At 54.2% G+C, this 1,023,130-nt stretch overlaps 329 protein-coding genes and 6 non-coding genes across 335 annotated transcripts; 155 read left to right on the forward strand and 180 right to left on the reverse strand.

Moving 5' to 3' along the window:
• Positions 1-3,735: 3,735 nt before the first annotated feature.
• On the reverse strand, positions 3,736-4,923 carry ACO1O0_004493 (zinc-binding alcohol dehydrogenase family protein; the record flags this gene model as incomplete). The annotated part of the gene is made up of 2 exons (XM_083193932.1): positions 3,736-4,264; positions 4,337-4,923. 2 exons carry the CDS (start codon positions 4,921-4,923, stop codon positions 3,736-3,738), a joined length of 1,116 nt encoding a protein of 371 aa, XP_083050880.1.
• A 7,170-nt stretch (positions 4,924-12,093) lies between these two features.
• Positions 12,094-13,610, forward strand: DFG5_1 (glycoside hydrolase family 76 protein; the record flags this gene model as incomplete). The annotated part of the gene is made up of 3 exons (XM_083193933.1): positions 12,094-12,175; positions 12,236-12,340; positions 12,409-13,610. 3 exons carry the CDS (start codon positions 12,094-12,096, stop codon positions 13,608-13,610), a joined length of 1,389 nt encoding a protein of 462 aa, XP_083050881.1.
• An 826-nt stretch (positions 13,611-14,436) lies between these two features.
• Positions 14,437-15,243, forward strand: ACO1O0_004495 (histone-fold-containing protein; the record flags this gene model as incomplete). Its single annotated transcript, XM_083193934.1, has 4 exons — positions 14,437-14,500; positions 14,554-14,639; positions 14,699-14,789; positions 14,849-15,243. The coding sequence occupies 4 exons, from the start codon at positions 14,437-14,439 to the stop codon at positions 15,241-15,243; spliced, it is 636 nt and encodes a 211-aa protein (XP_083050882.1).
• Positions 15,244-15,623: 380 nt separating this feature from the next.
• Positions 15,624-16,647, reverse strand: LEA1 (U2 snRNP complex subunit LEA1; the record flags this gene model as incomplete). The annotated part of the gene is made up of 4 exons (XM_083193935.1): positions 15,624-15,986; positions 16,090-16,350; positions 16,436-16,476; positions 16,569-16,647. The coding sequence occupies 4 exons, from the start codon at positions 16,645-16,647 to the stop codon at positions 15,624-15,626; spliced, it is 744 nt and encodes a 247-aa protein (XP_083050883.1).
• Positions 16,648-17,295: 648 nt separating this feature from the next.
• Positions 17,296-21,959, reverse strand: VPS15 (ubiquitin-binding serine/threonine protein kinase VPS15; the record flags this gene model as incomplete). Its single annotated transcript, XM_083193936.1, has 2 exons — positions 17,296-21,677; positions 21,746-21,959. 2 exons carry the CDS (start codon positions 21,957-21,959, stop codon positions 17,296-17,298), a joined length of 4,596 nt encoding a protein of 1,531 aa, XP_083050884.1.
• A 906-nt stretch (positions 21,960-22,865) lies between these two features.
• Positions 22,866-24,131, reverse strand: ACO1O0_004498 (uncharacterized protein; the record flags this gene model as incomplete). The annotated part of the gene is made up of 1 exon (XM_083193937.1): positions 22,866-24,131. The coding sequence occupies one exon, from the start codon at positions 24,129-24,131 to the stop codon at positions 22,866-22,868; it is 1,266 nt and encodes a 421-aa protein (XP_083050885.1).
• A 4,940-nt stretch (positions 24,132-29,071) lies between these two features.
• ACO1O0_004499 (uncharacterized protein) lies at positions 29,072-29,902 on the reverse strand (the record flags this gene model as incomplete). Its single annotated transcript, XM_083193938.1, has 1 exon — positions 29,072-29,902. The coding sequence occupies one exon, from the start codon at positions 29,900-29,902 to the stop codon at positions 29,072-29,074; it is 831 nt and encodes a 276-aa protein (XP_083050886.1).
• A 1,318-nt stretch (positions 29,903-31,220) lies between these two features.
• ACO1O0_004500 (Zn(II)2Cys6 transcription factor) lies at positions 31,221-33,649 on the forward strand (the record flags this gene model as incomplete). The annotated part of the gene is made up of 6 exons (XM_083193939.1): positions 31,221-31,610; positions 31,829-31,859; positions 31,911-31,962; positions 32,012-32,721; positions 32,777-33,478; positions 33,561-33,649. 6 exons carry the CDS (start codon positions 31,221-31,223, stop codon positions 33,647-33,649), a joined length of 1,974 nt encoding a protein of 657 aa, XP_083050887.1.
• A 902-nt stretch (positions 33,650-34,551) lies between these two features.
• Positions 34,552-36,418, forward strand: ACO1O0_004501 (uncharacterized protein; the record flags this gene model as incomplete). The annotated part of the gene is made up of 4 exons (XM_083193940.1): positions 34,552-34,630; positions 34,680-34,753; positions 34,820-35,662; positions 35,720-36,418. The coding sequence occupies 4 exons, from the start codon at positions 34,552-34,554 to the stop codon at positions 36,416-36,418; spliced, it is 1,695 nt and encodes a 564-aa protein (XP_083050888.1).
• Positions 36,419-36,657: 239 nt separating this feature from the next.
• scn1_2 (TatD family) lies at positions 36,658-37,764 on the reverse strand (the record flags this gene model as incomplete). The annotated part of the gene is made up of 1 exon (XM_083193941.1): positions 36,658-37,764. The coding sequence occupies one exon, from the start codon at positions 37,762-37,764 to the stop codon at positions 36,658-36,660; it is 1,107 nt and encodes a 368-aa protein (XP_083050889.1).
• A 1,038-nt stretch (positions 37,765-38,802) lies between these two features.
• ACO1O0_004503 (uncharacterized protein) lies at positions 38,803-39,528 on the forward strand (the record flags this gene model as incomplete). Its single annotated transcript, XM_083193942.1, has 1 exon — positions 38,803-39,528. One exon carries the CDS (start codon positions 38,803-38,805, stop codon positions 39,526-39,528), a length of 726 nt encoding a protein of 241 aa, XP_083050890.1.
• A 304-nt stretch (positions 39,529-39,832) lies between these two features.
• Positions 39,833-40,493, reverse strand: spc24 (kinetochore-associated Ndc80 complex subunit SPC24; the record flags this gene model as incomplete). Its single annotated transcript, XM_083193943.1, has 2 exons — positions 39,833-40,405; positions 40,467-40,493. 2 exons carry the CDS (start codon positions 40,491-40,493, stop codon positions 39,833-39,835), a joined length of 600 nt encoding a protein of 199 aa, XP_083050891.1.
• Positions 40,494-41,120: 627 nt separating this feature from the next.
• FIS1 (mitochondria fission 1 protein) lies at positions 41,121-41,757 on the forward strand (the record flags this gene model as incomplete). The annotated part of the gene is made up of 4 exons (XM_083193944.1): positions 41,121-41,139; positions 41,197-41,215; positions 41,267-41,360; positions 41,428-41,757. The coding sequence occupies 4 exons, from the start codon at positions 41,121-41,123 to the stop codon at positions 41,755-41,757; spliced, it is 462 nt and encodes a 153-aa protein (XP_083050892.1).
• Positions 41,758-42,866: 1,109 nt separating this feature from the next.
• On the reverse strand, positions 42,867-44,212 carry CDC3 (Septin-domain-containing protein; the record flags this gene model as incomplete). Its single annotated transcript, XM_083193945.1, has 2 exons — positions 42,867-43,502; positions 43,556-44,212. 2 exons carry the CDS (start codon positions 44,210-44,212, stop codon positions 42,867-42,869), a joined length of 1,293 nt encoding a protein of 430 aa, XP_083050893.1.
• A 3,033-nt stretch (positions 44,213-47,245) lies between these two features.
• Positions 47,246-48,557, reverse strand: HEM15 (ferrochelatase HEM15; the record flags this gene model as incomplete). Its single annotated transcript, XM_083193946.1, has 2 exons — positions 47,246-48,268; positions 48,327-48,557. 2 exons carry the CDS (start codon positions 48,555-48,557, stop codon positions 47,246-47,248), a joined length of 1,254 nt encoding a protein of 417 aa, XP_083050894.1.
• A 474-nt stretch (positions 48,558-49,031) lies between these two features.
• On the forward strand, positions 49,032-51,078 carry KU70 (KU70 family ATP-dependent DNA helicase II subunit; the record flags this gene model as incomplete). The annotated part of the gene is made up of 3 exons (XM_083193947.1): positions 49,032-49,100; positions 49,155-49,763; positions 49,816-51,078. The coding sequence occupies 3 exons, from the start codon at positions 49,032-49,034 to the stop codon at positions 51,076-51,078; spliced, it is 1,941 nt and encodes a 646-aa protein (XP_083050895.1).
• A 770-nt stretch (positions 51,079-51,848) lies between these two features.
• On the forward strand, positions 51,849-55,012 carry ACO1O0_004509 (uncharacterized protein; the record flags this gene model as incomplete). The annotated part of the gene is made up of 3 exons (XM_083193948.1): positions 51,849-52,419; positions 52,480-53,426; positions 53,519-55,012. 3 exons carry the CDS (start codon positions 51,849-51,851, stop codon positions 55,010-55,012), a joined length of 3,012 nt encoding a protein of 1,003 aa, XP_083050896.1.
• Positions 55,013-55,472: 460 nt separating this feature from the next.
• Positions 55,473-57,514, reverse strand: ACO1O0_004510 (major facilitator superfamily domain-containing protein; the record flags this gene model as incomplete). The annotated part of the gene is made up of 3 exons (XM_083193949.1): positions 55,473-56,059; positions 56,124-56,465; positions 56,533-57,514. The coding sequence occupies 3 exons, from the start codon at positions 57,512-57,514 to the stop codon at positions 55,473-55,475; spliced, it is 1,911 nt and encodes a 636-aa protein (XP_083050897.1).
• A 784-nt stretch (positions 57,515-58,298) lies between these two features.
• Positions 58,299-60,002, reverse strand: ACO1O0_004511 (uncharacterized protein; the record flags this gene model as incomplete). The annotated part of the gene is made up of 1 exon (XM_083193950.1): positions 58,299-60,002. The coding sequence occupies one exon, from the start codon at positions 60,000-60,002 to the stop codon at positions 58,299-58,301; it is 1,704 nt and encodes a 567-aa protein (XP_083050898.1).
• Positions 60,003-60,472: 470 nt separating this feature from the next.
• Positions 60,473-61,077, forward strand: ACO1O0_004512 (U6 snRNA-associated Sm-like protein LSm4; the record flags this gene model as incomplete). The annotated part of the gene is made up of 4 exons (XM_083193951.1): positions 60,473-60,475; positions 60,549-60,689; positions 60,751-60,801; positions 60,886-61,077. The coding sequence occupies 4 exons, from the start codon at positions 60,473-60,475 to the stop codon at positions 61,075-61,077; spliced, it is 387 nt and encodes a 128-aa protein (XP_083050899.1).
• Positions 61,078-61,751: 674 nt separating this feature from the next.
• FAS1_1 (trifunctional fatty acid synthase subunit FAS2) lies at positions 61,752-67,435 on the reverse strand (the record flags this gene model as incomplete). Its single annotated transcript, XM_083193952.1, has 3 exons — positions 61,752-61,862; positions 61,921-66,860; positions 66,916-67,435. 3 exons carry the CDS (start codon positions 67,433-67,435, stop codon positions 61,752-61,754), a joined length of 5,571 nt encoding a protein of 1,856 aa, XP_083050900.1.
• Positions 67,436-70,056: 2,621 nt separating this feature from the next.
• FAS1_2 (acyl transferase domain-containing protein) lies at positions 70,057-76,392 on the forward strand (the record flags this gene model as incomplete). Its single annotated transcript, XM_083193953.1, has 1 exon — positions 70,057-76,392. One exon carries the CDS (start codon positions 70,057-70,059, stop codon positions 76,390-76,392), a length of 6,336 nt encoding a protein of 2,111 aa, XP_083050901.1.
• A 591-nt stretch (positions 76,393-76,983) lies between these two features.
• ACO1O0_004515 (guanine deaminase) lies at positions 76,984-78,476 on the forward strand (the record flags this gene model as incomplete). Its single annotated transcript, XM_083193954.1, has 2 exons — positions 76,984-77,218; positions 77,317-78,476. The coding sequence occupies 2 exons, from the start codon at positions 76,984-76,986 to the stop codon at positions 78,474-78,476; spliced, it is 1,395 nt and encodes a 464-aa protein (XP_083050902.1).
• A 920-nt stretch (positions 78,477-79,396) lies between these two features.
• ACO1O0_004516 (uncharacterized protein) lies at positions 79,397-80,141 on the forward strand (the record flags this gene model as incomplete). Its single annotated transcript, XM_083193955.1, has 3 exons — positions 79,397-79,573; positions 79,642-79,895; positions 79,976-80,141. 3 exons carry the CDS (start codon positions 79,397-79,399, stop codon positions 80,139-80,141), a joined length of 597 nt encoding a protein of 198 aa, XP_083050903.1.
• A 495-nt stretch (positions 80,142-80,636) lies between these two features.
• ACO1O0_004517 (uncharacterized protein) lies at positions 80,637-81,611 on the reverse strand (the record flags this gene model as incomplete). The annotated part of the gene is made up of 1 exon (XM_083193956.1): positions 80,637-81,611. One exon carries the CDS (start codon positions 81,609-81,611, stop codon positions 80,637-80,639), a length of 975 nt encoding a protein of 324 aa, XP_083050904.1.
• A 1,548-nt stretch (positions 81,612-83,159) lies between these two features.
• On the reverse strand, positions 83,160-85,854 carry ACO1O0_004518 (transcription factor domain-containing protein; the record flags this gene model as incomplete). The annotated part of the gene is made up of 3 exons (XM_083193957.1): positions 83,160-83,303; positions 83,369-85,771; positions 85,846-85,854. The coding sequence occupies 3 exons, from the start codon at positions 85,852-85,854 to the stop codon at positions 83,160-83,162; spliced, it is 2,556 nt and encodes an 851-aa protein (XP_083050905.1).
• Positions 85,855-92,958: 7,104 nt separating this feature from the next.
• ACO1O0_004519 (SDR family oxidoreductase) lies at positions 92,959-93,816 on the reverse strand (the record flags this gene model as incomplete). The annotated part of the gene is made up of 1 exon (XM_083193958.1): positions 92,959-93,816. The coding sequence occupies one exon, from the start codon at positions 93,814-93,816 to the stop codon at positions 92,959-92,961; it is 858 nt and encodes a 285-aa protein (XP_083050906.1).
• A 999-nt stretch (positions 93,817-94,815) lies between these two features.
• Positions 94,816-95,166, reverse strand: ACO1O0_004520 (uncharacterized protein; the record flags this gene model as incomplete). Its single annotated transcript, XM_083193959.1, has 2 exons — positions 94,816-95,028; positions 95,059-95,166. 2 exons carry the CDS (start codon positions 95,164-95,166, stop codon positions 94,816-94,818), a joined length of 321 nt encoding a protein of 106 aa, XP_083050907.1.
• A 2,368-nt stretch (positions 95,167-97,534) lies between these two features.
• Positions 97,535-98,129, reverse strand: ACO1O0_004521 (uncharacterized protein; the record flags this gene model as incomplete). Its single annotated transcript, XM_083193960.1, has 2 exons — positions 97,535-97,624; positions 97,806-98,129. The coding sequence occupies 2 exons, from the start codon at positions 98,127-98,129 to the stop codon at positions 97,535-97,537; spliced, it is 414 nt and encodes a 137-aa protein (XP_083050908.1).
• Positions 98,130-100,040: 1,911 nt separating this feature from the next.
• ACO1O0_004522 (uncharacterized protein) lies at positions 100,041-102,846 on the forward strand (the record flags this gene model as incomplete). Its single annotated transcript, XM_083193961.1, has 6 exons — positions 100,041-100,341; positions 100,415-100,480; positions 100,608-101,133; positions 101,446-101,537; positions 101,660-101,726; positions 101,832-102,846. 6 exons carry the CDS (start codon positions 100,041-100,043, stop codon positions 102,844-102,846), a joined length of 2,067 nt encoding a protein of 688 aa, XP_083050909.1.
• A 2,445-nt stretch (positions 102,847-105,291) lies between these two features.
• On the reverse strand, positions 105,292-106,935 carry NIT4 (transcription factor domain-containing protein; the record flags this gene model as incomplete). The annotated part of the gene is made up of 2 exons (XM_083193962.1): positions 105,292-106,887; positions 106,930-106,935. The coding sequence occupies 2 exons, from the start codon at positions 106,933-106,935 to the stop codon at positions 105,292-105,294; spliced, it is 1,602 nt and encodes a 533-aa protein (XP_083050910.1).
• Positions 106,936-108,290: 1,355 nt separating this feature from the next.
• ACO1O0_004524 (mitochondrial 37S ribosomal protein uS4m) lies at positions 108,291-110,029 on the reverse strand (the record flags this gene model as incomplete). The annotated part of the gene is made up of 3 exons (XM_083193963.1): positions 108,291-109,280; positions 109,344-109,883; positions 109,991-110,029. 3 exons carry the CDS (start codon positions 110,027-110,029, stop codon positions 108,291-108,293), a joined length of 1,569 nt encoding a protein of 522 aa, XP_083050911.1.
• Positions 110,030-110,413: 384 nt separating this feature from the next.
• On the forward strand, positions 110,414-113,463 carry ctf18 (uncharacterized protein; the record flags this gene model as incomplete). Its single annotated transcript, XM_083193964.1, has 2 exons — positions 110,414-112,947; positions 113,028-113,463. The coding sequence occupies 2 exons, from the start codon at positions 110,414-110,416 to the stop codon at positions 113,461-113,463; spliced, it is 2,970 nt and encodes a 989-aa protein (XP_083050912.1).
• Positions 113,464-113,671: 208 nt separating this feature from the next.
• ACO1O0_004526 (L-lactate dehydrogenase (cytochrome)) lies at positions 113,672-115,381 on the reverse strand (the record flags this gene model as incomplete). The annotated part of the gene is made up of 3 exons (XM_083193965.1): positions 113,672-114,742; positions 114,797-115,072; positions 115,316-115,381. 3 exons carry the CDS (start codon positions 115,379-115,381, stop codon positions 113,672-113,674), a joined length of 1,413 nt encoding a protein of 470 aa, XP_083050913.1.
• A 1,005-nt stretch (positions 115,382-116,386) lies between these two features.
• Positions 116,387-119,594, reverse strand: BRO1 (BRO1-like domain-containing protein; the record flags this gene model as incomplete). Its single annotated transcript, XM_083193966.1, has 4 exons — positions 116,387-117,553; positions 117,608-118,759; positions 118,825-119,254; positions 119,317-119,594. The coding sequence occupies 4 exons, from the start codon at positions 119,592-119,594 to the stop codon at positions 116,387-116,389; spliced, it is 3,027 nt and encodes a 1,008-aa protein (XP_083050914.1).
• A 1,501-nt stretch (positions 119,595-121,095) lies between these two features.
• Positions 121,096-123,831, reverse strand: ACO1O0_004528 (uncharacterized protein; the record flags this gene model as incomplete). The annotated part of the gene is made up of 4 exons (XM_083193967.1): positions 121,096-121,310; positions 121,373-123,569; positions 123,633-123,660; positions 123,716-123,831. 4 exons carry the CDS (start codon positions 123,829-123,831, stop codon positions 121,096-121,098), a joined length of 2,556 nt encoding a protein of 851 aa, XP_083050915.1.
• A 1,233-nt stretch (positions 123,832-125,064) lies between these two features.
• ACO1O0_004529 (glycolipid transfer protein domain-containing protein) lies at positions 125,065-125,914 on the forward strand (the record flags this gene model as incomplete). The annotated part of the gene is made up of 4 exons (XM_083193968.1): positions 125,065-125,212; positions 125,279-125,337; positions 125,409-125,527; positions 125,620-125,914. The coding sequence occupies 4 exons, from the start codon at positions 125,065-125,067 to the stop codon at positions 125,912-125,914; spliced, it is 621 nt and encodes a 206-aa protein (XP_083050916.1).
• Positions 125,915-127,221: 1,307 nt separating this feature from the next.
• ACO1O0_004530 (Alpha/Beta hydrolase protein) lies at positions 127,222-128,379 on the reverse strand (the record flags this gene model as incomplete). The annotated part of the gene is made up of 1 exon (XM_083193969.1): positions 127,222-128,379. The coding sequence occupies one exon, from the start codon at positions 128,377-128,379 to the stop codon at positions 127,222-127,224; it is 1,158 nt and encodes a 385-aa protein (XP_083050917.1).
• Positions 128,380-130,288: 1,909 nt separating this feature from the next.
• Positions 130,289-133,132, forward strand: DPS1 (uncharacterized protein; the record flags this gene model as incomplete). Its single annotated transcript, XM_083193970.1, has 1 exon — positions 130,289-133,132. The coding sequence occupies one exon, from the start codon at positions 130,289-130,291 to the stop codon at positions 133,130-133,132; it is 2,844 nt and encodes a 947-aa protein (XP_083050918.1).
• A 1,169-nt stretch (positions 133,133-134,301) lies between these two features.
• ACO1O0_004532 (RING-H2 finger protein) lies at positions 134,302-135,468 on the reverse strand (the record flags this gene model as incomplete). The annotated part of the gene is made up of 2 exons (XM_083193971.1): positions 134,302-135,379; positions 135,440-135,468. The coding sequence occupies 2 exons, from the start codon at positions 135,466-135,468 to the stop codon at positions 134,302-134,304; spliced, it is 1,107 nt and encodes a 368-aa protein (XP_083050919.1).
• A 2,526-nt stretch (positions 135,469-137,994) lies between these two features.
• ACO1O0_004533 (uncharacterized protein) lies at positions 137,995-138,459 on the reverse strand (the record flags this gene model as incomplete). The annotated part of the gene is made up of 4 exons (XM_083193972.1): positions 137,995-138,058; positions 138,141-138,323; positions 138,388-138,407; positions 138,457-138,459. The coding sequence occupies 4 exons, from the start codon at positions 138,457-138,459 to the stop codon at positions 137,995-137,997; spliced, it is 270 nt and encodes an 89-aa protein (XP_083050920.1).
• Positions 138,460-138,818: 359 nt separating this feature from the next.
• mrpl3 (mitochondrial 54S ribosomal protein mL44) lies at positions 138,819-139,973 on the forward strand (the record flags this gene model as incomplete). The annotated part of the gene is made up of 1 exon (XM_083193973.1): positions 138,819-139,973. One exon carries the CDS (start codon positions 138,819-138,821, stop codon positions 139,971-139,973), a length of 1,155 nt encoding a protein of 384 aa, XP_083050921.1.
• A 307-nt stretch (positions 139,974-140,280) lies between these two features.
• Positions 140,281-142,746, reverse strand: ACO1O0_004535 (acyl transferase/acyl hydrolase/lysophospholipase; the record flags this gene model as incomplete). The annotated part of the gene is made up of 1 exon (XM_083193974.1): positions 140,281-142,746. The coding sequence occupies one exon, from the start codon at positions 142,744-142,746 to the stop codon at positions 140,281-140,283; it is 2,466 nt and encodes an 821-aa protein (XP_083050922.1).
• Positions 142,747-143,983: 1,237 nt separating this feature from the next.
• ACO1O0_004536 (tRNA maturation protein LHP1) lies at positions 143,984-145,233 on the forward strand (the record flags this gene model as incomplete). The annotated part of the gene is made up of 2 exons (XM_083193975.1): positions 143,984-144,277; positions 144,346-145,233. 2 exons carry the CDS (start codon positions 143,984-143,986, stop codon positions 145,231-145,233), a joined length of 1,182 nt encoding a protein of 393 aa, XP_083050923.1.
• A 432-nt stretch (positions 145,234-145,665) lies between these two features.
• ACO1O0_004537 (inositol monophosphatase family protein) lies at positions 145,666-146,674 on the reverse strand (the record flags this gene model as incomplete). The annotated part of the gene is made up of 3 exons (XM_083193976.1): positions 145,666-146,282; positions 146,348-146,506; positions 146,557-146,674. 3 exons carry the CDS (start codon positions 146,672-146,674, stop codon positions 145,666-145,668), a joined length of 894 nt encoding a protein of 297 aa, XP_083050924.1.
• A 637-nt stretch (positions 146,675-147,311) lies between these two features.
• Positions 147,312-148,109, reverse strand: ACO1O0_004538 (uncharacterized protein; the record flags this gene model as incomplete). The annotated part of the gene is made up of 2 exons (XM_083193977.1): positions 147,312-147,863; positions 148,005-148,109. The coding sequence occupies 2 exons, from the start codon at positions 148,107-148,109 to the stop codon at positions 147,312-147,314; spliced, it is 657 nt and encodes a 218-aa protein (XP_083050925.1).
• Positions 148,110-148,855: 746 nt separating this feature from the next.
• ACO1O0_004539 (histidine phosphatase family protein) lies at positions 148,856-150,429 on the reverse strand (the record flags this gene model as incomplete). Its single annotated transcript, XM_083193978.1, has 2 exons — positions 148,856-150,185; positions 150,248-150,429. 2 exons carry the CDS (start codon positions 150,427-150,429, stop codon positions 148,856-148,858), a joined length of 1,512 nt encoding a protein of 503 aa, XP_083050926.1.
• A 940-nt stretch (positions 150,430-151,369) lies between these two features.
• On the reverse strand, positions 151,370-152,401 carry ACO1O0_004540 (uncharacterized protein; the record flags this gene model as incomplete). Its single annotated transcript, XM_083193979.1, has 2 exons — positions 151,370-151,953; positions 152,017-152,401. The coding sequence occupies 2 exons, from the start codon at positions 152,399-152,401 to the stop codon at positions 151,370-151,372; spliced, it is 969 nt and encodes a 322-aa protein (XP_083050927.1).
• Positions 152,402-154,713: 2,312 nt separating this feature from the next.
• ACO1O0_004541 (ribosome 60S biogenesis N-terminal-domain-containing protein) lies at positions 154,714-158,187 on the forward strand (the record flags this gene model as incomplete). The annotated part of the gene is made up of 2 exons (XM_083193980.1): positions 154,714-154,882; positions 154,943-158,187. 2 exons carry the CDS (start codon positions 154,714-154,716, stop codon positions 158,185-158,187), a joined length of 3,414 nt encoding a protein of 1,137 aa, XP_083050928.1.
• A 490-nt stretch (positions 158,188-158,677) lies between these two features.
• ACO1O0_004542 (chitin synthase class Va) lies at positions 158,678-164,364 on the reverse strand (the record flags this gene model as incomplete). Its single annotated transcript, XM_083193981.1, has 3 exons — positions 158,678-158,709; positions 158,761-163,997; positions 164,054-164,364. 3 exons carry the CDS (start codon positions 164,362-164,364, stop codon positions 158,678-158,680), a joined length of 5,580 nt encoding a protein of 1,859 aa, XP_083050929.1.
• A 2,907-nt stretch (positions 164,365-167,271) lies between these two features.
• On the forward strand, positions 167,272-172,717 carry ACO1O0_004543 (chitin synthase-domain-containing protein; the record flags this gene model as incomplete). Its single annotated transcript, XM_083193982.1, has 3 exons — positions 167,272-167,552; positions 167,604-171,281; positions 171,343-172,717. The coding sequence occupies 3 exons, from the start codon at positions 167,272-167,274 to the stop codon at positions 172,715-172,717; spliced, it is 5,334 nt and encodes a 1,777-aa protein (XP_083050930.1).
• Positions 172,718-173,204: 487 nt separating this feature from the next.
• On the reverse strand, positions 173,205-174,599 carry ACO1O0_004544 (branched-chain alpha-ketoacid dehydrogenase; the record flags this gene model as incomplete). Its single annotated transcript, XM_083193983.1, has 2 exons — positions 173,205-174,354; positions 174,418-174,599. 2 exons carry the CDS (start codon positions 174,597-174,599, stop codon positions 173,205-173,207), a joined length of 1,332 nt encoding a protein of 443 aa, XP_083050931.1.
• A 588-nt stretch (positions 174,600-175,187) lies between these two features.
• ACO1O0_004545 (uncharacterized protein) lies at positions 175,188-175,604 on the reverse strand (the record flags this gene model as incomplete). Its single annotated transcript, XM_083193984.1, has 3 exons — positions 175,188-175,419; positions 175,493-175,533; positions 175,590-175,604. The coding sequence occupies 3 exons, from the start codon at positions 175,602-175,604 to the stop codon at positions 175,188-175,190; spliced, it is 288 nt and encodes a 95-aa protein (XP_083050932.1).
• A 2,996-nt stretch (positions 175,605-178,600) lies between these two features.
• On the forward strand, positions 178,601-180,467 carry ERG5 (C-22 sterol desaturase; the record flags this gene model as incomplete). The annotated part of the gene is made up of 5 exons (XM_083193985.1): positions 178,601-178,769; positions 178,851-179,001; positions 179,071-180,035; positions 180,091-180,374; positions 180,432-180,467. The coding sequence occupies 5 exons, from the start codon at positions 178,601-178,603 to the stop codon at positions 180,465-180,467; spliced, it is 1,605 nt and encodes a 534-aa protein (XP_083050933.1).
• Positions 180,468-181,521: 1,054 nt separating this feature from the next.
• ACO1O0_004547 (argininosuccinate synthase) lies at positions 181,522-183,582 on the forward strand (the record flags this gene model as incomplete). Its single annotated transcript, XM_083193986.1, has 15 exons — positions 181,522-181,544; positions 181,603-181,616; positions 181,675-181,869; positions 181,935-181,958; positions 182,007-182,102; positions 182,180-182,193; positions 182,244-182,252; positions 182,307-182,395; positions 182,448-182,562; positions 182,621-182,675; positions 182,733-182,876; positions 182,928-182,966; positions 183,030-183,053; positions 183,109-183,231; positions 183,296-183,582. The coding sequence occupies 15 exons, from the start codon at positions 181,522-181,524 to the stop codon at positions 183,580-183,582; spliced, it is 1,251 nt and encodes a 416-aa protein (XP_083050934.1).
• Positions 183,583-184,571: 989 nt separating this feature from the next.
• On the forward strand, positions 184,572-185,280 carry RDL2 (Rhodanese-like domain-containing protein; the record flags this gene model as incomplete). The annotated part of the gene is made up of 2 exons (XM_083193987.1): positions 184,572-184,878; positions 184,952-185,280. The coding sequence occupies 2 exons, from the start codon at positions 184,572-184,574 to the stop codon at positions 185,278-185,280; spliced, it is 636 nt and encodes a 211-aa protein (XP_083050935.1).
• A 195-nt stretch (positions 185,281-185,475) lies between these two features.
• On the reverse strand, positions 185,476-186,508 carry ACO1O0_004549 (Yip1 family protein; the record flags this gene model as incomplete). Its single annotated transcript, XM_083193988.1, has 3 exons — positions 185,476-185,909; positions 185,972-186,365; positions 186,464-186,508. 3 exons carry the CDS (start codon positions 186,506-186,508, stop codon positions 185,476-185,478), a joined length of 873 nt encoding a protein of 290 aa, XP_083050936.1.
• A 4,433-nt stretch (positions 186,509-190,941) lies between these two features.
• ANB1 (translation protein SH3-like domain-containing protein) lies at positions 190,942-191,880 on the reverse strand (the record flags this gene model as incomplete). Its single annotated transcript, XM_083193989.1, has 4 exons — positions 190,942-191,009; positions 191,066-191,198; positions 191,258-191,524; positions 191,869-191,880. 4 exons carry the CDS (start codon positions 191,878-191,880, stop codon positions 190,942-190,944), a joined length of 480 nt encoding a protein of 159 aa, XP_083050937.1.
• Positions 191,881-193,081: 1,201 nt separating this feature from the next.
• VPS52 (Sac2 family-domain-containing protein) lies at positions 193,082-195,203 on the forward strand (the record flags this gene model as incomplete). Its single annotated transcript, XM_083193990.1, has 3 exons — positions 193,082-193,553; positions 193,607-194,001; positions 194,058-195,203. The coding sequence occupies 3 exons, from the start codon at positions 193,082-193,084 to the stop codon at positions 195,201-195,203; spliced, it is 2,013 nt and encodes a 670-aa protein (XP_083050938.1).
• Positions 195,204-195,413: 210 nt separating this feature from the next.
• Positions 195,414-196,798, reverse strand: GYP8 (GTPase-activating protein GYP8; the record flags this gene model as incomplete). Its single annotated transcript, XM_083193991.1, has 3 exons — positions 195,414-196,267; positions 196,351-196,518; positions 196,597-196,798. 3 exons carry the CDS (start codon positions 196,796-196,798, stop codon positions 195,414-195,416), a joined length of 1,224 nt encoding a protein of 407 aa, XP_083050939.1.
• A 6,847-nt stretch (positions 196,799-203,645) lies between these two features.
• FUN12 (translation initiation factor eIF5B) lies at positions 203,646-206,980 on the forward strand (the record flags this gene model as incomplete). The annotated part of the gene is made up of 4 exons (XM_083193992.1): positions 203,646-204,080; positions 204,150-204,653; positions 204,715-206,666; positions 206,737-206,980. 4 exons carry the CDS (start codon positions 203,646-203,648, stop codon positions 206,978-206,980), a joined length of 3,135 nt encoding a protein of 1,044 aa, XP_083050940.1.
• Positions 206,981-207,407: 427 nt separating this feature from the next.
• SSE1 (heat shock protein 70 family) lies at positions 207,408-209,820 on the reverse strand (the record flags this gene model as incomplete). Its single annotated transcript, XM_083193993.1, has 4 exons — positions 207,408-207,677; positions 207,736-208,044; positions 208,103-209,555; positions 209,771-209,820. The coding sequence occupies 4 exons, from the start codon at positions 209,818-209,820 to the stop codon at positions 207,408-207,410; spliced, it is 2,082 nt and encodes a 693-aa protein (XP_083050941.1).
• Positions 209,821-210,981: 1,161 nt separating this feature from the next.
• ACO1O0_004555 (chitin synthase D) lies at positions 210,982-212,937 on the reverse strand (the record flags this gene model as incomplete). Its single annotated transcript, XM_083193994.1, has 1 exon — positions 210,982-212,937. One exon carries the CDS (start codon positions 212,935-212,937, stop codon positions 210,982-210,984), a length of 1,956 nt encoding a protein of 651 aa, XP_083050942.1.
• Positions 212,938-214,172: 1,235 nt separating this feature from the next.
• NMD2 (armadillo-type protein) lies at positions 214,173-218,024 on the reverse strand (the record flags this gene model as incomplete). Its single annotated transcript, XM_083193995.1, has 9 exons — positions 214,173-214,282; positions 214,334-214,472; positions 214,531-214,842; positions 214,896-215,186; positions 215,243-215,397; positions 215,451-215,742; positions 215,794-217,847; positions 217,908-217,952; positions 218,006-218,024. The coding sequence occupies 9 exons, from the start codon at positions 218,022-218,024 to the stop codon at positions 214,173-214,175; spliced, it is 3,417 nt and encodes a 1,138-aa protein (XP_083050943.1).
• Positions 218,025-219,635: 1,611 nt separating this feature from the next.
• On the forward strand, positions 219,636-222,366 carry ACO1O0_004557 (uncharacterized protein; the record flags this gene model as incomplete). Its single annotated transcript, XM_083193996.1, has 2 exons — positions 219,636-221,388; positions 221,456-222,366. 2 exons carry the CDS (start codon positions 219,636-219,638, stop codon positions 222,364-222,366), a joined length of 2,664 nt encoding a protein of 887 aa, XP_083050944.1.
• Positions 222,367-222,547: 181 nt separating this feature from the next.
• ACO1O0_004558 (Sodium/calcium exchanger protein-domain-containing protein) lies at positions 222,548-224,088 on the reverse strand (the record flags this gene model as incomplete). The annotated part of the gene is made up of 4 exons (XM_083193997.1): positions 222,548-223,265; positions 223,324-223,530; positions 223,588-223,726; positions 223,788-224,088. The coding sequence occupies 4 exons, from the start codon at positions 224,086-224,088 to the stop codon at positions 222,548-222,550; spliced, it is 1,365 nt and encodes a 454-aa protein (XP_083050945.1).
• A 980-nt stretch (positions 224,089-225,068) lies between these two features.
• On the reverse strand, positions 225,069-226,994 carry HRQ1_1 (ATP-dependent 3'-5' DNA helicase; the record flags this gene model as incomplete). Its single annotated transcript, XM_083193998.1, has 1 exon — positions 225,069-226,994. One exon carries the CDS (start codon positions 226,992-226,994, stop codon positions 225,069-225,071), a length of 1,926 nt encoding a protein of 641 aa, XP_083050946.1.
• Positions 226,995-227,101: 107 nt separating this feature from the next.
• On the reverse strand, positions 227,102-228,628 carry HRQ1_2 (ATP-dependent 3'-5' DNA helicase; the record flags this gene model as incomplete). Its single annotated transcript, XM_083193999.1, has 1 exon — positions 227,102-228,628. One exon carries the CDS (start codon positions 228,626-228,628, stop codon positions 227,102-227,104), a length of 1,527 nt encoding a protein of 508 aa, XP_083050947.1.
• A 733-nt stretch (positions 228,629-229,361) lies between these two features.
• Positions 229,362-230,919, reverse strand: ACO1O0_004561 (uncharacterized protein; the record flags this gene model as incomplete). Its single annotated transcript, XM_083194000.1, has 4 exons — positions 229,362-229,433; positions 229,487-229,881; positions 229,935-230,478; positions 230,539-230,919. 4 exons carry the CDS (start codon positions 230,917-230,919, stop codon positions 229,362-229,364), a joined length of 1,392 nt encoding a protein of 463 aa, XP_083050948.1.
• A 1,157-nt stretch (positions 230,920-232,076) lies between these two features.
• On the reverse strand, positions 232,077-232,784 carry ACO1O0_004562 (uncharacterized protein; the record flags this gene model as incomplete). Its single annotated transcript, XM_083194001.1, has 2 exons — positions 232,077-232,648; positions 232,709-232,784. The coding sequence occupies 2 exons, from the start codon at positions 232,782-232,784 to the stop codon at positions 232,077-232,079; spliced, it is 648 nt and encodes a 215-aa protein (XP_083050949.1).
• A 1,723-nt stretch (positions 232,785-234,507) lies between these two features.
• ACO1O0_004563 (WD40-repeat-containing domain protein) lies at positions 234,508-236,568 on the forward strand (the record flags this gene model as incomplete). The annotated part of the gene is made up of 7 exons (XM_083194002.1): positions 234,508-234,579; positions 234,641-234,680; positions 234,743-234,819; positions 234,874-234,951; positions 235,349-235,452; positions 235,792-236,495; positions 236,558-236,568. The coding sequence occupies 7 exons, from the start codon at positions 234,508-234,510 to the stop codon at positions 236,566-236,568; spliced, it is 1,086 nt and encodes a 361-aa protein (XP_083050950.1).
• Positions 236,569-236,625: 57 nt separating this feature from the next.
• Positions 236,626-237,600, reverse strand: ACO1O0_004564 (uncharacterized protein; the record flags this gene model as incomplete). The annotated part of the gene is made up of 1 exon (XM_083194003.1): positions 236,626-237,600. The coding sequence occupies one exon, from the start codon at positions 237,598-237,600 to the stop codon at positions 236,626-236,628; it is 975 nt and encodes a 324-aa protein (XP_083050951.1).
• An 812-nt stretch (positions 237,601-238,412) lies between these two features.
• Positions 238,413-239,241, reverse strand: ACO1O0_004565 (ETC complex I subunit conserved region-domain-containing protein; the record flags this gene model as incomplete). The annotated part of the gene is made up of 3 exons (XM_083194004.1): positions 238,413-238,479; positions 238,533-238,637; positions 238,700-239,241. 3 exons carry the CDS (start codon positions 239,239-239,241, stop codon positions 238,413-238,415), a joined length of 714 nt encoding a protein of 237 aa, XP_083050952.1.
• A 550-nt stretch (positions 239,242-239,791) lies between these two features.
• On the reverse strand, positions 239,792-241,108 carry GVP36 (BAR domain-containing family protein; the record flags this gene model as incomplete). The annotated part of the gene is made up of 5 exons (XM_083194005.1): positions 239,792-239,827; positions 239,888-240,019; positions 240,069-240,669; positions 240,747-240,872; positions 241,065-241,108. 5 exons carry the CDS (start codon positions 241,106-241,108, stop codon positions 239,792-239,794), a joined length of 939 nt encoding a protein of 312 aa, XP_083050953.1.
• A 4,023-nt stretch (positions 241,109-245,131) lies between these two features.
• ACO1O0_004567 (NAD binding domain of 6-phosphogluconate dehydrogenase-domain-containing protein) lies at positions 245,132-246,071 on the forward strand (the record flags this gene model as incomplete). The annotated part of the gene is made up of 2 exons (XM_083194006.1): positions 245,132-245,140; positions 245,199-246,071. 2 exons carry the CDS (start codon positions 245,132-245,134, stop codon positions 246,069-246,071), a joined length of 882 nt encoding a protein of 293 aa, XP_083050954.1.
• A 1,596-nt stretch (positions 246,072-247,667) lies between these two features.
• Positions 247,668-248,184, reverse strand: ACO1O0_004568 (sterol homeostasis protein ARV1; the record flags this gene model as incomplete). Its single annotated transcript, XM_083194007.1, has 2 exons — positions 247,668-247,877; positions 247,942-248,184. 2 exons carry the CDS (start codon positions 248,182-248,184, stop codon positions 247,668-247,670), a joined length of 453 nt encoding a protein of 150 aa, XP_083050955.1.
• Positions 248,185-248,834: 650 nt separating this feature from the next.
• ACO1O0_004569 (LysM peptidoglycan-binding domain-containing protein) lies at positions 248,835-250,944 on the reverse strand (the record flags this gene model as incomplete). The annotated part of the gene is made up of 2 exons (XM_083194008.1): positions 248,835-250,750; positions 250,941-250,944. The coding sequence occupies 2 exons, from the start codon at positions 250,942-250,944 to the stop codon at positions 248,835-248,837; spliced, it is 1,920 nt and encodes a 639-aa protein (XP_083050956.1).
• Positions 250,945-251,974: 1,030 nt separating this feature from the next.
• Positions 251,975-255,331, reverse strand: CTF1 (CeGAL family transcription factor; the record flags this gene model as incomplete). The annotated part of the gene is made up of 5 exons (XM_083194009.1): positions 251,975-252,035; positions 252,089-254,473; positions 254,599-254,735; positions 255,068-255,092; positions 255,168-255,331. The coding sequence occupies 5 exons, from the start codon at positions 255,329-255,331 to the stop codon at positions 251,975-251,977; spliced, it is 2,772 nt and encodes a 923-aa protein (XP_083050957.1).
• A 2,033-nt stretch (positions 255,332-257,364) lies between these two features.
• Positions 257,365-260,662, reverse strand: MCD4 (mannose-ethanolamine phosphotransferase MCD4; the record flags this gene model as incomplete). Its single annotated transcript, XM_083194010.1, has 5 exons — positions 257,365-257,955; positions 258,007-258,170; positions 258,739-258,811; positions 258,862-260,417; positions 260,485-260,662. The coding sequence occupies 5 exons, from the start codon at positions 260,660-260,662 to the stop codon at positions 257,365-257,367; spliced, it is 2,562 nt and encodes an 853-aa protein (XP_083050958.1).
• A 741-nt stretch (positions 260,663-261,403) lies between these two features.
• Positions 261,404-262,772, reverse strand: ACO1O0_004572 (chromosome segregation protein Csm1/Pcs1-domain-containing protein; the record flags this gene model as incomplete). Its single annotated transcript, XM_083194011.1, has 3 exons — positions 261,404-261,618; positions 261,675-262,061; positions 262,118-262,772. 3 exons carry the CDS (start codon positions 262,770-262,772, stop codon positions 261,404-261,406), a joined length of 1,257 nt encoding a protein of 418 aa, XP_083050959.1.
• Positions 262,773-263,669: 897 nt separating this feature from the next.
• On the forward strand, positions 263,670-265,163 carry MSP1 (protein-degrading AAA family ATPase MSP1; the record flags this gene model as incomplete). Its single annotated transcript, XM_083194012.1, has 4 exons — positions 263,670-263,771; positions 263,836-264,109; positions 264,396-264,549; positions 264,638-265,163. 4 exons carry the CDS (start codon positions 263,670-263,672, stop codon positions 265,161-265,163), a joined length of 1,056 nt encoding a protein of 351 aa, XP_083050960.1.
• A 760-nt stretch (positions 265,164-265,923) lies between these two features.
• On the forward strand, positions 265,924-267,276 carry STR3 (cystathionine beta-lyase STR3; the record flags this gene model as incomplete). Its single annotated transcript, XM_083194013.1, has 2 exons — positions 265,924-267,180; positions 267,268-267,276. 2 exons carry the CDS (start codon positions 265,924-265,926, stop codon positions 267,274-267,276), a joined length of 1,266 nt encoding a protein of 421 aa, XP_083050961.1.
• A 911-nt stretch (positions 267,277-268,187) lies between these two features.
• On the reverse strand, positions 268,188-269,706 carry TMS1 (serine incorporator/TMS membrane protein; the record flags this gene model as incomplete). Its single annotated transcript, XM_083194014.1, has 3 exons — positions 268,188-269,493; positions 269,563-269,642; positions 269,698-269,706. 3 exons carry the CDS (start codon positions 269,704-269,706, stop codon positions 268,188-268,190), a joined length of 1,395 nt encoding a protein of 464 aa, XP_083050962.1.
• A 719-nt stretch (positions 269,707-270,425) lies between these two features.
• On the forward strand, positions 270,426-271,695 carry ACO1O0_004576 (major facilitator superfamily domain-containing protein; the record flags this gene model as incomplete). The annotated part of the gene is made up of 3 exons (XM_083194015.1): positions 270,426-270,509; positions 270,575-271,482; positions 271,548-271,695. The coding sequence occupies 3 exons, from the start codon at positions 270,426-270,428 to the stop codon at positions 271,693-271,695; spliced, it is 1,140 nt and encodes a 379-aa protein (XP_083050963.1).
• Positions 271,696-278,133: 6,438 nt separating this feature from the next.
• PMS1 (ATP-binding mismatch repair protein) lies at positions 278,134-281,276 on the forward strand (the record flags this gene model as incomplete). The annotated part of the gene is made up of 5 exons (XM_083194016.1): positions 278,134-278,166; positions 278,229-278,325; positions 278,391-280,173; positions 280,384-281,131; positions 281,217-281,276. 5 exons carry the CDS (start codon positions 278,134-278,136, stop codon positions 281,274-281,276), a joined length of 2,721 nt encoding a protein of 906 aa, XP_083050964.1.
• Positions 281,277-281,617: 341 nt separating this feature from the next.
• Positions 281,618-283,265, reverse strand: ACO1O0_004578 (uncharacterized protein; the record flags this gene model as incomplete). The annotated part of the gene is made up of 2 exons (XM_083194017.1): positions 281,618-283,045; positions 283,113-283,265. The coding sequence occupies 2 exons, from the start codon at positions 283,263-283,265 to the stop codon at positions 281,618-281,620; spliced, it is 1,581 nt and encodes a 526-aa protein (XP_083050965.1).
• An 817-nt stretch (positions 283,266-284,082) lies between these two features.
• Positions 284,083-285,632, forward strand: ARH1 (NADPH-adrenodoxin reductase; the record flags this gene model as incomplete). The annotated part of the gene is made up of 3 exons (XM_083194018.1): positions 284,083-284,235; positions 284,289-284,747; positions 284,805-285,632. The coding sequence occupies 3 exons, from the start codon at positions 284,083-284,085 to the stop codon at positions 285,630-285,632; spliced, it is 1,440 nt and encodes a 479-aa protein (XP_083050966.1).
• A 60-nt stretch (positions 285,633-285,692) lies between these two features.
• ETF1 (electron transfer flavoprotein subunit alpha/FixB family protein) lies at positions 285,693-286,810 on the reverse strand (the record flags this gene model as incomplete). The annotated part of the gene is made up of 2 exons (XM_083194019.1): positions 285,693-286,439; positions 286,511-286,810. The coding sequence occupies 2 exons, from the start codon at positions 286,808-286,810 to the stop codon at positions 285,693-285,695; spliced, it is 1,047 nt and encodes a 348-aa protein (XP_083050967.1).
• Positions 286,811-287,461: 651 nt separating this feature from the next.
• Positions 287,462-289,670, forward strand: ssr2 (SWIRM domain-containing protein; the record flags this gene model as incomplete). The annotated part of the gene is made up of 3 exons (XM_083194020.1): positions 287,462-287,576; positions 287,649-288,139; positions 288,255-289,670. The coding sequence occupies 3 exons, from the start codon at positions 287,462-287,464 to the stop codon at positions 289,668-289,670; spliced, it is 2,022 nt and encodes a 673-aa protein (XP_083050968.1).
• Positions 289,671-290,666: 996 nt separating this feature from the next.
• CAT2 (carnitine O-acetyltransferase CAT2) lies at positions 290,667-292,740 on the forward strand (the record flags this gene model as incomplete). The annotated part of the gene is made up of 3 exons (XM_083194021.1): positions 290,667-290,738; positions 290,812-292,523; positions 292,614-292,740. The coding sequence occupies 3 exons, from the start codon at positions 290,667-290,669 to the stop codon at positions 292,738-292,740; spliced, it is 1,911 nt and encodes a 636-aa protein (XP_083050969.1).
• Positions 292,741-293,268: 528 nt separating this feature from the next.
• On the reverse strand, positions 293,269-295,172 carry SRV2 (adenylate cyclase-binding protein; the record flags this gene model as incomplete). Its single annotated transcript, XM_083194022.1, has 5 exons — positions 293,269-293,712; positions 293,807-294,326; positions 294,401-294,708; positions 294,773-295,055; positions 295,126-295,172. 5 exons carry the CDS (start codon positions 295,170-295,172, stop codon positions 293,269-293,271), a joined length of 1,602 nt encoding a protein of 533 aa, XP_083050970.1.
• A 1,346-nt stretch (positions 295,173-296,518) lies between these two features.
• On the forward strand, positions 296,519-298,035 carry ACO1O0_004584 (Ribokinase-like protein; the record flags this gene model as incomplete). The annotated part of the gene is made up of 2 exons (XM_083194023.1): positions 296,519-296,771; positions 297,092-298,035. The coding sequence occupies 2 exons, from the start codon at positions 296,519-296,521 to the stop codon at positions 298,033-298,035; spliced, it is 1,197 nt and encodes a 398-aa protein (XP_083050971.1).
• A 270-nt stretch (positions 298,036-298,305) lies between these two features.
• On the reverse strand, positions 298,306-301,100 carry MCM3 (MCM DNA helicase complex subunit MCM3; the record flags this gene model as incomplete). The annotated part of the gene is made up of 3 exons (XM_083194024.1): positions 298,306-298,339; positions 298,394-300,993; positions 301,050-301,100. 3 exons carry the CDS (start codon positions 301,098-301,100, stop codon positions 298,306-298,308), a joined length of 2,685 nt encoding a protein of 894 aa, XP_083050972.1.
• Positions 301,101-301,994: 894 nt separating this feature from the next.
• On the forward strand, positions 301,995-303,958 carry EXO70 (GTP-Rho binding exocyst subunit EXO70; the record flags this gene model as incomplete). The annotated part of the gene is made up of 2 exons (XM_083194025.1): positions 301,995-302,208; positions 302,268-303,958. The coding sequence occupies 2 exons, from the start codon at positions 301,995-301,997 to the stop codon at positions 303,956-303,958; spliced, it is 1,905 nt and encodes a 634-aa protein (XP_083050973.1).
• Positions 303,959-305,406: 1,448 nt separating this feature from the next.
• On the reverse strand, positions 305,407-308,584 carry ACO1O0_004587 (uncharacterized protein; the record flags this gene model as incomplete). The annotated part of the gene is made up of 4 exons (XM_083194026.1): positions 305,407-306,073; positions 306,576-306,680; positions 306,750-306,938; positions 306,999-308,584. 4 exons carry the CDS (start codon positions 308,582-308,584, stop codon positions 305,407-305,409), a joined length of 2,547 nt encoding a protein of 848 aa, XP_083050974.1.
• Positions 308,585-319,448: 10,864 nt separating this feature from the next.
• Positions 319,449-320,291, forward strand: ACO1O0_004588 (U1A/U2B'/SNF family RNA-binding protein; the record flags this gene model as incomplete). Its single annotated transcript, XM_083194027.1, has 3 exons — positions 319,449-319,474; positions 319,533-319,798; positions 319,903-320,291. The coding sequence occupies 3 exons, from the start codon at positions 319,449-319,451 to the stop codon at positions 320,289-320,291; spliced, it is 681 nt and encodes a 226-aa protein (XP_083050975.1).
• A 146-nt stretch (positions 320,292-320,437) lies between these two features.
• On the reverse strand, positions 320,438-321,522 carry VMA8 (H(+)-transporting V1 sector ATPase subunit D; the record flags this gene model as incomplete). The annotated part of the gene is made up of 4 exons (XM_083194028.1): positions 320,438-320,658; positions 320,821-321,195; positions 321,369-321,447; positions 321,508-321,522. The coding sequence occupies 4 exons, from the start codon at positions 321,520-321,522 to the stop codon at positions 320,438-320,440; spliced, it is 690 nt and encodes a 229-aa protein (XP_083050976.1).
• A 950-nt stretch (positions 321,523-322,472) lies between these two features.
• Positions 322,473-325,046, forward strand: SYF1 (mRNA splicing protein SYF1; the record flags this gene model as incomplete). The annotated part of the gene is made up of 3 exons (XM_083194029.1): positions 322,473-322,529; positions 322,588-322,758; positions 322,806-325,046. 3 exons carry the CDS (start codon positions 322,473-322,475, stop codon positions 325,044-325,046), a joined length of 2,469 nt encoding a protein of 822 aa, XP_083050977.1.
• Positions 325,047-333,096: 8,050 nt separating this feature from the next.
• Positions 333,097-334,738, forward strand: CCA1 (uncharacterized protein; the record flags this gene model as incomplete). Its single annotated transcript, XM_083194030.1, has 2 exons — positions 333,097-333,838; positions 333,888-334,738. The coding sequence occupies 2 exons, from the start codon at positions 333,097-333,099 to the stop codon at positions 334,736-334,738; spliced, it is 1,593 nt and encodes a 530-aa protein (XP_083050978.1).
• Positions 334,739-338,659: 3,921 nt separating this feature from the next.
• FIG4 (phosphatidylinositol-3,5-bisphosphate 5-phosphatase) lies at positions 338,660-341,738 on the reverse strand (the record flags this gene model as incomplete). The annotated part of the gene is made up of 2 exons (XM_083194031.1): positions 338,660-340,530; positions 340,763-341,738. 2 exons carry the CDS (start codon positions 341,736-341,738, stop codon positions 338,660-338,662), a joined length of 2,847 nt encoding a protein of 948 aa, XP_083050979.1.
• Positions 341,739-342,669: 931 nt separating this feature from the next.
• GEA2 (uncharacterized protein) lies at positions 342,670-347,864 on the reverse strand (the record flags this gene model as incomplete). Its single annotated transcript, XM_083194032.1, has 8 exons — positions 342,670-342,972; positions 343,039-343,217; positions 343,500-343,609; positions 343,660-344,042; positions 344,092-344,434; positions 344,483-344,772; positions 344,824-347,357; positions 347,408-347,864. The coding sequence occupies 8 exons, from the start codon at positions 347,862-347,864 to the stop codon at positions 342,670-342,672; spliced, it is 4,599 nt and encodes a 1,532-aa protein (XP_083050980.1).
• A 757-nt stretch (positions 347,865-348,621) lies between these two features.
• ANP1 (Anp1-domain-containing protein) lies at positions 348,622-350,487 on the reverse strand (the record flags this gene model as incomplete). Its single annotated transcript, XM_083194033.1, has 5 exons — positions 348,622-349,071; positions 349,130-349,225; positions 349,279-349,598; positions 349,661-350,226; positions 350,411-350,487. The coding sequence occupies 5 exons, from the start codon at positions 350,485-350,487 to the stop codon at positions 348,622-348,624; spliced, it is 1,509 nt and encodes a 502-aa protein (XP_083050981.1).
• A 7,395-nt stretch (positions 350,488-357,882) lies between these two features.
• On the reverse strand, positions 357,883-358,984 carry SEN34 (PAXNEB protein-domain-containing protein; the record flags this gene model as incomplete). The annotated part of the gene is made up of 2 exons (XM_083194034.1): positions 357,883-358,766; positions 358,978-358,984. The coding sequence occupies 2 exons, from the start codon at positions 358,982-358,984 to the stop codon at positions 357,883-357,885; spliced, it is 891 nt and encodes a 296-aa protein (XP_083050982.1).
• Positions 358,985-360,818: 1,834 nt separating this feature from the next.
• Positions 360,819-361,332, forward strand: RPB8 (DNA-directed RNA polymerase core subunit RPB8; the record flags this gene model as incomplete). Its single annotated transcript, XM_083194035.1, has 2 exons — positions 360,819-361,165; positions 361,227-361,332. 2 exons carry the CDS (start codon positions 360,819-360,821, stop codon positions 361,330-361,332), a joined length of 453 nt encoding a protein of 150 aa, XP_083050983.1.
• Positions 361,333-361,514: 182 nt separating this feature from the next.
• On the reverse strand, positions 361,515-362,897 carry ACO1O0_004597 (NUDIX hydrolase domain-like protein; the record flags this gene model as incomplete). Its single annotated transcript, XM_083194036.1, has 2 exons — positions 361,515-362,507; positions 362,895-362,897. The coding sequence occupies 2 exons, from the start codon at positions 362,895-362,897 to the stop codon at positions 361,515-361,517; spliced, it is 996 nt and encodes a 331-aa protein (XP_083050984.1).
• A 292-nt stretch (positions 362,898-363,189) lies between these two features.
• On the forward strand, positions 363,190-363,762 carry ACO1O0_004598 (OPI10 family protein; the record flags this gene model as incomplete). Its single annotated transcript, XM_083194037.1, has 1 exon — positions 363,190-363,762. The coding sequence occupies one exon, from the start codon at positions 363,190-363,192 to the stop codon at positions 363,760-363,762; it is 573 nt and encodes a 190-aa protein (XP_083050985.1).
• Positions 363,763-364,242: 480 nt separating this feature from the next.
• Positions 364,243-366,368, reverse strand: YND1 (apyrase domain-containing protein; the record flags this gene model as incomplete). Its single annotated transcript, XM_083194038.1, has 2 exons — positions 364,243-366,260; positions 366,356-366,368. 2 exons carry the CDS (start codon positions 366,366-366,368, stop codon positions 364,243-364,245), a joined length of 2,031 nt encoding a protein of 676 aa, XP_083050986.1.
• A 2,961-nt stretch (positions 366,369-369,329) lies between these two features.
• Positions 369,330-369,871, reverse strand: ACO1O0_004600 (uncharacterized protein; the record flags this gene model as incomplete). The annotated part of the gene is made up of 2 exons (XM_083194039.1): positions 369,330-369,732; positions 369,795-369,871. The coding sequence occupies 2 exons, from the start codon at positions 369,869-369,871 to the stop codon at positions 369,330-369,332; spliced, it is 480 nt and encodes a 159-aa protein (XP_083050987.1).
• A 2,527-nt stretch (positions 369,872-372,398) lies between these two features.
• ACO1O0_004601 (uncharacterized protein) lies at positions 372,399-374,823 on the reverse strand (the record flags this gene model as incomplete). The annotated part of the gene is made up of 4 exons (XM_083194040.1): positions 372,399-373,301; positions 373,361-374,429; positions 374,494-374,719; positions 374,775-374,823. 4 exons carry the CDS (start codon positions 374,821-374,823, stop codon positions 372,399-372,401), a joined length of 2,247 nt encoding a protein of 748 aa, XP_083050988.1.
• Positions 374,824-378,856: 4,033 nt separating this feature from the next.
• Positions 378,857-380,717, reverse strand: ACO1O0_004602 (uncharacterized protein; the record flags this gene model as incomplete). Its single annotated transcript, XM_083194041.1, has 5 exons — positions 378,857-379,212; positions 379,288-379,597; positions 379,659-380,231; positions 380,294-380,463; positions 380,528-380,717. The coding sequence occupies 5 exons, from the start codon at positions 380,715-380,717 to the stop codon at positions 378,857-378,859; spliced, it is 1,599 nt and encodes a 532-aa protein (XP_083050989.1).
• Positions 380,718-385,227: 4,510 nt separating this feature from the next.
• On the forward strand, positions 385,228-385,830 carry ACO1O0_004603 (uncharacterized protein; the record flags this gene model as incomplete). Its single annotated transcript, XM_083194042.1, has 2 exons — positions 385,228-385,351; positions 385,481-385,830. 2 exons carry the CDS (start codon positions 385,228-385,230, stop codon positions 385,828-385,830), a joined length of 474 nt encoding a protein of 157 aa, XP_083050990.1.
• Positions 385,831-387,080: 1,250 nt separating this feature from the next.
• ACO1O0_004604 (uncharacterized protein) lies at positions 387,081-387,509 on the reverse strand (the record flags this gene model as incomplete). The annotated part of the gene is made up of 2 exons (XM_083194043.1): positions 387,081-387,315; positions 387,505-387,509. 2 exons carry the CDS (start codon positions 387,507-387,509, stop codon positions 387,081-387,083), a joined length of 240 nt encoding a protein of 79 aa, XP_083050991.1.
• A 1,748-nt stretch (positions 387,510-389,257) lies between these two features.
• ACO1O0_004605 (sulfotransferase family protein) lies at positions 389,258-390,097 on the reverse strand (the record flags this gene model as incomplete). The annotated part of the gene is made up of 1 exon (XM_083194044.1): positions 389,258-390,097. The coding sequence occupies one exon, from the start codon at positions 390,095-390,097 to the stop codon at positions 389,258-389,260; it is 840 nt and encodes a 279-aa protein (XP_083050992.1).
• Positions 390,098-390,885: 788 nt separating this feature from the next.
• Positions 390,886-393,196, forward strand: ACO1O0_004606 (Alpha/Beta hydrolase protein; the record flags this gene model as incomplete). The annotated part of the gene is made up of 7 exons (XM_083194045.1): positions 390,886-391,020; positions 391,074-391,203; positions 391,259-391,670; positions 391,729-391,780; positions 391,846-392,253; positions 392,309-392,567; positions 392,625-393,196. 7 exons carry the CDS (start codon positions 390,886-390,888, stop codon positions 393,194-393,196), a joined length of 1,968 nt encoding a protein of 655 aa, XP_083050993.1.
• A 1,418-nt stretch (positions 393,197-394,614) lies between these two features.
• On the forward strand, positions 394,615-395,955 carry ACO1O0_004607 (uncharacterized protein; the record flags this gene model as incomplete). The annotated part of the gene is made up of 3 exons (XM_083194046.1): positions 394,615-394,818; positions 394,897-395,348; positions 395,430-395,955. 3 exons carry the CDS (start codon positions 394,615-394,617, stop codon positions 395,953-395,955), a joined length of 1,182 nt encoding a protein of 393 aa, XP_083050994.1.
• A 970-nt stretch (positions 395,956-396,925) lies between these two features.
• ACO1O0_004608 (lactate/malate dehydrogenase family protein) lies at positions 396,926-397,918 on the forward strand (the record flags this gene model as incomplete). The annotated part of the gene is made up of 2 exons (XM_083194047.1): positions 396,926-397,429; positions 397,484-397,918. 2 exons carry the CDS (start codon positions 396,926-396,928, stop codon positions 397,916-397,918), a joined length of 939 nt encoding a protein of 312 aa, XP_083050995.1.
• A 190-nt stretch (positions 397,919-398,108) lies between these two features.
• ACO1O0_004609 (phosphoenolpyruvate synthase) lies at positions 398,109-400,622 on the reverse strand (the record flags this gene model as incomplete). Its single annotated transcript, XM_083194048.1, has 1 exon — positions 398,109-400,622. The coding sequence occupies one exon, from the start codon at positions 400,620-400,622 to the stop codon at positions 398,109-398,111; it is 2,514 nt and encodes an 837-aa protein (XP_083050996.1).
• Positions 400,623-401,307: 685 nt separating this feature from the next.
• Positions 401,308-402,622, reverse strand: ACO1O0_004610 (glycosyltransferase family 15 protein; the record flags this gene model as incomplete). Its single annotated transcript, XM_083194049.1, has 2 exons — positions 401,308-402,028; positions 402,087-402,622. 2 exons carry the CDS (start codon positions 402,620-402,622, stop codon positions 401,308-401,310), a joined length of 1,257 nt encoding a protein of 418 aa, XP_083050997.1.
• Positions 402,623-404,948: 2,326 nt separating this feature from the next.
• ACO1O0_004611 (uncharacterized protein) lies at positions 404,949-406,295 on the forward strand (the record flags this gene model as incomplete). Its single annotated transcript, XM_083194050.1, has 1 exon — positions 404,949-406,295. One exon carries the CDS (start codon positions 404,949-404,951, stop codon positions 406,293-406,295), a length of 1,347 nt encoding a protein of 448 aa, XP_083050998.1.
• Positions 406,296-407,615: 1,320 nt separating this feature from the next.
• ACO1O0_004612 (uncharacterized protein) lies at positions 407,616-408,184 on the forward strand (the record flags this gene model as incomplete). Its single annotated transcript, XM_083194051.1, has 3 exons — positions 407,616-407,621; positions 407,686-408,084; positions 408,137-408,184. The coding sequence occupies 3 exons, from the start codon at positions 407,616-407,618 to the stop codon at positions 408,182-408,184; spliced, it is 453 nt and encodes a 150-aa protein (XP_083050999.1).
• A 242-nt stretch (positions 408,185-408,426) lies between these two features.
• ACO1O0_004613 (uncharacterized protein) lies at positions 408,427-411,410 on the reverse strand (the record flags this gene model as incomplete). The annotated part of the gene is made up of 4 exons (XM_083194052.1): positions 408,427-409,282; positions 409,338-409,579; positions 409,825-411,231; positions 411,261-411,410. The coding sequence occupies 4 exons, from the start codon at positions 411,408-411,410 to the stop codon at positions 408,427-408,429; spliced, it is 2,655 nt and encodes an 884-aa protein (XP_083051000.1).
• A 954-nt stretch (positions 411,411-412,364) lies between these two features.
• ACO1O0_004614 (uncharacterized protein) lies at positions 412,365-414,166 on the forward strand (the record flags this gene model as incomplete). Its single annotated transcript, XM_083194053.1, has 2 exons — positions 412,365-412,474; positions 412,675-414,166. 2 exons carry the CDS (start codon positions 412,365-412,367, stop codon positions 414,164-414,166), a joined length of 1,602 nt encoding a protein of 533 aa, XP_083051001.1.
• A 742-nt stretch (positions 414,167-414,908) lies between these two features.
• Positions 414,909-416,080, forward strand: ACO1O0_004615 (SDR family oxidoreductase; the record flags this gene model as incomplete). The annotated part of the gene is made up of 6 exons (XM_083194054.1): positions 414,909-415,213; positions 415,294-415,466; positions 415,552-415,688; positions 415,757-415,812; positions 415,878-415,986; positions 416,045-416,080. 6 exons carry the CDS (start codon positions 414,909-414,911, stop codon positions 416,078-416,080), a joined length of 816 nt encoding a protein of 271 aa, XP_083051002.1.
• Positions 416,081-416,684: 604 nt separating this feature from the next.
• Positions 416,685-418,344, reverse strand: PRS1 (ribose phosphate diphosphokinase subunit PRS1; the record flags this gene model as incomplete). Its single annotated transcript, XM_083194055.1, has 3 exons — positions 416,685-417,925; positions 417,984-418,131; positions 418,234-418,344. 3 exons carry the CDS (start codon positions 418,342-418,344, stop codon positions 416,685-416,687), a joined length of 1,500 nt encoding a protein of 499 aa, XP_083051003.1.
• Positions 418,345-420,808: 2,464 nt separating this feature from the next.
• On the reverse strand, positions 420,809-423,576 carry ACO1O0_004617 (uncharacterized protein; the record flags this gene model as incomplete). Its single annotated transcript, XM_083194056.1, has 2 exons — positions 420,809-423,359; positions 423,569-423,576. The coding sequence occupies 2 exons, from the start codon at positions 423,574-423,576 to the stop codon at positions 420,809-420,811; spliced, it is 2,559 nt and encodes an 852-aa protein (XP_083051004.1).
• Positions 423,577-425,472: 1,896 nt separating this feature from the next.
• TFG1 (transcription factor IIF subunit TFG1) lies at positions 425,473-427,604 on the forward strand (the record flags this gene model as incomplete). Its single annotated transcript, XM_083194057.1, has 3 exons — positions 425,473-426,789; positions 426,843-427,332; positions 427,396-427,604. The coding sequence occupies 3 exons, from the start codon at positions 425,473-425,475 to the stop codon at positions 427,602-427,604; spliced, it is 2,016 nt and encodes a 671-aa protein (XP_083051005.1).
• A 282-nt stretch (positions 427,605-427,886) lies between these two features.
• On the reverse strand, positions 427,887-428,858 carry CWC26 (Pre-mRNA-splicing factor of RES complex-domain-containing protein; the record flags this gene model as incomplete). The annotated part of the gene is made up of 1 exon (XM_083194058.1): positions 427,887-428,858. One exon carries the CDS (start codon positions 428,856-428,858, stop codon positions 427,887-427,889), a length of 972 nt encoding a protein of 323 aa, XP_083051006.1.
• Positions 428,859-429,305: 447 nt separating this feature from the next.
• Positions 429,306-431,609, forward strand: ACO1O0_004620 (ER-golgi trafficking TRAPP I complex 85 kDa subunit-domain-containing protein; the record flags this gene model as incomplete). Its single annotated transcript, XM_083194059.1, has 1 exon — positions 429,306-431,609. One exon carries the CDS (start codon positions 429,306-429,308, stop codon positions 431,607-431,609), a length of 2,304 nt encoding a protein of 767 aa, XP_083051007.1.
• Positions 431,610-432,169: 560 nt separating this feature from the next.
• ACO1O0_004621 (Snf7-domain-containing protein) lies at positions 432,170-433,633 on the forward strand (the record flags this gene model as incomplete). Its single annotated transcript, XM_083194060.1, has 2 exons — positions 432,170-432,219; positions 432,283-433,633. The coding sequence occupies 2 exons, from the start codon at positions 432,170-432,172 to the stop codon at positions 433,631-433,633; spliced, it is 1,401 nt and encodes a 466-aa protein (XP_083051008.1).
• A 480-nt stretch (positions 433,634-434,113) lies between these two features.
• RAD18 (uncharacterized protein) lies at positions 434,114-435,369 on the reverse strand (the record flags this gene model as incomplete). The annotated part of the gene is made up of 2 exons (XM_083194061.1): positions 434,114-434,922; positions 434,976-435,369. The coding sequence occupies 2 exons, from the start codon at positions 435,367-435,369 to the stop codon at positions 434,114-434,116; spliced, it is 1,203 nt and encodes a 400-aa protein (XP_083051009.1).
• Positions 435,370-435,912: 543 nt separating this feature from the next.
• On the forward strand, positions 435,913-437,422 carry cdc27 (DNA polymerase subunit Cdc27; the record flags this gene model as incomplete). Its single annotated transcript, XM_083194062.1, has 4 exons — positions 435,913-435,966; positions 436,163-436,331; positions 436,384-437,205; positions 437,256-437,422. 4 exons carry the CDS (start codon positions 435,913-435,915, stop codon positions 437,420-437,422), a joined length of 1,212 nt encoding a protein of 403 aa, XP_083051010.1.
• A 13-nt stretch (positions 437,423-437,435) lies between these two features.
• YEY2_2 (pyridoxal phosphate-dependent transferase) lies at positions 437,436-439,007 on the reverse strand (the record flags this gene model as incomplete). Its single annotated transcript, XM_083194063.1, has 3 exons — positions 437,436-438,353; positions 438,412-438,934; positions 439,003-439,007. 3 exons carry the CDS (start codon positions 439,005-439,007, stop codon positions 437,436-437,438), a joined length of 1,446 nt encoding a protein of 481 aa, XP_083051011.1.
• Positions 439,008-439,318: 311 nt separating this feature from the next.
• Positions 439,319-441,069, reverse strand: ACO1O0_004625 (glycoside hydrolase family 125 protein; the record flags this gene model as incomplete). Its single annotated transcript, XM_083194064.1, has 3 exons — positions 439,319-439,596; positions 439,654-440,867; positions 440,939-441,069. The coding sequence occupies 3 exons, from the start codon at positions 441,067-441,069 to the stop codon at positions 439,319-439,321; spliced, it is 1,623 nt and encodes a 540-aa protein (XP_083051012.1).
• Positions 441,070-442,297: 1,228 nt separating this feature from the next.
• ESA1 (NuA4 histone acetyltransferase complex catalytic subunit ESA1) lies at positions 442,298-443,863 on the reverse strand (the record flags this gene model as incomplete). Its single annotated transcript, XM_083194065.1, has 2 exons — positions 442,298-443,394; positions 443,452-443,863. The coding sequence occupies 2 exons, from the start codon at positions 443,861-443,863 to the stop codon at positions 442,298-442,300; spliced, it is 1,509 nt and encodes a 502-aa protein (XP_083051013.1).
• A 421-nt stretch (positions 443,864-444,284) lies between these two features.
• On the forward strand, positions 444,285-445,259 carry REX4 (3'-5' exonuclease; the record flags this gene model as incomplete). The annotated part of the gene is made up of 1 exon (XM_083194066.1): positions 444,285-445,259. The coding sequence occupies one exon, from the start codon at positions 444,285-444,287 to the stop codon at positions 445,257-445,259; it is 975 nt and encodes a 324-aa protein (XP_083051014.1).
• A 262-nt stretch (positions 445,260-445,521) lies between these two features.
• ACO1O0_004628 (uncharacterized protein) lies at positions 445,522-447,005 on the reverse strand (the record flags this gene model as incomplete). The annotated part of the gene is made up of 4 exons (XM_083194067.1): positions 445,522-445,810; positions 445,867-446,534; positions 446,598-446,970; positions 446,998-447,005. 4 exons carry the CDS (start codon positions 447,003-447,005, stop codon positions 445,522-445,524), a joined length of 1,338 nt encoding a protein of 445 aa, XP_083051015.1.
• A 1,717-nt stretch (positions 447,006-448,722) lies between these two features.
• ACO1O0_004629 (ribonuclease H2 subunit C) lies at positions 448,723-449,305 on the forward strand (the record flags this gene model as incomplete). Its single annotated transcript, XM_083194068.1, has 3 exons — positions 448,723-448,864; positions 448,921-449,201; positions 449,264-449,305. 3 exons carry the CDS (start codon positions 448,723-448,725, stop codon positions 449,303-449,305), a joined length of 465 nt encoding a protein of 154 aa, XP_083051016.1.
• A 722-nt stretch (positions 449,306-450,027) lies between these two features.
• MCM6 (MCM DNA helicase complex subunit MCM6) lies at positions 450,028-453,000 on the forward strand (the record flags this gene model as incomplete). Its single annotated transcript, XM_083194069.1, has 3 exons — positions 450,028-450,308; positions 450,369-452,817; positions 452,878-453,000. 3 exons carry the CDS (start codon positions 450,028-450,030, stop codon positions 452,998-453,000), a joined length of 2,853 nt encoding a protein of 950 aa, XP_083051017.1.
• A 1,089-nt stretch (positions 453,001-454,089) lies between these two features.
• On the reverse strand, positions 454,090-457,936 carry ACO1O0_004631 (uncharacterized protein; the record flags this gene model as incomplete). Its single annotated transcript, XM_083194070.1, has 5 exons — positions 454,090-455,618; positions 455,678-455,891; positions 455,962-457,247; positions 457,305-457,776; positions 457,871-457,936. The coding sequence occupies 5 exons, from the start codon at positions 457,934-457,936 to the stop codon at positions 454,090-454,092; spliced, it is 3,567 nt and encodes a 1,188-aa protein (XP_083051018.1).
• A 1,014-nt stretch (positions 457,937-458,950) lies between these two features.
• Positions 458,951-459,581, reverse strand: ATP17 (F1F0 ATP synthase subunit f; the record flags this gene model as incomplete). The annotated part of the gene is made up of 5 exons (XM_083194071.1): positions 458,951-458,976; positions 459,033-459,098; positions 459,162-459,327; positions 459,457-459,471; positions 459,534-459,581. 5 exons carry the CDS (start codon positions 459,579-459,581, stop codon positions 458,951-458,953), a joined length of 321 nt encoding a protein of 106 aa, XP_083051019.1.
• A 309-nt stretch (positions 459,582-459,890) lies between these two features.
• On the forward strand, positions 459,891-460,600 carry NdufS4 (ETC complex I subunit conserved region-domain-containing protein; the record flags this gene model as incomplete). Its single annotated transcript, XM_083194072.1, has 3 exons — positions 459,891-460,069; positions 460,124-460,231; positions 460,291-460,600. The coding sequence occupies 3 exons, from the start codon at positions 459,891-459,893 to the stop codon at positions 460,598-460,600; spliced, it is 597 nt and encodes a 198-aa protein (XP_083051020.1).
• Positions 460,601-460,922: 322 nt separating this feature from the next.
• Positions 460,923-462,121, reverse strand: ACO1O0_004634 (CTLH/CRA C-terminal to lish motif domain-containing protein; the record flags this gene model as incomplete). Its single annotated transcript, XM_083194073.1, has 4 exons — positions 460,923-461,405; positions 461,593-461,788; positions 461,977-462,053; positions 462,119-462,121. 4 exons carry the CDS (start codon positions 462,119-462,121, stop codon positions 460,923-460,925), a joined length of 759 nt encoding a protein of 252 aa, XP_083051021.1.
• Positions 462,122-463,234: 1,113 nt separating this feature from the next.
• On the forward strand, positions 463,235-465,053 carry URK1 (uridine kinase family-domain-containing protein; the record flags this gene model as incomplete). The annotated part of the gene is made up of 9 exons (XM_083194074.1): positions 463,235-463,390; positions 463,471-463,548; positions 463,602-463,651; positions 463,706-463,850; positions 463,917-463,959; positions 464,012-464,097; positions 464,154-464,223; positions 464,280-464,511; positions 464,570-465,053. 9 exons carry the CDS (start codon positions 463,235-463,237, stop codon positions 465,051-465,053), a joined length of 1,344 nt encoding a protein of 447 aa, XP_083051022.1.
• A 1,077-nt stretch (positions 465,054-466,130) lies between these two features.
• Positions 466,131-468,206, forward strand: ACO1O0_004636 (uncharacterized protein; the record flags this gene model as incomplete). Its single annotated transcript, XM_083194075.1, has 1 exon — positions 466,131-468,206. One exon carries the CDS (start codon positions 466,131-466,133, stop codon positions 468,204-468,206), a length of 2,076 nt encoding a protein of 691 aa, XP_083051023.1.
• Positions 468,207-468,441: 235 nt separating this feature from the next.
• On the reverse strand, positions 468,442-469,836 carry ACO1O0_004637 (ribosome biogenesis protein Nop53/GLTSCR2; the record flags this gene model as incomplete). The annotated part of the gene is made up of 2 exons (XM_083194076.1): positions 468,442-469,621; positions 469,682-469,836. The coding sequence occupies 2 exons, from the start codon at positions 469,834-469,836 to the stop codon at positions 468,442-468,444; spliced, it is 1,335 nt and encodes a 444-aa protein (XP_083051024.1).
• Positions 469,837-470,344: 508 nt separating this feature from the next.
• On the forward strand, positions 470,345-471,265 carry ryh1 (Rab family GTPase YPT6; the record flags this gene model as incomplete). Its single annotated transcript, XM_083194077.1, has 6 exons — positions 470,345-470,391; positions 470,447-470,472; positions 470,535-470,623; positions 470,680-470,809; positions 470,882-471,160; positions 471,210-471,265. The coding sequence occupies 6 exons, from the start codon at positions 470,345-470,347 to the stop codon at positions 471,263-471,265; spliced, it is 627 nt and encodes a 208-aa protein (XP_083051025.1).
• Positions 471,266-471,543: 278 nt separating this feature from the next.
• RKI1 (ribose-5-phosphate isomerase RKI1) lies at positions 471,544-472,453 on the reverse strand (the record flags this gene model as incomplete). The annotated part of the gene is made up of 2 exons (XM_083194078.1): positions 471,544-471,986; positions 472,051-472,453. The coding sequence occupies 2 exons, from the start codon at positions 472,451-472,453 to the stop codon at positions 471,544-471,546; spliced, it is 846 nt and encodes a 281-aa protein (XP_083051026.1).
• A 1,007-nt stretch (positions 472,454-473,460) lies between these two features.
• ACO1O0_004640 (Inositolphosphorylceramide synthase subunit Kei1-domain-containing protein) lies at positions 473,461-474,317 on the forward strand (the record flags this gene model as incomplete). The annotated part of the gene is made up of 2 exons (XM_083194079.1): positions 473,461-473,505; positions 473,595-474,317. 2 exons carry the CDS (start codon positions 473,461-473,463, stop codon positions 474,315-474,317), a joined length of 768 nt encoding a protein of 255 aa, XP_083051027.1.
• An 813-nt stretch (positions 474,318-475,130) lies between these two features.
• MET5 (sulfite reductase (NADPH) subunit beta) lies at positions 475,131-479,996 on the forward strand (the record flags this gene model as incomplete). The annotated part of the gene is made up of 4 exons (XM_083194080.1): positions 475,131-475,221; positions 475,319-475,467; positions 475,528-479,913; positions 479,967-479,996. The coding sequence occupies 4 exons, from the start codon at positions 475,131-475,133 to the stop codon at positions 479,994-479,996; spliced, it is 4,656 nt and encodes a 1,551-aa protein (XP_083051028.1).
• A 475-nt stretch (positions 479,997-480,471) lies between these two features.
• CHS2_1 (chitin synthase class II) lies at positions 480,472-484,211 on the reverse strand (the record flags this gene model as incomplete). Its single annotated transcript, XM_083194081.1, has 3 exons — positions 480,472-481,643; positions 481,712-483,990; positions 484,054-484,211. 3 exons carry the CDS (start codon positions 484,209-484,211, stop codon positions 480,472-480,474), a joined length of 3,609 nt encoding a protein of 1,202 aa, XP_083051029.1.
• Positions 484,212-485,255: 1,044 nt separating this feature from the next.
• On the reverse strand, positions 485,256-486,544 carry ACO1O0_004643 (uncharacterized protein; the record flags this gene model as incomplete). Its single annotated transcript, XM_083194082.1, has 4 exons — positions 485,256-485,697; positions 485,788-486,275; positions 486,339-486,358; positions 486,418-486,544. 4 exons carry the CDS (start codon positions 486,542-486,544, stop codon positions 485,256-485,258), a joined length of 1,077 nt encoding a protein of 358 aa, XP_083051030.1.
• Positions 486,545-489,525: 2,981 nt separating this feature from the next.
• On the forward strand, positions 489,526-491,285 carry ACO1O0_004644 (cytochrome P450; the record flags this gene model as incomplete). Its single annotated transcript, XM_083194083.1, has 4 exons — positions 489,526-489,530; positions 489,580-489,836; positions 489,915-490,536; positions 490,592-491,285. The coding sequence occupies 4 exons, from the start codon at positions 489,526-489,528 to the stop codon at positions 491,283-491,285; spliced, it is 1,578 nt and encodes a 525-aa protein (XP_083051031.1).
• Positions 491,286-491,666: 381 nt separating this feature from the next.
• ACO1O0_004645 (uncharacterized protein) lies at positions 491,667-493,106 on the forward strand (the record flags this gene model as incomplete). Its single annotated transcript, XM_083194084.1, has 2 exons — positions 491,667-492,198; positions 492,406-493,106. The coding sequence occupies 2 exons, from the start codon at positions 491,667-491,669 to the stop codon at positions 493,104-493,106; spliced, it is 1,233 nt and encodes a 410-aa protein (XP_083051032.1).
• A 1,053-nt stretch (positions 493,107-494,159) lies between these two features.
• Positions 494,160-496,135, forward strand: ACO1O0_004646 (and other transporter-domain-containing protein; the record flags this gene model as incomplete). The annotated part of the gene is made up of 3 exons (XM_083194085.1): positions 494,160-494,582; positions 494,637-495,360; positions 495,411-496,135. The coding sequence occupies 3 exons, from the start codon at positions 494,160-494,162 to the stop codon at positions 496,133-496,135; spliced, it is 1,872 nt and encodes a 623-aa protein (XP_083051033.1).
• Positions 496,136-497,002: 867 nt separating this feature from the next.
• On the forward strand, positions 497,003-498,321 carry ACO1O0_004647 (uncharacterized protein; the record flags this gene model as incomplete). The annotated part of the gene is made up of 3 exons (XM_083194086.1): positions 497,003-497,203; positions 497,267-497,556; positions 497,739-498,321. The coding sequence occupies 3 exons, from the start codon at positions 497,003-497,005 to the stop codon at positions 498,319-498,321; spliced, it is 1,074 nt and encodes a 357-aa protein (XP_083051034.1).
• A 265-nt stretch (positions 498,322-498,586) lies between these two features.
• Positions 498,587-499,195, reverse strand: ACO1O0_004648 (S-adenosyl-L-methionine-dependent methyltransferase; the record flags this gene model as incomplete). Its single annotated transcript, XM_083194087.1, has 1 exon — positions 498,587-499,195. One exon carries the CDS (start codon positions 499,193-499,195, stop codon positions 498,587-498,589), a length of 609 nt encoding a protein of 202 aa, XP_083051035.1.
• A 1,080-nt stretch (positions 499,196-500,275) lies between these two features.
• Positions 500,276-501,073, forward strand: ACO1O0_004649 (peptidase M50B-like-domain-containing protein; the record flags this gene model as incomplete). The annotated part of the gene is made up of 1 exon (XM_083194088.1): positions 500,276-501,073. The coding sequence occupies one exon, from the start codon at positions 500,276-500,278 to the stop codon at positions 501,071-501,073; it is 798 nt and encodes a 265-aa protein (XP_083051036.1).
• A 496-nt stretch (positions 501,074-501,569) lies between these two features.
• ACO1O0_004650 (glycoside hydrolase family 11 protein) lies at positions 501,570-502,308 on the reverse strand (the record flags this gene model as incomplete). The annotated part of the gene is made up of 2 exons (XM_083194089.1): positions 501,570-501,978; positions 502,037-502,308. The coding sequence occupies 2 exons, from the start codon at positions 502,306-502,308 to the stop codon at positions 501,570-501,572; spliced, it is 681 nt and encodes a 226-aa protein (XP_083051037.1).
• A 1,125-nt stretch (positions 502,309-503,433) lies between these two features.
• On the reverse strand, positions 503,434-504,634 carry CHT2_2 (glycoside hydrolase family 18 protein; the record flags this gene model as incomplete). Its single annotated transcript, XM_083194090.1, has 4 exons — positions 503,434-504,124; positions 504,192-504,324; positions 504,386-504,451; positions 504,526-504,634. The coding sequence occupies 4 exons, from the start codon at positions 504,632-504,634 to the stop codon at positions 503,434-503,436; spliced, it is 999 nt and encodes a 332-aa protein (XP_083051038.1).
• A 2,222-nt stretch (positions 504,635-506,856) lies between these two features.
• Positions 506,857-507,687, forward strand: ACO1O0_004652 (sulfotransferase family protein; the record flags this gene model as incomplete). Its single annotated transcript, XM_083194091.1, has 1 exon — positions 506,857-507,687. The coding sequence occupies one exon, from the start codon at positions 506,857-506,859 to the stop codon at positions 507,685-507,687; it is 831 nt and encodes a 276-aa protein (XP_083051039.1).
• A 360-nt stretch (positions 507,688-508,047) lies between these two features.
• ACO1O0_004653 (uncharacterized protein) lies at positions 508,048-508,266 on the reverse strand (the record flags this gene model as incomplete). Its single annotated transcript, XM_083194092.1, has 1 exon — positions 508,048-508,266. One exon carries the CDS (start codon positions 508,264-508,266, stop codon positions 508,048-508,050), a length of 219 nt encoding a protein of 72 aa, XP_083051040.1.
• A 1,768-nt stretch (positions 508,267-510,034) lies between these two features.
• On the reverse strand, positions 510,035-514,589 carry ACO1O0_004654 (P-loop containing nucleoside triphosphate hydrolase protein; the record flags this gene model as incomplete). Its single annotated transcript, XM_083194093.1, has 4 exons — positions 510,035-510,668; positions 510,745-510,831; positions 510,891-514,327; positions 514,389-514,589. 4 exons carry the CDS (start codon positions 514,587-514,589, stop codon positions 510,035-510,037), a joined length of 4,359 nt encoding a protein of 1,452 aa, XP_083051041.1.
• A 682-nt stretch (positions 514,590-515,271) lies between these two features.
• Positions 515,272-517,007, forward strand: ACO1O0_004655 (major facilitator superfamily domain-containing protein; the record flags this gene model as incomplete). The annotated part of the gene is made up of 4 exons (XM_083194094.1): positions 515,272-515,897; positions 515,948-516,395; positions 516,461-516,662; positions 516,715-517,007. The coding sequence occupies 4 exons, from the start codon at positions 515,272-515,274 to the stop codon at positions 517,005-517,007; spliced, it is 1,569 nt and encodes a 522-aa protein (XP_083051042.1).
• A 615-nt stretch (positions 517,008-517,622) lies between these two features.
• Positions 517,623-519,579, forward strand: ACO1O0_004656 (uncharacterized protein; the record flags this gene model as incomplete). Its single annotated transcript, XM_083194095.1, has 2 exons — positions 517,623-517,759; positions 517,824-519,579. 2 exons carry the CDS (start codon positions 517,623-517,625, stop codon positions 519,577-519,579), a joined length of 1,893 nt encoding a protein of 630 aa, XP_083051043.1.
• A 2,833-nt stretch (positions 519,580-522,412) lies between these two features.
• On the reverse strand, positions 522,413-523,046 carry ACO1O0_004657 (uncharacterized protein; the record flags this gene model as incomplete). The annotated part of the gene is made up of 3 exons (XM_083194096.1): positions 522,413-522,433; positions 522,596-523,019; positions 523,042-523,046. 3 exons carry the CDS (start codon positions 523,044-523,046, stop codon positions 522,413-522,415), a joined length of 450 nt encoding a protein of 149 aa, XP_083051044.1.
• A 3,841-nt stretch (positions 523,047-526,887) lies between these two features.
• Positions 526,888-527,818, reverse strand: ACO1O0_004658 (uncharacterized protein; the record flags this gene model as incomplete). Its single annotated transcript, XM_083194097.1, has 2 exons — positions 526,888-527,043; positions 527,612-527,818. 2 exons carry the CDS (start codon positions 527,816-527,818, stop codon positions 526,888-526,890), a joined length of 363 nt encoding a protein of 120 aa, XP_083051045.1.
• Positions 527,819-529,627: 1,809 nt separating this feature from the next.
• On the forward strand, positions 529,628-531,430 carry ACO1O0_004659 (cytochrome P450; the record flags this gene model as incomplete). Its single annotated transcript, XM_083194098.1, has 4 exons — positions 529,628-529,880; positions 529,988-530,697; positions 530,763-531,187; positions 531,265-531,430. The coding sequence occupies 4 exons, from the start codon at positions 529,628-529,630 to the stop codon at positions 531,428-531,430; spliced, it is 1,554 nt and encodes a 517-aa protein (XP_083051046.1).
• A 1,248-nt stretch (positions 531,431-532,678) lies between these two features.
• ACO1O0_004660 (tubby C-terminal-like domain-containing protein) lies at positions 532,679-533,377 on the forward strand (the record flags this gene model as incomplete). Its single annotated transcript, XM_083194099.1, has 2 exons — positions 532,679-533,012; positions 533,115-533,377. 2 exons carry the CDS (start codon positions 532,679-532,681, stop codon positions 533,375-533,377), a joined length of 597 nt encoding a protein of 198 aa, XP_083051047.1.
• A 637-nt stretch (positions 533,378-534,014) lies between these two features.
• Positions 534,015-535,759, forward strand: ACO1O0_004661 (major facilitator superfamily domain-containing protein; the record flags this gene model as incomplete). The annotated part of the gene is made up of 6 exons (XM_083194100.1): positions 534,015-534,480; positions 534,543-534,934; positions 534,988-535,059; positions 535,119-535,216; positions 535,289-535,373; positions 535,439-535,759. The coding sequence occupies 6 exons, from the start codon at positions 534,015-534,017 to the stop codon at positions 535,757-535,759; spliced, it is 1,434 nt and encodes a 477-aa protein (XP_083051048.1).
• A 1,197-nt stretch (positions 535,760-536,956) lies between these two features.
• FIP1 (cleavage polyadenylation factor subunit FIP1) lies at positions 536,957-538,129 on the reverse strand (the record flags this gene model as incomplete). The annotated part of the gene is made up of 4 exons (XM_083194101.1): positions 536,957-537,486; positions 537,564-537,796; positions 537,853-537,905; positions 537,959-538,129. The coding sequence occupies 4 exons, from the start codon at positions 538,127-538,129 to the stop codon at positions 536,957-536,959; spliced, it is 987 nt and encodes a 328-aa protein (XP_083051049.1).
• A 1,614-nt stretch (positions 538,130-539,743) lies between these two features.
• NUP49 (Nucleoporin nup49/NSP49 (Nuclear pore protein nup49/NSP49)) lies at positions 539,744-541,354 on the forward strand (the record flags this gene model as incomplete). Its single annotated transcript, XM_083194102.1, has 3 exons — positions 539,744-539,811; positions 539,914-540,447; positions 540,502-541,354. 3 exons carry the CDS (start codon positions 539,744-539,746, stop codon positions 541,352-541,354), a joined length of 1,455 nt encoding a protein of 484 aa, XP_083051050.1.
• Positions 541,355-541,681: 327 nt separating this feature from the next.
• On the reverse strand, positions 541,682-542,602 carry RPC31 (DNA-directed RNA polymerase III subunit C31; the record flags this gene model as incomplete). Its single annotated transcript, XM_083194103.1, has 2 exons — positions 541,682-542,389; positions 542,480-542,602. 2 exons carry the CDS (start codon positions 542,600-542,602, stop codon positions 541,682-541,684), a joined length of 831 nt encoding a protein of 276 aa, XP_083051051.1.
• A 326-nt stretch (positions 542,603-542,928) lies between these two features.
• Positions 542,929-544,135, reverse strand: BET4_1 (Rab geranylgeranyltransferase; the record flags this gene model as incomplete). The annotated part of the gene is made up of 2 exons (XM_083194104.1): positions 542,929-544,046; positions 544,123-544,135. 2 exons carry the CDS (start codon positions 544,133-544,135, stop codon positions 542,929-542,931), a joined length of 1,131 nt encoding a protein of 376 aa, XP_083051052.1.
• A 1,361-nt stretch (positions 544,136-545,496) lies between these two features.
• Positions 545,497-546,519, forward strand: ACO1O0_004666 (class I SAM-dependent DNA methyltransferase; the record flags this gene model as incomplete). The annotated part of the gene is made up of 4 exons (XM_083194105.1): positions 545,497-545,880; positions 545,930-546,039; positions 546,096-546,273; positions 546,337-546,519. 4 exons carry the CDS (start codon positions 545,497-545,499, stop codon positions 546,517-546,519), a joined length of 855 nt encoding a protein of 284 aa, XP_083051053.1.
• Positions 546,520-546,846: 327 nt separating this feature from the next.
• ACO1O0_004667 (uncharacterized protein) lies at positions 546,847-548,017 on the forward strand (the record flags this gene model as incomplete). The annotated part of the gene is made up of 2 exons (XM_083194106.1): positions 546,847-546,997; positions 547,059-548,017. 2 exons carry the CDS (start codon positions 546,847-546,849, stop codon positions 548,015-548,017), a joined length of 1,110 nt encoding a protein of 369 aa, XP_083051054.1.
• A 284-nt stretch (positions 548,018-548,301) lies between these two features.
• SEC7 (Arf family guanine nucleotide exchange factor SEC7) lies at positions 548,302-553,874 on the reverse strand (the record flags this gene model as incomplete). The annotated part of the gene is made up of 2 exons (XM_083194107.1): positions 548,302-552,564; positions 552,615-553,874. 2 exons carry the CDS (start codon positions 553,872-553,874, stop codon positions 548,302-548,304), a joined length of 5,523 nt encoding a protein of 1,840 aa, XP_083051055.1.
• A 1,858-nt stretch (positions 553,875-555,732) lies between these two features.
• On the forward strand, positions 555,733-557,187 carry LAT1 (dihydrolipoyllysine-residue acetyltransferase; the record flags this gene model as incomplete). The annotated part of the gene is made up of 2 exons (XM_083194108.1): positions 555,733-556,050; positions 556,129-557,187. 2 exons carry the CDS (start codon positions 555,733-555,735, stop codon positions 557,185-557,187), a joined length of 1,377 nt encoding a protein of 458 aa, XP_083051056.1.
• A 660-nt stretch (positions 557,188-557,847) lies between these two features.
• Positions 557,848-559,167, reverse strand: ACO1O0_004670 (major facilitator superfamily domain-containing protein; the record flags this gene model as incomplete). The annotated part of the gene is made up of 1 exon (XM_083194109.1): positions 557,848-559,167. The coding sequence occupies one exon, from the start codon at positions 559,165-559,167 to the stop codon at positions 557,848-557,850; it is 1,320 nt and encodes a 439-aa protein (XP_083051057.1).
• Positions 559,168-559,767: 600 nt separating this feature from the next.
• ACO1O0_004671 (uncharacterized protein) lies at positions 559,768-562,420 on the forward strand (the record flags this gene model as incomplete). Its single annotated transcript, XM_083194110.1, has 2 exons — positions 559,768-560,406; positions 560,477-562,420. 2 exons carry the CDS (start codon positions 559,768-559,770, stop codon positions 562,418-562,420), a joined length of 2,583 nt encoding a protein of 860 aa, XP_083051058.1.
• Positions 562,421-562,778: 358 nt separating this feature from the next.
• ACO1O0_004672 (uncharacterized protein) lies at positions 562,779-564,522 on the reverse strand (the record flags this gene model as incomplete). The annotated part of the gene is made up of 2 exons (XM_083194111.1): positions 562,779-564,429; positions 564,515-564,522. 2 exons carry the CDS (start codon positions 564,520-564,522, stop codon positions 562,779-562,781), a joined length of 1,659 nt encoding a protein of 552 aa, XP_083051059.1.
• Positions 564,523-566,313: 1,791 nt separating this feature from the next.
• ACO1O0_004673 (uncharacterized protein) lies at positions 566,314-567,231 on the reverse strand (the record flags this gene model as incomplete). Its single annotated transcript, XM_083194112.1, has 1 exon — positions 566,314-567,231. The coding sequence occupies one exon, from the start codon at positions 567,229-567,231 to the stop codon at positions 566,314-566,316; it is 918 nt and encodes a 305-aa protein (XP_083051060.1).
• Positions 567,232-569,361: 2,130 nt separating this feature from the next.
• On the reverse strand, positions 569,362-572,648 carry ACO1O0_004674 (ATP-binding protein; the record flags this gene model as incomplete). Its single annotated transcript, XM_083194113.1, has 4 exons — positions 569,362-569,709; positions 569,781-570,091; positions 570,148-571,499; positions 571,558-572,648. The coding sequence occupies 4 exons, from the start codon at positions 572,646-572,648 to the stop codon at positions 569,362-569,364; spliced, it is 3,102 nt and encodes a 1,033-aa protein (XP_083051061.1).
• Positions 572,649-575,428: 2,780 nt separating this feature from the next.
• ACO1O0_004675 (zinc finger protein-domain-containing protein) lies at positions 575,429-576,451 on the forward strand (the record flags this gene model as incomplete). The annotated part of the gene is made up of 1 exon (XM_083194114.1): positions 575,429-576,451. One exon carries the CDS (start codon positions 575,429-575,431, stop codon positions 576,449-576,451), a length of 1,023 nt encoding a protein of 340 aa, XP_083051062.1.
• A 1,906-nt stretch (positions 576,452-578,357) lies between these two features.
• Positions 578,358-579,473, forward strand: ACO1O0_004676 (uncharacterized protein; the record flags this gene model as incomplete). Its single annotated transcript, XM_083194115.1, has 3 exons — positions 578,358-578,540; positions 578,608-578,822; positions 578,888-579,473. The coding sequence occupies 3 exons, from the start codon at positions 578,358-578,360 to the stop codon at positions 579,471-579,473; spliced, it is 984 nt and encodes a 327-aa protein (XP_083051063.1).
• Positions 579,474-579,828: 355 nt separating this feature from the next.
• YVC1 (uncharacterized protein) lies at positions 579,829-582,084 on the reverse strand (the record flags this gene model as incomplete). Its single annotated transcript, XM_083194116.1, has 3 exons — positions 579,829-580,452; positions 580,510-581,871; positions 582,034-582,084. The coding sequence occupies 3 exons, from the start codon at positions 582,082-582,084 to the stop codon at positions 579,829-579,831; spliced, it is 2,037 nt and encodes a 678-aa protein (XP_083051064.1).
• A 1,252-nt stretch (positions 582,085-583,336) lies between these two features.
• ACO1O0_004678 (macro domain-containing protein) lies at positions 583,337-583,981 on the reverse strand (the record flags this gene model as incomplete). The annotated part of the gene is made up of 1 exon (XM_083194117.1): positions 583,337-583,981. The coding sequence occupies one exon, from the start codon at positions 583,979-583,981 to the stop codon at positions 583,337-583,339; it is 645 nt and encodes a 214-aa protein (XP_083051065.1).
• Positions 583,982-584,751: 770 nt separating this feature from the next.
• GLN4 (glutamine--tRNA ligase domain-containing protein) lies at positions 584,752-586,760 on the forward strand (the record flags this gene model as incomplete). The annotated part of the gene is made up of 3 exons (XM_083194118.1): positions 584,752-585,313; positions 585,373-586,613; positions 586,677-586,760. The coding sequence occupies 3 exons, from the start codon at positions 584,752-584,754 to the stop codon at positions 586,758-586,760; spliced, it is 1,887 nt and encodes a 628-aa protein (XP_083051066.1).
• A 698-nt stretch (positions 586,761-587,458) lies between these two features.
• ACO1O0_004680 (Endonuclease/exonuclease/phosphatase) lies at positions 587,459-588,465 on the reverse strand (the record flags this gene model as incomplete). Its single annotated transcript, XM_083194119.1, has 3 exons — positions 587,459-587,591; positions 587,653-587,931; positions 587,990-588,465. 3 exons carry the CDS (start codon positions 588,463-588,465, stop codon positions 587,459-587,461), a joined length of 888 nt encoding a protein of 295 aa, XP_083051067.1.
• Positions 588,466-591,033: 2,568 nt separating this feature from the next.
• Positions 591,034-594,552, forward strand: TEF3 (armadillo-type protein; the record flags this gene model as incomplete). The annotated part of the gene is made up of 3 exons (XM_083194120.1): positions 591,034-591,185; positions 591,478-594,434; positions 594,494-594,552. 3 exons carry the CDS (start codon positions 591,034-591,036, stop codon positions 594,550-594,552), a joined length of 3,168 nt encoding a protein of 1,055 aa, XP_083051068.1.
• A 2,033-nt stretch (positions 594,553-596,585) lies between these two features.
• Positions 596,586-598,441, reverse strand: ACO1O0_004682 (amino acid permease/ SLC12A domain-containing protein; the record flags this gene model as incomplete). The annotated part of the gene is made up of 2 exons (XM_083194121.1): positions 596,586-597,765; positions 597,945-598,441. The coding sequence occupies 2 exons, from the start codon at positions 598,439-598,441 to the stop codon at positions 596,586-596,588; spliced, it is 1,677 nt and encodes a 558-aa protein (XP_083051069.1).
• A 4,612-nt stretch (positions 598,442-603,053) lies between these two features.
• Positions 603,054-606,113, forward strand: ACO1O0_004683 (tetratricopeptide repeat-containing protein EMW1; the record flags this gene model as incomplete). The annotated part of the gene is made up of 1 exon (XM_083194122.1): positions 603,054-606,113. One exon carries the CDS (start codon positions 603,054-603,056, stop codon positions 606,111-606,113), a length of 3,060 nt encoding a protein of 1,019 aa, XP_083051070.1.
• A 647-nt stretch (positions 606,114-606,760) lies between these two features.
• SMY2 (GYF domain-containing protein) lies at positions 606,761-610,658 on the reverse strand (the record flags this gene model as incomplete). Its single annotated transcript, XM_083194123.1, has 2 exons — positions 606,761-607,089; positions 607,151-610,658. The coding sequence occupies 2 exons, from the start codon at positions 610,656-610,658 to the stop codon at positions 606,761-606,763; spliced, it is 3,837 nt and encodes a 1,278-aa protein (XP_083051071.1).
• Positions 610,659-613,535: 2,877 nt separating this feature from the next.
• On the reverse strand, positions 613,536-614,228 carry ACO1O0_004685 (RNase P/RNase MRP complex subunit; the record flags this gene model as incomplete). Its single annotated transcript, XM_083194124.1, has 1 exon — positions 613,536-614,228. The coding sequence occupies one exon, from the start codon at positions 614,226-614,228 to the stop codon at positions 613,536-613,538; it is 693 nt and encodes a 230-aa protein (XP_083051072.1).
• Positions 614,229-614,665: 437 nt separating this feature from the next.
• ACO1O0_004686 (acyltransferase-domain-containing protein) lies at positions 614,666-617,300 on the forward strand (the record flags this gene model as incomplete). Its single annotated transcript, XM_083194125.1, has 3 exons — positions 614,666-614,844; positions 614,915-616,769; positions 616,824-617,300. 3 exons carry the CDS (start codon positions 614,666-614,668, stop codon positions 617,298-617,300), a joined length of 2,511 nt encoding a protein of 836 aa, XP_083051073.1.
• A 150-nt stretch (positions 617,301-617,450) lies between these two features.
• On the reverse strand, positions 617,451-618,506 carry pan6 (pantoate--beta-alanine ligase PAN6; the record flags this gene model as incomplete). The annotated part of the gene is made up of 1 exon (XM_083194126.1): positions 617,451-618,506. One exon carries the CDS (start codon positions 618,504-618,506, stop codon positions 617,451-617,453), a length of 1,056 nt encoding a protein of 351 aa, XP_083051074.1.
• A 347-nt stretch (positions 618,507-618,853) lies between these two features.
• Positions 618,854-618,933, forward strand: ACO1O0_004688. Its single transcript has one exon. It is a non-coding gene; the product is annotated as a tRNA-Gly (tRNA).
• A 15-nt stretch (positions 618,934-618,948) lies between these two features.
• Positions 618,949-619,030, forward strand: ACO1O0_004689. The gene has a single exon. It is a non-coding gene; the product is annotated as a tRNA-Gly (tRNA).
• Positions 619,031-619,044: 14 nt separating this feature from the next.
• On the forward strand, positions 619,045-619,126 carry ACO1O0_004690. The gene has a single exon. It is a non-coding gene; the product is annotated as a tRNA-Gly (tRNA).
• A 507-nt stretch (positions 619,127-619,633) lies between these two features.
• Positions 619,634-619,936, reverse strand: ACO1O0_004691 (uncharacterized protein; the record flags this gene model as incomplete). Its single annotated transcript, XM_083194127.1, has 2 exons — positions 619,634-619,737; positions 619,780-619,936. The coding sequence occupies 2 exons, from the start codon at positions 619,934-619,936 to the stop codon at positions 619,634-619,636; spliced, it is 261 nt and encodes an 86-aa protein (XP_083051075.1).
• A 279-nt stretch (positions 619,937-620,215) lies between these two features.
• Positions 620,216-621,058, reverse strand: ACO1O0_004692 (uncharacterized protein; the record flags this gene model as incomplete). The annotated part of the gene is made up of 3 exons (XM_083194128.1): positions 620,216-620,402; positions 620,424-620,863; positions 621,050-621,058. 3 exons carry the CDS (start codon positions 621,056-621,058, stop codon positions 620,216-620,218), a joined length of 636 nt encoding a protein of 211 aa, XP_083051076.1.
• Positions 621,059-621,569: 511 nt separating this feature from the next.
• ACO1O0_004693 (major facilitator superfamily domain-containing protein) lies at positions 621,570-623,478 on the reverse strand (the record flags this gene model as incomplete). Its single annotated transcript, XM_083194129.1, has 4 exons — positions 621,570-621,880; positions 621,945-622,976; positions 623,054-623,165; positions 623,218-623,478. The coding sequence occupies 4 exons, from the start codon at positions 623,476-623,478 to the stop codon at positions 621,570-621,572; spliced, it is 1,716 nt and encodes a 571-aa protein (XP_083051077.1).
• Positions 623,479-624,956: 1,478 nt separating this feature from the next.
• Positions 624,957-626,378, reverse strand: asa1 (WD40-repeat-containing domain protein; the record flags this gene model as incomplete). Its single annotated transcript, XM_083194130.1, has 3 exons — positions 624,957-625,751; positions 625,847-626,099; positions 626,158-626,378. The coding sequence occupies 3 exons, from the start codon at positions 626,376-626,378 to the stop codon at positions 624,957-624,959; spliced, it is 1,269 nt and encodes a 422-aa protein (XP_083051078.1).
• A 443-nt stretch (positions 626,379-626,821) lies between these two features.
• On the reverse strand, positions 626,822-627,743 carry ACO1O0_004695 (uncharacterized protein; the record flags this gene model as incomplete). Its single annotated transcript, XM_083194131.1, has 2 exons — positions 626,822-627,541; positions 627,615-627,743. 2 exons carry the CDS (start codon positions 627,741-627,743, stop codon positions 626,822-626,824), a joined length of 849 nt encoding a protein of 282 aa, XP_083051079.1.
• Positions 627,744-628,743: 1,000 nt separating this feature from the next.
• Positions 628,744-629,726, forward strand: ACO1O0_004696 (haloacid dehalogenase superfamily protein; the record flags this gene model as incomplete). The annotated part of the gene is made up of 2 exons (XM_083194132.1): positions 628,744-628,760; positions 628,835-629,726. The coding sequence occupies 2 exons, from the start codon at positions 628,744-628,746 to the stop codon at positions 629,724-629,726; spliced, it is 909 nt and encodes a 302-aa protein (XP_083051080.1).
• A 224-nt stretch (positions 629,727-629,950) lies between these two features.
• ACO1O0_004697 (AA9 family lytic polysaccharide monooxygenase) lies at positions 629,951-630,745 on the reverse strand (the record flags this gene model as incomplete). The annotated part of the gene is made up of 1 exon (XM_083194133.1): positions 629,951-630,745. The coding sequence occupies one exon, from the start codon at positions 630,743-630,745 to the stop codon at positions 629,951-629,953; it is 795 nt and encodes a 264-aa protein (XP_083051081.1).
• Positions 630,746-631,720: 975 nt separating this feature from the next.
• ACO1O0_004698 (NAD(P)/FAD-dependent oxidoreductase) lies at positions 631,721-633,061 on the reverse strand (the record flags this gene model as incomplete). Its single annotated transcript, XM_083194134.1, has 3 exons — positions 631,721-631,884; positions 631,935-632,738; positions 632,800-633,061. The coding sequence occupies 3 exons, from the start codon at positions 633,059-633,061 to the stop codon at positions 631,721-631,723; spliced, it is 1,230 nt and encodes a 409-aa protein (XP_083051082.1).
• Positions 633,062-634,236: 1,175 nt separating this feature from the next.
• ACO1O0_004699 lies at positions 634,237-634,323 on the forward strand. The gene has a single exon. It is a non-coding gene; the product is annotated as a tRNA-Tyr (tRNA).
• A 489-nt stretch (positions 634,324-634,812) lies between these two features.
• Positions 634,813-635,725, forward strand: ACO1O0_004700 (uncharacterized protein; the record flags this gene model as incomplete). Its single annotated transcript, XM_083194135.1, has 3 exons — positions 634,813-634,855; positions 634,915-635,518; positions 635,587-635,725. 3 exons carry the CDS (start codon positions 634,813-634,815, stop codon positions 635,723-635,725), a joined length of 786 nt encoding a protein of 261 aa, XP_083051083.1.
• Positions 635,726-636,060: 335 nt separating this feature from the next.
• ACO1O0_004701 (uncharacterized protein) lies at positions 636,061-637,945 on the reverse strand (the record flags this gene model as incomplete). The annotated part of the gene is made up of 2 exons (XM_083194136.1): positions 636,061-637,312; positions 637,380-637,945. 2 exons carry the CDS (start codon positions 637,943-637,945, stop codon positions 636,061-636,063), a joined length of 1,818 nt encoding a protein of 605 aa, XP_083051084.1.
• Positions 637,946-638,969: 1,024 nt separating this feature from the next.
• Positions 638,970-640,549, reverse strand: ACO1O0_004702 (uncharacterized protein; the record flags this gene model as incomplete). Its single annotated transcript, XM_083194137.1, has 3 exons — positions 638,970-640,190; positions 640,255-640,415; positions 640,474-640,549. The coding sequence occupies 3 exons, from the start codon at positions 640,547-640,549 to the stop codon at positions 638,970-638,972; spliced, it is 1,458 nt and encodes a 485-aa protein (XP_083051085.1).
• Positions 640,550-640,951: 402 nt separating this feature from the next.
• Positions 640,952-642,671, forward strand: ACO1O0_004703 (cytochrome P450; the record flags this gene model as incomplete). The annotated part of the gene is made up of 2 exons (XM_083194138.1): positions 640,952-641,081; positions 641,134-642,671. 2 exons carry the CDS (start codon positions 640,952-640,954, stop codon positions 642,669-642,671), a joined length of 1,668 nt encoding a protein of 555 aa, XP_083051086.1.
• Positions 642,672-642,720: 49 nt separating this feature from the next.
• ACO1O0_004704 (Zn(II)2Cys6 transcription factor) lies at positions 642,721-644,893 on the reverse strand (the record flags this gene model as incomplete). The annotated part of the gene is made up of 6 exons (XM_083194139.1): positions 642,721-643,438; positions 643,486-643,576; positions 643,624-643,758; positions 643,817-643,963; positions 644,111-644,535; positions 644,598-644,893. The coding sequence occupies 6 exons, from the start codon at positions 644,891-644,893 to the stop codon at positions 642,721-642,723; spliced, it is 1,812 nt and encodes a 603-aa protein (XP_083051087.1).
• Positions 644,894-645,413: 520 nt separating this feature from the next.
• On the reverse strand, positions 645,414-647,401 carry ACO1O0_004705 (GMC family oxidoreductase; the record flags this gene model as incomplete). Its single annotated transcript, XM_083194140.1, has 5 exons — positions 645,414-646,153; positions 646,215-646,679; positions 646,732-646,824; positions 646,892-647,140; positions 647,284-647,401. 5 exons carry the CDS (start codon positions 647,399-647,401, stop codon positions 645,414-645,416), a joined length of 1,665 nt encoding a protein of 554 aa, XP_083051088.1.
• Positions 647,402-648,508: 1,107 nt separating this feature from the next.
• ACO1O0_004706 (uncharacterized protein) lies at positions 648,509-649,319 on the forward strand (the record flags this gene model as incomplete). Its single annotated transcript, XM_083194141.1, has 3 exons — positions 648,509-648,538; positions 648,874-649,096; positions 649,150-649,319. The coding sequence occupies 3 exons, from the start codon at positions 648,509-648,511 to the stop codon at positions 649,317-649,319; spliced, it is 423 nt and encodes a 140-aa protein (XP_083051089.1).
• A 418-nt stretch (positions 649,320-649,737) lies between these two features.
• On the reverse strand, positions 649,738-650,477 carry ACO1O0_004707 (uncharacterized protein; the record flags this gene model as incomplete). The annotated part of the gene is made up of 3 exons (XM_083194142.1): positions 649,738-649,802; positions 649,880-650,218; positions 650,252-650,477. The coding sequence occupies 3 exons, from the start codon at positions 650,475-650,477 to the stop codon at positions 649,738-649,740; spliced, it is 630 nt and encodes a 209-aa protein (XP_083051090.1).
• Positions 650,478-651,646: 1,169 nt separating this feature from the next.
• ACO1O0_004708 (uncharacterized protein) lies at positions 651,647-652,417 on the forward strand (the record flags this gene model as incomplete). The annotated part of the gene is made up of 1 exon (XM_083194143.1): positions 651,647-652,417. One exon carries the CDS (start codon positions 651,647-651,649, stop codon positions 652,415-652,417), a length of 771 nt encoding a protein of 256 aa, XP_083051091.1.
• Positions 652,418-653,282: 865 nt separating this feature from the next.
• Positions 653,283-656,026, reverse strand: ACO1O0_004709 (Zn(II)2Cys6 transcription factor; the record flags this gene model as incomplete). The annotated part of the gene is made up of 3 exons (XM_083194144.1): positions 653,283-654,894; positions 655,085-655,237; positions 655,692-656,026. 3 exons carry the CDS (start codon positions 656,024-656,026, stop codon positions 653,283-653,285), a joined length of 2,100 nt encoding a protein of 699 aa, XP_083051092.1.
• A 4,833-nt stretch (positions 656,027-660,859) lies between these two features.
• Positions 660,860-661,633, forward strand: ACO1O0_004710 (lytic polysaccharide monooxygenase auxiliary activity family 9 protein; the record flags this gene model as incomplete). Its single annotated transcript, XM_083194145.1, has 2 exons — positions 660,860-661,492; positions 661,547-661,633. The coding sequence occupies 2 exons, from the start codon at positions 660,860-660,862 to the stop codon at positions 661,631-661,633; spliced, it is 720 nt and encodes a 239-aa protein (XP_083051093.1).
• A 1,033-nt stretch (positions 661,634-662,666) lies between these two features.
• Positions 662,667-664,247, forward strand: ACO1O0_004711 (annexin; the record flags this gene model as incomplete). The annotated part of the gene is made up of 2 exons (XM_083194146.1): positions 662,667-663,122; positions 663,186-664,247. 2 exons carry the CDS (start codon positions 662,667-662,669, stop codon positions 664,245-664,247), a joined length of 1,518 nt encoding a protein of 505 aa, XP_083051094.1.
• Positions 664,248-664,982: 735 nt separating this feature from the next.
• On the forward strand, positions 664,983-667,167 carry ACO1O0_004712 (uncharacterized protein; the record flags this gene model as incomplete). Its single annotated transcript, XM_083194147.1, has 3 exons — positions 664,983-665,932; positions 666,260-666,775; positions 666,828-667,167. 3 exons carry the CDS (start codon positions 664,983-664,985, stop codon positions 667,165-667,167), a joined length of 1,806 nt encoding a protein of 601 aa, XP_083051095.1.
• Positions 667,168-667,465: 298 nt separating this feature from the next.
• Positions 667,466-669,077, forward strand: ACO1O0_004713 (uncharacterized protein; the record flags this gene model as incomplete). The annotated part of the gene is made up of 3 exons (XM_083194148.1): positions 667,466-667,668; positions 667,727-667,983; positions 668,131-669,077. 3 exons carry the CDS (start codon positions 667,466-667,468, stop codon positions 669,075-669,077), a joined length of 1,407 nt encoding a protein of 468 aa, XP_083051096.1.
• Positions 669,078-669,114: 37 nt separating this feature from the next.
• Positions 669,115-669,783, reverse strand: ACO1O0_004714 (uncharacterized protein; the record flags this gene model as incomplete). Its single annotated transcript, XM_083194149.1, has 1 exon — positions 669,115-669,783. One exon carries the CDS (start codon positions 669,781-669,783, stop codon positions 669,115-669,117), a length of 669 nt encoding a protein of 222 aa, XP_083051097.1.
• An 893-nt stretch (positions 669,784-670,676) lies between these two features.
• Positions 670,677-671,843, forward strand: ACO1O0_004715 (uncharacterized protein; the record flags this gene model as incomplete). The annotated part of the gene is made up of 1 exon (XM_083194150.1): positions 670,677-671,843. One exon carries the CDS (start codon positions 670,677-670,679, stop codon positions 671,841-671,843), a length of 1,167 nt encoding a protein of 388 aa, XP_083051098.1.
• A 638-nt stretch (positions 671,844-672,481) lies between these two features.
• Positions 672,482-673,554, forward strand: ACO1O0_004716 (pectate lyase family protein; the record flags this gene model as incomplete). The annotated part of the gene is made up of 3 exons (XM_083194151.1): positions 672,482-672,830; positions 672,887-673,093; positions 673,157-673,554. 3 exons carry the CDS (start codon positions 672,482-672,484, stop codon positions 673,552-673,554), a joined length of 954 nt encoding a protein of 317 aa, XP_083051099.1.
• A 1,195-nt stretch (positions 673,555-674,749) lies between these two features.
• Positions 674,750-675,202, forward strand: ACO1O0_004717 (uncharacterized protein; the record flags this gene model as incomplete). The annotated part of the gene is made up of 1 exon (XM_083194152.1): positions 674,750-675,202. One exon carries the CDS (start codon positions 674,750-674,752, stop codon positions 675,200-675,202), a length of 453 nt encoding a protein of 150 aa, XP_083051100.1.
• Positions 675,203-675,328: 126 nt separating this feature from the next.
• On the reverse strand, positions 675,329-676,469 carry ACO1O0_004718 (XAP5, circadian clock regulator-domain-containing protein; the record flags this gene model as incomplete). The annotated part of the gene is made up of 2 exons (XM_083194153.1): positions 675,329-675,679; positions 675,750-676,469. The coding sequence occupies 2 exons, from the start codon at positions 676,467-676,469 to the stop codon at positions 675,329-675,331; spliced, it is 1,071 nt and encodes a 356-aa protein (XP_083051101.1).
• Positions 676,470-676,849: 380 nt separating this feature from the next.
• On the reverse strand, positions 676,850-677,701 carry ACO1O0_004719 (glutathione S-transferase; the record flags this gene model as incomplete). The annotated part of the gene is made up of 1 exon (XM_083194154.1): positions 676,850-677,701. The coding sequence occupies one exon, from the start codon at positions 677,699-677,701 to the stop codon at positions 676,850-676,852; it is 852 nt and encodes a 283-aa protein (XP_083051102.1).
• A 737-nt stretch (positions 677,702-678,438) lies between these two features.
• ACO1O0_004720 (uncharacterized protein) lies at positions 678,439-679,278 on the forward strand (the record flags this gene model as incomplete). Its single annotated transcript, XM_083194155.1, has 3 exons — positions 678,439-678,848; positions 678,918-679,138; positions 679,199-679,278. The coding sequence occupies 3 exons, from the start codon at positions 678,439-678,441 to the stop codon at positions 679,276-679,278; spliced, it is 711 nt and encodes a 236-aa protein (XP_083051103.1).
• A 595-nt stretch (positions 679,279-679,873) lies between these two features.
• ACO1O0_004721 (major facilitator superfamily domain-containing protein) lies at positions 679,874-682,033 on the reverse strand (the record flags this gene model as incomplete). Its single annotated transcript, XM_083194156.1, has 7 exons — positions 679,874-680,287; positions 680,347-680,504; positions 680,558-681,136; positions 681,289-681,430; positions 681,495-681,573; positions 681,637-681,713; positions 681,788-682,033. 7 exons carry the CDS (start codon positions 682,031-682,033, stop codon positions 679,874-679,876), a joined length of 1,695 nt encoding a protein of 564 aa, XP_083051104.1.
• Positions 682,034-683,922: 1,889 nt separating this feature from the next.
• ACO1O0_004722 (uncharacterized protein) lies at positions 683,923-684,492 on the reverse strand (the record flags this gene model as incomplete). Its single annotated transcript, XM_083194157.1, has 1 exon — positions 683,923-684,492. One exon carries the CDS (start codon positions 684,490-684,492, stop codon positions 683,923-683,925), a length of 570 nt encoding a protein of 189 aa, XP_083051105.1.
• A 1,794-nt stretch (positions 684,493-686,286) lies between these two features.
• Positions 686,287-687,886, reverse strand: ACO1O0_004723 (uncharacterized protein; the record flags this gene model as incomplete). Its single annotated transcript, XM_083194158.1, has 2 exons — positions 686,287-687,607; positions 687,678-687,886. 2 exons carry the CDS (start codon positions 687,884-687,886, stop codon positions 686,287-686,289), a joined length of 1,530 nt encoding a protein of 509 aa, XP_083051106.1.
• Positions 687,887-688,706: 820 nt separating this feature from the next.
• ACO1O0_004724 lies at positions 688,707-688,795 on the forward strand. The gene has a single exon. It is a non-coding gene; the product is annotated as a tRNA-Asn (tRNA).
• A 920-nt stretch (positions 688,796-689,715) lies between these two features.
• Positions 689,716-691,423, reverse strand: MUP1 (amino acid/polyamine transporter I; the record flags this gene model as incomplete). Its single annotated transcript, XM_083194159.1, has 3 exons — positions 689,716-690,124; positions 690,192-691,278; positions 691,339-691,423. 3 exons carry the CDS (start codon positions 691,421-691,423, stop codon positions 689,716-689,718), a joined length of 1,581 nt encoding a protein of 526 aa, XP_083051107.1.
• Positions 691,424-693,166: 1,743 nt separating this feature from the next.
• ACO1O0_004726 (uncharacterized protein) lies at positions 693,167-694,657 on the reverse strand (the record flags this gene model as incomplete). Its single annotated transcript, XM_083194160.1, has 3 exons — positions 693,167-693,352; positions 693,470-694,201; positions 694,259-694,657. 3 exons carry the CDS (start codon positions 694,655-694,657, stop codon positions 693,167-693,169), a joined length of 1,317 nt encoding a protein of 438 aa, XP_083051108.1.
• Positions 694,658-697,046: 2,389 nt separating this feature from the next.
• Positions 697,047-698,619, forward strand: TNA1 (major facilitator superfamily domain-containing protein; the record flags this gene model as incomplete). The annotated part of the gene is made up of 2 exons (XM_083194161.1): positions 697,047-697,263; positions 697,325-698,619. The coding sequence occupies 2 exons, from the start codon at positions 697,047-697,049 to the stop codon at positions 698,617-698,619; spliced, it is 1,512 nt and encodes a 503-aa protein (XP_083051109.1).
• A 151-nt stretch (positions 698,620-698,770) lies between these two features.
• Positions 698,771-699,604, reverse strand: ACO1O0_004728 (acyl-CoA N-acyltransferase; the record flags this gene model as incomplete). Its single annotated transcript, XM_083194162.1, has 2 exons — positions 698,771-698,942; positions 699,075-699,604. The coding sequence occupies 2 exons, from the start codon at positions 699,602-699,604 to the stop codon at positions 698,771-698,773; spliced, it is 702 nt and encodes a 233-aa protein (XP_083051110.1).
• A 550-nt stretch (positions 699,605-700,154) lies between these two features.
• ACO1O0_004729 (heme-containing dehydratase protein) lies at positions 700,155-701,255 on the reverse strand (the record flags this gene model as incomplete). The annotated part of the gene is made up of 1 exon (XM_083194163.1): positions 700,155-701,255. The coding sequence occupies one exon, from the start codon at positions 701,253-701,255 to the stop codon at positions 700,155-700,157; it is 1,101 nt and encodes a 366-aa protein (XP_083051111.1).
• An 855-nt stretch (positions 701,256-702,110) lies between these two features.
• Positions 702,111-702,197, reverse strand: ACO1O0_004730. The gene has a single exon. It is a non-coding gene; the product is annotated as a tRNA-Tyr (tRNA).
• Positions 702,198-712,276: 10,079 nt separating this feature from the next.
• On the reverse strand, positions 712,277-720,260 carry ACO1O0_004731 (type I polyketide synthase; the record flags this gene model as incomplete). The annotated part of the gene is made up of 5 exons (XM_083194164.1): positions 712,277-712,758; positions 712,811-713,520; positions 713,595-715,860; positions 715,922-716,142; positions 716,209-720,260. 5 exons carry the CDS (start codon positions 720,258-720,260, stop codon positions 712,277-712,279), a joined length of 7,731 nt encoding a protein of 2,576 aa, XP_083051112.1.
• A 1,066-nt stretch (positions 720,261-721,326) lies between these two features.
• Positions 721,327-722,531, forward strand: ACO1O0_004732 (zinc-binding alcohol dehydrogenase family protein; the record flags this gene model as incomplete). The annotated part of the gene is made up of 2 exons (XM_083194165.1): positions 721,327-721,907; positions 721,982-722,531. 2 exons carry the CDS (start codon positions 721,327-721,329, stop codon positions 722,529-722,531), a joined length of 1,131 nt encoding a protein of 376 aa, XP_083051113.1.
• A 3,657-nt stretch (positions 722,532-726,188) lies between these two features.
• ACO1O0_004733 (putative PKS/NRPS-like protein biosynthetic cluster) lies at positions 726,189-734,452 on the forward strand (the record flags this gene model as incomplete). The annotated part of the gene is made up of 4 exons (XM_083194166.1): positions 726,189-726,619; positions 727,521-727,616; positions 728,065-728,947; positions 729,155-734,452. The coding sequence occupies 4 exons, from the start codon at positions 726,189-726,191 to the stop codon at positions 734,450-734,452; spliced, it is 6,708 nt and encodes a 2,235-aa protein (XP_083051114.1).
• Positions 734,453-735,320: 868 nt separating this feature from the next.
• ACO1O0_004734 (uncharacterized protein) lies at positions 735,321-736,961 on the reverse strand (the record flags this gene model as incomplete). The annotated part of the gene is made up of 1 exon (XM_083194167.1): positions 735,321-736,961. The coding sequence occupies one exon, from the start codon at positions 736,959-736,961 to the stop codon at positions 735,321-735,323; it is 1,641 nt and encodes a 546-aa protein (XP_083051115.1).
• A 688-nt stretch (positions 736,962-737,649) lies between these two features.
• ACO1O0_004735 (uncharacterized protein) lies at positions 737,650-738,499 on the reverse strand (the record flags this gene model as incomplete). Its single annotated transcript, XM_083194168.1, has 2 exons — positions 737,650-738,177; positions 738,281-738,499. 2 exons carry the CDS (start codon positions 738,497-738,499, stop codon positions 737,650-737,652), a joined length of 747 nt encoding a protein of 248 aa, XP_083051116.1.
• Positions 738,500-739,714: 1,215 nt separating this feature from the next.
• ACO1O0_004736 (WSC domain-containing protein) lies at positions 739,715-740,407 on the reverse strand (the record flags this gene model as incomplete). Its single annotated transcript, XM_083194169.1, has 1 exon — positions 739,715-740,407. The coding sequence occupies one exon, from the start codon at positions 740,405-740,407 to the stop codon at positions 739,715-739,717; it is 693 nt and encodes a 230-aa protein (XP_083051117.1).
• Positions 740,408-741,806: 1,399 nt separating this feature from the next.
• On the forward strand, positions 741,807-746,007 carry ACO1O0_004737 (uncharacterized protein; the record flags this gene model as incomplete). Its single annotated transcript, XM_083194170.1, has 2 exons — positions 741,807-743,369; positions 743,440-746,007. 2 exons carry the CDS (start codon positions 741,807-741,809, stop codon positions 746,005-746,007), a joined length of 4,131 nt encoding a protein of 1,376 aa, XP_083051118.1.
• A 3,444-nt stretch (positions 746,008-749,451) lies between these two features.
• Positions 749,452-751,347, forward strand: ACO1O0_004738 (general substrate transporter; the record flags this gene model as incomplete). Its single annotated transcript, XM_083194171.1, has 6 exons — positions 749,452-749,656; positions 749,712-750,113; positions 750,163-750,651; positions 750,722-750,943; positions 751,024-751,132; positions 751,200-751,347. The coding sequence occupies 6 exons, from the start codon at positions 749,452-749,454 to the stop codon at positions 751,345-751,347; spliced, it is 1,575 nt and encodes a 524-aa protein (XP_083051119.1).
• Positions 751,348-752,153: 806 nt separating this feature from the next.
• On the forward strand, positions 752,154-754,445 carry ACO1O0_004739 (uncharacterized protein; the record flags this gene model as incomplete). The annotated part of the gene is made up of 1 exon (XM_083194172.1): positions 752,154-754,445. One exon carries the CDS (start codon positions 752,154-752,156, stop codon positions 754,443-754,445), a length of 2,292 nt encoding a protein of 763 aa, XP_083051120.1.
• A 1,444-nt stretch (positions 754,446-755,889) lies between these two features.
• On the forward strand, positions 755,890-756,625 carry ACO1O0_004740 (uncharacterized protein; the record flags this gene model as incomplete). Its single annotated transcript, XM_083194173.1, has 2 exons — positions 755,890-755,940; positions 755,996-756,625. 2 exons carry the CDS (start codon positions 755,890-755,892, stop codon positions 756,623-756,625), a joined length of 681 nt encoding a protein of 226 aa, XP_083051121.1.
• Positions 756,626-757,478: 853 nt separating this feature from the next.
• ats1_1 (acyl-CoA N-acyltransferase) lies at positions 757,479-758,096 on the forward strand (the record flags this gene model as incomplete). Its single annotated transcript, XM_083194174.1, has 2 exons — positions 757,479-757,521; positions 757,579-758,096. 2 exons carry the CDS (start codon positions 757,479-757,481, stop codon positions 758,094-758,096), a joined length of 561 nt encoding a protein of 186 aa, XP_083051122.1.
• Positions 758,097-758,151: 55 nt separating this feature from the next.
• On the reverse strand, positions 758,152-759,312 carry ACO1O0_004742 (LYR motif-containing protein; the record flags this gene model as incomplete). Its single annotated transcript, XM_083194175.1, has 1 exon — positions 758,152-759,312. One exon carries the CDS (start codon positions 759,310-759,312, stop codon positions 758,152-758,154), a length of 1,161 nt encoding a protein of 386 aa, XP_083051123.1.
• Positions 759,313-760,379: 1,067 nt separating this feature from the next.
• SWI6 (MBP1 family protein) lies at positions 760,380-762,914 on the forward strand (the record flags this gene model as incomplete). The annotated part of the gene is made up of 3 exons (XM_083194176.1): positions 760,380-760,505; positions 760,559-762,272; positions 762,328-762,914. 3 exons carry the CDS (start codon positions 760,380-760,382, stop codon positions 762,912-762,914), a joined length of 2,427 nt encoding a protein of 808 aa, XP_083051124.1.
• Positions 762,915-763,449: 535 nt separating this feature from the next.
• Positions 763,450-765,598, reverse strand: PEP7 (FYVE zinc finger-domain-containing protein; the record flags this gene model as incomplete). Its single annotated transcript, XM_083194177.1, has 2 exons — positions 763,450-765,270; positions 765,326-765,598. The coding sequence occupies 2 exons, from the start codon at positions 765,596-765,598 to the stop codon at positions 763,450-763,452; spliced, it is 2,094 nt and encodes a 697-aa protein (XP_083051125.1).
• Positions 765,599-766,067: 469 nt separating this feature from the next.
• MET8 (bifunctional precorrin-2 dehydrogenase/sirohydrochlorin ferrochelatase MET8) lies at positions 766,068-766,955 on the forward strand (the record flags this gene model as incomplete). The annotated part of the gene is made up of 3 exons (XM_083194178.1): positions 766,068-766,163; positions 766,220-766,701; positions 766,757-766,955. 3 exons carry the CDS (start codon positions 766,068-766,070, stop codon positions 766,953-766,955), a joined length of 777 nt encoding a protein of 258 aa, XP_083051126.1.
• A 236-nt stretch (positions 766,956-767,191) lies between these two features.
• Positions 767,192-768,387, reverse strand: ACO1O0_004746 (zinc-dependent alcohol dehydrogenase; the record flags this gene model as incomplete). The annotated part of the gene is made up of 3 exons (XM_083194179.1): positions 767,192-768,094; positions 768,161-768,209; positions 768,263-768,387. 3 exons carry the CDS (start codon positions 768,385-768,387, stop codon positions 767,192-767,194), a joined length of 1,077 nt encoding a protein of 358 aa, XP_083051127.1.
• A 1,970-nt stretch (positions 768,388-770,357) lies between these two features.
• ACO1O0_004747 (kinetochore complex Sim4 subunit Fta1-domain-containing protein) lies at positions 770,358-771,605 on the forward strand (the record flags this gene model as incomplete). Its single annotated transcript, XM_083194180.1, has 1 exon — positions 770,358-771,605. The coding sequence occupies one exon, from the start codon at positions 770,358-770,360 to the stop codon at positions 771,603-771,605; it is 1,248 nt and encodes a 415-aa protein (XP_083051128.1).
• Positions 771,606-772,227: 622 nt separating this feature from the next.
• On the forward strand, positions 772,228-772,549 carry ACO1O0_004748 (Con-6 family protein; the record flags this gene model as incomplete). The annotated part of the gene is made up of 2 exons (XM_083194181.1): positions 772,228-772,342; positions 772,413-772,549. The coding sequence occupies 2 exons, from the start codon at positions 772,228-772,230 to the stop codon at positions 772,547-772,549; spliced, it is 252 nt and encodes an 83-aa protein (XP_083051129.1).
• Positions 772,550-773,001: 452 nt separating this feature from the next.
• Positions 773,002-773,746, forward strand: ACO1O0_004749 (uncharacterized protein; the record flags this gene model as incomplete). The annotated part of the gene is made up of 2 exons (XM_083194182.1): positions 773,002-773,222; positions 773,290-773,746. 2 exons carry the CDS (start codon positions 773,002-773,004, stop codon positions 773,744-773,746), a joined length of 678 nt encoding a protein of 225 aa, XP_083051130.1.
• Positions 773,747-775,424: 1,678 nt separating this feature from the next.
• On the forward strand, positions 775,425-776,438 carry ACO1O0_004750 (uncharacterized protein; the record flags this gene model as incomplete). Its single annotated transcript, XM_083194183.1, has 2 exons — positions 775,425-775,586; positions 775,659-776,438. 2 exons carry the CDS (start codon positions 775,425-775,427, stop codon positions 776,436-776,438), a joined length of 942 nt encoding a protein of 313 aa, XP_083051131.1.
• Positions 776,439-778,014: 1,576 nt separating this feature from the next.
• Positions 778,015-780,090, reverse strand: ACO1O0_004751 (Metallo-dependent phosphatase-like protein; the record flags this gene model as incomplete). Its single annotated transcript, XM_083194184.1, has 3 exons — positions 778,015-778,544; positions 778,597-779,656; positions 779,827-780,090. 3 exons carry the CDS (start codon positions 780,088-780,090, stop codon positions 778,015-778,017), a joined length of 1,854 nt encoding a protein of 617 aa, XP_083051132.1.
• Positions 780,091-781,087: 997 nt separating this feature from the next.
• Positions 781,088-782,759, reverse strand: ACO1O0_004752 (major facilitator superfamily domain-containing protein; the record flags this gene model as incomplete). Its single annotated transcript, XM_083194185.1, has 3 exons — positions 781,088-781,216; positions 781,266-782,546; positions 782,598-782,759. The coding sequence occupies 3 exons, from the start codon at positions 782,757-782,759 to the stop codon at positions 781,088-781,090; spliced, it is 1,572 nt and encodes a 523-aa protein (XP_083051133.1).
• Positions 782,760-784,592: 1,833 nt separating this feature from the next.
• Positions 784,593-785,630, forward strand: ACO1O0_004753 (uncharacterized protein; the record flags this gene model as incomplete). The annotated part of the gene is made up of 2 exons (XM_083194186.1): positions 784,593-785,176; positions 785,231-785,630. 2 exons carry the CDS (start codon positions 784,593-784,595, stop codon positions 785,628-785,630), a joined length of 984 nt encoding a protein of 327 aa, XP_083051134.1.
• Positions 785,631-785,969: 339 nt separating this feature from the next.
• Positions 785,970-787,529, reverse strand: ACO1O0_004754 (glycosyltransferase family 4 protein; the record flags this gene model as incomplete). The annotated part of the gene is made up of 1 exon (XM_083194187.1): positions 785,970-787,529. One exon carries the CDS (start codon positions 787,527-787,529, stop codon positions 785,970-785,972), a length of 1,560 nt encoding a protein of 519 aa, XP_083051135.1.
• Positions 787,530-790,183: 2,654 nt separating this feature from the next.
• On the forward strand, positions 790,184-792,204 carry ACO1O0_004755 (uncharacterized protein; the record flags this gene model as incomplete). Its single annotated transcript, XM_083194188.1, has 3 exons — positions 790,184-790,316; positions 790,424-790,878; positions 790,933-792,204. The coding sequence occupies 3 exons, from the start codon at positions 790,184-790,186 to the stop codon at positions 792,202-792,204; spliced, it is 1,860 nt and encodes a 619-aa protein (XP_083051136.1).
• A 1,636-nt stretch (positions 792,205-793,840) lies between these two features.
• ACO1O0_004756 (HET domain-containing protein) lies at positions 793,841-796,307 on the forward strand (the record flags this gene model as incomplete). Its single annotated transcript, XM_083194189.1, has 2 exons — positions 793,841-793,844; positions 793,885-796,307. The coding sequence occupies 2 exons, from the start codon at positions 793,841-793,843 to the stop codon at positions 796,305-796,307; spliced, it is 2,427 nt and encodes an 808-aa protein (XP_083051137.1).
• Positions 796,308-796,646: 339 nt separating this feature from the next.
• Positions 796,647-797,744, reverse strand: ACO1O0_004757 (uncharacterized protein; the record flags this gene model as incomplete). The annotated part of the gene is made up of 2 exons (XM_083194190.1): positions 796,647-797,637; positions 797,683-797,744. The coding sequence occupies 2 exons, from the start codon at positions 797,742-797,744 to the stop codon at positions 796,647-796,649; spliced, it is 1,053 nt and encodes a 350-aa protein (XP_083051138.1).
• Positions 797,745-800,566: 2,822 nt separating this feature from the next.
• ACO1O0_004758 (uncharacterized protein) lies at positions 800,567-801,974 on the forward strand (the record flags this gene model as incomplete). Its single annotated transcript, XM_083194191.1, has 4 exons — positions 800,567-800,781; positions 800,840-801,049; positions 801,121-801,262; positions 801,438-801,974. 4 exons carry the CDS (start codon positions 800,567-800,569, stop codon positions 801,972-801,974), a joined length of 1,104 nt encoding a protein of 367 aa, XP_083051139.1.
• A 2,159-nt stretch (positions 801,975-804,133) lies between these two features.
• ACO1O0_004759 (uncharacterized protein) lies at positions 804,134-804,888 on the forward strand (the record flags this gene model as incomplete). The annotated part of the gene is made up of 2 exons (XM_083194192.1): positions 804,134-804,643; positions 804,709-804,888. The coding sequence occupies 2 exons, from the start codon at positions 804,134-804,136 to the stop codon at positions 804,886-804,888; spliced, it is 690 nt and encodes a 229-aa protein (XP_083051140.1).
• Positions 804,889-805,259: 371 nt separating this feature from the next.
• ACO1O0_004760 (Rad26 family protein) lies at positions 805,260-807,626 on the reverse strand (the record flags this gene model as incomplete). The annotated part of the gene is made up of 1 exon (XM_083194193.1): positions 805,260-807,626. One exon carries the CDS (start codon positions 807,624-807,626, stop codon positions 805,260-805,262), a length of 2,367 nt encoding a protein of 788 aa, XP_083051141.1.
• Positions 807,627-808,821: 1,195 nt separating this feature from the next.
• On the forward strand, positions 808,822-810,400 carry CDS1 (phosphatidate cytidylyltransferase; the record flags this gene model as incomplete). Its single annotated transcript, XM_083194194.1, has 5 exons — positions 808,822-808,956; positions 809,013-809,391; positions 809,451-809,797; positions 809,853-810,311; positions 810,365-810,400. 5 exons carry the CDS (start codon positions 808,822-808,824, stop codon positions 810,398-810,400), a joined length of 1,356 nt encoding a protein of 451 aa, XP_083051142.1.
• A 407-nt stretch (positions 810,401-810,807) lies between these two features.
• ACO1O0_004762 (amidase) lies at positions 810,808-812,382 on the reverse strand (the record flags this gene model as incomplete). The annotated part of the gene is made up of 4 exons (XM_083194195.1): positions 810,808-810,981; positions 811,038-811,837; positions 811,904-812,076; positions 812,135-812,382. The coding sequence occupies 4 exons, from the start codon at positions 812,380-812,382 to the stop codon at positions 810,808-810,810; spliced, it is 1,395 nt and encodes a 464-aa protein (XP_083051143.1).
• Positions 812,383-816,420: 4,038 nt separating this feature from the next.
• Positions 816,421-816,681, forward strand: ACO1O0_004763 (uncharacterized protein; the record flags this gene model as incomplete). Its single annotated transcript, XM_083194196.1, has 1 exon — positions 816,421-816,681. A coding segment is annotated over one exon (261 nt), but the record flags the coding sequence as incomplete, so codon positions are not given.
• A 249-nt stretch (positions 816,682-816,930) lies between these two features.
• ACO1O0_004764 (M28 family metallopeptidase) lies at positions 816,931-819,310 on the reverse strand (the record flags this gene model as incomplete). Its single annotated transcript, XM_083194197.1, has 5 exons — positions 816,931-817,058; positions 817,114-817,925; positions 817,989-818,502; positions 818,552-818,757; positions 818,826-819,310. 5 exons carry the CDS (start codon positions 819,308-819,310, stop codon positions 816,931-816,933), a joined length of 2,145 nt encoding a protein of 714 aa, XP_083051145.1.
• A 1,051-nt stretch (positions 819,311-820,361) lies between these two features.
• ACO1O0_004765 (major facilitator superfamily domain-containing protein) lies at positions 820,362-822,177 on the reverse strand (the record flags this gene model as incomplete). Its single annotated transcript, XM_083194198.1, has 4 exons — positions 820,362-820,734; positions 820,811-821,340; positions 821,413-821,816; positions 821,880-822,177. The coding sequence occupies 4 exons, from the start codon at positions 822,175-822,177 to the stop codon at positions 820,362-820,364; spliced, it is 1,605 nt and encodes a 534-aa protein (XP_083051146.1).
• A 1,704-nt stretch (positions 822,178-823,881) lies between these two features.
• On the reverse strand, positions 823,882-824,547 carry ACO1O0_004766 (carbonate dehydratase NCE103; the record flags this gene model as incomplete). Its single annotated transcript, XM_083194199.1, has 1 exon — positions 823,882-824,547. One exon carries the CDS (start codon positions 824,545-824,547, stop codon positions 823,882-823,884), a length of 666 nt encoding a protein of 221 aa, XP_083051147.1.
• A 1,202-nt stretch (positions 824,548-825,749) lies between these two features.
• ACO1O0_004767 (transmembrane amino acid transporter protein-domain-containing protein) lies at positions 825,750-827,389 on the forward strand (the record flags this gene model as incomplete). Its single annotated transcript, XM_083194200.1, has 2 exons — positions 825,750-827,168; positions 827,231-827,389. The coding sequence occupies 2 exons, from the start codon at positions 825,750-825,752 to the stop codon at positions 827,387-827,389; spliced, it is 1,578 nt and encodes a 525-aa protein (XP_083051148.1).
• A 2,749-nt stretch (positions 827,390-830,138) lies between these two features.
• cta3 (uncharacterized protein) lies at positions 830,139-833,777 on the forward strand (the record flags this gene model as incomplete). Its single annotated transcript, XM_083194201.1, has 3 exons — positions 830,139-830,339; positions 830,528-830,727; positions 830,777-833,777. 3 exons carry the CDS (start codon positions 830,139-830,141, stop codon positions 833,775-833,777), a joined length of 3,402 nt encoding a protein of 1,133 aa, XP_083051149.1.
• Positions 833,778-834,210: 433 nt separating this feature from the next.
• Positions 834,211-835,287, reverse strand: ACO1O0_004769 (glycoside hydrolase family protein; the record flags this gene model as incomplete). Its single annotated transcript, XM_083194202.1, has 2 exons — positions 834,211-834,559; positions 834,644-835,287. The coding sequence occupies 2 exons, from the start codon at positions 835,285-835,287 to the stop codon at positions 834,211-834,213; spliced, it is 993 nt and encodes a 330-aa protein (XP_083051150.1).
• Positions 835,288-835,744: 457 nt separating this feature from the next.
• On the reverse strand, positions 835,745-837,241 carry ACO1O0_004770 (uncharacterized protein; the record flags this gene model as incomplete). Its single annotated transcript, XM_083194203.1, has 1 exon — positions 835,745-837,241. The coding sequence occupies one exon, from the start codon at positions 837,239-837,241 to the stop codon at positions 835,745-835,747; it is 1,497 nt and encodes a 498-aa protein (XP_083051151.1).
• Positions 837,242-839,368: 2,127 nt separating this feature from the next.
• On the forward strand, positions 839,369-840,739 carry ACO1O0_004771 (Thiolase, N-terminal domain-containing protein; the record flags this gene model as incomplete). The annotated part of the gene is made up of 3 exons (XM_083194204.1): positions 839,369-839,430; positions 839,497-840,254; positions 840,312-840,739. The coding sequence occupies 3 exons, from the start codon at positions 839,369-839,371 to the stop codon at positions 840,737-840,739; spliced, it is 1,248 nt and encodes a 415-aa protein (XP_083051152.1).
• Positions 840,740-841,675: 936 nt separating this feature from the next.
• On the forward strand, positions 841,676-844,206 carry ACO1O0_004772 (sulfate transporter family-domain-containing protein; the record flags this gene model as incomplete). Its single annotated transcript, XM_083194205.1, has 4 exons — positions 841,676-842,199; positions 842,253-842,882; positions 842,933-843,380; positions 843,499-844,206. 4 exons carry the CDS (start codon positions 841,676-841,678, stop codon positions 844,204-844,206), a joined length of 2,310 nt encoding a protein of 769 aa, XP_083051153.1.
• Positions 844,207-845,312: 1,106 nt separating this feature from the next.
• On the forward strand, positions 845,313-847,925 carry ACO1O0_004773 (bacterial alpha-L-rhamnosidase; the record flags this gene model as incomplete). Its single annotated transcript, XM_083194206.1, is given in 2 exon segments — positions 845,313-845,318; positions 845,334-847,925. The coding sequence occupies 2 exon segments, from the start codon at positions 845,313-845,315 to the stop codon at positions 847,923-847,925; spliced, it is 2,598 nt and encodes an 865-aa protein (XP_083051154.1).
• A 963-nt stretch (positions 847,926-848,888) lies between these two features.
• On the forward strand, positions 848,889-850,257 carry ACO1O0_004774 (uncharacterized protein; the record flags this gene model as incomplete). The annotated part of the gene is made up of 3 exons (XM_083194207.1): positions 848,889-849,096; positions 849,127-849,567; positions 849,644-850,257. The coding sequence occupies 3 exons, from the start codon at positions 848,889-848,891 to the stop codon at positions 850,255-850,257; spliced, it is 1,263 nt and encodes a 420-aa protein (XP_083051155.1).
• Positions 850,258-855,538: 5,281 nt separating this feature from the next.
• On the forward strand, positions 855,539-856,115 carry ACO1O0_004775 (pectate lyase; the record flags this gene model as incomplete). Its single annotated transcript, XM_083194208.1, has 2 exons — positions 855,539-855,624; positions 855,656-856,115. 2 exons carry the CDS (start codon positions 855,539-855,541, stop codon positions 856,113-856,115), a joined length of 546 nt encoding a protein of 181 aa, XP_083051156.1.
• A 9,765-nt stretch (positions 856,116-865,880) lies between these two features.
• ACO1O0_004776 (uncharacterized protein) lies at positions 865,881-868,041 on the forward strand (the record flags this gene model as incomplete). Its single annotated transcript, XM_083194209.1, has 2 exons — positions 865,881-865,937; positions 866,059-868,041. 2 exons carry the CDS (start codon positions 865,881-865,883, stop codon positions 868,039-868,041), a joined length of 2,040 nt encoding a protein of 679 aa, XP_083051157.1.
• Positions 868,042-872,562: 4,521 nt separating this feature from the next.
• On the forward strand, positions 872,563-873,302 carry ACO1O0_004777 (uncharacterized protein; the record flags this gene model as incomplete). Its single annotated transcript, XM_083194210.1, has 3 exons — positions 872,563-872,594; positions 872,659-873,214; positions 873,258-873,302. 3 exons carry the CDS (start codon positions 872,563-872,565, stop codon positions 873,300-873,302), a joined length of 633 nt encoding a protein of 210 aa, XP_083051158.1.
• A 125-nt stretch (positions 873,303-873,427) lies between these two features.
• ACO1O0_004778 (Dak1 domain-containing protein) lies at positions 873,428-875,203 on the reverse strand (the record flags this gene model as incomplete). The annotated part of the gene is made up of 1 exon (XM_083194211.1): positions 873,428-875,203. The coding sequence occupies one exon, from the start codon at positions 875,201-875,203 to the stop codon at positions 873,428-873,430; it is 1,776 nt and encodes a 591-aa protein (XP_083051159.1).
• A 996-nt stretch (positions 875,204-876,199) lies between these two features.
• On the forward strand, positions 876,200-876,720 carry DERI1 (RpiB/LacA/LacB family sugar-phosphate isomerase; the record flags this gene model as incomplete). The annotated part of the gene is made up of 2 exons (XM_083194212.1): positions 876,200-876,235; positions 876,295-876,720. 2 exons carry the CDS (start codon positions 876,200-876,202, stop codon positions 876,718-876,720), a joined length of 462 nt encoding a protein of 153 aa, XP_083051160.1.
• A 712-nt stretch (positions 876,721-877,432) lies between these two features.
• ACO1O0_004780 (triose-phosphate isomerase) lies at positions 877,433-878,206 on the forward strand (the record flags this gene model as incomplete). The annotated part of the gene is made up of 2 exons (XM_083194213.1): positions 877,433-877,462; positions 877,568-878,206. 2 exons carry the CDS (start codon positions 877,433-877,435, stop codon positions 878,204-878,206), a joined length of 669 nt encoding a protein of 222 aa, XP_083051161.1.
• Positions 878,207-879,028: 822 nt separating this feature from the next.
• Positions 879,029-880,046, forward strand: THI4 (thiamine thiazole synthase; the record flags this gene model as incomplete). Its single annotated transcript, XM_083194214.1, has 2 exons — positions 879,029-879,896; positions 879,952-880,046. The coding sequence occupies 2 exons, from the start codon at positions 879,029-879,031 to the stop codon at positions 880,044-880,046; spliced, it is 963 nt and encodes a 320-aa protein (XP_083051162.1).
• A 703-nt stretch (positions 880,047-880,749) lies between these two features.
• On the forward strand, positions 880,750-882,617 carry ACO1O0_004782 (malate synthase; the record flags this gene model as incomplete). The annotated part of the gene is made up of 5 exons (XM_083194215.1): positions 880,750-881,110; positions 881,171-881,595; positions 881,656-882,213; positions 882,275-882,504; positions 882,566-882,617. The coding sequence occupies 5 exons, from the start codon at positions 880,750-880,752 to the stop codon at positions 882,615-882,617; spliced, it is 1,626 nt and encodes a 541-aa protein (XP_083051163.1).
• Positions 882,618-884,158: 1,541 nt separating this feature from the next.
• On the forward strand, positions 884,159-886,702 carry ACO1O0_004783 (uncharacterized protein; the record flags this gene model as incomplete). The annotated part of the gene is made up of 7 exons (XM_083194216.1): positions 884,159-884,287; positions 884,311-884,692; positions 884,746-885,213; positions 885,271-885,613; positions 885,664-886,133; positions 886,265-886,347; positions 886,496-886,702. The coding sequence occupies 7 exons, from the start codon at positions 884,159-884,161 to the stop codon at positions 886,700-886,702; spliced, it is 2,082 nt and encodes a 693-aa protein (XP_083051164.1).
• Positions 886,703-886,757: 55 nt separating this feature from the next.
• Positions 886,758-888,208, reverse strand: ACO1O0_004784 (uncharacterized protein; the record flags this gene model as incomplete). The annotated part of the gene is made up of 2 exons (XM_083194217.1): positions 886,758-888,103; positions 888,166-888,208. 2 exons carry the CDS (start codon positions 888,206-888,208, stop codon positions 886,758-886,760), a joined length of 1,389 nt encoding a protein of 462 aa, XP_083051165.1.
• Positions 888,209-888,929: 721 nt separating this feature from the next.
• Positions 888,930-889,399, forward strand: ACO1O0_004785 (uncharacterized protein; the record flags this gene model as incomplete). Its single annotated transcript, XM_083194218.1, has 3 exons — positions 888,930-889,068; positions 889,126-889,175; positions 889,229-889,399. 3 exons carry the CDS (start codon positions 888,930-888,932, stop codon positions 889,397-889,399), a joined length of 360 nt encoding a protein of 119 aa, XP_083051166.1.
• Positions 889,400-889,575: 176 nt separating this feature from the next.
• Positions 889,576-890,767, reverse strand: ACO1O0_004786 (fumarylacetoacetate hydrolase family protein; the record flags this gene model as incomplete). The annotated part of the gene is made up of 6 exons (XM_083194219.1): positions 889,576-889,783; positions 889,844-889,940; positions 890,007-890,263; positions 890,322-890,407; positions 890,442-890,646; positions 890,763-890,767. The coding sequence occupies 6 exons, from the start codon at positions 890,765-890,767 to the stop codon at positions 889,576-889,578; spliced, it is 858 nt and encodes a 285-aa protein (XP_083051167.1).
• A 721-nt stretch (positions 890,768-891,488) lies between these two features.
• ACO1O0_004787 (DUF3500 domain-containing protein) lies at positions 891,489-892,621 on the forward strand (the record flags this gene model as incomplete). The annotated part of the gene is made up of 2 exons (XM_083194220.1): positions 891,489-891,495; positions 891,549-892,621. 2 exons carry the CDS (start codon positions 891,489-891,491, stop codon positions 892,619-892,621), a joined length of 1,080 nt encoding a protein of 359 aa, XP_083051168.1.
• A 739-nt stretch (positions 892,622-893,360) lies between these two features.
• On the forward strand, positions 893,361-894,825 carry ACO1O0_004788 (uncharacterized protein; the record flags this gene model as incomplete). The annotated part of the gene is made up of 3 exons (XM_083194221.1): positions 893,361-893,894; positions 893,951-894,627; positions 894,681-894,825. 3 exons carry the CDS (start codon positions 893,361-893,363, stop codon positions 894,823-894,825), a joined length of 1,356 nt encoding a protein of 451 aa, XP_083051169.1.
• Positions 894,826-895,013: 188 nt separating this feature from the next.
• ACO1O0_004789 (Zn(II)2Cys6 transcription factor) lies at positions 895,014-897,608 on the reverse strand (the record flags this gene model as incomplete). The annotated part of the gene is made up of 5 exons (XM_083194222.1): positions 895,014-895,585; positions 895,643-895,832; positions 896,500-897,304; positions 897,364-897,483; positions 897,565-897,608. 5 exons carry the CDS (start codon positions 897,606-897,608, stop codon positions 895,014-895,016), a joined length of 1,731 nt encoding a protein of 576 aa, XP_083051170.1.
• A 1,616-nt stretch (positions 897,609-899,224) lies between these two features.
• On the forward strand, positions 899,225-901,507 carry ACO1O0_004790 (beta-glucosidase; the record flags this gene model as incomplete). The annotated part of the gene is made up of 3 exons (XM_083194223.1): positions 899,225-899,279; positions 899,328-901,025; positions 901,098-901,507. The coding sequence occupies 3 exons, from the start codon at positions 899,225-899,227 to the stop codon at positions 901,505-901,507; spliced, it is 2,163 nt and encodes a 720-aa protein (XP_083051171.1).
• A 1,320-nt stretch (positions 901,508-902,827) lies between these two features.
• On the reverse strand, positions 902,828-904,293 carry ACO1O0_004791 (pyridoxal phosphate-dependent transferase; the record flags this gene model as incomplete). Its single annotated transcript, XM_083194224.1, has 2 exons — positions 902,828-904,089; positions 904,158-904,293. The coding sequence occupies 2 exons, from the start codon at positions 904,291-904,293 to the stop codon at positions 902,828-902,830; spliced, it is 1,398 nt and encodes a 465-aa protein (XP_083051172.1).
• A 1,357-nt stretch (positions 904,294-905,650) lies between these two features.
• On the forward strand, positions 905,651-910,138 carry ACO1O0_004792 (uncharacterized protein; the record flags this gene model as incomplete). Its single annotated transcript, XM_083194225.1, has 3 exons — positions 905,651-905,710; positions 905,732-906,656; positions 906,714-910,138. The coding sequence occupies 3 exons, from the start codon at positions 905,651-905,653 to the stop codon at positions 910,136-910,138; spliced, it is 4,410 nt and encodes a 1,469-aa protein (XP_083051173.1).
• Positions 910,139-910,810: 672 nt separating this feature from the next.
• On the reverse strand, positions 910,811-913,567 carry HST3 (DHS-like NAD/FAD-binding domain-containing protein; the record flags this gene model as incomplete). Its single annotated transcript, XM_083194226.1, has 2 exons — positions 910,811-913,387; positions 913,442-913,567. The coding sequence occupies 2 exons, from the start codon at positions 913,565-913,567 to the stop codon at positions 910,811-910,813; spliced, it is 2,703 nt and encodes a 900-aa protein (XP_083051174.1).
• A 665-nt stretch (positions 913,568-914,232) lies between these two features.
• ACO1O0_004794 (peptidase S8/S53 domain-containing protein) lies at positions 914,233-915,966 on the reverse strand (the record flags this gene model as incomplete). The annotated part of the gene is made up of 2 exons (XM_083194227.1): positions 914,233-915,735; positions 915,763-915,966. The coding sequence occupies 2 exons, from the start codon at positions 915,964-915,966 to the stop codon at positions 914,233-914,235; spliced, it is 1,707 nt and encodes a 568-aa protein (XP_083051175.1).
• A 523-nt stretch (positions 915,967-916,489) lies between these two features.
• Positions 916,490-918,160, reverse strand: GIT2 (major facilitator superfamily domain-containing protein; the record flags this gene model as incomplete). Its single annotated transcript, XM_083194228.1, has 5 exons — positions 916,490-917,125; positions 917,181-917,407; positions 917,460-917,594; positions 917,651-917,939; positions 918,044-918,160. The coding sequence occupies 5 exons, from the start codon at positions 918,158-918,160 to the stop codon at positions 916,490-916,492; spliced, it is 1,404 nt and encodes a 467-aa protein (XP_083051176.1).
• A 1,756-nt stretch (positions 918,161-919,916) lies between these two features.
• Positions 919,917-920,543, forward strand: ACO1O0_004796 (uncharacterized protein; the record flags this gene model as incomplete). The annotated part of the gene is made up of 1 exon (XM_083194229.1): positions 919,917-920,543. One exon carries the CDS (start codon positions 919,917-919,919, stop codon positions 920,541-920,543), a length of 627 nt encoding a protein of 208 aa, XP_083051177.1.
• A 1,801-nt stretch (positions 920,544-922,344) lies between these two features.
• On the reverse strand, positions 922,345-922,863 carry ACO1O0_004797 (uncharacterized protein; the record flags this gene model as incomplete). Its single annotated transcript, XM_083194230.1, has 2 exons — positions 922,345-922,795; positions 922,856-922,863. 2 exons carry the CDS (start codon positions 922,861-922,863, stop codon positions 922,345-922,347), a joined length of 459 nt encoding a protein of 152 aa, XP_083051178.1.
• A 1,342-nt stretch (positions 922,864-924,205) lies between these two features.
• ACO1O0_004798 (putative zinc finger motif, C2HC5-type-domain-containing protein) lies at positions 924,206-925,768 on the reverse strand (the record flags this gene model as incomplete). The annotated part of the gene is made up of 1 exon (XM_083194231.1): positions 924,206-925,768. One exon carries the CDS (start codon positions 925,766-925,768, stop codon positions 924,206-924,208), a length of 1,563 nt encoding a protein of 520 aa, XP_083051179.1.
• A 1,268-nt stretch (positions 925,769-927,036) lies between these two features.
• On the forward strand, positions 927,037-928,192 carry MDH1 (malate dehydrogenase MDH1; the record flags this gene model as incomplete). Its single annotated transcript, XM_083194232.1, has 3 exons — positions 927,037-927,090; positions 927,159-927,276; positions 927,354-928,192. The coding sequence occupies 3 exons, from the start codon at positions 927,037-927,039 to the stop codon at positions 928,190-928,192; spliced, it is 1,011 nt and encodes a 336-aa protein (XP_083051180.1).
• Positions 928,193-928,672: 480 nt separating this feature from the next.
• Positions 928,673-932,738, reverse strand: SPF1 (ion-transporting P-type ATPase SPF1; the record flags this gene model as incomplete). Its single annotated transcript, XM_083194233.1, has 3 exons — positions 928,673-929,204; positions 929,261-932,316; positions 932,376-932,738. 3 exons carry the CDS (start codon positions 932,736-932,738, stop codon positions 928,673-928,675), a joined length of 3,951 nt encoding a protein of 1,316 aa, XP_083051181.1.
• Positions 932,739-934,871: 2,133 nt separating this feature from the next.
• Positions 934,872-935,684, forward strand: ACO1O0_004801 (glycosyl hydrolase family 45-domain-containing protein; the record flags this gene model as incomplete). Its single annotated transcript, XM_083194234.1, has 3 exons — positions 934,872-934,960; positions 935,014-935,262; positions 935,324-935,684. The coding sequence occupies 3 exons, from the start codon at positions 934,872-934,874 to the stop codon at positions 935,682-935,684; spliced, it is 699 nt and encodes a 232-aa protein (XP_083051182.1).
• A 423-nt stretch (positions 935,685-936,107) lies between these two features.
• On the reverse strand, positions 936,108-937,062 carry ACO1O0_004802 (SDR family NAD(P)-dependent oxidoreductase; the record flags this gene model as incomplete). Its single annotated transcript, XM_083194235.1, has 3 exons — positions 936,108-936,362; positions 936,455-936,673; positions 936,826-937,062. 3 exons carry the CDS (start codon positions 937,060-937,062, stop codon positions 936,108-936,110), a joined length of 711 nt encoding a protein of 236 aa, XP_083051183.1.
• A 2,643-nt stretch (positions 937,063-939,705) lies between these two features.
• Positions 939,706-940,623, forward strand: ACO1O0_004803 (concanavalin A-like lectin/glucanase domain-containing protein; the record flags this gene model as incomplete). Its single annotated transcript, XM_083194236.1, has 2 exons — positions 939,706-940,482; positions 940,543-940,623. 2 exons carry the CDS (start codon positions 939,706-939,708, stop codon positions 940,621-940,623), a joined length of 858 nt encoding a protein of 285 aa, XP_083051184.1.
• Positions 940,624-940,915: 292 nt separating this feature from the next.
• ACO1O0_004804 (thioesterase-like superfamily-domain-containing protein) lies at positions 940,916-941,869 on the reverse strand (the record flags this gene model as incomplete). Its single annotated transcript, XM_083194237.1, has 3 exons — positions 940,916-941,200; positions 941,257-941,426; positions 941,626-941,869. 3 exons carry the CDS (start codon positions 941,867-941,869, stop codon positions 940,916-940,918), a joined length of 699 nt encoding a protein of 232 aa, XP_083051185.1.
• A 512-nt stretch (positions 941,870-942,381) lies between these two features.
• On the reverse strand, positions 942,382-943,374 carry ACO1O0_004805 (uncharacterized protein; the record flags this gene model as incomplete). The annotated part of the gene is made up of 3 exons (XM_083194238.1): positions 942,382-942,942; positions 943,000-943,341; positions 943,369-943,374. 3 exons carry the CDS (start codon positions 943,372-943,374, stop codon positions 942,382-942,384), a joined length of 909 nt encoding a protein of 302 aa, XP_083051186.1.
• A 529-nt stretch (positions 943,375-943,903) lies between these two features.
• Positions 943,904-945,864, reverse strand: ACO1O0_004806 (uncharacterized protein; the record flags this gene model as incomplete). The annotated part of the gene is made up of 3 exons (XM_083194239.1): positions 943,904-944,049; positions 944,103-945,058; positions 945,119-945,864. 3 exons carry the CDS (start codon positions 945,862-945,864, stop codon positions 943,904-943,906), a joined length of 1,848 nt encoding a protein of 615 aa, XP_083051187.1.
• A 3,483-nt stretch (positions 945,865-949,347) lies between these two features.
• ACO1O0_004807 (Myb/SANT-like DNA-binding domain-containing protein) lies at positions 949,348-950,635 on the forward strand (the record flags this gene model as incomplete). The annotated part of the gene is made up of 2 exons (XM_083194240.1): positions 949,348-949,728; positions 949,784-950,635. The coding sequence occupies 2 exons, from the start codon at positions 949,348-949,350 to the stop codon at positions 950,633-950,635; spliced, it is 1,233 nt and encodes a 410-aa protein (XP_083051188.1).
• A 1,164-nt stretch (positions 950,636-951,799) lies between these two features.
• On the forward strand, positions 951,800-952,423 carry ACO1O0_004808 (putative serine dehydratase domain-containing protein; the record flags this gene model as incomplete). Its single annotated transcript, XM_083194241.1, has 2 exons — positions 951,800-951,803; positions 952,002-952,423. The coding sequence occupies 2 exons, from the start codon at positions 951,800-951,802 to the stop codon at positions 952,421-952,423; spliced, it is 426 nt and encodes a 141-aa protein (XP_083051189.1).
• Positions 952,424-956,529: 4,106 nt separating this feature from the next.
• ACO1O0_004809 (uncharacterized protein) lies at positions 956,530-958,374 on the forward strand (the record flags this gene model as incomplete). Its single annotated transcript, XM_083194242.1, has 1 exon — positions 956,530-958,374. The coding sequence occupies one exon, from the start codon at positions 956,530-956,532 to the stop codon at positions 958,372-958,374; it is 1,845 nt and encodes a 614-aa protein (XP_083051190.1).
• Positions 958,375-958,864: 490 nt separating this feature from the next.
• Positions 958,865-959,905, reverse strand: MIA40 (coiled-coil-helix-coiled-coil-helix domain-containing protein; the record flags this gene model as incomplete). Its single annotated transcript, XM_083194243.1, has 3 exons — positions 958,865-959,180; positions 959,234-959,639; positions 959,698-959,905. 3 exons carry the CDS (start codon positions 959,903-959,905, stop codon positions 958,865-958,867), a joined length of 930 nt encoding a protein of 309 aa, XP_083051191.1.
• Positions 959,906-960,568: 663 nt separating this feature from the next.
• On the forward strand, positions 960,569-961,396 carry THI80 (thiamine diphosphokinase; the record flags this gene model as incomplete). The annotated part of the gene is made up of 2 exons (XM_083194244.1): positions 960,569-960,574; positions 960,809-961,396. 2 exons carry the CDS (start codon positions 960,569-960,571, stop codon positions 961,394-961,396), a joined length of 594 nt encoding a protein of 197 aa, XP_083051192.1.
• Positions 961,397-961,537: 141 nt separating this feature from the next.
• On the reverse strand, positions 961,538-962,392 carry BOS1 (acyl-coenzyme A:6-aminopenicillanic acid acyl-transferase-domain-containing protein; the record flags this gene model as incomplete). The annotated part of the gene is made up of 2 exons (XM_083194245.1): positions 961,538-962,266; positions 962,357-962,392. The coding sequence occupies 2 exons, from the start codon at positions 962,390-962,392 to the stop codon at positions 961,538-961,540; spliced, it is 765 nt and encodes a 254-aa protein (XP_083051193.1).
• A 493-nt stretch (positions 962,393-962,885) lies between these two features.
• ACO1O0_004813 (POT family-domain-containing protein) lies at positions 962,886-964,784 on the reverse strand (the record flags this gene model as incomplete). The annotated part of the gene is made up of 2 exons (XM_083194246.1): positions 962,886-964,266; positions 964,330-964,784. 2 exons carry the CDS (start codon positions 964,782-964,784, stop codon positions 962,886-962,888), a joined length of 1,836 nt encoding a protein of 611 aa, XP_083051194.1.
• Positions 964,785-968,266: 3,482 nt separating this feature from the next.
• ACO1O0_004814 (cytochrome P450) lies at positions 968,267-969,672 on the reverse strand (the record flags this gene model as incomplete). Its single annotated transcript, XM_083194247.1, has 3 exons — positions 968,267-969,034; positions 969,093-969,577; positions 969,666-969,672. The coding sequence occupies 3 exons, from the start codon at positions 969,670-969,672 to the stop codon at positions 968,267-968,269; spliced, it is 1,260 nt and encodes a 419-aa protein (XP_083051195.1).
• Positions 969,673-970,538: 866 nt separating this feature from the next.
• Positions 970,539-972,320, reverse strand: ACO1O0_004815 (lipoxygenase; the record flags this gene model as incomplete). Its single annotated transcript, XM_083194248.1, has 5 exons — positions 970,539-971,313; positions 971,375-971,443; positions 971,494-971,845; positions 971,895-972,171; positions 972,237-972,320. 5 exons carry the CDS (start codon positions 972,318-972,320, stop codon positions 970,539-970,541), a joined length of 1,557 nt encoding a protein of 518 aa, XP_083051196.1.
• Positions 972,321-973,881: 1,561 nt separating this feature from the next.
• Positions 973,882-975,228, forward strand: ACO1O0_004816 (uncharacterized protein; the record flags this gene model as incomplete). Its single annotated transcript, XM_083194249.1, has 2 exons — positions 973,882-973,993; positions 974,033-975,228. The coding sequence occupies 2 exons, from the start codon at positions 973,882-973,884 to the stop codon at positions 975,226-975,228; spliced, it is 1,308 nt and encodes a 435-aa protein (XP_083051197.1).
• Positions 975,229-976,317: 1,089 nt separating this feature from the next.
• ACO1O0_004817 (uncharacterized protein) lies at positions 976,318-979,717 on the reverse strand (the record flags this gene model as incomplete). Its single annotated transcript, XM_083194250.1, has 5 exons — positions 976,318-977,670; positions 977,876-978,062; positions 978,117-979,303; positions 979,367-979,561; positions 979,712-979,717. 5 exons carry the CDS (start codon positions 979,715-979,717, stop codon positions 976,318-976,320), a joined length of 2,928 nt encoding a protein of 975 aa, XP_083051198.1.
• A 1,823-nt stretch (positions 979,718-981,540) lies between these two features.
• On the reverse strand, positions 981,541-982,528 carry ACO1O0_004818 (uncharacterized protein; the record flags this gene model as incomplete). The annotated part of the gene is made up of 2 exons (XM_083194251.1): positions 981,541-981,614; positions 982,315-982,528. 2 exons carry the CDS (start codon positions 982,526-982,528, stop codon positions 981,541-981,543), a joined length of 288 nt encoding a protein of 95 aa, XP_083051199.1.
• Positions 982,529-984,201: 1,673 nt separating this feature from the next.
• Positions 984,202-984,706, reverse strand: ACO1O0_004819 (uncharacterized protein; the record flags this gene model as incomplete). Its single annotated transcript, XM_083194252.1, has 2 exons — positions 984,202-984,371; positions 984,445-984,706. 2 exons carry the CDS (start codon positions 984,704-984,706, stop codon positions 984,202-984,204), a joined length of 432 nt encoding a protein of 143 aa, XP_083051200.1.
• Positions 984,707-984,745: 39 nt separating this feature from the next.
• Positions 984,746-985,123, reverse strand: ACO1O0_004820 (uncharacterized protein; the record flags this gene model as incomplete). Its single annotated transcript, XM_083194253.1, has 2 exons — positions 984,746-985,021; positions 985,091-985,123. 2 exons carry the CDS (start codon positions 985,121-985,123, stop codon positions 984,746-984,748), a joined length of 309 nt encoding a protein of 102 aa, XP_083051201.1.
• Positions 985,124-986,123: 1,000 nt separating this feature from the next.
• ACO1O0_004821 (uncharacterized protein) lies at positions 986,124-987,361 on the reverse strand (the record flags this gene model as incomplete). The annotated part of the gene is made up of 4 exons (XM_083194254.1): positions 986,124-986,452; positions 986,508-986,663; positions 986,723-987,251; positions 987,329-987,361. The coding sequence occupies 4 exons, from the start codon at positions 987,359-987,361 to the stop codon at positions 986,124-986,126; spliced, it is 1,047 nt and encodes a 348-aa protein (XP_083051202.1).
• Positions 987,362-988,581: 1,220 nt separating this feature from the next.
• Positions 988,582-990,744, reverse strand: ACO1O0_004822 (flavin-containing monooxygenase; the record flags this gene model as incomplete). The annotated part of the gene is made up of 6 exons (XM_083194255.1): positions 988,582-988,761; positions 988,811-989,372; positions 989,487-989,859; positions 989,915-989,998; positions 990,048-990,110; positions 990,171-990,744. 6 exons carry the CDS (start codon positions 990,742-990,744, stop codon positions 988,582-988,584), a joined length of 1,836 nt encoding a protein of 611 aa, XP_083051203.1.
• Positions 990,745-1,001,983: 11,239 nt separating this feature from the next.
• ACO1O0_004823 (uncharacterized protein) lies at positions 1,001,984-1,003,204 on the forward strand (the record flags this gene model as incomplete). The annotated part of the gene is made up of 1 exon (XM_083194256.1): positions 1,001,984-1,003,204. One exon carries the CDS (start codon positions 1,001,984-1,001,986, stop codon positions 1,003,202-1,003,204), a length of 1,221 nt encoding a protein of 406 aa, XP_083051204.1.
• Positions 1,003,205-1,005,083: 1,879 nt separating this feature from the next.
• On the reverse strand, positions 1,005,084-1,006,701 carry ACO1O0_004824 (FAD-binding oxidoreductase; the record flags this gene model as incomplete). Its single annotated transcript, XM_083194257.1, has 3 exons — positions 1,005,084-1,006,255; positions 1,006,321-1,006,549; positions 1,006,612-1,006,701. 3 exons carry the CDS (start codon positions 1,006,699-1,006,701, stop codon positions 1,005,084-1,005,086), a joined length of 1,491 nt encoding a protein of 496 aa, XP_083051205.1.
• Positions 1,006,702-1,008,643: 1,942 nt separating this feature from the next.
• Positions 1,008,644-1,009,777, forward strand: ACO1O0_004825 (uncharacterized protein; the record flags this gene model as incomplete). Its single annotated transcript, XM_083194258.1, has 2 exons — positions 1,008,644-1,008,649; positions 1,008,920-1,009,777. The coding sequence occupies 2 exons, from the start codon at positions 1,008,644-1,008,646 to the stop codon at positions 1,009,775-1,009,777; spliced, it is 864 nt and encodes a 287-aa protein (XP_083051206.1).
• A 3,424-nt stretch (positions 1,009,778-1,013,201) lies between these two features.
• On the forward strand, positions 1,013,202-1,014,007 carry ACO1O0_004826 (kinase-like domain-containing protein; the record flags this gene model as incomplete). The annotated part of the gene is made up of 3 exons (XM_083194259.1): positions 1,013,202-1,013,337; positions 1,013,395-1,013,862; positions 1,013,988-1,014,007. The coding sequence occupies 3 exons, from the start codon at positions 1,013,202-1,013,204 to the stop codon at positions 1,014,005-1,014,007; spliced, it is 624 nt and encodes a 207-aa protein (XP_083051207.1).
• A 2,120-nt stretch (positions 1,014,008-1,016,127) lies between these two features.
• On the reverse strand, positions 1,016,128-1,017,446 carry ACO1O0_004827 (kinase-like domain-containing protein; the record flags this gene model as incomplete). Its single annotated transcript, XM_083194260.1, has 2 exons — positions 1,016,128-1,016,903; positions 1,016,960-1,017,446. The coding sequence occupies 2 exons, from the start codon at positions 1,017,444-1,017,446 to the stop codon at positions 1,016,128-1,016,130; spliced, it is 1,263 nt and encodes a 420-aa protein (XP_083051208.1).
• Between the last annotated feature and the right edge of the window lie 5,684 nt (positions 1,017,447-1,023,130).

Here is a 1,023,130-nt window from a genome sequence, read left to right on the forward strand (position 1 = left end):
CCCTACTCGGCTGGTCTACCGGGTCGAACGGGGGGTTGGATGATACCTATGACTTTGATGAAAGACATGCAGAGGACATATTCGGCACTCTACAGGATACGCCGCCGGAGCCGTCTCCGCAGCAGCAGCTTTCACCAATCAGCCAAGGTTACACCAGCGCAACCTCGCACCCTTCTTTCTTACAGACTGCGAGTAATACCTTGAACCCCGCTGGGATGGAGGCTGGCTATCAACCTTCCCGTACGCATGACAGCCAATTTTCATTACGACGCTCTGTTACCACCACACTGGCCCAGACGACGGCTGCGGACAGCGAGCGTAATAACCAATGTGTTATTGCTTGCTCCCAAATCATCTTCAGCTTGGAGAGGTACCAAGTCGACAAGCTGAAGGTGCTGGATCTTATACTTGGTATTGTCAAGGGGGTCACCAAGAGACTTGACCCTCTTGTCAACGGACAGTTCGAGTTTCCCAGCACTAAATGTCTAGCTCTCTTTGACATTATAATGTACCAACTTGTGGAGATGTTAGAAGCTGGTTGTGCCGACTTCCTCGCCGGTACATCCGATGCCCAGGGGCCTCTTCCCCTGGAACTTGTGGAGCACCGCTTCCACGAACTCGAGTTCAGCGGGTTCGGCATGGGCTTCAAGGATCAGGAACGATTCCGGTCGCAGGTCATACTAGAAGTGCTGCGGCCGGTAATCAAAATAATGCAGAAAGTGCTCTTCATTTCGACGAGTGCGGGGTTAGACAGGGACAATTGTTCTCAGGAGGGGCAAAGCCGTTTGAAAACCCTCGAGGAGAAAATAAAGAACCGGGCGGGGTTTATGAGCCCCGAAAGATGTGGTAGCAGGGCTTCGTAATGAACAAATAGACATATACGTTCTTGTCTTCCTATGGGTCATCTGCGCAGATACTGCGGTTATTTTTTTCATACTATACATGTACTCACGAACAATTCATCAACGTTTAGCAGCGAAGACGCCAGGGGCTACTACTGCTAATCTGTATATGCGTTCATGTTTGAAGACCAAGCCTTGCCGCCATTTGGAACTCTTTCTTCCAGATAGAACGGTACGTTGCCTCCATGGATACGGTTGCGTTGCGCCATGTCTGTCCGATATAGGGGCTACTTCCTGCACCGAAAAGAATATGCTTCCCTGCCCTTTCCTATAGTTTTCCGGCGGTACAGAGCTTGGCTCAAGTCAGATGAAGAGCCTCCGTTCGCATTCCAGTAGCTAGCACGATCAGTGCTGGGACAAATGTTTGCTCGGATAAATGTGTGTTGTCGTGCGTCTCTCGGTTGCTGCACAAGTTCCCACAATCCCATCCCGCGTTGAGCTTCTTGCGGCAATAGGGACCGTCCGAGCACTCTCCTAAAATTGCGCTGCTGAATAACCGACCGCTGTGAGTATTCTTTCCTGCGGGTTGGCGATGGGTATAGTGTGGATGTCTGTCTAGAACCTCACCACCTGTCTCCAGGAATCAGTCTCTTGCGCTGAAGATATAAGCCCAAACTACTACCACAACCGTAGCTTCCGGGAGGGTTACCCCCACAATCACCTGAGCTGCCGTTCCTTGTATCAGGTTGATGAGTCCGATAGGTCGCCCCTTATGGACATGCATACTGCCGTGCCGGTGTCTTGCTAGCGAGGGACCCCCCAACTGCCTCAGCTGCATTGCATATTGGGGGCCTTTGAATGTTACTCTCGGCACTGGGCACCCTGTATTGCTACATTTCCCGCAGTTGGGGGGGGTCACCACGTTCTGGGTTGCATGTAGCTGCAGGACTACGCATCCGTCCGGTGATGGGTGGCCTGTCCTCCCAGAGCTGGATGCCACCGTCTGCTACAAAAGGATTCCCGTGATCAAACACCTCTGCTGATCTAACGCGTCTGCTGCCGCGACCACATCTTATGAAGGAGTCCGGAGGAGGGAAACCCATGGCAAGGTCCAAACTATCCTTCCAGATTTTGATGTCATAGTCTAAAGCACTAATACGGAGTCTTGTAGATGCTCCAGAAGGCATGTGGCTGACAGTGAGCACTAAGTCGTGCCCCTAAGTGCTAGTATATAGGTAGTCAGGGGCTGCCCAGTTGGGGCCTTCAGTGCTAGATATCACTGCTAGAGGGGTTGAACCCCTTGAGTGCTCTTAATACAAGGTTGAAGCGAGCAATTTAGCCTTGTGAATGCACTCCCACTCCGCTCTTATCGGAAATTAGTATCACGTAGTACAATTGTTAGTATAGTATAGTCGCCCCTCCTAATTAATTTATTCAGTTCCTCCTCGACCTCTCGTACCTTCCCCTGGACTAACCCACAGCGGCATAGCCAGACTATCTTCTATTCTCTATTAACTCAAATATAGATATGTATATTTCCCTAATAGCTATAGAGTACGTAGTATTAACTCTAACGAGCGATAAGTCTACTTGATAGGGCCTTATGATAAACTATTCTATTATCGTACGTCCCTTCCGAGGTAGGGGCCTCCCTATCGCATAGCTTGTTAGATTCTTTTATTCTTTTAGGCCTCTCCAATCATCTCATGGCGTCTTTCTTATGACGGTGAGAGCATCACCAACTAACTAAGCTGACCCCTTTGGCGCTCTATTTTCGATTTGAGATCAGCCCATCGTTGTTTCAGCTAACTGACCTAACGTCTCTTTTTTTTCTTCTGACAACAAACAACTCGTGTATCAAAGAGGGGGCACCTTCTCAGTGTATATGAGATCTGCGCAGTATTGTGCGTGAAAGAACAGTGCCAGCTCCAGTCCACGAGAAGTTCGTCAATGAACATAAGGGGCAGCTGGCACCCGCCGACTTCGTCCTTTTCATATTGTGTTTTTCATAATGAGGGGCAAGTGGGGTTGTGCTGAAGGAGTCACTGGGTAGCATACCCCTTACTGACTGTCGCACTCTACTCTAGCTGCGCCTTCTCTCCGTCTCTTTACCTCTACGCAAGCCGGGGGTCATGACGAGAACTTGGTCACCAATCACCACGAACCTTTTGGTTATGTTGAAGCTAAATGTGACGAGCAGGTCTGGTGCCGTGATCATGCCCGCCATCATGTCTGTGCTGTCCTTTGTCGCCGCCTCATTTTCAGTAATGCGAGAGCCATCAACTCCAAACTCGTTGTACGACTAGTAGAACCTAACGATAGCAATAGAGGTGGATACTTTCCAGTATAGTACTACGTCATCGAATATTTCATTGTCGGCAACCATACCAGGTCGAGATGGCTCGGGTTTAGTGGTTCGCCATTTACACCGGCTACCGACTATAAGCGCGCGGCACAGCCGCATCAGAATAAGCCTATTGGCCTAGTAGTGTACGGCGCTTGTTCCGAGCCCCTTTCTCGGGCCGCGTTCGGTGGCCGAAGTCGGTACCCGAAGTCGCTGGCCGGTGGGCTCAGGCATAGGTGATAGGTCAGATAAGCGAAAAGTAGTTCTGCCGCGAAAGACCCGAAAACCATGTGAATGTTTAGGGTAGGTCTAGTGTTATTCCGTTTAGTCTATATGATACTTTATTATTACCAGCATTTTTTTATAGGATTTGATACACGCAAAAGGATTTCGCTAAATGATAGATTTAATGGAGGAAGAAGAAAAGTCCATTAAAAGTACATGATAATCTTTGCATCTTCGCTATTTTGACATAACATTTTTGCGTGAATGGTCTGGGGAGTGTTTGTATAAGGTTGTTGTCATTATCCATTTATTACCATAGTCCTCTTATACCTTGTAAGCCAACTTGAAACCAGAGGGTGGCGCACTGCGCATGCTCGTAACACCCTTCACAACACCTTCCCAACCCCCGGGCATTGACTTTACGGGGTGGGAATTAACAAGGCCGCGGTCCAAAAGTGCTTGGAATACTAGGAACGCCTCGGTACCAAACGCCCGGTCTTCGAGATTGGCCGTGCGAGCATACACACCATCCATGGCAATGTCTTCTCCGAAGATCTGGGTCGCCATGAACCAAGAGGGCTGAATAGTCAGGTTGCGGGCCTTGACCACGGAGTCGCGGAAGGGTTCCAGGGTCACGTAGCGGCCTCCAGCGCGGCCTATGGCACCGTAGCATAGCTGTGTAGTTTCTGCTTCTGCAATGCAGTCAAAGGCGTACTCCAGCTCATTGCCCGTGTACGCACGAATATCGGCTGCGCATGTCGGGCTGCGATAATCAAAGACCTTTTCAGCGCCGTACCGAAGACACAGGTCGAAATTGGCAGGAGAGCTTGTTGCGATTGGGCGAAAGCCGGCACTGTAAAGCGTGAAATAACTGTTAGCAAGCGGCACGCGCAACAGCGGGTTATGCAAACAAGATGAAGCTTACAGCCTGAGCAGTTGTAGAGTCCTGGTCCCTGTAGCTGTGCTGCCACCGCCGACTAGAACAAACTCTCGATCCTTCTCGTCCAGGTCGCTGTTGCCCTTGACAAGCCTCTCCATGCCTCCAGGGATTTTCAGCTCCTTGTAGAGGCCAAAGGTCGAGGTGGCGATTCCGACACCTAGCGTAGCCGCCTCTTCGTCGCTCATGCTGTCTGGGACCTTCACCATGGTGTGGGGTGTGACCTCGATGTAATCCGCAAAAGCGCCCTTCTCTACCGCCAGCTTGTTCTCGCCCTGAACAAGCCCTGCGACACGATCACCCACCGCGAACCGCCCTTCGGCCGCTGCTTTCTCCCCCAGTGCAACGATTGTGCCACAAAAGTCTCCTCCATGCACAGCTCCGGGGGCTGCGCTGTAATCCAGCCCCTTGATGTCGTGAGGATTGAGAGCGACGGCAAGGACTTTCACAATTGCGGTGTCAGGCTCCAGCGCGGGCATCGGACGGTCATTTTGTATCGTCAATTTCCCAACATCTTCGCAGATGATGGCCCTACGGCGCTCGGGAACAGGACGGGGTGATAACGGCAAGCCCATGTTGAAATCGTTTTCTGTTTTCCTGATCAAAATGACAAAATGTTAAATTGGAGGTGGTAATGTGTTGTTGACCAGCGAATCCCAGGAGAGATCTGTCATCGGAATCTATAAACGTGATCACCTTGCTTATAATGCTTCTTAGCGCCAAACACCGAGAAACCCGAGTTTGATGGTGATTCTACGAAGCTATCAGCACTTCGGTGCCCGTGGTGGGACCCGGTGAATTCCAAAGAGGACTGCCAGTCGGGCTGCTACACATCTACACACAGGCCTTGCCTAGTTAGACTGCTCATCAGTGATCGTCGATCTAGGTGCCGTATCGGAGAAGAAACACATAATTTATTCCTATTTTTATTCTTGGTAATCAAAAATCAATCTACTATACCCCTAGCATATTCCGCTTATATCTTCTGTGTATACCTAAGCCTGTCTGGTTTCATATATTGATACGTATTCGGGCACCGAAATATTGACGCTCGGGTGCCGCACCAAGAAGCCCCGCAGACTTGGATTCCAAGACCACCATGCGTGGTATAGTCTCTAACCGCCATGCTGTATCCTATCGACACGTTTGGTCTACCGAGCATAACGCTCTGAGGTTTGTTACTTTCCACTGTTCTACCTGAGGCTACACTGTCCCAAGTATAGGCTACCTTTTGTGCGGCTCTTTTTGTGCCGAGCCCGAGCATTGGACACTGTTCCCTTCTGAACCCGCTCCCTCTCCGTGATGTCGCCAGAAGGAGATGATAATGTGGCGTCTCCAGTGCCGAGCGAAGACAGAAATGGATCGTCCTCGACAGTCACACCATTGTCTTTGCAACCACAGGCTCACTTGAGAGAGGAACGGCCCTCGGGATCCAGGCCATTGCCTGTACAATCCTGGGCCGGCTTAGAAGATGAACCGTCCTCGAGGGCTAGGCCTTTGTCTTTAACATCATCGGGGGCCCATCGAGCAAAAAGGGGGTCTAGAACAGGAAGTTCCGATACAACTCTCTCACGTGGTGCTGAGAACGACTACAGCGCACACCTCCACCAAGGCGACCTTGAGCTTGAGCAAGATGCCGGACATTTTCATTTTGATAAAGATACAGATGCAGAGGGAGAGAGGTCTAAAGCAGAAGAGAAGGAACAGCCTCGAGAGGCAGCCGACGGCCGCAAGAGCTATGTCGAGGCTCGCAAATCACAGGGCGCTCACGCCGGCGAAAATGCGGATCTCGAAAAAGCCAACGGTATACTTCCCTTGAGCCGACAGCCAACAAGAAAATCCACGGGCTCACAGCGCCGCAAGGATCCGAACATGGTGAGTAGATCTCAGGCGAACAGGAGCTGGTTCGTAGGACCATGTCTTGCCATCTTACGTCCAAAGAGTCGAGACGCTGCCAAACCTCAACTATCCACCGAGGTAGAAGTTTAGCAAAAGACTCCCATACTTGCTGAACTTCACTTCATTTCACAGAGACTATATGCTAACCCAGAAACACCAAGGTATCTTGGATAGGGCCGACTGATCCCGAGAATCCAAAGAACTGGGCATCGAGGCGGAAATGGACAACAGTATTGGTCGTGTCGTCCTTCACCTTTATCTCGCCCGTCTCGTCCACGATGGTCGCCCCAGCCTTACCAACGCTAAAGCAAGACCTAAATGTCAGTGGAGATGTTCTAGTACAGATGATGCTCTCGATCTTCATTCTGGCCTATGCGGTTGGCCCGCTGTTCCTAGGTCCTCTTAGCGAAATGTACGGGCGGGTTCCCGTGCTGCAACTGGCAAGCTTGTTCTTCCTCGTCTTCAATACAGCCTGCGGCTTTGCACAGAGTAGCAAGCAGATGCTTGCGTTTAGGTTTCTCTCGGGCTTAGGCGGGTCAGCGCCTCTAGCGATCGGAGGTGGAGTTTTGGTAAGACTGAAGCATGAAATGCCTTCGTCTGGCCTGAGCTAATTAGAGTGTCGTCTTTACAGGCCGACTTGTTTCCCCCAGAGAAAAGAGGCCAAGCCATTGCCATTCACTCCCTTGCGCCTTTGATTGGGCCCGCTGTTGGACCTATTGCTGGTGGCTTCATTACTGGAAACACGACCTGGAGATGGGTCTTTTGGTCCGTCTCGTTGGCCGACGTGTTGGTTCAGGTATGCGGAATCTTCCTCCTGCGGGAGACATGGGCACCCAAGCTACTCGAAAACAAAGTGAAGAAGCTACGGAAGAGTACTGGGAATGATCAATTATATCCAGCAGCTACCACCAACGAAAATACTCGGCAGAAACTGGAAAAAAGCCTTGTGCGGCCTTTCCGACTCATGTTCACGCAGCCCATCGTTATCTGCGCAGCCTTATACATGGCCTACCTTTACGGCCTCATATATCTGGTCATATCTTCCTTTTCAGCACTGTACACTTCACCGGATTATGGCCAACCTGTCCAAATCGCCGGCTTACACTACATCGCTCTAGCCATTGGGTGCTTCGTTGGCTCTCAACTTACCGCTCGCTTCAATCAAGTGATACATCGCCGCCAAAAGATCAAGAACAATGGCAAGGTGTTCCCAGAGTTCCGCGTGCCGGTTTTGATTCCCTGCGCCATTCTGCTACCTATTGGCTTCTTCTGGTATGGATGGTCTGCCCAGAAAGCAGTGTTCTGGGTCATGCCGGTAATAACAAACCCCCACATCTCCGCCTGGCAATGCTTGCTCACGTTAAACGACACAGGATATTGGTGCGATGATCTTAGCAGGGGCGACTATGTCGGGCTATCAGGGCATGCAATCATACATCATAGACTCTTACCCGACCTATGCTGCTTCAGCAGTCGCCGCCATTTCCATGCTCCGGAGTTTGGCGGGGTTTGCACTCCCGCTCTGTGCTCCCTTGCTGTATCAAAGCTTAGGTCAAGGATGGGGAAACTCGTTGCTCGCGTTCATTGCCATAGCAATTGGCGTACCTGCGCCGTGGGTTTTCTGGCGTTATGGGGCGAGACTGAGGGCCAAGTCCCAGTTTGCGGCTGGTTGATAAGGAAGACTTAACGGAATAAGACTATAGGGTTACACTAGACTTAAATCCGTATATGTTATGCCCTTGCCGGGTTCTGCGGCCTCTATATCAATATAAAACGGTATCATGATGCTAATTGCCTGTATATGACTGTTAGCCTAGACTAGTTATAGAGTAGGTAGAACAAGAGTCGGTTTGTGTTTGCACGGACACTAGGGCGTGATATTGAGAAAGGGTCTCGTCACTCAGTCGAGTGCTGAAGTCTGAAGCGGCAAGGTAACTTGAGCGTTAATTGTTTTATTCATAACTAGAGAGCTAAAAAAAAAAATGAAATAGCTATGGTCATCCTGGGGCTTGTGTACTCAGTAGTCCATAGTTGTGCTTGTCTACGATAAAGGGTGTCTCTCTAGGTAGCACCGGAAGCTTGAATCCCCTTATGATGCTGGAGCGATGGGGGAGACGTGATCTAGTCTGGGAATCTCGGCTAAACTGTTGGTCTAGTCTGATCCAGTCAGACGGACTAAATTTGGGAAGTTTGCATAGACCGGAATTTGATAATATAGCGGCATCCCTTATGGACGTCTTATAGTCGGCAGTTAGAGCCTCTGTTCAATAGGAGTGCAAGGGAGGACCAGGAGCATTTTAGTACTTCTATCATCAGAAGGAGACCCCATTAACTTGTTTAGGCTATATACTGTTTGTCAGTCTGTGTACTTGCCAAGGATAAGTAAACAGGGCGTTAAGCGGTCTAACATTGAAAAATTTAAACAATCACTTCTAAGGGTTGAAGCTTACACTATACAGTCGTGGGCTCGATGCACTACCCAGAAACAAGCAATACAAGTCTCCATCTACCCAGTCCGATGGAGGACGAAAAGACAAGGGACTGAAGGAAGACAATGAGAAAATATAGGCAGTGTTGTTTGGTGTGAATATATATATGTATAGTTGAGTGCATGTATAATATAAGTAGCAAATTATCCATACCTACTAATCGTGCTCATGCATTATACAACGGCTCATCTTGGTGTCTCCTTTTTCTTCGCAGCTCACTTACAGCGGCTCAATAGACTCCAACCAAGTAGTGATATAATCATCGTGAGCATACATCATATCATATCTTTGATCATCGGCTTCGGCACCACCGCCACCACCGTACCCATAATAGTCGTCCTTAGTCGCCAGTAGTTCAGGGCGACCTGCACCTCCAGCCATTGCAACAGTATTGATAACCACCCACCGTAATTCGATCATGCGGATAAACATAGGAGCCTCTTCAGATTCCATGGATACCCTAAAGAGATCACCTGCGCAAACCTCGATACCCTTTTTGGCGTTATAACTTCCCGGGGAGTTGTACTGAAGCCTCTTGTGGAGTCGAGCATGAGGTCCCCAGACGACATAATCCGTCGGAATCAGTGGGTTATATTTGGCAGGGACCGCCATAGAGTGGAACTGTAGAACAACTTTCGTTTGTCCCTTGATATCTCCCTCTTCCTGGCCGAGATACTTGAAGGTCCAGAGACCCTGCGCCCAAGAAAAATGGAGCTTGTTGTCGAGGCAGATCATATTCCATCTCTTATCCAAGAAGCCGAGGCTATCTCCAAGATCTCTCATAAGCTGCTCATATCTTGAGTTGCTGAAAAAGAGTCGTAGAGTCTGCAAGTGCTTAGAAGCGCTGGCCTGGTTCGCCCGTGATTTGGACCAAGAAAATGGGACAATATGACAGACCACAAGTCCGGTCGATTCGGTAACAATGGACCGATTGTGATCTCTGTCCAGACATTTCTTCCTCTCAGCTTCACTACGCGGAACCTCCGCGTCCTCGTAGTTCTCTCTGGGACTGCGGTTCGGACGGAAAACGGGTGAGAGGCACGGACTCTTGGCTGATGCTCCCACACCAAATCCGGCTTCCTCATCATCAGCAAAGAAATAATGGGTAGCGAAATGTATATCACGTAGGACGAGGACAACCGCCTCTTTGTAAAAACCTGTGAGCCCATAGACCTCAGGGTTCTCGGAATCATGGCCACGGGGCTCAAGTAACCTGACGATGCCACGCAACCGACTTGTAGGCATTTGCATCAGGGCCGCGAGGCCAACATTCGTTAGGCGAAAGTTGTGGAAAGAAGTTTGTTTGCGGACCAATCCCTCGATCTTCTTGGCTAGAGCGATATGGGCCTCGTACACAGCGTGTGGGCCCGCCGCAGGTGGATGCAGCATGCTGGTGGCAGGCCTCGATGAGTCTTCAAATAGCATGTCTGGTTCTTCGGCTTGCATATTGGAGGACATTCTCGGCTCGTTACTCTTTGTTGTGGATTTCTTCGTTGACGAGATAGAGGTAGAAGAGCGAGTCGGAAGAAGGGGGGATTTGTTATTATGCCAGGTTGTTGACACGTAGGTATTGGAACTTACTTCAAACCAAGGAGAACGTTCACCTGAGTTAACCCTAACTCAATATTGCAGAAATATTGCCTCGTGACTTCGCCTAGGGTCGATTTTTGCTACCCCATTTCTCTTGATTTTGTATTATATATATACGCTTTGCGCATGAGCGCCTAACTTGAAGTTTAACTAATATTAGTATCAGGATACACGTAAGGCTTTGGCCGTGTACACAAACCTCTAGTATAAGCAACGACCCGAGGCACCTGGGAATTCGCTATAAATACCAACTAGTATTAGGCATTAGATCGCCAAGCCGATTCGCGACCAGGGGACTCGGGCCTCCACACGTGGGCGACCGGTGCCAAGCTATCTGTACCAGGCGACGAATTCGTACTCCCAGTAGTACTCATAGATGCTACAATCCTCAAGGCCAGAGACGCTCAAGCAATTGATAAAATTCTGAGATTCGGCAAGCTACGCACTATCGCATAGTGTAAATACATGCACTGCTACTCCTGATATCACGGGTGAACATGAGAGGAATTATGGATACTACCTACTGTTAGGATATACGATGAATCTTCTATCAGGTATACAGAAAGTATCCTACCAAATATGTGATAAATAGCTCGCTGAATGCGAGGAATATTTACGAATACCATATCCGTACACACGATGCATAGCAAAGTCCTTTTATTTTCTGGCCCCTACACTGTGCCCTGGTGCTGTGCAGTGCTGAATCGTGATCTTCCAAAAACGCAGCCTCTGAGGTCATGGCCCGGTTGGCGTCCATACTGGTGGGCATTATTAGTGGGCTTTAGTAGCCCGTGTTCCCGCCATGCTTTTCCCACCAGTGGGTCCCCCCTGAGGCTGAGCCAGTGAGTTTGCTGTTTCAAGTTTGGCGTCCGTCTGACGGCCACTGTGATTGGCCCACCTGACCCAGGAGGCGCGGCAAGCACGACCCGTAGTTGCTACCTGTAACCTGGCAGGGGGTCGGTGTCACTGACACGATCTCTTGGCCATGCACAATCGCGACTTCAGCCAAGTTGCCGCCCTTCCGAGATGCCGCTGGGGGCGGGCCAAACTTGGCGACTTGGCAACACCCAGATTGACCCCCAGTGTCAGCACTGGCTGACGACGCACATCCCAACGTCGCCTTGCAGTGGCCTCTGCCTCTGAACAATTGAAGAGGGAGAGGAAAACAAATACCACTCGAGAGCAAATGAGACATGGATGGGCCTCTCGTCCGTCAAACACGCATTCTTTGGACACCCACCATGTGTGGAGCAAGAGGGTGTGATGTGGGCGAATGACGGAGGACGGCGGCACTTCTGAGGAGCCTCCAACAGGCGCGGATACGGAGATCGTCTGATTCGTCTCAAGTACTTTGTTGCGCCTGGCAGACCAGAGGGAACTAAACCTGTTGACGTGATCAACCTGTTTGACACTGTCCCGTACCTCGTGTCGCCGGCGCTCCTTTCCATTCCTCCCTTGTCTCTCCATCACCGCTTTGATACCCGTGACCTGTCCATAGCGCTGGCCTGTCTTTTCAATGTGAACGCCAGCCAGGCAGCATATTTCTCTCGCTATCCCTAGCCCATCGACGTCATTCGTTTACCCTTTCGTGGGCCACGGAACGTTCTTCACGACGCCTAGACTTTGCCCTCCCTTTAACACACGTGGCCAACGGCCTCTGGCCTTCGGAACACCATCGCCAAGGGTTCCCATCTTTCCCTGCGTGACCCTTTTTTTTTCCTATTCTCTCACTAAGGGCATCCCGCTCGTTACTCTTCACTCTTCACCATGAAGTTTTCCTGGGTCCTCGCCCAGCTTGGCCTGGTCGCCACTATGGCGAGTGCTCTTGATATTGACCCGGAGGACAAGAGTACGTCGCATTGTCGTCCCACCGCTTTTCATGTCCTCGAAATCTAACGCGAGGACCCAGATTCTATCAAGGAAGCCGCCAGCACAGTCGCATACGGCTTGCTGCGTTATTACTCTGGGAATGAAACTGGCGACGTCCCCGGCAACTTGCCTGCGCCATACTACTGTGAGTGCTCTTGTTAGGACATAGCAAAAAAAAAAACACATATCTGACCATTCGTCCGCACTACGCAGGGTGGGTATGCGGAGGCATGCTAGGACATCTCGTCGACTACTGGCACTACACCGGCGACGACACATACAACGACCTAGTGAAGCAGGCCCTGATGCACCAGGTCGGCGAGGACAAGGACTACATGCCAGCGAACCAGACCAGGCAGCTGGGCAACGACGATCAGGGCTACTGGGCCATGACAGCCATGACGGCCGCCGAACGCATCTTCCCCGACCCCCCCAAGGACCACCCGCAGTGGCTCGCTCTCGTCCAGGCCGTCTTCAACGAGTTCGTCGGCCGCTGGGACACCCAGCACTGCGATGGCGGGCTCCGGTGGCAGATCTTCAACTTCAACAGCGGCTGGCAGTACAAGAACTCGGTGTCCAACGGGTGCTTCTTCAATCTTGCGGCACGGCTGGCGCGCTATACCGGCAACGATACCTACGCCGACTGGGCCAGCAAGGTGTGGGACTGGGAGGTCAAGACAAAGCTCATCAGCGAGGAGGAATGGGCCGTCAAGGACGGCGTCACCATCCAAGACGACAATTCTCCGTGCTACAACGATCTCGACTCCAACGAGTGGAGCTACAACTCGGGCACATTCCTACTCGGTGCGGCTGCCCTATATGACTTTACCAGCGACGAGAAGTGGAAGAAGCGCGCGACAGGCCTCCTTGATCACGGCCTCTCCAAGTTCGTCCAGAAGCAGGTCGTCTACGAGCAGTACTGCGAGGCCGCCGAGGTCTGCGACGACGATCAGCGCACATTCAAGGGGTATTTCCTCCGGTCGCTCTCTACAGCGGCCCAGATCATCCCCGAATTCAAGGACAAGATCCAGCCAGTCATGAAGGCATCGGCCAAGGCCGCCGCCGTATCGTGCTCGGGAGAGAATTCACCGCCCGAGCCAAACCATCCTCCGTTCAATGGCCAACCGGGCACGTCGTGCGGCTTCCGGTGGGTGCCCCAGGGCAACGACGGCACATCGGGCGTGCCGCAGCAGATGAACGCCCTGGCGGCTCTCATCTACGCGCTCGACGCCAAGAAGCCCGTCTCCAAGGACACGGGTGGCACGTCCAAGGGAGACCCCAACGCCGGCATCTCGGACAAGGAGAAGACGAAGACGTTTGACCCCATCACCATAGGCGACAGGGTGGGCGCTGGGTTCCTGACGACACTGGCGCTAGCGGGGGTCGTTGGCGGGTGCTCGTTCCTCATAATATAAAGATAGGCGGGAAATGTAGGATTCCATGTGACGATAATGGTTTTTGGTTAAAATTTTTCTCCTGTCTGATATTGATGCAACGGCAATTTTATTCACTACTTTAAAGGTTCTTGTTGACAAAGTGAGCTGGGGAGATTCATCCTTCCATAAAGGAAAAGTGGTAAAAGTGAGTAAAAAGTGCATGTGCGAAAATTACCCAAGGTACCTAGACATTTCGACTCTGGTAATGTAGGTATTCGTAGGTGGTCTGGGAAGGAGTGAGGCTGTTAGGTGAAAGGGGGGCGCGCAGGCAAATCATTAACGCGTCGGGTTGCTGGCCGCGTCGGCACCACCCGCGTCTCCAGGTCTTCAGCATGGAGAAGCCTCAAACCACCACCAACCCCAAAACTCAACATCGCCACAACTTTCATGCTCCGACGCTTGCACGCCTGACATAGTACGAACCCTTCTCGCACATCAGTAATCCTCTGCAACGCCCAAGCCACCGTCGATTCATCTTATCCCTCGCCTCTCATCGCCTCTTCCTCAAATCTCTGGACAGCAGGGGCTTTTCTGCAGCTGGTCCAGGTATCACAGACCCCCCTGGATAGGATAGACTCTCGTGTGGCACTTTAGGGCTCTCGGACCCATCTGGGACTCATACTGCAGCGCGATCTGTACGTCCCCTCGCCTCCATGCAACAACAGTCAGCAGCCAGCCTTTGGCACATGACATGACATGCTTCTCTCAAGATCAGACATCCAAACTAACACGACACGGCACCAGGAACACTCTGCCTAGTTTTCTTCATCTATTATCTTATATTCAAAATACTCCCTAGCCCACCATGCCGTACAACACCACCGCCATCCCTCCTAGAAAAGAGCCCACAGGCCAGGCCCAGCTGCCACGTGAGTCCCTCATCTCAATATACAGCCATTCACATCGACTGATGCCCATGCAGTGTCAAGGATCAAGAGGATAATAGCCCAGGATTCTGATATCGGCATTTGTTCCAACAATGCCGCCTTTGTCATCACCCTGGCCGCTGTGAGAATCTACCCGTTTCTTCGAATCCTCAGAGGACCATCCTTCTCATCATACATTAGGAAATGTTCATCCAGCATCTCGCCGAGGAATCACACACACAAGCAAAGGTCGACACCAAGCCCCGGCGCAACATCCAGTACAAGGATGTCGGTTAGTTGACGCGCCACACGTCCCAGACTAACCCTCACCACCATGCTAACAACCTCTAGCCAACGCCATCGCCCGCCAGGACAACCTCGAGTTCCTCGAAGACGTAGTCCCCAAGACGGTCCCCTACAAGCACGTTAAGGCCTCCTCCCAGGCGACTCAGTCCCGCCTCCGCGGCGACATCAAGACGGGCGACGAGAGCGTTGGCGCCGCCGCCGCCAACCGGCGCCGCTCCTCCTCGCAGCTCGCCACCAACGGCACCAGCATCAACAACAACGGCGACACCTCCCTCGTCAACGGCGACTCCTCCTTCAGCTTTATGAACTCCCCATCGGCGCGCCCGTCAGTCGCGTCGGCCCACACCGCTGGCGAGGACCCCAGCGAGCAGCTCGAGATGGAGATGAGGCAGGCCCAGGGAGCCGTGAACCGCGATGGGGATGTCCACATGACAGGATAGGAATCTCTGTTGCGGACTTGCCACCGTGTAGTTCACTTTAGACTGCGCCCCTAGGAATTGGGAGGGGCAAGGTCAACTACCATTGCTTCAACTGTCAAGAGGACATAAAGTACCTTGGTGGTGGGATGCATGTGTTTGCGTTGTGTTTTCTAGCCAGCACACCGTTGCAAAAAGAAGTGTTATGTACAAGAGACCCGACCCAAGCCATTGTGTCAAATAGAACAAACACCCGTGAATCTCTTATTTTATCCTTTTCCTGTTTCTCTTTCAAGACCTAAAAGGCACGAAACCTGCTGTATCCTACCGCCACGGAACCATTCACAACCGAAGAGCCACCCTCCCCTCCTCCCCTCCTCCCCTAAAAGCAAGAATCCACTCTTTCACTCCTCCATAGCATCCCCGTGTACGCCAGTCGGCAGCCGCCCTTCGTTGAGCTCCTTCTCCAGCGCGATAATCTCCTGCAGGCTCGTCGCGTTCCGGATCTTCTCCTGCAGCCGCTTGCGCTCGGCGTCGGTGAGCTTTATGCGCGACAGCTTGGAGGGCGCCTGGGCGGCGGGGCCGTTAGCCGCGCCCGCGGCGGCGAGGCCCCGCGACTTCTGGCCCATGATCTGCGTCGCCAGGGCCGTGGGCTCCTCGGCCGTGCCGAACAGCTCCCGGGCGTGCTCGCGCTCCGCCTCCTTGACCTTGGCATAGTCGAGGAAGCGTACGCTGGGACACCGCCAGAGGACCCAGTACCGGTAGTTCTGCGCCAGCCAAAGCATGTCAGCCGATTGATCTCATAGCCCCTGGTGTATCCTCCCAAATTGCTGTGAGGAGAATAAGGACGGGAGTTGGATTCCTGCTCACCTCCTTCTTTGTCACGGGGTTATCCTCTAGGACGAGGTGCGTTAGGTGCGGAAATCCGGCCAGCGTATCAAGGTCGGCCAGCTCGACGATGCTGTTGGACGCGAGGACCAGGTTGGTCAGGTTGGGCACCGCGGAGGGCAGGCTGGGCTGGATGGTGGCGACACGGTTGCGGGCGAGGAGCAGCGTCGTGATGCGCGGCGAGAGGGGGAAGTTGCCCAGGACCTGGATGTCGTTGTCGGTGAAGTCTATCGCATCGTGGGGCTGTGGGAGCGCGCGGCTGGTCAGCGGCCTGTCTAAACTTTGCCCAAACAGAGGAGTGGACTGTGCAATGGAGGAGGGGACTCACGCCGGCGACACCCAGATTCTCAATGGCGGGAATTCGGTGGCCTGTATTACAATCGATGGACGATTGGTATCAACTCTGCTCTTCCTTGACATAGATCAAACAAAGTGTAGCATCTGCTCTTTTCGTAACGCACCTCGGAGATCGAGCTCTCGCTCCTTGAGCGGGTTGAGATAGGAGAGGGAGTCCCGGATGAGCTCCGCCGTGAGCCTCATCTTGGATTGTCGTTACCTCGATCGCAGCTAGGGATGCAATATGGGGACGGATGGACCTGTCGCGGTGGCGGGCACTCGTCGGGTTGCGGCGGGTGGGCTAGGTCGCTCTTCTCAATCGGTATCTGGATCCTGGGGTAGATTTTATGGCGCAGATATAAGTGAGCAGGTGTACAATGCAGAATAAGATGGCGAATGGGTCTGGGGATCAAGGGCAAGGCTGAGAATTGAAGCTTTTGGCTCTGGCGAGGATCCAGGCGAGGCGGCCAGGAATTTTTGTGGGGCTCAAGCTACCCCGCCACACGTCTCTTCTATCTGCGCCACAGTTGGATTGGCTGAGGCTGGCTCAGAACAGCTTCACCAACACCCAAGGAGGAATGCTAGGAGGCATGTCAAGTTTTCAATGTTGTGGGCATTTGGAGTGGCTTGGGAGTGAATCAATCATATATAAAATTGTACTAAGCACACTAAATCATGGTGTCGTTAGGGGCATATCATTTGGTTCTTATCAACCCTCGTCATAGGCGTCAAACACACATGGTCAACCATATCAATGTTCCCAGCGGTCTACTCTAAGATCTGCTCGTTCAAGCACCATACCTAAGTCTTTGAAACCCAACCCATGAAATAATAAGACTCCGGCTTCCCAGTTCACTGAAGCACAAAAACAACCCCAGACCGGTCCACCGACACGCTCATCGGGTACGGATACTCCAGCAGTGCCACGTCAAGGATCGAGTCGAGGTGCGACTGCAGAAGCTGCTGCTGCTGCGACGAAATCACCGTCGACCGAGGCGGCCGCCCGCTGCCATTGCTCCCGGACTTGCCGCCCTTGGAAGCGTTAGGAGCTGTGGGCGTATGTCGCGGGAACCGCTCCGTCGTGAGCGTCAGGCCCCCCATAGGGTTGGTGGTCGAGTACGACGGCTTGGGGTCGTCTGGGTGCAGGCCGCTGTAGACGCAAGAGTTCTCCGGTCGACCAACATCCCAGAACCTCAGCCTCTTGTCCGACCCACCCGTGACGATGAAGGCGTGCCGGACCTCCCTCGAGTCCTCGGCGGTCCCCGTGCCCACAATCATAGCACGCACGCCCCGGTCGGCATTTGCCGCCTCGCTGCTCTCGAGGTTCGTTGCGAACCGCCCGAGCATCCCTTCCGGCTTGTCCTCATCCACCTCCCAGGCCTCGTATCCCTTGGGCCCGTCCTTACTACTTCCCGTCCGGTAAATCTCCCTACAATTTGTCTTTTCCAGATCCCAGACCGTGACTTCACCTAGGCTGGTCCCGCCAGAGATACACACCCACTTGCCCCTACCCTTGGTGGGGTGGACGTTGAGTCGGTGAATGGGTCCCTTGCCTGGTATTCCCCAAGCCTTGAGCCTCATCTTGAACCGCAGGTCCCACAGATCGACTACACCATGAGACGTGCCCAAGCACAGCCAATTCCGCTTCCTGTCAACGCAGAAGCATGTCGGTGTGCCATGGTGCACCGGGTTCTCGAGCACATACAGCAGGTTCATAAGCCTCAAGTCGATACCCAGAATCCTCGACCGGTTGGTGGCGAGCACGAGGACCGAGTTTGTCTCGTGCTTGAAGTGCTCGCACCAAACCGCAGACTCGCCCTCAGGCAGCTTGTACTCCCGCAGTAGGCGCAGCTTGCCATACCTAATAACACCCCCTGCGGAGATAGTGTCGACCTTGACCACATGAACGCTGCCATCACTTGCGCAGCTCACGAAGCAATGGGAGTTTTCGATGAAGCACAGAGCCGTCACCCTTGAACCATCGCTATGCTTGTGGGTTTGCCTCGACCGGTGAGTGATATTCCTCTCCAACCGGGCGGTATCCCAGACCTTAACGGCACCGTCATGGCCGCCTGTGATGAAAAAGACATGATCGGGAGATGCAACCACCCGGCTGATAGGACCTTTGTGCTCTCCAAAGGTGGCGACCAGCTTACCCTCCGGCTTCCAAGGCTCCCTTGGTTGAGTGCCGACGCTGCTGGCCTTGGTTCGAGAGATTGGCTGCACAAAGGGTCCAAAGTCCTTAACATCCCGTGGAAAGTTCTCGAGGTACATTTTATCCAGCATCTTTTGAATGTTAGGATCTGTCCCTTCGTAGCTGTGCTTTGCCTGTCTTTGAGGTGCGATTTTTGGTGCTACACCCCCCGCAGTTGCCGCTTCGGCAGGCTCCCCCTGAATAAAGGGGCCTTCGACTTCCCCAAAGGCGGTGGTGTCCGTCGTTCCCGTTTCTGGTATGGACTTGTTGCTATCTCTGCGGTCCAAGAGGCTGAGTGCGCTCGCGGTGTGTCGTATGGCCCTTCGAGAGGAGTACGGCCCGTCATTGATAGAAGCAGCGTCGTCATCGGCGGTTCCGGTGCGGGCCACTCTAGAATCCATCGAGCTGGCGCGTCCCGTACCTGGAGGAGACAGGAGGCGTCCAGAAGCCTGTGAGGGCCGTGGACCCACGCTCTGGACTCGGTTTCTGTGCAAATTAATTGCAGCTCGTTTCCTCTTACTTACTGAGTCGTCAATGGTCATCGAGGCATCCAGCAAAGCATCCGCAATGGTATACGGCCCACTTGGATCAAGGTCAGCTTCCAGACTTGGATCCTTGAGCGGCTGTTCGTTAAAGAAGACGGTCTGGGGAGTTACACCGAGAGCTTTGAGGGAGACGAATCCAGACGGAGTGGCAGTGTCTCCCCCATTGCCATCGCGAGCTCTCATCTTACTCAGACGCCAGATGAACTCTCTAAGTGCCAAAAGCTTTACCTCGTCCTCTTGTTTCAGGCCAAGATTTCTTAGCTTTGCAAGCCACTGCTCGTCTTCGTCATTACGAGCCACTTTGCCCATGGAGGTCTGTGAGAGGTCCTTTGATGACCTAGCGGCAAGACTGCCCGCAGATCCGAATGCTGACCGCACCTGCTGTAGGGATTTCCAAAAGACGCCGCGGTCCGTCTTCGAAGCCCATGTGATGGCCTGGTCGAACACAGACCGCGAAAGAGGTTTCTTAAGTGTGTCAAGCAAAACAAGCTCCGAGAAATCGGCAAGGTGGCCAACCTTGAGGTATGGTTTGACCAATGGCATCAGAATACACCTGACGTCTGCCAGCTCGAGGAACTGGGCGGACATCGATATGAATTCTGCCGCAGACTCTCGTATCCAAATATTCGGGTGCATGGTGAACCGGCCGACAAGATCGACCAGCTCCCAGATCTTGGGTCTGGAGAGGAGGCCGAGCCCAGCAAGTTGGGCCAGCGAATGCAAGGCCGATTGCACCACCAACTCCTCTGTGTTCGTCAATGCTTGGACCATCAGTGGCAGCATGAACTCCTCCAGACTGGTACTCCCAATAAATGTAGCAATGCCAACTATTGTGTCAAAAAAGGCACACTTCAGCGCCCAGTCGCGGTCGTTCAGGTAGGTGTTTAAGTGCGTGAGCAAGATATCGTTGGAGTGCTCTTGAAAAAACATGCACAGCTCTGGGACCGATGCCAGGAATGCCCGCCGCACGTACACATCTGGATCCTCGACAAGCTGCTTCGTATGACTCTCGAGAACCTCAAAGAGCTGGCGACCGGCATTATCAAACACGCTCTCAAAGTTCGCTTCGGCATCGGCGCCCGGTTCCACTTCGGGGTCGGTAATTGGGATTGAACCGTCCGCTCTGAGACTTGAAGCCAATTCCAGGAATCGATGGGCTGTTGTGGCCAGGCTTCCCAGGCATGCGGCGTAGGTGGCTCTCACTAGGGGGCTTGACATGCGAGACTTGGAGCCCAAGGCAATCTCCATCCGGGGAAGGATGTACTCCACCAGGACATGGGAGTTGATGGGCGTAACCATCTTGACGAGCTGAAGGAGCTGCGTGATTGCTCTAATAGCAGATATCATGACCATGTCGGTCTCGTCCTTGTGCAGTAGTGTCATCAGATACGGCAGTACCCGGTCTAATTTGGCCTCATCTGTGAGTCTCTCGGCAAAGGCCAGCAGAATATCACAGGCCCTGATCCTGGATGAGACACGAGCCGTGGTCCTTAGAGAGGACACAATGAGGGTGAGAAATATCAGTGTCCCGTCGTCTTCCGGAGGCTCCAGGTCTGCTGAGACAAGATGCCTATTGTTGGGAATGCTCAACTGCACTGGGAACAGGTCCAGGGCCAGCCTTGATGATGGCGGTGGCGTGTTTGACGCCCTCTTTTCCTGTTGATAGCCCAGAAAGTAGGAAATCTTATCGAAGTCATAGTATACACGGTCTATCCGGTCATCGGACTCTCCGAGATTCTTCGAGGAGCAAGACATAGCGTAGTTGCCCGACGAGGGGTCCGTGATGAGCTCCATGTACTGATGGAGGAAGTTATAGAAGTAAGAGGGGAAGACCTTGCCCTTCCAAAACTGGAGATACTGATCGGCCGAGTAGCGCTTCTCCGGGTCGAGCTGGATCATGTGCGAGATCATCTCCCGGACGTCCTTGTCCCCGATGACACTCAGGTGGGTGATGACTGGATCATACTCGCCCCTCCGATATTTATACAGCTGCGCAAGGCTAAAGATCTCGGATTCAAGAAACATCTGTGCAATCACGCACCCCGCGCTGAAAACGTCCATGGCCCATGTCATCCTCGCCTTCCGCGGCGGCTCCTCGCCAGAGGCGTAGAACCGCTCAGGGGCGATGTAGCACGTGCGGCGGCCCGAGGTGTCAAAAAAGTACGAAAAGTCGCCCGGATTATCGTCTGGGAGCATGACAGGCTTAAAGGAGGACGAGAAGTCAGTCAGGTACAGCCAGTTCCATGACGTGACGAGCACATTCTGGGCCTTGATGTCGCCATGATAGATGTCGCGGGCATGGCAGTCGCGGAGCGCGCAGAGCAGCTGGAACGCCAGCCACTTCTTCTCAATGTCTTCGAGGAAGGGTCGCGTGCTCAGACGGTCGTAGAGGGAGCTGTAGAGGAACTGTCGCACGAGGTACCCGTTGGTCTCGGTCTCGATGATCCGCTGGAAGGCGAGAGCGTTGGGAACGTCGGCCAATGCCTTTCGCTCGTCTACAGGGCAGTTAGCGATCTCATCTTCCTAGTACCAGCAAGAAATAATAATCCCGGAATCCTCGTACTAATGAGTTTCTTCTTGTACTCGTCCAGCTTGACCTCGGTGTATGGCTTGACGAGGACCTTGACCAGCACGACGCCGTTGTCGGTGCGGCCACGGATGCTCTTCATGAAGCGGCCATTTCCGATGCTCCTCTCGTACTGAACGTCACCCAGCTGAGGGATATCAATGCCCGCGGAGCCGGCAGACGGCGTCGCGAGGGAGAAGCCCTGGCCCATGGCGGGCAGCTAACGGTGAGCTCGAGAAGGGATGGTATCGTGATTCGTGACGGTGCTGGCAGCTAGGGACCAGGCGCCAAGGGCCCAGACGTCCTCATATTGGGGATCGCAGGAATGGCGTCGGCGTACCGATTGAGTGTCCAAGGAACGAGGCGCGGTTGTTGTGTGTTTGGTGGAATGTCTCCAGGCTGGCAGGTTGATGGCTCGGGAGCCGGACGTCATCTGGGGTTCGCGCTGGTGGGTTTATGGCGCCCACCCATAATGGGTGGGGCGCCCAGGAGCTCCAAAACCACTATTATACCAACCACACTACACCACTATGCAAACGAGATACTCAAGCACCTACTAATACTACCTAAGTTAGATATACACATCTGACGATGTTACGCATAGAGTCAAAGAAATACAGAGTTCGTGTCATAACGCTACGGCCAAAAACAAATAGCAAAATGTAACCGTCAATTAGACCACATCGCTTTACCCAAAGCCCAGGCAAAGACAGGCCGCTATATGCAATGACCCCTAGACTAACAGTATAAACACGTTCCGGTCATATAACATCCATTCATCATACTGGTCATCTCTATGTAGTAAGTTCAATGTCCGGGGAGCAGTCAATCTGCTAGAACAGTTCCTGCCCTCTCACGCTTTTTTTTCGCTTTTGTTCGAGCCAGAAACAGTCGGCGTGTCTATGGCTCCAAGGCAGCGGTTGGCTGGCTTGGAAACTCATCTTCCCCGCGTCGTTGATCCAGTCTCGGCCGCATAAATGATTGAATGCCCGCTCGTAAGGGCGTAGAAACCACAATAAAATCAAAGCCGAAGCCCCTATGCCCAGAACGCCAGTGAGCCCCCGCCTTGATGCAAAAACAGGAACAAAAGACCCCTCGGGTGTTTGCTCGAAACGGCTCAGCACACGCGGTTACGCATGCCCCGAGTTGACCGATATTGCAACTTGGGAAGCTCAGCTTCCAGGTCAACTTCCTCGCCGCTCATGGTAGTGTCTACCTCGATAGGCTGGGTTGCCGGCTCTATAAAAGAGCTCTTGGAGTGAGCAGATCTCGCAGGCTTGGCCGCGTCCAGCCTAGTGGTTTCTTCCCGTGTCACTCCACCGTTATCCTTCGACGACGCAGAAAGCTCTCTCCGGATACTAATCGGTCGGCAGGCGCGGGGCTTCGTCAGTTCGCCCGTTTCTTTGGCCAGTTCAGGCTCCTCCACCAGGATTCGCTCGATCTCCTTAAGAGCCATTTCAAGCACTTTGCGGAGTCTATCCTGGATCTTTCTGATCTCATCATTGCAATCGGCATCTCGTAGGAACTGATGTGCCCCATGTTCGCAGGTGCTCTGAACAAACTCCAATCCCTTGTCCAGGTTGTCGTAAACGTCAGGTTTCTCGTTGGCACCGGGGGGTCCAAACCCTGGACGCCCGATGCCTATGGGTCCCATGCGCCGAGAGCTCATATACCGCAGCGAAGGCAATGGGTCGGCCCCGTCGCGTCCCTCACCATCCCCATCCCCATTCGACACCTCCGCTTCGGCCAACTTCTTGATCTGCGCCACCCTAGCCGCCATCTTCGCCTTCCGCATCAGATTTCTGCTAGAAGAGACAAAGCGCACCAGGTTGTCGAAAAATCCCTGCACATAACTATCGTAGTAGACAATGATCATGCTTCGCGTCCGGTATGCCTTTGGCGCGTTGTCCGCTGATAGCATTGACGGCGATCTGACCCTCTTCTTCGCCTGAGCCGATGCCCGGGTGTTGGCGGCGCCAGCAGCGTCTCGTGGAGGCTTGGGTGATGATGGCATACCACCGGGGCCGGAACTTGAAACTACGGGCGCTGGCTTCTGTGCATCCTGGGTCGCCCCCGGCTGCTTTTTGGATTGTGATGTCGGGTCTTTGGATGGCTGCTGTGATCGTTCTTGCTGTTGTTGTCGGTGCGGGTCGTTTGAGCTCGGCTCGTCTGGAGCGGGGATGTTGGACGGCCCATCGTCTTTGGGTTTCAGAGACTCCGCTGAGCCCTTGTTCCGTAGGGATTTGGTCTCGGAGGAGTTGTTGGGCTCGGCGGCGGCGATGGCGGCTAGCTCAGCCTGGCGCTTGTCGACCTGGCTACTCAATTCATCGAGGCGAGTGAGCCAGTCGGGAATATTATTCGTAAGGTTCTTGAGCGCGTCCATCGCCGAATGTTTCGGGCTTGCAGGCCGGAGTGACGCCGTCTTGACAGTTTGTTTCACACGTTAGGTGGCGGACACCCAACGTGGTAATTTTCGACTGTGTCGGGTAATTTTCGATCAGAGGGAAGAGGAGTGGATGGCTCGTGGAGCAAGGCGAAAGAGGGAAATTGATGGCGGACACGATGCGGCAGATGACAAAGATGGAGTGAACGGTAAATAGGTAAGCTCGCCGACCGGAAGGGATAGGTAATGCCGAGGTGGGCTAGGCCGAAACCATGATCTTGCGGGAGTGGCTTGGAACTTGAAAGTTGGAACACGTCCACTCCTGGAGGCAAATTAAGGATGGTAACAGTGACAGAATAATTGGCCTATCAATCATTCGCCTAGTTGATGCCCGCAGAGAGGTGGAGGTTGCGGATCGGGGATGGTTGTCAGGCAAGACGCAAGACCAAGCCGGGAGCCAGCGACTAGGTGACTGGAGCGCCGATCCACAGGTCACGGGGCACGCTAGCTAGGCAGGCGCAATAATAGCCACAATGAGCAGCTCAACAGTCGGGGAGGCGGCTACTACTGCTGGGGTTCGAATGGGGGTCCGAAGGCGGTCAGGAAGCAACAGCCGAGTCGAGTTGCAGTCGAAGGACAAAAGTCACGCAATTAGAGGCGGGGCGTTGCAGGAGAGAGGCGGAGAGTAGTTCGTAGAATGAGGGCTGCGGAGGAAGGGAAAGGCATGGGGGGATTTATTTGTGCGTTGGCTGTTGGCTGTTGGCTGCTGCGCCCAGGCTTGTTAGATCAGTGCAGCACTGCAGAACTGCAGAGGACGGGATTGAGTGTGCGGGAATGCGGGACACAGACGGGGGCCCTCCATGAGGAGTGGATCCCCACAGGCAGGTGGGGTGTCTACAGGTGTCCCTACAATCGCCAGCCCTGCCCTGTCTCGAATTGTATTACTCTACCGACTAACTAACTACCTAGGTAGTAGTACTACTACGGGTATGTACTTTGTACAGGTAATACTACTACGGGTATCCGTAATAATATTCGCAGTGGAGGTCAGGCCCGAGTGCTGGCACGGCTACAGCACGGCACTGCACGGCACGCTACAGCACAGCAGTGCCCGACAGCATGTCCATACCCCCAGCAATCTAATACTTACCAAGCTGTGCCAACGGGCATTGGGGGCCGAACATAACACCAAGGCGCAGTTGCCAGGAAAGTCAGGTTGGCTGGGACAGGACCAGGACCCAGGAGCCATACGAGGACGGCGTACGCTGGTGGTATTACCAAGGACGGAGGGGAGGTCACCCTAGCAAATGTCCACTGACGAGACGACGGCAGCCTCAGCAGCAGCAAAAGGGCAGTTGGGCAGGAGCTGCAGGACGATGGATGCATGCTGGCTGGCACTTACAAGCCAGATGCGACAACAGGCCCCCAGGCCCCGGCTCACTCTCACTGCGAGTCTATGACCACCGCTCAACCGGTTACCGTGCTCGTACGAACCAATGGGGCCTAACGTCGGATGCGTCCTTTGATCGTATTAGTGCTCATAGAGATGCTCGCGGGCTGGTGAGGGTGATCACTGTGCAGCATTCCGTGCATTTAAGCCACTTGTTTACTCGTGGCCGCCACCGGCTAATGGGCAGCCAAAACAGAGCTAGCCATGTGGTGTGCTGGCTCCTCCCGCTCCCGCCCTGCGCAAGTTGTCGATTTCCGGAAGTTGTGTGACTGTCTGAGATACAAGCCCTGTCTTGCCGTTGCTGTAAAATTATTACTTTGCATAAGCGCCCGGTGCCGTGCTCTCCTTCTGCTGGCAAAGAAAAACCCTGTCGATGCCACCCGCCTATATCCTGCATCGTACGTTGTTGGGTGCTGTAGATGTCTGTTGCTGCTGGTTGGTTGTATTCGACCGAGTTCGCGGAGGGCAGGCCATCCCTAGACAATCGCACCGAGGTGGCATTGCCTGCCATTGCCGCATGCCCTTTGATTGCCTGCCCTCTATGTGCGACCGATGGTAAACCATGTCTCCTGAATTCTAGAATACTGCCGCGGCAAGGCATGTGATGCAGCGATGTCCCTTGTTTCCCATCGCGATGAGGCCTGCAGGGAGGGACACGAGCACGACGAGTGTTCGCCGAGTTTGTTTCCCCGGAGGACGGACGCCGGGCGCTGTTGTCGGTACATAGGTACCCCAGGTACATATGATCATAGCAATATTGTAGGTCAGCAGAATCTCCCAGTATTATTATGCGAAATTGTAGGATTGCGGGATTGCAGAGCCAATGTACCAGCAACCAAAAACCCCCGCCCAACGGGTCAACAACAGGCAGGGTCTTTTGCACCACTGCGATCTGCATGAAGGCGTTCGGTTATCGCTCTTTCCACACCTTTTCGCAGCTTCCCACACCTTTGACCCTTCCACACACACCCGACAGCCTTGAGATAATAAGTACTACTCGCACCCAGGCCTGTCAAGTGTCGGCCGCCTTCTCGCAGCAAATATCGCAGCAAATATGTAAGGTATGCCGCAAAGGGGTTACTATGTGCGAAGACAGATATGGATGATAGCAATCCACCACAGGAGAATTCTGCTGATCTGCCCAGCAAGCCAGCGTCCACTGCCCACGAGTTAATACAACCCATGGCTCGGCCCGTCCAGCCTAACACATAACGGTCGTCTAAAATTTGCCAATGCCAACGGCCCAACAGCGTCTGTCGGCCGGCGACAACCGGCGTTTGTCGCGGTCGCACGTGCGGAACTGCGGGCGATGATCGCTGATGATTTCCCTTCCAAGGTAGCTGTTGGCGGAAGAGCACCCGAACGGCTCTGCTGCACGTCAACGTCCGAGCTGGAGCCCCCTCTGACCCCTGTCAAGTCGCCGGTGATTTTCGCTGCTCTGTGTGTCGCAGGAGGAGGGGCAAGAGAGCATTGACGAAATCTCACTGGGCCCCCGCCGATCAGCCCATTCCGAACTCTGAACTGGCAGGAGGAGGCGAACCGTTGCTGAACTGAACCCATAGTAATACCGGGACTTCCCAGGTATGTAATATAAAAACGTATTACAGAGATAGTTGTTAATGTGCGTAGGTGGATCATGGATGAGCTCAGGTCTCAGTCCAAGTCAAGGTCCTACTGGCATTTCTACGCCACTACTCCTAGACCCCCGATTTAGAACATGCCTTGATCTCAGCGGCTTCCCGAGCCCAACGGCTGACCATAGCAGTCGAGAACAGATGGATATTGCTAGTCACCAGTAATAAGCAACGTGCGAGATGTTCCAGCCACGCGAAAAATCGTGCCTGGACGCATGGCGACAAAGACATTTTGATGCCGCCACGGCGCCAAGGGGGCTGGCTCGTACCAGGTCAGGTGACGGTTGTTCAACGCTTGCCAGCCTGCCAACGAAGCAGCCGATATGTCATGTCGGGGGGTCCAGGTCAATGCATGAGATGCAGCTCCGTCATCTCGGCCCACTCCCCAAGTCTGGCGGCCTATCTTGAGCACCGCAGGGCTTCTCTGGGCAGCCTCATCGGGGGGTTGGCAAGAGGCGGTGTCGACGCCGGAGGGTCGAGCCCCCTTCCCCGCCATCATCAATGCAAAGGCCGATCACCGGGGTGGGGTGTGCGACTGATAATACTCGTAGGTATGGATACGGAGTATTGATGATTGATATGTGATGCATATTATACGTGTCCATTCTACGGAGCTTTCTCACGCTGGTCCCACAGCCCTAATACGTCTCCTCATGGTTGACATTATGGGTTTTCCTCCAACAGCGAGTTGTTATCCAGTTCTAGGTGTTGGTCCGGTCACATTTTTTTTGTCCTCCCTCAATTGATGAATGCCTCGCGATATGTAGATCTCGCACATTCTGAATTTCGTATGTAACCCAGAAACAATCTTCATCTAGGCCATCTCATCACTCATGACTACGCTTATCGAGCAGACGGTCCTTGGCAAACAAGGAGGAATTCGTCGACAACATTCAGACTCCTAGACTTGCGCACAAACATTCCGTGGCATCTTAGTATAAAGATCTCATCCCCCTCAGTTCACGCCAAGCGGCATCTCAGGGTTCTCTTTAAGCCCCAGAGGCATTGTTCCGGTGGTTACAAGTATTATCTGGGATAGTATGAAAAGAGCAAGAGGCCTGGACAATCAAATGCTGTGCTAATATTTTTATACGGCATGAACATCTCCCCAGCCAACATAGTCAACTATTGTCGCCATCAGAGCGAGCCTCTGCTGGAAACTGCCACAGATATGGGCCTCTCTAGGATGCATCCAGCTGCCGAAATACATGTCCGGCGAAAATCAAGAGTACTCCGGAATGTATAGGCTGTGCATTGTGAGGCCACACCAAAATCCATGAGAGATATGCCTGAATTGAGCTGGATGTATCGGCATCGTTACCCTATTCACCAACCATGTTCACATCAAACCTGTCCCTTTGTTGTATCTCAAGAAGCCCCCCTGGTAGCTGGAGGTAGGATGGAGCGTCAACAATATGTTTGTGAGCATATATGTATTTTGACATGCTGACGCAAAATCCCCATGCGGATGTGAACGGAGAGTGCTCGGAGCCTAATAGTGCGACGGAACAATGTTCGGTATGCCCAACAACAGAATTTGAGAGGATCAGATCCCGCTGTTGGGTCAGGGTCGCCTTCGTGTATGTGGAAGCTCCAAATAATTTTGGTTGCCGCGATTCTTGAGATGCGGTTGGTGCCGTCAGGGCTGCACGGGATGGTTGGTGAGACAGAACGACCAAACAGGGGATTCAGGCGTCGAGAGACACTCGTCGATGAGATAATTCAGAGCCAGAAAGGCCCAAATAGCCCTCTCCATGTTCATCCCGGGCAGCTGATCCAAATCGTCGACACATCATGGCGGTCAACGGTCATGGGCCTAACCCTCGCATAGCCATTGACTCTTCATTCTCCCTCTCTTACGGCCAAAGCTCCATCACTTTCCACGAAGCCACACCCTCCGCCTCGACTAAGCTGTAGTTCCACCGGCGTGCCCTCTCCGGATCCGTCAAGTCCACCCGGTCCACCTCCTCGGGCACTACTATGATGACACGGAAGTTGCGCCTCGCAACCTCGTCCTCGACATCCTCGACCTTCTGGCCCATCACATACCCCTCGCCCTCCCCCGGTGTCTCGCTCACTGGCGTCCCCGGCGGTGGGTTGCGGAACGTGCCCCTCATGAGCGGACTCAGGTTGCCAAAGTGCGCCGTCAGCTCGCGCGACCAGCTCCAGGGGCCAGCCTCATCATGACCCCGGCGGCGCATGTACTTTGCCAGGGCGTCACGTACTGGCGCAGCGGCGTGGCTGTCGACGTCCGGACCGATGATGTACGTGTGGCCGCGCAGGCGCCACTGGGTGCGCGCCTTGGGCATCCAGAAGACGGCCTCGACGGGTCCGCCGCGGCGGGATTGGGGTCCTTCATTTGGTCCGTCTCCTTTTCCTCCAGCGGCTGCACCGTGGAAGAGCTCCGGGATCTTCTCCATGCGGGCGTCGGTGGTGATTGTGGGCAGGTCGGTCTCATAGGCGCCGACGGGGTTAAGCTCGGCGGGATTCTTGGGGTTGACTGGCAGGTTGGACCACATGCCGCGGAAGATGACGGTACGGGCGCGTGGGAGGATGCTTGCCTCCGATTCAGAAGATGATGTAGATGGGTGCAGAGTGCCGAGGACGAAGCTTGGCTCGGCCATGTCCTCGATGTGGGAGACGAAGGCGTCGCGCCAGGGGGCAGCGACAGGATTAGATGTGGGCATTGTGGTACGGAGGTGTCCTGCAAAGGATCTAGTGCGTTGTGCGGCAACAATAGAGGCCTTCATGGGATGCAGGGTCGAGAGTGGTTGAGTGGCAGGTGATGAAGGATTGGAGATGGAAGCTGGTGATGGCTGAGAGATGCCCCACTGAGAGAGTTGAAGCCCTCGACGCTGATGATGCATAATGTGACGGACACCACATAGCCCCGAACACAATGAGCCCAGACTAAAATAAGATCGATATGATGGTGGGAATATATTTGTTGTCTAGATAGCTATAAATGAATGCCTAAGCATCCAATTGCATCACGCCTGTGGTATCATGGAAGAGTTGGTGCAATAGACTATTACCCTAGAGCCAGACACGGCCGGGACAAACTATTGTGGACGATATCGGTTTATTAACCAATTATGGTCGGACTATTGACCAGAAGTCGGGTATGCAGTCGCGTAAGTTGGCCACTAACGGTTGCAGGTGGCCCAGCCTGAACTCTAAATCAGTGCTTGGGCGCGTCTGGAATGTTATAAATCACACAGGATGATCTTTTTTCTTCTTTGGGATTGAGGACTCGGCGACTCGGAAGAGACGGTAGACACGGGATTGTAAGACATCCGGACGCGTACTCGTAATGGATGCGACAGCTTGGGGGTTCGAAGGACTTCTTGGGGTGAAGTGCGGTTGCCGATATTAGCACATTGGTCTTAGGTGAGATGTACGGAGTACTATCGTGGGAATCATCCAGTCGGCTCTGCACAGAGTCATTTGGGGCTGGAATAGCAGAGCAGCCTGGACTGGTCCATCTGGTGGCAGGGCTGTTATAGTGGGTGTCTAGGGGCGGTTAGTGGTGTCTACGAGCAGTTAGTGGTCTCTGGTGGTTCATCCAATCCTTCCAGGTTGGTAGGTTGGTGCCCGGCTGCTACTGCCTTTTAGTTCTGCTGCTGGCGGTTGCCGGCTGGCCGGGGTTTTCCCCTCGTCCCTCTGGCTCTCGCTCGCACTTCTCTTCTCTCTCTTTCCTCAAACCCGCTCTTATTCCCATTTCCACCCCGAGCTCTTGATCCTTCAATCGGAGCCGCCAGAAAGACGCCGGCCGTCGTGCAAGTCCCCTCGTCTTATAACTCTTATTCCCAGCTACTATTTAATCTCCGTCTCCGGCGGCCCAGCAAATCCCGCCCGGCCCGCTGCAAGGCTTCGCCTCCTCCGGCTCTGTAACCGCTGTTATTCCCGGTCAAGGAGATCGGCGTACCCTCGCAACAACCGGCCCCGTCGCTGGAAATTAGGAGTTGTTGTCTTACTTCTCGGCAATTCCAGTTCCTTAATTGGATGGATCTCAATCGTCAATACCATCAACACCCTCCCCAGAGTCACCCGAACCGCCACCATCCGCTGCCGCAACCGCAGCAGCAACCACAGCAGCAACCACAGCACCAGCAGCTGCATCCCCAGCACCATCATGGACTGCCATTTGGCACCCCGGGCTCTGCAGCCCTGACTCCCAGCTCCGTGTCTACGGGTGGTTCCTTTCCCTCGCCGCCCTACCAGCCCCATCGCGGCCTGTCCCATCCCGGGGCTCGGCCTGCCTACTCGGACTCTGCAGGGGACTCCCAGCATGATGACGACGATGCCGCCAGTGGCCATGCGCCCCCCAAGAAGAAGCAGAAGCGCAACAAGCCCACCCTTTCCTGCCAGGAGTGCGTTGAGAGGAAGACAAAGGTAAGCCAAGCCGCTGCTGTTGAAGTTCTATGCCTTGTGCACCTCTGCGTAGTCCTTTAGATGCTCCGAGTTCGCCGGTGTTCATAAGTTCGTAAACTCTGGCCCAGTTCTTTATATGTTGGCACTGTTCGATGGGGCCTTGCTTGGTTACGGAAAGGGATTATATTAGATGTTCTGCTGCTACAATGGAGACCAACCCGCTAACAGCCAACCTATAGTGTGACCGAGGGAGACCGCATTGCCTTGCGTGTAAGTTGTGGGAGCCTCCGATGCCACTACTATATGCTGAGTAGTACATAGGCATAAAGCGGCAGACTGAGTGCAGATATGCCCATGTTGCGAACCTTCTCGAGTATGAATGCCCGAGCGCTGTCCCATCCCTGGCTAACCAAACACCCCAGGGAGACCTCGCGATCTGTGACGAATGGCCGCCGTATGACCAAGCCGCCCAAGAAGAAGCCGGGGGCCAGTGGCCCTTCCACCATCCCCAACATCGCCGACAGAGGCGCCGAGCAAGACACCTCCTCGCGAGGTGCCGTGGCGCTCTCCATTGGTCTCCTGTCCAATGTACCCTACTCTATTCCCAAGGCCAGCAACGTCTTTGGCATTGGCTCCGAGCACCCCTTTGCTAACTACTGGACCTGTTCTGGAGGGTTGCCTGAGGTTGTTTCTGTGCTACCAGAGAAGATCCAGGCCGACATACTCATCAACACCTACTTTGAATGTGTCGACCCGGTCTACCCCATGATGCACCGCCAGACCTTCTATGCCGACTATGAGCACTTCTGGCAGCTCTCGACCAAGGAGAAGTACGAGGTTGATGCTGCCTTCATTGCCCTCATTTTTGTCATGCTTGCCTTGGGAACCCAGTTCGTCACGTCGACTTCGCCGCCCGAGCGCAAGCAGACGGCCGAGTTCTATGCTTCGGCGAGCAACCAGGCCCTGCGCATGTTTTCGTACCTAAGTTCTGCATCCATCCGATCGGTCCAGTCCATGGTGCTCATGACGTATTTCCTCATAAATGATAACCACGCCTCGGATGGATGGGCTTTTGCGGGCATTCTGATGCGCCAGGCGTATGCCATGGGTCTCCATCGAGATCCGAACATCGGTATGGCCTACTTTGAATCTTTTCTCTGTCAACTAGATGGCTAACCACTGAGTAGTGACGCCCAATGCAAACCCATTTGAAAAGCAGCAGAGGCGCAAGGTCTGGCAGGCCGTTCTGCTGCAGGACACCTTCCTCACTGTCCTCCTCTCCTTGCCACCGTCGGCGACGCACACGGATGTGTCAGTTGATGATCTTCTCGACGACGGCTCGTCCATTGCCAGTAGCGACCCGACGGATACGGCGTACATTCGCGCGTCATGGACGCTGGCCAACCTGGTCCAGGAGACTATATGCTCGCCGCGGTCGCTAGACCTACCTATCTGCGCGACGGCAAGGCACAAGTCCAAGCTCGTGGCCGACTTCCGCGCAGTCTACCGCTCGTTCCCCGACGTCTTCCGCTCGTGGCATCCGGACAGCCTGACGGCCATGGCCAAGACTAACAAGCGTGTCGTGCGCCAGACGCTCTTCTTAACGAGCAACTACTTCCACAACCTGATGCTGGTCCACGCCTCCGAGAGCCCGGACGTGCCCGTCAACATCCGCGGCACGCTCGAGGCGGCCCACGACGCCATCACCTCTTTCTTCATGCTTTTCGCCCTCCTCGAGTCCGAGGCCCGTGTCTGGTGGGTGTTCAACCACCGTGCGTTCCTCGAGGCGCTGTGCATGGGGAATGCGCTGCGTGAGGCGACGCGCGACAGCGGCGGGGAGGAGGCCTTGACCCGTGATCCGCTCCTTGTGCGGGCCAAGTCGGATATAGGTACGTTCTCGCAAAGCACTGGGGCGTTGGGGCTCAACGTCCCATCTGACGTTTATAAGAATCTGGCTAACCCGGGGTACAGCTAAAATGATTCAGATCATGCAAGTCATGGGAGAGGAGTCGGATGTTGCGCGGACGCGGGTGCATATCCTCGGGGAATTTCTAACATGAGGTTGGTAAGTTGTATACAGTGTTCTCTGGCAAGCCTGGCTCGAAGAATGTACCCAAGGTTGGATATACGAACGTGGAGTCATGTACAAAAGTCTATCGGTCTAACACCTTCATTTTGGTCCCCCTGCTTCAAACCATGTGATACCAGACAGCCAAAGGTGGTATTTTTTTCCCTTAGAGGACAATAGGTACGTATTACAATACATAACTGAACGGCAAGCGTTAAAGAGAGCTTCTGGTGAAGCTAAGAGGGATCTCGACACCCGATCTTACACAGGTGCCTTATGTAAAAATCAATTTCAAGCCTTTGTATCCGTAGGTGCAAGGTCAATCATGTCGACGGGCTTCCTACAGGTAAACTCTCATTGGCTCATGGCCGCGATCGCGGGCTGCCTGCCATTGTCAAACTGGAAGCAACCGGGGGCAGTTCTTTTCCCCATCTAACTTAGTATCCGTACATACAAGGATGTCGCTGGCGGCGTGACGCAGAGTCGCAGGCTGACAACCGTGTCCTCAACTGTTCATCCAGACCCAGGACTAATGATGCACTGGCTGGGCTGGATCGCAATAGGCGGCATCGTTTGATTCGAACGATTGCTTCTTTTTTTTTCCCGTCTCATTTTCTCTTCTTTTGCAAGAAGGCCATGCCCCTATAGCCGTTGTTCCAGGGGGCATATCAAGCTTGCGAGGTTGAAACTGCTCAGCCTCAATCGACAACTGACACCGTGTACACGCGGCTCCTACCCTTCCAGGCAGTGCCTTTTCAACCTGGGCACCCCTCACGTCGTCATCACCTGTTGTTGCTCCCGCCTTTTATTACCAAGCTTGAGGGTCTCGCCACGACATCTGGCCGTGGCAGCCTGAGAATTCGGCAACTTGACAGCCTAATACTTCCTCTCACAATGCGTGGCCTCGCGTCGGTCTCCGCGGCGGCCGTGTTACTGTCTGTGTCAGCCATGGGCCAGACCCATCACGAGCCAAGTGAGTCGTTACCTAACTTGAATGAGTCCATTGCGGAGCGCTGACCCAGTCGAAGCATTCGACAAATCCATTGCCTTGATCACCCTCAACACCCAGGTGGCGCCCGCAGTGGTGCACCCCCTTGTGCGTCTCCCCATCGCTGAAAGACTCGCGTACAATTAGGTACTCACACTCGATTCCACAATGTAGACTCTGCGCCTCGATGTGCGGGATTCGGATCATTCGTGTGACCCAGACAAAATCGCCATCTACGGCGAGCCCCTCCCGTTACAGTCCGCCGGTCGTGGCCAAGGTCCTCTCCAGTTAAGCGATGGCACCGTTGTCTCGGCCCAATGGGCTTTCCTGTGCCATTCTACCAATTCCCGAAATGCCGCCCCCGGACTCATCCTGGATTTCAAAATCACCGCTCGAAACGGCGAGCCCCTACTCCACGAGACCGGCTTCATTGCCCACCTCCGGCAGAAGGACTGGGTCGAACTCATCTCCTTCAGCAGCCATGATGCTGCTAACGATGTGGAAGTCGTGTATTTCAAGACAGACGAGAGCAGGCTCTTCTCTGACGACTTTCACGTCGTCTCAGATGGAGTCTCAAAGGAGATTGAGGACATTTATTGGTTTTGGCAACAATCAACCCTGGGATCCGAGAAGACGGTTCCTAATCCCGACCAGCCAGCCGACGAGTCACCTGTCGCCTCTGTGACCGAAGATGTGGAGGAGACGGCGGATCATCTGGACGACGGGATAATGGCCAAAAAGTTCCAATGGCAACGTATTGGCGAGATCAGCCAAGATGTCACACCCGAGGACCACGACCAGAATCCGGAAGAGGCCACTTCGGAAACATCAAGTCTGCCTCAAGAAGACGAATCAGCCCAAGAGAGTCAAGGGGATCAGGACTTGCATTTCAAGCTTCTCCCCAACCCTTCCAGGAACAGAAAGATGAAGCCGCTCACATCAACCATCAAACCCCCGTCACCCCCTCTATCCGTTACCTCGACTCCCACGCCGACAGCGCGGCACCTACCCTCACTTGTAAGTCCCTACGATTGACAAATACGTAGGCTTGACCTCCTGCTTACCATCCCGCAGTCTCCACCCGACCAAGACCTAGTCATGACACTCACCATTGCGGCCGCGGCCTTCTCACTCTTCTCCATCATAGGCATCATTGCCGGCACCCGCCGCCTAGCCCCCCACATCCAACGCCGCCCCCGCCAGCGTGAGACCCGCGAGGAGCGTCTCGCCCGTGTCGCCGAGCGCAGGAGGGCAGTCGCGAACTTCTTCCGCTGTATCTTCTGCGGCCTCTTTGGCCACGACGAGAAAATGGACGGACGGGCCCCCCAGGGCAGGGATCTCAGGGGCAGTGTCGCAGGTGGGAGACGAGGGCAGGAGTCGGATGATACGACTATGGAGCAGGAGCTTGCAGGGTTGAGGAACGCGGCCGACATGGTGAGCAACCTGATCGCGGCGGAGGAGGGGCGGAACAACCAGGTTCTCCAGCAGCACTGGCAGCAGCAACAACAACAGCAACTCCAAGAGGAGCGCCGGCCAGAGCCACCAACGGTCCCGGACCCTATCCGCGCGGCGTACCCGGGCTATCACCCTGGAGAATCGCAGCCTCCGTCATACGAGAATGACACTGTCGATGCGAGCATGGTGGCAGACGGGTTCCGGTACACCCCTGGGGGGGTAGAGCATCCTCCCAGCAGCAATAACTCCGCGGAGAGTGGTGGCTGGGTCCAGGGGACCAGCAACAGTGACAGGCTGGGCTACGGAAATAAGGACTAATCTGTATGAGGCGACAGAGAAGAGTTTGGCGTTTTGGGTTTTTCATTCTAGGAACCATGCGGAAAAGGTAACGCATCTGGATATCCCTAATAGCGAACTCTCCCGAGTTCATCATGTTAGCGTTGTATAAAAAAATCACCATAAAAAAAACATCAAAATGGATGGCATATAATACATCAGCCACATGAGGCCGTGCCACCGCATATTCTAACCAGGCAATATCTACGCCGAATGCTCACTCATCTTGACCCAAATATAAATTCTCGAAAGTTCCCCCCTATTCTCCGCACGCCTTCCTCTAGGTCCCAGCCCTTCATCTCACATACCAGCCGGTACATCTCCTCCAGCGCCGCATCCATGTCCTCGCCCGCGGTGTGCAGGTCGCTCTCCACCAGGATCCGGTCATCCGGCACCTGGGCCACGACATCGGCCAGCTTCTTCCGCCCGCCCTCGGTGCCTAGGTTTACAGCTGGGGAGAAGGAGAAGAATATGGCCGCGGGCGTCGAGCGGTTCAGCCACTGGTGGAGGACCTCAACGCTACCAGTAAAAGAATGGAGGCATATCCGTGGAGGAAACGGCTTGCCTCCCACAGCAGATGTGGGGTCCTCCTCGGGCTCAGACTCGGACTCAGCGCCGGGTGCTGCCAAACGCTGCTGCCGCCGTGAGACAACCTCACGCTCGTGGCCCTTCCAGCACGCCGCGACGGTGTTGTACAGGATCCCGTGGGCCTGGACCCCGTGGATGCTGACGGGCCTGCCCATCTCCCCGGCGAGGCGTAGCTGCGCTGTCAGGATGGCCTGCTGGTGCTGAGGGCGGACGCGGTGGGGGCTGAGCATCCTACCCTCTCGGCCGCCGGGAGTGAGGGCGCCGTCACGGGAGGCGGCGTCGGCAGAGTCCCACTGGCGAGGGAGGCGGAAGGCCTTGTCGAGGCCAATCTCGCCGACGAGTGCGTTGGGGTAGGAGGAGAGGAGGGAGCGGGTGGATGAGAGGAGAGAGGAGAGAGGGGTGGGTGTCGGGAGGGAGGAGAGGAACGCCTGGTCGTCGGGGCCAGGGGAGGGGGCGAGAACGGCAGCATAATGTGCGCTCTTAGCCTGGGACTCGCCATGGTCGTCCCGAGTTTGGTAGGTTGGGTTGGGGGATGAGTCGTCGTAGAGCTGGTGGGAGAACCAGGGATGCCATCCAAACGAGGGGATAACAGCGCAGGACGGATCCTCGGCTGGGAAGCTGGGGTCACGGACGGGCAGGCGGTTAGCGACGTCGGAGACAAGATGCTGGTCCTGGGAGCGGGTGGCCATGATGGCCAGGGCACGGGATCGCATGGCGGGAATGGAGGCTATGGATGCCATGGTGTCAGTGGGATGGCAGTGGGCGTCAAAGGCGCCCAGGTGCCAGGGGAATGGCTCCGATTGACTTTGCCCATCGCTGTGGCTCCTTTGGGATGGCCGGTCTGGTTGATGGCCCTGGCACATTGTATTCGTCCCAGCCTTGGTGAGCTATTAAGCTGGATACAAGGTGCCTATAGCTCGATAGAGTGAGAGCTTCAAGAGTCGGTGGTGGCCAATGATGTCAGTGAGACGGAGGCGGAGCTTGTGTGGAGAAGCCCCGAAGTCCGGGAAGGTACGGATACCGCTCGTTGCACCTACCAGGGAGGCCAACTTCTCGAGTCTTGACTGCCTGAGTTGACAATTAGAACCCCATATATAATCGGGAAGGCACAAGGGGAATCCTTCCCGGGTTGAAGTGGCTTGGGGACATATGAAGTACCTTATGGAATGGCCAGTTCCGCCACCCCGAGGTGCTGTTGCTCTTCTCCCTTGAACCAGGCAAGGTACTCTCACTCACTCGCCCATCATGATGAACCGGCCAAAAACCTCCCCAAGGACAACTTCCGGCATCGTCGCGTTGCTATAGCGTTATCTCCGACCCGGAGGTGCAAGAATGAAGTAGGCACTACTTGATTCCTGTATTCGACCAATATTTGCCCCGTTCCGGAACTTTTCCAGCGTCGAGACAGTACCGTGAGTGTCTCCGAAGGCTGATGGATGGAGGGATGGTTCTCCGACTTCCGTCACCCACACCAACCTGAAGCAAGCCACCCTCCTGCAACATCCTCCCACCCTCCATGATTATCACACTTCGTGGTACGTAGCATGTGCCTCTCAGTCGCATCTCCTGATAAAGGGATCTAGGCTTCCCCACCCTGCCTCACATCGCTCCTCAGATATCCTCACACCTAACCCAGTCCATCACTCGTTCCCATCACCCGTTCCCATCACGCCATCCATCATCCACCGTTGGAGCCGGCGGAGCATCGTAGCTAGAGACGCCATCATGGGCATTTCTTGATCGACTGCCGCCACAGGAAACCAGAGAATTGAGAAGCAATGGCCGTTTTCAACCCCGTCCACGCCCTCATCATCCCCTCCCTCTGCGTCGTCACCGTGCCGCTCGCCATCCTCGCCGGCATCACCACCACCCTCGCCTTCTGCGTCCTCATCATCCGTGTCCTACTCATCTACCTCGACATCGCTCTCTCCATTGTTCCGCAGTCCCTGTCCGGCCTCACCTCGCGCATCCTCCTCAAACCCGTCGAGACCCCTCCCATCCCTGCTCCCAAGCTCGCGTCGCCCTCGCCCCTGCGGCGGCAGTACCCGAGCAACCACCACCGCCGCCGCCGCAGCTCCGCTAGCGTCCTCTCAGGCTCCACCTCGTCCATCAGCGAGCGCGGCCTGGGCCTCATCCCCAGCGTCGGGCCCGACCGCGACTTTGAGGGCATCGGGGGCTGGAGAGTCGGCGGCACCGAGGACGACGAGCTGTGGACCTCGGTGAGCCCGCGTCTAGACATACCGACCCGGCACCATCATCACCACCACCGCACGCCGTCCGGCCCCACCACGCCGGGTGACGGCGGATATCTCATGATGAAGGGCCGCACGCGCAGCCCCGCCGACCGGGGAGCCCATGTCAGGACGTCTACGTCGCCCAACAGCTCCAGGGCGAGGACCCCGACCGGGCCCAAGGTCGCGTTTACGGGCATGGGCATCAGTCAGGCTGATGGGTACTTTGCGTTGAGCAGGAACACGTCTCCCAAAGCAACCAAGAGGCACTAGGGATTCGGTTCGGCTCCGTGCTTTGCTGGAGCTCTAATGAAGTCATGTGTTATGAGACCTTGCTTTTTATGTATATGTAAACGATGAAATCACGAAATTAGCGATAGCGGGGAAAAAACAGTTGTCGCATTTGTAGAATTCATTCGTTGAGCTCTCCGCTCGTATATACTGTGCCAGCCAAGTCGTTCATGCGTCTCATGGTATCATGTCCAACTCCCGAAACGCCATCAAGTGTCGAGCCACCTAAGTAAGCCAAGTAAAGTTCCCAAATTTCTCCAAGTTCCCATCCCCCGCTGCTTGGCGCTCACAGCGTCGACCAGAAGTAGTTGGCGTAAAAGTACCGCGAGAACTTCTTGTCCATGTTGACCACATGCACGTCGCCCTTGCGATCATTCCTCACCACCGCCCGGCTCCACTCCCCGTCGCGCTCATCCCGCTCAATGTCGATCCCCAGGCTGCGGTACACCTTGAGCCGCAGCAGCACCTCGTCGTCCACGGCATCCCGCCGGCGCGCCGCCTCGTCGCCCTCGACGCCCTGCAGCTCCAGCTCCTGCAGCCGGGCGTTCAGGTCCGCCGCCTGCTGCGCCAGGCGCTCGGCCTCGACCTCGGCATCGGTGGCAGCCTTTGCGGTGCGGAACTTCTGTGTGTCGAGGCGTGCGATCCTCGAGGCGTGGTCGGCGGCCGAGTGCGACGCGACGAGGTCGTCGTGCTGCGAGGAGAGGGTGTTGAGCTGCCGCGATAGCTTCCGCAGCGCGCTCTCGGATTCGCGGATGCGCAGGTCGCGGGCCTGCTGGAGTGTTGAGAGGGATTCGGTGACGCGTGTAACGGCCTGCTTGTCCGGGCCGATGTTGAAGTTGTTGATGGTATGATGGATGAGCTGCGAGCGCCGACACGTTAGAGAAAGGTGTGAGAGGATTGGGAGGCGGGACAAAGCTTACCGTGGCGGGCTCCTCTGAAAGCAACATTTTGGACTGTATGCAATGCGTGTTTTCGGTATTTCATGTATGACCAAAGCAGAAGCAATTGTCTGTCGGGTGCAGAAGCAAGTGCAGCGAATCGTCAGTTGGGAGAGTTGGTGTGGGAGAGTTTGACAGACCAAAACAGACCCACGTCGACCGGGAGATGCATGAGTTGGGTGGGTCCCCATCGGCTTTTGACGTGGGCAGCCAGAAAGGGGACCTGCAAAGCCACAAGTCTACACAAAAGGACTTGAATATTATTCACACGATTTCCACAGAAAATAGTCCTGATTTTATTGTTACAAGAAATATTTAGCAAAGAACATCTAAGATATTCCATACCTAGCATCTCCAACGTTTGCTGCGGGCACCAGCCATCCGTTTGCCGAGGTTTCGCCGCTTGGGTACCGCGTCATTCCACGCCACAACTCCTGCCTCAACGGCGTCACAGCAGGTGCATCAGCCACATGACGACCCGGCCCGCTCAACTTCCACCTCCGATTCCCACAATCAACCTCCAAACGACCTCCCACATACTCTACCCAAAGCGACCCTTGTGTTTCCTCCCTCGTTTTTATTTCTAGGTTACTCTCTCCTACGCACATCGCCCTTAGCCCGTCAACACCGCCCAAGATGGTCACAGAACTACCATGTGAGCTCCCCGCCCTCTACAACCGAGGACAGCCACCAGCTAACCCAGCTCTCTCAGACGCCCTCGACGCGGAGACGTACGTTTGCCAACAACTCCTCAGCATGGCACATCCCTAATACTTGTACAGTCCGCTTAACCCCTCCGAGCTTGACGTCCTCCGCGCCCAGTACGAAAAGGAAGGCGACATGGTTGGCGTCCAGACCAAATTCAACTACGCCTGGGTACCTATCCTCCCTCCCCTCGCTTCTAGACATACATTTGCTAATACGCACCCCTCCTGGTAAACAGGGCCTCGTCAAGTCTAGCAACCGCCACGAGCAACAACTCGGCGTCCGCCTCCTCTCCGAGATCTTCCGCCTGTCCCCCGAGCGCCGCCGCGAGTGCCTCTACTACCTCGCCCTCGGCAACTACAAGCTCGGCAGCTACGCCGACGCCCGACGCTACAACGACCTCCTCCTCGACCGCGAGCCCTCCAACCTCCAGGCCGCTAACCTGCGCCAGCTCATTGACGACAAGGTCGCCAAGGAGGGACTCATGGGGGTCGCCATCCTCAGTGGCATTGGCATCGCCGCCGGCGTCGTCGGCGCCTTCCTCATGAAGAATGCCCGGAGGAGGTGATCGTCTACCTTTCTTTTTGCCCAGGGAGCATCTTTCTTTCCTTCTAAGTGTTAGGCGGCGTAAACACGAGCTAGAAGGTGTACATAATCAGGGTGTCGTAGCTGGTCGCCGGACCCGCAAGAGGCGTGGTACAAACGAAACGAAGAGCATAAGGTGCTTGGTTTTTAGGGTGCTGTGTATTATTATACGGGGACAAGGTGCTTGGTAATGGATACTCTTGTCAGCTCTGCAGCATATATTTCGCCCCGTCAACGAATCGCGAGATCGGCCGGTTACCGGCTGAGAGACTGCCTAGAGTAGGGACCATGGAAATATAGAGACGCATGTCAACCTTCACAGACTAGGAGTTACGTAGCCAAATACGGTAAACAACAATGAAATCAAGCTAGCTAAGAAATACGCAAACGAGCCTAGACATCTGGGTGTCGAGACGCACAACCTGTCCCAACTACGCAGCTAAAATACAAGTTTTGATGTTCACAGTCCACCATCGCCAAACGATCCGCCTGCCTCTGTCTGCTCCGTCTCCGTAGCACATTCCGCAGAATAACGAGGTAAAGGTGTCGTCAGCCAATGCTTCTCCATGTTGTTAGATTAAGAGGGAAAAAAAGGAAACCATGTATATGAGAGAGTGTGTGTGTTCAACACGTCTTTGTAGGCGACGAAACCTCGTGCCAGGTTGACCTTCAATGAACCCCTTGTCGCCAGAAGCCCTAGCCGTTTGCTCTCCGAAGAAGCCCCTGGTGCAAACTGCAGTGAGGGCCAAAAGTGCTCGAATGTTCCAAGAATAGTGAAGCAAGTACCCTCCCCACGCGAGCACCCCCCTACAGGCATGCTGCATGCCCGACCCTTGCGAGTATCATTTTTCCCCAAGACACCGTTGTGCTTGCCATCCTTTGCGAGGCAAGACCGTCCCTCCGCCATGTGATTAGGAGAGACTTGCGATTAAAGAGGAAGAGGCGATGAAAAGAGGCAAAAGAAAAAAACAAGAATTGAAAGGAAGGAAGAGCGTCCAGCTGGTATTGTATAGGCATCATGGGTACTCAGACATTGATCGTGGAAAGGGAAGAATGCGGAACAAGGCAGGCTGAGATGGAACCGGTGACGCCTTATCGGAGGGAGAACCCCTTGCGCTTGCCCTCCTTCTCCAGCGGCCGTCCTTGCTCGATGCGCTGCTTCTTGTCCTCGAGCTCCATGCGCTGGCGCTCGAGCGTCTCCTTCATCTCCCGGTGACGAGCATAGAGCTCCTCTTCGGACTGCTTGAGCTTGCTCTCCTTCTCGGCCACCTTCTGCTGGAAGACCATCTTCATCTCGGCCTCCATCTTGGCAAGCTTTTGCTCGTGCAGAGCGCGCTCCTCCTCCTGCTTGACGGCAGGGTTGACCTCCTTGAAGACGCTGGGGTCTTGCGATACGCCCATGGCGATCAGCTTGTCGGTACGGTAGTTCTCGTACAGGAGGTTATTGGTGTGCTCCTTAAGCTCCTCCATGTGGGTGCGGATGAGCATCTGGCGGAGCTTGACGAAGTCGCAGTGCTCCTCGTTGTCGACCTCGATGATACCCCAAGGGTACTCACGGCCACGGACCTTGCGGCCGTCGGGAGTCTGGAGCTCATTCGTAGCTCCAACAACGGCGAAGGGAACCTTGGACATGATCTCGTTATTCTCCGCAATCGTCTCCTCGTCGTCAAGCTCATAGCGCGGGCCTTCGAAGATCTGGATGCCGTGATACTTAATATCGGACAGGATCTAGCTCACTCATTAGTATTCAGCATTACCCCTGATTACTTCACAGTACTCACCCTAGACTTGAAGCTTGTGATCTCCTCATCGGTAAGAGTATCCGACTTGGCAATGACAGGGATCAGGTTGACCTTGGTGTGAAGGCGGCGCATGACCTCAATGTCCAGAGGCTTGAGGGAGTGCCCGGTGGGCTGGATGAAGAAGACACAGGCGTGGATGCGGTTGTCAACAATGTTCATGCGGTTAACCTTGTTCTCGGCGTCGAGGTAGGCATCGAAGCGCTGCTCAATGTTGTCGACAATAGGACGCCACGACTCGTCGTTGTTGACAAAGTCACCGAATCCGGGAGTGTCAACAACGGTCAGGCGAAGGCGCACACCAGCCTCCTCAATGTCTGCGCTGATGGACTGAATGGTAACGGTCTTGGGAATGATGTCGAGGCTGGGGCCCTTGCGCTCCTTGGGGGGGTACAGAGAGGTGTTGAAGAGGGTGTTGACCAGAGTAGACTTGCCAAGGCCAGATTCACCGACAACCATAACGTTGAAGTTGAATCCCTTGCGCACACTCTTCCGGTGCCACTGGTTGGGCAGGTTGGCGAAACCAACGTAGCCAGTCAGCTTCCTGCGAACAATATTCTGCTCCGCAGCTGCAAGAGAGGTCTGAGGGGGGGCGAGGCCGCTGATGTCGGTCACGGGGACGCCCTGAACAGACTCCATGATGTCGTCTCCCCTAGTAGGCGAGGTGGGTGCCACAGCGGGCGGGGCGTCGGAAGCTATGCAAAAACCTAGTTAGCATAAATCATCGCCACAATTAAGAACAAACAATGCGTAGGTAGATGAGGCCAGAGGCAGAGGAAGGCCCGGACAATTTTTCTCCCAGCTGTCTTTTCTGTGGTTGTCATAGCCCGTCCCGTACTAAGTCTCCGTAGCTTGACGCGTCTCCGGTTGTATCGTTTCCTCGAGTTGTGCCGGAGTCTCTTCTGGCGCAGGATGATCCTCTTCATAGAATATTGGCTCGACGGGTTGCATATCCAGAGACCGCTTTACGTCGGGTATTCTCCGATAGCGACGAACTGTCGATAGGGACTCATAGCTTGGTGGGGAGCCCACTGTATTCTCCGGACTCGCGGCCAAGCTACTCCAGCGTCGGTCAGGCATGATATGGTACCCGGAAGCGGCCGATTCAGCGGGAGTAGCTCTCTTGTCGCAGTGAACACTGCGTGCGCGAGCCCTAACATGATTGACGAGGTTGTTCATGGCCGAGTCCAATAGGTGACGGGTTCGGGGGACCCGTAGAACCCCTCTGCGAGGAGAAATGCTTTGGGAGACCAAAAAGCGCAGACCCAAGAAAGAGTAGATGCCGTTGAACGAATGTCGCCGTATCGTGAGACTGGTAGTGGGGGAGGAGAAAAGGGAGGATATCGTGCTCGCAATCTTGGGTTGGGTGGTCCTCGGGCTCGTGGTTTGATCGTTCTTGCCTTTGCCTCTGCCTGTGTCTCCTATGTGACACCATCCACGTGGCTGAGATAATACAAGAAAGAGTTATCTTACCCATATCGATGTGAAAAGAGCGGTCGGCCGGTCTGAAAGACGAAAAGTCGTAGGAAGGTGCGAGATCTTCAAGGTTGAGGTGGTCAGCCACGTTGCTTGGGAGCTTGTCAGGAGAGGTAGGTGCGATGGTGTCGGGAGAGCTGCGACCCAACGGGACAGCTCAGGGGGCTGGCAAGCGGTCAAGAACAACCAAGGCCCAAGCGCGCAGTGGTTGGAAGCAGGAACCACCGGTCAAAAAAAGATGTGCTCTATTCGTACAGGGTACACAATGCATAGAGGGAATTGGGGAAGGCATGTCATCGAACAGCGCCAGGAGACATACCAAGGGAGGGTCGGGACGCGTGTTAATGGCGTCTCCCGCAGATAATCGCAGAAAGCAGAATCGGCCAGGAATAAAGGGTCGACGACGACGATGAGCCGAAGGCTGGCGCGCAGAGTGCCGACGAAGAGGAAGTAGCAACGATGGGCAGGATGAAGGACGACGAGAAGAGAAAGTGAAAAGTGAGGCCAGGTGTGAAGGTCCAAAAGTTAGGGGCAGGAAAGGTCAGGCAAGGGTTGGGCCGGGCGAGACAGAGGCAGGGGAAGGGGAAATTTTGCCGGTAGGCCAGGAGAAGAAATTCTGAGGTGCTTGGGTGCTGGGTGGCAGCTTCGGGGTGCAAGCTCGAGGGGTACAACGGGCTGGCACACTACCAGAGGTCCGCTACAGGTGTCTCATCAGGTAACCTCCCAGTGAGCTGGTGTGCTGGCGGCCAAGCTAGGCCCCAAATCCCCAAGCAGAGCAAAAGGGGCTCGTGGCACGTTAGTCCCATTTAGGATTAGAGCTCAGGGGCCCATCGCTCTGGGGAGAATTAAGTTATTAACGGCAGAGCAGCGACGTCCCCAGCAATTGATTGGCCGCAGGCGCCTTGATCGCAATCAGAGACCCCGACAATTGTACAGCAGTGACAGCACTCAATCACTATGTGTCAACAAAGGAGTCAGTGGTCACAATCACTGGGAGATGAGCATGTTCGTGGACTGTTAGCTCGCCCTTCGTCCCGCCTAGAGACTGAGACCTGAACAACTCTGAAACCTACTCGTACAGTATCCGCAGTCTATGAAATACAGCACTTATTCGTACCCTCTCGACTCTATGCAGCTCCAGTAAACTCCCATCCCTAATACGAGAGAGGCATCGGTAGCTGCATCGACGACTGCTACTGATGAGACAGGCAGGCTCTCGGCACGTTGAGCTTCCAACCGCCAGCACCAGCAGCCGCCACAGCGCTGCACCGTCGAGGATGACGGGACGCTTGGGCCAGTTCCATAATGCACGAACCATCTCCTCCAAGCCCCTAAGCCCATTTAGGTAAAGCCTCTTTTTGGCGCGCGTCTTCTCCATCACGGGGCATCTGACAGTCGTTTGCTGGAGATTGGGTAGACAAGCCAACAGCTTCAAAGTGCAACCCACGGTCCAAAAGAAGCGTCCCTGCCAGTCGCTTCCAATGTCGAACCTCACATTGCATAGTACGAAGTATTACGTGGAGCTTCCCGTATTCGCCAATGATTCAACTCTGCTTGCATGACATGTCTAGCATAGCTCCATAGGACTAGCTTCCCGCCCCTCCGCTACTGCACAAATACGACGACATCTGCATTGTTGTAAGCTTGGGTGTCGCCCACACGAAAGCAGCTCGCATCAGCCCGTAGATGTCATTGGCGATGCTCAAAACAGGATTGGTCCGATATTGAGTTCGTTTACCCCGTACTTGGGTACAGAACTGTTCACCTGCGTGACATGACGCCCAACGCCTCCATGCAGAGCGGCTGCGTCAACGGCTACCCTAAGCCAAACTAACAATCAGTTGGATTTCCCCAACCACACCGGTAACCGTCGACACTTCTAAAACTGCTACGGGTCGCAGTCTCGTGACGGACAGACCCAGCGCCTATAGAGTCACTTTCTAATGGTAATCGAGTCTGGGCCTGGGATTTGGTCACCCTGGATCGGGTATTTAATACTACAGATACTTGCCCGGGTCTCAACTACGAGTATCTGTAGAGCGGGGTGGCACATACTGTAGATTCGAGAAACAGTCTAGTAATCATTCGAAGAACAAGTTTTATCAATCCAAGATGACCAGTATCCCATGAAGCCATTCCCCAGATGATATCGTACATGGTATACCTACACTTATCCTTGTTTTCTCCAACTAAACCTTATAGCCGAGCTTGTTGACTGGCAAAGAACTTCTTCGTCTCAGCACACCTCTCGCTCTTACAACTGGGGCACCGAATGCCCATCTGGTGCGAGCATGCCTGCCCACTGGCAAGATGCTTCTTCGCAATGTCTGCTAGCGCCTCGATGAACACAGGGCTGCCGTTCAGACTTTCCGCTCGCTTGACAGTGTCGGCGTGGCCTGACTCGCCAATGACCTCCAGGTCTAGCTCGTACAGCGTCTCAATGTGGTCCGAGGTGAAGGCAATGGGAATGAGCACGAGGTCTTTCTGACCCTTTGCAATGTACTCCTCGACAGTGGTGGCCGTCTGCGGCCCCAACCATGCCGAGGGACCGACCTGCGACTGCCAGCATAGCCTGTAAGGGTTGGAGAAGTTGAGGCGTTGCATCACGGCGTATACCGTTGCAGCAACCTCGGCAGGGTACGGGTCGCCACGGTTGACGACGGACATGGGAAGGCTGTGTGCCGAGAAGAGGAGCACAACGTCCTTGCGGCGCTCCTCCGGGTACTCTGCCAGCTTGGCCTCAATGTTCTGCGCAAATGCCTCCACGAGGCCTTGGTGAGCAGGCCACCGGTCGATAACGCTCCATGTGATGGATCCCTCGTCACCGTTGTTCTTGGACTCCAGTCGGTGCCTCCACCTCCACAGCTCGTTCAGACTGCTCCCTGTCGTCGAGCAAGAGTACTGAGGGTATTGTGTGAACGCGACAGCTCGTCCGCCCTTGCCGTTACCAAATCCATCCGCCAGCATCTGGCGGTATGTATCCTCTGTCAACGGGTCTGCGTAACGGAAAGCCACGTACGGCTTGTGCGGTGCAGTTTCGGGGGAGATTTTGTCTAGGATCTTGCACATTTCGGCATTCTGGTACTCGGACCACCTTCGAATTGGAGAGCCGCCACCAATGTCGCTGTACTGCTTCTGGATCTTTGGAGTTCTCCTCTTCGAAAGGAGGGGCCCAATGTAGGATTGGAGTCTCCCCAAGGGGATCAGATCGCCGTCTGACTGTGAATTGCATTAGTGATACTGTCTTGTGACTCCGCTCAGGGTTGGTGCCACGTACGAAGAGCCGGCTCAGGAAATCTCCGACCTCATCCGTGGTCGAAGGCCCGCCCATGTTGAGAAACACCATGGCAGTCGGCCCCTTGGATCCCGTCGCATCCTGAGTAACGGGAGGCGCCTGCACCTGCGTTGCGAGGCTCCTGGCCTGGATCACAAACTGAGATAGCGCAAAGTGAGGTGAAGCGCCTGTGCAGACACGCTTTGACAGCCGTGCCGGAATTCGATGCGCCATGATAAAAAGGGCGCCGACACGAGGTCTGACGGGGTCTTGAAGGTGGTAGGGAATTGGACTGCTGGTTTTTGGCCTTGCGGGAGAAAGCCTAAGGGTAGTAAGGATTACACACGTAAAGATCTCGCCTCAATGCGAGGTGTTCTTTCGATGATGCGTGCGGGTTGAAGGCCCGGAACCGTCTAGCTCCGAGCTGGACGATCGACCGCCTCCAGAGCTGGCCTCGGCATCGATATGGTACTTCTGGCAGTGTGGCAAACCGACCAAGAAGGAAGTACCTTTTCTGGATCACTCTGCTGCCAATCATCTGCTACAGGAATAATCCCGTCTCACGTGACCTCGCGACTGTCCTTCGTGATCCCTGTCCTAAGTGGGCGCGTCTGCCTGGAGCTGTCACGTTTCAAGAAGTGGACGAGCCCCCCGACATGAATCTCGGTTCTCAACAACCAGCTTTGAAAAAAATTAGATTGAGCAACTATGGCTGACGGGAATAACGACTGGAGGAAAAACGAGGACGATGAGGGTGACGAGGAAATCGATGAAACTGTAAGTCCAATGCCCTAGAGACCCCAAGTCCAGTCGACTGACAATAGGGTGCAGAGCTACAAGGCGCAGAAAGATGCCATTCTGCTGGCCGTTGAAGTGAGCGAGTCGATGTTGATGCCTCCACCGGCTTCCGACTCCAAGAAAGCAGACCGCGACACGCCGGTCCAAGCAGCATTGAAATGTGCCTACCATCTCATGGAACAGCGCATCATTTCCAACCCAAAGGACATGATGGGCATCTTATTATTCGGCACCGAGAACTCTAAATTTCATGACGACGGAAGTGGGAGGGGTGGCCTTGGCTACCCCCATTGCTACCTCTTCACGGACCTGGATGTCCCTGCTGCTGATGACGTTAGAGCACTCAAGGCTCTAGTCGAGGAGGGAGAGGACGAAGAGGACGTACTGAAGCCCACCAGCGAGACGGTATCCATGTCGAATGTGCTCTTTTGCGCCAACCAAATCTTTACCACCAAGGCGGCGAACTTTGGTAGCCGACGCCTGTTCATTGTCACAGACAATGATGACCCTCACGCATCGGATAAGGCGGCTAGGTCCGCTGCCGCGGTCCGAGCAAAGGACCTGTACGATCTGGGCGTCACAATTGATCTGTTTCCTATTACGCGTGGCGACAAGATCTTTCAGGTGGACAAGTTCTATGATGTGAGGCCCCCCTGCCCCCGCCCTTACCTAGTCAATCCGCTGACATGTTTAGGATATCATTTATCAAGACCCGGTTGGTGGAGAGGCCAATATGACCGAGGTTCGGTCGTCAAAATCTGGGGATGGCCTGTCCCTGCTGACCTCGCTCATTTCCAATATCAATTCTAAACAGGCGGCCAAACGAGCGTTGTTCTCGAACGTGCCGTTTGAAATTGCACCTGGTTTGAGGATATCAGTCAAGGGCTACAATGTCGTGCACCGGCAAACTCCTGCGCGGACATGTTACATCTGGCTCGACGGCGAGAAGGCGCAGATTGCCTCTGGCGAGACAACTAGAATTGCCGAAGACAGCGCCCGAACGGTGGAGAAGCAAGAAATCAAGAAGGCGTACAAGTTTGGCGGTGAATATGTCTACTTCACCCCAGAGGAGCAAAAGAAGCTCCGGGACTTTGGATCACCCATCATTCGCATCATTGGTTTCAAGCCGCGCAGTGCCCTGCCCATGTGGGCTAGCGTCAAGAAGAGTACCTTCATCTTCCCCAGCGAAGAGGATTACGTTGGGTCTACCCGGGTATACACGGCGCTTTGGCAGAAGCTTCTCCGAGACGAAAAGATGGGGATTGCTTGGTGTGTTACTCGGTCGAACGCCCAACCCATACTGGCCGCCATTCTTCCATCCAGGGAACAAGCCGATGGCGATTGTGGAACGCCATATCTTCCGTCTGGGCTCTGGATATATCCTCTCCCATTTGTCGACGACCTCAGGGAGATAAAACCACCTGGGAAACTCGTACGGAGCTCAGACGAACTCAAGAACCAAATGAGGGTCATCACTCAACAGCTTCAGCTCCCTAAAGCCATGTACAACCCCACCAAGTACCCTAACCCAGCCCTGCAATGGCACTACAAGATTCTTCAAGCGCTAGCCCTGGAGGAAGAGGTTCCGGAGAAGGCGGAGGACGCAACGCAACCCAAGTACAAAGCCATCAGCAAGCGGGCTGGCGGCTACCTGGAAGACTGGTCAGAAACGGTTGAGCGAGAGGCTACCCAAGCCCAGCAGACGCGGGCACTCAAGCGGGACCCGGAGGACGGGATTCCCGATCGACCAGCAAAGAAGAGCCGGGCTGGCTCAGAGAAACCCAGCGGGTTGGGTCTCGGCCTGGCGCAACTGAAGGAAGCCGTGGACAGCGGAAGCATCGCGAAAATGACAGTAGTACAGCTCAAGGACGTGCTAGGGGCCAAGGGACTGAGCACAAGCGGGAGGAAGATGGAGCTTGTGGAGCGCATTGAGCAATGGGTGGAGGAGAATGCTTGAGGTTGGTGTAGGTGCTATGTAGGATGGTGCTTTGAGGCAGGGCCTGGGTGATTCGGTGGGTGCAAGGCTAACGATGGAATGACCTGTACATTTAATTATTGAGGAAACAAGGCGGAAGCTCTTGGGCCAAGCGAGGGCCTTTACATCGGAGATCAGATAGGCTTCAGATTCTTGGAGTTTGGTGGGAGCGAGGTGATAAATTACTGGGATATTGAGGTCTTGTTCATTACCACTACTCACCTTAATCACCTACACTTGTAGAGATTCTATTGCTAACTTTGTACCGCTCGCAATTTCTCATCTCCTTCATTTTTAATCGTTTGTTTGCGTACAAGATGCTGTCTCCCAACGGCAGCGAGAAGCGTGCTGGAGATGGGGGAGACGATGCTGGTGCTACGCCCCCCAGGCTTCCAGCTAACACTAACACACCCACTGCCACAGCACTGAGGCGGCAGGCGGGCAGCGCTGTGGCTCAGGCGACGACACCACTAACACCGCCCCCAACCATCACCGCCACCAAACCCCCACAGATCGCGTCCAGCAACGGGAGCAGCTGGGATGATTGGGACAATTGGAACGGCACCGGTATCGTCAACAGTGCTGACTGTGCCGCGTCGACGTCGCCGACCCCATCTGCGCGTCACGACCGACTACCGCCGCGGCACGAGCCGGGCTCCTCGCAGTATCTGACACGGCTGCTGCGTTTGGCCAAGCGACAAGTCGCCCTCGACCACCAGGGGACCACCGCTCCTCGACGAACGCCGCCCGCCATGGCCGACTTCCTCGCCGGCTTCAACCTGGCCGCCGATAACCCCGCGCCATCCAACAGCGGCCAGTGGGCCTCCGTCGATGAGCTGGCTCTGTACCTGCGCGACGTCCTCACCCAGAAGACGACCGAGTTCAGGGCCGACCACGTCTCCGTCACCCTCGAGCTGCGCAACTCGGTCCAGTTCCCCCTCAGCCTGTCCGAGTCCGAGAATGCCGCCCTCGAGGACCTCAGCAACATTGACCCGTCCCTGGGTGGTCTGCGCTCTGCCAGCAACTCTGTCGACCCGGCTGGTGGGCAGGCCATGCGCGTGGTCGACGCCAACCACGCGTTGATGAATCAGTCCGACAACCCCGTCCTGCAGCGCACCATCGCAAAGCACATTCTCGGCGCTATCAGTGCTACTGACGGCAGCAGCTGGAACCTGAGGGACCTCTCGAGGGGTGCCCAGGGGTGGAAATTCACATACATCTGCCGCGACTCGCTCCAGCACTGGTCCCGCCAGCATGCGAAGCAAACCGATAAAGCGATTCTCTGCGAGTACAGCATGCAAGACCCGGATCCGGACCTTCTGAGTAGGGATTATGCTCTTTCTGGCATTCCCTGCTCCCTTTGCTGATTTTGTATTATTACAGGCCGCCCCGCGTTTGACTGCCGAGGATCCATCACCATCACGTTCAACCGCAGCAGCCGCCTAATCACCGTCAAGTACGACCACACGCTCCTCCACAAGACCGTGGACGAGCTGAGAAAACACTACCCGCCCCCCGAGCGTAACCCCGGGCCTGGATACCAGCGGCAGCAGGAGCAGAAGGACAAGGCGCAGCAGAAGACGCCAAAGAAGCCCAGGGGGGAGAAGAGGCCGAGGAAGAACAGGGAATCCAACGTGGCACTGGACGAGAATGGAGAGCGTCCAAAGAAGCGCAAGAGGAAGAGGAAAGCCAAGGATCAAGCCGCCGCTCAAGATGGCCCTGTCATGCCACCTGACTACCCGGGTGCAGCGCCAGCCGATGGCCAGGACGCTTTATATGGTGCGCTGCAGACAGTGGCGGATTCCATCCAGGGGGCGCAAGGCGACAGAAGTGGACAGTCACAACAAGCCGGCCCCTCAGCCTCCGGAGTGGTATCCTTCAACGTGTCCTCAGAAGAGGCAGCTCGACGTCTCGATATTGCCAGGAGGCTTCTCAACGACGCGGGGGTCAACCCGGACACGCTGTCGGCGGACCAGATGAACATCTTCGCCAACCAGTCGCCTGAGCTGCAAAAGGACTCTGTCGCTATGCTCGCCAAGTACGGCGCAGAGCGTCTCCAAATCATCCATCCGAACAACAAGGACAAGACGAGCTCGGAACAGAGCAGTGGGTCCGCAACGCCTGCCACCCAGACCGCCATGTCTAGCAACATGACGACGACGAAGGAGCTGGCACCGGGAGCGCAGTCTTCTGGCGCCACGAGCAGTGGGCGGAAGAGGAAGCCCACGGCAGAGGCGGCTAACGACCAGGCTACTGAGGGCACACCGTCAACGAGAAGGATAGGAAAGTCAAGAGTGGCTTGCTTCCAATGCAAGAGCCGCAAAGTCAAGGTAGGACTGTCCTCGACCTCGGAGATCTCCAATATAGAACTAACGGAGCTACCTAGTGTCCTAAAGAGAGGCCCTCCTGTTCGGAGTGTCAGAGTGAAGGTCAGACGTGTGAATATCCGCCTCAACGGCCACAGAAGAAGAAGTCCGAAGCAATTGTCACCGTAGATGATGACGAACCAGACGAGGATGAAGAGCAGAAAGAGGGAGAGCAACACCCGCAACCCGAGGAACCTACACATAATGGGGTATACCACCCCGAGTCACAACAGGCTGTTCCCCAGGACCCTCAGGATATGGCGTATCCTCAGATGCCTGTCTCCGATATGCTTACTCCAAACGCCCCCGAAGCCCGAGGCTCTGACCCCAGCTACTTCCAATCGGCCCCGGGTCTCATACTACCTCAGCCACCTCAACCAGGCTTGGCCAACGTCTCAGGGGGACTTGCAATGCCTCAGGGGCAGGATTTCGCCAACGTGACGGATCCACAACTGAACCCAGGGCCGGATATCCCCCAGACCACCTCTCCCAAGCAGAGCAAAAGCAGGCCGACGGGCGGCTCTGGCGCCCCACGCCGTAGCCTCCCAGCTAGCGCTCGCGGGAGTGATATGAATCGCGACGACCAGTCGATGAATCTTACTACGTCCGGATCGTGGGCCGGAACCAGAAACCCCTCCAGCACCACTGCTCAAAACCCAGCTGCTGCCGGGCTCGCGCCGCAGGCAGCCAGGGGCCAGCAGCGATCTCGGCAGTCTAATGGGCGTGCGCCAACAGACCCTCCGCAGATGAGAGAAAGCACGTCCCAGCCCGCCAGCTCCAAACCAGCCGCAGTCCAACAAGTCCCCCCTGTGCAACAGTCACCTACCATGGTCGCGGCTATGCAGGCCCAGGCGCGGACATCACCCTTCCAAGCTGCCGGCCACCAGCGCACCCACTCCCGTCAGTCCCAGAGAACCCAGTCCGACACCCCTAATGCGGATCAGTCGACTATGGCCAGGGGCTTCCACCCGCCAGCACAGACCCAACCGGTGAACCAAGGTAACAACAACGACCTGGTGGCATCGTCAAACTACAACAACTACGGGCGCTATCTGGGCACCAACGTCGCGGCGGAGGACCAGCAGGGGAATCGCATTGCCTACGAGCCCATCTCCCAGCAGCAGACGACGGCACCCGCCGCCTCATCATACCCTGCGTACGAATACGGCCGCGGCAACACGTCATCCACGACCATGGCAGCGCAGTCCTTCAACCCCTCCAACTCCAACATGACTAACAGCCAGTGGTCTGGCTCGCAGACCCAATCTACGCGGTCTTCCTACGACAAGTCCTCGGGCTACAACACCGCTGGTCCGTACACCCAGGCTCCGGCGTCTGGCCACTCCTCGGCCTCGCTGCACAACTTTGACATGCGCGCCTCTGCGCAGAAGCGTTCTAGCGCAGGGGCGGCAACTGCTATGAATAAGCAGCAGCAGCAACAGCAGTCCAACTACCCGCCCTACCCTTCTCAGTCGCAGTCCCACGACCAGCAGATGGGCCAGCACGGGAGCTGGAACTACTTTGGGTCGAACGGCCAGGGGTGGCTGTGAGGGGGACAAATCCTCTCACGGCTCTTGTGTATATCTATGTGTATTTCCCGCCTACGCGGAATGCTTTTATTTTCACGAACCATACGTGGTTCCAAAGATGGCAAGGATAATGACGTTTTTTTATCATGCATGAGTAAAAGGAAAGGGGCAAGGGGCATTTTGTTAGATTAGGCGTTGTACGGGACGGGACGGGTGGTGCAGGTTCTCCTTTTTTTTTCGGTGCCCAGAGAGGGCCGCTGCGGTATGAGATTCCCAGAGGACCGGCTGGCCTCTTTGTTATTAGGGATTATAGTGATAAGGAACTTGCTTTGCTGAGGCATAGAAATACCCTGTTGTTGAGGAGCATCCTACCTAGTCATGGGGGACTAGGTAGCGAACAAAATACAGATTTTTCACCTTTTCAAAGTAAATCTTTCCACTTTCCAAACTCAAACCAACCGACAACCCCTACCCTCCCCGCCTAAAAGGTCTCGGTCGTCGACACGGCAAACTTGCTGAGGGCGCGCAGCCGTGCGCCGTAGTAGTAGAGCAGCCAGATACCGACGATGCCAATGACGCTCAGGCCGCCGAGCAGGCTGGTGCCCCTCGCGACGCCGAGGTTGGCGAAGAGCGGGTGGGCGAAGAGCACGGAGCCGCAGGCGAGGGCGCTGCGGAAGAAGTCGTTGGCGGCGAAGAGGCTGGCGGCGTACATGGGGTAGCTGAGGGGGATGTAGACGAAGATGCACTGCATGACGACGAAGACGGTGGCGCCGTAGATGGTGATGCCGATGGTGGGCACGATCCAGTGGACGGAGGCGCGGGCGGTCCAGGCGAAGAGGAAGAGGCCGATGGTCGGGCCGAAGGAGGTGGGCAGCGCGGGGATCAGGCGAGCCTCCTGGATGGGCATGCCGAACTTGGCGATGCGAGGGTTCTGGTAGAAGTGCAGGTAGAGGAAGTAGCAGACGACGGCGATGATGCACGACACGAGGATGCACAGGAAGACGAGCCCGATCTCGCCGAGGTTCATGCCGTAGTAGACGGGGTAGACGAGGGGGAAGACCTCAAAGACTGGGAGGGTGTGGGGGTTAGCTGGGGGTTCTCTCTCTCCCAGGGAAGAGGAGAGAGTACATACAGGAGTAGTAGATGCCATAGATGATGGCCGTGTAGATCTGGACAAAGAGCACGGCCGGGTCCTTGATGGTGATCTCCATGGGCTTGATGAGGGCGTCGACGACGACGTGGGACACGGTCATGTGGCGCTGGTCGATCTCGCTCTGGGACATGAAGCGCTGGCTGCCTGTGAGCTTGCGGAGGCGCTTGGCACGACGGAGCAGCAGGTTGGGGGTGCTGGTCTCGGGCAGGAAGAGGAACATGGTGAGGGCGACGGGGGCAGAGGCCCAGATGGACTCGAATAACGACCAGCGCCAGGACTCGGCAGGGACGGCGAAGCCAGAGAGGAGAGGACCGAGGGCGGCTGGGCCATGTCAGCAGGGGGGATCGGTCTGCTGGGGAAGATGATGGGGAAGGGATGGAGCACTCACGTCCACAGTAGGCGGCAGCCACCCAGGCCATCATGGCGTAGGGCAGCGACAGCAGGCTATACATGTCGCCCAGCGACGCACCGCCCGAGGCCAGGCACGGCGATCCGAAGAAGCCCGTCAGGAAGCGCAGGACCATGAGCCCGGCAAAGTTCTGGGCAAAGGCGGTGGGGATGGACAGGATGACGAACAAGAACATGGTGGCCACGTAGACGGGGTTCCTCCCGATGATGGGGATCTCGCTCAGCGGCGAGAAGATGAGCGGCCCAACGCCGTAGCCCAGCACGTACAGCGCCAGCCCCAGCGTGGACACGATGCTGCTGACGCCAAAGGCCTTCTGCACACCCGGCTCGGAGGACACATAGATGGCCGACGTGGTGTAGACGACAAAGGTGTAGAGGCAGATGATGCTGCTGACGGCCAGGCGCTTGGCGTTGCTCCAGTTGTGAGGGTTGGCTGGGTCGTCGCTGTAGTACCAGTCGACGAGGATGAGGCCATCGCGGGTACGCTTGGGCACGATGGGGAGCGACTGGGTGCGCTCCATGCTGTGGATTCGCTCCTCCTCGAGACGCTCCCCGGTGAAGTTTCTCGACGAGACGGATGTTCCTGTCCTCTGTAGTTGCATTCCTTGTAGCTCTGTGTCTATACTGTCATGGCTGTCGTTTCCTGTGTGCTGCCCCCCCTGCGGAGAAGACCCTTCCCCGGAAGACTCCTGCTTCTCGTCTTGTGGAGCATCTGGCTGTTCACTGTCCTGTCTCTTCTTGTATTCGCCAGCTGGTGTTGCAGCGCCTGAAGCATTCCCTTGCCGGGTGGAGGAGGAAGAGGAGGATGGACGACCCTGGTCTGGGTGGTTCAGCACGTCTACCCAGGCGTCAGGGAGGCTGAACTCGCGTTCTTCCTCAGGGTACAGGAGGTAGCGGTTCCTGGTGACGAAGCGAATGAGCTGCCCCATAGGGGCCTCTCGGACGAGGTGTTTGATTGTCATGTTTGTGCTCCCTGGTTGGACGTCTTGCGTGAGAACAAGGCTCAACGTGAGAGAGACAGAGGGGGTTGATGGTATAAGTGAAAGTGTCAACCAGGCCTTAGTCTGTCTGTTTGTCTGTCTGTCTGTCTGGCGACAACGTCTGCTGTTTATAAACACCTTCGGAGGTAGCGGATCCCACGATCTGAGCTTGGTAATGCCAGGAGAGACCGTGTGAAGACCGTAAAGGCAAGTGTAAAGCTGCCATGCCGGGCCTGTGGCTTGTCCTCGCCATAGTTCGGAGCAACTCGAGCACGAGCTTACCAATCGTCGAGCTTCGCTAGACCGTGAATTTTGTCTACATGATAGTAAGTCCTGTGGGATAACCCTTCACGCTCCGCAACTCCGTTCTAAGGTTTAGGCTTTCGAAGTCTGGAGGCTGAAGGGCGCCGAAATAGAGTTATAACCGTGAATTTGGTGTAGTATGTAAGGCACTATGATGATAACTAATAAGCGTAACGGGGGTTGGCGGTTTGGATGTGCTGTGACGACCAATCGCGTCATGGATTAGCCATTGCCCATCCATGGATCAGCACTAGGCTAACATGCTCATGTCCGGGGATTAGAAATGCGATGAATACGCGCAATCGTGATTCCAAATCGATGGGTCCTCAGCCAAGCATCTGCCGTCGTGGATCTATCACCGTCTCGAGTCTCCGTTAAGACCGATACGGGTCCGGGCTTAACACAAGATTTCCTTGTGCTCAAAATGGGACGTCCAATGTCTGCGTCTTTATTAATCTTCGCCTCATGAAACGCGACGGCTCGCATTTAGCTGGTTCAGCACCGGATCCACCCCTGCTGCCCCCATCTTCTTCTTGTCCTGCATCCGCCTCGCTAGTTGCATCAGCCGTGACATCCTCTGCATTGTCTCCACCGCCGCCGTGTTCCCGGCCTCCTTGAACCGGTCAAACATGTCCCAGATCCGCCCGTCCTCCGCCGTGATCGCCGCCTCCGTCAGCTTACGCAACCAGGGGGGCACCTCTGTCCTGCTGGGCTGCGGGAGCAACGCCTGGTCGCCGAACCGCATCGCCAGGTCCAGCTCCTTGCACTCTAGGCACGCCGATATGAGCTTGCTGTAGGGCCCGGGGAGCCGCGCGGGGGGCTTCTCGTGCACCGAGATCTTCTCCTTGTAGTCGTTGAGCAGCGCTGCCGTCTTCTCCGTCTTCTTGCTGTTGATGATCATGTCCTGGATCATGGTGGCGCTGGGCTCCCTCCCAGACAGGCTCTGAACGTCGTCGTAGAGACTCGACGCCGCCTCGCTTCCCAGCAGCTTGGCCTTGGCCTCGAGCACCACCGAGATGGCCCCCAGCGGGACCCGCCCAGACGCCGCCATGTCCCGCAGCACCGCCTCGGCGTCCTTGACGCGGCCCGCGTCCTGCCGCAGCGCCTCGTAGACGGCCCGCGTGTTCTCCCGGAACACGGTCAGGCCGCTCTGCTCCATGATGCAGAGGATCCGCAGCGCCCCCGACACGTTGCCGTCCCTGGCGAACGCCTCGATGAGCGCCTCGTAGTGGTGGATCTGCACCCTGCTGCGCGCCGAGATCATGCCGTGCACCTCGGTCGCCAGGTTCACGTCCCCCTCCCTGGCGGCCGTGGCCAGCACGTTCTCCAGGATGCCGTCCGACGGCTGGAGCTGGCCGTTCCTCACCAGCAAGTTCCAGGCAAAAGTGGTTCCCTGGTAGTGCGAGGCGCTGCTGCACAGGTCCAGCGCGTAGTAGGTCAGGCTCATGGCCACGGGGTCGGACCCCTTGGCGTGCTTGCGGCGGTAGAGCAGCTGCATCATCTCGTCCAGGAAACCCTCGTGCCCAAAGACCATGATGAAGATGTCGTACGCCCACAGGTCGATGCGTTCCCCGCGCTCCACACTGCCCATGAACCTGTCGTAGGCTAGCTCGTACTGCCCGTCCCGCAGCATGCCCAGCATGACGTTCTGGTCAGCCGGCGTGTCCACGTGGAACCAGCGCTCCCTCATGGTATCCAGCACCTGCTTCCGTAGGGCGTAATCGGGATGCACCGCCAGAGCGGCCAGGGCGCTCCGGCAGATGGTTTCCGTGGGGATCATGGCCTCCTTGTCCAAGCGATTGAACAGCGCGCGTACAGCCTCGGCCGAGCCCTGGGGGTCGATCATGGCATCCATGACGCACTCGTACACGAACACGTCCACCGCTAGGTCCCTCGTCCCCACCAGGTGCTCGACGATTTGGAGGATGCGCCCGTGCCGGTCAAACTCCTGGCCGTGGAGACTGTAGCCCGCGGGATCCCGTATCTTCTTCAAGGCTATGACCAGCTCCTCGGTCGCGATGCCGTCCAGTGTGGACTCCGTCGGGGGCGTAGGCGCTAGCAGCACGTCGTCGAGAGCCTTGCTCAGCTGTCTCTCGCGGCTTTCGGAGTCGGGCCATGTGTTGTTGTTGCTGTTGTTCCTCCCGGGGCTTCCGTGAGGTGTGGCCATGGCCTCCCCCCCAAAGTGGCGCTTCTGCACCCATCGCTGGCGCGTCGTCGCATGGCGCGTTGTCGTCGACGGTGGCAGAGCTCGATTGGGGATCTGTGTCTGCACCGCCTTGAACAGCGCGCCCCTGTCAAAAGCGGGACAGAGGCAGCGCCAGAGGCCGTCGTATATCAATGGCGTGCGTCGCATCGTCGTCTATACCTCCATAATCTTCCTCCCCAAAAAGGAGCTGGTGATGAGATACTATCCGTTCGCCCAGGGCATTTTTTTGGCCTTGGGGATCGGTTGGCGGAAGCATTTCCGTAGTTGCTTGACCATACCCCTCAATCGGGGCGATGCATCTGGCGGGGTCTGATGCAAACGCAGCCGACCTCAACCATCTGGGCCAAAGCTCCATCCCACTTCCCAAAGAGTTGTTGACGAGCCTCTCTGCGCATTCGAACCCCTACGCACCTCTGGGTCTACATAACACCATGGTGAGCGCAAGAGTCCCCAGGCCAGATACCTCTTTTTATCCTGCAGCGACTGACCAACCCCCTTCGCGCGCAGCTGCCCCTCGGCCTGCTGAACGCCGCCCAGGGCCACCCTATGCTGGTCGAGCTTAAGAACGGCGAGACGCTCAATGGCCACCTTGTCAACTGCGACACATGGATGAACCTCACGATGAAGGAGGTCGTCCAGACGAGCCCCGTACGTGACGACGCCCCCGCAGTTATGGGGAGCGACAGAGCGCTAACCTCGTGGTCTGCAGGAAGGCGACAAGTTTGTGCGCCTACCGGAAGCCTACGTCAAGGGCAACAACGTATGGTGCACCCCCTTCTTAGGATGAGAGGGCGAAAATTTTGGAGCGCGCGAGACTGACGGATTCCTTTCCTCCTTTTGACAGATCAAATACCTCCGCGTGCCCGACGAGATCATCGACATTGTTACCGAGCAGCAGAAGAACCACCAGCAGGGCAACTTCCGAGGCGGACGTGGCGGCCAGTCTAGGGGAGACCACCATGGCGGGCGCGGTGGCGGCGATAGGGGACGCGGCCGCGGGGGAAGGGGTCGTGGCCGGGGAGGACGTGGCCAATGAAGGGGAGATGGGATCGTGAAAGTGTGAGTGTGGGCATGGATGGATGGGAGTTGCACAATGGACACGCGTCCAAACAACAACTGATATACACGGGACTACAGAGGGCACCATGGTTGTTGGAGTCCCGTTCTTGGTGATACCCGTATGGAGACAGGGTGCTTAGATGCCAAGGTCCCTTTCCCTCTGGAAAGACGAGAGGAAAACTTGACAGAGGGGGTTCTCGATGACCCCGAGCAAAGCGGTTCTTACTATGACCGCCAAGGCGATTCATCCGGTGTATCAAGCTTACGCCTTGAGGCGTGACAGCCGACCAAGAATAAAATTGCAATGAATTAATAGGTAGCGTCCGTATTACCACATAACCAATGGAGCCAAGATGCGGCACGTCGCTACACGTTGGGCCAGGAAATGACCATGCTGTACTACCCAAAATTGTGTATTAGATTCGCTTTCCTCGTCATACTGCGTACATTGCCCGTGCCCTAAGAATATCTATATTATCCCCATCTTGATATCACTGTTCCCCGCGACAGCATAGTTCTAAATCTTCATTCAAGAACCACACGGCACGTCTAATCATTACGAAAATGAAAACGCCTCCAGCGGAAAACCCCCGACTACTATTTACATCTTCCCCCCCCCCCCCCCCCCCCCCCCCCCCGTCGCCAAGAACCTTAAAAGTTGGCGACGGCGACGGCAATGGCTTGGCTGTCCGAGTGAGAGATAGAGAGAGTGATGTCCTGGACACCAGCCTTCTTGGCAGCAGCAGCAGCTTCACCACGGAGCTGTATAGACAGGTCAGTCTAATGATTCATGTTGGATGGGAGTGGATATGACACTTACACGAACCAGGGGAGCACCAGTCTCCTCATCCTTGACTATTTCAATCTCCTTCATGGCAGCGCCAGCACCCTTGCTTGGGACACCGAGGGACTTGAACACGGCCTCCTTTGCGCTCCACCTGCCGGCGAAGGAGCTCTGGGGGCTCGGGGCCTTCTGGCAGTAGGCGATCTCGTTGGGGGTGAAGTTGCGCTCCACAAAGGTCTCGTTGTCAATGTTGATGGCGGAAATGTCCTCAACATCGACACCAACCTTGCTGTTCTTGTTGGTAACCTTCTGCGCCAGGGTTTCCATGACCTGCTGCGTCTCGCTGGCACGCGACGCCGGGACCTGCTTCTCCGACTGCTTCATAAAGTTGGCAGAGTAGGTAAGCTGGGCAGTCTTGGCGTCTGTGCTGACACGTGCGTCAGGGTTAAGGAGGACGCTGCTTAGCTGGGCGTCGGTGTAAGGAGACTTGTCCTTAGCAACGAACAAGGTGTTGTTGATGAGACCGTTGTGGAAATACCGGTAGGCCCTCTTCTGACGGGCATCCACCTTGGCGCAGTATTCCTGGTAGGTGGCCTCGTCAAGGGTGGCGAAAAGGTACTTGGGGTGAATACCGATAGCTTGAGCACCCTTCTGACCGAAGCCAAAGGAGGTGACAGAAAAGGCCTTGATGCCGTCTGTCTGGATGCTGCGGCTAGGGTACACAATCAGGTCAAAGTCCTCCATGATGGGGTCGATGTTGTCTGCGTTGCGGTTGCCGGGAACAAGACCCGTGTTCAGGACCTGCAGGCAGCCGTTCATCATCCAGGCACCAGCAGCACCCTTGGGATGACCGGTGAGGTACTTCTGGAAGATACCCATGACGGCGTTGCCCTTGGTGCGTCCCAGATGGCGCAGCTGCTGGCAGACGACAGAAGATTCGTTCTTGTCGTTGGCCTTGGTCGATGTGCCGTGGAAGGAAGCAACATCGATGTCATCGATGGTGAGGCCCCAAGTGGCCAGGGCGCCGCGCAGGGGCGCGATGCTGGGATCGTTCTTCCAGAAGTTGTTGCCCATGCTGCGAAGCAGCTCCTTTTCTTGCCGGGCGGCCTCCTTCTCAATGTGGGCGATGCGGTCCTGGGCGTACTCAGACTCGTCAAAGGAAGCACCCTGGGCCTTCATCGCCTGGACCTCATCGTAGACGTACTCGAGTTCGTCCTCATGCCACTGCTTGATCGCCTTCTTGCGACGCTCAATCTGGCGGCGGCGATAGTTGATGTCAAGCAGAGGCGACGGGAACTTTCCAGCGTGCTCGCGGGCCGTGGTGAGAACACCCTGGCCAGGAGCAGGCACGGAACGTCCGATCTTGTCCGAAGCCGTGGTGGTAAGGGCCAGGATACCATGAATGGGCACGCCCATGTCCAGAGCAAGCCTGGCAGTCATGATGACCTGGATACCGCAACCCTGCGACTCCATGAAACCATTTCTAGTTGTTGTGGTAGGACGAGACATCTCCTTGGGAGTGCGGCCGTGCTCAAACTCATCAACAGTGTTGCTAGTGGCTTTCATGTTGGCAAATTCGTAGGAACCTTCCTCGCCGAAGTCGTCAAAGCCACCGACCAGGCAGACTCTAGCCTTGCCCTCCATGATAGTCTCGTAACCGATGTCAACCGACTCCACAGCAGTGGCGCATGCGCCAACAGGGGTCTTGATGGGGCCGGAAGACGAGAGGAGTAGCATGTTGACCCAAGCGGCCATGGTGTTGATGAAGGACTCCTGGAGAATATCGTTCTGGAGGGGCTTGTCTAGGAAACGATCCCTGTGCATGCCACGTAGAGCAACAGCACCACCCATACCGGAACCGACGCAGTTGCCAACCTCGGAAACGTGGACGTACTTGTAGAACTCATAAGGATCCGTGATACCGCAAGAGAGAAGAGCCTCGGCGGTGGAGACGAGCAGGAAGAGCGAGACAGGATCAACCTGGGAGATGATGTCCTCAGGAATGCCGTAGCGCTTAGCGTCCCAGCCAGTAGGAATCTGACCGGCAACGAGGCGGTCGAAACGCAGGGCCTTGGGGATCCAGAGGGCAGCGCCCTTCTTGAGACGGATAGTGTACTCGCCACTTTCGGGGATCTCAAAGACCTCCACCTTGTCGCCATGCTCGCGCTTGAACTCATCGGCTGTCTCCTTGGAGCCCTCAAACGGCTCGAGATCCGCTTCAATGACAACTTCGTGGAGCAGTTGCTTGTTGTTGGGATCGTAGCCATCGAAGAGTTCGGGCTCAATGAGACGGATGCCGGAGTGCTCCAGAATGTGCTTCTCGTACTTCTTCTTAATATCCTTGTCGTCGACAGGCTCGCCAGACTTGGCGTCAACCCATCCAGAATATGGCTTGCCCTTGATGGGACCGTTGTGGTTCTTGATGAGACCCATGATCCAAGCCATCTCGACGCAGCCCTCGAGAGAGAACTCGCCATAGGCCTCCATCTCCCATCGGGTACGCGAGTTGCCCCAGGGGCCAACCTCAGCAAAACCGGTGACGACGACGACCTTCTCAAGGTCAACCATACCCTTGAGAGTGTCATGATGAGGGGCGATCTCGGTCTTCCAGTCTGGTCGGTGAGGGAAGTCAAATTTGATATTGGCACGGGGCTCAATGGTCTTCTTCTTGTAGAGAATCTCGGAGTCAGCGCCGTTTACAATGGAATTCTCAATGGTGCTCTCCTTCGAGACTGCCTTGCGGATCTCGCTGGTCTCCATGATGTCCTTTCTCAGCTTAGTCATGGTCTCATTGAGGTTAGGAATGAATTGCAAGCCGCCGTTGAGATCGGCGAAGACCGGCTCTGACTGGCAGAGGTCAACAATGGCAGGCGACATGAGGCCCAGAAGGTTGAAGGCCATCTCCTGCTGAGAGAAGGTACGGACGCCAAACGCCTCGACACCCTCGGCGACAATATTGTTGCCAGACATGAGACCAGTACCACGGGTCCAGCCAATGACAGCACCGCAGATGGTCAGATAGTTGGCCCAGTCCTCCGAGTACCATCGGTTGAAAAGAGTCTCGAGGCCAAGCTTCGACTCCGAGTACAGACCGTCGTTGCCAAAAGTGCCGTGGTTGGGGGACAGAGGTAGAACGACCTGGGCGGGGCGAGTCTCAAAGCCACGCTCAGACTTCTGGGTCTTGACACAGCCTAGGAGGCGGATGACATTGGTGAGCATGATGCGGTGGGCCAGCTCCGACTTGGAATCGATGCTGTCGATTTGACGACCGTTCTCCGAGATGGCTGCAAAGGGGATGATGAAATCAAGGTCCCAGCCAAGGCCATCCTTGGTGTCATAGATGTAGTTGACGAGGGCCTCGACATCTTGCTTGCTGCCCTGGTTGAAGGGCACGACAACAATCTGAGAACCCCGCGAGCCATAGCGAGTGTACATGGACTGGTAGTATTCGGTCACCTCGCGGGAGAATCGGCTGGTCGTGACAACAACCTTGGCGCCGCCGCTGACCAGACCTTGCAGGACTTCGGCACCGATGGAGCCGGCGCCAGCACCAGTCATGAGAACGTGCTTGCCCTGAAATGTAACACCGGACTTGGCGGCATCCTCGAGGCAGTTGAGATAGGCACCGGTGAGCTTCTTGCTGTAGTCCCAACCGTGAAGAGTCTTCTTCTTGAGATGCAGGAAAGGAATGGTCTCGATCTTGCCCTTGTTGTTACTAGTTCCCTTGATCTTCCTACTCTTTCCATTCTCTTTGAGGATCTGGCTCTCGTTCATGGCCAGTGAGCGGAGGACATCACCGTACAGGCTCTTGATCTCAAGCTGAGATGTCTTGGACATCTTGTGCTGTTGCTTGATGAGTCTGTAGATGCGCTGCAGGTCGTTCTGCACCTTTGTACGGTTGCCGTACTCGGAAATCTTGCCACCCTCGGCCATTTGCTGGACATAGTGCTCGAGTTTCCTGCAGCTGGTGCGAGGGACTTCCTCGTAGTTGAGGTTTCCGCGAGCATCAACCGTGGTGCGAGGACCAGTGGGTACGGCAACGTCCTTGTAGACAGGAGAGACATTGAGAACATCCTTGCAGTTCTCAATCAGCTGCTGACCGAGCTCCTTGGCGAGCTTGTACGTCTCGCCACGCTCGGTAGGGCAGTTGTCGATGTGGTATTGCATGAAATCGAGCAGCTTGGGGTTGGAGCGGTTCATGATACGAATGCACTGGCTGACAATTTCGCGGTCAACGGCCTGAAGCCGGCCGAAGATGATGTCAAAGTACATGCTGAGGGCATCCTGGCGAGCCCAGTTCCAGGAAGAGTCGTAAGTGCGGGCCTTGAGGGGGCTGAAGACGGGCTCAATACCGGAGGCATAGAAATCACCGTGTTCAGTGTTCCAGAGATCCAGCTGAGCCTGCAAGATCTTCTCGGACTTCTGAGTTTCGATCTGTGCCTTATCACCTGCCCGCAGATCCATCTTGAGGTAACGGGCAAAGAGCTCAAGTTGCTGCTTGAACAGAGCCCTCTGATCCTTGGTAAGAGCATCGATGGCAGCGGGGTCCATCATCATGCCACCGCCCGATCCGCCGGATGGTCCCGAGGAAGAGGTAGTGGTGAGGCTGATGCCGACATTTGTAGCGTACTTCTGGGTAACGCCGTCAAGGAAGGCCTTGGCATCCGCCTCGGACCCAAGTCGGGCGGGTGGCTCCGAGGTCAGGGCGAGCAGCAGGACGCCATCCTGTCGACCGGAGGCCAGACCCCACCTAGACTCAAGGTACTTCCTGGCTGTGGTGATGTTGAAGCCACCGGGCATCTTTGAGGAAATCATTCGGGCAATGAGGGACTGCGATTGCTTGCCCAGGTTGCCGTCGAAAGTCGCCTGCATCGAGGCACCGAGCTCGTCGAGAGGAGTGTCCTCTGGCTTCTCTGGCGTCGAACCGAATTCTTTGCCAAGGTCGCCGAGGATCTCGTTCTGAAGGGTGGACTTGCCTGGGATTGGACGTTAATATGGATATGAAATGGACTGTTTGTAGCTGGTACTTACCACCAACGAGATCCTTGATGGCCTTGCTCAGAGGAACCTCGAGCAGAGGCTTCTTGAGCTTCTGGGCAATGAGGGCCCGGACAATGTCCACCGCCTGGACGGGCTCATCTGGAATCTTTTCCGCAGGTCCGGCGCTGGGAGGGGGGGGAGCAGCGGCCGCGACAGGGGCGGCAGCAGACGCAGGCGCATCACCAGCTGGGGCCGATGAACCGGGTGTGGGCTCGGGCTCTTCCTCGACGGGATCGACGTCATAGTAAATCTCCTTGGCGTCCTTGTTGTAGCACAGGATCTGGCGCTGGACTGACTTGGCGGCATCATAGGCCTCGTACTTGGAGGCCAGAGTTCGCTTGGCCATGACACCCAGGGTATCAGCGGGGCCGATTTCGACTACCCGCTCAGCGGTCTTCTCAGCGAGGAAGACATCTTGAGTTTCGATCCATCTCACGGGGGAGGCGAACTGGTATGCGAGGAGCTCAATGAGCAGGGTATGGGAGAGTTCCTGCTCGACTTCAGGACGCATGTTGGCGGTGGGAGTGCCTGACGATGTTTGGGTCGGTTGTTTAGAAGGTCGCAAGGTCGTCGTGACGATCGATCAAGTCAATGACGCTCGTCAACGATCTAGACAGGTAGCGCTCTCGCAGACCGGCAGTGCGAGGTCTCGGGTGGGTAGAGAAATTCGGAGCGGAGAAGAGAAATGTACAGCTCGAGTATTAGGAGGTGGTAATATGGACAAACGGTTCGCCGGCAAGGTCAAGAGTTGGAAGAACTGACCACCAAAGAATTGGCTGTCAGGGCCGGCTAGAAGCTGGGGAAGATGGGGAGACTGACGGGAACGGGAGCGTCAGGAGGATGAGGGGGAGCAGGAGAGGGTATCGTTGAACCAAGCCACAGCGGGATGGGAATTCTGAGGATGGTGACGGTGCGGTGGAATGGAGGGACCGATTGTTGAACGCGATGGACCCACCAGCACAAAAAGTGACACTGATATCGCCTGAGCTCATTGTGTGGCACTGGACTGGCCCGGGAAGGAAAAAAAGTCTGGCAGCCGCAACCCCTGGTACCCACGTTGTGCTGGCCTGCAGTAGGTGGGTTGGCGGGCAGGGTGGGTGCACCCTGGTGGCGGCCTTGCAGCACACTCCTCAACCATATTCCGCGGCTAAACCATTAACGGATTAGCGTCACCAGAGATTTGATCATTTTGATGTTCCAATCCCCAGAATTCAGTTTCACAGCCAAAATTTTTGGGGCACCATCAGCCCGTCAAGCACCAGCAAGCAAACACGACTCGCCTAGGGGCTCCTGGGCGGTCAGCTGGATTGTCGTCATGATCATTGCCTGGAGCCTTCAAGGGTGCGGTGTAGGGTATCAGATCCTCAGTCATAAACTATCAAACACACCCTATGGTGGGCGAGCAACGGGGGAACCTCTTGGCTTCTACTATTATGTCGGCTTTTACGGTCGTTGCAAGTTCAACATTCGTATCCGGGACACCCGGTGGTGTGAGGAAATCTCCCCTTGTCCGGCGGTTGAGACGACTCGACAAGTTGTTACCGTTGGACGCCGACAGTGGGACCCAGAACGACCTGAGTGATTGACCGGCTGACCGGCGGTTGTTGCTGCTGCGCGATGACGGGAAGCTTCCGGCCCTTGCAAGTTGCCACTCACCCCTTGTTGGCGGCTTGAGCATCATGCATGGGGGCCCCTAGCAGCAAAATTGTGAAGCGCAATTTCGCTGTCTGGTGAGGATCATGTACCTGTACCTTTCTTTTCCTTTCGGGGTTTACGCGTTTCTTGCCGTGGTGCTGACGGTTGTGTGGACATTGTTCTGTCAAGTCCAATGACTCTAATCATTTGAGAAGGCAGTTTGGGTTTTTCGCGGTGTGGAAGGAAACGTGGAACGTGACTCGGTGGGCCCGGAGGGCAGAAATTGCCCGGGACTGTGTGGTTGCTGTTGCGGGCCTTGCGGCGACGATGTGCATCGGAACCAAGCCTCTGGTTCCAGGTGCAGTGGCAGCCGCTGTGGCGCCGATGTGGCGAGTGGGTTGCATCTGGTTCAACAATTGCAATGGCGGCCTGGCGCTCCTGCGGTTTTGTGCTGAACGGGCGCAATGCATCCATTGAATTGAAAGAAGATAAGGGCGCGCTGGCCTCGGATACCGAGGTTGTTCCTCGGCTCCGTATTACGAGTCGCATAAATTAATCCGCGGGCGTTAACGGGTGTAATATGGGCTGCATTATGAAACTCAACAGTCAACATAAACAAAAGCGGATGTACCACTACTTGCACCTGGACCCTCAATCAGATCTAGCGCGATCCCTGTCAAGAATGAGTCGTGGACCCCTTGGGGATCAGAGCCAGCGCAACCCACTGTCCCACCACAACCCACCATAGCGAGGGGGCCCGGGAGGCTTCTTGGCTCAGTTGGCCGCTGGTCCCTCAGTCCATCCCCAACAGAACTAAAATTTTGGCTTCCAGCCAGCCAGCTTTGCCGCATTGACTAAAGATCCTCTGCCAGTGGTCGCTGTGTTGTGCCTGGATGTACTTCGTCCGCGGTATCGGCCACAGTACGTAGCTACGTACCACCGCCACTCGTCGTTGAGTGAGTTCCCAGGCAGGGCTGTCCACTGTGCCCACTGGGTAAAGTCACCAAACCCATTTTGGCCACACATCGTAATAGTGGCAGTCAACACCGTCCCATCCCATCCCGTTCTCAATCGAAATTTCCCACCACCCGCCTCCGACCCTCTATCCTTATCCTCACCTCCCCTCCAAAGTGATCTCGTACCTTTTTGTGCCATCACGAGATCTTCTCTCCATAATCCATTCATTCCCTTCTTCGTTAATTGAGCGTCTGTGGTTTGCTCTACCCGCCGGAGCTACCCTTTACGCCGTCTTGCCTGTATTAATACCCCCAACTTGCCATCTTTGGGGTGTGCCAGCCGCCATTGCGCTAAGGCAATTCAAAGATCCTCCGCTGTCTCTTGGAGAGAGGTGACAGCGCGGTTCCTCAAGACTGGGAATCGTATCAATAAGGTTGGTTATTGCTCTTGGCCTTCCGTCTAGGCGTGCGTGGTCCGTGGTTGCTAACCTTGACCTCCCTCCACAGACTTAACGATCTTCCCCTCCTACTCCCCGCCATCATGTACGGCACTGGCACTGGAACCGGCCCTCAGACGGGTATCTCCACGCCTAGATCCAACTCGTCTCTCCGGCCATTGACTCTGACGCATGGCTCCCTCGATACCTCCTTCCTCATCCCCACCAACCTCCACTTCCACGCCTCTCAGCTGAAAGAACGTTTCCTCGCAAGTTTACCGACCGCCACCGACGAACTAGCCCAGGATGACGAACCCTCATCTGTACCCGAGCTTGTTGCCCGCTACCTGGGCTTCATCGCTGCCGAGGTTGAGGAGGGCGAGGACGATGACCAAGGGTCATACGAGGAGGTTCTTAAACTCGTCCTAAACGAGTTTGAACGGGCATTCCTCCGCGGGAACGAGGCTCACGCTCTTGCCGCGAGCTTGCCCGGCATTGAGTCCAAGAAGCTCGAGGTTGTGCGCAGCTACTATGCCGCCCGCGCCGTCGCGAATCGCCCCATCAAGACCCACGAATCTGCTCTGTTCAGGGCTGCCGACGATGGCTCGGCCAAGATCTACACCATTTTTGGCGGACAAGGCAATATCGAGGAGTACTTCGAAGAGCTGCGGCAGCTGTATCAGACATACCCTAGCTTCATCGGTGACCTCGTCACCTCCGCCGCCGAGCTTCTACAGACTCTTTCCAACGACCCAAGCGCCGAGAAGATCTACCCCAAGGGCCTGGACGTGATCGCATGGCTCCACAGCCCGGACTCGACACCCGATGTCGACTATCTGATCTCTGCTCCTGTCAGTTTCCCGCTGATTGGGCTGGTGCAGATGGCCCACTACGAGATAACTTGCAAGGTTCTCGGCGTGGACCCCGGTCTGCTGCGTGAGAGGTTTGACGGTACTACCGGTCACTCTCAGGGTATCGTCATGGCCGCCGCCACGGCCGCTGCCGGGTCCTGGGACTCGTGGCGCGAAATCGTCAAGTCAACCCTGACCATCCTCTTCTGGATCGGCGCCCGTAGCCAGCAGGCTTTCCCTGTGACTTCCATGACACCTACCATGCTGCGGGAGTCTCAGGAGAACGGCGAGGGCACTCCCACCCCTATGCTGAGCATTCGTGACCTGTCCCAAGAGGAGGTCCAGAAGCACATTGATGCCACCAACCAGTATCTGCCGTCTGATCGTCACATCAGCATTTCCCTCATCAACAGCCCGCGCAACATGGTTGTGACGGGCCCGCCTTCCTCGCTCTATGGTCTCAATACGCGCCTGCGAAAGGTCAAGGCGCCGACAGGACTTGACCAGACGAGGATTCCCTATACCGAACGCAAGGTTCGCTTTGCGAGCCGCTTCCTCCCCATTACCGCTCCTTTCCACAGCAAGTACCTCGCAGAGGCGACTGCGATGATCGACGAAGATCTCAAGAATATCTCGATTGACGCTGGATCCCTTGGAATCCCCGTTTTTGACACCAACACTGGCAATGATCTCCGTGATCAGGTCAAGGGCAATGTTGTGCCGACTTTGATCCGCCTTATCACCCGGGATCCTGTTCACTGGGAGGCTGCGACTGTGTTCCCCCAGGCCACTCATATCTTGGATTTCGGTCCGGGAGGCATCTCTGGTCTCGGCAACCTGACGAGCCGCAACAAGGAGGGCACCGGCGTTCGCGTCATTGTCGCCGGCACAATTGAAGGCACTATCGCCGAGGTAGGCTACAAGCCGGAGCTCTTTGATAGGGACGAGGAGCACGCAGTCAAGTATGCCATCGACTGGGTCAAGGAGTTCAGCCCCAAGCTGGTCAAGACCTCTAACAACACCACCTATGTCGACACCCGCATGAGCAGGCTTCTCGGCCTGGCACCTATCCTGGTTGCCGGCATGACACCCGCTACTGTTCCTTGGGACTTTGTGGCTGCCACCATGAACGCTGGATACCACATTGAACTTGGTGGCGGTGGTTACTTCAACGCCAAGCGCATGACCGAGGCTCTTGTCAAGATCGAGGGAGCTATTCCTTCAGGACGAGGTATCGCGGTTAACCTTATCTATGTTAACCCCCGGGCCATGGCCTGGCAGATTCCTCTTCTGGGCAGACTTCGGGCTGAGGGCGTTCCCATAGAGGGTCTCACTATTGGCGCTGGCGTTCCTTCGATTGAAGTGGCCCAGGAGTACATTGAGACCCTCGGTCTCAAGCACATTTCCTTCAAGCCTGGCTCAGTTGAGGCAATCCAGTCTGTCATCAATATTGCTAAGGCCAACCCCACTTTCCCTGTCATGCTCCAGTGGACCGGTGGACGTGGTGGCGGTCACCACTCTTTCGAGGACTTCCATCAACCCATACTGCAAATGTACGGTCGCATCCGTCGCCAGGACAACATCATTCTGGTTGCTGGCAGTGGCTTTGGCGGTGCCGATGACACGTACCCGTACCTCACTGGTGAGTGGGCCAAGAAGTACGGATACCCACCGATGCCCTTCGACGGCTGCCTGTTTGGTAGCCGCATGATGGTGGCCAAGGAGGCACACACGAGCAAGAACGCCAAGCAAGCCATCATTGACGCCCCCGGCCTTGATGATGGCGAGTGGGAGAAGACCTACAAGGGACCTGCTGGTGGTGTCATCACGGTTCGATCAGAAATGGGCGAGCCGATCCACAAGCTGGCCACCCGCGGTGTGCGTTTCTGGGCCGAGATGGATAAGAAGATCTTCTCCCTCCCCAAGGAGAAGCGCATCCCCGAGCTGAAGAAGAACCGCGAGCACATCATTAAGAAGCTCAACGATGATTTCCAGAAGGTGTGGTTCGGCTGCAACAAGGCTGGGAAGGCCGTCGACTTGGAGGACATGACCTACGCCGAGGTTGTGAGACGCCTGGTTGATCTCCTGTATGTCAAGCACCAGTCCCGCTGGATTGACCCATCCTACACCCGCTTGACTGGCGACTTTATCCACCGCGTCGAGGAGCGTTTCACTTCCACTCCTGGCAAGCCTTCTCTTCTGCAGAGCTACGCGGATCTAGACGAGCCCTTCAGTGCTGTTGACCGTATCCTCTCGCAATACCCTGAGGCTGAGACCCAGATCATCAACGCCCAGGATGTGCAGCACTTACTGCTTCTCTGTATGCGTCCTGGCCAGAAGCCCGTGACGTTCATCCCCGCCTTGGATGACAACTTCGAGTTCTTCTTCAAGAAGGACTCTCTGTGGCAGTCTGAGGACCTGGACGCAGTCATTGGCCAGGATGTCGGCCGTACCTGTATCCTTCAGGGACCTACTGCCGCCAAGTTCTCCACTGTCGTTGACGAACCCATCAAGGACATTCTTGACGGCATTCACAACGCCCATATCGACGCCCTCACTAAGGACTACTACAACGGCGACGCTGCCACTATCCCCACCACGGAGTACTTTGGCGGCAAGCTTGTGGAGTCGGAGGTTCCTGTTGACATTGACAGCTTGACTGTCACCCAGAATGCCGAGAAGAACACCTACCGCATCTCTTCCTCCGTCACTGCCACGATGCCGGAGCTTGACTCGTGGCTTACTCTCTTGGCCGGCCCCACCCGAAACTGGAGGCACGCGCTTCTGATGTCGGATGTGGTGGTTCAGGGCCAGAAGTTCCAGACGAACCCGCTGCGCCGCATCTTCGCCCCTACCCGTGGCTTGTTCGTGGAGATTCAGTACCCCAACAACCCTGCCAAGACGGTCATCATTGTCAAGGAGCAGCCAAGGCACAACCAGTACGCCGAGGTTATCGAGGTGAAGCTGGTTGGCGAGAATGAGATTCTCGTCAACCTGATCAAGGATACTACTGCCATGGGCAAGCCCGTGTCTTTGCCTCTGAGGTTCACCTACCGTCCCGAGGCTGGCTACGCCCCCATCCATGAGGTCATGCAGGGCCGCAACGACCGCATCAAGGAGTTCTACTGGAGGGCATGGTTCGGCGACGATGCTCTGGACCTGGACTCCCTGGTCACGAGCAAATTTGACGGTGGCAAGACGACCATCACTGGTGAGGCCATCAACGACTTTGTCCATGCCGTAGGTAACACTGGCGAGGCCTTTGTGGACCGACCTGGCAGGACGGTGTACGCCCCCATGGACTTTGCCATTGTTGTCGGCTGGAAGGCCATCACCAAGCCCATCTTTCCTCGCACCATTGATGGTGACCTGCTCAAGTTGGTTCACCTGTCAAACCAGTTCCGCATGATCCCAGGTGCCGAACCTCTCAAGAAGGGCGACGAGGTGTCCACCACCGCCCAGATCAACGCCATCATCAACCAGGAATCGGGCAAGATGGTCGAGGTCTGCGGTACCATCGAGCGCGACGGCAAGCCGGTGATGGAGGTCACTTCTCAGTTCCTGTACCGTGGGGCTTACACCGACTATGAGAACACGTTCCAGCGCAAGGTCGAGACGCCTGTGCAGGTCCACCTGGCCACGAGCCGTGACGTCGCTGTTCTACGATCCAAGGAGTGGTTCAACACGGACGAGCTGCCAAGCGAGATTGAGCTCCTGGGCCAGACCTTGACATTCCGCCTGCAGAGCCTTGTTCGTTTCAAGAACAAGGACATCTTCAGCAGTGTCGAGACTCGGGGACAGGTCCTCCTGGAGCTTCCCACCAAGGAGGTGATCCAGGTGGCTAGCGTGGACTACGAGGCGGGCGAGTCGCACGGAAACCCCGTCATCGACTACCTCACGCGCAACGGCTCCCCCCTGGACCAGCCCATCAACTTCGAGAACCCCATTCCCCTGAGCGGCAAGACTCCTCTGCAGCTCCGCGCCCCCGCGTCGAACGAGAAGTACGCTCGTGTCTCGGGCGACTACAACCCCATCCACGTCTCCCGTGTCTTCTCCGCCTACGCTGACCTGCCTGGTACCATTACGCACGGCATGTACTCGAGCGCTGCGGTCCGAAGCCTGGTCGAGACGTGGGCTGCGGAGAACAACATTGGCCGCGTTCGCAGCTTCCACGCGTCGCTGGTGGGCATGGTGCTCCCCAACGACGACATTCAGGTGAAGCTCCAGCATGTCGGCATGGTTGCTGGCCGCAAGATCATCAAGGTCGAGGCTATCAACAAGGAGACGGAGGACAAGGTGCTGCTCGGCGAGGCGGAGATTGAGCAGCCCGTCACGGCCTACGTCTTCACCGGCCAGGGCTCGCAGGAGCAGGGCATGGGTATGGAGCTCTACGCCAGCAGCCCGGTTGCCAAGGAGGTGTGGGACCGCGCAGACAAGTACCTGCTGGACAACTATGGCTTCTCCATCACCAATATTGTCAAGAATAACCCCAAGGAGTTGACGATCCACTTTGGCGGACCCAGGGGCAAAGCCATTCGCCAGAACTACATGGCCATGACCTTTGAGACGGTGGCCGCCGATGGTTCCATCAAGTCGGAGCGCATCTTCAAGGAGGTCAACGAGAGCACCACGTCGTATACCTACCGGTCACCCACGGGTCTGCTATCGGCAACGCAGTTCACGCAGCCTGCCCTGACGCTCATGGAGAAGGCCAGCTTCGAGGACATGAAGTCGAAGGGCCTGGTGCCTCGGGACAGCACATTTGCGGGACACTCGCTCGGCGAGTACTCGGCGCTGGCGGCGCTGGCCGATGTCATGCCCATTGAGAGTTTGGTGTCGGTCGTGTTCTACCGTGGCCTCACCATGCAGGTGGCTGTGGAGCGCGACGCTGCCGGACGCTCCAACTACTCCATGTGCGCCGTCAACCCCAGCCGCATCTCCAAGACGTTCAACGAGGAGGCGCTGGAGTTTGTGGTTAGCAACATCCGGGACGAGACGGGGTGGCTGCTGGAGATTGTCAACTACAACATTGCCAACATGCAGTACGTGTGTGCTGGTGACCTGAGGGCGCTGGACACGCTGGCGGGCGTGACCAACTTCCTCAAGATGCAGCAGATTGACATTGAGGAGATGCGCAGCAACATTGAGGAGGCCAAGGGGGCGCTGCGGGAGATTATCCGTGGGTGTGCGGAGGCGACGCTGAAGAAGCCGAAGCCACTGGAGCTGGAGCGCGGCTTCGCGACGATTCCTCTCAGGGGTATCGACGTGCCGTTCCACTCGACGTTCCTGCGGTCGGGCGTCAAGCCTTTCCGGTCGTTCCTGATGAAGAAGATCAACAAGACGACGATTGACCCGTCGAAGCTGATTGGAAAGTACATTCCCAACGTGACGGCCAAGCCGTTTGCGCTGACCAAGGAGTACTTTGAGGACGTGTACAAGCTGACCAACTCGCCCAAGATTGGGGCGGTGCTGGCCAACTGGGACAAGTACACTCAGGAGGAGGATGCGGCTGCGGTGACGACAAATGGGAAGGCTGGCAGCGACAGCAGCGCGAGCGGCGACTATGAAGGGCCCGGCGCTGCTGCGTAGTAGTAAAGAGTTGACGGATGATGGATGTTGACGTTCACGAGAAGACGGAGGGTGACGATATAAAAGTGCCACGTTATGTGGCAGGTATTTGATAGGCATGAGGTGTATTTTCCGTAGAGCGGCGTTTGCTATATATGACATGAATAGATTTGTTGGCAAATGAAGATTAGAGACATGATCAAAGATTAAAGTACCTAATGTGCGTGACATGCAAGATGGAGATCTGATAATGTGAGGCGGAGCCTCGAGGGGGATCGGCAGCGACGATGATCGGCTGGCGGCGACCACCGTTGGGAATGTGGGAGTTACCACAGTGGAGACGCCCGGGGGCCCTCTTGTGCCTCATGTACCTCATCGACGACGATCTGCAGGCGCGGGACATGCAGAATTGCAAACTCACCTCGGTGCGACAGATGTAACGCGGGGCCTGGAGAACGGCCGAGATAATAAATAAGGTGCCCCGGGTGCGGGACAATCTCACCTCCTCACCACCTCTCATCAATCATCAGTAGGTATCATCAGTATCATCAAGTATCATCATCATCGACTTCCGCCCTCCCCCGCACTTTTCACAATCACCATCCACCCACCATGGTGAGACGCCAGGTGTTTGTGGGCACCTTTGTCCACAGCAAGAGCCGCACGGAACTCGACTATCTCCACGACTCGGTTGTTTGTGTTGATGAGCACGGCGTCATTGTCAAGGTGGAGAGGGGCTGCGGCGCCGAGGCCACTACAGCGCTGCTCGAGTCGCTGGGCTGGCCCGAGGCAGAGGTCGACGTTGTGGCATGCAAGGAGGGCCAGTTCTTCTTCCCGGGCTTCATCGGTACGTTTTTTTTCTTTTTCGCTGTCTCGTCCTTTCATGGGGGCCTTTTGCACAGGGTCTACAGAACAACAGAACCACGGCTGACCTCACGTCACAAGACACACATGTCCACGCCTCGCAGTACCCCAACGTGGGCATCTTCGGCAAGGCCACGCTCCTCGACTGGCTGGACAAGTACACGTTCCCACTCGAGGCCAGCCTGGCGGACCTGGCCAAGGCGCGGCGCGTGTACACGGCCTGCGTGCGGCGCACCCTCCGCCACGGCACCACGACGGCCGCCTACTACGCCACCGTCGACGTCGCCGCCACCAACCTCCTGGCCGACCTGTGCCTGAGCCTGGGCCAGCGCGCCCTCGTCGGCCGCATCTGCATGGACAGCGAGGCCGTCTGCCCGGCCTACTACCGCGACGAGTCGCCCGAGCTGAGCCTGGAGCGCACGCGGCAGACCGTCGAGCACGTGCGGCGCATCGACCCGAGCTTCTCGCTCGTGGGGCCCATCCTGACGCCGCGCTTCGCGCCGTCGTGCACGCGCGAGGCCATGCGCGGGCTGGCGGCGATGCAGCGCGACATGGACCTCCCCGTGCAGACGCACATCTCGGAGAACAAGGGCGAGGTGGAGCTGGTGCGGTCGCTGTTCCCGGAGAGCACGTCGTACGCGGGGGTGTACGACGACATGGGACTGCTGACGCGGCGGACGATCCTGGCTCACGCGGTGCACCTCGGCGAGGAGGAGGCGGCGCTGGTGGCGGCCAGGGGCAGCAAGGTCGCGCACTGCCCGTGCAGCAACAGCTCGCTGACGAGCGGCGCCGCGCGGGTGAGGTGGCTGTGGGGGTGCGGGATCGACGTCGGGCTGGGGACGGACATGAGCGGCGGGTACAGCCCGTCGATACTGGAGGCGGCGAGGCAGGCGGCGCTGGTGAGCCGGCACGTGGCCGTGGCGGAGGACGACGATGCGAGCAAGCTGACGGTGGAGGAGGTGCTGTACCTGGCGACGCGGGGAGGGGCCGTGGTGGTGGGCATGGAGGGGCGCGTGGGCGGCTTCGAGGTGGGCAAGCAGTGGGATGCGCAGCTGGTCGGGCTTGGGGGCGTGGGCGGTGAGGCTGATGGCGATGGTGGATGTGGTGGGGAGGACGAGGGCAATGTGGATGTGTTTGGGTGGGAGGACTGGGAGGAGCGCATGGCCAAGTGGCTGTACGTGGGCGACGACCGTAACACCAAGAAGGTCTGGGTGAGGGGCCGGCTGGTGCACGCGAGGTGAGGGTGAGGGTGAGGGTGAGGGTGAGGGGTGGCGGAGATGCTTATCCATCGCCGTGGATGTGTGGCATGGTCATGTAGGATGGTCATGAACGGTGACGGACGATGGTTTGGCGCAGGACTTGTACAAGAGATGCCCGAAATAGAATAGACAGCCATACTACTTTAGTACTATGATACACACATCAAACAGCAGCCAGCGCGCCAAGGCGAACGGCACATGGAATTGAATTCCATTACCAAGGGATGATCCTGCAGACCGACTGTTGCATGTACGTACCATCAGAAGTAAATCCTAGTACTCCGTACTAATAAGCATACTGAGCGTATGCATGTATCCTGGAAATCAATTCAGCCCAACGCCCAGCTGATGCGGCTGACACGCCTCTCCTTCCCCGTCCCGGCTAGAGGGTTCATGTGAGTGGTTGCAGGTGCGATAAGCACGCTATTTGCACTGGGTAGCGCTTGCCGATGCTGCGATGGCACAGATGCGCCTCTGTGATTGGCCAGCTGGGCGTTTGGGTGCCCGTGATTATTACGGCAGTGCTGGTGCCACGCAAGCTGGCAGGCGCATTGGTGCATTGGTGCATTGGCGGTGCATTGGTGCATTGGCGAGGCACATGGGTCCAGGGATGCCTCACCTGGCGACTCACGACGCCTTCTGGGCGCACAGGCTGTAGGTCTTATTACATGGTTCCTGCTGGCTGTGACTGTCACAAGGCTGCGGGATGATGAACAGACACATCTGCATGGTTATATTATCCCCTCCCCTCGCCAGTCCGCCCTGTCGGCGAATTCTGCTGCCGCAACTTGTGCTGTTTCCATCCATCGTCGCCCAACCGCGAACTTCCATCGCCAACTTCCCTTCTGGGACATCCCCCCAGCTTCGACCCAGCTTACGCACGCTCCCAACCGAACCACATCATGTCCGGCCTAACCGCTACCAGCGTCCCTGCGATGCCCAGGTGGATGCTCTTCCTGCGCGGAGGCATCATCATCGTCTGCCTCGGCGTCCTGATCGCATCCGCTTACAACCTCTCCATCTTTGACGACTACATCATCGGCTTCAGCTCTGGGCCCGCCGGCTTCCTCATCTTCGATGTACGTCTTTTGTCTCCCCCTTTCCTTCTCCTTTGTAAGACATCCTCAGTGTTTAACAACCCATCTAGGTCATCTTAACGTGGCTCATCCTCGGCGCCATGCTGGCCTCGGAGTTCTTCTTCCCCCAGTTCTACTTCCGCCTCGCCTTCATCGTGCTCCTCCTCCTGGACTGCGTCTTCTGGCTCTCGAGCTGGGCCTGGGCCGCCCGCTGGGCCGCCTCGCTCGAGGCCTTGCGCCGCGGCACGGGCAGCTCCGCCGACGACGTCTACAATGGCTACTACGGCTCCCTCGCAGCCGGCGCCGCCCTAGGTGCCTTTGTCTGGTGAGTTCTCGCATCGCATCTCATCAATTTTTTTTGTGCCGGTGTAAATAGAACGAGCTTGTGCTGACAGTGAGGAAAAGGGTCGCGCTCATTGTCACCGTCGGCTTCTTCACCCGCGCCTGTCTGCGCGACGGCTCTGGCTCTGGCTTTAACGAGGCCGAGCTCGGCCAGAGGAAACCTGAAGACGCAACCCAGACCCCCAGCCAGTACCCTCCCCAGAACCAGTACCAGTACCCTCAGCAGTGATCCCACCGGCAGCAGGGCAGATTTGATATCACAATCTACCTATACACAATCATCTCTGGTGCTTCATATTTCCTTATTCGGTACGATACCAGGAGTTTTGGAAGGCATGTTTCATCGCTCAACTCGGGCTATTATTCCCAAGATACCTCACTCGTCTACTTTACACCCATAATTATTCCCCGTAAACATCCCCAACGGGTGCTGCAAATGAAAGACAAATCAAAAGCGAAACTGCTCCCCCCTTGACTCCCTTGCTAAAGATAGCCTATGCTATGGTATCAAGTCCATCCAGTCAGTCCAAAACGTCACTGTATTCCCTGCCAGACTCCGTTTACCCTGCCCGGCCATGCTTCCAAAAACAATAACAAAAAAAGATCCCTCTGCGCACAACGCCCTCCGCTACCAGGTGTATCATGTTTGTTGCCAGCTTTGTGTCTTTTGCTCCCACTACAATCCGTGGGGCATGTATTCGGGGTTCACATCCATCGGCCACAACTAAAGCCCGGGGGTCATGAAGTCGGTGTTCACATCGCCCATGGGCGGTGACGACAGGACGCTCCCGTCGGACTGGGACACGGGCGACGCCGAGGCAGGGAGGCCCTTGGACCGGTCCCGCTGCTCCGCCCTCAGCCTGTTCCTCTCGGAGCGGCGGTGCGACTCCTCCTTCTTCCTGTCCTCTGCGCGCCTCAGGTCCGCCTCGTTGACCCTCTCCTCCACCACCTGGACCATCCTGGCCCTGCCCCCCTCCGGTATGGCGTCCCACTCGTCGGCCGACCCGCCCAGCTCGATGACCTTGAGGCGCATCCAGGCGCACTCGGCCTCCTTCCTGTTGAGGATCTCGCGCGTGATCCGGAGCGCCTCGAGGCGCGTCTCGCGGCTCTTCTTGGCGGCCTGGTTGTTGCGCTCGCGCTCGATGCGCTGTAGCGAGGCCGACACCCGGTTGTTGTGGTCCCGCCGCCGGACCTTCTCCTCCTCGGGGATGTCGTCGGTGATGTCCAGGTACTCCTCGGACATCTCCTTGGGCGGCAGGGCGGGGACCCGCGAGGGGGGCAGGGCCGGTGGGTTGGCCGCCTGGCGCTCTAGCTCTGCCTCCCACTTCGTCCCCAGGGCGGTCCGGTCTTCTGGGCTCAGGTTTGGGGGCATGTGGAGGTTGACCTGCTCAAAGGCCACGGGGCCGATCTTGAAGCCGCACCGGGAAGACGGTGGCTGGGCGGGGGTCATGCTGGGAGACGTGTAGGCATTGGAGTGCTGGTAAGACTGCCCGTAGGCCGAGGAAGGGACCATTCCTGTGTCCCGGCGAGTATTATAGGTTCGGGCCCGAGAGAGGACCGGCATCGAAGTAGCTCCCATGTTCGTAGGTAGGGCGGGCGCGCTGGCATTATCGCCCGCTACCTTGTTCTTCTTGGGTGACTCGCGAGGAGCTGGCGACTGAGCGCGTTTCTTGTGATTGTTGTTGGTAGATCCAGCCATATCGATTGGTTTATTGTTGATTACCAGTATCCTTCCGTTGCAGATTGTTATACAGGTTGGTTGGCGTACAGAACTCTGGACGTGGCTAGATAAGTTCGCCAAGTCAGCGCAACTCGATTCAGCGTGGGAGGTATCCCCAGTAAAAAAAGGGTCGCGGTTTGCCGCCTGAGGGAGCAGAAGCCCACCCTCATGATTCTTGCTAGGCAGACAAAAAAGAAGGGCTGAGTCAGGGAGTCTTCCCCAGCTGCTCTCTGCTCGTGATCTTATGGCAGTTGATTGTGATGTAATGTCGGTTCGGGGGCAATTGCGCAGAGGAAGCATGGGAAGAAGTGTCACGAGACGCACCTTAAGTAGCGCAAGAAGCTAATAAGGCAGCCAAGATCTATCAGATAGACCCAAACAGCCGGGTTGACTCAGAGTAGCACCGTGTTTGTGATTCAAGCTTGGGGGAACGGGAAGGGAAGGGGGGTACGACGGTGAAGGCACACCAAAGCGAGCTGGCCCAAACAAAAGGAAAGAAACAGTAATTCATACATCTAACGAGGCAGTCAGTAGCAAATAGGCCAGTGGTTGGTAGCCAGTGAAAATGTTATCGAACGGGCGGGTGATTCGCCGTCGGTAGCAAAAGGGGGCCCAAGTCGAGGGTAGGAGCAAGAGGAAAAGAGGAGGAGTAAGTGATTCAGAGGCTCAAAAAGAACAAAGGACAAGACAATGCTCTAGGCGGAGCCATGTGACCGGTATTCATAATGTTCATATTGTTCATCCCAACGTTCCCCAGTTCCCAAGTGCCCGACAGTTGGCCAACACTCGAGTAAATAGCCCCCTGCAACAGCTAAAGGAATCCCCTAGTGAAACATTTAGGAGCTTTTAAAGCTCCTCAAGATGCCTACCGCTTATCGAGGGAAAGTTCATTTGCGTTGTCACGACTCCCCTCGTGTGTGACGCAGCCTCCCCCCCCCCCCCCCCCCCAAAAAAAAAATCATCCCAACTCAGAACACTTGACACTGGTCAACTGCGATACGGAACCACCTGACCCTCCTTTACACATTCAACAATAACACGAATCAGGAAACCGCGATGAGAAGGCACAAAGGAAACAGCATTTCATGTGCGAGGTTGATAGTGCTCACGTGCAGGGAGGGAGGTTTTGCAAGCAAAGATGATCCATCGCACTTCGAACAAAACGCTAAACACTTCCTTCACCGAGGGAACGCGAATGAATACGTGAGAAGAAGAAGAAAACAGCAAATTCAAATCCCCCCAAGCGAAATAAAAATCCGGGTTCGCCTTCATGATACGTAATACGTACGGCGTTCCTCTTTGACACCACCTTCCCTGGCATTATCCTCCCAAAGGACCCGTGCTAACACCCAAGCCCCAGTAGTTATTTAGTATTTCCCATATTTTCGCCCGCTGGATATTTTCTCTTTCGTGTCGTTCGTTGTTCGCGTCGTCGCCAGTATATACGTGTTACTTAATCCATTTCATCACCATTCGATTCACTCCCCAAGATTACGCAGCAACCTTGTCGCCTGTGCTCCCACACTCTCACAGAGCAAGCCCCGTCCCGTCCCCCGTCCAGCGATAGAGTGCCAAAAGCTCTCGGCGCCGTTGATGTTGCTCGTGGAGGTCTTCTGGTACTCGGCCCCGGACCTGTGCTAGGGCGCTTCGCATGACCTTGCTAAAGTTGCGCTGGAGACGTGGTCAGCCACGGTCATCTCGCCAAGAAACAACCACACCACATTGAATCGTCTTACCTGATATTCCGTGTTGAGTGTCACGACACACGCTTCATGAGCTCGAACAATGGTCTCGCACGCCCGCACAACGCTGGGAGACGCGTCGACCTGCAGCTTGTCGGCGATTAGGAGCAGTAAAAAAGAGCCCTGCAAAAGGTAGATGCCGAAGAAGAATGGCATGAACTCCAACCCTGGGTCAAACTCAAGAATCTGGCTGATGGCCTCGGCGGCCGACACGGCGTGGCTGGTGGCCGTGATGAATCCCTGCGATGAGATCCACAAGTCTTGGTCATCGATGAGGTTGATCGGATCCCACTTGCCAGCCAGAAGGATGTGGAGGACATGCATGACGTGCGTCCCATACGCGATGACAATTCGGCCTTGGATGTCGCTTTCTGTTAGCCGACTAGAAGAGTTCGTATGCACCGAGTGGACGGACGGAGTTCCAGCCTCTGTCCCAGCCCCATTCGCGTGGTGCTCGCCGTTTTCATGGTGTCCCCCCTGTTCAGCCTTTTCCTCCGAAGGCTTAGGTAAATGCTGCTGCTGCTGAGCAAATCTCTTCAGACTATGCTCGTAGGATTCTAGATGTCGAGTGATTTCGGCTGCTTGGTTCTCCCACTCGCCGGCAGATCGGAACCCGACGCCAAACCGAGGATGATTCCTGGCGTGGTGCAGGTCAACAACTTCGCCGAGAATAGTCATTAGCGGGAGAAAATAGCCGAAGATTCCATGCCCCCGGCATTCAAACCCAGGCCCCACCGGGATATGACCCTCTCTGCCTGGCTCGTCGCCCATGGAACCTAGCACACTGGGGTCCGTGTTCGCACTGCCATAGTTTCCAAAGTCGCCTCTCTGCCATGCCAAGTCGTCAAGTGGCTGCCGGAGGCCGTCACATTCAATGTCGAGGAGAAATAGCGGTCGGTTGTAGCAAAGGGCCAGATGTCTGTCGACAATGTAGACAAGCCACCAGATTCGCCGCCTCTCCTCACGCTCTTCATCCGTTACAAAGTCCGCGTTCCGGTACAGGTCGTGCTCATCCAGCCCTTCGTGATCGCCGTCGCCATGGTCGACGTTTATGGGCGGTACGCTGGGGGGAAGCTCCCGACCAAGCTTGAGTTCTCTGGCCAGAGACCAAGCAGCGTTCCACCATCTCAGACTGGCTCCCTTGTATTCGCTCGCAGACACAACCGTAGCCAGGTGAATGTACGTAATAACGTCGTCGAGATTGCCGGCCGCTCCAAATGCTCCAGACTCGCCAGTCAAAGCATCCATGCTGATGGTGCCAGGGAGAGCCACGCCGAGACCACCGAGCGCAACGCCGTCGGCTGCTGCTGGGCTGCCTCCCGGCGATGGATGTCCTGAGGGGGTATGGATCAACGGGTTGAGAAGGCTGACAGTCAACTCGAGCAGTTTCTGGCAGGTTTTGCTTCGTGCTGACGGTACACTCGTGAGAAACGATGCGTCGCTTGTTTGAGCTCCTACCCACAGCATACTGGCGAGAAGTGCGGGTTGGCATCGCCGCGGTTTTGTTGGGTGCAGGAATGCACGCTTTCGAAAGACGAATCCTAAGACGTACGGCGACATCGGGTGCATCTGCGCAGAGGAGGACGAAGAGAAGTAGAGGTCGATTAGGTCGCAGGCTAGCGGTATCGGTATTATGTTTCCCAGGTGCGGGAGGAGGGGCTCGAGGACGGGGTATCGTAGGTTGGCCTGGTTGTAGTTGGGGTGAGAAACGTGAGACCCGAACTGCGCCGGTGGGGATGGGAAGTTTATGCCCCAGCCGGGGGATCCTGCGCCTGCTGCCATCGGATATCCTGTCATGGGACTGTTCCCGATTCGAAATCCGCCGGTGCCGTTGTGGTAGCCTGGAGGACTTTGCCCCTGCATGGGGTATGGGATGTCTGGGTATGTCGAGATGCCGCCTTGGTTCTGGTTATATTGGCGGCTGCCTATCATTTGGCCTCCGAGATCTTGTCTTTCATAATCTTGGGGGACGTTGGAAAAGCCGTTCAGATCGAGGGAGGCACCATTTTCGAGCGGATCTCTGTCCATATTGTGAGTGTTGTTGGCTTGGGGCTGGCCGCCCATCCCATCAAGTGCTCCGAGCGCTTCGGTTGAGGCATCTTGTGAGATCGTGGCATCGCCGAGAGAATCTACCGGATGGTCTTTGGCAGCATGCGACTTTCCTTGGTTGGCCGGCTGGCTTTGTTTGGTAGAAGGGGCCAAGGGGTTGTTGGAGGGCTGCTCTTTGCCTTCCTGGTCGTCTCCAGAGCCGTCGGGCTTGTGTCCATTCCCTGCCTCGGCCGCCGCTCGAGCGGCTAGATCTTTGCGAGAAGCTTTGCCACGTTTCTTCCTTTCACGGGCGTATTCGCAACCCAGTCCAAATTCTGCACGCGTCAGAAGACCGAATGAAGCCTCGCCCTGGGGACGAAAACTCACCTATGCAATGGGCGCACGGATTCTGGCCGTCGCACTTTGTCCTCAACTGATTACACTGGTCGCATGCCCGGCTAATTCTCCTCCTGACCTGTCCGTTCGCCCCTGTCGCTCTCCCATTGGGACCATAGGGTTGGTGCCTCTGCTTGGAATTTGGCGCAGATCTTGCCAGTTGTGGGCTTGACGCACCAATGTTCTGGTGGAGTTGATGAATGCCGTATTGCGAGGGATGAGCCAGAGAGTCGAGGCTATTTTGATGCATCGAATTCTGCGGTACATGGCCATTAGGCATGAGGCTAGACTGCGGTAGGTTTTGGTAGGGGGAGAAGCGTTGGAGCGGGTTGGACAACATCGTGACGACCGGTTGAGGGCTGACTACCTCTTGCGACGCGGTCACGTGGGAGTACTCCAGTTCAGGCAACGACTTGAGATGGGCGAAGAAAGAAAGTTGTCGAGAGAGTGTATGCACTGATGTCTGGCTGCGTGTTCGTGGCTCTGAATCGCTGGGTCGTCGTTTTTTTTTTCGCGAGATAGTGGTTCGAGTTGATGTTACTAGCCGCCCGCTGGATCCCGCTGCTCTTGAGTTTGACGAAGCCTGCAGACTCTACGCGGATCTGCCAGGCCGTACTTGAAAAGGTTCTCCCGAGGTTCGCAATCCAAGTTCCGGCATCACAGGCGCGACTAGAAGCCGAGGGTACGGGCCGAGTGGTAAACTCCAGATGTCAAGGCGAGGCAGAAGTCGTGCTCAGTCGCGATCTCAGTCGCGAGCCGTGGTCAAGGGTTATAGGGAGTCAATTGGCTCGCCAGCTGGGGAGGCCTAGTATTGGCAAGGTCATTTAGATTGAGCAGCGCAATCTACCTGCAGCAGCAGCAGAGTTGAAGGGGGAGGAGGGGGAGGTCGCGAAAGTGGGTGGTTTTCTGGTAATATTCTTGGAAAGGGCCCGCTCTTGGAAGTCGGGACCCCAGAATCCAGATGCTTGTGACTAAAAAACGACTCCGTTTCCGCTTTCCAAACGGTTCTAGGCGGGTGGTGGCCAAGAGAACCGGGGGACGCTGGGGTCGACGGAGCCAAGGGCCAGGGCCAACTACTGACTAGTAGGTGCTCGTATGCCCCAGCCCAGGGCCCTGTTACAATACTACGCTCAGGGGACGTTAAAAGTGGTGTTATAGGTAACCCCGTACCCCGTACCCCGTATGGATGTGCGGATGCATTCTGACCACATCCGTAAGAAGCTCCAAGTCGACAAAGCGAGCCCAGTTCGGAGGAGGAAGACAGAGGAGAGTAGAGAGTGGCCCCAGGCCCCCAAGTTGCATCGCACCCCGCCAGCCAGGAAATGGCACAGGAGACAGCTGGGTGTGGTAGCTAGCTGGCAGGGCAGGCCGACAGGGCAGGGTCTGTCTCTGGCGTGGAATGTGGATGCATGGCGTGGAACGAGGGCGTTCCAGCGGCCATGTGGAGGTGGAGAGGTACCTACAGCGCAAGGCCTGAGACTGGTGCGGATGTGCCCACTCGCGCGAGACATTCCTACGGGCCACAACCCACTCACGTTGAGAACGTTCGTTGCGAAGTCAGTCCACTTCTAGGTGCCGCCACGGCTAGTAGTTACGACTTACGAGTTGCTACTCGTAGTCGAACATGACCACCGTCAGTAACTTGGATAGATCGTATTACTTCGAGTATTGAGTCTTCACTAGAGCGACCCATCATGGGCAAGTGAATTCCTCTCCGTGTGCACCAGTCGGGGGAACCCTTCGGGTTGCGTGCATTGGTCTGGGTGTCGGGGTGTACGGAGTATGGAGTACGTTTTGTTAGAGACGCGACGAGTTGGGCCCAAAGGCCGACTCATGGAACCCACCGGACATTTTGACCGACCATCCTGGCCAGGTTCTTGGCGGAGGGCGTGTTTTGGCGCACGACTCGTACATGCGAGTACTAAGTAATAATAATACATACTCGTTGTATCCGTAGCTGAAGACCGACGCCAATAAGGGTCACCGGAGGTGGGGTCAATTCACCGTGCCCCAAAAGAATCCAATCGAGTGCGAGGCGCCCCGTAGCTAGTGGTCGGCTCGTCGACTGGCCGCACATGGCACTGAAGATTGACAGTTGTCACGAGACCCGCGGCGTGACATCGTCGCCCAGTTTGTTGCTGATCTGGGGTGGCCTCGATGGGAAAGTTAGTCGGCAAGTTTGCAACGGAGGAGTCTGTCGGCTGACGGGAAGCAGCATCCGATCTGAGGAAACAAAATCGTTGCTGACCGTGCCCCTGTTTACCTGTTGGGGAACCCAAGCCAACGAGAGCCACTGTGTGACCCACTGTTGCCTGCATCCGCAAGCATCACGGCGGGCTCTGGTGCGAATGCCGTCTGGGGAAGCGGAGGACAGAGATTGATCAACGTGTGATGGCAGGTCTTCCTCTGGTGTGGGAGAAACTCGCCACAGGTATCAAGTCGGTGAGGCGCGGTGGCCCGTTTCTCCTGCCTTGCAGCGTGCCAATCGTGCCTACCCCAACCTGGGGAAGAGAACCTGTCTGGGGAAATCAACAGCCGTTGGCTCCTTCCAGCCGAATTCCTGGGCTCTGTGACACCTTCCTTCTCTTGCCCCAAGTGGTGAAGCGCATGATGAGATCAGGTGACCACAGCTGTTAGGAGAAGACCCTGGAAGCGGAGGATACATCCGCTCCAGTTACGGAGTAGCTATCCGTATCCGTCCTCGACTCCTCCACCGTTACGAGTACCAAAGACCCCAACTGCCGTTCGCCAACTCTACTGCCGCGGTTCCCCAGTCTCTTTTGAGACTGCCGGTCCTTTTCTAACCCGTTCGGCTTTCTCTGCAGCCTCGCTATTCTTATCCCCGGGTAAATCAGGCTGTGGTGGTCTGATAAAGTCTCATAGGGACGGTCTCGGCTCGTCTCGAGATCGGCGGGAGTCCCCTCTTTTTCTCCAACTCCAACCCCAGCGATCAGCAATTCAACAGATGATGACAACCGGTCTGCGGGCCGAAATGCCCACACGATCACGGTGCGCCAGGGGTTTCACACCAATCATTTGCCATTGTTCATGCACCCCCCAAACAGGGGATCCTGGTCCCATCATTTATCCAGCAAGCTTCACGTCTCTCGGGACCTCTGTCCTCGGGTCCTGACCTCAGCACTGTCAGCCCTGTGATCAGCAAGTCTCCCTCCTCGCGTGACGAGCATAATAGGGGAGGACATCTTCACTGTCTTAAGCGGAAGGCAGGCGCGGTTATAAGCCCTGTAGGGAGAAACCACACCGATTCATATTTGATGCCATGTATTCGTACCAACGGCCTCTGCCAACAACCTTATGCAGCCACTTGCATTGACCCGGACATCCGGATGTAACAGAAGCCACAGAGTACTATTAATGATGGTATGTGGTCTAGTTTGGGGCCAAACTTGGTCCCTGTTGGAGATGCCGAACACGCTAGGGAAGTGGCACGTATTACTCGTACAATTTTATCAGGCTATCTCTAAGCGAAGGTCTTCTTGCTCAAGACTTCCATGACATGTTGTGGGAAGAACCCATTAATAGGGCTATTTACTACGTACTTTCAGATCATTTTGATGCAATATCTACCGACACTTCACTAACAGCAGTATTTTCTCGTGGGGCTCTAATTCTCTATGATCAATCTCCCATACCTTGCGTTAGTAGCTCGTTAAACTTCCCAAGAACCACTCCCTCCCCCCCTTCATTCTTGAATTTATCACCAGTGTGATTCAAATACGCAGTCAAGTGTTTCATGGCTCTCATGCAACCTGGAAATATCTTCACAGCTTCACATTTCTACACTCGCCGTTCAGAGATACCTGATCGTAGGTTTCTTCCATCCTGTTACATCGTGACACACATGAAATTTAGTGGCTTCGGCATCGGGTCCGACGACCCTCCTCGACTCATAACAGAGCTTGTATACACCACGATACCCGCGACATGACCACGTCTTATAACGAACAGCATAAGAAAGCTCTGTTGCCTGTTAAAAAGGGGGGACGTTACCCGATCCTGGGCCCTTCGGACGAATGGATTCGATACAAGCGGCCCCTTTTGGGGATTGCACGCACTCAATAGATTAGGCTGCATCCTTTTTCTTCCTCCACCCGCCCCAATCGGGGGATGGCAGTCTTAAAAAAGACAAACATACGTACATAGTACACAGTACTACTACCGTGCAGGTTTCCACATAACATCAGCCCTCCCCCATTTGGGACTTCACGGCCCCGGTTCCTCGATCCCAGCTAGCCTGCTGCTGTCCAGCCTCTTACCGCCACCCTCAAAATGACGGCCTACCACGAGACTGTATCGAGGCCCAATGAAGAAAAGCAAATTCAGGGTCTTGCGGGAAAGGGCACGCAGGGATCGTGCATGAGCTCCTGCGTCCGTGTGGGCGCCCCCGAAGCAGCCCCATTCGCGAGCCTGGATATGTCACCCCTCGTAGGATATTCTTCCTTGCCTCTCGGAACGTGGCCCTAAAGTAGAAACGCCCGGAGGGTGTGAAGCTACTTTTGTGGCTGATCATAAGTCCGGGGGCTCACCTGGGTTCGGTAAGGATGCAATAATCTTGATTGCCGTAGCATATTACTATCTGCACGAGGGCTCCGTTCTACTAACTTGATCTGCAGAGTAGATTTAGGACTCCAGGATACACGTCCGTATTGGGATTGACCTGTAAGGGTTATGCGATCCAAATGGGCCACAGGGTAGCAAGACCTAATGTAGAGTCGCCACAAATGGAGGTACTATATTGCTGTTAGTGGGGACTTGCCGTCATACGCGAAGCCTACGTCAATTAACACAGTCTCTTAATGTCAAACTCATGCGTATGTGCTATTTTGTCTAAGCTGTTAATCAACCTACGTGGTCCTCGTTTTCTCTCGGCGTGGTGGTGCAGGGTTGCAGTATATAGTCACCGTGAGACATTGAGCAGTACCTTGGCGATGGCAGCCCTATTATCACTCTGTCAACCGTCTTCTTCTATTTTCTTGTCCTCAATCGTCTCATTGCTCTATTTCTGCAACAACCTGGTCCCCATGCACTCGAGCCCGTTTAATTACCCCCCTTCTTCAGGAAAAGAGGAGTGACTCTCGTTCCAGATGTCCTTTACTTCTATAGCGAGCTTTCTATAGTTAGCTAGAAGCTTTATCCAAGATCCGACAAGCTCTTCTCAGCTGGACAGACACGTAATCAATCTAGCACCAGATTGTTATCAGCTGAAGTGAATATTTAGAGCAACCAGGTGGGTTAGCGTTACTTACATTGGCCGAGCTGAACACCTCAAGTGATTGCAGTTCAACTACAAGACCGGGAGCTCACAACCCAGTAGCTGCTCCCAGTCCTTCAGTGACTTCTCCCTAAAATCCCAGCAACGCGTGGGAAGAATCTGGCTCTCGCTGTTCAAAACTTTACCACAAAGAAAAGGCCTCCTCTGGGACATCAGATCTGCACGATCAATGCACTGAGATGCCATGGCTTGTATGGACTGTACTGATAGGTCGATCGACAGTACATCTGGGCTGAATATGCCGCGTACCTCCCTCCCGAGGGGCTTCAGCCTTGAATATATGGATGTTAGTCCACTACCATCATGGAACATGTATAGTGGTAATTCCACAGATGTAGAGGACTCGTCGTTGGTTTGCATCATGTGGGGAAATGTTGCCGGAGTCAACTCGGACAGGATATGATCATGTTTGTGGCCTTCTCCCAGGGCTTTGAGTGACTGCGTAGCTGGTCCATTTTGCCTGAGAGATGGCACCTGTGCCGTCATCCTTGTCGAGCAGAGGGATTCGATGTTATTGAATGTCGTGCTGGAAATTTCTAGATCCGGTGCCTCGAGGTCTAGGTCGAACCGCTCCTGGAATAGGTGTATGAACTCGATGGAGAGGAGCGAATCTACACCAAGTGACGCAAGACTTGCACGACCTGTTGCTTCCCCCCGGCGTCTGTCATTCCGGCTGGGCGGTCAACCATCGATCTGATCAAGCTCTTCGACGCCGAGGCTCTCATGACCGTGCCGAGCATTGTCGACGACATCTTATCGCTTCCAGAAAGCAAGAAGAGAGGCACCCTCGACACACTGAGACGTCTCAGGTTTGTCGCTGTCGGTGGAGGAGCCCTGGGGGTCGCGACTGGCGAGTCCCTGGTCCAGAACAACATCAAGCTAGTCAACCACTACGGCATTACGGAGATCGGGGCTATCGCCCCTGTGTTTTGTCCACGAGAGGACTATGATTGGCATTACCTCCGCCTCCGTGATGACCTCGGTCTGCAATTGCAACCCATCTCCAGCTCAGACAGGTACAAATTGATCGGGCATCCCATCGGTTGGGGTAGATCGTTTGATGTGCAGGATGAGCCGGAACGCAATCCAAACAATCCTGCTCGGGATGAGGTACGCATAATTGGACGCATGGACGATATTATAGTCCTCAAGTCGGGAGAGAAAGTCCTGCCCCGGCTTCTCGAGATGTCACTGATGGCGGACGCGGCAATACAGACTGCTGTCTGTGTTGAAAGCGGCTTCTTCGAGGTCCTGGTCATCATGGAGCCATCGCCATGTTGACAACGCGGTGAAACGGCTCCTGGGCCAAAAAGGGGACATTGGTGATGATAACCGCGGTATGGGTCAAACGGCGAGAGTTAGGATGCAACCAGGTCTGAACTGTTGTCAGAGGCTGGGGTTAGAATTGTCGAATAGAGTGAAGATGTCTGTCGCAGGCAACTAAGCTGTATTGATCTCTGAGGCCTTCCATCGAGTATGTGGGGTTGAAGCCCCTTGTAGACCAAACCGCAGTCTGGGAGATCACATGACCAGCTCCCCAGGCTCCTTCCCTTCGAGGGCCCTAGCACATGTACATGTAAAGTACATGTAGGCTTCCAAAAGTAAGCATGAGCAGGAACAAGTTACTAGTTCTGAAATATGACTCATTACCTATAGATTACAAGCAGTGTCTTGAGTAGTATTATCCTATCCTGGCTCCTCACCGTGTATATAGCTGGGTTGATTAGGGGATAGAAGAGGAACACGTAGATGGCCTTACATACGCAAGTTGGTAATTGTAATATCATCTATTCTGCAGTACATTCATCTACCAGGAGTCCACGTCTGACGGTCTGTGACATATCTGTCTGGCTTGACAACCCCTGTCTCAGGCATCACAATCGGTCAAAGTTGTCAGATCCTTCCACAACTCCAAGTTTGCCTGATCCGAGTTGATGCTACTCGTGACAATCTCATAGGCGTCCCTTCCAACGACGAGCCTGGGAGGCAGTTCACGGCCCTCGGCCTTTCCCGAGCCTGTGAGGGCCTCGACAATCACCGCAGCACCCTTGTCTGGATCTCCAGGCTGCTGGCGGTCGTACGCATCTAATGCTTGCATCGCGGTGCCGGTCCCCTCCTCCAGATCGGCGATGGCCTTCTCGGCCTGGACCCGGTGCCCGGGGGCCAGGAAGTTGGTGCGGAAGTAGCCGGGCTCGAGGCAGGTGACCTTGATGCCGAGGTGGGCGACCTCGAGACGCAGGGACTCGGATATTCTAGCGGCGCAGGCCTTGGTCGCGCAGTACAGGCCGGCAGCTGCGGTGCCGCGCCAGCCGCCGATGCTGCCCAGGTTGGCTACGGTGCCGCTCCTCTGCCTGCGCATGACGGGCAGGACGGCGCGGAGGACGTTGAGCTGGCCGAAGACATTGGTGTTGAAGGCGGCCTGGATCTCTTCGTGGCTGCACTCTTCGACGCCGCCGGTGAGGATGTACCCGGCGTTGTTGATCAAGATGTCGATCCTGCCACCTGTCCTGGCCAAGATGCTCTCCACGACGGCTGCAAGGGTTGCGTCCGAGTCTGTGACATCCAGACGTTCCAGGATGGCCCCCTTTTCACCGAGGTCTGCCAGTTTCTTGGGATCTCGAGCAGTGGCAACGACAGTATCGCCTCGGGCAAGAGCAGCAAGAGCAATATTTTGGCCGAAGCCAGAAGAGCATCCTGTGATGACCCAGACCTTACTCGCGGACATCGTTCTTTGCTGAATTCAGTGGCAAGAATAATACTTATGAGTGGGGAGGCGAGCAAGAGATAATGAGAGGTGTAACGGAGCTGAGGGCTGTGAAAGGAAGTAGTGATAGATCTCACGGTCAGGGAACTGCTTTAGAAAACTGATCAGGCTTCGCACATATATGTAGACGTCGCGAGGAGGTTGCTGTGTGGGCAGGCCACGGAGGAGCGGGATGGTGAGACATTGAACCGGTGACCTTAAGCAACAACAGCAGGGTGTTTTTGCCCGTAGACGTAGTCATGCAGTTAGAGTAGGCCTGTGGGCAGAACAACTTGAACAGCGTTACAATTGTTTTGCGGCATCCCGACAGAAACGGCGTTTGTGGTTATTGGATCTTGGGCACTACATCATTCAGCAGGGCCAAGCAAAGTAATATTTCGGAGTTAATGCCGTTCTGGGAGCTTACCGGTCGTCGGGACCGGAGTACAGCACGCCATACTGTAGTACAGACCTGTTGTTGGGAGGTTAGGTCGCTTTGCTACATGTATCCGTACATTTAGGCTCCATGTTTCTTATCGCCGAATTGTCTATCGCCTAACACCTAAACGCCGATTGAGCCGTCGGGTTTACCAAGTCGTTGGGACGGAGCAGCAGCAGCATGTATTGGGGGGTGGAACAAGGCTTTCTGGCCCTTGTTCTTACCGGATCTCGTAAGTTTCTACAATTGGTATCATTTTTCTTCCGTTTTTTTTCTTCAAAACTATCTCCCATGCATAGGAGATAGGAATTGGAGAATGGAGGACTCTTGATTCTAATACTAGGTAGTATGTAAACGAGCGACAAAGCTCATCGTCGGTCTAGTCTCTTATACCATGCCATGATGCCTCATCCGTTGATCCAGTAACAAGACTGCCCCCCTCCTTTTTTTTTTTTGTCTTGACACGATAGCCGCTCAGTATAGGCGTTTGAAATACGCTTCTTCTTTTCCTTCTTCTTTTTCTATCCCCTGGCTAATAATTGCTAATACAGATCTTGCATAGTCATCTCTATCTTGACCTTCTCTTGAATTGGCCGGGCAATGTCTACTAGATACTTGACCAGCTCATGGTCGCATTTTTCAATTACCAGGACAGCCTTGAACGTCCCTAGCTGGGGACCACCATCTGAGCCCGTCTCCTGTTTCGTCTTGATGTAATCCGGCACCCTGGGAGAATCCTCAAGACTGGGAAAGACCTGTGGGAATTTGGCGCCGGCCTCCGCAACGAGCTGATATGCGTCAGGGTATGACTGCCCGCCGTCGTCAATTTTGGTGCCCTGCGCAGAACCGGAGAACGCATCGTCAACCACCTCGTCTGTCTCCTCCCGTGACATAACGGGGGAGCTCCATGTAAAGCCAGTTGAAAGCTTCCGACATTATGCCTTCGCTGGGTGCCAATCCTGGGCCACTCTCGGAATCCAGGTTGGCTTCGGGTGTTTCAAGAAGCAAATGTTGCAGAGCAGATCCAGCCCTCTGCTCTGATTTGTCACATGGTAAAAAATTCATAGGACCAAGCGTATAACTGCCTTGGTTGCGGCCGGGGGAGGGAATCTCATCCAGATATGTGTAGTCCTGCAGCCCCTGAAGCTCCGCGGGTCCCGTGACACCCTCCCTGGTCGTGGAACCAGCGCTGGGATTCATCAGTTGACCGGAGCGTTCCTCAGAATCCGACTGGTTGGTGGCACCTGACAGGAGTCTCCGGCTAAGTATGGTATGCATACATGTGGTTTTGTCAACAAAGTTGATCAGCCGGATTTGCACAGCCCCCAGGCGGGAGATGTATATATCATATACTTAGGTAGGTAATTATGAAATGACTGTACCGATTCTTGAGGTTGTTTCTTGCTCTGGTTGGATAGTGTTGTTGGCAAATATACTTCCAGTCGTGGCCAGACTTCTGGACCAACTCTAGCAGCAGGTGGTCCTGGAGACTTTCAGCTCAGAACACTTGGACCTGCCGAGGCTATCTGGTATGGTAATTGTGTGAAGAAGCCGGCCTTACCTCTCCAGCGGTCCACTCCCGACGGTCGAGTTTTGGATCTAGCATATATTACCACCGTTTTAAGTACTCTATCCCAATATCACGGTCAGCCTCTCGTGTTGATTATGAACCTGATGGGATAAATGCTGCAGCATGCGAAGGCATGTTCATACAAGGTGTGTATGCCGAGGTTTGGAGATCAAACTCACGTTCAGGGCTCGGGGAGCCAAATTTTTGAGCTATCTGCGTCCACCTGGGGCCACATTAGCTCTTCTAGGATCTGGGTCCCCGGGGCCGATTAGGACTTCCGAAGTCTGGGCTGGGACTCGCCTCTGCCCATGCTTGTCCACTGCCTGACGGAGTACCTTGTCTTCAACCCTGCTCCACGGCCCGCTCCTCAGCCCCCCGCAGACCTTGTTGACCCAGCGCTTACGGCAGTCTTTGTTTGTGCGACCGGGAAGCTTGCCGGCGATGCGATGCCAATCATTGACTGATCCGATGGACGCTGGAGCGACATCGAATCAGCCGAGTTCATGGGGAGTACAGCATCCACGAGGAGGATCTGATCCTGCCTAGCAACAATGACCCAACACGCACACATTGTACACACACATGATCGTATTATCACACATCCACACACATTGAGCCTGCCGTCTCGACTTTTATCACAACCTCGGTCCTTCCGTTAGCAGAACTGGCAAGGCCTTTGGGATACTTCTCTGTAGAATGACCAGGGCCCTGCAACAGTGCAACATTGCAAAACACATGTGCGCCCCCGCTTCCTGTATATCAACGGTTGTGGGCTCGCTCTGTGTGGTTGTTGGTCGTTGGGACATACCCTATTCACAACACCATCTATTTTGTTTGCGTTGTAGCAAACGCAGCACTTGTATCCGACCGTAGGTAGTTGTTGAGTCGTTGTGGGAAGAATATGTATTACTCGTAGAGTTGTAGTCAGACCATAGGTAAGCAGATGGGGGCTCTTGGCGTCGTCCTTGATACGCACAAACGGAATCCACACATGCAGGTGTTGTTGGGGTCATCCCTGCCATGAGACGGCGGCACGATGTCAATGTTGAAGCCCGTGCTACTATGCACAAGTGTAACACTACGCAAACTTCAGTCTGCACATTGGAGCCCAAAGATCGATGATGATGTCTGTCTGACAGCCTTGTGCAAACCCCACCTTCCAAAACCACCATTCGGACGCTCCTCTAGTCCTCTAGTTCTCCTTCCTAATCCAATTCCTTCTGATCTAATGAGTCGTACCTACCTCGTATGCGTGAAACGAAATGCAGCTCGAGATGTGGTGTTGGGTGATCTGTGTGGATGCAGATGCTATCAGGGCGCCTGACTTTCAACACCATCTATCCATCTTGTGCACCAAGGCAAATTGTGGCACGCCAGCCTTATTGCAGGGTGCGAAATGCAGATCCACGGTCCGCCTGGTCTAGAATAGCCGGCATGGCATGGTAACACCAGTAACTACCAGTAACTACTCTAGGTGCTGCCTAATATCCCGCCGTACACAGCGGCTCGCTCCTGTCACCATTCCCCAACCAACATCAGTGCCTAGCTCGGTAGGAACGAAACCCCCAGTTCATGCAACACCACTGTTGATTAGTAGTGTCTAAGCTGACTATGCTCGCCTACTCGCGGGTCATAGCCCGGCAGGACTAATTCGACAAGACCAACCTGGCTGCGGCAGTCCCAGACCCTCCTTAGACGGAGCCCAGCCCGTTCTGCCAGGCCCCTAAATCGTAGAGCTTCCTTTCTATGCCGTTGATGATTGCCATCATGGCAAGGTCACGCTAGTGGGAGTAGCGTGTGTAATACTCCCAGTTAGCCAGCAGTGGTTGCGGTGCCGGAGGAAGCTCCTCGCATCCAACAGTCGTGTTCATGACCTGGTCGCCACCTGTTTATTGTCCACGTCAGGTATTTGCGCGGGAGGAGGAGGTGGTGGTGGTGGAAGACGAGGAGGAGATGACTTACCAGATCAAGATGCGGGATGCGGCTCAAGATGCGCACGCAGTAGCCGTCGGACCAGTCGTGCAGGACGTACCGCAGCCAGTGGACACCCGCACCCTCCATCGGGTTCTTGTCGAAGTAGTCGTGGGCAATAAACTGGATCCGTCCAGAGGCGAGAGCATCCGGGCTCTCTCGGGGCCATACCTCTACCTTGGCCCTCTCGATAGCCGGCGCGTGGTCCTGCAGGACAAATCGCAGGTGCGGGTAGAGCTGGGCCGGCTGGAGGCAGAAGCCGCCTATAACCGTTGACTCGAACAGCCAGTCCCCGGTCAGACTATGGAGAACCATCTGCCAGATCACTAGAACAGAGGAGCATCCCTTACCTACTCCACCCCCGACATCGACTAGGGTGGCCGATCCAAGTAACTCCGAAGGAAAATCTGCATTACAACAGTGCTAGCGCGAGATATCACTTCATTATGGCGCACTTGAATTATATACTAGGCCTATTCCCTAGACCGATTCCCCCGGTGAATGGAGGAGTTCAACATAGGGTCGTTGGACTCGTTTGGGGCCCTCGCCATGGATATGAGCCTGGCCAAACACTCTCCTTCCTCCAACCATGGCGAGGCTAAATATGCCGTGCTCTAGCCGTGAAATTCGCCCATGGGTGGAGGCAGCAGCATCAGTATCAGCCTCTCCCGGAGTATTGACAAGCTCGGCCCCAAAGAGGCCCGGGTAAACCACCTTACGCCCGTAATCTACACCTGCACTTGGACCCTCGCGCAGAAGCTCCGAGGCGCCGGTTTTCTCCTCGAGCCAGTCCCATCGAGGCTTAGAACTGCCCATGCCTTCTTGCTAGACGGTTTCTGCGACGGCATAGGACGCGCCCTTGACCGGGTCGTGGAGGGTCCGCGGAAGGTGATCGGAGCTAGTATAGATATCCAAGCCGCTAGTCGAGGGCGATAGGTCTGTAAGGAGAGTGGAATTTTAAAATGTGCACTTCCAACAGCAGGATGTATGCTCTCAGCGGCTCATTGTTGACAAGTGCAGCAGACACAACATTGTTGGTAAATACATCGGAGCGAATCTCTTTGAACATGTGGATGGAGCATAGGCAACGCAACAGTCGAGCTACAAGGTTAGCAGTGTGGCACAGCGGTCAGCGTCATACTCAAGTATCAAGACAGGCTCAGGCACTGGAAGTTTTTTCACATAGTTTCCATGGCTCTGTGCCAACTTGGGATGAGAGGGTGTCGATGGTCTCGCCCTCGGCGCCCGCCCGCGCAAGCAGGTCGATCAGGGACTCTTCTGGCGTCAGCAGCAATATGCAAGGCACGAGCCTCGAAGTACTGGGACGAGACCTCGAGTAGACGATTCTGCAGCTGAGCAACCAGCTCGATGAGGCTCCCTGCTGCAGCTAGCAAGATACGTTGAGCACTGAACTGCTCCCACGTGGAACACTCCGCTACCGGTGAAGTAGGGGAGCCGCTCCCCTGCGTGGTCGAGCGTGCCTGGACTAGCTGCCCCAAGGTGATCTGAATCAATTTTCCTAGCTGCAGCAGCTCGCGTGACACTAGATCATTGGGAAGATCCATGGTGGAAGCTGGCGAGTTATAGTGCGAGACGTTTGTGGCTGTAGCCTGTGCCAAAGCAGAAGTTGATCACCACAGCTAGATCCGATAGAGGGCGCTCCAAGACTACAGGGAGTCAGGGGCTTGAATTATGTCTTACTCTCCCAGAAAAAAAAACCCCAATACCCATTTGTCAAAGCCTCCCCAAACCCTCAGAGGCGGACACTCCATATTGTAACTTGTAAGCGGGACCGGAGTACGGAGTTAATAGCAGAGGACGTTAAGTCACGGACCTAAGTTACGGTCCCCCAGGGGTTCCAGCAGAACTCGGGGTTACTCTACAGCATCGATCCCGACGGACGAAGAGTTGAAGACAGATCTCATATTAGCGCAGAAGCAGAAGGAAGACATCGGATAGTAGCAACCACGCGTCACAATACTACATAACGGCGCATTTGGAAGAGTCATCTGATAATCTTCAAATGTAACCTTGGAAATTACTATTAAGGCTTCCAATTATTTAGTTCACAACTAGTGGTGGCCATTTTTATTTTTTGATATCGCGAACGCTCTTGCTCGACTTAAACTTGAGGTGAGTCGTTTCTGCAATGGGACGTGAAGTTGATTGTATAGTTTTAACGGGTAGGCTTGCCAGGTACTTACTACGAGTAACACAAACTCCTCCATGGCGACCAAGCTTCCAGCCTCCACGTGGGAGAACGGCTTCCGCCAGCGTTCATCCGAAGACGCCCCCTGGGTGTGGCCAAGAGAGCACGGCGAACGTGGCGGCGATGAGGGTGACCTGTGGGACTCGAACGCCTACGTGACGGCCCCTTCAGTCGATCTTGTCTCGTCTACGACTCACAACACCCTCGGAATCAATGTCATCCGGAACTGGCCTACGCTGTACGACGGCACCAACAGCCCCCACGGCCTGCCCTCGTGGTGGGCCCCTAAGCAGGAGGTTGACGTGCTCATATGCGGTGGTAAGCATGGCCCGGCACCACGGGGCTCAACTGGAGACGATAGATGGTTATTGACCAAGATGTGGTACCATAGCTGGCCCGAGCGGTCTCGAGGTTGCCGTCAGTCTGGCTAGACAGGGCCTGTCGTTCCGAATCATCGGTAAGCTCCACCCACAGTATGCAATACAAACGGTCGAGCAGGTCTATCAGAAACGTTGGAAAATAAGATTCAAGTGCATCGGGTACATGGAACCAACCACGGGCTAATCATTCGTTTTGCATTGCAGACAAGGCCGACGGGCCCCTGACGGCAGGGCGTGCTGATGGCGTCCAACCCAGGTTCCTGGAGACCGTCGCGCAATGGGGCCTCGCAAAGGAGATCCACGACGAGGGGCCCATGATTGAACGGACGGCCATATACAAGGACGGCAAGAGGCTTGTGTTTCGCCCCTCGCATCAGTCCGACTCGAGGTACCGCGGCCTGCACGTCATCACACAGGGCCAGATTGAACGCGTCTACATCCGAGATCTGTCCCGGCACCAGGCGCTCGTGGAACGCAGCTCTACCATCTCGGACTTCCAAGTCGACGAAGCGACGAGCGAATGCTCCCATCCAGTGCGTGTGACGGTGAGCAACAGCCGCACAGGCTGTGAGGAGACGGTCAGGGCCAAGTTCCTGGTGGGAAGTGATGGCGCCGCCAGCTCGATTCGCAGATCCCTGGGTATTCCCTTTGATGGTGTCAGCACCAACATCTACTGGGGCGTCATGGACGGTATCTTTGAGTCTGATTATCCGCACGCCTGGGTTTTTGGGTAAGTCACCACCCACCGTCTCTCCTGAAATATCGTGTGTTACGGGGGTATTGTATAGGGATTAACCGAGTAACTAACCGATCCTGAAAAGGCCTGTCATCAGCTCTAAACATGGGGTCTGTGTAGTGATACCGCGAGAGAATGGATACATGAGGTATTTATAATTTATCCCAACCTCTACAAGTTTGTATCAGCCGCACTGACCTCACGGCTGGCGTGCAGATTGTACACCCAGCTAGATGTTTCTCACACAGGTCCCATTTCTGCTTCCCGACAAGCAAGCGACCCGATCTTTGCTGAATCTGGGGGCAGGGTCGATGTCCATTCAGTTACTCCCGATGAGGTTCTGGAGCAAGCAAACCGCATCTTCAGCCCGTACAAGCTGAAGTTTGGAGCTCCGCTTAGTTGGTTTGCCATCTGGAAGAGTGAGACGACCCATTCATTCTACCCTTTGATAATTCTAAACAGAAGAAGGAAATAAAGGTGAAATTTGTGGATAATGGGCTAATTGTACATCTTGTTCCAGTTTCTGAGCGCGTGGCTCGTTCCTACTCTTCGCCCGACTTGCGGGTGCACTTGGTCGGCGATGCAGCGTATGTCTCCTTTGATGATGCTACTAGTGGAATTCCAAGCACCTCCAGTGGTATTCCAATTTCCTGCTAATTCCACGGCTAATTCAACTTTAGACACGTGCACAGCGTAATGGGGGCCTTCGGGCTCAATGCCTCCATTCTCGATGCCGCAAACCTTGCCTGGAAGCTGGGTCTCGTCACCAAGAACGAGGCCAAGATGGACGTCCTCTTGCCCACATATGGCACTGAACGACGCAAGCATGCCGTCCGGATCATCGAGGTCTCGGGCGAGTACCTACGCTGGCTGGGCGGATCGACGGTGCCTCTCGCTAATCTGAGAGACCTGGAGGCTCTGCAGGCCCGTGATGTGGAAGCTACCAGTGGCGGTAGCAGTATTCATTCTGACCATTCCACAAATAACAGTACCGAGAACGGGATCGCCAGGCCTGAAGCTGACAAGAACGCCAACAATTTGTCAATCAATGGCTCGAAAGTCGAGGAACCCACAGACTCTCGGGCTGAGGATCTCAAGTTCCTCACAGAGTTCTTCAAGGCCAACGGGAAGTTTCTTCTCGGAGTCGACTGTCCATATGATGAATCTATCCTTGCTCCCTCCCAGCATGAGGCCCCTGGCCGGCAGCGCGCGGTTCGAGTCAAGAACGGGGTTCGGGCTCCCAATCCCAGGGTCTGCTTCGCTGCCGACGAGACTGGCTACCTGTACGATAAGCTGGCTGGCCCTCCACGCTTCCATCTTGTGCTGTTTTGCTCCTCCATGTCAGGAAGAGAGGTGCGTCGCCAGGTAAAGGCGTTCCTGGGCGGCCTGCGCAGCCCAGACGGGTACTACAACCGTTTTGGGGGCGTGTCCCGTTTCAACCTTGTCCTCGTCGTCAAGCTTCTGCCATTCGAATGGGAGAATATGTCCGATGCGGAGATAATGTCCATCAAAGACTCGCTGACATCGATGGAGGCCACCATCTTGTACGACGACAGGGCCCCAGATGAAGATGCCCACACTACCTGGGGAGTCAACCAGTTGACGGGTGGAGTGGCGGTCATCCGGCCGGACCTCTGGGTGTCTCTGACGGCTTTCCCTGACGAGACGGATCGGATCGAGGGGTTTTTCGAGGGATTCATGCTGTGAGCTTGGCTGTAGCAATGCTTGACTAGGGGGCTAAGATGGTACTTGGGAACGGGACTAAAACGTTAGACACTCCATTTTTGGCTCAACGCTCAAAGGTGCTGTGACTACACACATATACATAATGAAGCCGTGTTATTAAACACTATATTACTAAATACTAATCTTATACGGCTGTCTTTGACTGTGAACAGGACGAGTTGGTAATGCGAAACGACACGTATACTTCCGGCGCTACCATAGACATCAACTCTCGTCCAGGAAATTCAAGGCATCCTTCATAAATCCGGGCCCAGTGTGGTGATATAGCAATACATGATCGCTGTTCTCATACACCCTGACAATATGCTCCGCCGCTCTGGGAAACCAGTCGTAGACCTCGTCCGGCTGGCTGCCGCATCTCCCGGGGCCACCTCTCGGCGCTGACTTGGCTGGTCATCTTAGACAAATGCACTATGCCTTCACCGTATATTCTTCCGATTTGTACTTGAGTTTTGTTCTACAGAAGTTCTCCGAAATTTGCTCGAGCTTCGCCCACATCCAGGGGCTGGCCGGCCTCCACACAGTTATGCCCATCACACCACGAGCCATCAAGAGGACAAGAACGTCCGTCGCTTGCAGGAGATCCAGCGCAGATACGACCCGGCTCTTGTCTTCCAGAGACTTGTCACGGGAGGACAGGAGATACCACTCTACCCAGCTTCATGAGCACAGGACTTGGACTAAGTATCTGAATTCCAAAGTCAACTAGCCAGGGCTGGATAGCTTCACATACTAGTGGTGTGGCTTGTGGCCAATTTCACCTGGATGATCGCAGCTGACGTTCAAATTTGTCCTGTATTTAAATGTAGGTTCATACACATTGGTGGAATACATGGAGTTTTCTATGAGTGGGCTTGAGATTCTCCCGTGTTTCCTTAAGGTCTGCATCATATAACTCTCTAGTTTAAACTGCTCGATCTAAAAGAAATTTCTATTATTTTATAGCACGGGGGTGCAAAGCCTGTGCTCGAGGTATTCCCAAATTAACATCAATTCATCAAGATAAATCTACTTTACTAAATTGTAAAATGGTTCAAGCTAAGTATACATTGCCTTCGTGATGGTCGTCTGCGCCCTATATGCAAGTGCGCCAGTTCGAGAGTGTATCCAAGGTCGCTCTGCTACGCATGGAAAGCATACGTCCCCAGTAGGTATAAAGCATGCCTGCTCCTTTCCCCCAAGTAATGATCCATGATATTCGTATCCCAAAACACCTTAAGCCATGCCCTGCTACCTCACCATCACTTCATTCCAGGTCAGGTAGCCAGCCCCCGAGACTTTCAAATTCAGACCCGTGCTCCCCGATGCCCGGCCGCTGAATATGAGGGGCTCCAACACTCCCGCTTGAGCCATCGCCGAACACGAAGATTGGTGTGCCTCCGTCGGAGCTAGAGGTGGTCACTGGATTCCCGCCGCTCATACCCCAGCTCTCGAAGCCCTGCTGCCACCGTGCACTATCGGTGAGGAACCAGTCTGGACTGTCAATGTTGACGTTTCCTGGTGGAACCTGCCTCATGTTTGGCTGAGAGGTTGCAGCAGTGGCCTCACGGGGGAGGTTGCTGCGGTTCGCGGTCGCGTAGGACCCAGGATAGCTGGTAACACCCGCGCTACTAGGTGGTTGTGACCAAGCTCCGAGCATGTCGGGTGCGTCAAATGTTACATCTGCGTCATCTAGGTGGAGTTGATGTTGCTCGTGTTGCGCGCCAGGCTGGCGCATCTGCCCACCAGCCATCCCCTGTACAGATGCCTGGATCCCCATCTGGTTGTCGATACTTGGCGGTGCTTGTTGTTGACTTTGGGCTATGTGTGCCTGAGTGTACTGGCTCAGGGGACTGACTTCCCTGTTTGAACCTTGAAACCCTAGCCCTCTCTCTGACAAAGATGGTGACGTGCCTGGCTGGGATCTGGGCGATGGGACATCCGAGGTACTATAGTATCCGTATTTTTCATCCGTCCTTTGCAGGACAAACGCCGCATCCTCTGGCAGTTCACACTTCCACTTTCGCGCCAATACACTCAGTATACAGAGGGTACGCCTCGCGCAGGGCCAGTCCTCAGCGATTTCCTCGAGGTGCTTGACTCCATGGATGATATCCCTCCTTGCTGTCTTCTCAGGCAAGTTGAGTAGGTGAATGGTGCAGGCGCTGTGGATCATGTAGACAGCAATGTTGCATATCTGTCGGAGGTTCCACGTCTTCTTGTAGAGGCGCGTGAGCTTAGAAATAGCTCCGGCGTGGGCGGTGCATATGCGTCTTGGCGAGACATGGCTCGGAAGGGGAGAGGCCGAGGGGTTGTATTTGAGGAATGGCCGGAAGAGGTGTATGTATTGAAGGTGGAAGAACATACTTGGGGAAAGTTAGTAAATGAACTTGACTGGAATAAGTGCCATGAGTGTCCCGGAATTACTTACTGCATGAGGATTACGTTGGGTAGAGGCAATTGTCCTTCCCTAGGTTCAAACTCTTGAGGCAACTCCTTGAGCCATTCCTCGAGACGCTGGTGAAGCTCGCTCAGCTTCTTCAATTCGACAGCCTTTCCGCTTGACCGCCCGATGTGGTTGGGGTGGTAGAAGAAGATGAGAAGATCACTGCTAATCTCGCAGAGCTTCAACAGCTGTAGCGCAATAGCCCGGGTGCGTGAAGGCTGTGCCAGTGTCTCGTCGAACCCACTGTCTGGGAATGGCGACCACAAGTCGCTGTCCTCATCGGGGAAAACGTCAAATTTGGAGACGTTGAAGGAGGTTTTGGGAAGGAGAGGCAGCCGACCAAGGTAGTTGGACCAGCACTTGTCAAAGAGAAAGCATCCCCAGAAGGTGATTCTTCTGGCGTCAATCTCATGTTCCGTCATTCGCTCCTTCTCCAATCCCCCTAATTCGAGGTCGAGACCAATATCCTGAGCCATGCGGAAACTCATTCCACTATACACCCATCCCTTGGCCTCCCTCGCGCAACCAGCTTCGCGTACCGACATGAGGGCCAGCGCCTGGACAGTGACCAGCCGGGGCTTCTCGTACTCGCCGTTCTCGATGATGATACGCTTCGCTTCAGCAAAAAAGTGATCTCCCTTGGTCCGACTGTCTCCTGGTGTACCGTACGCCTCTGGTATATCGGTGAAATGGCAGCCTAGAGCCAACATGGTGTTCACCAGCAAGGAAGAACAGTACACAGTGCCATCGTGTGCTAGACCTGCTCTGCCCTTGGCATAGTCTCTCTCGAACATCTTCCTCGACAATGTCGTGAAGTATTGATAGTGGTAGTTGAAGTACTTGTTCATGAGATGTGTGATGAGTCCGGGGTCGTCGGTGACGCGAGTCCAGGTTGTGATTGGGTCGGTTCCGGGAGCGTAGTCCTCGAAATGAAGTTCCTCATTGATATTTTCCTGAGGGTCACCCAGGTAGATGAGATGGGATGTGCCGCCGATGAAACGTACGGAACCGTTCTCGACCCGTAACTCACCCATCTTGCGAGCGAGGTCCCTTTCACCCTCGACAGCCATGCCAGCATCAAACTCGTCATCCGACCGCTCGGACGGATTGTCGTCCTCATGAAAATCTTGCTTGATGATCTGCTCCGCCACCGAGTCGAGGCTATCGCATGTGCGTATCCTCCTGACGATGCTAAAGGCCTCATCTTCGGACCCATTGAGAATGGCCTCGATGAGAATCTGCAGGGTCGAGTTGCGGGCCTTCATGCTATCGACCTTGTCCTTATAGACGCCCTTGCGACGATGATCTGAGTTCGGATCATAGATGCACTCGGTGCCGTAGACACTCCCGCAGGCCGCGCAACTCGGGAGGGCGCCATCGCATTTCGACTTGCGCTTGCGACATGCGATACAGGCGGTGCTGACACATCTCCGTTTGGGGCTCGAGGCGCCAGTCCTCCGACGGGTGTTCTTCTTCCTGGGGGGAGCAGTTGAAGCCTGGGAAGCAGAGGCCTGCCATGTTGCTGTTGCTGCTGCCGATGATGATGGTGGGGCGGAAGGATCAGGCTGGCCAAAGGGCTGCGGATCATGGTGGCTACCCCCGCCAGCGCCAGCACCAACGTCCATAATGATGACAGGCAGCTGGTCCCAGCAGTCTTGGTACCTGCAGGCCTACAGGCTGATCGTTGGTCTATGTCTAACCTTCTCCGCGGGGAATTGGCAACTAGTTGGCAGCGATCCCGTTAGAAAAGATTGCTGGGCCCGTACGCGAGGTGCCGTTGTGTGAGATGAGTAACTCCGAGGAGGTTACTGGACGTTGGACAGGCCAATCCGATCGGCCGGGATGTGGGTTTGGCCCGGTGGTGGAGGTGGACCGTTTGTGGACGGTTAGTGAACAGTCTGGGACTTGGGGCCACCTGAGAGGCGGCTATCAATCAAACCACGAGGCAGCCAATCCAACTCAATTCTTCAAGCAGCGCCTCTAGACGGCGGTCTCCTCGAGGCGGGGCCTTCTAGGCTGAGAGGCTGACGACGATGGCACACAGCTTGACTGATTGGGGCCTCGTCGGGCGCTGCTGAAGAGATATCTGGTCGATGAATGCCGCCCCAACCATTACGCCCCACATGGGACTTGACTTGGGTCGGAAATAAGGTTTTAAGTGTTAAGAGGCACGCCAACGCCCAGGCGGGTCAAATGCGGATTGATCCAAGTGACCGTCGATCGCCTGGAAGACGAGGGAAGGGTAATCCGTAGAGGTGAAGACCTAAAGAGGAGAAGCGTGATGATGTGCCTGTGGGAGGTCAGGCGTACCCGTGGAAGATGCAAGAGCGACCTGATGAGTTGCAGAACTTGCAGGCGCACCTTCTTGAGACTTTTGGCTTCGGCGCTAACAGGTCGAGCAACTCCTCATTGTTCCCCCAGCCAACCTCCCAGCCGCTGGTTGCCCAAATTCTAAGCACGCATGTGCCGAACAATGCAGACCCCCATCATCCACGTACGTCCTTCACCCACTGAGAGGGTTACGCGCGGGTGGGATGTCCCAAAAAAACCCTTACCAACCGGTTTGATGGCTGCATGCCCCGATAAGCCACCTTCTCTACGCCTTTCCTCTCCATCCCCAGATTGGTTCCCAATTGTCATCAGGTCACCAGAGTCAGACCAACACCCAATAACACAAGCTTATCTCGTCTGATTCATCATCACTCCGTACGTACCTATTACAAGCACCCGGTTTACCCTTGTTGTCCCGTCAATTGTCGTCAATTACTTGTCTCTCATTAAGACCTCGTCTGGGCTCTCTGCACCCTGCACTCGGCCATCCAAGGGGACTTTTGCCAGAAGGTTGATTTGATTTGGATAATCTTTTGAAAATGGTACAACATTGTCTAGTATACAGGCGCAATTCAACCACCCATGTGCCCCTGGTGCCGGGTAAAGTACACGATCAACTCCGCTCCAACTCTTGCGACCCTCGACCCTCTCAGCCACCACGCTCGGCATACCAGTTGTGTGCCAGCTGGCTGGTAAAGAAGCTGAATGGGGTTGGCACCTCACCAAGGCCCCGCCTGGCTACGGGGTGACGAAGATAGACGGCAGCACAGATGTTGTGGTTGACCTCGAGGTATCGCGGAACGAACACCCACGGGCTCATGTACGGCCGAGGGGCCCAGGGGGTCTTGTAGGGCTTGGTCTCGTCAATTGGGTTCTCCCCATCTCTCCGGATGATGGTCTTCAGGTGACGCATATCCTTGGTAGACAGATTGTCGAATCCCACGGTTCGGACGACCTCCTTCTTGTCCTTGACCTTGTACACCTCGAGCGCCTTGTGGAGTAGCGCTTTGCGCTTCTCCTCGCGCTCGGTCCCGTCCTCCTGTTTCCCTCCCTGCATCTTCGTCGCTTCCTTCGCCGCGTTGATTTCGTCGTCACTGCGAAGCATGTCGAGGCTTCTCATCTCAAGCGACAGCTCGGTAATGAGGTCGTCCACGTCCAGCTCACGTGTGTTATTCGTTGATAACACGTGTCCGATACGGTCCTTGAAGTTTCGCACCCTCATTGCCCTCTCACGTGGCAGCTGGTGCTGCTCTCGGACCAGCAGCTTGGCTGGTAGGAGAGCGCACTCGAGCCGAAGCTTCCTTAGCTCCAAGGCATCTTCCGGGGACAGGGACTGTGCTTCCGCCGCCGCAGCAGTATCCTCAGCACCGGCGCTCTCCTCTGCAGGAGACTCAGCAGAGGCCTCGACCTCGCCGGTTGCTTCCGCCGCCGATTCGCTACCTTCGGGCTTGGCCGCCTTACTCTTCATCGACAACAGCTTGTCCTCCATCTTCTGATATTTCTTCTCGTTGGTCGCCAGCATACTCAGAACGACAGACTTCTCATGCGGGGTTTGCGGGGCTCCAGTTGCCTGCAAAACTTTGGGGACGTCGACTTGGAACATGTCGCCAGGGTTGAGTTGGTAAGACGGGTAGATCATCTGGCATCAGTGTTAGCCGCGCTGACCGATGGATCATCTTCTTGTTTTTCAGGCTCGTTTTACCTTCTTGCCATTGACCTTGACAGAGCCATGCACCACAAACTGTCGCGCTTGCCGGATGCTGCTCGCAAACAGAGCTCGGAAGATGGCCGTATCCAGCCTCCTCTCCAGTGGCGCAAAGGTCATTTGCATGAGTGGAGTCACATTTGAAAGCGGCTTCTCAAGCGTAGAGTGGACTGCGCCAACTGTGCGACCTCTTGTCGCACGTTGCCCATCTCGGTTGGCCTCGCTTTCGAATCGCGGCCAGTAGTCCGAGGCGGACGGCTGGCCGGTAGTCAAGCCCGATCCTCTACCCGCAGCCTGCTCAGATCCATCGTGGGCGGCGAGGTAGGTAGCCGGCATGTCGACGGCCGTCCGGAGGCGCCGCGAAAACATGCGCTTCCACTTCTTCTCAGGAACGTGCTCGCCATGGTATCCTCGCGTCCGCGACTTGGCAGACCATTTCTGCTGGAAGAATGTCCTTTGACCCGTAAAGCCGCGCTCCTCGCCTGTCAATCGAGCCAAGTTGTAAAGGTTGTGGATGTTCCATGACTGGCGGAGTCTCTGCGAAACGAAGTCGTTGTTAGCCCAGGGGAAGCTGCCAAAGGTCGACCGGGGGGGGCCAAGGGCAATGCGATATATTGGGCAACGGTGCTAGGAGGGAAACTTACGGCCCTCTTGAGGCTCAGATATTTAGGAGGCTTCCGCATCTTGACGGATGAGCCTGTATTGTCGAGCAAGACACCTAGGACAGTAACAGACAGCCAGAGCTTTGATAACCGCGTCGGCAATGAATCCAAATTTTTGGGCGTTGAGGCCGGAAATACCTTTGTTCCACATCCGAGGTGACCACATCCGCCGATTTTGGAATTGCCCAATTGGGAACATGCAGGTGGATCTCCCGCTCGACGCGTCCCACTGCCACTTTAAGCGACCAAAGCGCGTCGCGAACGAGTTGCAGGTCATGTGGGAGAGCACCAGCAACACCTGGTGTCCATCTCCACATTGATATTTCTCGGTGATTCTAGCTATTTTTTGGAGGCGCGGGTATTGGCTCTTATTTTATCTAAGGCCTTGTCGCAATTATTCGGATCATGCTCACATTCTCATCAACGGCGAGCCTCCCTCAGGGCTCATCCCCGGTCACGAAGCGGGACAGGCCACACGATGACGGTTCTGCAAGGCCGAAGCCCCGAATATCTGCGCCCTTTGTCGACGACGACGATGACGAAGACGATGAAGAGGAAATAGGCCACAAGGATGCGCGCCCTGATGCCGAACCGTCTCCCAAGAGACGTATGCTAGAGCATCCCAAAGAGAACGAAGAGAACTCCCATACGTCCGACAAGCAAGAGACTGGTCCAGAGGCGAATGATGCGCGAGAGAAGACTCATCTAGAAGCCGTAGACTCGGGTCTAAATGGTACTTCGGGTCGGGGCAATCCACAGAGCTCGGTCCCAGCGTGGTCAACTCAGCGACCATTGTTTTCTACATCTCTGTTGAGCTCTCTTGCCCCTTCAAGCTATAGCGTCGGCACATGCAATGGCAAAATTTCGACCATCAAAGAGCGCAAGACTGCCACCGCCGTCTCTTATGAGTCGATGGTCGCCTCACGATCCAAGACAAAAGAGGGACGGGCCCAGAGGAGCTACTACGGCATTGACATCCACAACCTCATAGACGCGGCATCAAAGGAGATTGCGGCGAAGCGGCCAGAGGAGGAGGCTTCTGGTAGACTTCCGTTGCAGTCCGTGGAAACCGCACCAGCTACGGGGAAGAAGTCAAAGAAGCACCTGCTCTGGACAGAGAAATACCGGGCACGAAACTTTCTAGATCTCTGTGGAGATGACAGCACCAACAGAGTCGTACTACGATGGCTGAAGCGGTGGGACACACTCGTCTTTCCAGGCGCAGTAAAGTCGAAGCCAGTGATCGCCAAGCGGCCTGGTATGGCGCGGAAGGAGCCCGAGGAGGAGAAGCCGCACCGCAAGATACTGATGCTCACTGGGCCACCTGGGCTGGGGAAGACGACATTGGCGCACGTATGTGCAAAGCAGGCTGGATATGAGGTGATGGAGGTCAACGCCAGTGACGACCGCAGTCGTGATGTCGTCAAGAACCGTATTCGCACCAGCCTTGGTACCGAGACGGTGAAGACTGTCAGCAATCGGAGGGACGGGGATGCGCCGCGGAAGCCAGCTAAACCAGTCTGTGTTGTGGTGGACGAGGTGGATGGCGTTGTGGCAGGCTCTGGTGGTTCTGGTGAGGGAGGATTCGTGAAAGCCCTCATCGATCTCGTCCTATTGGACCAAAGGAACGCAACGTCGGGGGCTACTAGTTCATCTGCTACTACCGGCCGCAAGAAGAAAAAGGGGGACGATTTCCGCCTTATGCGCCCTCTCATCCTCATCTGCAACGATGTGTATCATCCCTCGCTGCGACCATTGCGGCAATCGAACCTGGCCGAGATTATTCATGTCGGGCGGCCATCTATCGACGCTGTTGTCGGTCGCCTCAAGGCTGTGTTTGATAAGGAGGCCATTCCATGCGACAAGGACGCCGCCCGGAAGCTCTGCGAGGCAGCGTGGGGCATGTCGAGTGGCGCAGATGCGAAAAGGGGCTTAGGGAGCACCGTCGAAGGCGACTTGCGAGGTGTCATGGTTGTGGGCGAGTGGGTGGCTGGTCGTTTCAGAGCATCCAACTTAGGTGCCAACGAGCGCCTAACTCGGCAATGGATCGAACAGAATGTCCTGCATGATCTATCCAACGGTGCGGCCGGGGCGCGTGGTATTGGGCGCGGCAACGTCAGGGATATTGTCAGCCGCTTGTTCCAAGAAGGAGGCGGGTTTCCCAAGCAGGCCATGAATGTCTCCGAGACAACAAAGAACAAACACGAGCAGCCCAAGGCTGAGCTCGGCTTCGGGGAGCAGCAGAAGAAGCATGCCATGGAGCGTCTTAGAGAGATGGTCGATACGAGCGGCGAGATCAGCCACGTCCTGACCGAGGTTTTTGCCGAGTACCCCAACCGCGACTTCAACGACGACTGCTACCTGACCAAACCTAACCAGGCCTACGACTGGCTACACTTCCACGACTCGTGCCAATCGAGGCTATACACCAGCCAGGAGTGGGAGCTCGCCCCCTACCTGAGCCAACCGGTCCTGGCCTGCCACCATCTGTTCGCCTCGCCCAAGAAGTACCACGACATGGACTACAACAAACACCGAAATGCCGACGCTGACGGCGAGGCCGACACGCCGCCCCTGCCCTTCTCGGGCCCGCGAGCAGACTACCAGGCGTACGAGGCCGAGAAGCAGAACCGCGCCCAGCTGCAGGCCATCCAGGCCCAGCTCACGCCCACGCTGACGCGCTCGTTCCGCAGTGTCGAGGATGTGTCTTCCGAGCTCCTGCCCTATCTGACGCGCATGGTGTCGCCGGACGTCAAGCCCGTCGTGGTGGGCGGCAGCCAGGGGGGGTCCACAGCTGCGGTGCGCAAGGAGAGCGAGAAGGCCATGGTGAGGCGCGCGGCCGAGGTGCTCGCCGAGGTGGGCATCGCCCTGCACAAGGGCAAGATTGAGAGTGACTCGCTCGCCAGTCGTGGGCCGCAGTTTGTTTACCGCATGGAACCGTACGTCCAGATCCCCTTCCTTCCCTCTTTTTTTCACCCATACATCTATATAATAGGTCGTATGCTAATTCCTCGTGCAGAGACCTCGACGCACTGTCCACTTTTGAGACAGCAGCATCCCTCCTCTCTTCGCAAGCACCAACGCGCTACGCCGTCCGCCAGGTCCTCGACCAGGAGCTGCAGCGCACGCTCGCTCAGCGCGAGGCCAAGGCCCGTCAGGCCCGCTTCCGAGAAGGCGGGTCGGCAGCGGCAGCTGATGCACCCAGCTCCTCACTGACCTTCAATAACAAGGAGAACCTGCAGAGTATCGTCGAAGGTGCCAAGACGGCTACCCTGGTGAAGCGGGACTTCTTCGGGCGCGTGATCGAAGCCCGGCCGCTGTCGGAGCTGGACAGTAACAGCGCCGAGAGGAGAGCCAAGCGGGAGGAGCACAAGGTCTGGGTGACATATCACGAAGGGTTGAATAATGCCGTGAGGAAACCCATGTCCCTGGAGGAGTTTCTCAAGGGGCTGTGATTTTCGACCTTCGAGGGGGTGAGCGAAGCAAAGGATGGATGAGGCCACGACTTGGATTTTAGAGCTGCATTGCAATCGGAGTAGGTATACGCTGTTTCCAAATCCTTGATTTATGATATATCCAACATGAAAATAGCACTGCCGTATCTATACATCTATGGCCCTTTAAATCCTAAAAAAAAAACATACCATCATACGCTCAAATCAATCACAGCTTGGACTTGGGTCTCTGGGCCGGCACGGCCAACGGATCATACACGCTCGATGACAGGTGGTCAATGGGCGTCGAGTTGGAGTGCGTGAACAGGGCCCGGGTGTCGAGCAGGCCCGGGTGCAGGTCCTCGATCTTTGTGCAGCCAATGAGGCGCATGTTCATCTCCATCTCGTCCTTGAGCAGCTGGAACGCGCGCTCGACGCCGTCCTGGCCGTAGGCGCTCATTGCGTAGAGGAAGGGGCGGCCGATGCCGACGCCAGTGGCGCCGAGGCAGAGGCACTTTAGGATGTCGGTGGCGCGGCGGACGCCGCCATCGACAAAAATCTCGATCTTACGGTCGAGGCCGCGCTCGCGCAGGACGGGCATAGTCTCGGCCAGGACCTCGACGCCGGAGCGGGCAAAGTCGAGCTGGCGGCCGCCGTGGTTAGAGAGGACGACGCCCTGGACGCCGAATTCGACGGCCTTGAGCACATCCTCGACACGCTGAACGCCCTTCAGGATGATGGGCATCTTGGTGATGCTCTGGAACCAGGGGATGTCAGCCCAGCTGAGGCTGGGGTCGATGAAACTAGAGATGGCGCGGGCGGCGCCCTGGCTGTTGTCCGTGTCCTGGCCGGACTGGACGTTGGAGCCCGGGTCTGTGAACTTGGAGCGCATGTCCTTCTCGCGGCGGCCGAGCTGCGGGGCGTCGACGGTGATGAAGAGGCCCTTGCAGCCGCGCTTCTCGGCGTGCTCGACGATGCGCTTGGTGATGTCGCGGTCCTTGTTGACGTAGAGCTGGAGCCACTGGACCTGATCGCCTTGCTTGGCGTCGACGATCTCGTCAAAGGAGCACGAGGCGAGGGTGGGGATCATCTGGATGACGTCGTGCTTGTGGGCGGCGCGGGTGAGGACGACCTCGCCCTCGGGGTTGCCGAGCTTACCCAGTGCGGTGGCGGTGATGTAGAAGGGGATGGAGCACTTGGAGCCGAGCATGGTGGTGGAGAAGTCGACCTTCTCAACGTCGACGAGGATCTGCGGGCGGAACCAGATGCGGTGGAAGGCGCTGTGGTTCTCTCGCATCGTCTGGGAACGTCAGCAAGCACATCTCACGTACTCAACATGCTAGGTGGGACGCACAATCTCATCGTCAGCAGCACTCGAGTAGTATCCCCAGGCGGTCCGCTTCATGACCCTCCGCGCCACGGCCTCAAAGTCGTGCAGGTTGTAGCATTGCGACAGCAGGGGCCTCTGGGCAACGCGTTCTAGGCGCTCAACTTCCTCGGGGTCCTCCTGGTGGACCTCCTGGGCGACGGTGTCCATGTCGACAGGGCCCATATGCTTTGACTTGTCGAGGTACTTGTCCAGGGTGTCGGGCGGGTGGATGGGCTCGAACTCTTCTGTGGCATCTTTGCCCTGCGGGGGTCAGAATAGATGTACCTGGAGTCTTGGGACAGGGGCAAACTCACAGCATACTTCAAGATGATCTTCTGGCCTCCCGGGTGCTCTAAACGCTGTCCGTTAGGATCGGGCCCCAACTGTGTGTTGTATGGAGGGCACGGAGGGTCTGACCAGGCAGGAATTCTGTCACATCATATGCTTTGCCCTGGACAGCTGGTTAGCCAGTGGAATTCGCGGTCCACGGAGGCGCATCCTTACGTGGACAATGACCCAGCACGACTTGGCGTCGTTGTGCGCCGCGACGTCGCTCCCCTTGAGGGCCATGGTGGCTTGCCGGTCTCTTGACCCGAGTTGGTCGGTGGTTGGTAGGAGGCAGTGAACTCCTGGGTATTCTAGGCGTCGGTGGGCGAGCGGGGGATTCTGCGGTTGGGCGAATTGGTGTCTAGATGTCCGGATATGAGAGGCGGAATTGAGACGGGAGCGAGGAAAGAAATAATAGAAGCTTCGTCGATGATGGAGACGGGGACTAGCCGACCATCGGTTTTTATCCGGAGACGACTGGAGACACTGTCACACTGGAGACACTTGGACCTGGTCCACATGCACACCATGGAAGCTGCAACCGAGCGCAGTTGCAACTCTGGACTTGGAGGGGGCTGCAATGCCTCCAATGACGTTGCATCCTTTCCTCACTCACCTCCAATTCCAGGCCCCAACTTTATCTGGGGCCTCCCCAATCCCAATCCCAATCCCCGCAACACCCGCAACCCCGGAGCCGCCCACCTCCAGCCTCCAGCCTCCATGCTACTACAGTGGACAGTGGCTCTAGGTACCTATGCTACTACGTCGTAGGTACGTTCGTACCGTCGGGCAATCGGGTCAATTGCCTGCGTGGGTGAACATCCGGTGGACCGTGGACCGTCGTTCTTGCGCCCGGAGTCGGGCAGCCAGCCAGTCGGCACCCGACAATTGCAATCAGACGTCTCCCTTCACCTGTAGCCGTCGGCTCCGAGGCCCCGACCTTGGGTCTGGATACGCGTAGCCTTCGAACCCCAGTCAGGCATACATACAAACATACATACGGAGTACTCTGCACACATCCGTACTGACACGCATAATTAGACATGGCCATGAATTCCCCCTTCGCTTGCTACTACTACATACATACATACATACATACATACATTGTACCTAGTAATAGGAAGTAGTAGGAGTAGAGACTTGCCATCTCATCATCTCCCTCCCCGCTTTTCCTCCTCCTCCCAACCATCCCACGAACGCCTCTTTTTCCAATAATGCCACATCGCTCTCACATGCCGCACCACTGGCTCATTTCCATGCGTTGAGACCGGCCCACGGGTCGTGAGGGTTCGGCGACTGCGCCGACTGTGGATGCGCACTCGGCTGCCCATATCCCTGCTGTTGCGGCTGTTGCGGATATTGCGGCTGGTGTGGCCCCGGCTGCTGTTGCTGCCCATAATGGATCGTCTGCTGCGGCCCCAGAGGCGGGGGCCCGGGCGGTGGGGGAGGCGGCACAAAGCCGGCCGGTACGTACCCGGTGGGTGTCTGTTGAGACGCCTGCTGATGTCCGTAGCCCCCGAAGCTCTGGCGAGCTTGGTTATGGCTCTGTCCAAACGACGTCTGGTTCGGTGGTGGCGAGGCTGGGCCCCTCATGGCGTTCATCCCAAACGATGTCTGATTAGGTGGCGGTGATGTCGGTCCCGGCGTTCGCCCGTACTGGCTCGGGTTATATGGCTGCTGCCCGTAGGTGTTGGGAGGGCCCTGGCCGTAAGTCTGTGTTGGTGGCGGACTTCCGTATCCGCGGTACGGTTGCTGAACCATGCTGGCTTGGTTGGCCGGCGGCGAGGTAGGCATCTGGTGTTGCCCTTGGTAGTTTGCCTGCTGGTATCGAGGCGCCTGGCCTGGTTGGAACAGAGGTGCCGGTGTTGGTCGTCCCGAGCTAGGCCGGGGAGGCGACTTGGGTTGCTGTTCCATCGACATGCGATCCATCAGATCACGCAGTCGCTCCCTTTCCAGCTCGGCCTGAGCCGACTTATTCGACGACCGGGACTCCTCGATTTGGTTGAGAAGCTGAGCTCCCTCCGATCTCCGATTGTTGACAAACGACTCGACATTCTTGTCTAAGCTTCCGACCGTCTCTCTCATTTCTCCATACCAGTTCTTGGCGCTATGAAGCCCAGCTACTAGGTCGAGGAACTCCTGGTATGCCCGCTTGTACCTGTTTATGACGCCTGATCGCTGCTTCTGGATGGCCTCGTACTTGCTCTGTTCAGAGCGCACCCGCTTGTCCTGTAGCAGAGCATTGAATGTCGCGGTAAGCTCCTTCATAAGGGCCGACTGTTTGTGGTTGGCCTGAAGGAGCCGGTTCTGGTGAGGTCGGAACTTTTCCAATTCCTGCTGGAACAGCTGGTTTTCATAGTTGGATATTGATTTCTTGTTGAGAATGAGGATTTGCGATATATCGTCGTTGTGAACCTGTTCTCGTTAATAACTGCAACCAGCCGGGGTTGAAGCAATATGCGTCCGTACCTTCTCCTTGAGGTCTTTGAGTACTTGATTCCGTTCCCTCTTGACTAGGTTCAGCTTCTTCAGGATATCCTCGACCTTGGCGATCTGATCCATCACACTCATTCCACCCTCTTCAAAGTCCGCGTCAAGGAGGTTTGGCTCGATTCCAGCTGGACTCGTCGCGTTGCTACTCCTCCCCCGGGCCTGCGCCACGGCCCTCTGAAACAGTCGATCCACCTCCCCATCCTGAGCGGCGGTGCGCATCTCTTCAAACTCGGCCTCGTTCTGCCGCAGCTTCGTTGCGAGCTGGCTATCGCTGCGCATGGCCTCCTCCAAAGCTTGCCGGTAGCTGCGAATGTCGCCCCGCAATGTTGTCGTAAGTCCCGAGCTTGGCTGCTGGGTCCATTCGCTCTCATACTTTGACCGCATCTTCTCGCAGACACTCTCCTCCATGTCGAGCTGCTTCGAGCATCGGTCTAGTGTTCCCACAACAGCTTCTTTATCCGACTGCAGAATATCGAAAATAGCCGCCGGGTTCTCGTGGTTCGCCACGTCGTCGCACCACTGGCGGAAATCCTCGTCGGGAAGAATGTCCTGGTCGAAACCGCCCTTCAGAACCTGGAGTGCCCCAGGGAGCCTGAGATAGTCCAGGCTGGCAGCCATCTCGCCGTTGGCCGTGTCCACCTTCTCCGTCTCTGCCCGTACAAGTTTAGCCTTCTCCTCATCGTACAGACTTGCCGACTCTGTGACAGCCATGGGTACAATCTTGGCAAACAGATCGGGGCCCGTAATTCGTTGAATATCTTGCCCAGCATACAGGTCGTTAACGGGGATAGGCTTTGCGGCCGGGAGCTTAGCGAGCGGTTCAAGGCTAGCCTCGGCGGGCACGGTGTGGTGGTAAATGTAGTCGTTGTCCTTCAGTGATTCCACCAGCTTTTCCTCAACTGTCGAGCGGTGCCTCCGGATGAGACCCTGCAACAAACCAGAGGTCTCAGCACTGAGGTTGGTGCTCGGTGGCGGCGAGCTGGGAAAGTTCCTGGCCTGCCTATCCGCCTCCTTGGCCAGGCTCTCAGCGACCTGGAGTCTCGCCACAGAAATACCGTATTGGCCGGCCTCGTCGTCCGCTATAGATTGGTAGTACTGTGCGATGGAGTTGAGCAGATTGGTTTTTATCTAGTTCTTGTTAGTTACGTCCCATGACATCGTACCCGACGACGGCGCCCAGCTTGCTTGCATACCTGAACAAAAGTCAACCAAGTCTTGTCAAAGATACCCTTAGTAACGTTTTCTTGGACACCCTCCAGTGCCTGACCGTAGAGATATCCAGCTTGCGCAGCGAGCTTTCCCAACAGCCCAACCTTCTTCTTGTCGGCAACCTGCTTCTCCAGGAATATCTCCTGGGCCTGTGCGAGCATAATATTGATGAGGCTCTTGACTGTCTCTCTGCTTAGATCTGAAGACGGCGCATGGAGGAAATTCTCGTTGATGTAGGTAAACATGCCCGCCGAGGCCTGGAAAGAGTGGTAGGCAGTCTTGAGGGCCGACTCGTCGGATCGATTCTGGAAGGCAGCATGGCAGGAGAGGACGGCGGAGATGTTGAAGATGATGGATGCCTTCTCGAAAGCCAGACTATACTGCGATGTCGGTTTATGGGTGAATGCATCGAACCTAGAGAAGGGGTAGGTCAGCAACAGCTACGTGCATGGATGATCCAAGTGGTACATGCGCACCATGTGAAGGAGATCTTGATGTGCTTCTCGTCGACGGGGAACCGCAGATCGAGGAGCTCGAGCTGACCGTAGTATCGATAGAGCATATCCCGGCCTGAGGTGCTCTCCTTACCAGCCCCGCGCATATCCTGGCGGAGGCGGTTGAGAGTGGCGCACTCCTCGGCATAGCGCTCGGGGTCGTCGCCATAGGTATCACGAATATAGGCCTTCAAGGGCGCCACCCAGTCGATCTCGTTGGTGGCCTTGAGGGGCACCGAGATCATCGGTGAATGGGCCATCTTGTGCGACGAGCCCGACGACGATGGTCGACGCGGGCAGCGGGCAGCATAGACGGGGGAAGGCCGGGCGAAAGCAAGCAGACGGCGACGGAACGGGAGTATCGGAAGGGCTCGGGGCGGATGAGGCGGTTCACGTCGCGCAGCTGGCAGATGAGAAGGGTCGCGCCGGTGTCGGGAGGTCGCCTGTTATGCGGCCAGACGTTGCGAGGCGTGGGGTGAGATGGTGTAGGGATCGAGGCTGGCGAATCGGGGCGATGGGTGCCGCTCTACCGGCGCCAGGATGCGGCAGGAGATGGTTTCGAGGCTGCCGTTAATCTGGCCTCGGAGATGACAAGTGTTTTCGCGTTCCACAGGTCGAGGTTGGGCGAGGAGAGATGAAGCAGTCGAGACCCGAGAATTGGTGAGAAGCGGGGTGGCAGCTGGGCAACTGGGCAACTGGGATACGAAGCGCCGGGCCCAAGGAGCTTCGTGGGGATGGCGGTGACGCGGGAGTATGACGCAACTAGGCCAGGCTACGGCTTCAGCAGTTTAGATTGTGCAAGGACACGGGTTATACTATTAGAGATGGGAGACTGCATAATATCTAGCAATAAAATTCTGTTGGTTTCCAATTGCAAAGGTTACGGCCCAAAGCCGCATATACTACCAAGGAGCGTATTACTGGTAGTCGGGCGCTCCTCCCTGTACTCGTAGCCGCCGGCGGTTGCCACAAGTACCTAGGTATCAGTGGCTCTGGGGCTGTGTCTGCCACCCCAAACTTCACATTTCCAATTCCACTGCAAGCTTCCCTTCCAAGCTTCCCCCCCATATTATTGCTTATCCTATTAACTCCACTTCCAACACCCACACGCAGCCCTTGCGCCCTTTGCCTCCCAGTTCCCATCGACTAATAGTAGTAATCAACTCCCGAGCCTAGGCCTCGCCAGGGCGTCAGCCCATTGGAGGAGACAATGCCCCCAGATCAGTTATGGTCGTCGCCACGGAATTGGTCTGGCCTGCGCCCCGTCACACCCGCTACACAGTCTTCCCACAGCTTACGGATACACCTGGGCCGCTGAGGATGAAGATGGGGATGCTATCACGGTGATATTGCCAGACCTATCCTGTTGCCAAGTATCAACCGCGACGCGCCAGAGCATACAGCCCGAGACGCCTTCAACACCAATCTAAGGCACCTCCGCTGGAACTTATGCATGTGATGAGCTGCTCAAACTCCTCCTCAGTGACCCTATTGGTCGGCGCTTGCCCCGGCGTCACCATGCTTTGTTGCATTGGTTGCTGTTAGCTTCTGCCACCAGGGCGAACTTCAGATGATCAGAGACGCTTTGTGAGTTCACGGGTTCACGGCAAGCGGGTGAGGTTGTGAGTCAAGGCAAGAATCAAACCACCATGGGACGAGGGTTGCATAATGCCCCAGCCTAACGATTAAACAAGGATATCCTCCCAACCAATGCGCCCAACGCCAGCCGACAACCCGACATTCCCCATTGCCGGTCTTCCATCAGGTATACACACTCTCCGTCAATGAATTGACCTGGAGGCCCCGCTCAGCCATCTCAGCGTCTTTCAGGAACTTCAACGGGAACCACACCAGATGCCCCTTAATCTGATCAAGCTTCTCGCGGATATCCTCTGGCGGGATGAACTGGTCAAAAATATGCCCCGGCTTGACGCCTCGCGGGGGTAGGTAGCGATCATAATCATCAAAGGTTTTGACTAAAGATGGTACGTCAGTTTCACATCGGAATGGGTGGGATTTGGGTACAGGAGGGGCCTACTGTGGTCGTCGGGATCCGCATGGAAGAGGTGCCGGAAGAGCATGGTGTTCTTGTCGGCCTGTCCGGTCCACATATCCCACAGCTCATCGTTCAGCGGGTCCTCAACAAACTTCCAGGTGCTGTCCTTGTCGTGGATGTCATTCTCGGGATTGACATTGGGCGGCAGTGCGTTGATGTCGTCCTCCGCGCTCAGGGATTGTGGCGGGAGTAGACCAAGGTGCTCCCGCCAGAGGTATCGGCGCAAAGTCGCCGCATGGTATCCAGCCTCAAATAATTCCCCGCCCATGGTGCTCTGGATCTTCCTCGTATCCTCCATGACAATGCTGAGCTCGCTGTCGTGGTCTCCGAGCTGGCTGCGATCGTTGAGGTTGCTCGAGCCGCAGATGACGACGCGGTCATCCGCGATGAGGAGCTTTCCATGAATGTACAGCTCCTCCTGGATCCAGTTCTGTACCTCGCTCTCCGGGTCATTCTCATCCCACTTCTCTTCCTTAATTGACCCCTGGCCGGCCATAGCATAGCGGGCAACCGAAGCTACGGTATCAACCTCTGTGTTGGGCATGGCCTTTTCGAATATCTTCTTAGCCTCCATTGCATTTTGGATCGACGCGTCTTTTTCCCTAGACTTTTGCTGGCTCAGTCTACCCATATGCTCGTCGCGCTCCTCGTCATTCGGGTCAAGCGTCCCGTGGATGCCCTCGGCCATGAGCTCCTCAGCTTCAGCGCGCTGGACCTGCTGGTAGCTGATGCCCGTCTTCTTCTCCGCCTCAGTGATGGCAGGCGTCTTGTTCAGCCGGTCATAAGACCTAAGATTGAAGAAGAATAAGTATTTTGTCGGATCGACATCCTGTGCCTTGATCATCTCAAAGATGGAGTTCTTTCCGCGGCAGATGGACTTGTACTGATAGTCCATAATGGCTCTGGTCCCTGCAGCAGCATTGTCCCGGAGATCGCCAGCAAATCCAGGGACGGCGGGAATCAGAATGATGATCCTGAACTTACGGTCCTCCTTGGCCGCGCGGACAACGGCGTCGACCATGGCCGCCCCAATGGTGTTGTGGATGGGAGACTGTCCATCTCCCGTGGCGGTGATGAAGAACTGGTTCTCGATATACACGTAGTGCTTCGCGTTCCGGATAACCTCACAGTAGGCATTTTGGATGGAATGGTCCGTCAGGATGCCGCTGGACCAGTCGGCGCTAGAGCGCACAATCTGCGCGCGCACAGTACCCCTATTGTCCAGATTCTTGGTGCTCAGTGGCGAAAGGGGATGTTGAATATACTCGCCAACGGGGTGCTTGGGCCGCTGAACACCCACCAAGTCCTCGTCCTCGCCCAGACGGCCCTCGAGCATGATCCAGTCGTACCGATCATCGCGCTTGTACTTGTCACGTTTGACAAAATTCCACCGTAGAACAAAGTGCTCGGCAATGTCATACACGCAGGGTCCAATGACACCCATAGCAACGTCGTGCCAGGGCATCCGGCCGTAGTCTGCCTTGCTCAGCTCGTTCTCCTGCCAGTCCTCAACCTTCTGGAAGTCCATGACACGGTTGTTATTGAAGTCCTGGCCCGGCCAGATCTCCTCCTTGACACCCTCGGGGTGAACATCGGACAGTGGGTGGTGCTGGGCGTCCCAGCGCCCGAAGCAAAGGTCCAGGCCGCCGATGAAGGCCATGGCATAATCGATGACAATGAACTTCTCATGGTGGGCCCAGTACATCGTCGAATCGGCAGCGTTTTCGAAGGGGTTGTGGTCCGGGTGGCGCATGACGCGGATGTTTCCATGGCCGGGGGTGCCCTCGGGGCAGAGCGCCTGGAGGGCGTGCTTAGTGTGCAGCGAGTTGCAGGTCAGGGCAGCCTCGACCTCTTTGTACACGCAAACGAAGATCTGGACACCAGCCTCGGCCTTTCTCTTGAGGAGCTGGTCCAGCCTGTACTCTTGCTGATGGTAGGGCGGGCGGCGCAGGAAGAGCTCTGGAGATAGCCACCAGTCGGCAATGTAAATGGACTCCTTGGCCTGCTCGAGGGCGACGGAGACGGCCCAGAAGTAGTCGCGGCCGTCGACATACCATTTGATAAGGTTGCCTTCGCGCTCGGGGAAGTACGACTGGAAGCGGTTGGAGTCGCAAATCTTGGTTCGCTTCTCATCGCACCGCTGCTCATGTTCTTCATCATGGCGATGGTTCGCGTTGAACTACACACAGCGGATATCAGACGCTGTCTTGTATGGACGGTTAGAATGCGCCTGTGGGCTTACCAGGTTTCCCAGCTTTCCAATCTGGTTTCTAGACACGGCGCGTAAGTAAATTGACATCCAAGGAGGTGCGCGGCAGGGCAAACCTTTTGTGGTGGAGAGCGATCTTGGCGTCATGGAGTTTGGTGCTCTGAAGCTTTTCCCGAAGGCCGTCCATGAGGCGACTGCCCGAGCGCCCCTCCCCTTCATGAGACTGAGACATGATGCTACTAATAGCCAACGGTCAACAGTGCTAGTCAGGTATACGCTGCGCTGAGCTCGCGCTAACGGCAACTGGCCGGGTATCGGGTATCTTGGTGGGTTGCTGATGAGTAGCCAATGTCAAAGGTAAGCAAGCCTGAAGCGACAGACAAACAAAGACGGTAGGGACAGAACAACAGTACGGGGCGGAGGCGATACGTAATTATAAACTATTATGTGACACCGGTCAAAGCGAATACGCGTCTGAGGGGGGTGTAGGAGAGAGCGTTAGATTTAAGCGGGTGATGAGCTATGACATAGGCACAGCCAAGCCTCTAGGGAGCTACACCATCATCTCAAAACCGTTGCACCGCCGCAAACAAAAACTTGGAAGCTTGGGAGAGCGGGGAAGGATGGAGCGCCGAGAGTTTAGATTCTTGTGCCCATATCAACCCGTGTCCGTCTGACTTCTGACATGGCCAGTTAACGCCAGTTAAGCCCCCAACTATCGATGGCAGGCCGCGTCATGGGTTTATTTCTGCAGGGTGGGAAGGGCTGAAAACCCCGACGATGACCCAAGGCCCAGCCGGCTGCACGGCAACCGTTGGCACCCGAGCATCGGGAGAATCGCAGCCTTGGGGATCGCCAGATTCAGGCGTTGACCTCGAACCTGGCGTGAACCTGGCGTGAACCTGGCCCAAGGGAGTTGATCCCTGGTGATTTGCAGCTGGCGGTCGAGGCATGACGTCAACGGCCTCCGCCGACTTTCCGACCAGCAAGATCGATGCTGCTCACCTATTTTCTATGGTTAATGAGATCTCGGCAGTTCCTCTGTTCTCTTAACGGGTCATTTCATCAACTTGTTTCGATCGGAGATATTTCAATTGCATCCTCCCTCAGCTAACGCCCATATCATCGCTAGGACAGGAACCTAACAACTCCCCGCTCCAACCTTGCTCACGCATGTACAGTGTGCAGACGGTGTTATCGAGATCTTAACACGTAGATAAGGGAATTCCGCACTGTAGCCCCTTCCTCCACCTGAGCTTGACCCCTCTTGCCCTCTACCCCTCAACTGAAGCCACTGTGGATGGTGCTACCCTTAAGAAGTTGTGGTGTGCCTTAGAGTTAAGGGGGCGGGGACTAATCGTAAGTTGTAACGTCTCTCCTGTTTAGTCCCCACCATCGTCAACAAGCTCTCTTTGACCGCCATCTCAACACCTCACACAAATCTTCAACCACCGCCAAATCCATCATGTCTGGCCCCGCGATCCCCCCCGGCGGCACCATCGTCGAGACCTTCAAGCGCACCTTTGCCGACGTCCCCATCGACGCCGACAAGGGCAATGCCATCTCCACCACCGAGTTCCTCGAGGCCGCCGAGGCCCTGACCACCATCTTTGGTGAGTGACCCCCATCCACCCACCCTACTACACGACCCAGACTCCTAACCAGGTGGGATTTGCTAGATGTCCTCGGCAGTGTAGCCTTCTCCCCCGTCAAGAACGACATGCTGGGCAACATCAAGGTCCGTTATGCCAGCTGCCCAACCCGTTGAACGAGAGCCGCCCTGACCAGTGCCCGCCTCCCCATCTACAGAAGCTCCGCGAACGTCAGCTGGCTGCTCCTGGCGAGTCTGCCACCATTCAGGACCTCGTCAAGAACGAGCTGGCCACCAAGAAGCACACCGCCACCGAGGGTCTCCTCTGGCTGGTCCGGTACGTTTCCCCCTCTCTCTATCCTCCCATTTGAAACCCCCGCCCCCCGCAGTTAGCTCGTTGGAAGCTAACCACGATTGCAACCGACACAGTGGCCTCGACTTCACCTGCACCGCCCTGAGCTCCAACGTGGCCAAGGACTCCGAGGAGCTCGCCGACTCGTTCCGCGCCGCCTACGGCAACACCCTCAAGCCCCACCACAGCTTCCTCGTCAAGCCCGTCTTCAGCGCCGCCATGAGCGCCTGCCCGTACCGCAAGGACTTCTACAGCAAGCTCGGCGACGATCCCGCCAAGGTCAACGCCGAGATGCGCGTCTACCTCGCGGGCCTGGAGAAGGTTGTCGCCATTCTCAAGGGGTTCGTCACCAGCAAGGAGGCCAAGTGGTAAAAAGCCGATCGGAGCAAGTGAAGCGAGCATTGGAAACATGGTTTAGAAAGCTACAATGTAAAATGGCAGTCTTGATGGTTGAAATACATATGCACACATTGAAGCGAAATTGACCCTGTCGTCTCCTAGTAGTGCTGGCGACTCGTACGCAGCTCAGTGGCATATGGTAAGAGACCCTAGGACAAGACAAAGTTTTCGGCTAGACTTGAATGATCCCAAAATCATTAGCAGTCGCTTCATCTTATTGCTAGATGTAAGCGGGATCGAGCCACTACTTTTAGCGAGGTTTAACGAGGGGTGGCGACTAGTACACCTATGGTTTTACATTAGCATTACGGTCCAAAAGTACCCTACGGACGAGGCTGTTGACGACATGATACTTGCGAACCGAGAACGCCAGCCTTCAATACACATCAGTAGTCATTCGAGTCAACTGTGCTCCAAGCATGCATACCGCAGGGTTGAAAACAACTGGAGAATGGAGAACTAGTTGGTTAGTGCGCACGAGTGCAAGAACCCCTCCGGCATCTCTCATAGGAAAACAATCTCGTCATCTTCGCTCCGGCGTAAAACGCGGCATAGACAAAAAAAAAACACCAAGTGAAAAATCCCAAAAACAGCGTGATGTAACAAGCATCGGCGACCCCGTGGGAACCCGACAGTCAGCTGCAGAGAAACCCAGAAAGCGGCACAGGCGGAACGAGCGGAGGTGGTGCAACCCAAGTGGGAGGAGGAGTGGGGCCGTCCGCCGGGCTCGGGGTGTCGGACTCGGAGAGAAAGAAGCTCAGATGTGTCCACACATTTGGCACATCGTATGTTATTCCTCCCGGTTCGTCCCGTGGACCGCTAACCCTAGGCCTCGGCTGATAACTTGCTGTTGGAAGGAGGTCACGATGGCTTCATACGAGTATGACTCATTGTCATACCGAAGTGATGGGTGTGGCAGAGGACTGGACTCGGCTTCTCGGGGCCCGAGCGGGCAACTGGATCCGATGGTGTCGATGATCTATGCTATGCGCGTCGGCGGAGTCTGTCAATCACTATGCACCATGCACCTCCATCTCAAGGCTCAAGTAGTACCTAGTAGTAATACTCCGTACTTCGTACAACTTTACAAGTCTACTGTCTGTCTATTAACTATCATCTCTCCGCGCGCTAGCAAAAAAAGGCAATATGCAGTCAATCACGCTGCGCCCAGAACGCCTGGGCTAGTCCCTAGAAAACGCATTAGAGTAAGTCTATCGCAAAAAAAAAAAAAAAAAAAGAGCCAAAAAGCTCCCCTAGCGGGATCTTCTAAGTCTACCCTCTCATCTTGTGGTTCTAGATCGGAAGGCCAGATATCTAGGTCGCTTGAGCGTGGGACGTTTGGTCTTCATGGAGAGAACTGATGCTTCGTCGGTATCGCCGTTGGTGCCGAGCCAGCCAGCCATTGCCTGGGTGGCCTCGCCGTACTCGGTGTAAACGCTTTCCTTGGGGGTCATGGGAGGAGGATTGTCCCAACCATGCCTTTCTCCGGCCACAACGCGGCACCCAAACTCTTTCCCAGCCGTTTCCAGCCGCTTGGCAAAACGCATGCCCTCGGCCAGCAGCATGTCGTGCTCACAGAGACACATATGAACCGGCGGCAGCTTGTTCAGCAAATCGTCAGGCATCAACCCTGGAGAGAGCCGAGGGTCCGTCCGCTTCTCTCTAGGGATGGGCGGGTGGATGTAGGAAGCATCAATGAGGTCGGTGAGGCCCGGGGGTAAGGTCAGATCCGGGCGAACGCATGTTTGGCGCTTCTCGGGTCGCGTGATGGTCCAGTCGAGGACGGGGTAGAAGAGCACAAGGCCGGTGATCTTCAGGGAACCAAAAGGTAGCTCGTACCCGAAGCGCGAAGGGTCCTGCAGAACGATCCACGATGCAAGGGTATTGGTAGCGCCTGCAGAGAAGCCCGAAAGAATGATTTTGTCGGGGTCAATGCCAAACTCTGCGGCCTGGCGTACAATATGGCAGACAGCGTCGACGCAATCCTCAACAGGTGTCGGGAACGGGTAGCTGGGGGCCAAGCGGTAGTTGACGGTGAAGACGACGGCGTCCAGCGATGCCATGACGGCGCCAGCCCAGCGTGCATCATCGGTTCCCTGGCCGAGGATCCACCCGCCACCGTGATAGTTGATGACGGCAACACGGGGAGTGACGGCGGGCTTGGGCGGGACCCACGCCTCAACCTTGATCTTCTGGGGCCCGGGGCATTGCGAGAGAGTAGAGTCGACCCAGAATTCGCGCGTAGGCTGGGGGGCGGGAGGCTCGGTGCGATTGGCGATGCTGAAGCCGACGCTGGCAGCGTAGCGAATGACTTGCGCTCGGGCGTTGAGATACCACCGGGAGCTGGACTCCAGGGGATTGTCGTAGCCCGGGGGCTCCGGCACGGTGGGCCTGCTGCAGTCCGTAGGAGCACCGAGCTCCGGGACCAAAGGATCCATATGTTGTATGAGTCGGGGACTCCAAGACCAGTGGCCGCTGCGGTGAGCAGCAGAGAGCGCCTCAGCGCTGTGTCAGTGCCTGGGCTTGGCGCCTCAGGTAAATAAAGCTGGGAATATAGGTGGGTGAGCAGACACCGTGTGCAACGTGAAAGTAAGCGTTGGCGTGGCGGGCAAGATTAAGAAAAAACGCCAATTAGCCAACAGCCTCGCGGTAGCTTGAGGTGAGGACGGGAGTGGGCAGGTGACTTCTAACGAAGGAAAATGACCAGCCACTGAAACCTGCGCCACTGGCGAACATCAACGAGTAATGTGGCTGCAAGCAAAAGCTTCTTGCTGATGGTGGTGATGGGCTGATGCGGGTAGGACGGCACCAATGGATGGAGAGAAGAGAAAGAAAGGTAGCAGGGGGGGAATTAGTAAGAGGGGGTTGCAAAGACCGAGGGCCTAGAACTGACAGATGCTTCAAAATGCTGCAGAAGAGGACAAGATTGTGAATGCGATGAGAGGACATGCGAAATCACCTACACCCCACTGCAGTATCCGTACCTACGTCAGATTCCTGCTAATCTTGCTCAGTAATAATATAAAGCACCCAAGGAAAGTGCTAGTCATAGGGCGGCATCTTGGCGGGAGTGCTAGCAAACCCCAAGCGCTGGGGAAATGACGTTGCCAAAGGCGGCAGCCCGTACTACGTACTTCGCACCCAACACCCGATCAAAGGGCGATCAAGGAAACGCTGGAACAATCAGAATTCAGAAAGTAGAGCTTTGTAGCTCGATGGTTGACGTCAAATTCTCTGGCCGCATGATCGCATCTAGCCGCTCTTGGGCAGGGCCTCCAGGGGCCTGTTGCAGCTCTGCACCCGAGCTAAACGGACATCCTGCTCCGAAATAAAAGTGGCCCAGCCGGCCTCTCACGCGCCCGAACCAACCAGATCATAACAGCATCTTCGATGTCCACTACATCATGGCGGCACCTATCCTATGAAATTCAAGGGCACTGCCTAGGTATGTTGCATTTGCCAGGTGAATCAATGGCGAGGGAAGGCTGTTGGCTGTCAAGCCACACAGGGGCCACAGGGGCCACAGGGGCCTAAGGGGCCAGAGAGACAACAGACATATGACGCAAAATTTTGTCCCGACCGCCACACCCAGGCCGGATACTCGGCGTCTTTGTCACGACTCATCGGAGTCCTGCAGCCGGCCGTGGTGCATGAGCTGGTACTTCGTGGCCCCATGTCTATCCCGTACGCTCCCGCATTCAAATTCTGCTAACTCCGAGGCCCAGCCCATAGTGCTGACAGATGCCCTTTGAGTATGTAATCGTGTTCGGGAACTGAGTCGCACCTGCCCACGCTCCGGCCTCTCCCTTCAGTACTGCTTCCGGTCCTCCCCAGTTGCGCCTGCCCTCCCACCACGCACCCACATGGTGTAACCTTATAACCAACTCCAGCACCAACTTGATCCACCAAACTGACATCCCTCTTACTCACTTCCCCTTCCTACTCTTCCACTTCATCTTCCAATTTCCATCCCCCTCATCAATCTTTTCACATCCCCCGTGGAGGATGTAATTTAGCGATCCGGGCACACCCACTCAAGACCTCGACTTACACCAACATCCGTGCGTTCCCTCGTACGTCACCACGCCCTAAACCACACCCTTCTCCGCTCTACGAGCATTCCGACACCATTCCGACCGTCGCCTACATTGCGTCCCTTGTCCGACGGCCCATTTCTCCACTGGAATAAAATATCTCTCGTCTCGACCTGACAACCCATTTCCCACTTCGGTGGCGGTTCCCCTGTCTGCACCTACATACAAGGTCGCTTGACTGCTGGCTTGCGCTGGCTTCCATCAGGAACCCCGCCACCAAACGATAGGTAAACGCCAGCAGCTTTCCCACAAAATGCCGGGCGCGTCCGAGATTCTGGCCTCCGCCTTTGGCGTTCGTCGTTCTAAGAGCAGAGGCTCCAACAAGAGTCTCAAGAGTGACGCCGAGCGACACCACCAATACTCCCAGAAGCACCCAGAGACGGGTGACCTCAAAAAGCGCCCCGGGGAGAGCTCCAAGAGCAGCGCCCCAACAGTTCACAAGATGGAATCGGACACGGGGACCTCAATCACTACGGCCTCGGCCGATACAGCCAGCAGCATCCACAGCAATGCACCTAGCAATGCACCCAGCGACGCTCCCAGCAGCACTGCTGCCAGCACATCTACTATCAGTGCCGGTATCCCCCATGGCAACACCGTAAGCAACAGTGCCCCCAACTTGCACATCGGAATTCCCGATCATCGCAAGCTTCTCGCCAGGATGAATGACAGCGGTGTCGAGCTGCAGAGGAATTCCGCCCGTGGTTCCGCCCGCTCCAGCCTCGACGTCATGTCCGCCCGCTCATCTTTGGACAGTGGTCGCACGGGCAACTCCAGTGAACTACCCGTTCACCCTGGCGAGCTCAACACCATCGCCCAGCTTGACAGGCTACCTATAGGCACTGAGGTTGACTTCCGGGCTCGCATCCACACCCAGCGCCCTCTCTCCAAAAACCTCGACTTCCTCCTTCTTCGAGACCAGACACATTCTATCCAGGGAGTTCTGTCCCGCAACGACATGGATATGATCAAATGGGTGCAGAAGCTCAATCCCGAGTCACTAGTGCAGGTTCATGGGACGCTCAAGGAACCCCCCGAACCTATCCGCTCTGCCTCGCACGCTGGCGTCGAGGTTGACATTGAGAGCATTCACCTGGTGAATGCTGCTCACAATGCACCATTCAGTAACTACAGGCCCCCTGAGTCGCTCCGCAACCGCATGTCATCGCGCATCCTCGATTTGCGCCACCCATCCAATCAGGTTCTTTTTAGGGTTCGCTCACTTGTGGCCCGGAAGTTCCGGGAAACCATGGACTCGAAGGGTTTCGTTGAGATTAACACACCTAAACTTCAGCCGGCGGCCACCGAAAGTGGGGCCGCCGTCTTCAAGGTTAATTACTTCGGACGCAACGCATTCCTCGCCCAGAGCCCGCAGCTAGCCAAGCAGATGGCCATTTCGGCCGATTTCCGACGTGTCTACGAAATCGGTCCCGTTTTCCGCGCCGAGAACTCCAACACCCATCGCCACCTGACCGAATACACAGGCCTCGATATTGAGATGGCCATCGAGCATGACTATCACGAGGTCATCTGGGTAATTGATGACTTCCTTAAAGCCGTTTTTCAGGCGGTCTACTCTCTCCCCGAAATTGAGATCCTGCAGCAGAGGTGGCCGAGCAAGGAATTCAAATGGCTCGATCAGACTCTCATCCTCGACTTCCGAGAGGGCCTCCAGATGCTGCGCGAGGATGGCAGGGACGTCGAAGACGAGGATCTCTCCACCACGAATGAGATTCGCCTGGGTCAGCTGGTCCGCGAAAAGTATGACACCGACTACTACGTTCTCGACAAATTCCCGGCCAATGCTCGCCCCTTCTACACCCATAAAGACCCGGAAGATCGCAACCGCACACGGTCATTTGATATCTTCATTCGCGGCCAGGAGATCTGCTCTGGCGGCGAACGCATTCACGACCTCGACGAATTACGAACGAACATGCTTGCCAACGGCATTTCGGAGGATGGCATGGAGGACTACTTAACTGCATTCGAGCTCGGTGCACCACCCCACGCCGGCGCTGGACTTGGACTAGAGCGAATCGTGGCGTGGATGCTAGAGCTGGGTGATGTTCGCTATGCGTCGCTCTTCCACCGCGACCCCAAGTCTCTTCCGGAGCGCCGCCCCGGTCTGCCCCACCCGGAGGCCGACACGACCAAGCCCCACCCTAACGACACGATGCCGCCGATTGAGAAGCTCATTGCCAATTACGGAGACGCCTCGAATACGTCCTGGCTCGACGACCGCTTCGAAGTTTGGCGACACCCAACAGGTGCGGCCGTGGGATATGTCAAGCAGGAAAAGTTCGCCATGATAACTGGCGACCCCTTGTGTGACCCAAAGCAATACAAGGAAGTTTGCCAAGCATTCGTCAAGTTCGTCACAAATGAGCTCCACCTCACTCCCATGTGGATGCTGGTCTCGTACGAGGTGCAGCACATCCTTGCGCATGAGCTCGGTTGGCGCACCTTGTCCTGTACCGAGGAGCAGCGCGTTGATACCAACAAGCATCGCAGCAATATCGGCCCCAAGGCTAGGAGGGTGGAGCGCGAGGGGGTCAAGGTCCACGAAGTAAAACTGGACGCCGATTTCATCAGACGCGTCGACCCTGAGATTGCGGAGTGGAAAGCGTCTCGCAAGGGCAAGCAGATCCATCTCACCGAGGTTCGCCCCTGGGTCGATCCCGAGCATCGTCGGTACTTCGCTGCCGAGAAGGACGGCAAGGTTCTGTCACTCGTTGTGCTGCATAAGCTGGCGCCCCGCTATGGGTGGCAGGTTAAGTGGGCGCTCGACTTCCCTGGCTCCGTCAACGGAGCCATCGAGGTCCTCATCGATTACGCCTTGGCCAGCGTCACGGGCCAGGTGACGTTTGGTGTAGGCGTGTCGGAGAAGCTCACACCTGGCGAGCATCTGCACGGAATTCGCGCGCGCTTCCTTGCTAGCACGTACCATTCGATAGTAGAGAACCTCGGTCTGCGACGCAAGGCAGATTTCCGCTCCAAATTTGGCGCACTGGGCGAGGAGGTATACATCTGCTACCCGAAGCACGGTGTTGGTCTGCGAGACCTGCAGCAAATCATCAAGTTTTTCCAGGATTGAGCGTATCCTTACGACGCTTCGTTCGGTCAACAAAGGACCGCAGAGTTGGAGCAAGACGGTCACCCCACGCGCAAGCGTATCATGAATGAGACGGCCAGATCAGTACAAAAAAGATAACGGGGGAATACGCGACGGAGGCACAATGTGCATCGAGATACCAAATCCCTTTTGTTCACTTAGTTTCTATGAGTTGTTGAAGGGTACGGATACTGTTGGTTGGATATCAGATTCCGACTTGATTGAGACAGAGTGCCTGGTAACGAGGAATGAGTTGTTGTTCTTCTTTAAACCAAGACTTAAAGCAATGAGTCCGTTGATACCCTTTACGGCTCCTAATTTGTAATGTTTTAGAGCCACGTTTAAGCGCAATAGATTATACGCAGAGATACTTATAATCCAAGCAGTGATTTTCGTGAACCATGCAGAGAGAGAGTTTAGACCCGGCGGTGTGATGGCTCATCATGAATCTCCCATTCGAATTGCAGATTTGGACCTGGGGGATGGCCACATGCGTCAGTACCATTTACAGTCATAGCAATAATAAATAGCAGCTCAACAATACAAATCACCATCCTAATAAGCGGAAACTAGGCTAGACACAAGTGTGTCGATAGCTTGCCTAGAATATTGAGGAATCCTCAGTCAACCCACAATATAGCAAGCAAAGAAGTCCGGCTCAGTTGCATCAATATTCCATTTTGGGTATCTTGCTAGGGCGCTGCGCAAAAAAAACAGCCGAGAATGCGTGTTGCTCTTGCAACGGCGGCGGGCTCAATGTCCTCTCCGCCCAAAATTCTATGCCCACCGCAGCAAATATGTATCTCCGATCCATACCCCGGACTCCGGACACTAGCCTAGCAGCCAGTCGCTTTGGCTGGCCTTCAGAAAACCTGATTCTGTCGGAGAAGGAACAATCGTTGAGTCGTCTCCATCATCGTTAACATGACCCGTGTACGGTTGCGCTCCCTATGTTTGGAGACATCCAAGGTCTCTATGTTATCCATCAACACCACCTAGATGCAAGTAAACTAACAAGCATCCACTTCTGTGACCACTGTGCTATCGCCAAAGGCCCTATGAAAGTCCTGCAAATGAAACAGGGTTTTGGATCCGCTCTGCCAACCGGCAACTACCCACAACTCGTCTCGGTTGGGTGAAGACTTCCGCTCCTAGGACCGTCTCCCGTCCCGGGACGAGCTGTTGTTCGATCCGCTTCCCGACAGGCGATCGCGGATCCAGCTCAAAGGCCCGTGGCTGGACTGTCGCCTAGAAGACTCCCTATCCGAGGCCGCCCATCGCCCGCTGCTCTCAGACGGGCTCCTCTGCCTTATCCGAGAGCCATATTCTCCAGGGGGAGCCGTTCGGGGGCTTGTGGGAGATAGAGAGTTGCGCCGCTGCATCCTCGATGTGTCATAGCTGACGCTGCCCGAGCTCGATTGCTCCCGGTTGCGTTCGCGCTGTCGTTCCTGCATCGACGACACGCTCCGAAGAGCCTCGTTCAGACGGCTGTGGCGGTGGCTTGGGGGCCGCGAGCTCTGCGTCTGCCGGAGCCCGTCACTTCCATGCGCTTGGTAACTGCTACTGGTGCTGCTGTTGTTGGCATCATCTGCCGCACCACTACCTGCCCGCCCACCTCCAAAACTTGCTGAGAACCACCGGCTCGGGCCAGATTGAGATGGGCCGGGGGCAGGACCAGCGGGCTCGTCGGGGAACGTACCGGGAAAAGAAGTCCCCCGTCCTCCGGGGTTGCTGGGCGGCATCCTAGACTGCGGACCATCGCTGTTATTTGCACCACGGTCGTTCTTTTCAATAGGAGTCCGGCAGATAGGACAGGTGTTGTGTTCCTTCAGCCACATGACGACGCAGTCCTCGTGAAACCAGTGCTTGCAGGGTAGAAACAACGCGACGTCGCCTTCGTTAATATCATCAATGCAGATGGAGCATTCCGTTTTCGGCTCGTGGGCAAGCATCTCCTTGCTGACTGGTTTACGTTCTAGGTTCTTGAGGGCTTCCTCAGTGGCCGGCGGTGCAGCATTGGACTGAGGGTTGGCTTCCATCAGATTCGAGATGATACGATCCAGGGCCTCCTGAGAGTATACGGCATCTCCAGCCATAGCATTTGCTGGGTTCAACAGGCCTATGATCTCATGTAGACTTCTAATAAAAGCCTGGGGTCCCGGGGCCTGGGGGCCGCGCTGTTCGTCGCCGCCTGGCGGTCCTATATCTCCGAGAATATTGGAAAATATTCTGTAGTTGGGTTAGCACCTATCATTGTTGGGACAGAAATTAAATAAAATGAACACGTACTCTTGGAAGGAATCACCTCTTGCTTCCATCGAGGGGCCATCGCCGCGAGGTCGCACTGGCCCCGAGAAGATGGTGATACTCGCCGTTCCGCTCCCAAACGGCCCACTACGGAAGGTCGTTCGATGAATATGGGGCGGGGAGGTGAAAACAGACTGGCGATGATGGTGCGGAGGCGTGTCGAAGTCATCGAGGTGATCCTCGTGGTGGAAGTGAGGATGATAATGGCGGTGGGGAGAGGCAGCCGTGCCACCAGGGCCGTCTCTAGGACCGTCTCTAGGACCGTCTCGGGAACCATCTCTAGGACCGTCCCTAGGGCCGAAGCCGCTGACCATGTCCAAGAAGCGGGTAAACACAGGTTCCATCTCCGGGCTGTGATGTCTCCGTCCCCGGCCATCTCTAGTGTTACGACTAAAGACGAACCCGTTGTCCCCCCTGATGTGATCCTCTATATCAGCCTCTTCTGGATCTGAGTCATCGTGGTAGTGCCTGGGAGATAGTTCTGGCGATGTCGAGGCGGAGGAGTAGTGGTGGTCGTCGAGTTCCCGAGGGTCGTTGTCAGGGTTCACCTAGACGGTATATGTCAGCAGGCAGTCAGGGGTTGGTGCGAGCAGTGGCTCCGCGAGAAGCTCGGGAAAGGCGGGGTTAGCTTACGATCTCAATAATATCCCCTTGACAGCGTGGACATGTCAGGCCATGCTCGTCACGGTACCACTCATGTTCGCAAGCGTGGCAATAGACGACCTCGCGATCGCCTGTTGCGTCGAGGTGGCCATCGGAGCCTCGGCTGTGGGACGCCATGGGTCGAGAGGCCTGGTTGCGCTGGTACGCGGCGAGGGCGCTCAATCCAAGGCCGACAGCGAGGCCGGCGAGACGAATCGCTCTCGAGGCCAGGATGATGGTGTTTGTTGGAGGACGCTAAGTGATGGGTACCAGGCGGTCAACGCCGAGGTCGAACCAAATAGAATACCTAGAGTGGGCTGGCTGCGCCGTTTGTAGTGGCGAAGGGCTGGCAGAGGGCTGGCAAAGGGCTGACGAGGGGAGGCGACGGGGGTGCTAGACACCACACAGCGGCGTCATGAATGAACTCTAGCCGGCGCCACGTCCACCTAGTCACTGCTCTCGTAGCGGCAGGCTGCTAGGGCTTCCCAATCAAAGGCTCGAAGCGGACAGAACGAGATACGGCTGAAACGGGTGAGCCCGTACGACGTCAGAAGCCGAGACAAACGCAGCAGAAAGGATAAGCGCCCGCAAAAGATTCCCGGGTAACGAAGCGGGGGAAGGTTCCTCTAGTGTAGTGCTGTGAGGGAGAAATTGATGTCTGTAGGAGAAGACGATGAGGTTGCAGGCGGCGGATGACGCAGATTAGCAGATTGGCAGTTGCCAGTGGAGTTGAGGCCCGAGGTGGAGTGCATGAGGATGATGTTGGATAAGGTAAGGCATGGAAACAAGGGTCCTAGCTACCTGGAAAGTTCCAAGTGTGGAGCAGCAGCCAGGGTCGCACCACGCGATCAGCACGGCACTATTAGGTACGTACTGCACTTCGTTTGGTCCTGTTAGTGTAGTAGCACTACTAGTAGGTACCTAGGTACCTATGTAGCGAACCTGAAAGTCGGAAGATATTGCCTTAAGTTCCGTGACTCACCGACGCAGCATTCAAGCCATTAGGTTGCTACAACCAATCATTGAATCAGGGCTGTTCATGAAGAGCTGTAATCAATCTAATATGTGATGTGAGATCCAACCATTCACACCTTGGGCAATAACGTATCCCAGCTAGGTTTTCCCCCTTCAGGCGGACGTTGATCGTTGGGAGGCTGATAAGGATGCTTCTCTCATGAGCTATCCCACGCTCTTCGAAGCCTTAAGTGCATGTAAGTGGGCTGTGTTCTGCCACGTCAACGTCAACCCCTCCTCGACAGGCTGCAGTGAGGGTTAGCCCAGATGTGCAAGAAGCCAGGGGCCAGCCCATAATGCTTCCGACACTCTCCTTTTATGCTTCAAATGTGCATTATCGGGTGTGATACGAAGCGGGGGGCTTGCAGCCAACCTTGCTTAGTAGGTAGCCTTGTGGTGGACGAAGGTGACAACCAGTTACCAAGTGTCACTTCCATTTCCGCGAGGCTTCAGGCCTCCCGCCGTGTTACCACACTTCCGTCACCCCAATTTCGGCATCTAGAGCCTATTTTCATGTGCCGTGCTGATCCCCAGCCTTGTACACGGAACGGAGCTGCATGCTCCTGCACCAGAAGGAAGATTGATAGGCGCTTTCCAACCAACAACGAGCAGACTTTTTAAACGCATAGGATGTGTCCACATTCCCCTCTTAAGTTTTTGCAGCTCTTAACCGTCCTGGACCAAATCATCCTGTCAAGCCGCACGCAGGAGCTCCGGACACCGTTGGCATGTCTACCAGGATCCATTCCTCGTGAACTAGGATAGCAGGACACCCACAAGAAGGATCGGACATCTCGATGTGGACAAATAAATTGATGCAGGTTTCTCTTGATCGTGGAATCTATACACAGGTCGTCGCCCACCGGCCGCGAGCCGTCTGTCTATGCCTTCTTGGCCTCATTCGCCCGGTCCTCCGCGTCGTACTCCTTCAGCTGTTTCGACCAGCTGCAGCCCAGTTAGCCCATCACATTCATGTCCCTCGCAGGATCCACAACTCGATTTTGCATCCAGGGGTTGCTATACGCACTTTCGGCTGGGGTACCAGCCGCCAGGCTCGGGCCTGCGCGCCCACGTCTCACGCTCGGCGCTGAAGTTCCAGGTAACGGCCACAATCGCGGCCATGACGGCGCCGGCAATGATGGTGTTGCCCTTCCAGTTCGCAGGCTGGGCGTACCAACCACCGGCCGGCGACCAGACGTGCTTGGGGTAGCTTTTTTCGGATTTCGTTAGGGAATTGAAGTCGGCCAAGGAGCGTCGGTCGCGCGAGGACTTACGGGATCTTTCCACCGCCACCCTGTCGTGTGTTAGCATCAGACAACAATGTACATAAGCAATTGACTCACCATTTTGGCTTATTTTCGTCAATGGGCGTTTTGAAAGAGGTCGGTCGCTCAATTGCGCTGTTTGCTGGCGTCGTGCGAGAGAAGCCTCGAGTTGGAGGTTGCGGCAGTTGGACGCCGTGCTTCTCCGGGCCGAGAATGTTCCGTCATTAGCTCCCCCGAGACCCCCAGATCCCAGGCTCACGCACGCTTCCCAGACGCGGCCGCAGAACTTTTTCGAAGGCTGGCCTTGGACAACCCGCCACGACACGCCTACGAAGCACCGCCCGTCCACTACGAAATCCACGTCGCCAACATCCCAATTCGAGGGCGAGAGATAGAGGGGCCATATCCTCGTTATCCTTCCTTCTCACAGCTGACCCTCCATGAAGAGGATACGGCCCTCGCGATGGAGCGGGCAGTTGCTCCACGCCCGCTCAGGAGCCGCCATTCCTAGACGACCCTTCTTCCTCGATACGGCCGTCCGGTGTCAGTCATCCACCGCGGCGCCAGCCCACGATCTCGTGGAAGACATCCCCCTACAATCGACCCTCCGGCCGCTCCCCTCCCCTCCCCCCGAACGAGCCCTTCAGTCCGCCAAACTCGCCGCCCTACACGCTCGGTTATCCCTCTCTAAGAAGATCCCGTTGCAAACCCTGGCGCGCGCCCTCGTCACCGCCTCAGCCGATCCCAACGCCAGCTTCAACAACCAGAATCTCGCCTACCTCGGCACGACAATCATCAACTACCATGTCCTCGAGTACCTAATCTGCAAGTGGCCGCGCTTGCCCATGCCCATCCTCTACGAGGCCCTGAGGGCGTACTCCGGCCCGGATGCCCTCTCCTACATCGTCCGCCGCTGGGGCACCGAGGAGGCCGCCGCCCCCGGCGAGGAGGTCGACCCCGGTCTGCTGCAGTGGTCGCCCGAGCCGCAGAGCCAGGCCGACCGACGCTGGGGCGGCTACGTCCGCACCGACCGGAAGGACATCTACCGTCGGGGCATGAGCAGCCGTGTCGTCCTCGACGACGACTTTGGCGACAAGGTGCAGGTCCCTACTAAGGACAAGGCCGCGTATGACCGGCTCCAGAACGAGTCGTTTGCGTCGTTTGCCCAGGCCGTCGTCGGCGCCCTGTACGCCCACTGCGGCCGCGAGTCCGCCAAGGCCTTTGTCGAGTCGCACATCCTGTCGCGGCAGCTAGACCTCGCGTCGCTCTTCGCCTTCTCCATGCCCACCCGCGAGCTGTCGATGCTGTGCGCCCGCGAGGGCTTCGAGCCGCCCCTGGCGCGCCTCGAGAGCGAGACGGGCCGCATGTCGCGCTCGCCCGTCTTCATCGTCGGCATCTACAGCGGCAAGGAGAAGCTCGCCGAGGGCGCCGGCTCGAGTCTCGACATGGCCCGCCGGAAGGCCTCGATGAACGCCCTCATGGCGTGGTACATGTACAGCCCCAGCAACCAGGTCCGCGTGCCGAGTGACACGATGGATGAGGGGGCGAAGCCGTGGAAGGCGCCGTACATTGATATCGGAGAGATAATCTCTTGATTTCAAGGAGGAGGCAGAACCGACAAGGCGCCCACGGGGACAACCCAGCAACCCCCGAGAGCAGTGTACAAAAAAAATATTCATGGAAGATGCGGTTGGTTGGATGGCCACGAGGTTCATCGGGTTGGGCTGGATTCGTCACCTGTATAAATACATTGTAGAACAATGCAGAAGCAAACCCTTTTTGAGACGAATTTAATAGCGCTACTCTTTTATCTTATGTCTACACATTACTACTACGACCGCGGACATCTGGTCCAATATTGAAACCTAGCTACCTATTCGACCCCCGTACAACTTCTCCAGGTCAGCTAAATTGATCGCCCTCGCCTAGGAGCGCCGCCTCGCCCCGCTTGGCCATGGACCGGAATCTTCCCTGCAGTGAGCTTTTCTCTGCCTCTTCCCGTAACTTCTTCTTGCGCTCGTACACGGCCATTACGGTGGATCGGATCTGCTCTTTGCCCTCGTCATAGTTGGCGCGAGCCAGCTTGACGACCGCGTCAATTTGCTCCGGGGTGTAGACAAAGTTCCAAGTGCTCAAAAAGTCAGATGTCCCAGGAGACACGTGCGGGACCTTCTCGTTGGCGAGGAATGGCATGTACACTACCGTGATGCCAGCGTTTGGCTCCATCAGCTTCCAAGTCTCTGGAGAGGTGATGGCCTTCGAAGGTGGCGGGGGCGTAGAGGAGCGTTCTTCTGTCGTGCCGACCCAGACCGTGCAGTAACCCAGGTCGCCCGCTTGCTTATCCCCGGCGCCAAACTTGGAAACGTCCTGGCTAGATTTGGGGTCATAACCATTCTTATGAGCCTCCTTCCGCAGGGTCGTCTGCTCAAGCTTGGCCTGTCGGACCCTTTTCTCAGCCTCTCTAACCGTCTCTGCTTGTGCCTCCTCTAGCTCCCTTGTTGCCATCTTAGTCGATTCTCCAGGTTTAGGCCATCCAATGCCTAGCGGCCATCCCTTGATTCCGCGCTGCCGAGCGTAACCATCGGCGACGGAGAGCCAGTTGTCCGTCTTAACATCCGCCGACGCATCAAAGGTGACGAGGATGTCGACGTCCCGACCTGGACGAAGCAGGGGATAGATGGGGAGATTGTTTGACATGCCCGCGTCCATGAGATGGATGTAAGGATCTTCATAGATTCTTGTAGGAGTTGTCTTGGGCAGCCTGCCATGCATCTGATACGCAAAGTTGGGGATGCTGGCAGGATCAATGGGATGAACTTTACTCAGATCGTCGCTCTTGTCGGAAATTACCTCGTCTATAGCCGAAAGTCCAGTAATGTTCCTCACGATGGGCTGGATCTCGTGGTAGTAGTGCTTCAGAGTCGCGCAAAAGGCGCTGCCGAAAATTCCAAGGAGTAAGGGCACCCTGATCTCGGGGAGGTGAAACCCGTGTTCAGGAGGTACGTCTTTGCCTCCCTTGAATTTGCGACCGAGTGCCCATGTCGGGATGCCTGCTCCAAACTCCTCACAGAAGAACTCATACGGGGTGAGTTCGAACCACTGAAACCAGGACTCTTGTTTGGCCGCTTCCTTTGCGAGGTCGGCAGGTGTGGAGTCAGGCAGGTTCAGGTCAGGAATCTCGTGCCGGACGGCAGTATAGATTGGTAACGGGTTTTGCCCATATTTGACATAATCCCTCTGGTTGGAGAACTTGAAGTCACGCTCGTTGACAGCGAGATCGCCCTTGGGTACTAGGTACCTCGCGGCAAGGAGAAGACCATAGACATCCACGAGACCGAAGTCTGCTTTGGGGTCTCCTTTTAGTTTCTCCACCATGCCACTCAGGAGATACTTGCTGGTAGGCATGGAGACGAGGGACTGGAAGGCGACTGGGGGGTAGGCAATATGCGTCGACGCACGAGCTTTCAGGTGATCCACGAGGGAGGCAATGCGTCCCTTGGTGAAGGATGACAGGTAGAATGCCTGGAGCCAGCAAGAGCCGCTCACACCTGCGGTGTAGGTAACGCAGTCAAAGAGACCATCCTCTTCCGTTGCAAGCAGAGACCCAGTGCCCGCGATGAGGGCACGCAGGCCACCTCCAGAGCCACACATGGCAATGGTTGGCACATCATCTGGGTGGACATCCTCCTCGCGCAGTCCCAGGTACTTGGCGAGGGCCACCCGGATGACCTTTTTACGCCTCGCTAGGTACTGCTTTTCCTCGTTGCACAGGTCAGAAGATACGCGTACCGCTGCCGTGTAGCGGATCTCCGGGTTGACCAGAGGGTCGTGAGCCTCGCTCCAGATCTCGTCTGCCAGAGACCCTGGTGCTAAGGACAGCTCCCGCTGAAGCTTCCTGACATATCCGGGGATGAGTTTCGCCCAGTCCGGTAGGATGTAGTCAGCAACTTTTTCGGACAGTGCGGACCACTCGAGATCAGTGATGATGGAAAGGGATTCGAATCGACGAGCGAAGCTGGGCCATGCCGACTGGTCATGGTCTAAGTGCTCGTCGCCACCTTCCTGCCCCTCCTGGCCCTCCTCACTCTGCCCGTCATCCCCGCATTTGCCTCTGAGCCGCGATGGGTGACTCGAGAGCTTGGCAAACTCATCGGATGGATACAACCACCAGATGAACAGGCCCCCGCTTACCAAGGCAAGAGGGATGGTAGAGCGAGAGGATTGAGTCCCGTCACTGTGCTTGGATGAGGTGAAGAAGGCTTGCCGCGACTGGCGTTGGCGGATCAGAAGCGGGCGCCGTGGGCGGATGGGCCTGAAGCCGTGCCTGAGCCTTGACAAGCTCCTGGCGGCGTGATTGGGATGTCTCATGACGATCGATGCAACAATGCATCAATGCAGGCATCAATGGCCCATAATTTCAATGTCTAGAGCTTCGCAGCGTCGAGGCGAGGGTTTGGATTGAAGATACGGAACATTGAAGAGGAGAAAGGAACTGGGCAGTGAAGAGACAGGGAAACGAGATGTCGAGGCCATTCGCGCCGCCTTTCCTGATTCGATATTGATGTCATGCATGGGCAGGCAGGAGCTGGTTCTCCGGAACCTTCGCTAGACCAATACTTGCACAATGCACCACGCCCCACGTATCGATAGCACCATGAAAGGTTCCTTGCTAGGTATCACCCTATCTAATGTCTTCGCAGTTGTGAGGCGAGTATTAATTTTCCAGTTCTCACAGGGTGCAATACCATCTGTCGTTGAGGTAGTATAAAAATTGACATAATTCTCTTTTTGGGTTTCAAATTCTGGACAGTGTACGGGAAGAGCTAACTACTTACTCATATCATCTCAGCTCAACCTCGAATGTTAGGATAGTGAACCTACTTACCTAGGGCAAAGCACCCAAGGAGATATGGTACGAAGCACTACCTAAAAGTACCACTAGTAGTAGTATTGGTAATAGCATGTGACGCCGGGGGGGGAAGGCTCAAGCAGTGCACTGACCGTCAGACGCAATTCTTGCAGGTAGAAATGGATACACGTATGATTGACTCTTGGCCATTTCTGTAGGGTAGACCTCTGCACCAAACAGGAGGTACGAATCGTGAACAGTTCCCTTCTGGTGGCTGGAGAGAGAGAGATTGGTGGGGTCAGGAGCGGGAATGGTGGGGCAGCGCGCAAAAACCGACGGGACTGCAGACAGTGCAGAGCGCCAATGCGGGTGCTGAAATCGCAGCAACCTTCTGGGCGCCGCAACTTTTTTTTTGGCAGAAGTTCAGAACCCTTCACTGTCTCTGTCCCTCCCACCTCTCGTCTCCAACCCCAACTGCCCCGGCGCACAGCTTTCGACGCGACGAGCACACATACGCGTTTGTCGGGTCCTTCCTCAACCCGTAAGTCATTGCTGTCATCATTGGCGCCTTGCGTTGAACCTCCACCTGCGTTGCCGGTGACCCTTCTGCCCCGCCACCACCATTTTTCAAGGGTCCGTCTTACTCACACTCCTGTCGTGACGCAGACTCAACTCACTGTCGACGCTTGTCAATTGCTTCAAAAACCCATCGCGCCCTTGTCACCCGTCTACCCGGCCTCGAGTCGCATCGCCAACATGAGCGAAGCCGACGCCACCACCAAGCCCGTCGAGGAGCAGAAGCCCGCCGAGGCCACCGAGACAGTCCCCGAGACTGTCCCCGAGACTGCCCCCGAGACTGCCCCTGAGCCTGCCAAGGAGGAGGCCAAGGAGGAGGTCAAGGAGGATGTCAAGGACGATGCCGCCGAGAAGAAGCCGGCCAACATTTTGAAGACCAAGGGCAAGATCGACTATGAGAATCACCAGAAGAACCGCAAGTTCGATCCCTCCACGCGGGGTGTTACCGACGACCCGGATGCCATTCGCAAGCAGGTACGCTCTTCCTAGATATTCCATTCCCCAAAGTGCTCAGATATTGTTTTGCTAACTTGATTTCCCAGGTCGAATTCTACTTCGGCGACTGGAATTTCCCCCAGGACAAGTTCATGTGGGAGCAGTCCGGCGGCCCCGAGAACAAGCCCATTCCCATCCAGAAGATCCACTCCTTCAAGCGCATGCGCGTCTTCCAGCCCTACAGCGCCGTCGTCGACGCCCTGCGCGACAGCAAGTTCCTCGACGTCGAGGGCGCCGAGGGCGAGGAGGCTGTGAAGCGCAAGACCCCCTACCAGCCCGTCTCCCAGGCGCGTGCCAAGAATGAGGCCGCCACCGTCTACGTCAAGGGCTTCGGCGACGAGACCCCCACCACCCAGTTCGACCTCGAGTCCTTCTTCGCCAACTTTGGCGAGGTCAAGGGCCTCAAGCTACGCCGTACCAACGAGAACTTCTTCAAGGGCTCAGTCTTTGTCACCTTTGCCGACGAGGAGACTGCCCAGAAGTTCCTTAAGGCCGACCCGGCCCCCAAGTGGGAGGGCCACGATCTTAAGATCATGACCAAGAAGGCTTACTGCGAGGAGAAGACCGAACTCATTCGCCAAGGAAAACTGGAACCTAACAGCACGGTTTCCAAGAAGTTCTTCGAAGGCAAGGAGGGCGGTAAGGGCGCACCTCGCGGCGGTGATGACTGGAAGAAGCGCCGTGACAACGATCAGAAGAACGGCTTCCGGGACGGTCGCGGTGGAGGACGTGGCCGCGGAGGCCGGGGTCGGGGAGGCCGTGGAGGCCGGGGCCGTGGGGGCCGTGATGGCGGCCGTGGCGACCGTCGCCGTGATGGCGAGGATGGTGCCAAGGCTGTGGATGCTACTGCTAACAGCAAGCGAGCTCGTGAGGAGGATGGCTCAGCTCAGGAGCCCCCCGCTAAGAAGGTGGATGTCAAGGCCGACGAGTCCTAGGCGTCGCAACCACCACCCACTTGCAGAGGGAATGCGGAGAATAAACAAAACCAAAAGAAAAAAAAAACTTAACATCAGTACGGCGTTTGGACGATGGGTTTTCACGGGATACCGCCTGATTATGTTGGGATTTCTCTCTCTGGTCTCTTGCTGTCTCGCTCTTGTACAGGGGCTAGGCCTGACTGTCGGATAGCCAACCCGAGAGGGACGAGTCGATATGTCGGTACGAGTAGATAGCTCAGGCATTATTCATGTCTATGAGAACAACTGTGAGAATTTCATACCTGGCTACATGTGCTCCTGAGATATGATGCTACACGAACAGCAGTCAATACCCCTTGACACAGGGCACCCGTCTATACTCATTGTAGATCTCTAATAGGAAAGATTTATATTATTTATATCAAGCTCTTACCCGCCCCCCCTCTGGATTTATACCTTGTAGTCCATGCGCGAACCCCCAATGACGCCCCAGAACTCCTCCACGAACTCCTTCTGCCCACTCGGCGCGCCACGAACGGCGAGGTACACCCTCCCCTCCAGCTCCGGGTCCCAGTTTCCCGGGTTCCCGCTCACCATCCTTCCCCCCGCCTCGTTGAGGATGCACCACCCCGCACAGACGTCCCAGGCCCAGCACCCGCCCTCCCAATAGCAGTCCATCTGGCCGGCGGCGACGGTGGCGATGTTGAGGGCGGCGGAGCCCAGAGAGCGTAGGGACTGGCACATGGAGCCGCCGTTCTCGCGCGAGGCGGCCAGGCGGCGGAAGACGTCGATCTTGTTGTCGAAGTTGGGCCCGTCGCGCGTGGACCCCCACTCGATGCCGACGAGGGCGGTGCCGAGGCCCTCGAGGGGCCGCGGGGTGCGGGCCAGGGGCAGGGGCTGCGGCTTCGAGCCGCTGACGAGCGTCATGTAGGCGCCGCGGCCCTTGATGGCGGTGAAGAGGAGGTCCTGCCAGGGGTTGTAGATGACGCCGATGGTGGGGATGCGGTCGACGGCGAGGCCGAGGGAGATGCAGGCATTAGGGAAGGAGTGAATGAAGTTGGTGGTGCCTGTATGGACGGTCAGCGGAGGTACAGTTCGGGATGAGGAGCAGGGAGAAGGGGGCGAGGCGAACCGTCAATGGGGTCGACGACAAAGGTTGGCTCGGGGCCGATTCTCATGCCGGGCTTGTATGTCTCCTCGCCCATGAAGGAGATGGAGGGAAAGGCGGCGGACAGGCGGGACGAGACCATCTTCTCCACGCCCTGGTCAATTTCTGTGACAATGTCGACGGCTTTATATCAGTTAGTAAGGGCTCGTGTCTGCCCTTCCAGGGCCTCTTACAGTTGAGCTTGGTGCCCGTGTCAATGTCCTGGGGGTTGGCCCCAAGCATCATGCCGCCGGCCTCGTAGGCCACCGAGACCATGGCATCGTGGATAGCTTGGAGGTCGAGGTCGGCCATTGTGAGGGTGAATTGGGATGGAATCGTACGGAACTCTATCAGGAAAGTCTAGAGGGACTCTTGAGACGTTGAAGACGGGGTTGATGAGTTGAGCCGTGGGGAGGGGCAACTTGAAGTTTTGGTGGGGCACAGCACCGTGCTACGTATCTACCTATTTAGGGACCTAGCTGACGTAGGGCTAGCATAACTAGATTATGGAAATGTCCGATTTAAGTTGGATATTACCTTAAATGACTACTCCAAGCACCTATTCAGCGATTCTCGTGCAGTTAGTTTGAGCTGTCGAACGAGGGTAGAACGAATGCTGCATCACCCATCTGAAATGATCGCTTCCGCCAACTCCTTTCACCATATTATCCCACCCAATTCCATCATGACCGATAAAACCTGACCTTAGGACACACCAGCTCCGGGATACTAGTTAACAACACTAAAGAATACATTAAAATCCTCAAATCGTAAAGCGAAAAGACGAATCGTCCCGTAATCATCATGAAGCAATGCCCGCCAGCGTGGCCTCCACCTCCACAAAGCACCCCATTCCGAACCCTCCCATCATCCATCGTATGTTCGTCCGGCACCCATCAACTGCTTGCTCAAGGCCAGGCCACGTAGAGACAGATCATGCGTTGTTTGTTCATACATCCTCCCTGAACGCTGACCTCCGCGTATCGACGCTGTCCCTCGGCGCGCCCTCCATCGGCCGGGGACTCACCCCCCTCAAGCTCCCCTCGGCGTCATCGTCAAACGGGTTCGCCCCGTCGCCCGCCCGGCTCGTCTTCCTCCCCCTCTCGACCTCGTCGTGGTGCTCGTCGTCGCGGTCGTACGGCCCGGCGAGGTTCATGGCGTAGCTGTTGCCGGCGGCACCCCCGTGGTACTCGGAGCTGTCGCCGCCCCGGCCGCCGCCGCCGCCGCGGCGCTCCTCGTAGTTACCGTACGAGTCGGCCTCAACGCCGACGCGTGCATCCCACGCCTCGTCAGGGTCGAGCGGGCCGAAGCCACGGCGCTGGGGCCCGCCGCGCAGGGGCTGCTCGTAGGCGACCGACGCCGAGCGCCTGTTGCGGTTCTTGAACTTGCGGACCTGGTCGGTGATCCAGCCCACAGCGCCGCCGGGCGCGGGGCGCGGTGCGCCGGAGGAGTCACGGGGGCGCTTCCATGGTAGGTACTCGGATAGGGTCGGCGGTGGGAGCTGTTTGGGAGGCCGAAGGCGTCAGCATGTTTTTGGTCCGGGACTTGGGCGTGGGTTACGGATCGCTCGGGAGAGCGTCAGGCAGGACGGCACAAAGACAAATGAAGATGGCAGTGCATCCTGGAAAGAGACAAAACTTACGCCGAGTCTGCGGGCGCGAAGCTGCGTAAAGACAACCCAGCCGACTGCAATGATAAGCAGGATCACAACGACGGCTATGACGATGCCTCCGCCCGTCGACACCATGCTTTCCACGGTTTCAGCCTGTGTTCAGGGGGCAGTGTGGTGGTGATGCAGGCGCGCGCAGGTGATCTCAGTGTTCAGTCCCAAGTTGGTCGGCTCAGGGAGAGCGGGTCCGGTGGTTCGATTGGTGGGTGTGTGGTGAGATGTGGGAAGAAGCTGGTTGGGAAGATGGTCGGGTGTCGGTGACAATGTGAGGTGGTCATGATTCGCAAGTCGAGACTCGAGGCCGGAATGGGATCTGCCCAGTGCTGTGTCACTGCTGTGCTTGCCAGGGGGCTCCACCGGTTGCAGCGACCCTGGGATGGAGGCTTGGACCGTTGGGTTTACAGGGGACGTGACGGGAACCACTGCACTGTGATGCAACCTTCATATTATTAGTCCATAGTACCCGCAGCAAAAGCACCCTGGTCCGTGCATCTCTAGCACCCTTCACTCCAACTGACCAGTGACCACCGCCCTCACCACCTTCCCATCTCCAAGCCTCAACACCAACTGCAAGTCTCACTCTCACGAATTGTCAATGGCTCATCCATACCCTTCACCACCAAATCCCTAAGCAAACATGTCTCGTCATACCTGTAGGCTGACTTGTTCTAGATCGGTCACGTCGGGCCTTCTCCAGCGGAAAGTGCGCCAGGTTGGTTATTTCGTCATCTATCTTGTTTCTATTCTCGGCTGTGTACGTCTGAACCCCGGGAATCCATCGTGACTGGCTTCATGCTCTCATGTACTCGTAGGTATTTGTGGGCTCATATGAGACATCGATCCCACAGCCCGCCGCCCATGGCAAACGACAGGCCCTCGACAAAGGCAGCCAACTTGCACCGTCCGAGACTGTCCGTCTCGCAAGTCTGCAGAGGCACCACCCGGTCGTTGACCAGCACCCTCACCAATTCCTCTCCACTAGGGCCCTCCTCCTCCTCATCGGCGGCGCCGTCGCAGAGCATCTTCTCCACGTACATGCGCCCAGCAAACGGCACTGTCCATGCGGCTGAGTACCCACCGGCCTCTTCCGGAGGCACCCTGCTCTCCACGGGCAAGTCCTCGGTGCCATGGTACAGGCCCAATGCTCCGTATACGGATGTCATGGTGTTGTCGTGGCTGAAGTCTGCATACATCTTTCTCCCCAGGGGAAACGTCTCCGGGGACGAATCAAGTGTCGAATTAGTTGTCGTGTCGTCCTCTACGGGCTTGCCAGTCAACCGCGCAATAAGCTCGTTGACATAGCCAACTCCCTGCGTCGGGCCCAGGGGGTTTCCAGGTCCGTAGGCGTACCACTTCTCGAGGGACTCGAAGTAATCGTAGCTCCGCCACTCTTCGTCTGTGAATAGACTGCAAAAGACGGAATTCTCGGCGTCGGGGTGGGCCACGGTGTTGAAAGGGCAGAGATCCATCATGTAGATAGTCTCCTGTAGCGTCAAGTTGGCTCCCGGGAGCTTCTCGTTCAGTCTGTCCCGGACTGCAGGCACCCATCCCTCCATCCAGGCACTCTGCTTTTCCTCGCCCAAGCCTGAGGCGGGACCATCCTCGAACCCCCGGCAAACCCCGTGGTTCAAGGTATTGTTGAACCCGTCCGTCTCGGGGATAACGACAATGTTGCCAATATGCTCGGCGCTCTCTCGCTCTAGGACCGCGTAGAGTCCCTGTGTGAAGTTTTCAGCCGATACAATGACCCGGTCCGATCCAGATGCTCGCATGAAGGGGTCGTAATCCTCCACGAGTGTCCTGTACCGGTTGCCAAAGGCCTTCCCCATGTCCACCAACTGTTGTTCTCCGAACACGGTGAGTTGGTCGGTACCCAACGTATACTTGTAGTCCCTGAGAAACTCGAAGCCGGCACCATAGTCGGATACAGAGGCCTGAATGCTGTCGATCAGGTCACCGTACAGCTTCGTCTTTCTAGCAGTGGGGTCCCTTGCGCCATGTCGCGACAGCACGGAAGCAAATGTCACTTGGCACCCGGCGGGGATATCAGGGTCAATGTGCGACGGGACGGGGAAGAAGGGGGAGTATTGGCCCCATAGTCGAGAGGAGCCCACGTCATGGCCCTGTTTGGGGTCATCTGCAGGACCGGCTCCCCTAGATTCGATCAGGAAATTCAGTGGTTATTTCCGAGAGGGAGCCCACAGGGACTTACGTACCGATGGGAGATGAAAACATGCAGTAGGACTATGATGAGCGTCGCGGCGAATGCGAGGGCGAGTGACCTCCGCCGCCGTCCTCCCCAGGGCGCTCGCCGATGCTCCAGCCCTGGTGAGTCTGGCTCCTGGATGATGCTGTACCGGTAGCCGCTGTCCGGCTCCGTCTTCCGTAAATAGGCCATCATTCTGGATCCGGGGTGTAGTGGCCCTCGAAGTGGTAATAGATAAGGTAGGCTCAAACCCTGATGGGCTGCTGCTGGCTGCCCGAGTGCGGCGGGTTCAGTCTGGGTGACTGGGAGGGAGGATGCACATCCCCAAGCTCCTCGGAAAGCCGTGCGACGGTGTTTCGCTAGTCGCCGAGATGAGGTGAAGCCGCAGCGCCGTGCTCATCGATGCCAAACGTGAGGTGCCAGAGCTCTTTTTTTTTATTACCTGAGGCAGTAGGAAGGACAGATGGATGCAAGGGGGCGAATGGCGCTCAACCTCGTCACCGTATTTTGGGGCGACGTGGAAGGGTCCCTATTAAATGCAGCTTGGGCCTTGACACTTCCGAGATCTGCAGGACGTGCATAAAATGCTCTCTTATTGGTCAACAAGCCGTCATCAACTCTTAATAGTATAAGACAATGATCTGGGAGCATGGTATCCGTATTTTATGGCAGTATGGAGTCATTCGTACGGATATGAGCTTTCAAGCTTGCACAAGCAATATGGTGTACTTGGGGGGTAGTACTACACCCAGATCCGCCAGGCCCCCTCCTTTCAGGAACCTATTTCCTAGTGAACAATTTTGCAATGAAGATTTATTCCAGGATCCCAATATTAACATCAATTGAAGTGAACTAATCTTGCGCTTGAATTATCATGATACCTAGCCACCATTTTGAGGAAACAAATATCGCTCTACTTCGGGGCCCCAGTCCCTGATGTCCCTCCCCATCCTTCCGTTAAAAACAACTGGAGCTGGCCACATTAACTATGTATAGAGTCAAACCAGCATCATCCATCCCATCCTGTCTATCGGCGCACGCTCGACGTGCGCATGATCATACTATTTACAAATGGTATCATGCGGGGGTGCTAAGTATTAAAAACATTTGAAAAGCCATTCACGCGCCCACTTTAGCTCATCGCTTCAACGAGTGGTCCGTTCGGTCGAACAGTGCTACCCTTCCCGAAGGTGGCGGTCCGCTCGAGTCGCAGTGCGTCGTGCTTGGCTGTGGGTGTGCTCTGGGGGGATAATGTTGTTGGTACGGTTCGTTGTTCCTCTTCCGAATCCCACGTGGTGACGGTTCCTACTGAATCAAACGATCGTCGTCCCTCGTTCCCTAGCGCTACACATTGGTAGAAGCCTTCGGTACCCTTGACTGGACGTGGGAGATTGGTGATGGAGTCTAGGCTCAGGTCCCGATTGTGCTGGTCGCTGGGGAACAGCCAGGTTGAGACGCGAGAGAAAGACTTCTTTTTGCGCAGTGGTGGACGGAGCACCAGTGGAAGCGGCGGCGGCAGCCGAGGATCATTGTACTGGGCCTGCTTCAGGGCACTGGTCGTCCCCTTCCCGTCGCCAAATTCCTGTGACCGGTTCGAGATCTCAAACTCGGTTTTCAGAGGAGCGGTCTGAGGCCGCTCTATCTCTAAGTTGAGCCTCTCGGCAAAGGATGGAGCCGACGGTGGGAGGGCAGGGATGGAGGGCATTGGTTCGAGTTCTGTGGCCTGTTAGGTTTTGGTCCAAGGTACCATGGTACGATGTGGATATTGAGAATGCGTACCGGGCATCGTGCGGGCCATTGAAAGGGAAGTTGACGGCCGACTGCACGCATAAATACTCTGGCGCTCAACCACATCATCAATCTGCTTCTGTAGCCGCTCAACCTCGATCATGGCCCCGGCAACACGAGCCTTGATAGCCTCCAGTTCAGGGGAAGTGTGAGCCCTGGGGCGGGCTTGAGGTCTCGCGGGAGTCGCGGGACGTCCGTTTTCCGAGGTTGTCAAAGACGGGGCCTCAGCAACCACCTTCCTGGGGAGATGAAAAGGCGTTGATGAGCTGCTCTGATGGATGAGCTGGTGATCATCGTGGAGCCTTTCTTGGAGGTGTGCGGGCGGGGGAGGAGGGACAAGGTCGGGAAACTCGAACCATGGGAGAATTGGGGACATGTGTTTGCTAGGCCTGTAGCTGAGCTCTAGGGGCCGAAATGATGATGGTTGCGCCAGGCGATCCTGTCGAAGCTGAAGCGGTGTTGGCTCGGAGGGAGGGAACTGAAAAGACCCCGATTCCACATGTCGAAAATCGGAGGGCGCAGATATCTGCGGCCGGGTTGCTGAGCCATCCGATCCGAAGCGTTTTTTCATAGTCGATACTGTTCGGCTGGACGCGAAGCTCTTACGCGGGAACTTCCCCATCTCTCCCACAACAGGTCGACTTTGCAGGGCGGGCTGGTCGCGTACCACGGGTTGCGAGGGCTTCTCGTCTTGGTCGATCAGCAAGTCCTGGTCGCTCGTCCTGCCCACCGGCCACGATATGGACGAGGTGGTAAGAGGCGTGAACTTACTACGACGTGGCTTCCGGCCGAGACAGGGAGCCAGCGGTGCGCAGCAGAGGGAGAAGGAAGAGAAGGCGGAGAAGGCAGAGAACCATGACGAGGGAGTATTAGTATCGGCGGTAGGGGAGTCTGTCATGCTGCACCAGTGGGAGTTGTAGGCGCTGTTCCGAGTTCATGCCGAGTCGAGGAACAAGGGAGACTGGCGGACAGAGAAGAGAAGGAGAGGACGAACGACCAGCGATTCGAGAAGGCGAGAGGTAAAAATACCACACCACGCACCAGCAAGACAGGCAGACAAGTCTATGAGTGTGGGTAAATTGTTTGCGAGGTGCCAGTGGTGTAAGTGATTGAGTGACACCAGGACCCAGCCCTGACATACCACTAGGATGTAGGTAATAAAGAAGAGCAAGGTAGAAAACAGAGGACAAGAAAGAGAGAGGCAAGCATAGGCAGGCAGAGAGGAAATAAAGAATCAAGGACTCCCTTGACCCCGAGGCTGAAGGGCATTTCTAGAGCCATGGCAGTGGTGACCTGGGTGGCCGAATGTCGACGAAGTACCTCCGTTTCTGTATGTCTCTGTCTGATGGAGGTCAGTCCGGGCCCATGTGATAGGCTGTGGCGCCGTTGCGCCGAACCAGTCGGCGCGTAGCAATGGTGGATGGCTGCTGGATTTGCTGGATTTGCTGGAGGGTTGCTGGATGGAGCTGGATTTGGATGGCTGGCGCTACACACCAGATTGCAGGGCCCCACCCCTGGCGGCGCCGTCGAACGCAGACAGCGAGTCAATGGTCTGCTTGTGCTTCTTGTGCTGCTTGTGGCCGTTGGTGGCATCTCATCCGTTCAACGCCCTGCCACAGATGGGCGATACAGGTGTCTCGTGGTTCGCCGGCATTGGCCACCGCCTGATTTGCTCGTCAGAGCCCGGCTGAAGGAAAGCCCCTTGTTGTTTGGTCGTCTTTGTCGTTGCCCAAGGTCGCGCACCCTTGCCATGCCATTGGTCGTTTGCGGCACGAACCTGTCGCTAGGGCAGGCTGGCAATGGAAAACATCCCGAACATGATACATCAACAAAGCTTCGCCGCGTCACTGCGTCAGAGGCCCTTCCGCGTTGGGCTCCCGTCGTGTTGGCGCCCGATTTTGTGCGCACCCGTAATACATACTGGTAGATGCCACTACTACGTACTTCGTATGCACACCGAGTATCATAGCATCATACTACATACGAATGGTACTCGTACTACCAGTAGTAGTATTGTCGTGGCCTGGCCAGGAGAATGCCTAGTTGCGCGTGTCTCACAGCTCATCTGTGCCTCGTTTCTAAGAATATGTCCAGCCCACCACCAGACTCCAAGTGGTAGCGGCGGGCCGTGGCTTTCACAGTTTCACATGCTTGATCGTACACATTGAGAGTCCAACGACGGGGGCTAGGCTCACATGATGTTGTATGACGGTGCAGAATGGGAGTCTGGGCGCTGCTGCGGACGGTGGCGTCTCTCGTCATATTTTGTCAACGGTGATGACGAGGCCAATGAAAGGCAGCAAACACGGGCGCCGCCTCCATGCCTGTCTCACTCTGATGGAGCAAAACGAGGCGAAGGGCCGAAGCGTGGCTCACTGGCTCCAGCTGCCAGCCTGCTAAGTCCCGCCATGAACCTGGAGGGGAACGAACTTATTGATAGGAGCTTGGGAAGGGGGGGAAGAAAAACATGGGACATGCACAATCCTCGGATCATTTGTTTCCCCACCCGTCCGATATCTCTGCAGGCCTTACCCGAATCGGAAGGCGGGAGGGCGGTGACAGATGGCAGTATCCAAAATATCCAAGAGCTCGATTGGAAGTCAAAGACGATGTCTGTATTCCTCGACCGTGACCTAGTATCCAAATATCCTCGATCCCGGGGCACTTAGCATCTCTCAGCCTGCTATAATGGCTAAGAGATTCGCCACACTCGGCGAAACCGAAGCCGATGGGGAGGCTGTCTTTCGCAAACGGCAGAAGATAACCCACGAAGTCCCCGCGGGCGAAGATGTCTACTCCAGCGACCAGTTGCGCAAGTTGCTGGCCTTTGACCAGGATCTCCACCGGGCTAGACATGGTAAGGACCGAGTCTACTCTGCGTATTGTGTCTTGGTTGACTAGACTCTGACTTTTACAGGACTCCAATCGCTCAAGAGACTCCTTGACGAGATCGTATCGGCCCAGGACGACCGGAGCCCCAAGTTCGAAATCCTGCAGCAATACCTCGAGGCCGTCAAGCCGCGCCATGTTGATGAAGATGCCGTATACCTGTCCGATATTATGGAAATGTGGTCATTCGCCGTGCAGGTGCATAATGACGGCGTCATGTCCTCCGTCGCAGTGGCCCTAGCCCTCATTCTCCAAGTCATCTCGGGCGAGCTGCAACTGGTCCCCCACGGGCTCGGAATCTGCCAGACACTCATCCAAGAGCGTCAACTCAAGTCCCTTTCGAAAAACTTGTCCGCGGAAAAGGGCAAAGGCTTCATCATCTCGCCGACACTCCGCCTCCTAAGAGAGGCTGTCTCCCTAGACGGCGGTGCTTTTGCTAAGCGCATATTCCGGGCTCGCAATTCTACTTTCGCCTCACTCGGGCGGAATTTGGAAATTGGGCAGATATCCGATGGCCAGGAAGATGCGCGCAAGACCTCCGTGAGGACCAATGCCGTGAAATTTCTCCTGAGCTGCCTCAAGTATCTGCACTCAGACAGCAGAAAGGAACTCCTCTCACAGCGCGAGTTGCTCTCGCATCTCACATTCTTAATCAGGAGTGACCCGCCCCATCTTATCCTGGAGATACTGTCAACCCTGAAAACCCATGTTTTGATGGACGACAAAATACCACGCGAAGTGAAGCTCAAAAACTTCAACACCAAGACCCTAATTCGCATTCTTGGCTTATATGCATACGGCACCAGCGTGCAGGCCGAGGAAGAGAGGAACGCTGTGAGCGAAAAGGCTCATGAGTTTCTCATATACGTATGCACGACACCAGGGGCTGGTATTCTGTATCCGTCCACCGGCCTGTATCCGAAGCCCCAAGGCGACGACGCCGGTCATCGCAAGAGAGCCAACATGGCCGGCCTGGAGGGAGCTCTGGCGGAAGACAAATTCAAAGACGGAATACCAGTGTACAATTTCGTCCTGTCCGAGTTTGCGCAGAAGCTTCGGCCATGGTCTAGTCTCAAGCACAGCGAGCTTCTAGTTTCAATGTTCAAAGCTGCCCCTGAACTCATCGCCGACTACTTCCTCAACAATCGTTCATTCACTTTTGAACCAAAACTTTCTATGACCTGGATAGGCTACTCCGCTTTCCTTTTCGACACTATGCAAACCCCTCTACCCGAATCGTTCGGAGACCGCGCACATTATGCTCTGGGGCCACCCCCCTCTTCCATCCTCCTCGACAACATCATTCCTCTACCAATCAACCAGAAGGTCCTTGTTCGCTGCTTAACACCTAAATCGAATCTCACATCTTTTTTCGCCACCAGAATTTTGGTTCTGGCGTTAGAGAAGCTGGCCATAGCAATCGAGATGCATGAAGATGCTTCGCGACGCGGAGATCCTCTCTGGTCAGATTCCGCACGACGATTAGTCGACGCTTTTTGTCAGCGGATTCCGGAGATGAAGGAGATTGTCCGCTCGTACAAGTCCATCTCTTCAGAGAACTTGTTGCACAAGACTCTAGCAAGTCGCCTCCTGCGCCTGTATTACGAGGTGGTACCTCGTGTGGCTCTTGCTGCAAACTTTGATGTATCGCCTCTGTTTGTTGATGTCCTGAGAAAGGTCAACGAGCAGGATAGTACAGCGGACGCCAGGGCATTTGGCGTGATGGAGTTGGAGAACCTTGTCTCCATTGCTAGCCACTCTCCCGGCATGCGTTGGTTCGCCAAAGTTGACAACGTTGCGAATGGGGTCAGCTCATCTCCATTCAACGCACTTTTACGACTCCTATGTGGAGATGATCAGAACACGCCATCTCGCCAAATAAGAAGGGTTCTAGGGGCCACAGCTCTCGAGAACCAGTTGGTGTCAAAGGAAGCAGGTCTGCAGCCGCTACTCCAAGCTCTCAGAGCTACAATGGGTCTTAAGAAGATTGCAGACCTTTCTCCTATCTGGGCGTTTTTGGACAATTGCATCAACCGCTGCGCATCTTCCCCGATCAAATTTCTCGAGCTTTTGGAGAGTTATCAAGGGGACTGCCGAAGCTCATCAGAAACAGTCAGTCTGCTGAATGTGGCAATTGTTGAGCAACTGCCATATTTCACTGCTTCGTTGGGCACCCAGGAAAAGGCATCACTGGCCCGTTTCCTCTCGCTGTACTTCACTGCAGCCGATCGATCTAACGAGAACAGCACGCTGGTTCGCCTCCTCTACAAGAAGGCAGGCGAGCATCTCTCATCATGCGGCACGGCAGTGAAGAAGATTAGTGACGCTTCCGACCTCAAGTATTTGGAGAAGCATCCAATGGAAGATGCACCCGTTGACAATAATGAGTCCAATGTGAGCAAGGAATCTACCGTGGTTGATGATAAAAGGCTAGAGGAACTCCTGCGAATCCCAGTTTCTGATGAGGGAGACACGACCGCTTTGGTCAAGTGGTCCACGCGCAGTGTCGACGATCTAGTTGAGGATGGCTGGGCTCCCCGTCTCATTCGCTTACTATCGTCCGAGCACATCAATATCCGCAAAGAGGCCTTCACAAATATTCTCAAAATGGCCGCCAAAATCAAAGAGTCCGCATACGAGGAGAAGGATCAGATATGGCTGCTTCTGTCAGAAGTAGCAGAATCATCCCGTGGTCAGGTTGATGTCGGTCCTGTGCCGTCAGCGTTCACAGCTTTTGCCACACACGCTTTGGAGGTGCTAAGGAACCCTTTGCATCCCCTGTATCCCAAGGTCAACACCTTCCTGACTCGGAGCCCTGTCTGGGGCCTTGAGAAGCTCCCTCTGGCCCACGATATCCTTCACGGCGAGCCTTCCGAGGACGACAGGTACTACACGGAAATCACTTGGCTACTCACGTACCTCCTCGACAGTCTCGTCACACCCTTTGACCTTGGGGTCTTCCACAAGAAGCGTTGGTTCGAGAAGATCCTCGCCCTCAGCAGCAACCCATACCTTCGCTCCAACCTTCGGACGCGCATCCTGCGGATCGTGTATCGCGCCATGGAAATTGAATCTGGCAGCACCACGCTTGTGACCAGATTCGGCATCGTTAGCTGGCTGGATGCCCACCGGGCTGCCTGCGAGGTGAGGGAGGAGGCCGCGGTGTTTGAGGCGTTGATGAGACGCGTCTGGGAGACGTGCGACCGCGAGAGAGTGGCGGCCTGGAGCAGGGGCGGCGTGTTAAAAATCATTGAAGGGCTCCCGCAGACTTAGAGGAAAGATGACTGGCGTTTTGAGCATGTGGATGTATTTATCTAGACGTATATTATTCCGGATTAGAGTCTGCGGTCGGCGCATCCATCTACAGAGCCCATTCAGGAGGTTCGAGGTATCGATATGATGAATGTTCGACTTTAAACCATCTCTGGTATCTTTTCTACGCTGCCAATCATATATATATATCAGCTTGCACTGGGCAGATCTCGGTCTCAAAAATCTATTCGTTGTTTTTGACACCTACGCAGAAAAATGAATAAGATAATACACCACAGCTACGCATTAATGATATCCGCTTCGCCCCTATTACCAATTCCCACTTATGCTATAAAATATCGCCAGGTCGCCAATGTCGAGACTTGAAAGCCAACAGAGAGAGATATTCAATATGCGGGAGCCCTACACCTCAGGGGCCCCCATTATTATAAAAGTTGTAAAAAAAAGCCCAGAATCGACAAATGTATGCATGAGTAGATGTACACTTTTATCAGAGTTGACCCGAGATGATCGCTTCCGTAGCTACAGCCGAGTTAGCGGATGTGGACCTCGTACTTCATTGAATATACATACCGTTGTTGATAAACTGCCTCTTAGCGTCTAATGACACACCAAAGCGACCCTCGAGCTCCTGCTTGACGCCCTTTTTAGTGACAGCCATGAGGTCAGCCGTCCGCAAGATCTCGCGAATCTCAGCCAGAAGGGCGTCGTCGCTCGGCAAGTCTAACTGATCCTCTGGCGAGAAAAACGGCGAGCTGGTGAAGGTGCTCATGCGGATGTTGTTCGGACCGCTTTCAGAAGTCCCAAGAGACATGCGTGAATGGTTGCTGGAATCAAATGGCATGTTCTGGTGCAACAAGCCCGCTGTCGAGCCAGGGTGACTCGGGTTGTAGGGGTATTCGGAGACGACCGCTGGAGCCTTGGTGCCGTAGCTGTAGCCAGACATTTCGGACTGAGTATCGTGAGCGTCGTCCCTGCCGGTCTGTGTTTCCCAGAGTTCGGCCTGGTAGTCCTCCCACTTCTTGCGGGGGATCGACGCGGGATCAAACTTGCCCTCGTCGGTGACGACAATCTTCTTGCCTTTTTCACCAGCAACGACACGCGTGTTACCCCAGTTGAAGTCATCCATATTCCAGAATGCATACAGAGGCAGGGCGAAGCTGAAAACGACAATAGACAAAAGATAGAGAATCATCCAACCAACCATCTCCCACTTCCGGCGCAGGATGAAGATGATGGCTTGTAGACCATAGATGGCACCGAGGAGAATGAAGGCGGTGACAGGCACCACAGCGGGATTATCGATGACACGGTAAATCAGGTAGCCAATGTAGGCGACTGTGACGGGCTGGACGATGGTGCTGAGCAAGTCGATGAAGACAATGAAGCGCATGCTAAAGCAGCAGAAGCCGCAGAGCTGGGACATGGGGATAAGCTCAATCAAATTGTGCACGGTCGAGTTGATCCAGCGACGTCGCTGAGAGAGGAACACCTGCCAGGAATCGGGAGCAATGGTCCAGGCGTGAGCAGAGAAGATGTACTTGGTCTTGTACTTGGGATGAAACTTGAGGAGCAAGGTAGTCAGGTATCTGTCCTCTCCCAGGTGAAGTAGGTTCTTCATATGCAACGTGTCGACCCGAATAGCTGCGTAGTTGTCGACAACTTCACGGCTCACGAACAGAGGCTTCCCCGTCTCGGCGGCGCGGATGCGGTACATGGAGAAACAGCCGGGCAAGCAGGTGACGGAACCAAACAAGCTTTCAAAAGCCTTGGCTAGATTGTGCGAGATCCAGTACTCATACACCTGGATCATGGTGATGAATGATGACTTGGCGTTGGTTAGCGCTGTCTCACCACACACAGCAATTAGGCGAGTGTCGTGCAGGAATGATGCGACCATGCGAGTGGCAGAGTCGGGTGCGACCACAGTATCGGCGTCGATCTGGAGCATGAACTCGTAGAAGGTCGGGTTAACACCGATGATGTTGCGAATCTGATGGTACATCTCCAGCTCCAGGGGGCTCATGGCCAGGTTATAGTGGACGCGGTTAAGGAAGCGCATCATGATCATCTGAGAGTCTCGCTTGCCTCGGTTACCAGGGCGGGACACCTCGGAAGGCTTGCCGACCTTGACCACGACCAGGAAAGGAACAATGTGGCCCTGGACTTCATACAGACCCGAGTAGACCTTGCCCATATTGTGCTGCTTCAGTCCCTCGCCGAGAGACTCGAAGCTCAGGGGCTCCGGGTCCACGTTCTCGGACACGCCGAGGATGTCGAGGACAATCCTAGGCGTAGACCTATCGTTGCCTTGTCCAATGATCATACCATCGCAAATAACGCAGAGCAGTTTACGCTTATCATCATAACGCATCCTAGCTGCCGAGTCGATGGCGCGGCGCAGCGAGTCCTCGTCTTCGGTATACGCAGGAATCTGGCACATAATGAATTTGTCGATGTTCTCCGGGACGTTCTTGCCACCAAATTGAAGGGCAGCGAAGAACTTGAACGCGATGACCGTCGCAAGCAAGATCGAGATGGCCAGGACGAGGTACTCAGCGAACTGACAGCGAGTTGAATTTCGCGTGTCGACATCCCCGACGTAAAAGAGATAGTCCAGGCAGCGAATCATTCTGGCTTTGCGGGCGTCGTCCATCTTCATGGCATCCCAGTACTGACTGACGTCGCCACCCTTCCTCAGCTGGAACAGGTCCTCAACCGAAGGCTCCATGAATTTTGCCACCTCATTGCTCGGAGCCTTCTCGCCTTTCTTTGGCCGCAATTTAAGCCCTCCGTGGAGATATTCGGTAAGGTCATAGACTCGACCATTCATGCTGACAACACTCCGCTTCTCTTTTGTTGCAAGCTTGTTTATATACTGAGGGGAATACCCAATAGTACCCTTCTTGAAGTTGGCCTTGAGTGTCGTCAGCTGCTCCAGATACCAGTCATTCCGCGTATCGTTCTGGTAGTGGCGGAAGTCGTGGTAGTGGGCGTTCAAATCTTGGGAGTCAATCAAAGTGGGCGAGCCGGAGAAATTGCTACTCTTGTAGTCCAAGGTCACGGCCGGATCGATCGAGCCGTCCTTACCCTGGCAGAGCGCCGAAACCTGAACCGGGAACAGGGTACTGACGTCCATGCCAGCATAGTCGAGAAGCGTCTTTTCGGAGAGGTACGGGGGGTAGTGGCGAGGGGCGTATGCGCCCAAGTCAAAGACATAACCACGAATCGACACGTAGGCCCCCTTGCTCCCTTTCTCGCCGTCAAACGCTGAGAGCTCTTCGGCACTGTAGACGTGTTGCGTCGGACAGATAAGCATGGGGAAAACGACAATGAAGAAGGCAGCGACAAGGCACAGAAGCCAAATGAGCATGTTGATGGCCAGCTTCTCTCGCCAGGCCACGCGAACATCCTTACGAGGCATGCGCCCAGCCCATCGGATCAGGAAGTCGGGGACAAACCAGGTGAAGAGATACACGATAAAGACCCAGCGTTTACGGCTCGGGCTATCCCTATACTCTTCGACCTCGACCAGGGACTTCTCGTTGCCTCGCTCGGCCATTTGCTCACGCGTGTCGAGATTCTTGAACAGGTCGCTTGATCCCAAAGCAGAGGCGCCAGCTTCAGATCGAGAGTCGTCTCCTTTCTCACCAAACATTAAAGGGGTGTTGCCTGAAGACATCACCACCTCCTTGGGGGTCGCATAGGTATGCTGGTCACCCGGAGTCATTCCGTCGCCTAGGTCATGTGCAGCCACCCCATAACGGCCAGACGATGGCCCGCCCTCGCCAAGCTGAGCAATTTCCATCCAACGTCGCTCGCTGACGAAAATCCCGGTGGAACCAATATGGACTTCATTTTGGGGCCAGCGCTTCTCTTCAATGGTGATTTCGGCTCGCTCGCGCTCGCTCCCAACAAGCAAAGCCTCTGTGTCAGTCATGCCGAGAAATTCGCTGAAGGGCAGGAAAAGACTGAAATCGGCAACCCGAAGCCTCTGGCTAATCTCGGCGATGCCAAATGTCTGCATCTGTGTACGCACACACTTGCTGTCAAACTGGTTCGCAATGCGACGATCATTCGGCTTCAGACAGAAGACGAAGTAAGCGTTCATGTTGGGGTCTACCAGAACTCGTTGGACGCTATCAAGCGATGACAAGAACTGCCCCGAAGCACCCTGCTCTGAACTGGGTTTTGAGGAGTCGCCATAAGAGGACCCAGCATCGCTGGCTTGCTCCACAGTCTCGAGGGCTCTGAGTTGCTTTCGTCGGTAGGCTGCCGGGGCTTTGCTTTTTTGTGTCCTTCGGGAGACGACGCTGGGCGACCGGGTGGGCTTAGAACTGATCGTAGCCTGCATGATTGTCGATCGCTCGTTGGGATGGGGGACAGTCTTTAGTACCTCTTGGCCAAAGAGTTTCGCAACGAAATTGCTCTTGCTCTGCTTGACCATGTTGAGGATGTCTCCTGAGATGAGCTCGCTGTTCTCCTCGATGAGGCCCTTGATAGGATAGTCGACCTCTCCGGCAAAGTGTTTGACCATAAATGTGGCGGCAGTGTTTTCGGAATAGAAGTTGCTCCCAGGAAGCTTCGCCGTGGCCGATCCAACTTCGATAGCCGGACTCTTCCCTTCAAAGCGCTTCCGCAAAACATCGAGAAGCTGCATATCAGACCGATTGCGACGAGTCTGGTCATCAAGAATGCTCAGCAGGCCATTCCCTGGCTTCAACAAGGCCCTAACAGCATCGGTATTGTCAAAATAGCTTGTTGACGGAAGGTTGACCTCTTCAGACTCCAGCATCTCGGCCTTGCGGTCGAAGAAGTAGTGGAGCGACATGTTGTAGACACATTCAGCGGCTGCATTATTGAGAAGTTGGTCAAGAGCGGATCCTGTGGAGGAGTGCTGAGCGAAGCCGGGGAAATCGACGACTGAAATGGTGTTGGCGATTGACTCCTCGGTGGCGCAAATGCGCTGGTTTACACACTCAATAATCCATGCAACGAGGAGAGAGTAAAGGGTCCTGGCCAGCTCATTGGCGTGCGAACGGGCCCCGTTGGGCTCGAGCATGACGGTAACACGCTCTTTGTTGATGATTTTACTCTTGTATCCCAGAGTCTTCTCAAGCTCGAAAGTACCGACACCCAGGAAGGCGGCGATAGTGGCGAGGGAATCCTTGTTCTTGACGCCAGTGTACTTAGTCCCACCTTCGTGAGAGAACCCACCGCTCTCATTGCCATAGGCGCGCGTGTCATTAGTGGTTTCGAACTCAAGCTGGCCAATATGAAGGATACTGGCCAAAATCTGGCAGATTTCCGCGATATCACTGCGGGGAAACTCAAGCTTGCGCAGGGCGTTCTTGAAGAGCTGGAAACCTTCCGCATCGTTGACGCCGACCTTTAACTGCGTCGGGTGACCAAGATACTTCCAGCGCTGGTCGCGAGACCCCGGAATGACGCCCAGATTCAAACCAAGGTGCGCCTTCTCAACATCGTTCGTCCCCGACAGAAGGTAGTAGAGAACGTGGAAGTTGCGCTCCCCAGTCGGAACGTCCGTCACTCGGCTCCGTTCAAATCGGTGATCCAAGAGCTTACCACCGATCAAAATCGGGTTGGTGGTAGCAGCGGTCTCGTATTGCAGCTCGTAGAAGAGGCCTGCTTTGGAGGCAGTGGGAGTCGTGGCCGTCTTTGTAGTGGTCAGGGTATCGAAAATATAGGCAGCGAGTGACAGCTTGGCAGACAAAGGGGTCGAGGTCTTGTTCAGAACTGCGGTAAGAAAATGATTTCGAAGAGTCGACTTGCCAGCTCCGGATTCACCCCTAGCAAATGTTAGCGCACACGAGAAACGTTCAAAGCTCGGTTAGAGTTTGTTTACAGAAATACGGCGGTTTGGCTCTCCGAACGATGACCGAGTCTCAGCCATGCCCTGTTAGCCAGGTCCTCGGCGCCGGCCATAGCGCTGCCCTCCTTCCCGCCATCTGGCCCCTTGGTCGAGGACGTGTAGGTGTTGAGAGAGATGAGGGCGTGGGAAGATAGCTCAGCGGTCGGGTATGAGGCGTGGAAACGGCTGGCAAGGTGCGCAGTCAGATGGGTATCTGACTGAAGATGGGCTGGCAACGAGGGCAGCGAGGGCTGTGTGTGAGGTCCTCCATTGCCACCACTGATGGGCGGCAGATTCAGAGCCATGACGAGCAAGACGCCCGAGGCTGGCTGTCCCACGGGCGATATGAGAGTACAAGTATCAGATCCTTATGCTTCGAGTCGGTCGTGCTGATGGTTTGGCCAAACCCCAGAGAGGGCCTCGAGGGAGGTGAGTGCCCTGACACTACCACCACTGAGAGAATGCCAGGATAGGACGGTTTGTCCTAACTGACAAGTTAACAATGGCGGAGCGAAGTGCGAGCGAAAAAAAAAAAAATGAAGCAGTAAAACGAATGCAAGAGGGGAAGAAGGCAACAGCAGGAGCAGAACAAGGAGAAGCGGCGAGGAATCGCCCAGAGGTGAGATGTCCTGGACGAACGCGGAGGTACGAGAAGCTGGACGGGAGGTGTGGTTTGTTGCACAGTACGTACCGATAGTACACGGCCACCACCAGCTCAGGGCAGGAAGGAAACCCAGGTCCCAACTGGCGCTGCGGAGAGCCCCATCGTGGCGCATCCGCGCGCTGCTGTACACGAGGTTTTGCAGGCACTATTGTGGCACGTTGAGTGCTAACTCGCCGCACTGTGCGACGGTGTCAGGGGTCTTTCACAGTGGTGGTGTCTTGGCCCACTGGGCGGCTCCGGGCCAGGGGATTGTCAACAGCACCCATCCCGAGGCCTAATAGTTGACCCAGAGACCAGTCGCGAACGGATCCACAATAGATGGAAGCTGATGTCCTTGCTGCCCAGCAATTCTTGTTAGCCCTTTTGCTTCTACTCCTGGCTCTTCACAATTAATACATGTACTATCCGTATACATTATACATGCTGGATAAGCTGAGTCGGACGTGGTAGTCATAATAATAATTCAACCCGAAACCAGCGCGGGTGCATCTCTTGAGTCTTTCCCCAATGGTATGTGTCTCCAAACAAAGAAAACCCGAGACATGGGCACCATACTGCCTCTGACCAGCTTTGTGAGCTGTGCGCATCAAACTCTGTAACGTCGTTGCAGGATTGCACTGGTGGCGGCTAGAGGGTTCTGGCTGAGCATGAAGTCCATGTCAAAAATTTCCTAGTGGGCGGCACCTCCGTGAGTTTATGCTCGTGATGTTTGTGACGCCCTCTCATCTCAGCGACCGGAGCCTACCAAACCATCAAACGGCACTAATAGACTTCAGGAGGCTGCAACCTGCAGGAGGGCAGGAGCTGGGTTACCTTGCCGTGCACGGCCACCACGGCGCTGGTGATGTTTTTAGAACCCGAAGGAACTAACCCCAGAAAGGCATAGAGTCATCGTTCTCGAACTTCAGGCTCCTCGTCTCACGATGCTTGGCACGCTTGCGCCCCTCGACAGTTTTTTTTTCCGCGTCCGGATCTCCAGAGACAGGCCGACGGTTCATCAATGTTTCCTCCAGCCCAGCGTCGCTGGCCAACAAGGTGATTACCCAATAATATGTACTCGTACGAGTAGAGACAGCTGTAAGAGTTGAGACCACAACTTCACCATCACTACGCCGAGGTAGTGGCAGCACGAGTTTCGGACAAGTGGCCGCATGCAGGCATGCAGTGATCATTCGTGTTCCTTTGTGCTCCAACCAGCCGTGTCTTGCAAATGGGTATTAAGAAGCAGGCTTTGGGCTTTCGGACGATAGTAATAGTACATCCGCATTCGTGTGTACATACTACTGTACGGAGTACGTGGTAGTAGTAATAGGTACTACCTTAGTGCTAGTACTTACAGTATTCGATCCAACTCACAAACCATGGGAACAGATCGCTGACCTGCCTCGCTGCCCGGTACGTTAAAGATCCCGTCCTCAAATAGTTTCGACCCTCGTTCCGGGGATCGGCAGGTGAATTTTTTTACGAGCCAACATGCATAAAGTGGTGTGTACATGTTGCGTGAGCTGGACGATGATATGTCGGGCTCGTATTCACCTGCCACAGCCCCATTGAGTTTGGCAGTCCGCACTGTGCCCAACCCAATGCCAATGCAGCTCCTCAACCTGGGAACGGCAGCTCCCGGTTACTCGTACATAGTACTTCTCTCTCTCATTGTAGTCCAAACTTGCGCGACCCAAAAGTCCACGAAAACGACTATGGACTACCTATGGTGAGCGCCCATAAGCACAACTACATGAACAACAGCTTGCACTGTGTCCTCCTTGCATGCTCTCAAGGTGGTAATGAAACATTCATTATTGGCGGATCATTATTCGTATGATTTGATCCTCTCAACGACAGAACAGTGCGAGGTCCGGCGAGGTACCACACATCCGCACCCGTCCTTAGCGCCTACACCCCTACCACAGTGACCCCTGCCCCTGAATCCACCCTGGAGATCCAGGCCATCAGCCAGGCTCACGCTGGAGGCGCATGAAATCTGGGGCCCGCTAGAATCTATCCCCTGGGAACCCTAGGAACATCGTCTACACAGTGCGTGTCCTACCACTTTGGCGCAGCCTGGCTCACGTCCCATTCATTGCCCCCAAACCTGATGGGATCACCAAGACCCGGACATCTTGACATCCACAAGCCCTTGTTCCACCTCACTTTCGCATTCTGCCCTTCGTTCTTGTCGGGACTGCCTCACTCGCTTTAGCAGCTCCTCTCTGTTTCGTCTGGTTATCCTTCTATTCCCCTAATTCCCAAATATTTGTTTGATACTCTTCGACACGCTCCAAACAGCGTGTTGCCTACCGACGACGTCCTCCGCCCCTACCCTCGCGCGACGACCAAACGAACAACCGATTTTGCCACGACCAAGGGCCCCGTATACACACATCGGGTCTCTGGGGGGGTTCTCGAGTACACTAGGTTCTCCATTGCTTCATAGCGTTGGTCGACTTGACTGGTATAGCTGCATTCTTCTTCTAGTCAAGCATCTGCTATTCAACCTTGATCAGTGATCGTCCCTTGTGGACATCACTGCCACTACTCAGTCGTCAACATGTCAAATCGATTGTCTCTATTTTCTATGGCCTCCGAGCCTTATCGACCTCCCCAAGCAGGCGGGCCTCAGACTGCTCAAGTTTCGACAACGACGCTTCTCAACGCGATCCACAACATCTACCTCTCGTCCCGTCCTCATGAGCTAGAGGCAAGCACGAGCCTTGTAGTCAACACCTGGCTCACGGCTGTTCAGAACGGCCCTACCGTGGACGCTGGCCTTGCAGCTAGAGCTTGGGAGCATGCTCGGCGCCGCGCCGAAGACGGGTGTATAGTTCTGGGGTACGTTGAGCCGATATCACAACCAAGCAACACCATACTCACAATCTGCAGGTCCCTCCATGAATCTACGCCGTCCGTCCTCGTCCCTCTTCTCTCCAGCTTCCCCTTTGCCATTCCCTCGACCGTCTACAAAGCTTTGGACGCAATCCGGCCCTTTATCCGTTGCGTCACGCCTCACAATCCATCGCTACCAAGGGAGGTTGCCCTTAGCGTCTCCTTGACGCTGTCTCTCACGGGGAACTTTAACGGGGCTTTTCTAGCTCTTTCGCAGGGTGGTCTGGATACGGAGAGCGGCCTCTTGAACGTCCCTGCAGAAGCAGGATACCGCGCCTTTGACGTATTCTACTATCTCCTGACAGCGGCTTCGACGCCCGCCGAAAGAGAGTTCCTTGGCCTCAAGCATCCCTCGCAATATACCCTGCTTTCCCGTTCAGGGACATATGAGACACCGTCATACCTGCCAACAGCTGACGATGCCGCCGCCGCGGATGATTTCCGCCAGGCCTTGAAGGACATTGGCATCAAAGGGGCAGCCCACCGCAACTTCATCTCAACCCTTGCAGGTCTTCTCAAGCTTGGTAACACACTCGACTACAACCTAGACTCCGACGCTCTGGAAGAGATTTGCGAGGATGCCGGGGGTTTGCTGGGCATGGAGCCCGACATTCTTCTTCAACAATGCAGCACTGAGGATCGCCGAACGGTCGTTGGCGGACTCTACGAGTCGCTCGTAGACTGGGTCATCTCCAAAGCTAACGAGACTATCCATGATCAAGTACGTCGCATCAGAGAAGGTGAAGAGCATCTTGACGGCCAAAGTTCAGGGGATGGCTCCGAGGACGGTAATGGCGACACCGTCTCTATCACAGTCGTCGAGATCCCCAACCAAACTCTTGGAAAGGCTTTGTCTATGCGCTCTGTGTTTGATGATTCACAAGGAATCAATGCCGAGATCATTCACGATGGGCTTGAAGTAGCCCCTGCCGGCTCGTCTGTGCTGAGGGAGATGGAGCAGGCGGTCTCCCAAGTTGCTCCAGACCTTGGTATCATGTCGGGGCCGGAGGGGAGGCAGCGGCAGTATGAGTTAGAGAAGAGAGAGGTTGTCCTAGAAAGGATTGCCTACGCCGCCGATGACGATGCCTTTGTCAAGAAGCTATTGTTTCCTCTCGAGGGGCAAGGCATCAACCTTGGCAGGGCGGGTCGGATTGACCTTCCCAACATTCTCTCATCTAGCCGTGTTTGGTACCACCTTTCCATCCACCCTACGGATGAATCACCAGCCAGCTTGGCTGCGCTTCCCTCTATCACATCTGCCTGGTCCGCGGGCACTGTGTCGCGACAGCTGCGATCGTGGAGGCTCCCCGAGTGGTCGAATCGCAGAAACCGAAATCTAGATTTCACAGCCGACTTCGACGTCGATGAATTCGTGAAGCGCTACTCGCCTCTCGGTTGCCAAGAGGGGAGGGACGGCATAGAGAGCTGGATTCTCGAACGAGGCTGGAGCAACGGCGAGGTTTTCACGGGCAAAGAGCGCGTCTGGATTCGCGAAGCAGCGTGGTGGGAAGCTGAGAGCAGTCTTGATCTCAAGCCAGAAGACCACGTCCCTGAGAATCCCTTTGGCACTGGCTTTGATACTAGCTACTCAGCCAACAATGGGAGCGGCTACTTTGCTCACCCTCCTCCCACCGACAATGGCTTTGATACAGGCAGCAACTTTCAAATTGCGCACAGCCGCAATTTTAGCCAGGGCAACCTCAGCAGCCTCACGAGAACCCATAACAATCTTCCAGCGCCTTCCGTGGCCCCAACCGCACCGATTGCTGCCACCGGCGATTACGGCCTTGGCGTCAAAGGTGATACCTACAAGGGCGACATTTTCTACAACGAAGCTGGCGAGTTCACCGGGATGCTGGACCCTGAGCTTGCTAAACACAAGCAGCTTGAGACCAAGGAGATACCGTTTTCCAGGCGTGCCTGGGTCTTCTTCGTATGGGCCGTCACCTTCATTATTCCGTCATTCCTCCTTCGATACGTCGGTCGCATGAAGCGACCGGATGTTCGTATGGCCTGGAGGGAAAAGGTAGTTCTGGTTCTGCTCATTGCATTGCTCAATGCGATAATCGTCTTCTGGATCATTGGTCTTGGCGCTCTCCTTTGCCCCAACTTCGATAAAGCTTGGTCGCGCGACCAAGTAGCCACGCATCAAGGATCTGACGACTTCTGGGTCAGCATTCATGGCAAGGTGTACGACATTTCAGATTTCTGGAGGCGTCAGCATAGCGACACTGCCATCAAGACCATCCCTTCTGTCATGCAACCACTGGCCGGCCTAGATCTAGACGAGTACTTTGTTCCACCGCTGTACATGGCATGCCAGGGTCTTGGGATCGAGAAGACAACACGCCTCCTAGTCAACGAGACCAACAGACCCGAATTTGGTCTCGCCGAGCACAAATCGGGATACTACGCCGACGACCCAAGGAGCGAGTTGAAAAAGGATGACTGGTATTGGAAAAGATTTGAGCCCGGGATCAAGGAGTTTTACCACGGCGACCTAGTATACAAGACAAAAAAGGTCAAAAGAGAGGGCAGGGAGGACCGACACATGTGGGCCAGATATGGTGACAAAATCTACGATCTCACCAACTACTTCTACACTCTGGATTACCAGGAAGGCAGGAAAGACGTACGTTTCCTCAACGAGAAGGTCTCGGACGTCTTTCGCAACAACCCCGGCGAGAACATCAAGGGCCATCTAGATGATGTCATCCAAAACTCGCTCGGCAACGACACAGAGTACGCCAGCGTTATCAACAGCTGGCAGTGCATCCAGAACATGTTCTACAAAGGCCGGACTGACTTCCGCGACTCCCCGAGGTGCACTGTCAACAACTGGTTCCTGCTTGCCTTCGCCATCATAATGTGTGCCGTCATTGGCATCAAATTCGTGTCGGCTCTTCAGTTTGGTTCCAAGCGCCGCCCCTCTGCTCAGGACAAGTTTGTCATCTGTCAAGTGCCAGCTTACACCGAAGGCGAGGATTCGTTACGAAAGGCCCTCGACTCGCTCACCGCCCTTCAATACGACAACAAGCGGAAACTGATTTGCGTCATCTGCGACGGCATCATTGTCGGCAAAGGCAATGACCGCCCGACTCCCAAGATAGTCTTGGACATCTTGGGTGTCGACCCCAAGATCGACCCTCCCGCGTTGCCCTTCAAGTCAGTCGGCCCTGGCAGCGATCAACTCAACTACGGAAAGGTCTACTCTGGTCTCTATGAGTATGAAGGCAATGTCGTCCCGTACCTTGTGGTCGTCAAAGTTGGCAAGGAATCTGAGCAGGCGAAGGCCAAACCTGGCAACCGCGGAAAGCGTGATTCACAGATCATGCTCATGAGCTTCTTAAATCGGGTGCACCATCGCTCACCGATGAACCCGCTGGAGTTGGAAATGTTCCACCAGATCAGCAATGTCATTGGCGTGGACCCCGAACTTTACGAATATCTTCTCATGGTAGATGCTGACACCAGTGTCAACGAAGACTCTCTGAATCGCTTAGTGGCCGCCTGTGCTCACAATGCCAAGATTGCGGGTATTTGTGGTGAGACGAGTCTAGAGAACGACGAAAAGTCGTGGTGGACCATGATCCAAGTCTACGAGTACTTCATTTCACACCACCTATCTAAGGCTTTTGAATCCCTTTTCGGCAGTGTCACTTGTCTTCCCGGATGGTAAGTGTTGAGGACTGTCCGCTCCTTCTTTCCCAGGCCCCAATGTTAACATTGTCCTCAGTTTCTCCATGTACCGTCTCCGAACCGTGGATAAGGGCAAGCCCCTCATCATTTCGGACGACGTGATCAGAGAATATAGTGTCTGCGATGTTGACACGCTTCACAAGAAGAACTTGTTATCCCTGGGTGAGGATCGTTTTCTCACGACCCTTATGACCAAGCACTTCCCGTATATGTCATACAAGTTCGTCCCAGACGCCAAGTGCAAGACGGCAGCACCGGAATCGTGGAGTGTTTTGCTCTCCCAACGTCGTCGCTGGATCAACTCGACTATCCATAACCTGGTGGAACTAATGCGTCTCAAGGAAATGTGCGGGTTCTGCTGCTTTGGCATGCGATTCGTCGTCTTTGTGGACCTCTTTGGTACCATAATTCTTCCGGCAACCTGCGTCTATCTCGGCTACCTCATCTATCGCGTGGCAAGCAATACAGGTCCTTTCCCCACCATCACCCTGGTCATGCTGGCCGCCGTTTATGGCCTTCAGGCGTTAATCTTCATCCTGAAGAGACAGTGGCAGCATATTGGCTGGATGATCATCTACCTCATCGCGTTCCCCATATACTCATTTGTCCTTCCGGTATATTCCTTCTGGAATATGGATAACTTCTCTTGGGGCAATACGCGTATTGTCATCGGAGAGAAGGGTTCAAAGCAAGTGGTTGCTGTTGAAGACGAGCCGTTTGATCCCCGCTCGATCCCTCTCCAACGGTGGACGGACTACGCCAATGAAAACAACCTGCCGGGCCGCCGTGGCCCGCGTGGCGAGGAGTATTCCGCTAACGACCAGTATGAGATGGATGAGATGAAATCGGTGTATTCCTCGGGACCCCAAGGATCTGTCCTGAGCGGCATGCCGATTCGCAACTCTTTCATGCCTTCGCAGTCGCCGGTCCCCTTCGCCAACATGAACAGATCATCCACCATGATGAGCAACTACCAGGAGCAGCCCCTGATACAGAACCGTCAGTCCATGGCATCCATGGGGGCAGGAATCCGTGACGTCCAGGGCGCCCAGACGCCATATCAGGACTACCCGGGCGGTCATCAGAGTATGACGAATCTCCGTGTCGAGTCCAACACGCCCCCGTCCATCCGGGCATCAACGGTACTCGGGTTCAGCGGCGGCCACCGGTCCCCTATGGCCCACGATGCCATGCGGTCAACACCGTCGTTTGATTTTCAGGGTGGCACCAATGGCCCCGACGATGCGACCATTGTTGATTGCATCCAGAGCATCATTCGTGAGGTCGATCTCGACTCGGTGACGAAGAAGCAGCTGAGGGCTCTTGTCGAGCAACGGCTACAGACCGAGCTGGTCGGCCAGCGCCGCACCTTCCTGGATCAGCAGATTGATCACGAACTGCAGAAGCTGTAACAGTGCAACCTTGCCATCTATCAACGGTGGTAAAGGGCGCTGCGTGCTTCAAGGTATATACATACATCAGGCGGCGTTACCATTTTTGCATATGGCAAGAACATCTAGCGACGGAGGCAAAATCAGGAGACGGCGTTTCTACTCTGCTTTTCATTTGGGGGAGGTTGTGGGGTTGGATCATCCCTAAGACACATTTGTTTAAAGGGACGACGATAGCGGACAAGCTTAGGAACACTGCCTAATCACAGGTAACTCGGTTTTAACTACCTTATTAATTGTCATGTCAAAGTTTAATTGGTGTTATCATTTCAAGAGCCCGGCACCGACTACTGGTAATATGGGTTCATATCTAATCAACTGAATAATCATTCAAAAAGAAACTTCCATGTAAACCTTTTGCGCCCGACCCTACGCTATGAACCTGAACCCCAGAAATACTGTAGAGAATAACCGCGAATGAACCTGAAAATCCACACTTTCATCTAGCTCATTTGTCAATCTTGCCGATGCCCTTGAGGCGCAGGTAGACGTCTGTTCCCCATCTGTACAAGCTCTGGACGTCAATACCGCCGCCGAAGTACTCGGCATACGCTCGGCTCAGGGGTAGTCCATAGCCAAGCCCGGCAATAGAACTAAGCCCTGAGCTGGCATTGACTATAGCATTAAGACCATCGTTTCCATTCGAGCTAGGGAACTCATCCTGTTCGGAGAATGTGGTAAATGAGTACGACCAAATGTTAGGAACGACATCCGGATGGATGCCGCCCCCACGATCCCGGATACGGATGGTGACACCGGGGGCGTTGTCGTCCAGCGGTTTGATAGCATCGCTGCGGAACTGGCCCCTGTCACTGTCGGCGGACTTTATGCTGGGGATATCGGTGTTGGGGAGTGCTGGCTCGGGGGCTATGGTGACGACGACGGGCTCTTGGGACTTGTTCTCGATCGTGGCGCGGAAGGCATTCTTAAGCATTTCGGTCACGATGTACTCCAGGTGCATGGGGACAGAGGCAAACGTAGTGTCGGGCTCTCCGTTAATGTAGAGAAGCGGCCGAATGCCATAGCGAAGCTCACAAATGTCGGCAACAAAGGCGGCGCAGGACTCAACGACGGTAGCGGGCTTCAGCGCAGTGTCGATAACACCAATGAAGGAGGGGTGTTCTGGACAGGGCGTAGGGCTTGCCTCCGGGTCGAAATGCGGCTGGCTGCTGAAGTGCAGGGCAATGTGTTGCTCAGCGACGAGACGGGTGCCGATGCGAGCACGGAGATGCTCGTCCAGAAAGCGAGTCACTTCGGCCGGGGAGATGTAGCGGCGGCACTCGAGAAACCCACGGGCAAGGATCGGTATGGTGTCGGTATGTGTGGCGACAAGCTCGGCGAGTGTGTTTGTGAACTTGATCTCATCCTCCCTTGAGGAGATGGGATGGCCCTCGGCGGCGGCACGCCAGTAAGGGAGGAGAATGGAGAGAGAGTGGAGGTAGGTATGGTAGATGCGAGAGATGTTGGGGTTGGATACGACGATGTAAGGCAGGTTGCGCAATGCCTGAAGGCGGTGGGCAAGGCGGATGGGCAGCAGGGAGAGAGCAAAGTTGGCGGAGGAGAGGAGCGAGTTCTCGGAGAGTGGAGGGCGGCCATGCCTGTTGAATATGGTGTCAGCAATTCACTTCAAAGACCAAGACCGCGTTAGAATCAAGGCTAACTTGATCAGATCGGCGAGACTCAGCTGGTGTTGGTGCCGCTTAGACAATGACAGGATATCAGCGTCGGTGACACTGTAGGGAGCTCTCCTAGCACATGGAGATGTTGAGAAAGCGTGCCACTGGGCAATATGTGGGATCTTGGAGGCACGGCAGAGCCTCCCGGGGCTGGCGAGGCGGTTCATGGCAGCATTGTCGAGAGCTGCAAAGGCGGATGACGGAGGTACTGGCGCCGGTTATCGGATTCTAGCAGCCACAACTATCATACACGTAGGTTTATTTAGTCGCAATGCTAAAGCGCGTGGTGTTGAGGTGGCAGAAGTGGCAGAAGTGGCAGAAGTGGCAGAATTGGTAGAAGTAGCACAGGTATGTCGAAGCTTCGTCACTGAGTCAAGCGAGGGTTGGTGCAGCTTCAGTGTGTGCCGTGGCCAGCCGATTTGGCAAGCACCTTAGCTGGGGTCCTGGGGAAATCTCCCTGGATAGGTAGGTACTATTCCTTATCGGTCACATGCCCTCGCTCCTCTGTTGGTGGGGTGCTCCTTATCGCGAAGGGAGAGGAGGGCGCTAGTACGTCACGCGGGGCAGCCGCGGAGGGGCGTCAACAGCCAGATGGCAATGAAGGACAAAGAACACCAGGAAGAGCCATGCGCGTATTTGTATATATCGAGTTTCTTAGGTTTAAGACGACATGGGGCGAAGTGAGATAATCTCGAACAAAAGGTCGGCCAAGGACACCCCCTTATTCATCAAAGCCGTGGAGGCGTGCGCCGACTTCACTGGGTCTTCATGACTCCATCCAGTTCAACTCCCTTGACATGCTCATTATTCTCGAGTGTGGTCACGGTACCATCATCAAAAGACACGCTGGTATCTCGGTCAGCTCTCGTCCGTTGCAGGGTAGTAATAGTGGGAGTACAGTAGCGAGGGGGGACGTACGAGAAGCCCTTGATGATCTTGAATTCGCGCTCGATCTTGCCGCCCTGGTCTCTAGCATGCTTCTTGACCCTGAACACATGCATCCCCATGTCAGTTCTACTCTTTGTGCTAGTCTCCTCAACCGGGGGCAAGGGGAACATACGCCTCGACCTGCTCGGGAGAGGCATCCTCTTTGCAAGTGATCTAGAGATGCGAAATCAGCGGTGTTAAGTCCATAGATGCTCCCAGTAGCAACTTACAATGTAGGAAGGCATCTTTCTGGTGGCTGTATGGGAACGTGGATTGTTCTTGAGGCTGGGTTGATGGTGGTGTTTTTGACGGATTAGAGTTGGAGCAAGACGGAGGCTACGCCGACCTTTATTCTGCCACTGGGTTCGAACCTGGCACAAGACTCGGGACTTGGCCATTAAGTGGTACCCTAGGTACTACCAAGCACCATGTAAGCAGCCACCTACTATGCACTCGTAGTAGCTATGACACTACAACTGGTACAAGGTCAAAATGCCTCGGATAGGAGTTGCCTCTCTGGGCGCTGACGGACCGTTCTTCAGCTGTCGATTGCGTAGGCGCTGGCGACGCAGGGTAGCGCCAGCGATAGGTTGCCGCTCGAGGATGGCCACCATGACGCAATCCACCCACGTCGCGTGTGGTCGTCGCCTTGATTTATGAGTCTACAAGATACTCTCCGTCCTAGGCCACAGTTACGTAGAGATACCATCCGCTGGAATACGGATATCGCTGCATATCATCACTGATGGCGCTCAGGATGACGTGCATTGCCATGCGAGTCACCCGGCGGGCGGATGCAGACGGTATTAGAGTAAATCATCTTAGCTTCAACTGCAGCCTCAAGTAAGAATGTCGTCTCGGGGACATTGTCCACCTGTCTAAGTTTTAGTGAGAGGAATAAAAAAATCACCATCTGTAGATAAACCTTCGGCCCAGCGCTCTGCAAAGCGAGATCGAGAGCATGTACGGATAGTCACTCAACCACTGCCCGCGAATACCTCTAGGGTACCTAGGTGGTGCTCCAAGAAATCCGCCGGAGTGGATGACGGTACCACCCGCAACTTTGCTTTGTCCCCCCAGAGATCCAGGCCATCTGGGAGCCCGGAAGTGCCCCTGACCCCCGCACCTGGAACACCCGAGTAAGAGATTCCGCGATAATAATACTACATACTTAGCAGTGCGTGTATATCGTGCCTGATAAGCCATCAAATCAACCACCCATCTAAGCTAAGATCGGTTGAATGTCGGGGTTAAGAAGATGCCGGCCTTTGACAGCAATTTTGGTGTTAGACTGGCGGATATCCATAATAGTTGCCGTGGGGCTTTCTCTTATTTCCAGTCCATGTGAGCGCAAGCCTGATTCTCGAGACTACGAGCAGACAATAGGCAACTGGCAAGCCCCTTTTTGTTCGGACGACTCGGAAGTCTCGGATGGAGATGTATTTTGGATGAACCTTGGCGCCGTTGGTGGAGGTTACAATGTCGTCTGTATGGACTCACAGTCTCACGGCGTAATGGCTGTCGTATTCGTATTCTGCGAAGGGCTAGGGTCGCGTGGATCGGGCAAAAGTGAAAGTCGATTGGCCAATGAGGCTCGAAACCTGTGATCGACACTGGCCTAATCCCTTTGCTGGGCCGTGGGAGTGGCGTAGATGGGCGGGTATATGATGGGATTACGGATGCAGAGGACATCGTATTAGTAGTATTAATTCGTTGCCTCTGGAAACCGCGATTCGCAAAGTGTAGCATGGGTTTTACCAGAGCAAGAGATTCCGAGATTTCGTCTCGTTCCACAACTTAACCCCTAGGGGAAGAGACCCCGGGATCCCACGCGAATGGCTCCCCAGATCTTGTGAGGGGACAGATGCAAGGGTGGATTGGTGGAAGTACTACATAGAGGCTTTGGGATGGATGGTAGGAAGCCCTGGACAAAGTAAGCTCACTTGGCGGGAGTGATCAGTGAATCGGGCTCGGAGTGTCTGCGTTTAGACCCCCAAGACAATACGCGTATATAAATCATACATAGTAAAAATGGAAAGTGAATTCGGCTCGGAGTTTTTGGGAACCGCCGAAGCTGTCTAGCTGGTTCTAACGAATCTTTGTAAATGGTACTGTATACGGAGTACTAGGTATGATTATTGGTAAGGTACCTAAGTAAGTATGAGTATCCGCAAGTACTACGGATACTAAGGAAGGTAGGTGAGTTGGTCGCATCGTTCTGATGGGGTCAAAACCTCATTCAATTTCCTGGAATCTCCTGAATCATGGAAAGATGGAAATTTCTACATACCGGTGCCCCGGATTCTCATGTAGGTACCAGGCGTACTACTCCGTACTACTACTGCTATTAGCAGAGCCGTCGCGACCCGCTTGTGTCTGCAGCCAAGGGGCTAGACTTATGGGAGTTTTCCCCTTCTTTTATCTCAAACACATACTTGCCTACTTACGTCGTACGTATAGGCCACAATGGCAAACGGGAATGCACAGTGGGGATCACGGGTCACGGCCACGGGGTTAGGGGGGGGAAACAGTGACTTGAGTGAACACTGGAGTTCTGAATCGGACTGCCTCTAGAGCAAAAAAGTGGTCTGCTTTTTGCATGTCGGGGCCACTTGGCGCTGGGGTTCCCCTGGGAAAATGCAGTGATGAACGTTACAGAAGCTGTCCATTGAATTGCACTAAACTTAACATGGTAGTAGTGGGTTGGCGCTAGCGTCACACCCACACGATAAGGGTAGTCTGCCATGAGGTGCTCAGGGTTTCTGGACGGGAAAAGGACGCGACCGCGCCAGAAAATGCGCCAGAAAATTAATTGTACCTGCTTATTAAAAAAGGGGGCCATCCTCCTGGCGACTCTGGTCGCCCCCCACAACTGGAACACAAGTGACAGGGCAGCCATTCACCATCAGCCACAGGCGGAGAGAAAGGTACAGTCGGAGTTCCCACGGAGCGGCCCCGGTCATTTTATTCGAACGACCCTCACCCGCCTGGTTCACCCAATCTGGATAGGCCACCCGCCTGTCTAAAGTTGCTGCGGCAGGGGAATTATTACTGACTAACTCGCCTCGCGCACTTCCACGCCGGCCGTCCCTTTTTTTTCTCTTGAGTGTCTCCGTTCCCCTTCGTTTGTGAGCGACCTCTCCCCCCCCTCCCCCCTCCCCCCTCCAGTCCTCAGGTCGCGCCTGTGGCCGTTGAGACAACACGCTCGACAATCCATTGGAGCTTGCTCAACTCCTTCGCCATGGACGCCAACACATCGTCTTCCGCTTTCACCTCGGTGCTGGCGAGCACCAAGTCGCTCGGCACCAACTTCGCGCCGCATATCGACCTCGTCCGCGAGACCCTGTCCGCCACCAGCCCATGGACCCTGCTGCTCACCGTCCTCGCCATGTGCGTTGTCTATGATCAGGGTATGTCTCTGCCTGTCGCTGTTGCCATCCCTGCGCTGTAAATCTCGGGCTCGCCAAGGTGTGCTAATATCCTGCGCGCAGTTTCCTACATCATGCGGAAAGGCAACATCGAGGGTCCCGCCATGAAGTTGCCCTTCATGGGCCCGTTTCTCGAATCCATGAACCCCAAGTTCGAGGAATACTACGCCAAATGGTGCAGCGGACCCCTGAGCTGTGTCTCCGTCTTCCACAAGTGCGTCATCCCCGACAATTCCCACAAAGCAACTACATAACAGGCAGCCTAATTGACTGGTCGCTTCAGGTTCGTTGTCATCGCTTCCACCCGCGACATGGCCCGCAAGGTGCTCAACTCCCCCATGTACGTCAAGCCTTGCGTCGTCGATGTCGCCCATAAGCTCCTTGGCGCCGACAACTGGGTCTTCCTCGACGGCAAGGCCCACGTCGACTTCCGCAAGGGGTTGAACGGTCTCTTCACTCGCAAGGCGCTTGAGCTCTACCTCCCCGGTCAGGAGGAGGTGTACAAGCAGTACTTCAAGCGGTTCGTCCAGGTTACCAAGGACAACGGCGGCAAGCCTATTCCCTTCATGCCCGAGTTCCGCGAGCTCATGTGCGCCGTCTCCCTCCGCACCTTTGTCGGACACTATATCTCGGACGACGCTGTCAAGAAGATCGCCGACGACTACTACCTCATCACCGCTGCGCTCGAGCTCGTCAACTTCCCTATCATCGTCCCCTACACCAAGACGTGGTACGGCAAGAAGGCCGCCGATATGGTTCTCAGCGAGTTTTCCAAGTGCGCCGCCAAGTGCAAGGTCCGCATGGCTGCTGGTGGTGAGCCCACCTGCATCATGGATGCCTGGGTTCTCAACATGATCAACTCGGAGCGTTGGCGCGAGGCCCAAGAGAAGGGCGAGGAGGACACCGTGGAGAAGCCCCAGCCGATTCTGCGCATGTTCAGCGACTATGAAATTGCCCAGACTGTTTTCACCTTCCTTTTCGCGTCCCAAGATGCCACCAGCAGCGCCGCCACCTGGCTCTTCCAGATTGCTGCTCAGCGCCCCGATGTTCTAGACCGCGTCCGCGAGGAGAATCTCAAGGTCCGCAATGGCGATGTTCATGCGGATCTCAGCATGGATCAACTCGAGTCGCTAGCCTACACCCGTGCCGTCGTTCGCGAACTCCTCCGCTACCGCCCTCCTGTGCTCATGGTGCCGTATGAGGTGAAGAAGTCGTTCCCCATTTCCGATTCGTACACTGTTCCCAAGGGTAAGTTATCGCGCACTGCCTAGTTCAATGGCTTATACTGACTTGTGTGCCGTAGGTGCGATGGTGATCCCCACGACATATATGGCCCTTCATGATCCCGAGGTGTATGATAACCCGGATGAGTTTGACCCTGAACGGTACTACTCGGGTGATGCGGAGGAGAAGGGCGCCAAGAACTACCTTGTGTTTGGCACTGGTCCTCACTACTGCCTTGGTCAGGTGTACGCGCAGCTGAACCTCGCGCTGTTCCTTGGAAAGGCGTCCGTCCTGTTGGACTGGAAGCACCACCCCACTCCTCTGTCCGAAGAGATCAAGGTGTTTGCTACCATCTTTCCCAAGGTGAGTTATCTCGTCCGCTTGTTGATGAATCGAAGACATGTTGCTTACCAATTATAGGATGATTGTCCCCTCACCTTTGAGGAGAGAAAGTGATGAAGTCGCTATTTACAGGCGTGGGCACGCTCATCAACACTTTCCCAGCTCGGCAGAGGCGAACTGGGCCGCAACTTTATTGGTGTCGACCCAGCAACATATCATGCCACTGCGCCGCTCACCACGTGCTGAATCGAGCCGATCAAGTATAATCGAGGAGCGAAGACGATGGCAGCTAGGGTCGGGTATGATATGACGTGATCTGATAATCTCGAAATGCGGAATCTGTTAGCTTCGCTGATCATGATCACAACAACGGCCAGGGGGTCAAGGACATCGTATTTAATTGTAATACCTATTCCCGCAGTATATAATTTAGCTCTTGCGAATCAAATCCATGTTGGTTATCCGCTACAAAACTAACACCCAGTTGTCAACATGAGAGGAGTACCTATTACTGTGATAGTGAGGCTTACCTGGGTGCCTGTAGGACTGACGTACAGTGACTCATTCACTAAGACCCACTTGCTTCAGTGATTCAGCGGACTTTCCGGGTGGCTTCAGTGGCTCTTCGTGTGCCATGAGACATCATCTCTGAGAGTGCGTAAAGATGTACTCGAAGTACTGACGGCAGCGAGCCAATCAAAATTAATTAAAGTTTCGCTACTTCAATTCTCCCCTCAGCTCGGTGGTATCAAAAGTACCCATGGTGCTGAAAGATACAAGCCACGCTACTGCAGCTACCGCAGTTTCACTGCCTACAAGTACTAAGGTCTGAGTACCGAACTAAGAGACAGGGACCCTGTGGGGGAGGGTACATTGAGTGCACCTTTATACACTCAGAGATAGGGTCGGTCAGCCCTTGTCAATTCGCGGCGCCTGGATAAGACTAACCTTATTAGGGGACAGTCCCACAAAAAACATCCGAGTCACTCACGACTTAAGGTTGGCCGTCTTCGGAGCTGGAAATCCTAGAAACCTCGACAGCATCTTCGCCGACTTTGTGTCAGACACCAAGTTGCTTTGCTTCCTGTATACCTCTTGCATCAACCTTTGGGTCTATCCCTCGCACTTATCTCTTCAGGTCATCTCTTGACTTCAAGAAATCATCATAATGGCGCCGGAACGTGTTTGTCTGTGAGTCATTCCGGTGCTGGTGTAAGATGCAGCTTCACTGACGACTGACTTAATCCAGTGCCTACTCAGGTGGTAAGTTGAACACGCTAAAGAGAAGATGACCAATTCATACTCATGGACATAATAATAGGCCTTGACACAAGTACAATCCTTCGGTGGTTGGTTTTGCAAGGCTATGAGGTTGTGTGCTTTCTTGCCAATTGCGGTCAGGAGGAGGACTTCGAGGCTGTGAAGTCCAAGGCCCTTAAGCTCGGGGCTGAGCGCATGATCATCCAGGATGTCCAACAGGAGCTTATTGACGAGCTGGTCTGGCCTGCCATCCAATGTGCGTTCGCCCGCTCCGCGGCTTGGAGTGAGTTCTACGAGCCTGCTGACACTTGACATCCATAGGCAACGCTATCTATGAGGACCGATGTAAGATACTGAGCTTAACCACTTATCGACATTCCAGCTAACATCGAGATGACCTGCTCGGGACGAGTCTTGCCCGCCCAGTGATCGCCAGGGCGATGGTCAAGGTCGCGAAGGAGTTCAACTGCACGATCCTGAGCCACGGATGTAAGCAGCCTCCCGGCTGGGTCACTGCCTGCCTGTTGTATCGACAATTTGCTAACACAGATGTCCTATCTCTTCAGGTACCGGCAAGGGTGTAAGTTGTCGAATCCCGTCTTCTCACGTTCCTGATGCTAACGTTTCCAGAACGAGTATGTCTATATCTCCAAGGAGCCTCTGGCTTGATGCTCACTTTTTTCTCCTAGTCAGGTTCGCTTCGAGCTGGCGTGGAAGGCCTGTGACCCCACCCTGAAGGTTGTGGCTCCGTGGCGCATGCCAGAGTTCTACAACCGATTCGCGTTTGTGATCACTCACTTTTGCTCTCTCGCCGCCAAGCTGACAAGCGCACAGAGGACGTGCGGATCTACTCAAGTTCGCCGCCGAGCAAAACATCCCCGTCAGCTCTACGCCCAAGGCCCCCTGGTCCATGGACGACAATATCATCCACTGCAGCTATGAGGCTGGGGTAAGCCGCCTTACATGCACTTGATAAACTCTATCTTGCATCGTGCTAACCCTATTAGATCCTTGAGCAAACTGAACTGGAGCCCCCGAAGGATATGTGGAAGCGCACTGTTGGTAAGGCGCTTCTAGCCATTCCAACTAGGTCGAGTAGATGCTGACTTCCATCCGTAGATCCGATGCAGGCTCCTGACGAGCCGACACCCTTCACTGTCCATTTCGACCAAGGCGTTCCCGTCAAGCTTGAGGTCGGCGGCAAGGTCATCACCGGCTCGCTGGAGATCTTCAAGGAAGTAAATGAGATCGGCCGGGCGAATGGTGAGACTTCAGACTACGGAAGCTCTTGAGTTCCTGCTGACCAATTACCAGGAATCGGACGTGTCGACATTGTCGAGTCCAGGTTTATTGGTGAGTTCGCATTCGTCAGGAAGTGTATCACTATTAGCTGTGTCATCCGCTGACGACTCTCAGGCCTGAAAAGCAGGGGCTGCTACGGTATGTAGTTAGATCTGATTCAGTGACCGTATAATTTCTAACATAGTGTTCACAGACACTCCAGGCCTGACGATTCTTCGACAGGCCCATCTGGATCTTGAAGGCCTCGTCATGGACTCCAAGGTGCGCTCTATCCGCGACCGTCTTTCTCAAGACTGGTCAGCGGCTATTTACAACGGTCAGTCATCTCCGTCCACGCTCAAATCTTGTCGTTAAACCGAACACCCTAACTCTTCAACTAGGCATGTACTTCAGCCCTGAGCGGGAGCTTGTTGAGCATGCCATCAAGTTCTCACAACGTCAAGTTGAGGGCAAGGTGAGCCTCGTCGCCTACAAGGGGTGCGCGTACGTCGTTGGACGTTCCAGCGAGACCTCCAACCTTTACTCTGCCGATGAGAGCAGCATGGATACGCTAGACATGGATTGGACGCCCCAGGACACAACGGGCTTCATCGCTATACAAGCTATCCGCCTCGAGAAGTACGGTGCGAGGAAGATCAAGGACGGCGAGCCCCTTGCCCGTGTCTGAGCGTAGACTCGGCATGTCGGCTTTAAGAGGTTTCGGCAACTTTGGGTAGACGGCGAAAATTTACGGGGCTCAACGCCCACCATGCGGTAGTTCAGTCTCACGCTTAAAAGAGAACCCCAAAATTTAGATGCTGTTCTGATTGTCTTGCCGTACCACCCGCAGTCATCGTACTGATTAAGGGAGTAGAATAACCCCGTCACCTAGTGAGACATACGTACCTGGTCAGCCTTGGCTCACACGATACACAGGCTCTCGGGGCACATTAAATGGTCCCTCACTGTATGAAGAGTATCCATCCAAGGTTCAGACTGTGCAGCCCCTTCCGGTAGTATTTGTCACTCCAGGCACGGGACTGTAATAAGCTTGGAATATATACCTTATACACATCGCGAATATCTGAGCCTGTGGCTGGTGACGGTGACGCGAGATCACGAGACAGCTATCAGCAAGTCTTCTACACGAACGCGGGGTGAACAAAGACAAGGCTCAGTTCAGGAACATTTATGACCACCTGTCAGGACGTCCCCAACCAAGTCCATCTCATACAAGTTAACCAAATGAAGATTCATCTGGAATATTCTTTACTTGCGTAAACAGTATCTAGACCAAAACGGCATAGTACGCGAGCAGACGGCCGAGAATGACCTCTTCTTCGATATTTCAGTCTTGGAAGAGGGTTGCGAGACATCCTACGTACGTAGGACGTCCAACCAAGGCATATCAAGAACTGGCATTGCGTCGATGTCCTCGTGGCTGCAAGTCGTGCTGACCGTCGATGACACTGTGGGGAAAATGCGGGTCGAGGTGGTTACCCGAAGTCCCGAACCCGGAGCAGCTATGAATATGTAGCAATTGATGTCGAGTTGTTGAACAGCTTCCAGACACCATTAATAATAAACACACCTCAAACATTCAACGCCGCAGTTTCCCCCGTGTCAAGTAGCCACGGTTGAAAGATCTGAACCACCCTCTCTCGAATATAATCAACCATGGCCGCTTCCCGACGAGCCCTGGGCGGCACGCTGCTGCGCGCCGCTGCCCAGTCCTCCCTCAGCACTGCCAGACCTGCTGCCGCTGCCTTGGTCGCCCCCAAGAGGGCCTCGCTGGCATGGCGCCCCGTGGCCACGCCTTACACATCAACTCTGCGATGGTACTCGGCCAATGAAGACCCCGAGGCTGCCAGCCGCCGCAAGTACTCGTTCAACGATATACAGCAGCAGATCAAGATCAACGACGAGCTCGCTGAGAGCGGCAAGGAAGAAGCGAAGGACGGCAAAAAGAAGGTCGTCTTTGTCGGTACGCCTACTGCCCCCTCACGAAAGTAACGATTGGAGTATCGTGGTAGCTAATGATCGAGGGGAAACCACAGACGTCCGCGAACCAGAGGAGCTTCTCCTGACCGGCCGCATTCCCGGCGCCATCAACATCCCGGTCACCAGCGCCATCCAGAGCTTCCACATCTCGGACGAGGACTTTTCCGACCTGTATGGGTTTCAGCGCCCGCCCAAGGATGCTGAGCTCATGATGTACTGCAAGGCCGGTGTCCGCGCGCGGACTGCAGCGGGGCTGGCGCAGCACGCTGGGTGGAAGAATGTTTCAGAGTACCCGGGCAGCTGGCTGGACTGGGCAAAGAATAATGGGCCCAAGGAGGTGAAGAAGGAGGGCGCAAAATGGGAGAGGACGGAGAACCAAGACTGAGGGTAATTTCGGAGTATTTGCGGGTAGAGGTGAAGGGACATGGGAGATTGGATCCGGAAAACATAGATGTAACTCTTCATGTTATACAAATACTGGCATACAAATCACATGGCCCTGCGCCGGCTGATTTCTAGCGGGAATCCACCAAGTCCTCGTACAGAAATTCCTATCCTCCCCTACCTTCTCTGGTGCAGTCTAGAACAGAAACTTTGAGCCATCACCCTTGTCATCGGATCCGCCATTGCCGCCGCCATCACCCCCGCCGCTCGCAACGGGACTGTTGTGGGCAAAGAACAGAATTTTGATGGCAAGTGCCAGGCCTGCGTGCAAGGCGACAACTACAATAAGCAGAATCTTGCTGACCTGGCGATCGGTAGCGCTGAGGACAGGGTATAGGTTGCGCAACAGGAAGGCAACGGACATGCCGAAGCCGACGGCAACAAAGGCCCAGTTGAGGATCTCAAGGGGCGACCAGCTGATGAGAGCGACGGGGACCCAGATCAGGTTGGCGTAGCCGTAAAGCGCCCAGCACTCCAGGAGGTTGGCAAGCTCACTGCCAAAGTATCGCAGGGCAAGGAAGAGTGCGATGGGGATGAAGAGGGTGTAGCCATAGATAAGGCCAGCAGCGCCTAAAGCAACGCGCGTCAGTCTTTGTACGAGGTCATTTAGTCGTTCAGAGTGGGGAGCATACCGCTAAGGAGTTTGAAGTCGTAAGCGAACGGCGCCTTATCGGTTGTTGATAGGTACTGGCTGACGGTGCCTCCGAGAAAGAGGATCAAGACTACCGTAGTGGCGATCCAGAACGGCCCATACAGGTCAGGGTTGCCCTCGAGGACATCGAGGAAGTTGGCACGAGGGAAGAGCGCTGCCCAGCAGCGCGAAAGAACTGCCGATGTATCGACGTCAAAGAACTGCGAGTAGAAGGAGATTGTCCAAAGGAGTCGCTTTGAGGAACTGCCAGATGAGGCCGTGGCTGGAGGGGGCAGCCCGGAGGATGGGGCCTTGCGGCCGCCGTGGGATGTCTCGTTGAAGTTGGAGTTATGGAATTCGAGATCCTCCTGGAGGTCGGTGTGGCCGAGGTCACCCTGAGAGCATCGTCAGTCTCTTTCTCAAAACTAAACGTTTGCTCACTTGTCTCTCGGTCGCATCAAGGTAGACACGAGCTCCCTTTCCACTGACATACCTCGTCGTCCACGTCTACCACCGCATCGTAGCCGGAACCAGACATGGTTGTTGCCTCTTAACAGCGAACTCAAAGATGAGCGACCGTGAAATAGGCGGTTTCGTGGGGGCTCCTCGGCTTTCCGGTGTTGGCGTTGTCGAAGCTAGGGGTCGTCAAGGGCCAGTGAGATCCAAGTGGACAGCTTTAGAGTCGAAACGGGTGTCGTCAGACCTAAGGTGGGTGGGTAGTGAGTGCACTGATGGTCCGGCATTTTCCCGAGTGCCCCCCCCCCCCCCCCCCCCCCGGGTCGCATGTCGCAAAGTCCCAACCTGGCCGCATAGGTAATATACCACTGCTAGGTACGTAGTAGTACGTAGTACGAGTAGCCGATGATCACCAACTTTGTGTTTAGAGTACTAATAAGAGGTTCAAAAATGAATTATAGAGGCTGAACTCTGAAGATTTCATTTTAATAGTGCTGGAGTTGTAACATGCCATTTGGAAGTTTTGATCGGATTGAGCAAATAGTCGGAGCTCCGTAACGCCCGACACTCGACACTCCATCAGCGCCGAGGTCGTGATCGAACATCCAGAATGGGAGCTTCCTTAGTGAAAACAAAATCCCCAACAAGTGCATTTTAATCACAAACGCAGCATCATGCTCTAGTGGCATCATCAGAATGGATTGCCTAATTTACCGTTGCTAGTGTAGAAACAACTCCGACTTCCGAACCGAGCCCTTCTGCCCATGCCACCCTCCGGAAAGCCAGAAAAACCAGACGCCACATCCATGGGGGTGAACTCGCTTATTTGAGCTTCTTCTTGGGGCGCAGCTGGTTGGTGTGTCCACACTTGCGCTTGCGGCAGTTGGTCGCACGGGGAGGGAGACGGGCCTGATTTTCATGTTAGAATCGCGGCGAGAGGATCGTGCGGGGTTGCACGGTCAGATCCACGTACGTAGCACTTGCGGCAGATGTTCTTGTCGCAGTTGAACTTGGAGGCCAAAGCCTTCAGCGAGGGCTCGATGATACCACCACGGAGACGGAGGACCAGGTGCAGGGTAGACTCCTATAGGTCCCAGTCAGCATAACTATTCCATCTCATCGCCACTGACGGTCCGCCAGTTTATCGTCGGTCGCCATGAATGTCTTCCACGCACCTTCTGGATGTTGTAGTCGGAGAGAGTGCGGCCATCCTCGAGCTGCTTGCCGGCGAAGATCAGGCGCTGCTGATCCGGGGGAATGCCCTCCTTGTCCTGGATCTTGGACTTGACATTGTCGATGGTGTCCGAGGACTCGACCTCGAGGGTGATGGTCTTGCCCGTCAGGGTCTTCACGAAGCTGGGTCCGTAGTCAGTATATGCGGTGGACAATCTTCGCGTGCGTTCGTCGGAGTCGGCGGAGGTGGGCGCTTACATCTGCACTGATAAAAAGTTAGCATCTCGTGTATGAAATATTTTAGCAGCGTATCGCATTACTTACTCTTGACGGACTTTGGTGACGCTGACTATGTGAAGTTCGAGATACCCGATTTCCCTGGCTGCGTTCTGGCCGAACAAGTTTGGTGGTGGGGCGGGACGGTGCAAAACGAGCGAAAACCCTAGGTCACGGGTCTGGTCACGTGGGGTCCTACTTATGGGTCTGAGCTTTCAACTGCCCTGGGCAACCTCATGAACGAGTATCCGTACCAATGTCAACAATAACAGCGAATGCAGTCTTCAATTGACTGAATAGGCAGCTGGCTCTGTTTGAACACTCTTGATTTGAGTGCATCGCTAATTTTATCATATCTTCGTGATTATATTTTTCGCCCGCTATATCCCGTGACTAACCTGACTCCCCACCATCTTACAATTGACGACGTTGTCTCTGCCAAACGATTATGCGTTGTTCAAGCATGTACACAGCTTTTACAAGGGTTTCCAGGCGCAGACCTGCCGCATTTGCTTCGAATTTGTCAGTACAGTTCATCCTCGAATAAGGGTGGTCTGTTACCTGCAACTTTGTAAACCCTCTCAGCTGTGTCTGAGAGGGCTTCAACTATACGGAATGCCTCGTAGTTGCTGCTCCTATATGGAAGATTGTCCTCATGATCTGAATGGGCTTGGGATGTTTGTACGATAGTTGCGAGGACCTCGCGAGCCCGCTCATCTGCCTCAGTGTCCGAGGGTTCCGGGAGAGGCGGCTCTGGTGGTGGCGGTTCCTCGATGGGGAAAAACTCCGTAATTGGGTTCTCATCTGGGGCGAGTTCTATCAGCAGGATTTCCTTGCGAGATCAAAGATGCCGATACTCACTTTTCTTGTCAATGAGGTTTGAAATATGGCTAAAGTAACCATTAAGCTCCTCCTCGGTCATCGTGACGACTTTGTCCGCGCTCATATCTTCAAAACTAGATGTTGAACCGGAGAGAATGGTAGAATTCTCCGAATACTCTTTGATGTCGGTCCATCTTTTCCAGTCAACTCTCAGCGCTGCGGATAGTCCCCCAAAGTCGAGAGACGATAACTGGCCGTCCTCAAATGGGAACAGAAGCTTTGTAGCCACTATTATCAACGCAACCAGAAGAATCTCGGGGTGATCAATGGGGAATATTCTAGATTTTGACGTCGGGAATTGAAGGGAGCATTCTAAAGCTGCTGATAAAGCCTGGGCAGTTCGAACGGTTTCAACTACCCACGCTGTTAGCTAAGTTGCGACAGGATTGGGGCCTACAAACCTGGAAGTGAGAGATGCTTTGCATACTGAATGAGAATCGACACTTCGTTTAGACTCGGGAATAGCATCTCATAGTTGTATTGATAGCCAAATGCCAGATGCAGGATAGACCGATGGAGCTCGCCCCCTTCTAGAGGCGTGTGGAGAGGCAACTTGAGGGCTCGGGTATATGCCGAGGGCATTCGGTCTTGCATCTCTTGTGGCAGTTCATAGTACTATGCTGAAGTTAATACAGTTTGCTCAGATCATCATGTACAGCTATAATCTCACAATCCGCTGGTATGGTATGTTGCCGCCGTTGGCCCATCCAACCAGCTCCCCGATACGAGTCGGGATTCTGAGAAGTAGACATCCTAGATAGCATAAAGATAGAGTCTCAACCATCCGGGGCACCGGCCAGCTGGATGCCTGGTTTGGGTCCCAGCTTATAGACCGGCCCCTGGGCCGGGCCTCGCCCGTCGTGTCATCTGAGAGCGGCTGGGAACTGAATATCTCGAGCTCCCCTTCGCCCGTATTCTCTTCGGGCATTAGGGAGCTGAAGCCTCGTATGCGGAGATCCCAGAGATCCCGTACTACAGTCTCGAGCTCCTCCTTGTGGCCCCTTTCTCGAATGAGCCATAGCAGCTGACTCCTCAGGACTAGCTGGAGCGCTTCAAGGAAGAGACTCTTACCCTCGAGACCAGTAAGCTGCCGCTTCTCCTTCTCTCTGATTTCCTTCTCACGCTTTGCGACTGCGCCGAGTTTTCCAGAGTCCTCTTCATCGCCAACATCGAATTGTACGAAACCCTAGACCCGCCTCATGTTAGCTCAATACCCTGTTTGTAGCTCTGTGGCTCTGGCGGTACCTCAATCTCGTGACCGTTGGATGCGCAAAATCTCATGCCACTCTCTAGATAATACTTCCGGTCACCGCACTGAGAGCATCTCTCGCCTCTTGGCAGCCTGCGAACTTCGCTACGCTCCTCCATGTTGGGTGTTCCGAATGGTTATCGTCATCGGATTGTTGTTGCGGATTGATGAGATTGTGATTTCAAGCGCCTCGTTATCCAAGCGCTCTCAGCGCAACTGAGACCGACATGATAACTATCCGTAGTGTCTCGAATTATGGGTTCCGCGCGGAAATGTGGATGCAAGGATGGTAGATTGGTGGACGCAAGCACTAGCGACAAAACTTTCGAGCAGCACAGGTCAAATGGATTCACCACCTTTCGCCCAACATTGAAGGCGGCTGCACAACGCCGGTTGAGCACATGTACAGAGGAACCAACCGGCAGCATCATTTCTCTCGACATGTTGCCCTCAAATGTGTTAATCGGCAATCGCTGAATATAATTTTTTTCCTTTATTTTTTTGGCCCTCTAAAACATCCAGTGGCTAATCATAGCGTCTGGTTATGTTGCATAAAAGACATCAAACATCGCGTGTATGTCACATGTGGTTCGCCAAGTTTGGATTTCATCATCTCCAACAGCTGCTGTTCCTTTTATTTTCTTTTGCGTGAAGCTTCCAGCTACATTGGCCTGGATCATATGCTGAGACGTTGAAGAAAACAAAGGAGAATAATAATCGTGGCGTAGGCTCATTCATGAAATTGTCAAGCCTCGGAGCCCGGCATGGACAATCCATGGGGTATCAGATTCTCTTGTGCAACCGCCCCTCGTTTAGAGCTATCTGACACGTCGAGGACCAAGGTAAACAAATTTCCTCAACCCTGACCGCTGAAGAAACTGACGAAAGGCCGGGAGCATTTGAAGATCGGTTGCGAGGCTAACGTAAGACCCCATTTACTGGCGGGGAGCCTCCTTGGCCTCAATAGCAGCCTCCTCACCCATGGAGGTAAGGATAACAACGTCTGAGAATATGTGTTAATGGTTGGACCCTACGTGACAGGTCCGAGACTACACTTACTGGTGTCCTTCTCGTCGGTCTTGAAGAGCTTGACAATCTTGTCACCAGTCTCACCGTCGGGCATGCGAACATCATCCTTGACATCACCATCGTCGTTCATGAGAGAGAGGAAGCCATCGTCGGAGATGTCGAGCTGGGGCAAATGTAAGCCAGGCTGAGGCTGCAGAGTAAAAATCGAATGGGGGCACTCACAAGCTGGTACTCGCGGCGAGAGACGTTGGGGACGTCCATGTTGTGGGTAGAGGGGGAGAGATCTTCATACTTCTTGCCAGTGAAGATATCGGTAGCGACAAGATGGACCTTGGCGTGACCGTGCTTGCCAGTCTTGGAGGTGGACATGTCGACAATCTTGCAGGGGCGGTTCTTGATGACAACGAATCCGTTCTTGCGCAGAGCAGAGCACTGCATGGGGTAGGTGAGCGACGCGCCGGCATCGGCAGAGTCGAAGGTAAGGTCGTGCTGTAAGAGGCATATTAGAGGCAATTCCCATATAGAGACGTTTAGATGTAAGCCAGTTGCGCCTGATGGGGGCCTCGATGGGGCGCTCCAGGCCGGGCCAAAAGACCTGCCGTCTTTGCAACCGAGACGGCAGCCCCAGCGAAACCACCCGTATTGCACTTGACAATACCCGACCGCGATATAGCTCGATTCTGTGTTGACTTGGCTCGACTCGAGGACGGCTGTCGTCGTCGTGGGGCACGAGCGACAATGCGGGGTGATTTTTGTGGCCAGAACAACACGGCGCAGGGCGGGCGCAAACGACAAGTAGAGGGAAGAGAACGGCATCGCATTGGGGGACTTACCTCCTCAGCCATGGTGATAGATTTGCGCTGGCAACGGGCTCGTTGACAAAAAGAGGGTAGAAAAGGTGATTGGGGGCTTGATGGAGAGGTTTGGAAGATGCTTGGGAGAGGATGGAGGGGGAGAGAAAAGAGGGAGGAGGGAGAAATACTTGGGAGGGTAGGCCACAGGCAAGGCCGGACAAGGTACCTGGCCTTAGGGCCGCAGCGGGACGAGGACCTGCTGGGAGTGGAGGGGCAGCGAAGGGTAAAAATGCGCCATGGCCTCGAATTTTTTTTCATTCTCGCTGGTGTGATTGGACCCTGGAGCTGATTGACCCGTTCCCAAACTGCGACCAAAGACTCAGAACTCAACCCACTGCCAATCGCATGCTAACGACTCACTGGGCCTGGAGTATGTACATGTGCAGCCTCTCTGTCTCTCTGTCTCCGGTTTGTTGGGGGGAACCAGTAGTATCTGCATCCAGGTAAGGACCCCTGGCCCTCTCACGTCGAGTGACCACGAGCATGATGGCGCATGATAAGGTTTGACCTCGGAAGTTTGGAGAGCACAGTTCTTTAGCAAAGGGCTATTGAGGATATAGAGGAAGAAAAAGGTGCCAGCATGAGCTCTTTCGCTCAAGCCATGATCCCACTCCTCACATCTACATAGCAGTATTAGATGATCGAGAATCTTTGAAGATGTGGAGTCGTGATGGCTGCTTTACCCCTCGACCACCCCTCCGTAGGTACGGAAGATCGAGGTCATCCTCGAGTGTGATCTTCTAAATTTCCATCGTGTGGCTCACTATGTAGGGCTAGTATAAGCATGGTCGTAACGGCCAGACATTGTAACGCCGAATAAGGTATGCTGTTGCTGGGCGCATTCATGCATTCCTGAGTAGCTGGCTTGAACTTCTTTGCGTTGTGTTGAAGATGGCGCTCATGCTGCCGTGTGGATAGTGGGGCTCACACCACTGAGCTCCCGAGCAGCTCACCGTCATCAGCGGCCAATCATAGCGCGGCCAGCATGCTCTGCCTAGGGAGGTACTGACAACCTGGCGATCGTCACCTCAGCCTCGCCATCCTTTGTCACTAAGCCACAACGGATAGTACTCCTGAGACGAGCTTAATTACCTAGAACACGTTTCGACCGCGACCACTTCCGATCATGCTCTGCCATGAGTCTCTCTTCGCGCACAATTGATAAGACGTGACCCATCATTCCTCCCGCACCATGTGGCTGGACCGACTTGCGGGAGGGCAGGCTACGGTGTCCGGTTCCTCGACCCCCCCATCCGCCAGTAGGCCCTATTCGCCGCTGCCGAGGCGAACATCGAGCTCTCTCAGCCCCTATGTGACGTCGCAGCGCGCCGGACATTCTCCGAGAAGCTCATCGCTTTCTTTGGCCTCGAATGACTCGTCAACTTCCTTCCTATCGTCATCTCGGAAGCCCAATGGATCTGGGTTGAGGCAAACGTCAACGGTTCACGAGGGACCTGACGCCCTTGAGATACTCGAGGGGCTTTTGAGGTCTGGGGACGATGAAAATAAAAATTCTGAGGAACATGGCAGGGCCATCAAGGAGGAGGATTTCCACCTCGACCCCGACTTTGGTGGCTTATCGTTGAAGGAGCTGGCCAATCCCGAGACCCAAAACAACAGCACGCTCTCAACTTTGTCGTCGAGATCACAATCGGCTGACGAGTGTTTGTTTTCCAAATGTGAGAGACATGATGCATGGCTGTTGACAGTTTTCTAGATGAGAAGCAAAAAGGAAAGTTCGACGATTTACACCGATCCATTAACGCCTGCGACGATGTCCTCAATTCGGTCGAAACCTACCTTGCCAGTTTTCGAAACGATCTCGGCGTCGTTTCTGCCGACATTGAGTCTCTTCAAACGAGATCGACTGCCCTGAATCGGAGGCTGGATAATCGAATCGTGGTAGAAAAAGCCCTCGGGCCCCTAGTCGAGGAATTAAGTGTCTCTCCCGAGGTCATAGCCAAGATCTCCGAGGGCCATATTGACGAATCCTGGGCGAAGATGCTGAACGAGATTGACCGGCGAGCCGCGGCGCACCAGAAGAGATCGAGCTCCCGCCAGATCAAGGCATCAGAGGACCTAGGTCCGCTCCTAGATAAACTCACAGCAAAGGTAAAGGAATTGCTGTTGACCCTCGTGAGGCTACAGGTGCTGAAACTTACATCTAGGCTATTGAAAGGATACGGGACTTTCTTGTGACCCAAATCAAAGCTCTACGATCGCCACACATCAACGCGCAGATCATACAACAACAGAACTTTCTCAAGTTCAAGGATCTTTATACCTTTTTGCACAAGCACCACACCACTCTGGCTGAGGAAATCTCGCAAGCATATATGAACACAATGCGGTGGTACTACCTTAACCAGTTTACCCGCTATGAGAAGTCATTGTCGAAGATCAAGCTGCATGTGCTTGATAAGAACGATGTTCTCGGTCAAGAAGACACACGCAAGGCGACGGTTCTGTCAAGCTCGCGAGCAGTTGGGCCCCCCCATGATGCCTTCAATTTGGGACGACGCGTGGATGTCCTCAAGGCAAAGAACCAGTCGGCAATATCATCCTACCTAGCGGAAGAAGACCAGTCAACACATTATCTAGAGGTTCCGTTTCGAAATTTCAATCTGGCACTGATTGACAACGCAACAGCGGAATACACTTTCTTGGCTACCTTCTTCTCACCAGCGCTGTCATTCTCGAAGATTGCCAAGAACTTCAACTACATATTTGAACCAACATTTGACCTTGGTCAGACTCTTTCCAAGGCACTTGTCGGCGAGACGTATGATGCCCTTGGCCTCTTACTCAGCATCCGACTCAACCAGCAATTTGCCTTTGAGCTCCAGCGTCGAAAAGTGCCAGCGGTTGAGGGCTACGTCAACGGCACCAGCATGCTCCTTTGGCCCCGGCTGCAGGTCATCATGGACCGGCACTGCGAGTCTGTTCGGCAACTCATCCATGCTATGCCATCCAAACCCTCCAAACTCACCGGAGAACAGGCCAGGCTGTCTGCTGCGCCGCACATGGTAACACAACGGTTTGGACAGTTACTCCACGGCCTTTTGTCACTGAGCACCGAGGCTGGCGACGATGAACCCGTGGTCTCCAGCCTACGCCGCCTGCGCACTGAAGTCGAGACGTTCCTCATGCGCCAGGCTCAGGCATACGGCGGCGACAAGCGAAAGAGCGGGCGTTTCTTATACAATAACTACTCCTTGATCCTTACCATCATCAGTGATGTTGACGGCAAACTGGCGGTGGAGCAGCAGGAGCATTTCGAGGAGCTTAAAAAGCCGTATCAAGAGGATGCTTAGTTTTTATTTCGGGACGCTAGATTTGACAGCCTTGAGAGCGACAGGTGCGGTGGCGCATTATACGGCGTTTTGGGAATGTTCACGCTGGAGATAAAGGTTTATATTGCACAGTTTTCTCAGCGGCTACTTGTACAGTCACGACATTGTCGTGACGAGACATCTAGGTACTTGTCTACATATAATTCTCCATCTGGTCTCAGAACGGTCAAATCAACGCACAAAGAAGCCCACAACGTGGTTGACGACAGCCGGGTTACGACGGAGGTAGACTGCCAGACCAGCCACCGCAAGTGCTGTACCAACCGTCGTTGCGGGCCGTCTATAAGCCCAAAGAGTGGCCTTGACTCTATCCTGCAGATCGGCCCACTGAAGCTCCCTAGCTTGCTCCTCGAAGTACTCCTGCCCTTCCTCCATAGTCTGTGCAGTACAATCATCAACGTTCCGGGCCGTCTTGAGGGTGCTAGAGCTTGATATGGGCTTCCATGCTGGGAGTTTTTCGGGCGGGTGGCTATTGAAGAGGACGGCGGAGTTTGCAATGAGAGCGTCGAGATCCATATTGGGCGGAACTTTGCCTAGAATCACGTGGAGCATATCTGCTTCATCTACTTCGAAGATTTCGTCGCGCCGATCAATGACAATCTGGGCGAAAATGTAAATGCTGAAGACTGGCTCACGAGCGAGAAAGACGTCGAAGAGACGAGCAATGTCGTGATACGCTTCGATGTTGTGAGCGTACATGGTCAGGGTACCTGAGAGAGCGTAGAAGGGTTCGACGTTGGCCAAATGGCACTTCAACTTGGGGTCGGCCCTGTCGAGGATATCTGGCAGCAACCTAAGCTGCGCAGTCGTGGGGCCAAGGTTAGGGAGCATGAAGTCCCGGATGCGCAGGACAGAGAGGCGAGCGACAACGGGCACGCGCCATTCCAGTGGCAGGACAAGCAGGAAAACCTGGCAGATGTCGTGGTAACCCTGGAAATAGCAGAGGTATGGGTAGCGGCGGAGGACTTCGGCGATGAGTGCGAAAAGCTCCGTCTTGCGCTGCTGCAGTTCGGATTCGGACTGGTCTAGGTTCGAGAGCATCAGTAGGATTCGTCCCCAGCTATGGCCTTGCGATTTCGTAGTGCAAGCGAAAAGGTACGGGGCATACTGTTAGGATAATAAATGAAAGATCGATCAACATCAAGCCGCACCTGGCCTTCGTCTTTGTGTGGTGGGAGGTCCTTCCAAGCGTCTACCGCGACGTCTGCAACACCTTGCCTCTTTCCACCATTGTCGTCTTTGTTGTTGCGAGGGAGTAAGCCAAGAAGAATCGGCCCTATCGTTAAAGGCGGAGCGCAAGTCAGCGAGCCTAGTCGGTAAAGACGACGGAATCAGGGTCTATGGTTGCACGTACAAGCTTGCTGGCGAAGCTCGTCATTGATCAGGCCACCTCTCGACTCCGCGAGCGATCTCAGCTGGCGAACATCCTTCCGCCCGCACGCATCCAGTATCTGGTTCGCCTTTTGAATAGTTGTGGGATCGACAAATTCTGGCGTAGGCGTCCCGGATGGGTTGTCGGTGGTCCATTGAGAAGGCTCTTGCATCTTGGGGTCCATGGCCTGCGCTGAGCAGCGCCCTCGTAGGTTCGAGCTGCGATGCTAGGGTGGCGACTCGAAATGACAAGTGTTGCGCATCGTGTCGCGAGGCGGGTGGGAGTCTGGTTTGCACGACGGGACGCATGCGGTATTCTCTCAGGGTAGATTCTAAGAACTAGGCCTGGAGTTTTGGTCGCCGACGAAACAATGGCTTGGAGGCTCTATGGCGTGTTGACCACAACGTACGTCCTCTTGCTTTGCGACGGGAGCTGATTACCAAGTTGGGCGCTTGTCAGTAAGGTGGGCCTACCCTACGGATACTGCACTTGGTACAACTACTACTACATACTACTTACTTACGCGGGCGACCCCGTTTTTGGAGACGATTAAAAAGGATAGACATGGTCTCTAAAAGGTATTGAGATCTTTTCCAACCGCCTGAAAGATTTCGGCGACTCAGGAAGGAATCTATGCTCTGTCGAGAGCCTGTCTAGCACCTTCCGTCGTCGCCCGCGTAAGTAGTTAAGGTACCTCAAGGTACTAATGTCCCTATTGTACATAAGTACAAGGTATTTTTCTTTGGGGGTGGGGAGTTTCTTTTACTTGCGAACTGCTCTCACTACGAATACATGTTGCCAACTTTCTCAGGTAATAATATTACAGGCACCCTTTCTACAGGACGAAATGGTTCTTATTAAAAAGAAATAGAGATAATTGAAGAAAAGGAAACCTAGAGTAATTACCCCGCGAAGTCACCGTCAAGCTGGTTTCTAGTACTACCACTTACTTACTACGTAGTACTTAGTAGTAGTAATACTTATACTTATAGATAGTACCTGCCTAGGTACACTAAATGATCAAACATGTTGGAGAGCTAGAAATAGTAGCACTACGCAAGTAGGAGGATTCTAGCTTATAAGGAACTTTCCAGCATAATCTCAGGACCAGATGAGGTGGTGATGGAAGGCGCCGGGGGTGGTGCATACTCCCTACTACCTGCAGGTCCTCATGAGGTGAGGTGTGGTGGTGCAGCTTTCGTCTCAGAACGTCCCAAAAATCTGCCCCACCAAGACCTTCGATGAATCGAAGCCAACCTCAGAACTTATTCCCTTCAGTACTCAGCACTGGTGATGAGCAATCTGTGGATTACTTTTGCGAGCGCTTAGCGGGGTCTTCGATTTTCCTGCCGTCTTCTTTTTCTGCCGCCACGAGCTCGCTCTGAACACCAGAGCTTTGCCAGTGTCTTGGTTGGACAGTTACGACAAGCCTAGGGATCAGCGAGTATCCGCCACCAACTCTCTCTCTCGCACCGCGACTCACGGTCCATCCATTGTTCAGATCTGGCCAATACATCGCTCCTTGGCTCGTCTTCCCGGATACTCACTCACCCGACTTCTGGTAGGTTGAGTCTTATTGCCCACGCTTCCTCCACCTTGAGCTGGGTGCCTGGGAGCTACTGAGACCCGTCTACCCTTGAATCCTTTGCGTTACTCGGTTGATAGCAGCCAGACTTGGCCTGAGAATATCCGGTTAAACTCTACCCAGCATCCCCCGAAATCCATCTTCTGATCAGTCAATGTAATGTTGTAGGTCGGCCTATTGAAAGCCAGATCTCGCCATGGCTTTCCAGACCAATGTTCTCCGGAATGGTGCGTGGGTGACGGAAACTGTTGATATTCACGCCGCCCTTAGGGCCTCGTCTTCCTCCGCGGAAAAACCTAAGGAAGTCATCTTAGATCACCCTCCTTGCGGGATCCTCTCCTCTACCATTGTGGACAGTCCCGTTGTCCACAAAATTCTCCCCGTCCGGCTGAGATCCAGGAGTCACAATGATATTGCAATGATTGGAGTAAGTTGCGTCTTTTTTCTTCCCCTAATACAAGCATCGAAATGTTACTAAGGCGCCATTTTATTATCCACGTTTTGGTTCCCAGACTGACGATAATAGGACCACCTTGTTACCATCAGAGAGCTACAAGATAATGGACAGACTTACGAGGTCCTGAAGTACCAAAATTTTGGGTCCCGAATACGGAACGCGATTGTCCTTGGTACTTGCCCTGATGAAGGTCTGAATGAAACTTCTGGTCTGGGTAACTCTGAGCGGGTTGACGAGCTATACCAGGCTTCCGTTGGTGGCTTCCTAGGCTGTCCATATCTACCCTTGCCCCCGCAAATTCTTGTCCTCTTCCTGGAGACTGGAGAATTGGTGTTTCTTTTCATCAGAGAAGTCAACAATAAGCTGGAGTTCTGCGTCAACAAGCACAGTCCAGGGAGGAATGTCCCACCTTACCTTGGACACCACTTGGCCGTTGATCCGTCCTCCCGGTTCATGGCGGCAGCCTCTTTCGAAGAAATACTGGTGGTATATGAGCTGGAACCTCGCTCGACTCTCAATGAACGATACATGGCTACCGGATCTCTCGGGAACCCGATCAGGTCCACTCGCTTTCGCGCGTTGCGTGGTACGGTCTACGACGTCCAATTCCTCTACCCGAGACCGCAAGATGACTACCACATTATTCTCATGGTGATCATCAGCTCAAAAAGCAGGGAGCCAGATCAACAAGCAAGTCGCAAATACATTGTCTGGGATTGGGAAGTGGGCGAGGACCTACGAACAATCCTAGGCCGGAGTGGACATCGACAGTCACTGGCAAAGTCGGGCGGTGTCCCGATGTTTTCTATTCCACTCAAATCACAAAATTCATTCTTTATCGTTTACCCGCATCACATAGCCCTTGTCAAACAGGCACTGTCCTTTGCCGAATACGACTCCAACTTGGTTCTCGAGGGGCCCGACCCTTCCGACTTCCACCATGGAGCAAACGCACCGTTGTGGACGTCATGGGCACGGCCATTTCGACGCAAAGAATATTCTGAAAAGACTGATATCATATATCTCGCTCGAGAGGATGGGTTTGTCTTTCACATTGAGATCGACTCAATGACTCTGGTGTACTCTACTATGGAGCTTGGCTCTGTTGGCACAGGGATTGGGACAGCGTTTACTACTGCATACGACAGGTTTTCAGATTTGTTCGTTATTGGAAGTGAAGCTGCTCCTGGGGGAGTATGGAAGGTACGAATATCCCTCGATTTGTTTTCTCATTATATGTACCTTCGAGGACCATGTACTGATGCTACTCGCGTAGCTGGCCGCTCGGAGCGAGCTGGAACGAGTCAGCACGTTTGATAACTGGTCGCCTGTTGTCGATATCGCAGAAGCAAGTGATTACGTTGATACCGACGGCGTGGAGCCGGGGAGATCGGGCAGCGTAGAATCTCCCCTCCAGCAGAGACCTGGCAGATTATTCTTTGCCTCAGGCCGTGGCGCATCGGGCTCTTTAGTGGAACTACGGATCGGCTTAAAAGCAAGAATTGGCACAGAGCTGGATGTTGGACAACCCGCCAAGCAAGCGTGGCTCTTTGCTGACCAGCGTGTTGGGGATGGGAGCATGTATGCGATGCTCGCGCAACCGCACTGCACCAGCATCCTCTGTTTTGCTGCCGATTTTGTAGATGTCAGAGAAGAGGCGTCTGGGACAACTCCTTTCGATACCACATCACGCACCCTTCACGCGGTACAAACAGCTAGCGGTACGATAGTTCAGGTTTCGGAAAGATCAGTGACCTTGGTCACTGCCTCCCAAAGGTAAGTGTGGTGTGTCGGTATGACCAGCTTGGAATACGAATGGGACTGACGATTTCCGGCAGCTCACGACACTATATTGGAGATGTAATCGACGTTCAAGATGCTGTGGCCGAGAAAGCATTTTGTTTGGATGATATGGTTGTCATTTCTGTCCAAGGCGCACATGAAGCTCAATTGCACGTGTTACGCATCGAACAAATGGCCGTCACTTTAGGCACTACCTGGACTATTCCAGGAGAGATTAGCTGTCTTTCACAATTCCATTTGTGCAAAAAGATATGTGTGGCAGTTGGTTCTATGGTTGACGGGGGGCCTATGCTGTCAATCTACTCCTTGAATGGGGATCTAGTGGCCGGCCAGCGAGTTGGTAAGCTGCTCCGACCAAGAACACATGGCAAGTTTCTCATAAAATATGATTTAGAAAACTCGGCGAATGGTGCCGCGAAATTGGAGGCACTCACCAGCATATGCATTGTGCGGGAGACGGACGATGTGGTGGACATAGTGGCGGGAACTCGATGCGGACACCTGCTAACCATCAAGGTTTCTCACAACTCACCGAATCCCGTCACATTAACCGCCGAGAAGCTTGGAGCCACATCAGTTGACGTATTTCCATCCTCTGATTTGCTCGATGACGACACTTCCGCTTTTGCAACTTGCGATAATAGCCTAATCCGGCTTTCTGCATTGTCTGCTAAGAAATCGATGTATGGACGAAAAGACATGGTCTGGCCAACGGACGTCAGCGATCCTTCACTACCTGCCCCGCCCATTCACTCCGTTTTTACGATCCGCCCAACTATCAATGGGGTTGGCGGCAAACATCTACTTCTTTTATTAAGTGGAACCAGACTGTACGTGGCTGATGTAGAGTCTCACGTTGATCCAGTTCCGCGAACTATAGCTCTGGGATTCACTCCGACTAGGATTTTGTTCTCGAAAATCTGGAAATGTCTCGTGGTTGCCGTGCAAAAAGACAAAGGAGTCGACTTGGTCTTTATCGATCCCGATACGGGCATGTCAATCTCAAAGCCACTGGATGGGGATAAGACGGAAGGCTACCTGACCTCGTTCCAACGCAGAGGCGATAAAATACTTGGCCTGAACGAGTGGAATTATGTCAAGGACGGTCGGACATTTCCATTCATGGTCGTCACGATGCAGTCGGGGAAACTTGTCATCGTCTCAGTCAGCCGAATGGAGTGCCCGGATGCGCGGGGGAGAACCTTACATCACTGGACCCGGTATAGGAGGAAGGGCTTCGGTTCGTCCGTTTCCGCAGTGGTAACGGACAGCGAAGGAGTGATCTACTGTGCAGGGGCGACTCTATATCGTGAAGTCCTTGACCTAACAGATAAGAAGCTGAAACCGGCCAAGGTCCACGAGCTCGAGACTCCTGCAACGTCATTGGAAATCGTGGATGGTAAGCTTGTTGTCCTGACAACAGCGCATTCGATTGAGATTCTGGACTATACAAGCAGCCCAGGGGATCAACATATGATATTGTTGCACTCTGATCGAGTGTCTAGAGTGACGATGCATATGGCCAGGGTGGAGCATACTATGAACAACAGACGTTGGCTAATGTCGATCGTATCTGATATCACCGGGGGCATTGCTGGAGTATGGGTACCTGAAGGACAGGGTAACAAGGACCTGGTGACAATCTTCGAGGCCAGCCTGAACAGATCGGTCAGGAGATTTGTTCGTACTCAGTGTCGCCCAGTGTGGCTGGGTCAAGAAAACCTGCGGCCGCGCTTCAACTTGATGCCAAAGGTAACAGATGGGGCCGAGCTATTGGGAGTGTCTGTCGATGGCACGCTACGCCATTTCAAGCTGCTTGGAATGGAATTGTGGCTTTATTTGAGATTCATACAGGAGCTAGCTCAAAGGAGCTGCGCAACCGACTCTGTGGGGATCCAGGACCTCGGGGACAACGAGGAACGGCTCGAGCCTGAAATAGAGCCGAGGAACATGCACATCGACGGGGATGTTTTGGGATACTGCCTTGAGCAACGGCTGCTAGAGAGCATGGTAGAAGAGGGGGGGTGCCTGGAGCTGTTCTGCCGCTATCTGGATGGTTTGGAGGGGGGTATTCTCACCCGCCACTTTGGGGAGAGTGATGCAACGAGTGAGGAGCTCATGCTACGGTATTTTGAACTTGGTTATGGTGTCTTAGAGGACATACTGGGGCCTGTTCTTTGATGGCCGTTCAGTCGCGGACTCGGTCTATTCTGGTCGATCCTGGGTACATAAGGTAGAGTCTGCAAAATTGACGCTGTGGTATATTGTAGGATTCGAAAAGGGGCGAAGGGGAAAGGGGGAATGGGGGAGAATGGAGGGTGGGGCCGGTTCGTTGTGGGCTAGCGGGGGAATAATATGTTCTTGGGGCAGACTACCAGAGACGACTGAATTATAATTCTTCAATGAGCATCAGAGGTAATAATTAATGCGAAACAAGACGTGGTTGTGAGGTTGGCGGGCATGGAATGAGGCGAGTTTGAACAATAACGACGGAGTTCTGCATCGTGGCATTACATAATATTGCACTCCTGGAGTCTAATTTTCATGCGGGCCCTCTGCTTCAGTGGTTCAACGCTTCCCAGCGGACAGCTCGGTGCTGAGACCCCCCTAGCGCCCTGTCTATTTAGGTACCAACCTGTCCATGACTGCCTGTCACAGGTGCCATGGGTGGTAAGGTGGAGTCCTTAGCACTGGCGTCAGGCCGACTCAGGCGAGCCCCTCCAGCGAGCAGCCGTGCCCCGCCTCACCATACCCAGTCACCACCAAGCGCTGATCCAACCTCGTCCTCGCCCTACTACCCTTCAGGCCATCAGACGACCGTTTTTTTTTCTGCCTGCTGATAGCCACCCGACGCTGAGAACAGCCACAGATTTTCTGTTGGAATCAAGCTAGCGAACACACAGCGGTTTGCGATCAACTCTTGACATCACTGGGAGACGAGGGACCTACCAGAGCATGTCTTTTCGCTTTCCCCAGCTGCTCCAACAACCCTCTCCCTCTGCGCTGGATTTGCCACCAGACCTTGTCAAGCCGTGCTGAACTTGCGACTTGCGACACAAGCCATTCGGATATATCTTGAAAACCCCGACACTCACAGCAGTTCCCGATTCCGATTCTTGGATCCGGACAATCATCATACGTCGAACCCTTGTGTGTTGAAGACACCGACTCTGCCCCTACGTTACCATGGCTCCCAAGAAGAAGGGAAACAAGAAGGCCCAGGATGACTGGGAGACCGAACTGGGCGAATCTATCGCCCCGGCCGGCGAACAGCCCGAGAATGGCACCGCTGAGAACGCCGACGCCGATGATGATGATGCCGCTGGCGCTGGTGGCCTGATGGCTATGCTACGCAAGCGCAAGGAAAAGCGCAAGCAGAAGGGTCTGCCCGAGGAGGAGCAGGCCGAGACAACGGGCGAGCCCACCCTCCCCCCGCAGACAGCCCAGGAAGCCAACATGGATGATGAGTTTGCCCTCCCGGAAAAGAAGGGCAAAGGTGGTAAGGGCAAGCAGGCCCCGAAGAAGGCTGATGATGACGTTGGCGAGTCCGGCCGGGTTCTGACCAAGGCCGAAAAGGAGAAGCTCAAGAAGGAGCGTGAGAAGCAGCGGAAAAAGGAACAGGTAGGTAATTCTGGAGCCCCCAGACGTATTACCTACGATGGTGGCTGACGTTCGTTCTCAATTTTGTAGGCTGCCAAGAAGAAGACTACCGGTCCCGCAAAACCCGAGCCAGCCAAGCCTGCGGCCGAAGAGAAGAAAGAGGCTTCCTCTTCACCAGCCGCCGCGACTGAGCCGGCGGCTGAGATTGGTGGCAAGAAGAAGAAGCTGCCAGCTCATTTGGCCATGCTCCAGAAGCAGCAGGAGGAGCTCCGCCGTAAACGTGAAGAAGAGGAGCGGCTGAAGGCCGAGGCCAAAGCACGAGAGGCCGAGTTGGACCGCCTCGAGGCCGAAGAGGTGCAGCGTCGGGAGGAGCAAAAGACCCTCAAGAAGCAGAAGGAGAAGGAGCGCATAGAACAGCTCAAGAAGGAGGGCAAGTTCCTTACAAAGGCTCAAAGGGAGGAGAAGGCCCGCAACGAGAAGAAGCTTCAACAAATGCTGGCTGCCGGTGTGAAGGTTGGACCTCAGGAGGCTGGAGAAGGCGAGGCCAAGAAAAAGGCTGCGTATGAAAAGAAGAAGAGTCGGAACCAGCAGAAGGTACAGCAGTTTACCCCATGGGGCGATATGCAAAAGCTAGCCAGACTAACGCTATTAATAGATCGACGAAGAAAAGGCTCTGGCCGAAGCCGCCGAGCGGGCTCGAGCTCAAGCTGAGAAGGCGCTTAAGGAAGCCGAAGAAAAGGCAGCGCGGGAAAAGGCAGAGGCAGAGGCTAAAGCCGCGGCCGCGAAGAAGGCGGTGGAAAGCGATATTGAGGACGACTGGGAGGCTGCTGCGGCATCCGATGAGGATGTCAAGGACAGCTGGGATGCTGACTCAGACGAAGAGGCCGAGAAGAAGGCCAACGGCAAGGAGGAAGAGGAGGAGGAGAGCGAGTCTGAAGATGAGGATGAGTCTGATGACGAGCGCATCTCGGCTGCCCAGCAGGCAGAGGCACAGCGAAAGAAGGAGGCTGCTGAGCGACGAGAAAAGGCCCACCAGGCTGCTCTGGCTGCCCGGTCAAAGGACAACCTTCGGTCGCCAATTTGCTGTATCCTGGGCCACGTCGATACCGGAAAGACCAAGCTGTTGGACAAGATCCGACAGACCAACGTCCAGGAGGGCGAGGCTGGTGGCATCACGCAGCAGATCGGTGCTACTTACTTCCCTGTTGAAGCCATCAGGCAGAAGACGGCCGTCGTCAACAAGGACAACAGTTTCCAGTACAAGGTGCCAGGTCTCCTGGTCATCGACACGCCAGGCCACGAGTCTTTCGCCAACCTGCGTTCTCGAGGTTCTTCGCTCTGCAATATCGCTATTCTCGTCGTCGATATTATGCATGGTCTGGAGCCACAGACGAGGGAGTCTATCCAACTCCTTAAAGACCGAAAGACTCCTTTCATTGTTGCTCTGAACAAGATTGATCGCCTTTACGGCTGGAAGAAGATTGATAACAACGGTTTCCAGGAAAGTTTGGCCCTCCAGAACAAGGCTGTTCAGAACGAATTCCAAAACCGCCTAGAGAAGACGAGACTCGAGTTCGCCGAGATGGGTTTCAACTCGTTCCTTTACTACGAGAATCCGTCTTTGAAGAACAACGTTTCGCTGGTGCCAACCTCGGCCCACACTGGCGAGGGTGTGCCAGACATGCTGAAGCTCATTCTGCATCTCACTCAGGAGCGCATGACCTCGTCCCTCATGTACCTGTCCGAGGTCCAGGCTACGGTTCTCGAGGTTAAGGCTATCGAAGGTTTCGGTATGACCATTGATGTCATCCTGTCCAACGGTATTCTGAAGGAAGGTGATCGCATTGTGCTCTGCGGTACTGAAGGTGCCATCAAGACTAACATTAGGGCACTGCTGACGCCAGCACCGCTCAGGGAGCTGCGTCTGAAGTCTCAGTACGTGCACAACAAGGAGGTCAAGGCTGCTCTTGGTGTCAAAATCAGCGCTCCCGGGCTGGAAGGCGCTATTGCCGGTTCTAGGCTGATGGTTGTCGGTCCTGATGACGATGAGGAAGACATCGAAGATGAAGTCGAGGCCGATCTGGCCAACCTGTTGAGCAGAGTTGAAAAGAGCGGTCGCGGCGTCTCCGTGCAGGCCTCCACTCTTGGTTCCCTGGAAGCCCTGCTGGATTTCCTGAAAGACTGCAAGATTCCTGTGGCAAACGTCGGGATCGGACCTGTTTACAAGCGTGACGTGCTGCAGTGTGGTGTTATGCTTGAGAAGGCGCCCGACTATGCTGTCATGCTCTGCTTCGATGTCAAGGTCGACAAGGAGGCTCAAGCATACGCTGAGGAGCAAGGCATCAAGATCTTCACTGCCGACATCATCTACCATCTCTTTGATGCATTCACCAAGCACATGGACGACCAGCTGGCGAGGAAGAAGGAGGAGTCCAAGATGCTCGCTGTCTTCCCTTGCGTCCTGAAGCCCGTTGCCGTCTTCAACAAGACGACCCCCATCGTCATTGGCGTGGATGTGACCGAGGGTCAGCTCAAGATCAATACACCCATCGCCGCCGTCAAGCAAAATAGCACTGGTGGCAAGGAGATTGTCAGCCTGGGCAGAGTGTAAGTTTGAAACCCACTAAACCATGCTACTCGACCTGCCCACCCAGATACTGACAAACATGGCTTATAGGACGTCTATTGAGCGAGAACACAAACAGATCCCCGTCTGCAAGAAGGGCCAGCCCTCTGTCGCCATCAAGATCGAAATGGGCGGCAGCCAGCCTACCTACGGTCGCCACTTGGAGGAGGGCGACACCCTGTACAGCTTGATCTCTCGTCGCAGTATCGACACACTGAAGGAGTTCTACCGGAAGGACGTGTCCAATGAGGAATGGCAGCTCATTATCAAGCTCAAGCCGCTGTTTGACATCTAAGCTATGGTATTGGAAAGTATGAGCAATGTGGAGGGTATAGTTGCCCGCGTTGTATCTAGGTGAAGGGGGAAGATAAAAAACATAAGTAAAAGGCTTGGTTTTACTCGAGTTGCTAGTAGTATTCTCCCTTCCACTTACACTTAGCCTCATGGTTTCCACCAGGTTTTACTGTAGTATACCGAGTGCACCAGACAACTAGGCGCTGATGGCGTTGCACTTGGGTCTCGCTTACTGCCAAATTTTCAATAAGACGTGTGGCAGGACTTCATCATCTACAAAATTGTGTATAGAAACGGTCTAAACGTAGGCGCGTCCATTATCATGACTGGATTCCCCAATAAACATAACCATCAACCCACAGAGTTTTCCTCTATATTCTCGGTCCTTTTCGCCTTCCATGAATGCTTGCATGCCCCCTACCGAAAATTTATTTCGGGTCGCCAGACTCCTCGGTCTCCGGAGAAGCATCCGCATCCTTCATTTCCTGGTCTGCCGCGGCCTTCTCAGCCTCAGCAGCCTTGCGGGCCTCCGCCTCGGCGGCCTTCTTGGCAGCCAGCTCGGCCTCGACGCGCTGGCGGTCAGCCTCGACCTTGTCGAAGTAGCGCTGCACGATGGGTCCGGCCATGGATCGGATCTCGTCCATCTTGGCTGTGTAAACTCCCTTTGTGGCATCGTCGCCCTCATCATACAGCCAGTCCTGGATGCCTTGTTAGCTGTCATGTTTCCAAGACTGTGGGGTAGGCTTGGTGGCTTACCTCACTGGTCTCAAGCTTGGCCTTGATCGCCGTCTTCTCCTCCTCGCTGGCGAAGTCGGCATACTGCTCATCAAGCTTGGCACGGAGGTCGTAGATGTAGGCCTCAAGTTCGTTCTTCTTCTCCTCGGTATCCGCGACAAGCTTGTCTTCCATAACCATGGCGTTCTCCTTCTCCGACAGAGAGGACTTGGCCGCATCATCGAGCGAGGTAGTGGCGTTAGCAATTGGCAGGTCGCCCTTGCGAACCTGCTTCTTCACCTTTCGGATCTTCTTGACCCCGTCGTCCTTGTTGTTGTCGGTATCCATGGCCTTGAAAACTGGTAAGCAAACTGGACAGAACGGATGTAGGGGGGAGGGAGATACTCACATCAGGGTCCTTATCATCGCCCTCCTTGTCCTCCTTGACCTCCTCCTCGACCTCCTGGTCCTCGACGTAATAACCATTCTCAACGTTCAGGACGCCGTGAATGTTAACACGGGCCTTGAGCTTGCAGATCATGAAGTCATCAGCGCCGTCAGCCTTGACGCCCTTAACCGAAAAACGCCCGATCCAGGGGTTCGTCCGGCCAGGGAGCTCCTCGGGCTTGGCGTAGCGAGCCTCGAGGTCGAAGGGCTGCTTGCGGTAGAAGGTAAGGATCTTGGTGGAGGGCATGACATTCCCCTTGTTGAAAACAGTGAGACTGGTGTCCTCGTCGGGAATGTCGGGAGCCTTCTCCCAGCCAAACTCGATGGGGTAGCTGACGATGTCCTGAACGGCGAAGTCGCGCACACGGAAAACGGGGGACAGGATGGCGCAGCTGAAGGCGCAGCCACGGGCAACAGCCTCGTCAGCGTTCATGGTGTAGGAAAGGTTCTTGCCAAAGAACTCCTGGATTCGCTCCTTGAGAGCGGGCACACGGGAACCACCTCCGACGATCTCGACAACGTCAATGTCCTCCTTGGTGAGCTTGGCCTGAGCGAGGGCCTGCTCGAGGGGGGCCTGGGTGCGGTTGAGGAGGGGCTCGAGGAGAGCCTCGAACTCTTGCCTTGTGACCATGGTGCTGGCATCGATGTCGTTCATGAGAGACTCGATGTTCACAGGAGACTGCTGGTTGGCAGAGAGGACTTTCTTGGTCTTTTCGGCCGCAGCAATGGTACGGGCCATAGCACGGGGGTGAGTGTAGATGTCGACCTTGTACTTGACCTTGAACTCCTTAGCCAGGTGGTCCACCAGGGCCTTGTCGAAGTCACGACCACCGAAGTTGCGGTCCCAGGCGTTGGACTTGACGGCGAGCTCGCCCTTCTTGAACTCGACAACGGAGACGGTGTAGCTGCTGTGGCCGATGTCGATGATGCAGACACGGCGGGGCTTCTCCTCAGGGGTGGGAAGGTCGAGCTTGGTGATACCCCATCCCAGAGCAGCAGCGGTGTTGTCGTTGATGAGACGGAGTACCTTGAGGCCGGCAATCTCAGCGGCATCGAGGAGAGCCCTGCGCTGAATATCAGTGAACCACGGGGGAACGCTGATGCAGAGGTCGGAGACGGGCATCTTCAGCTCGGCAGCCGCAGTCTGCTTGATCTTGCTCAGATACATGGCGACAAGCTGGATCGCACTGAACTTCTCCTTGTTGCCCAGGTAGCTGACCTCGGCGCCGACCTGGCCGTTGACGTCAACAAGAGGCGCAGTGATATACTGCTGCTCAATCTGGATATCAGGATCGTTAAAGGAGCGGCCCAGGAGACGCTTGATGGAGTTGACGGTATTCTTGAGGTTGGTGATCTCTTGGGTCTTGGCCGACTCGCCGAGATAGCGGCACTTGGGGCCGAAACCCACCATGGATCTGCGCGAATGTCAGTCAGCGTCACATAATTCTTGCTGCATATGAGCTTAAAAGGGAAAGCAAAGCTCTGCTGGCAAAACGGGAGAAAGCTTACGGGGTGGATCGGTTGGAGACTTCATTGGTGATCTGCCAGAACACACAATTGTCAGCCTACTATTTCTCTCTCGTCCCAACTCCCACATTTCCCGTATGGTAACTTCTCCACGGATCCGAACAAAGTGGAAAGGGGGTTCTCTCGAACGTCGATGTATGTTCGTCTGGACATGGTGGGGTGGGAGGACAAGGGCTTCGGTGAGCACGCACCACATCGACACCACGGTTTCTCGCGACGGCGATAACCGTCTTGAGGGTACCGAAATCAACACCTGTAGTACGGGGACCAACATCAGTAACATGACCCAGCTGGGTGCGGCGCGCCGCAAACCCCGCGACAGGTGGACGAGCAGGTGATGAGGGGCACCTGGATCGCCAGTCTGCGCCAAGTGGGAGGGAACTGAGAGGACTCACCAACGACGCTCATTGTATCGACGGTGACTGATTCGTTTCCTAGAGTGCGGTATAGTTCTTCGTAAACGTTTGAGACGTTCAGCGGGTGAGCAAAAATCGAGATCCGGGGGCAGAAAAGAGTGGGAGATCGGGAGGCAAGATAAGGTTGAAGCTGGAGTTGGGCAACGAAAATTTCCCAAGCGCAAATGCCTGTTGGAGATGGGCAGAAGGGGCCTGGGAGGTGCGGTAACGTAATGGTAAGGACCTTCTACAGCGCTAGGGCCGCTACAAGTCTACGAGCAGGAATGAATGGGTGGCTCTGGTGGCTTCTGGTGGCCCTGAGCTTGCGATCAGTACATCCCCGTACCGAGTATTCTTAGGCGGTGACCACCAGCCGGTGAGGGGCAAAGAGGTACCTGGCCGTTGGTGGTGGCATGGGCGCCTGTGACAGGTGCCTTCTGACAAACAGCAACCGGGCAAACCTCTGGAAGTCTTGGCTCTGCCCCGCCATCGAAGGCGACAGAAATTTCCAGACCCTTCAGGATAGCCCAGGACAGTCCAGGTTGCCCCGCGCGACACCAGTGACCACAAGCATGGGCTGCACGGCTGCACGGGCCTCACGGGCCTCACGGGCCCCGAGGACAGCGGAGGTACCCTGGTGGCCCAGGTGGGTACCCGGGTACCTCTATGTACGTACCGAAGTACCTCCCTCGGCGAAATGGGCGGCGATCAATTGGGTGGTTAATACGAGTAAAATGACTACGTATATCAACGGTCTCCCCTTCCGACTTCAAGGTTTTCTAGATTCACACTTTCCGCCCAGACACTACGCAATCGAGCATGGCGCCAAATTGCAGGTTGGCTCTGATGCCGTCCAGCATCGCAAGTACAAAGACTCCAGAATGCCTAGGTAGCCATTTATTAGACCCCACGTCTGCTATTACCTCCGATGAGTGTCCTCCGGTGCATTGACAACTGCCCTGGTGTCGACATGCATGATGGGAGCGCATCTAGAGTTGCTCGCCGCCGATGCCCCGGATCCTGACTCGAATCCTGCCAGCTCCAGTTGCGGGCCAAGCCGCCTCGCCTGCTGCGCTCGTTGAGCGATGGCGTATTTGCGCCGGTCCTCTTCGCCCATCAGATTCTCCATGACTCGAGGCATGTAAACCGAGTGACCAGTCCGAGGCGTGTGTACTACTATGCTGTGCAGTGAGTCGTGAGACGACGTCATGGCCCCTGAGCCATCCGCATCGCATAGGTGCGCGTACACTCCGGCTGCCGTCCTTTGTCGAGCGGAGAATTTGCCATCCACGTCTTTCGGCGGACGTACCTGACTCTTGCTCCGGCTGAGGCCCCCTTGCCCCCTGGTGTGGTCGCCCTTTGAGGCAGCCCTCCGAGCTTCGTGAGCAGCGCGGAATGTCTCGGGGGCAATGTTCAGGTCATCGCCTCGCTCCTCTGCCTGCTCGATGGCCTCCCGCGCCGTTGTGTGATTGTCGGCCGTGGCCGCATCCGCGCGCGGCCCGCCCCATGTACGCTGCCCGGCCGTGAAGATTCCATACACCATGTAGTACCAGTTGAAGAAGGGGTTCATGACGAACATGAGGGGGTACATGCACGTCTTGAAGCGCCGGAGTTTGGCTCCAAAGTAGAGCATGAGCAGCCAGTTTAGCCCTAGCGAGATGGCGATGAAACCCACGGGCAGGTCGCGCACCTTCTTGGAGGTCGTCACCAAGGCCAGTACCATTATGAAGAAGAGTAGCGCCGTCGTGCGGATCGTATTCTGCATGAAGCGCACGAGTATCAGGACGGGGTAGCGCTTCCACAACCGCCAGTCGGTAAGCATGCATACTTCGTTGGTGACGAAACCCAAAAACCATCTACGCCGCTGCTTAATCAGGGATCGGTAGGTCTGCACGGCTTCTGTCTTGCAAAAGGCCGAGGTGCACATCTGGATCTGGTAGCGCTTCTTGGCCCCAATCATGAACAGATGCGTGAGCCAGCGGTCCTCGCCGAGATGGCACTTGGCAAAGTCGAAGAGATCCTCGCACTGCTCTGTCCTGTCTGCAAAGTAGTATTTTGCCATCCGCCGGAAGGCAGAAAAGCGCAGCATGGTCAAGGCACCTGGAAGACAGGTGACGGAGCCGCAGCCGGATTCGACAGTACGCTCAAATAGCTGCCCATGGATATACTCCATATCTTGGAGTAGGGTGATGATGCTATGTTTCCTCGTGGTCGATGTGATTATACCCGTCATAGCTAGCATGTCTCTGGAATTGCCGGGGCTGAGCTCCATGTCGTAGACAAAGTTCTGCAGACAGACTTTGTCCAGGATACAGTCCGAGTCAATGAAGAGGATGAAGAGATTGTCGTTTCTCTTGAGGTATTCCTCATAGACCTTGTCGATGAGCTGAAAGGTGGACTTTTGGCAGTGTCGCTTACCGCCGTGGGGAAATCGGGAGACGGTGATGCGCGAGGCTCTGTACACGACATCGATGCTCTTTGGGTAAGTCCCCATGGCTAGCGGAACGCCGAGCTTCTCGATGGTGCTGAGATAGAGCTCGTCCTCATGCTCCCCGTCAAAAGAGAGGAAGACGTGGATACAGGCAGGGGGGTAGTCGCAGTCAACGACCGAGTTGATGGCCTTGATCAGAACGCCGGGCTCTTCCCGGTAGCAGGGCATGACGACTACCACTTTGGGTGCCGTGGAATCGTCCAAGACCTGCCTGATGCGTTTCGCCCTCCCTAGCTGGTTCGTGACAAGCTGGTAGATGCAGAACAACCACGGGACCGTGAGCAATATGGCAAAGCTCCAGAAGGCAAACCACTGCAAAATCCCGACCATGGCCACCGGCCAGAGCCTCACAATCTTGCTCGGCAGGGGAAGTGTCACAACCATGATTGGTAAAAATATGATCCTGCCCATAGTTCATTGCCCATCAGCTAAATAGCAACCATAATCAAAGCCAGAAGGCATACGTACCGCAGCAGAGTAAAAGCCGTACCAATGGCAATACACAAGATATTGATAGACCAGTGCTCCGACTTTTGAAAGACTTTTACCAAGCAATAGAGAAACGCTGCGAGCCAGAGTAACCATTCGAGGCAGGCCATCAGCATGACGACGCCGACAATGGACGTGTATATGATCTAGATGGCTCATTATTCGAATCAGAGCCACGTCTGGATTGATATCGTTGAAAGGGACAAATACTAACGTCCTTGAGCGGCCAGGATGCGTCGACGACCATCGTGCTCATATTGCCGCCGTTTCCCGCATGCGTTGTCTCTGTACTGACGGTGGATGCTGGAGTCTAAACAACGATAAGAAGAAGGCAGAATGTGTGGTGACACAAGATGAACAAGTCCTTTTTTCACAGCCTCACCATTGAATCACCAAATCCGAGCTTAGAGTGAATTCGCGGGTACTTGCAGCTGGTCACAGGTGCAAGCCAGAGACGTCACACACCTGCAACCTCAATCCTGGGACACTCAGAAAACCATCAAAAGTTGTAATCGAGATATGGGTAGGCTTGGATTATCTCGGGACTCTCGATACTAGTCACTGGACCCATTGATCAGGTCGCACGCGGGTGTACTTGTCGCCTGAACTAGATCACTCCGCTTTGCTCCAACACACCCTGGCCGTGCCACTGCGAAATTACCAAAGCGCATCTTTGGTTTTCAACTGGTTGGCCTGGTAAGCTGCCTGCGCCGGGTGCCCCAGATGTCTTCCAAGGTGGTACAACTGTCTTTAGCCCGAAATCCACCCAATTACCCGTTCCTACTAGCTACCATGTCGGGCCCAGGCTTTGCGTCGAGTATCCCAGCGGCGGGTAACAAAGCATATCATGTCGTTGGAGTAGCTCCACGACAAGCCCAGCGAGCCCGCGTGCTTGGGTACGTACTTATTTCGGTCCCTGGCCCTAGTCCAGGGGGTTGTCGGGCAGACGGCGCGCTCTGGTTTGGGATGAGCATATGCCCGTGTTGGGTGCTGGGCTCGATCTGTAGGCCGGCTTCGAGGCTTTTTTCCGCAGCAGAACCAAGCCCGTATCTGATCCGGCAGCATGCAGTTCAAGCAAGTTTGAAAGCGGCTCGCAATCAGACCATGCTGATTGCCCTAGTCCCCTTTCCTTACCAGTCAACGTCACTCAACTGTAGCCTGCGGACCCTTTGTCCACGATCTTTTGGTCTCTCGACGCGGTTGTGATGGAACGTTGCTGGGCGATCTTGGGGGCCGGCTGCTAAACTGTGAATATTTACGTTGCATTTTGTCATTTGGTGGGCTGCCCTACCTTCTTGGTCATCGTTTTGTTGCAGATCGTAGTTGAGGACGAGGTTCTTGATTCTTTGTTGTTCCTCCTTCTCGGCCTGCTGCTGATTCTTCATAGCAACAGCAAAGGTGGAGTCGGACGGCAATTCAATCGTCTTGGTCTGCGTGATACAGTCAGCTCCCTCAGCCCAGCGATCTGAACATACTACCATAACATACCTGCTGGCGATTCCCCCTTTTTGTGAGCAGCGAGAAAGCCATTTTCTTGGCGGGGGCAGGCTCAGCCTCAGCGCCGGGCTCCGCAGGCCCCAAAGCCGAAGACGCCTCTCGCGTCTTTGGCCTGACCGGAAGGGGTACATCGAACATTTGCTTCCGTTCGAATTTGCGCGATTCAAGGCTCTCGGCCATCATTTTAGCATACTCTCGCTCGAATTCGGCTTCGTCCTCGGGGTCAACCGCTTCCTCTTGTCGAGTAACAACAATAGCTTCATCCTCAGACTCGCTCTCTTGTTCGGAATCCTCCTCGATCTCCTGTGACGCAAATGTCAACTCAATGTCTTGTCCGCATGGTAGAATCGCCTTACCTCTGCATCTTCTTGTTCGGAAGCAGTATCGTAATCTCCCTCACCATCGTGCTCAATATCGTCCGCGTCCGGATTCTCATCGTCGGATGACGGTCCACTGGAAGCGTCATCAAGGTCCGCACCTTTGTCAATCCCAGCCGTCTTTTGATCTTGCGCCACAGCAAGCTGAAATGCCTTTGCGGCTTCTTCCAGATTGGAGGCAAGTTTCCATTGCGGCCGCGTCAGCGAGAAAACATCGTGGACACTAAATTCGATGTCCATCGGCAGTGTCGACTTGGTAAAGATGTAGTACTGCAGCGTTGTCAGCAATAGTGCCGGCGGAATGTCAGTCAACAATGACCACGTACCTGAAAGAATGAGAGAAAGTAGTCGAGCTTTTTGCCAGCGGCGCCGCGGTTGAAAAACATCCCACAGGTCTCAAGCATAGTAGTGACCAAGCGAATGCGAAAGAAGTCATCAGGAGGATCAAAAGGATTGAATCTTCCGGGAACAGGTGCTCCACCTACTGCGAATTAGCATCAATTCCGTCCCAGCAGGGCGCCCAGGTTCCCTTACCGTAGCCAAACGTCAATATCTTATACATGGTATCAAAAATGACTGGGTGTTCGAGCATCCTGTAGTTATAGAGCTCGCCCAGATACTTGACCTCGGCCACACGCCGTTGAAAAAACCTGAAGTCGTTTTGCTCAAGGCCAAAGCTTATCGACTCGACAACATTATCGATCACCTTGACCACAAAGGCCGGATGGTATCGGTAGAGAGCCCCAAGCAAGATGCCTAGGAGGTGGATATTCCCGTACTTCATCTTTCCAGGTTTGGAAAAGACCTTTTCCAAGATCGCAACAACCTAGAACATCTTAGCATCGCTTGAGCCTGTCAAACAGATTTGGAATCATACCTCGGGCTCTTCCCAATGGAGCCTGCGGATCTGCTTCAAGATCTTATTGTAATTGCGCTTAGTCATGTCCACGTAGACGAGCTTGCGAATGAAAATTTCCATTGGCGTTCGTTCTTTAATCTCTACGGCCGGCCTCTCGGGCGGATCAACGTAGTAGACAGCGTTTTCGATGAGCATCCGCTCAGGCTGGCCAAGATGATGTGCCGACTTTTTGCGCTGGAGCGTTTCAAGGAAGCCAGCCATGCGAGGGGACGTCTCCGGGGTCCTAAGCAAGTAGCGACCGCAGTTTTCGATGAGGTTGCAAAGGATTTCGATGTTCATCCGCGAGAAGTCGTCCAAGCTAACTTTGAGGCAGTGAAAGACTACATGCTCAGGCACGATGCCGAACTTGGTGAGTTCGGCAAGGTAGCGAATGTTGCTCAAGCGAACTTGGCCGAGAAAGTCCTTTTCCTTGCGCCTCTGAAGACTGCGAAATTCGGCATCAAGATATTCAACAAGGCCCTTCGGAACATCTGGCATATACCTCCCCAGAGTGGCAACAAGCCGAGCCCAGCATGGAAGCAGATCGCTGCGTCCCTTTGGAACCTCAGTCAAAGCTTTGACAAGCCGGTTTCTAGAGGCCTTGGAGTTAAGGAAGCAGAAATCGATGGCAGTTTGGTCAATGATATCTTTGTTCGTGAGATCGGGGAGACGGGCGAGCAAGGCATCAACCTGAGCGACGACGCTCTTGTTGGCGACGGCAGCCGACTGATCCTCGGCAGCATCCGGTTTGGGAGCTTCAGGGGTTTCAACAACCTCGGTAGGTTTCTTTCCAACTTGCTCGTCGGCTTCAGATTTCTTCTTTTTTCCATCTTCAAGTAGAATGGCAGGGACTTTGCCTTTCAAATCGACCAGGTTTTCGTAGAATCGTCTTTCGTCCTCGTCCTCCCAAATTCCGGCGCCTTCTCCCATGGAACGCAGATATTCACCCGTCTTGACGAGACCAATCGAGTTGTTGGAAGCATTGAACGAATCATCGGAGTCTTTCAGGTCGGGCATCTCGGCACCAATGGCATCTGCAACGACCTGGGCGTTGGAAACGAGGCGTTCTTGATTTTTGACTTGCTTCTCGTAATTGGATTGGCGGTCTTCAAAAACTTCTCCGGATTTGACGTAGGCTTCGGCATTTCGGCGAGCTTGGGACTGGATCGACTTTTGGTCGCGGAGAACGTGGGCCTTAACATCATCAAAATACTTCTTGAGGATATTTCTGAAGCGTTCACGGAGCTCAGGGGGTGTAAAGGGCTGGTCCGCAGTTGCACCTGGGTCGGTATCGTCATCTGCTGCATGAGCGTCCGACGACTCCTGGTTACCGGTAGCCACGCCATCCTCCTCAACAGTCTTTCGACCCTCAGATCCCTGCGGACGTATGCCCAACACGTCCCAGCTAAAAGATTTGACAAAAAGAACAAGTAGGGGGAGGTTGGCGTGCTCTCGGTCGTACCCCAATAGATCTTTTAGGACCTCGAGAGGGAAAGGCTCAGCAGCTCCGCCGTTCTTACTAGGGTTACTGCGAGTTTTGATCTCAGTGGTCTTGCCAGCAGCAGCCTTGGTCGCATCGTCGGGTTTAGTCGCATCATCCAGAGTCCTGATCACACCAACCAGCCACAGCTCGGTCACGACCCTTAGAAGAGCTCGTTGGCGGTTTATGCGCTCCTTCTCTTCCTTCTCGCGCGCCTCGGGGGACAGGGTTTTGAGGAAACCCTTGTCCGGCGTGGCCATGCCCTTCCCGAGGAGCCACGCTAGGTACTCGGTGAATTCGCTTGGCCCAAAGCGCTGGTGCAGAGCGCTGACGATTTCCACGCCAGCCTCCACCTCGCCCGGCGACTTAAGCTTGCAGAGGCCTTCATAACACGCCGATATGATTTCGGAAAGGTACTTGTGCAGGCTGAGGGTCCGGATTTCCTGGAGGAATGTCCCGAGGGTCGCAGGCGTGACGGCGGTTCGTAATCGCTTGATGAAGGCAGTGTTCTTCTTCAGAGACGAGTCGAGCGTCTTATTTACGGCGAAGAGATCTGTGAAAGGCCCAGGTCAGCACTCCAATGGCCAAAAGACCAGGCCAAATTCATACACACCTTTCTCGCCATCCCATGCCTTCTCATTCAGAGCGCGCAATTCGCCTGGAGTTGGTAAGCATCATGCAAGATAGGCAATCGCGGCGGGTAGGGTTTACGCTTCCTGGCGCGATCCATTCTGGATCACAGCCCGGCGGGTCTCTCTATACAGATAGCGGTTGTATGCGGTTAGGTAAGGGAAGACGTCGCTACATCCGGAGGCTTGGTTGTCGTGGTGCTAAGGGATGTATTGACCCAGGTCACTGTGGTATTGCGGTCGGGCAAGGTGAGCCGGCATCGGTGCTTGCGGGGGAGCAGAGCGTTCGATTCAGGGTCGAGCAGCAAGTTAGAAAGTACGGACAGAGTTTGTTGAGGAAGAGGCGAAGAGGCGAAGCAGCTGTACGGGTGTTGTGGGAAACCGCCAGAAAGCCGAAAGCCGCCCCAGCTTCTTCTTGGAGGTTTGGGGATCGATAAGAAGTTTGTCCGGAGTTGCGAAGTTGCGCACGGGGGCCAGTCTCCGGTTGGGGCACTGACACCGACCGCCTTCAGTGGCTTCCACTCCACTGTTCCAGCGGTGTAGTCGCTGTATTCTCCTACCTCTCAGCTTGTACAAGTACTAGTACGGATAGGTAGGCACGGTAGGTACCTAGGTACGTATAGCGGTGCGATGGTCCCCCCGGAACAATGTTACGGCGACAAAATGGACTTGCACTTGCTATGTCCTTACTGGCATCTGTGCGCCTTCGTCAATCACCACGGCATCAACAGCTGCGCGGCTCGAACTCAAAAGCACGCCATTCGTCTCGCTGCCGCCGGATTGTATACCTGGCAACAGCTCCAGATCCAAGGCGTATAGGACCACTCGCAGTGCCAGCCAGGTCTGCCTGGAAGTCAGAGGGCGCATAACGACACAGGTTCAGCATGGAACCCAGTTGAGCGTCCAGGCGGACCCATTCCATCATGGCCTGTTTCTTGAATAATGATGGGGTAAATTGTAAGTTGGGAATTGAATATTGACTATGCTCTATACTGCCAAACATGACAACGTCCAGCATCTGTAAGAAGACGTGCAGGTTGATTCGAGTATCGCGCAAGAGCAGCACCGCGTCCACTATCGATGGATGGCCCATGAAAACGATGCAAATTTGGGAGGCGTCCTGCCACGGCCCTGATCCAGCGCTGTGGAATCGTGGGTTGTGCACATATCCCTACCTCCGTACGAGTGCCAAATACGAGTAGTACCATCGTTGCAGAGCCGACCTTGGTGGGGGCTGTTCGTGACATCTCCGGACTCCTATCTAGCCTCGTTGCTTATCAGCGCCAGCCCAGTCGTTGATTCGTCGCCGGCATCGATTGTCATCTACTCTGTATTCCGCGCTTTGCCAGTCGATATGCACGCACCCACACTGGCAAAAGTTGCATCTCCTCGCTTTACTCTAAGACTGGCCTCCAGATTGGCCGTCATCCCCGAGAATGCTGATCTCCAGCCCCGGGGGCCGGGGAGATACGGCCTGGACGCCCCCAATTTCTTACTAGTACTACGTGTACATAATAATTCATATTGTCCAGAGATCTGGTCCGTTTCCCCTGTTAGATGCTCTTTCTATCCAGGTCAAGTTGTCATTGTCTATACATGTGCAGTCTTATAGTCGGTGGCACCACCACCATCTAATACACGTTTCACTCCAGCCTTAGGCCCAACGCAAGTCTATCAGTCCTTAAAGGGAGAGCAATATATTGCAGATAGAGATGCCGACCGCTATAGCATCCACCCAGCTTCCACCCACTCCCCCCTCTACGGCAAAGGCGTCGAGATCTGGGAGTGTCGACTCAGTCCGCGATCCTTTGCCTGAGCCCGGATCATCGCCCACAGAAGACATCCCCAAGAGTTATTCGTTACCTCCAAAATGGAGGGAAAAGAAAGTCCTTCCGGAAGACGTCAAGACACCAGACAGCCATGTCCCGCGAGACCCCCGTCTTATCCGCCTAACCGGAGTCCATCCTTTCAACGTTGAGCCGCCTCTCAGCGACTTGTACGATGAAGGATTTCTCACCAGCGAAGACCTCCACTATGTCCGCAACCACGGGCCTGTGCCAAAGTGCGAGGACGAGGATATGCTGAGCTGGGAGTTCACGGTGGGGGGCGTGGTCCAAAACCCCATCACCATGTCCGTCAGAGACCTCCTCGCCGACTACGACCAGGCCACATACCCAGTCACCCTCGTATGCGCGGGCAACCGTCGCAAGGAGCAGAACATGGTGAGGAAATCCAAGGGTTTCTCCTGGGGCGCTGCTGGTCTCTCCACGGCGCTCTGGACTGGTGTCCCCGTCGGGGAGTTGCTTGCCCGTGCCCGCCCCTTGAGAGGCGCGAGGTATGTCTGTTTTGAGGGCGCCGATAAGCTCCCGAATGGCTACTACGGTACATCCCTCAAGCTGAACTGGTGTATGGACCCCAATAAGGGCATACTGGTTGCACATAAGATGAATGGGGAGAAGCTCCATCCAGATCACGGGAAGCCAGTGCGCATCGTTGTTCCAGGCCAGATCGGAGGCCGTAGTGTCAAGTGGCTCAAGAGGATCATAGTCACCGCCGAGCCAAGCGACAATTGGTATCATATCTACGATAATCGCGTCCTTCCCACAATGGTCACGCCCGAGGCAAGTGCAGATATGCCCGATACCTGGAAGGATGAGAAATACGCCATTTATGACCTGAACGCGAACAGCGCCATCTGCTACCCAGCCCACGGCGAGGTTATCTCGCTATCTATGAAGGGATCGAGCTACAAAGTTCGTGGCTATGCCTACGGCGGGGGCGGAAAACGGATCACGAGAATGGAGTTAACTCTGGACAAGGGAAAGACATGGAGGCTAGCCAAGATACGGTACCCCGAGGATGATTACCGGCTAGCTCCCGATGGCGACATGTTGTATGGCGGTCGAGTCGACATGTGGTGGAGGGAGTCCTCTTTCTGCTGGTGTTTCTGGGACCTCGACATCGGTCTGGATGAGCTTTGCGAGGCCGGCGACATCATGGTCCGAGCCATGGATGAGAGCATGATGGTCCAGCCTCGTGATATGTACTGGAGCGTCCTCGGGATGATGAACAACCCCTGGTTCCGGGTCGTCATCCACAAAGAAACACACTCGCTCCGCTTCGAGCACCCGACACAACCTGCCCTGATGCCGGGTGGCTGGATGGATAGAGTCAAGAAGGCCGGCGGAGACCTCGCAAACGGCTTCTGGGGCGAGAGGATGGCTGGTAACCAAGACACGCCCACGGAACCCGAACCAGAGAAGGAGATCTGCATGACGAACCCTAAAGTAGAGTGCACAATCACGCTCGACGAGCTGAGGAAACACAGCGGTGAGACTGATCCATGGTTCGTTGTGAATGGGGAAGTGTACGATGGCACCCCCTTCCTGGAGGGACACCCCGGCGGTGCGGCATCCATAGCTGGGGCTGCTGGACAGGATGCTACGGAGGAGTTTGTGACTATCCGTGAGTGAGCCCCATCACTATTCTCTACCCAATTTATGTGAAAGTACTGATCTCGGGTACATCATAGATTCCGAAAATGCCAAGGCCATGATGCCCGAGTACCACATCGGTACACTCGACGAGGCTTCCCAGGCCGCCCTCGCCAGTGGCGGCACTGCCGAGGAGGAAAGTGACCCTTCGCGTCCCTTGTTCCTCCAACCCAAAACGTGGAGCAAGGCAATCCTTGAACAGAAGAACCGGGTGTCAGCAGACAGCTTCGTCTTTATCTTCAGACTCGATCACGAGCGCCAGCACATCGGTCTCCCGACAGGGCAACATCTCCTGCTACGTCTGCGCGACCCGGCCAGTCGCGAGGCCATCATCCGGCCCTACACACCTCTGTCGGAAGAAACAGATCAGGGCAAGCTCAGGATTCTCATCAAGGTCTACTACAATACGGCAGAGCGCAAGGGAGGTAGGATGACCCAGGCACTTGACTCTATACCCCTGGGTCACTTTGTCGATATCAAGGGCCCTGTAGGAAAGTTTGAGTACCTGGGGCGAGGACAGTGCAGCATCTCCGGAAGCCTCCGGCACATCCGTCGTTTTGTCATGGTGTGCGCGGGTTCTGGGATTACCCCTATATTCCAGGTGCTGCGCGCAGTGATGAAGGATGCTAAGGATCCGACCGAGTGTCTCGTCTTGGACGGTAACAGAGCCGAGCAGGACATTCTCTGCCGGACTGAGTTGGACGCCATGGTTAAAGCCAATGAGCGCAAATACCGGCTCCTGTACACTCTATCACAGCCGGGGCCGGATTGGAATGGGAGAAGGGGAAGGATGGATAAGTCACTGTTTGCCAGCGAGGTTGGGTCGCCTCGCAATGCAGAGGCTGGAGACGAGATGGTGCTCATCTGTGGACCAGAGGCCATGGAGAGAACCGTTAAGGAGGTGTTCCAGGAGATGGGCTGGAAAGAGAATGATCTCCTGTTTTTCTAGACCTCACGGGGCATCCATTTCTGACCAGGAGGGGGGAAAGGGAGGGGTTTGCCTGTTGGCAGTTTGACTCACATAACCCAGTATCAGTCTTCTCTGAAACCACCACGTCTGTCTCACATCTGAATTTGAACAATCTGGATTCAAGATATCTTTCTATGGGCGCTTTGTCTAATCAATGTTATCAATGTTCGCTTACCGGATTGGGGTAGTGCCACGCCGAAAGAGCGATGGCGATGTACAGCGTGACCAGAAGAAATCCCTCCAGGTAGTTGCTCTTTTGATCCTGGAGGAAACGCCCCACTGTCAAGATAGACAGGATAAGCATGACCAGGTTGAACATGTCAAAGTTGAGGTCCATCCCCTTCCCGAGGCCCCAGCCGACAACAACCGTCAGGGGCGCGTTGAAGAGGGCCGTCTGAAGGGTCGCGCCCAGGACGTGCGACAAGGCCAAGTTCATCTGGTTGTCCCAGGCTTCGTCAATGGCTGTGAGGTGCTCGGCAAACTTCTCGACCAGCGGGACCAAGATTAGGCCCATGAAGGGATCCGACACGCTCGAGACCTCGATGACATGGTGAATTTGGAGGACGAGGATGATGGCGATGAGCGTGACAAGCGCGACGGCAACGATCAAGGAGATGATGGACTCGGTCATGGTGAGCTTGGGCTTGTTGAGATCGCCGTGCCTGTCGGCGTCACGCTCCTCGTCCTGCTCGAAAATGGCGGTGTAGATGCCATGATGAGTCCGGGCCTGGAAGAACACAAAGATGGCATATGAAATCATGAGCAGCACAGATATGACACGGGAGATGTTCAACGTCTTGTAGGCGAGCTCCTCGTGGCTGAGCTCATAACCTGTCAGCCCTTGACCAAACACGGTCGGCACGGCCAACACGACACCGCTATATCTGTTGTCAGCAGGAAGACTCTTTGTTTCTTATTCTTAGAATTGCCACTCACGCTGTGAAGAGCAGGCCGTGGCCAGTCTCGCTGATGGCGCGACAGAACTTCTGCTCCACACGATGCACGCCTCCGACGAAGAAGCACATGCCGAGACAAAGCAGCATGGTGGCCAGTATGGAGCCAAGAATCGCAGCCTTGATGACTTCAAAATCACCTTTTGTAAGAAGCAGCATGAATAAGACAATCTCGACCACCGAACCGCAGCTAGGAAGCGGTCAGATTCGCCATGCCAACACCAGCCTGCGAGGTCCCAGTACTCACGTAATTTCTGTTAGGACGCCAATGACATGCGGCAGCTTTCGAGCCAGCTCCTGGCCGGCGAAACCAACAAGGTTGGCGCAGGGAACCATGGCAATGTACGAGAGGGTGAAGATGAGGATGTGACGGTCTTCGAGTGTGTCTAAACAGACCAGTTAGCACCAGTTCTATACCGACGGTCGGGACTCGGATCTTGAACCCACACCGGACTGCCAGAGCAGCGGGTACAAAAGGCCAGAGGATGTTGCAGAGGGTACTGGCTCTACTGGCCGACCGGAAGACGATGCGTAAAAAGTGCCAAGGGTGGAAACCCCGTCGCCCGCTCTCGCCCGCGGGATTGAGGCGGAACCTCTTCTCATTCATTTCCTTGTTCCGCTTATACTGGCCAAAGGTGGTAGGCGGCGGGAGAGAGCTCAGGCTGCGCGCACCACCGTTGCTGTTCACTGCCTCCAGCTGCCCTGGCAGCGAGTCGCTTGGCCGCGAGGGGGGTGAAGAGCTGGACATGGCGGTGGACAATTCTGAGGGCCTTGCGTCAAACGGAGAGACCTGCTGATGGATTTGAGGTCCTGGAGATGGTCCTTCGCAGCGACAGCCTAATACCGGGTATATACTCCAGAGACGAGGCCACCTATCAGGCTTCACGTCAACCAGATATTACTCGTAGTACTGATCGGAGCTTGAGAGGCGGACACATTCTACTATGTGCGAGTACGAGGTAGTAAGATTATTATTGCTCTGGGGACATTGTGGAACAGACCGTGGAAACTGGAAAGTGAGCAACCCGTGGATCAGGGGTGACCGGGGTCTAATGGCCCATGCTTCCATAATAGCCCTTGTTGGCGACCCGCGTAGCTCCTCCAATGTCTCACTGCCTCTATGGCCAAAATGCATCATGATTCGATTCATGCGGCACCCATTCAGGAATCCAGGCTGTCACTTGTCAGGGACCAGCCAAGCCAGCGCATCAATTCGCTCCCCTTCCCGCACCGTCATCATGCATGTTGAACTGCTGATCCCTGGTTGCTGCTTCATATCCCCAGGAACAAAACCCCCCCCCCCCCCCCCTTTTTTTCCTTTCCCCCAAAACGAACCATTTCTGACCATCCACGAGAAGCCTCTCGGGGTTTCAGAATTCACAGAATTCACATCGTAATTATGGCTCCACCCTTTTGCGGAAAATGGCATGCCAGCTGTAGCCTCCGACACGGCAGTGCCCCTGAATTCGGGGACTTTTGCATCAAGATCGGGCCTTTCAATTCGAAACCGATGTCAGCCAGCACATCCATCATACCTTAGTAACTATTCGTGCTTCGCACGTAGGTACTGGTAACAATCCGTGCCACTTCTCGGTAGGCGGCATGCCTCAACCCAGATGCATCTCACCTCGTTCAAAAATGATAATAATAATCTCCATCCCCAGACAGCCATGCATCATGCTATGGGGCGTCCCGAAAGTCGGCTTTGTTCAGTTCATCCGTATCGCCTCAAGGAGTCGACCGCTTCCCAAGTCCAGAATCCCTCTCGTAGCCCCCCCTAGACATGTCCTCGTCCCTGGGCTCCTCCTTGACTTGAGCCATACGAGCAACATTTGCGCCTCTAACAGGCACAGGTTGAGCTGCAACCACTGTCTCGATCCCAACAGGGTTATAGTCCTCTGGGCCCATAGGCAGCTCCTCAATGTCAATCTCCATATCCAGCAAGCTCTTGAGCACCACTTGGCATCCCGCCTTGCTCATGACCTCGTTGGACTCGTGGCATAGCTCCGAGCAGACACACTCAACACATCCTCTCTGGCAATGGCATTGCTCCACCCTCCTCAAAGCGTCTTTCAGCAGCTGATCTATGTGGTCAAAGGCCTTAGTGTTGATTCCCGAGCCCCCTGCCCCTCCCTTTGTGTCGTAAAACGTCAGCCGTGCCGGGCGCTTTCTCTGGGTTTCATTCTTCGCGAACTCCTTGAGCGCAACCTTGCACTCAGTCCGTACATCATCGGGCATGCTAATGACAAAGGTCGGCAGTAGGCTCATGATGGCATGCTCGGCAGCGTGGATCGCGGCAGCCGAGTGCAGCCTTCGCTCTTGGAGGATATCGAGCGCGCTCTTGGGCACATCCAACCACATCCCCTTGCTATATCGGATGACTGGCGGGTTATCAACCTGGACGGCATCAAGTACATGCCCTTTATTGTCAACCTTGAAGAAGCCAAAGACGTTTTGCTGGATCTTGATGGTCCCGTAGTACGCCATCGACTGCGAGTGGGAGATTCTGCGGATTGCCTCCGTCTCGGTAGGATCAATGTCTGTGAAATCTCGCTGAGTCGTTGTCCAGTCGACTTTGACCCTCTCGACCTTGGCCATGTGCTGATCGGGCAGGAAATCGCGAACCAGATACGTATTGCCTTGGTGGAGGAAGATGGCCCCATCATATATCGTGAATGTAGCCCTCGAAGCCTCCAATTCCTCCAAGACAATATTCCGTCTATTGGTGATATCCACTATAGCAAAATGGTCATCTTCTGTGTCCCGGATAGCCACAAACCGTGACGGAATCGGCCGGAATCGATCATGGCAGTGGTAGAAGCCCCTTTCATCCCCCAACAACCTTTCTCGGCAAATTTTGGGAAGATCCCCTCCAAAGTACTGAGTGTCTTCCTCTGGTTTGATCGGCATCTCATATGCGGCACATTGAATGTGGCCCTCGCGAACAAGCATGTTTTCCAGGTCCACTTGGAGCTCGCAGTTCGGTTTCGTGAATAGCTCGTCGGGATTTTGCATATAATGCTGGTCCGTAGGAAAGCAATCCCCGACTAGAATGGACAGAGAGTCTTTGTTTCGCCTCCCGGCACGGCCGCTTTGTTGCCTCAAGTTGGCAATCGTGTAGGGAAACCCCCAAGTCATTACACAGTCCAGGCTGCCAATGTCGATGCCCAACTCGAGAGCGGTTGTCGCAACAATACCCAGCAATTTCCCCTCGAACATCTCGGACTCGATTCTCCGCCGATCTGCTGCCGTGTATCCGCCTCGGTATCCCATAACAAGATTCACACACTCTGGCCGTCCCATGGACTCAAGCTCACCCTTAATAGCATTGACCAGCCTCTCACACTGGTGCCGCACCCTGCAGAATGCTATGATCCGCACCCCTCGCAGTATCAGGTCGCAAAACAACCGGGCACACTCGAGCTTGGTATTGCCACGCCCACTCGCAGGGTCTCCAGGGTCCTTATAAGGCGTGTTCCAACATAGGAATTCCTTTCGGCCTGACGGTGACCCATCATAGTCGATGAGTCGTACATTGTCAATGCCGAAGATTGTCTTGAAATGCTCCTTGGGATTTGCCACAGTGGCAGAGCACGAGATAAATTTGATCTTTCGGTTACCAACGGCCGCGCATATTCGTCTCAGCCTGCGCATGATAAAAGCGACATGAGACCCCAACTGCCCATTATAATAATGAATCTCGTCAACTAGCCAGATGTTAGAAGAACAGAATCCATCAACAGCTGGTCTCTGGACTCATTTCACTTGCCAACGACAAACTTCAAGTTCTTCAAAAACGACCTCCATCTCTCCTCTTGCGGGAGTATGGTTATGTGAAGCATATCAGGGTTAGTAAAGATGATTTTCGCTTGCTCCCGTATGGCACCACGCTCGCTCATTGGCGTGTCTCCGTCAAACGTCTCAACCATGACATCTTCCAATCTAGGCATATACGACATCAGCTCTTTCAAGCTGCGCTTCTGATCCTGTGCAAGAGCCTTAGTGGGAAAGATATACATGGCCCGCGAGTTGCAATCCTCCTCCAAGGAATGGATGATCGGCAGCTGATAGATGAGTGACTTGCCAGAGCTAGTTGACGTAGATACCACAACATTCTGGCCTTCCTGGAGGCCATTTAGTGCCTCCGCCTGATGCGCATAGAACTGCGTAATTCCCTTGGCATTGTAAAGAGCATTTACAAGATCCTGGCTCAGTAGAAAAGTGAGGTCCCCGTAGATTGGTTCTTGTGCCTCAAAGACTCGGTGGCCGTCCGGAACGACTTGGCCAGTGTACCAGGTACTGTCTTTAAGCTCTTGCACAATTTCGGGTATGCTCTTGCGCTCATGGGGAATATCTTCAGGGAGAGATGCAGGCGCTTGGGGCGGTCCATCCTCATTAACAGCGGGTACCGGGATGTATGGCTTGGTTCGTTCGGCCAGAGCCACGTCTGGATCAACACCATCCTCGACGCACTTGTTGACAAAAGTGTTGATGGCAGCGGAGAATTTCTGGTTGCGCCTTTCAATCAACTGCGTCATCTGTTTCTGACTGAAGACGGGCATCTTCAGCTCCTCCTCTTTCGATTTGCGGTTCGGCCGTGTAGGCTCGCCCGTTTTGCGGTCCTGGATCTGGCGTTTCAGATCGCCATCGATGAACTCAAAGTATAACACCTGTCTACCACTCAAGGCATTGCCTCGCGCATAATGTGTTTCGATGCTATCTTTGCCAGTCCAACCTCCAACGGAGGCGTCGAGGGCCGGAGCTTGCGACCGCGTAGGCTTGCCCGATTTGAACGTATCGTCTCGCTCAGAACCTTTCGCCTCAAGCTCAAGCATGAGCTCATCAACATATGAGAAATTGATCCCTTCGGGACGGAGCGCAACGACAGACGCCACTTCTTCCACGGTCAACGGTCTTTTGGTGTGGGACTCCACCGCCGATCGAATGGTGTCAAATGTCGTTGCCAGGTGTTTCCGAGTGCAGCAAAACGTGAAGACCAGATTCAAGGCTCTGTGAGTCTGCTCTAGAGACTTGAAATGCGGGGTCCACTCGATCAAGGCTTCGACGGCCTTGCTATTCTCCTTTGCATGGCTCGCTTTTTTAGCCTTGTTTCTGCTTCGACAACCCTTGGTCACAGGCTTCGCCACAGCGTCGATGCTCGGCTTTCCATCTGCCAGCGATGGTTCGGGTGTGAGTTCATCATCCTTTGAAGCCCTCTTGCGTTTGCCGGAGTTTGAATCTGTCACGGCCTTCGTGTAGGGACCTCCCTTAGAGGGAGGTGGAGGCATCATGAATTGAAAGTAGGCACCATTCCCACTTCATTTTCGGTGGACATCTGCCAGTTTTAAAGGGACTTTCTCCAGCGCCATAGATGTTGGCGGAGAAATGAAGTGTTCAGTCATGGAGAGCGTGGCAAACTGTGTGCGATTATGTTAAACTTCCAAGGTCACGGAACTGGCGCCAAGTCACGTGCGCCAAACCTCCAACTATGCCTTACGAACACTCCGTACTCGTTTTCGATATGAAAAATCCATAGCAGTCCTTGAGAGAACAAGCAGGTTAAGTGGGCACGTGGATATTACCATACCCTTTATAATGCGTTGGAGTTTCATGTTTAGCTCTCAAATCGTATCTCTACGGTATTTGACATTCGTGAGGCACCCTCCCCTTTTGACGCCATCCCAAGCCCTTGGAGTATACCTCGTATGCGCCTCTCACAATCGACCCATGGGAAAATCGCTCCTTCTCAACCTAAACAGCTCCGTGGCGGGTCTATGCTGGTATTCCATTGCTCAATCCTACATCCCTTATCAACAGACTGTGCGCAAAGCTTGCGGTTGGTGCGTTACTTCACACACACGTCCACAATACGCTCCAGTAACTCTACTTCAATCGTTCTCCCCTTCCGACGCATACGATGAATACCCTGATGAGACCCAAGGAGGGTTTTGGATTTCAGCCCCTTAGGCCACTATTAATATGTGAGTCCGTAACTCAATCCAGAGCTCTAGGGGATGCACCCTAGGCACTCTGGAGTTCTCTTTGGACGAGCCCTATCTCGTTCATGAAGCTCTTAGCATTCGCAGCAGTCATCTACTTCGGCGTTAGCAACTGTATCATTTAATGCAATGGGTCAATGATCTCACCCTGACGGTAATATTGACGGGCTTCGCTTCTTCTCCCTCAAAAGCAGTAAAAAGGATCCCAACTGACTTGAGCGATGCTTTTTCTTGGAACTTCGTGGCAGGGAATATGGCGGTATTGAGGATAACGCGATGTGTCTGATCCTGCCGCAAAATGAGCCGGGCCACTTTGTGCCCCTTGCCATTTCCCTCTTCTTCGTCCAGGTCGAACCCAGAAGCATCGAACGAGCCGGGGATAGGCGCCCCAGAATCGTCAAACTCGACACAGCTTTGGGGCACATTGATCTTCAACATGCCGCTTCCTCGCTCCTTCCAGCCTGTTTCTTTATCGAGGTAGAACACTTTCGCCCTTACCGACAGAATGGTGGCCTCGCCAGCTTCTCCATCGTTAACCTCAACTGCGACTCGTAAGTACACGCCCAAGCATAATTGCGGTTGTCCGTAGTCTCACCCTTTTGAAGCTTATGTTTCTTCTTGTCTTCTGACTCCTTCTCCGGTGATGCAGCTCGCTCCTCATCTTGCTGGCTGTCGTTATCCCCCTCCTCTTCGTCTTCATTACTCTCAGCATCGCTATCGGGGGCACCAAATGGCTTGGCCCGCTTTTCGCTTCCAAGAGACCTGCTACCTGGGGCAGCAAAACTTCCCAGCATCGGCCCGGATGTTACTGACCCGAAGCCACCTCCTCCAAGTGTACTTCCGAAACCATTAGTCCCGGAAGCAAGTCCAGCGAAAGGCGATGCACCACCTCCACCTCCAAACGTCAATTTAGGGGCCTCGGCAGGTTTGTTATTCGACGAGATCGGTGGCGAGGCAAAAGAGGTCAAGGACGGTGCGCCAGCTGATCCAAAAGGGCTGACGCCAGATCCGCCCAAAGAGGCAAAGGGCGAGGAAGAACTTGTGGCCAGCTTGCCGAAGCCCGAGGCAGAAAAGGCACTCGACGACGTCAAGGGTTGCTTCTTCTCTGCTGATTTTTGGGTCTCTGCTTCAGCAGGTTTCTGGAGGTAGGGGTCAGACATGAATAATCTTGAGCTGGGACCAGCCAAGGAAACACCTACTGTGCCATTTTCCGCCGAGTCCCCATCACGGTGCCGTTTCTTCTCCGGTTCTAATCGGGACGCCCGGTCCTTAGCCGAGTCTGTAGACGTTGTGCTCTTAGCATCGTTATTATCGGTCTCCTTGTCTCCATCTAGCTGGTCGTGGGCGCGCTTCTTCTTAGGTGATAAGATTTGGTCCTTAGGCTCCGGCACGTCAGCGGGCGGCGTCGTTGGGCGCGCTGTCTGGTCGTCGTCGGTAGAGGCGGTAATGTCGGGAACATGATCTGATATTGTGGATTGCTTCAGCTCTCGACGTGCGGCTCTCGTCTCGGCATCTTCTTTGTTCCCCAGCAGGGCCGGATCGTTTTTTGGGCTGCTATCGTTGGGCGCGTTGTCTGCCATGGCGATCGCTATCGTCTGTGGAGGGGGAGGGGAGACTTTTGGAGGGGAGAACGCCGGAGAGATGTTGACTGGGTACCTCCGCAGAGGTGAACAAACTCAGCTGTCAGCAGGTCACCCAGGTGAAGATACAAAATATCGGCCAAGAGGTAAGAAGAAGATGTGAGAAACGGGAAAGAGTTGTTATCCGCGCCAGTAGTCAATGGCGACGGCGGCGCGTTTGGACTCGAGGTCTGTGCCGTGTGAGAACGAAGAGGTCAGATCCGCGACCGACAGCACAACTGGTCCCAATTTAGGTGGTTGTCGTCCAATCAAACCCCAGCAAGCCTTCTGAACCCGGCACTTCAGTAAAAATGAGTACGAGTATCCGTACGTACTATCCGTAATAGTACCACCATCTATTTAAGATTTGTACAACAGCTCAACACTTAACAACCATGCTTTGAATCCAGGTAGTAAGAGCGCCTGCAAATTACCACAATATTAGGCAAGCACACGAGTGCTCTGGACTCAGATTAAGATCTTCGCCCTAATGCAGGAAGATAGACACGGAGAAACAAGTTTGCACAGCGTCCCAATCCTCTGCGCGGACAGTGCGTTGCAATTTGCACTTCTCTGCCGAATGCATAATACTCGTACTACTACTTACGACTACACGGGCAAATAATTTGCACCTCTCCGAGTTTGGTCTCGAAATAAATTTGCTTATTGAAATATTGGTACTCCTTCTTTCTTCCAAGCCGTCCAAATGGCACCATCGTCGCCTAGAAATACACATGAAAGCAACTTATCAGTCACCCGTTATTCTCGGTACATATCCTCAAAACCCCGGGGATTTATGCCCCGTACCAGTCTTCGCCTAGCTGATAAAGCATAGGCACCCCAAGCCCATATAAAATATGAAGAGAGGGTAGATGGCAATGCCCACCCTGTTCTTGACAACCCCGCTCCCACCAAGAATGCTGACTCCAGCGGCCAGCGACCAAGAGATCAACACAAGATAGACAGGTATCCTTGCAATCCAGTGAAGCCCCAGCGCGGACATAAGAGCGGCAATGACCAGGGGAAACAAGGTGTATCCGATGATGCAGACACTCTGCGCAAATGAGCTAACAAAGGACATTAGCCGGCCATCATGCTGGCGATAGCCAGTGGAGGACTCACATGTTACCACCCAGCAGCTTGATCTGCAGAGTTACGAGGGCCTCTCCCAGCCAGATCATAGCAAAGACCCCGCTGAATACTTCATCTTTCTGCTCAGCGTGCGGCATACTAAGGAGCAGGCTGAGGAGGAGACAGAAAATAAGAGGGCCCCAAAGATCCCAGTCACGCAGTCCAGGTGTCATGTTGCTCTGGAGAAGTGCTTCCGAATCCATCACCCGGCTAGCCAAACCAGTGAGTTCCTCTCTTGTACCTGTAATTCCTGCACCTCGGATGTTCGTGTACGCGCCTCGAAGTCCTGAATCCGAGTCGAACATAGTACCCCCCAGGAGGTACTTGGGGTAGAGAACCTCGCGTAGCTTCGCCCAGACGGCCAGCAGGTCGCGGCGCAGCGTCTCCCACACCGTCTCATCTATCGTATTCTGCGGGGCTCTGCGGTCTTCGCCAGGGATCCGAGAGGTCAAATAGCCTTCGTTAAGGGGGCGTGAGGACGATCCAGAACCAATATTGCCAGACAAGGGTTGACGGGAGGATTGAGGCGCCAGAGGGTCGTCAAAATCGTTGACGTCCGCTATCACTATATCAGCCTATAATCATTACAAACCCGTATTGCTGAAAGCCGTCCACTTACCATCATCGGGGTCGATCAGATCATCGTCGTCGAGGGGAGGGTTGGCGTAGTCGCCCCTAGAGCTTGATGTGGCCATCGTACGGGGACTAGCGCGACCTAGCCAAACTCGAGATTATGTTGCCAAAACTATCTTCTGCTGTGCTTATCGTCTCAACGATCATTCAGTTTTGGCTAAACGTTGGCAGGCGTTGCGCAAAACGATGCGGGTTGGATGGCGGCAGCTGACGTATCTTCGCCCTCTCAATCCGTCCACGTTTCCAGAATGGGTGGCCCAAGCTCTCTCACTCGTGCCAGGGCCTCAGGGGCAGTCCGTACAAATTTTTCAGCACTGTATGTTCGCACAGTCCAAACAACCCCACGTTGGATGGTACCTCGCCTAAAAATGCTTAACTCTCTTTGCAGAAGGACCTATGACGTTGCATAGTACCTAGGTGCCTACTAGCACCTTAATCGGCTTTCACTGATATATAATGGTATATTTGTAGCGATCAAATTTCCTTTACGCAGCAGGTGTTCTTTGAGTATGATGTAATCCGGGCACAATATATACTACTGCTAATAGTACTCAGCTGCGCCCATTTCAAGAATACCTTAGGTACAGTGTAGGGAACTCAAACTGATCCTAACAGGCCTGAATCCCCAAGTACCTAGAAGGTCAAAATCTCCAGTGCACCGCACCACGGGCATATAGTTCCCACATTGCCTTCCCTTTGTTTCTTGGGCCATTCCAGTACCCATCTACAAAGGTTGGGATACGTATATGCCTCAGGCTCTCTTGTCTTTTGCGCTTTCCTCTACGAAGTCGAAAGTTGACATTAGGTTTCTGAGTGCTACTCAAGACAGTCTTACTGAAGACTACCATCAGGGTTAGAACGTACGAGTAGCGGTGTCCGTGGTTGGCAGAAGTGTGTCCCGTTTCTTCACCCATGCAGCAATCGTGGAGGTATCTTCCAGTACGCCTGGGCGTCCCTGAGCGATGGCGCCCGGATCTCTCGATGTTGGGTCATCCAAATCAGCACCTCCTGCTTCTTCCTCTTCGAATATGATCGCTCGATTCGAGATACTGGCAAGGATTTGGACTTGGCGCTCAGTGCGCGCTGAGCATACGGCTTCGGCTTTGGACCAGGCTTTTTAGGATTCTGATCGCTGGCCGAGACACACCGTAGACCGGGGCCATCCCGAAGTTCGGACGCAAAAACACCACAAGAAAGGGCTATAAGGCGCGAGGCTGAATCGCGAAGGGTAACATGGATGATTAACGCGTCAAAATGCGCGTGTGAAGGAAGTCCAGGTTGTTTTGAGCTAAAACCCCCTCGCCTTCGAACACCTAACGTGCGAAGTATAGGTGTGTGGCACTGTGAGTTCAATGCCTGCCCTCGAGATTGACAAGCCCAAGGTGGGAAGTTCACAATGGCTTCAAACGCGACCCAAGTATTCGTGCGGACGACGCGACAACAACCCAAAGGCTCATCGAAACTCACGAGCTCTCCTTCTGTCGATCATACTAGAGCTCTCAACAAACCAACAAGCTTAGGAACATTTGATATTGAGTGAAACGTCCGTGGCGGTTCCTCGGTGGCTACTTCAGCAAAAGGTCACCAGCTCTCCACCATCAGATTGTCGACGCACCCTAATAGAAAGTCCAGCCATTTCATCCCATCAGCTATTTTACGACAAAGCCTAGTGTGCCAGCAACGGATTGTCCAAAGCGCGTCACTGCTTCACAGCTCTACCCGCTCGCGTACCCAAGCATCCATGATTTAGGCATGACCGTCGGAGGATATAAAATAGATGGAAGCATGAGATATCCGCAGCCCACCAACGAAACCGCCTTTGAGCTCCCCCAAAGCGCCATAACCTGGAGCTTGGAGGTAAACTCGCCGTCATTAGTTGCCCGTTGACCCGCATCCAGCTGCTGACACAACACCCAAGGACGACTCCAAGCTCCTAGATAACGGCGACACAGTATCAGGTATGGTGCTCCCTGTTTCATCCCAAGTGCCTTGGCCAGTAAAATTTCTAAAAGTAATCCAGAGTTCTTCGCGGTCAAGTTTTGCCCCTACCAACCTCTGAACGCGGATCCCGTCTTCGCTGCTGTCAGTAAGAAACACGTAAGTTGCAACCCGCCTAACATCCTCTAATCCACGCTCATTCCCCGACCCCAGGTTGTCGTGTGCAAAATATCACAGAAGTCCGAGCCTGATGGGATCTTCAAGACTCTGAGGCTCATCAGGGACAACGATGTAGGTCCGATTATACACATATAGATGCAAGGATTCTTGAATCTCATATCTTTTTACTATGCAGCCAGATGCCACCAACTGTTGCTGTACATGGACTCGCAGCTCAGAAACCGGGCCACCTTACCTATGCGTAGGAGGTGTCGATGGCGTTGTCAAGATATACGATGTAATCCGCGGTGAGCTAGTTGGTGTAAGTTTCCAACCAACCCCATGGGTTTTCCCTCCCAATCGTTCCCAGTGCTAATTTTGCCTTGCAGAGCTTTGCCGGTCATGGGGGGGTCAGTTTATTTGCCATTATACTAAGCTAAGCTTGAAGTCACCGCTCATGCTCAGCGACAGGGAATCAACGACTTGTCAACATCCCCTTCGAACCCGTCCATAATCGCATCATCCTCAGATGACACGACAGTACGCCTTTGGAGTCTCGATCCCTCTCATGAAGAGCAGCCTTGCCTTTGCATTCTCGCTGGCGAAGGCCACATTGCCGAGGTTCTCAGTGCAGTATGAGCATTGGTGTGACCCGTCTCGCTAACTCCACACTTAACTAACTCACACGGGGCAGAGCTTTCATGACAATGGCAGATATGTTGTCTCTGGAGGGCACGATCATCGTATAAATCTTGTAGGATCTACTCCAAAGTTACCAACTCCTTCAAGACGAATTCTGATGCGATCTTCCAGTGGACTCTACCCGACTTTCCAAAAACTCACATTGATTCCCCCATTCAAATCCACTATCCTCACTTCTCAACGTCAGCGGTCCATGGGGGCATTGTTGATTGGTAAGAGTTAACAAAGCGTATATTTTCCCTGCCGCATCACCTACTAACTCGCATGAAGCGTGGCCTTCTATGGCGACCAAATATTGTCTAAAGCCAACCGGGACAATGTGATTATCCTCTGGGAGATATTGGGCTTCTCCTCGAAGGATCCGCCCCCGCCCCACGATATTGCCCCCCTTCCTCACATTCCCCAGCCAAATGATTACGGCGCGAGCCAGTTCACCCGCTCGGCGTTCGTGCCGACAGTGTCGCCACAATGCCAACTCCAGTACGATCGGAGGATTCAATTCCATACCCCCAAATGCGACGAGTACTTCTTCCTTCGGTTCGAGCTGCACTTCCAGCCAGGCCAGCACCCCATATTAACATTTTGCAATCGAACCGGCGAGATCTTCTTCTGGGATCTGGAGAGAGTAAAGGCATATGACGACGTGATGAGCGCGCTGAGGGACCCAGACCGGGACAGGATCAAGCCGGTTCGTCTTCCGAACTGGCTAGGGCGCCTTAAACCAGTCGGCAATGACAAGTCTCGCATGGGAAGTGTCGGTAGAGGGTCGCAAGCCGGGAGCCAGACGCCCGAGGTTGAGGACAGGAGGAATGTGTACGACATTGGTGACTTGAATCCGAAAGACGTGGCGGAGTGGGATTCCAAGTACAATGTCCGTAGCAGAGATCATGCTCTGGAGCCGCACCACAAAATCGAAGTGCGGTCCAAGGCGCGCATACCTTTTCTCGGGCGGCAAGCGGCGTGGAGCCCTGGGGGTGAGTGGTGCATAGTTGCTGGAAGTGGAAATGTAGTTCACATGTTGCGGCGATGGGGGAAGACTTGACTTAGTCCCATCAATATGACCAGGTTTTGACAGCCGACAATTTCCGTTCGACCTGCGCCAGCTTATCCCTGTCTGATAGGGAGAGATGAGAAAATAGGCCCTGCTGGCGAGTCGAGCTCCTCATCTCCAACACCCAAAAATACCACAGCGGTTCGATCCAGGTGCCCGCCCAGTTCAAGGACCTTTTCCAAGGACACCCTCGCTGTTTCCTGCTCATTGTGCCTTCGCACTTGGCCCTCTTGCTCTGCAAGTTCTGATGCAGGCGCAACCGGTACGACGAGATCTGCGAGATATAATGAAGCCGTTGCACGTAACTTTAAGAAGTTGTGACTTTTTGGGAAGGGTTGGATGTGCGCGACGTTGTCCATCCTGCTTGAAATATCCCTCATCGCCCCAAGCGTCTTCTTGCGCACTTCGTCTTTGAGCTCGCTTAGCCTTGCCTCCCGGCGTTCCTGGGGGATACCCAACATTTCGTCGTCATCCCCCACGGTACCGTCCATATCTTCGTCCCAGTCCTGTGATTCCCCCTCTAGGCGACTGAGTGCAATGACATGCTCCGCGTGGGCATTGTAGATCTCGCAGCTGAGCATTGCAAGCCAGAAGTCCAGGGCGGATATCTTCTGGGGCATCCTGTAGTCGTAGGGGTACTGCTGGATCAGCGTCTCAAAGTACGCCTTAACCTTATTCATGTTGGCAGCATGGCCCCATCTAGCCGGGATCGTAGGTTTATTCCCTTTTGTATCGTCAGCGCCTCCTCGGACGGTTTCAGAGACAGACTCCTCGCCATGACGCATTAGTATCTCTGCTCCAATAGCCCAAAGCCCGTGGTGGCGGATATCAATGGGTTTCCCGTGCGGCTGAATCTGAAGTATGAGACCGTACGCCCGAGCTGCTTTTGAAACGCCACCCTGGTCCAGAAACTGGTGTATCGACTGCAGCAGAACAGAGAGCTGGCGCTCACGGAGAGTCACGGATCTCAGTTTGTGCTCGGATCCCTGGTGAGGAGTCTCCTGTTCGACCTCCGACTCGGACTCCATAGTACGGCCAGCCAGACCATAGTTAAGGCCGCGATGAGGAAAATCGGATATTTTCAGTGATGGGTCTTCATCTGTGTCGTTGAGCCCTGCAATGGAAAATTGGAGGAGTTGTCCCGGCGACCGGCTGAAAGGATTGATGCTGTCGGGCGGGAGATGAGATGGGCGTGAAGAATCAACTACCGTAGTCTCGGGCGAAAGGCGCTTTCGCTTGTTTGGCTTGTCCTGTTTCCTCCCACCATTTCGGTATGCTTTGGGAGCTTGTGTTGTGATCAGGTCCATGTTCCACACAGACGTGTTTGGTGGAAGAGATGCAGAAGTGAAAGTACTAGTAGGTGAGCTGCCTATCTAGATACAAAAACTTTACACACCACGTTCATCAGGTAACTAACCGATACAGCAACCAACTAACAATTAGCCAGTCATTCTATACCATCCCAAAGAAAAAGACTTCCAAGCAAAGCAAACAATGATCACGACGACGGCAAATGCTGGAACAAATCCACACTTCATTACTCTAGCTCTGGTCTAGGGTAGTGCGACCAGCCGTATCCCGAGGGGGTCACGAGACTGGACTGTGACCGTCTATGGCATCCGAAGATCCCAGACACCAACAAAGAGGGTACAGGAGCATGGCTTCTGCTGGACATGGTGAAAATTTACCGCATTCGGGGATTTCATGGGAACCAGCGGATAAGATGGACTCAGAGAAAAATGCCTTTCATCACTCTATAGGATCTCCTAGCCTCTAAGGTGGAAATATACAGAGGCGCCCCCATCTACTTTACACATATGGCCCATTGCACGTAGCCACATCACATGGAAGTGCGCTCGAAGTATGTCCACTGACCCTCAGGGGCTTTATCCTCCAGATCCTCCCAGCTACAAAGAATCAGCACGATGATGGCGGGGCGGGTCGGCGAGATTGTACTTACACCTTGCTCTTCTCCATTGTGTCAACTAGCTGCAGCTCGCCCTCGGCGACCTGGATGACCTCCTCAATGAGACCGGCGCCAATCTTCTGCTCAATGTCGTGGACCCTTCACACGCCAGATTAGCAACCCTCATGACCAAACCGTTGGTTCCCGAAATGTGAACTCACTGATCGGCCGTCAGCTGCGGCTCATCTTCCCATTCAATCTGCTCGTGATTCTCCAGGGGTTTGCGCTCAGCCCAGACCACCTGGTTCTTCCTCTCTGCCAGGGTCCGGATGCCCTCAGGCTCGGGTCCTTCATTCTCCTCGCCATCCCACTCCTCCTCACGAACATCCTTGGGCTCGTGCCTCGTGCCAACAATAAAGACTCGGTTGCCGAGCTTAACCGTTCGGGCCTCGCTGCCGTCGATGCGGCCGCTGTTAACGCGGAAGTGCTCGGTATCCTTGCCGACCAGCGCCTTGGCCTTGGTTGCCCACTCGTCGTATCCCGGCGGGACCACAGATTCAACAATGCTCATGCGGTGCTTGGTCACGGCTTCGACTGATTGGCGGTACACTGATGACTCGGGCATTGATTGGAGCTTGTTCAGGGTCGTGCCATAGAGGTAGAGGAGGGTCGATCGGGGCGTGGAGTGCGTCCAGAGCCCGGTGAGGCCGGTTGGAGTACCGGCCTCAAGGTACCGCGCAAGCAGACGGGTAGTCGGCCGCATGCTGGCGAGTCCAATTGGTTCGTGGTGTTGAGGTGCTTCACGTTAGAAGGGTTTCCGGAGAATTGACCTCATGGGCAATCTAGATTGGACCTCCTGGGATTGGACCGATTATATCACGTGATATGTCATGTGACCACTGGCCCGTACTACGAATCTGGGCCGGGGGAAGCTCTGTGACTCGTAATCAATCGATTAAGATCCGTCAAGATAGTAAATATGTTAGAAGTATGGGAATGGGACAGTAGACGCATGATTTAACCACATGGTAGTGCGTTATCTAACAGTTCTAAAGACCGAGGCCCGATTTCGGATAGATCACTCGTGCATCCAGTGGCTCTCAAAGCAAGTCAATTGAATTCGAGGCGGCGACATTAGTCACAACCAGCCCGCTGAGGACCTTCCAACGCGCTGCATATTTATTCGACTTAAATAAGGAAACAAGGTGATGAAAAATAGCTACTGCACATGGGGTTGAGCATCGATCGAGCACCGCTCGAGACCTTCTAAGAAGGCAGAATTGTAGCATGTGGGGTCGAGTTACTCCCTTCTACTAGGAGGCCTCCTCGCGGCTCTTTCGGTAGCTGGCCTAGCAGGGCAAAATGTCAAACCCTATCATTCAAGGTGCATATGCGGAGGCATGACCTACTTCTTGTTCGGTCTGCAGGCCCTCAATGACGGGGGCGAGCTCAGAAAGGACCTCGTAGGCCTTCTTATGGTACTCAATTTGGGCCGAGATCAGCTCGGACAGGTTGCGCAGAGGCTCGGGAGAGTCAAGAACCTTTGATGGTTAGTATATGGGGTGAGCAAAAGCGTTCTGAGGCACTTACATTCTTCATGACACCGACGGCCTCCTCTGTCTGGGTGACGAACTCATCCTCGGCCTTCTCAATCTCCTCCTGAGCTTCAGGGCTGAGCTCCTGCTCCTCACTAGGCTGCCCTCCCTGAGCACCCTGACCAAGCTTGAAGGTGGTACCCTTGGCGTGGGCCTTGACAGCATCCAGAGATAGCCTGGACTTCTCAACATTCTTGCGGGCGCGGGTAGCGAAGTTGAGATTGGTGTTCAGTGTAGTGTTCCAGCCAGCGAGGAAGCGGCTCTGGATCTGGGAGTCCTGTGCGAGGCGGGCCTCACCAACGCGCTCCGATGCGAGAGCATATTTCTCCAGACCCGTGGCTAGGGGATCCTCGCCGGCTCCCGTATGGTTTTGGTGTAGCATCTGGCTGCTTGCTAAGCTGGCACGGGCAATGGCATGGCTGAAGGTCTTGGGCTGCGGTTTGGCAGTCGGGGGAGCTACAAGAGCTGCCTGGGCTTCGGCGGGCGATGTTGCGGATGATAGGAGATGGACCTTTTCGCTGACGGTGCGGCCGAGGTCCTGAAAGGTCTCCTTGATGTTAGGGGGGTAGTCGTAGGCCTCGTTCGAATATTGCGAGCTTTTAGAGGGTATTCGTCAGCTATATCGCGCCGTCGGAATGATAGGCCCGGGCTGCCCTGTTTCTGTACGACTTACGTCACAGCAAGCATCTTCTGGTGAGCCTGCTTAAGGGCGTCCACACGCTTCTCGAGATCGATGTAATCGGGAGGTAGCTGAGTCTGTGGTGCGCTCAGTGTTAGTCGCTGCGAGGGATGGGCAAAGCTGTAGGGATTGCGAGGCAAGGCAGACCACCTTATCATCGGCCTGACCAAATTGCTCCTTCGTGTACTGGAAGGTACGCGACGCGAAGGGAGTAATCTGGGCCCCCAAATCGCTGAAACAAGGCCATTAGCATGGAGTACTGGGCGAGTCGACGGTCGCTATTGAGTTGCGACTAGGTCTAGAGATACTCACGAGAGGTTCTTGCCGAAGCTCTTGAAATCCACGTTGAAATCCATGGTGGGCGGTAATGTTCGGTTAGGTCAGGTTGAAACTGGAATGTCGACGCTGAGTGTCGACGCTGAAGAATGAGAGTTGTAGGCAGAAAGTTGACAGCTTGATGTGGAGGTTCTTTATTAGGGGATGTACCTCAATGGTAGGCAATCAGTTGTGTCAGCTGGCCGGCCGTTGATATGGGAACGCAGTGGCAAGGGAGTAGTCCAATTGGAGGGTCTGTTCTGCTGCATGTGGGACTGATAGTCTGATACTGGCTTCCTGCCAGGGGCGGGAGCCACTGGCCATGCAACCTCACTGCGTGGGCACTGGGCAGTTTCACTGCATTCACGTGTGCTAACTACGAGTACCTAAGTACCTAAGTAGTACGAGTACTAGTAGCTAGTACCTGGGTACATGTGAGCGGGTTGGTCCCAGAAACGGCTTAATTACGACGGTGGTTGCTGCATGTAGATCATCTCTTGGATATGTACTACGTATGAAGTACCTACGGCTATGCGGAGAGCTACTCCAACATCCCAAAATGTCCATTCCACTTGATTACTAGTGATTATAATTGTATCCGCACCGTCCGCTGTCTGGAGTTGGTTCTCACTCAAGCCTGGCTGTTCCGTACCTACTAGCAGCTTAAGGAAAGCCGCTCAACAACTCTTAGGGCCCGTCCTCAGACCCCCAACGATACTACAAATACGTAAGCACTTCTCAGTGGCCGCCTTCACCTCCAAGATGGAGCATTCCGAGTTTGTCGGGGCCCTCAAAGAGCCGCGAAACATCCGGTACTAATATAATAATTCGACTGCGCGAGCTATGAAGTCATCCGCACGCTGCGGCTCACCATATATACAATCCACCGAGCCCCCTTTCAGCTCATATCTTAATCTACGACGTTCTTTTTATCTGACCAGGAGGGTTCGACATTCCGACAAACAGACTCGTAGTCTCGCATTGTCGGGTGTCGAGTGTCCAATCCCAAAGTGGTCCAAAACATGGTCCAGTTGCTGTTGTCCAGTTTGCTGGTCCCTACAGACCGTTCAAAATACCACTTGTTAACGGGATTGTCTTTGCGGCTCCTCCAGCAAACACCATCGGGGAAGCAGTCGCCCACCATGGCGTTGAAGACTATGTCTGCCACGCCACCACTCCCCTGGCGGCTTTTCAAGACTGCAAACTTGTCTAGGTAAGGGACAAGACGACCCTGCTCATATGCAGTCTGCTGGTCAAGCCCCTGTGGTTGTTCCCAAGTCAGGATGGCCCCTCCTTCATACTCTCCAGCTATGATGATGCCGGCCAGGTTCTCGTTGACTCGATTCAGATAGTCCTGAACGTCTAGTTTGCGACCGAACGAATTTTCAATCAAATATACCAACCGTGGTAGGTCAATACAGTTATCTGTAAGTCGAAGACGAGAACCTCCAGGCTTAGGTGGTGCCCAAAGTTGGATACGAGGATCGGGAAAAATTGTCAACGGCATTCCGCGCTTAACGAGTGTTGCGGCCGATGAGGGCCCAACATTCGCCACATTGTAGCCGCTATCCTGTATTCTTTTAACAGGGAGAGATGACGAGTACACTGGCTTGTCGGTCAAGAGATTGTGTAACAATGGGTTTTGTCTCTTTCTGGTCGTGACCATGCCGTTGAAGCCAAACTGCGGCACTTCCTGATTCGGCGATGACACCTTGGACGCCCCTGATGCGATGAAATGCGTGCTAGCGGCGGCGAGGGGAGTGGTAATAACCACGGAAGAGGATGAAGGCAGTATCGATAGTGCCTCTTTAGCTAAGTGGAGGTTAGAGGCGTGAATGGTTGCCGAGGCAGAGCATTGGTCCTTGTGTGCTAGAGGAGAGCCTTCTGGCCCCATGAGATGCCTCAAAAGAGTGTCATACTCCTGCTCGAGGTTCACAAATCGCTGTGAAGTTCCTGGGCGTCCTGGTACAGGCGTCCCCCCCAAGGGGTCAAGAATAATGACTCTTTCAACCGAGGCAATCTTCCGAGGCTTGGCAGTTTCGGGGGCTGCGCTAGATGGCTCGTCACCAGGAGATGCAAACTGCATGCCGGATAGGTATTTTGTTATCGTTAAAACGAACTGGTCGGCGTCAACTGGTCGGGGAGGCGAGGCGTTGTTACGACGTGCGACCGAGGGTACCACGGGAATCAAGCCATGTTGCAAAGCGCGCTTCAACCGGTCCAAATCGTCAACGCGCATTGTATTTCCAACAATGGAAGGTGACGACAAGGAGCCGTGCGGATGTCCAACAACGATATCCTCAAGTAGCTTGCATCCCGGTTTCGAAAACGAATCAAGCGCCTCACAAAGGTTCAGCGCTTGATCGCCGAAGGTTTCTCGGTTCTCATCAGCGCCACAGTCCAGGACCACGACGCTGAGAAGACCTAGAACTCGGAGCTGTGAAAGGGTCCTGGCGACACCGATGATGGTGTCTTGGTCCAGGTACTGAGGGCATCGGAGCTTGATAAGGGCAACATGGGCTGACTCGCTCCGAGAGCCCAGATCCTGTTTTGGATGCGTTCCTGGCTGCTGTTGTGGATGTGGCTCCCCTCTGGCTAGCGGAGCCGACTCGGCTTTTGTCTTAGAATCTTTGGATGTATACTTTTGCAGGTATCCTTTAGCGTCTCGCTTTGTTGCGGAAGCCTCAAGGACGGACACAAGAGTTTCCTGGTAAAATGTCAGAGGGACGGTTTCAAAGGGGAATGAAAAAAGAAGTGGCGGCTCACTCTGTCTAAAGCTTGTTGTTTGACGCGGGCCTTCGATGGTGAGGAAAGCTGCCTCTGTGGTGCTGATGCTAGGCACAAGCCCAATGTGGGTTGCAAAATGGCAGGTCTTTGCGGGCTCGAGCAAGCTCGACAGTAGGACCTTCGGAGGAAAGAAAACCTCATGGTGTTGCTAAGGAAGCACTGGCCGCAGCTGGACGCCGTCTTCCAGGACTGAATGCATTTCATCTTGGAGGCGGTGACACATCGCAGCCGGTTCAGATTTGTAAGTGGTATCTCGACCAAACGGCACACCACCTAGCGATGGAGTATCCAAATGAGCTGCGGCCGAAAAACTGCCGCTATTGAGGCATCATCGTAGAAGAATCAGATGAGTGAGTCCTACAGTGATGAATTCAAGATGTGGTTCGCCGAGGTTATGGAAGGATGTGAGTCAAAATGGTCAAAATGGGCTGGTGGTCCGGGCCAAGCTCCTGGTAGCTTTCTTGTCTGTGCACAATAAAAACCTAGGCTAGAGGGAAAGCGGCTAAAGTTGGTACTGATTGATAAGCTTTCGACTTTTTGCATGTGTGGCTTTGTGGGCCTCACCTCTTGCTCTCTACTGGTTTAATGAGATCAGTTGCGGCCTCCCCAGTCCCGGCTGGGGAAGTCGAGACGCACCAAGGCCTGCATATGCCAAGAAGTTCGGGCCATGGGAAAATCGAATTACTACTATGTAGGTACTTAGGTACCTAGTAGATCAGACACAGCTAGCTGCGGCATCGGCGCTCTAATGCGGACTGCATAACGTATTAACTACTATAGTATGTGCAGTATTGCGTAGGTACAGCCTTGTATCCTAACTTGGTCTAGAAACAGCCTCGCACAATTGGAAGAATGCAGACCTTGCTTACCGTTGGAGTTCTGTGCCGCGTTAAGCTTCACGCATGGAATTAGTATGAGAGAAGCTGAACACACACTAGTAAAGGCAGATATTAGTTGGGACCACGGATACTGCCTACGTAAGTATGTAGAAGGTTGAGATAAGCACTTATCGTGACATAGGTACTACTAGGTACCTTGCGTCACTCTCACACTATGTACGGTAGGTAAGTAGGTATAAAATTTCATGATTTCCAGCTTTCGCAAAGGCGACTCTCCTTCGTCACCGATGGACGAGAACCCTTGAGTTATTGTCTGGGAGCAAACACACCAGACTCATTGCAAAGCAGCAACGCGCAGATACTATCACCTATCACCTACCGCCTAGTAGGCCCTCAGGAATAATGGCCCCAACCCTACTCTTCGCAGGCCTCGGAAACATGGGCAGAGTGAGCATAGGCCGGTGCACATTCTGACGTGTCTTACTTACATGTATGGAATACACAGGGCATGTGCAAGAACATTGTCGAGATGGGAAACATCCAATTGCCCCTTCTACTGTATAACCGGTCGACAGAGAAAGCCGTTGCCCTGAGCACCAAGCTGGGCCCTGAAAAGACGCAAGTTGTCGAATCCTTAACTGCCGGCACGGCCAAAGCCGACGTCATTTTCACATCCCTGGCCAACGATGCAGCCGTCCAGGAGACCCTAGACAATGCCCTAGAGGTTCCTGTCGAGGGCAAGCTCTTTATTGAATGCTCTACGATCCATCCGGATACGACCGAGGCCATGGCTAAGGCAGTTAGAGCCAAGGGTGCCGAGTTTGTGGCTGCGCCTGTTTTTGGAGCACCGCCAGCTGCTGAGGCTGGGCAGCTCATTGGTGTCCTCGCAGGACCAAAGAATAGCGTAGCCAAGGCAAAGCCCTGGTTCTCAGGCGTGATGGCGAAGGCAGAGATTGACATGAGCGACCAGTCATACGGTAAAGCTACTTCGCTCAAAATTCTCGGCAACAGCTTCGTTCTCGCAATGGCCGAGCAGCTTGCTGAGGCGTATGTTGTGGCAGAAAAGTCGGGTTTAGGGATGGACACTCTCCACCAGTTTGTGGAGGCAATGTTTCCAGGTCCGTACGTTGGATACAGCTCCCGCATGATGCATGGAGACTACTACAGGAAGGAGCCTCTCTTTGGGGTTGAACTTGCTCGGAAAGACGCACACCATGCCAAAAGCCTTGCAGCGGAGGCTGGAGCAAGGCTGCGACTAGTTGAAATTGCGGACACCCATCTGGCCGAAGTTGAACGTTCTGGATCGTCTGGCGATATTGTCGGCATCTACGGAGCAGTGAGGGAAGAAGCTGGCCTGGATTTCAAGAATGAAGCCTGAGCACAGGGTTAGGGTTAAAATCAAGGCTTAGGCTCTATGGCGGATCTTATGCGATGAACCGCAAGGCCAGCGGCGGAGCAGATAAGGGTCTTTCAGAAACCAAGTAGTATAATATTGTAGTATAATTTGCATTCTGAGCGCCTCTTGCTTATCAGATGTCGACGGCTTCAAGTGTGATGCGACGACGTGGTGATGAAGGTATTCGAATGACTAAGCCACAGACGTCACGTCAGCTCCGTGAGCTGCGACCCCTACCTAGACACCACTTTTGACTGGGTTGACCACCTAATGCCAACTCGCCTGACGACAACCAGAAACTCCAACCTCGCCGCATCCCTCAGCACCGACAGCACCCGACCTTGGGATATTTCGCAGGCGCAGAACGGAATCATGGCTCAGGGGTAAGGGCTCGATGGAACGCTACGTGGCCCCCTAGATACTAACGCGCAACCCCAAGTTACTCGATCTGGATCGGTCTCGTTGTCGTTGCCGCATTGTGCGTTGCGTCCTGGTTCTTGGCTCCCAAGGGGCCAAACCAAGTGTGAGTCTCTGGAACCCTGCCTCCTTTGGACATATAAAGCTGAGATTTCTCCAGGCTGTGGCGGTCCTCGCTTCTCCTCTCCATCATCAGCTGCTTCCTCATGTGGCTTATCACCTTCCTCGCCCAACTGCATCCACTGATCGCGCCCCTGCGGAACGACCTTCGAGAGAAATATCTGGAATAGTGGAATCTGGTTGACGAACGAATTAGCGGCGACAGACGGGATGACCGAATACATGGGGTGAGCAAGGCGCACTACACATTGCCATGCCCCAGCTGTACAACTACACTACCACAACTTCGAATATTGATTGGCGTTTATTGGAGCGGCTGCAATATCATATTTCGAAACTAGGGGGACAAGATTCAGGAGTAGAGCCGGTGCGCCTACAAGAAGAGCCTGGCGGCGCGTCGGCACGGGAAGCTATGTGTGCGATATCCAAGCTTTTTGCAATGGCACTTTGAGTGAGGAGCCTGTGTGGTAGATACTACCTAGGCGCGTTGTACATGAACTCCTGATATTGATGTCTCAAAACTCAATTATAACAAGACGTCATCCTCTGGCTCCGTGAAAGACAAAAACTATTCCTACCCAACAGCTAGCCGACCGGCCCATTGCTTTGCGTACACCACCAATGCCCAGAGTGCCTTCCCATCTGTCGCGACGCTGCTTTCACTAATTGAGTCTACATCCCCAAGCCCGGCCGTGATAAGTACAATCCATCCGACAGCCCAGCGTGCCGCCGCCCCTGCTATGGCCAGCAAGCAAGCTACGTAGTATTTGCAATCGAGCAAGATGCGAAGCGCCTCAACGTTATTCGCCACGACGGCCCAGCCGAGTGAGCGCGCCGCGGCGGGCACATCGTACTCCCAAATAACCATGAGGATGGGAAATAGTTTCGTGGACGAGGAGACGAGGAGGGCGGTCGAAACGGAGTTGGGCCGTGGGTAGCGGGGGAGGATACCCAGCGCAGTCAAGGGCGAGAGACGGGAAGAGGTAAGGAAGCGGATGCTGAGATGGAAGGCCATCGTCGATACAGCGCAAAGGACTACTGTTAGACAGAAGAGTTAGCGCGGTCGTGATTGGTAAGGGTACAGAGACACCCACGAAAGAAGAGATATTGAATCACGATGGGTTGCTGCGCCAGCTTCCCTAGATTACTCTGGCCTGGGGCCGAGTCGGGAAGTGTCTGTTTTTCTATGCGCGCCCACGTCAAATAGACATCAAACAGGAGCAGGAGGATGCCGAGGCGGACAATGGAGGGCTGTGTGGTCCTATCGCATCAGCACTCTCGAGGCTCTCAACCTAAGGTATCGTTTCGAACGCACATCAAAGCGGTCGCCATCGCGCATCAATGTGTTATGGAGCAGATGCCGATAGACTTGGGGCTTGATGAGGACCAGGTCGATGAACAGCACGACAAAGTCGTGCTCGACATACTTGTCGCAGAAGCGACCGCATTTACGGCAGACAGTCAGACGGATGTTGTGCCCGCTCGACTTGTCCCCGGCGCCAGAATACGAGGTCCATAGCGTCTTGACGGGGTGTCGGCACTCAATGCAGATTGGCATCGGCGCGACCTGTGGTTCACAGATAGTAGTGAATGGTGGTGGTGGTAGTACTAGTTGCGAAGTCGGACCTAAGGGTGGGTGTTGATTTCGTGACCCCGAATTTAAGGTGGACTGTGAATACCACCCCAAGTACTACTCCGTACGCCACGACCTAGGTACCTCTTTAAGTGCTTATCTCTCCGAACTAGGCAAGTGTGTCCCGCTTTCACATTGATGTTTGTCTGTTACCTTACAGTAAGGTAATTTATCCGTGTCTCGACTTATTTACTGTAGTATGCCAGCAGAGCTAGATGGGAAGATCCAGGCTCGGTAATGACTAAGTAATACCTATACTAATACTATCTACCTACCTTATTTACATTAGATAAAGTAGCCGTCTCGTAACTACATACATGATAGTACTACTACTACTAATAGTACTAATACCACTCCTACTATAAGTCAGCCACCCGGTCGAGAGAATAGACACTGCCCATGATGTTTCCACAACGCCTTGCATCATCATAATAAACTCGAAGGTACAATATGCTGGCTTCTATAGATGAGTTCTACCACGGAAGAAAAACGCCACAATCCGGCAAAGCAAGAACGACGAGGGACCAAGTCTACATGGCTCACCTCCCATTGAGTCAATGAAATGCAGCGTTAAGTTAGTCTACTTTCCCTTCTTTTGACCCGCTTGGTATCATCCTACTTCGGATGGAGCTGCTGCTTCCACCATTGCGGCCGCTGGCCCCCAGCGAAAGACTGTCAGTGAGGCTGGCAGAGTGATCACCGATCGCTCGCCCATCATCGCTCCCCGTATCCGCAAGCTCTATCAGATCTCCGGCGTTGTCTCCGCCGGCTGGATCACTCCTGGTCTGAGCTCCCCTAAGTGGTGTGGTGGGACGTTTAGCGAGGGCGCCGCGTAGCCATGTTTCAACAGCGGCCGCTGCTCGGTCCAAGCCAGTGCCCTGTCGGTTGGGCGAGACGGCATCCCTTCCTTCTTCATGGGAGCTTTCAATGATATTGGAATCGCTCTTGAAGCCGAACTGCGCAGTCTCCGAGCCCATGATTGCCATGGATGGCATACTCTCAATATTGAGGCCAGGAATATGTTTGCTGGTCCAACTGTTGAAGACGTCCTTGTCTGGCCCGGGCGCCCTCACGTTTTTACCCATGGAACCGACGCCGCCTGGGCGCTTCATCCAAGCCGGTTTCCCATCGGCGCCCTCACTGCCAATGCGGCTCCGAGTTGATGTCGGCGTGGCAGAGAATTGTGGGCGGCTACTGCTGAGGGAGCTGGGGCGACGAGGGGAGAGGCCCTCGGCGGAGCCAGGGGCAACATTGGGCAGGTCAAAACTTTGCCTGGGCGTTGACAGGGATGATATGGTTCTGATACTCCTCCTTCGCCTGGGAGGAAAATAACCCATTGCACCGCGCGCAACACGTCCGATCTCGACGGGCTGTGGAATGGACTCAATCTTCACCCAGCGAACATGTGTCCAAGGCTTTTCCTCCTCCTCCTGCGGCACTGCTTCCGCGGACGGCACTTTGTCGGACTTGCTGAAGAAATCATTGTAAACACCCTGCTTCCCGGAGCTTCCCTCATCTGTATTCGGAGTCGGCGCAAGGTGGTCCATTTGGTGCGAGTTGTGCCACGAGGGCGGGTCGCAGGGTCGGCCGCGGACCTCGCACGCGTCGACAGGGATTGTCACCCATTTGCGTGTCTGTATGCTATCTCGAGACCAGAGTCCGTTTGCGCGGCGGAATACATCCTCCCTGCACTTGTATCGAAGGATGATGCCAACAAATGTGTCGGATGGCTGCACATGGTGGATATAAACAAGGTAGTCATCGTCGGGGTTCCGCTCCGAGATGACCTCGTCCGAGTTTCTGCGCTTGTGCCTCCCAGAGACATCGAGGCCGCCATTAACGCCGTCATGGCTCTCTAAGACGCTGGCGGTTCTGGCAGCTTTGAGGGCCGCTTGTCTCTTGGCCAAAGACCCCGCAGCTACGTCGTTCAAACTAGGTTTCTGGGAAGGTGGCGCGGGGCCCCACGACGCAGAGACCTTGCGGCCACCACTGGGAGAGAGACGACGGCCACGAGGACCTTGCTTGGGACTGGGCGCAACACTGAGCGGCCCCTTGGCTTGGCTCGCAGCGCCCGAAAAGAGCGAGGATGTGAGATCCTGAACTGAGGACCAGCTCTGCGTCCAGGAGTCGCTGAGAAACTGTCCGATATCTCCGGTAGGCGTGTTGCGCGTCGGGCTCACCCCGGCGGAGCGAGAAGCGGTAGGTAAGGGGCTGGCCGCGCGGCTTGTCGCAGGGCTGAAGACTGAGAGCAGGCCGGAGCTGCGGTTTGAGGGCAGATCATCATGGCCATCACCGGTGCTTATAAAACGCCGATTGCGCGGCCTGATTGAACTGGACGTGGATGGAAAGTCGGAGGCGGGCGCGCGAGTCGAGGAGACGTGGGACGATGACCTGGCCAGAGTGCTCCTGCTCCGGTCGGTCATGATGACCGGGGACTCGGGGAAAGCAGCTCGCGGCTTGGGCGGCGGGTTGGCATCAGTGCTCCAGCAGGCTTTCGGGCGGCACGTGTCGTTAGTTCGACACGCGTAGCTGTATCCTTGAGCGACCAAGGTAAGCGATGCGGACGACTAAAGGGGGGTGCCCTGAAGTAGCAGGTAGATCATCGGTGATCGGGCAAGAAGGGATGACGAAAGAGGCACGAAATCGACAATGAAGCAATCAGGGGCCCAGATAAGGGAGACCCATTGCACGGACGTGGTCGTGATGGTGTAATGATTAGATAGACTGTATCGTGGTCTCGACGAGGAGTGGCCCATGAAGAGAACAGACAGACGTACAGGTAATAATAGTACAGATGATGGGTGCTACATACTTACGCTACAATTCTCCTGGGGCGGCGGCGCAACGCTCCCCACTTCGCTGAGGTCAATTGAACTCGCTGGCCATAAGGTTGACCCACTGCACTCACTGCCAATGGCCACTAGTAGCCACTGGCCAGATGGGTCAGCCACCCCTGGATTGGGCAAATTGCTGATAATGACAGCATAGCGTCAACTTTCCGACTCTCGGCTGCTTTCCAATTTGATGATGCATGTTAATATCTCTCAAAATTCGCGAGTGGATTCAACTACTATGTATCTTGTTACTCTTCAATCACAGCCCGAACGGCTACAAAAGACAGGCAGTAATTTAATACGAATAATATCTTTTGGAGCCTTTCAAGGTTAAGGTTGTGAGAGCCCTGTCTCCGAGTACAGATACAGCATTCGGATGCTACACTCGGCACTGACGACACTACTAGGTATTTGACGTAGGTAACCGCTCGCCTTACACAGGTGACAATCCCATGCCCCAAAAGGTAATAGACAGGAGCCCCCGACTCCAACTAATCCTACGTGATACCAGCTAGGAGCTCTTATGGGATTCCCAGCTGTGTTTGATGCCACGTCCGCATACACGAGCCTGGTAATAATACGACGCTTCTTGCGCACCTTTCATCTCTCATTCATGACTAGTACTCGTAGAGTGGCCTGCTTCTGTCCTATGGCGCCATATTCCGTATCATCAATTTGCATCCAACCCAGATCTGACTATCATGTCCTTTCCGTCGATTGGCGTTTTTGAGTGATGTTACACAAGTTTCCATTGCCGGGGAATAATCCGAAAAGCCCCATCAGCCGTCCCAAATTGTAGCGCCATCTCAGCTGTGTCGAATGCTTTTGCGATCTTGCACATGTACTCTAAATATCAAATGCCCCAATAACCCGAGATATGCTTATAAAGACATATCTAGATTGAGGTTGTTCGTATCTCCGTTGATACCGAAGAATTGGAACCTGTAGACTCGCGTGTTAGGGGAGAGAAGAATATCGGGGGTGAATTCTCATACCAATCTTCAACGTTGAGCCCCGTAGGAGCTGGCTGCCCTTGTGCTGAACCCGTGCTCCAGCTGTCTGGGCTCTGCCCATCATGCATCGCTCCATCAAAATTGGACTGCCATGTACTGGCTTGTGGTTGGAACCCAAACTGGCCCGGTTGCATCATGTTGTTCGCTTGGGTTCTCTGTTGATAGCTGTTACCCGGATGCTGATGCTGATGCTGCTGTTGCTGTTGCTGCTGTTGCTGTTGCTGCTGTTGCTGTTGCATGCCCGATCCCATGGTTGGAGTAGGCATTTGGCCCAGAAGGCTATGCTCTAGGCTCTGGTGAGTTTGCGTCGGCGATAGATTGGGAAAGGCTGGCATGCCCGAGCTCTCTGGGAACAGTTGATCAGGCTGAAAGTTTTCCAGCAGTGACTGTGACAAGTTGGGCGAGTTTCTCGTCACTAGGTATAGGTCGGGTGGTGTGGCAGGAACGGAGAACGATGGGTTGAAAGGTGTCGCCGGTCTTGTCTGTGGCCGTGAGCTTGTTCCGCCCATAAACGTGTCTGCTGGAGCCTGGCGCGAGTTTGGCGAGGCCAGCATAGGCTGCTGCATAGGATTGACACTTTCGTTCTTGACACTCGGTGTTTGCGGTCGTGAGCGTTCGTAGGATTCTTGTGGAGTGGGGGCGTTCGGTGTGAAGTCGATGGCCATGTCATCGTACTTCCTCTTGGAGGCATCCTGCGAACGATTGCCTGAATCATGCTGGGACATGCTCTGCATTTTCCGATGTCGCTTTACGCCTGCCTTTTGGAGCCTTTCCTCCAGTCCCTTATTTCCAATGATGGCCTCAAACAGAGTGTACACCATCTTACCGACAAGCCAAACTTTAGACACCTCCTTCATCGCCTGCAAGCAACTTCGCAGACGATCTTGGGTTACTTGTTGTATAGACGGTACTGGAGATCTCATTTGGTAGACATGCATGATCAGGGCAGAGAACAAGCTGTACACAATAAAAGCTGGACAATAGCGCAGCTCATTATGTGCAGAGAGGTTCTCGACGATGGATGTAATCATGGCTGCCGCCTGGAAAGCGATATTTCGTGAAGGATAAGGCGATTCCTCGGGCATGCTCCTGGAGCCGCTCGGGGGCATATGTGCTCTGTGCAGGAGACACAAAGTTGTGTAGTAGTTCGAGTGAAGCAGGGCAGACCAGAAATGGTGTCGAGGCATTTCCCAGTAGACAATCTTGGGACAGTTCTGCAACCAATCGGCGAGGGCCATGTCGCTATGGGTTAGGTCGATGGCATTCCGCTGTCGACCCTTAGAGGCCACTGAATACTGCTGCGACAGGACCAGTCCCATAATTTCGCATAGCTTGACGTACTGTAGGAAGAACTGAACGTGAACTGGGTCGGGTGGAAACTCTCCTCCTCCCTCGGAGTCGTCCTCAATAAAGTCCTCTTCTGTCAGCATCTCTACGTCAGAGTCGTCGAGGTTAATGTGAACAGGGCGCCCAAGAGCGACTGCAACAGAGCGGTCACGTGTGAAAAGCGTCCACCATATCCGTTTCCAAAGCCTCTTGTCAGACCTGCTGAGTTGAGACTGCTCCACCGTCCGGTGCATGCCTGTGCCCTGGGCCACGATGGTGGCGACGCGGCTCCAGTAGAAGACGTTCTTGGTGACATCTTCCGGGCCTTCCCAGTACCATCCCATCAACAAGAGCGCCTGGACAATCGTGACGCGATCATCCTCGTAGTTGGCATCGTAAAGAGCCTTGGCTCTCTTATAAAATGTTAGAGCGGCTGGATTGGTCGACCCATTGGCATCCATGAGCTGAGAGTTGTTGCACACCCTAGATCCTGCTAGGAGGACAGCTTGAAGTAGCAGGAGCGAGGGTGGGTTCTTAGGATCTCGATACTGCCTCATGAATCGCGTGCGGTTGATGACGGGGACTATGGGGTGAACCCATTTGAAGTACGTCTCAATGAGTTCATCGCACAGGGACCGTGGGGGTAGTAGAAAGGCGCCCCTCTGGTGAAGGATCTCGATTTCGACATTATCGAGCTCTGTCAGCCTGGCTCGGGAGCCTCTGACATTCTCGGGTAGCGGGTAGTGGACGACGTCAGCTGAGCCCTGACGGTCGTGGACGAGCAGAGTCAGATTAGACGACTCGCCGAGAAAGGCAACCCTTCCGGCCTCTGTGATAGGGGCGCGGGTAAACTTTGGCTTCATGACGATGTCCACATATGTGTTGTTATCCATCTCATCCTTCTTGGCCTGTGCCTCTGTCTGAGCGACCAACGGTGTCCCTTCGTTGGAATGGGATCCTATGGGACCTCGCCCAGAGAAGGCAGAGGAGGCGGCGTTATCGGCATATTGTGATCGTTCGTCCGGACCTTCGCCTCGGTCACTGTGTTTGGAGCGTGGCAGATGTCAGCATCGGTGTGTCCAACCAAGCCAAAGGTGCCAAAGGTGCCAGCAGCCCTCGCGGGTAGTAGCACGGTACAAGGGGAAGGAAGAAGGAGCGAGACATACCTGTCGGAATCCTTGTTCCCCTGACTTCCAGATGTGTTCTGGGTCTTCTTTCTCTTTGGAGTGGGTATGCGACATTCGATTTGGAAGGCTACGCAGTTGGTGCAAGGGACACCAAGGCTAGCAGCGTCGCAGCGGACCTGGAGACAAGTCAATCCACGATCGCAAGGCGGGGAAGAGAGATGCACAGGGCTCTTTGGCACGCTTGCAGACAAAATGAGCTTACCTTTCGAGCATGACAGGTCTGTTGAGTCAAGTAACGAGGGTCAAAGTCAGCGTTGCTCCTTCAGCGTAATTGTGGAATGCTGGTTGAGGGGGGTTGTCGATTGACCACCACCACCACCACCACCGAGATGCCTCGGCTCAGTATCGCGTGGATGGAGCTGATGGGGCGACAACGGGCAGGTAACAGGGACGCGACGGCGCATTCTTCTACTTGGCCACACATAAAAAAAAACAACACAAGACATACCTCGCAGGCCCTTGAAGCTCGTTGCCTTTAAAATGCGAAAGAAACTTGAGTCAATATCCTGCCAACACTCAATTTTGCGGACAGCCGACGATTGACGAACCTTCTGAAACTCATCTGTCCGGCCGTGGATGTCGCATTGCTGGGCGCGGGGGGCTTGGAGGCGACCGAGGACGCCTGGGACTGCTGGGACGGAGACTGGGGTGCCTGCTGCTGTTTCTGCTGCGACTGCGATGGGTCGTGACCGGCCATCATGTCAACGTCCATGATGGCGTCCCGGAGAGAGGTGAGAGAGAGGGCGGAGAGGATGATGTGTGCCCAGGGGAGAGTGAGTGACGTCCCGGGCTGTTGGTGTCTTTAAAGTGCTGCCCCCGGGTACGCTTCAGGTCTCGGAAACTCGGGCTGCCTGCACGTCGAAGACTGTCCGGCTGCGTCGGTGGTGGACGGACTGGGAGAAGTGAGTGACTGTGGACTAGGACGTGCCTACGCCTACCAACTTCCTCATATGAGAATTGACAGACAGGACTGGCTGAGGTCAAGGTGTCTCGTTGCGCCCAAGGACTCTCAGGTGCTCGCTCAGGAGCCCGCCCCCAGGTGCTCAGGTGGGCGTGTTTTGTGTGCGTGTGTGTGTACGGATACCGTCCCTCGCTGCTAGTGCCCACGAGTAGGTACCAGGTACCAACCGCCAGAGCCAGACACTGCCCCGCCCTCCAGAGTCCATCCACTGATTCCACCAAGCGTCCAAGCCTCCCCCGTGCTATCCCACTAGCTGCCCACCTCATCCATCTGCCCCGTCTCGTCTGGGCATCCAATTCGGCGCTCGCCTGGCCGCCTCCGCCCAACCCGCCTGGATGTTAACGAGCCAGCCTTGCCGTTGCCAGACTCCAAAGTCGAGACCGATGCCCTGCCTTCTCCCCTTCAACGTCCAGACGCTAGCGTGTGCACTGACGCGGCGCGGAAATTCAGCCTGGAGCATCCCGTCATGGCAACGCGATGCCACTCTATATCCGTGTAGTAGTAATAGGTATTAGAACAACTCGACATCTCTCCTCCGATGATTGACACTTTGCCAATCCACCATCCTGCTATGACATGTACGGGCTCCCCTGCAATTGCAATGTCCACTTGTGCACCCCGTCAGCCGCATAATAAGCGCCAGACAAGAGTAATTGGGTGCCTGTAGGACCTATCGAGACAAGCAATTCTTGAGAGTGCGATCCAGGCCCCTACTTTTGTCCACCTTCCCTTAATACCTTACTCTTCTGTATTGCCACTGCGGTTACTACTTACTCGTACTTCATTGAACCTGCCCACATCACACAACATTCCCTCAATCGTCATGCAAGAGGATAATATGTATTATTAGTTGGCTACCAGCTAGTGACGGTGTTGGCCCCTTTCCTTGGCCACCTGGATCACGTTGTTCCCCTCATACCAGTGACAAGGATCCCCATCTTCACATGCTTTTCTTCTTCGGCAACTCCACAGTCCGCACACGTACATATTTCTCATCAAATCAAGGGCCTCTTAGCTGAAATCTGGACATTTTTAGGCTTTGCCATGAGCCTTCAAAGGTGTAGAAACTTGTCTCACCTTCTTGGCACCATTCTGATGCGACGTCTGTAGCTCTGGGCTTGGGCACTGTCCCCGCACAAACTCGATGCCAGACTTGACGCAGGGGGCGGGGTTCATGGTTCACGATCCTGTCTTGAGAATCTAGATCCTCGCCCGTGACCCCAAACCCGCGCCACCACCCTCACAACGGGCGAGACGGGGCAACCAACAGGGGGCGGATCCCCCATGGGGAGTCTTTGACCCGAGCGCCCTGCTTAGGAAGCCAAGACGACTTTATGGTGTGCATGAGGCGTGCCGACCCTTCTCGCCCGCCATGTTGCCTGGCCCCTCATCAAAATCAAGTCGCCTAGCGGATTAGATCACCCGTGCTATAGGTAGCGACATGTTCCCGAAGGGTGCACAAAGCCCGGGTGTTCTCGGGACCAAAAGACCGCTGACTTCCCAGTCAGTTAAAAGAAGATGAATGCTCGTGATACCTCATAATAGTTGCTGGACCAGGACTGGGTGGGGGATGATCTTCACTCATCACCCTGTTCCTCGAGAGATGCAGTGGATTTGCCCCTTAACAACTTGAATAGGTAGGTACTGTAGGGCCTATCAACGACTTGAAGAGAACTGTCCATTTCTACTTTCCCAAATCTACCCCATCCTCTGTTACCCAATATGGCTTTTGTCTTCAAGACACCTCCAGGACATCCGTATTAGGGAGTGCAAAATTACCCCGTCTATTTCGTCTTCGCCTCAGACTTGTCAGATGATGTTCTACCATTTGCCACCATTAGATCTGCCTTCTTCCCGTTTTCTACTGCCGTTACTGGTACACCGGGTCTATCACCCACTGTTAGGCCGGAGATGAAGAAACCGCTGACTCCTTCCAAGGCAGCCACAAATACGCACAGCAGGCTCCCGATAACAAAGTGACTGATTGTGGACCCGATCTCCAGCCAGGAGCCCTCGTCTTTGACTACCCAGAAGAAATATAGCGTCAGAATGTCGCTTAGGGCCATTGTCAGCATGAAGAGAGCCGACGGGGCGACCCCAAGACGCTTGTTGAGAACGCCCAAGTTTGCCGAGATCAAAGCGAAGGGAATCATGAGCTTGACGATCAAAAGAGCACCTTGGGAGAAGGGGTCAAAAACCGGAATAAGCCGGTTGACGCTCTCCAAGCTGAATGAAGATATTGATGCGACGTTGCCGGTGCTGAAGAAAGCTGCTTGTAACAGAACCATGAAGAAGAGGACAACTCGTGCGTCGGTTAGACTCAGGGGTCGTAGTCCAGAGGTCTCCGGCTCCCCCTTGCTCATCACATGCCCATTCTGACTTGTTTGTGGTACCGTGAATGCATGTATGCTGTACTCTAGTCGAACCCATGCCAATAGCGTAACACTGAACGCAACATAGAAAAGACCTTCGTATGAGATGGTAAGAATGACAAACGATGGAGCACACGTCAGGAATAGGACCATTAATCGGTGCATATAATGGTTGGAGGGGTCGAGTCTATGCGCTAGAGGCATGAGGAACGAGACAACTATTCCCCTGTTAGCATGTGGCCCTAGTTCAACTCTTCCCTAGTTCAACTCTTTACTCTAGGGCCATCATGGGATGGGATGTATCGAAGCCACGTACCGAGTACAATCCACCCAACAACCTGATTACCCAGCGGAAGGCCTTGTTTTGCTTGAAGAGAAAGTGCGCTTGAGCGAGTCACTAGCATAGACAAGAGGATCAACCCAATCTTCAACGTGTTAGTTGCAGGACTAGTTGGGGTGACGGGTTGACTGGCTTACTTGTATACCAGTAAGAACTCTTCCCACGGCCCGACTGGACCTGTCCGAGGTCTTTCTGCTAGCCCAAGAAAAGTCGGCAAGGATGAAATCCTCCAGGGCCAAATACAGTAGACCAATGGCGACCATTAGAGCTCCGCCGGACATACTGCACATAGTGAGTAACCGGACAGATCAAGAAGTCTTGGTGGACCTACATCAGAGTTACGCTCTCGACCTTCATAGCCGGGAGAAGTGTAAAAACGCTCATAACCGAGCAGGAAACAGCCCAACTGGCACTGAGGACTGGGTGTGCTTTGAGGAAAGACAAACCATATGCGACTGGCCAGAGCGCCCCAAGTACAAAAAGACCCGTAAAGATCTCGCGGTGGATGTATCCCAACGCCTGTCCATCAGTTAGCAACAGTCAAGACATCGATAGGTGTTGACTCTTACGAGGGATTCAATAACTGCAACATAAAGAACAGTATGAATGATGAACGTCATGATTACACCAGCGGATTTGATGTGGCCAAACAAAACTTGATAGCCCCGAAGCAGACTGGTTCTGCGGGCGAAGACCTCTTCCCAAAAGAAAACAGGGAAGAAAGCATAGATGTAGTACGTGCCAGGAGAACTTGAAACAATAAAGGATGCACAGAGGGCAACTAGAATGGAAGAGAAGGCGATGATACCGGGAACACTCCTATGAGGAGCAACACTCTCTCGGACGACAAACATGTCAACAACGGTCGTGATAGCGTAGGCCATCCATCCAAGGTATCCAAGGGTGACGACGGTCCGGAGGAAGAGCCAGTCGTATGTCTGGAGGTAGCGCAGGCCCTCGAGAGCTATGCCCATAAGCGCATCTGTTTCCTCAACAGCCTCCTCGTATTTCCCTGAAGCTATAAGGTGGCGGATACTAGACAGACGCTCGTCGGGTGTCAACCCTTCTGCACTTAACGGAACATAAGGCTTGAACCTGAGTTGCGTGGTTTTCTTTTTCTCCTCCTTCACGCGGTACATTTCAAGGATGCCCTGAGCATTGACTAGGGACGCCTCAGCTTTCTCTTGACTGTCAGCAGATAGGTACGAGAGCGGTAGCTCTCCTACAGAGTTCGCTGGAAATTCCGCCCCAATCAGATACGCCATCAAAGCGGCAACGTCGGCTTGCGCAACATCATGCCTCCGCACATGATCAAGGCCCCAGTCTGACGAGTACTCATCGTGCCCTGGGGCAATCGATCCGGGGTATAGCTGAGGTGACGAGATACCTGAGCCCCAAGTAATGAGCGGGGTTCGGGTATTGTCGGGGTGGCCGTCTCCGTGGCTCCCCCAGTCGCTCATGCCGTGATCTGCTGTGAAGACGTATGCGGTTCTGCCGTCTCCATAAAACTTATCGATGAGCTCCGTGATCTCCTTGACTCCCTGGTCAACTACCTTTAGGTTGTACAGATACTCGGCTGAGTACGGGCGGTAGGAATGCCCCGTGGTGTCGAGGCCTAACAGATGCAAGAAGAAGACAACTTTTTCCTGGCGCACGGCCTTGTTGAGAACCGGGTTGGTTGTGGCTTCAGCGAAAAAGTCTTTGACATGATCAAAGACCCAGTAGTCAAGATGTAGAGCTTCTTTGGAGAAGTCTTCGAGCTCGGCTTCATACATGTAAGCGTCGACCCGTCCCGGTACAGCCCCTCGCTCAAACATGGGCAGGATGTCAGGGCTCCCCCAGCTCCAGGTGTGGCGGCTCCTGTTGAAGACGCTGTCGAAATTGACGGGATTGAGTTTCCAACCAGTGGCAACAGCGGATACATCCTCGTATAGACCAGCGATTAAGGCGACGTGGCCGGGGCGGGATTCCGTCGGGACGCGCGTGTGCGAGATACCGAATGTGCCATGCTCTAAAATCCGTGAGCGGAGAAAGGGGGCGAGTGGTCGAGGGCCCAAGTCCTCTTTGGATTTGGGGTATGGCTCTGGGAAAGACTGGAAGGCTTTGTCGGCTCGAAGTCCATCACCTTAATAGAGGGAGGGTTAGCTACGGCTCACGGACAGGTTGACACACTTGCTTAGGCACCCACGTACCGACGAACAGAAAAAGCCGATCAGCTGGTGCCTTGGCTTGTGGTGGTCTTTCAACACCGAAGAGGCGCATTCCAGACACGACGGGGCTGACGAAGTAGATGTCGAAGATGGACAAGACGTATACTAGGTGGAAGACCACGGCTGTGGCCAAGAAGCCGAAGCGAGCGTAAGAAGGCATGGTAGCTTTTAGAATACTGTAGCTGTAGACGAAGGCGAGTGTCCGATTTATTTCAACGCGATCGAAGCGAGTCCATAGCTTGAGTTGATGACAGCTCTTTCCTGGCACCTTCAAGCGAGTGAAGATAGAATCGAGCAGGCGAGGGAGGTTGGACGCAGGCGTTCAGTTAAGCTCTACAAGAGCGCTCGCATGTATGAATTGTCGGTCGACGGAGCCCACTTGGCAGAAGAGGAGGTTGCCAACTGCCAGTGTGCTAGGATGGTAGGTTGACCAACTTGCCTTGCCTTGCCAACCTGGAAGTTCCACACAGCCCGCACCGTGTCCTGTCCAAGGGGTGCATGATGGTCGCGAGCGACCGGGAAATTTTAAGGTCTGAACGTGTGACCAATGAAACGCGCGGGTCACTACGCGAATGTGGGATATAGGACCAATCATGGCACTGCAGAACAGTGCAGATGGGAAGCTCGGGGCGCTTGGGCAGATGCACTTGCATGCACCTTGATGGCTAGTATTAGGCTGACCCTTCAAGTTGAAACTCTGTGGGCTAGTGTTCTTGACACTCATGGCATTCATTAGATTTATATTTAAATTCCTGCGAGCTTGAGGATATTTCATTCAACCTGAAACAACCTGCCATGCTGAAACGCCTTGCAAGAGGATATCTGAATTCAGCGCTTGCCTGACAACAACACCAATTAGCACTGCCATGGACAACCATGGGCCCAACTACAGCTAGTTGCCTCAATCCACCTTCTCTGTTAGAGACTTGGTGACTCGTGAGAAGAACTTGGACGCGTGTGGTCGCGGGAACGTGATCTCCTCTAAAAGATAGTCTGGGAGGATAAGCTGCAAATCCCCGTCGCGATTGGGGTCTAGCTGTGGTCGATAGGTGTATTGAACGTCCTCATAATTCTCGACCCGGTCAGCTGTGTCCAGGGCCAGCTTGAAATGGAGTGCTGTGCAATGAGTTAGCACGGTCGCGCTGTCAACGATCGGCAGTGGGATCTCTTACTTCCATTCCTCCCAGTCTGGATGCAGTCAAAGATATCTTCCTTGTCGCCATGCTTCATTCCACGAACAATCAGGCCAGTAAGGTCTCCGTAGAGATCTTCCTTGGCCTGAGCTGCTTGCACAACTTCTACAGCCGGGGCGCGGTTCCCTGCTCCGTTGGACTTGAGAGCACTTCCTGGAACCTTGATGTTAGCTTCGGCATTCCTAGCCGCGGCTAGCTTCGTTGACAGTGTTTTGATTTCCGATCTGGCATCCGAAAGGCTGGTGCTGAGCTCGGTTGCTTGGGCTGCTAAGCTGTCGCATTTAGCTTCACTGAGTTCGAGTTTCTTTGCCAGCGAGGATCGTATCGATAGCTCCGCCCTTAGCTCTGATATCAACTTGCTCGCGGCTATGAATCATGTCAGCCGTCTGTACAGTGGCTGAATATCAAATAATTGAACTGACCTGCGCTATTCTCTTCCGACTGCTTCTTCAGCTGATCGTAATTGCGCTCTGCATCCTTGACTCCAACGTCTCGGAGATCTCCGTACCTTGCTTCTAGGCCCTTGTATCGCTTGGTGAGTTCCCTGAGTCGCCGCCGGAGTGACGCATCGTCAGAGTCAGAATCCATACAGAGTTCCCCTGGTTCATCAACAGCATCCATAGTAGGCTCCAGCTCCTGACTCGCTTGTTGCAGCTCCTCTTCATCAACTGCCATCGCTTCGGTCGGTTGAGTTTCTGCGTCCTCTTCTACTGTAGAAGCTCTGGCTTTGGGAGGCCGTCCTCGCTTTGGTTTGGATATATTTTCCCCATTACTGGCGCCGTTGGTCACGACGTTATTTGAAATCTTGGGCCTACCGCGTGTTGGTTTAATCGACATCGCATCTTCATCGTCTAGGGGATCGGCTTCGTCCGTGATTGTCTTGTATGCCTTTGCCGATCGGTTGGCTCCTCGCGACTCGTTGTTGCTTTTCTCCTGCAGAACCTGTCTTGAGGCGGCCCCCGCACTCGTCCGCCGTCCTCCTCTCTGAGAAGGTTTGGTTACTTTGTTGCTAAGGTTTGCTGGTGGTCGGCCACGGGGCTTGGTCTCCCTGCCAGATTGCGACGCGACGCGCGCCATTTGGGCTCGCGGGGCGCCGATACTGGTAAAGTCTGGTTCAGAGTCAGATTCTATTAGACTAGAGAGCCCAGCGGGTGCTTTGGTATGTGGTGGCATCGATATGTGGCGTCGATAATGCGCTGGCGGCTTTTTGAGGAAGTAGTGATGTTTTGCTGTAAGAACACCAGTTGAGAGGCTATGTGAGATATTCGCCAAAAACTTCCTTAGGCCTTGTGCAGTTGATAAGGTAATAGAGAATGTACTTGTAAGTAGTACTATTGATGAGGGGGCAAGAAGTGCAAGACCGCTGTGTTTTCGCGACGTCGCGAGGATCTTTCCATTTTGGGATGAATGTAAACACAGGGAAGCCAGTTTATTAATGTAGAGTGGCGGCTTTATGCTTTTGTGCATGCTCATACAGGGTGCATAAGCCTGGTGGCAGAGCTACCACTAGGCCCGCAGGGGCACATGCGCCACATGGCCACTGGGTGGCAACTTGCAAGTGTGAGGTACGGAGTACTTCTGGTCCTGTTATCCGAGGCCCAACCAACTGGGCCACATGCGGGCACGGGTGGTCTACCAGGCGGTCAGTGGCCCGTGCTGTTGGAGTCGGTACCCAAATCAATCTTCAGCTGTGTCGCGTTGCGAAGCCTTCCACGGGCACAACGAAGTTGGCAAGTTTAGCAAGGAGTTGAATTCTTATCCCAAACCCTTGTGTATTTCTACCGCTGATGGTTTCTCAATATTATTGATCATTTCTTCAACACCCTGACCCCAACGGGTTCTTTCGACCTTTCGCCGCCTTACTGCTATCGCATCCTTTACGGCCGAGCACGGCTCTTTTACACCTCATCGAACCTTATCCAGCGCTGACAAAATTCGACCGCACCGCCTTGACCATCTTATGGCTGGCATCTAATGCCTGAGGAATTATCGTCGTGGCTAAAGCTGGCCTTTGGGATGGGTGAACGACGTAGACTTGGCGATGTCGCCATGGACGTCCTGCTGTTCGCGGGAGTGGTACGCATGACCACCCCCAGGAGACCACTGTTAGGAGCGGTCGTACTGATATTGTGTGGTGCAGATGACGGCAGGGATTTATGTCGCAAGGTCGTTCTTGAATCCGATTCTAAGCAACCTAGTCGATCCGGAGAAGGAGAAACAAGAACAAGCAAGAAACCAGGCCAAGGCGCATTTAGAACGACTGAACCGCCGGCAGCGACACCACGAAGATCTTGATGGCGAGAGTGGCGGCTCCAGAAGTGGGCCCAGAGTCGAGGAGCTCGCGCTCAACGATTACGAGAACTTGATTGCCCTAGAGATGGTAGCTCCGGAAGATATACCGGTGGGCTTTGATGGTATGTTATGAGAACTTCGGATGGGCTTGAATTTGGCCACCAGAGAAACCGGGCTGACGAATATCAGATATTGGGGGCTTGGATGCGATCATCGAAGAGATAAGGGAGGCGGTAATCTACCCGCTGACGATGCCTCATATATATTCGCATGCTGGGTCGCTGCTGTCTGCCCCATCTGGTGTTCTTTTGTTCGGGCCTCCTGGTTGCGGCAAGACAATGTTGGCGAAGGCTGTGGCTCACGAAAGTGGCGCATCGTTTATTAATCTTCACATCTCGACTCTGACAGAGAAGTGGTATGGCGATTCCAACAAGATTGTGCGAGCCGTCTTCTCGCTCGCGCGCAAGATGCAGCCGGCCATCATCTTCATCGATGAGATTGATGCTGTGTTGGGAACACGGAGGAGTGGCGAGCACGAAGCAAGCGGAATGGTCAAGGCCGAGTAAGTTGCCCCTTCTGCACCTCTCTACATGCTATTAGTGCATTACTTTAGGTAGGTGGTATTGGGACGTGTGAGTAACATATCATAGGTTCATGACACTGTGGGACGGTCTTACGTCGTCTGACGCCTCGGGAAAGCCGGCCCAGATTGTTGTTCTCGGGGCGACGAACCGCATTCACGATATCGACGAGGCCATCCTGCGGCGTATGCCTAAAAAATTTCCGGTACCGCTACCCGGCCGTGAACAACGGAAAAGGATTTTGCAGCTCGTACTGCAGGGCACTCGAACAGACCCAGAACATTTCAATGTCGACTACGTGGCCAAGATCACCGCGGGAATGTCTGGTAGTGACATTAAGGAAGTGTGTCGGGATGCTGCCATGGCTCCAGTGCGCGAGTTTATGCGCGAGCACAGGTTGCAAGGCCGTTCGATGGCGCCAGTTGACCCCGATCGATTTCGCGGAATCAGAAATGATGATTTCTTAGGGAGAAGGGGCCCTCAACTAGACCCCCGCGGCGAGAGGAGACAAACAACGAATGCGACTATAGTGAAGCCTTTCTCAAGCGATGAGTACGAAGATATTGATGAGCCTATTGCTGAGCCCCAGGACTAGAGCGGTTGGAGACCTCAGTGGGGGCAGGGTCTGGGAGAATCTCATTCTTCCGATTATATTGGGCTTGGTCAATGTAAACGCCAGGCTCGACACCAGGACATGGGCTAACTTACAGCTGTGACTGGTACGTATACCGAATTAAGCCGCTATAAAACATATTACTACGTATATTCACATGAGGAATCTATGGACGAATAATACCTGCATCGTACTACCTCCTACTGATATAATACTAGTTTTTTTCATCTACCTACAGAGTACGTACGAAGTACTGTTGAAGACAAGAGTGACAGACCCTTGCAGGGTTACGGGGCAACCGGGAGCCGGAACGTCGGGGCAGTGCGGGGACGACCGGTGGCTACTGTATGGAAGCACGTCATTTTGAGCCGCCTAGACGGCATCCTGATAGGATAGGTGGGTACGGTGAATACAGCAGACGAGCGGGCATAAGTCTTTGTACCCCACTATTGTACTTGTCTCCGTAAATCGGCGGCAAGGCAAAGGCGGTGGACTGGAAGCCGTCTGCAAGGCACCTTCTGCTGTGCAATTGCACCACAGAACATGACTCTGGGGAAGGTTTTCGGCTAACCAGCCTACGTAGTATTCATTTTTCCCACTCCACTATACAGAATCCATGGCGGATTTGTACTACTATTAGTAGCTATCAGCGCTTTTCTTTCCATCACTCGAGTCAAGGTCTAATTCTCTCTCTTGATTTCATCGGATTCCGTCTTTCGTCACACTCCCCCACAATCCCACCATGAGCGCCGGTCCTCCCCCCAATGGCAACACCTCGATGGCCAAACCCAGTCATCCTCTTAAGCGAGTCGACCTCGACGGCCACGACCTGCCCCCATCACCTGCTTCGTCGAGCCCACGGAACGGACGCCGCCGGTACGCCTTAGCGACCGAATTAGTACACACGGAAGGCAAAGATCAGTACGGTGCTTCAAGCGTTCCCATCTACCAGTCCGCCACATTCAAGCAGACAACGGCCCATGGAGGTCAGACCGAGTATGACTACACACGCTCTGGCAACCCCACCCGGTCGCATCTAGAGCGACACTTGGCCAAGATCATGAACGCCAACCGCGCTCTCGCTGTAAGCTCTGGGATGGGTGCTCTCGATGTTATCACAAGACTTCTACGTCCGGGTGACGAGGTCATCACTGGCGATGACCTGTACGGAGGCACTCACCGCCTCTTGACCTACATGGCTACCAACCAGGGCATTGTAGTACACCACGTCGACACCACCAATGCCGACGCTGTCAAAAATCGCATCTCAGAGAAGACGGCCATGATCCTTCTCGAGACCCCTACCAACCCGCTCATCAAGATTGTTGACATTCAAACTATCGCCCGATCCGCCCACGATGCCAACCCTAAGTCTCTTATTGTCGTGGACAACACCATGCTTTCCCCGATGCTCCTGAACCCTCTGGATATTGGAGCAGACATCGTTTACGAGTCTGGAACCAAATACCTGTCTGGTCACCACGACATCATGGCAGGTGTCATTGCTTTCAACGATACGGAAATCGGAAACAAGCTTTTCTTCACAATTAATTCGACAGGCTGCGGCCTATCACCCAACGACTCATTCCTTCTCATGCGAGGAGTTAAGACATTGGCCATTCGGATGGAGAAGCAGCAGGCCAACGCTCAGGCTATTGCCGAGTTCTTGGAGGAGCGCGGTTTTCGGGTCCGGTACCCCGGTCTCAAGTCTCATCCACAATACGACTTGCACTGGTCAATGGCCCGCGGGGCTGGTGCTGTGTTGTCCTTTGAGACGGGTGACACAGCTGTCTCTGAGAGAATCGTTGAGGCTGCAAGACTTTGGGCAATCAGTGTAAGCTTCGGTTGTGTCAACAGTCTCATCAGCATGCCATGCCAGATGAGCCATGCAAGCATCGACGCGAAGACAAGACGTGAACGCCAGATGCCTGAGGATATCATTCGACTCTGTGTCGGGATTGAAGATGTCAACGATTTGATAGAGGACCTCTCTCGCGCAGTAAGTCCCCCACCGTGACATAACCCACCCATTTAGCACCGTAACTCAGAAACTAACCCGCATTTTTTGCACAGCTCGTCCAAGCAGGTGCCGTAACCGTGACTTTGGACGGTTTCCATGCAACTGGGACTGCGGAGGAGATCGGGAAAACCCCAATTACTACTTAATCAAGATTGCTTTATGAAGTCGTTGACTCCAACACCGACTACGAGCCAGCAAGGACTGACTGTAATTTTTTTTTCTTTGCTTTTTTCTCCTTAAAATGAGTTTGGTAACCGATCCCAGTCGAACATCCGGGTTTAGCTGAAGCCGAGACCTCGTTGAACCATTCCTCAGGGGGCACCGACGGGAATGCGGTGCTAGAGAGAACTAAGACTGCGGGTATCTAGAGCTTTATCTGACTAGAAACGTGAGAAAGACCAATGGCGATGGACGGCGTTACTGGCGTTTAGTGGCTTCTGAAAATTGACATTTTTTCAGTGAAGACAGACAAGAAACGCTGGGAGATAAATAAATATACCTCTTCTTTCCTTCGACTTTTTATATTGAGCATCATTGTGGTGTGAAAGTCTATCTCGTCAGATGACGCCAATCTTATACTCGGTGCTCTAGCTTTAGAGAACGAAGATGAGAGCGTGCTTGCCGTTTTACAGCGTATAGGCGCTGGTTCAAGAGTCGTCTCCTTTATATTGCTTATCGTTTGCGAATTCTAGATCTGGCATAATTCCTGACGCTGCGTCCTTACTGATAGAAAGGTTGTCGTAGGCATGTAGGCATTCGAGCGAACTAGGCTTGGAGGCATGATAGTGGCAAGCACGGCACGCATATTTCAACTTGCAATGGGGAAATCATACGGTGGAATAGAAAATTCCTACGCTAACTAATCATGCCCTACAGGTAGCTTATATAGGTCAACAAAAACAATAGTATCTCGACTCCCTGGTATGTGTACCCAACCATACAGGGCCCAACGACGCTAACAGCAGAGAATAATGTTGACTGAATCTTCATGCAGAGTCAAAGCGGTCTGGGAGCACAATAGGTGCCACAAGGGTCCAGATGTACATGGCGTGGCATGCCCAGGCGCTTACAATCTTGACCCAGCTGGCAGCATAGGTGCGGCCAACGGTGGCAAAATCACCGTCCTTGACGCTATCCTCGTGGTTGAGGACCAGTAATGTAGATACCCAGGAAGTGGCTAAGAAGAAGATAATGTGGAAGACGGTGTAGTTGTACTGGGTACTCGACCTCTCATCATCTTGAGAGGCGTTGCCGCCCGCGTCACTGTCGTCGTCGTCGTCGAGCAGCGCATCAGCAGGCAGACTGCCCTCCTCGATAGCTCGCCGAAGAACTTCAGCTCGCATCTGGCGCCGACTGGCCGGTTCCTGAGTTACAAGATCGTGCTCATCGTCATCGGACAACCGGATCCCCCCAGCGCCTCCTCCCAAGCCCAAGCTCTGTGTAGCGGCACGGGTTGTCGTATACGCAACTGTCAGCATAGTGACGATGGCGCCGATGACGACAGAGGTAGTCCTCGTTCCTTGGGCGCGAACGAGCGGATTACAGTGCTTGTCGTCCGGTTCCATTGAAACGGCAGACATGGTGAGGTATGTACAATAAACGGCAACCATGGCAGCTTGTGCTAGGCCTGCTTTGGGATTGTGCTCCTGTACCGTTGGGTTGATGGAAATAACGGATATGGCCATCCAAAGCAGAAGATTAATAGTGATGGCGGTCTGGTTCATGGTGCATCCACCGTGAGCAAAGAATATATACTGCACGACAGTCATTGCAATCGACGCAACGTACATGCCGAGTGTAGAACCTATCAGGACAAATCGCCAGAATCGGGAGTCTGTATCCTCGATCTGGGCCAAGCAGTATTCGGCCCACGTATGGGCAAGGTCGACGAGCAGGATGAGTCCAAGGAGGAGAAACAGCATTGCCCCGGTGAATGAGATATAATTGCCCCAGAACATGAAGAACTCGTCAGGGATGAGAAATGAGAGGACAATCAGAGCAAGCCAGGCAATGACCTTGGGGCCCCAGTAACCATTCTGAATCGCAGCCCGAGGGTTTTTAGAAGTTTTGACGCCGAAGAGAAGGCCAGCTAGGAGGAGGTGGAAGAGACCAAGAGCGAAGTTGATGCGATGGACGGCGAGCCATCCGTAGCATTGGCCGGTCGGACAATTTATCTTGACATAGTCGAGGGTGAGATGTTGTAATTTTTCTATTGCCCAGGGGGTGAGCATTATCCACGCCAATATCGAGTTGACGAGGAGCAAGAGGGCGTAAGCGATACGGGTTGCGACACTGTTGGTTGTTCATTAGCACCACATGCGTTCGTTGTCTACACTTGGCGATAGCGTCGCTGCTCCGTACCTGTTGCCGCACTTGCCACATGCGCTGCAGACCATTGAGCATGTAGCGGCTCCGCAGCAGCTCGCGCCAAATGATACGAGCTACAGTTGTGAGGTTAGCGGAGGTTACCGAACTGCGAGAGCGAGATCAACATACCGTCCCCATGCTGGGCAACGCCAGCAACGGGAGCGATAGGATGCCTCCCATGATGAAGCTAGAAGACGTCCGACTTCGGTAACTAGATTTCTTAAAGTCGCTTCCTCTCTGCGACTCGAGAGCACGTGGGGGCCGAAGTTTTGGTTGACAGCGACACCTTGGTTCGTGGGAGTTGATGGTGACGACGACCGAGTCCAAGTTCCAGTGGATAGACACTAGTGAGGTCACGCAGCCTGTACCACCAGCCAGCCCACCAAGCTCGACTAACCAGGTCACTAACAGCCTAACTTACCTAATCAGGTACCGATAAAGGGCGCCCACCTATTGGGCGCCCCGATAAAGGCTGGATGTGACGGCACTGTGCTCTCGACCCAATTCTGTACGTAACTTAACTCTCACGAGACCAGCAGGGATTTGTTGTGACCAGCTCGGCTGATACTACGGAGTACCGTACATGCACTGTGATTTGGACGGTACAGTTTCAATGTGCCACGCGCCCACCACGAACCCACGGCCTTATCTGACTAATTCGACTGATGAACCCCGTTCCTTGAACAGAACGTTAACACTTGATATGTCCATCTTTTGATGTCACTTGGCTTCGATTGTGTTACTTGCTAGTATTTCTGAGCTCTTGAGCAAGCGTTTTGCGCATTATTGATTTATTCTCCAATTAAAGGCATGGCAATGAACAAGCCGCCGACTTCGCGTTTTCGGTAATCTCAGCAATGCACTCTCCAGAGGAACACCGCCGCGGTCGCATTATCGCGAGCGTCGCCGCCACAGCCATCTCTCTTGCTTGCGGATCGAATGTGCGTGATGCTGTCCCCTTTTAGCTGAAAATGGGGAGGACGCCATCGCTGACTCCCGGTATCAGTATGTCTACTCTGCGTGGGCACCGCAGTTTGCGGAGAGACTCAAACTCTCGGCGACCGAAAGCAACTTGGTCGGCTTATTTGGGAACTTAGGCATGTACTCCCTCGGTGTTCCTATTGGTATGTTTGTCGACAATCAAGGCTCTCGTCCTGCTGTCCTCGCCGGGTCTGCCCTCCTCGCCTTGGGCTACTTTCCTCTGCACCAGGCTTACGACCGTGCGTCCGGTGCCGTGGCCCTCCTATGCTTCTTCTCCTACCTCACCGGCCTCGGTGGCTGCATGGCCTTCTCTGCTGCCGTCAAGACTTCGGCTCTGAACTGGCCTCACAACCGAGGCACCGCAACGGCCTTTCCCCTAGCTGCGTTTGGCCTGAGTGCATTCTTCTTCTCTCTCATCGGCGGTCTTCTCTTCCCTGGTGATCCGAGCGACTTCTTAATGCTTCTTTCCGCCGGAACATGTGGCCTGACATTTGTCGGATTCTTCTTCCTCAAGGTCTATCCACAATCGAACAATTATCAGCCATTGGCTGGCCAAAATGACGGCGAGCACGGCGACGGCGATGACCCTGCACCGCTGCGACGTACTTCCTCCAAGGAGTCAAAATCGCGCCGGAAAAATGGGCTCTATGATGATTATGAACCTGGTACGTCGACGAATGCCTCATCTTCCGTTCGGGAATCTGCAACTGCCGTTGGCGATGCCCCGGCGCTGGATTCTCAGGCTATAGACGAAACATCCTCCCTCCTGTCCAATTCCTCTGGCGACGGTGATTTGGTGAGGAGGAGCCATGTTGATTTGGATCGGTCACGTCGAGTAGATATTCGTGGCCTCAGACTCCTCCGCAATCTCGAGTTTTGGCAACTTTTCCTCATCATGGGAATTCTTGCTGGCATTGGTCTTATGACTATCAAGTATGACCCCTCTTCCCCTCCGCCGCGGTCGCCAAACTTGACTAGTTTTCTAATTCGTACTTTAGCAACATCGGAAATGATGTCAAAGCTCTGTGGGAGCGCTACGACGAGTCCGTGAGCCAAGAATTTCTTGTCATCAGACAACAGATGCATGTCTCCATCCTCTCGGTTGGCAGCTTTCTTGGGAGGTTATTGAGCGGTGAGTACCCCTAGTCTTTGATACTCATGACGGCGCTCTGATGTGTACCACCGCTAGGCGTTGGATCCGACTTTCTTGTCAAGAACCTCCATGCCAGCCGAGTTTGGTGTCTTGTCCTCGCCACTGTCGTGTTCTTTCTAGCTCAAGCCTGTGCACTCGTTATCGAGAACCCACACTTTCTTGGGTTTGTTTCTGGCTTTTCTGGACTAGGTTATGGGTTTTTGTTCGGTGTCTTTCCCTCGATCGTGGCAGAGTCCTTCGGGATACGAGGGCTCAGTCAAAACTGGGGATTTATGACTCTAGCCCCTGTCATCACTTCCAACATTTTCAACATCTTCTACGGCCGCACATATGATCAGCACAGCATATTCAGACCAAACGGCGAACGGGTGTGCCTAGATGGACTTGATTGCTACAGCGCCGCATACTGGGTCACGTTGGGAGCCTGTGGCATTGGACTCGTTGCCACTCTGTGGGTCATTCAACATCAGCGTGTCCAACATATGAAGGAGAACTCGAAGGGCGACGAGGAGGATTGAACTAGATCTCACTTACTCCTAGCGTATCGTGGGGACTTGGGATAGACTTTAGGATCGATCGATAATTACTGCTGCGGGTAGGAGAACGGTACTTATAAGGAACACATAGAACACTGCATGGTATTTGGCACATTTTGCATCTGTTACGAAGCTCTCATCATATGGCCCGCCGCTACCAGACTATTGCGGTAGATGGAGAACAGGATATACACGGTTGCCCTTTCGCGTACGTGTCTCTCGGGACGCAAAGGGACCAGCAGCCCCGCCCCCCAAAATGGCGACCACGGGTGCGTTTGTGAGCTGAGGTATACTGGCAATGCGAGAATTGTATAGCCACACGCTGCCGCCTATACATGTGTCAAGAATTTTAAAATTCCGGCGTGGGACAGCCTGCTATTGAACGCAGCTTCCAAACGCACCGCCCTCTATGCTCGACCCCCTCAATACACCACGAAGATCATACAGTCTTCCAACCACCTCTTATACCTTTCAAATGCTTGCTCAACCCCATCAGTTACGAGACCCTCCAAACGCCGAAGCAATGCGTGAAGCAAGAACAGCCCTCGCCTAGGGGCAAAAACTAAACTAAAACTAATAAAAAAAAAGAGACAAGGAGAAAACAACCAGCCGTGCCCCCCCTTCTCTTAAGCCATGAGAGCACATTAAGAATTAACTCTACCCTTAGAACAAATAAGGTCGACCAGACCGACAAAAAACAGATACAGAGGGGTCAGGACAAAACGAAGCAGCCGTAGCTACGAGTAGTTATTTGTCCATCTGGGTAGTGTATGTGGGTGCTTAGCGCTGTGAATCGAAAGGTGTAGTGAAAGTAGGGTTCGTCAGACGATAAATTAGTTGTCGCAGGTCTATGCAAACTCGGCCGTTAAATGTCGTCGAATAAATCACCACAAATCGTAGTTATCAAGGTGTCTTGCCCCTGTTACGGGCCTCATCGGCTGTGCCGTCAAACATTGCGCCAATCCCGGAAAATGACCATGGATCCGTTGTGGAGTGGACAATCACAAGCCAGGCGGCTATGATGTTGACGAGGTAATGGAGCATGTAGGCGTGGGAGACACCATAAATGGCGGCACAGAGTGCTGTTCCAAACAACAGCACGCTAGTGACGTGGCACAATCCATTCCGTAGTTGTGGAATCATCCTCCCAGTGGTCAAGTTCTCAACGAGAAGGATGAATGGCATTATAGAGAGAACGTTGTGGTGTGATGAGAAAGGGGTCAGCCAGTGCACCGCCAGGTTTCTTATCCAGACAGCCAAGATTGGAAGGTTAATTGGCAGAACCCAGAGCATAAGGAGCAAAATGGAGTGTGTATAGTGGTAGTAGTTGGAGCCGGCAGTGGATGAAGCGTAGCCTCTTAGGCGAAGAGCGCGGACGACGGTGAAGAGCTGCACCAGGCATGCCACCAGGTAGGCGAACTGGTAGGGGATGAAAAAAGACACCAGAAACAGCAGTGCTGCAGTCGTGAGAATTCTCCTCCGCGAAGTCGAAGGAACGAAGGATACCGCACGAGGCCGTCGTCGTTCAGTGACCGGCTTTGGGGTTGTACCAACTAGGCTGTACAACCCGGCAAGAGCGTATGTCAACCCTAAGGTCACGTAGTGAACCGCAACACAGACACCAATACAAACTATGCCAATGAGGGGGACGAGGAACCAGAAGAAGGGATCGTCGGTCCCAATGAGCAAGTCATTCCTATGAAGGTCGACGGATGCACGCCCAAGACTGTTGGAGCCGATCACAAGTGGCCACCTTCCTCTGCTTCCTGCCCCGCCCAAAGACATTGACAGCAAAGCCATGGACATCAACAGCAATGGGATAGACTGCCGCAAACTAAGGTCAAGACTCGCAGAGAACGACACGAATTCGCCTGTTTTATCGTATACCCGAAATTGCTTCCGTAGAACGAGGGTAACAATAAGCAATGGGAAAGCAGCGAAGATGGTGCGGTAGCGCATATAAAGCTTGCCGAGACTTCCCAACACGTCCACTTTGAGGCTGACATGCAGTGGAGATTCGCAAGATGGGTCCGTCCAAAACTGGAGCGTGAGCCCCTCTCCACCTCTCCGGTCCAGGGGAGGAGGAAGGTATGGCGCTACGCCGTGGAGACTGATGCTCACATGCTCTGCGTTGACAAAGTAGCGAGACTCGTAAGGCCGATTAAGATATTGCCGGACCATGGGCGCAAACAAAGGTTGCTTGCTGTGACAAGACTCATCCCCGATTTCCAAGTCGTAGACCAACAAGCTCGACGTAACGCTAGGGATCTTGAGCTCCGAAACCATGGAGCGGTTTTCTGGCAGCGTTTCTGTCAACCCGAAGGCAAGAAGCTTTGTTAAGCTAATATCATGTGTTTGATGGAACTCTGAATGATCGCTAAATTCGGCAACGACAAAGTGGTAAGCGATCGAAGCATATTTGTCGACAACCGCGATGAACTGATGGTCCAACAAGTGCTCCAGTTCGTATTGCAGATAGGAGAAGGGCCGTGTCTGCTCCTCCCCGTCAAGTGAAAACGGCTGGCGGCTAGAGGATGTTGAGGCCGGGAGGAGAATCGCGTCGCCTGCAGCATTCTTGCATGCCAGCTTTGTCGAAGGGTTGGATCCCCTTGTCAAACGAGTGTTAAAAGTAAACAGCGTGTTAGAATGGCTGAAAACGCGGCACAATAAGACCTCAAGCCTGCTTTCATCGCCCACCTCCAGCCAAGCATCTGTCAATAGTGTAAAGCGCTTCGATTCCGGTGACCCCTGGGGAGGGACGGGAATTAAATATGCTCTACCTCCGGGGTTACCCCCCAAGGTCGGAAGTGTCAAGCGTTCTCCCGTTAGTACAATTCCAGTGGAATCGTCGTCGAGCGTCAGGAGCGTAGATGGTACCTCCAAATGGGAAGTTTTCTCCGAATCAGGTTCCAAACCAGGCAGAAATCTTTTCTTAAACACAAGCATCCGGTCGGCACGAGGTTTAGTTTGCGACGCTCGGCGAACATCAACAATTTCGTACAGTGTTCGGGAAACCACCTTCCTGAACTGATCGCACCACAGGATAGCTTGGTGGTCCATGCTAGTCCATACCGTCGGAATACCAGTCGTGAACACAGTGAAGCCATGTGTGTCCGGAACGAGCGATTCGAGGCTTGTGTAATCAGACGGTACGATAGTGTCGAGGTTTCCACCAGCGATCGAGATGAGGGTAACGTGCCACAAAGGATTGTTGTTTGCCCACTTCTGAGAGTATGCTTTAGCCCAGTATTCATTAATTTCGTCGTAAATCTGGACAATCTGTCCATCGAAAGTAACTGGGGGTCGGGCATGGGGAGCGGACATGGTGATGATGGTGTTGATCGAGTTGGCCTGGTAGTTTGGCTGGACTAGCATTGTGCGAGCAACGACGCCTCCCATCGAGTGTCCAAGGATGATGACCGAGGTAGGATCCGGGAGTTGGGAGTTTCGTACAGCACGTTGAGGGTCGGAATACAAGGATAGTATATAACGAACTGCCTCGTTCAGGTACTCGGCCTGGTCGAGGAGCGTCTGGCCATGAAAGGCTGTAATGTCCTCATTGAAGTCAACCGTGAAGAAGTCCAGGTTCCTGATACCTGAGTTGACTGAAACGCCATCGTATTGGAGCTGATGGTGGAAATAATTTGCTGCTTCGGCTGCAATCGGGCGAACTTGCTTATAGCTACCGGCGTTGCCCGGGATGAAGAGAACAGGGATCCCATGAAGCTATCTCGGGTGGTCCCAATCCCAAGTTAGCCTCAGTCCGCCTTTATGGGAGCACTTGGCATTTTCGAAAGGGAGTGGGTTATACCTGACTAGCGTCATCAACTCCTTGCTCGCGGTAAAGATACAGAGAGTATTTCGTGGCAAATCTAGTATGTTCGGTGTCGAAGTCGGAGAACCGCAAGTATGAAGGTCGCATGTAAGACATACGACAACCTTTTGGGTCAAGCTGGCGGGTCATAAGTGAATGGAAGATGATAAACAAAATGGCAATTCCGAGCAACGCCGTGAGCAATGTGAGGATTGACATAGACCAGAGACTCCGGCCACCGCAGCGAGCATTTGGGGACCGGTTTGTCTTGGCCAACCCCATCGTGATATGACCGCATGTCGACGGAAGGGAGCCGGCTGGCGACGATGGCGGTGGTAGAGAAAGGGGGGGGCTAGCGATGGCGGTGGCGTCAACCCCATTTGCGTGGCCATTGCGGGTTTTCCAGTTGAGCCCTTTCGAAGCCCGGCTCCTCGTTGAGGAGGTCCGGAGATTCGAAGTAGGCGGGCGGTCGATCGTGTCGGTACTGCAGGTATCGGAGTCAAGAGAGGATTCAGAACCGCCATCGGACGATCCGGACGAGCGCGTCTTCATGGAGAAGGCTCTGGAGGGCTCCCAAGGGAGGTAAACGACGGTGGATGGCCGACGCGAGCAAGCGGATTCCTCTGCTGTTGCTTGGACACAAAGAGAAAGGCTTATGTACAGATAGATGGTCGGTTATGTGGCACTGCAAAAGACGCGGAAGCAGCGGTTGAGTTGACGTTGTGGCTTTGGCAACGGTCGCGCAGGCGGTTACGACGCATGTCGACCTTCGTCCGGGTTTCGAGAAGGCTATCTGGATCGTCGATGGGCTTTGGATGGATGGAATTTGGGGGGTGGGTAGCAGATGAGGGATAGAAGTGGTGTCTGGGTTTTTTTCGCGCTTTGTTAGTTCTAGTATCAGAGCCGGACCTGGAAGCATGGAACTTAGAAGCATCTCTGGGTCGACACTCGCCCACGCCCCCCTGGACAGCTATAATACTACTAGCAGCTCGGGCCAATGAGTACGTACTGTGTACAGGGACCATCGTATTGGATTTTCCTGTTCATCACACAACGCCATCAATGCTTGCAAATACTATGTAGTAGCAGGTATTGGCCTTTCTTAATTCCTGTCTGATAGTGGTGACCGTTCCAGAACCATGCGGCGCAGCCAAGGACCGATAAGTGACCAAGACATTGCACATAATTGCCTATTAGTACCCGTACCTATTTACCTACCTACTTATATAATCAGGCAAAGCGAAAGAGCTTCACAGTGCTGCATATACGGGTACACATGTAGTATCCATATATCCTACGTATACATGCTTCGTCAACCCAGTGAAATCAGGGAAGAAATGCGTTCGTCTTTACCCGTGCTGATCCAGCCATTCGTTGATTCCAGGGCCGTAGTGGAACCAATGGAGGCGCTCCCAAAGACGTCCAGCCGCGTTTCATCGCTGGGCAAGAGATCCGCAGTCACCACCCTCTCTCATCCCCTTGTCCCCAGAGGAGGCAGGCAAGCTCAGGCATGGGCGTTTCGATCAATGGCTCGGTATCCGTAGTAATACCCAGTTCACCAAGATACACGGTGGACATTAGCTTACCAGCTCCCACACCCGGCCCTACCAACCTAACACGTCCGATAGGTACCCTATGAATACTCCCTCAATGCTTTTAGAGGTTGAAGCCCGTTACTATAGTACCTTGGCCATGCCAGTGCACTATTAATATTATTAATTGGTACGTTTTTAGATGGGTCTCAATGCTTAAATTGACATTTGTGACAGCTTTGGTCCCGCTGATATTCATATATACTAATAGGTACCTACTAGTAGTACGGATACTCATAATTGCATTATAGGGGCGATGCATCACACAACCATCCTGGTCGTTTGTACTTGGCGCGTGCACATCCGTTGAGACGCGTTCATTCATCCACGGCCTATTCCAATGCCAATGTTGCATCGTCCTAGAAACGGTCGGGACAGTCTATGGTCAACGTTGAGCAGCGCCAATCAATGATCAAATTCCCAGTCATTCGGCGTCGGCTGCGTAAACGAAGACCGACTTCGTTGGGGTAATAGTCGTCATGCTGGGTTATGGCGACCATCAAGCAAATTGAGGGCCGCACGGTGTGTAGCCACCGCGCATGCAGTCTCTTAAATCAAACCTCTGCTAATTCTTCCCGGCAAAGGTCCATCAAATACAATCTGGCCAAGTCATTGTCGACTTATGCTCTGTCACCAAGGAGTTGGTGGAGAACAGTATAGATGCGGGTGCCAGCAACATTGGTGTGCCTCACTGCCCCCTCTCGCGGCGCTATAGGACTAACTGACTTGGCTTTTCCCCCATGCAGATGTCCGCTTCAAGAACCAGGGACTCGATCTCATTGAGGTCCAGGACAATGGACGCGGCATATCTAGTGCCAACTATTCCTCTGTTGCCTTGAAGCATCATACCTCCAAGTTGTCATCCTATGCCGATATTGGATCCCTCGAAACTTTTGGCTTTCGAGGGGAAGCACTCGCTTCTCTGTGCGCCTTGTCTATCATGAATATTACCACGTGCTTGCAGGAAGATGCCCCCAAAGGTTCCAGGCTCAGCTTCGAGGCCTCGGGCAAGCTCAGGGGCACCAGCATCGTAGCAGCCCAGAAAGGCACAACAGTTTCTGTAGAGAAACTCTTCCATAATCTCCCTGTCCGCCGCCGAGAGCTAGAGCGGAACATCAAGAGGGAATGGCACAAGGTTATTGCTCTGCTCAACCAGTACGCCTGCATACAGACCAACACCAAATTCACCGTGTCGCAGCAGCCTACAAAAGGGAAGCGAATCGTTCTCTTTGCCACAAAGGGGAATAATACGACGCGGGACAACATCATCAACATATTTGGCGCCAAAACCATGTCCGCCCTTGTTCCCCTGGGTATGACCCTGGAGATGGAACCATCTGGCTTGAGCTCAGCCCTACGACCAACAGTTGACCCGTGTACCATCTCCAAGGAAGTAAGGCTAGTGGGCTACATATCCCGACCAACCCAGGGAGATGGTCGACAGACTCCAGATCGACAAATGTTCTTCATCAACGGAAGACCTTGTGGCCTCCCTCAGTTCGCCAAGACATTCAATGAGGTATACAAATCATACAACTCGACGCAATCCCCTTTCATTTTCGCAGATATTCAGCTAGATACCCACATGTACGACGTCAATGTTAGCCCCGACAAACGCACCATTCTCCTCCATGATCAAAATCAGCTGCTCAACACTATTCGAACATCGCTTGTTGATCTCTTCGATTCTCACGACTACAGCGTGCCGGTGTCTCAGCTTACAAGGCTGAAGCCAAGCTCTTCTAGCCAGAAAGTTTCGTCAACTCTGAATGAAGCTCTTACTCAGGTCGAGAAACCTGAGCCGCTGCCCGGGTCTCCAGTCCAAGAGTCTTCTATCGACAACGTATCGTCGTCAGACTATCCCTCCCCAACCGTTGAACTTTCTCAAACACAGCGTTCAAGGGGCAAGGTGACTCGTTCAGAGACGGGAGGAAGCAACACGGACAACCTCCTGGATCGGTGGATTATGAAGAGGGATACTCAACGGCACCCGGTGGGAGATTCGGCCTCCAAAGACACTTCTATTTCGACACCTGATGATGAGGAGCCCAGCAGTTCAGACATCGCAGGGACGCCCGGTGAAGGCCCAACAACCTGGACAGTAGAAGATTTTACACCGAATGTTTCGAAAGCACCGAACACAACCCCGATTGCGTCTAGTTCACAACTTGCTTCATTGTCCGAACTGAGGGATGATTCTACCACAGTACCACCTGTACAATTTATCAAAGGGACTAGGCAGGGCAGTGATCATCTGGCGCATGGGTCATCATCTAAACGGGCTCCAGGACCTACCAGTATCGTTATTGGGAAACAACAGTCCATATCTGGGTCAAGGGACCCTCATACCGACCCTTCCCGCCATGTAGTCGAAGACGAAGAAGACGAGGAAGAGAAGAATGAGGAGAATGAGGAGAATGAAGATGACATCAGAAGTCTAGAGGAAGAGGAGGACGGCGATGGGGGTGTGGACGATGACGAGCCATCAGACGGTGGACGACCGTCGTTTGGGACAGTCTTATCTCAAAGGTTTGCCGCCGGACAAGACAGGAGAAACTCACGTCAGTTACTGGGCAGTCGTCATGTACAATCCCCATCTGCCACAGACAGCCTTCGAGAACGATCAGAGTTTCTTCATGCGCCAGAAAGAGAAAATAGTTTCCAATCTGGAGAATATCTAGAGTCTATGGGCAGCCAACACCCGAGTCGTGAGTCCAGTGCAGAATCTGACGAACGCAGCGGTCAAGACAAGACACCTAACTTCCCTGGCGAAGGAAAGTTGGCCGCCAAACAAGATGCAGAGGTGTCGACAGTTGCAAAACCTCGGTTACAGTCACTTCAAGGAAGTTCGCGACGGAGAGATGCGACTCTACAGCTCGCTCAGGGCCTGCAAATTGACGCGAATGTGGTGCAGTCGAGGATGGAGTCGTGGCTAGACCATGTTCCGAATCGCGTAGCAGACGCCTTGGGTCACCATGAGGTCGAGGACATCACTGCGTCGGACGCTGAGTCAAAACTGTCGCTCATCATTTCAAAGTCTGACTTTGCAAGGATGCGTGTGGCTGGCCAGTTCAACATGGGGTTCATCATAGCCATTCGTCCTGCGGAGAACGGCAAACAAGATGCTAATGCATCCGAGCATGATGAGCTCTTCATAATAGACCAGCACGCGTCTGATGAGAAGTATAATTTCGAGAGGCTCCAAGATTTCACGGTCGTTCAATCCCAGCGGCTCGTTCACCCAAAACGGCTGGAGCTTACCGCCCTCGAAGAAGAAATTGTGATGCAAAGCACGGCAGCTATTGGAGCAAACGGGTTCAAAATCGAAGTGGACATGGACGGCGAGTGGCCAGTGGGATCCCGGTGCCAGCTGACTGCCTTGCCCTTGAGTCGCGAGACGACTTTCAACATTGCGGACCTAGAAGAATTGATTTCGCTTCTCGGGGACGAATCCTCCGAGTCCAAACATATACCGCGCCCTTCCAAGGTCCGGAAGATGTTCGCAATGAGGGCATGTCGAAGTAGCATCATGATTGGGAAAGCCCTAACCCTGAGCCAGATGTACACATTAGTCAGACACATGGGAGGACTCGACAAGCCCTGGAATTGCCCTCATGGGCGGCCAACGATGAGACACCTTTGCAGAATGCAGATGTGGGATGAAAGGAGCTGGGCAGGTGATCTAGACAGTGGATCATTGGCTTCATGGAAATCCTATGAGCGTGATGACTGCTAACTAGGCACTTAAAGTTTGGATTGATCACTGGCCAAATGAACCATACTCGTTAAGGCCGTATGGTAAAGCACAATAGAATACCCAGACATATTCCCGACCCCGTTGTCAAAATACACAACGCCTTCTTCGTTAGATCCACCCTAAATCACAACCAGCCCAAAGTTCATATAAGCCTTACAACGCCTCATACAACCTGAGTAACTAGGTTCTCGACAAAAATCGCATGTTAGCTACCTCTCAAAAGTTCTTAGTTATGTAAGACCCATACTTCGAAGACATGTTTCCTGCCCGTCCCTCCTCGGCCACTTTGCCACTGACATTTCGTCGTCCATAAGCTTTAGGAAAATGCTTGCTGGTATCATAATCATTTCCCGAAGATATCTTGCGGTCACCCCCAACGATGATAGGCTGCGTAGCACTCTTCAGGTTCCCGTATGGCTTGGAATAGAATCCAGATTTCGATTGGGAACAATTGCTCTTGCGCTGCTGCCGTCCACCGCTCAAGCCTGCAGTTGTCTGGTCGACGATATCCTGGCTCTGGGGGATAAGTCCGTAGTTGTGGTTCGCGGCTTTCGAGTGGATATTTTTTTCGACGGATTGTGCTGGTCCTTGGGAGCGAAATGGCGTCTTGGCTCGATTGGTGAATGTCCGTGAGGTCTGAAGTGGGTTGGAGGCGAGAGGATTCGGGTGGTGGCCCCGAGACAAATCGCGCTCCCCCCGGCCATTATCACCAACAGCATTCCCGTCGTCATATTCAGAATCGGACGAGTCTTCCATATTGTATCGCTGCGACAAGGCAGCATACGACGCAGAATTCCGATTGCTCGTGCGCAACCCCGCAGCCGCATTACGGTTCCGCTGGTTTGTTCTCGAAACAAGGGAGTCTGTTGGTAGCCATGTCTCGGTGAACTTCCCGGCCCGTCCATTATCAATACTGCCACGGGTTACAGGATTGTCCCCGGCTGTGCTTGGGTCATTGACGGGAACCTCAGCATAGGAACCGCGATAGGCAGACAGAGGGCGAGACATGCGCTTAGGCCCCATGGACGTTGTCGAGTTGCGTGGGGAATTTCCGGGCATAATTTGATATTGCCGACTGGGAAGGTCTCCGCGTGAGTCCCTCGAGCCCAAGGAAACCGTCGAACCCTCCCGGGTATGCGCGAACGGAACTGTTGGGGCCCGAGAGTTGTCGCTGTATAATAAATCTACTCGAGGATGATTTCCCGCAGGCGTGGAGAACCCCTTGTCACTTTCGGTGCTGGCAACTGTTGTAACGGATGACTTGTTGCGTTTGTGTTTTGGTCGTGCTGTCAGGTTGTCCTCTAGCGGGTTCATGTCCGGAGGCATTAGGCTAATCCTACGGAACGCCCAAGCTAGCCATAGAGACAGAGAGAGCGAGATAAGATGGAGCCCCCCCACCGCAACCATGCCGTAATACGCCACCTGAATAAAGGGTTCAGTTAGATTTTTATCAGGGAGTTGGTTTGACCAGCCGTCAGATTCTTTCTGGGTGGTGAAAGCGCCGAAAGCATAGAGACTCAGCGTTGCCAAGTCGGCAATGGCAGAGAAGACCTGGTAAGCCGCCGAAGAGGCCGGCGACCGGTCTACGGCGGAGCGGACGAGATGATAGATGGCGTAGATACAATGGCAGATGGCAAGACCCGACTGTAAGCAAGCTTCTATTAGCTTTCGTCTAGTTCACCGCAGCACTTGGTATTCGAATAACACTTACGGCAATTCTCATGACCCAGCTCTTTACAGGGTCCATCTTGGTCAACAGAACCATCATGGCCAAGATGCCAATGGAGCCGTTGAGCTCCAGCACTCGCAGTCCCAGCTGCATTTGGCGCAGCCTTTTGATCCACTTCTTGGTGCGGGGACCCATGGGCTTGTACGGGGTCGAGCGATGCGTGAGAACCGCATGAGCGCTGGAATGCGGATTAGAACACGGCAGCTCGAGGACTGAAGGAGAACGTACTCGGGGTGACGGTCAAATGAGAGCAACGGCCCTTCCTGCTTGGGCCTACGAGGCCTCGGCTCCCAGCTAGCTCTTGTGACGGCTTTGGGATCAAAGGGCGTGGTGGGAAATCGCGGGTCATCGCCCCGTTCCGCGCTGTACATCCATGGCGGCTCTATCGCCATTGCTGCCACCCAGGATGCAGTCCCAGTAATATCCAATACTCAATCGAGTCGTTGACTTGAGAATCGAGGTAGAACGCTGTCTTGAAGGTCTTAGAGTAAGTCGGCGGGACCTATGCACTGGGATGAGGGTGTCGTGGAATGTGGAAAAGGAATGGAATGGATGAAGGGTGAATGTGTCTTGACTACGAGCCTGATACCTCCCGCCTGATGGTTGGGGCTCGAGGCTTGCTCGTGGCGTGGGAGTCTTATTACAGTGTCAACGGAATGCCTGTTGGGCGTTGGACGCACGTTTCCACAGCAACCACAATAACCGCCCGGCGCTTCGCAGACCGACGTGCTCCGATGCAGTAAGTACCTAGGTTAAGGTACGTACCGAGATTTTCGAGCACCATCCAAAGCAGCGCCCATTGTTCCGCCTCATCAATCATGGTCGTCATCGACCCCCTTCACTCACAATGTTGCCAAGGACAGCCCATCGGCCTCATTGGCGATGGCGTCCGAGGAGCGCTGTTTGCTCTATATCCAGCCTCGTGCCACGCCCCCAAGATGCCCCCTTCCGCATGGCCATCGTCGGCTCCGGACCCGCTGGCTTCTACACCGCGTACAGGGTCATGAACAAGGTGCCGCATGCCAAGATTGACATGTACGAGGCCCTCCCTGTGCCCTTTGGCCTTGTCCGTCACGGCGTCGCCCCCGATCACCCAGAAGTCAAGGTAAGGCGTCGCCCCGGCAGTCCCGTAGACAATCGCGCTCACCTGTGCTCTAGAATTGCCAGGAAAAGTTTAACGAGATTGCCTCGTCCCCTAACTTCACCTTCATTGGCAATGTGTCGGTTGGTCATCCTGCCCATTCGGCGGACCACTGCACGGTAGAGCTGCAGTCGCTTCTGAGACACTACGACTCTGTTCTCTTTGCCTACGGGGCTTCAGAGGATAAGAAGCTGGGAATCTCCGGGGAGTCAACTCTCAATGGCATATACTCGGCTCGCGAGTTTGTCGGTTGGTACAACGGCCTCCCAGACTATGCAGGCCTACAGCCCGATCTCTCGCGAGCCGAAGAGGCCGTCATTATCGGCCAAGGCAACGTTGCCCTTGATGTGGCCAGAATGCTGCTGGAGGATATTGATACACTCCGCAAAACAGACATCTCCGAGCACGCACTAGCTCAGTTAGCTACGAGTCGCATCAAACGTGTCCATGTGGTCGGGAGACGGGGTCCGATGCAAGTACGAAGCCTTTCGTTGTCCTTTCCACTTGTCCCTTAGCTGACAGGAACCTGCCAGGCCGCATTCACTATCAAAGAAGTGCGTGAGCTCATGAAACTCCCCGATGTCGCCTTTCATTCCGTAGACCGAGGCCTCATCCCAGAAGAGCTCAAAAGCCTACCCCGGGCGGCGAGAAGACTCATGGAGGTCTTGGTGAAAGGCACACCTGACGCAAATCCAGCGGCATCCGCCAAGTCATGGTCTCTCGATAGTTGCTTGTCCCCCAAACACTTCCTTGGCGATGAGGACTTTCCCACCAATGTGGCCAGCACCGAGTTCGACGTAACCCGACTTTTGGATCCTTTCAATCCTCACTCTCGCGTTGAGGCCACTGGAGAGACCATAATTTTGCCATCAGATATTGTCTTCCGCTCCGTTGGCTACAAGTCCGTCTCACTACCTGGCTTCGGCGACGTCGGAATCCAGTTTGATGAGAGGAGGGGCATAGTCAACAACGACGGTTACGGAAGAGTCACTCGTCTCGTATCGGATCACAGCGCTAAGGATGCATCTCCGCAGCAAGTCCCTGGGATATATTGTGCCGGGTGGTTGAAGCGAGGCCCAACTGGTGTCATCGCCTCCACAATGCAGGACGCGTTTACTACTGGTGAGGCCATCGCCGAGGATTGGCTATCGGGTGCAGCTTTCCTTGGCTCGAGCTCACAGACCACTACAGCTGATGGGTGGCACGGCGTCAAGCAAGAAGTTGGTGCCCGTGCAACGGGGACCGTGTCATGGGCGCAATGGCGCAAGATCGACGACGCGGAAAAGAGCCGAGGACGGCTCCTGGGCAAAGAGAGAGAAAAGTTTACTAACACGGCCGACATGCTAGGTGTGCTAGGATGAGGCAATGCCAGGGGCTGCTAGACGCACTCAAGGGACTAAGTATATATTGATAATATCAGGCTATGAACTTTTGACCTTTTCCGTCAACTCTGGCACCTTCTCGAATAGATCCCCCACCAAGCCGACGTCAGCGACCTGAAAAATGGGTGCGTCAGCGTCCTTGTTGATTGCTGCAATGACCTTGCTGTCTTTCATGCCCGCCAAGTGCTGGATCGCGCCGGAGATACCAACTGCCATGTAGAGCTGAGGAGCAACAACCTTGCCGGTCTGGCCGACCTGAAGACTGTTATCCGCGTAGCCACTGTCCACAGCCGCTCTAGATGCACCGACAGCCGCACCAAGAGCGTCCGCCAACGGCAACATCACATTGTCGAAGTCCTCCTTGGACTTGAGACCACGTCCTCCAGAAACGACCTTGCTAGCAGTCGCGAGATCAGGGCGATCGGATTTGGCCAGATCCTCAGAAACCCATTCAGCAAGGCTTTCCGTCTTGGGGTCTACGCCAGCTTCCACGGTAGCAGATCCCGATGCTGGTTCTTCGGCGGCAAATGCAGTTCCTCGGATAGTAATGATCTTAACGGCATCGGATGACTCGACGGTGGCGATGGCATTGCCGGCGTAGATTGGTCGCACAAAGGTCGACTTGTTTTCAATGGATGTGATGTCGGAGATCTGCTGCGAATCCAGCATAGCCGCGACGCGAGGCATCAAGTTCTTTCCAAAGGCCGTGTGCCCAGCAATGACGTGTGTATATCCCCCCTTCCTAATGTTCTCGACCAGCAGCGGCGCAAAGTTCTCAGGAAGGCCCTTTCAGAGACTTAGTCAAGATTCCGGAACAAATCACCCATCGCCCCTCAGGCTGAAGAAATGCGGCCTACCTTTTCATACGCGGTGTTGTCCACGGAAATGATCTTGTCGACGCCGTCTACCTTGGCAGCCTCCTGAGCCGCGCCCGAAACATCGGTGCCGGCTACGAATCCATGGACAGTTCCGCCCAGCTTCTTTGCAGCTGCGAATGCACTCAGAGAACCACGGTTGAGCTGGCCATCTCGCTGCTCAAGCACGGCCAGCGTGGAGAGTAGCCGGCTCCTGGTGAATGCACGAAAGGCAACGGAGGGACCTGCGCCAATCACACTGGCTCCGGCCCTGGCCACAGCGCGTCTCGCGGCGGGAAGCATTGTCAATACGTCCAGTTACTCGAGAGTTCTGGTTTGTAGAGGGTCGCCGTGGCGGTTCCGAGAGATGATCTAGGGTCAGTCGTGTAACGATCGGAAATGCCCGTCAACGGCCGTCAAGAATTCGGCTGGCGCGCTCAAAGCGGCTGGACACGGCCCGAGGTCCCCAGGAACCCCAAGTAGGCGACTCGGGGAGACCCACCTATGCCGCCATCGGCGATTCTCCCCGGTCCATTCTCCGACAGTAATCACGTGATTTAAAGTCACGTGTACTTTCATGTGATTGTTTTCACGTGACCCTCCCTTCCTTCGCAGCTCAACCATGAAATCGCGCTGACAATCCCTGTGGAGCGGACGGGAACGAGACGTGCAATCAGGCTCCCAGATGCTGTCGCGCCAAAATTTCTCCAAACGCGACCCATCGATCGCATCACTGCCTCTATCGGCATCGCGACCTCAGGTGCTGGCGACATCAACCCCCATCGACCCCTGAACGCAATTCAATCAATTCATCGACCTAGCTCGCACAAAGAAATCCATACGCGCCCCGATCTGGGTTTGCATCACCACGACGCGCCACCGATATCTCCCTCGTCGTTCGATTTACTAGTTTACCAGTCGCGGCGGTGGTCGCCTTGCAATTTACCGAGTGCAATGGAGGACTCCGCGACCTACGGCTCCCCAGGGAATGGAGCGTCGCCTGGCGACAACCCCATACTCGCGCAGCCCCCTCTGCAGCCAGACTCAGCGAACGCAGGCGACAGTGAAGGTACTCATCCAGTTACCCCTAGGATAGCCTCCCCTCCTATCATAAACCAGCTAACCTATGCGCCACTTGTAGATGTGCAAATGTCGGAAAGCATCGCGAATGACGCCAACATCAAACAAGACAGCACCACCCCTGCGCCGGGGGCTGTGTCCGACAACCCATTAGACGCTCCTGACGCGCCTCAGCCCGAGACCACGACACGTGGGGACGAGGACATGGGCGACGCACCCGGCGAGTCGAAAGACGAAGCCACGGCTGTCGACGATGCAAACGCAACAGATGGCCAGGGCGCCAAGTCAAAGGAGACTGTCGAGTCTGCCGCCAGAGAACATCTTATCTCTCAAACCCATGCCATTGTTCTACCCAGCTACAGCACATGGTTCGATATGAATGCCATCCATGACATTGAACGCAAGGCTATGGCCGAGTTCTTCAACAACCGGAACAGGAGCAAGACCCCCGCTGTTTACAAGGATTATCGAGACTTTATGATCAACACTTATCGTCTGAACCCGGTTGAATATCTTACCGTAACGGCCTGTCGCAGAAATCTGGCGGGTGATGTATGTGCCATCATGAGGGTACATGCTTTCCTCGAGCAGTGGGGTTTGATCAACTACCAGGTACAGTCCGCCGCATGCAACACGGGACTTTCATTTCTAACGTAGCCGGCAACAGGTTGATGCAGAACAACGGCCGTCCCACGTCGGGCCCCCGTTTACCGGGCACTTCAAGATCATCTGCGATACACCTCGTGGCCTGCAGCCTTGGCAGCCATCTGCCGACCCTGTTGTCCTGGAGGGCAAGAAGAGCCAAGACACCGACAACAAGGCCAACGCTACAGCATCAAGCAAGGGAGACCTTAACCTCGAGATCGGGCGGAATATCTACGAAGCCAATGCCAAAGGGACCCCCATCAGCAAATCCGAGAACAAGACAAATGGCGAGACACCAACGACAAATGGGATGCCAGGGACTGAGGATGCGACCAAAACTCCCCTTACCAAAGTGCACTGCTATATGTGCAGCGCTGACTGCACCCGAGTCTACTACCACAGTACTCAGACGGACCCCGCCTCGAAGACGAAATATGATCTTTGTCCCAACTGTTTTAATGAGGCAAGACTACCCGCAAATCACACTTCTTCAATGTACACCAAGATGGAAAATCCACGCTATTCATCTGTCCTTGATAGGGACGCCCCATGGAGCGATGCTGAGATCCTGCGCCTCCTTGAAGGCCTAGAGCGGTTTGATGATGACTGGAGCGAAATCGCAGAGCACGTGGGCACCCGGACGAGGGAAGAGTGTGTGCTACAGTTTCTACAGCTAGACATTGAGGAAAAATACCTCGACTCCGAGGCCCCGATTCATGCGCCCACCGGGTTGTCAATGCTCGGCAGCCAGCAAGGGCAGCTCCCTTTTAGCCAGGTTGATAACCCTGTCATGTCCGTCGTCGGCTTCCTAGCTAGCCTGGCAGACCCTGCTGCCACAGCGGCCGCAGCCAACAAATCTGCTGACGAGCTTAAGCGGAGTTTGCGAAGGCAATTGGAAGGCGGGAAGTTGGAGAAAGGTGAGCAGGCAAATGGCAAAGACAAAGAGCAGGGTGAATCTATGGACGTCGACGTTCGCCAAGAAACAACAACTACTACTACAACAACGACGACGATGACCAAGACCACAAGCCTGGCATCCATTCCGTTGGCTTCCATGGGCGGCCGTGCAGCAGGGTTTGCATCACACGAGGAGCGAGAGATGACTAGACTAGTCTCGGCTGCCGCCAACGTCACCCTGCAGAAGTTGGAAATGAAGCTCAAGTACTTCAATGAGATGGAGGCGATCCTACGAGCAGAGCGCCGAGATCTAGAGCGGGGCAGGCAGCAACTGTTCCTTGACAGGCTTGCGTTCAAGCGTCGGGTTCGGACCGTTCAGGAGGGACTCAAGTCTGCGGCAGCTGTCGGCGGCGAACAAGGCGCGCGAATGGCCAACGAGGCCATGAGCGATGGGGAGCGTCTGAGCTTCCAGCCACACATTGAAGGAAACGGCGTGCAACCGCCGAGCAGCGATGGTCAGATTAAGACCTACGAGGCATAGGAGCTCAGCTTTTCTGATGCAATGGACACGTTCAAGGACACGCTGTAACAGACAGCATGGCCAACGGGGCAGCCGGGATCGGGAGAAAGGCTACGGGTAGGGTCAATGGGTGTGCTTAACCACGCTCTCTGGCGTGGTGATTAGGTATTGTTGGCGGGACAAGAGGAGAAAGGGAATGGGCTCCTAGGAATTTTTTCGTCTCTTTCACAGTGGGCCGTGCGCGATGTCTATTTGTACTACCATAGGAGTTCTTGGTGAATACGGAATACCTGTTGTGTTACCTGTTGTCACGAGTTGTCACGAGTCGTTCGAAGTAGGTACTCGGCAAACTCGCAGCTTGATGAGAACAAGTCGTCGTCCGTGCCAGTACGACGGATAGTACATACATAATACTCTATAGGCGTGCGGAGAAACCTGCCCTTTGTTGGAGCAGCGAGCGCATGGCAATGTCAGCGTCCGGCGCAACGGACTGAGACGCTGCGGTGCATTCGCAATGGTAATGCGTACGGAGTAGAGATATGTAAATTAACATGTACTCGTATGCATGGTACGCACCACAAAAGTCTCGCTTCCACAGCGCCAGACAAGGTACATGTACTCGTATGAGTACGGAGCGGTATCCGCAGCGCCCCCAGGGACGCCTCCATTTACCTCGGCCCAAAGGAGCCCCACCAGCTAAACGGGGTTCGTAGTCTGGAGAAACGCGGCTGACGGGGCTCCTTGGGGGTCTTGGGGGACCACCAGCACCCACCCACAACAATGAGTGACGTCTATTTGGCCGGCCGGCCGCAACCGAGCCGAGCATGTGAGGTTGTGAGGTTCCTAGGGACTGGATGTTGCGCCGGTGCGGTTCCACCACCCACAGCGTGAATTCCGAGTCCCCGACGGCTCCTGGTACGAGTACAAAACACCTGACTAGCCTCGGCCTTGATTGCCATCATCTCTTTTTAGAACGACGATAATAAATCCTCTCCTCAGCCCCTTGGGTCGTCGGCCATGTTTGCTCCTGCTCGCGCCCGCTCCCACCGCGCATTCACGAGCACCTTGCACAGAGTCAGGACGCCCACGGTAAGTCCATCGCCGCCCAGTATCCACTAGCCACGGCTATCCCATTTCTTACTAACGCCTGTTTACCGGACAGCACCTCGCCATGGCTCCCGTCAAGCGTCACAGCAGCTCCGGCCCCGGCAGCTACGCCGAAGACAAGTCCAAGGGCCCCATGCTGAGGTTCCAGGACTCGCTACCCAAGCTGCCTGTCCCAGCTCTCGAGGAGACGGCTAAACGCTACCTGAAGTCCCTGCACCCCCTGCTGTCGCAATCCGAGTTCGAGGCAAGCACAAAGGCTGTGGAGGATTTCATCAAGCCCGGCGGCCCGGGCCCCCGCCTGCAGGAGAAGCTCGTTGCTCTCCGTGAGGATCCCAAGACCAAGAATTGGATCTACGAGTGGTGGAACGACGCCGCTTATCTTACCTACCGTGACCCTGTTGTTCCCTACGTCAGCTACTTCTACTCCCACCGCGATGACCGCAAGCGCCGCGACCCTGCCAAGCGCGCGGCCGCCATCTCCACTTCAGTTCTCGAGTTTAAGAAGCAAGTCGATGCCGGCACCCTCGAGCCCGAGTATATGAAGAAGCTCCCCATCTGTATGGACAGCTACCAGTGGATGTTCAACGCCAGTCGAGTGGCTGCTCACCCTAAGGACTACCCCATCAAGTACTCGCCCCAAGACAACAAGCACATCATTGCCATCCGCAAGAACCAGTTCTTCAAGATCCCCTATGAGGTTGCTGGGAAGCAGCTGAACACCTCAGAGCTTGAGAAGCAATTCCAGCGTATATATGAGTTGGCCGAGCGCGTTCCCGCAGTTGGCGCTCTGACCTCAGAGAACCGCGATGTGTGGGCCGATGCTCGCAAGATCCTCATCGACGCCAGTCCCAAGAACAAAACGGCCATCGAGGCCATTGAGTCCGCCTCATTTGTCGTCTGCCTTGATGACGCTTCTCCCGTCACTCTCGAGGAGCGCGCTCACCAGTACTGGCACGGAGACGGGGCCAACCGCTGGTACGACAAGCCTCTGCAGTTCATAGTCAACGACAACGGTACTTCTGGCTTCATGGGTGAGCACTCCATGATGGATGGCACCCCCACCCACCGCCTGAACGATTATGTCAACGATCTTATTTTCGGCAACAAGCTCGACTTTTCTGACCCTTCCATCCGCTCTGAACTCCCCGACCCGCAGGTCGTGCGGTTCGATATCACCCCCGAGATCCAAACCGAAATCGACCGCGCCACCAAGGACTTCAACGACGTCATCGCCCAACACCAACTCGCTGTTCAGGCCTACCAGGGCTACGGCAAGGGCCTCATCAAGAAGTTTAAGTGCTCTCCTGATGCTTATGTCCAGATGATCATTCAGCTGGCCTACTTCAAGATGTACGGCAAGAACCGTCCGACCTACGAGTCTGCGGCGACTCGGAGATTCCAGCTTGGCCGCACTGAGACGTGCCGTACTGTTTCGGATGAGTCCACAGCCTGGTGCAAGTCCATGGCCGACGCCTCAGCTGAAGACAAGACCAGGGTGGACCTCTTCCGTAAGGCTGTCAACGCTCACATTGAGTACATCAGCGCAGCCTCAGACGGCAAGGGTGTCGACAGGCACCTTTTCGGCCTGAAGAAACTCATTGAGCCAGGTCAAGAGGTTCCTGCCATCTACCAGGACCCGGCCTATGGCTACTCGAGTTCATGGTATCTGTCTACATCCCAACTTAGCTCCGAGTTCTTCAACGGCTACGGCTGGAGCCAAGTCATTGACGGTGGCTTCGGTATCGCATACATGATCAATGAGAACAGGTATGAAATACACACTCCAGTGACCTTGTGGCCCCTTTTTCTGGAGCCCGAGGTGAGATTTACTTGCCCAATACTAACATCTCACCACAGCATCAACTTCAACGTCGTGTCCAAGGGATTGGGGAGCGACCGGATGAGCTACTACCTGAACGAAGCCGCTGGCGAGATGAGGGATCTTCTTATGCCCACTATCGAAGCTCTCAAGTCCAAGCTGTAGACGGTAGGTGTTTGTCGTTATGATCTAGAGAGAGAAGAGGGGGGGGCCGGTAGTTTGTACATCTAGATGCAGGTCATTGGGGCCCGATGTTAGACTTCTTAGCAGTCGAGCGAGGGGGTATTTCTCAACCCATATAGGTACTACATGGTAGTGTGAAACGACACCTGTCGGGGTTTGTAGGTTCATTCGCAAGCAGCTCCGCTGACATGGAAGGATGTGATTTTACTAGCAAGTTTTCATATTAAATAGCTAGACATTGGAGAGTTCCCATCCAGGGAACTCGACGCAATCAGCATTGCTATGTCCTCTTGTCCAACTATAACTTAGTCTAGATCAGCCCGTTGCCACAACTAGGCTGGTCGTATATATCCTATCTAGATGTACTAAGCATGGAGAACATATTCTTACATGGTAGAGTACATGACTACATCATCTCAACTGAACCTCCCGCTCTTTTCTATCCCAGCTCCGATTCGATTTCTGCGCTCGGATGAGGCTAATGTCCACCCGCAACAGACGACGAAGTACTCAACCGGCGTGGGCGACAATCTCATTTACCAAGTCGCCCTTGGCCTCATCATAATACGAGCAAATCTGCGATGGCAGTGGGACCTCTTTGTAATCGTCATCTGGCCCTGAGATGACATTGAGGTTGATACCAGCCGACTTGCTTGTAAAAATCTGAGTGGTGATGCTCTCCTTGCTCAGATAAATCTGCCCGCCATCCACCTGGTCCAGCATTACGGTAGGAATTGTGCCCATGACCTGTAGCGCAAAGTTCGGTGCCTTGACAACGTCGACAGTGGAAACCAGCGTATCGACAACAAGCGACAGGCGGCTGGAGTTCTCAACCGTCACCTGATTCGCCTTACCCTTCACAACGATGGTTGTGTTATTGCACCTACTGATGAGAACCGAGTGTGCCAGCGATGCCTCAATCTCTACCGGCTGAGGTTCCTTTTCGTAATTCTCCTATTGTTGAATGTCAGCCGGAAGATTCAACCTTTTTTTTTTAAGAAAGAAAAAAAAAGAAGAAGAAAGGAAAGGAAACCCCTCAGTGACGTACCACCGTCCATTTGTTGCCCTCCAGTTCCTTTTTGGCTGGTTTCTTCACTCGCATGCTCTCTGGCTTGGGCTTTTTCCCCGGCGCCGGGCTCTTAGCTCGTGCGGTAGCGCTACCATCTGCTACTGTAGAACTTGCACGAAGTGAGGGGTTCTTGTGTGTCATTTGCGATTTGTCGACTTTACGAAGTCCCTTAGTCACAGCCTCGCCTTTGTTCAGCTCAGAGAACACGGCCCCAAACCCAGAAGATGAAGATGGCGCGGCTGGTGCTGGCTCAGTCTTGATATCTAGAACAGGAGGGGGTCCAGGCGGCGGCGGCGGCGGAGGCGGCGGCGGGCCTCCGGCTGAGGGAACAGCAGCGGCAGGGTTGCTTTGTGAGGAGCCAATCGACTTAGCCACGTCCAGGGCTAAATCGCCCTTGGGGTTCCAACGAAGTCCACTGGGAAACTGTTGCTTCAAGAGCTCAGACAGGTCCCGGAAGATCGCGTAGAAAGACTGGATCCACTCGACGTGTTTCGGGTCTCTAAAAAACACAAACAGATTAGCAAATCACATCGCAATAGAAGCCAATACACGGCAAAAAAAAAAACCTCGTACTTTTCCCTGTACTCCTTCAGAACCTTGTTGCCAAAAAATTGAGCAGATCCGAGGGATTCATCGACATGCTTGGAAGGTCGGTTCTCAAAAGAGACCCATCCTAGAACCATGATACCATCGGCGACAGCGCTAAGGTGATTCGAGAGCGCGTCACCACGGTTAGCATCCTTAATCTCCATGACAGACATAACAGCATCGTTGATGGGCTGGAAGAGAGATTGGAGGTCGGTCATGTCGGGTTTCTTAGCTTTGCTAGCAACAAGCAATAGCTTACGCTGCTCCTGAAACCCTTTCCAGACATCTGCAGCCTGCAATACGATGACAAATGGTTAGAAGGTAGCTCATGCGGATCACATTCACCGTATCACGAACCTGTTTGGCCACAAGTCCGCCAATCTCATCGCTGAGCTTGATATACTTGTCCACGGTCGAGTTGAGGAAAATGTCAAAGTCCTGGACGGATTCAGGAAGAGATTCGGCGGAAGGCTTCGCTATAGAGGCAGAGATAGAGCCCAGAGCCGGTGGCGGAGGGGATGTCGAGGTAGCTGAGGCGTCGGCTGGGGACGAGGCTGACTTGTTCATAGAAGGGGTGGTATCCTTAGGGAGCTCAGTGGACGTCGCAATGTCCTCGAGCCGCGATGTTGCGGCCTCAAGACTGCGATACAGGGCAAGGTGTAAGCAGAAGCCAGACAATATAAAGGCAGAAGTCAATGCAGAGGACATACCGCTTTATGAGCGTCGTGAGGTTGTGCATGTTGTTCGGGGCCGCCATGGTGGGCTGATCAGGGAAGCCAACGGCACAGCAAGAGGATCGGTAGACTTCTAATGAGGAGGGATGGAGCAAGACCAATCTGCCGGAGATCTATTACGCTTCAAAGGCGCAAAGGGACTCTGGTGGTAACAAAAGGACTGGCCGGACCGTCGAATGGTAGGAATGCGAGACAAAGGCTTGCTGTGGAATAGGTGACGTCGGGCTCGGTGGCCGGTAAAACTCCAGGCACTGGCGCTCAGACAGGTAAACTATTGGGCGGTCCTAAAGGCCAGACGAGGCAACAAAAAGAGGCTACTACTAGGTACGTAGTTGGTCAACGACAAGTCGAAGTTGGACAAGATGTCTTCAAGCCAGGAGTTAGAGATGACAGCTCAAGAGCCAAGGTACCTTACTCCGTCCAATTGGAATGCCAGACTCAGGCCCCTGGACGCCCCAGTTCCACACCTCCATCCAGCTCAGCCACACCTGGAGCCAGAGTATAGAGTGCTACCAAAGGTCCAGGTACATCCATGCTCTCGTCTCAGTACCTAAGTACTCCGTACGTACGGATAGTACTCTGTAGTACCTTATCTTGGGTGAGGTGTCAAGGCACTTGGGGTATTAATTTGCTTACTGCATTCCATAACAGAGATGGGTGAAGTGGATTTCCTCCCGTGAGTCCTGGCGGTCCAAACGTCCCGCTCCAGCTAACTACGTCGTAGACCTTCAGACTCTCAATTGGAAAGCAGGTGCCAGCCCTATTGGTGCAGCAGCCCAACCTTACCTACTCGTGGTAATGAGTGCATTCCCGTGTGCCCAACGTGACTCAACCTCACATCTTTTGTGTCGGGCAGCGGGATGTAGCCCAGGTCAAGCACCTCTTGAGCCTACATGTGTGCTTACGTGTGTGTTTGTTTGCTCTATTCCTCCCAGCTCCCCTTTTTCACATCGTCAGGCCAGTCAGGCCATTTTTTCACTCGCTACTACCGGCGCCTTATTATCGTGGGCCTAAGCCATCCAGCGGACACCTGTCTCGTTATCCCCCAAGTCTCTCTCTCTCCGGACCATATAATGTCTCGCTGTTACCAGCATATATTTTTTTTATAAATTTTAAATAGCCGTTGTGGTGTCTACTTATTGAACCATCGAGACCACAACCGCAAAGCCCACAACTTTACAACCTAGGAGTCGTCACTAACGATAACGGCGATAACGTCTGCTCCCATTCGTTTGAACACCAGGAGTTTGCAAACTGGCGTGCACCGAGAGACCCAATCCGGGAGGCAGTCTCTACATATACGAGCGCGTTATCAGCCGATGCGACCAGCACTTTACCTCTCGTCAGTGTCAACAGTCACGCTTCCAGCATGGACGGCGATCAGCGCCAGGATCCCACGTCACCAAGCGAGGGAAAGGAGATAGCCCAACCCCATGAGCAGGATGGCACTCAGGCTCCAGGGCGAGAGGCCGGTGAGACCAAAAATGAAGACCAGAGTGTATCTCAAACTGCAAAAACAGCGCATTTTGAGAACCCGAGCGCAGAACTGGACTACTATCTCCAGAATCAAGACCAGGCTACCACCCGCATTGATTTCGTCACACTCGGCATGTTTATTATCGGTGAGCCGCCAAATTCCCCCCTTCTCCCACTGGTACAAAGGTCTCTTTGGCAACAACGCAGGTTTCCCCGCCGTGAACGTCAAGTTGGCAACCAGGCTAACTGTTGTTGTGTGCGTGTCTTATAAAAGACGACATTGACTTTATGCCCCCAATACCACCCGCAAAAGATATCCTCGGAGGAGCAGGATCATACTCCGCCCTGGGAGCCCGGCTGTTCTCGCCGCCTCCAGCGTCATCTACGGTTGGTTGGATTGTCGATAGGGGGTCTGACTTCCCTTCCTCACTCTCCACCCTTATTCACAGCTGGGGAACATCTGTAGTTTTCCGCGATGACCCTCATCGACTCACAACAAGGGGCTGGAACGGCTACGAGGGTGCCGCGGAGAAAAGAGCTTTCAAATATATAACCCCGAAGAAGCGTCTTACCGCCGACGACCTCTCGCCCGAATTGCTCCGAGCCCGGTCTATTCACCTCATATGTTCGCCACTCCGTTGTCAAGAACTCGTGGCAGACATCACCGCTCGCCGCAAGGAAGCTGCACCCGAGACATATTCCAGGCCTATATTCATATGGGAACCAGTCCCTGACTTGTGCACACCGGACGAGCTCCTCAACTGCACAAACACTCTACCTGTGATCGACGTGTGTAGCCCGAACCATTCCGAACTAGCAGGTTTCATGGGCGACGATGGCCTCGATCCCGAAACAGGAGAAATATCAACTGTCGCTGTCGAACGTGCTTGTGAGCAGCTTCTAGCGAGCATGCCGCTGCAATCCTTCTCTCTTGTCGTCCGCGTTGGTGAAAAAGGATGCTATCTCGCCAAAAACGGAGGGAGGAAACGCCAGCGTGATCAAGGTTCTAACACAAAGCGCCGAAAAAAACACTACGCTCGAGGTGGTCTGCAGCCCGATACCGACATGGAGGCTCTCTTTGCCGGACTCCTCCAGGATGAGGACGGTCTCATCGCCCGAGAGGAAATCGAGGTAGATCCGGGCATTGAACGGTGGATTCCTGCGTATCATCAAGACGCGTCCAAGGTCATTGATCCAACCGGCGGCGGCAATACCTTTCTTGGTGGGTTTGCCGTTGCTTTATCCAGAGGCCACGGTCTTGAAGAGGCTGCTATGTGGGGTTCTGTTGCCGCCAGCTTCGCCATCGAGCAGGTTGGCATGCCTGTCTTAGAGAGACATGATGAGGGTGGTGAGAAATGGAACGACCAGAGGGTTGATGAACGACTGCGGGAATTCCAGGCCCGAATATGAGGACTAGTCTCTTTAGCTCCAGAGACCCCGGTGCTGTACATCTTGACAGTTTGGGCATGCTCTCTCGTTTGACAGATTAAACCACAAATCGTTTCCCTACTAAATCACCATAGCCAGCCGCAAGCCAATCGACATAATTCGGCAATCCCATGAATAACCAGACACCACCCTGTGACCCTTTGCACACACAATCATTAAACCTTAGATCCGATCCTTGATGCCGTCAGAGCCTCCACCATAATCCTCCAAGATATTCCGCCCGCTTCATTTTCAGATCTTGTATACAAACTCTCCGTCCGCGAACCTGATATCAGTATTGTTAGCATGTCAGAATGCAGAGTTCTCGGGTGCAACTTACATTATGTGATTTGCCTCCTCCAGCTTCTTTAAAGCTTTGATGGCTTCCTGCTTGGCAAACTTTTCTCCATCGCGACTCCCAACCTTTTCATTCACAGCATCAAGAACAGCATCTAAGTGAGCTGAGTCATCCTCAAACAATTCGGTGTTCATGAGCTGGCCCAATGCTGTCCTGAATGTAGCCACCCGTTGCGGGGCGATAGGGCCATCATCGATGGCGAGATCAGCAGCACTACTAGCGAGTTCGTCCTCCTGCGTCCTCTCCTGCGTCCTCTCCTGCGTTTGCGATGGCAGGTGGGAAGCTGGTATTGAGGATGCAAACGATGTTTGTGACTGAGAGTCAGTATTCGCAGACCTTCCACCGCGAGTCGAGCGGCGAGGTATCATTAAGGCTGGGCTCTCATTGTCACCGCTTTCATCATCCCCATCATTGGCCGGGGTCAAATGACCTACTCCATTTGTCCTTTGAGAGGAAACAGGGTCCGCTTGTGAACGAGTACCAGCACGGGTCGAGCGAGACGCTGTACGATTTGCCCGATTTCCGCGATATGTTTGGTCAGTGTGAGATTCATTGTTGTCACCATCGTCTTCGTCAGAGCTTTCTTCGCTTGATGAAGCAAATTCTGGGGCCTCGGTCCTCCTCCGCTTCTTGCGAGACTGGTCTTCAACTACTTCTTTGAAGAGCGCAAATCGCAGAATACCTTCGGCCGCAAGCGCATCCCGCTCTTCCACCCTGTTGGACAGGCGTGACTTTGCGTGCGCTGTAGCCAAACGGATGAGTGTTTCTAACGTACGCACCGTCAAAGGGCTCGTCCGCCTCTGATTTCCCTCCATCTCGTCATTGCGCAGACCAACGTAAATCTCAGCGATTCTCTCCGACGCATCCTGTGTCAAAACAGGTCGAATACGTGTCTTCGCGTACTGGATATACTTCTTCATGAATGGTATAGTCAGAAGCTCTGACTTGCGATTTAAACCACGGCCGGACTTGAAGGTTACCCCGGCGTGAAGCAAGGGATCAAACTTCGCGTATACCTCCGTCGTCTGTTGAGTTTCACTCTGGGCGTTTGCAGAAACACCAAGAGACTGCGATGTTTGCTCCCGGACAGGAGCTCCCTCCTCTGTGCCAGGTTCTCGATAACGATGCATTCGCAAGACGTGTTCTGAAATCTGGCGGTCTCGTGTGTCTTCGACGTCATCCGTAACGACAAAGAGTAAGTCAAAACGAGAAAGAAGGGAATCAGGAAGTGCAATGTTCTTGTGAGGATCCTTGCGGGGGTTGTACTGGCCGGATACAGGATTCGCGGCCGCAACAACGCTACACCTAGCGTTCAGGGAGGTGTGAATGCCCGCCTTGGCGATAGTGACAGTTTGCTGCTCCATAACCTCATGGATAGCTACTCTGTCCACATCAGACATCTTATCAAACTCGTCAATGCAAACTATACCACGGTCTGCCATGACCATAGCACCCGCCTCAAGGCGGCGCTCTCCCGTCTCTTTGTCCGATGTAACGGCAGCAGTCAGGCCAACGCCAGAGGAGCCACGTCCAGTGGTTGCGATGGCCAGTGGTGCTGTGTTGAGGACGAAACGGAGTAGCTGGGACTTGGCTGTTGATGGGTCGCCAACCATGAGAATGTTAATGTCGCCTCGCAAATGAGTACCATTTTCTAGGTTCTTCTCCATGCCACCCAAAAGCATTAGTAGAATAGCCTTCTTAATGTAATCATGTCCGTAGATACTAGGCGCCAGAGACTGTGATAGCAGATCAAGAAGGTTCTTCTTCTTCGCAATTTTGTTGATGTTGCGTATGTCCCCGTCTGTGATCGTGGCGGTTGCGATTCCGCCGCCAGATTTGGACGAAAGAAGGACCACATTGTTGGCCAGAATAACCGTCTTGAACAAAGCACTGTTGTGGTTCGTGTTTCTGTTGCCGAGAGTGCGATATATTCCAACAAGCTGCACCCTGTCACCGGGCTTGACCCGGTCGACAAGATCGTCGTCAAGAATGACATCCACGCCACGGGGTAGCTGGCCAGCCGGTGCACGCTCCGGCATCTCCTGAATAGAGATGCTCTGATGATCACGGTAGGTGCAAAATCCGTACTCCGTTGTTAAAGGGTTCCCGTTGTCATCTTCTCGTGGGTAGACGCTGGATGTCGTGACTCCGTTGGTCATAGTCTGGTCTTGGTACTCGCGAAAGTGAAATTTGTCTTTCGCCTCGTTGTAGTGGACACTTCTAACTACCTTTGGGCGGATCAGGGAGCAACGGGTAACAATCCCCTCGATGGAGACCATATAGTTGAGATGCTGAGATGACAGGGTGCGTGGATTACAGGCATTAAGACCAAAGCTTCCCGCCCATGCGCAGTAGTAGATAGTATCCCGTGCTGTTTGGTCGGGGCGGGCTTGTGGAATAGTCTCCACGATCTTTTTCAATGCATGGTTGAATGCCACAGTGTAGTCAAAAGGCTCCTGGAGAATTCCTTGGGCGAGATCGGAATTGTGGTTCCGTACATGGTCGAGGTTGACAGTCAGGCGACGCTGGTTTTTCTGGAGCATCAAAATGATCGCTGATCTGTAATTTTGGGCGTGAGAGTCCTCTGGTTTGACAAAGCATTAGCATAGGTCAAGGAGAGGAGGCAGGCGCTACCTACTCGGATCGAGAAACTCTTCAGCTTGGCGAATGCGATCACGCACGCCTTCATCTTGGAGCATGAATGAGTCCATGGCTTCCTCCAGGTCGCTGCGTTGCTGTTTCACTGGCGGCGGGAGAGGCGGACTGAGGCTGAGGAGGGTTCAGATGTATTCAAGGAATTGAGAGGGAGGGCCAGAGAGAGGGATAGTGGGGCCCATCAACGCGTTCACGCGTCAGGTTCGTGTAAAGTGGTTTCCAACAGTAGTGCATTACATAAGCTAATCAAAAGGTGAGCTTACTTGTACTACTGTAAGTACTACTACGATGTGCTAAAGACGTATGAATACTTACGCGGGGGACCCCGTTTTTGGAGACGATTGAAAAGGATAGACATGGTCTCTAAAGGGTATTAAGATCTTTCCTGGCCTCCTATAAAAGTTAAGCTATTTCAGAGAGAATCTATATTCTATCGAGAACCTATCTAATACCTTCCGTTACCTCTAGAAACGGGAGTCGCCCGCGTAAGTAATTACCTAAGTAGTACAAGGTACTAAGAGGAAGTACGAAGTACCGTATTAATCTAAAAGCCTATCGATGCTACGCTAACCTTGATAAGGTATTAAGCTAACCGAGCAGTTTTGCGGAGTGCTAAGGCAGGGAATTTCGCGGATTAATGCAGTAGCATATGTACCTGGTCAGGACTTATTCGTACCACTTCCATAAGTATACTTGATAAGTACTCCGTACCCACCCACTTACTTAATACCTATAGAGTACATCTAGGCACACTATTTCGTTCATGTGTCACAGGAAGCTCCTCTACAACTCCGAGATCCGATGACGCGATTAAACGCAGTGCACAAGACTAGGACCAGGTCGCCCGTCCTCTCAACTTATACTGCTAGCTATTCCTCTTCCCTCTGATCCTCTATCCCCCGTTCAGGGTACCATCAACCCCAAGACGATGGCAGTCGGCTTAGCTACCAAGGGCAGCCATGCCGTGGACGAGGAGGCCAGGGCCGAAGTTGATGTGCTCAACTCTCGCCTTGAAAAGACAACGCAATTGACAAAAAAGATCCAGGCCAGCCTTGGTCGACTGGATTCCAGTGGCCAGAGTGTCCGCGACGTTGCAGGGCCCCTCAATGGCGAGACTCGACGCCTTCAGGTCCTTGGTCACAGTTCGTATACCCCAAGGATGACAGGTCAAGGGTAGTCGATGAACTAATGCTGGCTATAGATATTGATGCCGTCATTGCTGCGATCGACCGCTTGCGCCAGCCTGCCGACAGTAAAAACGATGAGGAGGCTATCATTCGCTCTGGACCAGACCAGGCCGGGTTGCCCAACTATCTCGCATCGATGAAGCGCCTCAACAAGTCATATAACGACATGCAGACATCAAATTTACGCGCCAACCAGCGCACTATGGCTGACTTGGGCCGCCTTATTAAGTCTGGCAACACCCAGCTTGAGGCCCACTTCGACAAGCTACTACGAGCAGATACTCCCCGCTCCATCGAACCTCTACACTACATCACGAAGGACAAGCCGTTTCCCGTTCTCACTCAAGACATAATTGCTCGCCTTGGGCTCGTGTATTCCCACGTTGTGGAGAATCAATCACGGGACTGCCCAGAGTCTCTTGTTGCGAGAATTTATGCCGACATTCGTGGACCGTATCTAGCCTCGTCACTAGCGAATCTAGCAGCCGCCAGCGTCAATACAGCCAAGAAGAAAAACCCCGGTGCCATATATCGGGCAGGTACAAATGGTATAGGTACTTATGCCCAGGCCATGGAGGGCATCTTCCTTTCCGAGTATGACAACATCTGTAGCATCTTTACTCGCGACGACTGGGGCCTGGTATTCCAATCGACATGTCAGCCTGCTCTTACAGAGCTGGCGAGAACCCTTCGCGAGCTAAACTCCCACATCAAATCTCACCTCACTACCGACTGCTATCTTGCTTATGAAATCACTGAGATAATTTCCGGCCTGTCTGGCAAACTGGAAACACGAACTGGCGAGCTCAAAGGCTCGCTAGCCGCAGCCCTAAAGCCGGTACGAGAAACTGCCAAATTATCTCTCTCGGAATTGATCGAGGAGATGAAGCGCAAAGTCAGTGGACTCCAAAGTCTTCCGGGAGACGGGGCTCCGACCCCAATTGTGTCGGAAACCATGCGCCGGTTGCAGACCATGGTTGAGTTTCTACGCCCTATCTCCAGCATCATGGTGTCTTTGGGTGATGGTGGTTGGAAAGCATCCGCCTCAGGAAATGCCCGGCCCTCAGACGCTATTCCGAGCCTCGCTTCCTTCGACATTGGCGCCGACGGCAAGGACATCTTTTGTCACTACTGCCTTGATACTGTTGAGATACTCCTCTCTTCTTTAGAGCACAAGGCTCGGCTGATGCTTAAGAGCAAATCCGTGATGGGTGTATTTCTTGCGAACAGTGTCATCATCATCGAACGGATGATCATTGACTCGGACCTATCTCCACTCCTCTCTCCGCGTCTAGATTTACTAGAACAGTGGCGGAAGAAGTCAACTGCGATGTACACCGACGTTTGCAAAGATCTCTCCATCCACTTGTTTGACACCATTCACACAAACCGAACACACCGGCCGACATCTGGTCCTGCAGACTCGGCCTCTGTCGTCAAGGGCCTGAGCAGCAAAGACAAGGACAAAATCAAGGAAAAATTCACACAATTCAACAGCTCCTTTGAGGATATGGTTTCACGGCACAAATCATACAGCATGGAACGTGAGGTGCGCTCCATGTTCGGGGAGGATATTCGTCGCAAACTACAACCTCTTTATGAGAGGTTTTGGGATCGATATCACGAAATTGACAAGGGCAAGGGCAAATATGTCAAGTACGACAAGTCATCGATTGCAGCCGTCTTTGTCAGCTTAGCATCATGAGCCTCAATCATCTCAGCGATCAACATTACACACTACAAGAACCCCAGCATCAAACATCTAACGGCGCCAACAACCCCTGCCTCGGCGTCCCTATCCAGTGACGGGTCTGGAGTACACGGAGCGAATTTAAACACAGCATTTCTCTCCATTCCATACCACCGCCTATATCGATCTCTTAAGGACATAACTTGTCCTCACAATCAAACGACAACAAAATCATTGGTTACCCGGTATATCCAACGCCTGTGTTGCGAATTCGCAAATCTCAACTGGCCCTTCCAACGCCGATACTCCCAGAACAGAAGAAACCAAAAAACGCAGAGGATTCATAGTCGAACCGGTCAGGAGAGTCCTTGTGAGCAGATACGAATCTGCCAAGGTCGGTCGCGCTGTCAGTGGCGCCGGGAGGTCGATCTCTTAAGGGGAACACTTGTAACACGTTCCACAGTAGTCATGAGTGCCAAGGTCGCTTGCCTTGCAGCAGCTGATGCAGCACTCGTCAACAAGCGGCTGAATCTCATGGTCGGCCATGGCACGGATCGGATTGGATCAGATTGCCTTTGCGGTGTCAATTTCGCTGGTATGATGGGTCAAATATGAAGATCGAAAGATTGTGTCGGCAATGATAGCCTCCGCTATACGACCCAAGAAGATCTTCAATATAACCCCTCGCTCACGTGGCAGAGGGTTCGACAAAGCTCGACGGGTTCTTGGGGATTCAGGATCTTAAATAATTACTATGAACGGCACTCTGCATGGTGCAGACAGCGCAGGTCGACCTATTAATGGCACGGCACAGCACTAGTATCAGTCTCTACCAAGCAGACTAAGGGGCGGCGCAGGGTGAGGCTAATGGTGCGACGATAGCCAATATTATGGGGTGACACGGCTGCACGTAGCAGGGATCCCCATTCATATGTTCTGGGGCGCCTTCATGCGTGATACTGCCATGATGACACCCGCCCCAAGCGACGTGCATGTGTGCGACTCTGAATGGACAGCAGGTCAGCATGACCAGTGCAGCCGCCTCCGCAATCCTTCCCGGCGGGCACGTGTTCTTTGCCAGTCCTTCCTTGCTGCCAACAAAGAACATAGGCATGGGCTAACTGCTGGCATCTTGTCTGGTACCTCAGTCCATTGTCACCGACAGGTAGAGGACAAAAGCGCCATGTCTCAACAACGCTTGCCAACGGGAGTGCGCACCCATGCATGCATGCATGATATTGGCATTTAATAGGATAAGGGTGTAGTATACTGCCAATAGAGACAGGCTACGCGAGAACTGCCAACAGAGACAAGCTACGCGAAAACAATCATGATCTGAGCCATTTCATCATATCATGGTTTCTCTAGACACCGTCATGATCGTATTTGTGCTTCGCCGTGAGGTCGTGCCCGACTATCCATCAACCACATCTGAGCAATAAATTGAGTACATTAGTATTCTGTTACACGCCGTTGTCGCATTTGGGGATACCACTCCCAAAAACGTCATCAACCCTCTTCCTACGCTCCCACACGATGACGCCATCACTGCACCGCCTAAAGTACAGTATCCGGTGCTGAGGGATGAACTCTTCGTCCGTTTGCTCAGTCTTCCATAGCTCAAGGCGTTTCTCTTGAGTACCGGTGAAGCGGTCCACGTACCCGATGATATAGTCGCTGCTATCCATACTTGGGTCCCAACGAAGGCGGTTCATAACGTCTGTTGCCGTCCGAAACTTCCCAGGGGCTGGAGTGTTTTCGGAAGACTGGTAACGTTGTGACACCACCTTTCCTACTTTCGTTCTTGCATGACATCGTTGGTCCCCAGCTTCATCTTCATCCTCTTCTTGGTCCTCGTCCTCCGAGCCCGATTCGTCCTCAGATACACCATGCTCCCCATTACCTCCACCGAGGTGGCGGCAATCTGATTTAAGAGACTCTACCTCGTTGCGTTGCACGACCTCTGTACTCAACCAACAACAGTTTGCATCGAAATACTTCTCATCTCCACGCATCCGTGTCTCGAATTGGCGGAGGACGCTTTCAACGGCTCCCTTGGCGATCTTGGCCGCTCCCTCCCCCATCAACTCACCACTATTCCCCTTCCAATTGAGGCCGATGAGGTAGCACCTTTGATATTCATATCCATAGTACAGGTCAATAGTAGTAGGTTCTTCGGTAAAGGGCTGTGGCCACATGCGGGCTGCGAGGGTGGGGGCCTTTCTATCCAGATCTATACCAAAGTAAGCGACGGAGGGCTAGACGTGATAGAAATAGCAACTCACCAACAAGCAACATGACGCAACGCGACTCTAACCATCCAGCAAATTTGACTCCCACGGTCGATGATGACCCCCAATAATGCATGTCAATCCTCACGAAACTCTTGTGCGACTGTAAGAAGTCCATTGCTCCCCAAGAAAGAGATTGGCCTCCGTCTATACCGACAGGGCCTGGATCAAGAAACTGACCCCACGTCATGGATTCTTGCGAGAGTAGAGATTCGGCGCGACGGAGTTCCGTTGTCAGCGTATTAACTGTGGGCACAGAGGCGTTTGCAGCTGTATTCAGGCTAGGCGTGTGCCACCCCAACAGGCAAAGTGGCTCCCGAAATGAGCGGTGGTATTTCAACCTGCCATGGAAGAACGGGTCGAATACCGCGTGTTGTGTCCAGTCAAAGCGGGCGTAGTGGTGGAAGAAGGACACCAGAACATCCCCAACAGTAACCGACCCAGAACTATAGGCAAATGCCTTGCAAATCGGCACAAGCATCACGGAGAGGTGTACACTCCCCAGCAGTCCGAACCTGGCTCCGTACAGACCCCTGTCCTTTGCCCATTCCTTAAGCAGGAGGTGAGCAGCCCGGTACTGCGCCATGTCGGGTATTGACCTTTGGAGATAAAAGAGATCCCGGAGCGGTTTAAGTTTGGACAGTGTCGAAGCTGGCAATGAAAATACCGGGTCGGACGATGGCCGCTTCATCACATCAGGGAACCTAGACCGAGTTGAGTCGTCAATAGTCCCTAACTAGGGAGCCAAATGGGATACAACTTACTGTTCCAGGATAGATTTGGCGCAGCAGTACTGCAAATCAACCCTGATTCCCCTGACATCCAGCTCCAGCATTGTCCCGGACTTGGCCCTGACTTTCCGTAGTATAGCAATGCCTTCAGAAGAATATTTTCGCAGCCTCGATTTAGCCAGCGAGAAGAAGGTTTTCGCGCTGATCTCGCCAACACAAAGACAGTCTATGTCCGACGAGGGAGTCCAGACACCGAGGGCGTAAGACCCTACTGTTATCAGAATAAGCCGTGCTCCGCTACGAAAGTCGGTATTGAGCTCGCCGTGTCCCTGGCATTGCAGAGCACGTTCGAGTAGCTTCACAGCCTGGATCCGATTACACTTGTCCTCATCATTTGGTAGACATCCTCGGAAATTCAGGGACTTTTTGATTTCCTCTAGCCCTCCGAGGGATGCTGGAGCCCTGCTAAGCTGGGGAGCAGCTCCTTGAACAGCACCACTTGTGTCAAGCATTTGTAAATCCGGACGCTCGAGGAGGCACCGAATCCCCCAGTGATCGCTTGCAGCGGCACGGCCAGGGTCCTCTCTAGACCCTGTCGAGGGGATTCCAAACATGTTGAAGCGGCAGGGGCGGAGGTGCAGGTGGCTGTTGACCAAGATCCTGTCGTATCGTTGGGGACGGTTGTTTATTCCTCCGCCAGCCATCTTGGCGGCAATTTCGTTCGTGAGAGGATTAAAGGTGGCACCCTGTTCTCCTTCATAAAATTCGCTCAGGAGGTGCTGGCCCAAAATTTCGTTCGATGAGTCCCCTGATACGACCCGTGACGCCACCCAGGCATCCTGAAGGTCCATGTCAGAAAGCATGGTGTCAAAGCCCCTGATATAATGGTACGACTGGTGTGAGATGTCTTGCCTTTTCCGTGCCATGTCCAGGCTATACGAGGAGGTGGGCAAGTTAAAATCCCCTGCGATGATCCACGGATGGTCCTGGAACTCGGCAGACAAGTGTGCTAGTAGTATCCGCATTTCAGTCTTTTTGGCAACAACAGCGGCATCGACCAAGCCGTGAGAGAGGTGGCAAGCCGCAAGGACTAGAGGCAACGAAGTAGTTTCGGGCGAGACGCAGTTCTTCACTGAAGGGAAAGTCGCCACAACCGCTCCTTTATGCTTTCGGCGAAAAGGGAAACGACTCCACTGGATAGGGAATTTGCTCATGACAATGATATTCAGGAGACTCGGTAACGGCCCAGCATCGGGTTGGCCAGGGGGGCCGTGGGTTGAATAGGGGTATCTGGAGCAGACATTCTGGTCGGCAAGGAGGGACGAGAGAAGCTGGTCCGTAACCTCTTCCAGTACAATAATGTCGGCCGCTGCTCGGTCGGAGAGTATGTTTGCCAGAATCCTAGAGTGTCTTTCGAAACTCGGGGGCCACTTGAACTCGGCGAGAACGTTGTAGGACGCCACAATAAGTCGATCAGGGTTATAGTGGGGCAGATTGGGAAGTTCTGCGTGCCGTAATGGTTCCCATGAGTTAGATGGGTACTGAAAATGATAGGACGTCTGTGGTGTTGGCTTCGCAGAGAATTCGTCGTCCTCGGGGCCATAGAAACTTGCAGGCATGTGCAGTCGCACTGGAGGGCCTGGTCCAAGGCTCACTGAGCCCCAGTATCTCATCTCACGCAGTCCAGGCGGAGTACCAGGGCGTTCACAATCTCGAACTAGCACTGCAAGCTGGCCGGCATCCCATCTGAATGGTGTTAGGAGGCGAACTTTCTCCATCAGGAACCGATGGGAGTCGGACAGCAAGTCGTCGCTCTGGGCAATGGTCATGTGCGGGTGAAAGGTTTCTTTGCACTCGCGTCCTAACGCACCCATCAGGCGTCGATGCAGTCGTTGGAGGGTTTCCCCATCCTCACCCCTAGGTCGGATATATAGCGTATTGTGATGTTTATGGCTAAAGACATCGGCCTCGTCCAGGTATATTGGGAGTATATCCCCCGTAAGAGGGTTCAAGTCGAGGCGGCCGAGAGTATCCATCGCATTTTGAAGGCACTCTTTTTTCACAAATGGGTAAATCAGGCTAACATGTGGTGGCCATTTTCCGTAAGCCCTTTCATGAAGGCAACGGAGCCCATCTACTCGGTGCCAAAGTTGCTGTGGGGGTATCAGGCAGAGCGCCGTGTCCGTAGAGGGCGCAAGTGCGCCCTCAGTTCGGGTTTCCGGGACTTTCATGGTCTGATTATTGTATATCCGCAGGACCAGGGCGTGTAGATTTCCGGTGTGTTTGCTAGCTACTGATGGAGGCAGCGGTGTTGGGGATTCTCAAGGTTGTCGACGGGTTGGTAGGAGTATGTAACGAGCGTCCGACGGCAACACCATCGCGGCCCTCCCATATATCCGAATCGACAAACATGTGTGACCCATCTCGCCCTTGTAAGAAACAAATCACCATCTACCCCTGACTGGTTGTTCACGCGAGGCCCGGCGTCTAGGTTGATAACATGAAGCGGGGTGAGTCACTAAGGCAGACATATCAGCTCACCTACTCCACAATCCACACGTGCACCACACCCGATGGCTAATTAGCACTCGGTTACTGGCTCCGCTTTATGCATGTGAGCTAAGAGCAATTCCTACTATTACTGATATAGTATGAGCCATTATGATGAAATCACTGCTGCTCCCTAGCCTATCGTGGTAATTCGCTTAACTTATAACCTTAGCACTCCATAGTTAGCGCTAACAGTCTCGCTACCTTACTAAAGTAGGTATTAAACTAGGAGTAGCTACACCTCCCTAATTTTATGAATGATATAGCGTCTTAGTTAGTTAGATAGACGGACCCGATTAGTTAAATAGAAATTAGTTAAACGGGCAATCTAATAAATAAGAATATAAATAGCTAAAGAGATAGGATAGAGAGTTAATTAATCAATAATCATTTATTAGACTATTAATTATATCGTAATAATTAATAGTAGTTTAATATAAGGCTATAGCTTTATAATAGATAAGAATCCCGGGACATAGAGAGTCTAGCCTATTAATACCCTAGACCTAGTTATATAATCTATACCTACATACTTTGTAGATAAATATAAAAAAAAAATAACGTAGAATAAGGTTAATTAGCTAGATAAGATAATAATAATAATAAATATCTATTAGGCTTTAGTAGAGAGGTTAAAGATAAAGATTCTAGCGATATTTCTAATACATCGCTATAATATATCGGGTATAACGCTATAGGGTAACTAATAGCGATATAGCTAGGTCCTGAAAGTATTATCTATATTATATTATTAGTAAACATTATATCTAATCTAATAATAAAAAGTTATAAGATCTCTTAAAGTTAGCCTAGAAATTCCTAAGATTATTATAATATCAATATACTAATATTATTATAAAATCTTTAATACTTAACGCTAAAAGGTTAAATAGATTATCTTAACCGATAAGCCTTATTATATAATACCTATAAATCTTATACCTTTATCTTTATTATTATTATTATTATTTTTATTATTACTTTAGAGAAAGATAATAATACTTTTAAAGAGATTTATATCTTAGATTATATTATTTATATTTATATTAAGTTTTTTTAATTTATATAATTAAGCTTATTACTAAAGAATATATAAAGGTTAATTTATCTTAATACTATAATAATATATATACTGATTATTCTTAGGGGTTTAAAGAAAGCTTAGAAGTTACCTAATATCTTAAAAGATAAATCTAATAATAAGGATAAAGATAAATAACTATAAAGTTATTATAATATCTTTAAGAGTTTTATTTTCTAATATTAAATAAAGATTTTATATATTATCTTTATTATATTATAATTAGATAATATAGACTATAGGCTAATATTATTATAATATTATAATAAAAAATAATACCTTAATATTATAATAATATCTTATTTCTTTATAATATAATATTTTTATTTAATAACTTTAAAATCTTTATCTATATTTATAAAGGTATTTTTTTAATCTATAAAGTTTAATTTTTTCTAATATATATTTTCTAACTTATTATAACCCTTTTATTTAATATAATATAATCTCTATAAGTAAACTTTTAACTAATAACATTTTTAATTTATAGGTTTTTTCTTTTATAAATAAATAATTTATTAGCTTTATTAGTTCTTTATTATTATAATTAAAATTTCAAATAATATAATATTAGAGATATTATATACTTATATTTAGAAAGATAATCTTAGCTTATATATATTCTTATTAATTCTTATATCCTTAATAACTTATTAAGGTATTACTTATATATATATTTATAATTTTTTATTAGATTATTTTAATTAAAATCCCTATAATAATCTTAGAATTATTTTCTTATAAGCTAAGTATATTACTATATTATATATAAATTTAGTAAAAGGTAGATATTATATCTAATTAAATTAATTCTTTAAATAAAATATTTAAAAGTAATATTTAAATTTTTAGTTCTAATATTTTATCTATTTATCTATTTATAAGTAAAAAATAATATTAAATAATTATTTATATAATTTAATATAAAAAATTTATTAAAAATATTAATAAAGATAATTCTTTTATTATTTATAATTTTATTTATAATTTTATATTTTAAGAAGATATAATTAATAAATAATATAATATATTATATTATTATAAGATTTAAGAATTATAAGATATAACTAATTAGTAAAGATAAGGTTTAAACCTAATTTATTATAAGATTTTTAAAAAGTTAAGTAATTAGATCTTACCTTATTTATCTTACTTTTATCTAATGATTATTTCATATAAGCTTTAGGTATAATTAAGTAATAAGAAGAATATAATATTATTTATTTAGTATTAAAAACCTATAATATTATATTATAAAAGCTAAGGTTACTTATAATACTAAGAATTTATTTTAATATATAATAAATTATTATAAATAATATAGATATATATAGAGATTTATATAAAAAAGGATATTAATATCTATTATTATTATAATAATATATAAACGGATTAATTTAATTATAGTAGAAAGAAATTCTTATAAAAAAAATTTAATTTATAAAAATATAAAAGCTATATTATTATTATACCTTTTTTTATTAATATAAAGATATCTACTTTAATAAAAATATTATTAAATTATATCTAATAATAATCAGTAAATAAATATATTTTAATAATTAGATTTTAACCTACGTATTTTAAACGATTATCTTAATATTAAAGAATAATAAAAATAATTTATATAAGAATTTAAATTTATAATAAAAATTATTTCTTTAATATATAAAATATTAATCTAAGGTAAAAGCGTTATTATAATAAAAAAATATATATACCTTTAGAATTAATAATTAATTATGTTTTCTTTAAAGTTATTTTATAAAAGCTTTATATAATATATACTAAAACTTATATTTAATATAAGATAAGGTTAATAGGTAGCTAAATAAAATAATACTAAGAATTAATCTATTATTATATTATAATATTAAAGCTTATTAAGGAAATTATATAAAGGTTTTTATATTTATTATATAAATAAAGTATATAGATACTAGCTAGGTGTATAATTAGATTTAATATATTAATTACTAAGGTTTATATACCTTATAATACTTATTTATTATAATTATTCCTTTTTAAAAAATATATATCTTCGGTATTTAGGCTTATATAAAATATTATAAGATTAGCTTTATTATTATATTACTTATAGCTTTATTAATAAGGTAGTATATATATAAGCTTAGCTTATATTTTACCTTATTATTAGAATAACTAAATTTATTTACTTAATAGTATAATTCTATATTATATTTTAAAGAATTAGAGCTTTAATTTACTAGTTATATTAATTATAATATTAAATTAAAGTAATATTCTTTATATTATAACTTATATATATCTATTATTATATTAAATAATAATAATAATCCCTTTTTAATGATATATATATAATATAGGATTTGATTTATAGTTTATCTACTAAGTTCTTAATTTTAGTAATAATTTATAAGGTATATAGGTTTTAAATATATCCCAAGTCAACTATTATACTATCTACGCCCTTATCTAACCTTAATATCTATATTCCTTAAAATAATAACTTATTTATTAAGGATATACTATAATAAGAAAATAGTACTATAGATAATAGCTTTTTAAGTATTTTTAATATAAATTAATAAAATTAAAAGGTATTAAATTTAGCTTCTTTATATAATAAACCTAGCTATTACTAATATATTAGTTAAAAGTAATATTTAACTAATATTAGATATAATAAATTATTAGGGATTAGATTAAAAAAGAGATAAGAGTTTATTTAAATTAAAGGATATTAGAAGAAATAATATTAAGTCTTAGGTATAAAAAGAGGTATATATTAAATATAATAAAATATCTTATACTTAGCCTATTTAAAAAAATAATAAATATATAAGAAAAATAAAGATAAAATTAATCCTTTAATTATATATATCTAATCAAAGAATAAAATATTTAAGTAAGTAGAGATAATTATAATAGATAAATACTATAGGATTTATAAAATCTAGATTATTAAAACCTTAGATTTAATTATATAATTTATATTTAGATACCTTATCTATTAAAGAAATATAACTATTATAGAGCTTACTTAAAAACCTTTTATCTTATAATATAATAGATTATTATTATTATTATCTTACCTAATTATCTAAACTTATTTTATAGTATATATTATAATATTAAAGTATTTATTATAGTTTTTTAAGCTAAAATAATTAATATATATAATTATAATTAATTATATTTCTTAAAAAACTATAATAAAATAATTTAAACTTTTAAATATAATAATAAAAAGTTATTTTTTATTTCTTATTTAAATCGAACTCTTAAGATCTTTTAATTAATTAGAAGGCTCTAATATAGATTATATTTTATAATTATAAAAATTAAAAAGATTTTAAAATATTTAATAAAAGAATATATTTTATTAAAAGTAGATAAATAAATAGGTAATTAATATTATACCTATATTTATATTATATATTTAAAGTTATTATAAAATACTATTATCTTTATAGATAATTATATTTATAATTAATTCTTTAAACCTTAATATAAAACGTAACTAAATTTATTATAAACCTTATAAAAATAAATTAAAGCTATAATAATAAAACTAATATATTATTAATGATTTTAGATTAAATTATAAAATATTTTAGATTTTTTATTATATTAATTATAAATATTATATTTTAATTTATTAATTTATTTCGATATATATTAAATTAATATTTATATTTTATATAAAATTATTAATAATAAAAAAGCTAAGTTTTTATTAAGAAATTTTAGTTATCGTTTTTTTTATTTAAAGATAAAGAAAAGATTAAATATTATTTTATTAATATAAAAAGAAATTAGTTAAATATAAATAAAATTATATATAATATTATAATATCTATATAAATATATTAAAAGTCTTATTCTAATATATATATTAAATATAATATTTATAAGCTATAACTTTAAATTTTATTTTAATATTAAAGATAATACCTTTAAAAAAATAATTTAAATATAAAGGTATATATAATATAGGTATAATTAATAAGTTTATATAATATATTTTTAAGATATTCTTAGAATATTTTAAATATATTATAAAGGCTATATAATATAATTTAAAACTTAAATATTTTTATAAATAATAAAAAAATCTTTTATATTAATTATTTTATTATATAAATATTATTATAATATTTCCTTTAAATCTTAATATTATAGTAATAATACTAATTAATAATTATAATATATATTAATAAATAATTAAATTAATATAAATAATTTATTTTCTTATATCAAAAAATATATAGTTATATTATTATTTTTTAATCTTATATTAAGTTAATTTATAAAATTTAATTTATAAAATTAAATATTAATAATTATTTATTAAAATCTTATTAATATATTTATATATAATTTTTATACCTATTAATATAGATATATTATAGATATAAAGATATTATAATCTCTAATCTAATAAAATAATATATTTATAATATAAAACCTAAAATAATATAATATATTAAAATACTTTTTTTATTTAATTATAAGTTAATAGTATTATCTATATAAGATAATATTATAAAAATTCTTTAAATAAAATTTATAATATTTACTATTAGATATTCTTTAGTATTATAATAAAAATAATATAAAAAGGTAAGTAAATTATTACTTTTTATATAATATATCTCCCTCCTTAGGGTCTCTTAGATTTACCCTCTTAAAGCATAATATATCTACTAGGTTAATAATCTTTAATTAGTATTAAATATTAAAATTAAACTTAGATAGCCTATATATTATTATATTTCTTTATTATATATAGCTTATATTTATCTATAATATAATTAATTATAATTTAAATAATATATAATAATAATTTTATAATTAATATTAAAAAAATAATATTATTATTTATTATATTAAGAATACCTTTATAATTATAAGTATCTTTATATTTATAATAGATTAATATAATTTAGCCTTAGGAATCTTCTATAATAAATATATTATAAGATATTAATAATATCTTTTTTTTATAATAATATAATATTAATAATATAATCTAATATATTTATATAGATTTATATTAATATTTAGATTTATATTAATATTTTATATTAAAAGAGATAAAGATAGGGTTTTCTAAGAATTTCTTTTTAGCTATTAGAATATTTTAAGTTTATTAATATATAATTAATATCTTCTTTTCTTTTTATTATTAAGAATATTTATAAAGGGATTAGAATTTTAATATAATATTAGCTTAATATCCTATTAAACCTTATAAATATAAATAATAATTATATTTAATAAGGTATAAGATATATATTATTTTTATAAAGTTTTTCTAAGATTTATTTAATATAATTCTAATATATTATAAGATTATTATTTTCTATTAAGATATTATTAAGGTATATATATATATATTAAAATACTAAAACTAATATTAGAATACCTATAAAAGTATAATAATCAATAAATATATTAGGTATAAGATATAATTTATATTATTTAAAAAAGCCTTTTAAGAAGTATTTTATAATATTTATTATATATATTTATTAAATAATATATAAATCAAATAGTAATATACCTTAGGTAGTTAAAAAGAAAAGGATTTAGAATATTTAAATACTTATATATAATATAAATTATATTAAATATTATTCTAATAGCTTAAGAGATATTATTAAGGTTAATATATTAAGTTATTATAAATTTTTAGTATAACTAAATAAATATAAATTCTTTTATAAATATATAAAAGTAATATTAAATAATATATTAATATATTATTTTAAAAGTTTTATAAAATTAAATAATATATTTATTTTATATCTTAATTTTAATAATTAAATATAAATAATTAATATTATTAATATATTATTAGAGTAAATGAAATTTATTATAATAACTTTATTTATTAGGTAAATTAAATTATAAAATATTTAGTTTTAATTTATTTTATTAATAATCTTAATTATAAATATATAAATTATAAAGATAAAATTCTTTATAAAAAATTAATAAATTATTCTTAATTATTATAAAAGGTTTTTAAAAATAAAATATCTTCTATTATTAATATTAAAAAGGTTATATATAGCCTATATCGGTTTATTATACTTAGAGGATAACCACTATAAAATTAATATAATATAAAATTAAATATATATTTTAATAAAGAAAGATCTAAATAAAAGAATCTAGCCTTAATATATACGTAGAAAAGCCTAAATATAGCTAAGGTAAACTAAAAGAGATAATTTTAGAATATTACAATAACTTTATAAGATTATAAAGATTTAAAGATTATTATATTTAATATTTAATAAGAGGATACTTCTATAAAATAGATATAAAATAAATCTACTATTAAGCTTATATAAAAAGTTTTATAATTAGCTAATTAAATAGATATTATAGATTAATAAAATAATAAAAAGTTATTTTGATTTATATATATTTACTAATAAAAGTAATATATTTAACGAAATAGTTATGCTTTAATAAATACTATTACTAATTAGGGGGGTAATTTATTATATTATATAGGTAAACCCTTTATTTTATCTATTTAATGATTAAATATCTTATTATTATTTTATAATAATCTTATTATAAGATATTAGGTAGTTTATAGGATTTTTAATAAAGATATTAAGGAATTTTTATTAATAAGTAATAAGAAATAGTATTAAGAGATATATTATAGAATATATTATCTACTAATAAATAAAGCTAGGATATTATAATCCTTATAACTATCTTATATTAGTATTAAGCTTATAAAAAAAGATCTTTAGAGATTTTATTATAAACCTAACTCTAATAACTAAAGATAAAAGCTATAATATTATTCTAATTATTATAAATAGAGTTATAAAGTATTTTTAGTATATATTAATAATAAAGATAATTATTAATAATACTTTTATTATATCCTTTTTGAAATATTTATTTAAAGCTATAATAAAACATTATTAGGATTATATAAGATTCTATTAATTAAGGCTAAATTTAAAGATATTAATTCTTTTTTATAATTTATAAATACTTATATTTAAAGTATAATATAATATAAGATATAATAGATATATACCTATTAAAGCTATTACTACCTTTAGCTTATTACTAACGTTATATAATAATAATCCTAAATCTTATTATACTTAAAAGTATTTTTAATTAGATAGCTAATTTAATTTAACTCTAAATAAAGCCGATTAATAGAAACGCTTTATACGGATATATAACTTATAATATAATTATATCTTTAATAATATTAATAGCTATAATAAAGATAAAACTTATATTATTAAAAAGCTTAAGAATTATATATTAAAAAACTATGTTTTTAAGTATATAAAAGTATACTTAATTACCTGCCCCCTTTTATAACCCTCTTATCTCTTAGTTATTATATACTTTAAGCTTAATACCTCTAAATAATAGAATTATAATATATATAATAATATAGGTTATATCTTTTAGAATTAATTATATATATATATTTAATATTATTAGGCTATAAGTAGAATTCAAGTAGCGAATTATTACTTAAGTTTAATTAATATAATAAAATAAAATAGAAATTAGATTAATTAATTTATCTTTTTAATATAATACTTTTAATATTTTTAAATAATCTAATATAATATATATCCTAGTATTATAATAATTTACTTTATTATATATTATTAGGTATTTCTTAAAAGGTTTTTTTAATTTTATTTATATTTTAATTTTATTAAGAATTAATATTATATCTTTATAATATTAATATAATTTAAATTTAATCTTTAGTAATTATAAAAGTAATTATATAAATACTAGATAAGATAATAAAATAATACGAATAATAGATAAATTATATATTATAATTTATATTATTTAAATATCTTATTTCTTAATACCTTTTAAAGTTACCTTTAAAGTATATTATATATTAAAATATTAGGGTTTAGTTATATAAATATAAAAAGATTATATAATCTTTTATATTAAAAGAAAAGGTATTAAAATAATATATAAATAAATAATCTATAATATAACTTTATATTATAGATTATAATCTTAATTAATAGAATAAAATAAATTTTATTATTAATATTAATTTTTTAGAATAATTAAAATTAAATAGTTTCTAAGATTATAAATTATAAATAATATATTTTATATTTAATATATATATATATATATATATATAAATTAATATAAAAAATAATTATATTAAAATAAAATAAAACCTATTTTTTTTATAATATGATAGAAATATTTACCTTATAATAATAAGGCTTATATTTAAAAATATAAAAAACCTTTATATTCTAAAATAAATTAATATAAGAATATTTTATTTATTTATTATAATTAAATTATTATTTTATTAATATATATACTCGCTTTATATATAAGGTATATATAACTAATATTGATTTATTATATCTTTTAATATCTTAAATCGAAAGGTTTTTTTTTAATATTTATATTATATATTTAGAATAACTTTAGATTAAAAGTCCTTTTATATAATCTCTTTTATAATATAGATTTTCTTTTATTAATATACTAATATGAAATCTATTATTTTTAATACTAAAAATAACCTCTATTAGGTATATATATTTCTAGGTTTTCTCTATCTCTTTATAAGCACCTACCTTAGCAGTTATAAAAATATATCTACGACCTAAACCAAGAGATGGATACCCCTTAGTCACCTACGGCGGGTGCCCCACCCTCTCTTTTCTAACGGGCATATCTCGTCTACATGCCTTCCACTTTATTCCTACCACCTACCAGTGTTGAATTTGACTTGCACCGAGCCATCGTCTCACACTACATCCCATTGCACTACACCACTGTGTGACAATTGAATTGAGAACGTTAAGATGGGATCGTCGCCGCCAATATCCACGTGCGTGTCATTGCACTCCGACACGCGACGTGAGGCAGTTAACTAACTATTATCACAGCGTCTACGTGCAAAACCTCGAAGAGCGCGTGAAGCTTGAGCCTCTCGTCGATTCACTCCGCACCATCTTCTCGGAATTCGGAAATGTTGTCGATATCGTGGCTAAGAAGAATTTCAAGGCAAAAGGCCAGGCGTTTGTTGTCTTTGACGACGCCCAGAGTGCCCACAATGCGGTCGAAGAAATGCAAGGGTTCGAGCTCTTTGAGAAGCCAATGAGCGTGTCAATGGCGCGCACGCAGAGCGACAAGACAGTGGAGATACACTGCAGTGGCGAAGAAGTAGCAACTCACAAACGACATCGCCTAGCAGAAAAAGGCACCCCAGGTCCCGACGCCATATGTAGTCGAACATGGAGCGCTAACGCCTCGCAGACAAAAAGAAGGCCTTGGAAGCTGCGGAAGACCAGAGGCAGCTCAAGCGCGGGGCTGGAACGGCTGTGGAGACCAGACCAAGCAAGGCGGCCCGACCCTCGGGGCTCAAATCGACCAGCGTGGCAACCTCAGCTGTTGTTCCTGACGAATACCTACCTCCAAACAAGATTCTCTTCTTGCAAAATGTCCCAGACGAGTACGATGTCGATGCTCTTACTACGATATTTGGTCGCTTCGATGGGTTCCGCGAGGTTCGACTGGTCCCAGGGAGGCGCGGTATTGCATTCGTGGAATACGATGCCGAGCAAGGCGCTATCACGGCAAAAGAGAATACGGCAGGAATGACACTAGGGGACAAGGCAATCAAGGTTACATACCAGCGTCAATAAATCAGATGCTCGCTGTCATCGTACAGCTCTTTGTAGGGCCTATGAATAGGTTCCTATTTAGGACAAAGAGTCAACGTTTGATGTGATGGGTATTGATACTTCCAACTTGACCGGACGCGTATTGATCGGGGGTCGCTGTAACAGGCTTAGAAAATCACGTCGTCATCCTCTTCAGCAGCAAGGAGGTCCGTCGGTCCTGTAGCATCTTGCACCTTCTCCTGGTTTGGCACGTTCTTCTCCGCCTGGGCCTCCCTCTTGGCTTTCATTTCAGCATCAGCGGCGGCCGTATCGCGCTGCTTCTTGTTCGCAACCTTCTTATTGTTAGTGTCCACACGGTAGATGCCGCCACTCGTGGTTACGACAAAAACTCGCCTTCTTTAGTCTGTAGAACTCCTCGCGGTCGAGTTCGTCGAGCTCGGAGTTGATATACTTAATAGTGTTCTCCGTCCGGGGGATGATGACGTGTTCAATGGCGTTCACTGGCACTGTTAGCTCCAGGAAGACAATGGCAACTTGGGCCCATATGCACCTCGCCTATTGACAACCTTGATCACTTCGTCCAAGATCACAAAGGCTGTTTGCAGGCTCGCCAGCTCAACTAAGGCCTCGACAGCGCGAGCATATGTCTCTCTGCATCTTTGCACCTGCTGGCCTCCCTTTCCCAGGCCCGTCAAGCCAAAGTCGTTATTTCCCTCAGTCAGATAGCTCTCAAAAGCCGGCAGAAGCACACCAGAAACGTTGTCCTGTTTTGTCCGAACCCGAAAGCGAGCGGATTTCGCCGACTCCTGAACTTGGTAACCAATATCACCCCCTACGGCGTAGGTCACCTCCGCTAGCGAGAAAGCAGCAATCTGCATGACCCGACCCATCTTACGCTTCGCCTCGTCGATTCGTCTCGTAATTTCTAGTCAACCATTGTCAGCTTCGTGGCTATCGCAGCGTATTCGCACACGAGAAGCTGGCAAACCTCGAAATCGCCTAAACACCAGACGACGTCAGCTTCCAGCCATGTTAATTGGGATGCTTATTCTTTCGTAACAAACTTTGTGAGAGCTTCGCTTTTCCTTTTTAGCAAACTGTGTCCCGTCTCTGCGCCTTTGAGCTTTGCCTTCATGATACCCAGCGACTGTCGCGTGGGGAAAACGGCCTCACGATCCTGTGCAACTAGACTTAGTTTAGAGCTCTGAAGAGTAAGTAGGTTCCATGTTCACAGTACCGCAGCGCCTGACATGGTGAACAGATAATCCCAGAGGGGCGAGATACAACGTATAGAAGGGGTGAGGTTTGGGGACTGGAAGTCGTAGGGTTTGTGATGAACAGTAATACGTCAGGTCGGTGTTCTAGTGTGACAAGGAGCAGAGAACCTAGCGCAGCTGTCGACTACTAAGTACTAGTACCTCGGTACCTAAGAGGTGGAGGGGTGTTTTTCAACAGGGATGCAATACCTTACTACTACTCGTAGTACTAGTTGTTCTTGCGCCGATAGCGAGTGAACACCCCAGCGCTTGCCTAACATCTCTTTGTAAGCTTAAACAGATATTCTTTACTGGTTAATAGCTATTTTTACTACCCAGTAGCCAATAGGCTTATAAATATGTTAGCAATAGGTAGGCATGAGATGTGGCCAACAGGTATTGTGTTGGGCAAAACTGGGGTGTTGACATGCCATCGGATGTAAACAGTAAGTAGCTAAGCTGCCTTAAGCCATGTCTGAAAACATACCCCCCGCAATGGTATACTTGTGGTGTACTAGTAGTTCTCGTACTAGTAACTTAGGTGCCTGAAGGGCGGGGTTTCTAAATCCCGTTCCGAGCCAACCATTGGAAGTCCGAGAGACGCCATGCTATCGAGCACGGTGGGAACAGAGTCCTGTACCGTCTTGCATTGAGAATTCGAAAGCCCTTTCGATCCGCAACGACTCGCACATGCTTCCCGACAAGAGTGTCTTTCTCCCGATTGTTCCATACTTTGAGGGCAGGTTATTTGCCATCTTCAGGCCCCGTAACCGTTGAACGACTTTCACGAAGAGGTCTTTGGGACGCGTCCTCAACGCTTGCAGTGGAAGTAGGGACAATGAGCAGTTCGGAGTAACCGAGGTTCTTGCTGCTGCAGTGCGCTTAGAACATTTCAAAGCGGCTCAGAGCTATCTAGGAAAGTGCTCTCTGCCTAACTATGGCCGCAATGGAAGTTGTCGCGTCGGAACAGGCGCGATACCGGCGCCCTGATATTGGACTCGTGGTACGCAAATCCCAGCTTCTCAGACGACTTCAGAGCGCCTGCTAACCTGATAACCCAGACCAGCGAAGACTCGATTTACGAGCAAGATGTCCTTCGAGAACCAGCTAGCATTAAGCCATGGCTAGCCTATGTGAACTTCAAAATTCGCCACGGGTCAGTCCTTGAACAAGCCTTTGTCATGGAGCGCGCATGCAAGCAGCTTCCCCGATCTTACAAGCTATGGAAGGCCGTGAGTTATTCTACCATCTATTATTAGATCCAATCTAACATAGGTAGTACCTTGCTTTTCGGGTCCAACACGTCGCATTACTAAACCCAGCCGTTTTCGCTGCCGAGTATCGCAAGGTGAATGCGCTCTTCGAGAGGGCTCTGATCCTCCTGAATAAGATGCCGAGAATCTGGGAAATGTACCTCAAATTTCTTATGCAACAACCACTCGTCACTTTGACCCGTCGTACTTTCGATCGCGCACTTCGAGCCCTTCCTATAACGCAGCACAACCGGATATGGGCTTTATATCGGCCTTTCGCAGACTCGGCTTCTGGTAGAAGTGCCGTCAAAATATGGAAACGCTACATGCAGGTACATCCTGAGGATGCAGAAGACTTTGTGGAGCTTCTGGTTGAGACTAGGCTCTATACCGAAGCCATCCTACAATACGTCGACATCCTCAACAACAAACAGTTCTCAAGCAAACACGGCAAGGGTCACTATGAGCTTTGGAGTGAAATGGTGGACTTGCTAGTCGAGCATGCGTCTCAGGTTGAGACAGGATATGACAGTGGCATTGACGCAGAGCGCATCATACGGAGCGGAATAACCCGGTTCACTGATCAGAGAGGCAAGCTCTGGGTAGGGCTTGCAACCTACTGGATACGAAAAGGCAGCTTTGAGAAAGCACGGGACGTGCTCGAGGAAGGCATGATAACTGTCATGACGGTCAGGGATTTTACGCTCATATTCGATTCTTACACGGAATTCGAGGAATCCATAATTGGTGCTCTCATGGAAGATGCTTCCGTGCGTGCCGAAAAAGGCGTCGAAGACGACGAAGCCGATATCGAACTCGATATACGAATGATGCGATTCGAGCACTTGATGGACCGGCGCCCTTTTCTCCTTAACGACGTTCTTCTACGCCAAAATCCGAACAACGTTTCTGAGTGGGAGAAGCGGGTGGCCCTTTGGGGCGACAACAAAAGGGAGGTGGTTCAAACGTATACTGATGCGATTGCCGCCATCCACCCCAAGCGGGCTGTTGGCGCTTTCCATCAGCTCTGGGCCAGCTACGCCAAGTTCTACGAGAGAGGCGGCGACTTGAGGAACTCCCGTGTTATCATGGAAAAGGCTGTGAAGGTCCCGTTCAAGTCAGTTGCTGAGTTGGCCGACATGTGGATTGAGTGGGCAGAGATGGAGTTGAGAAATGAAAACTTTGATGACGCAGTGCGGATCATGGCGAAGGCCGTCCAAGCTCCCAAAAGGTCCAACGTGGACTATTTCGACGAGACCCTATCGCCACAACAACGGGTACACAAGAGTTGGAAGCTTTGGAGCTTTTACGTGGACCTCGTGGAGAGCGTTTCTACTCTAGCAGAGACCCGCAAAGTGTACGAACGTATATTCGAGCTTCGCATCGCGACCCCACAGACCGTGGTCAATTATGCTAATCTCCTGGAGGAACACAAATACTACGAGGAATCATTCAAGATTTACGAAAGAGGCTTAGATCTTTTCAGCTATCCCGTGGCATTTGAGCTATGGAATCTATATCTCACGAAGGCAGTTGATCGCAAGATTGGCATCGAGAGGCTTCGCGACCTTTTTGAGCAGGCTGTGGAAGATTGCCCCCCCAAGTTTGCCAAGACCATATATCTAATGTACGGCAATCTTGAGGAAGAGCGTGGGCTTGCACGGCACGCGATGCGGATCTACGAACGAGCAACCCGTGCCGTGGGAGATGAAGATAGAGCCGACATGTTCAATTTTTACATAACCAAGTCAGCTTCCAATTTTGGCCTCCCGTCAACTCGGCCTATATACGAGAGAGCTATTACCGTCCTTCCCGACAACGAGGCCAAGGAGATGTGTCTCAAATTCGCCGAGATGGAAAAGAGACTGGGTGAGATTGACCGTGCACGGGCAATCTACGGTCACGCGTCCCAATTCTGTGACCCACGAACCAACCCAGATTTCTGGTCCAAATGGGAGCAGTTTGAGGTCCAACATGGAAACGAAGACACCTACAAGGAGATGTTGCGGATCAAACGAAGTGTCCAGGCTCAATACAACACTGATGTCAACTTCATAGCCTCACAAGCTTTGGCCCGCAGCCAACGACACCCAGATATCACTAGGCCCACGGAAGGGGGGGATCCGATATCGAATCTCGAGAAACAGCTGCGAGCACCTCAAGGGTTCGTGGCCTCAAGCACTGGGTCCAGAAACGAGACAGGCGTTCCCACAGAAGACATACCGTCAAATCCCGACGCGATTGATATTGATGGTCTCGACGATTGATTTTATACATATAGACGGCGATTGGGTAGGGTAGTACGGAATTCTATTCGGACAGGGCAGACAAATTGATTATATGGAAGGAAATCGAGTACAAGTTACTGTCTACATTTTGTGCCGTGCGTCTTTCCCCAGCACATTCTCTTATGTCTTCTATTTCCCTTTTCCTCCTTTTATTTCGGCAAACTTAGCGTGGAACTTTTCTGGGTAGTTCTTCTCAATGCGGCCATCGCGGGAGCTTGGGGTGGCATATATCGACCCCTTTCGTTTCTGGAAACGGCTAGGGGGGACTTTGGAAGCATCTATGGGGGATTTAGCTATGTTCAGTTCCAAGAAACGATCACAGAGACGGCAACTATCGTGCAATGTCTAGAAGGGCTAGCATATTTGCTTGGGAGGCTTCTGGGGAACGACTCACCCCACTCGTCGCTCATCCTTCTATCTTGCATATTGCCATCGGTGACGGGTGTCTCGTTGAGGACCTTTGACGTATTGCCTTCCATTATCTGCAGTATTGGGCAGTTGCCTCCCAGTTATGCTATTCGGATCGGTCTGGGTACAGTCGGGGAACGAGCTCCCTTGTTGTATCTCTTCGGGAACAATATAAAAACTGCGTAAGAGTCGGTACAGACGAGCGGTGGATAGACTTATAGTGGACGTAAGTTGTGTCTTGAAGGCTCAGCGGGGTGAATAGGATGCGAGAGAGGCGATAGAGGGTGCTTGGGGCATCGGGGGTAGTTATACTTAAGCTAGAGGGAGGATGACGGGGCTTGGACGGTTGGAGTGACGAAGCCGACGCGCCACAAGGTTGGTCGACCACTACCTTAAAATCGCAAACTGCCTTGCTTGCAGTGCCTAGGTGACAGTCGGTGATGTCTATTATATGGGTACCGACCCTACTAGTAGTGCCTACCACTAGTATGGAGGGAGATACCAAAAGTAACGATATACTTTATACCTGACCTACCAATATCGCTATACTGAGACACTATACGAAGTACATAGCTATTACCTAAAATAGCAGACCAGGTATAAGTACATTATTACTTTTGACATCTCCCTCCGTACCTAGAAACTAGTAGTAGCGTACCTAGTAACGGTAATAAGCACGCAGGTAAATAGTAGTTAAGTACTAAAGTACGTGCTTCTATCCCTCGGCGGCGAGTAGTACTTACTGCCTTAGTAGCTTGGTGCCAGGCAATCGCTAGTGGATAGATGGCAGCAAGCGCCCAATACCAGTAGTTACTACCGTACTTGATTGTGGTTCAGTTCACTGTGCAAAGCTTAAGGTATTGCATAGCAGCTAGTTTGGTGAGCCGACCAGGCATCATGTACTAGTAGTATTTCCGAGGTGTCTACTGCTAACCACTTCGGACAGGCATGGAACTACCTAGTACCAATTCCAATGAGAGTACTGAGCAGTGCCATTGATCCCATTCAGCATTGAGTAAAAATTCCCACGCGGCGGACGGAACTAAGGCTGAGTGATGATAAGAAATTACTTGGCTGCTGGTGTGGACATCAAAGATCCTGCATCGCCAGACTGGAGTGCCCGCCCCAGTGATCCCTCAGAAATACTACCTCGATTGGCTACATATCCCGCAAACCTTCTCAGCTAGTCCAGTCCAGTGACTCAGTCTCTCGCGACTCAGGGGGGCAAGGGGAATGACGGTGCTGAATTCTCGATGGTAGTCTCAGCGTCCCATCGATCGACGGGGATATTGACGTCATAGTGATGGTCGCGATGGCTAAACGAACACACCCTCTCCAGGGTCTAGGTACCAATATACTAAGTATCCGTACTTGCTAGTAAGTCAGCTGCAAAATCCTCCCGAGAGTAATTACTACTAGTACTAGGTAGTAATCCTATATACTAGATTGAGGCGCTAACTACATGCTTGTAATTGGCACTCCCAACGTTAAATGGTAGTCATAGCTATCTCTTTGAGTACCATACAGTCCCAGCTAAGTACCTACAAGGGTAGTGGGTCAATCAGAGTTGATTACAAAATTTGGTACTTCCCATCGCCTATTTATATTGGTTGCGGCTGAAGTACCCGCAATGCTGAGGGGTACAAATGACAATACCACACTTCCCGCACCTGCAGTGCGTAATAACGCTAGGCTTAAGGTACTGTATTAAGAGACAGCGGGGTATGGGGCGGGTACTTTAATGGGACTGTGTGCCACTCAAAGAGATAGGATGAAAGTACACCGATGGAATGGGTCGGTAAGTATCTGTAGTGCGCAGTTATAGCATGAGTGGGCATCGGTGGTCTGGGGAAATTTAAGAGTAGCAGACACAAAGTACTAGTACTACCTAGCGCGGCCAGTATCCAGGTGAAGCTGGTGCAGTTACGTACCACCTAGATATCTCGAACACAAGGTACGGAGAGAGACAGCTAAAGTAATAAACGCACTCGATATCTGGTCTACTAACAGCTACGCACAGTGTCTTAGTATGACGTTATTAGTAGGTCAGGAACAGAATACATCGTTATTTTTGGCGTCTCACATCGAATCAATTTTTGGTATTCAAGTTCCCGCAGACCCTGCAGGGTTTCCCCAGGTCATTTTAGAATCTCTATTAGGCCGTTGAGAGATCCATAGATACTTACTGCACGATACTACTTAGTAAATAGTATTCCATCTCTCGTAATCATTGCTTTCCCGACCAATGGGTCCCGCATAGCGATAGAATTTAACGGGTTAATTAGCGCCTAAGCCTAGACGGGCAGACGGGTAAACAGGCCTCGATATAGTCATCTCTTTCATTACTCTACTGCCTACTAGTAGGTAGATAAGGATAAGGTGACGCCGATCAGAGAGTATCGGACATTCTATGATAAGGTTAGTAAACCGGGGCTTATCGGTTATATAGGCACGAGCCCTAGATACCTTAGGAATCGGCCTAATATGCTATAATTAATATCTATAGTTAACGACGTCTATACTAGCTACTAAGAATAGGTATAGAATATTATATATAGATATAAGTGAAAATTAAGTCCGGCTTATTTACCTCTTAGCTATCTTATTTAGCTATAAGTACTTACTTTACGGATATTTAAAGCATAGCAGGATTTCCTTAATATATAATTATATAATATACTATAGAAATAAGCATTAGAAGCCTACGAGCCCTAGCCTATAATATCATAGACTTAATTATATACCCGGTACCTATACGCCTTATTAACTATAATAAATAACGTAGAATAAGGCTAATTAGTTAAGTAAGACGATAATAATTATTAGGGCTAGAAAGAGTAAGATTATAGCGATTTAGCTAATAATAGGAGATTACGTATAATAGACCCGGAAGGGGTTATATAGCAGGTACTTATAAGACTAGTTTCCCTTATCAGGCCTTTAAACTCTTTAGAGATTAATAGAGTTACTATAGGCCCTATAACGGCGATATTTTTACTATAAGCCGAATAACCTACCTCGTTATCTCTTTACTCTCCTTTATATATCTAGTCTTAATAATAATAATAGGTTTATTATACTATAAGATTAAAGCTAAGTCTATATAAGGCTACCCGCTTATATTATAGATAAGATATATAAGTATAGGTTATATAACTAGGTCTAGAATATAGATAAACCTAACTTTATAAGCCTTATAGCCTCTTAACTATTATAACTATCTCCCTACTTAGAGATATTTATCCTAGATATAAAAAGTTTCCTCGTTATATTATAAGACCCTTTTAATTACCCTTAAACCTTATTAATATAATAATATTAATTATATTAATTCCCTTTTACCTAATTATTATTATAGCTAAATCTTCTAATTTATAATCCTAATATTATATTATTTCTTTAATTATATTAATTATTATATACTTTTACGTTTACTTATTAGTTTATCTAACTTATTAGCCTAATTATTACTATAAATAATAAAACCCTTAATCTTCTAGCTAAGTTTATTATATTTTTTAACTAGAGTATAATCGCCTTTATTATAACTTATATAAATAAATTAAGCGTTTTATTAATTATATTATATTATAATAATATCTATCTACTAATATAAGATACCTTTAATAATATTAGTATTTCTTCTATATTATTTTTATTAATTTATTTTATTATTAATTTACCTTAATTAAATAATAGTTATAATATAATAAGTTTCTTATAAGCTATATATTTAATTAAGTTTTTAGTATATAGCTTTATACCTAAGCTTATTTATTTATTTACTTTTACCTTAAGATAACTTATAGGTTCTTTATTCTTAATAATCTTATATTAATTTTCTCTTTTTTATCTTTAGATATTATCTTTTTATTTACTATATTAATAAATATTTTTCTTTTATAAATCCCCTTAATTTATCGCTTTTTATTAGCCTTTTTAGATTAATTATTTATTTTTTTACTCTTATAGCTATTATTAACTTATCTTAATACTTTATTATATATATTACTATCTATAGTATAAAATATATTATTATTTTTCTTTACCTTTATATTATTATTTATTAAACTAATAAAGATAAAGCCTTTATATAGCTATCTTAAGTAACTAAGGAGGTAGCTAATAAACCTATAAGTATTATTAGGGATAATACTAATAAAGGGGGTAACTCTTTTATTAATAAAAATATTATTTTATTCTTTAATAATAATATTTAATTAATTAATTTAACTAATTATTATAATACCTTTAAAGGTATTATTAAAATAGTTTTTAATAAAGCTAAAATAATTATTATATAATAATATATATATATTATATCTATATTATATTTAATAAATTATATATTTCTTATATTAAATAAAGGAGTTTATTTTCTATTATACCTTTTCTTATAAAGTATTAGTAATCTTAATTTAAAAGTATAAAATATAATTATTATTATAACGTTTATTATCTTTATATTTATTTAATTATTTTACTTATATTTTATAAATAAATTAATTAATTAATATTTCTAAACTAAATATATTATTTAATGATAATTAGGTTAATCTCTAGAATATCCCTTATATTTTAAAGGATATATATTTTATCTATTATATTAAAGATAAGATTATAGAGAGAGGCTTTTATTAATAAGCCTAATAAGGCTAAGAGTAGCTAAGCTTTTAAATTATCTAGGAAATTAAATTATTACCTTTCCTAAGTTATTTATAAAGTTAACTAAGCCTTCTTTAATATAAATACCTAATAGTATTATATATATTAGCTTAATAAAAGCTTAGATACCTATTATATTAAGATATTATTATTTATTAATAACTTAAAGTTAACCTAATCTAGCTTCTTATAAAATAATATTATAACCTATATATTAATTAATAGATTATTATTAATTAAAATATAATACTTTTCTTATATTATAGTATAGATATTATATTATCTTTAAGGTAATTATATCTGATTTAAGTATAAAGATCTTTTTATGCTTTTATATTAACCCTTTAAAGTTAATAATAGATTATCTTCTTTTTATTAATATAATATCTTATTTTTATTTTTATATTCTTAAGTCTTAATCTTAATTCTCTTATAAAAGTTATAATAAAAGTTATATAATATTATTACTATATATATTACCTCTTATATAATCGCTTTATATATAATATAATAAAGAATTTATTATTTATAACTAATAATCTTAATAATTTAAGTAACCTAATAAATAAAGATATTATAACCTATTAATTATATAAATTTAAGAGTTATTTTTCTATAAAGGTATTTTATTATATTATAGCTTTATATAGTTTAATTATATTTTTTATTTATTAAATAAATATCTTAAATTAAAGGTTTTATCTTTTTAAACTTAAAGTCTTAAAATATATTTAATAAAAATATAATTAAATCTTAAATAAAAGCTTTTATTAAGGTTTTTAAAATATCTTTATATAATATTATTAATCTTAGTTTTTTATTACTTTTAGTTCTTTAAAATAAAAAAATTAAAGGTTATATAAATCTAAATATCTTTTAATAAATTAATTATTAAATAAGGCTTATAATATTAAAAGAAAACCTTAATATATAAAGATAAATACTTATAATAAAACGATAATTATAATAAATAAATACTAAGAATATATAAGCTTTAATATATAATATTTTAGATTTAATTATATATTTAATATCTATATATTTTATTTATAAAACTAATATATACCTTTATATAATTTATATAATAAGTTTTAATTATATAATATAATAGATTTATTATTATTATTATCTTATAAATTATTTAACCTTATTTTATAATATTTATTAAATTAATTATATAAAAGCTATATATTTATTATATATTATAATATATAAATATAAATTATATAGTTAGGTTTAAAGTATTAATAAATATTTTTAAAAATAAAATTTAGATTTTAATATTAAATCTTTAAAAAAAAATTATTAATTATATTTTAAATTTAATTTTATTAATATAAAAATATTTTAATCTTAAAATAATAAAATTATAGGTTTTATTTTTTATTTCTTTAATATTTTTATAATAGGTAAGCGCTAAGAGGCGTAGGATCCCGACCTATAATACCCTAGACCTAATCACGTGCCTAATACCCGTATACCTTATCTATAAGGCGAGCGCGTCACGCTATATAGCTTACTCGGTAAGCTTTAGTCTTATAATATAACGGACCTATTATTACTATCGTCTCGCCTAGTTACTAATCCTTATTCTATATTATTCTTTATAATTTTATTTTATAATAATATATAACTTAAATTTAAGCTTTTTATAATTAATAGATTAAAAAAAATTAAGATTTTTATTAAGATTAAAAATAACTTTTAATTATTATACCTAATAATTAGAATTATCTTTATTAATAGGTTTTTTTTATATTAATAAATTATAATAAATACCTTAATTATATATTTATATATATTTAATAGATATTATGAATATAATTATTAGAATTAATATTTTCTTTTATTTTTTTTATAAATAATATTTATATTTATAATAAATACCTAGGTTTATAGTAAGATATTAAGTAGATAACTATAGAATATTATTAATCTTAAAAATAAATACCTTTAATAATATATTTAATTTATTACTTTTATAAAAACGCTTTATCTTATTTATATCTTAAAAATTATATAATATAATATTTTAAGGTTTAATATAATAAAATAAAATTAAAATTAAAGTTAAGATTATAGTTAAATTTATATAATATATTATTATAAGATTATTTTAAAAAATATATACTTAGATTTATAGTTAGGATTATTATTAAAGATATATTTTAGCTAATTTAAATTATTAATAGATTTTTTAACCTTATTATTATTTAATACTATAAATTTAATTAATTTATTATATAAATAAGCTATATTATAGATTTTATTCTTAGTCTTTAAGGCCTTATTTTACTAAGATTACTTATATTTTAGGGGTTAGCGGTATTCTGCAGCTATCTGCCTAATATCCCACCGTATAGGTTAGGTCCCTGCCTATATGCAGTATACGTATACCTTGCTAGCAGACAAAAAGGAGCCCTTATATTCCCCCCAGTACCTGGTACCTAGCCTTCACAGATCTATGGCGGGGTTCGGCTGCGCGCTATCAATACCGCACGCAGCTCAACAGCCCCAGCCTGGAGTACCTACCACCTACCTATTTGACTTTATGGGTGGCCTCACTTTGTAACTGCCTGTGCTCATCCAACCTGGACTGCATAGCCCGGAAGTCGCATCAACGTGGTCTCTTGGCTAGACCCGCAAAAGACCTGGGATACTCCGTGGTGACGGGTTATCGCCTAGTACATACAACGCGGCTATCCTATGACTCCGTTGGGCCCATAGGCTGACTCACAATTGTTGGAATTCAGACGACGACTCATCCGGGCCGGCATACCGTATGCGACCTAGCTGGGTAGCGGTTTGGTGTAACCCCCTTCCATCTTGCACGTTCTATCCCGCATGGGCCTCAAGGTGCCTCGGCAGACACAGTCCTGGTATGAAGAGGAAACTGGATACCGTTCTCAAAGGTAGCAACGCATCACCATACTCGACCCGCAGGGGACCAGTACGAATGCCGACGATTGATCTCAACCAAGAAGAGCAGAAGCTGCGGCTTCTGTTGCTCGATGTCGCGAGGTCCATTGATGCAACTGGACGCGAGCCTGAGCCGCTGGTGTTGCGCTGGGCAGGTGGCTGGGTTCGAGACAAGCTGCTAGGCATCGAGAGTCATGATATCGATGTGGCCATCAACATAATGACAGGGGTATCCTTTGCCCAACACATGTGCGCCTACTGCGATAGCCCGGAAGCTATCACAAAGCACCAGATCGGTAAAAACGACATCGGGAACCTTCATAATGTCGCACGGAACCCCGATAAATCCAAGCACCTTGAAACAGCTATGGTCAGGATGTTTGGTCTGGATCTCGACTTTGTCAATTTGCGCAAGGAGACATATACCGACCAGAGCCGCAACCCTCAGGTCGAGTTCGGAACTGCCGAAGAAGACGCTCTTCGTCGCGACGCGACCATCAACGCGCTCTTCTACAACCTCAACACCAACAAGATCGAGGATTACACTGGTGGCGTGCCTGATATTGAAGCCAGGATTATCAGAACTCCTCTCGAGCCGCTACAGACGTTCACAGACGACCCTCTTCGAATTCTGCGACTCGTGAGATTCGCTAGCCGCCTAGAATTTGTTATAGACCCCAACACGGAGCGGTTCATGGCGGACGACAGGGTTCTCGGTTCTCTGAAGGTGAAAATTAGTCGAGAAAGAGTAGGTATTGAACTGGAGAAGATGCTCAAAGGTAGGACTCATTCAACATACTAGTAACGACCGCTTACCAACTGTTCTAGGTCGCAATCCGCGCCTAGCGTTGAATTTAATCGACAAGCTGAATCTTTATCGAGCGATATTCACCGACCCTTCTAAAGAGAGCCCGGACCTACCACTTCTATCGCGATGGCCGGTTGCTTACCAGTGCCTTGATGAGCTCGCCCGAAATAAAACGCCCGCATCAATTTTCGACTTGCTCGTTCGGACTGAAGACGCAGCATATGTAGCGTGGAACCAGGCTGCTCTGTGTCCCTGGATGGGGATTGATGATCCACCAGATGTGACACGAAAATCGAATGCTTGGCCACCAGTTGCAGTCATCGCCCGTGAGGGCTTTAAAGCCCCAAACAAGCTCACGGAGATCATTGCGGCATCCTATCGGCATCGAGAGGAGATCACCGCCCTCAAGAAGGCAGTAAACGATGGGGAAGTGCATGTTCGAGAGAGGGACCGAGTCGGCATGGCAATTAGACGTTGGGACGCCCAAGGTGGTTCGTGGAAATTGCAAGTGATGAACGCACTCCTTGTTGAAGCCATGGAGAGACTCCAGGCGTGGGATCAACCCGAGTCTTCGAGTAAGGTGTCGCCCGAGGAGCTGACGGGGATTGCACTGGAAGAGCAGCAGCGTTTTCTTCAAGGTTGGCAGAACTTCCTAGACCATCTCATCGAGCTCGGCGTCTTCGATGCCCCATCTTTAAAACGACTACTGGATGGGCGTACTCTTGCGCAAGCTCTGGACACGAAGCCGGGAAAGTGGACAGGCCATGCATTGGATATTTGCATGGAGTGGCAGCTTCGAAATCCTGGGGAGACAGACCCTGTAGGGGCAATTGAGGAGGTTCGGAAACGAAGAAAAGAACTGGGGATCTAGATGCCCCGAGTGACATATTTCCTGCTAGCTGTCTCATGTCCGTGATTGCGGAGTCTTTGTGGGCTTGGCTGGCAGCTTACGAGGCTTGGACTCCCCAGGGAAGCAATGCAACGTGATTGTGGTACGTCTGCACCTACTTCATTTGTATGAGTGGTGACTTCTCGTCCACCAATCTCAATACTAGTAGGTACCACCTAAGCAGTACCTTGTCATGTTTAGTAGTACACCTCGTTGCCTACCTCCCAGCTTCAACCTCCAGGCCAATTTACCTTAGATTCTGGCTATAATCTGAGATTGGGAAAAAAATGATATTCATAGGTGTCCTGCGGGTTCTTCTTTGACCTGATGTTCTATGTGGTTTGTTGCCAGCGGCAGTCCCCTGAATTTAGTAACTTTGCTATCTAGGTACTTGGCTACTAGTAGTTATACTGTCGTACTAGTACTCCCAAGGCAAGTATGAGGTTGGTGTAATACGTACTACCTAGTAGGTAGGTAAGTAGTAAGTTAGGTTGTAGGAGTAAGGTACCCTAGACATATGTTCTGAAGGGGACCTTTAGAAACAGTATCTGGTATTTCGCACTGTCCTGTACACGTCCAGCCTGTCCCAACTTTTAATATTTAGTACGGAGCTCGCTGTCAAAACTCTTTGCCTGCTAAGACGCTAGCAGGGGATGCTAGCGTATTCAGCGGGAATATTCGCACTAAAATACTATATATAAATTCCTTTTATTTACCGCCCTTTCTTCTTACCCCTTATTTCGCCCTCGCCTTTATCTTCTTCCTTTATCTCTCTTAATTAAAGCTAAAATGCATATAAATATAGTAACTCGAGCTATTATTATAGCGTTAAAGGCCTTTGCCGGCAAAACCTCCATAAAGGTAGCCGAGGCTATAGGCCTACCCGTATAGATAGTTAATTCGATCTATAAGAGGGCTATTAAACAAGGCTTTGATTCGCACTAATAGCCTATTTCTATCTTAGATTATATCCTTGCTAATAAACCACGTTTAGGTCAACCTTCTAAATAGTAAGATATACGTGATGATATTATAAATTAAGTATGCCGTAACCGCTATAGTCTAGAAAAGACTTATGCTGATATTGCTGCTGATATTAGTCTCTAGTAATAGCTAGACGAAAAATATAGCCGTAGCTATATTTATAAGCGATAGAAGGGTTCTTTGGAATTTATATTCTAGCGTGTTTTTCTTATGATTGAAAAGACCTTTGCTATTACTAGTAGCTAGAGACTATAGCCGAGAAACGGTAGGCTGATACTATCTTTAAGGAAATAAATAAAGATCTCGAGCCTACGGCGAAGGCGTATTAGGAGGTAGTATCTAAGATACGGCGCCTTGATCTTCGTTAGTAAACGCCTGGCCGGAAGTCTAGATAGTAGTAAAATAAGAAGACCGGGAAGCTTACGAGAAGATAGGGTAGCGGGGTCGACTAGTACCGTTATTAATAGAAGGTTATGATCCTAAAGCTTATTCTATTTGTAAAGAAATGCCTTTAAGACTGACTCGGTATACTTATTTAGGAAGATAAGGTACTATTATATAGTCACTACCTTTAATAATAGGTATACGATTATGAGAGTATTACGAGACTATTATAGTGCGGTAATAGCCCCGACCTTAACGTAATCGAGCTAGCGTAGCCGCATCTAAAGAGGTATACGACGAAGAAAGGCGCCCTAAAAAGCTATGTGGAGGCTATCGTTGTCTAGTGGGCTGCTTAGTGAGACCTACTTTTTAAAGCTATCTAAAGGTAGATTAAACGTATTCTAAGGTATATATAAGAAATCATCAAGTTAGAAGGTGGAAATGGGTATAAGGGGGGGCGGGGAACGTAAGATAGGAATTTATACTAGAGTATTCTCCTTTAGGTATTAGCGCGCTTTTTAGCGTAGGCAAAGAGTTTTGACAGCGACCTCCGTAAATGATGGACACTCATTATTAGTCTGCTCTGGGAATCTTCAAATACCACGCTTGCCTCTGGAGATGCCAGGAATTTAGACCAGAAAAAAGTCAGAGAGGCCACACCATGGAAACGACTGCCCTGAGTGAGTCAAATGTCGAACAGTTGAAGCACATCTCAGCGGGTCAGCCCTCTATCAAAGTCGGTGTAGACCTACCTAGCTAACTCTTCGGCAGGGTTGGCCCCAGCCCAAACATTAGACGATGTTATAACCGGACAGAAAGAATCATTTGGTGTATGAATAGCCTATGTGCCAACTCTCATCTCTATTCGAGCTAATCGCGAATAGTCCCGCCGCGACTCGCTGCTGGGGTCATTCGCTCGTCTTTCAAGTGTTCCAAAGCTACTAGAACCGTTGGAGCACCAAATCTCAGATGCCACGACACTTGTGGGAATGATATCGGCGGAACTGATAAGTGCACACCCAAGCTGCACAACTGAGCGAAGTATGTAGAACTCTCATAGGAAGATTTGGTGTTTATTCTATTATGACATTTAGCTTACAGTCAGCAGGTGCTGTCGAGGGCTATAAGTCTGACGCTCTAGTTATTGAGGTAGCGCTGGCTTGTCTGGATCTCCTTGTTTACAATTGGAGATGTAGCCTCGATGACCGCACGCTTGTGTTTGTGACGGCATACACGGATTCACGCGACCCCTGGACAACTGAGAAGGCTTCTCTTCTTGCCTCCCGCCTGGTCAAGACGGGCATACCCAAGTCCAGAACAGGGGATTTCATCGTGTACTCGATCCTTCAGCGGTATCTACGGCCAATCTTCTCCAAATCTGCTAGCAAACTTACCGCGTCTGGTCGGCCATCTCAATTCCCAGACCAAGGGCGCAAACCCGGCGACGGCCTGGAGCCTCCCTCGTGGAAGAAACAGGGGTTGCAAGTTATTTCAGTCTTCCGTTGGGCTGTTAAATCATCCAGCGTCGGTCCCTACCCTCGATTCCGTAGCCAAGCAAGGGCTGACCGAAATGGCGCAGGAAAACATCATTTGTGACAACTGGCCTCTTTTTACCCCAGTTTTGCTCGCCATTTCTGAGGACGAAGACACATTCACCAGGGCACTTGGACTCGAGATTCTCGCGGACTTCATTGACAGATGCCCCTTACAAATATTGAAATCCACGGGGATTGGAGCGATCTTTCAACAAACAATATTCCCATCTTTGCTATTTTTGCCGAGTCTGACTCCAGAGGAACAGTCCGTGAAGCTTATGCGACAGGCATACGGTGCCTTGATCGTTCTAGCCGAGAAAGAGCCAACCGTTGTCAACCTAGCAAGAAGACAGCTTCTCGACAAGGTTGTCAGGGAGGGCATATTTGCAGCATATGGACACGCTTCTCACTACGTCAGTGTAGTCGAAACGCTTATGAAGACGACTACTACAGTGGTCAATTGCCTGGGGATATTCTCCGTCAAACACCTGCAGGTAAGGAAGAGCATGTGTGAATTGAGACTCGTCCTCTCCTCTGCTCACATAGTAATCTCCTAGAATCTCCTTTCCATGTTATCCTCGGTTATGACGGATCCTTTTGCCACCTCACACACATCGGTTATGACGGAAGCGGCAAGAGCCTTGAATGCGACTATCATCAACTGCTGGCCTAGAATATCTGGAGGAGGCTATAAGGGAGAAGTGATGCGCATCATTGCTGCCTGCTGGCTAAACCTGCATGATAACGAGTTATTGCAGGGTCGGCCAATACTAGAAAACGTTGGTCAGCTCATATGGGAGCTTAGACAGACGGCCGTAATGTTGGAATCGCTCCGTTTGGATGGCGACACAGAACCACTCCCAAGATTGCACGAGATACTGAAGGATGAGCCAAGGCTTCACGAGCTCTTCCCTTAGTGCTGGGGCTGGCTGTCCAAAGCTGGCGGGGGTAGCTTGGTTCGGCCTATGGAGAGTACACGAATCGATCGATGGAGAGCGTCTCAGTCTAGGGGCTGCTGCTTGAAAAAGGACTTCCCACGAAGCCACTTTCTGTAGGCCTTATATCTCTTCTTGGGCCCATCTTCCTCTGTCACTGTGAGCGGATTGTCGCCAATCTTGATCAGCTCAGCGTATACGTCAATCTCCTCTTCTGCGCCAGTCACCATGAGCCCCTCTTCCTGCCAATCCCCATCGATATAGTCTTGGTACTCTGATGAGTCAATATCTATGGGAGTATCGCTGGAAACGACAAGAGGTATCTCCTGTGGGTGGCGTATGTATCGTGCATAGTCGGCCGCTTCCTGCTCTTTGACGGACGGATTGAGCGAGCCATTGACAGTTTGCGTAAAAGTCCGTTGCGCTGCTTTGGTTTTCTCCAAGAGTGTTGGCTTGATCTTTTTAGATTCCTGTGTCGTGTTTGCTGTTACTTGCTGCACGCCTCTGATCTCCGAGCGGGCTGGGCCTTTTTCCTGGGCCGGGGGTTGAAGCCACCGTTGAAGTCTAATACCTCTGGTCGTCGTGTTCCCTGAAGCAACAGACGTGGCGTCGTCTTCGACGCCTTCTTGCTGTTGCAGCGGCGATTTTGCATGCCCGAGGCTAGCTACACCTTTTTTTGGCCTCTTTCTATCGGCGTCTGGATCGCCTTCAGTTCGTACCCGGAAGGGGCTGAGGTCATAGCGGCCGTCCTGAGTTGACTTGAAGGGTATGTATTTAATGGTGGAATTCATTTTGTACGCAAACATTTTTGGAAAGGATGACAATGTCGATGGACGGTAATATTCCAACCAGTAATCATCAAAGAACTCGACGGGGCGTGAGCGAGTACTGCCTCTGAGGGGTACAAAGGGCGGCAGTTCGCGTTTGAGAAGGTGTGCGGGCGTGAACCAGTTAATGTAGTCCCGTTTTATCCTGGCAGACCAGTCCCTAGGATCAGCGTGGTGAAGATAGTAGTCTGTGGCCAAATCCCAGAGCATAGGTTGTCCCTGCGCAAATATGTAGTTGCCCAAGAACAGGTTGTATGCCTCCTGTCGCTGGCTGTCCAGAAAAGAGTTGTTATAGTATCTCTTGAAGCTCTCGATCATGTCTCGAGAATGGCTTGTCCACTGGTTGATCTTGCGGTAAGTCTCCATAGTATTGACCAGCTGAGATCCGCCGTATTGAACCGCGATGGTGTCGCCATGATCGTGCCACATGTGAGTAAAGAGGTTGACGGCATCCGTGTCGTATTCCACTGTGTTGTCCTCCAAAATGCCGAGAGCATGCAGCTGATGCCCCAAGGCCCTCTTACCAATAACAAACTGCGCGGCATTGGTTCGATCGAGGCAGTCAATGCAGTTTGTGCGCGCTACCCCGTTCTGTGCGGTCATTGGAGTTGCCCGACCATCTCCGTTCTGAAAGAACCCCGTTTTGTTTAGAACAGACTCGGCGATAAGCTCAAGGTTTCCGATGACATCGCCACCTCGAATCTTGGATGCCCGACTCATATCCCACGCCTTGTGGATGATTTTCTTGCCCTCTGGAAGAAACTGATTAAGGTAGTTGATAGCATCGGTGTATTCGCTGAGCAGCTTTGATTCCCGTGGCTGTCGCTCCTTGGACTTGATCAAGTTCACAACAAATACAGGAGCGCCGTAACGTTCGAAGAGGTTGTCAAAATGTAATGCAGCTGCGCAATAGAAGGGATCAACCAGATTTAGCTCGATGGGGGGCTTCGGAGTCACGCCGGTGCTGTCCTGGGTCCAATATAGGGGGATGCTTCCGCGGTGCTGGACGTACGACGTATATTGTGGGCTACAGTAGAGGCGTGGTCCTGGTGCATGGAAGGACGTCGTGAGCGACTCGGCGACGATCTGCTCTGTTTCTACATCGTTGGCTACGTAGCCCTATGTGCATGATGTGTCAGAGCAGCAATATGTGGTAGTGCCGGGGAGCAAGGAAAATACCAAATCATTTGCTCCACGCTTCAAGAACCGTGCGCCTGCAAAGTAACGAGAGCGTCTTGCAATAACTGTAATGTGAGCAGTCCGCCCGTATATCGATAGAGCTGGTCCAACAGCTGGTCAGTACCTAGGAACACCGAGAAAAACAGGAGAGGGGAGGCCTACCAGCCTGATCGATGTACCCATGAATGATAGGCCGGCACCAATCAAATGGGTCCCGCAGCGCCTTGATGGCGGGTTGAAGCAGATAGTCATTCCAAACAAACATGGAGTTGAGGTCGTCGTCTGAGGAGGGAGTAAGAGCGCCAATGGCTAGGCAGTTCCGTTCGCGCGTAATGTTATGCTGCAAAGTGCGGGTGATATCGTAGGAGTAGCTGTAATAGAAAGACCTCGTCAGGTCAAGGTTGTTGAGGATGCCGAGAAACCTCTGCTCTTCGGTATTGCGTGAGTCTGGTTTAAACCGGGCTGGAGTTAGAGGAACGAGCTCTGTGCCTTCGATCTGGTATATGTAGTGGCCTCCGATCATGGCCACAGTGCTCTTTTTGGTGATGAGGAGCATGTAGTAGGGGCCGGTGAACTTAATGAAGCCTAACAGGCCCCAAGTCGTGCAGCGCAGCTTGATGCCACCAGTGCCTTTGTTGCCATCATCTATTGTGTCCAGCAGTTGGCTCATCTGTTTGCGGCTGTACACAATCTTGTCGTCCGTCATATTGAGCTCAGCTCCTTCGGTTGTACGGTCTATCTTGAGAATCCTGTACCACTTCTCACTGACATCTACGCCAACGATGTAGTAGCGGCTTGCCGTCTCGTATAAGTTGAATTTGTGCATCTTGTAGGCTAGGCGGTCTGGGGACTTGCCGTTGGTGTCGACCGTGATTGAGGCTCGGGCGGCAGCAGAGTCTGGGCTCGAGGTGCGAACAAATGGCCTGGCTACGGCGGGCTCGTCGTCATTGTCCTCCTCGCCTCGGCGGCTGGTGGCGTTGATGGTCTCGGAAGACGGATCGGTAACTGCCCCATTGTTCTGGAGCGATGGAAACACGGGGGAATCTAGGTTGTTCTTTTTGACCCGAGATTCGCCTGTCCTGGCGGGTTCGTCATTCGAGGCAAGGCTAGACGCGCTTGGGGTGACAGGCTCGGGCATCTTGTCGAGTCTCGTGCGCGGGAGTGTAGGGCGACGGAACGCGATATCATGACGGTGCGGTGACGCGGGGCGCTCGCAAGTAATTGTGATATTGATTGGGGGCGCCGGGGCTGGATGGACGCCGTCATGAATCAAGGCGGTTGGGCACCTGCGCTCGATAATGGTGGGCGTGATGCATGCCGGCTGCTAACGTGGTTGTTGGATGTCAGTGCCGGTAGGTCAAGATCAGTGGTGGTAGCTAAACGGTATGGGAAGAGGGGGGAGATAAATGGACTGATGGCCGCTGAAGTAGCTGCTAGGCCGTGGAGCTTACCAGGTATCTAGATATCTTAATCCTGTATCCGTATTTGGTGTTTCGGCGCGGATGTGATCCGTGGACCGTGGAACCTTGGAAAGCTGATCATGGAGGCGCCATGACGTTGCACGCTAACGGTGCTAAGGGGCGGCTGGTGACAAGCACTGCGCCGATTTGGAATCCAGAACGTGTATTAGTTACTGTTTCGCTCCTCTTGAACGACCAAGATGCACACTCAGCACACTCCTCTCATGATCTATTCTTCTGTTGCTGGAATAATATACGCGTATGAGAAAGAAGCCCAACTGATTGGTCTCGTCGAGCTTAGATCAAATACCTAAGGATACCTACCAGGTAGGTACTTTTTATCTTTGCCAGCTAGCTGGGGCTTCGCTTCGGCTTACCACTCCAACTCCACTAGGACATTGCTCCGTCTAATATTCTGTTCAATATCTATCTGCCACGTCTGAACAACAGGACACCCGTCTGGGTATGTCGCCTCAGCCTATGTCTTGAGCTCACACACGGGATTGCCACATATACATCATTCCCTGGCGCCCCCATGCCCTCTGATTCACCATTCGGCTACGAAGCCTCATAAAATGTACCATCACTCAACCTTGACACCATCAGTGATTACTCCTCAGTCTCTTGACCTTCCTCGATTTCCTTGGCGTCTTCCTTTGGCGTCTCATTTCCCTCTTCTTCTACTCGTCTCCCCCCCCCTTCTTCTGCTTCTTGCTTGGTTTCACCCTTCTCAAACTCATCAGTTTCTTCAAGGGCAAGATCACTTTGAAGATCTGGCAGGAAGCGGTCGATTCGTTTCCATGTTTCCGCCCAGAGCTTCTCCTTGGATGGTTCCTGCTTGGGCGACACTAAGTACCCGCTGCTGGCCATAAATAAGACAACATTTTTGAGGTTCTCCCGTACGGCTTCCTCCTGTCCATATTCATCAGTCTCTCCGCGTGGTGACCGACGAGAAACAAATGGGGCCTGGCCACTTACCAGACTGTCACCCTGGCCACTGTTCTTGAGCCGGTCCATGATATCGATGAGTTTCACCCAGAGATCTAGCATACCTTCCCATTCCGACAGGAGGACGAGATACTGTAGAAAGACCTTGCATAGTAGCGACGCAGCCTGAACGCGCATCTCGCTCATCCCGTCACGATCGGTGGAGAAGACTTCTGGCTTCAGCAAGCGGTGTATCAAGGGAAAAAGAACACTCCCAAAAATAGCTGTCCACTCCTTGGGATCGTTGCATGCAAGCTCCGGCGACAGTAATGACCTCTGTAGTGACGAGAACGCAAGCTGGCGGACTTCTCGGCAGGAGTTTGTGCATTGCGTTGTCAATGCTTGGAAGATGGGCAACCAGTAGGTCGACCAGGCTACTCAGTCATCAGCCATAATTGATGTTGGAGAACAGAGTATCGTTGGGGCCCGCCCCCCGGGGGGAGAAGCATTACCTTGCGTGCTCTCAAGATGAGACTGCTCAATGAGCTGTGGAATGCGAGCGGTCATGTTTTGCAGAATATTAATGGCTTTGCAGCCTCTGACAACAGCCTGGTAATCTCTGCTATGGACGTTAGCCTCTGGGCGCAATCTTTAGGGCTATGGCGAACCTACATTGGCTCTTCTTTGTTCAGTTGTTCATGTCTTCGTGGCCCAGCATCAGTCTCAGAGGACTGGCGCACACTAGCGGCCGAGGCAAACTCATTCAACAGGCCGATAGCTGCCTCGTAGTTGTCAGCCATGATGGCCGGAGGGGTTCCGGATGTGCCTTTCTCAAGAATGTTAAACACCACGGCTGCAGACTCGGGGTTTCTAGATAGTGCGTGAAGAAGCTTCCAGAAGTCGGGGGAGGTCATTATCTCGCTTCTCAATGGGCCAGGCTGGTCGATGCAGATAGCCAGGCCTGCTAGGGCAAGATCTGCCGTCTTGCCCAGAACATTTGTCGGGAGGGTAGAAATACTGTGGAGTAAGTAGGGCACATTTGCAATATCGTGATCCTAGCTATTATCAGTTACCGACTCAACCCAACATCAAAAGAATACTTACGTAGCTGGCCTTCAGGATTTTGAGCGCGTAGAAGGTCGCTCGAGACACTGTAATAGGGTGCCACTGAGATGATTCTCGTATGATACTTTGCATTGCGTCAAAGGCTTGTTTGCCTATGGACTCGACCGCTTCTTCATCTCGAATCGCGAGGATCGTGGAAACTTCTAGTAGAAACGCCACGGTAGGGTCGTACTTCAAGGCCTCTGGCGATGACTCATTCCCATTAGGCGGCGGACTGGGCATTCCTTCTTGCTTGACAGTGATGACAGCTTCGTGACTGTTCTCGGGGAGCTGGTCAAGCAAGGCTTGCGCGAAGACATTTATGGCTGATGTTGAGAGATTTCTAACGGAGTTAGCATGTTATAAATGGAGAGACAACACTACTGCTTACACGATGTTGTTAAAAACATTGTCAATCTTGCAAGATGTGACACAGTCAATGGTACAAAGAGTACTCTCTAGCTCTTCATCAGATGGTTCAGGTGGGTCGTCTGCCGCATAACTCGAGATGTAGGATGTAAATGCTGAGAAAAACCCTGTTTCCGTCGATCTGGCAGCCCTATCAACGATTTGTGACGGCGATTGGAGGGGAATAGAGGGAATGGGAAGCTCTGGGGCGCCTGGCGAAGAGAAGGGTGGAATGAGCGAGTTAACAAAGAGGTTGAGCATTATGCGTATGACCTGTAACTTTGATTAGTATCCTCAGGCGCTTGCGAGGGAGGGTCGACTTACATGTTTCCAGCTACTCCGAATGAGAGCCTCGTTGCCGGTTACGACACGGAACAGGACCAGGGTTGCCAGCTGGGCACGGAAGTCTCGGCCAAGTTTCACTGCAAGCTCGCTGACCATGACACTGCCATCTCCTGCTTGGACTTCCGTATTCAGGGAAGTGTTGAAGTGGATATCGGTTGCCAGGGTGGTCATATGGCTGAGACAGTAGACGATCTGATCGAGAGCCTCGGAATTTTCGTACTTTGCTGCGATACGGGCACACTCATCGAATCCTGTGACAATCCTAGCGAAGACTGCATCATCTGTTGCAGACATAAAAACATAAGAGAGCGTAGAGATGATAGGTTTCCATGTCGCAGCAAACATGTCAGCGTCGTAGATGTTCGTATCGCAGATAATCAAGTTTCCAGTCAACTCGGTCTTTAAGAGAAGTTCACGCCAGGCGTAATCAAAAGCGTGCTTGTTATCATGCTCATCCGGCAGGATGATCTCGTCGGATTTGATCGTTTCAAATATCTCTTGTAGGTATTCTGGTGCAAAGTTCTCACCGGCATTTTGACCTCTGAGATTTCTTGCAAAGTCATCGAGTGTCATTCTCTTGTTGGACTTCAGGTTAGGGTTGTGCTGGTCCGTATTCAGCAGGATAATTGCGTAGGTTAAAATAAAGACAGCGTCTTTATCCGCAACATCCGGAGGATGTACACCGGCGATATACCTTTCTGAGAATGCCTCAACGATTGTTGCAATAAGAGGTGCCTCTCCAGGAAGTCGAAACGTCTCCAGAAGAGCCCTCAGTGCCTCATCAACTCGCTTTCCTGAGAAGTCAAGCAGGTCCAAAAAGGCTTCAAGAATGCTCTCATTTCCCCTCTTCGACAGGAAGTCGCCCAGAACTGTTTTGGAAACGCGTGAAGTTCCCTTAAGAAATTTGGCAACTTCAACGGGATCACGGGCATCCTTAATAATTTCTTGAGCCTCTAGATATCCTAGACCAGCCATGGGTTTTTCGTTGAATTTTGCTGTGCCTTTCACAATGATCTTCTTCTTTCGCCGCTGTTCCTTTAGCTGGGCTGGATCCGGATAGCCTTCGCTCACGGGTTTATCATCAAGCCTCTCAGCAATGTACTGAATGTAGCGCAGCAGAGCATCGAGGCATAGGGGGGGAACGCTCGTGGTACTCCAGGTGGCAGAATCAGGGAGTGCATTGCGCGATAATAGCCCGATGGTGTCCTCGCAGAGATCTGATCTATCCGGGTCGCAGTCGTAGTTGACAAATAATTCAACAATGAAGGTTGGCATTCTCGAAAGAACGCCAAGGCCTTCAACCATTGCTTGACGAGCGTCTGGCTTGCGTGCGCCTCCCTCCAGTCCCAGCTTCTGTCGATCTTTAACAGGAACCGGGGTTGAGCGTCCGCTTGCGGGTTGTGTGGGTGTAGATGGAGGCTTCACTAGTTTCGGCGTCTGTGGGATGCCCGAATAGAGAGAAGGGTCGATTCCAGGCTCACGGGGTATTTCGACGGTTGGGTGAAGACATGCCACGAGGTACGACAGGAAGAGCTCCTGCTGCAGCTTAAGTACCGGGCGGCAGGTTGCAAGCAAAGTTCCCGCTACTATGAGCGACTCTTGTAAGATGGCCATATTGTCGGATCTAACAAGCTGAAACAAATAGCAGCATAGACGGTCTTCCGCGATGGTAGCCAAAGCAGGGTGGCGGGCAATGAAGGGCCCTGCAACCTCGAGCGCAACATGGATGATGCGCATCGCCATGACACGCATAGTGTCAGTGTGGTGGCGATCGTGAGGGTCCAGGAAGTTGACAAGAACCCTGAAAAGTTCCCTCACAGATGGGAGCGAGTAGGGCTTGAGATCCAGGGATTCCGAGTCCTCAGTCTGTCCAGTAGTACTGGTATTTCCTTCCACCTGGGAGGTAATTTCGGCTGCTTCATCACTGTCCCTGCGTTCTTCATCCGAACTTTGCTTGCTTTCAGCATCTCGAGTCGGCGCCTGTGTGGCCCCCGCAGCGTTAGTATCCATCCGGACGTGCCCCATGTCGTCCTGCACCCGCTGATCCAGAGCCTCGGCCTCAGGACCTGCCTCTACTTCAATGTGCTTGACATCCTCAAAGATGATCTGACACATTCGGACCATGGCAGCTTCGGCAGTCCGCCTTAGCACAGGCGAGAAGCGCGGTTGGGAACAGATCGCTAGGCCTCGACCCATCATGTCGCAGACACTCTCGTCACTGAGGATATCACCGCCTGGCCCTGACATCATGTCCTCCATAAGGTTGAGGATCATGAGAAGAACAACCTCGACTTGCCCCGAATCGCTTATATCGAATTGGCAATGTGTGACAGCGGCGGAGAGCGATTGCATCGCGTGGGCGAACCGGGGAGACTCAGGGCAGACAAAGCCGTAGGCCAGAAACTTCCTCAGGGCGCCGAGGGCTAGGATCGTTATTGGGGCTGCTGTTCCTTTCGCCTGTATGACATGCAAGAAAGGGGCAAGGAGCGAGGGAGCGTCGAACGATCGAATGTCTGGGGAGATGTTAGCACAGCTCGCTAGGGCATAATAGGCGATTATAGACCTTTGCTTCCAGCAATCTCATGGCGCAGCTTCCCGAATCCCGCGATCATGGGGTTATCCTGCATGCTCTTCCCTCTCTGACCGCGAAGGCCCCAGCGGTTGCTCAGGACCGCATCTTGGGCGCTGTCCCCACCGACATCACCTGGTGGACTCTTGCTCTGCCCTCGCAAAGAAGGACTCGGCGGCCCCAGCTGTATTGGATTCGGATTGCCGCCCAATATTGCGGACACGGATGAGTGCTGAGAGCGGGCGTGCTTCTGGATGGCTGATGTGATGGAAATGCACTCCGAGATCACCAAGGACACGGGGTCAACTGCAACGGACACCGGACGGCTGCGATATTGCATTCGAGGAGTGTCGATACGCTGTCCTAGATTCGTGGAGCCTAGGGACTGAGGTGCATCCATGGCGGCGGGAGCGAGGGCATCGCGGTTCATGGTCTTCGGTGCACTAAACATAGCTTGGGCTATCAGTGTTGTCCTTGGCGGCGGGGCCTAAATGGGCAAGTAAAAAGGGTCAAGGGGAAAATAAATTTGACTGACCTTTTAGGAAGATGCGGCCTAGGGGTCAGGTTCCGAGATCGACATGGAACATGTGTCCCCTTGAAATAGCTAGATATTAGGCTCGGGAGGTTGAAAGCTTCGAGGGCGATGCAATGCTGGCCTGTCGACCTGGGCTCCTGGGCACTTCCAACGGTGTCGTCCAAGGCTTCCTGTGATTGGCCCACGCTGTCATCGATCGACCGGGGGGCAAGGTGGGAGATCCGCTAATACTCCGTGCCTAGTATCTCCGTCACCAGACGTTCATACTACTACTATTCCTAGGTAGTTAGTACTATTTACTACTACTACTACTGCCAGTAAGGTATCTACGTAAACCTTACCTATTATTGCTTCGTATCTGCATAGACACCTCAAGCAATTTCTAAAATATGATATAATGAGGTATCCCGAGTACCTACTCTCTTCTTACCCTAGAACCAAAAAAAAATGACCCAATTAATACTCTATGAAGCCAAGGTTGCTCGCCGAGGAGGCCCATTCCTACACAGCGACTTGGGCACATGTTTTCAAATGGTCTATGTTCTTTGAAGTTGATCACGTATCTTGTGAGCCCTTGGCAGCTTCGAGTATGTTGAGGTCAATGGACATCTTGGATCATGGTACATAGTACGAGAAATACATGATATAGGTACTAGTAGGTAAGCTCAAGCTCTCACGCTGCCACCTTCTTACCTTCGGAGTTCCCAACTCTAGCCCCAGCTGCAGCCTTTGCGGCAGCACCTTTAGCGTTTGGGGCAGGAGCGCCTTCCTTTGCATCTGGGGCGCCCTCCTTTGCATCTGGAGCGCCCTCCTTTGCAGCTGGGCCGCCCCCCTTTGCAACTGGAGCACCTTTGGCCTTTGCACGCGCAACAAATTCAGCCTTCTCGGCGGCGCGGGCATCTTCGGCCTTCCCAGCAGCAGGCCCGGCTTTTCTAGCGGCACCTTCGGCCTTCCCGGGGGCACCTGGACTCCCTGGCGGTTGCTGAGCTGCTATCTCTTGCATCTCTTGCTTGTCCTTTTTCCACTGGTTGTCAGCATCACCAAACTCCTCTTTGATCTTCTGCGCTTTCTTCTTCTTCTCTTCCTCCTCTTGTTCCCGCGCGCGCCGCTCTTGTTCCATCTCCTAAAAGCTCCATCAGCAATAGCCACAGCAAAACCTCTTTGGGTGTCGCAGAACCTACCTCCATATGGCGGATATCATCCACACTTGGCTCGTACAGATGCCAAATGGTGTAGTGAGGTAGTCCGACCACTGAGTAACCCATTCGCTTCGCCATCTATTTGGTCGTTAGCATCGTTGATTGAATTAGTAAGGGAGCAGGACACAAACCTTTCCAAAACCTTCGGTCTCAGCGTGTTTCTCGAAGCTAAAGGCTGGGAAATGAACGCCAGACCGGAAGACTTTAGCTTTTGCCAAAATGCTGACACCTCCAACCCCATCAATTTCCATTTCCATATCTGGATCACCATAGGGGTCTCGAAGATAGGCTAGATGAGGGCGCCATGTGGCATACTCGGCATAGCCCTCAACAATAACGGCATCTTCATCCAGTGTATCGGCCAGCGCAAGGGCCGTCTCGGATTCCTGCCAAGAGTTGAGATCATATGGCTGTTCTCCGCCCAGCCAGTCCGGGAGCGGACGCCACACATCTGGAACATGGTTAGCATCGGCCCGCAATTTTCCATGGTGGTTTTTGTTCTGTGCCACATACTCGGTACGATGACATCTCTGTTATGCCGCATCAGGTCCTCGAGAATAGTAAAAGGGGCGGTTTCTACGTCCACATCTCGCCAGTACACCCATGAATGGTAAGGTCGTAGAGCGGCGCTGAGCAGCCAGTTTCGTGCCTGAGCCATTAACTTTCTCCGTGAAGCCTGGGCTGCAAAGCCGTGACGGCTCTCAACATCCTGATTGACCTGCTGCCCAAAGTCTTTCTCGATTATGGATATTTCCCCGTATGGCTGTTTGGAATCCTGGTCGGCTTGAATCTCCTCGAGGCTTTCAGATAGAACTTCTAGTGTTCGGTCTTTCGAGTCAGACACGAGAAATGCAAGGTCGATCAGGTGGTGTGGGTATGTCAAATTCCTCAGGTGCGAGAAGAACATGCCGAGGTGAGCTTCAGCATCACGAAGGGGCACGCAGAGTAGAATACGCTCCTCCCTTTCCCAACCCCTTGCGGTGCCCTGAACATTGGTCAGGTCGTAGTATCGTACTGTTTCGAGTTCGAGATCGCCACCGCTGGCAAGGAGGCCGAAAGAAACGAGAGAAACAACGGAGCTGCTTGGCCAGAGCCAAACGGCGAGTATTAGGAAGGTAAAAAATACGGCGCCTACGCGAAGGAATAGTCTTTTGCGTTTTCGGGAGGTAGGAGCAGAGGCACGAGGTTGAAATCTGGCCAGATTGAACAGGTCATGTTAGCACTTGAGTTGTCGGTTGAGAAGTGAAAAACGCGGCGACAAACCTGTGAGGCGAGAAATCAAACGTCTTTTCGCGCGGATGCCCAATGGCAAAACCGCTTGTATGATGCCTGGGCATCATCTTGAGAGCTGTAGGGGCGACATAAGAGGGAATACTGGCAATGTCCTAACTCGTGGCTTGATGCGCCTCCCTGGACCTAGGTAGTCTCTTAGGGCACAGATTGGCGAGTCTGGCGAATGCTATCAAGTTGAGCGGCACCTTGCAATCAATCGACTCGCTAACGAATTGCGGCGCGGAGGGTCGGCATCTGTCGTCGCAAAGATTGTTAAACGATGAGCACTGGTTGAGTTCGAGAGTACGAGTAGTATTACGAGTACGGAGTACTACTACTGGTAGTACTAGGTATGTAAGGTGGCTTGTCGCTCCTTGACACGCGGAGTGTTAGGTAAGACCATATCACAAAAATGATTGGCCCACGCGCCGCCATTGGTCCAGGAACAGCTTCAGCATCAGTGACTGTTGGTCGACCACGACTCCAATAAAAAAAGTCGTCCCCTCGGGTTGGTCAAAGCTGGCTGCTACACGTATAACATCTCGCCGTGCAAGTCTCAGAATTGGCATACAGGCATAGATATAATCCACTCTATTATTTTTCTATCGCAGATAGCAACTGGTACTTGGCACCTACCTGGTGGCCATCATCACGTGACCACAGCACTTCTGAATACTCACTAGGTAGCTACGAGTCAATGGACCCTCAATGACTTGGTCTCGCTTGTAGGTTTCCACCAACCTTCGACATCAATGAGAATGTGATTAGCAGACCGAACCTCCGGACGTGCTGTAGAGAGATGCTACTTGATGGTCGACTTCAGGCAGTCGAGCCCCATTTTACCAGTGCAGACTTAGTAATGTCCCCATCGTAAAATGACGAATGTCGAGAAAAATCTTGCTAAACTGTTAGTCAACGCTATAAGGGTTAGTTCAACCAGGGACTTGAAAAACATTAGGGTTCCTAGTTCATGGCAAGGGTGAATGATGGAGCTGTCGGTGGCCTTCCCCTATTCTCTGCGTCTCTTTATCGTGGCGTAACGAATCATTAAGCCTAGAGCCAGCGGTCAGCAGTGCAAGACGTTGGTTTTTGCAATGATATCTTGCTGGTGCGAAATTGTGAATGTGGCTCAGACAAGCCAGTTTACTCAGTCGTCTCGGCCGGCCTGAACTCCAAAACTACCCAAAACGGATCGCCGTGTAGACCAGACACTGTAATCAAATCAAGCTCATAGAGCAACTCTACAACCCATCATCGCTTGTCAGATGACATGCTGAGGTGTGAGAGGATGATTTGGCCAAGACGAAGTAGTTGAATGGATATAACTTGTGTCATCATGCAGGCCAGGGAATCAATAAACTGCTGGATAAATAACCATACCTATGAGCATTGTGTTGCTGAAATCTGTCGGCGAGGCGACCAAAACCCAGACGCATTTGTCAAACTATAATCAAGTTATCAGTACGAACCCTGAACAAGTCTGTGCGCAATGAAAGATTAAGATAGAGGGTATGTATATCAGAGATCTTGGTATGGTATATTGGGAGTCGTCACAGTGACTCAGTAGCAGAACTGAAAAAATGTTTCTCATCATCGACAGGGAGCAGTAAAAAAAATTCGTGTCTTACCTAGCTAGGGCCTTGTTCGCAGAACACCAAATACAGAAGTCGACTTAGTAAGTACCTAGGGCATCGCTACCATCTGGCTTGTCAGCAACGTTTTTCTCGGCAGGAGTGTCGTGGTAAGAAAGTAGGAGAGTGTTGGATGTTCAGATGGTAGTGCATGTTGTTCAAATCGCTCAGGTGTCGCGGGAACAGTAGTGTGAGAGTTCATCATGTCAAGCCAGTGAGTGGCAGTGGTTTGGGGATCGAGGTCAGGGACATGGCGTTTGAGCTGTGGAATGTACATACCGATTGACTGTTGAGCCTTAGGAAAGGCTAAGCCGGATTATTGCAATTGGTAGTCAGCCATTTCCTGATTCAAGGTGGTGCAGGTCCAAGAAGTTTTTGCAGTTTGGTCCCGACCTTGATGACGGATGGTAAATGTGAAGTTTGAGATTTTTTTTATGTGTTGCTGGAGAATTGGTGGGCAATGGAGAGATCCACATATGCGATTAAACAATATTGCAATCAGTATATATGCATATATTCGTATTTTGTATGAGCCGACTCTTTGTGCTATCCTCTGTGGCCTAAGCCCCGAAGAACTCGGCGCGAAAGGCATTAGAGCCCAAAAAGTCACGATTTGTACATTATGGCGGATCGGAGACGAATCAATGGCCCTGGGGCGACTACTCTACCACCCTTTTATGACGAAGATTTGCCATCTCGTGCGCCAAGATCAAGGCCATCGAACAACATTCGTGCGACCTGTGAGTAATATAGCCAAGGACCTTGACCGTTGCGCCTTACAAGGACTGACGTTCTCATAGACCTGAAAACTGGGATTGCTCCATCGGCCTCCGGATCGGCGTACCTTGAAGTCGAGGCGCGCGATGGATCACCCGGCAGCGGCATGAAACTCACTTGTACGGTTCATGGACCAAGGGCACTGCCGCGTTCGGCACCATTTTCACCACACATGGTTTTATCCACTCATGTTAAGTATGCCCCTTTTGCGACTAGGCATCGGAGGGGATATCTACGAGATTCGAGCGAGCGAGATCTCAGTACCCACCTGGAGACTGCCCTCCGAGGCGCATTGATCGCAGACCGATGGCCAAAGAGCGGCGTGGATGTGATCGTCACCATCATTGAGGGAGAGGAAGCCCGACAAACCGCCCTCGATGAAGGAAGCGAAGAATGGGACATGATGAACGCCCTCGCCGCTTCTGTAACTGTGGCTGCCGCTGCGCTGGCGGATGGAGGTATCGATTGCGTCGATGTGGTTTCTGGAGGAGTTGCTGCCTTGGTGGCAGGGAAGCTTGAAGGCGAAACGGATATTGTCCTCGACCCTGCACCTTTGGAACACCAAAGTATTCTAGCTGCCTGTTGTGTGGCCTATTTGCCTGGACGGGACGAAGTTACCAATCTTTGGCTCAAAGGTGAAGTGCCGTCTGCAGATCCTGGGCTCTATAGAGACCTGGTGGCAAGAGCTGTTCATGCGAGCAGAGGATCCAACAAGGCGATCGTGGCGTCTCTTAGCGAAGGGCTTACCGAGATCTGACATTTCGACCCTTTTTGACCGTCGGCCCATCTTTGCCGCTTTTCGACATAAAAATGATCACATCATCCCGACCGTCTTGACCCACTTTTTTCACCTTGAAGGCCTGAGAAGTTTACACATGGCCGGCAGGAAGTACGCTTAAACGGCAGACCTGGACGAACGCGTTGGGCATGGTAGAAACCCCCGGCCCTTCGTACCGAGAGGCTCGATGAGTACGCAGTGGTTGCGACTCCCCATAATCATCATCCACGTATGGTAAGCGGGGAAGTGCCGATGTGGGTTACTTTAGAGAAGCGTGGGAAAGTTTTCAATATCTACCTACCTGCCAAATCAGCTCGCTGGGAATGTACCTTCGAAAGGGGTGGGGGAAATTGTAGGCCTCCGTCACGGGTAGATGATGCCAAATATCTACAACTCAGCCTCCGGGGAGAAAGTTTGGAATAAATGGGCATTTATCCTAAACGTTGGACCACCTGTCTGTCACCTATGGGCATGCTTCCTCTCCCCCCTAATTTGCTCTGGCGCAAGACTTGCCCTGTCAAAAAATACTCATTGGACTTGGCCCCACGGCTTGGTTTTCGTTCAGCTACCATTTACTTCGTAAAGTGGAGTAAAGGAATAATCATGTCATCAAATCAAAGAACTAAAACATGTGGCTTGTTGCCTGAACTTTGGGATTGTAGTATGTAGCAATAGCGTTCATCAAATATATATGGCTACCTACCTGGGTACTGGGCTTGGTCGTTGATGCCTGTAAGACCCGTCGTCGGTGGTAAGGTGATATGGTAAATACTTGTACTAAGGGGCGCCCGTGTGGCTGGACCCTGCCAAATGCCAGGCTGATGGCGGACAGCCACACTTGGCATGGTGCAGCACGTCACTGGAGCCCGGAACCTCGTTCAACCATCACCGCGCCATCACATCACCCCATACGCACACCCTCCACATTGCCCAACGAGGTCGGGTTGGACAAGCTGTTCCCCTACATTTCCAAACGCACCCCGCAGAGGCAACTATCTGTGCATTTCCCCTCTCTTTACAGGCTTATTGGCGTATTGATCCTCTTTCGCTTGTCACCAACGATTGTCCCATTTGGCGCGTCCACCTCCACCGGGGTGCACCATGAGTTCGTCGCCAACTCCTGTGTAGTACCAAGCACTACGGCCCAATCAACTAGACCGAAACGAACGATCGAATATAAACGACGAGGTACTGGATACAAGGGAAGAACAGCAAAGTCCCAGCAAAAAGCGGCTACCATCTTCTTACCATGAACGACTTCGCTGGTGCACCAACCCCCACCGCCGACCTCCACAATGCGACTGCTTGGTACAACTTAACAGCCTGGACATTAAATGTGACGCGCTATGCGCCTTCCCTCGAGGATTTAGTTTGGGCTGCTCCCCGCATGCTTTTGAAGCTGGGATACTACATCAACCTGAATGAAGCCCTAGAAGCCGACAGGAACCAACGGATCGTGCCTACTGCTGCCGTTGACCTCGAACCGAATCAGTACATCAACATGCGCCCTACAGAAGCCGACATTCTACTTGGAACAGCAAGACGGACTGGGATACCTACAGACGCGGCCTCTGGGGCTCCAAGTCTGTCGGTTGATGGCGCCCGTGGCTTCGGCAGCGTCTTCAGCTATGCTACCAGCAAATGGGCCTTGGCCTGCATAGCTATGGCTATCATCCTCAACCGAACCCATATATATGCTGCGACTCGGCGACGTCTTCGACTAAGATGGACTGTCAGGCTGCTTCTTCGGTTTCTGCCGATTCTGCTTATCGCCATGCAAGCCGTCCGTCTGCTACAATCGCTACAGTGCCAGACGTCTCCGAGCTTCTCTGAGCTGCGATGGGGTAACCATGGAAGAAGTTCCGACCTGATGTTCTCGTATCATAACAAGTTTTTCAATTCTATGGCCGCTACCATTCTCGGGGCTACCGACGAACAGTCCTGCCTTGCCGTACAGATGATTCCTCACACCAACAGTGAATCAACTCACAATCTCCGAGGATCTCTGTCCAGGCTGTGGCCTCTTTTTGGTAGCTTTTGCCTTAGCCATTTCCTTGAGACACTCTCATGTGCTGTTCAAGGCCGCCCGCATGCCTACGAAACCGCCATGACTCTTTTTGAGCAATCACTCGCATTCGCCGAGGCAGATGCTGCTGTCAGCAATCAGCTCAGCTGGGGAAATGTGCCTAAGTCTGCTTCTTCGGGCGGGAACATAACCATCACTGGCACATCTACCGCTATAACAAGATCAATGATCATGCGCCGTGTGAACACGCCGCCAGAGGTCCTATTTGTGGCACTCTTGTCGTCCTTCACGCACATATCGAGCCACATGCTTGGAATCCTCGACCTCCAGGCAAGGTATCGACTGGCAAATACAGGGTTTTGGGCTTTTTGCTTCATGGTAACGCTTGTGTGGAATGCTATAAGTTTTGACCTCGATGATCCAACATCGCAGGGCCTTCTCAGGTTTCCCACTGTCTGCATCATTGGCCTTATCCCGCATATTTTGGTCCTTGTAGGGATCTTTATGTGCTTATCTATCTATGCCTTTGGTCTGCTACTCTCGGCCCTGTCACCGCCTGCCGATGAAGAACGCTTGCCGTTGACTTTTCGTCAGCGACTTTTCCGCGCTCATCAGAACATGCAGGCCAATGTCTCCCTGTCGGAGATTCGGATAACGCGGGAGATGGATATCTACACGGCATTATTGAGGGCCGGCTTTGCTGCTGTTACCATGGCTAGTGAAGCTGTCTATCTCAACGAAGACCGTGGTGTGGGGCTAAAGCGCCGTACCTGGTTAGAAGAAGCCCGCCTCCAAGAAGCCGAAGAGCTGCAAAGAACCTGGATTGGACTCGGGCCAGGGGCCTCCCGTTATGACCAAATAGGCGCCATCGGCCTTGTTCCTGTTAAGGAAGGAGGCCTGATTGCCGCAAATGGATATTCGAGAGAGCGTGCTGCGCAGAAAGTCCTACATACACGTGGGGACCGAAGCCTTCGTGTCGGTATAGGGGCATCAGAGAGAAGCACCCGGTGGGTTATGGCAGTGGAGTTGTTCATCAACATCTGCAGGTTGTTCGCAAGGCTAGGGGCAGTTGTCATGCTATGGCTCTTGGGAGTTGCTCGCATCCGAGCGCGACCGGTGTGGCTTCTCCGGCTTGCATGGCGATCCAAAGAGGGACACGACAAGGCTGACAAATCGAAAGCGGTCACCGAAAACGCTTCTTCAGCATCTGGCAACGATACTTCCTCTGTCGTCATGGACGCCTTAGATATAGAGACTGAGTTCAGACGAACGGGTCAGCAGTCTGAGGAGAACCTCGACGCTGATCTCTATAACTACTGGCTCAATGGTGGGTGGTGGGGTTCGAACGACACAAGCGGCGATTTTCAACCTAACTTTTTGGATGACGAATGGGATACGACAAGTGTCATTACTTCAACGACGACGGATGGACACACAGAGGATGAGTGGGAGTCTGAGGACGACGGACAGAGAACACCAACTCAACGCTCACTCCGGACATCGCGTGCCGAGACTCCTCAGATGGATAGCCCATTTTCGATGAACGACTTTGCTAGTCTTTTGCAGCCCAAGAGCCCAGAGGAGCGAGGTCGTGCTCGCGCTCTAGCAGCGCATTTCCAAAGCGACCACGTCGTGACGAGGTCTCAGTTTCGCCGCATGGAACAGCTTCAGAGAACGCGCATCCTCACGAATTCACGGTCTGGCCCTCATTCTCTCCATGGAAACCTAGGGACCGTCTCGGCAAGGAGCGCGAAGTTGAGCCCCGACGAAGAAGAATCTCTACTCGAGCAGCTTCTCCTAAGCCGGCGTCAGGACCCAGCAGAGGCAAACGATGGAGACGGATCGCAGGCCGATGCTGCCGACTTCGGACGTGATGGACCACATTGTGTAGTCTGTCAATGTGCTCCCCGATCCATTATTGTTTGGCCTTGTCGTTGTCTCAGCTTATGCGATGACTGCCGTGTCTCTTTGGCTATGAACAACTTCGATAAATGCGTGTGTTGCCGGAGGGAAGTTATGAGTTTCAGTAAAATCTATGTCCCTTGAGGGAAGGCTAGAGTTGTTTTAAGAGTACTACTATATGGGCGTCGTTGAGCATCAAGTTCTGGAGTTGGGGGCAGCATATCAGATTCGACAGATGCAATACGAGTAGGTAATGATATCACATCTTATTCATTCTCAGAACTTGTGAATTAGGTATGTAGTCTATGGGGTAGTTCAAGTAGTATTCAGCACACAATGTACGATGTTGTCACATTCCTGCCCATTCAATGCTGAACATTCTCACCATGGTACGACTATCCGATACAAAGCCATTGGACGGCTCCTCTCCTCCGATGAGAAATGCTTTCTTCACAGCTGTGGCTAAGCGGCCACCTTCGACAATATCAAGGATAGGAATGGCTTCATCCCAATCGTACTGATTCGCCATGTAATGGGCGTGGAACCGTAAAGGGTCTCCAGGATAGACACTATATCGGGCGCCAAATCGGAGACCTGGCGTCATGTAGTAACCTGAGCCTTGGAGGAAACGCGCCAGGGGGGCTTCCGGTACCTGGTTGACCTTTGATCGACGATCTGCGTCCGTTGATATGAGCTCGGTGCTGGTAGTAGGAGTGACTGCCCAAAAACTCATCTGCGGCTCGCTCTTTGCGTTGCTAGATTCTGGAGAAGGGTTCCCAAGGCGAGAAGTGCCATCAGTTTCGCGGACGGTCTCCTTCAATGGCTTCCCTTCGAGAGAAATACGGGAACGGCCAAGCTTCTTAGCCACATCCGCAGCCTTTTGAGCATTCCTCTCAGATGCGACCTTATACGCTGCCTGCTTTTTCCTGCGAAGGGACTCAATATAGGGTCTGCGGTCACCGGAATGTAGGACAGTTTGATGGGCGGCGACGTTGTCTACGACATGGGCAGCTCCTCGCTGTACTAGCGACTGGACTTCTTCAGGGCGAAGCTCGATAGGGAGGCCCAGAAAAATGTTTTGAGTAGGCTGCTGCGGCACTGTCCCTACCAAGGTGCCGCATGTATTCTGCTCGCGGCGGAGTAGCGCGACTGCGAGAGGGTCGAAGATCAAATACCGACCAGCGATTTTCGAGATGCGAGTAGACTGAGACGTGGTCACGTCTGTCATGGTGCCTAGTAAGGGGAAGTTTAAGTCAGCGCTGAAGTCTGGCAGGCAAAATCAAGGTTTTCATGGCAGAGCGCAAGGCTAGACGAAAGTCATAAGTCGTCTTCGTAATTTTGAGTTGTGTCGTCACAGATATTCAGGGGATTGACAGATTCAGGTTCATAATCATTATGTCTAAAAGCAAAGCGTTGAGAACGAGAGAGAGGGAAAAAAACTTACTGGCCATCGTCAATCACTGGATGCTGAGCGCTGGTTTGGCGCTGTGGCGTGTTGTGATGATAGAAGACAAAGGAGATTTGAAGGTTGCACTGAAATTTTCGGGTTTTTTGGTAGTGGTGTGCATCCTGGAAAATAAGGCCGCCATGTGAAGTGGGGTGTTGACCCGTGGCATCGCCGTAGTCCACCAACTAGTAGCTTTTAAACAGGATGCTGAGCTTAAAGCTAAAACTCAAGCGACTCTTTTTTGCCCTCGCTAGGCTTGGAAGTTGCAGACGTGCCCTCCTCTTCTCCCATGGGGGGCAAGCTATATGGTGTGATCACCAAACCACTAGAAGCGCTCAGCTTGAAGGCCAAGTCCTGTCTTGACCACGACCCTTCGAGCCCGCCCCCTTTCTCATGGAATATGGGTAGACTATGTGCTCGTAGCAATCCTTGGGACTTATCTTCTTTGCCTGGTTCTAAAGCCATCTGGCTTTGGTGTTGTAGCGGTATCAGTTCGAGGACGCCATCGGATAGAAGTTCCATCCACCGATTGAGCCCTGTAGAACGCGGAAATAAGGACACTGGAAGTGTCACTAAGGCTGCGAGTTGACTCGGATATCGCCTTAGAATAGATCTCAACCCATGGAGAAATTGAAGCACCTCCTGCGGACGACATGCCGCGGCTTGATAGAGAGTTGGCGATAGGAGACCAGGAATAACTATCCTGTGGATGGTGTTGGGTGGGGAACTCTCTACTTTGGCCGCAAGCTCGGCCAGGAAGCGTTTGAAAGGCGACTGGTTAGGCCGAGCCCACGTGTCGCTGAATTGAGTAGTGTGAAGCTTCCCTTGGATGTGACTGCTCTCCAAGCGCTTAGTGAGGTCGAAAGCGTGACAGAACCGGGCGCCCCCCTGGCCACTCATAGAATCGGAAGATAATGGGGGTTCTGGGACATGACGTGTGAACAATTAAGGTATGATTTTATGCGGGATAGTTGGACATACCTCGGGAGGGTGTATTTCTAGGACTCGGGTTTCCCAGGGCTTCATACCGCCATGCGATCTTCATCCTGTCGTCCGGTGTCGTTTCCTTTGTGGCCAGCTTCGAAGTCTTGCCGCCAGTATCAAGCCCAGGCAACTCCCTCCGCCAAGTATCGCCGTAACCCAGTAAATGAACATGGTGACCCTGAACCAGTCCCTCCGCTGCGAAATAGCGGAGGAGAGTACCACCAAAATCCGTTGTGCCGGCTTCCTGAATCAGCAATGAGGTGCCTAGAGGAAGGCCATTATGACCTGCAACAAGCTGATCCAGTGAAGAAGTCCCCGAAGATGTAGTAAGCCTTCCATCCAGCGGCGAAGGCCTGACACCGGGGGCAAGTGTCTTGCCGTGTCGAGGAACTGAAGAGTTAGACGTGGTGCTGGGGCTCCCAATGACAACATTTCTTTTCCGGAAGGACATGGTGGCTACAGGGCACAAAGCGGTATTCGTTGTTGTTGCAAAGCTCACAGACGGACCTAAATGAGCGGCGATTGAGTTTTACTGAGATGTGCGTCCTAGTTCAACTTCCATGTCATGAGACTTTGGCTCTCAGGTTTTGGATGTGTGGTGGTGGGGTAAAACGCAAACCAGGCCGCCAATTGCCCCGATTCAGTCATACCTTTTTGCATACCTAACTTTTCTGTGCCATCCTCGATTGACCGCCAAGGATTTTCCAGGACACTCGCTGTTTGTTTGCCACGACACGATTGAAGATTGAATAACAATTAACAACTGAAAAGGCCGAACCCGTGAAGCCTCTGGTGCACCGGCTATTCAAGTCCCGAATTGTTGAGTACCTACCGCGTCGCGATTACCTCCAACCATGTCCGGCCAGGGCGGCGATGCGACCCTCTTCGAGGATGCCTTCATCGTGAACGACTATGATCAGTCCAAGTACGACCGTGTCGCCCGCATTGTGTGCAAGTCGACCGACGAGCAGACTGCAATGACCCTCGACATCAATATCGAGCTCTTCCCTTGCGCTGTGGGCGAGACGATGCACGTTGTACTCGCCACCACTCTCTCCCTTGACGGTAGCAAGGACGACGAGAAAGGGTGGCGGGATGTGGGAAAGGGAGGCGATGCAGCGACTACCATTGCGGACCTCTACGACTATGTCTGTCACGGAAAGATCTATAAGTTCGAGGAGACATACGACGGGAAGACAATGTATGCCCCAGTTTCCCCAGCAGCCACCCCCATCCCTCGATTTATGCTAACATGTAGGCAGCAACGCCTATATCTCCTTCGGAGGATTGCTCATGTCGCTCGAAGGCCCCGTTAAGAAACTAACGCCCCTGCGAGTGGACAATGTTTACCTCCTTATCAAGAAATAGATCCTGCTTCAGAGCTGGGAGCATATTTAAAACTTGGATTATCTTGCGACACCGCTCTCTCGCACGATCTATGCCCGCTAAATAGAGCGAGATATCTATCCGTTCCACGAACTTCCACGATCTTCTCCCATACCTCCGAGCCCGAGCCCGAACTATTGTGATATTTAGCAAGCGCAAGTGCGTCAGAACTTGGGATCCTGGCACTTGTGCGGACCTGGGAACGGCATCTCGCGATGTATCCTGCGCCGGATGTCTTCAATATCGGGCTGATTCTCCTCCGTCAGGATTCCGTGGCGGATGAAGAAGTCAATAGCCACGAGGGCGCAGTTGGGCTTGAACTCGCCGCCAGCGAGCTGCTTCGTTACCTCATCAATATCGCACAGGCGAAACTCGTCGACCTCTCCATCCTTGGGCTGCGGGACGACATCGGCAGGTAGCTCTAGATCATAGACCCACTGGCACTCGGGGTAAATAAAGTCGGCCTCGCCCACGCGCTCCTCCTCCGTGATGTAAATGTATGTGACCACATCGACGCATTTGGCCCGTGCGCGTACAACGTCCTCGGGCAAACTGGCCTCCTCGTCGGCCTCGCGCACGAGGCACTCAAAGGGGTCTTCCCCAGTCGCAAGACCACCGGCGACGGTATTGTCAAGCATACCTGGGAACGTCGACTTGTTGGCAGCTCGGCGAGGCACCCAAAGCTTGAAACCGTAGGGGGCTCTCTCATCCCTGACATAGGCAATCATGTGAACACCATATCTCATCGTGCCTATCAGGCCCATGGCTGCTCTCTCCATGCTGAACAGCAGCTCCCCTTTCCGTCCGTAGACGGGCCACAGCTCATTCCTCCACCCCCGAAGAAGCTTGAAAGTTTCCTTCTTGCGCCAGTATTCTGTAAGTCCGGCCACCTTCTCCGTCCTCTCAGCCTCAGTCTGGAATCCCTGGAAGAGCAGGATGGTGCGGTTCTTTTCGTTAAAGTCCATCTCACCCTTGGTGCTGACAGGGACGCGGATGAGCTCGCGGAAGACTCGATCAAGGATATATCCTATGGGATAAGTTCCCTCGTCATCTTCCCACAAGAGCGTCCATAGGCCACTGCGCATCTGCCGATACTCGTCGGGGCTTCTGTCCTCGTAGGGAAATCTGTCGATGCCGGTAAGCTCAGAACGCACAACCTATCACACCACTAACGAGGGACTTACATATCGACATCCCCGATTAGCTCTATATTTGATCTCATGGTTACTTTGCTTGATCAAAACTCTGACAACAAGATGAACGTTTCGATTCTCAACTAAAGGTTGTTAAAAAAAAAGCAGTAAACCAGATGCTAGCGAAGTGTAGGAGGTGAAGAGGCAATTTATACCCAAAACGAGTGACTATGCAATTGCCTTGCTTAGGTGGGAATCCTTTGCTTGAACTGGGCACTGAGGATTGGGGGTTTCTGCGCGAGAATGCAGCATCTCGGTGAAGCCAAATGGGGAGACTTATTTGAGAGCGTAGGAAAGTTCTCAACTTAGCATCATCCGGCCCACATTCAACACTCTTTCGATAGTACCTACCATTCTACCTACCTTTGTGTAACTTGATCATTGCGCCTCACTAGGTACCTAGACATCTCATTGAGGGCAGATACTAATACTACTTTCGACGATACGACATCCTGTTTCTCGCTATTCAGTTTTCTCCAAAGTCGACTTGGACCCTACCTATATAGTTGGGCTCGAAGGTCGAGGTGTAACAAACCCACTTTGCCCCTCACCTCCATCAACGACATCACCAAGCGCAGCACGTCAGCGTCAGCGGGGTCCATCGCCTCTTATCAACTCCCAGCTGTTGAGCCAGCAACAACTCATCATGTCGGGCCCCTTTTTCGGAATCGTCCCCGCCGGCCAGCCGCTGATTGCGGAGCCGACATCGACGCCATCACCAACGTCCTTTCTCTATGCCCTACCAGCGACAAAACCTTTTTCTCACATCGTTGTCTTCCTCCTCCCCAACGTCTCTCTCCCGCCCAACACTGCTGCCGCCATCTACCTTGCCACTGCGAATGATGTTGCCTCTGGGAACCCCAACTTCAAGTTTCTCGGAGGCATCGGGCCGGGAAAGGAGAGCGCTATGTTCAAGGTCGGTAACGCCGGCGCTGATGGCCTCGTGATTGGCGTTGAGGTCGAATCCGAAGAAGCCGTTGGCCGACGTCTCCAGGAGCTCGCCGCCTCCAAGTCCCCTGGGGGGGCTGCGCAACCTCCCACCGTCATCCTCGCCCAGCGCATTATCCAGAACGCCTTCAACTTCCTGACTAGCTTTAGCGGCACTGCCGGCCCCGGTGGTGTCGAGGTGGTTCCTCTGAAAGCATTCGAGGACTGGTGGAAAAGGTTCGAGTCTCGCGTCCGGGCAGATCCTAGCTTCCTAGAAAAGCAGACAGATTGACAGTAGTATCGGAAATTCAGTCACAAGTCCCTGCCAAACAAGGATTATTGTACTCGACGGCAATTTTTGGCTGTATAAAAACAGTCATTGGACACAATGTTCACTATTGTCTGTTGGACAGAGAAAGGATTTCCCCCTGATTCTCGCGAGGGCAGTCATGTAACCTTTTAAAATATCTGTGAAGGGCGGAAGCATAAAAGTATGGTCAATATCTTAACATGTACCGAATAATATGTACGTATATCCCGACAACATCAGACGACAATGAATTGACGAGAGTCAGAGTAAAGTTCTAGTGAAGCAGCAGTCAAATGATCAAATCTTTCCATGTCCCGCTGACAATGCCAGAAACACCAATCCTTCCTTACCCATTCCCCTTATAAAATAAACGCCCCAGGTTGTTGGCCCCTTTCCATTTCCAAAACAACAGCCACAAAAGTCTCATGCTTAAGAATCCCATTATCATCACACGTCCCATCCTCAGTCTTGCTCTAGTGGTGTAAGAAGATAACCCCTTTGTCGTTGAGGGCTGCCCGCTCTACTACGACGGCCAACGCTAGCTAGTCGCTCACGGCTCTCAGTTCTGACGGCCAGGCCGCGCCTGTCCATTGCGGAGGGCGGCTGTAGCTCCGCTGCGAATTTCTCAGCTTCAAGCTTTGGCGTTGTAAGACTAGATGCCCGACCTGCCAGCGAAGCCTCGCTGCTGTCCGACTGGTCATTGTCATCAAAATCAATTCCATTTAGCTCAAACTCGGCGGCCTCGCCCTCCTCCATTACCCTCTCGTAATGATGCGAGCCACGGCCGAAGAGCTTGCTCGCCAGCGAGAAACCCCTACTTGGCTTCTGACTTGGTCCGGATCTTCTTCGCCGGCTAAAGCTGAGGAGTTTTCTCCTCCATTCTGGCTTGCGAAAAAGGAGAACTCCAACGACGAGAAGAATGACAAAAATTATGAATGCCGACTGGTGACTTGGCTTGGCTTTACCAAGAAGGTCGTCGTCGTCATCATAGTCTTCGTCATCATCCCCGTCGATGTCGGCGAGCGGAGATAAGGGAATGGATCCGGCAGGCACGAAGTCCTCTGGGATCCCTGATACCACATTTGATCCAAAGCCGACGGGAAGGGGCTTTCCGTTGCTAGGTATTTGTCCGGCTGCATAGAGAACCATCTTGCCCAAGGTCCAGCTGACCTCGACGCCATCGATCTTGTTCACTGGGTGGAACGAGTCCTCGTAGCCCTTGACAGGTTCAAAGGTGCTATTGGCGCTTGGGGAATCCAATCCCACTCGTGGGATACCGATACCATCGTGGAGCATGTTGATGAGCCATGACGCTTTGAAGCACGCGTCTCTGGCATCCTCAGCTTTCCTCTCGGACGATTTCTTACGTTTGTCCAGGACGTCGGCTTCGATGTCAGACCACTCGCGGCTGCAGTAATCAATAACACTTTGCTGGTACACCTCAAGATCGTATGCTTTATCCTTTCCTCCAAACACCCCATGAGTTGTATGCCAGTACTCCGAGACACCAACGAAGTGGTTGACATTGAAGTCAATGGCCGGCACATGCTGGCCGTTGAAGAGACATGGATTGTCATCGCACGGGGCGTTCTTTTCGAGCAGGGGATACGTCAAGCGCAGACACTCGTCAAACTTGCCAGTCCCAACCAAGGTTTGTGTATCGGAAGGATCTGCATCATCGACAGGCTTGCCATCCAAAGTTGTGCGGAGGCCAGTGGGAAGGCAGGGGTCAGGGAGCTCGTTCGCATCGCCATATTGGTCATGGAGATTCTCTACAAAGCGCTCTCGAGCCTTGTTCGCGCCAAATCCGAGCCAAGTTGTTGTGAACACCCTGTATTCGGCCGGACTCCCATCGAGGTGCCGCATCCGGACCAATTTCAAATCGTCCGCGTGCTTTTCGGCCTCGGTAGCGTTGGGCGCAAACGCTATTTGAGCGGACGCGCCACCCATGTCAAGAAAGCCATAGGTGTGATGGTGTCCTTGCTCTAGCCCGGCGCCCTCTCCTTGGGGGTGATTGAAGCCGCCAAGCAAGTAATTTGCTGCAATCCATCCATAGAGACCCTCTGTCTCGCCCGATATCACCTGAATATGTTGCCGGCAGTCTGGGAGATCAAAGCGCGTCTCCTTCTGAAGCCAAGAGCAGATACTCGCCAACAAGGCCTTTTGCTCAGGCGCGGGGAGGAAGCGAACGCCAGCGGTAGCTAGAAGGAACACCGGGGTTTCGGGAATCTTTTCGGCGGGGATTTCGCTGATGGCGAAATCAACGAGTTCTTTGAGATGGTTGTCGCCCACGCCGCCGGGATTATCGGAAAAGGTCGACACTCCTGGGTGGATCTTCTTGCTCTCTTTGAGCTTTAGCTTGGGCAAGCTGTGAATTTCTTCTAAAGAGGCTTTCTTGCTCGCCCCCGAAGAGGTTTTCCACTTGTAGACATACAGACGGGTTCCCGAGGAACCAGCGTCGAGAATGACACCATATTGAGCTGCACAACGGGGGTCAGCATTGTGAACTGGGCCGCGGCATAGAGACCCGGTTGTAGTGAGAGAGGGTTATCCACGGAGGAAGAACCTCACGTACAGTGCTTGCCCATTGGCGTTCGCGCACCTTAAGGAGCGCTGGCTGGATGGGCGTGATCAAACGGTGGCCGACTTATGGATCGCAACACCGCGCACAGATGAACACGCTTTCCGTGATACGAATCGAGCAAGACTAGGAACACGGGAGTATATCGCTCGTCGAAGGGTGATGCTGCTTCGCAGGCGCGTCGGGGGATCCGTCGTCGTTCGCTTCAGGAGAGCCAGCCTGCAGGTTAAGATGATGGGCAGATAACGCGCGGCAGATAAGAACTAATTAAGGTTCTTGGCTAGGTAGGTAGACGCAAAACGAAAGAGGAGCGAGCGAATAAAGAGCCAAACAGAACAGAGGCACTTGGCCAAGCCAGATAAGATAATCGAAGCGAGCGTGGGGTGAGAACAATTTGGGTGATCGACGATTGAGCGGAACAGGTATGGATACTATATTTGTTGATGGATGAGCTGCATTCTGTCATCAAGTTTCGGAAGGCGCAATACAAGCAGCACTTCTTGGTGGGGACGGAAATGGAGTCTGGAATAGACAGGGTTGCGGTCATCACTGCAGCTCATTGTCTGGCCACTAGACAAGACCTGTCCCCGATTCAGCCAATCGTCGCAAATTATGGATTCCAGAAACCAGATTCCAGTGGCCTCAACTCGCAGCCAGCGTTTTGGCCACTGAGATAACGCCATCTGCTGCAGGTCTTCGTAACAACACTTCAACGCTAACCGTTTCCGGCCATGATGACTCTGTCCGTTCCCGTGTCGACTGTCGACTGTTGGCTCCAAATGTGACCTATAACCCACCTAGCGTATCCGGTTTGTGCAAACATAATCCCATCCATTCGGCCAGCAAAGTTAAGCAACCACCATCCAACCTCGACCTGCCAAACACGATGACAGCGAAACAACTGCAACGCTGACGGATACTTCTCGTTATTAACACGGCTCTATATTTTGCTGATCTTCTGCCTCTATGTTTGATCGACAAGTGACAGAGGCTATTGACCCGTGTGATATGGATTGCTGAGGATGATCCCTCCTATCCAGGGCCAGCGTCCTTCTTCCGGAAGACCAACCAGGCCTTAAAAGGAAGTCCGGCAGCAGCCAGAAACATGTTGTCCACATGAGCCGTTTCACACCTGCTTCTAGTAGCAATCATTGAAATTATTTATACCTTTCGGTAAGGATGTGCATGTGCCGTTCTTCTGCCGTAGAACTCAGCAGATGCTGTGACATCCCACGAATGTCCAAGATTTCACTCAATGGTTGGTAGGAATGAACAGCTCCGCTTCCCAGGTTGAAGATGCTTGGTTGCTCAATATCGGTATGCCTCGTCATTCATTTCTGCTTGGGATCCTAGCTATTATTTTTTTCACGACCCTTCTCACCATCAACGGGGAACACTGGGTGCGATTTCAAAGCTTCATGGTACCGTCTGAGTTTCTCCCCATCTAAACACTGCTTAGAAGCCACTTAGTCCTGGGAAAGTGACATTTCAGCCAGCTCTTTCAGAATAGCCAACCTGCTAGGGATGGCAGCACTCTAGAGGGGCTCCTTTTCGTATACTTCTTTCTAGCTGCTGTGGCTTCTCTATCACCCCAGAGTACTCGGTGAGAGAATTTATCCCAGGTGAATCTATTTCTGACTTGCCCGAGGATCTGTGCAACGTCAACGGCAAATCGATACCCGCCGTGGGAAGCCCACCCACTGTGAGGATTTCGTGTGCAGATTCGGGGCATCCAGTCCTCTGCAACTTCTTGGGAAGCAATTTTATCAAACTGCGGGGTTTAGAGTTCCCCATTTTGTAGTTTATGGGTAAATTAGGAGGCTCACACATTCAGTGACCTTCGAGCATCTGGATATATATATCCGTACACATATACTTATATACTTCCCTAAGCTAGGATTACCCACAAGCAGCAAAGCTCCGGTTTGAACAAAAGTTCTCTAAGTGGACAAAGACGGAATGTTTGCGGAATTGTCTTTGTTCTTGTAGAACGGGAAACTTTACGCTGACAAGGTCTTCTGATTCGTTTTTGGCTGTCATCGGGGGAGGGGGGGGGGTGGGGGCACACAATGATGCCAACCTAGGTATTTGGATGCCACTTCAGGTCTTTGTTAACTTGGGTTGTCTGGCCCCCCTTCACCAAAGTTATCACAAAAAATCCACCAAGGCCTCCGGAATTGATAAGAAAATTTGGCATCTCTCTGAGTGTCTATCGGCGTAGGGCAGTGGAAGGGGGTAAACTAGGATTGGGGCTAGCAATATCATACCCGAGGCGTATTTAGTGGCTCTTAGCGAACGTGTCCGATCCCATGATGCTCGCAGGTTGGCTGAATTTGAGGCCAGACGTTAAACTGATCCCCGTTAAACTAGTGCGGTGACTGGCAAAATTTGGAGCATTCATATCGGTGCGATGGTTCGTCTTTCGACTAGGCAAAGGGATTCCTCTAAACCCGCGGAAGCCTGGCGCTCCCGCAGGTCCTGGATGTTCAAGTCTTTGTCGCATCGTACTCCCTATATGATCTACAGATGCTTCGTATATTTGATTAGCGAGGAGCTTTGGATGAGTCGTTGCAGCCCTACTTTGATGAGGACCGCCCGGTCTTGCCCAACGCGTTTCATCGGTTGGATGGGAGGTGTTGCCAAGGGGCGGCCCTGACTTCATGGTCCCTAGGGACCCGAATCTAGGGCCTTGTGCGAAAGACGGTGCCTGTTGTTGATAGTCCCAGTCGCGATTGTGGACGCTCCCATCAACTCCGTGAGACATCTGGTGAGTGGCACTGTGAACCGTTGAGTCGACGGCATCGGACGCTGCGCGCTGAAGGTGGCCCATCTCGACCTTTCTTTTGACTTTTTCATACAGCTCTTGAGTCTGGAACATCTTTCGGGTTTTCTCCCTATAAGATTGGGCTAATTTCTCATGTTTTCTCCGGGAGGCCTCTCGTTCGGTCGTCATTGCTTCGACCAACTGTCAGTGCTGGATGAGAACTACCATGGTGGATGTAATCATACTATTGAGCTTGTTCTGAAGATTCTCCATCTCAGAGTTGGCATCGTTGATGGCCTTTTCGAGATGAACATGGAGATTTGAGTACTTTTCGGATAAAGCCTTGTAGAGATATTGCTGATAGCAGATGTCCTGGGTTGTCTGGTAAGCCCAGAAGCTGAGGGCTCTCCCGGCACATTCCATGATGATATTGGGACTGAGGCCGCTAAGCACACTCGTCTTGTAGTCCTCACTTGGATTGAGGTTGGTAATGACGGCATCGTCGGGGTTGGGTAGCTCGGACTTGCAGGCAGGGCAGTTGGGGCGCTTTCCTGGGTGCTGGCCGGTGACTCCAGACTGATGGGCGCATTGGAGGCAGAAAACATGGCTTGGACCGTCATCACAGTTAATGGATGCGTCGATACTAGGGTGGTGGGCTTTGGAACTGACCTGCATGTGGTGACGAGAGCACGCTCTGATAGTTCACTTCTGCACTGAAGATTATTGCAGGTCAAATTGTGCTCCATGGTGGTGAGTTGTTGGGCCTTGGACAAGGGGGACAGCATCAGATAGGATGGGTACAGGCAGTTTCCGACATGACGACGTCAGTCTGAGGCTCAGAGAATCTGACCCATGTTGAAGCGGCGATTGTTCGGGCTACTTCTAAAGTCCAACATTTTGGAGGTTGGAAGCCCAGATTATTTTGTTCTTTCCATGATTCGGTGGGCACCTTCCTGGGAGCCGTCCTCCGCACGTCAGGTGGCAGGGGCAGCGAAAGTAGGTACGTTGAAAATCTACCTACCTACCTGCTACTTATGAGGGCGACCCCGTTTTTGGAGATAACGGAAGGTGCCAGATAGGCTCTCGACAGAGCATAGGTTCCTTCCTGAGCAGCCGAAATTTTTCAGGCAGTTAGAAAAGATCTCAGTACCCTTTAAAGACCATATCTATCCTTTTTAATCATCTCCAAAAACGGAGGTCGCCCTCGTAAGTAGCTACTAGTAATAAGAAATTCGTAATTAGGTGCAGGTGGGGGCTGGTATAGGATATATAAAACGAACCTGGCTACCTACTAGCAGTAAGTACTAGGAAGTACCTAGACTGTGGTACTGGAGTACCGTGAAGAATTCGGGTCTCATAGATGAAAACCGGGAGTGCTAGTGCGATTTCGCCGCCGATATCACCAACATCGGCTGCCTCATCTACTAGACTGGCCTTGACAAGTCCTAGAGGTTTCTTCAGAAGGGATGCTATACACTAATTGAGTTTTTTTTTGTATTGAGTGAAGCTTATTTTTTATTTATTTATATGCCAACGCGGCTTATCAGATTGATGTTCGCGCGCTAACAAAATTACCACGATGATATATCATTGAAGGTAGGGATGGGTATAGACTGCACTTCCCCCAGGCACATCATCCTTCCCAAAATTCTCGAGAATGGCGGCAAAGATATGATCATGCGTCAGCACATTAGAATATATGCCTTGATCGCGACCAAGACATGAGTTACTCTGGGACTTAGCACCATCAGCCTCCCGTATCAGATAGCGTTGGAACTGGAAGCAATTAGAAATAAAGCTCATGATTATATGCTGCTACGGTAAGTATCACGAGGAGTATTATGAGAAACACCGTGGAAGAAACATGCCGCTATGCCGCCGATGTCAGTTGAATGCTACCCTCAACTCGGCTGGCAACATTAGCATCGAATGACTATTGGCCTACGGTTATTATAGTAGGTCTAAGGGAATATAATATAATATAGCCATGGGATACCTTTCTTGTAGTGGGTGGTATTGGGCGCGAATGGAGAGTTGGAACACCGCCTGGAGGGGCCTGTCTTATGGGAGCAGCAGTATGCACATTCTCATAAACGCCGATACCTTGGCATACCAATACCATGACAGGTGGCAATGATCACTCCCACCGCTCATCAGCAACTGCAGTTAAATTCGTGGAAGGATTAAATGATTGCAGTAGTATACCCATAGAGATTGTCAGCGCCCGAACACCACAAGTTTGAAGAAACACATCACGGAGTAGGTGCGTAGTACGAGAGTGAACACGACGGTTGTTTCAGCAGCCGTTTCGGAGGGCGTCTCGGTACATCTCTAAAAGGGTCCACCCTTTCCGGGACCAAGGCCCGCCCAGCCAGATTACTGATACTTGTTTAGCCTCGATCTTCCTCGTATGGGTGTAGCATTACTATGGAGTACTCGTAGTCCATACCGGACCCCTGCCGCTCACCTCCCCTTTCCTGGGCGGCCGCACGTAAAACAACGTGTTGTCTGGCCTCTGCTGGTCCAATGAAGCCCAAAAAGCCTGTCTGCGGTGCCTGAAAATCCGGGAATGGGCTGTGCGGCTTGTTGGTAATGTCCTCACTCTTGCGCCCTGAGGCTGTCGTAAAGCCGAGCACCTCGGTTTGCATCATTGTGGGAGGGGAAGGGTAAAATATTTGAAGGAGATGGTCATCATGGCAGGACTTCAGGCATGAAGGCGGAACATGGCACATTTCGCCCATAGTGCGACTCCCCGGCCCTAAGACAGAGTCCTTGCCTTGCGACAACAGCATCGTCATCACTAATACTAATACTAAGTCGTCTCTGATTTCCTTACGATTCTCGCCAACCTTGCCTTGTGGTAGATTACGTGTGAGCCAATAATAGTGTGTACATATTTTTGTCCCCATGGGCCGACTGCCCCAAGTAGTACTGGCATTTCACCCTCTGTCGTCATGGCACATCTAACCCCTAGCTTTGGTGACTGTTCGCTTCAACATCCGATTTGGGGTATAGTATTCGTGTACATCGTAACGCCCTGTAAGCTGCCACCCATTGAGCCAAGTCCCTTTCCCTTTCCTCCCATGTACAATATACAATGCCCTAGATCCCGTAACGCCAAGGGGTCCCCCAACTCTCCCGCATGCAGTGATGCCTTTCCTTTGATATCTCTTCTAGGCACTCTTGGCCTAACCTGTTCCCGTATATACACTGCAGGCAAGCTCCTGCACCTCCTAAAATCCTCGCCACCTTGGCCAGAGTGACCTCATCTCGTTACTGAACAAAGAATGCAGGGTCCATCATTGCCCCGGGATTGCCCATTGCGGTATAATCCATACCCATCATCCCGTCGTTAACGTCACACATGCCGCCGTCAGCTGACAGAGAGTCTTGGTTCTGTCCCCAGTGCATGCCGTCAAGGTCCCAGAGACCATGCTGGTCCATCATACCCATCATGTCCTCCGACTCTAGCCCAATGGGGGATAGGTGGAAGTCGGTATCGTTCATCATCAGGCCCTCCGTGGTTATTTGGAGGGAGCTGTCGGTCCCTCGCGAGGCCGAGGTCTGTCGGCTCGCCTCGTACATTCGCCACACTACCTCGCGGCTGCGACGTGCGGCAAGGGACCAGTCCTCCATAGCATCAAGCAGCTCGAGAATAGTCTCGATCTGCTTTTGCCACTCAGGGACCTGGGGGCTGTTCCACTCCCAGAAGATGCTGACCAGGGGGATCATGGCGGCTTGGTAGAGGAACCACACAGCGTTCCATCCTGACATTTGATTGCGTGTCCACTCACGCGAGATGTCCTCGATGGTGGCCTTGGCCATTTCACGGCATGTCTCTACAGCGGCAAAGTCCTGCTCAGCCGCCTGGGCACCCACACTGTTGCTGGCCATGGTGAGGAGCACTGGCCGGTGCAGTAGCATGCGAAGGTTCTGGTATCGCCACTTCATAATACACCGAGCAATATACAGCGGCTCCGCGCAAGGGTCTGTGGTGCGGAGAAGCCAGGGGAGGTTGCTGTACCAGTTGACGAGCTGACCATCCATGTTGCTGCGGTCATCTGCCCGGATGAGCGGGGTGATGGCCAGCATATCCTGGATCTGCGTGGCAATTTTGCAGAACTTGATGTTCTCAATTAGGGGCAGGATGCCTGCATGCTGCGCCGAGTCACGCGCCTGAGGGCATTGGTCAGTCAGGCTGAGCAAGGGTCCAGAGGGGTTAATATATAACATACCTGATTGATGCCAAACTCGGGCGGAGAAATGTTGATCGCGGGTCCAAAGCGCCCAAAGGAGGGTCGCCCCATGGTGGTTGTGGCCCAGGTGTCGAGGCAGAAGAGAGACCACCACGTTCTTCTCCGAGTCTCGGCGGCCGCCAAATCATTGCTTCCCTGCGCGAGAGACTCTCTGTGCAGTCCGAGCGCGCTCGCCATCCTGATGGCTGCCCCGATAACCGCATTGGCCATGTTGGGGCGGTTGATGTAGTGCAGGTAGTATCCGCCTATGATGGCGAGGGCCTGGACCGTCTCAATGTGGCTGCTGCCAAAGGCATCAATAGTAATGTGCTCCATAGCCCGGTTGTAGTAGTTGATGTGATTGAAATCGTCAGACTTCATGGCCACAATGCTCCCCATGGCGAACACCATATTCAACAGGGCCAGCCAGGGAGCATCGCACCGTTGACCCTCCAGATAGTCAGACCGGAAGGAAGCCTCATCAAGCATGGGGATGAAGACGTGAATACGCTTGAAGTAGGCGTCAATCAGAGTCTGTCCTTTCCAGGACCACGGAATGCGGGAGGTATCTTTGGGAACAATAGATCGCTGTCGGATCACCGGAAGGTTGCTCGCCATCTCGACACTGTTTAACGGCGGCGCCAGGGAGTTCTTGAGCTGGGGCTGGACCTTCAGCATCACCATCAGGGCTGCCTTAATGGATGAAGCTCCCAAGTATGATGTCTGCCGATCCATGGTGAGGCCCAGAGCGTTGACATCGTCGGCTTCAGAAGGAATGGCATCTCTTCCTCGGCGTTCCTCGTCCCACTCGGCATCCCCTGCTGGCATCTGCTCCAGACTTGAGAGGCTGCCATCCGATGGCTGGTAAGGGTCGAGGTCCTGCCTCATAGGAGAAGTGTTTGGAGGTGGTGATGGTAGTGACGTCGGCGTGTTGGCCATTGGTCGATCTAGACGGCTCAGAAGTTCCTGGCGTGAGAGAGGAAGAAGAGACGAGATCTCCTGGCTTGGATATAGCCGCTTCAGTACGGAACGGCATTCTTCCAACTGCTGAGAAAGCGCCTCAAGCGTCCTTGGAAGGGTTAGTCTTGGCTCTGATAGGTTGCGGCAGTTGCTGCAAAGAGTGGAGAACTAACTTCCTCGAGGGGATGACCCTTTGCCGGTGCTTGTCGTAGAAACACCTCTTGGGAGCACGGCTGGAAAGGCACTGGCCACACGGCTGTTGGCCATCACACCGAATTTTTCGCCTCTTGCACTCAGCGCAGGCATGGGGAGTTGTGATGCGCTTGCTTCCAGTGGTGCCGTTGGATTTGCCGCCATCAGCGGAATCAGCAGAGGGCTTCCGAGGAGTGACTCCTTGGACTTGAGTTTGGGGCGTTAGCTAATGTGACACTCTTAGGTATAGAGGCTTACGTACAAGTATGAAACATGCCGCCTTGCGTCGGGACGGGAATCGTGGGTGCCATGGTGCGCAAAGGAGATGCTGTCGCGGAGCGCTCTTGGACTGTCGTTACTGCATGGAAAGTTGTGCACAGAGCGTTGAAGAAGCTTAATATGTAAGGACGGCTGTAACGTATGCAAAGGCCAAGAGTGACTGCCGGGGTTGCGTGTGGAGGTGGCAAGTGACGAAATGGGCGGTGCAACACTTATTTAAATATATGAATTATCGTGTGATTCGGGTCCAAGGTGCATGCATGAGGTACGGAGTAGCTAGACGGCAAAGGGTGGACAGGAACCAGGAGTTGAAGTGTGGAGAAGAAGGGGAACCGACTAGGAGGCCAGGGACAGGGGTTGAGAAGAGCGATGAGTCTGTGCTGGGGGAGCCTGGGATGTAGTTGGAGACGGACGGGGTGTGCGATTCGTTCATGTTGCTATGTGGGTTGAATGAAACTTGAGACTAGAGCACGCTGGTTTGTGGGCTTCACTTGGAGCCTTTGGACTCTGCGGATGCCACTGCCGGGAGGGTGGGTCGGCGGTACCGGCGGATGAGCGACAGGGTTGACGTTAACTCCAAGAGATGCTCGGGGCAGACGGGACTACGGTTGTCGACTGGTCGTGGGTGTCCTGTCCCACATGCAAGGATACATATTGGAATTTGGAACGTCGTTTACATACCTAGTAGAAACGTCCTCCTGTATCTCCGACTCTCTGTGCTGTTGGGTCCGTGTGGCCGGGTGACGCGTGGTTTGAATCTGCCCCCAACATCACTGGAAACGTGGGAGATGCCGGTAACGATGTTTCGAGCTCAGACGGCATTGCTTGCAAGCTCCATTCTCCTCAGCTGCAGACGCCTCCTTGTGGGAACGCACGCCGTCTGTGTGTCTAGGAGTCGTTTGAACATGGGATGGAAGATGTGTACGGAATGCTCGTCGGGAACTTGGCCTCAGGCGCCGTCGGAGATTACCACCCAGCGGCTAATACTACGTACGTACAAGTAGTAAGGGTCCCTACTTCATACGCGTGAATCATCGCCGCAGTATCGTGAGCCTTGGCTCATCACCGGGATGGCGCTGGCGCCGGTAGCACGATGGACGAGATGGGCAATCCGATGCAGATCTGCTAGCTGGATATGATGGGTCAGCCGGCGGCAGATGGACCATGGCCAGACGTGTTTGAAGCAGAGCCGGGGCGGTGGCGTAGGCGGACCGACACATCCAAGCCAGGTGCCATCTCCCATCGCGGCGCCGATGGGGCACCCCGCGAGGTGGACAGGTGGTTGGACGGGATAAATCTTCGAGGGCGGACAGGCGGATGGGCGGATGGATGGATGGATGCTGGGGAGAAAATCCGGGGTAATAAAGCGCCTCATGCAGTCAAGGGCTGGAGGGATTGTGCCTGATTCTGGCCGACGGGCGCCTCCAATGGGGCGAGGGTGCTTAGATGGTGAGGCCGAGGGAATAGGGGGGCACTAAGCCCGTCTCAGGCGACTGTCGAGTTCAAGCTGTCAAGGAGTCGCGCTCGAGTTGGCGTCCTGAGAGGTCGGCAGTCCGGGGCGGTCGGCTGGACGGTTCGTGGCTCCGTCTGAAAGGCACCAGCAGTACAAGATTCCCGCAGGGTCCTGGCGCGCCCATTTTGTACCTCCGATGCGGGCGCTAAGCCCTGTTGGCACACAGGCCCACATTTTAGAACGGGCGCCAGGAAACTGCTCCCGACGTTCCTGACAGCAAGCCTGACCACCTGGCAGCCTGACCTCCCGACCTCCCCTGAACCTCGACGTCCATGTTTCTTTCCTGCAGCCTGTACTGCTGCAACGTGTTTGAGCGCTGTCCCCGTTTCAAACTTCGGCTCGAGAAGCCCATGTTGGGCGAACCGTTCTGGCCCATGCCATAAGCAACGCCAAATCTTGTCCCGACTCGAAACCACCCATTGCCGCTTCTGGAAGATTGACCGCTCTGTTGGGCCAGGTTTGTGCGAGAATGTTGCCCGATTATCCTGGTTAAACCGCCAAACAGTCGTGTCCACCAACCTGCGACCCGGGAACACGAGCAGTCTGTGGAGTTGCGAATCTAGACGAGACTTGATGGCGATCCTTCATAGTCTCAAACCACTACCGACTTTTTTGATACAATCATGCGTCGCGGTCGGTCCCCGAGCTCGCTAGCTGTTCGAGAATCTGGTGAGAAGCGCCAATTCTGACCCATAGCCCTGGGAAAAATCCGATACAGTGACTAGGGACAAGGGATTCACTCCCGTGGGCCGTGACCCTATCTGGTTTACACTTTGACGGAATGCGATAGATCTCATTCGCACTCGTACTATGTACTTCCAGTTTGTCCTGTGCCCCCCGCCAGTCGCCTGCGCAGTGCAAACTTGCATCTCATTTCTCCTTCATCAACTTCTCACGATGGTCTATCTATCAAACAAAGATTACCTCATGCACACATAATGTCGACGCTGCTTCTGATCCCTTTCATTTTCCCACATTCCCTGGTTCCCTAGCTGTCGAGTCGATAACACAAATCCCTTGCCTTGGTCATTGCCCCTCCTATTTCAAGTATCATCTCTTCCTAACGCGTGCGGAGAACTAGTATTACCCCTCACCAACTTCCATCGGATCTGTTCCCGTTGCTCAGCCTGATACTACTCAGGGCTGTGGGCACCAGTTTCTCAACCCTAGCCACCCACTTCTACACGCCTTGCCGAAACGAGGCTCTTCACGATGATCCTTTCTAGAACAAGGGTTCGCGCGGTTTCTGCAACCGATCTTTTCAGTTCACGGCAACATGTCGTGCCGGGGTTTTCGCTCCCGTGTCAGCCACTTCGCCAAAGCTGCTCACCCCTTGGCTAAAAGTACAGACTCCCTCATAGATGAGACAATTGAAATGCTGGATCCTTTGTGAGTGAAGTTGTCAATATGGTAGTGAAAAATGACGGCTACGACAACCCTTGTGGATACCACCGATTTCTGTGACATTCTGCCTGTCCATCTGCCGGTCTCCCCGAAAACACGTGCTGGACAGACCAATGAGCCTGGTGTCTGGGCAAACAAGCAAGGATACCACCATCATGTCAAGGCGGATCATACCCAGCACCTATTGGCGGGAGGAATATAGAGCCGACAGTGACGAGTCGTGGCTTACGTCGTACATGCCCCATCACCGCTCATGTAACCTAGACATGCATGTGCGCGTCCTGACCCAGAAGAGGATTGGACTCAGGTGCGGGCTTTGGGCGTCATGCATCCTTTGTCAGCCTACGCATCCAAGCTGGCGCTAAACGGCATTCTTCCGGAACCCACGGGAAGGTTATGTTGCTGGTCCAGACTTCGGTCTTCGACGCATGTTCCGCCGGTGAACCATGTTTCCCATGGGGTCTTGGCTAGGAGTCAAAGATGTGGTGTCGTGCCTGAGACTATCTGAGTGGCTTTCAATTGCCGACGCATCATTGAAGCTATTACCATGGAGCGAAGTGTAAATGTTTGGGGGCGAATCTCCGCTTGGCAGTATATTCTTTGCGCTTGGTATCGCAGTGTTGAACACATCCTCCAAGGTCTAAGTACTGTACCTAAGCCATCATGGTCCTTGTTCCTGAGCAGTGGGTGCGGTCTAAGTTGCACACAAAACTGCGCAACCAGCTTCTAGGGTTTGCGGTCCGAGAGAAATCGACTATGTGAGCATCTCGGCCTAAGAGCTCTTGGCCGTGGATGTGGCTCAGAATGCAACGAGTCTCGTGGCTTGATGGTCAGGATGACAGCTCTTTTTGGCTGCATATTGGGGACGTTCCCACCAGATCAAGGAACGCTGGATGCATAGGCGTCCCAATTCTTCCTTGCCGCCTTCCATTCTGATTCACGCCCTTTAGCCCCGGATCGGCACACGCGATCCCGAACCGACGATGCTACCCCCTACCCCTTGGGGCCCCATATCCTTTGTCCCTCCCCCCGCATCAGCCCACCCACTTTTGGTCGATGCGCTGTCCGCGACCACTGCGGGAGTGGGTGGGTGGCCATCGCATATGCTTCCCTCCTAGTCAAACCTTGCGGAAAGCCGCGAAGACTCGTTATAGGCGAAGAACCTGACACCGGCTGTCGATGCCGTCAAAGATACAGGTGTTGTCAATGGGGATGTACTGTTTCGTGATGATCTTGATCATTTCCTGGGCGACCATTCCACCAATAACGGCGGATATGTTGTGGAGTTCGCCACCTCCTGATCTTGCAACTTCTTCCGCAGCTTTGATGATACGTTCTTTGCCGGCGGCGGCGGGAACGCGCTCGGTGATTGAGGCCATGATATCCTCCGCTGTGGCGGTCTCGGCGTGCGATCTGCTTGTCAAGGCCAGGTATATTGGAATAAGCGAGAATGGCATCTCCGGGCCGGCAATAGAGGCAATTTCGTCATTGCCAAGCTCCTGTTCTGCAGGAGAAAGCCCGCTTGTCAGCGCACTGAGCCTCCTGTGGTGAAGCCTTCCCGCAAATATAGATTACTCACCAGTCGTCTGCGCCAGACTTTGAGGCTGGCCCTCGGGGCTATTTATGAGTTTGATGAATCGCGCGTTGGTACAGAACATCTCGACTTCCGTGGGGTCAATGTCCTCGCCTCCAGGTGTGTTGCGGACTGTACCCAGGACTTCACTCGCATCACGGCGGGCCTTATCCTTGTATATGTTCTGGAGCTTTATGTAGACAGTCGACTGAGCCTTCATGTCCGGCAAGCTGCCCGTCACTGGCAAGCTGCCATGCCTGCTGTAGAATAACTTGACGGCGTCTGCAATGATCCAGAAGCTAGACTTTGTGTCATCCTGCATGCGTCGTCAGAAAATTGCGCCATTTCTTAATCTTGGCATGGCTGCAAAGACCTACCGAGGCTGTGTGGCGATAGTCAAACACCTGCTTGAGAGTGTTGGGCAACGCGGGTTTGACGACATGCTTCATGACGGCACCAACTGCCTCCTCAAAATTCTCCTCGCCCCCTTCCGGGTTATCCCGCCTCATGGCATCCGATACCATATTGCGGAACGCGGTCTTGTCTTGGTAAGAAACTGGATAGGCACCATCATGGCTGTGTTTCCACAAATCGAGGTAATGAAGTAGAATGACTACTAGCGGCACATGGCCGTGCTCGTGATTATCCATACCATCAATATCCTTAGTCATTTCTTTGGCGAACTCAGACAACTCAGGCCATGGCGAGAGCAGCCTCAGGTCAGCCGTTGCTGCCTGGTCCGGGTGGGTGTCTACTATGGGGAAGGTCCCGGGAAGAGAGACTGTGAAGTATCCATAGAAGCCCACGGAGTGGATAGGCACCAGTGGTATTTTGTGGCGTTTCCCGTACTCGTGTAGAAGTTGAAGACGCTCCCTGTCTATGGGCATCGAGTACATGATCATCGTGAAGGGCTCAGGCGTCTGGAGAAGCTCGCTAAAGCTTGATGAGGCCTGGATCGAGTGTAAATACAATGAGCCGGAGGATGGAGGTAGAGGGCACTATGGGATCTCACATTAGGCTTCGGCCACCAGTCACCCTGGACCTCGGGATTAAGCTCAACCAAGAGCTCCGTGCAACACTCGGCCCTGGACCTTCCTCTGGAATTCTCATCGAGGAAAAAGTTGACACCTAGATCCGAGTCTGAAACAATGGCGTCGTCGGCAATGGTAAACTTGCCAATTCCTGAGCAGCGAGGGGAACGGTCAGTCTCTGGAAGTCCTATGGCGCAAGGCATAGGCCGACGAACCAGGCAATACAAGATTCTTGAGTGTCTCGACGCCGACGGTGCCGCAGCCCGAGTTGACTAGAAGAATATGCGCCGATTCGAGCGCGGTCTGACCTGATGCAGCCCAGAGTCTCAATTGGCGATCATACTTTCTCTCCTTCTCCGATGGTCCATGAAGGACGGGTGGTATCTGGTCCATCACGTCGGTCATGGCGACTGCACTGGACGGGAAACGTCCGCAGCTTCGAAGGCTCCGGAGTCTCTCCTGGAGCAGGTATCAATAGCGAGGAGGTGCCCGTGATTTCAGTTGGGCCAAGTACAAAGGGCTGCGGGCGTTACGTTCAACGTTTGGCGGCGGACGTGGCGTGAGACACCGTGCGGGCTGCGGGGATGTCCTGGGTTGAGGGTCCAAAACAAAAAGCCCAAGCTTGGAAGTCGGCAAGACGCACTTTAAAAACACATCGCCTAGGTAGAACGCGATGATTGTCCAGGTGCATCTAGGATTCTTCGAATTTTCCTGTAGCGAGAGGTCAAACGTGCGTGAAAGCTGTTTGCGATTGTCCCGTTTGTGGGTAACGTCTGTGAGGTCAGGTAAGAGGAGCGGCGGCTCTGAAGTTGGAGCGAGTTAGGTAAGCGATGCTGGGCTCAATGTTGCCTGATCCGACGAATCGGGCCTGAATTGACATAAGAAGTCCAACGATTTTCTCAAATAAGGTACCTATGTTACGTCTCTGTAATTCATATAGGAATAAAACGGTTTCTTAGTCATAATTATTTTGGCATGGTTCCGGTTTTTAGCCATTACCAGGCATTATGAACGATGGCGAGAACCAATTTCGTTGAGGGAGGTTGGTGGAAAGAAGTGGAAAAAAGACTCAGTAAACTGCGGTCCCAACTCCATGGGGGACAACCTAGTATATACATGGGAATTCGTCTATTAAACATAAAATCATAGTTCAAGTGTGTGTTAAAGATGACCATAGAAATATAACGGGAATTATACTATCGGCCACGCGAGAAATAGCCCATTGAATAATGCATCAGGCATATCGAGTGCCTGTTTCTTTTTCTCCATAACTTGGGCAACTTTGGTTACCTGGGTTGTTTGTGTTTGTGGGTAGGCCCGGAGCTTGGTTATATAATTATCCGTGTATTCGTACTTCGTACCTACCTAGCTTCTACGTAGATCAAATGATACGTACGGATTACTACGAACCTTGAGCCAAGACTCAACTGTCAGCCACTAAGCCCCACATCCAGGGACCCACAAGGACCCGTGTTTGGCCAATACTAGACGCCGCTATTATGTAGGTCCAGTCGTATGGGGGACCTCACATGTGGTTCCACCTTTCGCCAATGGTACCCTTCGTACCCGAATGCGAATGCGGTCAACAGCAATAACAACGACTCGAAAGATGATGACAGGCACCAAATATCCTGTGGTAGAGCATGGGGCAGCGCTCTATGCCTTGCGCTTGCCGACACTATATAGACATGGCCGCGCCAGACAGTGCCCTGAAATTTACCTCTCCTCATTTCCAACCTCTCCTCCGACAATTTTGCAGCGCTTGGAATCACAGTAATGAGCCCTCGAGCTGTGGAGACTTCAAATCTGACATTCATCACAGAAAGCCGCTGCCCTCTTTTGGTCGCCGAGTCACTTTATCAAGGGCTGGCTAGAGCGTGGTCGACGATTTACCACATCGGAGGGCACAGAGAATTCAATGACAGATTCTTTCTATGACTGTACCCCCAAGACTTTACTTTCAAGATTGTTCACATCTTGAGGACCTTCTGTTCTCACTTCTACTTAGTTGTTTTCTGTATGCAATTCTACAAGTATGGGGGAAGCTACGGATACTACCCAAGGGAATGGTACCCCTTCGGCCCCTCACGACGGTGGCTCATCGGGGGCAGACTTCAAAACATCGTCGGTTCCCCCAAAGCGCTTTTGGCTCCTCAGCGTCGGGTAAGACAAACTTCCCATCCTGCCCTCAAGCTCCCTCCGACTAAATCTTTGCTGTTGTTTTGCTTAGAGTTTGTTTGGGTCTCTTTCTTACCTTGGTCGACACTTCTATCGTTGCAACTAGTCTGTACACCATCGGAATCGAATTTGAAGCAGCCGAGACCGTCAACTGGGTAGCTCTAGCCTACACCCTTGCGTATCTCAGTTGTGCAGTTACGTTCGCTCGGCTGTCCGATGTTGTTGGGCGGCGGAATACCTTTTTAGCAGCGCAAGTGATGTTTGTTGCCTTCTCCCTCGCCTGTGGCGTTTCTCAGAATATGCCACAGCTCATTGCCTTTCGCGCTCTACAGGGAATCGGTGGATCTGGTAAGGAAAATGGAACCTTCAACCGTGCTATGGTATTCCTAATAACCACCGTGTAGGCATCTACTCGCTGTCTATGGTCATCTTGCCGGAGCTGTGCCCTCCACAGCTTGAACAATATATTGGAAGTCTGATTGGCATTGTTCTTGCTGGGTCTGGCGTGTTAGGTCCAGTGTTGGGTGGGATTCTCACTTACTATGCAAACTGGCGTTGGGTCTTCTGGATTAAGTAAGTTGGCCTCCGGTACAGATAATCTATGGTGATGGCTAATAGCACCTGACAGCGGACCTGTGGGAGTCGTATCCCTTGTTACTTTTTGGTTGGCCTGGCCCGGAGAAGAGTATCTCCCGACACTTCAACGCCGTCGATGGAGAGAGTTCGATGTTCTCGGGTCAATTATCATCATTGCCGCAAGCACCCTCGTCGTTTTTGCCTTTCAAAATGCGGGCGAGGCATCCGGAAGGGCATGGGACCAGGCTATTTTCATTGCGCCCGTGGTCCTTGGAATAGCTAGCTGGGGCGCCCTTATTCTATGGGAAAGTTTTCTTTTCCGTCGGTTTGGCGACCGGATTGCACTGACATTCCCTGTGAATCTCTTTCGGAACCGAGTGTACACGAGTGCCGCCATGTCTACACTCTTACTCGGATTCCCCTATCTTCTCCTCATCTTCTCTTTCCCGCTTCGAGCTCAAGTTGTGAGTGGGAAGAGCGCCCTGATCGCTGGACTCATGCTGCTACCAATGTTGGGGACGACTGCACTGGGCTCTGTCATAGGGGGAAAGATCAACACCACAAAGAACTACGTGTTTGAACTGTTACTGGTGGGTTCAACCTTGATGACGTTGGCATGTGGACTTCTCACTATGATTTCAGGGCCCGCAGACGATGCAAAGGGCCTTGGATTTCTCACTTTCGCTGGTCTGGGGTTCGGGCTTTCAACAACTGCGGCGACTATGATCGCCACCATAGAGGCACCTATTAGAGACTATGGTAAGTTAAACCTTTATGCTACTCATAAACATACCCATGGCAATCATTAACATCAGCTCTAGCACCCTCGCAGGGGATCTTGGCTCAACTGCGTATCTTGGGTGGCAGCTTGGGGATTACTGCGTCCACTGTATTTGTCCAAACGCAGGTCTCCAAGTACCTGAAGGGTGTCATCTTGACGCGGGACTCTGCGAAGTCGGGGAGCTTAGAGAGCGGCCTGTCAGGTGAACAAATGCAAACAGTTCGCCAAGCCTACTCTAAAGCCTTCCAGTTAGGAATGGCGACAGCTACAGGTGTCTCGGGTGCGGCTGTCCTGATCGCCTTCTTTGCATACCAACGGAAACGGACTACGATCCAAGAGAAACGGAGGATATTGGCTGAGGAGGAAACGGCTCGCAGAAAAGCGCAAAACTCACCCCGAGTATCTGGGGGCACCGCTGCGTAAAACATTGGATAAGAGCTTTGGATTAGTTCGCGAAGTTCCAAAGCACATGTACCTAGTTGCAATGTTGTAGATATTACCCAGGAAACTAATGCTTGATTATACTCCCATTGCCTCCACGTTCTACCGGATCCGAGACCTCACTAAGGCCTTTGATAATCTTTTCCCAATTTCAGTGGCTCCCATGTTTTGATGGTGAGCCAGGGTTGGTTTGATGGGTGCACCCATTGCCCAGCTGCCAAACATGAGGCGCAGCTACATGGGACTAGGGATGCATCTGCCAACGATTACGATTACGGTGGATATTAGGCAGATGACTGCACAAGTCCGCCAAACCCAAGTGCCAAATGTATAACTTCATACTCCAATAATACAATATATAAGACTCTAAAATAGCTATTCTATACATAGAAGAATTTACTCATAATAGCTATTATATAAGATATAATTTTTTTATCTGTAGCGATCTTTAATCGGGCGCTATGAGACGTTGAAGTTATGTATAAGTAAAGTATCACGTTAAGTAACTTTCGACTAACCTAATGTAGGTCTAGCCGGAGTTCTTCCGAACTTTACCGGAGTATAGCCGAAGGTATAAAAAAACACCTAAAAATCACTTAAAAATCAAAGACGAAATATACGTATATAAAAAAAAGAGAGCTATAGTCTTTCCTATAAAAACTATTAGTGTATAGCTACTATATTATAATAATGCAGTTATGAGTGAAATTTTGTGTTAGCAGACTTGTGCAGTCATCTGCCAACTATCCCACCAGAAACTAACGACAGTACTGCAAGGGGGTTTCCCCGCTTCACATTTATTTATTCTATCTTGATACCGCCTATCTTGATATTCTTCTGAGCCCTGGTTTGCTCTTGTGTGGCTTGTCAAGGGCCCTTTGCTCTCTAGGGTCAATTTCTTAGAGATGCGAGGCTAGATCGCACATTGACACAACGAGGATGGGCTGCTCCTGCACGACGGACGCGGAGGCTATTGCATCCAAGGAGCATAGTGATCGGATTGACCTCCAGCTGGAGCACTGGGCAAAGAAAAGCCCCAGAGAAGTCAAGCTGGTTATTATTGGTGAGCCTGGTTCCATTTGTATATGTCTGTTATATGTATGCTTTCTACCACTGTGCTCCTATGAAATATGGGTTGCCTAAATTATAACTAGGTAGCTAACCTTGCCTGCTATTGATTTCATACTACTAGGAGTTGAGGGTGCTGGGACATCAACCGTCATGAAACAGTTCAAATTAGCCTACGAAGGGTTCTCTGATGAGGAAAGGAAGGAGTTCGTGTCCGAAATTTTTACCAAGATCGCTCGGTCAATGCGTCTCCTCATTGAGTTCATCGACCTCAGGGATATGTTCCCCACGAACTGGCATCTCGAGCACCATGTGAATGCCATTCTGCGGCAGCCCAATGAAATCCAGAGCACCACGTTGGATATAGAAATCGCACGCGCCGTGGAAACTCTCTGGGGGGACGATCTCATCCGCCAAGGGTGGAAGGATCTCAAGCAGGAAATTGGAAATTCAGATGAGGCTTTGGAGCAGTGAGTCTGCATTCTATTTCGCCTCTAGAAATACAACATATCATGATAGAACCTGGGCTAATAGAGGATAGCTATTTCACCGATATTCTTCGCATAGCGTCTACCGATTACAAGCCGGACAGCCAGGACATTCTACTACTACGTATCCCTACGAAAGGCATTCTCGAAAAGATCTTTTCGTTCCCCCCCAATGTGACTTATAGACTTTTTGATGTTGGAAGGGGGTATAAGACAATGGCACAAAAATGGCTCCATTACATGGATGGCATCAAAGTGTTTCTTTTTGTTGTCCCGACCGCTGAGTACGATTTCCCATCATGCGAAGAGCACCAAGAGTCTAGAAAGCCCCAGCGCGGCTCATTGCGCGCTGCCTTGAACCAGTTCACCTCTTTCTATAATTCTGGGTGGTTCTCGCGTACTGTCTTCATAATACTGCTTAATCAGATCGACAAATTCAAGGGAAAATTGGCTTCTAGCCCTCTACAGTCCCATTTCCCGGATTTCACCGGCGGGAGTGATTATAAACTGGCCGCGGAATACGTCAAGGATCTCTTCAGGAGCGGGAGAAAGCTCGAGGACGACACCAATGAGCTTTATCTTCATTTTACATGTGCTATTGATTCTGCACATATGAATATTGTTGTTCGTTCAATTGAAGGTCAGTTCAAGTTGTGTAGTTTGAGCTTGTGCGAAAATTGTGCAAAACAATTGCTGATCCGAGGTAGATCTACTTGCTCCAAGGTCATACAGACCCTTCATATAACTATTTCGGTGGTTCTATGTGGATCCCTGAATATGTGGAAATTAGGACCGTGATTAAATTGAATCTTTGCGCCAGCACTGCACTCGGCGAACAGTAACCTGGGGCTAAGTTGTCAAAGTAAATAGGTGTGACATTCAGCCCGGGGTTCTGACCCAATCACACCATGGAAGCCGCGACTTAGAAGGATCACACAAGAGTTCTGTATACCCTTCGTATTTACTCGAATATCTAATGTACATGAAGAATTTTGGGTAACCAAGACGATTCATCTTCAGCAAGGCCCGTCAGTAGACCCCTCCTCATCCACACCTGTGTCCAGGGGAATGTCGTTGCCACCCTTGGCAGTATCTAGGGCCTCAGCAATACGCTCATCGGAGAAGCCAACCTTGCCGCTGCCCCAATCATTGTTCATCATAGCATCGCGGACCTCGGCGGAGGGGAATCCATAGTAGTCGAACAGGCCACCGTAGAACCAGCCACCATTGTGGTTTTCAACGGGGGTCATTGTACTCCTCTTTGACAAAGCGCATGGCGTGCGTGCTACCGTTGTCCTTATGGTGGACAATCTTAGGGTGGACGTCGACCTGGAGGACCTCTTCGATGGGGCGAACGTCGTAGCCACCGTGGGCGCTGGCAGCGATGTACCTCACAGCGTCGCCCTCCACCCACACGACAATATGCTCCCAGTCGTGGTAGTGTACACGAAGTAGTAGCCGTAGAGCAAGGCTGCCCAGCCGTTGTTAGTCCGAGAACGGATGTAGACGTTGTTGGCACCGAGATGGGACTGCTGGCGGCAGACGCTGGCATCTCCAGGGTCCTCAATTTCGCATGTGTCACAGTCGGGGTTTAAATTAGCAGCATAATCTACAGATGGGGCATTATAGCAGCTATCTGTGTCAAAATCGAATGCTATACTGCATGTTAGTGGCATTGTCCTGTTCGGGACGCCATGGCGTCTTCTCGCCCCGGGCCCATGTGGCTGCCGTGGGAAGTTTTTTGACCACGGAATGTCTTGATTGGAGGTGCCAGTAGAATATAAAGTACTTACCTGGCTGGTATCTTGACTCAAGATTGCTGTTGCAAGTCGGGACTTTGGGGGGGGGGGGGGGGGGGGGGGGTGGTTTAACGGGTCCCTCCCCTTGAATAGGAGTGAAACCGAGTTGGCGTTGACTGTAGGAAGAACCAGAGTTGCTAGGGCGGTGAGGGGCCTGGGGTTAAAAGATGAGCTATGTTTGAAGGATGGATTTGATGAATTGCTGCGCGTATTCCTGTGTATCAGTATACGACTGGAGTGATGCCCCTGAGATCAGACAAAAACGGGTCCCCGGAGGTTCGATCATGTTAGAAATATGCATAAATATGCATAAATTAAGCACTATACGGCAATGTGTGCTATTTCTATTCGTTGATTCTAGTCTATATGCCATTGTTAGGCATCGGCCACTTTGAGGCGCCCAGGTCTGTTCGCAGCTTTGATCATTCGCCGGCCATATTACTACAATAAGAATTTATGCCAGCAGAGCCGTAGAAGCCTTTTTATTAAGAATTAATATTAACCGGTCCAGATATGTGCGCAGGCCGACGTGCCACACTCAGACGATCAGGGGGCTTCAACCGTTCGGATACAACAGACTCGTGGCCTTTGTCAGACTATCTCATGTTGTAGACTCACATAAATACTAGCAGTACTACTGATGAAAAGCCCAAGCGATAATAATTCCAATTGCTCACGAGACTATCCCCAGCTGCTTAGTCTGCTTACCTGTACATGTGGGCAATCCACTGGACATAGGCGCTGTTCCGCACAACGGACGTTTTTGCATCCTGGGAGAGGTTCAATTGAACTTGGTCTTTAAAATATACATGAAGTAGATGAAACAAAAAAGACGCTTCCTGAAGATCTCTTACTTTTTGAAAGGGGGGAGGGGCAGCGGTGGAGTGTTTCGAGAGCGACTCTCGTGGAATCCTCCATCAGACGGTCAGATTATAGCAAGCGAAAATCACTCATCTTAGGGGCAAATTATAATCTTTCAAAGAGCGGAGTATGCTGTTTAACATTACAAGGGTCAAGGATTCCTGGTAACCCCGTTCAACTGTGTTCAATTGTTTGTTTGAGAGGAACGTTGACGACTGTGACACGGTTCGCACACACTCGATCGCCAGTAGATGGATTTCGAGACTATTTCTAAGGCATTGAATTCTGCTCTGAACAGCCTCAACAAGTGATTTCACTCAGGTAAGCCTGGACTGTCGCGTGTGCTATGCCGCTCAGGCCCTGATAGTGCGAGGCAGCAGCAGCATGGATATGTTCTTCTGCGGCCCACACTACTAAGAGCCAGCTCAATACATGCAGATCAAGACTAATACATACAAAATAATGTGCAGACACAGCTCTGAAAATGAGAAGGAATGGAAATGTACATACGCCATGGATCCTGGGGCAGATCTTGGCCTCTTACTTCTCCATCCTTTCCATCTAGTCCTCTCCGCGTTGCGGTTAGCACCGTCTTGCTGATACCGGCCCATGCGGACATGTACAGGTAGATAGAACTACAGTATTCAATATCTTGTTGTTTCTACACTTCCGCGCGGGAACATGAGTATATACGCACCTACATGTACACACGGATGTATCCCGCGTTTCACAAATTGGCGCCATTCTTGCTGCTCACGCCGTCCATCCCCCGAGCCGCGCAATCCACATGGTAGCAAAACCAACTCCAACACTCGCCCCCAGGCCGAGCAGGATCTTGAGGAGCCCTCCCCCAATAGTGATCCAGTGCAGCTGGGCCACCATGTTCTGGCAGATGCGCGACTCGTTGCTGCGCGGGAACGGCACGTCGGGCACCTCCTTTCTGAGAAACTCGCACAGCGGCTCCCAGCCCAGGTCGGCGAGCTCAATGTCCAGCAGGCGATCTGCAGGGACCATGTGCCGGATGATGTCGTAGTGCCTGTCGTAGCCGGCGCGCATGACGCGGCGGTCCATAGCCTTGCCCACGTCGCACACGCCAAAGAGGCCCATGTAAAAGTTCCACAGGGTCTGCGTGACGCGGAGGCCTAGAACGGGCTCGAAGATGTGACAGCTCAGCCAGGGGGTGAGGCCCCGCGCTGAGGGGATGGCGAGGGTGCGCAGGTAGCTCTCAGCCCACGAGTCGAACTCGCGGTGGACGAGGATGACCTGGGCCTCTGGGTACGCACGAAGTAGAGGCAGAGAGTAGACAGTGACGTCTGTCAGGGCCTCGCATGGGCCAAAGTACTGGTCCCATTGGTCGCGGGACCACGTCTTGCCCGTGTATGTCGGCAGGGATGGAATGTTGTCGTCGGCGGGAGCTCCAAAGCCGACAAAGCCGGGAAGCTCTCGAATGTCCTCCGAGTGGAAGACGTCCTTGTATCCGAGGATTGTGAGGGCCTCCTTGAGAGACAGTGAACCTGTTCGATAGAAGCCCAGGGACAGGATCTGCTTGGGGCGTGGAGGTCCCTTGGCGAACGGCTGGAAATTAGGGGTCATGGTCAGAGGCTTAAAGGAACAGGTCTGGAGCAAGAAGCCAAAGCCGAAGGATAGGAGTCGTCCGGGGCTTCATGGTTATGATGATTTGTACTTTGTACCCCGTACAGGTAGGTGGTGGTGGGACATCGATGCAGGTGGCTGTGCTGTGCTACGGGCTGATCGACAATATGGATGGCTGGATGGAGGGAACCCGCAAGCCCTTTGTCCCTGATGACCGCGCGGTGTGAAGAACACAGAGTATTATCCGCTGATTCCCAGGTTGTATGATTGAAAACACCGGTAAATGGTGATGGGACCAAATATTTGCTTATCAACAACATGAAACCAGAGAGCTGCAATTGATATTACCATTAACCTTAATATAGGTAGGCAGGGTTGTTGTCCTGCCCCACCATTTGCAGCGCTTCCATTGGCCACATCGCCAAAATCTCACTGGGGACTGGCCCACCCCAGCTGTTTGTCGTGGCCAGATAGCGCCTCTGATTGGTTGTATCGCCAAATCAGAGTGGCTTGACCTCCAGCCTGGTGTAAGTGCTCTGAGCCTTGCGTCGTTATGCGTGTTCCTCACTGCTGCGCCGCCGTGAGATTTGGCGAAGCTGCTAATAGAGATTCGGGGTTCATGGATGGCTTCACTTTGGCAGATTAGAGTGGAAAAGACCAAGAGACTGGAAGCACCTTAAATATGGCCGCTGCCCCCCCTCTGGCCTCCTGATGTCTAATATCCAACCCATTCCGATCTTTCATCACTTTCCCCTTTGTCCCCATTTCCTCACAGTCATTCATCTATCATGAAGGTCACCTCTGCCCTCCTCGGATTGGGCTGGTCCGCTTTTTCGGCTGCTCAAGTCTTTGTTCCATCTCCAAAGCCAGACAAGGTTGTCTCGTCAAAACTGCTCCATAAGGCCGAGATATCCTACAAGGAGGTTACATAGACATTGACGTCCAATCCAAATCTCTCCGTGCTGACCAAGAACAGACAAGTCTCTGCGAAACCACAGAGGGCGTCAAATCCTATGCCGGCTACGTGACCCTCCCCAAGAAGGTCCTCAAAGACGCACAGGGTTGGGATGACGACCAGGCTGCCCATATCTTCTTCTGGTACTTTGGTATGCTCAAACTCTCCCTAGTTCACTTGAGTGCCGCCAACTGATGGATTGGTAGAGGCTCGCAACAATGCCACGACAGCACCAACATCCATCTACCTCGGCGGCGGCCCTGGCTCCTCATCCTTCGATGGCATCTCCGACTTCCCCTGCAACGTCAACGCCGACTCCAACTCGACAACCCTCAACGAGTTCTCCTGGAACAACAATGTCAACATGCTCTACATTGATCAGCCTGTGGGCACTGGCTTCTCCTATGTCAGCCTCCTCAACGGAACCCTGGATGTACTCTCGTCTGTGTTTACTCCGGTTGGGAGTGAGGATGAGCTTCCGCCGCTCAATGTCACCACGATGCAGGCTACGTTTGATTCAACAGCCACCATGGACCTTGAGAAGGCTCAGACTCTCACCCTGACCACAATGTCCGCTGCCAGGACTTTGTGGAATTTTGTCCAGGTCTGGATCAACGAGTGAGTTCTGAGTCCATTGTGTTCGCCCGCAACCCTAACTAGCTGGTTCCGATTCCAGATTTCCGGAGCGAAACACCAAGAATCAGGAGCTTTCTCTGTGGACTGCTTCGGTGAGTGCCACTAATTCCCGTACCCCGGGTCCCCAAGGTGTCAGGTTCTGACTCTCTATGTATAGTATGGCGGCTTCTTTGGACCCGCCTTCTTCTCCTACTTTGAGGACCAGAACAAGCTCATTCGACATGGCAAGCACCCCGTTGCCAAAGCCAAGACTCTGAACCTCGCCACGTTGGGCCTACTGGACGCCTGTATCGACTCGAGGATTATGGCCGAGAGCTTCCCACAAGCCGCGTACAACAACACCTACGGCATCAAGGTGTACTCCGAGGAGGTTTTCAACGAGGCCATGGCCGCCATCACCGCCCCCAAGGAGGGATGCCACGCCTTAATCGACAATTGCCGCGCGCTCGCCAAGGAGGGGGACCCCCAGAGCTTCGGCTACAACGAGACGGTCAACAATGCCTGTGTGGCAGCCACTAATGTCTGCTACTTCAAGATCCAGGGAGCACTGTCGGCCAATTCCAATGTGGGTGAATCAAACCATGCCGCATCGCATTATAATTACTGACGCTCTCTCTCAGCGATCCCCGTTTGACATCACCAACGTCAACATCACGCAGCAACCCCGCAGCTACCGAGCCACGTTCTTCAACCAGCCATGGGTCCAGGAGGAGCTCGGCGTGCCGCTTAACTTTACCCTCGCCTCCGTGGCAATACCCGCGGCCTTCTTTGGCGCGACCGGTGACCCAATGATCCGAACTGTGTCCTCTCTAGAGAATGTGCTCGCCAGCGGCGTCAATGTGGCTATGGCCTATGGCGATCGCGATGCTCGGTGTCCTTGTAAGTGCCACTCGCCTACTGTGCCAACGAGGCACAAAGCTGACGCCCGTCTCATAGGGTTTGGCGGAGAGGACGTCTCCCTTGCTCTGGACTTTGACTCCTCCGAGACATTCCGCTCTGCTGGCTACGAGTCCATCATGACCAACTCGTCCTACGACGGCGGCTTGGTCCGTGAGAACGGCGCCCTCTCCTTCTCACGGATCTTCCAGTCCGGCCACGGCGTAGCCGGCTACCAACCAGAGACGATGTACCACGTCTTCGAGCGCGCCATGTCGAGGCGCGATGTCGCCACGGGAGTGGTCCGCCTGTCCAAGACGCCCGACTACGCCAGCAAGGGCCCTCACAGCGTGCGCAACGTCACCAACGAGGTGCCGGAGCCAGAGCTGAGCACTTGCTATGTGGCCGAGGCGTCCGTGTCCTGCACGGATGAGCAGCTGGCAGCCCTTGCGGATGGTAGTGCTGTTGTGGAGGACTCGGTCGTCGTCAAGCCGGCGGGCACTCGTGGCGGGCTGGATGGTCAAAGTGATGCGGAGGAGGCAGGAGACAAGCCGGACGCGGGTGCGAGGAATGGCGGCGGCATGATGGTTTCCTTGTTGGTCGCTTCTGCTCTTGTCTTGGCGGTGATGTAGAGAGAGGAGCGACGCATCTTCTCGTGTGCAACCTCGCATGATGTAAACAGTAAGTATCCTGTATAAGACTACTAGCACCATTTACCAATGGTTAGAATCCATATAGAAAGTCTGCATCTTTAACCCCAGATCTTGGCACTTTTCCCACGTTATCTCTGCATAAATTGAATCTTTGACAGCTTGGACACGCCCCACGAGCCACGAGGGTCGCTGCCAGGAGGCTGGGATCAAGGATGTGAATGAGTGGCACTAGGGTTAATAGCTGATGGCCTGTACCTGGCGACCATCATATCGGCAGCCGAGGTCGCATTTTCAATGTTCCGAGTGTAGGCAAGGCCCCCGACCACGAACATAGTAGAAGCGCAGCGATCTTTCTGTGGCTGGACTAACGAGTGCGCCATGGATGATGGCGTCTGGGCCCAACGAGGAGGATACTCTTTTGTCATATGAATTCACAAGAAGCCCGTCTCTTGTGCCTCGGGACCCGACGCTTTGGGCCCATGGATCATGAACCCCTGACTGTCGCGCGTCTTCCCTCCAATCCCGTGGCCGTAGTCCCCCTCGATGCATCACCCCCGCTGCTACGCTGGCGGTGCTGTGGTGGAACCGGCATGTAAGAAGCCGGCACTCGGCGTTAGCGTTCCCCAAGACCCCAGGTTTCCCCCTCCCCCTGGGTGAGACTGTTTGATGCTGGGGTCCCAATGTGTGAACGAGCTGAGGACTCGATGGACTAAAAGCACGAGTACGGGGTAGACGGAGATGGTGTGATGCTCGCGTTCGTCGTACCCAATCTCGAGTCCTCGGTGCGGATAGTGGACGATCGAAAGCAGGAGCAAACGGATTGGGAAATTAAACAACCTAGCGTCCTGACGGTGAGCTCAGGGTAAGAAATTGATCCATGGGAAATTGAAGCTGAAGTTGTGAGAATTTCGTTGATGCGGGGTGGCAGGCAGATGGGTTTTAGACCCCCAGCCTTCTCGGGCTCTCGCACCTTCCAGCTCGTTAGCCCCAACAGCAGGGTTTATCACAGGGAATTGCCGATTGAGGACACAGATTGGGTCCGAGGTGAGGGTCAACCTTGGGCTGCCATGCCGAGTCTGTCAACGATTCCCAAATATGGATCGACTGTCCGGCAAAAGCCGCTTGCTGGGGGGCATCCACCACGAGTAGGACGACTCTTTCAGCAAGCGTCAGCGCCAGGCTGACATGACCATATGGCAGGGCTTTGAGCAGGTTGCAACCCACCCAGGCGGGAATTGCATATCCAGCGTACGTCCCCAGGAATTTGGAAATTCAGAATGGCTAGAAAGTCAAAGCATCAACATCACCAGGGGCTCACATCAAGCATGGGGAAATCTCCTGTCCCCTGCTCCCCGTCCTGTCTCTTCTGAGCACTCTCCCGTCGCCAGTCCGCCGCCATGGTGGGAGAGAGCAGGCCGCCGTCCGAATCAGACCTGCCAGGCCTGCCGGGCTACCATCCCTACAATGCCCAGCCGTGGCTCGTTTCTGTGGCCAGCGGTGCAACTGCCCTAGGCATCGCGTCCGTCATCTTACGCCTCCTCGCCCGGCGACTCAACTCCATGTCATGGTGGTGGGATGACTGGATGGTTGCCTTCTCCGGGGTAAGCCCGACTCCCATACTCGCTCACTCCCTAGGCCCTCGAAATGTGCTAGTTCTGACGGGCGGCGACGACTTGTAGTTATGGAGTATGGCGGCGTTGGGACTCCTCTTTGACATGCGGTCGTGTGGTCTCGGACTCCACGCCGACGTCGTCGACCCCGAGCGCGTCATCGTGATGCTCAAGGAGCTGGTTGCGGCCGAGACACTCTACGCCTGGTCTTTGGGGTGGACGAAGCTGAGCGTGCTGCTCATGTACTACCGCGTCTTTCGCGTCAGGCACTTTAAAGTCACGGCCTATGCCATCGGGATCCTCGTCATGTCCTGGGTCGCCTGTGTCACCTTCCTCTTCATCTTCACCTGCGCTCCCGTGGAGAAGCTATGGTATCCAGATGTCCCCGGGCGTTGCATTAGCCAGACAGGCACATGGATTGCCAATGGGGTGTCGACCATTATCACAGATCTGATGATCTTGCTGCTCCCCGCGCCACACATATGGAGGCTTCAGGCGAGGAAGGGCATCAAGATCGGCGTGTGTGTGAGTTTTGGTCTTGGAGGATTGTATGACGCGCTGCCTGCTGGCAACACTAACAAGCTAGGCTGACCTGATAGCAGCGTCGTCTTCGCGTCCGCCTACCGAGTCAGTGTCCTCCTCACGTACGACCCCGACGACCCAACATATACACTCACCCCGACAGTGGGATGGACGGCCATTGAGATCTCGGCGGGCGTCATCTCGGCCTGTCTCCCCACCATGCTGCCAGTGGTGGCCCTCGTTGGTCGCTGGCTGGGACTCACGAGATTCCTCCAGGCATTGAGCAGCACCCACGACACGGGGACCAGCCACTATGATCCGACCAAGTCGAGGGCCATAGAAAGTACTGCTCCACTCCGCAGCTTCCCCAATGGAAAACGTGAGACCAGCCGTCCCCGGGACAGGGGGAGCTCAGCTGGTCGGAGCTCCACGCCCTCGATATATATATACGAGCAGCAAGCCTGGGGCATGGGGGATGACGAGGTTCCGGCAAGGGAGTACCCATTGCGAGGGCCAGGGGATAACACAAGCGGCGAGAGTATTTTATTACAAGAGATGAACCCCAAGGGCCTGGAGCAAGACAAACCGCAAAGATCATTTTCATAGCAATGCAATGGAACCTGGACTGTGGGAGAGCCCATGAGCCTCATGTGTACGAAGGCGACTGAGAGACGCGAATCGCCATTGCCAAGCGGGATATAAGATTTAATTTCTTAGATACCTAGCACATACGACCATACCCAGTGGAAAATACGGGATCCCGTCCGCTCTCCCAGAGTCAAGCCGCTGAGGGGCTGATTAGTAGTTGGGTCGGTGACGACCAGCGAATACCGGCTGTTGTATGTTTTTTTTTAATTTTGGGGGGTTTTTTTTTGGCTTTTCTGTTCAATTTATTTCCCTACTGCTGAAGACGGCGATCTGTTTCCACCTCCGGCGGCTCCCGGCCCCACCACCGGTTTAGATGCCCGGCCGCCTCCGTTCCCGCTCCTCGTCCTGGTTTCTGTCCCTTTGTTAGAGATGTTAGGGGCGCATATCAACTGATAATTGTTTTTACTACGGATGCAAGGGTCTGGGCGAGTTTGGTAATGAGCATGCTGCTGATGGAGGGGATGGGCTCATTGTTGGAGTAGTGGTGTGATATACCGGTGGTATACGTAGTATGATGAGTGGTGGTCATGACAGACACTTGCTTCGAAGCCTTGATGTGCATACCTAGATAACGATAATAAACCCGGCACTCGTTCTCCTCCATCCTAGTATCCCTCATGCCCCAGTGAAGCCACCAACTCGGGGACCAACACCCACCAAGCCAAACAAGGGGAAATAGCATCTCCCGCTACTGAAGTATAATCCGCCCACGGGAAGCCGGCATTTTCCAATCCATTCCATGATGCAACGCATGAGGGCGCCTTACATCACCGCTCAAGCCACCTCAGGAGTCTAGGCCAGGCGCCGTCTACGCGCCGTGGAACCCTCCATTGGTGTATATCCTCGGGGCGCAGCAAGATAGAAGAAGCCAAGCTCCGTCAACACACCCCTATCTACTACCTCTCCGAGATCTGTGACAGAGTGAACAATGTCGTTTCCGACCTCCAAGCCCTCCTCGCGCATCGCCATTGTCGGCGTCGGCTCCGTGGGCGCCGCAGCCGCCTACGCCCTGACGCTCAGCTCCGTCGCCAGCGAGATCCTCCTGGTCGACTCCGACGTCGGGCGACGGGATGGCCATGTTCGCGATCTCTCCGACGCCGCCTACAGCAACAGGAGGAACACGCGCATCCGGTCGGGCACGTACCATGAGGCAGGCCAGTGCGACATCGCCATCGTGGCCGCCGGGTCCAAGTACCCTCGGGGAGAGACCCAGATCCAGCACATGTACCACAACCTTGCCATTGTGCGCAACATCATCGATGCCATGACGCCCTTCAAGTCCGATGCCATCCTTCTGCTTGTGGCCAATCCCGTTGACATGGTCACTTCCATCGCCAAGGAGATCTCGGGACTGCCCAGCGCCCAGGTCATAGGGTCGGGGACGTTCCTGGACTCGGTGCGGATCCGGGGGCTGCTGGGGGATAAGGTTGAGGTGAGTTACCAAGACATGGATCGATGATCCAGGGCATGCTGATCCCAAGCCCAGGTTGCCGCTAACTCCATCGACATCTACGTGCTGGGTGTCCACGGTGATGCCCAGGTGGTCGCATGGTCATCTGCCACCATCGGCGGTGTCCCCATCGACGTCTCTCTGCCGCCCGATGCGGTCGATCGCGAAGCTCTGGAGGTGGAATGCAAGACTCGCTCCGACAGCATCATCCACGCCAAGGGTACCATGCCCTTTGGCATCGGCTCCACCGTCTCCAGCATCTGCTCCTCCATCCTCCTGGACAAGCGCAACGTCCGTGCCGTCAGCCACTTCCAGCCCGAGTATGGCTGCTGCTTCAGCCTGCCCGTCATCCTGGGGAGGAGGGGGATCGTGAGCTCCATCAAGATGCCCCTGAGCAAGGAGGAGGAGTCTGCCATTGACCGCTCGGCCCGGTTGTTGAAGGCCCAGGTGGATCGGGCCAATGAAGATTGAGCGAAGCTACATGTTGAAAGAATGCTGTGTACTTATCATAATAACAATGATTTGACTCATATGAATGAATTTATCCAGGAGCCATCTGCAACTATTGTGATGAACTTTACATTGAAAAACCTCGAGTAAATTAAAGACGAAAACTCTCTGGAATAGATCTTTTTGCCTATATACCTTCAACGACCAGGCCCTACTTCTTCCCCTTCTCCATCTCGACAACATTCTTCTTGACCGCGACAAAGCTATCCGGGCTGACCGAGATGGAGTTGATGCCAGCGTCGACGAGGAACTTGGCAAACTCCGGGTGGTCGCTAGGCGCCTGGCCGCAGATGCCAATCTTGCGGCCCTTCTGGCGCGCCACCGAGATGACCTGGGCAATCATCCACTTGACCGCCTCATCCTGCTCGTTGAACAGATCCGCCAGCTCGCCCGAGTCGCGGTCCACGCCCAGCGTCAGCTGCGTCAGATCGTTGGACCCGATGGAGAAGCCGTCAAAGTACTCGGTAAACGTGGCCGCTAGGATGACGTTGGACGGGATCTCGCACATGACGTACACCTCTAGGCCGTTGACGCCGCGCTTGAGCCCGTTCTCGGCCATCACCTCCAGCACCTGGCGCGCCTCGCCCGCCGTGCGGCAGAACGGTATCATGACGATGGCGTTGGTCAGCCCAATCTCCTCGCGCATCCGCTTGATGGCCCGGCACTCGAGCGCGAAACCCTCCTTGTACCGCGGCGAGTAGTAGCGCGAGGCGCCGCGGAAGCCCAACATGGGGTTCTCTTCCTTGGGCTCGAACTCGGCGCCGCCGATCAGACCGCTGTACTCGTTGGTCTTGAAGTCGCTCATGCGGATGATGGCCGGCCTGGGGTACACGGCCGCGCACAGCGAGGACAGGCCGTGTGCCAGCTTATCCACAAAGTAGTCGGGCTTGTGGGTGTATCCGACCGTCAGCCGGGCAATCTCCTCCTTGGCTGCCGTGTCCTTCAGCCTGTCAAAGTGGACAAGCGCCATGGGGTGGACCTGGATAGCATTGGTGACGACAAACTCCATCCGCGCGAGGCCAATGCCATTGGCAGGGAGTCGCCACCAGCGGTAGGCGGCAGCAGGATTGGCAAGGTTCAGCATAACATTGGTCTTGGTATCTGGGAGGTTGGAGAGGTCCACAGTCGAGGTCTTGATGTCCGAAATGCCATCGTAGACGAATCCGTTGTCACCCTCGGCGCACGAGACGGTGACATCCTGGCCCGAATGCAGTATGTAGGTGGCATTTCCCGTGCCCACTACAGCCGGTAGGCCGAGCTCGCGGCTGACGATGGCGGCGTGGGACGTCCGTCCGCCGTGGTCTGTGATGATGGCGGCTGCTCGCTTCATCATGGGCACCCAGTCTGGATCAGTCGACCCCGTCACGAGGATGGAGCCGTTGACAAACTTGTCAATATCCCCAGCGCTTTCGATGAGGCAGACGCGTCCTGAGACAGCGGCATCGCCCACCGAGAGGCCCTTGGTCAAGACAGCCCCCTTCTTCCCGACCTGGTAGGTCTTGAAGACGGCGGCGTCGCGGTGCGACTGGACTGTCTCGGGCCGGGCCTGGACAATGAACAGCTCCCCCGTGATGCCATCCTTGGCCCACTCCATGTCCATGGGGCATCCGTAATGCTTCTCAATCGTGCATGCCCAGCGTGCTAGCTGGAGGATCTCCTGGTCCTTGAGCACAAACGAGGCCCGCTCTGCCTTGGAGGTGGGCACATAGCGAGTCGGCATGTCGTCGTTCCCGTACACCATCTTGGTTGCCTTCTCGCCCAGCCTCTTCTCCAGGATCGGCACCAACTTGCTGTCGTCCAACAGCGGCTTGAAGACCTGGTACTCGTCGGGGTTGACGGTGCCCTGCACGACAGTCTCGCCGAGTCCCCATGCGGCGTTGATGAGCACGACCTTGTCAAAGCCGCTCTCGGTGTCGATAGAGAACATGACGCCGGAGCCACCGGCGTCGGATCGGACCATGCGCTGGATGCCAATCGACAGCGCGACGGCCATGTGGTCGAAGCCCTTGTTCTGGCGGTAGCTGATGGCTCTGTTGGTGAAGAGCGACGCATAGCAGCGTCGGCACGCATCCATCAGCGCATTCTCTCCCGAGATGTTGAGGAACGTCTCCTGCTGGCCAGCAAAACTCGCGTCAGGCAGATCCTCCGCCGTTGCGCTGGAGCGGACGGCCACGCCGAGGTTGTCGACGCCGGCCTTGGCCGAGAGCTCGCGGTACGATGTTTTGATGGCCTGGGCGGCATCTTCTGGCCAGTTCCCGCGCAGAAAGAGGCTACGTACTGAGTGGCCAGTCTCGGCGAGGCTGATCTTGCCGGACTGCCACTCCTTGACGAGGTCGGCAATCTTCTCGCGGATGTTGTTGGCGTCGACGTAATGCCAGTACGTGAGAGAGGTGGTCGCGAACCCAGGTGGAACGGGAATCCCCTTAGCCCCGAGGGAGCTGATCATCTCCCCCAAAGAGGAATTCTTGCCTCCGACAATGGCGCCATCACTTCGCACCAGCGTCTCGAAGTTGCGGACGAATTCTTTGTTGCCTGGCATCTTCTTCTGGTGTATATCGGCTGCTTCTCCGTTCAAGTTCACTGTGTCACCGACATAATTGCTGAGTGAGATCCTAGCATCAGCATTACCGCGTTTATGAAAAACCTCGATGCCAATGAAGCCCATCTTTCAAGCTTCGTTAGCTTAGCAAGGTTGGCCCAGCTCCAGAGACAGCCATTGAAGCTCCCAGTCAACTCGGCGGTGGCACAAGAGGGGCAATGCTACCAAGGTCTAAATTGTGGAAATAGGAATGCCATCGTATGTAATGATCTGCTGATGATGCTGATCCCTCCCGCTTGAACGTGGGCTAGGACGAGGCGAGCTAAACTCTACCGGTTTGCACGGGGTCAGCATGAACCATTTGCCTTTCAGGTCTAATTGAGTTGGGCAACATGGGCTTCCGACTAACAAAAATGTTCACGTCATGGAAGACACGGTCGCCCGTACGCCCAGATGACAATCTCCGTGAGCCGAATCGTCTGGCCATATACCCGATCGCTACCGAGCGTATGGCCGAGCCCGCAGTCTTGAGGCGCCTCCCGGCGACTTCCATCACCCATAGTTGGTAGTTGGAGCCCTGGCAAATAGGCTAATGTTGGAGGGTCGGGGAGGACCGATATCTTTCTTCACCCAGCTTGAGGCAGGCTGGCCCATCCAAGGAGGGTTCCAATCGAACCAGGGCTCCTTCTCCTTTCCCCCACGGGTACGGAGTACCCAAGAGATGAGCCCTACCTGTCTGGGGTCTGGCAGGGCATCTCACGAGAACTAGAAAACTAGTCCATATCGAGAAGAATGACGGCGCCTCTGTATTTCACATGACTGTACTCCTAATCCTGTTAAAGCACGTCGGCACAATCATCTCAATGCTGGGGTCGCAGTTGCAATTACACCCGAGTTCCCGCTCCGGTGCCGCTCCCACGTCGCGCCCCTTGAAACTGGGCACCAGCTCGCCGCGCTTCAGGGCCTCGTCGGTCGGGGCGTGGGTGCAGTACTGGAAGGGCTTGTGGACGTAGCCAAAGTCGGCAAAGTGGTGGACTTGCTCCGGGCGCAGCAGCAGCGCCGCAGCGAGGCTGTGGACGGGGGCGTCGCCCCAGCGCTCGTAGTAGAAGCCGCCGTCCTCGTCGAGGAAACGGAAGATGTCGCGGTACTCGGGTGACCGGAAGAACTCCATGTCGGCAATCTCGAAATTGGACCAGAAGTGGCACATGTTCCAGAGGTCGCCGTACGGATCGTGGTTGCGGATCCACCAGGTGAGGCGGCGTATCGGCCACGGGAGATAGGACGGGTCCATCATGGCCGTCCAGAGCGATGTCGTGGGGATGTGCTTTCGCATCTTGTACTCGGACAGCTTCCGGAACAGCGAGGGAACCGTCTTACCTAGCTCCCAAAGCGCAATAGTATATCCGTACCGCTTATCGTTACGTTCCATCTCGACGAACGGGTCGTAAGTAATGGCACATGTAAACTGGATGTCAGGTTCCACGCGCCAATACCACTTGTAGTTGAGTAATGCCGGGTGGTCGAAAAAGAATCTGCATCAATAACCGTCAGCGGATGTTGCTCCAATCGCCAACAAAGCCTGATACTCACCCAGAGTTGAAGCGACACATGTGGTGGTAGCTCTCCTTGCCCGCGTAGCTGATCTTCCTCCTCTTCATGTCGGCCATGCACTTGCGTGCCTCGTCCTGATCAATCCAGCCCGGATATCCCCACATGCCCGGAGAGATGGTCTCGAAGCCCACGTCGGAGGCACCGCCACCTTCGCTTATAGCCTCGCCGACCCGTCTCTTGAAGTCGGACGACCACTCCTTGTCGTTAAGGAACACCCATGGGTATCCAAAGTGCTGATTGAACTGCTGCTGCACGCTGCGTATGCTGTCTATAGCGCCGTCGACGTCCGAGTTGCGAGCGAGCATGACAAAGGCTGCATTTGCCCTCGCCGTAGTGTTCAGGATGGGCTCCTGGCAGCCGATGTGGAATGGCGGGTCGAGGTTCGTCGCAGGGCGGGTGATCGCGAAGCTTCGTACGTGAATGATTACCTCGAGGGCGAGAACCACCGTTACAGCGGTCAAGAGCTTCCAGCGGCGAGCTATGGCCTGGGCCAGGCGTCGTACTCGGTATCTCATGGGAGCTGGACGCGCACGCGCCGCCTGGAGGATCGGGAGAGATGGCGTTGGGCTCTCAGGCCGCAGGCGTCGGTGAGCCATAGCACCAGCGTCGATTATGTGCTGTCAGCTCGGAGGTCGAGAGGGGAGCTCCATGGCAAGCTGTTGGATCAAGCAAGTCTCAGGGGGCCAAATTGTCCGAGTCTGTCTTTTCCGACACCTTTTTCGTCCTCCATTGACACCCCACTGTTCCATACTAATTAATACCTTTACAGGCGTAGCGCCGCCAAATAAATTATATGCGACTTCGACTTCTCGAGATCTACATAATTTGCTGGAGAAATCCTATCATAACGGACAGGTAACCTTATGACAGTACACGGATCTTATTGACTATTGTGCCTAAGCTATTCGTACCAGCCGGGTATCTTTCTCTACTTTTGCATAAAAAGTTCGAGCTATCCGTAGTGACTTTGCTTTTGGTGGAGTTACGCCGTCGATCGTCACCTATAACCAACCCCAACCATGCAAGTGACTTGGCTGGTAGCCTACAACAGTTAATGAGATGAGCCAAGTATATACCAGCGCAGAAGCATACCAATATTCTCCCTATATCAGTTCTAGGGTCAGGGTTATGATTAATGCTATAGATTCCCCTAGGCCTGCTATACTAACTACTATATACGACGGCTTCCTTTGATTAATACTATGTACGAGGGCCTCCTGTAGATGACCGCGCTACTAGGTATTTATCTCAAGCAGTTAAAATCACGGATATTTATGGCGGCGCTACGCCCATAAAGGTATTAGTGAGGACCAGGGGGTGTTGATGGAGGACGAAAGAGAGTGGATGGAGCAGCCATTCCCTGAACCCTGCAGGTCAAAAAGCAATCTCCTTAGCTGCCATAAGCTTCTCCGTGCTTCGTACGTACCTACTTCTGATCATTTTGCAGGGAATCGTCAGGAATTTCAGCCAACGAGAAGCTGTAGCAAAAACGATACATCTGACCGCAATTTTAACGCCTCAGGTTACCGACCCCTGAAACAGATTAGTATCTAACCCTAACCTTAAAGTGTAGTGGGTGGGCTAATAATGGACCTGCAGTAGCTAGCTTATGGCAGCCATTGAGATGTGGAGGAGTGGACCCTCGAGCCAAGGCCTGAAGGCCATCAATTCCACGACTCCAAAAGTCCAAACCCAACTACACCATGGTTTCTCCTTCCATCAGAAATGGCCAGACACAGCAACTTGATATTTTATTGGGTTGAGCCGTTTGCCCCTATAGCCCTTGATTCCGGGGAATGGCAACACAAATGGTATCAGGCAGACGGCTCCAAGTATGGCGAGGACCCTGCCTTTTGCGTAGCATCAACAACGCCTATAATGGGCCCAATACTCAGTCCAGTGTTTGGTCTGTCAAGAATTAGCACTCAATCGCATCGAGAAGAGGCAGTACGGAGTATGAACCCCATGAACATGACTCCCGAATACTTGCCCCGCTGGTGTGGGGGAACCATGTCAGACACAGCAATGACTCCTAGTGCAATTGTGGTTAGGAGCCGTCAGATTTTAGCAACTCCAGTTTCAACGTCGGCTGTGCCTGAGCAGCCCGCACTCTACGTAGAGTACAATGTATTATCCACAGTATAAGCAAGGCAGCATGGTTGTGCTGGAGGGCAAGACCAACACATACAACGACGTAGACAGCCAGGGCAACAGTATAGACCGGGCGCCAGCCGATCTGATCGACAAGATTCCAAAGAAAGCAGGTGCTACTCCTTGACGAGGTACACCGTGATAGTAGAAACAAACCCAGCCTTGTGAGTAAAGCTTCAAGCCCCAGGAGCACCCGCATTCCATTTTTGAGGGTGCGCGCTCGATATTCTCACAATATTAATACCTTAGATACAAATTGCATATTTTATTGAGGGAAAAAAATCTGATGAGGTGGACGGGCAATATGGTTGGGCCACCAGAGCGTCAAGGTTTAGGATATCTGGCGTGCCGCCGCCGAAACATGCCACCAGCTTACACCTACCTAGTTCCTAGGTGCGGTTGGCTCAAATCCGGCACGGAATCTATTAGTCCTTCAGATAAGCGCCAGGGCGCTCCTCATCGTGTTATCCGGCATGCCGTGGCATCATATATACACCTCTACCCTTAGGAGCCATGGGGGTTTACCTCAGAGCTTACACCTGTACTTAATCAACTTCTTGCCTGCCTGCACTAGTCTCCAATATCTTCCCCCAACGAGACTGGAGTATTTCCCTCCTTTCACCCTCCGCGACCCGTCTTCCAGAGAGGTAGAAGATTTTCCTACTAATACCTTTCTTACGAGCTGAAAACATGGTCGGAAACTTCCTGGACATCGTCAGAAACCTCCAGCCCAGGGCCCTGCCCGCATGGTCCTGGTCATATGGAGCCCCAGCTGTCAATGTTACTGCCACCCCAACCGCCACATTCCCGCTCAACAGGTGGCCCCCAGCTACCGCAACCGTCCTCGTAGAGCTCCCTCCACTTCCCAAAAAGAAGAAGAAGAAGGGACACAAGAGGCAAGTTTCCCTCCCGGCCCCGAGCTACCAGAGGCCCCAGCCAGATGCTCAGAAGCAGCCCTATTGGGATGAGCAGACCCATCAGTATATCCCACCCGAACACAACTTGCCCTATGTTACCAACGACGGAGGCGACTCAGATTCCGATTCCAACGACTGGGACCAGTATGAAGAGAAGCCCTATGATGACCCCGAGTGGGATGAGGACCAGGACGAACCCAACGGCGACTATCACCCCCAGGAAGACACCGACTACCACCAGCCTCCTGATTATGCCAATCAGGACTGGCCTCGAGATCAAGAGGATCCCTACGAAGATGATGATGGATATCACCACCCCCCTTCAGTGCGCGATGAGAGTAACAATGGATACCCAGAGGAAGAAGATGACCATGGGTACCACCACTCCCCTTCCGAGCGCGATGAGAACAACAACGGGCACCCAGGGGACCAGGATCAGAGTCAGCCGGAGGACTCGTCCCAGGACTTTGTCCTGATCAAGCCTAAGGATGAGAGCAAGGGGCAACCTTACATCATGCCTGTCGATGAGTACGAGAAGAAGATAGCTTCGCTCTCCCCCGAAACTGGGGGGCCTGAAGTGGAACACGAAGGTAAAGGTGCACTGGAGGAGAACCGCCCGCCATACTCTCAGGAGCACCCCCAGGAGCATCCCCAGGAGCATCCCCAGAAGCACCCCCAGGAGCACCCCCAGGAGCATCCCCAGGACTACCAGCACCACCCACAGGGTTACCCAGAGGATTACCCCAAGTACCCTCAGTACCATTCTCAACAGCACCCACAGGAGCAGCCGCAGCAACACCCTCAATACCATGCTCAGCAGCACCCACAGGAGCAGCCCCAGCAGCAGCCTCAGTACCATGCTCAGCAGCACCCACAGGAGCACTCGCAGGAGCAGCCCCAGCAGCAGCCCCAGCAGCAGCCCTGGGGCCAACCCCAGTACCCCAGTGAGAAACACGCGTCTTTCCCCGAAGAAAAAACTCCGGAATCGGTCATGCGTCATCTAGGTCTATTGCCCGAGGACCGCGGAGGCGGAGAGTTCCTCACGCGAAACAACCCTGCGATAAGGAGGAAGACACGCCCAACTCCGTTCAGTCACGGAACAAACGTTCCACATTACTAGGGCGACCACTGGGGTTTCCGGGAATCTCTGAGAAATCATCACTGATGAGGTAAATGTGCGCAAGGACGACATCGGTGAGAATTTTCAGGGGTCAACTAAGGGAGTTCGGCTGGCACTGGGGAGAGGAATAGGTAATTTTGAGACCGACTGCACAAAGCGAATTCCCAGTCGCTGATGATACATATACGGATTCCACTCGTTCCTGTTCGCAATCCTGGAGCCCTGGGTCTCTCTCTCTCACCAGGAGGTATCTAGGTATCATCTCTATAATCTACCCTATTTTCTCTTATTCTGGAAAGATCTATAAATCATGTAAGCGCACGTTTGCTCCCGTGAAAATGGGAGCGTAACTGATACTGAGAGAGCTACTAATTAGTGCCTGACTTGCTTTTCTCATGCTTATATGTAGCAAGTCTAATCTACCTAGTTTCTGGCTAATTCTAATCACTGCCCTGCCACAACACAGATATACGCATCTACCAATTGGAGAAGGGCTCCGCCTAAATTAAGATCTTACAGCCTATAAGAAACACATTATAACAGGGGGCTTGGATATATACAAAGATATATCAATGAAGGATCAACGCTCCCGAGAACCTTCAACAGAACTAGGGCTTAGTACTACTACCGTGCAGCCAGTATGCGCTTCGTAATGACGGACAAGGAATTTAAGCTGCTGACAACCCCAAGAGACGTCTAACATACAGTATTAGTATGTCCCCTTCCATTTATATAGTATTTTCGGGTGCTGGCAAGCTATCATGAACAAATTTCGAAAGATCAACGTTGAAGGATCGTCACGTGGAGCCTCGTTTGGCCACTGTGGCGCTTCGAAGTATTCCATTGTTGTATCTCTCATCAATGCCATGAGACAATATGATGAGGGGAATATAGACTCACGGGTCGTGTGAAGAGCTACTATGGCCGTTTGGAATCAAGGATGTGTCTTTAATGCTTGGGGACAAGACTTTTTAGCCCCTGATCGCAATTTGGAAGTTGACCCCGTGTACCCAGTCATCCAGAGATCTGAAACTGCCGCGTCTCTTGCAGATCTCCGAGTTTATTTCCAATATAAGTATATCATCGGCGCGCCACCTGCCTAGTTAAGCATTGAGTGACAATAGTTGGCGATCTCGGTTTCAACATCCGTCTCCATTATTGCCCCGGCTTATCTGGGATATCAAACGCCAATGCAGACGCCCTGGGGGACACATGTTGTGAAGTTTCTGTGCCCGCTTATTTAAAGACGGTGCTGGGATGGGAATATCACCCCCGTTCCGTCATCCCAACCATCGACATCATCATCCTACTAGCGCCATCATGAAGGTTAGTTCCGGATCTAATTTCCTACCTATTGACTAGCGAATATCCTCCCTGACAGGAAAAATAGTTCCTTGCCATTATCGCCGCCCTCGCTACTATCGCCGCCGCGGAGAAACTCTCCCAGGCCGACGCCCAGGCACGCCTCGAGGCCGCCGGCATTGCGGTTAGCTCGTCGGGCGGGTGCGTGGATCCCACCAACGGGTCGTGCACCTCGTACGAGGGCCTTGAGCTGACCACGGTCGAAGGTGTCATCACCCTCAAGGAGGCGTGCGGGTGCGACATCACCATCACCGGCGGCACGGAGACGGGCCATGGCGACGGAGAGTACTCCCACGCCAACGGCTTCAAGCTCGACCTGGCCAAGGCGTCGGGCCTAAACGGCTACGTCACGGGTACCTTCACCCAGATTGAGGACCGCGGCGATGGCTACCCTCAGTGGGAGGCCGGGTCTGGCAACATTTACTGTGTAAGTTTGGCGTCGAGGACTAGAGTGGGCAGTGCTGACTTGTGTCACTCAGGACGAGGGTAACCACTGGGATATCGTCTTCTACAACAACGGCTCTTAGGTGACTATGGCATCCTGATATAGTAGGGGGTGAAATCGCAGTCCGAAATAGTCAATGGGCCAGTGACTCACAGAAGGAAGCAATGATGACGAAGTCATGTATACCTAGTTCCGAAGAATCCAGGTCTGAATTCCACCATTTTTATAGGCCAACGGCCTGTAATTGCAGGAAAAGAGCTGCTACAGTCATCTAAGGCTGCTGTAGATGCTAGGGGGGAGACTGCCTCCTTGATTCAATATTCTTCATTCATTGATACCTTTGGCATGCGCAACGACAATGGAAGCCTTGACAACCTTTGACCTCCCAAACCAGTCAAATAACCTCCCAGCCAGCTTGAAACCGCCCATCGAGATGCCGTACTGGCTCAGTGCGCGCTCTTGGTCATCCAAATACCGGACGACCCCCGGGAAAACATGCTCCGTGATGTCGCGAATCACAATGGTCTCCTCGTCGAACCCGCAGTCTACCAGCTGGGTCCTGTACTCCTCCTCGGTCAGGAACGTCCGCACGGGGCACCCCATCATGACGCCCACCGCCCTCACGGCCAGGGTGTCGCGCAGCGACGCGGTTTTGTTGAGGATCAGATCAAAGGCCATGAAGTTGGCGCCGAGCTTCCTTGCCGCATACTCGAGGATCGGCTTCCGCGAGGGGGAGAAGTGGTACAGGCAGTCCAGGGCCAGGAACCACCGGTCCGTGAATTTCCCCTCGGCCAGCGACTCCACAGCCTGGCGCACGGGGGGTTTCCATGCGTCGGGAATGGCGGCGTTGGCGCACAGGAGCTTGAACGAGTCGACAGATACCTGATCCGACGAGGCAACCTCTCGATAGATCCGGCGCGATGCCGAATCGACCTGGTACTGGTTCATGGTGAGGCCGACGTAGCGGAAGTCGCTCCACCCCAGTGGGCGAGTGAGACGCACGAGTTCCCAGGTCTGGTCGCCACAGCCGAATCCCACATCAAGGATGGAAAGCGACTTTGAAGGCTCTTTTCCGGCTGCATTATTCGTTCCCAAAAGCCCGGCTAGGCTGAGAAGCTCCTTCAGGAGGTTAGAGCATGCCTCCTCAAACACCTGCACCGGCTCGCCTTGCGGGTTTGTCCTGAGATGGCACCGAGTCAATATTCCGAGAAAGATCATTGCTGATAGATGCATACCAGTAGCCCAGGTTCATCCACATGGTAGTGAACGGCATCTTGGCGTTGAGCTTCCAATGGCCCAGACCGTAGACGTCGCTTTTCCGCAGAGCCGTAATACCGCCAATTACGAGGATGAGGATGGCGGCCACAAACCCCCCAAAGAATGCTAGGGTAATGTCCCGTCCATATGAAGATTCCATGACGACGGCCGGCGAAAAGTTTCGATCCGCGTCAGTCTCTCGCGAGAGAGTGAGTTGACGCTGGGGGAGAGAAAAAGGCCAGAGGATGTTGAGGTTTGGTCCAATGCCCAGTGGTACGTACCTTCAGTCTGGTGGGCTCCATCGATTAGGCCCTAGCTTGTGCTGTGAACATGGACATCAACTCAGCGATCCCCCAGCACCAGAGATTTGACTTTCGAGCCCTTCATCTACATACAAACATTAATATATTTGGAAATTCCATCGCTAATCGGCGCTAGACTACTACAAGTATTTTATATACTCACCCTCCATGGGACGCGAACACCAAAGTCGTCGGCCACCTGCATCGCCGACACAATGCATCCCTCCAACAGCACCATGCCGTCCCAGCACCAGGCTCCCGCAAGCCAAACGTTATCATCCCCGTTCACCCACTCGCCATCACCTGTTACCGTCTTTTCATAAAATTTTGCCCTACCCATGATCCTCTCCACCGCCGCCCTACTCCTGGGAGTGCGCAGCGTCCTTGTGAACTTGGCGTGCTGGAGCATCATCTTCGGAGACGTATGCGGGTCGAGAGGACAGGTACTGACAACGACGCCGCCGGGCATAGCATGCAGGGCTTCGGTTCTAGAGCCCTTGCTGGAAAAGCTTGTCTTGAAGGTGATGGTCTGGGCCTGTGAGCCGTCTCTGCTGTGGTGCATGCACCCTGACGACGCATGGTCCGTCTCCTCGATGACCGAAAAGGCCTTTGACTCGTCCTTGGCCGCGGGCGGTGCAAGGACGGAACTCTCCACCTGGACCGTAGGAATGCTGCGTGCGACCGCCTCCATGGGCTTGAAGATCTTGCCCGCGACATCAGGTGAGACGGCAAGCACCACGCGATCAAAAACCTCCTCCGAGACCCGACCAGAGTCATCCCTGGTCGACTGCCAGCGAATGAATACGCCTCCGTGGTCTGCACCCGGTCTCACTTCCAAGACCCGCACTCCCAATCGTACATGGTCCATACGCTCACTCAATCTCGCCTGGACCTGGTTAACCCCTCCGCACACAGCATAATGCTGCTGGCCGTGCGACAGCTTCTTATAGTTGATAATGTCGCTTGCGGGGAACGCGAGGAGCTCATCGTGCGTGCATGTGCACACGCTGCTCATCAGGGGAAGCAGATACTGCGACACGTAGCGGCGTGGCAGCCATATCCTCTCAACGTACGCGGCAAACGTCTCGCCCCCCTCGCTGCCCGAGCCCCTTGCTGACGTTGTGATGGGGAGGATTGCGAAGCACGCGACGGAGAACCAGAAGTGGCACACAAGAAGGTACATGACCTCGACAATATGGGGAATGACACCTCGATTGCCAGGCCATGGCGGTGGCGTCTGATGCAGATTCGACGCATGGATGAAGTACTTCCTCAGGGCGCCGTCGGTGCTGTCCGACTCCGCGTCGAGTTTGGGGCGCGGGTTAGGTTTGCTAGCGGCAGCGCCGTTGGCCGTTGACGCTGGAGACCGTTGGGATCTCGACAGCGCTTCGGCAAAGACAAACAGGAACCGAACTGGATGCAGAGGGATCCCCAGGTGACTGTACATCTGCATCAGGTTGGCGTAGTAGCCGCCGGCGCTCGCGCGCATGGGGAGGTCGACACGCTCCACATCACCAGTCTTTCCATTTTTGACCGCCACGGAGGCTGCGTCAAAGGAGAGAGAGTCTGCCTGAGCAAGAGTCAGCAAAGATCACGTACATGGTCCGGGGCGCTCACCTGCTCAAAAAGAGTGACACTGTATCGGTTCTGGATGTCGTTCTGAAGGAGGTAGGCAGTAGTTAGGCCTGCCAGCCCCGTCCCTACGACGGCGACCCTTGACTGGGATTCGCTCCGGTGCGAGTCCTCCATACCCTACGAAGTAGGCTGCTGCTGCTGCTGCTGTTGCAACCCTCGATCACTTGGAAAGGCCTCTTTGGTACTTATTCCTAACAGCCCGTTGCTTGGCTGACTTCAATGAACCGGCCTAGGGGTTGGGTCGACGATGGGTTGTAATCGTGAGGCCCTGGAGCAAAAAGCAAAGGTGAAAAAAAAAACGAACGATTCAGAGAAGTCTATGGCGGCGGATCAGATTATCTCGACATCAGGGCGAGATAAAATATAACGCAAGAGGAAAGGCCGCGAAAAAGCACCTGGGCATTATAAAGACATGATATGCAAAAGACACGGGATCGGGTCTTTGATGGTGGTGGCAGGCAGACAGCCCAGTGATCAGCCTCCAGTGACGGTATCGATGCCTCGGGATCTTGAGAAGCGATGCGCCAAGGGGCAACTGGAGTCTGTCTGGGTGGTGGGGTGGCGGCCGATGGATCATGGACGTACGGATACTCGTCGTACGAATAATACGTACCTTGCCAAGGCAAATTGGTAATAAGGTACCTACCTACCTAGCTGCTTGGCCGCGCATGTCGGCATTTCCTGCATTTGCACCAAAATTTATTAGTACATAGGTAAGTAGGTGGTAGCACCTTCCCGGTACCAGCACCGCCAGATGATTCGAATTCTGCGCGCAGTCATGAGAACGAGTGCGAGTGCGAGGTGATTCGAGGCCCCGGGTCTAGTGCCAGTTCAGGTCGATACTATTGTCGGGTTCGGCTCATCGAGATCCGCATAGTGAAATAGCACTCGGGCAGCTCTAAGCCTCTAATAAGCCTCTAAGCCTCCAACTCCCAAGCCCCCATGGGACCTTGGACCCCTGGACCCTTGTGAGCAAAGTTGGAAGTTAAAAAGAGCTTCCTTCCCTTCGGGGCTCCTGTTCCCCCGAACCCCCACTTTGGCTTGCTGGACGGACCATCAAACCCTCCTATGGCCTCCCACTCGCTCTCTCCAGTTGCTCGTGATCCGTCCGCCAGCGCCAGTAATAGCAGCACACTGTCCGCGCGCAGGAGGTCGAGGACGGGCTGCATCACCTGCAGGTATGTATTACTCGTACCTGCAACCTGAACCAACAGTTGGCTGCCGACGTGCCACTTGGGATCCTCGTTGACCATCAAGCTTCCCCGCCATCCAGAATTCGACGCGTGAAGTGCGACGAGACCAAACCACAATGCCTCAAGTGCCAGACTTCTAGCCGAATATGTGACGGATATCTTCCCGACCACAACTTCATTCCCAGACGACACCTCGTCGCTGCCGTGCGGAACCTGTCAACTATCGCTTCCGCCTCAAAGGCATTATCACGGTCACCATCCCCGTTCCGTCCAGACAGCGATTTGTTCGACGTGTTTCGACATCACACAGCCCCGGCCACCACCTCATTTCTCCCTTCTAGTTTCTGGAATGGGAGCCTGCTCCAGCTAGCCCACAATGAACCCGCCATCTGGCATGCCACTGCCGCCATCGGGGCCCTCCACCGGCGTATAGAGCTCGCGGCCGAACAATCAGATGGCTCTTACAACGTGGATGCGCTCACCCGCCGCGCAGAGGCCCATCATGGGAAGGCCCTGGCCCTGGGGAGGGATCTGGATACCGAGCCCAAGCTCATGGCGCTGGCGCTCGCCCTCATGGCGTCCTCCAACTTACTGGGCAGACTGGCCGAGTCGCAGGTGCACGTCCTCGCCGGCCTGCGTGCAGCGCGACAGTTGGACTGCGACAGAAGCTCAGACGTAGCCACGCTGACCAACATGTTGGCCAGGATGGACATGCAGGCTATGACTTTTAGCGATTCCCAGTCCCCATACCCTTTTGCCGATGCCATCAAACTGCAAGAATCGGACCACACCGCTAGAGGACCGAGTCATCCGCTGCAGAGCTACGAGCAGGCAACGTCTAGTCTGTTCCTCCTGCTCAGACGGTCCATGCTTGTCGACGAGGGCTTCTCTCGAGAGGACCAAGGCGAGCAACCTTATTCCACAAAGCTGTGCCGTCTTCTCCAGGATATCCGCGATTGGGAATCAAGCATGTCCGGCTTTGAATCCCGACTTTGCCCCGAATCTACCCGCCAGACCCCTGGGCTGTCGGTGCGGCTCTACCACACATTCCTCCGACTGGTCATTAAGGCGACCATGTTCGGACTCGAGACGCGGTGGGATTCGTGCCTCGCCCACTATGTGCGCATCGTCACACTGGCTCAGGCACTGGCACAGAGGCGTTGCGGGAATACCAAGCCCTGGTTGAGTCTGGAGCTAGGCCTTGTCGTCCCGCTCTTCTTCACGGCGCACCGATGCCGGCACGCCGTCATACGTCGCCGAGCGGCTGCCCTACTACAGCAGCTTAACTCTCAAGAGGGGATGTGGGGCAGCATGGCAGCCGCAGCCGCAGCCAGGCTGATCATCAGCGTCGAAGAAGGGCGCGAGGGACATGGATTGGACGAGATGATGGAGGGACCTACCCTATCCCATCTACATCAGCTAAACGAAGCTCAGAACGCTGCGGACCTACAGGCGGTGCTTGCAGTACCCTGGGAGGCTTGGGCAGCGCACGACTTAGAGCTGCGCGGACAGGAGACGTGGGAAACGTCAGCGCCCGTTGCTGAGGGGAATCGTGTCAAGGAGATTCTCATCGTAGCACAGTTTGATAAACGCACGGCTCACATGAAGCTGCTGATGGGCTCTACAGATCCGAACATGCCATTTGGCGAGGCCAAGGACAGGATTCTGCGGTACTGATGGCTCCTGTTACAGCTTGAGTAGGCTCACCCATTCATGGCATTGGCGATAGTTGACCTCCACCGAGCACGATAGATTTTAGTACATAGCATCGGTGCAAATAGATATCAACGTAACTGTACCTAGTTGGGCAGATTCCTGGGGGGGGCCGTGGGGGCCCGGCGAAGACCGACTCCTACAGGCTAGTTATGTATGTATGTACGTTTCATCGGGTACTATCCGTGACCGGCGCCGTGCTTGTCGCCGACGGAGCTTTCTAACCCGCGCCATAGATCACCTCAGGCGCTGGTGCGCTGACGCCTTATTTATGCTTGTGATGCGGCCAACGAGATGCTCGTATCTCGCAGATATCCATGAATTTCACCCTCCCCGCACCAAATTGCCAATTGCGTGGCACGTCGTCGCTTTCCGGCGCCGACCGTGACATCAAACTCCACCCCACAGCTGCCCCTCCTCCGCCTCCACGCACCTCTACAACGCGCTCCCACTCGACTGAGTCAACTCCATTCGTATCTACATACATGACCTGGTATCTACATGTAGTTATCTAATATCTGCACCAAATCTCCGCTCCCCTCCCTCCCCAGTCGCATATATGCGCCTCCTCGCTCGGACCCTCCCATCCTTCCTCCGTCAAAAACCCCTCCGGTCATCCACGCACTCGTCCCCCCTCGCCTCTATCTTCCAGCAACAGCAACACCAAGCCGCAGCCGCCGCCGTCTCCAAAACAAGAATAAGAACCATGGCCACCGCCGCCTCCAAGCGCCTCGCTGGCAAGACCATTGTCATCACCGGCGCCTCCTCCGGCATCGGCCGCTCCACCGCCCTCGAGTTTGCCCGCACCAGCCCCAAGGACCTGCGCCTGATCCTCACGGCCCGCCGCGACGACGTCCTCCGCGAGCTGGCCGAGGAGATCAAGGCCGAAGTCGGCGACGGCGTCAAGGTTCTCCCCGTCAAGCTCGACGTCAGCGACCCCGCCGCCGTGAGGGGCTTCGTCCCCAGCCTGCCCGAGGAGTGGCGCGACATCAACGTCCTCGTCAACAATGCGTGAGTCTTCCTAGCTCCTTCCTGCGGGGGTCTGTGTATCGGCGCAATGCAACGGACCCGGGACTGACAGTCTAGTGCAGTGGCCTTGTCAAGGGCGTCGCCAGGGCCCCTGAGATCGCTGAGGAGGACATGAACATCATGTTCCAGACCAACGTCACGGGCCTCATCAATATGACCCAGGCCATCCTGCCCATCTATAAGAAGCGCCCGGATGGCGGCGCCGGCGACATTATCAACATTGGTTCCATTGCCGGTTTGTTAACCCCCTCAACCCTTCTCCACCTCTGGAGAATATTCGCCGTCCTAGAAAAGTGCGGTCGTGATAACCATTTGCGTAGGTCGCGAGCCGTACCCCGGCGGTGGAATCTATTGCGCCACCAAGGCCGCCGTCCGCAGCTTCACTGAGAGCTTGCGCAAGGAGCTCATCGCCACCCGCATCAGGGTCATGGGCGTCGACCCCGGACAGGTCGAGACAGTAAGTTCCCCCCCCTTTCGCCGAAGTGCAGTATCTCCAACCCAGTCCTAACTCGAAACCTTTCATAGAACTTCTCCGTGGTCCGCTTCTATGGCGACAAGGCCCAGGCTGACGCCGTCTATGCGTAAGTGCAATCAGTCTCTAGTGGATGTAGCCTAGGACTATCTACTCACAATATCATGCTCTCAGTGGATGCGAACCCCTTACCCCCGACGACATTGCCGAGGTCATCGTCTTCACCGCGACACGGCCCGAGAACGTCGTCGTTGCCGATACACTCATCTTCCCGAGCCACCAGGTTAGCCTCCCCTGACTCCAAAATAATCACTAAGAAGCTCCTAACGCGAAATGACTAGGCCGGCGCGGGCATCCTGCATCGCAAGACCACATAGAGGAACATTTAGAATGGTATATAGAGGCGAATTAAGATGTCAATTCTGACTAAAAGATTACATGTTCCACATGGTACAATATTCATGGCTATCATGATTCGACAGCGTTATAGAATAAAGAAATGGGCTATGGATGTGCCCAACATGGGCTCTCACGTTATAAATGTTCGAAAAATTCTCTTGCCCCCAACCCACCAGCCAAAGGCTGCGACCAGTAGATCCGAGTCGGGGGCCTTCTAAGATCGATGATTTTCAATATACCAACGTTCCGTTCAGGATCCATTCTGGGTTGAATCGGATCCTGGCCATCACAAGTGACAGCACCGCTGGGGGCCAAAGGCCTCTGCAACACTTTCATTGTCCAAGTAGACAACATACCTCACAGTAGGGCCGAACCCGCAAAAAAGCGATGCTGTTCATGTCATTCGTCACCTGCTATGAGTTAATCCTCCCAGATAATATCGTAGCACTTTTACCATCTTCCCATACTACCGCCTCCCAGACGCCGCGCTGTGAAAAAAAAATGTTGATAGCAATGTCAGACAACCCCCCTATGTGATAGCACATGAAATCTGTGAAACGGCACCAGGCGATATGTGATCGCCTATTCTCCAAAATGTTGGAATAGCGGCGACAGAGACTCGCCAAAATGGTTTCGGCGGATAGCTTCGGCAAGCATGAACGAGAGGTCAAGAATGACTAGCTTGTTGGTGTGCTTGGCACGCTCCTCACTGATGGGGAAGCTGTTGGTGACCACTACAGTGTCGATGCACTCGCATGCCTGCAGCTGTTCTAGACAGTCACCACCAAAGACACCATGAGTGGCAATGCAGTAAACCTTCTTCGCATGGCCTCTCTTGACAACCGTTTCTGCCGCCGCAATCCAAGATCCGGGCTTGTCAATCATGTCGTCGACAATGAACACTGTCCGGTTCTTGACGTCGCCAACAAGAGTAATTGTGTGCTCCACCTTGGGGTTCTCAAACGCGTTGTCCTCGTCATCGGAGCTGGCTGCTGCATCGCCGGAGCCACCCAGAGATTGAGGCTCAGGGACAAACATGGATGAATGGTGTGACATGGCCATCGGATCATCTTCGTGAACACTGTTCGCAGTCGTCGGCCTCTCGGAGTCGAAATCCTCCTCGACAATGTGACCGTGCACCAAACGTCCATGTGTGACCTCGCGAGCGCGGCGATCATCGAACTCGGAGTCCCCAATGCCGCCATCGATGTTGAGTTCGGGTGACCTGGCAGTTGGCGTCGCCCGCTCATCATCCACCGATGAACGGTTTGCGTTCCTGATGGGGAGACTGCCGCTAATGCGTGTCGGAGAACCTTGCGAGTCCGCAATGACATGGGAACTCCTCACTGGAGTCCTCGCCTCATTGTTTGCCTCCGCCTCCTGTGGGCCGTCGGGCTTGGGAGGGTTGCTCCCATGAGCCGATGTTTCCATCGCCGGATGATACTCATCCAAGTGATGCAGGATCATGCTGCCCGCGAGGCTAGTTCCTCGTTTCCTGTCCGTGGTGACCATACCAAAGTTGAGCTTAAGAGCATCGGCAAGTGAGGTCACCCGCTTCGTGCCACCCGCGTTCTTTGACACCACGACCGCATCACGCCAGTTTGGCACGTTCCGGCGAATCCACTTGGCGATGATGGGTTCGGCGTGGAGATTGTCAACGGGGCACTTGAAGAAACCCTGCATCTGAGAGGCGTGGAGATCGACTGTGATGACGTGCTTAACGCCAGCAACACCGAGCAAGTTCGCCAGCATCCGAGCAGTAATGGCACCACGATGGGCCTTCTTCTTGGACTGACGGCTGTAGGGGAAGTACGGGAGCACAGCTAGAAGAGCCGAGTCAGCGGTCGCACACACCAGGCAGGCAAGAGCAAGAAGACTAACCAGTGACTTTGTTGGCGGAGCCGCCCTTACATGCACTTATCATGATGAGCAGCTCCATGATGGAGTCATTGATCCTGGGGCTCCCAGACTGGACGACAAAGACATCTTTCTCGCGGACGCTGGTCAAGATCCTGACACTAGTCTCTCCCTTGGGAGCCAGTTAGTCGGCTTGATTGATGGCGAGGGAGGCCCCCCGAGGCAGCAACAACAGATGCGCCTCCTCGGGAGGACAGAGCTGCAGGGAGCTCACATTAGAGAATTGGGTCAGCTCAGCGTCGGCGGGCTGCATGCCCAGGTTCTCACAGATCTGGCCCGTGAGAGCCGGGCACGAATTGCCGGCGAAGATGAGCGTATTTCGCATGGCGACGTGACCGGCCGTAGCCCACGCAGAGATGAATCGGGGTGGTCAGGGGCGCAAATCCCGGTGCAAGGGAGAGGGTGGCTGGGAGGAGAGTGTAGGGGATTGCAGGTCGAAGTTGGAGACATGAAGCCGGAGGGACCTTTATTTTTTCGTCAGCCTCTTTCCGCTGTGGCTGCCATAGTGTGGACATGTAAAATTGGCACTGTCATGTGCCACTTATCGCGCAAAGTTGGGCCAGAGACACAGTTCGTTGCACTGTATTCACATGGGTCTTGGTGGGGTTCTCTAAAAATTTGACCCGACTTCTGCGGCTCGGCTTCATCAATGGCACGATATCCAGTGGCTGGCAGTCGGAACGTACCTGGAACACCCGACTCTTCAAGTTGTTCTACAGCACGCGCCGCTTCCCGGGATTCTAACCGGAGCTTGACTGCAGATACCCGCCATTGGCACTGCTGGCACTATGCAGGCCTTCCTTTAAATCATTCAGACCCCTCAATCACCATCAGCCTCCGCATTCGCCAATGGGCATCCCCCACCTCATCTCTACCCTGGAGCCCTTTGCGGCCCGAGGGAGTTTAAAGGGCCAGGATGTTGTCATTGACGGTCCAGCTCTTGCATATCATGTTTTATACATATGTAGACGCAATGGAATAGGACAGCCATCGTATGATCTTATCGGTCGTACTACTTTATCTTGGCTCGATAAGCTTTCGGCTCTCGTAGACATGTGAGTCTCCGTCATACGGGCATGGCTGCAAAGGCTTACCAAGGGGGGCAGCAAAGTCATATTCTTTGATGGGTACCTCCCGGTCGAAAAATTACCTGTTCGCATGGAGAGAATGGTCAAGAACACCAGCCAACTCAATCAGTTCTATTCATCATGCCCTAATGGCTGCCCGGAGCGCCACCTGTTTCAAAGAAATGAGGGTGATATGGACCTTTTCTCCTCGCATCAACCAGAGCCCAGACAACTTTTGCCGCCGAGCTTCCTAGTACCGGCTGTCATTGAGGCTCTCAATGAAAGTCTCCAGTATCAGAATCTTGTTCGCCAGGTCCCTGGCGAAGCCGATGCGTTCTGCGCCAAACACCTCGCAACCCATGGAGGCATTGTCCTCACTTCCGACTCCGACCTACTCGTACACGACCTGGTCGGTGGCCAGGTAGTCTTCTTTCGCGATATACACGTTGTCGATGGAAAGTCGAGTTGGGAGTGTCTTCTCTACGACCCACGGGCCATTTGCCAAAGACTTGGATTGGCCCCTGAAGAGGCCCGACGATTCGGCTACGAGCTTTATCGCTCATACAACGCGACAGTTTCTCAAATTGTTCGCAACTGCAATGAAACAGTCGCAGATGAGAAGGATTTTGGAGAATTCTGCCAGCAATATATTCACCACGAGACGAGCCCTGTACCAGCCGTAGCGGATGGGAAAGTGATTTCTTTGGAGCGCTTAGATCCACGGCTATCAGAGTTGATACTTCAGCTGGGAAACAAGGAATTGGATGGTCAGGATGCAAGAATATTCCTACCAGTGCTCATCGAAAGTCCTATGCGAGGTAGCGCCTGGGAGCCGAGTACTCCGATCCGACAGCTCGCATACACCATTTTCAGGTGGACTGTGCCGGGACGGACCTCATCCGTCCAAGAGTACAGGCGTGTTCAAACATACCAGCAAAAGGGTAGATCCGTTGGCCTTCTGGATAAAGATTCTGCCCGGACGGCTATTGAGGACCTGATGACTAACGTAACGCGAATGAAGACACTCACGGATGGCATCTCGGTGTCTTCCTGTTTGATGCTGTGTTTGGCTCTAGATATTTACGAGTGTCAGCAGAAAGAGAAGAGGTCTCATGCTTTACACATGATTGAACCAACGGTATCAACACCAGGAGGGACCTCAAACAACAAAGTCTCATGGGATCTCATCCACCTCACAGCTCAGCTTCAGGCGTCGTACTATTCTTTAAGAATTCTTCGGCAGGTGCTGTCTCTTTGTCCGGCTACTGCCGGGAAAGGAATGCCACAAGAGGCTCTGCGTCTTGGAAAAATGCTGGCTGAGTTTTCCCACTTGACGGATTCCCCTGACATCCCTCGGACTAGGGAGCTCCTGGAGAAAATGCGCCAGGATCAGGTTCGAGAGATACTCGGACAGTTTGTGACCACTGACCAGGAGACAACAACTCTGTCGGTGAAACCGTCCGATGTCACAAGAAAGAGGAAAAAAGACCGCGACCCGAGTGACGCGACATCCAAAAGAGCGGCAACACAGACCCCTTCTAATAGGGGGAATATGTTTAGCCTCCTCTCGGACGAATGAAAGCATGGTTACTGAAAAGGCACCTGATATACTAGTATACGAAGTATTTCGACAGAGAGTACATTCATGCTAGTATTGTACACTGCTTATGCGGAGCCTCTGCTGGTTTGCGTGTGCCCAACCCTTTGAAATTCATTTACCCTTCATTCGTCGTCAAAAATAACAGGACCATGAATCTCATGTAATAGGTCTGCAAACGAGGTTTGATCCGCCTTCCTTTCCTCAATGACCTCCTGTAGTAGATCTTCACCCACATCGCCATTCCCAGCCGCCTTGATGATGCGCCAAGCTCGGCGGAACTCATCCCGAATCGATACAATGCCGTTATGGGTCACCGTCCTCGCAACGTTGTGGTCCGTCTCGAATGGGTCCTCGATGGCAAAGAGATACCGCAAGCGCACCTCCTTGATATCCTCACTTTTGCCTTGAGGTTTTACAGGGGCTACAACTGTCGATACGTCCGAGTTGTTGCCAGATGTTGGCGTCGCCTTGGCTCCCGGAGTTGGACTGTCCCTTTGGACCTCGTACACCGTCTTCGCACCTGTCCAGCCCTTTGCCTGCTTGGAAAGCAAACCTCCTTGTGTACGAAGACTCAAGACATCTCTTCCCCAGTCGAAGCCCTTGCCGTTACCGTTGCTCATGAAGCCACTCTGGGCAAAGTATTCAAAGAATCCCCTCAGAAGATGACCGATAGAATCGGTGTTGTGGTTCAGCTGGTTCCTTGACGCAAGATGCATAATCTCCTCCTCGTTCCGCCAGAACTGAATATTGTAGCCACGGAAGTGGTAGATGCTCTCAACTTCCGCGGGGGAGAGGTGCGGAGGTGGAGGCGGCGCCAAATGTTGGAGATTCGGACAGACAAAGGGCTGTGCGACATTGACGAGATAGTGAAGCACCATCATGACGTATCCGTAGCTGCTCAATGTCCCGCGATATCCCGAATTGATGCCTCGCACCTTGGCCCAGTGTTTGATGAACAAGACCATGGGGCGGACTCTCGGGTCTGTGCGTGAGTAGCAACGTAAGAGGATGGTGTTCTGGAGCGCAAGATGTGCTGAAAAGTTGATGTCGCACTGGACGCCGGCGTTAGACTTGGGGAACTCGAGTGTATCCTTATATTTGGGCTTGGGCTGATTCGGGGCCAACGTATGAGGGTCATTCAGGGCCTTGATCTTGGTGACCAAAGGCAACGTCGTTTTTGACATGGGCACCACGAAATCGTACCGCAGATGACCCTTCTCTGTCTTGCGAAGTGGAGATTGGAGGAGTTCGATATAGGCCCTGACATCTTCCGCATGTTGTGCATCATATAAGTTCTTGTCAAGTGCCCTCGAGAACTCCCTCCCCAACTGTAAGCTCTTGTGTCTGCGAGCCACAGCGTCCAAGGAAAGAGGCTCGGATGTGGATTCGACGTGACGAATTACGCCCGACTTGATCTCTTTCGGATGTATACCAGAGATGTATTGACCAATAATGGCTTGCTCAAGCCCACGTGGAACGCCGAGTTGACTGCTCCCCACATCCTCCATAATGCTGCATGCACGCGAGTGGTACTGCGTGGGTGATTCCTCGTGGCCCTGCTCCAACAATGCCACTTGGAATGATGGCAGCCGCTTCATCCGGTCGAATAGGATTTGGAGTTCCCTGTTGTAGGCCACAGGGTCAACGCCGTAGGTCGTCTTTCTTTGGGCCCTCATCCACGCCAGAATGGCTTCCTCAGTGTGAGGATCCGGCTCAATACCCTCCCGCGTCATCCATTGAGCCCAACGTTGCAGAGCATCCTCGCCTTCCACCTGGGTAAGCGTGGTCATTAGGGAATGGCGGTCGGGGTTGTTATACCCAGGGTGAAATGACAGAGATGGGTATCCCTCGAGTCGTTGCCGAAGGTCAGGGTCCGAAAGCCCTCGCACAAACGCTCGGCATACACGGTTCAAAATGTCCCATTCTAGGTCAGTGAAGGTGTTAATGGTCGGTGTTCTGACATCGCGGCCGCCGGCCTTGCGCAACACCTTCTTAGCGGTGCCGAAATAATTTTCAAGGGAGCTTCCGGTTTGTCTGAGGTAGAACCTCTGAGGTTCTCCCCCGTCAGGGGAGGGAACCTCAAATTTCGTGTCTTCGCTGTCTGCTTGTGTTGCTTCATCATGGCGGCTGTCTTCATTATTCGCACCATTTTCAGGCTCGTCGTGGTCTTGTCCATGGTCCTCATTGTCGTCTTGGTTTTCGTTGTCCAATCCCGTCTCCCATTTCTCGCGTTGTGCCAGGAGATCTCGATACAGAGCTTCAGGAGGGCGCTCACACAACTTGATGATGGGCACTCTGGTGCGTGTCAATAAACGTGCACCGATCCCCGCCTCCAGCAACGCTTTCTCAATAAGTCTTGGAATGGGCGAGCCGTTATCGTCTGGTTGCACTCTCGACAGCGGAGAGAGGAGAGCGAGATCCATGTCCGAAGCTTTGGTAGCGAAGCCAGACGAGAGACTTCCAAAGCACTTGAGCTCCACTGACGGTGATGGGAAGTCCCAGCGCTGGGCTTGTTCCTGCTCATGGTCTGTGATAACTCTGCGAATGAGTTGCTCAATGCGCACGCGGAAATCCTCCTTCTCGGCAATTTCAGATCGCTGGATTTCAGAGCCAGAAACAACTTGGTAACAAAGTCGATCTAGGAGCTCGGCCTGGTTCGCAACCTCTTCTGGTCTGAATTGAAGCCGGCGAGGAGATTGGCTATACGCAGGACCTTGTCGCCACCCAGAGGATGATGATGGGTCTGGAGGGAAGAAGACAGGTTCACGCTGTTGGCGTTGCGAGTGAGGTACAGTTCGATTCATGCTTAGAGGCGGTTGATGGCCTCTAGATCTAGCCGATTGGTCATGAGAAGCCCCCCTTCCCATGCCTCTACCCAGAACTGGAGCATGGTGGGATATGGCAGACGTGCGTCTTTCGTGGGGAGAAGACCGCCATTGCTGACCGCGCCCGACATGAGTGGCTGATGTGTCCTGTGATGGTTGGAAGCGAGGGTCGACGGGGATCGAGAATTGTGAGCCCATTTGCCGACGCTGGGCTTGATTTGGGCGCTTTTTGCTACCCTTGGGCGGCTGGGTATTGATCCCTGTAGCATTTGCAGATTCCGTATTTTGAACTAGGCCGATATTATCCTGGGGTCGGGGCATATTTGACGGGTCTCGAGCTGCATCATGAGGAGCACCGGCCGAGGATTGGGTGTTTTCCGGACCGGTACCCGCGAGGACTAAGTTGCGGAGATTTTGCTCCAGTCCATGCTCCGTGCCTCCAGGAGGGTAAGAAAATGAAGGATCCATGGTCCGTTCGCTGTCGGTTGTCCAAGAGTGTCTCCAGTAGTATGCGTGTATTCACTCACCCTGGCTGCCACGCCTCGCCACGCCAGTATGCGCAGCACGATCTTGACAGGTGACCACTCCAGTTGTGATACAACCCCCGAGGGATCGTTTGAAAGCTTCCGGAAGCTATTCTTGGGCGGGTTTAAGGATCCGATGCGCTGTCACGATGTGCCTATCAAGTCTGAGGGCCAAGAATGGTAGCGAGGGAGCTGACTGAAGTACAAATTTGAAAGACCACTGAGCAAGGTGCTAGTGTTGTTGTTTGTTGACGCTGACAGAACCTGGGTTGGATGAGAAGGGAGAATGCGATTTGTGGTAAGAACTTTATCTGATTGCTCATGATATGGTGCCAGCCCAAACAAACACACACAGTTGTTGACCTCATGAATTGGAGAAGCACAGTGTCCTTGGGGCAAAATGAGCGGCCCACAGACTGAGTGGATAGTGTATCCACTAACGTGCGAAAGGTATATCTCATACTGTGTACACCTGGGCAGAAACTGAAAGACGGGAGTGAATCAAGGCCCCATCCTGCTCGACGCCGGAGTTCCTCGGGGACATACTGGCAGTAAATGAATACTCTTAACTGGCCGACAAGAATTCGGATTAATGATTATTGGATCTGAATCTAGGTCAATCCACCCGCAGCATTCGTTGGGTAGGTAGACATGAATAGTATCTCCCGTATCGAAGCTCTGCAAGGGAAGACCCATTGCTTAGTATAACCCCTTGGGTACTTATTTATTCATATACTATCCGTACCTAGTCTTTGTATGCGACGGCCTGTGCCCTAAATATCCCTTCTATAGTGTCGAGGATGGGCAGTAAATAGGTTCAACAATAGCAGCGGGAAATGCCCTGCAGATGGGACTTGGAAGCAGTGATAGACCCATTTTTATTATTTTAGGCAGCCTATCCGTACAAACCAGCCTGAGGCTCCAAGCACTCCAGGCAGGTGCACCCAGTTGGGCCAGTTCAGGCACTCCACAGATCCACTACAGGCACCCTGTCCAATCGATTTGGTGCTACAGTCTGGCAGCGTTTGCTTTGCCCGCGCGCTCCAGTGAGTCCAGTCGTCATAAGGCTCTCAACGGCTTCCTTACGTGAGCTCCGACTGCTCAGCTTCGCCTAGGTTTAAACTCTTCATCTTCTATCCCGCCAACAACCAACGCCCCAACGCCCCAACGCTTGGTGTCCCGCTTTGTTCGCGCTCTTCTAATTACTCTACATTTCTACACGTATACAATCCCGCTGCTACGCTGCTGCGCGACACAATCAACGACTGCCGAGACTTATCTTCACGTCGCGTGTTGGCTTGATCAAAAGCCAGGTCGAAAACGTTCTTGAGCGTCCACTCCTCGCACATCGCCCCTGGCGCCAGAACTTTTCCTTAGATAGTTTTCTTTCTGGAACATTGCGACAAGTACAAGTCAACAATCCCTGCCCTCGTTACGATGAGCGCTCCGCCACCGGGCGGCAGGCCCAATGGTGCTCCTAAACCCCGAGGCGGCGGTCCGCTGCGGCCGAACCGCCCAAAGCCATCCATATTCACGCCTCGGAAACGGCAGCCGCCTCCTGGCCAACGCAAAGGACCCAACGCCGCCAATGCGGCTTCTCAGAACAATCCTAAGCCAAGGAGTCTCGAAGAACGGCGGAGGGAGAACGGCGGCTGGTCCGAGCCACCTCCCGAAGGGTGCAATGATATCCCCATCATGACAACGAAGAAGGCACTTCTTGATGGTTTGCGATTTCATATGATGAAACTTGCGCAAACAAAAATGGATGGCAAACCCATCGACCCGACCGACGATAACCAATTCGCACGACCCGTCACACTGCATCGGAGGGATCCTCGTCAACCTCCTGCTGCACGAGAAGTCAAAACAGAAGAACCGGAACCAGCACCGGTGGACGAGCTGGAAGCTGAGAGGCTGGAAAAGCTGAAGGCTGATAAGGAGGCCCAGAAGGCTATCGACCAGGCTAAAATTGCTCCTGTTGCCAAGGATGCCAATCCGAAGCCCAAGAAGAAGCATAAGGAAGAAAAGACACAGTTCCACAGGACATACAAGTCAGCCGCTGCGAAGAAGGAGTCGGAACTTCGGTATGAAGAAGCTCTGCCTTGGCATCTCGAGGATGCAGATGGGAAGAACGTGTGGGTCGGCAGTTATGTGGCGGCACTCTCTGGTAACCAGGTTGCCTTCAAGATCGACGGGTCTGTATTTAGGATGGTGCCGCTGGAGAAGTACTACAGTTTTACCGCTAAACCGGCCTTCAAGGTCCTCACTATTGACGAAGCGGAGGATCTCATGGGCAAAAAGATGGATGTTGGCCGTTGGGTGATGAAGAGCGAGAAGGAAAAGGCCGACCTAGCTGAGTTGGAGGCAACTCGACGAATGCTGGGTGCTGGCGGGCGCATGATCAAGACCGAGAGCTCTACATTCAGGGCTGCCTCAAGGGCGGAAAAAATGGAGCACGATGACTTGGACGTGTCTGGAGACGAATTCCAGGATGACGACGAGGCGCCAACGTTCGAGCGCAACAATGACGAAGATGAAAAGGAATCCAAGGAGCGCATCCGCCGCGAGCAGCTTGGAGCTAACCTGTTCGGCGAGGGGGATGAGAACCAAGTGGAGAAGGAGCTGAATGAACAGATGAGGGAAGAGTTGGAGCGGCGCAAGTATGGCAAGTCAACGAAGAAGGCTCTCATCAAAAGAGACCGCGAAGATGTTTACGCGAGTGACGACTCTGAGGAGAACCCTTGGAGCAGCTCGGTAAGAAGGAGTTCTAACCGTAGTCTCATCCTTTTGCTGACCGCTTATTATAGTCGGATGACGAATCTTCTTCCGATGAGGGCGAAGACAAAGACGAGGAGAACAAGGGCGAAGATAAAGATGGCCAGGGCGATTCCAAAGATCTGAAGGACTCAAAGGACAAGGATAAGTCTAAGCCCTCGGGATCTAAGGGAAGTACTCCGCAAAGCAAGAAGCATGCCGATCTGGGCAAGAAGGGCAAAGGCGTTAAGCGCGCAGGCTCTCCCGCTCTTTCGGAATCTAGTGGAAACGAATCGACGCGGAAGAAGAAGCTGAAGACATCTACGCCAGCCATGGGAAGCCGGGCTGGCACGCCATCGCTGCAGCAGGCAGCTATGAAGCGCAAGGCACATGGCGGTGCCGGTTCTGGTAGTGATGGAGAGGCTACTGCGGGTGAAATGTCGGATGGCGCTGGGCCTAAGAAAAAGATCAAGATCAAGAGTAGTGGTAACAAGGGGACGCCTTCCGCATCGAGGGCCGGCAGTCCCAATCCTCCTCGGGGCAGTAAGTGTCAAGTCTTATCAACGGTTTCATTGGCATGGCATTTGGCTAACCCATCTTTTACAGGCCCGGTTCCTGGTTCTCCCAGTGGAGTTGTCGAGTCCTTTGAGATTCTTGAGAAGATCCCGCCTGAGGGAATCACCATTGGTGAGCTGATCAAGTTCTTTGCAGGCCGCGTCGGCGAAAAGCCAGGGCAGATGCCGAAACAGGATTGGATCGGACTGGTGAAAAGCCTATGCGATTACGGGGCCGATAAGCGCCTCCGTAAGAAGTGAAAGGCTTACAAGGGGCAATTTGAATTTCGCTTAGGGAAATGCAGCCCCCTTGATATTGGACTGTCGGGTTTAAAAAAGGACTCTGTCTAAGACGAGGTGGCTTCTGTGTTTAGTATCAGGATAGACAATGGTGACCTCTTGAGGCTGCTGGCAGAACGCCGATAGGCTAGGCCGAGTGAATGGCAGGCGACAACAAACAGCAAAATTCAATGTATGGACATGGTCGATTGGGGTGCTAATCCTGTGCCACCCTGGGTATCTTTAGAACACTAATACACTAAACTACTCATCCATTTGCCACGAGTAGCTCAACCCTTTGTTCATCTCCCGCCTGTTGATAGCCCTGAAACGTTCCGCTTCGAAACCATTGCCCCGGTCCACTCCGTCCCAGCGGTATCCAGGCTTTATGCCGTATCGATTCGGCGGCGCAGCGCCGTTATATACTGGCCGCCGTTTCGACTTGCTCCCGCTAGATGACTTTGTCTTCTCGCTCATAAACTGCATCATGGGATCGTTCCACCTCTGCTGCTCCTTCAGCTCCTCGTTCATCTCCACGTCGTCGGCTGTCCGCGCAAACGACATGAGCTTCGCGTCGTCAAGCTTTTCCCTCCGCTTGCGAGCTTCCTCCTGTTGGACCTCGCCTTTGAGATCCTCCTTGGCTTGCCGCTCCTTCTCCTCGGCTTCAGCCGCCAGGCGCCGTGCTTCCGCTCGCTTCATGGAGATGTCAATTCTGCGACCCGTAGCATCTCGGTAGACGGTCTCCTCCTCCTTTGTGTTCTTGCGGTGGCGCTCAAAGTCCTCGCGTTCCTCCCTTTGGCGGCGCTTCAGCTGGGCGGATACTGCCGCTGCGCTCTGTAGGCCGGCGTGTGTCCCATCGCTCATTTTTACCACGCTCCCATCTTCCATCACCGGCATCTCGTCCTCCTTTTCCCTTGCCGCGTCGTTCTCTGCCGCTGCGGAGGCCAGGATCGCATCGGCCGCGTCGCTCTCATTCTTTGTTCCATCCTGGCCTACGCTTTTCCAGTTGCTCTTCTTTGCTTTGCGAAACTCGGCGCTTGATCCGGACACTGTAACCGGTCCATCTTCGCCGCCATCATCGTGCTGGCCGGAGGGGTTGCCCCAAGCTGTGTCATCGTCGTCGGTGATGAGTAGCCCAGTCGCTGCTGCGGCTTGCTTCCGCTTGCGCTTTTTGGTGGGTTTGGGGTCGGCAATGAGGTAACGCGAGGCCAGGTAGTCTGCCTTATCGGTGGGCATGTCGGATGAGGTGTCTTTGGGTATGATAGAAACTTGGACAAACACCAGGAGCTTGGGGAAGGAGCTGTGATGGACGTCCAGAATTCGCATGAAGTCACTTTTATGCAGGTAGTGGGTGCCAGTTGGAGGTCCAGAGCCCCGATAGCGCGATGTGGAGCGCGGCCGCAACGGCTGAGCATCAAGGCGCCAGGGTCATTTCCTGGATGACAGATGCGACTAGATTCGGCCCAACCATCGCCATTCGCTTTTGGGCGCTCGAGGATTCCCGCAGCCCCGAAAACCACCAAACCCTCGCCGTGAGACCGACCTGCCCGAAGAACATGCACATCCAGGTTCGCAAAGCGGCTTCTCGGGATCTTGCTGCCACGCCGTGCGCCTCATGAACGTCCACGACGCAGCACCGCTCCTTGACATCTCGAAGCGCACACACGCTGCCCAGCCGCCTTCATGCCACAATCTCCCAGAGATGAAGCCTCGCCCACGCAACCGATCCAGGCGCTGCCTGCGGCTGCCTCCGCCCTAAAATCGCCCATCATGACCCGCTCGCTGTCAGGCACCGACCCCCTCTCCATGTCCGACTCCGAATCCGGCCTGCCATTTCGCAGGTCCAACCCCTCAGCGGCTTCTCTGTATGCATCGACGCTGTCACCGCCCGGGTCGAGGTCCATGTCCCCCGCAGGTCGAGGCTCTCCCTCACGAGTTCTTGCCGGCACCGCTTTCGAGTCGGCGTCAAATCGGCCCTTGCCGGAGGGAGCGGGGGAGAAGCCCGGGGATCCCCTGAACCTGATACTCAGGGCCTTTGTCCCACACATTGCCATACAAGCGTCCGCAGATGTGGAGGAGATTGCAGCCAGTAAGGGGTTCCGCCGTGGCTTCTGGGAGCTGTTGCGGCCATTTGGGGAGCGCATTCAAGGAAAGGTAGCTATTAGGGACAGCAATGGCGTGAGCAAGCTGGCAGAGGACTTTTCCGTGCGCTTCACTAAGTTTGGTGCCAACGTGGAGAATCCAGACCCCCCAGGCTCTAGCTTCAAGCAACAGGGTCAGAATGGGGTACAGGAGAGCACATCGAAGGACAGGAGAGCGTTGGCAGATGTTGAGGCTGTCGTCGACCGGCATCTATCGTACGCTGAGGACTCCTTCTTGAATGGACCCCAGCACTCTTCCCCCATAACACACGGCTTAGACATCGAGTCAACGTCTCCATATTACGCACTCTTCTTGCGCCGGTTGCTATCAGGCATGCCCATCGTGCCACAGGAGACATTTGCGCATCCGGTCGCTTGTGTGGTCGCTGTCAGTGCCAGGTCCGACGATTCGGTCGCCGAACTAAGGCAAATATATAATGAGACCAGCCAAGGGCCGAACAAGCTCCCCGCCTGGGTGGATGGAGACTATCTACGATATTATGTGCTGGTTCATGACGAGGAGAAGGACGACATCACGAAATCAATGGCCCTTTTCGAGCAGATGAAGCGGCATTTAGGCTTGCATTGCCATCTCCTGCGACTACGAAGCAGCCAAAGCGCAGAGACAGATGATGACAGTATCCCACTCCCGCGCAGCGACTGGATGTCCGCGGGGGAAGAGCTGGCTGAGATTAGGAGGAGCGAAGACGAAGAAGACTTCGAGGACCCGACACGGTACATCTTTGAATCCGATGTTACTGCCATCCGAACGTTTGTGCGCGAGATGGTCACTCAGTCTATTGTGCCGACGATGGAACGTCATGTGTCGATATGGAACGATCAGGTTGCCTCGAGACGGAGGGGTCTGGCAGGCCGATTCATGAACCTGTCCAGAAAGTTTAATTTTGGCGGCGGATCGAGATCATCCACAGGAAGCAGCTTGGGCAAGGACAACTACCTTGATTCAGGGTTCTTCCGAGCCGATGCCCCCGAGGCTATCATGCGGAAGCTGGCGGACTACGCCTTTATGCTACGGGACTGGAAGCTGGCGCATTCGACGTACGATCTTCTAAGGCCAGACTTTGCCGATTTCAAAGCCTGGAAGTACCACGCTGCGGTCAATGAGATGGCGGCAGTCAGCCTCCTGATACAGCCCCAACAGATTTCCTCCAAGAGCCGGGTAGAGACGATAGACCAGATGCTCGAGTCGGCCTTTTACTCATACAACACGCGATGCAGCGCTCCGTATGCGGCTATACGAAGCCTAACCCTAGCCCTGGAGCTGCTCAGATTGCGTGGCGGGACGAATATCGATGATGCCAGCCGCTGGGGCATACGGCTGCTGGAGTCGAGAATTCTAGGTCGGGTTGGCGATGCGCTCATCAAGGAACGCATCGCGATCTCTTATGCTTCCAAGGAAGGAGTCGGCAGCTGGCACTGGGGCAAACGTCACCGCAAGTCCGCCGCCTGGAGCATACTTGCCGCCGACGCTTGGGTTCAACAAGCTAAGTATCTGCCGGCACAGAAGTGTCTCAACGAGGCACAGAAGATATACGCGGCGCTCCCTTCAAAGAGGGGCATCTCGCAGTTCAAGCACGCCAGTCAGTTCGTAGATTCACTGGAACACAGGCTCTCAGAGAGGCTCGACATGGCTGAGGAAGCAGAGGGGGGACAGGCCGACGACGGCGCAGAAGAATCCACAGACGAGGAAAGCGAGGCGTTCACGGAGACACGCCCGAGGAGGATGAGCGCGGCAAAGCCGCCCAGCGTCATCGAGACGGCCCCCTTGCATGTGGATAAGGCAGAGAGCGAACCCTCAAAGGGGTTTGACAAAGCTGAGGGTTAGCCTACAGACAACGCGTACTTCGTACCGCGTATTAGTATTGCATCAATGGCGTCTAGGCGCAGTTGCTATCATAGAATATCTATCCAATGAACCGCTGATATTTTAGATCCAGATTGTGTTTCTCGTTGGTGTTGATCGACGTTTTCTTGTTCAGCATGAGTAGTAACGGCTTAAAGTAGCATAGAGTGAAGCTACTTTCTATTGGAAAAATGCGCCCTTGAATCAAGGAAGGGGACCTGCACAACGATCTCAAGAAATATGGCAATATGCCTGTAGATGGCTGGTGGCCATTTAGTCCAGCGGTGTGCGTAAGACTACTAGTATGTAGCTGTATTTGTAGTGACGCGCTGATAAACTGGGCAGCAAGATCAGTAGCACCGACACCCCACGTCTACGTTCACCGTCTTCGTACTTTGTTCCAAATCTACCCATCCATTGCTGCAATAAATACTGGGAACACTCCCGCTTTAAACTACCTCATTATCATTCCCGCAAGACCCCCATACATATAGAGCAGCAGGCCCAGTCACGCGACGACGGGCGGATCTTCGTCGCGCATCATGGGCGAGATCTCCGACTACCTGATCCAGCACGATGACAACTTCCGCAAGTAGGTCCTCTCATCCCTGATAGCCGTCTATCCAGCTGCGCCGGTACTAAATATTGATGGCAGAGGTCGTCTACCAGCCCTCTACTCCGACTTTCGACCACAGCGAACACTCAATCCCGATGGCTACCGAGCCAACGTCTCCGCCTGGCGCCATGCACTCTCCCGCCTAGCTTCGCAAGGCGTCCTCGCGCGGTACCACGGCGACTCCAGTCCACTAGTCGTCAAGATAGATACCGCGCTTCTACGGCAACTCGAAAACAAGCACTACGGCCAACCGCTGGCCCTGGGGACGGCAGTACGTGAGGCGGTGGCGACACGGGACATGATCCCTCTACAAGACTTTCTCAAGGCTCCCCAGAGCGTATACCATCGCGGATGGGGGGACGTGCCGTGGTCAGTCGTGGGATGGACATTGCGACAACTGGGGATCGTGGATCCGACAAAGGGAGAGGACAAGCTGCCAATGGGACAATACATCGTCATGGAGAACCTCGAGACTGCTGGGCGGGAGCTCGGCGAGAGGATGGCCGGGAATACGTCGATATTCGACCGTGTCTTTACAAAGACGCAATTTCAGAGCGAATTTGCGACGGAGCTGGTAAAAGGCCAGCGACTATCAGAGACCGATTTCGATATTCTTCTACGCTTCCTATCCAGAGACAAGGGAACTATCGAGTACGACGGACAAACGATACGTGTCAAGGGTACCGGGGATGAGGGACCTATAACGGAACATGACGCCACCGTTGCCTCCATCAAGGAACTCACAGCCAGCTTGAAGCACCAAGTCGACCTCCTCAACAAACGCATTGACCAGCTCGAGACAGAGGCCAAGTCGGCAGTAGCGCGCAAGAACCGGATCACCGCCCTCGCGTCCCTCAAGTCCAAGAAGGTCGCCGAGTCGTCTCTGGCAACGCGCTACGCGACCCTTAACCGGCTCGAGGAGGTTGCTGCTAAGATCGAGCAGGCCGCCGACCACGTTGCCCTTGTCAAGGTTATGGAGGCGTCTACCGGGGTGCTGCAGGGTCTTAACGCAGCCATTGGCGGCGCAGATAAGGTGGATGGCGTCATGGACCGTCTGCGCGATCAGATGGCCGATACGGACGAGGTGGCAGCCATATTGGCCGAGTCGGCAGGGGCACCTGTGGACGAAGGCGAGATTGACGACGAACTAGAGGCAATGATAGCCCAAGAGAGGACCAAGGAGGAGACAGAAAAGCGGGAGAAGGAAGAATCTCGGAGGAAAGAAGAGGAGGCCAGGCAGACGGCAGCGGCACAGAAGAAGCTGGACGAGCTACCGGAAGTCCCCGGGGAGAGCGAGATGCGGAGACAGAAAGAGCAGACACCAACCTCGGAGACGGGTATTGCGAACCTCTCTATGGAAGACAAGCCAGAGCCTATGCCGAGCACTTAGAAATGTGCCGCATCATTCGGAGGCGATACAGCCTCCCCCCTGAACTATCACTCACAGCGGTCCTGATAAATGTACACCACGCATAAATAGTATGTATAATATTTTTTTCCCGGGAGCCAAAGGCCCATGTAAGTCTAATGCGATTGCGCCACGCTATATAAATCGCTCCTCTTTGTCTCCTCGGTTATATCAGGGAACCCCTGAAATTTTAGATCTCTGCCGCTGGGTTGATAACCAGCAGTTACATCATGGCAGCCAGCACCCACGACTGCGAGTGAGCCTAGTATCGACAGCTAACTTGCGGCCCGTCTATCCGGCCCAATCTCGCCCTTAGTTGCCGCCCCCAGAACTCCTACGGTCTGTCTTTGCCGGTAAGTCTATTCTTTTCCAGATCGCCAAGCAGACTCTTATCCTTTCAAGGTAGCAAGCAGACTCTTATCCTTTCAAGGTAGGTGATATTTCCGCCTTTGTATGGTCATTTCAAGTTGTGTATACATACGGATCGGGAGGATTGATATCCCTTGACTTGTCCACTGTTTCGAACTTCGATTCGGCGGGTAGAGGTTGCGCTGTCTCGACGGGCCCATTCACTCCATCAGACAGCTTCTCTGCCGATGCAACTAGCTCTTGGGGTCCTTCTCTTTCTGGGATTTCGTAGTTCATTTGTTGTGCATCCCCAAGGAATGGGGCTGAAGGGGGTGGATTTATCCTGTTTCCCTCAGACCTGTCATCCCCTGAAGGCTCTTCTGTTTCCTGCTTTCTTTTCGCTTGTGTGCTACTTTTCCTGGCACTGGCGATAAGATCTTTGAACGAGGTGTCGTGTTTGGCCGCCCAAGCAGATCCGTCAAAGTCTTTGTCTTTAATCATGGCAGCATTCTGCATGGCCCGGCCCGTCACCGGTGCGCGCCCACCCTGCGTCCGTTCCCACATATCCAGATCTCGCAGTAGCTCAGACCGGGTCTTTGGGCGTGCCGCGTCGCAGTTGGCATTCCACAGCGTGATCCACTCCTTGTGCCTCTTCTCCAACAGGGCTCGGGATCCCTGGCTTGATATCCCTAAGTCCGACATCTTTTTGCGTAGCGCATTGTCCTTGAGCATGGAATAGCTAAGGGCGGGGAGTCTTTCCAGAGATCTAGTGTGTTGTCGTTGCGCCGCGCCGAACGGGGATAGTGGGTTGCGCTCTGGTGGCTTCGGCGTAGTCGTTGGACCGGGACATGACTCCAGATGTGTGAAGACTTGCCACTCCTTCATGCGCTTGTTACAGCTCGGGCAAGGGACAAGACCATCGACTACGCGGTCGGTTAGTCAAATAACCCAAACCGGAAAAAGAAGGCATGCTTACCGGGCTCCGGAACATAGTCGTCATCGTCGTCTGATGCCCTTATGATATCCTCCTCTTCAGGCTGCGGCGCATACGACGGTGCGGCCTGCCCCTTGTTCTGACTTAACCTGGCCGACGACCGCAGCCTCTTGGCTTCTGGCGCAACCCGAGCCTGGGGATCCCCAACCTCGTCCATTTTCCTCTTCGATGACCGATCAGACGCGGACCCATTGCGCGCCAGGCCTAGGACAGCAGGACGGGCCTTCTTGAAAGCCTCGACGGCCTCCTCCACTGACCAGTTGCTTCGCAGTCGAATTTCCTGTTCGGACGCCCGGCATAGCGGGCATTTGTTGTCGCCGGAAAGCGCCCTCCGAATGCATAGTGAGCAGAAGGTATGCGAACAAGATGTGATCATTGGCGTTTCGTAGAAGTCTTTGCACACTTGGCAGCGCAGCGCAGATTCTAGGGACGAGAGAACGGATAATGGCGTTGAAAGCCAGTCGGTGGAATCGGCGACATCGTCGTTGGACATTGTTGGAAACTCAGTAAAATCCGCCCGCCGCTGGGCCTCTAAAGAAAGAGGCAAGTCGTAGCCTTAAGAGCTTTTAATGGACCCCTTTGTTCACTCGTCTCGACAAGTTCTCCGTCATCGACGTCGATGGCCAGTCGCGCGCAGACGCGTTAAGGAATAGTGGCGCCTCTAGGTTTTAGCGTACCTCAAAAAGACAATAGACCGTTTAAAATCACATATGGTAGGTTGGCACTGTCCAAAAGATTCAAGTATCGCGGTTATGTCGAAAAAGGGAGCATATCTTTAATGTCAACCACGTGAGACCGCGTCCCACTGACGCGTGCCAAACGGGGCAGTCAGCGTTGTGGCTTTACATGCTCCCACTTCCACCACATGGACTTCCTCAGACTCATCTGATCGATTGAATTTAGTTGGAACCAGTCGATCATGGATGAGTACAAGAAATATCTAGCCGACCGGCTTCTCAGTGAGGAGCAGCCGGTAAGTATCTCCAGATTTCATAACCCAGATGCCAAAGCTAAACCACTGTAGGTCACGTATCGGCTACTGAGCAGAGCTCTCGGCGTCCATGTCAATACCGCTAAGGAGTGAGCATTTTACTCTTTAAGGCTTATGAAGTCTTTCTGACGTGGAGCCCAGGATGCTATATGACTACCATAGCTACCAAAATACTCAGAAACCAGACTCAATCCACGCCACATACCTGGTGTACGGGATCAAGCCCAGTGAAAACGGTGAGGGAGATGGCGACGTGGAAATGAGCAGCTCAATGCCCGAGCATGGCCCCATATCAGAGGAGATCCCCGCCTCAACACTCACCTTAGTTCGGGAAGAGAACCTCAAGGGTAAAATGACATACTGTCTAGAAAATTAAGAACATACTAATAGTTATCATAGGTGTCTTGACTGGATATCAAGAGGTCACGTCAATTCATATTTACAGTCTAGCGCCGCATCCTCAGCGAGATCTGTCTCTCCTCTCGGACGTGTCAAAGGCATTGTCAGAATACGCGTCGCAGGAGCCAGATCTGAGGAAATTCGGAGCCATCACAAACCCGCATGTCCGCCGAAGAGATCGCCAGGGGCGACCAAAGCCGGTAGCCCCAAATTCATCCAAGCCCGTCAAGCCTCAGCCCTCATCTATCAAGCGAGAACCACCACCTGCCACACAGCCCAAGCCGGCGCCAGCGCCAGTCAAGGCCAAGGAAGAGTCCGCAGCAACACCGGTTTCCAAGGAGAGCACTCCATCTTCAATCTCAGCCAAACCTACCCCATCACTGAAGAGGGGAGGATCTGGCGGCATCATGCAATCGTTTGCCAAGGCCGCTCAAAAGCCGGCAAAACCCAAGCAGGAACCAAAGAAAGAAGAGGAAGTTTCCATGGCGCTGTCTGATGATGGCGAAGCTGATGATGACGATATCGTGCCATCAAAGAAGCCTGGAAAAGACACTGATTCTGCAAGGAAAACCAGGAAGGAGCGCGAGGAACAACTTCGACGCATGATGGAGGAGGATGATGATGATGAGGAAGATGAACCAGAGGAAAGGGAGGATGACGAAGAGATGGAGGAAGCCCCTGAGCCGGAACCGGAGCCAGAACCGGAGACCAAAGAGGACAAGGAACCATCAGAGGTCGTTTCTGCTGCAGAGAACGGACGACGGAGAGGCAAACGGCGCATCATGAAGAAGAAGCGTATCTTGGACGACCAAGGTTATATGGGTGAGCTTCCCTTACCCATGTTGATGCCACATGCAGCTAATCGACATCAGTCACAATCCAGGAGCCCGGATGGGAGTCTTTCTCGGAGGACGAGGCGCCGCCTCCGGCCAAGAAGCCAACTCCGGCTGCTACGCCGTCGTCTTCGGGTGCGAAACCCAAAAAGCCTGCCACAAAGGGTGGTCAGGGAAACATTATGTCGTTTTTCTCCAAGAAATGAGGCTATCGGCTGTCTATTTAATAGAATTGACAAAATCCGCCCCCTGCCCTCGCTGTTTCGCCAGGGCCTCGTAGTGCGGCTTATTTTGCTGGATCCTCCGCGCGACATCTCCCAGCCGTCTGACTCCCTCAACGAGAGCCTCCTCTGGCTCCCAGGCGAAGCAGAGCCGGATCTCTGTGTCGAACTTGGCGCTGGCCTCGTCGCCGTGAACTTCAAACATATTCCCCGAACCAATGATCAGGTTCTCCTCTTCCATCGCCGCCTCGGCAATGACCTTGGTCGGCAGCCCCAGATCCAGTGTAAACCAGATAAAGAACCCACCGTAGATCTCCGAGCCTGCCAGACTGCTCTCCCGGACAATAGCGCCAAGTGGGGAGATATACTGGGCAAGGGCATCCATCACCAGCCTGTGTCTGCGCTGCAGTGTCGGCCGCAACGCATTCTCGATATGGTTCTCCAGCTCCCCGCTATGCACCAGATCGCTTACTATCGCCGCACACAGCTGACTCGGCGCACCGCCAGACCTTGAAGAGCCCGTCATGCTCAGCCCCTTGGCGAACGCCCTCGACCCCTCGACCCAGCCCGTCCGCACCCCCGGCCCGGCAATCTTGCTGAACGACGCATTACTGATGGCGTGGCCGAATCCTTCAGGATCGCTGTCCGCGTCATAACCCATGGCACGGTCAATGTCGCACAGGCGGGGGAGGCGCATCTCGAGCGGTCGGTCCCGCGTGATCTCCCCAGAGGTAGGCCACTGCAGGAAGTCGTAGACGTCATCGCTGATGACGAGGGCGTCGTACTTGCGGGCCAGGCGGATGAGGCCCTCGCGGCGGCGGAGGGACATGGTCTTGCCGGAGGGGTTCGCACAAGTGGTCACGACGTAGATGACATGCTTGTAGAGCTTCCTCCCCGGTCTACCTCCCTTGAAGGGCTATTTCGCAGTCAGTTTCTGCTCAAAAAGTCCCAGTCTACAGCCGGGGCCCACGTACCTCCGAAGTCGGCAGATTATTCTCGCTCTCCTCCAGCGCCCGAATCTTGGCCTCCAGCGCCTCAAGATCAATCCCCTCCTTGTCCTCCGGCGTCGCTCTCAACCGACCCTTGAATCCCGAGTCCTCAAAGATGGGACACGCCAGATAGTAGCACGGCGCAACCACCCACACGGCCCTGGTGACGACCGGATCGGTGAAGCTCTGCAGCAGGCACGCGACGCTCTGGCTCGCGCCGCCGGTGATGCAGATGCGCTCCGGGTCCGCGTCCACGCCGTAATGGCGGCCCAGCCAGCGCGCCAGGCCCTCGCGCAGCGGCTGGTAGCCGGGGTCCGGGCCGTACTGGAGCGCAGGCGTGTAAATGGCCGGATCGGCGAGGAGACGCTGTGAGGCGGCGGAGAGGAGCGCGGCAGGGAGCAGGCTGGGCGACGGCCAGCCGCGCATGAGATTTATGGGCTTCTTGGCGGTAGACATGGTGATGTGGATGTTGAGGGAAGATGCGACATCTGCTGTCTTGTCCGTCATCCTGGCTGTGGGTTGCAGTGGGTGTGAGTAAGTGGATGTGAGGAGTTAAAGTCAAGAGCTAGTAATAACCTCATGTGGAGTCTTTAGTGATATATGAAATATACCTCTTCTTCTAGGTAGACACGCACTTCAGCAAAGTCTTGACTTCGCAACAAGATTCGAGATGATGACTTTGAAAATGGTTTATTTCAATACGAGGAGTTGCTCTTGGGGATCTCCTCGTGATTTTGACGCTGCAAAATCAATACCACAAACGCCCGCTGATAATTCACAGTTTGACTCCTGGGTCTATGAAAACTAGGAGTAATTTCCGAGCCATGGAGATCGTCAATTCCGCCTTGAGACATGATGTGGCGAATAACCGTTAGGTAGGAGATACCAGGCATCATACTTCATACGGCGCTCCACCTTCGCCAAAGATCAAGTGAGGCTTTCGTTTCGCAAGATCGAGGATCGTGACTGCAAAGACACCATTTGCCCACGCGAACCAGCTTCGCGTGTACTGGGATGCGCGGTTAACATCAATGCTCTCGTGGATCAGGCCGAGCTTGGACGAGGTGAGGACCAGCCGGATGCACTCCTTGATTTCCTCGTCGTCATCGGAGGTCTGCGCCTGCATGAGAAGACTCATTGGCCAGGCATTCTTCAAGCCAATATGGGGTCCTAAATAGAGTTAGCTACCGCTATCCAATTATTTCCAGGGCAAGTGTTCAAACTAACCTCCAATACCCTTAAAGTCCTTACCCCGGAGGTAATAGGGGTTTCCAGATTGCTCCAGAATCATCTTCCTCGTGTTCTGGTAGATAGGGTCGTCCACGTCGCAGAAACCCATCACAGGCAGAGCGAGGAGCGATGGGTAGTTGGCATCGTCCATCATGATGGATGACCCATACCCGTCAACCTCGTACGCAAAGACATCGCCGTACTTCTTATTCTTCACCACCCCGTGTTCCAAGACGCCATCACGCAGCTGATTGCTCCACTTGTCCAGGTCAGCAGCCAAAGCCGCCTTGCCAGCTGCTTTGAGCATAGTAGATGTGCGGTTCAATTCCGTGGACATCATGGCATTGGCAGGAATAAAGAAGCCTAGGATGGTCGCGTCATCACTCGGCCGGAACGCTGAGCGGACCAGCCCTGTGCCGCTGTTGAGTGGGTTCCCCATCCCATGCAGATTTAGTGTCTCCGTCCCCGTGTCTGTTCTCCGCTGGAACGTATACTCGTTCTGCAACAGCCGACCGGTTTCCGGGTCAAACGTCGGCTGGGACTGCTGCTTCAGCACCTGAAGCAGCGTGTCGACCGCGAGGAACCATCTCTTGTTCAGAAACTCGGTCGATCCGGTGTACTCGTGGAAGTCGTTGCCTAAGGCGAGGAAGTGCGCCAGCGAGTCGAGCTCGTACTTGCACTCAAAGACTGTGTTGGGCTCGTAGGCGGGGTGCACGACGTCCTCCTGGCCATTGTTGGAGACGGGCAGGTTGCTGATGGGCGGCGGCTGGAAGGCATTGCAGTACGGCGACTGGATGACGAACTCGGACTGTGTGTTGATGGCGCCCAGGAGCAGCTGGAATAGAGCTGGATCCTTGTTGGCGAGTCCCTGGTAGGGGCGCAGCTGGTTCGTCGAGTCGCGCAGCCACTCGGCAATGATGTCCCCTGTGATGATGAACGACTGCGGGCCCTGCCACGCGCCATCATCCCCGAAAGCCTTGAAGCCCCCAAAACGGAAAAAGCCCGTGTCCTTGGAGCCCTGTGTATGGAACTTGACGGTCGTGTCGGTAGTCGAGGGGAACGTGTTCTCAAATAGCCGTGCAAGGTCGGGGTCCTTGATCCGCGAGGTCACATCCTCAATCACCTTCTCAATGGCTTCGGAGTGAAATGTCCGACATCGCTTCTCGGGTCGTTGATATGGCAGCGCAAGGCTGCCTTTCGACAGTGGTCCGCTGTTTGGGATCAGTAAAGGGCGTCGGAGCTGTGGAAGTGCGCCCATCAAGGCAATGACCGCTTCGCTTACTGTGGATACCCCGAATAAGAAGCGTAGTCGGGACATGCATCGCGGTACCTGCCAAATGAATCTTGGTCGGCGGCGTTGACGAGACTGGATGCGCACAAGGCGAGGAAGCTGGACCAGAGCAGACGCGCCATTGCCTTTTCCGATGGCCTGGACCCGACTTGCTGCACTTCCGAGTAGTCCGTGAGCAAAGTTTAAGGTAGCTCAATCAACCCAATGGGCTAGGAGCATGTCGTAGTAATGTAATGTGATGCATGTGTCGCGGTCGGGAACACTTGTTGAACCCTGCTCTATTGGCCCCCAGTTTTTGAACACGCCTGACGTGCCAGCTACATCACTCTGGGGTTTACCCAAATTGGAAACCTCCGGAACTGAGGCCTCTCAAGCAGAAAGCTTCGCGCAGGTCACCGGTCTGTCAAAAATAAAAGCTCTGTATTAAAGTTAGCTATGCTCCCACTGGAAAATCGAGTCCTGCCGGCCATTCATCTCCATCATCTGGCCCTTCGTGCCCAATCCTCCTTCGCCTACTAGTATCTATTCAAAATGGCCAAACCGACGAGATCCACGGGAAGGGCCATCACCTTCTCCCTCTTTCTAGTCATGGCTACCCTATACTTCTGGCTTGCTTCCTTCGTTCTTCCAGGCGGCGGCGGCACATTGAACCTTAGCTTTGGCAGCTTGTTCTTCCTGCTCCTCCTCGTCATCCTCCAGTTCTTCCTACTCTACCGCATGCTCTCGTCATTACGCGCCTTCCCCTCAATCACTGAACGACTCGATGTCTTCTTCTACGAGGACCGCTGCGGCAGCTTTGTCCTCGCGGTCATGTGTGTTGTGTGGTTCATGTGTGCGTGCTACGCCACCCTCTGCGCATATTATACCACCCGCGTCATTGGGGTGCACATTCTAGACCCGCCCGAGAAAAAGGGTTGGGAGTGGGAGAGCCTTTTCTCAGAGAGCGGACATGTGGAGGAAACTCTCTTAGAGTTGTTCTGTTTATTCTCGCCGTTTGCGCTTGTGGGATGCGTAGGCTGGTTTGGTTACACGGCGGCAATGGGCTTCTGGAGGGTCGTGGCGCCGAAGAACAGCGACTATACCAGGGTGGCACAGAGGTTGGATGAGGAGCTGGGGGATGATTGGGAAGTATGGGAGATTAAGGGAAGTGGACGCACTGGGCGGATACGAATATAGCATACCTGCCTATAGGCCTAGACTAGGATCTTGGAGGCATAATGAGACAATGGTACATATATGCAGTGATTTACTATTTAGTATCAAAAGAGGGTATCTATCATCGCTCGCCTCCTCAACGCCGGGGTCCATATTCGGATAGGTTAGCGTGTAGGTACCTATCCAATGACCCGCCTACCAACCCCAAGTCCGACTCGATGCAGTGAACACTGGAGGCTTCCACTGGATCCGCGCTGGGTCGATGATCCTCCGCTTCTTCTGCATCGACTTCTCCCGCTGTTTAATGAGTTTCTCCGGAATAACAATCTTGTGGTCGCTCCTATGGTACACCTGCATCCTAAGCGCTTGTAACGTATGCTCAACATCCTGTGTTGTCATGGCAAGCGAAACCGAAATGGCCTCTATCGTGGCCTTCTCATCCCTCTCGTTATACCCGATCAGGAGGTCCAAAATGTTCTCTGACCAGTACTGTCGGTAACTCAAGAGACCCAAATCCGACAGAGGCTTCTCGGGGGATCCTAGCTTGCCCTCGATCCTAGACAACTCATACGAGAATTGAATAAGCAGCCGACCAAACCCTTTTCGCTGGTACTGTGGCAGCGTCAGGATACAAGCCACATTGTAGCCATCCGCGCTCTCTTTCTCCTTGGAGAAATATCCCACAATATGGTACCCCTTGTCAGAAGGCGTCGCCATGACGTAGAACAAGAAGGGGTCCACGTCGTAGTACAGCGTTTTGTGGTCCAGAAACATCTTTGATAGCAAGCAGAGGTTTCTACACCATGTCCGTTGACGCCGTCCGTCGATTTCAAAGAAGGAGACGTAGTCGTCGCGGTAGATCTCGTTGCCTGGTGGGTGTTGCAAGGTACACTTCCGTCGATGTCGTGTGAAGGCGAACTCGTCGCCATAGTAACCCAAGCAAAACTCGCAGATGAAGATTACATCTTCCTGGCTGAAAATTTCCGGGTAGGGAGAAAAGTACCATGGGAATAGGTCGTGTCGCCCAAATTGAACCTTAGAAATGTTCCGGATTCGCGATACTTCGGTCGGATTCTGAGTCATAGAGCCCGATGTCCTTAGCTTCTCAATCTCTTCCTCTCGGTTGAACCCATTGATAGATTGCTCTTTCTTGATGTCCCCATCCTTTTCATCGGCTTCCGTGTCGTCTGCTACACCGGGTGTTGCGCTCGGCTCTATGCTGTCGCGGTTTTGTGTATCCCCATCAGGGCCGAGAGACAATGACTTGCGCTGGTCTTGCGACTCGACGAACTCTGCGACAAAGTGATTAGCGACTTCACTAACTAGGCTGAGCTAGGCGGGCCTCAAACCTGACCACGGGTGCGGCGTCACGGACTCGGACGCAGCGGACTGTTCGCGCTTCGACGGCGGCCGCTTCTGGGCCTTCTTGGACACCTGAGCTTTCTTCTCGGTGGCCTTCTTGGTTTTGGAATCCTTTGTTTTCTCCGCCTCGGGTTTTGGCCATTCGACGTCGCGCTCGAAATCAATGCGTGTGACGGGGACCCATTCGTCCAGTCGCTTGTTGAAGTTGTCGAAGTTACAGTAGAACTGCTTGCCGCTCTTGGTCGTTTTGATACTAAGGATCTCGGCGCGACGCGGCAGCCCTTCCTTCTCGACCCATGCGATGCATCCGGTCTTGAGCGTCTCAGGCGTCGCCTTGCCCATTTCCTTTGGAGTGTCGGACCCTACGGCCGCCTCTCCGCTAGGGCCACCAGCCGCCATGATGGAAATCGATGGCGCGACAGTCGTATTTGATGGGATCTGATATGCTTCGTAGCTCTTCGAGGTAGGTAAGGAAGGGTTTGGAGGGGTCTGGGGCAGAAAGTTGGAAACCTTCTTATCGGAAGGCGGTCAAGGAAGAAGACAAAAAGAGCGAGACACAAGCACCGCAAATATGACGGGGATGTCCCCGCACTTTTTCGTCAGTCGCCACCGCCGGAACCGCTTATCAACACCCGATAAATGTAACTTTTCATTTCAAGGATACATATTGCATCTGAGCCCGCGCAGACTTACACTCTCTCACAGCAAGTTTATACTGGCGCGGGAAGAGAGTCGAAATCAGTCGTGCATGGCCCTGGACAAAGTCGAACTATACTCGGATTTATGAAAACAACCGGGCACTTATTTTGGGAACAATATCATGGCAGAGCTCTCGTCTAACTGGAAGAAACTCCAAGCAAAGCTCAAGGCCGAGTCGGGACCCAAACCGTCACTGAAACGAAAGTCTGAGGCTCAACCAGAAGTTCGCCAGAAGAAGCCCAAGACTTCTGAACGTCCCCCCAGGAAGACGATATCCAACTCGACAGACACAAAACTGTCATCTTCTCGTCGCTCCATGGGAAGCGTGCACAGCTCGAACATCCAGCAGCAGCCCAGGCATGGCGTCTCACCGTCGTTAGCCCTGTGGGCTGCCGACAACGACGTTTCTGCTGAAGCTTTGGCTGAGGCCTACAATCTGGGTGCCAAGAACCCGTCACTAGCCCTGACATCGGCAAAGGACAAGATCAACCACGGCCTCTCTGAGGGACTCGAAGTCGGCAAATATGTGGCCATCGACTGTGAAATGGTGGGAGTCGGTACGGGAGGTTACGAATCCGCCCTAGCAAGAGTCAGCATAGTTGATTTCCACGGGAATCAAGTCTACGATTCCTATGTTAAACCGAAAGAGCGCGTGACGGATTGGAGGACCGCCGTCAGCGGTATCAGCATTAAGCAAATGCGCTTTGCCAGGGACTTCGAGGAGGTGCAACAGACAGTTTCTAAGCTTCTGGAAAATCGCATGCTCGTGGGGCACGATCTGAAACATGACCTGGACGCCCTCAAGCTGAGCCACCCAGCACGGGACATTCGAGATACGGCTAAATATCACAACTTCAAGAAGTACGGCAACGGTAGAAAGCCAGCACTCAGGACATTGGCCCAGGAGATTCTGGGAGTCGAAATTCAGTCAGGCGCCCATTCTAGTATAGAGGACGCGCGAGTCACGATGCTTCTCTTTCGGAAGCACAAGTCGGGCTTCGACGTGGACCACGCAAACCGCTACACGCCAAAACCACAGACAAACGGAGCTGGATCCGCGAAGGGCAAGAAATTTAAGAAGAAGCGGAAAACATGATCTGGTATAAGAATGTAGACCAACGAACGGTCTCTCCGATGCTAAGGTACAGGTTTCGGTTCTGGAATATACTGTTGAAATTTTTTTCCCCAAGAAAACACCGTCATATCTCGTCCAGCCGTTAGACATCTCAAATGGGGATCCCCTCCATCAGCTCGAGTGCGCCTTCTCTTCCAACCGTTATTATAACATCACCCAATGTCTTGGTGATGAAGCCGGCCTCACTGTACGTAAAGTAGTACTGCCGCGAGTTAGAAACATTTCAACATGTGCATTGCATATGTGGAATACCGACCTCCCACTTCCTTCTGAACACCTCAACGCCTTCTTTGGACATCTCTGGATGTTCCCTCAGGAGCGCAGGCTTGATCTTGGTGTCAAAGTTTCCTAGAAAGTTCTCCTTCCACAGCCTGAGCGCCTTGGCATAGTGGCCTCCAATATTCTCGACCTTCTCAACAATGAGAGTCCCTTTGGACTGTTGGGTGATGTGATTCAATAGTTCCGTAATGGACGGCAGGTAACCCCCTGGAAAGATGTAGTGGTTAATAAAACTGGCCAAGGCGTCAGTACTGCCCTCAAATAGTGATGGGGAAATTCGAGGCCTTACTCTTCTGATCCGGAATAGGTTTTGTGACGGCCCTCCGGCATGGTGATGCATTGGAAGACGGCGATTCCTCCATCATGTTTCAGAAGGCGGCTCATACACTGGAAGTACGTGGCAATATATTCCTGTCCCACGTTCTCGAGCATCTCGATCGAAACGATCTTGTCGTAGGGCTTTTCGGGAACAGGAATCTCGCGATAGTCCATAAACTCCACCTCTATCCGGTCTTCTAGTCCTTCGCTGCGTATGCGTTCATCAACGAAGAGCTTCTGTTCCTTGGAGAGCGTCACGCTCGTTACCCGGCAGCCCGTGCTCTTGACTGCCTCGATGGCAAACGATCCCCAGCCTGTCCCAATTTCAAGTACATGGTCGCTGGATTTAATTCTGGCGCTATCGATGTGCTGCAGAAGCTTCCTTCTCTGGGCCTCCTCCAGCGACTCCTCTGTTTCAGGCCCGTCACCACACTGCTGTTGCCATATTGGGCACGAATATGTCATTTCTGGGGAGAGGAAGGCGGCAAACATCTCATTGCTGATGTCGTAATGCGCCGAAATATTCAACGGAGCGCTGGATAGAGGGTTGGTAGATCGTGCTAGAGCCGAGATGCCCGAAGCCAAGCTCGAGAACATGGTTGTTCCATTATTCATATGATTTCGGTTCACGATGAAGAGCTGGGTTTTGTGTAAGCGGTGAGGGAGCTAGGTGAAAAAAAGGGGGGTTTTATGGTGAGCAACCTGGAAGAAGGAGGTCAAGTCCTGGCACTCAAAGTCCTCCAACATGTAGGCTTCAGCAAAGCCCATATCTGCGAAGAGAAGAAGACGGACCCAAAAGGACTCGTTTCTGACTAAAATCTTAGCCCTTGGAGTTGCATCCGCTCGCCGAGGAAGATGGCTGTCGGTGATCTGGTCATAGTCACTTAGCTTGTTTGAAAGCTTCTCGCCGAAGACGTATCTCATCTCGCCTGGCCCGTCGATGAGGATAAGAGTCCCGACTTCTATCCGGTCTAGAATGGAGAGGACTGCTGATTTGGCAAAGCCTACAGCTGGGCCCCAAGTCAAGCCTCCAATGGTGCCTCTCACCATCTCGGTGCCGCGGGACACGGGGCCTCTGAGAGCCTCTGGGAGGGATAGTAACGGTGCCATTATAGTTTTGTTTATACCTGGAGTTTGGCTATGATATTTGGGATTCAACTGAAGGGATAAGAATGAGCAAGTTCAACTAAAGCACCTTGTTAGGCCTTAGAGACCGCATAAATAGGAATTGAGAATGATCAAGGACAGAGAGGATGGGCTTGGGAATTAGGAGCACCATGCCTGCCGGGGCCTGAATGGGGAGACCAGAATGCTGGTTTAAGACATTCCGCTAGTTCTATCTTAGGTACGGTACAGAATCGTTGGTCTAGGTTCAATCATTGATAAGAGCACACCTACTACATACTACGTCGGTTTGGGATCGCTTCTATCTACTTCGGAATTTGTGCAAACCTTCCGTGGATGTATTCGCAAATGAGGTCTCGATCTGGACATGAGATGATATGCCTGATTTCCCAATTCGTCACGCTTTGCAAGTCACTGGCGGCGATGGTCGGAAAATCATCGAGATCTGGGGATCGAGACGAAGGCTTTGGCGCCAGCGCCTGGCAGTCTCGGCGTCATTGATCCCGTCGGTGTGCATGTAATGTATTGCAGTGGAAATGTGCTAGCTGCGCCAAAAGGCAGTCAGTGGTGCTGCATACGGGCTCTAACTCAAAAGGTCATTGAAGCCGATGCAAGCGAGCGTGTTGCCAGGTGAATCGTGGCGCTTTCTCATCGGATAGGGCATGGTCGCACAATAAGCCGACACTGCAGAATTGGTCATTCCGCCATGGACTTTTCTGCCTTCACCGCTTCACAAGTTCACACTAGTACTATTACGATACATGAGCGAATTGTATTTAGTTGCAATTATACGACTTCTATATTTAAATACCGCTACCTCTGCTTATAACGGCTTCTTCTGACTGCGAGGGTTGCGAGGGTGCCCTTGACTCTGAGGTTTCCTTTGACTGCGACGGTGCCTTTAGCTACGTACAAGGGCTGCCTTTGATGTCTCAAATTATAACTGAAGCATTAACCTCAATCAAAGGTAACACCAGTACTGCTAGAGCTGGAAGCGTCAGGGGCAGCCCACACATGTAGTTAAAGGCAACAAAGGCAGCCCTCGTACACAGCTGTATAGGCTCAAAGTGTATTAACTTACGTAGTACGTACGTACCTACGAATAATATTACTACTAGTGTTTAATAATATGGTCTCACTTAATATGTATGTAATATGACCGCTGCACCTTTTGGGGTTGAGCCAAAAATGGTGTGTCGTCGATGTGTTCCTATGAATACCTACTCCGTAGTTACCTTACATACCCGTACTTACACGGGCAACCCCCGGGGCTTTTTGGAGGCGAAGGTGCTAGCTAGACAGGCTCTCGACCGAGCATAGATTCCTTCCTGAACGCCGGAATCTTTCAGGCGGTCGGGAAAGATCTTAATGCCCTTTAGAGACCCTGTCTACGCCTTTTGTCGTCTCCAAAAACGGGGTCGCCTGAGGAAGTAGTACTACTAGGGTATTAGGTATGTCGTACGTACCTAGAAGCACCACCATCGGGTTTTGGGGCCGGGGGTGGGGGAGAGAGGGAGTTTTCGTTTGGAAACTTTGGGTACGACACCCCACTTCCCATCTTATCGGGTCTCCTCACCTTATCAGGTATCTCGAGCACTTTACGCGTCTAGGCGCGTCTTCCGGCCAGCCTGCAGAAAGCACCGAACAATGCGAATTGGCCCTTTGGTCTTGAATAACAATTTTCAGATCGCCATAAACCACAATGGCGCAGCCAATCCTATCCATTGAAGAGGACAAGGCCAAGTTTAACACCAAGGCCGTCGCCAACCTCCTCCCATGCTGCGTCCATCATGACGGCCCTGTCGACCCCATCGATGCCTATTGGAAACCTACCGCCTCAGAAGGTGCGTCTAAGCAGGGACTCTATAGTGTATAGTGTTAGCCACTGACTCCAAGATAGATGGCATGAACACTGCCTACTTCCGTGGCCGAAAACTTCATGGCAAGACGGTAGCTCTTCCAGAGCAGTATCGAGGCGTCGTCGTCGAACGCAAGGCGAATGAGCCGCAGAACCCCACGGAGGGTGTCGAAGACAGAGATGAACAGATGGTAGAAATTGGAACCATGAAAGTCACGGCAGGCTTTGACGAGATAGTAGTCTGGGGGCATGAGGAGGTTGCCAGCGCAGAGACGGATCTGTATATCAGGAGCATCGAGGAGTGGCTGCAAATCGTAGAACAGGTATGTGTGCTTGATCTATCTCTGTCTTTTGTTTTCGACGATATGGGAGACTGACTTTATAGATCCACTCGTATCTTCAGCCTGATGGTAAGGCACAGAAGTGAAGGCGTGGGAAAGCAACTGCGCATACGACATGAACATACAAAGCGAAAGCGTTACAATGACACCGATGATCAAACGCCCCTATGCAACGGAGAACTACGATAGGCTTAGTTCCTAAGTGGGCTAGTTGAGCGCTTGGCATCTAGTTTGAATGGTCCCGGCGGTGCCAAAGGATGTGATCGCGACCCCAAAGAGCTCGAAAACTAGAATGGATAGGAATAGAAGGGCCGCTATTCTTATCTGGACAGTATGGCACAATAATAAAAGTGACAATGGCTCGGGGGTAACTGATTCTGGGCCCTGAGGGTTGAGTCGAAGCTACCCAGCTTGGAGGTGACGAACCAACGGGTACGCGGGACAACGGATACATATTCGAGAAGCATCAATATCAGAAATTTTAGTAGAACTATTTGAGTATATCAAGTCAACCTGGAAGTCTTAAATTGGAGATCGGAAGGATCCCATTATGAGCAATGTTAATAGTAATGGGGGGACGAGGTGCACCAAAACGGTTAGCCCCATGCAATCAATTAAAGACGCGTTAGAAAAGCCCCTCGACGCGTCTCTGACCGCGTTTTGGACGCGCTCTCCACCTTTGATCTCCTCCCTCAACTTTCACACCGAAATCCCACCCGATACTGAACATTTGCAACGACGACATCCGCACTGCTTCGGAAGACACGAAAAAAATAACCGTCGTCGGTCGTGCAACACACAATCCACAATGGCGGCTTCAAGCGACGCCGGATATCTCATGTCCGACGCCCCCTCCCGCCCGGCAGGGACTCCAAGGGGGGGAGCGCTGGGCTTTCCTTCATCTTCCTCAGCCAGGCCCCGAGGGCCGCCGTCAGAGAGCCTTGGGGCAGCAAGCGACATTGACGAGGATGGCTTTGCAGACGACCAGGTTCCTCGCAGGTCCCGGAAACCTGACGCTACCAATGTCCCCCCCGTAGAGGACCAGGTGGGTAAGATGGCTCAGCGGAGCTTTGAGGATTTTCTCGAGAAGTGAGTTCGCACAGTCGAGTACAGCCAAGGTTACGACTATATGCTCACATTTATTTCCAGCTTCACAGAGGACCCTCTAGCTTCAGGTGTCCCGGCGTCAAGTGCCGTCACCACCGACAAGTACTACATCGCCCAGATCAAAGGCATGCGCACATACCAACTTTCCACCCTCTACGTCGACTTCAGGCACGTCGAAGCCTACCAGAACGGCAGTCTTGGCGACGCCATTGCCACCCAGTACTACCGCCTAGTGCCCTACCTCACCTCCGCCCTCCACAACATGATCGCCAAGTACGAGCCACAATACTTCCGGGAGCACCGCCAGCCTACTACCTCAAGCAACTTGACCACTTCGGCGGCAAGCCATGCTGGCTCGTCGACTCAGACGGGGTCGCGTCGCAACAATGAGCACCAGCAGACAGACAAGCTGTTTTCCGTGGCTTTCTATAACCTACCCCTCGTCACTCGGGTGCGTGCCCTCCGATCCTCCAATATCGGACAGCTCCTCTCCATTTCTGGCACTGTTACAAGGACATCCGAAGTCCGTCCCGAGCTCTCGCTTGCCACATTCGTTTGTGAGGCCTGCCGTGGAGTTGTCACGAACGTGGAACAGACCTTCCGCTATACTGAACCCACGCAATGCCCCAACGAGCTCTGCCAGAATCGCATGGCATGGCAGCTAGATATCCGGCAGAGCACCTTTGTCGACTGGCAGAAGGTCCGTGTCCAGGAGAACAGTTCCGAGATTCCCACAGGCAGTATGCCCCGAACAATGGATGTTATCATGCGCGGTGAGATCGTCGACCGTGCCAAGGCAGGAGAGAAATGCATTTTCACCGGTGCCCTCATTGTCGTCCCCGACGTGAGCCAGCTCGGCCTCCCAGGTCAAAAACCAACTTCAATCCGTGATGACCGCGGTGGTGCCCGCGGAGACGATGCTGGTGGCAGCGGAATTACTGGACTAAAGGCTTTGGGTGTGCGTGACCTCACTTACCGTCTTGCCTTTCTTGCTTGCATGGTGACTCCGGACACGACTGCAGCTGGCCAGTCGGGTGCAGGCAGCGCTGCTGACATTGTCAACGCCTTAACACAGAACAATGCATCCGATGTTGAGCAGTCTGTCGAGGAGGCGCAGTCCGGCGTGCTGGCATCCATGAACACTGCTGAGATCGATGACCTGAGAGCCATGGTGCACGGTGACCGCATCTATTCCCGTCTGGTGAACTCGATCGCCCCCATGGTGTACGGCCACGAGTATGTTAAGAAAGGCATCCTCTTGCAGCTAATGTCCGGTGTCCACAAGACGACGGCAGAGGGCATGCAGCTTCGTGGCGACATCAACATTTGTGTTGTGGGCGACCCCTCGACCTCCAAATCTCAGTTCCTGAAGTACGTCTGCTCCTTTGCGCCCCGAGCTGTCTACACCAGTGGCAAGGCCTCATCCGCTGCTGGTCTTACCGCGGCTGTGGTCAAGGACGAGGAGACAGGCGAGTTCACCATTGAGGCCGGTGCCCTTATGCTTGCGGATAATGGAATCTGTGCCATTGATGAGTTTGACAAGATGGATATTGCCGACCAAGTTGCTATTCACGAAGCCATGGAACAGCAGACTATCTCCATCGCCAAGGCCGGTATTCATGCGACCCTCAACGCCCGCACAAGTATCCTCGCTGCCGCCAACCCCGTCGGTGGCCGTTACAACCGCAAGACGACGCTCCGTGCCAACATTAACATGTCTGCCCCTATCATGTCTCGTTTCGACCTCTTCTTTGTCGTTCTCGACGAGTGCAACGAACAGAGCGACCGCCACCTGGCAGAGCACATTGTGGCCATCCACCAGCTCCGTGATGAAGCTGTCGAGCCCGAGTTCAGCACCGAGCAGCTCCAGCGGTATATCCGCTTTGCGAAGACGTTCCGGCCGGAGTTCACGCCCGAGGCTAAGGAGGTACTTGTGCAAAAGTACAAGGAGCTGCGTGCCGATGACGCACAAGGAGGCGTGGGGAAGAACTCGTACCGCATCACTGTGCGTCAGCTTGAGAGTATGATCCGTCTCTCCGAGGCCATTGCCAAGGTCAACTGCACCGAGGAGATCAGCCCTGAGATGGTAGTTGAGGCATACATGCTCTTGCGCTCGAGTATCATCTCGGTCGAGCATGATGATGTCGAGATGGACGACGAGGATGCTGCCCAGGAGGACGCTGAGACTTTGCGCCGTGCTGCTGATGCCGCGGCGGGCCAGAGGGCCGATACTGCGATGGACGAGGACGAGCACCCCGACGGTGCATCCCGCGAGAAACGCAAGTACACCATGACGTACGACACGTACATCAAGATGGTGAACGCATTTGTCCAGCGTATCAATGACGACGAGAGCGGCACCGGAGACGGCGTCGAGGGTGAGGAGCTCGTGAACTGGTACCTGGAGCAGAAGGAAAACGAGCTCGAGGCCGAAGAGGACTACCACAGGGAGAAGACCATGGCTACCATGGTCCTCAAGAAGATGGTCAAGGTGAGTTGCTTTTTCCAAGTCAAATTACCGTGACAAATCACCATGCTAACATTTGCCCAGGAAAATATCCTCATGGCTCTCCGTGGCGAAGGCCTTACGGACGACTCAGGAGAAGGCAGCTCTGCTGCCGCAGCTCGCATCGTCTATGTCCTCCATCCCAACTGCGCCGTAGAGGAATACTAAACAGAGCATATTCGGCGCTCATCTATTGAGAGAGCTCAAGGCTAGAAAAGCCAGCTTGTTTGGATGAATGTTATGAACCAGATCACGCGCATGATTTAAGGATGGAGGCAGGGCATGTATGGAAGGAGTCTGGAGTTGCTAATATCTGCGAGGGTCCCATATTCAACTTACACATAATACGTATACGTACCTATAGACGCAGTATGCACCTGTAAAGGCGGGTGTATCCGTACAACTCCTTGCATCACACGCTTGATCCTCGTACTAGGGTATCCATCGCCAACTCGCAGCGGTCTACATCATCAAAGTCACAGTACTAGGGATGAGAGCGTTTCCGCGTAGGTATTTCTGTAAAGTATTGACTATTCCACACAAGCGTGCACCAATCCAGTCATGTAACCTCAGAGTGTTCGGGCCTGTAAGCTCAGAATACCCGTCCCTCCGCCCATCATTGGCTTGGTTGAGTTGACAGGTTGGTATGTCTCGTCAGGCCCCGAATTAAACAGTTCGGGTCAAGACGTTGCGCAGAATATTGCTGCCCTCAATAAATTCTCTTCACTCCATGAATGGCGTGCTCTCAGTCGCGTTCACAGCATATCCAGCTTAAGCCCCTTGGTCGTGTGCCATATTACTGAGGTGGGTACTGTTTGCGCGACTGCGTCGCATCATGTCGAGCGTAGTAGGTAGTAGGATCAAAGCGTTTGCGGAAAAAGGACAAATATCGAAGCATGGGAATAAAAGCAAAAAAAAAGACAAAAACTCAGGAAAGCGAGACCTCAAACAGTGTTTGGGGCATTGGCGCTCGCTCTCGCAATCGAGTGGGCGCTTAAAGCGTCGTCATACAAAGTATCCATCCCAAGGGGATGGGGTATAGGCGGGCCGTAGAACTGTACATGCCGCCTCTTAGGGAATTGAGACCGGCTATTGCACATGTCCTTGGGTAGGTTTGCCGGGGGGGCGTGTTCGTGTATTCCCGTCCGCCACTGGATGAGTTCTCCCGATAGAATCGGATGGTAGTTCCAGTTTCTCAGAAATCCGTGGATGAGGGTGATAGACAATGCGGACTCTGGCCTGTATCTGGTGGGGGCCCTACGCCTGCGAAGATTGGGCAGGCGACTGGCGACTCCAATTCTCCGAGCCCCTGCTGCGGTATCCTCCACGTCCACGGCCCCCACGGCTGCCCTGTCCGTTGGTCTGCCCACTAGTCTCATGGGAACCAGAGGCATCTCTTCTACTGTTGCTCCGATGGCTTCCCCGGTTGCCCCTGCTAGGCTTGCTATGGCCGCCCCGACCTCCACGACCAGCCACAAACGGAACAGTGACAGATTTAGCCACAGGCATGCCTGGGAAGTGGATTCGCATAGCGTTACCGCCGCTCACAGCCTCCGCAGCAAAATAGAACGGCTCCATGACGGATGGTTGCACCACAAACCTCCTAGGGAGTGGCTTGTTCGGAGCCTCAGCAGGCTGCCACGCAGCATCGGGGAATTTGTGTGGGAGTTTGACGTGCGGCAGTGATCCTATCTCCGGCTCATCAAAGCACTCCTCAGCCATGGGCTTGGAGATGGTCGTCTTTACCACAACGGCCGGGGCCACCGCAGGCGAGCGACCAGGCAGAGATACTGTCGCAGAATCTTCATGGACGTGGTAGTCCAAAGCATTCTTGCTCGCCGGATCAACTCCCATAGATTTCGGCGGCGAGTGCTTCCCATTATTGAGCAAGTTGTTGAACTTTCGCTGCCAATCCTGCTGCGAAGTCTCATCCGAGCGCCGGGATTGATGGTGTGCAGGCTGTGCCCGGGCAGCGTCCTTGTATGGCGTCGGCGACGCCCATGCGAAGGGAGCACGCTTAATCGACTCCGGCTGCGAATGAGACGCAGACATGGCCGGCGGGAGCTTCACAATAGGCTGCGGCTTTGGAGGCTTGGGGAGCGAGACATGAGGGTGCCCTGTATTCCCTTCATAAGCGGGATGGCCTTCCATTGTCGGGGGTGGTGGAGTTGGAGATTGGGCCCTCGAACGGGGTCCCGATAGACCATCGCCACGGACGTCCTTGACTGGGAAGAAACGTGACGATGTCCGTCCTTGCGAGGAGGCCCCCTGACCGCCCTGAGATAAGACAGAGCTGCTCCCTGAGCCAATTACTCCGGCGTGTGGTGACGGTGCAGGACCCTCCCGAGGAGGCGTTGTTCTCGAAAGCTCCTCCCCAGATCCTTGCCACGGGCGACCAGACTGGGATGTCTGCGAGTCTGCGGGAGCCATTGGTCGCCTGGTGCCATCGCCAGCGACACTCACCGGACGCCAAGTATCCTTAATGGATGGCTGGGCATCCTCAAGCGCCATCTCTCGCTCAGCCAGCTGGCGCTCCCTCTCAGCTCTCTCTGCCAGACGTGCGGCACCCATCTTCTTGTCATTTTCGGCAACCGAGTTGACCCACTTGTTGGTAACATCAGAAGCTGGTTGCCCGTAGCGGGATGGACGAGACCCAATTGGTGCAGGTGGCTGGTGCTGTCGAACTTGGGAAGGCTCTCTGGGCTCTCGAGAAGCGCCCGGAGGCGCGATAGGCGGTGGTCCCTTTGCGGGTGGCGCCTCCGCGACTGACGAGCCGGGGATGCGCCCTAATTCAGGGTTGAAAGTACCATTACCTAACCCTCTGTCATTATTTGGAGATCCCCACACGTTTCGCGGAGGTTGGGACCCAGGGGCCCAAGAAACGAAGCGATCAGGGCGGGATCCAGCCCATGTGGGTTGCCTCGACTCTTGGCCATGCGAGAGGCGTCTAGGACCCGTTGCAGGGGGGAGGCTAGCCTCATTGTGCGAGACAGAGCGGTTGCTTGGTCCACGAGTTCCTTGTGAATCCTGAGCTTCAGCGTCGCCACCAGTCGGTTGTCCTGGAGAAGATTGAGTTGGTTTTGAAGCAGGCTCTGGTTGTTCCCGTTGTTGGATTTGAGTAGGCTTAACAGGCTCCTCAGCGGGAGAAGCATCAGGCTTATCGCTCTTCTTCTTGGGGGGCGGTCCCATCGCGTCAAGCTTCTTCTGGATACGCTCGCGCCTTGCCGCCTCCTCAGCCGCCTCTTGCTCTTGACGGCGCTTCCGGGCGAGCTCAGTCTTCTCACGCATGAGGCGTTTCTGGTACTCTACATCGTCTATCATTTGAGGTGCAGGGGGATGAAGCGGCGCCACATTCACACCAGCAGGGCCAGGTTGGTGCATGGTGGCAAATGTGGCCCCAGGAGATGGTCTTTGAGTGTATCCTGGCTGGGGGTGCTGCTGGTATTTGCCTTGGTTCGGGCCTGACCCCGGGATAGCTACTGGTGAGATAGGACTCTCCATAGATCCAGCTTGGGACGGCCTGCGTGCAGTAAGAATCTCGGGAGGCGGCATATGACCGTCACTACCTTTGCTCGAGCGCTGGAAAAACGATCCACTACCGCCGCTAACGTTAGAGGATCCTCGTCGCCGTCCAAAGTGGCCATCTTGGCTTGTCCTATGAGTCTGAAAAGCGCTCGATGGTTCGGCAGGTTGGTCACCGGGAATTGGACGCTGCAGGACTGAGGGGTGTTTGGCCTGATCTGACCTCAACGAGCCTCGTCGGTCGAGTACAGGTTCGTAGCGTCCGGACTGGGAATTGTACAGCTCACGATTTCCATGGGAAGCTCCATCTCGCCATGTCGAGCGGCTGAAATCATCAGCAGCGATCTCTCTCAGCGGAGGTCCTGGAGCACCCATGCCCCTCGGAGGCAACGGTTCCTTGACAAAACCTCTAGACGAGAGAGTGGGAGGTTCAGAGGCAGCTGGTGATGCCTTTTCGACTGGAGGCAAGGTGGCCCAGGGGGATTTTGCAGGTTGCTGTGGTGCCGGTGGTTTGGCCACCAGAGTTGGCCTTTCCGGAGCAGCCCCTTTGAGTACCAGGCCTTTGCCAGTGGCCAAACCGGCAGGTTTAGCGTGCGGCTGGATGGTCGATAGTGGTGGGGCAGGCGGTTGCGCTTGACCCTGCAGCTGACCGTTCTCGGCTACGACATCGTCTGCCTGGGGGTGTATCTGAGGTTCATCCGTATGTGGTAATGTGGTCTTGGTACCATCAGTCCAGGTAATCGCCTCGGGGGCCCAGTCATCATCATCATCGTCGAGGTCGGCCCACTTGTTCTGTCCCTGCGCATCGTCTTCATCGAGGCGACTAGCCACATGAATACCATACTTTTTCAGTTCCTCGTCTGTCAACTTCTTTGGGTCGGGAGTAGGAGTGGCTAGGCATCCGAGTTAGCATTAACCGAAAAAAAGTGCATAATTTCAAGCAGACGTACGTCTATTCTTGTTCCACACCGCGTTGGGATCGGGCGCAGACGCCGGTTTCCCTCCATTCACCCCTGATGATCGGGGGCCAGAGTCGCGTGTTCCGCTTCCTGTTTTTGCGACCAACCGTGGCCTGGATGCGGACGGCGTTGCAGATCCAGGGGGAGGTGTGCTGGAGCCAGACTTTGACTTGTCGCTGACCTTTGAGGTGCTAGTAGGTGTTGCCGCCTTGGATGCGAGGAAAGTCTTGTTGACTGAAACTGCCTTGAAGGTGGCCGGCTTCTTGACGGATGATGATGTCCGCGCATGACTCTTATCGCCATCCTTGAGCTTCCCCTCGGTATCTGACCCGCCACTAGCACTGGCATCAGTCGAGTTGAGTTGATCCTCCACATTCGTGATGTGCTTGTTCTCGATTTCGTCGTGGCTAGTATTGCCATTCAGAGCAGGCGATCCGGAGTCAACATCGTGAACAGAACTGGACTATTACGATGGTTATTTGTCGCTCTTGTATGTGCCTTCTTCCTGACTCGTACGGTTTCAAGAACAAGAATAGGGGGCGGGAAGATGGACTTACGGGCTGAGTCTTCGGCGAGGCAGAAACATCAGCAAGGTCATCGACGGAGGGCGCCGTGGCCATCATACGTCGTAGAGGGGCGCCGTTCGTGATGCGACGGTGGCTCAAGGGCAGTCCAGCGCCTTTTGGAGTATCGAGGGAGTGCGCCGAGCTGACGAGCCGGCCTCAGGTGTCGAGGTCAAATATCGTGTGAGGTAAAACGTGATCGCTGTCCTACGGGTCACAAAGAGCGACAGGGCAGGCCGAGGGGGGTTCGCAAGAACGGATCGCGGGGAACTCGGTTGCAAGTGCCAAAAGTTTCGCCTCCGCTGCCTCGCCTCGGGGTGTTGTTTTGATGGAAGGGGTCGACAATCCAATCTGAGGGTGGTGATTGGGGGGAGATGTTCCTTTGCTGGAGAAGCGACAGTGATGAGGTGCTGTGCAGTTGAGGTCGGGTGCTGATTTTCGAAGCTGCTGCAGGCGGCCTAATTCTGGCCTAGCGCTTCAGCAGGGCGGCTGCACCTGGGAGATGGGCAGCTTTGGAGCCTGCCCGCTGGTAAGCCCCCCAGCCGTCAGGCCAAGGTAGGTACGTACCTGGTAGATCCGCGCGCTGGGGACTAATTCGGCTTAGCCTCAAGGATTCAGTCTGGCATCAACGAGTAAACGAAGGTTGCTGGAAGGCACATTATCGTCGAACATACACAAACGTCAAACCAGACGCATGCCTTTGAATTAAATGGTTATGGGATAGAGTGTATCTGGGCACAGGCGGTGACTTAATTTCGACAGCGAGCTGCTTGGCGGGCTATCATCACAGAAGCCGAGACTACAGAGTACTAGATTGTGCTCCCAACATTAGGAACCAACGTTCCATAGCCCTGTTGTTTGATCAAACCAACTTCGGCAACTACAAGCAATTGGTGAAAGGCATGGAAGAGTTCTCGGCTGCACTCCGGTATGCATCATCACAGAAATTAGGGATAGCGTTATAAGTAGGAGTACAAAGGGAATCTTGTTTTGCGCGAAGACACGCTCTAGAGGTTCCAGTTTATGTACACGGCCCTACAATAGGGCACAATCCAACCCGTCCATGGCTGCTCTTTAGTGAGCATTGTTCTTGTGGTGGCCTGCGAGTAACAGTTAGTCGGGCAAGTCCAAGCGTTGTATGGCAAGATATACGCACGGAGATGGAAGTAGTAGTTCTGGGCATAGCCGACGCCAATCAGGAACACCAGGAAGTGGATGATAGCTAGACAGACAAGTAAGTATACCGGCGGTTCCGACATGTAGACATAAGGGGGGGTTCTCGTACGCGTGACGGAAGCGTTCTTGCCGAAGTACTTGGCCTGGTAGCGGCCGAGGAGGCCCTTGGCCTTGATCTCGGGGGCGGCACCTCGGGGGAGCTTCTCGTAGAAGCTGACGACACGCTGCATGCGCAGAGCATCGGGAGCGGCGCCAATCGCCTGCGTGTAGCCATTCTGTCAGCACCCTGTCCCCTAGCATTGGCCCGACCATCGCGGCTTTCATCATCCGTCAATCGGTCCCGGCGACCAACTCTCCGATCGTGCAAATTCTCTCCATAATCAAACGAGCGGGGTTATTCGTACCTTAGGCGAGGCAACCTGCAGGGTCTAGTGTTAGCAAAACTCTCTTCCGAGTGTGATCGCTTTTACCGAGGACTCACCTTGGGGGGGATGAGCGTCGAGAGCGCCCGGCGGGTGACAAAGCTCATGATGGCGGTTGTTGGGGGATTCGAATCGTAAAATTCAAATTCCTTCTGTCTGCCTCGCTTCCGTCGAGACGTTCAATTGCAGTGTCGGGTTGGGAGATTCGAGAGGAGGGCGTTGACGATGATTCCCGCAGCTCAAAGCCGAAAAGCACTCGTCTCTCGGGAAGAATCGTTGTTCCGTGCTAGCCAATCAGCGCACCCCACTTTCATATTGCACGCAGCCGAACCAACTTCAGTTCCATCGCTCGCCTCCAAGTCCAGCTGGCTCTGTGTCAACTTTCGTCGAGACTGCAATTGAGACTCGACTTCGCCATGGCCGCCCTCCGAACGCAGACCGCAGCTCGGCTGCTGCGAGCAGCCTCCTCCCCTCGAGTCACGCTATCCGCCGCTCCCCGCTGCTTCCAAAGCACCTCCGCGACGCCTCCCGTCCCCAGCGGCCCTCAGGAAACGAGCCAGCCCAACTACAACGTCCCGCACGACAAGGCAACCTCGTACGCGACTTCGGCGACTGCATAGATGGATAGCGTGCTAATGTTTGCCGCCAGGACATATACCCCCGTGCCGAAGCGAGTCCAGGATGGGTCCGAGGAGGGCATCCTCACTGCCGCCGTGATATCCGGCGCCCCGATGGAGCTGCAAGCACGCACAGTCCGGTCCGTCTTCGATCCCGACACATTTCATCAACTAGAGAGTTTAAACTAACGAGATGTAGCATCTACAAGGAGGCCAAGCCTGCTACCCAGTCGGGCAACTTCCGTGGCGAGCACTGGCGCATGGACTGGGACATCCTTGCCAAGGGTCACCGTTGGGAGAACCCTCTGATGGGCTGGCAGTCCTCTGGCGACTTTATGCAGGGCACAAACATCGACTTCAACAGCAAGGAGGATGCCATCCGCTTCGCTGAGAAGCAGGGCTACGAGTACTTTGTCCAGGAGCCCAACTCCCGGAAGTTCGCACCCAAGGCGTACGCCAACAACTTCCTATATTCGCCTAAGAAACTGAAGCACATTCGAACCAAGTAGGCGTAGAGGTCCGAATTAGAGGCATTGTACATATTCTCTAGACTCAATGGCACTTTCCTCTGTCTGATGTTCAATGATAAAATATTACTAGTGATCCTGTGATGGAAAGATCGTCATTCGAAAGGTGCAAATTAAGCACGAAGTGCTATGGTATAATTCCCAGAACGCCGTGCATGACGGTCGTAATTCATGTTTGTTCCCGAACCCCAGCCTGCGCCTGTCGTCAATCCAATATACGCTTAACCATGTCCATAGTGTGGCTTGTGCCGCCGGTATCGTTCCACGTCCCAAAACGCCGTGAAATCATGAAGAGCAGAGAATCTCAGGTTGTCACCATCGGATCATGTCCGTTCTCGCCGCTCTGACCGCTCTGGTCAGAGCTATCTAATTCATCACCATGCAGCCCAATATCGAGCCTGTCCGGCAGAGGTAGTCCCAGTTCTCGAGATCTATTTTCGGCCCAGCAGCGCATTTTGACTAGGTTGCGAATCCCAGCTATGGTCCGCTTAGAACGACTTGCAATGATTGCGTTATTGACGCGTTCTGCTGCATCCTGGCGCAAACTAGGGTCGAGAAGCGCGGCAAGCTGCGGCTCAAGTGAGTCATGGGGGATCATCAATAGAGCCATCGTCTTCTCCAAATCCTCCAGAAACTGGGGGTTCGCCGGAGCACGTGGACCCAAATGCTCTGTGGCAAATTTCAATGCCTGGGTTATGTCACCGCCAGCAACGTTGCAGGTCTTGATGAGCTCAACCAGTTGAAGCCTGAGTAAAGAGAAATGGAGAGCCTCATCCTCTTCAAGTATCTATCAACTTGTTAGACCATCTAGAGCAATATGTTCGGCGGTAACAAAGTTATGGTTGGCAAGGGTGGTCATAAAAGGTGGTTGTTTTTCATCCAAGGGCCAGATGGCCCTATGCGTGGTGCATGTATAACTCGTGTTCTAATCATGATGGGGAGGAGAAGAGAGGTATGAAATACTGTCGACGTACCTCAGGATCAACCTCGTTTAGGGCTTCGATGGCGGACTCGAAATTGCCTCTATTGATATGCTGGCGAATCTTCCATCGAGCCTCAATAAAATCCTGATCATCTTGGGGGCTGAGATTGGCCTCCTTCGAGAAGTTTTCAGCTGCCTGGGGATATCCCTCCATGGTCAGGTAGTCTAAGATCAATGCATTGATGTCGCTATCCAAATTGTCAGTCCCCGAATATGCGCGAAATCTGCAAGAAGAGTGGATATGATGCGACAATCAGGAAAAAAAGATATCGTTTTCTCCGCATGGAATTTCTAGGAGAGATTCCCATTGATAGTATATTCATCACGTCGACAGGGCCAGGTTCGGTATTTGAGTCACAGGAAGTCATGATCGTACCTCTTAGGGGGCTTCGCCTCCCAGATCCTCCGATCCCAGTCATGTTTGATAGGGGTGGTGGTCGAAGAAGACGACGTCTATAAGTAGGGTCAGCTAATGCCAGGTATAGAGGAACGCCCAGAAACCCCTCAAAGTCACGTACCATGGTGCTGACAGTCTTCAACGTTTGTCTTCAGCAGCGTGAGGCAAAAGGACACAGTTGTGGTCCCTAGACGGTTGCCCCCCAAAGGTGCACCCGGGCAAGACTAAAACCAGTGCATTCAGTGCATTTGGATGACGAATCGACCAGCGTGAGGCCAGGCGAGTCGATGGGTTGGAAGTTTGTGGTGCAGAGAAGAAGTTTGCAGTGATGGAGAAAGCTGGAGTTGGAAGAAGGAAAAGCTGTGGACCGGCTGATTGAGGTCGGGCAAGCTGAAGTGGGACACCGTGATGGCCCAATCACAGGTCTCCATGCCGAGCTTGCTGCCCTGAGTGGGCGTAGGTAGCCCTGCTGTGGGAACCATCCACCCGTGGACCTCACAGGCGAATCACTGTTCTCACTAATACGGCGTTACGCCTCCCCTCACCACCTACTCGTACCTAAGGTAGGTACTTAGGCACGGTGTTGCCAGATAGCACTTCATCCCCCTCAAAAAACAGTTACTACTACCTAGGTAGATGATCCCGTTCGCAATACTCAAAGGTTGAGGGCTACAGCGGGTTCCGCCGGAACCAAGCCTCGTATTAATGTTTAAAATCTGTACATTGAAAGACCTTCTACCGGTACTCAAAGACCGAGCAAGCTTCCTTTCCGCTACTAGCGCAATGCAGCCAGAGCTCTCGAGCCAGGCGGTCATCGCCGTCCTACGACTTCGGCTCTCCGTTTAGATCTGGCCGTAACAGATATAATACCCGCCTATATTGTTTCATTCTACGATCGTCCCAGGCGCTCTGTTGCGAGTACGAAGCATCTCTGAGGTGGAAAACCTGACCACCGTCGCTTCTCATCATCTCCATTTCCCCACTTCTGCTTCACGCTCTTTCCAACCATCCGTGAACGACCTGTGCCTACTGGCCACACGAGCTCTTCCTTGGATGTCCATTGGCTTCATAAGCATAGTCTCGCATCGCCTCCGCGTTTCAAGGACCAGCCATTGTTGTAGCCTTGCAGCAGCATTAATCCGGACGTGCTGCCTCGCCGACGCCCCACGTGTCACAACTCGACTCCAGGCCACACAACACCCGCCAACCGCAGAGTTATCTCCCTGCCACCTCAGATATGAGCGCACTTGAGAGTCACGTTACCGTCCAGAAGCGGGCCTACTACTCTCCGCCATGGGCAGACGTCAGCATCATCGCGGTAGCGGGCAGCTCGGGGTCGGGCAAATCCACAGTCGCCCAGGCGATAGTCAGGAAGCTCAACCTGCCCTGGGTTGTCATCCTGTCAATGGCATGAGCACCCTCGTGTAGTCCGTAAAAAAGATGGAAAGACGCCCAGGCTAACCCCAGGGCTAGGACTCGTTCTACAAGACACTGACCCCAGAGCAATCGAAGCTGGCTTTTGCCAACGAGTATGATTTTGACTCGCCCGAGGTACCTTCATAGAGTCATACGTTTCGTGCTTTAAACTCACCACTTTGCCTCAGGCCATAGACTTTGATATCTTGGTTGATCGTCTGCGAGATCTCAAGGCTGGGTACGTACGATTGTCTAGGACCACAGAGAGGAGGTGTGCTAACATCGCCCGAAGAAAACGTGCGGAAATTCCCGTGTATTCCTTCGCTAAGCATCAGCGGCTAGACCATACCACGTCTATCTATTCACCCCATGTTCTCATTCTGGAAGGAATCTTTGCCCTGTATGATCCACGGGTCCTCGAACTTTTGGACATGGGTGTACGTCTGATACACATATCAAGCCCGCTTGGGTCCACCCGGAATTGGTGTTGATAATTTCTGCAGATATACTGTGAGGCCGATGCAGACACCTGCCTGTCCAGACGAAGTAGGCCTCCCTGCGTCTCAGAGCAAAAGCAAGTACGCTAACAGTCTACCAGTTGTGCGCGATGTTCGCGAGCGAGGACGTGACATTGAGGGTTGTATCAAGCAGTGGTTTGGCTTTGTGAAGCCAAACTTCGAAAAGGTGCTTTTCCCCATGTATGTTTCATTCTAGGAGGGACCACTGACCAGGTCCATCAGTTCGTTGAGCCTCAGCGGAAGAAAGCTGATCTCATTGTGCCACGAGGAATAGAGAACCGAGTGGCCCTTGGTGAATACAAAACCCGCTCTCGCCATGAAATCTAACCAAATGCTTACGATTTTCAGAAATGATGGTGCACTTCATTGAGCGGAAACTCTTTGAAAAATCCAGGCATCACCGTGAAGCTCTCTCAAGGCTAGAGGCAACTTGCAAGGAAGAACCACTATCGGACCGTGTTGTCATCCTAGACGACACGCCCCAGCTCAAATTCATGAACACTATCCTACACGACATTGACACCAACGCTGAAGACTTCATCTTTTACTTTGACCGACTAGCAGGCCTCATTATTGAGCAGTAAGTTTTGGGCGCCGATATCAAGAGATAAAAAGACAGCCAAGTAACATGACAACAGGGCGCTGAACAATGTGCACTTCAAGAGCCTGACAGTTGAAACACCCCAAGGGTACAAGTACCAAGGACTAACGGCAAAGGGGGAGGTCAGCGCCGTAATCGTCCTCCGCGGGGGTTCGGCGTTTGAGCCGGCCTTACACAAGACAATTCCGGATTGCAGAACTGGCCGCGTTCTGATTCAGTCGGATTACTCAACCGGTGAACCAGAGCTTCACTACCTCCGACTGCCCGATGATATCGACAAGCACGAGAGTGTCCTACTGCTCGATACCCAGATGGCCAGCGGAGGAGCCGCGCTCATGGCGGTCCAGGTTCTGGCCGATCACGGCGTGGCGTTGGACCGGATCGTCCTGGCCACGTACTCGGCAGGCAGGGTGGGGCTGCATCGTTTGACGAGCGTGTTCCCCGAAATAACTGTCGTTGTCTGCAATATTTTGGCAGACCAGGAGCCGCGATGGATCGAGAAGAGGTATTTCCGGTGTTAGTGGGCTCTGGTTCTAGGCAAGCAAGCATCTTGAGTACCAGCGTAAACATATATATATAAGCATTCCAACGGTTAAGACAAACCAGACAATTTTGAATTCTTCACAAGATATAGCCAGAATCAACCCCTTAGCTCCCGCTCGTCTGCTCGATGTTACATTTAGTACAATTATTTCTGCCGACCAGCTGCTGTAGGGTACTTGGCACTTAGTTGGCGAGGGAAGGGACTGCACTCAAAATGAGACCATTCTGACTACTATGTACCTGCGCTGTATATTCTCTCCTCAATAGCGGATCCGGACCCATAGGGAAGAGTGAGCAACTTTCTTGGAATACGAAGTGATGCGTTCATATGATGCTGGTACTGCCAGGGGTCCGGTTGCACGGCACGCGTTAATAGGTAGTACGAGAGTACTAGGTAGAAAGAGCAAAGATTGTAATGCGTAGCACGGAATAGTATCAGGGAATAACGGATGGGCCCCAAAACGCGTGAATACTCAATTGAATATAAATCACAATCTATTAGACGTAAATACGACGAATAAACTGCTATCCGGTCCACAAATACATGAGAGATGACAATCGTGCCAGGTACTTATATTGATGAGTTCCTGCTTTTTACCACCTCTTGCCCGGGCCCGCCGGATCATCGATGTGATGGGGCCAGTGGGGGACAAAAATATGGATCACTAGGCCAGCGCGAAGCCTAGCACTACTGCTTGTCTTAATGTGTGTTCCTACCTATGACGCCACTGCCTGCGCGCGCATCATCCTTACAACTTGGGACACATAGCTGCCTTCAATGGGCAGGTACCTTACCTAACACCGGCATCATAGGCCAGTGAGGGCAATTTATCTCAATTCGGCCCTTCGTCCAATTCGGAGCTTTGCGACCAGCTCTGAACATGAACCCTCGACATCGCTCCCCCATCAGTCGAAGCGCCTGAGACCCTATCGCCCGGTTCAAGATCCATGGGCTCCTCCCTCTGAGCTCCCCCTTGAGCTTCGCTCTCGTACCAGCCTAGGTAGTACCAGGCACACATTCCAAGAGGCTACTTTGAGCACCAAAGATCCTTGCAATGCCATTATCCTCGCTCCGTGCGCCGACGCGCTCCATCGCAGCTGGACTGCGATGCCCAGTCCGTAGCACCATACTGTCGAGATCAATCGCCTTCCCATCCCAGTCGCGCGGCATTATCAACGTCCCCGGGTCCGGCCATGTCGTCAGGTCGAAGCGCCCACACCTTCCGAGCCACTTCTTCGTCCGCACGCTATCGGGTAAACCACTGCCCCAAGCCAAGTCGCAGTTCCTCATCTTCTGCTACCGGGCGGCAGCATTGGTCGGTGCCTCCCTAACCATCGTTGGTGTTGGCATCATCGCCTTCTTCATCTACGACGCATCAACCTACAAGGAGCACAACACACATAGCGACATTAATGTCTCGCAATTGGCTCTACAGCCCCGGAGGGGAGGCCCCAAGAACCTTCCTATAGCCGAAGTCTTTATCGATGACAATGATTCGGAAGCAAGTCGCAAGCTGAAGGACAAGCCCCGGCTGGTCATTCTCGGCGGTGGATGGGGTGGCGTAGCGCTCCTTAAAGATCTGAGCCCCGATGAGTACCACGTCACTGTCATCTCACCGAGCAACTATTTCCTCTTCACGCCAATGCTGCCATCCGCAACAGTCGGTACGCTGGAGCTGCGGTCCCTAGTCGAGCCCATTCGTCGCATCATCAGCCGTGTCCATGGTCACTTCATTCGTGCCAAAGCAGAAGACATTGAGTTCTCAGAGAAGCTAGTCGAGGTCGCCCAGATTGGCCCAGAGGGCGAGCCGACCCATTTCTATGTTCCTTACGATAAGCTGGTCATTGCAGTCGGCTCAACCACTAACCCCCACGGTGTCAAGGGCCTGGAAAATGCCTTTTTCCTCAAGAACATCGACAATGCCCGGGGAATCCGTAACCGAGTCATTCACAACTTTGAGCTTGCTTGCCTCCCCACTACGTCAGATGAAGAGAGGAAGCGACTTCTCTCTTTCGTCGTCAGCGGTGGTGGGCCAACTGGTGTTGAATTCGCCGCCGAGCTGTACGACCTGCTAAACGAGGATCTTTCCCGGCTCTTCCCTCGCCTTTTGCGGAATGAGATCTCTGTCCATATTATTCAGAGTCGGAGCCATATTCTCAACACCTACGATGAAGCCGTATCCAAATACGCCGAGGAGCGCTTTGCCCGTGACCAGGTCAATGTCATGACCAACGCGCGGGTGAAGGAAGTCCAGCCAGAGAAGATTATATTTACTCAGAAGCAAGATGATGGGTCCATCGTCACGAAAGAACTCCCCATCGGGTTTTGTCTGTGGTCGACGGGTGTGGCGCCAGCACCCCTAAGCAAGAGAATTTCTGAGAAGTTGGGTTGCTCTCAGACCAATCGCTATGCTCTCGAGACCGATACGCATCTTCGTCTGAATGGTGCTCCACTTGGCGACGTGTACGCCATCGGAGACTGTTCCACAGTTCAGAATAACGTCGCGGATCACATCGTCACGTTCCTGCGCGCTCTTGCTTGGAAGAGTGGTAAGGACCCTGAGACTCTCCAGCTGCACTTTAGCGACTGGCGTCAAGTTGCAAAGGACGTGAAGAGGCGCTTTCCCCAGGCCCGTGACCACCTCAAGCGTTTGGACAAGCTTTTTGCCGAGTTTGACAAGGACCAGTCTGGGACGCTCGATTTTGGAGAACTCCGCGAGCTCCTGAATCAGATAGACAGCAAATTGACCTCGTTGCCGGCGACGGCTCAGCGTGCCCATCAGCAAGGCCGGTACCTGGCACAGAAGTTCAACAAGATGGCCCGCATGCACGATGGCCTATCGGCCAACGATATTCGTGACGGCGACCTCGATGATGCCGTATACAAGGCGTTCGAGTACCATCACCTAGGCAGCTTGGCGTACATTGGCAATTCAGCCGTCTTTGACCTGGGTGAGGGTTGGAGCATTGCTGGTGGACTTTGGGCTGTTTACACCTGGAGGTCAGTGTACTTTGCGCAGAGCGTAAGCCTAAGGACGAGGATTCTCCTGGCCATGGATTGGGCCAAGAGAGGTCTGTTCGGACGAGGTATGATGACCCCCCGCATGACTCCATATAGCATGGCGCGCTGACCAACCCATAGATATGATAAGTTTCTAACGTAGTATCAATACCACGTCTGTCGACACACATATGCCATTAAGTTCACCTGACACTTCGATGATAACTGGTATGTCAACTCATGCAGCCTGTTGTCATGGGCAGTATCAGTCGCATGACCTTTAGGAAAGCCACAATCCCATAGTTACTAGTTCAGAATAGGGGCGTTATTCGGAGCAAAACCCAATCAATTCAATCGCTAGCCATCTATAAGACGAAATCCTTGTGCGTCCATTTCTCTGTAAGCTTCCTCTTGGCCTGCTTCTTGAAGGGAAGATGCCTGCGAGCCTCAACCTTGCCGCGGACCAGCATACTCCGATACCGATCCTTAAGCAGGTTCCCCTCAGGTCGCAGCAACCGAAGACTCTCCTGCAGCTCATCGGGCAGAACCAGCTCTAGATCCTTTTCCGGGAGCTTGTACTTGCCAATCTGTTTCCTTCGCAGCTTCTCCCCGCTAGTCTCAAATTCCCCGTCAGCGTCAGAGTCATTCTCCTGCTGCTGAATGAGCGCCTTTCTCTGCTCACGCTCCTCAATCTCCAACGCAATGTCCTTGATGCGCTGCTCCTGCACGCGGCGGGCTTTCGTGGCGGCCTTGTGCTTAGCTAGGCGCTCATCTTCCTTGCGGCGCTTGGTCCTGTTCCGCTGAGCGGGAGTCTTGCGCTCCGGGCGCTTGACGACGGGTCTGCCTCCGTCCTCGACGCCGCTCTGGACGCCTTCCCACTCAGAATCCTCTTCCCACTCAGACAGGTTTGCCCTCGCTTCCGCGGCTTCCGCTTCGGCCGCCGACCGCGCAGCGGCCTCCTGCTTCAACCGGTCCGCCTCTAGGGCAGCCAACCGCGCATTCTCAGCCTCTAGGGCCTTCTGTCCCTCTGCAGTGAGTCTCTCCTCGTAGTCTGTGAACATAGGGTTGTAGCTGTATCCGCCGGTCGGCTTCTTAACGGCGGGCACCTCCTTGCCGTTGGCTAGCAGAGACAGAGGCTTCTGCTTCATCGACTTGGGTGCCTTGGCCTGGACCTGCTCAGGCAGAAATTCCAAGGCGGCGTCCTTCTTAGGCTGTTGAGTGGGAACGTCATCCCACATGTCATACGTAGCATCGCGGACCTCGATGGTATTGTCATGCTGGCCGTCGGCAACCTTCTTGAGGCGGGCGAGATCCTTGTGGGAAACCCAGTCGGTGCGCTGGCGCTTAGCAGGGACTATTCCGTCGGTTGTCTTGGCGCTGGGGCGCTTTCGCATAGATACGGCCGGGACGGAAGAGCGCTGGGCAATGATCTCGTCGGCCTTGAGACCCTTTTTGGCGTGCTTGGGAAACTTTTTGGGGATCTTGCTGTCGCCCTTCACGTCGATGGTGAAGAGGTCTACAGAAGCCTTCTCCCTAATGACACCTCTGAGAAAAGAAAAGTAATGTCAGTAACCGGGCGCATGTGAAGCAGGTGGAAATCCTTACCCTTGAATGATTTCCTCGTTCAGGTCTTTGAGACCCTTCTCGACTTCGGTCACATCGACATTCTTCCGCCACGCCTTCTTGCCTTTGCGAGAGGGCTGGTTGTAGGTCTTGGGGGCCTCCCCAGACCCAGAAGATAGAGGCTGAATCACAGGCATTGGGATGGTTCAGCGACTGGATTCAAACCGAGAATTTAGACAATAATCGGTTGGTGATGGTCGATGATATGGCAAGTGGTGGGGGAAGACTTGATGTGCTTCCAATTTTTTAGTGGAGACCCTGAATCTCCTATCAGAACGGCGCTAAGCCTGATAAGCTCTCCGTAAGAGACGGATCACGGATGGCCCCATCCCCCCAGCTCGGCTCAACTCCCTTTCTGGGCCACGTGCTGCTACTGGTCAACTCAACCGTCAATCAGGCACTGACTGCTTGTGGTCCTGCCAACTTCCAAGCTGTCGACAATTGACCTCACTTCCCAGGTCACCCTCGATCAACACTAGCTCCAACGTTCTACACGACTTAGAATATACTAGCAGCTTGGCCAGATTTCTCCACGATTCTCGGCGACCGTCCCTGAGGCCAGAGACGAGCTCCGCTGTCCCCCCCCCCCTCAATAACAACCCCGAATCGACCCCTGGAGTGGGTAACTCGACAATATCCGTCAAGATGGCGCAGGCAGGAGGATCATACAATAACCCCTTGAAGAAGTTCAAGTACGTTGGACTCGTCCTGGAGCTTCTCGTTGGCCATACTAATGCTTACGACCAGGTTGGTGTTTCTAGGGGAGCAGAGTGGTATGTCAGATGCCGAGGCAGAGGTCAGCGGTGGACGCCCTACTAATGGCTTCTCGCGACAGTGGGAAAGACTTCTCTGATTACAAGATTTATGTACGACTCGTTCGACAACATGTACCAAGCGACCATTGGTATCGACTTTTTGTCCAAGGTCTGGAGCTCCCCATCGTACGATCACCAAGACCACAGAAACTGACCCAAGGGTAGACCATGTACCTCGAGGACCGGACGGTACGATTACAGCTATGGGACACCGCCGGACAGGAGCGATTTCGTAGTCTGATTCCTTCCTACATCCGCGATTCCAGCGTGGCGGTGGTTGTCTACGACATCTCCAGTGCGGCCCCCGCCCCAACGTTTCTTAGGCAGCGATCACGAGGTTAAGGCAACAGCTAACCATGTGTTCAAGATGCGAAATCATTCCAGAACACCAAAAAATGGATCGATGACGTCCGGGCTGAGCGAGGTAATGATGTTATCATTGTGTTGGTGGGCAACAAGACCGATCTCAACGACAAGCGCGAAGTCACGACCCAGCAGGGTGAGGAAGAAGCGAAGAAGAACAACCTTATGTTTGTGGAAACGAGTGCGAAGCTCGGTCACAACGTCAAAAATCTGTTCAAGAGGATAGCTCAGGCCCTGCCGGGAATGGAGGGATCCGACGCCGCTGCCCAGGCTTCCAGCCAAAGTACGTTACTCCCCACACTTAGCACATTTGTCACGCTGACCTCGCCCAGTGATTGATGTCAAGACAAACTCTTCGCAACCCTCGCAGGAGGGCTGCTCTTGCTAAAGAGCCAGAATGACCACGAGCACATGACGCGGGGTCCAGCTGTCGGGCGCCCCCCCAGAAACACCGATGATGAGTTTCGATGCACGATGCAGGATATCCAGCGTAACAGCGGACCGAGCATGGAACTTGTATAATACAGCCAAAAGAAACGAGCTACGATCGTTAAATATATAACCTAATGCCTTCGTTGACTTCCGCGACTGATGGTTCCTGGATCTGGTAGTCGACGATATCCTGAATTTTGATTTTTTTTTCCCCCAATTATCAAAAAAAACTGATCATGTCGCCCTCTGGACATCCACCGTCCCTTCCGCCGTTCCAAAGTACGCCGCAACGGGCTTCTGGGCCTGCCCCTCCTTGCCCAACCCGACAGCCTCGGCTCCATTGAAGCCATGGAACAGGCCAATCTCGACGATACCCGGGATGCTCAGAAGCTCGTTGGCGAGCTTGCTCACCTCCCAGACGCCGTTCTTGCCAGAGCCGTCGGCCCCGGCGAGGAGGTCCTTGGGCAGCAGCAGGGGTGGGAACGGCGCATCAATGATCCACATGCCATTGTCGGTAACACACTCGCCGGCCTTGCTCGGGAGACCGGAGCGGACGGCTGGGTTCGGCGAGCCCATGGCCTGGAGACGAAGCAGCACGTCCGGCGCAGAGAGAGGGAGAACCTCAATAGGGATGGTTTTCCACTTCGTGCAAAGACGGGGGGACTGTTTCCGGTAGTCTAGTGACGTGTTGTCAGCATGTCTGAGATGGATATGCGAATCTCGCTTCCATGTTGAACTTACCGGCAACGGCTACAAACTTCTTGGCCGTCACTGCGACCAGCTTCTCCTGGAACAGGCATGCGCCTCCGCCCTTAATGAGGTTCAGGTCATCATCCACCTCGTCCGCACCATCGAAGCACACGTCAAGCTGGACCGGCCGGCCATCAACGACGGGCCGCTCGTTGAGGTTTGCTAGAGTCAGCCCCGCCGCGCGGATGAGACCCTTGGACTGGCTACCGGTAGGCACAAAGACCATCTGACCGTAAAATGCCGGGCCCTTGGAGACGATGGCATCCACGACATATACCACGGTACTGCCGGAGCCGATGCCTACGTACCGGTGTGACGGGAGAAGATGCTCATCGACAGCCTGGAAGGCTGCGAGCTTCTTAGCCGATTCGACGAGCTCGACGGCAGAGGCCATGGTTCTTGTGGGATGGAAGTTGTGATTGGTGATGGGTGATGGTGATTGGGTATAGGGTAGCGACGGCACCGTGTAAGCAAGTCCAAGAGATTGTTGTCTCGTCGTGGTATGGGCTCTGCTAAATTGTTGATTGATAAAATATACGAACGTCCTTGAATTGGGCAACTGGGATGCCGGATGATTAGGTTTAAAGAATGGGGCTGGCGGCCGGGCTAGGTGAAATGACGTAGCTGCTGCCAGATGTTTGGTGGATGAGAGACTTTTAGGTGCTTGGGCAACGGTGCACATGAAGATTCGCCCTGGAACCAGCCTGGTACGTGCAGTGGTTGTACGGGAGTTTAAAATGGAGTAGGATGCGGGATGATTTCAACCCGCCTTGTAGAAAAAAAAGCACTTTAGAGCATTGTCGTCACTTCCAGTGGAGTCCTATCGGGTGTTCGAGGATCCAGGACATACCTAAACGCACTGACAGATGGGGACAATGACATGGTGGGCGTCGCGATGCCTGGGCGTGCTGTCGTAGTGCGACGTTCGGTGGGCTCGTTCTCGGGCCAAGCCGCCGAGCGCAAAACACCAATCGCGGAGATCCTAGGCTGAGGTGGGATGTTGAGTGTTGGTTGACTCGGTCTCGTGATATATCACGTGTAGTTTTCACGTCCATGCGGCAGTCTCGGCTTATGGTGGGGCGGGAAGGGGAAGCACTGAATGCATTAGGACTAGTTCGAATGCCGCCCCAACTTCCAGCAATCAAACACTGAGACACAAACTTGTGGACAGCTCTCGCTAGATGACACGCAGCACACTGCCAAGCGGTGAGAACTTTAAGGCGGCGCCGCTGCCAAGGTGGGACCCTGGAAGAACTGCACCCATGAGACGCTTGCATCACTTCCGCCGCCACCGAGTCTGCGTTAGCATTGTCAGCTCACCACTTTGGCTTCTTTTTCTCCTTCCTCCACAGATTCTATATCGGAAATCAGAATCAGGAACATTTCTCACCGGCGCCAACCATGTCGAGATTCACAAGGCTTTATTTTCGGGTGCCACGCGCCAAGGTAAGCACGCTCTTGCTAGGCCCTTGCAACGGACGCTTGGGGAGGTTGGGATCGATAAATCCTCTTGGGTGCTGACCTTGGGCCCACAGAGCCTCTTCGGCATTATCAGCCTGCAGACGGCGACGGAGCTGATTATACTGGCACTCATTTTCAACAAAGTTACGGGCGTCTACGGACTGCTGGCCATCTTGACTGGCTACCAGCTGTCATTCATGCAGCTGTCGACCTACCTCTACTCGATCGCCGTGCTGGCTGCGCTTGTGTATCTGATGCCGCACATTCGACGCCAAAACCCAGTCGAATGCCTTGCGCTAGCGTGGCTGTATATTGCCGATACCATCATCAACACATTCGACACGGCTGTGTTCGGTCTTGAGTGGTACTTCGCGAACGGTTCGCCAGAGGAGAACGAGAACATCCCGGAAATGGTCGCGCAGGGCATCGAAAATCTGCGCAAGGAGAGCGCCCAGCATGGGGCTGTGGTGCCGCACGAGACGGCGTCGAGCATGGTGATGATCGCGGCGCTGACGCTGGTTCGAGTGTACTTTGGGATTGTGGTGATGTCGTACGCGCGGGATGTGCTGCAGAGGCGGATGCAGGTCTTGGTGGTCGAGGGCCGGTCGGACGTAGTGGACGACAAGGACGGTCCGTTTGGACGCGAGCTGCCGGGCGGTGATGGCCGCCGTGGTCGGCTAGGAAGGCTGATGGTGTCTGTCGGGAGAGGATACTGGCTGGAGCAGCAGGAGGCTGAGGATTGGATGGGGGATACGTATTCTATGAACGGGGCCAAGCAGGCGGCCCAGCTCTCGTGAACTAGCGGACCGGGAGTGGTGGTTCATTGACGGTGGGTAGTGGTTTGGCCTATGGGCATTTCCTTTGGTGGCGAGTACAGCACACATGGAAGCATTTGCACCCACATATAATAATAATACTAATCCTAATACTAGTGGAAGAGACGGATATCACGTAATAATATCTAATTTCCTACAGCATGCAAACATGGAACAAGGCTGAAGTCGGGCATCGGGTGGTGGACTGGTGGTGGTTGCATTGTGTGAGCATGGACTCCGGCATTCGGAGGGGCCTTCGGGGGATGCATTTCGCCATTTGCGGCATTGTCGGGCTGTCGGCCATTGTGGGGCACCAGATGTTGCCAGCGTCTCGGGACTCGGATTATTCTCGCTGTACGTCTTCAGGCCCAGGATCTCAAAGCGGTGGCAAGACGACATTTAGTGGCATCTGACCCCGCTACGAATCCAGCGGTTGCAATTGGTAATGGAGGGGCCGCACTGTTTGTGGCACGCTGGAGCTGCTGCAACCTCCAGAACAGCCGATCACGCAATCCTCCCCAAGGGTCCCGTCTGCGGGGAGGAATTTTCTCTGGTGCCGCGTCGCTCTTGCGCCATACTGTCATTCTCGCCTCCATCTTCCCGTTGAATGAGTGAAATGTCATCGTCCCAGTGGAGTCGTTCCTGTGCTAGTAGCAATTGCCTGGCTGCCATTCGTCTCGAGCTGGTCAAGACCCCAAACCCGGTAGCCCAAGCGAGACGGCCCCTTGAGCTCTAGACGACTAGGCCCTCATAATAATACATCCCAAGGGCTGTCCCCCCCTTCCCGCCTTCATCATGGCCTTTCTCTTCCGATCCAGCTCCGTCGACAATTCCAAGATGGATGCTGCTGTTGCTTCACACCAGATTCGCACGCCTGAAGAGGCTGGTACGTGATGATGCTTGCCCCTCCATCCACTGCCAGAAGCAATCCATCAGCTTCTGGAGAGATATCCCCCCAAGAACCGGACACTGACAGTGACCAGTGTCGAGAATCGCATACCTGGCCAGCGATGTCATCGTCTCGGTCCAGCCTTCCCTGGCCACCGAATCGGCCTTCTCTTCACACCTGAAGCGCTACGCTGGCCGCAAAGACAAGAGCCTCGTTGCCCAGAATGATGAGGCAGTTCCCGAAGTACGATTCGGCCCAGGAATAGACAACCAGCACTGGCGCGGATGCTAACAAGTCCGGTAGATCCAAGCGGTGAGGCACAATGCCGACCCTCTGCTGTCCGTCTTCGCCCCGATCCGCTCCGGAAAGCTCGTCTCCGTCACGACCACCTCGACTATCCTGCTCGCCTCCATTTCCCACCTCTACAAGCTCGCACAGTACCCCGTCGTCCTCCACGTCTCCCTCGAACCCCGCCGCTTCGCCGATTACTCGGTCATCACAGCCATTAGGAATTCCGGATGGACTTTCCTTCACTCCGAGTCCCTGCAGGAGGCGCAGGATATGGCCTTGACGGCCCATGCCCTGGCTCTGCGCACCGGCAAGGGTGTTGTCCACTTCTTTGCCCCCGGCACTTCGGCTAACGATCAGCCTATTGGGGTCGAGGATGCGTCCGTGGTTCGGGACATCCTCGACATCGACAGTGTGAGGAGGTTCCAGGCCGGAACTATCTCCGTCTCCGGCATCTACGCCGACGATGGCCACGTTGCCGTGTCCTCTAACCTCCCAGAGCCCCCCGTGGACGGGCGGGCGCAGGCCGACAAGGCCAGCAGCAGCCTGCAGCCGCCGGCGAGCGCTGTTGAGTCCAAGGTGACGTCGGCTGGCACCTCTGTCAAGACGAGCCGCGCCAGCGAGTCTGGTGACTCTGACGCCTCCGTGTCTGTCGCTACCACCGTGGAGACGGCGCCCCCCCAGATCACCTCCGCAGACATCTACGACTCTGCAACGCGCATCTGGGCGCAGCTGAAGAACGCTGTGGGGAGGGCCTACAGCCCCTTCGAGTACACCGGCCCCCCGGGCGCGACCAACGCCCTCTTCATCTTTGGCTCCGATGCCGGATCTTTTGGAGAGGTCTTGGATGATGCAAAGCCCGAGGATATCTTCGCCAATGCTGCCATAATCACACCTCGCCTGTACAGGCCCTGGATTGGGTCCAAGCTGGTTGAAACCATTCCCAAGTCCATCAAGAGGATCGCTGTTCTGGAGCAGATCCACCGCAAGACCACCAAGTGGGGACCCACTCTGATCGATGTTCTGACGTCCGTCAAGAGCGGCCCCGGCGGTGTGGAGCACATTGTCGGCTACCAGCTGGGCTACGTTGATCCTAAGGTCATCACCCAGGCTCTCCGCGGCATCCTCCAGAACCTGACGTCGCCAAAGCCCATCCAGAACCTCGAGGTTGGTGTCCGGGACGCTCCTGAGGATAAGTCGGAGTATGGCCTTGAGACACCGACCCTCGAGACCGCCTACACCAAGATTCTGGACCAGCTCTTTGGCAAGAGGACATACATTGCCAATGCTACCAAGTCCCAGAACACCGGCATCTCCGCTACCGTCTCCGCAAGCCCTGAGTTCGGATTCGGATCTCTTCTTGCACGCAAGGATCTCCGGACCCGCTTTGTTGCTGAGGCTAAGGCTGCGGCTAGTAGTAAGGAGTTTATCACTGATGCTCCCAGGAACTGGATCGCTAAGTGGGCTTTGAATGCTGAGGACCCCAGCAAGGCGTCCGAGCTTGCCGACGATGTTATTGCTAGACTGGAGACGGACGGTTCGCCTTTAGCCCAGAAACTTCTTTCCAACAAGGGTCTCTTCCGCAAGGAGTCGCTGTGGCTCACTGGCTCCGACGCCTGGTCCTATGACTTGGGCAACTCTGGTGTCCACCATGTCCTTGCTTCCGGGGAGAATGTCAATATGCTCATCATCGACTCTACCCCTTACTCTGAGAAGGCTGCTGCTGATGCTGAGAGAAGGAAGAAGGATATTGGTCTGTATGCCATGAACTTTGGCAACGTCTACGTTGCCTCTACTGCCGTCTACAGCTCTTACACTCAGGTTCTCCAGGCGCTGCTTGAGGCTGACAAGTTCAACGGTCCCTCCGTGGTCCTGGCGTACCTGCCCTACTTTGGCGAGAGCGACTCGCCTCTCACTGTTCTCCAGGAGACCAAGAAGGCTGTCGATACCGGGTACTGGCCTCTGTATAGGTGGAACCCCGAGAATGAGAAGAAGGGCGAGCCTAACTTCACCCTTGACTCGGAACTCATCAAGAATGAGCTCAAGAAGTTCCTTGAGAGAGACAATCAGCTAACTCAGCTCATGAAGAAGGAGCCCAAGTTCGCGGCTAGCTTGGCCCAGGACTATGGAACCGAGGTACGTGCCCAGCAGAAGAGGAAGGCCAAGGATGCCTACAACCAGCTGCTGGAGGGTCTCCTTGGTGCCCCCCTGACCATCCTCTACGCCTCGGATAACGGAAATGCTGCCAATCTGGCCAAGCGCCTCGGAAACAGAGGCCGTGCCCGCGGTCTTAAGACGGGCGTCATGTCCATGGAAAACTACCCTCTCGAGGACCTGCCCAGCGAGGAGAACATTGTCTTCATCACCTCCACTGCTGGTCAGGGTGAGTTCCCCCAGGATGGTTTGGCTTTCTGGGACGCTATCAAGGACAGCACCGACCTTGACCTGGCCAACGTCAACTTCTCCATTTTTGGACTGGGAGACAGCCACTACTGGCCGCGGAAGGAGGACAAGATTTACTACAACAAGCCGGCCAAGGACCTTGACAGGGTTTTGACCAACCTTGGTGGCAAGCATCTGGCTGACATTGGCCTCGGCGACGACCAGGACCCGGATGCGTTCCAGACCGGGTACCAGGATTGGGAGCCCAAGATCTGGACTGCCCTTGGAGTGGACAAGGTCGAGGGTCTGCCGGAGGAGCCGCCGCCAGTTACTAACGAGGACATCAAGCTGGCATCCAACTATCTCCGCGGTACCATTGTTGAGGGCCTGAACGACACTACAACTGCTGCCATCTCCGCCTGGGACCAGCAGCTCACCAAGTTCCACGGCACCTACATGCAAGATGACCGTGATGTTCGTGATGAGAGGAAGGCTCAGGGCTTGGAGCCTGCCTACTCCTTCATGATCCGCTGCCGACTGGCCGGTGGTGTCGCCACGCCCCAGCAGTGGGTTCAGATGGACGACATCAGCACGGCTCTCGGTAACGAGACTATGAAGCTTACGACCCGCCAGACCTTCCAGTTTCACGGCATCGTTAAGGGCAAGCTCAAGCCCGCTATGCAGGCCATCAACCGTGCCCTCATGACCACGATTGCCGCCTGTGGTGACGTGAACCGCAACGTCATGTGCAGCTCGCTCCCTACCCAGTCCAAGTACCACAAGCAGGTCCACGCCGTCTCCCAGAAGATCAGCGACCACCTGCTCCCCTCCACGTCAGCTTACCACGAGATCTGGCTCACGGATGAGGACAACAAGAAGACCCAGGTGGCTGGTGACGCTGTTCAGGACTTTGAGCCGCTTTACGGACCGACCTACCTGCCGCGCAAGTTCAAGATCACCATTGCCATTCCTCCTCACAATGACACCGACGTGTATGCTCACGACATTGGTCTGATTGCCATTAAGGGTAAGGATGGCAACCTTGAGGGTTTCAACATCCTTGCCGGTGGTGGCATGGGTGCCACTCACAACAACAAGAAGACGTACCCCCAGACGGGCCGCATGTTCGGCTACTGTGCTGCCGAGGACGCCCATACCGTATGCGAGAAGATTATGCTCGTCCAGCGCGACAATGGTGACCGCAAGAACCGCAAGCACGCCCGTCTCAAGTACACCATTGACGACATGGGCGTCGATGTGTTCCGTGGCAAGGTTGAGGAACTGTGGGGCAAGACCTTCGAAAAGGAGCGCCCCTTCGAGTTCAAGAGCAACGTCGATACCTTTGGCTGGCAGAAGGATGAGAACGGCCTGAACCACTTCACCTTCTTCATCGAGAACGGTCGCATCGAGAATACGCCCGACTTCCAGATGAAGACAGGTCTGCGGGAGATTGCGCGGGTGTGCAAGGGCGAGTTCCGCTTGACGGGCAACCAGCATCTCATCATGAGCAACATTGCGGATGAGGACGTCCCCGCCCTCAAGGAGCTCATGAAGAAGTACAAGCTCGACAACATCCAGTTCTCGGGACTGCGCCTCAGCTCGTCCGCCTGCGTTGCCTTCCCTACGTGCGGCCTCGCTATGGCCGAATCGGAGCGGTATCTACCGGTGCTCATCTCCAAGCTCGAGTCGTGCCTTGAGGAGAACGGCCTGCGTCAGGACTCGATCGTCATGCGCATGACGGGCTGCCCCAACGGCTGCGCCCGCCCCTGGCTCGCCGAGGTGGCATTTGTGGGCAAGGCCTACGGTGCGTACAACATGTACCTGGGCGGCGGCTACCACGGGCAGCGCCTCAACAAGCTGTATCGCGCTAGCATCAAGGAGGACGAGATCCTCGAGATCATGAAACCCCTGCTCAAGCGGTACGCGCTCGAGCGCCAGGAGGGCGAGCGCTTCGGCGATTTCTGCATCCGCGTCGGCGTCATCAAGGCCACGACCGACGGGCGCAACTTCCACGACGATGTAAGTACCATTGGACACGAATCGTATCGTCAGAGACTAATAATGGATGGCAGGTTGCGGAAGAGGAGTCTGACGAGGAATGAGAATGAGGATGAGAATGAGGTTGATTCATTTGCATGACGTTAAAAGAAACATATCCCTGTGCATCTTGGGCAATTGGGCGGCGCAACCGGTGGACCTTTATATATATTGTCTTACACACACCACGAAACTGAATTTAGAGCCTCGTCAAGGCTGGCTTCGGCCAATTTACATCTTTTACATCAAAATGCAGTGTGCAACATGCTCTTGAATGATATGACAACCTCACTTTGGTCAGGATCCAGAGACGGACCTCATCAGGTAATACGATCCAAACATCATTTTATTCCAGACATGCTATCAATCATCATACCACCATCGTAAACACATCGTTCAAATCCATTACACATGTATCCCTGGCCCCCCTAGTTCCGTACACCACACCCAACGCCTGTGAGATCAGACCATGAACATAATCCGGATATTCGCAAGATTCCAAAGGCACACAGATTCAAAAGCAACTCAAAAAACATAAGTTCAACTCCGCAGACTGCTTCCGACGCTGCTGACGGCGTCGCTCAGCTTGCTGCCCACACCGCCCATCCACCGAGGCACCTTGAGGCTCATGCGCACGCGGCCCTCGACGACGATGTTGACCACATTGATGATGGCAAAGGTGGCAGAGCCAATGGCGCGGAAGATGGCCAGACCAGCGACGCTCCACAGGATGAAGCTGAGGTAGAAGTTGTTGCCGACGCCCTTGCTGCCAAAGGCCTCCGACACGCCCATGGCCAGCAGACCGTTGGCGACCATCCAGATGAGCACCATGTAAGTGCGGACGCTCTTGTAGTAGTCCTCCTGGAGCTGGGCCTCGCTGGGGCCGGGTACGGGTACGACGACGCGGTCACGTAGGTTGCGCAGGGCCTCATCGTAGCCCGAGTCAATATCGAGCTGCTCTGAGGGCATCTCGAGCTCGACCGTCTGGCCCTTGCCGACGGCGCCGCCGAGATCGGTACGGATGACGTTGTCGCCCTTGGTGCCCCATGTGACGTCGTGGGTGTTGCAGAAGGCGTACACCTGCAGCGTGCAGATATAGCTGGGAAGCAGAAGGAAGTATTGGGCCCACGAGGTGATGAGGTGCCAAGGCTCGAGGTAGAGCAGAGACATGATGACGTAGAGGCCAAAGGTAGACGCGACCGAGACGACAAGGTTGGTGAAGACGTTGTTGCCGAGGCTTATGTTCTTCCCGCCGTCCTTGCCTGTGAGCTGGTGGACGACTATCCAGATGATGGCGAAGGTCGTGTAGATCATGATGATGCTGTAGATAATCATGCTAGCGAGGTATAACTTCTTGGCGCCCTGGGGTCTGTTGCCTAGTGACAGGATAAACTGGGAGCAGATGAGGAGCACGCATGTGAAGCGGAGGATGATGAACAAGACGTTAGCGATGCCGTGGCCGAAGGGGTCTATGCGTGGATCCGCCAGGCCGCCGGCAACGAAGTAGAATGTCAGGTAGAAGTTGGCGAGAGAGAAGTAGGTGAAGAGCAGTTGGATCGCCTGGTAGACGGACTCGATGTACAGGAGGACCTTGCGCGGCAGCGTGTGGTCTGTGGTCCAGATCTGGCGGCATTGCACGAGCGAGTAGACGGCGGCGAAGAAGGCGCCGTTCAACCAACGTCGACGCTGCGAGATGAACTCGGGGACGGTGTCTTTTTTTCTTTCATGTTAGCTGTCACATTCATGTCTTCTATTCAAGCGTCCTCGAAGGAAAACTTACCAGGCACATCCGTCTCGCCCTTGCAGCTCTTGACATACTTGAGCACCCACCGCTCATTGCGCTTCGTCACAAGCTCCCAGCAGAGGATTCGATCCTCGGCCAGGTACATGTTGGCCGTGAAGACGTCGGCATGCTGGCCGTGCAGTGTCTCACCCTTGAAGTACTGGCTCAGGGGCCCGTGGCCCGTCTCGTCATTCTGCAGCGCGTGGTAGCGATAGGCACTGAGGGCACCAGGCAACACGGTGATGTAGCCAAAGACGGACTCGAGGGGCTTGTCGAGGATATTGGACATTTTGTACTCGAAGTTCTGGGACGCGACGAGGGGGTTGAGCAGGTTGGATCCCAGACGCCCCTTCATAGCCTTGATCTCGCCACAGGCGCCGGCGACGTTAGAGTCGGTGTCAAAGGCCTTCCACAGGTGATAGAGCGAGTTGCTACTGGGACGAGTGCCAACATCGAGGAGGATGCAGACGTTGGGGTTCAGAGCCTTGCCAAAGGCGTTGAAGAACCAGCGGTGGGAGTTGAGCTTGCGCTGGTTCTTCTCCTTGAGGCAGAAGATCATCTGGCAGGGCACGATGCCCTTCTCGGCACCCTTGAACTTGAGATCCGAGTCGAGCGAGACCTGGGTAGTATACTCGTAGACGTGGGCCTGGACAGCGCGGTTGTTGACGTAGTTCTTTGCGATTCCGTGCTGGTAGACTCCCATTGCAGCGAGAGCATCGAGGGTGCGAGCATTGATCTTTTCACGGCCATCCGAGATGATGCAGACGACAATCTTCTGCCAGCCCTGCTCGCCCCAGGTACGCGACTTGCTGCGGGAGCAGAAGTGGGAAATGTTCTTCATGACGGCATGCATGGTGCGGGTGAAACCGACCTCGTCCTCGTTGTACATGGTGATGCAGATGAAGATCTCCGTCTCGCGGGTAGTCCGGCCGATGCTCTGGCGCAGTTTGTAGCCCTTGTCGACAAAGTCATCCGGGTCGCACGTCACGGCCGTGTAGCGCATGTGGGTGAACTCAACCTCGTCACGCCGGGGAAGGAAGCTGTACAGGATGGTCGGGATCTTGCACTCCAGCACTAGCTCACCGTTGATGAGTTGCACCTCCTTTCGTGACATCTGGGGCGCGCGGACACCACGGCGCTCTTGGGCACCGTCTGGGGCTGGGCCGTAATGCTCAACCTTCTCGTAGGCGTCGGGCATCTCGCTGAGCGTCTCCTGGTCGCTCGAGAGGTACGAGGTGCGGTCGCCAGGCATGGCACCGGGCATGGGGTGCGACCGACCGAGGTCGGACTCGGGCCCAAAGATGTCGTCGGTGTCGGTGAGAGGGATGGAGACGGTGGCATCGTCGGCAAAGGTCTGCTGAGAGCTGCGTGCGGTCGGGTTGGAGAAGAGAGGAGCGGGAGGCAGAGGCCGTCGAGGGCTGCCGCCGTATCTCGAGGAGGGTGTCCCTGGCCTTGGGCTGCCGTTCAAGTCTACAGGCTCGTATGAGATATTGGTGGGTGGTGGGCGAGTGTAGTCTGACACCCTGGAGGAGGGAGTCCATGGGCGGCCAGGCGAGCCACTCTCCCTGCCTGCAAAGGGAACGTAGGTAGAGTCTGGAGGCGGCATGCTGGGTGCATCGTTGAAGCCTGAGTTTGCCCCCGAGTGAGATGAGGCCTCGCTACGCTGGTATCGGCGGGCGGATCTGGTTCTGTTACGAGGGCCATGTAAGCGTTGGTTCTGTGCCATGATATCTGGGTCTTCTTCGTCCTCTTCGTCCTCGTCGTCTTCTTCTTCGCCTGGGGGTTCTTCGCCTGGGGGTTCTTCGCCTGGAGCTTCCTCGCCTTGGCCTTCTTTGCCTTGGCCTGGGTGTTGCTCGTCTTCTCTCCGGTCTTCTGCGTCCCCTGGGTTGTTCTCTGCTATGACGGGTGTGGTGGAGCGGCTGCTGCTGCTCCTGCGCTCACTTGGACACTCCGGTATGACCGGCAGAGGCTGGGCAGGGTCGACGGGGACGCCGCGCCCGGGCTTGTTGCGCTTCCTCTGCAGCTTTACAGAATTGAAGCGGGCCAGGAATCTGTGCCGTCTTGTGGCGGCGGGGGCTGCTGGCTGAGAGTTGGGAGGGGGAGGGGTTGGAGGGGAGGATGGGGAGGCCTGCCACAAAGGGCTGTAGAGCTCCTGCGGATGCTTGTTCTTGCGGGTCGGTGGGGGAAAGATGATGGGCGGGTGGATGGGGTGAGGTTGTTTAGGTCGTTCAGGAGTTTGTTCATGGGGTGGTGCAGGAGGTGGTGCTGACGATGAGCTGTGTGGTGGTGGTGGTGGGGGAGGAGGAGAGGACGACAGTGGAGGAGGTGCCTGTACATACGATCTCGAGTCGTCAAGGCTGGACTCGCCGTCGACGGAAGTCAACAGTCTCACAGCCGCTGCATTCTGGCCAGTAGGGGTGTCGTCTTCGTGGTAGTCATCGCGCCAGGGCGGCAAGCTGTAGTCCGGCGGCCGCGAGGGCGTGCTGGGCCTGTCCATGGTGGGCGGTCCGTGGTCTGCTCTGGAATGTGATGCTGTGTTGTTGGAATGTCGCCAACGAGACAGCAGTGATGCTGCGATGTCCGGGCGATGCAGTATACGTCCGGCGCAGTGAGGATGCGAGTGAAGTGGGATGGAACTCTGGTGGCTCTAGTAGTTCTGGTGCTAGGGAAGTTGCTAGAGCGGATACTAAATATCACGAACAAAGCAATGACGAATGGAGGAGGACAAGGTGGGCTCGGCGTGGGCGAGGGCGAGTGGTGGGGATTTTGGTCCCTTTGGATCCCGCGGGCGCTTAAGAGTCCAAACATTGAACGGAAAAGTGGCGTTGGCACAGCAACCACAGCAGCCACACATCAGCCACAGCAGCCACCACGGCAGATGCCCCCAACCACCGCCGGCTTGATTTTGTTTGGCGTGACATTCATTGTCTTACAATCATTAGATGAGATGTCCCTTGCAGACATTGTTTTCTTAGTCGCGCATCCCCATTGTTTATTTGTCTTCATTTGATGCTTTCGATTTTAATGATAATCATTATTAATAGCCACTGTCCAGCTTTGACCTGTGACGTCGCTCTCTCACGAGAACCTACCCTAAGCCAGGTAACCTACCTACGGATACTAAGAACATCAACCCTAACGCCACGGCGTCCGTCTCCGTGGGACCAGCTTTGATCATGTACTAGTATGGACGGGCCGACAAAACTTTAACCTTGTCCCCGACATTCAAAGCGGATCCCATCACAAAGACAGCTTTTGTTGAATACTATACTCCAGTCCAGCTTCAGCCATGCCAGGCCAGTTCGTGCATCCGTGGTACGCCTGGAGACTACAACAAAGCCCCTGAAACAACAGCCTGCGGTGTAAAACCAATCCTCCAAGAAACATGTCCGAAAATAAACAAGAGAAGAGAAGGAAATGAGCGGTCGAACAGAATGCACAGCGCAGCAGCTGCCCCCAGAAGCCAACATTTTTTTTATGAGCGAAGAGACAGAGAGGGAGAGAGTGAGAGAGAGTGTATATGCATCCGTAAGTACCCGTCCTATTTGCGATGAATCTCCGTCTTGACCATGATCTGGCCGCCCTGGATCACCAGGTCCTCCTCGCTCGAGTTCTCGTCGTACCCCCCGCGGATGTGCGTCTCGAGCGCGCCGCCCTTCTTGGCCCTGGTGACGCTGGAGCTGGTGGTGCTGGTGGTGGTGGTGCCCGGGCCGCGCCCCTCCTCGGCGTGGCCGTGCGAGCCCATGTGCATCATGTGGAAGCCGGAGCGCTTGGTGCTGCTGCCGTCCTTGACGCTGGTGCCCAGGAGGCGGGGCGCGAAGCGCGTGATGACGGGCTTGAAGGACGGGATCGACGACGCCAGGATGCCCACGTTGGTCTCGATGACGGACCAGTACATGGCGCCCGAGATGACCCAGGTCGGGTCGTCGGATGTGAGCATCGGGGGCACGTACGTGATGCGGATGATGGACGAGATGCAGGCACTGGGTAATATCACAAGTATCTGTCAGCTGCAGTGCTGGGAGAGTGCGACGAAGAGCACAGACACAGCGGGAGGGTGGGTCAAGACTCACAACAGACCGAGACACAGGATGAGCGCCACGCCCATTTTTTTCCGCGGGGCCATCTGCAGCTTGAGGACGAGGGGGATCGGCAGTGTGTAGGTGAGGATGTCGGTGAAGATGTTGATGGCGGCGTTGGCCAGATAGAAGGCGTTGATGTCGACGCACTTCTTGTCCGTGATGGACGTGTCGTAGGCGGCCTGGACGGGGGTGCACTGGAAGATGCAGGCCAGCACGTTGGCCCCGGCCTGGCAGCAGATGACGCCCATCATGATCAGCGACACCCGGCTCAGCTTGCGGTCACCCAGCCGCTTGTACAGCGCCAGCACGGACACCTTGATGAAGCCCAGGCAGGCGTTGTAGAAGATGGACGAGAGCCACACGATCTGCGAGTACAGCGTCAGGTTGGCCACGCCCCGCTCCATGACGTCCGAGAAGTGGCTGCCGAGGCCACACTGCACCGCTGCTATGGTGCAGCCGATGAAGGCCCATGACAGGAGCTGTTGGTATATGGAGTCAGTGTCTCCGTATGTCGTCAGAAGAATCTACTCCTTGAGACCTACCACGGCAACGCAGATGAGCCCTGGATAGAAGAGTCAGATGGATATGCCAAGAATGGCCAAATTTGGGGAGTACACTCACAGTCATCGCCCCCCAATGACTTGGAGACAAATAACCTGGCATACAGCCTGATGGCTATGGTAAGGAACGATATGACGGCAAAGATAATGGACACGGTCGTGACCAGCGGTCCTTGAGACTCGGCCATGGCGGTGGGAATTGGAGGTCGCAGAACTGTGAAAAAAAGAGGGTTCAAGAGAATGTGGAAGAGTTTGACGGCTCTCCGAGCAATGTTGAGAGCATGGACAAAGAAATTATACCGCGTACCAGACCAATACATGATTTGTTAGGGGGCTCCCCCCCAAAGGAAGGGCCAACCAACCAAGCACATGAATAGGCATGGAACCAAAGAAGGAAAAATGCTTGCAACTGTTGGCTACGAGCATGCACATCAGCCCCTGATCAGGCATCTCGCCCCGTCGACAGGGCTGTCGTTCACGAAAGGAACAGGCGGGCGTGTAGATCCTCTCAAGGGAGTTGCTTTCCCAACGGTGGTATCTTGCGATCTGAAACTCATATGATGCACTGATGCTACCCACACATTGTAGGGGACATGGCAATAGTACTCGTACTACGAAGTAGTAATAATAATGCACCGAGAGATCGATTGGGTTGGTGGGGACGCTGGATGGAGTCGCTGGATGGAGATGCTGGAGACGACAACGGGGACGATGGGGACACCGGAGAGAATTGGATGAAGATGGGGCTGTGCCGGTTCCGATCCCAGAGGCAGCATGTATCTGTACGAGTCGGTAGTGACCACTGACGGCAGCTGGAAAAATTCAGACGAGAAAACAAACCGGGCCTTCTTCTTCTTTTTTTTTTTTTTTTTTTTTTTTTTTTTTTTTTCCTGTGGTGAAGTAGTCATCCGGCCGGCAGGCGACCGTCACCGTTGAGGCGTCGACGGTGAGGGACAAGGTACGAGGGACGAGGAATCGAGCCCAGGAGCCTGGACTTCGGTACGAGACAATTTCTGGTGGCTGAGATGCTCGTACATCAGGTAACGGACCACGGAGTAATAATAGTAATAATACCCAGTGGGAAGTTGTACTACTCGTACAGAGTATTCGTACAGAGTATCCGTACAGAGTATCCGTACAGAGTATCCGTACTATGTCGTATCAACGGATTAGGTAACCTGGAGATGCTGGGCGGCACACTTTGGCATCATTAGTACATATTAGTATCCGTAGTAGTACATAGTATCTGTACAACGGTACAATCCTGTCATTGATGTCTGATGGCAGCAATAAGCTGGCAGCTGGAGGCCCCCCTTGGGCCGAGCTGATGACGAATCACTAGCATTACAGAAGATCACAGGTCTGGGAGACGGACTGACAGTACGAAGTACATGGTAGCGTGTCAGAGGCCGCCCCTGATACCGAGAGGATGGTCCGTGGGTGTCTAAGACGCATGACCCAATCTGCCACTGAGCCAGCGACCAACAATCGCTAACCCAATAGGCAATAATTCCGAGCGAGCACTGCGAGGTACTTAGAAGGCACGACGTCGTGCGTGTCGCTGTTGGACATGCGCAAGTGGCAACCAACAGGATATTACTTCCGACTCGTCATTTCCGAGTCCTCTGCTCGATGGCGATCGGCCTCCAATCCCCCAGAGCGCACCGGTGGCCCTGGTAATATGATGCTAATATGAGCATTTGTCATATTTTGGAAGCAAATGATGACTGGATTCCCAGTTTTCCCAATTCCCACCAGGCTGGCAGAGCCTCCAACTAGGCCTCGGCTGTCCGGCCGGCACTCAAAGCCATCGGGCCCGAACCCTGATCCCTGACCGGAGCCGAGCCCCGGTTTGCCCGTCTCCTCCCGGCTTCTTAGTCCTCCCCCCTCACCTGATACTACGAGTAGTAATAATAAATCCCCTTCTAGAATGGCAGAATCCAAGTTTCCCGCCGCCAAGTGCCCAGGTCCCGCCGATCGGGACTTGGGACTTGGGAAAACAAAAAGGCCTCCAGGCTCCATCCCTGCTCCGGGCCCCTCTCCCTCTCTTCCCCCGTGAGCGTCGTGAGCGCCGTGGGCGCCGTGAGGGGCTGAGGGGCTGAGGGGCCAGAGGGGACATTAATTTTTCTGGGCCATATCTGCCGCATCTGCACTTGGATTGCCCAATGTGAAGTTGAATTGCAACCAAGGTGACAAGGTCCACTGGACTCCATGCACTCCAAGGTGAGTCCAACATGTCACAGCTGCAGAAGGGCTCCATGTCTTCTCCATCCCAGATGCGACCCTGTCATGCCGCCGGTCCGTCCAGACGGGTTTCTGTGTTTCAGCACCGTGTGGCAGGCTGGCAGCTGTGGCTGCGCCAACCTTTGCTTTTGATCCAGGAACCAAAGCTTAAACTAAAACTGTCGCTGGTTGGCCTGCGGCTGAAGAGGAGTTGTCATCGTCGACACTACGTATTAGTATTCCATATATATTTATATACTTATATTTGTAGCGTATGTATGTATATATATATCTGCCCTCTCCCAGGACGCACCAGCCCAGGGGCCTCCTCTGTCTATTATCAAACTCGCATCATTGCCTGTGGCCACCAACACGTTAGTCACAACTACTACCAACTCACCCTTGTCCGCCCGGTATATGCATTTACTGGGGATCATACCCACCCAGCAGGGGGCTCGTCTGATGGTGTTGTCGTCCAAACCAACATTGGTCCAGCGTGCTTCGACGCCTGGCAGCGAGCATCGCTCTGCCCCATAGTACCACACCACTACTACCTACCTGGCCTGCTCGCAAACGGAGATCCATCAAACAGGAAGTTACCTCTGCCTATCAATCTCCATCCGCCGCCCAAGTCGCCTCTATCTGTCACCATACCCAGGGCCCTCGGTCGGTTGTTTTGCCCTATCAAGGCCCTGCCCGGCCCCATGGAGGACCTCTCCCTGCCTGTCATGGCAGACCTATTACTACTACTGCCGAGTACGGAGCACTACTCGCACAGACATGGATGCCAACGGCCATGTTGCTCAACCTGCTCCGCGGCGGTCCCAGCGGCCCAGTCCCCTGGACTGCTGGACTCCAGGAGTCCTTTCAAAGCGGAGTCGCAGCAGCAGGACCCAGGGTCTCCTTGGGAATCCATAGTACTTCTGTGCCCATTCTCCGGCGAACAATGCCGTACGCCTCTCTCCCCAGTCTCCTCCCCAAACCAAACCTCGACTATTAGGTCACTGGACTTGCCGGGACACCAGCCACGGGGAAACATCAAGACCATGACTCTGCTCAGCGCCCAGAACCTCTTCCTCGCCGGCCTGGCGTACCTCGCCTGGTGCGTCGTCTACCAGCTGGTCTACTACCGCTTCGCCCACCCGCTGGCCAAGTTCCCCGGGTCGTTCTGGGCGAGCGTCACCCGCCTCTGGATCACCTGGCACAATATCCAGGAGGATGAGTGCGCGACGTACCGCAGCCTCCACGAGAAGCACGGTGAGTCTCTTCTTCTTTTTTTTCTCTCTCACTATTTCCTCCAGGAATAAATGGTCCGTTTGATGCTGATATGGCCAGGTCCCGTCATCCGCATCACCCCCACCATGCTGCTCGTCAGCGATGCCACCAAGCTGCCCGCCATCTACAGCCGCAACGCGCACAAGTCCAAGCACTACATCACGGGCAGCTTCGGCAAGGACGAGTCGCTCTTCAACATGCAGGACACGGCTGTGCACGCGCGCTTCCGCAAGGTCGCCGCCGCCCCCTACAGCTTCTCTAACATTAAGAAGATGGAGCCCCTCGTCGACGAGCAGATCGAGCGCTGGCTCACCCGCCTCGACGACAAATTCGCCTCCACCCACGACGAGTTTGACTTTTGCCCCTGGGCCGTCTACATGGCCTACGACGTCATCTCGTCCGTCGGCTTCGGCGCGCCCTTTGGCTTTATCGAGAAGGGCGAGGACGTCGAGGGGCTGATCAAGGGTTTCCACGACGGCCTGGTGCCGTTTGGTATCATGGCGCGGCTGTATCCCTTCACCAACTGGGTCAAGAGCACGTTTCTCGGCAAATACATGGTTGCCAGCCCGGAGCAGGACTCGGGGATTGGTACTCTGATGCGGTTCCGCGACAGGCTGATTGAGCAGCGACACAAGGATATCGCAGCCGGGACGACAGATGGCCGGACGGACCTCCTGCAGACGTATGAGCACCCCAAACACTGACTGACAAAACCTTGCAACTAATAAAAAGTCCAGGTTCATCGACGCACGGGATGAAAATGGTCAGCCCCTTGACCCGGACTACATCAAGGCTGAGATCCTGCTCGTGCTCCTCGCGGGCGCCGACACGACAGGCACTTCGTTCCAGGCGCTGATGCTGCACCTCTTCTCCAACCCGGACGTCTACGACAGACTCGTGGCCGAGATCGACGAGGCGACGCGGGCGGGTCACCTGTCTGCCATGCCGCAGTACGACGAGGTGCTCAACCACTGCCCCTACTACGTCGCCTGCGTGCGCGAGGCTATGCGCCTCAACCCGTCGGCGCCCAACATCTTCCCCCGTCTGGTGCCCAAGGGCGGGCTGGAGCTGGATGGCAAGTACGTGCCCGAGGGCACCGAGGTGACGTGCAACCCGTGGCTGGTGCATCGCGACCCCAACGTCTACGGACCCGACGCCGATCTGTACCGGCCGGAGAGGTGGCTGGACGCGGACAAGGCCAAGGAGTACCACAAGTACAACATGGGCTTTGGGTACGGTGCGCGCGTCTGCCTGGGCAAGGACCTGGCCATGATGGAGCTGTTCAAGGCGCCGCTGCTCTTCTTCCGCTCGTACCGCCACACGCTGCGCGACGAGAAGAACCCGGCCCGGTACCTGGTCAAGGGAGGAGTGAGCTTCTTCGAGGATATGTGGATCAAGATTGAGAAGAGGCCGCAGGTGGTTGTGTCCTAGACTTTTTCGAGGTGCTGTAGAAAGTACTGGGGGTGTGGTCTAGACGGTGCATAATTTCGGACGAGCAGGTACATATATTCGTTTGTATTAATAGCAGGAGAATGTCGATATTGCGAGGTCGGTTATTCTACTATGTACATATATAGAATGAGTTAATAAGGTAGTGCGAATATAGGTACGGAGTACGTACTGTCTGGATTATTACATGCCTCGTTTATCACCCCTGCTAGACGTCCTCGGCTCAGCCTTCCTCCAGGCCAACATCCAAGGTCGAGACCTGAATTCTGCGTCGCGTTCACGTCCGTGTCACTTTTCGTTCTTTCATCGGGTGATTATCAGCAAAGCTCTTGTCAATCGTGCCCTAATTGACCAGCCTGCAAAATGTCAGATAAAATCTCGCGCTGGATTACCCAGATGCCCTTCTGGCAGGATGCCAAGACGTTTCTCTCTGACCGTCGTCGGCGCAAACGCCTCCAGGGCCAGCGCGCCAGGCTCATGATCCGAGGAACTCAACTACGAGATGAACATCTCCTACCACCTCTGCCAGTCCTGCCAGCGGAGCGGCCTAGGCCTCTCACTCCGTCCCCTTCAGACGAGGATCTCTGCCAGTCGGTCGCCAATGCCACAGCCAACAGCGCTTTCTTCCAGAGGCTGCCCCCGGAGATCCGGCGCCAGATCCTCATCGAAGCCTTTGGTGGCCATGCCGTCCATATGGACCTGAGGTTCGACCATCCCGAGCTACCGCTTGACCCCGAGGCAGCCCATAAAATTTCGTCGCACTGCCGCCACAATATTGACTGGGAGAATCGCTACCGGGGGCCTCCACCGGCCTGGAATCTTGACCACTCCGTGCCCAAGAGATGGATCTGGCAGAGCTCAGTGTGTCACGAGAGAGACTTTCAGGGCTGGTACGGTAAAAGAAGGCTGGCCGGCACTTTCTCCCATCCAGCAGAGGATCGATGTCGGTTTGGTGATATCTCGTATGACCTCTGTCGGCTCTGGCCGGGCGAGGAGTCCTCCAGGTGCTTCATTGGCGCCATGGGGTGGCTGTTGAGCTGCCGAGCGGCGCAAGTGTTCCCCGGTCTCCTCTATGTGCATGTGGGATAGACATTGCTGACAGCCCGGCGCAGATACATCGAGGGCATCGACGTCTTGTACGGGACCAATGTCATCCACACGGCGAGCAAGCAGATGATCCTGAACCTAGACAGGATTCTCCTACCCCAGAGGCTGTCCGCCATCAGGTCGGTGGAACTGGTATGGGAGTTTGAGCCGTTTCCCTGGCCGAGCGGAAAGCGGGTACATGGCCTCTTCACAGGGCTCGAGTACTTCCACCATCTCCTGGAGCGGGTGCCGGGAATCTTCCCCAGCCTCAGATCTCTGTACATTGCACCCCAGGGAAATCTGGGCCCTTGGAAATCGACAGAGTCTGGTTTACGGTACGACCGCGACAGGTGCGTGGAGATGTTGGAGAAGCACCTCATGCAACCCATGGACAACATGGTGCGCAGGCTGGGACCGCACACTCAAGAATGCGTGATTGCCCTGCCATCAGGAGAGTACTGCATGTGGAGGAAATCAGTGCTTGGGCAGGCCGACGTGCTGGTCGAGCAGGTCCACCGCGGCGCCAAGCACGAGCGGTCCTGGCGACGAGTGGACGGCTCAGCGAATCTAGGCGGATACTGGGTACAGCTCGGGAGGAGGGAGCATAAGTGCCCGATTATCTGTACCTTTGGAGAGGGTGGTGGCTGGTGCCCATCTAACGAGGACCGGGTCTTCTATGGTACACCTTGGTACTCAGAGGAACTGCCCTGGTATTGAACTCGGGGGTTTGGCATGAAAAATACATGAGCTGATCGGAGGCTATCCGGGGTTGGCGAACTGGAGGAGTTTCTCGCTTGAAGCCTCCCCGCCACGAGAAATCTGGCTTCAACTTCTTCCTTTGCCAGTGGCTGCAAAAGGAGAACCTTATACAGCCCACATGACCAGGTACTATGGGGAAAGTTAAGGCGAGAAAAGGAAAGAAGCACCTTGTGCGAACAGATACGTGTACCAGAAGGCGCGGCGGGCGGCTTAGAGGCTTCCTTCCGGGGTCTAGGCTAAGCGAGTGCTGACTTGTCGTGTGATGCCATCCTCCAGTGTATGATCCGTTGAGTTTGCAGCTGCCACTAATATGTACTAAGGTAGATGGAGCTACCTACCTAGTAGTCTGGCAGGGCCCAGCTAGTTGGAACTATATATATATATATAAATATATATATATCGACTGGCAATGAGGAGCATAATTCGATTAGACTAGGTAGTTTACTTGGCCCACTCAACCTGCCGGCAGAGGAGAGTAATGCCCCCCTTTCCCTGCCCCTGCAGCATTGAATCTTAAGTTAGTTACACCTTCGGAGAAGGAGGAGATGGCCACGTCGTCAGCATTCTCCCTCTTGTATCTGTGCGTGACCTGGGCAAGCTTTGGACGCCCTACGCCCCCCTACGCCCTCCCTACGCCTCGTGCACCACTCCTGCCACTAGAACATTTGCTACGCTGCCTGGTACAGGGCCGCGACAGCATCGTAAGCTTTTCAGTGTTTCGCATCGTGAACCCACTTCGGTTTATTTAAGGAGTCTTTCTCCTCGTGCCGCTGTCATTGCTAAGGTTTCTTCTCCGCGCACTTATCTGGCCCTTTTATCGTTGCTACAAGAAATCCCCATATTCAAAGATCACAACCAACCCACCTTCTTCTCACACTGGTAGAACATAACATGGCTTCCATAGCTGGTAGTGATGATACTCGAACTCCCATAATGGGAGTTGGAGCACCCCCGACTGAAACGCCCTCGGGTGAAACACCTCTGGTTGAAACGCCCCTGGTCGGAACCCCCATGGCCACTCCTATGGAGGACTACGGCTTTGATCTCCCGGCTGGAGATGCTGCAAATGGGACCGACGATGGACCAGTCCAGCAGGAAGTCCATCGTGCGAATACAAGGACACTCCAGAAAGACCCTCTGGCAGGCTTGACAAATGCCGAGCTCAAGGACGATGCCCGGCGCCTCGCCCTGGCGTGGTCCCTGGAATCGCACATGGACGCTTTCGAGAAGGGTGCTCTCCTGGCCAAGGTGCAGAACGATGACTACGGCTTCGATGCACTGGAAGAGCTCAACACCGATGAGAGGGACTTTCTCAAATTCGAGGTGGAACGTACCGCCTGGTCGTTGCCTCTACTGCAATGGCTCCAGGCCGCTTTGTGTGCTCTCTGCGCCATTGTTCAAGGCATGGATCAGACCATCATCAACGGTGCCCAGGTAGATTTATTATGGCTGCGCAACATCATTTGAATTACGCTGACACGTTGCTAGGAATTCTATTTTGCCTACTTTGGCATCACTGACTCCTTAGTAAAGGGCTTCATAAACAGCGCCCCGTACTGCGCAGCAGCACTGCTGGGCTGCTGGCTGAATGCCCCCTTGAACAAGTACTTTGGCCGGCGAGGCACTATCTTTGTCTCCTGTGTCATCGCCTTTGTCACGGCTATATGGCAGGCAGTCGCGTCTAACTGGGTCATATTCGTGGTCGCTCGTCTGGTCCTCGGTATCGCTGTCGGTGCCAAATCGGCCACAACGCCCGTGTACGCGGCCGAGTGCGCACCCCGTCTTGTTCGGGGCCGTCTAACTATGATGTGGCAGATGTTCACTGCATTTGGTATCATGCTTGGGTACATGATGTCGCTGGCGTTCCAAAACCTAGACACTTACGGGCCCAACACCCAGTGGCGGTGGATGCTCGGTGTCACGGCCTTCCCCCCTCTCGTCGTTTGCTGCGTCGTCTACTTTCTGCCTGAGAGTCCCCGTTACTATCTTGAAAAGGGCCAGCACAAAAAGGCCTTTAACTCAATGAGGAGGCTGCGCAGGCACGGTATACAGGCCACCCGGGACCTGTACCTTGCCTACAAGTACATCGAGGCGGACAACCGGTTCAAGACGCATGGCAGTGGTCATCTATTCAGGGAGTTCAGGAAGCCGCGCAACCTCCGTGCGGCTCAATCGGCTTGGTTCTGCATGTTTATGCAGCAGTTTTGCGGAGGTGAGTGGTGTTGAAACATGAAGATGAGACAAGCCTACTGACGGTCCTAGTAAATATCATTGCGTACTACAGCACCGCTATTTTCATCGAGGCTGGTTTCCCGAGGTCCGTGGCTCTGACCGTATCACTCGGCTGCGGCATTGCGAACTTTGTTGGCGCTATTCCAGCTCTCTACACCATCGATAAGTTCGGACGTCGCAAACTGCTGCTCCTCACGTTCCCCTGGCTGGCACTCTGCCTCTTCTGGACGGCAGGAAGCTTCTACATTGCGGATCAGACAGCTCGTATTGCCAGCGTCTGCACCAGTCTCTACGTCTTCATGCTCTTCTACTCCCCCGGCATGGGCCCCGTGCCCTTCACCTACAGCGCCGAGGCCTTCTCCCTGTCGGTCCGGCCCCTCGGCATGGCATCCGCTGTGGCTGTTACTTGGGCCTTCAACTTCCTAATCAACTTCACGTGGCCGAAGATGATGGACGCCATGACTCCCATCGGTGGCTTCTGCTTCTACGCCGCTTGGAACGTCGTCGGCTGGCTCTACACGTATTTCTTCCTCCCCGAGACCAAGGGATATTCACTGGAGGAGCTGGACAGCATCTTTGAGAGGCAGAACCGCGTCCACATGCGCCAGAGGTGGAGGGACATGCGCCGCTGGTTCTGCAAGGTGTGCGGCAAGGACGTACCCCCCGTGTTGTCAGCGGTTGGCTCCGACGGTAACATTGAAAAGGCGCCAGCCGCGACACAGCAGCGTCGTCCAAAATCGGACCAACAGGTTTGAACTAGGGTACTAATGCGAGAGGGAGGAACTATTAATGATGGATGAATGGGATGTCTGGATAGAATGAGCCGGCATTACAGGCACTGCGGAGGGATGACGATTGACGACACTTGACGTTATGACAGACCGATACCTTCCCGAACGATAAAGAGCCTTGGATAATAGAGATAGGGTAATATTGTCCTTTGTAGTTTAGACGAATAGATTCTATTCCTTCCGGTACGTCGCTGAAACTTGGGAACGTGACTGAACCTTTGAGTAGAGCGCGGCGCCCCGAAGACAAACCGGCACTCACCGGACGGATCCGACCACTTTTCTTATTAACGGTGGTTGGAACTACATAGATGGTGCTTAAGTTGCCATGCGGCGACTCGGAAATGCCGCGAGGCCCTCCGAGGGGTTTCGGTATTGGAGCCAGTTACCCAATCTTCCGGAAAAGCTTGAACAGGGACAGCAGTGACGATTTAGACTTTCGCCACGACCACCCCGGCTTTTAGGGTATTAAGGGTCTCTGCACCATCGGGGACGGTCAGATATAGGGCCAGCAATTGCAGAGGGGGATGCCCTGATGTAAACTCAAATAACGGCCACTCCGAGCCTATTGTCTTTCGTGCACCTTGTTTGGCTGAATCACTCCGCAGAAGCGAGAGAAGATGGGCGAGTTTTGCCTAAGTTGTACGCCATGCGTCAAAGGTCGCCGTCCAAATAGTCAGGCGAATGGTTCTCTTCCCGGGGATCCGTCTGAGAGCGCTTGCCCGGATCGCATATGAGCAAAGAGGCTCGGGGCTTCGCCTGCGCCCACGGATCTTATCCAAAACAAGCCCCCAAAGCAGAAGGCCCGAAACCAAGGTGCAAAGAGTCGTGACAATGCGAACTCCGCCGCCCTCGGTCATTGATTCGTGGCCGGAGCCCAACTATGTAAACCCGGAGACGCGGGGGCCACGCCTGCTGATCACGCAGCTGATCTTCGTGCCGTTGGCACTGTTGGTGCTTCTGGCGCGCCTGTATGTGCGCATATTCGTGGTAAGGCGCGCCGGGTGGGATGATTGGATGATGGCGATGGCTATGGTGAGACACCTTTCCCCATACCACGACCTCGGCCCCGGGGATACAAGTACTGACATGGCATAGGTCTTCAGCACTGGGGTCTCGATAGCGGCTATCTTGATGACGGAGCTGTATGGATGGAATGTCCACATCTGGGATCAGACACCTGAGCAGACCGTCCGCGGGCGTCAAACATCGATGGCGGGGCAGACGCTGTACTTATTCGCGACCGGTCTCGTCAAGCTGTCGATCCTCGTGTCGTACCTGCGAATCGCACTATTGGGCTCGTGGTTCCGAAGGCTGACGTTGGCGACGATACCGTTTGTTGTGGCCTTGAAGACTGCGTTCCTGATTGTGCAATGGACGCAGTGCGTGTAAGTCAAGGGGACCCCTGATCGATCGATGGGAAAGATTATCAGGTTGCTGATCCTCTACAGGCCAATTAAAGAATACTGGAACGCGAACAAGAAATACAGCTGCATTAATGAAGCCCCATTAATGTAAGCCGCAGCCTCGCTCTTCACGCAGGTGTAACATGCGCTGACTGGCTTCACAGAACCATCTCTGTCTTGTCAACAGTGACGGATTTCGTTGTGTACACGCTACCGCTGCCGACCCTAGCACGGCTCCACTTGCCGCTGGTGCAGCGTTGTCTGCTGGTATTCGTCTTCTCCATGGGTTTGGTGGTGGTGGCCGCCGGGTGTCTGCGGACGTACTGGGCGACGAGAGTGATGTTCACCTACGACGTGACGTGGAACGGGTTCAACGTGTGGACGTGGACGGCCGTCGAGGTCAATCTGGGTGTGGTTTGCGGGTGTGCGCCGTTGCTGAGGCCACTGGTGCGGGGTGTGGTTTCCAGGAGGAAGGGTAACAGGCAATTGCCGGACCGCGAGGGTGCCAAGGCGATAGGGAGCAGCCCAAACTCAGACCCAGAGATGGGCCGAGGTGGATGCCGTGCTTCATGGCTTGAGAAGCTGTGCATCTCACGAATCGGGAACCGGACGTCGTCTAGTAACAACACAACACCGGCCAAATCTGAGGGTTCCGACACGATCCCGGATCGCGTTCAAGGGCCACGCGATAGTGGGTATTGGGAGACGGTGGATCTTGAGGACGGCGATAGGGGTGGGGAATTATGATGGAAAGAAACATCCAATGATCATGCTAAACAGTCGGGGACGGGCTCACAGCTTCCCGTGTGAAGGCCACAAGCTTGGCTGCCAGCTGTCAGGGCGGGTCGGGATAATCGTAATGTGCGGCAGCGCTCGTTAGGCCCACAAGATTCGTAGATGATGGGAACTTCCTAAGGAGCCGCCGTCCTAAGCTTCTCCGGTGTAGCATGGCCGTGAGGATTCACACGAGTCGCCGTGGCGACTTACATGGGGGGACGCGGATAGTGGACCCTCACGTCGGGCGAAGGAGATAGCACCAGTAGAAGATGTCCGGGTCCGTGTGGCGGAGCTTGGGCGTTGGCACCTGGGCAATCGTCTCCACGTGGAAGGGCAGATCCGATATGGTGAAGCGGTCAGCTGAGAAGCTCAGCGAGATCCACACGCCGCCGTGGGCAAGATAGCGCCTGATGCCACGGGCCATGCGACGGAGGGGCTCGTCGCCACCGCAGGCGATGGCATCGCAGGTGCTCTTGTCGACGACGAGGTCGAATCTGCTGGTGGTGACACTGTTGTCCATGCGCTCTGGAAGCTGGGTGGCGTCGGCAACAGCATATCGCATGCGGACGTCACCAAAGGCCTGGCGCTCGAGGTCGCGGCCACGGTCGGCAGCGAGGGGCTCGTAGTCGACGTTGGTGACGTTGATCAGGCCCCGGGAGCGAAAGTGATTCTGCAGGTCACTGGTGCCGGAGCCCAGCTGCAGGATGCGGGAGGAGACGTTCAGGTGGTTGATGTAGGGCTGGATGACGGCCATGAACTTTTCCGAGGAGAGAAGCCACTCGAAGGATGTCTCTGACTCGAAGCGGTGGCGCCAGTAGCTCTGCTTCTCAAAGTCGGCCGCCATCGTGGTTCTGTCCTGTGTCGGAAAGTTGAGAGCTTGAGATGTGGGTGGTGGAAGGAGAGCCGACATCGCAGCGGACACGGTGTGGAATAATAAAGAAATCTTTTTCAAGGATGACGTCGAGAAGCGACGACGATGATCCCTGTGGCTTGCGACTGGCTATTACTTAAGTATGGGTCAACCGCTGGCAACGGAGTTCTCCATAGGTAAACGGAAGGAGCATCTGGGAACTCCCAGTCATCATTGGCGGTGAAGGTCTAAATTCCCAGAACATGAAGAGCGGATACATCCAAATGAGTTAGCCGGGGGTTGGTATTAGACTTTGATTAATGAGAAAGAGACAGACTTGATTAACATTGGAGACGAGAAAACGGCCCATTGTTGTTTGGTATGCCATGGCTTACCCTAGAGAGTTTTCATGGCTGGCAAAGTGACTTGTACTGCTTTGAATCATGCATCTGGAGGCCTAAGGCTTCCATTTTTGTGGAGGGTTTCCGAATTCCGAGATTCGAGAACGACTTTAACGTTCATGGTGATGCCAGAACGAGACACAGTCGTCCAGAACACTGGGAAGGAGGTTGTGGTGAGGCATGATGGCCCGGTTGTTGGTGATTGGTGGATGAGGATCGTCAGGGGCAGGGGTGCTAAAAATGGACCCCCCAGGTCAAACGTGTGGCGGCTATTGGCCACAGCACCAGCCACGACCCACCTCTAAGCGTTGGACCGCGTCACCATCACAGCCACTGTGAGTCTGCGACTCCTGGAGCTGCTGGAGCTGGTGGGAAGTTGGTTGGCAGCGCTTCACCAGTTCAGCGCCTCTCGGTGTCTCACCAGCGAGGCTCATCGGGCATCCATCACGTTCGCTCCTCGTGTTTCACCTGTCGCCCCGCGATACGAGGCCCTGCTGGAATGCATTTTTGGTTCTTGCATCTAAACTCGTCGCATTCTCTCCTCCTTCCTGTTGTCACTCGTTCGTGAACGGCGTCTGCCTCTCCTGTCCTGCGCTGGCCTAGAACCTCCCCTCCTCCCCCAAGCAATCATCACCGCCAGTCCCACCAACTCACCTCACCCACCCACTCTACTATGGCGCCGACACTCGACTCAGCGCTCGGGCCCGGCTCCGATGCCCAGCTCCTCGCCGCCCGCGACCTGCAGAACCCGACGCACACGCAGCAGGTGACGCTGGGCGTCATAGGGGCCTACGTCGTGGGCATCGCCATCCTGTGGAACGTGCCGTACCTGCGCATGATCCTCTGGCCGTTCAAGATGCTCGTCATCGCGTTCCACGAGTTCGGCCACGCCAGCACCGCCATCCTCACGGGCGGCAAGGTCAAGTCCATCAGCCTGGACCCCAACGAGGGCGGCGTCACCCACCTGTCCGGTGGCATCAGCGCCATCACCCTGCCCGCGGGCTACCTGGGCTCATCCATCATCGGCGCCGTCCTGACCCTGTGCGGCTTCAACATCAACGCCTCCAAGATTGTCAGCATCGCCCTGGGCGTCTGCTTCCTGCTCACGCTGTGGTGGGGCAAGCGCGACTGGCTCACCATCCTGACCATCCTGCTGGCCGTCGGGCTCCTCGTCGCCTGCTGGTTCATCAACCACGCCGAGGCCCTGCGCTTCGTCGTGCTCTTCATCGGCGTCATGTCCTCCCTCTACAGCGTCTGGGACATCTGCGACGACCTCATCCTGCGCAAGGTCAACTCCTCCGACGCCGCCGTCTTCGCCAAGCGCTACGGGGGCTCATCGCGCTGCTGGGGCGTCATCTGGTCCATCATCTCCGTCATGTTCATGGCCGTGGGGATCATCATTGGCCTGGTGGCCTTTTCGCAGTCGTTTGAGCAGCAGCGCGAGGATGCGCAACACTTTATCCCCACGTGATTCCCATTTTACACATGGAGATGGGCTAGCTCCCGTGTATCATCAATGAGACTAGGATGGGCGGTATGGATGACATGTTTTGAATTTAGTTCCAAATGACGTGTGTTTTTACGGCCGACAGAATCGATATACCCTTGGTTAGCACGGATAGTCATACATAGTAATGTAGATGCTTGTTGTTTTCTTTAGGTGCTCAGGTGCACTCGACGACTGTTATTCCCCTGGGAATTCCCAGAACAGAGTTGATATTTGACAACAACATCATATATACAGCGAAGGTCAATTTGGAGACACGCTTCAGAAAATCCTCTACCGAGCGACTTGACGGATCTCATCGTCTGCCACCTAGACAAATGCTGAGATACCTTGAGCAGCTTTTCCACCGTCACAAATGAGCCCTCCCCTAGGACACTGCAACGCAACGACAGGACGCCAAGTTGCCAAATAGCAAACTCAACGGCACACACATCCATCAGGCCAAGACATCCATCCATCCTTAGCCCACATCCGCGACGGTGATCTGGGCGTACCCGCTGCTGTAGTACCCCTCGGTCGCCACAATCTGGTAGTCGTGGTTGCCCATGGGCAGGCCGGCCTTGGCCCAGGCGTCAAAGTGGCAGCCCGTGTTGACGGTGCCCCCCGTGCGCTTGCTGGTGCGGACGGACCAGTACTGCTGGAAGGTCTGGGTGCCGTCGATGCTGGGCGCGTTGTACCGCCAGCTGGACCCCAGCTTGTACGTGGACCCGTCGCACGTCACCTCGCCGATGATGGTGGCGCCCGTGGACGGGTCGTACGTGCCGAAGTTCTCGACGATGTAGTACTCGACCAGCGGGCTGCGCATCCAGCCGTACACGGCCAGGTAGCTGTTGCCGTTGGGCTGGTACGTGCCCGAGTACTGGATGGACCTGGGGAGAACCTGTCAGTGCGTGTGGATGGGTTATTGTAAGGGGGGCGAGGACATACCTCTCGCGGAGGCCGGGCTGCCAGCCCTTGCCGCCGACGACGTTGCCGCCAGACTGCCACTGGACGCTGTAGCCACCGCCGGCGAGGTTGGTGTAGGTGGCGGGGGAACCGCCGTCACTCCACCAGCTCCAGAAGTAGCCGTCATGGGTACCCTGGCCGTTGGGAGTGCTCTGGCGCTTCTCGAGGGCGGCGACGTCGTCGCTGGTGGTGGGTGCGGTCAGGGCCCCAGTGGCCGCGAGGGCCGCGAGGGCAAGCGAGGTGAAGCTGACCATGGCGATGATCTGCTGGTTGGCTCAAGGATGATCTGCTGAGGATGGCAATGATCGACTTGGCCCGAGGGGATGGATGGAGCATTTTATATCCTAACATCCCGCTATTCCTCAAGAGTTGGTTCTCAGGTCCCCAGGTTGTTTTGGGACACGGACACGATCGCCGCTCCCGTTTCGTCTACGACCACTTGGAGTATCTGGTGTAATTGGAGTCCAAGCCTCCTCAAACGCCCAGGAACGCCATCGGACTACGGGAGGGCTTGGAACAAACACTTGCCGGCGAGCAGAAGAGACAGCTCCTTTGGGAATTCCCCAACTCCTCGCAACAGCTCATCCTCAAATGCCGGCATTTTACCCGTCCCTCGTGGTCTTTAGCCGGCTCCCGGATGAGGCCTAGAACTTGCCCTGATCACTACCGGACCCTGAGCCAAGACCTCGTCCACGGGAACCGTCGATATTTGGGGGGGGGGGGGGCGCGTGTCCATATTGAGGGACCCATGTCCCAATGCTAGCCCTCGTGTTTCTAGGCCTGGGCATGATATTTAGGCTCAAATCCCTGCGGTGTGGGGTTACCCCAGAGTCCGGCAGTTAATATCGCCCATCTCCCGTCATAGGCGACGACCAATTTTGCCGGACGCTTGGCTTATGCTTGGCTTCCTGCCGAAGACAAGGCGCGAGACCCCGTCTTCAAGCTTCAGCTTGGGGTCGTGGACCCTTTGCTGCGTACTTCGGCACCCGCGGGGCAGTTTGCCCAGACCTGCTGGACGCAGAGAAATCATGCTAATGTGGCCGGGTAAAACGATCTCGCCCGATGGTCGTATTCTGTGATATCCCCATGACCACAGGCCTCGCTGTCTGGCAGGAAATTGCAGATAGAGCTAGGTCTGGACCCAGGACGCATCATGGCCTCTGGGTCTGACGTGGATAGGGCACATGTTATTCTCGACTCTCCGTAATTCATGTTTCATTTCTCGGTGCTCATACGAATCGAGCCAATGCTATATACACGACTGTCAAATATATACGATGAAGATAATCGACGGCTGCCTGAGCCAGTCAAGGTGTCCCTGCCAGAACAGAAGCCTCATAGCCTCATAGGACGTCCCATGAACTCCCACCCCCTGTCTCTCAGCCCAGAGCACTGACAACCGAGTCGAGGAAGCCGTCGTTGGCGTACAGCTGGGACATGTCCCACATCATGACACCACCAAAGCTGGAAAAGCCCTTGGAGTAGCCAATGGCCCCAGCCAGGGCCTCGCCCTCGGTGTAGCCGCCGCCGGCACCGACGTTGGCGGGGATGCCCAGCATGATCTTGACGTCCGGGTTGAGGCTCGTCGAGGCCGCCCAGTCGTCCCACGTCTTCATGTTGAAGCTGGTCTGGTCCTCCTGGCCCGGCACGTAGCTGTGGACGCCACAGTAGTTGTTGTAGAACTGGATCATGATGAAGTCGAAGGACACGCCGCCGTCGAGCGCCTCCCTGTTGGCCTGGTCCGGGTAGGGGCACTGCGGCGCCGCGGTGATGTAGTAGGGCTTGTCGCCGCCGGACGTGGCCTCATCCATGAGCCGGCGCAGCTCGACGCCAAAGGGCACCATGTTGGACGTGGCGGACTCGAAGTCGTAGTCGAAGCCGTCGACCGAGGCGGCGCCAAAGGGCCGCAGCACGTCGGAGCCGTCCTGCTGGGGGCCGAACATGGCCCAGAGGTTCTGCGCGCTCTTGGTGGCCGCGTCGGGCGAGGAGAAGCCGCCGCCCGAGTACGTGGCGCCCCCCATAGAGAGGATGATGGTCTTGCCGGCCTCCTGGCACGCGAGGATGTCCTCCCTGGGGTGGTGGTGTGTGTCAGCATGTGAGCTTGGGGATTATGCCAGTGAGTGGAACAGATACATACTCGATCTGGGGGCAGTCCAGCAGATTTGGGTTCTCGGGGAAGGCGGTGCAGTTGTCGCCGGCGTTGGCAAAGTTGACCGAGGGCGGCTCCAGGCCGGTGAGGAAGGAGATGGGGATAATGTCAATGTTTTCATCTGCGACCAGGAGTCAGCCACTTGCTGTCTCTGGAAAACTGCAAGACCATGTTCAACTGACTCTGGCAGTAGTACGAAAGACGTTGCTGGACGTTGGGTCCGGTGCCCTGGCCGAAGGAGTTCTGTCCTGGGGTTCAAGTCAGTATATATATGGCTGGGTTATGGCTCATGGAAGAAGAAGATAACAGTGGTGTGTCTTACCCCAGTAGACGGCCACGTTGGATTGGGAATTGGCATCAAAGCCAGCGAAAGCGACAGGCAGCACGGCAAGCGCGCCGGCGAGCGAGGCGAGAGCACGGGTGGAAGCCATGTTATGTTGGGTTTGCAAAGAGTGTTGGCAGCAGTTGAGCCAGCAACTTGGGGCTGGGGAACTTTGGGGGGAAAGGAGTGTCAGTGGCAAGAGAAGTGAAGGAATGGTGTTCTGATGTTCTCCTCCTAGGCGGCATCTGGAGGCGATGAAAGGAAGCCCTTATATATCCAGCAATTCCTGAGCCATGATGCCAATGGCATGGCCGTCGGCTACGGCTTCGGCCGACGAGGGCGATGTGACGTTGAAACACCAGACCAACCCACGTTGTTTCGTCTCAGCTCACTCCCAGAGGACCGGCCATGTCGCATGCCAAGTTTTGCGATAGGCGTCGTCACGACAGTCGCCACAACGTGGGCTTGGGCGTTGGGCGGGCCGACTGTCTGGCTGGATGGCTGGTCAAGTGCGGTAGTCCTGAGGCCGGTTGGATCCGCTCGGTAGCTTCCAGATCTTCAGGTGGCAGTGCGGAGTGTATATGTGAATACGGAAGTGATCTGCGTCTCGGCAGGGGAAATGTGATCGTGGGGGAGCGGTGGTGTGGTGGTGAGGTTGACGGGGATAGGGCCTGGCCTCGGGGGACGTCAAGATCGTGGAGGAGCACGTCATGCTTATTCTTTGGAAGCCCCTTGTTCTTTTTTTTCTCCCTCTCTCTCTGACGGGTCTTCAACTTTTGTTTGTAAACATTACAATATCGCATTTCTTAGCGGAGATGGAGAGCAGAAGTTGAATCAAGGCAAGCCTGCCAAGGAAACGTGCTGTCTCAGTGCGAGTAACCGTGCTGCATTCCATGGTCCCCCCATGCACCACTCCCGGGGCGGCTCCTCCCTCTGGGGTGCTTCGAGCTGTAACGTGGGAGAGACACACGATCATGGCTGCAGTAGATATCAGTACATGCAATTAATACCGCCTTGGCACATGATGGCAGTTCCCTCCGACCTGCAGACCGGCACTGGCGCTTCAATTGAGTACAGGTCGGCGTCTTGTGCTTCGCAAGGTGCTGGGAGCTTCCCAGTTGGGGATAATCAGTTGTGATGGCACACTGGGCACCCATCCAATGGAATGTATAGCATTTCTGAAACAGCAGATGGCGCCGGTCACTGGATTTGAAGACAGCAAAGCCCACGCGTCCATGTACTTGGGCGAGTCATCCGGACGGCGTGGAGGCCTTACGGAGAGCTCGGGTCGAGGGCTCTGAGACGACTGACGCAATCATGGCACGTGCAAGTCCGGCCCTCATAGCTCTGGTACTGGGACCCGAGAGGATGATAGTGCCTGCTAGTCTGCCATGTGGTGGTGTCAAGTGCCTTGGGTGCGTTGAGTGCCTTGGTTGTGCCGTGGCCGTGGCAGTCAACTTCCTGATGTGGTAAGTAACGTTACTTGGCTGGCACTAACCTGGGGGATCACCATGCACTCTGAGTGGCCCTCGCCAGATGTAATAGAGGCTATCACGGGCCCTTCTCTCCACGGAAGAAGCCGGTGATCCGTCCCTTGTGTGTTCAATTCACTCGTCCCGGATCAGCGCCTGCCCGGGAGGCTGGGATGGCCCACTCCGATCCGGTCTCCACTCCCCCGGTCCGGGCCCGACCTCCGCATCCCCGACCTTGGCATTGATTAGACGATTAGACGATTAGATGGTGCACGGAATTTAGAGGGAGAATGAATCAGCTCCGCCTATCTATGCCGCTCATGCTAGCCCAGACAACCTTTTCGGTGTTGTGATGACAACCACCGCTGATAGGAGGTGGTGTGAGCAGTGCAAATACATAATATTCATAACGGAGTACACATCGGCATAATCTCGTCATATAACCTTGCACAATTCAGATTCTCGAAACTCAAACCCCACCGATACTCCCAACAGCTACATGCCGTTTACAAGCGCGCATCAATTGATATCTTGGAGTCTAACTTTGACCGGAGCCATCATGATATTATTCCCACACACAATGTCGGCTCGTCGCTAAGAATAGACCAGGGGTCTCGTTGCCCCGTCAGCGGCATCACCAGTCTAACTAGGGCTGGAAAGGATCCTAGAAGCCACCCCTGTGATCTGTCCTGATTTGGCATTGCCGAGCCCCGCAAGACAGTGTGACCGTGTAATTTGGTGCCATTAATAAGCCCAGACTTTTCCATCACGACTCCAGCTGACCGGTATCGTGAACCTCTCGCCATTCCCAGCGTGCTTTCACAAGCCCACCAGTATACACCACTACTATAACACAACCATGGCTCCCAAAGAAGAGCCCGTCGCGGACCCCGTCTCCAAGAGCCACCCAGATGGGCTCGCCATCATCCACGTCGCGCTCTTCCGCATGGCCACGCGGTCCCTGGCTGAGGCCTACCGCATCCTGGGCTACAAGACCCACCACGGCATCGATGACATCCTCGGCAACCCCTGGGAGCTCATCGAGCAAGCCGCCGAGGCCACCTGGCCGTCCGTCCCCGACGCCCGGCCCCGGGAGCGCTTCACCCGGGCCGACTGGGACGCCCTCTGGGGCCACCGCTACGACATCGCCACGGACATGGCCTGCCCCTTTGCCGACCAGCTCGTGGCCGCCTATCCCCACGCAAAGGTCGTCGTCGTCCAGCGCGACTTCGACTCGTGGTGGGCCAGCTACCAGGCCGGCGTGCTGGACAAGCTGTTCAGCCCCGCGCAGCAGTTCTGGGTCTTCCTGGTGAGCCGCGTGCTGGGGTCGCGCGCCGCCCACGCCATGTTCAAGCTCAACTACGGGCTGTTCGGCGCCGCGAGCCTGGCCGAGATCGAGGCCCACGCGCGGACCACGTACGACGCGTACTACAGCAGCATCAGGGCGGCGGTGCCGCCGGAGCGCAGGCTCGAGTACACCATGGGCGACGGGTGGGAGCCTCTGTGCGCGTTCCTGGGAAAGGAGGTGCCCGACGTGCCGTTCCCGAGGCTGAACGACGGCAAGTACCGCAGGGAGCAGCAGTCCAGGGGCGAGAGCATGGTGTTTGCCAGCTCCGTGGGCAAGATGGCGCGGTGGGTGGTTGGTCCTGCGGCCATTGCGGCGGCGGCCTGGTATGTCTGGGCAAGGTAGTGTCACGGGGGAGTTCGGATTGTTGAAGATGTTACCACAAGTGATGCGACTTTCAGCGTGTATTCAATAGCGATAATTTGCATTGCATTGCCGGACTAGATACAGGTAGATATTGATATGGGAGTGTGGATTGGCCATCTAGTGTGAACAGGGACGTGTACACCAAGCTGTCACATGGCCTACTTCCACCACAATAGTAATGTCAACGGGAGCAAATCCCGCCAGTTTATCCCCCTACAACTACATTTTCTCTAGCCTAGAGGAACAGGCCCGTTAGATCCAGTCCAAACAGCCAGGAAGACACCGGTGCCAGGAGTTGTCACTTACATGGGCCCAGCCGGCCAGACAGGCTTGGGGTGTTTAGCACTTGCAGTAGGCAGAGCTGAGAGAGGACTGCGTGCAGCAGCCGGCACCACCGCACTGGGAAGAGAAGACCCAGTCGCCCAGAGCATTGCAGCTGTAGATGGCACCGTCGGGTCCAGGAGCGCCGTTCTGGTTGCCGCAGGCGTAGTTGCCAGGGGTGCAGGCAGTGGCGGCGGCAGCGAGGCCGAGGGCAGCGATGATGGTGGTGAACTGCATTTTTGCGGTTGGGGTTTTGTTTTTTTGTGAGAGGTAGAAGAGTGTTTTGATTGTTTGATACTGGATGGTATTAGAATGAGAGCCAAGGGTGAAGGGGGAGGAGTAGGGAGGTCTTTATAGATGTCCCAATCCCATCCTCCCTCGTGATATCTCCCTCAACGCTTGCCTCACAGGTGATTTCTTCCTCGGCAAAAGGTCGTCAAGCCAGCAATTTCTCCGTCGCCGTGAGCCAAGAGTGTGTTCTAGAACTGCTCCCTCCTCCGGGGGATGGCCCCCCCCTTCTGATGCGAGTGAGATAATATCTGGCAGGTCGCTAACAGTCTGACGCATCTTGGTAATCATCTATGAAGGATTTACGATTACCCAGTTCGAGGCCTAGGCTTAGAAACATATACAGCGGATTGGATTCCAAATGAAAAATAAAAAATACTACCATCAATTGGGCAATGCCTTGCAGAATTCTATCCAGACAATGAACGACTACGTGGAGGAGCATCAGTTGCTACTAAAAAATGATGCTGATGGTTCTATGACGGTAAAAAGCGAGAGGATAAACTTGGATCTCCCCGAATGCATACACCTCACTTAGGCAGGTTCAATACCATAGCTTACCTCCCATTGATGGCGGTGTCGAAACTATGAAGTCAAAGTCCCCCAGCATGATCGCCCCGTCGGGTATTACCATCTTCGCCCGGGTATCTCCGTTTTCCCTACCCGCCTCGCTACCCGCCCCCTGCCCAGCTCATCATATGATGGGGGGTCCTGCGGCTTACTTACTTACATTCTGCGTCGATGCAACGGTGGCGGTTTGTGCGACCCCTTGATGATGCATGCGGCTTGGCTGATCCGGGTGGCCATCCGCTGGCGGGGAGATTCGCAGATTCTTGCCGCCTCGAACGCCATGCATGCCGTGCATATTCCCGAGTTAACCCCTGGACGCCGAGGGGCCGACGACTCACGAGGTGTGTTGGGTGTTCCTTGTGGCCTGCATTGTATTGCGGGCAAAAAATAAAATAAAAAACAAACTTGGCGTGGGTGGGACAATTAGCACATGTATGTATGAGCCGTGCTTGGGATGATAAAGCAAGACCATGCGGTATTCGAGAACTCAATCACATTGGGACATCTTATTGCCACTTCCCCCTACAATCAAGGCAACCATTTGCAAGGCGTTGTATTTCCCCAGGCCCTCTCGCAGAGAAAAGGCGGAGTGGCAGACCCTGCAGGAGAAGGCTGTAGGCTGGGGGTTGGTAAGATGACCTACATACAGATTACATGCTGCAGAAATCTAGAACCAGCCTTGTCTTGAATCCCCCATTTTCTCCCACATCTGACCGGTTCCGAGCTGCATCTCACCCCCCGCCAAGACGTGGTATTTCGGATGAGGGGCCCCTATCGACCGACGACAAGGCTCCATCGTCGGCCCTTGACTCTGGATCCTTTGTAGGAGCGAGGCGGACGAAATGCCCTCATGGCAGAGACGGTGAGCTACCCCATCTCGGTTACAAGATGCGATGGGATTCATGTGAATCATCCTACAGGCTACGAGTCTGCGCCCCCGCTACTATTCCCCTCTTGTCGTCTCCAGTATGGCGGCCTCCGGCCCGTTCGGCTTGTGGGGTTGGAATCTTAATGTAGAAAGGCCTCCGAGAGATACTTTTCCGAGGGGTTGCCAGATGCCCTCCATGCTATCTCTTGTCTCTAGCCTCCGGGCTACGGACCCGCCCACAGTTTACAACACCGTCAATTTGACATACTAGCTTGCCCTTCACGAGGTGGCTCGTAGCAGCGCTGCAAACCATGTATCCTCCATCCGACGCAGGAGCCGGGGATCGCCATCCTCAACAACGCTGCCCCGATTTATGACGAGGACGCGATCACAAAACTCGGCAACCATATCCAGCCGGTGAGCCACCATGACGACCGTGCAGCCAGAGAACTCCCTCTCCACAGCCGCCAGCATGGTCCGCTCCGTGTCGACATCCACCGAGCTGGTGAACTCGTCCAGGAGGAGCACCGCGCCGCCCGTGGTCCTGCGCTTCAGGACACCGCGGGCAAGGCTGAAGATCTGCCTCTGGCCGTGGCTGAGCGACGACTCGGTCAGGATGCCGTTCAGTCCGCCCTGGAGCTGCGCCATTTCCCAAAGGCCCAAGTCCGTCAGCACCGCCTGGCACTGCTCTGGGGTGGCTGTCCCTGCCGGATCGAGGTTCTGGGCGACGGTGCTCCCGGCGGGTAGGAAGACCGCGTCTTGGGGTATGGTGATGAGTTGCTGCCGAAGCTTTTGGCGGTCGATTGAAGACAGAGTTATGCCGTCGATGGAGACGGTGCCTTGCTCTGCACCTTGTTGTTGCGGCACAGGATCAAGTAATCCTAGAAGCAAAAGGATAATCGAAGATTTGCCACTGCAGGGGATTGAGTTAGACTTGGTGCTTTCTCAAGTACGTACGCAATGCCTGAGATTTGTACGCTTCCACTTACCTTCCTGTGCGACCGCATAGTGCTATTCTCTCACCTGGCCGGACCGAGATGTCGATTCCGCGAAGAGCAAAGTCTTGCTCGACGTCTCTGTGCCATCAAGGTTAGCAGCCAAACATGGAAAATTCCTGTCCGTGTAGGGAACCCACCCATAAGAGGCCCAGACGCCACTGATCTCTATGCTGCCCTCCGAGGGCCACCGTCCTTCCGGTTGGACACTTTCCTGTTCCTGCGGCGTCTTTTCCGTCTCAGTACGAGCCACAAAGTCCCTCAGCCGGGTGACGGCCCCAATCGACGTCTCCATCACCGCATAGAACCGCACAATGTCCGCCAGGGACTGGCTCAGCGTCATAAGCGTGACGAGCGACGCGCCTGAAAGACTCGAGCTGGCGCCGAGCTGGGTCATGAGGGAGACAAGTACCGTGGCTATCACGGTAACGACGAGGTTGAGCATGAGAAAGAGCCATCTCTGCACCATGGATAGCAAGTATTTTGGTTGCTGCGACCGGTCAAGCAGTACCAGGTTATGCTTGATGTTCGCCTCGGTCCACCCAAAGGCCCGAATGGTTGCAATGCCCCTGAGCGTGTCGAGGAAATGCGAATAAAGCGGGCTCTTGGCCTCGAGGTCTAGGAGACGGAGTTGCCGTGAGGTACGGAGATAAAAGTGCTGTATGACCCATAGTATGGCTATCATGGCTGGGTATGTGAGGGCAAGCCAGGGAGACGACGAGGCGATGACGGCGGCCATGACAATGACGCCAAAGATGTCCAACACGAGATTCACCAGCGCCATGGGAAGCTCCCCGTCAATGAGGGTCATGTCCTGGGAGAAGTAGTTGGTTATGACCCCCGTGTCTGTTGTCGTGAAGAGCGTCAGGGTTGCGTTGACGACGGTGTCCAGCGCCCGCTGGTGCAGCACCGACCCGCTGACTCGGATCACAGGACCAAGAACAAGTACAACTGCCACAAAAAACGATGCGAGGCCCACGATCTGAAGCAATCCGTAGATGCCAATGTAGTACGCTTGCGAGTGGACCCGCTCCAGGCCCTCCTGCGTGCGCGCGGCATCGTCCGACCAGAATGTAAGCCATACTCGGGGAAAGTTGGTGAAGACGCCGTCGCATGCGCCGGCAAAGAAAAAAGCAAGGAGCGGAATAAGGCCGGCAGTTTTCAAATAGTAGCTGTAAATCTTCATGTCGCCCACCTTCCGGGACTCTCCTCCATCCTCTGCCGGTATGGCTGTTGCCGGCGATGCATGTAGCTTGGGCGTCGCCGTCGCGGATGGTGTCTCAGGCTCGCCTGGCTGCGGTTCCATCTCGGACTTGCTATTTCTAGAACTCGCCGTCGGCTTCTCTTCAGTTACGCTTCCGTTGTCACCGAGTCTGATGATATGATCGGCAGACTCCAAGTGTCGGGGTTTGTGCGTACATAATATCACTGTTGCGCGGCGTCTGGGAAGCATCCCCTCTGGACCGAATACGTGCCGAAACACGTGCTCTTCTGTCGTGGCATCTAGGCCGCTGAGAACGTCGTCGAAAATCAGGAGGTCCGTACCAACGAGGTAGAGGGCTCTCGCTATGGACAGACGCTGCCGTTGTCCACCACTCAGGGCTATGCCACCACTTCCAATAACGGTGCTGTCACCATGCGGGAGGGTAGCAAAGTCATGGTCCAACATTGTGGCACTTATAGCAGCACTGTATCTCTTGCCATCAAATTGGCCGTGACCTACAATATTATCACGGATCGAGGCGTTGGTCAAGAAGGGCTGTTGGTCACAGTAGCCGATCTTGCTGCATCCCAGCACGGTCACAGAGCCGTTGGAAAAGGGGACCTCGCCCAAGATGGCCTTGCAGAGTGTAGTTTTCCCGCTGGCCACGGGGCCGGCAATTGCGGTAAGGCGGCATGCTGGGATAGTCATGTCGACATCATTGAGAAGATCCGTGTGCTCGTTCCACCCGAAGTTGCCACCTCGGATGGTAATGCGAGGCGAGTCCTTTCCCCCGATCATCTCCATTTTTATTTCCTCATCTTCGGCAAGGATGGTGCTGTGGGATTCCGTACCTCTATGGAGATCACGGAACTCCGTCCTGATATCGCGCTCCAAGAACGTTTGGATTCGGTCAAGGCAGGTCAGCGCAGCGAGTAACTGCGGTATCTTTTGGAAGAGGACCATCAGGGGGGAGGCAAGAAGTGTAAGGTAGGATATCGACACAAAAATGGATGTGGTATCCAGCGTCTTGGATGCGACGGCGAATGTGATAACAGGGGAAATCATCATCGGAACCTGTGAGATGGTGGCAGACGCCACGAGGAGCATGCGCCAGCGGCCTCCAACCTTGAGCTCACTCAGCCGCAGTTTTTGAATGTACGTCTTGACAGGCTCCGTCATTCCGGACATTTTGACGAGCTTCATCTGGGTGATGGCATTGGCAGTGACGCCGACTCGCTTCTCGATGGCCTCCATCCAGGCCCGTTGGCGTGGACCTAGCAATTTGCCCAAGAAGAAAGCCCCCAGGGCTGAGAGCGCCACCACTACCAATGGTGCGGCAAAGGCAGCTCCTAGCTGCCGCTCCAGAAGCCAGCAGGACAGGCCAATCTGAATGGGATTTGCCCAATACTCGTGTATATCGAGGATGCCCGCCATGACACGGTCCACGTCGCTGCTCATCAGAGTTATTGCCCCAGCATCAGCTGAGGCAGACAGTTGCAGCTCGGTTGTCTTCTCGTATATGGCCGAGACGAGACAGCTGCGTACCATGATGACAAGACGCTCATGGAAATACCAGTACAGGGCTGTCGAGAGCGCAATGGTCCCGTACGTTAGAGCTGTGGCACCGATGAGCCCATAGCCGTGGTTCTGATACTTGTCCATGTCCTCGTGTTGCAAAAAGCCCAGGAGAGCCTGGATTAGCAATGGTTGGCACATGCTGGCGGCAAGTAGGACTGCGCGAGGAGCGATGGGCGGCAGCAGCTGGCCAGCCAGTGTGCGAAGCAACAATTTCGCCAGGCCCCGTTTCCGGCCTCTCCACGACGTATTCTGCAGCTGCTTAGCCAGCTTATCCTTCATGATATCCGCCTTGAGGGCTCTATCGAGGGGGTAGAGGCTCTCCAGGGACAGGATCACTCGGTAGCCGCTCATGAATAGCCTGTGCAGCCAGTAATAGACCCCGAGGCCCAAGACGCCGCTCGTTTCCTCGGGACTGTGCTGTTTCAAGTCCCATACGAGCCATGCAGTCTTTCGACGCGACTCGGTCAGTATCATGATGGCCTTCAAGGCGACCATTGAGGTCCCGACCCGTGCGTGGGTATATGTAGGCTTCTCCTCGGAGATTGCCAGTAGCCATGCTGTACGTATGCGGGCGACATCGAAGAGTACCGTGATGACAAGGTAGGCAACAATGAGTATAGAAGGGCGCGGTGATCGCGAATGTTCCATCCACGAGAGAGGCGCCAACAATACAGCTGCAACCAAGCCAAGCGAGACTGCAGCCAGGGAGGAGCCCGCATTGTAAGAATCAATTGAGGAGTTGTGGGTGAGTATCACAAGGGTCAGACTGAGTGCGCTGTAGGAAGCGGCAAAGACCTGACCACCATTCGGATCAGGACCATAGTTTGAGATGAGATGGGGAATGAATGGCAATTACCAGCTTGGCCCACTGCAATGCAACGCCTCGGACAATAGGCTGCTGACTGCTGAGTGTCAGGACTCGGTGAAGGCCCAGCACGAGGAATGCGGCAGAGGGGACGATGGCGAGGACGACGTTTTCGAAGGCGACGGTGAAGTCAAAGTCATTGCGACAGCCATGGACGGTGGGTCCTATCGAGTTGTCGTTGAGACAGGCCATTATTGCCTACAGCCTGATACTATGCAAACAAGGGGTGATTATTGGCATTGATGGCTGCCACTGCGGCCTCACGCTGTCGACAGTCGACAGATTCGATGAAACCTGACAAGGTGGAACGCGTGGCCGGGCCACAGCAGGAAGAGGTCAGGCCAGCCAAACGCAGCCAAACGCAGCCAGGCTCAGGCATTGGGCAATGGCCATGCAGCGGTGACCAAGCTGCACCCATGGTTGAGTGGTTGGATGGGTGTCTTGGCGAGTGGGATGACTGGGAGGGAGAACCAGCGATAGAGCCCAGCTGCAAGGACCCTTTGGAATATGTACTAGTACTAGCACCATGTACTAGGTGTGAGAAGGATGATGCATGATGCAGATGCACAGGCTATATGGTTTCCCCACGCGTAAGTACCAGTACTAATATTACTAAAGCAAGAGCTAGGTATGCCAAGCGTGGCCGTAGGAGGAAGGAGCGACCACCTGTGGGACAGAATGGGAAACAACACCACTTTTCTGACAAAGGCTGACAACCTGACACAACTTACCCTCACGCCGCCGTTGATTGATCCGAACCAATGGCGAGAGCTTGAAATTGAAGGTGCACAGGCTGGCTGCATGCTTCCTAGGGCTGCGGGCTGCCAGACTCTACTCACGCACTGCAACTGAATCCTGTCACGGGAGCCGAGCCATGGCCAACGTCGAGCATCAAGTCACAGAGGCAACGCCGCTTCTGGCCCCCTCGGCCGCCGATTCATCGCCGCCCAACAAATCCTGCGACAGCACTGCCTCCCGCGCCTGGTCGGCGTGGCAGCGGCACTTTGCGAAATGGGCCACCATGTACGCCTGCGGGCTCTTCGTCCTGCTGGTCGACGTCCCCAACTTCATGAGTGAGGTCCCCAAACTGCGCATGCTCGAGCTGGGCCTGTGCCGCGACTACTACTCCATCTCCGACCCCGGCGCCATTGATCACGATGGCAATGTCCCCGAGAGTCTCTGCAAGATCCCGGAGATCCAGGCATCCCTCGCCCGCATGAGGGGGATGCTAGACATGATTGAGGGCATTCCGGGCTTAATCCTAGCTATCCCATACGGTGTTTTGGCCGACATGAGGGGGCGCAGATTCGTGGCCGCTCTGAGTCTTGCTGGCTTCGTGTTGAGGGATCTGTGGGCATTTTCAGTCATGTACTTCTACAAAGTCTTTCCTATACGAGCCATCTATGCCGCTCCCGCCTTCTTGGTGCTTGGTGGCGGGTCCACGGTCATTAGCCCCATGATCATGGCCATCATTGCGGCAACCATTCACGAGAATGAACGGTTCGTATTGCCTCGAGCAACGTCCAACCTAGGCTAACTGTCGCGTATAGCACTCAGGCTTTTCTCTGGATTCAGGTCGTTATGCTCGTAACTGAGTTCATTGCACCCCCTCTGGGTTCAGGTCTCATGGAGCTAGCAGGGCCGCATTTTGCGTTTCTCGCTGCCGTGCCACTCGAGGCCCTCGCCTTTGTAGCTCTCGGCCTCATCAGGGAAGCGAAGCCATCCAAAGCAGGTCAAGACGATGCTGAGGAAGCGCGATACCCAACTGACGACAGAGACGGGGCTGCGGAGGATCCTAACCCAACATCACTGAAGGGCAAGATAGTCTGGGCCTCATCACAGCTGTCACACAAGGTCAGACATGGAGTGGGCGCTTTGGGTTCGCAAATTAGTTTGATTGCTGGCCTCTTGGCTCTGATTGTCGCCGCAATGGGTCGTCCGATGCTGGGGCTCATCTTGCAGTACATGTCCGTCAGATTTGGATGGCCTCTCGCAAAAGTAAGACTCTGGCCTGCATTTTTCCGCCGAGTTTCTCCTTTAACTTGACGGCTGACAATTCCCAGACTGCGTTCCTGCTGTCCATCCAAGCTGCAGCGCAAATGCCCCTGTTTGCTCTCGTATTACCACAGGCCGGCAAGTGGCTTCTAAAGAGAAAGAAGCATGCTTCAGCCGCAAACCTGGCGCTGGCTAGAGGTTCGCTCCTCTTTTTAACTGCCGGAGCACTGTGGATGGGTTTCGCGCCCTCAGCGCCCGTCTTCATCGCGGGTAAGTTTGTAGCCCCAAATATTCCTTGGGTGTCAAGACTGACCCGCTGCAGCCTTCGTGGTATACACCTTTGGCAATGGATACTCCGCTGCTTTGAGGTCTCTCCTCACCTCGCTTGTGCCCAAAGACCACTTGTCCCTTTTATTCACAGCCATGACGGTCTTTGGTGGTGTGGCCACAATCGGTGCATCCCCCCTCCTAGGACTATCCTTTTCGGCTGGGTTGAACATTGGCGGCATGGCCGTGTCGTTGCCCTTTTTCATCGCTGCAGCATTCTACGGTATGGCCGCAGTTCTGTTATTCACCTGCATGAGTGCTGGCTCTCAGGTTGTAGACCAAGAATAGACACTAGACAAGAGATCTGGTTGAAAAAGCATAACAATGGATACAAGAGCTTTGTGCGAGTCAGAAACCCCTCGGGACTCTCCTGCAAGCTCACATTTTTCGCAACATCAATTCTCGCAAATGCTACTTTCTCTGACTAGAAAGTTTGCACCAGCACTATAAACTAGAAATCTTGCCAGCACAAACTTGCTCCGTTTTGGGGAAGATGCCGCAATGCGATTGGTGCAGTGGCTCGTAGGTGCATAGTCATATTACCCCCCCCCCCCCCCCAGCCTATCTGCAATGTCATCTGAGTCATGAGCTAACACCTAGCACATGCAGATAGATGTATCGTCTAAGGCACGCCAAGAGGTCTTATCCAGACTATATGGGCTTTTGTAATCCATTTTCGGCAGCTAAGATCATATTGCACGCTAACAAGGGACTTGGAACTTCGAGTTTGGGAGTCCTGGCTACCTGCAGTGTCGCAGATCATAGTATACTAGAAAGTATAAGTATTGGGTATCAGAACGAGGGGTTGATCTTCGAGAGCTCAACCCACTCGATCTACTCGGGATCACTAGGACTTCAACTTCAAATTCTACCAACCAAGAGAAACTTTCTTGAAACATCAACATGGCCGCAGCAGCAGTTCAGACCTACACGCCGGCGCCGTACGACCACCGCGCCGTCGATGCCATGCCCGACATTGATGTGTCCGCCAAGCGGTTGCAGGAGCTGGGTGGCATGGAGCACATGAAGTCCAAAGTCAGGTACTATTACCCAGTTTGACACTCGCCGCGTTCCAATATCCCAAAGCTGACCACCTCATGACAGGGATGTCTTCATGAAGCACGGTGTCCACAAGGTCTTCGGTGTCGGCCTCCTCCACCGCCACTACGACCTTGCCCCCAACGAGAAGATTGTCGAGCTCGGACCCGTCTCCTCTCCCTGGGTCGTTGGCGACGCCGAGGAGATCACCGGCGGCTCCGTCCTCCCCCACACGTGGCGCGTCTTTGACGGCGAGCTCAAGCCCACCGAGTTCAAGTTTGTGCCCAAGCGCGAGGTGCCTACCGTCGAGCGCCCTGTCTTCCCCGCCGCCTTCGTCACCGAGCTTGTCGCTACGCTCAAGCAGACGGGGCTCGATGACGTCCTGGGCATCAACCTGGTGGAGCGCCGCGAGGAGATGGACAGGGAGGGCGAGACCATGGAGATCACCTACGGCCGCAGCAGCATTATCATCCCCTCGGTCGGCATGAAGGGCAACAGGGTCATTGGCCCGCAGGCGTACGAGGCCTTCTCCGCTGCGTGGAGCTTCAGCAAGAAGGCGGGCGAGGCGGAGGAGGGTGTCAACACTCGTCACGGAATCTGCATCCAGATCGCCCAGGACCCTAAGACTGAGGAGGTCCAGGTTCCCGAGGCTGCTGATGAGGAGGGTGTTGACACCCGTCACGGCATCTGCATCCAGATCGCCAAGGACCCCAAGACGGAGGAGCCTCAGGCTCCCGAGACTGTAGATGAGGAGGGAGTTAACACTCGCCATGGCATCTGCATCCAGATTGCGAAGGATCCCAAAACCGAAGAGGTCCAGGCCCCTGAGGCCACTGACGACGGAGTCAACACCCGTCACGGTATCTGCATCCAGATTGCTAAGGACCCCAAGACCGCCGATGAAGCTCAGACTCCCGAAACTGTTGATGAAGACGGCGTCAATACTCGCCACGGAATCTGCATCCAGATTGCCAAGGACCCTGAGATGGAGGAGGTTCAGGCCCCTGAGACTGTCGAAGATGAGGGCGTTAACACTCGCCACGGTATCTGCATCCAGATTGCTAAGGATCCGAAAACTGAGGAAGAGGTTCAGGTTCCCCAGGCCTCTGACGATGGCGTAAATACCCGCCATGGCATCTGCATCCAGATCGCCAAGGACCCCAAGACGGAGGAGGTACATGCTCCCGAGGCTTCTGACGACGGTGTCAACACCCGTCACGGAATTTGCATTCAAATTGCTAAAGATCCGAAGACAGCCGATGAGATTCAGGTTCCTGAGGCCTCTGATGATGGCGTAAATACCCGCCATGGCATCTGCATCCAGATCGCCAAGGACCCTAAGGCGGAGGAGGTCCAGGCTCCCCAGGCCTCTGACGACGGCGTCAACACTCTTCACGGTATCTGCATCCAAATTGCCAAGGATCCCAAGGCCTCTGACGAGGTCCCTGCTCTGACCCCTGAGGCCTCTGATGACGAGGGTATCAACACTCGTCATGGCATCTGCATCCAGATTGCTAAGGACCCTAAGGTGGAGGAGGTCCCTGCTCTGACCCCTGAGACCTCTGATGATGAGGGTGTCAACACCCGCCACGGGATCTGCATCCAGATTGCTAAGGACCCCAAGACCGCCGATGAGGTCGGCCCTCTGACCCCCGAGGCTTCTGATGACGAGGGCATCAACACTCGCCATGGCATCTGCATTCAGATCGCCAAGGACCCCAAGACTGCAGAGGTTCAGGCCCCTGAGGTCTCTGACGACGGCGTCGACACCCGTCACGGCATCTGCATCCACATCGCCAAGGATCCCAAGATCGCCGAGTAGGGTATCTAGTTGATTTCTAGGGCGCAAGGTTCCTCTCGGTGGAGGATGGGATTTCACATTAGCGAAAGGGGTTATATGTCAAGTTATTACTGTGTTTGACTGTTTTGGGTTTTTAGCGGTGGCTACAAATAAGATATATCCAAATTACGGCCGCGCCGATGTTTTCCATCTATCCTGTATTAATGCTCCCCGAATCTCGCCCTGCTGGTACCACCGACGCACCCTATTTGACTTGGGGGTTCTCGCAGGTGAGCGTAATCTCATGACGACAGATCCGCTCTACAACAGGAGTATCCTGCTACTGTGCATGATACTACCGTCAACTACGCGTACGGGTCCTAGAAATGACCCGTACATATAGAACGTGCGGACCCAACCGTCATTCCAATTCCTCCTAGGACGAGTTCTAGTTTTAAAATTCGATCCAGACATGACACTAGAACGTATAGTGTATTTTGAGTTGAAACCGCGAGTCTATGCCAAATATAGTCGACACTAGCCACAGGGAGCCCCTAGGGGGTTTATTAGGGGAGCGCACACAAAATTGGAGTTTAGGACGCAGGTCTGTGGTTAATGTATTTCAGCTCGTAGACAGGTCTTCATTGCTAACAAATACGACAAGAACAGCAGAGTATCTAGGAGAGTTGGCATCACGTACCAAATTCGTCAGCGAAAAAGATAGAAACTCACGCAGCTGTAGCATCAAATATCTCGACGCGTCTTGCGCTTGTGATAAGCGCTAGGCTGCCGGCGAATGCTGTTGCAAAGCTAGAAATCATATACAGCCTAACTACTTGGCTCTAAATAAAGTAACGTTAGAGCCCCACGATTGTAGTGTGAGGAGGATGGGGGCGACTATGGAGGTCACGACACTGATGGTTCTGGAAATCGACGCTTCCTCGAAGCGATTGAAGCGACCACCTACGCCGTCCCGAGCTATTTCGTCCTAGGCAAATGTCAGTCAATGCCTCGGGTAGGTGAGAGGGTAACTCCACCTTGCCGCGCCAGTGACGTCTCAGGAATTTGGACAGTATTTCAGTCTCGCGAGAGGCTTTCAGTGCCACTAGATCATTAAAAAAGTCGGTGAATTCCTCTTCAAATAGGGTCTTGGCTTCGCTTCCATGTATATGATACGGCCCCTCGAAGAAGTGTTTCACGGTCTCTATCACCTGGCCTTCAGGACGCTTGAGGTCTGCTATCTGGCCCTGCACAACAAAGCTTCATCTAAATAGATGCCACTCAGCAATTATACCATTAATTTAGGCCCCTTGATACTCACGACATTTTTCAGCTTTTCTTCTTTAGTTCAGAATAATATCCATTCTTTCCTTGCTATCCTGCCTGAACTCGTCACTTGGTTGGCACTGTTGCAGCAGCGTCTCCCAAGTGCTAGCTACACCTTTTAGATCCATATCATAGCTATTCAGAGTAGTCACGCGCATCTCTTGGATTCTCTGTCTCAGGCCCTAGTATCTCGCTTTGCATATAAAGTAAATTCAGCACGGCCAGTGTGTCGAACTTCCTGAAGACAAACGACTCGGAGTCAGGATCCCTGGCGAGTCATGCGGCCGCCCCAGCATATCCGCTGTCCAGCGATTTGTGTTCGAGGTCTTCGTCTGGCATAGTCATTATCATGAACTAATCACGACAATCCATATTTTAACTTGCGAGGGCAATGTAGCGGTCAGATTTAAGTGAACCTATTGCATGACAATCAGCCTTGAACAAGGCAGACGACAAGACACATGCAGTCAAGGTGACTGGAGGTTGACGTGGCATGGTGGCGGTGCCGCTTAAGGGTCATTCACCAGAACAAACGAGGAATAATGGCCCAGGGTGCTATTACATGAAGTTATTCACTGAACTGTTTTTCCTGGGCTCTATTGTGGCTAACCTCTACAGTGACCTCTGATAATGCTTTCACTCTCGAGATCATTGAGAGGGAGAGAGCTCGTCGGGATGTGATCCATGATCGGATAGCGGGCCCGATAGTACATGAGCGACAAGATCATCTAGAGCACGAGATGTTGCGCTGGGCCCGCTTTGATCAAGAGTAAGCAAAGCATCGTGAGCGACTGTCAACAGCTGGGCAGCGGATCCAGATCAGTTCCAGCCCCTATTCGACAAAGTTCCAATGGATCCCACAATATGGCACTCTTGGAAGGGTCCCCAAGTGGCCCGGCGTGCAGCGCCAATGCACACCTTCGACATGACAGCACCCAGAAACGCTGGCCGGTTTGGGTAAAGTGAAACTGGGGATCATAAGGCAATTATGCTTTTGTGATGCCCTAGCACAATAAGTATGAAGCATCGCTAGAGGCTATTGCTGACTCTTGGATGGGAAATTCAACAGAGGTAAGGTCGGGCGGATATAAACCAAGTACGTGTCCTCGTATTATCGCTCGACAGCTATGCGGCTAAGTAGCCGGTGGCTAGGGTACTTGGAGAAGATCTCTACACAACCCTTATAATATTATGATCTTAATGCGCATGTGGCAGAGTTAGTGTCCAGAATGTCAGATGGAAAATAACAGCCGACACCAAGGGGGCAAAAGTAATCCTAGAATAGGGTCTCTATGGGCGGCTTTTTGCTTTCTATAGAAAATAGGCCAAATGAATTAAATATTCTGGACGCGTTCAAGAATGAATTTCCTGTTTAAGGTCACCTGAATACATGTACGCGCACAACTCGTATGCAGGAGCGTCTCCGGCTCTAAAGGCGCAATAGCAGAGCGCAGATGCTTGGTGAGAGCAGCTGAATCTGAAATGAATCCATTGGCAAAACTCCCCAAAATAATACATACAACACCAAACCGAAATATATATGTTATGGCTATTGGAAAACAAAATCTTCCTAGTGCAAGGTGAAATATTGGAGCAACGCGCGGAAGGATTCTGGCGAGTCGCATTGAGACAGTTCTAATAGAAATGTCCACAAATTCGGTAACTACGTCGATAGGCCTATTAGATATACGATACTACAATTGGGATGGGAATTCGAATTGAATGCACTCACCTGTGACTCCAGCGTGCCCTTCTCGGCATTCAGGGCCTCCCTCGGCGTCTGTCCGAGCAGCTTGTTCTGGTCCAGCTCCGTCAGAGACAGCAGGACGCCATTGTCTATGGCATTCTGCAGCTCAGACCGATATAGTTGCTCGGCTGCCTTGAACGTCTCCCCCCGGTATCCCTGGCACTCGTATTCAGACCATTCCTTGGCGCTGGTGGCGATGGCGTGCAAGAGGGGACCCAGTGCTCGGCTTCGACTTTTGCGCTGCCACTCGTGTGCCTGAGACATGACGTCGAATGTGCCTGTGTAGTACTCGGCGACCATGGAGTCGAGGTCTTGGAAGCCAACTTCCTTGGCACTCTTGACAACATGAGCAACTTTGTCCTCCATCCTCCGCGGCTCAGGAAGCTGATTTGAAATCTCGGTTTGATGGCTATGATTCGAGCTTTCTGAACCGCATTTCGGCAGTGACAGCTCATTTGCTTCTCCTACATCCATATGCCTGGGTGTGCTAAGCCTGCGCACCGTCTCCATGGACGGTCTGGACATGTGGGCCGTAGGGGCTCGATCCATCGGACTAGAAGCCTTTGTATTGGGCGCTTTAGGCTGCGATGAACCTTTCCAAATTGTCAGCGTCATGGCTATTCATGGTAGAAAATAGTCTTACTATTATCTGCTACGCATTGTGCTGCTGTCCACATGTCAGATGGCGGCGTCTTAATGTTTCGGGAGGTTTGGGTATGCGAACCAGGGGGCAGTGAGAAGCCAGGCGCGGGGCAGTGTTTGTGAGTGTACCAGAAGGAGTGACCATCAATTACGGCAAAATCCTCCATTTCGTTGAAAGGAGATATTGCCTCCTGCTCTGTCGGCTCATCTGTGGGGGTCTGATGTGGCGTGAGGTCGTAGGAGGGGCCTCGGGTCTCCGAAGACGAAGATGGTTGTTGGAATGCCGGCCCAACTGAGGCCAGCTGAGCTTCCAGGTCTTTGATCCGCCGCTTTAGCTTATCCCCTGTGCTCCAGCATGGTCAGAATCAACCCGAATTCCAAGCGGGCTCGGGGGGCAACCGACGATGTTTCCTCTGGGCGGCGCGGTTTTGCATCTTTCTTCTGTCGGCGGACTCTATCAGTGACCGTAGTGTCGGATCCTCACCCGCGGCTATCGGCGGGGAGAGTAGCTGAAGCGATGAATCATCCATTGCCGACTGATTGCGAGTATAGAGTGTACTAGTAGATGGTCCCGCTATGGTAGGTTGGGTAGTAGTGAGGCTGACAGGCTGCGTATTTGGCTCCTGGAGTAGTGGAGAGTGGCGCCTGGGTCGTATTATGGGATGGGGCTCTATTATTTACCACAGTCCGGATATATTCTACAACCATCATCCATGCCCTGCCCCGTGGAGCTTGGTGCTATCAAGTATGGACATGCGGCGCTGTCCATGCATTACATCGTACCTATCCCAGTTCACCCGGCTTCGTCCCCCACCCGCTGGGAAGCTAGAAGACCCCGCGCGACGCGTTCATAAGATCCGTATCCGTATCATGTTTTGATATTCCAATCCTTCAGGGACAGGCGACCCCTTGCGATAGGCGCTACTGGCAGAAGTTCACTATGGGGCGGAGGATTATCCACATAAGCAACCTATTACCTAAGGCACCTAGGTACTGAGAGGAAACACGGACTCGAAGCATCCGACGTCACAGAGGGGCACATACTAGTTACATAATTAGTGTAGGGCCAATGTCATGGAGCAGACGAAGGCACGTATGTCCCGGAACCCCCGAAGCCTTCAAGGCCAACGTGTGAAGTCAGGGCGCTTGGCCATTAGCCAGGGTCATGGGGATAGTACATGCGGGATAATAACTTTGCCAATAGAGACATGTATGGGACGGCGCAAAAGATCGAAACTATTGAGGAAAGTGTTGCATCATGCATGGGGCAGATCCTCAATCCATGAGCAACCATGCCAGCCTGTCTGGACAAGCGCCCCCTTTATGCGCGGCTGCGCCCGCCTTTATCAGAGCCCACATGGGCTAGAAGCACTAGCACTCGTCTTAGTACGGAATAGTAGCGCAAGAACTCGCTCAGCCTGTGACCTTGGCACCCCATAATTTGACTTGGCGATAGGTACAGATGGGCACCTAGGCGTTATTAACACGGCCGTCCCGATCTTTTGTTTTTTAGCCCCGGGAACACAGGGTCACGGAAGCTCTAGCGCCAACGCTGGCCAGATGATAAGGTAACCGAGTGAAGCCATAGGGGTGCCAAAGCTGCAGGTTTATATGGTAGCGAATTAGTACGGCAAATATGTCCTCCAGTCACATTGCGTCCTGCTTTATGGTGGTACATGTACGAGCACTCACCTATCCATGTATAGGCAATTCTCCAGTACAAATAGTAGGTAGCACATGTAGTGTAGTCACTACTCCGTACGTAGTCAGCATGGTTAAGATTCGTTGACGCACAGTCAGCCATGCGGCGCCTGTCAAGACATACATTATACATACCTACGTACATGCATGTGTGCTTGGCAGTGTTGGCGCAACTTGGCCCGGCGCAAGGCCACCGGCACCCGCGGGCATTCAGGACAGAACACGGCGATCAAGTCCGATCAAGGCTCTGTAATACCACCTCGAAGCCGGTGATTTCGATGCTCTAACATCAACCCCGCATTGCCTTGCCTTGAGGAGCCTGGGCAGGCCCGTAAATCGGAACAGCGGCAGGCCATTTGGCAGAAGAGGCATGGGCATTGCGTGGCACATACCCTGTCTCTCTCTATTAGGAAGGTCATTGGTTGGCCGCATCTGGACCCCAGGGACTATTGGGTGTTGATGCTGAGACATGCCGAATACCCTGTACATACCGCATAACAATACGAACAGCAACAGCTAGTGTTTTTGAAAGTCGGTGGCGAACGGGCGCTTGGGGGAGTCAAGGGCAGGAGGGCATGCAAAAGGCGGGGGGCAGCATGGGACATGGAGCCATGAAGAATATCACTACATACGAAGAGACTGGATACTATACACATATAGCAGGTACTACGGCTGGTTTGTGTCCCTACTAGTTCAGCGTCACGAGCGGAGCCACAGGAGACTCTGAGCAGCAGAGATATGGTCCGGGGGGACAAATGGGGTTATAGAAGCCAGATATATGTTATTGTCTTAAAACACAGGGTAAAAATAAAGGAACTCGTCCCGATTTATTACTCGTACAAACATCCAGGTACAGCATAGCTAATAAATCGAGGTATGAGCGACTTGCCTTGGATGGCGAAGGAGATCTACGTGACGGAATGGCGGTGCCGGACGTCATCTTCATACATAGTACTTCAACGCTGAACTGCGTGGCGCGGTCACCCGATCAGTGGCGTTTTTCGGATAGGGCAGGAGGATCTTTTCTATGTCGGGCTTCCGGTGCCGGAGCCGGTTGCGCGCTTGAGGACTAGTGTCCCCAGTCCCCGGGGCCGCGGGCTTGGAGTCCAGTGTACATGTACCGACGCGCGAGAAGAGTGTGAATTAGGACTAGTGTTGTGGCGGTTGTAAGTTCAATGTAACCAGCCGGTGGTCACGTGGGTACCCTCTTCAACCACACCTGACACCCGCTTAGCTATTAGTATTTTTATAATACCAGCCTTATGTGCATGTAGCATAGTTTGGCATTTGGAACAGCGCTCGGAGTCAGAGGCAGAGTATAGAGGTAGAGGTAGAGGCAGCGCACAGAGTCAAAGGTAGCTCTAGTAGGGCCTTTGCCAGTAGATATTTCAATTACTTCAATAAGCCAAAGTGGCTGCAGCCGAGGAGGTGGTATTATATATTCGCTTGCGCACTGTTATTTTGCGGGCGGTATAGTGGAAAACCAGAAGAGGTGTGTCTCGACGTTGGAGAAAGCATGGCTCAGATTATAGTTAGCCCGGGCAAGGTAGCACCGCGAGTCCTCGGACAGCAGGAAGGGCCGACCACCTCCAGACTCCTCCGGCTCTTTAGTATAGGGCTCCCTAACCCCGTCGTTGGTACGACGAATAACACACGAATCCCCCAGCACGAGGAGAGTTTTTGGAGATTTAGGCGGTTACCATCAAGCATCGTAGCGGGCTAGAGGACGTTAATAGGGGGCATAGGCAACGACCTGGCATCGAAAGGCTAACCTGGGCATAGGGGTGCCCGTCCTCATCGGGGGGCGCGGGGGTAAACTCCTCGGGTTCAGTGGGGTTGCTGGTCGAGTCGGCCGGTCGGATCTCGTCGTCCAAAGGCGAGACGGTCTCCTCGTTTTCCGGGAGGGGATCAGCCTCCTTGGCAACGGCACCAAGCTACCCAGTCCCGGCGGCATCCTCAACATCGTCCTCGTCTTCTTCATTCTCGTCGTCGTCGTCGTCGTCGTCGTCGTCATCCTTCTCAACGGGGGATAGGGCTTTGGCCTTGGGTCTAGCCTTGGCCTTGGGCGCACTCTTGACCTTGGCTGGGCCCTTGGCAGCGGTTCATACAAAATTATGAGCTCTGATAGGCGGATAGCAAGCTTTTAATTGAAGAAAAATACTACTCTATGTTATGGTTGAAAGTATGTATATATATATAGATATATAAACATTTCTAGATAATAATTAGACTTTGTGATATATATATTTTATTATTATAGAGGCTTCTCTATTTACACAAGACCTAATATACTCTACTTAGGAATGGCTGTACTATATAGGCCATAGCATGCTGCGAAATAAATTCGAGTTGCTGTTCTTTATCTTAGGAGAGTCTACAAAACGTCCTCTGTAATAATAGCATCCGCGGGCTGGCTTTCCGGATCTGCGACGTATATATATCCAACCCTCACTCCCTCGTAGCAACTCACAGGTTCGAGATATGGATCTCATGTGATGGCGGAGTTCTCGTAAGCTTTCTCTCGGAGTCGGCATCGTTGCTGGTTGCTTCGTTATCTTTGTCTTTTCTCCAGCCACGGAGGGTCAGTTGCATTAAATGTCCTAGGGACGGTCACATGGGAGAGAAGGATCAAGATAGATAGGAAAAAAGAATACATACCAGCTCTATCCAAGCCGAGTAGTCGCCCCGGTTTGGTTGCAGTGGGGGCACCTGCTGTCCCTCCCGTGGCCGGCTCGACGATTCCTGGCTAGGGGTCCCACTGAGCTGCGAGTTCTTGTACTCGGCTCTGTATAGTAGGTAGAAGGACTGGAGCATTGGAATGTTAATACAGAGGCCCGTCAGCATGAGCTCGACCGTGCAGAACATGAAGCTAGTGAGTGATGTGCCCATAAGATTCCCAATCAGGTTGACGGAGGAGATCTACCAAAATCGTACGCACCCAATGACGCAACATCTAGAACATGAAACACAGTTAAAAATCAATTTCCCCCAAAGTCATAGAGGAGAAGCATGAGGTCTTAGCGTACGCGAGTCCAAGGATAAAGCAGGATATGACGGTGATTCTCTCAGTCAAACGCATATTCAGCCGCCAGGCGGTCGGGATCAGCATGACAAAGATGATGAGGTCTGTGATGACTTTTAGCAAAGAGGGCCCATAGTACGGCGATGGAATTGGGCACATCGCGCCCACTCCGTGTCATGGGGATATACTCGCTCCGCATGATGAAAGCTTCGACGGGACAGCGGCCGCGATGGCAATGCGAGGGATGACGGCAAAAGACAGGAAGATGAAAATGGCCAACTGTGTGCAGGGACGAACACAAAATACAATTTTCTAGTCTGTCTGTAACAGTTACGGCTCCCTCCCAGGAGAACCCAACGCCCATGCGTCCATGTCGTTTTTTTCGATTTTCACAACCTTAGGGGTTTTTCACGGAGCGGGGATATTACCATAAAGTTGTGTCTGGGAGCTCATTTAGAACAAGGAATGGTATAACACTACTTATTATAAAAGGGATAACAAGGGACCCAAGTCGTTCACTGAACAAAACCAAAAAAAAACTCCGTAACACGGGGATAATAAAAGGCTCGGCCCAACAACCAGCAAAGCTCCCCAAACAAAAGGCTGATTTACCGCAGAGACCGTTCGTAAAAGTTGCGTTGTGATGTGGGATCCGGAGAGTTTTCCCCGCGTACGGGGATTACATATTACTAGTAGTACACAGACTTTTGGAAGTGAGCCAGCAAGCCGACCGTCGGGTGTGTCCACAAATTCACATGGATGATGAAACGTCGAGGGCCGGCCCGCATCAGCGAGCAGCATTCGTCAGTTCTCAGCAGCCACTGACAAGCAACCGACGTTAGTACTGGCACACACACAAGACGAGCCGAATCACGTTGCACTTTCCTGTGTGGAAGGCCGTACGAGGACCAGCATCCTTAGATACGCGATTCGGCCTGCACCAAGCGCCACTCGTACCTTGTACCGTATATGGTATTACTGCTTGGTTTTCTCTAGACTCCACCACTTGCAGCTGTCAACACCATTTCACTCGCCCGGCAATGGCCTTCAGGGGTCCAAGTCAAGGCAGCCTCTTTGACTCTAGCCTCGGGGAGCCTAGGCTCTCGAGTCTCCAGTTGCCCGGCGCGCCCACTTTTCGGTACACGTATTCCTACATCAAACCCCTGTTTGTCCAACGGTTGTGACCTCTAGATCCACTTCCTACTCCCTATTACTAGCCCTACCGCATGGTATTCAAGTCGGTAGATGGTTAGTGTCAAGATTGCCGTTGTTGGCTGCTAGAGAATGTACTTTGCTGTACTTGTCAAGCCCTACCCTTCCCACCCAACTCAACTCGAGCACAAAGCATTTAGGCTGTATCCCTAAAATGACACCTAAGAATCTGATTTGCCCATGTCTGTGGAGAGGTAGCTTCTCCATAAAACAAACAGGGGTCGGTAGTACATGTGGAGATGCTGGGAAGTCGAGGCCCTACCCCCCAGAGAGCAATACGACGTAAGGAGGGGGCCATGTGCCACAGCATGGAGGCCACAGAAAGAATATAATAGTACGACGTAGCTCAACAAGGTGCGGGTCGTGCCCGTTCACGTATTGCCGGCACACCGGTTCTGCGTCTTCAGGTGTCGCTGTCGATTCCGGAAAATCAGGACGCCATGGACGTGAGAGCCTCCTTGAGTATGGACCACCTTCGCGGTGCCCTGGCCCTCACCAACATCCTCTCTCTGGTCGGCCTATGGGTTGGCTACCGCTTCCTGGTAGCCCTGTACAACATCTCGCCCTTCCACCCGCTGTCCCGCTTCCCCGGCCCCAAGATAGCCGCCGCGAGCTACCTATACGAGGCATGGCATGACTGGATCTTGGTGGGACGATATGGCCACAAGATCCGCGAGATGCACGAGCGCTATGGTAATTTTGACTCCAGTCCAGTACATATACATGGGCTACAAGTACTCTCGTCATGAGCACAAGTGCATGCCAGGCACAAGATGAGAATCTGACCCGAGACACGCCAGGCCCCATCGTGCGCATCAACCCCGACGAGCTTCACTGCGACGACCCCTACTTTACGGATGAGATCTACGCAGGACCAGGGCGCATCCGCGACAAGTGGAAGCACCAGCTCAACACGGGCGGCGCGGGCCCCGTGTCCGTCACGGGCTTCTCGACGGTGGGCCACGAGCTGCACCGCTCGCGCAAGGCGGCCTTCTCCAAGTTCTTCTCGCGGCAGCAGATGCTCAAGCTCGAGGGCGAGGTGGACGAGTTCGCGCAGATGACGGTGGACAAGATGCTGCGGGCCGCGGGCGGGTCTGCCTTTGACGTCAAGGAGGTCTTCAACTGCTTCACGGCCGACATCATCTCGCAGTACTGCTTCGGCGAGCACATGGGCTTCATCGCCCAGGACGGGTGGGAGCCCAACCTGGCCACGTGGGTCAAGTCCTTCTTCCGCAGCGCGTACATGATGAGGCACAATGCCTTTGCGAGGACCATGGCGCAGCTGCTGCCGTTCTTGGCCGACTACATGGGTGAGGACATCAGGGCCATCATGAGGCAGATGAATGTCACCATCCCTGCGTACATCAGGCAGGCCATTGGCGATTCCGACAACGGGCGCGTCTTCTCCGAGGTTGTCCAGTCGAGCTCTATCCCCGACGAGGAAAAGTCCATGTACCGCCTGTCTGGCGAGGGGTTCAACTTTCTCCTGGCCGGCACAGAGACAACTGCTGTGAGTCATCCTGCCACCCGGTGATTTAGCTATTTCAAAAGCTGACCTTGAGGGGTAACCCACAGGCTGTTCTGACTGCCATCACATACCACCTCCTCGACCAGCCCAAGGTCTATGCCCGCCTGATGGAGGACCTCGCCGGCCTCGACGCGTCCAAGCTCAAGTGGACCGAGTTGGAGAAGAAGCCGTACCTGTGGGCCCTCATCCACGAGTCGCTGCGGATGATGCCCGGCGTGTCGCATCGGTCTGCGCGCATCGCCCGCGAGGAGGATCTCGTCTACAAGAGCCGGGACGGCAAGGTCGAATGGGTCATCCCGCGCGGCACGCCCATCGGCATGACGTCCATGATCAACCACTGGAACAGGGACCTGTTCCCCAACCCGGACGAGTTCACCCCCGACCGGTGGTTGGTCGACGGGCAGCCCAACTACCAGCTGCAGAAGACGCTGATATCCTTTGGCAAGGGCAGCCGCTCGTGCATCGGCGAGAAGTAAGTCATGTTACCTACTATATAGTGTGATGTAAAGACTGGTGCTGATATCAGATTTTTTTTATTTTTTATTTCAGCCTGGCGTATTGCGAGGTGTACATCATGGCGGCGCTCATGGCCCTGCGTGTCATCCCCCGAGCGCGTCTGCACGACACGACCATTGACGACCTCACGTATGATCATGACCTGATTGTGTTGCAGACAAAGAAGGGCTCTATTTCAGTCAAAATTACCCTCTCCTAAAGGGAGGGGCTTGCCCAAAGGTCAAGTGCATAGAGGCACGGGGTCGATTCGACCGGCGTTGGGGGAGGATTGCTAAAGGCAAATCAATAGGGTTTGATTCGTGGAATCAATGCAAGGAAAGAGACAGGAAGCTCATGAGGATTGAAAGACTTGGTTCTCCCGTGTGGGGAGCTACCCGGGGGAATGAATGGTCAATGAGATACCCAACCAACCACCAAGTAGTGGTGGAGTGAGGATGGCAAGATTGTCTCGGGCAGAACAAATACTCGGATAAGACATTCGAAGCATAATAGTATAACATGGATAAATATTCCGAGGTATTTTATTTAACTTAAACGTCGGACTGAGCCATTCACCCAGGTCTGGGGGTTTGTGCCCGGATTGGAAGATGGACGCGGAGCAATTGGCACCGGCAACGTTGAATGAATGCAATTGGAGCTGACGATGATCATACCCATATGCGGTGCTGGGAAGTGCCAAAGCCCACGCCCGACAATGGAAACGAGACGGTGGGAACGATGGAAACAACCCCTCGCACTCGACAGGGTCAACTGCCATCCCCTATAAATATTATCCCAGGCTTCGGGTACTGTCATCCCCCCGCTTCCCTTGAATTCTTGATCGACCAGACCCCAATCAGGCATCATGCTGTCATGGGGGCCATTGCCACGGTGCCACCAGCCCGCCACAGCCACCGCCCACAAACCGGTTTGCGCCCCGTGGGATTACACGTATTGTTATTTTTGTCTGTGCCTATTATTCTATACCTACAGTATCTTGGGAGGCTGATGCACTGCCGAACCCACTAGTAATAGTACCTAGTAGGGTAAGCAGCCATGTTTGTTGAGGCTGTGAGCGGGCTTGTATGCATTTCGGCATGGATTCCGGCAGCCAACTCGTCAGCCCTAGCATCAATCATGGCGGTGCTGTTCGTCGTAGTAACACCAATCCAATCCGACTGATAGTCCGATTGCCACTCGATGACAATCAAGGGGCCCATGTCTGAATGACACGGTCAGCCCCGTGGATGAGGATCCTGTGATGCATACTGTCATACATGCCGTGTAGTATATAGGTAGAGGAGGCGCTCCCAGGTCCCAACATGGCAATATCGCGCGCTGTCATCCACCATCCACCATCGCCATCCACCGTCGCCACCCCCAACCGTTACCAATTTACCAAACGCCTCATCCGCAGCTCACCCAGTCCCCCGACACACAGTCGCGCACACCATCACCATCACCCAAAATGGCCCAGCAGGTTCCCGCCCAGCATCTCCCGCCCGTCGAGCGGCCGATCGGCATCTTTGACCAGTTCATCGTGCGGCAGACCGAGACACTGATCCTCAAGGAAAAGGTCATGTCGCTGTCGGGCGACAGCTTCGACATCAAGCTGGCCAGCGGGCAGCCCGTCTTCAAGATCCAGGGCCGCCACATGACCATCTCGGGCCGCAAGTCGCTCAGCGACATGCAGGGCAACCACCTGTTCGACGTGGTCAAGGAGCTGATGCACATCCACGCCACCTTTGCCGTCGAGGACGCCAAGGGCAACAAGATTGTCTCGATCAAGAACTCGTTTAAGCGTGCGTCCTTAACTCCCCCCCTACCTATGTACTCGTATATATATATATGTATATATGTGTATATATATATATGTGGTGGCACTGACTGACCTGTGTGCGCAGTCATCGGCAGCAAGGCCAACATCGAGTTCACGTCCAAGGACGGTCAGAAGCACACGCTCGTCATGAACGGCACCTTTGCGGGCATGTCGGCCGACATTGTCGACAAGGCCTCGGGCGCCGTCGTCGCGCGCATCGACCGCAAGCTGTTCAACGCCCGCGAGTGGCTGGGTGGCCAGCAGACTTATGCCCTCATTGTGGCCCCGGGCGTCGACATGGCGCTCATGGTGGCCGCCTGTGTCGCGCTGGACGAGAAGAACGAGTAGCGTTGAGGAGTGTTATAGTGTACGAGTATATACGGAGGTTGTATTTTTTATGCTTTTCTTGGGGGGTTTCTGGGCGTGAGCGATCTTGGGAAAATGGTGAGATTAATGATTACCTACGGATGGATACTCTATGCGTACTTGACGGCATAGGAGGACGACTTACTCCATAGTATGTATTATGAAGCCGAAGTCGGCGTCAGCGAGCATCAATGCAGCACTCGTCTGAATTGTGAACACTACACAACTTCCCGTGCCAGCCTAACTACGAATTGCCAAAAGGGATGCACTTTTGACTATAAGCACAGGGTCTAACAACTAGTAACAACTAGTAACCCCACACACCAGATGCAATTGAGGGTAGCGTGAGGGGCGGGAGGGGGCTTGAGGGGCTTGAAGACTAGAAGACTGGAAGACTGGAGTTGAGCCCATCGACTTTTGAGGGGGCTGGAGACGGTGTGGGGAACTCGGCGAGATGCCGAGTCTCGCAGCTCTGGGCACCCTGGCGACTTGGTCCCTGCATGGTTCGCAGCTCACGTTGCTGTCAATAAATAATATTCCCCTGCTTTTTAACCTGCACCTTTACACTCTCCCCAGGACCCAATCAGCCTGTCGTGGTTAATCTGATCCGCTGTCAATCATGTCGGAAAAGGATCACGACCCCGAGGCCGTCCCGGGCCACGGCTCCCCTCCTCCTCCTTCTCCTCCCAATGATCTCGACCTCGACATTGACCGCACAGAGGAGAAGAAGCTCGTTCGTCGTCAGGACCTGCGCATTATCCCGCTGTCGGCGGCCATTTACCTGCTCTGCTACCTCGACCGCTCCAACATTGGCAATGCCAAGGTCCTCAACCATGACACCGGCGACGACCTCCTGTCCGACACGGGCATGACAGCCTACCAGTACACCATTGCTCTCATGGTCTTTCTCATTGCTTACGCCCTGTTTGAGATCCCCTCCAACTACTTCCTCAAGCGCCTGCGCCCTAGCCGCTGGATCGCCTTCCTCATGCTGTCCTGGGGCGCCATCACCATGGGTCTGGGCGGCGCCCAGAACTACGCTGCCATTGCTGTCACGCGCTTCCTGCTGGGCGTCTTTGAAGCCGGTGAGCCCCCGCTCTCTCTCACTCTCATTCCAATTTTAGACAATCACTAACAACAATCCAAGGCCTCTTCCCCGGCCTCGTCTACTACCTGACCTTCTGGTACCGCCCCAACGAGCGCTCCGTGCGCGTCGCCGCCATCCTCGCCTCGGCCACGCTGGCCGGTGCCTTTGGCGGTGCCATCGCCTTCGGTGTCGGCCACATGAACCAGGTCCACGGCCTCTCGGCCTGGAGGTGGCTCTTCATCCTCGAGGGCATCCCCTCCGTCCTGTCCTCCGTCCTCGTCTGGTTCTTCCTCCCCGACTACCCCGAGACGGCCAGCTGGCTGTCGGTCAAGGAGAAGGACCTGGCCGCCCAGCGCATGGCCCAGCAAGGCTCCCATGGGAACAGCGCGGCCATGACCAAGGCCGATGCCGTGTCGACCCTCATGGAATGGAGGCTGTGGTGCCACTATATTGTACGGCATGCTCAGAGATCACCTTGTACGGCATATCACTAACACGTCTACAGGTCTACTTTGGAATCTCGGTGCCCTTCTCCAGTCTCTCCCTCTTCACCCCCTCCCTGACTGCCGGACTTGGCGTGAGTGTAGCCCATCTCTATAACAGCCGGTTCCTCGTTGGCTAATCCGCATCCTCTAGTTCAAAAATCTCGAGGCCCAGCTCATGACGGTCCCGCCCTATGCCTGCGCGTATGTCTGCACGCTCCTCGCCTCATGGTCTGCCGACCACTTTAACGCGTAAGTTGACCCCCCAATCCCCCACAGCCTCCCCTACTCTTGAGCATCAAACTGACGTTTGCCTTTTCGCAGTCGCGCCCTCCACTCCGTCGTCGCCTCCCTCATCGGCGCGGCCGGCTTCATCGCCTCCGCGACCCTCCCCGCCGACGCCTACAGCGTGAGTCCACCACATAAGAGCCTCTGGTCCTTGGAGATGTCCATCAGCTGACCCTTTCTTCAAAGCACCGCTACGGCTGCCTCATCGTCGCCGCGTCCGGCTCCTTTGCCTGCATCCCGCCTCTGCTGGGCTGGCTGTCCTCCAACCTGCAGTCCACGGCCGCCATCGGCCTGGCCATTGCGCTCAACATCTCCATGGGCGCCCCCGGCCAGATCGTCGGCGTGTGGATCTACACGGCCGACGAGGCCGCCAAGGGCTACCCGACCGGCCACTGGATCAACGCCGCCTTCCTCATCATGGTCGCCGGGGGGTGCCTGGGCCTGCGCTGGTACTATGCCTGGAGGAACAGGAATGCCGCCGAGGGTGCGCCCGTGTTCAAGTACTGATGCCCAACTGGCGGACTGTTACGCATTCTAGTTCGGCGTTTTTTACACGATGGAACCCTCCCCAGTGCAGGACACACACACTCCTCGGGTGCCAAGAATCGGCGGTGGGCGGAGCGCAGGCGTCCGATGCAGGGCCGGTGCCGCCGCGCCCGAAACTGTGGAGAAAGACCGCCGGACTTCTCTCCGGTGCAGAGACTCCGACCTCGCCTGCCGTCCGAACGCTGCAATGCTGGGACCCTGGCATGATGCCCAAGCTGGTTGATGGAGACGAATATTACTTATGTGGAAGAGTTTTATGTTTCATGTTGGATACGCTTCTAATACCCATGGAGAGAGTAATGATAGGATATACCTATATAAAGAAGAGGACCCGCCTGCCTTCGCACATAGTTGGGTCTATATTTCCCATACCGGCAACCTTGTTCTGCTCCGATGATATACGCAGTCCAGGTCAAACTCTCGTGGAAACGGAATTGATAATACATATTAGCCAGTACTCGAAGACATAGAAGGAGACGGAGATCCTCATCACCATTGACGCCGGCCTCATCAGCCAGGGCCTCGCTGCCACTCCCCTCTCACCCAGCCCCAACATCCACTCTCAGCAACATAATCTAGCCCAATCAATGTGTCTTTCTGTGAACCGACCCCCTCACCGTTGTCGAGTACCCGATTCACGTCAGACGCATGTTAGCTAGCGACATTGACATCAGTTGTGAGGTCAATCTACCCTGCATCCCGGTCACAGTGCCAGAGATTCGCGACACGTTCAAAAAGGTGGACATGAAGCATCTTCATGCTATAGTGAGTGGCATGGGGCGACGGGGCCTGTAGAGGTTCACCGTCTCTCCTAAGCCCTTGATTGTCCCCTATGCATGCAGTCAGCGTAGTTAGAATGATATCGGTTTCATTAGATACATACCAGATACACAACTAGTACCTTGAAATTACTATACTCTCAAGCATAACACACTAATTACCAGCCATTGTAGTTGGAGGCTCACTTCAAAACCCGCGTAGGATCCTAGCAGGATCGAGTAGCAAACGCATGTATGATTCCCTGCTCTCTAAGACGGCCGAGTGTCCGTAGGAGCTAATATTTCCCTGACCTTGACCGATAACGCCGTTTCCTTTCTTTACCGCCAGTTGCATTCTCGCCATACCAAGGGACTTATTCCATCCATCCATCCATCCATCCTACCACCGCCCCCTGCGTCCACGTCCACCTCCGAACCCGCCGCGCCCTCCACCACCGCCGCCCATATTCTGGTCATAGCCACCATAGCCGCCCTGGTTGCCACCATAACCCCCTCCAAAGTTCTGGCCCTGGTTCCCCTGCGCTCCTGCGCCGCCCGCACCACCCTGCATGCCCGCAAACATGGCGTTCATCTGGCTCGGATCCATCTGGCTGGGATCCATGCCCGACGCCATCATCTGCTGCATCATCTGCTGCATCTCAGGCGGCATGCCATCCATCCCGGGCATCCCACCCGCCGCGGCGGCGCCAGCGCCGGCGCCCATGCCGCCCATGCCGCCCATCATCATGCTGTTGAAGTCCTCCATCATCTTCTTGCTTCCCGCCGCGAACGCGTCGGCGCTGAACTCGCTCCGCATGTTGTCCTGCTTGGCCGCGTACATGGCCCACGTGAACTCGTCGAAGCCGTAGTTGAAGTAGTCGCTGATGTCCGTGCCCGGCTTGCGCCACGGTTTCTCATTGTCGGGGAGGTCTAGGTCCGACGTCAGCTGAGTGTGTCCCACCTACGCAAACCCAAGAGAACGCAGGGGGGGAGAGAGTTAAGCGTACCTTCGTCGATGTTCACCTGTGTGATCGGCTTTCCCGCGGCAGGGTATATCGGGTCCGCGTCAATGTCAATCGTGGATTTCGACGCCGCCGCCGAGGTCTTGTCTGCGCTGGGCGCGGCCACGTTGGCGGCGCTGGGGGCTTTCGAGCCTTCCCTCTTTGCTGACGCCGGGTCGGCGGCGTCGTTTGCTGTGGATCTTTGGGGGATGTTGCGGATGTCGCTGTATTTGGATTGTCTGCGGCAGTCAGCGGGGAAGTGCGGAGAGGAAGTTGGCCGGAGAGAAAGACGTACGTTGGAGGGGCGGCGGTGGTGCCGTCTTTGCGCTCCGTGATGATATCAATATCCTGGCGGCGCGGTCAGCTCAATCGCGACAGCGAGGTTCAGTATGATTCCCTACGGAGTCGGAGTCGTCCTCATCCATGGCCGCGCCCTCGTCCTCCTCCTCGCCCTCCTCCAGGTCGTCGGACTTGGCTGGCTGTTGCGCCTGGTTCTTTTTGTCGTCGTCTGCCTCCACCTTGGGCTCCTCCGGAGCGTAGAAATCGTCCTCGTCTTCGATATCCATATTCATTTTGACCTGAGGGCGCTTTCAATTGAGGGACACGGGAATTAGTGCTGCGCAAGAGATCGTGGAGAGGTCGTCAGGTATTGCTCGTGCTAGCTTGATGCTGAGTTTGGCTGCGAGCTCCGGTACCTCTTGGTGACCATTGTGGCGTGTTCCCAATGAGGCTTAGCGTTAGTGTTGTTTGCTCCCACTCCAAGCTCAAGTGGCGTCCAGACTTCTTGCTCTACAAAGTACGAATACAGCTGTGTATGGATCCACGGATAGATGTACTATTCGAACTGCCCAGCCTATGCATGTAAAACCTACTTAACTGCAGAACTTATGATAGATCCAGGAGTACACAATGTGCATCCTGGCAATGGTTCCCGAAGGTATTTTGACACGGTGCAACACAGACGATCCCCAACTCATCCCACGCCGTCAAGGGGGAGAGCCACGCCGAACTCGAGCGAAAGTATCGAGTAACACAGTCTTTCCCGAAGTCAAAAATGGATATAGAAAGATACTAGTCAGCATCTCCGCTCCCCTCACGGTGCTTCGTATACCTCTCCAGGCGCCCGAGCATGCGGCTCTGAGCTCAGCTCGGATGTCTTGTTCTTTGCTTCCAACTCGGAGATTCTGTAGGGATTGCCCTGTACGGATTCATCCATGTTCTCAGCTAGAGCCTATTGAGATTCACGTTCTTTTCGATTTCGGAAACGCCGCAAGAGTAAGATTCCCAGCCCAGCAAGAAGCAGAATGCCGCCGATGGTCCCGCCGACCGAAATCCCAGCTACGGCACCGCTGGACAGCCCCGACGCTGTCGTCTCTTCAGCCCCATTGACACTGACGTTGAAGTAATGGGAAGAGGCCTCTATATTTTCCTCATTACCAGCCTTGAATAACTCAAAGGACAATACGGCATGTTCGCCTTTGGGTATATAAGTTGAGAGGCCTTCAAGACTGACTGTCCATATTGTCTCTGATTCATCAGTATCACCTTTGCGCGCACTTGGTTAGAGATGAGGTCCGGCGTTGGGAGGAAAGAGAGTTCAGAAAGGGGGGATCACCATGTCATGTTATTATTACTCCTAGCCAGCACGTCGTCCTACGTTGCAGAATTAGCATGGTATTTGGCCAATAGGTAAGGCACATCGACCACAGCATTCAACCAACAGCTCCTAGTGTTAGATCGGTTGGCCGGTATACAGAGTTGCTAATTGGCCTTGGGCCTATACAAATCTACGAGGCGCAGTGGCAAGGTTACCCCAGCGAAGATGCCATCCTCCCAAAGCACCTTCCCTTGTAATGAGAGATTGAGAGGGAGTGTGTAATGGCATGGGAGAGTGCCAATGTCCGGATAGTGTTGCGGTGCTTGAAGTGGGAAGCAGTCGGCCGCGCCGATATTTCTCCGCGGCGTCCAAAATGGGACCCTTAGCTTCACGTCCACACCGAAAGCTGACCGAGACTCCAAATTGGATTATAGACGCGCGCCCAGACCTCTTTGTCAAACCCTATTCTCCGTCCTACCGTTGACGGAGCTCCACCCAAACCGAAGCCTCAGCCAGCACACGCCTCGGAAAAAGCCCCGCCGCCGAGACAGTAACAAACGGAGCTTTTTAACGATTGATTGTTGCCGCCATGTCTCTGGCGCGTTCTGCCAGTGGCCCCGGCGGTCTCTCCATCAACACAGGCGTCGCCAACACACCGTAAGCTTGCTACAACTTTATTTTTTTCGGCTCCCCCTCCACCACCTGCGATAGCTTCACCGCGCAGCTTTCCCAGCTAACCACCGCCTCAACACCTCGCAGGAGCACACAATCCACACAGCCAGCTCCGTCGGGAGGTCTCTTCGGATCGGCACCTAGCAGCACCGCTGCAGCGACAACAACCACAGCCACGACGACAGCGGGAGGCGGCGGAGGCGGCATGGCGACTGGCGGCGGTCTCTTTGGCGGTGCGCAGCAGAAGACGGGGACGGGCCTGTTTGGCAGCACGGCGACGACTGGGCAGACGGCCACAGGTGGCGGAGGGCTGTTTGGAAACACCCAGCAGAACACACAACAGACCCAGGGAGCCGCCACGGGAGGCCTGTTCGGCAACACACAGCAGAATGCCCAGCAGGGCACCCAACAACAGTCAACGGGAGGAGGGCTGTTTGGAAATACTGCCACCCAGCAGCAACAGCAACCCCACCAGCAGCAGCAGCAGCAGCAGCAGCAGCAGCAGACCGGAGGTGGTGGCCTCTTCGGCTCGACGACGAATACCCAGCAAAACACTCAGACTACCACAGGCGGCGGTGGTCTCTTTGGACAGTCCCAAGCAAAGCCCACGGGGGGTTTATTGTAGGTTCAATCTGATCTCCGACCTGCCACGGACAGCACTGACATTAGATCCAGCGGCCAGACCCAAGCACAGACGCAGCAGCCTGCCCAGTCAACAAACCAGGTACCCGCCGTCCAAATCAACTATGACAACCTCCGGCCGCGCACGCGCTTCGACGACGTGGCCAAGCCTGTGCAGGACGAGATCGCCCTCATCGACAAGGGCATCGCGCGCGTCATCAAGATGAAGGACCAGATTGGCGAGTTCATGCCGCAGCACGAGCGCGACATTGAGCAGCTGGGCCGTGACGTCAAATTTGTCGAGTCCAAGTTCCGCACCGTCCAGGTCGCCCTCAACAACGACATCCAGACTGTCAAGGCCCTGCAGGATCTGACCAAGAAGAACATTGCCGACGCCCAGCTCTCCTTCAAGGCCACTGACAACCTCAAGCTGCCCGCGCACTACCACCAGACGGGCCTCTTTGCCTCCACCTCGGCGTCTGGCAACAATGCTGCGGCTGCGGCGGCAGCAGGATCAGGCTCTGCGGCGGACGCCTCGGGCACGCACGCCGACGCGCAGGATCTCATCAGCTACTTCAACCGCATCTGCGACGACGTGGAGCGGTATAAGAAGCGCTTGGATGAGTACCGCGCCGAGATTGAGCGCGACATGCCGGGTGTGGAGAACGGGCTTTACGAGCAGATCCGGACGCTACGGGACAGGCACGCGGCCAGCGGCGGTGGTGAAGGCCCCGGTGGCGGCGGCTCCGTGTCAGATCAGTTGGGACAGGTACTGATGCTGCTGCGCGAGATGGGCACCGCGATTGTGAACCAGGCTGGGCAGATTGCTGACACAAGGGAGAGGCTGTCGAGGCTACAGTCGGGCTTCTTGGACAGCGGTATGTATGCTATGGGAATGGCGGCATAGGCTCGACGGAAATGGAAAACCACTGGAGTTTGTGTAATAATAAAAAATTGAGGTGTATTGGCTTGTTGGACAGCGAGGCAGCGTGATGGCTTCACGAAGTGTACGAGTACCTAGCAAACCCCCGTCAGGCGTTCTGATTTACAGGTATGCGGGCGGCAGATATGGTTGGATGGACATGTACAGATGCAACAATATACTGCAGACATGTTGACAAAGAAGTGTTTCTCTTGTTTATGTGCTCTTGGGAGCCAGGGTATCAAGCCATACTCGTTAGTACTTTTACACGCCTCCCCTCCATCATAGACATCGTCTCCGTCCTTGCACCCGCTAGAATGTGCCCTCTCCATCCCCTTCATCCCCAAAGTCGTCGCCCATCTCATCGCCATTGTCAAAGTACTCCTCGGCGTTGTAGTCTCCGGCGTCCTCGTCGTCGAAGACCTCATCCTGCTCCTCCTCTTCCTCGAGAACCTCCTCCTCCTCGCCCTCCGCTCCCTCCTCGCCCTCTCCGCCTCCCAGCGCGTCCAGCCTCTCGAGCAGATTCCTCCCCTGGACCCCATCCTCTTCACCCTCGGCCCCGTACCCATCTTCCCCATCCATCGGCAGCATCCCAAACGCCTCCTCGGCATTCGGCAGCGCACTAACCATGGACACCTCCAACCGCCTCCTCTTCCGCGGCCCGCCGGCAAGCCCCCTGTCGTGTTCCGGGTCCACCACGTCGAGCAGCTCCCGCGGCCACAGCTCGTTGCACACGGGGCGGCGCGACCAGTCGGGCAGGGCGCGCTCCTGGCGGACGAAGCGCTGGCCGTAGGTGGGCACGGCGGTGAAGGGGTCCTGCGACGCGCGGTTGCGCACGCCGTACAGCGCGTTGGTCTGCTCGGTGCCGTACATCTTGCGCGGGGTGGTCGGGTCGTGCAGCAGCGTGCGGCGCGCCGTGTACAGCGGCGACGAGTGCAGCTGGTGCCGGAGGAGGAGGAAGTGCTGCACGGTGCTGGACTCGGCGGCGGTGAGGGGGCGGCGGTCTGGTACTTTGCGCTCCTGGGTCGGGGCAGGGGAGGGTCAGTTGCTTCTGTCCTGTCTGTGGAAAAAAAGATCTCTGGGGGGGGGGATGATGGGAAGAAGACTCACCGGGAAGAGCTCGGAGGGTCGGGAGTCAGGCTCGTCGCCCGTGTCCCATGGTAAGTTGGGGCGGCCGCCTCTGCCTCCGCCACGGCCTCCTCGGCCACCTCCTCGGCCGCCTCCTCGTGACATGATGGTGCCCGAGGGATCGTGTGCTGAATTGGCTGTGGGTTGATGGTGGGGGGATTCGTGTTGGAGGTGGGAGGTGGGCGGTGGTGGGTGAATTTTTTGGGCTACGTGGGGTTGTCAGTTGCGAAATAAAACCCGACTGTCGCATTGCATTCCAGGTTCCTGGCGACTTCTCTTCAGCATCTTCTATGTACCTACTCCACCTCGTCATAATCCCAAATGATAAAGCAGTTCATAGCCAGCTGAGAGGGTTTGGAAATCGAAACCATGATCCTGGAAGTTATACTGCGTGTAAGCATTTTTGCACTATGTCGCTGTTCCATCACTTCTCAACTCCTGGATAGGCTAATCTGTCTCTCGACATCGTCCCACCGACCCATGCGCATTGGATCGAGAGTCCGCAACTTCGTAAGCCAATTCTGTAGGTCACCGAGCTCACCATCTCTAGGCACTGTACCTTGTTCCAACCCCATTAGGGCCAATGTGTACTCCAGTAGGACCTCGTAAATCCATTTGGTGCTGGGATAGTCCTCCAGGAGATCCTTGATCTCGTCGATTTCATGGCTTACATGGAGAACCTTCTCACGTAGGTCCATATTCCCTACAATAGTTGGTCGATCACCGCCGCCCACCATTTGCAACATCAAGAATTGATGGTAATACCACAAACTTTGGTCCCCAGGGTCGACATTCAAGCCCTCCCCTACGTAGCTTAACTCCTTGAGGAGAAAAGCCGCTCGCGTCTCATCGTTGGCGCCTCGTTCATCGAGAAGCCTCGGGATGAGCTGGCTCCTGTTGTGCCACGCGGAAAAATTGGACAAGTTGAGTCGAATCATCCGGGTTGTATAGGCGAACTCGTCTTTAGCCATGCTCTTCCCTCGCAGCTGAGGACTTTCAAGCTTAGCTACCACGATTCTCCTGTAGTCCCACGCATGGAAGTTGCGCTGGTCCCTGTCAAGCATGGCGGACGTTAGACCGAGCTCTACCTCCCATATCTCGCGTGCGACGGGCACAGTAAGTCGAAGAACAGCTTGTGATAAGATCCATTGCCGGAAGCCCCAGATCCAGTAGCACTTGGGGAACTTTATCAGAAGGGGAATGGTGAAGGCGAGTTCAGACTTTAGTACGCTGACGTCTGACGCTTGACCATCGAGATCCGAAGCTTCAGCCTGACTTTCCGGGCCTTCCTGATTTGCTTTTTTGGTCAAAAGGGCCAAAGTCAGACAGCGGCGACGGATGTTCCATGTCGTGTAGTGCTCGGGATTGAGACGGAGGAGCTCGGTGGTGAGCTGAAAGAGTGCAGGGCCGTAGCTCCAGGATGCTGCCTGGGTGCGTATCTGGCCATCGAGGTCACGATATGCCTTGATCCTCTCCAGGTCTCGCAGTCGCTCCCCTTCAGTGCGCACCTGGGTGGTGCGACTTACACCGTGCTGCGACAGGCGGTCAACTAGGGATGTAGAATCGTGGGTTGCTGGCTGGGAGTTGAAGAGGCTCACAGGGAGCAAATAAACATATAATAACACCTACAGTTGCCATTTCGAGTTCTCCTTGTAAATGATATTAGCCCAGAACTCGAAGCAAAGTCTCGTAAAACAAAGCCACAACTGTCAGTCTAAGGGTTGACCATGATGAAGACATATGCCCAACGAGAGCAAATTTCTGGAGGGGGGAAACAGGGCTAATGGTGTTGGCCACTCGCACAAGTCGTATTTCTTGGCTGCAGCCAGGTTTGTCTAGATGGTGCATCATGCATTGGATCTGCAACGCATGCCTCGCCCGGATGTGTCATGCCGAGCACTTGACGTTTACACACATCCACCATCAATATGGTAGTATTATAACATCATTTAAATGATCTTCAAGCATAATAAAAGCGATAATTGCTACCAAGACATCCTAAACCACCGTGCCGTAAGATAAGGTCATGGATATATGGGTCACAAGGCCGAGACATCGTAATATAGCGGGATAGTACTCCTTCGAAAGGATACGAAATAAAAAGAAATAAGAAGGAAAGGAAAGTTCGTATGAGGATGTGCGAAATAAGATACTTCCTTGCTATATCTCTACCCCTGAATCTTATCCCTATCTGTACTAGTTGACTTTTCACACTTCTCCACCTGCTCCTGTATAAACTGATTTAATACATAACCCACTTCGCGCCATTGGTGTTTTGATAATGTATGATTATTGGCGTTATATCTTATAGGAGGTTGGGGTTTTTCTAAGAGAATATTAGTAAAACTAATACTTTCTTATAAAGCTTACTCCTTACCTCGAAGGTTACAGCATCGCGCCTGGGAGGAATATGCACAGTTTGCACATGCTCCTGAAACCATTGACTTTTCGACGATACAACCATCAAAAATACCATACCCTTTAGTACAACGTGTACACGGGGTATCTGCCTCTTTTCCAAAAAGGTAGATTAGGACTGCATCAATATTTGGCGTACGAGTTAGGTCAAGTGGATTTTTTGGTGATCTTCCACGCCTTGCTTCGCGATTGAACTTTAGTAACCGTGCGCTCTGGCCCGCTCTTTCTAGGATACCAGCTTTCACAGGTCGGAGAAATCTAGCATTCGCGAGTGCCCACGCGGTGAGATGTGTTATCTCGGTTGGCTGAGGATCTGTCGGTGCGATTGGAGGAAGGGTCGAAGGTGAATTATCCATTTCTGCTATATAACCTATGATGAATGTTCTAAAACGAGTCGAAATACACCGTAATGATGGAAAGTATAATATACTAAATAAACATTATTATATTGCTTATAATAATTATGATCGGGTAATTGAATATGGGATGAACCACCCTATGAGGGTGGTTTAGGTTTATTTGAATTTTGACGCAGTCTCGCCTATCGTCCGCCGTACCGTGCCATCGAGTGTGCCCTCACCATGTCCGCCACCGCTGATCAACGCCGCCAGGCGCTGGGCTACTGGGAAGCCAATGCCGCTCCTTGGGATACGACAATTGGTCCCGGTGGGAACAACTACTGGAAGAGACTCCAGAAGCCGTGCCTAGAGCGACTTTTGGCCGACCACTTCCAGGCCAAGGACAGGCCGCATCGAGCCCTAGAGCTCGCGTGTGGCAATGGCCTCTGCTCACGCTGGCTGGCTAGTCACAGCGACGCGGTTGGTGAGGTGTTGGCGACGGATGGTAGTCGCGCAATGCTAGATAGGGCCAGATCTCACGGCTCTATGGATGGCAAAATATCGTTCCGCGAGTTGGATGTGACCAATGTCGATGACTTCACACGGTTGCTAGAAGAGGGTGCTGGGGTGAGACCTCTTGTTCACAGGCGATGCGCGAGGCTGAAGACTGACCCAGATACCAAAGGCGGATTTCGACATTATCATCATGAACATGGCCCTCATGGATGTGTGCGACCTTGAGCCAGTGGCATCAGCGCTGCCAAAGCTGCTCAGCAAGGACGGCGTGTAAGTCAATAAGTCCACCTCTCTACGTGACATCTCACAGTCCATCTGCATTCCAGCTTCGTCGCGACGTTACTGCATCCCGTCTTCATGACATCCAACTACACCCGCGACATCCAGTATGCTTTCGACTCTGCCACTGGGGAGGAGAGGCTCGTCCGGAGCAAGGCCATCCACGAATATCTCGACGTCGCACCAGCCAAGCAATTCGCCTTGGCTGGTCGAAGCGCTCCATGTGTAAGAAAGCTAAAGATACACATAGTTTTGCTGTGTTTCCGCCCTGACCAAATTTCCCTCTAGATGTCCTTCCACCGGCCGATTCATGAGTTGCTCGCACCTTTCTTCAAGGCTGGGCTGGTCATGGACGCCATGGAGGAGCCCAGCTTTGACGGCGAGGATGCCGACCCCGAGCGGCCTCAGGCGACGACTAATTTTACGCAATTACCGGCTCACTTGGCCTTTAGATTGCGCAGGCTGGCTTAATGAGGCTCATAAAACAAGGCAAGAGTCGGAGTGTTGAGTAGTGCTGTGATTTGAAATGTACCTAGCTGGGCCGTTGAGAATGTCTGCCCTTTTGATCAACATTCGCACCAAAACACCGAAACATGCTGGTGGTATAGGGTAAGTGAGACGGCTAGTGTCGGCGGCGCAAGGTGGCGTGGCCGCCGGTGCCTGAGTGAGGCGACATCCAACATTCAACCCCGATCCACCCAAGTTCACCTCACATTTCGTCATCACCACCTGCATCACTCATCTAATTCCCACGTACCAACTACCGATACAAAAACAGCTCATCGGAACTGGGCTGCCATGACGGACCGTGTCGTCCCCGAATTCGCCATGGACAACGTCCGCATCTCAGGCCTGACTGAGCTCCAGGCGCATGTCCAAGAGCTCATCGACGACCCCTCAGCGCCCTTCAACGCCAAACTCTTTGACGATGTCGAACTCCAACTCACAGGTAAGACACCCACCCATCCGAACCCCAAAGACTTAACCCCACCTGCTAACCAGCTCACCAGAGGACAACATCCCTCCCCTCCTCCCCGTCCTCCTCCCGGCTCTCACCTCCATCCTCAAATCCACCACCCAGGACCCAACACCCTGCCTCTCCCTCACCATCAAGCTCCTCTCCCCTCTCCCCCTCACCCGGACCCTCACCATCGCCGACCCGCCCTCCCTCCTCACCGCCCTGCGCTCCCCGCTCCCCGGCGCTAACCTCCTCGCCCTCGCCATCCTCCACAAGGCCGCCGCCTCCCCCGCCGACGCCGCCCTCCTCAGCACCCTCCCCGAGCTCGTCGAGGAGCTCGTCCGCCGCTGGCTCGAGGCCGAAGACGTGGGAGTCGCCGAGCGCGCCGCCAGAGTCCTCGGCGACATCCTCGAGACGGACTGCGACGTCGTCCCGCCCCAGGGCCAGCAGGTCAACGGTATCATCAACGCCAACGGCAACACCACCCAGCTCGCTCGCCGCACACGCCCCCCGGGCCACGCCCGCCTCTGGGCCCTCATCCTCGAGTCCCGCCCCATCGCCTCGCTCATCCCCGAGCTCTGCACGCCGTCCGCTGCCACGCGCACCACGCGGCAGACGAGCCTGTCCCAGGGCCGGCTGCTGCGGCTCCTCCCGCGGCTCGCGACGCTCAAGATGGGCGCCCTGACGTCGACGCCCCTGCCCGATTTGTTCCCCCCCGGCCCGGGTGCGCAGACGGGGGGGCTGCTGCCCTGGGCGGCGCTGGGGATGGTCGACGCGTCGGACGTGCTCATGCACCTCAACCTGGTGGACTTCCTCGAGACGCTCGTCAGTGTTATGCGCGTCGCGGAGAACAGGACGCGGGAGACGGATGAGATGCTGGGGGAGCTGATCAGGACTGCTGTCAGGAGTGGGGGTGGGCAGCTGGTGGCGGCGCTGAGGAGCCTGCCGGATCGGACGGTGGAGGAGGAGGCGGAGCCGTTGAGGGCGTACATTAATGAGTTGCTGGGCTAGACACACCGGGTAGATAGATAAGACATTCATGTATGATACGAGGGCCAGGCGTGTAACGATGGATGAAATTCACAATACAGATACAGGCTCATCACTACATGCTGACTCCCCCACAATGTGAGCATCAAACTCTTCGTCCCCCTCCCCGCCCCCTAGCCCCTGATCGACCTATAATAACCTGGCACAATCTATCCGCCACAACGCCCGGAGACAATGATAGCCTTTTGGAATTTTCGGTCCGCAACGTATAGCTCTCCCCCGACTCCCCTCTCCCACGTCCTAGCTTACAGCAGTCTCCTCGCCGCCGCCTCCTGCTGATCGCCCGTTTCCTCCGCGCCACCATGGGTGCTGACCATGCTCTCCCTCCTCTTGCCACCAGCCTTGGCCAGGCCCTGGATTCCAAGGCCAACCTCGCCGACCCGCCGCAGGACCGTGAGCAGCGCGGTCCGTAGGTCTTGCGTCAGGTCCTTGCCCAGCAGGTCGACAGCCATGGGGTAAAAGTCCGGTATGCGAGCCTTGAAGGCGTCTTCGGGGAAGGTGGCGTAGCCCTCGAGAACGTCCACGACAACCGGACGCCAGGCCGCAATGTTCCTCTGCTGGCTCTCCTCCTCGAGCGCCGTGTACCCGTTGATGATGTCCTTGCACAGGGGCACGAGCGCGGCCTCAATGTCCGGGCGGCTCTTAAGTCTCTCCGGGTCATTATCCGCAAACATGCGGAAAAGGATGGACACGTAAGTCGCCGCGGCGCCGCTCTCCTGCTTGAGCAAGTTGGGCGGCTGCTTCATGAAGCCCTCGCGCCAGAGGCGCATGCGGAGCTCCTTATCCTCGTTGAAGCGACGGGCAAACTGGAAGGACCGCTTTAGCAGGGCCATCAGGCGAAGAAGCTCCGCTGAGGGGATGTGGGCATAGACGGTGTCGTTGCTGAAGAGCTCGTTGACTGTCTCTATCATAAGGAGCTGGAGAACGCAACGTGAGATGATGCGGTTGAAGAAACGGCGTCGGGCAGCCGTTACCACAACGGGCTGCTGCTGGAGATTCGAGGACGGCTTGAATTCTTCCAGAGGGGCCTGGACCGATGCCGGCGACTTCATGTCTTCTGCAGGGGGCAGTGGGTGGATAGATTCCGTGTCTGATACGGCATCATCTGTGGCGCCATTAATCTTGAGAGACTTCTCATCCACAGGTGGTGCCTCACCAGGTGAGCCCATCCCACCCGAGAAATCGAACCCGTTAGGTGGCGAGAGGGAAGCCGTCGCGTTGATGGTCGTCGCAGTAAACAGCTGGTGCGCTGTCGTCCGCTCAAACAGCTCACAGAAGGCACCCACAATCTTGTTCCAGTGCTGATCTGAGAACTTGGTCACATTCTTGAGGATCAGCTGCTGCAGACAGTTGCTCCCGATGCGAGAGATGGTGTCATTCTCTTGGCAGATGCAGAGAGCAAGGAGCTCCAAGAATCGGTCCAGCATATACTCGAGAGCATCAAAGTAGTGAGTGAAGAGAGTGATCATGTTGCGAAGCGCCTGGATCATGGTGGTCGACAGCCACACGGACAACTCCTCGTGGTTCAGGGCATTCGTCATTTCCGGCCGGGAACGAAGGACCATAAAGATGGGATAAAGCTGCTGGCGCCACAGGATATCCCAAAATTCGGGAGGGAAATCCCCGCCGTACTTGATCAGCGTGCTGAAGAAGTATTCGAGAGCGTTGGACCGCACTTCCAGATCTTCGCCGGTCATTAGCACGTCGTGGAAGGCAAAGAGGACTGGGAACCAGAAGCCCTCTTCCACGGACGTGTTGGTCTGTGTTCGCTTAAGGGCGTCCGGTGACTTTATGCTAGGTTGGGAGCCTGCAATCTCGGGGTGGTGCTTATGTGATAGTGGGCACTCCGGCGTTTTGAGCATGGCCGGGATGATGGACTTGAGCATCTCCAATGCTGCCAACCCCTTCTTCTGGAACTTGAGATTTTTGGAAAACTCCGTGAGGCAGACAATTAAATCGGTAAAGGCGCCCTGGGAGATGACAACACCAAATTTGGTTCTGTAGACCTGGTTGACGTTTTCGAAGGCGAGGTTCACGATGCTCTCGTGGGGCTCCCGTGCGGCGACGGTGAAGACGCCAAACATGGTTCGCCAGCCTGAGCGAATGTTGTCTCCCCGAGCCTGTATCATCTGAATCAGACACTGTAGAACCATGTCCTTCACGCTGGGGTTGTTCGAGTTGGCCAGGATATGCTCGAAGGGCTTTAAGAAGTCCTTTTGGAACTTGAAACCAGCCAGCTCCTCAATCTCCATGAACCGCATCGACAGCTGACGAAGCGAATCCAGTGCAAAGAAGACAATGTTCAGGTTGTTGTGGCAGCCAATCTTATTGAAGTGCTCGCCGAGAACCTCCCAGATCTTGCTCCACTCGAACCTGATACGGTTCATGTTGTAGTAGCTGATTTCCACAATCTTCTGCAGGCTGTAGGTCCGGGGAGAATCGTTGGAGCCAGATACCTTGATCTCGTCCCAGCTGACCTCAGTGAGGGCCTTGGCGAAGAAGACCATGGCGTCTCCGGAGAGGTTTGCGGTGTTGGTGAAGATGCGGTCGACGCTGCGAATCACCTCATCTGACCGACTCTCCAGCGCAATCTCGTGCGAGAAGCCACGAGGTCCTGTCCCCGCCCTGGGGCGGATCTTTGCCCGTGACTGAGTCGACGAGCGCGAGTCTTGGGTATCAGAGCGAGGAGGGGGGATGAAACGTGCTTTTGAGACATCGGGGATGGCACTCTCGTCAACGCCTCCCGAGATGAGCTGCAGACGATCCAGCTGGCTGATGCACATCAGGACATCCTTCCAAGACTCCCGCAGGACATTGCCCTCGGTCTGTCCCAGATCGAGAATCACCTTGAGAGCCTCGATATTCTTGGCCAGCATCTCCTGGGGATTGTTCAAGTTGGTCGCATTCTTGAGGGCGGACATGAAGGCCTCACGGGGTGTTGACAATTCAAAGGTGCACGCAATCTTTGTGGCCAGCTTCATGCCCTCCAGACACAGCTTGTTGACTTCGATGTTGTGAGCCCTCTGGATCTGGCTGGAGAGGGCAGAGAAGATGCACATCCAGGTCACGTCAAACATGGGGCCGACGTGCTTGAAGGAGGTGGCCGGGATGAACTTAGGGGCGCCCTTTGTGCTTCGGCGTTGGCTCTTGAAGAGGGTTTTGACGAGGGCTTCTGAGCGGATCGCAATCTCCTCCGACTGCTGCACATATGCCTCCCTCTGGAGGTCACGACCTACATTGGAGAAGGCTTGCCCGAGGCCGGCAGCAAGGCCTGAGGGCTGAGACTGGAGGGTACCTGCGGCAGCGGCGGCTTCGCGCTCGCTCGTCAGGACAATTTCGTTGCCGGCAATTTCATCGTAGATAGCCAGGAGGTACTCGTCCGGAAGATCGGCGTTATCGTTGATACCCCGGTTGTTCTTGATGAACTCCTCTTTACTCATCCGCTTCGCGATCTTGCTGCTGTGGAGATCTGTGTTGAGCAGGATCACCGAGTAGGCCAGGACATAGGCAGTATCGGCGTTCGCGAATGCCTTGGGATTTCCGAGAACATAACGCTCGGCAAACTTGAGCATGAAACGATCAATCTTCTGGGCTTCGCCTGGTAGACGGAACGACTGAAGGAAGTGTCGAAGAGCTGCCACAAAACGTGTCTTGGCAAAGTCCATGGAGTCGACAAAGGCATGCATGATGTCAATGTTCTTCTGGTCTCCCTCGCCGAGAAACTCGCCAACCTGCGCCTTGTCCAGCCGGTCCTCCTTGAGCAGGAAGCTGGCAATCTCCTCCGGGCTATCGTTGGCAATGAAGCCATCTCGGAGGAGCAGCTTGATGCCCTTCTTGGGCTTGAAGTTGAACTGGCGAACAGCATTCATGAATGCCGTCTTCCGCGCCTTTTCCTTCTCGAACTGATCGGGATCGTCGTCCAATACTGGCGTAGATGGCGGCAACGGCGTAGAACCACTATCGGTCAGAGTCGGATCAATAGAGGGCCGTACCTCGTCCATGGAAGCGTTGTAGGTGCTCTCTTCAATATGTGGGCGCAGGCTATCGTTGTCAGACCGCACTGCGGCAGACCAGTTCACCAGGGACCGTAATGACTCCACAATCGCCTCCAGGGAGAGCCTCTTGATGGCATACTCCTTGGGGTAGTCGGGTTCGGGCTCCGAATGAGGGAGAATGCGAGCCACCGTCAGAGATGGAGGCAAAATAGTCTTTAGCTGCCATTCACTCGCCGGTGCTGTCTTCAATCGGAGTTCCTCGTAGACCTGCTCGTTGATGGTTGTAATCGACACGGGTGTCGTGGCGAACTTGGAGAGATCTTCAATTATTGTCTGATAGATGTTATCAACCGTCTGGTCGCAATCATAGTTGAGATACGTCTCAACCAGTGCTCGGGGATCGGCGCAGAGTCGGTTCAGGATGGTGACGAAGTAGAGCTTCTGGGACAGGGGCCCATTTTTCCTGGACAGGAGGGCCAGATAAATCTCGTTAAGAATCACTTCAATCTCTTTCTGCAGTCGAGTCAGCACCCGAATTGAGGCAGGCAAAACACCTCACATACCTTGAATGATGGGCGTAGATACTTGAGCATCAGCCAGAAGATTTCGCAGCAGACGTCAAATACCCTGTCTACCGAGCTCGCACCGTTTCGGGTGATGCTCAGGCAAAGATAGAACTTGATGGCCTGTAGAAACGTGGTGCTCTCGTTGCTCTTGGAATTCTTAATGGTGCAGAGGGGGGATGTGAAGACGGTGATATTGTTGTTGAGGAGTGTATGGATAAGGTGGAGGGAGACGAGCTTGGAGCGCATGGGTTGGCCCCGGATATCGTACAGTTGGTCAGGGGGCAGGACCTTTGTCGAAAGATTGCAGAATGACCGGAACACCAGGTAGGCGTCACGGATGTATACTTCGTCTTCGGCATCCAGCGCATCGTTGTCTTCCTGGTGGGGAATTTCCTGGAGCGACTGACCTGACACGGAGGCGTTGTCGTCCCTGTCCCTGGCCACCCTCTTGAGGCGGGTGACGGTGGTGGGGCCGTCACCAAGTGTAGAGTCGTCGAAGCTCTTGCGGTGCTCGAGGTCCTTGAGGGTGAGCTTCCCCTCGTTGACTGCTTCCTCACTAGAAGCAGGAGGGGTCGCATCATCATCGTCACCAGCGACCGACTCTCCGTTTGCGGTCGCCACCTCGGCCTGGTCAACCTGGTCCAGGCTCTCGATACCGTGCGGGTGGCTGAGGCTCAGACGGGCCTCCTTCATATGCAACCTCGTCTTGACACGTTCGAAGACGGTTCCGACCATCTGCGTCAGGGTGCCCTGGGCAACCTGCTGGTTGGCGGTACTACGCGACAAGAGGAAGACATTGTACACCTGGCGCACAGCCTTGAGCAGACCGGCGCCGTGCACAACAATCTTATCGTTGAGGACGGCCGCCAGCAGTGACTTGACAATCTGCAGCTGGATCTCGACGGCCGTGGCCTCTCCCTCGAAGCAGTCGCATATTGTGTCAATGGCTCGTTCGATCAGGGGCGGCGCCGGCTCGGCTTGCCCCTGCTGGGCGTCATCTCTGGTCGGGACCGAGAAATACGAGTAAGATATGAGCTTGCCAATGCAGTCGAGGGCGCTGGTGGTCAGCTGTGCATTGTTTGTCTTTGTGGCGAGCTGCAGGGGCGCAAAGACGATCTCGGGGTCGGGCAGCTGGTCCTGCTCCTTGATGGCATCGAGGGCCCTTTTGGCGAGGTCGGCGAGCTGCTTGTTCCTCTGCGCATCCTTGGACGTGGCAATGGCGTCCAAGGAGGACACAACAAACTTGAGGGAGCTCATGGGAGGAGCGCAGCGGAGACTTCAGGGGCCATTCGCGGACGGGTCATGGATCGAAGCTGGGCCACGTATCGACCACGTAGAATCGGATCAGGAGGGACGGGGGCGTGAGGCGTTCTGGCTATGGGTCGGGCTCCTTGGGGGGAATCAAGGAGAGAATAAGAAAGGCGATGATTCCACCGGCAGTGGGTTGTCTGACACCACAGTGCTTCTCGGAGAAAAAGTCCGCGTGAGACAATGGACACACGGTTTGTATCGCTGAAGCGGAGCTGTGGACAACAACTGTGTTGCGAACGGGCAGCCAAATTTCCAGAGGACCCCGGCTGCAGCGGATTACCTACTCGCAGCACGACTACGGTGACCTCAAGGCCTCGCAGGGATGAGATGTGGCTTAGCAGGCGGGGCCGTTAGGGGAGCTTCAGGTTCAACTGCCACAGTAGGCAAGCCACCGAGGTGGATCCTCCTCAGGGGTGCCACGCAGATGGTAGTTGCCATGGCCAGCACAACAAGAACTGGTGCTGCCTCAGGCCTACACTCGGTGCCTCAGTTGAATTTCTCCAGCAGGCTATTTGACCTGGGATAATACTTAGTAATACTGCTAAACTCGGTATTGTAGTGGTTTTGACCTTAAACACATGCCATGCACTCTTGGTAAACATTTTCTTGGCAGGTCGTTTTCCCAGTGCAAATGTACTAGTATTGATGGCTAGATTACGGAGTAAATTTGCTGGCAGCAACCACCTTGGGATTGGCGCAGAGTCGCAAATATTCACAGTACCTGGCCACGCTTACCCTTCTTCAAGCATGATTTGTTGTTCTATGTCTCTATGGGGAAGGATTTACTGTTGGAGGCTAGCTAGCTGTTATTTTGAAGGTTATGGTCTATGGCGAAAACAATTTGCTTCAAGTTGTGGACGCCGCCTTGCCAGACCGTGCGATCTCGGGTCCGCATACACCGAGACTTGGAGAGTCAGTGTTGATAAGCCATTTAGTAGATGTAGATATACTCACTATACTCCGTACTCACCGATGTGAACGTCATGGCCAATTGATGGCGGGGAACGTAGTTGCATGCTTCTCAGCGTAGGTAGTCAAACACGTCAAGATATAGTTAGAAAGCGTGTGGTATTAGACGTAGTAATACGAGTATTACAGTGTGTACATGTACGAGGCACACGACGACATCCGCAAATCGGGCTGTAGGGAAATGTTAGCGGCTCTGTGGAACCCACTCTGAATCTCGACGGTCAATCGTCTCCCAAGGGATTACGGAGACGGACCGCCGAGAGCGCAGCGCCACAGTGTCAGACAGGGCCGATTCGAGCGGCTGACAAGGATCACAGATAGAGAGAGCCAGATGGCCCAGGGCTGCGCTCAACAACGCCTACAGCCAAACCACGGCCATCTTCAAAGCAATTTGTGGCTTAATTTGAGCTGCAGTTAATTGAAAAATACCATTGGAAATTTTGAGCCAATTTGAATCCCATCTTGCTCCCCCAATCGACCTCCCACCGTCTGCTGCCTCTGTGTCTGTAGACGCGATAGGCGGGATAATCTCGCCCAATCAGGCTTAGCCCCCGGGAGCTTTTCGAGCTCGCACCTCAACGCAAAAAGCTGCCCCAAAAGATTTCCATAGGGGACCATCGCAACGAGCCTCTTCCACTCCCCATAATTCCCGCGCAACCGCCCTCACCACCTGCCCATCTCCTCTTCCCTCCTCTCTTTCTCCTCCCGACTGTATCTATTAGTGAGGCATACATTGCTCCCAGCGCGTTCCGTCGTCTGCGAGCGTCCTCTTTTGCCTCCCCCCCCAAACTGGATCTCTGAGAGCCATATTTCCCCCCCAAAACCTCATTCCACAATGCTCAGCGCGGCTCTCCGGAGGCGAGTCCTGGCCCCGACTCACAATGCCCTGCGTACAGGCTTCGCGGCGCACGTAGTCCGCCACTATGCGTCCTTCCCCGACCACCAGGTCATCAAGATGCCTGCCCTGTCGCCCACGATGATGGCTGGCAACATTGGCGCCTGGCAGAAGAAGCCCGGCGACACCATCGCCCCCGGCGAGGTCCTCGTCGAGATCGAGACGGACAAGGCCCAGATGGACTTTGAGTTCCAGGAGGAGGGTGTCATTGCCAAGATTCTCAAGGAGTCGGGCGAGAAGGACGTCCCCATCGGCAGCGTAGGTTCATCCCAGCACTCCCACTACCACCACTGCCATCGTCATCACGCGGACTAACGCTTGTTCCAAAATCAACAGCCCATTGCCATCCTGGTTGAGGAGGGTACCGACATTGCCGCCTTCGACAAGTTCACCGTGGAGGATGCCGGCGGCGCCGGCGTCGCCGCCGCCAAGGAGGAGAAGCCCGCCGAGAGCAAGTCCGAGCCCGAGTCGACTCCCTCATCGTCGTCCGCCCCCGAGCAGTACACTTCGTCCGAGGGCAGGCTGCAGACCGCGCTGGAGCGTGAGCCCAACGCGACCCCCCAGGCCAAGCGTCTGGCGCGCGAGAGCGGCGTCAGCCTGGACGGCCTCAAGGGCTCCGGCAAGGGCGGCAAGATCACCGAGGAGGACGTCAAGAAGGCCGTCAGCGCCCCCGCCGTGGCCGCCCCTGGCGCCACCTACGAGGACATCCCCCTGACCAGCATGCGCAAGACCATTGCCAACCGCCTGCAGGAGTCGGTCCAGAAGAACCCCCACTTCTTCGTCACCAGCTCCATCTCGGTCAGCAAGCTGCTCAAGCTGCGCCAGGCCCTGAACAGCTCCGCCGACGGCAAGTACAAGCTGTCGGTCAACGACTTCCTCATCAAGGCCATGGGCGTCGCGTCCAAGAAGGTCCCCGCTGTCAACTCGAGCTGGGGCGAGGGCGCCATCCGCCAGTACAACACTGTTGACGTGTCGGTCGCCGTGGCGACTCCCAACGGCCTCATCACGCCTATCGTCACGGGCGTCGAGGGCCGCGGCCTCGAGTCCATCTCCAGCCAGGTCAAGGCCCTCGCCAAGAAGGCCCGCGACAACAAGCTCAAGCCCGAGGAGTACCAGGGCGGCACCATCTCCATCTCCAACATGGGCATGAACCCTGCCGTCGACCACTTCACCGCCGTCATCAACCCCCCGCAGGCCGCCATCCTGGCCGTCGGCACGACCAAGAAGGTCGCTGTCCCCGTCGAGCTCGAGGACGGCACCATCGGCACCGAGTGGGACGACCAGATCACCGTCACCAGCAGCTTTGACCACAAGGTCATTGACGGTGCCGTGGGCGCCGAGTGGGTCCGCGAGTTCAAGAAGGTCCTCGAGAACCCTCTCGAGCTGCTCCTGTAAGGGAGGGGGCAGACTGTGTTGGACAGCAAGGAATTATATGGCGTCAGCGGATATCTTATAGACCGGGCAGAGTAAAGCCCACACCCCCCCTCTTCCACCTCCCGTCCCCAAGTGGGCGGGAGAGGGAAAGGAAAAAGGGACGGAGGAGAGAACTGCTGGTCTTGTCGTGTCTGAGGAGGATTAATCGACAGGGCCGAAATATTTTTGCCCATGTACAATGAATGACCTTGACTAGTGCTGCGTTTCGGGATCGGGAGAGGGCACCAGCTTGTACATTGGTTTACTTTTTTTGTTTCGTTTGCGTAGAAAACAGGATCTATTTATTATTGTACTTGGGCACGGCCAACCCTGTGTGAAATTTTGTCTTTATCTGTCGGGGTAGTCGAGGGATCACCAGCTTTATCTGCCAGCGGAGGAATCAAGGGATCACCTCTTATCGAGTAAGTTGTCATGGAACTCCTGGTCCGGTAGCACTCATCTGTTATTAAGTTTTATATCTGACTTATTATTTAAGTAGTGCTCTTCCAATCAAAGTTTCTAACATGTAGGTGTTCTTTTAAGCAGAGATTGACTTCCAATCCCATCCATTATAAAAAGTTTACTTCATTCTATACAATTCCGGTTACAACACTCTCGTCCTAGGTACGCGTACCCCATTATTCACGTCCGCCCAAACAGCCCAGCCGGCGAAGCCCACTTGGCTGCCACCGCCAACCCTGAGCCCACCAGGCCCGCCACGCCGCCAAAGTACGACACCTCCTTGAAGCCGTAGTCTTCGACGAGGGCGCCGCTGACGGGCGGCCCCACCAGCGCGGACAGCGACGCCAGCGATATGCCCACGCCCATGTACGTGCCAATGTTGCTGGGCTTGTCGGCGCACAGGGTCATGGCGACGGAGCCGCCCGACACGATGGCGCCGGAGCAGAAGCCGAAGAAGGCGGCGTAGACGATGACCCCCGCGCTGGACTCGGCGAGCGGCCAGCAGAAGGCCAGGATGGCGGTGGAGACGGTGGCGGCCGCGAGGGTGTTGATGCGGCCGAGGCGGTCGCCCAGGACGCCCGGGATGATGCGGCCGAAGAAGGAGGCGGCGTTGACGATGGCCACGAGGTAGCTGGACAGGGACTCGCCCATGCCCCGGGTGATGGCGTAGGTGGGGAGGAGGAACAGCGGGATGTACATGCCGACGAGGGCAAAGAAGAGGGCGCCCACGAGCAGCAGGAACATGGGCTGGCGGAAGGGGCTGGCGAGGAAGAAGTTGGTGTCGCGCGGGGGCAGGCGGGCGCGCACGGCGAAGGCCGCGAAGGCCAGGAGGGGAATCATGAGGAAGGCGGTGATGCGGACGGACCAGCCGAAGCCGATGTTGGTGGTGAGCAGCAGGCGCGAGAGCATGATGGGGAAGATGATGCCGCCCAGGGACGAGCCGGCGACGGTGAGGCCCATGGCGGCTCCCCGCTTGCGGTTGAACCACTGGGGCACGGCGGCGAGGGCCGGGGAGAGGGTGAGGCCGGCCGAGAGGCCGGCCAGGACGCCCTGGGCGAGCATGAACTGCCAGTACTCGCGGCAGAGGCTGGTCATCATCAGGGAGAAGACGTAGGCGACGGCCGCGGGGCGGATGATCCAGGCGCCGTAGCGGTCGAACAGCGGGCCCCCGACGGCGCTGGTGGCAAAGACGAGGAAGGCCTGGATGGAGCCGATCCAGGCGATGCTGTCGGCGGGCAGGCCAGGCAGCTGGTTGAACATGTAGTAGGCCTGGAAGACGCCAAAGGTGTTGCTGTAGCCAAAGGTGCAGAACAGGATGCAGGTGGCGCCGGCGGCCACGAGCCAGGCATCACGACCACCATCGGGGAAATCGGGCAGACTGTGCTGAGTCTTGTCGTCGGCTGGCTGGGCACTCTCGGGGTCGGAGGGAGGAGGGGAGGGGGGTGTGTTGGTGTCGTAGGCGACCTCAGCCTTGACGGGTTGGGTGTGTTCAGACGACATGATGGGCTTGATGGATGCCTTGGATCAATGTCTTGGATCTGGGACTTGGATCTGGGACTTGGATCTGGGACTTGTAAGTTGGGATACCACTAATACCATCTAGCTCCGTAACACGTTATATGCCCAAATATATATATCATGTACAGCCAGTATGGTACATTTCGGCAAATGCTCGTCTCCGATGCATCTCGGCTTCCTCCCTGTCCCATGCCGAGTACAGCAGGGCAGCAGCAGGCGTCTACAGCAGGCGTCTACAGCAGGCTCGGTGTAAGCTGCAACTGGGTGTTGGAGGTAATATTATCTCCGGGTCGGTGGTGCCACTGGGTCCCCCAACATGGCAAATTACTAAGTAATAATAATACGCAGTACCCGACTCGGGGAATTCGCCCCTGCAGCCAATCAGAGGCTTGAGCCGAGCTGCTGCTCGGTGTTTTCGTCTGACAGGATGCATCATCACCACACCCTTTCGCGTCAGAGTCTTCATTTTATCTCCGCCACTTGCCAAAATTGCCGTCATCGCCGCCCATTTGCCGTCCCGTGTCCGTGATAGTACCCCAAAGTCCGTTCGCGCTGTTGTGGTGCGTTGTTGGGGCCGTTGCAATGTCCGGCCGGAGCTCCTCCGGTGGCGCCCGTCCCACGCCGATGCCAGACTCACTTGGCATCGCTTCTAATACTGCTACCAATAGCACGAGTGATAATGCCATGGCACCCCCCGAGAAGAAGCGTCGCCGCCCGGCGCTGGCATGCGAGCAGTGCCGTCGCCGAAAAATCCGATGCGACCGCAACGTGCCATGCAGCCAGTGCCTGCGGTCGAAAACCGCCAGCTGCTCCTATGCCCCAACGCACACTCCGGCATCGTGGACCAGGAGGAGCCATAAGAAACCGGCCCTCGCACCGGCAGGCCAGCAACCGCCCATTGCTTCTGCGCCCTCGGTCGGGGCGAGCAGTGGGGACGGAAGCGGACCCAGCTCAGTCGCCAAGGATGCCTCTGCCTCTGCCTCTGGTTCTGTCTCTACCTCTGTGTCCGTGCCTGATGCCCCTGACAATGTCGACTGGCTCGTTGCCCGTGTCCACCACCTCGAGGAGAAGCTGTCCAAGGTTGTCAACCTTGGCGGGCCCGACGAGAATGACCATGAGTCGCCCGAGGGCACCCAGTCGTCCCTGGCTTGCCCGACCAACGGCACCGTGTCCAAGACGCGGTACTTTGGCCGCAGCCACTGGATGAACGGGACCACGCTGGTAGGCCACACATACATGCATACGTGCATCTCCCGTCATGACCACCAGAAGAACTGACTGACGTCCACAGATCCCGTTCCAGATGGAGATGCTCGCCAGGGCCGAGCTGGAAAAGGGCAACCTCGCAGCCCTCCTCAACCGGTGCAAGTCCCTCGGACGCACCATCAAGAGGAACCGGCTCCAGCCCCTATCGACTGAGGGCCTGGGCCAGCGCAACATGCCCTCCCGCGAAGTGGCCGACCGCCTCGTGGAGGCCTACCTGCGCAGCTTCGAGGGTGTCCTGCGCATCCTCCACGTGCCGTCGTTCCGCGCCGAGTACGAGCGTTACTGGCACACGCCAGCAGCCGCCAGCGACTTCTTCCCCATCCAGCTGCAGCTGGTCATGGCCCTGGGCGCCGTGGTCGACGACGACACCTTCAGCCGCCGTGCCCTGGCCACGCAGTGGATCTACGAGGCCCAGCTATGGCTGATGCTGCCCCCCGAGAAGCGCTGCATGACCCTCGCCGGCATCCAGATCATGTGTCTGCTGACCCTGGCTCGCGCCGTCTGCGCGGTCGGCCAGGACCTCGTCTGGATCACCACGGGAGGCCTCATCCGCAACGCCATGCACATGGGCCTGCACCGCGACCCGCGTCACCTCGCTGACATGACCACCTACCGTGCCGAGATGCGCCGTCGCCTGTGGGCCACCATCCTCGAGCTCAACCTGCAGTCGTCCTTTGATGCCGGCGGCCCTCCTCTCATAAGCGCCCTCGACTACGACACCCGGGCCCCAGCCAACCTCGACGACGACCAGCTGGGCGACCACCTGGACCGCGAGAGGATCCCAGCCGAGGGCCAGCCGCCCGACGTCGTCACGCAAATGTCCATCCCCCTCGAGCTCTCCAAGTCGCTGCCCCTGCGCCTCACCCTCCTCCGCCACGCCAACGACTTCCGCGCCGGCGACTCCTACGACGAGACCCTGCGCTTCAACTCGGACCTCACCAAGGCCTGCCGCTCGCTCTCCCACCGGGTCGCCCTCATCCTCTCGCGCAGCAGCAAGCAACAGCAACAGCAACAGCAACAACAGCACCAACCCGGCGAGCGGCCAGCGGCCCCCCGCCCAACCGACTTCCACGCCTCGGTCGCCGAGCTGCTCCTCTACCGCTGCTTCCACACCCTGCACCTGCCCGTCATATCGCGCTCGCTCGACGACCCGCGCTTCTACTTCTCGCGCAAGATGTACCTGGACGGCGCCCTCAAGATCACGCACATCTGCGGGCTGTCCGGCCCTCGCCGCGCCGACGGACCCGGGAGACCCCACAGCGATACCGGCAACAGCCCCGCCGACGACACGGGCCGGCAGACCGACCTCGACAGGCTCCTGACCAACGGATCCGGCACGTTCCGCAACACGGCGCTGCAGTCCCTCCCGCCGCTGGTGATCGAGCTGCTGCAGATCCGGCGCGCGGCGGTCGGCGGCGGCTACGGCGGCGAGGGGCCCTGCGTCGAGGGCGAGGGCGAGGGCCTGGGGCTGGGGCTGGGGCTGGGGTACCTCCCCGCGGTGCACGACTACGACCTGCGGGCGACGATCGAGGCCGGGCGGCTGTGGATGCTGCGGCGGATCCGGTCGGGCGAGACCAACATCAAGGGGCACTGCTTCGCCGCGGCGTGTCTGCGGCACCTCGACGCCGTGGAGGCGGGCGGCGACCGGGCGGCGACCAAGGAGGCGATACTGCAGGCGACCGAGGAGTCGGGGAGGCTGTGCTATGAGGTGCTGAAGGAGCTGGCCGAGAGGGAGGGGGTGGCTGTGGCGGAGGAGGAGGATGAGAAGGGGGAGGGGGAGGGTATGCAGAAGGATAGTGGTGAGGATGTTCTGGGGATGGAGACGGGCGTGGGAGGACAGGTGGGCGTGGAGGGTATGACTGTGGACTTTATGGGAGACTGGACGTGGGATGATATGAATGACATGAATGGTCTGCTGTGGGGGTCGCCGGGGTCGTTTGATGACCACCATCTGCCCATCTTTGGCTGAGGATCGGGGGTATGTTTCTGGCAGAGTAGAATTTTGGGCTGGGAAGACTTATAGATTTTAAAGATGCTGATATTAGAGATCCAGGATATCCGGTGAAAACCTACATATAAATAAATGACTTTGTTCGGGGCACTGATGCTTGTTCCTCAATACCCTCACCCAATCCACCAAAACGATGGTGGTACGGTGAGTGCCAAGGCTTAGGTGACCAGTATGACAGACTGGGAGTGACTCCGCTGGTGTAACGAGCCCAAGGCCTTCGTGCAAGAAATATAACCATTGAAGAATGTACGACCAGTCCTATCTATACTGCCTCATGTCCTTTCTAAACGCCATGCCTCTCTCATCCATGTATACATCAATCATCACCATCACCATCACCATTCCCCTCCTCCCTGGCCGTCCCGTCCCACCCCTCCGGCGCCGTCTTGCTCTTGGCGAGCAGATTCCTCGTCACATTGAGCCTGCAGATGCGCGGCCCCGCGTCCTCGTCTCCCTGCCGGTACGCCTCCACCCACGTGCGGATCTGGCCCCGGATCTCCTTGTTGCTTGTCACCGTCACGTCGCCAGACGCCCAGCCCTGCATGTAGATGGACAGCTTGGAGCTGCCAAAGTTGCCGCAGCGCGCCACGTCGAGCGCCACGCGGGGCAGCCGGCCCTCCTCGACGGCATTGGAGACGGACGACGGGTCGTCCCATGATGTGGGGAGGACCGTGATGGGGATCTGGACGTCTGCCGGCGGAGGGTGGATGGAGAGCGCGGCGAACTGGGTGCGGATATCCTCGGCTGCCATGGCGCGCGTGTCTTCGTCCCATGGGACCAGGAGGCGGCCACGCTGACGCTCCGAGGCAGTCCCGACCGTGCGGAGGACGTCGTGGAAGTGCTCAGCGGCTTCGCGGGTGCATACGAGACGACGACCCGCCAGCACAGGGTACAGAGTCTTGGCCATGAGGCCATCGTCGTGACGCCTCTCCTCTTCTATCTGCAGCTGCGTTGTAGGGGCTTGCCAGGGTTTGGGGGTGAGCAGCGCATGGGTGATATCCGAGATGAGATCTATAAGAATAGTGTGGTCGATGTTGAGCGTAGGGGTCAAGCCAGCAAGCTCATCACCCACGAGGCTATCCAGCACCTCTTCGAGCGCAGCCGTCGGCGCCTTCAAGAAGTCGCTATCACGATCCTCAATGAGGATCCGCACCAATGGATCCAATCGGGCCAGCTGCGCCAGAAACACCGCCACGTCCGGGTGATCGCCACGGCCGATATTGGGCAGCACGACACGCACCTGGGGCACCGCGTACTCGTGTCTGTTGAGCCGCGCCGCCTCAGCCAGCCGCCGGACCTGAACAGCCAGGGGCACGCTCTCCCAGTCCTCCGGATCGACATCCTCATCCGGGTCTTCGGTCTCTCCCCACGGCCAACCCGCATCCCCCATCTGCCTCACAAGCCGGGGGAAGGTCAGCGGTCGGATGTCAACCCACTCGAACCCGCCGTCGACGACATCGACCTCGACCCTGGCCTTGCACTTGAGCGCCCGGTGCAGCTGATACTTCTCATGGCCGGGCATTCTATTTCCGCGACCCGCCTCCTGCAGCTCCTGCTCCTGGCGCGAGACTTGCTCCCGGCGGGACTCCTTGGTGGACCCCTGGAAGGACTGGTTGATGGCGACGAGGGAGCGGCAGTGTTTGAGGACGGACCATTTCAAGTGGGCGTGGCCGACAGCCACACGGCTGGGCTCGAGCTTCTTGTCGCAGTCGCGGAGCTCATCCTCAGTCAGGGCCGCCCCCTGGAGGTCGTCGGCGATGCGTCGCAGGGTGACCCGCTCCCGGCCCAGGGAGCGCACAAATGTCGGGAGGCCGGTGAGGATGGGCGACTTGACCCTGGGGGTGAGGCGCGCGATGAGAGACTCGACCTCCAGGACAAGAGGGGCGACGAGGTCGTGGCTTGCTGTGGCGGTTGCGAGCATGCGCGCCTGGAGGGCGGCGGCATCTTGATCCGCCGAGGGCTGGTCACTGGCTGAAGCCATCTTCCGCGCCACAGATCAGCTCTAGCTGATATCTACTCGTATACGTACCAAGACAAACGAGCAACCCGAACCTGGGCATCCGACTTATTACTAGTAGTACCTAGCACTACTCCCAGAGATGCCCGAAATGTTGACGTCCACCACGTTCTGTCGTGACTTCATAATTGGCGCGAGGCAGATGCAGGCAGGACTCATCAATGTGCGATCCCCAACTAATAGTCGTAGGTACTTGGCAGGCCAAGCCTAGGCGCTTACGTACGGCTCGAATCAACGCCGGCACCTGATGGCTCCTTTGACAGGTGTGCGTCGTCGCAGGGCGTCGAAAAATGCACGTCAATGACAAGAAGGGTGTCGTCGCCGCTGTCAACTTTTTTTTTTGAGGCATCGAAAAACTCTCCGGCTAAAGTTCACTGGTCGAACTTGCCTCAAGGGGCGTCGTGACTGCCTGCTAATACGGGGCAAGCTTGGCACATCACTGCAGGCTGAGAGAAAGGCCTGGAAGACTCCCCCTTCATCGCGACTTCTTCCCAGCGTGAGTCACTGCTAGGTTGAAATGGACGACACATTCGTACGCGAACTTCACCAAGAAAACATTCATCACAGCGTGTTTTCGTTTGGCCAGTTGCGTGCACGGTCTTCGCTGCGGTTTTGCGGTCGCCAAGGCGCTTGTATCTCACGATTTGCACGGGCCGTGGCGGCGTCTGCGCTGGGGTTGCGATCCAAATCAATCTACGCAGTACGACCTACGATACTCCCACAGCAGATGATGCAAAAGACCAAGTCTCATCCCTGCGATCGAAATTGCCATTCTCGTCTCCCCCTTTCTGACTAACATGGCCTTCTCATCCCAAGGACGGAAAAAAGATGCTGCCGACGCAACCTCCTGCGGAGCACCGGCGTCCAAAAACACGCTCACCTCCACACATGCTTCCTTGACACCCGCCTAGAGCCAGACGCCACCGCGGAGCGCGCTGACCGAGACCGAGGTCAGGTAGCTCCCCAACGCCGCGCAAACCCTATCCCAATAAAAACGCATTCTCCTTGCCTAGCCTGGTAAGTAATACTAATGCAAGAAAAAAAAACACTTTAGCAAAAACGGTTTCCCACGTGGATGGGGCCCTTCAGGTGGGGAAGCGAGTCATGATAGCTGTGTCTGGTAAGCGTGTGAGTGACTTTGGCAAGCTCGCCCCGTTGAATGGCGACAGTCCCTCACGTTTCGGAGTTTTTTTTTTCTCCTTTTGGGATGCTTTCTGGAGGTGGCTTGATCAGAGCAAGCATCTTGACTCAGCTCACTCGGTTACCCACACTGAATGGCCAGCGTCGAACGGTCAGAGAACCTTTGGCCGCAACCTTGTTGTCAGTAGAACCGGCATCCTTCGGCGGCGCTCGGCGGCGCTTCTCATGCGCCCGAAGCGGTTTCATGGAAATGGGCGCAAAAGACACCAGAGGAAGTGGTGAATGGACACACAAAGGCGTGTTTCTGTCAGCTGGTTGATGTGAACATGCACATCACCACGGTGACCTTGACATTCCACAGCGACCTCACACAACCCGTTCTAAGAATAGGCATCACGCATAGCAGAAGGGCACGGAAAGAGTATTTCGGTAACACAAGCGATATATAAATGAAAGATGTTATATGTATTTCTCCACACGTTAAATGTCGGGGCGCCATGATACACAAAAGTTGATTCGTGTCACCTTTCAGGCCCCGGGGGAATCCCAAGAAATAGAACCCAAGTATCCAAACCAGAAAAAAACACGAAGATAAGAACAAGTAGCAGCCTTCCGGACTCGCACCAAACACCCAATAGATTTTAATGCCCACTCCGCTTTCACCCATGCATCATGACGCCAGGTCGTGAAACGCTTAGCCCTGGTAGCCAACAGTGACTTCCAGGCGGGCCTTGCCAGCGGGGATGTTGAGGCCGAGGCCGTCGAGAGCCTCCATGCCAGCGAGGAAGGCGTTCTTGCCCTTGCCGCCGGGGTAGATGGTGGAGCAGGTGCCGTGGCCGCAGAGGTTCAGTCCGGGAATATCGAGACCCTCGGCAGCGGAGACGAGGCACGAAGCGTCGGCGCCGGACCAGCCGTCGTTGGACTCATTGCCAAAGTCGAACTCGGCCCAGGTGGACGCGAACTCGCCAAAGTTGGTCAGGGGGATGGAGCCGACACCGCAGACGACACCGCCCTGGGTGTTCTCGTCGACGACAAGGTACTGGACACCGTTGGCGGGGAGGTTGAAGCGGACAGCCTCGTTGCCGTCGAAGAAGCCGTTGACGCCGCCATCGGGGCCAATCTTGAGGTAGCCGACGCACTCCTGCTCCTTGGCGAGGGCGTTCTTGATCTTGACGTTGTACTTGTACTCGTCGGCGACGTTGCTCTTGGCGAGCATCATGTTGCAGCCGTAGTTGCTAGCGCTACCGACGTTGCCCTTGTAGTGAATCTCGGCGATGGTGGCGCGCTTGGTCTTCTCGCCGCCGCAGAACTCGGTGTAGGTGCTGACACCCTGGCCGTCGCCGCCGCTGGATGCGGGAGTCGTGGGCTTGGGCTTGGTCTCGGCCGCCTTGGTGGTGGTGGTAGGCTGGGCGGGAGCGGCAGGAGCCTGGGTGGTCGTGGGCTGGGCGGTGGTCGTGGGCTCAGCCACAGGCTTGACGACCTTGACGAACTTGACGCCGCGCTCCTCGACGGAGCGGTGCATGTGCTGGTGCTGGTGGGCGTTGCCGCTGGGATGGGCAGAGACACCGCCGAGGGCGGCGGCGAAGAGGAGGGCGGAAGCGGCGACCTTCATTTTTGCGGTTGTTTTTTTCGTGATGGTAATCGGTTGTTCAGATCGATTTCGCGCGTCTTCAAGACTCTTCCGGGAAAGGAATGACCTGGATGAGGATGATAACAGGGAGTGAATGTGCGACGGCTGTGCGTTCGCGACAAGGAGCGTAAGTGCCAAAGAGAGGCGTTGTAAGTTAAGGAATGAACGGTTGGAAGAGTCAAGGACGTCCAAGAGGTTTGCTGCGAGAGAAAGACAGGCAAGGAGAGGAAGGGGGAGATTGGCATTTATGAACAAGGCAGGGGTGTGGTCGCGACCAAGGCGGGTGGGTGGGCGCACCTGCCTTGGGCCCAAGTTTGGAGGCCCGGAGAGCGTCCCTCAACGGCAACTCGCTGTGAGCACTGGGCACAGAAAGCCCCAGGAGCCCCAGGAGCACCGGCTGCCCCCAGTGTGCATTGAGCACAACGCCTGGCACATGAGGTGCGCTAATAACAGTGGTCCTGCGGCGCCAGGGGCCCAAAACTTGGCTGTGGCGCTAACGTCGAGCCTGGTGGGCCAGGAGGACGAATAAGCTCAGTGCTCTGCCAGGTACACGCGGCGCCTGATTGGCCCCACTCTGGATGTGCCCCGCTAATTCTCGGCGGATCGCCCATTCCATTGCTGGGTTCGCTCGTGCTCTTAGCCTCTTGACGCTTCTGCGTCGCTTCTTCTGCCACAAGCAACTCGGGACGCATCAGCCAACGATGGCCGGCCACGATCAGGTGAAAACTCAGTGGGAGGGAGGGTCCCTGGGTCCACGTTGCGCTGAACCGCCGTCGCCTGACACAGCATGACTGACGTGGACCAGCGAAGGACTCCCCCTAACCGCCAGGGCAGGGCGATGGGGCCCATTGCGTCTGCCGTCGGTCGACGGCGAACCATGAGATTGAATGCCATGGCCCCATCAATGGTGGTGCAGGCACATGCACACACTGGAATGAACAACATCCCGCCTGGGCGACAACGACTAGGCGACGGCTGCCACTGGACAAAGACGGGCCTTGGCAGGCGGAAATTGGACCGACCAGGGTCCTCACACGTCCTTCGACTCCTCCCCCAGGCTGGAATCGCCCACAAGCGTCTGGGGGCTTGGGGTCCGCTGGCTCGGCAGTCCCCTCCCAAATCTCAATCCTCAATTAAGCTCTACAATAGTAACATGTTCCTCCTTGGCGTACAGTTGCTGCTGCATGCTCCCAAGACTTGGTCGATTTCTTCATTTGTAAATTGCTCGTCGAGTGCCGACTGGGGAATTGGATCCAGTTTGGTGTTTGACAGCGGCCCCCGCCCCTTCAACCCGAGTCATCCGTCCCTGCCAGCCATGCATTGAACTGATCCGTCCCCAAGTACTCGCAGTATCCACACCGACTTCAACGTCCACGCAACACGCAACGTACGCAGCCCGCTACTATCCGGCCGCCCATTGCCCTCTCCTAACTCTGAGGCAGCCGTCAGCGGTGGCTTTGGCCGTGGCTTCGGCCCCAGGCCCTGTCAAACCCAGAATCTCTGCCCGTGCTTACACCGAGATACTTCATTGTCTCCAATACGATGTTTCGAATCTCTCAAGATACCCACGGGTCCCACACAACCACACCCAAGAATAGTTACACACACAGGCACACAGGCACAGCCTTCTGTCCGTGCAGACCGTGCTCCTGGGGCAGCCAAGTTGACTGACAGCCATGTTTCCGATCGCCAACTTTCGAAAAGCGGCACACCAAAAAAAAAGTCTCGAACTTGCGCGGCGCTGATCCACCAATTCCACCTAGAATCCATTGGGTCGACGGGACCTCCAGGCCGGATCGGCCTCTCGTGCGGTGTGATCTGCAGTCACGAAGCTTGTTTTCAAGTTTTCAACCAGACCCCCAATGTTGGCATTATGTTGCAATGACGGAGCCTGTCCCGACCCGTCTGGGCCTAGGGCCCCTTGTAGCAAGTGTCGTCTCTGTCATCCGTTCCGCTATTATCGTTTGTTTCTCTATCATTTTGTTCACTAGTATCATCTGTCTCGCTAACTGAGTCATGGTCAACGACGGCCCAAAGGCCACTTCGTCTCTCTTGTTGGCCATCCACCAGAGACTACACCTCCGATAGCCTCGGCCACGTATTACCAGGTGATCAGAAATAACTCCTCATGGCGTCTTCAAACCCAGACCCGCCCTTGAGATCCTGGCCGAACTTGGCGTGGACATCGAGCACCAGCTTGATATGCCGCATGCTCAGCGCCTCGCCCTTGTTGATGGCCATATCCTGTGCCGAACCCATCACGTTCTTGATCTCACGCCCGTTCAAATCATGCTTGGATAGTACCCTAAGATCCTCTTCAGTGAAGGGATGCACCTCTAGCTTGCCATGTTCCTCCACACGGTCGATGAAAAGCTTGAAGATGGTCCGCTTTGCCTTGGGATCCAACTTGTCGTAGCGGAGCGCAATGTGGATCCTTGACTGGAAGGCCTCGTCAAATGTCTATGTTGTCGTCAGCGCTCTGTCCCCCCCCCCCCCTTTCTGCTCCGCCAGGCTTCTAGTTGGGAACATACCTCGACGCGATTCGTGGTTAGGAATAAAATTCCCTGGAAATATTCCAGTTGGCGTAGGAAAACGCTAACGAGCGCGTTGCGGTGGATATCCTGCATGTTGCGCTTCTCCAAAAATACGTCCGCCTCGTCCAGCAGCAGGATGGCGCCCCAAGTGTGGCAAATGTCGAGGATCTTCTGCAGTTCGTGCTCTAGGAAGCGTGAATCCGTACCAAGCTCACCCGCTGACGCCATATAGAGCGGGCACTTGAGGAGCTCACTGATCCCCTCGGCAGTCAGGGTCTTGCCTGTCCCCGGCGGGCCGTGCAGAACAGCTGCCAGATGTCAGCGTCAACAAACAAAGTATCAAGTCTAAGTGGGAAGCACTCACTGACAAGCCCCTTGCCCTTCCCCTGGATCACGTCGTCAATGGTATTAGCGGCGTTGTACTTGCGCGACTCAACGAGTGCCCTGATGAGGTCCTTGGTATCCGGCTTCAGTACGAGCGAGTCCCAGGCGTTCTCGTTCCACTTGATCTCTTTGACTTTGGCGACATCAAACTCCAGCCATTGCTTCTCCCCAAAAGAGAATCCCAGCACCAGCGGCGACGCAATGAGATACTCTTCGTCTGTGAAGGACGGCAGTTGGCGCTTGGACCCCTCCTTGATCTCCTCTGACGGTGAGGTGCCTGTAGTCTTGGTTTCGTCCTGGACTTCGACCTGGCTCTTATAGCTCTTAGTATCGCTTCGGCTTGTGTCATTTCCGTCCTTGTCTTCGACTTTGCCCTCGCCCTTGGTGTCGTCTCTGGCGGCTTCCTCGTTGTTTCCCTTACTCTCGGGAAGCTCCCCCAGTTCTTCATTGACCTCCTCGTCGGAATCTGAATCCTTCCGCATGCGGACCATGTGTACCTGGTTCTTATCATCCTTAAATATCTTGGTAACGTATGCAATCTGATCCGAACCACCACCTTCTTCGTCATCGGATGTATCGCAACCGCAGCCGGCACCGGAACCATCATCGTCGGAGTCGTCATCATCTTCTATCGTGAGGACGTCGTGGCTCTTGGGCTTTACCGGTGAGACGACGTAGTTTGGATTGATACGCCGGAAAATAGCCGGGTCGACCATGATGCGGCTATTGGCGATGTTGAACTTCAGAATGCCCTTTTTCCTCTTCAAAAACGCCATCCCCGAGTACGCTTTGAAATGCACGCCACCCAGCGCCACGAACTTCTTGCCACGCTCGATCAAGCTCTCTCTGATCTTAGCTTCGTCTTTGCGGAAGGCCAGCGGATAGCATGGCAAGCTCGTGATCTTCTTGGCGCCTCGGAACTCCGGCACCTCCTCGCACATGGAGCCGTACCCGAAACGCTTCCCGTCATACTCCAGATACTTTCCGTCGATGTAGTAGAAGTCACCCTTGATCATGGACTGGTGTCTCTCGGCCGTGTTTACCTTGAAGACTCGGGGCGTCTCGTTGTGCCCGTAGGTGTGGCTGTAGACGAGCGTTCCAGGTTTCCACAGAGCCCAAAGGTAGTCGTAGGTGATGAGCCCACTTTGCAGCATGGGCTCAATGCAACTCTTGATGTCGGCATAGTCCTTATCCAGGTACTTAACCAGAACTCTCAGGTGCTCCCGCTTGTCATCGAGGCGCTTCTGGTTTTTCTTACGCTCCTTGCGCGTCTCGCCTGCCGGTTCCAGCCACTTGAGAGCCCGCAGGTGCGTGCGGAGGTCCTCGACGTATCTATCCCTCGTAAGCAATCCTGTAGCATTGTAATGGCTCGAAGCCTGGGGCCACTCACAAAAACAACAAATTAGGGTCCAGTTTCGGGGTCTCGTCCACCAAGCTGATCCCTTGCACATTTTTGATGACGTCTTGCAAGCACTCGCGAAGAAGCTTGCTCTTGATGTCCACAATCGTCCTCAGATATCTCCCCTCGTGATCAAAAGTCCTCCTGACATGGAAAACGTATCCTTCGTACTGGGAGTCGGCAACCGTCTCCGCAGTGTCCTGGAGCCTGTGTGTGTAGTGTGTCGAGTCCCAGACCCAGTCTACCCGCCTAAAGTCCGGACGTGAAGACTTCACCTTGGATGCACGCTTTTTATCCGGCTTCTGACTTGGAGTTCTTTGGCTCCCAATGGCCTTAAATTGAGGCACTGATGTCACCCCTCTAGGGGCGAAATATTGGAGGCCATGTGCCCGTTGGGGGTACACAGGCTGGTTGTGCTGTGAAGTGAAAGAATCCACGATAGTGTTATAGCCGGCGTTGTACAGAACCTGCTGAGTAGGGTCGCTGTTATTCCTCGTGTTTAAGGAATCCTGGACCCGTTGGAGCCCCATAGAAGACAGCGATTCCTCGATGCTGGCAAGGCGGTCTGCCAGTGCTGCGGTCGTTTGCAGAGCTTCATTCGAGGAGTTGGACCCGTCTTGATCGTCACTATCGGAATCGGAGGAAGTGTCCGAGTCCGTGTCCAGCTTTTCCGCCTTGGCTGACTTGCGCTTGTGGCTTCCTTTCTTTGCTTTGGCAGTCTTCTTTTTCCCTTTAGACTTCCTGGAAGATCGAATGAGGCCGTTCTTTCCGCTGGAGGTCTCCTCGGCGTCGGAATCTGAAGAGGCTGTGGAAGAGTCATCCGATTCCTCGGACGAGTGCTGGTTGCTGGCGTCACTAGAATTTTCCATCTTGACCTTCCTAGATTTCACCTTCTTGCGCCTTCTCTTGCCAGCTTCCCCCTTTTTCTCGGCCACTGTCGAGTGTTTAGACCCGTGAGCGCCTCCTTTGGGGGATTTTGGTTTTGGCTTGGCATCGGATTTCCGGCTGTTGAGGTGGTGCTCCCCATTGGAGTCAGCCGTAGCCTCATTTCGAGTATTTGGATCTGCCTCGGCCTCTTCCATTCTGGACAAGCTGAACTGAGTTGAGTTTGTTCCAGCGGCGATGGCAGGTATGATTCCCGGGCGATTGGGTGAGGTCTCCAGCACCAAAAAAAATAGTTTCAAGAGAAGATATCAGTAAGAGTCTGGGTGCCACAAGCCAGCAGCATCGAAATGTGATACTGTTCTACTAGATGTTGTGGGAGCGCGCGTCGGTCTATAGCTTCGTGTCAGTTCCCAGATGACACACAACCTTGCCAGAACAGGGCTAAAGGGGAGCGTTAGTTTGTGGAATACGATAGTATATCCATACACAACCAAAAAGTGATTCACACGTCAAAACGGAGAGCACGGAGCAGTGGCGTACAAACCTTGGAGTTTATAGTGCCTGACAAAGAGATTGGGCGTGCTCGCGCAGGCATCCAGATGGATGCTTCCAAGTCAATAGCTCGTGGAGGGCGAAGAAGAAGAGATACTTGTATCAATGCCTAGGCCCAAAATGCCGGGCAGCCGCAGAGAATTGCCGGATCGAAGCCAATCACAGGGTAGGCGGTAAGGGGATGAACTGGACGGCTGGGGCGGCAGCGACGACGGTGTGTTACCAAACTCCAGTCGGCTAGAGAATGAGGCGAAAGAAGGCCAAAATATCGGGGGCACGGGGATGAAGGAGAGAGAGAAGCAAGACTGGCGTGCGGGAGATGGAGCGATGACTTTTGTACTGATCGTTGGTAGGTGCTACAGGCGACAGCTATGGCAGTGCGAGGCAGCCGCCCGCATTATCGGTTTACACATTGGAGGCGCCTCCTCTGTCTCCAACAAGACGCTCACGCTCACGCGCACACGCAGGAATATGCAGGGTGCATATCATCCGGGGGGGCCAACGCTCAACTTCAGCCGTGTGTGCTCCACCACAGCAGGCAGGACAGGTCCAGCCCGACAGGCAGGACAGGTCCAGCCCGACAGGCAGACGGCCAGGCAAACACTGCTTGGGTGGCGCCAACGAAACACGACCAGGTGCGCCAGCTTGCCAAGTTGCTGGTCGCCCTGCAGGCAATCGACTGGCTGGCCAGCGCCTGAGGCCACGATCCAACGACCAGTGGTCTAGTTTCCGGCACGTTTGACCGGTGTGTGTGCCACGATGCTTGAGCCATGGCCAAATAATATCTTGTCGCGGGGCTTACGTACCAGCCATGGCCGGGCAGCCATCAAGCAAACGGTTCGCAATGCGTCTCACCATGTCCTCACGACGGAGGCATGACGGAAGAATACCGATGCTGTGTGTGGTCGGCGCAACATGCACAAGTTACAAAGACTCATCCTCAGCCGGCTCTGACTGCTCTGCTGTGCGGTGACTCAATGATCGCTAGTGGTCCCGTTGGGCTGCTGGGCAGCTGTCGGGCAACATGAACGGTTCCTGCAACTCTGAGGTGCGCCTCCTGCGACGCTGCGAGGACTGGCGACCTGTAGACCTGTGCTGGCAAGTGCTGGCAAGTGATGGCAAGTGCTGGCTAGTGCTGGCGAGTGCTGGCGAGTGCTGCTGCTGCCTTGTATGTATATGTACGGAGTACGGAGTATGTTGGTCACATTCCGGGTTTAGCATGGAGCTGAGACCAGCAGGCCATCACTAGTGCTAAAGAAAAAGAGGGCCACCATCTTTGGGGCCGTCCTGCCCACCCTCTGGGAGACTTCCCATTGGCTCATCCGGACCCCCCCCCCCCCACACTCCAGTGCCTTCATTGGATTCGATTTCCGATCTTTATTCGGTGAAGCCCATCCTCCAGACCTGATGCCTGCACACAAGCTACAACTGCCGACTGTTGCACATTTTGCTGGTGTTGTTCCCCTTCGATTATTCTACTTCACGGGGAGTATTTTGATTTGGGCAGTGCCCCGACAGCCACCATGCTTCTAACTCCACACTCACATTTCTGTGTTGCCGCCTGCAAAAATGACAGTGCGTAACAGGAGTCTAGGAGACGGCAAACGACTGTGACATCATACATGAAGCCTCTCACGATGTTTGCCAGACAGACTTCCGCACAGACCGGCCTTGGCCCGGAATTCACATTTTAAGCTTTTTTAAGCTCTGTGGCTGCCTCCCCTCCCGCCTATTAAGGCATGTCTCTGCCGACGCTGTTTAAGTATCTTCCCACTTAGTGTACTTGCGAGGCAAGAGCGGCGTTTTTGACATTGATGATGGCTGTCATGGCACCAGCAAGGAGCGCAGGGAGTCAGACGCTACGTGACAGCCATCTCTCATGAAGACGACAGACCCGTCACGCTTCTCGTAAGAAGAAGAAGAATCTACGAACCTCCTGCCCATGCCTTGAGTCTGAATACTTATGTGAAAGACTAACTACATGTATATAGATCCTTTTGACTACCGTATCGTGTATAGTTCACTCTGAGTAGATCAGTAAGTATATATATATATTTACATATACATGAATCTATGTGCGAATATATTGATAAATGTACACACAAGTCCACAAACAAGTATCTACTTGGATATATGACAGTGGTGTTGGGATTTTATAATTAAGATAGTTCTCTTTTTCCCTAATCACATATTCCCCCGTCTATGACTCTATGGCGTGTAACAAGGTTTTGAAAAAAGAGAATGCGGTAGATAAACAAACACTTAAACATCTACTACGGTAGTATATGAAGTGACTGCACCCCAATCTTCCTTATCGTTGGACTCTTCTCCTAGACAACACAGAACCAAAGCACGCACCAAAATTCAACACTACGGAATTTGTATTCCTTACCCAGCTAACCATCAGCCCTAATTAAACAATACAATGGCAAGCGACAGCCCATGTTTGCCATCTTACATGACGGGCCTTGCCCTGGGTGGACACAGACTTGACCGTATCGGCCAAGGCTTTTGCGGAACAGTATGGGCAGAAACTCCGTCCCGAACTGGACAGCTCTGTATCAAGCGCGAAGACGGAGGTCCTGGGCGCTCGATCCGCAACGAATACCAGATCCAAGCCATGCTCACCTCCAAGCTCGCAGGAAATCCCCGATACGCGGTCGGATTTTCGGTCCCAGCCTCCCCCTCCCCCCTCGAGGAAGCCAACCCCCTCTGGGAGCATCTTCTACCAGGCTTCCCCCCGGACTACGAGGCCTGCAACGCCATGGTGAGCGAGAGGATCCAGCCGCTGTGCGCAGGAGGTCGCGAGGAGCTCGTCCGGCGGTACTGCCCTGGCGACATCCAGGACAGGATACTGGCGGACGGCAAGAACGAGGCCTGCCTGGCCCGCCTCTATCTCGGCCGCCGGCGGAAGCAGACCCAGAGCGGCGCCCGGCGTCGCTTCTTCAGCCTCCGCAATTACCCCCTGCACGCGGACCAGGTCGAGGAGCTGGGGCTGCCCTCGGCTGAGTACGCGCGGGCCATGGCGAGGGCGTTGACCTTCTTGAACTGGGGTGCCGGGATTGACGGTAATGATGTTGAGTTTGTGCTCGCTGCGCCGAGGACCGGAGCTGGCAACCCTGGCTGGGATTCGGGGAGCCTAGGGCGCCATGGCCTGTGGATGCTGGATTTTGACTGCTGCAGGGGTATCACCATGGACGAGAAGGGCGTGGAGCAGATAGTCAGGGCATTCTGGCGGAATGACCCGTACTATCCAAGGCCGGGCGGCGGGGCAGACGGGGATGAGAGGCTGTGGGAGGTTTTTGCGGCGGAATACCGGAGGACGAGTGTAGAAATTATTCACGGTGAAGCGCAAGGGCAGAAAGATGTGGTTGGGCATCAGGGGGCACTGGTAGACCGCGTGTTAGCGAGGATACCAGAGACGAGAAACACCTTCGCCAAGGGGTAGGAGATATTAGCTTGGCCAATACGGATACGAATACCGAAAATTATTCTCATTGGGCAATTTACGTCCGTCGATAGATTGGCTCATTAATATGGGTGGTGGTCGTACTTCGTATGTCAGTTGTTTGATCCCAAATATAGGCTCGAAATAGGGTCAGAGCCAGGACCAGGGTGCCTATCCACCGGCCCGAAGAAGGCCCTCAATCAGACGGATACTAAGTGGCACGCTGATGGATTCTGGAATCACTTCGTCGAAGTAAGGTTTGCTTAATCATCTTGCTCCAGAGCATTTTCTGGGCTTGGAGGTATCTACTAAGTAACCGGTTGAGTCCTACCCGAGATGAAGAAGCCTATCTACTGTTCGATACAGGCAATGCTGTTGGGAGTCCCCCAGCAGCCAAGGCTGGAGTATCATAGCGAAAATCATCTACAGCAGTAGTATCGGAGCGGTCTAAGAAACCGTCGAAAAACAAATGGACGTCGGTTGCCTAGAAGAGTACCTATTAATAGGTAGGCACAGGCATGGGCAGAACCCCCCCGGTGCCGATATCGTGGACTATGTCCGGGTTCCGGAGGGCCACGACTCGTCCGAAAGCAAACCCCCTTCCTCGTACCAATTCCCCGTTTTCCCACTAATATAGCGATAGCCACCCACCGTCTTTAGCGCTCTTTTTACCTGTTAAAATATCTTGTGGTCTAAACAAGGCCGCTGAAGCTCATGATCTGAGTGACACCGACTCTTTGGTGCAGAGACCCTGCTATTCGCCCCCCTTCAAGTCTCCGTAAGAGCTAAACCCGCCATGGGACAGCACAATGTAGGGGTGAGAGACTATTATTATTATTTGCAGCTTGGCGTGACGTATGTTGCCGGTTTGCCGAAGCTGCCGTCGCGTGTCTCCAGCCTTACTCGACCCGCAAACAAGGCTTCGCGTGTTCGGCATTACTGCTAGTATGTGGCATGACATCGTGCATGGTCAGAATCTCAAAAATAGGTGATCATGGGTCTTGCTCCTGTAGGGCTGCGGCACGACAGATCCTGTGCGGAACAATTCCGTAGGAGGACAAATCGGATGTTCGAACCTGGTGGCCACTTAGGGATAGGGAGTTGAGCCGCTTGGTCACCAACTATACTGTGGGTATTACTTGTACTCGGCAGTCTATTACTAGTATCCGTATGCTTGTGCTTCTCTATGCCACCGCCCCCACCCATCTAGCGGCGGCTAGCATCGTGAGATTTTGTGGGGAGAAGCTTGAAATAACCTCCATCTTCACTGTTGAGACACGCACTGAGGAGACGACACCTTGAGCCCCTAATCACCAGCGTCGACATTTTGCAATGCACCGCTCATGGCCCAGCCCTATTACTGCCCAAAGCCCACCCTCTTATCCGCCGTCCGTTGCCACCTCTGAATCCTTCAGGAGCCAGCCCATGACGCTGGCGCTAGCCGATTTGGCAGCCCAGGGTCTTTTCAGCTCTGCTTACATAGTAGACGTTAGTGCTTACCGCCCATGTAGAATCATTCTAGGCCACTGAGTGCTTCGTCTAAGGTCTGAATGCCCATGAATATTCTGATAGTGTCGAGCGCCATAGTAGTAGTAGTGGTGGTGGTGGTAGTAGTGGTTTGTCTCCAGGCTGCATGCATGCACATGGCTTCAAGGGGGCAAAATCATGAAACGAAGTAAGCAGCCTCAGAATGTAACCAAAAATCCACACAGCTAGGGGGCATCTCTTGCCAGAGGACTATACATATAGTGGCAGCAGGAAAAAGTATAAGAGGGAGTTGGTGTCGCTACAGGGACGAGTATCATTCCGCTTAATGATCAGATCAACGCTCTAATTAATTCTTCGCTATAATCTTCTTGCCTCCTTTGTTAGGGTTCGTATCATCATCATTATCATCATCATCATCATGTTGATCCAAGCCCTAAAGACCTCTGGCGCGGCCATCCTGGGTTGGACAGCCCTCCAAGCCAACGGATTTCCAACTGGGCAGCTGGCCCCTCGGAAAGCACCAAACGGACTAAAGGCAGGCATCAACATTGCACAGCTGGTCATCGCTGTCATCGATTACCTCAAGGACGACAATGCATATGTGAGTATACCCCAGCATTCTCCCGCAAATCTTGTAAACGAAGAGTCAAGAGCTGATATGAGGGTAGGACCCGAGCGTCCCCGATAAATGCGTCCTTGAAGCTGTCACTTACAGTGGGGGTTCATGCCATGCCAGTCTCTCTTGCACAGAGGGCTCAACTGCCAGCTTCAGCGACTGGAACGTTTGCTACCTCAACGGGGAGCAGTTCTTCCACGATGATCGCGTGGGCGATTTCTCCATCACGTTTACTCAGGCCGGCGGCGTGAATAGTGACGAAGACGGGTACGCTTGACCAAACTGGTTATTCATAATCCGAGGTATCACTAACATACCGACTTACAATGTAGTCTCCACCACCCCGTGTTCAAATTCAAAGACTTCAACGACTGGGAGCCGTGGGACGTGCAGAAGATCATGGACGACATGGGCAGCGCCGACAAGGACGAGGGCAACCTCTGCGAGTCGGGCGGCAACGGCGCCATCCAGGAGAAGCTGTGGCGATGCGGCGTGCCCCTGGAGGGCAAGACACTATTCGGCCACTCCCTGATCGGGGACGACGACATCGTCGACGGCAACTACGCGCCCGGCTGGTGCACCGCCCACGTTGCCCAGTACCAGCGCAACGAGTTCGGTACCGGCCTCAAGTTCGCCTTCGACATCACGCTCTACGACGCCGCGGGCGCCCAGATCGGCCACATCCAGCACAAGGAGGTGGACGACGGCGGCCACCTGTCCATGAGCTCGCAGCTGCCGTACACGCTGGACCTGACCTCTGGCATGGACGACAAGGACTTTGTCCAGTTCTGCTACGCGGGTGAGTGCTGGTCCTGTGATGACAACGATGGTGGCGGCCACGCCTGCACGCTGGGGAATGGCAAGGAGCATGGATATGAGAACGGTGACCGCGAGGGTGACTTTGGCTTTACGTGTTAGGCTCACCGGCTAGGCTCTCTTGCTAGATTCGCTTGTTCAAAATATAAATTAGAATTAATTGTTATATCTGTGCCATGTTGCTTTACACAGCTGACACCAATTACACATGCTTCGACTTTTGATATTAATGGAATTTTACTACAAGTATTCCACCTAGGTATGTATATACGAACAAGCAACTTTCCGGCAGGCTATACGTCGACACTGAATTCATGGTTAGGTATCACAAACAACGCTCACCTCCCGAAACACTCGTCATAATTATCTCGTGATAAACAGCAGCACTAAGGTCATGCGTCAGGCCCCTTATTGGTAGCCAGCTCCCACGCCCAGGCCATACTCATCCCGTCATCCCCTATTCAGGGGTGCCGGAACTCGTGTCAGGCCTCTCAGGCGTCTTGCCCTTTGGTCCCACCTGCACGGTGTCCTCGTCGTTGTCATCCTGCGCGGCATTGCCTCCCCCCACAGCCTTGGTGATTTCCGCCAGCATCGCCCTGAGCTCATCGATCTCGCTGCGGAGCTTCCTGACTTCCACGACGGCGGGCTCCTCCTCCACGTTGGGCTTGGCGGCTTCGCAGATCTTGGTCCACCCCTCGGACTCGAGGTCCACCTCGTCGCCCATCTGCTCCCACTCCTCCTCGACGTCGTCGTCCTCTTCGCCGCGCGCACGGTTGCGGCGAATCTCGGCTGCCTTGCGGGTCTCGAAGAAGGCGGAAACGACAAGGAGCGGCGAGTAAATGATGCCCATGACCACGTCATTGAGAAGCTCGTACAGGTGCTTTGGCATCCACCACTCAAAAAGGCCCGAGACGACAATCTCGACCAGGTTCAACGGCGCAATGTACACATTCTCGTCGGGGGCTCGGACAAACTGCATCGTCTTTTGAGCGAGAAGAGCCAAGAATTCGTCGTCGGCATTGCCGTAAATATCCTCATAAGCCGAGTTGTACAGAGCAATAAGGATGTTAAGGAGGATAATCTACCCATTCCATTAATTCACATACCAACGAGAGCAACACGGACGGGGATAACGTACCATGACAATGAAAGTGAAGCAGTAGTGGAGGATCAGGCCAAAGGGGTGGCCGAACCGCTCAAATCCGTCAAACTCGGGACTCTGTAGGATCGCCTTGAGCATCGACTGGACAATGAACCACAGGTCGTCGGCCACGAGATCGTCAGCAAGGTCAAGGCCAATAAAGGCCTGTAAGAATCCGATAATGATGATGATCAGGAGCGCGAAAAAGATTACCGACTCCTTCATCATGACCTTGAGCACCACAAGCATGGCGCCAAAGAAACGGAAGCTGTCCAGATATAGCAGGAGGCGCGTCCAGAACATGGGCGCCACGAATGACAAGAGATTGTAGCTCAGCTGGCTAAAATGGACCCGATCATGGGTATCCCGGGGGTGAGAAAGTCCGATGAGACGGAGAATGAACGAGGCCGTCAGGAACGAGTAGAGCACACCGTTGAATGCATTCCAGAAGCCCAGGATATGGTGGCCGGCCTTGTAGAACTTGACGACTTCCTCGCAGATGAATCCAATCGTGAAGATGTATAGGAGGATCTCGGCGCCGTCAAAATTACCCGAAGCATTGATCGAGTTGATGGCAGCTGTGTAGAGGATGAGATAGAGGATAGAAAAGAGCATCTGCGCAGCATTCTGGTACATTGGGGCACGCATGCGGTCGGGGTCCATGTGGACAAAGAAACTAGGGTTGTCCTTGTCCTTGTAGTCGACGAAGATAGATGGGTCGTTCTCGTCCTGGACGAGCCATCCTTTCCAGAGGTAGGTGATGCACTTTTGATATCCCGACGACCCAATGACACGGACCTCATGAAGATCGACAGCCTTCTCGATGACATTGACCGGGGGCGTCGGCTTCCCGTCGGAGAGGAATGAGTAACGTTGGAGAAGGACAGAATGGAGCAGGAAATGGTTGTCATCCTCCGTCTCAATCAGAGCCTTGGCAATAACGCCACACGCGGTGGACCGGAGGTTGTGGAGGTCTGCGTCCCAAAGCTCGGTGGCGGACTCGTGCTTGAACCATTGTTTGTTGATCAGCAGACAGAAGACGATGCAGCCTCTGTACTCATAGCCACCAGCCTCCTTTGCCGCCTGGGTGACCCGTCTGGTGATGATGCGGCTGTGAGGTCTCGTAATTTTGCCCTCCTCCATCTCGCAGGGGATGCATTCCTGGATCAAGTGCCTGAGGCGGAGGCACACCTTGGTGACTTCCCGAGCGGGGACGCCAGACTGGATTTGCTCATTGAGATGGTGCGGAAGCACTAAGGTCATGGTAAGCTTGTGCTGGTTGTTATACGTGATGAGGGAGAATGCTTGACGGAGGAGGAAGACAAGACACGAGACTCCAGCGTTGACGGTGCTCGATCCCTGATAAGCCAGATCGGTAGGCCGATATCAAGTCACATGGCCGACATTTTACGGCAGCATCAATGAAGCCATCCCGCGTACCGAAGATATTCCCTTCTGCAACGCTCGGAATCTGCCTTATCCCTCCGTTTGAGGCATTGGGGGCTGGTGGATGAAACTCACGCGTTTCTTCCTCACGAAGCCAAGAGTGGCGATCTGCAGAACGATGGCCATGTTGCGGGTGATTGTCGAAGCCCAAGAGGCGATCGAGCGCCTTCCAGCGTCTGGGATTGACCATTATGGGACGCGTCGTTCGTCTGCCGCTGGTCGTGCTGCGATCCGAGAGGGGTCAAAGAGCCGATGGCCGGAGGAGCCGTGGAACTGGGCGCAATTGATGGAGCGAAGAACGCCGAGGACAAGCGAACTAGCACTCAAGTGATGCTTGCCAACGGACAGAGATCCTCTACGATATGTGAGAGGGGAAAGGTTGGCGACGCTGCCGCGATGTTGTCACAGCGGCTGGGAGTGCCAGGCTTTTGAACCACTGGACCAGGTTTGAGAATGGTTGCTTGCTTAAGCTCAAGCAAGCAGTTTCACGATGACGTTTTGGAGGCCACATCTGGACTGGTTCAGACCGTGAGTTAAGGTTGCGCACTAACAGATAATGTAGGAAATCTCCGCTACAGAACCCCATTGACAATAGTGGGGAACTTGCGAGGCCTCTTTGGCTTGCATCGTGTTAGCGCGCGTTCAGGTGCGGTTTGATGCAGCATCCCAGCTGAGCCCAATATCTGCGCAGATCTCCCCAGGTTTCTCGTCCAACCAGCCATCGAGACCCAATCCACACCGCTCACCAATGTCGATACCACCCTCCAAACCCCCCCAGGATCCAAGTCGGTCCTAGCTGTATTATGCGCGATGGCTGAGACAGACAGGTCTAGGCCTCATCACACATGTCCCGTTATGTCCGTACGAGTACGAAGAGCAGCTCTACCCAGATAATACTACTAGTACTAGTTAGATACAAGTAGTACAGATACCTACCTACTTCTACGTGTGGAGTACTGATAGTGTTACCGCGCTTCCGAACTAAGCGGGAGACAGAAAAAGAACCTCAAGCTTTGGAGAGGCCAGTTCTACCGGGGGCCGATTTCAGTTGTTCCAGCCAGATATTTCATAGTATGTCAGTCCAACCAATAAATCAGTAGAATATCAAGAAGTATGCGGAGTAGTACGTACATCAACGAAGAAGTTGGGGACTGGAATGTCATTTCCCATATATTGTGTGTTATATATCTCAAGGACCAGCGAACTTCAAATAACCATATCTTTCGGCAATCATACCAAGACCAGCAAGCCCCAAATGAGCCTCATCGCTCAACAACCATGCGAACAAGCCAATATTCCCTTTCCCTTGCTAACACAACTACCCTGCTAACTCAAAAACACCATGTCCACGTCCTAAACCCCACGAACAAGCGCCGGCTTACATGGAGCTCTGCGGCGGGAAGAACTTGGGCAGCATATCGTTGTACGCCTCCACATCCTTCATCTCGAACGTCACAAAGACCACCCGGTCCAGCTTCTTGCCATCCTCCGTCTCGAGGAACTTGCGCACGGTCCGGCAAGCTACCTCCGCAGCATCCGGGCTAGGGTAGCCGTACACTCCCGTGCTGACAGCACTGAAGCCCAAGGTGCGCAGGCCGTTGCCGACGGCAAGCTTCAGGCTCTCGTCGTAGCAGCTACGTAGCAGGTCCTCGCTCTTAGCTGGGTTGCTAGCACTGTACACCGGTCCCACTGTATGGATGACATAGCGCGCAGGCAGAGAATGGCCAGTCGTGATCTTGGACTGGCCGGTCTCGCAGCCACCGAGGGGGAGGCACTCTTCGTAAAGACCAGGTCCAGCAGCGCGGTGGATGGCACCATCCACCCCGCCTCCACCAAGGAGGGAACGGTTGGCAGCGTTGACAATGGCATCAAGACGAAGCTTAGTAATGTCCCCGCGGACGAGGCTGACTCGGTCATTGATGGAGGTTGATGGGCTGGCGACGGGCGAGGCACAAGCTAGCAGGGCACCCGATCGGTAGAGGCCGGTCAGGGTGGGGATCTCGAAAATCGACTTGGCGGCCATTTTGGCGGGTTTTGGATGAAGGGCTATTCCAGTGTGAGTGTTGTTGACGTCGAGAGAGCTTGCTGTGGTTTGCGCAGGAATGTACCTACGTAGCTTCAGTTCAGACTTGAGAGGTGAGTAGAGGAGAAGGAAGACGAGTTTGAGGAAGCGATGGGCAACGAATTTATACTATTCTCAGAGGACTCCAACCCGGTGAATGGAAGGAAGTAAAAAGGGCCGTGTCCAATTGTCCCTCGAGGTCCTCGAACGGATATGAACTGAGAGGTGGCCTCGAACTCGAAGTCATCTGGTCCTTCCTTGCATGACGACAAGGCCAGTCCAAAGTGCCCGTGGAACCGAGGGAGACAAAAAAAAGAGACGCTGGGACTCGGGCACAAAAGTATGATAGACAGTACCTATTTATAGCAGCTAAATGAGGTGTTTCTTGCAACTAAGTTGCTCAATAATTTAGATGATAGTTTATTCTCAAGTGAAAAGAAGTTAAGATTTGGGTTGCGTCCCATCAAGCTGCCCCAAGTTTATCAATGCCTCATGACGTTGGTTAGACGACTGAACCTTTATTTTGTCTCCCCATCTCGGGTGCTTATCTCTTATCGAAGGTTGTGGCGGGGCTGTTTGGCGTTGCCCCTCCCTCCCTCGAATTTCTTTGTTTGACTCATTTCTCGCTGTATCACTCTGGCAATGCGACTCTTCACATTGACAACTCTTTAGACTAATTGATTCCAACTTATCCCTGTTGGAAAACCCTTGCAGTGGGTGCATTTGACACCATGGCGGAGGAAATCACCAAGAATATGCCCAAGCTCCAGCTGGACGACGAGACGGGCGAGATGGTGTCCAAGGCTGAACTCAAGAAGCGCCAGCAGAAACGGGCCAAGAAGGCTGCCCAAGAGAAGCTCCGACAGGAAAAGGCGGCTGCCGGCCCCGCGAAGCCTGCTGCGCCAAAGCCCAAACCTGAGGAGACTCCCGCCGACCCAGAGGCCATGTTTAAGCAGGGTTGGCTCGACGACGTGTACAAAGAGAACCCCGTCAAGGACGTCGTCACGCGATTCCCCCCCGAGCCGAACGGTTTCCTCCACATCGGCCACGCCAAGGCCATTGCCGTAAACTTTGGCTTTGCGCGTTACCACGGTGGCGTGTGCTACCTCCGATACGACGACACGAACCCGGAGAAGGAGGAAGAGAAATACTTTACCGCCATCCAGGATGTGGTCCAGTGGCTCGGCTTCAAGCCGTACAAGATTACATACTCTAGCGACAACTTTGGCAAGCTGTACGAGCTGGCGGAGAAGCTGATCACGCTCGGCAAGGCATATGTCTGCGCATGCAACGGTACGTTTTGATAACTTGATTCGGCAGTGGGATCTACTACTAATACTTCCTCTAAACAGACACCGAGATCAAGCGCCAGCGCGGAGGAGAGAAGGGTGAACACGAGCGATACCGATGCGCACACGCCGAACAGACCGTCGAGGACAACCTGCAGAAGTTCCGGGATATGCGCGACGGAAAGTACAAGCCTCGGGAGGTGTTCCTTCGCATGAAGCAGGACATCACCGACGGCAACCCGCAGATGTGGGATCTCGCCGCCTACCGTATCAAGACAGATCAGCCCCACCACCGTACCGGCTGGGACTGGAAGATCTACCCGACCTACGACTTTACCCACTGCCTTTGCGACAGTTTCGAGGGCATCACTCATTCGCTCTGCACGACCGAGTTCATCCAGTCCAGGGTGTCATACGAGTGGCTGAACAAGACGCTGGGCGTGTACGAGCCGATGCAGAGGGAGTACGGACGCCTGAACATTTACGGAACTGTGCTTTCAAAACGCAAGATCCTGAAGCTGGTTGAGGAGAAGATTGTTCGTGGATGGGACGACCCCAGGCTGTACACGCTGATGGCCATCCGCCGGCGAGGTGTTCCCCCAGGCGCAATTCTCGAGTTCGTCAACGAGCTCGGTGTTACGACCAACACCACCGCGATCCAGGTCCACCGCTTCGAGCAGACCATCCGCAAGTACCTCGAGAGGACTGTGCCGCGACTCATGCTTATTCTCGACCCTATCAAGCTCGTCATTGAGGATGCCGAGGATGTTGATGTGGAGCTGCCATTCTCTCCCAAGGATCCTAAGATGGGTTCGCACAAGGTGAAATTCACCCCAACGGTCTACATTGACCGCTCGGATTTCCGCGAGGAGGACAGCAAGGATTACTTCCGCCTCGCCCCTGGCAAGTCTGTCGGTTTGCTCAGCGCGCCTTTCCCCGTCAAGGCGACCTCCTTCACCAAGGACGAAGCCACCGGCAAGGTCACCGAGGTCCGCGCTGTTTTCGACCGCGAGGGCAAGAAGCCCAAGACCTTCATTCAGTGGGTTGGCACGGAGGGCTCGCGCAAGGTCGAGGCGCGTGTTCACAACTCCCTGTTCAAGTCGGACAAGCCTGATGATGCCGAGGGCGGCTTCCTCAACGACATCAACCCCGAAAGCGAGAATATCTACCCCGATGCCATCGTCGAGGCTGGCTTCGACGAGGTGCGGCGTAGGGCGCCGTGGCCGGAGGCTGCGGGAGAGAGCGAACTGGGCAAGGGCGGACCCGAGAGTGTCCGCTTCCAGGCCATGCGCGTGGCCTACTTTGTGAGTTTTCACCTTTGATTTGATAGCTGTGCTGAGGCCCAAATTCTAACCCGTCGATTGTAGGCCATGGACTCTGATAGCACAGATGATAAGATTGTGCTGAACCGGATTGTGAGTCTGAAGGAGGATGCGGGCAAGAAGGCGTAAGATATTAGAGATGATGTTTACATGAGCCTACGAAGCTAGCCTACGAAGCTACCATGTAGAGAAGATAGACGTGGAGCGAGCGGACGCTACGGATCGCTGAAAAGGATTGCTGGATTTCTGACGACTGACTAGACACGATGGATTCGGGGAATTCAAGAAACAATTGTTTTCAACGTGTTGATATTGTCTCGCCAGGGAAGATTTGAGCCAACTATGAATACATACGATACTGTACTCGGTAAGGTAGAGCATAAATATCAATGTCACATGTTGGTTCCCTACCTTGTATTCACGAAGTTAGTTCTCATTTCCCATCACATCAAGATCGTATGCACGTTCCGATCGGGCCCCAGCGAGGACGGCGACCATTCAATCCCCGCAAGGCTTCCAGACCTGAGGGGTAATACAGTTCCAACGGGCTTGGCAAGTGTGAAGACGTCATTGGGCGCTGCAGTGTTAAGTGACGGGGAAAATTGTGCCTCTAGGAATGGAAGGTGACGATGGCAGAGCTGAAAGTTCAGAGCGGGCCAGGCCGCAGCACGGAATTAACAGTGTGGTTACTTTTTCTTCCCTTCTAGGACAGACCCCGGCGGGACTCTTTGAGTTACATGTTAATGAAGCATGTTGCGCGCCTGCTAACTATGGAATGCTCATGAGGCTGCTCCTCGTGGCCTATGAAAAGGGGTTTGCTTGGTGACTTAGGTCGACCACTCAAACTCGACGAGAAGAGGGTTGTGGTCAGACAGGATGTCTCCGTTGGGCTGCTGGAACTCATCGGACTTGTAGGCGAACGATTTCGCAGCCAGCTTGACAGAGTCTCCAGATCGGTAGCTAGGTACCTAGTTAGCCAATTCCGCTGTCAAAACCAGGGTGAAGGTGAACAATGACTTACAAGACCTTGTCGAGGGTCTCACAATTGGCGTTCTCCGCAGGGACGCCGCACTCGGGCACGTCATCGCCGGGCTTGGGGTACGTACCGCCCTTGATGAGCTTGACCCAGGTGTCGGTAAAGCCGGCAGCGGTGAGCTTCCCAACACTCTGCTTCTCGTTGGTCCATAGATCGTTGAAGTCACCGGCGAGGATCGCCGGCCTACCCGCCGAGTACTTGTCGATGGCCCGGAGGAGCTGGTCGATGCCGGCATCGCGGACATCAGCATCCCAATCGAGTCTCCTGCAGCAGCAAGGGTTAGGAAAGAGAACGGCAGTTTATCAGGCGAATGGGGACGTACCCTGCGTCGGCATGGACATTGTAAAAGTCGATCTCGGCCCCGTCGATCGTCACGTGCATGTAGCTGATGCCCTTGGGGGTAAGGCAATCGGCAGAGCTGAGATTGCACTCCTCCCACTTCTCGCGCGTGAAAGCGGTCCAGTTGTGGTTGGACACGGTATTGAGACCATCACCAAAAGGGACTCCGCCGGACGTGGGTGTGCGGAACTCGTGAGTGTCGACCTTGTAGATGTAGGCGTGGTAGTTGAAGTCCTCCTGCATCTGGACCACATCATAACCCCCGAGGGCAAGGAGGGCACCAATGGTCCCGGCATTGGTCTTCTTGTCGCCAGGCACGCCGTTATCATTGAGGATGGCGGGGAGTCCGGCGACGTTGAACGTCAGGAAGTCGAAGGTCCCCTTGGTCTCTGCTGAGACGGAGCCGCACAGGCACAGGGCCGCAGCAACGAGCTGGCTAAAGGTACGCTGGGAAGGCATCTTGTATGGATCGCGGTGTTGCTCCGAAGTGTAATAGAAGGACAAGAAGGCTATCAGGCAACCAGGTATAGAGGTTGGGATGGATCATCATAATATACCCCGCGGGGAAAGATGCTGTCTTCCATGTTGGGAACGACGAGTGCCTCTTTGGGCATGCTGGATGCCAACTGTGCCAACGCTCTGACGGTATACTAGCAATTACGTAGCAACCCCGTCGGAGGAACGGTTGGAGACGGCAACGTGCCTGCACGGGCCGGGGTCTCGAGGCTATCGTACGAATAGGGAGGGAGAAAATGAGCCCATCCTGGTATTTTGTATAGTGTTGCCGAGATGCGGGCGTGGAGAAGGCCCAGCGGGGTTGGCCAATAACACACCTCTCATAATTTCCATGATGTGAGGATCTGCTACCCATCACACCCAGAGAGGGCTAGCTACTGAGCTCTGGGCAAGAAAGTGGATGCTAAAAGGTGGACAAAGTTGACAACTTGCTGCCGGGCCCTCTCTAGGAAACATGTGAGGACAGCGAAAGCCCCCATTGGCTATCCGTGGCTGAACGCCAACTGCCGACCATAATAGTCATTGTTCCCCAAGACTTCACCTTGAACCAGGGTCAGCAGGCCTGACCAGGCAGAAGGTGCCAAATGTTCGTCCAGGTTTAATCTGTACAGCTCCAGACTCTCTGGCGTCGCCTATGCCCAAGTATGACACGAGGCCAACTCGGGAGCTTGACGGGATAGAACTCTTGGCTCGCTAGCGTCCGACTAGCATCGATTCCTATAGATCCTAGGCTGCATAATCATAATATGTAAGGTGGAAGTCGTGGCAAGTAGCTGATGAAGCGATTCTGCCCTACAATGGCCGACACGCGGAGTTCGGACTTCGAACGGATAGTACCTAGATGTGGCTACCAGATGCTAGTTGCGACAAGCAATCGAGTCAGGAATAGACCCAACCCGGGGGATTGCCACCAGGACTGGAATGTTCTGACTCCTGAATGTTGAACTAGTGGCGCGCGGGACGATGCCGAAGACACACTACTCAAGGACTCAAGATTGGGCCTAAACAAAAGTGCGCCGTCGCAGGAAGAGTCCGGGGATGGCGGCCTCTCAGCCTCGAGGCATAATTGAAGCAATTTGCAGTCAAGCCTGGGGGGAATAGATCCCACAGACCTGCAAATTCTGCCAGGCGCACAATGACAGGGTCTATTTATTCCGTCCAACCGGCTCATCTGCGAGACATCAACAGTCGGTGAGCCCCTGCAAGGCCAAAGAGGTGAAAAACTCCGGGGCCCCGCGACGAAATTCGGGAGCCTGTGGAGGCGGGGAGCGTCATGAAATGATGAAATTGCCGATGGGAGGTGAGATCGTGGCGCTGGAGCGACTCAACCTCCCGGGCACGGAAGAGGTGGCAATGTGGCCAAAACGCCGGCCCAGAAGTAACCTGAGTCGCCTGCTAGGGCTGCCATCATGCATCCACTACGGTATTCCAAGTAGTGAATCCGAAAGTGTGAGGAACAGCCAAGCATGGCTTGTTGAGACCTGAGAGCCAGTCAGACGGCGGCCGCGCCACCATTAATAGGTGTTTATGGCATTGGCCAGCTGGAGTCGGCAGCCAGGAGGATTCCGAGTGCTGACCTGCGGTGAGGCTGAGGATTGATTGATGCGACAAAGATCGTTGTGCTCAGCCTGTAGAAACAGGTGGCAAACTGTCCTTTTGAGGCGAGCCTGATGGCCAAAGCCAATAGTAGACAAGTAACCCGAGTGGCTGCCGCTTTGTTCGCAACGAATCCAGCTCCCACAGATGGTCAGCATGTGTATCGTATTAGTCGGCAAGTATTGAAACAAATCCTAGTACTCGAGGGAGGTCGGGTATCGATGCTCCGTCGACCCCTAGCCTCGGCAGGTTGCGACACATTCCCAGGCCAAGATCAATGACAATCTGGCGTTGCCCTGGCGAGGGAGGGGATAACTTGGGTCTCTGCAACTTCCCAGACAGAATCCCATCAACAACATCACTGGCGCCCTGCATGGGCGCAGAGTCCTCACCGCCCTCGCCATCGACCCGTTCAGGACTAGCGGGCCCCGATAAAGCCGATAAGACTGAGTCGCCGTGCCAATGGAGGGGCAGAGTTTTTTTTTGGTGGGCTGCACCCTGGCGGTGCAGTGGGAAAAAAAGTTGTGGTGCGGCGAGGCCTTAAAAAAACCTGTCCCCTGGCCTCCCACCCGACCATCTTCTTCCTTCCCACCTCCATACTCCCTATTTCACTCTGAATTTGGTCGTCATCCTCCAGACGAACCTCGCGGACTTGATATCTTTTCAGTCCTCTTAACCTCTCTTTTACGCGAAGCGTTGTTCCTTGGAAATCACTTTCCGCCGAACAGCCCCGCCCCCTCCAAACAAGGCCACAATTAGAACAGAGTCGACCCCTCCATCGTCTCTGTGGGCTTTCCCTTCGATAGAACAAAGGAACTTGTAGACGTTCGCTCGTTCTAAAGTTCTTTCTATCTCCGTCTGTTTAGACTTCTTATTCGTCTTTATTCCGACTTGATACCCGTCAAACCCGACAAAATGCCTTCCGAGAACGCTCAGTCGATCAAGGCTCTTGATGAGCTCTTCCAGAAGCTCACTGTCTCTACCGAGGCTGCCGACATCAAGGAGGCCTCTGTTGAGATTGCCAGCTTCATCAACGGCCGCATCGAGGACCAGGATGTTCCCAACAAGTGAGTTTTGCCCTTGCCCTTTAATTTTCACTTTGGCGGCGTTGCCACGTTATCGCTGGGGCGTGGGCCGAGGGGTCGAAATTTTTGCCCCTCGGTCTCAAACTTTGCTGTGGTCAACGGCGGGGAGCCACAGGGGGCACTGCCCAGGATTTCAGTGGGTTCGCTGCCCCTCGTTCCTGGGCGCTTGCCAGCTCGCCGCCGCTGCCCCTCACTGTAGCGATCCGCAACCCACAAAAAATTTTACAAGCCAGTTTTGGAGGGGAACACCGTGCTAACATGTGCGTCCCGCTAGGCTCATCGACAACCTGAAGAAGCAGCTCGGCAACAAGAAGGATGCCGCCGCCCGCGAGAAGGCCTGCATCGCCGTCGAGCTCATCGCTTCGCACGCTGATGTCTCCGCCCACGTCGAGCCCTACCTCGTGGTCCTCCTCCCCGCCGTTCTCGCCGCCGTTGGCGACAAGAACACCGCTGTCAAGAATGCCGGTCTTGCCGCTGTTCTGGCCATTGCTGGTGGCATCAACGGCAACGCCGTCAAGGCTGCCCTGCCTGCCATCATGGACTCCATCCGCAACGCCCAGAAGTGGCCCGAGAAGATGGCTGCCCTCGACTTCATCGATGCCCTCATCAAGTCTGCTCCCGTTCAGCTTGGCCTCCGTGTCCCTGAGCTGATCCCCGTCGTCTCCGAGGCCATGTGGGATACCAAGAAGGACGTCAAGGAGCGCGCCTACAAGACCATGGAGCAGCTTTGCCAGCTCATTGTCAACCGTGATATCGAGCGCTTCATTCCCGAGCTTATCAAGTGTATCGCCAAGCCCGAGAACGTCCCCGAGACCGTCCATCTGCTCGGTGCCACCACCTTCGTCACCGAGGTCCAGGAGCCCACTCTAGCCCTCATGGTCCCTCTTCTGGACCGTGGTCTCGCTGAGCGTGAGACTGGTATCAAGCGTAAGGCTGCCGTCATTGTCGACAACATGTGCAAGCTCGTCGACGACCCCAACATTGTTGCCCCCTTCCTGCCCAAGATGATGCCGGGTCTCCAGAAGAACTACGACAACCTGGCTGATCCCGAGGCCCGCGAGAAGACCAAGCAGGCTCTCGACACCCTCATCCGTGTTGGTAACATCAAGGATGGTGTCATCCCCGAGGCCCGCAACGATGGCGACATCAAGGTTGTCCTTGCGAAGCTGAAGGATATCCTTTCTGCCAAGTACTCCAACTACTTTGAGAAGATGCTGCCTGTCGCTGAGTACATCTCTGCCATGGCCGGCCATCTCGTCGACGAGAAGGAGACTGAGCCCGTTGTTTGGGTCCAGAACCTCAAGCCCTACGTCTCCGTCATCACCGGCATTGACAATTCCGAGGCCGTCATTGAGACCCTCCGCAAGCGTGCCTCTCCTGGCGCCGCTGCTGAGGCCGAGCAGGAGCCCGATGAGGAGGAGGGTGAGGATCTCTGCAACTGCACCTTCTCCCTTGCCTACGGTGCCAAGATCCTTCTCAACCAGACTCACCTCCGTCTCAAGCGTGGTCAGCGTTACGGTCTTTGCGGCCCCAACGGTTCCGGCAAGTCCACTCTTATGCGTGCCATCAACAACGAGCAGGTCGAGGGCTTCCCCAAGCAGTCCGAGGTCAAGACTGTCTTCGTCGAGCACGACCTCGACTCTGCTGACACTGAGATGACTACCATCGACTGGACCATGAAGAAGCTCGGCGAGGCCGGTGTCGACGTCCCCAAGGAGGAGGTCGAGAGGCGCCTCAACGAGTTCGGCTTCACCCCTACTATGGTTTCTGGCGAGATCACTGCTCTGTCTGGTGGTTGGAAGATGAAGCTGGCTCTGTGCCGTGCCGTCTTCGAGAACCCCGACATTCTGCTGCTCGACGAGCCTACCAACCATCTGGACGTGAAGAACGTCAAGTGGCTCGAGGAGTACCTCACCACCTCTCCTTGCACCTCCATCATCGTGTCCCACGACTCGAGCTTCCTCGACAACGTCTGCCAGCACATTGTCCACTACGAGCGCTTCAAGCTCAAGCGCTACCGTGGTAACCTGGCTGAGTTCGTCAAGCGCGTGCCCTCGGCCCGCTCTTACTACGAGCTCGGTGCCTCCGAGATTGAGTTCACCTTCCCTGAGCCCGGTTTCCTCGAGGGTGTCAAGACCAAGGCCAAGGCTATCCTGCGTGCCACCAAGATGTCCTTCCAGTACCCTGGCACCTCCAAGCCCCAGATCGATGACATCACCTTCCAGTGCTCTCTGGGCTCTCGTATTGCCGTCATCGGTCCCAACGGTGCTGGCAAGTCGACTCTGATCAACGTCCTCACTGGTGAGCTCATCCCCACCAAGGGTGAGATCTACCAGCACGAGAACATCCGTATCGCCTACATCAAGCAGCACGCTTTCGCGCACATTGATGACCATCTGGACAAGACTCCTTCCGAGTACATCCAGTGGCGTTTCCAGACTGGTGAGGATCGCGAGACCATGGACCGTGCCAACAAGGTCATCACCGAGGCCGACGAGAAGGCCATGGACAAGGTCTTCCGGATTGAGGGTACTCAGCGCCGCATCATTGGCATCAACTCCCGCAGAAAGTTCAAGAACAGCTACGAGTACGAGTGCTCGTGCGCTCTCGGTGAGAACGTTGGCATGAAGAACGAGCGCTGGATTCCCATGATGACTGCCGACAACGTCTGGCTGCCCCGTTCCGAGCTGCTCGCCTCCCATCAGAAGATGGTTGCCGAGGTCGATATGAAGGAGGCCCTCGCCTCTGGTCAGTTCCGCCCCCTTGTCCGCAAGGAGATTGAGGCCCACTGCGCCAACTTCGGTCTCGACGCTGAGCTTGTCTCTCACTCTCGCATGCGCGGTCTGTCTGGTGGCCAGCGTGTCAAGACTGTCCTGGCTGCTTGCTCGTGGCAGCGTCCCCATCTCATCGTCCTCGATGAGCCTACCAACTACCTCGACCGTGACTCTCTCGGTGCTCTGTCCAAGGCCCTGAAGAAGTTCGAGGGTGGTGTCATCATCATTACTCACTCTGCGGAGTTCACCAAGGATCTCACTGAGGAAGTCTGGGCTGTCATGGACGGCAAGATGACTCCTTCCGGCCACAACTGGGTGTCCGGCCAGGGTGCTGGTCCCCGTCTCAAGCAGGACGATGACGACGAGGAGGACAAGTTTGACGCCATGGGCAACAAGATTGTTACCACTAAGAAGAAGGCCAAGCTGACCTCTTCTGAGGCGCGCAAGAAGAAGAAGGGTAAGTCGAATCTCATCTGCTGCTCACAAAGATTTTCTGATGCTAACATATATTTACAGAGCGTATGGCCCGCCGCAAGCGTGGTGAGGAGGTTTTCAGTGATGAGGATGATCTCTAAACGACTGATCCCCAAGCATCACACTACCTACCTACCCGACGCCATAGACACCATGATCTTCTGACGAGTACGACCCACTCTCTTCTTGACGATAACCCTTACTATAATTTCCTTTGTCGCATAATGATTTCGAGCAAAAAGTCTTTTTTTTTCGATGATGGGTGTTGTTTTTGGTCACGATACGCGGCCTATAAGTTGCCGCTGGAGGACGCTCTTGTGTTAGAACTAGACCCTCGGGCGATGGACTAAAGGCAATATGCTGGGATTGGAGGATCCTGGTGTGTTGGTGCCGTCGACTGAGGCGCACATGGAGGTAAAATGGCGATAGATAGAGCCAAATGGAAATCAATGACGACCCATCTGTAAATGTCTGACTCGAGTGCCCGGTGTGTGTGAACAACTTTGAAGTGTATTTAATGTGGCGAGTTACCGTTCTGATCCATGGTCGCAAGTACATTTTGCATTGCGTGACGACAAGTTTAATCAAGTCTGAAAGTATCAACAGCTTCCTTGCCAGCCTATACGCAGGTACACACCATGGTCGCTCGAGTGAGCCAGCATCGCGACTGGAATGTGTCTCTCCCGAGGGTCCGGAACCAACATGTCTTCCTACCCTGGACCAAGACATGATGAACCCGGCTATTAGAAGCCGAGAGAGACATTCTCAGTTTACGGTTTTACCTGGCAGTTCCGTACTTCGTAGATCCGTTACTTCTCTCCCTTGCGCTTACTTACGTGTTTTTTATCTTGTTTTTGGTCTTGAGGCTAGCATTGTTCAGTTACTGTGTTGTTGTTGGCTTTCTAGTTTAATACACAACTTGGGGATATTTTGTTTGGAGCTTTGTGTATTATCACCAAGTTCCTATATCAAAGGTCGAAGAGAGCTGCCAAGCATGGATAGTATGCAAACAGCATATTAATCAATCGACATCACAACAAGATGACACCACGAACAGCGTAATAGACGGTATTTGTCTCGCGTCGGCGGTTGGGCTGCTCTCGCTCCTCCGTGCGCGGACCTCAACTTTGGTTTATTGACCAGCCAGGAAGGGGTCTGCTGTCTCTCCTGGTGTTTGAGTCGCCATGCGGTCATGTTCCGTCCTGGAACAGTGACTCAGGTTATTATCTCCGTGGTACGTGTGCATACTCGTATAATATGCGTCACTCTGTCTCTCCTCGCCCACCTGATAAGACTACTAGTAAACTTAGTATGTACACACACGATAGTAAGCCGCATCAACCACACTCCAACCAGCGCTCCCCCCCCCCCGGCTCAACATCGACCGAACACGGAACAAATACAGAGAACCTAGGGATATCCCGGCCTTCTCTACCGAATCTCGTGCTTCTTAAATCTCGGGCCTCTCGATTCTCGGCAATCACGACCTCCCTGCCTGGGGCCGATTGCATCTTCCCCCTCATGCTATCATTGTCAGAGTGTCTGTTACTTTTTGCTGTTTGCACTACGGGGAGTACTCATATCGTCCATGGTAATCTAATTCGGGATCGTTAGGCGAACCCGTTCTCATCGCTGGAAGTAGTACTATGTATATAATTAATGATTGCAATGACCATGCCCGCATGTGTTTGGATTAGCGATACCCCTTGCCAACCTGTTGGTTCGGGGAAATCGAGAGCGCAGGGATTGTACATAAATGAACATGGGCAATTTCAAAAGCTCGAGAACGTGCCACACGGTTTACGTAGTCCATTCACTGTGCAAAAGATGTCTAGGGCCGTTGCTCATCGTATCTTGGGGGTATATTCTTCTCCACCATGCATATCCTTAATCTCATCTTCCCAAAATCAAGTCTAGCAGAAAACAAAATCCCGAAATCCTGTATACATGGGTTTGATATAATCATGAGATCCAGCCCTGCCATGCAACATGTCACGTCACGCCTTTGCATCAACGGGACCCCATAACATGCACTGCACGAGGGTTGGCAGGCAACCAAAAAAAAAAAGAAAAAGACATCAAAAGCTCTGCTCTGGCCTGATTCGACAAGCCCAGGCAACAAACATCTCCGCATCTAGTCATCAGGGTGCATCGTCTTGCGCCCGATACCGATGAGCCAGCCCATCTCGGTCCAGAAGCCCGGCGGGTCGTGCCTGAACTTGGACTCGTAGTGGTCAATCGTTGGGGCCTCCCAGACCAGGTCAGCCTCATGAGGCCGAACAAACCGTGTCCTCTTGATGAGCTTCCATCCGATAAACAGGATAGGCATGATAAGCTGCATGGTATAGCTCTTGAAGAACGTCTCGACGTTGAACGTGGGCTTGAAAGCCCCGTAGCCGTAGAAGATGACCATCAAAGTCTGAATGGTGAGCGCGATGTAGGCGCCATAGGGCTGGAACCGGCCAACATATGGCAGTTTCGTGCGGTCGAAGCCCTGGGCCTTGCAGGCACGGTACCAAAAGATGTACGTGACACTCATGACCATGAAGTTGATGATACCGCCGCCGGTGACGAGGGTGCTGAACCAGATAATGACATCGGCCGACGCACTGCCGCACTGGAGCAGCGAGAGGAGGGGGAAGATCATGACGAAGCAGAAGCAGTAGAATGGAACGCCATTGCTCCATGTCTTGCGCAGGATGGCAGGGGCACGGCCCTCAAGTGCGAGACCATACAGAGAGCGGGTGGCGCAATAGGTGTAGGTGTTGCCAGCCGAGAAGATAGACGTAAGCAGGAGCACGTTGACAATATCAGGCAGCACGGTAATTCCGAGATTACCCATGGCCATGACGTAGGGAGACGCAGCCGCCGTGGAGGAGCCCTTCTCGCCGCTGGCAACAGCCTGAAGCTTCTTATCATTGTAGGGGACCACAATGCCGACGCACACAGCGCTGCCTATGAAGAAGAGAGCGAAGCGGAAGTAGACAGTCTTGAAAGCAGTCTTGATATAGGTGCGTGGGCGCTTCGCCTCGGCAGATACCATGGAGATGTATTCGGGACCGACAACAGAGAAGCCAGCATTCCACAGGGCGGCGAGGAAGCCTTCGAATCGACCGAGGGAACCGGTGCTGATATGTTCAGCAAAGGCCCCTGGCTTCTGCCAATAGTAGAAACCATAGGCGTGGCCGGTAGGGCTACCGCCAACCATGGTGATGAAGGTGAAGAGGAAGAGGATGAAGATGAGGATGACCTTGCCTCCGGAGAGCCAGAATTCAGCCTCACCGTAGCCACGGACAGCCAGCAAATTTAGGCCACTATATTCACACACAGACAGTTTAGCTTAGGATCTTGCACATAAGGGGTGGGGAAGCGGGGGGGGGATAGGCAATCCTGCGGGCTAGCTGAGGGGGGTTTAACGCATCCCCAGCAAGACACCAGAACAGGGAAACCACACCAGGATTGCCTTGTCCACTCCGAGGAGGATCGTCCTTACGCATAGCAAGCAATAACGGCGAGACAGATACCAGCAGTTGGGCCAGGATCAGTAATCCTGTCACTCCAGTAGCTGAGGACCAGGTTCAGAGCCGAGATCTCAAAGGGGATCAGTAGCGCCTCGTAGAAGAAGAAGTTCCAACCGGCCATGAAACCAAAGGCATCATCGACCCAGTGGCCAGCGAGACGAATAAAACCACCAGAGACGGGCATGTAGGTGGTCATCTCGGCGATGGAGTTATTGACGAGGGCGAGGACACAGGCGTAGAAACCAAAGGCTATCAGCAGGCTGCCGGGGCCGCCATAAGCCAGGCCATTGCCGATACTGACGAAGATGGCAGTGCCAATGGAGCCACCAATGGCGATCAGCTGGATCTGGCGATTGTTCAAGCGGCGCTGGAGACCGTCGGCATTGTCGCTAAAGTGCTCGTTGGCCTCGAGCTCAGGTGTGGGTGAGCTAGAGCCCGAGAACTTCTTCTCGACATCGGTGGTCGCCATGGTGAGGGTCGCGATGGGCAGGGTATAATCAGATGGTGTCGACTTCGCTCCAGGCGGATGGCTCTTAGGAAAGGGTTTGAATGGGGGAGAGGCCGACTCGATGAGCGGAGGACATCGACAGCCGGTTAGGAGAAAGGAGGGAAGGTGGAACTTGGAGAGAAAGGAATGGCTGCGACAAACGACAAAAGGCAGGGTAAGGGGGGAGGGTGGGATGACGGCAGGTCGAGTGTGACGGGTGCGCGGTCGAAGCATATATTATATAAATGTCGCATGCGGCGAGCAACTACGCTCAGGTGCACCAGCGCCCATCACCTTAGCAGGGCACCCAAGGCACCTCAGCCTCTCAGGATGCGAATGGATCGGGATCCAGGCGGCCATGCACCCAGTTGCGAAGTCGAGTGGTTGAGCAACTCGAGTGTGTGGATCCAAGCTGGACATTCCAGTTGGTGTAACTACTGTAGGACGCCAGGATATGCCCACCCATGCCGCCATGCCTCACTGGTAGTAGCCTGGTAGCTGGCTTGGCTGGCTTGGCTGGCCTGGCACATTAGCACTCCTGCTGCCCCGTATTTGCATTAGCGCACCTACTACTCCACACCCACGCCCAAGTAATAAGAGCCTGAGAGTCAGAGAGGCTGAGGGGGGCGCCTGGGGGCTCGGTGAGCCCTTACGTACGTATAATACTAGCACTGCGACCCTTCATTCCCTATCAACAGTAGGGAGTATAGCTTGTTGGAAACACCTATAGTAATACGAATAGAAGTGGCCGTTTCTTGGACTCTCATACCAAGCGTTGGCGACTTGTTTGACTTGACTCACTTTCCGTGTCTTCGTGGGGGCATCGTCGAGTACACCCGCTATCAAGACCATCCCCGTTGACGTTTCAGCTATAAGATACAAGCGGCAATGCCTGCTGTGGAGAAGGCCTTCCCCGACCTCACAGGCTCACAGTCTCATATCCCGGCTCCGTGCCGCGATACTGCGGAGGAGGATGCACTGATGCAGTCAGCTTCGGAGATCTGATCTGCTCTGACACGGCAGCCAAGATCGTTGTCCTGCCAGATTGAGATAAGAACCTCGCCAGAATGCCATAGGGCTTCCAGCGATGCTTCTACCGTTCCTAGAGGCTCTGACACGGTAATCTGGCCAGTCACCGACCGGCCGGTACCCGGCAGAATTTGCATCGCTCCCGCTCGGCCATTTCTTTTCTCTCGTGGAGTCGTCCATGGCTCTGCACCCGTACTGGGCGACTACCCCGGTGTGGTGGTGGTGTGTGTGTGGCCCATCAGCCAATCAGAGTCGCTGCCGTGCCCCAAGACACGCCACCAAACGTGACCAACACGCATCCTACACGGGCCAGCCGAGTGCTGTCTCTGATTGCGGTGGGATGTCTTGCGTCGAATCTTTTGGCCGTTTGACGCATTGGCAGTCGCTCTGATCGCTAGGTGAGCGTTCTACCAAGGGTCTGGCTTTAAGATGGATACTATGTGGGAAGTTGGGAATTGCGTGGTGGATGGTTTAGTCGGTGAAATAGCCTCTCTGGGATGACATGGAGAATGTAGCGGGAGGCGATGACCGTCTTTAGCGGGCCTCCAGACGCTACCTAACTAAGGTAGCCGCTTTCTACCAAGGCAAACACCATCGGAGATGATGTCATTGGGGAAAATTGCACATGGTACCTTCCTCGGTTGGTCGCAATTTTCCGACTGTCGGCACTGTGTCAATGCACCAAGAGCCGCAAACAGCCGACAGTGCGGCGACAGTGGCACAAACCAACGCCCCACCCTTGCTCTTGGCGATGCAAGGCAGCCAATGGTGAAGCCTAGAACGCCCCTTCCAATTTTCACCAAGGCACCTAACCACGACCACTGAAGCGCGTGGCTTCAGCGCTTCAGCGCTTCACCGCACCTGCAATGTTCAGCGGTCTCAGCCCCCGATTCCTTCCTTCCATCCGTCGTGTGGCGGCTCTCGTCGCTCCAGCATCCGCTTCGCCGCATGCGCAAAGCGGTCGAGAACCGACGTCATGTGGCACTCCCGCTATCCAAGGCAGGAGACATGTATTAATGCTGAATCGTACAGGTAGGTGCATATGCAGACATGGTCGAAGGACCGCTATTGTATGAAGCGGTCATATTATCGCCATCGAGCATCGAGCATCTCGCCGTTCATCTCTAATGATGTAATGCTCCGGCCTGGACTCCCCTGCCGCTAGGCAGATACTGCACCGTTGCCGTTGCAGCGCATTGCAGGACTGCCCGCCGAACCGGACGCCTGGGAACCTTCAAGCCAACAACGATGAGTATATACGTATTGTTTGTTTGTACTTGGCACAGGGCTTGGCTGAAATTCGCCACCGATGTTCCGGAGACCTGGCAACTCCGCACAGCGAAATATTAGAGTCTGACCGAAGTCCCATGGGGTTTATGGTTCATTGCTCCATGGCCGCTGGGTCGCGGGTGCCCAACACAACTCTAATTGAGCAGCCCCCGGGGATTCCGCTGTTATTAAAGCCGATCCCAGGAGGCGACCGTGATTGTTACTCTAGACAAAATGGCCGTCGCCGGCGGATGACGTTCCACGCCCAGGTACATACCAACAGGTATTAGTGTTCGTAAACGTACAGACATACAAGAAGGCACCATTATCCCTGTCTCGATTATCAGGACCCCTGCGTTGATGGCTACGCGTACCCGGTAGTATCACAGTTTAAAGCCAGACGCGTATCCGTACAGAACTACGGATAAATGAGCATCAACTGGAAGGAGAGCAAATACTTAGGTATCGAAAGGCTGAATCTTATCTGACATGCATTACACTGCGTACGACGCAGGGTAGGTACACCCACAGGCACAACTATGAGTAAGAACTTGAAGGCAACGAACGTCCTTTTGAGCGGAGCACGGCCCTTCGGGGACTCCGGGGCCGAGGTCGCGTGACCTGTGCTCTGTGTGTGTGCGCGCGCGTGTGTGTGTGTACGAAACTTTTAGAGTTGGACCACTTTTTTGAAGAGATACCTGATTGTCTGGCTGTCGAGAGTCGATATGCCAAGATTATACTACCTCCCATCGCTGCCGAAAACACGATGGCCAAGCCCATTCCGAAGACCTCGGTCAACCCGCCAAGGATACAGACTTACTCGCAACCGCAGTTTCATAAGCAAGCCACCGCAATTGTTGCAGGCCCCTCGAAGCGCTGCAAGCGCCAGTTGTCGCGAGTCACGACTCTCATCATGGACATTGCTGTAATAGTAATATTGCGGATACATGATACGAGTAGTACTAGTAATAAGAGCCGCACCAGCAGATCATCATCTCGTACAGCAGGAATGCTACGCCACGTTTGACATGCAAGCTGCTAGGCAGCCGTTTTCAATCTTAAGTAGCAGAAAGACAACCACCACAACCCGTCGAAACGGACCCGGTCGGCACCTAATAATACTTTACTCGGCATGCACATGTGCAACCAACCAACAAAATATCGGGGTTTATTCGAAGCCGGATCTTGGCTGCCAAGCAAGTAATAAAATGTTCCATCTGAACATGTACGCTTTCCCCCCCCCCCTTTGCGCGCAATAATACCTTTGGCATGTGAGGAAAAAGACCCCGTTTTCCCTTTGCGTCTTTTAGTTTCCCCTATTCTTACAGGCTGCGTCGACTATCCAACCTTCACAGGACGCTAAGATAAAGCGGGAATTGTGAGGCATTGGCACGGACCCGTCAGCAATGCTGACGGGGCGGCAGCGAATATCAGCTGGTCGCGCCGCCGCGTTTACCGTCCATGACGGACTGAGCCTCAGTGGTGGCTGCAGAGTCCGCTGGCAAACGGAGCTTACGGATTGCGAGCGTCCCGGTGGCTGAGTTTCGTTCATGTGTGGTCCCAGTTGCTCTGTTCTAGGTATCCAACGGCTTGAGAAGTCTGCACGCGGGATTCTCAATGGTGGCAAATGCCTGCTGACGTCGAGCGCCATGAACCGTGCCGCTCATCTATGACTTCATCGGCCATGCTCCAGATCCCACTCGGCGCTTTCTCAAGCACGACTCGTTGCGGGGGAGCATCAGGCCATACAACGTCAATATTGCAGGGTCCAAAATGGCCAAAGGGTCCTCCTCTAACTTCTAAGTCCCCTTCTCCATGAAAACTCTTCATCACCGCTGCACCAGTCTCCACTGCCCCATAACCCCACGTATGTGCAGGAATATGACCTATTCCAGGGGTTCTATTCGTAGCACGAGTGCGTTGTAATCGAGCGGTTGAGGATCGCGCTCGCGCGTGACCACCGCCATCAAAATGCGCGAAGTACGGCTCAGCGAGAGTCACGTGACCACAGCGACTACGATGGATCTCTTGTCTTCCATCAGGATCCAGAAACCCACCTGCTTACCCTGTAGCCAACAGTTGACCCCTCCACCCCTCTACCCCTCCCCCACCATGAAGTCTGTGATGGATGAAAAAATATTGAGACGACATTCTCATCAGCGAACACCCCCTTAAGGCCAATCCTTGGTGAAACAAGCCAGTTTTCTAGAGTCTTTTTAAGCAGATCGGAATCTAGACTATCGGGTCATTTGACCCGCCTTGTGGCCAAGTCTAGAGATCTAGACGTATTATCGCGATGGCTTCACAGACTGATCTCAACGTGGGCAATGGCCTGTCCGTGCTAGTCGACAGCCCTGTAACGGATCATATCATTAGATGTTTTACCAAAACGGTGGCGTCAGCATCTTCCGACTCGCACAAAGCGACACCGTCTACCGCCAACGATGATCTAGGACCGGAGGATGAGCTGTTGAAACTGGGCATCGCCGCGCTGAATGGTTTTCTCCAAGCCAATGTGACCGGCCCCGTTCTCCCTTCTGGGCCGGTGGGCGACATTGAGCGTCGATTTGAGAAGATTTGGAGAGAACTGGGCGGCTGCCCCTCTGGTCTGGATGGCCTGCGCAAGGCGTGCCTCGAGACCCTCGAAGTCGACGGTGTTGTGCCATATGCCCACATCCCCTACCTGGAGCTTTTTGGCCTTGCGAGGTACATAATTAACATCGTCCTCACCGAGAAGGCATCAAAGGACGTTGTTGAACTCTCAGTGGCCGGCAATGGATCTGCGAAACACAGCCTTGCCTGGATGAGGCTGCGCGTCAACACCTGGCACTACAAGCTGCTCACACAGCCCAGTCTTGGACATGGATCCAACTTCACACGGAGCTCCCAGTGGAGTGATGTCCCCACGTTGGCTGCACGCATATTTGATGGCATCGACGCCGTGTCTAAGCAGGTTCTCGGTGAGGAGGTCTGGGCTGCTGATAGTGACCTTTGGAGCAAGGACGACAAGGTCCTGTTCCTGGTCGAGGCCGCAAACTACCACATCCTCCTTGGACGGGGCGATCTAGCCAAGGAAGCACTCGACAAGGCCACTCAGACAAGTCGCTTGCAATACGCCCTGTCCGGAGCATTGGGCAAGAGGACCAAGTTTCAGGAGAAGAGCACCAGCCAACTGGTTGTTCTTGCAAAGAGCGGCAGCGAGACTGAGGAGACAACAACTCAAGCTGACGACGAGGAGAGCGCGAAGCCGGAAGCGCTGAAGCTCAACCATGATACCCTTCTCGAAGACATTGCCTTCACCAAGGAGACAGACGGAGACAAGGCGGCCGCCGAGACTCTCCCGCCAGCTCTGGCAGGCCTGTCACCGGATGACCAGCCCCAACTATCTCCCCTTGATCAAATCATACTGCTTACCGAGGCTACTATGAAGGACGCATTTTCCCCGGTTGATACTTTGACGTCAGAGGAGATCCTCCCCTTTGCCGTGCGCGTCCTCGCAGACAAATCCACCAACTGGCAGATCTACACTCAGGCACTGCTGGTTCGGTCGAGGATAGAGGTGCATAGGAGCAAGACGCTCGAGCGCGGTGTCCTGCAGCTACAAGCAGTTGCCGATCAAGTTATAGCCGACACCACGGCAGAACCGTCCACCAAGCCCGACGACACCAACGACGTATCAGATGTGCCAGCCATCCAGGTCACGCAACCTGACCAGGAAACACCCACAACCACCACCATTACCGAGAAACCAACCTCGTTCCTCCCTGCCCCCAAGCCCTCCGAGTCGGCACCGGCATACGTCCGTCTCCAGTATATCCACGCGCTCTCTGTGCCTCCCCGCTGGCACCTCGAGTCCGAGCTCGCCTACGCCTGGGCCGGCGTCGGCTCCCTGGCCTCGGCCTTTGAGATCTTCAAGCGTCTCCGCCTCTGGGCCGAGGTGGCCCTCTGCCTCGCCAGCCGAGCCGCCATCGAGGATGAAGACGGCCGCGGCAGCGGCGACGACGAGAAGGCCCGAGGAATCGTCCGCTGGCGCCTCTTCCACCGCACCGGCAAGTCAGCCGCCTCCTCCCCCTCCGACCCCGACAGCGAGGACGTCGGCGAGGTGACGGATCTCCGCGCGGCCGACTTCATGGGCCCGGAGCGCGACCCGCCGCAGCCTAACGCCGCCCGCCTGTGGTGCATCCTTGGCGACATGGAGAACTCGCCCGCGCACTACGAGCGCGCGTGGGAAATCTCGCAGCACCGCTACTCGCGCGCCCAGCGCTCCCTCGGCGAGCACTACGTCCAGCAGCGCGAGTGGGAGAAGGCCCGCGACGCCTACAAGAAGGCCACGGCCGCCAACCGCCTCAACCCGGACATGTGGGGCCGCCTGGGCGACATCAGCCTCCGCCTCGGCAACTTCGAGGACGCCGCCGAGGCGTACAGCCGCTCCATCGGCAGCGCGACCGACACTCTGGGAGGAGAGGGCGCTAAGACGTGGAGCAACCTGGGCAGCGCGCTCTGGAGTCTCTACTGCGAAGTGGCCGCCTCGGAGGACGCAGCCAGCAAGGCAGACGAGCAGAAGCCCGCCGCCGCGGCAGCAGAGCCCGCCGAGGACGAGGACGACTCCCTGGGCCTAGAGAGGACTGTGCCCCACGAGCCGAGCAAGCTCCTCGCGCAGTCCCTCGCGGCGTACAAGAAGGGTGCGACCATTTCCTACGACAACTGGCGCATCTGGGACAACGTGCTGACGCTGTCGGCGCGCATGCGGCCGCTCTCGGTGCCGGACATGGTCCTCGCGCTGAAGCACATCCTGCGCATCCGGCACACGGAGGATGCCATCGACGCGGACATTCTCTCGGCGCTGCTGCAGGACGTGGTCCTGACCAAGGCCAAGGACCCCTCGACGGCCGGCAGCGGTGTATACGAGCCGCCTCGGGGATCGATGGAGCGGCTCGTCACGCGGCTCATCGAGGAGGACGTGGTGCCGCTCATCACGCACCGCTCGGAACTGTGGACGCTTGTGTCGCGCCTGCGCGCCTGGCGGCGTGATTATGCCGGCGCCATCGAGGCCGCCGAGCGAGCATGGCGGGCAGCTCTCGGCTCGGCGTCGTCCGGTCTGCTCCCCGGTACGTCTACCTCTGGCTCTGCGGACTGGACGACGGACAAGGCAGCATGGGAGACGGTCGTTGAGCGGACGGACGAGCTGGCGTCGATGCTCGAGAACTGGGGGCCGGACGTGGAGACCGTGGGTCCCAAGTGGAAAGGCAAAGTCAGGAGTGCGGTGCGGAGTGTCATGGGTAGGGGACGAGAGAACTGGGAGGGTAGCGAGGGCTGGAGAACACTCGAGGGTATCATGGAAGGACTAAAGAAGTGAAATGGTGGATCAAAATTCGGCATGGATAGACAAAAGCGGGAATGACAAAGAAACCACACATCATCGTTGATATCGTCTCTGTGAAGCACTTCTTGTAGATTAATCATTATTAGGCCACGTCCAAAATGCGCCCATCATGAGGAGGAAAATGAAGATTCGAAAACACCGGCAGCTGCTGGCTTCATGTTACGCTACCTAATATTCATACTGGCCAACCATAAAATATCATCAACGCTGTTCGTACAAGCATAATCGTAACCTGACAACGCATATCACGACAGAGAAGGGTGTCCCTTCAGCAGCGTGACGCGCTATGCTGATTAAAGGTACATCACAAACACACTCCTCCACCTTCCCCCATTAGGTCATTCGTCATACAAAGCATCCAACAACTCGCCTGGAGTCAACATTAATAACTCCTGTGCCATCAATCTTTTGTACCGATACTGCCCCGCCCATTTGGCTGACCGATACCTTTCGCATCTCCGTCGGACCCGGCAACGAGTTGTGAGAACTCGTGATTACGGAGCAATATCCTTTTTTGATCGCAAAATCTCAAACTTCGAACCCGATATTCCCTTCCTCAGTCGGGAAGAGACCTTGCTCTTGGAAGCGTGGGCCGTCTCACTAGAGTGTGGTCCGACCTTCTATTTCTTGCCACCCTTCTTCCTGCTGGGCACGACCTTGAAGCCAGCACCCTGGATACCATCGTCCTTGGCTGGGTTGCCGCTGGTGCTGCCTGGAGTGCTGCTCTTCTTAGCTACCTCGCTCCAGCCACCACTCGCGTTGCCGACTTTGCTCTCTGTCACGCTGGTCGGTTGCTTCTCAGCGACGCCCTTCTCAGCGAGCGTCTTGCGACGGACGAATTCCTCGGCAAAGTGTCGGCCATCCATGATGTCCGAGCTTGCGTAGATGGCATCAGCAATGATTCCCTTGTCCAGGGGGAGAGCCTCAAGCGTGATAACAAAGTTGGCAACTGCGAGAAGTGTCAGTGTCATCTGTTCCCTTTCACGGTATCACAGAAGGGAAAAACTTACTGTCGTTAACATTGAGGCCGCGGCTCAGCTCGCGCTGGGCCCACTTGCGGAACTCATCCATCGCCGTGTTGGCAGAGGCACCATTAGAAATCACAGCAGCCGGACCGGGCCGGGACACCGGCTTGCTGGGCGCGACAGCGGGCTTGACGTTGCTAGCGCTGGTGGAACGGGTCTGAGCAGCGGGTCCAGTCGGTACTTTGACCTTGCCACCAGCACCAACGGTCGCCCAGCCGGCACCGGTGGGAGCCACGGCAGCCGCTGGGGATGGAGCGCTGGGAACCGGTGGCTGACCAGTCTTTCCGGCAAGGTTGGCATAGCTCTTGGATGTGCTGACTGGAGGCCCAGAGTGCATGGAAACCTCCTTGGCCTTCTGCTTGCGGAGTTCTTCCTCCCGCTGAATATCGGCCAATGTTTTCTTGCCAGGGGCAGTCGCGGCAGCCCCTACTCCGGGTGCGGGTGCTTTGGTAGCACCAGGCTTCGCCCACGGACTGCCGGCAGAGACGGGGGAAGCATGGCCCCAAGTGCTCGTCGCAGGCAGACCAGCTGCAACAGAAGCCGTCTGCTTCTCCTTCTCTCGAAGGAGAGCAGCCTCCTGTTCCAGGGCTGCCTTTCTGGCGGCAGCAGCAGCCTCCTCGGCCTTGGCAGCCTTTCGGGCCTCAGCCTCCTGAATTTCCTTCAGGGAAGGACCCTTATGGGCATCGTTGCCAGGTTCCTTGGCCCACGGGGCCAAGGGCGGGGGTTGGACCGTTGCAGACTGGTCGTCCTCGGGAGTACCCGATCGGGAGCGATTGTACTGCTCAGGTAGGTTGGAGCGGGCCCGCTGCGCGGTCGGAGCTGGCAGCGGCGTGGTCGAGGACGGAGGGGGGAAGGGCATGGGCATGTCTGGTTCGACAGTCTGCGCGGCGGCTGCGGCTGCTTGCGTCTGCTGGACTTGCTGGGTCAGAGAAAGACCGCTCTCATCCGTCGCCCGTTTCTTACCCTTCGCCTTTCGGGAGGGGGTAGCAACCTCAACTTGCTGCTGGGGGGTGGGTTCCTCGGGGGCAGCCTGCTGGGGTTCGACTTCAGGGGCTCCAGCAACCTCGCCAGCCGCTGCGGCCTCGGCGGCCTCACGTTCGGCGCGCAATTTGTGAAATTCCTCCAGGCGATCCCTGAAACCCTCGGGATCTTGCTCGAGCTCATCGGCTCCGGGGAGACCACTGTGAAGGCTGGAGTCACCGGGAGCTCCAATAGGCTGGTTAAGAGGCTGGCCACCCTGGAGAGCAGCGAGCACATGGCGCTCACTCATTGTCAGATTGGCCAGGTCCTCCTCACCTAGGGAGACTTCGTTTCCCGGGCTTCCGTGGTCGCCGGCTTGGGGTCCCCGGCCCTCGCCGGCGCCATCAAAAAAAGCACCCGATGGACCGGCAGACTGAGGCATTCCGCCAACGGGTTGCTGGGGCATCTGGCCTTGCATACCTATGGGGGACGTAATGCTCCCAAAGCTAGGCTGGCTTTGCAGACTGTGGGCACTGGAGTGGTGCTGAAGGCCAGGCTGTTGCCCTTGAAACCTATTCATAGCGTGCTGGCGCATAGCATACTCTCTCTGCTGGGCCATCAGATACTGCTCCTCTTGCTTGCGGCGCTCCAGGTTGTTCTGCTCCTCAGCAGTGAGGGTCCGACCAAAGCTGGGAAAGACCCCGCTCAGGGGGGGCACAACACCGCCAGAGTTGTTGGAGGGGAAGCCAGGTGCGGAAGCTGGGGGCCCATGGGCGATTCCAACCTGGGGAACCAGGAATGGCTCTCGAGAATTTCCAATACGTCGAATGAGCTGGCCCAGGGGCTCGAATTCGCTGTCCTCAACCTTCTTCACTCGCAGATCTGGGGTGAAGAAGTGGGCCTTATACCAATCATTCATCTCGAGTCCGGTGAAGGGGCCTTGCACCTGTCCTTGAGGATCAAGATAAACCCATCGCATGCGATCAGGCATGACCATGGTTCTGGCCTGAGCGGAAGGTGGCTCCGGTGCCGTTGGGTTGCTGCCGAATGGCAAACCACCGCTCACAGGCGTGTAAGATTGAGATCCCGTGGCTGCTCCACCAGGTTGACCAGGCTCGGCAGTACCATACAGGCCTTGATTGCGGGTGGCGTCACTAGAAGGGAAGAGCTCCTCGAAAACACCACGGCTCGAGCGCATTGGGCTCTCGGCGTTGCGCATCGGCATAGCGAAGGCAGTGCGGCCAATGGCTCCCAGAGGGTTCGGCACAAGGCGGGGGTCAACTCCCGAATCGCCAAGCCCCTCATGCTGCTCGTGGACCTGCTGCATCTGTGCTTGCATAGTGGCTGGGAATAAGGAGCCCATCTTGCTGCCGCGACCAATGCTATTGGTACCCGTGCCACCGGCACTCCCAGGTCCAAAGAGGCTATTTAGATCGCCCAGGCCCGGGGACTGGAGGTCGCCCATGGAGTTGAACAAAGCGGGGGAGAAAGGTCCACCGCCAAAGTTGGAACGCTCACGATCAGGGGTGCCACTCGATGGGACTCCCGGTGCTCCCCAAGCAGACATGTGTCCGAGGGGGAAGCCCTTGGCACCGACACTGGAGCTCTGACTGCGATCATGGCCCTCCGGAGCGCCAGACAGAGCACGTTGGAGTGGGTTGAAACCAAGAGAGCTATCCTGCGGGAAACCGGCATATCCCTTGGGCGCACCAGAATCCCCTTCGTCGTGGCCGTGGCGGTCAGCTGGCGGGCTGCGGAAGGGGTTGGTTCCCGACGGACTAGTCGGGCCATTATCATCATCATGACCGCCAAGGTGGAGCCCAGACATGCCAAAATCACTGGTCGAGCCTTTCACTGGAGTTCCGAGCGCCCCCACGTGGCCAGGCTGAGAAGACGCGGCAGAAGTCTCCTGAGCTCCACCGAGAGCTGCGCTGCCCGATGGTCCGTCCTCTCCAAATGGATCAGTGTCGGTGCGCTGACGGGAGCGCCAGGAGGATTGGTTCATGGGGTTCTGGCCCTCTCCCTGTCGGCCTGGAGCACTTTCAGAGCTGTCCTTGGGCATTAGATGGGCCAGTCGACTACCACCACTCGTACCGCCGGCTCGCTTGTCGCCGACAGTAGAGCTGCCGAGGGCAAAGTTGCCGAAGTTGCCCGCGCCGGGAGTACCGGGGTTGGATTGGGACCATATCGAACCCATACCTGTGCTTCCGGCTGCGGGGCCCCGTACCAGGTGAGGGAAATGTAGTTTGGCGGCCTCACGAGCATGGAGCTCCGGGTCTGGATCTTCTATATCCGTTTCCTTTAGATCACCACTTTTCCGGGAGAACCATAGCGAGGCGTCGTCACGACCTGATCGGCCCGTGGCGGTGGGGGAGTTGAGACCTAGGGTGTTGGAATCAGCTGTTTCGCGGCGCCTCGTCCCTGGCCGTGCGGCTGAGGAGGGAGAGCTTGTGCCAAAGGCGTTGCTAGCGCCTTGCGACAACGAAGCTTTACGGCCATTAACAGCAGCAGCGGTGGCTGCATCTTTGTTCATCGACGGCGGTTTAAGTGGAGAGTTGATATCGGTTGAGAAGGCCTGGTAAAAATAGGTTAGTTGGGAATTTCGATTCTTTGTGGCTGAAAGGATCGGACCTCTTTATCCTCCATGGTCGGAGGCTGAAGACCAAGGGGTGTGCTATCGCCGTTTTGGTCCCAGCACGCGCCCGGTTCCTGAGGTACGTGGTTCTCATTGCTCTTGCCCCAAGCTCTAGAACCACCACCATTCACATGTTCATGATTCCAACCAGCCACCAAGAGGCGCGAGATGTTATCGCTCGAACGCGGAAATTGCGACATGGTTAACAGCTCCTCCCTGCTATACCTTGCGGGGGTCAGCTCGTAAGTTGAGTGTTGTGCCGATTGGGCGTCCATGTTTGAGAACTGGATGGGGTTGTCGGTCGGCATCGGCATCTGGGAGGGCTGGCTAAGAGGCGTTGTTGACGATCGGCGGAGGGTTAGGGTTCCGTTTGCAGAGCGGCCGTCGCGACGATGCCTGGTTGGCAAGTCAGAACAGCGCATGGAAAAAGAAATGGTTGAGGTAGGGGGGTTATGGCGGAGGAGGATTTGGGTTGGTCGGGTTGGGGTTGGGGTTGGGGTGGCGATGAATAGGTATTGAATAGGCAGCCACCCATGACTACACATGCGCAGATAAAACTCGAAAGGCCCAGCAAAAGCAAGCAAGGTTTGAATTTCCGCTTGACAGAAGGACAGACAAACTTACCACTCGCTACCGGAACCGCCCCGTCCACCTCGATTCGCGTTCTGCCCAGCGGCGGCCGAGGCGAAGCTTGAAGGAAGATTGGTGGTCGACATGATGTTATGTGATATAGACGCGTCACTATGTGTATAGCGCACGCTAGAGCCCTCGCGGAGAATCTGGCGAGGGGTGGGATCGATGAGGCGAAATGGCACCGAGGGGCTGGGTGAGCTGGTGCTGGTGATCGAAGGCCGGCGGTCGTATAAAAAAGGGCGTATCGCTGCAGCGTGCACTTGGTCGCTAGTTGCTAAAGGAGCTGTTCGTAAAGAAATTCCTTGTAGGTTGTTGCGTGAGGCGCGGGTTGAGCGGTGAGATGTTGGGATGGAAATTGTGGGAGGCGGCAGACAACTTGTAATATTTGACGTTCGTGACGTGAGGTCAAAGGCAAGAACCTTGACTGGCTGGGAGGAAAAATTCAAGAGGGTTTTGGTTCAAAAGGGAAAATTGGAGGTCGGAAAGAGTAATGCCACTCATAAGCCCCAATGGCGCCGGCTGCCCCGACAATTAACCGTGGCGCGGTGCCACGCGCTGATGTTCTAACTGGTTGACTACTCACTGGGTCGTCTCCATCCGCCATGTCCCAACGTGCCTTACTCGTTGGCAAGGTCAGGACGCATCCGTCGCCCCTGGCTGACAACCTCAAGGTTGCAGTTTAAATCTAAACCTACCCTCCAGGTACCTGGACCCGCCTTCCCGAGGCTATTCGTACCACCAAGGTAAGGCAGAAGTTGCGGAACACAAGATACTACCGCCAATGGCCCTTGCATTCTACCTCCAGGCCAAGCCTATCGAGCTTTTAATACTGCATGTGGCGCGTTGTTGAACCACGTGAGTCACCCAACCAGATAATGCCACGCCGTGGCACAGAGCAGTAAAAGGGCAAGCTGCACCTTTGCAGTGGCAGGCCGCAAGAGACGACGACGTGCTCGCGTCCCATTGTCCAGCCCTTCAAGTCCCCTTGAAGTCCCCCGGTAAAGGTTTCCAGGGCTGGTCCCGGCATCCAGTGACAGCGCCAGTCTGCCCGCGTCGGCTGGAATGCTCCGACCCAGATTTCACCATAGAGACACCGGGAACTGCTCAATGCAGAGTATTCCCTCAATCGCTGGAGAGATGGTGCCCCAATGTGCTGACCGAGTCTAGGGCACCCAATGACTTTGAGGTGGACTTGGGGGTAGGCGAATTATGGCTCTAATCTCTCAACACAACTGCCACTCTTTCTCCGAGCAATGCCACCGGTCACTATAGATCCCACCGTGCCCAACCGATGGAGCCAATGGATGCCTGTCATGACCCGGAAGGCCGAGAACAACATATTTACCTGCCAAGCTAACCGTACCTGCTCAAAGTGTTTGAATAAGAAAACCTCGCAACATGGTCTGGCTAGCAGCCTAACAGAATAATGGCTGAAACCCTAGATGACATGCGCAATTTACGAGTACTATTATTATCACAAACGTTTTGGATTTTGGGGGTGCGGCAGTTGTCTCATTTCTATGGACCCTACCAGCAGCATGTAATAGTAGGTGGCATCATCGTATTTGGCATACACGGGCGGAACTCATGGTCCTTCCACAGCATCTGCCTCGAATAGCCCTGGCCTTGCACGCTGGCCACTTTTCGCGTCGCACCCGTCTTCGAGGGTGGTGTGCCTATAGCCTTGTGCTGCACGACGGCATCCGTAAACGGCGCATCTGCACCGGATGTGGCCGACACTAGCAAATCGCAGGGGCCACCGCTACTTCCATGGTATAAAGGTATAATCGGCTAGCCTGGCTATCGCTCCTTGGCTAGACATCGAGGCCGGGTGCGAAGGCGCACGGTCAGGACCACCCACGGAGGACAAGTAATCGCTTTGGCAAACAGGGCCCAACGGGCGGTGTTAACTCCACTGAGGAGTGTCGTAGATGTGGCCTCTTTGTTTAAGCTTTGAATACAGAGAATGACGGCGTGTGGAGGCCTCTGCTCACTGTTCCAGGTCTACCACACAGTCCAAATAGGCCGTCGTGATGCTGGCGTTGCTGATGTCCCAGCTCGCACTTCCGTGGTCGAGCGACTGGCAAGACCTGGTGGCAGGTTGTGGTATATCGTGGTTCGGCTGTTGTGTGGGCAACTCCATCACAGATTTTTCAAAAAGTGTGCCTTAAACTTGCGGCTGGCCCTGTCCGCAGATCGGTGCATCAGCTGATCTCCTAGGATGTCGAAGACGAATGTCTTGCCGGGCGATGGCGATGTCACCGTCCCATCTCCCGCTTCGAGAGCCTCTACCGGTACGCGGAACACCGTTCCTTCCTTGGGCACCATCTTGACACCCCTCTTCTTGGTGACAATTTCCATGACGAACTTGCGGTCCCTCGCGACGATGCCGGCGATGCCCACCCGGCCGGGACACCGGCTCCTGACCACCTCGACTTGTGCACCGTGGAACTCGGCGCTCGCCAGCTTGGCCGCTGCGTTAGGTCCGCCGACATGGACGTCGCCGCCGAGGATCTCGCGCATGTACCCCATCCACAGCTTGTTCAACGGCTCGTAGGTCTCGTACTTTAAGCCCTCGCGCGGTACATCGTAGAGCCCCAGCCTGCGTCGCTCACGGGCCGATAGAGGAGCAGGTCGCTGCTTCTTCTTGGCCTTCTCCTGCTGGCGCTTCCTCCTCCGGGCTGAGCGGGAGCTGATGACGGAGGGAGGCGGCGACGAGGGTCGGAGGTGGAGGGTTCGGTGCTGGATCTTTTCTGAGTAGATGCGCTCGACGCTGTCGGGGGAGTGGGCTCGCGCGAGCAGGTCGCGCGTGACCTGCTGGGCGGAATTCGACATTTCAGGCAGGATATCCGGATACCATAGTCGTGAGAGTTCTGACCTAGAGTTGAATGATGTTGACAGTGCTGGTGTTTGTGACTCTGGGATGGAAGAAAATCGAAGTGGGGTCACATGCGGTGGAGCTCGGCATGTCGGTCCAGCTTCCCCACACCAATGACGGCGGGAGCCCGAACTCCTCCCCCAGTTCCTGGTTCCCAGTCCCAGCGCAACCCCAGATTTTGGTCTTCTCGACAACTGTTGACCTCGGTGCATATTCTCGGAGAATGGCATTGCCCTGCTTCATATCTGTTGTGCTGCCATTCTCCGCGACGAGCCAATTTTCCACCTGAGAAGAAGCCCGTATCTTCTGAACACTCGTTATCCCTAGCGCGCGACCCCCCCCCATTACTACTACCACGACCGCAGTTCAACATCGACCTCGGCACGAGTTCACCATGTCGCACGGCGAGGACAAAGCCGATCAGGCCGTCGATTCGGCGCCCGACCTCCAAATTCTCGGTGATGAGATCACTCTCCAGCCCAGTGGCTTCGTCGAGCCCAGCAAGGAAGCTCCCGAGGGCAAGGAGCAAGCTCTCATGGACCGCTTTGCCTCGTTCCGCTCAGAGCCTCTCCAGTACGACCACTCTCGTTGTCGTCAGACATTTCCCCATCAATCGTTTACCAGCCTAACGCGACAACTATAGATTCCTCCGCGAAGTGTCGCTCTACGTTTCGGGTCACGGATGGCGCGCGTACGATCAAGTCATCGGCCAGCCCGTCTACTACTCGGGCTTCTCCGACAACATGAAGTCCATGGTCCTGGCGGCGCCGCTGCTGCAGAAGCGCATCGCCGAGCTCGCCGAGACGCGCATCCAGGTCGAGGAGAAAGATGGTATCCTGGACAAGAACTCGCCTGACTATGCGGCCAAGCGCGCCCAGCGGCGCAGCGCGCTCGAGGGCTCCCTGCAGGAGGTGGCCGAGAAGCTGACTGATGACATGATCTGCAAGATGGAGAGCAATACTTTCATCCGCGGCGCGTACTACCTGGTTACGCAGCTGCTGACGAGGGCGTACCACCAAGGTATCCACGTCTCGAGCGAGGAGGTCCTGAGGCTGAGGAAAGTGGCCGACATGGCGGCCAAGAAGAAACAGAGCATCGTGTTTCTGCCCAGCCACCGATCACATGTCGACTACGTCTCCCTACAGCTCATTTGCTACCGTCTTGGGCTCACACTCCCGGTAGTTGTGGCTGGCGATAACCTCAACTTCCCCGTGGTGGGCAGTTTCTTACAGCACGCCGGAGCCATGTGGATCCGGAGATCCTTTGGCGATGACGCTCTGTATAACACGCTGGTGCAGTCCTACATCGATACACTCCTCCAGGAGGGATACAACTTCGAATGTTTCATTGAGGGAGGCCGGTCGCGTACGGGAAAGCTGCTGCCGCCCAAATTCGGCATTCTCAGCTTTGTCCTGGACAGTATCCTCTCAGGCCGTGTGGAGGATACCATCATCTGCCCGGTCAGCACCCAATACGACAAGGTCATCGAGACGGAGGGCTATGTCACGGAGCTGCTCGGAGTCCCTAAGAAGAAGGAGAACCTTGCCGATTTCCTGTCGGGTGGGTCGTCGGTCCTGTCCCTTAAGCTGGGGCGGGTAGATGTCCGGTTCAACAAGCCCTGGAGTCTGAGGAAATTCATCGAGAATCAGCTTTCTAAGCTGCCCAAGGTACCCAAGGGGCTTGACACGGACCACCGCAACCCCGAAGTCCGTGCTGTTCGTGAAAAGCTCCTGCGCACGCTCGGCTACAAGGTCCTGGGGGACATCAACGAAGTCTCCGTCGTCATGCCCACGGCCCTCATCGGCACTGTTCTCCTGACACTACGAGGACGCGGCGTGGGGAAGGCAGAGCTGATTCGCCGCGTGGAGTGGCTGACGGATCGCGTCCGTGCAAAGGGCGGTAGGGTGGCACACTTTGGCAACGCGCCGCTCTCCGAGATTGTTGACCGCGGGCTGGAGGTACTGGGAAAGGACCTGGTGGGACTTGTCGAGGGGCTTCCGGAGCCTACGTACTATGCCGTCGACCGCTTCCAGCTCTCCTTCTACCGGAACATGACCATCCACCTGTTCATCTACGAGGCGCTGGTGAGTGCGGCCATGTACACGCGTGTCAAGGTCGGAGGCGGGCCGTCCAACCAGGACGTCTCCTACCAGGAGCTCAGGGAGCAGGTCCTCTTCCTTTCCTCGCTGTTCCGTGGAGAGTTCATCTTCTCCGGAGAGGGCTTGGCCGTGAACTTGGAGAAGACGCTCCGCGGCTTGGAGGCAGACCACGTTGTGCGCCTGGACCGAGACGAGCAGGGCAATGTCGTCAAGATTGGGCTGTCCGACGACGAGCGCAAGGCCGGGCGGGAGAATTACGACTTCTATTGCTTCCTCATCTGGCCATTCATTGAGGCCAGCTGGCTGGCTGCCGTGTCGCTGATGGGGCTGACCCCGCCGGTCGGGCAGAAGGAGGATATCTGGATCGAGCAGAGCAAAGCACAGAACACGGCTCAAGTTGTAAGTCCATTATGAAACCAGCGGATTGTTGATATGCAGCTGATTCGCGTCTAGCTTGGGAAGACCCTCTACCACCAGGGCGACCTCTCCTACTTTGAGGCCGTCAACAAGGAGACGCTGCGGAATTCGTACCTACGGTTCGAACAGGAACAGATGGTCCATGTTGTGAAATCCAAGGACCCCAAGATCCCGCCCCGTATCCAGCTGGACCCGACGTGGCGACCCGCTCGCGACCCCGAGACGGGCGCCCTGATCGCCGAGGGCAAGCTATGGGACTTTATCGAGAAGATTGCCCAGTCGCGCCGCGAGGGCAAGAACCGCCGCGACGGCGCCACCGTGAGCAGCCGCGTGCTGAAGCTGGCCGACACGCTAGGCCAACGCATGTTTGAGGAGGCCGCCGGGCCCGGGGGCAAGGGCAAGGGCAAGGTGCCCAGCCGGCTGAGCCAGGAGGAGGAGGAGGCGGTGCAGAAGAGCCGCAGGGCGGCGAGGAGTGCCAGCAGGCGGAAGCTGGAGGCGAAGTCTCACCTGTAGATTGTACTTTATACCAATGAGTCTATATATACGGGACTGCTCTGAACGTATATGAAACATGGCTATTTGTCGCTAGCAATGCATCTGTATCTGTCTACTAATTATATCATGATCTATATATCCTGCCCTCTTTTTGGGCTGCCCATGGCTCTATTCCTCCGCAGTCTTGGGCTTCAAGATGATATTGTCAATCAACCTCACGGGGGGTCCGCCACTGTGACCAAGGTCCTCGCCCTCGACCGCCTTCTCAACAGGCAGCATCTTGATGGCGCCGCTCAGCACAGCACCCTTCTTCGGGTCCACGGCATCAATCTCCACCATCGTGTCGGGGTCGGAAAGGGACACATAGTCGATCTCGAACAGCGCCCTCTGCTCCGGCGCCAGACCCCTCTGCTCCCCGAGCACGCGATCCAGGACCCCATACGCCGCGCCCAGGATGCTCTCACGGCCCAGCCGCTGCGCGTCCCCGTAGGCGCCCTCGGCGGCCCTCAGCGCGTCGTACAGCACGCCGGCGACCCTGCGCCGGCGCGGCCCCAGGTAGACGTTGCGGGAGCTCAGGGCCAGGCCGTCGGCCGGGTCGCGCTCGGTGGGGCAGACGACGGGCTCCAGGGGCATCATGAAGTCGGCGACCATGCGGCGGATGACGACGGTCTGCTGGACGTCCTTCTGGCCAAAGTAGGCGCGCGTGGGCTGTACGATGTTGAAGAGCTTCATGCACACGGTGGCGACGCCGCGGAAGAAGGTCGGGCGGCTGGCGCCCTCGAGGACCTCGCCCACGGGGGTGATGGTGACGAAGCTGCCCTTGCTGTCGATTTCCTGCCCGGGGAAGCCGTTGGGGTACATCTCGGCCGTGGTCGGGGCGAAGACGGCGCTGACGCGGCCGAGGTTAGCCCCATCGTCGGCGAGCTCACGGTCCAGCGCAGCGAGGGTCTTGGCATCGGCGTCCCACGTGGCCGGGTAGGAGTCGAGGTCCTCGGCCGCGCCGAACTGAGCGGGATTAACGTAGAGGCTGACGACAACATGGTGATTGTCGCGAGCGGCGGCCCGGATGAGGGAGAGATGGCCGGAGTGGAGGGCGCCCATGGTGGGGACGAGGCCGACGGTGCGGTGGGTGTCGATGAGGGGTCTGCGCCAGCTGCGCACCGCATCGACGGAGCGGAGGACGCGGATGGAGCTCGAGGGAAGGGTCTCGCGTGAGGCAGCCATGGTGCGAGCGTAACGGACGTGACGGACGGTGTTGAGGTGGCAGAGCTGGTTATGTGGGAGGAAGCCACGCGGGCGGCAGAGGTTGCTAAATAACATGACACCGGGCAGGGTGTGTGGGGAGGACAAAATGCAGAATGAAGGTGAGGTAATATGTATGCAGGATCAGGGAGGTTCAGGGGGCCCAGCGGCCATTGTCGAGTCTCAATGGCCAAGGGCTGTTGGGTCGGATGCAGAACTTGTCATCGCGGTGATGGTTTCTACGGCGCATTTTCGTGGACGTCGCATCTGCAGCCTGGGCGCCGCCGCTCATGAATTGGTTACTGCAGATCCTTGTCAACAAATCACGAGCGTAATTGGTTTAGTGGTAAAATTCTCCGTTGCCATCCGCAACGTCGGGGAGCCCTGGGTTCGATTCCCAGATTACGCAGTGCTTTCTTTACCAGCGTAATTGGTTTAGTGGTAAAATTCTCCGTTGCCATTCGTGCAGCGTCGGGGAGCCCTGGGTTCGATTCCCAGATTACGCAAAAGGCCATTTCCAGCGTAATTGGTTTAGTGGTAAAATTCTCCGTTGCCATCCGCGCAACGTCGGGGAGCCCTGGGTTCGATTCCCAGATTACGCAGAAGCCTTTCTTTTTGCCGTTTTGCCCTTCTGTTTAGCCATCCGTTGATACCACGTACTATGCCATAGACCTGGGTGAAGGGGGGAGCGGGCTGCAAGAGTAACAAAGAAAAGGGGGGAGTTCAGGGGCAAGAGTTAGTTCCCTATACTTTAGCTATTACTAGGCCGGTGGTATTATAAGTTACGTAGGTAATACTAGTTATCTAGGGGTTTATTGAAAGACAGGAAGGGTCTTGTTTATATAAAAAGTCCAAGTACTTACTAGAAATACTTACGTTTATTTCTTACCTCTTGCTTCTTTCGCTAAACGTAGCGCTTCCTTTTGCCTTTTGTTTCGACAGTATCCGTAATTAATTGACAAATGACTCTTTATGCCACCATAAGTACAGGTCGTTTTGCGACCTCTTTCATCCAAGTTCTAAGTAAGGGAGAGAGGGCTGACAACGAGTTTCAGGGGCGAACAACTTCAGGCTCGACGGTTCCAGTCAAGCCCGAGCGGCAGTTGTTATCACATCAGCTGTTTCAACTTGGCTTGCAAAGTATCCCAATCCTCTTTGCTGTAATCGCCTACCCTAATATCAAAGAGAATCTGAAAAGTATCGACATCCTCACCTGCCGCAACCTGAACCAGCTTGCGACATATCTCCAGCTGACTGTGCCAGTTGAGAGCGGCAATCCACACGGCCTCTGCAGCCTGAGACTTCTCTGTGAGCTCCCAGTCACCCTGGAAGTTGAGCGCCCTTCCAACCCCCTTGTTACAGTACGCACGGTAGCTGCCCAACGCCTCTGGAGAGTCCTCCGAGTCTGCCATCTTGGGCTAGCCGTACATCAAAGGGTCCCAGTCGCGCGTGATCCACCCTGGATATCTAGCATATCCAACATGCCGTGGCATTGTTTGCGCGAGGTCCCAGTCGATGAGCCCAGTGACATTCCCTTGGTCGTCCACCATGATATTTTGAGAGCCAAAATCACGTAAGGATATGACGAAACCATCCCGGGAGGGCAGATTGGGGAGAACTACGTTCATTATTTTGGCTTCGTCCTTGCCCCATACATCTTCCTTGTTCTTCACAACGAAGTGTTCCTGAAGCTAGGCATCAATAGAGTCGTATGGACCCGACGCTTCAACTTGAACGCTTCCGTCAGCATTCTCCTTCCAGTCATATGCAGGGTCGATAAAATTTGTTCCATCTTCGTGTTCCATGACGGACCCAATCTTGTCAAAAGCTAGCAGGCGAGAAAACTTAGCCATGTGCTGTGCCAGGCTCGCCAGGATCCTAAAGCGAAATTCCTCTCACGGCATGGTAAGAATGCCGTCGAACCAAACGTAGGAGACCAGCGTTCCCGGAATAAAGCTCATCCACATGTAAGGAGCTCCAATTTCATTGTCGGTAGTCGTGTCCAGGTTGTATACTTCTGGCACTGGAGCCGTGGTGTGCTTCCGGATGAGACGCATTGTGGCAACCTGGGATTCCAGTGCGCGTGCCGCCGTTTCGGTGAGAAGAGATCCCCAGCCCGTGGCAGGGACTCGTATGACGATCTTGGTATCATCCAGTTGAATAATATGGACGATGTTGTATGACCCGACGATTCGGGCGACGAGCCTGCCATTGGAACTGGGCGCATCAAGGATCTGGTTGGAGATTCTCAGAGCCAAGCGCACAAGAGATTCTTCGGGGATGTCGATGAGAGGACCAAAGACCTCGCGGTCAAAGTCGTCGTCCAAGATATCCTCAGGCTGGAAGACATTTTGACCAAATGGAGAGACCAAGAGATGCTGTGAAGAGACGAATTTGGTATGGGACGATGTGCGGGTTTACTCCTGATAGAAGTGAGCAAAAGCCAAGTAGTTTAAGTATTTATGCAAGTGGTCTATGAGGACGATTTGGGAACGGGAATTGCGACTACTGGATTGCAAAGGGACAATGGCCATGTGGGCGGCCACGCGGTTATCTACATGTGTTATTATGCTTCACTTCAAAGCCCTTCCACAGTTTCCCAGGTCCTAACCACCCCTGTTCCTAAGAGACTGCTAATGACTCCGGTAGGATACCGCATAGCAGTTCAAATTATTATTAGCAATTCTTCGCCACGTAGGAGGACCCTGCTTGTTTCAGTGCTTTGTCGTTGGTGGCCTCGTTGGCCTGTGCAGACTCTCTACCAAACATCAACAATGACTGTAATACGACACCACAAGCTAAGGTGTAGCCGTGTTTGGTCCCTGCTGGAAGATGTGCCAAACATGAAAAATTCCGGTGAAAGGCACAGACTCTGGTCATTCCAGCTCTCAGTATTACAATTCTACTTCTATCAAGTCTAAGCTGAGTGGCGAAGTGACGCCCAAACCATCCCTTGCCCAACTCCGCGCCCCGTATATATTATAATGAGTGGTGAACCCCGTTTCCACGCCCCATATTAAGTCATATCCCGTTGCGGTAGCCCAATCAAGCCATGCCGCCCCCAGATGCGTTGTCCTGGCTCAGCCTCTTCCACCGCGTCCCCAGGCCGATCAGGGTGGCGAGACCCGTGGCGGCAATGCACATGGCAAACACCACTTTGAGCCCGGTCATGTACCCGTCGATGACGTCGGACTGCTGTTCCGTGGGGAAGGCGTGGCGGATGTCGGTCGCGCCCGTCAGGACGAGCGTCGGCACGTCGACCTCGGGCGCGACGCGCTTGACGTAGAGGACCATCTGGTTGACAAAGGCCGACTGGGCGGCCGAGACGAGGAATGCACCGCCGAGGCCCTGGAAGACTGTGGGGGGGTCATTGTTAGCTAGCTGCTGCTGGGGTCCGTTTGGGAGGGGGTTAGAACTTACAGAGCAGCATACCGGTGGCAGTGGCCAGGTCCTTGGGGGCAGCGGTTCCCTGGACGACAATCATGGGGATCTGGAAGGAGATGCCCCAGCCGAAGCCGGCGACGATCTGGTAGCCGATCCATTCACCCGTGGACGAGTGCGTGCTGAGGGTGTAGAACAGGCCCGCGCCGACGGCCGCGATGACGCCTCCGCCGAGGAGCACAGGCTGATAGATGCCCTTTGCGGAGATGAAGCTACCGCTGATGATGGTGGCGATGGTGACGGAAATGATCATGGGCAGGTTGCGGACGCCGCTCATGATGGGCGTGGTGCCGTGGACGGACTGGAAGTAGATGGGGATGTAGTAGATGGCAGTAAAGAAGGAGCTGGGGAAGAGGAAAGCGAAGCTGGTCATGACCCAGGTTGTACGCTCGCGCATGATGCTAGGGGAGACCATAGACCGCTCACCCTGGTACCACTGTAGGACGGCCCACGCGGCCATGATGGCGACGAAGCCAACGAGCAGGCCAACGACGACGGACGAGTTCCACGCGTAGGCGACACCACCGTACTGAAGGGCGAGGACGTATGAGATGGTGGCGCCCATGATGAGAACCACGCCGAGGGGATCCATCTGGAGGATCTTCTCCTTCAGTGGAGCAGCCTCGGGGACAGCCTGCACGGGAGTCTGGAAGAAGAAGAAGATGATGGCGGCCGAAACGCCTCCGATAGGGAGGTTGATGTAGAAGCACCAGCGCCACGAGACCTCATCGGTGAAGGCGCCGCCAAGGAGGGGCCCAATGACGGAGCCGACGCCGTACGCAGCACCAAGGATGCCGGTGAAGGCGGGCCGTTTCTTGGGGGGTGCAGAGAAGGCGATGATGGTATAAGCTCCGGCTCCGAGGCCTGCAGCACCTACACCAGCGATGGCGCGGCCAGCGATGAGGGCGTCAGAGGAGGGAGCGGCGCCGCAGATGGCCGAGCCCACTTCGAAGATGAGGATGGCGGCGAGAAAGGATATCTTGAGGGGAAAGTACTTGTAGATCTTGCCCCCTGGAGAATAGTTAGCAGGGAGCCGGGTATGGAGGTGGGTGTAGAGAGTGACGGGAGTGATGAGGGTGATGACTTACACGTTGATTGAAAGGCGCCGAGTGTCATGAAAAACGAGGCGCCGTACCAGCCAACCTTGTCTAGACCCTTGAACTCGTTTGTGATCTTCGGAATCGCTGTTGCAACAATGGTCTATGATTGTTAGCTTAGATGTCGCTGTTGTACAAGGCAGATTCCAGCGTACCTGGTCGAGTGACAGGAGGAAGATGCTCAGGATGAGGGCGATGACAATGAAGGCCAGCCCGGCCCCCGTGGGGTACTCGGGATCAGGCTCAGCCGAGTCCGTGGGACTGTCTGTATCATCATTTTTGGCGATGGAGCTAGAATCTCGTGCCGGTGTGTCGCCAGTCTTCTCGTCGATGGATGGTTCCCCAGCGACGGTCGAGGCGCTGGAGGCGGGCTCCTCGTGCCCGGGGACTTCGAGTGATGAGGGTGCAAGAGCCATCACTGATCCAGTTGCTAGATTTCTTGACGTGGGGGGCTGGTTAGAGTTGTCGAGGTTGTTGCTATTTGGATCTAATGTTTTAGATTTGGAGGGCGCAACGATGCCCTTATATCCTGATCGCCATCATCTCCCCGTCCCCCCTAGCTCGAGTGAGCCATACAGTATGTGCCATGGCGCCATACGAAAAGAGTACGTTAGCTAGGATCATGGATTACTAGTGCGGATGGAAGGATCTGATTTCAAATGCTGCGCCAGATTGTGTCCGAATAGAGTTAAGTTATCGCAGGTATAACGCCGTCATTCTCGTGGTTTTTGGTGTTTCGGGGGCTTTTTTCATGCGGAGTTGCACACCCCAAACAAACTCCACCGGTAAGTCCGCACCGTAATAATAAAATACATTCAGCAATTGCTCACCTCGTGGATGATTTGCAAATAAGCGCTTAGCACCAGGTATTGGCGTACTCGTTTCCATTCTGCGTTGGCTTCAATGAGCTGGTGAATTGGCTGTTATGTCGTGTGACAGAGCTGGGTCGATCTTCCAATGAGGCCAGCAAATGAGCAGCGACAAAAAAAAAACACTGCGATGCATGCTGGCTGCTGCCATCATGTTCTGCACTGGACATAACGATAATAACAGCTTCGCATTATGTTGAACCCCAATGTGTGCAGCCTTGCAGATACAAAATCGCGGACATTGAAGTCGGAGCTGACCATGTTGGACACGTAATACATATGTGCTGACAAAACTCATCGTGCAGACTGTACGAGTCGGTTCTGGCCGAAATGGAACTACCGGGGCACCGGTCTCTTGGGTCTGGCAAGATCCGAATCTTGTCCCTGTTTGCGTCTGCCACCTTGTCAAGGAGCTGGGCCTGGTGGTTTCGTATTCGTAAGCTTGGCGGAGTTTTGTAACGGTGCGGAGTTGGGCCAAGCGGCAGCTAGAACCCTAGGCATAATGTCGCCGTCTGTCCGTAAGCTAATACCTCTCTCGTACGAGATCTCGTTCAGGCTGCTGACTTTTTTCTTTCTTGCACATAATTTAGCAGCGATTTGTCCAATTAGATTGGCATTCTTGGACGGACCCAAGGGATTGGGAGACCGTTAAATCTGCCCTGTTGCTAAGGCACACCAGAGTAAATACTAGTACGAACACGGAATACGGTAAATGATATACTCGTAAGCACCACCTGGCAGCGGCGGCAGATTTACGACAGCACCTCGAATCCTGGCTGTACTGAATCGATCGCAATGCAGGAGGAGTCACGAAAAAACTTCCGACCCGACGCACTGGCCATATAGGCCGGGGATTGAAGATTGTCGATGAAAAGTCTGGGTTAAGCAGTGATCCGTAGACCAGGGGAGAGCAGCCTTCTCTCTTTTTAGCACTGGATCCCCCAATGCGGTGTGGGTATCGCAAAGACAGGCTTTGAAAGAGGTGGTCAGCGTTGAGATCCTTAGCAGGTGTACGGTAGATCGCCTCAATAGATATCCCACAAGCTGATCTTGCCATCCTTGGCTCCTGCGGCGACCCAGTGCGCCGTTCTTGCTTGGTGTATCCTTCTATCCTTGACACTCATTCCTTCTCTCTTTGTCTGCACAAGGGACTTCACATCGGCGGATGATTGCTGGGTGGTGCTGGCGGGTGCTTGTCCGGGCGTTTGGGTGGCGTTGGGGCTGTCAATACCAGCAAACGCGACGGCGTAGCAGCCAACTTTGTGCCACTGAAGTACAGCAAGTTCCTTCATTGTCTTGCAGGAGTACACTCTGACTTTGGAATCCCAGCCAGCCGTAGTAAAGATGCGACCATCGGACCGAATGCGGAGTCCCTGCTGGCCCGAGTGCTTTGTGCTAATTGTTTTGGTAGGGTGCTCCCACTCCTTCAAGGTTGTGTTAGAACTACGGCCTGCCTTCGAGTCCCCCCTGAGCTGGCCCGATAATAGTGAGGGCGTGTCGCTCGGTGAGTCGTCAATCTCCTCGATGATCCGGTTGTTTGGATCAAAGTCTGGCATGACCTCCTGCTGCACCACCGGGATTGGGTGCTTCGCAATAACATCGTCAGCGCTGGAGGTGAGGAAGTATTCAAGGCCGGGATGGACGTCCAGGGACAGAATAGGCTGCGTGTGGGCTTGCGTGCGATACATTATGACCCATTCCCCGCTGCTTTTCAGGCGGTGCACCGAAGCAAAGCCATTTTCGAAGGCCGTGATGAGCGTAAGGGCACCTTTGAGGTTGAGTAGCGCTAGAGCCATGGCCATTCCAGTGTCTTTCCCGGCCTTCACGGTGTGTATACGGGATTGCGATGGAAGTGAATAAACATCAATCTAGAATGTCAGCATGGGATATGGCTCTGACAGTGAGGGGGACTAACAGCATCCGATGCCAAGGTGTTGGGCACGGCAATGTGGATTTCATCCGCGCCGTCGATGCTGAAGCTGTCATTCGCAGCGTCACTCGAACAAGCTCCAAAAGAGCAAAAATTCATGGTGTTGACCTGAAGAAGGTGCAACATCCAGGGCTGAGGTCGCGGAGTCGGCACATCCTCCAGAGGCAACGCCACACTAAGGCGCTCCTCGTCTTCCGCGGCGATCTTCCATACGATCAATTTGTGATCACGGCCATGCCTTGGAGGTAGATCAGTACACAAGTCATTGATGAGTTAAGATAGCAGGCTCTGCTCACGTTATGACCTTGTCTGGGCCCCATCCCCTGATGCCGAGGATGGCACTTTCGTGGGGCCGCCATACAGCCCGAGGGCGCATGATGGTGAGGTCCCAGAGAGCCACGAAGCCCTCGGCATCGCCGGTCGCGAGTCGCTCATTGTTTCTGAGGAATACAGCAGCATGTACCTGCGCCTTGTGCCCGCGGAGGATGTTCTTGGGGACTGGGGCGGATTCAGCCATGGTCGAGTTGTTGCTGCAGTCGCAGGATCATGCTATAGAGTGCTAGGGCGGTGATGAGAGATCAAGTCCTCTCCGTGCTAGAGCATCTCGCATGACCCCTTTAGTATCCGTTTCAACGCATCAGATGGTGTGCTTGGAGCGTGGTGGCGGCTTCAGTGAATTGGGTCAGTTACGAATAGGTGAGAGGCTTCTGGTGAAGTGGGTCACAGGCGACAGAAGGTGCTGGTGGCCGCCCTCGGGTAGCACGTGACCACGCGTCATGCTATCAGCTTCCTTTCGCGACTCAAAGCAGGCATCAGTCCACAGATTGATAGTTTCAAGCTTTCGTGTGTGGTTCAATCTGTATATACATGGTGTAAAAAGGGCCACCCCGGAGTGGTGTTATGCATGGGCCCCTTGAATTACATCCGACCTCTACAATATACGTTCCAACACATTGATGCTCATTGATCCGTGTTCTGCTGGAAGTTCATGCTATACCCTCCCGTCTTCTCGTCCTTGACCATCTGGAAGTTATTCGTGCTCAGCCCAAACGGCCTCAGAATGCCATCCCCCAGCTCGCGCAGCTTCCCCCACATCTCGCCCATCTCGCGCTCCTGCGCCTCCTTGACCCGCGGCTCCAGGTCGCGCAGCATGGTCCGCACGGTCCGCGCGTCGCCCGGCGCGAGGAGGCCCGCGGGGAGCGCCGCCAGCGCTTGGTAGTCGGTTTGAGCCGAGGAAAGGGCCGACCAAGTGGGCGGGCTTGTGGTCGCGTGGGCGCGGGCGCGGCGGAGGAGTGATTTTGTGCGGATGCGGGCAATGTCGGCCTTGATGTCGCCTTGCTTGGGCGGAGCCGGGGCAGAGTTCTCGGCGCCGGAGCTGATGATTTCTTCATCCACTTCTTCTTCTTCCTCGCCCTTCTTCTCTTCGTTGCTGTCTAGAGCGGTCTCCAGTGCGGCGAGTTCGTCGAGGGCTGCGGTGGCGGCCTTGACAGCATCCTTAGGCTGCTCGAGATGGAGGTGACAGGCGGCAATGTTGGAGTGTAGGACAGCTCTGGGGAAGCGGGCGGAGCGGGGGAGAGGGAGGAGGGCGTCCTCGTAGGTGGAGAGGGCGTTGTGAACATCTTTAGCGGTGAAGAGGGCGTTAGCCTCTGTCTTGAGAGACTGAGATTCTTGTAGAGCCGCCTAGGTGATGTGTTAGATATGTGGCTCAGATTTGGGTAGATTTAAAGCATCTCATTCGAGGGTGATGACTTACTGCCTCCTCTTGTGGTGTCATCTTTTCCTCGTCAACATCGTCGCTGTTATCCTTGGGAGGGTCGCTGAGGTTGGTGTTGGTGACGTCATTGTCCTTCTTCTCAGACGGTCCAGGTTTGCTCTCGGCCATACTGTGAGAGTTTGTGGGAGATTTATAAGGATGTAGTGGCTGTGTGATTGTTACGATGAGATCCAGTTGGGAGTCGCTGGAGTGAACGAGGCGATGTTTGGTTGAGGGGAAAGTCACGCTTGCGGGCTTCCAGCGCTTGAGGGAGGTTATCGAGCTAGAGCAGAAAACGGCAGGTAACAGAAATCATTAATATTACCAATTATAAAGAAACAATAAGAGACACCGTGTATTTAGACGAGGTGGCGCGATAAATGAGAGAGGGACTCAGGATGGCAGATTTGTTGCACGGTGGATGATGTTGTGAGAGGAGGGATGAGTTGAGGATGTGGGGCATTGGGCAGAGTCCCTAGGATGGACTAGCCTACCCTGCGGCCCGAAGAACAAAAGGATGAGAACTCGCATATACTGGACCACACGGTTGTTTGTGAAGAGAAAAGTATGGCATGGTACTCATGAAATATAGAAAAAAATTGTTTGATTGTTTTAAAGACAGTAATAGTATTATGTGGTCTACAAATAAACCAATAGTGACAGTAGTACCTAATTAGTGTGTCTGATACGAAGATACTCTATCCGTATTGCTCCTCTAAAATGAGTGTAGATCATGTCGGCCAACCTCACAAAACCTTATAAGCCTTGATTGTCTAGTATTACTAGTAACATTTGATAATTTTCTACGACTTTTACAAATACTATCACTTGTCTTACAAACCTAACACTGACTGATTGTAGATGATGGGATGCTGCATTTCCGAGACTCGGTTCCAAGGCGGGATCTGGAGCGATCATCCCACCTTTGACCGCCACCGATTTTGGAGAAATCCCCGCTATATCGGAATCCGACTCGGCCTCTTTCCCTCCTCCTTCTGACTCCTCGCCGACGCGTCACCACATAAAGAAGACAACCGCACACGCTGTCGTGCCGCTCTCTCCTTCAATTCTCCGTCGCTAGACCATCCTGACCCGACCACCCTCCCCATAGACATCCCCAACCGCAGTCATGGCTCCCCGAACTGAGTACGTGCCCCCCATTTACCCACTGACCCCGCCCCTCCTTTACTGTCAGCAACTGAGACCTCCACCCTGAACAGCTTCCCTCCCGTGCGCGCATGCCTCTTCGACATGGACGGCCTCCTGCTCGACACCGAGGATATCTACACGGCCTGCGTCAACATCATCCTCGAGCGCTACGGCAAGCCCAACCTGCCCTGGTCCATCAAGGCCAGGCTGCAGGGCCGCCCCGGCCCCGCCGCCAACAAGATCTTCCACGACTGGGCCGGCCTGCCCCTCACCCCAGACGAGTACGTCACCGAGAACTCGATCCTGCAGAAGCAGCTCTTCCCCAACTCCAAGCCCCTCCCCGGCGTCGTCGACCTGCTCGCCCACCTCGGCCGCACGCGCTACTGGGAGGAGGTCGCCCCCCAGGAGAAGCAAGGCCAGCGCGTGCACGTCGCGCTGGCGACGAGCTCACACGAGCGCAACTTCCAGCTCAAGACGGACCACCTGACGGAGCTCTTCTCCGTGTTCCCCGCGCACCGGCGCGTGCTGGGCGACGACGCGCGCCTGCAGGCCGGGCGGGGCAAGCCGCTGCCGGACATCTTCCTTCTGGCGCTGAAGACGATCAACGACTCGCTGCCCGCGGGCGAGAGCCCCATCCGGCCCGAGGAGTGCCTCGTGTTCGAGGACTCGGTCCCGGGCGTGGAGGCCGGTAGGCGGGCGGGGATGCGCGTGGTGTGGTGCCCGCACCCGGGGCTGAGGAAGGAGTACGAGGGCCGTGAGGGGGAGGTGCTGGCCGGGAGGACGGGGGAGGCGGGGGATGTGGACCTGCACCAGGTGGGCGAGATTGGGGATGGGTGGGCGGACCAGATGGAGGACCTGACGGACTTCCCGTATGCCAAGTATGGCATGGTGATTCCGCCGCCCGAGGTGGAGGAGGAGCCGTGTATGAAGCAGACCTCTGAGGGTGTGGTGGTTGATGCGTAGGGGCCATGGCATACGGCAAAAGACAGCTCGCTTGTAGAGCTTGGAAAATAGAGAGACTAGATACCAGGAGTAGAATCAAATGGGTCATGATGATGGGAGCCTGACATCAAATCACATTTAGTCGAGGACAACACTCGGCACAACGATTTCATATATACATTCTGATGCCCCTATTCACAAGCGGTACTACCTCCCATGCTGCACTACGCCATTCCATGAGTTATTTAGGCAAACTCACGCGAGTGCCTCCTCTCCTTGGCAGCGGCCGCAGCGCCAGTCCATAGCGCAGGTCCGGGGATGTCATAGCTAGTCAGGTCCTGGTAGGGGTTGAACAGAATTCCCGGGTGGTCAGCCGTGTACAGCTCGGTGCCGGGGGTGCCGGCGGGCAGCTCCTGGGTCCCAGAGCCGGTAACCTCAATGTTGAAGCACTGGGGGTAGTTCTGGGCGCCGTTGGCGGATCCGGCACCGTGCATGGCGATGATCTCGTGGCGGAAGACGTACTGGCCCGGGGCCAGCGAGGCGGGCACGGTGGTGCTCCAGGTATTGTTGTTGTTGAGGAGGTCGGTGGCGGCCCAGGTCTGGGTGTCGAAGTCGATGGCGGCCTCGTCGATCTTGACCCAGCTCAGGGTGGTCTTGTCGACGGTGCTGCAGTCGTCACCGGCGCACTTGGCCGCGTAGGTGAAGACGGGGCCAACGTGGGAGTCGGGCCAGGCTGACCAGAGGAAGTCGATGACACCGCCGGCGGGGATCGAGGCCGCGATGGCACCAGGCTTGGCGTTGATATGGCAGTTGATGTCGGCGGTGCCGTAGTTGTTGGGCGAGACGAAGCCGTTATCGAGGTTCTCGGCGTACCAGCCGGCAACGTCGGGGGGAGTGCCGCCGTTGATGATCTCGTAGTAGTAGTCGAGGAGGAAGCCACCCTGGTCGACACCGTCGGTGCGGAACATGGGGACGGTCCCGTGGGCGAGGACCGACGTGAGCAGGGGCGCCACGAGGGCGATGGACGTCTTGAGAGTCATAGTGGTGATGGGCGTCTTGCTTGTAGTTGGGAGTGAAGCTGGTGAGAGAGTAGTGAAGCCAGGAAGGGCGGTGTATATTTGTATGCTGCCCTCTCCATACGAAGTACAGGTAGCGCCCATGATCAGACTAGGTATTGACCCCGGGAGGCCTCGACCACCACCATCGGGCCGCCTCCGCCGTAGGTGATGGATCAAAGGGCGGCCTCGTCATCCTCGTCATCCACCACGGAGGAGGCAGCTGGTGAGCTAGTGGGGGTCAATGCCAAACCTTTCCCCCGGACTGGTGGAAGAAATACCGGGCTCGCAATGCCGGCGTCATGACTATATTAACTGCGTAAGAGACCTCACATGACGACTGTGGGGAAGGGGTTACTGTCGCCCAACCTGTAACGTTTCAAGCAGTTTGCCAAGGTGCCTTTCTGGAAAGCGGATCGAAAGTGTAAGAGTGTGGCCGTATATGTCAACTCCAACGCGGGGGAGGATCGAAGGTCGCGGAGCTACCTCCTCCGGTATTGCCAGAAACGTCGCCCTCGCGGTTCCTGATTCGTCTCCTGTCTCAAGTTAATATCAACCCTGCTGAAACTGTGATCTAACGATGAGGGACCGAAGAAATCCCTGGAAACGTGATTGCCATGCCAAGGCCATGTGGTTCAGGTAATTGGATGCCTCTAAGAGTTGGGTCACGGTGCATGCTGAATGTCGACCTATCTCGATCACGATCCCGGCCCCCCGGGCCTCGGCACGGATGGCGTTTCCGTCTTTGTGAGGAAGAGGCTAGAGTCAGGTGTACATAGTACAGGTACGCATCTAGCTGCAAAGCCCGTGTTTTCACGACTTCCACAATGGCCAATGTTGGAGATGGACCTGGAGATTTCTTGCTAATTTGCTTGCGAGCAAAAGCGCTCTCATTGTATATTGATACAAGATTAAATAATAATTATAGTAGTAAATGTATATAGAGAATTCTTTACAGACTCACTGGTCATACTCACCGGCATATAGCAGGTCGCCTGGCGAGCCGTTCATGCGCTCCCATAGGGATCTCACATCGAGTTCATCGTCCCTCTCGACGAGGTCAGCCTCCTCACCCTCAGGAATGGCCTCGAGCTCTGCAGCCGCGTTCTCACGCTCGAGTTGTACTGTCACACTGTTAGCATTGTTACACCACGAAGCGCATGGGCCGACTTACCGTGAACAAACACGCCCGTCCGCTTGCCGCTGAACAGCGCATGTGGCACATTGGTCACATTGTCAGCATTGGCGTCACCAATGGCGTAGACGCCGGGGATGTTGGTCTGCAGGCCCTTGGTCGAATCTGCCGCCAGACGCCCACCATCAAGCCGGACGCCCATGTCGGGGCCGACCCATGACTTCTGCTCCTCTCCATAGCTGGTTAGGAAGGCGTTGCGCATTACTGAGGGACCTTCCTCGAAGTCAACCCTGAAGAGATCATGCTCCGGGTAGGTCGGGAGGCTCGGGTCCTCGTGGCCCGTGGTGCCATTCCTGAGGCGGCGGATTGCAGCAATGGTGCCGTTCTCAATCTTCACACCGTGCAGTTTGAGGTAGTCCTCCCAGCGAGGGCTCTTCTTCTCCGTCTCCTCGCGCATTTCGGGGGTGTCGGTGCCGTTAACAAAGGCGACCACGTCGTCATTGAGCGTCGCCACCTCGCGGACCAGACCGGGGATCTCGCTCAGCGGCGCAATGAGACCAAGGCCCTGGTCGGCGTGCTCATGGCCATCGCACCACGGGCACCAGTAGATGCCCTGGCCCCAGTTCTCACGCACGCCGGGGGTGTCAGGGAGCAGATCGCGCAGACCGGTGGCGAGGACAACTTTGCGAGCCGTGATGGGTTCGGTGCCCTCGGTGTTGACGGTGAAGTAGGTGTTGTTCTCGCGGGGCTGGATGGAGGTGACAGTGCCATTGGTCATGGTGACGGTGTCGTAGTGGGAGATCTGCTCTCGGGCAGCCCAGCGGTAGTACGCTGGGGTGACACCTGGGTCCGGTTAGCATCAGGTTCGCCTTGTCCCTCCAACAAGCTCGGGGTCAGGCGGTACCATCAAAGCCAATAACATCGTGCATGTGGCGTGTGGGCTGGTTGCGGTACTCTCCGGAGTCGATGAGGAGGACGTTTCTCCGGACCCGGGCCAATGCGCTTAGGACACTGAGGCCAGCAGGGCCACCGCCAACAATGATGGCATCATAGTCGGTATCTGGGATGTCGACTTCGATTTCGTCGGGCTGGGAGGCCTGGGGGACTGCAGCACCTAAAGACTGCGAGGCAAGTGCCAGAAGGGACAAAACGAGTGACGACCGCATGATGGCTGATGGGAGGAAGAGACAATGAATCGAGTGGTAGACCTAATGTCCTCTGTGCTTCATGGGCGTCCAGTGCTTATAACGGTCGTAGCCACCACCCAGCGGCGAGTTCCCTCAGGATGCAGGTTGCTTCCTTGTACCCTTGGCTCTGGGGTCCCATGGCGATTGTCATTGATGAGATTTGCCGAACTCATTTAGAGATGGCCAATCGGCAGATGAGCCGCATGTGAAGACTCGTATTTCTTCTCCGATTGTGCGCTTGCGTGCGAATCCTGTGGCCATGAGGATTCAGGCTTGTCTCCTTTTGTGGATAGTATCTGTACGTAGCCGTAAATTAAGGTAACGTGTCTCGCCTGACTGGATCCCAGGTCGGCTCTTGGAGTGACGGCCCTGTATCGGGCTCACGGCCTCACACTAGCAAAAGCATGTCTGTGACTCTGATGTGCGTCTGCTGCACGCGTCCCGAGCTGTACTCCGTACATCTCTCCGAATTGCAGCCATTTTGCGTAATTTTGTGGTCAGGTCACCCAGGTGGGAGGCGACGGCGGTTGGATGACGGCTTGCCAGGTGAATGAAGATCGCCGGTGCATGTGCCGTCTCCACTAGATTACCGCGCGGACGACGGGAGAAGATAGAATTGATGTGGGGCAAGTCCCGAGACACCCAGCTGGGTGGATGATCGAAGACATCGAAGGTCAGATGTATCGCCAATGTCTGACCGAGGGTTTCTGTCAAAGTTGGCGCGGCGAAGAGGAACAGATCCGATGCGATGGCGTCATGTTCTAGAGGGAAGGCGGTACCGGAGGAAACGGCGAGGCGCGGTCGAGAGCGCCATCATCTGGGGCATGTCTAACGGAAGTCGCGTCGCAACGCCACCTTCTCAAACTTGACGCGAAGTTGTGAATTTGGAAAGTGCTGCTACGCGCAAGCTTCCAGTGATGCATGATTATTCATACCTGCGCCGAATCTGAACCTGAGACATTGAGCGGAAGTGGCTAGCAGCTGAAGGTGGGGTTACCTTGTCGATCGCGGAAGATGCACCGACAAGTTGCCATGAACTCTCAGCTGTGCAAAAAGACAAAAAGAACCTCATCCTTTGGGGCAAAGGGTTTAGTGAGGCAGAGAAATGGGTCTATAGCGCAAAATGAAACATGCATCTTCCATCAATCAGACTACTCAGCATCGTCTAGTTGGTTTATGGCGCCAGACTGTAATTGCAAAAGCACATCTGGATGTCGGCGGTTCGAATCCGCCTGCTGAGAGATCTTCTTTTTTTGCCTTTTTCTTTTTTGCCTTTTCACCCCTCACCCCTCCCTCCGCTTTGTAGTTTGCCTTTTATTATTTAGGTTGGGAATCCGAATATCCGTGGTTTCTTTTTAACGGTACGTAGTATGTTCTATTGCAACTTCAGCAGTACGTTTCTCCGTCTCTACAATATTATAGGTGCCTAGGTATAGGTAGTAAGTAGTTCTTCGTTGACACTAGGTTTGCGGACCAAACAACTAGAGTCCTCTACCATGTTACTGATGCTGTGCCTGTCGCCAACCAGTGGATTGCGAAAGCCGACAGAACTGTCCTAGGTAAATCTCGTACAAGTTGAAAATGAGAACCGGTGGTCGGGGTTCGATGTGGGCACCAGGACCATTCTAGTCAGGATACCCATTCCACCGTGAAATCACCCCGCATCTTCACCTCGTCATCTCCACCTTCATCGACATCTCTCATTGTGCTTCCGGGTCAGAATCAGCAAGATGGCTTTCACATCCCGATTGGCCATCATCTCCGGTGGCATCGGTACGCCGAACCTCACAACCCCCGTCATCCACACTTCACCCTAGACTGACCTCCTCTAGGTGGCATCGGCAGTGCCGTCGGCAAGCTCCTCCTCTCCCAGGGCGCCAAGCTCGCCCTGCTGTACGCGCCATTCGAGGAGGATAGCGTCGCCTCCGTCCTCGAGGAAGTCTACGGCTCGTCCAGCCACCCGGACATCGCCACCTACCCCTGCGACATCACCAGCCCGCAGTCGGTGCAGGACGCCTTCGACGCCATCGCCTCGGATGCGACGGCCTTCCCCAGCCTGCTGATCAACAGCGCCGGCTACGTCAACCTCAGCCCGCTGGAGGACACGACCCCGGAGGACTCCCTGCGCCACTACATGATCAACCTGTACGGGCCGACGCTGACGGGCCAGGCCTTTGCGCGCCTGTACTTCAAGGCCCGGGCGGGCCAGGCCAACCCCCCGGGGGCGCGGATCGTCAACATTGCGAGCCAGGCCGCGCACGTCGCGCTCGACAAGCACGGGGCGTACTGCGCGTCCAAGGCTGGGCTCGTGGGGCTGACCAAGTGCCAGGCTAACGAGTGGGGGTCGCGTGGCATCACGGCCAACACGGTCAGCCCAGGTCCTGTGTGGACGGCGCTGGGGAAGAAGGCCTGGGCGGACGATAAGGTCCGGGAGGAGTGAGTTGGCCCCTAGGTCTTTTGATGTGAGGAGGAGGGGGTTTGTGCTAACTAATGTGTGACTACAGATACCAGAAGGCGGTGCCGACGGGCCAGTTTGCCGAGCCCGAGGAGGTGGCCAGCATCGTGTCGTTCTTGTGCCAGGACTCGTCGAAGAACATTAATGGAGATGACGTGAGGCTGGATGGGGGGTATACTGCCCGGTGATCAGCTAGAGGCGCTCTTCAACTGGTGGGAGGGTATTTTGGATTCCAAAAGTATAGCTGGAAGCCCTAGATCCATGCAGTTGACGAATGATGAACAATGGCAGTACGGCACCAGCATGTTTGGACCTGGAGTCGGGTGTGTTCCCAGCCAGTCCCCAGTCCCCACTCACCGGCCCCGGCCCCGGCCTTTCAACTCTGGTGAAACCCGGCCATGGCCGACTCTATTCATGAGTACTGTTTTATCCTCAAGAGGGATTATTTAGCCAGGAAAACACCCATGTAAGCATAGTTACGTCTACTCATCTATATTTGCCGAATATCTACATGCTTCGCTGTCTACGCAATAGAAATGCCCGTATAGCACCCCTTGTCATTCCACACCACCGTCTTCTCCCCATCCTTGACGCGATACACACTGCCTCCCAGATCCGCCACATACATTTGCTTCTGCGCGTCCAGCTTCAGCCCAATCGGCTCATGGAAGTGCCGCGCCAGGATCTCCCTGCTGCCCTCATCCACCACCCCGCCCCTCAGCACCACCCTGTTCAGTGAGCACCCCATCGGATGCTCCCCGCGGTCCGTCCAGTACAGTGTCTCCTCGTCGGCGTCAAACTCTAGGTCGATCGGCTCCGGCAGCTCCGCCAGCACGACCTCCACGTCCGTCCTGTCTTCGGCCGTCTGGCCCTCGGGAATCTCGATCCCCGCGCGCAGGATCCGGCCCCGGCCGCCCTTGCTGGGTCCCTTCTGCGTCCAGTACACGTACCCGCGGCTCCTGTCCAGCGCGACGCCCACGCACCAGCGCGTCAGGTCGGCCTTGTGCTCCGGCAGGCTGGGGTCGCCCGTGCGCACGAGGACCTCGTGCTGGGACCCGTCGAGGCTGAGACGGTGCACGCCCATGCCCTCGCGGTCGCAGAAGTAGACGCGCTGCGCGGCGTCGTCGACGATGAGCTGCTTGGGTGTGTGCACCTTGCCCGGCGCCAGCAGGGTCCGGACGTCGGAGCCGTCGAGGTTGGCAGAGTGCACAGAGCCGTCAGGGGTTGCCGTGGAGCGGCCCATGTTGGTCCAGAAGATGCGCCCGGTCGAGGGGCTGACGTCGATGCCGTCCGGGAGGGACTGGCCGGTTACGATGGGAGTGGCTTTGCCGGTGGAGGGGTTCAGCTGGAGGATCTTGCCTGCTGTGGGGGCCTTGGTGATGTCGGTGTTGTTGGAGCCGAGGCCGACGTCGAGGAGGTAGACGACGGGGTCTTGCTCCTCCTTGTGCACGCCGTTGGTGGTGGGCGTGGCAGGGACGCCGTAGAGACCACCCTGGTCGCTCTTGAGGCCTAGGCGGCCGGAGTTGATGTAGTTCTCGCGTAGCCAGTCGACCGTCATGCGGCCGTCGAGACCGCGTTCCTGGACGTAGTTGTCCTCGATGAAGGCGACGGTGTCCAGGCCGATCTGGTCCATGAGTCGGCAGGGGGGAAGGCTGTTGGGCAGCTGGAACATGTTCTTCCAGAGGAGGTCGATTTCCTCGGGTGAGCTGACGTCCTCGGCGAGGATGAAGAGAATTTCTCGCTTGATGGCCGCCCAGAGGCGGTTAAAGATGAATCTGATCCTGGTTAGCCAACCGACCTGATATCGAGAATACGCAGAATGGGAGAAAGGACAAGACATACCCAGTAGATTCCCGCCTGGCGGTAACAGGCACAGCACCGCACTCCCTCAGCACGTCGCTCAGCATGGGGAACAGCTCGGCGTCGGTCTCGCCGTCCGTCATGAGCTCTACGGTGCGGATCGCCGGTGGCATGGTGAAGTGCATGTTGAGCACCCTCTTCTTACGCTCGGAAGACACCTCGTCGACCATGAGGCGCGACTTGAAACTGCTGCTGTTGGAAGCGATGATGCAGTCGCTGGGCGAGTGGCGGTCCACCTCGGCAAATGTGCTGACCTTGAGTGGCAGCTTCTCGGGAACAGCCTCGACGACGAGCCACGCGTCTGTCACGGCGGGAGGGATCTCTGTGAAGGTCTTGAAGGGGGCGGGTGTGGATGGCTTTGAGGGAGTGAAGGCGGTAAAGTCTGAGCGGTGGGCGTCTATATACTCGGCAGCGTCGGAGAGGGCCTGTGACGAGGGATCACGGATGTGAACAGTGTAGCCGCCTGCAACAAAGACAGAGGCGATGCGACGGCCGAGGACGCCTGCGCCGAGTACGACGACTGGTCGTGTTTTGCAAGGGATCGCCATGGCTCTTACAGGATGAGGTTACGTTAGGGGGGGAGTGTATGGTGGGAGTATAGGCTGGAGATTAGGGGGAGAAGGCCGAGGGACTTGCGTGTAGCCTGACCCCTAGTATTCAATGGCACCTCGGTGCTTTATATGTGACCTGGAACAGCCGGACCAGCGTCATTACATTGCCCCAAGCAACGACACCATCTCCCAAAGCGCGATGCCGATAGGCGGCTGGCGGGAGTGGAACAGGCTCCACTATCTCGGCGAACGGAGAACTTCGGAGTGCCTCGGACCCGGGGCGGACGGAGTTCGGATCGGCTCTGGGACCCACCAACGCATGTCACTTCACGCGAGATACGGGATCGTCGCACACGTGGAGCTTGTCTCTGCGAGAGTGAAAAAATTGCCATCTGGTCTAGATCCGATTGCGGTGGTTTTCCATAGCCTCCCCGAGCACTCCGGGGCCTGTCCAATGGCTTTCTGCGGTTTATTCATCGCTCTCTTCGGCTCACCACGTGCCCGGGAATCTCGGGACTTGGGTCCCCAAGGGGCTTGTACCCCCGTATCAGGGGACTGTCCGACTACCGGACTAGCGGAGGTACCTTTTCGCTCAATAGACAGTGCTGGAAATTAAAGGGACTCCGCGGTGTAACTGTGATGCTCTGGATCTTACGCTCCTGGGTCGTATGCTCCTAGGTCATATGCTCCTAGGTCGTATGCTCCTAGGTCGTATGCTCCATGTTTAATGCTCCTGACCACACTTTTCTTCTTTTGGAATGTAGAGAGTACGCTTAGTCTTCATGTATACAATTATGGTATACTATCTATGTTTATAGCTATCATGTGTTTATACCTTTTGAAAGCAATGTGCAGAGCAACTGTAGTTTTACAACTGAATAATTATAATCTATACAGCCATATTCGTAGATATCATTCTTCAGAATTTGTGAATTCAATGCACAGAGAAACTGTAGTCTTACACCTATACAATTATAATCTATACAACTATACCCGTAGCTACCTTACCAGACAAGCCCCCCTAGAACAGGAAGACCTGATCCCCCGCCCTGGCCACCGCGCCAGGCATCGTCCACCCCATGGGCTGCAGCGTCTTCTTCATGGCGTTCACCATGGGCGGCGGTCCGCACAGCAGCATCTTGCTGTCGGCGCCGGCCTTGGCCAGGTGCTTGGCGATGATGTCAGCGTTGACGAACCCAGTGTAACCCTCCCAGCCGCTGGCGGGCGGCTTGGTCAGCACGTAGTGCACCTCGAACTTGTCCGGGTGGTCGCGCACAAAGGCGTCGAGCTCGGCGCGCAGCAGGATATCGTCCTCGGTGTTGTTGGCGTACAGGAGACTCATCTTGGTGCGGTCGCCGGCGTCCTCGCAGCTCGCGCGGATCAGCTGGTACATGGGGGTGATGCCCGTGCCGCCGGCAATCATGCCAATGTGCTTGGAGTAGGTGCGCGAGTACTGCATGGCGCCCTTGGGCCCGCGGATCTCGATGCTGTCGCCCACCTTCATCTGCTCCAGGTGCTTGGTCATGGCGCCGTTGGGGTACACCTTGATGATGAGCTCGACCCGGCCCAGGTCCGTGTTGTTGGAGATGGGTGTGTAGGAGCGCGAGACGGACTTGCCATCGATAGTCGCGCGGAGGGCAATGTGCTGGCCCGTGGGCAGGCCGAGGACGTCCTCAGGGTGCGGCAGGGCAAACACGATGCGGTACACGTTGGGAGCGACCTCTGTCTTGCTGGTCATGACAAAGGGGCGCCACTGACGCGGGTCGAGAGGCTTGGGTCTTGTGATGACAGTCGTCTTGGGCAGGCGCATCAGGCGCGCCATCTTGGTAGCCCGACGGGGCGAGTAGTGTGTGAACTCCTGCTGGACATCCAGCTTGGTCGACGCCCAGAAGCCAAAGCCCAGGGTCAGAGTGAACTGGGCGACGGTGGCAATGCCAACACCGGTCCAAAACTGGCCTGGTCCTCCGTTGCTTCCTGGGCTTCCTGGCAACGTCTTGGGGAGCTTTATAGACGAGAGTGTCGAGCGCAGTATCTGTAGCACCTGCGCTACGGTGACGCCCCGGTGGTGGGCTGTTGCTAGGCCAGCTCCCGCAAGACCAGTGAGGCCGAGCTTGATTATACTGCGGACCACAGATCCCCATGATGAAGAAGATGATGTCGAGGGCTTGGAGAGATTGATGGCGGCTGCCTGGGAGACTTGTGCAAAGTTTGGACGGTAGATCTCGAAGACCTCGGCTTGCTCCTGGAGACAGCCAGTTAGTATGGATTAATGCTATAAGGAAAAAAGTATACAGGGGAAATCCTACCTCTGATGGCAGGTCGCCGACATAGAACTTCTCGAGGTCATCGCGGGCCTCGTCAGAGTGACCAATTTCCTCAAAGGCCTCGGTGGCATCCGTGCCAGCGCACTCGATCAGGACTTGGCCACCGCCAGGGTGGTCTTCTAAATACTTGGTGATATCGTAGACTGCGCTCACGTTAGTAGCTGTCTACACCCCCCTTTGGATGCGATTGCGCTAACTTACCCTTGTTGTGAAGGACGATCCAGAGGTCGTCCTTCTTATTGTGCGCCTGCACCTGTTCCAGAGTAAAGGTCGCCATGATGGAGTGATGGATGGCAGAACAGTGGCCCCAGATCTGACGGCGGATGGACGGGTATAATACTTATTATATTTTTATAGCCCCCCCCAAGCAATGCCCCTGCTTGGTACCAAATGGAACTGGTCATCACAATTATCTGCAACGCGCTGCGTCGATAATCGGCGTTCGGCATCCGGATTCTTCGGACGAGCCTCGTCCGAACTTCGTCCGTCGCCACGGGGAGCCGGAGATCAACGTTCCAACGGCGTATTACGAATATTATTATTATCGGGGCTTCCATTCGAAGGCGATGCCGTGTTCCAGAAACACGGATAAGTCTGGATATAAAACTGCGCTGCCGCCGGGTGAAATCTATCTTGCCCGGATCGGTCAGCAAACCCCCCTATACCCCCAGTCTTCACCATGTCGTGTCACTTCTATCTTGCCGGTGACGACGTCACCACGGCGCAGTCCCTGTCTGTGGAGTCTGCTTGGAAGTTTGAGGACCTCCAAAGGGCTGTTGGCGGTGTTTTCCGCGTTGCCCAACCAGCGGGTAAGTTGAAAAATCCTTTGATAGAATATTGATCCTTGCTAACAACCCCAAGGCATCTCCTTCCACCACCCCGAAAACGACACCACCCTCACCTCGGTGGCTGATATCCAGGCCGCTGCGTCTTCCCCATCATCACCTATAGCCCTCCGTATCGACGGCAATGCCGTGCAAACACCCCAGGGGCCTCCCGGCCTCCCCCTAGTGGGCAGCTTCTACGAGATCTTCCCCGACCATTTGGGCAACCACTACCGCCTATTCCGCAAATATGGTCCCGTCATCAAGACGACCAACATGGGCAAGACTATCTACCTCACCGACGACCCCAAGGTCGCGGCCGTGTGCTTCGCCGAGTCCGCATACATGACCAAGAAGATCAACTCGGATCACCCCCTCTGGGGCGTCAAGGACAACACGGCCATCTTCATCGGCGACACCGAGACCGAGAACTGGCGCCTGGCACACAAGTACCTGCCGCCTGCCATGGGTCCCAAGGCTGTGCGCCATTACACCGGTCTGATGCAGTCGTGCGCGCGCAAGTCGCTCCCCATATTTGACGAGCTCGATAGCCGCGACGAGTCGTGGAACGTCTACCAGTTCATGGTCAAGCTGGCCTCGCAGACCATCGGCACCTTCTCCCTCGGCAAGGACTTTGGTCACTTCGACGCCGTCGATAGCCCCCTGCACCCCATCGTCACCAATATTGCCAACCTGCTCTCCCTCAACAAGAAGATCACTTCGCGCGGCGAGTGGTACCGTCTCCTGCCCTTCGGCGACCCCGCGCGTCTGCGCCAGACGCAGCACACCATCTACTCGCTCCTGCAGGAGCAGGTCGACCGGGTCGCCGCCGAGTCTACCAGCAAGGATGCCCCGATGAACGAGGCTGCCCTGTCCGCCGAGAACGTCGTCGACTACCTGCTGCACGCCGTCGACGAGAAGGGCGAGCACTTCCCCGAGGGGCTGATCTTGGCCAACATGCTCATCGTCAGCGGCGCCGGCTTCACCACCACCTCGGCGCTCATGTCGTGGCTCGTCTACTGCCTCGTCACATACGAGGGCAACCAGGACCGGCTGTACCAGGAACTGGTCGAGTACGGTATCGTCGGGGCCAACGGTGAGCGCAACCAGGCCACCTGGACGCCCGACCTGGCTCACAGCATGCCCTTCATGGACAAGTTCGTCAAGGAGACGCAGCGCCTGCACAACGCCTCATTCCAGCCAGGCCGCACCACCAAGAGCGAGGTGGTCCTCCCCGGCGGCTACCGGCTGCCGCCCGACAGCGTCATCGTCCCCGCGCTGTACGCCATCCACACGAACCCCAAGCTCTGGCGGGACCCGTTCCGCTTCGACCCGGACCGCTGGGACACGGAGGAGGTCAAGAACCGCCACCGGTGCACGTACTCGCCCTTCGCGACGGGGCCCCGCGGGTGCATCGGCTTCAACTTTGCCCTGCTTGAGGTCAAGGTGCTGCTGGGTGAGCTGGTGAGCCGGTACGAGTTTGTGCGGGAGGGACAGGAGGCCATTGATTACGACCCGGAGTTCCAGCTGATCCGGCCGTTGAACTTTTATGTCCGAGCCAAGCGTCGTGTATAGTCTGAAAGTTAGAATGTTGAAAAAAATAATATATGTAGATTAGATCCATTCACGTCCCTGAGTCGCGATAGATCTCCTTCAACGCCTTGAGAGCCCGTGAATATGGTCCAAAGTAGCGTACGTTGGACTCTGCATCCGTCCACTCCGAGTCCCTTTCTTCTTTTTCCAGGACGACAGTCAACCTCTGCACCAGCATCTCTGGCTTGCTCTGGTCTTCCAGCGGGACATGGCTTAGACTTTTTAGTGTGATGGCACAGCTGACCACGGTGTGGACAAAGGCCCAAGATCGACACACACCAGCTGAGAAGCGGTGCAGGTCCAGAAAGCACTCGACCACTTCCATCGCGCGCTGCACGCAGTCCACGGCTACGTCCGCAGGAAAAGGGGAGTCCGGGCCCATGCTGTCGAGATAGACGCGGTTGAGTCGGCATACAACATACCCGAGATGGACCCCGAACGCCAATCGTTCGAGATGGTCCTGCAAGGTGACACATTTCGCCTTGTCTTTGAGGAAAGGGGCAGCGGCGTCGCGCACTCCATCCAGCTGCCGTTTGTATTCGCACAGGCTCTCGAACGGACCGGGGATGTTCCCTGCGATTTCCCGGCGGGCTTTGTCGAGGATGAGACGGCACAGCGTGAAGATGCATTCCTGGAAATTGAGCCCTTCTGCATCCTGCTGATAGGGAATGGGGCAGGTCATGGCCAGGGTGCTGGGAGGGCGATCGTAGGTCAATGACAGAAACGTGTCTTGCCAGACAATCACCCACCTATCCCTTGTTAGACGTGTCATACCAGTGCAGGCGAGAAAACCTACCATAATCTGCTTCGCTGCAGTTGCTCTGATGGCGGCAAGGAGGGGTACAATTCATGTAGACCGATACTCTGAGCTAGGCGAATTGTCGAGCCTTCTCTTGTCAGTCTGATGCCAAGAAAGAAGAGGGAAGGGACTCACCCATCAAAATCCATGCGCTATTCGTGTCGAGATTATTACGCAAACAGTGCCCAATAAGTGCCATTGCTTGGATCTGGTCGAGATCCGTATGGTTGAAGAAATTGGAAATGCGGAGACATTCAAAGGACGAGCAGACTGTACTCTGTCATCAGCATTAGGCATTCTCACGGGGAAGGCGAAACATGCAACGTACTCAGCACTTTGGATCGCAAATCTCGCTCCTTGATGGGGTCGTCTGAAAACTGCACACCGCAGGCCAGGACCGCAAACAAGAGGGACAGCCAAGAAGAGTTGGGCTCCTCAGACGGGCTCATAGCCTCCCGCGACAAGGCTCGCTGGTCTAGAAATGAAAACAGAGCAGAGGCGAACTTGTCGATGGTCACCAGAGCTGGATAGAATGGATACGCGGTGGACTGATATGCTTGCCAATACCTAACTCGTCAGCATTGAGGTTCCAACACACTGTTGTCATTAAGAAATAATACACACCGAATAATATCTGAATCATCCGGCAAAGTCTTGCAGATGTCCTTGACTGTGGTCTCGGCGCCCCAAAGATTAGTAAAGGGGTACGCCCTCGGGACAAACTGATCGACCATAGCATCATGACGCATCAGACCCCCAGTCGGGGGTACCTGCCGACACCCCAAAGCCAATGGGGTGTCCGACTGGCTACCCAGGTAGATGGTGGCACCAGTGGCATCCTCGACGACATGGCGGCCCGGCGACTTGCCAAGTCGAGGAAGGGGATCGGGGACGGAAAGAGGGCTAGGGGCAGCAGGTGAAGTAGTGGCTATGGCGCCGAGATCCGCCTTTAGGGAGGCGATCTGCTGTTGGATGCTGTCCAGTTTGGAGATGAGTGAAATGGCATCAGCAGGAGACTGAGCCTGAGAATGCGCAATAGTGTTGGTTCTGCCAAGAAAGATTAGTATGAGATACAACAGTGTTTAACCTAAGAGAACTGAAGTACTCACAGGGCATCCAGATTCAACCCATTCGATGCCTGATTCGCATTCCACGGCGACGAAGCGCTGCTGACAGGCTGATGCTGGTGCTGGTCCCCGACGTCATCCCCCGTCGTTGAAGAAGTCGGCACACGGCACAGCTCCGGGTGATTGCGTTTGACGCAGCTGGAGCAGGGCACATGGCCGTCACAGCGCACTTTGCGGTGTCGGCAGGGAAAACATGACCGGATGCCACGGGTCTTCCTCTTGTGTTTGAGCAGCTCGCGGACCACGCCGGTGTCGTAGGGGTACGCTTTGTCCGACATGGTTGGATCGAGCAGGCCAGAAAAATGGTTTATTCCATCATGGAATCGCCGGTGAACGGGGGTGGTTGAGGCTTTGATCAAAGTTTCACCTAACCTGGTGCCTCCAAGAGGGCGAGAGCGGCGATGATGCCGATATCGAGGCATTAATATGGGGTCACGTGTAGTATTACATATTGCTAGTCCCTGTCAGGACTAGCAGCTTCCCAATGCGACTAATTGCGGGTCTTGGTCAAGATACGTTCATCTAGGCTGCGTTAACTGCATATTTGGGTGAAAATGCAGTTGCTGAAGTGTTCGATTTGATACCAGCAAGTGGCAAGTGTTCTGACTTTCACTTCATCTCGGAATTGCGTTCTTGAAAAAGAGCCCAGCAATATTGAAAAATGGAATTTGGCTTCTGCTATGCAAGACATGCGAATAGCTATGGACTCTTCCCCTAGGCATATCGCACTCGACAAAGCTACAAATCAGCAGCGTTATACGTTCTTTGTTTGATCATATCGGCAGCCTATTATTTTCATTAGTTTTCATCGTCTGAGGATAGGTAATAGGAGTTGTTTACCTTCTCCGCCACGGCATACACCGTCATCGAGGTCGTAGCACCGATGAGCGTCGGCATCATGCTGGCGTCGACAACCGACAGTCTGCGCGTGCCATACACCCTGAGCTTCTCATCCACGCAGCCCCCCAGCTCGCGCGGCATCTTGGCGCAGGTGCCCACGGGGTGGAAGACGCTCGGGATAACCTGCCCCCTGGCCCACTCGGTGAGCTCCTCGGTCGTCGTGTAGTTGCTCCCCGGACTCGTCTCGCGGGGCTTGTACTGCGCGAACGCGCTGCTGGCCATGTACCGGCGCATGAAGCGGATCTCCTCCACCACAATGTCGAGGTCGATCTCGTTTGAGGCGGCGCGGTAGTCGACGATGACGTCGCCCTCAGGGTTGGAGGGGTCGATCGAGACGGTGCCGCGCGAGACGGGGTGCAGATTCTGGATGGATCCTCCGGGCTGGAACATCATCATCTCGTTGAAGGTCGTGTCGGGGGAGCGCATCAGACGCGAGTACACCGCCTGCTGGGCCTCATAGCCATGTACCTGCTCGGGCGTGTAGGAGGGTGGGAGATGCGACTCGGGGTTCTGCTTCTCGTACTTGCTCGCCAGGGCCTCGTAGCTGTCGGGTGCTATTACAGGCAGGCCAACCATGGCAACTAGATTGGGCGCCTCAGTGAGACCTGGTGCGTCCTCTGTAGGAGGCGGGTTACCCCCTTGAACAGCATCTTGTCAGCAGAGGTCATGTGTGAAAGGGGGGCACTGAGCGTTGCATACACTCATAGCCAATGTTGGGAATATAGCTGTGGTCCTGGAAGTTGGAGCCAACACCGGGCAAGTCAACTTTAGTCTTGATGCCAGCGCTTTTAAGAAGGGGCTTTGGACCAACACCGCTCAGCATGAGAACCTGCGGAGTGTGGATGGTGCCAGCTGCAATGATGACTTCCCGACGGGCATTGACCGTATGAACTTTTGGATGGAGCTCCGTCGAATTTTCAGAGACAAACTGGACACCGGTGGCGCTCATGTGTTTGTCAAAGAGGACCTTCTTCACCTTTGTTCCCACAATCATGTCGTAATTGTCGCGGGGCACATTGTCCCAGTGGCCAGTGCGGGCATACGAACGTTGGTAGGTCTTGGGGTCCTGGGACATGGAATACCAGTACAGGCCATTCTCGCCGGAGCCACTGTCCTCGGCGATGGTCATGCCTGGCATGGAAGCCATGGCCGAGTAGAAGGATTCTGTTCCGTTCTTAGCGCAAACATCATTCTATAGAAAGCGAGGAGTACCTACTGGTGATGTTGGCAGGCCTATCGGGCCCGTACGTTGAGTATATGGGTGTATCAGTGCCCCAGTAGTCCGTGTTAGTCTTGATGTTGAACTCCTCTGCAATTTCAGGGCTTGGGAGAGCCAATGTAATAGCCTGGATCGGTCAGCTGGCGCAATTACTTACGGGTCTTGTCCCAAACCTTCTTAAAGTATGGCAACAGGCCATCCCAGTCCCACGGCGACTTAGGGCCGCCGAGTTCTTTCCAGGCATCGTACTCCTCCTTTGTCCCTCGCAGCATGACCTGGCCATTGACGGTGGAGCTGCCTCCGACAGAACGGCCGATGCCCACCCAGAACTCCCGGTCGTTGAGGGCAGGCGAGGGCACTGATGTGAGGTTGAACATTCGACTGGGGTCCATGCCAGTCTCGCTGTCTGCGTGGAGAGTATTAGCGGCAGGACCTGCATTCTTTCGCAATCGTGAAACGTACGGTATAGACCGCTTTCTATGACAAGGACAGAGTCTGCTCATCGAATCAGCCATCCAAACTTGGCCTCATTGAAATTTTCCCTCTCACACTTTCCGTTCTCAGTGAGACGGTCTCCAACAGTCAAGCCAGCGGTGCCTCCACCGACGATGATGTAGTCGTACTGGTGACGGACATCCTCTTGCCTCTGAACAATGCGGCCATGCATCGGGGGCTGCGGCCAGGCCAAGACACCCCGACAGGCCGTCGCTATGAGCGACACAACGACGGTTTTGAGCGAAGGCATTAGTGGAGTTAACAGGACAATACGGGGGGCCTGGGGTTGGTAATACAGAGCGGGTGACCAGCTGGGTTGTGCATTATCGACCCGGACGTGCAGGTCATTTATACTGAAATTCACTGAAAATTCATCGTAAATAACCGTCACATTTAAGCATATCCTGGTCTATATTCTGCACCTCATGCATATGCATTGGCAGCCAAGGCCGGGCATACTCTGGCTCAAATCATTAAAATGCGGGGAGCAGCAGCCGGCCAAGCGGATCGGGGGACTTATGGGACTCATGGGAGGATACCTTGAGCTCCGGAGATTAACATGCGGCTTCTCACAGCCGTTAGGGCTGGGATAAACGGGAAAAGGGGCAAGTGGCGACGGTCGCATAAATGCTGACGAGTCCAGACCGCCAAGCGATATTGGCAGGGGAATTTAGGCAGTTGCAAATGTGGTAAGCAATATAGATCGTATTAATATGACAAAATTATGTGGCATACCTACGTTCGAGAGCTGCCGTGTATATAAGTATCAGGCCACAGGGGAGCTGTGAGTTGCCCCCAGCCTACATGTAAGTAGACCAGAAGATAGGACGATGAAGGCATTTATCGAGTTTGATTGATCCTTAGGCCCGACCCCGACATGGAGAATGTCCTTCCGCTTATTTTTGGCAGGGTAATGATGGCCCTAAAAAAAAAAGAAACAACTATTATTTAACGATAATTGCACAGGTTCAGCAGTACCCTGACACTTAACAACGATTTACAGAGGAGACATTACTGTGATTATGAAGGATGCCTTTCTTCTCACTTACTAGGCTGATATTCTCATCATCAATACCAACTGCACTGTCTGGGTGTCTACACTGTCAAATTATTAATACGCTACGATTTGTCTTTGTAACCCCTGTTCCTGTTTTCATGCTTCGCACAGAGCGTAAAGCTATCAGGGCTGATCTAGTGTGATGGTTGAATTGGGAAACATGACTCCCCAAGACTTCCGGAGCCGTACGGAGCGGCCTCGGTAACTAAGATGATACCATCGATGTTCTTAGTCTTCACTAATAATATAAAAGTCTGGACACTGTTTGAGTAGATGAGCTCTGTTTTATGTTGACAATTAGCGTGTCGACAAAAGAACATTTCATTGCTCCTCATAATACATCAGACCGACTGCCAATATGAAAACATTCCAGCTGGCCATACTGGCTCTAGCCTCCACGGCCCTGGGACTTACAAACTTCGACGACTGGGAATACGGCCGCGCCGCCCTCTAAGACGTCAGCATCCGCTTCCGCTACGCCGGCTCCGGCCCACCCCTCCTCCTCGTCCATGGCAACCCCCAGCACAGCCTGACATGGCAATTCGTCGACCCCATCCTCACCTAAAACTACAACTTCATAGCCCTAGACAACCGCGGCGCCGGCGACTCGAGCCTACCCCGACGGGAACTACACGGCTGCGGCCTCGGCTGCTGACCTGGTGGGCGTCTTGGACTTCCTCAAAGTTATGTCGGCCTACGTCTTTGCCCACGACAAGGGCGTGGGGCTGGAGGCGGCGCTGCGCTCCAACGTCGAACCGATATCATCGGATACGGAGATTGACGTAGTCCCAAAGACAGGGCACTGGATTGGTAAGTCGTATGCATTACCGTGATTGGGTATATAGTAGCTGACACTGTCCTAGCCGACGAGAACCCCAAGTGGACGGCACGGCGTGTCGCGCAGTTCTTTTCCAGACACGACTCCACGTTGCCCGATATTGACTTCTCCGCGCTCGCTGATCGGGTGACCCTCGATGTGGGCTACTATGGCACTCGCAGAAATATGGCGTTGGCGGGAATGGTCAGTCGATAAGTGGTAGGGTGATCTGGGCATTGCCCCGTTGCTCCAGTTTAGTCAACTGGGGTAGTAGTAGAACAAGTTTTAGGTAAAAATACCCATGCTTTAGGGATCTTCGCATAAATTGGGAGCTCGGATGCTTTCTCAGGTGAAGCATTCTTAATTTTGTCTTTTATTTTTTGTTATAATTTTCGGTATATTGAAGACTAAAGTGGCATCGCTAATCGAAATGAAAAGAAAAAGGCATCATAAAGTCATATGGGCAAAGCAAGGAGCTTCTTGGCTTCACCCTCAACCCCCCCGGGCCTTCTTAACTCACGTCCTAGGCACAAATTCAGGATGGCCGCCATCATTAGTCTTTCTGCTCCGTTAATCACACGAACTAGACATACTAGCCGACATGGAGCTGCTACTCCCCCCACCACCACTACTACTAGTGCCGTTGAGAAATGTCCCACTGCTGCTCGAAGAACTCGATGAGTTTGGTGGGCGGTAGACCTGCAGAGCGATGATGGTTATAATGATGGAATAGTCAAACTGCGGCCCGTAATTAACATTGATCTGCAATGTCCCACGGGTCGACATGCCACTCTGCTTTGTAAAAATGGCGAAAACGGTGCCCTGAGAATCCACAAGCTTCATGCTCGGGGAGCGGAACAGTGACGGCTTCATCCCGTCCACAGCGATATGCGACGTCCTCTTCCACGAGAGGGGCACGCGCCACCAGCCGCCATCACCCGTGGGCAGGTTCATGCTCCAGCTAAACGGTGCGCCGGTCCGGGATTCAAGCTGGGCCGGCTCCCAGACCATGGGCCCCGGTTTGGCGGGATCGCCGACGCCGATATTGAAGGTGTATTTGTGCAGTACACGGGGGAAATAACATCCGGCGACGGGAGGCGAGGGTGTGGTGAGGTCTGGGGTGGGGTGGAGTGTGAGATCTGGTTTACCGCAGGGGATCTCGGGGGTGAGGCCTGAGGGGTCGACGGCGAAGGCGGTAGACGGGTTCGGGCTGTTGGGGTTGTACTCGGGCTGGATGTAATACGGGGGGACCATGATGGATTGCTTGCCGAAATTGGCCATCACATGGTGGGTGACTATGTAGCGCCGCGGCACGAATGTGCTGGCGGGGGGTTTTTTCTCCATGGCTATCATGTTGTGGAGAGTCTTCTCCATGCTTGCCGTATTGGGAGGAATTTTCTCCATGTTTGTTACGTTGTGGGCGTTGTAGGTGTTGAGATCGAGGTGCTAAGTTGGGAGCATCTGGGTCTGGTCTTATAGGCGCAACAACACACCATAATAGGGGAATGGTGAGATTGGGTGTTGCGTGATATTAGGCACTTGACGTGGGCAGACGGCGCGCCGCAAACGGAGACCCCGTGGATTAATGCCTAGTCATATATTTCGCTGAAGGCTGAATCATCTCACATCAGCTCACATAACTTCTAGTAAATCCAATGATAGTAGTACCACTGCTACAATTACTGTAGGACATCGGATATGGTGGGGGGGCACCCGGGCCCGAAATAGTGGGGCCGGGGCTCACGCACGTTGTACAGACACCGACGCAGGCTTACTAGGCAGACTTGTTGTTGCAACGGTTGCGCAAGAGTGATTAAAGACGATGGTGGGCAATTTCGTGCCGTCGGACTCGCATAGGGACTTGATTGCCACCGAAACCTATCTTCTACGCCGTGCTAGAAACGCGGTTGCCACCGTCGTTCTAGGCACGGAGGACTGGGTACAACTATAGTATATCTTTCATGTATCGGAATTCGAGACCAACTCGCATAGCCATTCAACATCGGGGTATTTTCGCAACTGTGATTGATGCCTCGCGTAGCGCCGACTGGCCCTGACGTTGAACGTGGCCCAGCATTGAGGCACTGCCAGGAACCACGAATGGCGGTTTCGAGCTCCGCACCTTGCCGGGACACCCGATGTGGGAGCCACGCATTTGGCAGTGGCTGACCCGCCGCAGTCACTGCGCCACCCCCCATGACGTCCACCCACTGCAGCGACTTGCAGTGACTGGAGAGTCACTGCACCTCTCAGCTCGCACCCACAGGCACCAAGCAGCCCCTCGTGGCCCCGCCGTGGCCCCTGAAACCCGCCCGAGATGGCGAAATCCGCCCAAGGCAGGTGCCAAACCTCGCCAATGCAGCCCCTCAGCCCACCAGGACCCTGCGACATGCGACCTGCTCGTCACATGCGGGGCGCTGAGGCGCTGCCTTCTCTCACTATATCTCTCGTCCTTCTCGTCACAACCCGCACGAGCTTTCGTCTCCCATCTCCCTAACCTCCCATCACCCTCGAATCCCATCGATCGATCCGACAGCTTCACCATGTCCAACCAAGACTACTACGGCGGCGGCGGCGGCGGCGGCGGCGGATACGGCCAGCAGCCCCAGGGCTACGGCCAGGCCCCATACCCGACCTCGTCTCAATCTCAGCAGCCCTACGGCCAGCAGTACCCTCCCCAGCAGGGCTACCCTCAGCAGGTCCGTCAGCCTCCTTCTCCTTTCCCCCCTCCCCCGTCGCAGACGGCAGTACTGACACCTCCCCAGCAGCCCTACGGCCAGGCCCCTCCACAGTCCCAGCAAGGCTACGTCCCTCAACAGCAAGGCTACGCTCCTCAACAGCAAGGCTACCCCCCTCAGCAGCAACAATACGGCCACCAGCAGGAGCAGCCCCCCTACGGCGGCGCTCCCTCCCACGGCCAGGACCCCTACAACCGCGGCGGCAGCCATTCGCCCTACCCCCCTCAGCACGCGCAGCAGGCCTACCCAGGCCAGCAGCAGCAGTACCCGGGCCAGGGGCAGCCCCCCTACGGCGCCGGGCACCCCGGCGGCCCGGAGGGCGAGAGGGGCCTGGGCGCGACGCTGGCGGGCGGCGCGGCCGGCGCATGGGGCGCGCACCAGTTTGGCGGCACGGGCATGCTGGGCACGCTGGGCGCCGCGGCGGCTGGCGCGATTGGCGCGAATGTGCTGGAGCACAAGGTGGGCGGGAAGTACAAGAAGCACAAGAAGGATAAGAAGCATAAGAAGGACAAGAAGTACAAGTCGCGCGGTGGAGGCAGCTCGAGCAGCTCGAGCAGTTCGAGCGATTCGGACTAATGAAGGAGTTGAGAATGGGACGAAAGCCGGGGGAGTTTGGTTTATGGCAGTTGTACGATGGATGGGATGGGGGGAAACTGGGTGGCGACGTTTGCATACCTATTCTAATGAGATAGTATTCCGTTTGATGATGGTACTAGAATGAATACATGACTTTTTTTTTTACCACTTGCTTCTCTTATGAGCTTGTTCTGTTTGGGTGTTGAGTGGAATACTCCGTCGTACTAACAGTATCAATACTTCTCTCAACGACCGCGGATGCTCCCCAGTTCTTCCATTCGTGCCTGTTTGTACGTAATATTACTGCTACTACCCACGTACGCGTACACCATCTTCTCCGACTCTTCCGGCTTGGCTCACAGCAAACAACGGCCCGGATCCAAGACTCGAGACATCAATACGTGCCATGTTAATTAATTCCGCCGCGTAACTAAATACCCACTAGCCTCGTTTCACACCATATGGTGGTCCGCCCCCTATTTCTCGCGCGCATAGTTCTTCCTCCCTTCCAAAAAGAAAAATAGAGATATCAAATCATCATATCAATAGCAAACGAGGGAAAAGAAACAGGCCATGAATGCCATAAACGCCCCAAGCCTGGGTATCGCCCCTGCCGCTCGTAAGCAGCCCCGGTCCCGTAGTCCTACACATTCGTCCATCCTCCCGATGGAGGAAAAAAAAAAGTCAGGGTTCCTTGGTGGATTTTTTTTGGCCCCTTTCTTTCTTTCTTTGCGCCGTCCGGCTCCTTTGCAAACTTTTTTGCCAACCCAAATTTGCCTTGCGCCTCGTGCCCTAAACTCCATCCCGTTCATGGTCCAACCAACCAGTCAACTAACACATACACCCTTTGGCTGTGGTGAAGTGTTTAAACGCCCCCGCCCATGAACGCCGCCAGGTCGTCCATCTCGAGCAGCTGCCTCTCGAAGACGGCGCAGAGCTCGGGGGCCGTCATGTCCTGGCTGGTGGTGGAGCCCTCCTGCTGCGCGGGGACGCCGTTCTGGGGCATCTCCGGGCTCTGCTGCTTAGGCTCGGCCGGGCCGTAGGAGGCGTACTGGGCCGGGTGGCCCACGGGAGGGGGGGAGGTGGTTCCGGGGGTGGACACGCTGCCCGAGTTCCCGTTGATGGTGGTGACGCCGGGGCGGCGCGGGATGGAGACGGGGGGCTCGCTCTCGCCGCGGGCAGACTCGGAGCGCGGGGGCGGGGGAGGGCCCTGGTGAGGGATCGGAGCGCCGTGGTGGTCGTAGTCCATAGCTTCGCCACCGCTAGTGTCGGCGTTGGACGAAACCTCATCCTTGATGCCGGCGTGGGAGGCCGAGTTGTGCCGGGAGGCACCGCCAGTCATGGCGGCGTCGTTGTTCAGAACGCGCTGCATGACGGTCAGGTGACGCAGCCAGCTAGCCATGAGAGGCCAGTTCTCGGTGCCGTCGCTCATGAAGCGCAGGCCGTCCTCGACAATGTGACCGGCCGTCTCGACCGCCGTGTGCGGGGTCAGGCCCTTGAGGGAGAGGTAGGCCACGGTGGCGCTAGAGGTGAAGGACGAGAAGAGCATAAAGATGGGGAAGCAGGTGATGTGGTCCTTCTCGGATCCCGACTCAACGGCCGTCATGAGCGAGATGATGCTGTGGCAAGAGGTCAGGAGCCGGTCGACAATGTCGTGGCACTTGGGCGTCATGCGGAACGCTTCCAGGTTGAAATTGGAGGCCGTGACCTCCTGCAGAAGGCGGCGGCGGTGCACAAAGATGCTGGAGCAGTGGAGCAGGCAGTGCAGCATGGCAAAGTTGAAGCCAGAACCCATGGTCATATGCAGGTTGATCTGCCCCACCTTGTCGACAAACTGCATGGGGAGGGAGGCGCGGAGCCCCTCTATCTTGGCGATGAGGTCGGTGCACGTCTCCTCGCGAAAGTTCTGGAGGGTGGTGACCGTGAGCATCCCGACGACATCGCGCCAAATGGTGGCGGCCAGGACGATGTGACCGAACTCGCCGACATCCCCGACCGGTCCCTGGGTGGGGCTGACGGGATTGCGAACAGGGTCGATCTGCTGGGCGAGCGTCTTGACGTAGACAGCGTTGCCAAAGGCAAAGTTGATATCGGAGCAAGGCAGGGAGATGTCCGCAGTATCCTGGACGGAGAGAGCAGGGTACCGGCCCGGGGTGCTGGTCAGGAGGCAATCCAGGATGTAGATGAGCCACAGAGTGCGACGGAAGGACTCGTCGCGGAGGAACTGATCGGAATCGGTGCGGTGGCTGTTGAGGATCCGGTACATCTGAAGCATGCGGGCAGCCTGACCGAGGAAGATGTAGGCGCGGACGGCATTCCTGGTACCCCATTCGTGGATGACGAGGAGGCAGAGCGACTGGATGTCGGCCAGGTTGGGATGGTCCAAGTTCTGGTTGATCAAGCCAGTAGCCTTGGCTGCAAAAGTCTCGGCAGCCGTGGTAGGGCCGCCATAGCGGCGGATGAGGCTGTGTGAGCTCCTGGCGGGGAGTTAGCACGTGGATTCTGGTCGATGCGGTTGGGGTCGGATCAAGTCCGGAAAATGTGGTACAGAAAAAGTGGTGCCCCAGACGGCCGACCGGAGGGACTCATCCGGTCTCCGAAGTTGGTGTGCGGTGACCCCAAGACAGAAAGAAATGAGGACCAAGAAAAAAAAAATTAGACACGTACCGTGCTGCACACGTGAGCAGACCGAAGACGAGGGACGGCTCAAGCGAACCATTCTTGAGCTGCTGCAGAAAAGAAGGCTTGTGGAAGGCGATGCAAGCCGGGAAGGTCTTGCTCACCACGCGCTCACATTCGGCGATGAGTTCGGGAGTGAGCCTGGAGAAAGCTTGGTTAGCGGCCGGGCCAAAGAGACGGTGTACGGTGGAGGCAGGGCCAGGGGACTGGCGGGCGCCGCAACCCAAAAATCCGCCCCAGCGCTGCGCAAACCCCTCCCCAGCCAGCCAGCCCAGCCAGCCAGCCCAGCCAGCCGCAAAAAGGGCTGACGGTGCTGCGCGGCGCGATGAGGTGAGACAGGCAAGCCAACAGAGTGTCCAACCAGCCCAGGGAGCAAGGAGTGATCTGCGACACGAAGGGGGCTGAAATGGAAATGGATTTTCGGGCGGCGCCCAAGCCGCGCAATACGGCACAGGCAGGCCTCAGCAGCCACAGAGCGCTGTGGGCAGACAGGCATTGCCTGGTCTGCGAGGCCAGGCCAGGCAATGACGCAGAGCAGAAATGCCGGCAGATGAATGAGCGAAAAACAGGGGGGGGTCAAAGAGATGGAACTCACTTGTCGACGGCAGCAGCCGGGGCGCTGCGGGAGCTGGTGGTCGTACCTGTGGCAGCACCAACGGCTCCAGCCTGTCTGGACTCGCTGGTGGCGGCGCCGGAGGCCGGGAGGGAGTCGCGAGGAGGACGGTGGGCGCTCGTATGCCGTGCAGGACTCTGACCGTGGTGGTGCGCCATGCTCTCCGAGGGCAGATAGCAATCGTGCATGCCTTTGGCGCAGTTGCGGCAGGGCGGGCGTCCTGTCTCGTAGACGCACTTTGTCTTGCCCTTGCGGCAGCGCACACAGGCGCCGCCGGCCCTCAGGGCGGTCCCACGTACGACGCCGGACGAGGACATGATGGCCTGGATGATCCGAAAAGGCCCGCGGTGAGTGGAAGGAGGGTCGGAGTGAAGCGCGGCGGTGAAGAGATGGGGTTGGTTTTTCTTTTTGCGCTGGGGTCGTGAGGGGAGGAGGTTGGGTGGTTGATGGGGGATTTGATGAGGGTTGAGTGAGGAGGTGAGTTGGGTGCTCCGGAGGTGGCTAACCGTGGGTCCCGGAGGCCAGCAGACAGAAGGGGAAGCGTGTCGCGGCAGACACGGCGGTCAGGCTGCGCTCAGCTGATGCAGTGCAGCGAGGCAACAAAAAAAAACCAGCAGACAATGTCAGAAACGGGCGTCGGAACGGCGCGAGACTCGACGCGGATAGAAAAGGACGGCTTGACGCTGAGACGGGCGAGTCGAGCGTCGGTGGAGGTGGAAGAGAGGGAAGAGAGGGAGAGGGAGGAGCGCAGGCAGGAGCCAAGGGGCGAGAGACGGAGTCGTGGGACGGACGGCAAAACGGGGTCGGCGGCCACGGCGGCACTGTGGGCACAAGGCTTCAGTTGCCTTCCTCGCAAGGTGCCTGCCTGGCAGCGTTGACAGTGTGGATGCCCGTTTTCTCAGGCGCCAGCTCGGCCCCAACGCTCCCAGCTCTTTCCCGTCCGCCCGTCGCTGGAAGCGCTGGCTGGCCCCACCGCACCTGCCCAGGGCCCGTCACCTCCGATGTCAGTGTACTCGGTACGACCACGTCTAGCGTGTTCCCCGACTCTCGCCAGTTTGGCTGCTTGCTCGCAAGCATTGGGTCTGGGCTTCAAATCACGCAAAATCGCAATCGAGAAAATCATAGCCCGGGATGTTTGCCGGCACACATTGCATGGAGGCATATGCACCGTCTGTCCCGTCCGCTGCACCGGGCCAAACCCGTGGAGTTGCCATATATTGCTCCAGGGCCCCCCCGAGCCCAGGCGCGCCGGACAAGGTACAGACAGGTACATGGTGCGACGCGGTCGCTCTTTCCACCGCCCGTCTCCCTTGCCTCAGCGGTCGGCACACGCCAAAAATATCAAATACTATGTAATATGTAAGAGCCGGCATCGTCGCCTCGCCCGACAGGCCGCCACAGGCCACTCACAGCAATATATAATTATATATAGTACAGACACCTATCCCCTCAGCCTCCTATTCCCATCCGGCCTAAGATCCGCGGCCGCCTTCCCCCCATCCTGCTTCGCCCGTGCAGATGGCCACAGTGCGGATTGTTCGGTCCTCCCACGGCAGCGGAAGAGGGCCAAAATATCGGAGGGGCCTGAGACTCGAGCTTGGTGTTTGGTGCTGCCACACGGAGCATGACAGGATGAAGAGAAAAGAGGGGGGGGGGAGACCAGCACCCACGGCTCCACGGGAGATTTTGGGAAGACTGGGCGCCGTGGGCGGCGCCTCCGGAACCAGACCGCATCGGCCGACACTCGCAAAGAGGGGCGAGTTGGGGAGGACCTCGGAGTTTGCTCGAAGGGGGCTCCACCTTACCGACGGCATTCTCGTGGCGTGAATCATGTCCCATCTGCTGTTCATCTGCTGGCCATCGCACCACCCTCGCGTCCATCTCGTAGACTCGTGCCCAGGGGAGCAGGGGCACGGACAAGATGGCCCAGGATGCCTGCTCCGGATGGCTCCGCGACAAGGCTGCGGGATCTCGGTAAAGGCCTAAAACCATGCCCTACATATTCGTCGTAACACGTATGCCCACGGGGACGGATCCAGGGTACATAATGTGTCAACCCGGGCGCAGGGGGACGCGGCACAGTACGGAGTCACTCATATGTACGCCGTAATGTAATGACAACAGCCACTGGTATTAGAGCGCGGTGAAATGATGATGAGACGCGGGTTTGGCGGTGCTGCGGGTGCTGCGGGTGCTGGATAGTGGACTGTTGTTGGCGGCGCACGAAAATTTGCCCCAGATTGCCAATGCCAGAGAAGTCGCAACTTCGGAACTGCGAGAGGCAATGTGGGGCCGTCCCTGGATCCATCCATCCTCCCAAGAAAGTCGTCCTGAGGCCCAGCGCAGCGCGCAGCACCGATGCCTCACGCCCAACTGCAGCAGGCAAGCAAGCCATCGGCCCATCGGCTGACTTATCGAGGCATCACCGCATCAGAGGCATCGACAGCTGAGGCCGGAAGGCCAGCAGGCAATCTCGCTGGCGCTGTCCATCCGTCATCTCCTGTTGCTGCCGCCCATTATCTGACATCATTTACCTTGGTACGAGCACTGCCTCCGCCCGTGGGCGCCGCCCTTCATTCCGGAGCACCGACACGGCGACAACGCGTTATTATTAAAACTGGGGATGGTGGAGGGGGGCCGCGTCCGGCACCGAAATTGAGGAGACACAGGCTGGGGTGGGCGATCATTTGCCGCTCCCAGCGAGCATCGCACAAGCCCGAGGACACGGGGATACGGGGGCCACAGGGAGACAGCGCTCTCGCTCTGTTTCTCAAATCATTCTCGACAAGAAGATGCGCCTTCACCAGAGGCAGGCCTGGCCAGAGCCACCGAGCAAACACCACAGGGCATTGGGATGGCTGTCCAACTGTTGAGCCACGGCGCAGGGGTCCGTCCCCCCCCTAAACGGCTCTAACATATGAACCCTTGGGCCTTGGCTGCCCACGCAGCAAAGACGGCTGTCTCCGTCAATTTTCGGTCTCGGGGCTCTCATAACCCGATGCTACATGTTATTACATACCACCAGTCCACCAGACCAGTCCACCACCTCCCGTCCGGAGTGGTGGCACGTCCTCTCTCCTGGAGTCCTGCACGCCCCTGATGACACGTGATGCGTATTCCGCCCTCGGTAAATTTCCTGCGTCTCACGTCCCAACGCACTCCGTACTTCGGGAAAGACCCCAAGCCACATCACGCCCTGCCGTCTCCGACCGGACTCGAGCGACTGCAGCCTCCCGAGCCAACAACATGAGGGCGCCGATCGGGGGCCTCGGCGGACGCACACGGTGAACCACACAGCACGACGGTCGTCGACCTAGGAATCCCCTCGCGGTGTCTGGCAGACCGCCGGGGACGCAATATGAGACAAGGAAGCCAATCCCCCGTCGCACACCGAGACACGACATTTCCCCGTACGACGCCTCGCCGTCGCTCATTCGGTCGTCGTGAGGGCCTTGTCCTCTCCCCCCTCCCCCCATACCACACCACCCTCTTTTGTCGATCCAGTCGTCTGTTGTCAACGCACCTTTCTTCCCACCTTGATTGCTCCCACCCGTGAGGAAGCAGTATTACTACTACGTAGCCAGCTACTACTAGCTACAGGCCACTTCGTACGTGACGATTGACAATTGTCGATTGATGGCAACGCCCATGATCCATCCATCCATCTTCCCTCTCCGACGCTAGCCCCCAGCCTCCGTTCCCGAGCTCCCGAAATACCGCACTTTCGGCCGTGCCGGCGGGGTAAGGACCCAGCATTTACGTTTTCGCCGTAATCATGCCACCAGTCAGTCTCCCGGCTCGTCTGGGGAACCGGTCGGAATCCGAGAGGATGCGACGCCCTGTCCTCGGACTTTCATGGTGGCTCCCCGTGCTCAAGCACGAGTAGAGAGACTACAAGACTGTGAGTCCACGTGGGCCTCTGGGGCTCGAAGAGGCGCACGCGAAGACGGGCATGGTCGTTTGTTTGTTTGGAGGGGGCCTGGGGTCGTATTTATGGTTATTTTCCCCGGGCCGAGCATCTGCTAGCTGGTCGTTTTCGAGGTTTCAAACCGGGTCATCCCCTCCCTCCCAAGATCCAACACCGCCAATACCCCTTCCATCCCCCCCGGATGCAAAACGGGCCGAGAGCAGGCTATGAAACGCACTTGGTATGGAGCAGCACAGTATCCGTATACCTAAGGTGGTCGGAAAATGACCGAGGTGACTGACTAGCACCGGTGCAGCGCCCGCGCGTCACCTCCGCGAGTTACTCTGTATTCGTGTGGCGGACTCGCCTGCGCCGCGTCTACCAAGAGGGCGAGTGTCTCCGGCCTAGCCAGCGCCGAGATGATTTGTCGAGTTGGTGAATCCCTGGGCATCACGACAAGTGTCAAACATTTGAATGTCTGTGCTACATTTTTACCTCCGGGGTAGTGCTGGAAGTGTTTGTTGTGGTGTAAGTGGTGGTGGGCTCGCCGCCGATCCTGATGTGGCCCATATGCGATGGGCAGCTGTCGTGAGCTGGCGACATGGACCCTCGATCCGTCATGTGCTCTACAAAGACAACGGCCATGCAGACGACGACAAAGAAAGTATGTATCCAGAATTATTGTCAATGATGGCGAACAGGCCCCTCCACAATCACGATGGTGAACTTCGGAGAGTCGGTCCTAGCCAAAGCGCCACGGCGGGATCAAGGAAGCTCAACCCCTTTGACATTCGTTACAGAATACCCCAAGCTCCCAGTACGCGGGGTAATGCGTGCAGAGTATTGGGAGTCTGCGTGGGGGCTCTAGATCTGTTTGGGCACGAGGTGTCTGTAAAGGGCAGTAGGCAATATATCCGGCCTCCTGACGCGGAGCCTCGTCCTCCGTATCTCTGCATCGCGAGTATCTAGACCACGTCTGAACCGTACAGCTGACCAGGTCTGGAGGAGATGATTCCCGTCTCACCGCCGTGGCAAGACTTGGCTTCAATCGAAGACCTATTGCGAAGGCACTTTGACCAGTGTCATTCCAGGGAGACGAGGACCCAGCTCCCAGAGACGACCGGACCGGTCCAGACGTGTATATAAGCTGCGCCGCCGTCACAGGTCTGATCATGTCGTTCTCCATCAGAAAATCTACCATTGCATCTCGCAGAGCTACACCCTCGACCTTTATCAAGCCACCATGAAGTCTCTCCTCACCCCCCTCGTGGTCGCCGGCGCCGCCAGCGCTCACACCATCTTCTCGTCGCTCGAGGTCGACGGCGTCAACCACGGCATCGGCGGCGGCGTGCGTGTGCCCTCGTACAACGGCCCGATCCAGGACGTGACGTCGGACTCGATCGCGTGCAACGGCGACCCCAACCCGACGGAGGCGTCCGACCTGGTCATCGACGTGCAGGCGGGCAGCACCGTGACGGCGGTGTGGCGGTACATGCTCAGCTCGTCGGGCAGCGCGCCGGCCGACATCATGGACAGCAGCCACAAGGGCCCCGTGTCGGCGTACCTCAAGAAGGTGGGCGACGCGGCGGCCGACTCCGGGGTCGGCGACGGCTGGTTCAAGATCCAGGAGGACGGCATGGACGCCAGCGGCGAGTGGGGCACCACGCGCATCATCAACGGCGAGGGCCGCCACGAGATCACCATCCCCGAGTGCATCGAGCCCGGCAACTACCTGCTGCGCGCCGAGATGCTGGCCCTGCACGCCGCCGGCAGCTACCCCGGTGCCCAGTTCTACCAGGAGTGCGCCCAGATCAACGTTGTGGGCAGCACGGGCACTGCGTCTCCCGAGACTGTCAGCTTCCCTGGAGCTTACTCGGTATGTGCATCCATAATCAGATATATATACAGCAGAAGAACTAACAGAGTGCAGGGCGAGGACCCCGGCATCACGGTCAACATCTACTACCCCCCGCTCACCGAGTACATTGTTCCCGGGCCGGATGTGTTCACCTGCTAGATGGGGCCAAATGGGAGGAGCAGCCAGGGCCTGATTTCTGTAGATACTGTTAGGTATATTCCACAAGTACATAGTTAGATATCAATGTCGAATGAGGCATGTATCCACGTTTCATGGAATGTGTTGTGGCTGTCAATGCTTGACGCTATCCAAGTTGGGGATGAAAGATGGCCATAGGGCTGGAGGTGTAAGTAGGTACATCTTCCACCTGGGTAACTTGCAAGTGCCTCTGGTGCGCCAAGCCGCCAACCCTAAAGCCAGATAATCGCATAGCGTCAACCAACAATTCCCTCGTTTCCGCGTGGATCGTCGATACTTCCACGAAGCCAACTTGCCGGTTCATTCGTTATCTAGCGTTTGACAGCCCTATGACGCCAAGCTGTCCAGGCTCAGCCACACATAGTTCTATGGGGTACCTTACCTTGGGTAGCATCGTCATGTACAGACCCCGGCCCCGCGGCGTACAGCCGTCCAATCTTCATGTACAAAGTGCTATTCTGCCCAGCCGCACATGGGCGATCCCGGCCCCCAGTTGGATGATTGGATCTGGAGCGGAGAAGGGGCTGTGCAACGCCGCTGTGTTTGCTCGGCTGCCCACCAGTTGCACTCGCATGTTCCGCTTTTGGCACCCCAAAGCCCCAACCAACAGCTCATATTACTATGGATGTAGCAAGGTGCCTCATGGCACCATTGTTTACTGCGCCTCGGGTGCCACATTGATCCCGTCGCCTGTTCGCCCGGGGGCCTCCCGCTAGCACTTTGTAGTGTTTGCGCCGCACAAGCTGTGCAGACAAGCTTAACTCGCAGTGGCTGGACGAGGACATGGATACATGTATCCGTAGAGGCACGGAGTACTTGCACCACTTATAATGCCCACCTGTCATCTCAGTGAATGAACACCACACTCAATCCACTCTCTCCACCCATATTATTTATTTATTGCCATCTCTCCCTGTCAGGGTCGTCTCGGACACCTGTTTCTATCATCGACCTCACCCTCACCCAACCCATCCCGTCCCTTCCCACCGCAGTCATGAACCCTCAGCAACCGCCCCAGTACGGCCAGCCCCCTCAGGGCGGCTACTATCCCGGCTACCAGCAACCTCCAGCCGGCCAGGCTCCTCCCCCCGGCCAGGCCCCCCCAGGCCAGTACCAGCAGCCCTACGGCCAGCCTCCTCAGCAGTACCCTCCCCAGGGGCAGGCTCCCCAGCAGTATCAGGGCCAGCCCCCTCAGCCCTACGGCCAGCAACCGCAGCAGTACCCGCCCCAGCAGTATCCCAACCAGCCACCGCCCCAGGGATATCAGGGGCAGCCTCCTGCTCAGGGGTATCCCAATCAGCCTCCTCCCCAGGGGTATCCCAATCAGCCTCCCCCCCAGGGCTACCAGGGCCAGCCGCCCCCTCAGCAGTATGGCCAGCAGCCGTATGGTGCGCCTCCCGGCCAGGCCGCCCCCTACGGTGCTCCTCAGTATAACCAGCAGCAGCCATATGTGAGTGAATACAGACCCTCGTGACTCGTGCGCGCTGATCCCTGGACTTACACCATTTTACAGGGCCAGCAGCCCCCGCAGCAATGGCAGCAGCAGCAGCCCTACGGCCAGCAGCCCATGGCCGGCCCCCCGGCCCCGGCGTCCCCCGGCTATGACCCCGCGCAGAGGCAGTTCACCCAGCGTGTTGACACGTCCAGCGACGCCGAGGGCCTGCGCAAGGCCATGAAGGGCATGGGGTGCGACGAGCGGGCCATCATCAAGATCCTCACGGGGCCCAAGTACGCCAGCCCCTGGGCCATGCAGCAGCTCGTGACCGACTACAACCAGCGCTTCATCCGCGACCTGGTCAAGGACATCAAGAGCGAGACGCGCGGGGCCTTTGAGGACGCCCTGCTGGCGCTGATCCGGGGCCCCCTGGAGAACGACGTGCGCGCCCTCGAGAGGGCCATGGACCGCGCGGGCACCGACGAGGCGGCCCTGGCGGACGTGCTGCTGTGCCGCACAAACGCCGACGTGCGGGCCATCGCGGCCGAGTACCGGCGCATCAAGGGCCGGGAGCTGCTGACGGAGATCAAGGACGAGGTGGACGAGACGCTGTTCCGGCTGTACAGCATGGTGCTGGGCGGGACCAAGGCGGAGCCGTCGGCGCCGGTGCACATCCCGGACGTGGACGCCAAGGTCACGGAGCTGCACCGGGCGACCGAGGGCGTCATCGGGGCCAACGCCATCTCGGTGGCGCAGATCCTGGCCTCCAGCAACGAGATGCAGATCCGCGCCATCGCCGAGGGCTACCGCGTCAAGTACCACCGCAGCCTGCAGGACGTCATCGAGAAGGAGTTCCGCGGGGACACCGAGGACGCCCTGCTGCACATGCTGCTCGTGTCGAGCGACCGCGCAAAGGCCGATGCCGCGTGGCTGCGTGGGCCGCTGGCGCGCAGCGTGGGAGTCAAGGACAAGCACTTCATCTACCGCGTCACGACGCTGTACTGGGACCGCTCGCGCCTCGAGGCCGCCAAGGATGCGTACGAGAGGGTGTACCGCAGGAAGCTGGCCGCTGATGTCAAGGAGTTCCTGGGCGGCGACTACGAGGATCTTGTTCTGGCTCTGATTGGGGGGAAGAAGTAGATGGCATAGGGGGTGGGTTCTCATGGGTATTTGATTATAAGGGGGATAAGGAGAACAACTTCCAGGGTTGAAGGGATTAATTCAACTATGATTCACGGCCGACTCAACTCCAAGTACTAGATCTCAGGGAACTCTCGGCCACTTGTAGAGTAGTCCGTAATTTGGATAATAGCCATTAAGAACTCGAAATAGACGGGAGTATGCCATATGAGGCATACTCTCGATTGATGATTTGCAGTACCATCTGCAAGATACGAGTCGGTTACTAGTTTAATGATTGATCAAGACAGGAAACAACCCAGTTTTACCTCTGTGATTCCTTCCCGCATTATGGAAGCTGGTTGACGGAATAACAGGTCCCAAACTATCCCTTGCCCTTTGTCCCCATTGACTGCGCACTTGTTTGTGCCGGTACTGATGAGCGAGAGCAAAGGCGCCACAAAGGAGCCTGTGCAGCATTTCTCTCACGGACCTGTCCAATTGCTTGCAAGCAAACACGGCATCCGCAGCGAGCCAGATGACGATGGTGCCATCGAAAACTTCGTCAACAGCAACTCAAACAGCGTGGCAAATGATTGATATGGGAGTCACTGTGCCAACGTGAATCAAGCCGGATTACGAGCATGCTAGATCCAAACCTTGACCAACCTCACCTCGACCATAAATTCAACTCTTCGTGAAAAAAATGAGGTCCGGTATTCTTCTTCCAACATCACCAAGGCCACTCTGCCCATCATGTACTCCCCCTCGTACAGCTACGAGGACAGGCGCAGGGGCGAACGCCACGGGCGAGCCATCCGCTCCCGCGACTCCTACGACCGACCTATCTACAGGGACAGCGACGTCGAAATCCTACGCACACCTACCCTCCCCGCCCGCCGATCGCCGCCTGGACGAAGCACCGAACGGGATACGCCGTCCAGACGCTTCGTCGTAAACGTCCAACCGCGACCAAGCGGCTCCCCCAGCGATGCACCTCCGAACCCAGAAGCCTACATGACAATCAAGCTCCCCCTGCTCAACCAGCCGCCCTGGAGCGACGGCAGCCTGACCGTGGGCCTCGAATACCGCCTCAAGCGCCGACACCTCGAGCGCTTCCTGCCCAACACGGCGCGCGCCGTGGCGCAGGGGCGCAGCGTCATCGACCTGACGAGGTTCTTCCCCGATGAGGTGCTGCGCGACACCCCCATCTGGCAGATCCGCGAGGCGTGCGTCTTCGTCTTTGACTTCATCGACAACTGGGCCACGCGGGGGCGACAGGATCCCTTCGAGGACACCATGGCTGGCATCGCGCAGGCGCGCGACCGCAGGAGGGCCGCCATGGACGCGGCGGTGCGTCTCCTGTCGCTGTGCAGGGTGCTCCACCGGCGGACGGGCATGGGGTGCGGTGGGCAGCTGCTGGACAAGGTGTGCGGCTTCGCGGAGGAGCTGTTCGATGACTGGGGCGGCTACTTGACCTTTGATAGCCAGGTTGCGCTGTTCTCCACGCTGCTGGCGGTCTACAGCCCGAGCGGGCGTGGGCTGCTGCACGGGAGCATGCAGGGCATCTGGGTCAGGCTGGGCTTCTTGGTGAGGCAGCAGGTGGTGGAGGGGGCGTATCGGAGGAGGTTCGATGGCGAGTCTGGGTGGGAAGAGTGGGTGCTGTTAATGGATCTGGAGTATGAATCGGGGCGGTTTCCGCGAGGGTATGAGCAGGGCGTTGGAGGAAATGCGGGAGGCGCTCAAAGGATTGCTAGCTACCTACCTTAGAGCACGCGTGGGTGGTCAGGATGAGCTCGGAAACATCCGAGTTGACAGCACTGAGTGAACTGGCGAGGTGCCTATGAGAGAGCCCTTTTAATGCATATGCATTTGGCGGAGTCTCCGCACTTTGACTGGCTGGGGTAGCCCCACAATTTCATGCCACCTCCAGCACTGATGCCACAGTGGTTCCCAGCCACCTGATTCCCAAGGTCGACCTCACACTGAGAGCGCTGGCGCCTCATCAGACATCTCCACCCCTTCTTCTCCAGTGCTTCATTCCAGCCATTGCCCACAGATATCCACATCTCAAAGGACACCACCATCATGGACAGCTCCACGCCGCTCAGGACCGTGGAGCCCCGGCCCATAACCCCCGGGGCGCCCTACTACAACGCCAGCCGCGGGCACGCCGCCTCGGAGCCGCAGCAGATTGGCCTCCGCCTGGGGCCCGAGTCCCAGATCCCCGACCACCCCAGCAGCGTCATGGACGTGCCGCGCGCGTCCAACGGCTACGGCAGGGTGGCGCCATCGACGCTGCCCGCCGCCACCGACGTCGCCCAGCTCAAGAGCCAGTGCCAGTACAACCTGCGCGAGTACCAGGCCCTGCTGCGCCGGCGCCAGCACCCGGGCGGCGCGAGCACTGCGTCGGTGGACCTGGAGGCGCGGCTGAGGTCGCAGCACGGCATCGTGCTGGCGAATCTGAGGTTGCTGCAGGACGAGGTCAAGGTCATGGTGAAGGCTGCGGAGAATCACCGCTGGCGGAAGTGGCTCCTGGGTGGTGCCATGTGAGTCCCGTCATCGTTTGGCATGAGGAAACAGGACTAACACCAGTCACAGAGCATCATTCATCCCGCTGGTCCGGAAAATCTTCCGCCGGGGCTCAGATGAGGAATCGGTAGAGTCGTCCAACGACACCGAGTACGCCTTCAAACGGTCTCAGGGCATCGTCTCGCGCATCAAGGACAGCGTCCTGGGCAAGGGCGGGTTCGCAGGCGTCGCCTTCTTCGTCTTTGCCGTGCTGTACGTGTTCCAGAATGAGGTCTCGCTGCGGGTGGCCAAGACGGTGCAGAAGAGGGTCAAGAGGCTCACGGCGCGGGTCGAGCGCGGGGATCCCGACATTGACGACCGCGACATCAAGATGCTCCAGGGCTGGCGGTGGAGGGTGCTGCTGTGGTGAATGGGGCCTTGGAGAGTATTGACTTATGAGTACATGGATATAACGCATATACCGATATAGTGGAGTTTTCATCATTGCGGGTGTCCCAATCTGGGAACAACTTCGACGTCAAGCGGGACCTAACATCAAACAAACAACATTGAAACCAAGTCGTCGTCGTCGTCGTCGTTGAATTTGACGCATCTGCCATTTGACCATCTTTTTATTCTGCAGTCTCATTTCCTGTAGTAAATTCTACGAATTGTCACGCTTAGACGAGATATGGACTGCGTGTTCTGCCCTTCGCCACGTCCCTAAGATGGTAGAGAAACGTAAAAACCCCGACGACGAGGCATCGAGCCCTGACAGGCCGAACCATGGCGACGCTATTTCATCAGTTGAGAGTCATCCCGTGGAGGTGGCTTGGGCGACCCCATCAGCAGACCAAGAGTTTCAAAATCTCTACAGCAATCCGCCAGATTTCAAGCAACTGGCCCTGCTAGACCCGGATTTTGCCGCCCAGTATGGAAGCTCACGAGACACCCATACAGCGAGGTGCCTACGGCTGACAGTTCATCAGCGTCAAAGGCCGGGATCTCAACTTCAACGACCCGGCTTCGGTCATGCAGCTCACGAGGACGCTGCTGAAACTAGACTTTGACCTCAGAATTGACTTGCCCGACGACAGGCTCTGCCCTCCTGTGGGTGACATCATGGACCATTATCGAAGTGACTCTGATCGGAGACTGACTCTGGGATCAAAGGTTGCCAACAGGCATAACTATATCCTCTGGCTCAAAGCCCTGCTTGACACGTCGTCGTACGAGCCACCCGGGCGTAAACTCGTTGGCCTCGACATCGGGACGGGCGCGAGTTGTATATACCCACTGCTTGGCTGCGCCCAGAGACCATGGTCCTTTATCGCCACTGGCACGTTAAATCCCGGAAGAGAGAATTTGATATAGTACCTAACCGTGTGACCAGACATTGACGAGAAAAGCCTCGAGTATGCCAGGAACAACGTCAAGCTCAACGGCCTCGACGGCCGCATCAGGGTCGTCTCCCGAACCCCCGATGATACCCTCATCCCCCTAGACGACCTGGGCATCGACTCCATCGACTTCTGCATGACGAACCCGCCCTTCTACGAGTCCGAAGAGGAGATGCTCCACAGCGCCCGTCAAAAGTCCCGCCCGCCGTCCACGGCGTGCACGGGCGACAAGGTAGAGATGGTCACGGCGGGCGGCGAGGTCGGCTTCGTGGAGCGCATCCTGGCCGAGTCGCTCGTCCTGCGGGGCCGCGTGCAGTGGTACACGTCCATGCTGGGGTTCCTGTCGAGCGCGACGTGCCTTCTGGAGAGGCTGCGGGAGCACGGGGTCGACAACTGCGCCGTGACCGAGTTCGTGCAGGGGAGCAGGACGAGACGGTGGGCCGTGGCGTGGAGTTTCAAGGGGATGCGACCGGCGCAGTGGGTGGCGCGCGGCACGGGGTCGATCAAGGCGAGGGGTTTGCTTCCCTTGACCTCGGAGGCTGAGGTTGTCGCGCTGCGCCTGCCTGAGAAGGTTGGAAAGTTTGCGGAGGATTTTCGCGGTGCAGTTGGGGAGCTGGACCTGATGAGCTGGGAATGGGACGGCCAGAAACTGGAGGGTGTTGGCCGTGCGGTTGGGAATGTGTGGAACCGTGCGTGGCGGAGAAGGAAAGCACGCCAGGCGGAACCCCCGTCAGAAGAGGCGGGCGATAAACAAGGCCCGGAAAGTACTGGCTTTGGTTTCAAGGTATGGGTGCGTGTACGGAAGGACGAGATGTCAGTGGGCTGCCGATGGCTGGAAGGCCACGATGGCGCAGTGTTTGAAAGCTTCCAAGGGTTTCTCAAGTCAACAGCGCTAGCATTGGGCCCAGGGAAGAAACCTAGACCAGAAAGAGGGAGATGAGCGTATCTGGTACCTGTATCATTTCAAGCAAGCCCCCTCATGGGAGATGTTTATCATATCCAGCCTTAATCAGCCTCTCTCCCGCCTCCCACACCTCACCTGGGATCTCCTGCTCGATCTGGAAACCCTTTGCCGGATACTCCCTGATACGAACCAGGTCCCCTACCATGACACTGGTAATCCACTCGCGTGGGTTCTGCTCGTCAAAGTACTCGTCGAATCGCAGCTGTGGCGACGTGACCTGAAACCTAACACTCTCTTGCGCACCGGGCCACTGCTTCAAAAAGGTCGCAAACGTCCGCCTCTCCATGTATGGCTTCTGCACTAGGATAAATGACGCGATGCTCAGCCCCCTCTCCCGCAGCAGCGCGTGCGTGAAGCGCACGTTCTCGCCCGTGTTGGCAGAGTTTGGCTCCACGATGATGGCATCGGCGGGGACGCCCTCGGCGCGGGCAATGGAAGCGAACATCTCTGCCTCTGGGCGGTCGAAGCGGCCGGCCGTGAGGACTCCTGAGCCACCCGAGAAGATGAGAAGAGGCGCCAGGCCGGCAAGGTACAGCTGGGCAGCGCGGGAGGCGACGCGGGTGTCGAGGCTGCAGAGGCAGAAGATGGCGTCAGCCCGACCGAGAGGCTGGGAGGGGTGGCTGTGTGAGGACATCCGGTGGTAGTTGTATACGATCTCTGCATCTTGATCGATTTGTTCCATTGTGACTCAGAGAGGTAAAAGAGAAGTGAGGCGGGATAAGGTTGGGTTGGGATTGCAGAGATGTGGTCAAGATGTGGAGTGCCCCCGCGTCTTTATACTGCTAGATCTAGTATCATAACTTGCATATGTACGTAGCACCAACAAAACACGGCTGGCAACCACAACTATGGCCACGTTTCTGCTACGGACAATGTTCACGATTCTGGAGAGTATTTGCTAAGTAGGTACCTGTTGCAGACGTACCATTTAGAGAGGCGGAGTTTCCTACTCGGGCACCCCGATGCCTTAACAACCTATGAGAGAGAGGGCGCCGTTTTTTTTGGAAGGGCTTGGCAAGAGCTTTTGGCGTTATGAAGGTCATGCGACTAAGCTGACATTGCATGGGCCGCCACTGATATCTCATGGTGGGCTTCTTGATCGATCCCGAGGTTATCATAACGTTGACCTTTGATATCCCTATCGTTACGAGGCCTTGTAACCCTCAAGGCTATATGTGTTTTTGAGACGTCCAAGGATTTCTAGATGATCTTTGTAATGTCCTACTATTATTCGGTGCCTTTGGCTGTGTGTGCCTTTGGCTGTGTGTGTCTTTGGCTGTGTGTGTCTTTGGCCGCGCCTGTGACTGTGTATGCAACCTTCCTTCTCTCACAGCAACAATTAGGTTCGTTGTCCTTCTTTCTTGCCGTATTAAAGTTTTCATCAAGAGGCATCACAATGGGCAAGTGACGGGCGCCTGGGAGTCATAACATCGTGTCTTGCATAGAGTTCCCCAACACCCAACCACAAACACCATCACATATAATATTGCTGTGGGACTATGAACCCGCCCGCCCTTCTTTGCAACCTAGAAAATGCAAGCTTACTCGGGTTCATCCGATCCCCGGTACAGAACCATGGGTGAACCAAACTGGGGAGACCAAATGGTCCGATGTGCAAAAATCGACCGAGTCCTCACTGGCAGTTCAGATGCCTCCTGTCTCGTCTTTACCTTCTTTGACGTGCGATTCTCAATCACCATCATACCCACTAGACACCGGAAAAACCCCGTGGAGACCATCTTCATCACGGCGATGGACCACATAACCCGACCACACCCGGTCCCCGGCGACTTCTCGGCCTTTCGAAGCTTATTAGTCGACAGCATCCTTTTGCCTGGACAGAAATACTTCCTGGATGCAGCGGTGGCTGTGTGGCAAGAGCGTATGTCGTCTAATCGCCTCACCACCATGCATCACGCAATCTTCCCGGAGACCTATTACTTCGCCCTCCAAAGGGGCCCCGACTTCGCTCCAAAGATTATCCCCATCGACAGATCCAAGGCTTACGAGGATCTCGACCGGCCAATGCCTCCCAAGCCGGAGAACAACTTTTTCCTCCATGACAATATGCCCGTATACACGACCAGAGACCTCATGGTGGTCAGGGATATGGGGCTGACGGGCGGGATCCGCTCGTGCAAGGTTTCCCTCGGCCCAGCTACAGTCATCTGCAGGGGTAACGGAGAAGCTCCCGGCGGCAGGTGGGACTTGGCCATGCGCCGGGAGATAAAGTGTTTACGGACGGTGCTCGAACTGCGCCGTCGCACGCCAGGTATAGAGGTCAACATCCCGAACATCCTGGGCTACCTGGTACACGCCGATCACGAGAACATGATCGGGTACGTCTGCGAGGACATACAGGGCTGGCCGCTCGCCGAAGCCAACCTCGAGGCCTTCAGCCTCGAGATGCGCAGGACGTGGGCAATGGAGGTGACTAACGCCGTGCTGCTCCTGCATACCCTGGGGCTAACATGGGGCGGCGATGGGAACCCAAAGAACATCGTCATCGACACCACGTCGCAGGCTTGGATCACGGGACTGAGCGGCGTGAGGATGGAGGGTTACTATGAGAAGGAGTTGGAGCACTCCAAGGTTGTAGACCGCGAGGGGCTTCGCAAGCTGTTTCGGTTCCTCAGCGCATCCATCCCCGAGAGCTTGCTGCATCTGCCTCCAACCAGAGGAGCATTGGATGTGACTGCTAACCCCATGTGGTCGTTGCCATGGTCGCATACCAGCTCTTGAGATGGACGTCGCGAGTCACTTTTGTTGTTGTATGGTTTGTCCATACCCTTGGCAGTATTAAAGCAAAAGACACAAAAAGAAATTAGTTTGTCTGTAGAGATCCCCAAAGACCCTGGCAAGCTCTGGTATTATCCACTAGTACTACTAGTGGTTGCCGACTAGCATGTGCTGACCTCGGAGCTTCAGGGGAAGGTCATCGATGTGGCTATTGGATCGCATTAAACAAGATGTATATAATTTATATGGACTGCCATGGCTGTGTCGATCTCGTCTGATCCCACATCCTCGGGTGAGCAGAACCCGAGAGGGACGTCGCCAATGGCCGTGCCTCCCAACAGTTCGATTGATGGAATAACCTTGAGGCAACGGCGGCGGCTGGCAGTTGATGAAACGAGACTCATGATTGCATCGGGATGTTGAAACGCCGATGGGGGTTTCCCCGGACGCGGTGACTCCGTGTACCTTGGCGGAATAAGCACCGGAGCTTGGCATGTCGATCATTCTGCGATATGGGTTCTCTTGGAGTATAAATCGTGACATGGCCGTTGACTGTGAATTGTTCGGTGGATGGATGATAGTAATCCCAAGTCATCATCACCTTAACTGACACTTATACCCAACTTCTACTACAGTCCACCATGAAGCTCACTACTGCTGCTGCCCTCGCAGCGCACTACGCCTCCCTCGCCTCAGCTGCGTGCGACGACGTGGCCGATGGCTTCGCATCGCTCAACGGCGGCACGACGGGCGGCCTGGGTGGAACAGAGGTGACGGTCAGCACGCTCGAGGACCTGGCCAAGTACGCGGCGGCCGAGGGCCCTCACATCATCAAGGTCGAGGGCACCATCACGGTCGAGCCGGCGGGCGAGGAGCTCGAGGTGACGAGCGACAAGACCATCATCGGCGTGGGCGACTCGGCGTACATTGAGCAGGGCGGGTTTGGCATCCACGGGGTGTCGAATGTCATTATCCGCAACCTGAGGATCAGTGAGTGGAGGGGATGATGGCTCGAGCGGTGGAGAGTTTGGCGGCAGGGCTGACAGAGGATGGTGACTACTTAGCCAACCCCGGCGACCCTGATACGTCGGACCATGACTGTATCCAGGCAGACGGGTCGTCCAACATCTGGATCGACCATTGCATCTTTGACGACCCCAGCGGTGACGGGCTGGTGGACCTGCGCAAGGACACGACCTTCTTTACCGTGTCCAACACCATCTTCCGGGGCCACGACAAGACCTTTGGCATTGGTGGGTGCTACAGCCTGTGTCCTCGCATCTTCTTCTATTATTGACAGGTAAATGAATGAATAGGCTGGACCGACAATGTCGTAGCCGAGGGCACCATCCACCACAACTGGTTCGACGGCACCAACCAGCGCAACCCGTCGGCCGACAACCTCCTGCACGCGCACCTGTACAACAACTACCTCACGGGCGTGACCAGCTACGGCCACTACGCGCGCGGCAGCACCGACGCCCGCATCGAGAACGTCTACTTTGTCGACACGGCCGACCCCATCAGCGCCGACGAGACGGCCACGCTGACCGCCACGGGCATCATCATCGAGGGCGACTCGGGCGAGCCGGCCGCCGACCAGGGCACGGCGTTTGTCCCCGGCGATCTGTACGAGTACAGTCTGGATGCCACGGAGGATGTGCCGGGGATTGTGCAGGGCAGCGCGGGGCCGCAGGCAGATGTCTGCTCCTAGAGATGTGGTAACGCGTAAAGGGGGGGGGGGGGGGGGGGGCCTACTTGGATCGCGTGTTGGTGTATATCATTCGAACATGTGTTTTATGATTATTCCTTAGAGGTCCATACATCTGAGGCCCTAGAGTTAACCATTGAGAGCCGAGTATCGTATGGTGGATCAAGTCGTATTAATAAAGGTGCTCCTAATGCCCAACCGCCGCCGTAAGCGGCGACTTACATGGGAGCGCGCATAGGTAAAATGCGCCACCGCCCAGATACATCCATACACGTACATACTGATAATAATATTAATACCTGGTCCGACGGCTGACGCCAGCCAAGCCCGTCCTCCTCCGCTCCGTCCCGATGTGGCCCACGTGGGGGAGGGAGGAGGTCATTGGGCGTGCCCTTGATCCCCCCGCGTGAGGGGAATGGTGAGATGTGGTAATGGTAATAACAGTTATGCTTCATGCCGCCTGTGAAGCGCCAAGTGCCGGCGCAAGCCACGAAGCGCCATTTTATTCTATTACGAACCGTAATCGTGACTCCCATCCCACGATTTGCCCATCCCCATTCCACAAACCGACAGCCACGCTCTCAATGGTATTATGCACCATCTCGTTGTTAGACCCCACCGCTGACCCCATCCGCATTAGACGAGACAGCGCCTCAGCCCCACGTGCGACGACCGTGCAGTCGAGGGGCACTGAGAGAGACGATGAGGGACTCCTCTCCCTCTGGATCTTGACCCGAGCTCACAAGGGACCAGCCCCGTGGAATCTCCCCTCCATCCTCGACCGCTCTAATGCCAGACCAGCGGTCTTGTAGTTCACACCCGTAGCCGCGTTTTGATGTAGACCCATTTGGGCATCTGGCCATCTACCAACAAACACCCCTGGTTGGGCGACGAACGTTTCGGGATGTGCGGGAACTGGGCGCGGGGTGGGACCTTTTGAGTGACAAGCAACCAGCGGGGTCCCTGCGACCCTTCCTGGCGCCTAGGCGAGCTTGCAGATATTGGAGCACCTCCTCTTACTACGTAGCAGCGAGGGGACGAGGAGAGTGAGAGTGCCGTATATAACTTCTCCCCCCCCCTCCTTCAGGCGTTCATGCAGCGCGGTATCTATCGGGTTGTCCCGCTGTTCGCCGTATCCATATATCCCTCTCCCTCCTCCTTTCGCACACAGCAGAGCCCAACCTGAGCCCTTACGAACATGAAAGAGGTCACCCTCGTACGGGCCTCCCGAGCCGACCCCGACCGCCCCTCCTCCTCCGTATCCGCATCGTCATCGTCATCCCCCCTCAGCATCGCGAACTACCTCGCCCCGGGGCTCGCCTACATCCTCCGCCTCCAGCGGCTCCTCCACTCCGCCTGCGTGTTCCTCTGCCTGCGGGCGTACCTCCTCGCGAGCACGGTGGTCTGCGCCGGCGGCAAATTTGGCCTGCGCACCCACCGGTCCCTCGTGCGGCCGGGCGCTGCCATGACCGCGCAGCTCGTGTACGAGACGTGGGAGTCCGGGGCCGTCAAGGCCCTGCGCAGGCGCGTGTTCCACGAGTTCACCAGCTTCATCCTCGGCAGTGGGAACACCGTCATCCTGATGCTGTTCTGGCCCGGGTGGTGGGTGCTGGTGGGGACGGCGTATGCGTGCTGGTGCCTGTGGGGTTGAACGAGGTCGGCCACGGAGGGTCTGACGAAACTAAAGTATCGATTCCAACGACAATATGGGTGCCACCACGGAAGGGCAACGTCTATTTTAGAGAGTTGCGAAACACAATGACCTGCCGGGTCCTCTTCACCGCGAGAAGAAAAAGGCATTGCCGCCGGCATCGCGTCGCACCTCGGCCGCGTAGTCCTTCTCCGCGTCAAACTCCTGCCACGTGCTGGCCGGGTAGATGTGCTTGTTCTTCTCGTACCACCGGCGGTCGACGACCTTGGTCAAGGTGGGGTCGTCGTTGGCACCCTCGAGGGTGCTGATGTCCGGGACGGCCTTGGCGGCGGCGGCTTTGGACTCTGGCGTCACGAGGCCGCCGTCGAGGGCTCCCGTGGTGGTGGGCTTGACGGGAGGATCGGCCGAGTAGTTGAAGATGCGCTGGCCGCGGGGGCCAGTGTTCTTGTTGACAAGGAAGAAGTAAAAGTCGTAGTGCTAGAGAAAGAAAGGAAAAAATTAGCACATACATTCATCTATTTCGTTCGTGTGATGGTGGAAAACCTACATGAGGGATAATCATGGTTCCGCGCACGAGCATCAAATCGTCGACACCGACTCGCGCCCAGGCCCTTGCCGCGTTGGCTCCCTCGCCCACGCCCAGCTCAGCGCCAACCTTGCGGCTCTTGTCGAGGAACACCCATACAAAATCGCCCTTCTTAACGCGCACTGTCCCGCCGGGGATGTTGGCGCCGTCGTAGAAGACAAACGGGATGGCAATCTCGGTCGCCTTGACCGCCTCCTGGATGGCCACGAACTCGCGCCGCAGCGCCTCGCGCTCGGCTGCCTCACGGCGCAGCGCCGACTTGGTCATGGATTTGGGCACCAGGCCGACTGTGGCGTTGGCCTTGAACTTGGCTCTGCTGTTGTCCTTGTCCTCGTCCACGTCCTCCCCATCCTTAGCAGAGCTCCCCTCCTCCCCGTCGCCATCCTCATCGTCAAACGACAGGAGCTTCTTCCCCGGCTTCTTCTTCTTCGGCTTCTTCTTCTTCGTAGGCGGCCCGCTGTCGCTCCCGTTCGCGGCGGACTCGCTGTCCGGGGTGCTGGTGCCGGGGGTCGGGGACCCCGTGAGGGCGGCCTCGCGCGACTCGCGGCCCTGCTGCTCGAGGACCTCGGCGCGGCGTTTGCGGAAGTCGGAGAGGGCGACGAGGCCAACCGTGTTGGTCGATAGGCGCTGCTGGGTGGATTTGTTCTGCGGCGCGAAGCGCGAGGCGCTTTGGTCGGACATTGTGGGCGTGGTGGTGGGAGAGTTTGGTTTGACGGTCGTCGAAAGTGAAGAAATTCAGGTGCTGGAGTTTGGGAGTACCGTGGGAGACATATGCACTGTGCTGTTCTCCGCAGAATGCCAGCAGTGTACAGTGCGAAGATACTATTCAGAGCAAACAACTTGGGGATGGACAGTAAACGGAAACTCGGCTTTGAAGTTTTGATTTTAAAAAGTAATTGGAGCATTTGATTCAACTAGAAAATAAAACCATAATTGTCGGACGTTAAAGCGTACGCCAGAAGTACTCTAGATGCCTGGGCATCTGTCCTGACATGCCATATCAATGGGCATATAAAGCAAAGCTCCAACACAGCAGACAGCCAGATTTAATACAAACAATCCTACGGGAGCCTCTGTCCAGACCTCGTAGCCTGACCCACCAGCGAATTAGTCGTGTCCTCTGCATACCGCTTGTACGCAACAACGTAGCGCTCATCGTCACTCCAAGTCTCCCTGACACTCGGTCTCTCAACCACAGCATCGTACCACTGTCCCCACCGCGCCCAGATCTCGTCAAAGCCATCCTCCCTGTCCCTGGGGATCCCCACGCCCCCGCTCTTGTAGTGTTCAATCAGCCATAGCCGCTTCGCCCACGGCGCCAGCACGACATCCACCATGCCGAACCGCTCGCCCAGGAACCACGGCCCACTGCCCGTGTGGTCCATCTCCGCGACCAGCGTCCGGATGCTGGTCTGGAGCTCGCCCCGCGCCTGGCCCAGCGTGTAGGCCTTGTCGGGCGTGTGCTGGAGCAGCTTGTAGAACCCGGGGACGATCTTGGTGCAGACGTGATCGATCCACAGCCTGGCCCTGGCGCGGTCGTACGCACTCCCGGCCAGCAGGCGCGGCCCGTGGGCGTCCTCGTCGGCGTACTCCTCGTCGAGATACTCGCACACGACGGTGCTCTCGTACAGCGGGCGTGGGGTCGAGCCCGTCGCGGATGGGGGCACGGCGAGGGTGGGCACCAGGCCGCGCGGGTTCATGGCCAGGAAGTCCCCGTCCTTGCGGTAAGGGTTGATCTCAATGTACTGGTGGGGGATGCGCTTCTCGACGAGGACGATCCAGGCGCGCTGGACAAAGGGGCAGAACCAGCCCCCGTACAGCTTGAGGGGCTCCTCACGGGCGTGGCGGGAGGCAAGCTGGCCGGCCGCGCCGCTGGGCTGCGGGGGCAGAGACGTGTCTACGTTGCTAGTCATGCTGGTTCCGATGAAGGAGACTGGCAAGCGAGTAAGCGGGATATCGGCGATGGATTTGGTTTTTTCCAACTGCTGGTGACAAAGTGGCAACGTGGAAGCCGTGGTTGAACTGCCTATCAGCCGGGGTGTGAATGACGTTTGTGGGTTTTCCCCTCCTCTACCTCCTCCCTCGTCCTCCCCACCCGCATAGCCCATGTACCTCAGAAACTGCTAGAAAAATCGAAGTCATGCAACCGAGGCAGCATTCTAGCCCTTCATTTGCTTTTTCTAGAATATTTCCATGGCCCACGCTCCCTGAATCAGCCCCGTTTAGTATCCAGACGCCGAGTCCCCCGGGCCAACTCCGAGTGGGGCCGGCATGGCCCGGACGGGGCAGAATCCACGGTGGGAGCACCCTTACACGGCCCTTACACGGCCCTTTCTCGTCCGCCTGATCTATGCCATGAATCAGAGGGGATCCAGGGGATCCACGCCGTGATGGGTCGCGGTGAGGATGTAGTGTCACTGGGGAAGCGGCTAGTTATGTCCATCTTGGATACTGACTCGGCTGAGGACGTACAGGACGACTATTTAGGAGTCGACGTCTTCACAGTCTCGAGTCCTGTTCTTCATCCAGAAGACAACTGTGTTATTTATTGTTTTCTTAATCATCTACAAGTCAAGCAAGCACATTACAGTACCAACCCCTTTTTACATACCCCTTTTCACACACACATACCACACATCACACATCCACCATGAAGTCCCTCGCCATCCTCGCAGCCCTCGCCCCCCTGGCCCTCGCCAAGTCCCTCTGCGGCCAGTTCCAGCACCACAGCTCCGACGGGTACTACTTCAACAACAACATGTGGGGCGCCGGCACGGCCGACGGCAAGCAGTGCCTCGTCGTCGACAAGACCGCCCGCGACGGCGTCTCCTACCACGTCGACTGGACCTGGAGCGGCGGCAACAAGAACAACGTCAAGGCCTACCCCTACGCGGGGCGCGAGCTCGGCACCAAGAAGAAGGTCTCCTCCATCGACAGCATTCCAACCACTGCGTCCTGGGGGTACAAGGGCAACGCGCGGGCCAACGTCGCATACGATCTGTTCACGGCGGCGGATCCCAACCACGATGAGAGCTCTGGAGATTATGAGCTCATGATCTGGTATGTCCCCCTACTTTACTATATATCCACGAACTCCACATGAAGCTTGGAACTAACTAACCATCGCAGGCTTGGCAAGATCGGCGAAGTCTGGCCCATCGGCCCCAAGGTCGGCACCGTCAACATCGGCGGCATGGACTGGGACCTGCACGACGGGTTCAACGGCGACATGCACGTCTACAGCTTTGTCGCGCCGACCCCCCGCAAGAGCTTCAAGGGCGACGTCAAGGACTACTTTGACTACCTCACCAAGCACAAGGACTTCCCTGCCGACAAGCAGCACCTCCTCAGTATGTTATTGTTCCTTTTTCTTTCTAATGTCTACTATGGATGCTAACATATCCCACTAGTTCTCCAGTTCGGCTCTGAGCCCTTCAACGGCGGGCCTGCTACCTTCACCGTCAACAGCTGGTCTGGGTCGGTTGAGTAAGGGCTGTCTCCCACTTTGAATGGAATCTTTTGGAGTACTTATTTTTCTTTCCCCGGGTATCTGTTCAAACATCAGTTGGAGACTGGTTGTTTGACGATTTGATTCCAACTTTGGAGAAAGACTGATGTTTATCTGGTACATGGGCTCTTTTAAAGAGCTGTCCCATGACCTAGAAGCATAGAGCTAGATCATTATGGCGTATATAAAGACTATTTGTGTTTTTTATTGACAGGGGTATGTTTGGTTTATTGAGGCTACAATTCGAAGCACGGACTTAACCTCCCTAGCATGTACTGGAATTTAGCTAAAGTGGCCTCCTTTAAATTGAAAGACATGAATAAATATGCCTCAATATTTAACCTTCTATTCAGTAATTGTCGGTCTTTTCAGTATTTACCTAAGCCTCTTAGCCTCTCACAGAAACTTCCAAGCAAACTGCAGTGTAGCTGGCCAGCCACCTTTGTGTTTCCATTAATGGAGTGGAGTTCGTTATTAATATGTCTAAGTATACATGCTATTTAAGAGTTAGAGTGGCGTATCTATTTGCAATCTCCAGAATCAACGGATACCCCAATCTGTATTCTAAAAGAAAAGATCACTCTGTGTTAGCCTCCTCTTGTTGCGGAGTTGTCGCTTTTTTGTGCTCCTTTTTCACCCTCAAATCCACCCACCCCATCCCAAATGAGACGAAAAATGCCACGCAACACGTCGAAATAACGAGGTAGAACACGTGAGTGAAGCCGTCCGAGTACGCTCCAAACAAGGCATCCCTCAACGGCCCTGGAGGTGCCAGCGCGCGGACAGCCCCGGCGCTGCCACCGGCAGCCACGGCGGCATCGGGGCTAATGCCAGGTACGTTGGAGTTAATGGTCGATTTAAGACTCTCCTGAAAGATTGTGTTGGCGATGGTAATAAAGATAGCGCCAGCAAAGTTCTGGGAGAAGACGAGGAAGCTGTTGCCAATGGCTACCATCTTGGCGGGGAGATGGTGCTGGATGGCGATCACGCCCTGTGGAAGGGGTTAGTAGACAGGTTATGGATGAAAGCTATGATCAATTTGAGTCTTACCATTTGCATGCCCGCACCCCGGCTGCCAAAGAGGATCTGGTATCCGAGCAGCTTGCCCAAACTGGTGGACGGCTGCCAAGTCGAGATGAGTCCAGCGCCGATAGCAGTACAGGCGGCTGATCCAACAATCCAGGGGAGGTAGTAACCAAATTTAGTCACTGGAAATGGTCAGCTTTGCTCGCATCTACCAACGGTGGGCAATTTTACGTACCAAGAGCTCCCGAGACGATGACGAGGATGAGCTGCGGGATGATGGTCGCCAGCATGTACACGCCACTCATGGTGGGTGACAACCCCTTGACAGATTGGAGGAAGATGGGGACAAAGTTACTACCAACAACGATCGAGGACATGAGGAGCGCGTAGGAAAGAGAACTTGACCACATGATTTTTTGGCGCACCATGGGAAAGGGAATCATGGCCTCGTCACCCATGCGACGTTCCCAGAGACCGAAGATGATGGCTGTGACGCCAGCGCCGCAGAACAGACCAATGACCTCAGACGAGTTCCAGCCGTACTCACCGGCTCCGAACTGCAGTGCCAGAAGAAACATGATGGAGGCAGGGGCAAACAGGGCAAAACCGGTCAGGTCAAAGTGGGGGATGAGGGAGCGGATGTAGGCGAGTGATGGTGGTTGCTTGGCCATCTGCTCGGGGACTGAAACGAGAATCATGAAGAGGCCCGCGACCCCGCCAAAGGGCAGGTTGATATAAAAGCACCAACGCCAGGATACGTGTTCGGTAAAGATGCCACCAAGAAGGGGCCCAAGGATAATCCCCAGTTGGCCCACTGGACGAAGCGGTCAGCGAACGGTCGAGGCACCCGGGATGATAGGATGCCGATTCTCACCTCCCATGGCCATGCCAGTATACACTTTTCACCTCTATCAGTAACCATTATGTACTTTTCTCCTTCCCCCCCCAGGATGAAATATCACTTACATGGGCGAACCGAGGGCTCACAAGCACCCAGAATAATAGTGAGACCCCCATTCACAAGACCAGAGGCGCCCACGCCAGCCACCGACCGGCCACCGATGAGCATGGCCGATGACGTCGCGGCGCCGCAGACGGCAGAACCAACCTCGAAGATTAAAAAGAAGATTAGAAACGTCCACTGAATTAGCTATTAGTTTGGTTGATGGAACAGCATTGGTGCTAGGACTCCGTCTTGCCTTTGTGTTAAAGTAGGTGAACAGCTTGCCCGTGAGCGGCTGGACAGTCGCGCTGCGTAGTATCCAATGTTAGTACACGCCCGGGAGAGCGCTGGGCCACATGTGGAAAACAAACCTTGCAAGCTGGTAAGCACCTATGTACCAGCCCACGTCCCCAAGCCTGTGGAAGTCGCTCGTAATCTGGGGGATAGCCTAGGCAGATTGGTTGTCACTTGACTGTTCAGGTTGCTAACAGTAGGGGCTACCATAGGGCGAGCTCAACTCACCGTGCTTAGAATGGAGATGTCCAGCATGGCTAGGAGTATCACCAGCGTCACGGACGCCATGACGAAGAACAGCTTGATGCCTTGGAGGTAGGGCGTCTGGTCGTCGGACGGGCTGGTGACCGTGGTGAGCGCCTCCTTGTCCGCCAGCGTGGGGGCATTCTGGCCGGCTTCGACCTCTTTGGGAGATGCGCTATCGACGCCCGACGACGAGTCAGGTCGTTTCTCTTCAGATGAGCGGTCGGCCATGTTGGCGATGCTGTGTGTGCGGTGCGACGAGAAGCTGGGTGGTTGTTTTTCCCTGTTGTGAATGCCAGCGGCAGGTGCGTCCCGTCCACGCGTCTCAACCTGGAAGGCTCAACCTAGAAGCCTCGACGTGTGTTCTTGCTAGCAGTTGCGAGTTGCGATCACCGAGACAACCTGTAGCTAGGCAAGACCTACCCTCTTGTTCCATCATTCGCCGTCCCGGACTCTCTATAGTACTTGTACCACCGGAGGAGGAGTCATCAGCCACAACCGACCCCGAATTTTTTTCCCTCTCCGAAGGACCGTGACAGCTGCCTATCACAACCCCCGAATTCCGGCATCTCGGCACCATCGGCTGATCTTCCGGTCGCAGGCAGCCCTGAACCCTCAACAAACGTCAGCACAAGTCGCCGGGAGTGGATCTGTGCGGAACTGGGCGAATAGCTGCTCGGCGCTGCGGCGCATCCCTGCTGCGCGTGCAGCCTGAGTCTGACATATGGAGCCCCTCCGAGATAGGGTGTCTCACTATCCGTAGGCACTCCGTACAAAATGTTTGGATTGTAGGCGATAGCCGGTCTAACGATGCCCGAGTTGTTTACTTTGGGGCAGTGTCCTGGCATGAATCCCGTTGGGAATGGAATTTACGCGTTGTTATCCTATTGTCGTGTTCAATTTCTGCCTAAAGTGTCAACTGGTGGTAAGATTTGGATTTCAAAAAGGTCCCGCATAGGACGGAGTTGACAGACGGCGTATCTTCAGGCAACAACATCTACCAGGTACCACAGACAGGCAACCATCAATCCAGCTATCCGACCCCGTCTGCTTGGCGCATCGAGAAGTCGTCGCTCCCCTATCCGTACTTGTACGGATCATAGTACTCGTACCGACCGTTGACCGATAATCTCCACCAGCGACTCCCGTCCTGTCCCACATCCCCCGGCCCCCCGCTCGGAGTTCCCCACCGCCTCCTGAGCGCCTCTCCGGGACCCGTGTTTCGAAGCAGGCCCTCCAAGTCCGGTCGCAAAGGGTGCATTATTGATTATCTACACATCTATTCACAGGCATACATAGCAGGCGGGAGAACCGGCACCAGGATTGGGGACTTGCTTATACTGTCAGATCCCGTCGTCTGACTGCATCTGCAGGTGCCTGGTTTTTCTCACAGCGGGAATAGAGAATAAACTCCGTTCGATTGGTATTGGTAATTTCTAGTATCGACAAAATGAATAGCAATATACTTAAGTATGTAAGCATATCATTGCACTATCTAGCATCTATGGGTAAAGAGCAGGTCTGACTATCAACGCCACTACATATTACCGCCCCTATGCGGATCGGGAGAAACCCGAGATACCATCAAGAACCAGACACGAACGGTCACGTCAATAGCAGACGCGGTCCAAATACAAAAATTCCCGATGCTCTGTCCCCAGTGAGACTCTGAAAGAATCCCGTCGCAGTGCGTGCAGCAGCGCAAACTGGCATGGAAACACGTGCGCTTGCGCCTTGGCATCGAGGGCAACAGAGACAACCACATGCGCCAGAGAGAATCGATGATGCAATGCAAATTGCGTGTTTTTGATTATGTACCCCTTTCTACTACCTAATCGAACCATAGTCTAGTCCCGACTTCACCGTCCAAATTATTCATTTTTGCTCTCTCCATCCTTACATTCTTTCTCGTGCCGTGCTGGCGTGCCCCGTATTAAATAGTCATTAAGGAGTGTCGTGATCATCGTAGATGCCCAAAAAGTAGTCTTGTCCCCCCCGAAAGTTAAAAAAGTAATTCCTTCTTGCCAACGCCATCCCAGGTAATAGTGTCAAGATAGCGGTGAGGCCGAGTTGTGTGTGTGTGTGTGTGTGTGTATATGTGTGCGAGTATCCGTACATTCTTAGTGCTTGCGCATGACGCCGCTGATCTGATCGATCGGCGCCTGGGCGTCGACGAGGTTGCAGATAACGTTGCGGGACGAGTAGATCTGGCCGAGCTCCCAGTCCGGGTTCTCCCAGGTGGTGTCATCGCAGTGGAGGTCGAGATTAACACCGCCCTTGGCCTCGAAGCGGGCGCCCTGGTCGACGCAGGGCCAGGTCTGGTTGATGCGCAGCTCGCCGGAGGGGCGGCTGAAGGTGAAGGTGGCCTCAGCACCTCCGGGGGCGTCCTCGGGCATCTCGCAGTCGAACACCTGGGTGCCGTAGAAGAAGTCCTGCAGCTGGTTGGAGCGGCCGGAGCAGACGGGCTTGTAGTCGACGGCCGGGTTGGACAAGGTGAAGTTGACGTAGCCCCACGAGTTCTGGTGGGCTGGGTTGGTGAAGATGTAGGAGGAGTGGAAGTCGAACTTTTCCACGTCCCAGAGCGCCACATCCTGAGACTTGTCGACGCAGGTCTCGGTACGGGGAGCGGGGGTGGCGGGCGCGGCGAGGGCAGCGCCGGCCAGGAGGATGGTGCTCAGGATGGAATACATTGTGTAGTAGTGGTGATGGCGGTACTGGCAGTAGTGCTTGATAATAGCAGGAGGCGAGGTCAAGGTGAAGATGCGAGTGGGGGGCGGTGGCTCTTGTAGCTGTCAGGTAGGTGCCAAGGTGGGTGGTGCTGATCTCAATATTGCAGCTGTGGATCATGCGGGGATGCAAGAAGAAAGTTCTGGACGGTCGAGATTGGGATGTCTGTGAGTGTCGATATCATATCACCATGACCCAAGAGGCGGCCAGCCCAGTCTACTTATACCAGAGCAGCTCACATGCAAGTTGACAACTTCCCTCGCGCCAGCCCAAGCAAAATCTCCGTTGCATCGCAAGGTAAAGACAGCCAACGCCCTGTAGGGAAAGGGAAAGGGACACCATGACGTAGGACAAAATCAAATCTCGTATTTTCCTCAGGGCCTAAGACAGACAGCGCAGCACTCGGAGTGGGCACGTGCCAGCCAAAGCAGCGGATTGATACGGCCTACCGCCCACCTACCACCCATCCGATGGCTCGGTTCGGGACCTGTGCTCTCTGTGTGCTAGCCACGTCTTGTCCAAGAATAGCGGATCGGCAGACGGCATCTCGTATTGAGCCATTTGAGGCCCCCCAGCCTCAGTGGGGGACCGACCGACCGGGAGGGCCAACGGCCATGGAGGCATTCCAATGGAATACTGAGCGAAGCTTGGCTGGATCAAACGGCCGTTGCTCGGGCTTGGCTGTTTGCCCAGATGCCCAATCTGATGCCTAGGGCAAGGAAATGCTACATACGTGTGTAGCACGGCGGGCACGCCGATTGCCACTGAACACCACCTGAAGTCCAGGGCGGTCATTACTGATCATCAATCAGGCGGTCAAGCAGAACTTGCACCAGAGGACCCTGGCCCAGCACACTGCAGTCAGCGGTGCAGCACGGTGCAGCACGGTGCAGCACGGTGCAGTGCGGGGAGGCCCAAGTGCCGCCCAGCCGCACCCGGACGCCACACTGTTAGGCCCAACGGTTAGAGCGCCACAGGGGCACTAACAGCAGCCCCTCTTGGCGACGGGGGCTCGTGCTGCTGCCATGACGATCCCCCCAGGGTTCACGGTTAGTAAATGGCAACCAGCGGGGGGTCATTTCCTGCCCAAACTTCTCCAGTCCAACCAGTCACATAATACATGCCTCGTACCCGTACATACGAGGCAACAGATTCCATGTTGGCTTGTCTGCGGCCTCTTGTAGGCATCCTACGTTGCACAAGAAGACGCGATAATGAGCCCGATCCGGCTACCCTACCAGGGGTAAGTGCCGGTTGGTGCAAGGACATAAGGTGATTGTGGCTGGGCACTGCATGCTGCGCTTGCCTTGTCCAATCGGTATTAACTAGCCCTGGTTGATGATTCTGCATACGAATGTGGACAGACGCTGCCAGAGCGGGAGAGGGAATACGATATTACTTTTAGATCACAAAGGCTGGTGCTGGCCTGACCGCCATGACTTGGTCGTTGTATGAGTAGTACCACGCAGCACGTGGCTGGGCTTGTGAGAGGCTCACCATAGGCGGTTTCACGGCGCAACGGGCGAGGAAGCAGCTTGGGGGGGTTGAACAGCCATTATCAGCAAGTCCTCGAGATATCGGCAAGGTGTGGTGCTGTGTGGAAAGGCGATTCCTGAATCCAGGTCTATTTTAACGGGTTTATCCCATTTTACGCATCATTAGGACATGACCCATAACATGGCTCGTAATCGACATCTCTAAACGTCTCCAGACATCATTGCCTTTCATAGCGCGTAGCTTCGTGATCATAATACCCATCAGCTCCCCCGCGTGTACTTGCAGCACTGCCGCCACTCCCTCCCATACCACAGCAGCACAACTGGGATCGGCGCCAGCGCCAGGCCCACGGCTGCCAGCACCGTGAACCCCCAGCCGTACCCAAACTTATCGACCAGCGGCGTCGTCGCCAGCGGGAGGAACGTGCCCATCAGGCACCGCGCCACAATCAGCCCCGTCATCGCGCTCGCCGAGTACAGGCCGAACGCGTCCACCACGTACGCCGACAGCGGAAGGAATGCCAGCATCAGCGTCAGCCCGACCAGCCCAACCGACAGCAGCATCACCGGCAGCGGCAGCCTCAGCTCCGCCGCCCAGCCGTACAGCGCCACGGCAGGCGGCAGCGTGAAGCCCCCGACGATGACAATCGGCAGCCGGAACTCGGGCTGCCCGATCCCGCCGTTGGCGGCCTTCATCCGCGCGTAGATGCGGTCCAGCCCCACGTTGCAGATGACAACGCTGGCCAGGGACCCGAGGCTCTCGCAGATGAGAGCGCTACCTGTTTTGGCGGGCGACAGGCCGTACCGCTCCTCGAGGATGTCTGGGAGCGTGGTCGACATGTTGTAGAAGTGCGCGAAGACGACGGAGCCGAACAGCGACAGCGCCATGAGCACGCCCGAGGAGCTGATGACGATCAGGGGCCGCACCATGGACTCGACCAGCTCGCTGCGCGGTTGCTTCTCCGAGGTGACAGGCACGGAGTCGTCAGTGTTGGTGGTGGTGGTGGCACCGTGAGAAGAAGTTCTCCCCTCGCGCTGGAGCTTGCGCATGCGGCGGCGCAGGATGGGCACCTTGTACGTCTCGCGGAAGAAAACCAGAAGGAGCACGGTGACAGTGCCGGCGAGGATGGCGGCCATCCAGACGGTCCAGCGCCAGCTAAACGACTCGGCGATGGCGCCGGCAATGGCCGGGCCAACGGCGCCGCCCACGAGCGGGGCGACCATGACGAGGCTCATGGGCGAGCCGCGGCTGTCCGGGTCGAAGATGTCGCCGACGACGGCCGGGTTGAGCACGTTGGACGTGACGACGAGGCCCGACAGCGCGCGCGCGAGGATGAAGAGCGACGTCGTCTGCGACAGGGCCGCCAGCACCGTGACGAGCACGAAGAGGATGTTGGCGACGCTGATGACGGGCCACCGGCCGAGTGTCTCGGATAGCGGCGCGATGACGAGTGGTCCCGCCGCCTCGCCCAGCTCCCAGATGGTGACCAGTAGGACGCTGGCTGACTTGCTACCCTTGCCGCCCGAGAGGTCGGAGACGATGCGGTTGGCAATGGGGACGACCGAGATGCAGTTAAAAGTCCTGGGAATGTCAGCATGATTTTTATCCTGCAATTGCTTTATCTTGCCCCGTGGGTGGAATTGAGACTTACACGCTAAAGGCCATAAAGGTGAGCAGCATGGTGATGACCCATTTGAAGCCATTGGGCCATTCTCGCGGGTTCTCAGGGTCACCCTTGGGGTCAAAATCGACAATGTCGTCTATACGGCGTGTGCGAGCCTCGAGGTCGTCGTGGCAGATCTCAGCAGATGCGCCGAGGCCGAGGAGCGGCTCCGTCTCGTCGACGGTAGCGGGAGCCATGGTCGTGAGGCAACAGTCGCGCCGTCTCCTCCTTTCTCGTCGTCTCGTGGGGAATGCTGAGCTCAGGTGGAGGGAAGCTAAGAGCCGTGGAGAAGAGATTAAAAAAAAAAGAGGGGAGCGAGACCGGAGAATATAAGAGGCACGAGCGGTTAACGGCGTCTAGCTAGCTGCCTTGCCTTGCATCGATGTCCCGCCTCCTCCCCCGCTGTGGTGAACTTGTGAGGTGACTCAACACTGTAACTGCACTGCCAGACCCACAACTACTGGTGGCTGCAGAAAATCCTCCGTAATATTTCTTCGATTGGTAACAGACCAGAGTTGCCATGCATTGTGAACATGGATTGCACATGTTCAATCGGTGTGCAGGGCGTCGTTGACATGTATGTACGGAGTCATAGTAATTGGAATCTCGTACTTCGTACTCGGACATCCCCCCAAGTACTACTACTACTACTAGGTAGGTATACTCGTACGTAGTTCGTACTACCTAGGTACGTAAGCACAAGTACCGTGGGGGATGCAAAATTTATCAAAAATTGCCAAGCGTGTGAGATGGTTGGTGGATGGGCAGATGCATAAACGCCTCCATCAAGAGTATGATCTGGAATCACATTGCATCGTGCATTGGGGGGGCTGGACCGGAAGCGCCAGAGGGGGTAATTCGTCCATGGAGGCTGGGATACCTAATGTGGAATCATCGAGATGTGGGTTGCGTTTTCCAATTGATGAGCTGGCGAGAATCCACTGACAGCGGAGTCGCAACCATCGACGGCCGAGTCCCACGATGGTTCAAGAGCAAGATACCTCAGCCGATCAGACATCCTCCGTGGCCCAGCTGGCTAAGGCGTCCGGCTGTTACCTGAGTAACTGGTAACCGGAAGATCGACAGTTCGATCCTGTCCGGGGGAGTTCTTTTTTTGCTCCTTTGTCCATTCACCATCTTCCTTTTTTTTTTTTGCCTATCTGAGATTCCTGTTCGTGGAGTATACCTCGGGATAGCGTGTCTGCTCTAGACTTATGTTTGACGGAGTCATAGCTCAGTCGATATCTTTATTTCTCGACATTTTTTTAATGTCTGATCGTGCCAAGTGTGCGCTCACTCACCATAAACTTCAACAGCTACCCTAGGACACCTGACGGTAGGCGATGTGGATGCACATATTTATTCTCTGTCTGGAAAAAAACTAATTTTGGTATGAAGATATGCTTATTAGTATTAGTAGATGAATTTTGCTATGATCTAGGTTTCGTAGGTTTTTCTGCAATACTTCTCGTGGGTATAACTAAAAGTGCTAGCAGGTGTACCGTTGAAAATGTAATAATACATTATGGACTCACTTAACAATGGTCACAGTTATCTGTCGTATCGGCTCAATTGATCGGAACATGCTAGCGGACCCAGTTTAACAAAGTTTGAGCCAATCAACAATGGACCGATTAACAATCTCTTCTAAACTGGAGTAAAACTGGAGCAAATCGACGCGCTAAGTTGTTCCAATTACCGTTCAGTCGATACTGTACCCCTTTGGTAGAGACATTTACTTAATCCCCATGCTTTACAGTTTGCAGGCAATCGCAGGGCTTTCACTTGTGTATTCGATTTGGTGATTATAGAGATTTCATTGGTATTATATTCATAAGGGTTTCAGTCACAGTTGAGGTGACTATGTGATAATTATATCTGGGTATCCTAGCAAAAAAATCACAAGATAATAGAGTTCCTAAAAATTCTGGAACGAGGTTGAAAATCGCACGCTTATTTCGTTGCTTGCACGAATTTGATCACAGTCAATGTGATGTGTGTGTGTGTGTGTGCGTGCACGCTTGCTTCAAGAGTCGGAAAGGTCGGAGGGCAGCGTCTGCCTGTCCTCGCGGACAAACATGGCCCTCTCCCAGCCGTCGATCTCGTCGACCACGACCTTCTTCTCGAGGCGGTAGCCGCCGATGCGGGGCATCAGCTTGGCCCAGACGGCCCAGTAGACGCCGCCGGCGCCGATGACGCCCAGCGCGACAACGCAGTGCGTCCAGTACGGCATGCTCTCGTAGACGTTCTGGCCGTCCTCGGGCGGCGCGTAGGGGGCGAAGACGAGGAACAGGTTGCTGAGCAGGAAGAAGACGACGACGGGGAGGGTGGCCTTGACGGGTGGGTTCCAGCCCCACTTGGACCGGTTGAGGTAGAGGTGGATGAGGCCGATGGCGACAAAGGTGTTGACAATGGCGAGGGGGTAGGAGATGAGGCTGCGGGAGCTAGTCAGCACATTTTTACCTTGGGAGCGGCCATTCCAGAGCGAGGGGAGAAACATACTTGAGGACAAAGTTGTAGGCGTCACCCGCAGGAGGGGCCACGATGGTGATGACGGTGACGAGCCAGTGGGCAAACAGGCCCGCCAGGGGCGCGTTGAAGGGGCGGTTGCTGGCCCAGAAGCGCGAGAAGGGGAGGATGCCCTCGCGGGCCAGCTCCTGGACGAGGCGGCCCTGGGAGAAGATGACGCTGAGGACGTTGCCAAAGGCGGACAGGGCGACAAAGACGGAGAGGGCGCGCTCGGCGCGCTCGCCATACATGTTGCGGAAGAGCGAGGCGGCGACGAGGCGCTTGCTGGCGATGATCTCCTCACGGGGCACGCCGGCAAAGTAGGAGATGTTGGCGAGCATGTAGAGGATGGAGACGGTGGCGATGGCGAGCGGGGCGGCGATCTTGAGGGTGCGGACGGGGTTCTTTGTCTCGCTGAGGGCGTAGTTGGCGTTGCTGTAGCCGACGTAGCTCCAGATGACGTTGTTGAGGGAGGTGACGACGCCGTAGGCGCTGCCGGTGGTGCCCTCGAAGCCGCTGGACAGGTTGTCGGTGGTCTTGTCGAGGCGGGCGAGGGGCGCGACGATGATGATGATGATGATGATGAGCTTGATGATGCCCAGCAGGTTCTGCAGGCGAATCCCCCACTTGAGGGCGGTGCCGTGGACAAGGAAGGCGACGGTGATGCAGGCCAGGCCGAGACCGCGCTGGTTCCACTGGGTGGGCTGGACACGGGCGGCCAGCAGGATGTACTCGCCAAAGACGACCGAGTTGCCGGCGGCCCAGCCCAGCAGGACGACGTAGCCGGCGTAGAGGCAGGTCATGAGGAACTTGGGCGCGCGGAAGACGTACTCGAGGATGTTCTTCTCGCCGCCGTTGCGTGGGATGCCCGTGCCAAACTCGACGTAGACGGCGGTGCCGGCCGCAGCGATGAGCATGCCCGCGAGCCACATGATGAGCGACAGGCCAACACTGCCGCTCAGCGAGAGAATGGCACCGGGGGTGGCGAAGATGCCTGTGCCAATGACACGGTTGAAGATGAGGAAGGCGGCCGTGGTGATGCCGATGGTGCGCTTGGCCTCCCGAGCCTGCTCGAGACGGCCTGTTTTGCCTGTTAGAATATGCTTGAATCCTGTGTGATTTTCCAACTATGGGGACGCACCATTTTCCGTGTCAGTGTCGTTGGGACTGCCAGAGCCCTTCTTGTTTCCTCCGCTCGAGAGGAGCGCCCGTTCTACGAGACTCATGGCTGCGATAGATGGCAGGAGGAGCACACGCCAAAAGGGGGGAGGAAATGCGTGTGGATAGTAATAGTATGTCAAAGATGTCTCCCCCTTCTTTTCCAGTAGCAGCAGAGGCAGACTTTTAATAATTGTAGCCGGGCAATAGAATAAGGCCGTAATAACACCACGAATCGACAGCGTGCGGGTCGGGCATGTGTGGTGACTCCGTGAGGCTCTGTGAGACAGACTAGAAGAGGACTAGAAGGGCGAGGGCGGGTCTGGCAGTGCTGGCCCGCGCGCTAAGAACACGCTACCAGTCTGTAGTGCCGGTGCTTATGAGAGTCACGGCATTGGGATCCTGGAGATGCAAAGACTATCAGAGTCTGGAAGGCTGGACAACATGCGGCATGATCTAAGCCTCTGATGGCGTCATGCCGGAAGCCAAAAGCCAACATGAACTGTGTTTGCTGGAATAGCTACTACATAGTAACATGGACTTTCAAGCCAGCGCCCAGGGCAGTGCCATCTCAACGTTGAAGCACCCCCAAAAATCCCCGGGCTAAGCTATTGCTAGTTGGGGCCATCGGCATTTCCGTGTGTCATAGTCGACTCGCTCGGCCTTTTAGCCTGGACTAGCCTCGATGACGCGATCTTGTCCGGCCGAGCCCCAGGGTCCAATGATCCAATCAGGATGCAGTTCCTGGAAGAAGGCGGCTGACGGTTTCTTGTTGCGAGAACTTCTGTCGGGCGCAGCCGAGGCCACTGAAAGTTTTTCGCCAACAGAGTTGCCACGCACCCTGGGATTCTGAGGCGAGCCTGTTGGTGGTGTGGCCAGGTACCACCACGCCAGGTCGGCGAGGCCGCGCATGCTTCGGTATGGCATCATCTGGGTTCTGACTGACATGCTCACGGAATGAGCAGATGAGAAAATTACGAAGTGCTTACGGGCCATATCATCACTGTCGGCTGAACGACTATTTGCTGACTGTGGCGATACCTCGGACCAATATCTGCTTATACGCCTTGTCTATACGCCCGTGAATGTGATGGTGCCTAGATGGGCTATAGAGGGCTTACTATTACCTGCTCAGAATATTCCTCGCCGCGAGCCCGTGACCGGCGGTGAGATGGTCGATTTATCGTGGCGCCGCAGTGCCGTGGCCGATGCCCCCAATGTACGAAGTACCTCCGGTGCCGATGCCGAGTTGCCCCACCGTCGCCGCCTGTTCAGACGACCGGAGCTCCGCATCACCGCATCGCATCCCGGACCTGCGCCAAGAAGTTCTCGACGGAGCGAATCGAGTGCCGTCATGTGCTAAGAGGATGGGGTCTTGCCACAACAGGCCTCCTTCATCAGGTCATTTCATCTTGTCAGGCCACTTGCTCTCGCCAAACAACTTGAAGTCATTGATGCATAGTATCTTGGCGAAGAGATTGACAAACTCCCCGCATGTACTCGTAACACCTCTAGCCAATTCGTGATCTACACCAAGATGGAACAAACTGCATGAATGGGATGCTATCAGAAGTATCGATGATCAGCAATCACCAGTTGCACAATCGGTCATTTTCCCCAACCCCCCTATTTTCCTCTTATTTTTTGTCTACCTGATTTCTAAGAAAGTAAACAGGCTCTACCAGAACTACCTATCCAACTCCGTGTCCGTCAGTCTATCAGTCTATCAGAGATGCAGGTCATCTTGGTCCTCCTAGAAAACACAAGCACAGAGTCTCAAAAACACCAACTACACTGGGCCCCCGTGCTCTTTATTCCTCCTGGGCCCCCTGATTCCGGCGATACGCCTCCCTCAGGTTCTTGTTCTTCTTCAGGTTGCACCTCATATTATCCACCTTGCCCTGCAGCTCCGCGCACGGGTTGTTCGCCACGCGCATCACCCAGCCGTCGCCCAGCGTCATGACCGACTTGAGCACCTGCTTCGACACCCGAAGCACCTGCGCCATGGCCTCGACGCGCCGACCCAGCGTCCCGTGGCTCTCCTAGGCCCCGTCGTTGGTCGTCCACGCCGTGCTGCCCGACCGCCCTTGCTGCGCCTGCATCGCCGCCGCCACCAGCTTCCACGCCAGGCACGACGCGCTGAAGGCGTTGCACGGCCGGCCCAGCACCTCGCGCTGCTGCTGCTCCAGGTCCGCCATGTGCGCCCGGCGCATCTCGACCGGCGCCATCAGGTCGCGCACCTCGAGCGCGTAGTCCGTCACGGGGGCCCCCCGCTTGCGCTGCGCCTCGTGCTGGTCGATCTTGGCCACGAGCTCGTTGGACCGGGCCTCCTTGATGTGCCGGGGCACCACCTGCATCCATTCGATGTAGCTGCCCCAGTCCATGATGGCGGCGAACACCTTGCCCACCAGGGCCTTCATCTGCTCGTCCGTCTGGGGGAAGGTCTCGTCGCTGGCTGGCGTGGTGCACTCGCTGCACGGCTTGAGGAACAGCGTCTCGGCCCGCACGAGGGCCTTCATGCATTCCTGGATCGAGCCGAACATGAGGGGGCTGCTGCTTCTGCCGCCGCCCTGGTTCACGCCCGCGGTGGCAATCTCCAGGAACTGCTGCTGCTCGGGCGTCTCGACGGGGTTGTAGACCTTGTTCTTCTTCCACCGGCGGCCGGGCTCGGGGACGGTCATGGTGCCGTTGAGCCCCGTCTCGTAGGGGGATAGGGCGCGCTTGAACCTGGAGGTGGAGGGCGAGGACGGGAATGGCTGTTCTTGGTTAGCACCTGGGCCTTCTTGGTCGGGGTCGGGGTTGGATCTCACGCTTTGACTGAGGCTGTGCTCTTCAGAGCTGATACGCTGGTTTGTTTTAGCACGTTTGGCCTTCCCTCTGATCGTGGAATGGGTGGTTCTTACGTTTGGCTCATTCTCATTGGCAGAAACAGGCTTTGTCGACTCGACGCTGTTCACCCATGATGCGACATGGTGCATCCTCTCCTCAGGGCTCCCCTGGTAGACTCCATTCCAGCTGTTCGCCTGGCCTAGGAACTCGTTGCCAAAGAAGGTACCGTCATACTGGTTCCACATCCCAAGAGGCTGCGCAACATCCTGATGCTGAGGTTGCGGAGCGGGGTGGGGAACTGCGAAAGTTGCAACGTCTCCAAGGGGCAATGCGAATGGGTTTGGCGGCGCGATATCCCTCATGGCGACATCGTGATCCGGTGACAAGAAACACTTGAAGTTGGGAGTCACCTTCTGCTCGTCAGAACGAGCACTCTCGGAATAGGTGTTGTTGGGGGTGACGTAAGGGTTCATGATATTGCCCTAGGAGACAAGTGCTGTGCTGGACAGGACGAAACTCCCGCAAGAGACAACTGCGTCAACCTGAACTCTAGAATCTTGGTGACCAGGTTTGCCTTTGCGGGAAGTTTTGTCGTGATGAGATTGTTCAAATGGAAAAAATGTACGTGCCGGGTTTTTTTTTTGGCTGGTATGTGAGAAGATGCGGATGAGAACCAGGGTCGGATCAGACGCAAGACGTCCTATTTAACCTCCCAGACAGTAACTGCGAATTACATTGTGAAAGCTGCGCATTTTGAAATTCTTTAACCAGTGAATGTCAGGCCGTGGGACGGCGAGGGCATGGAATGTCGCGGTGACGCGCCATGTTCGGACGCTGGTTAGTCGAAGCGGGCGGAACCAAGAACAACACTGCATCAAGTTTGTCGCCTCGAGAATAGACGGAACAGAATGATTGGTCTGAACACTTCGAGTTCAAAGTGAAGTGTAGACCTGCGCCTTTGTTCGAGAATGTTTGTTATCTGTCGCATCCAGTCAGGTACTGATGCAATCTCGGCGCGGAGCTGAGTTGACATTATGAAACGGACGTCGAATTTATTCCATTGTGGGTAAATGCTCTTTGAACGATTTCTTTTTTCCAGAAGCAGGATGATCGATCCATTACGAACGCGAAAGATGCTTGGGTATGAAGCACCGAGCCTGGGTGGGCGGCTCTCAAGGGACTAGGAGGATATAGGGATGGCTGGCCGCGAGTGAATGTCCTCAGGCTTTCGAAACCATGGGCAAAAAGCCACTTCGCGCTGGAAAGTTTCTAATTTTTATCCAAACCTTTGTCAGCCATTGTGCCTAAAATCTACTCATGTAAATTAGTTCATCCAGTTGGTGGCGGACCGCCGGGCGCGCCAAGACATTAGAGAGGTGCCTGTATGGGCAGCCCCACAGGGCAGAAGGAAGGGAGTCGTGTGGACAAACTCCAAGAGGCACCCGGGATTGAACAGAGGATGATACTGTTGTCGTTATTGAGTGAACGTTAGTTACCGTGTGGCTATCGTTGCCAATCATGCTCTTTCGCGAGAGCTGGAGCTACTCGAACGGTGAAGTAAAGTTGAAAGTGGTCAACATGAGGCTGAAGAGTCACGCATAGTCTAATTTGGCCAAGACGGGTTGACCCAGATACGTAAGCTGTGCGAGTATGGTCCGTACGGTAAATACGATAACCTCGGCCAGCATGCGCTGCTAGCCCCACGTGACTACCCTAGCCTTGAACTTTCTGGCCTTGGCCTACCCGGCCACAGCACTAACTGTTTTAAATGCCATGTAGGTGGTCTAGAAGGGAGTGATTGACTCATACCAAAGGAGAGCGAGCTAGGCTAACTTGCCTCCCGCTTTATGTAAGAAGCAGAAATAGTGCATGAATAAATTGACATTGTAATGCATAGTAGGTAGGTACTAAGTGTTTTGATATATTCCACTCCCGTTAACGGAGCAAAGGTGGACGAACCAGCATGGGTCCTTAGTAATAATGCTAGCGCTATTGACGCGGTCGAGCCTGTGCCGGTCCGGTTCGCTAACGGATGGTTTTAGGTTTTTAGGTTTTTATTTAATGTTTACGTATTGGTATCGGACCCGCTGGGGGCAACCGGCGCTCCCCGGGGACCTGAACTCTGGGGTATCTGGGGTTCGGCGGGTAGGGGGTTTCGGCTATGCAGCGTTATCCTTACCCGGCGAAAGCCGATGCCTCACTCGACAATCATTGTGCATATCGCTGCATTTCGTCAAGTGCTAGACTGTCAGCCACCGTGGCGTTGGTCGTGTCTTCGGTGCACCATCAGCCCGGGGCCGAGATCGGTGCCGAAGTGATGATAAAGGCAGGAACTAGGCGGCTCCACACAGACGGGTAGCCGTATCTGGCTAAGCGGCTCGGGGAATGCGGGGTAGGGAGGAGAGCTGAGTGGGGACCTGGCAGGATTATGGAGCAATAGCCCCAATGGCAAGGGCAGTCGCGATAGAATCAGGTGTTGTAAACGCCGATCCGCGGAGGCCTCGGGGATCATGGACGAATAGACGAATGCCCAGGCTCTCTCCCCCTTGTTGACTCCAACTTCTAGAATTTTTCTGCCCACCTCCTTCGTGCAAAGTAGGTGTTGGTGCAACTCGAAGCACTCTGTACTCCATACCAGGATGAAGTGAACCAATCAGCCGCCCTGCGCACGTCCCTGTCTCGGTCTTGTCGTGTCGGTCATCTCCTGCCCACCTTCCGATTCCCGACCGTGGTCGTACTGGCCTGTGCCCGTATAAAGACTGCAACCCCCCCTGTTGTATCCGCAAGTTGAGTTCTTCCAGTTTCCATCCCTGTTGCATCGAATACTACATCACGTCCCATCGCGCGACGCTGATGACCAAGATGGGTTTCGACAACAAGGACAAGAGCGACACGGACGCTGGCATCAGTGCCGACGAGTCCAAGGTTGCCCATGGCTCCAATGAGGTCGTCGTTGCTGACGGCATCAATGAGGCTGACGTCCAGTGCCCGGCGCACACCACCGAGGCGAAGCTTCTCTGGAAGATTGACACCCACGTCGTGCCCTTCCTCTGTATCATGTACCTACTGGCCTTCCTTGGTGAGCTTTCCTGCCCTCGCACTCGCAATCCGTGGCCGTCTAACAAACCCACCCCCTCCAGACCGTGTCAACATCTCCAATGCCAAGATCTTTGGCCTGGTGGAGGAGCTTGAGCTCGACGGCGACAAGTTCAATACTGCCCTCGTCATCTTCTTCGTCCCCTACATCCTTTGCGAGATCCCTTCCAACATGCTGCTCAAGAAGTTCCGCCCGTCTGTATGGCTCGCGATAAACATGTTTGGCTTCGGCCTGGTCACTCTGCTGCAGGGCCTGGTCCAGAACTACAGCGGCCTGCTGGCCACGCGCTTCTTCCTCGGCGTCTTCGAGACGGGCATGTTCCCTGGCGCCTTCTACCTCATTGGCATGTGGTACCGCCGCCACGAGGCCCAGCGCCGCTACTCCTTCTTCTTCAACAGCACCACCCTCGCCGGCGCCTTCGGTGGCCTCCTGGCCGCCGGTATTGGCAAGCTGGACGGTGTGCGCGGCTACCTGGGGTGGCGCTGGATCTTCATCATTGAGGGTGGCTTCACCGTCTTTGTCAGCTTCCTCCTCTACTTCCTGCTGCCCGACTTCCCCGAAGAGTCCAAGTGGCTCCAGCCGGACGAGAAGGAGTACGTCTCGGCGCGCCTGCGCCTAGACCAGGGTCCCGCGGGACGCCACCGCAGTATCAGCATGAAGGATGTCTGGAGCGTGCTCAAAGATCCCAAGGTCATTCTCGGCGGCTTCATGTACTTTGGCCTCATTGTCCCCGCGTACGGCTACGCCTACTTTGCCCCCGGCATCATCCAGGGCTACGGATACTCGCCTATCCAGACCCAGCTGCACAGCGTGCCGCCCTGGGCCGTCGCCTTTGGCTTCTCGATGGCGGTTGCCTTCCTATCGGACAGGATACGCCACCGCTTTGCATTCTGCATCATCGCCATCTGCATTGCCATCATCGGCTTCGGCATCCTCATTGCCGTGCACGACAACACCAAGCTGCAGTACGCGGCGCTCTTCCTCGTCGCGACGGGCGCCTACACGGCTATGCCCGTCATCGTGTGCTGGTTCAACATGAACCTCGGAGGACACCACCGCCGCGCCGTCGGCTCGGCCTGGCAGGTCGCCTTTGGCAACATTGGCGGCATCATCTCGTCGTTTGCCTTCCGCGCCGAGGACGCTCCCAAGTTCATCCCCGGCTACAGCATCTCCATCTCATTCACCGTCCTGAGCATCATTGCCTGCGTCATCTACGGCGTCGTCTGCTACATGGACAACAAGAAGCGCGACCGCGAGGTCGGCAACGAGCATGGGCTCACTGAGGAGGAGAAGACGGAGCTGGGAGACAAGTCGCCCGACTACCGGTACCTGTTGTAGCGCGGCTGTGCCGATGCTGGGGCGTTTTCTTTGGCGAAGGAGGAAGAAGTGGTGTACTCGATAATTAATGATTCCCAAACATATTACATATTATTCCCGACTTGGTGCCATGAGCAGTTCTGTGTGTAGCATACCCCCCCTCCCTTTCTGTCTATTTTCCAGCCTCCCTGCACTCTCGGAGCCCACGCTTCTGTCGTCCCTCGTCGTCAAAATTGCTTGCATCGAGCCACACCTCAAACCCCTTCTTCACAACCGGCCATTCGTCTTCTGTGATGCTGAACCACGCCGTATCCCGCCACTTGCCTTTGCAGATGATGTGCTTCCTGCTGACTGTCAGCGCTTATTACCTCGGCCCCCCTTTTTTGCACTGCAGTGGCAATACATGTACGAGCACACATACACATAGGTGCAGCATAAGCAGGCATGGATTATGTTAGGGGAAGAGCTTCACTGACCTGAATACACCCTCGGGCACAAACCCCATCCTCTCCGCCGCCGTCAGGCTCGGCGTGTTGAGCGAGTTGGCCTTCCACTCGACGCGCGCGTACCCGAGGTCGTCGAACGCGTGGCGCAGCAGCAGGAAGGTGGTCTCGGTGGCGGCGCGCGTGCGCTGCAGGGACGTGCCGTAGACGATGGAGCCGATCTCGAGGCGGCGGTTCTCCGGGGAGATGTTGAGGTAGGAGACGAGGCCGTGGGCGGCGCCGTCGGCGTCGGCGGGGACGACGGCGTAGAACTGCCGGTTGGGCTCGACGGACCACTGGGATACGGAGGCTTCAAAGTCGGACTGGTCGGGGGGCGCGTAGAGCTGGAGGAAGGTCCACAGGTGGGCGTTGGGGGGGCCGGCGATGTTGGTGAAGAGGGAGTCGGAGTGGGAGGCGGAGAGGGGGAGGAGGGAGGTGTAGACGCCGGAGAGGGTGGAGGGAGGTGGATGGACGACGCTTCCCTCGGGGGCCGGGGGACCGGGGGGTGTGATGGTGATTCTCATCTTGTTGTGGTGAGTGTGATGCTGGTGTTGGTGGTGATGGGGGATGGTGATGCGTGTAAGTAGTGCGGTGGAGTTGAGGCTACGGAATTGGAGATGCGGGCTGGTTTTAATTTTGACAGCATTGGCACCGGGGCTCTTACATAGTAGTGCAAATAAAGCAACATGTTCATAGTGCTCCTAGGTGGGGCATCAACGCAAGTTAGTCGCGGTTGGTTGCCCATGAGCTTACGCGTAGTCTTGGCTCACCGTCTCACGCACGCAGGCTCAGCGTGGCAGCAGAGTGTTCCGATGGTGACGCAATTGCCCCTCCGTGTTTCAGCGCGCCGTCCGTGGTACATGGTATATATGGAGCACGAACATGCACAGGCCTATCGTTTGGTGACTCAGGAGAGGGTCTTAAAGTCTAAGTAAGATAGTGTGTAATGTGTTGTTTCTCTCGACAAAGATATGAGTGGCCAAGCCCCACTGCGTTAACTCTTAAGCTGTTAAGCATACCTATTTACATGCACTTCTGTCGCAGATGTGTCAATATGTCTGACAACCGCCTCCGTCAAGAGGCCTCATCCGGAGCCGCAAATTGCATCATGCCGGTTCCTCCAACGCAGTTCACGTACTCATATTTCGCCTCCCCCCTCTTTAGCACCACCACCTCATGCCACGTGCGAAACCGCCGCCCGTCCCCAAACGTCTTTGCATGCCTCATAGCCCCATTGTAGATGGCCAGGTGAGACTTGTGGCTCTTGGCCCACCCCTCCAGCTTGTCCAGGCTGGTGAAGAAGCCCGTCACACACGTCTCTTTCCGCTTTCCCCCGGTGGCCCCAGCGCTCCCGCTGCCCTCGGTGGTGTTGCGTAGGTACCGCAGCCCCCGGGCCCCCGAGTCGGCTGGGTTCTCCCACAGGTACCGCAGCCCAGCCTCCAGCGTGGGCTCGAGCTTGCGCTCGTACGCCTCCGACTCCTGCTCGTCGCAGTTCTCCCAGAACTGCCCGCTGCGGATGTGCACGAGGTTGTCGCCGTTGGACCCCACGAGGTGCTGCCCGAGGCCGCCGGTTGGTGCTGTGCCCGGGACGACTTCCTCAGCCCCCACGTCGGCACTGAAAAGATCGTGTGCGGCGTCGGGGATGCGGTCCCGGGCGGCGCCCCAGTATGCCGTCAGGGTGTGCGGCTCAGTGGTGGTGTTGGGCAGGCGGCCGACCCCGGGGAGGTAGTCTAGGCCAGTGTAGTTGGTCTCAATGCGAGATACGGGGATGGTAAAAACCTCGGACCAGATTCCAATGGATGAACGGCCGGGAGAGGGTAGGTCGGCGTAGATCTTGGCCAGCGACAGGCGGTCCATGGCAGACTTGTAGGTGCTCTCGTCGGTCCAGTAGCAGACCCAGATGTGGGACCCCGGGGCATCGTTCCCGTCAATGAGATGGAATTCCTCGACGACGGGATGATCATCCTGCGTGTCTCCCCCTATCCAGCTCTGCACGGATCGCACAGCCAGATCTGCGGCTGCTGTCGCATCATTTGTGTCGACGTGCCGTTGCACTCCAATGTAGGCCGCGCGTACATGCGTCAGGCCGGGTCCAAAGATGAGCTGCCATCGAGGCACAGGCGGTTGATGGCCGTCTGGCCTCTTGAGGGGGTATGTTCGTACTGGGCAAGACATGACCGGCGGCGAGCGGATGAGGTGTAAGAGGGGAGTTGGTTATCGATCCACCTAGATGCGGAGAGACGGGGATGATGCCGCCATCACCCCTGACGCGGATCTGGGGCCGATATATGCCGTCTTACTTACATACAGAATACGGGTAATAGCCGCTTTCGAGAACTCGAGTTGCAATTTGACGCCACCGATCCCCACATCCGACAGAATGCATTCAACTGCCTTGTTCGTAACAGTACATGGACGAGGTGGAGTGTAGATTTGTAAGCCCACATCTGCCAGATGTTCATTCACCAGGAGCCGCCGTATTCTATTGTACACGTGGCGTAGTTGCCATTGTCCCCTTTGCACAGGGCTGCAACGGAGGACTGCCAGTCTCAACCTTCTCTCTCATCTAGGGAGACAGCATGCGGAGAAGGGTGGGGGCGTCACTGAGGGAACTGGCCACGTCCTTCTTGTTCTTGCAGCCGTGCATCAACTCCAGCCACATGATGTCCTGTCCTAGACGGACTTGCTATCATCGCATCCGTTGCAGGTCTAGACTCCAGCCGCCGCTGCTGGTATCGTTGGTCAACTCAGAAGCGTGCGCGAGAAGGCGGTCGTATCCGTAGCATTTAATTTCAGGCAGTGGTAGGGATGATTTTGATTTGCCTCGCACTGCAGATACGAAGTGTAACAGAATATCACTTGTTGTTTCTCGACCTTGTCTGCATACCTTTAGGACTAGAATTAATATTGGTGGTGGCCTGAAGGGAACTTGTGATAACGTTGGGTGAGCGATTTGCCCTGCCCCACAATAGTAGCGCTCAATTCGGTTAGTTTTAGAATGAGCGAAAAAAAGGGCAAAAAAATAACAGATCTCAGCAGGCGGATTCGAACCGCCGACATCCAGATGTGCTTTTGCAATTACAGTCTGGCGCCATAAACCAACTAGACGATGCTGAGTGATCTATGCTGAGGGTCTCTCACAACTAGAATATAGCGGAACTCCAATGCGAACGAACTCGCCACGCAGTAGGATTCTGTTCATGCTAGGGGGGCAATGACGCGAGTTTGCCCCGCACCACAGTATTCGGCGCATGCCGCCTCAATCCTAACCAGAGCTGCGTCGCATATATATATACTCCTCACTCGTAGGTTTTTATCGTCCTTTGGAAGTGGATGTTGAAATGTTTGCCACGGGGCCAAATCCAGCAACATCACCGCCGTAGTGCAAGTGAATACCGAACTAAGTGCCCCAGTAGATCCCACGCAGTGCGCACACTACCCTAGGCATCAGTACTAACCGCCACCCATGTCACACAATAGGATGGTCTTTGCCATGGAAGGTGGATATCGGACCTTTATTCTCCGCTTGCGAGGCTTGAACTGTGGGAGTTCCTCGACCATGTGATTTACACTCGGACCCGTAGGCTCAAACACCAGGCATTTGTGGAGGCCATTAGGGCCCTGGTGTTCGAACTCGTCTAGTAGCTGTGTGATGTGATGGGGCCCTTCTGTGGGTGCGACTTGAGCGATGTGGTGCAAAATTTGCAGCTCGTTTGCTGATGATGAGATCTCGGAGACGAGGATCTTTATGGCGACATATCTATCCTGGCTTCAAGAAAATGAGTAAACGTGGATACCTAGGCAACGTAACTAATGGACTTACGTCAAGTCGCGGGCCAGCCAGACGGTGGAGTAGGTACCGAAGCCTCGTGATAGTATATGATTGCGGCTGCTCTATGAATAGATATATTCTACAAGCTCTCTGTGTTAGAGGCAGTTGTGTGGGTCAGCTGGTGGTCGTATTACAAGTATTTTATAGCCGGCTAAGGCGCCGTTCTAGCTCTGCCTCTTCCCTTTCCAACTCCCGAAGATTTAGAATTTGACGCTTTCTTTCCCTTAGCCGCTCTAGTTGCTCATTCAGAGAAGCTCTCTGTGCCGCTGGATCTGGTGAAGGCCAGGCAGCGGAAAGGTCCTCTGTATAACCCGACATCCTCGCAGATGCCGAGGATACTAGTGATTCCCGTGGTTCGGATACGATGTAGGAAGAGCGAGTTGGGGACCATTGATCCTGCGAGCTATTTGGGTGCGCAACAAGTATAGGCGATTGCTCGCGGCCCGGGTCGTCTCTGCCCGAAATGTCGTCCCTGCCCGGAATGCCGTCTCTTCTCGATACGTTGTTTGATAGATGAGCATCCTGATAATCCGCGCCCTCAAGTTTTACCGGTAATAATCCAAGGGCACCGTGTCCATGTCCTGTGCTTGCCTCATCGCTAGGCAGTTCAACAGGATGATGGAAGCTTTCTGTAACTGTCGTAGAGCCAGTCGCATCGGCTGGTTGGCTCTTACCCGTACCATGCAGTTCAAACTTGCCGCCCTCCTCCAGCTCTGGCATATCAGGGCGATGTGAATGGACGGCTGTATCTTGTTGAAGGGGCCGCCTTGCGCGCCGCCTTCTCCACAAGAAGAATAGAATGCCTAGGATTACCAGAGCGCCCACGCCCACGCCTACTCCAATCCCCGCTTTAGCGCCAGTAGATAGCCCTTGGCTAGTAGGACTGGAAGTGCTAGAACTGATAGCGGATGGTATTATATCTGTGGTCGTAGGGCTGGGCGCCAATGTGCTTGGATCCGTGTGGGTGGTATCCGTGTCGGATGGGCTTGGATCCGAGGCATCTGTATGTGTCGGCGATGTGCTTTCACTGATCGCTGTAGGGCTTGGGGAAGTCGTGACAGGCGATGTCGCCGTTGCCCTTGAGCAGGTATCCTCGAGGTCTTTCCGTGCGGCGTCTGGGATTGTGTACAGCGGTCAATCAATCACGGTTCCACGAGCTTTACGAATAAATCATGCAACAACATACCGTTCTCTCCCTCGTCGCAATTGTTTCCATCCAAGCATGCAGCATATGTTGGTAAAATAAAGTGCATAAAGCCGCAACCGCACTGGACTATGCCCTCATTAGAGTGACCTTGATCTTCAGCATCGCCATTGCATTCTTGGTTGAGTTTCTGTTCAAATTGGAGGTTGCAGAGCTCCGCGCATCGTGGGTGGTCTTTTTGGAAGAAGGACATAGTGAAGAGCTCTTCCGTCCTGGGGTGGCATTTGCGGAAGCGATGAGTGACTCGTAGCCTGTGAAGAAGTCGGCGCCGCAGAGGACATCCAGACGGGCCAGGTGTGATTGCGGAGCTCCGAGGTTTTAAGAATTCATCTCCTTCAAGGGCGTTGATATCCGGTAAGGATCAATACAAACTATCGAGAACCAACATGCATGCGTCGTGTACCCGTGACCAATCGTCAAGTAGAATCACAACCAACATGCATACCTGGTGGACACCTCCCATGTCATGGCTAATCTCCTCAAACGAAAAAGACCATGACCCAGTCGGGTTGTGCGGAGTATCTGACCTGAAGCTGCATTAGATGAAAAAAACCTTTCCGATCATTTAAAGGTCGATCAACAATCATGATTTCATCTCGTTTACAATTGTTCGAGCGCCGTGATGGTGGGGTGGGAGGAGCGGAGGTGATCATGTCTATAATGGAGATGCCTCACTCAAGGGGTTTCGAGTGTACATGTACCTAGTTATTAAAACCAAACGCACACTGAGCGGAATTAAAAAGTCCATGCCAATATATGCAGTAGTTAAGCACAAGAGTGCGGAGCAGGGCGTATATAAATGGCGTTCTAATAACTTATTAGAATAAAACGCAGCCGCACAGGATATGGGAACCTGCATAGGGACAGAGGGAAGTTTCGTACTGTCACTCCGCCCAATAAAGACTAGCCACCCCCATTTATCTCGGTAGACATAGCCCACTGGCACTTATAGTGCACTACCTCTCTGGAAACGCTGATGCTTTGTCTGCACCTAATGAGTAATCAGGGGCGCTACAATGGATCCCTAGGCATATATCAATGGAATTGTGTCCTCCACATAGCATCCAACTACTGATGATTGCAAATGATTACCACTCTACCATAACTCTGACGGATGTTCCTTGCAATATGCCCCAGATTTGAATAGCACTGACCTATTCAACAGAGCATTCGGAGTTACTATATATTCGAAGCTTGCCTGACAGATAGAGTTCATCCCCATCGTGCTTAAATAACAGAGCGCCTGCATGCCCTTCAATAGACGATCTCCTAGAATTTGATAAATGAAGATGATGATCGATTAGCTAAAGGCCCCTCACCTTATCATTCGATGAATAAGTGATTTGATGAGCATTGAAAGGAACCCAAGCTGCCAGCACCGCCCGACTGGACCGTTTATCATCCAGACGGTGAATCTTTGTTTGGGCAGTGGGAGATGTATCTCCGAATTGACTTGCCTAGCTCTCTGCTGCGTATGTTGCCGAGGTGGATGCTGTTCCTGAGCGGTTATTGCCATCGAAGTCATCTTGCGCGAGCTGCTCTTGCCTGGGGTTGACCTTCTCCTGAAAGTTGTTCTGGGAGCTAATTCCATTCGGGTAGAAAGAGCCCGTGATATATCCTGCAAGGTATATGATCTCTGCGGGTGCTGGCTTTGACACTTCAAGGATACCCGCCCCCCCAGCGTCCAGATACGAGTTGCAGCTCCCATGAGCAAAAACATCTGGCAGAGGAGATAACATGGCCAGGAACAATTTAAGGTAGCTAGAATCAAGACCGAGCAGCATAGTAGCTTGTTCCTTGGTTCGAATCCGAAAGTCGTTCGCAGCGATATTTTCATACGTAGTCGTCGCTATCAACGAGGCCCAGAAAGACTGCCTGACAAAAAGGCCTGGCAGCACCGAGGCGGCAATAATTAAGGCCGTCTCCGTGTTGCCGATTTTGGCGGAGGGGAACAGACCTATTACCACTGCGATTCCCGCGTTAGTCGCGTTGAGATTTAACATAGCCAGTCCTCGCCCGGCTACTGGTCTCAGATGGGCAGATATTTCCACTCCAATAACGTAAATATTCCTCGCATATCTGCCCTTATGCGTATTATAGAAGAAGTCGTTAAAGACGGCGGCTGGCCCTCCTGTAAAATAGACCTTGCTGCCCGCAAATAATCCATAGAAGCCGACACAGAGCAGGTGTACGTGGATATTCAATGAGTCCTGAAATATTCATAGCAGTAGCACCTGGTACTTCCAAGCGGATATAAATCTGGCCGTGCTTGAAATTTTGGGGCTGCAGTCCTTCGTACGCTTCAAGGGCGCGTCTATGGGCGTCTTCGTCGCGTGGATTCTTGATACTAGCAAGCTCCAAATTTCCCATCATGGAAGCATTAAGGATGATACAATCGGCGTACGCTTTTGTGAGACAGTTAGTTGCCCCCTCGGAAACATGGAAATCAAACCCAATAGCAGACAAGATCAGCTCAAAATTGGGACCGAGACTTGAGACAGTAACAAAGCCAGCCAGTTGCCTCTTTATAGAAGGTTACCGTGGAGCAGTATAGGGACAAAACGAGTGACAATGCTGTAATGGCTTCGATACGCTGTGAGTAGGATGTGCCTTGCATAACTGTCCTCGGAGTCGTACGCCAGGGCGTCATCAGAGAGATCAAGTGTAATTTGCTCCTGAATGATTTTATCAATATTAGGAGGCCGGAAGATTGTCTTCACGAAGTTATTATAGGTTACTGGGCCCATGGTAGGTCTTTGTTGAACAACGCTAGACCTGGAAGATGCTGTGTGAGATGTCACATATTTCACATTAGAGGAAAAATTGTTGTTTTAGATATTTTGGATACTTTCACGGTATCTTGCTACATATATTAACATCATAATGAGTAAGTAGTTGAAGGTGAGCGCCATGGTGAACATTATGCGGACATCACATCATAAGTTGAAGGTGTGGCTAACATCTAATTATTGCCCTAATTTCTCGCCTAAATACATCGATCTCGTTTTGGAGCATCTAGCCCTGTTGTGAGTTGTGAGGGTGGTTGAAATATGTGTTCTAATAGTGATTGTCTATGACAGCGGTGTCGTAGTATTAAGATATTAGCTGTCCATTTATATTCACTTAGTATTATATACTAGTGCCCGGTGGGAAACGACTATGTACCTGTTGCTTCGGTAATTTACCCGTCGCGTTGTAGATAAAAAATTATAGCTCGCTAATACGTCGCTCCAAATTGGCCTCCTCTCTCTCTAACTCCTGCAGGTCTAGAATTCGACGCTTTCTTTCTCTTAGCCGCTCTAGCTGCTCATTCAGCGAAGCCCTCTGTGCTAATGGATCTGGTGAGGACCTGCTAGGTGAAGGCCTCTCCCCATAGTCCGAGTCTCTCCCAGCTGGTGAGGATACCAGTGATTCCCGTAGCTCGGAAACAACGTATGAAGAACGAGTAGGTGACCACTGATCCTGAGAGCTGTGTGCCCGTGATACAAGTATAGGCGTTTGTTTGCGGTCCTGGATGTCTGAGTCCGCCATGGTGTTTGGATGGTGCGCATCCCCATGGTCTGCACCCGCAAGTTCGGCCGGCAATCCAAGTGCAATATTCCCATTCTCCTTGTTTATCCCATAGCTATCTAGCTCTGTAGGGAGGCTCTTGGTCATGGTCGTGGAGCCGACCATATCTGAGGCACTCTTACTCGTGCCATGCAGCTCAAACTTGCCGCCTTCCTCGAGCTCCGCCATATCAGGGCGAGGCACACTGGGAGCTGCTTTTCCGCGAGAGCCTCCGTCGGCGCCTGCTCTCGCTCCTCGTCTTCTCCAAAAGAACAATAGAATGCCCAAGATGACCAGGACAACCACGCCCACGCCGGCCCCTATACCGGCCTTGGCGCCGGTGGAGAGGCCATGGCTGGTACTGGGGCTCGAAGTTCCTGTGTTGTTCGCGGACGGTTCTGAGGCTGAGGCGATGGTACTCGTTACGGGGGGTTTCTCCGAATCTGCTTTGGGCGTTGTCCTGGTAATGAATGAGGTTGAATCTGGTCCTATTATATCGACAACGGAGGAGGTTATATCTGATATGGTTGTCATAAGGACATCGGACGTGTCTGAATCTGGGGTGGTTGTATCCGTGGGTGGTGGGAGATCCACGTAAGTTGTCAAGGTAACAGTGGTATATATGTCATCATCAGAGGACGTGGGGATGGACGATCCATCCTCTATGCATTCATCCCGGAGGCCCTCCGTTGCGAATTCTAGAAATGTGCACACTGATCAGCTGCCGTCTCACGAGGCTGACGTGTGAACCATGTCCCAACATACCTTTATCTTCCTCGTGGCAACCTTCATCATCCATGCATTCGTGAAGTGCGTCTATAAGTGAATCCAGATCGCTGCAGGAGCATGGTATGGGGTCACCACCCCTCGCAGAATCGAGGCCACATCGTGAAGCGAAGGCTTTTTCGCTTACGTCGGCACATTGTCTCGCGCATGACGCAAGGCCACCCCGGAGGAATGTAGACATTGTGAAGGGCGCTTCCGTTCTGGGGAGGCGTTTGAGGAAGCGATGAGGAGCCGAGGGCCTGTGGAGAAGTTGGACATCCCTCCGCCCTCGAGGCTGGTGCCGTAATAGAGAATATCCGGACACGAGTGAGGCTGGGAGCTCCCAGGTTTTGAGGATTCCCCTCTTTCCAATTTCAACAGCATCTTACCCGGCAGGATCAATATCAACAACCAACATGATATTGTGAGCAACCAACATGTTCTGCAGTGTGACCAATCACCAAGCAGCATGCCGACCAACATGCATATCTAGTGAACATCTGATATGTTCTGGGCAAACCCCTCGATCGAAAAGGATTTTGGCGTGCATGTCGTGATGTATATAGTATTCAACTTGAAGCTCTCGGTGTTGCAAGAACATCGTGTTTCCCGTCTTTCGGCATGGTGATTCACGGTCTTAGCCTGCTCGTCCCGGGCCCGGATTCCCGGCAGTGGGCGGGGTCAGCGGGCATCTGGGGATTCCGGATATCCGGATCTGCTTTTGCGGAACGGAACGGGACGCGTGCCAAGATCCCCAGACCCCTACCTACCTGACCATCACGCCAGGACCATACTCAATGGCCAAGACATTTCTGCGCTAGGTCTGCGGCGCGCTGGCGACTAGATGTTGGTTGTTCATTGAGCCGAAAAATGGCTGGAGCCCGAGGTTACAAGTAATATTGTGCGTACCCCCACTGTATAGTCTACGAGTATAACGTTTCCATTAGATCTCTCTTGCCTTGGGAAAACCCATCTCCTGAGGAGTAACATCGGCAATCTAGGCTCCCACCATACCCGAGGCCTGATGATTATCCCGCAGTGTACCATCCCGTCGTCTACTCAGCCCTGATTTCCGCCGTGACACTGGTGCGAGAGATATTTCCGGCCGACTAGTCCCTACATAGTGGCTGAATCACCTAGACACAGTATGTGCATATATGCTGTGAAGTTTTGACACAAAAGTTACCTCCATATTCGATTAGAGGCAGCGTATTTCTCTAGCTATATCGTAGCCTAGCCCAATTATCACTATCGGGGATCCACATCGATCATCAGCGCTCGAATGACAGATATCTCTATTTGAGGCTGTTCGTCGCACCATCGAAAGAGACCAATTCACACCCTGGACTAGGCTGAATGAACTGGAAGACCATTAGGAGGTAGATAAGAGTAATAGTGAAGTTGAACGCGTAGCTATTAGCTGGTCAGTCCCGGTTACTTATCTATGCACTCAATTCCTGCTAGCCGTATAGACTCTACTCGTGTGCAAAGTTACTCTTAGCCTCCTAGATAGATCTGGACAGGGGGCTATCCCGGATTACTCGTATATTGTCGAGTAGGCGGTGAAGGAATCAAGAGTGTGGCGGAAGTTTTTAAGGGCCATGTACGGATACTCAATGATAGGTGCACGAGGAACTAGCCATCTCTGTTTCAACCCACTCCACAACATCTCTAGTGGCGAGGTAGATCTCGGATCTAGTCCGTGGGATATAAACCACTGTCGTCTGTAGAGACCGAGAGCCTCTGAGCAGGAGGGATATCTCATCAGGATCTGCGCTCTCTTGCGTAGGTCTTGAGGTTGCCTGTGAGTAATTTTGCGATTGATCGCCCACTGCGTGACCGAGGGTATGTGGACCTCTTTTTCAAGTCAGACATTGATGAAGAGTTTTATACAAAGTTGGGTGCCGGGTAGGCTACGGTTGGCCAGGCTTATTCTGTCTGCAGGGCTATTTCTCAGGACGTCATACCAGTTTGCGGCATGGCCAGTGGGGTTGGCTAACCGCTCATCTGTTCCTGAGCATCCCGCATTAACACGATTCAATGGCCACGTTGACCGTGAAGGCGCTGTTCACCGCCAATTAAGAGTATTTTCTGATTGGGTGTTACTAGTGGTTGATACTTGGTTGGGTATACATGCATTGGGCACAGGCATGGTCCTCCAGTAAGATATTTATTGACAACACGCTACCTCTCACAACAAGTTTACATTGCTCCGTTCCGCACGCCTCAAGGGGAATTTACAATCAAAGTATTTGTCCAGCATCAGAACTAGGGCGGAGGCACACTAATTTAACACCCTATGAAATGAAGCCCGTTTCAATGAGTGCGTGAGTACCACGCCATCCACGTGCCTCTGATTGGAAAAAGGCTAAGCATCATCCAGTGCCGCAACGTCCAAACCATTCCGCTTCCTCCTTGGGCCAGATAGAAAAGAGTTTACGATACACTCTGCCCTTGTTGCGCGTCAATCTCCTGTTCTCGATGCTCTGGTAAACGGAAGATTTACGGAAGCGGTTGACTACTCTGTGGTGTGGGACGATATTGATGAACGGACCTTTACAAGCTTCTGGCAGTATGTCTACACTGGAGACTACGATGCTCCAGAGGAGCTCATGACAACAGGCGCCATATCCAATGGCGCAGGCATCCAAGAGGAAGCTGAGGTGGACAACCAGAGTTCACCGGATGAGGTTGACGCACAACCTGAAGAGCCTGAGCGGGTTGTTTATGAGGACCAACCTACACTTGTTTATGAGGAAAAACCTGCACTTGACGGCTGGACTCGCCCCGACCAAAACTTGAGAAAAAAGAAGAAGAAGAAGAAGGCAAAACAAGTCATGTTATGGAAACAATTCCAGTCCGCCTGGAAGCAAGACTTTTCTAGCTACCGCCGAGAAGCCCAGCAGATGTTGGAGCCAAAGAGTCACGGAGACATATTCATCCATCACTCCAAGGTCTATATCCTGGCGGACCGCTATTATGTCGATCGACTGATGAGTCTCTCTCTCTCTAAGCTTCACCAGGCTTTAACAGAGTTCACCTTATCCGAAACCAGACTCGACGACATTACAGCACTGTTGCGGTTTTGCTACGCAGAGTCGATACCAGAAAAGCTGAGACAGCTCACAGCCCAGTATGTTGCTTGTCACGTTGAGCAATTATGGAAAAGCGACAAGTTCCAAGAGCTCTTGGAGGAGTATGGGAGTTTGTCGCGGGCTCTCATAGGGTCTATGCTATTTAGATTAGATTGATGAATGTTCTGTATTTCACATTCAGTGGGAGGTACTGGCGCTTCAGGTGGTGTCGAGGGGAAGTGGGCGCAAGGCAGGAATAGATTACATGGCACAGGAGGACCTAGAAGGAATGATATACAGACCTGTAAACTCACAAATGCGAACGCCGCTACTGCCCTTGTACGTTTTTTGCAGATCGGCCATCAGGATCGGTATGCACATGCTATCGAACCTAATAGCATGGGCCCCTATCAGAAGGAAGAGTGCCGTAGACTAGCCCTTGAGGAGGCGAGATTGAAGACATGTCTTTTCATCTGTTTAGACTCCCTGCTCACATGCGAGTGCTGTACTATTTACTGTGTTTTGGTCCGAGGTACATCGGGGTACGGGCTGAGTGGAGATTTATTGCCCGAGTAACGATTTATTACTGTCCGAATATATCTACTTATATGTAGGGTCCTAGGGTTTTGTGATATTGGTCCACCAACTTGAAGACCAGTGTAAGATGTAGACTTGAAGGTCGCCCTAAATAGAAATCGTCTTCCATCGTGGCATGGACGACCCGCCACATAGGCTGGGTATATGACAGCTCTATTGCTGTGTTGAGGCTTTATCAGGCGTCGGAAATGTCGAACTGGACCTTTCTCTTATTTGCTGGGGAGCTTGAGATAGTGGTCGCAGGTGGAGGATACGAGACGGCTTCACAGACCGGGGGGCTGGACGGTCCGGTCTCCCCGGGGCTGTCGACCGACTCCGAGGTATCTTCTGGGGTCTTTTGGCATAACAAAGCCTTCTGACCGAGGCGGCTCACCGACGGAGCTTCCGAATCGGCAACACTCGTAGTCTCTGACGGCTCAATCTTGGGTGTAAGGGCTGCGGGTAACTCTCGAAGCACCTGTTCGACCAAGTCTCCGATGCAGATACCTCCGAGTATCTGCAGGACTGGGATACTAGCCTCGTAGTGCTTGAGAAACCAGGAGCGGATGTTGACTGCAATCAGAGAATCAAGGCCGACTTGGTTGGTATGCATCTTTATCAAAGATTCGTCGTCCAAGTCCAACTGCAGGTCGGTGCGAAGCTTTTCACACAGGGTCTCTGTCGAAGGAGGTCAATAACCGCGTAGTTCCACGATGGAAATGACACGTACCTGTGATCAAGTTGCGAGCGTCATCCCGCGTCTCTGCAGCTCCAAGCCGCTCCCGTAAGGGGACTACCACCTTTTCCGTACCACCAACACCCTTGGACACAACCTGGTGCCTCCGGGAATACCGCCCAAATATGGGATTAGAATGCCAGCCGGCGAGGACGGGCCCGTCTGCGTCCGCCTCTGGAAGCCCTCCCGAGATCTCCATCTCGTCCAGGGGCGAGCCAAGCCTCCCGGCCAGCACGGCCTCGCCGAACATCTGGTGCACGTCTGTCACCGACATCCACGTCAGGCCCAGGCTGCGGGCCACCCGGTTCGCCTCCACGCCGCTGAGCTCTCTCGTGATGTACCCGGCGCCCAGGACGGCCCCCACGTTGATGACAGAGGCTGCGAGCCCACGCCGGCGACGGCGGGCTGCGAGGCTAGACATGAAGGTGCTGGCTGCGCCGTAATTTGCCTGGCCTATGTTGCCGACCAGACCCGACATTGACGAGATCAGGATGAAGAAGTCCAGCTCTTGGTCCAGGATCCGGTCGAGATACTGTGCGCCCTTAACCTTGGGCTCAAGCACGACTGTCAGCTGCTCGAAGCTCATACCGCGAATCGGCGTATCGCGGAGCACCATGGCGCCGTGGACGGCCCCGGCGATGGGGGGCAGAGTTCTGCTGAGAGTCTCGTGCAAGACCCGCAGCTCGCTCTCGTTGGTCACATCACTAGGATTGCGGCAGTTAGCACTGAACGTTCCGTCATACACAGCAATGAGAATTGGAGAACCGGAGAATCATACTTGGCGAGAAGCACAACTGTCACTCCACTCTGCGCGTGAGCCTCTACCCAGGCGCTGTCGATCTTGTACGGGTTGCGGCTTGATATAGCAACAGTCTTAGCTCCGTGACCAATCATCCAGTCGCAAAGCGAGAGTCCGAGATTTCCGGATAGCCCAACCAGCCAGTACGTCCTATCAGGCCTGAACAGTGGCGTCGAGTCGACACGAGCAGCTCGTATGGGAATAGACGAACGGGCTACCCATGACAGAATCGCCGTTGGACTTTGGGGTTTGCAACCCTTGGAGATTTTGTCAATGGTAATAGGCTCGACTGCCGGAAGCTGGTCTGTTAAGCTTATTTGTCCATTGGTGTAGTTCACGGCGGCGTTGAGCTCTTTGACGAGCAGAGCACCCTGAACCATCGGAACTGTGGATGCGCTGCTGGAGAATACGGAACCCACATTCTCGACCCGACAGTTAGCCGGGAGACAGTCCAGAATGCATTCCGTGGTTGAGGTAAAGGCCGGGCTCGTCCCGGCTGTAACCTCCCAGAAGCTGCGCACCTTCGTGAAGGGGATGAGCCGCTTCATATCGCGCTTGGGAAGATACAGAGATATCTTAATCCAGGAGTCGGGCACGCCTGTGTAATCCATGTCGGTTGTAAACATGACCTCAACCCCCCTGTTCGAGGCCTGCTCGGAGAGACAAATAGCGATGGCGGGTGTCGGGTTGTGGACCAGAAGGACTTGGCCGGCCGAGTCTAAGACGGCCATGCAAGTTAGATGTGCAGCCACCACTTCGAGGAAGAGTTCTGTTGAGAAAGAGAGAGTCGTCAAGTGCAAGACAGAGGTTCTCGGGACACGCTGGATGGACATGAGTGACCCTGTGAGGGTCATATACACCAACCCAGTGTGCCGACATGTTCCAAGAACAAGAAATTGGTGGCCGAGTCGAGTCTTGATTGCTGAGATAGTCGAGTGGGTGATTACGAGTTCGATTTTGTCCTCGCGTTGGGCAGTATCCGAAAGATGACCATGCGGAACGTCAAGGATGGCATAGTCCAAACCATTCCTCACAATGGTGGCAGCGGACGTGCTCACATCCCTATCCTCCGTGATGGGCCGCCTCTCCGAATTATATCGGTTGTTGGCCCTAACCATGGCTTCCTGGCGCGGTATAAGCCGCTGCCCATCCAGGGTCACCACCACCTCCGTCTCGGCAGACCAGAGTAGGTCGCTTTGGCCTGGATCCCTGGACGCCCGCTCTCCGAACTTCAACCTAAGAACGGCCTCGGCTAGCTCATGAGCATTGATAATATCACTATTCTCGAAGTCGAGGAACTGGAGACGTAGTTCCGGGAACTCTCTAGCCGCTGTCCGGCCGAAGCCGACCACCATGTTCGAGTATGGATCATCAGCACGCCGACCGCTGGTGACCCAGAGCATGGTCTTGGAGAACTGGAACGCGAGTTTGAGGCCCTCAAATGCGGAAGGAGTCACATCCCTGAACACGGGTTTATCCAAGTCACCGAGGTTCAAGACAGTTGAATCGTCGCTCAGGGTCTCGCGGGAGAGGAGGTCTAGCGCCTCCACAACCACAACCGACACCGCGAAGCGGCTCAGGATTTCTCTCACGCTGGCTACCAGCCGTTTCACGCGAACGGAGCTTCCGCCAATGATGACCAGGTCACCGAGAAGCAGCCGCCGGTCCCCGGGGGGCACGTCTGCGGCCAGCGGCTCGCGCAGGAAGCTCACGCGGTCGTCCAGAGCCTGGCTGACAAACACGGCGCCGGGGTGCGTCGCGTTGAACGCGCTCGGCGTGATGGTGTCGACGCCCGAGAACCCGGCTGACCGCAGCACGCCATCCCACTGTGCCACCGTGACGCTGGGGGAGAGTGTGCGGCCCTCGCCAACGCCTGCCCACCAGCCCGGCAGGGTGCCGAAGATGAAGCCGCCGCGGGTCTGCTGGGCATCGACGACCTCGCCGAGAACGACGTAGCCTCCGAGCTTGAGCAGGGCTCGGATGTTGCGCAGGGACTCCTCTAGCTTGCTGGTCGCGTGGACGACAAAGTAGGCCACGACCATGTCGTAGGAGCCCGGGCTAAATCCCTGCGAGGCGGGATCGCGCTCCACGTCTAGCCTCTTGAAGGATAAGCGGCTGTTGAAGGGACTCAGGGCGGCCTCGGCCTCCTCGAAAAAGCCGGTGGAGATGTCGGTGAAGGTGTACGAAGAAAAGTCGTCGCCAATCTTCTGAAGGATCTTCTTCGTTGCCCCCCCGGTGCCCGCACCTAGCCGATCGATTAGTTAGGAGAAGTGCCCAAGGAGCGTGGATCTCGTCAAGAAACTTACCGACTTCGATAATATTCATCTGCGGGTAGCGATTGGCGACTTGGCCGACAGCGTGGGCCACCCAGTTGGTCGTATCTACACTCCCAAGGGCCGTTGAGTAGTATTCATCGAGGAGTTTACCTGGTCGAAGGTGTTCAAGGATGGTGGTCTCTCCCCGAAACACACGGGGCATCTGCTCCCCCACAGCCTGGATGATTCTGACATCCACCGTCTTGGAAAAGCTAGAGCAAGTAGAGGGCATGATTTAGCATAGGGATAGTCGGTGGGAAATAGTGAGTGTAACTTACGGCGCTATTGCTGCGAGGACATCGTCCAGCGTGTCATCTAACCACTCTCTCCTAACGTATGGATGCTCTCCGCTCTCTTGAATAGCTTTCATATGCTTGCAAAAATTCAGATAGTAGCAGTGCGGCTGCTCAGACCGAGCCGGGTGGTCCAGGGGAAGGTCGCGGTCGAACTTCCGCGTGTAGAAGGACGACAGGCGCTCAAGGGCAGAAGCCAAATCGGCCTCTTCCGGCGTCACCAAAACGCCGCCCACCGCCTCAGCAACATCTGGTTCCATAACCTTCCAGGTCATCTTGGAGAAGATTCTCCTGTCATCAGCGGCCGTTGCCTCCGCCATGGGAACGGCTCGGTGTTTCTCGACCTGCACCGCGGCATGCCTCGAAGCGCCGTCATACACATACACGTCGCCCTGGATGCCCACGCCATCCACCGTCGCCGAGTCGAACAGCAGCGTTCGTGCACTGGACCAGTTCCGGCCGCAAAGAACTGGATTCACACGCAGGCGGCATATGCCCTGGGGTATGTGCAACGAACGAATCCTCTCGTCGCGAGGATGTGCGTACGCGACTGTGATGGACTGGAGGGCGGCATCCAGCGTCACGGGGTGTATCAAGCACGGCTCGATACTCTCGTCCTCGTTCTCTGCCACCTGATTGATCTGACCGGCTGCCCTACCCAATTTTCGTCGGAGGGACGACAAACCTTTAAAGCTGCCACTAAAGTTATAGCCGAGATCCGACATGGCAGAATAGTGTTCATCCGCCATGACCTCAACCATGTGGGGGACGGGGGGTCCTCTCGGCGGCAGGATATCTGGGGATGCCTCTCCGAGCCTGACTTTGACCGTGGCGCTGGAAACGAGTGTCAGGCCATTTTGGTGTTTGTCAAGAGCAGCGGAATACGTGAAATCTGCCTTGATGGTCGTGGGATCCGATCTGTCGACCCCCGTCAAGCAGACCAGGGTTTCAACGCCAGCATCTTCGTCGTCCAAGGTAATAGACCGTAGCATCGACAAGTCCTCGACTTCAATCAGCTTGATATCCTGCCCACCCGCCAAGGACCTAGACGCCTCTATCGCAGATACTGCATATCCGGCGCCGGGGAAGACAACCTGGTTCTGAACTTGATGACCTGAAATCCATGGGAGCTCAGAAAGCCGTAGGAGGTTTCTCCAGCTCAGGTTGTGTGGGGAGCTATCGGGAGTGGCGTGTCCAAGAAGCGGGTTCGCTCTCCCTTCCCGCTGGAGAAGGCTCCTTGACAGCCGCGACTCGTGCCAGTACGTCTTGCGGTGGTCCCAGGAGTATGTAGGAAGATTCTTGACTAGGGAGAATGAAGAGCCGGCGTTCATGATACTTTGGTAGCGTTCCAGGTTGACCGCCTCCCTGCCTAGATTCGCGAATATATGGCCTAGACTGTCGGATACGGCTGTTACTGCGCTCGCCCCCCGGGAGAGCATACCGGTAAAGAGAAGTTGGCGGCCGAGCGCTTGCTGGGTAATCTCGCTGATAGGACGTTTTAACGCCGGGTGTGCGCCGATCTCGAGGGCCATATCAAAGTTCTGAGTGGATAGAGCGAGCTCGACGGTCTCGCAGAAGAGGACGGGTCGAACCATGTTATGGACCCAGTAGATGTCGGCAAGCTCTCCCCTATCCCAGTCACTGTCCTTCTTCCCCTGAACGCTGGAGAACCACGCACATTCTGGCAACAACTCTTGGACCTGAATGCCACACGCTTTAAGTGACTTGGCGTATGGCTCGGCGCACGACAGCATATGGTGGGAGTGATATGCGGTGCTGACAGCAAGGCGCCTCACAAACTTTCCCTCGTCTGCAAATACATCCTCCAACTCGGCGATGGCATCCCCATCGCCCGATAGAGTGACACTGGTCGGTGAGTTGCTCGCAGCGATCACGACCCTCCCCTTGAACTCGGGCAGCGCGCAGACTTCACCAGCGTCCTCCATGCTCGTCCCCACGGCCAGCATGGCTCCCGTTCTCAACCCCTCGGCCGCGGCTGCGCAGTGCATCCCACGATAGTAGGCGATGCGTATGGCATCCCTTGAGGAGATGTATCCGGCCGCGTACGCCGCCACAATCTCCCCCGAGGAGTGCCCCACGACGGCGTCGAGCCTGACGTGCGCCAGGCGAAGCAGCCTCACTAGCAGGATCTGCACGGCTGCGCAGAGCGGCTGCGATATAGCCGCCTCTTGGAGGCGGGACGAGGAGGGGCCCGCTAGCAGCTCGGCTTCGAGGGACCACGATGGGCGGTCTGGGAGGCGTGAGAGGTCGGCCTCCAGCTCGCGGATGACGTCCCGGGCAAACGCCGACGCCTCGACTAGTTCCGTCCCCATCCGGGCGTATTGCGCCCCTTGACCGGTGAAGACTCCCAGGATCCGGCCAGTGCCAGCTTCTAGACGGGCGAGGGACTTGGCTCCTATGATTGCGTCCGTTCTCAAAGTCCTCTCGTTGATGGCTTCTGTAAGACCCTCGATGGTGTCAGCCGAGATAGAAACTCGGTATGGGAGGGCGGATCTGCGCTGGAATAGTGTCCAGGCAAGGTCTTGAGCGCTGAGCGATGCATGGCTAGCAAGGAACTCGGAATAGGAGACAAGGAGAGCGCGCAGAGAATGCTCAGAATTTGCAGAAAACACAAAGGGGATGAACAGCGTGCCACAAACAGTGGTACTAGTTACAGCTTCTTCGTCCCGGTCATAGCTCTCGAGGATAGCGTGGGCATTGGTGCCACCGAATCCAAAGCTGTTGACGCTGGCGCGGCGCGGTTGCCCGGTCGGGAGCATAGGCCACGGCTTTGCAGTCGTAGGGATTTCCAGATTATTGTAGAAGGGGGCGATCTGGGGGTTCAGTCGGTTGAATAGGAGATTTGGAGGGATGACACGGTTCTGCAAGGCCAGCGACGCCTTGAGGAGGCCGGCGAGCCCGGCGGTGCCCTCGGTGTGTCCCAGGACTGTTTTGATCGAACCCACAAAGAGAGGGTGCTTCAGCGGCGCTCCAGCTATATTGTGAGTCTCATGGTGAGGTCCGGTAAGGGCCCTGTGTATCGCCTCGGCTTCGATCGGATCCCCCGCCGGCGTGCCGGTTCCGTGGGCTTCAAAGTACTGGCAGCGACCCCCGATGCTGGTGAAATTGAGCCCTGCCCTATCGTACGTATCGAGGATCAGTCTCTGCTGGGCACCAGCGCTTGGCATTGTGATGCCCATTGTAGCGCCGTCCTGGTTGATGCCAGTCTCGCGGACGATGCACTCGATGTGATCACCATCCTCGAGAGCGGCGGCGAGGGTCTTGAGCACGACGACGGCTACACCGTCTCCGCGAGCATAGCCGTCAGCATTAGCATCCCACATACGAGACCTTCCATCCGGCGATAGCATGCCTAGCTTGCTCTCGGCTATGTAGGGCTCTGGCCCGAGGAGGAGGTTAGACCCGCAGACCAGGGCGACCCTCGCCTCGCCCCGTCTCAACTCCTGCACGGCGAGATGCAGGGCCACCAGGCTCGACGAGCACGCCGTGTCAACCGTCATCGATGGGCCGTGCCAGTCAAAGAAGTACGAGAGGCGGTTCGATATGGTGCTCCGGCTCGTCCCCACCGAGTGGTAAGTCGGTATGTTTTGCAGGTCACGATACTGCAGGAACTCGTAGTCCCCCGACATGAGCCCCACGTATACGCCCGTGTTGCTGCCTCGAAGGGACTCCATCGGCAGACCGGCCGCCTCCAGTCCCTCGTAGGCCACCTCCAGCAGCAGGCGTTGTTGCGGATCAAGCGCCCGCGCTTCCACGGGCTTTACGCCGAAGAACTGGGCGTCAAACTCCCGCACGTCTTGGTCGAGGGTGTGGGCGTTTTGTACGTTGAAGTGGCCATGGTACGACGAGTCTGGATGGTAGAAGCCGTCGGCGTTGAACCGGCCCCCCGGCAGTCGACTGAGGACATCACGGGGACTCTTCACCAGATCCCACAGCTTGGAGGGGCTTGTGGCGTCTCCGGCAAAGCGACAAGCGGTTCCAACAACGGCGACTGGTGAAGTCCCGTGGATTGACATGGTGAGAACAACAAGTGGAGACTTCTGCTCTGCGTATGCTTCCGAGTGTTGACGCTGCGCGGTGGAAGCCTATGTCGAGTACAGAGTGTGGTAGTGAACGAAGCAAAGTAGACAACTGAATAAAGACCGGTGTTATTGAATTCCAATGCCTCTTAATAAGGAGCCTTTATAAAAAAGCCTTTGTCTCACGGCTTTCAGAATATGCCAACCTTTCGAAGGTTCGAGATACAGGATTCATGTTCTTTATATAGGCAAGCTTGATGAGGGAGGTTCACTCCATCTCTCTCGCTTATTCGAGTTACTTCCAGCCCCAGGCCCGCATCTGCTTCAATAGCGGTGAGGCCAGGCAGGCTTTCGTCCAGAAAATCTAGAGACTTTGCAAGAGTCTATGGCGTCACTATACCAAGATACATCTACTTGCAGAAGTCTTTCAGCTAGCTATGACGTTGACTAAAGTTGGGCCTGAATGCGGCCACGAGGCCCTCAGCTCAGCGGCCATGCGGTCCAACCCGGCGTGTCAGTGCTGTTCTCACAACGAATGCTCTGGTTTAACGAGGATAACTGTTTTTTATAATCTTAGACTGGCCTCCTCTTGTCCCTACCGGATGCGTCATTCTTATAGATCCCCAAGTTCCTTAATCCGAGAGCCATTCGTTTTGCTCAGCCATTATGTTCCATATCATCGCATCGCTTCTTCAAATCATTTAGAGGCATCAAGGTCGCGAGTCGCGCCAGTATCTGGCAAGTCAATGACGCCTCGTGGGCTCAACTCCGGCGCAACTCGGTTTCAGATCCAAAGTGGCTTGAAGTTGGGTGAGACAGTGTCTTACATATGCGCTTGGCACCGGCAAACAACAGTTCTATAGGTGGCCCTCATTATAAATAGGCGACTCTGAGGCTGAATATGGTAGCTTAAAGGAGAGACTGCAACGGCCGCCAACGGCATACTCGAATGATTGTTAGGTGTTAGTGCACAATACAAATTCGAAACTATCTCCTCTGGCGTTAGCAATAGTCTACTCGTTAGTCGTTAGTAGTTAACACACTCTATTCCGATAACATGATCATGCCAAGCTCAGCGCCATTTGCCCCGGCCAACACACAGACAGCCGTCGTCCAGGCCCCAGATGGCTCCGTTGGCGTCGTCTCCCACGCCGTGCCAGTGCCCACACCCGCCATCTTACCACACCACGTTCTCGTCCGTGTCCTCGCGGTCGCCCTGAACCCGACGGACCACAAGGCGCCCAAACACTTCCCCAACCCCGGAGCGACCATGGGCTGCGACTTTTGCGGCGTGGTCTCATCCTTCCCAGGCTGCTCGGATGGCCAGCCGGCACCCCTGGAGGTCGGGACACGCGTGTGCGGTTTCGTGTACGGGTACAACTACGAGAAGCCGGACACTGGCGCCTTCGCAGAGTACGTGGTGGCCGACGCGCGCCTCCTCTTGCGCGTGTCAGAATCCTGGGGCGACATGCAGGCGGCGGCCCTAGGAGGTGTCGGATGGGGCACCGTAGGAGCCGCGCTCTGGGGAGAGGAGGCTCTTGGGCTGGAGGGCCGGCCAGCAGCTCCCGCGTCAAAGGGCGCGCCGGTTCTGGTCTACGGAGGGGGGACCGCTACCGGGACCATGGCCTGCCAGATGCTGAGATTGTAAGCCCGGCTGGGGCCACCCGGGCCCTATCTAGAAGGATGCCCTTGTGTTAACCACCTCTTTTCTGAAACAGGTCAGGCTACACGCCCATTGCCGCCACATCCGCGGCCTCGGCCCCGCTGGCTAGGCACTTCGGGGCCGTCGATACAGTTCACTACACCTCGCCCTCCTGCGCGGCCGAGATCCAGACATTCGCGGCCCGATTTGGCCCGCTACGGCACGCCCTGGATTGCATCGCAGACCGGGAATCCGCGGCGGTCTGCTTCGCGGCTCTGGGGCGCAGCGGCGGCCAGTACGCGTGCCTCGAGAAGTTTGACGAGTCGTGGCGCACGCGACGCGCCGTCAAGGTCGCGACTGTGATGGGCTTCGAGCGCGGCGAGCATGTCGTCCTTGGACCCGGCGATGAGACCGCCACGTACGCGCGGCCGGCGAGCGAGGGGAAGCTGGAGAGTGCTGTTCGATGGACGGCGGAGATGCAGGAGCTGGTGGATCGAGGTGCCGTCGAAAACCATCCTCTCAGGGAGATGAGCGGCGGGTGGGAGGGCATCATCAGGGGGTTGGGCATGCTTCGGAGCGGACAGGTCAGGGGGTATAAGCTTGTTGTGAGGGTTGCAGCACCTTGAGCTTTTGCTGCCCGCCTGCATTATGTGCGGATGGTATAAGCAAGTCGGCAGGGGTTGGCTGCGGACTAGATTCGTGCAGACTCAGATAGGTCCTGTCACGAGCCAGTTCGTATGGTATGATTCGCCATTGCCGAGCTGATCGGTGTATTTGTCCAAGTTGACCATTGCACTAAGAGAAGCCATAATTTGGGGATGACTAACCACATGACAACCCGGCTTGTGATGTCCCTTTTTTCCAGAATGGCAATCTCGGGTGACGCGAGGAGCCGAGTTGCGGAACCTGCGGGGGCCGGCGCCGTTCATCTCGGAGTCACGGCGGTGAGTGGGGCCGTGCCTAACGGACCCCCTGAAGCAGCTCTTGTGGCAGCGAAGTTTCGAGTCCTTTCAGTAATAGGACTTATGATTTCTTTATCAAAGGGTCAGTAACAGCCCCTCGCCCTTATCTTAAGAGAGGACTATATGACTGATTGAAACTTCGGAACACTATCTTGCGTGGATTGAAATTCGTCGAATTTCCGCAAATAACACTTTGACCTCGAGCGTTGTCTAGAGATCTAGCATTGAGCTGATAGCGGTAAATTATTTTATCTTGGGAGAAAAGGTATTACTTTGTATCCATATCAAGTCAAGGGGAATAAACTATAGCATATACTTAGAAACCCACAACGCTCCCTTGGAGACATAGATAAAGCCGTCCATTCCTTTATCAGCCGGCCGTTTCGTAGAGATATGTTTGACACGAGAAGTTCTGGCAAAGCCAAAGACCGATTCAAGGAACTGGAACTTTCAATGTACTGCTATGTAACCTTATTTGAGAGCGCTCGACGGCCCGCTTTGCCGTCGCGTAGGTCGGCAGCATTCCCAAAACAAATATGTCTTCTCGAATCAAGCATAGGGAAGCTGATCTTCTGGAGTCTTGAAAAGCTGCTGCTGTATCGTCGGCTTGGCTTGCTCTGACGGACAGATGCAAGTCAGGCGACATTGTCTTCCTCCTCTACTTGCTCGGACGCGAGCAAAACGACGCGAGAGGGTTACACGATCCAGTTGGAGGGCTGCAAAGTCAATCTATCCATCATCCACAACCTCCTAAATATGACCGACAAGCTGCTGCTGCTGCTCCTTTTTCTCCTGTGGGGTTTAATCCGCGATGTGTCGAATGGAGCATAGAGATAGCAATGATCCTGACATGCTTGACGAGGTGAGGAAATGGGTCCGCAAGGCTGGTAACAAAAAGCCCGCGCCAACCAGCAATTCCATTTCGGTTTGCTCCATCTCCGAGATGCTTCTCGAACAGTGCACTTGTCATCTCGCCCTCCGCTGCCCCGTAAAGTGCTTTGGTGACCACAAACTCTCTCTGAACAGTAAACACTATTTTCTAAACGCTCCCGAGTGTTAAAGGAACGTCCACTAACTTATTCTAGCTAGAGAAATACTAGGCAACTGAGGTTATGAGAACCACGTTGGGAGAAGCTGATCCGAGTTGATGAAAGTCAGTTGTTGCACCTTGATATACGCGCCCCTGGTTTGCCAGCTTAGGGATCGTTTTAACCATCGTATTGACAAAGTCGACAGCCTTGCGGAACAGTTTGAGGCCAAGCAAGATAGGAACGAAGATAGTGGACGAGGCCACAGAGAATCATACTGGAACCCGTTCCGAGTTCAATAACGTCGACCAAACGGCCGCTATTGGCGTAGGCGAGGATCGTCTCCATGATATCGTCAAGCCACTTATTTATGGTCACCTTGTCGAGCGGTTTCCCGTTGTAGGCCGAGACCCAGCCGGTGAAGTCGCGTCCGATAGTTTTCGGCCGCGCATGGCCGTCAATGGCGGCGTAGACGACTCCCACAGCCGTACTTGCTCCGTCTCGTACTCATCGCTACACTTCCCAAGTACCTGAATCTGGTTCTTGAGGGCTTTTTAGTGCAGCGTCGCAAAGTCGAAAAGCCTGGTGTTGGCTCCATCTTTCTGTACGGATACCACGCATGAGTTGCTCGGTGGCATGCACAAACATAGCTTCCGGGGCATCCATTGTTCCTGGGGGGTATGGCATAACGGAACATGTCAAGTAGCTGTTTTTCATAGCAAAGAATAGAGACTCGGGGAACGCAGACAACTCTCTCGGGGCACTCACGTGGGGATGCTCACTTGTAAGCTGTATCGTAACCGTAGGTGTCTGGGGCCAGCGAAGCCTCGGAAACCGGTCTTGGCACCCCCGTCACATCACCATCATCACGACTCTGTTGGCCTATGTACATGTAAGATCTCTGATTAGCGCGGGTTGTTGTGGCAGGTGTCTTATGATCTGGCAAGGCTTGTGCCTCTGCTGTCACCACAGAATTGGAGGACGGATCACACTGCGGATCGGTGGAGGCGCCTTGGCCCCTGCTAGGCCCAACTCAAAGGCTTAACGAGACGGAACTAACTTCTAAGACTGTCCAACTTGCGGGTCGGACCGTCGGATTTGGCACTTTGTCCGCTGATGGATAGTGCGGGTCTCTGACTAGTGATGATGGAGAATGCGCACGGCGACCATTACTCATTTCAAACCCGGAATTGTGTAAGTAGAGCAAGACATCAATAGGACGATGGAAGCCACACAGTGTAGGTCCAAAACGGCTCACTATTAGTTATCAAGTTAACTGCTAGCTCCGTACCTACCTTTGTATAATCAAGTCTACTCGTACGTAGCAGCTAAGCCTCTCCGATAATTAAATTAACCAGCTTGTCCCTCGTGTAGGGTTTATGATAGATCTGTGGCCTTGGGATGCCGCTAAGTCCTTGCATTACTATACCATCTATAATATATTTCAGTCCGAGGTACATCCGGGTACGCCTGACGTAAGGATTTACTAGTCGAATAGAGATTTATTACTATTTGAATAGATCTACGGATACTCCTCCAAAAACCAGAATACATAGTCAGTGACGACGATGACTCACAAATGCATCAGCCGTGTCTCGGCTCTGCCGCGGCTGGCGGGCGTCTGTTCAATGTTACTCATTCCAGGTTACCATATACTGTGAGTGTCAAGTACAGTACAACCTTGTGGCGTAGTTTTAGGTTAATGTGACAGGAAGGATGACCTCAATGGGAGCAGTAGTATGTCAAAACATTCACATGAAGCGTTAGCTAAACTGCATCATGCATGAACTAATCGCGGCAAAAATGCAACACAAACATTCTTCTAATGGTCCTTTATGGCCCGTACAGCGTGGCTATGCCCCATTAGGTCAAGTCACCTATAATCTATCAACCCGTCAACAGTAGGACACGCGGTCACACGCTACTCAGGCTGGGACAATTCGCGCACTTTTCGGACAGCCACCCGAAGTACGGTGAACATTGTACTCCGTAATGGAGGACTACCTGTCAGATCAGGTTTGGGCACCACAGTATGCTTGAAACTTGGAACTTGGGACTCGGGTTTATGTTCCTACGAATTTTATACACCAGGATTTTCAATAGCAGTTCTATCCTAAGAAGGTAAAGCTCGAGGGTACGTCAAGCTTGGCTTTTCAAAGAGCAGCTCAACATTATCTTTACGTGTTATTTCATCTCATTGTGGATAATTGCTAGCATACAGCATGGCGTTATTATGCTAATACTTGGGAAGGAACAAGAACCAAAGAACACGGTCGAAACAATAGGAACCACCATGTCAGAGCGACAACCTCTTGCCATCGTCGGTTTCGCCTATAGGGCACCCAGCGTTGGTGGAAAAGGACTCTGGGAGTTCTTAGAAGAGGGGAAGTCGGCATGGTCGCCAGGTGTGCCACCAGACCGATTCAATCACGATGCATATCATCACCCAAACGCTGAGAAACCTGGCTTCATCTCGTCCAAAGGGGCGCACTTCCTACCAGACGATATATACGCCTTTGACCCATCCTTCTTCAGGATCACCGCCGAGGAAGCCCGGTCCATGGACCCGCAGCATCGCCTCCTGCTCGAATGTGCCTTTGAGGCCGTCGAGAACGCTGGCCTCCCACTTCCCCATCTCCTGGGCTCCAACACGGGTGTCTTTGCCGCGGGTGTCGAATCGGAGTACAACATCGCGATGGCAGACGACCTTCCCACCTCGACAAAGTATATGGCCCTCGGGGTTGCCCCGACCATGTTCGCCAACCGCCTCTCTCACTTCTTTGGCCTCACTGGGCCAAGCATCACTGTGGACGCTGCCTGTGCCTCCAGTTCCTACGCACTCCACCTTGCCTGCCAAAGCGTTCTCTCAGGGGAATGCTCGACAGCCATTGTCGGAGGTTCAAAGCTCCTCAACGGTCCGAATCAGTGGAGTGGACTCGACGCCATGGGGTGTGTTTTTACCCCGTCACTCCCACTATTAACCGCCGAATACTGTATGCTAAATCCCGAGAACACAGGGCCCTATCGCCGGAAGGACGGTGTTTTTCCTATGATAAAAGGGCGTCGGGATTTGGAAAAGGCGAAGGCGCAACCTGCATCATCATAAAGCCACTGTCGGACGCACTCGCTTGTGGGGATGCAATCCGGGCTGTGATCCGCAACACTGCGTGTAACCATTCAGGGCGTACTCAAGGCATCTCGATGCCATCGCGTGCTGGTCAGGAGGAGCTCCTAGCCAGGCTTCATCGCGAGATTGGAATAGATCCCAATGATACTTGGTTCGTGGAGGTAAGTCGAGCGGATCCTCCTGTTTTTGAACTTCTTTCACATATCACGGATTCGCGATAGCCTGTTTAGGGTAGTTCGAATTTCGAACCGAACCTGTGGCCTTCTTGGTTTCACTACCTATCCTTTGATCAGAATTCGTCACTTGCACCGGGCGAAGCCCTCCACCCCCTTTCCGTTGTACAAAGTCACTAGGAGTATTCACGAAACGGGCTAAAAGTTACATAGGGCCATGGAACCGGAACAGCCGTTGGGTATGCGTTGTTGACATTCTCACATGAGACTCTCCATCCTACGACCCCTGCCCAGTCCTAGTGTCCAATGCTAACATACCGACTAGAGATCCAATCGAGGCGAGCGCGATTAGTTCAACCATTGCCAAGTGCAGGACCCCATCAAACCCATTGCCCATCGGATCGGTAAAGTCCAATCTAGGGTCAGTATCCACAAGCTCTATCCCTTGTAATACTTCCCAGGGTACACTCTAACAGTGTTAGCTTTACTGTAGTCACCTTGAAGGTGCTAGTGGCCTCATGTCAATTGTCAAATGCATAATGATGTTTGAACGCGGAGTCATGTTGCCTAATGCCGACTTCAGAGAACTGAATCCGAAAATTGAGGGCGGCGATCGACTGGTGGTAGGCATTTCTTGCTCTGAGACTTAACACTCGGAAATATGTATGGAATCCGATTAACCCGTCATTAGGTTCTGAAAAAGCCGGTTTCTTGGCCATCCGGCGTGTCGAAGAGGGCTGTCGTCAGCAACTTTGGTTAGTCCTGGCGTCTACCTTAGTATCTTATACTCGTCACTGACAAAAGCGATCAGGGTTTGGTGGCAGTAATGCGGCAATACTGCTTGAAGAAGCGCCCGAGATAGTTCTTAGAAACGACTATGACACGGCTAGCTCAAACGGCATTCATCCAGATGCCCATACGGACTATCTGTTCGTCTTCTCCGCGCAGTCCTTGAATAGCCTCCAGGCTTATCTGTCATCGTTTGTCGCATATCTGGACGAAAGACAAAGGTCAAACCAGTGGGCCAAAGACCTTGCCTTTATGCTTGGAGAGCGAAGAACTCATTTTGCTCACCGAGTTGCCATACCGGCACCCTCCTCATCATCACTGAAGGATCAGTTGCAGTCCATGTCGAAGATCACCAAGTCAGGAACCACAGAGGTCCCTGTGGTCGGATTCATATTCACTGGGCAGGGCGCGCAATACTTTCAGATGTCTTCCGGCCTTGAGCGGTACAGTGAATTTGCCAACGCCCTCCGCGCTGCTGAGAAAACACTTGTGAGTCTGGGGGCCGCATGGTCTCTGGAAGATGAGCTTCGGAAGCCGGAGAAGGAGTCTCGTGTCAATGATGCCGAAATCAGCCAACCCGCTTGTACGGCTGTTCAGTTAGCTCTTGTCATCCTCCTTCGATCGTGGGGCGTGTCTCCAGCGGTCGTCCTTGGACACTCTAGCGGCGAGATCGCGGCTGCGTTTGCGGCAGGTATCGTGCAGTTTGAGGCCGCCATAGCCATTGCCTACTTCCGGGGAATCGCTGCTAGCAATGCCATGAAGAATAATAGTGTCCAGAGTGCCATGCTAGCTATTGGAACAAGTGCTGCAGATGCAGAGAAGCTTGTCGATGCCGCTAAGGACTACGCAGTTGTTGCCGCTGTTAATAGCCCGCGCAGCGTAACCATTTCTGGAGATATGGCTGCCATCCAGGATATTCAAGAGCAGGCGGAAAAGCAGGGTCTTTTTGTGCGACGACTGAAGGTTGGTGTAGCCTATCATTCTCGCCACATGGCTCGCACAGCCAATTCCTACCTGGCCTCCATCCAGCCTTTTTGTCGTTCAGAGAACCCATCATCGCTACTATTAAAACGACAGGAAACAAAAACAGTATTCGTATCCTCCGTCACCGGGAAAAGAGAGCCTGGAGACACGCTTCCTGCGTCATACTGGGTGAGGAATCTATTACAGCCCGTTCAATATCAACAAGCTGTTCTCACAGCCTTGTCCACGGATTGCGGTATCGACGAAGGACCGGGAACAACACCCAACATCTTGGTCGAGGTCGGCACACACCCGGCGTTGCAGAGCCCTACCAAGCAAATTCTGGATTCGATTACTTCCAACAGCAAACCAAACTCGCCTTCTCAGGTGGCATATCTTCCCTCGCTGGTGCGTGACAGGAGGGCCACAGAAAGTCTTATGAAGCTTGCTGGAAGATTATTCGTTGCCGGATCAAAGCTTGAATTTGCGGCCATCAACAAGACCGAGCATTCCCCGGTCGAGGTTGTCTCGGATCTCCCATCTTACGTATGGAACAAGACTGCTAGATACATTCAGCAACCCCGACTCGCCGCAAAGAAGCTCTTGGGTGGAATGTCCTATAAGCGGCTGCTCGGCTGGAAGAGTCCCTACAGCGAAGGAAGTGAGCATATTTTTAGGAATGTCTTCACTCTTGATGATTTACCCTGGGCCCGAGACCATGTCATCAACGGGGACATTCTATTTCCGTTTACTGGCTTCGTATCGCTTGCCATTGAGGGTCTCCGATCACTAGGCCCTTCCTCATCCACGATTTCAGAGGGCGTAAGTCTGCGAGAATTTCATGTCACGGAAAGTCTAAAGATTGAAGAGGATCATCCGGTCGATATTACCACCAAATTCCGACCAGCAGCAACCGGTACAGAAAATATTTCCTCGAGTACCTGGGCTTTCGAGATTTTGTCTTGGTCTGACTCGCACGGCTGGACACGACATTCATATGGACTTATCGAAGAAGATCATGAAAGCCACGCGTCTCTTTCAAGAAGCACGGATGTTCAGCTTGCATTGGACACACTCAACGACAAGACTCTCGAGAAATGTGACATCCAACAAGACTATGCCCTTCTCCAAGCAAATAATGGCCTTACTTACGGGCCAGCCTTCCGTAACATGGTCGATCTTTGGCACAAACCGGGAGGCATGGTTCAGACGATAGCCCTAAGGCAGTTGGCGCCCGACAGCTCTACGCATTCCACCAAGGGATCTCCCGTGACTGTCGACCCGCCTACGCTGGACACCATCTTCCACTTTCTCAGTGCCCTCCAGAAGAGAAATAGCCCAGGGCCAACTATCGTACCATCCTTCTGCGTTCGATGGCGAATATCCAACCTCATTGCTGCAGACGCGGGGCGAAGATTCTTGGTGGTTAGCAGGCTTCTAGACCATGACGAGAAGTCGGGCACTCTACACATGCACTTTGTCATATTCGATCCATCGACAGATGCTTCTTCGGCACCGCTGCCTATCGCTGAGATCGGTCCAGTCAGGCTGCAGACCATTTCCCGGCCGGATGCACAACATCTGCGTGTCCCAGACAGCTATGAATTCAAGCATGTGCCGTACGTCCCTCTCATGGACACGGAAATCCTTTCCGAGATGGTCAAGCCGGATCCCGCAGCTGTGTCCGAGTTGCGACAAGTGCGTGACCTGGATTATGTTGCCATTCACTTTCTGTCCCGCATGCTTGAGGAGATTTCAAAGGACGACTTGTCAGGCTTACCCTTCCACTACGACAAGTTCCTCGGCTGGGCCAGACATGCCGTAGCATCACATCATTCTGTCCCTATTCCAGATCTTGCGACCCTATTGCACAGAGTCTCAATGTCCAATAACTCTGGCCAGATGTTATGTGTAGTGGGCGAGCAACTGCCCCAGATCATCCGCGGAGAACAGCAGACGCTGAAGATCATGGTTGAGGATGGATTGCTTCAGCGTACATACGAGCAGCATGACGGATGCAACCGGGTCAATGCGTCAGCGGCCAGATACATCGCCATGTTAGCCACCTGTAACCCGGACCTCAACATACTGGAGATTGGCGGCGGTACTGCAAGCGCAACGCTCCCCATCCTTGACGCCCTCCAGGGTGCAACAGAGGGCCTGGCACCGCACTTCCACTACACCTTCACGGACATCAGCGCAGGCTTCTTCGACAATGCACGCAAGAAGCTATCACAATGGACAGACCGGGTGACCTATGGAAAGCTGGACATCAGCCAGGATCCACTTGTACAAGGATACAAGGCTGCATCCTACGACATCGTTCTCGCCAGCAACTGCCTCCACGCCACGCCGGACATTGTGGCGACGTTGCGCAATGCAGGGGCACTTCTCAAGCCCGATGGAAAACTTGTACTTGTGGAGGCTGTACTGGAAGCCGCACCCCATTTCCTCCCATTTGTCTTGCTTGATGGCTGGTGGCTATCCCAGGATCACTACCGGTCACAGTCTGATGGACCGCTGCTCACCAAGACACTGTGGAACGAGGTACTCCAAGCGAGCGGCTTTTCCGGCCTCGAAGGTCATGTGGATGATTACCCAGGGGAGCCACAGCACCTGTTCTCCGCAATATGGTCAACAAAATGCGGCGATGACAATGCGGCTGCCCGACAAGAAGACTCCGGCGCGTCAGTCACCGTGTATCACTGTCTTCCCGGTCAGGAGAGTGCCAAATTTGCCAGTGTTGTTTCCGAAGATCTAGCTAGTCGGCTTGGCTGTAGGTCAACGGCTGACTATTTCCTGCAACACAATCACATGGACAAGAGTAACGGGAGCTATGTCATCTTGGACGGACAAGACCGCAGCATGTTAAGTGATATGACATTGGAGATGTTTAATAATTTGAAGAATATCCTCATGCATGCGACCAGCTTGATCTGGGTTCTGCCCGACAAGGCTCATCCTGACGCCTCTATAATCACAGGAGTGTTGCGCGCCCTGCGACTTGAGGCAAGTTCGAAACCCAAGCTCATTTTACTCCAAGCTCCCTTCAACGCACATGGCACTCGTGCGATTACTCGCATAGCCCAGGAGACCATATGGAATACAAACTCGGCCATCTACAGCGAACAGGAATTTGTCCTGATCAACAATATTTTGCACGTTCCGCGCCTTCAGGTCATGGAAGCCCCCCTACGGAAATCTGCAGTAGCTGAGCGGCCAGACCAAGCTACAGCAGGTTCACCCAATGCATACTATCCGAGGGAGACGTTCATCACAGAGGCTGGAGGTTCAGTTAAACGTGAACAAAACATTTGGGACAACGGCAACGCGCTTGAGATGACGGTGGACAGGGTCGGTAGTCTGGACTCCATCTATTTCCAGCACAGTGACATCCTGAGCACGGAGCTGGGCGACGATGAGATCATTGTGCGCGTCGGGGCGGTTGGAATGAACTTCAGAGACCTGCTGCTGGTCCTTGGGTCTCTCCCGTGGCATGCGCCCGGTCTCGAGGGTGCTGGAGTGGTTACTCGTGTCGGCTCACGTGTTAAAGACTTACAGGTCGGCGACCGGGTCTTCTATATCGTCCACGAGGCCGGCATGGCCAACTTTGTGCGAATTCCCAGTCTGCGAGCACACAGAATCCCAGAGGGACTTGATATGGTTGATGCTGCGTCTATGCCAGTCGCGTATAGCACGGCGATTGTGAGCATCATGGAGACCGGGCGCCTTCGAAGAGGAGAAAGCGTCCTAGTCCACAGCGCATCAGGGGCAGTGGGACAGGCGTGCATCATGATGGCTCAGCACATCGGTGCGCGTATCTTTGCCACCGCCGGGTCGCCAGAGAAGCGGGACTTTGTGGCGCGTACCTTCAACATTCCGGCGGCGCAGATCTTCTCGAGTCGGACCGATGCTTTCAAGGATGGGATTCTACGTGCAACCGACAACCGGGGAGTCGATCTGGTGGTCAATTCCCTGAGTGGCCACCTCCTGCAACAGACCTGGGACTTGATCGCAGAAAATGGGAGATTCATCGAGATCGGAAAGAAAGACATCATTGAGAACAGCTACCTACCCATGAGGCACTTCAACCGCAGCGTGACTTTCAGCGCCTTAGATCTACGCAAGATTGCCGCCGCGAGGCCTGACGCAGTGAAAGAATGGCTGTCGACAATTGTTCGCCTGGTCGAGAGCCAGACAATCATGCCTATTCGCCCGGCAGCCGGGATCCCTATTTCTCGGATCAAGGCGGGTCTGCGAAAGCTGCAGGGCGGTCTGAACGTCGGAAAGATTGTTCTGACTTTGCCGCTCGATGATGCTGTTCTAGTAGATGTTCCTTCGCCATTGAGAGCGCGGTCCGAAAGCCTGCTGCGCCCAGACGTCACCTATCTGATCACGGGGGGGACTGGAGGGCTTGGAAGGGCTCTGGCAACGTGGATGATCAGAAAGGGCGCTCGGAACCTAGTTCTATTGGGGCGCAGCCGTACTCTTAGCGCCATGGTGATTAAATTGCTGAAGCGTTATGAAGGCACCAACATCTGCATCCGTGCGCTCCCTTGCGATGTCGGCTCTCGCGCTGATCTGGCCCGCACCATGGAGGGTTTAGGAGATCTTCCAAAAGTGCGTGGCATCATCCACGGGGCCCTGTACTTGCGAGATGCTATTTTCGCCAATGCCACATTCGAGGACTGGCAGCAAGTCATGGGACCCAAGGTCAGGGGCGCATGGAACCTGCACGAGCTCTTCACGGACCTCGATTTCTTCGTCTCCTTGTCATCCGTCACTGGCGTCATTGGTAGGGCTGGAGCGTCGCTTTACAGCGGGACTTCCACATTCCTGGACGCATTCTCCGAGTATCGGTGCAAGCTAGGATTGCCCGCCGTTGCTCTCGATTTGCCTGTTATCGAAGACATTGGTATGGTAGTCGAACGTGGCACACTTGACCTGGTGAGAGCCACCGTGGGCGTGAGTATGACTGAAGAGCAATTTTACACATTGGTAGAGGGCGCCATAATGGGAACATCGTCTGGACTAAACTCCCGTGGTAGAGGCATATCATGGACACTGGCATCAAAATCAGACATCATCTCCCTGGCTTGGGGGCATTTCAACCCGCTGTCGGTTGTGCGACGTCTGGGAGAGGATGCCGACTTGGCGAATCCCTCCTCCAATAGAGTCAAAGGTCTCCAGGAAGACCTGAGAGACGGCTCCCCAGAGCTTCTTATGGATGCTTTGAGTGAAAAAGTGTCGTCCATCACGATGATCGACAGATATGAGATTACACCCAACAGAAGCCTAAGCGAATACGGCCTTGACAGCCTGTTCTCACTGGAGCTCAATAACTGGATTCGACGGAGCTTGGACGTTCATATGGCACTGAAGGATATAACGTCGGCGCCAAACATACAATTTTTGGTGGATCGGATTGTCTCATTGCGCAAAGATAGGTTACCAGCTCTGCCGGTTGAACCTGCTACCAAGGCCGTCACGGATATTGCTGTCTGATATGAACAACTTCTTCATCATGATTCTGTAGTCATGAGTGTAGGCTACGACAACAACAGAGTCTAGGCGGTGCTGTGGTATGATCTTACCAGGATCTCGAGGATATCTACCCCTGCAGTCATCTACAGCAGCAGAAGATTTACACGTCTATACAGCGCAAGCCTGGCAGTTTCATGGACCACTATGTCTTCAGAATTCGAGAATATGTAATGACAGACCAACTCTACGACGCTCCAGAGAGCAACAGGATTTAGACGTAGTTCGAAGCCTGGTTGTTATTTAACAGGAATCATAACTTCCCAAAATTCCAGCATCTTCGTTACCACTCGAAATAGCGCGAGGTCAAGTACGAGTGACTCTTGGGGAAATACCGGTAAAAGTTGCATGAAACCCCTAAAAGCAATCTCCCTCATAACAATTTGATCTGCAATCGTCCTCTGTATCGCCACATTTCCAGGTTTTGGAGTTGCAGCACTGCTTGTCCGTACCGACGCACACCGCATTTCCATTGTCGGGGCCGCAAAAGCCGTCAACAGCGCGGAGTGGCTCGATGACTGGAGACGTCGAACAGAGCACTTTAGCCTTTGTGTGTTATGAATCCCAGAGGACAAGATAGACTCACCTCCTTCGATGCGATACTTTGTCTTGGTATTAAATGACTTGCACCCAAAAAATGCAGATATAGGGATAAGCTCAAGTTTCTGGCGAGAAACATAATATGAAGAGGTGCCAGTATACACAGTCTAGTGCTAGAAAGTCGCTGGCAAAAAATAGCAGATAGAATAATATTTACAACTACTCCAGTACAGATAATGGATAATAGCTCCTTCTTAAATCAATGTCTATATATCTTAGAACTTAATGCCCCCTACCAGCTTGGCGGCCAGTCCTTATAATCTAGTTCCAAAGCATACCTGTCCTGCGGTCTCCACGAATTAGGAACCATGAGAAACAATTCCAGCTGAGTCGTCTCCGCCCTCGTTCCGTTGTACACTGCCTCCTGCTCCAGAAACTCTCCAGTAACCATCCTCACGCTTGGGGACCGCGGCAGCCCATTCCACTTCATCATGACACTCGACCCTCTCACTGAGAACAGCTTCCAAGGCTCGTAGGGCTCTCCGCCGGCACCCAAGCTCGATGGAAGCAAGCTGACCCCGATATCCTCCGCCCGGGACTGAAGAGCAGAGCAAAAGTACGGATTGTTGCTCTGTTTCGCCTCGGCCGCGAGATACGGATTGGGCACCACGCCGGGCAGAGCCATGAGCTCGTCAAAGAGCCCGACATCCCCAGTATAGATTGCTGCTCGGGCGCAGGCCCCCCTCATTGCGGGAACTTTCTCAGCCAGTGCCCTGTACGTCTCCGGCGCTGCAAACTCGGGATACCAGATCAGGTAGGGGAGGCAGTCCTTGTCGTCCATCTTGTCAACTACGCGGGAGAGGTCATTGTTCATAATGTGCCGCGCCGTGATTGCCCTCTCAATGTGCTGCCAATGGGGCATATGGAAGGGCTCACCTTCTGGTGGGTTCTGCTGGCGCTCCCACCAGAGTGCGAAGAGTGAGTTGTGGTAGATGCCTCGTACGACGCAAAAGATCTCATCTTCGAGCACTTTAGGCCGCCGTAGGCGCGTGTAGCGATCTATGTTGCCGTAGTAGGCGGCTGTGAGGATGAGCAGGTCCTTGTTGCCGGCAGGGAGGTCGGCGGGTAGAGGCCAGGTGAGGAGATCCAGCATGAGATCTGCCGAGGAGAAGACAGGTGTGTCGCCATCAGGGACAGACTCTGCAATGCCCTGATCTTCGGTAATGTTGTACATCATCTCCTTGAATCCGTCATCGCCAAAGTACGTGAAGATATCATCGTCGTCTGGAATGGTGGGCTTTCCGAACGCCTGCTTCTGACTTTCGACCATGGACAACACACATGTGTCGCCATTTAGAGGAGCAGGCTGTGGGCTCTCAAGGTTAATTGTCCGGTAGTAGTCATCGAAGACTTTGTATCGCACCGGTTGCGCCATGATGTGGTTGAAAATGGAGGTACTGCCTGCGGCGCGGGCCTCCTCGGCGACAGCAACTTCAGGGAGGACATCCTCGAGCTTTAAATACAGATCCGTGTATCCAGCCACAGCACACGCTCGAGCGACTTGGTATCTCATCTGAGGACACTTCTTTGAGAGTTGTCGGTACGTGTCTTCCGAGGCGATTGTGGGGTACCAGATGCAATATGGCAGCTCCTCCGGGCGCTCTGTGGGATCCATGTCTGGGATGCGATTGCTCATGATGGCGCGGGCGTTGAGAGCCCTGGTGAACTCGGGATGCTCTGGCAGGCCACGGAGGGGTGCAGCCTCACCCTCTGCAAAGGATGCCGAATGGAGGATACCGCGGATGATGCAAAGCTTGATGAGAGGGTATCCTAGGTGCCCCGGCAGTTTTTCACCGCGCAGGGCTCTGAGCACATCCTCTCGATGGTATTCCTCTGAGCCCAGGTATTGGGCAAGGGTCTTTTGGTCGACCATTGTCAATACAAAGACGCTGAGATCAATTTCCCGGGGCTTTGAGTATATTGCAGTGGCGAGCAGGCAATCCCCGAATACGAGCTAGAAAGTTAAAGAGATGCAAGTGGAAATATGTGGTTTGTATTAATGGGGCATATAGAGTTCGGTGGGAGGGGAGATCAGGGAGATCAGGTGGTTAAGTACGGATATTATGTGACTATACGGAGTACGTACCACCTACGAATACTAAGGCGCAGGCCCCGGTTCCATATTTTTTCTCACTAGTATTCGGTCCATGGGTGTGTCTAGAATCTTGGGCCCACTGACCCTGCGAGCTCCACTGTCGCCGTCAACTGAAGACAGGGCCATGTTCACCAACCCGAGGTACCTAGGTAGATAACAGACCTGGAGTTGAATTTACCTAGGTACCTGGCTGATAGATAATTACTCCCATTGATACGCACAGGAATTCAGGTTAGAGGTTACGGAGTATTGTGTGTTAAGAATTTACATCCGGCCTTCATCATAAACCCTTTTCCGCAATGTAAATAGTCTCTATGGGCAGATGCAGATCCTCCCACACACACACACACACCTATACACATAGAGGTCTATCCACACATTTGTTCCACATTGATCGTGCCGACCTCATCACAATAGGTACTCTGCACTAGTGTATTCGTACAAATGCCTTCCACCTACTAACCTATTAAATAAGCACAAAACCATCAACCCTGAAACAGCCAGCAGCTTCCTTTATCTTGACTACCTCGAGCTGTACTTTCAGGGCAATGTTGTTGTTCTTGTGCCCCTCCCCGACGTGTATCCCGAATTCGGTTCTAAAGTCCCAGCCGGGATTCCTCTCCATCGTCTCCTTCGCATCCAGCGTCTGATACGGGACACCATATGTGTCCACCGTCTTCAGGATGACCACCCTCCCCTCGGGGTTCCACGATATGGCGCTGGCCTCCATGCGCTGCCCGTACACCATCTTCATAGACTTGGCCATGCCTTTCCTCACGTCCATGGGGATATTGTCGCTGTCCACGCTCCTCGCAATATACCCGCCCACCTTGCTCAGGACCTCAGCCCAGTTATTGCTCGCACCGCGCCAGACTCGGCCGTTGACAACAGCGCCCGTCAGGCCGGCGTCGTTGAGCTTCCTGGCCGTGCTGTCAATATCAGGAAGGTCATCATGCCCCTTGTCGTGGATGTTGACTTTTGTAGAAGGGTTGGTCTGTGTATGGAGAAGGATGAGGAAAAGCAATAGTTAGCCGGGCCATGCGGGGATCTATCGAGCTGCCATTGAGACGATGGAGGACGGCGGAGAGAAAGCTCACCTGCGGTAATATGTATTCCATGAACCTATCAAACGAGCAGACGTTTGGGGTTTTGGCACAGCCAGCGGCGATCTGTGTAGGGTTGTTTTTGGTCTCTTTGCACTCGGCGACGTAGGCGTAGTAGAACATCATCCTCTCGTAGCCACCTGGCATGGAGTAGCCAGAAGCCACGCCCAGGCAGGTTGCCCAGAGGGCGAGCATTGAAGCAAAGAAACGCATGCTGAAGGTGTACAGTGCGCACTGATAATCACCTAGCTACATGTCCTGGGACGGAGCAGGATATTCAAGGCGCCTGGGGGGTCCTATAAGTGAGAGAAAGGGGGGCCAGCGGTGGTAGATAGGACCAACCGTTTTACACCCTTGCTCGGTGCGCACAGACTACATACCCTGCATTTAGGCACTAGAAAACCTATCGTCCTCTCCCTGTTCGCAGAAAGGACCGCATGATAATCAATACATGGAAGCGCAACTCTTGGCTGCTTGGGGCTCTGGCCTCTTCTCTAGCCATATGATCCCTGGGGCGCCTTCATTTGCCTCGGCTCGGCCGGCTTCAATCTTCCCATGCTTGCATTCCAGGCTCCTTAGAGCTGTGTTTATCCCTTCTGGGAAGTGGATGCTAACTCTGCGAGGCTAACGTGATGCACAGCATCTTAGTTCTTGTTCTCGATCCTTTGTTAGTAGTCCTGATGGTCCTTTTGTTGGTGATCCTTCTGCTGCATGAGCTTTACCCCTCTACCATAGTACATGCTCGTGGTACTAGTACATTAAACGACGTAGAAGAGGGCCTTGATTCGTTTGGTGTGCGAATAAAAAGTCCGCTTATAATCCAATCGCATGGATAAGGTCATGATCTTGAGCCTAGACGCTCGCCAAGATCTATAGCCTGAGGAGGCGTGCGTTTCATCGTGGTGTGTGCTTAACAAGGCGGGGCCGAAGTTCGATGCGGGGTTCTGCTCATGGTGCCAAGGATAGACCCTCCGAGTTGCAGCAGCTAGCTTGCATGACGTGCACTTTTGTCTTCTGTCAAGGTCCAACGAGGAGCGACGGGCCGGAAGACGTTGAGGAATGTTCAGAGGTCCCGATTATTGATGTTCCAGAAACGCGCGAGGGTCTGGCTCACAGAGACGTGTAGAAACCGCGTGCTAAGTTGAGGGTTACGACAGAAACGGGGAGTCAATGCACGAGGCGCTGTTATGCCAGTCGCAATGTGTAGCAGACCACTTAGAACTTGAAAAAGACCATACTTGGAATTTATAGTACCTCACTTGGAACAGGGTTTCCAATGCCGTATTAAATTCATTTCCCCGACCCAAAGACCAAATCATCCCTAAAACTCACCACTCATTTCACAAACTTTCCCGAAATCGTTCCATACCAAGTCTAGGGAACAGCGACAGGCACCAAACTGTTATCAGGCATCGTAACCAGCAAGCCTCAGAGGCTGGCCGTCGGGGTCACGACCGCCTCGTTCTCGAGAGCCATAAAGACATTGAGCCGGCCAGCACCACCACACTTCTCCGTACTGTCACCACTGCAGGGCGCGTTGCACTCAGTCTCATTCAGTGTCCTCTCGCCGGCAACATAGCTCCCACAGTGGCATTCGTCCCCTTCCTTGACACCCGCAAACTCAAAGAATCCCTTGTAGCACGCATCCTTGCATTTGGCAATTGTCAGAGCAGCATCGCCGCCTTCCTGGCTCACATTCTTCTGCAGGGTAGGGATCTCCTCATCTTCATCCACGTAGCAGCCCCGATCGTCCCAGCTCGTAGGCGAGGGACCAAGGGTGGCGCTGGACGTGGTGGTTGGCATTGGGGTGGGAGTTTCGGTGATGGTGGTGGTAGGCTTCTCGGGGAGGCGCTCCAGAGGCACGACGCAGTAGGATGCGGCAATCCAGGGCTTGCAGTCGAGTCCAACGGACGGGTTCCAGCGGGAGAACTCCTCGGGGGTGATGTTCCAGTAGCTCCTGACGTCCTCGCACACGAGGTTGCGGGCGTTGTTCTCCCAGATGAGGCAGGGGGAGGCAGTCTCAGGGTCATACTGGAGAGTAGGGTAGTCGGTGTATGCCACGCCGAGATGAGGCAGGGAGGCGAGCGCCATGAGGTGCACTGCTGAAGTAAAGGTCTTCATGATGATGGATTTGGTGATGTGTGATCCAAAGAGAGTGGCGAGGCTGTGAGGGAAAAATCCTAGACCAAAGAAGGGGACAGATACGAGTAGGAGGGGGAGGTGGGCCAATGGCGCAGCAAACTGTGAGGATATATTTGTGACGAAGACCTTGGTAGTTGGAACCAGGGGGTCTGTCCTAGGAAGCAGAGCTCGTAACTTTCAGCGGAAGCAAAAGAAGAAGAAAAGCCTCGGGTCTCAAGTGTAACAAAAACGTCTCGTGCAAGGCCGCTGTGCTTGGCAAGCGGCCCAGCGAAATATCATTGATCACAATAACACTACGGATAGGCAGCGTTGGTTCGACCAATAGGAATCTCGCAGTCTGGAATCTACATACCATGTAGTAGATTGATTTTGGTCTCACTTTTGGTCAATGGTTAGTTGCCTAGGTTCTTGGCTCTAGACACAGGACTTCTCCGCAATCCCCCCTTGTAAGACTATGCCTCTGCCATGCTTGCGGGTTTTTTTACCTTAATGGGATCATATCAGTTGGAGTAAATACTAGTTAGTAGTACTATAGCCTCGGGCGGCCGGAAGACAAAACGCGGGTGGGGACTTACAACCCTGCCAAAGCCCGCCCTGCATCATCGCCAAGTGGAAAAGGGGGCCAAGAGTCGCATGAGCGAACCAATCGTCAGGCCTTCTTGTCCCTCTTATCAGACCTATCAATATTAAATAAACTAGTAGTATTCGTAAAGTCCCATTCGGGGTCGGGCCCACTTCGCCCGCATACTCTATAATCCTAAAAGGGCACTCTCGTACTACACTGAATACCCCTGCACCAAATTTGGGATCTAAAACCCGGGGATGGAAATCACTCCCCGGAGTCTGGAGTCGCAATGCAGGACCGAACCAGGAACACCACGATCTAGACTCTTCTAAAATGTGGCGTGGTTCAGCGGGCGCCTCATAATAAAATCAATAGACTGCTGGATAGTCGCACCCCTCAGGCGTATCAGCTGTCCACCAGTTCCTCAGCCTCTTTCTTCTCACTTACATGGGCCATGCTTTTGCATCGTATGTTCCTAGGTTATTGCTTTTAGCTGGTATTTTTTTGCCATTGCCTACTTAGGCAATTCGAGAGCGATTTTTCTGCTTAGGTGCAATGTATGCTGCGGCATAGCAGACGGCAAATCTGTGAGCCTAACACGTTCACTGTTGTCGAGTTCATACATATCCGTATACCTCTTTGATACGAAGCTGCTTCCTTTGCCCCATATCTGATATTTAACAGCACAACTAATCTCTATCCCCCCATCTGGCGGGCCACTCCAGTCATTCTTTCCTTTTGGTGGAAGGTTGTTTCATTGCCTATCCAACCTCCATCTCCTCCATCCCATAGAGTCCTCCTCTCTCAGCCACCATGGCTTCCTCTCTGAAGCCATGGTTCCTCTTCGGAGTCCTCCTTGCTGCGGGAGCCTCTGCCCATCGACGCCCGTCTCCGGGAGCCCTGCTGCCCCGGGACGAGTTGTCCTCCAGCATCAACACTGCTGACGACCCAGAGCTTGAGAAGTGGCTCGCCACAATGCAGAGGGCTTCCGCTCTCACTGTCTGCCCTTCCTCATGCACTGAGGTCAATGAGTCCGACGACGGCTGGGCTCTGTACCCCGACCCTGCCAGTCTCGCCGCGTGTAACGAGACGATGCTCCTCAAAGTTGCTGTCCAGAACATTGTGGGGGACAGTCGCACCAAACTCGCACTCCGCGCCTGCGCTGCCGACTACTCCTCTGACAGCCAGATCTTCGAGGCCGGCGACTCAACTGCCGCTCTCTGCTCCACACCCAACCATGTCATGATCAACACCACCGTGGCGCTGGCCACATCCGTCCCTAATGCTCTCTCCGGCGATAGATTTTTGACTCGACACCTCCTTGATACAGGCCGTCAGGTCGTCAACTACCTAGGCTCCAAGAAGCCTTCTTGCACGCAGAGCACCCTGAGCTTTGGATACTCCCAATCCGTCATCCTCGGCGTGTTTGGCGGCGCAGAGGTTCACCAGCATGGCCTTACTGCCGCAGTGCTGAACCACTTCCTCCAGTACGCTGAGGAAAAGTCTATATCTAAGACAATGCTTCTTCAGCTCTGCGAGGGCGACGGTCGTGGCGCGGATTACAATGTGGGAGTCGTCGCCAGCAGCGCCAAGAACTTTGGCCTCGTCCAGGAGACTATGAAGACATGGGCCGATGGCAAGTGCGTTTCCGGTGTCGACGGCGACGACGACTGGATGAAGGTGACCATCCGAGTTCCCAAGGCCAATCCTCAATCTGTCAACTCGACGGAGATTGTCTCGGCCTCAGATGCCACCTCCCCAGCCCATATCTGGTCCAGGTCCGCCGACCTTGCTCCACGCGCCGAGTGCCGTAGCATAAAGGTTCAGGCCGGCGACGGCTGCTGGGCTCTAGCCGACCGGTGCGGGATTACGCAGGAGAACCTTGTCAAGTTCAACCCACGGGATAACTTCTGCAATACGCTTATCATTGACGAGCCCATCTGCTGCAGCACGGGGACCCTGCCTGAGACAATCCCGCCCAGCAACTCTGACGGAACCTGCAAGACGACCAACGTTGTTAGCGGTGATTCGTGCGGCTCTCTCGCCTCTAAGTGTGGTCTATCTAGCAACGACTTTATGAAGGTCAATACCAAGGAGGGTCTCTGCTCGACTCTGGCTGTCGGTCAACCTGTCTGCTGCACGCGGGGGACTCTGCCTGATGTCCGCCCCAAACCCAAGCCCGATGGTTACTGCTTCGACTATACCATCAAGGATGCCGATGACTGCTCGCAGATTGCAGCGAGAAACGGCCTAACTGTCGCGAATCTCGAGTCATTCAACGAGAACACCTGGGGTTGGAACGGCTGCCAGCTGCTATTTACGGATACCAGGATGTGTCTGAGCACGGGGACCGCCCCCATGCCTGCGCCCGTTTCTGTAAGTGAACCCAAACCAGCTACTAAGCCTCGCCTCTTCCTACTTGAAACGTGTGTTCATATTGCCTTAGAACGCCATCTGCGGCCCTACGGTCCCCAATACTGTCCAACCGCCCTCCGGCACCAACATCTCCACCCTCAACCCGTGCCCCCTCAATGCGTGCTGCAACATCTGGGGCCAATGCGGACTGACTGGCGACTTCTGCACCATCTCCAAGGCCCCCTCCGGCGCCCCCGGAACATCGGCCCCCGGCAAGAACGGCTGTATCTACAACTGTGGTATGGACATCATCAAGGGATCGGCTCCGGCTAGCAAGATCAACGTTGCCTACTTTGAGGCTTGGAATGGCAACCGTGAGTGCCTGAAAATGGATGTTGACCAGGTCCCCAAGGACCTCTACTCGCATATCCATTTTGCCTTTGCCGATATTACGCCTGACTTCAAGATTGATACGACAAACATCCAGCAGCAATTTGACATCTTCAAAGGCATGACGGGTATCAAAAAGATTATCTCTTTTGGCGGGTGGGATTTTAGTAATATGCCCGGTACCTTTAGGATTCTCCGAGAGGCTACCAAGCCCGCCAACAGGGCTACTTTTGTCAACAACCTTGTTGACTTTGTCAAGGCCAATAACCTCGATGGCATCGACCTGGACTGGGAGTACCCCGGCGCCCCCGACATTCCTGACATCCCACCTGGTGACCCCGAGGAAGGAAACAACTACTATCAGACCCTGATTAGCCTCAAGCAGCAGATTGGCAGTGGCAAGACCGTTTCTTTTGCGGCCCCGGCTTCCTTCCACTACCTCAAATCCTTCCCTGTGAAGGAGATGAGCGAGGCCATTGACTATATTATTTACATGACCTACGACCTCCATGGCCAGTGGGATGCTGGTAATAAGTGGACTTCGCCGGGTTGTGAGTCTGGAAACTGCCTCCGCTCTCACGTGAACGAGACCGAAACGAAAGATGCCCTTGCTATGATTACAAAGGCTGGCGTTCCGTCGGGTAAGGTCGTCGTCGGCGTCTCTTCTTATGGGCGCTCCTTTAAGATGGCTGCAGCTGGCTGCGATGGCCCTAACTGCGAGTTCACCGGCACCAACCGCGTCTCTGAAGCCGCACCGGGTCGCTGCACTAAGACAGGGGGATATATCTCTAATGCCGAAATTGACGAGATTCTCAAGTCTGATAGGGTCACGCGCAAGTGGGACGCAGACGGGTCCAACATGCTTGTCTACGATAGCACCGAGTGGGTGGCCTACATGGACGAGGACCTTAAGAAGACGCGCTCTGCCTTCTACAGCTCCTATAACTTTGCAGGCACCACCGACTGGGCCATCGATCTCCAGAAATTCTGGGGCGGCGACGGAGGCGGTGGTGGCGGCGGCGATGATTACGGCAGCGACAGCACACCCTACATCAACCCAGACTTCATGCCCTGCACGGCCACCTTCCGCGCCTTTCAGGAGCTCCAGGACTCCAAGGGCAAGATTCCCGCCCACTGCATGAACAAGTACATCCTCGACGTTGAAATCGCCGTCATGGACAGTGCCTTGAAGAAGTATAAGGACCTCGTGGATGGCGGCTATGACTCCAAGTTCGAGACGTACACGACCTACATCAAGCGGCAGGTGCCCGACCAGGTTGACATGTTTGTCGGGGAAAACGGCAACAAGTACTTTACGTGCAAGGAGACCAAGGAGCTTCAGTGCTGCAGCGACTGCACCTATGTCTTCTGCATGAACAACTGCAACAACAGCCCGACATGTGACGGCGGTTTCACCACCGAGGAGATTCCCTGCCCTACCAACCTCCGCGATGGAGACGTCGGCCCTGGCTCCAGCGTGCCCAACGCCATGTTCGAGATCAAGGACGAGGTCAATTTCTTCAAGGACATCTTTGACAAGTTCGGCATTGAGAGAAGTTGGCTTAAATTCGACAAGAAAAAGGTCAAGGTCTCGGCCGACGGCTGCCAGTACACCGGATCAGACGTGCTCAATTGCATTGAGAGGGGCACCACCTACTGGAGCGGGTACCCTGTGGAGGACAAGATTGAAATCTTCAACCCCAAGGACCTCGTCGGCCAGGGCTACGGCGAGTCCATGGATCTGCTGAGCCGGCTCAGGGTCTTCCAGGGCAACGAGTTTGACGAGTTCGAGATGATGATCGACGGTCTGAGCTGGGCCGACATGGCCGACGCGGCCATCATGCCGGCCATCATCCTGGAGCAGGCCGTCGAAAGCATGGACAAGGTCGTCACCACGGCCGACGAGATCAAGAAGGCCGAGCGAGAGGCATTGATCCTCAGCTTTGTCAGCGGTCTGCTCTTCTTCGTCCCCTTCATTGGCGGGGCCATCACGGGAGGAGCCCTGGCGCCGCTGAGGGCGATCCTGTCCATGGTCGGGAACTTGGGCGAGGCTGCTCTGACAGTCTATGGCATTGTCCAGGATCCCGACAGTGCCTTCATGGCTATATTTTCTGCTCTGGCTGGCGCGGCTCTCGGAAGGGGCGGGTTCCGCGAGGCGGCACAAAGTCGACGGGGTATGACGGGCGACAGTATCACGAAACTGGGTGTCCCTGTCAAGAATAGGTTGGACTCTGTCGATAAACTTCGTTCGTATTGCTCTATTCGATGACTCTAGACCTAAATTATACGAATTTAAGACGAAAAGAATTAGTTAATCATATGTTTTTCAAAGCTTGTATATGAAGATGACACTGTTCTTCTGCTCAGTCTCATTACAAGATCCCCTAGTCTCCTCTAGATTAATTATATCTCTTTTATTCTTTAACTACTAAGAACATTATTTAGCTGATACGTTTCTTTATAGTTCCCAAAACATTTAAATACCCATATTAATTATTTAATAGTTTATGGCATGTAGAACGATTAAATACTACTCCACCTACCCTATAGTTAAAGACTAACTATTACAAAGGCTTGAATAAGTAACTTTCCAACGTTTGCCTAATATGCAACCGTAATCTAGTGCAGCCCTTTTCCTACGGTGAATATAAGGTTAATCAATGACCCTGAGGCGGACATCTTGTTTCGGAAGCCACCAGGATTAGGGGCCGTCATCAGGGCCGCCATGGGGGCCGGGTTCGACACATTCTGCCCAAGGATGCGTATGATATCTTCGCCTTTCGGTTGGGACATGATGTGGTTGTGGATCCGTTCAATCTCCACCGTCAACACAGGCCGCGAGTGTGTTTTGGCAACGACATCCTTGAGGATGGCCAGCGTTTCTTCTTGCGCCATGATGTTGGTTCTCGAAAGGGTTTGTCAGGGAGGGGGCTCAAGGTGGGATGGTGCTTGGAATCTAAGTTGCGACTGGTGATGATTCTACGTCAGAAGTGAGGAAGTGCCATGAGTTATATGTACACTGAGACTACGGATACTGATCGTTGTTTACCGACAGTTGCTCCTCACCGGCGCTTTCTTTTTCCTTCTTCCTTTCTTTTCTTACATCCCTCGCATACGGAATGTGGTGATATGTAAGAATACAGGCAAGCTGATAACAGGGAACCTGAGACCCGGACCCTCATTTCACAATGAACCAGGGCTTCTTTGAGCCAAACATAACCTGGGCTCGTACATATGCCCTAGTATAAGCTGAGCAGGTGGATCATCTGGGCTCGTATCCAGTCTGGGCCGCATTGCCGTGTAATGTGTGATGGGAGTTTTTGGATTGATAAAACACACCGCTCCAGATATTCGTACGAGTATGGCCTGTTCCTGTATCTCCGTCTCGCCTCACGTACTACGGTATGTCTGGCCTCAGCCACTGAATAGACCGCCGATCTTTGCCTTTTTTAGTTTCTGGCTGGCGTCCAGCCTTCCGCTTGTCAACGATCTTATCCGTAATCAGTTTTTACTCTTCCGAGGTCGCCTGAGTATAGCCTCAACTATATCCCCATCCCCATCTAAACTAGAAGGGAGAGGCTCGATGTAAGCTCGGGAAGGGTTAGCTACAAGAAGCGGCAAGCATTTCTTCGGATTTCATTGGCTGGGGCGCGTCTACTGAGCGGCTCATTTCAGCTGCCACTTGTTGCTGCTTGCAGTGAGGCGCCAGCTGAGTATACTGTACACTACGTGGGGAAGCCTTTTGATGAAAATACCATCGGAATTTACATTACATGACTGGTCGTGATTGGTTTTCACTGGGGAAGTTTTGGCCAAGACTGAAAGTATGTCCCATAACACCGTGTCATAGCCAGTCATTGTACGGATATGGGTATAGTCATCGTCCCATCCCCAATCCTCCTTCACTGTTTTCTCGGCGGGAGTTCGCCAGGCCCGTTGTATCCCGCATACCAGGTGTACACATGTATCAGCCTTCATCCTGTCCCTTGTTTTGTTGCGAGGTCGCGGCGGGCGGCTCGATACATTTGAACGTCTTGTTATTCCAGATTCACATCTAGGGAAGGGGTGGGGCAGTATGTGCTGGTGAGGGCTTTGATATTGGGTTTAGTGGTGGTGCATTATTCGTCCATATGGGGGTTCACCGTCTTCGCGATGAGCTCGTTAGCTCACCAGGGTTCACAGGCTTTCTCGGCCCGGGTCGACGTTGACGTAGTTAATGATATATGTGTTAGCATAAGGCTATGCATAGGTGTTCTTAGATAAATCTTTTCCTGAGAGGAAATCTTTATTATCTGTAGCAGTCAGATTATTAATAAATGTCATTGAGTAGATTAGGCCGTCAGTTTGCTTGATGTTACCGTTGACGGCGTCTGTGACAAATTGCTGTGACTAAATATGTCCGGAGATTCATCTATCCATGTTTCAGGATGGCAGACCACGCGCTGGCACAGACGTTGGATCATTTGCTAAAATCGCATTTGAAACAAAATTAGTAAACGTTTGAGTAGTCCTACCCTTTGGACGGCGGTCTCTTGCGGTGGCCGTGGTTCAGAGGATACGATTCCACCAGGCGGAACAAAATCAGCCGAGGGGAGACATTGGCACTGAGCACACGACTAACCACTCCACTCCGCGAGAGGTAGTCCCAGATACCGCAGGGAATCATGACGGAGTGCAGAAATCCTCGAGATCTCGCGTTTCAAAAACCAGAAATCCATCGGAATTGAGCGAGTACTGGGTGATCGGCATGAGATACTTGCTGTCCTACTCCATCGGTGATTCATGACCCCGAGCACCAGGACAACACAACGCAACAGGAGCCAAGTCAATGCTCAGTTTATGCAGGTTTTAATGTTTATATTGTATTTTATGAACATCCATCTAGTGACCACGGAGTACGTCTAGGGCAATGGAACTTCAAGCGTCTTTTAAGCCCATCGTTCTTATAGTGGAATTGAACTTTTGAATGTAAACTATGGCCATATTTGCATATTTCCCAAGTTCAGCTTAAAAGTCCCCCCGTGACGCATGATTTTGTGATTGTATTATGTATCCCCATGGTTTCTTTCATTATTCCTCTCCTCTCCTACAAGCACACGCGATTGAATAGTGTTGCCACTCGGAAATGATAACCTCTTAGTATTTATCTACTATTTGACCATAGGAATTGAGATAATCTATATTTTCTCTTTATTACACAATGAATATACTTAAACTATTAGTTAAGGAAGCACTGACGAATAAATTGCATCCTCTGATTTTCATTCCTCCGAACAATAATGGTGAGCGGAGCACTGTACTTTCAAGTTCCCAAATCCTACCCCACAATGCAGCTACAGTCGTTCCACCCAGTCGATGAGCAACCAAATCCTTTTAGCCACAGATCTTTACCATAATGGTAACCAGCGCATGACCGATATTGGATCCAATCGGGTACTTCGGCAGTGTCAAGGACAAAGTCAGCACTAGGACGCGAATTTGAAGGAGCGAAAAGCCGTCTGGGGTATTTACCTCCGCATACCCACTTTGCGCCCGTTAGGGAACACTCCGAGACTGATATTGACATCATAGTAGATGATTAAGAAGGAGGGTATAAGTGAATGAAGGAGATGCAGTTGGTTTGGGTTTCGTGACAGGAAACCACGAACCTCGACATAGACCTCACTGACCTCACATTCCCTCTTCGAGTGACCACTTCGTGGGAAACATCACTATGGCCGATGAGAAAAATGGGGACGCTGAGGCCGTCCATGCTCATGAAGAAAACGGCGGCAAGGATGATATTCGCTCAACATCGCCAGTGCAGGCAATCAAGGCTACCCTAGATTCTGCTGGTGGCCCACCAAACCCATGGGGGAGCGGACACAGGAGGCTATACTTGGCCTGTATGGTCCTCTATCTATGTTCAACGATGAACGGTGAGTTCGAGTTCGCTTTCTATATCCTACCGCCAAACTAACTTGTCTTCCCCAGGCTACGATGGGTCCCTTATGGGCTCCATCAACGTCCTCCCCGAGTATCAAAAGTACTACAATCTATCGTCCGACGGCTCTTCAACCACCGGTCTCGTCTTCTCCATCTTTCAGATCGGACAGATGACGGGTGCTCTGTTTATTTGGATTTGCGACTGGAGAGGTCGAAAGTGGACCGTCATCATAAGCTCGTTTCTCGTTGTGTGCTCAGCCGTCTTCACGTCCTTGGCACCCACACTCCCCTCTTTCATCGCTGCCCGCTACCTCCTGAGCTTCTTCTCGACTATTTGCACCGTCGCCGCGCCGATGCTGCTAGTCGAAGTTGCGCCGCCGCTGCATCGTGCTACTGTGGCGGGTATATACAACACGCTGTACTATATGGGGAGCATCATTGCGACGTTTGGTAAGCCATTCCCCGACCAGTGCGAGATCTCACACTGATAACGAGAAAGCCATGTACGGAGCCAATCTTCACCTCCACGGAAACCTCAAGTGGCGCCTCCCCCTCTGGCTGCAGACTCTCTGCCCGGGCATCGTCTGCCTCGGGGCCTGGCTCCTCCCCGAAAGCCCCCGGTGGCAGATCGCGCAGGGCCAGCACTCCAAGGCGCGCGACTTCATCGTCAAGTACCACGCCAACGGCGACGCGGACCACCCGATCGTGGGCATCGAGATGCAGGAGATCGAGGCGTCGCTGCTCGAGGTCCAGGGGCGGTCCAGCTGGGCGTGCTTCGACCTGCGGAGCCTGTTCAAGACGCGGGCTCGCCTGTACAGGCTGATGCTGGCGGTGACCATGGCGTGGTTTGGGCAGTTCTCGGGAAACAATGTGGCGAGCTATTATCTGCCGTACATGGTGGAGAACGTGGGCATCACGGCGACGAATATGGTGTTGCTCCTGAATGCCATCTATGCGGTGACGGGGTGGATCTCGGCGACCATCGGAGGTGAGTGTTACTAACAGAGACCCGACCTGCCCGGTTGCGTGTGATTAGTCCAAGGCTCTGACTCTGACAGCTCGACTGCACGATATCGTCGGACGGAGAAAGATGCTCATGGGGTCCTCCTTGGCCATGTCCATCGCCCTGGCCCTCGTCGCTGCCACGACAGCCGAGTACCAGCGCTCCGGCAGCGTGCCTAGCAGCTCGGCCAGTATCGCTTTCATCTTCATATTCGGCGTCGTCTTTGCAGTTGGCTTCACCCCGATGCAGCCCATCTATCCTGCCGAGGTTCTGGCCAGTGAGTTTCCCGAACCCAGAATCCACGCATGGATCTACACCGATGCTGGCATGTGTGATGCTAATGATTTGAATGGTTAGATGACATGAGAGCCAATGGCATGATGGTGTTCCAACTGGCAGCCGGATGCGCCAGCTTTGTCAATACGTTCGCGGCGCCGGTTGCCATGAAGAATATCAAATACTGGTTGTGAGTTTTCCAATCTCATCCGCCATGCTTCCATTCAATCGAGATTCCACCTAACTGTGGGAAAAAGCTACGTCTTCTTCGTCTTCTGGGACTTGTTTCAGCTTGGTTTCATCTACTTCTTCTTTGTCGAGACCAAGGGCCGGACCCTGGAGGAGCTGGAGGAGGTGTTCCAGGCAAAGAACCCGCGCAAGGCGAGCACGAAGAAGATCGCGTAGGGGATGATGGAGATTAGGAGCGACGATCCCGTCCATATACGGCAGAGACCCTGCCTTACTAGTGTCGTAATCGAGGCCATGGACATGGCCTACGTAGTTGATCGTATCTGTCGGTCGAACGGGGGGGCGCAACAACAGCATTACATGCCAAGGGGCAAGCATGGGGAAGAGATGTAACATGGCAAGAGGTTGGGACAAGCAGAAGGATGGAATACATCATAGTAGAAGACAATGGAAGCCTGGACTAGTACTATGTAGTGAGGGAAAATTAGCGAGTTTGACAGTCCCCGCACGAGAAGAACCGGGTCTCGCTCCACCGTCTAATGCAAGTTTATCTCTATCGGGTCTTGCGTCCAAGCTCCTGGGCCGCATCGCCAAACAACGGCCGATAGCAGACGTTAAAACAACCCCAGGCCCCCAATTGCAAGACAGCGTGGATTATGGATGGTTGTCTCCCGGCCAAGACCCCCCTTGCGTGGATGCACATTGCAAGAGGTTACCGTTACATGGTCCCGCAACCGTCGGGCATCGTTACATCCGGACCCCCGTCTATGACTACAGTGTAGTACTAACTAGCTACTACCTACTCCCATGTACTGTACGAAAGTGGTATCCCGCCATCACGGATCTCCGCACGGGGTCAAACGATGCGGGGTCATAGTGTGACAGTGTCTCACCGTCTCCGATCGTCCTCATCTGTTGAGACGACCATGTGTTATAATAAAAGGGCGCCATGATCGTCCTCCGGTCTGCTGGTTTGCCAATTGGGAGGCACACCGATCAGCGAACCTCACACACAACACACGATGCGCATCATCACGGCCGCGCTGCTGGGCGTGCCAGCTCTGGCCTCTGCGCTGGAGCTGCTGCCCCCAGCCTCTGTCTCCGATAAGACTTCCTTCACTGGCGAGGCCGTCTGGAACGCCGACTCCAGCTCCAAGAAGATCTACATCGACTCGGACTTTGCCTCTGTCAAGGACACGGATGGCCTGACCCTCATTCCTCCCAGTGCCCATGACTTTGCAGAGGTCTTCCTCGAGGACCTGAACCAGATCACCGGCGTCAACTTCACCCTCGAGAAGGTCGACTCCCTGCCGGATGCTGATGATGCCGACGGGGCCATCCTCCTGGGTGCCTTCAAGGGAGACAACTCCTCCATGACCTACGAGAACGGCGACTCCACCTCCGAAGGCTATGAGCTCGACATCTCGTCTACTGCCGTCTCTATCCGCGGCACCGGAGCCCGGGGCATGTGGTGGGGAACCAGGACGGTCCTGCAGCTGCTCCTCGCCGGCGGCGAGAGCCACCAGACGCTGTCGGCTGGCCAGACCACCGATGCCCCTGCCTACGCCACCCGCGGCTACATGTTCGACGCCGGACGCAAGTGGTACAACAAGGACTTCATCAAGGAGATGTGCAGCTACGCGTCCTTCTTCAAGATGAGCGAGTTCCACTACCACATCAGCGACAACTTCCCGCTCAGCCGCGGCCGCAACGAGACGTGGGAGGACGTCTACTCGCACTTCAGCCTGCTGCCCGAGGACGAGTCGCTGCTGGGCATCATCCACGGACGCGAGAACGAGACGCTCTCGCGCGACGAATACGCCGATATGCAGCGCCACTGCGCCCGCCGTGGTGTGGCCGTCATCCCCGAGATCGAGGCCCCTGGCCACTGCCTGTATGTGACCAAGTGGAAGCCCGAGCTGTCCCTCGAGAAGCGCGATCTGCTCAACCTGTCGCACCCGGAGACCATCCCCACGATCCAGCGTATCTGGACCGAGTTCCTGCCGTGGTTCGACGTCAAGGAGGTCCACGTCGGCGCCGACGAGTACGATGCCACGCTGGCCGACGACTACATCGGCTTCGTCAACGAGATGGCCACATTTGTCAACGAGACGTCGGGAAAGAGCATCCGCATCTGGGGTACCCCCATGGAGGAGCCCAAGCAGGCCGGGCTCAAGATCTCGCCCGACATCGCCATGCAGCACTGGCAGTTTGGCCAGTCGGACCCTCTGGAGCTCGTCAAGCTGGGCCACCGGGTCATCAACTCGGAGGACTGGTGGGCGTACATGGGCATCAAGAACGACCACAGCCCCATCTTCCCGGCCACGTACCCGCAGTTCTTCAACGAGTCGCGCATCCTCGACTTTGCCGAGAAGCCCGGCTGGCAGTGGACGCCCGCCGACTTCAACCACATCAACACCACCGAGCAGCTTTCCGACGACGAGCCCCTCAACATGGGCGCCGTCATCCCCGCCTGGAACGACAACGGGCCCGATGCGTCGACCCAGCTCGAGATGTACTACGCCATGCGCAGGGGCATTGCCCTCGTCGGCGCCCGCGCCTGGTCCGGCAGCAGGGGCCCTGAGCTCAAGGCAGAGGCCGTGGCGCCCAGCATCGACTTCTACTCGGCCGTTGCGCCCGCGCAGAACCTCGACCGCGTGATTCCCGCCCCCAAGGACGGTGGCCCCCTCGTCTCGTGGACTCGCTCAGACGCCGACGCCGACGCCGACAAGGTCAAGCTCGGCAAGGGCAGCAAGGGCATGAACTACACCCTGACGCTCACGGCCGACGGGCCCTTCAAGCTGTCCAGCAAGGACAACACCCTCTCTCTCGACAGCGACGGGAACCTCATCTTCAACGCGGACGGGTACATCTACCCGCTGCGCGAGGTCACATCGCAGGACGCCCTGGAGCTGGACCCGGGCCACCCGGGCCGGATCTGGGTCAACACGACGTCGACGCACGAGGTCGTCAGCGTGTCCACGCCCGTGACCATCACCATCGCCACCGACGTCGAGCACGGCGCCGTGGTGTGGCTAGACGGGAAGCTGGCTGGCCGCTTCGAGGTGTACATCTACGGCGGCAAGAACACCCAGTTCAGCTGGAGCCAGATGGCCTTCGTGGCGCCCCTGGAGGACATTGAGGGGACAGGGTTGCAGAGCGTCAAGGTCGAGGGCGAGATGAAGATCCCGGGCGAGGGCGAGGACGGCGGCCAGGCCCCTCCCACGAAGCCTCCGGGCTCTGGGGTTGCTCGCGCTGGTGTGTCGTGGGGGCTGTCGCTGCTGGTTACGGCGGCGGCCATGGCCATGCTGTGATGGAGCTCGGCGTAGAATAGAACACGAGTATCCAGATAGGTCAATTGTAAATCAATTATATCAACATGTCTCCTCGTGGTCCATGTTCAAGGCCATGTAGACGCTTAGCATGTGGGTATAATGTACCGCGTCCCGGGCCCGTAAAGGTCTTCCTCGGCTGCCACGTTACCATCTTATTAGGTCTGTTCCGACCAAAACGCTGGTGTATCCCATACCAGACCGCCATCCTGACCCAGCAACGGGGTAGACCCATCCGTGTCTGTCCAGAAGAAGGCGCCACATGTCGGGTCGACCTTACGGGTATGTCCCCGGGGGCTATGATGATTTTTGCCATCCTCGAGTTTCCAAAGGGGCCGCCCATTGTAAAACTCACGCAGAGATGGACGATATCCATAAAGGAACACGTCTGATGGACGCGACCCTTGGCATCTCCGAAAACCTTGAAGTAGTAGGCGATATAGTGCATACCGGAGAGAGGTGCCGTGTAAGTTGTCTCGGGGGAGTATCTAGCAATCCACCCCGCAATTGGTATCACTAATTCCATCCCTGCTCTTAGCTCTGAACTGTAGCATGGGAAAAGAGTAGTTATCGAAACAAAAGACTTAGGGGCAAGCGTATTTGTGTGCGTACCTGTCCACTCTGGCTTAGTCTGCGCTACTTCATAGTAGAGGTCCAACTACACGGGAAATGCAAAGAAAAGTCATTGCTGCGCACCCTCTTAACTCTTGAGAAATGATGCTTTGTTGGCTCTGCGTAATTCTTCCATTTTGCCACTGGTCCAGTCTTAGAAGATCTCTCTTGAATTCGCCGACTGCAACAACCATTCTATCACTGCCGTGAGACACCGAGTAGGAAACATCGACGATCTGTTCCGTGCGGGCCTCGGACAGAGCCTTCTCGTGAGAGGCCTGGAGGCTACTTGGACATCTTGCAAATGCGCCTAGGACAACATTCGATACTTCTGTATGGAACCACTGGATCCCATCTGCCTCCGAGTCTAGGCGCCACTTTCGGTAGTTCGGTGGGTACCCCAGCTCGTTCAGCCTAAGGGTCTCATCACCGTATTCGCCCAGGAATGCGTCGTCAAAGTTCGCCACTGCTAGGCCGCCTGGCTGTTGAATGAAAGTGTGAACTCTCAACCGGGAAATAGGGGGATATGATTTCGCCCATTGCTTGTTGCTGCCTGACTCGTTAAACGTATTTTTGACCGGGTTCGTAGAATGCTGGCTGAGCAATGTTGACACAGTGGTTGCCATGGCTCCTGGACGAACATAGGATTACGGGTCCTCGAGGTGGGGTTGTCGCTCAGAATCTGGAGCACGGACATCATAGTACTCGTACTCGTAGTACCTATTTGGCAAGTATGGTGTGATGGTAGTTTACCACGTGACCGCCAGCGCTCCCTCACCGAACATCATCCACTCGATCACGCCAGCGAGCAACCATGGATAGCAATGATTCCGGCGACTCTTATAATAATCCACGATACATAAAGGTTCCATCTCACTGTCTCTTCTCTTTGTTTCTCCAGCTGACGGTGTGCATTCTAGTTTCGCTTCGGGCATATCAATGTGTCGGCTATCAGCCAGGAAAACCACCCCGTACACCCCAACGTCCTGCATCTATCGATTCTCCGCAGCCCTCTAGTGCGCACGCTCACATGGCTGATCCGAAAACTTCCTACATTTCTCCAGATGCTCGTCGTAATGGTCTTCCCCGCTTTCTTCCTCCCTGACCGGGTGGTACTCAAGAAGACTAAGCCCGGTTGGCTAGAGGAATTCGACAACGAGAAGCGCATGTATAGAAGGCTAGAACATCTCCAAGGCCGGATGATACCCAAGCTCTATGGCGAAGCAGAATTTGAAGGAGCACGCGCGCTCATCCTCTCCGAGGTCGTCGGTATCATGCCGTGGGAACAGCAACGGCCCCCGCTTGAGGTTGACGAGTTCAAGGAGCTTGTCGAGGTTGTATTTGGCGAGCTTAATGCTGTCGATCTAGGCTATGAGGACATCAAACTCGACAATTTTATCATGGTTCAAGGCCGGATCGTGTTGGTAGACCTGGAGTCCGTCTATGAGCCTAAACCAGAGGACCGTGAATACTCGTTTAACTCCGACAGGATCCATCTTGGAGTTATATACAAGAGATACCTAGACAACTATGGCAAGGACAATTTCTAAATAGATAGCACCTTTTCGTAGAGCCGGCTATCTTGACGTACCTACCCAACATATCTTTTGTCCGCGGGGACTAGGAAATCCAACTCTCGCATCAGCACTAATATTGCACAACTTGTGAAACTACGTACCGCTGTAGGAGATACCAACGGAGAACTCGCTAAGATCAAACATAAGTATGCAAGTTTCTAACATGCTGGGTGACAATAGGTAATATGCTAGCTACTTCCTACTTCGCATGTCTTTCCCATCAACGTATCATCGTCTACCTCCGACCCGGATATATATACCAATAATAGCCGTACCTAATCAGGTTGAGTTAAGCAAATGGCGGGTATGCAGTGGTTTCGACCCACGTCACCGGACTGCCGAGCCACTGCTAGTGATCGGCATTTCCCTTTTTGGTGCTTCGTAGAATAATAGGGTTATAATAGGGTTCAAATCCATTTTTCAGCCTTATTCTACACATGTTCCACATATCGGCAAGCTCAAAGACGAACTAGGAGGTCAGCTCCATGAGATATCTACCATTTTCCCTTGAGGGAGGACTCGCCACCATTCGGCATCCACGGATGATGGCGCATTTGAAATGCATGCCCTTGACAACCTCGCCGAACTCGGTGAGTCATGTAGCACTTCCTCACTTACGTACCTTAAAGGCTTAGATCCGGGTGCCCCACCGCCGGTTGTCGCGCCGCTCTTTGGGCGCCCTTGGGATGGGATACGAAAAAACGCTGCCCCACGTTTCAACCCCACATCTAACCGACTACAAATTGGGTATCTACCCGTATTCTTTCAATTGAGTTCTCCCTGCTAGTTGGTTTTTGTTCAAGCATACAGGAAACCAGTCAGCAACATGTCTGCCACAGAAGCTGTCGTGCGCCACGCGCGCCGTGAGGGTATGTCCTGAGCGTGAACAGCGACGTCACCAGCCCAGCGCAAGCTAACCCCCCCAGACACCCCCATCATCCTCGGCCTCATCCAGGACCTTGCCGACTACGAGCGTGAGCCCGATGCGGTCAAGGCCACCATCGAGACCCTCCAGGACACCATCGCCTTCGCCCCCTCCACCGCCACGGGCGCCAACACGTCCTCCATCCCAAACACCGAGCCCACATCGCCCTCCCGCCCCGCGCGCTGCCTCCTCCTCTTCACCCCCGAGGGCGCCCCCGCGGGCATGGCGCTCTACTTCTACAATTACAGCACGTGGCGCTCCAGGCCGGGCATCTGGCTCGAGGACCTGTTCGTGCGCCCCGAGTACCGGAAGAAGGGGTACGGCAAGCGTCTGCTGGTCGACCTGGCCAAGGAGGTCGTGGCCATGGATGGCGGGCGCCTCGAGTGGTGCGTGCTCAAGTGGAATGAGCCGAGCATCAAGTTCTATGAGAGCCTCGGGGCTCAGGCCATGAACGACTGGGTGACGATGCGCGTCGACAACGCCGGGCTGGACAAGCTGGCCCATCTGCTTGATTCATAGACATAGATTATAGATGCTGAAATGCCAAAGGGATTGGAATGTCAAGGTTTGAATATCAAGGCTTCGCTGGTCCTGAGGGTGTCTCCTTGGTCTTGCGGCCCCTGCCATCGACGCCCTCGAACAGGACGCTCTGCCTCTCGGTAGCTGGTGGGGGCGTCTTGTCCAACTTGCCCCATGTGAACTTGTACTTAAGCGTGTTCGGATCTTGCTCCATGTATGCAGTTTTTTGCCAAGTCCGAGCATAAGTCCGACGAAACCATCGTTCAGACACGGTGTCCCTGTGAGGTTTTCCAAGAAATGGGCTCGAATCGGATTCCCCAAAGTATCGCTTGGCCCTAGCCATTTGCGGTCGCTCGATCACGGCGGCCGGTTTCGTGGCATACTCTTCCCAATCCCACTCGGGCTCCGTGTGGTCCACGTCGCCGCTCAACGGCTTAGCGGGCGTGCGTCTCGCGGGTATCCTCCACTCTCCCTCCTCCTGAGCGCCGCTGCTGAGCCGCTGTAGGAGATCCCATTCTCCCTTTCCCAGCGGTGGCAAGATCTTGTCGGCGTGTCGCTTCCACCACTTCGCCTGCTTCGCCCTCACCAGGATCTCCGACGGCGGCTTGCCCCATATATTCTTTTCAGGTACTCGGGCATTTTGATTGACCGACCGTATCGGTTTTCCCTCCCAGCTGACCCCGTCACCGCTGTTCTGTTGTACCCTGCGTTGCGATTCTAGGAATTGGACAAGCTTCGGCTTATCCCACTTCTCCAGGAACCCGTACTTGCGAGGTTTGGTGACACTTTTGACGTCGGAAGCCTCGGTAGTTCCCTCACCAGGTCTGGTCGCCTCCTTGTTGCTCGGTGCCTCTTTAGAGACCTCGAGGAGGGCTTCCAGCGACGAGGAGTCGTTGGGACCTTGTGCCACGACGAAGTTGGAGACCAACTCTAATCGCCGTTTCCCAGACCTGCCAAAGCCCTTAGAGATGAGGGCTTCCATGCGTTCCTTGTCTCCATGGTTGGCAGCCTTGATGTTTCGTAGGGCCGATCGGGCTCTCGCGAGGCGCTTCTTGAGGTGAGTACGGTCCTTGGCGTGCTGGTGGAACCGGTGGGTGACGTGGTAGGAGATAATACTCGAGAAGGCGGGCGGAAGATATGTGATTTCGCGGAGCAGGTGGCGGTACAGGTGGAGAGTAGGGATATTCGAAGGAACGATGGATGCGGGCGGAGCCATCGTGGTGGCCGAGATCGAACTCGATGTCTGGTTGAAACTTCGGAGCTGAGGCTGTCTACATTTTTTTGCAATCTACCACGGACCAAGGGATTGCGGTCGACACGCCATATGCACCAAAGAACAATTGAATGCCCAAAACAACTAATAAAGCGAGCTCCTTTCAATTTTCTTACAGCAATTTGTATGTTTCGATTTTCTACTAAGCATGGCAATAATTGATCATTGTGACTTCCTTCTACGGCTACGATGTGCTGTACTCCGTATGCAGGTTGCGGGATCTATATGCATCGAGTATTACATAAGCACAAATCGCGGTATCGCGCCACGACACGAAATCACGAAACGGACACGTCAACGCCAAACATTTAATTGATTTTGACCTGAGACCCCGTGAACTGACGCGCGACATTGATCCATCTAGGCGCATCTATCTCATCTCGTTGCGGGTCCAACTTGCCAGTCCAAGGAAGTACTTTCCACATAGGCTTTTGCTTCCCTTTTCCTCGTGTACCTCTCCGTACCCTCTCCCTTGGACGCTCTCAACTCCAGATTCGACTGCTCCCTCAAATCAGCTCTGGATTCCTCGTCGAGCCCGTACAGAAATCCTTTGCAAAATCCGCCGAGAATTTATTTCGTGCAGTGTGCAATTGCTTCCTGTACCAGCTGCACAAGCTTTGCAGAAGCGGAGCCAACTTCCCCTCCTTTCAGTTGGAATCCTCTGCATTTAACCTCAAACGACGCCATTTGCGAGCGGCAGCCGCTGCACTGCACTGCTCTCGCAGCACTCCGCTACGCTGCATCGAGTTCCACGCCGACGTACGCCCCATCAATTATTCCTTGCATTCGCTCGATTTCGCCTCTTCACCACCGACTGGAACATGCGCCCGGGCGACGATAATCTCTTACTCCGCATTCTATGATCCATCGCACCACTTGCTAGAGTCGACCTTGGTGCCCCGATTATGTACCCAGCTGCAGCCTCTAGCCGCCCTTGATACCACCCTTAGGATCCTCTTCAACTCGGCGACGAAACGCGATACGACACCGCGCCACATCCGACTCGTACCATGCCTTCGGCATCACAGTCGTCGCAGCAGTCCTTCAGCATGAGCCAGCAGTCCCAGCCCGGCCTGTCGGCCTCCTTTCACCGCGGCTACAATGGCGGCGGCTCCGACTCCCCCCAAATCTACTCTGTACGCAATGGCCCATTCTCCCCTTCGCTCCCATTACCCTAACCACCTCCCAGGCTTCCTACTCCGGCGTCGATGTCTACGAAATGGAGGTCAATGGCGTGGCAGTCATGCGCAGGCGTAACGACTGTTGGCTGAATGCCACCCAGATTCTCAAGGTTGCCGGCGTCGACAAGGGCAAGCGCACCAAGATCCTCGAAAAGGAAATCCAGACGGGCGAGCATGAAAAGGTCCAGGGCGGATACGGCAAGTATCAGGGTACCTGGATCAAGTTCGAGCGCGGCGTCGAGGTCTGCCGCCAGTACGGCGTGGAGGAGCTACTGAGGCCACTCTTGACATATGACATGGGCCAGGATGGAGGCGTGGCCGGTAGAGGAGATCTCAATACCCCAACTAAAGAGCAGGCAATGGCAGCGCAGCGCAAGCGACTATACAACTCGAGCGTGGACGGACGTGCCAATGGCCTATCAGGAACCTTCTTCAAGAATATCTCCAGCACAGCCTCCCACGCTGTCGCCGCCATCAGCAAGGCTCGATTCGATTCCCCCGGGCCTAGGAGCCGCAATGGTCCGACGAGAGCGCCCAGTTTTACCCGTCAACCCTCGCTGCAGAATGCCGACGAGTTCCCCGGCAACTCGCAGCAGAGCTACGCGTCCGAGTACAACCAGCCAGACTCGGCCTACTCTACCCAGCAACAGCAGCCGCCGTCCTCTCAACAAGGATCTGCAGGTCCCGTGCCCGAGAACGAGCCGCCCCGGAAGCGCCAACGCACGACCATGACCCCGGTTGACAGCTTCGGTGGTAGCGCTGGATATGGCCAGAACATGGACCTCTACGCCTCGGCGTTCCCCGGATCGCCAACGGAACCGAACGAGTCCTTTGTCTATACGCAGAGCGCCATCCACGACCAGACGCCCGACGAAGAAACCAACGGACCCGTTCCCCCGTTGGCGTACGAGGTGTCTCCCGATATGGAGCACAAGCGCAGTCTGCTAATGGGGCTGTTTATGGATGATGGGGCAGCGGATCACTCCAAACATGAAATGCTGCGCTCCTTTACGCCCCAAGAACTAGACATGCCCATTGACGGGCAGAGCCACACGGCACTGCACTGGGCCGCGACTCTCTCCCGCATGCCGCTCCTACGGGCTCTTATCGCATCGGGCGCTTCCCCCCATCGCGTGAACCTCTCCGGCGAAACTGCCCTCATGCGAGCGTGTCTGGTCACAAACTCTATGGACCATGGGTCATTTCCTGATCTCCTAGAAGTGCTTGGGGGAACGATAGAAGCACGGGATCACAAGGGACGCACGGTACTCCACCACATTGCGGTCACCAGCGCCGTCAAGGGACGCAGCTCGGCCAGTCGATATTACCTCGAAAGTCTTCTCGAATGGGTCGTGCGGCAAGGCAGTGTTCCCAGCAGCCAGAACCAGACTAACAACGGCCATGCCCCCGGCAGCACACAAGCCCTCATCCCCAAGATGGGCATTGCGCGGTTCATGAGCGAAATAGTCAACGCCCGTGACAGTGCCGGTGACACGGCCCTGAACATCGCTGCGCGGATAGGCAACCGGAGTATCGTCTCGCAACTCCTAGAGGTGGGGGCCGATCCCGAGATTGCCAACCGAGCTGGTCTACGGCCACTTGACTTTGGTATTGGCGGTGACAGCGCCGAGGACAAGGGGGATGGGGACAAGACAGTCGATAAGAATCTTGGCCAAGGGTCCAACCCGCGCGCGAGAGAGAGCAGCGACGAGATCGTAGCCTGTAAGTGCCGCCTCAACTCAAGTCCACGCCGTCAGTTTACTAACTATGATACTAGCTATCACACACCTCCTCAACGAGACCAGCTCCTCCTTCCATCAAGAGCTCAACTCTAAGCAGGCGTCCATCGACTCCCTGCACGGCACCCTCCGTACCACATCTACCCAGCTCGGCGACGCCCGCCGCAGCGTCGAGCAGCTGTCGGCTGCACTAAAAAAACAGCAAGTAGCGCGGCAAATCATCTCCAACCTCGCCCAGGCGCGCCAAGACGACCAGATCCGCGCCATGCACGAGCAGCACAAGGCCAACTCCTCGTCATGGGAGACAGAGCTGTCCACCATTCTCGAGTCATCCGACTCGCCTTCAGGCGCCTTTCTCCCCTCGTCCCTTGTCCTCCGGACACGAATTAAGGCCCTCGAGGGCACCGCCGAAGCCACGCGCAGCATGGTCAACGGTCTCAAGAGCCGCAGTCGCGACGTCGAGATCAAGTACCGCCGCGTCGTTGCCCTGTGCACAGGCGTAGCGGAGGACGAAGTCGACGCCGTTGTCGATGGGCTGCTCAAGGCCGTGGAGAGCGAGCACGACGAGCTGGATATTGGCCGCGTACGGCGCTTCCTAGGCGGAGTAGAGGGCGTGGTGCACTAGTGACGCACCCTTTTTCTCTATCACCGCATTCTGTTTTCCGTCGGATACTGTACCCAGCTCAGTTGATTTTTGTCAGTGGGTGGCTTTTTGTCTTTTTTCTGCCTATGGCTCGGCTGTGGTCTTTTTTTATATATTTAGATATTATACCTTGGCTCGGGAAATAACTGCGGCTGTATCAAGCACATTGCGGCGTTGGATCTGGCTTGGGGCGCGCTTGGAATGAACCATGTGGATATCACTTGCGTATAGTCCTTTTTGACGATAGTACTTTACCGAACGTACTCGTTCTCTGTTTACTATACCATGTGCTTCAAGTTACCTGTGATGTCTGCGGCTGTGATATCCGAACACTCTCGATGAAGTCTCCAAGCAAAAAGGTCATGAGCAACTCTTCAATTAATCAGGTGTACGTATTTCATGTACAGGGCCTCGCTGGCCTATTTCACGATCCCAAGATATCCCCGTATGTATCGCCTCCAACGCCATGCAATGCCTCAAGCAAATATTATGCCAATCTCAAAATAGACCCACCCACTCACCCATTCCCATTCCTATACACACCTTCCCATCTATCCTCTAGATCTCCCACCTTGCTCCGTAGTGTGTCAATCTCGCCCCCAAGCTCCTCCTTGTTGCGCGACAGGGCGCTCACCTCCTCGAAGCGCCGCGCCGACGTGGCTGCCTTGAGCATCTCGTCGACCATGAAGCGCTGCTCTTCGAGCACCACCAGCCGCTCGCGGAGATCCTTCTCCTCCGTCTCAAGCTGGCTGACCACGGTGCTGGCGCCGTCGTCCGTCTCGCTGGGTGCTGTGCCCGTCTGGGATGTTGTCTCCGAGTCGGTGACTGCGAGTTGGGAGTGTCGGAGCCCAGAGGGGTGACTTCCCTGTGAGGATAATAGCCTGGATGTTGATGAGGATGGGGTTGATCTGGATCGTAGTAGTGCGGGGAGGCTCTTGAGCGGTAGCATGTTTGTGTGTAGGAAACCACTGGCGTAGGTGTACACGGCCATCTGCAGCCGTTTCTGTGCTTGGCTCTCCGTCTTCAGGTCCCTCATTCTCTTTGCCGCCATACCGTACTTGGAGAAGCTGTCCACGAGCCTCTTCCGTATCTTGGCAGCCTCCTGGATCTGGGCGTGTGTCGGCGGCGGCTTGCTCAGGTCCACCTCGCCATTCTCGAGCTTGTCTGGCTGGAGAGCGAGCAGCACGCGATGGAAACTTGGCAGCAACTGGCGGATGCCGCGCTCAAACTGCCTGAGGGTTTCGTAGGCCCGCTGGTCCGCTGGCTTAAGTTGCAGGGACTCGGCGAATTCGCGGCCTGAGAAGATCGTGTGCTTGCATTCCCTGCACATGCGTATGTCTATATTTACCTGGACCGGCGCACCTGGTGTAGGCGGTTTCTCCGTAGCCGAACCAGTATCTATGACAGCGTTAGCGTCGAAGCAATGGACGTAGGGGGATCGGGTCAACGCACGACTTGCCACAGCCAAACCCACCTCGGATGAGCATGCGGTCTGCGGGTCTGCGCATACCACTCGTCCACATATCCGGCAGTGATGTCGCCTAAACGTCCATGACCCAAACTCTTGCTGACAGAACGGGCATTTGGGCACCTCATTATCCTCCTCCCACGTCACAACAGATTGTTCAATTATCTTCCTTGGATTCTTCTGTCCCGCCAGCGATGTCATGGGCGATAATATCGACCCATTGGACGCGGGCAGCCTTTCTGGCGGGTTGGCCAATAACCGCGTCAACTTGGTCAACCGTTTCTCTAACCTTGAGACCTCCAGATTATGTCTCTCTACCTTCTTCCTCCTAGTCTCGGCGAATGTGTTGGTGTGGTCTACCAGTAGGCCATTATGGTCGTTGTAACCCTCCCTCGACTTATAGCATGTTTCGCATACTCGTGCCCAGTATCCCCGCACCGGCTCGTGGTTGGCGCTCCTACTAAGCTTCATCTGATACATGGTATGTTCTTCGCAGAACAGTCTCCCGCAGTGTCGGCAATTGATACTGCCTGCTATAGGGCCCAAACTTCGGCCGCATGTCGGGTCTGTGCAGTAGTCATCGATGGTTGTGGCTTGCCAGTGCTTCCGTGTAAAGAGTTCATCGGGGTCAATTGGTCCCTCGAGTGGTAGCTTGCCGGCGGCGATGGAAGAATGGGGGGCAGTGGGTGCCGGCGCATTGGATTCGAACACATCGAGGCCCCGGAGCTTCTGATTAATGAGAGACAACGGCTGGAATCGTTTCGCCTTGCGGACCTGCTTGTCGAACCAAGTCTTGACCTCGTCCTGCTCTTCTTCCGCGAGCTCTTGGTGGGTGTCATCGATGTGCCGATTCAACTGCAACAACGTCACCTACACGAAGTCAGCATTAAGCACCGTATCTTCGGGGTTACATTGTAAACCTCACCATTTCCTCATTGCATATGGGACAGAACATGGCCGAGGCATCCGCCGCCTCTCCATTGCCCTGCGCCCCGACACTGATGCTCGAACCTATATCCTGTCCCAGGTCGGGGAGACTGCCCGTGGCAGGCGGTGAGACGGACGACGAGCCCAGCGACACGGCGCTCTCCGAGGGCGCAAGAGAGCTAGAGGCTGGGATAGCAGACGGCGGGGTCGGAGGCGCAAGGCCCTTGCCGCTGCCCAGAATGCGGCCACCGCCCAGCTTGCGTCCCGACATTGGTGGCGAAGGGGAAGCGAAGCTGGCTATAACGGAAGCATTAAGACGTGCGGTTGCGGGAAGTTGGGCAGCAACTCGAACAGACGAGACGACCGCCGCTTGGTCGAGCTACGCCCCGAGTTGCGTCGCTCGTTCAGTGTTGGAGGAGGTTGACCTTCTCCTGTGGTCGCGGTGGGCTGATGAGGAGCAACAGCAAGGCTGAAGCCTGCTAAGGTCGGGTGGCTTGGAGCGGCACAGGAGGCGCCTTGATGCCATAAGGAGATACAAGTTGACGAGCCGAAAACTTGGTGGGGCTGCATGTACCGTATTATCGTGCCCCCACGGCGGTGACGTTTTCATTGTTATCGCTGTTATCGCAACCCTGAAGCCCGACCCTCGGAGGAAATTCATCCCAAGCTGTCGGGCTTCGAGTTCTTCTCGACATTCCCTACAGACATTTTTCACCCCAAGGTCCATCGTTAGCATAAGAATGGCGAAGAAATTCCCAGAGGTGCAGCCCGGAGGTAGCCTCATTCTAGCATGGCAGATCAAGGGCAAGAAGGTCCTGGTGGTCGGCGGTGGTGAGGTAGGACAGACTCCAAAACTTCATTTCTACCAGTCGTTGACTGACACAAGCTCTAGGTAGCGGCTGGCCGCATCCTCAACTGCCTGAATGCCGATGCCAACGTCCACGTCGTATGCCCCGCCTCTGGCCTCAACGATGAGGTCGCCCACCGCGTCGCCGAGAAGCAAATCACACACGTCGACCGCCTCTTCGAGCCAGCCGACCTCGATGGTGCCGACATGGTCCTCGTGGCCGTAGACGACCCTGCCGCGTCGACGGTCATCTGGAAGCTCTGCAAGGAGAGGAAGATCCCCGCCAACATCGCCGATGTGCCCCCCGAGTGCGACTTCTACTTCGGCAGCGTGCACCGCGACGGGCCTCTGCAGATCATGGTCAGCACGAACGGCAAGGGCCCGAGGATTGCGGCCCTGCTGCGACGGTTCATCGCCAGGCAACTACCACAGAATGCGGGTAATGCCATCGAGGCGATTGGGGAGCTGCGGGTGAAGCTGCGCAAGATGGCCCCCAACCCCGAGGACGGGCCGAAGCGGATGGCTTGGTGGGTTTTCAACGACTTTTAAACCTGCTAGCAGCTTGTATGCTAACTTTGGCAGGATGACGAAAGTGAGCGACGCCTACAAGTGGGAGGAGATGTGCGAATTGACAGCGGAGGACATGGAGAATCTGCTCCTCTTTTATCCTGCTAACAAGGTCCCCTCCATGGACATCTTACTAGCCCTCCGAGGAGGTGGCGGTGATGTCAAGAAACTGGATGTGTTTGAAGGTTCTTTTGGATTCAGTGTAGGCGCATGAGAAACTGAGCATCGAAACCGTGGCTAGATTTTACGGAGGTCTAATTGGCGTTCTGCTCATTTCGATAATTCCGCGTTCATGGACGCACGGTGTACGGATACGCCCGATGGCGTGTAAGAGAATGGAAGCTCGGACATAGCATGGTTGGAGTTAAGATTGTCACTGGGTCGGAGTATTCAACACGGGATGTGTATAGATCATTAACATATAACAGATACTAGGTCTTCACATACCCATCAACAAGACATATCCAAAACATATCTCCCCTTGACGCGCCCAGCCTCCATCTCTTCAAAGAGCTTACCCAGATCCTCCTTGCTATGCAAAGAAAAGTGCGTCTTGACCAGTCCGCGGTTTGCTAGAGCAAGGACCTCGTTGGCATCCTGTCGGCTCCCAACAGCGCTCCCCACGATGTGCAGCTGCTTGAAGATTATAGCAGCCGGGTATGTGCTAGCGATGGGCACAGGAATCCCGTTAGGCACGCCGACACACACCAAGGTGCCATTGAACTTGAGCAGATTCAGGCCCGTGGCATATGCGTCGTTGCTTGAGTTACAGATCACAACCGCCGCCACAGCCTCGTTGTCGGTGGCGCTGAGCACATCCTTCGGGACATTGCCCTTCACATCGACAAACTTCTCAGCACCGCACTCGAAGATGAACTCCTCCTTTTCTGGTATGTCAAGTCCCAACATCCGGAATCCCATGGCCTTGCCGATCTGCAGGCCCAGGTGGCCCAGGCCTCCTCCCGCGCCGCTCATAGCAACCCAGTCGCCCGGCTGCGCGCGGCACTTCTTGAGCGCCGAGTATACTGTGACACCGCCGCAGAGCAGCGGTGCCGCCATGGCACTATCGAGTCCGTCGGGGATTCGGGTCACGTAGTAGGCAGAGCTGAGCACGTACTCCTGGAAGGTTCCCGGGCACGAGTAGCCCGAGTTCTTCTGTTTGGTGCAAAGCGTCTCGGTGCCAGTGAGGCATCGGGGGCAGCTCAGGCATGCCTCGGCAACCCATTTGATGCCTACACGGTCTCCGAGCTTGAGGCCCGCGCTTTCGCACCCCGGGCCGAACTTGACGATGTTCCCGATGCCCTCGTGGCCACCGACTTGGGTGTTCGTTGTCAGGGGAGCCAACCCTACCCACTAGAGGGCGGGGAAGTGTGAGGTTGGGGCACCCTGGGAGAGGTGGATGGACAGACAGAAACTTACTCCGTTAAGCATGATGCTGAGGTCCGAATGGCAAACACCAGTGTGAGTACTTTGATGATATCTCAGTATCAATCCCAGCATGAAAACCGCGGATGGGCTCACATTTTCACCAGTATTTGGCCGGAGCCCGGCTCAGGAGTGTCGATCTCAATGAGCTTGGTCGACAGCTCGCCAGGCTTGTCGTAGACAATGCCTTGGTGCTTACTTGGAATCGAATCGGCGTCCATGGTTTTAATTGTCGTATACCTGTCAACGGGATGTTGGAAATATCTTCCCAGGTATATTCAGGAGAGTATGATCCACGTTACAGTTGTCGTGAAGCATCTACATGGGGCTTGACACAGCCATCTTATTTCGGGGCAATTCTTCATCTACCACCATCTACGCCATGCCTCATCACCTGCTTCCGAGGTCTATGGCCAATTCGCCCCGCAAAGTTCCCAAAAGGAATAAAAATTCCCGGAGGTGTCTACAAGTACGAAGCAGACATCTGGAGTTCCCAGCGTGAGGGGAAGATCGAGATTCGAGGCCACCCCGCATTCTGTACATCAACCTGCAGCTCATTGACATCATTATCAGTGTCCAATGCGAGACCTCGGCTGAGGGGGCTCCAAGAGGCAAATGTCCAACCAAAATGCCACTTGAAGATGCAATGTCTGCCTCTTTAGATCACCCTGCATAAACGCGGTGCAATCAGTGCGCCCTATTTCTTACGAGGTGGTGGGCTTGCGGAAGATATTAGATCTACATAGTCCGGGTAACATTCATGACCAGTTTAGCCCCATCCATGGCTCATGGTCATTCTATTACGCAAATACGGGTAACTTGAGTATATATTATTTGTAGTTTTAAAGGACTTGGAATACTACTAGTAGTAGTAGGTACTATGCCTCGGCTGATTGGGTACTACGTAGTATGTAGCTGCAGACTGAGATAATGCCAAGAGGTTGTAACGGCTATTCATACGTAGTAGCGCGATTAGCTGCGGATGAGTACTACCACAGAGAAAGAAAAATATGAAAGAAGCTAAATAAACCGTGATTTGTTTATGGCAGGGATGATATGTTACTTTTGTCTGGGTGATTTACCCATCTGGCACACACGCAGGATGTGGGTAGTATAGGCAGCCTTTTCAGCAACCAGCTTCTAAAGCAGTGGGCCGTAAAATAGAAATCATTTCACTCCTAGAATGAAGATAATTTAATTTACTCCATACAATATAGCTATTAGAGACGTCGGTTAGTGCGAAATGGGGGGGCGGGCTTCTATCTGTCCTTTAGCTAACTACCCTAGTCCCCAAGATCAAGTGATATCCTGGGGACCCAATCCGATGGTTAAAATGGTTGGGTTCGCCGCGATTTTTGAAGACCACTATGCCTTTTGTGCATTTTATGCCTCTCTCGAAGGGGAGAGTGTCGATGATGTATAGGGTAAATTACGTTTCCTTGAGGACACATGGAGATGTACTCCGTACACCACGATTCAAGGCCCATGATCACGTCGGCTCTTTAGTGATGTTAGGCTTACGTATTTCGATGCCCAGGATGAGAGGCAACTAGGAGCTGGTTCGTATGACTTTTATATGACTGGAGAGAAGGCGGCTGCGGATTCTTGGGATAGTGATGCTGATTGGCCGCCACCTCTGGCGTGTTACTACTTTGGGAAATCTAGGACGCAGTGGGATAGATTTCGGATTTAACACTGAGGAGCTTTGGCGAGAATAATGGTGTGTAAAAAGAGTGCGAGAGATCTACGCAAGTATTTTTTCACATGGTGCTTCGCAGATGCACCAGGGAAGCCATGGATGGTGGTTAAGTCACCGTCATGCAAGAAAGTGGTGACCTGCCAAAGACTGCTGAGTCAGCGCCGATGAGCTCCTCCCCACGTCGCAAACGATAGCGTTCCTCGAGGGAAGTGGGAGAGCTTCTCCAACCCACCGGCATCTACGTCACCAAACACTTTCAACTGGCCGCTCCTCATGGGTCAGGCACCTCCTTGACGCGTCATTTAACCAAAGGGGCCGTTGAACGGGCCTCCAAGCGACCCTACGCGTCCCTTCAGCCTTCGCCGACGCGTCGAGCTCGCCCTCTTCAGAACGAGGTCGTCTAGAACGAACCCATGCAATCCACGATACATTGATGGGCCGATAATACTAGCCACTCGCACTCCGGCTCTTGGTCACACTTGGACGCCAGCAATGTCTCGACAATCAAGGGTCTCCGACATGTCTAGTCCAGACCCCAACCCCGCCGCCGCCACCGACGACGATGAACCTACGCCGCCTTTCTTCAATACGACCTTCTCGACCCACCGGGTCTCGCCCCTCTACATTGGCTCTGAGAAGCTGACGCCCCCCCGCCTCGAGGTCCTGGGCCGCCGCCTGCGTGACACCCTCGTGGGCGACGTGGTTCGAGGTATACAGATCGGCCTGGAGTCTACCGATACGCCGGCAGGCCAGGTCGGGGCCTTGCGGTCCGTCAAACTGCGATGGTTCCGCGCCAATACCGTTCTTGGAGATGAGGTTAACGGTGGAAATGACGGCGGGGATGATGATGATATTTGGGACTCGTTGTCGGAGAGCCAGAAGCAGGGTCTCTGGATCGAGATACGGCACGAGAATGCAGCGTACATTGCGCTTCTGCTCCCCGGCGTGGGGATTAAGGACAACTCCAAGGCTGCGACGTGGAAGATGCAGCCAGATAAGGCGCCGAGTCAGCCTAACGCGAACGTGAGCCATTTTGTTCACCTACCCCTCCTACTCCTCCGCATGCCTCTGCCGCTCAAGCATGTCATCGGCGAATGGCTTTCGACTACGTTCGATTGCCGCGTCAGTAAGCTTGCTCTTGGGACCAAGACGATTGTAAATGTTTGGGAAGATTGGATCCGGACTGTTGGTATCAGATCCAAAGGCGCCGATTTTGTCGTCACTCTGGCCTTTAACGCGCCACTGCCCGATCCCAGCGTCGAGGTCAACCCCGATGCCGATGCGGAGGACAATGGGGAGGAATCGAAATCTGGGCTTAGGTCGTTGGATATTACCATCCAACCGCAAGACCTCCGTCGGTTCGTGCGTGCTGGCAAGGGCCTCGCGCGGAGACCAAGGAGCACTGGAGCCTCTTGGGAGAGCGACGTCCGCGAGCGGCGACGGCTCGCAGGCGGCAACTCGGACGACGGGTGGGCATGGCTCTCAGCTGCGGATGCCGCGAGCCAGCCCTTCATGGATGCGCTGGCGCGGTATCTCGACCACCACCTGGCGCTCAACGTCTTCCATCCCAGCGTGCGCGTCGTCCAGGTCTCGTGCGGTGGATACATCCTGGCCTCTAGCCGGCTCAAGATTGTGAGGCAAGGCGATATGAGTGACGATCTGTCTAGAGCCGCTTGGATGTTTGTGACTCGGCTGGGCCAGCGGATCGGCGGCGAAGCACTGCCTACCATCTTTACCTGAGGCCTTCTGGCTTCTTGGTTATCTGGCTACTTACTCCGTTAGGCGCGCCCCTGCCATATTCTCGACATTGGCTCTGAGCATGGCAGTGATGGAGTGACAAATTTGTGGCATTCCGCCTAGGACAACTCACAGCTGTTGAAGGTCTGCCTGTAATGAATGGGTTGATCCAGATTTGGGTCTCATGGTGCCCCTCCCCCACACTCCAGAAGTCTGGGCACCAGCCAGGGCGATCTCACGCACCCAAGGCGATATCCACTCAGCATGCTGCATCCAAGTTTTGGGAGCCAAGCATTGAATTGCATCATACCAGCTCCTTAACCGTCAGTCTAGCAACACTGGTGTACGAAACCCTCTCTGGGCAACCAGGGATACATCTCGATCGGAGGATTTACTCCTTGGACAGCCTTGTTCTTGCAACTTGAGAGCCGGGGTAGCATAATCCGACAAACGATGACCGACGAGATGACGCAAACGATGGAGGGATGATGATGGTGCTGGACCTCGACGACTATAAGGAGGGCAGACCAAGGGCACGATGCTGCCCTCGAAATCCGTAAAAATCAACCTCATAAATGCACAACGCAAACCAACAGAGTCAGCACATACATGAGAATAATCCATGATGGCGTCGGCAGGAAACAAATCAGTCATCTCCAACGACATGCAAGAGCTTAATCAAGGTCAGGAGGACGTCTCCAAGACGATCCAGGGCCACAAGGCCAACCTGTCCAACCCCAGTAAGACCACTAATGGCATAACACATTCTTTTCACATGAAGAGCCAGTCACTGAAACACCGCCCTCGCAGATACAAGCGATCATAGCAAGAAGCACAGCGCTGAGGCGATCGAGTCGCTTGGTGGAGAGGTCAACCACTATGGCCAGGATGGCAAGCCACACAGCAAGAGCGCGGCGGACCAGCTTGAGGGAAGTAGGGTTATTTGATGAAGGGAGCTGAATGATGCGCGCATCATTAGTGATAGATACCCTGGATGATTGTACTGCTGTTGGTCCTGTGCTTCTAGACGCTGCGCCGTGCCACGCCACTGATTCTTGCGTTCCCGAGTAGGTAGTACTAATACGAAGTACGAGCACGAGCAATGATTTTTATTCGGTCTCTGTCACAAACTAGTATTAAATCCCTAGCTAGGGGTACGGATAAGACGGCCTGCAGTCTGTACAACTCGCGCGAGCATTGGCCATGCCCTGCATGATGGCGCTAATGATTGGATCCAAAGTGAGACGGTCTCGCTCTCAGCTCCTCCTCCGACTTCATCTTTCATGCTCCCGAATTACTTCCAATCCCATCTTCACGAAACCTCTCCCCATCATCTCACAAAGTGTCTCCCGTCCACCCACTCTCTTCTACCCATACTACCATCTTACTATCTCGCATAATGAAGGTCATCGTCACAGGCGCCACCGGCAACGCCGGCGGGGGCATTGTTAAGGCGTGCCTGGCCGACGACCGCATCACAAAAGTCCTCATCCTGACGCGCCGCAACGTGGCCAGTGACATCGAGAGTCATCCCAAGATTCAGGTTGTTATGCACCGCGACTTCTCCGCGTACCCGGACGAGCTGATTCAGCACCTCGAGGGCGCTGAGGCGTGTATCTGGTGAGTGAGCAGCCCTCCCCCCTTTTGGGTGTGGCGGATGTGCTAAAAGAAGACCTCCCGTGAAAAGGGCCATAGGGGGCAGGGTCGAACAGTTTGGCGGCGACATGGACATGGCGCGCAGGGTGGGCGTCGAGTACACCTGCGCGGGAGCCAAGGCCATGCGCGACAAGCTGGCGCCTAGGGTTCCCGAGGGCAAACGCTTCCGCTTTGTCTTCTGCAGCGGCGATATGGCTGAGTGGGACCAGGGGAAACGGCTGTTGTTCTTGGAAAACACGCGCAAGATCAAGGGTAGTGTCGAGAAGGCGCTTTGCGAGCTGGCCGACGAGGACAAGGCCGCCAACTTTGAGGTCTGGATTGGACGGCCGAGCTATATTATCCCTGCCAACGCCTCTGCCGTGACCAGGCTGTTCAGTCCCTTCGTCAAGGGTATCACGACGGAGCAGCTGGGGCGGGCCTTGGTGAGGATGGCGGTTGAGGGGGCTGGAGAGCGCATCGTCCCAACGGGCACGCTACAGAAGATGTGAACGGACGATTGGTGATCAAAGGGAATTGGACCCGATAAGCGGTTCACGCTCCTCGTCGGCGCCCTTGGAGCCGGGACAGCAACAAGTGAAGAAGTCCCAGACTTTCTGGCAGAAGGAGGGCTGTTCCGACTCGGCATCCTCCGTCTCCTGGGAGCCAGCCGTCATCTTTCGGAACAGCCAGCGGAATGGCACCCAGCAGCAAAAGTAGCAGATGGGACAGTCGTGGTCCGACAACCCAAGCTGTCGTCTGTCTTCTGCGGTTGGCACCCAGACGCCATCGCCCCACGGTCTGTCATAGGCCGCATAGTTTACGCGTTTAGTGAAGTTTTCACTGTCTGGTGACTTTTGGCCGTTCCGTCCAGATCGGCGGAACCGGACGGTACTGGGAGTAGTACCTAATGGTCCGAGGCCATCTTGTGATCTGCCTTGGGGTGGTGCTCTGACGGGCATCACCATGGGATCAGGCGACCTGTATTGTGCTGGAGACCTGCAACGGCGGAGGGGAGCACCAATCTTCCCACGAGAATTTACGCCGCTGTTGCTGTGGGATGAGGAGGACGGTCCAGATAATTGGCCGGAGGTTACACCCGAGCCATTGCCAGGTTTCTTGCATGGTCTTTTATCCGAATTCTGCCCCACGAGCTCGTTTTTGTTCACGTCTTTATCTACTTTATTGTCTTCTTCTCGTCTGTCGTTCTTGGTGTCTTGGCGTGGCTGATTCTTTTCTTCTTCCCGGTCGGCAGAAGAGGCCCAGAGGCGGTAAGAATTAGCGTAGGTTCCGATAGGGAGATGTCTTCGTTGATCCATTTGTGCCAAAATGTGAGGAGGAGGCTTCGAAACTGAGACGCAAAATATGCCAAAGCGATCCCCCTCGGAGCTGGGGCTGCTGCGGGTGCCATTTTCGTCATTATTTAGGCTACCGCTGGCCCTGTTGCCCCTGTTGGCGTCGCTGCCGTTGTTGCTATCGGTATTGTTGGTGCCACGGTTGCCATTGTTGGTGCCGTCGGTGTCATTATTGGTGTTGCTGTTGGCATGATATGGCGCTCGCTCCATGGTCGTCTCGGGATATGATGGAGGATCCTGCTCTGGATGCCCGATCATTTCAAACTCCTCTTCAACTATGCTTTGTGTGAGATATTCAGATGGGGGGAGAGGCATATTGAGTAATTTCGTTGGGTGCTATCACCTTGGCTGTAGCTATCGTGTGATGTCCGATGCGTTGGCTGGCGATTTCACAGTTCTTGATGGAGAAATCCGGGATGTGCTTTTTGGGACACGGTTTGTCTATACCTTTATTACTCGATGCGATCCCCTCAACATGATATTTATGTGTCTCTTATACATGAGTGTTGGTTTTCTTGTCAATCAAAGGGGCTGAAACCTAGTAGACATCATGTGGCCACCCGGCCTTGGAATGATGCCTGTTCTCCTTTCTACCATGTACCTACAGGCACGGCACTCAGAGCGAAGCCTCAACGGAAATAGACTTTGTATATTTTCCAAATACAACCCCCTATGAATACCTAGGGCCAAGTACAGAAACTCCATCCTTAGGTATCCGTCACCCAAGATCCAAATTATTTGACCTATCTGAACCAAAACATCTCCCTTCTCGATACCATCCCCAATACCATATACATCTAAACACCCCTCGAGTTCCTCTAATTAACTCACCAGTATGTATATGAATTACCAATTCACCCTCCTAGTTGCTCGGGAGATGAAACCCTTGCCCAAATACGAACACATCCGCGGGGCCCAGCAGGTCGAAAAGCCGCTTTGGTTCGTCATACAACACCCAGTCTTCCTCACCTTTGGCGGAATTCTTCTCGGCTTTATTGTATGGATTCTAGGTTACCTTTTTATGACCCTCCCCTCCTGCGCAAGATACAACCCTTGGAAACGACGCAAGGCTAGAAAGGAACGAGAGCAGCGAGCGTATTACCTCCGACTCCGGATGGAGCGAGAGGCGCAGCAGTTGCGGGAGCAGCAATTGCAGCAGCAGCAACAGCAGGAGGAGCAACAAGGAGAAGACTCGCAGCAGGAGGACGTACAGCAGGAGGACGTACAGCAGGAGGACGTACAGCAGGAGGACGTACAGCAGGAGGACGTACAGCAGGAGGACGTACAGCAGGAGGACGTACAGCAGGAGGACGTACAGCAGGAGGACGTACAGCAGGAGGACGTACAGCAGGAGGACGTACAGCAGGAGGACGTACAGCAGGAGGACGTACAGCAGGAGGACGTACAGCAGGAGGACGTACAGCAGGAGGACGTACAGCAGGAGGACGTACAGCAGGAGTATCCACAGCGCGAGAACCTACGAGGGGAGGATCTACACGGGGAATATCTACAGCAGGATGACATAGAAGATGCCATCCCGCTCCAAGATCTGTCTTCCCCCCCTGCCCCTCCACCTCCACTCGAGGATCTGCCTTCTATTCCTGACCCTCCACCTCAGACTCACCAACCCCAAGAGAGAGCAGCCGATCCAGACCCAGATTTGGAGCGTGGAGAACCAGATCCACCCCCGGAGCCATCGCGGTTTCGACGCTTGCGCGAGCGTATTCACCGAGCAGCTGCTGCGGCACGTCAGCGGGATGAGCAGAACCAAGGGCCTCCCCGGCCACCCCTGGCGTCGCATGCCAACTTCATGCCTCACTGGTGTGATGATTTTACAAATCATCGATAAATGGAACAGTGGAGGTGCGTACCCAGTCCTGCATTTTTTTTGAGGTGTGCTAAACTTTCGGGCATAAGCTACTGAGGACCAACTACTCGGAAGCTCACGCGTGCATCTTCTTTCTTTGGTTTTGAGATACGACAGGTGTATGGCCCATAAAGGTTGGAGAAGAAGGGCACAGGTTTTACTGAACAGGAACAAGATGCACAGGAAGGGAATTGGGGATATGTATTCAAGCTGCGGAGTCATCGAACAGCATCGGATGGGCAATCTAGTGATTTGTATGTACGTAACATGCAGCAATGATATGCTACGTGCAGGACTTGTTTTATTCTTCCTCCATTCACTGTAATGCCTACAGATCCTGTACCCAACCTCGCAATTTTCGCCTCGTCTCAATTTCCCCTCGCCTCTCTGTCCTTCCCTTTTCCTCAATCATTCAGCCGGAAACTTCTTTTATGTTTGCCGTGGGTGGCGTCTCAGGGGCTTGGACCTTGAGCGCATTCTAGGGCTGTGAGCGTAAGGACCCCAATGTGGCAGCAATAAGCTTCAACACAAAATAAAAGTTCACAGGAACAAAATCTCGCATCTCCACGTGAGCAGATAAGCCCAACCAGTCATCAAGGTGGCTGTAGAGCGGCGTCATCGTATCAAGCCCATCCAGGTCGTCAAGGTAGGTACATCAGTCCGATTGCACACTCATGTCCCTCCCAACATGAACGCACAAGAAATATGTGTGTAGAATTTTGGCAGATCATCAATCACCTATCATCAACCCTTTTCACACATTTCTGAAAGAAGGAACAAGATGTCGTCGCCAGTGCCAATGGTGACCCACCATCCCCAGGGGATGCTCATCCAAGACCCGAGCCGCCGAACATTCCCTCACGGCCGACCCAACCCCAAGGGCCTCAAACTGGCTCCTCCGTACCTGAAGACGGCTCCCAAGGGCGATACTGCTGCTGCCAAGCTCGCCAAACTCGCATCATCACCCTCCTCCTCCCCCCCTGACTCCTCGGATGGCCAGCCCGTCGTCAGCCTGGTTATTGCCATCGTCCTGTTCATACTCTTCGTACAGGGCTGGGCAGTATTGACGCTTTTTGCCCGCCAGCGACAACGACGACGGCGCCATAACCGTGAGATCGCCGCGCGTGCCAAAAGAGTCACCATCCGGATGGTCGATATGCAACCAGGGGCAGACGAGGATCCCAACCCGCTCGATGACTCGTGGGTTGGCTCTGATGCAGAGTTGAGCGGGCCATTGGCCGAAGAAGCGGACGATGATAATTATGATCGCCATAATGAGGAGGGAGTCACTCACTTGCTCTGGGAATTCGGGACCTATCTGGCGGAAAGGTGCGGAATCATTAATAATGGATCGATAAGACTTAGCTGATGTGCCTGGTAGGCGTCAGTATTGCAGCCAAGCCATGCTCAGCAAGCTTAACAACCTCCAAGGCCCAACATAGGGGACCAACCACTCTTTACCTCCATAATTAATAACAGTTCGAGACGACAAGAATTCAAAACACAGTGAGGCCATCTATTTTGGTCATGTCTCATGTATCATATCCGTCGTACAGAATTACCCCTGCACCATCTTTATCCTGCCCTCTAGCACGGGTGCAATCGTCCTCGTCCAGTCCACCGTCATCTCGCCCTCGCGCAGCGGATCGCACACGCTGGCCTTGACGCCCGCCCGGAGCGCCCACCGCGTCCAGAACTTGCGCATGAGGAGCACCTCAAAGTCCATGTCGTCGTCGTTCACGTCGTCATCCCCGCCGTCGCTTTCGCCGTCGGTGTCGTCGTTGAGGGGTGTCTTTTTCAGCCCCAGCCGCGACTGCAAGAAGTCGTTCCACGACCTGTTCGTATCGTCGCCATCTGCATGCTCAAAGGGATTACGAGTGGGCTTGTCGGTGGCAGCTGGAGATAAGGGCGTGCGAGCGTTGAAGGCGACAGAGACCCAGTGCTCGGCCAGGTTCTTCCACTGGCCTACCGTCCGCAGTCCCATAAAGTACTGGCGGAGTATAGTAGAGATGAGGATGCCGTTCTCCTCATCAATAATCTCCTCCGCCTCGCCGCCCTCCGGCTTGACAAGCAGCGCCGTGTATCCATCTGTCATCGTTAGCAACTAATCATTGGGAAGAAAACCAGCTGGGATACATACCCTTCCCACGCCCCATGTATCCCCTTGTAGCGAGCTTGTACTTCTTCTCCGGCTCGTACGGCTCCCCATTGATGAGAAGCGAAATCACCCGCTTGCCCGACTCGCGGGAAGGGTCAAACTCAAACTCGATGCCCGACACCTGCGGGAACCGTCCCTCTAGAGCTGGGTACAGAGACACGCCGTTCTCCAGCGCGTCCCAGATGGCCTGGCCCGTCACGCGCAGCAGCACGACGGGGTCCTCAAAGGGGAAGCACGTCGTGATGTCCTTGATGCGGATCACGCCCGGCGGGTAGATCTGGCCACCGCGGATCGTCCCCGAGGCCATGATGGCGCAGTCAGCGTCGTGGTGCTGCCGCATAACGTCGCAGACAAAGTTGCCAATGTTGGACTCTTTCAAGCGGACGGTGCTGAACCGCGCGTCCAGCGGCATGGCCGTCCACCCGATGGGCTTGCCCAGCGAGTTCTTGAGCTTCGAAGTCAGCCCCTCCACGAGCTTGACCGTGGGCGGGTGCTCGGGGATCTCGGATGTCACGTCGCGGCGCCAGATGTCAAAGTCCCAGCGGCCGGAGCCGTCCTCCCTACGCCACGCCTCGATGTAGCTGAGCTGCTTGAAGTCAGACCCCGAGCGCAGGACGTGTGTGCCCTTAATGACGCTGTGGGCGTAGTAGTGGTCATGGCCGCCGAGGATGATATCGATGAGCCCGTCCGTCTTGTCGGCTAGTTTGTTGTCGTTGGGCTCGCGCATGTGGCTGACGCAGACAATAATCTCGGCGCCCTGCTCGCGAAGCTGGGGGACCAGCTCCTTGGCCGTCTCGCTGGCCGACTTGTAGATGAGGTTTGGGGGCAGGCTGTTGATGGTGGCGAGCCACTCGCGCTCGCCGAGGCCGATGACGCCAATCTTGATGCCGGTGGAGCTCGTAAGCATGCATGTTGGCTTTGCGTTGCCGAGGGGCACGCCTTCGCCGAGGGCAGGGTCGAGGACGTTGGCGAGGAGCCAGGGGAACTTGGTTTTGGAGGTGAGATGCTCGAACTGCTTGACGCCAAAGTCGAGGTCGTGGTTCTTGCTTGGTCAGCGTGTCTTGGTCCCTGTTTTATAGAATGCACATACCCCCACGCATGCACAGTCCGTCCCGATCGTGTTGAGAACAGGTACCATATGGCGCCCTAGCAGATGTTAGCGCAAGAGGCTGCCATGTTGGAAGATGCGTAGAGCGTGTTACCCTTGGTCACCGTGCTCTCCAAGCTCGGGTTGAAAGCGTCTCCCGAAAAGAAGGTCACTAGCTCGGGCTGGTCCTTGAAGCGTTCGCCCTCCCGATACTCCCTACACAGCGTCACGAAGCGGGCCAGGCCGCCTATCGGCTCAGCGCTAGCGGGATCGACATGATAGACGTCGTTGTAGTGGAGGATGCGCAGGTCGGGGGGCAACCCTCCATCGGCTCGGCCTGACGTCGATGTGGCCTGGAGGTTGGGTGGGATCTCGCCTCTGGGTGCCATTGTGGTTGCGGGGAGGTATAGATGGAGGACAACGTTAATGATGGTAGGAGAAGAAGTCACGGCGAAAGTGAAACAAAACTCTGGAAGAAAAGAATGGATTAGGGAAAGATAGGGTTGCTGTTGGAGCTCTTGGATACTGTGGTCGTTGGAAGCTGGAAGCTCGGAAGCTTGGAGGGGGAGGGGCACGGGAAGATCTAATGCAGTGGCGTGTTGCACCGTCTCAAATTGGCTGCCTCAATGCAAACACAGCCTACTTCACTGGCCAGCCCCAACCTGAAACCCCACAGAAGCCCTGGATTTGCAGGGTTGGAGACTTTGGAGCTTTCTTGGCGAGCCACGTATGTCCACATATCTTGAGCTGCCCATGCTAGAGATGTACGCAATTGGGCGGGGAGAAAACTACATGCTGATTCAATTGCAGGCGAACGGGAGAATCATATCCTTCACGACGCACGAATACAATTGCTACGGTCTGTGGGTCTATTCTGCCTCCGTGGTATAGTAGAGCGATCTCATGGAAATGGGTGCAAGGCAGCTATCATGCCCGGCTATACGGGCAATTTACAGAGTATGGTTATGGAGGGGAGCGTGTGAAGATGGAGGTGGCATATCCTTAGGCCGTGTATATAATGGAACAACGGCACGGCAGCAGGCCACGGACAGCCCCATTCCTATTTTGAACGCCCGTGTTAGTCGGTGTGTGTTACAATATGCGAAGAGAAAAGACGTGGCTGGGGTCAATCCAGGTAGAGTGATCAAATTACAGGCAGTCCGCCTCAGATACTGGGTCAGCCAAGCTAAGGAGACAGAGGCTCTCGGGTCCCGCTCGTTCTGGCCGTATAGGGTTTGTTCCAAAATGAAGACTATCCCGGGGTATTCATCCTCGCTCTTCCTCTATCTAATGTTGAAGGGGTATCGTCATCCACTAATGTATTAACGTGTTGCAATATGATTCCGTAGCTTCAGGCTCCAAAAATCAGAAAATCAGTGCTTCAAGTTAGAGCGCCGCCCGCCCTCTCGACTCGTATGGCATGGCGAGAACGAGGAGCCCGGCAGCAATGAAGAGCGCGCCACTCGTATAGACGGGAGCTGATGTCTGGAGATCGGCAAACATGGCAATGATGGGCTAGAGATGGTCAGCGCAGCTCTTTACTAACAGAAGTCGATAAACATACCGCCATAACACCAAATACGCGGTTACAAATAGCAGCCAAAGCATTACCTGTGCCTCTCTGTGGTGTTGGGAAGAGTTCGGGAGTGTACCCATACAATACTGCATACATGGTGCTGCTGCAGAAGTTGAAGGCGCAGTTCCAGCCCAGCAACTGTGGGCTTGACTTGGCAATGGTGGAGCAGTATAAGAAGACACCCGTCAGTGCCGTAGAGCCAAACAGGGCGCCCTTGCGTCCTATGTAAGGGAGCTCGACTAAGAAACCTCCTAGGAGGGCACCTGGGATACCAAGGACGGCAATGATGAGGTTATTACGGTATGTGATGTAGGTGCTGCCATCTCCGAAATCGACGCCGCGCGAGGACTGGATAAAGGGCAGAAATGCGTTATAGAGAGGGTAACCGAGGCCAATCAATGCCCACACAGCCATGATAAGACCAGTGCTGAGAGCGAGGCGCTTGCTCGAGAAGAGAATCTTAATCTGACTGGAGTCTAGCTTCTCAAGATGCCGCTTCAGAGTCGTGGTCACGTCGGTATGCACCTGGTAGCCCTCAGGTTCACATGCTCTTAAGTCGTCGATTGTCAAGTCTGTCGTCTTTCCATTGCGTTTGGCAACTTCATGGACAATGCGGACCGCCTCCTCGTCCCGGCCCTTGCTCATCAGGTACTTGGGGGACTCGAAGATGGTAAAGCAGACGAACCGGATGAAGAACATGATCAAGGTCAGGCCACCCATGGTAATGAGAAAGTAGCGCCAGCCCATGTTCTGGGACCTGGTGCATGTATCTTGGTCCTGTTCGCAAGTCAGGTTGCCCAGCAGCGGCCACGCCACCAGGTTGGTGACGACCTGAGCAATCGCCCAGTCCACCGATAGCACAGTCAGCAGGTACTGGTGGGTGCCAGGGAGAAACTCGAGGAAGATGGCCGAGTCAACGGGAAGGTTGCCTCCTACGCCAAATGACCAGAATGCAGCAAATGTGCAAATGGCACCAAAGTTCGGCGCTCCCGCTGCAATCAATCCCCAGAGTGCCGTCAAACCGAGAGTCAGGTTGAAGCCCCACCTTCGCCCAAAGATATCACAGCCGAAGCCCCAGAAGGCCGCGCCCGCAAGAAGTCCAATGTTCTGGCTTAGTGTAAGGATTGGCGGATAGGTGGGACCGAATTCGTTGGCAACGGGCGTAAGAGCAAGCGAGGTGACAATGGGCCATAGATTGTCGGCAGCCCAGCCAAATCCGACGACGATGAAGAGCTGCCACTGGTACCATCCCATTCCTATTTCTTGGATCTATATGGCTTGTTAATTAAGTATATTTGGATTAAGAAGACATATCCTCACAGCATGGTTGAGCACTCGGGCTTTGGCATCGTATACGGGGTCCAGGATTCCGGTCGGGAGGATAGCGTCGTCTTCGTAGGCGATGCTGGCACTCACTCGACGAGTGGCCGGGGGAGACGTTACCCCGTCCTTCTTCCGATCAGGCTCTGAATCGCTGCCCATTTTGTCGACCTGGTGGGGCCCGTGGTGTCTCCAAAGGCCACGATGTTGAGGTCAGGAAGGTGGAGGGTGCAGAAATGGGAGACGCCGGAAAGCAGCGCCGACGTGGACGTTGAAGGTGGAAGCAGAAGCGGTGGACACCCAAGTATGCACTACACCCTATGTCGGGATACTGATGATTGTGGGAGATCAGCGAGAAGTATGCAGCCCCGGAAAATGCTGCAACTGCTAACGAGCTGAGTGGTCTGGGGACAGTTCCGTGTTAACACCCAAGACTAGGTATTGGCGGGACATCGGGGGCTGATGACGCGATGCACACTGACATGTGTGATTGGCTTTTGCGGCAACACCGAAATACGCCCCCTTCCAGCGGGGATGCCGGTAGTACGAGTGCCTATTACTCGTCGCAAGTGCTCGGATCACTTAGACCAGCCCGATCCATGAACGTGGGGGTTGCTGCAGCCTGGAGCTTCCCCGGAACTTCGTTGGGGTGGCGGCGTGCAGTGATGTCTAAATCCTCGAAAACGGCGCTCCAACTGAGACAATCTTCGTGTCCAGGAACAGCCATCATCGAGAGTTGCGATCGTCCATCCTTATCCGTAGATGGGCCTGTAGAAAATCCCGGTTAGCCTGTTAGTCCACCTAGGCCGGACTGAGACGTACATCAACTTTCGACGACCACAGGATGCCTGAACTCTCCCACCCTCCAGTAGCTAGCTCCCTTCGGCACCGTCGATGGAGCGTCATCCTGGTCTGGCTGGGGCCTGGGAAGGATGCAGGGTGATGACGTGATGGAACCATGGCAAGCCACGGCGTTCTAAACCGAAGCTTCGCAGTGGCAGTTGCGCGTAAGAATTCGGCGTCTTTTCATCCGGAAAGCCTTCAATCGCAAAGGTTAACATTTTGAGCAGTCTTCAGAGAGGACATTCGTGCAAGACAGCTACTAATGAAGGAGGGCATGGGTCTGTGCGCTTTGGCTGTTTTACAGTACGGTCACGTGTGTTGGAAGGCGGATCAATCGGCCCCAGCGTGTTGCCTCTTTCAGTGACGAGCGGTGGATGGACCACTGAACTCTGACCTCAGGTCCTCACGCATGGTCGAACAAACCATGACTGCCCAGATGCAAATGCACGGAGCTTGAGGCTCCCAGGCTTTGGGTTGTCGCCCCAACTAATCCAATGATATATAAGCAGGGTTAACCGCTGGAGGGGCTTCCGTACGCGCCAGGTCTGGCCTGCGGCACTCCTGCAACAGCCCACGTCGCAAGTCGCGACAACCAAAGACCACTTATCGCCGACCAAGTTGAGCGACCATCCGTGGACAACATAGTTGAGGGATCGATTACCCGGCATTTTTTTCGTCGCTTCTATGCATCTTCCTTAAGAGACTTCCGTCTGATACTTCTCAAAAAGGAATGGCCGACTCGTCCAAACCACAATGAATGGCTCAGATCCAGCGCCAAGCAACATTCAATTGCCATGGCGGTGCATCCAAACTATAAGTGTAGCATCGTGAGGTAGTCGCTGCAGAAGTATTGCTGCCGCTTCCTATTCATCGTATGTTTCCTCATGTTTCTGCACTTCAGACTTGACCTTGTCGTCGACGACAAGAGTCCCGCGGGTCGCCGTTCATGTCTAACTCCTTCTCTCCCCTCCCTCCTTCTTTACCAACCACTGTCTCTCGTTTTCTCGACAACTTAGACTCTTCACCCGGCTGCCTCGTCAAGAAGAGGTTTGCCTGATTGTATTTCTTTCTACCGCTGGACGGCACTTTTATAATTGTATTATCTTTGCGAGCATCCATCTCTCCTCATAATCAGACCTTGAACAAGCAACCATGCCGACTATTGCCCTAGCTCTAGCCAGCCTACTGCCTGCACCAGTCCTTACCGCCAAGACTATCCTCACCTCGAGCGACGTTCTCTCGAGGCCGTATGCCTCCATCGTCGCCGAAGCCAGCCTTAGCCGCCGTCAGGATGACCCCTCATCAGATCAACAAGCGCTACTTAATCCCGATGGCACGCTTAACATGACGGCCTTCTCCGCCGCAACCAACGATGCCTGTCGGTCCGCTCTGGTCAGCATGCCTCGCGCGTCCAATCCCTCGGGGATGTCCATTTGCTTTAATCTCCCGTCGCTCAACACCCAAGACGGCGTATTCGAGGCCGATCTCAGACTATATCGCGTCTCACAGCCTAGGGCCGCATGGACCCAAGTTGATATAAAGCAAATCGATGTCAACGTCGGGTTCCCGAACGCGCAGGTCAGCTCCGTCACGGAGGATGACTTCACGGGCGTAGGCATGGTTGGTGAGCTCGCAGCCCGACAGGAGGACAATCAGGCAGATCTACCCCAGCTTTTGCAGGCGTACCTGCTTGTCGGACAGATCAACAAGTCTAAAATGTCACAAAATAATTCCATGTGAGTCGCCTCTTGGCAACCCTCCGGAGAACAAACATCTCACAAGAATGTCAGGGCCGACCTCGAAGCCCTCTTAATGCCCTCCCTGAACCTCACCGGGCCTACCCCATCCCGCAACCTCACCACCACTATCTCTCCTAACGAAGCAGCTTTCCTCACCGGTGTCTTCTCCGATAAAACCCCTCTCTCCGACTTCTCCGCAGCCCAGGCTGCCGTTGATGCACAACTGCGTCGTCTTCGCGAGGCCAAGGGTAAAGATCCAGACGTCGCATTCGTTCTTCCGGGGACCCAGATCCTGATCTTCCCAATTGGCTTGATCATTACGGGAACATGGACCCTGCTGGGGTTTGCGGTGTACGGATTTGGCACGGTACAGCGATGGCGCTTTAGAGAGATCTATAGGGAGAGGGTGAGGCTGCTAGATACAATGGGGAGAAAGACCGGAGGGATATAACAACGAGTCTGCCGGTATGGGTTGTGAACTAGCATTCTCTTTCATGATTCAATAGGGCGAGGATATAACTCTCCTATTGACGGAAAGACAATCGAATCTCAAACAGCTACATAATGTGTATAGATATATCATTCTACAAACTCCCATCTGTATACATCGATGTATAGGTATAAGTTCACAGCAACCCTTGTCGCAAACAACTCGAACAGACAATTCAAACAACAGATCCATCAGAGCACAAACCTGAAATAATCAGTCCGTAATTACCCCGTCTAACACCTGCCGTATTCCAGCTCCAATTTAACAACAAATAAACCAAAAAAACAAAGCAATCCTCGTCTATGATGCCCGCTTTCTTCCCTTAAACCAGAAAACGCACTCGGTAAACAGCATGTAACAGCCCGTCACCGCCCAGCAAGACAGAATAATACCCAGTCCGCCCAGCAACCGCACATCCACGATGCGCCGAGCCAGAGTCTGTCGCAGGCCGCCGTTCAGCACAAACCACCCATAAATCGGCACAGCGAGCTGCTGCGCCGCGACTGAGATGGGAAATGGCAAAGGGGGCTGTGACCTACGACCCTGCTCGTGCTCATTCTCGGCAATGGTGTCGGCCATGCGCCAGGCGACTTTGTTGTTGACCCTGTCCCAGGTAGCCTCGCAGGCAGCCGCCCGGGCCGCGGCGGCCATTCGCAAACGCAGTCCATGGTCGCGGGCGAGCCTCATGGCCTTGATGACGAAGCCATCGAGGTCGTCTGGCGAGACGAGCAGACCCGTGTCGCCGTGCTGGATAATGTCCGACGGACCGCCTTGATCACGCGCCACGACGGGCACGCCGCTCGACATGGACTCGAGGACGACGAGCCCAAACGTCTCGGTGACAGAGCAGTGGAGGAAGACGTCTCCGCAGGCATACGCCTCGGCGAGGTCATCGCCGACCTTGAAGCCCGCGAAGATTACCTTGCCCTGCTTGACGAGTGGCTCAAAGAGTTCCTGCACCTCCTTTTCCACGTCGGGGTTCCTGTTACCCCCGACAATAAGAAGTTTGAATGGCAGACCCTTAGAGTCGAGCCCTTTAGCTACCTCGGACAAGAAGCCAAATCCCTTCTCACCCGCGATGCGGGACACGGTGACGAAGATGATCTCGCCGTTCGGTGCGACCTTCTGGCGCATCTGTTCGTTCCGCTTAGTGGGACTGAAGAGCTCTGTGTTAACACCCCTTTTCAGGAGCTCCATTTTGTTCTCCTGGATATTCTGGCTAACTAGGTAGCGCCTGACGCACTTGGAGGGGTAAAAGATGGTCTTGATGGAGGAATGCCGTAAGAGGTAGCTCTGCGCTGCATTAAACATCCGGACACCAACGTAGCTGAGGGGCGCCGGGAAGAGAATCTGGCAGTACCCGGCGAGGTCCGTCTGGAAGTTGCATATGATGGGAATTTGGTTCTCCTTGGGCTGCTGGCGGACCTGCAGCATGACCTGGAAGCCCAGGCTCGCGGGGGAGGCCAGATAGATGAGATCGGGCGGGGCGTCGAGGCCGAACGTCCGGGCGTATATTGTCGAGTTTCGGACGGGGTAAACGATGGAGAGCTCCGGATTGAATGGGAGAGGATAGCCTGCCACGCGGACTTCTGGTTGAAGCTTGTCCGTGGGAGAAAGGTCGGACAATGGAGGCGGCGTGAAGATATTGTGCTGAGTATGGTTCCAGGGCGCAACAACAGCCACCTGGGCACCGTGTTGGCGGAGGTGATTGACGAGCATCAGTGTCGTACGGCTGACGCCGTTGACAGGGCCAAAGGACTCGGTGCACAAGAGGATGCGTTTGTCCTTAAGGTTGGCTGGAAACTGGGAGAGGTCACGGTCGGGATATGGCCGCAGTGCCAGAAGCTGTTTAAACAACATCGTGTCAATGTCTGGCTAAGGCCAAGGTCTGTCGTTCAGTATTGGTTTTCTCGTGAGAGGGAAGCTGGATTGATTGTATGTTTACATAGGTAGAGTGCGAAATACAAGGACTATTCTTCTCATGACATATATTACCTATGCTTTAAGGTTGGTTGCTATCGAAACAACCAAGAACAACAGTTTTCCCACGTGAACAAAGAAGCGGCTGAGGTGGCATGACATGATAGGACCAGATAAACAGGCACATATAGTTAAACTTAAAGTGCAGTCTCGCGTGGCATGTCTGCACTAAGGAGCGATAGACACCCACGAGCATTGGCAGTTCGGCACTGTTCGCCGATGAGTAGCCTCTGGTGGGGGAGGGGGATCGTTAGAGTGTTGTGGAGGGGCATAGGGCGAGCCTGGGGGTTCGTCAAAAGTGCGGGATATGGCAGGGGATTCTCCCCTGTACCGCATAGGGAGAATCATCCATTGATCCGTCTATAGTATGCCATCTCAAGACCTAGCCCAGTCGAGTCTTGTACCAGAGGACTTGCTCAGGCACAGAAAAAACCACCCATACCGACGGCTTCGTTGCTACCATGGAAATAAGCTCCCTCGAGGATTTCGACTGTGGAAGCTGTGAACATCTTGTGATGGCTGCATGTGTCTTCTTGGTGGTGATGTTGCCAAAGGAAGAAGTTGTCGTCGAAACTGGCGAATCAGAGGGCAGGACGCAGCCACATTGCCGCTTGGAGCAACCCGACAAGTCGACGTTGCAAGCCTCAACGGAGCCCTAACAGTCCCCGTGTTGCCAATGGTTGGCCTTCAGATGGAAGTTATGTCTTGTGACGATGATTATGACCTGGTTGCGCGCTTGTGATGACTGTGAGCCTGTTCCCCGGGGTAGACACGGAGCATTGCGGCAAGCATTTGAAATTCTCATGATGGAGCGTCAGGCCAGCCTAGTTGGAGCGCTTGGTCGTTTGATATTGCTTTCGCATTTAATGATGCTAAGCAGATCCATGAATCGCACGAGAAGCCCAAGTAATGTTCGTTTCGGTCCCTATTCGAGGTGGGGTTGTCATCACTGGCAATGACGGAGGTTTGGGATGGTGGAGTGTGAGATTTTGACTCGTCAACTGGCGTGTGTGAAAGTTGACGACGTGCACGGGCCAGTCTCCGCAGCTCGGGCAGGCCCGTAGCAGGAGCGACCGAGAGAGCAGCTCCCGTGCCTGAGCCGTCGACTCGTGGCCGTCTCGTGGTGGTCCTTCCCACCTACAATATGATTCAACCATCTCTCGAAAGCCAAAGATCAATCAAGTCCTCATAAACACTGTTCACCAGGATGTGGTGCAGTGATAGGTATTCATCCGGTCTCTGCCCAGTTTTACCCGATCTCGTTTCACACCCACGCTGTCCCTCAAGCCACCGCATTACAAACTATCTGCTCATGTACTCCGTAATATCCAATGGTTCCATTCTTGGCTTAGCGGTTACGTATCTCACTCTGACAGCGACACGAGGACACAACCAATAGCACCCCTGTTCAACCGCTGATAACCACCTACAGCAGCCCTAGACTCGTCGATACGGGTTTTCGGTCAGAACGGGCATCAAGAGGGAAGGCGCGGTAAATTTTGCCACAATGCTCCGTATTAGCAGACAGTACGAAGGAATACTAATATTAATGATAATCTACCGGGGGAATCTAGGATTTGGCTCCGCCGGCACACGGTGTTGGCGTCAAATTAGAAATGCCAAGACGCATTCATCACGCCACCAAAATGAACGCAATGTCGCGAAGCCCCAATGACAAAAGCATATTCAGATCGACAGCGCGAGATGTTGTGATAAGTGAAACGGAAACAGCAGTATGGATAATGATAAAGCACTGCGTGGATGGGGGTCTGCGCCAGCACGCCATTGAGAATCCCGCAAATGGAACAATGTCTCATTGTTGAAGCTGATATCGGATAAGTACTACGGCGTAGGTACGTACGTATACGCAACCAGACAAAGTCAGATTGTGCATCTATTGTAATACTTACGGCTCCGTCCACGGTCAGAGCCTCACACTCACAGTGTGACGTCTGACAAGACTCACAAGAGTGAAACTCGAGTCCCAAGGCGTCCCACCTGATGCTGCAGGCCGTCAGCGGCTGGGGCTGGATTTCAGCCCCTGACAGTGCTAACAAGCCCGGTCGATCGTCCACCGAATGCGGGTGGCCAACCCCCCTGGCAATATGGCAGTATCGCTCACCGCCTTAATTTTGCACCGCATTCCTGCGCGTTCCTGCCAGGCGCCCTGCCCCATCCGGACGGGGCAGCGGGGTTGCTGCTGAATACTGGCGTTGACTGTGGCGCCGTGCCCCTTTTCCGGTCCCCAGGACCCCAGCCTCATGCGACCAGCGACCTGTTGCCAGTGTGGCATCCCGCATCGTTCGTAGTGCTCACCTCTCAACACCGCCCCTTGGCTCCAAAATTTTCCCTCCCTCTGGCGACTTGACTTGTTTTGCTTCACAACATTGGAAGTGCCTGCCTGCGTGTCGCGATTTTGCTTATTCTAAAGCCTCCTCGTCGCTCGCTTCAGACTTGCCCAAGGCAACAACACACAAGTGTTCGAGCTCTGCACCTCTCCCTTACAGAGCCACCCCCCACCTGCTCGCTCCAAAATGGCCTCCATTCCCGGTTCCCTCGTCAACTCGGTCAAGAGCCTTGGGATCAACGGCTCGACGACCCAGACTAACGGCACCCTGCCCGATGTTGTCGTCAAGAACATCTGCTGCGTTGGCGCTGGATATGTCGGTGAGTAGCTCGTCACCCCAAACCTCCCCGTTGAACTTGTGGCGCCCTCCCAAGGCGGGAGGCGATCGACCAGCATAGGGTCCATTGTACTGACATGCTATCTCCAGGTGGCCCGACTGCCGCCGTCCTCGCCTACCAGAACCCCCACATTAAGGTGACGGTCGTCGACCGCGACCAGACGCGTATCCGCCGCTGGAACTCGAAGCACCCTCCCATCTACGAGCCCGGTTTGCGCGACATTGTGCGCATCGCTCGTGATGGCGGCCGCAAGACCTCCTTCGGCAGCGCGCCCAAGTCTGAGAGCGACGACACGACCATCTCCGAGCGCCCCGCCAACCTCTTCTTCACGACTGACGTTGGCAAGTGCATCGGCGAGGCCGACATAGTCCTCGTTGCCGTCAACACCCCCACCAAGTACCGCGGTGTTGGTGCCGGCAGCGCCACCGACATGACGGCCTTTGAGGCTGTCACTGGTGTCGTTGCCCAGTACGCTCGCGAGGGCGCCATTATCGTCGAGAAAAGCACTGTCCCCTGCCGGACGGCCCACCTCGTTGCCGATACGGTATATTACCCCCGTCGAACCATCTCAGCAGGGTGGTAGCTGACAAATATCTAGCTCTCCATGCACCGTCCTGGTGTCCACTTCGAGATCCTTTCCAACCCCGAGTTCTTGGCTGCCGGTACCGCCGTCAACGATCTTCTCTACCCCGACCGTATCCTGATCGGTTCCGCCCCCACCCCCTCGGGCAAGAAGGCCGCCGAGGCCCTTGTCGGCGTCTACGCCGCCTGGGTCCCCCGCGAACGCATCCTGACCACCAACGTTTGGTCCTCTGAGCTGGCCAAGCTGGTTGCTAACTCCATGCTGGCCCAGCGTATCTCGAGCATCAACTCCATCTCGGCCGTGTGCGAGCAGACCGGTGCCGATGTCGACGAGGTCGCCAAGGCCGTTGGTGTCGACCCCCGCATTGGCAACAAGTTCCTCGTGGCCGGTATTGGTTTCGGTGGCAGCTGCTTCAAGAAGGATGTCCTCAACCTCGTCTACCTTGCGGATACTATGGGTCTCCCCGAGGTCGGTGAGTACTGGCGCCAGGTTGTCAAGATGAACGAGTACGCCCGTGATCGTTTCACCAACCGCATCATCAAGTGCCTCAACAATACTCTGGTGGGCAAGAAGGTCACCATCCTGGGCTTCGCCTTCAAGAAGAACACCTCCGATACCCGCGAGGCTCCCGCCCTGGAGATGATCAAGACCCTCCTGGAGGAACGCCCCCGCGAGATTGCCGTTTTCGACCCCTGCTGCAACCCCCGCGTTATCAAGGAGGAGATCAAGCTCCTGCTTGGCCCCGTCGCCGACCAGGGAAACATTTCCGTCTACGGCAATGCCTACGATGCCTGCAAGGGCAGCACGGCAGTCGTCATCGCTACCGAATTTGACGAGTTCCGGAACCAGCCCCCTCCCAAGCCCGCCGTCGCCGCCCCCGGACCGGAGACCAAGATGATCGGCCGCAAGCCCAACCCCAAGGCCGACCCCCGCCCCTTCGAGGCCGGCGCCCCCACCGAGAACGAGGTCCTGGCCCTGCACAAGTACCTCGTCCAGCGCGAAGGCGAGAGAAACGATGACCCGCTCGACCGCTACAACGAGGAGCCCGGCTGCCCCGAGGACTGCCCCGACTGCATCCAGCACCGCGAGAGCAAGGAGACCGGCTTCGCGACGGGTATGGGCAGCGCCGAGGAGTACAAGCCCAAGGAGCGCGTGGACTGGGTGGCCATCGCCGACAGCATGGCCAAGCCGCGCTGGGTGTTCGACGGCCGCGGCGTCATCGACTCGCGCGAGATGGTCAAGCTGGGCGTCCGCGTTGAGAGTGTCGGCCGCCAGCACCGCTTCTAGAAGGATGCGGCTGCCGGAACCGAAACGAGTCAAACTGACGAGACGGCCGCACGGAAGAAATAGGGATAAAAAAAAAAGAAAGCCCTTTTATACCATTCTATGACATACTAGAAGTGTTTTAATATGTAGGGGTGTGAGGTTTTATTCCCCCCTTCTTGTTTTTGGATGGTTATGTTGATGCGCCATGGCGAAGACGATGGATGGATGAATCGGGAGGGGGGCAATTGGATAGCAGCACCCTTGGGAGGAGAGCGGTATAGTTCAGAGCCCAGATAGACTTATAAGACTCCTTTTTTTTTACCATTTAGTGCTAGATCAATAGACTGGCTTCACGTTGGACTTGAGCACGCTTTGACTGCGTCCTTGGCGCTATGGGGACGGCGGTGGTCACGATGGGCTACCCTAGAGACGTTATACTCCCTGCTAAGTGACAGGTCGACAGCATACGATGTTGAACATGCGGCGGCTCTGTGGTTAGCGAAGTAGGCTTTCTAGACGAAACATGTCACTGTCGTAGCTCCCAGTATTATACCTAATATGCAACTCAAACTCGTTGGAACGCAAGTATGCCTGCTCATCCCCACACAGCATGCCCGCCCGTTCCTTGTCTATCCAGCCTTCCGTACAATCGCCCCCACGAATGGGAAGATCAATTAGAGAACTTGATATACGTATTTAGGTAGCTTCAATGTTGTTTACAACTGCGAGGATCGAGAAGCCAACGTGTGGTTGAGGTGTTTGGACTCCTCTGGTAGTTGTTCACCGCTTCAATTCGATGCTCACACGGCCATTTACATGCGGATGCCCAATGTCTATTTCGCACCTCACTGTCAATACGACCGCATAACGTCGCATATGGGGTGTGCGATTGTTCCCAGGAACACATGTATTTCGTCTTGCAGTTTATACCAGCTCTTCTCAATGAGTAGAATTCCTATGGATTTTGACAGTCGTGCTATCCATAGCATGAAAATCTTATACTATAATACTTTAGGAGCAAGAACGCACATATGTGACGGTAGGTTCTTTTTCCTTTGCTCTGTCTCAGTAATCGATACCTAGGTGCTCAGGTACGGGGGGATTCTAGAACTCGACTGTTGGCGCACAGCTACACGGATACTACCCTATCTAGATATATCGATGTAATTCAGTTATTGAGGTTCCTTTCTCTGACTATGTATAGGCACTCTCCTATAATATTAGTAGTAGGTAGTGGATGATTACTATTCAAGTATTATCGCGTTGAGTAGGAGTGGAGTGTCTTGCTGTATCTCACTCTTTTCCTGTTCCAACAAACTGCTCAACCTATTTTTCCATTTTTTTAATCCCTATAGAAGAATCGTCGATGAGTCTGTGGGCCTTTGTAGACTTTATTATGCAATATCGATATTTACCTATTGGGCAGCTGCAATGTTTGCTCAGCCTCAGTTGGGCTGTTTCTGCACTGCCACGTCGTACGGGCAGGCATACGTTATTCCTATAAGTGCTCCCTCCTTCGGTGCATTTGGGGAAAAAAAAAGAAGGCTGTCTCATTCGCAGCCATCAATATTAGATTTCTTCTCACAATGCCGTCGGAAGGGGAGGGCCTCTTCACCGCGGGGGTCATCTTGAATTTCGTGATAGCTCTTGGCATAACATGGGTCATCTGGTTCGACATCTACAGCATCCCCGAGTCTCTAGGTTGGCTTGTCAGGGCCTATTTTGCCCAAACCAGCTATGTTACCTTCACGGTGCTCATGAAAACCTCGATTGCGGCCAAGGCGATGAAAGTCGTCAAATGGTGTATAGGCACGGCGTTTGTCATCGTGCTGTTCCCATTTGCACTCCTCTGGCAAGTTGCGAACTTGCTATTCATGGCTGGAAATAGATCCATGGCTCAGCAGAGGGTCAGCGAGGCGCTGGAAAACATACCTTGGAAGCACCAAATTGCCACAAAGCCGAGCAGCGACGTACCCTTGGATGGCATTGGAAAAGCCGCTCCCGTTACCAACCTGAAGTCGACTTATCACTACCAAAAACTTCTGCGGGACCGTGACTTCAGGCTCCTAGAGCTTTTTCCACCAGTGGAGGGAGAAGGGCAACATGGACCTCTGCGAGGAACAATAATCCACGCACGGCCGGGCGAGACGCCCCAATTTACTGCCTTGTCTTATTGCTGGAACGACACGACATATGCCAATACCAACAACAACAGCGTCGATCCCGTATTAGATCTAGGCTCGGAAGGGTGCCTGGTGCTGACTCGGAATCTCTTCAATGCCCTTCAGTCTGCACGGGGGAGAGGGCACCTGGGATCGAACCTCTTCTGGGTGGACCAGATTTGCATCAACCAAGAGGATCTGGCCGAAAAGTCTCGCCAGGTCTCCCTGATGAAGAACATCTACCAGAAAGCCGGCCTCGTCTTGGTATGGCTAGGCGACGACACGCCGTTAGGGGATGCCGAAAGAGCGCTGCGTTTCGCAGATCACATTGCCAAGTGTATCGACGAACATGGCCTCCTGTCGCCGGAGTTCGACTTCTTCCCGATAACCTTCACATCCAACGATCTGGGAATCCCACCTATACACAGAGCGACCATGGACTATCTGGCCTTGTTAAGGTTACTGACGCGCCCTTGGTTCCAGAGATCGTGGGTCGTCCAGGAGGTCTCGCTCAATGACAACAAGCGCGTCCTGTGCGGTTCTACCGAGACAACATTTGATACGCTCGCTACTGCATTGCTCTTCTGCACCAAGTCTATGGAATTTTTGGCGGCGTGGATCCCGCTGGAGGCGAGGGATGCCTTTCGTGCCATGATACAGTCGTCGGTGTTTACCATGAGAGACCATGCGCCTCCTTCGTCCAGCTTACTGGACGTCCTGGTCAGACATCGAGGGTGCCAAGCGACGCTGCCTAGCGACAAGGTGTTTGCCTTCCTGAACATCTCCAACGATGGCGATGCTCTGGGTATTAAGCCTGATTATACTGCTTGCCCGCGGAATGTCTTCATCGAGACGGCGGTAGCTATGATCAAGTTTTACGATAACCTGGACATACTCAGTTCTGCAAATGGCTGGCCCTACGGCCGCACCAATGGTCTGGTTACAGCCAAGGGCTCAGAGGCACTGAATGTATCTCATACCTGTATAGATGGCACAGGGACTTGTCTGGATCCAAATCACCCGGCCCATCTGCCATCATGGGCTCCAGACTGGTCCATACCAACATTTGCGCCGTCTTTCCAGTCCAAGGGCGAGTTCGGGGAGTATTTCAGCAACTATCGCGCGTCTGGCAACTCTGTCAAGAAGGTCCAGTTTCGAGCGAACAACACGCAGCTCGGAGTGGACGCTGTCATGCTCGACCACATTGTCAGCGTAGGCCCTGGGTTTATGGAAGACACGGGTCTTGACATCGGTCACCACTACCGCACCATCAAGACCTGGGGTGACATGTGCGGTGCCTGGGACAAGAAGAAAGAATACATATTCTCCCAAGAAGATATGCCGACGGCGTTCGCTAACACCATGACCTGCGGCGGAAAGGAGATCACCAAGAAGTCGGCTAAACCCACACCCACCCTCTCGGCCGAGAAAGATGCTCAACCGGAGCCCGATGCGAACAAGAAGGACTGGCTTGGAGGTGAAGACACCTTTGAAGCTCAGTTCAACCAGCTCCTCGTCGTGTTCTGGGTCAACTGGATCGTCAACGGTATATGGCCCGGCATCGCAGCATGGCATTGGATCTACGGCATATTCCAGACCTTCTTCGGCGTTGCCGTGTACCTGTTGGAGGGCCCACGCAAGCTACTCGGCCGGAGCGTGCCAATGGCATCGGTGTCTTCGGGGTTCAGGCACCGCCTCATGGCGTCGGTCACGCACCGGCGGTTTATCTGCACCAAGTTCGGTATGATCGGTCTCGCGTCGCCGCAGGCGGAGCCCGGAGACTTCATCATGTTGATATCTGGGTGCAATGTGCCCGTTGTGGTTCGGTTTTCTCAAGGGGGACCAGAGCCAGATACTGCCCTGTTTGAGATTGTGGGTGACGCTTACGTGCATGGGGTTATGTTTGGTGAAGCTTATGACCGTGTGCCTAAGGATCAGCACACTACTCTGTGGATTATTTGAGTAGTGGCCCGCTGAATAGTTGAAATTAGCTATATGTGCTTGATTCTATATCCAAGCTAGATAGGAATGGATGGCAAGACCTTCTCATGAGCTAATCTCCTGCATACAGACATTGATAAGCTGTGGCTAAATAGGTATGCTGCAAATAATTGCCCCACAGCCTATAAGAGGTTGTCGCCTGCTAGTAATAGCTATTAACTTTGAATTGTAGCTATCTAAGGGAAGGTAAGTAGACTCATTTGATAGCTCTATCCGTACTCATACTGCTTAAACGCGAAATCCCCTTTCTGGTTCATCAACTTGCCTAATAAACCTGCCGCCTCTCGCGAGTCCATCTCCCTAGGCGTCTTCGAATCGTATAATATCTCCCTTCTCTATACGATCCGCCCATCTGCTCGTCTTTTGCACCCAGAACCCATCGCATTGCGAGATTGCTTGAAAGAAGTCAATCTTCACATAGCTTTCCTCGAGGGGCCACTCTGGCCACAGTTCCCTCAACCTGGCCTCGTATACTTTCCGCAGCTGTGTTGCCTCGTACTCCATCCTGTGAATAAAGTACAGTTCATTCTTGCCTTCATTGTTCAAGTAGTCAGGGTCGTTGCGCTCCTCGGCTGCGGCGGCAGCCTCCTCGGGTGTCTCATCCGCATATGAATCTCGCTGCGGCTCCTCCTCCCGACATGGCCCGTCAAGGAATTTGGGAACGTTGGTGAGCACCCAGAGAGGCAGTGCCGAGACGCATTCCCAGTCCAGGATGGCTGTGATTTCGCCTTCTGCGTTGACCAGAATGTTGTTAAGGTGGAGATCATGGTGGTAGAGTCCGGTTGTCTCTGGTTCATCCAAGGTCGGGGGGAAGACCTTGGGAACAAGAGAGAGTAGTTTTCGTGCTACGACTAAGATCTCCTCAGCGTCTTCTTTGTCGTCGTTGTCATCTGCCCCCTCTAGGACTGCTGTCTGATGTAGTAGTTTAATGTTTAACTCGGCGCGCAGCCAGTCATGGCTAGAGCGAAAGGGACCCCGCGGAATATCGTATTGAAGGTGATCGCCCATAAAGAACTCGTAGGACACCAGCAGGCCGGGAATGATCTCTGTTGGATGTCCAACATCGTTTTCCTGGCCGACGTCGCGCAGATCCAATGTGCCTATGCTCCGGAATACGGACCCTGGCTTCTCAACTCCTGTCAACTCCGCCTGGAATGTCGCAATCTGTTTTGTGAGCGCAACCTTCTGGCCCATCGACATGGCCCGCCAGCGTTTATGTGCCGACGTGCCCTGCATAAGCTCCATCAAGATCCACTCGTACCCAATCTCATTGTCGTTGCTGTCGTCAAAACTGAACACTTTGGGGACCGGAACGTTGGTGTGCTCGCTCACCCACCGCAAGGTGGCTACCTCGGCGCGTGTTTTGTGGTGTGGGTAGACTGGCAGCGTGACGCGCATAATGAGAGGGCCTCTGGTACATTTGACAATGTAGAGTTTATTGAACCGGCCAGATGCGTGAAAGGCGACGGTGCAGGAATCGCCCAGGGGGATGAGCAATTGCTGGCGACACACGCTTTCAATTGCGGCGATTGAAGGGTCTCGCGTCCATTGTGGCACAGGACCGAACAGTGTCTCTGTCCATTCTAAACCGTCCTGGCTCGGTCGCGGCATGCTTATAATTTGGGACAGTCTTTGTTGTCGATTTCCCCAGACCAGGCGGAACGACGGATAAAAATAAGGTAGGTAAGTTGGTGTATGGTGACTGTGAAAACTCTCTGACTGACTGAATCCCAGTCCTCTATCGATTCCAATACATATACCTAAGCAGCGGCAACGGCTTCGACTTCCCTTCGCTTCGGCAATCCCAACACCGCGTTCTATCATCAAGATGAAATGAAATACCCATGGTAAGGGATGAAAATCTCGTAACAGAAACACAAAAATGCCCATGGCCTTAATCTGGCCACAATATCAGGACACACTCAGCGGCAGCAGAGCGAGTAACAGGTGGTCACCCGTGGAAAGCCTCCAGACATTGAACTACTGAATGCTTAATGTGAATTAATATTACTTAGCTACGACTTGAATCTCATAGGGGCAATACAAGACCTGTTACACAGAGGTGCTGAGTGAGCCCCGACCATATCTCGACTGGTTCAGCATCTGAAACCCGTTTCCAACTTCCCATCCAACACTGTTAAGGCTCGTACACATAGGTGTCCACACCAGTTCTCCGACAAGCTTACCATACTCAGCCCTCTAACATCTTCCCCATGTAATGTGTGCTTCACCCCTGCAGACAGTTGGGACTAACGCACGGTGTCGTCTCCCCGCCAGTGCCGGGCGTCATCATCAAGCCGTCAATCATGCAGAGGTGAGGGGGCAGGATGGATCATGCAGGCCATCCATGTATGCCTATTTTCTGTGTATTTCTTCTAGAAGATCTCTGCAAATTCTTTTGAAGGCAACGCCTGAGCAAGTGGGTGTCGAGCGATGAAGATGCAACGGCACTGCCATTTTGGGGGGGCCGACCTGATATGAAAACTTATATGGTCGGTTTTGGAGAGCCGTAGAGACAAGATGCCCTAAACTTTCTGATACCGGCATAACATCTTTCCCTTGGATGGCATGCAATGCACCGCCTAGCTGCTTTACCCCTCTTGCTGACCTCTAGGAATATAGAGAGATGTGATATTCGAGGTTACCTGCATCCGACACTTGTGCCACATGTACGATACGAGACGATTAGAGTACTAGTGTGGCGTCCATGAAGAAGCCCAGGATCCAATTTGCCAAGACATACGTACAAGGTACAGATCCGACACTGCTATCCCCCGCGCACGTTCTCGACATCGGACCGATGGTGGCATAAACTAACAAGGTAGCACGATGCTGCGGACTGACGCACGGCCACGTTTGCTTGTGCGTAATGCCTTGGACGGGCATATCCCAATCATTATCTGTGGCTGGGCGCCGTGTTGGGGCGGTCAGAAGTACGGCAGAGCAGCAGGCGATGAATCCCGGTCCGTGGGGTTTGCCTCCGCGACGCGGGGGATGAACCAGGGGGGGCTGCATTGATCATGGCGTGCCCACAGGGAGTCGACACCCTCGTGGTAATGCCGCCTACATTATCAGCTCCATGGAAGCTGCACTGGGAAGATCAAAGAGCCATCGGCATTTGCATTTCGAGTCATGAGATCCCCTGACTGGTGTGAGTGGTCCATATATTATACATGGGGGCGGTGATGTGCAAGCACGTACTGTGGGTGCATACAACACGTGGGTGACAGTGGCTGTTGGTCGTTATAGACAAGCATCTGAGATATACCGTAGGCAATATTATGTACGTGACTGACACGTGGGCCGTCTCGAACCTCGATCCCAGGGGCCCAGATTCACGGAATCACGGCTACAGCCCAAGCCAAGGTGACATGGCGCAGATATTGCTAGACGATCATTAATGGATGTCTCCTCATTTGCCTTGTAGTATCGTAGCATTACCAATTGTACGTTGTACTACTACCAGGTCATTTTTATTCAGATGCTGGGTAGTTCTCTCTTTCCAACGAGGATACGACTTGATCATCGCTACCTATCCAGGGGTAGTGACGACATGGGGCGGTAGATCCACGATCTAGCCCACCACGACGTGATGGCTTCCCCCGCACATTTGGTGAGTTGACCTTATCATGTATCTCGGTATGTACAGGCGAGTCTGTGGGTCCTACCAGGATACGTAACATCGACAGTCTCGAGTCATTGCGCTGTGGACGGTTTCAACTCACGCGATTTCAAGACAAATTCACGGGAATTCAAGACATATTTACGGGATCTCAGCGCAACCATTCCCCTTTGGGAAACAGTCCCGGCTACAGAAATGCAAATATCTTCATAAATAACCTTAATATTAGTATTCTGGGTGAGATGATAAGAAGGGGGGGGGGGGGGGGGGGGGGGGGTCTACAGGCGGAGTTGAAGCCCACTCTCTGGTTGCTCTGGTTGCTATAGAGTGAGCTGAAGTCGTGTTACATAGTAGAAGGATTTAGTGGGCCAATGATACAATTGGCCTGCCTACCTTAAATGGAACAGCTGTCTTGAAATCCCGAGATCTTGTCTTGAATTTGCGCGCTTGGTATGCGGATTCTACATCATGGTGTTTGCTATACGACGGCTAGGTATTAATACCATGTACCCCTCCACGAATTTTGTACATACAACAGCACTCCTGTATTGTTATTATCTCCTTTTTTTTTTACGATCACCTGCATCCCCAGTTCAGTATGGGGACGGCTGTCGACTTGAATGTTGCCTCCCTGGCCCTTGGCTTCACAGTCGGCTTTGGGTTCCTTGTCGTCTGGGAAGCCATCAAACAGACCCAACGGAACTGCAACCCCCTACGGAGCGTGTATATCCGCATGATATGGGGGGAAATCTTCGCCAACGTGTGCATTGGCATCATGGCCTATCTACGACTCAGTGGTGTCGTCGAATCGACGTGAGTCTGGGTCCTGTCTTGGCAGCAACTGCACTCACCTGACAGTTAATATCAATAGAATACCTGTCCTGCTCGTTTTTCTGATCGCATGGGTTTTCGAGACCCAGCTTCTCATGCAAATTATCATCAACCGAATCACTATTCTTGCTGATAACCGCGACACCATGACAAAGATCAAGTGGGGGACAGCGGGCTTCATAACGTGTATTAACATTCTCGTCATTTGTATCTGGCTGCCGTCTCAGACCACGCCGCCCGTGAGCCAAGGGTTAGTAGTCTCCATCTGTATAACAGTAACCCATAAGTATTATGCCCAGTCAGAGCTAAGACGAGTAATAGGTTCGTCATAGCCAACAAATACTGGGACCCCATGTCCAAGATCCTCATCATGCTGGTCGACGGCACGCTCAACTGCTATTTTATTAGCACAGTCAGGAAGTCTTTGGTTAACGACCGCGGGCTCACGAAGTATGAGCCGCTGGTAAGCTTCAATACGAAGCTCATGGCGGTGTCACTTCTTACAGATGTAAATAACCGATCCCCCTTCCTTGGACACCTCAACGTGATGGCTTGATACTTACTTGATGTTTCTCCTCGCGCCATAGGTAATAATCATTGCCCTGTTATTCCTCGATTTTGGAGTTCTCTTCCTCCAGTTCCACCCCGTCGCCTACATGGTCAAACTCAACATCGAAATGACCATGGCTAACCTCATCGCGAAACTTGCCAGGCGCCCCTTCCTCAACCAGGACTTGCCCAGGCTCTCGCTATCCGATGACACCGAGATCGTCCAGTCCAAACATGACAGGGAGGACAGCCAACAACTCCAGCCCTGGGCACAACCGCACGCTCCCCCATACGCGCAAGAGCCAGGCGCCATACGCAGCGACTCGGACACGGACCTGAACCGGGTTGAGTCACACCGGGACAGTAGGGGTAATCACAAGAGGACGGATGTCAGGGTAAATATCCGGCGCGACTCGTCCGATATTACCAACAACTCACACCACTACCACATCGACTCCGGGAGCAACGAGCGCAGAGCATCGGACACGGCAGTCGACGATGAGATGCCCTTGAGGCAGAATGCCAGCCACCTCGAGACGCGCAGCAGTAGTGGGACGTTAACAGCTGTCGAATCTGGGGATCAGAGGCGGGAAGATGCAATAGTTGCTACGAAGGATAGATCTTGACGATTGTTGATTCTTAGGATAATATCTATACCACTTAGGGTCGAATATCAACGTAATATCACGACATTGTGAAATAACAGGTCCATGGGTGATGCATTTAATGACAGAGTCTTTGGGAAGGCATGAAATATTGGTGATTCTGGTACATAAAACATGTGCACCTTTTTTGCAGTATTTATACCAATACTATTTTACTCGCGCAACGTGTGAGGTGTTCCTCCAGGGTAGGACGCTTCAACCCCGAACTCCTCCAACTTTTGTCTCTCCCTAAGCAGCGACTGGATATAGGATACAACATAAGCGGATTATTTAAAAACAATCGCTTGTTCGCCCCCAAACACGATGCTAGAATAGAAGGGCCGAGATGAGGGGACTTTGGGCTCCGTGAATATTTCTTCTCGTATTTACAAAGTAACATTGCTCGAAACCACGAGATCATGGCAAATGGCGGTGGCGTCTGGCTCGAGCACTATTGGCAAGTTCTAACCTAAAGGTCTAGCTTGATGAAGTAGCTTCTCTAGAGAATCACGGTGTGTCTCACCGCTCCCGTCGGATTGCACTGTCATATGGTAGTACTACTGGGTTTCATACGGGATACAATACTGGGTCAGTTTGGCTGGGAGGTTATCCGTACCGTATTATACGGACTACTGAATAATAACAATCAATGTTGGAATAATATGATATCCCGGTCGAATCTGAAGACATCAATATTCTCTTACACCAGCCCCTAGACCGACAACCTGGTATTAGAGTCCCGTGCGTGAACTCGTCGAAGAGCGCATGAACGCGTCCCTGGCCAAACCTGTTTGATCTTGTTGCATCGCAGCGCCAAGTTTCAGCCCGGTGGGATTCGATGGCAGCTGGATGACAGGTCCGGTTTTCCAAGGTACGGATGTATTAGTCGACAATTTGTTACCGTGTGACAATACTCGAGTTTCTCAGTGTAATAGATGATGATTCTTGGAGTGCAGGAGATGTTCTATTAGTAGGAATGCTACGATGAATTGTTACATGAAACATCCTCGTTGAGCCAAGACGGCAATCTTTGGATCCTGCAGCAGAGTATCCACCAATGACGCCTCCCTATCTGTAGGAGAGTAGGAGTAATAGTGGCCCATCGCATGGCAGGGAGAAATCGAGAAAAAATAAATAAAGGGCCCCTTCGGAGTCCTCCGTCATGCGACGGCGGTATCAATCGATTATCTCAGCTTCGGCCGTCCCCAAACGGAGAGCCACAGCAATGCCACCAGGGCGACAACGACATGCCGGTGTTGCTGGGGCACAGACGGCCTGCGCAAAACAGCAATGATCGGCGCCCGGCGGCAAATGAAGGATTGCGGGCATCGTCTCAGCGCTGCAGAAAGCACCGTCGACTTGCCCCGTAAGCATCACCAGCCCGACTGTTTGCCCCCCCGGCGCTTTGCAGAATGCGGGAGGAGGAGAAGCCAGCCAGGGGTCCAGGACTGCAATTGAGCACTGCCGGCAGCACAGTAGACCCTCTTGGCCCTTCGAGACCAGCTCTTTTTTCCCCTTCTTGTCCTTGGTGTAAAGCCACATTCACCATGAACCGGTTGTATTGGGTCTTGCTGTGCTTGCCGTGCCTGTTGTGTGGTAGGCGGCGGATGCTTGGACATCTCTCGACCACCCGCGCCAAGTAATGACCGCTGCCGATCGTAGCTCTGGGACTTTTCCCAAAGTGCCGCTGAAGTCATCGGCCTCTGGATGGCCGGGATACCGCCTGCGACACGCCTTGTGGGACCCGAGTCTCGAGCAACCTCCTTGATCAGTCCCCTTCGTCTTGTTGGAAGAATCAGGGCCATCGATGATCGGGACTGTCGGGGGGTTCGGGGCAATTGTTTCGTTTTTAAGCTTCTTTTCCACCGCTTGTCTCGATCTAGACATGATGGACAGTCCGACGCAGAGATGACCCGAAACGACCTCGTCGGGCCATCGCCATGGTGGCTAAGCGGGGCAACTCCCTGATGGGCAGGCCTTGGAATACCTTGTCATGCATAGTATGGGGAAGTTCTAGTATGTAGGTAGCTCATGTTTATAAAGACCGGGACCGACCGACCTGCTCGTCCCTCGTCTGGACGAACTCCACCTATCTCCCAGCAAGCTTCACCCGTCCAAGAGAACCTCCCCAATATCCAAACATGCGCTTCTCACCTCTCATCTTCGCGGCGCCGGTCCTGGCCACCGTCGGCTACCCGTGCTACGGCCCCGACAACACCGCGGGCGTCTGCGTCGAGAACGCCGACTGCGAGGCCAACGGCGGCACGGCCATCGACGGCGCCTGCCCCTGGGACAGTGCCACCGTGCGCTGCTGCTCCAAGAAGCCGTGCCTCGCCTCCGGCGCCGCCTCCTCCTGCGCCTGGAAGTCCGACTGCGCCGGCTCGACCTCCTCCGGCCTGTGCCCCGGCGGCTCGCAGGTGCTGTGCTGCGACAGCCTCGAGAACGGCCAGGGCGGCTACCCGGCCCCTGCGATCCCCTCGGTCGGCGCGTGCCAGCAGACGGCCGTCGACGGCGCTGCCACGGTCTCGGGACAGTTCCCCGGGCGTGTTCGCGAGATCTTCTGCACGCGTGACTGCGATTGCAGCACTAACCCTACCTCGGACCACTGCTGTGGCATGGCCATTGACTTTATGATTGCCGACGGTGGCGGCGTGAGTGATCCCCCCCTTTCTGTGCTTGTGTTTGTGTGTCGTGTGCGTGCTAACAGCTCGTCTAGATGGCCACTCTGTCCGGCGTCGACATCGCCGAATGGGTCATGAACCAGGGTGCGGCTATCAACCTCAAGTACGTCATCTGGGGCCAGAAGATCTGGAACATCGGGAGGGACAGCGTTGGCCCCTGGTCCGGCTGGCGCACCATGGAGGACCGTGGCGACATCACCCAGAACCACTGGTAAGTCTTGCGTCCAGTCTGCTGTGATGCCGTGCAAGAAAGAATGCTAACATCAGTTCAAGGGACCACGTCCACGTCAGCTTCCAGTAAGCCGTCTGTCCACGATACCTTGGTTGGCCTGTATTGGTTTAGCAACTTGTTGGGGTCTGCGGAGTTGGGTGATTCATGGCCGGTTGGAGATGAGTGACGACATCGATGACTGCGAAAAAAAAAAGATATGTGTTTGATGATATGACCTCGCCTTTTAGGTGTCCGTCCTATGGTGGTCCTGTCCCGATGTAATCTCACATGTTGACCACATGTCGTCGATCTGAAGCCAAACGCCGCCCCCCATGCAAATGCCGTCGTATCTCATGCCGATGCGGCTCCATCAAATTATACCTGTGACCCAAACGCCTCACTCACAATCTCGCCCTCATCCGGCGTCACTGCCATCTCGAGCAGCTCGTGCGCCATCTCTACCACCTCGCTATCGATGCCCGCCTCCATCACCAGGTCCTCCTCTGCGAAATTCAGCCGCCCTAGCGAGATCAAGTACCGCTGGCTGCCGCCGTACGCCACCGACAGCTTCTGACCAATATCTGCCACGTTGGTAGTGCGCGGGTCTGTGACGAGCGTGTGAATAATTAGGACGCATTGCCCAATGATGCGGTACAGTACTGCCGAGGGGGATGTTGTATCGGGAGGGGCATCCGAGTCCTCCGGCAGGATATGTGGCGGGATGGCCTGGTCGTAGAGGTCTTCAATCGCGTCGCTGAGGCAGGTGACGATGCGCGGCAGGGCATTGTCGTGAGAGGCGAGCTGCAATGCGCCAAAGGGGTACCGCGCAAAGGCAATCATGGCCCGCAGCGCTGCGACCCGGATGCTGCGCTTATCCTCTGTCGTGGTCGCCGACAGCGGGGACTCGGTGAGCTTAGCCGACACGCGCTCAATGACGAGCCGAGCGACAAAGGCAGGTTCTTTGTCTTCTAGTATGGGGCCGATGGATTCCGGCAGCGATGATGTGGCTAGCATATCTAGCATCCCGATGATATCGCTGGGTTTTTGTTTAGGCGTCAGGAGAAGCGTCACAAAGTCGAGCGACATGAGTCTCCAAAAGTCGACAATCTTCAGCTCGGTCCCGTTGTCCGTCTCCATGATGGACGTCACGCATGCCAGCGCTGACGCATACAATAGAGAGAGAATCTTGGTCGTGTCGATGTGATGCTCGAGGAAGCTATACTCGTCGCTTTTAGAGAGATTCCCATCTGGCAGTCGATGGCGGCCCTCAGCCAGTCTCCTAATCGTGGCCTGAGCAACGGTTGCCAGATTGTTGACTATTAGCGGAGCTACGTAGGTTGTGTGAAGTTGCAGCGTGAATATGACCAGTGCCAGCAGGTACTTGATGGGCTCCCACGTTTCCTCGCTATAGCTTCTGGTCCAGAGGCCAATGATGTGCTCTGAAAAGTCGACAAGAAGCTGCATCGGTCGCTGAGGGTGACCCATGACCGGCAGGGTCTGGAAGATGTGTGTAGCAAGAGAAGTGTTGGGTTCGGATGGGAACGTGAAGCGGGAGAGTACGTCAAATGTAGGCGGCTCTTGGTGAAAGGCAGCGTGGTCGAGCACGAGCTGCAAGAACTCAAACGGTGGCGATGGAGCAGCGCCGGAGGCGGGTGCATGCGATGCAGGCGGCGCAGGTCTGTCTGCCATAACAACATCGTCGGTTTGTATCTCCAGGGCCATGACGGGGCTGTCGACTGTGGGCCGTTTCCGCTTGCCCTTACTTGGGGTCCGCTCCCCAACGTTGGCCGCTACCGATCCTGCGTGTTTCCCTCTGCCTTGCCCCTTGGTCGGGCTGTTGGCAATCTCCATCTCGTCAAAACCATCGGCCACGACCCACTGCTTGTTCGTCTTCCTGGGCGTCAGAGCACCTGCCGCGGCCTGGCCCTTGCCTGGCGGCACACCATCCTTCCTCCGAGGCCTGGTGTTGGCCTCGCGCATGTCCTGCTGGAGGAATTGCAGCTCGGTGCTCGCCGTCTTCTCAGCGGCCACGGCCGCCTCGAGGATGCGCTCCTGACGGGCGATTTGCTCGGCATTGAGCCGCTTCAGGCGGGAGACCTCATCGGTGTGCTGCTGCTCCGTCTTGGATGTGTTGGCGCGGATGATGGAGATCTCGCCCCGAGCGGCGTTGAGCTCGGATTCGAGTGCGCGGACACGGTGCTGCAGAGCCGAGACCACATTCTCCGAGTGCTGAAGATGTTGCTGCGAGCCGTGTTGCTGCGAGGGAGCGAATCGTTGCGGGGGTGGGGGAGGGTTGGCGAACTGGCTCGGCTGGGGACGGCCGAGGTTGGATGGCTCTTGGGACGGGAAGCGTTGTCGTGCGGCAAGGGCCCTGTTCGGATGGTTTGCTGGGTCAATGGCCGGGTTCCATTGCGGGTTCGGCCGAGGCGGTGGAGGCAGCTGGGCGGGCTGGTGATGCTGGTTGACCTGCTGTCGCCGTTGCTTGGGAAGGCTGTTATCGACGAGGGGTCGCCTGACGAGGGCGGCGTCGGCGTCATTTATCACCTCGGAGGTGTCGAGGTCGTCGTCCTCGTCCCAGCCATAGTCGGAGAACTGGCGCTGGTGGTGCTGAGGAGGCTGCTGCGGCTGCTTGCGGGCGACCTGCTGGGCCTGGGTGAAGGTGATGGCGTTGTTCTCTAGCTCCTGGAGGGCATTGTCGGGGAGATCATCGAGGCCATCGTCGGAGAACTCGTCGAGGTCCATGCTTCAGGGGAGAGATCTGCAGCGGCATCGTCTGAGATCGGTTTCCCGTGCCGTGGTGATGGGAGGTTTGTGCTGGAGCATCGGAGTTGCAGCCTGCAGGCAGTAGACGCGTTGTGGAGTGTGCACAATGCGCGTTGGGGCTTTATGATGTGGCGGTGCGGCGACAAGGTAGGGAGTGTGGCTGAGGTGCACATAAAACTCTGTGCCTACAGATTTTGCAATGGCAGGTATGGCCGCCTTCTTTAGTGCAGCTTCACCACTGACGTGGGCATCCAATGTCTGATCAGAGGCACAGCCATTCACCTGATCAGCAATTGCAACCTGCTTTGTGACATTTATTGGTTGGAAGCTAGAGGGGTTGTCTACGCCTTAGCATGCAATACCACCCTGGAGGCGGGGGATAATCCAGTGCCAACAACGTGGAATTGCGGTAGAAAACTCCCAGGGTGGATACGTCTGTCTATCAGAGGGTATATCCCAGACATGGGAGCCCAAGAGCCCAGTAGCTTAGGTTGATATCGTGGCATCTGTATCAAGTCTGAGTTCCTCACGGACGGTGACCTGAGCACCACCACACATGGTGTATCCGTAGGCACTCGTAGCTTCGATGACACTAGACCTAAGTCAACCCCTCACTTTGTGAACACCGAAATAGGACTCTAATCTGAATCACCGCTTCCATTCGTGCTTGGGCAGGCGCAAGACCTTGCTGGAGTGGCCGCTAAGGCTCGAGGTTGCAGCCCTGACGTAACGGCCGTCAGCCACAACCGTCGTGGCAGCCAGACTCAAGAGTCTCAGTCAGTGCCAGCCAAGTGCCAGAGGCCCTGAGCGGAGCCTCTATTAGCGGAGCCCCAGCGGAGCACCACCCTCCACCTCAGCTCCCTGGAAAAACCATCCACCAGCTCCATCGCGTTCACTACCATTTCCACTCCCGCATCTGCATTGCCCTCCCGTCAACTCGGCACCAGACTCATCCTACGACCCCCAGCCCCTCCGATCGAGTTGGTGCTCGATTCTCTCTTTCCGTGGGCTGCCTCCGAACCTCTAATACACGGCCGACCGACTTGTCTTTGGCCCTGCCCATCGCCAAGAGAACGCGACCCCCAGCTCCGGACATCCCGCCCAGCTGACGCGAAACGAACACTGCGCAGACGAAAACCAGACGACGCACCCCGCCACATAACCAGCTTTCAGAATGGCTGGCTCCAAGTCCAAGCGGCGTTCGCGAAATGCCAATGGCTCCGACGGGCGCAGGTCCAGCTTCAGCGATGTGAGCGAAGAGGGATTCTCCACCCAGAAGACCCCGGCCCAGCTGGCCCCAGTTCAGGAGGTTTGTAGATGAAGCCCAGACATCGCGACTGCGAGCTCCGACTGATCTGGCTCCAGAAAACCACCAACGAAGACCAAAAGGCCGCCGAGTACGCCAAGAAGAAGGCCAACTTCTGGACGCGTACGCTCTGGACCTTCATCATGATTGCTGGCTTCTTCGCCGCCCTCTTCATGGGACACATCTACATCATCCTCATCATCACCGCCGTCCAGATCATCTCCTTCAAAGAGGTCATTGCTATTGCCAACGTTCCTAGCCGCGCCCGCGACCTCCGCTCCACCAAGCGCCTCAACTGGTACTGGCTCGGCACCACCATGTACTTTCTCTACGGCGAGAGCGTCATCTACTACTTCAAGCATATTGTCCTGGTGGATAAGGTCCTTCTACCGCTGGCCACCCACCACCGCTTTATCAGCTTTGTCCTCTACGTCTTTGGTACGTCGGATATCCCATGCAGCCGCCGAACCTCTCACTAACCCCGCACCTTTTGCTAGGCTTCGTCTACTTTGTCGCTTCTCTCAAGACCGACCACATCAAGTTCCAGTTCACCAACTTTGCCTGGACGCACATGGCCCTCTACCTCATTGTCTTCCAGGCCCACTTTGTCATGAACAACGTCTTCGAGGGCATGATCTGGTTCTTCCTGCCGGCGGCCCTTGTCATCACCAACGATATCTTTGCCTATGTCTGCGGGATTGCCTTTGGCCGCACCCAGCTCATCAAGCTGTCGCCCAAGAAGACGGTCGAGGGTTTCGTTGGAGCCTGGATCATGACTCTTCTCTGGGCCATGCTGCTCGTCAACCTCATGACCCGCTCCAAGTACTTCATCTGCCCGGTCAACGTATGTCTTCCCACTTTATGCTAGTGCCGGTGCTCGGTTTACTGACAAGTTACAGGACCTCGGCGCCAACATCTTCACTGGTCTCGACTGCGAGGTCAACCCCGCCTTCGTTCCCCAGACGTACGAACTTCCGCAGTACTACTTCCTCCCCAACAACACGAATCTATCCGTCACCTTCACCCCGATGCAGCTCCATGCCCTTGTGCTGGCGACTTTTGCGTCCCTCATCGCTCCCTTTGGTGGTTTCTTCGCCTCGGGTCTCAAGCGCAGCTTCAAGATCAAGGACTTTGGCGACTCCATCCCCGGCCATGGCGGCATGACGGACCGCATGGACTGCCAGTTCATCATGGGCTTCTTCGCGTACGTGTACTACCAGGCGTTTATTGCCATGCATGAGGTCAAGCTGGGATCCGTGCTCGATTCTGCCATCAACGGCCTGTCGCCCGAGGACCAGCTGGAGCTCGTTAAGGCCATGGGACGCTACCTGGCGAACCAGGGCATCGCATCTGAGAAGGTATGTTGCCCTAGAATATTCAAAATTTTAACGGACAAGCTGACCCGTGGCAGCTGGTTGAGTGCGTCGACCAGAACATCCTCTCATAATAATAGAATGAGGAGCGCAGTCACGTTTCACGGCCTCCTTTTCATGTAGCAACTCAACTTTGTTTTACTTTATCCTACAACTTCCCTCCCGCATCGTAATGATACGATTCACCATTGTCACCTGTTTCACGTTTATAGTTATCAGGTCAAGGCAGCGAAAAGGAGCGATGCGACCAAAAAGGTCCATCGGCATGGAGCGGCGGAATCGGCGTGCTCACGAACATACACACACATCAACTATTACGGCATATAGGTCAGCCGTACTAAGATTTAATCCAGACATTTAATGTCCAGTCCTGCATCCGGCCGTCTCTATCATGAATCGTGCCAATGAGTCTAACGCATCATATATCACAAGTGCCGCCAATAATAACTCCCAAGCTGGTGCCCAGCGTCTAGTATTACCTCTATACCAACAGCCGCCGCGTCCAACCACCCTCGGCCTCGAACACCCTGCCCACCTCCTCCGTCACTTTGAGCAGATACCTGTCACGGAACCTCGGCGCCAGCAGCGACACCCCAATCGGCATGCCGTCCTCCCCCTGGAACCCAGGGATATTCACCACCGGGACATGCAGCGCCTATACTCAAGTCAGCATTAGCACCCAACCGTCCGCCTCCAGGACCCTCAACATACCGTCCACACGCTACAAAACGCCGCCTCCCCCGTCCACCCCAACCCCACGGGCGCCTCGTCCACAACACTCGGCGCCAGAACGGCATCGTACCCAGCCGCCAGCTCGTCGAACTTGGGCCGCAGCGCCGCAATCCCGTCCTGCGCCACCAGCTGCTCCCGCCGCGAAAACTCGGGCATGTCCACGTACACGGCCAGGCTCTCGTGCAGCTGCTCCCGCGCCACGCGGTGCTCGGCCAGGAACGTCGCGCGCCCGTCGCCGTGCAGCAGCGCGCGGTGCCACTCGGGTACGGCGTCGAACGCGGGCGGCAGGTCCAGCTCGTCGACGGTCGCGCCGTGGCGCCGCAGGATGGACGCCGCGCGGGCCACGGCGGCGCGGGTTCCGGGTCCAGCGGACGGCCACACGGAGGTGCGGCAGAGGGCGAAGCGAGCGCCGCGGAGGCCGCGGAAGGTCGGGCTGGGGTCGTCGTCGCGCACGCCCAGGACGTCGGCCAGCAGGGCGAGGTCCGGGGCGCTGCGGGCGTACCACCCCAGGGTGTCGAGGAGCAGCGAGTACATCTTCTGGCCCTCGCGCGAGACGGCGCCCCAGGTGGGCTTGAAGCCGTAGATGCCGTTGAAGGAGGCCGGGCGGATGGTGGAGCCGCCGGTCTGCGTAGCCAGGGCGAGGGGGATCTGGGCGTCGCCCACGGCGGCCCCGGAGCCGGAGGAGGAGCCGCCGGGGGTGCGGTCGACGAGGGGGGAGTGAGGGTTGCGCGTTGCGGGGCCGATGGTCGTGGCGGCGAACTCGGTGGTGGCGGTTTTGCCTGGTCGCGTTAGTAATACTGCATACCTACTAGATGGCAATAGTAGGTGTGGGGGGGATTGTATACCGAAGATGAGGGCGCCGGCGTGGCGGAGGATCATGACCGAGGCGGCGTCGACCTGGGGGAAGCTGCCCTTGTAGATGGGCGAATTGTGCTGCGTGGGCATATCTAACCGGTCAGCCAATCTCTCTAGCAAACGCGTGGACATGGAGTCATTCTCCCCATCCCCCGTCTTTCGGCTGTTGGGTCAGAATCATCCCACTTCCACTTCAATGCCGGTTCTCACCCTTGGTGTACATGACATCTTTGATGGCAATGGGCACTCCGTGCAGAGGCCCTCTCTGATCGGCTGGGATCCTGTCCAGGGCGCGGGCCTGCTCGAGCACAAAGGCCGGGTCGAGGTAGACCCAGGCACCCACAGCTTTATCGCGCTGGGCAATGCGGTGTAGAAGGGACTGGGCGTAGGCCTCGACAGTGAGGGTACCGGCGCGGAGACGGGCACGGACGGCCGTGGCCGTGAGGAGGTAGAGCGGCGTGTCGGTCATGGTCACGGTCAGAGATCAGAGATCCTTCTCTTCCTCCGTGGGAACGGGTTCTGTTAGAGAATTGTTGTTATCAGAGAAAGACTCGGCCTTGCAGCCTTGTTACGGGTTAACAATACCGGTCTGGCCGCCTCTGGTGCTATCCCCGGAGCGGGGGGGAGTATATATCGTCTAGTGAGAACCCCTCAGGACCCTTTGGTACCTAGGGAACTGCAGCGTGAGTCGGAGACTCGGGGGCTTAGGAATTGACGATGGGGCTGAAGGACTTCGCGAGCTTCCCGTAGCGGACGGTCCCGATCGCTACGTTGGGTCAGGTGAGACAGGTGAGTATAAAAAGAGCAGAAAAGCGTTCCGGCCATGCAAGACACGGGGCAAGACACAGGAAAATAACGGCTGACTGAGCACGGATGGACAGACGGCATAAATCACGAGGATGCAACAAGTGCATAACCCCTCCCCAGGCATCTGTCAACTCTCATGGTTGCGTTGCATTTCCTGCATTTCCAAGCTGTGGCATGAATATTCTGGATAGACCAACTGCGGTACTGCAGTGCGGGACGCCGGATTCCGGGAAAGAGTGGGTATACTATCGCATGACTTGTAGTTTTACTGTTGTATTACTGTAACATTATTCCGTACCTACATGCAAATGTAGTAATCGCCCCGAAATTAACGTCGGGACATGGCATTTACATGATAATAGTCCCGCTGGTGGCCTCTTGGCCGTGGCCCTACCCCTCCAACGGGATCATGAAATGTCCGACTTGCTTGCTCGTGTTCGAAGGCATTGAAGACGATGCTGGCCATGCCCAGGAGCGGTGAGACGACCTCACGCATCAGTCATTTTCAGCGGAGCGTCGACAAGAAGCAATATACACACAGCCGCCAGTGCGACCATTGATCGTCGCCGAGAGCAGCCCCCGCATGCATGGCGCAACGGCTTACCCACCAGACTGGAGACCAGACGAATACTAGGCCCTATCACATACATGATACATGATACATCCAGGCATTGCGCAGTGGGGTTGTCACGAGACGCCGGGCTGGAGAGACGACAGGCGACAGAGTTGGCCTGGCCAGTGGTGGACGCGTCTGGCCCGGGAGGGATTTGTTTATTTACCCATTAGCGGCTATGTTTCCCATTGCTGGTCTCGGGTCTGGACTCTCGGCCAGTTCCGGTCCTATTATGCGCAGGTCCGTGGTCTCGGTTTTGGGGTTGGTTCAACCGTTCACACTTGGTTGGGGTCTAGGCAGTTGGGGTCCGTCCACGGGACGCGGGGGAATGGGCATGTTGACCAGTGAGGGCTGCGAGGAAGTGACTGATGTGCTGTGATAACTTGACAGGTCCCTTTTTTTCGGATCCGGGGCCGAATATCAATTACGTACTCGGCACGGGTAGCAAGCACTTCGTCCCATAAGATATTAGCCATTGGCTCAGGTTTACCACGTACAAGTACATACCGGCCAGAGTCGGCTCGGGAGGATGAAAGCCGTTATCTGGCTGAATCAACAGGAAGAGGGACAGGAAGAGGGACAGGAAGAGGGGATGGTAGATGATGGGCTTGTTTGGAATATCTCTGAATTCCTCATAGTGCCCCTGCTGGAATGGGATACGCTAAAAAGTTCAGGGTCCAGTACTAATATCTATGAGCTAGTCCGTTCAAGGGCTCTTCTGAAGAAAGGCACCCATAACAGATGCATATCTAACACAAGATATCATTAGCAGTAGATCCAGCTGAATATAGGATTGTTGCTGGGGTCTTACCCGGCAGTAGCTACACTAACTTCCTTCGTGCTCGTCAAAGTAGAAGAGGGGGCAACCAAATCGCCGTCGTGGTTGTGAAACTTGTCCTCGTCCTACTTGACAGGATCCTCGCCCCGATATCAGTTTCAGAGAGATATAATCATATCTCGAGAAACGTCCTTTGGAGAGAGAATCTTTCACTGCAGGAGAAGCTCCCTGTCAGCTTCATATCAGTGATATCATTTTCAAAGTCTGTTAGACGGTGGTTAGGAGTCCCACGGTATGTTGTCAGTTTGCCATCGATTTCAACAAGCAGGCCCTCAATTAAACGCCCAATTTAGCTGATTCTTCTCGCCCAACCTTGTTGGACCTCAGATCGAGATCATTCAACTGTTTCTAGCCGAGACAACTCAAGTTGCTGCATCCCCAGAGGGCACCGAAGCGACGGTAAATAGAAGACTGGAATCCGATACTATAAGGTCGGCGACAATCTGGCATTCGCTCCGAAGACCGCGACGACGCGAATTTCGCGGTTCTATCGCCCGTAAAACGGCCACCGGTGGTGGTTAAGTCTTGGGTTATTCGTCTTGAATTGATGGAAATTTATCAATAGCCGTCAAAGTAGAGCAACGGCAGCGCGGCAACTTACCATAAGTTTCAATCCAGGCAGTCTAACATGATACTCAACGTTCAAACGCCTCGCTTCTAGTACGCTCTCGTACATTTCAGTGTAATATCCAGACCGAGTATATCTTGGACTACGAGAGATTAGTACTACATGTACCTATTCAAAAATGAAAACAAGAACAATAGGACAAGTCACTCTTTCTATTAATGCGTGGCTACCTCATAAGCAGCTCCATTTTGTCGATTCTATGGCATGTACGGCGTACGAATATTGGCCAAGGGTTAGTGATATCGAGTCAGCCGCGACCCCAAGGTGGCAGGTTCAGGAGCCAAACTCATAATAGTGCCTTTGATTGCAATGGCCGGAACTGGAAGTGAAAGGGGACAAGGTGGCTAATTTTAGTCTGATCGAATCTATATCAAGTCAAATTTAAAATGCAGTCTTCATAATGTGACTGAATGAGGTCTGTTACGCTCTCGGAGGCTTTGCGTGTTCGCTTGTTCTATATCACTTGTCAGTCTTCCCTAGACCTAGGAGTGATAAGGACTGTCACTATTCTTCACAATTACTAACGCATGCATTTCGCGTCAAAAATAGACCAAAGAGTTGTCCTATGTCTGTGTTTGTCTCCAGCGCACATACAGTGTATGTGGAGCGAATCAGGCACTCTGACAACTCGCCATCACTGCTTGACACCTGTTGTCACTGACAGCGAGTTTGGTGTTATTTGCCCTTATAATAATAATCAAACTCCTCCCCCACAAACCAAAAACTTTCTGATTGCCAGGCAATCATTGACCTAGATTTGACCCTGTCAAAACATCCACGACACCACAACCTCACAGAGCTATTGACGATTGGCGCACAATGGCGCTTCCGCCAAGCGCCTCTCATGGCCTACAAGGTCCATCACCATATCATCTTCTAGATACCATGGTGGCTCTTGATTTTCAGAATCTGAATGACCCACGTTATCTATCTTTCATTTGCGATGCTGGACGTTTCTGGAAGGCCCATACCAACTTTGACGATGCCTGCGATCCTAGCAACCTTGGTCTCGAGACATACTATCTTGCCATGGCAGACGTGTATCTCGATACTGAGAGAAGAGGGTTCAGATTCTGGAAGCCAGCCACCAAGGGCCTCCCTCGAGCATTCAGATTAGAATACCCCCGGGACGTTGACTGGTACGTGACTACCAAACAATTCCCAACTCTCTTCAGTCTTTGGTCTAATCGTCAGCAGGCTCCGCTGGGGAATGGCACAGCTGTTCAATCACTTCTCCAAGATCAACTTCCCTACGACTGCTCAGACTGATGTACCCGAAGAGGAAGACACGCCTCTTGCCGCATCCCGCCGTTCCCAGTCCCCGGGCAGCGATTGCTACATGCCTACAAGCTCCATCGCGTCGCCCGGCATCTCGGACTCCAATTCTCAATTCTCCAGAGACGGGAGCATCGCGCCATCAACCCCAGAGGAGGCAGACTCAGATAGCCAAGCCGTAACATCCGCTGCTGTCTCGCAGACAGGAGACACGCCCATGGGAGGGCCAGCGCAAGCCGCGGAAAACACAATCCCCCCCGATACCGACATTGACATGATTAGTATCTCCCCCGATCGTCCCAGGCGGCAAAGACGTTCCATCCAGCGACCTGGTATGGTCAGCTAGGCGGAGGCCATTGCCAGCGAGACTGACGAGAGGGATATCCTAAACGCGACATTGCCCCCAACACAGCCGGGGAGTGCCAGGAAGAACAAGGTCGAGCATGCCAATCGGGCCCATGATGGGTTCAGGCAGCTGACACTGCAATTCTCCAAAAGGGCATGCCCCGGAGACACGACTGAGAGGGAGCAGGAAGAGTCCGAGCTGTACGATCCGGATCTCGTACTGGAGAATGTTATGAAGAGTCTTCAGGGCGATCTGCTCTAGCTTCTCAAAGCTACAACTGTCTTTGATAATGATTTGTAACATGTCGTCAAGAATATCAAGTGGATTGAGATGCAACTGAGGGCTCCAAGAAGGGGTATACATGTATGATTGAGACCAATAGTCGTCTAGTCACAAAACTTAGAAACAATAACAGTGCAGGACTTGCAGCTCGTTTCTCTCACCATTATTATCAGTATTAATAACACTTTTTCAATAACCCGCCCATCATTATTACAGACCCCCTCGGTCCTAGGGCTTGAGAATATCAGCGGCCTTGAGGATCGCCTTGGCCGTCTTGGACACCCACTCCTCGGCCAAGTCCAGCCTGTCATACTGCACACCCTCGGTGATTCCGGGGAACGTCACACCAGCGTATCCTATTCCCACAAGTCAGTACATATCCCCGGTCCGCCCAACTCCATGCCAACTCACCAGTATCTAGCCCAGGGGCGACAATGGCATTCTTGTAGAACTCGCGGTCCGGCAGTCCGCCCTGGGAGACAAACCCGCGCTGGAAATCACGGTACTTGTGGTTCACGACGCGGATGAGCCTCTTGTCATCCAGCGCAACCGCATGCTCCTCCGTGGCCTTGAGTTCCTCGGCCCGCTTGGCAAGCACCTCGATAGCATCGGACAACTCGGCCAGATCCAGCTCAACGCCATACTCACCCACAAACTCCACCAGATCATCCCGGTACGCTCGCAGCTCGCCAGCGTAGTAGCCCACGTCAACCGGTAGCACCTCATCGTCGGCCAGATGCAGCGCCAGCAGGGCCAGGTACTGCCCCACGGCAGCGTGCTGCAGAAACCCCGGGTCGCCAAAGTTGGCCATCCAGTTGTACGAGTCGTAGTTGCTGTGGTAGTGCCAGACGGGGTCACGGGGCCCATCTTCGGACCCGATGTCCAGCGCACCGATGCCGCGGTGCACAAAGGCCGTGTAGTCGCTGCCGCTGCCCAGGATGTCGACCTCGCCGCCGGCATCGGGCTGCCAGGGGTTGTGCTGCCACACGTCGTACAGCGACTCGTTGAAGGAGCCGCCGTTGGGGGCGATGACCTTCTGCAGCACCGACGTGCCCAGCGTGGCCAGCTCGGGCGTCCCGGAGAGCACGGGTTGCGGGCCGGACACGCCCACATCGATGTTGAGGTACGCCACGGCCGTCTCGGTCAGCCAGTCGGCGTACTCCTCGACGAACTCGGTCGACCCGATCATGCCGTACTCTTCGGCGTCCCACGACGCGAGGACACTGGGAGTTGTTAGTACATATAAATGATTGGAAGTTAAGATCAGGGGGGACTGATGAGCATACATGTTGCGCCGGGGCTTCCACCCTGCGTCCAGCAGCTTGCCAAACGCCTTGGTCAGCTCCACCAGGATGGCCGAGCCCGAGCTGGGATCGCCGTTGCCGCCAATCATCCACGTGTCGCGGTGGTTGCCAATGACAACCGTCTCGTCCGCGTTAGTACCGTTGATAGAGCCGATGACGTTCCACACGGGGGTAATCTTCTCCTCCATCTGGTTGTCCAGGTTGAGCACCACGCCCGGGGCCGGACCTGTCGAGTAGTCGGCATCGAGGCCGCCCACCCAGATGGTGCGGTTGACCTCGGCAGCGCTGGCTCCGTGGCCGTTGAGGGCCTGGAGAAGCGGTAGGACGGCAGCGTACGACACGGGAACAGAGGGGATGGAGGGCGTCACGTCGTCAATGGCCGCACGGGGGACACCCTCGTGCGATGGGTAGCCAGGAGTGGTAGGGTCTCCAGGGCGCGTCGACAGGAAGAGGCATGAGCCCTTCTGGACCGAGTCGGGATGTCGCGCAGGGCCATCTTTCACAGTCAGACTCACACTGATACATATACCAAGATGAACACTTACCAGGGTACGGCTCATAGCCGTTGGCGACGGTGTAGTCGCCGTCGTCACCAGGATCCGTAAAGATGACGGTCCCAATAGCGCCATAATCCTGCGAGTTCTTGACCTTGAGCCCGCGGAACGGTCCACCATACCGGATCAGCGCAATTCTGCCCTCCATCTCGATGCCGAGCTCCTTGAGGCGTTCAAAGTCATCCTTGGAGCCTCGTCTAGAGAGGGGTCAGCGAACAACTTTCACAGCTGAAAACGTTGCAAAAAAATCAATGGCAGGGCGTACCCGACATAGAAGTACTCGGCTGACACGTTTCCGCTGGCAGAGTACCCGTGGAACGTCGGCTGGTTATCCTCACGGGCCGTCACATCATCGCCCTCAACGGCGGGCTCAACCAGGTTGACCTCGTCGGTGCGCCCGTCAGCGTATGTGACGGACAGTGACTGGCTGATGGGGTAGGTCAGGTAGACGTGGTACTCCTCGAGGTGGCTCGGGATGCCATGCTCAGACCAGCGATCCGCAGTCCACTGGGCAGCCTCGCGGCCCAAGCCAGATAGCTTGGTCTGGTGCCCGTAATAGTCGGACCACTCATCAATGGTGACGTTGTCAAACGAGTTGACCAGGACCGTCTCACGCTCTGTCAGGACGGGCGGGAAGTCCTCGTTGCGCTTGGTGAAGGTCCGGCGGTGCGTGTGGCGTTTGGTCGTGAGAAAGTCGCGCGAACAGGCCGAGACGCCCGTGGAGAGCGCGAGTACGTAGATGAGTAGCATCATTGATCTCAGAATATCTGATATGGATCTGTCCTTGAGGCTTCCACAATGCCCAGGTGTCGGTGAGTGGCAGACGGACAGGTGCGTGTGTAAGTGGCCAGGCAGCAGCACGCTACACGACGTCTCCCAGCTATCTATTGAGCCGTGACAGACAAGCAACAGCCCTTGATATGGGAGAGACTGAAGCTCGCTTTATAACCCAGTTCCCCCAACCAACTTGGACGCCATGACGTGACGACATGCCCATTGCTGATCTGGTGAAGCAACCCGCACTATCAAATCCGAACCCCGCATCACCTCATGCTGACCACGATGCCGTACTCCCCGAGACGGCCAATGGAATGAGTCTCACTCGTGTCGATCTGGGAAGCTGAGCTCAACCGACTCCTACAACCGTTGGGGCCGAATGTGGAGAGCTGGGGAGATGGCCTCAACTGAGACAAGCGCCTTTTCGACAAAGGTTATCCGACACCCAGGCCAGCTTCTTAGCGGTTTCCAAGAGTCTCGGAAGCTGCAATACTAAGTGAGGACAGACAAGCCGTTGCATTAATGCGTCATAACCATGTTACGATACGCAATCGCAGTTGACCCTTGCCGTACCATGTGCGTGAACCAGCTTATACCTAAACAAGAAGCTGTCGAGGACTTTTGACAGCTTAGGCCCGATAAGGAACCAACGGCTCCAACATTCCGTGCTCACTTGAGCTGCGCGGGACGCAAAGCACCTATTTGTAAAAAAAAGTATACGAAGGAGCCAACTTTATTGATAGTCGATAAGCTACCGTCCGGCCATTCATGGAGGTCACCTGTCTGGCCGTCAACGGGTGGACAGTGCCCATGAGCTCACATTGGTAAACGAACAAAGTCCAATACATGTATTAATGAAAAGGGGGCATGTGAATGTTCCAACTATTTCCCAACCGTAATACTTTCCATCCCATTCTATAATCTCCATCCCATATCCGGGGGTATAAGTGCCTTTAGCTATCCTCCCTAGCTACACAACTCCTTACAAAGGACAAAAAAAAGGATTAACACTCAAGTATTATAGCTAAGCCGCCACATGGGCCGTCATCTTCTCACCAGCCATCGCCGCCTCGGCCGCAAACCTGCACCTGCTCCTGATGGCAGGCCCGTACTTGTACAGGACAAACGGCATGGGCAGGCACGCGAGGGCCAGGAACGCGGGCACGGAGCTGGCCCACTGCGTCCCAAGGTTTTCGTACATCTGCCTGGTGAAGAGCGGGAAGGCCGCGCCGAAGAGCGACCGTAGGACCGTATTGGCCGCCAGCACCGACGCCGCGTACACCGTGTACGCGTCGATGAGGTAGTTGAAGATGGAGTGGAAGATGAGCGTCAGGCCAAGCCCGAAGAGCACGCCCGACGCGATGGGGGCCATCCAGTGCACGGATGTGTATGTCGTCCTGTTTGGCCATGGATTAGCCAGGTGTCATATTGGGGGGGGGGGGGATATATATATGTAGGGAGATGTGAACTTACCATGCAAACCAGAACATGCCCACGGGGACGGCAATACCACCGAGCATACTTCCGGGCAGGCGCAGTTCCGGAGGAGCCACGCCGTTCTTGGATGTTTCCCTAGCTTTGGCATCGTACCAGACATTGATACCCGCGACCACAGGCAGGGCGCCCACCATGCCCACAGTGACTCCCAGAAAGGCCAGTCCTCCCTCTCCAGGCCCCCAACCGCGCTCCAGCTGGAACACGACGGGGAACGCAGCAAAGAGCATGTACAGTGTGCCGTACACAATAGCCGTGTATATCGACAGGATGAGCACGATGGGCTCGACCAGCAGGAGCTGCCACGGCCGGAGCAGGGCCTTCTTGAGGATAGCCGACGCGGACTCGGCCTTGCCCTGCTGCTCAAACTCTGACACGTAGACTTTGCCCGTCTTGTTGGAAAGGGCCTGCGCTCGCTTCTTGAGCAGCAGCGGCGCGTACGTCTCGGGCACGAGGCACATGCCGAGGATCCAGCAGGCTCCGGCGAGGATGCCCATCAGACCCATGACCTTTTGCCCTTGCAAGTCAGAAACGATGATTCAAAGAAGGTGGGGGACACGCGGGTTACGGGGAGGACATACCCATCGCCAACCCTTATGCTGGCCCAGAAACCCGCCAATAAACGGTCCCAACGTCGGTCCCATCGCCGGCGCCAGGGAAAACACGCCCATGGCGATACTCCGCTCGTCGGCATGGAACACATCCGAGATGACACCACCCGCGTTCGTCAGCGGCGAGGAGCCAAAGGTCCCCGCGAAGAAGCGCAGCACCAGCAGCGTGGCGATGCCGTCGTCGGCCGTGCACGCCGCGCTGAAGAGCACGTAGAGCCCGTAGCTGACGGCGAAGACGATCTGCCGGCCGTAGATCTCGGACAGCGGCGCCCAGATGAGGGGTCCGAGGGCGAAGCCGAGGACGTAGAGGGAGATGCCTGCCGTGATGAGGGTGTCGCTGGCGCGGAACTGGATCATGAGTTCGCGCATGGTGCCTACACATCCTTCAGGTCAGACCGGCGGGACCAACATCTAATAGGTATAAACACAACACGAACCAGAGTAGGCACTAGAGCTGAAGGCGACGGCAAAGCACGTCACGGCAGAGATCATAGTGATTCTCCACCGCGCGGCTTTAGACCAGTTGAAGGGGTTACCCGTGTCGTCGGGGATCCAGGTGACAACGTGGGGGTCCTCGGGCGTGCCCTTGCCCTTGTATGTGTGGTTGAGGACAGCATCGTCGATCCGGGTGTGGTCGAAGAGCAGGCTGACGAGAGAACGTGTCTGCGGGCGGTTGTCGAGGGTCTCGTCGTCCTGCCCTGAGCGTGAAGTCGAAGCACCATGTGTCGAGGCCATGGTGAACACCTTGTGTGGGGAGGTGCGTTGAGCCAGGATCCAGGTGAAACCGAGTGTGTTGGTCTAAATAGGAAGAAAGACAGTTGCCATATAACGTCTGATCAGCAGGTCATGCTCTATTATATGATCTACGGATACGAGTGCCAAACATCGACCCATATATTCGGCCTAGCCGGACGCGTACGAGCACTCGGCCCAGCGACCCGAGATATGAGGTGAGATTTTTCCCGAAGCCCGCCATAATTTTGATTTCCCAGTCTTATCTCTCGTCGACCCATGATCCTTCATCCTTACGAGGCTGAAAAATTCCCCTTTGGAGCGCGTGTGCAGTGCTGATTGGGCTGCGAGCTGGGCAGTCGACTCATAGTGGGACCCCGACTCGGCATTCGCGTCGCAGCTGGTAGTACCATGTACCTTTTTCTCGGCGCCAGTTGGCCGATGAAAAATCATGCACCTAGCAGGGAATGCTACGAGGCCACGTCGATGCTCCCGTGGACCCTGGATGGCATGCAGATTGACAAATTGACGTTGGACCGCTAGTATTTTGACATGTGATCCCGGCGCCGGGCGGGTCTCCCGGGGTTAGCTTGTAAGCCGCTCCGGTTGCTGTCCGGGTCAATTCTGGCCCGCATAGTAGATAGCAGCACGTAGCAGTCGTATCTGGTTAAAATGTGATAGAACTCCTCTAGTTGTTTTTCTTGCTTGTATACTAATTATCGATTACATTTTTGATATCCTATCCAAGACAAACCCCGACTTGGCTCGAGACGATGCGACGTCGAGGTGGACTGTCCAAGTGTTGACGGCTTTCGGGGTTGGGATGTGACAGCAACACCGTTCCCAATCCGGCCAGCCTTTGAAAGCACGTGGAAGTCAAACGTCAGATGATGCGTTAGTGCCTGATTGATTAATACTCCGTACCAAGATAAGGAGGCAGATTCATGCTGGGCTGCCGGACGGCCCGTTTCAACAAGGGCTTAGTCCAAGGGGGGGCAAGGGCTCAGGCCAAGGCCGTGGGCCCATTTTTGCTATTTTCGATCCGAGCACCAGGTTCTCAATTAGCTCAAATGGTTTTTGCCGAGGCACGAAATCTGCAACCGGTATCTGTACCATAGGTACGGAGTACGAAGTACTTTGTACAGCAGAAATGACAGCATAATGCTCGGCATGGCAAGTTGAGGCTCAAACATTTGACATGCGGCTCAATACTGCGCTCCACCGCTGGAACCTTCACCGTACGTACATGCCCAAACATGTGGTCGGCCCTCAAGCTCAACGGGCTGCCGCCGCCCCCCCGGGAGCACGGCAGGGTCCATTCTCGGCCGTCATTCCAATGTTAAACGTGCAGTCTTCCCAGAGCCGGCGCGAATCTGGTCAGATGTCCCAGCAATACAGGCTCTGTCTTGTGTAGCGATGCCTCTATGACACCCTCCCTCAACTGGGGGCAGCCAAGGGTATCAGCTGCCCACGCGTATTCACCATCTGCACTAGGGCCCAGCGAGCCATGGCTGCTGCTACCCTCCTACACGAGCACCATTACAACTTGGGTCCACAATATCGTGTGACGGCTTTCCTCTGAAGCTGTAATAGACTTGATTTTTATTACTTTATGGACGAGTCTCCAATGTAACTTTAACGCTCCTATCCAAGATGAAACCCCCGCTTACTCCCGTCTCCCAGCCAGCTCCCCAGGCACGCCGCCTCTTAGTCCGTGAGGTTGTAGATCTTCTGGACCTTGGCCAGCATGGCCTCAAAGTCAATCTCGAGGTCCTTGAGCAGGCCGTCGTGGAAGTTGAACACCCAGCCGTGCACGATGGGGAACTGGTTCTTGGCAAACGACTGCTGCACGGCCGCCGTCTTGATGATGTTGCGGCACTGCTCCACGACGTTCAGCTCCACCAGGCGGTTGTACCGCGCCTCCTCGCCCTCGATGGCGTCCAGCTCGTCCTCGTGCAGGCGGTACACGTCGCGGATGTTGCGCAGCCACGGGTTCAGCAGCCCCAGGTCCTTGGGCGTCATGGCGGCCTTGACGCCGCCGCAGCCGTAGTGCCCGCACACGACGATGTGCTTGACGCCCAGGTGGCGCACCGCGTAGTTGATGACGCTCATGACGTTGAGGTCCGTGTTGACCACCAGGTTGGCAATGTTGCGGTGGATGAAGGCCTCGCCCGGCTCGAGCCCGGAGATCTGCTCGGCGGGGATGCGCGAGTCGCTGCACCCGATCCACAGGTACTCGGGGGTCTGGCCGGCCGACAGGCGCGCAAAGAACTCCGGGTCGTTGGCGGCCTTCTGCGCGGCCCAGTTGCGGTTGTTCTCGAAGATGCGGTCGTGCGACTGCTGCAGGTACTTGGAGACGTCCTTGGCGGCCATGGTGTGCCAGGTGCTGCCGGAGCTTGCGGATCGGGGGGTCGGTTGCGGGGTGGGGGAGGAGGCTGCTGACGGCGGCTGCGGTCGAGGGGGGCAGCAGATGGTGCGCGGCACGGGAGGTCGGAAGCTGGAGGGCTGGGCTGGTCGTCTTGGGGCGAGCCGCAGAGATGAGCGGATGGAGGAGGCTGGTGATATACGGAAGGGAAGCATTGGGAAGAACGGAAGGGGCCGGAGGGGGAGGGGGAAAGAAGATCAAGAGGATCCAACGGATCGGTGTATGGAGGGGTCGGCTGCAGGAGAGGGACAGGAAACAGCGCACGTCACGGTGGGGGTCGTTGGTTTAAGGGTGGCTTGGATTGGCTTGGGGCGGATGGCGTTGCTGCGCGTGACAGAAATGGCATCCGAATTGGTGGTGATGCAACTTTGTTGGGCCAAAAAAAAATCTCAATGGGGACCTGCGGAGCCGGCAAAACCCGGCAGTTGTGTGCCGAACAAGATACCCTGGAGGCGATCGCAGCCCCGCCAGCGCAATTGGATTATGACCTCATCGTCTTGACAAGATGAAGGACAGAGAATATTGTTACGACTGCAGATAGTATAACTCGTCTCTCATGGCAGGAGGATTGTGATGCCTATGCGACAGCTGTCGGTCAGATCCGTCCCCGTGGGGGAACCCTGTCATCATCATCTGACTCAGAGCTCAATCAGCTCATCAAGCGCGGGAATCGGAATCTCGGAATCAATTGTTGGGCTTCCTGCGTCACTAAAGCCATGCAGGCTGTCTGGCTCTCATGTTGAATGGAAGCTAAAAGGTGCCACAGATGCGTTTTATTCCCCGCAACTCGTCAACCGCGTTGACCCCACAGCCTGCACCATTGTGCATCACCGAACCACCGAACTCTTCCGAATGCTATCGGGATGTTTCACTAGCATACCTAGAACTGAGCTGAAGCTTCAGTTGAATTGAAATGGCAAATTAGAACCATTACAAGCAATATCCTTGCGGATACTACAAAGTGGCCAGTTGGATGCAGGGGACAATGGCGGGGGTCGTATAGGGTAGGTAGATGGAAATTTCTGCCAGGGAAGCAAAACACCCAGCTTCTTCACCCCACACCCACTTCACCATCAATGACTTTGTCCTCCCCGAGCAGCGGCCGATTCCTCATTTGCATCCCTAGCTCGTGTAGGCATCTCGCTTCAGGATGCCGGGCTCGGTTGCAAGTGACTACTCGGGCTCCGTAGCCTCCGATGTGCCCATAAACCGAAAACACAACACTAGCCCCGGTCTCGCTAGGGAGCTCGAAGCCGCGTCGCATAACGATTCACTTGCCCAGCCAGACGCCGTACGTAGCCACGCTGAGGCCGGCGACGAGACGGATCACGACCATGTCAACAGCATCGCAGCAGCCGGCCATGCCCATTTCCGCCGCCTGGGCTGGAGGCGTCTCGCCATCGTCACCATCGTCGAGGCCGTCGCCCTCGGTGCCCTCAGTCTGCCCGGCGCGTACCACACCTTGGGCATGGTGGCTGGCGTTGTCCTGACCATTTCCCTAGGGTGCGTGGCCATCTTCACCAGCTACATCATCGGCCAGGTGAAGCTGGCGCATCCGGACGTGTCCAACTACGCCGACGCTGGGAGGCTCCTGTTTGGCCGTGTGGGTTATGAGGTGTTCGGTATCGCGCTGGTGTGCGAACTCATCCTCGTCGTGGGATCGCATGCCCTCACTGGCAGCATCGCCCTCATAGACATTGCCGGGGACCATATATGTTCGATTGTCTTCTCTGCCATCTCGGCCGTCATTCTCCTCCTTCTCGCCATCCCGCCATCCTTCACCGAGGTAGCCCTGCTCGGCTACATCGACTTTGTGTCCATCATCGCAGCCATTGGCATCACCGTCATCGCGACTGGCATCCAGGCTGGGAACTCGCCCGGCGGCCTGGGCAGCGTCGACTGGTCCGCCTGGCCCAAGGAGGACCTGCACTTCACCGAGGCCTTTGTTGCGGTAAGCAACATCATCTTTGCCTTTAGCTTTGCCATCGGGCAGTTCTCCTTCATGGACGAGATGCACACCCCAACCGACTACATGAAGTCCATCTGGGCCTCCGGGTTCATCCAGATGGCAATCTACACACTGACCGGCGCTCTGTGCTACGGCTTTATCGGCTCCTCGGTCCAGTCGCCGGCGCTCCTCTCCGCGGGGCCTCTGGTGTCCAGGATTGCCTTTGGCGTGGCGCTGCCCGTCATTTTCATCTCGGGCTCCATCAACAGCACCATTGCCCTGCGCTATGTGCACGGGAGGCTCTTTGCAAAGTCGCTGCTCCGGTACATCAACACCCCCAAGGGATGGGCCACCTGGATCGGGCTCGTCACCATCTTCACCGCCATTGCCTGGGTGATTGCCGAGTCGATCCCCATATTCTCCGATCTCCTCTCTCTGGCGTCGGCTCTCTTCGTATCGGGGTTCTCCTTCTGGGTCCCGGCGGTCATGTGGCTCGTCCTCCTGCGCAGCGGCAAGTGGTCTTCGCGGGCCAACGTCGTCATGGGCCTGGGGTGTGCGCTGGCATTTGTCATTGGCGTGTCCACTCTCGTCATCGGCAGCTATGCGACGATTCGAGATATTGTGAGTGAATCCTGCTTGTTTTTGCAACATGTGGGTTCTGGTTCTGACTGTCTCGGGTTCAGATCACCGTTACTTCGAGCGGCTCGGCACATAAGCCTTTTGCCTGTAGACCTTCGCAGCAGCAGCAAGACACTACCAGAAGCAACATGGAATATCCGTACAATGAGTTGTTCAGTAGACCCTCGGACAACCAGCAGGTCGTTTTTCTGGTAGAAGAATAAGATTAGCAAATTCTCCGGACACATCATTCTCCCGAATCCCATAATGCTCCGCGGCCGGCAAGGGCCGAGCGTTCGAATGGCAGCAGCCTGCTAGGGGGCGGAACTTTTTCAACGACGCCAAGAGCCTCAGACAGTTGAGAAGCATGTCTTGGCCAGTTACCCACGCGAGGCGACGAGGGCCAGCCGGAGTCGGAAGGGAAGGTCGAGACCGCCCAGCAAGTCGCAGCACAGCTTGTGGAGGCTTGTGCAGCACCCACGATGCCACCGTGGGCTTGGCAGACCCACCACGGCGGCGGGGCAAAGCACAGCCTGGTGGGACACGTGACTGGTTGGCCAACCAGGTCGCTTCCTATTGGGTGCTTGGCAGATAAGCTTACCCAGCCCCCACCTAACCTTAATGTCTTCCACAGTGCGGCAAAAGCGAGTGGGACGGAAACTCGTGGAAAGGATAAACATTACAGGTCAAACACGACGCCGAGTTGGTGCATTGTGCTACAAGGGAGTATGTCATAGTGACTGGGGTTGGGGCAGTAGTACGGGCATGGAGCAGAGTATCAATCACATCACGTATCCAGTCAGAGCCTGCCGTTGTTAAAAACAGTTACAAATCGTTGGATCGATTGGTAACAAAGGATACGCGGACGGGATAGCTGGGCAATGGGTGTTTTTTTCCCGCGTAATCCTGCTCAGCTCTGACAGCCACAAAATAGATGTAACCAATTCGACGTGACGGACCAGATGCCAAGTGAAAGGTGCTTGACGCCAATGCCCGCACCATCGGGGCCAGTCCTCTTAACCCGCTCCGACGATAATAACAATACGAGTATTCCCGGCAGATGGATTCCTCCTGTCGAGAATGTCTGAGCCGGACTGGCATTGGCGGGCCTGGGAGAGCATGTTCCCTGTCTGCTTGAACCCAAGACGATAGCATCATCGCCTCCACCACCAACCGGGTGCGTGCGCGCATCCACGACCACCGTTTCTCCCCGTGTGGCGACGGATCCAATGCTCGGTGCCTTGGAAGCCGTGCCTCGGGCGTTGCAGTGATATGCTTGGCATCTTCGTATATTACATGCTATGTGGGATCAGACCAAACCGCCCCGAGACCTGCCAAGCCTCCCTCTCGCATATGATGCCCTGTTATCAGTGGACGGGTCGGCGCCTGCCCGTCGGGTGGTAGTCTGGTAGCACTATACGAGAACGAGGACCAGTACGACGCCTTTCCCCACCCTTGAAACCCACAGTGCGACTGGGCCGAGTGCATATTACAGGGCCCCCCTCTCTCACTCTCTCGGCGCCCATGTGCATCGCCGCTCGCTTGACGGCGCATCCATCCCGACGATGCCGGGACGACCAAGGTCAGGCACCGACACGGGAAAAGAGCAGCGGGCAGATATTATCCGCAGATGGCATGAGCACGCGCGGCCACACACGGCGGCGGCGGATTTTTTTTTTTTGTTAGGCTTCTTGGCGGGCGGTGCCATGTGGACTCGCGCTCTCCACCGGGATCACGCCACGGGGAGCGAAACGACACCACGGGCAGTATCAATTCGTTCCAAACAGGCCATTTCCCATGAACTAGTATGCGTCAACTCTATCATGTTCATCGGTGTCTCGGGGCTCCGCCATAGTACCGAGAGGCTCCCCTTTTGACGGAACCGGTCGGGGGGTGGGTGGGAACGCAACAACAGCGCGGCGTTTGGACGGGTTGGCTGCACGTGCAGATGTGCATGCAGGCGAAGACGCACCCAGCTGCAAATATCATTGATCGTTGATCCATGGGATCAAAAGCCACGTCCAACTGCACAGTGTTCCCGCGCCGATGGAATCTGCACAACACCCGGCTTCTGGAACTTCTTGTTTCCTTTTCTAGAGCCGTCATGTGGTGCTTCTCTTTTTTTTTTGGTGCTCTCCCTCGCTCGATGCTGGCTCGGGTCGCCAGGGGGGCGCAGCACAGGCACATTATGCGCCGAGACGGGACGTGTAATGGCAGTCATGCTCTCGGGGTGCCCGGTGTTGTGAGTGCGGTGACAGGAACTGACAAGCCCTTGACAAGCCTACATGCTAGTACAGTGCTTGGCCGCTCCGCCGCTCCGGAGACGGACCCAGCCTCAGCCATTGGGCGGGGACTCTAAGGAGGGGCTTGGGATGATGGGAACTGATCATTGGCCCGGCTTGGGAAGCCAGCTTGGGCCCAGAATGGGGAAAAGCATGGGGACGACAGACGATCTGTGGTGGTGGGGTGCTCTGGGTTTGTGGCAGACGGTGAGAGCTGATAGGCCACATCCATCTCCGAGGCTGCTTAAAGTTTCGTCTGCGGCTCCGCTACCAAGGTGATGAGGGTGACAAGGGAAGACGAGGGAAGACAAGGGACGCTTTTGTTGGCTTTAGCTGGAGAGGGACGGTTTGGCTGCTTGTCCCGGGGACAGACGTCGACGCCTGGTTCTGCGCCCAGTCACAAGTACTTATACCTCCCTCCCTCCCTCCCTCCCTCCCCCCCAACGTCCCCCGAATCTTTATCTTCCACAGGACAGATTGTCTTCCTCCCAACCTCGTGACCATCTCATCCAATCCTTTGGGTAATCCATCCTGCAGAGTGACGAGTCCCTCGTTTGACCTCCGAGTACTACTACCATCCCATCCCCATCACTTGGGCCATCCACGTCTATGAATCCACTCCCGGTCCTCATCGTTGGCCGTCTCTTTACCCCCGAGGAGCGTACCCACGACTGCTGCACCATCAGCGACAATGGCTGAATTCCCCAAACACCCCTTCCTCCTCTCGGTCGACGAGACGGCGCAAGCCCTGGGCACCGACATCGACAAGGGCCTCACCAGCGCCCAGGTGGCCGATCTCCAGACCAAGTACCCCCTCAACGAACTCGATGTCGGCGGCACAGTCCCCGGCTACAAGATCTTTGCCAAGCAGCTGCTCAATGCCATGATTCTGGTACGTGAACTCTCTCTCTCCTTCTCTCTCCCTTTAGAAGTTCCCTCCCGGGACCGGATGTGAGACACGGAGATACCAACGGGGCGAGCTCCCCCCTCCCCAAGGGCACGCCCCCACGGTGTCACACTGTCTCGGATCTGGATCATCATGACAACTGACATGGCATGACACTGACAATCGATCGGCAGGTCCTCATCTTTGCCATGGCCCTCAGCTTCGGCATCAAGGATTACATTGAAGGCGGCGTCCTCGTCTTCGTCATTGTCCTCAATGTCGCCATTGGCTTCTGGCAGGAGTACCGCGCTGAGAAGCGCATGGACGCTCTGCGAGCCCTGTCCTCCCCTAGTGCCATGGTCCTGCGTGATGGAAAGACGCAGGTTATCCCCAAGTATGTCTCTTTGTTCATCCCCCAACACTCCCACTAACATGACCCCTAGCCCCGAAGTCGTCCCCGGAGACATCATCCTGCTTAAGATGGGCGACACGGTGCCTGCCGACATGCGCATCTTCGAGGCTATGAACCTGAACTGCGAGGAGGGCCAGCTCACGGGCGAGTCCATCCCCGTGGAGAAGATTGCTGAGAATAACATCATGGCGCCGGGCTCCGAGAAGCTGGTCACCTCGGAAGAGGAGATTGGCATCGGAGACCGCGTCAACATGGCCTACGCCACCACCGTCGTCCGGAAGGGCCGTGGTCGTGGCATCGTCACGCAGACGGGCATGGCCACCGAGGTGGGCAAGATTGCCGCCTCGACCAGCAAGAAGAAGCGCAAGGCCGGCCGGTCCATGAACTACAAGAAGTACGGCAAGAAGCAGCCCTTTATCGGCGCCTCCAAGCGCGTCTACGATGCCGTCGGCAAGTTCCTGGGCCTCACTGAGGGCACCCCCCTGCAGCGGAAGCTGTCTGCGCTGGCCTACATCCTCTTCGGCTGCGCCATCATCCTGGCCATGGTGGTCTTTGGCGTCAACAAGTTCGACCTCAAGAACCAGGTCATCATCTACGCCACGTCGCTGGGCATTGCCATCATCCCCGAGTCGCTCGTCGCGGTGCTGACCATCACCATGGTGGTCGCCGTGACCGTCATGCGCAAGGCCAACGTGGTCGTGCGTGACCTCTCGGCGCTCGAGGCCCTGGGGGGCGTCACCAACATCTGCTCGGACAAGACGGGCACGCTGACCGAGGGCGCCATGATTGTGCGCCAGACGTGGATCCCCGGAAACCACCTGTACACGGTCCACGACTCGCAGAGCCCCAACGATCCCACAAAGGGCCGCGTCACCTACTCGCAGGCCAAGGACGACCCGGAGCCCGAAAAGGACCAGCCCAAGCGCGACTACGACAAGGAGCGCAGCGCCGCCGTCCTCAAGTTCGACGTGCCGGACGAGAAGCTCAACGCCGCGACCAAGAAGCCCCGGGAGCCCGAGCCCGAGCTGGCCGTGGAGATGACCGACGCCCTGCGCGCGTTCCTCCTGTCTTCCGCCCTCTGCAACCTGGCCACGGTGCGCTTCGACGACGAGGAGGAGAAGTGGCAGACGACGGGCGAGCCCACCGAGATCGCCCTGCAGGTCTTCACCCACCGCTTCAAGTCGGGCAAGAAGACGCTCGAGGCCCAGGGCTGGCGCCAGCTCGCCGAGTACCCCTTTGACAGCAGCATCAAGCGCATGTCGGTCATCTACGACGCCCCCGAGGGCGAGAGCGGCTCCATCGTCGAGCAGGACAGCAGCATGGTCTTCACCAAGGGCGCCGTGGAGCGCGTCCTCGACCTTTGCGCCTACATCGGCACCGGCGACGCCCGTGTCCCCGTGACCGAGGAGCTCAAGGAGTCGGTGCTCAGGCAGATGAACCTGCTCGCCTCGCAGGGCCAGCGTGTCCTGGCCGTCGCGTACCGGCCCTGGGACGGGCGCTTCACCCTCAAGCCCAACCGCTCCGCCGACGAGGAGGAGAGGGTGCGGGCCGAGGTCGAGCAGGGCCTCACGCTGCTGGGCCTCGCAGGCATCTACGACCCCCCCCGGCGCGAGACCAAGCCGTCCATTGCCGAGTGCTCCAACGCGGGCATCAGGGTGCACATGCTGACGGGAGACCACCCGGAGACGGCCAAGGCCATCGCCAAGGAGGTGGGCATCATCCCCAAGAACCTGGGCATCCTGCCGGACCACGTCGCCCAGTCCATCGTGCAGAAGGCCACCGACTTTGACAAGATGAGCGACGACGAGATCGACGCCCTCGAGGAGCTGCCCCTGGTCATTGCTCGCTGCGCCCCGGACACCAAGACGCGCATGATCGAGGCGCTCCGTCGCCGCGGTGCCTTCATGGCCATGACTGGCGATGGTGTCAACGACGCGCCCTCGCTGTCGCGCGCAGACGTGGGCATCGCCATGGGCTCGGGCTCCGACGTGGCCAAGTCGGCTGCCAAGATTGTGCTCACCGACGACAAGTTCAACTCGATCGTGGCCGCCATCCGCGAGGGCCGCCGCATGTTTGACAACATCCAGAAGTTCGTCCTGCACCTGCTGACGTCCAACGTCGGCGAGGTCATCCTCCTGATCGCGGGCCTGGGCTTCGTCGACGAGTCGGGCGTCTCCGTCTTCCCCATCTCGCCCCTGCAGGTCATCTGGATCAACATGGCCACGTCGTCGTTCCCGGCGTTTGGCCTGGGCCGCGAGCAGGCGGCGCAGGACGTGATGCGCAAGCCGCCCCAGGACAAGAAGCGCGGCGTCTTCACCAACCAGATCATCGTCGACATGATCGTGTACGGCATCCTCATGGGCGCGTGCACCATGGTGACCTTCTGCGTGATCCTGTACGGGGCCTACGGCGGCAACCTGGGCAACGACTGCAACGAGACGTACAACGAGTCGTGCGACGCCGTCTTCAAGGCGCGCGCCGCCACCTTTGCCGAGCTCACCTGGCTGATCCTCATCTCGGCCTGGGAGTTCAAGAGCCTGCGCCGGTCCATGTTCCGGCTCAACCCGGACGACGACGGCCGCTTCCCCTTCTTCCGCGACATCTACGCCAACCGCTTCCTGTTCTGGTCCGTCGTCATCGGCGGGCTGTCCGTCTTCCCCGTCGTGTACATCCCCTACCTCAACACCAAGTTCTTCAAGCACAAGGGCATCACCTGGGAGTGGGCCCTGTCGGTGGGCTTCGTCTTCGTCTTCGTCGCGGGCATCGAGGCCTGGAAGCTGACCAAGCGCCGCTTCCACCTGCTGGAGGACCTGCCCGTCAACCGGGGCACCTGGGGCCAGGGCAGCGGCGCCGACGAGGACATGGGCCACAAGTTCCGCAAGACCATGTCCATATCGAGCTTCAAGACGTGGGCGTCCTTCTCGCGCAGGGACACGGGCGAGTCCATGGGGCGGGCCAGCACAAAGGTCAGCACCAGGGGGCTGGCGCCCAGCGGGGGGATTGTGCAGGCGGGGAGGAAGGAGGAGGTTTGAAATTGAGTTGCTATGCCATGCGATGCATTGGCATGCCGAGGGGGGGAGCAGCTACGAGTATGATTGAACGGCCATGCTATCTTGGAGGGAGGGCATTCCCGTTATAGTAGAGATGTCGCAGTGATACTGGGTACAATGATACACCGGAGAGTCTTGATGGTGGATAATGGCGGGAAATACAAGACGTCAGTCAAACGTTGCAAAGCATAAATAATATGTTTGCTTCACTTGAATAGATGCGAAAGATGTCATGTCACATCCCTCAGTCTACCGGCCCAATATGCCACCTATGTGATTCATCCCATAACGTATACGTGCTTGACATGTTACCACCTCCCTTCCATCCCATCTGCCCCTGATGTATACATAGTTCATACCCCTGACTAGCGAAGCTGAATCCATCCACCACGGAACATACACGTATCTAGTAGTACTAAACCATCGCCAGCCCAAGCATCAACCCCCCCACAACACCTACCACCACCCCCCTCCCCACCCTCCTCCCCCTAGCAACACCGCTCCCACTCTGCGGATCCACCCCCGTGGGGTCCTCGCCCAGATACCACGCCCCCAGATCCGTCAGCTCGCCGCCATCACTGAGGAACACCGCCTCCGGCCCGACGTTGGAGTCCGCCGACCGGAACGCCCCAAAGTAGCTGTACCGCCCCACAAAGTCCGAGTCGTCCAGCCACGCCGCCGAGTCGTTGTAGAAGGTCTGCGTCGCCGCCAGGGGCTGGTGCGCGAGCGCGTACTCGGTCACCCAGATCTCGACGCCGGGCCATCTAGATCATGAAATTCATAAACACCCTGACTCGACTCTTTTTTTGGGGGATGGGGATGGGGATGGGGATGGGGGCAAAACATACTCGTCCCGCCGCTCGTTAACATGCGACTTCAACCCCTCCAGGTTATCATACCAATGCACCGGCAGGAAATCCCACGTGCAGTTCCTCCTCGCCTCCCCGTCGTCGTGGCCCCTGCTCACAATCTCAGAGCAGTTCCCCAGGAACTGCCTCAGCCACGGCATGCTCCCCCAGCCACCGGTGCACGCCGGCAGGCCCAGGCGCACCCCCCTCCGGGCGAGGGGCTCGAAGTTGGCGACCCATGCCTTCGCCGCGATGGCAGGCTCGAGGTTGCTGCCGCCCCATTCCGAGGGCGCGTCGGGCTCGTTGAAGGCGAGGACGTGGGAGACGTTGGTGCCCGAGTCGAGCAGGTCGGTGACCTGGGTGAGGAACTGGGTGTCGGAGGGGTTTTCGGGGTCGACACCCCACATCATGGGGACGAACTCGAAGCGGGACTGCGGGACGGAGGAGAAGGCCGGGGAGGGGATGGCCTCGTAGTTGTAGTACCAGGTGAGGAGGGAGCCGGGCTGGACCCAGAGGGCGTTGTCGGAGGGGTGATCCTCGGAGGGGACGAATACGAGGCCGCGCTTGGAGGAGGAGGATGACGAGGAGGAGGAGGAGGACGCGGCCACAAGGCCCGTGAGGGCCAGGGTGAGGACGACAAGCATCGTGAGTTGCGGAGGGCGACGGGGAGGAGTAAATGGGCGAGGAGGATGGTGGAGGCGGGAGGAGCAAAGAAATGGGCCACCGCAGGCCGGAGGCCACAGCGCCTACCTAACATTGGATGCCACGGCCAACCAATACGGCCGTGATGTGTCTTGTACAACATCTCCATGGCGCTACTGCAAGCCCACGCCGGAATTATAAGGTCGGCGTGCGTCGCCAAGACGGCCTATAGCCAATATTAGACCGTGATCCAACCTTAATGCTGCAGTATTCATGTACGGTGTACCTGATAAGCCTCGTGATTTTTCAATGGTTGGAAAAAAAAAAGGAAAAGAAAAGTATTTGAAATATTACTTGTATGCTTTCCCCTGCGTCATCATAACCTGTAATCTCGGTTTTGGAAGAGCTTATTGCAGTGTGGCAATGATTTCTTTTTACAAGTCGTCGCTTACATACATACTAGAGGTGCTCTGACATCGACATGTCCATCCCCGACTCCCAACAGTCTGGCTCAGGAACGTCCGGTGCGTCCACCATCCAACCCATCAGCGATGCAAACGACCGGTGCGTCCCATGCGAGATGGCTTCGTTGTAGCCCACCCGTACCCAGAACGAGTGGAACGAGCGATTCGCATCATGGGCCGACCGGTTGTTCTCCCACCCAGCCACCAGGCACGTCCCCTCAGGCCGCGGTCCAGTTCCCGGATGCGCCATTAGCTCCGGATGACGCTGGGTCGCCGGCGCAAACATGGCTACCAGCCTCTGCCGCCGAAGCCTCGCGTCTGTCTCCGTCTCCCATGGCGCCATCTGTGCACCGAGCACCGTCCCTGCTATGTTGGTCGGCTCGGCCCGCTGGTGCTCCTCGCGGAGTTCGCGATGCAGCTGCTGCATCATCTTTTTGAATCTCCGCTTGCCAGATCGGAGAGCAAAGGCCAGCGTTCCGAGCCCGCAGGTTGCCAGCAGCGACACCGACTGGTTGATGCCAGCCCCCTCCCACGAGAAGTGGGTGTGGTCGGCATCGTCCTCTGGAGGCGTATATGCTGGGGCCGCCACCTGTCTAGCCTCGGCGGCGAGAGCCACGTACATGCTGGCCATGTACTCGCGCACACTCGCCAGGAGCTCGATCTCTTCGAGATCCCACCACGTCTCGTTCCGGTACCGGAACAGCAGGCACCAATCCCAGCGTCGGAAGGGGCCAAACCTCCCCTTTACCCAGGGCCTTGTCGCTCTTCGGCACCCGCAGGACAACGCACCGTCTTCAAAGCCGAGCCTGTCGGCAGCAATGGGGCGGTAGATGCGGCATAGGAGCTCGTACCGCAGGAAGGCCCGTATGATCCTCTGCCTCTGGGTGTGGCCGAGCCAGTGGAACGGGTACTGATTGCTTGTCCGGTTGACCCTAGCGCGTATCCGCCTCTGCGAGTCCGTGTCCGCGAGGCTGGGGTCCGTCCACGAGGGGAGGAGACGGTAGGACATGGAGAGGTGTCCTGCCGATGCCTTTGAGACAAAGTCCATGGCATGGTACCAGACGTGGCGACACAAACTGTCCAGCTTTAGGATGGTGTCCTTGTCGCGGCCGACAAAAGGATCCGGGAACTCCATCCGAGCCCACTTCCAGAGGTGCCTGTCGGTAGCCTCTGACCGGGGGTTGAGCCTGATGTCGGGCGAGATGGGCCAGACGGTGAAATCCGATGGGGCCCGCGGACTGTGATCGTCGTGAGCATGGATATCGCCGAGGGTGAACTTGGGGAAAACGACGATGGCCAAGGCGTCTTGGAGAAGATCGCCTTGCAGGTCCCTCATCGTGTGGGAACGGGCGATGTCAAAGGCTCTGTTGTGGGCAGTGCCTCGGAGAGAGGGGAATACTTGGAGGGCCCCCTTAAGATCCTCGCGGTTGAGTTGCTCGAGGATCAGGAGATGCAGCTCACACGGGAGCCTTTGAAAAGGATTCGCATCCATGGTACTCACGTAGGGGGTAGTCCCGATGTATTGTAAGCACAAGCACGAGATGCGGAAATGTGGTCGGTAACTGGTAAGAAACAGAGGGAAAACAAGATGAAACCCGGGATTTCAGCTTCATTTTATATCCGAGAAATACCAGTTATCATCGAGGACAGGTTCCCGGAAGGAGTGTTGCATGTAACGATTGACTTTTGCGCACCTTGAGTGGATGGGCTGGAATACTCGACGGAACTGTTGGGCTGGCTGAACCTGTTGTCCGGAAAGAAACCAAGGAAGCAGACATGGAACCAGTAGGAAGGAGTAGATGGAATAGTTGCAACCCTGGAAGAACAGCCTGTTACATCAGTGGAAGTCACACGTGGAGTATGTTGGAGTCTTTGGGGGTATGATAATATGAGGGAGGCCGAGGCGGAAACAAAGCTAGAGCGAGGGAAAGGGTTATTTTGCCATGTGTGCTGCCACTCATGCACCCCTTTGTCCTACTGGCCATTTCTGAATAGGTTCGCAAAAGCAATTCCACTTTCTGACTTGTATTCAAGCAGGTGCCACCAACTGACGGTCAATAGATATCATAGTTATAGTTGATACAATTTCAGAAACAAGACCAGGTGCACCCATATTAAAATACCATCTCCATTTCGTAGGCAAGCATCGCCGATAGAGATGGATAGAGATCCATGACAAATTACTCCTCTCCCAGTGCCTCGTTTAATGTAGATCTTCAGACTGCGCTCATTGGCTCCATGAGACGTTACTGCCCCAGCCCCAACTCCCAAAGTAACAACAAGGTTAAGGGAGAGGAAGCAAAACTCACCGGACGTGGGTGTCACAGCAGCCACATATTCATACCCAATGCTAGAAATTTCATACCCGACGCTGTTGGGCTGCAATCACGAAGTCATAGCTCGTTCCCCAGTGGTGCCAGACCCTCGGTCCCAAGGTTAATTGAAAAGGGGTTACAGTTGGAGGCCCGAATTTCTAATCGGAGATATAGGTGGGCTTGAACGCCAGGGCTGACGGAGAAAGCTCCTGTGGCGTATATAGTCAGAAGCTCAGCCAAGACATTTAACTCGTCCAATAAGGTACCGGGCAACCAGCCATACCACAGTTTGGGGCTGGGGGTGTCGTCGGAATTGACTTCAAAGACAATAGGAAAGTCACGCCAAGGAGATACCAAACAGGAAGTAAATGGCCTGCATACCTCCCGTACAACAGATGGTGCCGTTCCAATGCTGACGGGCATCGCGACATCACGTGGGCATTAATTGTGTGGAACTCAATCCAACAACGCCCTGGAGAGTCACATATCTGACGACTGCCAGCTGGGAAGTATCCAATCGCCCTATGGGTACGGATACTGATGGCTACAAATGGGTATGAATTCTATATTGGTCATTCTACTATAAGGTCAAGGCTGGGCGCGCCAATCGATTTTGAGTGTCCGACCGGATACCTACTTCGTAGCTCAACTTACATGCGTTGATCAAGAGTATCTATGTTGGATTGGTTTTGAGGGTGGCATGGTTGTGACTGCGCATGCATGCAGACGGATGATGGGCAATGTCTCCCTGTCTGAATGAGTTCGCGTTGGCCAGCCTCCCAGCAGAGAGCAGAATGATCAGGCGTGTTTTAATACTATCCTGAAATGGAACTATCCCTAATGAACCGAACTCTGGAAGTTGTCGGGTATTCCCACGGAATATGAATGTTTGTGACTTGCCGCCCTTTATGCCGTGCGGAGCATCTGTAGCGAGCTTTTCCTAGGCTGGCATGGCTTGCGTGAACTTGCGCGAGCCTGCATGGGGACTCATTGGGACGGAACGACTCCGGCCGAGTCCGAGGCGTGTCCGAGGCTCCGAGGATCCGGGGAAACTGGGCATCAGTGGGCAACAAAGGTGGGCATCAGTGGGCAAGGCGGGCAAGCTGGGGGACCTTCTTCTGGAGGCCGGAACGAGGCCGGTGCTCACGTAATCTGACAATGCCTCGGCTCAACCCCACGGTTCCCGTGGATTGCCGCCGTGAGAGAACATAAGTCCAGGGGACCTGCACCGCCTCTGCATCTTGATTCCATCGCAAAGACCTTGCAGCGCGTTTCGCTTCATTTCCTGTATTTCCACCACCACCATGGCCGAGCGCATTTCTTCCATCATCCGCCATCTGGCGCCGGGCTCTGCCCTCAACACCATGTGCGTGCCCCTCGTCCGCAGTCTCTAATGCTTCGCCGGAACTCCCAGACTGACCCCCCACTGCAGCCAGTCCAAGAACCCCGATGACATTGTCGTCACCCTCGCCATCCGCACGCCCCTGACCAAGGCCAAGAAGGGTGGCTTCAAGGACACCTCCCTCGAGTACATGGTCTACGCCCTGCTCGACCAGGTCCGCCAGCGCAGCAACCTCGACCCGGCCCTGGTCGAGGACATCTGCCTCGGCAACGTCTCTGACAGCAAGGCTGCCTACAAGCTCCGCGCCGCCGCCCTGGCCGCCGGCTTCCCCAACACCGCCGGTGCCAACTCGGTCAACCGCTTCTGCTCCTCTGGCCTCAAGGCCGCCGCCGACATTGCCCACTCCATCTCCGAGGGCTCCATCGAGATCGGCATCGCCATGGGCGCCGAGAGCATGTCCGTTGGCGGCGACGCCCTCGACAAGCCCTTTGACGAGGCCGTAACCTCCAAGAGCCAGGAGGCCGCCGACTGCATGCAGCCCATGGGCTGGACCAGCGAGAACGTCAGCCGCGACTTCAACGTCACCCGCGAGCAGATGGACAAGTTCGCCGCCGAGAGCTTCCAGCGCGCCGAGAAGGCCCAGAAGGCCGGCTGGACCGACGACGAGATTGTCCCCATCACCACAAGGGTCAAGGGCAAGGACGGCGAGTGGACCGAGGTCACCCTGACCAAGGACGACGGCGTCCGCCCGGGCACCACCTACGAGGGCCTGTCCAAGGTCCGCGCTGCCTTCCCCCAGTGGGGTGGCTGCACGACCGGCGGCAACGCCAGCCAGGTCACTGACGGAGGTAAGATGACCCTTAAGAGATGCATCACCTATGAATGACGCTGACCTTTTCCCCCAGCCGCCGCGCTGATCCTCATGAAGCGCTCCACGGCCGTCAAGCTCGGCCAGCCCATCATGGCCAAGTACGTGGGCTCGACGGTGGCGGGCCTGGCGCCGCGCATCATGGGCATCGGCCCCAGCATCGCCATCCCCAAGCTGCTCGCGCAGCGCGGCGTGACGCTGGCCGACATGGACGTGGTGGAGATCAACGAGGCGTTCGCGTCCATGGGCGTCTACTGCCGCGACAAGCTGGGGCTGGACTGGGCCAAGATGAACCCGCGCGGCGGCGCCATCGCCCTGGGCCACCCGCTGGGAGCCACGGGCGCGCGCCAGGTGGTGACGGGTCTGAGCGAGCTGCGGAGGACCAAGAAGAAGATGCTGCTCACCAGCATGTGCATCGGCACGGGCCAGGGCATGGCGGGCATGTTTGTCAACGAGCAGGTCTGAGCGGTGGTTGTTGACTCGCAGTGTACTAGTATTTATGATTTCAATAGCGGGGACATTTTCCTGCTATATAACGCAGGTACATAGCAAGCCATCTGGTCTATGAGGTACTACGGTAGTATATTCGTATGTGCATTATTACCCTGGCGAGGCATTGGGAAGCCTAGTGTATGTCACTGTCACCAGTTTCACCAACACAATCAATCCACTTCCAAACCTCCATCACATCCAGTCTCAGGAGAGCGGGGTATTACGCATGTTCACCATGCTCCGACGCGGATGGCACCCGAGGGCGCAGAGGATGGAAGAGGGGGTCTCGGGTGCGAATACCTCCCTGTGGGTAGGTTATTGGTTACAGTACTAGGTTACAGTAGGTTCCAGGCTCGCTGGTGGTTTCCAAGCTTGGGCGGGAAGCTTGGGCATAGCTCTGGGTGCAGCTTATGGGTGCAGCCTACCTCTAGGCCTTATGGGGGCAATTTAGGGGCGGCAAGTGGGTGGGCGGTAGGCGGATACAGGCGGGATCGGCAGAGGCTGATGTCATCTGCAGTGCAGCTTGGTGCAACTTCATCCAACACGGGGCAGTCACCTGGTGTGGCTGCTGCCGGATTGCCGGGGTCGTAGTGGGAAAAAAAACGTGGGGAGCAGGCGCGACCCTTCAACCCTTCGATTCTTCAATTCCAGCCAGCCCTTCAATTGCATCCCTTCAACTCTTCACGCACTCCTGGCGCCTCTCGGTCTCGCCTGGCAATGTTCTCCGTTGCTCCTCGGCCGAGTCTGTCCACCATTCTGCTTGCCATGGTTCTGTATCCATAGACCTTGCTTATTTCCTGCATCGGTCTCTCCCCTGCTCGTACGTCTACGACAGCAAGCCCCCTCGACTCCATTGGACACGTTGGGCCGCCTTTGACTAGTCCACGTCGCCCACGGTCCATCTGGAACATGTCCAGCCGCCCGTCGTACAACCGCGCCATCTCGGGCGACTACCGTCCCTCGCAGCCCAGCACCCTCCGTCAAAGCCACCGTCCCAGCAGCATCAGCACCGACACCCCCGACAATTCCAACCCATCCGACTCTACCTCCATGTCCGCGAACCGTCCAATATCACCTGAAGCAGCAGGGGGATCGAGACCAGGAGGGTTCTTCGCGACCGAGACGACGCCCCTGGTATCCTCCGGCGAGGACCAGCGACCGACCGTACACCCTGCTCATACAGGTGTCTGCACACATGGCACCTTCAGCCCACGCCCAGAAAGCCCGACAGATCCCCTCATCCAGGGCTCTTCCTCCGATGGTTCCTCGACTCCAGGCTCTGGGACTAGGATCCCCCTCCTAGACAATGCCATCTCGACCGTGGTGGGCCACGATGACTGGAAGAAGTGGCTGAAGAAGCGGATGCGTACAAAGAAGATGGGCCAGAGCAGCGAGTTGGCCGAGCAGGCTGGTGTCCGTGATACGCCCCTCATGTTCGTCCCATCTTCCATATGCCGACCGGGGAGCCGTGAGCTGACTGGAGCAGGTACTTGTCCTACTACATCCCCTGCCTGACGTGGATGCGGCAGTACAAGCTTTCCTTCGTCAAGGGGGACCTCATCTCCGCCCTGACCATGGCGTCCTTCTACCTCCCCATGGCCCTCTCATATGCCGCCAATCTTGCCCATGTCCCACCCATACATGGTCTATACGCTTTTGTCTTTAACCCCTTCATCTATGCCATCTTCGGCTCCTGCCCACAGCTCGTGGTTGGCCCCGAAGCGGCTGGCTCACTCATGGTGGGTGCGGCTGTCAAGTCGAGCGTAGATCCTGGTAGTGGGGACGAGGATAATGACCTTTTGCATGCCCGCATCTGCGGCATCATCACGGGCATGGCCGGAGGCATGGTGCTGGTAGCCGGTCTTATCAGGCTCGGCTTCCTAGACAGCGTGCTTAGTCGGCCGTTCCTCCGCGGCTTTATTAGTGCTATTGGTTTCGTTATTACCGTTGATCAGCTTATCCCGGAGCTTGGGCTAGCAGAGCTCGCCATTCACCAGGGTGTTAGCCATGGGAGCAGCGTTGACAAGATTGCCTTTATATTTGGGAATGTTGACAAGGTCCATTGGCCGACGTTTGCGATTGCTGGCACCAGCTTCGTCATTATCATGGTCGGACGGTACGTCATCACCACTACCCTTGAAACCTGCCCTGACTGACACGCCTTAGTATGCTTAAGAAGCATCTGCAGCCTCGGATACCTTCGATTGTCTTCGTCCCGGACCGTTTTCTGGTCGTTGTGTTGTCAATCATTCTGTGCGCGCACTTCCGCTGGGACAAGCTTGGGGTGGAGATCCTGGGGACCATCAAGGCCGCTACCGGTGGCGTCTTTGCCTTTCGCTGGCCGCTCCAGTTGTCTCAGATGTCCTACATCCGTGACGGCATGTCGACCTCGTTCCTTATTGCACTCCTCGGATTCTTCGAGTCGTCGGTGGCGGCCAAGAGTCTGGGCGGGACGAGCACTATCCAGGGCATGCAGCTCAGCGCCAACCGCGAGCTTATCGCGCTCGGCGTCGCCAACTTTGTCGGTGGTGGTTTCCTGAGCCTGCCTGCCTTTGGAGGCTACGGGCGGAGCAAGGTAAATCAGCAAACTGGTGGCAAGAGTCCCATGAGCTCTGTATTTCTGAGCCTCTTCGCGCTGCTGTGTGTCCTCTATCTGCTACCTTACTTTTATTATCTGCCGGTTCGCGAAACTCCTCTCTCGAAAAGACGCCAAGAATGCTGACTATGCGCAGAAACCTGTCCTCTCGGCCATGATCTCCGTAGTTGCCTATTCGCTTATGGAGGAGGCCCCGGAGGACATTGCATTCTTCCTGAAGATACGAGGCTGGAAGGAGCTTGGCCTCATGGCCCTGATCTTCTTTGCAACCATATTCTACTCTCTAACCCTCGGTATGGCGTTGGGTGTCGGAGTGTCGCTGCTCATGGTGATTCGGCATAGTACCCGCCCCCGCATCCAGATCCTGGGGCGCATCCCCGGTACCGACCGCTTTGAGAACGCTGAAGCAGATATCTCACGACTCGAGTTCATCGAAGGGTGCCTCATTGTCAAAATCCCGGAACCCCTGACTTTTGCCAACACGGGGGAGCTGAAAGCGCGACTACGGCGCCTGGAGATGTACGGGTCACCGTCGGCACACCCGGCCCTGCCACGTCTGAGGAGCACAGATTTGAATCGCAACATCATCTTTGACATCCACGGCGTCACATCCATAGACGGGGCGGGGACACAGGTACTGGCTGAGATAGTCGAAGACTACCGCGAGCGAGGGGTGAGGGTCTTCTTCTCGAGGGGTCCGGTGCCGGGGAGCAGTAATCCGGTGTGGAGGCTGATGGAGAGAAGCGATATCGTCAAGATGTGTGGTGGCGAGACGCATTTCGTCAACAACGTGGAGGAGGCCCTGCGGCTGACTGAGTACGAGGAGAGTATCATTGAGGACTGAGCAGGTGCCAAGTAACCATCTACTTACCCCCGGACATGTATCACGGATAGCGATTTGAGCGTCATTGCATTCTATTTTGGTATACTAGCATAGTATAGCCCACGTGAAGTGGTTCTGTGCTGCAAATGCGAAGCGTTCTCTTTGGAATATACACACCTCGGCCGATGTTGTCGCGAGTTTCCAGCGTGAAAGTCATTCTGTCGTGGATCCCTGTTTCTCATGTCCCTAATCGGCCCTACACCAGCACCCTCTGCCAGGAGTGCTCCCCGCAGATCTGCTGTATCCGACCCACGTAACCCCCGATGCGGGTCTCTTCACGAGATCAAGTGTATGCATCCCCTAGCAGCACCTGTCGGTTGAAAGGACCCGAGCCCGGCTCCCGTGGTCTTCTCGCCCCGGGATAGGGACCCCCCGCAAACGCGGGGGCGAACGGGGGATTTGCAGATGGTGTTTCCTGACTGGGAAGCTGGCTGGGACGCCTCGAACGCCTCGAACGCCTCCCCCGCATTCTCGGGATTGGATGGGAGGCGGGAGGGCTCGGTATTTGGGAATCATGGGAGAAGGAGCCCGGGGTCGGGAGGCGAGGGGAGGGTAGGGGAGGGGAGGGTAGGGGAGGGGAAGGTTCATCTTACTCTATGACGCCAGCTACCTTGTGTGGCGAGGTGTTTGAGCAGAGGAGGCTTTGGCTTTTTCTGTGCTTGCGTTGTAGAACCGGGTATTTTCCTACACTGAAGAGGGAGGGAGAGTTCAAGAAATATCAATTTAATACAGCTGTGAAGAGATTATAGAATGGGGGTTTACAACGGGGGCCATCATTGTCGACACGGGTATTACTCTACCATTACGCAAGGGCGTTTGCAACCCGGGAGGTCTTATAGCGACCTCGGTACATATACGAGTAATAGGTAACATGAGATACGGGGCTCATAGCAGGCACGGGCAGGATGGTCCTCGGACTGTGATCGCCCACGGGGCAAAGCATACCGAGAATCAAAAGCCCCCTCCTCCTCCATGATATTATATAATAAACCTCCCGTCCATGTCTTTCCTCCTAGAGAAAAGATAAGAAGAGGTGTACAAGCAGACACACGTGAAAGACAAAGATTATGGCCGTGTCGATCGCTCAGTTATCTTTTGAACACCACCGCTCCGCGCTCGGCATCGCCGAAACGCAGCCGCGCATCTCGTGGCGCTTTGCCGGCGATGCGCGTGACTGGCAACAGACGTCGTATGACGTCGAGATTGCCCGGGGACGAAGCGGCAAGACTAGGACCAAGAAGCACTCGGCCGAGTCGAGCGACTCAATTCTCGTGGAGTGGCCTGGGGAGCCGCTCGGGTCGGCCGAGAGGGCGCGGGTGCGGGCCAGGGCCCATGGTGGGGATCATGTGTCGACGCCGTGGTCGGACTGGGTGAGTGTCGAGACGGGGTTGCTCGAAGAGAAGGATTGGGCAGGGGCGGTGCCGATTGCAGCAGATAGAGAGACGGAGAAGGGGGAGCCCAAGAGGCCCATCTACTTCCGGAGAGATTTTGCCGTGGATGGGAAGATGGAGTCGGCGAGGCTGTATATCACAGGTTTGGGGATCTACGAGGCCGAGATCAATGGGGAAAGGGTGGGTGATGCTGTCCTGGCGCCAGGGTGGCAGTCGTATCATTACAGACACGTGTATGATACATACGACGTGACGGATATGCTCAACAAGGGGGACAATGCCATTGGGGTGATGGTTGGTGAGGGGTGGTATGCGGGCGAGATGGGCTTTGAGGATACCAGAGAGCAGTATGGGGACACGCTTGGAGTGTTTGCCGTGCTCAAGGTCAAACTCAAGGATGGGACGACGGTCGAGGTCCCCACGGACACGTCGTGGGTGGCCAGTACGGGGCCCGTCCTTGACTCCCAGATCTACGATGGAGAGATCTACGACTCGAGGATCGAGGCTGAAATCAAGGGGTGGTCGGCCCCTGGCTTTGATGGCAGCGCATGGCTCGCCACCAAGGAGCTGCCGGCCATCCATGATAAGCTCTCGTCGCCGGATGCTCCGCCCATCCGCAAGCTCGACGAGAGAAAACCACAGGACATCTTCAAGTCGCCCTCGGGCAAGACGCTCATCGACTTTGGACAGAACCTCGTCGGCTGGCTGCGACTCCACGTCGAGGGCCCCGCGGGTACCAACATTACGCTTCATCACGCCGAAGTTCTTGAGGACGGCGAACTGGCCCTCCAGCCACTGCGCACGGCCAAGGCACGCGACACACTTCTTCTTCACGGCGACGGTCCGCAAACATGGGAGCCGCGCTTCACGTTCCACGGCTTCCGGTACGCGCAGATTGACGGATGGCCTGAGGACACACCGCTGACAGCGGAGGCTGTCATCGCCATCGTGGTATGGACCGACATGGAGCAGACGGGTTGGTTCGAGTGCTCCCATGATCTTCTCAACCAGTTCCACTCCAATGTGCGCTGGTCGATGCGCGGCAACTTCCTCAGCGTGCCGACCGACTGCCCGCAGCGCGACGAACGCCTCGGATGGACTGGCGATGCGCACGCCTTTGGGCCGACGAGCAACTTTCTCTACAACACAGCGGGCTTCTGGCGTGGATGGCACAGAGACGTGTGGTCTGAAATGCAGCGCAATGACACCATGGTGGTGCCGTTCTTCGTGCCCACGCTGCCTGTAGACTCCACGGACGAACCAGCGGCGGTGTGGGGAGATGTGGTCGTGGGAAATCCGTGGAACCTCTACCGAGCGTTTGGCGACAAGGATGTCTTGAGGCAGCAGTACGACCAGGCGCGCGCGTGGATCGATAAGGGTTTACCGCGTAATGAGGTCCGGCTCTGGGACCGATCTGGCGCCCAGTTTGGCGACTGGTTAGACCCGGAGGCTCCGCCAGAGAATGCAGGCGCGGCAACAACACACAAGTATCTCGTGGCTGACGCGTACCTGGTCGAGATGACGCGGGTGCTTGTCGACATTTCGACAGAGCTGGGAGAAGACGACCTGGCTGAAGAGTACAAGGAGCAGCATGCCACACTACGGGACGAGTTCCAGAAGGCGTGGATTAGCAACGGAGAAATGGCCAATCGGACGCAGACAGCGTATGCGCTGGCCCTCGAATTTGAGCTGTATACCAACGAGACAGAGCGAGCTGCAGCAGCCCAGACGCTGCGGGACATTATCGCAGAGAACGAGTACCTTGTTGGCACAGGCTTCGCAGGCACGCCTGCGCTGGGCCCGGCGTTGGAGCGAATTGATGCGGTGGAAGACTTTTACGCAATGCTGCTGCAAACGCAGGTCCCCTCGTGGCTATACCAGGTTGTGCAGAATGCAACCACAACGTGGGAGCGATGGGACTCGCTTCTGCCGAACGGGACCGTCAATTCGGGAACCATGACCAGCTTCAACCACTATGCGTTTGGGGCAGTGGCGGACTGGATCCATGGCGTAATTGGCGGTGTGAGGCCCAAGGAGCCCGGGTGGAAGGTGATCGAGGTGCGGCCGGTCCCGGGAGGAGACATTACAAGTGCTCAGACGCGGTTCGTGAGCGGGTATGGTGAGGTCAATGTCTCGTGGCGGGTGGAGGGTGATGAGTTCACGATGGAGGTTGCAGTGCCCCCAAATGCAAAGGCCGAGGTGACGGTACCTGGTGGAGAGACTGAGAAGATTGGGTCGGGAAAGCACAAGTTTTCCCAGAAGGGGTTTAAGATGCCCAAAGCCCAGTGAGAGGCAATGCAGATGTTCGTCGATCGATGGCGGAGAAGCCGATCACGGTCATGGATCGCGTGGTGTCGGTGATATTGCCGTGTGAGTACTATATAGGTACAATGATATTGCTAAGCCGACCACGCGATCGCGGGCAAAGTCACATTTCCGATTATCGGCAGTTGGCTGAATCCGACGAGAAGTAGGGCCTGAAGCAGCAAGGAAGTGAGAGATCGTTTGTCGCAATCTGAAGGTTGTTTGAGCTTGTGAAAAAAGGTTTCGTCATTGCGCATGATGGCTAGGCAATGCCCAGAAAAGCAGAAATCTGATGCCCGCGGGCACCGAGAGCCACAAATGAGGGGTCGCGTAGCAAAATGCGAGATGGCAATGCCAAGGTGGTGAGGTGGTGACTCGTGAGGTGGTGACTCGTGAGGTGGTGCGAGGGTAGCCCGTGTGGGACTTGGGCTAGTCGTGGTTGTTCTTTCCCAGAGCGGTGTCTTCCCGGTTGGAAGGAAGGCGTGGCTTATGTGGCTTGGGAAAGAACTTGCGTCCTTCCAAGACCGTATCACTGGTGAGGTAGCACCTTCCCATCGTCTTTACAAACAGGGTCGCCCAGAAGGGTGTCGTCGGGCCACAAGGCCACCTTGCCATGGCGTTTAGGCAATCAGGGTCCAACCGACCCGTTGCGATCCACAATTTGGGCCTAGCCGTGACGTCAGCTTGACGCGATTCCAGGGGCACGACTTTCCCTACGTTCGAGGACCAAACTTTCTGAAGTCTCTGGACCCTACATCGATTGTCCGAAAAATCTTCTGCCGGTGCAAGTCGAGACCCTCTTGGCGGCCCTCATATTTCTGCTCGTCTTATCCCAGATTCTACACTTGCATCCTATTTTCCCAATCACCGCCCAATCGAAATGCTGTCCAACCTCTCTGGCCCAACTGTATCGACCCTTGGGTCGACTTCGCCCTTCTGCGCACGACAATGGCCTCGATAGACTCGCTGCCGACATCCATCACCCGCCGCCTGTGCGACACCATCGTCGCCCGCACTCCTCGCGATGCCCTCCCCGCGCTCGCCACCGTATCACGAGCGTGGCAGAAAGCATTCGAGAGACACACCTTCCACGCCCTTTACCTGTCTTCGCCACGTCTGGACCAGCTGGAAGAGATCGTGACGAGGCAGAGGCAGCGTTATTTGCAGGTCATTACGCTTCATATAGCACTTGCATCATACGACCGCCACCAGCGCAATGACAAAGAGTCGGCCGAGGATGGCAATCGCACCACCCGCATCCTCACGAGCACCATGCAAGATTTCTTCGGGACTCTTTCACGGTGGAGGGTCGACGACGGGCCTCCAGAGGGCATCCACGTCGAGCTCCTTGTCGAGTCCCCGAGCGATGAGGCTGCTGGTTCGCACTATTCACGAACGAGCCGTAGCCCAACCACGACCCGTCGCGCCAGATCCTCCGTGGTTCGTCTCGACATCCCCAGCCATGCTCTGCCACAGACCCCGTTGGTCAGCGCCCTGACATGCTCGGGCAGACACATTGAGCTGTCGTCGATCGTGTTTCTCATTTCCAGACTTCCCAGGCTTCGGTTACTCGATACTGAGATTGAGCACGACACGTCAGATGACCGAGACATAGAGCAGAGACGCGGTAAGTTTGAACACTGCAAGAAAATCAAGTGAGTAGAATATATGTCCATCGTGCTTATGTGTAAAACGTGTCGCAGAATTTGTGCTTGGCCTCAGCCACTACGCCCCCAAAGTCACGGATCTCCGCCTCCGGCGTCCCATGAACTCGTACGGCTCCCAGAAGATGCCCTACAAGGAGGCCCGCGCACTCTTCCACTCACTGCTTCTACAATACACGCAGCGCTGCACGGAACTTACCTTTGACGACTGCGTCGACATCCGCGAGTTTCTCGCTCCGTTCCAAGAAGGCGACGGAGATGGTGATTTCCAGCACTACTGGTGGCCGCGACTCCGGCGCCTACACATGCGCAACTCGTACATGCTTCGGAGGCCGTACATGAGGGTTAATACACGGGCAAGTGCGTTGAAGCATGTGCACGAAGTTGTCCTCATGTTGGGGAGGGCGGTGCGGTTTATGCCGTCGGTGACGAATGTGCGCGTGAGGCAGTACGTATTGACGGGAGCGAGCCTCGAGCAGATTATCGTACAGTACGAAGCAGACGAACGTACATCCAAGATTTTCTTCGACGGCATAGAGCCGATTCATTCAGCCGTGGAAACATGGAAAGCCAGCATATGGGCCATAAGAGGCGTCGAGCTGGAAGTCAATGTCCACATTGGTAGAACATATGAGGGCGACGCGATGGCATGATGAGCTATTTCATCGACGTTTAACGACTATGTATAGTACATGATTGATGACGTGACTGAATAAATTTGCTATTGCCTGAACCCCAGTATCTAAGGATTTTGACTTTCCGCTCAAGGCTATCACCATTGTGATACTAATGCTCAACGAGTATGTAGGTACGTTCCTGCAAGTATTCATACCATAGTACGGATACCTTGGTGATATTAATGGGTCAGTTAATATCTGCTCTGCGTTTCACCGGAGCCCTAACCCCAGATCTGGTTTCATAGGGCTGAGGACACTGTCAGTGAGACAATCGACAAGTCCCTGTTTCCTGTTCAAACGGTCAAACCCTTACAGTCTCGGGGCTGAAGCCGTTTCCAGTACCAGGATACCAAGACACATGTCCGTTTTAGGGCATAACCCCGGGGCCAGTATGCTTCATTGGGACCCGAAGCCGCCGTATCCTGGCTCTGATCCTGAGGGCCGCATAATAGGGTTGCTGCCGGATGAGACATGCTTCCAGCCTTCGATCTCCATCTTGACCAGATACCCGTACGTATATTATAGCATGCACCAAATAATTTCTGGAGCTCATTAATTCTCCGTTCCTGGGACGGATATTTCCAGCGCTCCACGCAACTGCCGGGCTGCCCTTTTAATCCATTTTGACAATTCCAAATCATTTCCCGGCCGCGCGTCTACCCCCACGCCACATCACTAATCCTGATGCGATACTCAGCTGAGCGCACGGAGCAGAGGGAACGTTGCAGGTACGTACTTTTATGTGCTAGCACTATGTACTGTGTACTTTGATGCCAAGACACGGTCCCAGGGGCGGCAGTCAGTGGCCTTTGCCTCCTCGTCGGTCGATCTCAGACTCGTCACCGGGCCAGGGGTGCCCCAGTAGAAAAAAAGGTCTCTTCAGTCTCCCGCCCGCAGGGGCGTGTGGGTGTTAATACCGGCTCCAGATCAACTGCATCCTTGCCTGTCAGGTGAGACAAACAGCCGTCAACTCGGAAGACCCAGCTGGCCAACAGGGTTGGCGCACTGGCCCTGTCAGGCTGTCATCCTGTCACTCGGTCGGCCCTCCTGCTGACCGGCGTGACATTTGACAACTTGACAGATGGGCCGGGCGCCAGAATTGAAGAGAGTGAAACACCCCCGGCCTGGCTGTCGATCCCCAGAGTCTCACTTGCCTGGCTCTCGTCTGCGCTCGCGATATGCTTCTGGATGAGTATGTACTACGAGATACGTTTTAACACCACTCGCATGCAAATCAAGCTTGGCGTTTAGTGGCCTCTAACACGGACCGTCAGGGAGTGGGCAAGGTACTGTGTGGTATTTCTTTTGGGGATTTGAGCTTGGGGGCCAAAGAAATACCATATGAAGGTAGTCTGGCGCATGGTCCTCCTGCACTGCTGGACTGATGACATGACTTGAGGCTGGGAAACCCTGACGCCACTACTGTACCACGTACGAATAGGGAGCAATGTTCCGCAATGAGGCACTACGGTTCCTTCTTTAGTCCTTTTGCAGGCGTCGTGGTTTCTTCTTCGGCTCTTCTGCAGGACCCTTGGGTAAAGTATTCCCAAGTCCCCAGCTGTGGCATGTGTGACTAGCGGGGGGGAGAAGGGGGGGGAGGGAGGGTGTGAGGGCACCGTCCAGCCGGGCGAACCTGTCAAGTCCTATAGCCCAAATTTCCCACTTGTGCAGCTTGGCAGCCTTCCCGGAGCGGTGGCCAATGGCTTCTGCGAGTATGTACATATGTACGTGCGGCGGTACGAGTACATCAGACGAGCCGGCTTCCTCATTCCTTCATTGTTTCGTCCCGGCACGGAAGACTCCGGACCACACCGGCAGAGATGATTGGCAAATTACGAGGACGCCCTCCAAGAGTTTCCGGCAGGCAAAGATGGCCTCTGCCGTCCGACACAGCACAGATCGTGGGAAGGCGCGCTTTTACTTTTCGGGGGCAGCAGAAAGGAGGAGAGGGAGATGGGTCCCTAGGGTGTGTTGGGTCACGGGGTCATGGGGGGCGTGTGCATAAGGGCGCCAACCCTTGTCGTGGATCCCGGCAGATGATCAGCTGCAGGGGTGACCGCGGCTCGACCGTCGAGGCTTCACTCGAGATGGGACCGGACAAACGTCCGAGCATCGTGACTCGTGAGAGCTAGGGGTGTTCGCGCCCGTTGTCGTGGCCCTTGTTGCTGTTAGCGGCGTTTGCAAGCGTCAGTGATCACGTATTTTGTCAAACATACAGGAGCCAAGCATGCCTCATGGAGTCGTGATTGCGGTGCGGACGAGGCCGATGCCGGTCCTGGAGCCCAATTTACATGTATGACGACTTGTTGATACAGTCCGATCGCTTTTATCGGAATGCTGTGGCTCAGCCATTGAGCAGAGAGCAGACTCCGCTGGCGTGTTGAAGGTGGTTTGTTGAGACCCAGAAATGCCCATAGTCCATTTCCTAAGGATGACCCCAGTAGAGGTTCTCGAATCCTTCAATCTAGTCATCTCCCCCCCCCCCAGCACCCATTGTCAGCTAAAGCCAGTTTCCATCAACATATCCCGACTCGGGGCCCAGTGAAAGATATTCCCCCAATTAGCATTGCCCAGCCAAGAGCTCTCAGCGTACACCACACTTGGCTCCCTTAGGAAGCCCATTATTTTTTAATACGTCGCTGTGAACGGGGACCGTGACACATTGCAGTAATCTTCCACATTAGTTGACAAAATTCAATCGGGGGTATCTTTGTCGAACCTGTTGAAGACCTTCCCGTCACGACTCTCAGGATGCAGGCGAGAATGGATGGAGGTCCGGGCGCAGGGTTCAGGCCCAGTCGCGCCTTTGCAAAACGTGGGCTTAAGAAGGCTCAGGAGTATTTCTAGGAAGGAGTACTGCCCATAGCCCATGGGCTTTGTAAGAGGCGGTGTGACTATTCCTCCGAGAAAGTAAATTCTGCATCCCCAATGGTAGTCATCGAGGGCATGAGGTATTATTGCTAGGCATATTCCTACGGCATGAACAATTCGCCTGAGATTGACGCTAGTATGTATTTCCACAGCATCTCCAACTGTACAATGTTGCGGCTCTGCCAATATTTCTCAATGCGGTTTATAAATCTCAAACCTGAAGTGTCGGTGAAGTATGAGGGTGAAGTAACCTGCATCTGGAAATACCATGATGTAAAAATAAAATGTCGATGACACTGAAATACGATTCATATTTCTCATCTCCCTTCTCGTTTTACCACCTCGCCAATCATCGATCATCCGTTCCTGATAGGAGGCTTGCTCCCGAGACAGTCTGAAGCTCCGGCGGTCCGGGGGCGGGCCGGGAGAGAGTGGGGCTCAGACTCCGGGACGGGCCGGCTCAGAACCACGGGGACTTTGGGAAATGCACTGGCGTGGAGGTAAGCCTCCCGGAAACTAGTTGAGGCTGCGACCGATTTAAAGACAAGGGCGTGGTCTGTGGTTCTGCCCATTGTGTTGGTGTGGTGGCTTGTCTCAGCGTAAGAACGCCGTCAGCGTGCAACGGGAGCTAGGGAAGCTTATCACGGATGCCAGGTTGTTGGTTTCATCTTGATTCAATCTGACTCATGATCTGACGGTTGGTCCGGAATTTTGGTAGGACGAATGATTGGCAAATTATATTTACCAGGTTACTATCCCTTGGTATACCTGGTGCCTCATAGTATTACCTTATTTCTAACCAATCCCCGTAGTCTTTCAGTTGCTAACAGGAATAACATTGGTAGTATTTTGAGCCCGATGTCAGTACCCTCTCAGTCTGCTTTATTTCCACAGTCGACCCGTCTACAACATCACGATGCTAAACTCCGTCCTTCCCGTCATCAAAATTGACATCCAACACCTGTGAGCAGTGTGTACGAGTCCCAGGCATAACGAGGGTTACCAAGCTCGCAATGGATCGGTGGGACTCTCACTAAGGTAGGAGCTTTAGAGGATTTCAGGGGGTTTGTCAAACAACGCTTTTTTTTTTCTTGGCATTCTTTTACCATCTGTCAGCGTCTCAGGTTGCGGGACTCCAACCGCATCTACAACCTCCAGCATGGGTTATTCATCCAATCCTTTGCGTTGCCAAATATCTATTCTACTCAGGTATACCTTGCCATGTTACATAACGCAACCTTGTTCTCATACTCTACAACCAACCTTGGGCATACAAGGTGCATTTGTCGACAAGAAACATTTTAACAATCACAGAAGGGAGTCTCTCGATATAGTAAGGGCCATAGTCGTACCTAGAGTGATGATTGAAGAACGGAAATCTCCTCATTACTACACACCTTAATACAGTACACTTGTTAGAATTTCCTCCACGAGTTCCTATTATCCGGTGTACATCATTTTGTCCATGGGTCTTAGATTCAGGAAGGTTAAATATTGGTTTTTAATATACGAGCAAATGTTCCAGCTAGTCTAGACCAGTTCCCGGAAGACAGTGCACCGAAATTCCACCAGTAATTTCCTTAAACGAGAGGTCAGATTAGTTGCCGGCAAGGTCTCGTGGGCTTCAACGTATATTAACTAAAAAAAGCCATTTGTATCAGGATTCCCATTCCGTGTTATTGCGGGGTTAGAGGGTTCCGCCAACGTCTCCGATGCCGAAATTCCTCGAATCGGAGAAATCTACTGGAAGCGACACGTAAAACTATCGAATACCGAATTAATGCGCTGGCTCATTCGGGGTGCATACAGGGTCGATTACCCAAAGAAGGATTGTTCTCATTAAACCAATTGTCTCCATTGGTTAGTAGGCAGCGGTCTAGGCCAGTCTTTAAGAAAGTGTCCCATTACTAAATCTCGCATCAAATACTAGTTATGATGGGAGGTTATGGAGAAGGGGGGGACAGTTTTATCGTGGCAGACGATGAATCTCTCAGCTCTCCATGTCCGTTTTCATCAAGGTTCAGAGTTTCAGGAGTTAATAAATAGGGGCAGATATCTCACTCAGAAGAGCAAACAACTCTTCATCAACCAATCTACAACTTCTTCTACATCTCAAGCTCCAGATCCGACAGTTCCTAATCATGAACCTCTGGGCTCTACTCGCAGTAGTGACTGGCGCCTCCGCCGCCGCCACCACCACGCTACCCAAATCCTCCGGGTCTACTTCCGTTCCAACTGCTATCCCCGTCAGCGGCTCGTACGATGGTGGCATGAAGCGATTCGAAAGAAATCGTAAGATATTTCTAGCAGGATAGAGTTAGAAAAGTCCTAAAAGTGACTAGCATCCGTCTGTCAGGGCCAGACCGAGACAGGCGAGAAGGACGCCATGTTCATCCTCGAGAACGGTGCCACACTCTCCAATGTCATCATCGGGAAGAGTCAGGCCGAGGGTGTCCACTGCAAGGGAGCCTGGTAGGTCACCAGCCTGAAAATACAGAAATAGTGTTGACATGGGCTCCAGCACCCTGAACAACGTCTGGTGGGCAGACGTCTGCGAGGATGCCGCCACCTTCAAGCAGTCATCAGGAACATCATACGTCAACGGTGGCGGCGCCTTCAAGGCCGAGGACAAGATCTTCCAGTTCAACGGGCGCGGTACCGTCCGCATCAAGGACTTTTACGCCGAAGACTACGGCAAGGTGGTCCGCAGCTGTGGCAACTGCTCGGGCAATGGAGGGCCACGCAACATTGTCATTGAGAACTCAGTAGCTGTCGACGGTGGCGTGTTGTGTGGCATCAACACCAACTATGGCGACACGTGCAAGATATCCAATACGTGCCAGGACGGTGGCAAGAGCTGTGACAGATACAAGGGAAACTCGAGTGGCGACGAGCCCACCAAGATTGGCTCGGGCCCGGATGGGACGTATTGCACTGTCTCTGGGTTGACCACAAGCTGCTAAGTCGCTAGGGGATGCCACATGGCGGTTGATGACAGGGCTAGATGGACGCGAAGTCAAGGTCTCCCGAATTTACCTTTCCTTATTTCACGAGCTTCAATATGGCCCACAGAACAAACACCTCCTTTCCTGAGACGCACTTGGTGGCACTGGTGTATACAGGGCAATTACTCTTCCGTACTCCATGTGGTAGCCTTCTCACTCTACTGCTTACGCCCAAAGCTTATCCTTCCCCATCATATGAGATACCCCTTCAGGGGGCTGTAGGGTGTAGGCTGGGGATGCGACCCTACCACATAGCTGCCAAGGCTAGGCAATGACTGTTGTATCCTATCTAGACGGACGTTCGCCGAACAACACGACTTCAATCGCCGCATTAGAATTGTCAGGGGTTAAACTGCAATTATGGCGTATCTCTATAGACTCGAGTCTAACCAACCCAATGGCATACTCGTTGGAGGCGCTCGACCAACACAACACAGCGAGGCTTTCTCGGGCGTACTCGTACAAAGGCTTCTAGAAACCGGATATGCGGCACTCCCTGCTTCTTGTCTGAGGCACAGAGGCAAAGTCAAGCGTTTGGAATGCATGATGGTCTGTGTTGGACCACGTCGGACCCCAAACAGACCCAACACCATTGCAGGCAGGCAGCCACATGTCGGATGTCATGAATACTCCGTGCCCGGCGATATGATTCACTTTGGCCGACGCAACCAAAGGAGCACGGGCATCGACGAGTCCAATGACGGCTCAACACCACATCATCGGGCTCGACCGCTCGTCAGTTGTCACCCTCTTGGTCTCTCATGCGCGCGGATCTGCTGTGGACGACAAGACTATGCCCACTGCCGATTCCAAATGCGTCCATAGCTGGAGGGACGGGATGGAGTCTGGCGGGCTCTTCGCAGGCTCACCGCAACAATGCGGCCGGCCCCCAGCCGCTCCGCGCTCTGATCATGGGGACCGAGACCCCCCCCCCCCCTCCTCCTCGAGGCCCCTCCCGAGACTTGTCGCTGGGCGCACAAATCGTCAACAGCAGCGATGGCCTGTGCTTTTCTGGTGGCGAACCTGCATCAGGAGACACACGACGAGGTTTCAGAGCGGCCCGCCGAAGACACAAGATGTTGTCGAGACATCAACTTACCAGCCTGATATCTGTGCGCGTCGTTGCACGTGGGCACACAGTTGAGGCGGGACAATCAGTGGTGAGCCAGCGTGACGCCGGCTGATCTAGGCTTCCTAGTCAGATTCGGGACATAGTATGATAGTGCTAATACCTTCATCGTACGTTCAAGAAACGGCTGGCGCGCATCCATCTGCCTGCCGGGGCGGCGACGCCTGGCCAGCAATAGGCGCCGTGTAACATTGGGGTATCGCCGTCTGGGTATCGCCGTATCGGCGATTGGGGGATCTCGCGGATCTGGCATCTGCCTGGATCCCCCCTGCTTGTCTGAGATTGGCTCATGTCCCGCCAGCCCTGTTCGACCTCGCAACGGCCAATCGAGTTTTATCGTCCTCAAGCCATCTTCGACATGCTGGCCATCGAAATATGGCTGCCTAATTGCCAGTTTGCCAATTTACCCGCTCAAAGCCCGCAGCACCGGAATCGCCCATGTCAACCGTATTCGCATGTAGTAATAATGGCACGGTCCACCGTCGATCAGTCATCACCCGTGTCGTCCAGCGCCGCTCCTCAATGCTTCCGGGGCTTGGCACCAGTCCGGTTTTCGGCTGTCTGGGCCATTGAGTCTAGGGGGGCCGTGTGGAGGTGATACAGATGCTCTGCGGAAGAGCGCCGCTGCCAAACTCCGGCACGAGAGCTCCACGTCAGTTGGATACGGCTCTTGGCAATGTACGAGCAGCGCCTAAGGCGCGTAGTAGTGCCCGTAGCAGACGGTATCCGTCCGGAGTACTACGGTCCTGCCACTAATATCACCAGTGGAAATACCCGGAACACTGACTCAGCAGTATTGCTCCGGCCCCGTAGACGCGGAGGAGACATATCATCGCGATACATGGTTTCTTCGACTGCCGAGACAGCGCGGAAGAATCATGGGGCTGTTGCAGATGGCATCTGAGGACAATCGCCCAATTCTGTTCCTGGGGAGCTGGAGCCTAATCTACGTAAATCCTACCGTGATGAATCATGAAGCCCCGGATATCCACTTGTGTCTCGGCGAGTATCATTTACGACATTGCTTGTGTCCATGCCTGCATTTACCCACTAGTACTACATAGTAGTAGTAGTTTGACTGCTACGAGTACGAGTAGATTGATATGTAATGATAGTGTCAAACAACTGCCCAGGAAAAAATCTTGGAAAGTCGTTGTGCATGCTGATATACTCTATAATGCACAATATAATAGAAGTTACTCACGTAAAAATTTGCAAGCAACATAGCGAAGCTTTATTTGTTGTTTTGCGAGGACATATCGGCCATGGCTTGCAGATTAGGTGGTTCCGGGTAGCAACGCGAGCTCAATTGGATGTCCCCACGAGGCTACGAGCCGCGTACTATGCGTTACTCGTACCTGCTCTATACAGATAACTGTCCACTCGTGAGTCATGAACATTGTACACGTAGCTTCTAGTGATCTCATAGGTAGGCGGCTCACCACACTGGCTCCTTCCAGTTTGAACACCTGCAAGGCTGTACGGAAGGCGCCAGCAGCACGATTGCGCAAGATGGTCTGGTAACAATATTCATCCTGTGGATCTCTGAGCTCCCTCTGGTATTCTCTCCTCGTTTGCCATCATTGCTCAGCCTACTCCGTACCACGTATGGATACAGCTTTAGTTTTCCCGCGCCACATGCTCAACATGCGAGCTATGAACCACCACCTGAAAACTTTTTTGCGACTGTTGCAGGTGCGCGAACACAAGCTTTGACGAACCTGAGTGCAACCACGACCACGCGACTGTTCGTATGGCCATCAGACATCTTTGCCGCCGGATGCGAGGTGCTTATTCTGGTCCGCTCTCTCGTGGCCCCGACGAGTTGGATCATTGATAGTATCTTGGCACTAGGTCGATATCAATTTCATCAAAGGCCTCAAAGGACTCAAATTTATGGCTGACCTAATTACGACTATGGTTTTATGCTCTTGTGACTGACGGGGAGAATCAGATCAAGTAATACTACGAGTAATCAACCGGACCTGTCGACCGTATTTGGAAACTCAGCAATCAGAGGGTCTGGAGGCACATTCGATGTATTAATAATACTGGTGTCATCGACACGTTCGGAGGACTTCCACAATAGGCTACCGGTCGGCCAAGAGCGAAGTTGTGTCACCATCCTCCTGTTGGGGGCGGCACCGGGCCGCTCACGGCTTGCTCCCCACGCCAGCTGGTGGCTATCGAATCAGAAGCCCATTGATCGCAATCTCTAAGTTGTGAGCTAGCCAGCCAAGTGATTGTTCAGCTGGTAGTCAGAAAGTCGCCGCGATGCGATGTACTCATTCAGAGCTAGTTGTCGTCAGAATGCGCTGGTCTGAGCCAGAATAGCCGCCAGTTTCCCAGAACTCTTTCCCTCGAGTTCGACGAGGGTGCCACCACGGATTCTAGCGAAATCCTGTTGGCTTGACACAAGTCGGGCCAACGTCAGTTCCCTAACTCCTTCACGCAAACGGTACGGGGTGGAATCAATCAAGGGCTTGCTAGTCGGCACAGCATTGGAATTTACCACGCCATCTCTCATGGCGTTGGCTACGAAGTACTGATATTATTATTCGATATCATAAAACCAGCTCCTGGTGAGCCCACTGGTTGTTTTCATGGCAGCCCTGTCTGAGCCAATGGGAACACTGCGCTGATCTCGCCTGCCGGGTGCGCTTCCCTGACCCTTGCTTTGCTCCCTGCGTCGATCTTTGACGAGGCGACTCCTCTCGCCACATAGCGACCAGTACGTAATAGTACGAGTACTCGTAACTGCTGCGGATCTACGCCAACTTTGGATCTGGTCCCGTCGACAACCTGGACTACAGGCTGTGGGGTCGACGTGAAGCTCAAAGTCTTCTTTCGTTGGTCTGATAAGCCTGGTTTACCGGCGCGGTGAGGTAAATCGGGTAGTAGTAGCCTCGCAGTTGGAATTGTGGCGGAACAGTACGGAGTAGTTCGTGCTGATATGCAAGACTGCAACATCTCCGAACACTCAATGTTTGCAGCCTGTAGAATTGGGCATTCTGATTGAACGCGAGACCTGTCACATAATCAACACACAAAGTCTACCGCGATGGCGGCTCGGTAACACGGCCGGGATTGGCTTTTCCCTATTTGGGACCTTGTCGACCCATCTGATAGATCAACGTATTTGGTGATCAGCAAAGGGTGTTGAGAGAACGGCTGTCGAGGCGTGACCCGAGCCTCAACCGATGCAGTCACCTGGCACCGAGTACGTATACGCAGTAATTCGTTTTCAGCTTTGATAATATTACTATTGCAGGGAGTTTCGAGAATGAATGGGTCGAGCTGTCGAAAAATGATGCCTTTCCGATAACCGACGGTACTATTAGGGCCCCTGGAAGTATGTACCCACTGCAATAAAGCGTGAGACATGAGCGATGACTTGCTTTAACGTCTTCCACTGACAGCTGCAACTACAAGATCACCAAGGTAACGGAAAGGAGCCAATCGCCAGACGCCCGAGAAGCGATCGACAGCCAAAACAACGCCGACTCTTCCTCGCTAAAATTTATCGAACCAAGGATAGCCAAAGGGGAATACATAATATTACATCCTTTCTTTTGAGCCCCTGCTCCGTGTCAGGGACGCCCTCTGACACGAAGTACTCCGTACGAGTACGAGCGCAAATCTACTCGTAATACCCATGGGCCATGGCGGGACGTCAGGAATTGCTTTTCTCACAATAGAGCTCAACTCGTGTGGTTCCCTTTCCGGCTTAGACGCTGCTCGGATCCCCGACTGGTTGACGAATCAGCGACGATCCGTAACAATGGCGCTCCCCTCCCGCTCCGGTTTTCACTCCCGGCCTGGCAGCTGCACAATTGCCATTGGCGGCCGTTGATGACATTGGTCAGATTATTATCCGTAGTTGGAATTCATCTGGTAATTCGAGTTGTGGCAGCTGCAGCCGCAGCAGCAGCATGACGGTCACTGGAAAATTCAACGCAAGGAGGCGCTGGACCAACTCGGCCACGGTACGTATACTCGTACACATACAAATTATCGAATTATCGAATTATTACATCCCGTTGGTTCGTGTGAGGGCAGCGAGTCGGCGACAGCCGAGATGAATCACATCATTACTTGCAGGAGTCTCAAAAGCAAAGCACCGGCTCACTGGAATGTACGGATAGCTCCGGGATCAGCGCATCCCGGCACCCACACAGGAGTACTAAGGATCTTTGTCGAGACTGGAGGAGGAGGGGTGCTCCTGCGTAGGTGCGTAGGAAATGATAATAGCCATTGTCGCGCCAAGATTTCACACGGCGCACAGCTGGGCTGGCCGGAGGAAGACGGCGAACGGCGATGGACAAAGAGATTTGGGAGCGTGGGAGGATCCGGAGCACCGCCCACCAGTCAGCAAATGTGGGAGCGACAAAGCGACGAGGCACGACCTGACAGGCGTCCCTAGCAAGCAAGCCCTCGCATCATTTCCACCCGGGGGATTGTCCAAGCCGGAACCAGGACCAGGGCCAGGCCAGGAAGAGGCCTGCTTTGTCTGCCTCTGGGGCCCTGGGCAGTGCTCCACGCAAGCCGCCGTGATCGACGACTCTGCATTGCATGGCACTGGGCCACTGGGCCACTGGCGCTAGGAGGGACGGCAGCCCACTCGACCACCACAACCACCACAACCACCATGACCACCATGGCCACCACGGCCACCACGGCCACTACCCACGAGTCAGCGGACTAAGCTGGTTGTGGTGGTTGAGCATCGCAGCGAGAGCCTGGATATGATCACCGTTGTGACGAGTCGCACCCGCTGGGCCTGACGACCGACAATGTCCCTCTCCCTGGAGCTGGCCCGATACTATCCTGGACAAGCTGCTGCGAACACGGGCGGGTCATATTACCCGTACATTATTGTTGGCTTTGCTGGGGCCCGAGGTAACAGGTACCATCCCTCCTTGCCTTGGAGTTGATTCATCGTGACGCGCGACACGCTCGTGGTGTTCCAAAACCAGGATCACGTCGTCCGGGGAGGATGAGATAATACGTAGTAGAGAGCCTTAAACCTGGAACCCCGGGAACCCAGGATAACGGCGTGCAAGCAAGCCCCAGCCAGGGAAACGAGTCGACGACGTCGACATCCGGCCAGGGGCATCTTCAAGGCACACGACGGGTGGGAGCAAGCACGGTCGGGCCAACCATTGTTCATTTGGCTGGAATGCGTTGTGCGGGATGGGGGCTGGCTGGGGCATCCTGAGCAGTCTGAGCAGTCTGGGCAGCCTGGGCAGCCTGGGCAGGCTCCTGACAAGATCCATGGATGTCTCGTCGTCCGACGTCCACAACGCCGACCACAGCGGCACTGCCGACGTAATAATGGCCCATCTCTCATGGCAGTGATCCGTGGATGGCACTTCTCTCGCGCCTATTGCTTTACCTGCGCTAAGGCCGCCCACTGGACCTCGCATCATCTCGCTGATTTTCATCCCTGCACTCCAGGACCCCTGCCCCAGGACTCCCCCACCACCAGCAATGGCAGCCGTCCACCATACTCCCATGGGTGGCCAATCAGTTGCTGATCCGATACGGCCACTCCCAGGCGTGAGGTGTGTCCCCTGGTAGCTCTAGTACTAGCTCCCTGCAGCCAATCTTGGCCCCCCCGTGGCTTGCTTGACCCAAACTTATACGCTTACAGCGACAATGTCCTCGAGTTCTCATATCGGATCCGCCTCGTGCCGACTCATCAGCGTCTGGGCGTCTTTCTTTGTCGTCCTCATCTATGTACGAGTGGTCGTACGCTGCGTTTGTACCGGACAATCTAGAATACTGCCTTTTCTCTCTCGGGATTTTTCCACCGGCACAGTACCGTGGCCCCCTCTCGCATCCATCTTCGACGCAAAACTTCAAGTCAGGCAGATCTTCTATGTGGTAAGATTCAGATTTCGCATCATCCAGCCCCCTCACTTTTCCTATATGTAGAGCACCCTTAAATCTTGGCTCCCGACCCTGTGCCGTGTTGCGATACGGCACGAGGTACGTAGCGGGTGTATCTATTAGTTTCATTCCGGCGGTATTGCCGTACGGGTACATGAGGGCCCTGCTTTCATTCCTCCGATTCTTGCCCGATCCACGTCTAATGCAGGACCCAAGTGGTTTCTTTTCGACTTCCACAAGCCTTGGACGTCAACGTGGCGTCGAAACGGCCTTTTTTTTCTTCCCTTTCCTTTCTTCTCTACCACCCAATAGCCTTTCGCCTCCCACTCAGCTATTCAACGGGCGAGTGCTGGATTGTCAGACATCAAAGAGTGGCAATGATAGATATCATGTTGAGAGGCCCAGGAGATTGCTCAGGGCACTACCCCATCCCTAGACTGGTTGGCATGGGCTTGATAAGAGCACCTGGGAGACTGTCGTTTGGGCTGCTGTCATGTCATGACGACTGACGGGAGGTCACGGGGACCGTCCCAGCGTCGTCATCAGCGCCTGGAGCATTGCATTACCGGCCCAAGACTCTCAGGCCCTCGGGTCCTCAGCTCGACATGGCATGGTCCCACAGCGGTTTAGGTACGAGTACTCGTACCTGGGCTGGGGCCCTCGGGGCCATTGCAAAGTCGTTCTGGCTAGCAGGTCACCTCCCCCACACACACCCCCTTGGCTCGTTCCATCCTTGCATCAAATGGCAGGCTGGCAGGCTGGCATCCTCCACTTGTCCCGTCGCGGGCGGGACCAGCGATTTTCCAAATACTCCCCGATCTATCCCTGCGGTCCCCAGATGGCAGCTAGCCGGCGCCACTGGCAGTGCAGACGCGGCACGACTGGGGCAAGGCTGGTACGAGTACTTGGTACCGTTCCCTGCCTGGGAGCAAGTTGCAAAGACGTCGGTGGCCCAGTGGGGCATCTGTCAATGTACCCTTTCTACATCTGGCTCTGCTTGGCTCGACAGCCAACCTGGAACGTCGAGAACAAAAGCAACCAGACAGAGCCTTATCACCCCCGCCTGCTTCGTACTCTACCTCGTCCCTCGTACCGACTTTCAAAAAAGCAGGCCCCCCTCCTCGAAATCCATAGCATCATGTACTATTAGTACTCCTATGTGGCCTGGACCCCACACATCAGCTAGCTAATACCTGGCTTACCACCCGAAGACGCTCTGCATCATCTTCCCCCTTCATATCACCTCCTCGCACGACTTGCCTGGTTCTTGGAAGCAGGGCACGACGACTCACATACGACCTTTAGACAACCAAAAGAAATGCCCGCCCATGTCTCTGATTTTCCCATCTCGACCATCTCCTGACATCACACGAGGCTCTCGACATTCTTGACTCTCGGTCGTTTTGCATCTCCCTTGGCTTTGACTCAGGCTTCATTGGCGCGCCTCCTCCCAACTGGCTCCATCTTCCGGCTGGACTCCCATCTTCCGGCTGCTGGTTTTCCACCTGACTCTTCCTCTCGCGTGGACCAGGCCATCAACTCGCCGAGCCGCGCGCATTTCAGACTCCACAGGTTCAAGGCAAGGACTGGGCTTTTTTAATGATAGTTGCAGCATTGGAGATTGCCGTTTCTGCGACTGGAGCAACCTTGCAGACAGGTGAGTCTGATCGCAGCTCCTCCTGCTTATCTCCCCTCGAGAGGCTCGCATGCACCTCGTCAGCCCCCTTCTTTCCTTGCTGGCCACGATATGAGAACTGTCCTGACTGTTCGTAACAGCAGAAATAGGGACAGCCGGCTGCTGAGTCTGTCTCGGATCACTCCAGACCTTCCCTTGGGACTCTTTGTGGATCCCAACTCAGAGCTCCTCTAGACACTCAGGCTGGGCCTCTGCGAATCATATCAGGTCGCCTGTCTTTTGTTGTTATCAACGACCACCTTAATCTGGAATGCCACTGTCTCTTTCAAAGATCGATAGTTTCGCGCAGCAACCTCGAGAATCCGACTTCTCACCAGTAAGATGGCCCCGAGCTGCCCCCTCTGTCTCAGCCGAGATCAAGGCGACGAACGAGATGATGGGGAGGAAGGACCCATGGCTAACCGTGACCTACAGTAGTTCCAACGGTTAGCCAGTCACGTTGACCCCGTCCAATTTCCTGGAACGAAGAGTCAACAGCTGGAATTCGCCAACTCCTGGGTGATCCATCGAGACGCGACCTCGACGAAACTTGGTTTAAACACCAAGGGCTGACCACTTCTCTGTCCCAGACAGTGGTTTGCATTCTTAACCTCCTCGACGCCTTGCCAGACGACTTTTTACCTAAGGACTCTTCCTCCCTTTGGTGCAGCTTGGATGTCTATCGCCAAGTTCCAGTCTCCGTCTTACAAGTCATTCGAGGTGAGTCGACCCCTCAGACCTTGTTCCAATACTTGTCCTCTTGGTGGCCACAATTTTTTTTTTTGGCGTCTTCGTAGAGGACGAGCTAGTTGGAGCTTTTCACAGGACGAAGCCCGTGGTGATCCTGGGACGTTCCAAGGGGCTAACTTGGGGTATACGATAGCCCGGCTACCACCCGCAAAAGACAATAATTGTCGGCTTGGACGATAGACTAGAGTCCCCAGAGACTCTGACCCTGCGGTACGAAGAAGCTAGCCGAGCAGCGAACGGGGGAGACCCGCGGGGGGACTCCTCACCTATTTTCGACATGGCCACCTACAAGGCCGCGCCGTTGCCGTCCATGAACGGTGAGGACCACTACCCTGTGCTTTTGTCGGCGTTTTTGGATATCACGGTCGAATTCAAGGGCGAAGGGAAACCGTTGAGAGAGAAGTCGAGCTGACGTTGTCGTGGGTGAAGGTTACGATCCTTCCCGATACTCCCAGCCCACATACGAGCAATATCAACCGCAGTCATTCCCAACACAACAGCAGACGGAAAAGTTTGCGCAACTCAACCAGCAGGCGTTCGCGTCGAATAATGCAGTCGGGGGCTCGGTAGCCCCGTACATGGCCCCGGGGCCCGCGGTGCTCTCATGCCACCCAACGACGGGCATGTATGGGACCAAAGTGTTCCTCAAGATCTCGTCACAATATGACCTCTTCCAGCTCCCGACACCGCCGTACTTTTCACTGCAGTTTGGGTCAGAAAAGTGTGCGCTGACGGACATGACCAAGGACAGTCAGGATGGCAGCGGGTTCGTCTTCTCGTGCAATGCAGACGCGCCGCAGCCAATAGTCACGGGCTGTGACAGCAGCAGCGTGCCTCTGTCACTGGTGATCGAAGGTCCAGCCGGCGAGGAGATCTCGCGGACGGGCGCTGGGTCCTTCCAGTACCTCGAGGCTCCCGAGGACGATGTCACGCGCACAGCCAAGGTGTCTAAGCACGACGCCGCACCACCTGCCCACCAAGTCGGTGATCACTCGAGCAGCGTCTCACCAAAAACCTCCGAGGCCCCCATCCCCACGGATGCAGGTACAAATAGCTATGAGGATCCTTCGCAACAGGGGCAGTACGCCAATGCACCCTTCCCCACAGCCACCAACGACATGATCAGCACTTACAGGAGCTCGAGCTTCGTGGAGCCTCCCTACCACCGCCGTTCCGCGCACGGATGGACTGGTTTCCCGGGTACTCTTGGGAGCACCGGGAGGACCCCTTCCCTGGACCATGCTGGGATGGCAGGGAGATCGGGTCTGACGCCTCTCCCGGTGCCGTCTTCCCATGGAAACGGGGCACCCCAGCTTGTCCGGACAAGCACCATCACCAACCCCGGCGGGGCTTCACCGTACAGCCAAGTGTCGCTCTACTCGCACAAGGCAATCCTCAAGATCAACGGCAAGCTGGACACCATGGCAGAGAACTGGACGCAGGAGGAGTGGAGCAACCGGAGGCGCATCGTCATGTTCCGCCGGTCACAGGCTGGGTCTACGCTCAACGCCAGCTTCCGGCCTGTCCCCGTCAACGAGAGACCCCCCAACAGCATCTGCATCTCCTGCATCTGGTGGCAGGAGAAGAATGAATGCTTCGTGACGTCGGTGGACACCATCTACCTGCTGGAGCAGCTCGTCATGGGACCGACCCGGTTCAGCGTGGAGGAGAAGAACCGGATCCGGCGCAACCTTGAGGGATTCCACCCACTCACCGTGTCCAAGGGCAAGACGGAGAGCGAGGAGTTCTTCAAGCTCATCATGGCGTTCCCCAACCCCAAGCCGCGCAACATCGAGAAGGACGTCAAGGTGTTCCCCTGGAAGATCCTCGAGTCGGCGCTCAAGAAGATTATCGGAAAGTACAGCGCCAGCCCGAGCAGCGCAGGACCGCCCCCGAGCATGGTGCCGCCGGCGCCGTATGCAACGCTCCCCACGCCTCCAGGACATGGGCATGGGCATGGGCATGGCATGTCGTCGCAGCCAGGCGACCACCACAGCCAGTACTCGGTCCACTCGAGCCACCACGATGCCATCCCCTCGCCCAGATCGCTGTCCGGGTCGCAGCCCGCGTGGACACCATACACGGCAGCCCCTTCATACCAGTCGGCATCGAGCAGGACGCTCAGCCCCAACATGCGTCAGCCGAGCCCCCAGCACGCCCACCACGCTCCCCCGATACGAATCTCCACCAACCCTCTCCCGGCTGTCACGACCTATGACACAAGGTCCGTGCCGACTGGTGGATATGGAACGACGGGCCTGCACACCCCTGTCAGCCATCACCACTCGGCGGCGACTCCCACCCGGTGGGATAGCACGTCTGCCAACTACGCCGACGGCGGCTATCCCAGCCTAAGCTCGCACCACGGCGCGCACATGGCACACCCGGTCTACAGCACGGCGGGCACATACGGCGATGGTGGAGCACCACGGGCATGAGCCACTATTGGGGGGGATGGGGGAGAGGGGGAGAAGTAAGGCGGAGGGGAGGGTTGGTGCCCGAGTCACGATTCAGAAGTCACGGATTCACGAGGCCTGGGCGGGCACGAAGGGGGAGAACGCGATGAGTTTTTGGCGCCCCCCCGTGCTTGGTTGACTTCTGGGCCTCCCTCTGGAATTCGGGAGACTCCAGAAGGAGGAGAGAATATCGGCTACATGACATTGGACAGCCTCGTGAACGCATGTTGGGGGTCACTGGGAGGGTCGCGCGAGCAGGTCAGGTGGTTGTGGCGCACTCCAATCAGCTCCCACAGCAGCACACCCACCAGGGGCTCCCCTCCCCCCCTTCGGGACTCTGCAACATGACTGCAAGGCATGAGATCTCTCAAGGCTGGTTGGGCGGCTGCGATTGGAGCCGGGGGGGCTGCATGCCTCTGCCGGTGTGGCAGGGCAGTGGGTTGGGGGAAACGGGGCTTGTCATGCCCTGCAACTGGGGGGGACCCATGATGGCCATGATATGCCTCCTCCCCGTCTCTTATACCGAGAGGCCCGGACGGCGCGCCGCTCCCTCCCTTGCCCTTCCCTTGCCCTCTCCCGCTATGCCTTTTCTTAGCTTGCCCAGCCCTTGGCTTCGTCCTGTCGTGGGCCATGGCTGGTCTTATGCACCCACCCGCGGCGTGCAGCATCGACCAGCAGCCCGGTCATGGGATGTCTAGTTGCATCTCCATGATCGTCATGGACCACCCTCTACCCCATGTCTGCCCGCGGAAGAATGGCCGTCCTCCTCCTGCTACCCGGGCATCATATCGCCCTCTCTGCCAGTCGGCTGCTCTCCGACCCGTGGCCTTGAAACCCGTCCCCCCCTCCCCCTCCCCCCTCGGGGGCCATCATGGGGTCTCGGTAGTTGCGCCCCCCTCCTCCGATTGACATGTCTCACGCGCACGCGGGGGCCGCATGTCGCGGCTCGTGTTGCTCATATTGCTCAACCACCATGACCCCACGGCCGCTTCACGGGCCGCAGCTACGGGTTGCTTGGCTGGCTGGAACTGTCGAGCGCCAGACGCCAAGGCTTGGTATTCGCCTCCACGCTCGCAGCTCAGAGTCGTTTCTACTCCCGATGTATGTATGCCGGGGCGCATTTTCCGGTTTTCTTTGCACGGGGGGTGGTAGTGGCGGTTTGAAAATGCATCTTGATGGGGAACTTGCGTGGTTTCTTTCCTCCTTGGCCCCTGGGGGTTTTTCTTGCACGAGAGGGGGGGTTTCCTAACGTACACACACGGTTGTTAGACATTTCTTGGGTTTTATTTTTCCTTTCTCTCCGGGAGGGGGGGGACAGGTCAATCAATACCATATAGACTGGGGCGGCTTCGTGTTGCTATAGACCTTGACGTTTTGTGGGAAAGGGAGGGGCGTGGGAACATCTCATGTACTAATGATGACGGGACATGTTATTTTTGGTGGCGCCTGATTCTTCATTTATGGGGGCTAGTTCTATTTTTTTTCTTGGTATGGAAAGTCATGGTCTCAAGGGTTTCAGCCTGGCATAAGAGCAGCTCGGATTCACTGGTCAGGGAGGGCGTGGTGGGAATACCGTGTTCGGTTAAATGTCTTCCTTTTTGCCGTCTTTTAGAGGCTTTACCGTGCTTGGATGCATGTATATATATTATCCCTATCTCCTGCAGAGTATTGGTTTTTGAGTTTTCAGCTGTGTCTTGTTGTTTGCTTTTGTTGACAATGGGGGGGGCCTGAGTCTTGTGTATGGGAGAAAAGCAGATGGTGGTTTTATGAATGCCCGACAGCTTGATTCAGTTTGTCTTCTTGGCTTTGGCTCGTCTCTGGCCCGTTTCTATTTCCGTTTTGGGAGTGGCAGAGACTAATAATTAGTTTGTTGTTGTTGTGTTTTTCAAAATTGGTAGTAACGTTATCGAATTGTAAAACTTGAACACGCTATTGCCACTCTTCAGATGATTTCAACAATCCTGTAATGCCGCCATAAACGGGGCAAATAAGCTCCAGTCTTGGTCAAGATCCAACCTAGCTGTAGCGAGACCAAGCTCAAACCTATCCTCAGCTTCCATGTCGTCGTCCCATGTGCTTTCGCCGACCATGAACGCGTCACAAGGGTAATAGCCCATGTATTCAATGCCATAGTCCCCAACCCCAACCGAGAGATTGTCGTTGGAACTACATGTCCGTGAGTCTGTCGTATGACATGTCGCAGAGCCTGAACGTATTGCAGAATCCATGGTCTGGCGTCTAGTATCACCCGGCCCCTGCTTCCGAGAAAAGTGGCCAAAGTACGGAACTGTAATTGTGTTCCGAGGCATCCCAGCAGGGATTCTTCCTGAAAGCAACACTAGCGAATCTCGACACTGAGAGGCAATACCGCATCCAGCCCCATACCGCTCCGCCAATCTCTGGAAAACAGCCTCCACGCGAGAAACCAGCTGCATATCCTCCTCACCCACCCCTCCATCAGGGGGGGTCGTCGGCGCACCCGACCAGCAGGACCAGCGTGGAGGCAAACCCCACAAAGTCGGACGTCTTGCAGTCGAAGAGACTCCTGCCGCTTCGCGTCTCGGACCGCAGTTGGAGAAACAGCCGGGCCATGCTGTGCGCGGCGTCGGTGCATAGCCTCCTGCTGAGGCCTGTGGCGTGATCTGACCGCGGAGGCGAGGAGGAGGGCGGGTTTAGGAACGGAAGATGGATGTGCATGCGGGCGTGGAAGAAGAAGAAATGGACAAGAAGGCGGTCGACGAGGTCGTCGTCACGTCCATCCGGGCCTTTGTTTGGGATGTCCCACCAGTCGGGGGGGGATGGCGGCCATGGCGTCCATCTGCTCGTCGAGGAGCATGGCCTGGGCAAAGGAGCGGCTAGTATAAGGTGATATGTTGCACTCAATGGCCTGACCGGCGATGACTGCGCAGCGGTGGATGAATTCGGGGAGCTAGACGTGCAGAGGCCCAGGGGCCACGGCGCCGGTGGTGAGGTCGGTGGAGAGGGCGTCGTTGAAGTCGTGGGGTAGGCCGAGGAGGAGGCTGGTGAAGCGGTCGCCGTGGTAGATGGCCAGCCAGATGCGGTGGTGGATAGTGGAGGTGGAGACGCGGTGTAAGCCTTGTTGGTGTGTTTGTGAGTACCTACATTGCACATACACATGCGAGTATTTGTCGTTCATCGGCTCGGTGATGGGAGATGATGGGACGTACCATGAGCTGCGCAATACCTAGGCCTTTGCGTCAGGTTAGCCACGCTCGACGAGGCCGACCAAAATCGGTAAACGTCTTGGCCAGGAGAATCAAACACTCCATGCCGGCCACGGTAGCGGCTAGCGAACACGTCGCCTAGGGCTCGGGGTGTGAGGATGTGACTTGGCGTGTCTTCTGGCGGGAGCTGGCCCACCAGTCGCCGTTGCGGGTGAGAGTGGTGGTGATTTCGTCGTAGCCGGGAAGGACGGCGCGGAGGGTCTCGCAGACGGTGGCAGATGAGCCCGTCATGTCAGGGATGGTGCTGGGGTTGGTGGTGATGTGTGATACGGTGCCGTTCTGGTGGTTGTGTAGTAATGCTCATGCCTGTACGCTTGGGATGCGGGGGTTCTATACCTGAGTCTGTTCTAGCATAGAAACTAAGGGTGGAAGGCCAGAATTGGGCCTTCAGGAGCTCGAAATCGAGGGGTTCTTCAAGTTGATGTTTCTGGAGGGGGGATGGGGCATGTACTTGAGATGGAGTGCGACTACGTCCGTTGCTGTCAAAGGCGTTGCTGTCTCTGTCCCGTTGGTCTATGCACGCCAAGCCGGGGGAAGAGCAGTGGGCACATGATAAACGACCATGGGACTAAAATGCATCTGATCTTGCGTCTTCGGCCTGGGGTGTGATAGCACTATGGGTCAGACTCCAAGGATGACGGCCCATGGGGATGCTCACATTCGGTGCAGCTTCGCGTTCCCTTGCGCATGTGTTTCCTGCGAGGGGGAACTTGGCTGTTCATTTCGTCCATTGAATATATGGGAAATGTCGGCCGCTACGGATGGATTCATGGACTGTAGTGATGATAGATAATGGGGCGTGGAATTGCTGACACGGAAGCATTCGTCCGTGGCTTTGTCTGCCAAGACGGACCAACAGCTCTTTGGTCCGCACAAGTCCGTAGTGACCGCTTATGCCACATGTATTTGCCTACCGCCGTCCGTTATTTGTCCGACGTGATACTATGTGCAACAAGCTGTTCGTCTGTCTGCTCGTCCGTGTCAAGCGCTTGACGGACCATGCCTGCAGTATACGAAGGTAATACTCAGTATAACACAATAAGAGCAGTTGAGTATAAAGAGCCATGCTCGTCGGGCTCACTTCCAATACTTGAACATTCATTTCCAATAGTAAGGCAACTAGTTAACTGATCATTTACCCCAACTTCTTCCATAATACTACTTTGACATCACCGCCTCTCTCTCCGAAATCAAGGTCCAAATTGGCCAGGCCTGGTCTGCCTTTAGGCATGTTGATGTCTTGATGAACAATGCCGGCATGTCGGCGATGAAGCCTGCCGAAGAGGCCGAGTAGGTCCAACTTGGTTCTGGAAGACCCCAACCCTCAACTTGGCTGACATGCATATGTACACAGCGACGACGTTATCCAGGCCATGTTCCAGGCCAACCTCTTCGGCCACATGCGCGTCACACACACAATCCTTCCGTGCATGCGTAATCAGGGCCACGGCTGCATCACCTTTACCTTGTCGAGCACCACCTGGACACCCCTCCCCTTGGTGTCGCACTACGCGGCTTCCAAGGCCGCTCTGAGCACCTACGTCGAGTCCCTCGACAAGGAACTCCGTCCTCTGGGCGTCTGGTGTGTTGCCGTTGAGTGCAGAGGCTTTCCCACCAACCTCGGTCATCCCCGCGACTCGTCCCAGGCTGGGTTTGGGAGCGCGGGTCCGGCCATTGACGCCTACGGTCCGTTGTTCACGTCTCTCGTCACCAAGTTAGCAACCAACCCCTCTGCACACATGCCTGGAGACGTTCCCAAAGCGGCGGCTCGTATCATCGACATTGTCAAGAGGGAGGGGAGGGCCGGGGAGAAGACCTGGGCGGTTCGAGTGGCACTGGGCTCGGACGGCATGGGCTCGGCGAAACAGCGATGCGAGGAGCAGCTCAAGCTGATTGACATGTGGAGGGATGTCAGTCTCAGCACAGACCGGGAGGAGAACAATGGGGGGGGAGTCGGTGGCAAACAAGGAGCTGTTCGAGTTCACTACTGTCTTGTAATTTTAGATGATAGCACGGGGAGGAGATGGGGGATAATGTGGACAGAGGACAGTGTAGCAGAAAGGACAAAACATGCTAAATTAAATAAATACTCCGTAACCTAATGCTCACCCATTACCAACATATCAGTTCAACCCACTCTGCAGTCCCTTGATGACCACCATGGCACCCCAGGCACCAGGATCAGGAGGCAGATCACCACTACCACCGGCTCCAGCACCAACATAGGTAGCACGGCCCAGACGAGGTGTCATGGTTTTGGTGCCCTCAGCTCCCTTCACAGCGGCGTCGACACCTTTGGCGAAGCCACCGTTGGACATGCCCTCGGCAAAGGGGATCAGAGTGTCCATGACGGTACGGTCACCCACCTTGGCTGGTGTGTACCTCCTCAGGCTGGCCAGGGCCGTGGTCAGGGCAGTCCCCCACAGCGCAACGGGGCCCTTGGACGCAGCAAGCTCGATGTTGTTCTCGACAGCCGACCGCAGCGCCACGAAGAAGATGCCCAGGATACCACCCAAGGTACCACCCATCTTGCTCTCGACAATCTCCTCGAGCTCATGCAGCACCTTGACCACCGACCCAGACTTGGCCAGACCAGCATCCAGCGCCGCCGTCAGCGCCGTAGCTCCCGTCTTGAGCGTCTCGCCACAGTCGCCATCGCCCATGACGGTATCCCACTTGGTCAGATCCGGCTCCGCCTTGACAAGGTCCTCGCACGCCTTCCGCAGCATCTTCTCCATGACACCAGCATCCACCTTGAGGTCGTGCGTCTCATCCACCACCTTGGGCTCCTCCTTGGGCGCCTCCACAAACTGCTCACTGCGCGCGCGCCGCGTGCCCTGCGATCCGGCGACCGACTCCCAGGCCGTCGTGGTGCGCGCGTCGAAGAAGTCCTTGATCTGCTCCACCGAGTACTTGCACCCCCTGGCCGCGGCCGAGGCGTTGATGACGGACACGCTGAACGCCGGCGCATTCAGCGACGTCTCCAGGAATCCCGACACGACGCGCGACGGCACCAGCTTCCAGTCGCGCTCCAGCTGCTCCAGCACCTCGTCCACCAGCGCGCCCGTCTCCAGGTGCGACATGCCGCCAAAGTTGCTGATCAGCAGCATCGTCTCGTCGCCGGCCCCAAACTTGACGTAGCCGCGCTCCGGGTCCGCCTCGTCCAGGCAGTGCGTCAGGATCTGGCCCACCAGCTCCGACGGCGACGGCGCGGGCTTGAGCTTCTTGTAGCCCGGTTCGTTGTGCGGGCCCGTCCCCAGCTCGACCTCGTCCGGGTCCAGCATGCCGTGCTCGGTCCGCCCGGGCACGTGGCAGTGGTCGAGCGTCGCCGCGATGGACACGATCTGCTCCGAGAAGGCCACGCCCAGGTCGTACACGTCGTCGAGGGAGCCGCCCGCGCCGGCTGCGCCGCCCATGACTTTCAGGACGCCGATCTGGCCGGCCAGGCCGCGCCGGCCGACCATGCTGCCCTTGCGGCCGACGGAGACGTCGTCGCCGCAGATGATGATGCGGCAGGGGCTGCCGCCCTTCGCGTTGGCCTTCTCGCTGGCGAGCCCAAAGTGCAGGCAGTCGCCCGTGTAGTTGGTGACGACGAGGATGGTGCCCTTGTCGCTGGGCACGGCGTCGATGCCCGCCAGGATCTGCTTGGTGCTGGGGCTGGCAAAGATGTCGCCCTGGACGGCGGCGGCGAGCATGTTGGTGCCGACGTAACCCGCCCAGGCGGGCTCGTGGCCGGAGCCGCCGCCGCTGATGAGGCTGACCTGGGAGCGAGGGTGGGAGGTGTCGTAGACGACGCGGTTGGATGAGTCGAGGTTGAGGGCTGTGTTGTAGGAGATGAGGCCGCGGAGGGACTTGTTGACGAGCCCGTCGGGCGAGTCGAAGAGGTGGCGCTTGGACATGGCGGCGGTTGTGTGATGAACAATGGGGTATTACCTGGTGATGAGAGGGGTTGGAGGAGAGAGAGAGAGAGAGAGAGGAGGAGGAGAGACAAGAGGGGAGAGGAGAATGGGATGGCTCAGTAAGATTTGGGGGAGCAATGGGAATCGCGGTTAGATACCGGTGTAGTACATGTACTACCGATCAGTGACGCCAGACTCGGGATTCCTGTAAGAGCCTGGAACAAGACACGGGACAGGACAAGGATGGCCTGGATGGATTAGAAAGAAAAAAAACTCTGGAGCTTCTCGTGAGCAGGTAGGCAGGTCTAGCGCAGGTCCAGGCTGATTGCAGAGCGCAGCTACGTAGTATTAGCCACATGTGGTCCCCTCGACTCGTCGCGGTGGCCGGAACCGACATGATCGGCGAAAGCTCCGGAGGGGAGGAGGAGCTGCAACAAGCTTCTGTCTGGGCCCCTCTCTGCCCCTCTCTGGCTCTCTCTCCAGGTCTTGGCCCCCTCCTCTCTGGGTCCTCTCCGGGCGTCTGTCAGGCTGCCCCTCTTCTGGAGGGGGGCCATGGATGTGAATGAGCGTGGCATTACATCGAATGATCGCCCGTGTTGGGGCGGCGTGGGTCCGGCGGCACCGGGGGATGCGGCTCGGGTTGCCTATTTGGGAAATCCCGGCGCCCATCTCTGGGTCTCGTATCCCCCTCAGAGGCGCTCAAAGGCGGGGTGACTGACAGCCTGACCCTGAACTGTTCCCAGCCTGTGTGCCTCTGTCCCGTCACTGTGATGATGGATATTAGCCGGAATACTGCTTGGAGACCTGCGGCGATGTCGGCGGGGCGCCGATGTGGCGAGCTGGGGGCGTACACTTGGCGAGCGAGGATTCACGTCGAGGACGAGGGCGTCTGGGTGCAACTCTGCTCTCCTTCTTCATTCACCTTTGTCTCCCCTCGATAATAATCTACCTCGACAAGTCTACCTCTCACCAGAAATCACACACATCACATTCACAATGGCCCCCCAGTGGAGAATCGCCATGGCCTGCGACGTACGCTGAGCACCTGCTATTACTCTATACTGGGAGAAGTGCCCGCTAACACATCGCAGGAGGCTGGCCTCTCGTACAAGAACAAGATCAAGGCCGACTTCGAGGCTGACCCTCGCGTCACCGAGGTGCTCGATGTCGGGTCCAACGCCCACGACGACAAGACGCCTTACCCCACGCGCGCCGCGGCAGCCGCCCGGCTCGTCGCCGAGGGCAAGGCAGACCGCGCGCTGCTCATCTGCGGGACGGGGCTGGGCGTGGCCATCAGCGCCAACAAGATCAAGGGCATCCGCGCCGTGACGGCCCACGACAGCTTCAGTGTCGAGCGCAGCGTCAAGAGCAACAACGCCCAGGTGCTGTGCATGGGCGAGCGCGTCGTCGGCATCGAGCTGGCGCGCAAGCTGGCCACCGAGTGGCTGGGCTACGAGTTTGACCCGGCGAGTGCGAGCGCCAAGAAGGTCCAGGAGATTGACCAGCTGGAGGCGTGATTTGTTTTTTTTTTACGAGTACGAGCAATATTACCTACATGGGCAGTGGGCAGTGTTGGGAGGAGAGATAGATGGGGGGAGGTACCCTGGATTGCCCGATGCGGTAATGCTGAGCTGCTGTGCGGAGGTGCAAATAGACCAAGCAATGATTACGAGCCAGAATGGATGAACCCTGCGCATCATGTGCCATCCAAAATTGTCAAAAATAAATTAATAGAACCTTGCCACGCACGAGGTCCAGACAAACATTGACAGGCATTGGCAGACCTTGAAAGACCCTGACAGACCCTGACAATTGGCGGCGGCCCGGGATCCCTGAACAGGAATGATCAGGCTCGGGATCGACTGCGACAATGCGGCGTCGTGGCCGTAGTGTGGGCTGTGTGGTTACTGTGGTGTACATAGTAGGTAACATGTAGAAGAATACTGGATCCGTATGGTGGGGGTTCGCTGGAATTCTGGGCCTTGGACTCCTCTGCTTCTGTAACTCTTACATCGTACATTCACGTTACGCCTGCGCATGCGAGTGCTACGTGATCTCCAAGTTATCCTGTTTCAAGCAATAATAATACTGGACCTCCCCAACAGACCCGGGTGAGTACACGTCAACCGTACGACACCGACCCTTGACGTCAAGCTACACCGACATCAAACATACTCACCCACCGCCACCAACCCTGAATACCCTCATTCCTCACCGACACCAGCCGCCATGGCCACGCCTCCCCCCCGTCGCCGGCTCGTCGGCCTGTCCACCAAGATGTACTTCTCCCTCCAGCGCACCCACGACTACACCGCCGACCTCCTCGCCGCCCTGCAGTCCCTCCCCGCCGACCAGCTCGCCCAGGTCGACGTCTTCCTCATCCCCGACTTCATCACCGTCGTCCCCACGGCCCACCAGCTGCGCGCCGCCAACTCCCCCGTCTGGCTCGGCGCCCAGGACACCCACTGGGAGGACAAGGGCGCCTTCACGGGCGAGGTCAGCCCTGCTGTGCTGCGCGAGGCGGGCGTCCGCATCGTCGAGGTCGGCCACGCCGAGCGCAGGCGCATCTTTGGCGAGGACGACGATATCACAGCCCGAAAGGCCGCGGCGGTGGCGCGCAATGGCATGGTCCCGCTGGTGTGCATCGGCGAGAGGACGAGGGGCGATGTGAGCGTCGCCGTGGACGAGTGCCAGGTCCAGGTCGATGCCGTCATGGCGGCCGTGCCGGACGATGCCGAGGTGGTGCTCGCGTACGAGCCCGTCTGGGCGATTGGGGCGAGCGAGCCGGCGGGCGAGGAGCATGTCATCAGTGTGGCGGATGGGCTGAGGGTGCTCAGGTCGGTGCAGCAGAGGAAGGGGCCTACGCGGGTGGTGTACGGGGGCAGCGCCGGCCCGGGGCTGTTTGACCGGCTCAAGACGGGGGTGGATGGGCTGTTCCTGGGCCGGTTTGGGCACGACGTGCCCCAGTTTGTGAGGACCGTCAAGGAGGTGATTGAGTCTTAGCTCTCGCTGCCTTACTGCTACCAATACAGAGTACTACCATCATTACTACACTAGGTATTGCTACAGTGAAAAATGAATGTTATACATGCCGGAGTCGGCGGATGGCTTCCCTCCCTAGCATCGGCACCGGATCGGATCGGCCAATGGCGGCTACGGCCGGCGGCATGAGCGGAGAGCTGTGCTCCGAACACCTGCCTTAGCTCATGTACTTGATGCCCTACCTACAGATATATTCATAGCAAGTACTTCGTATTAATATGTCCCTCAGTATGCTATTAGTTAGGGTTTGACGGCGGCATCCCACACCTTACCCCTCACCTGCCCGTCTTGGCCGACGTATAAGAAGCGCATCCCCCCAACACAACTTCATTTCGTTCTCTCCCTCTTTACCGAATCATCCGAAACCAATTTCAATCATCAAACCACATCTAAACCAAGCAACTAGCCAACAGGAAACAAAAAAAATCTTCCTTAACAGTTTGTGTTAAGCCCTCTCGGGATGGACGGCGCTGACCACGGCCATGCAGCTTCCACCGGTACATCCACCCAACGGAGCAGCCAAGATGGCGCCTTTCGATGGATCCGTATTATCCAAACTTGATTGTACACCTTCAGGTAATGTCTGTTGCATGAGCCGGTGCCCGCCCTTCTTTCTCGCTCGTCACTGGCAGCCACTGCGGCGGTCCAGTGTCGGGCGGGATAGGGGGGGCGTGGCTGAGATTATACGGCCGACAACTTGATCTGGATAATACCAGCGAAAGGATCATGCTCTCCCCCCCCCAAGCCGTCAAAGGACGTGCGCCTAACCTAGGCAGATTCAACATGACGCCCCCCGCCGCTACGTCGCCTACCTTTGAACGGGCCACTCCTGTGACCACCAAGTTCCCCTCCAAGGCCAACTCCTTGCCCACCATTGCCGACATGGAGGGCAACTGGGAGAACTTCCGCTTCGCCCCCATCCGCGAGAGCCAGGTCTCGCGCGCCATGACCCGCCGCTACTTTGATGACCTCGACGCCCACGCCGAGTCGGACATTGTCATCATCGGCGCCGGCTCCTGCGGCCTCAGCACCGCCTACGTGCTCGCGCGCCGCCGCCCGGACCTGCGCATCGCCATCATCGAGGCCAGCGTCTCCCCCGGCGGCGGCGCCTGGCTGGGCGGCCAGCTCTTCTCGGCCATGGTCATGCGCAAGCCCGCCGACGCCTTCCTGCGCGAGGTGGGCGTGCCGTACGAGGACGACGGCAACTTTGTCGTCGTCAAGCACGCCGCGCTGTTCACGTCCACGCTGCTGTCCAAGGTGCTGCAGATGCCCAACGTGAAGCTCTTCAACGCCACGTGCGTCGAGGACCTGATCACGCGGCCCGGCGAGGAGGGAACCGAGGGCGTGCGCATCGCGGGCGTCGTCACCAACTGGACCCTCGTGACCATGCACCACGACGACCAGTCGTGCATGGACCCCAACACCATCAACGCGCCGCTCGTCATCTCGACGACGGGCCACGATGGGCCCATGGGCGCCTTCTCGGTCAAGCGCCTCGTCAGCATGCAGCGCATCGAGAAGCTGGGCGGCATGCGGGGGCTGGACATGAACACGGCCGAGGACGCCATTGTCAAGAACACGCGCGAGGTGGTCCCGGGGTTGATTGTTGGCGGGATGGAGCTTTCCGAGGTGGACGGTGCGAACCGCATGGGTATGTTACCTTTGATGGGAATAAATATAGTAATGCTTGTACTGACTGAATCTAGGCCCGACTTTTGGTGCCATGGCCCTCAGCGGTGTCAAGGCCGCCGAGGAGGCTCTCAAGGTGTTTGACCTCCGCAAGAAGCAGAATGCCGTCTAAGGGTGGAAAACTGCGAGGGATTACTTCTGCGAACACGATGTTGGGACCAAAGCCGTCACTCATTTGGATGTGCTGGTATTATGTCGCTCATTTGGACGGACCGGATGTCACTTGTCTGAACACGCTGGATGTCGCTCGTTTGGGACACATGGATAGTTGCAACCAAGATTGAGATTGAATAAATGAACTATGGTTGCACATTAACCCACATCTGCCACCTGCAAAACTCCAATTGTGCTCTGCCTTGTTTTTCTCGTTGTATTCCATCGTAGTTGAGCTAGAGGTGACTCACGGCCTCGCCGGCCCGGTGGTGGCCGGAGTGGGTCCCGGACCAGCGGCGTGTTCCGGAGCAACGACCACGTTGGGCCGAGGTCGCTACGGCTTTCCAGTCCGTCGATAGTCGTGGATATGATTGCAGCGACGCTTCTCATAGGCTCGTGGCGTTTCCGGAGCCCCGAATAGATACCCGGGGTATTAAAGTCTGGTAGCGTCGGTCGCCCTCCCGACGGTTCCAAGTTGGCGTCCTCGGATGCTTACCGAGCGAGTCATGCAATGGGATAAATAAATGGCAGCGCCAGGTCACTGTGGAATATCCATTGACTGTTCAGAGACGAATATTCATACAAGCGCCTGCGTTTCGTGCTTGGATATCCTACCAGCTCACACGTATACACACACATTCATCAACGCCAGTCCACCCACCATGGTTCTCCAACCACACCGGCCCGAGCAGATCGCCCTGCTGGCCGACGTCGACGAGTCAGCCAACAAGATCCTCACCCCCGAGGCATGCCAGTTCCTCGCCATCCTGCACCGCTCCTTCGAGCCCACCCGCCGCGAGCTCCTCTTCAAGCGCCAGCTGCGCCAGAAGCGCTGGGACGCCGGCGAGACGCCCGATTTCCTCCCAGACACCAAGGCCGTCCGCGATGACCCCCACTGGCGTGGAGCGCCTCCCGCTCCTGGGCTGGTCGACCGCAGAGTCGAGATTACGGGGCCCACAGACCGCAAGATGGTGGTGAATGCCCTGAACTCGGATGTTCGCTGCTACATGGCCGATTTCGAAGGTAGGGATTCCGAGGGTGTTGGTGTGCGAGCTTGCCAGTAGTAGGGGCTAACGGAAACAGATTCGTCGACGCCTACCTGGAACAACATGATCCAGGGCCAGATCAACCTGTACGACGCCATCCGACGACAGGTGGACTTCAAGATTGGCGAGAAGGAGTACAAGCTGCGGACAGACCAGCCCCTGCCCACTCTCATCTGCAGAACCCGCGGCTGGCACCTGAACGAGGAGCATTTCCAGGTCGACGGCCAGCCCATGTCCGGCTCGCTCTTCGATTTTGGTCTCTACTTCTTCCACAACGCCAAGGAGCTGGTCGCTCAGGGCCGGGGTCCCTACTTCTATCTGCCCAAGATGGAGTCCCATCTCGAAGCCCGCCTGTGGAACGACGTCTTCAACGCCGCGCAGGATTTCATCGGCATGTCGAGGGGGACTATCCGGGGAACGGTTCTGATCGAGACCATCACTGCCGTCTTCGAGATGGACGAGGTAGGCAAAAACTCTGCCACTACAATTTCACCACAGAGCAAAAGCTAATTACAGCCGCAGATCATCTACGAGCTGCGCGACCACATCGGCGGCCTCAACTGCGGCCGCTGGGACTACATCTTCACCTTCTCCAAGATCTTCCGCAACCGGCCCGACATGATCCTCCCGGACCGCAGCGACGTGACCATGACGGTGCCCTTCATGGAGGCCTACGTCAAGCTGCTCATCAGCACCTGCCACCGCCGCGGCGTCCACGCCATGGGCGGCATGGCCGCCGTCATCCCCATCAAGAACGACGAGGCCGCCAACGAGAAGGCCATGGCCAGCGTCAAGGCCGACAAGCTGCGTGAGGTCCTGGCCGGTCATGACGGCACGTGGGTGGCGCACCCGGCGCTGGCGGCGCTGGCCAACGAGGTGTTCAATGAGTACATGCCCACGGCGAACCAGATCCATGTGCGCACGCCGCATCATGAGCAGATTACGGCGGCGGATCTTCTGAACCCCAAGGTCCCTGGGCAGATCACCCTGGCGGGTGTTAAGAAGAATATCCATATTAGCTTGGTGTACTCGGAGGCGTGGCTGCGGGGGATTGGGTGCAGCCCCATCAACTTCCTCATGGTATGTGCTCTCCCCTTAGGCTTTCGATCGGGAGAACTTTTGAGTGCTGACGGGTATATAGGAGGATGCTGCTACCGCTGAGGTCTCGCGCAGTCAGCTCTGGCAGTGGGTTCGCCACGGCGTCAGCACGGCCGAGGGCACGCCGCTGACCAAGGAGTTCGTGCTGTCGCTGCTGGAGGAGCAGACCAGGGACCTGGCTGCCAAGGCGCCCGCGGGCAACAAGTTTGAGAGGACGGCCGAGTACCTCGCCAAGCAGATTACGGGCGAGGACTACACCAATTTCCTTACAGAGTGAGTTGCCAGGCAGTGGTTAGGATGTGAGAATGCGGATTGCTAACAGTGGTGCAACTAGGCTCTTCTACGAGGACGTGACGACTAAGAAGACGAAGGAGAGCAGGTTGTAGGGATAAGTGGCCATTTGATTATAGCGTATATAGAGATTATGAATTAATGATGAACACATTTTGAGCAACGACTGGTGTTTCCGTCTGGGGGATGATCTCGTCTCTTCACTTGGCCCATTAAGGCTTATTCACAATCGGGCCTCCCCGCAACAGCGGCATACCCGTTTGCTTTCATGTTGAATCGCCGTGCAACGCTGAAGCGCGTAAATCTGTACCTTATTCTCTCCAACAGGTGCCACTCCTTGTCGTAAAACCCGGCTGCGATCCAGGCGCACAGTTTCCATCGCCATAGTGCAAACCTATCCCACGCGCGGATGAAGTTATACATGCCGGCATACTCAAAGAACCGGGGGTAAAACCCAGCCTCATCCCAGTCGATGATCCATAGCTGCCCTTCATGGTCGAGTACGATGTTGCGAGGTGCCAAGTCATGATGGGTAAACACAAATGGGCGATTGCATGAAAACATAGGCCTCGGGCAGATGGCATGCTCCGCTGGTGTTTTCTTGATCTCATGGCGGATCGAGGTGAAATTGGCCCAGAAATTCAAGAAAGCGTCAAGGTGATGAAAATTTGCTCTGGGTGGTAGGCCAAAGCTATCTTCGAGGAAATATGACCTGCATTCGCCTGATGCTAATGACCCAGCTGAAGTTGAAACAGTAGACCTCAAGCGGCGAATAACGCGACGCAGTTGGAAGGCAAGTCGAAGGCTGGATATCCAACCGAGCTCTGGCCAGGCTATGTCTAATGTTGTTCCTGGAACCCGATCCATAATGCAAAAGGGACCAGTATCGGCCCAGACAATTCGATGAATATGTGGGACGCGGATTCCAAGCTGGGATGCGAATTCCATAGATCTCACTACATCTTCGACCTCATCTTCTGTGTGGCCCTTGGCTAAATACTTGGAAGATAGTGGTATGATATTTGAGAACTTAGGTAATGAGGGAAGAGAAGCGATGTAGCTGATAAGGTCTGCATCCGAATAGCTAAGGAGCCTCGTGTCGTCAAAGCCGGGTCCCATTTTGAGGATGTGGTACGAAGTAAAGGGAGAAGGGGATCTAAGATCTCGTAATCGAGATTGTGAAAGGGGACATTGATACAAATATATCCGATACTTTCCCGAAGATTGCATGTTGGGCATCCGGAACGATTCTTTTAGACACCACTGATATCACAGAGGAAATCGATAGCCAACATAGTTCAATCCCACCTCTAAATCCTGCATTGTGATTATGCCCCAATGGAGAAATCTATCGTATCGAATAGTTCATCGAATAGTTCTGGCACTGGAATACAAGCACAACCTAGGGTAGGTAGACTTGGCGCTTCCCCAACTGAGCGAGTGGAGAACTGGAGATGCTACCCCACAGTGATCAGTGATTGATGGAGGCTGAGGCACAGTCAAGATGACTGATGACTGGAACTTGTTCTTCATCAACCTCGGTGCTATTCACGCCTACCACCGTCGCATCCATCAATCTCACATCGCGCACATGGCCTTCATCTGCCAGACTCGCCCTCGGGCCCTGTAGTTCCAGATGGACCCCATTGAGCGTGTCAGGCGCCCTCTGACCAGGCGGCCCCGCGCATCCATCGCCTGCAACAATTGCCGGCAGACCAAGTCCAAGGTGAGCAGCCGCCCCCTGGCCCTCGAATGGACCGTCACAGTACTGACACACCCACCCTCCAGTGCGATGGCAAGTCCCCCACGTGTGAGCGCTGCGCCAGGCTGCGCGTGGACTGCGTCTACTCGGAGAGCGGCCGAGACAAGCGTCTGGATCGTCGCACCGAGCAGCGCGCCAACCTGGACCTGAGGAACAGGGTCAGGGAGCTGGAGGCGCAACTTGCTGCTGCCACAGGAGGGCCTCAGTCTCGCTCTGTTGGAGAGAGTGGCGGTGAGGGGGATCCCGAGGATGGTGAGCGTGGGGATCACCTACGTCCTGGCAACAACGTCTCCCTCGACGCCAACAGCGAGGATCCCTCTCGTGCGGCGTCAGCGCATGAGTCTCCCGTTGATGTTCTCGCCGCCGGCGTCTTTGACCACCCTTCCTCGGGGTACATGTGCTATTTCGGTGAGTACCGAGCTGGGAAGATGTCAATATTGGGGCCTGACCAATCCCATCAGGGTCTTCCTCGAACCACGCCGTGTTCTGGTCGCTCACGGCCAGTATTGCCAATATGGGTCATCGCAGCAGCCACCTTTACAAGGAGCCTCTGTGGCCGGGACGCGACAACCGTGGCCCGGCACAGCTGCCCATACCACCGTCCTCCTCTGTCAAGACTCATCACGACAAGGACGCAGATAAATCGCTGATGCCGGATCGAAGTACGGCTGTGAGGTGGATCTCGAGATTCTTCGACACTGTCGGCGCTACGCTGCCCTACCTCACCGAGCCCGGCCTTTTGGCGGGACTCGACAAGGTTCTACGGAACTCGCGGGACGAGCCGTCTACGCGATCTTTGCGCCCATTGCTCAGCATTGTGTTTGCCCATGCGCTGTCGACCTTGGACGAAGGATCGCCGGAGCCATTCTACCGGCGTACCCTACGGCTGCTTGACCCGAAGACGACGTATGTCTCGAGTCTAGAACTACGTATGCGTCCAAGTTAAATGTTCATGTCACAAGGGGCCTATGCTTACAATATCCCAGTCCAGTCGCTGATGCTTTTGAGCGTTTACCAGCAAAACAGCCAGCGTTCAACCGAGAGCCTGACAACACACGCCCTGGCAGTCAAGACGTCATATCACCTCGGTATTCATGCCACCTTTCTCTACGAGTTTGTCAGCGTGCGCGAGAAGGAGATTCGCGCCCGGCTCTGGTTCGCCGTGGTGAACCAGGATCGGATGCTCAGCTCAGCGCTGGGACAGCCTTGCCTGATCCCCATGCAACACGTGCGCGACGATATTGGAGACTTCCTGGATGCGACAGGTCAGAATAGAACTGTTGAGATGTCATACTCGAGGGAGAATCTGACCTACTTTCGCAATATCACGTGGGTCTCGTCATGTCCCCATGTCCACTTCACTGCTGACAAGATTGCAGCTCACTACACGAGATCATGGGCGTTGCCTTGGATTCCATCTACGACTCGAATATCAGCACCTCCACGCGGCTCCCTCTGGCGGAACTTATTTCAAAAACACTCCAGCTCTCATTGCGCCTCGAGAGCTGGCGCCGTACCAATATGCCTGCAGGCCCGATCGGCACCAGCGTCGACTTTAGCTCCTGGGACCAGAGCACGTTTGATTCAGAGCGCAACAGGATCCTGACATCCATGTTCTATTACCGAACGGCGATTCTCATTCATGGGTCCTTGCTGATGCATGTCCTCGAGCTGGCTACCGGCGGGTCCAGCGAGGTAGCCTGCACCGTCCTGCAGGACAGCGTGACGTCCCTGCTCAAGAGTGACTTTGCCGCTGTTACGGGGCTGCATCACCTCATACGTGGCATGATCCAGTACAATCGACATTTCCTCAAGTCGAATCCCATATGGTGGACGTGCAATTACGCCGGTGAGTACCAGGCGGCTGAAGTTGAATCTGTCTGTTACTGATGAGGGAAACACTAGCACTGACACTATCTCTTCACCTGTTTGGCTTTTGGGTGGCATCAAAGAGCCCCCAGGCTAGCTTCATCGCCCTAGGCATGGAAAGCTCCGAGCTGGAATACACGCTGCAGGAGTTTCTCGACACGCTCAAGGCGATTGGAGTCTCCAGTGCCATGAGCGTCAAAGCCCACCGCTGTCTGCATCGCCATCTCACATTCCTCACAAGTACTGGTATGCTGTCATCTGTATCTTACAGTAGAGGTGGATTCAAATATTGATACATCCTCAGGTCCTACGTCTACAATGAATAGTCACCCGAGCGCACAGGCTGATCCGGGAACCGATCGATCCGGGGACTTTTCGACAACCTCGGCTGTGCCCAATGCCAGCCAAGACGTCCGCGATGGCGCCGACTTCTTAGGGAATACAGCCGTTGAGTGGTTTGGAGATGTAGACTTTCAGTACCTCTTCAACGCAGACTCCTTTGGCCTGCAGCTGGGGGTCAGCGACTTTGATGCAACTGGTCTTATATGATATATATTCCGACTACATAACTCTATCCCCATCAGTATATACTCGCATATCCTATTCACAGACCACGGTACAGCTCCTCAAACTTGGCCGCCGCGACCTCCATGCAATCATGGGAGTAGATCATGGCCTGGATATCCGGCGAGGCCCACTTGTCCGGCACCTTACCCTTCGCCTTGGCCTCAGCAAACTGCCTATCCCGCTCCTCCTTGGCCTTGCCCTCACCTAGATGCAGCGTCCGTCCCGACTCGGCCGCCAGGTCCACCAGCGTCGTCGCGCGATCCTTGCGCACCAGCTCATACACCCGGAGACACCTCCCGATCGCATCCGCAGTCACATCCGGCGCCCGCGATAGCACCTCTGCCAGCACCGCCGCGTCCTCGATGGCCTGCGCAGCGCCCTGGTTCAGATGCGGCAGCGTCGGGTGGCACGCGTCGCCCGCCAGCGCCACGGAGCCCTGCACCCAGCTGGGCAGCGCCCTGTGCACGCGCAGCTTCCACTCGCAGACCTCGCCGTCCGGCACGAGGTCGAGCATGCGGCGGACCAGGGGGCAGAAGTCGGCAAAGACGTCGAGCATGGCGTCCTTGGAGCCGCGCGTGGTGTAGGTGGCGGAGGGCGCGGCGGCGAAGCGCGTGTCGGGCTGGACCGAGGACATGTTGTAGATGGTGCGCGAGGCGATGGGGTAGGCGATCCAGTGGCGCTTCTCGCCGATCCAGCGCGTGACCTGGTTGCTGTCCAGGAGGGCCATCATCTCCGGGTCCGAGGCCATCTTTTCGCGCGGCAGGAGGATGCGGTAGGCTGCCTGGCCGGTGTCCTCGACGGTCATGGACGTGCCCATGTGCTCAAGCAGGGCTTCGCGTGCGAGGGACTTGATGCCGTCGGCGGCGATGATGACGTCGGCCTTGACTTGGCGAGGTTCGCCGTCGCGGGGTTGGACAGTCATGGTTGGCTCCGGGGAGAAGGAGTCGATGCTTTGCAGGGCGCAGCTGAAGTGGAACTTGACGGCAGGGTGCTTCTGGCATGCCTCGTACAGCCCTCCAGCCAGCGTGGCCCGGTGGCCTGTGCAATGGGGGTGGCCATACTTGGTCCGGATGTCAGGCATGTGGACGTGTGTTAGTTCCTGGTTGGTAGCGCCATCTATGAGGTCGTTGTTAGCAAATGTGTCTTTGGTGCTCGTGGTGGGGAAGACGGGTTCGTATGTACTCCTGATGCTTGTCTCGAGGACCTCATTCGCCTCCGCCTCTATGCCGTCCCAGCAGTCGAGGCGCTTGAGGATGCGCACGAGGTTGGGTGCGAGCTGGATGCCGGCGCCGACGAAGCCGAGATTCGAGGCAGTCTCGTATACTTGTATATCCTTGAAGCCCTTCTTTGCCAATGCCAGCGCGGTGCAGAGACCGCCCATGCCTGCGATGTGTGGTCATTATCGATGGTCATTGAGAGGGGGGTTTGAGCAGTTGGGAACATACCAGCGCCAATAATGGCGACGCGCATGGTTGTCGGATCCGCCATGATTGTGTGTGGGAGATAGTCTTGTAGGAGATGCAATTCGGGGTTGGAGATGGTCTGGAGAAACACGAGGGTTGGGATGGGTGGCTGCGATGTATTACGGATACCTACCACGCATTATGCCCAACAGCAATTTGGTCTGGGTCCACGATGTTGGAGGCTGGAGCCCACATGCACGAAATGACCTTTGGCACTGCAGATACGCAGCACTACATGCGACGCCAAAGAAGCCGATGGCAACACCCGGAGTCGGCCATTGACTACGGCATTTCGACGCCTCAATTTCCGGCGCCTCACCCCGCAAATACTGAGACCAATGCTAGACATGATAGTCTCGCGAGTCACAATAGAGAGGACGAGAGGCCGCCCCGGAGCGGAAGCGCTTCCATGTTCCGACCAATCATGGTGAAGTCAACCGGTTCCCCTCAGCGCCGACTGTGGGCTTGTTGCAACTTGTGGGGAATCTGGGGAATGGATCATGAGTATGGATCACGAAATCATCATGGGTACTGCAAAGTATCGATGGCCCAGTCCCGGCGGCCCGGTAGTGTTGGCCGTTCCGGAACTATTCCCAGTGACTCTGGTTGGACTTGCTCAACCCTGTGTTTCACTCTACACCAATCCTCTGTCCTCGAGAACTCCTTTTGCGACATCTACATCTACTGCAGTGTACTACTACTACCACTACTAGTACGTACCGCTGTGTCAGCATATCATCGCCAACATGACCTCCCCGACGCCCAGAGGGCCTTTCAGGCTAGTCACCGTAAACAACGTCCCGGAAAGGGCCAAGAGACTCATCGGACGGATGGTCGAGGAACTCAAGGATCGCTACACGATTGACTACGTTGGAAACTGCACCAGTGAGCTTCCCCGGTATCAATTCAGTGGCCATGGCCGTTAATGAGAGTTCATCCCAGGCAAAGAGGAAGTCGAGCCCAAGGTCCGAGAGCTGCGGCCGGATATCTTAGTGAGTTCATCTCAGCCTGACATCATTTGACTCGTGACTTATTCACGACACAGTTTTGCGCGTCCATGTGGACGGTGGAGGAGAGCAACGAGATGCGCGAGACTGCGAGATCCATTATTCCGAAAATCAAGACCTATGCGATCCCCCACGGACTTCAGGTGGAGAGGGGACCTGATGCCATAGTTGAGCATCTGGTAGAGCAGGTGCCCCTTCTTCTGGGTTGATTTAAATGAGCTCGAGGTAGCTGTTTCATAGATAGATGCTTAAATTGAAACAGTGCACTTATCAGCACTAGGGGAACATGAACTTAGAATGAAATATTCAGGCTCTTGCCAATGACAATGTGTAAATAGGAATGATGTTGTATTTGGAGATTGTTGAAGGCAAGTACTCCACCGCATCACTCCTCGTTTTCAAACACATTGACGAGAGTGCCAATATGCGGCAGGATTTCCACCATGAAGGTATCACCCTTTTGCAGTGTGACTTTGGGGTCCTTGCCGGTGCCAACACCCGCGGGTGTGCCGGTGATGATCAAGGTGCCAGCTGGCAAAGTAGTGCCTTGAGAGAGGAAGGATACCAGCTTGGGAATGCTAAAGATGAGATCGCTAGCCGACTCCGTTAGCTCACTCCGGAGTAGGGAGGATCTGGCTCAGAGCATGACTTACTCGGTGCTGCAGTCTTGCAGAACCGTGTCGTTCTTGATACCGCGTATGTGCAGTTGAGAAGGGTCGGAAATGACAGATGGTGACACCAGGGTAGGTCCTAGGAATGTTAGCTTCTTCATACTTTCCGATTAAAACAAGTCAATAAATCAAGGATAAATCTTACCCATTGGACAGGACCCATCAAATCCCTTGGAGAAGCACCACTGGCTCTGGGCAAACTGGCTGGACCGGCTCGAGACATCATTGCATGCGGTGTAACCTAGCACATAGTCCATGGCCTCGTCCTCACTGACGTTCTTGGCTGCCTTGCCGATGACAATGCCAAGCTCAGACTCGTAATCGCCACAGTCATCTGCCTGTGTGAGCTTGGGGAGGAGCGTGGGCGTGGGCCACGGGTCGCCCAGGGCAGAGCTAGGCTTCCTGTGGGTGATTGTTAGCGATGTGAGTGGGCTGAATGCGAGGAGGAGTTGATACTGACAGGAACAGGGTCGGAATCGAGGGCAGCGACAGTCCCACCTCCTGGGCATGCTGCCGGTACTGTGAAGGAGTCATAAGAAGCTCGTCCTAAATGGATGTTAAACTGCAGTTTAAGACTTACGTTGAGGCCGATGCACCGGATGGTCCCAACCTCGCTCTGAGCCAAGGGCGACAGGATTCTATCCACCGTCTCGGTGACCCCGGTCAACTGCCCGGGACTGAGGACGGAAGATCCAGAGAATGCCTCGGCGTGGACATCTTGCCCTTTGAAGAGGGCTAGGCCGACATCGATATCATCGCTGACTGGCTGTCCGATGAGGACTTTGCTGCTATCAGATCGGGGGACGAAGCGAATAAGACCTAGCGAGGATCATTAACATGGCGGTCTCTATGAGCATAGACATTGTCACCAGGTGACCTACGCTTGAACTGGGGGGCAGACGCCATTTCGAAACACTCCCGTGATTTTATTCGGACAAATCCGGTTCAGTGTTTGTGCAAGTTAGACAATAGTATGGTGTCCAAGTTGTATTGGGTTGTCCACCAGTCTGGCTGCCGTGTTTGACATACCACAGAAACGACAAGCTTCTCCCGAGCCCGATGGCGGCCCTATCCTTAGTCTGTTGGAGTCTCGTCTCGGAGATCCTGTATCCCCCGCAATCAATTCATGACCAAGTCCGGGGATTCGGAGATGCTCGACGGGTTGACATCCGGTCCCGGTCCCGGTAACCCTAACCCGTTCGGATCGGCATTTGCGGGGATCCAAGATCCGGCCAATCGGATTCCAGACTCCCGTGCACGCATGACGGGAATAACACGGGCTGGTACATCTCATCGACTCTATCGACTCCATGTTCACCACTGACAGTGATTATCATTGCTGATATTCACTAAGAGAAGCCATGAGATAGCCTTGCCTTGCCTTGAGCTTCAACTCAACTTGGACGCACAAACATGCCACTACAGACATCACCACATGCCCCGAGGGACAGCCCTTTTCGGGCCCATCTCCCTGATCTCAGCATCCCGCGCTTTCAAGTCATGAAGAAACAGGATCCTCGAGAATATGCGACAGAATTCAAGGAGAAGGGACAGCCACCTTGGCTCCATGCACTGTATCTGCAATGGCAGAAACTCCTAGCAGAACCCTTCAAGGGCGTCACCAATGATGGTGCGTGTGTTTTGATATGCCATGACCCATGAGTAAAGATTGACGCCCAGCTCTTAGGCCGCGTCAGAACGGATCTTTTCCAGCTCGAGGACCAGGATATCGAGATTGATGCTATCGTCGCCGCCACAAAATTGGCCTTGTCCAAGATGGACACCAGCCAAAAAGAGCGAGTCCAATTCCACATCGACTCGCCTGAATGGCGCACTTGGTCCAACCCGGAATTCCTCCTCCGCGACAAGGGCGTCCGATTAGACGAGGTCACAGACGAGCTGCGAGAAGCTGTCATGGCTGTTCTGCAAGCCGCGCTGTCCCCAGAAGGATACGAAAAGGCCGTCGGAGCAATGCGCATCAATGGTTTTCTTGGAGAACTTGTGGAATCTCCGGCCATCATGAACGAATTCTCCTACAATTTCGCCATTTTCGGCCGAGAGCCTTCATCCACAGATCCGTGGGGATTCACCTTCTACGGGCACCATCTATGCCTCAACGTCTTCTTCTACAAGAGGCAGATTGTCCTCTCGCCATGGTTCACAGGCGCAGAACCAAATATTATCGACCAAGGACCCAACGCCGGCCTTCAAATCCTGCAGAGGGAAGAGAGGCTAGGCTTGCAGCTCATGCAGAGCCTACCTGCAGATGTGCAGGCCCGTGTACGCGTGTACGAAAAGATGAAGGATCCCGCCATGCCGTGGGGTCGCTGGAACCACGACGACCAGAGACATCTCTGCGGAGCGTACCGGGACAATAGGGTTGTTCCCTATGAGGGGGTCCTTGTTTCGGAATTCTCACCCGAGCAGCGAGATATCATCACCGAGATTCTCAGGGAATATCTCCTGTATCTGCCCCGGAGGGCTAGGGAGCTGTGTCTGGCCAAGATCAAGGAATGGTTCCATGAGACCTACTTCTGCTGGATTGGAGGCTACGGGGACGAGGACCCGTTCTACTATCGCATTCAAAGCCCTGTTATTATTGTCGAGTTTGATCACCATTCAGGTGTTTTCCTGACGAACAAGGAGCCGGCCAAGTTCCATATCCATACGCTTCTGCGGACACCGAATGCAGGCGACTATGGCATGGCACTGCGGCCGCTTATCCCTGGCGCCAAACAGGAGTTTGAATGGGAGGGTTGACGTTTATATGCTACCTTATGTATTAGTATGAAATCAGACAGCAGCCGACCAGTCTGAAGTGAGGAGATTGTAGTCTTCGCAGTAACCTTGGGGTCTCCAACGCGGGGTTGACCACATGGAGGGAGTCTACTCCGTAGGGACCATGGTATCATGCTGGGGTAGGCCATCGTCTTGCGGGGAAACAGGGGTATTTATTCGACAGTTATCCCATACTATCGGTACGTGATTAGGGTTAAGGTTAGTGCTTCTGTCGATGCAACCTCAATATGCGGACTTCCCCCGTCCGATTGGAGTAGTACCCAACAAAAGATGTAGTACTGAGGACGATCCTGGGCGTTGAGTGGAGGCGATGGGTGTTGAGACGGACTGAGATCTCTATTGGGATACCATTGCCGGTGGCTGTTGAATGATATCTCGGCAGATTTGTATGAATAAATGGGGAACCTCCTCCCCCAAAGTCCCAGACCCCAATGATCCCCCCGGCCGAGATTGCAGCGACCTCTTTCTTGCGCCGAGTATCTCCTCTTAGTAGAAGTAGAACTGCCCGGCATGTCCAACAACGGGAAAGATGAGGATTCCCAAGTAGAGAAGACTGCAAGCCTCCCTGATTGCTCACTCTCTAGACGAGAGAACTAACTTAGAAGAACAGGGAAACGGGGAGTCATCCTCCCTCTCTCAAGACCACCAAGACTACCTCATCCGACGCCATGGAACTATTGAGCTGGACCCCATGCCTCACATGGATGACGCCGATCCCCTCAACTGGCCAACATGGAAGAAGACAGTCAACCTCACCCTCGTCGCCTTCCATGGCATGATGGCCACCTTCACCGCCGCCTCCATCCAGTGCGCCTTTGTCGACATCGCCAAGGACCTCAACGTCAGCGTCCAGCGCACAAGCTACCTCTCGTCACTTGTCATCGTCGTCCTCGGCGGCACGCCGCTCCTCTGGCGACCCCTCGCCCACGTCTACGGCCGCCGTCCCATCTTCCTCCTCGGCCTGTTGTGCAGCCTTGTGGGAAATATCGGCTGCGCTGTTAGCCCCAGCTTCGCGTCCCAGGCCCTGTGCCGTGCCATCGCCGCCTTCTTCATATGTCCTGCGGCAATCCTGGGCAGTGCCGTCGTGTCTGAGTGCTTCTTCCGCAAGGAGCGCGCGAGGCACATCGGCATCTGGACCATCATGTTCACACTGGGAGTCCCCATTGCTCCCTTCATCTTTGGTTTCGTGGCGATGCGTGTGGGATACCGATGGATCTACTGGATCCTCGCTATTGTTAGTTCGGCCCAAAGCAGCTGCAAACTGGGATGTATATGTACTGACTGGCGTAGACCAACGGAGTCCAGTTCATCCTACACTTCTTCTTCGGCCCCGAGACGCGCTACATCCCCTCCCGCAACATCGACAAGCCGCCATCCAACTCGTTCCGCCGGCAGTACTTCACCTTCGGCCGGATCGACCCCACGCCCCTGACGCTGCACGACTTTGTCCACCCGCTGTCGTACATCACCAACCCCAACGTCGTCATCGCCGCCGCCGCCTACGCCATGATATTCCTCTTCGGCAGCATCATGACCACCTTTGAGATTCCCCAGATCTTCCCCGCCAAGTTCGGCCTCGACACCCAGCAGGTTGGGCTGCAGTACCTCAGCGTCATAGTCGGCACTGTCATCGGCGAGCAGTTTGGCGGGATTGCGTCCGACAAGTGGATGTGGCAGCGGGAGAAGAAGGGTCTGGCACCGAAGCCGGAACATCGTCTGTGGCTTAGTTATGGCGGTTACTTGCTCACTATATGTGGGCTTGTTGTCTTCCTGGTTCAGATTGACCGCGCGTCTGACGAGTGGAACGTCACTCCGATTGTGGGCGCTGCTATTGCCGCTGCGGGGAATCAGCTCGTCACGACTGTCATGATCACGTATGCTGTTGACTGTCATCCTGACGATGCGGCGGCGATTGGCGTGTTCATCGCTGTGATTCGGCAAGGTTGGGGATTCATCGGTCCCTTCTGGTAAGTTGTTGCAACCTGTGAGAGATGAAGTGAATAGTGCTAACAACGAATAGGTTCCCCATCATGATCCAGGATATAGGGCTGCTTAACAGCGCGGCCGTCGTGACTGCGCTCATTGTCGGCGTCTCGATGCTGCCCACCATGCTCTTGCAGTGGAAAGGCGGCGCGTGGAGGAAACAAAGAGCCGGGGACCTTTAGATACATTGATTAAATTCGTCTGCGGATGCTAAGCATCGCTCACCCTAGTTGAATAGGTAAGGTGAAAGTTTGGACCGTTGTCTTGTTGCTTCATCTACCGTGCTGGTAGGAACGGCCATCATACTCGTCATACATTAATACCATTAAAAGCGCTGAAACACATGCCAATGCAGCTGCATATCCAATCCTCAAGGGTCGTTGAAAGAAAACATCTTGCCCACCTCCTGCCAATCCACCTCGTCGATACCCGTCAGCGGCAGGTTCGGGTCGTTGTAGCACGAGTAGATGTCGCCCATCTCCATATTCAGGTCCATCTGGAAGTTCTCCACGTCCATCCAGCCACCGGGGTTGTCCTGCCAGTTCGCCCACGTTGGCATCCCCGTTGTCTGAGAGCCGGGTGTTTTCGGCGTCCCTGTGACCTGGGTGCTCCCTACATCGCTGCCGGCGAGGGTGGCAGGGCCCGTGCCGGTGCCTGTTGGTGTTGTTGTGGCAGCCGGTCGGGGGGTGTTGGATCCCCGGAGCCAGCCCCATTCTTCTGACATGTTGTCTGGCGACCACACGTGGTAGCAGAACTGCCTGAGCTCTTCCAGTCGCTTGTCCGCTCCCTTGTTGCCCGCTTTGGATAGATATTGCAGCACGTCAGCCGCTTGGCTGAGTCCCTCCGGAGGCTTCAGAGGGTCACTGCTGTCGAGGAATCCCTTCATGACTAGGATGAACGCGGCTGAGAAGGTGGCATCGAGGTCGAAGCATCCAAAGAGAGCTGATGGAATATTAGAAAAAAAAAGGCTGGTAGATCTGATCATGCTGAGAGATTTACCTTTGTTTTGGTCCTGCGCATGCCGGAGGGCCGAGAGTACACGAATGCTCTTGATGGCTGCGTCGCGGCAGGCGTGGCATAGACGAGTCATGGCTGGGGATTTGGCAGGCCGTGATTTACTTTCCCGTGTGGAGTTGATCCGGTCTTTGACTCGCTGGAGGATCATTGGCCTGACGCAGAGGATGATTGCCTGTGGTGAAATGGTCAGCATGTGCTACAAATGCAGCAATGGTAGACAGGAATCACCTGGAAGAGCAGAAGGTAGAGAGACGCTCCCGTCCTAGTCACGGTAATTCGCGGCTTGTCAAAGTCAATTGTATATTGACTCGGAATGGATCGTTGTAATTCGTATAGATTTTGGAGTGTCTTCTCCAACCGCTTCACCAGGTTGCCCTGGGTCACACTGTGAGTCCCATAGAAGGCTAGATCATGTCAGCGTCAAGTGCAAAAAAGGTGCATGTCGACCTTGTCTTACAGCCCATGATATCTCCTATCTCTCGCGCTATTTGAACATTGATGATCAAAGGCTTCGGGTCGTCAAATCCGGGAGCGGATTTGGGGAGGTCGGTGCGAATCTGTCGTTCATCTGCCCCCATCGGGAGGCCAAGAGCTGCTGATGCGCGCCTACTGCAAGTCAGAGGACGAGTCTCGCCGATTCATAATGGATACATACCGATCCAGGATATAAGCGGTCCACCAGACTCTGGTACGATGCCACCTCTCTGAGGACAGCCCCTGCTGATCACGGAACGGCAAGCCGCAGCCAAGAGCCAAAGCTAGCCTCACGGCGGAACCAATCTAGATATCACAGTCAGCATTTTCATCTCTGCGCATCTTCGGCAAAAAAAAACACTTACATATAGGTATGCATCGTTTTTCCGATCGCACCATTGAAGATACAGACTCGCCAGGCACAGGATCTCGACGGATATTATCCCGTGCGAGCCCATCTCATGCGACGCCGGAAGTCGGTCCATGGCTTCGTTAAAGTATTCAACGCCCGCGGATCCGCTGAGGCCCCCGCTGCCGCAGCCTATGAGCTTGCCCATGGCCATGACCAGGAGATACTGGCTGAACCAGATGGTCTGCATGCGGGAGATGCGAGTTGCCTCGTCCTGATAGAGCATGTCCATCGAGTCAAAAAAGGACCGCTGGTCGAGGAAGTGCTGGTTCGCTCCCATCCAGGAAGTAAAGACGTCAAACAGCCGGAAGGACTCGTCTTTGGAGGGTAGGGGTGGCGACGAGGTCGAGCCGGCAGACTTGCGGCCGCCGACCCACTGGTTCCCCGATGTCCCCTCAAACGGTTCGAGGAGGGTTGTGCTGCTGGTGGGTGAGGGCTCGAGGGGCTGAGTGCCAGCATGCTCTCGAATTATGGATCTCACCCGAGATTCAAAGGCAGGGCCCGAGGCCATCTCTGGTCCTACAGGTAAATCAGGCGCTGCTCTCATACCGGTCGTTGCTGGGCGGCTGGACGAACCTGGGCTAGGGCATTCTTGGGGATCCGAACCGCTGGGCGCATCAGCGACCTCTGTGTCCTCCTCGGGAGAGGTCTGACGAGATGAAGAAACATCCCGCGAGCCATCCCTTGATGTATCACGGGTTGGCGAGCCCTTGAGCTTCTCATCCTGGGATTGGATCGTCTCAAGAAGTCGCTGGACATATCTGCGAACGAGTCATCAGCCAGAGAGTCCTCAAATGGCACGGGTGGGGATGGTGCCTACGCCTCAGAGTAGCCCCGTCTCCCCACGAAGCCGAACTCGCAAGTGAGGCCCCGGCGGATGCAGGCCTGGCAGGGGCGCTGGCCAGAGCATTTGACCTTCCTCTGGCGGCACGTGTCGCACCTAGGAGATGAATTTGTTAGCGGCAGTCAATGGACGATGAGGGACTTTCTCCGCGCGAGCACGGTGGTGGGTGGGACTTACGCATTGGCCGACCGCGTGAACGGCGTTCCTGATGCCGGGGCCATTGGTAATTCCTGGCGAGGGTCGAAGGAGCCGTTTTTGATGATATTTGAATGAGGCACAGCGAGAGAGGGTTTGACGTGGAGTCGGGCCCGATAACGAGATGATAGCGCCGAGGTTGCGCTACGCGCGAGTCAACGCCCACTTAAGTCGCCGCCCCAGCAATGAGGACAATGGAGTCGGCCATTAGATGTGCGCTGAATTGGAATAGCACGATGTCGTTGCAGAGACGGACTTCATACCGATTGATCGCCAGGAACAGGCGTCAATCGAGCCTTGTCGTCCGGCGTCTGTCGTCTGATACGTAATTGATTGAGGGGCGGTATCGGAGACAACTCGACTATCGCCTGGGCTTGACGCCTCCAAATTGATGGCCTCGCTCACAGAAAAACATCACAACCAGGATTCAGAGCTATCCTGTGCCAATACAACACCTCATATCGCACATTGCCTACATGGTGACCTCTTCGTAAAAAGAAACGGTGCCTGGATTTTTTGACCCTGCGGCTTAAAATATAATGGCATTGGAATTGCCAGTGATGTGCAGCAATTTGCAATCATGACCTTCAAGCTTGGCTTCATCAACGGAAGTGGTGCCGAAATCGGCGTCTGGATGGTGCCGCTAACAGCCGAAACACCCGCGCACTGCGCTCGGCTGTTATCCGCCACACTGCAACCCACTGTTGGGGCAGTTGGGGAAGGCGGCATCGACATGAGACCAACCATAATAGTATACCTAGGTACCGTTAGGTCGTGGACAGTCATCATGGCCATCATCATCTAGCAAAAGATTATCCTTTGAATAATTCCCATGGGCTCTTGATGTGCGCACCCAATTGAGCCATGAGTCGTTGATTTTGGCCCGGAGCCAGGCGGCGTTTCATACTTCCTCAACTGGCTTCTCTACATTTCATCCCTCGCTGGGCATCGTCATTCTCCGCAAAGATCGACCTCCAAGACATGCATTTCAAAACTGCCTAAATCCGGCAAAAGAGTACATGTTGCATCAATAAGCCGAAATCTCGGCACCAATGACATGTAACAGGCTCACAGTCCCAGCCCAGGTGCCGGCTTTGAACGCCCAAGAAGGCAATCCGACGTTGGTTCCTCCGAGACATTGCGGGCAAGTCGGGGGCTCAACCTTAAACTGCCAAGCTCCACCTCCACATCATCAACAGGCCTCTCCAGAAGTGTCACTCGTCAGACTCAGAGGGGCCAGATGGGCCAGATGAGGGGCCCTTGACTATGGGGTCTGGATGGCGGCCCGATCATGCAGACAGAAGGCCACTACCGGGCGCATGCCGGGCACACGGCGGCCCCGCTCGGCCAGTCCCTCACGCAATCTATTTGAGCTTCTTGGAAGCTTTCCACTGGTGGCAATAGAGCACGATGATCTCGCGGCAACACCAGATGCCGAAGCTATGCTCGACTCGGCGTCCATCTTCCGGGGGAGACATCCCGAGAGTCGCGAAATGGCATGCCTGACGCGTGTTAAAGAGCATGTGTCTCAGCCTGTCTTGGAGTCCATATTGGGCCCTTCTCCTCACCCCAGAGTGCATCTTCCTCCCTTGTATTTGCGTCTGCTCAGTCTTGTCTTGTTGTGTGAGCTACCTGTCTGAGCATGCGTTGCCAATTCATTGCCGCTCTGAGCTATGCGGCCTTGCCACTGGTCTCTGGTTAGTACCAACATGATGATCCCATTCCACAATGCTGACCGGCGAAAGCCCAATTAACTTGGGATGAGGCCTATACCAAGGCCGAGGCTGCCCTTGGCGGACTCTCCCTCTCTGAGAAGGTTGGTGTCGTGACGGGAATCGGGTGGAACAACGGCGGTGCTTGCATTGGCAATACGTCCCCCGTCGAATCCATTGGGTACCCGTCACTCTGTCTCCAGGATGGTCCCCTAGGTGTCCGATATGCCTCCTCCATCACGGCCTTTACGCCCGCTATCCAGGCCGCTTCGACGTGGGACCTGGATCTCATCCGCCAGCGCGGCCAATTCCATGCCGAGGAGGCCCGTGCACTCGGTGTCAATGTCCAGCTTGGCCCCGTTGCTGGAGCTCTGGGGAAGATCCCGGAAGGCGGCCGCAACTGGGAGGGCTGGGGCCCGGATCCGTATCTTACAGGCGTAGCAGTCGGTGAGACGGTCGAAGCCATGCAGGCTGTTGGCGTTCAGGCCTGCCTCAAGCACTACGTCGCCAACGAGCAGGAGCTCAATCGCGATACCATGTCCAGCAACGTCGACGAGAAGACCATGCATGAGCTGTACCTCTGGCCGTACTACGATGCTGTGCGCTCGGGTGTCGCCTCCGTCATGTGCAGCTACAACAAGCTTGACGGCACCTGGGCCTGCGAGAACGACCAGGTCATGAACAAGTTCCTCAAGGAGGAGATGGGCTTCCCCGGGTACATCATGACGGACTGGTCTGCTCACCACACGACTGTGGAATCCGCACTGGCGGGCCTCGATATGTCCATGCCCGGCAGCGACTACAATGGCGACAACGTCTACTGGGGTGATCTACTCGTCGAGGCTGTCGGTAACGGCAAGGTCCCTGAAGAGCGCGTCGACGATATGGTGAAGCGCATCCTGGCCGCTTGGTATAAGATGGAGCAGGACAGCGACTACCCGTCTGTAAATTTTGACCGCGATGTCCAGGGCACCCACGCTGAGAATGTCCGCGCCTGTGCCAGGGATGGCATTGTCCTTCTCAGGAACCAGGACGGCATCCTCCCGCTTGCCAGCAACGCATCCAGCATTGCTCTTGTTGGGTCTGGTGCCGTGGCCGGTGATCACGCCAACAACGTCTGCACGGACAAGGCCTGCAACGACGGTGCTCTGGGTATGGGCTGGGGTTCCGGTGCCGTCGACTACCCCTATTTCATCACCCCCCATGACGCCATCAGTGAGCGAGCGCCGGGCCGAGTCACTCTTAGCGAGTCTGATGATCCGGCCGAGGGTGCCTCTGCTGCGAGCGGCAAGGATGTGGCTCTGGTCTTCATCACGTCTGACTCAGGCGAGGGATACCTCACTGTCGATGATAATGCCGGCGACCGCAACAACCTGGATGCCTGGCACGGCGGCAACGAGCTCGTCAAGGCCGTCGCCGAGGCCAACGACAACGTCATTGTTGTAGTACACAGCGTCGGACCCATCATCATGTCCGAGATTCTGGCACTCCCTTCAGTCAAGGCCGTTGTCTGGGCCGGTCTCCCCTCGCAGGAGAGTGGAAATGCGCTGGTGGACGTCCTTTGGGGCGATACCAACCCCAACGGAAAGCTCGTCTACACCATCGCCAAGAGCGCCGACGATTATGGCTCGAAGGTTGTCCCGGGCGACGACGACTACGAGGAGGGTGTCAATATTGACTACCGCCACTTTGACAGTGCAGGAATTGACCCTGAGTTTGAGTTTGGGTTTGGTTTGTGTAAGTCACTATGATGCACATGACTTAAACTATGTATATGGAGGGTGCTAACAATGACACATGTAGCTTTTACCAACTTCACCTACGCCGAATTGGCCGTCGACTCATCGGCCGCATCCGGTCCTATCGATGGCGAGATTGCCCCTGGTGGCCCTTCCGACTTCTACGACGAGGTCGCCACCGTCACGGCAGCCATCACCAACAGCGGTGATGTCGCCGGCGCCGAGGTCGCGCAGTTATACCTCTCGTACCCTGAGTCTGCCACCGGCCAGCCACCCAAGCAACTCCGGGGCTTTGCCAAGCTGCCGCTCGACGCTGGGGAGTCGGGCACTGCGACATTTGTCCTTCGCAAGAGGGATCTGGCTGTGTGGGATGCTGATGGCCAGCAGTGGAGCGTGCCCAGCGGAAGCTTTGGGGTTGCTGTTGGCGCTAGCAGCCGTGACATTCGCCTTGAAGGGGCTCTTGAAGTCTCCTGAATACCTATGCCAGCACATATTTTGATATAGCATCTTCATATAAGGACGTGTACAGAAGAGCTACCTTGTTGTACCAGTCACACTTGACCTGATCTACGGAAATACCCAACATTCGTCTGCCTTCTAAGATACCTACATTTCATGACACGAATAAACCCTAGATTAAAGTTCGAATATTAAATTCTATGGCTTCCACGTGTTCCGTTCTCATGGCGACTATTAAGCCACATAGCATACTACAGCCACCGTCAACTCTTGCTAGCAAGCATAAAGTAAACAAACAAGTCTAGGCATTCTCAATCCCCCTTTCTTCACCTTTCAACTCACCACCATCCATCCATTACCTGTCGATACTTATATCAAAAACACACAGTGACAGTATCGAACAATTGTCGTCATGAGACCACGTATCAATAGAGACAAGGGGCCCATCCCAAACCGCAACAAAGACACGGGTCCCATCCCACACACCAACAAAGTCAAGGGCCCCATCTGGCCGATAGCTAGCCCTGATGGCCTTACTGAGGAGCAGTGACTGTGCTGCGATGACATCTTCATGGCGTTTATGGCAGCAGTCCAGAGGTTGGCAACCCACGGCACAAAAGATAAGGTGAGAAAGGTGAGAACATTATTGTACACATTCCGGTATCGAATATGCTATGTTAACACTTCATACAGCGCCTCTATCCCTCCCCGCAAAGAGACGGAGGGTTCACATGGGCACTTTTACCCAGGATCTGCCACCGTCCAAATGCACCCTTCAGAATAGCCCTCAGGGCAAGGAGCCAAAGAAGGCTGTCCTGGAACGGCTCAAGGGCGCACCCGCGTTCCTCCAGCCTCGCTTCTCTAACCGTACCCTCGACATGGAATGGTCATGGTGCGACAACAATGGGAAAGAAGCAGATCCCAAGTACATCGACGTTTTGAACAGCCATGGCAAAAAGTCCCAGCAGGAGGTCATATTTTATAAGGCCTACTCCGTCTTACTCATTGACCAGCGTGCTGCTTACTCCAACTGGCATTACGACTCTTGTTACGCCGTGTACCTCATGAGACGTCGCCTGGCCAGGGTGGCTATGGACCAGAAACCAAAAGGGTTCACCGGACAGAGGAACAAAAATCCTACGGCAGAAGACTTGAAGGGTTTTCGTGATTTACCGTCACTAGCGGAGTTCCTTATGCGCATGCCATCGACGGGCGAGATGGCCCTCATCCAACGCCAAATTGAACCTTGCCTAGGGATGATCGCCGACGCACATCGACTGCCCGACCCTGATGACTATCCCATATGGGCACACTTCATCAGACACTACAACCTTCTCAATCACCGCGATATTCCCCTTTTGCAACCCTCCCACTGAGCTCCCTCAGCACCCGGCCCGCCCACTCATAGTCCCCCATATCGAGATACACCTGCGCGCTGATGCGCACCCAGAACCGATCCCACCGCACCCACACCGCCATGAAGGTCTTATACTCGTCAATCAGCCGTCCCGTAATCCAGTTGAACACCGCGGGCACCTCCTCGTCCGTCACGACCGCATCCCCCTCGCGTGCACGCTGTCTCCCCGCGTCACCGACCCAGATCGGCAGCGCCACGTTGGCCATGGCGCAGTTGGTCAGCGTGCCCTTCTTGTTCTCGAGGAACTCGGTGCCCAGCGCCTCAGCGACGTGCTTAATCCCACGCTTGTTCAGGTCCCACATGTACGCCATGATGCGCTCCTCGCCGCCCAACACGTCCCGTCGCCAGGCAATGGCGTCCTTGACGCACAGGTACGGCGTGTCATCGCGGGTGCCCACCCACTCAAAGTTGAGCACGAAGTGGTTCTTGCCCTCACCGCCGGGGAGCGGCTGTGTGCGGCCCCCACGGCCTGTCTTGGGCGCGTAGCCACGGGACGTGGCCAGCGTTGCTGGGATGAGATGCTGGTTGCGTACGGGGACGTGGAAGACGGCGCAGCCGCGAGGGACGTGCAGCCACTTGTGGCAGTTGGATACGAAGAAGTCGGGGCCCGTGGCTTCGATGTCGAGAGGGACCATGCCGATGCCTTGAGCGCCGTCAACGAGACTCAGTACGTCAAGGTCACGGCATGCTGCCACCATGGCCTCCCATGGGAAGACGAGGCCTGGGTTCGACGACACGACGTCAAACATGGCAACACGCGCCCTCTTCCCCTCAGCTTGGATCTTCTTCACCTCATCCCGGAATAGCTGTATGATCTCATCATCCTCGAGCGGATAGGAGAGTATTATCTCACGTACGGCGACTTTATCCTCGAAGTAGTCGACGACAAAATCTTCGGCGCGGGCACATGCGTCGTAGATGGTGTTGAAGCTGATGATGACGTCCTTTCCATCGGTGTTCCAGACAAGGTTACGCAGCACCGTGTTGATGCCCTCGGTGGCGTTGGAGACAAAAACGACTGATTCCAGGGGCGCGTTGATGAGCTTGGCCACTGCGGCACGAGACTCATCAAGAAGCTCCGGTAGTCGGCGCTTGATGAAGGGGTCTGGCTGGAGCTCGTAGAGGTCCTGGTAGTGGCTACGCTTATCCCTGATGGCGTTGGGGAAGCTGCCAAAGGAGCCTGGCAAAGGGGTGTTAGTCGAGTGTAAATAAGCGCATAATAGTTAAATAAAATAGAAGTAGTCTGACCGTGGTTGAGATTCCTCCACTCGGGATCAAAGGGAAAGTCGGCCTTGAGTCCATGGCCAAACTGCATGAAGCCGGTGTTGCTGACGTCTTGCGTGTTACCCCTCACGGGGAGCTCCCTGCTCGAGTCCAGCACCATGATGGGCAAGTACTTTAGATTAGCCCTGTTACTTTAAATATAGTCCTCAGTTCTGGAACCAGCGGTGATGATGTGAGAAGAATGGTGGTTTATATGATGAATCGTGAACGGGAGTCGGTGGTAGCGGTAAGCGTTGACAAATGGGCCATGACGAAGGTGAGGGGTCGCCTAGATCGGAGCTCGCTTTGCATCGGTCGTCATCAGATGATTATACCATCGTCCCCCCTCGCATTCAATGGAAAGACCCTGCTCAGGACCAACGGCGGTTAAGATATGTCATAGAAATCAAAGTGTGGGAGTGAATGAATTGCGTCCTGGTAGCCCTGGTGGACAATTATGCATGACTCTGCATTGCTTCCTAACATAGATATAAAACTCTGGAGGGCTGGTCTCCCGTCCTTACAAAATACTTCGGAGTGAGAGTATCCACCACACCTGATGCGAAACTGAAGCGAAGTATAATATCTCTCTCCCCGAGTATGCAGTGATTTTTGGTAAAATCTTAGTTTCTAAAAGGTGTGGTCAGTGTGTTAAGATCGGTTATTACAACTAGCTACAAGTTATAAAATGTCACAAATCCTGTATATTTAAAATCCAGCGCTCCAAAAACTCTCCTTGTCATGTAGTTACTCCCTTAGTCCCTGAAGAATGCGATGGTCCAAGTACTGGTTCTCCTCTGCTACAGATAGAATTAAGTTTCTGAGGTTCTGTATGTGGGTTTTACAAAAACACCCAATAAATACTATATGGGGCCACTTACACGAATTTCATAAAGACTTCAAGCAAGATGCTGCCTCGGGTCCAATAAGACTCACCCGGACTCTAATAGTATTTCGTTTACGGAGGAGGGAACTGCCTTATCGTATAAGTACGGGTCAGTGCGCGTCGTTCCCTTTATTTTACCAATGCTAAGAAATTCTCCCTATCTTTATTGAAAGCTATGGAGCCCGGATATAATGCTGTGTATAAATAGATAGTACTATATATAATATAATTCAAACGGGCGACTACCTGGTTTTGTCCCTAAATCCTAGCACCGTACGCGACATGATATATTTTATATATCATGTTCCCCCCAATCCCGGCATATATGCATATGCAGATTAGTCACTCTAAGACGCATAAAGTAGTATATTCCCTTTACGAAGCATGCCTTGCAGAAGCCTACCTACCCCGCTTTGGGTGGCCAGGCTGTGCTCTTGCAGCCTGGTGTTGATCCCAATTACTCCGTATGCACCTGTTGCACCCTCACGAGCCATGGTGATTCCCCGCTCTCTTCAACGCAGCAATAATATTGACAACACATGGCCATTCGGCTCTAGGGGCTCATTAAGGTGTTAATTTCCAGGTCGCCAACATGGAAACAGCAACCCCCGAGGTCCCAGCTATGGCAAAGGAGGCATACACGGTGGGCTGGGTATGTGCTCTCCCGATCGAGATGGCTGGGGCCAAAATGATGCTCGACTCGATCCATCCGAACCTACCTGGTCAAGATCCGCTCGATCACAACAGCTACATCCTGGGCCAGATTGGGAACCACAACGTGGTGGTTGCCTGCCTTCCTGTGGGAATGGCGGGTACCGCAACGGCTGCCACTGTGGCCAAAGATATGCTGCGGACTTTCAAGTCGATTCGTTTCGGACTGATGGTCGGCATTGGAGGCGGTGCACCGTCACCAACGGAAGAATACGATCTTCGACTTGGTGATATTGTCGTCAGCCAGCCGACTTCAACAAGTAGCGGCGTCATCCAATACGACCGAGGGAAAACCGTCCAGGGTGGAGAATTCCAACAGACAGGGACTCTCAATGCACCACCCGCGATGTTGCTGACTGCGTTGACTCGTTTGCAAGCCGAGCACCTCAGTGGAGAGTGCCAGATTCCTCAGTACTTGTCTGGTATGCTCGCCGGACGCCCAAAGATACAAAAGAAATACAGCTATCCTGGTGCTTCCAATGATATTCTGTTCCAAGCAGACTATGGGCACGCGGGTGCGGCCGGGTCGTGTGCCCAATGTGACCCTGAGCGCAAGGTCCAACGACTTGCCAGAGAAGATTCTGACCCGGTGGTTCACTACGGAAATATCGCGTCGGGAAATCAAGTCATTAAGCATGGTGTGATGCGGGACCGACTACGCCAAAGGCACATGGTGCTCTGTTTTGAGATGGAGGCTGCCGGCTTGATGCCAGACTTCCCGTGTCTGGTAATTCGTGGAATCTGCGATTACGCCGATTCACACAAGAATGAGATGTGGCAGGGGTACGCGGCTGCAACTGCTGCAGCGTTTGCGAAAGAGCTTCTTTCCGTTGCGATATCGCCTGACAATATTCTTCAGGAGAAGCCTATCCCACAGCTGGTCTCAGGTTAGCCGTTGTTCTGTTTGTTACTAATTTCTACTGCAAAACTGATAGATTATACAGATCCTGAGCTCCAGAAGGTTGTCGTAGAGCAGGCTCAGAAGCAGAATCTCAGATATGAGAATAAGGAGCATACGAAATGCCATCAAGCTTTAAAGACGTCCAATTACGAGCAGTTCAAAGACATCAACCCAGAACGAGTTCGTAGCACATGCAGATGGGTGTTGGGACATCCAAAGTACAAGGACTGGCAGCAGAGCCCGCTCGACGATTTACTTTGGATCTCCGCTGACCCCGGCTGTGGGAAGTCTGTACTATCCAAATCCCTTGTTGAAAACGAGCTCCGGAACACAGACACCCACACGGTATGCTACTTCTTCTTCAAGGACAACGAAGATCAAAACAGCATAGCGACAGCCTTATGCGCTCTTCTCCACCAGCTCTTTACCAGTCAATCTATGCTTATTCGGCACGCCATGGATTCCTATAACAAGAACGGAGATAGGCTCAGCAGTGAAGTGGATGAATTATGGCGCATACTTGCAGCGGCTTCCACGGACAAGCACGCACATGCGGTGACATTCGTCCTGGATGCCCTCGACGAGTGCCGCACAGAGGACCGCCGAAAGCTTATCCGGCTCCTAACAAATTTCTATACCCAACGTGCAAAATCATCTACAACGAATTCTAGGCTCAAATTCTTGGTTACTAGTCGACCCTACCAGGATATTGAGTCTGATTTTCTCGATATCCCACCAGATTTCCCATCGATCCGGCTGGCTGGCGAAGACCACAACGAAGACATCAGCGAGGAGATAGATCTCGTCATCGAAGTGAAGGTAGCCACAACGGGCCGCAGACTAGGACTTACGCGGAAGCAGCAGAACATGCTGGAGGGAAGGCTTAGACAAACATCGCATCGGACCTATCTTTGGCTTCACCTTGTGGTTGAAGACCTGGAGAGCATTGATAAGCGTACTGACAAGGCACTCCTGGACAGGATTAACTCGCTGCCTGCCACAGTTGAGGAAGCGTATGAGAAAATCTTGAGCAGACATAATGGTAACCCGGACCTTCGAAAGAAAGCTGAGACTCTCCTACACATTATGGTCGGTGCGAAGCGGCCCCTTACGCTCCAAGAAATGGACGTGGCCTTCCAGCTAGCAACGGACTCACCGGATGCTCGGACGCACCAAGACCTTGATCTTGATGGCGATCGTCTAAAATCACGGCTTCGAGACCTTTGCGGCCTCTTTGTCTTTGTGAGCGACTCGCGAATATATCTGATCCACCAAACGGCCAAGGAGTTCCTCGTTGCGAGAGATTCTAACCCGGGAATCAAAAGCGGGCTATGGAAACACTCTTTGGAGAGAGATGACTCGGAAACGACAATGACACGTATCTGCGTTCAGTACCTATCTTTCAACGATATTGATGATAAACGGCTCAAAGACTTGAATGATAGACGGTACAGACATATGAGAAATGAACGCCACAGTGCTTTCATCAAACCACACTACTCATTTTTCGAGTATTCTACAAAGCATTGGATAGTCCACTTCCGGAATGCGCGTAACTGCGAAAGTGACGTGGTGGATCGCATTCGCGAGCTTTACGATGACCGCAATCCCCGATTTAAAACATTAAAATATAATATCACCGAAATAGTTAGTCCCGGGGTGCCCATAGCGGCAGCCAATCCCCTCACCTTTGCAGCATTGAATGGCCATACAACGGTGTTATCATGGCTACTGGATGAGGGCCAAATTGACGTAAACATCACAGACAAAGCAGGATGGACGATGCTACACTGGGCATTGTCTGGAGGCCACGAGAAAGCCGTACAGATTCTCCTCGATGCCGGCGCAGACGTCAATATAAATGCAAACCAGGACCATCCAAACACCGCTCTGGGAGTCGCATCTTCCAATGGCCACGAGAAAGCCGTACAGATGCTTCTCGACGCCGGCGCAGACGTTAATGCACAAGCCCGCCACTATGACAGCGCTCTGATAGCCGCATCATACAATGGCCACCAGAAAGTCGTACAGATGCTTCTCGACGCCGGCGTAGACGTTAATGCACAAGGCGGCAAATATGGCAACGCTCTACAAGCCGCATCATACAGTGGCCACCAGAAAGTCGTACAGATGCTTCTCGACGCCGGCGTAGACGTTAATATACAAGGCGGCTACTATGGCAACGCTCTACAAGCCGCATCTGCTAGAGGAGCAGAGAAAGTCGTACAGATGCTTCTCGACGCCGGCGCAGATATTAATATACAAGGCGGCTATTATGGCAACGCTTTACAAGCCGCATCTTTAGATAGCGATGGGAAAGTCGTACAGATGCTTCTCGACGCCGGCGCAGACGTCAATACACAAGGCGGCTACTATAGCAACGCTCTACAAGCCGCATCTGCTAGAGGAGCAGAGAAAATTGTACAGATGCTTCTCGACGCCGGCGCAGACATCAATACACAAGGCGGCTACTATAGCAACGCTCTACAAGCCGCATCTGCTAAAGGAGCAGAGAAAGTCGTACAGTTTCTTCTCGACGCCGGCGCAGATATTAATACACAAGGCGGCTATTATGGCAACGCTTTACAAGCCGCATCTTTAGATAGCGATGGGAAAGTCGTACAGATGCTTCTCGACGCCGGCGCAGACGTCAATACACAAGGCGGCTACTATGGCAACGCTCTACAAGCCGCATCTGCTAGAGGAGCAGAGAAAATTATACAGATGCTTCTCGACGCCGGCGCAGACATCAATACACAAGGCGGCTACTATAGCAACGCTCTACAAGCCGCATCTGCTAAAGGAGCAGAGAAAGTCGTACAGTTACTTCTCGACGCCGGCGCAGATATTAATACACAAGGCGGCTATTATGGCAACGCTTTACAAGCCGCATCTTTAGATAGCGATGGGAAAGTCGTACAGATGCTTCTCGACGCCGGCGCAGACGTCAATACACAAGGCGGCAAATATGGCAACGCTCTACAAGCCGCATCTACTAGAGGGGCAGAGAAAGTCATACAGATGCTTCTCGACGCCGGCGCAGACGTCAATACACAAGGCGGCTTCTTTGGCAACGCTCTACAAGCCGTATCTTTAGATGGCGATGAGAAAGTCGTACAGATGCTTCTCGACGCCGGCGTAGACCCCAATACACAAGGCGGCTTCCTTGGCAACGCTCTACAAGCCGCATCTGCTGGAGGAGCAGAGAAAGTGGTACAGATGCTTCTCGACGCCGGCGTAGACCCCAATACACAAGGCGGCTACTATGGCAACGCTCTACAAGCCGCATCTTCCAATATCTACGAGAAAGTCGTACAGATGCTTCTCGACGCCGGCGTAGACGTCAATGCTCAAGGCGGCCACTATGGCAACGCTCTGCGAGCTGCATCTTCAGAGGGCCACGAGAAAGTCGTACAGATGCTTCTCAATGCTGGTGCAGTTGCTGAAGGCCAGCCGGTGCGTGAATAATGTATCTTCGTACGGGTTGAAAGGATTGAGTGAGGTAATTATCTATCCGATGGCCTGGTGGCAGATGAGGCGGCGAAGCTGATGTATGATCAAGACGGTTTTCTCCAGGCTTTCTCGGCCCGTTTCGGGGGTCTAGCATAAACAGATGCAACATCCTTCTTGGCTGGAAGCTTGGAGCTCTCAAAGCGCTGGTGGCGCTTTAGTCGTCGGCGCTCATGGTGGACCGATAGTTACGACTCTCTTTAATGACGTTCTAACCTAGAAAAAGATTGGCAAAAGTAAAGGCCCCTCGAGACACATATTAAACATATTCGCGAGGATAATGGGTACATATTTGAACATATATTATATCCATGTTCCGTGTATCTATATGTTTAAGAGGTGACTGGCTATTGTATAATGTTTCCATTCTACGGATATCTGGTCACGTCAGTCTTATGCTGTACCTAAGCGACTAGCTGTTGTGTCTCGTCTTTGTTTTGTTAACTGCTTGCTCGGATAGCACAGCCAATAGGTATGATACGAGACGTCGCAAAAGTATTCAAAATAACATTGGTTTATACCAGAATGCAGCTCTGATTGTTATCCTGGAAATGCTACCGTAGTCCCCTCGAGAAATGCATCGCTGTGCGCCTCATACTCCTCGCCCAACCAACCCAGGTACATCTGTAACTACCTCATATTCATAAAATTTCCAGGCGTCCTCATCTGTGCCAGGGCCATGGCCACATCCCGATCAGAGCTGGTAAACGACCGCTCCAACTGCGCCAGCTGCTCACGCTGGTGATAAACTGAGTGCCCCTGCGGCCCACTCCATTCATAGGTCCTATTGAGTATACCCTGGAAGTGAACCGCGAGACGCTGGCCCTTCTGAAAGGCGTTGGCAAGTCCTGCCGATAGCTTGGCCACAGGGCCGGCGGGCGGTGACGCGGGCTCCAGAGGCCTTGGGCGGAAGTCGAGTTGGGGAGGCGTGGGCGGTTGTGTGTTGGTGATTGGCGCCAGTGTGATGCAAGTCTCCTCCATTCGCAAGACTTCTGTGTCTGACTTGCGCGGTCTGCGTCCCGGCAAGATGACCTCTTCACCGTCAATCTTCTTACGCTTACGGATTCGAGGATTCTCTTTGACCGAGTTGAGGATGGAGCTAATGGATGTTCTGGCCTCTCTCGGCGGCAGACTTGGCTGCTGTCCCGGTACGGTCGCAATCGTCGCCGCAGGTAGCAAAGGCTGGGGCTTCGCAGGCCTTCCATGCGCCGGATTGAGTGTTGATGGCTTCTTCTTGGGCCGTTCAAGCGCACCTGGGGCTGATTTCCGCGCTCGCCTCGGCTTGGCTTTGACTACCTTTTGCGCAAAGTTGGGTTTCTCTGCAGCATCCACTGTTGTCTCCGTAGGTACCTGGACCTGGGCAGTTCCAAGGGACACTGAGATCTCGGACTGGACGGCAATGGTTTCCTGTACAATGACCAGGGAAGTCTCTGCCGGACCATCAGCTTGCAAGTCCACGCTAAGCTTCGAATCACCACTCGATTGCTCCTTCGTAGGTTCGTAGGCCCTCCACAGCAAGGATGGAGTTCCCGTGATCTTATGCAGATCGTCACGGATCTTGAGTGTCCAGTACGCCCCAGTAAGTCGTGTGTCGCGCAAGGCCACTGGGTTCGCTGGCGGTGGTCGCTCCCTCTTTTCCTTTTCCTTCTCTTCCTCTGTCTTCTTCTTCTTCGGCGGTGGGGGTGCCTCCCAGAGCTTCGGCACTCTCGTCTGCAAGTCTGAAACCCACGCGTCACAATCCCACTGCACCCAATAGTCAATCACGTCGCCCCATGAGCTCTCCGGGGGTTTGGTGAAGTTCACGAAGACAACTTTGCCACCTCGGTTATGAATCGCCTTGGCAAACTCGCGCACCAACACCTTTAGGCCGTGCACCCGCAGGCTCGTACCCAGAATCAGGAGCATATCCGGACAGAGCCCGAGGTCGTGCGTCACTATAGGGCTAATGAGGTGGGCATTAGGATGCTCCTCGCCATACAGCACAATGTCTGGTCGCAGCTTTCCTACCCCAAGCGCTCGCTTCCCGCGCTCTTGCCTCGCAGCAGTAGCACCTATGCAGTGAGGGCATTCAGGCTGCTGGCCAGAAAGCGTCTCAAACTCCAGATTATCATCCCATGATGACACACGGCCACAGAGGAAGCATCGTAAACTCTCTAGAGACCCATGAAGAAAGACACACTCCACTCCAGATGACCGGGAGCGTTCGAGTTGGGGTGGCTGCTTCGACGGCTTACGTTCGTTGCCCGTCGTCTCGTCATCGCCAGCCGTAGTCGCAGTCCCATCGGGGCCTGTGGTTGACTGTGACGAGCCCGCATTGCCATTTTCTGAGCCTTCTGACCCAGGTTTGTCCTTGGAATCCTCCTCTACCATCTTGGCTAGCTGGCTTGCGTTGGTGGACTTTCGAGAAAAGCGGCCACGACTCCCGGGGCCATCCTGGAGGGAAGTGGAAAGGCCAACTTTTTCCTCGATGCGGTCAATATTCTGCGTGTAGCACCTCACAAGCTTGCCGCGGTCCTTCAGGTGACTAATGAAGCGATGTGAGCTCGTAGGCTCGCAGTCTCTAACCTTTTGCCGAAGTGACGTTGCAAAGGTGTAAAACACCGACGTTCGCAGTGGATCTGCCCATATCGACGCGTCGAAAAGGTCCTTGCCCTTCATATTGGGAAGACTGCTCCGTCCGGTGGCAGACGTTTGTGACGCAGAGAATGAAACTGAGTTGAAGGTATCATCAACCTCGGAAGGCGAAGTGCTGCTCCGCCGGCTCGGGCTTGTGTCTGACGGAGACGTTGGACCCCAGGGGTCAAAAAGAACTGGAGGAGGCGACGAGAGAGGCGAGGAACTCGGAGGCACAGGGCCATCGAAGAGGCGCGTGCCAGAATTGCGGAAGACGGAAGGGGGAACAATTTCGACCGGGGGGGATGATAGAGGAGAGGTCGGAATGGCTGTGAGAACAGTACTGCGGGAGGGCTTTGGCGTGCTTGGGGTCATGTCGTCTGATGCTGGCAGTGATGGCCCTACGGTATTCTCCAACGTGACTTCAATTGTACTCTCGCGTGATATGCGTCTCCTCTTGAAGGCCCGTCCTCCCTCGTTGCTTTCAGTATCGCTGTCACTGGGTGACGATGTGTCCTGTTGGGTATTTTGCCGCGCCACAGCGTCGAACTGGGCCTGTATCAGCGAGTACAGGCCATTCTCGGAGCGGAAATCCTGTTCAATTGTTAGCCGCCCAGGTCCATATAACCCATACGCGGAGAAGTGTACCGGAATGCCCGAGTTGGTGCTGATGCCCGCGCCAGTCACGACGACAACCTTGCGTGCCTTAAAAAGAGCATTTGCAACATCTTGGAGGCTCTCGTCTGACGACGGGTCGACTTGTAGCGTGGGCATCGCGGCGCGTCAGAGCGGACTCGATGCGCGTATAGGAGAGACCTGGACTGGGTGGGGCCTCGGTCGACGCGTTTTCGGAGTGAAATTGGGGCTTTTCGGTTTGTAGACTGGTTTTAAAGCGTAAAAAAATGCAAAATGCCAGAAGGAGCCGTGGTGGTCATCGTGTTCACGACCAAGGAATCGATAGTTGGAGACGTCGCGCTTGGGGAAGTGGACGTGGTTGTCGGTATACTATACGTTCTAGGAGGCGGGAAAAACGGAAACTCGAGATCAAATGTTAAAATTCAGATGTCCGGTCTATCGGTGGCTCGGAAGGCAGGCAGATGGAAGAATTGACGCGTTGTGGAGGCACAATGCCGTGTGGGACAGAGGTAGGTTTGATCTCGTGAGGTGGATTCGATGCAGCTCCAGCACTGACGCGCTGCTGCTGGTGTTGTTGTCCGCGTCTGGCTGGGGTTAGGTCTTATCTGGCGCTATCGATAGGCGCGGTTCACTGGTCTCAGTGGGTTCAGCGCTCCAGCCGGTGCATGTGGGGTACAACTACAGAGCTTGGTGGGCAAATGTGGGGTTTTAATTGTCTTCAGACCTCCCCGACATCTTCATCTGTCTCAACGTTTCAGATGACCATCTCTCTTTTTTTTTTTACAAGTCTTCAACTACGTCTCTTATGTCTCTACTAGCGCTCGTAGGAACCGTTGGAAATCCCGCGGCACGCCCAACCCCGTGATAGCATCCCACCCTTCCGCGGCTGGCCACCCGCCAGGCTCACCACCCCCGTTCTCGAAGCTACACGATTTGCTGACACCGCCACTGATATCTTGGAGAGTCTCCCGGACCTTCTTGCTGTATATTTTACCGTTCAGCCAGCCCAATACCTCTTTGCCCGCCCTGATCCTCTCTTCGTTGACCAGCGCAATCATAGCCGCCATGACGGGCGTGCTGGCGCTCGTCCCATCCAGCAGCGACACCTGCCGCGCGATCACGGTCTGAAACTCGGTCCCTACAACCGATATATCCGGCGTCGCGCGCATGCTGCTGTTGTAATAGCCACAGAGGTGGCCGCCAAGTGCCTGGACGTAGTCCTCGACAGCCTCATCCTGCCAGGCCTCCCTCGGGAAATACTGCGAGAAGCCGCCGCCGCTAAAGTCAGCGCCCTTTGGCGGCTCGCTGTCGTTGTCCACGGCCCCGACGGCTGTCGCCCAGGGGCAGGTTGCAGGGAAGGCGGCCATGGTGACATCCATACCATCTGGTGTCCGGCAGGACGAGTTACGCCCTCCCGCCGCGCCGCCGTCACCAGATCCCACCAGGATAGAGGTGCCACGCGCCGTGAGCAGGCCAAACATGGAACAGACGCGCTCGGCATAGGGCTTTGGCACGGAGAGCTCGTCGTCGCCGTATGAGAAGGAAAGAACATGCGGGATCTCATCGTCAAGCTTATCGAGGAGATGTGCGAGAAGCTCCAAGTAGGGCTCGTTGTCGACGAACTCCTCGGGGTAAGGGTCGCCATTATCGTCCAGCTTCTCACCTCGCCCGCCAGTGGAGTAATAGGTGATGTTAGACGGGAATCCAAGCGCCATGGTATAATCCATGTCCAGCGCAGCCTCTGAGCCGGACTGGGCTGGTTTTTGCGAGTTCTCGCCGCCGTTGACAAGTTCCACAGTGAAGTTGTAACCCTCAGCTAGGATCTCAGGAGCGTTGCGCCGTAGGAACAGATCGACGTCTCTGTGGTTGGCGTTTTCTTCGAGGAAACCAGCGACGCCGAGGCGAATGCTCGACTGTGCATTGGGGTCCACAGGTGGCATGTTGTAGAGCTTGCGGATGCATTTGGGCGTTGTCTCACCAGCGCAGGGCGCATTACGACGATGATGCGGCTTCGGGGGTGATTTCCTGGTGAGCTCCTTCTTAGGTGCCATGAAGTTTCCAATGGGATGAACAAACTTGATGGCGTCCACCAGAGGTTCAGGCACCGAGTATTCTCTGGTGCGAAGCACCGGGTCCTTGTTCTCGTACTGGTACCGATGCATCTTCATCTCCAGCAACGTCTCGGCCTCTCCAACAGTCGTATGGACGTAGATCCAGTCATTCTCCTGGGCTGTATGGGTAATGCCGTTGTTTGAGAGCCACTTCTCCACGGCATCGACGTCGTCCTGGTCTGGCACACGGAGTGCCTGGGCCTCATCGTGGGAAAGCCTCACCGCCGAAGGGCCTGAGATCTTGGACCGCAGCTCCTGCATATTAGGCTCTCTCAAGGCGATAGACAGGCGCAGCGGTTGGCCAGGATCGACATCTTGCTCCACCAGATTCCAGCCATCGGGGATCCTAGGCGTCGTTTCCAGAACGATGCCACATGCACCCAGTCCTGCTAGGGCTAAGATGCCGAGTTGCATTGATGTAGCCATATTGAAAGATCAGATGTGAAGAGCAGAGGAATTCTTTAAAGAAGTGGCGGTTGTTGTCGCTTTTTTACGAAAGCCTCCCTTGAATGATTCCCAGTGGCCCCCAGAAGTGACGTGCTGTCTAAGACACGACGAGACGGCCATCTTCTGTCGATAGTGGAACCAAGGTTCACCGTGCGAAGGTGGTCTGGGAGTACGAGTACGTTTGTCACACCACCAATCGAACGCGCTTGTGGCGGAAGCAAGTGCCCCTGAATCAAGACGTTCCCGAAGAGTCACAAGTGGGCACTGGCCAAACGGGCAGTTTCGGTTTCACGGGGACAAGATTAGCTTGTCTCGACGACCACGGCCAGATATGGGTGGTGCCACTGGAACACGCAGCTTGTGGCACGGTATACCGTACAATTTGAAACATGAGCATGGATGCGTTCACCTGGACGAACAAGTTTCCAAATTCACAGCAAGACGGCTAATATAATATTATTGGGCTCGTGATCATGGTCATCAAGCTCCGACTATGCTACTGTCAATCCTGCTTGTGCTCGCCAAGCTGGCTAACATCCCATCCCTGGCTCTCGAGGTAGGCGCGGAATCGCTCATCCTCGAGGGTGATGGTATCCTGCTTGACGTTGGGGATGAAGACTAGGGTGATGATGGCGGACAGGATACACAGACTGGAGGCGACCCAGAAGGGGTACTGGGCCGACTGTGTGGCGGTCTTGCCAGCCTTCTGGATCTCGGGGAAGACGTAGGTGCCGATAAAGGCGCCAATCTTGCCAACGGCGGCCGCAATACCGTAGTAGCGACCGCGGACGCCGGTGGCACTCGTCTTGGCGGCTAGAAGACCGATGTTGTTTCCAGGGCCCATCTCGCCCAGGGACAGGAAGATGCCGTAGACGACAGCAAAGGCGGCAATGTGCTTGGAGAGCTTGTCATAGAGGCCGGCCATGATGAAGCCGACAATGGCCTGAATGGACACACCAAGAGACAGGGTATACTTGGGGCCAATCCAGTCGCTGATGAAGGAGCCGATGATGCTGCCCGGGAGGTAGAAGCAGTTGATGACGGTGCTCCAGCCAAAGACGGTGGTCAGGGGCGCCTCGTCGCTGTAGAGGCCGCTCAGGATAGAGGAGGAGTAGATTCCAAAGGCATAGACGGAGAACTTGGGTTTGTCAGTAAAAGCCAGCCAGCTCGTTGCAGTGGTTGAAGGGACGTACGTTGTAGAGGAACCAGATGAGGCTGACGCAGAACAGGCGGAATCCGTAGAACTTCAGGACGAGCATGTAGGGGGTCTTCCTCTTCATAGCCTCCTTAGCGTACTCCTCGGGCTCCTCGAGCTTGAAGCGGAGGTAGAGAAGGACCAGGGGGAAGATGGCACCGATGCCCAGGCTGGTGCGCCACATGGTCTCGAAGTGCTTGTTATGGCACGCAGCAGCGACAACGTCTGGAAAGAGTCAGAAATATAGCGGGATAGGAATGGCCTGGTCGCAACTCACAGGGAACAAAGGCTCCAATGACAAAGCCGCCGTCAATCATGGAGTTGGTGAAGAGGATGAACCAGCGATGGCGGGTTCCCTCCTTGAGCTCCGACGTCGACTCCGCGGCGCCCACACTGCCAGCCGGGTACTCGCCTTACCAGGTCAGCACAAGATATCCAGCACTTGTAAGTTGAAAAATGAAGGCCTACCTCCAATGCCAATACCGACAAAGAAGCGCCAGGCGGCCAGCATGTTGAACATGCCAACGGCGCTGCCTTTGAAGTAGGAGCCGGTGGCCAGGATGGTGAAGACGATGAGCAGGATGGTGGAGACGAGCAGCGAGTTGGCGCGCGACCAGCGATCGGACAGGAAGCCAAAGAGCAGCTGGCCGACGACGGTGCCAGCAAAGGCAATGGCCGAAACATTCTGCGAGGCAGTCGAGCCCGTGTACAGTTCGCCGTACTTGAGGCCGAGGATGGTGTTGACCGAGCCGATGACCTGTGTTCATGTTAGCGGGGCAGGACAAGCCAGACATGGTATTAGTTTGTGCTTGCATTGTTAATGTAGCCGTCCGAGAACAGACCGGCACCACAGGCAAAGACGGGCATGGCAGCCTTCGCCCATGGCTTGCGCGGACGCGGCTCCTCAGCGCCGCCGGCGATCACGACAGGTTCCTCGACATCCTTGCCGAGGACGCTCTGGGGCTCGAGGGTCGCCATCGTCGGGCCTGGAGCTTGCCTCACGGATGAAGCTGTACAAGTACTACTACGCGTAAGAGTTGTGTACGTGTGTACGAAGCACGGCGCGACACCGGGGAAGAGTCGGACTTGGGGGGATGTTGGGCGGCACAAACAAGAGACAAATTGGCAGCGTCGCATTGTTATAAGGGATCTACAATGTATCTGCCAAGGGTCACCTGCCGGGATACCGACTGCAGCGGTACAGACTGCATATGCACGTGCATGAATCTCCAACTCGCCATTCCCAACCCTCGGGCTCCCCGACCGACCGAGCGAGTGGTTCGTCTGCACTCTGCAGGACCGATGATACGGAGTACGTATTCGGAGTAGTCGAGTGTAGACACAGCAGACGTACAGGTGAACTAACCAACCCAGGTATCGCGGAGATTGGTAGTGGAGCATCGAGGGCTCAGGATCCAAGAATGACCCCGGTCATGATGAATATTCAGTGTTTGTGTGAGAGTGTTGGTCTGTTAGACGACTGTTGGTTGCTTATCTTTTTGGCCCTTCCTCCACACTACTGTCGCCGGTCGAGATGAGCATGTAACCTGTGAACACGAAATCCACGCGGTTGTGTAACGGTAGTGGACCACGTGGCTGATATTGGCTTTTCATTTGCATTTGTTTTTCAGAGATTTTATCAGAGCTCAACTGCTAATACTAATAGTAGCTAGTAGTATATAGCAGGATGGTCCGCTAGCAATTGTCAATAGGTAACCGCGCCAAACAGGCAGCAGCAGGATTGAGACTTTTCTCGGCAGGATTCGACTCCATGCCCTGTGCTTCGCATTCCGCCGAGACTTGTCAAGCCACCGTTTGCCTCCCTTGTCCCACCGACTTTTCGCGCATCGTGGTGAGAAACTCTCTGGCCCCTCTCTTCTTCCCAGCCTTGCCTCAGTTCGGCGCTCCGTAATCCGTATTATCCATTCGGCGCCGTCGTGGAGCCACGGGACTCACGGCGTTCCCGGTCCGCCCCGGGGTGGCGCGCACTACTCCGGCGCCTGGCGAGCGGGTTCCCAAGTAGTATCCGTACATACGAAATACTACTAGTAGTACTAGTCGTAGTGGCCCAGGACATATATCCCATATCCTCCCTCAGTTCGAGCACGTGGTGGCATCTTCCCTGGATCATCGCCCCCAAGTCAGCCTTCAAAGAAAATAGGGCACTCCACCACGTCCAAGTCCCATCAGCACCCGGATAAAGCGGCCACCCCCTTCTCCAACTCTCTCCTCATCCATTCTGCCGCTAATACCACGTCGTAAAAGCCATCGAACGGCCGTTTTCCCCCACAGACCCAATCACCCTCTGCGTTCCCCCAAGCAGGAAGTCCTCATGTGACGCATCTGCCCAAACGTCGCCAGAAAAGCCCCTCCCGTCATCATCAGCCACGCACCAAGTCCGTACACCGTGGACGAAGAAACTCGAGCTGACCCGCCCGCCGTCAAGCCTCTTTGCCAAGTTTTCCCAGTTTCGCGAGCAACCACTCTCCCAGCCCAGCCTATGACATTCCGATCTCGGCCAATAGGCCAGCCCTGCTGGGCTGACGGTTCTTGTCATGTAGAAATCCTCACTTGCGCCTGGTTTGGGAAAGCCACTCGTTTTATAGACCTCCTCATCCCAGCGCCCATTCAGAGGTCCAAGATCTCTGGTGCGAGTTGACGCTTCCAGGCCGAGCCCCCGGGTACATGTATGTGCATATAGGAATGGAATGCTCCCACGATATTTGCAGTTCCCATGCTGGAATTCCCAGCCCCTTCTTTTAACACTTCGAGCCCGTCCCACCGAGCCCGTCCCACCGTAGATGCAAAAGAAAAACCCTGCATCCTCCTGACAGGTCAAGATCCCGGCACCGGCATACAGCCAAGACCGCGTACGGCCCTCACCAAGGACGCAGAAATCCCAGACCCTGCTGGCGGAGGTGCCCAGCCCGCCATGCCGGACTCCAGGCCCCGGAAGCCGTCCCTCAAGGAACGCTTCTGGTCCGTGTCCGCCGCCAACCACGAGGTGGATAAGGACAGGGAGGCCAAGCGCCAGCAGCAGGCCGCCGCGTCCTCCTCCTCCTCCTCCGCTCCATACCATCCCACCCACGCCGCCTCAGACTTCATCCGTACGACATCGCCTCGACCGCCGGGCCAGCAGGGCTCCGAGGCCGCCGCCGCCAAGCCGGACGCCCAGGATACCAAGTCGGGGGACTACGCCGCCTTCTTGGCACGGTCGGAGGCGAGGGACATTGCGAGCCAGATGTATGGCGAGTCGTCAACAGCAGCGAAAGGAGCGGCGTCGAAATCAAGGCCCAGAAATACCTTGGCACGCCGAATCGCCGAGTATATCAAACCAACACGAGAGGGTGAACAACGGTGATCAAGTCGCTATAGGAAAGTCTGTAAACATTGGGTTTGACAAAGAGCGGCGCAAAAAGTTCGTTTTTGTCAAGTCATATCGAGTAAATATACCCAGGGATAGTGCTATTGAGCAAAGCATTGCACACCACAAATAGTCTCGTAGTTGCAGAAGGTTCGTTTCATTACCCAGACATGTCTAGGCAAAGTAGGCAGTCTCTGTAACTGGATATTAGCTTATATATAATCTGCAGCAGAAGCGAGTCCGTCTTTAACCGCATGTATCAATATCAGCCTCCCTCCACGCGCCAGATATAAGTCCCTTGTCCAGCTCAACATGGAGACGTCATCCCGTCATTAAAGCAAACGATAATATCATCCCTCAGAACGCTCCTCGCAAGTTTTTAGGCAGAAAACAGTAAATCTCCATGCAAGTCGTTCCACGTAAGTATGCGCAAAAAGAAAGGCCCCATAAGAATGAAATCGACCAACATTCAAAACGCTGAAAGATGATGTTGTGAAGTAGGACCTGTATGGCCATTCACAGCCCGAGCCCGTGTTATGTGGCAATGCAGTAGAACGATCGACTTGCCCCAGAAGTCTCGGCAAGATAAAACTCTAAGCCAAAGGCCAATCCCGCCGCAATAGGGTATCATGAAGTGCCAATTTCCACAGAATGAATCAGTGCTCAAGAAAGCCCGGACCGCGGCAGACTAGAGGGCAAAGGCAAGGGACACCAGTAGGGTATCAGACCAGTCCGTGAGCCAGGTGCAGACGTCTGTTCTCATGTGCGAATGACCCCATGTATACCGTTCCGTCGTTGTGGAAGCTGGATTTCTTCGTCGTCTGAACTGTTGTTGTCCTCAAGCCCCTTATCCAGCATCCGATCAATGTCCTTGTCGCTAATCGGTTGACGATGTGTCATGTGGCTAATTCCTAGGGCACTAGGAAGTGATAACGAGCTTCGTATATGGCCACCCCCTGCGTCCGTCCTTCTCCGTGGTAGGCCCCTGTTGAGAGTATTATACGCTTGCTGAGGAGAATCTAGGTCCATGGGAGAATCTGGTATCGGCGTCATGCCAGGCGATGCCTCGAACCCTACTCTTTTTGTAGGACCGGAAGGACGCTGGGTCGGTAGAGCCTTCCGGGGCCCACCAGGTAAAGGCTGTCTTCCCGTGCTCCTTGGTGCCGGCTGGGAGCTAGGGCCTGGTGAACCAGTGGGCGAGAAAGTGTGCTTGAGGTTCGCAGAGTTGTTGGGGCTACTCATGAAGAGCAATGTTTCAATGGCATCCTGTTCCCTCACATTCTGGTGGGGGGAGTACAGCATGGGCTCAGCGGCGCCGTGTCCCCTTAGTTGCGAGGTATTCAACGCAGGTGGCTGAGCTGGAGTGTGGGGAGAGGCGGAATGTGAATGTGAGAGCAAGGTTGGTGTATAGTGAGAGTTAGAGTTCCGACGGGGATGCGAAACACCCATCCCCATCGATGGCCGGATAGGGGCCGGAGGAGCAAGGGTCGGTCGATTGGACAGGTAAGGAGGCGAGTTAGATTTTCGTCTCGGAGGTGCTGGATCGTTGGTGGGTTGTAGATGAGCCATGGAGCGGCCAACCAACTGAGGGCTAGCGGAGGAACCGTTGCGGCGATGTACAGTCGTTGATGTGCTTGAAGTCGGGGAGACGGCCTGGGACGCAAGCGACTCGACCTCGTCGAGGGAATGGGCTTGCCAGCCATTGTTTACCTTTACCATTGCGTATGACAGACGCGTCCTAAGCTCGTGCGACAACTTGGGTTGCGTTAGATCCTCAGAAGCCATCGCTGAAGTAGCGTCAACTTACATCGCCAATAGTGCTGGTGGTAGATGCCATGCTGATGGCACTGACATTTCTCGAGTGGGTTTTCGTGGGACTCTTGACCTCGCCGTCGGCCATCCGCTTCCGCGAGCTGGCGCCAATGTCGTCCCCATCTGTAACCATCCTGTCCTGGGCCGCCGCAATGGCGGATAGCTGCATAAGCTGGCTGTCCTGGCTGGGACCAACGTGGTGATTTGATATTGTGCCGTCGTCGCTAGGCGTCGGTGTGAAGACCCGATCGGAGGTACTAGTCGCGTTCGATATCTGGGAGCCGTCGGCAGACGGGGGGTCGCTCTGGGAGAAGCGTTCATCCGTTGAGAGAAGATGGCTGCTGTAGAGTTGGGAGGCCGCTATCTTTTCGTCCTGATCGACCGGAGCACGCGACTCGGTCGCGACGGGGGGCTGTGGCGGGACGGCAAAGCCCCCACTGGAAGCGATTGATGATGTCTCAGGGTTGCGGTCGCTTGCATGCATCGACGGCTGAGACAGGGGCATCGTTGTAGGGCTATTATTCGGCGCGACCGCAGCAAGGCGGTCATAGGCCGTGGATGTCATCGAGTCGTTGTCGCGGCCGTCGTATTGACGGGGAAGCGTACGGGGAAAGCCCAGAGATCGGTGGTGGTCGTGGTAGTAACGATTGTTGTGGACAATCAAGCGATGGGCGTAAATCCGCCGTGTCGAGAAAAGTCTCTCGGGGAGCAATATCGAGGAGCACTGGCGACCCTCGGTAGGTGCGGGTAGCGACGTCGGAGCAGAAATGTCGGTGATGCGAGACCCCCGTGGCGATGCAGAGGGGAAGGAAGAGAAGGAAACCTCCACTCTCGTCGGTCCCTGGTGGGTGACTCTTGTGGTTTACGCGGTCAGGCGCGACGGATGCGGGAGGTGGCACCCACTACAGTGTGGTGCCCGCCTTCCCCAGCACAGAGCAACAGTGGAAGGTTCCACCCTGGGGACCTTCGAATGCTTCTATTTCACAAGATGTCTGGTTTTTTAACTGTTTTTAAGCTCAAAAGGCAGAAGTTCCAACTTGAAAGCTCTCTGTTCGTGTTAAGGGCCTCTTCCGATTTCATGATCGGGTGTCGAGATCGCCGCCCCAGAACCAACGAGCCCATCCGACCGGCGACACGGTCAAGTTGACAGTTGACAGGGTCCCAGCCACCACCCACGTCGGCATGGGCACAAATCTTTTACCAGAAACCGCGCAACAAGCGTAAAAGGCAAATCTAAAGATCCTCCCGGCCATCAACACGATGGCACGTCGCACCTTGCGCGAACACGCTCTAGGCAAACTCTGAAAGGCCTCAGTTCCACGACGCCACGAACCACCAGCTCGGGACTGAGCCCCATGACGTCGGGTCTCTCCGTCAGCTTGACAGGTTTGCTGCCATGTTGCTGCCATGTCTCGTCCGCAGGATCACAAATCATTCAGGTGCCCCATGTCAACTATTAGCAAGCCAGATATCGCCTCGGAACCCGCCAACGCCTCCCTTTGACGCGGTGTGGCTTGCATTGGGTCGGCCTGCAGGTGGTTTGTTTCGATCGCACCATCCTTCCGCTGCAGAGTGCTTGGCCCACCCATGACACGAAATCACGTGATACCCGCGACACCCCACACCACGTGCACCGACAGCCTCCAGAGGGACCAGACAACAAGCATCGAACGACAACAATGAGTGTATCCCCGTGGCTTTCGGTGGAGAGCGTGTTCTAAAGTTTCCATTTCTTTCCGCCTGCTCTAGCCCCAACCAAATCTCAACGCCAGGGAAACCATTTAGCTAATGTGAATGGGTATCGTGAGCCCCCTTACCAATATCCACGGCAACTGATCAACTGTCATCTATCCACATCCGGGCTCATCACCCGCTGCCCCATATCCATAGACTCCTCCATCCAGAATGACACCTTCGTTGTTCTCCAGATCGTCCTGTACTCGCCGCCACCCCGTCTTCTTGGGTCTCCGCCCCTCGGCCTCAACCCCCTTCCCCTTAGCGTCAAAGACGGGCTTAATCAGTGAACCAAGCAGCGGGTTACCGCTGAATGCGCCTCCGGTTCTATCTTTGTTCCCCTTTGACTCGGCGAGCACAGCATGTCCAGCATCAGCCACATCATCGTTCTCATCAGGGCTGCGCGGGCGCTCCACAGCAGCCATTTTGCGAACAACCTTGCCCCCAACGAGATCAATGCTGACCACCTGTTGCCGCTTCTCGTACTCTGGCCGTGCATTCCACTCCATCTCCCGCATGAGCTTTTGCTGCCGCTTCAGCTCCCGGGCTCTCTCCTCGGGACTAGCCCACATACTACCTCCGTTACCCGCCATAGCTCCGCTCACGTCAAAATCAGCCGCCTCGTCACGAACCGTCGTCCGTCGCGCATTCTGTGCCTGGAAACCCAGAAGCTTGTCCCGGTGTTCTCTCGCCTTGGCCTCGGCCTCGGACAGAGTGGGGCCGTCGTTGCCGCGTGGCTTGGTGAACGGAGCCGGGGTTTTGCTCACATCAGCGCGACGGTTGGCTTTGGCGTCGGCGGCCATCCGCTCCCGCCCTCGCTCTTCCTTAAGTTCCTTCATCATGGCCTGCACATCATTCGAGCTCAGGAGTGGAGTGCCGCAGAATGTACAGGGTCCAAGCCCCTCCTTCATGCAAATGACCTTGCCACAGGACAGGCAGTTTGGTGCCGCGCCTTGCAGAGGGTGTCTCGTCGCCACGCAGTTGCATTTCCGCGCACCAGGCTTATCGAGTGAAGGATTCGTCGTGATTTCGAGCGCGCGGATCGCCAAATCGAGGTCCGCAAGGGCAGTGGACTGTCCGGCCATGGGCGTGCCGCCTGATATAGATATCTTGGTGCTTCCTCCCGCAGGTTTCGGTGTCGAGCTTCGGGAAGAAGGTGTTGACTTTGACTTAGATTTGGCTGAGTGATCTGATATCAGGTATCCGGCTGACGGGCGCTCTTTTGGCGCAGGTTTCGGGGTGCTCGACCTCGAGGCATTGTTGCTGGAGGGGGCACTAGCTCTCTGATGCTGTGGCATGTACTCTAGATCGCTGTCCTTTTTATTGTAGACTGTTCCTGATGGGGCAGCATAATCTGCGACTTGTCGAGGTCGTGGGGTATGTATCGCCTGGGCTGACTTCTTGGGCTTGCGCCTCGACTTGGGTACGGCGTCGGCTGTGTTTGACGATGAAGCTGGTACCGAAGCAGCTGCAGAAGACGATGCAGTTGCTGTAGTAGGATCTTTTCGGCGGGAATTGAAGGACGAGATAAAGTCGACGGCCTGGGGCGAGTCGCCAAGCAGGTTGCTAAAATGGGAGGCAGCCTCGGGCTTTGAGAGGGAGGCAGCGTAATCGAGGACCTGCTGGAGCTCTTCATTTGGCAAAGGAAGCAGCTGGGACAGCTGCGCTAAAGACATGGTTCTTGCGGGGTGGTGAAGTTGAAGAGAAGTTGAAGTTAAACTAGAATCAAAGAGGTCGGAATCGATATTGAAGCTGACGATCGACGTGGGGTTTGCCCCACTGCATCTCGCGCCAAAGCATCATCTTACCCTACGTCCCCGGCTGAGTCACTCACCGATGCATCGGAAATGGGATTTTCCTTAACGATTCTTCTAAGACCATAGGAATTTTGTTGAAAAAAAAATAGTGGTTTATTGCTGTAAATTGAAATCATTTGTTGTATCTTAGTCGTAGCCTGTATCAGGTTTATACACTATTCCCAAGTAAAAACAATGTGCTCCAAGGTAGTACGAGTTACTAGTTGTAAGGCCTTGAGTTTTGCAAAGAGAAGAGTAGAAATACCTTAGGAACAAACAATTCAACACCAATATTTATTTTGCATCCAGAGGCGAGTGGGATCACATCCCACGTCCCTTCCGACTTTTATCGACACAGCCAGTGGCTCTCCCCGATGCCCTCCGCACCCCGGCACGCGGGCCAAAGGGTCGGTGACTGGAACTGCACCCCTCCAACTCTCCATGAAACGAGCAGGAACATTGAGGAAACATGTATGTATATGCGATTCGCTCAAGAACCTAGCCTCGGGCCTGTACTTCCCGATGGTCAAACCCCCTGGGCCGTCGGCGTCCCGGACATGCGCCAGATATGTCACCGCCGGTGAATCCGGTGGGCGGTGCCGAGGAAGTTGGAACCACTTCCCGGCGTCTCCGAGCTTGACCCGGAGTCATGTGCAGGTGACCTCAGTCGCCCACCTCACCAGTCACGAGTCAGGCTTTGGGCGGGTGGTCGATGTTCCCCACGCCCGTTCCTCCAGACTTCCCACAGCAGTGACAGCAGTGACAGCACAGTGCTCTGGCTGGTGTAGTCACTACAGTGAGGGCACCTTATGTCATGTCACGGGAGCGACCGCCGTTTACCCGCAATGCCGAGCTAATGCCGGGAGCCATGCTCATTGGCCTATTGGCCCATTGGGCCCATTGGTCCATGCCCCCTCGAGCAACGTACTGTGTACCGCGGCGGCAGCACCTTGGCAACGTGAGGTTGTCCTCCCAACGAGCCAACAGCCATCGTCCCCCGGTTCCGTTTCCATCTTTTTTTTCTGCCGCCGGGAAAACCACGCAGCCACGTCGTCCCAAAAGATTCCCAATTCCTCTTTTCTTCCTTTATCCACACACAGATAACCTCTTGTATTCTCCCTCACACCTCTTAATCAACACAATCCATCATGATGCTGGCCTCCAAGATTCAGCGCCGGGCTTTCTCCGCCTCGGCGCGCAACGTGAGTTGACATGCCTAATTATCCAACCTCAAGCGAAAGGCCGACCGCTGATCCCAACACTCGTGCAGCTCTCCAAGGTTGCCGTCCTCGGTGCCTCTGGCGGCATTGGCCAGCCTCTGTCCCTGCTCATGAAGCTCAACCCCCGCGTCACTGAGCTCGCCCTCTACGACATCCGTGGCGGACCTGGTAAGACATAACTCCCCTGGTTGTCGCTCCCAGGAGGTGCCCAATTGAATGAATGCTGACTCCCCCTTCCTTCGCAGGTGTCGCCGCCGATCTCTCTCACATCAACACCAAGTCCACCGTCACCGGCTACGAGCCCACCCCCGCCGGTCTCGCCGCCGCTGTCAAGGACGCTGAGGTTGTCCTCATCCCCGCCGGTGTCCCCCGCAAGCCCGGCATGACCCGCGACGATCTGTTCAACACCAACGCCTCCATCGTCCGCGACCTCGCCAAGGCCGTCGCCGAGTCCGCCCCCAAGGCCAAGCTCCTCGTCATCGCCAACCCCGTCAACTCCACCGTCCCCATCTGCGCTGAGGTCTTCAAGGCCCGTGGCGTCTACAACCCCAAGACCCTCTTCGGTGTCACCACCCTTGACGTTGTCCGCGCCAGCCGCTTCGTCTCCGAGATCAAGGGCACTGACCCCAAGGACGAGAAGATCACTGTCGTCGGCGGCCACTCTGGTGTCACCATTGTGCCCCTCTTCAGCCAGAGCAGCCACCCCGACCTGTCCTCCAACGCCGACCTCGTCAAGCGCGTCCAGTTCGGCGGTGACGAGGTCGTCAAGGCCAAGGACGGTGCTGGTTCCGCCACCCTGTCCATGGCCATGGCCGGTGCCCGCATGGCCGAGTCCGTCCTCCGCGCCGTCCAGGGCGAGAAGGGCGTCGTCGAGCCCGCCTTTGTCGACTCCCCTCTCTACAAGGACCAGGGCATCGACTTCTTCAGCTCCAAGATCGAGCTCGGCCCCGAGGGTGTCGAGAAGATCCTGCCCGTTGGCCAGATCGACGCCGCCGAGCAGAAGCTCCTTGACGCCTGCCTCGGCGACCTCAAGAAGAACATTGAGAAGGGTGTCGCCTTTGTTGCCTCCAACCCCGGCAAATAAGCTGGCCCATTTTTCCACTGGGCGCCCTGTGGGGGCTCCTCTTCTCTCTTGAGTAGAGGAAGTGCTCTTCTGCCAAGGAGCAGGGGAGTTCGCATAGGGGGATGATCCATCGTGTGGTGCGAGCGGGCTTGGTTTTTTGGCCCTTGGGCTTGTCTCAGTAGTCACGATTGGGAGGTTTAGAGGGAAAACCGGCTTAGAAGAGCTTTCTTCCTTTGGACCCGTACAACCGCCATAGACGTAATCGAGCCTCTGTATCATAGCATGAATTAAATCACTATTTAAGCAATATTTATCTAACCTTGTGCCATCATATTCAATAGCACTTGTCCCATCTCTATGTATCTTGGTAGCTAAAGCCCGGAAGATACATTCTATGAGCATGTAATGATATAGGTAATTACCGGCCACTCACCACTCCCCCTCCGTCTATCATCCTCATTATCATGCGTTCGTCTACTTGCTAGGCCATGGCTTTTAACTCTACTGCCTACCAGCCCTCCAGGCTTCCAGCTTCTCTCTGCGCTCCGCGAGCTTGCGCTCAAACTCGGCCACCTTCTCCTGCTGCTTCTTCTCCTCCTCAGCAGCCTTCTTGGCGTCGGAAATGGCCTTGCGCTCGGCCTCGCGCTCGAGCTGGTCCGGGCGGCGCTCCGCAATGTCACGCGGGCGGAAGTCGCTGAAGCCCTTCTTGAGACCCACTTCGATGACCCAGCAGAGCACATAGTCTGCGACCATGGAAACCGTCATCTTCATCTTGAATTCCTCGGTGAAGGGCACGAGCTTCATGCCCTCGTTGATCTCCGGGATGAGCTCGAGAGCGCAGACAAAGGCGAGACCAGACACGCCTACGATGCCGTAGAACATGCCCTTGTTCTCCGACAGGGACTCACGGAACGGACGTCCCTGGTAGTTGATGGCAAATGTCGAGATCTGCTGAATCAGCTGGAGCAGGTAGACGGCCGAGTTGAGAAGCGAGGGCGCGAACTCGGCCTCAAGGTCGACATCATCAGAGCGACTGTAGCGAGTCAGTACTAGTTTCGGGGTGTTGGGGAGGGAAAGAGTTAAACTTACGGCTCAATCTTCTCGCACAGACGAGCAATGTAAATGAGCGTGACAATGTGCACGGCAAACTGACCAAGGATAGAGCCGATGATGTAGACGTTGAAAATGTTGGGCTGAGGGCGTTCCTTGCTGAGTCCCTCGACAACACGGGCGCGGGAAATGCTCAGGAAGCAAACCGACATGAGCATACCGCTGATAGTGTACTGCGTGTCGCCAAACTTGATACCCTCCAGGTACAGAACCGAAAGCGAGTATGCGCTGATGAGACAGTTGAGCGCCAGGATCTTGTACATCTGAATGGTGGCGACCAGGGTGCATCGCCCCTGGCGGATGATGTTGGGGACGGCAATGACGTTGCGCAGCTTGGACGTGAAGGGAGCGGCCACAGAGGCATCGCCAAGCTTCAGGGTCGGGGGCTCGTCATCGCCGAGCTCCGTCTCCATCATGCTCGTGGTGAGCTTGTCAGCAAAACCAGCAGCCTTCTTCGCGGCATCCTTCTGGCGATCGGTCCGGCCATCATTGATGAGATTCTGGGCAGCGGGGGAGGTAATGGTCTCCAGAGGGTGACCTAGGGTCTTGATGTATTCCTCGGGGGAGACATTCTTCTTCTTGGCCTCGCGTTCAATGGCCTTCTGATAGTTGGGGTTGGTCGGGCCGGGCGGGTAGAGATGGGCGATCATGACAGGGACTGGGGGCGCTGGCTGGTTGAAGCGCTTCATCAGATCAATCTGCTTCTGGTACATGTCCTTCAACTTGGTGTTGCGGGAGTGTTCGGCGATGCGGTTGAGATCATCCGGGGTACCGTTGAGAAGGGCAATGCCAATGTGAGCCTGCTTGAGTGCTCCCACGTCGTTGGTACCATCACCAGCCATGAGGGTATAGTAGCCCATATCCTTGAGGCCAAGAAGGATTTCCTCCTTCTGCTTGGGAGAGACACGGGCGTACACCCAGGTGTGGCGCAGAAGAGTGCCCCATCCGGGGTGTCCCTTGAATTTGGCGAGAGCGTAACCGGTAACACAGATATCCTTGGTCTTGATAATTTCGGGGTCGATGGGCTTCGAGGGGTCGACGGGAATGACGATCTTGTCATCAACGCTCTTCCAGACAAGGTTCTCACCGCTCTTATCATGGTCAGGAGCGTCTAGGATGAGAGCATCGCGGTCCACAATCTCGACCTCGCGAGCAACATGTACAGCGGTCAGGGGGTTATCACCGGTGATCATGACAACGCGGTGGCTGCTTTCGTTGAGCATCTGGACAGCCTCTTTGGCGTCCTCCTTGAGAGGGCAGTGCAAAACGAGGAAACCGGCGAAGATGAGATCGGACTCGACCTTCTCACGCTTGAGATCGTTGATTTTGGAGGCACTAAGCTCGGAGTCGACGGTGAGCTGCTTGTAGGCCAAGGCCAGAACACGGGAACCCTTGCGGGTGAAGTACTTGTAGGTCTCCTCGTAGTCATCGGGGACCGAGACGAGCATCTTCATGATCGTCTCAGGGGCACCCTTGACACCGGCAAACGTTCCCTTGAGCTTCTGTCCAGACTTTAGGTCGGTACCGTGAACCATGGCGATGGAGCTCTGGCGCTTCAGGGCGGAAGAGAACTGGAAACGACGCTTGATCTGAACGTTGCCATGGGTGCCACCGGCCTGGTTGGTGCTGAAGAGACCGTCGTTCTTGCCAAGAGTCCAACCAAGAGATTGAAGAGTAGCTTTTTCCATTGGGTCTCCGACAATGTCACCCTCGTCAAGCTTGACCAAGGCGTGGGCAGTGGCAAGAACCAACTGAGTCTCCATGCTAGCGTCCTTGACAGAGGTAATGGTAGAATGGGCACCATCGGTCTCCTTCTTGTCGGGAAGATCGGCGTGCGCAAGTCCCAGACCAGCGATACCCTCCACCACGAGATCCTCACCAGTCAGGGTACCAGTCTTGTCAAAGCAAGCCACGTCAATACGGCCAGCAAATGGAATGCGGAAGGGCTCGGTGCAGAAGATAGCAAGCTTAGCCAGGGCTGCCAAACTGGTGTTGACGGCGAGACTCAGCTCCATGGGGAGTTCGGGAGGGACGACACTGGTGACAATCAAGACGCAGTCGAGCAGGAGCTTGGAGCGCTTGCGATCCTTTTTAACACCCTCATCCCAGACATACCACGAAGCGGCAATGGCGAAGACAAGAAGGAAGAGAATGAAGAATAGGGCTTCGGCGTTGCCGGCGCCAACACGCTCCGTCGAGTAGATCATGGTGCGGACCAGGCTACCCTGGGAGGTCTCAAACCCAGTCTTTGTAACAATAGCCATGGCACCGTTGTCGGGAGGAGTTGGCACGCCAGAGGCAAGCTTAAGCTTCTCCTGCTCGGGGTTCCCGTGAGTAACCTGGAGGACCTTAGTGCCACCCCAGAGGAAAGCATTCTTGTCCAGACCCTCGGGGTCGAGCGGGGCGTCGGAGGGACGCAGCTGGATGGAATCCTTGAGAAGAGGGGTGCTCTCTCCGGAGAGCATAGCCTCGTTGACAATGGCTGTGCCTTCGACCAGGAGCATGTCGCAAGCGACGCCGCTGTCCTCCTTGGTACGGCCCACGGAGACCAGATCCCCCGGCAGCAGCTTGTCGCTCTGAATCTCGGTCCACTTGCCAAGACGGAAGACCCAGATATCGTATGGCTTAATACTCATGCCGCGGAACTCATTGAGAGTGCGCTGGCGCTGCCAAACCACGGTGCTCTCGAATGCGACGAGCATAAAGAGGGTAAACAGCGAGTAGTACCAGTACTCATCCAGCATCCACAGGCCAACGCAGAAAATCTGGAAGACGAAAAAGGGCGCAACGGCATGCTCCTTGAACAGCTCTGTGAAAGTCGGAACGGGAATGTCAAAGGTATTGGTGCCATAGTGCTGTTCAATACGGGAAACCTCGGACTGCTTGGTGATGCCTCGAGAGGACTGAAAGTGGCCAATGGTGGGCTTCGGCTCGACGTCAATGTCGTACTTGAGGGTATCGAAGACCTTGGTCACGGGGTTGAAGAGGAATCGGCGCTTCTGGAAGAGGAACGAGAGGTTGGTCTTGCCGCCGGCCTGTGTTAACTCGTCAGCAGGAGAACCCCATAGTGTGCGGGGACAGGGGAAGGAAGTACCTTGTCGCGGACCAGCTGGCAAATCTCGCCGGAGCCAGCATTCGCAATGGGGAGGACCTTGATCAGCTGGGCATCTTCAATGTCTTTGGCCTTGGTGGCCGTGAAGCGTCCCGCGAGGTCGACGCTCCAGTGGGTGCTGAGCCAGAAGAGGGACTGGACGGTGATGATGGCAGCGCACCAGACAAAGGTCCACTCCTCGCCGCCAATGTACTGGTCGTAGAGCTCCTGGCTGAGGTAGTATCGCAGAAAGACGGGCCAGACAAAGGCGAAGGGCCAGATGTAGGTATGGAGATAGAGCGGCAACGGGCGCAGCAGCTCGGCCTGCTTGATCTGCGCGTTGTCGACGAGTGGCGTCGGCGCCATCGTGGGCAGAAGGTGACAACGTCAAGAGTATCGGAGGATCTACAGCATCAATCTGGGCTTGATATAAAAGAAAGACCAGGGGCAGCAGGCAAGACGAGCGTCACCGGTGATGCAGAATGGACTCGTCGGCGCGGACCTGATCATGGACGATGGAGATCTGTACTTTTCTTCGGGGGAAGTCTATGCGGTTCCAGGAGGCCTGATGTGGCGTGACACAGCTGGGCTGGAGACTTTGTGGCGCAAGTTTGTTGTGGCGCCCCCATCGGATTGGCCCCGCCCAGGTTCCTCTCAGTGTCTCCCTGCCCCAGAATTCATCTTCGTTGACGACAGTGGACCTCTGTAGCCTCTCCGTTGACTTGCTCTCCAGCTCCGCCCTGTCACCAAGTATGGCCATGAGAATTTCAAAATTCACGAAAAAGGTCCTGCGTGAGCCGTTGCAGACCATATAGGCCACATTATTGCCAGCTTACTGCACCATGTGCCTCATGTGCCTCCCTGCTTGAGAACTCTGGCCTGGAACATCGTGGGCTATGGTGGGACATTCTGGATCTCGACCTCTCACCGTCCTCGGTTGCAAAGGGAGGTTTTTCTCTCCAAGCGGCCGGTGACTGGAATTCTAACGTAGTTAGTTCCTCGGATGCATCATCATGGTGCGCCGCGTCTCAGAACGCCGAATGCTGGGCAGTCTCCCAGGCATTGAAAATATTATGTCCAGGCCTCTCAAAACCAGTTCGATCTTTCACTCGGCATTGAAAGGAGGCAACCCACGGAATGCCATAGAGCCGTCCCCGGATCTATCACAGGTTGAAGATGCTTTAGCCGAATCAATCAGTATGTGCTTGCTTGCCTCATCATCATATACCTCCGCGGCTTAGGCTTTGTGTAGGTGATGATAGAACGCTCGAGCTGAATGTAGGATCTTGGCCGTATTGCCCATTTGATCTGTTCGGATGGCCCGTCTTGCCGCGGTTTACGGCATGCGAACTGGTCTGCGATCGTATCGTCGTCGATATTACGGATCTGTTGCCCGCTGCCCACCATCGCGAGACGAATCAAGAACAGGCTCAGACACGGCGCTGCCGCTCCGTTGACAAGCGAGTATAGCCTCTTGACGACGGCCAACGCATCATCGATTTTTCAGGAGCCGATGCGCTCGTTCTCTTGCATCGGTCCGATGTCGTGCTTGTCAAGGCTGTCGAAGCCCTTGCTGGTGATCCCAAGAGGGGCCTTTGGGAGCAATTTGGCGAGGCCGTAGTTGTTGACTGGTCCGTATGTGGTAGGCAGTTGCTCCTCTTCGATTTAGCCTCTTGTCCCGGATGAATGAGACAGTGGAACTGATGCGGAAGTATCGTGTTCTAAAGAAGGCGAGAACATGTAAACTAGGCTTCTAAACACTGGGGTTGAGGATAGGGAGACGAATATATATGATGCCGCATTTCACCGAGAGGCTGGTTGGAGCAGCGATCAAACCGTTCGGGCACGTGCCGACCCCAAACCTGGAGCTTCCAACTGCCGGATCGGAGACAAATGCAGCCAAATGTAGACATTAGTCTGATTGAGGAGTGGCGGTACGAAAACCCGGGGGAAGAATGCGGGGGCAATTCGGCCTAACCCCAGCGGTGTCTTCATCTTCCTCCAGGAGGGCTGGCACTTGACGACTTTGTGGATGTTGGAAGCGGGCCGGGCCTGATGACGCATGGCCCTTTTGGGACTGGGAATCCTTCTAGACTCTCTTTACTTGCTACTTGGCATGACAGTTATGGCATGCCTCTCCGTGCAATTCATCAACAAGTTGATTTCGGGCAGTCGGGGCACGGCGCCGATGGCCCCATTGATCGACACCGGCTGTCGAAACGCACTTAGCCGGGATCGACCGCGTCATTGGCCTAGCCTCCCCTGACAGATGGAGCTTGTTTTGTGCCTTGTTCCATCTTGGAGAACGGAGCTCGACTACCGCACTCTACAAGTCCACTCTTGGACTTGGCCTGTGTAGGGGTCCCTACTTAGTGGATGTCCCTGGTCGGCGGCTCAACCAAGTATAAAGAGCAAGGCTTGGCCACTGGGTCAAGGAAATATCAACAACAACAGCATCACCAATTACTTCATTCATATCATCCAAGAACAACCACTACCATGACTCGCTCCATCGTCAAGATCGCCCTCGTCGCGGCCTCTGCTGCCGCCCCGGCTCTCGCCGCTGAAGGCTCTGGCCACTCCACCCGGTATGTTGACTCGACGCCTATTCTTACTGCACTTGATAATTAACTAGAATTAGCTACTGGGATTGCTGCAAGCCTTCGTGCGCCTGGCCGGACAAGGCCGATGTCAGCGCCCCTGCTGGTGTCTGCAACGCCGACAACTCCCCCTTGTCCGACCCCTTGGCCGATAGCGGCTGTGGTGGAGGCCCTGCCTTCACCTGCGCCAACTACTCACCCTGGGCTGTCGACGATAACCTGGCCTATGGCTTTGCTGCTACTGCTATCAACGGCGAGGATGAGTCCTCTTGGTGCTGTGCTTGCTACAGGTGAGTCCCATAAAACAACGCCACATGAAACACTGGGGAGAAACCACTGACCCTCCTGTAGTCTCACCTTCACCGATGGTCCCGCCGCTGGCAAGACCATGATTGTCCAGTCCACCAACACCGGTGGAGACATCTCCAACAACCAGTTCGACATCCTCATGCCCGGCGGTGGCGTCGGCCTCTTTGACGGCTGCACCCCCCAGTACGGCGGCATCCCTGGAGCCCAGTACGGCGGCGTCAGCTCCCGCGACGAGTGCGACAGCATGCCCGAGGCCCTCAAGGATGGCTGCTACTGGCGGTTTGACTGGTTCGCCGGCTCCGACAACCCCAACTTTGACTTCAAGCAGGTCCAGTGCCCGTCCGAGATCATCGCCATCTCCGGCTGCAAGCGTTCCGACGATGGATCTTTCCCTGCTGCTTAGATGGGGAATATCCGCATGAGAAAATCATGGCCTGATAGGACGGATGGGCGAAAATAAGTGTGAAAAGGATGCTTGTGTGTGGTGGACGGTTGTATATAGGGGGGAATGTGAATAAGGAGGATAGCTGAAAGAATATATGTTGTACGCTACGGGAGCTCCAAACACCACCGGAGTGCAAACAATTGTGATGTTGGTAGACTTTCACAATTCTTTCCCTAGAGATATTTTATAGCTGCAGGAATCGGCTATATCATGATTCTCGAATATTAGTAGTAAATTTTGGGCCTGATTGAAATGCCAATATCATCCTTGCGCCCATTTCATGTTTGAACCCAACTGTGACTGGCACGACCCCCAAGCACCACTGCAATCTGCTCAGCATGGGTTCCCAAACTGTAATTAGGCGTCAGGGACCGGGGTGTATTAAATCTGCGTTTTCTCCATAGTCTCCGCCGCCTCCTGCCTCCACCCCTCGCGCCATCGTGAGAGGGGAGGACGCTCGTTGACAATGTCGCCAACAGACCACAGCATGCGTTTCTTATCCGTATCTTCAGAGACTTCATTGTCGGGGCAGATAATGTAGAACTTGTCTTGTTCCATCTTCTTGTACAGGTAGTCGGCTACCTGCTCCGGAGCCCAGGCACCGGCTGGTTTCTCCTTGATGTGTCCTGCTCCAGTCTGTTCATGGATCAGCCAATGACTATGAAAATTCTAGGAGAGCGGGAGCCCACAAGCCCAGTGTGTGTCCATCCTGGAACAAGTAGATGCACGCTCGTCTTGGTATCCTTGAGATCCCAGCTGAGCTGCTCAGCGAGGGACTTGACGGCGGCCTTGGAGGCGTTGTAGGCCGGATTTCCCGGTGGGTTTGTGATTCCCTGCTTGCTCCCGGTAATGACTATGGAGGTGGGCTTAGACTCGGAGGCCTGCTTCACGAGGGGGAGGAAGGTTCCAATCCCGTTGATCACGCCAAACAAATTGGTCTCAATCGTCTACTTAGATTAATACGATACTCGTGGGAGGGTATACGGCGAATAGGGGAGCTAACTTTACGGAAATAATCCTCATCACCCCATGTTCCTCTCATGCCCGTTCCGGCATTGAGAACGAGCAATTCTATTGTGCCAAACATCTCCGCTGCTACATTCTTGAGTTTGGCCCAGTCGGCTGGGTTAGAGACATCCGTCACAGACGCCGCGATGGTAGACTCTTCACCCGAGAGCTCCTTCTTGGCAGCCTCCAATGCCTCGGCGTTTCGGTCTACAAGGAGTATGTTCATCCCCTTGCTCTGGCAGAGTCTGGCAATGGCAAGGCCAACGCCTGAAGCTGCGCCAGTAATGAGGGCATTAACGCCGGGGGCAAAGACTGCGGTTGCGGGCATTGTGACTGGAGTATATGAGATGATACGGTGATAATGACGATGAAGCGTTTGGCAACCAAGTGAGGGGATGGTCAAGATAATGTACAGTCGGGGTTGGTTGTATGACGTGGGTCACCATCCACTTCGTCGGAGATTTCGGGAGCAGTGAACCCTTATCCCCGCATCTTGCGTGGATGGCGTTGTATTTTAAACTCGAAAATAATTGCCTAAATACATAGAGATGAGGAATTTGTAGTGCCTTTAGGTTGTTCCTATCGTACCGAGGACTATATAGGTAATGGGTTGGGTAAAGTTAATTAAGACGGCGTTCCCGGGCCCGGGCCCCGGTTCACTCGGTTTACGCATAGAGGTCACTTCTCGAGCTGTTTCATCATGAACCACATCGTTTCCAGCCGAATAAATTGGCGCCTTATGTAATTTGGTGAAGGGGAGAGATTAATAAAAGCAAGAACGGCATTCATTGACCACAGTCAGGCGTGTCGGTCAGCTGTTGGCGGTGTTGGTGCGGAGTGACAGCCGATGTAACGTCGGCCGAACACATGGTCGCCACTCCATGAGGAAGCTGCAAAGCCCGCATGGTTCTAAGCCTGACTTAAAGGAATTACTTGATTGACAGCAGGAAAGTAGAAACTGGAACTAGGAGCTTTCAAATTTCATCTGCCATAGGCACTCCGATTTCATGACGAGGATATGTATTTAGTTGCCTTGCTCTGGCTGATACTCTGCCCGGACCCTTCGAGATGTAGCTGATGAAGCCGAGACGATGAAAGGGTCCTTGGTGGTAGTCGTAGAAGCTGGAGAGATGGTTTTCAGTCCACAACCCGCATCTGTTGGAGGAACACTAACGCCGACGGTGGATCAGATGGGCTCAAAACACCCGTACAGCACGAAACGGTGACACGACACGGTTATGATATTTGATCCCTTTACTTGCTTGGTGGGCCATCTGAGGGTTAAAGATGATCTGGTACTTGTGAGTTGAGACATCCATGTGTGGGAGGGGACAAGCTTTTATCCTAAAAAATGTGCCATGTGGCAGGGAAAAGCTTGGTCAAGAGTCTTTCCCAGGACCACGGATAGGTGTTTAGCGACGTCACTTTCCGAGCAGCTGCTACGGTATTCGGCCCCTCGCTGCTCGCGGTCCGGATATTGTGAGCTGATGGGAGTATCAGGACTTCTTCACGCCTCATATGTTCTGCCCTTCCTATTTCGGCCTCCCGGGCCCCAACCATCGGGCCCGGCCGGACCTGCGCCGGCCCCAACCCGGCGCTATTCCCTATTAGGACACTGAACGACCAGAAGTAGCTGCGAGATGGGCTAGAATCAAAGCGTCCCATTTCATATTCCACTAGAGTCTTTTATTTTACCTTTTGTCTAATGCCGGCGTATTTCCTAAAGGTGGGCGAGTACATCGGTGATCGCCGGCCTCGTGGTTTTGGCGACCTGGGCTCTAGGCATGTCATTCGTCGAGGTTGGAGATGAAGATTGCATGTCTGAGGAGAAACCATGTGGCCTGACGGTAGTGTGCCACTGTACAGATGCCGTGATGTCCCCCTCCATTTCGGCTTGTGGGCGACTGCTACGTTCCAACCGAGATGAGAGGAGGCCGCCCAGCACCCGCCGTGCGTCCACTGAAGGTCTGCCCCCGGAAGACAGCGAGCTGGGTGTTTCCTTGCTTGCATCTGACGTCTCACTATCTGTGGGGTCGTCGACCTCGGCAGATATCCCTCCATGCTTGCGCCGCCTCATCTTCTACCATTCTAGATCCAAATCTCGCATTAGCCTGGACCCTGATTTCCCTCTTTGGCGTCGCCGTGGACGCATCCGCGTACGGGATATTACCGATGCGGAGTCCTACTTGCTATCCATACCCTAAGAATCCCATCTTGATCGGGTCGCTAAGCGGATCGGGAGTCAGGGGGCTGGCTGGAATCTTATCCATTCCAAACTCTGGTGATTATTTTGTTATGGACCTATGAGAGCTGGCAAGACCGCATCTACGACTACATCTGCGACCTTGTGCTTGGAGTTCCAAGGCAGAAGACGCGTCTCATTCTATGCGCATCAAGAGCTCTGCTGAAAAATAAGGGAAGTGTACTGTGGGATAGGGTGGTATCAACTGCTGGCGGCACGCGCACCAAACCATGGATTGTACTGGGGTAGTCATGTTCCTGCGCCAGGGTCGCATCGCGCCCACCGTCGCTACTCCTGATTCGAGGACGTGACTTGTCCTCGGTAGCCTTTTCTACACTCGCAGATATGCTTTATACACGCTACCAACGCTCATGACTTGGGCTGCGCGGCGACCTGCCATCCTGCTCTTGGTCATTTCTGGTTAAAATGATCCCATATGTGCGCACGAGATATATGCCCAAGGCGGCATGGGAGCATACGATCAAGCCTCTACCTTCCCCAAGTTGCAGAGTCCCTTGGGTCCTACGCTCCCTCGTGTTGCCAAGGGATGAGGTTTCAGAGTATTTAGACCTCAGGTCTTGCTGATCTTGACTTTTTGAAGAAGCTCTTCACAGATAATTACACTACTACTGCTTTCTTGTCACTCCTTATCCCGTTGTCTTCTACAGCACATACTTGGCTTGTACATACCATTATTCTTATTCGTATATACAATACCCCAGAGCCACCATGGTTCGTCTTACCATCGCGTCTCTCCTTGCGCTGGCCGCCATCGGCTCTGCTAAGCCGGCCCCCTCCTACTCCGGCTACACCAGAAAGTGGCAGGACACATTCGGTGGTCCCGCCGGCCAGGCGCCCAACGGGAACAACTGGAAGATTGTCCAGGGCGACCTCGGCCACAACAACGAGCTCCAGGTCTACACCAGCAGCTCCCGCAACGTGCAGGTGAGCGGCGGCGACAGCCTCCAGCTTGTCCCCTGGCGCGACTCGTCCCAGCCCAAGGGCTGGACCTCGGGCCGCCTGGAGAGCAAGTACGTCTTCACCCCGACGGCCGGGAAGATCACCCGCGTCGAGGCCTCCATCATGTTTGGCGAGAGCCCCACCGGCAACAAGCAGGGCATCTGGCCCGCGTTCTGGATGCTGGGCGACTCCATGCGCCATGGCGTCGGCTGGCCGGCGTGTGGTGAGGTCGACATCATGGAGACTGTCAACGGGATCCTCACTGGCTATGGTACCGTCCACTGCAACGTCTTCCCCGGTGGTATCTGCAACGAGAGCAACGGCATTGGGGGCAGCATTGGAATTCCGGACCAGGGCTGGCACACCTGGCGTGTCGAGATCGATCGTCGCAGCTCCAACTACGTGGATCAGTCCATTACCTGGTATATGGACGGCAATCGTTTCCACCAGGTCACGGGTGCCCGCATCGGCAACGCCGAGGTTTGGGCTTCGCTGGCTCAGAAGCCCCTCTACATCCTCCTCAATGTCGCCGTCGGCGGCGACTGGGTACGTTCCAACTTTAAACCCTTTCTTGTGTTATGGATAATGGCTGATAAACATCTGTAGCCTGGACTCCCCAACGGAAACACCCAAGACGGGTATGGCTCGCGTCTGGAGGTTGGCTATGTTGCCCATTACGTCAAATAAACAAGTGACGACTCATGATTGAGCATTGGCATTTTCATTGAATTTCTTGTACATATTTTGTCTTTTTCTTCGGCCTTGTTCATATGGGCGCCTTTATGGCCGGGCTGCGCTCTTCACCGAGATGCTGCCTCGGCGTTTGGATATTGATGGAAAACTCACGACTGTCGCTATAGAAGTGAACGTTTCGATTTATATACTTTCTGATCCGCTATTGCTTCTGCAAATCAAAGTGTCTTATGTCAATTATGATATCCTCCTCTATAAAGCCCACCCCTGGGCTGTTTATCCAACTCTAAGCAAGGGACCTCTGGAGCTCTAGAATCTCGTTTACCGCTTTCTGCTTGGTCGCTTCTTGCAACTCATACGCGGTCCTGAGCTCGTCCACCATGAAGGGCTCGAGACTTGCCTTCTTGCCCACCCGGTAATCGTACACGACAATGTCCTCGAAGCACCTGGCAGCAGCCCGCCGATGCTGGTGAGAGAAGATGATGACCTCCATCTCCACATTGGTGGATTCGTAGGTGGGCTTGGCTAGGAGTTTGTGCACGACGGTGACTCCGTCGGGGAAAACAATGGGCTGGAGGACATACAGTCAGTGCCACAGGATGAAATACTGCTTCAGGGCCAACTCACAAGCTTGTAATCCGTCTTGATGCTCCTGAGAATCAGGCCGATGCTGCGGGGCGTCATGAGATCAACCCAATACTGCTTCTGCTCCGGGTCGGCGGCCTTGGAGAAGTTCCGAAACCAATTGACGCGAGAAGACTCGGCGAAGCGATTGTACATGACATTATTGACATGGCCTGGAATGAATGCCATTAGAAAATGGGGAATTGGGGGGTTGATGGGTTCCGGTGGAGCTCACCCTAGCGTAAATGTCAGTGAAACAATGTGACCAAGTTGAGCCATTGGGACTTACCATGCTATCCTGTTCAGCGGGTGGATAAGGCTGGTTAGGTACCGCGCATGTATGATGTGTTCATTCGGCGAGTTGGGAAATACTCACCATGTCTCCCCAGACGACCTGATGGCTATCCAGCCCCGTCCACCTCGGCCCCGTCAGGAATCCCTCAGCACCAGCCGAAAGCTGTAGCCACCGCTTGTCCAGCTCGCCAAGGACACGCTTTGCTTCAGTTGGCTTTCCCTTGAGCTCTGACTGCGCCCGGGCCTTGAGATCTGATAGCCATCGCGGGCTCAGGGCCCCTCCGACTTCGGGATGCGCATGCCGGGGCTTCTCACGGGGCATGAGCTGCCGCATACTTGCGTGGAATGCCCGGCATGGTATCCTGGGCGCGACGGCGGGTATCTGCCTGCAGACGATGGCTGCGCGGCTGTGCATTTTGAAGAAAATTGACTAATTCCAAGGACCTTTGGAGGTTGATGTTGAGTTGAGGTCATGGACCTAGCGATCCGAATCTCGGTCATCGCTGAGAAGTGCGAAAGTACTACAGCGCAAATCTCGGCTGCCTTCGGCTTTCGTCAAATCCGGGGTTGCTTATGTCACAACCCTTGCCTAGGCTCACTTGGCATCTTGGACGGCCAACTAGATAAATCCGGGCGTTCTCTTAGTCTTGAAAATGAAAACCATCTGGATAACAAGTTCCTTGCCTCTGGGTGTGTTGTAACGTGCGGCAGCGATGGGTGGTACGGCTTGTCTCACTTGTTAACTTGCAGATACTTGAGAGTTAGGACTCGACCAATAGGCGCCTCCAATCCATCCCAGACCAGCAACTTCTTCCACCACAAGACGGCAATTTATCACGACGAGTTTCCAAAGAAAGTATGAACAGCTTCCCCGATAGCCTCATCCAGCTCCGTCTTCCCCCGGACGATTCCCCGCTCCGTTTCTGGGGGCGGGTTTTCCACCGCGGGGCCCCCAGGTAAAAAGGACTTGGCCATCTCCACCCACTCGCCTACAATGGACGGGGGGAATAGCCGGCCGTAAAAGCTCAGGAGCTGGTCCTGCCCGATGGGTTTGACGGCCACGTCCTTGCCCATGGCCTTGGAGAAGGCAGCCTGGACATCCAACGGCGTGAAGTCGCGCGGCCCATGGAGTTCCAAGATGTAGGGCGACGTTGGTAGCTCTTCTGCCGCAATCAGCTGGGTGGCCATGACCTGGCCAATGTCCTTGACGGCCACCATGGGCACCTTGTAGTCCAAGGGCGTGACAGTCGAGAAGAAGAATGGCTCGGGATCCTTGAGAGTGTCGAGGGCCACAGTCCAATTTTCCATGAAGTAGGCGCAGCGAATAAACGTGATATGTGGGATCTTCGTGTCAGAAAAGATCCTCTCAGCTGCATTATTCGTCTTAATTTCTCCCTGTAGAGCAGACGTCATCAGATCACAGTAAAGAACCCGGCCGACGACTCAACTTACAACTCCCTCACTCAGATGCGCGCCCATGCTGCTTAGCAGCACAAGACGCTTGACCGAAGGCGCACGCTCGATGGCCTCTTTGACATTCTGCGACACCGTCTCGGCATTCTTGACGATATCGCGCCCGTCAAAGACGGGTGGCGTCAGGGTGAGCACAGCGTCGGCACCGGTGAAGTCGAGCGATGACGCATCCGAAATGTCGCCCTTTACCGCTTCAAAGTTGGGCTGCGAGGTGAATTCGGCTGGTGCTTTGCTGGGGTCGCGGTAGACAGCCTTGATTTCAATGGGCTGCTCTGGAGGGGACGTTTGGTGTAGCAGCGAGCGAATCGCAGCGGTGGCCGTCTTGGTGCTTGCAGGTACCACGAGGACTTTCATTTTTATTTATGAGGTCGTCCAGGCATCAATTTCTCGGCTAGTAGAGATGAAAGCTCGAGATATGTTGGCTTGTTGAGCTGTCGGGATGGTGTTGATGAGGGGCTGGCTCTCGCTGAACAATGCGCTGGTAAATAGCAGCCGTGAATGTTCAAGCCAATGCCAACGCCAGTTTTCACGCTGCCGGATCGTATACAATACGGTCGCACATGAAGCCGGCCCGACGTCATGATTACGGGTGACCTCACGTTATGAGCCACCCGGATCTTGGTGTGAACTCAGAACTCGCATGTGAGCGGTGAAAACAAATCAGACCGAGACCAAAATAAACTGGCAAATTCAGTACATGATGCATTTGCCGTTGAACACATCTATAGGGGGGACAATGAGACATTCTGTCTCTTAATTACATGCCATTCAACCAGGAGATGGGTCGGGATATAGAAAAAATAATTGCGCAACGATACATCGGTAGCTATATGGAGTACAATCACACACATACAAGCCTATACATCCCCAATCCTCAACTACCTCACGGCACAATGTTGACGCGGCTGGGTCTCCGGCTCGCAGCTGGGGTCCCTCGGGGTGTCTGGCGCGGAGTCACACGTGTCGAGCCAAAGAAGCGGTGCTGGTGACTGTATCGCCTGTCCTGGTGCAAGCTACTAAGAACAGAGCCTGGACATAGATGTTAGAGCTAATACTGCACGTGGAATTGTTGGGGAACTCACTCCGGCGCCTGACGGGATCAGCCGCAACACTGACACGGCGGCCGTCGCCCTCGTGGCGAGCCTCGGCCAGCTGCTGGGCAAAGGGAGACCGCTTGCGGAGGGCTGGGCCCTTCCAGTAGATGACATAGACGGCGACGACAAGCACGAAGGAGATGCAGAAAAGGATGGTAGTCGCATACTCGAGATTCTTGCCGCTCCCCTTGCCTATGTTGCTGAAGAACGGGACGGCCGGCACGGTCAAGACACCGGCCAGGAAGTCTCGGGCCCATCCGTTACCGCCAGTTGCGGAAGCGGAATAGGGGCCGTAGGCACAGATCATGTAGTCGATGGTAGCCATGTAGATGGCGTAGTTGGCGATGCCAACTATCGCAGCAAAGACCATGGAGCCTATCCAGTGGATCGGAGGACCCTGGATCGTCCAGGCAAAGCCGATCAGGCCGATGGGCAAGCAAGGGGCCGTATAGAGGAGGAACCACAGGCGGGACTCGTACTGGGCACGCTCATCGTCGGGCTTGGCAGCTCTCTCCTTGATGTTGCGCTGGATGGCGGGGATGAAAATGAGCCACGCGAGGAGATACCCGACGCCGATGGAACAGAAGGACAGACCAACGGCGATGGTGGAAAAGTTCCACTGCTTGTAGACTATGCCAAAGGACTGGATAAACATGAAGATGAGGGCATCCGAGAAACCGGAAAGCAGAGACAGGACAAGAACAATAGGCTCCGTGAGGAACATCCTGAAGGGGCGTAGCCAGGTGTATATAATCTCGCTAACGGAGAAGCGTTGGCGGAACGGGAGGATCTCATCCGGGCCCCAGACGTTGGCCTCGGGATTCTCCTTTCTGCGCTTCTTGGCTATTCGGTTCATCATGATAGATGTCCGGGTCTCAGGGACGGTGAAGAAATGAATGACCTGGATGACAAAGCCAAAGATGAGCTGCACCCAGATTGACCACCTGGACCATAGAATTAGAAACCGTTGAGATCTTTTAAAACAGTGGAAGTATTTGACTTACGTCCAATCGAGGTATTCTTCTGTGAATCCGCCAACAACAGGGCCCAGGATTGAGCCTCCCACAGAGGAGAAGACGACGTACGCAACAGCATATTGCTGATCGTCTGCCTCCCACATATCGGCAATCATTCCCAGGGTAACAGATCCTCCGGCAGTCGACAGACCTCCAAGTGCTCTGCCAACAAGAACCGTCGCAAAGTTGGGCGCAAGAGCGACGGGGATTTGCCATATATTGACCAACAGCAAAGAGAGCTGGAGGATAGGCCAGCGACCAAACTCCTCACTCCAGGGAGCCCACAGCTCGCAGCCAAACGCGTAGAAGACCAAGAAGATCATGGCTCCGCAGCGGGCGGCCTGTGCGCTGACGTTGAACTCCTCGGAGATGCCAGGGATGGCGTTGGAGTACAGGGAGGTGTTGAAGTTCATCGACACCTGCACCCAGAAGATGACGGTCAGGATGTACCACTTCTTCTTATTGGAGAAGGAGAACCCGAGCTCGTCGTAGCAGTCATCTTCTGTAATCTCGTACCTGCCGTCGGCATCTGTCTTCTCGGGGTCAAGAACGTTGCTGTTAGCAGCGTTCTCTACCAGTGTGTCCTGCCCGGTCTCGCCAGCTGCCAGGTCCTTGTTCTTGTCCAGGCCCAATCCTTGGCCAGTCCCGTCATCGCGGAGCTTTTCGTTGGCCGCGTCCAGGTCGCTCTGGTCGATGACCTGGGGACCCTCATCGGGGAGTTGTGTGGGTGGCATGATGGCGATCCTTGTGGGTCTGTCAAAATAATAGAGGGGTGCCTCGGGGACCTGGGGAAGAGAGCTCTTTTAGAGAGAGTGGAGGGGGAAGACTCATGGTAGATATAATGCGACAGCATGTTGACACCGGATGCGCTCCATCATTACAAGGCAGCCATCCTGGAACCCTGGGACGCATGTGTCTTACATCACTCGGTTGCTTTTTGGGAGTGACAGTTCCCAGGTTTCTGCATCCGTCGACTTGTTCGGCCAACCAACCCGTGGCAATAAACTCGCATGGGGGCAAGGGAGACGATGGTAAGCTGTCGATCAAGCTGTAAGCAGACCGGTACTTCGTACAGACGCGGACACTAGGGCATGTCAACATAATTATTCGTGTCAGATTATCATGTCTTGCGGACAATGCTTCGCTGGAAGCATCAGAGACATCTGTGACGGACACTGTGCTACATTCCACATTGGAGCGTCGTCGCCCGGTAACCACTTGACACCAATTGATGGCCATTTGATGGCCCGAATACTTCGCACCTACCTGTCGTCAGCTTGAGCTCTTCAGCAAAATTGCCTTCATAGCCAACTTTCGATTCCGTCCGATCGTTACGGACGTCCAGTACGTCCTGTCTAGTCATCGATGACGTTTGTAGTCGCGGACAGAACAAGGATGACGGGAATAAAAACGGCGATCTGGCTACCCGTCCCCAGCATTTGCTAGCAAATGCAATCGGTGTGGTGGGGCCATTCGGCACGTCTTTGCCGGACGCGGCGGCAGTGCCTCAGCCAACATCCCCAGTGCTTCATGGTCCATGGCAGTCGAGATGAATTCTCTCCATGTGGAATTCTAGGTCTGCCGTTCTCATCTTAATATAAGATTCGTGCCGGGTCCAGATCTCAACAATGAATTCCAACGCCGGGGACACTCAGTCTCTCGTTCTCTGCCTGCGTTTCTCAGAACTCTTGGGGCGTCAGACCAGTCAAGACCCGAGAGCTTTGATCATCAAATGGCTTTCGCCGACCTGCGGGGAGGGCGGAATCTACCGTGGGATCGTTCCTTTCAGAACGATCAAAAGGATGGCAAGGTGCCAACAATGGCCAGCAGCGGGATGATCTGTTGCAATGACGCCAATAGCATCAACCCTTCAACCTAGGGCCGGTTTTCGCGTCACCGCCCACTACGGCGTCACCGGCTCACCAGTGGCTGGCATCCACTTCTTGTAGAGAGCCAACACCTTCAACTCGTCCACGGCTCAGTTCCAGGTTCCACGACCAAATGCGGCGGCCGATCATCCACGCATGCAGACACGTGCCGTAAATTAAGAAGGCTCGGAGACCCCATACGTACTAGAGAACGAGCCGTGCGGGGATAAGCTCACACCTTGTTTATAAGTGAGCTGAGCTTACAAAGGATGCCTATTGCCCGATGAACAGGCATTACATATTCGCGGTTACTTTGGGCCAATTCCCTGTCATGATCATCCAGCATGTTCATCGCCGACTTCCAGTTTCCACCCCAAGGCTAGGAGAAGCACCAAGATTCGGTGAACAGCGAGTACGTACGTACTGGGCGCAGTACACGATAGACAAGATACGAAATATACGTTAATTAAACATATTCAATACACAAGAATAAATAACATATCGAATACACTAAGTGACCTAGGCATTGTGTACGCGAGGAATGAATATGACTCAGAAAGTCAACCGTTGGTATCCTTATACGAACCCTAGTGGCTGGTGCAGGCCTCAGGGGGCGGCGGGTGATGGAGTTGAGACTTCCCAAGTTAATGAGCTTAAACCCATCGTCTCATCTTGTCCACACGCGCACCAGGAGCCGGTGCTGTGGATTTAGTGGGCTCATTGGAGCCGTTGTGCGTGACAGCACCAGAGTTGCGCTTGGTGGGGCTCACAGTGATGGTTACCGCAAGTGCTTCGGAAATACTCCGTATGTGGGAGAATGATGTCAGCGATCTTGAGCAACGAATTAACATCATTTGAAGTTTTTCTTCAATACGGAGAAGGACTGACACTATGGGGGAGTTAGACGGAACCTCTCAAGCTGGTTTTTTCACGGGGAGACAACTTTATCGGTGTAGGCTTGTCGTAATGTGGCAGGAGCTTGTGCACTCCTCTTCCCGAACAATACGGTTGGGACACAGCATTTCCCACAGCCCTGATTCCAGGTCATCGTTACGCTACCAAAGAAGCGTCGCCAAGCGCAGCCGAAATTTGAATTCCATTAGAATTAGTAACTCAATTAAACAAGCCGATTGCGCATAGTTATAAAGTAGCTAGCTACCCTGGGCAATCTACAGCCATGGGATACAGCCATAACCACGGGGCTCGAGGGTGTTGTCGAGGGCATCTTCCCCGGGCGGGAAAAGAACAGCTGGGAGGATGGAGCTCTGCCCCTGGGGCTCATGCATATCCGTAATTGAGATGTCACCGGGGTGTTTAGTTACTCCGTACGGGGTACGACCCTGGTGATCGGGCGTGGGATGCTTGTCATCATCTTGACCAACTGCCAAGCGTCTCATCTTCCAGCGGACGCTGCCGCAAGACCAGCGCGTAGGCCAGACAGCATCGTGAAGAGCTTCCCGCCCCTCATATCCCTCTTCGTTGCCCGCAAGACAGCGGGTCTGCTCCTTTTGGGAAGGAGCGAGAAGGTGCAGGCAAGGTGCAGAGAATTCGAGTTCCATTGTCAAACGCCAGCCTCCGGGATGACAACGAGCCCCCGCGTGGGGTGGTTCATCCTTCAGCGGGAGATGGGCCACGTGATGACAAAAGGGCACCTGCAACCCGAGTCCAGATGCCCAGCTGGGCAAATGGGGGTCCACCGGTGGCTGTCCACTGCCCAGAACAAAGAGTCTTCCAGCCCTCCGTGAGAGCTGCTCTACTTGGTACAGAGGCCAAAGAGACCTGCCAAAGGGCTCGAGAATGAAAAATTGCCTTCCAAGTCCACCTCACCACGACCTCTCCACCAGATTCCACCAAAGTGACCCAACCAATTTATTCACCGGCCCAGTGGTCCCGTGGTTGGCGGCTGGTAGCGGCTATAGCCTTGGCACCGCGCCGTCATCTCAGTGGACGTGTCGCTGGCACCACTGCAAGCCAACCCCGATACAACCATTGACACTGGACCACCTTTCCATATTACTACTTCGTAGTTCGTACACCGGCTGGATTGGACCCCCAATGGTCCGCCGCCAATGGGCTCACCATCCATCCACCGCCCTCCGTCCAGCCTTGCCCTCTGGTTTCCATCCTCTCTCCCCCAAAGGTCAATGACCTGTCCCGACACGGGTCAAGCCCCGCCATCCCCCGTGCCCATTGCGCATTGCGCCCTGGCCTGACGACCCACGACCCCCATCGCCAGCTGCTAGCTCCTAAACCCCCGTCTCCCGAACTACGCGCTCTTCTCGCCGTGCAAAAACACCCAAGGCGCAGATATCGACCCGGACGGTGCCCCGCGCCTCCCGAGCCAGAGCCATGTCCGAGGACGACATCGACCCCATCGGCGCCGACGTCCAGTCCGGTGCCCCCTCACGCGTCGACCGAGACCGACGCGCCCCGAGGTTCAGCTGGACCCCCGCTTACGAGGCCACCTTCTTCCGCAGCCTGTGCGAGAGCGTCCAGCTGGGTCTGCGAGAGAACAGTAGTTTCAAGGCCGAGGCGTGGGAGCGCGCCGCTGCGGCCCTCCAGGCGAAACACGGCGCGTTTCCGGCCAAGAGCCATCTCATCAACAAGAGCGACAATGCTCGGAAACGATTCCGGCTGTGGAGGGGGCTTCGGGAGGACCCAGAGTTTCTTTACAATCCCGTGACTAGGACTGTGACCGCAACTGAGGACGCGTGGAGGGCGCATATCGAGGTAAGTTCCCGTGTTTGACTGGCGAGAGGTGGCCTTGGCTGATGGAATCCCATAGAGGGAGCCACTCTCGCGAGCGCTGCGCGGCCGGCCGTTCGATCATGAGGACTTCATGGAGATTCTATACCCAGACGTGATAGGGTCGGGTGGCGCCCCTAAACGAATCATGAAGCCACGGAGGAAGACGGACAGCGCGATCGACGATTCCGAAATGCCCGGCACCGGTGTCATCAACCTCCAGGGAAGCTCCCACACCGCCATGTCCAGTCCGAACCAGCAAGTACGGCCAGCATTGAGCCAGACACCGACCGGATCATCGGTCGGCTCCATCCCTATGCAGCCGCTGCAACAATCAGCGACCTTGGGGACCATTGTTCCCGCACAGACCGTGGCGACAGCAAGCTCGAGTGCACTGACACCTCCCGATGACACTACGCCTCAGAGCCAAAGCCATACTCGCAAGCGTCGGCAAGGTGTGAACGGGTCCCAGGCAGAGAACGCCGTGTCGCCATCCTTGGGAGACGCAGCACCCACCCCAACCGTTTCTTCGCCCCACAAACGACGCCGCACATCATTCCGCGGCACCTCACTCCCTACCGTGGCGCCCGTGTTAGCATCTTCTGTGCTCCCGGGCCAGACCCGTGAGACCCCTGCAGCGTTCCATTCACCCCTCATCGAGGAGCTGTTGGATGCTCTGAAGAGCCGCGCCGCGCCGCGCTGGCGCGAGCAGGCACTGGACATTTTCTTCCGCGACTTTTCCAGTGAGGAGCTCGACCTTCAAGTCAAGATCTCGGAGAACATCCTCAGCAACGAGAACAAGGCCATGGTGTTCTGCAAGATGCCGGAGCGGGTGCGGCAGCACTGGGTGGGCAAGTTCAGGGAAATGCACCAGCTGAATAAGACATCATAACTGCGTGTGGCTCTTGTCAAGTTGGAAAGAAAAAAAGGGACGGGTCTTTAAGTTTTGGAGCAACCGTGAAAAAAAAAGGGAGGAATTGGTTGTCAAAAGCGCATTTGCGGGAGATACCCACGGGCAGGGCGTTTTGAGGTTTTTATCTTTCAGGACCGGGGGGGAGCAGGGAAGTGCCTTGGGGAATGGCGCGCTCGGAGTGTATATTTATCAGCGTCTGCTTTTGGCTATGACCTCTAGTGGTATTGTCGGGCTTAATCGGTTCGCTCGTGTACTTTATGTCGTTGTTTTCCGTTAGCCGCGTTGGATGTCATCGATTGATGTGGTTCGTTACCAGTACAAGAGCCACGCTTTCTTTTTTGGCTCTGCATTTGATCTCAATCAACGTGGACATTCGCTTCTTTTATCTATTGCGTATATATCCATTAGTACCCGTAAGTGCTTTTGGTACTCTGTATTACTTCTGTCACCACGGAGAATGGTAAGGGATGTGTAGGTTCATTTCGATTGTCCATAGGGTAGCCAACCTGAGAGCTCAATGAGCAGACGCAAGTGGTTGGCAAAGCACCGAGACCACCAAATAACTCCGCTCTTGATAACACTACATACGCAAATATACACGAGAAGATACGAATATACACACATTCTGGCGGTATTGAGATTATGGTGTCCGGTTGATCTTCTGGGTTTACTAAACCGCTTGCCATGAGCGTCTTGCTGGTATCCACGACGCCGATGGTGCGCGAGCTCATTGATCAAAGTAATATCTCGGAGGCCGAAGTCACTGCCGCCATGACCCGCAACTTGGCATAATAATATCTGGCCGGAGGAAATGTCCGAACCTGCCCGGGGCATCGTGCGCAAATCCTGGACGTCGCGTGTTTAGTGCCGTGGCAGGCAGCATATTTCCGACTTTCGCGACTCACACTGTGGAGCAATACGTCATTGTTCGGGACAGGAACATGAACCTGAGGCCACATGCATGAGACAGCTACCGGCGTTTGCGTCACTGTCTGCCCACCCATCCCCATTTCCCGTGAACTCATATATCACACGCTTCTGCGCCTCCTCAACTCAATTCCATCGAAAGACAATCCGTGCCTGCACTTTTCCATCATCACCTACCACCCACACCATCCTTCCACCTTCACACAAACACAATCCATGAGTGAGTTGCCCCGCGACGATGACGTCTATAGCTCCAGTTGTACTGACCGAGCTGCTCTTGTAGTGTCATACGCCGACGTTGCCGCCAGCGGCCCTAAACAATCCCCCGACGAGGTGAGTGGCATCACACAACCCGGGTAGAAGCTGGGGACAGAGTTCACTAACAGCTGGCGATAGGCTGCTGCCCCTCCCCCCCCAGAAGTCATCACCAACGAGAGCGCCTCGACCGCCTCCCTCGTCGACGTCGACATCCCCAGCGTCCACACTGTGCCCTCCGACTTCCTCGATCAAGAGATCAAGACCGAGACCCAGTCACAACGCCTCGAGCGCGAGGCCGCCGTCAAGAAGGCCAGGGCCAAGCGTGAGGCCCGCGAGGCCGACAACTGGCTCCAGGCACAGTTCTCTAAGCTGTCTGATGGGACCGCCGGCGCCCTGGCCTTTGCCAACCTCGCCAGCGTGGTAGGCCTGAGCTCCTATCTGGGGTACAAGGCCTGGGGCCTGTACGAGCGGGGCCGTCTGTCGTGGGAGAATGTTGGTCTTGGGGTTGGCATCCTGGCTACCGTTGGTGCGGTCGAGGCCATCTTTGGGAGGTTTCTATACAAGGGCAAGAAGAAGGAATAATAAGCGAGCACTCGGGCTTGAGAGCCTTGGATAATCTTCACTTTGCGGCGTCAGGTGTCATACGCGGGGCGACAGCTCGGGGTTTGGGAACTGTACTCTCTATATATGATATCGTAATGTATTTTTGACCAAGCCTATATCTGAACGCATAAGACCATCACTTCTGTTAGTCGAATATGAAGTTACGAATATTGACACGGATTAAGTACTTGGGTAAGGAATTTTGAAAGCTATGTAGGGTCCGTGTGATACAAAAGCCAGGACCTGCTCTCCCAATGTTTCGTTGACGAGAGCATAACTACAAATATCATCGCGGTTGGCCAGGGACCTGATGAACTACCATTGTAACCCTAGAGGAACAGCATCATCGGGCCTTCTAGGAGACTGAGCAACGGCTTTACTAGACCCTTCCCCAAAAGAACTGTGTAGATAATTGGATTCTACCCAGTTGACTGCCAACCACGCGAAAATAACAGACGACGTCGTTCTGTGTCATAAACCGGCAGTGACGTCCAGAAGCAAGAGCATCGCTCGTCGCCGCCTTTCATATGCTCAGCAATTCCTAGGTGGGCACCTATTTACTCGAGGAATAAGCCCATCAACTTGCAAGTAGTAGTAAGTAAAAAGAAAACGAAAAAGCGAAACTATAAATAACTGATACTCGTAACGTATATATAGTTCAATACCTACGTATATATATATAAAGTAAAAACTTAATGTAATATAATAATTACCGAGTATATATAGATACTTAGGGGAATATATATATAATATTATATAATAAAATACGCGTGAAGATATATACGAGTATACCTACGACTATGCCTGTTGCGATGAAGGATAGCGCACGTGGCGCAGGATTAGATGATGATATCATAGCCTAGGCAGACGGGGGGCAGAAGACTGGTAAATCAATCAATAGCAATCAATAACATCACATCAGACCATCCGTTCACACGGTCGATCCAGACCGGCTTCATTAGCCGGATTGAGGATCCGTTCGGATCGCTCATATCAATGCCTATAGATATGCCCACGAATATGCCTATAGATATGCCTATAAATATGCCTACGAATATGCCTACGAATATACCTACGAATATACCTACGAATATACCTACGAATATACTAACGAATATACTAACGAATATACTAACGAATATACTAACGAATATACTAACGAATATACTAACGAATATACTAACGAATATACTAACGAATATACTAACGAATATACTAACGAATATACTAACGAATATACTAACGAATATACTAACGAATATACTAACGAATATACTAACGAATATACTAACGAATATACTAACGAATATACTAACGAATATACTAACGAATATACTAACGAATATACTAACGAATATACTAACGAATATACTAACGAATATACTAACGAATATACTAACGAATATATATAAATGTATATATTCTTATCATAATGTCTCATTTCTTTTGCTGGTAGCTTGCCCACGTAGACTCTCGCCTCACTTGTCACTCCGCTATCTATCAGCCAGCCGACGCTTGAAGTATGTCGGCACTGATGGTAGAGCTAGCAGATCAATCTCCCTTAGGTTTTCGCGGCCGAGAATCTTTTTGGCCTTTTGTGGCATATGTGCCAGTAGCTTTTCGGCCAGCAGGTACTTTTGAAAAGCCCGCGTCATCTCACGTTTACAGTCGCACATTAGGCAAGGTCCGCAAAACTACAATAATAACCAGTGACCTTCCTTCTTAGTTTACCAGAAGTTGAGCATGAATACGACCTGGTACCGCTGCATCGGTCCGGGAAAGCAAGCTCCGTGAAAATGGCGGCCTATTATAGTGTATCCCTGGACGAGTAGGCTACGGGACCCTCAATCAGTTCCATAGGTAGTAGTTGAGGTTATGATCACCTGGCCCTAGCTATTAATCATCATCACATTTATTGTTCTTAGCTTGTGATTGTTATCTACTAAAGTACAGTGGTAATAGTTGTTACACAGTACCTACCTAAGGTAGCAAGCGGGACCCCGTTCCCGTGGCTGCCATAAGACAAGAAAACCCATGTACTTAGTCAGGCACCCACTGGCAGATCTCACCTTCTCCTCAGCTCAACTTCGTACTACCTAGGTACTAGTAGTAACTTTGTTTCTCCTTCATCAAGAGACCTGATTCCCTCGCTCTTCCTCGTATACCTTGTCATCTCGCTCTATACCTTTGGGGCACGATGGAGAGGCCGCGTGCCCCATCGTTGATCCAGCGGACGGTTCGTCGAGTAACACTCTTCATGGGAAGTGGGCGGCGAGGCCCAGCCCCGCCCACGAGGTCGAGTAACACTCTCCATGGGAAGTGGGCGGTGAGGCCCAGCCCCGCCCATGAGAAAAGAAGTAAGTGTCGGACCTTTTCCCCCCATTTCAGTCCCTAACGATGGAATAGACGTTCTTGGCCAAGAAAGAGAAGGTGAAAAGGCCTTTTCAGTCCCTTTGTATAGGAACCTCATCGATGACTTCGACGAGCACGACGACGACGTCGTGCCACTAGAAGGCGAAGGGGGGGAGGAGAGATCCGAATGTGTGCTTCTGGGGACAGTGGGAGAAGACCATGTCGAGCCAGATACCGGTCCAAACGACGAGAGTTGGCGGGGCCAAGTTCTTCGGTGTATATCACTTTACCAGGCCTCGCAAACTCTCGGAAACGCCCAAGTTTGGGAGACTCGGGTATCGTGATTACAACCAAACGCCACAGTGTCAGCACAGGAATCGGCGACACCAGATTTGACGCGGCCCAATGGCTCGAAAAATGTGACAGCGAGGAAGGTATTCCCATGGACGACTCGGATATGTCTCGGTTCTTGGAAATGCTGCTGAGCGTTGCAGTCGCTTTGTGTTCGTGGGCGCGGACACTTCCATCAGACTGGTTTTCACTTGGACGGTCCGAACGTGTACTACGGTCGCATATTAGTCAAGGTCCGCAAAAGCTGCAATTATGGAAATCCCCGCATTACCGCACCACGATATATATACTTCCATAGATCAGAGATACCATCAATTATACGCTATCTCTTACTCTAAGCACTGACACGAGAGCTGATACTATCTATATATCAAAGAGTAGACTATATCTGCCTCTGGTTATTTTTATGTGGGCTGTTGCTGCCTTTGACTGTAACCGCTGCTTTTGACTATAACGGGTACTATGGACTACGAGGCATATCTTTGACTATAAGGGTTATTACCTTCAATTATATTAAAGCTTTGCTACTAATAGTAAGCATTTCAGCGCTATAACGATTATAATATGCTGTGAAAATCTATATCGTTGCTATGCTCAACTTCAGGCAAACTAAGAAGGAAGGTCACTGCCATGGCTCACGAGCTCAGGACAGCGCTCATGAGATATCTGAGACCACAGTCCAGTCTCTGAACTTACCCATCTGCGATACTGGTGTTGGATTTAAGGGCACCTTTCCCCAGACGCAGACCGTCAAAAAAGTTTCGCCAGCTGGCAGCCAGGTGCCAGATTCTTCTGTAGGCTCCCACTCAGCAACGTCAGTCCTGAATTGTGCACCCGCCTCTGCACTCCTCTTTTCTCTCCTTTCACCGACTCCTCAATCGAACAGAACGCTGGATTTGCGTCTTCCTCATATCTTTGCCTGCCTACCCACTCCTTCCCCGGCCGTATGCACAATCTGTCTCTTCAAGCCTGTGGCTGCCATCGCTAGACCCTAGAGACACACCCGTTGAGGCCTTAGAGGGACTCGGCGCTGCTTAACTTCCTGGGTGTATCTGCCGTCCTCGAAATCAGACTTTGCGGCAACCCAGACGGGTCTTGTTTTCACCCTGACGGAAGCTCAACGTTACATTCTTCAAGTCATCTGGTAAATTTCCATAACGGTGACGTGCCTGACAATGAGAAGCATCTGACACAACGAGAAGATCCCGGAGTGGCTGCATCAGTACCCTTCCCAGACTCCAACTGCGCTTTTAAATCGTCGTCAGGAAAAGGTTTTGCCGCGTAAGTACAATTTCTGCTTCGCCAGGACCAACAAGCAGGTCAAACTCCCACCTACACCGAGCGCTAACAACATCGTGTTAGAGAGACTGCGCCCATTGTTCATGGCTATGGAATTCAACAACGTTGGGCATGACGCCCCCGATCGTGACATCCAAGCCGCCGCTGCCAATACGACGCGAAGCCAGGAACTCTTCTTTACCTGCGATACGGGTGCTGACCTGGCTGGCTCGCAATCTGCTGAAATCACGGGCAGCCCTGGCTGCCCGGACGTCAGCAACCACAGTGACTGCGGTGGGGATATTGACGAAAGCCTTGACGTGGAGGCCGACTTTGACGACGACAATGGCAACTTGAATGCTGCGATGTTCGTTCCTCATCTTGGCCAGAGCCAGAACAATGGAAAGTCGCGACACCTCAAGCATGCTCATCACAGTAGTGGTGCCAGTACCTCTGACGGCTTTGGCAAAGGAAAAGAGAAATTCGTTGCTCCTTCTGTTTTGGAGTACAATCTGGACCAGATTTTGGCCGACCCCAAGACTAAGATCGGCGGTTTCACATTCGGTGCCGCCCGTTACCAGGCACGCCTTCACAAGCCTTGGACGCGACAGCACGCAGCAATCACTGCCCAAGTCGAGTTCCACAAAGCAGGCTTCAAGTTTGCTGGAACTGGCAATGCTGATCCCAGCCACCCTCTTTCAGCTCTGTTTGATCGGACCATGAGGCATATAAAGAACCACTTCGACTGGTTGGAGGGTTCTAGCACGAAGACAACTATGTACGGTTATGCTGACAGCCCCGATGTCCGTGCTGCCCACAACGCTGTAAGAGAGGCTGCCAAACTCTTCCTCGATGGACACGTTGGTCACAACGAAGCCGACCACAACCGTTTCATAGATCTTCTGCCTGAGCATGGTCTCGTCTTAGCATGTCGATTCATCAGCCCGACCGGCAGCATGAACGGTTCGATCGCTGGATGTCTGGGTACATGCGGTTATGCCTGGCTCATGGGCATCAAGACGCCCCCTTCTGAGGTACTGGTGGGTTCTGCCATTGGCAGTCCCAGCGTGGCACAGAATCCCACAGGCGACGATTCCGACGCGGAACAAGATGATGAAGATCCCACCAGCGACCATTCCGAGTCTGATGCCGAAGCAGATCCCACCTGCGACAGTTCCAACCCGGCCTTAACCGGGGAGCTGGCCTCGGAGAATTCCAAGTTCACTGCTAAAATAGCTGACTGCAAAGAAATGATAGTCAAGCAGTGTATTGGATTCCACACCAGAATGGCTGAAGCGGAGAATATCATCGCAGACTTGAGAAACAGACCTGATCCAATTGCGCAGGTTTCCGCTGTCGATCTCGAAGTCAAGAAGGCGATCAGTATGGTTATGACGAATTTTGATGACCAAAATCAGGAATTCGAAACCATCCGCGCCAGGATGGACGAGACTACGAAGGAGTTTGCTGATCAGTACCATGACCTCGAAAGTATCATCGACAAGCGGATAAGCGAGGTTACGCAGACGGCTATGAACCAAGACAAAAGGATTGCGGATCAGGACGAGCGTATGTCGGGGCTGCTCGAGAAGCACGAGACCGATATCTATAGGAGAGTTCTGAACAGCGCTGACCTCTCACACCTGGTAAGCGCTCTCGTACGCGAAGCTGTTGCTCAGACGTTTGGTCGTATGCAGACAAGCCTCTATCCTCTACCGACCGATGCGCAGCCCCAGCGTTTGGGGGAAGGCAATAGCACAGCCCCAGTTCTACCCGCAGGAGAGAGCGGGAAGCGCGATGCTTCCCCCAGGAAGGAGGCCAGGAATAAGCGCCAGAAATCTTCCCCGGAGGATGCAATGACGGACGAGATCGATGAGGGAGTTCAGGATTTCGAAGAAGATCCCCTTATAACCGCCTTGGTAAACTGGCCGAACAGAAAGAAGGGTTGAGGATAGGGCTAGCTAGTCCTGAGGATGCCATTTTGCTTTATTGTTTGTTAGTTGTAACAGTACTCAGATTAATGTTAACTAAGATAGGTTTGTTGACTGGTGAATTGCATGCCATGACTTGTCTTGACATCGCCCTGGATCACGAGGTTTGATAAATTTACAAAGAGTGAAGCTACTCGAGCTGCATTTTACCTGTTATACTTGTTTAACACTGTCATGATAAGCATACTCGTATCTCCATATTATCATGTTAATACTGGGGTAATAGATCTACTGATATCGTCATAATAAGCGCTCGACTCTGCAAGATTCGTAGTCCGCATGGATATTTGATACAGCCCGAGTAGCTTCACTCAATCACGAAAGGAGATGCGACTAGTCTATTCCTTTTATCTTCCTGCGCCAGGCCCCATGGTGTAGCATCAATATACAGAATCGGACACAGCACTGTCCACAATTGTTGTTGTACAAGGATTCCCTCAAAGGGGCTTCATGCCTCCTTCTCCGGCTTCGTGTCATCCTTCTTATCCTCCACCTTATCGTTGGCTGCGCTGGCGTCTTCCCACTTCTTTGGGGCATCCTCATTGACCCGCACATCGCCAGGCAAGTCGTCGGCCTCGACCTTCTTCTCGTTGACTTGGACGCTGGTGGTAGGTAGCTCATCGCGCGGCTGCTGTTCTGACACCAGGGCCTCATTGGAGGCCTGCGCAGCGGGAGCATCAAGGGACTCCTGGGCCGCCTCCTCCTCATCACCTAGCTCGGCGCCGTAAATTTCGGGGTACTGTCGGAAGCACTCTTGCATGCCCCTACGAATCTGTCAGCTTATCGCTCGTCAATGGGCCTCAAATGTGCGACGTACTGGAACTTGTCAATGCAGTCCATGCCCTTGGGGTCCGCCTCCGAGTAGACGAAGCAGCTGAATGCCGTCTTGAACTCCTCGCCACAGGGGCCGTGAGCCATGCCACCAAGGCATGGGCAGTCCCAGTTGATCTCTCCAGTCTCAGGGTTGAAGGCGCCCTGCTGGCCAGCCTCTTCCTCCAGGGCCTCGACTCCCTGCACGGGTGCTGCTTCTTCCGATTGTTGGGTCTCAAAAGCCTGTGACTCCGACGCGGGCTCCTTGGGCTCTGACTTTTGCTCTTCAGACGAGGGAGTAGGCTCGGGCTTGACGGGCTTCTCTCGGATCTGCTTGCGCTTCTCCTCGATCACGGAATCGACGGTGGGGAGATCGGACTCGGCAAAGGAGGGTGGTGCGGCCACTGTTTGTGCTGTTGATTGCTCGTTAGCTGGCAAAGTCTCCTGCATTGGGTACTGAGGTCTCCGTACGGGCTGCCTCCTCAGCAAAGACGGAGCTGGTGTTGTAGTAGTAAATCGCGCCGCCTGCCAGACCCCAACGCAGAGCAGTGCCCTTCCAGCTTCGGGGCTTGCTGGCTGGTGATGCCGACGAGGAGGCGAAACGGCGCGAGGCGGATTGGGGGGCGCGGAGACTGCGCAGCGCTGGCCGCGAGGCCGAGCGCAAAGCTGTGCGGTACATGACGGCTGGCCCTGGGGTTGAGGGTTCAAGATCTAAAGAGCGACGGAGAAGAAATGTTTCTGATGAGGTTAACACGTATTGGTCAGCAGCCACGGCGCATCTCAACTCCAAGTTTTTGTGCCGTCATCGCCCGAGACGGAGTTTGGAAGTATTTAGCCGGGGATTAAGCATGGGGGCGTCTGCGTCGCTAAACCCAACCAGCATCCCAATTGGACAGCTCAGAGATCCGAGGCCTTGGAAAGGCACAGGATCTGGCATTGATTGCAGATTGGCAGGATTCAATGAGCGCATACGCGCAGGGCAGGCAATCCTGCCAGAAGCTGAAATTGGGGTGACACGGAGGCGAGGCGCCTGGCATAACCTGGTGGATTTCGACAACAAAAATGCTAACGCCTGCTTTCTCGCTAGAGTGAGGGACAAGACGACCATCTGAAGGAGCTCTCCCACATTATCCCCCGCAAACCTTCACATCCACAGTCAATCCTGTAAGCAAAACATTACGAGGCATTTAGCTGGCTGGTCCGCCCTTGTTCACTCGCCATTGAACCGCAAGCCTAGTAGCAATGGCCGATTCTCCAATTGAGTGGCGTCCAGCCAGAGTGTTGCAGAGTCGCGATGACGCCCCCGACTTCGCTCTGCTCATACTGAACCAGCCGCTTCGCAATGGAAGTAACCTGCGCAAGCTCTGGAGAAACTGTAAGGATATGCATCAGACTAAATTTTCCTGGAACTGCTTGTTGACCCGAAATGTAGCATCACTAAGAATTGCTGCCGACGGCGGTGCAAATCGCCTACATGAGCTCTCATCGTTTCGTGGTAAATTCGTGAGTCTTTGCTCATCTCTTTCGCTTAAATATTTTTATGCGGCTATGGACAGTAGGACATGTGCTGAATGGTATGCAGTCGAACCTACAGGTCATCATCGGTGACCTAGACTCGCTCAATCCCTCTGTCCGCGACTTCTACTCCTCCCAACCAACGCCGGCGCGAGTGATTCACGATACCGATCAAGAGTCAACAGATTTCGGCAAGGCCATCAACTGGATACGCAGTCAGCATCCCGGGGAGATGGACATTGTCGCTATGGGTGGAATTGGCGGCCGTGTTGACCAGGGCCTGAGCCAGCTGCACCACCTATATCTCTTCCAACAGGACCCTTCGTACGCCAGCGGGCGCATTTTCCTCCTCTCTGGATCCAGTATGACGTTTCTGCTCAAGACTGGATCGCATCGCATCCGAGTTCGGGAGGATGATGACAGTGAGGGCGATGTGTTTGGCAAGCATGTCGGCATAATTCCCCTGAAGGAGCCTAGTCGCATCACCACCAGGGGTTTGGAATGGGACGTGACCGATTGGGAGACGCAGATGGGCGGCAGGCTGAGCACAAGCAACCATGTGCTTCCGGAGACACGGTGGGTCGAGGTCGAGACTACCAAGGATGTGCTTTTTACCATAGCTCTGAGCAAGGTCGATAGCGAGGATGAAGTGTAGCCCCGTCACCCAAATCTAGTGCTGTGGCGGCATATCTTGTACTAGTGCTCTTAATAGAAAGCAAATTCGTATTGCTGAGGTATCATTCTTTCAAAATCCAAACGCCACGCTCGCTCCGGACTGGTGGTGGTTGTACACGGGTTATCGCAGGTAATGCAGAACCAGCCAACAGAATATAATGAAGATGATAACACCAGCGGCAAATATCCACTTGTCCTCTCGTGCGCGCCGCTCCACCATACGGATGGTGTCGCCGCTTATTCCCAGGGTGTTGGCAACGCTGTACAGCCGCTTCTGGGTCGTCTTGAGCATCTCGCGCTGCTGGCCGAGGTCACCAAGCACGGCCTGGCCGCGGGCAATGTAGTCATCGAGGGCCTGGTTGGTGCTCGCGAAGAAGTTCTGCTCCCTTAGGGCATGCGCCTCGCGAGCGTCGTCTCCAGATCCCAGGTATTGCTGCTGTTGCTGCTGCTGCTGAGGGTGCCGGGGCTGAAAGGTTGAATGTGGTGAGGAAACATTGGCGTAGGGGTTTTCGGGGGTGGCATTGTACGGCCGGCGCTGGCCCAGGAGCTCAGAGCGGTTGGTCTGGTGCTGCATTTCCTCGCGGGCTTTCTTCAGAGCGTCGACCTCTGTACGGAACGAGGATAGATCGGTTCGAAACTTGCGGACGCGCTCTAGAGCCTCCTCGTGCTTCTTGGGCACAATCTCCTGCTTCGCGAGGGCATTGTACTCGTCGACCGTCTTTGAGAAGGAGGCTAGCGAGGCGGACACGTTCCCGACTTCGGCGGGGCTGGGGTTCTGCTTGGAGGAGAGGGTCGAGAGCTCGTTGCGAATGGCCTTGCTTTGCCGCAGGGCAGAGTTGTACGAGACATTCTGCAGAATCTCGGTTAGTTGCGTCTCGCAATAAATAAGGAGAACATACCATCTCGCCAAGTTTGTGTTGAGGGCTGGGGGGCCGGTGACCTCAGAACGTTTGTGCTGGGGGGGTTCTTGCCACATGCTGGAGGATCATCTTGGGGCCGTTATCAGGCAGGTGCAGCGGTGAGGCCACCTCAACGTTCTGGGGTACCGGAAAATCATTGTCGCGTATCGCAAATCTCATCCACAACCAAGTCCCACGATCGACTCGTCCGTTGTCCGACACGCTTGGACATCATCTCTGGCATTTGGTACGGAAGTTGTGATAATGCTTTTTTGTCCCTTACACGGCTGCAAACAATGGCGCAAGTGAAGCGTTCTTGCCTCCCACCATCCATGACTAGAACGTGGGGGTCACGTGGGCAACTGCCGAAATGGGAACCCCACATCTTCGTGTAAGTCGGTGATGATGTCGGAGGTTGGAAACAAGAATGTTGAACACAATGGGGAAAAAGGATTGATTATGGCACAAGGGAGACAATTCAAGGTGAATATATAGCATTGATTGCTATGCTACTGGGATATCTCATAAACAACGTTTGACGTCGTGGTAAAACACTACACGGATACATGTTTAAGCATCCACCTCCTTGTCCGCCGCCGTCATTGTCGGCTTGTTCTGACCGATATACTCGGACTTTTTGAGCATGTTCCAAGCATCCTCCTCCGAGTCAAGATGCCTGAAAGTGAACCAAAACGTGATTCCGCCAACAAGGGCGATGCAGGCAACGGCGGTGTAGTTCCAGACGAGGAGGGGATCACCGGAGAGCGGGGTGAAGGCCTGGCCAATGGCAGCGGAAATGGAGCTCATGAACAGGTTGACGGCCATGACGAGAGACTTCATGTTCTCGGGGGCCTTGGAAAAGGCGTACTCGTACGAGGTGACGTTGGTGAAGATCTCGCCGATACCGACAAAGATGTACGGCAGGGCCTGGGCCCAGACGTTGATGTTGGCGGGCGTGCACTCCTCCTGAGCCTCCATCTTGGAGTTGATGTACCAGCCGCAGGAGTTCATCTCGTAGATGTAGTACTGCATGACAGCGGCAGCGACCATGGACAGGGAGGCGATGATGAAACCGGTCGTCATACGCTTGATGGGGGTAAAGGCAATGCCCATCTTGCGGAGGCCAGGGTAGAGGCCGTGATCGATGAGAGGGATCATGATGACGATGGAGATGGGGTTGAGGTTCTGGATGACGTCGTTGGGGGTACCGTGGCGCTCCATGGTGGAGGCCTGCATGGTAAGGTTGCCGGTCATCTGGTTGTAGGCCAGGTAGAAGATGGGGATGAAGAGGAAGACCTTGCAGGCCATGAGACCACGGCGGACCTCGTCGACCCAGGCGTCGTCGTAGGTCATCCAGCTGGGGCGCTGCTCGATGGGGATTTTGCTGGGCTTGGCCTCCTCCCAGTCGGGCTTCCAGAAGCTGGAGCGCTTCTGGGCGAAGCGGAACATGCGGAGGAACTTGGACAGCAGGGACCCGGTGGGGGGGCTGAGCTTGTACTTCTTCTTCTGGGACCAGAGGACCACGGGGGCCAAGAGGAAGAGGGCGGTGGGGATCAGGAAGGCCTGCCAGAAGCCGTGGAGGTTCTCGACGTAGACCATGCCGATCTGGCCGCTGAGGGCGCCAATGTTGATGCAGAAGTAGAAGTAGAGGAAGATGCGGGTGTTGGTGACGGCGGGGTCGACAATGACGCGCTGACCCTTGCGGACTTCGACGCGCATGCGAGTGTCCTCGTTCTGCTCAGCCAGCAGGGGGGAGACGTTGGCCTTGAAGAAACCGCAACCAACGCAGAGCGACAGGAGACCGACAATGAAGACTCCAAAGGCGGCGTCGGGCTTGACAATGACACCAGGGGCAGACGCGGCCACGAGGATGACGTGGGCAATGGTGGCGAGACCAATGGCGAGATGGAGAGTCCAGAAACGACCCATGCGAGCGTCGGCAATCCAGGCACTATTTCGGGGGTTAGCCACATTCTCTATATCCCGAGGGGTCACAGGGGGCTAGAGTACTGACCCCAGAAGAGGCGTCATGTAGGTGAAGAACTGATTGACCAAGCTGATGCCCTGGGCAGCCTTGGAGCCCATGCCCAGAGCACCGGCCTGGCCGTCGAGGTTGGCCGGAGCACCGGTGGTCGAGCCCGGAGGGAGAGGGGCGTTGACAAAGTTGGTGTACAGGACGGAGGAGCCGTAGTAGGAGAAACGCTCGCAGAGCTCGACAAACGCAATGGTCCACATGCTCCACAGGATCTTGCCAGAGACACGGGGCAGGGTGCGCATCTCCTCCTCGGTGGGCTTGTCGGGGTAGTCGTCGTCGTCGGTGGTAGAGACGACCTCGTGACCCAGAGACTCCTTCTCCTTGGTCACGTCGATGGAGCCCTTGGCCGGGTTGTTGTGGATGCCGCCATGCTCGGCGTCGGTCAGACCGGCCTGAGCGATGGCATCGTTGTCGAGGTTGACGGCAGTCGTCATCTTGACTGGCTACTGAGGGTAGGAGGAGGGATGCGATAGGGACGGGCAGCAGTCTCAGAGGGAGAGAGGAGGGGGTTGGCGCCTCATGTGGACGCTCATATATACTTGTAGTTGGTCGTCTACGGGCCATTACTGCCTATTACAATGGAGGTGTGGCCAAGTGGTTGCCCCGTCCGGGTCGAGGCAACTGACCTGACTGACAGAGTGAACCCTTGTTCTGGAGCATGCACCCGCCCACGCATAATACCCCGGGATATCTCAGTTCTTGGCTCTACTAGCCTCTCGCATGCTAGTGTGTACCAGTACATGTATCCGGGCATGTGGCTGCATTGGCTGCGGGCCAAGACTCGCGATGCCGGACCCAGGTAGCCTAATCAGGAAGGTTGCGGACCGCACAAAAGAACCCTGTGGCCAGTCAACGATAACGCCATGGTCGCGAAAGTGGGCGCCATAGCAGAACCCAAGGCCCAGTCTCGCCAGGGGCCGTCGCCGGCCTTCCCACCACAGGTCTGATAGTCTGATAGGGGCTGCCCAAGAAGGGCCGAAGAGGCTCTGGCAATGCCCAAGCCAGGCGGTGATTGGCCGCATGCTGCCCTGATGCCGGCATGTGTCCCAAGCCATTGGAGGCCTGAGCCAGCTGCGGCACGTCTTTGCTGGAATCGCCTACGAGGACTATGAGGCTCGTGGGCTTGGCGGGCTCGGGTTCAACTCTTGTGCAATAGCGAGCCACCCCGACAATCGTGTCTGGTTTCGCGCTTAGTAGAGCCAGCGCGCCATTTGCCCCTGCACTACTGGTTGCATGGTGGTCTGGCCAGGCGATAGTCTCGGTCGGTTCCGGTATGGTTGACGACACGGGAAGCCAGTTTTGAACTCGTGGTGTTGGTACTCCGTAGACTGAGACTGTTCGAGTCGAAAACGGCGCGCTTACCCTCGAGTTCAAGATCTTGGCAGGTGGGGCATCCAGATTTCCGCCCCAGGCAAAAGGAACCAGAAACTCTGTCTCATTACGAGTGCTAATAGGTACAACGCCCAACCAGATGGCAGGAGTGATGTGTGCCCTGGGAGGTGCCTGCCCTTTCAAGAGATGGCCGACGTGGTGGGAAGGAGGACCCGAGGGGAGGACTCCCAGTGGAGTTGGAAGGCGAGGGTTCATGAATCCGTGATTCAGCTGGCCTCGTGACAGACTTCTATGTCCCAGGTTCCCATTGGTGACCTGAATTGAAACAACCATCTCACTCAGGTGCCGGGTCAAAAGAAGCTTACTTCTAAGTCTCTTTACATGTGGAAGGTGGGTTTGCCGCATGGCATCCAAAAGTCCATCCGTATTTGGGTACTTATTATTAGTGGCCGTTTCTGCCTTTTCGCCAGGCATGCTCTTGTTGGTTGTGGCCTGGGATCGTACCAACAAGGCCATGTTTGGGCGCCAAGCACTGCACACGGCGCACAGGCCACCACTTTATTATTCTGGAGCTTCGCCCAACAAAGGCCTTTTCTTCTTTTCAGTTGGTGGCCCGTGGGCGACCCCTCTCTGCTGGTCCGTGTGATGGTGCCCATCCAAGCTGGGTGGGTGATTTGCTCCGTGCTGACGTGCAGCCCTCTGCATCGACTCGTTTGCATATTGGAGGGTGAATCCCTTCCTCGATAAGCGGCGACCATCATGAGCCAGTCGTACCACCGTCCATATTATGCAGTGACAGGATGCCGATTCGGGATTCCAGAATCCCAAGCCGCTTGGCGCCGTCTGGGCAACAACGCCAAGTGGCAGACGCTCGATCTTGTGGGGGGAGGCTTTTAGCGGGAACGAACCGAAGCCTGGCGGCGAGATGTAACCTGACTCGTCCGATGCAACGATTGGGAGCGCCTCCTCTTGGCACCTCGGATTTCCTTTCTGAAAGACTGAAACAGCTGCCTGAATCCCATCGCGTCGCCCGTCCGTTCAGGCGTAGGAAATATTCCTGTGGTGTTGGCTGCACTCGACGAAGCGATTGACAAAGGTTCGGGTGAGGATGGGAATGCAAACCGGTGTGGGTTTGCCCAGCTCACGACCACCAACCCAAGTTACCCAACGTGGTGAAACACCTGCAGTCCCGCACGTGCTCCGTCTCCATAATGAAGCCACGAGACTCCATTGCGAGGTCTAATTTACCTCGCAGTTTTTATTACGTTTATACAAGTAATTTAGTCGTGTCGTGACAAACCAGCACATGGCGAATCTGGGGTTGGATGTGTCAACCAGGCCTGTGCACAGACGACGAGGACGGTTCAACTTGAGCTTCAGCTTCATACGCCGAGACAGCAGCTGCAGCGGGCAGCATCGGATACGAGAGGGATTGCCATTTTTCCAGGATCCTTCCCTTATCTGCCCTGCATCGTAGTCTTGAGTGTGAGTGCATTGGCCTGCCGTTGGCCAGACCGAAGCGACTCGGAGCGAGGCAAACCCTCGTCCTGGTTTCCAAGATAAGACGAGGGGGGCAGCCTGCCTCCCTACAATACGCTCCTTGGGGAAGCCTTGGCAATCCGTGATTCGTTCTTCGATTGTATGCATGGAAGACTTATCGAATCACCCATCGCGGTCCCAAGCTTGTCTGTGGCTGCTTGGCACAACAAAGTTCCATCCGTCTTGGCTCCTGGGGCTGGCTGCCGCTTCGGTCGCCGGCTACCCTTGTTTGGCGCATGTGGCGCTTCAACATCGACCCATCGCGTCGTGCTTTAGCCATATTGTTCATCGTCTTCTGGCATTACGGTCAAGTTAGGTGAGGTGTCGCGGTCTTGGGCTTCAACAAACTCCAGAATCTCCTTATACCAAGACCAGCCCGCAGAACTACCAACCTACACGTAGTACGAGGCTATCTAATGATTCCTTCGCCCCCCACGAGAACGAGTTCCTATTCGAGCAGGGTTCCAAGTTCTCGACCGCCGAACAAGTCGAAACCTGTATTATGTCTCCAAGTTATCACCATTCGAAATCCCGCCAGCGGCACAGCGTATTATTCAATAGCCTTTGGCGTATGTAGTCTCTAGCGGGACAGTCGTGTAGTAGTCTTGGTACCATAATCTGACAAACACCCCACCTTCCGCTAGCTTAGGGTCTGGACTTAAATCTGGTCAGAATTACGGGCAGGCACTAGGTATTACGTACAATTCCTCGCCCAAGTATAGCCTATTTGTGCCCATTCCGCCCGCACCTTATCAGCAGCGCTCCGGCCACGGGGCCCCGATGAAATATTCCACCAGCCTCCGAACCGGCGAGCTTCCGGAGCCGGAGCCCGCTGGATGGGGTCCTGGGGAGATTGGAGTCGAAAACTCACCGGCCCCATCGCCAAGTTTTCGCCATCAGGACGCTACTCCAGACCGGAGCCAAGCACAGTACATATCACGGACATGGCTTTTATGTGAGGTTTTAGAAACCCTCCTTGGCATCGCCCGGGGTGCCCTCAACGTCCATCTCTGTCGTGTTCGGCCAATGAAGTCCGAGCCGTTGGTCATTGAAAGCTCGGCTTGTGTCCCTTGGTGCCCGAACTAATATCTCTCAAGACGAACCGAGCCTTGACCCCCGTCATCATGGACAGAAAGTAGGCTGGCATGTGCTTCTCCTCGGGTATCTCAACCTCGACCTCAAACTCCCTGAAAAGCGCTACCAGCACCTTCCACACCATCATTTCGGCCAGATGTCTGCCGGGGCAGGTCCGGCCCCCCCCGCCCCAGGCCAGGCTGAAAAACTCCATGTCTTTAGCCCGTTCACTGTCCAGCCACCGTGATGGTTCAAAAGCGTGAGGCTGTGGCCCGCAGATATCTTCATTCCGATGCAGCGCCACTGGACTGCACCCGACCGTTGTGCTGGCGGGGATACGGACGCCGTGCAAGTGCAATCCCGCCCCGGGTACTCGGCGTGGCAGGGCCGCCGCGATGACAGGATGCAGTCTCTTTGACTCCTTGATCACGGCTTGTAGGTATGGCGCCTCTCCCACTCTAGAATAGGAGGGCTGTTTGCCCATGTGTTGCACATCGTCTGCCAGCGTCTGCTGGACACCTGGATGGGACCCAACCATGGCCATGATGGACGTCAGTGTTGAGGCCATCGTTTCATGCCCTGCGCCAAAGTTGGTCATGATCATCTTACGCAGATACGTTTCAGTGAATTCGACCTTGTCGTGGTGAAGGCGGATCAGATCAGCAGCCAGGTCGTTGCGGTCATCCTTCTTCCCCTGGCGCGCGATCTTGAGTCGCCGCCCAATTCGCCGGCCAACGTCCTGTCTGCCTGTGAGCGCTCCACAAGCGAGAGATGAGGTTTGACGGGCTGTGACTTACTGGGAAGAAAGGTCGGAAGTTTGGAGGCGTCCTAAAGTTGACCCGCCATAGGAGACTGAATGCCCGGCCGACATTCCCGGAGCACATCTCCAGCTTGGCCACAAGTGGGAATAGGCCGAAGACGCCCTTGCGCCTCCACGACCGGTAGCTATGCGCACCGGTCCCTCCATCGGTTCCCTGATCCAGCATCCCAGGTGACCAGGACAGAACAACGGCGCCGAGGCATTCTACGACAATCATGTGCATCCATTCCTTGAGATCAACCTGGGCGCCATCAAGCGAGCGCAGCTTCTTTATCGCCATCTCCGTGACCTTGTCCACCTGTTTTTCGTGCCTAATGACTTGCGCTGGCCGGTACACGGGGCCTATCAGTCGTCGTTGGAGTCTATATCGTCTCATGTCCCTCTCCGATAACAAGTCGAGGGTGTCAACTGGATGCGCCCGTAGCCGCCAGTCAATGTGCGGCCTCGTAAGGACGGTGGCGACTAGTAGCTATTAGTATGCATTTGGGATGACAACCGAGGGACGGTGACTGACGGTAAAAGTCTGACTTTTCATAACCGCTTCCCGCACCTAGCATGATGATTAATAGGGCAAATTCGTAAGGACTGACCGAGGCTGATGACTGACTGTAGATGGCCTTGAAGGCGGCTTTGCTGTTGAACCAGACCTCGTTGGGGCCGACTCGCACCGCCTCGCCGTACTGCTGGTGCAGCGTACGGCCAAGCTCGGCCAAGCGTCCGTTCCTCGCATAGTAAGCAAGCCAGATGTTGGACACGGCCGCCCACTTTGGGCCAGGGACGGGCGCGAGCGGGTGAAGCCAAAGATTGTAGGCGCACAGGGTCAACAGCAAAGCGGCGACTGTGACGATGGCTCCCACAGTTATCAATGCCCCGCAGTGAGCGAGGCCCATCACTCCCGATGATGAGTACATTGCCAGAGGATGGGCAAGATTTCCCTGTCATGAAAGCTCCATGGCCGAGCGGAATTCAATTGTCAAGCTGCGGAGCTGTGACTCAATCTGATGTTGTTGAAGCCAAGTTGGAGCCACTGAAGAGACTTCAGCACAGTGCACACAGTGTGGGATATTTCGCAGAACTCGAAGTTACCCTGTTGTCAGCAACACGAGTAGTAGTAGGTTTGAGCCACAGACTACACGCGGAGCCTCGAAATCTTCTAGATGGATAGAAAGTTACCTGAAGCATAAAGAGACGTGCAATTTTGCGAAGTTGAATAGTTGTATGTAGATAGGTGTAGGTATAACACTATCACCGATGAGAAGATATAATTGATACAATTGCGTGTAGCATGGGAAACTTGAAAAATTAGATTTTGGCAAGGAATGCGTTCATAATGTCTATCCCAAATTATGAAAGGAAAGCGACTCAAGTATGTTCCCAGCCCCTTAAGGTCAGAATATATATAATACAGTCCCAGACACCAAGCCTACACAGCACAGAAGAAGGGGATGTAGCCAGGGTCAAGTGTCCTATAGATGAATGGCATGCCCATGCTAAGACCATCATGCTCAAATCCCCTGGAGCGGACCTTGTCGCTCATACTCCCCATGGCGGCAAGGAACGTGGCCGCTGCATCCTTGGTGGCTTGGTTGAGCCTCTGGAGCATACTGTCTGCCGAGAAGGCGTTCTGGAGGTTGCGCTGCGATGTTTCGTAGAACGGACGGTTGAACGAGGCAATGAATCCAATATAGTGGACCGCCTGCTTGGCATCAGGGAGGAAAGGCATGAGGTCTTTGACGCCCTTTGCTTCAGGGACGGGGGCGTGCAGGGCAGGGAGATGGAATGGGAGAGTGGCTTTGGAGCCGATCGGGTCGCCCCCATTCAATGCATGATGCCCCACGCTGACAATGAAGCCGAAATGCGTCAAAACCTCCACAAGGACCTTTTTGTCTGCGGGGCTGTCGGAGGTGACCTGGGGAAAATCGTGGACCTTGGCATTCGCAGTGACCTCGCTGAACCAGGCTTGCAACTCAAAATCGGCGGCAACGTCGGCGTCACTCCCATAGTAAGAGTCCACAACGGACTGAAAGAAGGCCTTGTACCCCTGATGGATCTCATCAGCGTCTTGAAAAAAAGGGAAAGCCTTGAAGGGGTATTCGTTTTTGTCGTTGATGAGGCCCCGGGCCTTGAGATCCGTATGTAGATATCCGGACTGGAACTTGCCAGCAGTTGGCCAGCTCTCGGTGACGAAATCTCGGCATCTATGGGTGCTGTTTAGTTTTGAACGTGGAGGGAAGTTTGATTGTGCGGTCTGGTACTTACCCAACATTGTTCACATACATGAGCTGGTCCCAGTGGCCTCCGGGATTGAAGCACAGCTGCTCTCCAACACTGCGGATGGTCAATGTCTGGTTTAGCTAGATATAGAGGGCTGCACATACATCCGAGAGGAGTAACCTTGGAGCATCAGGCGGTCAAGGACTACCATTACAGGGTGGTCTTCGCTCAAAGTGTGCAGAGCGGCCTGGTGCACTCCCTCGGAAACGTCGTGGGTGATGACCAGGTGTAACATCTGGGCATGGAACATGTCGTTGACATTGAACATTATTTTTGCGAGCAGCCAGTCATTGGGCTCGTCTAGGGGAGTGTATACGAGGTCTGCTCCGGTATTGGTCTTGATTGCAAGAGGCAGAAAGTCCTTCGACTCGGGATGGATGAAGAAGTAGGCTGAGCAGGCTGCGCCATAGCGCTTTGGCTCAATCGTTGTCTTTTCGTACGCCTCTTGATGACTGTCTTTTTAGTTGTTAGCTTATCGGCCAACCCGTCGTGGTAAGGAACTCACGGTCAACGTAAAACAAGAGTCCCGTAGACTTGAGCTCCTCGAGGGTGGCACCCGCAATCTCAGTAGCCACTTCATCTGCCATCTGGAAGGGCAACTCTTCGGCAGGATGTACCAGTTTGAGGGGATAGGGGTTCTGGCTTAGTCTCTCCATGCTGAAAAGGAGGTCCTGGGTGTAGTTTGTCATGATTCCAGGCGCCGTGCTCCGAGGGTTCGACTCCATCCATTGTCCCTCGTAGAGAACGGTAGCGTATGCCTCCATACTGTCCAATCCACCATTCTACAGCCAAGAAAAAAAAAGAAGTTAGCCGGTTCAGGCTCAATATGAGAATCTGGAAGACTTACGGCAGCAATGGCAGATTCGAGGGCCTTGACATCCTTGGCGATCCTCGCATCGATTTCCTCCCGGTCGATCATCCAAGTCTCCATGTCGGCCTCATGTCGCGCGTTCCCCAGGGTGCCATTTAGAAAGGGCGCGGCCTCACCGATTAGGGACGGCCCATACACAAAGCCCTCGTCTCTGGCAGCGACAGCTGCAGCGCGATGTTGAGGGTTTGGGTCATCCTGCGGGAGGCAGGCTGGTGTCGAGTTGTGCGCCCTGTGGACCAACACAGTATCCCGAGGGAGAGCACTCGCAGAGGCCAAGGCGCTGAGCGCTAGATATGCCGATGCTGCCTTCATCTCTTATATAAAACGGGCGAAGTTGGGCCAAGCAAAGATAGTTGGGGAGGGATACAAGTCACAACGCTTCTGAGACAAAATGCTGGCGGAGACGCATATTTATTTGGGATCTGGGGTTTTGATTTTATTACACAGTAATGCAGCAACAGCCATAACACAGAGATCTGGACACTAGAAATGCCTACTCGTAGGAGTTTGAAGGATTGGGAATACTGATGTTTAGGCCGAAAGAGGGATAACTTAAGATGTAAGCTCGAGCACGGAGTTCAACAGGGATCGGGCGCTCCGGCCGGGTGTCGGGAGTCCGGGACAGTTTGGGTTTTGGAGGAGCAGGATAGAAGATGACCCCTAAGCTGCATTCATGGCCAAGAGGAACTTGAAAATTGTGTGGTTTGTCGCTCTCAAAGATAGGAATGTCCAATTCCTTTCTGCGGGTTCTACCGTGAGCTATTGTTAGCAATTCTGTCAGTTCAACCCCGCAGTTCACATTGTACTCCGTACAATTAAAGCTTCCGGTGCTCCGCAATGATCTTGGCGCTCACAGAATAAAGATGGCGTTTATGCCATGCTAGGCCTAAACGGATCCCCGGAACAGATCGCTAATATAAAGCCGGACGAGGGGGATCCATGTCGAGCTCTGGTAGTTGGGACTGCGGGAGGACCCGACGTCATCGGAGAGCTTTATGCTGACGAAGATGGCCCCTGTGTTTTGGCCAACCGTGAACTGTCTCGTATCTCAGATTGGAGGCATGTCTTAAGTGAAGAGGTAGTCTCACGAATGACACGTATTGCTCCAAGCATCTGGACCATTTGGGAAAGCAGATGCAGGATCGACAGCTTCGACCGATGATCAGACGCCCGCCTGCAGATTTGGCCTCGTCGACGCTCTGTGAGTGCTCCCGGATAGCCCATCCTCCGTACTACTGGCCTTCCCAATTGCGCGCCTCGCAGCCCAGCCACTGGACGCAGCTCAATGCAACTCCCGCGGTCATTGCCCAGTTAATGCCAGTTCCAAGCCGTGTTTATGCTCGTGGCTGATTATTGACCCCCCTGGATCGTATCGATTGTACGGCCCACAACCTGCCTATCGAGGCAACTATCGGCATTTGAGGTTTCAGTCACAAGGGTCGTGGAATGGTAATTGGCAGGAGGCCAAGGGGCAGATCAAAGTGCCCGACATGGATACAATAGTTCCATCACGGCGATCCTCTCGGCCTCTGCATTTATTATCCCAGGGGCTCTCGCCCTCGGCGCTCAACTTGACGCCTTTACTCGTCTTGACCTAGCGATTTCAATCTTCACCATCACAATGACTCTCCTCAGGACCATCACCGCCCTCGGCCTGGCGGCCAGCTCCGTCCAGGGATGCCTCACCCCTCGGGAAATTGAGGCTGAGCGCCACGCTCGCCTCACTGGCAACCGTCCTAGTCGCATGGCCCCCTCTTCTGGCGGCCCCTCAGTCTCCAGCGCGTTCCCCATTGGCACGGGCAACCGCTTCTCCAGCAACGGCACCATCCCCGTCGGCCTTGGTGTTGACGACCGCGACCTCGAGTCTATCCTCAATGTCGAGGAGATCGCCTCTGCCCTGCAGGCCCTGAAGAATGGCTACGGTGACGAGATTGAGCTCTTCGAGCCGCCCGTCAAGACCTTCGAGGGTCGCACCTTTCCTGGTGCCATCATCGGAGACAACCCCAGGGTCTTCATCATGAGCGGTATCCACGCCCGCGAGCGTGGTGGCCCGGATATCGTCACCTACTTCCTGGCCGATCTGCTCGCCGCTCGCAAGGCTGGCACCGGCGTCTCGTACGGCGGACGCGACTACACCGCCGAGGATGTCACGACGGCTCTGTCTGCGGGCATTGTTACACTGCCCATCGCGAACCCCGACGGTGTGGCCTACGACCAGGAGACGGACTCTTGCTGGCGCAAGAACCGTAACACCGAGTCCTCCTCTGGCGGCGGCGACGATGTGGGCATCGACCTGAACCGCAACTACGACTTTGTCTGGGACTTCGAGACGGCCTTCAGCCCGGAGGCCGGTGAGCCCGCTTCCAACGACCCGGCGAGCGAGATCTTCTGCGGTACCAGCCCGGCCTCGGAGCCCGAGACCCAGGCTGTCGTCTGGGCCCTGGACAAGTACACCAACGTCACCTTCATGATGGATCTCCACTCCTACGGACCCAGCCTCCTGTACGGATGGGGCGACGACCAGGTCGGTGACGACCCCGAGCAGTACATTACCAACAAGGAGTTTGATGGTAAGCGAGGCGTCATTGACGACACCGAGTACAAGGAGTACCTCTCTCCCGAGGACTTCAAGACCGAGAAGGATGGCACTGCCACCATGGTCGAGGCTATGCTCGCCGCTGGTACCGCAGAGTACACGGCCTACGAGGCCGTTGGCCTGTATCCCACCTCGGGTGCCAGCAACGACTATGCCATGGGCCGATACTACGGCAAGACGTCCTGCGGTGCTAGCAGGATGTTTGGCTTCACTCTCGAGTTCGGTTCCGGCAGCTCCGCCGACCCCAGCTGCCCCTTCTACCCCGACAACGAGGAGTATCACGACAACATGAGGCAGGTTGGTGCCGGTTTCATGGAGATGCTGCTGCTTGCTGCTGGCCCTGCTGGCGAGCCCGTCTATCTTGAGTGCTAAGTGTAAGGCATTATGCCAGGGGGCCTAGCTAGAAGATGGGAATCGAGATGATTGACCAATGATTGTTGTGCTTCGTCAGTGTATGGTGAACGACTGGAAGATCTAAGCGAATAAACCAGTCTTGTTGGTAACACAGGAGTGGTAGGTACTCCGTAGCCTTTGCACGTTGGGACACGCTGTCGCACCCACCAGGTTTAGCGGCATCCCAGTCGGATAAGGCGCCCTCGCCGGCATTAGGCCCATTAGTACGGAGGTCGCTGTTAAAAGAAATGTCTGCCAAGACGCTAGGGGGTATGCTAGCGTAGCCCATGGGAATTTTCACACCATATTTACTAGGTGTAATTCTTCACCCTAACCTCCAATCCCCTCTAGTAGCTTCCCTTCTTTTTATCCTATAATACAACGATCGCAACGATACCGTATATAGATATCGCTACTAGGGCCTTTATGGTAGCTTTAAAGGCATTAGGAAACAATGCTACTGCCGAAGTAGCAGAACTTACGGCGTTGAACCCTCGTATAATTAGCAGAATCTATGCTAGAGCTATCGCGGCTAGCTTTGATCCTCACCACCAGCCAACGAAGCAAACCCATGAAGAGATCAACTACTGAGCCTTATGCGCCATAATTAATATAGCCGTGAATGAATATACGCTGACTTCTCTACCTCCCTTAAGAGTTATAGCATCGAGTTATCCGCCTCTACGATCTACCTTATGCTCAAAAAGGTCGGGGAGCGATACCATAGAATTTACACAGTACAATTCCCTATTATGCTCTAGCCTCATTCAGGGTATATGACTAGCGTCAGACATTTCTTTTAACAGCGACCTCCGTACAATTAGGCCCCTAACCTTATCGCGTCGTCGACCGCCTAGCCTCGCATAAGGAGGCCGGGCCGACCCTCTATCCTCCGTTGTGTATTGTTTATCAAGATTCAAGGAGCGAATGGAGGAAGAAAAGGGATAGGACTCAAGATATAGGCTCAAGCTATCGGATTGTTGCCTGGCAACTGGGAAGTATAGGTCCGTGGATCCGGAGCTCCGGACAATCGGCTTGTTCCAACCACGGACAAGCTATCTGCACTCTCTAAGGACAGGCATACTTCAACGTGCACCTCATCAGTCTAACATAAAGGCAGGTCCATGGGAAGGGGGCACCTCCTGTGCACTGGGAATTATCGAGCGTTTCGTCAGGATACCAACAACTCCCAAGCACCTCATCTCCGTTCTGTGGCGTGATGGTGTACTTCTTGATGTCGCCATCCCAGTGGAAGTCAAACTGTTTGGGGCACTGGCTACCACACGGCACGTACCCAGTGAAGTCGCTGCCGCCAATTGTGTCGATGCTGGTCCCCAGGATGGAACATGCATCACATGGACCTTGGGCATCCGTCGCACTGAGATTTGAGTCCCAGGTTTGGGGATCGCTGACGGACCAAGTTGAGCACGTGCCCGACCAGAGGACGAAGTCAGCCTTGGGCTCCTCAGGCCCTCCATCTCCTCCATCTCCTCCGTCTCCTCCATCTCCCCCGTCTCCTCCATCTCCTCCATCTCCGCCCCCGCCTCCCGATTCCCCAGGAAGGATGGGCAGGCCGGGGTCTACAATCGCACCGTCGTCTCCTCCGGGCGGGCAGCTGTTGAACCAAGTCCAACCCAGGGCCGTCTTGGGGTTGACTTCGGTCATGTCGGCACGCCCCTGGCCGCCGAGGTTGGGGAAGTGCAGGTTGGGGCCTGAGGACGAGCCTAGATATTTCTTGCCCTGCGGGTCCCACCAGAAGGAGCTTCCCGAGATCTCTTTCTCGCCCATGTTGTACCAGACCTCTGTGTCACCAGAGAACTTGTCAATCCACATGAAGTCGTCGCGACCGTCACCATTAACGTCGGCCCAGCGGTGGTTGGCACGGTCCTTGCCCACCTCGAACTTGATCTGGTTCATCCACTGCAGCCCTTCCGGCCTATTTAGCCAGCCGGTCACTCTGCCGTTCGGCTCCAGACACAAGTAGTCGACGCGCTTGTCGCCGTCAATGTCAGCGAATTGGATGCCGAGATCATACAGCCCGACGCCCCAACCCTGAGTGCACCCGGACCCTACGACCCTGGTTTTCGCGCTGAAGGAAAACTGGTCAGATGCCTTGTCCCAGTAGGTGTAGTAGACATCCAAGGCGCCAGTTGCCTTGTCAGTGATGATGACATCACAGAAGCCGTCGCCGTTCCAGTCGCCGAGGTGGATGGCCTTGCGGTTGATGACGCCGAGATCCAGGACGATGCCCTTGTCGTGCCAGCCGGAGTAATCCGTGTTGGGAGGTGTGTTGGAATTCCGGAAGATGGTGATCTTGCTGTTGTGGTCTATGAAGACGTAGTCGTCGTTTCCGGTACCGGACATGTCACACCAGCGTGCGCCATCGCCTAGCGAAGACGCCGTCAGCATCTGGGGCCACGGCTGACATCTTGGGAGAGCAACAAGGAAGGCTCACCTTTTTGATGCGCACCACCACCTCCCGTGTTCTTCCATGCGCTCACCTCATAATCGCAACGCTCGTCTTTGACCGTCAGGCATTTGACATAGACATACTACACGCGAGGGTTAGTTGGCGTGGCCGGTATGTACCGCTGCCGCCCTCGTCTCTCGGGGGGGGGGCACTTACATCGGCTCTGCCACTGTCATAGAGCCTCGCAAAGCGGATCTGAGAACGGGCTCCCTCCTCGGCCATGCCGCCATGCGTCACGCCAACTGAGTCCCAGTTTGGGATTAGACCCTTCGACTGGCCTCTTTGGTTGATGTACGTCGTGACCTTGCCGGTGTCATCCAGCCAGAGCCAATCGGAGCGGAAACTGCGCGCATGAGCTGTTAGCATGATTGAAACGCGTGAAAATTTCACTACTCACTCTCCATTGATGTCAACCAGTTGCACGCCGTCGATGTTGCCCATACCCTTGCCGGTGAAGATGGGCTTTCCCTCGCCGAAGTCTTGCCAGTAAGCCGCCTTCTCGCCCACGCCGCCGTTGCGCCAGCAGTAGATGTCACCATTGCCAGCGACGACGCAGTAGTCCAGCCGCCCATCACCGTCGATATCGCCAAGGCGGACATTGGTCTGGGCGTAGCCGCTGGGAGCCGTCTTGTACAGACCAATGTCCCTAAACATCGGAGGCTTGCCGCCGTCGTTGATGGCAACGTGCATGTTTCCCTCGGGACCGATGCAGATGAAATCGTCTAGTCCATCGTTGTTGACATCACCCCATCTGATGCCTCTCTGCTTGCATGTGGCCCCGAGGGAGGGGATGTGCGTCTTGTCGCCAAATTTGCCGCCGCCCAGGTTCTCTCTGTAGTAAATGGCCCCTTCGCCCTGGCTGAAGACCCAGTCATCACGCTCGCCACCGCGGTCAGCGCCGTTGTTGACGAGCTGCGCGAACCAGACAGTGTCGTCTCCGGCGTACCAGCCTTCGTGGATTTTGCCCATGGCCTGCGAGCTGTGCTTATACTGACCGTCGTCGATGATCCGCGGCGACAGGGCCTTTAGGACCTGAGTCCTGCCTCTGGGGTCCACGTTGCCGCTGCCAAACGATTTGTCGCACGTGGTGGTGCCCCCCACGGCGTCCGAGAAGGCGACGTCGTTGCTCGGAGCCGAGAGCCACCCCTTGGTGTGAAGCTGTTTGATGGCCTGGTTCCATTTTGCGGCCATCATCTTGTACCCGTAGTCGTTGGGGTGCGTCGTGTCAGAGAGGTCGTCCGTCGTCATCCAGCCGTCACCGAACTCAACGAGGACGATTTGCTTGCCTTTGTCAATCAACTCCTGGGACAGGGCGCGGTACTGGTCGTTGATGAGGTCGACGTTGGTCTGGTCGGACTTGTTGGGGATAAGGGTCGATAGCACGACACACACGTTGGGTACCGTGTCGAAGATGTAGTTGATCATGGCCCGCATGCGGTCCCCCGTGGAATCGACGTAGTAGTTCTGTGTGGCGTCGTTGGTTCCCGCGTTGACGAGAACCACATTGGGCTTATACAGCGGCACTACGGTGCGGGCCCTGTCATCAACCTGCTCGACGCGGTAACCTGGCCAGCCTTCGACGTCCTAGTACCGAGTCATCAGCTAACAAGAGTTGCAGTAAAAAGGAGGGTGATTGGTGAGACAAACTCTGTCGTTCATGGTCCCGTTACTACGACTGCCGACCATGTTGACATTCCAGCCATCGAAGCGGAGTTGGTCTCGTAAAGCTTTGCGATATCCATTACCATCTGAGGACATCTGACCCCAAGTGATGGAAGCGCCGAGGGGGAGGATGCGCAGGTAGAACGTATCAGCACGGATGGACAAAGCTCTCTTGAGGTCCTGGGGATCAGATATTGACAGGGAGGAGAAGGAAGTGGTGTTAAGATGCTGAGAGTTGATTCCGTTTTGAGCATATGCAGCGATGGAGTGGAGGAGAGCAAACAACAGCATTGTCGTCCACCTGGCATGTGCCAGATTTGCTCTGGGGACCCGCATGTTGGGTGAAAGTGAAGGGGCGAGAACCTCAGCGATTAGCAGATCTCCAGGAAAGACTGAATAAGACGGGTATCCCCCGTCTCAAATCTCAGCAATGGAGATACTGGTGGCCAGGTAACTATGTGCGAATTCTTGACCCGGACCTGGGACTCTCATATACCGCTCACGAGTATACCAAGTTTTGCAGAAAAACATGGAAGAACTGTCTATCTGTTACTTGCGTAGGCGAGGTCGGTCGACTATTATATACTATTCCGCTTTGGATAGGGTGGTAGGCTCCTTAGGTACGGAGAGTGCTGTGTCGATTGCATTGGATGAATCCAACCGTAGCTTCGGCATCTCAATTAATACTACAAGGACCTACTTGGCAACACAGCCAAACCAGCCACCCCCGGCTCTCTCTTCTTTTGGCCCTTCCCCGACTAGTTATGCATGGTAGATATAAGCGAGAAGGGTCTCCGGTGAAGATGGGTGCGTCCCGAGGAGGGATCCGTGAAATATTACGGAGTCCAGAGTACACGGCGATGCAATAGAAATTAGGCCCCTGGTTCACGCTGCATTCCTGATACTATTAATGCTTATTTGCAGGTTTACTAAAGTTGAATAGGAAATAGTGGTAATTACGAAGTGAGCGGCTTCTCCGAGGGTCATATTAACTATACGGACTAATCCTATCATAGCTTCCCGCCCCCAACAGGGCTCACCACGCATCACCAATATAGGATGACAAAATATTGCCTAAAAGCTGATGCCTCATATCGAGATAATAGACATGCATAGTAAAGGCACTATGACGGTCTGGCCCCTGCGGGGCTCTAGCGGTGGCTTACACTACTGCCGTCAGCATGCGTAAACAAGCTACAACTATGAGAAAAAGCCATGGATAAAAACAGTACATAGCTAGCGAATGCACAGCCTAAGCCCTACGTAGGCCTCAAGCCCGTAACATTAAACCCCTCTCCCGGCCTTCTCGTCAGTGCTAGATTCTAAGGCAAGTCTCTTACTTATACCATATACCACCCAGGACCTCACTAGCTAGTCTCTCGGCTCACTAGCTACACCGCCCTGCGAGCCCCAATGCACCGCAGATAGATTCGAACTTGTACACTTGGGGAATTTAGTTAGAAATTTATGACGGTCTGGTCCCTGCGGGGCCCCAGACGTGGCTTACGCTACTGCCGTCAGCGTGTGTACATTTAGCCACGTCGAAGAACAACCGTGGCCATGGTTTAGGGTGAGGTATGTGCCATTCCGTCAACTCCTTTCAATGGTAATTTTTGTCGTCTCTATGATGGCCTTGTCGCTGTTCTGATCCTCGCTCGCTGGTCTCGGCCCTCCACGGATAACGGTTGTCGAGGTTCCACCAGCTGCGGTTGGGGGCTGGGCCGTCCCATCCCATCGTGTCATTTCGAGATCGGGATCCATGTGTCCAAACTGCGCATATGGGCTTTGTCGGGCATAACCGTGGCTGCGGGGCGTGGAGCGAGCAAACTTCTGTGTGCTTGCCACCTCGGACAACCCAGTCGTGCCAAGGAGTCTCGAGGAGACGTGTCGGGTGAAGTTTTTGAGCGTCGGAATGGTGCCGCAGATGACGAGAAGGTTGCATTCTAGCTGACTAGAGGTTGACTATGTTAGCATTGAATTAATGGGTGGTTAAGAGTGGAACAGGTACTACCTCCAAATACTGGCTTGCGCCGTCACCCAGCTCTGGTCTGGTCCAGCTATTAGCGGGAGGATCGCAGCTCGTACAACCGAGGTAATAATGGTCCTGAAATTCAGGATCAGTCACATAATTCCAGGCTTCCAATAGGCAATGACACAACTTACATGACACCAACAGAGAACAGGCCGAACACGCCAATTTTGGGTGCGCGAGGCATCTTCAGGCCCCAAATCACTGCATAAACGGTCAGCGTGCATTGGCGGAACTAGAAGCACTGGATGAGAACGTACTGGGAATGGGTAGGATAAGAAGCACAAGGGTGGTAAAGATATTGGCGACGCAGGTTGCAATAGACAAGGCCATGCTATCGATACATTGGCCTTCGACGTCCAACATCCATGAAGCCTGGACTGGCTGGCAAGCAAACAACAGAGCCAAGGAAATGGCCGGCGTGTAGCATGCAATGATACCCAGAGTCGCAAATATGGTATATCTAAAGAGCTTTTGAGGAGACATGCGAAGGTAAAAGATTAAGAGAGCGACTTTTGCCAAGGAGGCACAGGGCATAAATGTTGCGCCGCTGATGTATACCGACTTGATCCGTTAGCATGCTTGTTTTATAGAGAAAGTATATGTTGCTTACAATCTTAAAGAGGGCATATCTCTCTATGGGTTGCTCCCACCCGTGTACTCCTCTTGCGTTGATCGCAACGGACCCTTGCATATGACGTGAGTTTAAATTCTGGGTAACAGGTAGGAGTAATATTACAGATGGTGACGCCTTGGGTGACTAAAGAGAATATCTTCAGTGCATGTTAGGAGATCTGTACTCCTTGATGTTGCATGGAGCAAAGGGCCATACCCAGGAAGAAATCAGGAAACCTTGCTTCTCGGTCAGCGTCTCCCTTGGGGACAATGGGGAGATGACACATACCGTCTTCGATTTGCAAACCCTTGGATAGCACAAGCTTAGTGTAAAGTTGTTGCGATAGAAACAGGAGAGCGAGAAGGTTGCCGATGCTGAAGACGGCGTATAGAGCAGCGTGAAATTGCGTCTGGGGGTTGTCAAAGTTGACCCCGTAGCCTTTTGGGGCCTCGAGATACGTTCTGACGCCATCGCTGACTGGGAACGATGAGTAGTCGGGCATATTGGGTATTTCCACCTGTCCTCGACAGTCGTATGACGGAGAAGGTCGGCTGAAGACGACCAAGCATCGAAGAGAAAGAACAGAGGTGTGATGTGTCTTCTCTTAATCCATGGAATCCAGCGTCTCCAATCATTAGCTCCCCTAGACAATTCGTCGAACGAGTCATTCACCTGAGGATTCTTGGCGCCTCAGTTATTCTGGAACAAAAGTCACCGTGATCTTCGTCAGGAGCTCATGCAAACTTGTGCAGATCGGGCGAGAGCAGCGATCCCACATAGCAAAACGCAGAGCCAAGGCATGGTTGCTGATTCGCGGCGGCTCAGCCCAACAAAGAATCAAAGACACGGAGGCGGCACAGCGGTGGTGTGGATCACGAGTTCATGAGTCCATGAGGAGCATGATTGACTCTAGAATTCCGCCAAAAGCGGGTTGGGGTCTAGCGTGGGGAAAGCCGAGCTGATCGCTGCCATGTTGATGCTGGCTTGCACTAGCATGGCGGTGGTGCCATGGTGGATGGAACATTGTGTTTTTGGTGGTAGGAGGGATGGCTTCTTCCTTCAACAATAAATCCGAGCAGGCACATGCGGCCTATGAGGGCTAGCAGATGTGGAGGGGGATACTGGCCTGAGAAGCGAAGATTGTGATAACCACAGCAGCTCGTGATGACCACTCTATCGGAATTCTCTGTCGGAATTCTCATTCAAGGAGTCGCAAACTTGTCACTCAGTGATCAGTGATCGGAGCATTGGAAACCCGGGAAACTGGGTGACTGGCGGCACTTCCCCCCATAACCCATGCGTTTTCTGCCTCAAAGGGGAGTGGGAGCGCGGCATTTCCGCCCAAAAGCGAAAATGGAAAGACCATTTTTAGCCTCGTCGTTCCTTTTGGGAGAGTTCGATACTGATTCTGGGTCGGCCAGAGACAGGCGGCGGTGTGAGACAAACGGGGGGGTCATGTTCGTGTTGTCAGCCAGGAGGCTGGGAGCGTGGAGACAGGGCTGATGTTACTCACGTACGAGTGCTTGTACAACAGCCGTCGACAAGACAAGGGCGATGGCGAGGAGCCCGAAGAAACAAACAGATACCATTAGAGTTAATAGATAGAGCGGGGCGACAGCATCCGTGATCAACTCCAAACTCTCTTGAGCCAATTCGAGCAGCTTAACATTCGCGATGCAGAGATATAACAGGCCCCCTTATCCATTCAAATTTGGGAAGAGCTCATGTAGGACCCGGGTTATCGATAAGATCTCTTCGATTCATGTTATGTCCGCAATGACTTGCGCAAAATCGCGTTCCTAAGTACAAGGATGATCCTTTCGTCGGCCGAAGGAACAACAGCGGTGTCAACTGCGTCGGTCTAGCCGCGTCAGCGTATCTTCATTGCCAGAGACCTTGTCCGCAACCCCAAGGTCACCCTCCTATACGAGGCAACGAGTGTGCTGGATATCGGGTCGGAGCGCATGATGTAGGGGGCTCTCATAGCTAGTCCTTATTAATATTTTCCCCGCTAGTTTCTACTTTCTATCTAAGGGCGACTCGTGCTTGGGAGCGCGATCCAGAAGGGGTTTTAGGCCAGGAAGAGAGACAACGATAATAGCGAGCGCCATCTCGACCATGCTAAGAGGATCTATAATACCGACAGTTAGCTACTAGTAATATTTGGAGCACTTGCTAGTCGTAGAAGGGGCTCGACTTACAGACGAGATTCTCTTGTCCAGTGCCAATCTTAAGCGTTGCAAAGCGGACGACAGTTGAAAAAATAGTTAGAGTACCGAAAACGAAGGTTAGGGTGAGACCAGTAGACGATGGTAGGATACCCTGGATCAGCAGGATGAGCGGAACTGCATAGACTATTTGAAAGTTAGCTTGAATCTAGGGCGAATAGATGCTATTTATCCTCAAGGTAAGACTTACCAACAAGGTAGCAGGCCAGATTGAGGGTAAAGTTGAGGATAAAAGGCTCGGGGGCGTAGAAGACGCTGCAGGCGCCTTCTTCCTGCGACCACTGCACGGAAACGTCCTTGCCACAAAAGAAGGTATCGTCCCACAGGATAGCCATATACGACAAGCAGACAAATGCGGTAATGCCGTAGAGGGCCTTGCGCATGCCCGAGCCGATGTCGTAGCGGAAGTAGGACCAGTAGAAGGCCAGCATGCTCAATTTGGGGAAACCCATGCCGAAATCGTAGAAATAGTTGGAGGCAAAGGAGATCTTTCAATCCTGGATTAGCCTGATGACATCGGAATTTTTCTCCAGCCTGGCCAGGGATTTGTCTCCCACCTTAGATAGCTTGACAGACGGCGCCCACGCGTCAAGGACCCCCATCTGGAAGGTCAAGGTATCGCAAATGATGAGAGCGAGGGCGTCGAGGGCTGAGGCAATGAGAAGCCAGTCGGACCAGTCTAGCTTCTCACGCAGGCGGAAAAGGCGAGTATAGACGCGCAGGGCGACGAAAACGAAGGCGAGGGCCAGCAGAATCCATTCTGATATCTAACAATGGTCAGCACCAAGGCGTATGACGGGGGAATCGAGGGCATAGACGCGACAATAGGTACTTACCATACAGTCTTTGCCATCGATAAAATACGCCATCTTGACCAAATATGTCCGGCTCGTGACGATTTGAGCACAGGTGGTAAGGCGGACGAGAAAGGCTACTATGCCATAAAAGAAGCAGATCTACGCGACGCAAGGAATGACGAGGATGAAAGCGCGTTAGAGATTTTTAAAAAATTGGCAATGGGCTCGGGCAATAAATTGCTACCTACCAATACGTGGTGATGGCCAACACCTCAATTGACCAGGTCTCGACTCCCCTTACGCCAAGCGGGACATGGCTTGCGATGCTGCATGGCAGGGTGGGCAGCGCGATACGGGGTATGATATGTCAAATATTGGCACTCGATACAGGGCTCTTGTGGCCTGGCATAATAACGGGGCACTCTCCCGGTTTGTTCTCTATCGAGCCGTGTGGGCTGTTGGTTCCATTTGACTGTGGCCGAAACCATGCTAATGCACGAGGGCAGGTGTGTTGGTTGCGGACTCACGGTGGCCGAGGCTGCCCGCCGTCGATGGACCAACAGGCAGTTTATGAGAAACACTGTGCCAAGCAGTCGGTTTACAAAGGGCCCAATCGACGCGACCTGTCCTCTTCGACATTGGTTGGGTCTCCACATGGATGGTAGTACTCCGTACTTAGTATGTGATGGTATCCATGTTCGGAGTAATATCCCATGGGTCCTGCCCCCCTGCACGCGGGGGGCGAACCACTCGACTCCATAAATCCCTCAAGGGTCATGTTCATATGGAAGCTTCGGTAAGGGATGGATAATATGGCAACCCAGTTGCAAATGCAGCGTGTAACGTACGGGCGGTCGTCTCACAGATGCTGACTGGACTGGCCTGGCATTGAGAGTTCATGTACGGAGTACGTAGTACGGATACAGAGTTACTTGATTAGCAAAAAACACGATTCTTTGTTTCCACTTCCGTGAAGAAGTTCGATTTAGTTGAGCTGAGCATCCCTGCCCTGGTCCCTGGAAAAAAAATGCGCTCGTATAATGACTACCTTGCCAGCGGCCCCGACCGAAGATCAATCGGTGTCGTCGCGCCGATGGTATGTTACACTGACAAGCTCTGATTTGTAGATTACATCTGGTCGTTGCATGCTGTTGAGCTCCACGTCGCTGCCTTCCTCCTCCCCGGCAGCGCCGATCCTCGTGGTTGTAGAATAAGCATCCCGGCCGGAAGATAACTTCATGTGGCTCGAAGATGCGGGGTAGTTCTTGTAGCCGTTGCCATGAGAATTGGCGTTTCCACTGCGTTTCGAGGAACTGATTTCGGCGCGGTGAATAAGCGACTTCAGGGCAGGTAGACACACCACCACGATGGCGGCCACGAGTTCAGCCATAGACAAGACATCTAGATCATGTTAGCTTTAGAGGCTCACGCCCCATGGGACCGAGGAATCACGTACAAACATTGGTCCATGCGTGGATAACCTGCAGTGTGGCAAACCGGCTGACACTGACTGCTACAGTGATGAGACCTGAGCAAAAGGTGGCTATTAGACCGATCATGTAGCTCCTTCTGATCTGAAGACCACGCAGCATAGGGAAGGGAAGCATGAAAACTATGGTCATGTTAGCAATTAGGGTCTAGGAGGTGATATCAAGTCATCCATCAGCATACTCATAAGGTCGGAAGCGATATTCATTGCCCAGTCGATTTGTGTAATCTCCATGGAGTCAAAGCTGCTGCACGTGCCCTCAAGATCCCAATTAACCGAGACATTGGAGCCGCACCAGAAGGTGTCCACAAAGCAGGTTGTGATGGCAAAAGAGACGGTTAAGCCCGTCGCGACATAGAGGATCTTGCGCAGAGTCGGCAAGGTACTCGGTATGAGTCGAAAATAAAAAGCCAGCAGCGCCAACTTGGGAAAGTAGATTCCCGTGTCGTAGAAATAGTTACCGGCAAAGGCAACCTTCATCAGGGATATCTGATCTGCGATGGGCCTCGGCGGCGCATCGGGATCCCAATCGTCCATGCCGCCGAGGTTGTAGGCCATGACATCAGTCGCGAACAGGGCAACAGCATCGAGTGATGAGGCGATGAGTAGCCAGTCGCTGGCAGTGAGTCGTGTTCGCTGAAGCACCAGGCGGAGGAAGAGACGCAGCAATGTGAGGGCGATGGCCAGGGATAGAAGCGCGGCCTCGACAGGCTAGAAAATGTTACACGTCAATCCTGGGATCATTGACACAATGAACGGGGGGCAGCAGGCGGGGGCGAGTCACGTACCACGACGGCCTTCTTGTCGATACCTTTTCCCATGGTGAATTGGGTTGAAGTCGAGAATGGGCATCGACGTCGTTGTGGACGACGAGGTAAAAGCTGCGCAAACTATCGCCACATTTCTACGTCGAGCTATATTAGATGGACTGCGTCTGTTTGACCTCCCATCTTACAGATAGATGGCGGCGCAGCTAATTCTCCTTGGCTGCTGGTAGGTTGTAACAATCCAGCCCTAATATGCATGATGCACCTCGACCACACCTCGGGAAACTAGGAGGGCTCGTGGGAGACGTTCGAGTAACAGAATCTCTAGAAAGGGGCAAGGGTCGGGCCTCTGATCCGTCTTGGCTCAGTAGTCGCAAGTTGCTCCTCGATCCCTGTTCCTCGGACCTCAGCCGAAAGATGGAACGAGGCCGATCGGTGATCATACCCGATATGCGTTTTAGCCAGCTAGAGGCCCAGGGGCTCTTCGAACCGACGGACCTTTCGGGACCATTTCTGGGCAGGAGGTTTGCGCCGCTGGGCTATCTCTCTGTAGTACGAGTCCTGTGCCTGGAACTTGGCAAGGGTCTCCTGCAACACGAGCGATTTATCATTTTAGGCTGCGGAGTACTCTTAGAGTGCCCACCAATGATACTCCCTGCCCTCGATCAAGTGTCTGGTGAGGCCTACTGTAGTAGCAAAAGTTCTGCAGGTAAGATTTTCAGCACCTTCTATTACAGATAACGATAATCAGGGCTCGTAGGTGCGTACTATGTACGGGTGGCGTGGCGTTTCACGAAATGTAAGCAAGATTGGATACGTTAAATGCCCTTTCTAGGAGTCGAAGTTCGATACGACCGTGGTCCCCAAGATCGGGCGCGCGCAATATCGGAGACATCATGGGCCCATGGCGATACTGGAGTCCTGGACAGTGGACACATGGGACCATGGGGGGCGATCCATCCGCGCATCACCGGGTATTTCCGTATACTCTGTATCCGTATCCGCACAGTCGACAAATTGGAAGAGGTCAGCACGCCTTAGCGAGTGGAGCGTGGTCCACGACCCTTACTAGAGCCAAACTTTGCGCGCATCAGGATCATCTAACATCACTTCAGCTCTTGCACGTGGTGCTGGTACTACGGGCCATACAAATTTGATTGCAGGATTAGCTGAGCATTGAAATACTTTTCTATGCCCGACCTTGACTCTGTATCTAATATCTGCAGATTCGCTCCCCCCCCCCCCCTTTTTTTGGGCGTCCGTATTACTTCCACTTACTCAATTGTCCATGGAGTATCCGAATTGCGCAGATACGGCGTCAAGGCCTCCAGTTCACAATCGTACTCGGCCTTGATCCGTCCGTTGCCCAAGAACGACCAGACATTTTCGTCCAGATAGTCAATATCGAAGTGCTCCCACCTTGGTACCTTGATGGTCTTGAGAAAATGAACGGCCTGGAGAGTAGAGTCAGCAAGACATCAGCAACAATGGAAGAGGACATACCGAGCCACCCCAGACGCGGATTTTGCCGTCGGCCGTGTTATCCTTGTACCAACTCTGACAAGATCCAGAGAAGACGCTTGTTTCGTGCCACGCATCGATGTACTCGTTCAATTGATCCACAACCTTTTCTCGGACGTCCATGGCCTTGATGCGGTCGCTCTGCATCTTCTTGGCTACCTGGATGACGTACTCAATCTCGGTCTCGAAGCTTGGGAGAACTGTACCGTTGGCGAGGTTGCCTCTTGGGCCATTCATGACATAGTAGTTAGGGAAGCCGGGGGCACCCATGCCAAGGTAGCACTTGGGCTCGGGGGACCATGCTTCCTTAATGTCTCGACCATTCCGGCCGATGAGTCTGAAGTGCGGCGTCCATGCCATATCGTACCCTGTGGCACAGATGATCATGTCAACCTGGTGATGAGTGCCGTCAGCTAGCACGAAGCCGGTGTCCGTGACACGGGTGATACTACCAAAGAGGCACTCGACATTGGGCTTGCCAAGTGCCTCCAGGTAACCGTCTCCCGGGGTGAGGCGCCTAGAGGGCTGGCTGTCAGCGATTGAACTAAGATACATATGTTGTCCAAGTTGCCCCTCATGCCGCTTTCATATCTATGACCGAGGCCCCTGAAAGGGGTACCTCTCCAAGCTAAGGTAATGAGAAGAAACGGTGGCCTACCTGCATCCAACTGGCCAAGTAGGCACTAGCTTCTCAACCATGATCGGGTCATTGCCTAGCCTCCGCGCCATCTCGGCCCACATATACTCTCCTGCCATTCGAGATGCGTCAGTGCCTTTGTAGAATACAGCAAAGCCGGCGTTGATGCCAAACTCAATACGCTTTCGGTACTCGAGATGATAGTCGGGATCTCGACGTAGGTGCTTGATCTCGCGGTCTGTATAGAAGTACTGCCCTACACTGGGCTGGGCGGCCTCTGTATCATCAACAACTCCGTCGTTTTGCGCCGAAGCAGAAACATCGACTGGAATCCGGGGCATAGGGGCTGCGACCCAGGTAGACCCTCTCATCACACATTTGAGCTTCGAGGCAGCTGTTGGGGGCAGCATCAGCGGGAAGCCTCTCTGGGCCACGCTGAGCTTACTCACCTTCCTGGACTTTTGGAATGACCTGGATAGCCGAAGACCCGTTTCCGAACACTGCAACACGCTTGTTGGAATAGTCGGTGCCCTCTGGGTAGATTGTTAGCTATCTTCCATGTGGGGTTCAACAAATGCCTACCTTTCCAATCTCCTGAGTGCAGAAGAGAGCCGCGGAAGTCATGAAGACCTTTGATATTCGGCCCTATATCCTGATTAGAGAATTTTTAATTATTAAATAGAGCTATATACGATCATCACTTACATCTCCACTTATTGAGAAGGCCCGAGCCGTTGACCAAGATGTCGCACCAGTCAGTCAAGGTCTTCCCGTCATGCTCGACTTCGACCTCCCATTGTCCCCTATCCTCATGCCAGATAGCACTGAGTACTTTATGTTGCAGCTTGATGTACCTGCGCAGGTTGTACTTGTTACAGAAGTTGACAAAGTACTCCTGGATCTCAGGGGCATATGCGTAGTACGACTTCCACTCGGTGTATGGCTCGAAAGTGTATGTGTAGATGTGTGCTGGCACGTCGCAAGCACAGCCAGGATACCTGTTCTGCAACCATGTGCCACCGACTTCATGATTCTTCTCATAGCATACGAGTTCATAGTCAGTCAGCTGCCGCTCCATCTTGTAGGCGGCACAGAGACCGGTCGCCCCAGCCCCGACATGGATGATGCGAAGCTTTCGCGGTTGAGAGTGCCACTGCTGCACAAGCTTGAGAGTATCAGGTCCAGAAGAGGAGCTCGTATTGACGATGTCTGACACCTTGATGGAGACGTCATTCTTCTGGTCTTGAGGCGACGGAACCGTAGGATTGACTACCTCCATACTAACACCAACAGAGCGAAACATCGGTTGAAGATAAGATATCAAGTGATAAGTTTAAAATGGCGAAGTAGGATGCGTGCCGAATTCTCGGGACTCGTTAGCACCTCAACGGTCATGCCTCCTTATAAAAGAATGAGGCATGTCGGCAGACTAAATATTGGCGGCGCGTGTAGCGGCTGTCAGATTTCTAGATTTTCAAAGACGGCTGACTTTGTCATGGCCCTCTGACCAACATGTGATAGGAATGAGACATGACGCAGCATTGATGAAGGATATTGGCCTTATCCCAACCAACAACGGCCCTTAGCGCTGTCAGCTTCGCTGACACGTACGTAGTAGTAATCCCCGATAGACACTAGTACCCAAATATCGTAACTATTTCATAGCGTGTTTCTAGTCGATCGGGCTATATGACGTCTTCTGGAGATATTTTGTCCACGAAAACTGAACCTTTTGGACATTGCCCTAGTATCAGACATCCCGACCAATAGACACAAGCTGCTTAAAGCGTAAGATGTATCAAGCGTCTATTCGAGCTCCGCAGGTCACCACCACGGGCCCCAAATACAGTTTTCCATATGTACTGTATCTTCATTCCTCGACCTGGCTTCTTCGCAAAGCTGTTGCTTCCCTTACTGGTACGGGGGAGTTATTTGACAAGACACTCCATGTCGATACTCCAGGCTTGGGCGAAGGACGTGTCACCATCTCGGTGTGCCTTCCTAAAACTCATTCAAATAAGGACCTAGGCTCCGCAAAGCCTTTGTTACTAGTAGCCGAGGGCGGTGGCTTTGTTCTGGGGCAACCGACCGACGGAGAGCATATCGTGCATCGTTTAAGTGACAAGGTGACCCTTTCTCCTCGGCCCCTTCGAAGAAGTGTCCTGAATCGTTGCCACTACAGAAGCTAATAATTTATAAGCTTGGAGCCGTCGTCATATCAAGTGATTACGCGAAATCTCCACGATTTCCCTTTCCCTCACACCCTTCTCCAGATTTACGAAGTCCTCCGCTGGGCGACAGGTGCAGATGCGACAGTAGCATTGAATGTCACTGTCGATCCATCGCGGGTGGTAATTATGGGGAACTTTGCTGGAGGTAACTTGACAGCTTCGCTTAGCCTTCTTCTCTCTTTTATATCCGGCCCATGCGCAAGGTACCGCCAAAATCTTCCGGCCTCATTCCAGTAAGTGGGACAGGTCCTATTGTATCCGAGCGTTGCCTACAATAAGCCTTACCAAGATCGGTATTATAATGACAATGACGAGGTATAGGCCGCGAGCCTACCAGTCTAGATGGCAACCTTGATGGAGGCTTCGTATCTACCCCCTCATGTGGACACGGACCAAGTCTTTATCGCCCCCCTAGATGCAAATGTTGAGCTGCTCCGTACTTTGCACCAACCACCCGCAATCTGCATCACGGCTGGAAAGGATTGCCTTAAATATGAAGCAGATAAATATATGGCGAGGCTGGAGGAGGCAGGGTTCGAAGTGATTAGGTATGAGTGCCCTGATGCAATTCACGGTTTCAACCGCCATAAAAAGGAACTATGAGGACGAGAGGGTCAAATGCTGGACATGGGTTACCGAGTTTCTCCAGGGGCGCTTCATGTCTTGATCATCAACTTGTTGTACTACGCAGTGTCATATTATGTGGTAATGTGAAAGTAGCTTGGAATGAGTCTGTCTATTATCATTTCCCTACTCCTAAGATATAACTGAAAGAGTTTAATGCTCCCGACTATTTACGAAAGGTATCCTTCAGAAGATACATATGCGACACAGCATCATTGCCCGACCTAAACTCTGCCGCAAACGCGTCTTTCTTGCTCTCGTATCCGAGCACCGAAAACCACTAAGTCGACTTGTCCAAGTCAACAGTATATCCTTCACGATAGTCTGCAACTGCTGTCTTGCCATTTTCTAGGCCTAACGCCTTTCCTTACTCTTTGCCATCGGGTCTGTTATCCTAGACTAGAATTCTAGAAATATCCAAGCGGTCATTTAGCATCCCAGGTTCCCCAAACTCATAATGTCATACTAAAGGCCTTCCAGGCTTAAATATCTTGCTGATGCAAGCCATCACAGGTGTGAAGCCGGGAGTTGACCAAAAGTCCTAGTGATCCTGAATCTTGTCCCAGTCTAACATCCACACGAAGGACGTAGCGTCGTCGATGGAGAATCCCCGTGGCTGGAGTTTAAAGATGGCAACCTCGGTGACTGGCTTGCCCTTAGACTCGGAGGGGTATTGGCGTTCAAGTGAGCCGCATACCCGGCCATTCGATCCGGTGCATCCATTCTAGATATAAGAAGAAAAAGGGGGATATTTGTGTGTAAATGTGCTATGGAGTGATTGGGAGCTGTGGCGAGGGGGCGCGGGACGGTGATTCACATATTCGGCATCCACACGAAGCTAATTGGAATACATGTACTTTTCAAGCCCTGAAAAGAGCCCAAGTCATTTGACCTGGACTACCGCCATGTTATTTTATCTGACATTGATTGTAGGTCCCTGCTCCATTCCGTAGACCTTGCGCAGGTTAATTTCATGCGATTAAATGTCTTTACTCCAATCAATGGCCACCTTGGCATTCAAATCTGCTTCTTCACGCCATGGTGGATGTAACCCTGGCCTATTCAGGGCGGGGGTCGGTCAGTCGCACTGAGTCAAGGAAGCTGACAGCGCCTAGATTCTCCGTTTAGACTGGGGGGAACGGACCTTTTTAGTATGACGAGGTTACTGATGATAAAATTTCAAGCTCTATGCCTCGCAACAGTCAGCCTGGATATTAATTCGCACTGGAGTCACGAAATCTGTAATGTACGAGTGTGCATCCTTGCACGTTTGGTTACAATGTCTCGCTATCTACATTTCAAAAATGCGATGGCTCTGCCCTCCTTGTCTGCCCAGGTGGGGGAACAACCCTGGTGGCACACGATGCTGATTGGGCTGATAGTGTATCTGATATTCCAACAAGTTCGCTATCAGAAGAAGACGGTATGGCGCCTTTTCTCCATTGGTGTTATAGTCTAACTAATAAGCTCTGTGACGTGAAGCCCAAAATCACCTCGGTTGGGTTCATTCCAATCCCATTCATCGGCCCTTGGGTTGCGGCCTACCGATTCATGGTTCCACCAGTCAAGCTTGTGCAAGAAGGCTTGACTAAATCTCCCAATGGCATATTCCGTATTGCCACCTCCAAGGGGAATATGTTCTTGTCACAGATCGTCGCAAGGTTGGCGAGTATCTCAAGGCCCCGGATTCTGTCTTGAATGCCCAAGATGGCTCTAATGACGTATGCCTCACCAAGCCGATTCATGCAGCAATGGATGTTAAGTTAGGTCTACAGCAATAACAAATTCCTTACACTATGGTTTACGGAGTCGGTCACCGTACCTATCACACCCAAGTTGTCCGAGGTCCCATCATAAAGGAGATTATTACCAAGACCCCCATCATGGTTGACGAAGCGTCGCGAGCTTTTGATGATATGATCGGCTCACCTCAAGGTACGTTGGCAGACTATTTAATAACCCTAGTATACTAACTAGCATAGACCTTACTCTAATTACTCTCTACGATACCATTGCTATGGTAGTAGCGCGAATTAGCAGCAGAGTCTACGTCGGAGTCGAGTTTTGTCAGCAATGATATTCCTTTTAACTAGCTTTGGTGGCCGCACGAATCTAACACCAGCAGGCTGAAATGAAGAGTACCTTTTTTAACTCCGCGGACTACATATAGGCTGTCGTTATTTCCGCTGAAATCCTGCGATTGTTTCCGGATGGAAATTCTAGAAGCTAGAGATGAATGCGTAGTTTTGTCGTGAAATTTATTCCTGTGATGAAGCATCGTCGAGCAGCGAAGCGTATGCTCGGAAGCTATATCCAAGCACGTTTAGACGGGGTGCTCAATCAGAATAGATAGAAGCCACAGGATCTAGTATAGATGCTCATCGACGCCGCACCTCCCGTGGAAAAGACTGTGCCTCAGCTGGCAGAACGAGTGATGGCCTTGAACGTCGCCTCTATCCATACGACTACCATGGTAACCCCCCTAAGCCCGTGCCCAGAATAGCTATGGGCATTCAATTAATGAATTTTAACAAGGGTGAGACATGAGGTATTTACCGCGGCTCTGTATAGCTTGGCATAGGAGCCCGAAAAGCATGTCCATGCGCTCCGCCAAGAGGTAGTTGATAGCTTGGAGAACGGCCAGGTGACTGCTTTAACGCTTAAGAATCTTCCTAAAATGGAAGGATTTCTTAGGGAATCTGGCCGATTTAACGTTTCTGGCCTCAGTGAGTTAAATAAGTCTGGTGAATGCATCTTCAACCTAATTTATCATCAAGTAGCCATGCAGCGCAATGCTCTCAAGGAATTTAGATTCTCCGATGGCATAATTCTACCCGCAGGATCTAAGGTCGGCGCGCCAAGTCTGATCCTACAGCGTGACTCCGAAGTATACGAGGATCCGGATGTATTTGACGGATTTCGATTCCTCGGGAAGCAATACGCCGATGCTAAGGAATCGAATCCCGTTAACACCACTAACAATTTTCATGTATTCGGGCATGGTAGACATCCGTGGTGAGTTTAACTCAAGAAGCCCAAAGAACCGTAAGGCTGATTTGGTCTGTATAGTCCTGGGAGATTCTTTGCTGTCAACGAGATGAAGTTGATGTTTTGTCTCTTGCTCCTCCGATATGAGTTTAATTTGGCACCCGGGGATATGCCTTAGCCTTTCTTTTTGGCAACTATAGCTATTCCAGACACAGTATTGAAGGTTTATTTCAAAGTCCGCAATATGAAGGATGAATGAGCGAGGTACCCGGGAACCTATACCAAAGCTACTCGTCTCAATTCCAACTAGCGCCAAAATGTGCAGCCTAGAAGACCACTAAATTACTACAACCCCTCTTCACTGCATTTTCATTCGTTGAGAGCGGCACTAGATGTAAAGCTGCTGACCGAAATATTTCATTTGCTCTCTACGAGTCCTAAACTAATCCTGACCAAGAAAAACTCTGCTGAGGATGGTGCTAAGCACGAGGTGTGTGAATCTTTATGAACATGATCAGAGCTGGAACACAATTGTCACGGATCCAAACCCACATTTCCGCCCTGACGATATATTGCTTCTCAGCTTTTTCGACTCTGGAACTTGACAGCATCCCTTAAACAAGAATAACGGACCAGCTTGATGAAATAGGCCATTCAACCGAGAACACTGGAGTTGCTGGACATGTAACCAACACACCCTCCTACCCTGTGGAGCCAACCATCGGCCCAAAGATTCATAGGGACCTGGTTGAAGAAAACAACGTCGAAACCCTTCAAGGTTCGGAGCTTATTCATAGTGACGACCTGGCTCGGTGCCTCGCTGGTGTTATCGATGGAACTGCCATGAGCTTAGATCTGGTTCCAATGGCACTCACTATGAGAGATCCACTATTGCACCGATTTTCTAGGCCGCTGGAAGGCTCACAAAAAGTGATTGAGCCGACATACCGTGCCTTTCCAATAACTACAAAACCGGTCCAGAGATGGGACATAGCTCTACAGCGGATAATAGACGAACCACGAACACAACATGCAACGGGCCTTTACCCAACTCAAACGCCCTCTCTGCGCTCGATTCTCTCCAACAAATCATCAGACGTCCTAGCATTACGTCTATACCACCTAATATGCCTGCACAGTCCGATGACTATGCATATCTTCTTGGCTATTTTCTGGGTCTAGTATCTTGTTTTACGGGTATGTAAAGAGTTCACACCCATGTCCCCCCTTCCCGATATGCCATTTTCTTTTTCACAATACCAAGTATATTCTTTGGTGTACTAACTGAGGCGACGATAGTGGTATGTCCTGGGAACTCACGCGGCATATCTCCAAGTTCCCGTGTTTATGAGACCTACTGGCATCGAGAGACGCATCCCACATTCATTAAGCATTAGCATGCTCGTATGGTATGTTTCCTCTATCCCTCTCCCCGATTATCATTGAATTCTTTTGATTGTGCTCCCTGCTAATCAGAGGAGTTGAAAGGCCAGACATTCGACGGACACTGGTCTGTGACGCACTGACCATTGACCCAGAGACAACGGGGCTGGGAATAGTTCAGTATCTTAACAGCAACTGGTCGCCAGTAGCAGGTGTGGACGGAGATCTCATTGGAAGCACAGACGTGCTGGATGTGATTCAGCGCCAGGCCGGTAGCCTGGACACCTGGCAGCTAAGTCCAAGATTTGAGGAGAAGAACCCCCAATTTGCGCATTGTCGAGCTACCTTTTTCAATGATGATTAGTTAGCATATAGCGAAGACGTACGTACGAGCTACAATCTCTATATTTTTAAAGATGTCTCCTAGACCTTAACATTTAATGTAAATACATATGCCTCGGGGGATAATTTGTTTTCGATGCTATATTTATGAGTCGGTGAGTCTTTTGTGGCCGTATCATCCGGCCTCCGTATTTCCGCCACAGTCCTTCCGTAGTGGAATTCTAGTACTAATCCTAACACTATCCCGACTATAATACCAGTGATACCTATAAAACTTGACACAGCAGGGACAAATGACCGTCATTCCCCGAGTTTAATAATGCAGGGGCCATATTTAATGATGAATATAGTAGCTAGGGGCGCTACTATATTGTAAATGAATCATTGAAGACATAAGGTAGCAGCATTATATCTGTTAGGAGCACGATGTGACGTACGTAGCTACTATTAAAATAATGAAGGTGCTATTAGATATACTTTATTCCAAGACACCATCTAAAATACACGACTCATCATTAAGCATTACCTAATAGACGGATCATCTGGAGTATAAACTCCTCCTTATGCTCTAAACTATGTACACCGCATTCAAGGATACGAAGTGTAATATATACGTCTTCCTTTAAAGAATTACATAATGAGCGGATCATTGAGAATATAGACTCCGTTACTCTTATGGTACGGTGGATGGTACGGAGAACACATAGGTAGCGTCGGGTATAGGCTGCACTGGGATATAAAATGCGATGCTTGGCTTTGTCTGGATTGTGTACCTTCAAAATTGAGCAGCACCTCTTGTTTGGACTCTCTCATCGAAATTTGCCCAGTATGCCTTCAGGGGTCTTTCATCCGGACGTGGACGCACTTCTTTCCCGATGCGTGGGCAAGAAGGTTGTGATACCTGACTTGATGGCGCTTTTGCCGTCATGGGAACCAAGAGTAAATACGTTTGATGACGAATTGAATCGAGAAATAGAGAAATGGCGCCTCAGGTGAGTATCCACATCTCTGACATTACGTTCTCCATCGTCACTAATATTCATTTAAGATGGATAACTGATGTCGTGAGCCTTGAGAGGCATCGGGATACTAGCATTAACCTCCTTGCACGCGCAATTGCACCGTTCGCAAACTTCGAGGAGCTGGTAATTGTTGGTAAATGGTGCTGCTGGGTATGTTCTCTTGAACGCATAGATACCATTTAACGACATCTATGATACCCCAAAGGCGCTAACGTCAACGACAGATCTATCACTGGGATGACGGTTTGTAGCAAAGTATAGAATAATTCGGTTCCATGCACTGACAATAGTTTTTATGCATAGCACTAGACTTCGGAGAATTCGATAATAAGCCGGATGAGGCGAAGACTTATATAAATCAAACTGTGGACATCTACCGCCACTGCCTCTTTGACCCCAAAGGCACTGATGTATATTCATCAGCCATGATGGCATCCCATCCAGCAGCACAGTCAACCTGGGACTTTGCTTATTCCCTGAGGAATAGCATAGTATCTGGTAAGTGATAATATATTGCGCAAAACAAATTTTCCTGATGGCTGATGGCAAGGTTAGATTCTTTGAAGGACTGGTTTTTTAAGACTGTTTCCGACTATATAAACTCCACAGAGAAGCTGCAGCAAGTGTTCGATCGTGGAGAGATCTTGACACTTGAAGCCTACTGGACAATCCGCAACGACTCCTCGGGTATTCTACCATCACTTGCCGTTGGCCTGTACAGTTAAATTGAACTCCTCGAACGACATATATAAGAGCTGACAAGTCATCTAGAAATGCTGAGCGAGTTGAATTTCCCCGCTGGTTTTTTGATAACGAACTAGTAAACCGGGCTGCCGCACTCTCAAACCTCATCGTCTGGATGTAAGCTCAGCTTTGAGAACTTATTGGTGTAAATTCTAAGATTGCTAGGGGAAATGATATTGTTTCGGCTCGCCATGAACTCGTACGTAACGTTTTTATACTTTTCCTTATCTATTCCAAGCTACACACTCTAATATGACTATAGAAAGCCCTCCATGTCGATAACTATATACCTCTACTTGTCCACCACAAAAACATGGCACCGCAGCAGGCAATCGAAGAGGCCGCAAGTATTATACACGGTGCCTACAAAGAATTACAGAGTCTTAAACCCCGGCTCATACTGCTAGGCAAGAGTCGTGGGATTGAATTCGAAGTGGAACGATTTCTACGAACGTGCCAAAGCATGTGTGTAGGTACTTTCCAGTGGAGGTAAGGATTCTTATTTACAATAAGCTTGGGATTGGAACTGATGACCTTTCAAGCTATGGGAATCAGCGCTATCTTTCTAAGGAGCCCGCGATGAGTCGTGATGGGGTTGCTGTGGTTCTAGGACAGGGACTTCCAAAAGTCCCCACCAAGTAATTAGGCACTGCGGTTTAGGTAGTGATAGCGTGATGGGATAAAATTTGAAAGACCATGGGTTCTAATCGCTCGCGTTTATTTCAGACGGCGAGTCCCTGGCTTGGAGACTAAGCACTAGCACCGTCTAGCCAGCCGGGAATTGTGGTGGATGGAGAGTGTCGAGAGTGGAGAAAAGTCGTGCTAATTTAATAGCTAATACAAAGCACTTTGGTACATTACTTCATTCCTTATACCGACTTCGTGATTGTATATCGGCCCTAAGCGAAGCTCGGCGAGTACAACCATGAATGCAATATCTTGCAGCATGAACCGTTGAGTATGTATGGGGGTATACCCATGTAGTGGAGGTTATCCCGCATACGAATATTTGACGCGCCGGCCAGCTTACATCCATATCGTGGGCGCTATTAGAGCCCATCAACATGCGATGCATGGCAATCAACTTGCGCTTGTGCAGATTTTGTACAAGTTCAGCTCAAAGATACTTGGTCACTGGTTCTTTCGTTTCTAGAAAGACAGTAGGTATTCGAGTTGCGTCAAGAAGCTCGGATATGCTGCTTACCCTCACAATCCGTGGAACATGAAGTGGGAGAGCAGCCACAGGCTAGTTAACGAGACGTCCTACACTACTATAAGTCAACAAATTTCTATTCAAAATTTTTATGTATATCCATGTATATAATGAAGTGCAGAATCAATTTCGTTGCAGAGATATGTCTCATCTACTAAAGACACATGCAAATGCGAGGTGCCTAGTTGTCAATAAGTCCTCCTCCATCACCGAGTTAGATGTGTCCGGACTCCCAGAACACGAGGTGGCTGCCCCCATCCTCGGCCGAGAAGGTATAACCCGCGGCTCCTGGGATCTGGATGGCGGCGACTCAACAGATTCCGGAGGAAGCGTTAACGCTGAGCTCTGCCGCAATCATAATGATTTGGACATCAATAAGGGGAAGGACATCACGCCAGTCGCGGATCGCATGGTCGACAACCAGTATGGCCGCACCCCCATGGTTGATCTTCTCATTCTTAAACAAAATCTACTGGTCATCGGCTTCGTTAACACCGGCGGTGAGCATGTTTCTCACAAATCCGGGCGTCTGGGCTTCCATGTCGTTGGCTAGGTTGTATACAACTTTAAGTGTGAAGAGTGGCGACACTACTCTGGCCTGTTCGTTGGCCTAGTAGGGGTCCCTGGCTAGAATAGACGACCGGTCAACTAATACGAGCTTCCTAATAGGTTATGGGCACCTAGGCACTAGTCCCAGAACGCCCATGTGATGGAGTAGCCTATACGTCGTAGAGTGCGCCACGATTTCAATGTCTTTGAGCTTGAGCCTATCCAGGAGATCCTTCAAGTACGATGCGAAGCGGTTGATGAGGTAGAGAAAGATGGGCTTGTCAGACTCGCCATGGCAGCGCATTTCGTAGCTCGTGACGCGGTAGCCAACTTCGGAAACGTAATTGGGCTGTTTGGGCCATTTTGCAGTAGCGTAGCGTCAATCAGGAATGAATATAATGTTTTGGCTTGGAATAGGATCGCTTTGTGTACATAGGAGGTGGAGTCCATTTTGGGTTTCGACGAGGCTAGTATGTTGGCCAGGAAGTGTATTGTTCTGCTTGTGACCTACTGCCGAGACTTGAGAAAGGTGCAAGAAAATAGTAGGGAGAATAAGAGGCTTCATTGTGACGGTAGAATCGACCTTGGTTGTTGTCAGGTAAGACTGGACAAAAGGCTATGGGAGCAGGTAGACCCAAGAAATAGAGTAAGGGCAGAGGCCCCTACTACGAGTACGAAAAATATAAAAAAGGGCACAAATGCTCTATTGGATGCCGGCCATACATGTTACCCGCGTTCGAGCAAGAAGCAGCTGTTCCTATGATTGTTCGATAATTGGATAACCCAATTTACGACGCCCCGTTAATGGTGTACGTGCTATTCCTTGGTTGGTTGCCTAGCCCAACCTGTGAATGCGTGAGAAACGATACTTCGTCAACGCTATTCTCGCCGTCTAGTGGCATATCGAGATCGGCCGAAGCCTGCATGTTGTTCAGGATAATGCTACTTCTGACTGTGTTAAAGCCTACCTAATTATCTCGAGTGCATTGAAACAAGCGTCACGTTGGCGATTACCCTCACTGTGGCTACCTGCGAATGACTCGTCTTAGCGCCACGATTGACTGGCAAGTCTCCGGCTTTGCGCCGTACTAACACGTGTCTTGGTGGAATCAATGTTTATTTTTAACCAGACCTGAATAAAAACCCACGATACTCGTAGAAACGCACGAGTTGAGTGATGCGTATCACACGTACGAAGTACGTTTGTACTGTACAAGTAGACCTTGGGTTGGGTGCCCCACAGTCCCACTGTTCCCGACGTGTTCCTGCCCCACCCCCGTACGATTATCGCCCCGCCTCCAGTGTCCACAATGGCACAAATCACGACAGACTCAACTTCCATGACGATTGACGGGCTCTCCAGACCTCGACAATCTATCGCGCCACTATCACGTTCATCAAAGCACCGATCTAGCTGGACAAATGGCGCACCACTCCTCTAAGCGATTATCCGGTTCCCACCATCATCGGCACGACCTGCTGGCCAGCTTACCAGATGAGGTCCTCGTGCAAATCTTCGAGACTCTCGCCCGCATGTCACGAAGTTCCCTCTGCAATGTGTCGCGCCTCAACAAGCACTACCACACACTCGCCGACGCCGTCCTCTATGAGACGATCCACTTTGTCACACCCGAACTCCACCTCATCTTCAGCGAGTCCCTCCGCCGCAGACCACGTCGCGGCTCCGCCATCCGCGAGGTCAAGCTAGCATATCCGGCATCCGAGCTGTCCCAGCTCATCATCGACGCCCCCGTCCATGGATCCTACTATGACCATGCACCCGTCCGATACGATAGCCTGTCGCGCACAATCTCCACCATGTCTAATCTTGAGACCCTTGATATTGCCGTCCCCGACACGCTTCTGCCCGGCATCGGCAAGCTGTTTGACGGCCCTTTCGACCTGGCCTGTCTGAGGTCCTGCACCCTCTTCTACCAGACAAAAGATGGCGGATACTGGGATTTGCAGGACAACATTCATATCTTCTCCCACCCCTCTCTTGAGACGCTCGTCATCAAGAGGGCAAAGCTGGACTATCGCGGCTTTGACTGCATTGAGCTACCCCACGAGACGGCCCTGTCCAAGCTGCATCTTATCGAGTGCGACTTCAACGACGACGCTCTCTCTGACATTCTCATGTTCCCCAAGGCACTGACCGAGTTTGTCATGACCCAGACCAGCGACCCATCGCCGCCTCTGGAGGAGAGCTCCGACCGCATCGAGGACTACATCCTCGCCCTAAAGTCAGCCTGTGACTCTATCACCACCATCACAATCGACTTTCCTACCCTGACCGGCCATCGAGCCCTGCGCATGAGGGACTTTGTCGCCCTGAAGACACTGCGCATCAATTGGGACTACCAGCTCTTTGGCCAGTCCTCTTCGAAGCCGCGCCTCCACTCAGTTGGATTGCCACCGGCCTTGGAGACCCTCGAGTTTTTTAACCCCTTGGGTACCGACCAGGAGGTGACCGACCTCATGGTGTTTGCGATTGAGAACATCAAAATCAATGCGCAGCATCTCCACACATTGATAGTTGTCGAGGAAGAAGGAGCTGAAGTTCCCAAAGAAATTGAGGCGGCCTGCAAGTTGCAGCCTCAATTACAGCTCGATATCATCGGAAGATTTGATTCAGAGGATTAGAATCTTGGAGTCCTAGATCAGACCAAGATGCTGGCACCGATGCACCGTGCTTGGTCGGCAGTTGATTGGCTAGTGATTTCGAGCCCCCAACTGACATTCAAGCCCCTTGTCCCACGCGTCACGAATGTCAATGTGCCATACCAGCTCTAAAGCGAGGAATTCACAGTGACGACTAGCACATCACTCCATATACCAGCGAAAGTGTACTGTTTCTAGCCTCCATTACTAGTACGGTAACACGCGCAGTATATCAGCACTTACTTAACAGCCCACTAATGCTAGCCCCCATTGGACAATGCTGCCGTCGCTTCGCTGGCTACTCAGGCTTAGCCGTGCATGGAAACCGTTGGATTTCTCCAACCCCAACATTCCATAAATATGCCCAGACCAGTTGATTGAGGAGGAGACTATTCCCGGCTACGTAGCATCCCGCTATTATCCTGCCCACATCGGGGAGATGCTCCGCCGGCGCTACTAGATTGTGAGTAGCTCGGCTTTGGAGCAACCCCTACTGTCTAGCTTGCGCGCGATCTGAGGTGAGAATCCTCAGCTGTCCATCGCCGATTATCGCTGCGAACCCCGTCTCTGAGCCCTGCTAATAGTGTTCTGCTATAGTAACCGGCGCCATCTGACCCTCAAGCTCTTTGTTAATACCAAATTCATGGGTAACCAGCTTGATGATGAGATCAATATCTACAAACGCATCTACAGCGGTCCCAGGAGACATCCGGGGCGCAGTGCTGTTAGATCACCCCTTGACTCCTTTGATATTGATGGGCCTGATGGGACTCATTGATGCCTTGTGCATCCGCCCTTGTTTGAGAGTGTACAGACATTCCTTCACCAGAATCCCGTGGCAAGGTTACCTGTAACAATTTTTTTCGCCGACTTTGAGCAACAAGCTATCCAATACACTTAGCCCCGGAAAGAGGTATATGGAAGAATGATTCATTTGCCCCGCGAACTACCAATTCCAAAAGAACTAGGGACTCCAGTCCTTTGTGACATTGGGTCGGCCGTGCTCGGGGGAAGGGAGCACATTGAAGATGTCCAGCCTGGCATCTATCGATCGCCAGGTGTGATTTTAGAAGTCTCATGCGCGTACGAGATTGATATTTGGAAGGCTGGGTGCATGGTAAGAACTTGTCGTCCTCTTCCATCCGCAGCTTGGCTCACTGTTCTTTACAAGTTTGGGATATTTTTGAGGGCGGGCATCTGTTTACGGGGAAGGACCCAAAGCAAAACACGTACCGTGGCCGTGCTCATATCGCTGAGATTCTGGCTCTCTTGGACCCACCACCAAAACATCTCCTCGCACGGGGGTATCTGAGTCACAAATCCTTTTCTGATGACGGTAGGTCTACTCCGCGATTATGTACCTGGCACTGTCGCTGATAGTAGTACTACCTTCTAGGAACATATTTCGGTGGCATTCCCATACCGGATCCTATTCCTCTCGAGGACATGGAGACAAGCCTCGAAGGACAGGACAAGAAGCAGTTTCTCCACTTCATGCAGAAGATGCTATAATGGGAATCAAGTAAGCGTAGTTCAGTCAGAGAACTGGTTGAGGATGATTGGATATAGGTGAATACTAAAGCCGCATAGTCTTGCTAGACTGTGATATGTCATAGACATGAGGAAAATGTAAATCTATTTTAGAGCAACTTCGATAGTACTAGTATCGCGCCGTAACATGTGCTGTGACTGGTGTTAACACTGGAAGAACGTAATCACAATTGCAGGGCACATTGAAAACACGTTGTGAGGTACGTGTAGCCATTGCTAAGAATCCGAGAGGAACAAATGAGTGCTGGATCGTATATCTGTTATTTGCACGGATTTAAATACGTAGGCTATATACACGGCAATTGCCTGTTTACGCGATGTTGGGAATCTTGAAACCACCTGGCATTCTCCTCTGGAAAATCTGCTTGGGGTCGTACTTGGCAGCGACATCTTGAAGGAACAGGATATTTTCAGGGCCATAGGTACCAATGGGATCCTGGGTGCCATCGGCATACCCCAGGTACTCCCACTCAACGTCAATCTCCTCAGAGATGTAGTGGTCCTTAAGTTCCTGGCGCATAGCGACGAGTTGCTCGCGGGCTTCCTTCTCGGCGTCGGCAGATCGGACCATGTGCTGCATCTGGAAAAGAATGGCGTTATCACTTTCGCGGTCCATGCCTATAACATTACCCCCCTTCTCAACCGAATGCTCAAAGAGTACCTTCGGCATCGCCTGGAAGGTAATGTAGTTGAGAAAGTCGGGGTCCTGGGTAGCCTGCCACCCCTCAATAAAATTGGCCTGAGCCTCGACGGCCTGGCGGATGAAGCGGGGGTCATTCTTGCCCGTCAGGGTGATCCAGATCTGATGATACCCGAGGGGCTCTTCCAGCTCGACCGTCATGTTAAGGTGGCTGTCGTGACGGAGCGAGTCGCTAAGTTGAGGCTCGATGGTGTGGAAGTCGTCGTAGGCTGGGGCCCACTCAGTATTCGAGGTGTCGTGTAGGGCGGCCGAAACGATGATGCCACTATCAGGAGAGTAGGCCCAGAAGGTGACGGCCGAGCCCGCTGTGTAGTTGGGAATGTTGTCCACCCATTTGACGTAGGCGGCGATGTGCTGCTCCGTCGTGTTGAGGGGGTAGACGACCTGGCCGCCCCAGAGCTCGACGACGTCGACTGTCTGCAGGTCAACACGAGTCACAATGCCAAAGTTGCTCGAGCCGCCCTTGAGTGCCTTGTGCAGGTCGGCGTTGATTGCCCTGTTTGCATTGACAATTTCGCCGCTGGCTAGGACAACCTCGAAGTTGACGACATTATCGCAGCCCAGGCCAACATTGGAGCTGAAGAAGTTGTTGCCTCCGCCAGTGAGGAAACCGACGACACCAACTGTCGAGGTGCGTCCTCCGGGAGCCGTGACGCCGTACGGCTCGAGGGCTGAGTAGACGTCGCGCCAGAGGGCACCAGCGCCGATACTGGCCAGCTTGGTCTTGTGCGAGTAATTGATCTGGTCGATCAGGCCGGTGTCAATGGTGACGCCTTGGTCGACTGCATAGGCACCCACATTAGCTCCTCGAAACACGCACTTAGCACAAAGCAATGTTTCCACTCACTGTTGGAGGCCCCCGCCCACGTCATGTGGCCACCGCCACGGACTGCCCAGTTGCACCCCGTCTTCTTGAGCGTCGTGATGGCCGTGGCAACTTCATCAGTGCAAATGGGCTGCACAATGCAGTTGGGACTGAGCTGAGCCGAGACGGAGAAGTACGATGCGTCCCGTGTCTCGTAGGCGTCGGTCCCCGGGTGGAGAACCTTGAGGCCCGCTGTCTCGAGAGCGCCACACTGCCACGCGAAGCTCATTAGCCGCTCGCGAACGGAATAATATTCAAGGGGAGCAATCTTACGCAGGAGTCTGCCACGGCGTCGCGGCAGGCGCCGTTCGGCAGAGAGGCCAGGGCAGCTGCCGCGCCCAATAACAGCGTCGAGGACCGCATGGCGACGGGGCTAACTATTCAAGAGATGATATATCCTCAAACAAGTGGCGCGTAATCACGAACGTTAAAAAGAAAGGACTAGGCGGCCGGTGGTGTGCGTACTCGTACGACTCACGAGTAATACGGTGGCGACACGGATGCGGGCACGGCTGGGAGATGCGTGGCGACGGGTGAGACTTGGTGAAAAATGCATTCGTGGGGGGATATACATATACGAGTGCGTTGTCCCTGACCTTGGTGACCGAGAGGCTCGAGAGCTTTGCAAGCTTGCAATCTCTTATATCCCCGCATGATTAACTGACCTGCCGGCCCATGGACGAACGGTTATGAGCCAAGCATCCTCATCGACGTCAGCACAAACGATGGATGGGTTCTAGCTGTGGATTGTCTCCAGGTGACCGACTAGATCGCTATCCCAGTGCTCCGATTGGCGTGCGTACCGCCCCCTTGCATCTCCAGTCCGTCCGGTGTGGGATAGCTTGACCGGAAATCCTCCTGTAAAGGGCGCATGATGCGTGCAGCGGGTGCAGGGGATTACTATAACGGTTAGGTTGCAGTAGCACCCGCCAGTCTACCAGTGCCCATGTAAGCCCTAGCTTGTGACAAGTGACGCCTGACGATCCCACATCACGGTAAATCGCGGGATCTTAGGCAAAGGAGCCGCACACACAACAAACCATACCCTGCGCAATCGCCGACGTGAGACGAAGTACGAGTACTTTGTACGTACGTAGTAGGAGCTATGTTTCCCAGAGTATTTTAGAGGGAAAAGCCTATTACTTTTAGAATGGCAACCTCAGAATGTAACAAGGTCACTCCTAAAAGGGTTGCGAGTATTGACGAAGTTTCAGTTTGGTAATACTAGTACTCCGTACTCCGTACGAGTACTCTATACAGAGGAGATGGCTCGCTCTGGCAGCTGGGACTTTTCCGAATCCCATGGGCTCTGCCGCTCCGCACAGGTCTCAGTTAACAACATTGAAGCCATAACATATGAGTGTCCGTACGAGAAATAATAATAAGGGGAGAAATACTTTGTAGCTAAATAATAAACAGAGGTTACGTACAGTTTCCATAGACCCCAACAAGCTGGGACATAGCCTTGCTTTTTAGTATGTATATGGTGAAAACTGAAAAGCCGTGGCCATCGCGGCCCATCAAAGACACCCCACCATATGAAATAAAACAGGGACACAAATTATTCCAAACGGCCAAGAAACTCTCAGGTAACATCGAGATGGGGCAAGAAGTAGGGGCAGAGTGAGTAATGATGAAATGTTAGTCTCACCCGCTTTATGAACCCATATTCCCGGGACACGGAACCCCTCCGGCACCGCCCCTGAGAGGCTGAGAACCTTACTCGCGAGCTGTCATATTTTGTTTTTTCCTCGCTTCGTAACGTGGGCAGAGCCGGTATGGGGTTACATGGCGAGCGGGCATTCAGCTATCCATTCAGAATTTCCCGTTGACCAAGCAAGGGGGGATAGTTTTCGGGAACAACCCTCGCGCCAATTTGAAGTATTGAACTCCGTGACAGCGTCCGACCACACGGATATAGAGGGGCCCGACCTCCCCGTCTCAAAACTCAAAACTGACCCCATTAATAAGGTCTCACGTTCTGCTATTTCTTTTCCGAGGAGCCACAGGCACAGATCTGTGCGGGAACCTAGGACCGTCCCACGTCGTTTCGTACCTACGTACGAGTACAAACTGTCCGCTAACTACTACCCCAGTCCCCAGATGTCGTTCCCCGAAGTCAACGGCGTCGAGGTGTTGATAGAGCCACCAGAAGGCTACCATGTCAACTTCACGCACCCATACAAAGACACAGTGACGATCAATTCGAGCTATTGGGCTTTCGGCATCGAGTATTTCGTTGCCCTGCTATTCTTGGGGCAGCGTGTGTATACGGCATCGTTTGTCCTAGGCAAATGGCACCGCGATGACTGTAGGTCATCCACATGGCGGAGGCTACTCGACAAAAGCCGCTAACTCTAGGTTAATAGACATGATTGTCATGGCATGGGTGCTCACGACGGTTGCGCAATCCCTGGTGCTTAGTTGCCTGTCGCATGAGGTCTTGGGGGTGCACGTTTGGGAGATGTCACTTGACGATGCCATCTGGGAGACGACGGTAAGCCATTACCGAGACCAGGACCATGTTGATCCTTTCGTCCAAGCGTACGTTGAATATTGACTAAAACCTGGCTTCATGTAGCTCATCCACGCCACCACTCTGACGGTCATCCCGGGAACCGTCCTTGCCAAGTTGGTTATGTGTATTTTCTACTACCGCCTATCCCCAGTCACCTGGTACCGCTACGCCATTATCTTCACGGCTATCATCACCGTCGCTGCCTTCACTGCTGTGTGGTTTGCCGTCGAGTTTGCATGCACTCCCATTGAGGCGGCCTGGAACCTCCGTGTCTTCACTGGCACTAACTGTATCGATCGCCCCCCTGTGTACATGCTCCAGGCTATCATGGGTGGTGTCACCGACATCATGCTCATGCTTCTCCCGCTGCCCTCAGTTCTGCGCCTCCGAATGTCGTGGAGGCACAAGGCAGCCCTCATCGGCTGGTTCGCGACGGGGCTTCTCACTCTGGGCGCTGCTGTGGCCCGCCTCGTCATCCTGATCCCCAGCTTAAAGAACCCCGACACAACCTACGTCTTAGCCCAGGGTACGCTCTGGCTAATTGTAGAGGCTAACCTCATCATCATCTGCGGTTGTCTACCAACTTTCCGCATCTTCCTCAACCACGTTGCGCCCAAGATTCTCGGCGAGTCGCGCTCCAGCAGCGGTAGCGGTCCCAGCGACAACAAGGCAACGGGCTCCATCGGCATGCGATACGCCCTACGAACATTTGGCAAGGGGGACCCCAAACCCAAGCGCAGAGAATTTGACACGATTGACGAACTTGAGCTGGGAGACAACCCCTATGGGTCGCAATGGGAGGCTGAGGCCGGCACCGGAGGCCCAGAACCTACCCGAGAGCGGAGGAAAAGTCAGTCGGAAGCGAGTGACGAGGAGGCCATTGTTAAGACAGTGCAGACATCTGTAACCTACGGGACCTAATAGGAATACGGTAGATTTAGGTACGGAAAAGGCAATTCCTATTAAATATAAAATAAACTTCGATAATTTCCCATGTTAGATTGCTCTACTTACCTTTTTTTTTTAAAAAAAAAAAAGAAATGTATAAAAATGTTATTGGTACTATATGTCAATACCTTAATAGTCCGGCGTTGGTTAGGTTTCAGCCTAGTATATGTAGGTAAACCTCAAAATGAGTCACTGAGTTCCGAGGGACAGGAGTCATAGGATATCCCACATTACACCAAGCTCGCTGGGATGCTCAGTTTCGACGTCGGTATTGTCCAGTCTATGGGTATAGCCGCGGCCCGGCACTCCTCTTCTTGCAGGTGTGGCTGCTTGTCTCGTCAAGGTATTCGAGATTAATTGTTAGAGCCATCAGCCGATCTGTTAGCGTCTAAGCGTTCGAACTCTGAATGGCTGAGTCGGACGATGGCGATTGGAGACCATATGGCATACGTGATTGTTTCGCTAGTGTACATGCCTCATTGCTTTAGTAGTATTCATATCTGTGCCTTGCGACCTGCATGCCATAAATATACCTACTGCCTCCGCCTTCTTATATAAGTGCTATATATGAATAATTCGAGAATCTTACGGTTTATGTCAATTGTCACCGTTGTTGAATTGATCCACATGCCTGAATTGGAATAATTTTCGCGATATTCCGCGGTTATTTCTATCCGACTTAATGGGTCCCAGGATGATAGCTCCCGATAATGCTAAGTATAATGGCTCTTTTCTTCTTCTTCTTCTTTATCTTCAATTTGCTTCCCTGTAATATCCTATTACCTACTAATTCTTTGCAACTCTGATTGATACTACTCCCACGATATGCACTTGCTTACTAAATATCAACTGGGTCTAGATTAATGTAGCCCCTTACAGCATATTTCAAGTATGTAAATAGTGCAATTTGAGAATAAATAACACTAATACTAGTAGGACCAAAGGCGGAGCGACGAGATGAACTTCTGAGCTGAAATGGAGGTTGTTAGAGAGCAGTGAGTTCGGAAGGTAAGTTGAATTTTATTTCCCGACTTCTCTCTTGCACGTAATATTGATGGTCTTAGCTTCTAGTAATGCCCAAGCACACTAATTTAACCAATCTCCCCCTAAATAAATACTAGTAAGCATATATTTTAGTTTCTATCATCAGTCTTCTTAGTAGTTGCTGTTTCATCAGCGTAGATATGACAAGTCTTCGTATCCTTTGACCCAATGATCCGGACACTAATGACTAGTTCCGTGTCAGCCGGATTAAAATGTGATCTATGAACTGGTTTTCCATTTCTAGACCTATTCAATATTAGTTAGAGACGTCCTTAATAGCTAGTCCCGGTATATTTATATTTTAGACGAACTTGATAAAAACCTCTTGGATTGTGCCAAGTTTCTTTATAAATGCATATTAGCACATATTATTTAGACGTTTGACAGCGATTATAGTCTGAATCAACAAGCCACGCCCAGACTATAGTAGAATACTTGCCTGCTCTGCACTCCCGCCCGGGCTCGTGAAGGTCTTGAAGGCCCCCCTATGAGAGATAGGAATGTCGTGTACCTTAAGGCCGAGGGTACGGAAGAGTGACCGTGCAGTAGTGCTAAAAAGGCGTCTCGACGTATTCGGGAAAATATATAAGCAATAGAGCTATAAAGGAGTCTTATTAATCTCGCTATTATAACGAATAAAAGTCCTAGTCTCTGATATCCTCATGATCAAGCGAGGATGTTATTTTATATATTGAAATACATCCTACTTCTCCCCCACGCAACTTAGATCCTTTTCCCCACAATCCTCGGCATGTTCAAGGGATTGAACATACAAGCTGTCTGGCCAAGGGCAAGCAAGCAAGCAGTTATCAGATTGGTATTTGGATGAATGCTCAAGAGAGCTAAGAGGTGGACTCTGACATAGGGACATGATGCGGCATCGTCATAAGACAATAGCAGCATATAGAAACAAAGATGATTCTGTTCTTATCTTATATCCCAGCTCCGGTTTCAGCGAAGCAGTAGCCATTATAGACCAGGTCACCTAGGTATTTATGGCAATATCTCCGCACTGGCACTACGCAAGGAGGGGTAGACTACAAATAGACAAGCATTATGGTCTCTATGAGTAGCCATATAGTGTGGTCATAGGAGAGGCAGGCATTGACAAGCATATGAAATTTACGCGCTACCCAATGTATTGATATGCATTTATGTTAGAGTCGTCAAGCAGTCTGTCGACTTCACCGAACGAAGTATTCCCACTGTCGGATTTTAGACGCGTTCGGAATGTAATCAATGATTGGAAAGAAAATACTACTCATTGCTTGACGCGCCCCATGAGGGCACGCACAAAAAGTCAGGACTCCTAGGAATTCTGCAGGGCTAGGTCACGGCCTGTGGAGCGAATTAATCAAACGCATGACGAATTGCCCTTGTTTGGTTTTGGGATTCTGTTTGTTCGAGGGTCGTGACCAGATGTTTTAGGCGCCGTGATCCGCAAACGGCACTTTCAACCCTCCTCATACGACTTATATGTACGGAGACAAGAAGGAAGAAGCAAATACTCTATACAGGGTGCGGATCGTCGGATATTCCCCTAGGATAAGTACGGAGAAATAACGTATTTACGAGTACCACCTGAACATCCGTGGTTGTTGGACCTGGATACCGGGTTTGTGCTTGCCCTCCATGTGATTGGCTAACAAGGAGTAATGAGGCGCTAGCAAGGGCGCTCAGCGGCATTGGCGTGACATAAGGTGGAGTTGTGGACCGTGCTAAATGCGGCCGCCGCACATGACGTGGCATTGTTTACTATAAACTTGCTACAGCATCCCCATCTAACATCTCGAATTCGATCACTTGCACCGGGGCTAATTCTAGCCGGCATATTTTTAAAACACCCCTGACCAATGGCACCGCTGTCTAAATGGGCGAGAGGTCTTCTACGCCGAAGCCCGGCGGCCCCTTTACGATTTCCAACGACTGGGTTTGAGGTGATTCCCGCGAACCAATTACTCGAGGAAGAACAGTTCGACGAGTTCAAGGCGGGAAACTACTGCCCAGTCAGTATTGGAGATACCTTCGCCTCCAACAAGTATCAAGTCGTCGGCAAGTTGGGGTTTGGCTCAACTTCGACAGTTTGGCTTGCGCAGAACCTCCAGTATTTCCTCCTTCCCTTCTGACTCGCGCAGCCCTGAATAACGTAAAGAGTAGACTCAAGCATGACTATGTTACCCTAAAGATTTTTGCGAGAGACCATGGAAAGACATGTAGGGATGAATTTCAGACCTATCAGGCTATTGACAAAGCAAACCCTTCTCACCCGGGACACCGACACGTGAGGGGCGCCCTAGATACATTCACCATCGACAGACCTGGAGGGAGTCACCAATGTCTGGTTCAACGGCCTATGTGGGATAGCTGGAAGGACTTGCTACTGCGAAATCCCGCCGGGCGCTTCTCTGATGCACTTCTCAAGGGTGGTCTCCAGCATCTCTTCCTTGCCCTCGACTACCTGCACACCGAGTGCAAGCTCGTTCACACGGGTACGTTTGAGTATCCCCTGAAACTAGAGGTATTTATACTAAAGTGAGAGCCGATAGATATTAAGGCAGATAATATCCTACATGCAATCGTCGACGAGGGTATTCTCGAAGCCTTCGTCAAGGACGAGATAGAGAAGCCTTCGCCCCGCAAGTATATCGATGGCTTCCCCGTCTATAAATCCCGGCGCTTTGGTCTACCTCAAGACTTTGGTAGGATTATACTTGGTGATTTTGGGTCTATTGTGAAAGGGGATATGGAGCGGAACCACGACGCGCAGCCCAACGTATATCGGTCCCCCGAGGTTATGGTGAAGGCCCCGTGGAGTTACCCCGTTGATATCTGGAACGTTGGGGCTATGATTTGGGATGTGTTTGAGGGCGGTCACTTATTCTACGGGCAGGACCCGACGGGCAAGGGATATACGACGCGCGCGCATCTAGCCGAAGTAATCGGGCTACTAGGGCCGCCGCCGCTGGATCTGCTTAAGCGCGGGTCCCGGAGCAGGGAGTTCTTTTCAGAAGACGGTATGTGCCAAGGGGCTATTTATTGCCGACTACTAGAGCATGGAGTAATAGCTGATAATATCATAGGTCGGTGGATCGCGGATATACCAATCCCTCAGGGGGATAGCCTTGACAAAGCTGAACAGGTCCTCGCGGGAAGGAATAAGGCTATGTTCCTCGAATTCGTAAGGGGGATGCTAGCGTGGCGGCCCGAGGACCGTAAGACGGCGAGAGAGTTACTCGAGGACCCCTGGCTAAAGACCTGGGAGATATCTGATTAGAAGTATTAGTTTATATATTTAGGCACTATAATACGTATTATAAGGCCCTATAGATTATATAGCAGAGAAGAGAAGCTTCTGCTCTATTATAAGGAAGGGCTTTACTACTGTCGGGCTGGTGCCTCTCAGCCAGGTCATGTGGCCAGAGCGGCATTAGGCCAGGGCGACATACCGAGATGCCCGTCGACAGACATCTTGAAACGCATCCCTCTGAGTTCCTAGAGCGGGGCCCTGCGATGAGACTTCACAGTCCAGCTCAAACTCCACCATAAGTGCGTGTGATGCTGCTAGAGGAGCGTTTTTCTGTGTGCCAGAGGCTGCGGGTTTTAGCCTCCCCGATTACCCCTAGTAAGTACATGTCTCCACTCTCCCAGGTGCTTACCTCCCGGGGCGGCAAGGTAGTCTCTTCGTGGCAGGCGGGGCCATGGGGCCGTATTATAAGCCCGGAAGCCGCCTCGGACGACGACTGGGACTTTGCCACGGTAGACTTGAGCGGACCGCGGTATATGATAACGATCTGGAGAAGTTTCAGAACGTGTCCTGCGATGAACGCGACTTTCTGACCCCTCGCCGCCCTACCACTCGAGCTCCACGCCATCGTCGCCCGCCCAAAAACATGAAGGAGGTCAAAGTCCCCCTTCAGGTGGTTTTTGCTCCCGGCACCATCTCCAAGTATGAGGAAAAACAGTCGTGTCTTCTACGAAAATTCCATGCGGGCTCGGATGCTCCTTGGTTTACAACAGGACACGACTGCCCAGGCGGCTGACATCGAGTCTGCCCGGCGCAGGCCGCAGATGAGCGACGGAACAGTTCGTCACCGACCCCAGGACTGGACCTTCCCCTCAGACAGAAATACCAGGTGGCTCAATTTCAGAAGAGTCAGATACTGCCAGCCCGAGCTCAATTCGACCTCTCTCCACTAGAACCGCATATCGACCGCGAGCTTGATTGATCTCGACGCTGATGTTGCTTTTGAACCACACCACGCACAACCGCCCGCCCAGGCGGCTCCCATCGGTTCCAAGACCCTTTTCGTCCTCGCACCTCTATACAAAACACAAGAGGCCTCCTCTATATTCCCATTCGCCCCTGCTCCACCTTCAGCCAGTGTTATGCAGGGGCTCGCCTCGCCGGACGAGACCAAAGCAGATCTGCAGCGCCTGCTGGGGAGCATGGGGGAGCACCTCCAAGCATGCAATAGCCTACTCAGAGAAAGACCCGGTGATTCGGCTCGGAGCAAAGACCAGGAAAGCATGGGCAATGAGTAAACGGTCAAGCTCCAATGCCTCGAAGGCTGCAGGGTCGCACCGCATGGCCGAGCTTGTCGACAAGTACGGCGTTTACCTAAACCAAGTCGTGGCCAGGTCGAACGTGGGCGCCAGCGCACATATCGGGCGATGAAGGAAGATGGAACGGTGACCTGGGTTGGTGCGATGGACGTACGCAACGACGTGGACTGGACGCAGCAGTGGGAGAGGAGCTTCATCGACATCTAAAGGGCCATTCTCAAAGTATGCTCCAGCTTCGCCCTCCTGCACGTCGACCATGAGCTGACCAGGACCAAGTACGATGTTCAGCAATGGGAGGGGGCCCGGTTGCTGGCCCTTCAGAGGCAAGGCTGTATGAGCTGACTGCACTTATGTATATCCCCAGCCTGACCGCCTGGACATTACCATGAACGAGCACGGCGTTATCACCTACTGCAAGTGTAGTTGAGGTACGAATGTCACACATTCGTTGACATGGACATGGTCTAATGCAAACATGCATTGACCGAGGTCGCTGGGATTCGGTAGTTTCGCGGTCCACGATGCCGCTCGAGAAAGATGTGGTCGGGATTTTGGAGTTGGCTGGAGGTATGCAAGCGCTCGTCGTTGGACGGGCCGGCTTTGCCACAGACTCTTTGCAACCTACGTGCCGTGTTCACCAGGCTTGCTATCACGCGGCTTTGTTAGTCCGGATATTATTCGTTTGTCGGCACGTAAGCTACTAGTCTTTGACGGCATCATTTCGATCCTTGGTTCAGACTCGCCTGATAGGCCGGCAAACCCCATTTCCTCGCCCAGTCCGAGTCGAGTACCTGGGCAATTGTCGGCCGGTCCTCGGGCTTCCACGCAAGCATGCGTTTCAAGAGCGCCAGAAGCGCCTGAAACTCTGCCTGCGGAATGACGCCAGTGTTAAATTCTTGTCGTGTCTCCTGTACCCATTCGGCAAACCGCCTCTCCCACGAAAAGACGTCTCCCTCCGGACTTAGCGCGTTGCCTGCGTCGTCGAACCACTTGGGGCGCTCTTCCCAGCTCTCCCACCACTCATCAGGCATGCGGCCTTGGAGGTGGACCTGCTGCGCCGTGATATCGTCTTGTGGCGCAATTACGCCATCGATGAGAGACCGGTGCGCAAAGAGCTCGAAGACAACGCAACCAAGACTCCATATGTCGGATGCTAGGGTCAGCGGCGTCTTGGGCTGGAAGAAAGCCTCGGGAGGTCGGTAGATGAGGGGGGTGTAGGACTCGAAGCGGTCCTTGTCTTCCGGGCGGAACGCGACGCCGAAATCGCTCAAGAGGAGTCTTGCTTCGCCCAGGGGAAGCTTGTCACTAGCGATGCCGAGCCATACGGGTGGGACGGCGTACATAGGAACACCTGGGGCCGATGAAGTGGGTGCGCCATCGACGCGTTCAACAGATACCCGCTCCGGGGCGCCCAACTTGGCGTAAAGCTCTTCCACAGACAGTTTGTCGAGAGACGAATCCATTCGGAGGAGCAAGTTCCCGAGATGAAGATCTGGACGTTGGCGTAAGTAGAATGAACCAAGCAGACAATTGGGGCAGCAGACGAACCTCCATGAGCATAGCCTTGGGAATGGATGAAAGAGATGGCGAGAAGCAGCTCCGTCGCCAGTGCTCTTGCAACCTCGAGCTGGAACATCCTGAACTTGGAAGCCTCCTTAGAAGCTCTCAGGCTACATCGCGCCGGCACCGTGACAAGGCATGGATGAGTGCCATTCGGGCCATTAATCTCAAACCGATCCAGGACAACAGGGATCATTGTCTTCGCGTGAGCGGTCTCGTGCGTCAATTGGGACAAGATGTCCAGCTCTTTTGTTTCAGCATCAGCAGTACCGACCTTGACGGCGACATAGCTGGCAGTCCACTCGTCATGGGCCAGCCAAGCCGTCGAGAATGTGCCGTGGCCAAGCTTGTGAACGATGCGGTAGCGGTCTCGGAGACGGTCGTCGATGTGAATCGGATGGTAGCCGTGGGTTTTGTAGTCTTCAATGTCTTCGACATCCTCGATATAGTGGTACTTGAAGGCGGAGGTTGACATGGTCAGAGAACGCGATTTGGATAGGGTTGGACCAAACGGTGCGCTGCGTCGAAAAATTCGAGCGTAATGAGGCCGTCGCAGGTACCCAAGCGACAAGGTCGCGTGGAGACACAGAAAAGGCCTCATTAACTACGGAGCGACGCCTAGATAATTACTCAATATGGAATGCAAAGATGGGTTCGTTCTGGACGTTTCATAGGATGGCAGATACGATTAGGTGAAGGGTATTAGCGGTTCTAGGTTAGTAATCGAATTTAGGGTCTAGGTTAATGCCTTCCTAGGTACACCTTAGATCTAATCAGAATCCGATACCAGCCGCGCGCCAGCACTAACCCTAAATAGTAGCGGGTATACCCGCTGCTAGTGATGCTATACTTATCTTATAAATAGACCGGGGCGCGCCCTGCCCCTTAGATATCTATTATCTTATCTTAGATCGGTAATCGGGTAGATATATTACCTCTCTAACCGTCATGCGGCGGCGAACGGCAGTAGAGTTCGCGGAAAAACGCACTCCAGGGTTCGCGGCGCTAGTGAAGACAGGGGGTAGAGTTCGCCGAGACGGGGTGAGTAGAGTTCTTAGAGGTTCCCGGGCGCGGACGCGGATGCAACTCGGTAGGCAGGTGCAGCGGGATACGGCGAGCACGATGGTATACTTTTCGTGTGCCACAGCGCCGTGGTCGTGACGCTGATGGATTTGAGTTGTGTTTTTGCCCTCGGTGGGCGATTTCGCGGGAAGAGGCAGGGGGGGTAGGGTTCTCCGACGGACGAGGAGACGATAGGACTACGACGAACGGCAGTAGAGTTCACGGAAACCGATAGGGGGTAGGGTTCTCCGACGAACGAGGAGATAATAAGACTACGATGGACTGTAGTAGAGTTCACCGAAAGAGGGAAGGGGGGGTAGGGTTCTTAGAGGTTCCCGGGCATAGAGGCGGATATAACTCGCAGGGTAGGTGCGGCGGTATACGGCGAGTATGATGGTATGCTTTTCGTATGCGGCATAGGCGTAGTCGTAGACGTTAATAGGGGGTTTATATTTCTACCCTCGTCGTCGTGCCTCTTAGGCTCGCTATATCATCGGGTTACTAGGAGGCTATACGTACGTAAGCTGCCCTGGTTAGCTAAGGGCGGCAGATTATATACTACGGTGAACTATAGTATGGTTCGCCGAAAAAACAATTACTAAGACAGCTCTACCGGGGGGGGGGGGGGGGGCCTACCCTAAGCAAGCGATAAATAAAAGAGAGAGAGGCGGTATAATCATAAAGCGCTACTAGGATACGGATACCCTTCTCCTCGATACTCTTTTACTAGACGATAGGGGGAGAATAGAGACGATAATCGAGTACCCGAGGTAGCGGGTAATTATATACGATAGCACCCGATAAGCTACTATGCTTCGCATTATCACGTAGACTATTAAAGCTTAGGTCTAATAAAACTAGAGTTAGCTATATACTTAACCTAACCCTAGCTCTTTATTCGGCGGGTTTTCGACTAGAATTCCTATAACCCTAAAGTACGAAATTAGTACGTAATCTATGCGTTCTAGTTAAATTCTTTTCTAGTTAGCCTCTACTACTAATTAATCTAAAAAATAAACCTAACCTAACCTAACTCCTATCGGTTAATAGTTACGAGAATGCCTATTCTAGATTAAATATATTAAAATTCTAGCGCCTTTAATCTAGAATCCTATCCCTAGACGGCATAACCATAAGCGGTATAGTAAGTCGTAGCGTATATATCCGATAACGACCTTACTATTAATTAATCAACGCGCCTATTAATTAGCCTAATAGCTAAGGCGTAGGTAATAGCGACTAAGGAAATAACTATAGAAGAGTATATATGCTTAGTAGAGGAGTATTAGATACTAGTATATTAGCTATATAGTAGTGGTATCAGGCCCGATAGTAGTATCGAGCGTTACTTCCGCGGCTATAGGGTAAAAGGGCGGCTTCTAGCCGATATTAAGGATTATACTAGCTTAATAGAGCTCTAAGACCTATCCGACGGCCCGCTACCTTAGGATAGGTTATCGCCGATCGCCTAGCTACTAGTACTACGTGGGTTTAGGTATCTAAGCTACCGCTTTCTAACGATATCCCGGAAGAGCTTATAGCGATACTGCCGAGAGGCCTAGTATACGTTAGCTAGCCCTGGCCGGAACGACGCCGAAGTATATCTCTAGATATAGCTCCGGAGTAAGTTTACGCGGTATTAGATCGTCGACGACGGTTACGGTATAAGGAGGGACGAGGATACCGAGCACGCGCCCGGCGACGATATATTTAATACTATACTAGCCGAGTATACTGCCGAGATCGATGCTAAGGATACTAAGCGGCTCTAGAAGGGGGATATAGAGGAGGGTATCGACCGGGACTTATCATAGGTTAAGAGGATACGGTAGGTACGATATTTCGGCTCACGCGATAAGCTAAGGATTATAGAGGTAGCCGAGTAGGTAAGAAGCGCTAAGAGGAACCGGTAAACGCGTGACTAGCCGCTAGACGACGCGGCGGCCGAGGAAGCGGCGCTACTAATCCGGCTAGGCTAAAGCTTCGACCGCAAGATAAAGCGCTGCTACTAGCGGCTAGATAGTATACCCGTCGAGACGCTATAGCTACTTAGTAGCATATTAACCACGGTACTCGCCGGGATACTATTTAGGTATAAGAGTATGGAGTAGTCGATAAGTAAGTACTAGTCTATCGGCTACCGCTACCTGGGATTCTACTTACGGGCCTACCGACTAGGGCGAGAGGAGGCATAGGAGTAGCTAGCTATACGGTTCACCGATGAGTAGTAGAGCTTGCTAGGCGACGTAGCGTACGAGCTAGATAGCGAGAGCAGTAGCTAAGATAGTAGCTTCTTTAGCGACCGGGAGGTCGATACGGAGGAGGAGGAGGATAGGGATAAGGGGGCTACGGGCAGCGATGGTAGCCTAGATAAGGGTACGCTAGACCGGGCTATATTTATATTCCTAGCTCGCTCGATTAGGTAGAACGTAGGCGGCGACGTCTATATAAACCCGCTACTATGCTTCTACGTAGTGCTCGGGATTAGGAGCTAGCTACTAGGCTATATAGAGCCGCAGCTATACACGGGGATACTTACGGGTATTATATAATAGGCGCGGCTAATATTCCTAGACGCCGTATTTAAGCGCTAGGGGGAGGAGCTAGAGGATATCAGCGTCGAGGCTATACTCGGCTTCCGCGACGAGCACGCTAAGTAGATATACGTTAATACGTATAGCGTAATCAGCACTATTATCGGCTAGATAGCGTATGGTAAGGGCTACCGCTATAAGATAGGGGGCTAGGCGATGGTACGGTAAAGCGAGGATAAGTAGACGCTATTCTACTACGGCGAGGCGATTAGGGTCGAGGACTTTAGGCGTACGCTACGCGACTTAGTGACGGAGGCTAAGGCTACGCTAGACCGGATCATAGCCGGGTTATAGGATAAGGTCGGCGGTAGGTTAAAGCTTAGGAGGATCGCGGACAGCTTAATACGCTTAGGTGCCGGGTAATCGTTTACGATAAACCCGAGGAACGAGTAGCTCTAGCCGGGACCCGGTAAGGTGATAGGTCTAGCTAGGTCGGCACTATAGGATACCGAGTAGAGCCGGTAGAAGGCGGGGCCAGCGAAGAAGCGGCTACGGTAGCTACGGCAGTTCCGGGAGGCTATACTAATGCTAGTACATACATAGGCCAGGCAGCCGGGGCGGGGGCTAGAGGTAACGACGATACGGCACTACGACTTATAGTAGCTAATCCGGAATATATTCGTGGTAGACGGGTAGGTGATACTAGTGATAGACCGGGATAAATCTAAGGCGATCCGCGATAACGGGCGTAAGGTAGCACGGTTCCTACCCGAGCGGATCGGCAAGATAATAGTTATATACGTAGCGTGGCTACTACCGTTCGAGCGGATACTACGTAGCAAGTACAGGCTACCGTAGCCACAGGAGCAGATACTCGACTTCCTATAGCGGGATGGTAGCTCAGGGGTATAGGATATAGACCGGCTTAGCGGCGTACTAGTACGCGTAACGTAATCCGGCACGGGGGTACGGATCGGCATAGCGCGGTACTATATAGTAGCGATCAAGCTAGGGCGGCGGATCCAGGGGCTAGCGATAAGGTAGGCCGAGTCGCGGATAGGTAACGAGGACGATAATAGGCCCGTTAATATCAACCCGGCCACGGGTAAGGCGGTAGATTATAGCGGTAGCTAGAATATCGTGTAGGACTTATAGGCGATACACGGGACGCGGATTACACGGCAACACTACGCTATATATATCGGGTACCTAGGGAAGCTATAGCCGGAGATAATCGCGACGTTCCGGGAGATCAGCCGGCTATAGCACTAGTTTCTTAAGCACAAAGCAGGGGCACCCGACGCCGGCAGCTATCAGGGACAGGGCTAGGCAGATAACTATAGCCAGGGCTAGGCAGATAACTATAGTCAGGGCTAGGCAGGGTCTAATAACTATAGTCGGGGCTAGGCAGGGTCTAATAACTATAGTCGGGGCTAGGCAGGGTCTAATAGCTATAGTCGGGGCTAGGCAGGGTCTAATAACTATAGTTAGGGCCCGGGTCGGCATAACTATAGTTATCAGAGGCTATATAGGGCGGCTAATATAGTCGCACGAAGGACCGGGCCTAGTAGAGGGCAGAAGAGGCCGCGGGGCGAGGGGGGCCCCGAGGATATAGGCACTAAGACCCGGAACCCGGGGCTAGCTAAGAGGACGAGGGCATAGCCCAAGTCAGGGCTATTAGAGGAGGAGATAGCTACCGGGCTACGGAAGCTACTAGGGCCGGGGGCGATATAGCAGACGGAGAAGCAGGCAATAAGCATAGAGGTGATTATAGGGCTAAGGTAAGATAAGGCGGCTATTAGCGTATTACCGATAGGGGGCGGGAAGAGTATACTATTTATAGTACCGGCTATAATAAGAGGGGGGGGTACGAATATCGTAGTAGCGCCGTTTATAGCGCTAATAGATGATATCATCGAGCGCGTAGTAGGCATAGGGGTAAACTATATCCGGTTCTGGCTATCGCTAAGCGTAGGGCGGGAGGATATACCGCGGGTAGCATAGCTAGTAGTAATAAACGTAGATATAGCGGCAAGCAACGAGTTCGCGTTATATATAGATAGGCTTCTATACGTAGGGCTACTATAGCGGATCTTTATCGACGAGTATTATACGGCGATAATAGACGCTAGCTACCAGGCCCGGCTAGGGACGCTAAAGAGCTTATACCGATTCTAGTACCTAGTAATACTACTAATAGCGACGCTGCCGGTAATACTAGAGGACTAGTTCCGGTAGGAGATACTAGTACCAGGGGCAACGATAGTACGGGACCGGACGATTAAGCTTAACTACCGGTACCGGGTAGAGTAGGTATAGCCGAGGAAGGCCAGGCTAGGAGACGCCGTAGCGGAGCGGATAGTAGAGACGGTACAACGGCTAGCACGGGGGATAACGGGCAGCTAGAAAGGGGTAGTATATTACCGGACTAAGGGTTAGGGTTAGGGTTAGGGTTAGGGTTAGGGTTAGGGTTAGGGTTAGGGTTAGGGTTAGGGTTAGGGTTAGGGTTAGGGTTAGGGTTAGGGTTAGGGTTAGGGTTAGGGTTAGGGTTAGGGTTAGGGTT

The sequence above is a fragment of the Amphichorda felina genome, assembly GCF_050947745.1.
Source record: "Amphichorda felina strain 45539 chromosome Unknown scaffold_4, whole genome shotgun sequence".
Classification (NCBI taxonomy): domain Eukaryota; kingdom Fungi; phylum Ascomycota; class Sordariomycetes; order Hypocreales; family Bionectriaceae; genus Amphichorda; species Amphichorda felina.